The sequence below is a fragment of the Heloderma suspectum genome, chromosome 5 (assembly GCF_057233095.1).
Source record: "Heloderma suspectum isolate Gila_16-S chromosome 5, 16-S_ref, whole genome shotgun sequence".
Classification (NCBI taxonomy): Eukaryota; Metazoa; Chordata; class Lepidosauria; order Squamata; family Helodermatidae; genus Heloderma; species Heloderma suspectum.
This window is the reverse complement of record NC_139462.1, coordinates 25,338,280-26,491,712: the sequence shown is the minus strand read 5'-3', so window position 1 is coordinate 26,491,712 and position 1,153,433 is coordinate 25,338,280. Positions and strand designations below refer to the sequence as shown.

The 1,153,433-nt window shown below is 45.3% G+C and overlaps 2 protein-coding genes, 1 non-coding gene and 1 pseudogene across 5 annotated transcripts; 2 read left to right on the top strand and 2 right to left on the bottom strand.

Moving 5' to 3' along the window:
• Positions 1-265,931: 265,931 nt before the first annotated feature.
• On the bottom strand, positions 265,932-1,122,946 carry CCSER1 (coiled-coil serine rich protein 1). Of its 3 annotated transcripts, none has more exons than XM_084855629.1 (10): positions 1,122,522-1,122,946; positions 898,929-900,303; positions 898,429-898,616; positions 809,664-809,757; positions 740,064-740,184; positions 553,436-553,646; positions 449,262-449,339; positions 390,841-390,924; positions 278,636-278,713; positions 265,932-266,256 (listed from the first exon to the last, which is right to left on the bottom strand). In XM_084855629.1, exons 2-10 carry the CDS (start codon positions 900,259-900,261, stop codon positions 266,176-266,178), a joined length of 2,268 nt encoding a protein of 755 aa, XP_084711755.1. In that variant the 5' UTR covers positions 900,262-900,303; positions 1,122,522-1,122,946; the 3' UTR covers positions 265,932-266,175. The 3 variants fall into 3 exon arrangements, with proteins under 3 accessions (XP_084711755.1, XP_084711756.1, XP_084711757.1); XM_084855630.1 differs by lacking the exon at positions 1,122,522-1,122,946 and adding an exon at positions 1,122,040-1,122,125; XM_084855631.1 differs by lacking the exon at positions 1,122,522-1,122,946 and adding an exon at positions 1,056,193-1,056,294.
• On the top strand, positions 312,236-340,987 carry LOC146343721 (uncharacterized; annotated as a pseudogene).
• On the bottom strand, positions 461,461-461,581 carry LOC146343720 (U5 spliceosomal RNA). Its single transcript, XR_014792801.1, has one exon. It is a non-coding gene; the product is annotated as a U5 spliceosomal RNA (small nuclear RNA).
• On the top strand, positions 671,665-705,144 carry LOC146343719 (uncharacterized). The gene is made up of 6 exons (XM_084860230.1): positions 671,665-671,738; positions 684,382-684,423; positions 684,802-684,926; positions 688,058-688,140; positions 703,834-704,000; positions 705,015-705,144. The coding sequence occupies exons 2-6, from the start codon at positions 684,396-684,398 to the stop codon at positions 705,029-705,031; spliced, it is 420 nt and encodes a 139-aa protein (XP_084716356.1). The 5' UTR covers positions 671,665-671,738; positions 684,382-684,395; the 3' UTR covers positions 705,032-705,144.
• Positions 1,122,947-1,153,433: the final 30,487 nt, after the last annotated feature.

Below are 1,153,433 nucleotides of genomic sequence, written 5' to 3'. Positions count from 1 at the left end.
TATAATCAATGAGAATGAAGTTGATCGTGACTAACTTGTCCCATTAATTTCAGTGGCTCTACTCTAACTATAACTAAGTTTGGACCCAACCCTAGATAAATATTAATTTGTTATTCTAAAGCTTGTGAGATGCTTCTGTCTGCAGTGGCAAGAAGGTGAGGATCATATCAGTATATGTATCTATTCGGGGAGTAGTTCTCTTCAGGATCTGATCATGTTTCTTTAAAAAGAAGAGAAGGAGCTATTTACACCTGGTAGGAGAATTACACTATTATATCTATCCTCTTTCATTTTGTAAGGACAGAGAAAACATTGAAGTAGTTGGTAATGATAATAAACTACTCAAGTCTACATGCTGGAGAAATCCTGACACCACCACCACCACCCCCAAAAAAACCCTGGCAAGTCTATTGTATGTTTGGATTAATGCCCAATAGAAAGTACAGAATCATAGAATAGTAGGGTTGGAAGGGGCCTATAAGACCCTTGACTCCAACCTTTGCTCAGTGCAGGAATCCAAGTCAAAGCATCCCTGACAAGTGGCTGTCCAGCTTCATCTTGAATGGCTCCAGTGTGGGAGAGAGCCCAAAACCTCCCTAGGTGATTGGTTCCATTGTCGTATTGCTCTAACATTCAGGAAGTTTTGTGTGTTTTTTTTCCTGATGTTCAGCCATAATCTGGCTTCCTGTAACTTGACCCCATTATTTATTCCATGTCCTGCATTCTGGGATGATCGAGAAGAGATCCTGGCCTTCCTCTCTGTGACAATCTTTCAAGTACTTGAAGAGCGCTATCATATCTCCCCTCAGTCTTCTCTTCTCAAGGTTAAACATGCCCAGTTCTTTCAGTCTCTCTTCATAGGGCTTTCTTTCCAGTCCTCTGATCATCTTTGTTGCCCTCCGCTGAGCCCTCTCAAGTTTGCCTGCATCCTTCTTAAAGTGTGGTGCCCAGAACTGGACACAGTACTCAAGATGAGGCCTTGCCAATGCTGAGTAGAGGGGAACTAGTACTTCCCAGGATTTGGAAGCTATACTTCTATTAATGCAGCCCAAAATAGCATTTGCCTTTTTTTGCAGCCACATCACATTGTTGGTTCATATTCAGCTTGTGATCTACAACAATTCCAAGATCCTTCTCGCTTGTAGTGTTGTTGAGCCAAGTATCGCCCATCTTGTAACTGTGCATTTGGTTTCTTTTTCCTAGGTGCAGAGCTTGGCATTTATCCCTATTAATTCATTCTGTTGTTTTCCACCCAGCGCTCCAGCCTATCAAGATCACTTTGACTTAGAATCATAAAATCATAGAATAGTAGGGTTGGAAGGGGCCTACAAGGCCATCGAGTCCAACCCCCTGCTCAATGCAGGAATCCAAGTTAGAGCGTCCCTGACAGATGGCTGTCCAGCCTCGTCTTGAACGCCTCCAGTGTGGGAGAGCCCACCACCTCCCTAGGCAATTGGTTCCATTGTTGTATTGCTCTAACAGTCAGGAAGTTTTTCCTGATGTTCAGCCAGAATCTGGTTTCCTGCAACTTGAGCCCATTATTCGGTGTCCTGCACTCTGGGATGATTGAGAAGAGATCCTGGCCTTCTTCTCTGTGACAACCTTTCAAGTAGGGATGGCGGAGAATTTCTCCCTGAAACTTCAGGGGGCCGAGCGCCAACGTGTTCGGCCCCCCGAACAAGTTTCGGGGAGAAATTCTCTGCACCCCCCACCCCCCGCACCCCCCCCCCGGGATGGGACTTACCTTTGCCGAATGTCCCTCCCGGCGGCGGGTCCGGCCGGCGGTTCGTCGGGTCTTCGTCAGGGGCGGGGGCAGCAGCCGATCTTTCGACTGGCTGCCGCCGCCATTGCAATAAAAGAAAAAAAAAAAACGCCCCCGTGATAGGCTACGTGACGATTAACGTAGCCTATCACGGCTAGATTTGCAAAGTCAGCCGTGATAGGCTACGTAAATCGTTACGTAGCCTATCACGGGTGACTTTAAAAAAAAAAAAAAGCGCGTACGGATGGCGGCCCCCATAGGGAGCCGCCATTCCCATTCCTTATTTGGTTGCTGTAGTCTACGTAAACATTTATGTAGACTACAGCGACCAAATAAGGAACGCGAATGGCGGCTCCCTATGGGGGCCGCCATTTGCGTACATGCTTTTTTTTTTTTTTTAAGTCACCCGTGATAGGCTACGTGGCGATTTACGTAGCCTATCACGGCTGACTTTGCAGATCTAGCCGTGATAGGCTACGTTAATCTTCACGTAGCCTATCATGGGGGCATTTTTTTTTTTTAACTGTTTAGTTCGCGGCCGGGCAAGGCGAGGCACCTCCTCCCCGGCCTGAATTTCGGCCGGGCGAGGCGGGAAGCCTCCCCGCCCGGCCTGAATTTCAGCCGGGCGAGGCAGGAAGCCTCCCCCCCCGGCCTGAACTTCGCGGGGGGAGCAACAAAGCACCTCCCCCCCCACCGCGGGAAATCTTCGAGGACAGGTAAGTGACTTTCGTCCACCCCTACTTTCAAGTACTTGAAGAGTGCTATCATATCTCCCCTCAGTCTTCTCTTCTCAAGGCTAAACATGCCCAGTTCTTTCAGTCTGTTCTCATACGGCTTTGTTTCCAGTCCCCTGATCATCTTTGTTGCCCTCCTCTGAACCCTCTCCAGTTTGTCTGCATCCTTCTTAAAGTGTGGTGCCCAGAACTGGACACAGTACTCCAGATGAGGCCTAACCTGTGCTGAGGAGAGCTAGTACTTCCCGGGATTTGGAAGCTATGCTTCTATGAATGCAGCCCAAAATAGCATTTGCCTTTTTTGCAACTACATCACATTGTTGGCTCATATTCAGCTTGTGATCGACAACAATTCCAAGATCTTTCTCGCTTGTAGTGTTGTTGTTGAGCCACATATCTCCCATCTTGTAACTGTGCATTTGGTATCTTTTTCCTAGGTGCAGAACTTGGCATGTATCCCTATTAAATGTCATTCTGTTGTTTTCTGCCCAGCGCTCCAGTCTATCCAGATCACTTTGAATTTTGTTTCTGTCTTCCAAAGTATTAGCTATCCCGCCTAATTTTGTGTCATCTGCAAATTTGATCAGCATTCCCTGCACCTCCTCCTCCAAGTCATTAATAAAAATGTTGAAGAGCACTGGGCCCAGGACTGAGCCCTGTGGTACCCTACTTGTTACCTCTCCCCATCTGAAGAAGGTCCCATTGATAAGCACTCTTTGAGTCCAATTCTGTAGCCAACTGTGGATCCACCGGATTGTTGTTTCATCTAGCCCACTTTGAGCTAGTTTGCTCATCAGGATATCATGGGGCACTTTGTCGAAAGCTTTGCTGAAGTCGAGGTATATTATGTCTACAGCATTCCCACGGTCCACAAGGGAGGTTACTTGATCAAAAAATGAGATCAGATTTGTCTGGCAGGACTTGTTTTTGACAAATCCATGTTGGCTTCGAGTAATCACGGCATTGTTTTCAAGGTGCTTCCAGATGGATTGCTTTATCATCTGCTCCAGAATTTTCCCTGGGATTGATGTCAGACTGACTGGTCTGGAGTTCCCAGGTTCCTCCTTTTTACCCTTTTTGAAGATAGGGACATTAGCCCTCCTCCAGTCATCTGGCACTTCCCCCGTCCTCCATGATTTCTCAAAGAGAATAGACAGTGGTTCTGAGAGTTCTTCTGCCAGTTCCTTTATTACTCTAGGATGCAGTTAAAAAAGAAACTTTTGTTTCTGTTTTCCAGGGTATTAGCTATTCCACCCAATGTTGTGTCATCTGTGGATCTGATAAGCATTCCCTGCACGTCCTCATCCAAGTCATTAATAAAAATGTTGAAGACCACTTGGCCCAGGACTGAGCCCTATGGTACTGCTCATTACCTCTCCCCAGTTTGAGAAGAACCCATTGATAAACGGTCTTTGAGTCCAATTCTGTAGCCAACTGTGGATCCACCTGACAGTTGTTTCATCTAGCCCACTTTGAGCTAGTTTGCTCATCAGGATATCATGGGGCACTTGATTGAAAGCATTGTTGAAGTCAAGATATATTATGTCTGCAGCATTCCCACAGTCCACAAGGGAGGTTCCCTGATCAAAGAATGAGATCAGATTAGCCTGGCTGGATTTGTTCTTGACAAATCCATGTTGGCTTCGAGTAATCACTGCATTGTTTTTAAGGTGCTTACTGACTGATTGTTAAAAACTGCAGTCTATTTGCCAGGGCACATGCTTCTTTCAGATCTCAGTCTTTGATCTTACATTCCTACTCAACTCCGTAAAAACATGGAACAACTTACTTATTTTCCACTGGTGGCAGGATTGGTGGCTCAGTCGGTGTTATATAAATACACTTGTTATTCATAGTAGTAGTTATGGTAGTTGAAGCAGTAGCGATCTTGCTTTCCATGCTTTGGAAGGATGAAATGTACACAATTTTGACAAATACAAAGTATTCCTGCAAGTATTATAAACTAGTATTGATATTGAAAAGAAAAAGATGTACATTTTGGGGACATTTCATTAGATAACAATTTTCACAAATTTGAGTGGCCATTATCACTAATTCATGGAAAAGCCCAAATCTTCTCCCAGGATTTGTAGGAATTTTGGATGTTCTCCTATTACGATCTCTAGACAAACATATTGTGCATTTGTGTTCCTAGCTGATTTGTAAGAGAGACATAAATCATTTATGTATATCTACCTACTCATATATAAATATGCAGCAGCTATTAACAAGTTTTGGTGATGATCACAATTTGTCCATAAATTCTCTGAACTACTACTTCTGTACATATGTACATGTATTTTGCATAATTTCTATGTTATAAAAAACAACAACACACACATTGTAATAAGTCTGGGTCTATATCTTAAGAGGATAACATGGTGGTTTTTATTAAATAGAGTTGTAACAACAAGCAGTTCTTTGCTGGAGCTCTCTCAGCCAGTCCAGGCTCGACCCCCTCACCCCACTCTCCAGGGATCATCTCCAAATTCCAATCTCAATGTTTCTTGTAAGGAAATGTCTCTAATTACTACAATCACTACACACATTGTATTTTACAGTGTAGTGGTGAGAGTGACGGACTGGGAGCCGGGAGATCTGGGTTCTAGTCCCCACTTGGCCATGGAAGCTCACTGGGTGACTTTGGGCCAGTCACAGACTCTCAGCCCAACCTACCTCACAGGGTTGTTGTTGTGAGGATACAACGGTGAGGAGGAGGATAATGTAAGCCGCCTTGAGTTCCTTGCGAGAGGGAGAAAGGTGGGGTATAAATGCAATAAATAAATAAATAAATAAATAAATAAATAATACAGCCTTTGGGAAGACTATTGCACTACTGAGAGCCTGTGAGTAATGTTCACTTTATTCTGTATGAGTTTATGTGCTATGTTTTCCTGGATCCCTGTCCATTCCTGGATAGTGATAGCCTAGCACAATGATCCATGCACTGGTAACCTCACAATTAGACTACTGCAATGACCTCTATGTGGGGCTGGTTCAGAAGCTGCAGCTAGTGCAGAATTAGGGGTGTACGGATTCCCCACCATCCGTTCCAGTGGGGAATCTGGGGGGGGAGGTGATCCACTGCTCCCCCCCAGGATTCTCTGGAGCGGCTCCACTCCACGAGGATTCCACAGAGCCGCACTGGCTATAGGGCCACTTACCTTGCCGGCCAGAGCCGTTCGCCTCCTCTGCGCTGATTGCAATTTCTTAAAAAAACAGATAAATGGCAATCGGCAGGATGTGCCCATAGACTGATCCACAAATAGAGTCATGAATCTTGCGTATAAGTCTATGTGTCCATAGGCTTATACGCAAGATTCACGGCTCTATTTTGCATATAAGTCTATGGGCACATCCTGCCGATCACCTTTAAAAAAAAAAAAGAAGAAGAAGGCGATTGGCGTGGAGGAGGCGAACAGCTCTGGTGGAAGAAGCAGCCGAGTGCTGTTCCACCTCCAATCCTCCTGGAGCGGAGGTAAGTGGTGCCAATCCACTGCTGATTCCTGAGGCTGGATTCCAAAGAATCCGGCCATTTCTCTAACATCCCTATGCAGAATACAGCAGCTAGGGTGCTCACTGGGACACCCAACTATGCTCACATAATATCTGTGTTAAAAGAACTGTCCGAGTTACCTATTAGCGACTGAGCCACATGCAAGGTTGTTATCATCATAAAAAGCCCTAAACAACTTGGACCAGCTTACCTTAAACGGACCCAGGCAACCTTTAAGGTTGTTAGAGGAGGCCTTGCCCGTCATTCTGGAATTAACGGAATGCTGCCACTCAATACCTTGACAGAAGGCCTTTCCTGTAGCCGTGCCTACCCTTTGGAAAACTCTCCCTCATTCAGCTAAGGATGTTGTGAGAGTCCCCGGACCAGAGGGGGGAGTGTGATGGACTCCCCCTTGCCCACCTTCCCGGCAACCACTCACTAAACTGTGGGGCACTTGCGGACCCACTCGGTGAGCTCAAGGAGTGCCCAGCAGCCTGCCGTCCTCCTAGTGAGCTGCCATGGTGCACAACAATGTGTTTTAATGTGGCATTTTAATCTTTTGATTCTTTTGCCGTTTCGTTTTTTGTGTTCACCACTCCAAAATCTGCTCTAGATCTGGATAGGGATGGGGGAGAATTTCTCCCGAAACTTCGGGTGGCCGAGCGCCAACGTGTTCAGCCCCCCGAACAGGTTTTGGGGAGAAATTCTCCGCACCCCCCCGCACCCTGCACCCCCCCCGGGACGGGACTTACCTTTGCCGATTGTCCCTCCCGGCGGCGGGTCCGGCCGGCGGTTCGTCGGGTCTTCATCCGGGGCGGGAGCGGCAGCCGGTCTTTTGGCCGGCTGCCGCCGCCGCCATTCCAAGAAAAGAAAAAAAAAATGCCCCCGTGATAGGCTATGTGACGATTAACATAGCCTATCACGGCTAGATTTGCAAAGTCAGCTGTGATAGGCTACGTAAATCATCACGTAGCCTATCACGGGTGACATTAAAAAAAAAAAAGCACGTACGGGTAATGGCGGCCCCCATAGGGAGCCGCCATTCCCGTTCCTTATTTGGTCACTGTAGTCTACGTAAAGATTACGTAGACTACGGTGAAAATAAGGGCAACGCTATTTGCGTTGCCCTTATTTTTGCCGTAGTCTACGTAAATCTTTACATAGACTACAGCGACCAAATAAGGAACGCGAATGGCGGCTCCCTATGGGGGCCGCCATTTGCGTACGCGCTTTTTTTTTTTAAGTCACCCGTGATAGACTACATGACGATTTACATAGCCTATCACGGCTGACTTTGCAGATCTAGCTGTGATAGGCTATGTTAATCGTCACGTAGCCTATCACGGGGGTGTTTTTTTTTTAACTTTTAATTTCGCGGCCGGGCGAGGTGAGGCGCCTCCTCCCCGGCCTGAATTTTGGCCGGGCGAGGCGGGAAGCCTCCCCCCCGGCCTGAATTTCGGCCGGGCGAGGCGGGAAGCCTCCCCCCCCGGCCTGAACTTCGCGGGGGGAGCAGCGAAGCGCCTCCCCCCCACCGCGAAAAGCTACGAGACCAGGTAAGTGACTTTCGTGCACCCCTAGATCTGGAGCTGTATATAAATATTGTAAATAAATAAATAAACAATGGCAGCTCGGGCGCTTCCAGGTAGGTAATGTTGCATAATTGGTGGCTGTAAAGGTGCCCATTTATGCAGCATTACAGGCATGCATGGAGCATTCACGCCTGCAATGTCGCGTAAATGTCCCCTTCACAGCCACCAAATACACAACATTACCTACCCAGAGGCGCCCGAGCCACCAATGTTGTGCACCATGGCGGCTCGCTGGGACAGGCAGCCCCGCAGGTTTGCCGGATGCTCACCGGGCCATGACATGAGCAGTGGTGGGTGGCGGCAGTGGCTCAGCAAGCCCCCAACAAAGCCGGGCATGGGTGAGTCTGTCCATCCCTACATGCAGTTCGGGAAAATGTGGCATCTTTCAAACGCCTCCCCAAAACACACTTGTTCGCCCAGGCTTTCCCTGGGCTGTAATTAAATTAATCATGATTCTCCATCTTACTGCTTCTTGTATTGTTTTTATCGTAATTGTAATTGTTTTTAATGGTGTCTTTAATATTGTATTTTAAATGTGATTTAATATTTATATGTGAACTACTTAGGGCTTTTATTACATTTAGTGGTATATAAATATCATAAATAAATAATAATTAATGAGTTGCCCTGGGAATGGAGAGTAGGGGTGGACGAAAGTCACTTACCTTTCGTCGAAGCTTTTTCGCGGTGGGGGGGAGGCACTTCGCTGCTCCCCCTGCGAAGTTCAGGCCAGGGGGGAGGCTTCCTGCCTCGCCCGGCCGCGAACTCGAAAGTTTTTTTTTTTAAAAAAAAACGCCCCCGTGACAGGCTACGTGACGATTAACGTAGCCTATCAAGGCTAGATCTGCAAAGTCACAAAGCCTATCACGGGTGACTTTAAAAAAAAAAAAAAAGCCATTCCAAGAAAAGAAAAAAAAAACGCCCCCGTGATAGGCTACGTGACGATTAACGTAGCCTATCACGGCTAGATCTGCAAAGTCAGCCGTGATAGGCTACGTTAATCGTCACGTAGCCTATCACAGGGGCGTTTTTTTTTTTTCTTGGAATGGCGGCGGCGGCAGCCGGTCAAAAGACCGGCTGCCGCTCCCGCCCCGCACGAACAGCCGCCGAACCGCCGGCCGGACCTGCCGCCGGTAGGGACATTCGGCGAAGGTAAGTCCCGTCCCGGGGAGGGTGCGAGGGGCGGAGGATTTCTCCCCGAAACTTGTTCGGGGGCCCGAACACGTTGGCTCTCGGCCCCCCGAAGTTTCGGGGAGAAATTCTCTGCCATCCCTAACATTGGAGAGCTAACAGGGCAGCAAATATTGGCCTCATCCATGAGCCAGGAAAGCAAGGACCATGGGAAGGCTGCACTCCCTACCTCCCTGGAAGAACACATGACAAAGAGGAAACTAATCTGCCCCCATCCATCAGTCTGAGTAGGAGCGAATGCAGGAAGCTTCCTTGCTCTACCTTGCCAGAAAGATCACCTATAAGAACCAGAGCAATCTGGCCCCATGCATCTGCCAGAGAAGGAGCTCCAGTGCTTGTTTTCCCCTTCCCTCCTCATTCCTTTTTTTATCATGTCTATTAGACTGGAAGCCTGCAGACAGAACCTGTCTTAGCTTTCAAAATCTACAGTGCTTTATAAGTGCATAATAATGATCCTGATGATGCTGATGATCTTGCTGTTTCTTTATTGGCTTAGGTTAACTTCATAGTGCCATTTGGTGAAAAATATATTGCTTTTTAAATATATTTTGTGATACTGTGTGCAGGCTGTCGAGTCCAGCTACCAAGGTCTGCATGTGTGAGAAGGGTTCCACAAGCATATTGCTGTCTGAATCAGGAACCACATACATCCTGATTCAGTGTGCATCCAAATGCGTATCAGGGTGTGCTGCTGAGAATGTACACTGCCCATCTCGACTGCATTGCTCAGGACTGGATGCACATTTTGATTGTGCATTCAGATGTGCAACTCCATCCACATTCTTTTGCATCTTTTCACACAGAAATATCTTTTTATAAAGCATGACTCCAGCTGGAACTGGGCCACTATCTAGAAGTCTGCTGGAGCAACAACATACATCTTATTGCTTACCTTGACTGGCAGTGATAGTGGTTTCATTTCCTAGGGATGTACGAAAATCACTTACCTTTCATGGATTATGCTGATGGGGGGGAGGCGTTCCATCCATCCCCCCGGAATCTTGGACGGGGGGGAAGATGCTCCATTCCTCCCCCCCCGGAATCCTCCACGGCTGGCTGTGCTCCACGGCAGCTCTGCGGAGCAGCCGGCCAGGCCCACCCAGGCCAGAGCCGTCCGCAGCCGGATTTCCGGCCGCGGAGGGCTCTGGGTAAAAAAACAAAAACAAAAAAACCCCACGTACGCAAATGGCGGCGGCTATGGCCGCCACCATTTGCGTTCCTTCTTTTTCTCTGTCTTAATCTACATAAATATTTACATAGACTATGATGGCGAAAATAAGGGGAACGCAAATAGTGTAGCGGGCGCTATTTGCGTTCCCCTTATTTTTGCCGTCTTAGTCTACGTAATTATATACGTAGAGTAAGATGGACCAAAATAAGGAACGCAAATGGCGGTGACCATAGCCGCCGCCATTTGCGTACGTCTTTTTTTTTTTTTTTACCCAGTTGTTTTAGGCTACGTATGTTTTTACGTAGCCTAAAACGTCTGGGTAAAAAAAAAAGGCATACATAAATGGCGGTGGCCAGCCGTAGCCACCGCCATTTGCATACACTTTTTTTTTTTTTACCCAGACGTTTTAGGCTACATAAAAACTTATGTAGCCTATCATGTCTGTGTAAAAAAACCCAAAAATCTGCAAATGGCGGCGGCAGCCGGTCGGAAGACCAGCCGCCGCAGCCGCCGCCACCGCCGCAGCCGCCGCCCGAAAGATCTGCCCCAGGTAAGTCTCGTCCCAGGGGGATCCACGGGGGGGTGGGGGGCAGGCATTCGGCCTCCCCGAGATCCGTGGCAGAATTCTCTGCCATCCCTATCATTTCCAGGACAGGGTCAAAGCCTACTGATGAAGGCCCAAATAAAAGAAGGAGAAATACCCTTGGCTGACTGTTTATTAAAACGTCTGGGCATTACTGTCTGAGAGAGAATACAGATGTGAGTCCTCATCTAAACTCCTTTGTCTTAAGTCAAGAAGAAGAAAACAAATATACATTATGCCTCACACGGTGCTGTCCGCATCTCATTACATGTGGTGAAAAGGATATCGCTCACAATAAGCAGCAGATGAGGAGCATGAAGGGCAAAAACAGCTTTGCAACTGGGCTTTTTTATATTACCACTGACAGCAAGGGCTCACTTTATATACCATTGCTGTTCGTGTCAAAGACACACAGCTAGTTTATTGCTTATTTTATTGCTGTTTTATTGTAGACAATAAGAGGCAGCTGAACCAGCATGAAGGGCACAAATAGCATGGGGGATTCACGCTCCTATATTGACAGGACATTCACTTTACACAGATTTGCCATTCTCTCACGTCAAAGACTATTGCAAATTTGACTGCATAGTAATGCACTTTGAATGCATAGTAATATCTGAGACCGGTCATAAATGTTTATCCATCTCTCTAATACATGCATATTTTTGAAAAAAACCTTATAGCCTGATGTAACCATATCTACTTGAGATAAGAATATTTTTTTAAAAAAAAACCCACAGCTAATGAAATGAAATATAAAATACTCCCAAATTATGACAAAATGACTTCTGATCTTAAGATTTGCCTGCCTTGTTTTGAAAAGGGTAATGGCCCTTTGCAAGAAGGTAATGAGCCATTTTATAGACCATGATCTCTGACTCAGGTCATATGGCCTGTGGTTTTCGCTATATTTTCTTCTGTGTTTATCATACCCAATGATTCTGCCATTTTTCCCCTACTGTGATGAATGCAACTCCACCCTTTCTGAAAATATCACTGAACAAAGAACATGCCAGGCATGGCCAGGTTATGAGACACGCGCCATTTATATATCCTTCCCAGGCTGCCTGGAGCCCAAGCTAAACAATTCTTTAATCAGCTATGCATGATTCTTTCCCCTACTCTCTTGCAAGGCTGCACAGCCCTAATTCAGATCAGGAACATGGTGGTTTCGGAGAGGAAGGCTTAAGTTTCCCCTGCCACTTTTCATCCTGAAATTCCCCCACCCCATTTCCACGGCAGTTAAAAAGAGAAAAAATTTCCATTGATTCCAATGGAGACTTTTTTTTTTAACCCACCACCACCATAGGAGGTGGGGGGATTTGGGGATGAAAACAGTGTTGGGGGGGGGGCTTAAACCCTCCTCTCCTGAAACATCATGGTCCTGATCTGAATGGGGGCTGTGTGCGCTTGCAGGAGAGTAGGGAAAACAATCATGCAGAGCTCAGCTATGTATGATTAAAGTGAGCTAGTTTGGTGCTTCATTTTATTTTAAAAGCAACTGACAATTTCTGGACTTCTCTTTGCTTTGTTCTTTAATAAGTATACTAAACTGGAAGCTTCAACCATTTCTGGATATACTTTTTTCATCTTTGCGCCAGTGCTGCCAAAGCCAATACTTGGATGCCATGTGCGTGCTTCCACAAACTATTGCACAGCGCCTTCACAACTCATTACAACTTCATTTTGCTAGGTGTTGCTTGCACAAGTTGTTCCACAAGCAATTCTACAATCACTAGTTTCTGAGCAGCAGAACACACAACCACTAAAGGAACGCTGCCTCTTGTACTTGTACCATTAGTGTAATGTTAGATACAACCAAGATCCAGGAAGGTTTTTGTTGGGTGGGTATCTTTTGTTTGGGGGTAGGGGCAGGTTTTGCCTCTGCTCCCATCAGCCTTGTGTATTGCAGAGTGTACCATAGAATTTAATGGGTGCTGGTGAGAATCAATTGCGCTCCCATGTACTCAGGCTCACTCCTTCATCTCCATAGCCCAGTCTTGGGTTCTCTTTCTTGGTCATGTTAGAGCAGGTTGGCATAGTCTGACATCCACCAAGAAAAAGAAAAATATAGTGGGGTCCTAGGGGCTCAATAAACCTGGCAAATTGACCATCAGTCAGTCACTCAAAGACATGCATGCACACACACACACGCACGTGCGCGCGCACACTCACACACATAGCTTGTTCACCTTGCTTGCCCCATCTTTGCTGCCTGCTCACAGCTGTCACAATCCCCCAATCCACTCCCCAAGTCAGTATCACTTTTATTCTTCTTCAGTTGCACGCTACATGATGCCAAGTGAGGTCAGGAAACATTGCCTTCAATCTGCTTTGGCTTTTAGATGTGATCAGATAGAGATATTTGAAAGACTATAAGAGAGTAGACAATGTTTCCTCTTGTCACTCTGAACTGGCTTTATCACACTGCTCATATCCAGATCTGATTGACCTCAGGACATTGCCAGGAAGCCAATGCTAAGTGAAGGCAATGCTAGCTGCCCTCACTATAGCATGCTGCTGGAGAAAATAGAGCTCAGTAATGGTGGGCAGCATTGTAGCCACACCATCAGAACCACCTCTACCAGTAAAATGGGCCCCTGTTTTCAGTCCCCCAGAATCCACTAAAGAGGGGTGCTGTCACGATTCATGATCAGACTGCAAAGTTGTTGGTGGGGAGATTTTGGGCTCAGCCCTAAAGTATTTCTCTCCCTGAGAGTTTAGATAGCTTCAGTCACAATCCACATAGTCCCTCTAGTCTCATAGAAACTTTATCACAGCAGGAAGAGGCTAAAGAGATTTGAAGTCATGGCATTACTTCCCTTCTGCAGGGGTGGGGAACCCATTCGGATAGTCTACCTCAGGAGAATGAAGGAAGCTGATGGATTTCTGAATGCTCTTGGGGACTTCCCAGTGAAAAAAGCTGGTGATCCAGCTGAGGCCCTACCTTCACTGTGGAACAGTGAGATGTGGAGGGCCATTGACTTGATTGCACCTGAGTGTCCTCTCCTGTGCTGCAGAACCCATTCTGCCCCCTGGTATACTAGGGAGCTATGGGCAATGAAATAGGCTGGACATCAGCTAGAGCGCAAAAGGTGCAAGTCTCAAAGCGAAGATGACCAAGCATGCTCTAGAGCGCATAATTGTGCCTACTGTGTGGCAAAGCAGCCAGCGAAGAAAGCTTACCTTGCTGCCTCCATTGCGTCCTCAAGTAGTCATCCAGCGGAGCACTTTCAGGTAGGTCCAGGGGCTTTTAACACTCTCTCCAGCAAATGGGGCCCTGGTCCTCTCAAGGACACACTGTGACCTTTTTGCATTGCACTTTGAGGACAAAATCACTTGTCTCTGTGGTGAACTTGATGCTGTTGGTAGAGCAGTTCCAGTTGAGGTGTGTGACACCACCATCTGCCCAATTTTGTGGGATCAGTTTCAGTTGTTGCGGCCTGATGTGGACAAGATGCTTCCAGCAATGCAACCGACTACATGCCCTCTAGACCCTTGTCCCTCCTGGCTAATAAAAGGTAGCCGAGGGGGCATGACTGGGTGGGTCCAGGGTGTGGTGAATGCTTCCCTTTGGGAAGAGGTGGTCCCGGCTGCCCTTAGGGAGGCAGTACTGTGACCATTCCTGAAGAAGCCCACTCTGGACCCAACGGTATTAGACTTTTTTTAGGGAAGGTTCTGGAGAGGGTAGTGGAAGAGCAACTACAAGAACTCATAGAGGATACCGATTATCTTGACCAATTTCAATCTGGGTTTCATCCTAGTTATGGGACTGAATCAGCCTTGGTTGCCCTGATGGATGACCTTTATCGAGAGAGGGACAGGGGGAGTGCAACCCAGGTAATTCTGCTCAATCTCTCATTGGCTTTTGATACCACTGACCATGGTATCCTCCTGGATCAATTCCATGGGATGGGTATCGGCACTGTGGGCACTGTGTTTGTTACAGTGGTTCTGGTCCTACCTGCAGGTCCAATTTCATACAGTAACATTGGGTGACCATTCCTCAGCCCCTTGGCAATTGAGCTATGGGATTCTGCAGGGTATGAACTTGAGCACACTCCGGGAGAGAGCAGAGGACAGGAAAGCCTGGCGTGCTATGGTCCATGGGGTCACGAAGAGTCGGACACGACTTAACGACTGAACAACAACAACAATTCTGCAGGGTACCATCTTGTCCCCAGTGTTATTTAACATCTACATGGAGTCGCTGGGAGCAGTCATTACAGGATTTTGAGCCAAGTGCCATCAGTATGCTGATGACGCACAGCTCTATCCTCCTGTGACATCTGAATCAGGAGAGGCTGTGCAAATACTGGACCAGTGCCTGAACTCAGTGATGGTCTGGATGAGGGCCAATAAACTGAAACTGAATCCTGGGAAGATGGAAGCCCTGTGGTTGAGTGGTTCCTGAGTCCGGGAGATAGGCTCATTGCCTCTTCTGGATGGGGTTGCACTCCCAAAAGATCAGGTCCATAGTTTGGGGGTACTCCTAGATCCATCACTGTCGCTGGAAGTGCAAGTGGCCATAGTAGCTCAGAGTGCCTTTTACCAGCTTTGGCTGGTTCACCAACTACAGCCTCTCGTGGACAGCTTGGTCATAGTGGTATAGGTGCTAGTAATCTCAAGACTGGATTACTGCAATGTGCTCTCTGTAAGGCTGCCCTCAAGGCTGCTTCGGAAGCTGGAGCTAGTGCAGAATGAAGCATCTCAGCTGTTATCAGGAGCTACCCCTTTCCAGAATGTAACTCCTTTGCTGAGGGAACTGCACTGGCTGCCTATTCGCTACTAGGCCAGGTGGTTGAAGGTTTTAGTACTAGTGTACAAAGCCCTAAACAAGCCCTTGGGACCAGGACACCTGAGAGAGTGCCTTCTCCCCTACCAACCTGCCCAGGCACTGAGGTCATCAGAGGGCTCACTCCTGGTAGTTCCAGATGGACCTATCGCTGATAGGAGTCCACCAGGAGAACAGCCTTCAGTGTGATGGCCCCCTTTCTTTGGAATTCCCTGCCTCTGGAGGTCAGGCAGGTACCAACACTACATCGTTTCTGGCGCCTCCTGAAAACAGCACTGTTCCAGGAGGCATTCCTTAATTGACTAGCCACAGTTTCTATTGGCATCGTGTTTTATAAAAAAATGTATATTTTTAATGTGGTATTTTCAACTTTTTATTATTTTACTGTTTTATCTTTTGTGTTCACTGCTCCAAAATCTGTTCTAGATGTGGAGTGGTATATAAACATTGTAAGTAAGTAAATAAGTAAGTAAGTAAGTAAGTAAGTAAAATAAGGCTTCATTTTCCCTGATCGAATTTCGTAAAGTTTCACAACAGGAGGTTTCTCCTTGTAGCTGTTAGAATTTTTCCCTATATTTTTTTTTTGTGATGGAATGGCACCAGCAGCTCTTTTTCAATGACAGTACACAGAGTTCCAGCCAGCATTCTTCTGGTATTCTGAACATGACCTCTAACCTTGTTCTAAAAGGGCTAATTTGGAAATTCACATACTCTGCTGCTTATCTAGGCAGAGCATATATCACCTATCTGAACCCCGCCTGAATTAAAGAGAAGTTATTTATAAAACACCATCTGTTTCCATGATCTAACATTAATTTCAATCTGCTCTAAATGTTACCTGCCCCAGTACCGCACCTCTCCTTTTGCTTCTCCCAGCTACTTATTAGCACATTACACTATTGTGTGAGGTTGTTCTGGAATAACAAATTGACCTTTCATCTCCCATGCATGTGTCTACTTGAGTTTTAGGTAGCATGAAGGAGGACAGTATTATGCTTGTTCACAGACCCTCCAAACAATCTCCTTACAAAGACAGCTTGCCCACTGCTAACCCATTTCTTTCTCCGCAAAGGTTTGATTGATGGCTTTGATTGTTCTGGCCCTGTGGATAAAAGCTTGGTTAAAATGTTAAAAGAAGATCAGAGCCCCTGATTGGGAAGGAAACTCACAAAGCTGCCAAACTGTTTGTGCACACAGGAAGCATTTTAAGATTGCTTTGGAGAGGTGTTAAGTTACTGTGCTGGAGTGTGCTATATGGAAAGTTGTTCTGCACAAAGGAGACTATACGATGGATTACTGCATGTTCATATATGCAGATGCTCCAAGAATGCAAAACCTCAAAGGATAGTATTGATTGCCTCTCTCTATATTTATTGTTGTTGTTGTTGTTGATGATGATGTTTCATGCCAAGACATATTTTTTAAAAAAAGAAGATTCCAATCCAACCATTTTGCCATGTGCTACAAGACTTACAGTAAATGTGCACAATACTGCAATGGGAAATACTAAGATTTCAAAAGAAGGTGTCCATTGAATGTTAACGGCACAATCCAAGGGAAGCTGAGCATAAGACCTGTTGATTTTGCACAGTATAGGCACACTTAATTTCCCGGATTTTACCTATTATGTCCAGAAACGGCTACTTTGAAATTACTCCATGGCTGACATTTCATTCTTTTCTATAAACCCATGCACGGCATAATACTATGGAACCACAGAAACTGACTAAAAACCAGTTATCTCCTCTTCTTATCCCGTTTTTCCACCACAATTAACACATGGACTTGCCTAGAAAGAATATGCCTGATGGAAGAAAATACAAGGAGAATTCCTGTGCTGTTTTCACAGCAGTATGAATTTGATCCACATGCAGGCGTGCCAATACAGCAGGATGAGCTGGTAAAGGAATTGCATTAATATGGTTACATAATGCTCTTATTCCTTTGATGTAATTCAGCAAGAAAATATTTGGTAGAAATATATTTATCAAGGAAAGCAATGATTTTTAAAAAAAAATCATAGAGATATTACTGCATGTTTGCATTTATTTTTCTTTATTTATTACTACAATAATATCCTCCCTTTTTTCCCTCTTACTGCTTCCATGGTGCTCCCACTCTCCATTTTATCCTCACAACAACCCTGTGAGGTAGGTTAGGCTGAGAGTCAGTGACTGGCCCAAAATCACCCAGTGAGCTTCACACTACATCACACTGGCTCTCTGAGTCCCAGTCCAACACTCTACCCTATATCATAAAAACATTTACAGCAGAAATGTTCCTGCAGTTATCTTTTTTTTTTCCCTGTTGCAGACAACTGTTTGTATCTATTGTTTAAAATGAAAACGGTTGTCTTTCAAATAAAGCCTACACAGTTGAGGCAATATCATAGAGATTTTAGGAATTCTGGTATTTTCACATGCAACCTCTATTAAAAAAAAAAAAAGTTACAACACAAGTTTGGAGCTCATGTACTCTTTAGGGTAATAATTATTATGTTTGAAATAGGACAAAGTCCTTGGCAAAGAGACCTTGGAGGCATAGTTCATTTTGTTCTTGTTTTTTAAAAATTGTTGCAGCAGCATAAGTAGGGCAAACACTGTATTATGAAATCAAGAACAGTTAAAATGAAAAAGAGACGATAATACTATATTTCTGAAACTGTATTCTAAAGATCCCTGGAGGTGTTCCTCAATGAGAAGATCAGGATGGCACACAAGCCTCCTTGAATAACAGCTAGCCCATAATTACCATTTCCCCCGAAGTACGTGAGGGTCGTAGGCCCATGACAGAACACACACTTTGCATTCCAAAAGTTCCAGGCTCCCAGCAGCCATGGTGGCGGAGGGAGGGAGGGAGGGCAGGAGCCATGGTACTGCCCATCCTGGCACCAACAGGGAAGAAAGGAGACTTGTGCAACAACGACCATCAGTGGGCAATTTCAGCATCTGGTCACAGAGGAAAAGTCTCCCTTCTTCCCTGTCGGCACCCCAGCAGGGAGGAGGGAACCTTTTACACACAATGACAGGCAGCAGGGAATTCCAGTGCCTATCATTTTGCAGAAAAGTCTCCCTTCTTCTCCCTGCCGCCTCTGCCATTGCGCACTGGCCCGTAATGTTGTGTACATGGCCCTTTATGGCCGCCATTTACCCAACATTAGAGTTCCAACAATCCAGATCTGCCATTGTTAGGCAAAATGGTGGCTCACTAAGGGGATGGGTTGCCCCACAGCAGTTGCTGGGCACTCGCTGGGCTGTCCAGAAGCTCACCCAATGCAGTGAGCAGGGCTGAGTGGCGGTGGCAACTCAGCAAGCGCCCAGCCAAGCCAGACAGAAGTGCATCTGTCCATCCCTAGTAAGTGTCATAGTTCAGTGGTACAACATTCTAAAAGTTCCTGGCTCCTGTTTCAAACCTAGGGATGTCAGAGAAATACATTTGGGAGATGGCGTTCAATGAGTTTTCTTAGGCCCAGACCCCTGGACTTCATTTCAGTTCCTGCTGCAGCACCTGACTTGATCTGAAGTGAGTCATGCACCAGAGCAGCTTTTTCAGGAATTCTGTGGGGCGGGGGAGCGCAGAAGTTCTGCAGTTTGCGCAACTTTCTGAGCAACCTGCACAAATACCTGCTGAATTTGTGCAAATTACACAAATTATGGCCACATCTGCATAACGTGCACAAATTCAGAAGTAGTTTGCATGAATGTAGCTGCAATTTGTGTAAATTGCTCAGAAATTTGCACAATTTCAGAACCTTCCAAAAATGGACAAAAAGTTCCCAGAGTTCAGCGACCAGCCCGCAGCTCGGCTCACAGGCACAAAGCAAGTCGTACATGCTGTGGAACTCCATCAAGCCAAATAAGAAACAGATTTCCCAGTGACGGACATCCCTACTTAAACCCTGGAGAGCCACTGCCAGTTAATACCAAGCTAGTCCCTATTAGTGTTGTGTGGAAACCACACCTGCCCTTTCACAACCTCTTTGTTTCCCCGTGAAAGAGGCAGTTGTTGTTCTGCTTCTTTCACAGGGATGTTCAGAATTTTGGAGAAATTTCTCAGTGTGCAGGACTTTAGTGTTTACCTTACTGTAAGGAGGTGGCTGAGAGGTGTGTGTTTAGTTTGCAACTTTTATCCCGTTCTGTGCTTTGTCACCTCCCTGGCTGCTTGTACTTCCTGGAAAGCCCCCTAGAGATTTTAACCATGACTTCCTCCCTTGGGGCTTTCCAGTGTGACTGCCGGCTGAGTGCCTGAAAACTGAGCAAGGACTTGTTGTTCTCATTGTTGCTGGAAGGACCTTGATAACGAAACAAAACCAAAAATGTCTTGCTCAGCTTTTGGGCACTCAGCAGGCAGCCACACTGGAGAGCCCCAAAGGGAGGAAGTCGTTCTGGCATTGTGCTAGGAAGCACCAGTGGTGGGTCCCACTGGCACAACAAAGAGAGGCACAGGAGCAGTAATGGATACTGCCCACAGGCTAAGTAGATCCATAGAGGCCCACACACAAAGCACCTTCACACGTGCATGGGGTGGGGTCTTATCTTTATTTCTTGCAGTAGCCCTTTGTGACTCATGGAATGCTGCACTTGGGGTCCTTTGGACATTAAGGTGGCTTTGGGGGAGACGCAAGAGGGCTGTCACAGGGCAAGGGGAGCTGAAAAGCTCCAGTTCACAGAACACTGTACACTGAATTGGATCCAGATTTAGTCATGTGCAACTCAGGTAGCAGAAGCGGACTTATTTATTTATTTATTGCATTTCTATACTGCCCAATAGTCGAAGCTCTCTGGGTGGTTCGCAACAATTAAAACCACATAATACACCATAAAATAGAATATAAAATGTAAAAGCTTGTAACTACAGTATAAAAACCAAAATAAAACCTAGCAGCAATGCAGAGATTTAAAATACAATAACAGATTTAACACAACAGAGCCCGAAGACTAAAATGCCTGAGAAAATAAAAAGGTCTTCATCTGTCCTGGTGCCAGGAAGAGTACAACATAGGTACCAGGCAAGCATCTCTGGGAAGCTCCTTCCACAACTGGGGTGCCACAGTAGAAAAGGCCCTCTTCTTGGTAGCCATCTGCCTCACTTCCTTTGGCAGGGGCTCCCAGAGAAGGACCGCTGAAGTTGATCTTAGGGTCTGGGCAGGTACATGTGGGAGGAAACGATCTTTCAGACTTCTCACCCTCTCCCCTCCCCCCCTCGTAGCCCCACTAGCACCTCCACACTACAAGGAGTGCTGGCTACCCTGCTCAGTGGGTTGATGCTGTGGTAGGGGGTTCTCCAAAAATCGAACAGTGAGACTTTCTGTGACCCCCCCCACTTACCTCTGCATCACAGCACACTCCATTCAGCAAGGTCCCCCGATAATCTGCAGAGCATTTCTGGGGGGCTGGAGAGGCTGCTGTGGTAAGAGGAAAAGGAAGTCTACTTCCACCAGCCCAGTTGCAAATGTGTAAATCTGGATCCAACCCACTGTGCTTTGAATTCTGGTCTGTGTAGCTCATACAACTCAACAGTATGGCTTAGACATTTTGGAAGAAACTGCATCACCATCTCTTAAATTACCATGCTCAAGGAAAGTGGGTTTTCCACCCATATTAATGTCTTCTACAGGACATTTGTTTCACACTGATCAAATTCTTTAGGACTCTTCCATGAGGGTTATTTCATTTTCAACCAGGCAATTAGGGATGTCAGAGAATTCCGCCACGGATCTCGGGGAGGCCGAATGCCAGCGCATTTGGCCCCCCGAAATCGGTGGCGGAACGGTCTGCCCCCCCGCCCCCCCTGGGACGGGACTTGCCTTGGGTGGATCTTCCTGGTGGCGGCGGCTCCGGTAGCAGTTCGACGGCAGTTCGGCAGTGGTGTGTTTTTTTCATTTCCAGTGAAAAAAAAAACAAAACAAAAAAAAGTGACAGATTTTTAAAAAACACCGTGATAGGCTACGTAAATGTTTACATAGCCTATCACGGCTGATTTAAAAGAAAAAAAATGCGCATACGCAAATGGCGGCGCCCATGGGTGCCGCCATTTGCGTTCCTTATTTTTGCATGTCTTAGTCTACGTAAACATTTACGTAGACTAAGACGGCGAAAATAAGGGGAACGCAAATAGCATAGACGCTACGCTATTTGTGTTCCCCTTATTTTCGCCGTCTTAGTCTACGTAAATGTTTACATAGACTAAGACGTGCAAAAATAAGGAAAGCAAATGGTGGCACACATGGGCACCGCCATTTGTGTACGCGTGTTTTTTTTCTTTTAAATCAGCCGTGATAGGCTACGTAAACATTTACGTAGCCTACCACGGCTGACTGCAGGGACGCAAACGGCGGCAGCTACGACCGCCGCCATTTGCATCTCTGATAGCCAGCGGCTGGATGTCCGGCCGCTGGCGGAGCTGGCCGGCGGCTCTGCAGAATTCCTGCGGAGCGGAGCCAGCCGGCCAGGATTCGGGGGGGAGGGACGGAGCACCTCCCCCCCAGCCAGAATTTCGGAGGGAGGGACGGAGCGCCTCCCCCCCCACGAATGTCACCCTTCGAAAAGGTAAGTGACTTTCGTACATCCCTACAGGCAATAGGGATGGCGGAGAATTCCACCACGGATTTCAGTGAGGCCGAATGCACTGGCATTCAGACCCCCAAAATCCATGGTGGAACGGCCTGCCTCCCCGCAGATTCCCCCTGGGACGAGGCTTTCCTGGGGCGGATATTCCGGACGGTGGCGGCTCCAGCTGGTCTTTCGACCGGCTGCTGCAGCCACCATTTGCATCTTGGTCTTTGCCGTGATAGGCTACGTAAGTATTTACGTAGCCTATCATGCCAAGCCAATAAAAAACAACAACAACCGGCATACGCAACTGGCGGTGGCTATGGCGGCCGCCATTTGCGTTTCCTATTTTTTGCCATTTTAGTCTATGTAAATATTTATGTAGGCTAGTACGGCGAAAAAACGGGGAACGCAAATAGCGTAGTGGGCACTATTTGCGTTCCTTTTTTTCCGCCGTTTTAGCCTACATAAATATTTACGTATACTATTACGGCGAAAGAAAAAGGAATGCAAATAGTGCCCACTATGCTATTTGCATTCCCCTTTTTTTCGCCGTAATAGCCTACGTAAATATTTACGTAGGCTAGGACGGCGAAAAATAGGGAAGGCAAATGGCAGCCGCCGTAGCCGCCGCCATTTGCGTATGCTGTTTTTTTGGGGGGGGTTAGCCGTGATAGGCTACGTAAATACTTACGTAGCCTATCACGGCAGTCTGGCTGGATGCAAATGGCGGCCGCTATGGCGGCTGCTATTTGCGTCCGCAGCAGCCTGTCCGCAGCCGGAAATCCGGCTGCGGACGGCCCTGGCCAGCTGCTCCGCAGAGCTGCTGCAGAGCGGAGCCGGCCGGGCAGGATTCCGGGGGGAGGACCAGATTGCCTCCCCCCCGTCGAGAATTCCGTGGGGAGGGATGGAGCTAGGGTTGGCGGAGAATTTCTCCACGAATCTTCGGGAGGCCGAGTGCCGACGCATTCAACCCCCCGAAAGTGTTGGGGAAATTCTCCGCCAGCCCCCCGTCCCCCCCAGGATGGGACTTACCTTCGGCGAATGTCCCTCTCGGCGGCGGGTCCCGGCAGCGGTTCGGCGGCGGTTCGGTGGGGGCGGGGGTGGCGGCTGGTCTCCCGACCGGCTGCCACCGCCATTGCAAAAAAAAAAGTAAAGTAAAAAAAATAAAAAACACCCGTGATAGGCTACGTAACGATTTACGTAGCCTATCATGGCTAGATTTCCAAAGTCAGCCGTGATAGGCTACGTAAATCATCACGTAGCCTATCACGGGTAGGGGTGTCAGAGAATTTCTCGCCGAAACTTCAGGGGGCAGAGTGCCAACGTATTCGGCCCCCCGAAGTAGTTTCGGGGAGAAATTCTCCCCCCCGCCCCCCCCGGGGTGGGACTTACCTTTCCCGAATGTCGCTCCCGGTGGCGGGTCACAGCGGCGGTTCGGCAGGGCTTCGACAGGGGCGGGGGCGGCAGCCGGTCTTTCGACCGGCTGCCGCTGCCGCCATTCCAAGAAAAGTACAAAAAAAAACCAACGCCCCCATGATAGGCTACGTGACAATTAACGTAGCCTATCATGGCTAGATTTGCAAAGTCAGCCATGATAGGCTACGTAAATCGTCACGTAGCCTATCACGGGTGACTTTAAAAAAAAAAAGCGTGTACGGCTAATGGCGGCCCCCATAGGGAGCCGCCATTCGCGTTCCTTATTTGGTCACTGTAGTCTACGTAAAGATTACGTAGACTACGGCGAAAATAAGGGCAACACTATTTGCGTTGCCCTTATTTTCGCCGTAGTCTACGTAAATCTTTACATAGACTAGACGTGCCAAAATAAGGAACGCAAATGGCGGTCCCCATGGGAGCCACCATTTGCGTACGTGTTTTTTTTTTCTTCAAAGTCACCCGTGATAGGCTACGTGACGATTTACATAGCCTATCACGGCTGACTTTGGAAATCTAGCCGTGATAGGCTACATAAATCGTTACGTAGCCTATCATGGGTGTGTGTGTTTTGTTTTGTTTTTTACTTTTTTTTTGGCGGCCGGGTAGACGAGGCGCTCCTATCCAGCCTGAATTTCGCCGGCGAGGAATGGGGCGCCTCCCCCCCCTTGCCTGAACTTCGGGGGGAGAACCGAAGCGCCTCCCCCCCACCGCGAAGCAAGCTGCAGGACGAGGTAAGTCCCTTTCGTCCATCTCTAGATGGAGCACCTGCCCCCACCATGAAAAATTCCGTGAAAAGGTAAGTGACTTTCGTACATCCCTACCAGGCAGTATCTGTATCCATAGAAACAGAAACAGCGGAAAGAATGGAGAACCCTGCCGGCGGATTCTAAATCCTATTTCTACTTCTGTTTCGGTTAAAGAGAAACTTGTTCAAAAATTACCAGAAGGATTATTTTTAAGGAAGGTGGTCAGGGAAAAAGTAACTGATATTACATGGGTTAAAGAAAATTGTCTCTTTACTTCATATGAATCATTGATTTTCTGGGGAAATTTAATTTTAAGACGCATGAAGTGCTAAATGAAAATCTGTTTGATGAATACAACACAATTATATTTTTAAATCAGCCTGCCTCTAGGACCAATAAGAGGGATTTAAAAAGTAATACACTAATGAACAAAACCAGACAGACAAACAGAATGTCCGACTGAATGTACATTCTATGACTTTTACAAATCGGTTCAAAATCTGTTCAAGTATATTCTCACATTTCCAGTATTTTAAAATAATCACTGTTAAAAAAAAAACAACCAAAACTTTTGTTCTGCTAATAGCAGTTTCCATAGAAACGAGAAAGAACTGTGAGTGGAATTAGAGAAGCCTATATATTTAGTCGACTAAAAGCAAAATAAGAGGGCATGCTCCAAGTTAATGGCAAATTATCCTATTATTTCTGTGGGAGAAAGAAGGAACAGAAACACTTGAATATTCATTTTCAGCTTGGTGACTTAGCCAAACTGTACTCAAGTGAAAATCATTCCACATATTTCAAATTTAGGAATGCACCCTTTTTTTTAAAGGCCATTAAAGTTCTCATTGAACTTAGTGGGGTTTATTTCTGAACAGAAATGCATAGAACCGGATTGTAAATGTTGTAGTGAAAATCTCCCCTTCTCATAGGCCTGTATTTCCATCTTTATTACAGCATACTTCCACCATCCTTCTGTCAAATTTTGTAAACCTGAGTTGGGCAAATTAATTCCAAAGGGTTATATGGAACAATCCATTCTAATGGGTTTGGAGGAACAGGTTCGTCTGCATTTCAGGGGGTTCAAGTGGATTCCAAGTTGGCATCTTTGCTGAAATTTAGCTGCTCCTTTCTGTTCTGAGGCTGGGATATAGCTTATTAAGCTACCATGGACTCTGTGTGCTTAGGACATGATGGAACCCTCTGTAGGCCCTGACGGAAGTAGATGTGTGCAACACTGGCCCCTGCAAATGAATGGCAGTAAGAAACCTCTGGAATGACCCGACCTGAAACCTGGCCTCCTTCTCTCAATAGCATAGCACTTCTTCCTGCTGAATGTCAGGTCCGCTTTTTTAAAACCAGCAAATTCCTTAAAAAAGAATTTATATTAAAATGCACATGCACACACACACACATTTGAACACGGGGAAGAGTAAAACTCAGTTTTGCCCATCTTAAAAGTCTGGATTTGAATCCCTGTGCTTGTCGCCACCTCTTTTTTTTCTGATGGGTCCTCATCTTTAGTAGCCACATGGCAGGCAGGTCCAATATGGTCCTCTCCATGTTGGGAACAGCTGGACCCCTTGAATTTGGCCAGTGCAGATGGGGGGGGGGGAATTACTTGGGATCATTTTTTGGCAAAACTTACCAAAATTTGCAAATTTCCTTATAAACAAGATGGAACATATTTGAGATTAAAAATAAAATGTGGAAGAAAGTGAAACTTGCAGGTGCATCCCTCCCTCATACAAACAGGCAAGACGGGAAGTATTATACTTCCTCCACTCACATGTCAAGGATGAGGGAAGAAGAATGGAAGTGCACAACTCTGAGGTTCATGTCTACTTGTTCTCACTACAACAACAAGCCATGTTTTTAATTATGACTGTTACATCAGAAGTGGGCCACCATTTTCAAATGAATAAAAAGAAAAAGGTTACCCATAGTCAGTCTGTCTCTCTTTCTGACAGGCCGTGTATGTGTATATTTCTAGGAAATTCAAGTCCAGGATTGGGACTTTATAAAAACAACAACAACAACAGCTGAAGTTATAACCTGAAAAAGGTTCAGAAGTGGCTGTTGGGTGTCACTTTACATAATCTGAAAGCAATCACATTAGAAGAGAAAATAAACGTGTATTTATTTATTTATTTTTAAAATCCCGTTAGGGATTTTATCAGAAAGGATAGTTCTGTCAAAAAAATGACAGATACTGCAGATAGTTTTTTTTCCCCCCCACATCAAAATAAAGGGCACATAATTAAGAGGCAGTGAAAACAAACCTACCATGCAATTTTCTCTGATAATCATGAACGATGGAATGAGGGAGAACATCATTTTGCAAGACAAGATTCATGTCTTAAATAAAATCAGTGTTTGCTTTATCCAAATGAAATGTTCTCTCTGTTTTTGGTTATACAGACATACACAGATACATCCCAAAATATCCGCCAACTTCTAAAAACACAGAATAGGAAGATTGAGGCCTATTTCCCTTATCTTCATGTCCTCAGTCCCCTGTTATTTCAGGTGTAATAATGAAAAGGAAAAGGGCAGCAAAGGATTTTTAATATTTGCATTTCCAAAATGTAAGCCAAATGCAAAAAAAAAAAAAAAAGAAAGAAAAAAACCCCACATAAGACATTTCATCATACTATCTTGCTTTAAGGCTGAATAGAAGATTGAAACACTATTCTTTGTTAATAAATTCTGATCTAGGCATCGCAGTTACCAGGATGAAAGCTTATGCTGTGGCACACGAGCTTTTGTATTAAACAAATTCCTTCCTCAGGCTGAATAAAATTAAAAATGGTCAAACTGATATTCCTGGCTGGGAAAGGGTGAGTGTTTTGCCTTGTCCACAGTATGTTCCAGTCTTAAAATGAGCTTAAGTTGGGAAGGCTACATTTAGAAGTGTGCCTTCCTTGTTTATTTTACACATTTCTATGCAGCTTGGACAGCTTTCCAAAGTTGTTTACATAAAATCTGAACAAGAAACAGCATCATATAACAGAGTGCAACATTCACTTGTACAGAAGGTCTCAAGCTTTTATTACATTGAAGCATTTTGGGCCAGAGAAGCAGACTGAAAACACGATCCTATGCGCATGACCTATTCAGAAGGAGGTCCTTTTAATTTTAGTTTATTCCCAGGTAAATGAACTCTGAGAATCCCACTTTGCAAACATAAAAACCCAGCACTTCCCAAGGACTAAATTTGAATCAAGGTTCAGTTTCACCAAGGGGGCTCAGCACCAGAACCTGTTTTGAATGCAACAGGTCAGTCATAGAACCTCTGGGCATGACCAGAGTGTTCTCCTTTCATCACCAGGTTTTAAATATTCAACAGCCTCCATATTCTGAGGATCAGAGAGAAGACCTTGGGGAGTAGGATGGGATTAAGAATCTCAAGAGACAAGGAGAGACATCACCCCTAGTCCCCTGGAAAAACACTAATCTGTTGAACTACAATATTCCTCTCCTCTTCCACCTTTTTGAAACAACTTCATACAATGATGGCAACAAGTGAGTACTCACAATTGCAGGCAAGCTCCTTCCAACACAGAAGACATCAGAGATGTCTATCCCAGAAACAGGAGAAAAAATCCAGAGGTGGCCAAATGCCTTTTGCATAACTGAGCATGCTCACCTAGAGATGCATGAGAAATTCACTCCATTGAGGGTTTTTTCTTTACTTGTTTATGGATTTACCCAATTCACACCTCCTGGACCTAAACGCAGCCCCGAACTCAGTTTGCAGTCAGAAATCCATACATTTCTGTGCTTGCGATGTTTTCCACAAAACAAAACAAAATGCATTCAACAACATGTGCACATTTGAAAAATGCACAAATAAAAAAGTGTTTATTTCCAATACGTGCACAAACACAATTTAGTCAATAGGTGCATGCATCCAAAAATGTGCACAAAAACCATGTACATTCATGTATACATGACTGCATACATTAGGAAAAATGTGTACACATTTCCATAAATGATTTTTAAAAAATGCAAGGTTAACCCACTGGTATACAGTCAGGGCCAGAAATATTGGAACAAGGATACAGAGGCCAACTGTTTTGGCAGTTGGCCTCTGTACACCACCACATTGAAGTTTAAAGGAAACACACCCAGATGGGAGCGAGCAAAGTCAGGACTTTCAGCTGTAATTCAAGGGGTTTGACAAAAGTGGGGCACTAACCATTCAGGAAGTATAGCCAGTGGCATACACACACACCCATCATTGGTGGCTCATAAGTAATGGAACGAACCAACATCATTTCAAGGATCGCCTTTAATACCTGGATGAAAATCCTTTGCAGTCAATGACTGCCTGAAGTCTGGAACCCATGGACAGGACCAAATGCTGAGTTTCCTCCCTGGAGATGCTTTGCCAGGCCTTTACTGCAGCTGCCTTCAGCTGCTGTTTGTTTGTGGGTCTTTCTGCCTTCAGTCTTGTCTTCAGTAAGTGGGAAGCATGCTCTATTGGGTTGAGATCAAGTGACTGACTTGGCCATTGAAGAACATCCCACTTCTTTGCCTTGAGAAACTCTTGGGTATCTTTTGCTGTATGTTTTGGGTCATTATCGATCTGCAATATAGAGCGGCGTCCTATCGGTTTGGCAGCATTCATCTGAATCTGAGCAGAAAGTATTATTTTATTTTTATTTATTTCATTTCTATATGTATAGCCCTATACACTTCAGAATTCATCCTGCTGATTTTATCAGCAGTCAGGTCATCCATAAACACCAGTGACCCGGTTCCATTGGCAGCCATACATGTCCATGCCATAACACTGCCTCCACCATGTTTGACAGATGATGTGGTATGCTTTGGATCATGAGCTGTTCCTTTACTTCTCCATACATTTCTCTTCCCATCATTCTGGTACAAGTTAATCTTGGTTTCATCAGTCCAAAGGATCTTATTCCAGAACTGGGCAGGCTTTTTAGGTGTTTGCTGGCAAAGGCTAATCTGGCCTGTCTGTCCTTGAGCATTACCAGTGGTTTGCACCTTGTTGTGAAGCCTCTGTATTTACATTCATAAAGCCGTCTCTGGACTGTAGATGTTGACAATGACATGCCTACCTCCGCAAGAGCGTTCTTGACCTGGGTAGATGTTGTGAAAGGGTTCCTCATCACCATGAGCAGAATTCTGCGGTCATCCACTTTAGTCGTCTTCCGTAGTCTTCCAGGCCTTTTGCTGTTGCTGAGCTTGCCAGTTAATTCCTTCTTTTTCAGGATGTTCCAAACTGTTGTATTGGCCACTCCCACTGTTTTTGCTATCTCTCTGCTGGGTTTATTTTGTTTCCTCAGCCTAATGATGGCCTCCTTCACTCACATGGACACCTCTTTGGACCTCACGTTGGGAGTTCCAGTGAACAGCTACCAAATGCGAATGTAACACTCAGAATCACCTCCAGGCCTTTTATCTGCTTGATTGGTCATGCGTTACCCAGGAAACAGGCCACACCTGGCCATGCAGCTGCTTGCCAGCCATTCATTCCATTACTTATGAGCCACCAACGATGGCGGGGGGTATGCCACTGGCTGCCTTCCTGAATAGTTAGTGCCCCACTTTTGTCAAACCCCTTGAATTACAGCTGAAAGTCCTGACTTCGCCCCCATCTGGGTGTGTTTCCTTTCAACTTCAGTGTGGTGGTGTACAGAGGCTAACTGCCAAAACAGTTGGCCTCTGTATCCTGGTTCCAATATTTCTGGCCCTGACTGTATTTCCCTTTAAGAATTCTGGAGAGGGGATATTCCTGTATATGCTCAGTAAGGGAGTGAGATAAGGAGTGGCCAGCATTATGGGCAGTTACCTCAATGCAGTTTGGAAGAAGCTCACTTTCTCCTCTCCAAGGAGGCCTGAACCCTTAAGACAGGTTAGTAGTGAGGTTTCCTTTAAATTTTTTAAAGAGTCATGATTTCCACAAACACTGCAAGTTCCTTGTCTATGTTCTTTTATATTGTATAAAAGGATGTCTGTAAAGTTTGTAGGGATGTACGAAAGTCACTTACCTTTTCGCAGCTTGGATTCACAGTGGTGGGGGGAGGCACTCCGTCCCTCCCCCCAGAATCCTCCCTGGGCTGGCTCTGCTCTGTGGCGGCTCTGTGGAGCCGCCGGCCAGGGCCATCCGCAGCCGGAGTTCCGGCCACGGCCAGCTGCTACGGACGCAAATGGTGGCTGCCGTAGCGGCCACCATTTGCATCCGGCCAGGCTACCATGATAGGCTACGTAAGTATTTACATAGCCTATAACGGCAAAGAGCAGGGGCGCAAACGGCGGCCGCTATGCCGTTTGCGCCCCTGCTCTTTCCGTGATAGGCTACGTAAGTATTTACGTAGCCTATGACGGCAAAGGCAGCTACGCAAATACTTACGTAGCCTATCACGGAAAGAGCAGCAAAGCAAACGGCGTAGCGGCCGCTGTTTGCACCCCTGCTCTTTGCCGTGATAGGCTATGTAAATACTTACGTAACCTATCATGGCAGCCTGGCAGGATGCAAATGGCGGCCACCACGGCGGCCACCATTTGAGTCTGCAGCAGCCAGCCAAGACACCAGCGGCTGCCGCCACCACCACCAGCACTGGAGCCACCGCTGCCGGAATATCCACTCCAGGTAAGCTTCATCTCGGGGGGGATTCCGCAGGGGGGGGGCGTTCCGCCATGGGTTTCGGAAATGAAGAATCTGGCCTCACTGGAATCCATGGTGTTGTTGATATTTCTTAAATCATATATTATTACGGAACATGTCAGCCCTGTTTTGTCCTATAAAATAGGAGTCTCAGTCCAGCTTTTTGCGCTGGTAAAGCTCTAGGAAGATAATCCTGGAATCCAGCCCCCCCCCACTATATCATGGGGGTTACTTTTCTCCAAGATGTTGTCCACAGCTGCCTTTCAATTCCAGGGGGGAGGTGAAAACATTTTTCAACCTTTTAAAAAGCTGTTTGAGAAAGCTCCCACAGAGATCCGTGGGAAGCTGCCAGACTCAGAGCAACACTGGTCCCAGCTGGAAGTCAGACTGTTAACAGAAGATTCTTGAATTGCATTTTCCTCCCACGCACCTTTCTTGCCAGGGTGGGCAGAGCCCCATAGCCCATAATGGAAGCGCCTCTCCTGGCTCCAGGGTAATGTCCAAAGGGAAAATCTGTGCAATTTATTTCCACTTTTCCTTTCAGCAGTTTTCGATAGGGATGTACGAAAGATAGGGATGTACGAAAGTCACCTACCTTTTCGCAGCTTGGCTTTGCGGTGGAGGGGAGGCGCTTTGCTTTCCCCCCCGAAGTTCAGGTGAAGGGGGGGAGGCTTCCCGCCTCGCCTGGCCGAAATTCAGGCCGGGGGGGGAGGCTTCCCGCCTTGCCCGGCCGAAATTCAGGCCAAGGAGAAGCGCCCCGTCCTAGGGATGGCGGAGAATTTCTCCCCGAATCTTCGGGGGGCCAAGCGCCAATGCATTCGGCCCCCCAAAATCGGCGGTGAAATTCTCCACCCCTCCGCCCCCCCCGGGACGGGACTTACCTTTGGCGAATGTCCCTCCCGGCGGCGGGTCCCGGCGGCGGTTCGGCGGTGGTTCGTCACGGGCGGGGGCGGCGGCCGGTCTCCCGACCGGCTGCCGCCGCCGCCATTGCAAAAAAAAAAAACTAAATTAAAAAAAAAAACCACACCCGTGATAGGCTATGTAACGATTTACGTAGCCTATCATGGCTAGATTTCCAAAGACAGCCATGATAGGCTACGTAAATTGTCATGTAGCCTATCATGGGTGACTTTGGGGGAAAAAAAAAGAGCGTACGCAAATGATGGCGCCCATGGGCACCCCCCCCGCCCGCGACGAACCGCCGCCGAACCGCCGCCGGGACCCGCCGCCAGGAGGGACATTCGCCAAAGGTAAGTCCCGTCCCGGGGGGGCGGGGGGGCGGAGAATTTCACCGCCAATTTCGGGGGGCTGAATGCGTTGGCGCTCGGCCCCCCGAAGATTCGGGGAGAAATTCTCCACCATCCCTAACGAAAGTCACTTACCATTTCGCGGATCTACTTCGTGGTGGGGGGGAGGCGCTCTGTCCCTCCCCCCGGAATCCTCAACAGGGGGGAGGTGCTCTGTCCCTCCCCCCAGAGTCCTGCCCAGCCAGCTCCGCTCCACGGGGATTCCGCAGAACTGCCAGCCGGCTCTGCCCGCAGATGGACACCTGGCCGCTGGACAGCAGGGACGCAAATGGCGGCTGCCATAGCTGCCGCCGTTTGCGTCCCTGTATTTAACTGTGATAGGCTACGTAAATATTTACATAGCCTATCACAGCAAAGTAAAAAAAAAATGCGTACGCAAATGGCAGCGGCTATGGCGACCGCCATTTGCGTGCCTTATTTTTCGCCATTTTAGCTACATAAATATTTATGTAGACTATTACAGCGAAAGAAAAAGGGGAACGGAAATAGCGTAGTGAGTGGTATTTGTGTTCCTTTTTGATTCGTCGTTTTAGCCTACGTAAATATTTACGTAGGCTAAAATGGCGAATCAAAAAGGAACGCAAATACTGCCCACTACGCTATTTGCGTTCCCCTTTTTTTTGCTGTAATAGTCTACATAAATATTTACGTAGCCTAAACCGGCAAAAAATAAGGAATGCAAATGGCGGCTGCCGTAGGCGCCGCCATTTGCGTACGCCCTTTTTTAAAAAAAATTTACACAGACATGATAGGCTATGTAAGTCTTTATGTAGCCTATCACATCTGGGTTAAAAAAAAAAAAAAAGACCAGACTGCAAATGGCGGCTGCAGCAGCCGGTCAGAAGACCAGCCGCCGCCAAAGCTGCTGCTGGAGCCGCCACCGTCCAGAACATCCGCCTCAGGTAAGTCTCATTCCGGGGGGGATCTGGGGGGGTGGGGGGGCAGGCCGTTCCGCCACAGATTTCAGGGGCTGAATCAGTGAACACAGATTCACTGAAATCTGTGGCGGAATTCTCTGCCATCCCTAGTTTTCGATAATATGCAAAGCCAGGGATGAGTGCAGCTTTTCATTAAACAGTAGGGTGAATCTACCCTTCTTGAGTATTGTTACAATGCCAGTGTTATCTGTAGCCTCCATTACAGCAAGTCTGCAAGTGACAATGCTTGACCTTCTTTATTCCTTTTGGAATAATAGATCAGGGCAGGGGTAGGGAACCTCTGTCCCAGGGGTCAATTCTGGCTCTCTGGGGGGCCAATCCAGCCCTTCAGGATTCCCCAGATGGCCATGCCAGCTTCTACTGGCCCCACCACTTTTCCTCCAACCATTAATTGTTTTGTAGTTTCCCAGCTTTTGTGCAGTTGTTTCCCCATTCAAAAAGGCTGAAGTGCCTCTCCTAAGGCTTAGTTACTGGCAGTACGAGCTTTAAGGGGAGACTAACTGGGAACCACGTGTAGCTACCTTGAGTTCCCTGATGGAAGAAAGGTGGGATATAAAAGTAAAACAATATGCTGGGGGGGTGTTGTATTATGTCTTGCATCTTTGGCTCCACCTTCTTTGTCTTTGGCCCCACCCACCACTGGAATGGGGCCCCCAAGAACTTCTCCAAAATGCTGGATCAGACCACAGGTCCATCTAGTCGAGCATTCTGTTCACACCATGGCCAACCAGCTGTCAATGGGAGACCCACAAACAGGACATGAGTATAACAGCACCCTCCCCCCCATGCTCCCCAGCAACTTGTGTACATGGGCTCCTTGCCTCTGGTTCGTGAGATAGCACATAGGCATCAAGACTAGTAGCCATTGATAGCCTTTTCCTCCAGGAATTTGTCCAACCCCCTTTTAAAGCCATCCAAATTTGTGGCTATCACTACATCCTGTGGTAGCAAATTCGGTTGTTTAACTATACGCTCTGTGAAGCAGTACTTCTTTTTCCACACCCCTGACCTAGAAGTTTCATTCAGTCTCCCCACCCCCCTTCACATTTTTCTCTTTTTCCACAAGTCTTGGTTCTTTCATTGTGCTCACAAAGTTATGTCCATAGGAACACAGTGAACATACTCAACCCGTCCATCTGTCTTTCTGTCTCAGTATTGTCAACACTGGCTGGCAATGGCTCTGCAGGAACTCAGGCAAGAGTCTTGCCTGGCCCTATATGAAGATGACAGCAATTAAACCTGATATTTTCCATATGCAAAGCAAGTGCTCTACAATAGTGTTTCCCATTGGTTCTCAGGACCAAGGAGTCACTTTTTACTATATGTTGCATATTTATAGGAAATAAAGTTGAAATAATGGCATTATTTCACTACAGGAAATACCAGGGAAAAAAGTCAAACTGGGATCTATCAATAATCTTTCCAGACTTTGAAGACAATGAACTCTAGTGTCAAGATCTAAGCAGTTATGTCTACCTTGGTTGTAAAGCTATGTTAACATTTTCAGAAATCTTTACTTATTAAACTCCTCCATTTCCCCCATGAAGACATCTTACTCCTGTCACACACCTCACAGGAAACTCAACTCCTTTAATTAATCCAGCCATTCAGAAAGTAAAGACTTAAACAGGGGCAATTCCTCACCTTCTACCTTAATTAACAATAGCACAGTTAATCCTTCCATCCATGATAATTCCATCCAACATAATTTAAACACTTGCCACAGTGACATGAGAGAGAGAGACCATCATCATACAGATTACACTATTTCTGTTTTCAAAAGACCAGCATTAGCAGACAAATGTGATTAAGCTCGTTTTACCCCATTTATTTATATTATCAGCCTAAGTGAATGTGATGCAAGCAACATGTTCAAGACTGCCAACAGTGAAATAAAAGCATTATTTCAATCGGACTGTGCTTGGTGAATAAGCCAGCAATGTCATGTGATGATGAATCAACTTGGCATTCATCGCTGTGATGCATTGCGCGATAATCGTAATTGATGCAGTGCATTTGCTGTAGCATATTATGTGCACGTGGAACAAAATGGATGCCTCGCAGATGGACACGCCAATGGGGGAAGGCAAAAGAGAGACAGAGAAAGAATGAAGGAAATACAAAACAAAAGAAGTTCTCCTTTCAAAGTCTGACAGCACTTTGGCAATTCTACATACTTAACTTACACATATCTCAAACGCAAAACACTGATCTTAAGGCAGATAAGTTGCCAGAGACCTCTCCTTCACTTGCTCTGTACCAGGGAGGTGGGCAACTTGTGGTCCTCCAGATGTTTTAGCCTACATCATCCATCGCTATTGGCTATGCTGGCTCGGGCTGATGGCAGTCATAGGCTAGAACACCTGGAGGGCAACAAGTTGCCCATCCAGGCTCTATACTATCACTAGAATTGAAAACCGTATTTGACGATCTTGCACAATTCTTCCTTTTTGTATGGTATAGGAAGAGAGGGGAGCAATTTAGGCAGCTTATTATTGCAACTTTCTGTCACTTCTAAGGTTAATCAGAAGCAGTGGCTCAGCAGCAACCATGCCATAGCCTTAGCTGGAAGCTATTTATATCTGCATTTTAGAAACAAAAACTAAAAACTTACGATTTATTTGAGATTTTGCTTGCCTGACTGAGGGCAGTTGCACAGAAATTTTTATCAAAAAACTAGGAACAAGGTCATTAACTAGCTTCAGTTTTCTGACAGGCTAGTGACAAGGTCATCCACCATGATAGCTGGAGTCAAACTAGCATCTTTCTTTCCCCCAGACTTTGAGTAGCCACAGAGTTTTCCAACTTTTCTCATAACTCTATGGAGAACAGGGCAGCCCTCATTCAAAGTTGTGCTGGAAGAAGGACAGACCAAGTAAGGAAAGAAGGGCGAGTCAAAACCCATTAGCTACAGACACGTTACTGGCAATATACAACACTTCTGGTTGTATATTGACCTTCAGGTGTTTTCATCTCTATCAGCATGCCATGCTACAGTACATGAACACATATAGTCATCTTTACAACACAGAGCAGAATTTAAGAGACTCACATAATTGCCTGCGAGAAGGAACAGGAGCACTTCCATAAGCGGTGCCCTGTAAATAAAACATATTTTTTTTTGGAGCGAGGGGTGTCAGCATTAACAATCATAGCAAAAATAAAAAACGGCAAGAAAATGATGGCACTGGAGAGAGAGAGGGGGAGAGAGAAAGATTTCTGATAAATAACGCAATCTTGTTTACCGAAGAAAGAAAGAAATTGCAGCATATGACAGGTACTTTCAAACTTGTCAGAAATTAGGTTTGGTGAAAAGTAGAATGCATGGATTACATATTAATGTGGCCTCTTTAGTACAAAATAGGCTCAATTTCATCAGATGCTTAACTGAAGTAGTGAGTCTATGTTTGCTTCTAGCAGAGGGTGCTATTCTAAAATATAGTCAGCTCCCTACATCCTCAAACATGCTTCACTGTATGTCTTACATTGAATGTCCAAAATCAAGTGACTGTCAACAATCCCACACAAATACCCATTTCTGTGAATGTCCAAAATGTCAGAGATGCATGGCTGCCACCATGTGAAGGGAAAAAGGGAATTGCCCGAATTCCCACCAGTGTAGGCAGGGACAAAAAGTTGCTCAGGCATCTATACCTACCATGTCTATGGATCTTAGGCTGTCTCTCTTTCAGTAAAAATGTTTGTTTCATGTCTATTGGACACTGCAATGTCTTTTTAATGAGGGATTGTCTAATTCAGCTAATTGCCGGCAGTGCAATGCAGCTAATGCTTCTTTTAAACATGTATTGGCAATGTCCAGTGGATACTTCTTTTTGGGTGGAGGATATTATATGGATAAATTTTGTATTGGAGCAGTCTTTAATATTCACTTATGTACACGCTCTTTTAAATTATTTACCTGCTTCATGGAAATTAACTAATGGTCAACAAAGATGGATTCTCCGTGCCCTCTTGACAGCAAAAAGATGGCTATTACAACACTGGAAGGATAAACACTCACCTCCTATAATGCAATGGATTGAGAACCTTACAACACTTCCAACATTTGAACAGGTAGCAATATTTGAGCAGGTGGCACCTTCAAATGGATACTTATTTAGGTATCTGTAGGGATGGATGGACCCATCTCCATCTGGGGTTCCGGGGAGCTCGATGAGCGGCTCCCCCCTCATGTGGCCTGGACCCACTTGGCAAGCATCCCTGCTCAGCCCACCCACCTGCTGAGCTGTGCAAGTCACCCCTCCTCTCAGCACCAAGAACTCTAGCAGTCAAGCCCTTATGCTTTATGTACATAAGAGCTTGACTGACGGAGTCCTCAGTGTGGAGCATCCCCCAGCGCTCTCACCCTGGCCTCCTGAGGAGGCCAGGGCAAGAGCACTAAGGTGCTGCCGAGGCCCTTCCTCCCCACACCAGCTGTCAAGGGCTTCCTTGACAGCTGATGGAGGCAAGATGGCTCCCGGCACAACCAGCCCCCAGAACTCAGGGTGAGAGAACTGGGATGCTGCGGCACTCCCAGCCACTCACCAAGGTTCAGGATGCTTGGCAGCCAGATCTGTCAGTGCCCCAGGGCTTGGCAAGCAGGGTCTGGGAGGCCAGATGAGGGGAGTCCATCAGACTTCACCCCTTCTTCAAACTCCTGCACCATCCCTAGATATCTGGTCTGCTTTTGTTGAATCCTATGTACAGTTGCTAGTAAGTTGAATTTTCATATATATATATATATGAATGCATGCATGCATTTCATATGTATTCATTGCTATGAATATATACAAATATACAGAAAATTCATCTGTGATTTCCAGCATTTGGATGTGAATGCTGACAGTAGCCATATTTTGGACATTCCCTGTAACATTCCCTATAGCGATGGAACACCAAGAGGGAGTCAGAGGGCCAAATTGTTTTATAACGCAAGGTGAATTCTTTTCTCACACCTTGTCACAAATACCCACAATAGGAATCCAATTCACTGTGTGCTTGCTTAAATCACAGGATGGATTCGAAGTCATGGCTTTTTCAATTCAGTTCAGTTGTAGACGGTACACCACAGTGCAAGAAGAATGCCGAGATGAAGGATGTTCAAGCAGATATAAAAGATCAGGAAAGGTTTAGAAGGTGAATTCTTTGTAGCCCTGATATAGGAAAACTAAAAGTGGTGGGTATGTTTTGCCCAGAAAAAAGAAGACGATTGAGGTTGATGGAGTTTTGGCAAAGAATCCTAGCATTTAACAAATGTTGAATAGATACATTTAGGTTAGGATCAAGGAACATTTTTTTTTTATACCACAAGCAAAATAAATTAGCATAACTGACGAACATCCTGACCGTGAAAGCAGTTTAGCAGTATCATCAGCTGCTTGAGAAGATTGCAGAAGCTTGAAGACGGAGTTGGACAGGTATCAATTTAAGATTCTTTGTAGTGCAGTGGCCAAGAGACTGAACTACAAATCAGGAAGACCCTGGTTCAAATCTCATCTCTGTCATGAACTCACTAGATGAATCACTATTTTCAGCCTCAGTTCCCCCATCTGCAATATGGGGGATACTGACTTGCCTTACCAAATTGCTGTAAGGATTATAACTAGATAATGCTTGTGAAGCACTTTGAACACATGAATGCACTGTACAAATATAAATAATCATCATTATCATCACCTACAGATCAGTGGTTTTCATCTGTGCTTTTCCCAGGAAACTCTGGAGATTCTCCAAAGCTTTCTCAGGAGTGCCTCAATGAGAAGCTCAGTATTGGCTGGGCAAAATTTCCTGCAAGACAGCCTGTGTGCTATTACCAGTTGTAGCCTGCAATATCCTACTGCAGTGGAATGTTACACACACACACACACACTCATTTTGGGTAGAATGATGGTGATAGGAATGGCTGAACTTGCCCACCGTTGTGTCGCGCAACACTCACCAGACCCCCACTGCCCACCTGACCCTGGTCAGCACACAGTGTGAGCCACCAGATGGTCCTCAGGTGCACACCAAGCAGCACATGGTGTCCCGCTTACCCATGAGCCGCCATTTTGTGGGAAACTATGGGTAAGCTTTTTATATAAATGGCCATTTTGTGCAAAATGGTGGCTGTAAATAGTGCCATTCATGCAAAGTTGCCAGTGTAAATGGTCTAATTAGACCATTTATGCCTGTAATTTTGCATAGCTGGCACTATTTATGGCTGCCATTTTGCACAAAATGGCCATTTATGTAAAAGCTTACCCATGGTTTCCCACAAAATGGAGGCTCATGGGTAAGCGGGGATCCCTGAGGTTGCCCAACTCGGTGTATGCTGAGTCGGGCAAGCATGGGCGGGCGGGGCAGCCACAGACTGGCATCCTGGCAGCTGAGGGGAGGATGTCCACCAGACTTCACCCCCTTCCCGGACTTCTGCAATGTCCCAACATGGTGAAGCCCAACAAGCCTGAACCACAGCCAGCACAAATTAAATGGGATACCCACAGTCTACTCCACATTGCAGGCATTCTGTTGCAGACATCCTATGTTCTTCAGTAGATAAAATGTAATTTACTCAATGAGATGACTCACATTGGCCTCTTCTAACTCTATAGTCGTATGATATCTGAGATAGGTTAGCTACTGATCGCAGTTGGTTCTGTGAACCCCCTCAACCTAACACAAAGCTTCCTGTAGATATTATAATGGTGACATAGCTGAGATTTACAAGGATTTCTGCATATAATATGTATTCTTACAAGTTGGATTCTACACCAAGGGATAAGCGCTGCATGTATATCTAATTGTCTGAAAGTTTCATACATTTAGCTAAGAGGTAATACACTTTCGATAACAGAGAATGATAGGAGATAACTGCAGTCTGCCTTTCGGATACTATGGAGACAGATGGCCATTTTTCTAGATTAAAATAAATGTACCCAACGTAAACGTACCAGAACAAACATAGTATGTCCATGGGCTCAGAAGATGCAAATTCTGCACAAATGCAGAAACCTGGCTTGCCTTCATCTCTTCCTTGGTCTGTGCTCCATGCATAGCTTGGTCACAGTTGAAACTCAGACTATCTAGTATAGTTTTCCACAAACACTGATGCAACTAATTATATGTGGGCATGTAATTGATACCATTTAAAAGTTCATTAGATACTTCTTTTTCTACTAACAATTTGGTGTCTCGAAGCTACGGTAATTAACTTTTAATAAACAAACAGTAACATCTCTCTTAAGTGACTTACGAACTTTGGAAGCATCACCACCACGCTGGTTGAACAAATTACAGCAAATGTTAGACAAGGCTTTAGGGAAAGTCTTTTCATTATAGAAAGCTGATCTCTGATCCGCTGATCTTGACCAAGCTGATTAATGCATAATTAGAAATGCATCTGTCTTATTCTTAGGGATTTGAAACCTATATATATTTTACAGACAGGGGCAAACAGTCCAAACCTATCCGGGACTACCCATTTATGCTCATGCACAGGAACATACTGTGTGGTTTTGTGGTACAAGAATTAACAAACAGCAATCTCTGCAGTTGCAGCAGTCGATTTTTTCAGGCACAGCGATCTTTGTCCACAGCCATGTACCACCACCTCATGGCACATTTCTCCATGAGATAGCTGGGACTGCTCACATGTAAGGAAAACTGACAATATAGATAGGCCCTATGAGTCTGTCAATACTGGAACCTTACCATGCCTATGCTTTAGTCTGGTAGAGCAATAGTACAAGTGAAGGTGTGATAAAGTGGGGAAGATGTAGGCACAGCAGATCCTCAAAGCCACATTACTCCTTCCTTTGGGAATACTGTGTGTAATGCAGTGACTCCATTATCATCTCTCATCTGTACTACAAGATTGGTTGGGGAAGCGGTAAAGAAAGCAGTAAAGAAAAGCTACAGTGGGGTGGGCAACATGCAGCCCCCACAGCCCACCAGTGCATCCCCTGCCATCCCCTGAAATTTCAAGGAGATACCCCCCATATTAAGATATCTATATATTTAGATCGATAGATTGATATAGATATAGGTGCAAACAAACTGGCATCCAGAGCTGCTACAGCGCATCAAAGGGTCAAAATTAGCTTATTTGCAACTTAATTTTGACCCTTTTTGGACTCCATAGCAGCTCCAGATGCCACCTTGTTTTTATTTATTTTTTTAAAAAAATGTTTTCCCCCATTTTTGGCACCCATGGGTAGGGATGTTAGGACCGGATTGTATTTAATCCGGTCCACGAGATCCGGATATTGAGTTAAATTTTCCAGTCTGCCGTTCGCAAACCTACAGACTCAGATAGTTGCTTCCCACCCAGAAATATATGGGAGTAAATCTGAAGAAGCTACTTCTTAAATAAATTTAATTGTGTGTGTGGGGGGGCAGTATTGTGTTTACCAGTAGCATGGTGAGCAGCGTGTGTGTGTTTTAAGATGAAGTCTCCCATGTTGATGCACTTCCTGGAATATCCATAAAAGGACTTGCATGGACATTAGGGATGGGTGGGTGCCCTCCCTGCATCTGGGTTCTCCAGGCACCTGCTCAGACCCTGCCCCTGCTCTCGTACACCTGGAGCCGCGCTCAAGCTCCCCAGTCCCACCCACCGAGCCATCTACATAGCCAGGTGGCCTCGCAAGCTCTGCGATCACCATTACAGGTGTTTGCTTGCCTGTAATCTTGCATATATGGGCCATTCATGGCCCCATTTTGCATATACGCAAATATGTGCATTTTCGCGATCGCCTTCCCCCCCCCCCCCCAATGAGGCTGCCTGGGTGAGTCTGGGTGGTTCGGCGAGTGCAGGCAGGGGGCAAGCAGGGGTGTGGGTGTGGGCGCGGGCGGGGTACAGTGATTCACCCGGATGCCCGGATGGAATTGGGTGCCTGCACTATCCCTAGCGGGCATTCCCCTAAGTTTGCTGGCTGGGAGATTACCTGAGCGTCTTTCAAAGACAGAAGGGAAGGGCTCTTTCCTTGAAAGATGCAAGCAAGGAAGAAGATGCTGGGATCAAAAGAAACAAAGCCTAGAAGAGATGGGCAGAGATATTTCTCATGGACCAAGTGTCACCATGGACCTCTCATATGCTCCAGCTTCCTGTTCTCTAAGTTACTTTTATATTTCCTTCTCCCACCTGTACCCCAAGCTCCCATTGTGTGCCTGCTTATAAAACCCTACTCGTCTCCATGTCTCTAGGTCACTTTTCTACTGCCTTCAGATTCTTCCTGGCTGGGATGATGCAACTCTGTACCTGGTTCTGGATTCAGACATGGCAGCTGCAGAGGGAAGAGCATCCTCTCCTTAGAACACACACAAAAAGCCCTGCTGGATCAGATGACCAGCATTCTGCTTCCTATAATGACCAAACAAGTTCCCCTGGAAAGCTGTCAGGCAGGGCTTGGAGGCAACAGACCTCTTCCATAGTTGCTCCCCAGAAACTAGTATTCATTCAGTGGCATACTGTTTCTCACCTGGAGGTCCTATCATCATGACTATGGGTCCTGGATCCTCCAGGAATATCATCCATGAATTTTTGTAATCCTTTTCAAAATGATGTCAGCTAGTGGCCATCACCACATCTTATGGCAACAAATTCTGCAAAGTAATTATGACTTCTTGTGAAAAAGTACTGGGTAGTATCCAATGTTAGTCCTATGTAGAGTGGATCCTTTGAAATGAATGGGTCTTAACTTAGTCATGACAAACTTTGGTTTTATTCATTTCCATGGTTCTGCTCTACATAGGACTAACACTGGATACTCCCCGTTGTCTTTTGTCCGTCCTGATTTTACCGCCAATCAGTTTAACTGGATAACCAGGAGTACTAGCACCTTTCTTTCCATGCACTTGCTCCACACTACATATAATGTTAAATCAGCAGACTGGGTGAGACAACAAGCAAGAGAGATGTGAATGATCAAGGGAATATGCTTGGGAGAATTAATGGGGTTGGTGAGGAATTGGTAGGTAGGAAAGTAAACAATTCAAATTTGAAACCTGAATGAAAAAGTGATATTTTATTTATATATTTATTTATTAAATTTATTAATCGCCCATCTGACTGGTCACCCAGCCACTCTGGGCGATGTACAACCCACCATAAAACAATTTAAAACAATAAAATTTTACCATAATTTTTTTTTTTTTAAATACCCTAGCCCACCCCAAATGCCTGCCTGAACAGCCATGTTTTTAATGCACGACGGAAGCTCATTAAAGAGGGGGCATGACGGAGTTCCCTAGGGAGGGAGTTCCACAAAGTGGGGGCCACCACAGAGAAGGCCCTCTCCCTCGTCCCCACCAGTCTAGCTGTCCTGGCTGATGGGACAGAGAGAAGGCCATCCGAGGCTGATCTTGTTAAGCGGCCTGTCTGGTGTTGCTGGAGGCACTCCTTAAGATAGGCTGGGCCGGAACCATATATGATATGGATAAAGGTGAGGATGAGCTACAATTGGAAGGTCTGAGAGATAGGGATGTCGCAGGCACCCGATTGGGTCCAGGAGTCCGTTGCCTCCCCCCACAACCCCTGGGCTGCGCCCACTGAGATGCTGTCCTCGCTCACCCCCACTCGTGCCCACTTGCCCCCCCCCGCTCGTGCCCTGCTCACATGCTCCAGGACGCACCACAATCCTGTTCGGTGAGCGCCCGCCATTTTCCCGCCTTCGTCATGTGCGCAAAAAGGAAGTTTTAAAAATGTGCATATTTAAATGTGCACCATTTGGGGCCAGGAAAGCTTAATGTGCACAATATTAGAGGCATAATGTCTCTAATACTGTGTGTATTAAGCTTTCCCAGCCCCCAAACTGTGCACATTTAAATATGCACATTTTTTAAACTTCCTTTTTGCACATACAACAAAGGCGGGAAAATGGCGGGCGCTCACCAAATGGGATCATGGTAAGTCCGGGCAACTCTTGGGCAGCCTGAGCGTGGGTCTGGGGGGAGGCAGCAGGGGCCACACTTCAGAGGACACCTGGAGAACCCGAGCTGGGATGGGTTCTCACATCCCTACTGAGAGAGGTTTAAAATACTTGGAATTTTACAGTCTGAAAGCTGAGAGGAGGCTGTCCTCTCAAAATAAGCCCAGAGGAGTTTACAGATATGCAGTCACATAATTACACCTGTGCTAATCTCTGTCCGCTCTGTTGTGATAGATGGATGGAGACAGCCGCAGCGCATTCTAATCCTATGGTAGTTTTACTGTAGTAGTGTCTGGAGCTCATCTTCTGTGGAGTACAAAAAAGAAGTGAAATCGACACCTTTAGTCCATTTGTACACACTGGAAGATTCACTGATGCAGTCATATCTACTGAAATGCCAGAACCTAAATGGGTATTTTTCATTAGCTGATGAATTGCCCTTTTCCATAACAACTGCTATGGAGCAACTGTCTCAGATAGTGGCAGGTCCCCTGTTAAAATGTCTGTCTGCTGTGCTAGGCTTTGTCTGACGAGGTTTGTACAATCTCACTCAAAATCACTAGCTTTAGCATAGCTGTGTCTATGCATAAATTGCATATTGCACAAAGTTCTTCATCAAATCATGATTCAGGCCTCGAATTTAATTAACATTCATTTCAACTTGAAGTTCAGTAAAACAGTTGTGGATATTTTGCCATAGGGCATCAGCACGCCTCTGCTTTTTGTTCCCATACAATCACCTTGGCTCAGAACATTTCCAGTCTGTCTGGAAAAGTGAGCTAACAAGACCTAGCAAGCCAGGACAAAATGCATTTGATGTTTCTCACCAAAACCCTCTACTGCAATGGAAAAGGGATTCTCCCCACCCTCTCTACACATTGTGTTCGACCTGCTGAAATGGTTAATTATCAGTCTTTCTCTGGTTCCTAATGGAATCAAAACAATGCTGTATGTGTGTGTATCACCCAATGATCGGTCATGGAAAGCCCTGAGATTCTGCGTGTCTTTTACAAGAACTAAAAGCCCACACCCCTTCCTTTGCAAAGCAGGAAAATACAATCATCATTCTTTTGTTCACCTGGAAATCACCACTCCAGAACTACTCTTTTGGGACTCTTTGTGGAGTGTAAGTAGTTTTGGATCCCTGAACTGAGTCTCTCCCTGAACAGGATGCAAAATGGCATCCTGACTCCGCCTGACTAGCTTTTGGATGCCCAGGCTTGGTGCCTGCCCCCTGAACTGTTATGTGATACCAGAAAGGAGCTTGCTGTGAGGAATGGAGCCTGACTGAATTTGGAATCTTGGCCTTGGGTGCCCTTCCTCTGCATTGCCACATCATCCAGTGGACTCCTAGGAATGAGAAAAGTATCTTCATATTATCTGCTTTTTGGATCCACCCCGGGACTAAGGATCCCTGCATTTTGGTCAGGGCATAGGGAAGGAAAGGTGTAATAACTCCCTCTCTTTCACTCTTTCCTGCCAGCTTTCTAACTTAACCTCTCTATAACCACCATCACCACCACACTTAAAAGTTGAAGCATCCCTGTGCAGCCTCCATACTTCTCTGCCATCTTACATCTCATCCCCTATACAGCCTCCATGCATCTCTGCCTACTTATTTCTTATCACTGATGTGTGCTGATGAGTGGATTTGTGGCCCCTTCCTAACAGCCTTTTATAGCAGTCCAGACCTATCCTCCATGAAATTGTTGAACTCATCTTACAACAACCTAGATTAATGGTCATTACCACCTTCTATGGCAGTGAATTGTACGCAAAAGTCCATCCCAATTTCCCAGCGAGATAACCTTATGATATGAGACAACTCTCTATTCTTGTTATTCTTTGCCACAACAAGGTGTGATTCCATTGTCTGTTTCAGATCTGTTATAATTCCATTTCCTAATGTTTGCTGCCCTGTTTCATTCCTCCTGTCCACTATGATGGATCCAGACAACCATTTTTATTTCCAGCCTTCAAGGTCATGAGAATTAGTCCTAAACAGACCCCGAATCAGCCCAATCCAATGTATGTTTACTCAGAAGCAAGTCCCACCGAGTTCAATGGGGCTCACTCTCCAATATGTAGATTACAGCCAATGTCTATTAACAATTTCTCCCTTCAACAGCAACTAAGGGTGCAATCCTACGCATGATTAGACAGGGAAAAAAAAAAGTCCTACAACTCCCAGTATTCCCCAGCCAGAATACTGGGGGATGCTGGGAGTTGTAGGGCTTTTTTTTCTGTCTAATCATGCATAGGATTGTGCCTTAACGCTACATTTCATAAAGACCCTCTATGTATTAGAAGATGTGTTTGCCGTTTGCATACTCTCTCTCTCTCTCTCTCTCACTCACTCTTTCTCGCTCTTCCTGCCTCAGTCTGGACTTAATTATGCTGAACCAACTGTAGTATTAAAGCAAGTATGTTTGATTACCCAAGACATGCCAGATTGAATGAGGATTTTATACACCAAAGCAGCAGGTTATGTTGTTTCTCTCTCCAGATTCATTCATTCATCCAGTCAGTCATGTGTAACTTAAAAGAAAAAAAAGGGAAAAAAAGCATTTGGCACAAGACAAACCTCAGATCATCTTTTTAAAAACAGTATTGATTTTTAATCCATGTCAGGCCAAAGAATGGTGTTATTTTATATTCACATAGCCGGATGCATCAGACAAACCAACATGAGAAAGTAACATGATTTAGCAAAGTTATATCAAGTTTTCTTGTTGCATCCAAACAAGTTCGGCTTCCTGCCAGTTTTTCCACTAATGATTTAATAAACTTAGGCAACTGTGATTTTTGCTTGGAGGGAGAAACAGTATAAAAGCCCAGGCTGTTTTTTTCCTTTGTTTTAAAACAGGGATTCATTAACTGTTCTGTTCAAGAAGAGAAAACACTAGATGTGTATTTGATTGTTTTTGGTGTCTGTCAGTAAAACACTGTGGCAAGTGTATAAGCTTCCCATATCTCAAAATTATGAATGCATCTGTTATCAGCTATGTTGTGCGTGTGCACCTGTAAATGTGTGTAAGTATCTCTCTCTCTCTCTCTCTCTCCCCCCTCAAGGTCTTTTGAAGTCTTCGGACTATGAGAACATTTAAAACAACACACACACACCATCACATCAACAGCACTAAATTAATACCCTTCCCTGTGACACTATTGGCACCGCAAAAAGAATGCAGGTCCACTGTGTTACTTTCCATGAAAAAAGCATGTATTGACAAGAGACAAATGGACCTTTGAAGAAAAGATAGAGACATCACTATTTATCCCCATTTTTAATTTATTTTTTAAAAAACACATAAATAAGGGAGCAATCCTGTGGCTGGCTGCTAGTCAGCGGCTAGATGGCCATAGGATATGTGGTTTTCTGGGAACTGACCTCGGATCCCATGCTACAAGGTCAGACTCAGTTCCCAGAGAACTGACCTTCCCTCAGTCCACGCTGCCTCACAGGCAGTGCAGAACAGCCCCATGCTCCGTGCTAGGAAGAACAGCGTGGAGCAGCCAAAACGGGACGTTCCGGGGGGGGGGGCGTTCTGAGATGGGGAAGGAGGAAATGCACATCCTCTGTGTCGTCCGGCAGCCTCCTCCCCTACTCTGTCTTCCCTCAGCTAGACAGCTGAAATCGGCTGTCTAGCCACAAATGCAGGGCAGGAGAAGCGCGGAGGGAATGATCCCCTCCGTGCTTCTCCTGCCCTGCTTTGGCTAGGCGGTTGTTTCCAAGTTTGGAGGCGGCCGCCTATCCCCATAGGATTGTGCCCTAAATGTTATTAATTCCTTATAACAAGAAGCCCTAACCAGAAGCAGGATCCTACACAATCAGCAGGATATCCACTAAACAAACAAACACCAAACAGATTGCTTTAAAAACAAACAAAAAAGATTATTATTGAAGTGAACATGCAGTCCAGGAAAACACACACACACACATCATATATATTTATGCATGCACTCCTCCTGGCCATTTCCCCCTGCTTTTCCCCTCTTGGATCCAAGAATGGAATTAAACCTACCTAGCTCAGGTGTGGGGAGTCTAAGGAGCAGAGTTATTGGGGGTTCAAAACTGGGCAGGATAGCTAATACCTTGGAAGACAAAAACAAAATCCAAAGTGATCTTAATAGACTGGAGCACTGGGCAGAAAACAACAGAATGACATTTAACAGGGATAAATGCCAAGATCTGCACCTAGGAAAAAGATACCAAATGCACAGTTACAAGATGGGGGATACGTGGCTCAACCACACTACAAGCGAGAAGGATCTTGGAATTCTGGTAGATCACAAGCTGAATATGAGCCAACAATGTGATGTGGCTGCAAAAAAGGCAAATGCTCTTTTGGGCTTCATTAATAGAAGTACAGCTTCCAAATCCCAGGAAATTCTAGTTCCCCTCTACTCAGCATTGGTTAGGCCTCATCTGGAGTACTGTCCAGTTCTGGGCACCACACTTTAAGAAGGATGCAGACAAACAGGAGAGGGTTCAGAGGATGGAAACAAAGATGATCAGGGGACTGGAAACAAAGCCCTATGAGAACAGACTGAAATAACTGGGCATGTTTAACCTTGAGATGAGAAGACTGAGGGGAGATATGATAGTGCTCTTCAAGGGCTTGAAAGGTTGTCACAGAGAGGAAGGCCAGGATCTCTTCTCAATCATCCCAGAGTGCAGGACATGGAATAATGGGCTCATGTTACAGGAAACCAGATTCTGGCTGAACATCAGAAAAAGCTTCCTGACTGTTAGAGCAATACGACAATGGAACCAATGACCTAGGGAGGTGGTGGGCTCTCCCACACTGGAGGCATTCAAGACCAGGCTGGACAGCCATTTGTCAGGGATGCTTTGACTTGATTTCTGCATTGAGCAGGGGGTTGGACTTGATGGTCTTGTAGGACCCTTCCATGTTCTATGATTCTATGAATATTTCCCTGTACATTTTTCCCCTGGTAATGCCACGTTTCTCACGGTTTACTGGCAAAACGGTGTTTTCCAAAGTGACATGGATTTTTGCCTCTAGTATGCATTGAATAGTCGATCAGATATTTTAGCTGGAAAATGAACCCCGTTTGACAACACTCCATATATTTATACAATTCAAAATTAATACCTTTGAAAAATACATGTGCCATAGCACATAATAAAGGAGAAACTGCAGATAGCTGCTTTTCTTCTTCTTCTTCTTCTCTCTGATTTTTTTGTTTTAAATTACATGTTTGAATAAAAATTAATATAAAATAGCCCCTGGAGAAAATACAGCAAAAACAGTTGACATGTGTGCTAAAATAAATCTGTTCCTTCTACAAATATCTTTCAAAGCAAAGTTATAGCTCAATAAGGAAGACATATTTCCATCTTAAAGTTAGCTGTAAATATTTTACTAGCTGTCTCTTCGCATGTTTTCAGCTCTAAAGGAAGGAAAATTTGCATGGAGTTTTCAGCAATCTGCTCTCAAAGTTGAGGTATGATCCTAAAAATATGTGGTAATGGTACACGAGTTTTACAGTCTTCCACTGTACAGTATCCATACAGTGACTGCTAGCATGTGTCCAATCCACAGTCTTTGGGATAAGGCTTGTGAAATACATGTTCCATTTTCATTAGTTTGAGTGGGGGCAGCAGGTGAAGTTGCAGTTCTCCACCAAATCTGTAGCCCTGTTCAGGTGTTCATCCCACCCTCAGTATCCCCACCAGTTCCCCTCTAGTCTTCATCCTCCCCACATTGAGCAGGGAGGTCTGAAGGGGTGTTCTACTCTCCACGTGATCGAGAGCCATACTTACCCCTGCTCAACACAGCAGGGTCTCAGACTAAGGAGTGGGGTCTGGCACACATGGGGATATTGGGGGCACAGCCAGCATGTATGGCCCCCTCCCATAATAGTTTTGGCCCTCACACATTCAGGAGAATGTCTGAATAGGACCTGTGTCTCTCAGGGCCTATTGGGCCTCAGCCATAGTTCTTGGGAGAAGAATCTGGAAACTGTGAAGCAGCCGTGTGCGCAGTTGACCTAAGCTGATCCTGTGAATCAGCCATCTGGTCAGCTGACTTAACAGAAGCCTCACATGACCCAGCCAGAAGATCCATTGCTCATGAGGGGTTAGGTCTAAAGAGAGATAATACAACACACAATTCCTCTGAGGAAACTTTTTTTTAGGCCAGGCTGGGTTTCAGTCTGGCTAGGGGTCAGATACTGCACCTGGTGCAGGAACTGGACAGCCATTCTGTGACCCTTCCTTGGATTCTGTCAAAGCTGCTTGAACTGCTAGCTAATTTGATTGCTCCCCATTATTATCCTTTTTCATGTTACTGTTCCTATCAAAGTAATCAAACCCATTCTGAGCTCCTAACAGTACAGTGTCCAAGGCTTATATTCCACACAATTCCAGCCCTCAGCCAATGCCCTCCCCATCCCATATCTGTCATTACTGACGAATCTGCCAACAGCTGAGTTTATTTACTCCTCCTTGTTCCAGGAACTTTGCATTACACTGTCCATTTGTGAAAGAACAGTACAGGAAATACTTCAGAGTAAGCATCCTCCTACGAGTAGCTCCATTGGGATATGACGAGCTTCTGCTTGACCTTTTGGAAAACCTTCCCTATGTTGTCGTCCTGCAGAAGTGTTGGATTTCAACTCCCACCAGCCCAACCAGCAGCACTAATGGTCAGGAACTCTGGGAATTGTAGTCTGGAGGGCACTAAGTTGAAGAAGGCTGCAGTAGACCCTTCCTGGATCCGTTCATGAGAATAGACCGCAACCTGTTGCAGGCTAGAGCTAGCTAGAACTTCCTTACACACTTATGACACCAGTCACGGCCATGTGAAGGTGCAAACATCAGTCCTCCTCTTCCCAAGTCTATGTGGGGCTGAGCCAAAAGAGGGTATGCTTTTGAAAACAAACAAATAAACCCACCTCCTGGTAGTGGTAGTGGCAATACTTTCCCCTGCCCCTTCTGGTGATTTTTTAAAGGGTGCTCTACAAGTGGATGCAAGTGATGGCCTGTTCAGAATGATGGCAATGCTGATCCAGAAAGCATTGCCCTTATTCAGTTAGCTTTGTAATAGCGCCCATAATTGGCTACAGTGTCATAGTGTCCCGCCTTCCCCAGTGTGTGCGAACAGGGACTTATTAACCGCTTCACGTCATGCTGTTTCCCATGAGAATCATCCACAGTTGCTTTTTGCCCTGGAAAAAAAAAATATGTGGGCACCTATAACTTTTCCCCTTGTGTGTGGAGCACAAAGCAGCTGAGGAGGTGGTAATTTTTAGTGGGGAAATGGCAGAAGACAATACACCTAAGAAGCTCCACCTCCCAGCAGTATTCTGCTTTAAACTGCAGCTTCCACAGCTGTATTTTAAAAACAAAATATGCTGGGGACAAACTAATTACAACTAAGGGCCACATTTTGACCCTGAGTATCCACTCTGCTCTGGTAATGTGCCAGGTGATATCTGAACATACATTTTGGAAAACATTGGTTCTTTCTTCTCCAACCCATTTTCAGTTTCATGGGTGAAAGCAGTGCTTTCAAAGGAAAGGCTGAAATGTCCCCCAATGCTTACCCTTTCTCACCACCTGTGTCTTTGCTGATAGACTGTGCTTTTTTGAGGGGGGGGGGTGTCTTCCCAGCCAGATTGGCAATCTGCCAGGCAGGAACAGTGCCCAACTGGGAGGTGAAGCCCAGCCCATACAATCTGCCCCACCAATGTGGTTCTTGTATTCACACACACCACAGCCACTTACAGAGCAGTGGCTTGGTGTGCATGTGAAAAGAGCCCAAGCACCTGCAGGCATTCTGGAACTACCACGTAACTGACATCAACAGAAGGCATCATCACCTCAACAGCTTTTAAGAGCCTACAGTATCATTAGCAGTTGTCTGAATCTACCCAGCCCTCAAAGGTTTCACTCAGCACTTGATTATTGTAAACTGATTTTTCTTTCAAAATCATTATCTTTTGCCAGCGTTTTTAAATATGGTCTTTTAAACACAGGCTGTCCATCCTCCTCCTACAGAAATACCCTTCAGCGAACAGTTTAAATGGCACATTACCTCTAGTGAGAGGTCACTGCAAAACATAAAGGAAAAACCAACCAACAAACAGAAATCACACCTGGAGATACATAACAGAGAACATTTGTGTGACTGTGGGGGATTGTTCCATCCGTCAAGATATTTACTGCTGGACGGAGTGCTTATCTTGGTACTTGATTATGTGATATCTTACTGATGAAACTTTAGCTTTGCTTTAGAGAGTATATTTCTATTCCTTTCATAGTTACCCCTTTCCCAGAATTCATCTAAAAGGAATTGTAGGCATTCCCCTCCCCACTCAATCACACAATTGCTGCTTCATATCAAATGGGCATCCTGCTTAGGAGGAATATGCAAAAGGAATATGAGCCATCTCCTTAACATTGCTTGGAGGGGGCGGGGGAGTACTAGACTTCTTGCTTAGAAACTCTAGGAATTAAATTTTATTGGTGTTTAGAAATCATATATAAACATCTTCAAAGGGACAAAGGAAACTGCCTTAGACAGGGTCTAAGCTCTGCAAGGGAGGCCCTTTTGAAGACATCCCCATTTGGAGAGGCTCATTTGTTGGGCTTTCTCCAGCATCGCAAACAAATTGTGGAATGTTCTTTCCCATTTTCTCAGCTTTTCGGAAAGGTGTTAAGACACATCTCTCTAATTTGAAAAAAAGAAAAGAAAAACAAAGCAAAAACAAAGACAGCCATCTTGCCCATAAGAAAAATGTCAACATCCATTTAGTGTAATGGCTTTATTAGGCCAACTCAAAGATTAAAAAAAAAAAAATGTGCTAGCTTTCAAGATCTCTTCATCAGGCAAAATATTACCAAAAGGTACATTGGCAGAAGGGGGGAATGGGGCAGCTGATTAGATGTTGTAGTCAGGATGTCTACATCGTCAGGATTTTAATATGATAATGAAGAGCAAGGGCTACAGACATTCAAATTCAACGCCGCCAGGTGATGTGATGATTTCGGGTTTCAGTGCCCCAGGACCACTAAGTAGAACAAAGTCTCAGAAAATTGTAGATCCTCCATTTTTGAAATTATAAAATCCAGCTGTTGATTCAAAAAAATTGGCAGCTTTAATTTGGCCTTTTAAATTGTGAATAGTGGTCTTAATGTTGGTTCAATTTTGTTTTAATATGGTTTATTGCTTTAATGTTTTATGTGCTATTGTTGTTATCATCATCATCATCTCTATACCACCCCATGGCCAAAGCTCTCTGGGTGGTTTACAACAATTTCTGTACACCACCTTGGTGGCAGTTGTGGAGAGGTAGTATTATATTATAAATCAATCAAAAACATAAATAAATAAGCAAGCAAGCAAGCAAGCTGTCTGAGGCAGACCATTAGTCTATCTAGCCCAGTATTGTTTGACTGGCAACGTCTTTTCATGGTTTCAGGCAGGATCCTTTCCTAGCCAGGGGTGGGCAAATGAGCAAAGTTTGTGATCACTAGGATTCTCCAAACATCATCTCAGCACTCCATTCATGCTCAAATGCTCTACTTGTTTGTGATTGCTGCTCCCTTTGTAAGAATGGGAGATTTGCACAAGTCAAGCAGCAATCAAATAGGGAGATTTGTGGAAATGTCCCAAAATTTGCACAAATCCTCTACTTTGTGCAAATTTCCTCCATGAGCTGATTTAGTCTATTGGGGAATTTTGCGCAAATTAAGAAATTTGGAATCGGGAATGCGACGAACATAAGCCAGTAGCTGACGATTTGGGAACATTTTCAGAGGGCATGTGTTTGCGTTCCTGTTCAGGGCTTTCAATGGGGCATGCTCACATATTTTGCAAGCAAAAATGAAGTTCTCATACATTCCTATTCCTAGCCTTACTGGAGATGCCAGGGGCTGGACCTGAGCTATTCTGCATTCAAAACATATGGTGTACCATGGAGCAACAGTCTGTCCCCTCAATACACATTCACTATTCCATGGCAGTATTGCAGATTCAAGTTTCACTAGCATTGGTAAACACCCTTAACTTCCCTTGGTGTTCCCCTCATCAGCATTCAAGACTGTCTGCACACTCCGAGGAAGGGAGGGGCATTACAAGCACATAGAGATGGAGTGGACGCCCGCCTGGGTCCGGGAGTCTGTCAGGCTCCCCACCACCACTATGCCCCCATACTGCACCCAGCAAGCCTCTGGCCTCTCTCGCCTCCACTCACACCCTCCCAGACATTCCCCACACTCACCCGGCCCCATCCACGAGTGCCTGCCATTTTGTCAAGCTTATTTTTATGGGAAAAAAATGAGGTCACTACAAATATGCAGATTTAAAAATGAGTAAATTTGGGCTGGGGAAGGCTGATCTATGCAATATTAGAGGCAAAAATTTACACCTCTAATATTGCGTATATCAAGCTTTCCCAGCCCAAATTTTTAACAACCTCCTTTTTTGCATAAACATTCGCTCAGCAAAATGGTGGACACTCGCAGATGGGATCCAGGGTGAGTGCAGGTGACTTGGTGAGTTCATAGGGGCTCAAGTGCAGGTCTGGGGGAGGGGAGGCTTGAGCGGGGGCAGAGCCTGAGTCAGGTCAGGAAGCACCTGCCAATACTGGATGGGGGTGAGTTTGTCCATTCCTACAAGCACACACGCGTGCATGCACACATATATGACAAGCAACAATTTGGTAAGTGGATGTAGTTGATGCAGCTAGCTACCCTCTCATTTTACAAAATAAGCATGGGATAGCAAAATTGTTTCTGTGCCACTATAGCTAGCTGTATCTATAAGACCAGATACACATAGGGCAAGTGATTTTAATCACCATGACATTTATTTACATGTTTAGGTTAAACTCTTAGCAGGACAGAGATTAATTAGTGTGATATACTAAGGTGACATCAATGAAGATGAGTGGCTGAAAATAACATTTTCTTAAGGAAATGGTAGAGGTAATCAGTTATGGCTTCTGAAAAGGATTGTGGAGTGAGAGAGTCAGAGTGATGAATGAATCATCCAGGAATATAGGGTCTCTTAGCAAAACGTTATGTGTAAAAGTGAAGATCAGGTTGGACATCAAATCCTGTCATTTAGAGAATTGTCTGACCTTTGAGATGTGAAAAAAGAGGAAGATGTAAGGAGAACTAGGTGGTACTGCAGAGAAAAGATTGACCCAAAGGCTGTGTGGTCTTGAACCTTAGCTATGGCACATTTGTTATTGTCCAAAGATAACTAAGGGCATAATGAACATATCTTGGATCCACAAGAGTGTTGGATTCATTCCCAAATAGTATTTGGGGCTGACAATTGAATGCAGTAATTTACATCTGGACCCTCCTTACATTGCATTTTGCTGAAACATTTAATAAGCTTAATTTGAAATATTTAATAAGCTTAAAAATTCCAAAGCCAATGAATTTGATATAAAGATGATGCTATAGCAACAGATATTTTATCTCTCTATCAGAAATTGCTGTCATAAAAATATACATAATTTAGACTGAAGATAACTCCTTTTCAAAAATGATCAATTGTACTTCATAGAAGTGCAGATGGGTGTGCGGGGGGGGGGATTGAAAAATAGGGAACAAATGATTTTAAAAAGAAGCAAATCATATTTTCCATAGGTTGGATCCAGATTTAAGCTGAATCAATTGGTGATAGCAGAAGTAGACTTCCCCACCCTCTCCTTCCCATGGCAGTTCTTCCAGCCCCCTCAAAATGCTACACAGAGAGTCAGGCAATCCTGCTGAATAGGGGATCTGTAGGGGTAGGGGGATCTGTAGGAGGGGTCCCCAGAAATCAGATGGAGAGACCTTTCCCTTGTGGAAGGCTAATCCTGGGTCCAAAACTCTCACCACCACCACCACCATTTTAAAAAAAGTAAATATGTTGGGAGAATGTTAAATAGTCCATGCGAGCTGATCTAATCTTATGAGAGCAGGAGATGGGGAAGGAATAGAAGTGAAAAAGTGAGACTGGTAACTTCATTATTCACTTACCAACTTGTGTACCTCTAAGATTCAAATGATTACTCTTGAGGAGGATTGCTCCCATTTTATTATAGACAAAACACCGTATCGAGAGGCAGGCAGCTAATTTTAAACATAGTCAACACCATGTCTGTGGTAGAGAACTGGAAATGTCTCTTAAGGAGGAACCAGCAGGTGCCGGTATAATTAAAAGGTAAGTTGATTGAATAATTGTGTCACATAAGGCAAATGGGGCCATTCTAAATGAGAAAGTCATCCCAGATTGTTTCATTTGACTTTCAGCACACACAAGCTATAAGACTAAGAATCACCTGTAAACGCCTGTGTCTCACTCCCACTGACATGTAGCTACATTTTCAGACTGAACAATTCATTGGTCTTGTATTTTTTACACAATCTTCATCATTGACAAGTGACAACCTGAACTTATGAGTCACTGTTAAGGTAGTGGCTTTTAGGGCTAAATGCAGGGGGCCTCAGCTCAGTTTCTCAGGCACAATGGCTCCTATGCTAGTCCCTCCCACTCTTCTTCCACAAAGAGGGCTGAGTCAAATTGCCACTTTTGTCATTGCATTGGTGGGGAGCAAATAGCGGAGTGATTTTTCAGGAGCAAGGACAAAATGAGCCAAAATGGGAGTGGAGGCAGGGCTTAGTGGAGGTAGTGGTAGCAACAGCAAAGCCCCACACAGCAGCTGCTGGTTGGTGGACACCATTTCCTCCACCATGACCTGCTCCAAGTGGTGAAGTGCTACATCATTCAATGTTGGTCACAGGAGCATTGGGAGAGGGAAAATGGTGGCCACTAGTCAACAGCTACTGAGAGAAAAGCTGCTGTTGCCAATGCTGCAAAACAAGCTGTGACAAAAGAAGAAAGAGGAGGTGGTGAAAGGCAAAGAAACTCTCATTTGAGAACGTACAGCTTTACATAACAGGCTTTTCCAGCAAAACACACCGGCGGGGGGGGAGGGATAATTACCAACAGCTTCTTATTCAGCAACTCTTGGGCCATTTTTCAGCCCAGTTGCTGATAAACCAACAAACCCCAATGCCGCATCCCCGTGTTGGCATGTGGCAGTAAGATATGGCAACTAGGACCAAGCAAGATGTTAATAATAACAATAACAATAACCACCACAACAGATATTTGTATAGCACATTGATGTGTTTAAAGAATTTCACATGCATTATCCACCTGTAATCCTTACAGTACAGAGGCTGAGAGAGAATGCCGTACTACACTCACACAGGCAAACTCCAGGGCCACCTCACCCAGAATGCCTTGCTGGCTTTGATGAAGGGCCTAGAAGGTAAGGTGAGGGGAAGAGAAGGAATGTGAATGTGGCCATGGGGAAGAAGAGGAAGAGGAGAGAAGAGGAGGACAACGGTGACTGCTGGGGGTGGGAGAGAAGGAGGAAGGTGGCCACTGGACAGCTAGAGATAACTGTGAAAAACCCATTATTATTGGGCTGTTGTATCCCAGTCATTATGTCACAATGTACTGTTTTTACAACCAAGGCAATGCTTCCAGTGCTTCCAAATAAAATAGTGTGTGCAGAGGATTGAGCAGTTCACAGCAGATGCAATACTTGCATCAGGGACTTCCTGATGCATAGGTCATTCTTTCGGGCATTACGCTACACTTGCATCCCTGCCAGATATTGGATGCTCGTTCAACTATTGCAACAGAAACCATTCTTTCTGCCATTACCCTTAAACCCAGTCCATAAGACCTGTTCTGCCCAATGCTATGGAAGCACTGGAAGTATTATTATCTTGGTTGTAAAAACAGTATATTATGACATAATGACCATGATATAGCGGCCCAATAATAATGGGTTTTTCACATCTCCAGCTGTCCAATGGCCACCTTCCTCCTTCTCCCCTTCCGTGAGCAGTCACCCTCATCACCCTCTTCTCTCCCCTGCCCCACTGTTGCTGCTGCCCCCCCCCCCATGGTAGCCACTCTCCTCCTCCTCTCCTCCTTCCCATCCCCATGGTCACATTCCTTCTCTTCTCCCCACCTCCTCCTCAAAGTCTTTCCTCAAAGCCAGCAAGGCATTCTGGGTGAGGTGGCCCTGGAGTTTGCCTGTGTGAGTGTGGTACACTCATAGCATAGAAAATCTTCAAGGCCACCTGGCCCAGAGTGCCCCTGGGTGCCCGGAGTGCCCAGAGGACCCCTCAAAGTGAAGCATTTAGGCTGGGTGAGCTCTCTAGAGAGCTGCATGGGCCACTTTTGTGCTAGCATTTGTTGCAGCAGGGAAGCAGCCAGCAGGGCTTCCCAGAGAGGTAAGGAGGAGCTGGAGTGCTGCCACCTTCAGGGAGTCATTTGGTGCCCCCAGAATTTGCCAGCCAAAGTGGCTGCCTAATTCATCCCCCCTTGAGACAGCCCTCATATTATCTAACTAATCTTCCTAGAGTCTCCTTTTTCTGTAGTGCAGTGTAAATGGCTTCTTCTATGGCTGCCATGTTTCCAAACATGCAAGTAGGAATGTCAGAGAAATTGCTATTTATGCAGTGGGGGGGGGGATGAGAAAAATTCCTGGATTTCAGGGGCAGGGGGGAACATGGCTCAGATTGCAAATGCAAGCCAAGCCAGGGGTGTTGGGAAAACCTGGCGAGCCCCAAAACAGCTGGATTTCCCCACAGCAGACACCCTTAAACTGAAGGGATTTCACTCAAAGTATCTCCAAGGCAATATTTCGACTAACCCCTTTTTTTCTTCCAAGTGATCTCTCCACATTTGAGCTAGCCCCAGCAGTTCATGATGCAATATATATATATGTAATAAAATAAATGTGACAAAGTCGAAGGTGAAGGAAAACTCAAGTTGCACTTTAAATTATGTACACTGGCCATTAAATTGAATTTATAAACTAATGAAAGCATATTTGGGGAGCAGGAGGAATAATTATTTCTCCCTTTTTAGCCTTGAAAGGGATATAGTACTCTTCACCGATGAGGAAATAAGGAGTCATTCACCTTACAAATCATTTTCTCATGAACAAACTATTGGCCAATTTAGCACATTCAAGGCTGAGCAGCTCCCCACCCCCCACCCCAAATTTCTTAATGGAAATTTAATAGTGTATTTTTGTAAATGGCCTAATTAACATTTTACAAAAATGTGCTTTACAATTAGATATTAGTGTTTTCTGCTCAAGAGACTTGGTAATGTGTTCCCTTGGATAAGTTTTACAAATAGCAAATCCTGCCAAGATATTGCTTATGAAATCCAAAGGGAGCCCTTTGGACAAAGGAACTGGTTAAAAAAATTAAAAATTCATTAAGAATTTCACTTTCACTTCACCTTTAGAAGGTAGTGTCTCAATGACACACTTGGAAACAGAAGTACAGTCATATAGAGGTCTTTTTTGCAATGTTTCTAATGGCTAAAGATGGCCAATAGTCAAGGAAGCCAACCTGTAAAGTGGTTGAAGATACACACATACCAACAAATTATCTGCATGGCTTAAAAACATTAAAGGCCAGTACAGCTTCTGTGGGATGGATTTCAGACAGACAGATAAACTGATTTAGGTTGCAATCCTGTACACACATATCTGGGAGTAAACCCCATTGAATTCCGTGGGACTTACTTTTTGTGTAACATGAATAGGATTGCTCTGGTAGCAAGCTAATAACGAATCAATATACTAATGATTCAATATATCATATGGTAAGATTGCAAGGGGAAATTGCTTTTGAGAAAACATGGGTATGATTGAACTGTCAAGAGCAGGCATTCAAATTAGAGCTGCTCAAAATTCTCTACCCTATTTGTGGGCAGAGAAATTGGGCAAACAATTTCACTGAATTATTCCAGGGGAAGGAGAAATTCTCCACAGCTCCTCACAGGTAGGACTCACCATTGACAGGGGTTGTTGCACAGTTTCTTCCTTTTTCCATAAGGTGTGTGTGTGTGTGTGTGCTGAAACATCGACTGTGTTGGTAGGCTGGTTGGCATTTCACATCCTCCACAATTCAGGTGTGAGGGGACCAGTATTGTGTCTGGCTCCTTAAGGTTTTCTTCCCCCACGAAAAACGCTTCCATTGTTCTACCTCATTCTCAGGGGATTTATAATTTGTTTTTCTGGTGTTTTTGAGCTTACCTAATCATTGCCAGCCTCCCAGGCTGCCTGCACTTCCAGTGCTGAAAAGATCCTATGGGAGGAATTACTTCAAGATCCCTTCCCCTGGGATTTATTGAAGTGTAGGAAGCTGAGGAGGCTACAGGCTACCAGAGAGATGATTGTACAATGAAAGGCAGGGCACACACACTCATACTCCTTGGCCACCTAAGTAAGGTAGGCACAAGAGCCTCAAACCCAACCCATAAGAATTTCTCCGAAATTTCTTCACCACTGAATTTCTTTTCGAAAGCCATTTCTCTTCTATCAAATGGAATGAGGGTGGTTGAAAAAAATGTGGGTGAAATTTTCGGCACAGGTCTAATTTAAATGGACAGTGCCTACACAATTAAGTCCACTATTCTAGCTAGTATGATACAAAAAATATCTGTGACAATCGATAAATACTATTTGCCTCCCTGGGAAATAGTTTGTTTAATGTTTTTGTAAAAGAAGAAGAAAATAACGTCATTAAGCAAACCTGTATCATCCTTTGATAAATCCATTTTGTACTGTTACATTTGTGCGAGGGATGAAATAGCAATCCCATTTCATAATACTATCATTAGGCATTTGCCGCATGGAAATGGATAGCCTTGAAATGTTTCCCTGGCATTACCTTGGAATATTTTATGTGTGGATCTTTCTATGAGAAAGAGGGGGAAGTATAGTGAAAGAGTCACTTAAACACCACCCAAAGGAGATGACATGCATTATCAAAAAATAGACAAAAGAGGACATAAAATTTGAATATGACAATGCGTATGTAAAAAGAGGTTAGGGATGGACGAAAGGGACTTACCTTGTCCCGCAGCTTGCTTCGCAGTGTGGGGAAGGCGCTTCGCTTCTCCCCCCGAAGTTCAGGCCGGGGGGGGAGGCGCCCCGCCTCACCCGGCCGAAATTCAGGCCGGGGAGAAGTGCCCCGTCTCCCCGGCCGCGAAAGAAAAGTGGGGGGGGGAAACCCCATGATAAGCTACGTGACGATTTACGTAGTAAAAAAAAGCGCGTACGCAAATGGCGGCGCCCATGGGCGCTGCCATTTGCGTTCCTTATTTTGGCACGTCTAGTCTATGTAAAGATTTACGTAGACTATGGCGAAAATAAGGGAACGCTATTTGCGTTGCCCTTATTTTCGCCGTAGTCTATGTAAATCTTTACGTAGACTAGACGTGCCAAAATAAGGAATGCAAAGGGCGGCGCCCATGGGCCACCACCATTTGCGTAAGCGTTTTTTTTCCCCAAAGTCACCCATGATAGGCTACGTGACGATTTACGTAGCCTATCACGGCTGACTTTGGAAATCTAGCCGTGATAGGCTACGTAAATCGTCACGTAGCCTATCACGGGTGTGTGTGTGTGTTTTACTTTTTTATTTTGTAATGGCGGCGGCGGCAGCCGGTCGGGAGACCGGCCGCCGCCCCCACCCCCGCCGAACCGCCTCCGGGACCCGCTGCCGAGAGGGACATTCGGCCACGGTAAGTCCCATCCTGGGGGGGGCGGGGGGCCGGCGGAGAATTTCCCCAACACTTTCGGGGGGCCGAATGCGTTGGCACTCGGCCTCCCGAAGATTCGTGGAGAAATTCTCTGCCATCCCTAATATAGGTGCACATTTGGAATAATCAGAAAAAATACATAAAAATGCAATACACATAGGGATGGACGGGTTGTGTAAAATCTTCCCTGTCTGTGTTTGGTGGATTGTCAGGTGCCTTTCATTCTGTTGTCTGCCAATTGACAGAATTGGATTTTTGTTGTTGTTACCAAATTTGCACAAATGCAAATTTGCACAATTGCACAGATTTGCACATGAGAAAATTTGCAAATCCTCACCCCACCCCCCATGCATATTTTCATGCTTTAGCCTATGGGGGAAATGCACATTTGGGGTTGGTATTTTTTATTTTGCATATTTTTCTATGACAAATGTTCCCCCAAGTTCAGGAAAGTTAGAAAAACAGTCTGCAAGTTGGTGGACTCCACCCGACAGGGGAAAAGCCAGTCTGCTGCAGAATCTGCAGGTCGGATGCATGAAGATCGAAATTCATTTGGTTCCATTGCAGATTTCTCTGGCATGCCTAAATGCACCTCACCACAATGAAGAACACCTAGACCAGGTGTGCCTGCTCAGTCAGTTGTCCAAGTGTGAATTGATGGGCAACTTAAAGCCTCCTGCTCTCCCTTTTTATGGTGCTTTGACTTTAAACTGCACTTGGACTGGACAGTCCTTCAAAGAGGATGCCTTCAAATAGATGACTGTCCTCTGATAGCCCTTCAAACACAGAACTGTCCTCTCCTCTACAAAATAGGACAGGTCATGCTGATCAGATGGGATTGCAAACCACACACCAAATAAGATTTCATGAAGTGTTGATACCAATTTAGCATCTGTTTCTTTGAACTGGGGACATTAATAAGCCTAGTTAAATATTAAAGGAACAGCAAAAGCGTATGTTACCTTTTCTGGAAAGTGTTATGCTGCTTCCTGACACCATCTCTTTGGGGCCAATATTGTCCTCAAAGTGAAGATAACTACTAACTTTCAAGGACTTGAAAGGTTGTCCCAGAGAGGAAGGCCAGCATCTCTTCTCGATCATCCTGGAGTGCAGGACACGGAATGATGGGCTCAAGCTACAGGAAGCCAGATTCCGGCTGAACATCAGGAAAACCTCCTGACTGTTAGAGCAATACGACAATGGAACCAGTTACCTAGGGAGGTGGTGGGCTCTCCCACACTGGAGGCATTCAAGACGAGGCTGGACAGCCATCTGTCAGGGATGCTCTGACTTGGATTCCTGCACTGAGCAGGGGGTTGGACTCGATGGCCTTGTAGGCCCCTTCCAACCCTACTATTCTATGATTTTATGATACCCCACTTTTCTGCCTGATCACCCTGCAGTGTCAGATATGAGAGGACAGGATCCCCAAACAGCATGTAGGTTATTATGTGAGCTCAGATAATCAGTGGAAGGGTTCAGAGACAAGGCCTCAAATTGCTTCAAAATATATATTCTGGTACTGACTGACATTTCAGTACCAATTCCCTCTATTTCAGTGAGTGAAAAGTCAAATAAAAAATCTGACATGTCATGCATGCAAAGAAGTGTGAAGATGGAAGAATGAAGGTGGGGTAAGGGGTGTGTGAAAGGCATCATCTAAAAGGCAAGCTTCAGCAGCCTGACATTGCAATTGCCTTTTGTTTTCAATGTGATGTCATGTCAGGGTATCATTATTACTTGTCGTGGTGCTGCTAGGGCTCAGATTTGCATTGATGATGATTTTTCATAACAACATTAATGAAGATGTGCATATTGTTCAGAATTGTCAAGACTGCCAAGGAATTGTCTCCGGGCACATATTTACAAAGAAGCCAGAAAACATGTAGGAAAAGTAAATGTAAATGCGCAGGACTCTTATGACTTCAGCTTGACTTCACGTGGAGCTTTTATCCTGCTATTGAGATTGCTCACTCACAGAAGTTTTCAGTCCATTTAGATGATGACATGAATCTCCAGGGCGTCTCCTGCACTAAATGGCCTTTATTCCATTTTTAAATAGATTGGAGATAATGGGCTATCAAATTACCCCGCTTGAGTTCCCAGTGAGAAAAAGGGAAAGCCGCAAGACGAGGAGCTAGTTCAATGAAACATATGGAAGACGCAGATAAGGGAGAAGGAGGGGGGAAAGGGAAGGGGAAAAGGAAGCCCGTGTAAAAGGAGGTCCCTTCTGCATTTAAAACAGAAGCAGAAAGCCCCATTTTAAATGCGGGATTTTAGGCGGGTGTAGAGATGCCCTCAGGCATTCTCTTCACCACGTGGATGGGTATTTGAGTCTTGATTGCATTAAAGTTATGTCTTGTCGCTCAGGACAGCATATATGGTTCTTCTCCCTCTGTTTTAATCGCGCAAGTCGGTTAGGCTGAAACATAGTGATAGTGAAACTCCAGAGAAGGGGACGACAGAGGATGAGATGGCTAGATAGCATCACCGATGCAATGAATATGAACTTGAGCACACTCCGGGAGAGAGCGCAGGACAGGAAGGCCTGGCGTGCTATGGTCCATGGGGTCACGAAGAGTCAGACACGACTGAACGACTGAACAACAACAACAAAAAGGACTGTTTGAGAATTCCATGTGGGGAGGGAAGGCTCAATGGATTCTTCCTGTTCAGCCTTGCAGATTTCATTCCGTGTCCCCCCACTGTCATCAACTTGATCTGTAGGGAGGCAAGCCAATATGGGGATTCTGGGTTTTTATTTCTATTTGCGCAATATGGGGGGGGGTCTTGAAATTTGCGCAAATGGTGTTGTAATTTTTTTTTTAAATAAAATGTCACTGGCGATTTTGCACAAGTGCACACAATCGCAAACCTACCTGTAGCCCCGCAGAGACATATTCCCCTCTTGTAAATATTCCTGTCAGTTTCACGTTTTCCACACAGTGCTTCATTAGCTCAGCTGAGCTGAGTCATATTCAGTACTTGTTAAAGAATGTGTCAATTCTCCCCCCCCCCTGCTTTCCCGCCAAAGTGGAGGATGAAATTGAGACTCAAATTCAGCATAGAGTTAGATCAGTGCATTCATTTCAGTGAGTTTACATACACCTAACTCTGCTGGATGTTGACCAGTGGAGGATGGTAGCTTCAATTTCGGTGGGGCTGTGAATCCACTCTGGGTTTCAGTCAGAACCAGCCAGAACTGTAAAGAAGCTATCCAAGACACCGAACCTACTTTGGGGATAGGGTTAAACTCCTTGGATAGCTCCTTTAGAGTTCTGGCTGGTTCTGACTGAAACCCAAAATGGAATGACAGCCCCACCAAAGTCAAAGCCACCAGTCTCCACTGATTTTGACCAATGTGTTTATGAAACATTTCAGAGGATTCCATTTACATATCAAAAGGACATGCTTGTGTTGGCATTTTACACAGATATACTACACTACAACTTTTATTTCTGATGACAAACAGAGAAGTTCTCTCATTGCCAAACAACTGTTTGGTGGGGAGAGGGATTAAGTGAAATAAAATCAACATCTGCTTAGTCTGGTAAAGAGACTCAAAGGAAAATGCCTGTATCCCAAAATCTCCTTAATTATTGTTGTTTTGAATGCATTTTGTTCTATGTAAAAATTAATGAGGAAACAGGTTTCATGCATTATTATCTGAAGAGCAAATAATACCCAGCATCTCTTCTTTAAAAAGACAGGTTAATAGAAGGACTTAAAGCTATTTTTTAAAGAGAGAGAGACAGAGAGAGAGACCTTTAGAGATTAGCTTATTTCATGCTTTAAGCTTTTGCCTATAACTAGCTGTTAGAAGGCTGTAATGATATACGTTAATTCCCTATTATACATAAGGAGTTTCACCAGATGGTAGCATAAATGTGGAGTTGTAATAATTTAGGTTGCAAACTAAAATGAGAGTGAGGCGAACTGAGCTTGAAAGTGGAGTTTTGAAAGTGTCTGCAAGCTCAAGCATCCCTGGTTCTCCCATCCCTTCCGAAGCAGCATATTACATGTCATGAAAAAATCACAATGCTTGCGATGTGGAGTAGTTTATATTAACGTTTATATGTGTTTTCAGTGTTAAGGAGAACTCAGGTAAGTTAGGGTTAACTGTTTGGTAGTGAGTAAATGAGTGAAAGGTGGGAGGGACTTGTGTGTGTGGTGGGGGACTAAGGGCACAATCCTGGCTGTGGAGTGCTGGGAGTTGTAGGACTTTTTTCTGTCAAAACATGCATAGGATTACACCCTAAGTTTATAAAAGGCAAGAGGAGACAGTTAGTTGGTTAGATAGAGTTTGGAGATAGGGAAGATAGGGCCTTAGGGTTTGATGAAACTACATCTAGAGAGTAGGGTTGTGACAACAGGAGTCTGAAGGGGTAGAGTAGGCAGGGTAAGACCAAGAACTGAGCGATTAATTATAAGATATAACATCTCTTGTATTAAATACTCTTTAATTTGTTTGTTTTTAAATTATAAAATCCCACATCTTGTTCATCTTTCTGTGCTATTGATAGTGTTCATATTTCCTGGGTACATCTCCTGGTTGGGTAAAGGGAACCAATTAGGCATATTAGGTGTTTCTTTTACCTGGTGAATTAAATGGCTGAAGCTTGTGGGACAGTGAGGACAGCTGTCCCAAAGCAGAGGCAGACAGACCTGAGGGAGGGTTACGTCATACATGTCATTGGTATAATGATGATGCACAGTTGAACCCCATTTTCCTTTGACTCTGACAGTACTGACTGTTGTCTTGCAGCCTGGCTGTTTACCTAGTGTCTGGTCAAAGTAGAGAACTTGATGCATGCTAGTGGGCTAATTAAAGTTAAATCTAAGGACAAGTAGTGGATAGCAGGGATGCTCAAGGATTTCATTCTGTCCACATTTTTAAGTGAACCAACCTGATTTGTACTTCCCCAGCTAAAGTAAAGATCAGAATGCAGTTATCCTTTGGTTTTTGCACTTGTACAAATTTTGCAGTACAGGTCTTGGCTCGAGAACCATACCAAACTACAGGTAAAATGCAGATTTTAGGTTAAAATGTGTACAAAAATGTGTATTTGGGGAGGGGAACACATGGAAATAATGCAAGTGGTTGTGTTTTTTAAAAAATACACACATCAGAGATCGATGCCAAAATGGGATGGAGCAGAATTATGAATGAATATGTGCAAAACTGTGACATGGACCAATAGAGTAAACCATGCATCCCTAACTGATAGCTCTTGCGATCTGTGTGGAGATAGGGATACCATAATAGGCTGAGGTTATTCTGCTCCAGTCCTCCCCTGATCTTAAATCTAAAATTAAAATCTACCTATTTAGTTAAATGCACAGAAACCAGAACCCTAGAGAACATTTCTTAAACTCCCACAAAAAAAGAAATTCTGGATAATAATTCTCCCCAAACTCCACCCTTCCAGTCTGTATGACTGTCATATAAACTCACAATCCTGGTCTATAGTTCAGTTCTGTTGAACGAAAACCATGCCACAATACGGTTAATTTCCATTCTTTATCTTAAGTAGAGTTTTAACTGTAAAGGTCACTTGCAAGCTGTATGCATATTAACACTTGTAAACCACTAGGCAAAACATACTGCCAGAGTCATTAAAATTTCATTATTTAGAAGAGATGAGTCTAATTTGGTTTTAAATCTCAGAATCCAGGCACAATTAAAAACTGGGGTGAACAGCATACTAGAAATGATGCTAAATGGAATAAGGTCCCTGTGGTCTCTTGGAGATTGGTTTGCGCCATGGGAACTAACTTAAGCCACAGACCCCAAACCAGCCCCTGCCCAAATTCTGAGGAGCTAGCTATACTATACTTAACCTGGTGGTTCTGCTTCCGATCTAGAGGGCCCTGTGTGAAATCAGAAGCTCTCAGAGGCCTCCATAATGTCTGGGCGCTGGTTCTGTAAGCCACCCAGAGAGCTTCAGCTATGGGGTGGTATGGAAATGTAATAAATAATAATAATGGGCAATCCTGCAGTTTGAGTATCTGGCTTCCCAGGCCAAGGAAGTGTACTGTAGATGGACCATGAAATGACAGAACAAAAGATGCTTTTCTTTCAAACCTTTTTAGCTAGATGACTCATTTGTGTACCCACTTAAATGCTATGAATATACATATTCATTAAATTTTAGAAGTATATTTGATGACAGAGACCACTATACTGATAAGCAGCTGCAGTTACTCTTTGGAAAAAGCGAAGAGGGAAGCCAATTTGGCTGACTCTAGTATGTTGATTAATATACAGCGTGTGTGCTTTGAGGGGTAAAAAAGAGCTTATAGCAGAAAATGAAACCACAGATACTTCCACCCTACTTGGCATCTGGCTGTGTTCATGGTTTTACAGATGCTCATATCCTTATTAGTAAATCTGTTATTAATAGATGACTAAACATGTATCCTCTAAGAGTTCAACTCAGAACATTTAGGGACCAAAGGGGTGTGTGTGTGTTCAATCTAGTAGTTCTGCATGGCTTTATAAGAGGGGCAGGCAACCATGGTCTTTGGCTTAATTTCAAAAGCCTTCTGCAAGCGATCAGTTTAGACCTCTATGAAGAGCAATCTGTTCTTCCCCTAGCAGCCTGATGGGCAAGGAGGCAGAGGGAGGGAGGGAGGGAGGGAAAAGTGGATCCAGCCACTCACTATTGGATCACGCTCTACCCACTTCTTGCTTTTTGGCTCCACCAGAATGTGGTCCCCAAGAGAATGTGGCACTCCAGAGAAAAAAATGTTCCCCACCCCTGCTTTATAAGCTGCCATCTCCTTTGTGACCAGATATAGGGCTTAACCCCAGCTAGTTGTGTAAAAGAAATTAAGAACTGGCCCTAGAGTTGTTCTTCCCATGTCCAAATGTATTTGGGCCTCTCTGAGGTCCCATTTTGGCAGTTCCAGGATGGGGGTGGTGGTGAGAGGAAAGGGCAGTTTTGCACAGCCTCACATCTCTATCAAGAAAGGTACGTGACAACATTAAGAAAGGCAACGCAAACAGTGGTTCCCTGGCCTGTGTACTGGCAACAAAGTAAGCATGTATACCACACTTCAGAAGTGATGGGGAAGGCATACTTTTTCTTGTGCATGAATTGTCTTTGTGTAGGATAAAAAGAGGAGGGGAGGCACGTGTGCAGGAAATAACATTGGAGAAAAGAAAATGGAGAAATCCCAGGTGCCTATAGAAAAAGGTTTATTGTAGTTCTTTTATATTGGCCCGACATATTTCAGAAATGCTGATTTCTTTCTTCAGGGGCAAAAAATATTATAATCTTGTATGAGCCATAGTTTTCTCCCAGTAAGTTATTTGCTTAATGCCCACAAACTCACCTTATCTTATAGTCAATATACTACAACAGACAAACCTCACATAGGAGACACCTCATATGTAAAGGGGCCTGTAGCCATCTTCCTTGAGAAGAGCAAGTAAGCAATGAGACACATTCCAGCATCAGACTGGAGTGAAGCCATTCGTTCTAATACAAAACGTCTACTAAAAGACAAGGTCTTATCAGGAAGACTTTCAAGGGGAAGCAGCAGTTTATGTAAAGCAGAACTCTGAGGACCTAACTACACGTTGCGTTAATTAGTGGCAGTAAGCAGTATCCAATACTGCTACAACACCTCCATTCATTCTGTTATGCTGGTGGGACCCATCACAGTGAAACAAGCAGCTAACACTTCCTAAAGCAACCTCAGAAACAAGCGGAAACGCTTGTTTTTGGAATGGGACAGGTCTACAGAGCACTATTCAGCCCTGTTGCTTCAGGAATGGCTAGCTTCTTGTTGCACTCGTGGTACATCCTGCTAGCGTGTGGCCAGCACTGGATACTGCCCAATGGGAGGGTTTTTTTCTATCGCTACTTGCAGCCTGGAAAGGGGGGGGGGATTTTCATTGGGATCACAGCTGCGGAGGGAAGGGGTAAGCCTCCCCATCCCATGTGTTGCATTTCTGATGGAAATCTGTCCCCTACCCACCCACCCCAAACACACAAATAGACACCTAGGATTAAGGTTTTTTTTAATCACCTGAGGTGTCTGCAAGCCATGAAATTAACAAAACACGAAAACAGGTGGTTCAGCCTTGAAGAAAACTAGAAATTATGAATATGGTAGTAACATCAGGCAAGTGCACAGTTGTACTCCTGGTTGGGGAGGTGCAGCAAACTGATGCCCTCCAAGTATTTTGGACTACAATTGCCATAACCTCTGACCATTGGCCATGCTGGCTGAGGCTGATGAGAGATGTAGTCCAAAACACCTGGAGGATACGAGGCTGCTGAACCCCATGCTTGGGTTTCTATAGTCATGGCCAACAAAGGGAGTATTTACTTATGCCACGTTCTCTTGGCCCCCTCCTTCCTCATGCACACACACACAAGAAGAAAGGCTTCAGTCTCACGCATTTAATTCTCTACCAAGTTCATTACAGATGCAAATCCTCAAAGACTCTCAGGCTACCAAGGAATACAACTGCTTCATATGTTTACAAATGGCTACAGGGGAACAAAATGGGAGCTACCAAGTTGCCAGCAGTTTAAAACAAGAACTTGCTGGCTAGAATAACTTAGGGAGGGATGCCCCTCCCTTCCAGTGATGCTCCCCTACGTCAACCCTCATGCATCGCCAACTGGGTCGACCGTCTGAGTTCTGCCTCTAACTTTTCCCGCTTCACCCTGCACCACAGTCTAGCATCCCTCAGGTCACACCCCGCACTCTCCTCCTCCTGGGTTCTCATGGGGGGGGGGGCTTCAGGCTCAGCCATCTGGGTGCTAGCATCCTGAGAAGCATGCCTATCCATATCTGAACTTGTTTGGGAAGATGCCTCCCCCGGTTCTGGCAGTTCACATTCTGAATCTGAACTGCTAACTATCTCCATACATACGCTCAGAATCAATCCTGACAACTTACATCATAGGAAATGTGAAACCCCCCAGAGAGAAGAGAGACAAACACGCTCCAAGCAGCCTCCAAAGGGCTGATTGCAACACCATATGCAGGGTCCACGTGGACTCCTGAATTGTAATTTGTATCATATCTCTCAACCACTGTAATACATTCCTAGTCAAAGTTAGCAGTGGCATGGAGACTTTGTGCAGATGGCAGATCAAGGAATGCTCATGGCAAGCATCTCTACACATTGCACATACATTCATGTGGAATCCCTGCCATGTCGAAACATTTCTCAGTGGCCTCCAAGTAATTACTGTAATGTGTAAACCAGCCCCACACTGGTTGTGGCAGGGAGATCAGGTACTGAGACTAGAGCACCAATTCAAAACCTATCAGCAGTGACACTATAACCAGGAGAAGAAAAAGAAGACACTTCCTCTCTTGTTCTATTGCTTTACCCAACTACCATTCTAGAAAATACTACAGCTGCAAAGAAGCACTATTCTCTTCCACAGTATTAGTGACAGTGGCTGAAAATGGTTTTTATATCTAATGGCGCCACCACCCCTGCAGTACAATTCAACAGAAATATCATCTTCATTCACCCAACAAAATTAGAATGAATTAATCTCTGCATTGGCTCTTCCAAATGAGTGGCTGGTATGTTGCGAAAGTATAAAAGACATTGCAGCCACAATTCATCATCCTTCTAAGGAACTAGCATTGTTTAGGAAATAACTGTTTTCTCCTCTGGTTTGCAGAATCCAGATCATACACTGTGCGATATTGTGGCATCTGCCTCAGCAATGCACATGCTAGCCTCTCACTAGGCTATAAAAACTCTCTGATACACTCTACAGGTCACACTGTGTCACATCATCATGTCACATCCTCTGTGCAACAGAAAGCATAAAGAGATGACCTTTAAAAAAAAAATGCTATAAGACTCTTGTAATGGCACATTTCTCTCACCTGGAATGAAATGAGAAACACCTGCAAATAAAAGGAAGAATGGTAATCACCCAATAAATCTATTTGCTGTAAATATCAAAAGGAGGCAAACACTCACAATGACCAAATTTAACATTACTAATAACTGTAGTCTGTGACAGAATACATTACAGACCTGTTATGATACTGTTCTTGTCCGCAACATGCAATGTGTGTAATCTGTTAGGCTTGTACACAGACCCTGCATCATTACCCCTTTCAATGTACAGCGTGTCTCATGGTCAAACTATGCATTACATTAATTAACTAGCATGAGGCTGATCCCTTTCTTGCTTTTTTACTTGTGAATAACGGTGTGTGTGGCCCCTATCAGGATTAGGAATGGGCGGATTCCCTACCTTTTGGTCCTCTGGGAATCAGCCTGCGGGGAGGAGGCGAGCCGTTCCTCCCCCCAGAATCCTTGTGAGCCAGCTCCGCTCCGTGGCAATTCCGTGGAGCTGCCCACCAGCTCCGTATCGCTGGCGATACGGGTGCCATTGCCATGCCGTATTGCTGAGGAATGACTCCGGACGCAAATGGCGTAGTGGACGCCGTAAATGGCTACATTTAGGTTAATCTAAGAGCTTTACGGCTGCAAGTGGCGTCCACTACTACTCTGGATGCAAATGGCATAGTGCACACCACTTGCAGCCGTAAAGCTCTTAGATTAACCTAAATGCAGCCATTTACGGTGTCCACTACACCATTTGCGTCCGGAGTCATTCCTCAGCGATAAGGAGCCGGTGCACATCCACGGAATCGCCGCAGGGAGGATCCGGCTCCAGACGATTCCAGAGGGAGGCGGAGGTAAGCGATTCTTTCTGCTGTGGACTCCAGATTCTTTTGAATCTAGCCTCATAGGGGTCCGTGGCAGAATTCTCCGCCATCCCTAATCAGGGTCAGGGCCAGGGTACACTGGGAGGTGATGATTAAACCTCCCCCTTCCCAGCTGTTTGTTTCCCAATGTTCACTCACACACACACTTCAATAAAGGTGTTTTTTTTTTGGGGGGGGGGGTTCCCAGCTGAGCCTTGATTATTTAATCCCTGCATGGGGGAGGTGGGAATTTGGGGAAGCACATGGCTGGTGGTGCACTGCTCCCAGTCTGAATCAGGGCTGTGCATGCTTACTCTCAAGCAAGAAAGCAAGAGGGGGGTTTACTACACACAACGCAATTAATGTACCATGTAGTTTGAACCTCAGTCACATAAAGGGATGTAGGTAGGGAGCTCTTTCTAATGCAATGTATGAGTGTCAGAGCTGGTGAACTGGGGGCAAGCCAATGAGGATGCTGAGTCAAGCAGGTATTCCTAGAGTCTAGGGATATACGAATCCTTACCTGGCTCTGCGCAGTGGCATCCGCGGTGGGGGGGAGGTGCTCCGTCCTTCCCCCCGGAATCCTCCCCAGCTGGCTCCGCTCCGCGGCAGCTCCACAGAGCTGCCGGCCAGGGCCAGCCACAGCCGGAGTTCTGTGGCCAGGCTGCTGTGGCCGCAAATGGTGGCCGTCGTGGCGGCCGCAGCAGCCCAGTCACAGCCAGCCAGGAGACCAGCCACTGCCACCGCCAGAGCCTCCGGCAGAGCCGCTGCCGCATCCGCCCCAAGTAAGTTCTGTCCCGAAGAGATTCTGCAGGGTGGTGGGGGGCAGTTCCGCCACGGATTCCGGGGGGCAGATGCTAAAGAATCCGGCCTCACTGGAATCTGTGGCGGAATTCTCTGCCATCCCTACAGAGTCCAAGTTCTCATTCCGTACCTGAGTAACAAATTGGTCAGACTGATAAACCAGGGTGGAATCAGCAGCTATGTGGGCAAACGTGAAGCCTGATGGTCCTCTGTTGTGTCGCCTGTTCCCTGCTGAGCTGGTAGCTACAAAGCCATTTTCTGGCTCTTTGCTGTGGTGGTACTGAAGTGCAGCAGGAAATGGGCCAACCATTCTCTTCTCCGACAAGCTACCTAGGGAGGTATGAGAATTTTGTTTTTGCTTGCAAAACATATGAGTATGCCCTGTTCAAAGCTCTGAAGGCAAACGTGAGCAAGTGTCCACCAAAAATATTTGCAAATTGTCGAACATGCGCTCACCTTCATCTCATTCCCAATTCCCAGCACAATTTGCGCAAATCTCCCAATTTGCACAAATTTCTTCTGTAGACTGAATCAACCCTGCTTTCATGTATGGAGAAAATTTGTGCAAATTTGGGGAGCTTTGTGCAAATTTGGGGGGATTTGATAGCTGCCCAATTTGCACAAGTTTCCCATTCACCCAGAGCGAGCAGCAGTGGCAAACATGAATGGGAGTCAGGCACGAGACGAGCAGCAAGACAATGTTCGGAGAATCCTGTTGATCTCAAACATCACTCGTTCACCCATCCCTAAAGCTACCACAGTGGCACAGATGGGAAGGTGCAGTGCTGGCTCCAAATCTGGGGGTGGGGGGCTTGGGCTTGCCTCCTCCTTGCCACTGTTATTGCTGCACGTTTGCTTGCCTTCTCCACCTGGGCCTAATCTACACAGATGCCTAGTGGGAGAGCATAAGGCAAGTGGAAGCAGCTGCTCCTTCTCAGCCTTGCCATGGTTTGCACGCTCAGAGAGGGTGAATACATAGCCAGCCCCGAAAGGAGAAGCAGGCTAGCAGCATAACCAGAGGGCTCTAGTAGTGCACAATGATACCAACCCCTGAAGCTGGACCTGGCAAGGTGGTTGAGTTCCACTGCTAGGGCCCCTGCTTTGAGCCTCTGTTGCCTTACATTGACCCTCTACCAACAAGGGGGGAAAGTAGTCTCTGGCCCAACGCCAATCCAGTCACAACACCAGGAGTGACATCATATTGGCACTATAGCCCTTGAAATAGGGATGGGTGTACAAGCAATGTTCGAAAGCGCTAGGATTCTCTGAACATCACCTTGCCACTAGTCTCATGCTCAATTCCCACTTGTGTTTGTGATTGCTGCTCACTTTGTGTGAACAGGAGCAATATCAAGTAGCAATATAATGGGAGATTTGGACTCATTGAACTGGGAATCGGGAAGAAGATGAACATGCGCGCATGTTCGATGACTTGCAAAACAGTTCAGTGGACACATGCTCACGCTCATGTTCAGGGCTTCAAACTGGACATACTTCCCAGTTTGCATGGCTGCCTTTACCGTGATAGCTTACGTCAATACTTACGTAGCCTACCATTACGTAGCGGCCGCCATTTGCGTCCCTGCTCTTTTCCGTGACAGGCTATGTAAATACGTAGCCTATCACGGCTGACTGCAAGGACGCAAATGGCGGCCGCTACGACAGCCGCCATTTGCAGCCGCAGCAGTCCGGCTGCGGCCAGAACTCTGGCTGTGGCTGGTCCCAGCCGGCGGCTCCGTGGAGCCGGCCGGGGAGGATTCCGGGGGGAGGGATGGAGTGTCTCTCCCCCACTGCGGATTGCCTGGCGCGGAGCCAGGTAAGACTTTTGTACATCCCTACTCCTACCACCCTGGACCCCAAAATCAAGCTGAATGTTCTCTGCCAAGGACAGCCACTCACACATCACCAAAAAAGAGGAAATGCATTACCAAAAAGAGGACAAAAGAGCACCCCAATTTGCATATAATTTGCATATACTAATTTACATTTATTTAGAGATAATCATTAGAATTTAAATAGAAATTTCATAGTGAGGAAGACTATGACCAAATGACCTGCGTGCCTGCCTGTTCAGTCTAGGTGCTAACTGTTGATAGAAAATTCCGGGGCCGTGCTCTCCTTTCTTATGGCTGTCTTTAAACTGGATGTGGACAGGACAACCCTTCCAATAGAGGCCACCTTCAAAATAACGGACAGTCCTTTGGCAGCCCTTCAAACAGAGGACAGTCCTGTGTAAAAAAGGAGACATGGCCACCCTAATTACTTCTACTACTACTGTTACTACTACAATATTACTGTTTGGCAGCTTAAAGACAGTGACACGACCAAGGAAGCCATAGTAAGATCCAGTGTGATTTATTGGACAGAGTGTGGGATGAAGAGCAGAGAGGCCTCAGGCCAAATCTCTGCACAAACATAATGCTTACCAGTTGGCCTTGGGGATAATTCTTCCTAATTGTGAGGTTTAGGGAAGAGGTATTTACTTTTAAGTCAAGTTTAGATTGCTTTGGGTAGAAATTATAATTATAATTTAAGTAGAAATACAATACATCTCACCATAATGTGGAAGGCTGTAACAAGGTGACCTGTGTGCCTTGCTCAGTGTGCTGTCCACATGCTATTGATGAGCAACTTCAAGACCCAGCTTTTCCTTCTTATCGTTTTTTATCTTTAAACTGGACTTGGATTAGACAGCCCTTCCAATAGAGGATGCCTTCAAAACAGAGGACGGTTCTTTGACAGCCCTTCAAATAGAAGACAGCCCTGTGTAAAAGAGGAGACATGGCCACCCTACAGTTTTATCAACTATTTCTCAAGTTCTAAACTTCTTATGAACAATTCTCAAGCCCAGGCAGCTGTCTAAGTTCACCTTCATATTGCCAGGCATACTCTTAGCAACATGGGGGGAGGTTGAAAGAGGGACGCTGCTAGCAATACAGCAGACAAGGGGCAGGGGGAGTGGATGAATAGCTTCAAAAGAGAGGAAGATGGTATGACTAGGCCAAGGAGAGAAAAGGGAGGGGTCCGCAGAGGAAGCAGAAGGGGCACAGAAGAGAAGAGATGATTTCCCTGGATGCTCTCCCAAATAGACTGGTCACACTCCTGTAAGCTGCATGGTTCTACATAAGAAACACCGGGAAGTGTCAGGGTTCCCCTTATGACTTGGACCCACTGAGCAACCCCTTAAGGATCTCCTTAAGAGTCCCATCTTCCTTCTTTTACCTTCCCCTTTCCAATAACACTGGGTTTCAGCTCTTGATGTGGGGTGATTGACACTCTAGACATAGGGTTTAACCACAACAGTTTACTGGTAAATTATAGCAAGCAAATTACAACTAATGGTATTTACACAATAGAGCTGAGTGATGCAAAAGGCATTAAGAGAAAATAAAAGTTGCAAAACGCAAGTTCCTTTACCCTGACTGTACTTAGACTGCTCCAGGCTGCATATTCGTCCTGCTCCCTCTTCAGGCTCTGCTCTTCCTGGCTCTGCTGGTAGAGGCTTTCTTGCTCCCTTTATATATCCTCCTCCCTCAAAACCAAAAGTACTGTTTCAAACCTGAAGAAATGAAACTTAACTGGGGAAGTGAAACTATTCCTCTCAGAGAGACCCTCTCCCAACAAAAACTCCAGGCCTTTAAGCCTGACCTCCCCCCCCCCCCCCGCCCTTTGCCTCTGTAGGCCTCAAACCTTCACAGGAAGTATTTGTGATCAGTACTGGACCTTGGAGGTAAATGGGAGTACCTGCATGTTTCTTGACCATTTCCGAGTCCCAGCAATGTTCCTTTCTTCTTTTTAATCATTTTGTCTCTTATCTTCCATCTCATTATATTGCCAGAGCTGAACATCTTATATCTTTTGCAGCTCTCTTACACATAAATATGTCTGCAGTCATGAGATAACCCAGTCCCACTGATGTAAATTATCTTTGCCACTGCAAGGCACACAGTGAACCCAATCCATTGCAAACGGAAATCGCTTGAGATCCTACGCCTGATAGATGATTCCAAGTATGTCATTTTCTGAAGCCCATTCCAGTTTGCCTAACTGATACATCAGCAAATTAAAGCACCTTGTATAACCCATCCACCATCCCCACCTTCATCTGCACGCTTAAACATGATACAACTAATAGGATTGGGTGCCTTGATTTATTTCATGCAACATTTAGGTCTACGTTCCTGTGACTTTGGAAAGATTTGAAAGCATGTACCAACACCACATCTTTCAAAAGATAGGAAGGATAAAACATACAGCCATTTGCCAAAGCATTTGCAAAATTCTGGTAGTACATCAAACACATGGAGGGTTTTGTTTTGCTTTTTCATTCTTTCTAGGATGCCAGTCATTTCTGTTCCCAGATTCCATGTGCAGACATCTTCAGACTAGGAACAGGCAAAATTCTGATGGCCTGTGGATCAGTATGGGGCAGTATATGGTCAGCCCAACCCAATGCAATGTTAGACATGCCAAAGCCTATACAATTCAATGGGCACACACATGCTAACATTTATTTATTTATTTATTACATTTATATCCTGCTTTTTATCCAAGGACCCAAGGTGGCATATATGAGCCTCCTTCTCCTTTCCATTTTATCCTCAAAACAACCATGTGAAGTAGGTTCGGCTGAGGGTCAGTGACTGGCCCAAAGTCACGCAGTGAACTTCATGGCTCAGTGGAGGCTAGAACCTGGGCCTCCCGAGTCCCAGTCCAAGACCAGGCTCACATGATCGGCAGGTAGTTAAGCCATGGTGACTTGTTAACTATGCTGCGAGTGCTAGTCACATACCAGACTATTTGTATAATTACCCTTGCTGTGGCTTGTTGTGTCATGTGAACCCAGCCACCAGGGCTTGATAACTGCCTTCTGATCATGTGAACCAGGCCCAATATTCTAACCACTACCCCACACTTTGCATAGGATCAGGCTGTCATTGTTGAACGGAGACTTCTGTAGCTTGGGAGTGCTCCTTGATCCTATGCTGTGCGTTTGCACAATTACACTTGGTGTAGCAGCTGTGACCCTTCCTGAATCAGTCTGACTTGGCAACAGTTATCTGTGCCTCGGGCACATCACATCCCTCTTTCAGAATCAAATCCTTGCTCAACCACAAAGCTTTCTAGGTGGCATTAGATAAGTAATAGTCTATTGTTTATAATCCTAAATGTACTGACATAGAGTTTGCAAATGAAAGATGACTGTTCGCGAGAAATGCCTTCTGAGATAATGCATCATTTACTGTGATATTGGAAATTCATACCTGTGAACTGGAGTGAATGCTAAAACAAAACTGTTCTAGTCTAGATGTATGTGTTAAACCACACACACACACACACACACACACACGTGTGTGTGTGTGTGTGTGTGAATTTCACTCACAACAGAAGACATATAATCTTTGTTGGGTGACAAGATAAGGCACTGAAAGCCTCACTGAAAGAAAAAAATGGAAACTTCTTCCACCTTAGAAAAATCAACTTGACCAGATAGTGTGATTCAGCCAAATCATTTTCTGTCTCATCTCTATGTACATTCTTGTCTAAGTTCTAGAATATTTTTAGTCTCATGAGATACAACATTTTTACAAACAAAAATGGTATGTCTTAATATGAAAAAAGAACAGGAAAGGGAGATAGAAGGGAACATTATGAAAACAGCCAAGAGATAAAATCCACATGCCATTCAGTCCCACAGAAAGAATTCCTTTTAATTTAATGGATTTGAGTTGTATCAAAAAATAACTTTGCAGCAAGCTCTCAAGTATCATACTCCATATAATTCCACTGAAGATAAAGGAAAAATTCTAAAACAGAGTGTGTTGAGAATAGCAACATGTAACTCTAAATGCACTTGCATCAATAGGACCAATTGGTTTGAATAAGGATTTTCAAGAAAGAGATGTCACAGAAGGAAGATTCAATTTATTGTGTGATTTAGAGGAGATCACACAAATGAATGTGGTCAAATAAAGGTGACAGGAGATAAAGTTCTAATGCTAATCAACAATTTAAAAATTAACAATCCAAAGTCCATACAGCATACTGCTGAGAGTTCTGAAACAACTCAAATGTGAAATTATTAATCTTGTAATAAAAACATGTAAGCTATCATTACAACTAGCCTCTTTTAGAGAGGATTGGAAGGTAGCCAACTTTTAAAATGTGTTCTACAGAGAGCAAAGAAATGCCAGGTCTGTTAGCTTAACCTGTTTCTCAGGTAAATTGCTAGAAACCATTATTAAAGCTGAATTACTAAACAAATAGAAGAACTAGCCTTGCTGAAGAAGAATCAACATTGCTTCTGCAAAGCTAAGTCCTGCCTCTAACCTTCTTAAAAAGAGAAAAATTAAGAGTGTCAGCATAAACATATGGATAAGAATTATCAGATAGACACTCTCCCTTGCCAATGGCACCTGAGTAAATTTAGCAGTTCATGGAAAACGATTAGCTATTGTCTTATGGATTAGAGGTGGGTTAAAGAACAGGAGAGGATAAGAATAAACAGACAATTCTCACAATGGAGGGGATGAAGAAGTGTGTTCTCCCAAAGTTTTATGCTGGGGCCAGTGCCTTGCTGTTTCTCACACACCCCTGCTCCCACTTTTTCTGCTTCCTTTGGATATGGAGACACAGTTATTAAGGTGTGTACAAAGGTTTTGCTCTTAATCCCTCTTGAATGAATGTGAGTATAAAATTAAACAGTTGCAGTTATTATAAACTAGGTAATCTGGCATAAAGAGAGGATTTTGTTTGTGTTGAATCAGGCATGAATGTGTGTGCTTTCTCCACAGCAGATAACATTGGCCAGTTTTCAACACTGATGGGTATAATTCAACACCAATATGTATTGAGGGAAGAAGAAATTCTGCTTCTCCTTACATCTTGTTCCATTAGAGCAGCTTTCCACAACCTGGTGCCCTCCAGATGTTTTGAACTTTAACTTTCATCAGCCCTAACCAGTATAGCCAGTGATCAGGAATGCTGGAGGCTATAGTCCAAAACATCTGGTGCGCACGAGGTTGGAAAAGCCTGTATTAGAGGTTTTATTAGTCCTGTGAGCAAATGGCCTCTTGAAATTCTCCACTGTACTTGTGGGCAGAGACATTTGGGAGACTATTTCACCAAATCTCTCCAGGGGGAGGAGGAATTCTCCACAGTTTCTCCCAGGTAGGGCTCCCCATTGGCAGGGCTTGTAGCACACCTTTTTTTCACCTAAAGGTTTTGGGGTTACCATTCTGCAACAGCATCAACTGTCTTGGCAGGCTGGACCCCAGTCTGCATCCACCACAATGCAGGTGGGGGCAGCACTGTGTTTAGCTCCAGGGAAGAGGTGGAGCCAAAACCTGGCCTCCAATTTCCTGAAAGTTTTCTCCCCCCATAAAAGAGGCTTCCATTGTTCTGCCTTATTCAGGATGTTTTATAATTTATTTCTGTGGTGGTTTTGAGCTTACCTAATCACAGCTAGCCTCCCAGGCTGCCTGCACATCCTGATCTGAAAAAGCCCTATGGGAGGAATTACCTCATGCTGCCTTAGCTTTAGCTGAAGCTAAGGAGGCTACAGGCGGCCAGAGAGATGATTGTACAATGACAGACAGGACATTTGTGCTCACTCCTTGGCCACCTCCTAAGTAAGGTAAACCCAAGAACCCATGAGAATTTCACTGAAATTTCTTCACCATTGAATTTCTTCTTGAAAGCAATTTCTCTTCTATCAAATTGAATGAGAATGGTGGGGAAAAAAATTTGGGAGAAATTTTCAGCACAGCACAAGCTTGTATGTAACAAAAGCCAGCACTAATATCTTTCTCCATCTTAGTTAGCTGTATGAACACCACCTGAGTTCAGGAGGTCATTAAACGAATGTCAGCAGTCATGTGACCCTGCTCCCACAGCGTTAGAAAAAACTGAGAACTTTCCCCATTTCCATCACTGCTCCTGCATGCCGTTATTTAAAAATGAGTGGCTTCTAGTGGTTTTTGAAGCTCTCTCAGTTTTAAGTTAGATTCTATCTCCTCTACTAGTATTCACAAGAAGAGGTTCTTCTGAACAGCTGAAGTAGAACAGGGAAGACTTAGGGTGTTTCTACATTAAGCAACCCCCCCGCAAAAATCCACATCCTTTTTGGAGCTTCCTGCTTTCAGTTTCTTTGCGGGATTAGGAAGGGCTGCTTTACATGGCAGCCATGTGGTTTGAACTGAGGGAGTGCCTTCTCCCTCCCTGGCATGTGTGCAAAGTGGGGGGAGTCTTGTTTTTGTAGCTTAACTTCTGCTGTGCTGTTTTCTTGCAGCCCCCAGGAAACCTCTGACTTACTTCTGAGTAGACATAAAATGTACGATTGTGCTGTAAGTCTGCAACCCTTGGCACACTTATGTGGGACTAAGCCGCACTGAACTCCATGGGACTTACTTCTGAGTAGACATAAGATCAACCTGTAAGTCTGCAACCCTCAGCACACTTACTTGGGAGTAAGCCCCACTGAACATTAGGGATGGGGGAGAATTTCTTCCCGAAACTTCGGGGGGCCGAGTGCCAACGTATTCGGCCCCCCGAAGTAGTTTCGGGGAGAAATTCTCCGCACCCCCCTGCCCCCCGCACCCCCCCGGGATGGGACTTACCTTTCCCGAATGTCCCTCCTGGCGGTGGGTCCCAGCGGTGGGTCCCGGCGGCGGTTTGGCAGGTCTTCGACAGGGGCAGAGGCGGCAGCCGGTCTTTCAACCGGCTGCCACTGCCGCCATTCCAATAAAAGTAAAAAAAAACAATACGCCCCCGTGATAGGCTACGTGACGATTAACGTAGCCTATCACGGCTAGATTTGCAAAGTCAGCCGTGATAGGCTACGTAAATCGTCACGTAGGCTATCACGGGTGACTTAAAAAAAAAAATAAAAAAGCATGTATGGCTAATGGCGGCCCCCATAGGGAGCCGCCATTCGCGTTCCTTATTTGATCGCCGTAGTCTACGTAAAGATTTACGTAGACTACAGCGACCAAATAAGGAACGCGAATGGCGGCTCCCTATGGGGGCCGCCATTAGCCATACGTGCTTTTTTTTTTTTTAAAGTCACCCGTGATAGGTTACGTGATGATTTACGTAGCCTATCACGGCTGACGTTGCAAATCTAGCCGTGATAGGCTACGTAAATCGTCACGTAGCCTATCACAGGGGCGTGTTTTGTTTTGTTTTTAACTTTTTATTTCGCGGCCGGTCGAGGCGAGGCGCCTCCTCCCCAGCCTGAATTTCGGCCGGGCGAGGAGGGAAGCCTCCCCCCCCGGCCTGAACTTCGGGGGGAGCAGCGAAGCGCCTCCCCCCCACCGCGAAGCAAGCTGCGAGACCAGGTAAGTGGCTTTCGTGCACCCCTACTGAACATAATGGGGTGCTCTGCATCAACAGAGGACGTTGCTTCTGAGCTTGGGTGGGTGGGGGATCAAATCTGTCTCCCTTCATTGCAGGGAAGCATTTTACCCTCTTCTCCCTCCAATTGAGAATTGCAGAAACAAGAGACGCAATCAGCAGGCAATTCTTGCCCTCACTCCTGTCAAATCTCATCCTGACTAGGGATGTACGAAAGTCACTTACCTTTCCACGGATTATGTTGATGGGGGGGGAGGCATTCCGTCCCTCCCCCCGGAATCCTCGACGGGTGAGGAGGCGGTCCGTTCCTCCCCCCCGGAATCCTCCATGGCCGGCTGTGCTCCGCAGCAGCTCTGCGGAGCAGCCGGCCAGGCCCAGCCCAGCCCAGAGCCATCCACAGCCGGATTTCCGGCCGCAGAGGGCTCTGGGAAAAACAACAACAACAACTTCGTACGCAAATGGCGGCGGCTACGGCTGCCGCCATTTGCGTTCCTTATTTGTGGCCATCTTAATCTACGTAAATATTTACGTAGACTATGACGGCGAAAATAAAGGGGAACGCAAATAGCGTAGTGGGCGCTCTTTGCGTCCCTTTTTGATTCACCGTTTTAGCCTACATAAATGTTTACGTAGGCTAAAACGGCAAATCAAAAAGGGACGCAAATAGCGCCTGCTACGCTATTTGCGTTCCCCTTTATTTTAGCTGTCATAGTCTACGTAAATATTTACGTAGATTAAGATGGCCAAAAATAAGGAACGCAAATGGCGGCGGCCATAGCTGCCACCATTTGCGTACGCGGTTTTTTGGGTTTTTTTTTAACACAGCCATGATAGGCTACATAAATCTTTACGTAGCCTATCACGTCGTGGTTTTTTTTTTTTTTTAACCCAGCCATGATAGGCTATGTAAATCTTTACGTAGAAAACATCGTTTTTTGTTTTTTTACAAGACAAATGGCGGTGATGGCAGGTGGTCAGAAGACCAGCCACCACCGAAGCTGCCGCTGGAGCCGCCACTGCCCGGAAGATCCGCCCCAGGTAAGTCTCATCCTGGGGGGATCCGCGGGGGGGCAGGCCGTTCTGCCACAGATTTCGGGGGGCCAAATGCACTGGCATTCGGCCTCACTGAGATCCGTGGCGCAATTCTCTGACATCCCTAACCATGCCCAAACAACTGAAAACAAATGCCCACAGCAGGCAGACACAGCGGTTTCTTCCAACTGGAGAATTTCACAGGGAGGTCATGGCGCTCCTGTTCTGTGGGCTGGAAAAAATACCACATTTTTTGTGTTTGGGGAAAACACGAGATAGGCTGGAGGAAATGGCGAGAGACACCCTGGAGGGTAATGGCATCATCCGACGAGCCCACAAACTTCTGAGAGACAGCCATCTCAATAGCAGGATAAAAGCTGCATGTGATGAACCCCTTAGTGGGCAGTTGCTGAATCACAGAATCATAGAATCATAGAATCATAGAATCATAGAATAGTAGGGTTGGAAGGGGCCTACAAGGCCATCGAGTCCAACCCCCTGCTCAATGCAGGAATCCAAGTCAGAGCATCCCTGACAAGGCCTCCAGTGTGGGAGAGCCCACCACCTCCCCAGGTAATTGGTTCCATTGTCGTATTGCTCTTACAGTCAGGACGTTTTTCCTGATGTTCAGCCGGAATCTGGCTTCCTGTAACTTGAGCCCATTATTACTACGTACTACGTAGTAATAATGTACTACGTTGAACCACATAGCCAGCATGACATTTCCTGTTGGTGACTAAGAATAACGTTTTAAAGGCTTGAAATTAGGGATGTATGAATCCCACTCACCCGTCCGTTCCGGGGCATCAGCGGTGGGAGGGAGGTGCTCCTCCCCTCCCCCCGGAATCCTCCCCAGCCAGCTCCGCTCCATGGCAACTCCGCAGAGCTGCTGGCCAGGGCCGGCCGCAGCTGGAATTCCAGCTGCTGATGGGCTGCTGCGGCCACAAATGGCAGCCGCTACGCCATTTGCGTGGCTGCCTTTTGCCATGATAGGCTATGTAAATACTTACATAGCCTATTACGGCAAAGAGCAGGGGTGCAAATGGGGTAGCAGCTGCCATTTGCGGCTGCAGCAGCCTGGCAGCAGCTGGGAGACCAGCCGGAGCCACTGCTACCACATCTGCTGCCGGAGCTGCCGCCACTGGAGCTGCTGCTGCTACCGCATCCACCACCAGTTAAACTCCGTCCCGGGGGGATTCCGCAGGGTGGCGGGGGGGGGAGGCCATTCCGCCATAGATTCCAGGGGGCCGGATTCTTTAGAATCTGGCCTCACTGGAGTCCATGGCAGAATTCTCTGACATCCCTACTTGAAATGTTTTCTACCTTTTAGACGATGTCAAATTACATGGGCTACTGCATGGGGAAAGTACAGCACAGCAAAGTATTATCTCAGCCTTACAATTACTCGGCACAATGGATTTTCCTTGCCTAAGGGGGACGTTATGCACCCTATTCCTTCCTGAAGATATTTAATAAATATGAACCTCTCTACAACAAGCTTAGCCTGAACTAGTTGTCCGTTGAGCTCTCCCTGCGAATGGTACTTTGTGAGAACATAAAGCAATAATGCAGTGTAAAATAATTTGGACGGTATGCTTTTTTATTATTATTATTAAATATTCCAGTTGTTTACAGAGGTGATGTTGGAGCTGTTAAAAGCCAAGGAAGCATCTGCTCTGGAAAAGAAGAGCTGGTGTTTGATCTACATATGCAGCAGTAGATACCTTCCCAGGATAAGGGCTTCCTTCATGTAATCAAGATTCAGAAATTGTATTTGTACACGGCTTTTTCTTTTCTTTTTAAAGCAGCCTTGTCATAGGGTCCCTGTGCTGTACACTCCACCAGCCACTGTGGCTTGCTTCAAAAACATAAGAAGCTGCTTTATACCATGTCAGACTATTTCTCCATCTATTGCAGTACTGTTTCCTAGGGATGTTAGAGAATTCCGCCACGGATCTCGGGGAGGCTGAATGCCAGCGCATTCGGCCCCTCGAAATCTGTGGTGGAACGGCCTCCCCCCCCCCGCAGATCCCCCCGGGACGAGACTTACCTGGGGCGGATCTTCCGGGTGGCGGCGGCTCCGGTGGAGGCTCCGGCGGCGGTGGCGGCGGCCGGTCTTCCGACTGGCTGCCGCCACTGCCATTTCCCGTGTAAAAAAAAAAAAGATGTGACAGGCTACGTAAAGATTTATGTAGCCTATCACGGCTAGGTTAAAAAAAAAAAGTGATAGGCTACGTAAATCTTTAAGTAGCCTATCACGTCTGACTTTTTAAAAAACACACACACGCGTATGCAAATGGCGGCGGCTACGGTCGCCGCCATTTGCGTTCCTTATTTTGGCCCATCTTAGTCTACGTAAATATTTATGTTGACTAAGACGGCAAAAAGAAAGAACGCAAATGGCGGCGGCTGTAGCCGCCACCATTTGCGTACGCGCGTGTTTTGTTTTGAAGTCAGACGTGATAGGCTACATAAAGATTTACGTAGCCTATCACGGGTGACTGCAGGGACGCAAATGGCGGCGGCTACGGCCGCCGCCATTTACGTCCCTGCTAGCCTGCGGCCGGCTGTCCGGCTGCTGGCGGAGCCAGCTGGCGTCTCCGCAGAATCCCTGCAGAGCACAGCCAGCTGGCCAGGATTCCGGGGGGAGGGACGGAGCGCCTCCCCCCCCACCATCAACACAATCCGCGAAAGGTAAGTCACTTTCGTACATCCCTACTGTTTCCTTTGACCGAAAGTGGCTCTTTCCAGAGTCACAGGGAGAGGAGCTCCACACTGCCTGTTACCTGATCCTAGGGATGGCAGAGAATTCCTCCACGGACCCCAGTGAGGCTGGATTCAAAAGAATCTGGCCTCCGGAGTCCATGGAGGAATGGATCACTTACCTCCGCCTGCCTCCTCCCTAGCCGGATCCTCCCCAATGGCCGGCTCCGGAGCACCAGCAGTACGGCTGCCATTGCCATATTGCTGGCTGGGCTGACTGACTCCTGACGCAAATGGCATAGCAGACGCCATTTGCGTCCGGAAAGCAATTAGATTAAGCTAGATGCAGCGATAAATGGCATAGTGGGTGCGTTACGGCCGCAAATGGCGTAGTGGGTGCCATTTGCGTCTCTGGTTTTTGACGTGATAGGCTAGCGGAGGAACAGGTAGGGAATCTGCCCATCCCTACCTGATCCTTTTAACAGGAGGTGCCAAGGGTTGAATCTGGGATCTTCTTCATGCAAGGCATGTGCTCTACTGCATACTGTAGGCAGTGGCTGTTTCTTCAGCATGGTGAGGAAGCATGCATGGTTTCACACTCCAATCACTTTTTCCCCATCTTTGGACATCATATAAAACCCTGAATCATTATTTATTCATTTCATTTCTATACCTCCCAATAGCCGAAGCTCTCTGGGTGGTTCACAAAAATTAAAACCAAAAAGCACACAGTAAAACAATATAAAATATAAAAACATTAAAACCACAATATAACAATACACCAGAATAAAACCAGAATGAAACCTAGCAGCAATGCAGAGATTTAAAATACAGGTTCAAAACAGCAAAGCTAAAAGTCTAGAAAGCTAAAATGCTAAAATGCCTGTGAAAATAAAAAGGTCTTCACCTGGCGCCGGAAGGAATACAATGTAGGTGCCAGGTGAACCTCACCAGGGAGCTCATTCCACAGCTGGGGTGCCACAGCAGAAAAGGCCCTCCCCCTAGTAGCCACCCACCTCACTTCCTTTGGCAGGGGCTCGTGGAGGAGGGCTGCTGAGGATGATCTTCTGGGCAGGCACATACGGGAGGAGGCGATCCTTCAGATAACCTGGCCCAAAGCTGTTTAGGGCTTTGAATGTTAATACCAGCACTTTGAATCAGGCCCGGAAATGGACTGGCAGTGGACTTGAATGTCCCACCTGACCTGACCTGCTCCCCTTGAGCCAACCCACTGCCCTCAGGTGTGGTGGAAGATGCTGTCCCATCACCAGCATTGAAATAAGATTCAACTACCAGTCCGGTCAGTTTCTGTACATAAGATTGGGGGTGAGCACTAGGGATGTTGGAGAGATCCTCCATGGACCCCAATGAGGCCGGATTCTATGGAATCCAGCCCCCTGAAGTCCATGGAGGATCGGATCTCCTACCTCTGCCTCCCCGCGAAGTCCCTCGCCGGCCAGATCCTGCCTGCCACCGGCTCCAAAGCCCCAGCAATACGGCCGCCATTGCCGTATTGCTGGCTGGACTGATGGACTGCGGACGCAAATGGCGTCTGCTACACCATTTCCATCCCTGCTCTGTGGCGTGATAGGCTACGTAAATTTTTCGTAGCTTATCGCACGAAGGAACAGGGACGCAAATACACCATTTGCATCCCTGTTCCTTCGCGTGATAGGCTACGTAAAGATTTATGTAGCCTATCACGTCACAGAGCAGGGACTCTGTTCCTTTGCACAATAGGCTACGTCAAAGAGCAGGGACGCAAATGGCGTCCGCTACACTGGACACCATTTGCGTCCACAGTACATCAGTCCAGCCAGCAATACGGCAATGGCGGCCGTATCGCTGGGGCGTCGGAGCCAGCCAGCGGCTCCATGGAGTCAACACAGAGTGGAGCCGGCCAGCGAAGGTTGCAGGGGGGAGGAACGGATCGCCTCCCACCCCTGGCAGACCCCCTGTGGACGGCAAGGTAAGGGATTCGTACATCCCTAGTGAGCACTATCTTGTGCTTTGCCTCAGGCAGCAAAATGCCCTAGGCCAGCCCTGCTTATGGTGATTACCTATTGCATACAATGTGTGTTTCTCTGATCCTAGAACAGAACAGGGAAGGTTATTGCTTACACAGACTTCCACATGCACATTTGAAAGCCATTGGATCAATGCCAAAGTTCTTTGGTTTAATCCTTTTTCTTGACTAAATTGGCTAAGGTCTGGATATACATTTAAAAGTGCAACATAGGACTTTTTATTTGCTTGGTTCATCCCATCCCCGTTTTTTTTTTTACACTTCGCCTTTCTCCCTTCATTGTAATTTGGCCCTTTAAAATTTAGTTTCCTCACCTGCGCTGTGTGCACAAAAATCCATCTCTCAGTGCATATTGACTTCTCAAGTGGAGTCATCAAGATTTATTGATATGAGAGGCACACATCGAGTTCAACTTTAATAGTGTATGACCTAAAGTATAAACTAAAGCTGTTTGTGAAATGTACGATTACTCTAATGTTGTATGGCTATACAGGTTCGCTTTCTCTGCAAAAAAAAAAGAACCTAACACAAGCTGGCAAATGCTGCTTGTGCTCATTGATTTGGGCCATAAAACCAGTTGCCAAATTGGAGAGAGAGGGCAAGTCTGTACTAGCCAATTATATTATGAATCCATGCCAATTTAAGACATCTGCATCTGATAGGAATGCTTAAAAGTGAACCAATTTTAATACAAGCAAATCCCCCTGGTTCAAATTAAGCATACAAGAAAACTGTGTATGATTCTAACCACCCCAAAGTGGGCATTGTGACGGTTGTCTGTTGCTATCTCCTTTCATCGCCCACCTCAGCTGCTTCAGAAAGTAAGATGTGTTAGAGTGAAGGGGGACGTTTTGTTAAATATTACACAAGTGAAAATTCAACAGAGGCCCCAGAAGTCCTAATATTGAGAAGTTACTTAGGAAACATGTAACCACTCTTACTACTTGGGAATGCACAATTTTTTCTAGAGGGTTTTTTTTTCTCATTTAGGTAGGAGAACCAAGAAAGGTGATAGGCACTGAACCACTTCCATGCAATATTATAATTCATGCCACTCCTCTTTCTTCATTCAAATCTATCCTCAAATCTGTCCATGAAGCCTTTGACTTAGCCTCCTAGTTTTTACCTCCAATGGAAAAGGAAGTATGCTCAATGGAATCTGTTTATATTCATCTCAGTTGGTAGAGCTGAACACACAAAAGCTGGGAAATGGTTTTTCCAGCCACAATGCGCCTTGGGCATTATGTCATGTGTGGAAAGTGACGAAGGGCAGGCGCCCATTAGGAAGGAGCCCTTCATCACTTACCACACATGCGCTGCTCCCTTTTGCCCAAGGCATGTTGTGGTTTGAAAGGCAGCTGCCATTACAAAATAAATAAATAAACGCTGCCATTACAAAATAAAGTAAAAAAAAAAAAAAAACCACCCGTGATAGGCTACGTAATGATTTACGTAGCCTATCACGGCTGGATTTCCAAAGTCAGCTGTGATAGGCTACGTAAATCGTTACATAGCCTATCACAGGTGACTTTGAAAAAAAAAAAAAAGCGCGTACACAAATGGCGGCGCCCATGGACCAGCACATGTCATGTGTGGAAAGTGACGAAGGGCAGGAGCCCATTAGGAAGGAGCCCTTCATCACGTACCACACATGCGCTGCTCCCTTTTGCCCAAGGCATGTTGTGGTTTGAAAGGCAGCTAGCGTTATGGTTGGAAAAATGATTTCCCAGCTTTTGTGTGTTCAGCTCAACCATAACTCATGAACCACCACAGGTTTTGCCACTGATAGCACAGGCTGTGGTAGGAAGGGTGTGGTGTTTATCAACACTGAAGTTGTAAGAGACAATTTCCCCACATTTAGAGCATGGGGATACACCAGCCCACCCCCTCAAGCAATGGGTTTGCTCAGAAAGATACTGTAATCACAAGAGATTCCCCTTCCAAGGCATAGCTCATACTGGGGGTGAGGGCTCATGCCTGAGGGACAATGGTTTGAGGAGGAGCTCATGCCAGGCAGGGTCTGCTGGGTGGGGGCTCATGCTAGGATGGGTGTCTTGGGTCAGGGTTCATGCCAGGGGTGGGGGGTCTGGGGTGGGGGGCCATGATGGGGTGGGGGCCATGATGGGGTTGGTTGGGGGCTCCAGACTGGGGGACAGTTGGGGGAGGTTGTACCAAGTCTCTGCAGTGGAGGCTCATGGCCAATCTAACTGGTGAGGTGGAGGGGGGTGGTCACTGGAGGCAGACCTATTTTGCTATACACAAGCCTTTTGCTAGTTCAACCCACCAAACTCCCTTCCCAGATACTTCTCCAAAATAACAACATAGAGAAAGCTGTTTGTGGCAGAAGCCACTTATTGAAAACAATGGGTGGGGCTGGGGGGGGGGGAAGAACCCCATTTCACACACAGGCAAACTAAGGCAACAGGCAAAGTCAATGACTGCAAGAGAGAGAGAGAGAGAGAGAGAGAGTGAGTTTGAGTTACATAATCACAGCATACTAAGTTCACAGCACCAACAGAGAGCAGGCTTCTTCTTTTTTAAGTGGTTTAAAAAAAAAAAATTATCCAGAGTATGTCACAACACAGAGAAAGGCTCTGACAAGCCCACTTCTCCAAGATTTAAATGAAAGTATTGCTGGAATGCCACATCCAAGTGGCACACACCCAGGGTGAGCCCTTCCACTAAAGTCAGTGCGGGCAGGGGTGCTTCGTGGATGCAAGGGAGGAGGGCCAGCCATTTCACTAGGCGGACTGCAGCAGAGCGCTCAAGCGGTGGGCTGGCAGGAGCGGCAGAGCAGGGTGATGGGTCCCCACCAGCAGCAACTTCAGTCCACGAGCCGCTTGCCCAGCAGTCACTCCATGGCTGGCAACCCGGACCAGGGCAGCAGCAGACTATTTTTCTATTGGATCCAAAGTGTGGCAGCTACTTTGACCCAGGAGGGGGGAAAGTCATCTGCCACCTTGGCCAGGCTCCAACATGTGGCTTTGTGAGGAAAAAGAGGATGGGCTGGAGGAAGAGGGAGAGGTGGAGGGAGATGGAGGAGGAAGAGGCAGCAACCTTTCAGGCCTTTTATTGCTCAGTCTGCATGCTTCTTGTGGCCATTGGGCAGGATATCATATTCCCCAGCTCAGGTGCAGCGCCAGCTCCTGGTTTTTGAGGGCCCCTGGGCGAGCCACCTTCAATGGGCCTCCTCCCTCACTGAGCCTGCTTTCTCACTGCCACTGGCATTAGCTGCTAGGGCTCCTCCTCCTCCTCTTTCTCATCACTGTTACCACCAGCTTGCTTGACAGGTAGAGATGCTGGAGAATTCCACTGCAGACTCCAATGAGGCTGGATGCCCAAGAACCCAACCTGCGGAGGCTGCAGTGGTCCAGCTCCTCCGGGTCCTTCGGATTTCCCACGGGGTGGCTCTCAGGCACAATTGCAGCTGTAATTTTATGCCATTTGCGGTCGTAAAGCACCCACTTCTATGTAAATGGCAGCCTTTTACGGCTGCCATTTACGTTGAAGTAAGTGCTTTACGACCATAAAGGATGTAAAATACACCACCAGTTGCGGCCATAATTTTCCCACGATAGGCTAACGGCAGCCACCATTAGCTTATCGCTCCTTTTATAAGGCCAGAGAGCCCCCCTGTGAAATCCAGCAGATGAGCCGGGGCTCTGGGGAAATCCATAGTGGCCCAAGCAGCCCAGAGTTCCCTGCGGCGGACTCCCCAGGACCAGACGTCAGGGGGTTCGCCCATCCCTATTGACAGGCAAAGAGCCAGTGTGAAAGTAGGCAGGTGCATCTACTGCTCCTTCTTCTCACCACCACCATTGTCTGGGCCAGAATAAGAGGCAGGTAAATGATCAGGTTGCCATGGTGAAGAGGAGAAGCGATTCCAGGGGGCTGTTATCAGTGGGCCCTTGCTGGGGTGTAGGCCTCAGCAAGTGCCCAACCATACCTACCCTTGATGCTGGCCCTGCTCAGGGGAATGTCATGAGTAGTGCAGTATTCCTTTCCCATTTCTTTACACACACAGTCACCTTGAAATGTTTAGAAAACTTTCTAGAAGCTACAACAAGTCCTCAGAAATTTCTTGGTGCAAAAATGCTCCAGTTCATGGAGGTTTTGATATGTTCCTTAATCCTTTGTTGTCCTTCTCTGAAGCCTCTTCAGGGGTTTCGGCTGGTGTTTTCCCCTATCTTGCACATTTAGTGACAAGGTAAACTCAGTGTTGTTATGTTGATGAAACAGAACTAGTCTGTCATTTGACAAAGGTGTATTTCAGTTCCCAGAGACAGAGCTCCTCATTACTGGGGGAAGTTATTTATTTGCCCTGTACCACCTAGTAGGTAACAAAATAATTGCCCCAAAAGGGAGATTGTTTGCAGAAAACGTAGCGCTGCTAACTCTGTTCATACCCTTCAGGATTAAACAGCCAGAACACACTGCATTTGTGACATTAAAAAAAAAAAAAATCTATGTGGAATCCTTCGGAGTTTGGGGGACTAACAGATGTGAGAAGTATAGAATTTATCAGAATAGAGAATGGATTAATGAGTTTATTTCAATCAAAGTAACTCATGATCAGATTATGAATTTTAATTTTTCAATGTAGGATGTGTTAATGTGGAACATTTTATTTTTTTTAAGTAAATCATGGATATCAAAAGAACAGGGGGAAATCCAAATGAAATAACGAAGTACTGGAATATAACTAAGCATTTTTTAGAAACTCAATTTATGGGTTTTGAACAAAAGACCTACAACAAATATGCAGGGTTTGGAAAGTAAATAAACAGTATTGAAAGAAACCTCTTCGACTTTGAGGAGACTGGAAAAAAAAATTGCCGAAAGCGTTAAAAGTATTTGCATTTTACAAGAACAAGAAGTATTTAATAAAACACTAAATAAATAAGATCTTCTATAAAGTAATGAGAAGCCTCTAATATAAAAAAGTTGAATTAGAGCTCAGAGTTTGAAGATAAGGTAAAGAATATCAGGGCTAGCCTTACCGTTAGATGGAGTCAAGTGGCTGATTTGGGATTTTATGTCCCGGGTGTCAAAATAACTTGGCCAGTCTTGGTATACACCTTGTCTTTGGGAGGGGCAGCATTTGCTGCTCTGCCTCAGGCAGCAAAATGTCTTGGTTGGGGGAGCCCTGTAAGTGATGGCACATAAGATTCTGAAACAGCGTGATCCGTAAGCAGTTCTTCGGTTAAAAGAACTGCACTGGCTGCCTATTAGCTACTGAGCTACGTATGAGGTTACGTTATTATCATATAAAGCCCTTGGGACCAGGATACCTAGCAGACCTCCTTCCCTTATATGACATTTAAGACCTTCAGAGGAGGCCTTGCTGGTCATTCCAAAATGAACTGAATGTTTATTATTTTTATTTATTTATTATTAAATGTATTAATCGCCCATCTGGCTGGTCACCCAGCCACTCTGGGCGATGTACAGCATATAATAAAACAGTTTAAAACAATAAAATTCTACAATAAAAATGTTTTCTAAAATACCCTAACCCACCTCAAATGCCTGCCTGAACAACCACGTTTTTAATGCACGACAGAAGCTCATTAAAGAGGGGGCATGGCGGAGTGCCCTAGGGAGGGAGTTCCACAGAGTGGGGGCCACCACAAAAAAGGCCCTCTCCGTCATCCCACCAGTCTAGCTGTCCTGGCTGATGGGACAGAGAGAAGGCCATCCGAGGCTGATCTTGTTAAGCGGCCTGTCTGGTGGTGCTGGAGGCGCTCCTTAAGATAGGCTGAGCCGGAGCCATATAGGGTTTTAAAGGTCAAAACCAACACCTTGAATTTGGCCCGGAAAACAACTGGTAACCAGTGCAACTCCTTCAGCACTGGAGTGATGTGATCTCACCGGTGGCTGCCTTTAATCAGGCGAGCCGCCACATTCTGTACCAGCTGCAGCTTCCGAACCATTGCCATGAAGAACATCGATGGTGGACCTTTTCTATAGTGGCACCCACCCTCTGGAAAACTCTCCATCATGCAGTTTGGGAGGCAGAAAATGTAAGGCCTTTTAAAGGCCTCCTGAAAACACACCTTTTCACACAGGCTTTCCCTGGGCTGTAACTGCTGCTGGGTTTTACTTTGGTTGTACGTGGTACTTTTAAACTTTTAAAGGTTTTATGCTATGTCTTGTTAAGTTGTATTTTATGGTTTTAACTGAACTGCCCAGAGAGCCTTGGCTACTGGGCAGTGTAAAAATGTAATAAATAAATTAATATAACATAATAAATGCTGCATGGCTATGAAAAAATTGCAGGTGGGGAGACAGCACCACCTCTCTGTAATAGAATCTGGGGACAGCACCATCACCTCAAAAATGTACGCTTTAGGATTTGTAAAAAATAAAATATGCATGTATTGCTCAGTGTTGGTGCAGTGATGTCTGCAACCTCCCCCCTCCCCCCTGCAACAGAGCTGCTGTGAGTAGCATTTGAAATATGCTGTCTGAATCGGAAAGTCGCCTTGATGCCTCCCCAGTTCCAGCCAAAAAAATCCAGAAAGCTCTGTACAAATCATCATCTTGCAATCAAAACACAATATGCAAATCTGTTTTTATGCAAAATAAATGAGTTTTCCTAACGTTGCCTGAATTATTACCTCCACACACACACACACGCGCGCCATTTTTTTTTTTTTTAAATAAGAACCTTGCCAGGAACTGGAGCTAAGAACTATAATACAAATGCTGCTGAATTACTGGAAGGAAGGAAGAAAAAATAACTACTGTTGATATGAACAAAAAGACAGATTGAAATAATAAAGTCCTATTAAAATACAATAAACCTTTCTTGTTACATTTCCATTTCTTCCCCTTTCATGAAAACTTTATGAGGCATAGGCTAACACAATAATTAGATATATTAGGAGTTTTTTTTAAGGAAAATTCTGAGATATTGAATACTCATTAAAATATCACTTTTTAAGCTTGTTGAGAGTATTCTTCTCATTCTTAAAATTATAGCAGAATGTTATTTCATGGGGAAAGGACTTTATATTGAGTTGGATCCAAACATCTTCCTCTGATAGAAGGAGTTTCTGTTGGAGAGAGATCCAATCCTACAATTGCTGTCACAAGTCATTTGAATCACTGCTAGTTGTAAATCACCAAAAAAGAGGACATGCATCACCAAAAAGGAGGACAAAAGAGGACACCAATTTGCACAAAATTTGCATATGCTAATTTATGTGTATAGATGTAAATTTAGAAATAATTGTAGAAATATAGTATATCTCACCATAGTATGGAAGGCAGTGAACTTGACCAGGTGACCTCTGTGCTTTACTTAGTCTGTTGTCTGGGTGCTGTTGATGGACAACTTCAAGGCCCAGCGCTTCCTTCTGGTGGTTCTTTATTTTTAAATCAGACTTGGATTGGCCAGCCTTTTAAAACACAGTCTTCCAAGCCAGGACTGTCCTCTGACAGCGCATAAAATAGAGGACTGCCCTCTGTAAAAGAGGACACATGGACACCCAATCCCTCATCCTATTTGCTTTAAATAAAAATAGGACAATCCCATGCATACCATCCTGAGCTCCCTGGAGGAAAGGTAGACTAGAAAGAGTGGCTTGGATCCAATGAACCATGCAAGTGAGGATTGGCAAATTTACCAGAGCCCACCTTGCATGGTGCTCACCGGACCCCCGCTGCCTGCCCAACCCTCTTTGGTATGCTGCGTGAGCTGCTGGACAGTCCACGGGCACCTGGCGAGCAGCGTCACCACATCCCACAAGCCACCATTTTGTGTAAAAGTAGCAGTTCCACTATTTATGTAAGTCACCATTTGCAGCTGTAAAATTGTAAAATGGCAGCTATAAATAGCTCCATTTATGCAAATTATAGGTGTAAATAGTCTAATTATACCATTTATGCCTGTAATTTTGCACAAATGAGACTATTTACAGCTGCCATTTTATGGAAATGGTGACGTATGTATATAGTGGAGCTGCCATTTTTATGCAAAATCATGGCTTGCAGACAAGCAGGGATCCCTGCACTTTCCTGACTCGGCGTGCATCGGGGGGACTAGCTGGTGATAAATTGCCAAGCCTCGAGCCCCAACTGGACTCTTGCAACATCCCTGTGTGCAAATCATTCAACACACCAGAGGGCAGTTTGGGGTTTGTGTCTTTAGAATAATAGCCCTCACCCCCACCCTGGGTATACTTTTTGCAAATGAGTGGAGTTCCAGAAGCAACTTGTGATGTGGCAAGGGAAGGTCTGCTATTCAAGAGGGAAAAGGCAAATATTTCACTGGGCATGCTTAAGCCTTTGAGTATACCTACATTATCTCTTTGGATCCCCACCATTATAAATAAATGATGCATTAAATATAACAAATCAGTCTTTTCTACCAATGTTTCAAGCACACATTCTTAGAAGAAAATATTACATTTAAGGAAACCCAATGTAAATATCTCTGAAAGAGAATGAGAATGCTTAAGAAGGATATCTCTATGGAGGGTGCAAAACATTCATATTGGCATAGGGGTGTCCTTGGGTTTGATACACCAAGTGGCGATCCAGAAGGAAATAAATGTGGATTGGGCAAATTGCATGCTTTTAAAAACCTTTATACTGTATTTATTTCTTAACATAATAAACAACATTTCCCACTGAAAATGTTAAATACAACAGATTGTCATTAGAAAAAAAAAGGACACTTTCTGAAAAAGGTATTCAAGTTCTGTCTTCTTTCATGCTTTATTACATTATCTGATGATAATCTAACTTGTGGTGCTTGAAATACTTCAGCATTTTTCTCCACCAACTAAAAAGCCAAACAACAGGTTGGGTTTGGTGCTTACTCTGCGTTTCATCATTAATTTGCATAGACTACTCATGAGAAACTTTCTAAAATTAAGCCAACAGCTGGCTGCAAGTACTGTCTTCAGAACAATTATTTACACTAAACAATTAACAACAATTCTGTAAACAGTATTTCACACTTCTAGATTCTTAGATGGAAAGGATGGAGCAGAAACCCCCAGCAAAATGCTCCATTTACTGATTAACCAAAGTAATGTGGTAAATTAGCACAAATTCCTCCCAATCATCCGATTCTAAGAAGTTCATTGTAATGATGAGGGTGCACTGATTGGAAGGCTTGTTAGAAAAAGACAAGACTGCCAAACTTGAATTGGAGCAGAGACTCCAAAATTTCAAAAGAAGATGGCAGAACCAGGTTGCTTTCTTCTTGGTAAGTATAACATGCAGCTCAGCTCTTCTATGCTTTTCATTTTCATGTTCAGTAAATAACAGAAGATAGAGCATGGGAAAAATGTGCATGTGCATGTGAAATGGAAGATGTGCCTACTTTGAAATCTTTTTTTTTTTTCAGAATGTGAGACCTACTTTACTCTGTGACTTACTGCCTATGTGAAATTTAATTTAGGAAAATATTTCCTAGAACATTTGAACATGGGTCATGACTCATGACATCAGCATAATCCAGTGCAGCCATGTTTAACCATGGTTAGTGCTATGATATATATTTTTGCCTTAACCCTTGCTATTCCCAAATTTCCATGTTTTAGCTTGTTGATGTCCCTTTGAGGCTTCTGGGGGAAGCTGCTGGCAAGATCAAGGCAAGAAAAGAGACCAAGGCACAAAGAAATTGGGACCTTGGATAGCTCCAAGTGGGTCCTACTGGCTGGAACTTTCTCCTTCTAGGACAATAGAAAGATGTTGTCTCAGTAGGGAGCTAAAGCCAATGGAAGGTTTATGTAGGCTGCCAAGACCTGGAGTGTGCTCAGCCTTATCCCTCTTGGAGCAGCTGACTGGACTGTTAAAGGGCCTCTCCTAGGGATGGCGGAGAATTTCTCCACGAATCTCGGGGAGGCCGAATGCCAACGCATTCGGCCCCCCGAAATTGTTGGTGAAATTCTCCGCCCCCCGCCCCCCCCCGGGATGGGACTTACCTCCCTCAAATGTCCCTCTCGGCGGCGGGTCCCGGTGGGAGTTCGGCAGCGGTTCATCGGGGGCGGGGGCGGCGGCCGGTCTTCCAACCGGCTGCCGCCGCCACCATTACAAAATAAAGTAAAAAAAAAAAAAAACCCACCCGTGATAGGCTACGTAATGATTTACGTAGCCTATCACGGCTGGATTTCCAAAGTCAGCTGTGATAGGCTGCATAAATCGTTACGTAGCCTATCACGGGTGACTTTGAAAAAAAAAAAGAGCGCGTATACAAATGGCGGCACCCATGGGCACCACCATTTGCATTCCTTATTTGGTCCCGGTAGTTTATGTAAAGATTTACGTAGACTACGGCAAAAATAAGGGCAACACAAATAGCGTTGCCCTTATTTTCGCCGTAGTCTACGTAAATCTTTACATAGACTACCGGGACCAAATAAGGAATGCAAATGGTGGCGCCCATGGGCGCCGCCATTTGTGTACACGCTTTTTTTTTTCAAAGTCACCCGTGATAGGCTACGTAACGATTTACATAGCCTATCATGGCTGACTTTGGAAATCTAGCCATGATAGGCTACATAAATCGTTACATAGCCTATCACAGGTGTTTTTTTTCCCCCCACTTTTTTATTTTGCGGCCGGGGAGACGGGGCGCTTCTCCCCGGCCTGAATTTCGGCCGGGCGAGGCGGGGCGCCTCCCCCCCGGCCTGAATTTCGGCCGGGCAAGGCGGGGCACCTCCCCCCCCAGCCTGAACTTCAGGGGGAGAACCGAAGCAACTCCCCCCCACCGCAAAGCAAGCTGCAGGACCAGGTAAGTGCCTGTCGTACATCCCTAGCCTCTCCTGGTTTTGTAGCCTGAGGCATCTGGAAGGCAGGGAGATGGAGGCTCTGCTGGAGACTCATTCTCTGAGCCAGAGGATGACAACAGGACTGTGTCCTCTGGTGGGAAGGCCCTGAATAAGGCCCTGAGCCTCTTACCCCTGTGGAAGCAGCTTGCATCTTGTCCTCATCACAATCCTCTGCTACACACAGAAAAACCTGAGGGCTGGGGTCTTGACAACTGAGTTAACCCCTGCCCTCAGAAGATGAGGACAAGGAGCTAACAACAAGACCTGTTTTCCACCTTATAAACAGAGTCATGCAGAAATTTCATTAACAATGGGTTACTCAGGGCAGGTAATACTTAACCAATCCCTGAGCAAACATGGTTTGCAAATCCCCTTCAAGCTAAAGTTTCACTGCCTGTTTTGTAAATTTAGCCATAATTTAGTATTCAGATATAATACTTAACCATATATAGTTATCAAAAACCAATTATGATTGTGGATTATGTCTGCATATGACCTATTAGTCACTGACCTTTACACCATAGCCAAAATCAGTACATTTCGGAATGAAAAATTATAATGAAAGCCTAGCTCTGCCACTATATCGCTTTGGTCAATTATTTTAAGGCACAATTATATGCAGTTTTTATCACTGCCTCTTAGAGAGGCAGGCCTCCTTGACTGCTTTCTTCAGAAACACAATAAATATACCATTTGAATAGGAAAGTTAAAGTGATTTGAACTGCCTTGGTACACACTCTTACAACAGTTGCTCTATAAGGCTGCTGATTCCTTTGCTTTTCTAGAGATTATTATCTGTCAATATAGTCTTGGAATATTGCTTTATGCACAGCCATAGATCAACTTGCCCAAACCCACTTTTATCCAGCTGGCACCCAGATCTGAATGTTTTGTACCAGTTTCTCTTTCTAGATTCTTGACACCATATTAACATCCAACATAACCCTGCTTTATGATTTGTGAGGCCCCAGGCACTATGATGAGATTTAAAAAAAAGCCGCGGTGGCTTAGTGGTTAAGACGCTGAACTGCAGACCGGAAGGTCGGCAGGACAGCAGTTCGAGACCCGAGTGCTGTGTGACAGAGTGAGCTCCCGTCTTCAGTCCCAGCTTCTGCCAACCTAGCAGTTCAAAAGCAAGAAATTGCAAGTAGATAAATAGGTACCGCTTTGGCGGGAAAGGTAACAGCGTGCCGTGCACCTCGGTGTTCAGTCATGCCGGCCACATGACCACGGAAGCATCTTCGGACAGCGCTGGCTCTTCGGCTTAGAAATGGAGATGAGCACCACACCCTAGAGTCGGATACGACTGGTTGGGGACACCTTTACCTTTACTTTTTTTAAAAAACTCACTCTTAGGGCATCTCCACACTTTACATGGCATACACTATAGCTACTTCGTTACACTGATATTTCCCATAGCAAAAAGATAATGTGTGGAAGCACCTTTAAGATGACAAGCCAAGATGTGAAGCCATGCTTTGAAGTTGGAGTAATTCTTCTGAAAAGCCTACAACTCCCAGCATTCTGGTTTCTTCTGAAAGCCTACAACTCCCAGCATTAACCATGGGAAATGCTGGGAGTTGTAGGACTTTTTTCTATCTAAACATACATAGGATTGCACCCTTAGGGCACAATCCTAACTAGATAGGTGGCCACCTCCAGCCTCAGAGATGACCGCCTATCCAAAGCAAGGCAGGAGAGGCACGGGGGATCGTTCCCTCCGCACCTCTCCTGCCTTCCTTGCTATTTTTCACTAGACAGCCGTTTTTGGCTGTTTAGCAGCAGGGGGGCCGACCAGGACAGGAAGCTGCTGTACGACACATAGGATGTGTCATATGTGCAGCTCCGCTCTCCCCACCCCGGAACACCCCCCAGCTCCAGCCCTTTTCAGTTGCTCCGTGCTCCTCTTGCGAGCACGGAGGACGGGGATTCTCCACGCTGCCTCCGAGGCAGAGTGGACAAGAGGGGGGTCTGTTTTCTGGGAACTGACCTCGGAGCGCGGGCTCTGAGGTCAGTTCCTGGAAATGAGCATATCCTGCGGCCCGCTAGACAGTGTCTAGCGGCCATAGGATTGCTGTTTTAAAGACTTGAAAAAGTCTTGAAAAAGTCTTGAAAAAGTCTTGAAAAACTTCTCATGGAGTACTATAAGACTAAAGCAGGTCTTATAGATCTGGTTTACACAAATAACAGATGGGGTGGTAATACTGCTTCATTCTGGATCATGCCTCTGCAGACATCAAATGGGGACTGCATGCCTGAATGCTAAAAATAAAACCCCTCCCACATAGAAAAATAGTAGGGAAACCACAGGGTACAGAGGGAGGGAAGAAATGTGGACAAATGTTACATATATTGAATTAACTGGAAGGCTCTGAGTTTATAGCTCATAAACTGGGTGCCTTCATACTGAAAGAGTACCACTGCAGTCCAGTGAGGAGTGCACAGACCAGCTAAGCTGCACATACAGAGTGGTTTCCTGTTTGTTTGTTTGTTTGTTTGTTTTTTAAAGCTAACACCTGGATAATAAGATGCTTGGTGGGGAAGTGGGGAAAGAATACACCCCTCCATGCCCCTTCCTGAACAGCCAGGATTCTAGCTTTTTAAAAAAAGCTCCATGTGCATAATCCCAGCTGTTGGTTTAGAGAGGCAGACTGAGCATCATTATCTAGCTGCACACATGGTTTCTCAACCTGGTAGGGATGCTTCTGCGCATATAGTATCTTCAGCTGAATCAGAGCACACGTGTCTTAATAGCATGTTTGCACTTTGCCAGCACCGATATTTTGATCACAACTACACTTTCCGGGCATAAGTACCTAGGTGCGTTATGGCATGCGGGGGCAAGCACACAGCGTCTTTAACAAAGGCCGAAAATAGTGCCACTCTGCATTCTAATTGCCTGGGACAGCTGAAGCAGCGAGACATCTGGCACACTCCTCCACAGGGACTAAACAAATCATTTCCTATCACTCTCCGCTGAATCAGACTCTGGGAAACATCCAGTGCTAATTTGTAATTTTGCTGTGTGCTTTATCATTTTGCAACCATGCTTTGTAAGGGAAATGTTTTCATTGAATGAGAGGTAGAAACGATAACTCCGGGCTGATTCACACGTACATGTACATCACCTGATGTCTCACCGCTCAATGTGAAATGTACTGTGGTGCATGGCTGACCTTGTGGCAGGTGTCTGCGGTGTTTCAGATACACATGCATCACCTGACCTTTCTGTGATCAAATGGCACACGTCACCAGCCACTGTCTCGCAGCCTCCGTTCCCCATATGTGCTTGCGGACAGTACTTAGCCTGCATTACAAGGTTGCTGTAAGGATCATTAAATAATGCAAGGAGAGCTTGGTGGGAAGGATTAAATAATAAAGGTCATGCGTCACTTTTTTTCAGAAGGAGACTGAATGGACAAGCTGAGATTCATGGCAGAAGAATAACAGTATTATCACACAGCAAGAAAGTGCTTTTAGAAAGCAACAGGGGATTGCTATATATTGCATATTCCTAGCATATGCCTCTAAGGGCGCAATCCTATCAGGCCACCTCTGAACTTGGAGGCGACTGCCTATCTAATGCAGGGCAGGAGCAGCGCAGAGGGATCGCCCCCTCTGCGCTTCAGCTGCCCTGCATTCGCAGCTAAGCAGCCGGTTCCGGCTGTCTAGCCGCGGGAAGGTGAAGCGGGGGTGGGGGCAGATGCCAGCCAATGCATAGGAAGTGTCGGAACAGCACTTCCGCCTTTTCTGCCCCAGCAGAAAAGCAGGAAGGCGCCCCCTGGAATGCCCCGTTTTCACCACTCCGCACTCCTCTTCCGAGCGCAGCGTGCAGGGCTGTTCCGTGCTGCCTATGAGGCAGTGCGGGAGGGAGTGGTGGTCGGTTCTCAGGGAACCGACCTCAGAGCGCAGCCTCCAGGGTCAGTTCCTGGGAACCAACCTATTGTATGGCCATCTAGCCACTGACTAGCAACCATAGGATTGTTCCCTAATTCACTTTCAGGAAGTACCCTGCTGTAGCAAAAGGCCCTAATGAACTAGAAAAGCCCTTGGATGCGTGGCTTTTCTTTCTTTGGCAATATGCAGGCAATACTTATTTATTTATCATTGCATTTATATCCTGCCTTTTTTCCTCTTGCAAGGTGATCTACATGATCCTCTTCCTCACCATTTTATCCTCCCAACAACCCTGTAAGGTAGGTTAGACTCAGTGACTGGCCCAAAGTCACCCAGTGCGTATGAAATGCATATGACTGCATACCTTCAGATACAGTTTTGAGTGTCTAGAGAAAGAAATGGATTATTTCCATTCCACTGTGTTTCCTGTGTATGACAGCAGAATATTAAACTAGAGAGAGCTAAACTAATTCCTTATGTAAGTCCAATTCCTTATCTAAGCCATGCTGATGATTGAATTGGTCTACTCGGCAGGCTCCATTATAATCTTCCTGAAATAAAGTTTAGGGATAATGGAAAAGTTAGTCTCATCCTTTAAGAAAATTCTAAGAAAGTTTTAATCTTAGAGTGATAAGAGGTGTCATCTCCAAGAGCAGAAGTCACCTACGTGGGACAATGACCCAAGGCTGGTATCTGTACTGTGGCCCATCTGACTTGACATTTCATTTGCAATAAATGTTACCTATGCTGAAAAAGACCAGTCTAATTCAGAGGAGACCTGGCTCATATATGTTGCTAAGTATGGCTTGTGACATTACCATATAAATTGAGATATAAATATAAATGAACCACTGCACACCTGTTGAATGAAATCCTATTTGATGTTTAGACAATTTGGGAACTTAAGTAGATTGCGTTTCAAAGTACAGCAAGTCTATTTGGAAATCCTTGCTTGCTAGATGACCTTTTGGATATTAAAGTGGTGGCTGAAATATGACATGATGGAGGTAATCAACACAACAAATAGACATTTGGCTTTGAAAATATGTCTCTCTCTTACAGGTGCAAAAGTGAGAGATAATTAAATCTGTTCAAAATACTTCAGGTTCCCTCAAAGAGCAGAGGTATCGACCAACACAGTTAAATGTCTTTTTCCCCAATATTTAATTTAAGAGCAAATGCTATAATCACTGATTTTTCTATTTCCTGAAATGTTTGATGGAGATGGCAACTGTTTGGCTCTACAAGGAATGATTCTGGACTGGCTCAAATGTGGGCTGGAGCAAAATTAAAGTGTATTTTGAAATAAATTTGAATCAAACTTTACATGAATTGAATTTAGGATCTAAGTCTCTACAATCTTGAATATACTTATACTGAAATAAGACTTGTCAAATCTGGATTATTTTCCTAGTAAATATGCTTAGGATTGTGCTGCAAATTCTTTCCCCCCAGTTCCAACAGGGAAAGCAACAGAGAAATCAGCAATGCAATGATTCACCGAAATCCATGATTTCAAAAGCATCTATCTAAAAACATACTTTCGGTCTTTTCTGTAATATCACAACATTTTTTATTCTACTTGAAGCAGAATGGGCCCAGCCCTACTGGTGAGCAAGTTCGCAACACAAAGCCATTGGAGGGAGGGGGTAATTTTGAAACATCTCTTCAATTAATGCCCATTTCTACAAGTCAACATGTTGCCAAACATTCTATTGATGACATTTAAGCACATCAGTTGAGAGGGTTTACTGCAAAGGGGAGCATGCAGTGGTTTCTAATTCACCAACATCCAGTAAATCCCATTTGGACTATCTACTCTTTTACAGCTTGTAGTTTAAGATCAAGCTAGCTACTTGAAGGACAAGGGTAATTCCATCCCACAACTACCCTCAACGCTATAGATACTACCCTTTCTCTCCTCCCATAAAGGTGAGTATTCAGGAGTCATCTTCATGGGTCTGGGGCTCTGGGCTTGGGCCTGGAAGCTGGATCGGGCTACTGGAATTGATGATTGATGCCATTTTCTGGGATCAGCCAGCTACCGTGATCCTTACAGTGTGGTAGCATAAGGTACAACTAGGATTTGTAACCACCCAGAATGCTTGAGCTAATAGGTGGTATAAAAATGTAATAAATAAAATAAATACAGTATCTAGAGAAGCCATCTATGGGAGAGGGAAATCGGCAGGTAAATGAAGGCAGGCCTTGAAGGCATGGAAAATAAATTCAGTTGAGACTAGCAGATGAAATCCAGATTGGATGGCACCAAGATTGGATGGAACCATTTTTAAAATGGTGACTCCCTGTATTTCTGGAAATAGATCCTTCAGGATTTATTTCTGGAAATGCAGGGAGTCGCCATTTAAAAAATGGCTTCCCCTCCTCCCCCCCCCGGAACAGCAAGATGGCTGTCAGTACACATCCAGAGGACCCAGGTAAGGACCTGGGGGTTGGCGCCATCGGCACTGTGGCTGAGCTGGGCCGAAGCACACCAGTGCATCAGAGCAACCTGACCTGCTTTGTGCCGCTTCATGCCCCCTCTACTTCACCTCGGAGTTCAGGCTTTGGGTGGAAGTAGTGCACAGCCCTAGTAAAATGTACTTTGTCTCTCTCTCTCTACAGATATTATTGATTTATCTAGGGATGGTGGAGAATTTCTCCCCGAATCTTCGCGAGGCCGAGCGCTGAGGCATTTGGCCCCCTGAAAGTGTTGGGGAAATTCTCCGCCAGCTCCCCGCCCCCCCCGAATGGGACTTACCTTCAGCGAATGTCCCTCTCGGCGGCGGGTCCCGGCAGCGGCTCGGCGGTGATTCGTCGGGGGCGGGGGCGGCAGCCAGTCTCCCGACCGGCTGCCGCCGCCACCATTACAAAATAAACAAGTAAGTAAAAAACAACAACACACACCCGTGATAGGCTACGTAACGATTAACGTAGCCTATCACGGCTGACTTTGGAAATCTAGCCGTGATAAGCTACGTTAATCATTACGTAGCCTATCACGGGGTTTTGTTTGTTTGTTTTACTTTTTCTTTCGCAGCCGGGGAGACAGGGCGCTTCTCCCCGGCCTGAATTTCGGCTGGGCGAGGCGGGGCGCCTCCCCCCCCGGCCTGAATTTCGGCCGGGCGAGGCGGGACGCCTCCCCTCATCGCCTGAACTTTGGGGGGAGAAGCAAAGTGCCTCCCCCCCACCGCGAATCACCCCTGCGAAAATGTAAGTGACTTTTGTACATCCCTAGATTTATCCTTCTGTATCCCATTAGTGTACCATCTATCCCACCTATTGGTATTTCCAATATAGAGGAAGGGCCATGGCTCAGTGGTAGAGCATAGTCTTTGCATGCAGAAGGTTCCAGGTTCATTCCCCAGCATCTCCAAGACAAGATTGCTGCCTGAAGCCCTGGAGAGCCACTGCCAGTCAGTGTTGGCGATACTGGACTAGATGGACCAATGGCCTGACTTGGTATAAGGCAGCTCCTATATTCCTAGGTTCACCCAAGAAGATCTGAGTGACATTCATGGGAGTGAGAGACAGAATGACTGGCCCAAGTTGATCCAGTGATCTTCATTGCTGAGGAGAAGTTTGAATCCAGGTCTCCCTGCCCTTCATCCAATGCTTTATCCCACACACCATGCCAGCCTTCTCTCCATTGTGATGACTAATACTGTTATTTGTGTCAATTTCCACTTTCAGAAGAAATATTTGAGATGTCCTTAAGCAAAAGCAAGGATCCTGAATGACAAGCATGTCAAAACAGCAATGCAATGATTCACTGTCATCACTGATACAGATGATTCACAGAAATCAATGGTTTCACAATAATATACTTAGAAAAATGCTTCTGGTCTTTTCTGTAATATCACAACATTTTTTATTCTACTTGATGCAGATCCCAGCTCTACTGGTGAGCAAGTTTGCAACACAAAGCCATTGGGGGAGACCATCAGAAGAGCCCTGCTGGATCAGGCCAAGGGTCCATCTAGTCCAGCATTGTGTTCACACAGTGGCCAACCATTTGCATGTGGGAAACCTAAAAGTTGGATGTGAGTGCAATAGCACCCTCTCACCCATGTTCGCCAGCAACTGGTGTATATAGGCATACTCGCTCTGATACTGGAGGTAGCATATAGACGTCACATCAGGTCTAGCAGCCATTGATAGCTTTATCCTCCATAAATCCATCCAATCCCCTTTGAGGGAATTTGTGGAGGGGGAATTGCTTTGAAACATCTCTTCAATTAAATGCCTTGCTCTGTGAAAAGTAGCATTCGGAGGAATCTAATGGGGCACTTACGACTCCTCCGATTCTCTTGTGCCCTGCTGTTTTTGTTGCTCAAATGGTGGGTCCTGTTAATTCCACTGTATGAGCAGGACCCACCATTTGCACAACAGCAATTTAGTGCTTCCTAGAAGAAGCCCTGAAAAGAGCACAACTGCTTGTTTCTCAATTGGGGCAGGTCAGCAGAGCTCCCTTCTGCAAGCTCCACCGACCTGCACCGTTCCAAAAATGAGCATTTTCGCTTGTTTTCAGTTGCCCCAGAAGCGCTAAATCTTCCTTCTGCAAGTGGTGGGTCCTGTTTGCAGACACGAATTCACAGGACATAAGGGAATCAGCAGGGGCATTAGTGCCACGTTGGATCCTTCCTTCCCATTGTCTTTCACCTGACAAATGCTGCATTTCACACCATGAATGCACTCCCACACTCATCAGCTCACCCATACATTTTTCTTTAGCCTGTTTTGTGAGGGATTGAAACAGGATTTAATTAGCCAGCTTAACTGATGGCAAGTTCTTGAGGAACAGGGTTTACATGGATGGCCATGTGCCACTGAACCTTGGACCCATGACAGCATAATCAGGAGCTCCCAAACCTCAATGGTTGCCAATCAAGCAGGAAAGTGACATCTTCAGAATGCTCATCCCTTCATTGCAAATTATCTTACTATTCATTTACGTATAATATGAATTTTCACAAGGGTAGCGAAAGGTGAAGAGCTGCTAAAAGGTAAGCTGAACTTAATCTGCTAAAACTTAAAATTATGTTATTCACATTGTATTGATTTATTGATTTTATTGATTCCTTTAAATGTATTGATTGATTGATTGATTGATTGGCATTGTATTGATTTATTGACTTTTCTACCAAGAAAAATGGCACTCAAGGAAGCTATTTAGTTGTATTTAATCAAAATAATGCATGTATTCACCTATAAGTCCATTCCGTTCCATTTCTTTATTAATGTGCTTAAAAAAAATATCAACACGTTAATTAATTTGCATTGTCTAGTCCTGGGGTGGGCAACACACAGTCAACATCCCCCCGCCATTGTTACCTTCTTAAAAAGGTAGAAAAAGCTACAGTTCGCTATTGAAATTAGGCAGCAAAATGCTGTGGAGGCTTATAATGGGCACATTTACCTCCTATGGGATAGCTCGACCAGTGGCTGGACTCTGTGTAAGACAACTCTTTGTCGTGTTAGAGCTGCTTTTCATGAGCATTGCTGATAGTGTTGCAACAATGCCTTCCCTTCTCAGCAGCTTTGGAGCATTGTTTGTGAATGTGCTCCATTAAATTTGCATTGCCCTCACACTCAGTTGCCCTCACTCTCACTCTGTGATGTCATCAAGTATGCTAAATCTGGCTATTTATGTAACACTGTGCAGATATCTCTGCATGGGATCACCCATATGACTAATCCACAACGAATGAATCCTTCCATAATGGGAACTCCATCACCACATTCAATATTTCGTTCCTAAGATAAAGAATAAATTACAAATCTTTAGCAACCTGGAGACATTTCAGATACATGCACAACTTTCAAGAAAAAAGGAGCCCCCGAGTAGCTATTTTGAAAGCTTACCATCTGCTGGCTGAGCAATAACATTAATAGAAAGTGAGTTTTCACTACAGCAACAATGTTACGCAGCTGCAAAAATAAATGTGTCTGCCTTACCTCAGACTTTAGCTGCCAGCACTGGAAAGGAGAACCAGCACCTGGGCTTGCCTTTCATTAACACCATTCTGAAGTGACTTGCACAAATTTACCAGTGTCAAAATTTATCATACTCTAAGGGTGCAATCCTATGCATATTTAGACAGAAAAAGCCTACAACTCCCATGGCTGGCATGGCTGGCTGGGGAATGCTGGGAGCTGTAGGCCTTTTCTCTGTCTAAATATGCATAGGATTGCACCCTAAGATGGAATTTTAAAATACGATGATTTAGTGTGGAATCTTGCATGTATACTCAGTCATTCTTTCATACACCCAAATTTTAACTGAGAACGTTATCTGTCCATCCGTCTGTCTAATCTGCCCATCCTTAGGCAAAATACATAGGTTCTTGATTATATGTACTTAGAAAAGTAATGCACTCAAAGAAGGTTTTTGTCTCACCCGTTTGCCTCCTGGGAAATGGGTGTTTTGTGACCAGCCAAGCCCACCATGGTAGCCATTGTGTGAGAGTGCCCATGACACACACTCAACATTCAAATGGTCTCTTCTGACCCCCAAAGGTGTGTGAGTGTGCGTGCGTGTGTGTGTGTCTAAAGAGAGGGGTGGGAGGGAGAATTTAAAGGATTACTTTGAGAATTGAAAAAGTAACACATAGGGAGCGATGGACACATTGGGCCATCTATAGGCCTTGTGTTTTATATTCACATCTGCCTTTTGCTTCTCTTTCCTTGTTTATGCCAGACTAAATTTCCAAATAAAATACATAATTTCACAACAGATTCCCAGTTTGCATTTTCCTGGAACATGATCCTGTACTTTTCACTTGTAACTGCCATGGGATTTATTTACGAGGCCTTCCTTGCAAGCATTTCACTAATGCACAACAGTGTGGAGGTGTAATGGGGCTGTCTGAGCTCATTTCATCACGATAAACTGAATCAGCTCAAGGCAGTTATTACAGGTTAAAGAAAATATTATGGCATGTTGTACCAGAGTGCCATGCTTGGCTTTGACCTCCCTGAAAGACATTTCAATCTAGTGGCTTATGTAATGCTAAGAGTGGGAAGATAAAGATGTTTTGATTCAAATGTTTGCTAAAAGAAGAACAGGGACACTTGAACAATCAGATGCCAAGTGTTCATCATATTGTATTATTTAGTGTGAGCGTATTGTGGGCTAGAAATAGATGCATGCACAGAGAACCACAAGTACATTTTTGTTTATTCTGCTGAGCTATTCCCAGCTGTTAGTGCTGATGTCGTAAACCCGGGGGAAGAGATACATCTGCATTTTATGCTTCATCATGTCAGCTCTTAAACTGAAATCCCCAGTGTAAACACCAGTCCAGCTAACTCTAGTCCAGTTTTAGACATGATATTCCTTGAGTAACAGTATGATGATGGATTCCTGCTACCACCCCATGGGATGGTATAACCTTACTTGCCCACTGATGTGCCCGTCATGGAAGGAAGTAAATGTCATTCCTTCTCAAGTCATTAAATGCTTTGGCTATCCTGTCCCCTCCCTTACCTGCTTCCCTTCTTGTCAAAATCTTTAAGCTCTTGGAGACTGGCCCATCTGTTTTGCTACTGTTATACTGCAAAGTAGGTGCATTAATGCTGCAATATAAACAATACTCATAATCCTAGTCATTATTTATGTATCACAACCTTAATTATGCAATTTAAATTATTCTTTTTAAATGCAGTTTTTAAAAATGTGCATCATCTTCATAACGACATCACACTGACCCAGATTACATATGCTTGAAGGATAATACTTCTTTCCATTGGATCATCACACACTCTCGCCCAGTGTATCCTCACTCCCCAAGAGGACAAGGGAGCTCCTTCTGTGTAGGGCTCCCACTAACATTCCTTCCAAGAAGAGCATTCCATCCCTCCCCTCTGCTCCCCCAGTTTTATGCTTTTCTTTTTCCAACTTACATTCACCATTCTCTGGCTACAGAGCATGCTCAGTCCTCAATGGGGTTTTTTTGTGGGATGCTCTCTTAGGTTTGTTTCTGAATGATTTTCTCCTCCACTGCAAACCTCAGGGTTCCTTCAAGAATGTTTACTTCCGTCTTGTTTCTTAGAGGGGCTATTTTGGCTCCAGTCTTGTTGGTACTTGCCACCTCAGTTAGCTATTAGAGGGAGATTACACACACACACACACACACACACACTACTCAGCAGTAGAAACACACGCACAACGAGGTGTGTGGGTGTGTTTGCATTGTGGGCTACAGAAACACAGTTGTGGGCAATAATGAGAGTGAAACAACACCTGATATATTGATTTCTGTGAGACACATTGCATACGTGCGCATGTGTGCTGATGAGAAAGCATAGCCAAGGCTCTGTTATCCTCTTAACCGCACACCCTTATTATTCTGTGGAACAGATTTCCAGAGATTTTTGTATAGAGGCTACCAGAGATAACTGGGCTGGATTTTACTGTGGAGAAGAAATGTGCCCTAAAGTTTTTGTGCTGCCTGTTTTTTACGTACCTGTGAGCAAAGCAATGGCTTCTTTTCACACTCACCCTGCCCACCAAAGGCAACCCACTTCCGCTGCCCTCTTCCTCCTCTTGTTCCTAATTTCTTCACTGTCCTATTACTTGACCTGTGAAAGTATCTTAGGAAGATTGCCTGAAATTCCCCCCAGATAACTGATGTAAAACTACCTTAACTAATTTTTTTCAGTAGCATAACCTTCCTTCTACCTTGGATTGTTTCTCTCTCTCTCTCTCTCTCTCTCTCTCTCTCTCTCTCTTTATTTATTTATTTCATTTCTATACCACCCAATAGCCGAAGCTCTCTGAGCAGTTCACAAAAATTCTCTCTCTCTCTCTCTCTCTCTCTCTCTCTTTCTCTCTCTCCAAAGCAGTTATCATTATATCACCAACTTTTCGAGGGGAATGTATGTTAATATTCACTGGTGACCTGCTCGGCATAAATGCTTTTCTTTGTCCCTGTTATTATTTTGCCCTTAGATTCTAGTTCCACATTTCAGGGATGTTCAGTCCAGTTCTAAGAAAAAGAACCACAAGAAGGGAGGGCTGGAGACTGGACATTGCCCATCAACTGTTAGCACCTGGAGAGCAGACTGAGCAGACACTACAGGTCACCTGGTTGCAGTCTTCCCCTCTAAGGCTAGATGTATTGTATTGCTGGAAATATGAAAATGGTTGAAGTCTGCTTAGGATACAGTCCTATTGCAATGATCATAAGCTCCTGAATTTGGAGGCTTATGATCATCTTATGCAGGGGGGAAGAGATCGTATATTGCCTCCCCATCCTCCCATCCTGAATTTTTGTTAGATGAGCTATTTTGCCATCTATCAGGGGCATCTTGGAGGGGGAGGTAAGGAGGCTGGAGAGGCCTCAGGATAGCTCATATCCTGGCCTTCCTGTCTCTTCCCCTCACCCACTGAAGCACCCCTTTCCTTCATCCTCCAACATCAAGATCCCAAACTCAGAAAGCAGCCAACACATTTTTTTTCCATGCCAGCTGTGGGGGGGGGGAGACTGGGGTTCGAGCTACGATTCCCAGCTCCAAGGTTGGATAGCTCTCTCCAACATCAGAGCGCTGTTTCCAACCTCAGATCTGGGAATCTGAACTATCCTGTGGCCCCTCAGATACTATCTAGGGGCCACAGGGTTGTTCCCTCCATGTCTTTGGAAACAGGAAAGTGCTAACTGTTGAGGTGGGGAAGAGAGGAGGTGAATCCCAGGGGGGGAAAAAAAATCAGAATGGCTTTCCTTTTGAAAAAAGAAGCAGCAGCTGTGTATGAACTTTTTAGGGACCTTCTTTAATGCATGAGTCCTACCTGTCTCATATATAGAGCAGTGGCTCTATACATAGGAGCCGGTATAGCACTCTCACACACAGGGTTGCTGCTATGGGCACAGCCTCACAAATGGGCCATTCACTCTGAGACTTTTCTGTGCCTTTCCTAGGAACATCCATCAGTGATTTCTTGCCTGGGCACCTAACACAGAGACCACTGTAGGGAAAAGAAGGCGTAAAGGCACATAGAAGGGCCAAGGGATGATTGGCAAGACTTCTGCCTTGCCCATGGAGACCATGGAGAGCTCCGTCCAATCAGTAAGTGTCAGGGGTGCTTCTGAGTGCAGGGAGTGGGAGAGTAGTTCAGATTCTGAAGAAGAACCACCAGACATGGGGGAGGTACGTTCCCAGGCTAGTCCAGACAAGGTGAGGCAGACCCGGATTTCAAAGGTGCGGCTGGAGGAAGGTCCCTCTTCACGCCCACCCAACCCCTGTTAGAGATAGCGAACAGGGAGAGGTGGTGTTTGGTGAATCTGAAATAATAGATGCAAGGCACAGACACAGAGCCAAGAGAGAGATGGCCGGGGTGGAACTTAGGAGGTCTACCTGATTGGTCCTGCATGAACAGCGGTGCTTAGAAGCCTCACGACAGAGAGACCTCCCCCCACCACTTAAGTTAGGCTAGTGAGCCTGCCTTTCTTTCAAACAGTGGGCAACTTTCGTAGCTACCTTTTGAACCCCCTGAAGGCATTTCCTTACAGAGTCACTGAGAATTTGCATCTGTATTACCCTTTGTGGTAATGGAATTAAAAGCTGTAGATTGAAGCCTCTTGTCTGTATTTGATTTGGCGTTTGAAGATCAATGGGGGCAAAGGGAATCCTGACAGTAAGTAACACTGGGATGGATGGGGATATAGTCTGACCAGCGTTTCTTGTGGGCCTGCCAGACTGACAAGCAGGGTCTATATTTAGTAACTGCAATAGATCATTTAAACCAATCTTGTTATCAGAACTAGAGTGTGATTGAGGAAAACTGTCAAGCCCCAAAGTCCATATTTTCTTCCTTTTTGATTTACTTTTCTCTAATAACCTAACTTTCACAATGAAGCTGACTCGGCAAGAAGCGACCAAGAGAACTCGAATGGCAGGAACTTAATTTATGAAAAGATTTAAGTCTGCATTTGTCAGTTTACACATTGTCAAGTTCATTATCAGACAAGCAGTTCTGAGTCAGGGAAAAATCTACTGGCAGAGAGAAAAGAAGCAACACAGTATGAAATATTGTAACAGTGAAATATAATATGAATTATCCTAACAGCAATTCACATTTAATAAATGAATGTTCCAAGCTTATGGAGGATTTTTTTCCAGATATAGTTGCATCAGCCATATCTGTCTTCCAATTTTGAATGCATTCACTGACCAATAGAATCAAAATGCTCATGCAAACAATCCTGCATGAATCCCCAGCCCCCCAGGCCAGTAAAGAAAAGTTACAGGGTTCCATTAATTTCTTTGAGATTTGTATTGGTCTTGTATCCAAAGTAAGCAGTCAGTCAAAAACGGATTCAAAAGACAATGCTGAATATGTTCCTGCTTTCTAAGCTCTAACAAGAGGTGTACAGCAACATTCTGCACCCATTCATGTCCAGAACCTGAAATGAATTATTTCAAAATCCCAGATTTTGAAATGCCAAATGTAAACCTATACATGCAACCTTTAAATATGTTGACTCATGTCAAAACCTTCTTCAGGTTTTGCAACATTCTCAGCTAGGGACAAATGTTCTCTTTCAATATGACTAGGAAACGTTCAGTCGAGGATCTGCCTGAGGGTTGAATCGTACATGCAGATACATCACTTAAAACCTTATAACTCATCACTCAACGATTCACAGCTGAATGCATGAAGTGTCTCCGCTGAACATGATTGTGTTTGAGATGAGATGGATACTCTTGTCTAAGGTGGTGGAAGTGAGATGGTGCAGTTGCACAGGAAAATAATCACTTGACGTTGGAATCACCGAGTGTGAACTTCCCAAACAGGGATGGCCAGATCAGTCTATTTCTGGACTGTATCACGTTTGCATTTGTTTATTCATCAGTCCACTCCATCCTGCTTCTGGATTAATCTCTCTGTTAGTTTTGTAAAAATCTGGACACAAACTTGCATTTAAATGCAAATTTCAATATTTATTTTGGACTGCATTGTGTCTCAAAATGGGCATTTCTAAAGGTAGTTTTTTTTCTCAAAGTATCAGTTTTAAGACTCATTTTGCTAAATTGTTTTGAGCAGGTAATTGCATTACAGGATGAAATCCAGTGGATATCTATGATCCAATCAGCATGTTATCCTCAAAGTAGGGGTGTACAAACACCACTCACCCGTCCGGTCCAGGTAGGGATGGCGGAAAATTCCACCACGGATTTCAGTGAGGCCGAATGCACTGGCATTTGGCTCCCCAAAACCCGTGGTGGAATGGCCTCCCACCCCCGCCACCGCGTGGAATCCCCCCGGGAAGAAGCTTACCTGGGGCGGAGGCGGCTCCGGTGGTGGCTCCAGTGGCAGCGGCGGCAGCTGGTCTCTTGGCCGACTGCTGCAGCCACAAATGGCGGCCGTCGTAGTGGCCGCTGTTTGCATCCTTCCAGGCTGCCGTGATAGGCTACGTAAGTATTTATGTAACCTATCACAGCAAAAACAATACGGCCGCCGCCATTTGCATTCCCTTTTTTTTTTGGCCGTGATAGCCTACGTAAATATTTACGTAGGCTATTACGGCAAAATAGAGTGGCACAAATGGCATAGTGGCTGCCATTTGCACCCATCGCTTTTGCCATAATAGGCTACGTGAATATTTATGTAGCCCATCATGGCCAAAAAAAAAAGGGAACGCAAATGGCGGCCGCCGTAGCCGCCGCCATTTGCGTTCGCTGTTTTGTTTTTTGCTTTTTGCTGTGATAGGCTATGTAAATATTTACATAGCCTATCATGGCAAAATACAAGGACGCAAATGGCAGCAGCTATGGCAGCCGCCATTTGCGTCCCTGCAGGCTGCCCGGCGGCCATATGTCTGGCTGCGGGCGGCCCCAGCTGGCGGCTCCGCAGAATTACCACGGAGTGGAGCCGGCTGGAGAGAATTTCGGGGGGAGGGACGGAGCACCTCCTCCCCACTGCGAATGTCACCCTTCGAAAAGGTAAGTGACTTTCGTACATCCCTAGGTCTGGGGCGTCTGCTGGTGGGGGAGGCGATCCATCCCTCCCCCCAGAATCCTTCCTGGCTGGCTCCACTCCACAGTGAGTCCACGGAGCTGCCGGCTGGGCCTGTCCACAGCCAGACTTCCATCCGCTGCCACGCAAATTGTGTCTGGCATAGCAGACGCCATTTGCATCCCTGCCCTTGGCCGTGATAGGCTACGTAAATATTTACATAGCCTATCACAGCAAATAGCAGGGACACAAATGGTGTAGCGGATGCCATTTGAGTCCCTTCTCTTTTCGTGATTGGCTATGTAAATATTTACATAGCCTATCACGGCCAAGGGCAGGGATGCAAATGGCATCTGCTACGCCGGACACCATTTGCATCCGCACCCCGGCAGCGGATGGCTGTGGACGGCAGCGGACAGACCTAGACCAGCTGGCACCAGGTAGGGTCCGTCCCTAGCGGACTTCACAGGGTGGCGGCGAAGAGCAGTCCATTCTGCCACAGATTCCTGGGGAGGCAGATTTTAAAGAATCCGGCCTCACTGGAGTCAGTGGCGGATTTCTCCGTCATCCCTACCTCAAAGGTACAGTTCAGGTCAGTTCATTTTGGTATCCATATAGATCAATGTACTCAAACAGTCCTATTTCCCTAATATAAATGTGTATGCCTTATATTAACTTTTTTTGCCATCAGAAAAGCCAAAGCTATTTGAGAAAGATTTCTTTAAAGCAACTTAGATCTTGGGTATTTATTACACTGAAAGCCCAAATACACATCTTAGCCATAAGGACAGCCTTTGTAGATGTTTTATCTTGTTTTAGAACTTGAAATAAATTAATCCTAAATGTACACTGTTGTATAGGTAGTAGGAATTACTGCAAGTATCAGCAGGCCTCAAACACAACTGTTCTTTATTCAGCACGCGCAGAAGTCACAACTTAGCAGAAGCTCCACCCACTGTTGCTAGTCCCAGCTCTACAGGAGCTGCCAACGTTCAAAAACAATAACTTGAACACAGTACCCCCCCACACAATGGGCCGCGGTGGCTTAGTGGTTAAGACGCTGAACTGCAGACTGGAAGGTCGGCAGGTCAGCAGTTCGAGACCCGAGTGCTGCGTGACAGAGTGAGCTCCCGTCTTCAGTCCCAGCTTCTGCCAACCTAGCAGTTCGAAAGCAAGAAATTGCAAGTAGATAAATAGGTACTGCTTCGGTGGGAAAGGTAACAGCGTTCCGTGCACCTCGGTGTTCAGTCATGCTGGCCACATGACCACAGGAGCGTCTTCGGACAGCGCTGGCTCTTCGGCTTAGAAACGGGGATGAGCACCGCACCCTAGAGTCGGACACGACTGGTTGGGGACACCTTTACCTTTACTCCCCCCCACAGTACCCCCCCTCCTGGGATACATAACACACCCACAGACACCAAAACCCTGGTAAAATTAGAGATGACTGAGAGTTTGCTCTGTTGAGTTTATTTCAGATTTTCCCAGTTCGCACCTCCAGGAACTGAACAGAAGTTGTGGTTGGAAATCCATACATTTCAAACTTGTGATGCATTCCACAAAACAAAACAAACTGCATTTGACAAATTGGAAAAATGCACAAATAAAACTGCATTTCTAAAATGTACACACTTTAGCCAGTGGGTACTTGAGTACTTCTGAAAGAGGCGTGCAAAGAACTCTGTACATTTTCAACTGTCCACAAAAATGTGTATTTATTTGGGGGTGGGGCTAGCTCATACAGAGCTGGGATGGAACAACTGTGGTGGAAAAAATAAGAACCTCAACCAGATCGAGTTTGACAGATAAGCCCATCCCTAGACAAAATATAAAGGGTCATTATTGTTTCAGATATTTGCAGATGTATTTTATTCCTTTTTAGGATAACATGGAGAGCATTGTTCTGACCTTAAACATCTCTTTAACCTGGTTTGGGTCATCCACAATTTTTTCCCCTTTTCTAGTTCTTAGCACTTTTTTATTTCTGGAACTTTGTCTAAGTACACTCAGTGTACCTGATTAGCATTCACAAGCTGCTGCCCTTTTTTTTCTTAAATTCCTGACTGAGTTCTAAATTTATTCACTTCAAAGTGCTCACAGATTTTCTGTTGCAAATTTTAAAAAGTGGAAAAATGGACAGGGGATTGTTGCTGGGCAAGGGAGATTTCCTCTTTACCATATAAAAGAAGGTAAATTGAAGTACTTTGAATTTTACCTGCACTGGTACATTTTTTAAAGCGTCTTTTTTTCCCTATCACTGCACACAAATTGCTTTGTACAAAAGCTGGTTATTGGATTTTATGCTAACTCAAATACCTGCAATCAATAACAATGTAAGAACCACATTCTTCCATTTTAAAATTGTATCATTCAGGTATGTCTATTTTAGGATGCCAAGGCATTAGCAAGAGAGAGGGTTTTTCTTTTTCTCTTTGTCGCAAATCAGGCCTTGCTCATCGTGCATTTAAATGTTTCCATTGGGATTATTTTAATTTTTAACAGCTTTTCAGCCCTCATTCTGCAAAAGCATTCAATTATTCCAGTAAGGAGTTGATCGCTTCTCAATACCCAGATGAAGCCAACAAGAACACACGTGTCTCCCCCCTCCCAAGATTCAACACTTTCCAGTTTTAAGCCAAGGCTTCTCTACATTTCAGTGCATTAAAGGCACAATAGGTTTCCCTTTTTAAAACAAATCAAAATCACCTGGGCACTTTAAGTAATGACTACCATTCTCACCTAATTATGAATGCAGTAGCCACTGATGACAGTATTTGGGGGCATTATCTTTTCAACCTTTCTTATATCTCTTGCCTAATGACTCTAATCGTTATGAGCAGGAAGTTTAAAAACAGCAATGAAGAATTTTAATAATGCTGCTTTAAGCTTTATGGAGGGGATGTAGGGATGTCGGTGGCTGGCAAATCCAGCCCTTTTGGGGCTCTCTGGACATGCCTGACTCAGCTTCCATTTGCGAGCCAAGCCACAAGTTCTCCCTGAATACCAAGGACTTTTTAGGGTTTCTTTAAAAACAATTGCGGAAATAGATGATTGTGCAAATTGTGCAAATTGCATAATTTGCACACATTTTGATTGCAATTTGCGCAAACTGTGGCTGCATATTACACAAATTACAGCCACAATTTGTGCAGATTATGCAAATTGCAGCTGCAATTTGCACAAATTTCTATTTCCACATATATATATATATATATATATATATATATGGAACATCCGCTAAGGGCCAAGTCAGGCCCGCTGGCAGAAGATGGAACAGAGTACGGCGGGCCAAACCAACAAAAGCTTTTTGAGCTCCACACCCTAACTGGATTCCTCCAGTATCCCTAAGGGGATGGTAACACATGGTGCATTCATGCCTGTAGTCTTGCGTACATGGCCACTTTATGGCCGCCATTTGTGTAAAAGGCATTTTACAAAAAAAATGAGCTGCTATTTTAATGCAAAATGGCAGCTCGCTGAGGGGTTGAGCGACCGGGTGCCACTCACCAGGCACCCATAGACTGCCCAGCAGCTCATCCAGGGGGCTGAACATGGGTGGGTATGTGTCATGGTAAAGCGCATGTGCGCATCATGACAACCCCCTTGGCCACGCCCCCACAAAAAGTCCAGAAATTCATACAGCTGCATTGATCCATGTCAATAAAGCAGTTCTAGCAGTTCTCCACCCAGAGCAGGACTTTTGTAAACCTAATGGGTCTTAATTGCCCATTCAAGACCAATCTCCTCCCAGCTACTCTGAAGACTGCAGCTAAGCTCAGAGGGATCAGGGAATTCTGAGGGCAGGGGGACGTCCCTGCTAATCAAAAAGTACATCCCTGCTTGCTCTGGCTCCACCACACTGCTGGTTGCGTATTTTACCAGTCAAAAAAGATTTGATCAATTGACTGGTCAAACATTGTCAAACATTGGTAAAGTATTAATATTATGAGAATAATAAAGAAGATAATCATCAATAGGTTTGATGCTTCTGTTAATTAAAAAATAAAACAGAGCTATTGTTGTGTAACAATGATATGTATTTATTTATGTATTTATTCTTACATTTATATCGTGCTTTTTCCTCTTGCAAGGAACCCACGGTGACTTACATGATCTTCCTCCTCTCCGTTTTTATCCTCACAACAGCACTGTGAGGTAGGGATGCTGGAGAAATTTGCCATGGACTCAAATGAGGCCAGATTCCAAAGAATCTCACCTCTGGAGTCCACAGCAGAGCGACTGCACTTATCTCCTTCTCTGGAGGATTTACCACAGAGCAGCTCTCTGGCTCCCTAGAAGACATGATACGCCGTTTACAGCTGTATTTAGGTCAAAGTCAGTGCTTTATGCCACAAATGGCATACAATACGTCATTTACAGCTGGATTTTTTCCCATGATAGGCTAATGGCAGCCACCATTAGCATATCACATCTTCTAAGGAGCCAGAGAGCTACTCCACCAACTCCAGTGGACACACTGGGGCTCTGGGGCCCCGAGTGGTCCAGATTGCCCCTCAACCCCCCCCCCCCCCGGACTGGACAGTGGGAGGTTCATACATCACTACAGTGAGGTAGGCTAGGCTGAGAGTCAGTGACTGGGCCAAAGTCACCCAGTGTGCTTCATGGCCATGTGGGGACTAGGACCTGGATCTTCTGGATCCCAGTCCAACACTCTAAACACTACACTATGCTGGCCCTCATTAATGTCATTGAAAAACAATGACAGGTCACTTGACAGGCCAGAACTACTGCCCAGTGTCCTTAGACTTACCTGGTAAGCCCAATAGATCTTTCCTAAAGGCTGAGTGCAAACAGCAGGGTTGTGTGGCTGAATGCTCCTCCAAATATATCCTTGTACATAGAAAAACAGAGAGAGAAGGAACGACAGAGGGAGGGGCAAATATGGACATATGCTGTTACACATGTTTATTGAATGAATCATAGGGATGTATAAAAGTCACTTACCTTTTCGAAGGGTGACATTTGTGGGGGGGAGGTGCTCCGTCCCTCCCCCCGAAATTCTGGCAGGGAGGGGAGGCGCTCCGTCCCTCCCCCCTGAAATTCTGGCCGGGGGGGCGCTCCATCCCTCCCCCCCGAAATTCTGGCCGGGGGGTGCGCTCTGTCACTCCCCCCCAAAATTCTGGCCGGGGGGGAGGCACTCCTTCCCTCCCCCCCCGAATCCTGGCCGGCCAGCTCCACAACTGGTGGCGGCCGTAGCCGCCGCCGCTTGCGTCCCTGCAGTCAGCCGTGATAGTCTACGTAAATGTTTACGTAGCCTATCATGGCTGATTTAAAAGAAAAGAAAAAAACTGCGCATATGCAAATGGCGGCGGCCATGGCCACCGCCATTTGCATTCCTTATTTTGGCACGTCTTACTCTACATAAAAATTTACGTAGACTAAGACAGCGAAAATAAGGGGAACGCAAATAGCGTAGACGCTACGCTATTTGCGTTCCCCTTATTTTCACCGTCTTAGTCTACGTAAATGTTTACGTAGACTAAGACGTGCCAAAATAAGGAACGCAAATGGCAGCGCCCATGGGCTCCACCATTTGCATATGCGTGGTTTTTCTTTTTCTTTTAAATCAGCCGTGATAGGCTATGTAAACATTTACGTAGCCTATCACGGTGTTTTTTAAAAATCTAGCTGTGATAGGCTACGTAAATCTTTACGTAGCCTATCACATTTTTTTGTTTTTGTTTTTTTTTAACTGGAAATGATGGCGGTGGTGGCAGCCGGTCGGAAGACCGGCCGCCACAGCCGCCGCCGCTGAACGCCGCTGGAGACGCCGCCATCAGAAAGATTCGCCGAAGGTAAATCCCGTCCCGGGGGGGGGCGGGGGGCAGACCGTTTCGCCACCGATTTTGGGGGCCAAATGCGCTGGCATTCGGCTTCCCCGAGATTCGTGGCGAAATTCTCTGACATCCCTAATCAGGTACTTTCCAGCTGATAGCTCATGCTTTGAATCATTATGCCATGCCACCTCTGCATTCTTTAATATTAAGGGTGCATTGCAGTCCAATAAGGTATGCACAGACCAGCTGGGCTGAACAAAAGAGCCCTTTTTAGAAAAGTTAACACTGAGATAAACAGATATTTGGCAGGGAAGGCCCAGCAGGTGGGACTGCATCCAGCCGTCTGCTACCCTTCCTGAACACCCCATACTTCTGGCAGTATCCAAGCGCATAATTTCATAAACTCAAATAGTGCTAGTGGAGCTCTGCTGAATTTTTTCAATGCACATTCTTTCCGCTATGCTTGTACAACCGGTTGCACAAGCAAAATGCACAATGGCTTGCACAAGAATTATGAATAACTGGTTGCGCAACAGCTTGCACAAGCATAATGCACAACCGCTTGCACAACCATGCTTGTGCAAACATAACTTTAGTTGGAGTCTTCTCTTGCGCATAGTTCAGAACCTAATGTCCGCTACTGCAATATCATTTGTGCTAATGAAAGACCCAATTGGATACTGCCCAATGATTTTAGCTTTCAAAAAAGGCTCCATGGGACAAGTGCCAGCTTTCAGATTTGTACAGAAACATGCATTGACTTCTGAACAGGGACTGCAAAGCTGATGGCAGTCGTGATGGTGGGAGCAGACAGCCCTGAAATGTGGGGAGGCCAAGCCACAGGGCCATATCACCATGACGTAGGGATGTATGAATCCCACTCACCCATCCGTTCCGGGGCATCCGCAGTGGGGGGGAGGCACTCCGTCCCTCCCCCCGGAATCCTCCTTGGCCGGCTCTGCTCCGTGGCAACTCTGCAGAGCCGCCAGCCCCTCAGCCGGAATTCCGGTTGCTGCCAGGCTGCTGCGGCCGCAAATGGTGGCTGCTACGCTGGCCACCATTTGCGGCTGCAGCAGCTCAGCAGCAGCCAGGAGACCAGCCAGAGCCGCCACCGCCGCATAGGGTTGGCGGAGAATTTCTCCACGAATCTTCGGGAGGCCGAGTGCCGACGCATTCGGCCCCCCGAAAGTGTTGGGAAAATTCTCCGCCGGCCCCCCGCCCCTGGGATGGGACTTACCTTCAGCGAATGTCCCTCTCGGTGGTGGGTCCTGCCGGTGGTTCAGTGGGGGCGGGGGTGGCAGCCGGCCTCTCGACTGGCTGCTGCCACCGGCATTGCAAAAAAAAAAAAGTAAAGTAAAAAAAAACCCACACACCCGTGATAGGCTACGTAACGATTTACATAGCCTATCATGGCTAGATTTCCAAAGTCAGCCGTGATAGCCTACGTAAATCGTCATGTAGCCTATCACGGGTGACTTTGAAAAAAAGAAAAAAAGCGTGTATGCAAATGGCGGGGCCCATGGGGCGCCGCCACTTGCGTTCCTTAGTTTGGCACGTCTAGTCTACGTAAACATTTACGTAGACAACGGCTAAAATAAGGAAACGCTATTTGCGTTGCCCTTATTTTCACCATAGTCTACGTAAATCTTTATGTAGACTACAGGGACCAAATACGGAAAGCGAATGGCGGCTCCCTATGGGGGCCGCCATTAGCCGTACACGCTTTTTTTTTTTTAAAGTCACCCGTGATAGGCTACGTGACGATTTATATAGCCTATCACGGCTGACTTTAGAAATCTAGCCGTGATAGGCTACTTAAATCGTTACGTAGCCTATCACGGGTGTGTGTGTGTGTGTGTGTGTGTGTGTTTTACTCTTTTTTTCGCGGCCGGGTAGACGGGGCGCTCCTACCCGGCCTGAATTTTGCCGGCGAGGGATGGGGGGCCTCCCCACCCAGGCTGAATTTTGGCCGGGCGAGGCGGGGCGCCTCCCCCCCCTTGCGTGAACTTCGGGGGGAGAACCGAAGCGCCTCCCCCCCACCGCAAAGCAAGCTGCGGGATGAGGTAAGTCTCTTTCGTCCATCCCTACCGCTGCATCCGCCACTGCATCCAACGCCACCGCCGCTCTATCCGCTGCCAGGTAAGCTCCGTCCCAGGGGGATTCCATGGGGTGGGGGGTGGGAGGCCATTCCACTATGGATTCCAAGGGCCCAGATTCTAAAGAATCCGGCCTCACTGAAGTCCGTGGTGGAATTCTCTGACATCCCTACCATGGCGTGGGGAAGTGTTCTGGTCTATCACTGTCATTCTGGCAACAGTGCAGTGTCAAAATGCTGAAGGCCCACGTACTTTATGGGATTATGGCATAGGAAGCATGTGTGGCCTATGTCACTCCACTTCAGGCCAGTGAGGCCAGGAGCTGCAGAGGAGCATCTTGGGAGACAAGACAAGGCACAGAGCTTGGCCGAGGGATGTCAGAGTATTCCACCACGGATCTCAGGGAGGCCGAATGCCAGCACATTCGGCCCCCCGAAATCAGTGGCAGAACAGTCTGCCCCCCCGCCCCCCCAGGACGAGACTTACCTGGGGCGGATTTTCCTGGCGGTGGCGGCTCCGGCGGCAGTTCAGCGGTGGTGGCGGCCGGTCTTCCGACCGGCTGCCGCCGCCGCCATTTCCAGTTTTTTTTAAAAAAAAGACGTGATAGGCTACATAAAGATTTACGTAGCCTATCACGGCTAGGTTTTAAAAAAAAAACGTGATAGGCTACGTAAATCTTTACGTAGCCTATCACGTCTGACTTAAAAAAAAAAAACCACGTGTACACAAATGGCGGCCACGGCCGCTGCCATTTACGTTCCTTATTTTGGCACGTCTTAGTCTACGTCAAGATTTACGTAGACTAAGAGGGCGAAAATAAGGGGAACGCAAATAGCGTAGCGTCCGCTACACTATTTGCGTTCCCCTTATTTTCGCCGTCTTAGTCTACAGAAATCTTGACGTAGACTAAGACGTGCCAAAATAAGGAACGCAAATGGTGGCGGCCATGGCCACCGCCATTTGCATACGCGCATTGTCTTTGTTTTTTTAAGTCAGACGTGATAGTCTACATAAAGATTTACGTAGCCTATCACGGCTGACTGCAGGGACGCAAATGGCAGCGTCTACGGCCGCCGCCATTTGCGTCCCTGCTCGCCAGAGGCTGGATGTCCGGCTGCTGGTGGAGCCGGCCGGCGGCTCTGCAGAATCCCTGCAGAGCACAGCCGGCTGTCCAGGATTCCGGGGGGGAGGGACGGAGTGCCTCCCCCCCCCATCCAGGATTCTGGCGGGAAGGATGGAGCACCTCTCCCCCCCACCATCAACGTAATCTGCGAAAGGTAACTGACTTTCGTACATCCCTAGCTTGGCCTTGGTAGAGCAAGAGACACAGATGGTAACATTTAGAGATGGATAGAGATGGCGGAGAATTCCGCCACGGACTCCAGTGACTCCAATGACTCCACAGACTCCCCCAGAGTCCATGGTGGAATGGAACATTTACCTCTGCCTCCCCGCGGAATCCTCTTCGTCCGGATCCTCCGGCTCCGGATTTCCAGCGATACGGCCGCCATGCTGTATTGCTGGCTGAAGGGACTGACTGCAGATGCAAATGGTGTCCAGGATGCCATTTGCGGATGTAAAGGCCTTAGTTTAAGGTAAATGCAGCTGTAAATGGCTGCATTTAGCTTAAACTAAGACCTTTACGGCCGTAAATGGTGTCCTGGACGCCATTTGTATCCGTGCTTTTCATTCGTGTGATAGGCTATGCAAAATATTTGCGTAGCCTATCAGGTAAAACAGGGATAAAAACAGCCCTGTTTTTTCACGTGATAGGCTACACAAGTATTTGCGTAGCCTATTGCGTGAATGAAAAACACAGCCGCAAATGGCGTCCAGGATGCCATTTGCAGCCGTAAAGGTCTCAGTTTAGCTAAATGCAGCCATTTATGGCTACATTTTCCTTAAACTAAGGGCTTTACGGCCTCAAATGACTTCCTGGTGCCATTTGCATCCGCAGTCAGTCCCTGCCGCATCGCTGGATATGGTGGCCGTATCGCTGGAAATCCGGAGCTGGCCGGCGGCTCCACAGAATTGCCATGGAGTGGAGCTGGCCGAAGAGGATTCCGGGGGGAGGAACGGATTGCCTCCCCCTTGCAGAAGGATTCCCCATGGACCGGAAGTCCACCCATCCCTAGGGATGGACTTCATTGGGCACTCGCTGAGCTGCCGCTGCTGCCCACCCCAGCTCATGGCACCGTGTGAGCTTTGTTGTGGCCTGGCAAGTGCCTGATGAAGCCACAGGGCCACCCATCCTCCTAGCAAGCCACCACTGTGCACAACAGTGGCAGTTCAGGTGCTCCTGGGTAGGTAATGCTGCATACTTGGTGGCCATAAAGCCCTCATTTACACAACATTACAGGTGTGAATGAAGCATTCACTCCTGAAATATCATGTACATTGGGCCTTTATGGCCACCAAGTATGCAACATTATCTTCCTGGAAGTGCCCAAGCCACCATTGTTGCACGCTAGGGAGGGCAGGCAGCTGCCAGTTGCTTGCTGAGCCATGGGGTGCTTACTGAGTGGGTCTGAGAGTGCCCTGTGGTTCGGCGAGCGGGGGCTGGGGGGAAGGTGAGGGAGAGTCCATTGAACATTCGTTAGTAACATCCCTGTCACACTCAAATATGAGAGTCCCTTGGAGCATGACAGAGGACAGTTTGTCATGTGGCATTCAACCTGAAGACAAGAAGACAGGCCTCTAAGGTCCTTCAGCAATAATTTTGGGGCAGGGTTGGACTCGCAGGAACTAGGCCATTCTTGTTTTGTGACCCACACCCTAAGAAAACCTGAAATCTTATTTTTTAAAGCCATGTTTAGCCTGCCTCTTCCACTTTCAAGCCAGCTTACAAAATCACACACACGAACCAACAAACAGCATAATCCTAAAAAGCAAATACCTCTTAAAACACACACGCTCAAAGAGAACAGTGAATTCAGCAAAAAAAAAAAAAAGAGAACAGAAAATGAAGATTTAAAACAGCAAATAAAAACCTGAAAGTCCCACAAGAACAGGTAGGTCTTGCATTTTTTATGGAACGTTAACAGAAAGAGGCACTGACAACTTCATCAGGGAAGCTGATTTGATTTAAGTATTGTGAAGGTGTGCTTTTTTTTTATCCTACCTTCCATTCAACTGAAGTTCAAGGTAACATTTAAAAAAATTAAAAATACAAAACTAAGAATATGTCCAACTTAAAATACAGTACAGTACAGATACAGTACAGATAGTGCTGCTCAATGCAGCAGCACTAAACAAATTTAAAAAATAAAGAAACCTCACTGCCACCCACAATTAAAACCCATCAAAGATTTAGTAAATGAAACAGTGTTCACCTAGCATATAAAAGAAATCCAAGAAGGTCTGCTAGAATACGTTTGGGGAGGGCATTCTACAGTTGGGGTGCCAGCACTAGAATGGCCATGTGTCCTACTTTACAGTGGACAGTCCTCTGTTTGGGCTGTCCAGGGAAAGCCTTCCATTTGAAGTCATCCTCTTTCTGAAGGCTTGCCCAGTCCAAGTCCAGTTTAAAGATAAAGAACCATCAAAAGTTGCCCACCAACAGTTAGGGCCTAGACAGAAGACTAAGTAGACATGCAGGTCATCTCATCACAATCTTCCCCACTATGGTGACATGTAAATTATAGCAATTCTTTCTTAATGTTTATCTATAAATATACGTAAGTTTGCACATACAAAATGTATGTGTATCTGTGTCCTCTTTAGTGGTGATGCATATCCCCCCGTTTTGGTGATGTCTACATGGTGATCCTAGCCACCACTTAAACTTTGAAACCAGGGGCTCCTTAGGCAATGATCTCAATAAATGTTCAGGCTCATACAGTAGAAGACAGAACTTAAGGTGTCTCATCCCAGGCCCTGATCCCAGAGAGTTGTTCCACACCCTTGGGGCGATTACAAAAAATGCCTTGTTCTTCCCAGAAACTGATCTATCTAGACGATAACACTTTGGGCAGTATCCAGCTGCATAATTTCGCTAGCACAGCTGATGTTGCACTAGCAGCAAGTAGGGTTTGAACTATGTGCAAGAGAAGAATCCAACTAAAGTTACATTTGCACAAGTGAGGTCATGCAAGCAATTGTGCATTATGCTTGTGCAACCTGTTGTGCATAACTCTTGTGCAACTCATTGTGGAATCCATTTTGCAACCTTTTGTGCAATGTGTTGTGCAACCCTCTGTGGGGGTTGTTGTGTTGTGCAAGCAGCCTGTGCCTTCCACCTGTGCAACCTGTCGTGCAACCGGTTGTGGAGCTGCTTGCACAACCAGTTGTGCAAGTGTAATGGGCAACTGCTTGCATGAGGGAAGGATTCAACAGAGCTCTAATGGTGTCATTCCACAAACTCAAACTGTTTGAGTTTGTGGAATGACACCATTGGATACTGCCTTCTGAGTGCAACTAAACACTGTGGGAGGTGTGCGACTGTCACCAAAAACAAGCAATGGGAGAACTCAGTGCACTGATTCAAGGATGAAATAGGTCACCAATTAAAACCATCTTTGGAGAACACTCATCAATTGGTTCAGGACTTAGACAAAAATTAGAAGTAAATTAAAAATCTCAGTGTATGAGCAGCAGAATCTTGTTTTACATTCTGAGCTGTAGGAAATGATGTTAAGTTTGTATTCCACCCAAACATCATGAGCTAGGCAAATTCCTAACCAAACCATGTGATGACAAGGTTCAGCAACATCACTATAAAAACAGTCCCATGTTGTCTCCTTCTCCATTCTGGGGATGGGTGACAGCTAGCTCAAGGAATGAACCCACCCCACCCCAGCCATGTGCCCTGTGGTGGGCCCTCTGACCTCAGTCCCTACCCCTAAGCAGGTTACCAGTGGTGGTGGCTGCAAAAGCAGTGCAGTCTTCCAGGATGGCTGCAGTCAGCCCACCATTGTGATTACGGACATAGCCCCAACAAATGGGCTGCTCTATACGCCCAGGCCCTGGAAGCAAGCAGGTGAGCCCAGAGTAGGTTTCAATACTGGTGGACCATACTGGAGGTCCTGGCAGCATCATCTAACCTATGGCATTTATGTGCATGTGCTGAGTTGGTTAATCTAACCCTTTTCTTTCAGGAAGAAATGTGATGATGTGACTTGGTGGCACTTACGAATGGACAGACTCACCCATGCCTGGCATCGTCAGGCGCTCGCTGAGCCGCTGCCGCCACCTGCCGCTGCTCGCAGCACTGCGCAAGCTTTGACACAGCCTGGCAAACGCCTGATGAAGCCATGGGGCCGCCCGTCCTCCCTAGCGAGCCAGTATTGTGCGCAACAAAGATGGTGCTTCTGGGTAGGTAATGTTGTGCATCTAGTGACTATAAAGGCCCCTTTTATGCAACATTACAGGCATGAATGCTCCTATAAAGGCCACCAATTATGCAACATTACCTACCCAGAAGTGCCCAAACTGCCATTGCTGTGCTCAGTGGTGGCGTACTAGGGAGGACAGGCAGCTGTCGAGCACTCGCCAAGCTGCAGGGTGCTCGCAAAGCAGGCCCATGAGCTCCCAAGGGTTCAGCAAGCGGGGTCCAGAGGGCAGGTGGGGGCGGAGTCCACTAGACTCCACCCCACCCTCCACAGACTGTCGTGACATCCCTAGTGGCACCATAATCTCTCCTTCATATACCTATCAGCGATGGTGAGAAAACATTACAACCAATGTTTTGGTTATAATGTTTTATCACCATCACTGATTAATGTGGATTAATTCACTGCTTTCCAAAGAAAAACGAAATTCATTTGGGGAAAGTTTGCCCATCACTAGTTTTAACAGTGGAGAGAACAGAACTATTAAAACAGCTTAAGAACAAAACAGACATATTTTGGCATTCCAGTGTCCTTCTCCCTACTTTCTCTATCTGGTATTTGATTTCCCCCCTCCCTGTTCAAACAATAAAGAACAGAACTGTAAACACAGTATAGGTGAGAGGAATAATAAAGAAAGAGGAACGCATTCGTCATTTTTAAATACTGAAGGGAAATTGATTTTTTTCAAGCTATTTTGATGTAATCCTACAAATGCACAGAGAAACTAGCCTGGGAAAGAGTGCTTTGGAATTTCTCTCCCGACTTTTCTCTTATACTTTGCTGCTACATTTGGTTCATGTTCATGCATGAACTACCATACATTACTTATTTCTGGAACCACATGAATTAAAATGTGAAAGGCCAGCCCAAGGTGGAAAATAATATGTCTGAGCCATCTGGCCCAGGTCAATACTAGAGACAGAAACAAAAAACTAGAAGTGTTTAATGAATGTAAATCCTTTCTGTGATTGAAAGAATAAAAATCAGTCTCCTCTAGGGATGTACGAAAGTCACTTACCGTTTCGTGGATCTGCTTCGTGGTGTGGGGGGAAGCACTCCGTCCATCCCCCTGGAGTCCTGCCTGGCCGGCTCCACGCCACGGGGATTCCACGGAGCCACCGGCCAGCTCCACCAGCAGCCGGACATCCGGCCCCTGGGTAGCAGGGACATAAATGGCGGCTGTTGTTAAATAAATGATGCACCGCCATTTGCATCCCTGTATTCAACCGTGATAGGCTACGTAAATATTTACGTAGCCTATCACGTTTGGGTTAAAAAAATAAAAAAAAAACGCCTACGCAAATGGCGGCGGCTACAACAGCCACCATTTGCGTTCCTTATTTTTCGCCGTCTTAGTCTACGTAAATATTTACGTAGACTATTACGGTGAAAATAAAGGGGAACGCAAAGAGCGTAGTGGGAGCTAATTGCGTTTTTAATTCGCCGTTTTAGCCTATGTAAATATTTTTTTTACATAGTGCCCACTACACTATTTGCGTTCCCCTTTATTTTCACCATAATAGTCTACATAAATATTTATGTAGGCTAAGACGGCAAAAAATAAGGAACGCAAATGGTGGCTGTTGTAGCCGCCGCCATTTGCATAGGCATTTTTTTTTTTTACCCAGACGTGATAGGCTATGTAAGTCTTTACGTAGCCTATCATGTGTATGTAAAAAAAAAAAGAAAAAAAGACCAGCCTGCAAATGGCGGCGGTGGCAGCTGGTTGGAAGACCAGCCACCGCCGCCGCCAGAGCCGCCACTGTCCGGAACATCCGCCCCAGGTAAGTCTCATCCCGTGGGGGATCCGCAGGGGGTGGGGGGGTGGCAGGCCATTCCACCACGGATTTTGGGGGGCTGAATGCCAGTGCATTCGGCCTCACTGAAATCCGTGGCGGAATTCTCCATCATCCCTAGTCTCCTCATTTTTACCCCAGTGCTATCAAAAATATTCAAGCTTTTCTAAAATGTTAATAGGAATTAATAGGTTTTTTGCAATATAAAACAAAATACAAAGTATTTCAAGGTAAGTTTTAACACACACACACACACATACCATGTCTATTACTGTTAAGTGAACCTTGACCAAATTCAGTGTTACCTCCACAGACCCAGTAACTTTATAAAAGGACACACACTTTTATCCAGATGTCCAATTGTCCAAATGGAATGGATGTAGCCCAAACTATTCTTTAAAAATATCCATTCTAAAACAGAATTTATCAGGGGGCATTTTAAAACAAAGCAATCAGAAAAAAACGGCTGCCAACAGATTAGATATTTGCCATTGATTACATATGGAACATTTTACATAAAATTTGCATATACTCATATATTGCAGCACCAGACAGAGATTGCCTGGCCACAGTTACTCTTGCTTGTCTGACTTCCCGTCTGACTTCTGCAATGTACAGTGGACATGTGTCCTCTTTTACAGAGGACAGTCCTCTATTTGAAGGGCTGTCACAGAGGACAGCCCTGCATTGGAAGACATCATCTGTTTTGAACGGTTGGGCAGTCCAAGTCTGGTTTAAAGATAAAGAACCATCAGAAGGAAGAGCTGGGCCTTGAATTTGCCTGTCAACAGCACGTGGACAGCAGACTGAGCAGACATACAGGTCACCTGGTCACAGTCTTCCACACTATAGTGAGATGTACTGTATTTCTATTTAAATTATAATAACTTATTATTATACTAAATCATAATAATAATCATTTCTAAATCTGCATCTAGTCATATACATTAGCATATGCAAGTTTTAGGAAAATCATTGTCCTCTTTTTTGATGATACCTCTCCTCTCTTTTGGCGATTCATAAGTGGGACCTAAGTAAATGGGGGGCTGCCTTTGAAGACTACTCAGAAACTGGAGTTGGTCCAAAATTCTTCTGCTCTATTATTAACTCAGATTTGTGATTTGGAATACATTTCACTGGTGCTTAAGAAGTTGGACTCGCTACCGATCCCTTTCTGAGCGCAATTCAAAGTCCTGGTGCTTACCTTGAAGCCCTATATGGCTTGAGACCTGGGTAGCTGAAGAACCATTTAACCACATCAAGCAGCCTATGCACTAATATAATATCATCATCAGAGGCCGTCCTTCTGGTGACCCTGATAAGGGGGGGGGGTTGACTAGAGAGAGGGCCTTCTCAATTGCAGCAACTTGTTACAGAAACAGCTCTCCAGAGGATTTTCCTAGTGTCTTTTTGATACCAGCTAAAGACCAATTTATTTTCCTGGCTCTTTTAACTTGGGGTCAGAACAAACATTACTTTAAATCTGTATCTAGCAGCTACATCTTTCTTTTCATTTTTCATCATGGCAGTGACAGAGAGGAGGAGGAGGAGGAGGAGGAAGACCATGGACAGGAGGCTCCAGGCATTGACAATGGACCCCCGGCAGAAGTGCGGGCATCAGCACGTGCCCAACAATGCCTTCCTCAGACGCTAGCCCTAATGACAGAGTATGCTTAGAAAGTTTACAGCGCTTTACCCATGGCTTGCATCACATCTATTTCAGCTATACTCGTTTAGATCGGGGAAGGCCAACTTCTGTACTGTTGCACATAATACATTTACAGATAATAACTTATCATTGGAATTTGGCTTTGGCTTAAAACTGAACTGTCGATTCCAATCTGTATTCCAGAAGTGAAGCCTTCCTAATCCTTTTTCTTAATTCTGGCAACATGGATAGAGTACTGGACTTGGATTGGGGAAACCTGGGATCAAATCTCCATTCAGCCATAAAGCTCCCTGGGTGACCTTCGGCCAGTCACTATCTCTCAGCCAAGACTATTCTATGGGGTTGTTGTGAGAATGAAATGGAGAACAACAAAATGTGAACAGCAAGTGAATAAAAGGCTATCAAATGTTCATACATTTGCCTGTCCATTTGGGAATCATTCACGTATTTTTCTTCCCACCAGTAGCAGATGCAAAATATTTCAGCTGTAGTTGCCCTGCCTCTTAGAATTGTGATAACATGAGGCGATGATGAAGAAACGTGTCAAGAATAAATGTCAAAAGCCACTAAGAGTATATTCTCTCCTCAGTGCAACCAGAACTCCCATCAACATTAACAATAAATGTTACATAGTTGCACCAGGACATAACGTTTCATCAAAGAGCACTTTCCATACATGAATTATTCAAGATATGCTACACTGTGTGATCCTGTTGCATTTCTATCTTACTCTGTTTAGTATTTTAATAAATTTTCATTTGGAACAATAATTGCTTCTAAAGAAAGATTTGGTCTGAACAGGCTCCAAAGTTAGAAGTCCTCTTCCTCACATGCTCTCTGTCTCTGTCTCTCTCTGAGATAAAGACATGTGACAATCCACAAAACACACACGGAATGGATTAAACAAATTCCATACATCCCTATGCACTGGTTCTAGTCCAACCTTTTAATCTATGTGAGGTTGTGAGTGAGTACATCTCTCTCCTTCCAAGCACTGATTATCCACAATTTTTGAACATCAGTTTTTCAAAATACTGTTGTATTCCATATATAAATGGAATACAACCTCAGATGTACCTCCGTGGAGCCACCGGACAGGCCGATCCACAGCAGGGCCTCCACCTGCTGCCGGGCTGCTGCGGACGCAAAATCCCCCCTGCATAGGGGATGCCATTTGTGTCCCTATGCTTGCCCATGATAGGCTACGTAAATATTTACATAGCCTATCATGGCTAGAGTGGGGACATAAATGACGTCCCCTACGCCATTTGCATCCCCACTTTAGCCGTGATAGGCTATGTAAATATTTACATAGCCTATTACGGCTAAAGCAGTGATGCAAATGGTGCCATTTGCGTCCCTGCTTTAGCTGTGATAGGCTACGTAAATATATACGTAGCCTATCACGGGCAAGTGTAGGGACACAAAGGGCGGCCGCTACAACGGCCGCCATTTGCATCCGCAGCAGCCCGGCAGTGGCCGGAGCTGCTGCCACCGCTTTATCCGCCACCGGAGCCGCTGCATCCACCGCATCTGCCACCAAGTAGGTCCATCCCGGGGGGATTCCACGGGGTGGCAGGGGGGAGGCCGTTCTGTCACGGACTCTGGGTCCAGAGTTGCCGCGGAGCAGAGCCGGCTGGGTAGGATTTCAGGGGAAGGTGCAGAGCGCATCCCCCCCACCGCGAATCACCCCTTCGAAAAGGTAAGTGACTTTCGCACATCCCTACGGAATTCTCTGACATCCCTACTCTGAACCCTCTCCAGTTTGTCTGCATCCTTCTTAAAATGTGGTGCCCAGGACTGGACACAGTACTCCAGATGAGGTCTAACCAGTTACCAGTGCTGAGTAGAGGGGTACTAGTACTTGCGGGGATTTGGAAGCTATGCTTCTATTAATGCAGCCCAAAATAGCATTGGCCTTTTTTGCAGCCACATCACATTGCTGGCTCATATTCAGTTTGTGATCTACAACAATTCCAAGATCCTTCTCACTTGTAGTATTTTTGAGCCAAGTATTCCCCATCTTGTAACTGTGCATTTGGGTTCTTTTTCCTAGGTGCAGATCGTGGCATTTATCCCTATCAAATGTAATTCTGTTATTTTCTGCCCAGTACTCCAGCCTATCAAGATCACTTTGAATTTTGTTTCTGTCTTCCAAATGTTCTATGCATCTCCAATTTCCCTTCAGCCTCCTCTGCACTCTTTTTTTGTGCGCTCTGCTCATTTGTATGCTGAACTAAGAGAAATATGCAAAATATTGTGTACCAGCAAAAGTCATGTAATCTGTGGTGGACATGTTTGTGTACTTTTCCAAAGGGTCAGGGGTTGTTATCCAATTCCATCAATGAGCGGATGATGGAGATAAAGATGCCTGACAATCCACAAAACACACGGAATGGATTAAACAAATTCCATACATCCCTATGCACTGGTTCTAGTCCAGCCTTTTAATCTATGTGAGTTTGTGAGTGGGTACATCTCTCTCCTTCCAAGCACTGATTATCCACAATTTTTGAACATCAGTTTTTCAAAATACTGTTGTATTCCATATATAAAAGGTAAAGGTGTCCCCAACCAGTCGTGTCCGACTCTAGGGTGCGGTGCCCATCCCCGTTTCTAAGCCGAAGTGCCAGCGCTGTCCGAAGACGCTTCCGTGGTCATGTGGCCGGCATGACTGAACACCGAGGTGTACGGAATGCTGTTACCTTCCCCGCCAAGGCGGTACCTATTTATCTACTTGCAATTTCTTGCTTTCGAACTGCTAGGTTGGCAGAAGCTGGGACTGAAGACGGGAGCTCACTCCATCATGCAGTACTCGGGTCTCGAACTGCTGACCTGCCGACCTTCCAGTCTGCAGTTCAGCGTCTTAACCACTAAGCCACCGCGGCCCCATTCCATATATATATATATATATATATATATATATATATAGAGAGAGAGAGAGAGAGAGAGAGAGAGGAGGACAGTGCTACAATGACTTTAATAACGACACCAAAGAGAAAATTGACTGTAATAACTACACGGAAGAGAGAATTTTGGTAGGTGCAGCACAGCCTTCATCCGTGCAAAGTACAACTGTACAGCAATCTTGGGCATATTTTAAGACACTCTCTCAATTTGTGTAGATCAGTGTGCAGATAAATGCACAATAGCTCATCAGCAAACAAAATCAATGTGGAAAGGGTTCCCTGAGAGTGGGAGACTGGAAATCCTCTGGCCTAAATCCTTCATAAAGACTACATCCTTTAGCATTTCCATTCCGTAATAGGCATTCAAAAAACATTGTGCCTGTTTATGAGCAGATTGGATGACCTACATTTTTAAAGGGCGTATTGGACTGAGAAGTCAAAATTGATTAGACATGGCTCTGTCTTTATGGCTTGTAGATGACAGAGCGCCTTAATCTCACTGGTTGTACTTTCATTCAAATAGTGGTAATGAATTAGGATTCCCTCTTCCCTCCAATACAAGAGGCCTCTAGAAGCTGAGAACTTCATGAGCTCCCTGTTTTATTTCATACATTTTCCATATAAAAATTATAGTGTGAACTCCTACAGAGAAGCTGCAATTTGAAAATAAATTGTGTTTAAATTTGGTTCATGTCAAACTGATATCCCCCAAAAACAGGATGGTGGGGGACACATTATTGACTCATGCACATCCTTACTGTGCTGAAATCAATTACAATACCAGGATACTGATGTCAGCTCAAGTACACTGGGTTTAATTCAGATGGATTTATATTCAGAAAACATGCACACCTCTCTCAGATATACAACAATATGTAAAGAATAGGTAATTCTAGATGAATGGACTAATTGGCAGAAAATTTAGATGCAGGGAGCACAAAGTAGAACTTTAAACAATTTTAAAATTTATTTACTACAGATATTTTCTGTAGGGTTCAGTAGATGATGTTGTATTGTGACCTGCGTAGATGTAAATAGAGGTCACAGCCATGCTGTGTAAGTAGCCTAGCATCAAACCCACAATAAAAAGAGATGTATAGACTGTGTAATATCCGCTCCATCTGTGTTTTGCAGATTGTCAGGTGCCTTTCATTCTGTCATCTGCCCACAGACGGATGTGAATATTTTTTTTCATCAGGTGGAAAAATACAGAAATAATTACATAAATATTTACGTAAATATTTACATAATTTACCTCAGTACGTAACATTTAGTGTTGTTGTTGTTCAGTCGTGTCCGACTCTTCGTGACCCCATGGACCATAGCACGCCAGGGCTTCCTGTCCTGCGCTCTCTCCCGGAGCATGCTCAAGTTCATATTCATTGCATCCGTGATGCTATCTAGCCATCTCATCCTCTGCCGTCCCCTTCTCCTTTTGCCTTCAGTCTTTCCCAGCATCAGGGTCTTTTCCAGGGAGTTTTCTCTTCGCATTAGGTGGCCAAAATATTGGAGCTTCAGCTTCAGTATCTGTCCTTCCAATGAGCACTCAGGGTTGATTTCCTTTAGGATGGACTGATTTGACCTCCTTGCAGTCCAGGGGACTCGTAAGAGTCTTCTCCAGCACCACAGTTCGAAAGCATCAATTCTTCGGCGCTCAGCCTTCCTTATAGTCCAGCTCTCACAGCCATACATTACTACTGGGAAAACCATAGCTTTGACGATACGGACCTTTGTCGGCAAGGTGATGTCTCTGCTTCTTACTATGCTGTCTAGGTTGGCCATAGCTTTCCTCCCAAGGAGCAAGCATCTTTTAATTTCATGGCTACAGTCACCGTCTGCGGTGATCTTGGAGCCCAAGAAAGTAAAATCTGTCACTGCTTCCATTTCTGCCCCTTCTATATGCCAGGAAGTGATGGGGCCAGATGCCATGATCTTAGTTTTTTTAATGTTGAGTTTCAAACCAGCTTTTGCACTCTCCTCTTTCACCCTCAACAAGAGGCTCTTGAGATCCTCTTCGCTTTCTGCCATTAGGGTGGTATCGTCTGCATATCGGAGGTTGTTGATAATTCTCCCAGCAATCTTAATTCCGACCTCTGATTCATCCAACCCGGCATTTCTCATGATGTACTCTGCATATAAGTTAAATAAGCAGGGTGACAATATGCAGCCTTGTCGTACTCCTTTCCCAATTTTGAACCAATCGGTTGTTCCATGTCTGGTTCTTACTGTTACTTCTTGACCCTCGTACAGGTTTCTCAGGAGACAGGTAAGGTGGTCTGGTACTCCCATCACTTTAAGAATTTGCCACAGTTTGTTGTGATCCACACAATCAAAGGCTTTAGCGTAGTCAATGAAGCAGAAATAGACGTTTTTCTGGAATTCTCTTGCTTTCTCCATGATGCAGCGAATGTTGGTGATTTGATCTCTAGTTCCTCTGCCTCTTCTAAACCCAGCTTGTACTTCCGGTAGTTCTCGGTTCGCATACTGCTGAAGCCTAGCTTGTAGGATTTTGAGCATCACCTTGCTGGCATGTGAAATGAGCGCAATTGTGCGGTAGTTTGCACACTCTTTGGCGTTGCCCTTCTTTGGAATTGGAATGTAAACTGACCTTTTCCAGTCTTGTGGCCACTGTTGAGTGTTCCAGATTTGTTGACATATTGAATGCAGCACTTTAACAGCATCATCTTTTAGGATTTTAAATAGTTCGGCTGGAATACTGTCATCTCCGCTAGTTTTGTTGTTAGTAATGCTTCCTAAGGCCCACTTGACTTCACTCTCTAGGATGTCCGGCTCAAGTTCAATGACCGCACTATCATGGCTATCAGGGACATTCAGCTCTTTCCTGTATAGTTCTTCTGTGTATTCTTGCCACCTCTTCTTAATCTCATCTGCTTCTGTTAGGTCCCTGCCTTCTTTGTCCTTTATCATGCCCGTCTTTGCACAAAACGTTCCCTTGAGATCTCCAATTTTCTTGAAGAGATCTCTAGTCTTTCCCATTCTGTTGTTTTCCTCGATTTCTTTGCATTGTTCATTTAAGAAGGCCTTCTTGTCTCTCCTTGCTATTCTCTGGAACTCTGCGTTCAGTTGGGTATATCTTCCCCTTTCTCCCTTGCTTTTCGCTTCCCTTCTTTCCTCAGCTACTTGTAAAGCCTCATCAGACAGCCACTTTGCTTTCTTGCATTTCTTTTTCTTTGGGATGGATTTCGTTGCTGCCTCCTGAACAATGTTACGGACCTCCGTCCATAGTTCCTCAGGCACTCTGTCTATCAGGTCTAATCCCTGAAATCTATTCCTCACCTCCACTGTATATTCATCAGGGATATGATTTAGGTCATACCTGAACGGTTTAGTGGTTTTCCCGACGTTCTTCAATTTAAGACGAAATTTTGCAAGAAGGAGCTCATGATCTGAGCCACAGTCAGCTCCAGGTCTTGTTTTTACTGACTGTATGGAGCTTCTCCATCTTTGGCTGCAAAGGACATAATCAATCTGATTTCGATATTGACCATCTGGTGACGTCCATGTGTAGAGTCGCCTCTTGTGCTGTTGGAAAAGAGTGTTTGCTATGATCAGCATGTTCTCTTGGCAAAACTCTATTAGCTTTTGTCCTGCTTCATTTTGTACACCAAGGCCATGCCTCCCTGTTATCCCGGTGATTTCTTGATTTCCTACTTTAGCATTCCAATCCCCTATGATGAAGAGGACATCTTTTTTTGGTGTTAGTTCTAGAAGGTGTTGTAGGTCTTCATAGAACCGATCAACCTCAGCTTCTTCGGCCTCAGTGGTTGGGGCATAGACTTGAATTACTGTGATGTTGAATGGTTTGCCTTGGATTCGTACTGAGATCATTCTATCATTTTTAAGATTGTACCCCAGTACTGCTTTTCCCACCCTTTTGTTGACTATGAGTGCTACTCCATTTCTTCTAAGGGATTCTTGCCCACAATAGTAGATATGATGGTCACCTGAATTAAATTCGCCCATGCCTGTCCATTTTAGTTCGCTGATTCCCAAGATGTCGATGTTCAATCTTGCCATCTCATGTTTGACCACCTCCAGTTTACCTTGATTCATTGATCTGACATTCCAGGTTCCTAAACAATATTGTTCTTTACAGCATCGGATTTTCTTTTCACCACCAGACACATCCACAGCTGAGTGTCCTTTCGGCTTTGGCCCAGCCGCTTCACTCTTTCTGGTGCTACTTGGAAATACCCTCTGCTCTTCCCCAGTAGCATATTGGACACCTTCCAACCTGAGGGGCTCATCTTCCGGCGTCATATCTTTTAGCCTTGTGATACGTTCCATGAGGTTTTCTTGGCAAGAATACTGGAGTGGGTTGCCATTTCCTTCTCCAGTGGACCACATTTTGTCAGAAAACATTTAGTGTATTGTCCCACATTCCATTCAATGTTTCTGCAGCAGAAACCTACATATTTTTCTACAGATTTATATACGTAAATTTTGGAGAAGTAAAAAAAAAAATCATCTGAAAGTCCATGGACTCTGCATGGCCTGAGAGGGGCGCTCCGCAGTAGATTCCACAGATCAGATCCTTAGAAATCCCAGCTTATTTTAATCCATCCCGAATTTCTCCAGCATCCCTAACAATGAATGATCCCAGCTACAGAGAGAGGAGTTTCATACATGGCAGCAAACTTTATTTATTATTTATTGTTACAATTATACCCCACCTTTCCTCCAAGGAGCAAAAGGCAGCATACATGATCCCCTTCCTCTCCATTTTATCCTCACAACAACCTTGTCAGGTAGGTTAGGCTGAAGGTCAGTGACTGGCCCAAAGGCACCCAGTAAGCTTCATGGCCAAGTGGGGACTAGAACCTGGGTCTCCTCAGTCCTACTCCAACACTTTAACCACTACGTTACACTGTCTCTCCAATCTTCAAATGCAGATTGACCACCAAAACTGTAGCCAGTCCAAGCTTCCTGAAGTATATGATGCATATATTTTCAAAAACAAGCTTGTTGCATTTACCCTTTACATTTTAGCCCTGCAGTCCAATACTGAGTTGATTACTTCAGACCAATATGCGATTCCTCACTTTTTCAGTTCCTGGCTACATGAGTTTTCCCCTCTGCCCATTTTTTCTCTCTCTGTTTCCTCTCTGATCTTGGACTCTTTCTTCTCATCTTCCCCGCTTTCCTCTGGTTAGCACTGAACCGAATGTCCAGTTGCATGGGATGGGACCATTTGTCCCACACAAAATTGGAGAATATGTTCAGTTGTTTTTGGAGACTGGGCCCATTTCTTTGAAAGTGATGGTGTGGTGACTTGCTTTAGTTTAGACAGCAGGGCTAAAGTTGCTTTGTGTTGTTGGTTTTTGCACATTAAAAAAAGCTTCTCTGCAGCCTCCTGACCATATTTCTGAGACCAGAATGCCCATGGGAACAACAATACTTGATGACATAACATTGCTCGCATGGCCGTTCTTGGGTAAAAATATGGTTGGCCTCATAGGATAGCCATTGTTTTTATCCAAGAAGGCCACTGTGAATCACACTATGTCATAACGTAACACTGTTGCCATTGGCATTCTGGCCAGTAGGCCACAGAGGGGCTTTTTATAAAGTGTAAAAAAATAAAATAAAAATCTACTCAACAACCTCTTCTAAAGTAAGATCGGCCGACCATGTCCCCACCACCTGAAATTTCTATGAAGTTGGCGCACCCACAATCTTTGGGCACAGGAGTTTGTGCAACCCATCATGAAATGCTGAAAGAAGCTGGAACTCTAAAAGGTGCCAAACCTATTTTCTAATCCACCCCAGCTTTCTTTGGCCTCCTGCTTTCTTAGCCACTTGGCACAGGCTTCCCTGGTAGTGCTGGCTCTAGGTATTGGAAATACACTCTCAGTTCCTCCCCACACACCTCGGTGAGTCTACCATCTCACTGTCATTGTCACCAGCTGCTGTTATTCATTGTCCTCTTTCTCATCATTGCTATCACTCGCTTGCTTGACAAGCTATATTGGCCCCAGGCCTGTAACCAAGTCACCTGTAGTTTTAGAGGGGCCTAGAGGTCGTAATGCTTGCTTAAGTTCATGGTGCAATTTCCTTGCTAGTGAGCCTCTGAACATGATGAGTCAAAGGTCGATAGCGCGGCCTCAGCACATTCCATGCTAACAAAGGCTAGTATCTGATCAGGGCCTAGCATGCACCTGAGAAGTCAGGTTCTGTTTATGCCGAGCTACAGGTGGCTGTGCTGGGAAAGCTCTGATTGTTTTCCCTCTGAACAAGCACTGTTAGCCTATGCTGGGAATGAAAGCTAATTAACGCTTGCTGCTGTCATGCTGCCTCGCTGCTGACATGTATGGTATAAAACCCATTTTACCCCATGGCTCTGGGTTCAGAGAAGCTGTCTGATCCAACCATTGGGTATGCCTGTGTGCTGTAAGTTACTCAGTAAAGTACTCCTTGTAAGTAAACCTGGATCTGATTTATCACTATCTTGGCACCTCTAAATTAAGAGGCCTACTGCAGGGGCAATACAATAGCAGAGAAGCAATAAGCAAGTAGGCAGTGGCAACTACTGCTCCTCCTTCTCACCACCACCATTATCTGGGCCAGAGTGAGAGGTAGGTGAGCAAGCAGGTTGCAAAGGTGAAGAGAAGGAGCAAGTCCAGGGGGCTCTTGTCAATGGGCTCCTGCTGGGATGTGGGACCTCAGCAGGTGCCCAACCATGCCTACACCTTGATGCTGTCCCTGTTTCCAGGCCAAATTTGTTCTAGACTCATCTTCCCTAGGTCCCTTCTGCCTGCCCTGCTTTTCTCTAGAATCTGAGCCAAAGACAGTGAGGGACCTTAATATCAAAGGTATTAATTTCAGCCAGGAACTTTTCCACCTGAGTTGCATCAGTCAGGCACTGCCAGAAGCTTCATCACCACCATCACAAAATCCCTTACATCACAATCTTATATTTTTAGGGGTGGGGTGGGGGAAACCAAAGACAGCTGTGCTCATCCATGAGGGGGAAAAACACCCTTTTTAGCATGCTAGGTGGTTCAAGAAGCAGGGGATGCGGTGAGAAACAGACAAATCCAAATGTTTGGCCAGGTGATGTAATATATATACACCTATAGGATCTGCAGTTTATTTAGACACAGTCTCAAAAAGGAGATTTGCATTCTGATTGAATCAGTCCATGGTGGGTGCTGTAAGTATCAGAGTACACCTAGCAATGCATTTTTGGATAGAGAAGCAAAGGCTCATCTCCATTTTGAAAAATGCGAAGGCTTGGATGGTGCAATGGATATGTCTGGTCCACTCTGAAGTAAGTCAAAGAATCATTTGTAGCTCTGATCTCTAACACACATGTAAAAGGCCACTGAAACTCTGATCTGTGTTTTGCCCAGGGCAAGAGGCAAATCAGAGTTACAACAAACCTCCCACCCACATCATCTGGCCAAATGTTTGGACTTCTCTGTTTCTTCCCCTGTCCCCTGCTTTTTTGTACCACCTAGCCTGCTTAAGAGTTCTAAAGAAATCAAAAGCTTGCACATTTTTGTGGAATGTTGGTTGGTATTGCCTACCTGTGGATTTTGGATTAGATTTTTAGGTGTATACTCAACACATTACTTGTTGTTCAGTCGTGTCCGACTCTTCGTGACCCCATGGACCATAGCACGCCAGGCCTTCCTGTCCTGCGCTCTCTCCCGGAGCGTTCTCAAGTCCATATTCATTGCATCGGTGATGCTATCTAGCCATCTCATCCTCTGCCGTCCCCTTCTCCTTTTGCCTTCAGTCTTTCCCAGCATCAGGGTCTTTTCCAGAGAGTTTTCTCTTCGCATTAGGTGGCCAAAATATTTGAGCTTCAATGTAGGTGTGTGCAATGTCCCCAAGAGGAAGATTTGCAGGTTACTTGCACTAGATGCCCTTATCTCTACTTACTGGTAGGTCTGATCCCCGTTTCAGAGTTCTCTGCATGGTGCTTGCATGGTGCAATGGGTCCACTTCGAAGTAAGTCAAAGAATCGTTTGTAAAATGGTAGTTCTAAGAGACTCACAATCTTTAAATTAACTTTTAATCCTTTTACGTAAACATTTTACTGGTGGAATCCCCACTGTGAAAAGAGTGGCTATGCTTAGAAAGTTTCAGCTAATTAAACAATATTTTTAAAAAGAAAACCGCAATTACAGAGTAGCAAAATGTCTGTTGTTGTTTAAAGGATGTTAAACAATTTCTGTAACACTGAGAGATGGAAATTTATTTTGGCAGTAAATGCTATGATAAAAATGGATTTGGCCTAATGGGTCATAGCTGGGCATCTGTGGGTCAGTTTGGAAAGGAAGGAAAAGCTGTAGAAGACATTGGAAACCAGAAGTATCTGAATCAGAGCAATGTTGGAAAAACAGGGAAACAAGATGGGAAATAAGCCCTGTTTTCGGCGATCCCCCTTACCCAAGTAGCCCTCTGTGCCCTGTCCCATAACATTCAGGACGGCCACCTGTCTCTCCAGAGAGGCTTGGCGGGGGGGGGGAGCAAGTGGCTGCAATGGGGTGGTGAACAAAAGAACACAAGAAGAGCCCTGCTGGATCACACCAAGGGTCCATCTAGTCTCTTCACACAGTGGCCAACCAGCCATTGGCCAGGAACCCACAAGCAGGGCATGAGCACAACAGCACCCTCCCACCCATGTTCCCCAGCAACTGGTGCACATTGGCTCACTGCCTCTGGTACTGGAGGTAACACATAGCCATCAAGACTAGGAGCCATTGATAGCCTTCTCCTCCAGGAATTTGTCCAACCCCCTTTTAAAGCCATCCAAATTGGTGGCCATCACTGCTTCCTGTGGTAGCAAATTCCAAAGTTTAATGATGCACTGTGTGAAGAAGTCCTTCCTTTGATCTGTCCTGACTCTCCCACCCATCAGCTTCACGGGATGACTCTGGATTCTAGTATTTTGAGAGGGAGAAAAATTTCTCCCTATCCGCATTCCTCCACACCATGCCTAATCTGGTGATGGGAAACTTTCCTTCTGTGAACTTCCTTAAGTTAACTCATCTTAGGATCCAAGCCAGTGGATTATATGACGTTAAAAAAAAAAAAAAAAAAATCTTCTCAGAACAAACTAGAATCTCTGGCTCATCACACAGAAGCTTCATTTGTCTTGTTTTTTTAAAAAATGGAGAAATAGATTGTCATGTGGTCTATTCAGCATTTAGCTGGGAACTAAATCCCCCATGAAAAATCCCTATGCAGAGAATGATTTCTAAATGGTTGGCAGGTCTATAATCCGCAGCTTTAATTGCAAAAAACAAATGGGCAGCAACCTGGGCAGGACTGGCATCCCACTCAGAGGTATTTTGCAGAGTGATGCTCGGGTACCACACTGAATTGTGTGGCTGGTGACTGAACATAACAAGTCAGCAGCCTAGGGGAATGAGATTTGATTGCTTCAGAGGTAGCGTTTGATGTCAGAGTCCAGACAGGGTCATGAGATGAGCTCTTGAAGGAGTTCAAGAATCAATTAGGCACAACAAAAGAAATATGTTATCACAGATGGCGGGGGTAGCATGGGTGAACGATCCAGTGTCCACAAGACAGAGGTCAGCTGGCAGGAAAAAGAGCTACCAATTGGCCTGTGTAAGTCTGATGTCCACAGGTTGTAACAGGCATAAAATGAAAGGAGAAATAGTAATGAAGGACTACCAGCCACTGTGGCAAAAAGCCTGGGCTGTTGGATCAGATGTGGGAGATACGCATTCACATCCTATTCCAGACTATACATGTCAGAACTGATGGTGCTTTTCCAGTCCAATTTTCTTGGTGACAAGGTTCAGATTTCTTTCAGCTCCTGTTGAGCTTCTGCTCTTTTCTATACTCTTTTCAATTATTTATTCAAGGCCCCATTCTTTTGTGTGTGCAGTTCTTGGTCATACCCCAGTATGTCCTTGGTTTCATTGTTGTAAGGCTGCACAGTTTGGTACATGCAGATTTTGCAATTGTCACAGTTTGTTGTGGGTATTGTAATATGAAAGCTTCAAAAACACTCCTCCATTCTCACATAAGCTTTCTTTTCAATCAGATAGAACCATAGGGTTGGAAGGGGCCTACAAGACCATCGAGTCCAACCCCCTGCTCAGTGCAGGAAGCCTGACTCCCAGGCAGTTTCCCATCCAAGTACTAACCAGGGCTGACCCTGCTTAGCTTCCAAGATCAGATGACATCAGGTGCATCCAGCGCCTATATTTAGCGCATATATATATATATATATATAATATATATAAAGTGAATATATACGCTTTACATTCAGTATAAAGCTATACTGAAGATTATTAAAGATGGCATAAGGACCAATCCTATGGCCCCTAGATATTGTCTGTAGGATAGTGGGGATTCCCCCGCTGAGGTCAGAGACAGCACTTTGAGCTTGGAAGAGGGAGTCGGATATCTGACACCCCTCTCTCACTCCCTCGCCGCTGATATGGGGGAAAAATGTGCCAGCTAGCCTCCAAGGTTGGAAAATCAACTTTGGAAAGGGGGAAAAGGGGCTGTCTCAGAGGGTAGGAAGGGGAGGAGAGCAGAGAGGTCAGGGTATGAGCTATCCTGAACCTCTTTTGGCCTCCACCCCTCCCTTCTGAAGTGCCGTATAGCAAAGTGCCATAAAGCCCATATAGCAAAAAAAACTCAAAGATTGGAGGACAGGGAGGCAGAGATTCAGCCCAGCAGGGCACTGGATACACAGAAGCCTTTGAGTTTGGAGGCTTCCATCTTGTGAGGGTGCAACCCATAGGATTTCGCCCTTGATCAGTGCAACATGGGTATAAATTTGAGCAAGTGATGATTTACTTATAGAATGTATTAGTCTCATTGTGCACTCACTACTAGCAGTGTTCAAAATGATATATGCTGTTGAGGAGGAGGAGGAGATTTAGCCTGAGACATGAGTTTTTAAGAGTAGAGGTGCAATATGTGAATGGTTTTCAAATATTTTAGAAAAAAAAAGAGAAAGGGGGGAGCAATCATTCTCTCTCTCTCTCTCTCTCACACACACACACACGCACACACACACACACACATCTCAGAACAGGGCACAAGTAAAAAGAGGTACACTTAACATTATTAAGAACATCCTGAATGTAGAAAAAATTCAGCAGTGCAACAAGGTGCATAAGGATTTTTTTCCCCCTTGAAAGCATAAAAGAAAAGTATGGCCAAGCATCTGCTGATGATACTTTTAAATATCAGATGGGGCAGGGGTAGGCAACCTGATGCCCTCTAGATGTTTTGGACTACAACTCCCACAATCCCTGAGCACTGGCTATGATGGCTGGGGCTTATGGGAGGTGTAGCCCAAAATATCTGGAGGGTGCCAGTTTGCCTACCCCTGAGATCGGGCAATGGGATGGAAGGCAAAGGATTGGATGAATCTTCCATTGGGTACCCCTTCACTCCATCAAAACTACCACTCTTGACACAGAATAAAGAATATTGGGAACCTAATGGTGGTTTTGCAAGAAACAGAGATATGGAAAGAGGATGTGTAGGCCACCTCTGGTTTTCATGCTTCCAAGGTCTCATGCATAGAAAGAAATTGTGCATCTCCTCCATGTCTGTTTTCCCCCTTTGCTTTGCCCGTGACTCCGGGATTATGGAAAGGGGGCGCACAACTCACTCAACATATTCTGTAGTACCACTTAGGCATTACATGCGAAGCAGCTGTACTATCTTAGACTGGCAACAGCAGATATTTTCACTGCTGCCACTCAAGGAAAAATTGTTCTTCAGATAAACTGAAAAAATGTATTCTTCTGGGGCTTCTAGCTACCATTATTCATACACGATATTTATTTTTCCTAAATGCTGTTGACAGTCGTATCGGAAGCTAATACAGGCCACTGAAACATGAGCCTGACAGCTAAACATATCCTACTTGTTCAAACGAAGGATACAAACGAAGGAAATTGCAGGGCCGGGCCTTCATGCTCTGCTTCATGATCTTTCTGCTTTTGGAAATAGAGTACTAAACTGTATGCACCATGATCTGATCTAGCAGAGAAGAGGAGTTCTTTTGTTCTTATTTTGGGTGCATTTAACAGATATGGGGGGGGGGTGGAGAGGAAAAAATATGCCCAGAATAGCTCTACCACTGCTCCCCACCTCTCCCAAATCCTCAAACCAATCTAAGTGTACAATCCCATAAACAAACTGACTAGGAAGTAAGTTCCGATGGACAAAGTACGACTTGTGTCTGCATAAACACATATAGTGTTTACAGTGTATTAATGTGTTAATATATTAGAAAATGTTTCAGAAAAGAGCTTGTCATCTCAAGTGAAATGTGTGATTGTATGCCACATTTTTCACATGTATACACACACACAGTTGAGCTCCAATTGACACCGTTGACTTGGTTTCCTTTTTTTTTTTACCATGCAGGGATGCTATTAAAACCCTATTTACATAATAGCTGTTGCAAACTGCCCATTGAAGCTGCTAATAACTAATGACTAATTAATATCTTGTCAAGGATGGCAGGTCTCAATTTTGACCTTCTGACCTTTCCCAAGCACCTGCACACGCCTCCTTACCATCACCCCGACCTACAGTTTTGGTAGTTAAGCTCCCCATAACGTATCCTAAAAACCCCTGCAAGAATGTTTAATGACCAAGTAGCCATGAACGCCAAATGAGAACAAAAACTGAAGTGATTACTACCACTTTAAAAAGTGACAGGTGAGATAGATTATGCACCTAATGTGTTAACACACTCTCCTCAATCAACGAGAGCAAACACAGCTAACTAGGAACAGTGTACGGGATATGAGAAAACAACAAGGCAATGCTCAGTTTCTGAAGAGAGAGAGAGAGAGGTGGGAGCTGAAGCATGTTAAAAAAAACAACAACAGCACACTTATGATTTCTGGCTCAGATGTTCTGTCCCCAAATCCCCATATATACAGTATGAGGCACCACTCATTGCCAGTGCTAAGAACAACACAGTTTTTCGATGGGGGCAGAATTCCTCAACGCATTTGTGAGCTGGTACCCTTGCAATACACTTGCATGTGTGGTTATGGCAGGACAAAGCCGTTTGTGCTTTGCTTTTTCTTTAGATTTGGGGAGAGCAATTCTATGGCCCCTAGAAAGAGTTGGGAGGGGGGCATAGGATACTTTGGGTTCTTGGATCCAAGGCTGGAGTCCTGGCTCCCCTCCTCCTTGCCTCTCCGAGGCTGCAAAGACAACCTTGGAGAGGACAGAAAGGGGGTGTTCCCATGGGCAGGGAGGGGAGGAGACTGACGAAGCAGAGATATGAGCTATCCCCAGCCTTCCCCAGCCTAGTTCCTTCTCCCTCCCTGATGCCTCAGCTAGATGCACAAAAACACATCTAGATAAAATGCAGAGTGGGGGGAGTACAGAGGTGAAGATCACATCTGCTGCTCTTCCTGCCCTGCATTGGATGGCCATAAGCCATTCCCATAGGATTGAACACTAAGATATCAAAAGGAACTCCTGTTAGCATCTGACAGCCAGCATTTTCCCCCGAGAATGCCCTGGGAAATCACTATTTCCAGTGCATTGGGGGGGGGGGATGAGAGGAGGTTCTTGTTGGCAAGAAATAAATTCTTATTTTAAATTTTAAGAAATTCCCCTTCCCCAAAAATGGTCCCTAGTTTCAGAGGTAATCCTGCCCCACTCCCCAAGTTGTCTGCTAAGTTCTGTTTAGTTCTAGGGATGTACGAAAGTCACTTACCTTTTCGAAGGGTGACATTCGCAGTGGGGGGGAGGTGCTCTGTCCCTCCCCCTGAAATTCTCTCCGGCCGGCTCCGCTCCATGGAGATTCCGCAGAGCCACCAGCTGGGGCCACCCACAGCTGGACATCCGGCCACTGGGCAGCCTGCAGGGACGCAAATGGCGGCGGCCGTAGCCGCCGCCATTTGCGTCCCTGTATTTTGCCGTGATAGGCTACGTAAATATTTACGTAGATCACAGCAACCCCCCCCAAAAAAAACAACAGACGCAAATGGCGGTGGCTACGGCCTCCGCCATTTGCATTCCTTTTTTTTTTTTGCCGTAATAGCCTACGTAAATGTTTACGTAGGCTAAAATGGCAAAAAAAAGGGAACGCAAATGGTGGCTGCCGTAGCCGCTGCCATTTGCATTCCCTTAGTTAAGCCGTGATAGGCTACGTAAATACTTACGTAGCCTATCACAGCTTCCGCAGGGATGCAAATGGCATCCCTGCATTAGCTGTGATAGGCTACGTAGGTATTTACGTAGCCTATCACAGCTATATGGCAGAAGTGAATGGTGGCCGCAGACACGGCCACCCTTCGCAAGTCAGCGCAGACGGCAACAGGTAGGTGCTCTGTTCTGGGCCCATTTCGGGGGGGGGCAGGAGGGCTTCGTTCCGCCATGGATTTCGGGGGCCGAATGCACAGGCATTCGGCCTCACGGAGATCCATGGCGAAATTCTCTGACATCCCTATTTAGTTCTCAGATCAGAACTAAAACTAGTATTCCCCACCTGCACCCTGAAGTGAAGAGAGGAACATAGGAAGCTGCCTTATACTGAGTCAGGATCTTGGTCCATCTAGGCCAATATTGACGACACCGACTGCAAGCCGCTCTCCAGAGTTTCAGGCAAGAGTTTTTCCAGCCCTACCTGGAGATGCCAGGGATCGATCCTGGGACCTTCGGCATGCAAAGCAGGGGCTCTACCACTGAGCTACATCCCCTTCCTCAGAACTCCACAACCTCATTCTCCTGCATGCGTGGTCCAGGCCTTGGTCCCCATGCAATACTTATATGGCATCATTTATATGACATCAGATAGAGATTTTCCTATGGCTGCTATGTTGCATCAGTTAAAAACCCCAAGTCTGAGATCTCTCATTGTTTCTTCTCACGGTATAATTTCACACATCACTACACGTACATGATACGGTTTTCCATGGGCATTTCTCCCCTCCATCCTAGCAACTTTTGATTCCAAGTGTAATTTGTATTTGCTTCTTTGCCGGCCTTGGTTTGTGATTTTTGTGTAATTGGAATAATGAAGGTGTATTAAAAACCAACATGTTTTGCATACTGTTTCTCGCAAGAGTAACGACACCACTCCATGCCTCATCCTAATTAACAGCTGCAGCTGGCCACATCTCACCATTATTCCCTGAAAGAGACCACACTGAAAGAGCCAAAAAGTCAGAGCAATTAGTCACAGGCTGACAAGACCAAAAGAAGGATTTGCTCCAAGAAATTTCTTGCCTGAAGAAATATGAGTAGGAAAGAGTTGCCCAAAGAGCTCTTATTAAAAAAAAAGTGTAACTTTTCCACTAGCTATTATTATTCACTAGCCATATAGCTGCCATTATAAAACGTGTGGGAAAGGAGGGGTCATGTAAAAACTGGAAGGATGGACAGAAGTCCCAGACTTTGCAGGGATGTTGGGGGGACACAGTATGTCTCCATCTACTCTGCAGATAGAGACATATTGCCTTGGACCGCCTTGGGAGGGTCCCTCTCAGTTAACAGAGCAACCACATCAAAAGCTTGATAACTTAATAACAAGCCTTGAAATGAGGGAGAGGGGAGTGGGGGGGGGAAGAAAGCTGACAATACAAGAAAGAAACGTTGCAGGGCCACCTAAGTCAGTCATGGAATTAGTCATAGATGAGCAATGACTTCCTTAAAATGGGTGGAGGATATAAGAGGTAGCACTAGGATTAAGATACTGCTTCTAGTCAGTGAACAGGGAAGTTTTAATAAAATAAATACGTTCTCATTTCAGGGCTGGGGTGTTTTATTAGATAATGTACTTTTATCAAGGTAATGTTCTCAGGGCTGGCTCCAGGTTTGATGGGGACCCAGATAATGTGCCCTCAATGGTCTGGCTTTCTCCTACCCACCACAGGCTTACCAGGCATTGGTTGCTGGGCAGAGGGGGTGTGGGTGAGCACCACATGCACTACTCTGGGTCCTGTCACTGCACCTTCATTTCTTTATTTTCTCCTTTCCCAGCACTCCAGTTAGCAATGGCAAAGGTCTTTTTTGAAGGGCCCAACCCCAGAATCCATGGTAGTGCAGGCAGCAGTGCTTCGCTACTGCAGGCTGCCAATGACCGCCACTTCGGTGCCATCCCCACCCACCCAAAGAACCACAGGCGCTGGCTCTATGCTACCTCCAGTATCAGAGGCAGTGTGCCTATGTGCACCACTTGCTGAGGAGCTTTGACGGGAGGATGCTGTTGTGCTCATGTCCTGCTTGTGGGTTTCCCATTGACAGCTGGTTGGCCATCTGTGAACAGAATGCTGGACTAGATGGACCCTTGGTCTGATCCAGCAGGGCTCTTCTTACATTCTTAAGTGGAAGTACCTTTCCACTTGCATGAGGCACCTGAGGATGCAACCCATCAAAATGTGCTTATAGCCGTGGCCCGCAGAGCCCACGTCCAAGCATCTTCTGGAAGTGAAAAACAGTATTTTATTTGAATTAGGGTAGCGTATGGGTAGCTGGGGCCGCGGTGGCTTAGTGGTTAAGACGCTGAACTGCAGACTGGAAGGTTGGCAGGACAGCAGTTCAAGACCCGAGTGCCGCGTGACGGAGTGAGCTCCCATCTTCAGTCCCAGCTTCTGCCAATCTAGCAGTTCGAAAGCAAGAAATTGCAAGTAGATAAATAGGCACCGCTTCAGCGGGAAAGGTAACAGCGTCCCGTGCACCTCGGTGTTCAGTCATGCCGGCCACATGACCACAGAAGCGTCTTCGGACCGTGCTGGCTCTTTGGCTTAGAAATGGAGATGAGCACCACACCCTAGAGTCGGAGACGACTGGTTGGGGACACCTTTATCTTTACCTTTTTATGGGTAGCTGGAGTTAAGGCAGCTGGTGATGGGCTTGCTTTTCCTCTTTTTAATCTGCATGTTTTATGTAGGTCTGTATTTATGTATTTATTGCATTTTTGTACAACCAACGAGCTGAAGCTTTCTAGGAGGTTCACAAAACAAAACATAAAACCATAAAATATAATGCCAGAATAAAACATAAAGTATTTATTACTTGCTCTGAGTCTTTGATGTGGAGAAGACTACCAATATGAATTAGAGTTGCCACTGAATTCTTCCTGAATATAACTCATTGGAGGTATTGTGAGAAAAAACCCAAAGACTTAAAGTAAGACTAGTAAAAAATAAAAACAAATACATATCCCTAAATGTGCACCTAGTCTTATCTACAATGAAATGTGAGGCAAATCTGGAGATGTCTGTCCAGTCAAAATATTCAAGGGCAAGCAGAATTTCTTAGAGGAGTTCCTCTCCACCCTCATGTCCTGAATTCAATAAATATGACAAATAGCTGAAGTTAGTACAAATGCTATATGCGTAAATGTCACTCGTTTTATCAGCATTTGTGTCAACTAACCAGGACTACGTATTTCTGTTCCCTCCAGTACCAGAGGCAGTGAGCCTATGCACACCAGTTGCTGGGGAACATGGGCGGGAGGGTGCTGTTGCGCTCATGCCCTGCTTGAGTGTTCCTGGTCGACGGCTGGTTGGCCACTGTGTGAACAGAATGCTGGACTAGATGGACCCTTGGTCTGATCCAGTGGGGCTCGTCTTACGTTCTGATGGCTCACTGAAGCCACTGTCTGCTCTACTCTGGGCAGGCAGGGGTAGCAGAGGCAGCTGTGGCCAGCGGCCAGCGGCCAGTGGCAGAGCAGCCCTGCCGCCTGCAATAGTCTGAGGTCCCCATTACACTTCTGCTTTCAGCATTTGCCCTGAGCCTGCTTAGACTACACTGTTTGCCTCTGATCCCACTGGGCCCTGATAGGAGGAATTCAGAGCCAAATGGAAGCAGGACAATGGAGGCCGGCATGGGTGTGAGAATTCAGAGAGTTGGTGGTAGGGATGGCGGAGAATTTCTCCATGAATCTCTGGGAGAACGAATGCCAACGCATTCGCCCCCTGAAATTGGTGGGGAAATTCTCAGCCGGCCCCCCACCCCCCCCGGGATGGGACTTACCTCGTGCGAATGTCCCTCTCGGCGGCGGGTCCCGGCGGCGGTTCAGTGGCGCTTTGGCGGGGGCGGCAGCGGGTCTTCTGACCGGCTGCCGCTGCCGCCATTGCAAAATAAAAAAGGAAAGTTAAAAAAAAACACACACCCGTGATACGCTACGTAACGATTTACATAGCCTATCACGGCTAGATTTCCAAAGTCAGCCGTGATAGGCTACGTAAATCGTCACGTAGCCTATCACGGGTGACTTTGAAAAAAAAAAAAAGCGTGTGTGCAAATGGCGGCGCCCATGGGGCACTGCCATTTGCATTCCTTAGTTTGGCACGTCTAGTCTACGTAAAGATTTACGTAGACTACGGCGAAAATAAGGGCAATGCAAATAGCGTTCCCTTATTTTTGCCGTAGACTACGTAAATCTTTATGTAGACTAGACGTGCCAAACTAAGGAACGCAAATGGCGGCCCCCATGGGCGCCGCCATTTGCATGCATGCTTTTTTTTTTTCAAAGTCACCCGTGATAGGCTACGTGACAATTTACATAGCCTATCACGGCTGACTTTGGAAATCTAGCCGTGATAGGCTACGTAAATCGTTACGTAGCCTATCACGGGTGTGTGTTGTTGTTTTTTTACTTTCCTTTTTTTTTCACGGCCGGGTAGACGGGGCGCTCCTCCCTGGCCTGAATTTTAGCGGCGAGGGATGGGGCGCCTCCCCTTCAGCCTGAATTTCAGCCAGGCGAGGCGGGGCGCCTCCCCCCCCTCGCCTGAACTTCAGGGGGAGAAGCGAAGCGCCTCCCCCCCACCGCGAAGCAAGCTGCGGGACCAGGTAAGTCCCTTTCGTCCATGGTATGCAGTAGATCTGCATGTCATGAAATGGAAGGGAACTGGCAATATTCTCCTCTCTAGGCTCCAGCATGGCCCCATCCTCAAAAAGACCATTGGTTTTCCCTGACCTAGCCTGGCTAAAAATATTGTCATGTCAAGTGATTGGGTGTGTGCCTGGGCAGTTGCTATCTTTGACCTTGCTTGCCTCTCTTTCCCCCTCCTTTCTCTGTTGCCTTTTCCTCCAACCTATCTGCCTGCCACCTCCCTGCATCCTATATCCATCCAACCTCCTCAGAGAGTCACCTTGCTCCAACCACACCTGTGAATATCCAGGTGTCCAGAAGCCATATCCAGAAGTCATAATGGTGCTATAATTTCTTTGAGCTTAAAATGCAAAACTGCACATGCTCAGAGTACTGGGTGTTGTTGTTTTTCAGGGTTGGTAAACATTCTAACAAATCAGGAATGCAGAAGCAGTTGTAAAGCATGAAATGGCCAGGGATGGGGGAGAAAAATGTCCATTGTGAATTGCTTCACAGCTAAAACTGTGAGTTACTTCACTACTGAAGGAATACCCAAGGCCATCTAAAGGCACTCCCGTAAGGCCATTAAGTCCAGGATCTAAACTTACCTAGGCTAGATCTACACTAGTGCTTTTTATCGGCATGAAGTCCGCTGATAACTGTTGTGGCATATTAGGCATTCCGTATCCTGCCTTTCTAGCATTATTTCCTGCTTTTTATTCCATATTATCCAGAATACCATCAGAGATATCATTGTGCGTGCTATGAGGTATTCAAGCGCAAGAGGGATATAGCTTCACCATGATGAGATCGTATTGAAATTATAGGAGGTGTAGATCTGTTGCACCACTGATTCCGACATACCATAGCATACCATAGCACTCTGGCAACACCAGCCTGTCAAGTCTTGGGCCACCCAGCAATCCAGCTGTGCTTAGACCCCCCATTAGTGGATATCTTTTTCCCCTTCTCATTCACGCTCCTACGGCTGAGTAGTTCTGGATCTAAAACACTTAATCTAGCAAAAGAAACTGGCCGTTCAGGCATTTGACAATGAGTGAACAGCCTAAGCCTCAGAAACGAGGGAACTGAAGCCAATGAAAAGCCTCCCAGTTCCTTCCGTGAGCTTTTAAAATCAGGCTCTTATGTCATCCTTTCATGCACGATGAACGACTGCCCCCCTTTGGGGCTCGGATGTCTGGAGGTCCCCAGTGCAGGCTGAAACATTCCAGTGAGACAGCAGGAGCAGTTGCCAAGGCCGGTTTATTGCTGTATCTGCAAAAGCAGGAAGAATAAAAATGCCCTATCGGATTTCACAAGGGTAATGAGCACTTTTCATCTGAACTCTAACCCCGTTTGAGAGGGAGTTTCTGCTCTGCCATTGACCCTCCTGGCACTTAGCCAAAAAGCTCCTTAATTTCCTTTGACCGCAAGCCTTTGGGGATCTACTGCAAAAGCGTCTGATTCAGGTTTTGGAAGGCAGGCCCACCCTTTGTGGGCCTCCCATCGCACTGATGAAACGAAGAATCGCTGCCTCATGTCTAAGCATCAGGCGGCTGAATTTCATACCGTAACCTATTTCTGACATTGTCCTTTTCATTAAAGATGTCAGAGCATTACCGTGGTGTCAATATCTAAGGCAGGGTCAGGGAAGGGCATTTTCAAATTACTAAATATCTTGGCCATCAGCACTGCAATATATGCCCTAACAGTGCTGCAGAGTTGAGGATTAATTATTGAAAAGAAACCAGTACCTTTTACTTTTTTTAAAAAAAGAAAAGTATTTCCCCTTCCATTAAAAACATTCTTCATTTCCTGTTCCATTCTTTAAAAGGTTCCTTGCATCTTAAACACTAAGACCAATGCCTGTTATGGAGTGGGGTGGATGGTCTGGGACCACCTGAGGCTGCAGAACAGCTGAAGCTAAGCAGGTGTGGACCTGATGACGAATTTGAATGGGAGGCCACCAGGAGTCCCCTACAGAAGCAGGATGTGAGTATAATAAACAATGTATTTCTCAAAATAAAACTTAATTATTTTACCAATTAGGTAAATTAGGCTGGTTCACACATAACAGAATTGTCTCTGCAGTACCCAATGACCTTCATGAGAAGGATCCTTTTTTTCCCTTTTTTTTTACTTTCCAAGACAAACACAGAAAACTTACAGTATGTTTAAGAAAGACATGCTGTATTGAGTGTGTGTTGGGCATTCAGGGGCCGAGGAAGTGGGAAGTATGTTTGCCTTCTCCTGTAGTATATGCCAGTGTGTTATTATTTTTTAAAGTTTCACCAGATTACCTTTTGTGAAATGAGTGTTTTGTTACTGGCCATGCCCACCATGGCAGCCATTTTGTGTGAGTGCCCACAGCACACTTTCCAAACTCCAATTGTGTCCATTGACCCAAAAAAGTTGGGGACCACATCTTGAATCTTCTGCTCCGCTCATTACCTACTATCTTGTCCACTCAGTTCTCACTTCCCCAGAGTCTGGCCCACTCCTCCTCCATTATTTGTGCCTGTTGGCTTTAGACGGTTAATTCTCCAAGTATGTTACCTTTGTCAGTCTACATAATGAACCTTTTTGGCACTGAATACATAGATAATTATCTGTACTAGCAAATAAGAAATTATTGAGGGTGAGTATCAAAGACTCTTCCCCAGATTATGTAGAATGGACCAAACAATATTCAGTTTCTAAGGAACTCTAAAACATTAATAATCTAGAGTGATATGTAGACTGGACAGAAAACCCTAGGTAAGTATGGATGGTCACAAGAAGAGGCAGTATCGTTGCCACCTTCTTTCTCTCAGGCATTGTCAACTGATGACATGAGAAGCAATGTGGTATGATCTTTAATATGGCCATCTTGCAAACATAGTGCAGATTGTGGCAGGGGGAGTTCCAATTTGCAGTAAAGATGGGTGAGCTCTCTTACCCAAATTCGCTTGGTAGAAGCTCAAACCATTCTAAACTAATGCCCCATTGCACTCCTATTATCATCACAGCATGAGAGAGCCTAGAGGTTTCCCTGCCCCTGGCATAGTCCCGCTCCTTCGTTGTCTCCTTCCACGCTGCCTGGTGGAATAAGCAGCAGCTCCTGGTAAAGTTTCTATTAGGCTGTAAAGTCTGCTGCACATACACAGTGTTCAGTGTCCAGGGCCATTAGGAACCATGGCTGGATCTACACTTACCACTTTTTTTCACTTCAAATGAGGTTTCACCGCCCGCCTTTCATACTACGCAGTACCCACCTCAAATTGGAACCGGAATTTCCCACTTCCATGCTCCCACTTTCAATACCCTAATATCCTGGTATTTCCCCTTAATGTGCTCTGATTTTCCACCTACACTACCCTATCTGGTCGTAGTCTCCTCCCCCACCTGTCCATATACATCGGTGTTTGTATTTCCCTCCTGTCCAATCACAGCTCTCGATGGCCCCATGTCTTCTTCCAGCTACTGATAGCATAGCTTCCTCACCAGCAGCCATTTCCTCAGCAACAAGCAAAGGGCTGGATGTGTGTGCACTTGTCTGATCTCGAAAGCTAAGCGGGGTCAGCCCCGGTCAGTACTTGGATGGGAAACCACCTGGGAATCAGGCTTCCTGCACAGAGCAGCTGCTTGTTCTAACCCTTCAAATGAGATTAAGTTTTACCCCCTCCTATCCCCCGCTCCGGATGTTTTTTTTTTAATTAAGGCGTTATCTTCGCAGAATCGGGGCTTCTCCGTGATTTTTTTTTTTCTAATTGAGGCATGATCTTCGAAGATTCAAAGTTGTGAAGCTTCACAACTTCAAATCTTTGAAGATCATGCCTGAATGAAGAACTCATGCATTTGTAATGCTCACCTTTGTGGCAAGCTTGGGTCACTGTCTTCCGAATTTGTTATTAATTTTGGAATAGATTGTGAGCTTCAGAGCATGCACAGTCTGCACCTAAACTATGTCATTTATTTGCATGTGCTGAGTTGGTTGGTTTAATCCTTTGCTTTCAGGAGGAAATGTGTGTCAGGAATTATTTGGTAATGATGCCTTCTGCTAAAAAGGCAGTTAGCAGAGAAAAAAACAAAAGGCAGAACAGAATGAGTGTTTACCACTCCCACGTGCATACAAGGCTTAAAAAGAGAAACTATACCCTTCTTTTAGTGAAGAACAGGTAAAATGGTTTACTCAAAATTTCTTGCATAAAAATGCAGGTGCAACTTATAGTTTCAAATGGAGTTTGTTCAGTCCATTTCTTTGTTCTATAACACTGTCAGGACAGAGAGAGCAAACACAACTGATCCCAACAATGAAGGAGGTCAGAGAGAGTGAGAGGGGGAAGGAAGGGGAGGAGCACAGAAAACCCTACTGTAGGCTATAGGGATCCTGAAGCTAGCTGGGCCCCCAAACTCCCATGTATTAACTAGCTAACTGCAACACTGCCCCCTTCCTGTAACTTGCAGATGAGGTTGCAATATTCCTAACAATGTGATGATGTCATTCGGCAATGCTCTCATCTCTGCTCCATATACTGATCTGCAACAGTGAGTAAGCATTACATAGGAAGGCCATGTGGAAACAACTAGTCAGGAGCAACTAATCATGTGTCAATAGATAACATAGTGATGCATGATGTCATGATGCATTATGCATTTACAGACTACAGCTCCCAAGATGCAGTTTGATCTTGTGCATGTGCAGAAACTCATATACACAGAATGAGATCTCGAATTAAAGGAGAACTCTTGTCCAAGATTCCATAGATGATTTGGTTACTTTCTGAGGAAATAATGAATGCATTTATGGTAAGTTGGCCCATCACTAGTCCCAAGTCTGAATTCCTTTCTGGGACTATCATCATCATCATTATTATTATTATTATTATTAGCATCTGTACTGGTTATATTTGTTGAATGGGGATGTTGTGCTGTGCAATCCTATGCATGTTTACTCAGAAATAAGTTCCATTGTGTTCAGTGAGGCCTACTCTCAGGTAAATGGGCATAGGATTGCAACCTCATAGCACAATCTTATACATGGCTACTCAAAAGTAAAGCACACTGAACCCATTGGGACTTACTCCCAGGTAAGTGGGTAAAGAATTGTATCATTATTCTGTGTTTAAGCCTTGCACTGCAGAACCACAGAAATGAAAGTATTGTAAGAGATTGTTCTGACACCTACCTACTCCACCTCTATGGATTTGACCATTCAGGTACCTTTCTAATCCTGGATGTGCATCATTTCCCTTACTAATCCCTTTTTACCTCAACTGCATTTAGGACTAATTTACAAGAGATTTAGGACTAAATGTACAGGACCTAAAACTGAAAATATGAGTTTTTCTCCAGCTGACTCATCCTTGCCTAACTATTTGTGGGATGCAGAGGACAGGTTTTACCCATTTATTTGCTGCACATTTACACAGGGCACAATTTCCATGATAGCCTGAACCAGTTCAGGTATGTGCTGTAACAGCATGTCCACATTTGTCAGCTATATCAAAAATAAGATATGGATTTATGACTCCTTTAAGTATGCAGTTAAAAAATATGTTTGCACATCCTCATCTTTTTTTCCCATGGTAATATCAAGTGAAGTGTCTCCTTTGCCCTGCTCGAACATCAGGGAAGGGAGAAACAAAGTAAAGCATACGGCTTGATTAATGATATGAGGAGTTGTGAGTAAAATGTTCTCACACCACATTCATAGTGTATCACCTACCTACAAGGAAAGGGGCTAAAATCCATGAATTTGTTGCTTGGTTAATGAGAGGAGATGGAGACAGAATGCATGTTCCCTTAGTCTTCTAAAGAGAAGCGGTTCTTCTTAATGGTATGTAAGACTAAAGGAAAGAGACCTTTGGAAAATGTAATGAGAATGAGAGTTCTTTAGGGTGCAATCCTATTAGATCCACCCTTGATACTCGTAAGCCTCTGAACTTGGAGGCTTGCAAGTATCCAAAGCAGAGTGGGAGGTGCACCATGCCTCCCACTCTGCGTTGAAGCTAGACAGCCGTTTTTGCACATCTAGCTGAGGCTTCGGGCAGGGGGAGGGAAGGAGGCTGGAGTGGGCTGGGAATACAATGTAAGCCATCCCCTCCCCACCCACCAGCAATCTCCCCTTCCCCTTCTCTCCAAGGTCGCATTTGCGACCTTGCAGAGTCAGCCAGCATGGTTCTCTCCACCGTCCATGCCAGCTGCAAGGGGGAGGGGGAGGGGAGCTCAGACTCCTGAGTCCAGGGTCCCATAGCATTGACTCCGACCTTAGATCCAGGAATCCAAAATATTCTATGCCCCCGCAGATTCTGTCTAGAGGACATAGGGTTGCTCTTTTAAGGACTGAAAATGGAATAATTTGGAAACATGGTTTGGACTGAGGTGAAATTTGTATTCAGAACATGTAGACAGAAATTAATAGTGCAATCCTGTACATGTCTATTCAATTTACTCAGAAGTAAAACCTACTGAATTCAATGGGGCTAACTCACAGGAAAGTGGGTGTAGGACTTCGGCCTAAATTTATATTGCTTTTAAAAACAACGACCATAAAATGAACTTCATAGCTGTAGCATACTATACTATGCTTTTTGCTATTTTATGCCTTTATATTTTTAATCCACCTTGTTCCTGAAAGCTCAGGGTAGGTAATAATATTTAAAAGCAATAATGTACATTAAGGGTGCAATCCTATTCAGATAGACGGCCACCTCCGAACTCGGAGGCGACCGCCTCTCCAATGCAGGTCAGGCGAAGCACGGAGGGGATCGCTCCCTCCGCGCTTCTCCTGCCCTGCATTTTTGGCTAGGCAGCTGATTGCGGCTGTCCAGCTGTGGGAGGGCAGAGTGGGGGAGGAGGCTGCTGTACGACACATTGGATCTGTTCAGCGAGCAGTCAGCCCCAACGATTCCCTTGAGCAAGTGGTGCCCACCATTGCAGAATGGAGATCTACCGTTTTAGGGTCATGCCCCCAAATGGGAGGAAACACTCATTTCTGGAATGCGGCAGGTCAGTAAAGCTCCTCTGGTGTGAGCTCCGCTGGCCTGCCCCATTCTAGAAATGAGCACTTCCACTCATTTTGGGTTGCCCTTGGAAATCCTACATCTCCATTTAGGCTGGCCTCTCACCGACAGTCTCCACTGGATACCACCCAACATTTCTCCCCCCCCCTTACATGGGACCCAGAAAGGAAAGGAAAGGACATGTGAGCCATTTATGTTGGGTGTACAAAATGGCCCACAAGGCCTCCTGCAATTCCCTCTCTTTTTTTCTCTTAAAAAACAGGTAAGTAAAATATCATCTTATCATGGATATGTTTAGGGTTGTTGTTACTGCTCTGAGCATTTAAATCTGAAGATATGTTTCATGTATCTCAGAAGGATGATTTCAGCAAAGCAATCCCAAGCATGTCTACCCAGAAGTAAGTCCAACTGAATCCCTAGAGACTCAGGGAGCAATCCTATGCATGTTTAGACAGAAGAACGTCCTACAACTCCCAGGCTGGGGAATGCTGGGACTTGTAGGACTTTTCTTCTGTCTAAATATGCATAGGATTGTGCCCTTAGTAAGTGTGCTTAGGACTGCAGGCTTAAGCTATTTCATCCAATACAAGTTACTATCTGCTCTCTCAATGTTTCCATTTCAAAATGTCAGAAGCAGAATGTCAGGATACAGGCCACTATCTAATTCATTGGTAGCATGTGACTTCCACCTAGTCTAATGGGATTGCTACTGAAATTCAACTCCCACACGATAAGACTTTTAGGAGAGAAGGGTAATTGGTTTAATAACTATTTTTACTACATCCCCAACTCCTCCACAACTCACTCTTTCTATCCCTCCGGCATTCATCAAAAATACATCTAATTTCCTAAGTGGCTATTGAGGTCTGAATTTCCTCAGAGGGTTTTCACTAAATCAGATCCTTGAAGTTTAACCAGTCCTTGGTGTACTGATTCACATCTAAAAACTTTTGAGGTCACTTCTTCATGAATCAGTACATAATACCAGTGTGGTGTAGTATTTAAAGTGTTGGACAGGGGCTCGGGAGATCAGGGTTCTAGTCCCCACCTGGTCATGTAGCTCACTGGGTGACTCACTGAGGTGATTCTCAGCCTAACCTACCTCACAGGGTTGTTGTGAGTTCCAGCAAAAAAAAATTGTGTACTTTTCAGAAGGGGGGAAAAAATCCAATTCCGTCAATGAGTGAACGATGGAACAGATTAAACAAAATCCATACATTCCTAATGATAACTCAGCCATCTCCTACCCTGGAAGATCTCCTGTAAAGGAGTCCCCACTGTTGCCCCGCTCATTGATTAGCATGTATTCAGCCTTACTCCACGGTCAGGGGTCAGCAGATTAGAAGGCAGCAAGACAGAAACTGCAATTGCCTTGCCAGTAATGAGGGGAGTGCCGGTTATTGTCAGGAATACTTACCGGTGTGGCCAACCAGCCCTTTGAACTGTGAGTACATTTCAGAAGGAGGTTTTCGATAGGGGAGGGGACAGACCACTGAGTGCTCCCTCATGCTCAAATGCCAGAATGACCCAACAGCAAATGGTGGGGATGGAATAGCTCAGTGGCAGAGCACATGCTGTGCATGCAGAAGGTCCCAGGTTCAATCCCCGGCATCTCCTGAGTCGGTGCCTGAAACCTTGGAAAGCTGCTGTAGGGATGTGTGAATCAACAAAACGTGAGCTTGCCGAAGTTCTCTGAAGACCATCTCAAACCTCATTCTGACTCAAGCCCATATCAGCTTGCAGAATCTGGTGTGTGTTTTTTTTCTTTTCACATGAAAATCTGTGAGTATTTTTGTGTGATTTTTTTCCGAATGCACACATCAGTTGTGCGCATCTTTGAAATGTACACATTCTTCTCCCATTGATTAAAGCATATTTGTACGCAATTTTCAAAACTGGGTATTTCTCATGCACATTTTTCAAAGGTATGCATGCGGTATGCATGTATACATTCAAATGTATGCACATTCTTTTGGTCTGCAAATCACATTGCAAGCTCGGTGTCAGGGTGGAAACTGAGCCGATAGAGCCCCACAGCAATTCTGACTCTGAGGAGGATCAGCAATCCGTGGGAGAGGAGCCAGCTCATCCCTCACAGGCACAGCTGCTGGCAGAGATTCCTCCTGCTGGCATTCCTGAGATAGATAATGACCTGGGCAGTGAGAGAGGGCTTGCTGGATGCTCGACGCAGACGCAAAGAGCGACGAGCAATGGAGGGCGCGGAAAGGAGGCGTAGCGCCCGTTTGGCGCGCAAGCAACAGCTGCCTCCTGTGTGGACCCAAGGGAAAGAGGGAGGATCTCTCCCTAGCCCATAAGTTCAGGGTCTTCAAGTGACTCTCCTTCAAACACAGATCAACTGCCTTCTCGGCGCATAGGCCACCCTGCTGTTCCTTATAGAATCATAGAATCATAGAATAGTAGGGTTGGAAGGGGCCTACAAGGCCATCGAGTCCAACCCCCTGCTCAATGCAGGAATCCAAGTCAGAGCATCCCTGACAAATGGCTGTCGAGCCTTGTCTTGAAGGCCTCCACCACCTCCCCAGGTAATTGGTTCCATTGTCGTATTGCTCTTACAGTCAGGAAGTTTTTCCTGATGTTCAGCCGGAATCTGGCTTCCTGGAACTTGAGCCCATTATTCCGTGTCCTGCACTCTGGGATGATCAAGAAGAGATCCTGGCCTTCTTCTCTGTGACAACCTTTCAAGTACTTGAAGAGTGCTATCATATCTCCCCTCACTCTTCTCTTCTCAAAGCTAAACATGCCCAGTTCTTTGAGTCTCTCTTCATAGGGCTTTGTTTCCAGTCCCCTGATCATCTTTGTTGCCCTCCTTTGAACCCTCTCCAGTTTGTCTGCATCCTTCTTAAAGTGTGGTGCCCAGAACTGGACACAGTACTCCAGATGAGACCTAACCAGTGCTGAGTAGAGGGGAACTAGTACTTCCCAGGATTTGGAAGCGATGCTTCTATGAATGCAGCCCAAAATAGCATTTGCCTTTTTTGCAGCCACATCACATTGTTGGTTCATATTCAGCTTGTGATCGACAACAATTCCAAGATCCTTCTCGCTTGTAGTGTGGTTGAGCCACGTATCCCCCATCTTGTAACTGTGCATTTGGTTTCTTTTTCCTAGGTGCAGAACTTGGCATTTGTCCCTATTAAATGTCATTCTGTTGTTTTCTGCCCAGCGCCCCAGTCTATCCAGATCACTTTGAATTTTGTTTCTGTCTTCCAAAGTATTAGCTATCCCGCCCAATTTTGTTTCATCTGCAAATTTGGTCAGCATTCCCTGCACCTCCTCCTCCAAGTCATTAATAAAAATGTTGAAGAGCACTGGGCCCAGGACTGAGCCCTGCGGTACCCCACTCGTTACCTCTCCCCAGTTTGAGAAGGTCCCATTGATAAGCACTCTTTAGTCCGATTCTGTAGCTTGTCGCTGGTGATTAGCATCTGAAAGAGTCATTAAGTTGTAAAAGGATTAAAGCCTTGAAAAGAATCCTTTCATCTGTGTCTTAAGTTGGCTACTGAAGTCTACTGAAAGAGGCTGCTACGGCGCCTCCTGACACTCAGAAACTTCAACTGTGTCCGAATTCGCGTAAGATTCAGAAGGTGCAAACTGGGTAAATCCTGTTTAAAAACAAACTGAAACAAATTTTTCATACATCTGCTGCCAGCTCAAAATAGACAATACTGACCTAGATGGAACAGTGTTGTGACTCAAAGTAACATCGTTTCATATATTCAAAACTCTCCCCAGTGGCCAATGGACCACAACTCAGATGAGATTATGCGACAAAGAACAGAAAGTGCCTGCAGAAAAAGTGGCTCTCACAAGTCCCAAAGCAACAAGACAACAGGGGAAAATGTCTTCCCAATCCTTAACATTGTGGTTAGGGAGGCCATGTGTCCTATTTTACAGAGAACAGTCCTCTATTTGAAAGGCTGTCAGAAGACAGTCCTTTATTTGAAGTCATCTTCTATTTGAAGGTCTGTCTAATCCAAGTCTAGTTTAATTATAGAGAACCATAAGGAATTTCCCAGTTAGCACCAGCAGATTGAGTAGGCACAAGAATCACCTGGTCAGGGTCATTCAGGGACATTCAGGGACATAGTCCCTACTATGGCGGGATATATAGCATTTCTATTTAAATAATAGTGCTTATTTCTAAATGTGCCCTTCATGGATCACTGCCTTGTTGTGGAGAAGGGGCTTGCGTAACTCAGTGAAGCCATAAGCTATGCCGTGCAGGGCCACCCAAGATGGACAGGTCATGGCAGAGAGTTCTGACAAAATGTGGTCCACTGGAGAAGGAAATGGCAACCCACTCCAGTATTCTTGCCAAGAAAACCCCATGGAATGTATCACAAGGCTAAAAGATATGACGCTGGAAGATGAGCCCCTCAGGTCGGAAGGTGTCCAATATACTCCTGGGGAAGAGCAGAGTGAATTTCCAAGTAGCACCAGAAAGAGTGAAGCGGCTGGGCCAAAGCCGAAAGGACACTCAGCTGTGCATGTGTCTGGTGGTGAAAAGAAAATCCGATGCTGTAAAGAACAATATTGTCTAGGAACCTGGAATGTCAGATCAATGAATCAAGGTAAGCTGGAGGTGGTCAAACATGAGATGGCAAGACTGAACATTGACATCTTGGGAATCAGCGAACTCAAATGGACAGGCATAGGCGAATTTAATTCAGGTGACCATCATATCTACTACTGTGGACAAGAATCCCTTAGAAGAAATGGAGTAGCACTCATAGTCAATAAAAGGGTGGGAAAAGCAGTACTGGGGTACAATCTCAAAAACGATAGAATGATCTCAGTACGAATCCAAGGCAAACCATTCAGCGTCACAGTAATTCAAGTCTATGCCCCAACCACTGAGGCCAAAGAAGCTGACGTTGATCGGTTCTATGAAGATCTACAATACCTTCTAGAACTAACACCAAAAAAGAATGTCCTCTTCATCATAGGGGATTGGAATGCTAAAGTAGGAAGTCACGAAATCACTGGGATAACAGGCAAGCATGGCCTTGGTGTACAAAATTAAGCAGGACAAAGGCTAATAGTGCTTTGCCAAGAGAACACGCTGATCATAGCAAACACGCTTTTCCAATAGCACAAGAGGCGACTCTACACATGGACATCACTAGATGGGTCAATATCGAAATCAGATTGATTATGTCCTTTGCAGCCAAAGATGGAGAAGCTCCATACAGTCAGTAAAAACAAGACCTGGAGCTGACTGTGGCTCAGATCAGATCATGAGCTGCTTCTTGCAAAATTTCGGCTGAAATTGAAGAATGTGGGGAAAATCACTAAACCATTCAGGTATGACCTAAATCATATCCCTGATGAATATACAGTGGAGGTGAGGAATAGATTTCAGGGATTAGACCTGATAGACAGAGTGCCTGAGGAACTATGGACGGAGGTCCGTAACATTGTTCAGGAGGCAGCAACGAAATCCATCCCATAGAAAAAGAAATGCAAGAAAGCCAAGTGGCTGTCTGATGAGGCTTTACAAGTAGCTGAGGAAAGAAGGGAAGTGAAAAGCAAGGGAGAAAGGGGAAGATATATCCAACTGAATGCAGAGTTCCAGAGAATAGCAAGGAGAGACAAGAAGGCCTTCTTAAATGAACAATGCAAAGAAATCAAGGAAAACAATAGAATGGGAAGACTGGAGATCTTTTCAAGAAAATCGGAGATCTCAAGGGAACGTTTTGTGCAAAGACGGGCATGATAAAGGACAAAGAAGGCAGGGACCTAACAGCAGCAGATGAGATTAAGAAGAGGTGGAAAGAATACACAGAAGAACTATACAGGAAAGATCTGAATGTCCCTGATAACCATGATAGTGCAGTCACTGAACTTGAGCCGGACATCCTAGAGAGTGAAATCAAGTGGGCCTTAGGAAGCATTACTAACAACAAAGCTAGCGGAGATGACAATATTCCAGCTGAGCTATTTAAAATCCTAAAAGATGATGCTGTTAAAGTGCTGCACTCCATCAATATGCCAACAAATTTGGAACATTCAACAGTGGCCACAAGACTGGAAACGGTCAGTTTACATTCCAATTCCAAAGAAGGGCAATGCCAAAGAGTGTTCTAACTACCGTACAATTGCACTCATTTCACATGCCAGCAAGGTTATGCTCAAAATCCTACAAGCTAGGCTTCAGCAGTATGTGAACAGAGAACTACCGGAAGTACAAGCTGGGTTTCGAAGAGGCAGAGGAACTAGAGATCAAATCGCCAACATTCACTGGATCATGGAGAAAGCAAGAGAATTCCAGAAAAATGTCTATTTCTGCTTCATTGACTATGCTAAAGCTTTTGATTGTGTGGATCACAACAAACTGTGGCAAATTCTTAAAGAGATGGGAATACCAGACCACCTTACCTGTCTCCTGAGAAACCTGTACGAGGGACAAGAAGCAACAGTAAGAACCAGACATGAAACAACCGATTGGTTCAAAATTGGGAAAGGAGTACAACAAGGCTGTATATTGTTGCCCTGCTTATTTAATTTATATGCAGAGTACATCATGAGAAATGCCGGGTTGGATGAATCACAGGTTGGAATTAAGATTGCCGGGAGAATTATCAACAACCTCAGATACGCAGACGATACCACCCTAATGGCAGAAAGCGAAGAGGATCTAAAGAGCCTCTTGTTGAGGGTGAAAGAGGAGAGTGCAAAAGCTGGTTTGAAACTCAACATTAAAAAAATGAAGATCATGGCATCTGGCCCCATCACTTCCTGGCATATAGAAGGGGCAGAAATGGAAGCAGTGACAGATTTTACTTTCTTGGGCTCCAAGATCACCGCAGACGGTAACTGTAGCCATGAAATTAAAAGACACTTGCTCCTTGGAAGGAAAGCTATGGCAAACCTAGACAGCATAGTAAGAAGCAGAGACATCACCTTGCTGACAAAGGTCCGCATAGTCAAAGCTATGGTTTTCCCAGTAGCAACGTAAGGCTGTGAGAGCTGGACTATAAGTAAGGCTGAGCGCTGAAGAATTGATGCCTTCAAACTGTGGTGCTGGAGAAGACTCTTACGAGTCCCCTGAACTGCAAGGAGGTCAAATCAGTCCATCCTAAAGGAAATCAACCCTGAGTGCTCATTGGAAGGACAGATACTGAAGCTGAAGCTCCAATATTTTGGCCACCTAATGCGAAGAGAAAACTCCCTGGAAAAGACCCTGATGCTGGGAAAGATTGAAGGCAAAAGGAGAAGGGGACGGCAGAGGATGAGATGGCTAGATAGCATCACCGATGTAATGAATATGAATTTGAGCATGCTCCGGGAAATAGCGGAGGACAGGAAGGCCTGGCCTGCTATGGTCCATGGGGTCAGGAAGAGTCGGACATGACTTAACGACTGAACAACAACAACAATTTCTAAATGTGCATCTATACATGTAAATTAGCACATACAAATTTGATGCAAATCTCTATCCTCTTTTGTTCTCTTTTTTGGTAATATGATTCCTCCTTTGTGACAATGTATAGGTGGACACCCTAATTGTTGTCAGTCAGCTCCTAGCACTGAACCCTTCAACAGGAAATTTGGAGGAGAGACATCCCACACCACCTAATACCCTGCTTTTTTCTGTGGTTGATGCAATTTTCCATGTCTCTTCCAGAAAGAGGAGAGATTGACAGAGGGAGGGGAGAACCAGGAGATGATATAGTGGAGGCGGGGTGCTTCCTGGCCTGATTTTAAACTGGGACACCTGAATGATCCACTGCATGGTACAGTATTTAGCGACAAGTTTTAAATACCATGTATTTCCAAAGTTCCATAATCCTCTGTTACCATTTTTTAAAATGTCTGGACAAGCATTCTCCTTTAAAATTATCTTCCTGCGATTACAATGAGATGTGCAAAGCAAGTTCCTGAGTTGCCCAAGCACGGAATCTCCCACTGATTTAGCTAAAGGGAAACTTTGCTCTTGCACACCTGGCAGAGGTATAGGAAGGACAAGGCCTCAGGAGGATTGTGGTTTGAAATTCTACTGCAAAAGCATGCTGAGCTCACACACAATCTGGCACACTGAGAATTTCCTGGTAGTTAACTCCAAAGTGCCTGGGCTGTAAAGCATTGAAAGTTGGTGTCAGTTTCCTTAATATAATATTACTCTATACGTAGTAATTTTAGTTAGATGTTTATGTCAAATGGAAATATTTTCCTGTCGGGTATCTTCCAACATTATCAGATGACAAAAACAGGTAGGCTTGTTTTCATGAAACGATACAGGATAGATAAGAGAACAAGCATTGCTGCCAAGCACTACCTGCTAGGAATGTTTGAGGAATACAATCCTTGCTCATTCTTTTATGGACTGACCTGATCTGCACCTCTTAGATGAATGTGTGGATCAGAACTTCAACAGCCACCAGATTTCATGCTTCTCCAAATGTTGTGGCCCAGTGTTCAGCAGTTGAAACATATCCAAATAAATTTTAAAATGTGCATTTTGAAAGAAGCTATGATGGAAAATGTATGAATATTGAAGCACACATTTAAATGCAAATTTTCTCGAGGACTTCTTAATTTTTTTTTTTAAGGTAGATTATTGGAGAAACAGGATGGAACAGATTTATGGGTGAACACATCCTAAAAGTGGCATGCTTCAGAAATACACTGATTTGCCAATCTCTATTGCCAGTGTGACAGTGGGGCTAAGTGCGACCTTTTAAAGGATTTTGGAAACATTATTTCTTGTTCTTGCCATCTAGAAATGGCCCTTTTTCATACCTTTAGCTACCACTAATCTACATTTTGCCCCTACTAATCTATATTTTGCTCAAATTAGTCATACAAAATTAACTCCCAGATATCACCATCAGCCCATACAGTGATACATCCTACAATTCATCAGTGTATACATCAGTGGTATCTGGAGCCCCAGTGAGAGAACAAGGAAAGTGTGGTTCTCAGTAGCTAGCCCATGGGTAAGCCACAAGATCCACAGCTTGGAGCATCTCCTTGGTGAGTGAAGTATTCTCAGGCTCTGGTCTGGCCCTATCTACCTATTAGGGATGAACAAATCTGCCAGTTTTTATTTTATTTTATTTCAGATGCTCTCTGTTTCTCACTTTTCCAGTCTTAAGTTTGGTTCATACCAAACGTTAAGATTTTAAAAAAAAATTAGCATGAAAATTGCATACATTTTTGTGTACATTTCTCTTAATACATGCATTTTCTTTAATATACACATTTTTTGCAAGCCGTTTTCCTAATATCATGCATTTGTCAATGTTATTTTCCATAATATATGCATTTTTGCATGCATTATTTGGAGAACTCCAGTGAAAAATTCAAAGAAGTGTGAATGTTGAAGGATAATGGAGTTTTGGGTCACATAATGGTCAAATCAAAAAATTAGGCATGTTTACATTAAGATGCGAACTGAACCAATTCCTTCCCCATGCCTAACCTAGATTGGCCATTGGGCCCTCCCAAGCAGGAAGGGCTATGATAGCATATAGCATCTCCAGGTCCACTGGATTTCCCATGAGGCAGCTCTCCTCCATTCTAAATGGTACAACGGTCTAATGGCAGCCACCATTAGCCTATTGAGGGAAAATTACAGCCACAAATTGTGTAGTTTATGGAATTTGTGGCCACAAAGTACTTCCTTCTATGTAAATTGTGGCATACATGGACACAATTTATGTAGAAGAAAGTGTTTTATGGCTGCAAATGCTGTAAACTATGCAATTTATAGTAGTAATTTCACAACAATGGGCTAATGGCAGCTGCCATTATCCTGGCTATTGCGCCATTTAGAATGGAGGAGAGCTGCCTCACAAAATCTACTAGGTGAGGTAAGACTCCAGGGAAATCTGCAGGGCCCCAAGTGGCCTGAATTTCCCCACAGTGGATGCTTCCCCCAGACCAAACGTTGGGGGCTTCATACATCCCTAGCTCAACAGCGGATGTGATGCATTGAACCTCGGACCTTTTGGAGGCAAAACATATGCTCTACCACTGAGCTATGATTAGGGATGGGTGAAAATTTCAGTTCAGGTCTTTTGATAAGATTTTACCAAAATTTACTAACTTCTCTATACTTGGGACAATCATGGGCCTCTCCATGGTCCTTTGGGACAATGATGGACCTGTCCTATTTGTTCCTGATAACAATTTACCAAAACTCACAAAGTTCTTCATATATAGGAGACAAAGAATTTGAGATTTAAAACATTTGAATGCGGTAGAAGAAAGTGAATTGACAGATTTGCCCATCCCTAGCTGTGGACCTTTGTTCACCAATGTAAAAACGGAGGGATGAAACTAATGTAATCAACGTGTATACCTCTACAACATTACTTGCTTTTTAAATCTGAATAGCAGTTTGTGATTTGTTGTGGGTGGGTTTTCTCATTAGAAAAAGAAACAATGTCAGCTGCTGGGTTTGGCAAGCTTAAGGCTGCTATCCTATACCCACTTAATTCAAAAGGACTTGCTTAGGGATTGTTTTGATTCATTTTTTGCTTGAATATGCCCTGTTTGCAATCCCAAACATGAATGGGAGCACCGTTTGCAGAGAAAGCTCACACATTCACAAGCTTGCGCTCAACATCTGCAAAATGCGTACTTCAGAAAAATGTGGACTCTAAAAATTCACCACTTTCAAAAACTCCACTTTAGTCTAGGGGGGAAAGGTGTGCATTTGAATGTATGCTTTAAAAAAAAAATGGAGACCACAGTGCACATTTTCCCCATTCAAATGAAAAGAAAAACAGATCGCAATTGAAAATGGGAGCAAAGGCAATCCAAACTTCAAGGTGCAGTTGGGAGGATCTCGGTGAGCTCAAACATCACTGATGCTCCCATCCTTAGACTTAGTTCTGCTCTGCATAGGATTGTTGTGTAAAGGGGCTTGCTGGAACCTGGCTACTGATATAAAGAGGTATTCAATAAATACATTGTATTTTAATGTACAGTGGACTATGCTCAGCCTTTTCTATAGTACCTTCTGAAGTTCAATGGCAACCTAAAGAAAGACAGTTAGGGTACAATCCTATGGAGAGAGTCATCAGCTTCCAAACTTGGAGGCTGATGAGTATCCAATGCAGGGTGGTTGGAGCATGGAGGCAATCCTTGCCTCTGTGCTCTGGCAGCCATCAGTTTTGGCTAGATGGGTGATTTTGCCTGGAGGCCAGAACGTGCAGTCTCCTCCCCTCCCCACCCCCGGGACCACCCCCTTTTCCCCATCTCCACACTCCATTTTTTAGTGTGGAGACATAGCCGGCACAGTGGCTACGCGGGGAGGGGAGGGGGAAGGGAGCCCTGCTTCTGACCTTAGAACCAAGAAACTGAAAAATCTTATGTCCCCCAGACACTGTCTAGGCTCCTAGGATTGCCGCTTTAAAATTATGGCATAGGATTGTTCCCTTAAAATTATTAGGTGCATATGACAACAAACAAATGCAATTTGATCTTATTGGAACTAAAATTATAACAGAATAAGGCAATCAAATTATATTTTAATCTTATCTTCTTCATTCATTTTGCATGCAGACATTTGACATCCACCCTAACAGTCTCATAATGTATTTACCAGTTTGCTAAATACCATATAGCTGCCTGCCTACTTCAGCTTTGTCATTATCACCAGTAATCAAATGGAAGAATGTTTTTATTACATGAGTCACAACCTTATTATAAATATTTGCACTAAATTCCTAACACATCCATAGAGATACTCAAGGGGAAATATCCCCTCTTTGAAATGGAGTAAATGAGTCAATTATAACAAGCAATCATTACAACTAACGCCTGCATATTCAATCTTCATCACATTCTAAAACATTAAACTGGGTCTGAGAACTGGAAATAATTATGAGGACAAAGGACTTTGGAGTGTATGGGCATTTTGAAAATACAAAAGGATAGACTATTAAATTGGATGCTGTAGTAAATTACTCCTAGTACAATACAGTGTTTGAGATGCCCCGTTGACTCCTGGCCTTCTTGAAATGGAGAGGGTCACCAACACAGATGGCTTTAAAAGGAGATTAGAGAAATTTATGGAGGATAAGGCTATCAGTCATGATGACAACATCTGTCACCTTCAGGATCAGAGGCAGCAAAAACAGCAAGAGAATGCTGTTGCCCTCATATCCTGCTTGTGGGCTTTCCATGGGCATCTGGTTGGCCACTGTGTGAACAGAATGCTGGACTAGGTAAGCCTTTGGTCTGTTCCAGCAGGGCTCTACTTACATTCTTATGTACTTATCAGTGGTGCATGATGACTCCATATTATGTTTGACAAGGTCTGGCCCCTAGATATCATTGCATAAGTCACTCAGCCTGTCTACTGAGTCCAGATTTACTCTCCCCATGATATATTTGGACCCACCCTTTATATACTTGGTTGAATAAAAAATCAGGCAGTTAAATCAGCAAACATACATTTATTTGTGGAACGTAACATCCAGAACAAGTTCCCATTGGATAAAGAATAAGGAATAATAGTTCTGCTTGATAAACTAACCCACCATGACTGACCCGCCTTTTTAAAAGCTATCCTAACCATGGCCAGATCTGTCATATAGATACAATCCCATCATGGTGACAGCATATCCCTCTTGTGCATTTTATACCTCATAGTGCACACGATCTGTTGCGGTATTCTGGATAATACGGAATAAAAAGTGAGAACACCAGGAAAGTGGTATACAGAATACATAATGTTCCCCAAAAGTTATCAGTGCACTTCAATAATGATAAAAAGCACTAGTGTAGATCTAGCCCTGGAGTATTTTACCTGCACCTTCTCTGTCTCTCTCTTCCCGACCCCTCTCTTTCTGATTTTACTCCCCCTAATTCTCTTATACTTCATCTGTCTATCTGCCCTTCTTCCTGCCTGACTTTCTCACCTGAGACAGCAGCCAAGTAAGCGGGAGGTGGGGTCGCAAAAGAAAGGGGTCGTGGAAGTTTGTGGGAGGAGGGATGGGGCTCGGAGGAAGGAATTAGACCTCACAACATTATTACACTTACAATAGGCTCAAGTTTGTCTTTTAATTTGGGCTTGGAATAAACCTAAGCTCTTTTCCAAGTTTGGGGGAAACTAGTTCAGTTTTTCCAAGAATTCAGTTATCCAAATAACTGGAGAAGGGGGCTCACCCTATCACTAGCAAACAGTGCCCCAGAATATTCTTAGGTAATAGATAGGCTGATTTGCCCCCAGCCTGGAAAAGGGCCTGCCTCTATTGTTCATTACTCTTTCTTTATTTGCCTATGGAATCCCTGCTGGCTGCACTAATTAGACCACGCCAAACTATAAAACAGCATCTGTGCTGGTAAAGAATAGTTCTACTTATGCAAGTGGGCTGTCAACAAACTCGTTTCTGTGAAGGTCCCTATCACTTTCAGTCCTTCTGCTCTACACCTGATGGATAGATATGGAGCACTGTCACTCCTGCTGTACAAATTAGGCAAAAAATATCTCTTGTTGTCGATTGGAAAGACAGGCTCCTCTCATTACCAGCAGCCTCTGTGAGAAATGAAATAATTGTAAAGAAAAAGACAAGCAAACTTCATGAAAACAGCTTTCTTTTTCCCCCCTTTTTTGCCATTTTAGGTATGAGCAAAACGTGACGTTACCAAGAACATTATTTGAATGGAGGATAAGGCTATCAATGGCTACTACTCTTGATGGCTATATGCTATCTCCAGTGTCAGAGGCAATGTGCCTGTGTACATCAGTTGCTGGGGAACATGAATGGGAGGGTAGTATTGCACTCATGTCCTACTTGTGGATTCCTCAGAATCAAGTGGTTGGCCACTGTGCAAACAGAATGCTTGGCTAGATGGACGTTTAGTCTGATCCAGCATGGTTCTTCTTATGCTCTTATGAATCCATGTGCTGAGAAGCCTCTGTGTGCACATACACACAGAGTTAATGATGTATTGACAGAGCATTGTCTGCAAGACCCAGGACGGATTAAACATTATACTGAGTGCTCTGCATAACAACGTGTGATCAGACCAGACATCTACCATCCTACAATTCAGTGGGGAAATGTAGTTGTGTGGTCCTGGAAGCAAAATTTAGGTTGCTAGGTAGAAAGCTGAAATCCAGGACTGGGGATGCATGAGAAATTTGTTTCAGTACAATTTTTATCAGGATTTCACCCAGTTTGCACCTCCTGGACCGAACATGGACTTGGACACAATCTGTAGTCAAAGTCCATACATTTCTGAGTTTGTAATGTGATTCATGGACCAAAAAAACAGCATTCGACAGCATCCATACATTTCAAACATGCATACATTTCACAATGAGTACATTTCAAAAATGTGTACAAATATCCATTAATCATGGGAGAAGAACGCATACATTTCAAAAGTGCACACAATTGATGCATACATCTGGAAAAATACACATAGAAATGCACGTTTTTCAAGAAAAACAAAAAACTAATCTGATACAGACTCGAGTCAGAATGAGCTTCAAGATGGAATTCGGAGACCTTTGGCAAGGTTGAGCTTTGCTGATTTGCACATCCCTATCCAGGTCCTCCAAGGCAGCTTTCTCAGAAATGCTACCTGTTCCACACATGGGTCAGCTGCTAGACAGGCAGAGCTGAGTGGTCACAATACATGGATGTGACAAGGGTGTTGGGAGGAGGGAGTTGGGTTTGTTTACTGAGGAATATTCTGGCACAAGCTGGGATTTCACACTTGAACTGAACTGGAACCAGACTGCTTGCACTGAATAGGAAAAGGTTTGCTGAGCATGTTTTAAACTGAACCCTGGGGGAAAACTGACAGAAGCTGGGGAGCATCCAATTTCGGATGAACCATCTCCAGGTGGTGAGTTAAAAAAAAAAAAAAATTATCGAAATGGGGATAGGGTAGAATTAGGCTATGATAGCCGGTCAAAGAGCCATAGGAGAAAATTCACAAGCCAGAGACATTCGGGATACATTGTATGCTAATATTAGAAGCCTCCAAGCCAAGATGAGAGACCTGCAATACCTGATCTTTAAGGAGAAATAAAAACTCTACAGGAGGACAGGGAGAGCACAGAGGTGGATTCTAATCCAAGCCACAAAGAAAACTCCTCCATTCTCCCTCCTTTCCACCCACTGGTCAGCCTTCAAATATTGTGTCCCCCCCTTCCCACGACACACAAGACTTTAGTAGACCTAGTGGTACTTGGTAGCCAAATACATTGTTGGGAGAGAGGCTCATCAGTCAATAATTTCTGAATAATAACCATAACAATAAGAATAATAATGGTTTGGATGGTGGATTGTTGTTTTTTTTCCTGTAAGGCCATTTGTACCCCTGAGATGTGTGCAGGTGTGTACATGTGAAGGATGATGCTAAATTGGATAACTAAGGGTGTACCCCTATGCATGTTTAGACAGAAAAAAGTCCTACAACTCCCAGCATTCCCCAGCCATTACTTTTTATGCCTAAACATGCATAGGAGTACACTTTAAAATATTTTTTTTAAAAATTGAAACATCTGTACTGTTTTCTAAAAGTTCACATTTACTATTTTAAGTTTGATACTAATGTTACTTTAGTTTATGTTTGGCTGGTGTTAGATTATTTTTTAACAGTATGGGGTAGTTGTAGCTAGGGATGGACGGACTCACCTCCTTCCAGGTGGCCTAGGGGCTCGACGAGCTGCTGCCCCCGCTCATAAGGCCTGGGCCCACTTGGCGAACCTCCCTGGTCACCCGCCCCCACCTGCCAGGTTGCATGAGCCATGTGAGCCGCCCCTCCACTGTGCGATGAGGACTCGCAAGGAGGAGATGACAGGAGTGTTTGGGGTGCATGCAGTGCTAGTTACTCCGGCAGTCGAGCCCTTGTGCACATAAAGCCCTTGTGTGCACAAGTGCTTTATGTGTACAAGGGCTCGACTGCTGGAGTCCTTAGTGCCATGTGCTCCCCAACTACTCCAGCTATCTCCTCCTTGCAAGGAGGAGATAGCAACTCCAGTGACAACTCCAGGCTGCTCCCAGCCACTCGCCGAGCCTGGGGCATTTGGTGACTGGATCCATCAGCACCCCACCATTCAATGAGTGGGGGCCAGGCACAGGGGAGTGCACCAGCCTCCCAGACACAGCTGGGCACTCATGCCATCCCTAGCTGTAGCTCTCCATTGTATTATGTTGTGTTGCTTTGTTGTGTTTTATATTGCTTGTATTATTATTAGTTTTTGTTTGATTTAATGTGTACCTCACCTAGAAGACTAGGTTGATAGGCCATAAATAAATAAATAAATAAATAAATACTAAACAGTAAATATCTCACTAATGTGATAGTTACAGTTTAAGGGAAGGGTCCAACAGTGTCCATGCACTAGCACTATTGACATAGTGCTAGTGGAAACCAACCCTTGTTTAATGTCAATAGCATTTGCTCATGCCATGGGAACCCATCATGCTGTATGAAGTGCTATTGATATTGCACAGGTGTTGATTTCCACTGATACAACATCAGTAGTGCTAGAGCACAGACACTATTGGATCCTTCCCTAAAGCAGCTTTCTCTGTAGCTGTAACATGAATTTTGGGAAAGCGTCAAAGCTCTGTGACAGAGTACAGGTTTTGCAAGCAGAAGATCATAGGCTAAATAGCATCTCTAGTTAAAAAAACCCTCAGGTATCAGGGATAGGAGATGATCAGAGTAGAAAAGCACGTGAAATGGCCCATAGATACATTATAATTGCACCAAGAATATAAAGCAGCCTTATAGTTCCAAAAATTCACCTAAGTACCTAGGATATTCAGCTGTTTGAGTTCAATGAATTCCTTCTGTCCCTATCAATACTATGACTGCGTGCTTTACATCTGCACAGTTTGACTGTTATTCTTTTATTGCTTAATAGACCGATTTAGCAGATTTCTTGGTTGCATAAATTTTTTCCACCTGAAAAACTAATACCTACACCTTTGAGAAACAGCTCAATCTTTAGTGCAAATTGAGGGAACTCAGCAATATCTCAGAAGCACTTAGCAGGTCTAATTTTATCAACTCCCCACTGAAGCCTATCTGGAATAATCCTTTAATCTCATTTAAATTACCTACTGACATAAAATAAAAAGGCTTGAGCTCTCCAAGGTATAGAAATAGAATAGAGATTCTATAACACAGTAACAAAATATGCTCTTTTCTTCCATGTCAGCATTGTTGGCATATTTATTTATTTATTTATTTAATTTATTAATCACCCATCTGGCTGGTCACCCAGCCACTCTGGGCGATGTACAGCATACAATAAAACAGTTTAAAACAATAAAATTCTACAATAAAAACGTTTTCTAAAATACCCTAACCCACCCCAAATGCCTGCCTGAACAACCACGTTTTTAATGCATGGTGGAAGCTTATTAAAGAGGGGGCATGGCGGAGTTCCCTAGGGAGGGAGTTCCATAGAATGGGGGCCACCACAGAAAAGGCCCTCTCCCTAGTCCCCACCAGTCTAGGTGTCCTGGCTGATGGGACAGAGAGAAGGCATAGCTCAGCTGTCCTTATTCCAGCTTCAATAATTCCCTTTAAGTAAAAGGTATTCCTTGATAATCAAAGGTTATTACTATCACCACCACTTTAACCATACTTAGTATATTCCAAGTAACAGTGCAATCCCATGCATGATCACTCAGATGTAGGTCTGATGGTATTCAACCAGGCTTAGTTCTTCGTAAGTCTGTTTAAGTGAATCTAAATTTAGGAGTGCACCTTCCTGAGACAATCCAGTGAGAACCTTGATTACAGCTGTATTGGATTTTGTTTAGAAAGAATGGTGAGAAGTCAAGTGTGAATTTACACATGGTCATATGCCGTGACTAGTAGCATATATATAATTGTTTGGTAGAGCAGTCACCAAGTATTACGAAGGTGGAGTTGGTTCTCATAGCTGTATAGTGAAGGTCAATGCTTTTTGCAACTAACAAAATTTAGATAATGCACAGTAGCTGTCTTGCACAGCTTGTACTTTTTAGCTGATAAGAATATTTCTTTCTCTGCTGTGAGAAGCTGTCCTTCCTGCCAAGAAAGAAAGGCCCCCCTTTTCCTCTTTGCTGAAGGGAGGGAGGTGTGTGTGTCTCTTCTGACAGTCTGAAACTAGGTGAAACAAGCCCTATAAAATCCTGGGCAGATTGGCCTGTTACCTATTCTTGTCTGGGTGTGTGTGTACCACCTGCTCAGATAAACAGCCCCCGGGACAACACCCCATTGCATCCAGGGAACCAATGCAACACCAATTGAGGGGATTGTGATCTACCAGTTAAGGGGCATATGTCAGCTTTTCTTCGCTTGTATTATCTGTATCCATTTTCCATCCATAAACTATATCGTTATTTCATATAACCTGACAGGAGTCATCTTGGAACCTTCAAATCTGTTTAGTGTGGGTCCTGGCTGGATCAGGCCGCAGGTTTAAGACAACAGTCCATTGTATAATTGTATCCAGCTGTTTGGCAGGGGGGTCCTTGATTAGCTGTGCATTATGAAATGCTGTGGTCACTTCTGTCCTTTTGTCCCCATATAATCACAATGGAAAATCAAGAACAAGCCCCCATTGGTAGTGACCCCTATGCAAAAAGTGAAAACAGCTATCAGATTTTCTTACTTTGGGTGAAAAAGATGCAAATAACTGTGCTGGAACAGGTGATTTTTTTAGCAGGATGTTTTGTTTTCAATCTGGACCCTGATCCTGTTTTTTTTTACTCTGGTTTTAATTCTGTTTTAAACTTTTAAAGATTTTATATCATTCAAGCATGTTGTGTTGGAGGTTTTTAATTTTTGTGAACCACTCAGAGAGCTTTGGCTACTGGGCAGTATAGAAATATAATTAACAAATAAATGATGATGATACATCATTGGCATTTATCCTTTTAATTCCATGTTGTCTTTAAAATACATTGTGAGCCTCTGGGGACAAACATAAAAACCCCATCTAACCCATTCTGTGAATGACTATGTATGAATGGCCAAACTAGACATTATATGGAAGATCTGCAATAGGATCACACACACACTTTGGCTAAAAAAGAAGCTTGGGGAGGAGGATTTGGATTGGGGCCATGGCATGGGGGAGGAGGGTTTAACAATATGGTTACCTGCCTTTTACTCTCGTGTGGCTAGTACCAGGTTTTTTTTGGGGGGGAGGGATTTTCATTAGGAAAGTATGGGTTAAAATCCCATTCCCCCATTGGCATGGCTCCTCCAGTCCCCCCCCCCCCCAGCTACTTTTATATAAATAAAAATACGTCAGGACATTTGATCATTAATCTTCCAGATCACATCTAATCTGGCCCACTCATCTTCTAATAATTAGTACATGTACACATCAAAAATGTATCTTTCTAGATAATTCACAGTAAATTGTATCTAATGGACACAAACCAACTGGATTTTTAAAATGTAATTTTATATCATAGGATCACAGGAAACTGTTGTATGCCAGATTGGACTTTTCATCCGTTTAGCTCAGTACGGTCTACACTGACTGGCAGCACATCTCTGGGGTTTCAGATAGGAATCTTTCCCTACCTGGAGATGCCAGGGGTTGAACCTAGGATCTTCTGCATCCAAAGAATGTGCTCTACTCCCTGAGTAGACCCTCCCCAAATGAGATATCATTTCAGTAGCTTACATAATGAAGCAAGACTGTTGAAATATGGAAGTACAGTGGATTCTGCTATATTTGTAATCCAGAATAGGTCCTAAAATAATTCCCAGCTTCTGTCAAAGACTTGCAACCTATGAACTGATTTTTGTTTAAGAGTACACACTGATGAACACTGTATTTTAATGTAGGCTACATTTTCTTCTCTCATTTCAGAAGCTCACGTGACTTTGAAAATCAAACAATATAATGTGAAAATGGCTGTTGTAACTGCATCTGTGAAAATGGCTGTGACTGTAACTGTCACCCATGGCCTGCACAGTTTGGAGACGAATTGCAAAAAGATGCCATTTCCTTATTCTATATATATATTATATATAAAACATCTGTATCCCACCCTATATCATTAGGATCTTAGGGCAGCATACAGATAAAATCAATTTAAACAGTGTAAAACAATAATTTAAATAGCTAAAAACATATTAAATCATTAAGCTAGCTAATACCAGTATCCAAGCATCCCCCCATAAAGACACTACGGGAGCAATCCTATGGCCACAGACACTGTCTAGAGGGCCATAGGATATGCTCTATTCCGGGAACTGACCTGATTTGGATAGGCCTCCGAGGTCAGAGGTGGCCACCTATCTACTTAGGATTGCACCCTAAGTCATTAGCAGTATCTGTGAGAAGCTCCAACTTGGATTATTTCTGAACAAAGGCAAATTACTTAGGTGAAACTGATCAGAAGAGAACTGAGCTCTTCCTAATGTTGCACTTGTAACTTTTTGTTTTTGCATCTCCAAAGCAGAACATCCTTGTCATCCTGTTGAACCATAGCACTAACAAAGCAGCAACTGCCTTGTCTTTGAGCATCTCTACGCCAGCCTAAAATCCTGCATTTAAAACGTGGCTTTCTGCTTCTGTTTTAAATGCAGGATCACAACACAGACTCCCTTTGTATGCGCTTCCTTTTCTCCCTCCCCTTTGCCCTTCCCCTTTGCTCCTCCTTCTCCCCCTCATCTGAATCTTCCGTACGTTTTATGGGCCTAGGTCCTCTTCTTGCGGCTTTTCCTTTTTCACGGAGGGAACTCAAGCAGAACACGAACAGGATAATTTGATACCTCGTTATCTCTGATCCATTTAAAAATGGAATAAAGGTCATTTGGTGTGGAAGATACCCTGGAGGTTCACAACGTCATCTAAAGGGCCTGCAAACGTGAGTGAGTGAGCAGTCTCAAAAGCAGGATAAATAAAGCTCTGTGTGAAGAAGCTCTTTGTGTAACTCTCCAAAACACTCTTCCTTCTCCAAGCAGTATCAGCACATCAGTCCTTCTGAATCTGAACAGATGTTGCTAATTGGAAATTATTCTCTCTCTCTCTCTCTCTCTCTCTCTCATGCGTGCTCTGTGTGTGTGTGTGTGTGAGAGAGAGAGAGAGAGAGAGAGACAGAGAGAGAGAGAGAGAGACAGAGACAGAGGAGATTGAAAGCTTTGCTAGAGCATTCAACTAGCAAACTGAGCAAACAAGTATGGGGAGCTTGTAACAGCTATAGAGATAGAGTTGCAGAACAAAGAAGAAGAAATAATTACTATAAAAGCTTTCTTTTAAGGTAAAAATGAGCTGAGAAAGAACCTGATCAGAAGATAGAAGGATATATCAATGCATCACCACAGCAGTGGGTTTCATTTTAATAACTCCTACATGTGTATTTGAAGGAAGAAAGGAATGAAAAACTCATCCATGTAACTGTAGGGGAAAAAATGCTTTCCTCCCTTTAGCAAGGAGAGGAATATGATAATATATTTCCAATACTTTTAAAGGTGCATGTGTTTACTGAACACTGAATGATATTTTATTTTAAAGCATGTTACCACATACAGAAAACTTTAGCATGTCTTTGCAAAGTCTACTTGTGGCAGGATTATACAGATGCAAGATGCAAGGCAGTGCTGTGTGTGTGTGTGTGTGTGTGTGTGTATGAGAGAGAGAGAGAGAGAAGTGATTGTCCAGGCCCATCCATCCAGCTTGCTGAACAAGTGCTGGAGGCAACTTACATGACAGAGTGCATGATGTGAAACGGGAGAAGCAGGGAAGGCTTTCTTCCCACTCATCCCAAGGCTGCCATATTTCCACAATCTCCAAAGAGCCACCTACGTGACATTGCTGCAGTGATGAAGCCTTGTGAGTGGTCTACTGTAGCAAGGTCGTCTCCACTCACTTGAGCTTGCACAATACTAGAACACAATGGGGTCCTCCCATGAAGCTGATTGGTGGGAGATTCAGAACAGATAAAAGGAAAGACTTCTTCACACAATGCACAGTTAAACTGTGGAGGTCACTTCCACGAGCTGTAGTGATGGCCACCGATTTGGGGGGCTTTAAAAGGGGGGTGGACAAATTCCTGGAGGAGAAGGCTATCAATGGCTATTTGTCCTGATGGCTCTATGCTACCTCCAGTATCAGAGGCAATATGCCTTACGTACACTGGCTGCTGGGGAACTTGGGCGGGAGGGTGCTGTTTCACTCATCTCCTGCTTGTGGGTTTCCCATGGGCAGCTGGTTGGCCACTGTGTGAACAGAATGCTTGACACTAGATGGATCCTTGATATGATCCATCATGGATCTTCTTATGTTCTTATGGCCCATCCTAGTAACAGCAAATTTGGCCCATCCAAATTGATCTGATCCAGTAGGACTCTTCTTATGTGGGGACAACAATGCCCGCCCCCACCCCACAAAGCAAACTTAATAGGTAGCATAGAAAAACAGCACAAATAACAAGTATTTCAACACATTTTCTCAGGTTTCTTGTTGCGCTTGCTAACCTCTCCGTAATGAGATGCAACGCAATATATCACCTATATCTGGTAGACGAGGTTAACTCACAGGATGGAAAAATTGGGGGGAAACCCTGGTGATAGCCTACTATTTGCAGTGTTAAGAGATGGCTAATTCCTCAGTAAACAGTTTTATACAGCAAGCACCACTGTGTACTGCTTGCCAAACAGACCTTTCTCCGCAGCTAGCTGTTGCTGTGGCAACCTGTTGTAATAAGAACACAGCTGGATTGTCTGCGTATGCAGCAATTACGGCAGCAATCGAGGTAAAACGCCCCACACAAAACCACAGAAAGATACCATTCAGGAAATAAAGCACTCTGTCGAGACCCACAATTACTACCATGCTGTTTCTGCAGTATTAATAGCTAGACAGACCAGCCAAATAAATACCAGTTACCATGAATGAAATAGATCAGAGGTGGGCAACATACGGCCTCTATCAACACAGCTTATATTTGGTCTACAGCATCTCTAGGGTAAGTCCACCCACTTTGGTTATTAATTTATTTTTATTTATTCAAAATATTTATTGGCTGCCTTTCACGGCAGAAGCCCTCCAAGGCGGCTTACAAAAATAAAATACATAAAAACAGATAAAATATTAAAAGTGATAAAAACATAAAAACAATAAAAGCCAACAATTAAAAGGAGGTGCAGGGAATGCTGATCAAATTTGCAGATGACACTAATTGGGGGGGGGGTAGCTAATACCCTAAAAGACAGAAACAGACTCCAAAGTGATCTTGATAGGCTAGAGTGCTGGGCAGAAAACAACAGAATGAAATTTATAAATGCAAAGTTCTGCACCTAGCAAAAATAAACCAAATACACAGTTACAAGATGGGCGATACTTGGCTCAACAACACTACAAGCATGAAGGATCTTGGAATTGTGGAAGATCACAACCTGAACATGAGCCAACAATGTGATGTGGCTGCAAAAAAGGCCAGTACTATTTTGGGCTGCATTAATAGAAACATAGCTTCCAAATCCCGGGAAGTACTAGTTCCCCTATACTCAGCACTGGTTAGGCCTCGTCTGGAGTACTGTGTCCAGTTCTGGGCACCACACTTTAAGAAGGATGCAGGCAAACTTGAGAGGGTTCAGCGGAGGGCAACGAAGATGATCAGGGGACTGGAAACAAAGCCATATGAAGAGAAACTGAAAGAACTGGGCATGTTTAGCCTTGAGAAGAGAAGAGTGAGGGGAGATATGATAGAGCTCTTCAAGTACTTGAAAGGTTGTCACAGGGACGAAGGCCAAGTTCTCTTCTCGATGGGCTCAAGTTAGAGGAAGCCAGATTCTGGCTGAACATCAGGAAAAACTTCCAGACTGTTAGAGCAATACAGCAATGGAACCAATGACCGAGGGAGGCAGTGGGCTCTCCCACACTGGAGGCATTCAAGACGAGGCTGGACTAGAGATATACGAATCCCTTACCTGGCTCCGCGCAGGGGCATCCGCGGTGGGGGGAGGCGCTCCATCCCTCCCCCCGGAATCCTCCCTCGCCAGCTCTGCTCCACGGTGGCTCCACAGAGCCACCGTTCAGGGCCGTCCGCAGCCAGAGTTCTGGCCACGGCTGGGGTGCTGTGGCTGCAAATGGCGGCCGTTGGAGCAGCCGCCATTTGCGTCCTTGCAAGCAGCCATGATAGGCTACGTAAGTATTTACGTAGCCTATCACAGTAAAGGCAGCCACGCAAATGGCATAGTGGCCGCCATTTGCGTGGCTGCCTTTACCGTGATAGGCTACGTAAGTATTTACGTAGCCTATCACGGCAAAGAGCAGGGGCGCAAATGGCATAGCGGCCACCATTTGCGTCCCTGCTCTTTTCCGTGATAGGCTATGTAAATACTTATGTAGCCTATCACGGCTGAAAGGACGCAAATGGCGGCTGCAGCAGCCCGGCCGCAGCTGGCCAGGAGACCAGCTGCCACTGCCAGAGCCGCCACCACCAGATCTGCTGCCGCATCCGCCCCAGGTAAGTTCCATCGCAGGGGGATTTCGCGGGGGGGCGGGGGGGCGGGAGACCATTCTAGAATCATAGAATAGTAGGATTGGAAGGGGCCTATAACACCATCGAATCCAACCCCCTACTCAGTGCAGGAATCTAAGTCAAAGGCAGCATCCCTGACAGATGGCTGTCCAGCCTAGAGATTGCAGAGAATTCTGCCACGGATTCCAGTGAGGCTGGATTCTAATGAATCTGGCCCACCGGAATCTGTGGCGGAATTCTCTAACATCCCTAGGCTGGACAGCCATCTGTCAGGGATGCTTTGACTTAGATTCCTGCACTGAGCAGGGGGCTGGACTCGATGGTGTTATAGGCCCCTTCCAACTCTACTATTCTATGATTCTATGGAAACAACAGTTAAAACCAACAATGATGGTAACAGCAGCATATTAAGATATTAAGCCCCATCTTGACTGCTGCAGAATTGCTGGTAGTATTTGAGGGCCTCAGCCTGTGCCAAAGCAACCAACTGCAGATCCAGGCCAGCGTCAGCAATTTCACAGAACTGGCTAGAACCCTATTGGAACCAGATGGAACCCTATTGGCTGGAACCCTATTGGTGTCACCTGATCCCTGCTGCATTAGATGCAGTGTGATCCATTGACCAACTGTAGGACTAGGAATGGATGGAACACTTACCTTCCATTTCGTTCTGTTTCTGTGGGGCGGGGGAGGCGCTCCGTCCCTCCCCCCAGAATCCTCAACGGGGGGGAGGTGATCCGGTCCTCCCCCCTGGAATCCTGCCCAGCTGGCTCTGCTCTGCAGCCAAGCCGTGGAGCTGCTGGCCGGGTCCGGCCGCCCGCAGCCGGACATCTGGCCGCTGGGCAGCCCTGCAGGGACGCAAATGGAGGCTGTCATGGTTTTTTTTCTCCCTGCCGTGATAGGCTACATATGTATTTACGTAGCCTACCATGGCAGGGGGGAAAAAAGTCAGCGTACACAAATGGCGGTAGCCGCTGCCATTTGCATACACTGGGTTTTTCCCCCCTGCTTTGATAGGCTACATAAATACTTACGTAGCCTATCACGGCCTCTGCAGGGACGCAAATGGCGTCCCTGCATTAGCCGTGATAGGCTACGTAAGTATTTATGTAGCCTATCATGGCTATGAAGAGAAGAGGAAGCGAATGGCGGCCGCAGGACGGCCGCCATTCGCAAAGCAGTGTGGACAGGAGCAGGTAAGCACTCCATTTCGCGCGCCTTTTATGGGTTGGGGGCGGCGGGGACTTTGTCCCACGCACCTTTCATGGGTTGGGGGGGGGCTTCATTCCATGATGGATTTCAGGGGGCCGAATGCACTGGCATTCGGCCTCACCGAGATCCGTCGTGGAATTTTCTGACATCCCTATGAAGGACAGACAGCAGAAACTAGGCCAGCAGCTCCATCCTGCCAGCTGCCAAAGAGGTCTGGGTCCTGGTACCTGGAACCCTAGTTCAAGATCCTGGTTGCCTTACCAGTGGTCACAGTGGGATACCATTTGCCCCAGTTATAGCTGAATATGGCAACTGCCCACACAGGTTAGACTCATAAAAATCTTGGATCCTGTGGTATTCTCCAACTTGTATTTCTGAACACCTTCCACCCCTTTTCAAATTTCTGCAGACAACTCAAGAAATAAGTCCTTTGGGGAAGAGTGGAACCAGGTACCATTCATGAATAATACCACCAAAATCCTCTCAAAAGTCACTTGCAAATGACACGCTGCTGAATCCTCCAAGGAAAAAGAGCATTGCTCGACAGGAAACAGAGTCTAATCATTGCTGTCAAATGTATCCACAAGGGACACATTTCACCCTTGCATAATGAATCAAAAGCCTTTGAAACAATTCTCTGGCCTAATCAAGCTTTCCCTGGGCATACTGTAAACCAAAGGTCAGGTCTGCATTTATTTAGCTTCCACAGTTATAGTAGATTTATTGCTGCTATACCCAAAGGGATTGAAGTACGCAAGAAAGCCATAGCATTGCATTTCAGGTCTGGCAACATCAGGACAATTTCATCTATTAACACCACTCTAAAAGTGTGCACAGGAATGGGTGAGAAATTTGTACCATCAAGGTTTTTTTTCTTCCTGGATTTACCCAATTTGCACCCCCTAGAACCAAATGTGGACCTAAACACAATTTGCGGTTAGAAATCCAAACATATCCAAGCTTGTGATGTATCCCATGAAACAAGAAAAATCCGTTCGTTAACTTGTGCACGTTTGAAAAATGTGCAAAGAAAATGGCATGATTTCTAAAATGAGTATAACAATGGGATGGGTGCAGGAATACAAAAATGTGTACATTTTTCAAAAGTGCATACATTTCAAAATTGCACACAAAAAACCATGTATAGAACCTAGATGGAAGAAGCTTTGTAGTTGAAAAAGAAAAACTTTTATGAGAACCATCACAGGTCAAATGTAGTGATGTACGAAGTCACTTACGTGGTCCCGCAGCTTGCTTTGTGGTGGGGGGGAGGCGCTTTGGTTCTCTCCCCAAAGTTCAGGCTGTGGGGGGAGGCGCCCCGCCTCACCCAGCCGAAATTCAGGACGGGGAGAAGTGCCCCGTCTCCCTGGCCGCGAAATAAAAAGTTAATGAAAAAAAAAAACCCACACACCCGTGATAGGCTATGTAACGATTAACGTAGCCTATCATGGCTAGATTTCCAAAGTCAGCCATGATAGGCTACATTAATCATTACGTAGCCTATCACGGGTGACTTTGAAAAAAAACAACAAGTACACAAATGGCGGCGCCCTTGGGCGCCGCCATTTGCATTCCTTATTTGGGCCCGGGTAGTCTACGTAAAGATTTACGTAGACTACGGCGAAAATAAGGGCAATGCAAATAGCATTGCCCTTATTTTCGCCGTAGTCTACGTAAATCTTTACGTAGACTACAGGGACCAAATAAGGAACGCGAATGGCGGCTCCCTATGGGGGCCGCCATTAGCCGTACACGCTTTTTTTTTTTTTAAAGTGACCCGTGATAGGCTACGTGACGATTAACGTAGCCTATCACGGCTGACTTTGCAAATCTAGCTGTGATAGGCTACGTTAATCGTTACATAGCCTATGACAGGGGCGTGGGTTTTTTTTACTTTTCTTGTAATGGCGCCCCTGCGAAGACCTGCCGAACCACCCCCGGGACCCGCCGCCGGGAGGGACATTCGTGAAAGGTAAGTCCCATCCCGGGGGGGGGGGCGTGGGGGCGGAGAATTTCTCCCCAAACAACCTTCGGAGAACCGAAAGCGTTGGCACTCGGCCCCCCGAAGTTTCGGGGAGAAATTCTCCCCCATCCCTACCTCTAACATAATCCTTTTCAAATGAGGAAGTTCACACGTACACTTGCAAATCACCGTAGTGAGTCATTTATCTGTATGTGTCAACCTGTGCATGTGAGTGTGAAACATCACATGCCAGAACCTAATTAGTCTGTATCCCTGTATGTAGATTCACTAATATCTAAATGGGCATTTGTTATTCATGATTATCTTATGTTATTCTAAGTTGAATTTTGATTATTCATTTAGAGATGGAGTGAACTCTCCAATTAGGGCTTGAAATTGGATTCAGTCAGAAAAGCAAACAAGTTTCCTTAAAACCTGGAAAATAGTTCAGTTTATTCAGATCAGACCCATCACATGCCAATGATGCCATCAAGAGTGCAAGTGGTCTGATATCTTCCCCAACCCCCTTTTTGGGCCTCAAAGCCCCCATAAATCCATACACATACCTGCTCGCTTCATCCAACACCCTCCATCTTCCAGTCACCCACCCTTCTTTGTCCTGTTGTTATTGATAGATGTCAGCAACACTTAGAAAATTACATTTTCCAGTGTTCCTGGAGCCTGACAACATGTATATTAGAGATGGGTGTAGCAGTCTATTTTTGGTCTGTGTCACTTTCACACATGTTCTCCCATACATTTCCATATTAATCATTTTAATGCACATAAAATTCACATTTAATTGTGTATTTTAAATGTCTTCAAACTATGCATTTCTAAATCTGTTTTGATGTATTTTCTAAGTCCTGATCCACACAGTAGGACAGAAGATGTGGATCAGCAAAGTTGGTATCATAATTACCAGAGACTGAATTCCTCAAGCAACTCTAAGATAGACAGATATAGATAGATAGATAGATAGATAGATAGATAGATGATAGATAGATAGATAGATAGATAGACAGACAGACAGACAGATGGATGAACTTGAGCACACTCTGGGAGAGAGCACAGGACAGGAAGGCCTGGCGTGCTATGGTCCATGGGGTCACGAAGAGTCGGACACGACTTAACGACTGAACAACAACATATATATATATATATATATATATATATATATATATAATTTTATTTATTACTATTATATCCCACCTTTCTTCCATCTTGGAACTCAAGGTGGGTACATGCAATTTCCAGGTGGCTCCCCCTCCAAGCACTGACCTGACCCAAACCTGCTTAGCTTCAGCAAGGTGGCTGCCTCATGTGCCTTCACACCATGCCCTGGGAAATATAAGATCTAGAAATTCTTTCAGACTTCAGTCTATAATTTTATTTTGTTTTTCTTTAAGCAATATACATTACACCATCCTTTCCCAGTCACTTCAGTTGTTTAGCATTTCCGAGCTTTTATAAAAGACATTGCAAAAACAAAAAGCATAGAAGACCTTGCATCAGTACTCATTACAAGACTGTATTCCCCAGTTGTACACATCTAATGATTAAAATACTTCTCATAATTTCTATCATACATTTGTTAATGCTCAATTTGTAGTCATTAGTTCTTACACAGACAGCCTTTATTAACCTAAATATCTCTTCTCCCAATATTGTTTTAAACTACTCTCTTGTATTTTGAATACTGTCATATCTCTACTCAACTTTCCCTTTCGAAGACAAAATTCTCTCATGCTTTCCTTTCTCAACTTCTATACTGCTCTCTTTGTCATTCATTGACTCACTCCCCCTCCCCGACCCTCTCTTTCTCATCTCAAACCTCTCACTCATCTCAAACCTAATTCTACTGCACATCATATTTTTCAGTCCACCATTTTGACCATCTCTCTTTTCTTTTCCATTCTCTCCAGTGGCTTCCTGATCTTGTTGTAGCTCCTCTAAGCTTCTCACTTTCAAAACCCTCTCCTTTCTTAGCTTCCTGCTCTTCCTTCCATTCCTCTATTTGCCATCTTCTAGAACTCCTTTTAAGCCAAATTCCTTTTAAGCCAATGATCTCTCACCTCCACGCTATCCATGGATCTCTTTCCAGTCTGATAATCAGATGGCTTCATCAGTTATGGTGTTTATGAACCCCCTCAAGACCTATCTCCTTACTCAGCCTCCTTGGTTTTCCCATTTCCTCTCCTTTCTTCCAGTTCTTTATCATTGTACAGCACTTAGCTACTGCTTAACAAATAATTGTTCTATTCCCCCCCCACAAAACAACAACAACAACAACAACAACAACAACTCAGAAATGACTGCTCAACAGGGAATATATCCCAGCAATCACCCCAGGGGTAGTCTGGCAAGTGGCACGGTCACAGCCTCACAGGACATCACCCCACAAGGAGAGGATTTCCACATGTGTACCTTTAAATGGTGGCAGGTAATGGGAACACACTTCAAATTCCAATATTAAACTATTCAGAGAACAGTAGAAAGATGCTGGAAACTTGCAATGAGAATGTAATAATTCAAGTGTTTTCATGTGTTTTTATAGTGTGAATTATCTTTTCACAATAAGTCACGCTTTTCTTGATTCCCTGGGATCGGGAAAGAAATGAGATTGGATTGAAATGTTTCTTAGGGCAAGTGAAGAGTAAAAGAAAATTAATGCTACCTCACAGTCACAAGCTTCAGCTGCTCTTTTTCCCCACTTCCACCAGTGATTTAAATGCCTACACTATAATGAGCATGACTATAATAAGCCATGAGCCAAATTGTTTGAAGATAGGGGGCAAAACCTAGATATTTAAATAAAATGCATAGATTGAAATAAGTAGTGGGAATAATACATGAGAAATTGTTCAGTTCAGTTTTGAACAGAAATTACTATTCATACTTCCCGGAACTGAACACGTTGAAGTCTCTACATTTCCAAGCTTGCAATGCAATTTGTGGAACACAAAACAAAATACGTTAAAAAAAATGAGTACAGTTGAAAAATGTGTACTTTGGGAAAAAATGCACACAAACTTGCTTTAATCAATGGGAGAAAATGCATACTTTTTTTTTTTTTAAAAAAGGTGCACAATTGATGCCTGCATTTGGAAAAATATGCCCAGATTTTAATGCAAAAAGAACAAAAAAGACAACAAAGTTCACAGTCTGATATAGACTCAAGTCAGAGCAAGCTTCTAGTAGGGATGTGTGACCCACCCCCGTCTGGGTTCTCTGGGCACTCACCTAGCCCCTGCCCCTGTGTACCAGTCCCTAGACCGCGCTCAAGCCCCTTCCACACTCAGTGAGCAGCCCACACTCACTCCAGCAGCCTTGTCGAGCTCCACGTTCACCATTTTTTGAATATGAATAATGTGCATATTTGCGTATATGCAGAAAGTTAAGGAACTAAGGTTGGTGAAGTATGGAGGGCAAATGAAAGAGGACAACGGTTTTTGCACACTCAGCATATTTGTGTGTGCATGAAAATGCACATTTTGCGAATGCACATATTTGTGTGTGTGCAAAATGTGCATTTTGCATATGCAAATATGTGCATTTGCGATCACCATTTTATTTTTTTAAAAATGGCAACCATGGAACTCGATGAGGCTGCTGGGGTGAGCATGGGCGGTGGGCCGCTCACCAAGCATGGGCAGGGGTTAACAGGGCCAAGGGCTTGGTGCGTGGGGCACCCAGACAGAATCAGGTACCTGTGCCATCCCTAGCTTTGAGTTTTGCTGATTTGAACATCCCTAACTGAAACCATGTTGTGGGTCAGTCAGGATGGTTCCTCCCCATATGAACGTTCTCCTACCTGATGGAAGGATTATGATTTTGTGAAAAGAAGGAAAGACATGGTTCATCCCCACCCACATGATTCCAAAACACAGAAATTATGGAGGTGGTCCGAGAAGAAGTCATAAGGAAGCAGCCACGCCACTGCAGGGATGTAGAGAGTAGGCCATCACCTCCATTAAAAAGCATTTGCGATCACAATAAATCTGAAAGACTTGCGTCATCTAGTTAAGAATATGGAATATGAGAATAAGGGCAGTAAGGATTTTCCTCCACCACCCACCCCAAGATGATACAGCGTGACACAATTAGGACCGTTGTCCTCTTTCATTTGCCCTCCACACTTCACCAACCTTAGTTCCTTAAATTGTTGTCTGACATTTTGGGAATAAACCTGGCTTGCAAAAGGAGGCCAAGCAAACCCCTAAGGCATGATGTGCTCTCTTTTTAATTTATATATGTGGTCGCTAACTGTGAGACCATTTGGCAGCTGCAATCTTCTCAGACTTTCAAATAATTAGTTTCTTGCTAAGGTATGTGAGAACGTTACAGAGAGAAAGATGAGAAAATGGTGTTACACAACCCACAGTCCATCAGGTGTGTGTGCCAGGGAGCCATCCTTTTAGGGTGGCCAGTTATGCATTGCCCCCCAAAAGAGGAAATGCATCATGAACAAAGAGGGCACAGATTTGCATATGCTAGTTTATATGTATAGATGCACCTTTAGAAATACTAGAATTTAAATAGAAACAAGACACATCTCAGCATAGTGGGGGAGAATGCAGCCAGGTGACCTGTGTGCTTGCTATGTCTGCTGTCCACAGTGCTAATTGTGCATGTGCAAGTTGAAGGCCCCTGCTCTCCCTTCTTCATCTCCTTCTTCTTTTAATCTTTAAATGAGAGTAGCACTGGAGAGCTCTAGGGATGTCAGAAGATATCTTGTTGGGGCTGAAACATGGTGATTTCTTACCAGCTCACCTCCTGGACGCCAGTCCACAGATCCCCATGCTTACCTGTGAGCACCATTTTGCATAAAAATCATGGGTAAGCTACTAATGTAAATTGCGATTTCCACAAAATGGTGGCCATAGATAGCATCATTTATGCAAAATTACAGGCGTGAATGGTCTAATTAGATTTAGATTAGATTAGACCATTTATGCCTGTAATTTTGCGTAAATGGTTCTATTCATGGCTGCCATTCTGTGGAAATTGTGATTCATGTAAGTAGTTTACCCACAATTTTTATGTAAAATGGTGGCTCACGGGAAGAAGAGGAGCTGTGCGCTGCTCACTGGGCACCCATGGACCATCCGGTGGCTCAGCCAGCATGCTGAACAGGGTTGGGTACGTGGTGGGAGTCCAGCGAATGGCACATGGGGTGGGCGCAGTGGGGTTCGCCCATCCCTAGACAGTCCTTTAAAAAGAGGACAACATCAAACTAGGGATGGATGAAAGTCACTTACCTGGTCCCGCAGCTTGCTTCGTGGTGGGGGGGAGGCACTCCATCTCTCCCCCCGAAATTCTGGGTGGGGGGGAGGCGCCCTGTCCCTCCCTGCCGAAATTCTGGCTGGGGGGGGAGCGCCCAACCTCTCTGGCCGCGAAAGTTCTTCTCCTGCCGGGATGCAAATGGCGGCGGCCATAGCCGCCGCCGTTTGCGTCCCTGGCCTGCAGTCAGCCGTGATAGGCTACGTAAATCTTTACGTAGCCTATCACGGCTGACTTTGAAAAAAAAAAAGTGCATACGCAAATGCCGGCGCCCATGGGCGCCGCCATTTGTGTTCCTTATTTTGGCCCGGGTAGTCTACGTAAATATTTACGTAGACTACGGCGAAAATAAGGGCGACGCAAATAGCGTTGCCCTTATTTTTGCCGTAGTCTATGTAAATATTTACATAGACTACCCGGGTCAAAATAAGGAACGCAAATGGCGGCGCCCATGGGCGCCGCCATTTGCGTACGCGCTTTTTTTTTTCCTCCAAAGTCAGCCGTGATAGGCTACATAAAGATTTACGTAGCCTATCACGGTGTTTTTTGAAAATCTAGCCGTGATAGGCTACCTAAATCTTTACGTAGCCTATCATGTTTGTTGTTGTTGTTGTTGTTTTTACTGGGAAATGGCGGCGGCGGCAGCTGGTCGCCACACCACTACCGGAAGCCGCCAGCGCCAGGGACATTCGCTGAAGGTAAGTCCCATCCCGGGGGGGGTGGCGGGGGGGTGGCGGACCATTTCTCCACCAATTTCAGGGGGCCGAATGCATTGGCATTCGGCCTCCCGGAGATTCATGGAGAAATTCTCCGACATCCCTACATCAAACAGAAGAATGGCCTGTGGCTATCCTCTGTAAAGTGATACAGATAGCCACCCTATCTCCTTGATAGCATAGTTGTATTGAAAAGTTAAGATGGTCTATAGACCACATAGGATGGTGGCTACTCTGTGTTTCATACAGAGTGCTCCCCTGGTCCAATTAAATGTCTTCATAAGACAGCAGTACAAATAAACAAAACAACTGAAGCCTTCTTACCATTTAAACAAAAGTCCTATCAGACAATACTGAGTGTATTGAGTCTTCTCAAACCTAGCTCAACAGGAGGAAGGAGAGAGGCAGAGGATAAGTTTGAAAATTAGGAAACCTAAGACTTTCAGCTTTATGTCCCAGGAGGTCAGGATTATATTCACTGGTTGTTTGGTTTTTCAAGCTTTGCTTGTTATATGCTTGGGTGATGGATAGCTTCTGTTGAGCAGCCCTTGGCAATGGGTAAGCAAATACTTGTGCCAAAATGAACAAATTTTTCTGACCTAAATTTATCCGAGATCTAAGCATATTAACTTACGTTAAACAATGGAGTGTCTGATGTGTCTCTCTCTGCCCTCCAGGTTTGGAGCTTGACTTGCTGAGAGATGGAGCTCCTTTGATCCCTGAATGTGAACCTGTCATGCTTATCCTATTAAGTTTCATAACACTGATGTTAATAATTTCTCTCTAACGCTATGCATGTAACCTTAGGCCTTTTCATGCATCTTGGGAGGGATGCAATGGATCTGTAAATGAAAATCCTCTAATCTTTGACTTCAGATTCTTTAGCTAGTGGTCAAAGGTGGCAATATGTAAATTTAGGATTCTTTCTGAGAGAGAGAAAAAGCAAAGGTTTTTGTCCATCTCATCCAAGTTAAATACTTTTTCTTTATGGTACAAAGATTTTATCATGATTGATCATTGCAAACCCAAGTCATGGGCTTTTTAGGTCATAGATGAGGATTCTGCCAATTAAGTATTTCACATATATTGAAAGAAATGTTAGAGAAAAATTATTTAATGATGCAGCTATAATACATTACATACACACACACACACACACACACACACATATATATATAGTGAAACCGCACAGCATGGTTGACATAAGCAAACCTATTAACCAATTAATTATTGTTTTAACATTGAACAGCTGCCTTGTGACTGATCTGTCAGTTAACCAAGTTTAAATAGATGCACACATTACAAAAACCTCAGTATTCTTTCTTTTTTGAGATCCTGATTTAAGGGCAAGGTTACTTGAAGTTTTATAAACAAAAGTGACTGTTTGTTAGAAAGAGGGCCCATCTTTCATCTTTTCTTTTTCTTCTTCTATTGCAGTTTTCTTGCCAGAACCATAAAGATCTCAGAAACAAGTGGGTAGGCTCTTATCTCTCAGGCCCAGTGATTAAAATCGGCTCCCTCACTTAATCAAATGGCATTTTGTTGCTTTGTTTACTGATCAAAGGGAATGATACTTCTAATTAGGGATGGCGGAGAATTCCACCATGGACTCCAGTGAGGCCGGATTCTAAAGAAGTCTGTGGCGGAACGGAGCAATCCCACCCACCACCCCGCAAAGTCCCTGCAGACTGGATCCTACCTGCCTCCAGCAGTCCGGATCCAGCCGCTGCTAGCCGCTGCTCCGGTGTGCAGCCGCGAATGGCTTACTGTGTAGGGGAAGCCATTTGCGTCGCTGCTTTAGCTGTGATAGGCTACGTAAATATTTACGTAGCCTATCACGGCTACAGCAGCGATGCAAATGGCGTCCCCTACGCAGGATGCCATTTGTGTCCACAGCAGCCTGGCTGTGGATTGAGCCGGCTCCACTCCGCGGTGTGTCCATGCAGCTGCCAGCCGGGCCGATCCGCAGCAAGGGGAGGATTCCGGGGGGGGGGAGGAACGGATCACCTCCCCCCCTGTCGAGGACTCTGGGGGGAGGACCGGATCGCCTCCCCCCTGCAGACCCCAGCGGAGCAAGGTAAGTGGGGTTTCGTACACCTCTACTTCTAATCCTAACCATAAGTGGCATTTAAAAAGAAAGAGTAAATCAGAGTCGTGTGAATGTGTAGAATTTCTGTGATGGCTAGGTAAATCTAGGGGTGTACAAACTCCACTCACCAGTCTGCCTGGGGGTCTGCGGGGGGGAGGCAATCCATTCCTCCCCCCAGAATCCTCCCCGGCTGGTTCCGCGTGAGTCTGCAGAGCCGCCAGCCGGGTCCGCAGACTGGCAGCGGACAGCTGTGGACTCAGCAGTTGGACCCAGACCCGGCTGGCAGCAGGTAGGGTCCATCCAGGTGAACTTCGTGGGGTGGAAGATGGGGGTTGGTCCGTTCCGCCACGGACTCTGGGGGGCTGGATTCTTTAGAAGTCTGTGGAGTCTGTGGATTCATTGGAGTCTGTGGAGGAATTCTCCGCCATCTAGGGATGTCAGAGAATTTCACCACGAATCTCGGGGAGGCCGAATGCCAGCGCATTCGGCCCCCCGAAATTGATGGTGAAACGGTCTGCCCCCCCGCCCCCCCCGGGATGGGACTTACCTTGGGCGAACCTACCTGGCAGCGGCGGCGGCTCCGGCGGCTGTTCGGCGGCAGTTCGGTGGTGGCTGGTCTTCCGACCGGCTGCCGCTGCTGCCATTTCCAGTAAAAAACAAAACAAAACAAAAAAATGTGATAGGCTACGTAAAGATTTACATAGCCTATCACGGCTAGATTTTTAAAAAATACCGTGATAGGCTACGTAAATGTTTATGTAGCCTATCACGGCTGATTTAAAAGAAAAAACACACGCGCGCGTATGCAAATGGCGGCGCCCATGGGTGCCGCCATTTGCATTTCTTATTTTGACATGTCTTAGTCTACATAAACATTTACGTAGACTAAGACGGCGAAAATAAGGGGAACGCAAATAGCGTAGCATCTATCCTATTTGCGTTCCCCTTATTTTCGCCGTCTTAGTCTACATAAATGTATACATAGACTAAGATGTGTCAAAATAAGGAACGCAAATGGCAGTGCCCATGGGCGTCGCCATTTGCATACACGCGTTTTTTTTCTTTTGAATCGGCCATCATAGGCTACGTAAACATTTACGTAGCCTATCACGGCTGACTGCAGGGACGCAAACGGCGGCGGCTACAGCCGCCGCCTTTTGCAGACCTGGCCAGCCAGGATTCGGGGGGGAGGGATGGAGCACCTCCCCCCCGGCCAGAATTTTTGGGGGGGAGGGACGGAGCACCTCCACCCCTGGCCAGAATTTCGGGGGGAGGGATGGAGCACCTCCCCCCCACCTTGAATCAATTCTGTGAAACGGTAAGTGACTTTCGTACATCCCTACCGCCATCCCTAGGTAAATCAATATTCTTGTTCCTGTGTATACCTTGGGAAGCCAGTGTTGGTGGGAGATTCATAATGCATGCATCAGCTTGCATTCCGATACCAGAAATCCATCCAAGGACATAAACTTTACATTGTAAAGGAGTAATGGAACGCTCAATGCACACAATTTCATTAAATCCAATTGTGCCCTTCCATATGCCCTTGTCTTTTGCCTGGATCAAAAGTTTTACCTGTATCGAAAGTTAACGTTTGCCTTTGTGCTTTGTCTGGATCAAGGGGAGAGAAGGGGATTTTTGCAGATTTCCCTTTCCCTCTATGCCCTTAAAAATCTGCTCCAGAGGCTTGGGAGAAACCTCTTGAGCAATGTGGAAAGTGGCACAGGGGACTGTAGGAATCTGCAAAAATTTCCTCCTCTTCTCATCTGTTCATGGGGGTATCCAATAAATCAGTTGCCCCTCTGCACATTTTTTTTCCATTTATTGAATTTATATCCTGCCCTTCCTCACAATGGCCAGGTTCAACATTGTGTATTGTTTTGTTTGCTCTGTTTTTACTAGGGATGGATGAATCAGTCTATTTCTAGTCCATGGTGCTTTCACATGTGTTTACCCGTAAGTGTAAACACATCTGTCCCATCTCTGCATTCATCTGCATTTTCTTTTTAAATTAAGAAAAATCTGGATTGAATTATTTATTTAGATACAAATTGAAATGCATTTTCTCTCCAAATATTTTATTTATTAATTTATTTCATTTCTATACTGCCCAATAGCTAAAGCTCTCTGGGCGGTTCACAAAAAAATTAAAACCACAAAGCGCAGCATAAAACAATATAAATATGAAAGCTTAAAACCAGAATATAACAGTACAACCACAATAAAGCCTAGCAGCAATGCAGAGATTTAAAATATAGATTGAAGACACCAAAGCTAAAGACTAGGAAGCTAAAATGCTAAAATACTGGGAGAATAAAAAGGTCCTAGGGATGTATGAAAGTCACTTACCTTTTACGAAATTTGATTCGCGGTGGGGGGGAGGCACTCCGTCCTTCCCCAAAAAATTCTGGCCGGGGGGAGGCGTCCCGTCCCTCCCCCCTGAAATTCTGGCCGGGGGGGAGGTACCCCGCCCCTCCCCCCAAAATTCTGGCTGGGGGGGAGGCGTCCCGTCCCTCCCACAGAGAATCCTGGCCGGCTGGGTCTGCAAATGGCGGTGGCCGTAGCCGCCGCCGTTTGCGTCCCTGCAGTCAGCCGTGATAGGCTACGTAAATGTTTACGTAGCCTATCACGGCTGAGTTAAAAAAAAACAAAACGCGCGTACGCAAGTGGCGGAGCCCATGGGCGCCGCCATTTGCATTCCTTATTTTGGCACGTCTAGTCTACATAAACGTTTATGTAGACTACGGCGAAAATAAGGGGAACGCAAATAGCATAGCGTCTACGCTATTTGAGTTCCCCTTATTTTCGCCGTAGTCTACGTAAATGTTTATGTAGACTAGACGTGCCAAAATAAGAAACGCAAATAGCGGCACCTATGGGCGCCGCCATTTGCGTACATGAGTGTTTTTTTTTTAACTCAGCCGTGATAGGCTACGTAAACATTTACGTAGCCTATCACGATATTTTTTAAAAATTTAGCTGTGATAGCCTACATAAAGATTTACGTAGGACAGGGTAACACCAACAAATTTTAATGAGTTATCAGTGTCTGATAAGGCTACCTTTATAAATAAAGTCAGCAGCATTTTTAAGAGAGCCTGGTGATTTATTTTAAACTTAACTGTGGCTATCATCACCTGACACTATAAATTAAAACCTATCAGGTTTTGGTTTTTTTTTAACTTGGAAATGGTGGTGGCGGCAGCCAGTCGGAAGACCAGCCGCCGCCACTGCCGCCGCCACACCGCCGCACACCGCTGCCGGAGCCACCGCCGCCAGGGAGCTTCGCCCAAGGTAAGTCCCGTCCCGAGGGGGCGGGGGGGCAGACCGTTTTGCCACCAATTTCGGGGGACCGAATGCGCTGGCATTCGGCCTCCCTGAGATTCGTGGTGAAATTCTCTGACATCCCTAGTCTTCACCCGGCACCGGCAGGAGCAACATAGGTGCCGGGCGAACCTCTCTGCGGAACTCATACCACAGCTGGGAAATATGTATTTCAAACAAGATTTTCTCTTAGAATACACATTCCTATATGTCACACATGTTATTTTCAAATGAACCCTATAAGGTTGGTCAGACAGAGAAGAAGCGATTAGCCCAAAGTCACCCAGTGAGCTTAATGGCTGAGTGGAAATTTGAATTTGGTCTCCCCACTCCTCGTCTTCCTACTCTGCCACACTGGGAAGCATTTGAGCTTGGAAGATCGTTTGTGGATCATGCCCTCTGGTGCTATCCTATGTTATGTACAGAATGCAAAACCTTGAGCCATTTTACAGTACGATGTCCAAACATGTAAATGTCACACCGAACGCAGCCCATTTTGCAAAGAAACATGCTTGGATCCTTCCTATGCAAAGTCTTCCAAGCCTTGTGCATGTAGACCTACTTGAGCATATTCAACGGCTCCTCTGGAATGAAGCCTGTATGTTCCACTAAGAACTGCACAGCATGGGAACCAAAGGAATGTTCAGAGTCACAGCCTCCTTCTGAACGTATAAATTAAATCACAGAGGCAGACTGTGAAATTAGCTAATAAATGGCCAGCCAGAATATAGCTGTTAACCCTTAAAATATATTTTATAATGATAGTTAACAAGACAACCAATTCATTTAATCTAGAACAGAATGATATAAGAAAAAAAAATTACATGCTATTTGAGCATTAGTTAATTAGGAACATTTATGGGATTTAAACTATCACAAAGGACTGCAATTTCAATGAATGCACTAATATATTTTAATAATCACATAATAGTCCTAATAAATTTAACTAGGGATTGTATTGAGAAATTATAAATCCCATCAGTGTATTTTATTAAACCCCTTGTTAAGGGCAGTCAGTATAAAGCAATCAGGAAGATATGTTCAATGCTGATGGTTTTGATTCCAAAAACAGGATGGTTTTGATTCCAAAAACAGGATGCGATCTACCAAGCACCATGTCTGACCCAGTCCCATTCATTTTAATAATGGTAAGATAATGCTGTGCAGATATCATTCACAGTATGTTACTCTTGTATAAGACAATGATGAAAGCAATCAGCTCAAGGATCAGCTTATCCCTGAAGACCTTACGAGTATGGACATCTAGACTAAGACTGGGGATAGGAGAGCATTTTGTTTCAGTTCAGTTCTGATATTTACTGAAATTTGCAAGGTTTTTCATATTCAGGATGGAATGAACTTGAGATTAAAAAAGAAAAGAAAAGATGGAAAGTGGGAGAAACTGAAACCGACATGTTTGTCCAGTCAAGCCCAGGGTTTTGAGTGCTTAGCTCTTAAAAGTCTGGGCTTGATTCCCTGTGAATTTGACCATGTTTGTGCTTAATTAGGGTTGCAATTTGTTTTCTGATGCAGTCCTCCTCTTTAACAGCTACATGGCATGCAAGTACATTATGGTCCTCTCCCTCCTGGGAATAGCTGTACTATCGAATTCAGCCAGTGCAGGTGGGTGAGAATTTCATTTCACTTTGACTTTAATGAGAATGTATCAGAGTTTGCACATTTCATCCTATTCGGGCCAGAAAGAACTTGAGTGGGTATTTTTTTAAAATTAAAATTAGGAGAAAGTAAAACTGACAGATTTGTCCATCTGTGACTTAGACTCACAGTTTAAGCAGGGCCATCATTGCCAATAGGGAACACAGATAACTGCTTGCAAGGGTATATACCAGCAGATCGTGGAATGGTAGCAGTTGTCAACAGCATTAAAGGTGGTGGCTGCTACAGCTCCAGAAGCTATTGCTATTTCACATGTACATTTTTTTTTTTTCAAATGACTGATATATGTAAACCAAGTGGCAGGGCTTTTTTGGTTTCCTAGTGCTTGTCCCTGTATCTGCTTGTCTATAAGAGTCATTTAACATATGCACTAACACGATGGCTAGATTTGAAAGGTTAGCACAGGAAAGATGAGTGGTGGAATTCATAATCAGCAGCAAGCAGGAAGGCAGCAATAGGTGAGGAGGGAAAAAGGACAGGGTTACACCAACAAATTTTAATGAGTTATCAGTGTCTGATAAGGCTACCTTTATAAATAAAGGCAGCAGCATTTTTAAGAGAGCCTGGTGATTTATTTTAAACTTAACTGTGGCTATCATCACCTGACACTATAAATTAAGCCCAAACTTTTTCATTGATCAGATCAAATTTATTCTTGCAAATAGTCATCAAACCATCACAAAACAAACATTTAACAAATGTTACATTTCTTATGTTTGCATTAATATCAATGAAAAGAAATTTGCATAAAGGTAACACAAACTCATATCATATAGAATAATTAACTTACAATTCTGGATCTCTAGCTAAAATAAATAGCACTGCAGACCTGTATACAATTATATGAAGTCACTCATGAACTTAAAAGCTCTGAATCACCCTAACAGCATTCTCGTTTCATACTTTTTTCCCTAGAGCCAATTACCGTTGATAGAACTTGTGCAGTCTTCCTATTTAGATATCCAGTGGCACAAACCTATGGCCACTTGACAGCATCTAGACAGCCATAGGATTTTTTGGTTTATGGGAACCAAGCTCAGAGCTGGCACTCTGAGCTTGGTTTCCAGAAATCCAACTCCCTGCTAGGGATGTACGAAAGTTCCGCCATGGATCTCGGGGAGGCCGAATTCCAGCGCATTCGGCCCCCCGAAATCGGTGGCGGAACGGCCCGCCCCCCACCCCCCCAGGACGAGACTTACCTTGGGCGGATCTTCCTGGCAGCAGCGGCTCCGGCAGCGGCTCCGGTGGTGGTTCGGCGGCAGCAGCGGCTGCGGTGGCCAGTCTTCCGACCGGCTGCCACCGTCGTCGCCATTTCCAGTTTAAAAACAAAACAAAACTAAAAAACGTGATAGGCTACGTAAATCTTTATGTAGCCTATCACGGCTGACGTAAAAAAAAACAAAAAAACACGCGTACGCAAATGGCGGCGGCCATGGCTCCCGCCATTTGCGTTCCTTATTTTGGCACATCTTAGTCTATGTAAACATTTACGTAGACTAAGACGGCGAAAATAAGGGGAAGGCAAATAGCGTAGATGCTACGCTATTTGCGTTCCCCTTATTTTCACCATCTTAGTCTACGTAAATGTTTATGTAGACTAAGACGTGTCAAAATAAGGAACGCAAATGGCGGTGGCCATGGCCGCCGCCATTTGCGTACGCGCGTTTTTGTTTTTTTTTTACGTCAGCCATGATAGGCTACGTGTAGCCTATCACGGCTGACTGCAGGGACGCAAATGGCGGTGGCTATGGCCGCCGCCATTTGCGTCCCTGCTAGCCAGTGGCCGGATGTCCGGCTGCTGGCGGAGCTGGCCGGTGGCTCCGCAGAATCACTGCAGAGCACAGCCGTCCGGCCAGGATTCCGGGTGGGGGGAGGAATGGAGCACCTCCCCCCCATCCAGGATTTTGGGGGGAGGGACGGAGCGCTTCCCCCCCACCATCAGCATAATCCGCGAAAGTTAAGTGATTTTCGTACATCCCTACTCCCTGCCCGTCCCCTCATAGGAGGCACGGTTCGTCCCCGGCTCCACTTTCGTAAGAGCAATGCAGAGTGGCCAAAGGGGGGGGTGTTCCTGGGGGCAGGGAGGGGGGGAACTGCGGAAGTGCTGGTATGATGCTTTCTATGTACCATCCAGCCTCTCCTGCCCTGCTCCAAGGCACCCCAGTTAGACAGCTGAAATTGGCCATCTAGCCGCAAAGGCAAGGTGCCCAGAGCATGGTGAAGTTCCCCTCTGCGCTCCACCAACCCTGCATTGGATAGTTAGCCTAACCTGCCCACACAGCAGATTACAGTCTCATGAACAGATCTCACTAAACCTCTGTTTAAAATCTGATCCAAATATTGCTCCCTTAGCACATCAAATAAAGGACAATATATGATGATACGCACAAGAAACTTCACCTCTCTTCACTGTAAGGACTGGTATGCTCAGTCCTTGTATCTTAATGCTATTTTGGGCTGCATTCATAGAAGCATCGCTTCCAAATCCCGGGAAGTACTAGTTCCCCTCTACTCAGCACTGGTTAGGCCTCATCTGGAGTACTGTGTCCAGTTCTGGGCACCACACTTTAAGAAGGATGCAGACAAACTGGAGAGGGTTCAGAGGAGGGCAACAAAGATGATCAGGGGACTGGAAGCAAAGCCCTATGAAGAGAGACTGGAAGAACTGGACATGTTTAACCTTGAGAAGAGAAGACTGAGGGGAGATATGATAGCGCTGTTCAAGGACTAGAAGGGCTGTCCCAGAGAGGAAGGCCAGGATCTCTTCTCGATCATCCCAGATGCAGGACACAGAATAATGGGCTCAAGTTACAGGAAGCCAGATTCTGGCTGAACATCAGAAAAAACTTCCTGACTGTTAGAGCAATATGACAATGGACCAATGACCTAGGGAGGTAGTGGGCTCTCCCACACTGGAGGCGCTCAAGACAAGGCTGGACAGCCATCTGTCAGGGATGCTCTGACTTGGATTCCTGCATTGAGCAGGGGGCTGGACTCGATGGCCTTGTAGGCCCCTTCCAACCCCACTATTCTATGATTCTATGATCTTCCTTCTAACACAGATGAAGGCATCAAATTTAACCAAGACGTTCGTTTTAACATCGTATCTCTGTAAGGGAAATCTTACACAATTCCACTGTTTCAGAAAGTGATATGATTGCTTGTCCAACTGTAAACTTTTCCATAAAATATTTTCAAGCATGATCACCACTTTCTGCTGGGCACACCCTGAGTTGTGTAATATGAAAAACTTCTGGATTAATACCATATCACTGTGTTAAATACAGATGATGCCACGTATAAACTAAACTCTGTTTCAAAACTAACAATTCAGCAAATTAGTCATTTACAGAATGAATTGCTTTTCCAAGAGAAAAACTTTCTGCTATTGCTGAATTGTGGTGAACACGCAATGTTATGGCTTTCACATGTGGCTCTCTGTGAGAGAGGCCTCTTAGCAAAGTGAGAAAATATAGATGATTTTGCTGATCAGAGACAGATGCAGATGACATATGCTGCACAGAGCAAAGTTGTAACTCATCAAGGAGAAGTTCATTAACAGGGTATAAATATGATCAGTCCGAAAACATATTCTTCATTACTCAGTGAGAATGCAATCTTCTCAACAACAACAACAACAACAACAACCGTTAGATCATCTGGGTGATGTATATAGGCTTGCAGCCTTCTTGCCCAGAGTCTCAGTTTCTCTGTTACCACAGATCTTGAACCTTAAGAGGGTTGGGTTGAGAACCTCTTAAGTAGGGGTGCAAGCAGCAAGGAAAGGCCGATCTGTATCAGGATTGCTATGATGTGTCTGTGTGCACATGTATGTGTCCATGTACGTATATGTGTGCGTGCAGTCCTGACCCACAAGACAGCATCACACGTGGCACTTGGGGTGAAAAAGACTGTGCAAACCTGCTCTATAGCCCTAAACACCTTGGGACCAGGATACCTGAAAGATTGTCTTCCCCCCTTACCAACCTGCCCTATCACGGAGGTCATCAGAGGGCATGCTCCTGGTGGTTCCACTTGGACCCATGGCCCAACTGGAGTCCACCCAGAGAAGAGCCCTCAGTGTGGTGGCTCCCTTCCTATGGAACTCCCTGCCTCTGGAGGTCAGGCAGGCACCAACATGGGTTGTTTCCGATGCCTCCTGAAAACAGCTGTTTTCCAGGAAGCCTTCCTTGGTTGACCAGCCTTGGTTTTATTGGCACTTTGGTTTTTTAAAGAATAATTTTAATATCATGTTTGATTCTTTTATCTTTTGTTCATTTTATCTCTTGTTGTTCACTGGTCCGGAATCTGTTTAGATGTAGAGTGGAATAGAAATGTTGTAAATAAATAAATAAATAAATTGAAGGGCCATAGAATCATAGAATAGAATAGTAGGGTTGGAAGGGGACTATAAACCATCGAGTCCAACTCCCTGCTCAGTGCAGGGAATCCAAGTCACAGCATCCCTGACAGATGGCTGTCCAGCCTCGTCTTGAATGCTCGCAGTGTGGGAGAGCCCACCACCTCCCTAGGTAATTGGTGCCATTGTCGTACTGCTCTAGCAGTCAGGAAGTTTTTCCTGATGTTCAGCCGGAATCTGCCTTCCTGTAACTTGAGCCCATTATTCCATGTCCTGCACTCTGGGATGATCAAGAAGAGATCCTGGCCTTCCAGATATATAGCTACTTTACATTTAGTTAAACCATTGTTCTGTCTAGTCCCAGTATTGGGGCCGGCACCAACAGCCAGGCCCTAATAGCATGGTTGGGTGCTTGTGGAGGGCCTACACTCCAGCAGGGCGGGGGGGCACTGTTAACAGCCCTTCCTCATCACCATTACAAACTGCTTGTTCACCGGCCTCACATTCTGGCCCAGCCAATGGTGGTAATGAGAAGGAAGAGTAGTAGATCCCTCTGCCAACTTGCTCACTGGCTCTCTGCCTGTCAAGCAAGCAAGTAGTAGCAATTATGAAAAAGAGGGCAAGGAGCAATATCAGCTGGTGTTAATTGCAGCAAAAAGATTGATTTACTAAGGGAGGAGGTCCATTAAGGGCGGCAGTGCTATGGACTAAACTTGGGACTGTCTGCTTGCTAGACATGTGCTCTATCGCTGAACTATGGCCTGTGTCCCTTTCAACCATTTCCTGAGATCTCCATTACCTGTTTATTATCAGCTGAAGTTGACTTCCTTTTTAGAACTTTCCCAAATTCCCTCCAGTATATAAGACAACACATCTGGTTTGGTTGCTGCTGCTTTTAGAAAGACTTCAGCAGCTTCACATTTATTCTATATGGAGGCAGTTTACCTTACCCTTAGCTATGCAACAGCTGGAATTTACTTTTCTAAACTGGATTTTTTTTTTTCCTGGCAGAATCAGTTTTGCTTCATTTAAGATAGTCCCTCACAGGTCTTTTTCTTTGTCTGAAAACAAATGGGAATGGAACACCTGGTAGCTGTCATGTCATAGTAATGCATTTCAGGCTATGGCATTATCTATACCTAGAGATTTAGTGCGTAACGGCATATGGAGTGTTCCGATTCTAGGTTTTTCTGTTCACAAGAGACTTGCTATATTTTATTACTTATACTTTAATATTAGTGTCTGACAAACTTTACAGACACTAACAACCAACAGAGCACAGCGCTTCTGATAGTTAAGGACAGGGAAACCACATGATATCCGATGGCTCTCCAATGCTTCTGATTCCTTCATATTCATATAGGATTCTAAAAGTTAGTCCTAGACAATTTCTTCCCAAATCCTTTATCTGTAAATGAAAATCCATGCAACACAACCAAACCCTTGTGTATATGGGTGTGTGGATGGATAGACAGACAGACAGACAGATAGACACATCAGTTTACTATAGTAAGTCTTATGGCCAATCTTGGCAAAACCTGTGAATTAATTTAATCCTAGCCCTCTGAGATGGTGGAACTGCCTACAGTGCCTTTTGTGTTTAATTAAATTCATTGGGCACAACTTTGTATGTAGTACCCTTTTGTATGTACTAGTGTAAGATATCTTCCAGTATAACAGGGATATTACAGAAAATGGTCAGGAAAAATGTGGAAGAAATTTTCAGGAGAGCACAGGCCTCTGCACAACATACCTAGCTTCACAGTCAATCCAACTGTAATTCCATATAATGGACACAAGTCAGTGTATCCTTGTCATGGCTTATCCAGCTTTGCTCTGTGCCCCTTTGATTCCAAAGGGCACTTTTTTTCTTGTTTTAACCCCATGCGGAAGGGGGGTAGAATTTCAGGGACAAAACAGGTGAGGGTGGAAAGTTCACATCTTCCTCTCCCAAAGTGGAAGATGTCCCAATCCAAATTGGGTCCCAAATTGGGTCCCAATTTGGTCCCAATCCAAATCAGGGCCACATGCACTTGCAGGAGAGTAGGGGAAACAATCGTGCATAACTCCACTATGCATGATAGGAAGAATGTTTAGGTTGGCCCTCAACTGGCTGGGACATGGGGTTTTCTCAGTAGTGGTGCCAAGATTGAGCACAGGGTGTGTGTGTGTGTGTTTTCTTGGTGGAAAGGTGAATGAATGAATGAATGAATGAATATTGTAGCATTCCCTCCGTTAGGAAGTCTGATTGACTCCCTCAATTTGGCCTTTAGGCAAATAGATCTTCACTATCTATTTTGCCTGGCATCTTGGATTATTATAACCCTGTTGTTATGGATGGTGTTGTTTTGCTCTGGTTTTTAGCTCTGTGTTAATGTTTGTATTTTACTGTTATAATTTTATTATATGCTGCTTTTAATTACTGAGCACCAGTGTGGTGTAGTGGTTAGAACATTGGACTAAGACTCAGACGATCTGGGTTCTAGTCTCCACTTGGCCATGGAGCTCACTGGGTGACTTTGGGCCAGTTGCTGACTCTCAGCCTAACCTACTTCGCAGGGTTGTTGTGAGGATACAATGGAGAGGAGGAGGAGGAGGAGGAGGAGGCTCATGTAAGCTGCCTTGGGTTCCTTGCAAGAGGAAAAAGGTGGGATATAAATTTAATGAATGAATGAATGAATGAAGTATGTTATGAGCTACCTTGTCTGTCTTGTGGCAGAAAGGTGGGCTCTTAATGAAGGGGGAAGCCCAGTGGAGGCTGGTGGCTTCGATGTCAGCGGGGCAACAAATCCGCTCTGGGTTTCAGTCAGAACTCTAAAGGTACTATCCAAGGTGCTGAATCTGTTTTAGGTATAGGGCTCAGCACCTGGGATAGTTCATTTACAGTTCTGGCTGGTTCTGACTGTAACCCAGAGCAGATGCACGGCCCAACTGACATTGGAGCCACCAGCCTCCACTGGGGTAGCCCAGTGTCCCAACCCTTCACATTCCAACTTTCACCCAAACCTGAACAGACCCTGGACCAGGGATGGGTGAGCATTTGGTGGTGGTGGTGGGTATTTTGTTTTAAAAGAATTTACAGAAATTCTCAAATGCCTTCATAAATGGGATGGAAAGAACTTGAGATTTTTTAACAACAACAACAAAAACATAAGAGAAAAAGAAACTGACAGATTCACTCATCAAATGCACATACACATACAGTGTGCAGTAGGGCTTTGCACTGCTTTGGTCCAAAGCCTGAATAACAAGGAAGACCAGGCTGATTCGGAGATGCCTTGGCGTGATACGAAGTGGATCAGACCAGCACTGAGGTGCTGCGAAGTGGCTCCTCCATGAGGCGCCTCATCCACCTCGGAGATTTGTATGTCTTCTTATGCCTTTTGAGCAGCCCAGACAGGCTGTCTCCAAAATTTATCAACTTCTGAAAGATCATGCAGAGGGGCAAGAGATGGAGGAGGAAGGGGGGAAGGTGAGAGGATGAGAGAGGAGGGAGTGTGCTTTGGCAAATGGTGACTCTAGGGATGAACCTAGGCCAGCAGTCTCCAATCAGAGATAGTGGTGGAGGAGGGAGGTATATACAGTTTGGTGAAAGACTGTGTTTGTTCATTGCACAAGGTGGTTGGTTGGGAGAGGGCTATGTTTGGTTAGATCTGGGGTCTGTGTGTGCACTCATTGCAGCTTCTTATATTCCTTCCTCCTCCATTCAAATTGGTCTTTTCTAGATTATTTTTAAAAAAACCACACATTTTATTACTTAGGTTCTCCATGGCTTGTTCTCCCCCCACCCCACTGTTCCATTGTTCATATTGCAAGGTGGTTGGTTGGGACTTGGGAGAGGGCTGTATTTGATTTTTCAGTTTGTTTAGATCGGTGGGGTGTGTCCATGTGCTCACTGCAGCTTCTTATTCCTTCCTCCTAGTCCTTCTCCATTCAATTCTGTCTTTTCTAGACTTTTAAAACAAACATTTACTTCTTGACTTGTTCCTTTGCTCTCCCCTCCGCCATCCTGTTAAATTATTATTCAACCATTTTGTGTTTTTATTTCTTTCTAAATTCTAAAATAAAGAAATATTACTATAGCAGCCTACCTGTGCCTTGCCTTACACTTTGGCTCCCACCCCCCACCCCCATTCTGAAGTGAACTGTCTGTTTCTTTTCCAGCTTGATGCTCAAAATACATAAATTAAAGAAAGTTTTTTTTCCTATTCTTTGCTTGCTCTTGGCTGTTATTCCCCCCCCCACTGCCCTCCTGTATTTCTTGAACATTATATGTTTTCCTTTTAACAACAACAACAACAAAACTTTTCTTTGCTTGTAGGTAGTTCTATATTTGCTTTTCTTTTGCTCGTGTGTGTGTGTGTGTGTGTGTGCGTGCTTGTGTTGCAGTTAAGCAAAGCAATATGTCCACATTGCAATACAATGGGCAAAGCACTACACACATATTATTTATATTAACTTATTATTCCAATAATATTGCACTATGTGGCAAAACAAGCCAGCCCAATATGAGGCATCTTCAGGGTCTTGGCAGGGGCAGAGGTGGGCGAGATGATGTTGTGCCCTCCTGGCAGGGTTGCTGTGTTGCTTCCTGCCTATGTCACTGTCAGTCCACCAGACAACTGTCATTGCTCTTCGTTCAAGTCAATGTGCCCACCTGGCAGGGTTGCTGTCTTTGTTTGCTTCCTGCCTACCAGCCAGTGTTTTCCCAGGCAATTAGGGATGGCGGAGAATTCTGCCACGGATTTCAGTGAGGCCGAATGCACTGGCATTCGGCCCCCCGAAATACATGGCAGAACGGCCTCCCACCCCCTGCCACCTCACAGAATAGCCCTGGAACAAAACTTACCTGGGGCTCTGGCAGCGGTGGTGGCTCCGGCAGTGGCTGGTCTTTCGACCAGCTGCTGCGGCCGCCATTTGCATCCAGCGAGGCTGATGTGATAGGCTACGTAAGTATTTACGTAGCCTATCATGGCAAAGAGCAGGGACGCAAACGGCAGCCGCTACGCCGTTTGCGCCAATGCTCTTTCCGTGATAGGCTACATAAGTATTTACGTAGCCTGTCCATGGCCGGAACTTCGGCTGTGGACGGCCCTGGCTGGTGGCTCTGCGGAGCCGCTGCGGAGCGGAGCCGTCCAGGGAGGATTCCGGGCGGAGGGACGGAGCGCCTCCCCCCCACCGCGAATCACATCTGCGAAAAGATAAGTGACTTTCATACATCCCTACAGACAATTCAGCCAAAGAGATCCTGCGGTTATTGAGTGTGAATTGGAAAGTAGTACTATTTGCACGTCAAAGAAACCTACAGCAGAGTTTAGGGATAGTGACCTCCTCGCTGCTTCAGCATCTAACTTGATTATCCCTTTATGAACTTTGGTTTGAGTTTCTGAGAACAGCACATTTTACCGGCACTTTGCACAAAACCTAGTGGGCCAAACTGCCTGAACTTTGGCAGGTGAGATGCCCTCCAGGGGGACTGAGAAGGGCCCAGATTTCAAGTACTTCTGTGGAAACAATGAAAAATTATAGCTCTTTCTTTGAGAGTTTTTGTGGAAAAAGTCAAACTTTACCTGCACCTAGCACAAAAAACACTGGGCCAAACTATCGGAAATGTGGTAGGTGGAGTCCCCTCAGGGGTGGGGTGGGGTGGGGTAAGAGTTTCCCAAATTAAACTGGAAAAAAATATGGTTGTTTGTGTTTTCCCATGCAAGTCAAAGGGGGGGAACACCCCAAACAAGTGATCCAGATGTCTGAATCTTGCTTTGGATCTGGATCTGAGTCAAAGCAGAGGGGGTCCGAATTGGTCCAAAGCAAAGTGGGGTCACTTCAGAAGATCCGAAGCAGCATCCAAAGTGGAGCAGCGGTATGTGCACAACCCTCGTGTGCAGGCCAGGGGTGAGCTGAAATGCCACCTGTCCCTTTCACGATTAATTAAAAATGAGTAGGGTATTGTGGCTACTTTTCCAGGGAAATTGGTGCAAGTGCTACAAAAATGGAGGAGTGGTATCATACATGCAAGCACGCGTGCGCACACACATACATGCCTAAACGCCCCCATTCTGTTTTCATTCCTTACAGTTCAGCTTTAGCACTGGCTCTATGCACAGGTTTGGGTGAACAAATGGATTAGATTTGTGGGTTCAGCTTCCTTCCTCCACCAGTGGAGGCCGGTGACTCCGATGTTGGTGGGGCAGTGAGCCCACTCCAGGTTTCAGTCAGAAACAGTCAGAACTCTAAAGTTGTGGAGCACTTTGGATAGCCTCTGGCTGGTTCTGACTGAATAGCCTGGAGCGGATTCACTGCCCCACTGGCATCAGAGTCACCAGCCTCCACTGCCCTCCACACATTCATTCCCCAGAAATGAATTATGAACAGGACTGTAGATAATTCTGAGAGTATTAGTGCTGCCAGAGCTTTTGATTCTGAAGTGGAATGTTTTCACATTTTTAACAAAAAAGGATACCCTGTAAAAATGCAAAAAGATTAGTTTAATGCTGAACATATAACTGGCACATCGTAGTTCAACGGATGCATCATTTTTCAAATACTACACTCAATAATATTTAAGACCAAGAGGGTCAGGCTAAATGTCTTCCTTCCCTGAGGTGGAATATGGCTAAAGTTTATGAACTGTAGGTTTGTACTTTAACAGTGGGCTTTTTGCTGCTTGGTCAACAGCTACCATAACAACAACCTTGACTACCCATGATTTGGTATAATCAGTATGCTGGAAGAAAAGAAATCACTGGCAAGTAGAACAAGCAGAGAGACACAGAAAAAGACATTTGAGTTATATGTGAATTTGTGACAAGAAAATAAGTTGCTTTTCAGGGAGGGGTAAAAAAAAAATAAGTTAACCCCCCTCCCCAAATAAGATTGGCTCCAAGTAATCATAACTCTGTTCAGTACACCTGGTTAGTACATCACAAATTACAGTGCAAAAACCTGACCTGGGGAAGTTCCTCCTTCCATCTGAATGTTTGTCATTTTCATGCGAAACAAATGCTTCAAAGTGTCTAAATAACAAGCAGCTATATTCCATGAAACAGTGTGTTCTTGAGCATTTGCAGGATCCTTGATACATAGTGATGTACATGCTATGCTCTTTCTCCATCAGCTTCTGGTCATTGGAAAATCTTTGCCTGAAAGCATTTTCCCCCACTGAACTGCTGGTTGGTGTGATGGGTGATTCCCTTGCCCCACAATCTTCTGTCTAGTAAAGACGTGTACGTTATCCTTTCACCACACTTGTGTGCATGTTAAGATCAATATGTGTGTCAAGTGAGTCCAGACCAGTGGGCTTAGAGAGCTGTTGAGGGGGAGCCTGGAAGCAGGAGCCAGGAATCAAAGCAGGAGTCAGACAGTGCTTATATTATTGGATGAAAGGGAAGGGTCCTTCATGAAATCCACAAGCCCCAGCTCCTGACTTCTCCTAATTTTAGCCAAATCATGACACATACACACACCCTGGTAGTTTGAGAACTGGGCCAGAACTGGGGCTCAAGCCAGAAGAGCTAAGACTCAGAACCAGAGAGCAAGCCCAGCCTCAACAAGAAGCCTTTTCTGGTGAGGAGAGCCAATGGCCAGCTTGGGCAGGCAGAGCCACTCCAATACCTGGGAACCCTCTACTGCCTTGGGAAATGCTTCCATCTGTAGCTCTGGTGATTCATCACACAACTCAGCTCTTGGGCTCCTGGGTCTAGCCCTGGCAGCTCCTGTAAACCACTGACATGTGTGTGGGGGAAATGTGGGGAACAGCCCCTTGGGCAGGATGCTCAGCTCTTGCTAGCCATTTGAGAGTTTGCTTTGCTCTTGGATTTATGAGTCCAACGGGCCAGTGCACACAGACCTGCATCAGAAACTTGGTTGTTGTGCTCAGGCACATCATTGTTTTGCCTGTGGAAAATGCCTCACAGCAAATCGTCTCAACAGTGGCCTGTGCTTGCGGTGCATTGCCTGACCGTACTGCAAGCAGCCGCAGAAGCTCCGTCAATCCTATCTCTGACATCACAACATTCCCTTGTTCACTGGTGTTAGGAGTGTGGATGCAGAAGCGTCAGGCCTATTTAAAACCAGCTTCCAGACAGAATATACAAAACTGATTCTGAGCAGTGATGGGCACCACCAGCACGTGGCCCTGAAGCATCAGCTCTGCACCACGGAGCATTTCATGAGATAGGAGAACAGAGTGTTTCTCAGATAGATTATGGCCATTTGTAAAAAAAGCAGAATTTGATAAGAAGCATAAAGAATGTGGGATTTTGCCATTAACCACCCCAGTCATTGCTTTTGGAAATGTGTGCAGGGAAAAATGAAAGCAGCTGTATGTTCTGACACTCATCAGTTCCCAGGGAGCACTGTACTTCTAGATATGAAAGGCATGAAGTAGCAAACTAATAACTTGCAGAAGAAGTAGCTGAGCCCTTTTCCCATCAAGCTGGAGGGAAGACCAGTGGTCCCTGCAAATACAGACTGAAGCTTGCTGACAAAGGTTCGTATAATCAAAGCTATGGTTTTCCCAGTAGCAATGTATGGCTGTGAGAGCTGGACTGTAAGGAAGGCTGAGCGACGAAGAATCGATGCTTTCGAACTGTGGTGCTGGAGAAGACTCTTACGAGTCCCCTGGACTGCAAGGAGGTCAAATCAGTCCATCCTAAAGGAAATCAACCCTGAGTGCTCATTGGAAGGACAGATACTGAAGCTGAAGCTCAAATATTTTGGCCACATAATGCGAAGAGAAAACTCCCTGGAAAAGACCCTGATGCTGGGAAAGACTGAAGGCAAAAGGAGAAGGGGACGGCAGAGGATGAGATAGCTAGATAGCATCACCGATGCAATGAATATGAACTTGAGCACACTCGGGAGAGAGCGGAGGACAGGAAGGCCTGGCGTGCTGTGGTCCATGGGGTCATGAAGAGTTGGACATGACGTAACGACTGAACAACAACACACACACACACACACACACACACTGCAAGCAAACCAATAGATGATATGCTGAATGAAGCAATCAGCAAGAGAGAAAATGGTAGAATTGTGTGGCATTGATCAGGGGTGCCTACATGCAGAATTAATGAGTGCCACTGTTTTTTCATGTGATTTGATACCAAGAAACCATCTCCCCCACCTGCATCACTTACATCAGTGTGGTGTAGTGGTTAGAGTGCTGGGGAGACCCAGGTTCAAAACCCTGCTTGGCCATGAAGATCTCTGGGTGATCTTGGGGAAGTCACCAACTGTCAGCCTAACCTACATGACAGGGCTGTTGTGAGGATAAAAATAGGGAGAAGTATGTATGCCACCTTGGAAAAAAAGGTGGGATATAAACTAAATAAATAAATACTGATGGTAACTGAACACTTTTCAACCATTATCCAAAGAAACCTGCAGCAAATCCAAGAGATACAACCTATCACCCTAGGCAGCACATCAACAGGTTTCCTGCCCTGAACCCAACTGAAATGAATTAAGGACACTAAAAAAAATTCCCCTTATACAATTCTTTCTGATTTTGGAGTTCAGAATGGCCTAGGTTGATTCCAAAGTGGAACCTGATGCGTTAGGAATCCTCCACTGTTTTGTTTTTGTTTCTGCGTTTTGTACAGCACACCTGGTATTCCCATTTTGCCATAGCATTCAACTTCTTCCATTCGTTCCTCCCTTTCCACCCCACCTTTTTCACAAAGTGCTACATGAATTATGACAGGTTGCTTGCAATCATTATGATTATTTCCTCTAAGATAATCTTATTTTCTTTGATGTTCAGTGGACAGCACTCAAAGATGATGTGGGATAGCTGCACAGTATGGTGCACATCACACAGCTGCTGTGGCCATGTTTCCTCCTTTACAGAGGACATTTCTCTATTTGATGGGCTACTTTGAAAGGGTCCTCTATTTGAATGACTGTCCAAGTCCAGTATAAAGTTTTTTTTAAAAAAATCAGAAGTTACAACTGGGCCCATAAGTCGCCCATCCACAGTTAGCACCTGGGCAGCAGACTGGGCAGCACACAGGTCAACAGGTCACAGTCTTCAACACTATGGTGAGATGTACTGCATTTCTATTTAAAGTACAATTATTCTTTTAAACTTTGCATCTATACATATAAATTAACATATGCAAATCAGCATCATCTCTTGTCCTCTTTTTTGGCAATGCATGTGCTGTTTTTTGGTGATTCACCCTAGCTCAGAGGCACTGAGTGCATCAGAGCATATCATGTTAGCAGATTTAAGGCAGATATGACCTTAAAGAATTACCTGCTCCAATGCCCTCCTCTGGAGCAATTACCAACATTTGCTGGGAAACTTAGCTACCTGTAAATGCCTTCTATTTTCCTCATTATTGCCCAATAAACTATCTTTTTTTATTATTCATACCTTATAACTAAGAGTGTGCAAAAACATGGCTTCTAGCTGCAAACAAGAACATTTAAATCTGCTTAATAGCCCCTTAAACTTTATGCTGAGCTATTCACTCTGAAAGTACTTAAAGAACAAACATTAAAATGCTACAGTGAAATGTAATTGAGGCACAATAAGACTTTGCTCTAAGCCCACAAAAATAGATCTTTACATACATTTTGAAATTCTTTAGGAAATGAAGTTGTTGTTTTTTTCATGATCTCATCCACACTACAAACTGTGATTAGTTTTCCCCAAGGTATCCTGATTACACTGCACCAAATTTCGTAAAATGAAAATCTGAATAGCATGCTGTGGGCTATACAACCAATGGAATCTTAATGGCCAATGAAGCCAACAGAACATATTAGAGACTAGAGCCATAAACATTGAATAACAATATCCCATACTTCTTAATGCCATAAAAAGGTGAATTCAGGACCCACTCATGGAGTTTTGACATCCTAGATGGGATGGGATGGGGGCAACAATGTCTCAGTGCAAACCTAAGGATGCATCCCAGAACCCCCTATGACCTTGCAAAGGATTCTGGGGTACACTTTTCTACAGGGAGCCAACTATACTGAAAACAAAGCTAGAGTATAGGCTTATGTACAGGATAGGGATGTGCAAAAGTCACTTACCTTTTCAAAGGGGGTGATTCATGGTGGGGGGGGGGAGGCGCTTTGCGCCTCCCCCCGAAATCCTAACTAGCCAGCTCTGCTCCGCGGCAACTCCACGGAGCCACCGGCCGGGTGCATTCACAGGCGTGCAGAGCCTGCGGACGCAAATGGTGGCAGCTACAGTGGCCGCCATTTGCATTCCTGATTTTGCCGTGATAGGCTATGTAAATATTTACGTAGCCTATTACGGCGAAAGACAGGGGCGCAAATGGCATCCCTGCGTTAGCCGTGATAGGCTATGTATTTACATAGCCTATCACAGCAAAAATGGGGAAGCGAATGGCGGCCACAGACGTGGCTGCCATCCGCAAAGCAGCACAAACGGCACCAGGTAGGTGCTCCGTTTTGCGTGCCTTTCGCAGGGTGGTGGGGCAGGGGGCTTCATTCCGCCATGGATTTCGGGGGGCTGGATGCACTGGCATTCAGCCTCACTGAGATCCGTGGCGGAATTCTCTGATATCCCTAGTACAGGAGCCCCTTCAAACTTAGCAAGTTATGAGTTGTGCATGAATGTAACTTTATATGTATGTATAACATTTATCTTCTTTTTTCTGTAAGAAGGAACATTAAGTCTAACTTTCTACACTGAAACAGAATCATCCATGCCCCCAACTCCCCCAATAATTAACTCATATTTTCTATATCACAGCATGCCACAGATATCTTATTTCCTATGCCCAGAAACGTCTACATGAAATAGAGTCAATGAATACACCCATTTGAACTTAACTTTTATGTGGATTATATATCTGACATTTACCAAAAATCAAATTATGTGGCAAATGGTTAGGGCAGGTATTTTACCCGCTTGAAAAGCACAAAGGCTTCTATGAAAATCTAAAGCAGAATTTTGCTTATATCTTAGCACCAAACCCAGAGGTCATGTGGGAATTCCATGGTGCGATTCCTCGTGACTTTGCCGTTTTTGAAAAGCAACAGGCCATATTGTGGGAGGAGTGAGGGCATAATCATTTTCACCTGTGCTGCTTTTGACTTAAATGGCGGCAGACTGGGGCTGCTATTAGCCATAGAGAGGAATACTTATGGGCATAAGCATTGTCATGATGTAACATCACACAGAGGAATCGCTTGGAAGTCAGAATTAGAGCCATCAGATGGCGACTGCCAGACATGTTTCTGCCTCTGTGAAACAGGTATCAGTGAAGAAAAGGGGGTGAAAAGGAAGCACATGGGCAGTGAGAAAGCAAAGGTGCATCAATTTGTCCCCCCCACCAAAAAATGTCCAAAGATTCTTGTTTGAGAACCTTGAACCTAGCTCTAATATTACACATGTACAGCAGCTGATTGGGTGCAACTACATGGAGTTAATTGTTTTAAATAAATAAATCCATGAGTTATTAAGAAAAAGATGTTCGATACTGCAACTACCAATTAAAAAAAAAGGAAAAAAAGGGGGGAGGGGAGATATATCCGCAAGATGGCCCAAAAAACTATGAGCCTCATAAAAAAAGAATCTCCTCAGGGGTAGCCATGTAAGGGCCAAAACAGACATTATTTTACATCTATGTCTAGCAGCTATGTCTTTTGTTCATTTTTTACTCTTGGGTAGGCACAGGGGCCCAATCCAATTCTTTAAGCACCCCCCGCACAATACAGTAACATCCTTACCCAAATTGGGGGCCTCTTGCCTACTCTAGAGTAAAAATGGAGGGGGGGGGAGAGACGACAATGTAGCTGCTAGACACATTTTAAATGTAATGTCTGTTTTGGCCCTTGCTCTGCAGCAAAATCTACAAAGACTTTTGTGGCACCTCACAGACTAACACATTCATTATGGGATAGGCTTTTGTGGATGTGGGCTTTGGCCCACAAAAGCCTATGCCATAATAAATTTATTAAGTCTTTAAGGTGCTGCAAGACTCTTGATTATTTTTGTCTTGAAAGCCTTGTAGGAACAGCAGGAGATTATAGGAGAGAGAATAAAAAAGAGCTGGAATGAGTTTGCACCTCTGGTTCTCCCTGTTTAATGATTTAGTTTATTGCTTTAAGCCTGAGAAAGTCACTGTTAAGAATTCTGCAGAAGGTTGCGCATCTGCCACAACAATCGTCCACCTGTCCATTATGCCAATTAGGTGAGCTGGAGAGAATAAACAGCTCAGTTTATTCAAGTGATTCCTCCGTTAATAAGCCTGGTGTTTTCTTTCTAAAGATCAGTTCCCATCTCTGAACAGATCCCTGGAAGTTCACCCAGCCCATCTCACAGCAATGAGGCAGGATGCCCATAGGGAAACATTCCCATATCCATCTGAGTTTAGCATGGTACGAAGTGGAGAAAAGGTATGTAACAACAGAGACATGATACAATGTGAGGGTATTCGGATGATCGCATAGGGCGAAGAAGCCATTGTGGCTTATCCCACCACCCCTGCATGTGCTGTGCACAAGACCACTATTTGCACAATTTCCCATGATGCAGCATGGGTTGGCATTCCACCCGAACCCAGTGCACAGTGCAGTGGGGTGAGCTTGGTACTTATCCTTCAACCCATGACTTGCAATACAGGTTGTAGAGCAGGTACAAAAGCAGCTGTGCCACGCCGCATGGCAGATTTGGATGACATGCCAAGTCGCACTGCATCATGGGGAATTATGCCAATCACGTTCACGTGTCCAGCATGGGCAGGGGCAGAAGCCACAATAGCTTCTTCACCCTACGCGATCATCCGAACCCAGTCAATCCCTATGAGCTAAAGAGGATGAGTTTAGTAGTGACACAAAAAGAACTATGATTCTGAAGCCTTGGTCAGCTCGGGTGTTAACTGTACTGCTTTAGTCTGTGGGTATAAAATAATACTTTTAAAGTCACTTTGAAATTAAAAGAACAATGCCCGGCAAGCAGAAAACTAACACAGAAACTAGATTGTCAGGCGTCTGTCACTCATTGATGGAACTGGAATTTTTGTACAAGAATTTTGTTTGTTTGCAAATGCGCAGAACAGAACAGATGGAACGGATTTAACAAAATCTGTATGTCCTTATTGGTACTTTCCTCTTGTTTCTCAGTAGCCCCAGTTTGGCTCCAATCCTGACAGGACTCACCACCTAGTTTGCTATTAGAGGGAGTGATGAAAACTGATTTAAGTTGAGTGACACGTCCTCAATGGTTAAGAAAAACAGAGTTTTTTTCATCAGTCAGAAATGGCCTGAATTGCGATGTTTGCTAACTGCAGTCAACTATAGCAAGCATTAGTAGCCTTTTAAATGAGAACTAATATTCATCACAGTTGTGTTTGTTCTGAAAGACCCACATTCTGCATGAAAAAAAATACAATCTTAGCAATTGGACTAAAAGTGAGTCTCTAGGTTTGATAAGAGACCCGCAGTAGTAATTACTGCATTCTTTCTTATCTTGCACTTAGCACAGCAGGAGATGCACAGGAAGCCCTAAGGTATGTTTTTAGTCCTGCCATTTTGAATGTTGTCAGTAGGCAACATTTAGTAAGCTAATTCTTGCTATCTATCACTCAGCACCTCACTTGGAATTGAGCAGTTTGCTGCCTCAGCACACTGTTTATTTGCTGTCACTCTTTCCCCAACAAACAAACTTAATGGCCTCTGATCCACATTCTTTTGGAAGAGCTGGTAGGCACTGGAAGAAAAATGAGTCAAAGACAGGCAGCAGAAAGGAGAGGCATGTCTCCCTAATTCCTTATAATATTTAAATTGTCTTCTCAAATATAACTTACATGTGAGCGCGCGCACACACACACACACACACACACACGTCTACCTTCACTGAAATAAGCGGTCCTGGTTAGTTGACACAAATGCAGATAACACAAGGAACATTTATGCATAGTATTTGTACTAAGTTCAGCTATTTGTCGTATTTATTCAATTCGGGACATGAGGGTGGGGAGGAACTCCTTTGAGAAATTCTGCATGCCCTTAAATATTTTGGCTGAACAGACATCTCCAGATTTGCCTCACATTTCATTGTAGGTCAGACTAGGTGCACATTTAGGGATATGTATTTTTTTTTTCTTTTTTTACTAGTCTTACCTTAAGTCTTTGGGTTTTTCCTCACAATACCCCCAATGAGTTATATTCAGGAAGAATTCAGTGGCAACTCTAATTCAAATTGGTAGTCTTCTCCACATCAAAGACTCAGAGCAAGTAATAAATACTTTACGTTTTATTCTGGCATTGTATTTTATGGTTTTATGTTTTGTGAACCGCCCAGAAAGCTTCAGCTATTCGGTGGTACAGAAATGCAATAAATACATACAGACCTACATAAAACATGCAGATTAAAAAGAGGAAAAGCAAGCCCATCACCAGCTGCCTTAACTCCAGCTACCCATACGCTACCCTAATTCAAATAAAAGACTGTTATTTTACTTCCAGAAGATGCTCAGATGTGGGCTCTGGAGGCCACGCCTGTAAGCACATTTTGATGGGTTGCATCCTCAGGTGCCTCATGCAAGTGGAAAGGTACTTCCACTTAAGAATGTAAGAAGAGCCCTGCTGGATCAGACTAAGGGTCCATCTAGTCCAGCATTCTGTTCATACATGGCCAACCAGCTGTCAACAGGAAACCCACAAGCAGGACATGAGTACAACAGCATCCTCCTGCCAAAGTTCCCCAGCAAGTGGTATACATAGGCTTACTACCTCTGATGCTGGAGGTAGCATATAGCCACCAGGACTAGTAGCCACTGATAGACTTATCCTCCATGTATTTATCCAGTCACCTTTTAAAGCCTTCCAAAGTGATGGCCATCACTACATCTTGTGGTAGTGAATGCCATAGTTTAATTATGTGCTGTGTGAAGAAGTCCTTCCTTTTATCTGTCCTGAATCTCTCACCATCAGCTTCATGGGATTACCCGAGTTATAGTATTATGAGAGAGGGTGAAAAATGTCTCTCTTTCTACCTCAAGAGCAGATGGGTGGTGGTGGTGGTGGCAGGGGCTGCAATAGGGAGGAAGGGGCAGGTAAGCCCCACTGTCTGACTAGGACTCCACTTGGGCAGGATCCAACCCAATATGCCAAAAAATCCAATGCAATTTAGCCTTGGAAACTGGAGTGTGGATACTTCCCCTGCCACAGACTTGCTGACTAGCATTCAGCAAGGCATTTAAGGTTTATCTTCTTATCCCATCTAGAAAAATGAGGATAATTTTCTATTGCAGCATTGGCCTACAGTAGCCACAGGCAACAAGGAATTCCATGCAGGTGCATGAGTGGGCTGGTGGAGGAGGAAGACCAGAGTGTTCTGTCCATCCTCTGCATCCAGCACAGAAACCCAGAGAGCCAGAAAGCTTCACCCACCCTCAGCCCCCAGCATAGAAAAGCAGTGGGCTGTTTCAAGACAAGAGACATGGAGCATGCCATCTCTCCTCCACCAGCCCCCAGCACGCTACTAACATTTTTCACAGGTGAGTAACGTTTGGGGGCTTATTTACAAGGCCAGGATAATGTTCACCTACCTTGTGAGGACTATAAAGCTATTGCAAATCTAAATAATAAACACATGACTGTGAGGTCAACAAACCATGCTATCTTTTTTTGCAGGCCGTCAGTGATGATGACTGACAAATGCTTTCTATTATTTATTTAATTTGAATCCTACTTTTCAGTCCATAGCAAGACTTGCAAGGTGGCTTTCAACATGATAAAATGGTCTATAAAAGCCAATAAATATAACATTTCAATCACATTAAGACTGACCGAGCCATAAAACTCATAATAATCAGTGCTAAAACCAGCATTAAATCATAAGGCATGCCAGCTCACTGAAAAGCCTTCGGGAACTGAACTCCAGACTTAGTTGAAACAATGTATGCCTATGCTATCAGAACATATTAACAGTGAATTTAGAAATATGTAGAACTCATCAATCAACGTAAACTATATTGGTCAGGATCCAAAAAACTGGGAAACTAGTTTTGCTATGAGCCCAAAGGGCTTTCAGCTTGTTCTTTCTTGAGCAGAAAGCCCACCCACCCTCTCCTTTCTCCAGGCAACATGGTAAACTGCTTTGGAAACTGAGCAAAGTTTCAAAAGCTGTTCTGTGATGAATATATGAAGTTCCCTTATATTGAGACTAGGGGTGGGTGATTCTGTCAAGTCCGTTTCTGAGCAAGTTGACAATAATTCCATATGAAGTCGAATATTATTTGTTATAAAAATTGCATATAAATCGGTGCTTTCTTCAGTGCACGTTTTTCCAAATGTGCACATTTTTGTACACATTTTAGAAATATACACATTTTCTCCTCACTGGATAAAGTGAATGCTTTGTGCATTTTTCCAAAACGCACACAGCATTTTGTTTAAATCTGCACATTTTTGAAACTGATGAAACTTGAGCACAAGTGCTGGGAAAGTGCAGATTTCCAGTTGTGACTGCATTCTTTCTGGTCTCTCATGTGTGAATTAGGTAAGTTCACATTAACCCAGGGAGAACAGTAGCTCAGTGGTAAAGTCCCTGCTCTGCATGCAGAAAATCCCAGGTTCAATCCCCAGTAGGGCTGGAAAAACTCCTGCCTCAAACCCTGGAAAGCTGCTGCCAGTCAGTGTCAACAATACTAGGCTAGATGGACTGATGGCCTGACACAGTATAAGGTAGAGCTGTGCACAAATGGCCTCTCAAAATTATTCAGCCTATTGGTAGGGAGAGAAATTCGGGGGACAATTTCACTTAATTTCTTCTATGGGCGGAGAAATTCTCCAACAGTTCCTCACAGACAGGGCTCACTATTGGTGGGGATTATAGCACAGGTTCTTTCTTTTTTCCTAAGGGTTTTGGGGTTATTACACTGCTTCTGAAAGTGGCAACAGCATCAATTATGTTGAGGCTTCCACTTCTCTGAGGCAGAAGTTTGAATTTTCGTTTCAAGCTTACCTAACCACTGCAAGATGGCCAAGGGTGCTGTGTGTTTTCTCTCTCTCTATTACACATCTTTCCATTGCTCTGCAGGCTCCCAGACCACCTGCACATTCTGAACTGAAAAATCCCCATGTGAGGAATTACCTCATTATGTTTTCCTCATGGTAACTTTAATTGAAGTGTGGGAAGCCAAGGAGGCTACATGCTGCCACAGAGATTATTGTATGATGAAAGACAGGAAACTAGGGATGGACGAAAGGGACTTACCTCGTCACGCAACTTGCTTCGCGGTGGAGGGGAGGCGCTTCAGTTCTCCCCCCGAAGTTCAGGCGAGGGAGGGGAGGCATCCCATCCTTCGCCGGCGAAATTCAGGCCGGGTAGGAGTGCCCTGTCTACCCGGCCACGAAAAAAAAAGTAAAAAAACAAACAAAAAAACCACACGCCCGTGATAGGCTACATAACGATTTACGTAGCCTATCACGGCTAGATTTCCAAAGTCAGCCGTGATAGGCTATGTAAATCGTCACGTAGCCTATCACGGGTGACTTTGGGGGGAAAAAAAAGTACGTACGCAAATGGTGGCTCCCATGGGGACCGCCATTTGCATTCCTTATTTTGGCACGTCTAGTCTACGTAAAGATTTATGTAGACTACGGCGAAAATAAGGGCAACGCAAATAGCGTTCCCTTATTTTCGCCATAGTCTACATAAATCTTTAAGTAGACTAGACGTGCCAAAATAAGGAACGCAAATGGCGGTCCCCATGGGGCGCCGCCATTTGCATATGCACTTTTTTTTCCCCCAAAGTCACCCGTGATAGGCTACATGATGATTTACGTAGCCTATCACGGCTGACTTTGCAAATCTAGCCGTGATAGGCTATGTTAATCGTCACGTAGCCTATCACGGGGGTGTTTTTTTTTTTTTTACTATTATTGGAATGGCGGCGGCGGCAGCTGGTCGAAAGACCGGCTGCCGCCTCTGCCCCTGTCGAAGACCTGATGAACCGCCGCCGGGACCTGCTGCCGGGAGGGACATTCAGGAAAGGTAAGTCCCGTCCCGGGGGGGGGTGCGGGGGGCGGGGGGGCGGAGAATTTCTCCCCGAAACTACTTCGGGGGTCTGAACACGTTGGCACTCGGCCCCCCGAAGTTTTGGGGAGAAATTCTCCCCCATCCCTAACCACGACGGACATTTGCCAAAGGTACGTCCCATCCCGGGGGGGGCGGGGGGCCGGCGGAGAATTTCCCCAACACTTTCGGGGGGCCGAATGCGTCGGCACTCGGCCTCCTGAAGATTTGTGGAGAAATTCTCCACCAACCCACACACACTTCTCAGCCACCTCATAAGGAAGATCAAGAACCTCAAACCCAACCCATGAGAATTTCTCCAAAATTTCTTCTCTTTTGAATTTCTTTTTGAAATAAATTTATTTTCAAATTGAATGAGAATGGTCAAAAAAAGAAGTTGGAGAATTTTTTGGCACAGCATTAGTATAAGGCAGCTTCCTATATTTTCTAAGTCCACATCAAAATGTGGACCCAAAATATGGTCACTCATCAGACCATTGATCCATTTAGCTTGGCGCTGTAACTAGTACCGGGTCTTTAGGGACTCAGCTAGGGATGTACAGATTATGTGAAATCTGTTCCATCTGGTGGTCAGGTGCCTTTCACTCTGTTGTCCACCTATCAATGGATCTGGTGTGTGTTTTTAGTTTCTGAATTTGCACAAATTTGCATTTCCACAAGTGCAAATTTGCACAAATTCGCACGTGTGAAAACGCACAGATTCCCAAAAAATGCACATTTTCACGATTTAGCCTATGGGGGAAATGCACATTTTCGGACACGTTTTTTAACTTTTGCATATTTTTCTACAATGAAATTTGTGCAAATTTCCAGGAGGTTAGAAAAACAGTTCACAAATCTGTGGAATTCACCTGACACGTGAAAAGCGAGTCTGCTGTGGAATCCATGGCTCAGATTCATGAAAATCCGAGCTCATTTGGTTCTGTTGCGGAATCCTCTGACATCCCTAGTGCTAACTAAAAGTCCTTTCCAGAGATCCTTAACCTGGAATTGCCAGGGATTGAACCTGGGACCTTCCACATAGCAATTTAGCTTTCTTCTCCTCAGCTATGGTCCCTCCTCATATGGTATCAGTGTGGGGTCAGTTGCTCAAAGAAAAATAGACATTGTACTCTACTGGATAGCATAAGCTGAGACTCCACACACCATTTTGGACACCTGCCAAAGAAACCCCTTTTCCTCTGTGTGTGTCTCACTAATACGAACACCTACTTTCATTTTACACATAACTGTCTTCAATCTATTCAAGCACTAAGTCCAGAGGAAATATGGAGCAGGGTGGGAAAAGCATTTTTGTGTATTTGCAAAGCACTTGAAACTGCACTTATATCTCAAGCATTGTCTCTTTTCTACTTGTGCTAAAATATGCTAATCAGCACTTCTGCTCCATTGTTGAGATGGAAAGATGGCCTCTTGAGTTAGAGTTCAAGTTCTATCACAGTTCCAACCCTCCAAAAAGCAACAACAACCTTCCCTTCCTTTTCCTGCTGACTACGTATAATTATTTTCAGTAATTTCCTCCAGGAAACAATGATTTGCATCCCATTTCAATGGTGAAGTTTTGATTTTAAGTCTCCAGATCCTGAGATGAAGATGACCCGCTCCTTGCAGTATTCCATGAAAGCCTGTGATTATGCTGTTGCCCTTTACTCTTGACAGCTGCCCATAACTGAAGGGCACATTTTTTAATTTTTTTTAAAGAAAAGTTTCCAAGCTTACTTATGATTTACTTATGGGCTGTCAGAAAGGCAGTCTGATTGCCATCAACCATGCACTAAAGGCCCCATTCATCAATGACTCATATGACATTTCAGTCAGAGCTGGCGTGTGATTTTCTCAGAGGGGTCCTGTAATATGCCTCTTTGGAGCAAGTTACAAGACATCATTGTTATTCATCAGACTGGTTTACTTAGCAGAAAGAAGACTCCACGTTCAGCAAGGCACATCAGATATATAAATCTCAGGTAGGTAATGGGATCAAAAGCAACAGGGCTGCTGGCTTTTGAATTCAAAAATTCTGGTGGGGGGGCAGGGACAGCAGGAGCACAACTGAATTTGTTCCTGTGGCTGATGCTGGAAGTTGCACCTGTGTTTGTATTCTAGCGTGAAATGAAGGAGAGACACAGGGAAAATTATTACTGCCACTACCAAGTTGCTCTGCCCACCATCCACCCTGTTTGTCTTGGATCAACACATCTGGGCAGAGGTATAATGATGAATAGGGATGGATGGACTCACCTCCATCTGTGGTTGCCTGATACTCGCCAAGCCACCTCTGCCCATGCGTGCTCGTGCAAGCCCCTGGATCGCTCAGCAAGCACCACAGGGCCACCCGTTCCCTCAGCGAGCCACCATTTTGCATAAAAATGGTGGCTTAGGTTTCTCCGTAACAGTAACATTGCATAAATGGTGGCCATGAAGGAGTCATTCACACAACATACAGGCGAGCACCCAGCGAATGGGTCCAATAAGTGGTGGTGGCTTGGCAAGAGGGGTCCGGGGGCCTGAGTTGGGGGGGGGAGACACCAGACTCCACCCTGCTCTTGGACTCCCGCAACATCCTTAATGATGAAAGAAAAGCATACATATATACTCTGTGGTCTGCCAATGGTAATCTCAGCATCTTTGCACCTTAGTGCAGAGGTATGGGAGGCCCAGTTCATGCAAATGCATTATGTGGAAATGATGCCGCTGAATTCCAGTCAAAAGTATTGTGGCTTTACCTCAGCTCACCAGTCCAAAATAATATTTTTTAAGACCACAATTGGCTCAGAGGCTGAAAACCACCTAGGTTGTCTTACAAAATGTAAGTATAATATAATGCATCTTGACAGAATTCTTTCTGTAGCCTCAAATTCACCACAACTCCACTGCTTCTTGTGCAGTGGAGGCTGCTGGCTCCTATCTGGCTATGGTGGGGTAGAGAGGAAGGTGCTTAGGCCTTGTTGCTGGAGTCCCTACTTTGAGGCCCCTGTTGCCTTGTCTCAAAGACCCAAGGTACACTGTTGTCATCTCACCCTTGCCAGAACCAGTGGAGGCGGGTGGCTCCTATTTCAGTGGGGTAGTACATCCACTCTGGGTTTCAGTCAGAACTAGTCAGAACCCTAAAGGAACTATCCAAGGCACTGACACCCTCCCCCCCAATGGGTGCCTTGGATAGGTCCTTTAGAGTTCTGACTAGTTCTGACTGAAACCCAGAGTGGATGTACTACCCCACTGAAATAGGAGCCACCCGCCTCCACTGGTTCTGGCAAGGGTGAGATGACAACAGTGTACCTTGGGTCTTTGAGATAAGGCAACAGGGGCCTCAAAGTAGGGACTCCAGCAACAAGGCCTAAGCACCTTCCTCTCTACCCCACCATAGCCAGATAGGAGAGCTGCTACCCCACTCTGCAAGGTTGCAGATGCAGAGCCACCAATGCAATGGCAAAAGTTGGGCATTGCAGTACAAACCTAGAAGGGATCAGGTGATACAAGTGGATTCCAGCTCTTGACTGAATTGTTCTTGGACAGCCTTCGGACTGTATGGCTCCAGCCCACTGGCCCTGACACAATGTAGTAAGCACACCAGATCTGCAGTTTTGGCCACAGCAAAGTTCAAAGGGCAGTATAAGCAGAAGCTCTTAAGGACATAACACCTTATTTGTATGAACTTATAGACAACCAAGATAGAGAATGATGGGGAGTTATGGACAAATCTATCAGTTTCATTTTCTTTGACTTTTTAGAAATCTGAAATTATTTTTGTGCTATTTATGAAGACATTCATAAGTTTCAGTGAACTCTTATCAAACAAGAAAGCTCCCACAAGCATTCTAGCTGCTGCATTCTGTACCAGTTACAGTTTCTGCATCATCTTTAAGGGCAGCCCGAGGTACATACAGTGCATTACAATAAACTAATGTGGATGTCAGGAGTGCCCTAGCTGCCTCTTAAAGTCCCCTCCAGTAGCCAAAACAAGACGCAGACAAAAGGGATTCTTTCCAAGGCTTTATTCCTTTACAACTTAATGACTCTTTCAGATGCTAATTGCCAGCGACTAAGCAAGGAACTGCAGAGGGTATCTTAGCAGTGTAACCTAAGCTCCATGTTCACAGTTGGTCCCCCTTTGGAGGAGAAGGGCGGAAAAGCTCTGAAACTTAAGGGCTAGGAGGGGAGGCCCCCCCTTACTCACAGGGCATTGGGGTGCAGCTGTTGCCATAGCACCAAGTGGGCTGAGCACCTCCTCTTGGCACCCTGCACCTCACACCTCTCTCTGCGCCAGCGCCTTGCATCTAGCAACAACCGATCTCCCACTCTTTCGCTGCCAGGGTCACTATCTCTCTCAGGAATGCAAGCAGGGGGGGCCTCTCCCTGCAGCTGTGCCTCTGAGAGACGAGCGGGCTCCTCTCCCACGGGTTGTAGCTCTTCTTCAGAATCAGAGCTGCTTTGGGGCTCTATGGGCTCAGTTCCAACCCTGACAGTGGATGTCACCAAGGCATGTGTAACTTAAGAATGTATATTAAGAATGTATAGCTGGTAATATTAAGTATATCTGTTCATATTGATACGAAGAATGTATATTCTGTATTTATCTTATCCTTACCAGTCCAGCAATACAATGCTAACACACACACACACACACACACACACACTTGGAAATGAATCACATTGATTTCTACAGAATTTATATCCAAGTAAATACATTTAAGTTTGCAACTGAGAATTGATTCTTACTTTCTTTTTTTTACTTACGTATTTGCGTCCATGTAACTTACATCAAAATATATGCACATCAGATCAAATCTGAAAGGCACACAGATGTAAAATCCAGTGTAGTGCCTTCCAATGTAGTGCCTTTCAAAGTTGCTAGAAAAATGTATGTATGTATGTATGTATGTATGTATTTCATTTGTTTTTTGTTGTTCATTCGTTCAGTCGCTTCCGATTTGTATCCCACCCTAATTCATTAAGATCTCGGGGCAGCATACAGATAAAATCAATTTAAACAGTATAAAACAATAAATAATTTAAACAGCTAAAAGCATATCAAACCATTAAACAAGCTAATACCAATTTAAAAAGCTAAAACAATAAAAGAGTTAAAACAGTGTGCAACATTAGGGACTTTATTTAGCTCTCAATGGCTTTAACTTGGCACCAAAATGAAACTAACATCTGTGGCAATCAGGCCTCCAAGGGGAGGGCATTCCACAACTGGGGTGCCACAGCAGAGAAGGCCCTGTATGACCCAACCATATGCGTGGGAGCTAATCACGTAAGTCTTTCCTACAAAATTGGCATTATTCTGGGGGGAGGGTGCTGATCACAACCCATGTGATTAATCCTGCCCCATGCGCTTGGGTCATTTAAATATTTCCCCAACAGCAGAGAAGCTGCTCATGGATAAGCAAGCTCCCACATGGCTGGGAGAACATCTAAAGGGCACTTTGTGCTCCTTAAAATACTCAGAAGTGGTAACCTCTGAGTTTCTTAAAAGGAAATGCACATAATTTTGCATGTCAGTATGTCTTGTGATTGGGTAAGCACAAAGTGAGAATCAGCGCTCAGTTTTGCTAGCAGAGATCAGACTACAGAATATAATATTTCCATCCTAGGAGCTCCAGGGTTTAAAATACTGTGTGTATGATCTCAGTGACCCAAGTGAGAACAAACCCTCTGAATGAACTCTTTATTTTTCTGACTGAAAAGCAAATCTCAGCTCTAGCTGTACTGCTGGAACATTAACACAAATTGAACATTCCAGGCAGTACTGGAAGAACAGGAAATGAATTTAGATTGGGTCGATTCATTTCACAGAAGTTACAGATTGGAACAAACTGTGCAAATTTTATATTTTTAATACACCCAAGATCTTGTATCCAAAGCCTGATTTCTAAAGTAATGTTCCCTATCACTGTGGTGTGATACAAGGAGCCTGCAGTATAACCCCTGCCTTCCATTTGCTTAATATTCAGAAGTGGTAACCTTTGAGCTACAAACCAATCCATCCTATGTGAAGAAATTTTGGGCTTGGGCTGTATGGAACACAACCCAGGCCCAAAGAGGTATGGAAAAGAGGTTTGTCTTTTTGTAGGACAGCATGGAGAAAACCATACAGGCATTGGGATGCATGGACCTTCTAGGATGGACTTAGGAGTCCAGGTATATTTTGCAATGTAACACCTTCACAATAATGCTTCAGTAGCAGTCCATCATAAATGAAAACTACTACATCAGAATTGGCAACCAGCCTTGTGAAATGGACTAGTAGCTAGCAAATTATTATCATCATTATCATCATGATTTTTTCTATTTCATGGCACCTAGAGGTCCAATCTATGTTGATTCATTTCACAAAACTGTATTTGAGGAGGAAGGATTGGGGAGAAAAGCAGTCATGTGATTCCTCTTCCAGAGATTTGTCTATAAGGCAAAGAAAGGTTCAGAACGGACAACTACATTCACCTTTTGTGAACCACTGAATATCAAGATGCACACCCTACTGAAGAATAGTATGGATGGAATAATAATATTCAGTTTTAACAGTTAAGTCCAAATCTGATTAGGAGCTAAACAGAAATTTATATTTGGGAAGAAAAAATTTGCTGGGAGTAGAACCAGAAACCACAAGCTGGAGAGCATCATGGGCTGTGAAGCGTTCTAAGGTTCCAGCATGACCCCATCCTTACAGGCCACCCATTGGATCCTCCTGACCTTCAGGGAGTATAAAGGTGTCTGCGTAAGGATGGGGCATTGAGCAACAACTGTATCTGACTCCTAGATTGTATCGTCTGGATTTCATCGAGGGGTGCTCTAAGGCTCAGAAATGACAAACATCACTCAAGCAAGCTTTGCAAGTTTCATGATCAGAGCCTGCTTCTTATAGAAAAGCCACATGTCCCCTTCCAAAATACCTACTCAAAGGGAAGGAATACATGCTATGGTCGCCATGGGGAAGGCGTTAAAAAAATCCTGTATATGGTGAGTTACACCTGGAAGCCACAGTATCCCCAAATACTCACCATGTGGAGCAGTGACATCATGTTTTGAGTCTTCACACCTCTATTCCACATTCCTAGCAACCACAGGATACAGCATGGAATCTCACACTGTTATAGCACCAACATGCATGTTGAGTATGCCAAAACATAGGAGTGATTTGTCTTAAATACGCCACTTTTGGTGATGCCTGTTTGTTAAAGTGTCTTCCAGCCCTAATAACATTCATGAGCAGCAGTATGACTGAATGTTTACTTTTTAAAAAAGTGTGATCAGCTTTAGGCAAGTAAAAGTGAACCTGGGTTGCCATATTTTGCAAGTCTATCCATCAAAATGTTTTTCTGTAGAATATTCAACATGGGTCATTAGTGAGATTGGCCCACTGGCTAATTAAACTCCAACAAAAGTTCATCATTTGATGAAGGTTTGTAAAGAATTAATTTGACCTCAGATTCTAATTAATACTTAACCAATCAAATCAGTTTACTGGGCTTTTTAAGGAGAAGAAAAAGAAGAAACTCAGAGTAGACAAAACTGTGGAAGACTAGGTGTCAATATTCATGAGCAGATCCAAAAATATTAAGAATCTGTTCTGGGACTCTTAGATAAGCTTCAGTAAGTGAAGGAGTGTTAGACTTTTGCCAATACCTATTGAAGTCTTTTCCCATCATGATTAAATTTGTGTAACCCTGAAGGCTTGGCAGCAAAATATTATGCAAATAATAACCTACTCAGTAAGAAGCCTTTGGGGAGAACATTTTAAAAGAATGCATGCAGGTGAAATTCAAAGGCATTATGATGTAGGGATGTACGAAAGTTCCGCCACAGATCTCAGGGAGGCCAAATGCCAGCGCATTAGGCCCCCCGAAATTGGTGGCGGAACGGCCTGCCACCCCCCCCCAGGATGGGACTTATCTGGGGTGGATCTTCCTGGTGGCGGCGGCTCTGGCGGCGGCTCTGGCGGCCGGTCTTCCGACTCGCTGCCGCCGCCACCATTTCCAGGTTTAAAAAACAAACAAACACGTGATACACTACTTAAAGATTTACGTAGCCTATCACAGCTAGATTTTAAAAAAACACCGTGATAGGCTACATAAATCTTTACGTAGCCTATCACGGCTGACTTAAAAAAAAAAGCACGTACGCAAATGGCGGCGGCCATTTGCATTCCTTATTTTGGCACATCTAAGTCTATGTAAACATTTACGTAGACTAAGATGGCGAAAATAAGGGGAACGCAAATAGCATAGACACTACGCTATTTGCATTCCCCTTATTTTCACCGTCTTAGTCTACGTAAATGTTTACGTAGACTAAGACGTGCCAAAATAAGGAACTCAAATGGCGGCGGCCATGGCCGCCGCCATTTGCATATGCGCATGTTGTTGTTGTTGTTTTTAATCAGCCGTGATAGGCTACGTAAAGATTTACGTAGCCTATCATGGCTGACTGCAGGGACACAAACGGCGGCGGCTACGGCCGCCGCCATTTGTGTCCCTGCTAGCCAGCAGCCGGATGTCTGGCTGCTGGCGGAGCCGGCCGGCGGCTCCGCAGAATCGCTGTGGAGCACAGCCGGCTGGCCAGGATTCCGGGGGAGGGGGGGAGGAACGGAGCGCCTCCCCCCCTGGTGAGGATTCCGGGGGGAGGGATGGAACACCTCCCCCCGCACCATCAGCATAATCTCCAAAAGGTAAGTACCTTTCGTACATCCCTATTATGATGTCCATGAGAACTCCACAGATGTAAACTACTGAACTAAAATTATTTTCAGGTTATTTTATGTAGGTAGGCTGGAAGAAGCACTTGAAATTAAAAAAAACAAACAAAAAACCAATATGCCCACCTGCTTTAGAGAGCTATAAATGTGTGAGGGTGGGTATTTTGTGTGTGTGTGTGTGTGTGTGTGTGTGCGCGCGCGTGCAAATTCAAAAAATATTTAGTTGCATAGAAAACAAGATCTCACTTATCTATACACCTTGGGAGACTAGCAAAATATTTGGATAGTAAAGGAGATGGTACTAAGATGGTCCATAGTTCAGGAATTGCTTTGCATTCATAAGGTCCCAAGTCCAGTTTCCAGAATCTCAGGAAAAGGGCTGGGAAAGGCTTTGGAGAGTTGTCATCAGTTGGAGAAGAAAATACTGGGATAGATGGACCATGGTTTGTTAAATAAGTGGGACTGATATTTATAAAGGGATGCACTGATTTTGGACAGATTTCTGTATCACCAGGGCACATAAGCAAGTTGCATTGTACAAACAAAGAACCTGGCATTCCCTCTGCCATGACATCTATATCTGCATGACAACTGTCCAGACCAGTGCTAGCTAGCTAGTATCTATCTATCTATCTATCTATCTATCTATCTATCTATCTATCTATCATTTACAACTTGTGCCCCACCCTATATCATAAAGGCGGCATACAGATAAAATCAATTTAAACTGTATAAAACAATAAATTTAAACAGCTAAAATCATATTAAACTATTAAACAAGCTAATACCAACTTCAAAAAATCTAAAGCAATAAAACAGTTAAAACAGTGTGCAACTTTAGGAATTCAGTTAGCCCTCAAAGGCTTTGGCAAAAAGCCATGTTTTAACTTGGTGGCAAAACAAAACGAATGTCGGCACCAATCAGGCCTCCAAGGGGAGGGTATTCCACAACTGGGGTGCCACAGCAGAGAAGACCTTCTCTCACATCCCACCATAGTGTGGAATGAGCTCCCTAGAGAGGTTCGCCTAGGGCTTGCATTGTACTCCTTCTGGTGCCAGGTGAAGAACTTTTTATTCTCCCAGTATTTCAGTATTTTAGCTTCCTAGTCTTTTAGTTTTGGTGTTTCAAATCTGTATTTTAAATCTCTGCATTGCTGCTAGGTTTTATTCTGGTTATACTGTTATATTGTGGTTTTAAGCTTTCACATTTTATATCATTTTATGCTGCACTCCGCAGTTTTAATTTTTTGAACTGCCTAGAGAGCTTTGGCTACTGGGCAGCATAGAAATGAAATAAAAATACATACATACATACATAGTGTATGTCTCGCCCTGGTGGGATGCAGAGGAGGGCCCATCCAACAGATCTCAATCCTTGGGCAAATATATATAGGGAGAGGCGCTCCCTCAAATATCGCTAAAACCTAAAGCACTGAAAGGATCTGCAAAAAAGATCAAAGAGAAATTCCTGGAGCAGAAGGCTATCGATGGCTACTAGTCCTGATGGCTATGTGCTATCTCCAGAACCAGAGGCAGTGAGCCTATGTACACCAGGTGCTGGGGAACATGGGTGGGAGGGTGCTGTTGCACTCATGTCCTGCTTCTGGGTTTCCCCTGGGCAGCTGGTTGGCCACTGTGTGAACAGAAGAATGCTGGACTAGATGGACCCTTGGTCTGATCCAGCAGGGCTCTTCTTATGTTCTCATGTTCTAAAAAGGCAAGTGTCTTTACCCTGGGATGCTACGCAGATTGCACAACATGCACCTGTCCCATAATCATTTCCAGGAGCCCTGTGGAGGCTGAAGCGGCCCAGGTAACAAAGTCAACATTTATCAATTTAAAATATTTAAACAACTGGACTGAATACTCTTCTCTCCCTCACCCTATCTCCTATAAAATATGATTGAAGGTAATATAAAAATGACTGGTGTCATGTCAAAGCACATAATATTCTTGGGATCAGGAATGCAGTTTGGAATACAAAACTAGGGATGGACAGGTGCCCCCTCCCATCTGGGTTCTCCAGGTGCCTGCCCAGCCCCTGCCCCCACTTGGTGGTCCCCAGGCTGCATTCGAGCCCCTATGTGGGCACATAGGCTTATACTCAAAAAGCGCTGTGAATCTCCTATATACTCAGATTTACGGCGCTATTTTGCGTATGTCTATGGGCATAGACTGCTGATCACCGTGGTGTGTGGTTTTTTTTTTAAATGGCAATTGTTGCAGAGGTGGGTGGGTCCAGGTAAGTTGTGGGCTGGTTGCTGAGCACAGGAGGGCCGTCCAGACACCGGTGAGTGGGGAGGATGGACTGGCAGGCGTAGCTCAGGGGTCATGGGCACTGGCAATCCGGCAGATTTGTGGACTGAAACGGGTGCACGTGCCATCCCTATACAAAACAAGTTTAATCTAGATTGAATTGGTAGGCATGTGTCTTTACCTTGGGATGCTCAGCCATCTCAAGGCTTTCTCTGACTTGGCAGAGAAAGGCCCCCAGTCACTATACAGTATGAAACAGGTACTGTAGCTTTAATACTACTAACTTTAGGTAAGTTAGTAGTATTAACTTAAGGGAATGTCTCTAACTTATAAACATAATAACTATAGCATTGTTTTGAACAAAATATGAGGGAAATAAAAGATCCTGAGGCAGCTGGAACATTCCACCCCCACCAGCCAAGACATAGATGGCTTGAGTTCTCTCCTAGCAGAAGATCCTCACTGACCCACAGTGGATTTCTGGGGAGGGGAGCTCCCCCAATTGCTACATTGTCCCAGTCTGATTAAATAAGGTTGGCTTTGTTTTGATTATGTTTCCCTGTGTGGTTTTCGGAGAGGAAAGAGATGCCCTGTTCTATTCCTCTTAGGGCGCAATCCTATCCAGATAGTCACCACCATCCCAAAATCGGACGCTGATGACTATTCTATGCAGGGTGGCTGGAGCACAGAGGAGATTCCCCCCCCCTCTGTGCTCCAGCCACCCTGCATTTTGGCTAGATGGGCAGTTTTGCCCATCTAGCTGCAGCTTTGGGGAGGGGGAGGGAAGGATCCCGGAGACCTGATAGGAGGTTGCATAAGCAGGTACTACAGTCTCCTCCCCTCACCACCCCCGAACTGCTCCGTTTTCCCCATCTCCGCACTCTGTTTCTGAGCATGGAGATGTAGCTGGTGTGGAGAGAACCACACCAGCTACGTGAGGGCAGAGGGGGTGGTGGTGGGGAGCATGGTTTCTGGGCTCTGAGGTCAGACCCCTGGTCCTAATGATGGATCCCAGAAACCAAAACCTAGACGCTGTCTAGGGAGCACAGGATTGCTCTTTCTGGGACACAACCCATAGCTCTTGTAAGCAATAGGAAACTGTGTGCAGGCAAGGATCTCTGCATGCTGTGGAATAGTTAGTGCTAGGAGCAAACACTGGGTTGGATGGACAGAAAAGTGGGGAAGTGGGGGTTGAACTCAAAAAGCTTGAGAAACTTTGGCTGAACTTGAAGTACTTATACTCAACTAGCTTATGTATTGGTCTACTGTTCCTTAAAAAATAGTTAACTGATCATGCTTCTCTGAAACTTGTCCCTGGAAACATCTGAGTCTTTACATGAAGCAGTGTTGGCACTAACATCTATCAAGGCCATTCATCATAAAAGTGGTGCTCTTTCATCTGAGTGCCACGTCAGTGGGATTGAACCAAAGCACAGATTGCTCAGTGTTCTAGACAAGCCTCAGAGCAGACTTGCTGTCAGCCTTAGCTCACAAAGGAGCAACTTGAGTAATGAGAATTTAACCTGCCTGCTGGGGCAAATACAATGAATCAGTGCCTAATTAGTATATGCAAATATTATATACATTGGGCCAATTTGCTTAAACATTCCATCTCGAGCACACAGAATCAGAGCTTCTACTTATACAAATCTGAAGATTATATTCTGTGTAATTAGCTCTTAATTTTTAAGGATAAATGCCAATCATAATTTACCTTTGGAAATGGGATTAATTAGTGCAAGTAATAACATACGCAAGTTCAGATAAACTATGCTTCCTACTTGCTCCAGTAACAGGCAGGATGAAGTCAATGTCACCTCTTTCATTACAGTTCCTCATAAAATGAAGGGAAACCTCTGACTAGAATATTATTTCAATAAGGACACAATCCTACGCATGTTTAGACAGAAAAACGTTGAAGAGGCAACACAGAATATCTGTCTGTCTGTCTATCTATCTATCTATCTATCTATCTATCTGTGTGTGCGCATGCGTGCCGACGTGTGGGGAATCAGTCTGTTTTCGCAAATCTCTAAGATCCCATGTCCTCATTGATCTGGATTTCTTAAAAATCCACACAAGAATTCACACTGAAGTACATATTCAAATAATTATTCTAAAATGTATTTGCTCTCAAAGTACACATTTCAAAATGGCATTTCAGTCAAATTATGTGTCTTTCAATGTATGCTCATGTTTTGTATGCTCAGAACATTCAGGATTTGCAAGAGCTGGTGGCCAACTAAGCACTGATCTGCAAATGAATCTGGGAGGTGAGGACCTGGGCCAGTGCATGCTGGAATTCCTCAATCGTCCCTAATCTATCTCAATGGGAGGAGTCGATAGAGGTGTTGGATTCTGCCCATACAAATAGATTAAGGACACTTGAGGATTTTTCTAAGTTCCAGCATGAATTGACAGGATCCTTGCCTCAGGAAGTCCACGGTGCAAGCGGAACCCACTGCTTACACAACAGAGATTTAGTGCTTCCGGGGTAATCCAAAACAAGCAGAAACGCTAGTTTCTGGAAGGAGACAGGTTGGCAGAGCTCACATAAGGGATCTCTGCCACCTGCCTCCTTTCAGAAAAAAGCTGTCCTGCTCATTTCAGGGCTTCCCCTAGGAAGTGCTAAATCTATTTGTAAATCAACGCTATTTGCGTTGCCCTTATTTTCGCCATAGTCTACGTAAATCTTTACGTAGGCTACAGGGACCAAATAAGGAACGCGAATGGCGGCTCCCTATGGGGGCCACCATTTGCGTACGCGCTTTTTTTTTTCCAAAGTCACCCGTGATAGGCTACGTGATGATTAACGTAGCCTATCATGGCTGACTTTGCAAATCTAGCCATGATAGGCTACGTTAATCGTTACGTAGCTTATCACAGGGGTGGTTTTTTTTTTTTACTTTGCTTGTAATGGCGGCGGCAGCAGCCGGTTGAAAGACCGGCTGCCACCCCCGCCCCTGACGAAGACCTGCCGAACCGCCGCCAGGACCCGCTGCCGGGAGGGACATTCGGGAAAGGTAAGTCCCATCCCGGGGGGGGCGGGGGGCGGGGGGGAGGAGAATTTCTCCCTGAACAACCTTCAGAGGACCGAATGCGTTGGCGCTCGGCCCCCCGAAGTTTTGGGGAGAAATTCTCCCCCATCCCTAGGCAGGATTTGTTCTTGACAAATCCATGTTGGCTTCCAGTAATCACTGCATTGTTTTCAAGGTGCTTACAGATGGATTGCTTTATAATCTGCTCCAGAATTTTCCCAGAGATGGATGTCAGACTGACTGGTCTGTAATTCCCAGGTTCCTCCTGTTTGCCCTTTTTGAAAATAGGGACAACATTAGCCCTCCTCCAGTCATCTGGCACTTCACCCGTCCTCCAGGATTTCTCAAAGATAATAGACAGTGGCTCTGAGAGTTCTTCTGCCAGTTCCTTTATTACACTAGGGTGCAGTTCATCTGGCCTGGAGATTTGAACTCATTCAAAGTAATTAGGTGTTCCTTGGCCATATGACTATCAATCTCAAGCTGCAATCCTGCCCCTTCAGCTTGTACTTTGCCTTTGCCAGGGGGTCATAGACCCTCTTTTGGGAGAAGACTGAGCCAAAGTAGGAATTGAGCACCTCTGCCTTTTCTTTGTCATCTGTTATCATTTTGCCATCCTTATTTAAAGCTGAACCACCATTTCTTTCCTCTGTCTTTTAGGGATGTACAAAAGTCACTTACCTGGTCTCGCAGCTTACTTCGCGGTGGGGGGGAGGCGCTTCGCTTCTCCCCCCGAAGTTCAGGCCGGGGGGGGAGGCTTCCCGCCTCGCCCGGCCAAAATTCAGGCTGGGGGGGAGGCTCCCTGGCCTGCCTCGCCCGGCCGAAATTCAGGCCGGGGAGAAGCGCCCTGTCTCCCCGGCCGCGAACTTCAAAAGCAAAAAAAGCAAAAAAAAAAAAGCCCCGTGATAGGCTACGTAACGATTAACGTAGCCTATCCTGGCTAGATCTGCAAAGTCACCTGTGATAGGCTACGTTAATCGTCACGTAGCCTATCACGGGTGACTTTTTTTAAAAAAAAAAGCGCGTACGTAAATGGCGGCCCCCATAGGGAGCCGCCATTCACGTTCCTTATTTGATCGTTGTAGTCTACGTAAAGATTTACGTAGACTACGGCGAAAATAAGGGCAACGCAAATAGTGTTGCCCTTATTTTCGCCGTAGTCTACGTAAATCTTTATGTAGACTACAACGACCAAATAAGGAACGCGAATGGCAGCCCCCATAGGGAGCCGCCATTCGCGTTCCTTATTTGGTCGTTGTAGTCTACGTAAAGATTTACGTAGACTACAGCGAAAATAAGGGCAACGCAAATAGTGTTGCCCTTATTTTCGCCGTAGTCTACGTAATCTTTACGTAGACTACAGCGACCAAATAAGGAACGCGAATGGCGTCTCCTACTGTCTTTTGCTATGCATGTAGCTGAAGAAAGCCTTTTTGCTCCTTTTGGCATCCTTCACTAACCTCAGCTCGTTCTCAGCTTTAGCTTTCCTGACGCCATCCCTGCAATTCTATGCTACCTGCCTGTACTCTTCCTTTGTTGCTTGGCCTTCTTTCCACTTCCTATATGTGTACTTTTTTGTTTACAGGTCATCTCTAAGTTTTTTGTGATGCCACATTGGCTTCTTCTGTTGTTTTCCACTTTTTTGTTGTTGTTGGAATTGTTTGTAATTGTGCCTTGAGAATTTCCTTTTCTAAAAACTCCCACCCATCTTGGACTCCTTTTCTCGTTAGAGTCACTTGCCATGGGACCTTACTGATCATTGTTCTGACTCTGAGTTTATTAAAATTGGCTTTCCTAAAATCTAGGGTACGTGTTTGGCTACACTCGGCTTTTGCTTCCTTTCGAACCATGAACTCAAGTATAACATGGTCGCTTTTCCTGTAACTGCTACTTTATCCACTAAGTCATCCCTTTTGGTTAGGATCAAGTCAAGGATAGCTAATCCTCTAGTTCAGTGGTCCCCAACCTTTTTGGGACCAGGGACTGGTCTGTGGAAGACAATTTTTCCACAGACCCGGGGGGGAATGGTACCGGGCCACAGTAGGGGTGTGGGAACCTCCCTTACCTTGGGTCCGCAGGGGGGGACAATCCGTCCCTCCCCCCCAGAATCCTTGCCAGCCCTGGCTGGCTCCGCTCCGCGGTAAGTCCGCGGAGCTACCTGCTGGCTCCGGCCTGGGGAGGAATTCTGGCCGCTGGGATGCAAATGGCGTCTGCGTAGCGGATGCCATTTACATCCCTGTTCTTTGCAGTAATAGGCTATTACTGCAAAGAATAGGGCTGGAGCTGGCTGGCAGCTCTGCCGTCTCGCTGTGGAGAGGAGCCAGCCAGGGCCAGTGAGGATTCCAGGGTGGGGGGAGGGACGGATCGCCTCCCCCCCATGGACCCAAGGTAAGGGGGGGTTCCCACAATGGACTGGTACTGGTCCACAGCCCAGGCCACGGACCGGTACTGGTCCACGGCCCAGGGGTTGGGGACCCTTGCTCTAGTTCCTTCTTCTACTTTTTGTAGGAGGAAGTTATCCACCACACAAGTCAGGAATTTCCTGAAAGGGCCATGTTTTGCAGAATTTGTCTCCCAACAAATATTGGGGAAATTGAAGTCCCCCATTAATACTACATCATGCTTCCTTGAAACATTGGCTATTTGCTTTTAGGGATGTACGAAAGTCACTTACCTTTTCACGGATGTGATTCGTGATGGGGAGGGAGGCACCCTGGAATCCTGCCCGGCCGGCTCCGTTCCACGGTGGCTCCATGGAGCAGCCGGCCAGGGCCGTCCGCAGCTGGAGTTCCAGCTGCGGACAGGCTGCTGCGGACACAAATGGCGGCCACTGTAGCAGCCGCCATTTGCATCCAGACAGGCTGCCGTGATAGGCCAAAAAAAAAAAACAGCGTATGCAAATGGTGGCGGCCACCATTTGCGTTCCGTATTTTTCACCATTTTATCTTATGTAAATATTTACATAGGCTATTACAGTGGGGAAAAAAAGGGGAACGCAAATAGCGCCCACTACGCTATTTGCGTTCCCCTTTTTTTCGCCGTAATAGCCTATGAAAATATTTACATAGGATAAAACGGTGAAAAATAGGGAACACAAGTGGTGGCCGTAAGTATTTACATAGTACTTATGGCAGCCATAAGTATTTATGTAGCCTATCATGGCTATGATCAGGAAGCGAATGGCGGCCGCAGAGCGGCCGCCATTCGCAAGTCAGCGTGGACAGCAGCAGGTCAGTGCTTCATTCCACACGCCTTTCATGGGTTGGGGGGGCGGGGCTTCATTCCACCATGGTTTTTGGGGGGCTGAATGCACTGGCATTCGGCCTCACCAAGATCCATGGTGGAATTCTCCGCCATCCCTATTTGCTTTTCAAAAGTTTCATCCTCGTCTTCTCCTTGATTGGGTGGCCGGTAGTAGACTGCAACCACCAGGTTTCTTTTATTCTTGGCTCCATTTATTCAAACCAGATGCTCTCGATGGGGCTACCAAGCTCATCCTCCTGTATTTCTGTGCAGAGATATGTATTTTTCACGTACAGTGCAACCCCACCTCCCTTTCTGTCCCTCCTGTTCTTTTTGAACAAGTGATACCCTTCATTTGCTGTATTCCAGTCATAAGAGTCATCCCACCAAGTCTCAGTTACACCTATCAAGTCATATTTTCCCTCCTGTATTAAGAGTTCAAGTTTGTTCTGTTTGTTCCCCATACTCTGGGCATTAGTATATAGACATCAAAGACATATGCTTCATGGTCTGGCTTTCTTCCTACCTGTTTGTGAAGACTATTATTGGGCGCTATTAGAGCTGTTCTCTCCGTTGCAGTGCATGAGCCTTTGTCCATTGTTACCCCCAACTTTATGTCTCCCTTCCCCGTAGCATTCAGTTTAAAGCCCTCCTGATAAAGTTCTTCATGCCGTGGACAAACACATTCTTCCCAGTCTTTGTGAGGTGCAACCCATTCCTCGCCAACAGTCCATCTTCCAGGAAGTATAGCCCGTGGTCCCAGAATACAAATCTCTCTCGTTGGCACCACTGTCATAGCCAGTCATTCACCCGGAGTATTTTTCTTTCCCTTTCTATCCCTCTTTTATCCTCCAGTGTGGGACAGCCCACTACCTCTCTAGGTAATTGGTTCCATTGTTGTATTGCTCTAACAGTCAGGAAGTTTTTCCTGATGTTCAGCTGGAATCTGGCTTCCTGTAACTTGAGCCCATTATTCTGTGTCCTGCACTCTGGGATGATCGAGAAGATATCTGGAGCTTGGCAGCTACAGTCAAAAACTGGGGAGGAATCAGACCTCTACAGATCTGTGTGGTGATCACACTGCACACAGCACCAGCACCAGAAATATGACCATCTCCCAATCTGTTGATTGATAATAGCAATGACCAACTGTTGTTACAAAGAGCTCCATTATCCCATCATCTTCCATCCCTGAATCACCTATTAGCCCTCCTTTTCCAGCCCCCTGAGATCACCCAAAAGAAGTATAGAAAATAAAGTGAAAATAAGTAAAAATTGAGTGCTCTGTAGTTTTGAACAGACACAATCCTCTGGAGTCAGTTCTATTTCATTTTTTAAACACTTTTATAGTTCTGAATGTTTTATTTCCTGGTCTGTTTTTAATGTACCTGCTTTATTGCCATACCTATAACTGGTGTGAGTTTTTAACTACTTACTAGCAAGTCCCTCACTTTTTAAAAACCAGATTTGATTGATCCTATCTGGTAGTTTTTAAGATCTTTCCCCGTAATGAAGGGAGCCATACCAAGAACCATAGGATGGCTCGGAAAACCCCTTCCAAGGTTGTTGTCAGTGCTCTAATCTCAGAAGGGGTTGTTGGAGATCTGACTTCCAACCACATCCCCTGGCAGCTGGTGCAGAGAACCGTGCCACCTGCCTTTCCAAAATTGGAAAATCCATCTCAGACTGGAGGAAAAGGGGGTGTTCCAGTGGGTGGGGAGGAGATGGAGAGGCCAGGATACTATTAATCACCTCCACTGTTCTTCTCGCCCTGCTGGCTTCAGCCTGGCAGCGCATGGGAATCTCAGAAGCCTCTGAGTTCAGGAGCTTCCAAGCAGCGAAGGTGCAAGCCATAGGACTGTGCCCTAAATTAGAGAATTTGCTTCCACATGATATGGCGATGGCCACTAGCTTAGGTGGTTTTAAAAGGGGACCTGCAAAGGGTTCCAGCCAACCATCTCTTCCAGGATACTCCATTTCATTCCCCTCCAACTGATTTTCTGTTTCTGCTCCTCCCTCCCTTCTGCCCTGCTGGACTCTCACTGACAGGGTATTAGGTTTGTCAGAGACTCTGTGTTTGGAGCTCTTAGCAAAAACAGGGAAGATTGCCCTGTCCATAAATGTATGTAGATATCTATTTCTATAAATGTGTGTGTGTGTGTGTGTGTGAATTTTCACATAATTGTAGTATTTATTAGACCAAAGATTCCTCCATATGCACATTTTTATTAAGCATAAACACCCTTACTTCCATGCTGTACCTGTGGGAGCTGCTGTTAAAGATATAACCCAGTCTAACCCATGTTTACTCAGAAGTCCAGCTGAATTTAAAAGGGCTTATTCTCAAGTGACTATAGAATTGCAGTCTTAGTCTTTCTCGCTGGCATCTCTCTCTCATACACACATGTACACACCACACCTACATTTACCATCTTGGACAACTGCCTGGATTCCAGAAAGGGAGCCAGGAATTTAACTAGCAAAAGCTTGTCTTAACGAAGCCAAGTAGGGTCATTGGCATCAGATCCCAAAGAGCCAGAAGTGTATATTTCCAAAGCTTATAGGTAAATTCCAGGCCTTGGCATCTGGGTTTTCCAGCTGCCAAATTAAGCCCTGTCTGATGCCACAGCTGTTGACTATTTCGCCAGGAAGGAAAGAGGAAGATAAATTAGTGAGGGACATGTCAGCTGTAGCAGGAGAAAGTGTTGAGATATTCAATTATGTTCATTTCTATGTCTAATTGCTTATGCATGTGCCAGTGCCTGCTGTGATGGTAATGCAGTTTCTGGCTCAATGTGTGTACATGAAATCTGCAGTCAACACAGAAGGACAGGTAATCTGAGTTTATACAAATATGATGAATAAATGTATGTAAATGCTGTTTTCTTTGGTATCTCTCTTGAACCACAAAATGCAGAATGGAGAGAAAAGAACTGCAATGGTTTTAAATTAACTTGCATTTTTTAATTTAGTAGCTACATTATACTGTCAAATGCTGCTCTATATTCAGGAATCTCTGCTTTATTTACCTGAGTGTATGGTCTTTGACAATGAGATCCAATTACTTAAACAGTTGCTGGGTGCTGTCTTCATACATGAATCATGGCAGACAGCATGCCCACAGTATCTCTCACCTCCTTCCCAAAACATTCTATGGAAAGAAGTGGGGCCTGCAACAAAATGTTGCAGTGTATCCTCACCTCCTGATAGGAGTGTTCCTTTTCAGGATTCCAGCCAGCCAGCCATGTTCTCCTCCAGGACACTCTATTCCACATACCCCTCCAGTTCTCTTTTCCAAATGATGCTCAACATTCTGCAACTACTGAGTGTGCTCAGTTCCCATTGGGTTATTTTTTGATGGGTTGTCCCTTTAGCCTATTTTTTTTTTAAACACCCTTTCTGTACATTTGAAAACCATGAGGTTCCCTGGAGCATGCTGATTTCCCTCTTGTTTCTCTCGTTTCTTCTTGGCTCCAGTCCTGTTGGCGCTCCCCACCTGAGGCTGCTATTAGAAGAAGTGATGTTACGCAAATTGTCCAGTAGACCAGCAACCCACCTCCCACAACCTGTTACCCTCTGTTTGTCTCCTGCCTCATCCTAAATGCTCCCAGTGGCTGACCACTCGTACAATAAGGCAATATGACAAACCAGGATGTGGTTTGGGGGGACTTGATATGAAGCTGTAGTTACCATGATACCTAAACTTGAATGAAATAGCTGGCCTAAACTTTGAATAGGTAAGATAACTCTTGGGGGCAAAATATCCCTATGGTTATTATAGTCCCACCTGAATTATGTGTTGCCCTGCAAATAATTTAATTAGAGCACCACACCATAGCTTGACTCATGCCAAAATGTTCAACCCTGTTTAAATTCAGGTGTATTTCCTCAATCCAGTTATTGTAATGCAAATGTATGAAGCCTCTTCCTGTTTGCACAGGAGAGCTCAGGCCCCTTTGCCGTGTCATCAAATTATGATGCTCTCCTTTTGAGATGCTGTTCCACACATTTCTCCCTTTTACTGATGGATGAACTTAACCAAACAGAAATTGTAATTTGCTTGTCAAGTTATGAATTTGGCAGTTCTGTCTTGGAAGAAAGTTCACCATTATTTAGAGATCTTGTTGTGTATTTTGAATTGTTGTGTATGCACATCAACAAAATGCATCTTGGGAACTGTGGTATGGCAACATGCTGTACATCATGATATCATATGTGACTACATTATGTTCCTCTCTCTGATTGGATGTTTTATGTGGTCTATTATTTACCATACAGTCAGTATGGAGCCACTGGAATTGGAGGAAGCAGTTGCACCATCAGCCAAAACCCAGATCTCCTCCTCACCCATCAGCCACCCCAGGCTGCACCACTCTCCTTCCAACCTCCTCCTTGGATTCCCTTTCCAGTATCTCCTCACAGTGCCACCCACCAACATCAGATCTAAAGTAAAATTTACTTACCAAAGAAGAAGAAAAAATATATGTCCAATACTAGAGAGAGAAATGGCCTCAGTTGACTAGCTGCATACAGAAAGAAACCAAGCCACAAGATTATGCAATAATCCTGCCATGGATATGCACGATATGACGTGTGTACTCATCATTATATTACCACAAAATTTTTGCTGACAATAAGTGGGTGATCCAAAGGACCGGCAGCTGTGGCACAGCAAGTGGTACCATTAGGAAGGTGGCACAGAATGAAACAGTCCAGTGTCTTGCAGTACATCTTATCTTAGGAGAAATGGGAGAACTAGGCTGTGAGGAAAAATGAGAGCAAAACTTCAGCTGTATTGGCAAGCAATCAAACATGGAAACGAGGGAAATGGTGCCAAATGCATTTTGATGGAGGACTCAGAAAGTCAGGTAATTAGGAATTATTCTAAAAATACTTTTTACACTAATTAAATGTTGGCCAAAGGTGAATACTAATGTGTGTGGCTGCTTCTTCAAACATAATTGGTCTATGGAAGGACTTCAGATACAAACTGTTGCACTGACTGGTTTCGAAAACAGTAACTAAAGCATGCACAATGCAAATGGATTGTTTGCATTTCCTTCAGAAAGTAAAGGGTTAAACCAAAATCAGCACATGCACAGAACTGCACAATCAGCACATGCACAGTTCGAATAACAAAAATACTAAAGTTTGTTAGATCCAGGGTTGATATTCATACAAGCGTTGCAAACATAATTCTACAAATGAACTGCCTAATTTCAAGTTTCTACACCATCCCCACCCTTTCCAGCCTTAACCAGTGTTAACAGAATTTGGATATAAAACCAGGAAAAACAGGATTCGCAGCCAGAGGGACGGGGCGCCTCCCCCCCTGCCAGAATTTCAGGGGGGAGGGATGGGGCGCCTCCCCCCGGCCAGAATTTTGGGAGAGGGACGGAGCGCCTCCCCCCCACCGTGAATCAACTTTCGGTTTCAGGTAAGTGACTTTCGTACATCCCTAGTAAATAGCCATCACTGATCAAATGCCACAGACAGAGCTTTCTAAAGTATCTGACATCACTTCAAACACAATTCTTTCCCATGGTGACAATTCCCACGTTCAGGCGTGAGCCATTAGTTGTGAGTCAATGAGTGATGTACATGCACATGTGCGCACCAGCCCCGACTCTTTGTTCAATGGCTTTGAGTGAATGCAAATATCTTCACCCATCACAAAGCTAGCATTGCATAATAAAGCTTTAAAATGATATCTTACTTTGTTGAGATTTTCTGGGCCAAATGCAAGGTGGTTTTTTTGACCTTTAAAACCCTATATGGTTCCGGCCTAACCTATCTCAAGGAGTGCCTCCAGCAACACCAGACAGGCCGCTCAACAAGATCAGCCTCGGATGGTCTTCTTTCTGTCCCATCAGCCAGGACAGCTAGGCTGGTGAGGACAAGGGAGAGAGCCTTCTCTGTGGTGGCCCCCACTCTGTGGAACTCCCTCCCTAGGGAACTCCGCCATGCCTCCCCTTTAATGAGCTTCCGCCACGCATTGAAAACTTGGTTGTTCAGGCAGGCATTTGGGGTGGGTTAGGGTATTTTTAGAAATACAATGTTTTAATGTGAAATGTTATTGTTTTAAACTGTTGTATTATTGTACATCGCCAAGAATGGCTGGGTGACCGGCCAGATGGACGATTAAGAAATGTAATAAATAAATAAATAAATTTATCTTCAGTATCATTTAATATCTCTATGTGATGCTCTTGCAGGCATCTGAATACAATATCTCTCAAAGATTTTTCTTTCTCCAAAATAATGCATTAGTGTCCATAAATCCCGTTTATAATCTGTTACCTTCATGCTCCATCTTCCTGTTGCATCATTAATGTTAATGTTCTGTTGTATTCTTAACAACCCAGAATTTCCATTACAATAATAATAATATATTTTTTTTAAATGAATAAATGAATTCTAAAATTGCACTATATTAAAAATGTATATACAGTACTCTGTCAGCACGCAGTGCTCATATGTATTTCTATTAAGATAACTAGACAGATACCAGCAGGTCAAGAATAAAAATGGAGATAATCTATCCAGTTTCCATGCTCTGCATTATGTATGCCACAGAGTGTAAGATGTATGCTAATGGGATAACACCCTTCTGAACTCTTACAGTTTAAATATGCTTGTAATCTAACGTGCATTGAAAAGCATAAAGTACAGCCTAATCTACAAAAACCCATATAATATCCCAAATACAAATCCTGTTTTAACTCCTGGCTAAGCCTGCTTTGCATCATAAAAGGCACTCGATGGATCAGATAATAAAATATTTGAAGAACATTCACCCAGGTTTGGATACTCATTTTTTGAGGCAGCAAAGGCTTGTGCTGCACAGTTTGAGGAGAGATAACATCAAACTTGTCCTCCTGAGTCACATTTGAGGATTGAAGAGGGAAAATAAAGGTCTTGGATTTCACCCCATGTCCTAGCTGTCAATTCTGAGAGATTGGGTGATGTCAGGGTTGTATCTGAGCCCATAGAGTCCCAAAGCAGCTCTGATTCTGAGGAAGAGAGGCAACTCGTGGGGGAGGAACTCTCTCAGACTTCAGAGGCACAGCTGGAGGGGGACCCCCCCCTTCTCACATCCCTGGGAGTGACAGCGAACCAGGCGTGGAAAGGGAGGGACAACCTGAACTTTTAGATGCGAGGCGTAGACGCAGGCACATGCAAGAGATCGCAGGCGCTGAGCTTCGGCGCTCAGCCCGACTGGCTTGACGTCAATGGCTGCGCCCAGAAGCATCACAGGAGAGGGGGAGTTCTTCCCCTCCCACCCCTTAAGTTCAGAGAATTGCTGCCCCTTTCCCAAATGGAGATCAATTGACGTCCTAACTCTTAGAACCCCTAGATGGCTGTTCCTTTGTAGTTCTCTGAGTCTCTAGCAATTAGCATCTGTATACCTCCTTAGGGTAAATGGAATTAAAGCAGCCCTTTTGTCTGATTGTAGGGATGTAAGAAACTCACCTTTTCACGGAATTTTTTGCGGTGAGGGAGGAGGCGCTCTGTCCCTCCCCCCAGAATCCTCGACAGGGGGGAGGCGATCCGGTCCTCCCCCCCAGAATCCTGCCCGGCTGGCTCCGCAGCGGCTCCACGGAGCAGCCGGCCAGGGCTGTCCGCAGCCATATTTCCGGATGCGAACAGGCTGGTGCGGATGCACATGGTGGCCGCTGTAGCAGCCACCATTTCCATCCAGCCAGGCTGCTGTGATAGGCTACGTAAGTATTAACGTAGCTTATCATGGCAACCCAACCCCCCCCAAAAACGGCGTACGCAAATGGCAGCGGCTACGGTGGCCGCCATTTGCATTCCCTATTTTTCGCCATTTTAGCCTACGTAAATATTTATGTAGGCTATTATGGTGAAAAAAAGAGGAACACAAATAGCGTAGTGGGCGCTATTTGTGTTCCTTTTCCCCCCGCCGTTTTAGCCTACGTAAATATTTATGTAGGCTAGAACGGCGAAAAATATGGAACGCAAATGGCGGCCGCCATAGCCGCCGCCATTTGTGTACGCTGGTTTTTTGGGGGGGGGTGTTAGCTGTGATAGGCTATGTAAATACTTAAGTAGCCTATCACAGTTGCAAGGCCGCCAATGGCGGCCACAGCAGCCCGGCTGCGGCCGGCCAGAAGATCAGCTGCCAGAGCCGCCGCCGCATCTGCCCCAGGTAAGTTCCGTCCCGGGGAGATTCCGCGGGGGAGGGCAGGAGGCCGTTCCGCCACGGATTCTTTAGAATCCGGCCTTACTGGAATCCGTGGCAGAATTCTCTGCCATCCCTATCTGAGTGTTGATTGGGCTATTGGAGTATTCAGTAGGCAACAGGGGAATCTTAACAGGTAGGGAAAGGAAAATCCTCAACCAGTCCTAGAGGATGGCATCCCATCCTTAGCTATTCTTTCTTGCTAGCTATCTATAGGTCCTGGGCACAACCACAATCCCTGGAGCAATCTCATGCCAACAGTTCCTCTGTTGTCACATCCCTAATGACCTCTGCCAACAAGGTCACCTAGGTCACTCACTGCAGAAATGGGGAAAGAGAGTCCCACCCTCTAGAGCACATCTCAGTCTCATCCGGTGGAAACCCTGCCAAACTGTCCCTACTTTCTCTCCCATCAGCCGCTTTCTCCCACTTATCTAACAATTATCTCAGTACTTTTGAAATAGCCACCTCTCACTAATAATTGTCACACTTGCTTTTTTTCTCCCATGTCAGTAACTGAGGCCTTTTCTGAAACAGACTGGCTTCCTCCTGCTTCTGCCACCTGGCTCCCTCCAACTAGGGATGTACGAGAATTTAACTTCTGCTTGCAAAACGTGTGAGCACTCCCCATTTGAAGCCCCAAATGAGCGTCAGCTGAAAATATTTGTGAATTGTCGAACATGTGCTCACGCTATCTCATTCCCAATTCCCAGTTTGATTTGCACAAATTTTCTAATTTCTGTACATTTCCTCAGTAAAATGAATCAGCCCTGCTTTAGTCTATGGAGGAAATGTGCACAAATTAGGGAATTTGTTGACATTTGGTGTCAGGAATGATTCTGAGCATGTGGAGATAGTTAGCAGCTCAGATCGAGACTGGGAACAGCCAGAACTGGGGGAGGTTTCCTCCCTAGTGAGCTCAGATATGGATAGGCGTTCTTCTAGGGAACTTGGCTTGCAGATGGCTCAACTTGAAGCCCCCCCTTTCCTCCCCCGTGAGAACCCAGGTCTCAGAGGAGGAGGAGAGTGTGGGGTGTGACCTGAGGGACGGTAAAGTCCAGCACAGAGCGAAGCAGGAAAGTTAGAGGTGGAGCTCAGATGTTCCACCAGGTTGGCTATGGGTGATGGCTTACATGAGGGGCACAACTGTGAGGGGCAGTTCCCCCTAAGCTAATCTGGCCAGCAAGTTCTTGTTCAAACTGCCGGCAATCTGATTCCCACTTGGCTCCTCTACTGATATTCGTAATTATGTGGAGTAGCTGTTTTCCTTTGTGGCCTGACAGTCTCCAAGGATTTGCATCTGTAAGGAACCTGGTAGCTAACTAATAAAGTAGTGAGCCTGAAGCCTGGTGCCTTGGAGTGTGTGATTGCCAATGGAGAGACCCGAGGGACCTGACATTTGGGGAGATTTGCACAAATCTCATATTTTATTGCTGCTCGATTTGCACAAATCTCCCATTTGTGCAAAGCAAGCAGAGCTCATAAATGCAAAGGGGAACCGAGATGAGTGGCAAGAAGATGTTCAGAGAATCCAAGAGATTTTGAACATCGATCATTTGACCATCGCTTCCTCCAACCCATTCACTCAACTCATTTTAAATTTCTCACTTTCTGATCTTTCTTGTCTTACTATATATTTAGATTTATGTGGTCAGGCTTCCCCTTGGGCTCACAGTGGGATGAGGCAATCTCTGTTCACTAGAGACTGTGGATAGCAACCATGTCACTTATTTGTTCTGTAAACCAACTTAGAATGTTAATGCTATATAGGTGTTAGAAGAAGAATTATATTTCCCCAGTCTTCTCTGGGATTGTACTGATTTGTTTTTGCAATTAGGCCTCCGTTATGCATGCTAAGCTTCAGAAATTCCTTTAAATACACCACTGACAACATAAATTATTAGCTATCAAATGGTTTTTGAACAGAATTACAAATACATGGGTTTTTGTTTTGGTCTTTGCAATAGCTGTGATTTCTACACATATGGCATACAATTTGTGCACACGGCTATCTTCACTGTTTTCAAACAAACAATATGAATGTATTTTATGGAGGCTTTAAATATGCTGCGATGCATCACAAACTTATCACAGCTTTCAAGCTTACAGAGAGTAGCATTAATTAAATTCATACATTTTCATTTTGGTCCTTCAATTAGATTCAGAAGAAGATAATATTAACCTACTGAATTATAATTTAGTGGTATTGTTATTTATTCTGAGCCTCTGAACCCCAGAGCAGTAGGGGTGGACGAAAGTCCCTTACCTTTCAACGAAGCTTGTTCGCGGTGGGGGGGAGGCGCTTCGCTGCTCCCCCCGCGAAGTTCAGGCCGGGGGGAGAGGCTTCCCGCCTCGCCCCAGCCGAAATTCAGGCCGGGGAGGAGGCTTCCCGCTTCGCCCGGCCGCGAACTCAAAAGTTTAAAACAAAAACAAAAACGCCCCCTGATAGGCTACGTGACGATTAACGTAGCCTATCACGGCTAGATTTGCAAAGTCAGCCATGATAGGCCACGTCAATCGTCACGTAGCCTATCACGGGTAACTTAAAAAAAAAAAAGCGCGTACACTAATGGCAGCCCCCATAGGGAGCCGCCATTCGCGTTCCTTGTTTGGTCGCTGTAGTCTACGTAAATCTTTACGTAGACTATGGCGAAAATAAGGGCAATGCAAATAGCGTTGCCCTTATTTTCGCTGTAGTCTACGTAAATCTTTACGTAGACTACAGCGACCAAATAAGGAACGGGAATGGCAGCTCCCTATGGGGGCCGCCATTATCCGTACGCGCTTTTTTTTTTTTAAGTCACCCGTGATAGGCTACGTGACGATTGACGTAGCCTATCACGGCTGACTTTGCAAATCTAGCCATGATAGGCTACGTTAATCGTCACGTAGCCTATCAGGGGGCGTTTTTTTTCTTTTTCTTTTATTGCAATGGCGGCGGCGGCAGCTGGTCAAAAGACCGGCTGCCGCTCCCGCCCCACTCGAACACCCGCCGAACCCCGGCCGTACCCGCCACCGGGAAGGACATTCGGCGAAGGTAAGTCCCGTCCCTGGGGGGGGGGCGGGGGGGTTCGGAGGATTTCTCCCCGAAACTTGTTCGGGGGGCCCAACACGTTGGCGCTCGGCCCCCCGAAGTTTCAGGGAGAAATTCTCCGCCATCCCTACAGAGCAGTAAAACAAACTACCATCCCCAGTATATTTCACTCACCATCCAGTTTAGTTAATCTCAGAGAAATTAAATTAAAATAAATAAATAAGGGGTTGTCAGTTTAGAAATGAAAAGATAATAATGGTGAAGACCGTAATAATTTATTTTAGGTATACACTACCAAAATAATTTCCAAAATACAATTTTTATTTGAAGGCTTATATTCATGACAATATCCCCTCGTCTGTGTGTGTGTGTGTGTGTGTGTGTGTTTTCTCTGTAGTTTCATTTTCATTTTGGTCCTATTATGTTTTCCTTGACTTTATAATTCATGTCACAAATGATTAGGCACAACATTGTTGATGGGATTTGCAACATCTCCTGGTTTCAGATACAAGTTACTCTTTAAAATCTAAAATGAAATTTAAACAGCCAACACTTGATACATAACAATTTATATATGGTTCTGCCCCAAATTATAACCTGATTTAGAATTTGCAGTGTTTCAAATGCAGTGGGAAACCTCCAGGACTTTCTCCTTGGAACACATCCATATTGTGCTTGGACACAAGTGATATGGAATTTCACTTTTCTAGGAGGCTTTGCCAATACTTCTTGTTTGTTGTGTACAATTTAGAACTCTGCACAAATGGCTTTTTGAAATTATCCACCTAACACATGGAGAGTGAAATCTGGAGAAGCATTTCACTGAATTTCTCCATGCAGAGAAGAAAACAGTTTCTCAGAGTGGGACTCACCATTAACAACAGCAGTAGCACAGCTCCCTTCTTTTTTCCTAACTTGCTGTTGTTGTATATTCTGCCTCTGCAAGGGGCAGCAGTGGCAACAGTTTTGTCAGGTTGGCTACCTCAACAAGTCAGAAAGGAACTGTGGCGAATATTTGGAGAAAAGTCTGCAAAGTGGTCTCTTTTGTCTGGGGAAGCAGGGTGAGAAAAGGAAAAATCTCAGAAATGTTCTTAGAAAAAATGCCTTCTAAGAAATTTTGGATTAGCTCTCAACTATATACAGGTGGAAGCTTCATATGGTAAATCAAATGCAGTTATGCTTACCTCAGGTGGGAATGTTCTTCTCCAAAGATCAAAAGCAGTTATGTTTGCCTGCATTTGGCAAATCAAATGCAGCTATGTTTACCTCAGGCAGGAGAGTTCTCAAAAGATCTTGAAGTGGTTTATACAAATTATATGTTCTATAGAATATTCTTATATTGGAATATGAAGTGGTGAATTGTAAGGTGGTAAACAAAGGAGTAAAGAAGAAGTAGAATTTTAGACTGGCAGTACAATCCTAATCACATATATTTGGGGAAGTATGTCCTGTTGATTTCAGTGGAACTTACTTCCTTATAAGGGTGCTAAGGAGCTCAACAACAATTGGCAACTGCTGAGAAACAATGGGAAATGTTTCGGTGAGGGACCAAAGCTCAGTGGTAGAACACACATGCATAAGTCCAGATTCAATCCCCTATCATCTCCAAGTAGGGTTGGAGAAAACCCATCTGAAACCCTGGAGGGGCACTGCCAGTCAGTGTAGACAATATTGAGCTGGGTGGGCCAATTATCTGACCCAGAATGGGGCAGCTTCCTATGTCAAGAGCATCAGAAGAGCCATGCTGGATCAGACCAAGGGTCCATCTAGTCCAGCATTCTGTTCACACAGTGGCCAACCAGCTGTCGACTGGGAACCCACAAGCAGGAAACAAATGCAACAGTACCCTCCTGCCCATGTTCCCCAGCAACTGGCGTGCATAGGCATACTGCCTCTGATACTGGAGGTAGCACATAGCCATCAGGACTAGTAGCCATTGATAAGCCTTCTCCTCCAGGAAGGTGGCCATCGCTACATCTTGTGGTAGCTAATTCCATAGTTTTAACTATGCAATGTGTGAAGGAGGACTTCATTTAATCTGTCCTGAATCTCTCACCAATCAGCTTCATGGGATGACCCCAGGTTCTAGTATTATGAGAGAGAGGGAGAGAAATGTTTCCCTGTATCCACATTCTCCACACCATACATAATTGTGTACACTTCTATCATGTCTCCCCTCACCCTCCTCTTTTCCAAGCTAAACAATGCCAGCTGTTGTAACCTTCCCTCAGAGGGGAGATGCTCCAGCCCCTTGATCATTTTTGTTGCCCTTTTCTGCACTTTCATTGTGTTATTTACAGTGCAAATCATGAGCGACTTTCACTTACAGGGTGAATGGTGAGCCACTTTAGTGATGTGATTAGTAATCACACCACGAGTGTTTTAGATGAAATACCTGTCGTGATAGGGAGATTGTCAACAGGAATGCAACTGAGGGGCAGGGAGCAAGTTTAAGCTTTCCCTCCCCAGCTCGAATACTGGTGAAACTTCTTTCCCTCTGCAGCAATTAGCATTAGGGGAAAAAAAAACTCAAATTGGTGCTTCTTTTTCCTAGGCTGCCTTTACATTAAAGTAAAAACACAGAGTCCTTCCATTGTGGAGGCTTTCTGTGTTTACAGCAAGCTTGCAGAGAGCGACCACGTGATTGCTGAGAGGGGAAGCTTTTAATTTTCAAGTAGGGATGGCAGAGAATTCCTCCACGGATCTCAAGGAGGCCGAATGCCAGTGCATTCGGCCCCCGGAAATCTGTGGCGGAACGGCCTGCCACCCCACGCCCCCCCTGCGGATCCCCCTGGGACGAGACTTACCTGGGGCGGATCTTCCGGGCTGCGGCGGCTGCGGCAGCTGGTCTTCCGACCGGCTGCCGCCACCGCCATTTGCAGGTGTTTTTTTTTTTTTTTACACCAACGTAATAGGCTACGTAGTCTAAAATGTCTGGGTAAAAAAAAAAAAAAAGGCGTACGCAAATGGTGGTGGCTATGGCCACCGTCATTTGCATTCCTTATTTTGGGCCATCTTAGTCTACATAAATAATTACGTAGACTAAGATGGCAAAAATAAGGGGAACGCAAATAACGTCTGCTACGCTATTTGCGTTCCCCTTATTTTCGCTGTCTTAGTCTACAGAAATATTTACGTAGATTAAGACGTCAAAAATAAGGAACGCAAATGGCGGCGGCCGTAGCCGCCGCCATTTGTGTATGCGTTTTGTTTTTTGTTTTTCCCCAGAGCCCTCCACAGCTGCAAATCCGGCTGCGGACGGCTCTGGCCTGGCTGGGCCTGGCCGGCTGCTCCGCGGAGCCGCCGCAGAGCACAGCCAGCCAAGGAGGATTCCAGGGGGGAGGAATGGAGCGCCTCCCCCCCATCCAGGATTCTGGGGGGAGGGACGGAATGCCTCCCCCCCATAAACATAATCCGCGAACAGGTAAGTGATTTTCGTACATCCCTATTTTCAAGGTTCCATAGGACACAATGAAACACCACCATCTAGTGGCTGTTTTAATAGCGTAACAATCCAACTTCAACAGTTCATTAGTTCCGGATCTTTTTGAGATGGAATTACCAGAAAATTACTCTGGATGTGTGCCCTGGAGGTTGACGACATCATGAAAAGGACCTGCAAACATCCGCGAGTGAGTAAACTCAATCGCAGGATAAAAGCTCTGTGTGAAGGAGCCCCTTGTGACAGCAGTAATGTAACATATAGTTATGCTCTTTTCTTCTACAGCAGGGGTGTTGAACCCATTTCAGCCCGAGGACTGGATTCCATATTGGAGAAGCTTTTGGGGGCCACATTCCTGTGGTAAGCGGAGCCAAAAGCCAAAGGGGCAGGGCCCCAAACACTAAAAATATCAGCACATTTTCGCTTAAAGCTCTTATTGCAGTAAGTGAGCATTCAGAAAGGCATTTTCACCTTTTAGAATGTGGAAAAGAACTGCACAAAAGTCAGGAAACCACCAAATGATTGGTGGGGAGGGGAAATGGGGTGGGACCAGGGGAAGGGGGCGTGGCTCCCTAGGGAACCCCAGGGGGCTGGATTTGGCCCTCAGGCCTGAGGTTCAGGTTCTATACCTCTATTGTACAGAATTGTAGTAGCATTTAGAGATGGGGAAAACCTGCTTATTTCAATTCAGGATGGACTTTGTCTTCCTGAGCCTTTTTTTTTTTTTTTTGAGAAATCATGGAAGCTTGGGCTTCCTCTAAAAAATCTCGTTAAATGCAATGACCAAGTCTAGGGGAGTGCCTCCACTGTTTTGAGCCATGTTGTCTGCCAGTATTCCTCTCCCACTTCCCAACTTCCTACATTACGAGCAGGATAGCAGTGGAGACATCTGGCAACATCTTGCTTTGTTTCCCGCTCTCTGCTCAGACCATTTGTTTTAGCTAGGAATTGTTCGAATGTTGTTTTTTATTCCTCTGGGGAAATGTGTCAGGAAGATCAAAATAACAAACAAGAACTACTACACTTCCCAGAAACACAAAAGGAAGCTTCAAGCAGGCTCAAGAAGACTGAAATGCTCAGTAAGAAACAGCTCGATACAGACATCAGCTTAACACTGGGAACTGTAGGCTTATTTTTTTATTCCTTCTGGTCAATGGAAACAACAGCCCTACACTTCATAGAATCATAGAATAGTACGGTTGGAAGGGGCCTACAAGGCCATCGAGTCCAACCCCCTGCTCAATGCAGGAACCCAGGTCAGAGCATCCCTGACAGATGGCTGTCCAGCCTCGTCTTGAAGGCCTCCAGTGTGGGAGAGCCCACCAGCTCCCCAGGTAATTGGTTCCATTGTCGTATTGCTCTGACAGTCAGAAAATTTTTCTTGATGTTCAGCTGGAATCTGGCTTCCTGTCACTTGAGCCCATTATTCCGTGTCCTGCACTCGAGAAGAGATCCTGGCCTTCCTCTCTGGGACAGCCTTTCAAGTCCTTGAAGAGCACTATCATATCTCCCTTCAGTCTTCTCTTCTCAGGCTAAACATGCCCAGTTCTTTCAGTCTCTCTTCATAGGGCTTTGTTTCCAGTCCCCTGATCATCTTGGTTGCCCTCCTCTGAACCCTCTCCAGTTTGTCTGCATCCTTCTTAAAGTGTGGTGCCCAGAACTGGACACAGTACTCCAGATGAGGCCTAACCAGTGCTGAGTACAGGGGAACTAGTACTTCCCGGGACTTGGAAGCGATGCTTCTATTAATGCAGCCCAAAAGAGCATTTGCCTTTTTTGCAGCCACATCACATTGTTGGCTCATATTCAGCTTGTTATCGACAACAATTCCAAGATCCTTCTCACTTGTAGTGTAGTTTTCCTGACATGAACTTCCCAGAGTTCATGTCAGGAACAGAAACGGTGTGGAAAAGCCCACAGCTTTAGCTTTTGGGAATGTTTTCCCCTCCCCCTCTGCTGCACTACAAGTTGCTAAGCTTGAGAATGTGAGGGGAAGGGAGGAAAGATGGAAACTGTGATATGGGAGATCCGGCCCTGCGGATCATCCTGGAGTAGTAGGGATAAGTGAGAATTCTGTGTGGTTCATGTTTGGATAAAAACTTGGCAAAATTTGCAAATTTCTTCAAACATGGGATTAAAGGGGTTTGAGATTTTTTGGGATGTGGGAGAAACTGAAACTGACCAATTTGTCCATCCAGGCCCAGGGCTTTGAGGTCACCTTTGAAAACCCTGAGGTTGAGTCACTGTGAATTCAACTATGTTTGTGATGCTGAATTAGGGTAACCACCTCTTATTTCTGACAGGCTCCTAATATTTAACAGCTACATGGCAACCAAGTACAACGTGGTCCTCTCCATGCTGGGAATAGCTGTACTTATTGAATTTGCTGTTGCAGAGGTTGAGAATTTGGTTGGGTTGTGGGTTATGGTTGTTGTTTTTAAGAATGTAACAAAATCTGCAGATTTCTTCCCAAATGAGACACAAAGAACTTGAGATTTGTTTTTAAAGAAAATCAAATGTGGGGAGAGCAAAACTGAAATATTTGCCCATCCCTATCAAGGAACAACTGAGAGGGAGGGGATGGCCTGAGGCTTTCCAAACTAGTTTTTCCTGAAATCCTCTTTTCCATAATCTTTCTCCATCCCTTGTACCATTTCCTTTTCAACAAGAGCTTTGGTAGTAAAGTTTATGAAGGGTCATCATGAAGATGGAGCCATTGTGTGTGTGTGTGTGTGTGTGTGTGTGTGTGCGCGCGTGTGTTTTCAGACAAAAGAAGAAATAATAATAATAATAATAACAAAACAATTCATACCTGTATTTTGGGTAAGAATGGGTTTGAACTTCAAGCACTGGAATTTGGAAAATTGTGTTTTCTTATTTTCCAGGAGAACTGAACTGAACTCCCAGACTTTGATCCTTCCCTCAAACTTTCCTTAGGTTTAGGGTCTGATCAGTATGTATATATCAAACACACTGCTACTTTTCAGAAAAGGAGGTTTGTAATGGGTAATCTACTGATGCTTCATATGTCTTCGGAGATGTCTGCATCCATAAATCTTCAAGCATACCACTCACCTTCACCTCTTCAAACTTCTCAGCCGCCAAACAAAATATATTCTGATGTCACCCAGGGGAACTCTTAAACACATCATTTTATGAAGACAGATGGTTGCCAACACTAGCTCTCATTTTAAAGTATTTCTCAGCTTAAGATCTCTTTCATCCTATTGTCTTATAGAGTTGGCCACCTGTGTATATTTAAGATGCTGATTGGGATTGTGGCCCCATCACAGCCTATTACATCATATTATTTTAAAATTCCAACAATGAAGGGGAGGGGAAAGATATCATCAATGGGTGATAATTTACTGCATGTTTACTGCATGGCCCGTTACTTCCAAGCAGACAGTCCATAACCTCCACTTATAAACTGAAAAAAAAACAGAGGGGTGAAAGCAGTTCTCAAAGTTTAATTAAGTAGTTTTGATTTCATGTTTACCACTAGCAGCTTGTAGACACTGGCATTTCCCCATTTTTAAAGAAAACTATGTCTATCACTTATGGATTGCAGGCAAAGAGGATGTAACAAGGTATACAACGCCAGAATTTTAGGAGAAAGCTTTATGGTATTTGTTATTTAGGACCAAGCAAGATCTTTAGATCTTGCACTGTTGCTGGTTTTTACTTTGGTTTTATTCTGTTTTAAATTTTACTGTTTTTACAATGTTTTATTATGTTTTCATATTGTACAGTTTTACATTTTATTTTGTGAACCGCACAGAGACGTTTGGCTGTTGGGCACTATTAAAAATGCAATGCAATATTATATCCAGCTTTGCATTGTAATGACATTCAAAATGTGACTATCTTTAGAGTGAGGTAGTTCAAAAAAGGATTTCAGTACTGAAAGGGATGCACTTAACTTAGCATATCTTGTCTTGGGAACCACATTTTTAGACCAGAAGAAGAAAGGTTTACACAGGTAATATGTGTATGTAACATATGAAACTGATGGCTATAATATTTTTTTCATAACCCCTATTCACATGTTCTTCAGATTTCATAGAAGAGTAGTAGAATAGTAGGGTTGAAAGGGGCCTACAAGGTCATCGAGTCCAACCCCCTGCTCAATGCAGGAATCCAGGTCAGAGCATCCCTGACAGATGGCTGTCCAGCCTCATCTTGAATGCCTCCAGTGTGGGAGAGCCCACTACCTCCCTGGGTAATTGCTTCCAATAGTCATATTGCTCTAACAGTCAGGACGTTTTTCCTGATGTTCAGCCGGAATCTGGCTTCCTGTATCTTGAGCCCATTATTCCATGTCCTGCACTCTGGGATGATCAAGAAGAGATCCTGGCCTTCCTCTCTGTGACAACCTTTCAAGTGCTTGAAGAGCACTATCATATCTCCCCTCAGTCTTCTCTTCTCAAGGCCAAACATGCCCAGTTCTTTCAGTCTCTCTTTATAGGGCTTTGTTTCCAGTCCCCTGATCATCTTTGTTGCCCTCCTCTGAACCCTCTCCAGGCTGTCTGCATCCTTTTTAAAGTGCGGTGCCCAGAACTGGACACAGTACTCCAGATGAGGCCTAACCAGTGCTGAGTAGAGGGGAACTAGTACTTTCCGGGATTTGGAAGCTATGCTTCTATGAATGCAGCCCAAAACAGCATTTGCCTTTTTTGCAGCAACATCACATTTAGGGCTATTGAGTGGAGAAGGGGCAGCGGAACCACACCACTGACCCTGCCCCCAATAATGCAGCCCGAATGGCCCAAGTCTCTTGACATCTGTGTGTCTGCCATGAATGTCTGCAGAAGGGCACCATTGCTCCATGCTATCAGGGCCTCTGTGTTATTGGCTACTCATGCCAATTCTTTGTAGGATAAGTTACTCACATGTGATATGTATGTGAGTAGCTCTAAATATGAGTAAGGCATGAATAGGGCTATGGTCTGTTATTTCAGCACCCCCTTTCAGATTTTATTACATGGATGCAATTGCTGAAACAAACTTTCTTTCTCCTTAGTCATGGATGCATATATAAATCCGTTGCTCAAAGTTCTATCACTTACAACAGCCAACCTCTTCTTGTTCCACATCTCTTCTAGATACCCTTCAGTACATATCTAGCAGAGGCACACAAATGATGCCATGGTGATAAAGCCAACCATAATGAAGGAGAATGAAGTGGTCCTACAAGGCTCTTTTTGTTGACTAAAAGTAAAGGAAAAGTTCAGAAATAGAACTAGATGTCAGGGTGGAAACTGAGCCCAGAGAGCCTCAGAGCAGTTCTGATTCTGAGGAGGAACAGTAATCTGTGGGAGTGGAGCCAGCTCATCCCTCACAGGTTCAGCACCTGGCAGAGATTCCTCCTGCCGACATTCCAGAGATAGTTACTGACCCGGGTAGTGAGGGAGTGTGGGAGGGGGGCTTCTTAGATGCTCGACGCAGACGCAAAGAGCGACGAGCAATGGAGAGCGCGGAAAGGAGGCGTAGCGCCCATTTGGGGCGCAAGCAACAGCCGCCTCCCATGGACCCAAGGGAAAGAGGGAGGATCTCTCCCTAGCCCATTAGTTCTGGGTCTTCAAGTGACTCTCTTTCAAATGGGGATCAACTACCTGCCTGAAGCTTAGGCCACGCTGCTGTTCCTTGCTTTAGCCGCTGGTAGGGATGTCAGAGAATTCCGCCACGGATCTCAGTGAGGCCGATGCCAGTGCATTCGGCCCCCCGAAATCTGTGGCAGAACGGCCTGCCCCCCCACCCCCCCATGGATCCCCCCCAGGACAAGACTTACCTGGGGCGGATGTTCCGGGCCATGGTGGCTCCGGCAGCGGCTTTGGTGGTGGCGGCTGCCATTTGCAGTCTGGAGGGTTTTTTTTTTTACAGAGATGTGATAGGCTATGTAAAGACTTACATAGCCTATAATGGCTGGGTTAAAAAACACACAACCGCGTACGCAAATGGCGGCAGCTATGGCCGCCGCCATTTGCGTTCCTTATTTTCCGCCGTCTTAGTCTACATCAATATTTATTTAGGCTATTACGGCAAAAATAAAGGGGAACGCAAATATCGTAGCGGGCGCTATTTGCGTCCCTTTTTGATTCGCCGTTTTAGCCTATGTAAATATTTACATAGGCTAAAACGGCGAATCAAAAAGGGACGCAAATAGCGCCTGCTATGCTATTTGCGTTCCCCTTTATTTTCACCGTAATAGTCTACGTAAATATTGACGTAGACTAAGATGGCGACAAATAAGGAACGCAAATGGCGGCGGCCATAGCCACTGCCATTTGCGAGTGCGGTTTGTTTTTGCTTTTTACCCAGAGCCCTCCGTGGCTGGAAATCCGGCTGTAAATATTTACATAGTAAATATTCACTTAGCACCATCCAGAACTTTAAAGGGGCTAACCAAGGCACCGAACCCTGTTCCTAAAATAGGTTCAGCACCTTGGATAGCTCCTTTAGAGTTCTGTCTGGTTCTGACTGAAACTGAGAATGGATTCACCGCCCCACCCAAATTGGAGCCTGCAGCCTCCATTGGTCCAGAGTATGCACAGAATGTAAAGTGGGAAGGTCTTAACTCACAGTTTTAGCAACATTGTCAAATAGCAGGGATTTCCATTTGGGGAGTCCCTGGGACAAAATATTCCACAGAATGCTTCTAGCTAGCCTGCTCTGCCCCCCACTGCCACAATTGCGAAGCCCTAGAAGCAAAAAATAAGTGTAGTGGAACTGCTGCTGTAGCAAAATGACTTAACAGGCCTTCTGCAGAAGGCCTGCAAACCTACTCATTCCTTTGGCAAAGCCAACTGCTGACCAGGGATCTACAGCAACACCAGTTTCTACACGGAACTTACTTCTGAGTAAACATGCAAAGGGTCATGCTACATGTCCCATTGAAGTCAACAAAACAAGTCAATGACTAACTTAAGGCCTATTACTGTCAATGGGGCTTAATCACAACTAACTTTAGCTGCTTAGAAGCTAGTGGCCATGTTGGAATGCAACATTAAACCATGGCTTAATGGTACATGAAAAGGCGCAGCCTTGTCCTTGGCTTGCATACATCCCCTTCTCTTCCCCACACCTGGCCAAGGGAAGGAGTTCAGAGCTTTTTCTTCTACTTTTAATTAATCATGGCTTCCTATTTCATCTGTATCTGGAACTGTGGTCAACATTAACTATGGTTAGTTAAATAAGCTTACTTCTGCAACTACTGGTTGAAGAGGACTTGTTTTAAACTCACCATAGTTAATGTGAACCACAGCTTGTTGGTTAAGCAAAACTGAAAGCTTCCATTCTCCTCCTTTTGGCCACATGTCAGGAGGAGAGGAGAGGAGAGGAGAGGGGGTGAGTCTGGGAAAAGGCTGAGTTAGTTGACATAGCGCTATGCCATGGTTTAGAGTTATGGCTGAACACAACCAGTGGGTCCAATATATTCTTAGAATATAAATAGGGAAAGTGCAATTTTCTGCCTGTTTCACTGGGATGCTGAGAATTTTGGAGAAATTTCTCAGGGTGCAGGGCTGTAGTGCTTACCTTACTATAAGGAGGTAGTATGGGGGGGTGCTCTTTCTTTTACCACCCCTACCCTTCTATCCTTGCAGCCTATCTGCAGCTTGAGCGTCTCGCAAAGCCCCGTAGAAGTTTAGCCAGGACTTCCTCCATTGGAGCTTGCCAGTGCTGCTGCTTGCTGAATGCACGAAAGCAGAGAGAGGCAGTTTTGGTTTTGCTTTGTTGCTATTAAAAGTCTGAAGAAAAAGAAGAAGAAGAAGAAGAAGAAGAAGCACTCCTCTCTCCGCTTTCAGGCAATCAGTAGGCAGCAGCACAGGGAAGCCCCAAGGGAGGAAGTCCTGGCCAAGTCCTCTAGGGGGCTTACCAAGAAGCTCAAGCAGCCAGAGAGACTGCAAGGACAGAACCGGGAAGATGGTAAAAGAAAGAGCACATACCCCTCAGCCACCACTTTATAGTAAGGGAAGCACTGAAGCCCTGAACTCAGATAAAATTCTCTGAAATTTTCGCCCCTTCCCAGAATTTTATTTGGGGGGGGGAGGGTCAGATTTCTTTTTGCCCCTCCCCCAATAAATGGTTAAAAACAAATAGATCAAAAATTGGCACAGTGCTATGTAGAATAGAGTGATCCCCAAACTTTGACTCTTAGCAAGCTTTTGCAATTAATTTGGCGGGTCCTTCTCTGGAAGAATGTCTAGGAAATTGTTTCAAGGGAACAAAACAACAGCAGCAGCATTCCTCTGGTGGGTTCTGTGATCCTTATGTGGCCTTTGAGACAAGTTCCATAAATAGTTTTTATAGCAGGTTTGGAATCATCATTCAAGAGTGCCTCAAGGATTAACCACAAAATGTACTGGGCCCGGATAAACATTTCCTTTCCAACTCTACCATTGGTACCTTCCTGTTGTTTCTCTTTGCGGTTAGGCTTTCGCTCATCAACACAGGGCAAGAAATAATTCCTTTGAGGCAACCAACTTGCGAGACTCACTACACAGAATGGTGGTGTTTGCCGAAGATGTTTCACTGCCTGAAGCAGAGGAGAAATCACATTTGCTAGAGCCCACAGTGTAAAATGTCTTGCTACAACATTCAGACACCAATTACTGCCTTCTTCTATCCGCCCCCCACAGTCCTGCCTGAAGCAGGTCACTTCACTCTGCTTTATAGCAGGACTGGGCTATCCAGAACCACCAGTATCTACTACTACTGCCCCCAAAGGATAAAACTGTACACAAGTTATGGAATGGTAAATATATTTTATTTTGATTTTGCAAATTTTGTAATAATTTACTGGTAATAACTTAATCAACTATTTGCTAATGCAGCTGAGAATAGTGAAGAATACTTCTTGTGTTTATATTGAATAAGGCATTTTTTCTGCAACATTGGAACTGCTGTTAAATATGGCAAATGCAGATTCCTCTTTATATAGGCAACAAAAGTTAAACTAATTGTCTTGTAGTGTGTGTCCCAGTATATTATTTAATTAAATAATGTTGGTACCAATGAGATGCTGAGTGGTTTGTAAACTGAACCTTCAGTACATGAAGAATTCCACAGGGCCTTTAAAAAGAAGAAGAAAAAATGATAAATGAAGTCTCAAAGATTATGCTGTATGAATCACTGGTAGCACAGACATTAAACAATATTTGCATTACAGATGCTTTGTGCGCTAGGAGGTTACATTAAAATATTTAAGCCAAAAATGATATCAAATTATTAAGGGCACAATCCTGTGGGTGTCCCAGACAGCATGGCTGGCTGGAGGGATGCTGGGAGTAGTAGGACTTTTTTTCTGTCTAAACATGCAGAGGATTGCACCCTAAAACAAGTAGGATCATGGTACAGTTATAATCAGTGAAATACTCCAACATACATATTTATCTTAAACACGGGACCTTTAAAGAAAGAATTTGAACAAATTCTTGCCTATAGAAAGAATACAACTAGAGGATAATCATGAACCAAAGTCAAGTTTGAATGAGTGCCATAAACTCATTAGGTGGCCCTATGGGAAACCTCTCTCAGTCTCATCCCCTGGCCCTCACACCTACAGTATGTGGATAAGAACACTTATCTGGCTCACAGGCTTGTTATTACAAAAACATTTATATGAAGCACTTTCAGCAGTATAAATGTTATGCTGAGCTAGTTAGTTAGGAATTTGATACTTACAGGGGAGAATATGGTGAACTCTAGGGATGTATGGATTTTGTTAAATTCGTTCTGTCTGTGTTTCACAGATTGTCAGACATCTTTCATTCTGTCATCCGCTCACTAAATGAATCAGCATTTTTTAGGGATGTAGAATTTCATTTCTGTCTGCAAATGTGCAGTTGCAGAAATGCACACTTGCACCAATGCTCAAATCCCCTTCAAAAGTTTTTTTTTTTTAAATGTCTTTAAGTCTGCAGAATCCATGCAACTTGAAAAAAGCTGGTCCGCTGTGGAACCAACAGGTCAGATACATAGAAATTCAAACTAATTTGAATCCGTTGTGGATTTCACTGACATCCCTAGTTAGCTCTCACCTGAAGGCAAGAACAGCTCCCAGGCATGCAAGTATGGAAAAATAAAGAACCTGAATTAATGTTTGATGCATCAAATAGTGTATTATAAAGTTATATTAGGGTCAAATTGGGACTATTACACTCAGGGAGGGGGAGTTAAAAAAGAAGTATCCATTGGGTCAAGTATGCTTTTTTAAAAAAAAACATCCTTCCTGCCTAGATGTTTGAGAAAAAATGGGTATGGGGGGAGGTTTAACTCCTCCCTCCAGAGTGCCATGCCTGCAATCCAAATTGGGGCCCTGTGTGCATACAAAAGAGCAAGTAAAATGATCACATATAAACTATATTTCGTTGTTAGTAGAACGTTTAGTTTTGCCAGTATATACAAAAAGAAAGACTTTTTAATTACAGTATGGTTTTCACTGATTAGATACGGGAACAATTCAAGCCCTGAGAAAAACATCCATGTGGAACTACGGGCTTTTATTTAACATACAATCATTATATCTATATTGTACTGTGAATTTACATCTGTGTAAGAATTTTCTTTTTTTCACTGAAAGGTGAGTATTTTTTTTCTTCATGGAGGGAGCAGTTCTATCATGATCGATGGTCACCTCTGAACCCAGGGGCGACCACCTATCCAGAGCAGGGTGGGAGGAGTGGTGAGGAGCAGATCTCCTCCCCACTCCCGCTGCCATGCTTTCATGGCTAGATAGATGATTTTGGCTGTCTAGCTGCAGGACCTCGGAGTGCAGGGAGAGGCGGTTGGACGACACATAGGAAGTGTTGTACCGGCACTTCTGACCTCCTCGCCCCGCCCCCAGGAATGCCCCGTTCCCCCCACTCTGCACTGGTGCTCTGAGCATGGAGTGTGGGGCTGACCAAGGTGGCGGGGGAGGGAGTGGGTTCTCCAGGAACTGACCTATCCTATAGCTGTCTAGCTGCTGACTGGTGGCCATAGGATTACCCCCTAATTTGCTTAGAATATATCATTTTTAAAAGTTTTCTACATTTAAAAACACACACATACTTCCCCATCCTAGTACTCTCTAGATGTGCTAGGCTACAGCGGCTACCATCCTCAGCTATATCCATTTACCCTATATCCACATAAAAGACAGATTTCTTTAAGACTATTCTGCTCTAAAAGCCAACAGAAATCTACCAGAGGAAACAGTAGTTTTAAAGTTTCTTATGCTGCTCTTTATTGGGGGGGGGGGATGTAATACGGCAAAAATACAAAAGGATATTAAAATTTGTACATACTCCCATGCCCACTGGCAAGCATATATTATACATAAGATCCAGAAGAAATACAGATGAATACACAGACATTCAAATATGAACCCAATCAGTAAGTGTAGATTATATATGTACTGCTATGTTTTGAGACATCAGGCATACGTTAGATGCTGAAAATACTATCATGATTAGTATGGAGGATGGAAGATGAAAATATTATCATGATTAGTATGGAAGATAAGGGAGAAAAAACAACAACCGCAACAGCAGAAGAGATGAACAATGGCAGGAACCGATGATATAAAATGTAAGCTTAATGATATTTTTGGCAACAGACAATAGAACCAGAATTTCTGTCAAGTGGCAAGGACAAGACACTCCATTCCTTTCCAGGAAACCAGAAGGGAGTGTTGTGCATCAATGCATCTAGCCCTAAATGGTGTCAACAGACAGTTTACCATGAATGTGCTGTAGCAATACCCATCAGTTAAAAACAGAAGAGAACTGGCCAATACATCATGTAAAACAGCCCACTAGCTTAAGGAGATTTATATTGCAGTGCCCATAGGAATACTGATCTCTTTTGCCACCATTTCTACTAGCTGAAACTAAGTGAGGGGGTTGTGGAAAACAGGGAAAATTGGTCTAAATGAGAGGTAACCTATAAAAATTGGAATATACCATTTTCCAATTTTGATTTCACAACATCAAGAAATAGGATTCCAATATGATCTTGAGATGTCTAATATGGAGGTCCCTTTAAGTTCCTTCATATGATGGCTGTTACCATATAATGAGCCACTTGAGAAGAGATCACCATGCTGCTTTCAACAAGTCAAAAGTAGTTCTTTTCAAATACTGGGCTATATCCAAGAAGAATATGCTGCACGAATCCGACAATCTTCTTCCTCTTGCACAAACATAACTATCAGAACTGCTGAAGAGTCTACCTTTCATAGCACTTTGTTAGCTGTTGTGGAACATCACTAGTGGTGGGCTGTTTTCCTTCTGTTCGTAGGGATGGGGGAGAATTTCTCCCCGAAACTTCGGGGGGCCGGGTGCCAATGTGTTCGGCCCCCCAAAGTAGTTTCGGGGAGAAATTCTTCGCACCCCCCCGCCCCCCGCCCCCTCCCGGGATGAGACTTACCTTTCCCGAATGTCCCTCCCGGCGGCGGGTCCCGGCGGCGGTTCGTCAGGTCTTGGACAGGGGCAGAGGCGGCAGCCGGTCTTTCGACCAGCTGCCGCCGCCGCCATTCCAATAAAAGTAAAAAAAACAAAAACGCCCCCGTGATAGGCTACGTGATGATTAACGTAGCCTATCACGGCTAGATTTGCAAAGTCAGCCGTGATAGGCTATGTAAATCGTCACGTAGTCTATCACGGGTGACTTAAAAAAAAAAAAAAAAGTGCGTATGGCTAATGGCGGCCCCCATAGGGAGCCGCCATTCGCATTCCTTATTTGGTTGCTGTAGTCTACGTAAAGATTATGTAGACTACGGCGAAAATAAGGGCAACGCTATTTGCGTTGCCCTTATTTTCGCCATAGTCTACGTAAAGATTTATAGTAAAGATTTATAGTCTACGTAAAGATTTTTTTAAAGTCACCCGTGATAGGCTACGTGACGATTAACGTAGCCTATCACGGCTGACTTTGCAGATCTAGCCGTGATAGGCTATGTTAATTGTCACGTAGCCTATCACGGGGGCGTTTTTTTTTAAACTTTTTATTTCGCGGCCGGGCGAGGCAAGGCGCCTCCTCCCCGGCCTGAATTTCGGCCGGGCGAGGCGGGAAGCCTCCCCCCCGGCCTGAATTTCGGCTGGGCGAGGAGGGAAGCCTCCTCCCCCCCGGCCTGAACTTCAGGGGGAACAGCGAAGCGCCTCCCCTCCACCGCGAAAAGCTGCGAGACCAGGTAAGTGGCTTTCGTGCACCCCTATGACTGTTCGTGGTTCTTTGGCCCCAACCCATTAAAATGGCATGGTGAAAATTACCCCATTCAAATGATGATAGCTGTCATATCAAACCAGTTAAAAGGACCTCATCCCCACCATTGTGTGCAAATTGTAATTTCCTAACTGGTTCTCGCTCCAACCTTACTTCATGATAATGTTTTAAAAGTCTGCCTCCAATCATTAAGATTGTTAGATATTGGAAATGGGGAAAAATGGAACATGCTGGGAAATAACATAACAGAATGAGCCAGCAGACAAACACGGTCCTTCAGATCACTGAAGGAGAAGAGGAAGAATGCAAAAAAAACCAAAAAAACAAACCAAACCCCAAACAAACAAAGTGGAAGAGCAAGGAGAACATCCGCCAGATTTCAGTTTCTGAAAGAGTCAAAGTTGTTAAGTGTGACTGAACTAACCATGGGATTTCGAAAAAGGTGAGCATTCTGGATTGAAAGTAGAGCAAACTGTGAAACATAGTTGCGCGCTGCTGTAAAAATAAATCATTAAGGGAACATTTCCATAAGAATGTCCACCGCTCATTGTCCAGATCACAACAGTGATATGGGACACAAAGGAATAAGTTTCCTCCCTGGGAGAGATGAAAGAATATCGCACCAATGTAACTTCTTTTGTGGAGGCTGCGTCGGTCTTGCAGTCCCTACAGTTGTGCCTGTCCATGCTTTGGTCAGCAGGCAACCAGAGCAGATTGGACAGAGCAAGTGTCCAACTCAGAAGTAGGGATGCTGGAGAAATCTGCTGCAAACTCAAATAAGGCCAGATTCCCAAGAATCTGACCTGCGGGGTCTGCAGTGGACCAGTTCCCCTTACCTCCGTGTCTGCTAGACTCCACGTGGGATGGCTTCCAAGTTTTAAAAAGATAAGACCTTGGGAAAATCACACCCATGAATTGTGTATTTTATGCCATTTGCATCTGTAAAGCACTTATTTATGTCTATATAAACTGCAGCCGTAAAAAGCTATGGGGAAATCTGGTGAGCCCAAGTGACCTGGATGTCCCTGTGGTAGACACCACCCACCCACCGAGACTTTGGGAGGTTTGCGCACTGCTGCTCTGAAGCATCAGATACAGCAAAAGAAACCCCAAACTCTGATGTTAACTATACTAGAATATTCAATAAGAAACAACTGGACAGAAATAGTGGTAGCTATTGTTATGCTATGGTCATGCTCGTTAAAGCGCAACCACGAAGAGCCATGTTAAAACTGATCCTATCTGTAGTTTTATCACTCAGTTTATAGGATTAGAAACTCAGCTACTGTTAATTTGTTTTTGTGTAGCTGTGGGTGTAGCCACTAATCACACAAGACATCCAATAGCTCTTCCCTAACTTTCATTGCTCTCAGCAGAAAACAGAAACTTGGTAACTCTCTTTTATCCTGTCAAATGCCAACTTGCTCAATAGGATTTTATAAAGAAATATAAATTACCAGAGAAGCAAACAAGAACCCAAGGCTGTGTTGGTATACATGTGTAAATTTCTAAGTAGCATCTGCATCTCCCATTTTATTGGAGAAAGTTGGCTTGGATCTTACATAAACCAGTTATAAATTAAATGTAATGTACTTCAAAGTACTGCACAGACTGGTTGCCTTGGAATGATTCTGTTGCCATTAAAATTAAAAATTAAATCACAATCGGATTATGTTGCCATGACTAAGAACTCTAGAAAGTGGCATGGAATTATAACCCAGTAAACATACATGCCAAGTCATTTTAGAAGATCCCAAGACAGATAGTTAAGGATGCAATCTGATGCAGGTTTAGACAGAAAAAAGTCCTACAACTCCCAGCATGCTGGGAGTTGTAGGACTTTTTTCTTTCTAAACCTGCATAGGATTGCACCCTAAATTAATTAAAAGAGGGTGAATCCTCATCCTGCTAGAGCTGTTTTAAGAGATTAGCAACCCTAATATAACCTCTAGTGATTCAGAAGAATAGGTCAGACTACTCTATAGGCCTGAGCGTGTGTGTGTGTGTATACACATATGTATTGGTTTTATACCCCTTTAATTGTTATGGCATCCTGGGAAGGATTCGTAGCTTGATGAAATGCTGAAAGTTGTATATTAAACTGCCCCCTGAATTATAGTTAGTTTCTCTGATTAGTAAAGAGAGATTGATGATTAGAGCAAGTTTGAGTCTGTATGTTAGCCCTGTGCAGCCACTCACGAATGCATAGGTGAGGGGGGATTAGGAATGTGCCACAGTCCCTGCTCTCAACCTCCAACAGTTCATCCAAACTTCTGAACAGAGCGTACATACAAGTGGTATGCATGTAGGCTCTCTCCACGTCATCAGGAAAAGGCATCCCTCCACGACCATGTGTGCAAAGTCTATGTTCATACAGCTATATGTGTGTAGGCTCTGTTCAACTTTTTGATGAATGGGCAGTGGCCAGGAGTAGGCACAATCTCAATTCCTTCCCTCCATGCAGCTATTGAAAATCTGCACTGAGCTGGAAACAGCTGACACTTCCAAATCTCGGTGAATAGTTTCAAAGTATGCACTGTGATGGAACAGAGCAATGGATATATATATATATATATATATATATTTTCAAGGAAAGGTTACACTTTCTATGCATTTTGGGCCCAATTTCATGCTCTTTGGCCACCACAGCCATATTGGACACTGAACATTGCTGGTAACTGTGCCACAGCTAAAATCCATATTCATATAATGACTGACTGGTGGATGAACCCAATATAAGTTTAGACATTCACAGGACTGCTTTGTAATCCTGTGTTTTTCATTATGAATGCCAATTCCTGGGTTAGCCAGACATGGGTGTTATATAGTCTTCATATAAGGAAAAGCACAAAATCTTTAACACCCAGTTATGATGACTCATCTTTTGAAATCCAGAACATGCTCAGAACTGAGCCTTACTTAAATGTTTATTTATAAGATTGCCAAGTCCTCATGCAGTGACCTTATAGCCTTATTTTCATGTACATGTATGTGTAAAAGTCCCACTGAGTTCAATGGCACGTACTTCCAAGTAAGTGTGTTTAGTACTGCAGCCTGTCCCATTGAAAGGGATGCAACAGGGCTTCATCATGAGTGATTGTTTTCATGAGACCTTGTTTCAGCTAGCATTTGCTGGATTGTGCCCACTGCATGAAGAACAACAACAACAAAACTTCAAGAGAAAAAAACGAGTTTTAAAGTATGTTATCTCAGATGGAAGTTCTTCACACTAACAGCTCTAAAAAAACACACACATACTTTTTATGTATGTTTAAACTGCTGCATGAGGGCATTGTCCCCTCAAAAATATTGCTTCTGCTAGCAATCTACTTCACATATTCTGTTTCCCTAGATCAGGGGTGGAGAAGTTGTGGCCCTCCAGATATCTGCAATTCCCATCATCCCTCACCATTGACTATGCTGGCTAGTGGCTGATGGGAGTTGCAGGCCAAAACATCTGGAGGCCCAAAGACCAATGGTTTTTCAAGCCATTTCACAGAACATTATGTTCCTCAGTGAGAAAAAAACAGTAATAGCAGATAAAAACAGCTGGCCTACTAATAGTGGTCTCCCCCTGCTATGCAAAACTACAGGGGAGTGTTGCATGATGTAGGGCAGGGATGGGCAACATGTTGCCCCTGCTACAAATTCAGGGCAACCGGGGAAAAAAAAAGTGATCTTCAGTTATGTACTCTTTCTTAAGGACATAAAAGTCCAACCAGACCAGTGTTCTTTCGAAGATTCCCAGCAACTACCAGTTGCTAGGTAGTCGATCAGAAATTGGCCAGGGGTCCACCAGTTGTCCTGTGTGCACTTTCAATTAATGTGGAGGGGACAGGTGAGGCCAAACTGAGTATGCACCCTGGGCCATGTAGTATCCTCTGCAACATGCTAAGTTTGGGGGCAGATGCTTGGGTGTTTGTCAACAGATAAGATGATGTACACAATGTGCCCTCATAGTAGGACATCGGAAAACCACAGCCTTAGGTTTACAAAAAATATACACAGATATGGGGGAAGTATCTGGGTCTGATCGAAGGTAATATCTGATTTGGTCTTGAAACACTTATTTCTTCGCCAGTCAGAAGATCTACCCTATGAAGTCAGGTAATTCTGTCACCAACTGGATTGCAACCTGACTGTGTCTATTCATCTTCCATCCTTGTTTTAATAACTCAGGTGTCACATAAGAAATTATTCCTTGATCTCTCAGTCAAAGAAACCTCTGAAGAACCGAGGAAGGTGAAGAAGGATAAAATGGCATTGTACCTTTAAGGTATGTTCATCACTTAGATAGCAAGCTCCCTTTCTCTCTCTCTCTCTCTCTCTGTCTCTCTCTCTCTCTCTCTCTCTCACACACACACACACACAAATGTTGCACATAAATGATTTTGCTTGCATGTTGGAATTGCCTTTAAATAATCTTTGCTGTACACATTAAAAGCAAAATGTTTTTTGACAGTAACACTTTTGACTGAGGTCTCTTGCCAACCTGTGCAAACCCCCCACTTCATTGTGAACACATTGTGTTTCCCCTATTTTAATTACTACCTCTCCTTATCTGTTGGTTAGACGCAAGGCAAAATCTAAACCTGGGGCGTACATGGGTATGCCTAGGAAATACAGATGTGATCAAAATGGTGGGCAAATACAAGAGAAGAAGGGACTTATGGAGCACAACCACACAGCTGAGCCATTTGCCCTCCTACAATCCTGGGAAACAAATGCAATGCAATAATTTCTATGTAGTCTTGAAATCTACATATACTCAGGGGGAGTGAGAATATATCCAGATTTTACCTAGGTATATCCAGATGTCTTCAACTTTTTGGGACTGGCCTTTAACACATATGCCCCAGTCACCCCACTTCTGGAGGATTCGGGATGAAATATCATTACTGCTAGCAGCCAAAGGAAGTCTATTGGGAAGCGGATATTATAGTTCCTCATAATTCCAGAATGTGGCTATAGCAAAGGTGAACTGATAAGCAAAACCAATTTTATAAATCCATTTTATGAAGGAAATAATTATTTGAAAGCATTCTGAAAACATCAGAACTGTACTGCATTCCATATTAGTAAAATAAATTAAGTGTGAAATGTAGGTCAATGAACATCTTCAAGACACCATGGTTTAACATTTCCAACTAAGAAACAAATTCTGTGTTTAAAATCTGTTAGAGAATCAGAATTCCCAGTTGAATGTTCCCCTGCTAGAATTAATCCCCTAATTTTGTTAAGTATATTTCAGAGATATGTGAACCTAAAACTAATTTTCATCCACGTAACTTTAATTGTATCACTTTGCTATCAAAGGACTTGCCTTTGTTGTCCTAGGGAAAGCATTGTTTTATTTCCCATTGTCTGTTCCCTATCTTTCTTTTCTCCAAGGTCCCTTTATAATATAAATTAGCTGAGTTTGGTGACAGCAAGGCATGCACGTATCTGGCTATCTGTTAACTACGGTGAGGAAAACATATGGTGATTCAACTGCAGATTCTCACTAGGAAACACTGGGGATATGCCACTGGAATATGTTGAAGTTTTGCTGGCACAAAATATTTTTCAGAAATATGGCCAGTCATGAAACAAAGCCACACAAATAATGTTCAGGTGTGACTTTGAAACTTCTGTGTTGACTTCATTACCCTGAGAAGTTGCCTGAGAAGATGAAAAATTAACAGAGGTTGCAATCTTTTACTTAAACTGTTCACGTAGGAAAGGATGTGGAAAGGGTATGTTAAAGGTATATAAAAATGGCACAAAATAGTTATCTCATGGAAAAGGCAAAGTTACAAGGAGCAAGGACCTTCTCTGTGTTGGCACCTTCCATGTGCAATGCACTTCCAGGGAGGCCTATTAAGCCTGTTCTGAAGACGTCTCTGTTCTGCCTAATCTTTGTGGCTGATCTAAAGATGTTTACAGCTTACTTAAGGACAATTAATTTCAATGGGTCTTCAGTGTGAGTAACATTCTCAGGATGTAGGTCTTTGTGTGTTCTTCTTATTGGTGCATTATTAATAGCTGCATTAGGGCACAATCCTATGGGGACAGCCGACCACCTCCAAACTTGGAGGCAACTGACTATCCATTGCAGAGCAGGTGGAGCGTGGAGGGGATCTTCTCCTCCACATTCTGGCTGCTCTGCATTTGTGGCTAGACAGGCGATTTCAGCTGTCTAGCCAGGATGCCTCAGAAGGGGGGGGGCAGATGGTGCATAGGAAGCATCATAATGGTGCTTCCGCCATCCCCTCCCCGCCCCCAGGAATGCCCCCTTTCCCCTTTCCCCTGCTCCACACTGCTCTTCTGAGTGCAGATCCAGGGACGAACCGCACCACCTATGAGGTGGCAGGGGAGGGGGCAGGGAGTCGATTTTCTGGGAACCGAGCTTGGAATGCAGGTGTCAGGAGCGCTTTGGCGGCCTCTCTCAGTAGATTCCAATAGCCAACTCAAGACACAGATGAAAGGATTTCTTTTCAAAGCTTTAATCCTTTTACAACTTAATGACTCTTTCAGATGCTAATCACCAGACTACAGCAAGGAACAGCAGAGTGGCCTAAGCTTCAAGTAGGCAGTTGATCCCCATTTGAAAGAGAGTCACTTGAAGACCCAGAACTTATGGGCTAGGGAGAGATCCTCCCTCTTTCCCTTGGGTCCATGGGAGGTGGCCGTTGCTTGTGTGCCAAACGGGCACTACGCCTCCTTTCTGCGCCCTCCATCGCTCGTCGCTCTTTGCATCTGCGTTGAGCGTCTAAGAAGCCCCCCTCCCACACTCCCTCACTACCAGGGTCACTATCTATCACAGGAATACTGGCAGGTGAGCCTGTGAGGGATGAGCTGGCTCCTCTCCCACGGATTGCTGTTCCTCCTCAGAATCTGAACTACTCTGAGGCTCTCTGGGCTCAGTTTCCACCCTGACATCATGCTCCAAGCTCAGTTCCCAGAAGACGAAAAATCCGACGGTCGTCTAGTTGCTGTCTAGCAGTCATAGGATTGTGCCCTTAGATTTGTATTGTATTGTTTAATTGAGCCTCTTTGATGCCTTCAGGTATGTAAAATATAAATGTATAAAATAAATAAATGATGTAAGAGCCTGTTCCAGTGCACAGATGACCTACTGTCCTGTCATGAAGAACAACCACAGAATGTAGAGGTGGACTTTCAGATAAGAGCTCAGGTGGTACAGCTCTCTCATATGACTTATTCCACACAATATGCAGGGTCTCTGGCTTGTGTGTAGACAGCCCCAAGTCAGACTCTCCTTCCAAATGGAAACTGTGCATGCCAGGGAGCTACTGTACGGAAATGTTCAGTCACGTTATTGTCACAACCACTATTGCCACTTCTTTAAAAGACAACAAAACAAAAATAAGTCTTCCTTTAAAATTAATGCCCACTACACCAAATAGAATAGGGTTATGCCATTCACTAAATCTGATCCTGAGAAATAGAAATTCCATAAAAATAAAATGCACTCAGCAACATGGGTATCTGTGGAACCAACCAAAAGCTTGCCTGAGCCTACATCAAAGGTCTGAGATCCACTTCAAAGGATATCATTAGGGGAAGGATAACAGTAATATGCTCCTTAGATAATAATTTTGCTTGAGATGCTCTCTCCAAGTCTTGATTACCAATACACTTTCAAGGCAGGTTGCAATGGAAAAGTAGGCACATACAAACCAGATCTCTTAGTTATTTCATAGAAATGAATAATTTCTTAATAGTCACAGTCCACAATTGTTCCAGGATAACAATTCTAATGTTCAGTTAAATAACTATCAACATTCCCTGCTGAGACCCAATGATTAAAATATTAATGCAAACTTCTGTGCAAACGTCTGCAGCTTTCATTTGTAACACAATGCAGTCTTTGGCGATAACAAGCGTAACAGGTTCGTCAAGTTGTTAATAAGTAGATAAATGTTTTTTTTAGATTTGAAAATATGGGAAAATTTCAAATTCTACTAATACATATTCTCATTCCCTCCACAAATTCTAGAGAATATAAGGGAACTGTTGGTAAAACATGCAATTAATAGGACATTGGTATGCTGGCAGGTAGCTGTAATTAACTTTTTCTGTCGTGGAAGGCATCTGAGAATCATTTACGAGTGAAAGATGAATGCCATTGCGCACTTTTACATCGATACACATACACAGCAGTAGCAAAGGAAAAGAGGCTGGTAGAGATTTAAATATCAATGCAGGAGATAAAAGAAAACTGTTTAATACAGTTACTTACATCATGGCCTACAAGTTCAGTCTGTGTGGATTTATCTACTTGAGAGACAAGGGTACTCTGTAAATGTTGGGCTTTTTCCTGTGAAACAAAACAAGACAACATACTCAGTCATATTTTTTTTCCTCACTGGTTCTTCAGCTACTAACATCCCCTGCCCCTCCCCAAAAGGAAAAATATCACATAGTGACAGCTACTGGGAAACAGGAGTTATTACGGTAAGTATTCCCAAGGGGAAATCCATTCTCTTGATATCATCTTGCTGATCCATTCATTAGGCAAATGGTGAGGTCATAGATTAGACATAGGTGTAACAGTAATTCAGCAGCAATAAGGGAAGACACAAAGGACTGTTTCCTAAGAAACTGATTTAAGACTTTAAAACCTTTACTTTAAAGAAAAACATCCACAATCCTCTGGAGATGATGCTAGAACGTTACACACCAAACCATCTGTTATAAACTGTGAAGATGTATGAACCCTTGGTTTCCATTTGTTCAGCTGAGGGAATACAAAAATCACAACAGAACCAAAACTGCAAAGGATGATGACTGTGACTTAAATATATGATTCCATGGTGGTTAAGGGAGAAAACTCAGAAACAATATTTTCACTGTGAATACTCTAGGTTTTATCTCTCCACCCCCCCACCCCAAGCCCACCACCCACTTTCCCTTATTTCCTGTCTGCATCCCCTAGTTCAATGTTTCTCAGTTATAGTTGATTAGGAAATTCATCATCCATGTTAGATTCTAACCAACCACAGTTCTATTGACATCTCATCTAGGAACAGACAGATCAGTCTAAATTTTCAAGTGTGTGTACCCTAGCCTTGGGGTCCTCTAGTCTGTCTAGTCTTGTCTCTAGATTTATGTTTATCCATAAATCTGTTTCAATTCTATTTCCAACTTAATTTACTAATATAAATCATTTTTACCACTTTAAGCACATATTATTACATATATTTTCTCTCAAAATACACATTTTAATGTAAATCTATATTTTAAAAATTTATGCTTTTTTGAACTGAGAACTGCATCAGAACATTTGGAAATGGAAAGTGAGAAAGCCAATGGATAACTACCCATCCACACATTAGTCCAGGAGGTATGGATCGGGTCATTTTGTATCAGGGGTTCATCACATGGAGCTTTTATCCTGCTATTGAGATGGCTCTCTCTCGGGAGTTTGGGGGCTCTTTAGATGATGCTGTTACCCTCCAGGGTGTCTCCTGCCATTTCCTCCAGCCTCCTTTGTGATTGCCCCAAACGCAAAAAATGTGGTATTTTTTCCAGCCCATAGAACAGGAGTGCCATGACCTCCCTGTGAAATTCTCCAATAGCGGAAGAAACTGCTGTGTCTGCCTGCTGTGGGCGTTTGTTTTCAGTTGTTGAGGCCGCAATCAGGATGAGATATGACAGGAGCGAGGCCAAGAATCTGCCCGCTGATGGCGTCTCCTGCCTCTGCATTTCTCAATTGGAGGGAGAAGAGGGTAAAATGCCTCCCTGCAATGAAGGGAGACACTTCTGATCCCCCACCCCACCAAGCTCAGAAGCAACGTCCTCTGTTGTTTCAGAGCACCCTATTAAGTTCAATGGGGCTTACTCCCAAGTAAGTGTGCTGAGGGTTGCAGACTTACAGGGTGATCTTATGTCTACTCAGAAGTAAGTCCCATGGAGTTCAATTTGGCTTCCTCTCACATAAGTGTGCCGAGGGTTGCAGACTTACAGTACAATCTTACATTTTATGTCTACTCAGAAGTAAGTCAGAAGTTTCCTGGGGGGTGCAAGAAAACAGTACAGCAGAAGTTAAGCTATGAAAACAAAATGCCCCGCCCCTCCTTTGCACCCATGCCAGGGAGGGAGGGAGGCACTCCTTCAGTTCAAATCACATGGCTGCCATGTAAAGAAGCCCTTCCTAATCCCGCAAAGAAACTGAAAGCAGGAACCTCTGGAAAGGATGTGAGTTTTTGCGGGTTTTTTGCTTAATGTAGAAACACCCTCAGAATTCACTAAGATCGAATTCCTCACATCTCCTTATTTTCATCTGGTCATTTAGAACTACTTATATCAAATGCAATTAGATTAGTATTATTCATTCCTGGGGCCTGTTTCCACGAGTGATTTACTCTGAACTGACTGTCTGAACTGGAGGTCATTAGGGATACATGACATCATGGCCATCCAGCAGCCACCCCATAGCTTACCACAGAAAAAATGGATTTCCTGAGACTGCTTATAGTCTGATTCTTTTCCTTCATTCAGTTTGTCTGTTGTGGTGCACACCAACCCTCCTCATTTACTCCAGTGTGTTAGCCCTTTCACCATGACCCCGGTCAAGCGGTGTTCCCTCAATGTTTTCCCTGCCTGTTTCCCCAATGTTTCCGCCATTTCCCCACTGGCCACCAGAGTTCTTCTTTTTTTTTTTTTAAAGTAAAGGATTAAATTGAAACAATGCTTTAGCACTACATCGCAAACCAGTAAGCACTCCCCATTCACCAGCCACCAACTGTATTGATGTTGGACATTTAAAGTAATTTCTAAGGCTTACACTACTAAAAGAGCTGTAGGCTGAGGTGTACATATAGAAGTTCCCTGCTAGATCGCAATTCTATAGGTAGTAACTGCAGAATCCTCCATTGCACATTTAGAAGGCATTACTATCACTTGACAGCAAAAAACAGCCCCAGTTCTCCAGCAGCACCTCTATGCTCCTCTCGCTATCTCATTATAACATTATTGCACATTTCTTCCAGCAATATGCATACCTCCTATGTCAGTATCTCGCTATCACTCTAGCACTGAATTGCAAAATAGCACTAATGTGCATTTGTGCTATCATGTGATAGTGCTATTGTGCGGTGGCACATTAGTTCAGGGGTTCCTGCTAACTCCTGTTGTAGTCAATGAGGCTTGTTCCCAAAAGTGCACTATCACGCATTTGTGCTATTGCGCAATAGCACATTTATTCAGGGGTGCCTGCAAATGGGGAAGCCTGGTATTTAGAGGGAAAGGGGGAAAAATGGGCAGAATCAGCTTTAGATCCAGGAAGTCTACTCAGAAGTAACTCCCACTGCGATCAATGAGGCTTGTTCCCGAGATTGCAATTAAGCCAAAAAGACTAAGTGCACCCAGGGTACATATGTATTCATGTAGTGAAAGGCATAGTAACTCCCCTAATGGCTGTGAAGCGCTATTTCCAAAGCTGTGTGTCTCTGCTGTTTGGTTCAAGGCTTTTGGGGAGTAATTACTGCCAGCTTAAATCCTTTGCATCATTGCCAGGGGAGCAGAAGAAAGGGGAGTAGAGCCTGGAGGGGGGAACTTCTCTTATTGGTTGAGCAGCTCCTGCCAGTCTGATGATGTTCACTTCCAATCTCCCCACCCCACCTGGAAGTATGTTTCTGTTTTTGTTGTTGTTGTTCAGTCGTTCAGTCGTGTCCGACTCTTCGTGACCCCATGGACCATAGCACGCCAGGCCTTCCTTTCTTTCGCTCTCACCCGGAGCGTGCTCAAGTTCATATTCATTGCATCCGTGATGCTATCTAGCCATCTCATCCTCTGCCGTCCCCTTCTCCTTTTGCCTTCAGTCTTTCCCAGCATCAGGGTCTTTTCCAGGGAGTTTTCTCTTCGCATTAGGTGGCCAAAATATTGGAGCTTCAGCTTCAGTATCTGTCCTTCCAATGAGCACTCAGGGTTGATTTCCTTTAGGATGGACTGATTTGACCTCCTTGCAGTCCAGGGGACTCGTAAGAGTCTTCTCCAGCACCACAGTTCGAAAGCATCAATTCTTCGGCGCTCAGCCTTCCTTATAGTCCAGCTCTCACAGCCATACATTACTACTGGGAAAACCATAGCTTTGATTAGACGGACCTTTGTCGGCAAGGTGATGTCTCTGCTTCTTACTATGCTGTCTAGGTTGGCCATAGCTTTCCTCCCAAGGAGCAAGCGTCTTTGAATTTCATGGCTACAGTCACCGTCTGCGGTGATCTTGGAGCCCAAGAAAATAAAATCTGTCACTGTTTCCATTTCTTCCCCTTATATATGCCAGGAACTGATGGGGCCAGATGCCACAATCTTCATTTTTTTAATGTTGAGTTTCAAACCAGCTTTTGCACTCTCCTCTTTCACACTCAACAAGAGGCTCTTGAGATCCTCTTCGCTTTCTGCCATTAGGGTGGTATCGTCTGCATATCGGAGGTTGTTGATAATTCTCCCAGCAATCTTAATTCCAACCTCTGATTCATCCAACCCGGCATTTCTCATGATGTACTCTGCATATAAGTTAAATAAGCAGGGTGACAATATGCAGCCTTGTCGTACTCCTTTCCCAATTTTGAACCAATCGGTTGTTCCATGTCTGGTTCTTACTGTTGCTTCTTGACCCTCGTACAGGTTTCTCAGGAGACAGGTAAGGTGATCTGGTACTCCCATCACTTTAAGAATTTGCCACAGTTTGTTGTGATCCACACAATCAAAGGCTTTAGCGTAGTCAATGAAGCAGAAATAGACGTTTTTCTGGAATTCTCTTGCTTTCTCCATGATGCAGCGAATGTTGGCGATTTGATCTCTAGTTCCTCTGCCTCTTCTAAACCCAGCTTGTACTTCCGGTAGTTCTCGGTTCGCATACTGCTGAAGCCTAGCTTGTAGGATTTTGAGCATCACCTTGCTGGCATGTGAAATGAGCGCAATGGTGCGGTAGTTTCAACACTCTTTGGCGTTGCCCTTCTTTGGAATTGGAATGTAAACTGACCTTTTCCAGTCTTGTGGCCACTGTTGAGTGTTCCAGATTTGTTGAGATATTGAATGCAGCACTTTAACAGCATCATCTTTTAGGATTTTAAATAGCTCGGCTGGAATATTGTCATCTCCGCTAGCTTTGTTGTTACTAATGCTTCCTAAGGCCCACTTGACTTCACTCTCTAGGATGTCCGGCTCAAGTTCAGTGACCGCACTATCATGGCTATCAGGGACATTCAGATCTTTCCTGTATAGTTCTTCTGTGTATTCTTGCCACCTCTTCTTAATCTCATCTGCTTCTGTTAGGTCCCTGCCTTCTTTGTTCTTTATCATGCCCGTCTTTGCACAAAACGTTCCCTTGAGATCTCCAATTTTCTTGAAGAGATCTCTAGTCTTTCCCATTCTGTTGTTTTCCTCGATTTCTTTGCATTGTTCATTTAAGAAGGCCTTCTTGTCTCTCCTTGCTATTCTCTGGAACTCTGCATTCAGTTGGGTATATCTTCCCCTTTCTCCCTTGCTTTTCGCTTCCCTTCTTTCCTCAGCTACTTGTAAAGCCTCATCAGACAGCCACTTGGCTTTCTTGCATTTCTTTTTCTTTGGGATGGATTGAGTTGCTGCCTCCTGAACAATGTTACGGACCTCCGTCCATAGTTCCTCAGGCACTCTGTCTATCAGGTCTAATCCCTGAAATCTATTCCTCACCTCCACTGTATATTCATCAGGGATATGATTTAGGTCATACCTGAACGGTTTAGTGGTTTTCCCGACGTTCTTCAATTTAAGCCGAAATTTTGCAAGAAGCAGCTCATGATCTGAGCTACAGTCAGCTCCAGGTCTTGTTTTTACTGACTGTATGGAGCTTCTCCATCTTTGGCTGCAAAGGACATAATCAATCTGATTTCGATATTGACCATCTGGTGACGTCCATGTGTAGAGTCGCCTCTTATGCTGTTGGAAAAGAGTGTTTGCTATGATCAGCATGTTCTCTTGGCAAAACTCTATTAGCTTTTGTCCTGCTTCATTTTGTACACCAAGGCCATGCCTGCCTGTTATCCCGGTGATTTCTTGACTTCCTACTTTAGCATTTCAATCCCCTATGATGAAGAGGACATCTTTTTTTGGTGTTAGTTCTAGAAGGTGTTGTAGGTCTTCATAGAACCGATCAACCTCAGCTTCTTCGGCATCAGTGGTTGGGGCATAGACTTGAATTACTGTGATGTTGAATGGTTTGCCTTGGATTCGTACTGAGATCATTCTATCATTTTTAAGATTGTACCCCAGTACTGCTTTTCCCACCCTTTTGTTGACTATGAGTGCTACTCCATTTCTTCTCAGGGATTCTTGTCCACAGTAGTAGATATGATGGTCACCTGAATTAAATTCGCCCATGCCTGTCCATTTTAGTTCGCTGATTCCCAAGATGTCGATGTTCAATCTTGCCATCTCATGTTTGACCACCTCCAGCTTACCTTGATTCATTGATCTGACATTCCAGGTTCCTAAACAATATTGTTCTTTACAGCATCGGATTTTCTTTTCACCACCAGACACATCCACAGCTGAGTGTCCTTTCGGCTTTGGCCCAGCCGCTTCACTCTTTCTGGCGCTACTTGGAAATACCCTCTGCTCTTCCCCAGTAGCATATTGGACACCTTCCGACCTGAGGGGCTCATCTTCCGGCGTCATCTCTTTTACCCTTGTGATACGTTCCATGGGGTTTTCTTGGCAAGAATACTGGAGTGGGTTGCCATTTCCTTCTCCAGTGGACCACATTTTGTCAGAACTCTCTGCCATGACCTGTCCGTCTTGGGTGGCCCTGCACGGCATAGCTTATGGCTTCACTGAGTTACGCAAGCCCCTTCGCCACAACAAGGCAGTGATCCATGAAGGGGATGTTTCTGTTAGCGACTTATAATGGTGCGGTGCAGTCCTTCATGGAGCCCTGCACAGAGCCATGCCAATTCCATGAAAAATCTGGTATTCCTTCGTTTGCTTCACCCTTCCATTGTTGTGGAAACATTGTTGTTCAGTCGTTCAGTCGTGTCCAACTCTTCATGACCCCATGGACCATAGCACGCCAGGCCTTCCTGTCCTGCACTCTCTCCCGGAGTGTGCTTAAGTCCATATTCATTGCATTGGTGATGCTTGTGGAAACATGGCCCTGGTTAATTATGTAGCATTAATTTACAAATTTATATTACATAAAACATATAATGTTTCTGAATTTGCTATTAACTTTGGAATTGATAGTTAGCTTCTGAACATGCCCAGTCTGTATCTAAACAACGCTATTTCTGAGCATGCACTGAGTTGGTTGGATTAAGCTTTTTCTTGCTTATGGTACACTGTGATGATGTCACATCTCTCTTATTGGATTGTATTTGGGTCATTGTTGTTTCAACAGTATTTTAATTTTGTTTGGTAAGTAAACTTGAACTTAACTGCTGCTGCTGGGTGGAGTGTTTCAGTGAGAGTCCACATGAAAACAACCAATCAGGAAGAGTACATAACATGGTGATGCATGACGTCATGATGCACTAAATGTTTCCAATCTACAGCTCCCAAGACGTGCTTTGATATTGTGCATGCGCAAAAGCATGTTTATGTGGAACAAGAGCTCAGTTTAAGGGAGAACTCTCATCCAAGCTCACATGGGTGAGTTCATATTATCTGAGAAAATAACGAATTCACCCAGGGTAAGTTTACCCATCATGACATACAACATACCATAACTAAAACATATCATATATTTTAAGTTTCTAAAGTGTTTTAAAAAAATAAAATGATAAGTCTCCTTAAGGGCCCTTCTGGGCCAAAATTTGATTAATCATTTTTTTAAAAATAAATAAAATAAAAGCACAAAAACAAGTCGATGCATTTAGGATCATGCTCTGAGTCCCAATAAGCTCACATAGGCATTTGCTTCAGATCTCAGCCTAATAGCTTGATCTTCTCTATTGGCAATTGATATTTGAGTTGGATAGAATGGTTACAGTCACTAATCTCTACCCTTTTCCATTTCAGCCTGAAGGCCAGTTTACAACATCAATGCAAGGAACTATACAGATCCCAAGTGGATAGAGATGGTGGGGCCCTATTGCTTCTTAACTCTTATACCTATTGGTTTCTTTTCTGCTTAGCTGCTGGGAATACATAGGATCATATCAACGTTACATCTTGTAATGCTGGTGTAGCTATGGCATAGCGGCTACTGGCTTAGCAGGACCATAGGATGGGACTGCATGTCTCTCATTATGAGCAATAGGGGCTTTCCATGATACATTATAAATCATGTATTTGTACTAAATGAAATAACTCTTTTGCTATTTATATTCATGGTAATAGTCATCATCTGAACCTGATTTTATTCTACACTTCCATAAAACCATGCTGAATATCAAATATTGATTTCTAGTGAGACATAAATCCCAAAATTCCTCCTGAAACTTAGATTTATTGAGGAAAAAGGAAGCAGAGACTGAATACACCTTCTTATACCTGCCATTTTTGTGCCTCATGCTCCTGCCAAACATGGGCAGGCATGGAGTGAATTGGAGAAAGTGAGAGCATAAGATCCTTCTGGGGACTTTGTCACTATGCCGTTTCCCCTGGGAAGAAGGAGAGTTCTGGCTCTACTGGGGACCTCCTCCATTCTCCCACAGGGGGAAACTGGTAGGAAAAGTGATGATGGGGGTGATCTCAGAGCAAATACATTCACTGGCTTACACACACACAGCCTGATTGCTCCTGCTAGCCACCCACCAAGACCCCCTTGCACTCCCCCCGTGCACCTTCCCCAACCTCAAACTGTGATCCCCCCGACTTGTCTCCCCCCACTAGTCTGAGTGGTTAATCTAACCAGAAATTAAAAGCTTATCATCCCCAACAGGCCAGGATTCATAAGCCAGGGACAAACCATAGTTTATCAAGGATAAGACACAGGAGCTTAGATAGGCAGGCCCAGTTCGCATGTCATGGCTAAAAAGGTAAAGGTGTCCCCAACCAGTCATGTCCGACTCTAGGGTGTGGTGCTCATCTCCATTTCTAAGCCTAAGAGCCAGCGCTGTCCGAAGACGCTTCCGTAGTCATGTCGCCGGCATGACTGAACACCGAGGTGCACGGAACGCTGTTACCTTTCCCGCCGAAGCAGTACCTATTTATCTATTTGCAATTTCTTGCTTTCGAACTGCTAGGTTGGCAGAAGCTGGGACTGAAGATGGGAGCTCACTCCGTCACGCAGCACTCGGGTCTCGAACTGCTGTCCTGCCGACCTCCCGGTGTGCAATTCAGCGTCACGGCTACCCAGTGTTTAAAGAAACCCTGAGCAGCTGTGAATGAACAGGAAAGAGTGAATGTGATGGCTCCAACTGCCCGCCTGCTCCCTCTGAACTAAACAACCCAGGGATGCTCTGTCCCTAGGTTGTTGGGGGCAGAAGGACATCCAAGACTTACAACCCATGGTTTGTTCTTCAGTTACAAGCCTGGGTTGGTCTTCCCCCAGCAACCAGATTTGGTTATCACAATAAACAACCCAGGGACAGGAGCAAGTGGGCAGCCAGGAGCCAGCATGCTTGCTCACTTCTGCTTCCAGAGTATGGTACAGGTGAAGGGGTGGTAACTGCTGCATTAAGGAGGCAGTGGTGCAACCACTCCTGAAGAAACCCACTGTGGATCCAATAGTATTTGACAACTACTGCCTGGTTGTGACTATCCATTTCTTAGGGAGCGTAAAGAGGGTAGTGGCAGGACAACTATAAATACTCTTGGAGATTACCAATTATCAAACTTATTTTAATCTGGATTCTGGCCTGATTTTGGGACTGCATCAGGCCTTTATCGATAGGAGGATAGCGAGAGTGTGACCCTGTTAATCCTATTAGATCTCTTATTCCACTGACCATGGTATCCTCATGGACTGGCTCCATGGGTTGGGCCTTGGAGACACTGTGTCCTTTGATTCTGGTCCTACCTGTGGGTCAGCTTCTGAGAGTAGCTTTGGATGACTATTCCTTGCCTCCTTGGCAACTGAACTACGGGGTTCTGCAGGGAACCATCTTGTCCCTAATGTTGTTTAACATCTCTCTATATGAACTTCACTATATATATGAGAGTGGACATTAGGGGATTTGGAGCTGAATGGCTAGTGCCCCACTTTTGTCAAACCCCTTGAATTACAGCTGAAAGTCCTGACTTCGCTCCCATCTGGGTGTGTTTCCTTTCAACTTCAATGTGGTGGTGTACAGAGGCCAACTGCCAAAACAGTTATCCTTATTCCAATAACTGTGGCCCTGACTGTATGAAGATCCTATATATATATGAGAGTGGACATTAGGGGATTTGGAGCTAAGTGCCATGAATATGCTGATGACACACAGCTCTATCTCCTTGTGACATCTGAATCAGGAGAGGTTGTGCAATTCCAGGAGCAGTGTCTGGATTCAGTGTTGGACTACATAGGGACCAATAAACTGAAGCTGTATCCTGGCAAAACAGAGGCCTTGTGGGGAACTAGTTCCCAAGTCAGGGAGAGAGGCTTATTGACTGTTCTGAATGGGGTTGCGCTCCTTCTGAAAGAACAGGTCTGAAAGAACAGGTGATGGTGTGTGTGTGTGATATGCCCTAATTTATGTAAATAAGAGGTGGGCAACTTGTGGACCTCCAGATGTTTTGGCCTACAACTCCTATCAGCTGGTGAGGGATGATAGGAGTTCTAAGCCAACACATCTGGTGCGTCACAAGTTGCCCATCCCTGTTGTAAATATATTACTGTTGGAAGACTTGAATGCTTACTAAACTCAACAGAAAGGCAGGAAAAAAACATTTTCTACTATGTCAATAAGCACATTATTGACAGAGATGATGCCAATAATAAACTAACCTAACTGGTGTGCCCCCTGTAAGTGTTTTTGGCCATCTGGTACAAATCTTTGAATGTGACGTTACTGAGCCAATGCCAATCACTTTGCACATAGATTTTAGTGGCAGGTGCATTAGTCAGTTACATTGCAGGAATCATTACACTAAGCTTATTCTAATTGCAACTAATGTTTATTGATGACTCTTGACATTAATTAAATCTCACCGTTATGCGCTTCCAATATTTTTCTGCCTACCTAGCTGAGAAAAGGGGTGGGGATATCAGAACTGTACAAGCACAAACACAAAAAAGAAAAAAGTGAATGGATGTTCCCATTAAAATATATTTCAAGCAGTATGTATGTATGTATGTATGTATTTATTTATATCCCAACTTTTTCTTCATTAAGGAACCCAAGGTGAGTTCCTCCTCCATTTTATCTTCACAACAACAACCGTGTGAGGAAGGCTGGGCTGAGAGTCTGTGACTGGCCCAGAGTCACCCAGTGAGCTTCCATGGCTGAGTGAGGACTAGAACCTGGATCTTCTGACTCCCAGTCCAACACTCTAACCACTACACCACACTGGCTCTCAGTTATCTTCTTTTGATCAGGACGAGAGAGCACTATATGTATGGCAAGCAAACCATTATAAATGTTAATAACATTGAACTGGGAAAAAGTGTCCAAAGTATCAAAGACACCCCCACCCACAGCCCTTACATCTAGCTTAATATCAGTCTGGGCCAGTTCAGATGTAGCAACAAGCTATACTTTGTTGTTACATGAACAAGTTGGCATAGGCCTTGAGCTGGCACACTCCACCTCCCCTTCACACATGAGTGGAAGAGATTCTAAAGCTTCGATTCCTAATTTACAGCAAACTGTTGTTATTTGCTGCTAGAGATGGGAGAATTAGCAAGGCTGGAGCACACTGAAGTTCTCTGAGGTCCACTTCAAAGTCTGGTCCACCTTGTCCCCGTTCCCGAATACAAGTCTGTTGTTGTTGTTCTGGAAAAGTGTGCATTTGGGTGCACATTTTTTTAAAGCATGCATCGAAATGTGTACTTCTCCCCCATTCACTAAAGCATAAAAAAAAGTTTTTCTTCAAAACACAGTTTTAAATTATGCAATTTTGTGAATGCAATCGCAAGCTCGGGAATATGTGAGCTTAGCCTGAAAAAATGTGCTCGCGTTCACATTCAGGGATGCAAACAGGGCATGTTCTGATCAAAAACAAATGAAAACAACATTCTTGTACATCTCTAGTTGCCTGCGGAGTGCCTGGCAACTCGTTGCACATGGCCAGCAGGGCCAGCCGGCCAGCAGGTCTCCAGCAAGCAGCATGTGAGGTGGAATTGGGTGAGTCCATCCATCCCTACTTTCAGTCACATGAAGCTCTATCATGAACCAGGGCACCTTCCCTAACCATATGATCTGCCTCCTTCTCCATCTATAGACTTATCCATCAGTGAGGAGAATCCTTAAGCACTCCACAGTATCAAGACAGGTCACCTACCGTCCAAAGCACTCAGGCTGCTTCCAACCTGTCTGCTGTTGGCCTGCTTCCCTGGCCCTATCTCAATAAATAAATAAATGAATGAAGAAATAGATTGTTTGCATCCTGACTTTCCATTAAAGTAGGGGTGCACGAAAGCCACTTACCTGGTCTCGCAGCTTGCTTCGCAGTGGGGGGAGGCGCTTTGCTGCTCCCCCTGAAGTTCAGGCCGGGGGGGGAGGCTTCCCGCCTTGCCCGGCCGAAATTCAGGCCAGGGGGGAGGCTTCCCCCCTTGCCTGGCCGAAATTCAGGCCGGGGAGGAGGCGGCTCACCTTGTCCAGTCGCGAAATAAAAAGTAAAACAAAAACAAAAACGCCCCCGTGATAGGCTACATGACGATTTACGTAGCCTATCACGGCTGACTTTGCAAATCTAGCCATGATAGGCTACGTTAATCGTCACGTAGCCTATCACGGGGGCGTTATTTTTTTACTTTTATTGGAATGGCGGAGGCGGCAGCCGGTCGAAAGACCGGCTGTCGCCTCTGCCCCTGTCAAAGACCTGACGAACCGCCGCCGGGACCCGCTGCCGGGAGGGACATTCGGGAAAGGTAAGTCCCATCCCGGGGGGGGGGTGCGGGGTGCGTGTGGAGAATTTCTCCCTGAAACTACTTCAGGGGCCCGAACACGTTGGCACTTGGCCCCCCAAAGTTTTGGGGAGAAATTCTCCCCCATCCCTACATTAAAGAACAACAACAAACTAAGGAAAAAAGGTGGCTAATAATAATTCAGATCCAATTCAAAACATTTAAGCACACACATGCACACATAATAAACAGAAAAAGGAAAACCAACAATAATCCATCAAAAAAGTACACAAACAATTAACAGTAGGCTTCCTGGCTCCCCTTTTGTGTGTGCAGGGCTGGTCTCAAGGATAGGCATGGTTGGACACCTGTCAAGGGCCCACACTCTCACAGAGGCCAGTTAGACTGGAAGTGAAAACAGTTTTATTTTCAGTAAAATAAAACTGCACTCGGTTAAGGGACAGATGACTAATAGGTTATATATTGTCTAATTCAAGAGCCCCCAGGGGTTGCTCCCCAAATTCACTATTGTAGCCTGCATGTTCACCTGCCACTCACTCCGGCCCAACCAATGCTGGTGGTGAGAAGGAGGAGCAGCAGATGCCACGGCCTACTTGCTCATTGGCTCTCTGCCTAACAAGCAAGCAAGTGGTAGCAATGGTGAGAAAGAGCAATAGCAGCTAGTGCCAATGGCAGTGAGAAGATAGACTCCGTGAGGGAGGGCGCCCTTTGAGGGTGTCTTGCCCAAGGGCCCTCAAAAACCTGGGACCTGCACTGTGTGTGTGTCTCCTGCTGTCCAAAGTACAGGGCTTGGGCACGAGTGATAGGATCTTTCTTGCTATGGTACCCAAAATGTGATATAGCCTCCCAAGAAAGGTTCACCTGGCCTCATCACTGCCCGCTTTTAGACTGGCAGTGAAAACAGTTTTATTTTCAGTAACATAAAACTGCACTTGCTTCAAGGACAGATGACCAATAGGTTATATATTGTCTAATTCATTGAAAGCTATGGTTCTTGAGATTCTTTTATACGGTATGCCAGCTGCCATAGCTATTGAATGAATCTCTCTCATTTAATATAGAACCGGGGTCCTGTTTTCCTCTGATAAATATGGACAATAATAATAATACTAAACATTCACTGAAAGAGATTGTTTTGACAGAATGCTGCTGGAATTCATCAAAGCTGAAGTTATCCAGGCAACCTTGGTTTTGTTCCTTCAGAATTTGCATTATATGATTGTACTTAATTACATGATCATTTTCTGCCAGTGCTAAATATAGTTAGGATATTATTCTCTATGTTTTTACAATTGTTAATGAAAGAGGTAACACATATTGCTAGTGGACTGTGTCAGTGTAGGACTAGATATGAGAACTCCAGTGTTGCTGAACAACACATAATTTTGTAGTTAAATCCTTATGCGTGGCATGCCGCATAAGGCATAGCTACAGTTTATAATGCAGGCATATCTATTCCCAATGTGGGAAAGACAGGAAGCACAGATGGCTATCCACACTCCATTATTTTGGAGCAGCCTTAGTTGAAACCAACAGCACTACTTGGGAGTTAAGTAGCATAATGGATCACAGGCCATAGGATTCAGCCATTAGCTGAGGAGATACATACAAATAATTTTAGAAAAGGCTGTTGCATATTTGATTACCATAAGCAGATTGGCGCTGAATTCCATGCCTAGGAATGTCCAGCACATCATTAACTTGATGGTAACAAGAAGTCTTATTCCTGCAGAAGTGATGATAGATCTTTGTAGAAGCCTACTAGAAACACCATAGGTACAAATGGTACCAACACTGAATAATTATAACGAGCAAAGGCACGTGCCTGAAAATGCATATGCATTCCCAGGACATATAGAACTGTGCGAGTTTCTCCATGTGCTCAGTCTTGAATCCTAGTAATTTTGCTAGGGGTTAGACAACAAACATTATTAAATGGTACTATTATTACTGCTATTAGATATTATCTTTGATTAGATTTTTTCCTATGTTTCTGGTTTTTTGGTCATCTTCATCTTACTCTGTATTTAGTAATAATAATAAAGGTGTTGTTGGGTGTGTTGTTTGTTTTAAAAGCAATGGATAACATGGCTGACACACTGTAAAGGCATATACACCTCTGGGAAAATAAGCATTTCAGCCAAGATAAGCATAGCAAGAAGTTCCCACTGAATGCTAGGCAGGCCTCAGCTGTATTGCTACGCTCAGACACAGTGACCACTGTGATCACATATGATTAAGTATGGTAAATTCTGAAAAGTTGAAACCAAAAGTAAATACAGTGGATTAACAGCTGTGTATAGAAAAGCTCATAGTCTGGGGGTGGGAGCAATGTAGCTTAGCTGACCAGCAACAGCTCCGTCGGCAGCTGCTAGCGTGTGGTCACATGGCAGACCCTACTTCCTATGTCTCCTCTGCTTCTCATTCAACGTGGGAAGATTGGGTGAGGTGGGTGGGTGGAGGGAGCAGACCAGTGCATGTGGTACTGCAATCCCTCCACAGTTACATTTGAAGAACACCTGAATAGGGCCTATGAGCATCAGCATTTCACTTGTCTGCATATGCCTGTACACATTCAGAAGATGAACATGTAGAGATTAGTGATGGGAACAGCTTTGGAATCATACCCCTCCATGCACACATTCATTCTACATGTGATTTAATCATACCACAGAATTATAGAATAGTAGGGTTGGAAGGGGTCTATAAGACCATCGAGTCCAACCCCCTGCTCATTGCCGGAATCCCAGTCAAGGTCTTTGAAAAAGGCTTTGGCATGTGAACCATAAGCTCTTTCTAGGGATGTATGGGAAATTCATTTAATTCATATTTGATCACGATTTACCCAGTCCATACCGTCTCAACTGAACATAGACTTGGACACAATCTGTGGTTGAAGTCCGTACATTTCCAAGCTTGTGTGATTCGTGGACCAAAAAATACATTTGAAAACATGTGTACATTTGAAAAATGTGCATGAAAAAATGCGAACTTTTGAAAAACGCACACAAATATGCTTTAATCAATGGGAGAAGAATGAGTACATTTCAAAGATGCGCACAAATACTGCATACATTTGGAAAAATACACACAAAAATATGCATGAGAAAACAACAACTAGGGGTGCACGAAAGCCACTTACCTGGTCTCGCAGCTTGCTTTGCGGTGGGGGGGAGGCGCTTCGCTGCTCCCCCCAAAGTTCAGGCCGGGGGGGGAGGCTTCCCTCCTCGCCCAGCCGAAATTCAGGCCGGGGGGGAGGCTTCCCGCCTCGCCCGGCCGAAATTCAGGCCGGGGAGGAGGCGCCTCGCCTCGTCCGGCCGCAAAATAAAAAGTAAAAAAAAAACAACGCCCCCATGATAGGCTATGTGACGATTTACGTAGCCTATCATGGCTAGATCTGCAAAGTCAGCCATGATAGGCTACGTTAATCATCACGTAGCCTATCACGGGTGACTTAAAAAAAAAAAAAGCGCGTACGCAAATGGCGGCCCCCATAGGGAACCACCATTCGCATTCCTTATTTGGTCGCTGTAGTCTACGTAAATCTTTACGTAGACTACGGCGAAAATAAGGGATACGCAAATAGCGTGGCCCTTATTTTCGCCGTAGTCTACGTAATCTTTACGTAGACTACAGCGACCAAATAAGGAACGCGAATGTCGGCTCCCTATGGGGGCCGCCATTAGCTGTACACATTTTTTTTTTTAAGTCACCCGTGATAGGCTACGTGATGATTTACGTAGCCTATCACGGCTGACTTTGCAAATCTAGCCGTGATAGGCTACGTTAATCGTCACGTAGCCTATCACGGGGGCGTTTTGTTTTTTTTACTTTTATTGGAATGGTGGTGGCGGCAGCCGGTCGAAAGACCGGCTGCCGCCCCCGCCCCTGATGAAGACCTGCCGAACCGCCGCTGGGACCCGCCGCCGGGAGGGACATTCGGGAAGGGTAAGTCCCATCCCGGGGGGGGGGTGTGTGCAGGGGGCGGGGGGGGTGCTGAAACTACTTCAGGGGGCCGAATATGTTGGCACTCGGCCCCCCAAAGTTTCAGGGAGAAATTCTCCCCCATCCCTAACAACAACAAAGCTTGCAATGAATGTGATACAGATTTAAGTCAGAACAAGCTTCAAAATGGAATTTGGAGAACTTCTGTGAGCTCACGTTTTCTGGATTTGCAAATCCCTAGCTCTTTCCTATGCAAAAATGAAACAGGGAATGATTTCGACTCTTAAGTCTGTAATGTTTCCTAGACTTGGTTATGCATTCTGAAAGTGTATTTCCCTTTCAGTAGGAGAGGATTTGGTCTACAAGAGCAACTCATTGAGAGGTTTAATTATCTTTGGTAAAGAACAAAGTTTTGCAGTGTTGGAGATAAAAACAAAAATTACCTTGGGAGCTGAAATACAGAAACTCATTTGGCGGGCTTTAGGTGGTGAAAGCAATGATATTATGCCCAGTTGTGCATAATACAGATGAAAAAACAAGCTTAGTTAAAAGGGATCCTGAATTAAACTTTGCCCAGTTCTTGAACTGAAGTGATGAAATCTTTGAGAGATCCCCCATCCCCTCTAATTAGACTATCCCTGTAAGCATGAAGGTTGCAAGGTCAAAATCACCAATTTAAAGCATATGCACAATTTTTGTTTACATTTTCACATTTAAAACAAAAAACAAAAAAAATCGGCAGATGCTGGGTGTCCCAGGGGCCCCAGCAATCAAATGTTCATTCCAAGGACATTTTGCTCTATTTCACATAAGATTTGCATATAAAGGATTTAAGTCAATGCATCTTACAGAAACTCATAAAGGCTCTGGTCCAAAGTCAGGGAGCATGCAGATGTAGCTTGGCTTCGTCACTTGGCATAAAACAATGAATGAATTATTTCAGCGCAGTTACAGTTATAGGAGTTGCCAGTAAATTCTAGACATTGTCAACATACCAAACTATTACTCTCTTTTCTGGTGCTTTTTGTGTTGCTTTGATATTAGGCGGGGATGTACGAGAATTTTGTTTTGATTTGTTTTTGATCAGAACTTGCCCCATTTGCACCCCCAAATGTGAATACATTTTTCGGGCAAAGCTCACGTATTCCTGAGCTTGCAATCGCATTTGCAATATGTGCTCATTAGAAAAAAGTGCACTTTAAAAATATTTATTTATTTATTTATTTATTTATTTATTAAATTTATTAATCGCCCATCTGACTGATCACCCAGCCACTCTGGGCGATGTACAACCCACCATAAACAATTTAAAACAATAAAATTTTACCATAATTTTTTTTTTTAAAAAAATACCCTAACCCACCCCAAATGCCTGCCTGAACCACCACGTTTTTAATGCACGACGGAAGCTCATTAAAGAGGGGGCATGACGGAGTTCCCTAGGGAGGGAGTTCCACAGAGTGGGGGCCACCACAGAGAAGGCCCTCTCCCTCGTCCCCACCAGTCTAGCTGTCCTGGCTGATGGGACAGAGAGAAGGCCATCCGAGGCTGATCTTGTTAAGCGGCCTGTCTGGTGTTGCTGGAGGCGCTCCTTAAGATAGGCTGGGCCGGAACCATATAGGGTTTTAAAGGTCAAAACCAACACCTTGAATTTGGCCCGGAAAACAACTGGTAACCAGTGCAACTCCTTCAGCACTGGAGTGATGTGATCTCGCCGGCGGCTGCCTTTAATCAGGCGAGCCGCCGCGTTCTGTACCAGCTGCAGTTTCCGAACCGTCTTCAAGGTTAACCCCACGTAGAGCGCATTACAGTAGTCTAAACGAGAGGAGACCAGGGCATGTACTACCGATGGGAGCAGATGGTCGGGAAGGTAGGGGCGCAGCCGCCGTATCAGATGGAGTTGATATAGCGCTGTCCGGCTCACAGCTGACACCTGAGCCTCCATGGACAGCTGGGAGTCCAAAATGACCCCCAGGCTGCGGACCTGGTCTTTCAAGGGTAGCCGTACCCCATTCAACACCAGGTCAACATCCCCCAGCCTCCTCTTGTCTCCCACCAAAAGTACCTCGGTCTTGTCAGGGTTGAGCTTCAGCTTATTCCTCCCCATCCAGCCACTCACCGTCTCCAGACATTTGGACAGGGATTCTACGGCCAACCTTGGTGAAGATTTGAATGAGGGGTAGAGCTGAGTGTCATCCGCATATTGATGACACTGCACCCCAAACCTCCTGATGATAGCCCCCAGTGGCTTCACATAGATGTTAAATAGCATCGGGGAGAGGATGGAACCCTGTGGCACCTCACAAGTAAGTGGCCACGGGTCTGAAACCTCCTCTCCCAGTACTACCCTCTGGTACCTGCCAGAGAGGAAGGACTGGAACCACCGCAATACAGTGTTTCCAATGCCCAACCCCTCCAGGCGGTCCAGGAGGATACCGTGGTCAACGGTATCAAAAGCCGCTGAGAGGTCGAGGAGAACAAGGAAGGAGCATTCACCCCTATCCAGAGCCCTCCTCATATCATCCACCAAGGCGACCAAGGCCGTTTCTGTCCCATGCCCAGGCCTGAAGCCCGACTGAAATGGGTCTAGATAATCAGTTTCTTCCAAGTGTGCCTTCAACTGCACCGCCACCACCCGCTCAATCACCTTGCCCAAAAATGGCAGATTTGAGACTGGGCGAAAGTTGTTCAGAACTTGAGGATCCAAGGAGGGCTTCTTTAAGAGCGGTCTTATCACTGCCTCCTTGAGGGCTGATGGCATCACTCCCTCCTCAAGGGAGGCGTTCACCACCGCCTTGATCCCCTCACCCAGTTTCTCTCTGCAGCTCATAATGAGCCAAGATGGGCAAGGATCAAGTAAGCAGGTGGTCGGCCTTACAGATGAAAGCACCTTGTCCACTTCATCAGGAGGAAGAAGCTGGAACCGATCCCACAAAACCGGTTTGCCACAGGCCGCCTCTTGCTCACTAACTGTATCCACAGTGTGCAGAGTAACACACCTAATCTGATCAATTTTATCTGCAAAGTGCCTTGCCAAAGCCTCACAGGAGGCCTTAGAATGCTCCAGTGGTTCCGGAGCCACAGGACCGACCAGGCTCCGGACCACTTGGAACAGCCTCCTGGGGCAGCACTCTGCAGACGCGATGGAGGCAGCATAATATTCCTTTTTTGCTGCCTTCACCGCCACGTGATAGGCTGAAGATATAGCTCTAGCCCGTGTCTGATCGTCTTTGGAGTGAGACTTCCGCCACCGGCGCTCTAGCCGTCTCACCTCCTGTTTCAGAGCTCGTAACCGCGGATTGAACCATGGTGCAGTCCGAGCCCTGTTCAGGGGGAGAGGGCATTTCGGAGCCACCCGATCTAATGCCCCAGTGATTGCGGCATTCCAGCCACCCACCAGGGTCTCGACCGAGTGGCCGTTGGCATGCCCCAGAGAATCCCCAAGCGCGTTCAGGAATCCATTTGGATCCATAAGACGCCTGGGGCGGACCATTTAATGGGTCCTCCACCCCTGCGGAGGGGTTGTGGAACCGAGAAGTCCAACATCACCAGATAGTGATCTGACCATGACAAGGGGGTGGTGGATATACCCCCGACTTCCAGATCACTCCCCGCTTCTCCAGAAACAAACACAAGGTCTAGTGCATGACTGGCTACATGGGTGGGCCCAGTTAGAATATGGTGCACCTCCCAGGAGGCCATGGTCTCCATGAAGTCCCGAGGTGCTCCTGTGAGGATGGCCTCCGAATGTACGTTGAAGTCCCCCAACACCAGTAAGTTAGGGGAATGTACACGCACATCAGAGACCACCTCAAGCACCTTGGCCAGGGAGTCAGTCGTGCAGCGGGGTGGACGGTACACGAGCAGAATCCCCAGACTGCCCTTCGGGCCCAACCTCCAGTACATGCACTCAACAACCTTGGTCTCCCGGAGAGGGGGTCTGGTGAAGACCAAGGACTCTCGGTAGATAACAGCCACTCCCCCTCCCCGATCCCCAGCCCTCGGCTGCTGTGCATACGAAAATCCAGCTGGACACATGGCTGCAAGGGTTGGAGCAGCAGCCTCGGCCAGCCAGGTCTCCGTAATACATGCCAGGTCTGCACCCTCATCCAGGATCATGTCATGGATGAGGGAGGTTTTCTGGGTAACAGACCTGGCATTGCAGAGCAGCAAACGAAGGCCAGAAGATGGGGTCACGCCTCCCCCAACCATCCTTTGGCTCTGGACAGGCCCGGAGCAGGGGACAGATACTACACATCTCTCCCTTGTTCCCCTTAGCTGGCATGGCCTGCCCCTAGCGCTCCGCCAGCACCTGCCGCCCAGCCTCGGTATGTTCTGGCCCCCAACACTCCCCCCACTGCCTCCATCAGGTGGACACATGCCCCCTCGCTCCCGCCTATCAGGCAGGCTACCCACCCCTAAAAACACAACAAAATCCCCCCCAACAAAATAAAACAAACAAACAAAACAATTAAAATCCCCTTAAAAATGCCAGGCAGGACTCCACAGGGAAGGCCTGGTGGCGGTGGTAGCGGCGACGGCGGCAGCAGGCCCAGCGGCTGCAAGCACGCCTCTTCCCCGGTGGTGGTGGTGGTGGTGGCTTCTCCTGCAGGCCCTGGCTCTCCCAGGCCACCTCAGCCAGCCAGCTTATGTAGCCCCTCCAGGGAGGGGCAGGTGGAGCAGCACAGCTGGCTCGGTACCTGGGGGCCTGGTCCTGCAGGGACTGGCTGTCTGCCAGGCAGAAGTCCACAAGGAAGGCCTGGTGGTGGTGGCAGCGGCGGCGGCAGCAGGCCCAGCGGCGGCAGCAGCAGGCCCAGCGGCGGCAAGCACGCCTCTTCCCCGGTGGTGGTGGTGGTGGTGGCGGCTTCTCCTGCAGGCCCTGGCTCTCCCAGGCCACCTCAGCCAGCCAGCTTATGTAGCCCCTCCAAGGAGGAGCAGGTGGAGCAGCACAGCTGGCTCGGTACCTGGGGGCCTGGTCCTGCAGGGACTGGCGGTCTGCCAGGCAGAAGTCCACAAGGAAGGCCTGGTGGTGGTGGCAGCGGCGGCGGCAGCAGCAGGCCCAGCGGCGGCAGCAGCAGGCCCAGCGGCGGCAAGCACGCCTCTTCCCCGGTGGTGGTGGCTTCTCCTGCAGGCCCTGGCTCTCCATGCATTTCAATGCTTTAGTCAATGCATTTCAATGCTTTAGTCAATGGGGTTGGGGGAAGTACGTATTTGGGTGTGCACTTTAGGAACTCCCAAATGTGCACATTTTCCATTTGAACAACTACAATGAATCTTTGCATTTGGGAATCGGAACAACGTGGACTGAGCTTCAAGGTGCAACTCAGAACCTCAATGAGGTTAAGAGCTCAACCCTAGGTCTCAAATTTATTTTCTCCCATTTCTTAGGGTCGTATCTCATGCATCAGGCAAAGGCAACTCAGTTGGGGTTTGCCTAGGGATGGCAGAGAATTCCACCATGGATTTCAGTGCCAGTGCATTTGGCTTCCTGAAATCCGTGGCGGAACAGCCTCCCACCCCCCCGCGGATTCCCCCTGGGACAAAGCTTACCTGGGACGGATGTTCTGGCGGCAGTGGCTCCAGTGGTGGCTTCAGCAGCAGCGGCTGGTCTTTTGACCAGCTGCCGTGGCCACCATTTGCATCTGGTGTTTGTCGTGATAGGCTACATAAGTATTTACGTAGCCTATCATGGCAAGCAAAAATACCCCCCCCCCAGTGTACTCAAATGGTGGCGGCTACGGCGGCCGCCATTTGCGTTCCCTATTTTTAGCCGTTTTAGCCTATGTAAATATTTACGTAGGCTATTACAGCGAAAAAAAAAAGGGGAATGCAAATAGAGTAGTGGGCGCTATTTGCATTCCTTTTTTCCCTGCCGTTTTAGCCTACGTAAATATTTACGTAAGCTATTATGGTGAAAAAAAAGGAACGCAAATAGCGCCCACTATGCTATTTGCATTCCCCTTTTTTGTCGTAATAGCCTACGTAAATATATACGTAGGCTAAAACGGCAAAAAATAGGGAACGCAAATGGCGGCCGCTGTAGCCCCTGCCATTTGCGTATGCTGTTTTTTTTTTTTGTCTGCCGTGATAGGCTACGTAAATACTTACGTAGCCTATCACGGCAGCCTGGCTGGACGCAAATGGTGGCTGCTATGGCGGCTGCCATTTGCGTCCGCAGCAGCCAGTCCACAGCCAGAACTCCGGCTGCGGACGGCCCTGGCCAGCTGCTCTGCGGAGCTGCCGCAGGGCAGAGCCAGCCAGGCAGGATTCTGGGGGGGAGGACCGGATCGCCTCCCCCCCCGTCGAGGATTCCAGGGGGAGGGACGGAGCGCCTCCCCCCCACCGCAAATCAATCCGCGAAAAGGTAAGTGACTTTCGTACATCCCTAGGTTTGCCACAAAGTGTACCATCAACAGGGAGCTGCAGCCAACCATGACTCCCTGACAAATATACCTATGTGATACTCATCTTCGCATAGCACCGCTGCTTTGTCACATTCACACCCTGCATTTTTACGTCTATGCCTAAAATATCTCTGCAGATGTAGATTACATCACGGTTTTCATCCTTCTCTTTATTTGTTTTATTAGTTGACAGTTTATAAACCCACTCAGCAGGCCAAATATCTGACAACGAAGTCAGGTTTTCACATAGCAGGTGAAGGCCACCAAGGAAGGAAGAAACAGGGCAAGCCTTTATTGGGATGGAAGAACAAAGCTTGGGTGCAGCCACAAAGAAGCCCCCCCCCCCAATATCCCCATGAAACACAATTCCAACTTTGGCAGGAGAAAAGCTTCTCCAGAAGATCTTAATGAATGAATGGGCTCATATAGTAGGTGCAGAAAGTGGTCTACACCTTCTAGTGGTAGTGGTAGATTTCGAAGTTCAGGCGCTCATCATGACAGTGATGTCATCCCCATAGCCACACCCCCAAGGAGAGCCCCCAAATTCATGCTTCTGTGTTACTCCATATCAGAAAACTAGTTCCAGCAGTTCTCACCTTCACCAGGAGCAGGCCTTTTGTAAAAATTCTGTGGTGGCTGTTCAAGACCAAGACAGCACAAAATACTTTGCATTACAAGGGGAGCAAGATATTGCTGCCAGGAAAATTCATTTCCACTCCAGCTACTCTAAGCATTTCAGCTAAGCTCGGGGTCGAAGAGGGAATTCTGAGGGGTGGTGATGGCAGATGACATCGGCATCCCTTCCAATCAAAAAGGTGCCAGGACTGTGTCCCTGCAAGTGCTCCCTCCACTACAACACTATCCAGATACCCAAGTCCCAGGTCGCGTAGGGCCTTAAAGGTCATCATCGGCACAAAGAAATGGGCTAGTAGGGAAAGTAGGGATGTACGAAACTCCCCTTACCTGGCTCTGCCAGGCTTTGCTGGGGGGGGAGGCGCTCTGCGCCTCCCCCCCGGAATCCTGGCCGGCCGGCTCTGCTCCGCGGGCATTCCATGGAGCTACCGGCCGGCTCCACCAGCAGCTTGGCATCCGGCCGCTGGCTAGCAGGGACGCAAATGGTGGCGGCCGTAGCTGCCACCGTTTGCATCCCTGTAGTCAGCCGTGATAGGCTATGTAAAGACTTACATAGCCTATCACATCTGGCTTAAAAAAACAAAACAAAACACGCGCGTACAGCCGCCGCCATTTGTGTTCCTTCTTTTTGGCCATCCAAAAAGTGTCCACTACGCTATTTGTGTTCCCCTTATTTTCGCCTTCTTAGTCTACGTAAATATTTATGTAGACTAAGACGGCCAAAAATAAAAAACGCTGGTCTTCCGACCGCAGCCGCTGCCATTTGTGTATGCGTGTTTTTTTTAAAGCCAGACGTGATAGGCTACGTAAGTCTTTACGTAGCCTATCATGTCTTGTAAAAAAAAACCCCCGACAAGACTGCAAATGGTGGCGGCGGCAGCCGGTCGGAAGACCAGCAGCCGCTGCTACCGAAGCCACCGCCGGAGCCGCCGCCGCCCGGAAGATCTGCCCCAGGTAAGTCTCGTCCTGGGGGGGAACCGCGGGGGGGTGGGGGGGCAGGCCGTTCCACCACAGATTTTGCGGGGCCAGATGCACTGGCATTCAGCCTCACCGAGATCCGTGGTCGAATTCTCTGCCATCCCTAAATCAAAGACAGATCCAGGACTGATTAAAAACTCATCATGTGCTGCCAGATGCCTGAGAGAAGAGGAAGGTCTTATCTGGCCAAAAAGACAACTATGTTGGCACCAAGAGGGCCTCATATGGGAGATCATTCCACAGGTAGGGCCATCACTGAGAAGGCCCTCTCCCTTGTTGCCACCCTCCAATTTTCCCTGGGAGGAGGCACCTGGAGGTAGGGATGTCAGAGAATTCCCCACAAATTTTAAATGGGGTCGAATTCTGACAAACCCGGTCCGCGGAATCCTCCTCGGAATGGAGTGGCCTGGTCGACCCGGAACGGAGCTCATGCGGACCCTTTTTTTTTTTTGTCTGCTAAATGGCAGATTTCACGAAAATAATTACGAAAAGAAATCTGTAAATTGGAAATGGAGGAAGAAGAACGCGACCGGCTTTACCCTTTTTACAATGCATTTTCCCTGTGATCTGAGGCTTTCTTTCGCTGGGGCTGAGTCTTGAACTCCACAGAAATCCTCCATCTTTTCTGTTTATTGTCTGTGGAGGTGAGGTCAGGTGAGGTCAGGTGACCAGAAGTTATGTAGGGAATCCCCATGAAGTGCTTTACTCTTTTAACAAAAATAAATATGCATTTTCCCTATGACCCGAGGCTTACGGAGACCGACAGCGGGTGCGCGGAAAATATTTTTCGGCGGTACTTACAGAATTATTTATGTAAGTTTGGGGAGCCAACCCCCCCCGGGGGAATCTGGGGCATGTGGATGGCGGAACGGGGTGGCCCTCGGCACTGTGGACTCCTTGCAGAGCGGAACCGCTCCGTGTGGATTCCAGAGGGGAGGAACAGATCGCCCCCCCCATGGATTCCCCACCGGAATGGACGGTGGGGAATCCGTATATCCCTACCTGGAGGAGGACCGGGGCAACAAGACACTTGACTCTTGTTAAGATGCTGCGCCAGCGTAGCTGGCCTGGAATGGGATGGGGAGACTGGAATGATATATAGACACATAGACTTATATGCAAGATTCACGGCTCTACTTTGCATATAAGACTATGGGCACATCCTGCTGATCGCTATTTTTTTTAGAATGGGTCCAGGTAAGCCTCCCTCAAGCCGGGCAGCTCTGTGGAATCCTCGCGGAGCGGAGCCACTCCAGAGGATTCCGGGGGGAGGGAGGAATGGATCACCCATCCCCCAGGCTGATTCCCCACCGGAACAGAAGGTGGGAATCCATACATCCCTAGAGCACACACACAGACACACACACACACACACACACACACACAAAGAAAGGGCAAACTAATGATTGAAAGAGAATTGAAAAGGTGGTGGTGGGGGAAGATAAGCAACTACAGTGAAATTTTCTGGATTTTTAAATAGAAAAACAAGAATGATCGGTAAACCCATTACAGAAGGGTGGGGTGGGGAGACACTAACTTAGCTGTCATAGCACACACTTTCTTCTCGGCTTTGTTCTGCCAAAGGAAAGTGGGAAGGGTTAAGGCCTCCTCTGCCCTGCCTGGGTAGGGATGTACGAAAGTCACTTACCTGTGACGAAATTTGATTCGCGGTGGGGGGGAGGTGCTCTGTCCCGCCCCCTGAAATTCTGGCCGGGGGGGAGGCGTCCCGTCCCTCCTCCCTGAAATTCTGGCCAGGGGGGAGGCGCCCCGTCCCTCCCGCCGCGAATCCTGTCCTGCCGTAGCCGCCGCCGTTTGCGTCCCTGCAGTCAGCTGTGATAGGCTACGTAAATGTTTATGTAGCCTATCACAGCTGAGTGAAAAAAAAACAAAATGCGCATACATCTAGTCTACGTAAACATTTACGTAGACTACGGCGAAAATAAGGGGAACGCAAATAGCGTAGATGCTACGCTATTTGCGTTCCCCTTATTTTCGCCGTAGTCTACATAATGTTTACGTAGACTAGATGTGCCAAAATAAGGAACGCAAATGGCGGTGCCCATGGGCGCCGCCATTTGCGTATGCGTGGGGGGTTTTTTCTTTCACTCAGCCGTGATAGGCTACATAAACATTTACGTAGCCTATCACGGTATTTTTTTTAAAATCTAGCCGTGATAGGCTACGTAAATCTTTACATAGCCTATCACTTTTTTTTTATTTTAAACTTGGAAATGGCGGCGGTGGCAGCCGGTCGGAAGACCGGCCATCGCAGCCACAACTGCCGAACCACCGCCAAACCGCTGCCGAAGCCGCCGCCGCCAGGGAGATTCGCCCAAGTTAAGGCCTGTCCCAGGGGGGCGGGGGGGCAGAGCGTTTCGCCACCAATTTCGGGGGGCCGAATGCGCTGGCATTCGGCCTCCCCGAGATTCATGGTGAAATTCTCTGACATCCCTACCTGGCAGAGACTGGGGCAGTTGCTCCCAGTGTCTGCGGCAGAGGCAAGACAGGACTGGAGTGCAGAGAGAAATGCCATGTACCTTCCCTCTCAGCACCCATCCCATCCTGCTGCCACTGCCGCCACCACCACCATCATTGCACACAGTGGCAGCCAGCTCGTCAGGGCAGCAGGAGGCTGCTCAATTATCAGGCAGCTTTCACATCCCAATAGATCATCTTGTGCTCCCCCTTGGGTGCGTGCCCCTCACTTTGGAGACTATTGCTCTATCCAAATGACGTTCATACAGTTCTCTCCTCTCCAGTAACACCACCTCTCACACAATGAGCAAACAGAGGTTGACTCACAGCAAAGCTCCCTCCCTCCCTCCTCCTCCTCTACAATTCCCCCTCCCATCTCATCTTCTGCTCCTCCCAGTGGTCCAATCTCTCTCAAATTGATACATTCAGTTCCTCCGCCTCTATCTCCTCTCCCCTTCCCCCTTCCTCCTCCTCCTCCCCCTCTGTGTGATCTTTCAGAAGTTGATACATTTTGGAGACAGCCTGTCTGGGCTGCTCAGAAGGCATAAGAAGAGCTCCAAATATACGAGGTGGACTGAGGTGCCTCATAGGTGACTCGCTTCGGTTTGGGAAGCCTCGGTGCTGTTCTGATCTGCTTCGTAGCAAGATGAGGCACCTCCAAATCAGCCTGCTTCGCCTCGTTATTCGGGCTTCAGAGCATAGTGGTGCACAGCCCTAGTGAGTACCATGTCTGAACAGGAGACTGAACCTCAGTCTCTTATACATTTACTTTAAATTCGCTTGCCTTTCCTAAAGAGTTGGCTATGAGAAGTAACCTTGTTTATTTTACTGTTTAAGGACAAAAGTTTTCCCAAATGAATGAATGAATGTGATGATATGAGTACACTATCATTTTTAATTTATGGCACTGATTTTCTCTTCTCAGTTAAGGTGATTTTTTTTAAGTGACAGCTGACATGTATAGCAGTTTCATAGCTGAGAATTTCTGCACATTTTGTGGCTGTTTTAAAATATATTGGTTGAAAAAACTTGAGAGAATGATTGATAGTCACAGTTTTAACGGTTTCCCAGAGGAATTGCCTTTATGGGTCATTTCCTCATCATTACATCCTCAACAGCGGATGGGAGAAGTGCGTTATTCCTTTCCTTGTGGTTTAATTGTCACAAACCCTGGAAATTTGTAGTTCATGGATGCTGCATTTGTGAAGCAATCTAGTTTTAACAATTGGGGGGATTTTAATATAATTTGCATTTCAATACAGTTCCAGCAGGGAAACTTTGTCATACTTCATATTTCTCTGAACTCTTAAACCATCTGTCATACTCTGAGGCAGGGAAATTGTTCCCAATAAGGTCTCCTCCCTCTCCTGCCTATAGTCAGCAGAGATAATGGGCTTATGAATTTTACTGGACAATTCTAAGTTTAGCTGTAGCCTCAGTGAACAGCTGAAAGTCAAGGATACTGTCACTTCCTCCCTTTTTATTACTTTCAGATTCTTTATTAGAAAATGAGTTATATTGCAACTTTTTCCCCTCTCCCTTTGCTTTGCTTGCACAACAGTTACATGCCCAGTGACTATTCCCAATGCTTCTCCTTTAATTTAGCTGCTAAATATTAGCAGATTAAATTAAAGTCTAATTCCCAGAAATGGCATACTGTTGATGGGAGTACTTAGGTTCAGGATCACAGCCTCTCAAACAGTACATCTGACTTTGGGGTCTTGGTTAGGACCAAGATATGAACTCCATACTTTCGCCTACCTATAGTGATGTAACTTTAACAAGTGACATTTAATATACAAAATCCTTCCGCAAAGTATCATTCCCAAAATCATCATGAAGGTCATTTCAGAGGCCATCCTGCAAACATGTTAGTTGGAATCCAAACAGCCCCACCTATGGTGGTTTTATCTTCAGTTCAGATATACAGTCCATAGTGGCTACAGTAAGATGGGCCTAAGCAATGAACTGAGGACCTTCATGCTCTAGAAAGTCTCAAACTTTCTGTCTCCTAGTAGGGATGGCAAAGAATTCCGCCACGGATCTCGGGGAGGCCGAATGCCAGTGCATTCGGCCCCCTGAAATCTGTGGTAGAACGGCCTGCCCCCCCGCCCCCCGCAGATCCCCCCGGGATGAGACTTACCTGGGGTGGATCTTCCGGGTGGTGGCGGCTCCGGCGGCTGCTGGTCTTCCGACCGGCTGCCGCCGCCGCCATTTGCAGTTGTTTTTTTTTTACACACACATGATAGGCTACGTAAGTTTTTATGTAGCCTAAAACGTCTGGGTAAAAAAAAAGGCGTACGCAAATGGCGGCGGCTACGGCCACCGCCATTTGCGTTCCTTATTTTGGGCCGTCTTAGTCTACGTAAATATTTACATAGATTAAGACGTCAAAAATAAGGAACGCAAATGGTGGCGGCCGTAGCTGCCGCCATTTGCGTATGCGGTTTTTTTGTTTTTGTTTTCTCAGAGCCCTCCGTGGCTGGAAATCCGGCTGCGGACGGCTCTGGCCTGGCTGGGCCTGGCTGGCTGCTCCGTAGAGCTGCCGTGGAGCACAGCCGGCCAAGGAGGATTCTGGGGGGAGGAACGGAGTGCCTCCCCCCCGTCCAGGATTCTGGGGGGGAGGGACGGAATGCCTCCCCCCCACCATAAACATAATCCGCGAACAGGTAAGTGATTTTCGTACATCCCTATCTCCTAGTGGAAGCTCTAGCTCACAAATGAGGAGAGAGGGATAATATTGAAGCCCATTCTGTACAAGCAAGCCCGTTCTGTATATTATAATTATATTTACTGTGCCTATTAATCAGAAATGGAGCCTACAGTACAACCACAATAAAAGGTTCTATGGAAATACATTTCTCATTTCCACATAAGCCTCTTCATTTATTAAGTGGTGTCAATAAAGTCAAACAAAAAACAGCAGCAGGAACTTTTTTCCATATGGGAAACCTCTACGTGAATCTAAACATGCAATTCAATTCACTACAAATAATTCACCAAGGTAAGCTAAACAAACAAACAACAATTGATGCACACAGACCACTTGGTATCACGTTGAGGACTGACCTTTGCTCTTCCTTTCTTTTTGACTATCCAGTATAGTTCATTTTATTCAAGCTGTTGGAACATTTGTGCTATAATGCATCACATTAAAGCAACCAGCTGTGATGTTTAATTTAAGCTAAAAATTTATGATCTACAACTACATAATATCTTTGGAAATGACTGATACTGTATGTTATCACAGTGCCCAAATGTGGAACTAAGTGCTTAGAAAACGTCACCTTGCTTCATCTGAACGGTCCTCAGTCATTAGTGCTTATTACTCATACCAAAATGTGTATTATAGAGAAGTGTCAATTTCAGCTTTTCTCTAAATTTAGATTTTGCAGCTTTTGTAAGCTCTCATTTCTTCTTAGATAAGTCCCACATATTTGGCTTCAGTATTGGATCATAATGCAGAATCTAAACATTTTAAAATTCATATTTCACAGAGTACTAAGCCAGCATTCCAATTTCTTTCATGGAGTGGATAAAACATGATTGATGGAAAGGCTGCCTGTCTCTCTGAGAATTATGTGAAATTGTATTCCCATGTTAGATCAACACAACAGAAGCAGAAGAAAGATACCAGTTGAGCGAGAAAGTATAAATATGCGATAAAGGCTGTTGCCTTGCCATTTTTCCATCAGTAATACAATACCATTTCTGAAAGCTATGAACGTACATATAAAATATATAATTTCCTAGCAAAATGCCCATCATTTTGGTAGATGTGTGTGCATGTATAGCAAGGATAAGTAGGGCGTGAGAGGGAGAGAAGACACATTCCACCAGCCCTGCTGAAGACCTCCCTTATGAAGGCTCCTCCTCCCTCAGCTGTCACCACCACCTGCCATTCCAGCAGGCTGTACGGAGGAAGATGAGAGGGAGTGCAGGGCCATTCCATCAGTCCTTAAGAAAGAATTATTATTTCCCCCTCTTCCCTCCCCATTGCTTTTTCCTTGTGTGTCATGTCTTTTCAGATCGTAAACCTGCAGGCAGGGACCATCTTCTCTTACTGACTGCACGTAAGCCACCCTGGGAGCCTTTTTGGCAGAGGAGTGGCATAACAATACTTAAAATAAATACATAAATATTGCAAGGACACTTGGGAGGTCGCAGACACATTGTCCTGCCTTGCACGGTTCTTGTCATGCAGAGCGGTGTCATAATGTCCCCAAATGGAGACCTTCAACTTCTCCTCAGAGGAGGGAGTGGCACTTGTATGGAATGAAGAGTGTGTTTGGGGACACCATTGGGGTGGGAGCTGAGCTTGTTCCCTGTCCCTGATGATCCCAGTAATTAAGAATGAGGCCTGCTCATAGCTACAGCCACATTCTGGGTTTGGTCTCTTGGCTATGCTAAAGTGGGGTGGAAAGTTGGGGATTTAATTGTAGTGTATCTTGGGATGTATGGACTGTGTAAAATCTGTTCTATCTGTGTTCTGCAGATTGCCACACGTATTTCATGCTGCCCATTGTCCGCCCACTCTTGGAATCAGATTTTTTTGTTTCTGAATTTGTTCAAATGCTCATTTGCACATTTTTTCACATGCGAAAATGAGCAAATTCTCCCCAAATTCACATTTTCATGTTTTAGCCTATGGGAAAATGCACATTTGTTTTGGCTGGGTTTCTTTATTTTCTGTTTTCTATGAACAAATTGGCTTAAAACTTGGGAAAGTTAGAAAAGTGGTCCGTAAATCTGTGGAATCCACCCGACAGGGGGAAAGCCAATCCTCTGTGGAATCCATGGGTTGGATTCATGAAAATCCAAACTCATTTGGTGCTGTTGTGGATTTCTCTGACATCCCCAGATGTATCCTCTCTCCTGAAAGAATTCCTCTTTAGGGTTCCATCCAGCTTTACCCTCCAAGCAGGGCATTCCAGTCCTTCCCCTGCTCCCATGTTCCATTTCTTCAATGGTTACTCTACATCCCATGGCTTGAGTGCCATTTTTGGCAGAAAGGTGGGGGCACAAGTCAAACAAACAAACAAACAAACAAGCTACTGAGAATGCTCAATCCTCTCTTGACTGTTTTGTGAGGGTTTCGAACCAAGATTTCTTTTTATTTATTTTTACACCTGCAAACCTTGGGGGTCCCCCAAGCATGTTACTACCTCCCTCTTGTTTCTCTACAAACCTACCAGCACTCACCACCTGAGTTCACTGTTAGGAGGGGTCATAATGCAGTGCAGGGTTTGTCAGTAGCATAAAAGCAACAGCAAACTGCTACACCAGAATTCCCGAATTCTGACCAAAGAAAAGCATATGTGCTCCTAGAGGCAGATTGTTTACTACTTGCTTCTTCTGTTTGTCTACCTTTTAAGTACTAATTTCAGATTTCTTGGTTTTACTTCATTTGCTTTTATCTTGTCACAAGTCTACCAGAAGACACTTGTGATAGACTTGCCAGGAAGCACCTCATCCAGGTGGCAGAGGGACCTGAACACAGCTTTCTCTAATCAACTCAATATGATTAGAGAAAGAAGAAAAGAATTGGAGAAGGAAGCATCAGATTTAGGATCACTGGACACCTGCCATGGCCCACATTTCAGTAGAGAGCCTACTAGTGACCCTGGGAGCCTCCTGGCCCTTGTTCTTCTCTTCCCTGCTGTCGATTTCTGTTCTTCATAGTAACGTAGGAAGCTGCCTTATACCGAGTCGGGTTATTGGTCCACCTAGCCCAGCATTGTCGACACTGACTGGCACTGGCTCTCCAGGGTTTCAGGCAGGATTCCTTCCTAGCCCTACCTGGTGATGCCGGGGATTGAACCTGGGACCTTCTGCATGTAAAGGAGATGCTCTACCACTGAGCTATAAATCCGGGGTCATCCCATGAAGCTGATTGGTGGGAGAATCAGAACAGATAAAAGGAAGTACTTCTCCACACAGCACATAGTTCATCTATGGAATTCACTTCCATCGTTCACTACATCCATCAGATGTAATGATGGCCACCAATTTGGATGGCTTTAAAAGGGGGTTAGACAAATTCCTGGAGGAGAAGGCTCTCAATGGCTACTAGTCCTGATGGCTAATATGCTACCTCCAGTATCAGAGGCAGTATGCCTATGTACACCAGTTGCTGGGGAACATCGGTGGGGTTCTGCTGTTTTACTCAGGTCCTGCTTGTGGGTTTCCCATGGGCAGCTGGTTGGCCAAGGTGTGAACAGAATGCTGGACTAGATAGACCCTTGGTCTAATCCAGCAGGGCTCTTCTTATGTCTTCAAATACAGGACTGTCCTCTGCTCTGATAGCCCATCGAACAGAGAACTGTCCTCTGTAAAGTAGCATACCTAGTCACCCTGTGCCATGTATAGGATTGTGCTGTTAACTACTTTAGAAGCTTTCTCCAGCAGCAAAGGTACATTTCAGAGCAATATGATTTTACGATCTAATCCGTCTTTTCTTTGAAAGCTAGAAATGCATCAGAAGGAGAGATCAAAATGGATGCGGAAGTGAGCACAACCTTTTCATAAAAGACCATTAATGACAACAGCCCCCTGTGGCTTGCCAAATTTATTTAGTGTTGCCTGCCCCAAAGAATGTAAGGACTTCTTTAAAAACAAATCCCCCCCCCCCAAACTGGGTTTGTGGAAGAAAACAAAATGGACAATGAAAACAAAATTAAATATAATTTCTTCCATGCTGAGAAAACAATTTAATTTTTTTCCATGCTGAGAGTTTAGATAACACTGCACAGAACGCATAGCTTTTATTTGTGCTGATGGGCAAAGAGTTTTTTTGTTTTTGTTTCTACATCTATTAATTTTTCATATGCTATTGCTCCTCACTCTCTGACTTCTGTTCAATAAACCTGACCAACCATGTCTTGCTTGAACATACCTTGGAGACTGGAGTTTTTGTGCAAAGCCTAGGTAGCACAGAGTGAAACACATACCTGAACCATATCACATTTCTACCCATGTCTTTTCCTCTGGGTACCTAAGGTCGTTCTGATCAAATAACATTTGGTGTAAGGGATGAGTCCCAGCCCTTTCAGATGTCTGACAGCTCCGATTCTGAATCAAAAGTTAGAGCTGCTAGATCAAAGCATGATGGATGAGGGACCTCCCTAGCGTGCCAAGACACTGGGAGAGATTCCTCTGAAGGCCTTGACAAACAGATGGCCCAGGCTCAGTCCCTTCCCCCTCCCTCCACCAAAGGAACTCAAGTTTCCAAGGAGGAGGAGCAAGAGGAGTGTGGCTTGAGAGACACTAGGGCACATCACAAAGCTAAGTGGGAAAAGTTAGGGGCAGGGCTCAGATGCTCCACCTGGATAGCCACTATTGGAAGCCAATGTAGGAGGGAGCCACCCTAAAGGTTGCTGCAAGGAAAGGAAGCCCTTCAGTATTGCAAGGCAGGTGGGATCCGGCGCTCTTGCTGCTGCTGCCTTGCTGGAGCTGTACTTCCACCCGGGGGACTTCTACTCTGCCTCCTTGCAGACCCAGGTCCAGCCAAGCACCACTCCACTCCCACCTGCAACACCTGTGGGACCTGGGGCATAAAACCTAGGCCAGGTGGGGGTGGGACCACCGCCAGCGGGTGTCGCCACCAAAGGGGGCGCCACCAAAGGGGGTTGCCCCTTTGGGGGAGCCACTTCGGGGAAGCATGAGGGCGAGGGCCTGTCCCCCTGCTTGAAAGGAGGGAAGGGGACTGTTTGCCTCAGTGTGGCCTGCTGGACTGCCTGCATTAAATATGTTTTCCAATGAAGGGGGGAGGTGTTGGGAGCCAGGGAACGGCCATTACGATTCTACAGGGCAGAGGGAGATATGGAGGAGGGAGACAGTCACACTCTAAAGGCAGAGGGTGTAATAATAGGGTTCTGACTGTCCCTAAACTGTTCCCCAATTCAAATAACCTGGATGTAGGGGTGGACGAAAGTCCCTTACCTGTCCTCGAAGGATGTTCGCGGTGGGGGGGAGGCGCTTCGCTGCTCCCGTGAAGTTCAGGCCGGGGGGGAGGCTTCCCGCCTTGCCCCGGCCGAAATTCAGGCCGGGGGGGAGGCTTCCCGCCTCGCCCGGCTGCGAACTCGAAAGTTTAAAAAAACAAAACAAAATGCCCCCTGATAGGCTACGTGACAATTAACGTAGCCTATCACGGCTAGATCTGCAAAGTCAGCCGTGATAGGCTACGTCAATCGTCACGTAGCCTACCACGGGTGACTTTAAAAAAAAAAAAAGCGCGTACGCTAATGGCGGCCCCCATAGGGAGCCGCCATATGCGTTCCTTATTTGGTCGCTGTAGTCTACGTAAAGATTTACGTAGACTATGGCGAAAATAAGGGCAACGCAAATAGCGTTGCCCTTATTTTCGCCGTAGTCTACGTAAATCTTTACGTAGACTACAGCGACCAAATAAGGAACGGGAATGGCGGCTCCCTATGGGGGCCGCCATTATCCGTACGCGCTTTTTTTTTTTTTTTAAAGTCACCCGTGATAGGCTACGTGACAATTGACGTAGCCTATCACGGCTGACTTTGCAAATCTAGCCGTGATAGGCTACGTTAATCGTCACGTAGCCTATCAGGGGGCATTTTTTTTTCTTTTATTGCAATGGTGGCGGCTCCCACCCCGCTCGAACACCCGCCGAACCGCGGGCCGGACCCGCCGCCGGGAGGGACATTCGGCGAAGGTAAGTCCCGTCCCGGGGGGGTGCGGGGTGCGGGGGGGTTTGGAGGATTTCTCCCCGAAACTTGTTCGGGGGGCCGAGCACCAACGTGTTCAGCCCCCCGAACAAGTTTCGGGGAGAAATCCTCTGCCATCCCTACCTGGATGGCCCTGGCAACAGACCCCCTGGGTTGAAACTGCTGCTGCTGCTGAATGCCAGGTCAGTGAAAAGTAAAACAACTGCTGTCCAGGACTTGATCCTGGATGAGCGCACTGACCTGGCTTGAATTACAGAGACCTGGATGGATGAAGCTGGGGGGGTTAATCTCTCTCAGCTCTGCCCTCCAGGGTTCTCTGTTCAGCAGCAGGCAAGACCTGGGGGGCGGGGAAGTGGAGTGGCAGTGGTCTATCATGATTTGATCCCCCTTACCAGGTACCCTATCCCGCAGTCTGTTGGGTTCGAGTGTGTGTATTTGAAGGTGGGTGCCCAGGACAGAATAGGGATTCTGTTGGTGTACTGTCCACCCTGCTGCTCAACAGTCTCTCTTCCTGAGCTAGTCGGGGTAGTCTCGGGTTTGGTGTTGGAGACACCTCAGCTTGTTGTGCTGGGGGATTTCAACATCCATGCTGAGACTGCCCTGTCGGGAGCGGCTCAGGACTTCATGTCCGCCATGACAACCATGGGTCTGTCCCAGAAGGTATCTGGCCCCACCCACGCTGCTGGGCAGACTCTGGACCTCGTTTTCTGTGCTGGATGGGGTGATAGTGATCTGAGAGTGGAGGAACTCTCTATAGTTCTGTTGTCATGGACATATCACTACCTGGTGGGATTTAGACTTGCTGGCACTTGGAACCTCTGCAGGGGTGGAGGGCCGATTAAGATGGTCTGCCCCAGGAGGCTGATGGATCCGAATGGTTTCCTGACGGCTCTTGGGGTTTTTCCTGTTGCTTCGGCAGGCGATTCTATCGAAGCCCTGGCCGATCTCTGGAATGGAGAAATGACCAGGGTGGATACAATCACTCCTGAGCGTCCTCTCTCACGAAGTGGAGCTGCACCAGCACCCTGGTTTTCTAGGAAGCTGGCAGTGATGAAACGAGTGAGAAGATGACTGGAGCAACGTTGGCAGAAAACTCGGAGTGAATCTGATCGAACATGGGCTAGAGCCTATTTGAAGGCCAACTCTGTGGCAATACGGGCAGCAAAGAAAATATTTTTTCTGCCACTATTGCGTCTGCAAAGAGCCATCCAGCAGAGCTGTTTCAAGTAGGGATGGGGGAGAATTTCTCCCCGAAACTTCGGGGGGCCGAGTGCCAACGCATTCGGTCCTCCGAAGGTTGTTTGGGGAGAAATTATCCCCCCCCAGGGATGGGACTTACCTTTCACGAATGTCGCTCCCGGCGGCGGGTCCCGGCGGCGGTTCGGCAGGTCTTCGTCAGGGGCGGGGGTGGCAGCCGGTCTTTTGACCGGCTGCCGCCACCGCCATTACAAGAAAAGTAAAAAAAAACAAAACGCCCCTGTGATAGGCTACGTGACGATTTACGTAGCCTATCACGGCTGACTTTGCAGATCTAGCCAGGATAGGCTATGTAAATCGTTACGTAGCCTATCACGGGGCTTTTTTTTTTTTTTTTACTTTTCTTTTGAAGTTCGCGGCCGGGGAGACGGGGCGCTTCTCCCCGGCCTGAATTTCGGCCGGGCGAGGCGGGAAGCCTCCCCCCCCAGCCTGAACTTCGGGGGGAGAAGCGAAGCGCCTCCCCCCCACCGCGAAGCAAGCTGCGAGACCAGGTAAGTGACTTTCGTACATCCCTAGTTTCAAGTGGTTAGGGGTCTTTTACGCGCTAGCCCGCAAGAGGATAATTTAAACCCCTTGACAGCCCGCTGTGAACAATTTGCTCAGCACTTTGCAGACAAAATCGCTCGGATCTGCTCTGACTTGGATGCTACAGTTGCTACAGACCCAGAGGATGTAACTTTGGTCCCAGTGTTGTTGGATACTTTTCAATTTGTACGGCCTGAGGATGTGGACAGGATCCTTGGAGAGGTGAGAGCCACCACGTGTGTTCTAGATCCTTGCCCTTCCTGGCTCATAAAAGCAGTCAGAGGTGGACTGGCCGAGTGGGTAAGGGGAGTGGTTAAAGCCTCCCTTAGGCAAGGCAGAATTCCAGCCTGCTTGAAGGAGGTGGTGGTGAGACCTTTATTAAAAAAGCCCTCCCTGAAACCCACTATATTGGATAATTATCGGCCAGTCTCCAATATTCCATTTCTGGGCAAGATATTGGAGCACGTGGTAGCCTCCCAACTTTGGAGATTCCTGGATGAGACAGATTATCTAGATCCATTTCAATCTGGCTTCAGACCCGGTTATGGGACAGAAACAGCTTTGGTCGCCTTGGTGGATGACCTATGCTGGGAACTAGACAGGGGGAGTGTGTCCCTGTTGATTCTGCTGGACCTCTCAGCGGCTTTTGATACCATCGACCATGGTATCCTTCTGGGCCGCCTTGCTGGGATGGGACTTGGAGGCACTGTTTTACAGTGGCTCCATTCCTTCTTGGAGGGGTGGACCCAGAAGGTGGTGCTGGGGGACTCCTGTTCAACTCCCTGGCCATTGGCTTGTGGGGTCCCTCAGGGTTCTGTTTTGTCCCCCATGCTATTTAACATATACATGAAACCACTGGGGGAGGTTGTCCGGAGTTTTGGGGTTCGATGTCACCAGTACACTGATGACACCCAACTCTACTTTTCCTTTCCATCTAATTCCAAGGAAGCTGTTGGGGTGCTAAACCGGTGTCTGTCGGCAGTAATGGACTGGATGAGGGCAAACAAATTGAAGCTTAATCCAGACAAGACAGAGGTGCTCCTGGTCAGTCGAAAGGTAGATCAAGGAATACGGATACAGCTTGTGCTGGATGGGGTTACACTCCCCCTGAAGACACAGGTTCGCAGCTTGGGTGTACTTCTGGATTCAGCCCTGAGCCTGGATGCCCAGGTTTCAGCGGTGGCCAGGAGTGCATTTTCACAGTTAAAGCTAGTGCGCCAGCTGCGTCCGTTCCTTGAGATGTCTGAATTGGCCACAGTGACACATGCCTTAGTTACATCCCGTTTGGATTACAGTAATGTGCTCTACGTGGGGCTGCCTCAGAAGAGTGTTCGGAAACTTCAGCTGGTTCAAAGAACTGCCGCCAGACTGCTGACTGGAGCTGGTTACAGGGAGCATACAACTCCGCAGTTAAAACAGCTTCACTGGCTCCCAGTCTGTTTCCGGGCACAATCCAAAGTGCTGGTTATGTCCTATAAAGCCCTATATGGCTCGGGTCCAGGTTATCTGAAAGACCGTATTCTCCCTTATGAGCCTACTCGTGCCCTGAGATCTTCAGGGGAAGCCCTTCTCGCCATCCCTCCGTCAACACAGGCACGCCTGGTGGGAACGCGGGAGAGGGCCTTCTCGGTGGCTGCCCCAAGGCTCTGGAACTCCCTTCCCAGGGAGGTGAGAGTGGCACCCTCCTTGATATGTTTTTGTAGGCATGCAAAAACTTTTTTGTTCCAGCAGGCCTTTGGGGATAACTAGTCTGGACCTGGGAAAATGTGACATATGGATACCATTTTTGTTGTTCTGGTTGTCTTTTAATGTTTTAGTATCTTTGCAATTTTAATATTGATGATTTAATTATATTTTTAACTTTTATACAGTTGTATTTCTATTTCTATTTATAGGTTTTAATTGTAGCAGTTTCAGCGTTGTAAGGCCGCCTTGAGTCCCAGTATTGGGAAAAAGGTGGGATATAATAATAATAATAATAATAATAATATCACTGCGAAGCAAGCTTGGCTGTGAAGTTCATACCCAAACCATCAACTTCTCTAACCTCTGGTTCGTCTCCTCTGCTTAGAGATTGTTGATTAGTTGTTTAGGGCCTGGGGCAGTGTGAGAGTTTCCTTGAATCTGCATTTGTAGAGAGGATAGGCTCTAACAAAATAAAGTCGTATTAGCCTGAAGCTTTGTCTATTGTGGTGTTGATTGAAAAGGGAAAGGACGATCCATTTCTGACAGCTGGGTTGGATATCTTAAACATGCAGCAAGACTCCCAAATGATGAAAATAATTTCCTGACAAATATAGGAAGCTGCCTTGTACCAAGTAAGGCTGTTGGTCCATCTAGCCCAGTATTGTCTAAACCAGACTTCCGCATCTGGTGCCTTCCAGGCGTTTGAGTTAGAGCTGTGCGCAGATAGCCTCTTGATGCTCTCCACCCTAGTTGTGGGCAGATAAATTGGGGGAGAGAATTTCAGCAAATTTCTCCGATTTCTCACAGTTGGAGCTCACCATTAGCAGAGGTTCTTTCTTTTTCCTCAAGGTTTTTGTTTCTTGTGGTGCCAGAACAAGTGGCAACATCAGCAAATGTTTTGGCACCCTGGTCACCATTTTATGTCCTTTACTTAGGGATGGTGTGGGCACCCCATTTGGTCTGGGAGTCTGGCGGACTCCCCGCCCCCTGCCCACGCACCACTTCCACTGAGCCCCTGCCCCTGCTCGACAAGCCACCCACGCTCACCCAGGCCCCGTCCTCTGGCACTGTGATGGCCATTTTGTGACAACAATGGGTTATCTACATCTGTAATCTTATGTGTACAGGAGATTCACGGTGTCATTTTGCATATAACTCTATGTGCGTATATTCACAATCACCGTGTTTTTTTGCAAAATGGTGGTCAAAACCTGGAGGACAAGGCCTGGGTGAGTGCAGGTGGCTCGGCGAGTGTGTGTGTGTGGGTCAAGCGTGTGTCTAGGGTGCATGGGTGGGGGCAGAGGCTGAGCAGGCACCCAGACAACTCAGACAGGGGGGTGCCCATACATCCCTACATTTACCATGCCCCATACGTAGTGTCATTCAAGGGCATTGGGGAAGTGAGGTGGGGGGGAGGCCAGCACAAAAATGGTGGAGAAAATTTGGCAGTGATCAAAAGGGCAGTGTATGCTTTTTCTTTCTATTCTACATCTCTCCATTGCTTTGCAGCCTCCCAGGCTGCCTGCACTTTCTGATCTGAAAAAAGCCCTATGGGAGGAATTGCCCCATGATTAGGAGAATTCTGCCATGGATTTCATTGAGGCTGAATGCACTGGCTAAAATGCAGACTCCCCCCATGGATTCCCCCCAGGACAAAGCTTACCTGGGGCGGATGTTCCGGATGGTGGCGGCTCCGGTGGCTGGTCTTTCGACCGGCTGCCGCAGCCGCCATTTGCATCCTGGCCTTTGCTGTAATAGCAAAGCAGAGCAGAGCCAGCCAGGGCCGTCCGCAGCCAGAGTTCCAGCCACGTCCAGCCAGGCTGCCGTGATAGGCTACGTAAATACTTACGTAGCCTATCACGGCTGGGCAAAAAAACAAAAAACAGCATACGCAAATGGCGGCAGCTACAGCAGCCGCCATTTGCGTTCCCTATTTTTCACCATTTTAGCCTACGTAAATATTTACGTAGGCTATTATGGTGAAAAAAAGGGGAATGCAAATAGCGTAGTGGGCGCTATTTGCGTTCCTTTCCCCCCCGCCATTTTAGCCTACGTAAATATTTACGTAAGCTATTACAGTGAAAAAAAAGGAAAATAGTGTTCTTCTCCCATGCTAGCATTATCCCTCTCACAAACTGGAGGGGCTGTGGCTCCTCCCACATTGCCTGAGGCTGAACATTACTTCAGCAGAGTAGGAAGGAACTCCACTGAAGCAGCTCCTGTATCACCAAAGTAGCTTAAAGGAGCTCTAAGGATGCAATGCTCAGTGAATTTACCAGGCAGTGAGTCCCATTGACCTGAGGTCTGCTTCACACATGCAGCAGATATATCTGCCCTGGTTAAACTATTTCTAGATTGAGCCACATCCACTCGATGAGGATGATTGCATGACAGAATGCCCCTGTACTATACACAGACATAAGGACACACACACACACACACGGAAGACAGATACCTTAAGAAACAGATTGGTAACACTTACTATATCAAAGAAAACATGGTCTGCAGGTTGTAAAATACACACACCTGCTGTGTGTATGTATGTGTCTTCAAACCTACCAACAAGGGTTCTGTCTAGAAAACAGCACAGTCCTGGATTTTTCAGGAAAATGTAAATTGGATTGATTTTACAGTTAATAGGATCAGAATATTTTGAGAGATCAAGGCATACTACAATACCTCAGTATAAAACAGTAGCATAAATCTCAGAGGCTCAAAGCAGAATTGACACTATAGCTGTCAGGGTGGAAACTGAGCCCAGAGAGCCTCAGAGCAATTCAGATTCTGAGGAGGAACAGCTATCCGTGGGAGAGGGGCCAGCTCATCCCTCACAGGCTCAGCACCTGGCAGAGATTCCTCCTGCCGGCATTCCAGAGAGAGAGAGCGACCCGGGTAGTGAGGGAATGCGGGAGGGGGGCTTCTTAGGCGCTCGACGCAGACGCAAAGAGCGACGAGCGATGGAGGGTGCGGAAAGGAGGCATAGCGCCTGACTGGCGCGCAAGCAACGGCCGCCTCCCATGGACCCAAGGGAAAGAGGGAGGATCACCCTAACCCATAAGTTCTGGGTCTTCAAGTGACTCTCCTTCAAACGGGGATCAACTGACTACTTGAAGCTTAGGCCACTCTGCTGTTCCTTGCTTTACACTGCTGATTAGCATCTGAAAGAGTCATTAAGTTGTAAAAGGATTAAAGCTTTGAAAAGAAATCCTTTCGTCTGTGTCTTGAGTTGGCTATTGGAATCTACTGGGAGAAGCCGCCAGAGCGCTCCTGACAGCAGCTCCCAATTCCCCACAAACTCTCTTCCCTCTCCCTCCTGGCCTCAACTACCTGCTCTAACTTTCTCCTTTCTCCTGCATTCTCTCCTGTCTCCCTAGTAACCAGCCCCATGCATTTGCATTGCATGCCCTCCCAACTGGCCTCTCTCACAGAAGGTCTTCTACAAGGTCCTGCAATGTCATTTATATCATTGAATGGAAACACCCAGGATACATTCAGTAAGTAGGCAAAGCAACAATTGACCTACACCTGTGTTTTAGGAACCATGGATCTGTTATCTTGATGGGGGGGGGGGAAATGGAATGACCAGTTGAAAAGCTGTGATTCAGAAAATAACAGCCTCTCTGATTTCTCAGTTATTGCAATAAAGATGCCATCTGATCCAGAACATGACACCTTAACACCAAATGGCCTCAGCCTGGAGGATAATACCTGATATCACTCATCTACAACTAATGCCACACTTTGGAATATTCTATCCTCACTGCTGGATTTCTGACACATTGACTGCAGTACCCTTTGATTCGCATCAGAGCAGCTGAAGGCAGAAGCCAAAATATTTTGCTTTAGAACTTTAATATTTCTGTTCTGTTAGACATTGTAATATATATCAATGACTAACACAACAGGTACAGACACACACAAACATCAGAATAAGAGTTTATCCTAGCTATCTCTCCTATACGCTAGTTTCCTATAATAATAATTTGTGTTAACTAGGTCTCAGGGAGACATATTTCTGAATAAATATATGTAGGATCAGGTTGAAAGACAGTTTTCCTAAGCAAATGTCTCAATGGCATTTAACTATTAAAAAAATATACTGAGATATGACCAACGTGGAAATAAGAGCAGGGTTGGGTGGCTGAGACTAGCCATCATTTACATTTCCCACAATGCCTTAGAGTGATGCTACAACAATGGCATTGTGGTAAGTAGTGCCTCCAGCAGCCAGGACTCACCAATGGATGAGGGGACCCACCAGGGGGAACTTTGATCCCTCAAAGCTGGCCCTGGCCCTGAGCAGAAGTTTAACCCTAAGCAAACGGTTAGCATTGCAGCCAACGGAACCACGGAAGTTGCAGAGAGGCAAGAAACATATGGTAGCTTCTAACAACAGTGGCTCCTTCTTTTCCTGTACTCCTGTTGGTTGGTTGGTTGGTTTTAGGTAGGGATGTCAGAGAATTCTGCCACAGATCTCAGTGAGGCCGAATGCCAGTGCATTCGGCCCCCCGAACTCCGTGGCAGAACGGCCTGCCACCCCCCGCCCTTCTGTGGAACCCCCCCGGGACGAGACTTACCTGGGGCAGATCTTCCGGGTGGCGGTGGCTCCGGCGGCGGTGGATGCGGCGGCTGGTCTTCCGACCGGCTGCCGCTGCCATTTCCAGGCTTGTAAAAAAAAGAGAAAAGACGTGATAGTCTACGTAAAGATTTACGTAGCCTATCATGGCTAGGTTTAAAAAACACACACACACGACGTGATAGGCTACATAAAACTTTACGTAGCCTATCATAGCTAGGTGGGTTTAAAAACAAAACCAAAAAACGCGTACACAAATGGCGGTGGCTACGGCCGCCGCCATTTGCGTTCCTTATTTTTGCTGTCTTAATCTACGTAAATATTTACGTAGACTATGACGGTGAAAATAAAGGGGAACGCAAATAGCGTGGCGGGCGCTATTTGCATCCTTTTTTGATTCCCTGTTTTAGCCTACGTAAAGGTTTACGTAGAATCAAACGTTGAATCAAAAAGGGACGCAAATAGCACCCGCTATGCTATTTGCGTTCCCCTTTATTTTTACCGTCATAGTCTACGTAAACATTTACGTAGATTAAGACGGCAAAAATAAGGAACGCAAATGGCGGTGGCTGTAGCTGCCGCCATTTGCGTACATTTTTTTTTTTTTTTTTTTTACCCAGAGCCCTCCGCGGTTGGAAATCCGGCTGTGGATGGCTCTGGCCTGGGTGGGTCTGGCCGGCTGCTCCACGGAGCTGCCGTGGAGCACAGCTGGCCGCGGAGGATTCCGGGGGGGAGGAACGGATCACCTCCCCCCCGTTGAGGATTCCGGGGGGAGGGACGGAACGCCTCCCCCCCCCACCATCAACATAATCCACGAAAGGTAAGTGACTTTCATACATCCCTAGTTTTAGGACGCAATCTGAGATGACCTGTTCTTTTTCTCTTCGAATGAAACTGATATACATATTATTGGCTGTACATATGCATTTGAATGCAGAGATTCTGTGCATTCACCTGCCAAAGAGGGCCAAAACTACCTACCTACCTACCTACCTACCTATTTATTAATTGAATTTCTTAATTGCCCATCTGGCTGGTCACCCGGCCACTCTGGGCGATGTACAGCAATACAAACAGTTTTAAAACAAAATTCTACTTTAATACATCATATTTCTAAAATTACCCTAACCCATCCCAAATGCCTGCCTGAACAACCACGTTTTTAATGCATGGTGGAAGCTAAAGAGGGGGCATGGCAGAGTTCCCTAGGGAGGGAGTTCCACAGAGTGGGGGCCACCACAGAGAAGGCCATCCGAGGCTGATCTTGTTAAGTGGCCTGTCTGGTGTTGATGGAGGCGTTCCTTAAGATAGGCTGGGCCAGAACCATATAGGCTTTTAAAGGTCAAAACCAACCCCTTGAATTTGGCCCGGAACAACTGGTAACCAGTGCAACTCCTTCAGCACCGGAGTGATGTGATCGCACCGGTGGCTGCCTTTAATCAGGTGAGTCGCTACATTCTGTACCAGCTGCAGCTTCTGAACCATCTTCAAGGATAACCCCATGTAGAGCACGTTACAGTAGTCTAGACGAGAGAAGACCAGGGCATGTACTACCGATGGGAGCAGATGGTCGGGAAGGTAGGGGTGCAGTCGCCATATCAGATGGAGTTGTTACCGTGCGGTCCGGCTCACGGCTGACACCTGAGCCTCCATGGACAGCTGGGAGTCTAAAATGACACCCAGGCTGCAGACCTGGTCTTTCAAGGGTAGCCGTACCCCATTCAACACCAGGTCAACATCCCCCAACCTCCTCTTGTCTCCCACCAAAAGTACCTCGGTCTTGTCAGGGTTCAGCTTCAGCTTATTCCTTCCCATCCAGCCACTCACCGTCTCCAGACATTTGGACAGGGATTCTACGGCCAACCTTGGTGAAGATTTAAACCAGAGGTAGAGATGCGTGTCATCCGCATATTGATGACACCACACCCCAGCCCTCCTGACCCCACAAGTGAGTGGCCACAGGTCCAAAACCTCCTCTCCCAGGGCTACCCACTGGTACTTGCCAGAGTTACTTTAATCACATGGTTTGCCATTGAGTGCAGGACTTTTCTTTCACAAATAACCAGTGTGGGGGCCCTGATTAGTACTACAGTGTGGGGAAATGGTTAAAGCTGCCTTACTACTATGCCAGGATCCCAGATCAGGGACACTGGACTGGCTATTTGTGAACAAAAAATCCTGCACCCAAGGGCAAACCATGGTATTAACATAATGTGTAGTTTGGCCCAGAGTTGGCTGCCAAAGTGCCAATACGTTGGTGAAGGAGAGGGCTTGGAAGGCAGAGTAAATTTAGAAGAGGTCCCAAGTTCAAAAACAGTTTGAGAAACATTGGTATAGTGTTACAGCAGCACCGTGGTTAGTGTAAGGATGGACGTGCCCTTATTTTCGCCGTAGTCTACATAAATCTTTACGTAGACTAGACATGCCAAAATAAGGAATGCAAATGGCGGTGCCATTTGCGTACGTGCTTTTTTTTTTCAAAGTCACCCGTGATAGGCTACGTGAAGATTTATGTAGCCTATCACGGCTGACTTTGGAAATCTAGCCGTGATAGGCTACGTAAATCGTTACGTAGCCTATGCACGGGTGTGTGTGTGTTTTTTACTTTAGTTTTTTTTTTTTTTGCAATGGCGGCGGTAGCAGCCGGTTGGGAGACCGGCCGCTGCCCCCGCCCGCGACGAACCGCCGCTGGGACCCGCCGCTGGGAGGGACATTCGCCTAGGGTTGGAGGAGAATTTCTCCCCGAAACTTCAGGGGGCCGAGCGCCAACGTGTTCGGCCCCCCAAACAAGTTTCGGGGAGAAATTCTCCGCCCCCCGCCCCCCCCCCAGGACGGGACTTACCTTTGGCGAATGTTCCTCCCGGGGGCGGGAGCGGCAGCCGGTCATTTGACCGGCTGCCGCCGCCACCATTCCAATAAAAGAAAAAAAAACGCCCCCGTGATAGGCTACGTGACGATTAACGTAGCCTATCACGGCTAGATTAGCAAAGTCAGCCGTGATAGGCTACGTAAATCGTCACGTAGCCTATCACGGGTGACTTAAAAAAAAAAAAAAAAAGCGCGTACGCAAATGGCGGCCCCCATAGTGAGCCGCCATTCCCGTTCCTTATTTGGTCGCTGTAGTCTACGTAAATCTTTACATAGACTACGGCGAAAATAAGGGCAAAGCAAATAGCGTTGCCCTTATTTTCGCCGTAGTCTACGTAAATATTTACGTAGACTAGACGTGCCCAAATAAGGAACGCAAATGGCGGCACCCATGGGCACTGCCATTTGCGTACGCGCTTTCCCCCCCCCAAAGTCAGCCGTGATAGACTGCGTAAGGATTTACGTAGCCTATCATGGCTGACTGCAGGGACGCAAATGGCGGCGGCTACGGCCGCTGCCATTTGCGTCCCGGCAGGAGACGGGATTCGCGGTTGGGGAGACAGGGCACTCCCCCCCGGCCAGAATTTCGGCGGGGAGGGATGGGGCGCCTCCCCCCCCAGTCAGAATTTCAGTGAGGAGGGACAGGGCGCCTCCCCCCCACCAAGAATTTCGGGGGGAGAAACGGAGCACCTTCCCCCCACCGCGAAGGAAGCTGCAGGACCAGGTAAGGGACTTTTGTCCATCCCTAACTAGGGATGGCGCAGAATTTCTCCACGAATCTCCGGGAGGCCGAATGCATTGGTGGTAAAATTCTCCGCCGGCCGCCTGCCCCCCCCCCGGGATGGGACTTACCTCGTGCGAATGTCCCTCTCGGTGGCGGGTCCCGGCGGCGTTTCGGCAGGGGCGGCCGGTCTAGATTTCCAAAGTCAGCTGTGATAGGCTAGGTAAATCGTCACGTAGCCTATCACGGGTGACTTTGAAAAGAAAAAGAAAAAGCGCATACGCAAATGGCAGTACCCATGGGGCACCGCCATTTGCGTTCCTTAGTTTGGCACGTCTAGTCTACGTAAAGATTTATGTAGACTATGGCGAAAATAATAATTATTAAAAAATAAAATTATTTTCGCCGTAGTCTACGTAAATCTTTACGTAGACTAGACGTGCCAAAATAAGGAACGCAAATGGCGGCGCCCATGGGCCGCCGCCATTTGCGTTAGGGGTGGGGGAGAATTTCTCCCCAAAACTTCGGGGGGCCGAGTGCCAATGCATTCGGTCCTCCGAAGGTTGTTCGAGGAGAAATTCTCCGCCCCCCCGCCCCCTGCCCCCCCCGGGATGGGACTTACCTTTCATGAATGTCCCTCCCTCCGGCTGGTCCCGGCGGCGGTTCGGCAGGTCTTCATCAGGGGCGGGGGCGGCAGCCGGTCTTTTGACCGGCTGCCGCCGCCACTATTACAAGAAAAGTAAAAAACAACAACACGCCCCTGTGATAGGCTACGTAACGATTAATGTAGCCTATCACGGCTAGATTTGCAAAGTCAGCCGTGATAGGCTACGTTAATCGTCACGTAGCCTATCACGGGTGACTTAAAAAAAAAAAAAGCGCGTACAGCTAATGGCGGCCCCCATAGGGCCTGAATTTATAGCATTTCCCTTATTTTCGCCGTAGTCTACGTAAATCTTTACGTAGACTACAGGGACCAAATAAGGAACGTGAATGGCGGCTCCCTATGGGGGCCGCCATTTGCGTATGCGCTTTTTTTTTTTTTTTTCAAAGTCACCCATGTTAGGCTACGTAATGATTTACGTAGCCTATCAAGGCTGACTTTGCAGATCTAGCCGTGATAGGCTACGTTAATCGTTACGTAGCCTATCACAGGGGCGTTTTTTATTTTCTTTTGAAGTTCGTGGCCGGGGAGATGGGGCGCTTCTCCCCGGCCTGAATTTCGGCCGGGCGAGGCGGGAAGCCTCCCCCCCGGCCTGAACTTCGGGGGGAGCAGCGAAGCACCTCCCCCCCACCGCGAAGCAAGCTGCGAGACCAGGTAAGTGACTTTCGTGCATCCCTAATTTGCGTACACGCTTTTTTTTCAAAGTCAGCTGTGATAGGCTACGTGACGATTTACGTAGCCTATCATGGCTGACTTTGGAAATCTAGCCGTGATAGGCTACGTAAATCGTTACGTAGCCTATCACAGGTGTGTGTGTGTGTGTGTGTGGTTTACTTTTTTTTTCGCGGCCGGGTAGACTGGGTGCTTGTACCCGGCCTGAATTTTGCCGGTGAGGGATGGGGCGCCTCCCCCCTGGCCTGAATTTCGGCTGGGCGAGGCAGGGCACCTCCCCCCACTCGCCTGAACTTCGGGGGGAGAACTGAAGTGCCTCTCCCCCACCGCGAAGCAAGCTTCGAGAACAGGTAATGGACTTTCGTCCATCCCTAGTGCCAAGATAGTGATAAATCAGACCCAGGTTTACTTACAAGGAGTAATTTATTGAGTCACTTACAGCACACAGGTGTACCCAATGGTTGGATCAGACAGCTTCTCTGAACCCAGAGCCATGGGGTACAATATGTAGCCATACATGTTAGCAATGAGGCAGCATGACAGTAGCAAGCGCCCCCCTAGCATTCATTCCCAGCATAGACTAGCAGGGCTTAGTTCTCAGCACAGCCACCTGCAGCTCAGCATAAGCAAACTTTGCTTCTCAGGCACATCTTGATAAGGCCTTCTGGCTCATTAGTGTGGAATGTATCAGCCTCTGACCCATCTTCACATGCTCAGAGGCTTACAAGCAAGGGAATTGCGCTAATAATGAACTTAAGCAAGGCATTATGGATCTGTAGGCCCCTCTAACACTGCAGGTGACTTGATTATGCTCCTGGGGCCAATAGAGGCTGGCAGGGCTCCATGGAGCATCTGCCTGCTCAGGGACACTAAGGGCTGCTCCAGAGAGCCCCACAGATCCCACTCTCTTGCTGTGACACAAAGTGAGAGAGCGGGTGGTGGAGCTCTCAGAGCAAAACAGAGGATGGGTGCTGCTCTCGGGAAGCTGCCCTCTGGCTTGCAGTGAGGATCGTCCCAACATCAGCCAGATAGTGGGTGGTATGGATGATGGAGAAATTCGAGACAGACTAAAATGGGCTTAGATTTCTAAGAATCCCACCTGCAGAATCTACTGTGGAGTGACACGCAGACTCCGTGGACTATCGGGGTTTTTTTTTTTTTACTTTCCCCAAATTTACGCATGTTTATTCATAGGAAAATGCACACGTTTCTGCTGAGGAAAGGTTGAATGGAATGGGGGACAATACACTAAATGTTACGTACTGAGGTAAATTAGGTAAATTCTTACAAAACCTCTTACGTAATTATTTGCAACTTTTTCCGCATGATGAAAAAATAATAATTCTCATCCATCTGTGAGTGGACGATGGAACGAAAGGTTCCTGACAATCTGAAAAACATATCAGGAGCGTATTTCAAACAGTTCATATATCCCTAGCAGGTGGGCTCTCCGGAGAGCTTCGTTGGCTGGAGAAGCAACCAGCATAGCTCTTCAAATAGTCATCCAGTCCCAAATACCTGGCTCTGAGGGGGTCCTTCCCCAGAGCCAGACATTGCTACCTAGCTCTCTGTTTAGCACTCAGTGTGTCAGAACCCCATTCAGGAGAAGAGCAGCTTAGAATTCCAAAAGCCTGCCCAAATGAAAACATCTTTGCCAGCCAGGAGAAGAACAACAGAGAGGGAGCCAACCTGGCCTCCCTCAGCTGGGAGTTCCAGACCCTTGGAGCAACCACTGAGAAATATATACAAATGGAAATGAGTTATAGCTATGTATAATTCTGAGGTGATTATACTTTCAGGCAAGCCTTGAAATTGTATTAATCTCTGAGGGAGGGAGGAGGCCATTAAGAAAAACAAAAGACCTGTTAGAATTATTTTCATTTCATTAGTTGAATGTATAAGGTGAGTTCATTAATATATGTTTGCATATACAAGCAAATTAACTATTCTGGAACTTTCCCCTTCAAACTCCTGTTTGGCCTAAATTATGGCCTTTAGCCAGAGACGAACCTTCTGGCGAAGACTCAGTCTAATTTGACAATAAATGGAGCAAAGAATAAAAGGAACCTGGTGGTCGGAGTCTACTACCGGCCACCCAATCAAGGAGAAGACAAGGATGAAACTTTTGAAAAGCAAATAGCCAATGTTTTAAGGAAGCATGATGTAGTAGTAATGGGGGACTTCAATTTCCCCGATATTTGTTGGGAGACAAATTCTGCAAAACATGGCCCCTCCAGGAAATTCCTGACTTGTGTGGCGGATAACTTCCTCCTACAGAAAGTAGAGGAAGGAACTAGAGGATCGGCTATCCTTGACTTGATCCTAACCAACAGAGATGACTTAGTGGAGAAAGTAGCAGTTACAGGAACTCTGGGGGAAAGCGACCATGTTGTACTTGAGTTCTTGGTTCTAAGGGAAGCAAAAGCCAAGTGTCGTCAAACGCGTACCCTGGATTTTAGGAAAGCTGATTTTAATAAACTCAGAACAATGATCAGTAAGGTCCCATGGCAAGCGACGCTAATGAGAAAAGGAGTCCAAGATGGGTGGGAACTTTTAAAAAAGGAAATTCTCAAAGCACAATCACAAACAATTCCAACAAGAAGAAAAGGTGGAAGACAACAGAAGAAGCCAATGTGGCTTCACAAAAAGCTTAGGGATGACCTGAAAACAAAAAAGGACACATATAGGAAGTGGAAAGAAGGCCAAGTAACAAAGGAAGAGTACAGGCAGGTAGCACAGAATTGCAGGGATGGCGTCAGGAAGGCTAAAGCGGAGAACGAGCTGAGGTTAGGGAGGGATGCTAAAAACAACAAAAAGGCTTTCTTCAGCTACGTGCATAGTAAAAGGCAGAGGAAAGAAATGGTTGTTCAGCTATTAAATAAGGATGGCAAAACGATAACAGATGACAAAGAAAAGGCAGAGGTGCTCAATTCCTGCTTTGGCTCAGTCTTCTCCCAAAAGAGGGTCTATGACCCCCCTGGCAAAGGCGAAGTACAGGCTGAAGGGGCAGGATTGCAGCTTGAGATCGACAGGCATATGGTCAAGGAACACCTCATTACTTTGAATGAGTTCAAATCTCCAGGGCCAGATGAACTGCATCCTAGAGTCATAAAGGAACTGGCAGAAGAACTCTCAGAACCGCTGTCTATTCTCTTTGAGAAATCATGGAGGACCGGGGAAGTGCCAGATGACTGGAGGAGGGCTAACGTTGTCCCTATCTTCAAAAAGGGTAAAAAGGAGGAACCTGGGAACTACAGACCAGTCAGTCTGACATCAATCCCTGGGAAAATTCTGGAGCAGATCATAAAGCAATCCATCTGGAAGCACCCTGACAACAATGCCGTGATTACTCGAAGCCAACATGGATTTGTCAAAAACAAGTCCTGCCAGACAAATCTGATCTCATTTTTTGATCAAGTCACCTCCCTTGTAGACCGTGGGAATGCTGTAGACATCATATACCTCGACTTCAGCAAAGCTTTCGACAAAGTGCCCCATGATATCCTGATGAGCAAACTAGCTCAAAGTGGGCTAGATGAAACAACGATCCGGTGGATCCACAGTTGGCTACAGAATCGGACTCAAAGAGTGCTTATCAATGGGACCTTCTCAAACTGGGGAGAGGTAACGAGTGGGGTACCGCAGGGCTCAGTCCTGGGCCCAGTGCTCTTCAACATTTTTAGTAATGACTTGGAGGAGGAGGTGCAGGGAATGCTGATCAAATTTGCAGATGACACAAAATTGGGAGGGATAGCTAATACTTTGGAAGACAGAAACAAAATTCAAAGTGATCTGGATAGACTGGAGTGCTGGGCAGAAAACAACAGAATGGCATTTAATAGGGACAAATGCCAAGTTCTGCACCTAGGAAAAAGAAACCAAATGCACAGTTACAAGATGGGGGATACGTGGCTCAACCACACTACGAGCAAGAAGGATCTTGGAATTGTTGTCGATCACAAGCTGAATATGAGCCAACAATGTGATGTGGCTGCAAAAAAGGCAAATGCTATTTTGGGCTGCATTCATAGAAGCATCGCTTCCAAATCCCGGGAAGTACTAGTTCCCCTCTACTCAGCACTGGTTAGGCCTCATCTGGAGTACTGTGTCCAGTTCTGGGCACCACACTTTAAGAAGGATGCAGACAAACTGGAGAGGGTTCAAAGGAGGGCAACAAAGATGATCAGGGGACTGGAAACAAAGCCCTATGAAGAGAGACTGAAAGAACTGGGCATGTTTAGCCTTGAGAAGAGAAGACTGAGGGGAGATATGATAGCACTCTTCAAGTACTTGAAAGGTTGTCACAGAGAAGAAGGCCAGGATCTCTTCTTGATCATCCCAGAGTGCAGGACACGGAATAATGGGCTCAAGCTACGGGAAGCCAGATTCCGGCTGAACATCAGGAAAAACTTCCTGAGTGTCAGAGCAACACGACAATGGAACCAATTACCTGGGGAGGTGGTGGGCTCCTCCACACTGGAGGCCTTCAAGATGAGGTTGGACAGCCATCTGTCAGGGATGCTCTGACTTGGATTCCTGCATTGAGCAGGGGGTTGGACTCGATGGCCTTGTAGGCCCCTTCCAACCCTACTATTCTATGATTCTATGATTCTATGACAAGGTGTCTTATATATGGTACGTTGAAATGATGGAAAAGCGAATTTTTGTAGCACTTTCCAAAAATGTGGCTAACATTTTTTTTTTTTTTGCAAGCCATTTGTGAAAAATGCTTTGGACTGGAAATATCCAACTTTTTGGGAAAAAAATCAGTGTTTTATTTCTGGACTGTGCAATGTATCTGATTGCCTAACTATGTTTTGACCTTGGGCTACTGTCTTGACCACTCCTGCCTTAGCCTGACCCCATGTATCTGGCTGCTTCCCTACGCTTTGACCATTCCCTGCTATCTTGACTACTACTGCTTTAGCCTAAACCCATCGGACTGAAACCTGTGCGCTTAACCATTTGCTTGTTTTATTACTTTGCTTTTTGGTTATCTGCTTCACTCAGAGTCTGCCTGCAGCCAGTGCAAGACATTATCAATAACTTCAGAATAAGGATGCTGGAGAAATTCGAAATGGACTAAAATGAACTTGGGCTTCTAAGAATCCAACCTGTGGAATCTGCTGTGGAGTGACCCCCTCAGGCCATGTGGAGTCTGTGGACTTTCAGATTTTTTTTTTTAACTTTCCCAAACTTTATGCATATAAGTATGCATTTCTGCTGAAGAAAAGTAGAATGGAATGGTGGTCAATATTCTAAATGTTACGTACTAAGGACAATTGTTATGAAACTTCTTAAGTAATTATTTACATATTTTTCCGCATGACAAAAAATAATAATTTGCATCCATTTGTGAGCGGACAATGGAACAAGAGGTGCCTGACAATCCGCGAAACACAGATGGAGCAGCTTTTACACAGTCCAAACATCTCTACTTCAGAATAAAGAAAAAAATCATTCACCCATGGTCATGCACATTCAGGACTTATTTTCCCCCAGGTAGGGCTTTTGTAATGTGTGAAGTGAACACAAGCAGATGATGTAGATAATCTTTTAGGTACCAGTTTGGTGCCTAAACAGAATGCCATCACTTCAAAAGGTTTGCAGGGTTACAATGCATTTATAGAGAAGATTGTGGCAGTAATGGAAACATGATAAGGGTCAGGAAGCACCAAAGAGCAGCTGGGGGCAGGGGCTTGAGATCCCTGGACCTATTTTTTCATTTATTCATTCATTTCACTGCTATACTGTCTCTGGGCAGTTCTCAGAAATTACAACTCCAAATACAGCATGACAAAAGCATAGTATAACATCTCTGACATACAAAAAATTTAAACAAATCAAAACAGCTAAAACAGAACTAAGAAAATAAAAGCTGTTGTTCATTTTTAAGAAATAAATTCCAGTCCAACTTCTGAACTGGCTAATTCAAGTTTCTTTGGGTCTTACTAGACAGTTAACATGGACAATGAGTGTTGGCAACTGCGGCAACAAAACATACAGGTTGCATTTCCTGTTTCTAGGATCATTTGTTTGGTTGCAAGACATACTCTTCCTTTCAATTAAAATCATAGGAAGTATCATAATAATAAATGTTTTATGCTAGAGACTACCACTGTACAGAACTGATTGTGTACATCTTGGTGAAGTGTCGAAATAGAGAAACTTATTAGAAATGTGTAGTTAAGGAAGCTATCAAAAGCATACAACACTGGGGGTGAGGTGGGTCAGTGGGACTGTACTTACCCTGGGTGATATTTTTGAAAAATAGGTACAGTCTGCTTGTAAGAAATACAATCATTTCTTTACTTGGCAATGTTTTTAAAACTCTTTTATGTACTGCGTTTTTGTGAGGAGCAAGGGAGAAGCCTGCCCCATTTTTCCATAGATCCCCCCTGCCTTTTCCAGATGGTCCCCATGGAAGGTCTTGCATGTTGGGATGGGAGAGAATTTCATTCAGTCTGCATTTTTAAGAGTGCAATCCTATGGCCGCTAGTCAGCGGCTAGACGGCCATAGGATAGGTCGGTTCCCTGAGAACCAGCATTCATCCCCGTCCAAGCTGCCTTGTAGGCAGCACGGATTGGCCCCATGCTCCGCGCTTGTAAGAGGAGCACAGAGCAGTAGGGATGTCACGGGCGTCCGGTTGAGGTTCGAAGCCTGGGGAGAAGTTGCCGGTTCAGCCCCCCAGACATCAGCTCGCAGACTTGAGCTCTTGCTCAACTCGTGGTGTGCTGGGTCGGGCAAGAGCTCGGGTGTCCACTGCCTCAGCAAGGAGAGGGAAGAAATCAGCACCTCTCCTCCTTCCCCCATCCTTGCTACAGTGGCAGTGGTGCGAGAGAGGCTGGTCATTTTCTGTAAGTTTTCCTGGCCTTACGAAAAACTACCAGCTTGTCCCTTGCTGCTGCTGCTGTAGCAGGTGGGGGTGGAGGGAAGAAGGAGGCACCTATCCTCTTCTCTCCCCCACCCACATGCTGGAGGCCAGGGGTGAGAGGCTGAGGGCTGGCCACCCAGGCACTTTTTCCCGGCCCTTGACAGCCAGCGCGAGGAAGAAGGGCAACAGCGGCGCCCCAGTACTCTCGCCATGGCCTCCTCTAGAGAAGGCCAGGGCGAGAAGCTGGGGGTGGCCACCAGGGCCCTCCTTCCCCACGCCAGCCCTTGACAGCCGGCACAAGGAAGAGGGGCAGCTTGCACGCAGGCAGGGCGAGCAAGGAAGTTTGCGGAGAAGGCCTGGGCTGAGCGAGCTGCAGGGGCACAGTTTGTCAAGCTCCCCAATCCCGGATGGAGATGGGCTCATCCATCCCTATGGAGCAGTGAAAATGGGGCAGACATGCCGTTCCGACGCTTCCTATGCATTGTCCGGACTCCGCCCTGCCCCCCGCTCCGACGTCCTGCTGCTAGACAGCCAAAATCCGCTGTCTAGCCGCAAATGAAGGGTGGCTGCTCCTTCCCTGCATTGGATAGGTGGCCACCTATCCTGACAGAATTGTGCCCTCCGTGAGCCAACCTAATTTGGAACACAGTTATCCTTCAGATTAGGGAACATTGCATGCTAAAATGCATATATTAAAGCAAATGCTTACTAAAATGCATACGTTTCGGGAGAATGTGTATACATCTGTATATTTGGGGAAATTCATACGAAAAGAAATGTGAACTTCTGTGGATATTTTTTTAAAGAAAAATCTGCAGACTGATGCTGAAATGGGACCGAACAGACCTTTGACTAAAGACATGCAAAAATGGCATGGACCAGAAACAGACTGACTTGCCCATTACTACTTGGATGATCTGGCTTTTGGATGACTTTGGATGACTTTGCTTTTGGTACATATGAGCATAAAATAGATGTGCAATGGAATGCAGCTATTAACCATTAGTTTCAAAGGGACATGCATTCAGATAAACATCCAGATGTGCATCCAAAGATGGATGCTGTCTATTACTTTTATTGTGACACATAACTACATGAACATATAGATGTGCACCCAGATGTGGATGCTGTCCTTTGCTTTCAGTTGGACATGCATTCCTATTCTTAAACCCCAAATAGCTTGCACAAGAGTTTTCATACACAGCTGCTAATTCTCCTTCCTGGAAGTAAATAAATCAGGTAGAATTGTACAGAGATTGGGTTCAGTATAATTGCCCACATCAATGAAAGTATAACATTCTGTTGGAAATCGAATGTGACTGATCACCATGGCATGCCATTTTTTTGTATCTGATATGAACAAAGTACGAACAAAGTATGAACAAAGTATGAACAAAGAAGAAGAAAACATAGCTAATCTCTGCTCTGGGAACAGAAATACTGAAAGGTAATATATAAACTTTTAAAATAAAATAAATAAAATATTTTTGAAAACTGGCGTAACTGAAATTGTGTTATGGGTACAATACAGATGTCAACAAAGTCAATGATGAAGTTTACAAGTGTAATGACACTGCATTTCCTCTTACAATTCACTGCTTGGTCCACTGTTGAAATTCTAAACTAGTGGCCATCAGCAGCATTAAAATATGCAAACTTTCAGCAACATATGCTTCTTTGTAGAAGTGTGCAAACTTCCCAGCAAATATTTTCATTGCACAAGCTTAACAAGTATAAAATGAGATCTCGTAACAGATGATCATTTTGAGAACATCCTAAAAACTGCCACTTTTAATCTCACTCCGGAAATCACACAAATGTCATCACAAAAGAAATGCAGCCTATCCACCAGCCAAGTCCTGACACTTATTATGCTCATGCTAACATTATGCAAACTATTTCAACAACATTTTATTGAAATAAAATCATGCATATTAGCAAGCAGTATATATAAAAAGGATACTTTGCCTGACAGCTGAACCAATACCTTCCACATTAATGATAGTATGTTTTACATATAATTTATGAGACTGATTGGTGGCCCCGGGGGTGGGGGATAAACTAATGGAAGCTTCTTGGCCATGATTTCCAGAGAGCTACAGCGTATGGCTACAACAAATATACTGAGCCACCCAAAGCAGCACTAACCATTTTGTCCACTGCTAATATTGATTAGGGTTTGACCACTGATGGTCAAACCTCAATAGACCCTCAAATTCCAAGGTGCCTTCCAGTTCTGTAAAAGGCAGAAGCACCATCTAGATTAGTTATTTATTATTAAGGTGTATATACTGCTTTATCTGCTAAAAAGTAATCAAGGTGATGTACAGCAATTTAAAACAATAATCCTTAAAACTACTTATTTTGATGAAAGGCTAAATTGAAAAGATGCATCATTACAGCCTTTCTAAAGTCCAAAAGAGTGGGGACAAATCATAGGTATTGAAGGAGCACATTCCATAGTTTGGGGGCAACCCAAGAGAAAGCCCTTTCACGTGTGCCTGGCAAACAAGCCTCTGTAGGTAATGGTGCCCTCGAAGTGGCTTCTCCTGCAAATCTTAATACCTGGGCAGGTTCATAGCGAGACAGGCAAACCCTTAGTTAGCCTGGTCCTAAGCCATTTAGGGCTACAAAGGATAAAATCAACACCTTAAACTGCACCCAGAAAGCAAGTGACAACCATCACAGGTCTTTCAGGACAGGTGGAATATGTTTCCGACACTGTGCACCAGTTAGCAGCATAGCTGCCACACTCTGCACCAATTGAAGCTTCCAGACTCTCTTCAGGGCCAGGGGTAGCCCCATACAGAGATCATTGCAATAGCCTAAACATGATGTGCCCTGGGCATGGATAACTATTGCCAAGTCAGACCAATTCAGGAAGGGTCACAGCTGGTGTACCGAATGCAATTGTGAAAACAGACTCCTTGCCGCCGCCACCACCCGAAGATCCAGGGTCAAGAAGCACTCAGAAGCTATGGACCTGGTCATTCAGGGGCAGCGCAACTCCTTCTAGAACAGGCTGAATTTCAGTCCCCAAGTCAGGCTTTCTACTGACATTAACAGTCTTTAGGCTGCAATGCAATAATCACTTTACTTGGAAGTACATTCCATTGAACTCAATGGTACCTAATTCTAAGTAGACATGTGGGTGGGGCTTACCACTGAATAAACATGCATAAGATTGTCCTGTACATACATTTCCATTTTTTGGCATTTCGCTTAAAATCATTCACAATGATCTATAATTTCCATTTGTATTATGAATTACATGTTATTTTGCAAAGAACCCAAATAACGAATCTCAGATCTGGAATATATTGGATGATGTTTAATGAAGGTACTCAGTGCTATAGTCTCTTGTAAGAGACACAAAATAAATTATATTTCATTCATATCTAATGAGAATTAACCTACCGAAAGTATATGAAACTATTCAGTCAACTATCTGATTTTTTTTAATGTTTAATTTTCATGCATACACAATTAAACTGTAATCAAGGTGTCTCACGAACTGGATTACTTGACATTTGTTACTTCCACACAATTTAGCTGTAGGGAATACATGTGCAATACATCATCACAATCATTTTTCTCTCTATATCTTTTATTAACCCCATCTTTTTTGTTCCAGAAGAAGCTAATGCTCCTCTACCCTTTACAAATCTCTATGTGCGACAAAAGTGCATGTTCTTTCTAACAAAAGAAGAAGAAAGAAAATGTGTAGCTGCTAGCTTGGTTATGTGGCTTGAAGAAGAGTTCTATGTGAATAGAAACTTATATCTCCAGAGTTTATCCAATAAAAAAGTATCATCTGAGCCATTTTGATTCCTGTACAGCATAAAGCTCCTGAAGTATTGTGTACTCACTATATTTCATTGTTCAATGTATACAAAGATTTCTATAATAACAACAAAAAACCTCTGCTCCCTAAAAATGTACTGCTACCTAGGGAAATTTCTGTAAAATTTCCATATGTCTGCTTTTTTTTTTTTTAAAGCAACTTTCTGCATGGAAATTCACATTTACTTTCATATGTGATTTCCCCAAACATATGCATTTTGCACAGGGTTTCCCATAATATACACATTTTAGTACTCAGCTTTCCCTGATATATGCATTTTTGCATGCAACCTTCCTTAATATTCACATACAGTCTGAGAGCCAGTGTGGTGTAGTGGCTAGAGTGCTGGACTGGGAGTCAGGAGATCCGGGTTCTAGTCCCCACTCAGCCATGGAAGCTCACTGGGTGACTTTGGGCCAGTCACAGACTCTCAGCCCAACCCACCTCACAGGGTTGTTGTGAGGATAAAATGGAGAAGGAGGAGGACTATGTATGCCACCTTGAGTTCCTTGGAGGAAAAAAGGCGGGATATAAATGTAATAAATAAATAAATTCACGTATGAAATTTCTGAGCTGAGAATTGCATTGTAAAGTTCAGAGATGTATGCCATCCAGTCAGAGTAGTCAGTATTGGACTAGCCACATCAGATGCCTGACTCAGTATAAGGCAGCTTCTGATGTTAAAAGCCCTCCTCTAATCCCCCTTGATATCACATTTTCTCCTGTCTGTCTGTCCGTCCATCTCCTCTCTCCCTATCAACTCTCACTTTTATCCACTTTTCCATCATTTGAACAGATGGTACAGGATGGGGGTGGATGGGAAATGATGTGCTGAACCCTGATTGGCTGCTATGGCTCACTGGAAGATGGTTAATGTATAAACAACATGCCACTCGCTAGACCTCTGCTCAATATTCATAGGTTCTAATAAATGCCTAATGAATTCTCAACTATTTTAGGAAGAGCAACAGGTCTAAGCCTGTTGTGATCAGTGCTCTTCAAATAAACAGACAGAAAAAGCAAGAGCTCCACTAATACCCTTATAGAGCGGCAGGACCCAGGCTGAATCAAGTAACCAAGGCACAGTATCTGTGTGCATCCATTTCTCCTTAATGGCCAATGCACTCTGCTGGGTGCCTCTGGAGCTTGTGTGCCTCAGAGGCCCCTGGTAAGCCCCCCAAAATCTCCTCAAGTGTAGGAGTACCTCTGGTGGTGTTTCCACTAGGGACGCTGGGGACATTCAAGATGGATTAAAATGACCTCAGATTTCTAAGAATCCAACCTGAGGAATCCGCTACGGAGCGACCCCCTCAGGCCGTGTGGAGTCTGTGGACTTTTGGATTATTATTTATTTATATATTACTTTCCTGAAAGTTACACATACACATCCATAGAAAAATACCCAAGTTTCTGCTGAGGAAACGTTGAATGGAATGGGGGACAATACACTAAATGTTATGTACTGAGGTAAATTATGTAAATACTTACTTAACTATTTAGGTAATAATTTCTGTATTTTTCCACATGATGGGAAAAAATTTTTGCATCTGTCTGTGGGCAGATGACACAACAAAAGGCACCTGACAACCTGGGACACACAGACGGAGTGGATTTTACACAATCCGTACATCCCTACTGCTACCAAAAAAGACTGCTACACAGTCAACAGGCAGGGGATGGATATATATCCATCAGAATTCTTCTGATTTTTGAAGAATTCAGCTCCTATAAATTTCCTTTTTTATGTATATGTATTCCATTCTAAACTTTGTTTTCCCTTCCTAGATGATTCTTAATCCACATATTTTCTAGAATGTCCTGGAAGTGCCAGGACATAAAAGACATTGAGAGGGGTTTGCACATAACACTAAACCAGGGGAAGACAACCACTTTTGGTCTGGGGGCAGATTACCTCCCCAAGATCTGGCTGGCAGGCTGGATGACATCAAGGGGGTGGTGCCTGATCCCCACAGTCATGTCCCAAAGTCATCTACCACTGCCCTGCCCTGCCCACTTTTAAACAAAACCAAAACAAACAAACAATGCTCCATGCAGAGAGAATCTCTTCCTATACTGCTCATATCCTGACCAGACAGAGCTCCATGCCTCTCTGTGCATGGAGAAAAGGACTTGCCAGGACTAGCAAGAACCAGCTCCTGCAAGTCCTAACCAAGTCAGGCTCCTTCTTCCTGCACTGCTTCTGTCCCCATCGGGGCACAATTGGTGCAGAAAGTGGTGCAGGAGAATCCCCAGTTTATCTCCAATCTCTGATGGAAGATAACTGTCAGGGATTCCAGGCCTTCCTGCAGAGTAGTGAGGCAACAGAGACTCACTGTGCAATCCACAAATCCTTCTATTCAGTTAATAGCACCTCTTTACACCTGAAGTGATGAACTTGAGCACACTCCAGCAGAGAGCGGAGACAGGAAGGCCTGGTGTGCTATGGTCCATGGGGTCACGAAGAGTCGGACACGACTTAATGACTGAACAACAACACCTGAAGTGACTAAACAGGCTGGGTGCTGTCCTCTGGGCTTAGTTAGCTAAACAGCACCTTTGTTACGAGAGCTACTGAAAGCAAGCAGTTGTCTTTCAACTAATGGATGGGTTTCTGCTGTGTTCAGCAGGCTTTTCCTGGGCTCTTTTTTCTGTTGCAGACAAGAACAAATGGCCCTTTTGGAGCTTTAGAAAAACTCTTATCTTGCTTGCTCTATGTTGCTGCAAGGAAGAATAGAGGTATTCTCAAGCTCTAAAAGCCCTGTTAGTTCTTGTTTGCAGCAGCCCAGGACTCTTTGCAAAGAAGCTTCTGCAGCCTGGGAGCGCTTCCTGAATGCTTTTAGGAGAGGGTGAGGTCACGTGGTCTCATGGGAGTTCAGAAAGAGCAGCCAAGCTGGTGAAGCTTCTCTATACAGAGCCTTGGGCTGCTCAAAGGGGCAGAGTTTTTTTTAAAAAATGGGAAGAAGACTGCTCAGCCACCACATACACTTAAAAAGGTAAGCTGAAATCCTGTCCTCCTCCGAAAGGAGAAAGTTATTCTCATCTCCCCAGCCTCTTTCCTCAGAGTCCCCCTGCCACCGCCCCACAAAATGTCAAAAATGAAAGCATCAAAATATCCAGCACAGCATTAGTCCAAACCCTAAATTGTGGTTAGTCTTTGTAAACCACCCAGAGAGCCTTGACTACTGGGTGTGGTACAGAAATGTAATAAACAGAATGAAACTTTGGTTTGTTGAAACAAGACAGCTTCTTAAGCTATGATTTGAAGGTGGCTTTTTTTTAGCAAACTATACATAAGATGAGCCATGATTTATCATGTTTGGTCTACATGGCAAGCTGTAGTTCATCTAAAACAGAGGTAAAAGCTCCAAAATCCTCTTTGCATCACAGCTGGGGGAGGGGAGAACACAATAACAAGATGCATCTAGGCTTTTTCTTGGAATGCTAAACTATGGTTTAGTGTTATGTACAAACTAAGCCAATGAAACTAGGATATTGCACATTCCACGCACAGTTGTGTCTGTGGTATAAACTCTCTGCCATACCTGTAGGAAGATCACTATATTTTTTTATATGCTCTCTTTCTCTCCCCTTGTCTGTAGGAATATCAGGGTGAAAGGTAGAATAAGAACATCTGATTAGATGCTACCGCTGGACACTTGCAGGTCACTTAACCAGCTTCAAAGTGCAATTTCATTCTTTCTGCTCTAGTATTTCAGACTCTGACTAGGGCTGAACATTTCCAATTACCATGCTACAATATGGTTGTCTTACAGGTCTCCGCTTATAGTGACAGGTTTTTTTTTAAGCCTGCCAGTTGAAATAATCTGTATACAGAAGGTCGAAGTACCATCTGCTTTACTGGAACAGCAAGCTACAAAGAAACCCTGAGGAGAAACCAGCATGTAAAGTATAGATTTCCTTACTTCCCAATTACACTGATTATATTACCTCCAACATCCACAAATACAAATAATCTTCATTAAGAATGCATTGCAGCCCACTGTCACAGAACGGCTTGAAGGAAAAGCCAATCCTGAAAAACCAGCACAGCAGAGTTGACCGACTCAGCAAGAAAGGTCAATGACATACTGCTGGAACAGAATGCAAGTAGTATTCATACTGGTGATTTCCCATAATGAAATGTTCCATCATCAGATTTCAAACAAAGAAGTGTTCTTCTTTCATTAAAAAAAATACATGTATCAACCAGAAACCAAGCCCTCTCACCTACTTCCAAGACTCTCTGAAAACATTCAGCTAGAATGTATGTCTTAGAAATGGAATAAAAGGGCCCACTATAAGGGTGGGCCAAAATAGCTGTGATCAGATATGCCTCATGTTTTAATGAAAGCAGTGGTTCTACAGGAGTGGGTGTTTAACCCTCTCCCCTGCACCATTTCATTAACCAAAATTACACCATCGCATCCCCGCAACCTGCTATTAATCATGTTGAGAAATAATGAAAGGTTGTGGAGCTAATATCAGCTCAAATAGGGATGTCAGAGAATTCCGCGACGGATCTCGGTGAGGCCGAATGCCAGTGCATTCGGCACCCCGAACACCATCGCGGAACAAAGCCCCCACCCCCCCATGAAAGGCACACAGGACGAAGTCCCCGCCACCCCCACCCACAAAAGGCGCGCGAAACGGAGCACTCACCTGCTTCCGTCTGCGCGGCTTTGTGAATGGCAGCTGTCCTGCGGCCGCCATTCGCTTCCTCCTCTTCATAGCCGTGATAGGCTATGTAAATACTTAGTGATAGGCTACGTAACTATTTACGTAGCCTATCACGGAGGGGGGGGAACCCCAGCGTACGCAAATGGTGGCGGCTACTGTCATTTGTGTACGCTGGGGTTTTTCCCCCTGCCGTGATAGGCTACATAAGTATTTATGTAGCCTATCACGGCTCAATACAGGGACGCAAATGGTGGCGGCTATGACAGCCACTATTTGCGTCCCTGCAGGGCTGCCCAGTGGCCGGATGTCTGGCTGCGGGCAGCCGGAGCCGTCCAGCAGCTCCGCAGCTTGGCCGTGGAGTGGAGCCAGCCAGGCAGGATTCTGGGGGGAGGGACGGAGTGCCTCCCCCCCATCGAGGATTCCGGGGGGAGGGACGGAGTGCCTCCCCCCCACTGCAGATGCCCCTCAGTGGAGCAAGGTAAGGGATTCGTACATCCCTAAAAAAGCGTAAGGATCTGGATCAGGGAAACAAGTTTGTGTTTTCAAGACTGAAGGTAATTATTTAATAACAAAATGCCATCTAATATGTTACCCAACTAACACATGGACATTAGCTATGATTTTCCAGGGTATGCTATGTTTCTGACATGGATCTTTCTATGCCAAATCTATGCTAACCCATTATTGGGTTAAGCCTAGTCCTGTGCCAAAAATTTCTCCCATCTTCTTTTTGACCATTCTCATTCAATCTGATAAGGAAAAGTAGTTTAGAAAAGAAATTCAAAGGAGAAGAAACTTTTGGGGAAAAAATCTCATGGGATGGATTCAGGTTTCTTGTGTTTACCTTACATAGGAGGTGGCCAAGGAGTGTGTGTGAGTGTCCTGTCATTCATTGTACAATCATCTGTAGTCTCTTTGGCTTGTCACACTTCAAGTTAAAGCCCAGAGGAAGAGCTCATGAGGTAGCTTCCTCCATAGGGCTTTTCCAGCTCAGGAAGTGCAGGCAGCTTGGGAGGCTACAGAGCAACGGAGATATGTGTAATAGAAATTAAACACACCCACAGCATCTTCAGCTGTCTCACAATGATTAGGTAAGCTCAAAAAAAGCGCAGAAAAAAAATTAAAGGACACCCTCAGAATGAGGCAGAACAATAGAAGCCTCTTTCATGGGTAGGGGTGAACGAAAGTCACTTACCCTTTCTCGCAGCTTTTTCGCGGTGGGGGGGAGCGCTTCGCTGCTCCCCCCGCGAAGTTCAGGCCGGGGGGGGAGGCTTCCCGCCTCGCCTGGCCGAAATTCAGGCCAGGGGGGGAGGCTTCCCGCCTCGCCTGGCCGAAATTCAGGCCGGGGGGGGAGGCTTCCCGCCTCGCCCGGCCGAAATTCAGGCCGGGGAGGAGGCTTCCCGCCTCGCCCGGCCGCGAACACGAAAGTAAAAAAAAAAAAAAAAACACGTCCTCTGATAGGCTACGTGACGATTCACGTAGCCTATCACGGCTAGATCTGGAAAGTCAGCCATGATAGGCTACGTGAATCGTCACGTAGCCTATCACGGGTGACTTAAAAAAAAAAAAAAAAAGCACCTACGCGAATGGCGGCCCCCATAGGGAGCCGCCATTCGCGTTCCTTATTTGGTCGCTGTAGTCTACGTCAATGTTTACGTAGACTACGGCGAAAATAAGGGCAACGCAAATAGCGTTGCCCTTATTTTCGCCGTAGTCTATGTAAACATTGACATAGACTACAGCGACCAAATAAGGAAGGGGAATGGCGGCTCCCTATGGGGGCCGCCATTATCCGTACACACTTTTTTTTTTTTTTTTAAGTCACCCGTGATAGGCTACGTGACGATTCACGTAGCCTATCACGGCTGACTTTGCAAATCTTGCCATGATAGGCTACGTGAATCGTCACGTAGCCTATCAGGGGACGTGTTTTTTTTTTTCTTTCATTGCAATGGCGGGGGCGGCAGCCGGTCAAAAGACCGGCTGCCGCTCCCGCCCCGCTCGAACACCGGACGAACCGCCAGCCGGACCCGCCGCCGGGAGGGACATTCAGGGAAGGTAAGTCCCGTCCCGGGGGGGGCGGGGGGCGGGCGGAGGATTTCTCCCCGAAACTTGTTCGGGGGGCCGAACACATTGGTGCTCGGCCCCCCGAAGTTTCGGGGAGAAATTCTCCGCCATCCCTATTCATGGGGGAAGAAAACTTTCAGGACGCTGGAGGACAGATTTTAGCTCAGCACTAGCTCCACCTCTTCCCTGGACCTGGACACAACACTGCCCTCCTCACACCTGCATTGTGATGGGTGCAAAATGGGGGCCAGCCTGCCAGCACAGTGGAGGTTGTTGCTACTTGCAGTGACAGCGCATGCACACACACACACACTAAAAAAAACGCTTAGGAAAAAAGACAGAAGCTGGGCTACATGCCCTGCCAATGGTGAGCCCTGCCTGTGAGAAACTGTTGAGAAATTCTCCTCCCCCTGAAGAAATCTGGTGAAATCACCACTACTACCATTTTTCTGCCCACAAATAGGGTGGAGAATTTCAAGGGGCCATTTGTGCACAGCTCTAGTTAAGACTATTGCAGGAAACTCTTTGCTGACTTATTTTGTGTGAGATGAAATCTTCCTAATGGCAAACTCATTCTCTCAATGCCAGTCCTGATGCAGCCAAGACAGCATCATCCACACACAAGAGGGAGGCATCAGCAGGCCTGAAAGAACTCCAAGGTTTGCAGAAGTACAAAATAATACTAATGAAAAGAAAAACCCAATGGGGAAACTAAAACAGCCCAGTAAGAACTGAGTATGCTGTGTGGCTATAGAATGGTGGCTGCCTGTTGGATAGGGATGTCAGAGAATTCCGCCATGGATCTCGGTGAGGCCGAATGCCAGTGCATTCAGCCCCCTGAAATCCATGGCGGAACGAAGCCCCTCCATCCCCCACCCCGCAAAATGGGCCTGGAACGGAGCACCTACCTGCTGCCGTCCGCGCTTGACTTCACTTCTTCCATATAGCCATGATAGGCTACATAAATACTTACGTAGCCTATCACGGCTAACGCAGGGATGCCATTTGCATCCCTGCAGAAGCCGTGATAGGCTACGTAAGTATTTATGTAGCCTATCAAGGCTTAACTAAAGGGAACGAACTAAATTAAATATTTACGTAGGCTATTACAGCAACAAAAAGGGAACGAAAATGGCGTCCGCTGTTGTTGTTGGGTTTTTTTGCCATGATAGGCTATGTAAATATTTACGTAGCCTATCACGGCAAAATACAGGGACGCAAATGGTGGCGGCTACAGCAGCTGCCATTTGCATCCCTGCAGGCTGTCCAGCGGCCGGATGTCCGGCTGCGGGCGGCCCCAGCAGGCGGCTCTGTGGAATGTCTGTTGAGCAGAGCTGGCCGGAGAGAATTTCGGGGGGAGGGACGGAGTGCCTCCCCCCCACCGCGAATGTCACCTTCGAAAAGGTAAGTGACTTTCGTACATCCCTACTGTTGGAGAGCTATGTGTGGAAAACTGAGGAAGAAGGGGAAACAGAATGGAGTATTCTGGAGGAGGGCATGTCTGTAAGACTGAACAGGAGTACTCCACATTTTGTTTCAGGTCCCACTTCTGCGTAACTCTTTAATCCAAACTTGTGCTCTCCAGCTGCTTTGCATTAGGGATGTGCAATGATGGGAACTGCATTCCATTTAAGCCTGAAGGGATTCCATAGCATTTCTGTTCTGGTAAATGGCACCAGACTTTAGCAGATTTTTGTTTTCTGATTCCAGAAATATTTTGTGCCTTTTTGTACAGGTTCCATTATTTTCGCAAATTACAATTTGCACAAGTTACAATTTGAACATTTTTTTTTCATTTTGCTCAAATGGTGTCATCATTTTAAAAAGTATATATTTTTACTGGCGATCTTTCATAAGTGTGCATATTCACAGGTCCGCCTGTCTGCAATGTAGTCCCGCAAAGGCATATTCCTCTCTTGTCAATATCCTTGTCAGTTTCACCCTCTCCACTAGGGATGTAGGGACTGTGTAAAAACCACTCTGTCTGTGTTTTGCAGATTGTCAGGCGCCTTTTGTTCCATCGTCCGCCCTCAGACAGATGCATTTTTTTTCATCAGGAGGAAAAATACACAAATAATTATGTAAGTATTTATGTAAGTATTTACATAATTTACCTTAGTAAGTAACACTGAGCTATTGTCTCCCATTCCATTCAATGTTTCCTCAGCAGAGAAACATACGTATTTTCCTACGGATTTATATGCGTAATTTTTGGGAAAGTGAAAAAATCATCCGAAAGTACATGGACTCTGCTCAACCTGAGGGGGTTGCTCTGCAGTGGATTCCTCAGGTCGGATTCTTAGAAATCCAAACTCATTTTAGTCCATCACGAATTTCTCCAGTATCCCTACTCTCCACTACTTTATTTAGCCCAGCAGAGCCATATTCCATACTTATCAAAGAAGTTGTCAATTTCATCCTTCACTTCAGCACTTAAGCAAAGGGGCAGGGGGCTGACAAAAATTTTTGTCGATATAAAGACATGCATTCTTATGCTACCAAGTCCTGGTCTATAGTCTATAATAGGAATGGGAGAACCAGGGATGCTTGGGCTCACTGAGATTCTCTGAACTCCACTCTGATGTTCAGTTTGCTTTGCTCCCATTTTGGTTTGTGACCTATTTTAGATTAGGCAATACTGGATTCATTGTAACTGAAGAACAATCCTCCATGATTTGGACAATATACCGAAATGAGTAGAAAAAAATGTTCACTTTATATGTAGGACTTTAAAAGTGTTTAGGGTAAAGTTGAACAGATACAAAAGTATCTGCAACAAAACCCAAAGGAGCACATGGGTGGTCTTTCAATATGGCCTATTTACCTTGCAACACCCTTTAACGATCTTTGTATTCACAATCAGACTGAACACACAGATAAGGCTATTGATAGCTTCTAGTCCTGATGACTATATGCTACCTCTACTATCAGGGGCAGTATGCCTATGTGCACTATTTGCTGGGGAACATGGGTGGGAGGGCGCTGTTGCACTCAAGTCCTGCTTGTGGGTTTTCCATGGGCAGCTGGTTGGCCACAGAATGCTGGACTAGATGGACCCGAGGTCTGATCCAGCATGGCTCTTCTTACATGAGAGAGAGAGAGAGAGAGAAGATATTCATTTGATGCAGGACTACCAATGGAGCATAATTCTAAAGCACTGATCTGAACCATTCTTGACTAAAAGTAAAGATAAGCTATAGGTATATGGATATAGAGACAGAAATAGAGCATAAAGGGCTGAGTAAAGGAACTGAAGGAATTCTGGCGCAGGAAGGAACCAAATTGTGGATACCTGCCATCACCACACACACATGACTGCAGACTTTGGGTGTTACAGAGCAGAGCTGGATGGTTCAAAGGAGCCATCCTGCAGCAACACACACATGGCTAGAGGCAATATTACAAGGAGCCTTTAGAAGGCAACCTTGTTCACAGTTATATGCATGTAAATATTTTTCATTTCTATAGGGTTATCATAAGCCTCTTGCTAGCATTGTATTCTTGGGGCACAACTGCATGGGAGCTTTTCAGTAAGTTTGCTGAAATTAATAGCAACTGCAAAAGAACACAAATGTGTCCCTGATGTACAACCAAAATATTACTAGAGAGATTTGATTACTTATTACAAATGTACTCAAGTAAATTATTTAGAAAAATAATAATAATCTTGGTATGGACCAGTTCTCCCCCAAACAAAAATGTCTCCAATGATTTGACTGCAGTGTATCACTCCAAAGAACCAACTCAGCTACTGAGTGCCAACAAGATCATAGCAAAACAGGGCCATGAGAAACAAGAGGGAGGTATCAGCATGCTCCAGGGAACCTGGTCCACAAGTACATTTTAAAAAAAGACCTAAGGGAGGAAAAAAGGGGGAGAAAAGGAGCCCAATGCAGACTGAACATGTTCAGTAGCCACAAAATGTAGAGTGACTGTTGAATATGAAAAATGGAATTGGGGGGTGCGGGGGAGAAGGAGAGTAGAATGTCCTGCTTCAAGGAAATAGCTGGGTGAAATGCTGAACAGGAGCAACCCTCTGAGGAGGGAAAATGCACTGCACATTTTTGTTGAAGATCTCACTTGCATTCTGTATTTCATTTAATGATATGCGTTCAGCGGGAACATCAACAATAATTAGACCTCCATGGACATGACTTTGCATTATGCAAACACTTAGATTTTGGAAGAAAATACAAAATAGTCCAACATGGAACAATAATTATACCAAGGGGCACCTTATCCTCGTAAATACACAACTGGAACACTGTGGGGGAACAACAGATTGAGAGAGGTGATTTAGTGTGGGAAAGGGAAGGTTAAGCACTCCTTTCTCTTGCCATTCCTCACCTCAAATGGCAGCCTCTTGAGACTGACTTTCAGTAAAGGAAAAGCATCCCACAGACATGCAAAGTGCCATGAGTTCCTGCTGGGAGACTGCGAACTGACTATTTCATCCTGGAAAGAGAGAATCAAGCACAGCCACAGGAAAACAAAAACACACCAAAAAAACACCGAAGACACAAGGCAGGTACACAGGTGGGTATAGTTCCCTTTCAAAGAAACTCTTCATCTATTGCAGCATAAGCTTTAGGTGTGCTGCTGCAGCAGAAAATTCATCCCAAGCAGTTTTTACTACACAGCATACCATTATTTTCTTGACTAAGAGTTTCCACAAAACATGTCGGGAACCTTATCCATATTTGATTCCAAGGATCCCAAATCCCTGGTGGGAAAAGATGTTCCAGTGCTCAGGCAAAAGACTAAAAGAACATTTGTCTCCATCAGGGGTCCTTGGACTTGTAGTCTCTGGCTGTACCCCCTGCATCTATGAGAGCACCGCACCTACTCTTTTGGACAAACAAAAAGCCCCTTGAGGTTTTTTAGGTGTTTGATTTAGGAATGCTCAGGAATTTCATTCAGTTCATAATGGCTGTATATTACCCTGCATAACAGGGGCAGCATAAACACCAGTTGCTGGGAAACAGAAGTGGGTGGGTGCTATTGCACTCATGTCCTGCTTGTGGGCTTCCCATGGACATCTGGTGGGCCACTGTGCAAACAGCACGCTAAACTAAATAGGGTGTTATTCTAACCCAGCACAGGTCTTCTTATGTTGTTGTGTTTTTAAGCAAACTAACTTGATTCACACTTACTAGACTAATATGTGACTTGGAACACAGTCATCCATTGTTTTTTGCTCTTCTCTGAAACAGTTCTTGGCTCAAAGAAAGTACCAAAATGTATATAAAAGGCATACTTTATGTAAAAAACACATACAAACATGCATATTTTAGGATTAAATGCATACAACATGGTGTATTTTAGTGTGAAATGTATACAAAAATGTGAATTTTGTGGAAAACATACATTCCAGAACAATACATTTTGATACTTTAAAAAAAATCAGCATATTGATATAGAAATGGGATGGAATGGATTTATGAATGAACACATGCAAAACTGACACAGACTGGAAATAGACTGATCTGTCCATCTGTAGTCTGATAGGAACACTCAAAAAGCTCTGAGCACTTTCAAAATAAACAGGAGACCAATCACCCTACCTAAAAGAAACAGTAGCCGGGGGCGGGGGGGGGGATGTGCATTCACTCACTGTAACTGTGTTTAAGGGAAACATTTCTATCCCACTGAAATGGTTAGTTTCTGTCTGAAAATTGAAAACAAAATATGGTGCAACTCTAATATTGTCAGCCTTTTTTCAGTATTGGAAGAAGCCCAACAAGCCCACTTCATGCTAATAAGAGATGGCTCAGAATAGAGACCCTTACCAGGGTCCAGAAAGTCATAAATGCTTTTTGAGAGAGGCTGTTGTAAAGCTGCTGCTCAAGAAACCCACCCTGGATCCTGAGGACTGTAACTATCAGCAGCCGGTTGTTTATTACAGTAAGGTTTAGGCTGGAATCCTATACAAACTTATATGGGACTACATACCATTGAATTCAGTGGGGCTTACTTCTCAGCAGACTGGCACAGGATCGTGCTATAGGAGTACCTACTTTGGCAGAGTAAATGGTGGCTTTGCCAGTGCTTTCTAAGCACTGTACCAAGGCAGGGAAGATCTTACTTATTTTAACATAAAACAGATGAGGTGTGAAAGACGTCTTCTTTATATGTGATCATTTCCAAACGCTTAATTAGTCAGAAGTGTAAGAATTCTACTCCCAGGCTCCTTACAAATACCATGCTATTTATAGAGTCTTTGAGGAGGTCATGCACTCTGTCAAATGTCAAGTGGGAGGATGTAAAGGAGAACAGTAATGTAATGTAATGTGTAAAGGAGATAAATGTTCCTACAAACTCTCAGTTTAACTAAGTTTCTAAATGTAAAATCTCACCAAACAACTGATTAAGAAGCCTGTCCCTCAAATTCAGTGAGCATGGGGTAAACCTAAAATCAGCTTTAACAATCTGCATTAGATACCGGGGAATTCCATTATACATCCCTGAATGCTAAAGGTGAGAAGGGAGGTGACCCTAAAGCAGGGGTAGGGAACATGTGACCTTCTAGATGTTGATGGATTTCAACTCCTATCAGGCCCAGCCAGCATGGTCAGTAGTCAGGGACAATGGGAGTTATAGTCTGACATCATCTGGAGGGCCACAATTTCCACACCCTTGCCCTAAAAGGAGTCATAATTAATAGTGAAGGGTTCACATCTTAGCCTCAACATCATGAGAACAGTTCAGAAAAAGTTAGTTGCTACTAAATCCTATTGAAATCAGTGGAACCTAAACCATAAGGACAGAGTTACATGTTACATGTGACAGAGGGATACCGCTAAAAACCTAATTCTGCCAAATTCTTCTTGCCCCTATTATACAAACAATTACCCACTAACAACGGTGTCCCCTTATTCAGTTTTCCAACTCTTCCTCTCCATACTTACCTGATATTGGGATGTCATCATATTGTGTGTTTCTCTGCCACAACCAGCCAATGCTGTTTAACTGGTATGGGGAAATTCACAACATGATGTCCTGACATGGAGTAACTGATCCCATATTTTGTTGTAGGGGAAAAGTGGAGAACTCAACATGGGAATGCCGGTTCTGGTGGTATGTCAGTGTGTTTATGTATTTATGTATTTATTTAATTTTATTTATTACATTTGAATACTGGCCAATAGCTGAAGTTCTCTGGGCAGTTCACAACAACTGAAACCTTAAAATACAAGACAATAAAATACAGACAAAAATATAGTATAAAAGTTTAAATGTTTAAAACTGCAATATAAAAATAAAAATAAATAACCAAACAGAAGCTGTTTTATGTTGCACATAAAAATATAGTCTGGCCCAGATCTTTTTGATTGCCATGGGACACTATCTGGATTGTGACCAATTCTGGCTGAAAGGCAGGAATGGAATAAATCTTTCTAGGACTTTTTAGAAGAAACATTAAAGGTATTACAGTTCACTTCTTTAATGAAAACATGAAGACATTCAGAATATACTACATAACAATTACAACTAGTAAACACTGTACTAAACAGCAGTTTCAAATGGACTCAAAACACAACATAATGCAGCATCACTCATTTTCCGAAAGTTCCCACATTGTGTGCTCCATCACCTCTACTACACTCCTCTTTCTTTCTTTCTTTCTTTCTTTCTTTCCTTCCTTCCTTCCTTCCTTCCTTCCTTCCTTCCTTCTTTCTTTCTTTCTTTCTTTTCTGCTTACTTCTCTCTAACTGGTTTACAAGAAAAAAAATTAACCACCTACAGGTCTAGAAATCCAAAGCCCTTCGCAAAATACAAGGGATAATGCTGCATGCCCCCTCATCAGTTTCAGTCACTGGTGTATGTATGTGCATGTTTCTAGGGCAAGGAATGCTCACATCACTCTTTCATAGCTGTCTGTTTGGGACATTATCATCATCATCATCACCATCATCATTCAGATTTCTATTCAGCTTAGCTTACAACAATTTGTAAAATTCATGAACATACAAGTTGGAACAATTTCTCTTGGAATCCACCTTTTGATTATCATATTCAATCTTTAAGTGCTTAAGAACTCTGATATGGTACCTGAACTCAGGACACAGCTCCTAACTTCTTCTAATTTTATTTTCTGACTGAGGTGAATGTGATGGTTGGAGGTTGAATTCAGATGGATTTACATTTTTCCATGAAAAATTATGGCTGTGCCTCCCAGCATCTACAGGGTGAGGTAGTGTGCCCTTCTTTTGTATTTAACCCCTGATTTAAAGTTTGACGATCTTCTGAGTTGCTAAAATCCAGATCACGGCTGAGTCTCATTGATTTCAATGGGCCTCCTCTAAGTATGACTAAGTCTGGATCCAATCCAAAAATAATAGTGGGCAGTGTTTTGTTCTAGCCAGTAATGATACATACAGTAAAAGTAATTATGATTCTTAAGAGCACCTTTTCATAAACAAAAATAAAGAATCAAATGAGAAAGAGCTCTAACACATCCAGGAGATAGTCCTTAACATAAAAGCATGTTTGTCACTTGCGGTGCACTGATTTTTATTACCCAATGTATCTATCCTCACCCCTTCATGGATCACTGCATTGTTGTGGCAAAGGGGCTTGCCCTTTGTGCGTAACTCCGTGAAGCCATAAGCTGTGCCGTGCAGGGCCACCCAAAACGGACAGGTAATGGCGGAGAGTTCTGACAAAATGTGGTCCACTGGAGAAGGAAATGGCAACCCACTCCAGTATTCTTGCCAAGAAAACCCCATGGAACGTATCACAAGGCTAAAAGAGATGACGCTAGAATATAAGCCCCTCAGGTTGGAAGGTGTCCAACATACTACTGGGGAAAAGCAAAGGGAATTTCCAAGTAGCGCCAAAAAGAGTGAAGCGGCTGGGCCAAAGCTGAAAGGACACTCAGCTGTGGATATGTCTGGTGGTGAAAAGAAAGTCCGATGCTGTAAAGAACAATATTGTTTAGGAACATGGAATGTAAGATCAATGAATTAAGGTAAGCTGGAGGTGGTCAAATATGAGATGGCAAGACTGAACATCGACATCTTGGGAATCAGAGAACTAAAATGGACAAAAATGGGCGAATTTAATTCAGGTGACCATTATATCTATTATTGTGGGCAAGAATCCCTCAGAAGAAATGGAGTAGCACTCATAGTCAATAAAAGGGTGGGAAAAGCAGTACTGGGGTACAATCTCAAAAACGATAGAATGATCTCAGTACGAATCCAAGGCAAGCCATTCAACATCACAGTAATTCAAGCCTATGCCCCAACCACTGAGGCCGAAGAAGCTGAGGTTGATCGGTTCTATGAAGACCTACAACACCTTCTAGAACTAACACCAAAAAAAGATGTCCTTTTCATCGTAGGGGATTGGAATTAGGGATGTACGAAAGTTCCGCCATGGATCTTGGGGAGGCCGAATGCCAGCGCATTCAGCCCCCCGAAATTGGTGGCAGAACGGCCCGCCACCCCCCCCCCCGGGATGGGACTTACCTGGGGCAGATCTTCCTGGCGGTGGTGGGTCCGGCGGCGGTTCGGCGGCTGGTCTTCCGACCAGCTGCCGCTGCCTCCATTTCCAAGTTTAAAACAAACAAACAAAAAACAAACGTGATAGGCTATGTAAAGATTTACATAGCCTATCACGGCTAATTTTTTAAAAAAACACCGTGATAGGCTACGTAAATTTTATGTAGCCTATCACGGCTGATTTAAAAGAAAAAAAAAACGCGCGTATGCAACAGTGCGTTCCTTATTTTGGCACGTCTTAGTCTACGTAAACATTTACATAGACTAAGACGGCGAAAATAAGGGGAACGCAAATAGCGTAAATGCTACGCTATTTGCGTTCCCCTTATTTTCACCGTCTTAGTCTACGTAAATGTTTTTTTTTAATTAGCTGTGATAGGCTACGTAAACATTTACGTAGCCTATCACGGCTGACTGCAGGGACACAAACGGCGGAGGCTACGTTTCGCAGAATCGCTGCGGAGTACAGCCAGCCGGCCAGGATTCTGGAGGCGGGGAGGAACGGAGCGCCTCCCCCCCCGGCGAGGATTCCAGGGGGAGGGACGGAACGCCTTCCCCCCAGCATCGGCATAATCCGCAGAAAAGTAAGTCACTTTCGTACATCCCTAATTGGAATGCTAAAGTAGGAAGTCAAGAAATCACCAGGATAACAGGCAAGCATTGCCTTGGTGTACAAAATGAAGCAGGACAAAGGCTAATCGAGTTTTGCCAAGACAACACACTGATCATAGCAAACACTCTTTTCCAACAGCACAGGAGGCGACTCTACACATGGACATCACCAGATGGTCAATATCGAAATCAGATGGATTATGTACTTTGCAGCCAAAGATGGAGAAGCTCTATACAGTCAGTAAAAACAAGACCTGGAGCTGACTTTGGCTCAGATCATGAGCTGCTTCTTGTTGCAAAATTTCGGCTTAAATTGAAGAACGTTGGGAAAACCACTGAACCATTCAGGTATGACCTAAATCATATCTCTTATGAATATACAGTGGAGGTGAGGAATAAATTTAAGGGATTAGACCTGACAGATAGAGTGCCTGAGGAACTATGGACAGAAGTCCATAGCATTGTTCAGGAGGCAGCAACTCAATCCATCCCAAAGAAAAAGAAATGCAAGAAAGCAAAGTGGCTGTCTGATGAGGCTTTACAAGTAGCTGAGGAAAGAAGGGAAGTGAAAAGCAAGGGAGAAGGGGGAAGATATACCCAACTGAATGCAGATGTCCAGAGAATAGCAAGGAGACACAAGAAGGCCTTCTTAAATGAACAATGCAAAGAAATTAGGGATGTACGAAAGTCACTTACCTGTTCGCGGATAATGTTGATGGTGGGAGGGAGGCGATCCGTCCCTCCCCCCAGAATGCTCACTGGGGGGGGGAGGTGCTCCATTCCTCCCCCCCGGAATCCTCCGCGGCCAGCTGTGCTCCACGGCACCTCTGCGGAGCAGCTGCCCAGGCCCGGCCAGGCCAGAGCCGTCTGCAGTCAGATTTCCGCCCGCAGAGGGCTCTGGGTAAAAAATCAAAAACCAAAACCGCATACGCAAATATTTACGTAGGCTAAAACGGGGAATCAAAAAGGGACGCAAATAGCGCCTGCTGCACTATTTGCGTTCCCCTTGATTTTCGCCATCATAGTCTACGTAAATATTTATGTAGATTAAGAAGGCAAAAATAAGGAACGCAAATGGCGGCGGCCATAGCCGCCACCATTTGCATACGCGGGTTTTTTTTTAACCCACCCAGCCATGATAGGTTACGTAAAGATTTACGTAGCCTATCACGTCATGTTTTTTTTAAAAACCTAGTTATTTATCACATTATTTATAAGTTATTTAAACCTATCAGGTCTTTCTTTCTTTCTTTCTTTCTTTTTTTTACCAGAGTGGAAATGGTGATGGTGGCAACCGGTCGGAAGACTGGCCACTGCCGCCGGAGCCACCGCCGGAGCCCCTGCTGCCTGGAAGATCCGCCTCAGGTGAGTCTCATCCTGGGGGGGATCCGCGGGGGGTGGGGGCGTGGCAGGCCGTTCCGCCACAGAGTTTAGGGGGCCGAATGCACTGGCATTCGGCCTCACCATGATCTGTGGTGGAATTCTCTGCCATCCCTAAAAGAAATCAAGGAAAACAATAGAATGGGAAAGACTAGAGATCTTTTCAAGAAAATTGGAGATATCAAGGGAACGTTTTGTGCAAAGACGGGCATGATAAAGGACAAAGAAGGCAGGGACCTAACAGAAGCAGATGAGATTAAGAAGAGGTGAAAAGAATACACAGAAGAACTATACAGGAAAGATCTTAATGTCCCTGAGAGCCGTGATAGCGCAGTCACGGAACTTGACCGGACATCCTAGAGAGTGAAGTCAAGTGGGCCTTAGGAAGCATTACTAACAACAAAGCTAGCGGAGATGATAGTATTCTAGCTGAGCTATTTAAAATCCTAAAAGATGATGCTGTTAAAGTGCTGCACTCAATATGCCAACAAATTTGGAACACTCAACAGTGGCCACAAGTAGGGATGTACGAAATGTACTTACCTTTCCGTAGATTATGTTTATGGTGGGGGGGGAGGCGTTCCATTCCTCCCCCCAGAATCCTCAACGGGGGGGAGGTGTTCTGTTCCTCCCCTCCAGAATCCTCGATGGCCGGCTGTGCTCCACGGCGGCTCCGCAGGGCAGCCAGCCAGGCCCAGCCAGGCCAGAGCCGTTGGCAGCCGGATTTCAAATATTTACGTATTACGTATTTATATTTTAAATGTTTACGTAGACTAAGACACCAAAAATAAGGAATGCAAATGGCGGTGGCCGTAGCCGCCGCCATTTGTGTACGCAGTTTTATTTTTTTTTATACCCAGCCATGATAGGCTACGTAAATCTTTACGTAGCCTATCACGTCTTGAAAAAACAAATAAACAAACAAACCACAAGTCTGCAAATGGTGGCGGTGGCAGCCGGTCGGAAGACCATCCGCCAGAGCCGCCGCCACCGGAGCTGCCGGCGGAGCTGCTGCCGCCCAGAAGATCCGTCCTAGGTAATTCTCATCCCGGGGGGGATCCGCGGGGGGGGGGGGGCTGGCAGGCCATTCCGCCACAGATTTCAGGGGGCCGAATGCACTGGCATTCGGCCTCACTGAGATCCGTGGCGGAATTCTCTGCCATCCCTAGCCACAAGACTGGAAAAGGTCAGTTTACATTCCAATTCCAAAGAAGGGCAATGCCAAAGAGTGTTCAAACTACCGCATAGGGATGTCAGAGAATTCCGCCATGGATCACGGTGAGGTCAAATGCCAGTGCATTCGGCCCCCCGAAATCCATGGTGGAACGAAGCCCCCTGCCCCCCCACCCCGCAAAATGGGCCTGGAACGGAGCACCTACCTGCTGCCATCCGCGCTGACTTGCAAATGGCAGCCGCCATTCGCTTCCAGATCATAGCCGTGATAAGCTACGTAAATACTTACGTAGCCTATCACGGCAAGCCAAGAACAACAACAACAGCGTACGCAAATGGTGGCGGGTGTGGTGGCTACCATTTGCATTCCCTATTTTGAGCCGTTTTAGCCTACGGAAATATTTACGTAGGCTATTACGGAGAAAAAAAGGGAATGCAAATAGCATAGTGGGCGCTATTTGCGTTCCTTTTTTTCCCGCCATAATAGCCTACGTAAATATTTACGTAGGTTAAAACGGCTCAAAATAGGGAATGCAAATGGCGGCTGCCGCAGCCGCCACCATTCGCGTACAGTGTTTTTTTTTTTTTTTGGCTTGCCGTGATAGGCTACATAAATAGTTACGTAGCCTATCATGGCAGCTTCGCAGGACGCAAATGGTAGCTGCTATGGGGGTCGCCATTAGCGTCCGCAGCAGCCCGTCCGCGGTCGGAACTCAGGCTGTGGACGGCCCTGGTCGGCGGCTCCATGGAGCCACCGTGGAGCAGAACCAGACGGTTTAGGATTTCGGGGGGAGGTGCGGAGTGCCTCCCTCCCACCGCGAATCACCCCGTTGAAGAGGTAAGTGACTTTCGTACATCCCGATGTGGATCACAACAAACTGTGGCAAATTCTTAAAGAGATGGGACCACCTTACCTTTCTCCTGAGAAACCTGTATGAGGGTCAAGAAGCAGCAGTAAGGACTGGACATGGAACAACCGATTGGTTCAAAATTGGGAAAGGAGTACGACAAGGCTGTATATTGTAGGGATGGCGGAGAATTCCGCCACGGGTTTAGGTAAGGCCGAATGCACTGGCATTCAGCCCCCCAAAATCCATGGTGGAACGGCCTCCCACCCCTCGCCCCCCGCGGATTCCCCCCGGGACGATTTTGAAATATTTACGTAGGCTAAAATGGCGAAGAATAGGGAATGCAAATAGTGGCCGCTGTAGCTGCCGCCATTGGCGTACGCTGTGTTTTTTTTTCCCCCTGCCATGATAGGCTACATAAATACTTACATAGGCTATCATGGCAGCCTGGCTGGATGCAAATGGTGGCTGCCATTTGCATCTGCAGCAGCCAGTCCACGGCTGGAACTCCGGCTGCAGACGGCCCATGCCGGCTGCTCCGCAGAGCCTCCGCAGAGCCACCGCAGAGCGGAGCCAGCTGGGCAGAATTTCGGGGGGGAGGACCAGATCACCTCCCCCCAATCGAGGATTCCGGGGGGAGGGACGAAGCGCCTCCCCCCCCATGAATCAATCCGTGAAAAGGTAAGTGACTTTCATACTTCCCTAGTATATTGTCGCCCTGCTTATTTAACTTATATGCAGAGTACATCATGAGAAACGTCGGGTTGGAGGAATCACAGGTCGGAATTAAGATTGCCAGGAGAATTATCAACAACCTCAGATACGCAGACGATGCCACCCTAATGGCAGAAAGCGAAGAGGATTTAAACAGCCTCTTGTTGAGGGTGAAAGTGGAGAGTGCAAAAGCTGGTTTGAACCTCAACATTAAAAAAATTAAGATCATGGCCCCATCACTTCCTGGCATATAGAAGGGGAAGAAATGGAAGCAGTGACAGATTTTATTTTCTTGGGCTCCAAGATCACCACAGACGGTGACTGTAGCTATGAAATTAAAAGACGCTTGCTCCTTGGAAGGAAAGCTATGGCAAACCTGGACAGCATAGTAAGAAGCAGAGACATCACCTTGCTGACAAAGGTTCGTATAATCTAGTGATGGCGGAGAATTCCGCCACGGATCACGGTGAGGCCAAATGCCAGTGCATTTGGCCCCCGAAATCTGTGGCGGAATGGCCTGCCACCCCCCAACCCCCCGCGGATCCCCCCGGGACGAGACTCACCTGGGGCGGATCTTTCGGGCGGCAGCAGCTCCGCCAGTAGCTCTGCCGGTGGTGGCGGCTGGTGTTCCGACCAGCTACCACCGCCGCCATTTGCAGTTTTTTTTTACAGAGACGTGATAGGCAACGTAAGTTTTTACATAGCCTAAAACGTCTGGGTAAAAAAAAAAAAAAAAAAAGGCGTACGCAAATGGCGGCGGCGGTAGTTTGGGCCGTCTTAGTCTACGTAAATATTTACGTAGACTAAGACGGCCCAAACTAAGGAACACAAATGGTGGCGGCCGTAGCCGCCGCCATTTGCGTTGGCAGTTTTTTGTGTTTTTTTCCCCAGAGCCCTCCACGGCTGGAAATCCGGCTGCGGACGGCTCTGGCCTGGCTGGGCCTGGCTGGCTGCTCCACGGAGCTGCCACGGACCACAGCCGGCCGCGGAGGGTTCCGGGGGGGAGGAACGGAGCGCCTCCCCCCCGTCAAGGATTCCGGGTGGAGGAACGGAATGCCTCCCCCCCACCATAAACATAATCCGCGAAAGGTAAGTGGCTTTCGTACATCACTAGTATAATCAAACCTATGATTTTTCCAGGAGCAATGTATGGCTGTGAGAGCTGGACTATAAGGAAGGCTGAGTGCTGAAGAATTGATGCTTTCGAACTGTGGTGCTGAAGAAGACTCTTATGAGTCCCCTGGACTGCAAGGAGGTCAAATCAGTCCATCCTAAAGGAAATCAACCCTGACTGCTCATTGGAAGGACAGATACTGAAGCTGAAGCGCAAATATTTTGGCCACCTAATGTGAAGAGAAAACTCCCTGGAAAAGACCCTGATGCTGGGAAAGACTGAAGGCAAAAGGAGAAGGGGATGGCAGAGGATGAGATGGCTAGACAGCATCACTGATGCAATGAATATGAACTTGAGCACGCTCCGGGAGAGAGCGGAGGACAGGAAGGCCTGGCGTGACCATGGGGTCACGAAGAGTCGGACACGACTTAACGACTGAACAATCTATCCTCAGCTGTTTGGGTGGTGAAGAAAGAGCAACTTATAAGTGTGAATTTAACTGAACTAAAAAAAAAAAAATACTTTACCCAGATACCAAAGCAATATAATAAATGAAAAATGGAAGCTTCAAGGGAAGGCTCGTTCCCATTATTTAATCTTCTTAGTCAAATTTGCTCTGACATGCTATCGATCATTTCATGAGCTCTTTAAAACTGGATATTAATACAGAGCTTGTTTGCTCAAAGGAATAAGGGCTGATCTAGGACTTATTTGTATTTTGATATTTAGCAGAAGAATAGTCCAGATCCAGATACGAAAAGCAGAAAATGATGGAAATTAAATAAGCAAGCAGGCTTGAGACTGATGCACATGCTAATGTGGAGGGAGAAATTTCGCACTTAATAAGTGCAATGTCTAATAAACACATTCTAAAGCAGTGTCCAAATAGATGGGATATTTTAAGATGCCTTCTGAATTTTAAAAACACATCATTTGCCCTTAATGGCCTTCCAAGCAAGCTCATTCTTCTCACTAATGGCAGATTCTTTCATCAAGAATTAGTACATTAAGGACTGAAAAGAAACTTGTCCAGTGGCTGATACATAACATAGGTATTGTAATTTCACCATCCTATTAAAAAGATGTACAAGGATGAGAAATAGCAGCAGTCTTTGTGCTAATGCTAACAGCACAGTACATTAATACTTCAAAACTAATCAATCACCTGAGACAAAGGCAATCAGCTGGATTCATACCCCTGAAATCAGCCATATAAATTGCCATGAAAGAGCAGAAGCCTGTTAGTGGCATTCCGTTCCTGTTAATACATATTGGCACAAGTTCCAGCAAGCCCTAACCCATATGACTGGCAAACATTACAGATTGCCATAGAATATGGGTGGCAATCCTTTGGCTTCTGGAGCAAAGAAAATGTACTTTAGGGCTGAAGGAAATAGACATAATGGACCAGGGGTAGAAATAAGTTGTTGTTGTTGTTGTTGTTGTTGTTTTTAATGCTCTGCAGGTCAGATCAAGATCATCTGGTTCAGAATTTTTTCTTCCAGTGTCAGCCAGTCAGATTCCTCTGGAGGTTTATACACTGAAGAACATGAAGGTGATAGTCCAGTGTTGTGTGCCTCCAATATAGGCTTCTCTACATTAAGGAAAAATCCCGCAGCCTTACCAGGGCTTTGTCTTCCAAAGTCTTTGCAGGTTTATGGTGGACACAATACACACATTCCCTTCCCCTATTTCTCCTGGTTGATGAGCCACCGGAGGTCGATGATATCATGAAAAGAACCTGTAAACTTTCATGAGTGAGCAATCATGAGCGCACTATAAATGCCTTGTGTAAAAATGTGCTGTATGAAGCCATGCTTTGAATGAATAACCACAGTGGATGGAAGAGAAAGCTCTTTACCTTGAAGACGGTGCAAAAGATGGTAGTGCTGGGGGTGCATCATCTGTCGATTTTGAAGGGGGATGGGCAAAAGTGGGAGAAGTCCAGACTTGGGTGGGGTGGAGGAGGAAATTTTTGAAGTATTTGAAAATAAGGGGAGCTTACCAGTAAAGACAAAGTGGCAATCTCTTTTTTAAAAAAGTTTAGTTTTGTTTTTACATAAATTCTCCTCATTGCTTGAAGTGGACAGGACTCAGGAGCAACAGCAGTCAGCAGCCCTGGACACTCACCAAACCAACTCCATTCTGAGTAGAAATGGAAAGAAAGGGTCTAGGGGAGAAGTATGGGGGATGCAGGGTTGAGATGTGCAAATCAGAAAAATGATACTAGCAATCTGTGTTATGACTGAGCACCAAAAGAAAAGTTGCAGCATTATTAATGCTTCCTAGGGCAAATACAGATCAAATAGCGCTAGAGATCAGAAACACAATTTATTAAGAAACTTGACAGAAGTGTTGATGAGCCACATCCTCCCACTGTTTCAAAAACCACAGGGGGAAAGAAAGCAAATATCTTTGTCCCTTAAGGGATGAATACTATTTTCATAAATTAAACAAGATGGAACAAACTCTGCTCCAGACAATTACATTCCACGTTACCAGTAGGATTTCCATATTTGATAGGTAAGACCCAAACCTGCAGCAGGTCCCACGGTTTATTAACACATCCCCCCCTCTTTTTTGGTATTAGCAATACCAGACAGAACAAGAAAGAAGGGATACAGGAAAAATTGTATCTTTCTTATAGCCCAGTCCAATGAATCTAGTTTTACTGATGGGGCACTCGTAGCCCTGGGGCTGAAGTGTTCCACCTAGACGTCTTCTGTGCTTGTGGGGTGGGCAATTTCCTACGTCAATGCCACCCCTGACTTGGGAGCAGAACTATGCAGCCGGAAAGCCACCATTTAAAAATTTTCCACAATGTGCTGCACCACCACCAGATGCACGTATTGTGGGAAATTCAAAATTGCGACTTCCCAGACCCAGCAAGAGGAAGCATCTGTCAGGAGCGCCCTAGCTGCCTCTTACAGTCCCCTCCAATAGCCAACCCAAAACGCAAACGAAAAGTATTCTTTCCAAGGCTTTATTCCTTTTACAACTTAATGACTCTTTCAGATGCTAATCACCAGCAACTAAGCAAGGAACTGCACTGGGGTAGTTAGCAGAGTAGCCTAAGCTCCAGGTAAGATAGTTGGTCCCCGTTTGAAGGAGGAGGGCGGGAAGACTCTGAACTTATGGGCTATGGAGAGGTTCTCCCTCTTTCCCTTGGGTCCTTGGGACGCGACCGTTGTTTGGGTGCCAAGCGAGCAGAGCGCCTCCTCTCGGCGCCCTCCATCTGGCGCCGCTCCCTGTGTCTGCGCCGAGCATCCAGCAAGGCCCCATCCCCCACTCTCTCGCTGCCAGGGTCACTATCTCTCAGGAATGCAGGCAGGAGAAATCTCTCCCTGCCGCTGTGCCTGTGAGAGATGAGCAAGCTCCTTTCCCATGGGTGGTTGCTCTTCCTCAGAATCAGAACTGCTCTGGGGCTCTATGGGCTCAGTTTCCACCCTGACAGCATCAGGGCCGGTCAGCCCTGTTGGGGAACTAAGAACTGATGCCTGGTCTGGTTGTAGTCTGGAATAAATGGGGCTAGGTTGCAAGGCAAAAATAAATAAATAAATAAATAAATAAATAAGAGTGAACCCATTCTCAATAATCAATCATATGCAAGTGTAACAAACAAACAAAACCCAGGATGGGACAAAGAAGATAGGCTTTAATTCTCAGCAACTGACAATGGGATCCTACACATGTTTACTTAGCATTAAGTCCCGCTGTGTTCAATGGGGCTTACTCCCAGAGCCACACTGGATGTGACAATAGTCACACAACTAGATGAAGTAAAAAAACAAAAAAGTAAATAGCAGTCATTGGGGGATCTGGATAAAGACCTCAATGGATTTAAATATTTGTCACCACCATGATCTGAATCTGGATTCTTTCCCCACAGAAAAGAGTACATTGGCATCAATAGTACTATCATTCTTCCCCAGATGCCTTGGCAATATGTAAGCCCTCCCTCTGCAGACAACCCAACTATCATTATGACAGGCACTTTGCTAGTAAATACACTCAGGGTTGAGTTGCTCCTAGGGGTGGACGAAAGTCCCTTACCTGTCGTCGAAGGACGTTCGCGGTGGGGGGGAGGTGCTTCGCTGCTCCCCCCACAAAGTTCAGGCCGGGGGGGAGGCTTCCCGCCTCGCCCAGCCGCGAACGCGAAAGTTTTTTTTTTTTTTAAACGCCCCCTGATAGGCTACGTGACGATTCACGTAGCCTATCACGGCTAGATTTGCAAAGTCAGCCATGATAGGCTACGTCAATCGTCACGTAGCCTATCACGGGTGACTTTAAAAAAAAAAAAAGCGCGTACGCTAATGGCGGCCCCCATAGGGAGCCGCCATTCGCGTTCCTTATTTGGTCGCTGTAGTCTATGTAAATATTTATGTAGACTACGGCGAAAATAAGGGCAACGCAAATAGCGTTGCCCTTATTTTCACCGTAGTCTACGTAAACATTTACGTAGACTACAGCGACCAAATAAGGAACGCGAATGGCGGCTCCCTATGGGGGCCGCCATTATCCGTACGCGCTTTTTTTTTTTTTTTAAAGTCACCCGTGATAGGCTACGTGACGATTGACGTAGCCTATCACGGCTGACTTTGCAAATCTAGCCGTGATAGGCTACGTGAATCGTCACTTAGCCTATTGGGGGTGTTTTTTTTTCTTTGATTGAAATGGCGGCGGTGGCAGCCGGTCGAAAGACCGGCTGCTGCTCCCGCCCCGCTCCAACACCCGCCAAACCGCCGGCCGGACCCGCCACCGGGAGGGACATTTGGTGAAGGTAAGTCCCGTCCCGGGGGGGGTGCGGGGGGCGGGGGGGTTTGGAGGATTTCTCCCCGAAACTTGTTCGGGGGGCCGAACACGTTGGCGCTCGGCTCCCCGAAGTTTCGGGGAGAAATTCTCCGCCAACCCTAGTTGCTCCCCAAAAGTTCTTTGAATGAAGAGTTATTAAGGGTGCAATCCTACTGTGTCTGCATGTTTAGACAGAAAAAAGTCCTACAACTCCCATCATCCCTTAATCAGCAGGCAGTCTGAGGGATGCTGGGAGTTGTAGGACTTTTTTCTGTCTAAACATGCAATAGTATTGTGTCCAAGAGAGCAATCCTATGGTCCCTGGGTGAGCATTCCAGGGACCATAGAATAGTGCAGATTCTCCTGTCCAAGGCTGGAGAGAGTGCTCTGACATCAGGAGTCAGAAATCCCACCCCCTGCCCCTTGCAGCTGGTGAAGAGAGAACCACACTGGCTGCCTCTCCGAGGTTGGAAAGCCAAGCACAGAGAGGGGGAAAAAGGGATGTTCTGGTGGGTGGGGAGGGGAGGGGAGAAGATCAGAGAGACCAGGATACAATTTATCCTGAGCCTAGGGATGGCGGAGAATTTCTCCCCGAAACTTCGGGGGGCCGAGCGCCAACGTGTTCGGCCCCCCAAACAAGTTTCGGGGAGAAATCCTCCGCACCCCCCCGCACCCCGCCCCCCCCGCGACGGGACTTACCTTCCCTGAATGTCCCTCCCGGCGGCGGGTCCGGCTGGCGGTTCGTCCGGTGTTCGAGCGGGGCGGGAGCAGCAGCCGGTCTTTCGACCAGCTGCCGCCCCCGCCATTGCAATGAAAGAAAAAAAAAAACAAACACGTCCCCTGATAGGCTACGTGACGATTCACGTAGCCTATCACGGCAAGATTTGCAAAGTCAGCCGTGATAGGCTATGTGAATCGTCACGTAGCCTATCACGGGTGACTTTAAAAAAAAAAAAAAAAAGCGCGTACGCGAATGGCGGCCCCCATAGGGAGCCACCATTCCCCTTCCTTATTTGGTCGCTGTAGTCTATGTCAATGTTTACGTAGACTACGGCGAAAATAAGGACAACGCAAATAGCGTTGCCCTTATTTTTGCCGTAGTCTACGTAAACATTTACGTAGACTACAGCAACTAAATAAGGAACGCGAATGGCGGCTCCCTATGGGGGCCGCCATTCGCGTACGCGCTTTTTTTTTTTTTTAAAGTCACCCGTGATAGGCTACGTGACGATTCACGTAGCCTATCACGGCTGACTTTCCAGATCTAGCCGTGATAGGCTACGTGAATCGTCACGTAGCCTATCAGGGGACGTTGTTTTTTTTTTTACTTTCGTGTTCGCGGCCGGGCGAGGCGGGAAGCCTCCTCCCCGGCCTGAATTTCGGCCGGGAGAGGCGGGAAGCCTCCCCCCCCGGCCTGAACTTCGCGGGGGGAGCAGCGAAGCGCTCCCCCCCACCGCGAACAAGCTGCGAGAAAAGGTAAGTGACTTTCGTCCACCCCTATCTGAGCCTCCTACAGCCTCCTTCCCTCCCCCTCCAAAGTGTCCAAAGTGAAAAATCAAGAACAGAAGATGGGGAGGCAAAGATCACCTTCACCACTCTTCTTGCCCTGCTGGCTTCAGCCCAGCAGGGCATATGAAATTTGGAAGCCCCCAAGTTTGGGGGCTTCCAAACAGTGAGGACACAACTGACAGACCTGCATCCCAAATAATACATAAACATTTAATGCAAAGCAATGATGTCTCAGACCACGTTCTTGCTAAGAGAGACCACTGAGCACTGTATCAGTCAGCTGTTGTGTTCTTCAGTCCTGGAGAACAGCATCACTACAACATTAAGGGGTTACTGCCCAAGACAAACCCAACCAAATGTATGGAGGTAATAAATCAGAGAGATAATCTTACAATTTGCTATTAGCCTCTGGCTGAGGCTTCCCCCACTTTATAAAGTCAATGCAGTACCCAATTACAGGGTTCGGATGCCCTTTAATCTGATTTTCTGACAATCAGCATAGATTATCATTAAATCATTGCAACTTAATATACAGTGGAATATTACACCAAATCCAATTAAGCAATGAGAAAAAAAGCTCAATACCATTTTAAAAATGTATTCAGGATAACAGTGCAATTCTATATATCTTTTCTTGGAAATCCCTTTGTTGTTCAGTCGTTCAGTCGTGTCCGACTCTTAGTGACCCCATGGACCATAGCACGCCAGGCCTTCCTGTCCTGCGCTCTCTCCCAAAGTGTGCTCAAGTCCATATTCATTGCATCGGTGATGCTATCTAGCCATCTCATCCTCTGCCGTCCCCTTCTCCTTTTGCCTTCAATCTTTCCCAGCATCAGGGTCTTTTCCAGGGAGTTTTCTCTTCTCATTAGGTGGCCAAAATATTTGAGCTTCAGCTTCAGTACCTGTCCTTCCAATGAGCAGTCAGTGTTGATTTCCTTTAGGATGGACTGATTTGACCTCCTTGCAGTCCAGGGGACTCGTAAGACTCTTCTCCAGCACCACAGTTCGAAAGCATCCATTCTTCGTAGGGATGCATGAAAGTCACTTACCTGATCTCGCAGCTTGCTTCGCGATGGGGGGAGGGGCTTCGCTGCTCCCCCCGAAGTTCAGGCCGGGGGGGGAGGCTTCCATCCTTGCCCGGCCGAAATTCAGGCCGGGGGGGAGGCTTCCCGTCTTGCCCGGCCGAAATTCAGGCCGGGGAGAAGTGCCCCGTCTCCCCGGCCGCGAACTTCAAAAGAAAAAAAAAATGCCCCTGTGATAGGCTACGTAACGATTAATGTAGCCTATCACGGCTAGATCTGCAAAGTCAGCCAGGATAGGCTACATTAATCGTCACGTAGCCTATCATGGGTGACTTTGAAAAAAAAAAAAGCGCGTATGCAAATGGCGGCCCCCATAGGGAGCCGCCATTCACGTTCCTTATTTGGTCCTGTAGTCTACGTAAAGATTTACGTAGACTACGGCGAAAATAAGGGCAACGCTATTTGCGTTGTCCTTATTTTCGCCGTAGTCTACGTAAATCTTTACGTAGACTACAGGGACCAAATAAGGAACGCGAATGGCGGCTCCCTATGGGGGCCGCCATTAGCCGTACACGCTTTTTTTTAAAAAAGTCACCCGTGATAGGCTACGTGACGATTAACGTAGCCTATCACGGCTGACTTTGCAAATCTAGCCATGATAGGCTACGTTAATTGTTACGTAGCCTATCACAGGGGCGTTTTTTGTTTTTTTGTTTACTTTGCTTGTAATGGCGGCAGCGGCAGCCGGTCAAAAGACCGGCTGCTGCCCCCGCCCCTGACGAAGACCCGCTGAACCGCCGCCGGGACCCGCCTCCGGGAGGGACATTCGGGAAAGGTAAGTCCCATCCCGGGGGGGGGGGCGGAGAATTTCTCCCCGAACAACCTTCGGAGGACCGAATGCGTTGGCACTTGGCCCCCCGAGGTTTCGGGGAGAAATTCTCCCCCATCCCTAATTCTTCGGTGCTCAGCCTTCCTTATAGTCCAGCTCTCACAGCCATACGTTGCTACTGGGAAAACCATAGCTTTGATTATACGAACCTTTGTCGGCAAAGTGATGTCTCTGCTTCTTACTATGCTGTCTAGGTTTGCCATAGCTTTCCTTCCAAGGAGCAAGTGTCTTTTAATTTCATGGCTATAGTCACCGTCTGCGGTGATCCTGGAGCCCAAGAAAATAGAATCTGTCACTGCTTCCATTTCTTCCCCTTCTATATGCCAGGAAGTGATGGGGCCAGATGCCATGATCTCCATTTTTTTAATGTTGAGTTTCAAACCAACTTTTGCACTCTCCACTTTCACCCTCAACAAGAGGCTGTTTAGATCCTCTTCACTTTCTGCCATTAGGGTGGTATTGTCTGCGTATCTGAGGTTGTTGATAATTCTCCCGGGAATCTTAATTCCGACCTGTGATTCATCCAACCGGGCGTTTCCCATGATGTACTCTGCATATAAATTAAATAAGCAGGGCGACAATATGCAGCCTTGTCGTACTCCTTTCCCAATCTTGAACCAATCAGTTGTTCCATGTCCGGTTCTTACAGTTGCTTCTTGACCCTCGTACAGGTTTCTCAGGAGACAGGTAAGGTGGTCTGGTACTCCCATCGCTTTAAGAATTTACCACAGTTTGTTCTGATCCATACAAAGGCTTTAGCATAGTCAATGAAGCAGAAATAGACTTTTCTGGAATTATCTTGCTTTCTCCATGATCCAGCGAATGTTGGCGATTTGATCTCTAGTTCTAGATTCTCTGCCTCTTCGAAACCCAGCTTGTACTTCTGGTAGTTCTCGGTTCACATATGGCTGAAGCCTAGCTTGTAGGATTTTGAGCATAACCTTGCTGGTATGTGAAATGAGTGCAAATGTACGGTAATTTGAGCACTCTTTGGCATTGCCTTTTTTTGGAATTGGAATGTAAACTGACCTTTTCCAGTCTTGTGGCCATTGTTGAGTGCTCCAAATTTGTTGGCATATTGGATGCAGCACTTTAACAGCATCATCTTTTAGGATCTTAAATAGCTCAGCTGGAATACTGTCATCTCCGCTAGCTTTCTTGTTAGTAATGCTTCCTAAGGCCCACTTGACTTCACTCTCGAGGATGTCTGGCTCAAGTTCCGTGACCGCACTATCATGGCTCTCAGAGACTTTAAGATCTTTCCTGTATAGTTCTTCTGTGTATTCTTGCCACCTCTTTTTAATCTCATCTGCTTCTGTTAGGTCCCTGCCTTCTTTGTCCTTTATCATGCCCGTCTTTGCACAAAACGTTCCCTTGATATCTCTCTTGAAGAGATCTCTAGTCTTTCCCATTCTATTGTTTTCTTCAATTTCTTTGCATTGTTCATTTAAGGAGGCCTTCTTGTCTCTAGGGATGGACGAAAGGGACCTACCTGGTCCTGCCGCTTGCTTCGCGGTGGGAGGGAGGCGCTTCGGTTCTCCCCCCGAAGTTCAGGCGAGGGGGGGAGGTGCCCCGCCTCGCCCGGCTGAAATTCAGGCTGGGGGGGAGGCACCCCATCCCTCGCCGCCGACATTCAGGCCGGGGAGGAGCGCCCCATCTACCCGGCCGCTAAAAAAAAAGGAAAGTAAAAACAAACAAACACACACCCGTGATAGGCTACGTAACGATTTACGTAGCCTATCACGGCTAGATTTCCAAAGTCAGCCGTGATAGGCTATGTAAATCGTCATGTAGCCTATCACGGGTGACTCTGGAAAAAAAAAAAAGCGCGTACGCAAATGGTGGCGCCCATGTTCCTTAGTTTGGCACATCTAGTCTACGTAAAGATTTACATAGACTACGGCAAAAATAAGGGAACGCTATTTGCGTTGCCCTTATTTTTGCCGTAGTCTACATAAATCTTTACGTACACTAGACGTGCCAAACTAAGGAACGCAAATGGCGGTGCCCGATTGGCACCACCATTTGCATACGTGCTTTTTTTTTTTTCAAAGTCGTGACGATTTACGTAGCCTATCACGGCTGACTTTGGAAATCTAGCCATGATAGGCTACATAAATCATTACGTAGCCTATCACGGGTGTGTGTGTGTGTGTTTTTTTACTTTCCTTTTTTATTTTGCAATGGCGGCGGCAGCAGCCGGTCAGAAGACCGGCTGCCGAGCCGCCCCTTCCGAAACGCCGCCAAAACGCCGCCGGGACCCGCCGCCGAGAGGGACATTCACACGAGTTAAGCCCCATCCCGGGGGGGGGGAGGCGGGGGGCCGGCGGAGAATTTCACCACCAATTTCGGGGGGCTGAATGTGTTGGCATTCGGCCTCCCGGAGATTCGTGGAGAAATTCTCCGCCATCCCTACTTGTCTCTCCTTGCTATTCTCTGAAAATCTGCATTCAGTTGGCTATATCTTCCCCTTTCTCCCTTGCTTTTCGCTTCCCTTCTTTCCTCAGCTACTTGTAAAGCCTCATCAGACAGCCACTTTGCTTTCTTGCATTTCTTTTTCTTTGGGATGGATTGAGTTGCTCCCTCCTGAACAATGTTACAGACCTCTGTCTATCAGGTCTAATCCCTTAAATCTATTCCTCACCTCCACTGTATATTCATAAGGGATATGATTTAGGTCATACCTGAATGGTTTAGTGGTTTTCCCGACGTTCTTCAATTTAAGCCGAAATTTTGCAACAAGAAGCAGCTCATGATCTGAGCCACAGTCAGCTCCAGGGCTTGTTTTTACTGACTGTATAGAGCTTCTCCATCTTTGGCTGCAAAGGACATAATCAATCTGATTTCGATATTGACCATCTGGTGATGTCCATGTGTAGAGTCACCTCTTGTGCTGTTGCAAAGGAGTGTTTGCAATGATCAGCATGTTCTCTTGGCAAAACACTATTAGCCTTTGTCCTGCTTCATTTTGTACACCAAGGCCATGCTTGCCTGTCATCCCGGTGATTTCTTGACTTCCTACTTTAGCATTCCAATCCCCTATGATGAGAAGGACATCTATTTTTGGTGTTAGTTCTAGAAGGTGTTGTAGGTCTTCATACAACCGATCAACCTCGGCTTCTTCGGCATCAGTGGTTGGGGCACAGATTTGAATTACTGTGATGTTGAATGGTTTGCCTTGGATTCGTACTGAAATCATTCTATCGTTTTTGAGATTGTACCCCAGTACTGCTTTTCCCACCCTATTGTTGACTATGAGTGCTATTCCATTTCTTCTGAAGGATTCTTGCCCACAGTAGTAGATACAATGCTCACCTGAATTAAATTCGCCCATGCTTGTCCATTTTAGTTCGCTGATTCCCAAGATGTCGATGTTCAATCTTGCCATCTCATGTTTGACCACCTCCAGCTTACCTTGATTTATTGATCTGACATTCCAGGTTCCTAAACAATATTGTTCTTTACAGCATCGGACTTTCTTTTCACCACCAGACACATTCACAGCTGAGGGTCCTTTCGGCTTTGGCCCAGCCGCTTCACTCTTTCTGGTGCTACTTGGAAATTCCCTCTGCTCTCCCTAGTAGTATATTGGACACCTGAGGGGCTCATATTCCGGCGTCATCTCTTTTAGCCTTGTGATACGTTCCATGGGGTTTTCTTGGCAAGAATACTGGAGTGGGTTGCCATTTCCTTCTCTAGTGGACCACATTTTGTCAGAACTCTGCACCATGACCTGTCCATCTTGGGTGGCCCTGCACGGCATAGCTTATGGCTTCACTGAGTTATGCAAGCCCCTTTGCCACAACAAGGCAGTGATCCATGAAGGGGAACTAATCCCTACTCCATCCCATTAGGCTTACTCCCTGTAAGTGTATTTAGGATTACAACCTAAAATGTTGACTATTAACTTCCTATAGGGCAACTAGCAAATTGCTTAACTGTATAAGATATATGTTAACTTCATTATTTCAAGTACAACAATTCTTTCCTCTGCAGCACCACCTCATTCATTGCAAGGAATCATAAAACTGGACGGTCCCTCAAAGGATACACAGGTCGACATGTGTTGTTCCTAAGCTGCCTTTGAGAGATGCTTATTCAGATGGATTTTAAGGAACTCCACCCAAATCCCCATTCAACCTGTTCAATAGCTCAAGTGACTGTAGAGTTAATGAGTGTGAAATAGGAATGGGGGAGAATTTCTCCCCGAAACTTCGGGGGGCCGAGCGCCAACACATTCAGTCCTCCGAAGGTTGTTCGGGGAGAACTTCTCCGCCCCCCGCCCCCCCCGGGATGGGACTTACCTTTCATGAATGTCCCTCCCGGCGGCGGTTCGGCAGGTCTTCGTCAGGGGCGGGGGCGGCAGCCGGTCTTTTGACCAGCTGCCGCCACCGCCATTACAAGCAAAGTAAAAAAAAAAAACAAACGCCCCTGTGATAGGCTACGTAACAATTAACGTAGCCTATCACGGCTAGATTTGCAAAGTCAGCCGTGATAGTCTACGTTAATCGTCACGTAGCCTATCACGGGTGACTTAAAAAAAAAAAAAAGCGCATACAGCTAATGGCGGCCCCCATAGGGAGCCGCCATTCACGTTCCTTATTTGGTCCCTGTAGTCTACGTAAAGATTTACGTAGACTACGGCGAAAATAAGGACAATGCAAATAGCGTTGTCCTTATTTTCGTCGTAGTCTATGTAAATCTTTACGTAGACTAAAGGGACCAAATAAGGAACGCGAATGGCGGCTCCCTATGGGGGCCACCATTTGCGTACACGCTTTTTTTTTTTCAAAGTCACCCATGATAGGCTACGTGACGATTAACATAGCCTATCATGGCTGACTTTGCAGATCTACCCGTGATAGGCTATGTTAATCGTTACGTAGCCTATCACAGGGGCGTTTGTTGTTTTTTTTCTTTTGAAGTTCGTGGCCGGGGAGACAGGGCGCTTCTCCCCGGCCTGAATTTCGGCCGGGCGAGGAGGGAAGCCTCCCCCCCAGCCTGAACTTTGGGGGAGCAGCGAAGCGCCTCCCCCCCACCGCAAAGCAAGCTGCGAGACCAGGTAATTGACTTTTGTGCACCCCTAGTGTGAAGGGATGTGACACAATAGCTAATGATCCATTCAGCCCATATACAATAAATGTTCCAAGATATTTTAACTAGGGATGGCAGAGAATTTCTCCCCGAAACTTCGGGGGGCCGAGCGCCAACATGTTCGGCCCCCCGAACAAGTTTCAGGGAGAAATTCTCCACCTCCCCGCCCCCCCCGGGATGGGACTTACCTTTGCCGAATGTCCCTCCCGGCGGCGGGTCCGGCCGGCGGTTCGGCGGGTGTTCGTCCGGGGCGGGGGCGGCGGCCGATCTTTTGACCGGCTGCCACCGCCACCATTGCAATAAAAGAAAAAAAAAAAAAAAACGCCCCTGTGAGAGGCTACGTGACGATTAAGCCTATCACGGCTTGTATAATTGAGAGCCAGTGTGGTATAGTGGCGAGAGTGTTGGACTAGGAGCTGGGAGATCCGGGTTCTAGTCCCCACTCAGCCATGGAAGCTCACTGGGTGACTTTGGGCCAGTCAGAGACTCTCAGCTCAATCCACCTCACAGGGTTGTTGTGAGGATAAAATGGAGGAGGAGGAGGATTATGTATGCCGCCTTGAGTTCCTTGGAGGAAAAAAGGCAGAATATAAATGTAATAAATAAATAAATACACGTATGAAATTTCTGAGCTGAGAACTGAGTAAAGTTCAGAATAGTCAGTATTGGACTAGCCACATCAGATGGCTGACTCAGTATAAGGCAGCTTCTGATGTTAAAAGCCCTCCTCTAATCCCCCTTGATATCACATTTTCTCCTGTCTGTCTGTCTGTCTGTCTGTCTGTCTCCTCTCTCCCTATCAACTCTCAGTTTGTTTATCCACTTTTCCATCATTTGAACAGATGGTACAGGATGGGGGTGGATGGGAAATGATGTGCTGAACCCTGATTGGCTGCTATGGCTCACTGGAAGATGGTTAATGTATAAACAACATGCCACTCGCTAGACCTCTGCTCAATATTCATAGGTTCTAATAAATGCCTAATGAATTCTCAACTATTTTAGGAAGAGCAACAGGTCTAAGCCTGTTGTGATCAGTGCTCTTCAAATAAACAGACAGAAAAAGCAAGAGCTCCACTAATACCCTTATAGAGTGGCAGGACCCAGGCTGAATCAAGTAACCAAGGCACAGTATCTGTGTGCATCCATTTCTTCTTAATGGGCAATGCACTCTGCTGGGTGCCTCTGGGGCTTGTGTGCCTCAGGGGCTTGAATGTAAGGGTGGAAACTGAGCCGATAGAGCCCCAGAGCAGTTCTGATTCTGAGGAGGATCAGCAATCCGTGGGAGAGGAGCCAGTTCATCCATCATAGGCACAGCAGCTTGCAGAGATTCCTCTTGTCGGCATTCCTGAGATAGATAGTGATCCTAGCAGTGAGAAATTGTGGGAGGGGGGCTTGCTGGACGCTCGACGCAGACGCAAAGAGCGACGAGGGATGGAGGGCGCGGAAAGGAGGCATAGCACCCATTTGGCGCGCAAGCAACGGCCACCTCCCATGGACCCAAGGGAAAGAGGGAGGATCTCTCCCTAGCCCATAAGTTCAGGGTCTTGAAGTGACTCTCCTTCAAATGGGTATCAACTGCCTACGCGGTGCATAGGCCACTCTGCTGTTCCTTGCTTAGTCGCTGGTGATTAGCATCTGAAAGAGTCATTAGGTTGTAAAAGGATTAAAGCCTTGAAAAAAATCCTTTCGTCTGTGTCTTGAGTTGGCTATTGGAGGCTACTGAAAGAGGCCGCTAGGGCGCCTCCTGACATTGTAAGCCCACAAAAATCTCCTCAAGTGTAGGAGTACCTCTGGTGGTGTTTCCACTAGGGATGCTGGTGACATCTGAGATGGATTAAAATGACCTCGGATTTCTAAGAATCTGACCTGTGGGATCCATTGCGGAGCGACCCCCTCAGGCCATGCGGAGCTCGAGGACTTTCGGATGATTGTTTTTTACTTTCCTGAAATTTATGCATATAAATCCGTAGAAAAATTAGGGATGTACGAAAGTGACTTACCTTTCATGGATTATGTTGATGGTGGGGGGGAGGCGTTCCGACCCTCCACCCAGAATCCTCGCCGGGGGTGACGCGATCCGTTCCTCCCCCCGGAATCCTCGATGGCTGGCTGTGCTCCGGGGCAGCTCTGCGGAGCAGCCGGCCAGGCCCAGCCCAGCCCAGAGCCGTCCGCAGCCGGATTTCCAGCCGCGGAGGGCTCTGGGGAAAAAAAACAACAACCCGCGTATGAAAATGGCAGCAGCTACAGCCGCCATTTGCATTCCTTTTTCTTTTTTTTTAACCTAGCCATGATAGGCGATGTAAATCTTTACGTAGCCTATCACTTTTTTTTTTTTTTAACAAGACTGGAAACGGCGGCCGCAGCTGCAGCCGCCGAAGCTGCCGCTGGAGCTGCCGCCGCCCGGAAGATCCGCCCCAGGTAAGTCTCATCCCGGGGGGGATCAACAGGGGGGCGGGGGGGTGGCAGGCCATTCCGCCACAGGGGAATGCACTGGCATTCGGCCTCACCGAGATCCATGGTGGTATTCTCTGCCATCCCTAAGAAAAATACGTACGTTTCTGCTAAGGAAACATTGAATGGAATGGGGGACTATACACTAAATGTTAAAATACTTACATAAATATTTACGTAATTATTTCTGTATTTTTCCACATGACAAAAAAATATTTGCATCTGTCTGTGGGCGGATGATGGAACGGAAGGCAACCCGTGACACACAGACGGAGTGGATTTTACACAGTCAGTACATCCCCAGCTTCCACTCATGGTAGCCAGCCTCGAATCTACTGGATCCAAATTTAACTAATTCCCCCAGGACTGGGCCCATTAACCGCACCTGGATCTACATCAGTACTTTTTATTGGTATTGAAGTGTACTGATAACTGTTGGGGCACATTGAACATTCCATATCCCACTTTTCTAGTGTTATTTCCCTCTTTTTATTCTGTATTATCCAAAATACCACAACAGATGTCAGTGTGTGCTACGAGGTATAAATGTGCACGAGGGATATAGGGTCACTATGATGGGATCATGAGGTGTAGATCTGGCCCTAGAGATGGCATTGTTAATTTCATCCCACCAGACCGAAGGGCGCAGGGAATGACAAAAATAATTTAAAAAGCTAAATGCCAGAAGGCTAATGACCCCACACCCCTGAACACTCCATCCTGACTGGAGTGAGCTGGCTAAGTTTTGAAAGTAGCAGATCAAACATTATCTTGCTCCCCACCTCCCACCCCTCACCCCACTTAGGACTGCTCATTTAGAGTTTTGTGTAAATTAAAAAGTCCCCCTACCACACACGCACACAGACACACTCTTTTTCACCAACAGATGTTGATCCAGTAAAGACTACTGCTTTATGGCTTTTGATTAAATACAAGGTTCACACCATTAATAATAATAATAATAATAATAATAATACTGTATAATAATACTTACAACAAAAATTCAAGAGCACAAAGCAATTTTGTTGTCCAGAGCTCGTGTATGTCATATGAGGTTTTGACTGTGCCTACAAATTATGACCCAGGATACTAGAAAGAGCTCCTATTGCGACATACAGAACATCAGAGACTCAGAAGTGAGGCCTTTTCCAGAGCCAGCAATAGAAAACAAGCTGCTCGATGAACAAGAGGTTCTTTTCCACAAGAATGCAGCCTGTGAGTATCAGGACATATTGCCACAGACAAAGCTGAAGCAAATTACTTACAGATTTACACAGTGGAATACACAGTCAAATTTATAGAGGAATTCAAATGCCCTGTGCTGCTGCTTTAGCATCCTTATTGTTCAAGCTCTTCTGTTTCTCATGCTGATTATTTATGTACCAGATAGAAATGGAAACGAAATAGCAACCACATTTGGAAATAATATATTTTGAAAAAAGGATTATTAGGGCAGTGGGGTGGGGGGAGAGACACTGTCTTGTGAAATGGTATCATCAGTTTCTAATGAATATTTCAGTGCTTGTCAGGAAAACTATTTAGAGGGAGACCAAAATGACTTTCTAATTTTCTCTACAGCTTTATCATATTTTTCCCAACCCCCAGGGCCAATAGAATGCCAGATTGACTGGTTCACAATTTATATATCTGTAGGATAATTTGTTATTGTATGAAACACCCCTATACTTTAACGCCGATAAAAGTATTTACATTTCTATGGAAATAATGTTCAAATCTAACTGTGGCAGTTTTCTATGCCAAACCACCTATCTTTGCAATAGATCCTGCAGTTGTGTAATGCAATTGGAAATTGGGAATGAAAAGTAATATTGTATCCAAGTAAACCTTCAGAAAGTGTTCAGATAGCATGCAGTTCTAATAAGACAACGATAAATAGTATTCAGGTTTTATATTCTATATGAATACATGCCTTCAGATATTTTTGTGACTCATCCAGAGGAATCACCTAAGATACAATAGACTCCATAAAGTTGCTGCACAACTAAATAACAATGTGTGTGCATGTGCATGTATGTGTGGGTAAAAATGTATTATGACCTGGATCCAGCGAATGGCCTATGGCCCACTACTAAATAAATGGAATGGACCTGGATCCAAAGAACAAGATGAGCAGGTCTGCATACCCAGAGGAATTTTGGATTTGTGCTTCTCAAATAGTAGACCCTCCCCTGCCACATGAAGTGTGGTGGGGTGTCATCCCCCTGAAAGGTAAAAATAAATAAATAAAAATCATCCAGTGGATATACTTATACTAAGAGTGGACAAATCTGTCAATTTTAGTTTCTCTCAGTTTCTCATTTTCCTAGTCTTAAATTCAGTTTGTCTTGAACTTTAAGGATTTCTCCAATATTAAGTTCAGTTCATCGCAAACGTTGAACATTTTGTTTTTAAAAGTTTGCATGAATATTCATAAGAATTTTTGTGCAGACTTCTAAATCATGTGTTTTTGTATTAATTTTTGCTGAATATATGCATTTTTGCAAGCAATTTTCTCAATATAATGCATTTATGAATGTTATTTTCCATAATATACACATTTTTGTATGCATTTTTTCATTGGAGAACTCTACTGCAAAGTTCGGAGAAGTGCAAATTTCAAAGGGTAACTGAGTTTCAATTTGCATAGTGGTTTGAAAGTGCAAAATTAGGTACGTTTGCATGAAAAGGCAAAATGGATTAATTTATCTCCCATCTCAAGCCTATCGTGGTCTTTGGATCCTGACCAATGTTAAAAGAACAAAAACATAGTACAACAAATGTAGAAGTTAGCTATTAGAAAAATAAAGATAACATTAATTGTTACAGGAAATAGTACAATTTGATTTCATAACTATTATTAAGATTAATGCATGCAAAGACTAAAAGTCCTTTGAAACAGCACCACCCTGTGAATACCCCCACCCTTTTATTTTTTGGGAGGGCTGTAACCACTGGCAAAGTATTCAGACCAATTAACAGTAGGGGTGATCGTGCCCCCTGCTCCTGGTGGGTTCTATTTGACACCTTCTTTTTTAAACCTCCATAGGATGCCAGAATGGAGGGAGGAAGCTTTGCCTTCAGCTTGATCTGGCTTCTAGGGGTGGACAAAAGTCACTTACCTGTCGTCGAAGGCCGTTCGTGGTGGGGGGGAGGTGCTTCGCTGGTCCCCCCGCGAAGTTCAGGCCGGGAGGGGAAGCTTCCCACCTCGCCCAGCCTAAATTCAGGCCGGGGGGGAGGCTTCCCGCCTCGCCCAGCTGAAATTCAGGGCGGGGGGGAGGCTTCCCGCCTTGCCCGGCCGAAATTCAGGCCGGGGAGGAGGCGCCTCGCCTCGCCCGGCCGCGAACGCGAAAGTAAAAAAAAAACAAAAAAACACCCCCTGATAGGCTATGTGACGATTCACGTAGCCTATCATGGCTAGATCTGCAAAGTCAGCCGTGATAGGCTACGTCAATCGTCACGTAGCCTATCACGGGTGACTTAAAAAAAAAAAAACGCGTACGCTAATGGCAGCCCCCATAGGGAGCCGCCATTCGCGTTCCTTATTTAGTCGCTGTAGTCTACATAAATGTTTACGTAGACTACAGCGACCAAATAAGGAACGGGAATGGCGGCTCCCTATGGGGGCCGCCATTATCCGTACACACTTTTTTTTTTTTTAAAGTCACCCGTGATAGGCTACGTGACGATTGACGTAGCCTATCACGGCTGACTTTGCAAATCTAGCCGTGATAGGCTACGTGAATCGTCACGTAGCCTATCAGGGGGTGTTTTTTTTTCTTTTATTGCAATGGCGGCGGCGGCAGCCGGTCGAAAGACCGGCTGCCGCTCCCGCCCCGCTCGAACACCCGCCGAACCGCCGGCCGGACCCGCCACCGGGAGGGACATTCGGCGAAGGTAAGTCCCGTCCCGGGGGGGGGTGCGGGGTGCGGGGGGGTTCGGAGGATTTCTCCCCGAAACTTGTTCGTGGGGCCGAACACGTTGGCGCTCGGCCCCCCGAAGTTTCGGGGAGAAATTCTCCGCCAACCCTACATGCATCTGTGCTACTAATGAGAGGCAGGCATCGATAAAACTCTGCCAAAAAAGAAAATAAAAAGAAGAAGCAACGTTGATGTGATTATACAGTTTGTATATACGGAAACACTCAACATTTCATGGGAATAAGGATCGTTCTGGGATTCTCCCTATCTGAATTTCTCTTTAGATTTTGGAGTTGTGCATATGAACTTTGTCGCAGCTTACAGTGTATGCGTCCCCTAAAAGAGTAGTAAAGGAGAATAAGGAGATTGCTGAGAAGCTGAATGAATTATTTCCATCTGTCCTCCTCACTGAAAAACATATACGACTGATCTCCGTGCCTGTTTTCAGGAAGTAAGCCTGAGGAACTTAAGCAAACAGTTGGTGACAAAAGACAAAGTTCTCATCCTTATTGACAAATTCAAAGTGAATAAATCACCAGGCCCAGATGGTATCCACTCTAGAGTTCTTGAAGAACTCAAATATGAAACTGCTGATCTTCTAACAAAAATATGCAACATATCTTTACCAGAGGACTGGAGAATTTGTAATGTAACACCATTTTTTTAAGGATCCTGGGGGAATCTGGGAAATTACAAGCTGGTTAGCTTAATGTCTGTTCTGGGTAAATTGGTTGAAAGCATTATTAAAGATAAAATTAGTAAGCATATAGAAGGACAAGCCCTGCTGAAAAAGAATCAACATGGCTTCTGCAAAGGTAATTCCTGCCTCACTAACCTTTTAGAGTTCTTGGAGAATGTCAATAAACATGTGGACAAGAGTGATCCAATAGACATTATCAAAAGCCTTTTGAAAGTCCAACTAAATTCTCCCAATGGAGGGAAGTAAATAGTGGGATCCCACAGGGATCTGTACTGGGAACAATGCTTTTCAACTTGTTTATAAACATTTACATAGCCTATCATGTTTTTTTTTTAAAACCTAGCCGTGATAGGCTATGTAAATCTTTACGTAGACTATCACGTCTTTTTTTTTTTTTAACTGGAAATGGCAGCAGCGGCAGCCAGTTGGAAGACCAGCCGCTGCCGCACCGCCGCTGGAGCCGCCGCCGCCTGGAAGATCCGCCCCAGGTAAGTCTCGTCCCGGGGGGGCAGGCCATTCCGCCACCGATTTCGGGGGGCTGAATGCACTGGCATTTGGCCTCCCCAAGATCCGTGGAGGAATTCTCTGACATCCCTAATGAAACCAAATTATTTAGGGTGGTTAAAACAAAAAGGGATTGGGCTCCAAAAGGATTTCTCCTCCTGGGAGAATAGGCATCCAAATGGCAAATGTGGTTCAATGTCTCAAGTGTAATGTGATGCACGTTGGGGCAAAAAATCCCAACTTCAAGTATAACCTGGTGGGATCTGAGCTAGTGGTAACCAACGAAGAAAGAGATCTTGGGGTTGTGATGGACAGATTGATGAAAATGCCAACTCAGTATGCAGCAGCTATGAAAAAGGCAAATTCCAAAATAAAATTGCCAAGATCATACTCCCCTTATACAAATCTATGGTGCAGCCATACTTAGAATACTGTGTACAGTTCTGGTCACAGCACCTAAAAAATAATATTGTAAAGTTGGGGAAAAAAAGTGCAGAAAAGAGCAACTAAAATAACTAAAGGGCTGGATCAACTCCCCTATGAGGAAAGGTTACAGCAGCTGGGATTGGTTAGCTTAGAAAAAGGGTAAGGGGGACATTATAGGGGTGTACAGAATTATGTATGGTGTGGAGAAAGTGGATAGGGAGACATTTTTCTCCTTCTCTCATAATAATAGAACCCGGGGTCATCCCATGAAGCTGACTGGTGGGAGACTGAGGACAGATAAAAGGAAGTACTTCTTCACACCGTGCACAGTTAAACTATGGAATTCACTTCCACAAGACATAGTGATGGATAGCTTTAAAATGGGATTGGACAAATTCATGGAAGATACGGCTATCAGTGGCTACTAGTCCTGATGACGATATTCTACCTCCAGTATCAGTGGCAGTATGCCTGTGTGCACCAGTTGCTGAGGTACATGGGCAGAGGGGTGCTTTGCACTCATCTCTTGTTTGTGAGTTTCCCATGGGTAGCTGGTTGGCTAATGTGTGAACAGATTGCTGGACTAGATCCTGCATGGCTCTTCTTGTGATCTTGAGGGGGAAAGCATGTGAACCCAAGGCGTGCTCCCATGCCCCAAAGTATGCAGAATCAAGATGGCAGAATGAACAATTCCTTAGAGCCAGGAGAATGGGCTTTAGATCCCGCCTTAGCCATGGACAGAATGAACAGCCTTGGACAAGTCATTAGAACGCAGACTCTGTGATGCATAAAATTGGTTTTATATTCATGTACATTGTAAGGTGATAATAAAGAGGAAAACACTGGAGAGCCAGTGTGGTGTAGTGGTTAGAATGTCAGACTAGGGATTTCGGAGAAATTCAGGATGGACTAAAATAAGCTCGGATTTCTAAGAATCTGACCTGAGGAATCCACTGTGGACTGGCCTCTTCAGGTCACACAGAGTTCAGGGACTGTCAGATCTTTTTTTTTTTAACTTTCCCGAAATTTCTCCACATTTTTTAATAGGAAAATATGCACGCTTCTGCTGAGACTGGCAAATATACGTGGGAAAAAGTTGAATGGAATGGGGGACAATACACTAAATGCTGCATACTAATGTAAATTACGTAAATTGTTCTGAACCCTCTTATGGTTGTTATGTCACAACCCTCTTGTGTATTTTTCCACATAACGAATAAAAAATCAAATCCATCTGTGAACAGACACCGGAACACATGACACCACACAATCAGTGGAAGACACATAAGATGGATTTCACAAAATCCAGATACAATCCTCTCTCAGGCATACTGCTCAGTGGGTATCCCTGAGTCAGTCACTCGCTCCCTTTCAGCCTAACCTATCTCACAGGGTTGTTGTGATGATAAAATGGAGCGGGGAGCAGAGAGAGAGAGAACAATTTATATGCCACCCTGAGGACCAGGGGAGGAGGCTGGGATAAAAATGAAATAAATAAACACACAAAATAAGAAATGATTTATTACTACTCTCTTGTTGTTCTAAAGCTTAAAAAATAAAACAAAACAGCAGGCAATTTCTGAACACTTTCTAATAATAAGGTTGGAGCCATCTGGAAATAAAAGAGATACACCATTCCTCTCCATCATATCCGTCTGTACACAGCTAGCTTATGATTTCCTAAGCGTGACAGAAAGACGAAGGTACTTTCAAATTAAAGCCCGGTCATATTTATCTAAATCTGCAAGGAGACCTGTCAGTAAAATCATTCATATCTCTTGAAGCTAGCAGTCTACCAGTGACACCTTAACAGAAGACAAGCATATGCGATGCATCATTATTAAAAGGAGCGTTAGTCACATCGTAACATCTCTAGAGACACTTAAGGACAGAGTTTTATTGCCGACGCACCCGACTCCTGCCATATTATTTCTATGCAAATGTTTCTATGAGAATCAGCATCAGACTAGAAACCTCTTCCTGTGGTGATGGCAAGACAATCATTTATCAGCATCCGGCACCGAGTGGTGCAAATGATGCCGCTTTGTGATAGAGACTTAAACTAATATGCAGAATCACCTCCACAAGTGCAAGGGAATATTAAAGATTCTATCTTGCTGACAGCTTTTCATCAAGGCTTCAGAGAGTGCGAGGAACTGGAAGCTAATCCACATTGTGTATCATTGGATACTGTCATTTTCACACTCTAGCTGCCTTGCAGAGTTGACTTGAAGAGTAATTACTGCTGAGATAAGCCTTTTTCTGGAATACGTGCAATTAATTCTCCGTGTAAAAAAGGAGGAAAGGAATCTGACATTTTAATAATGTTTAAGTACACCTAATCTATTTCTTTTCTACTCAGATGTTTCCTAAATATGAGGAAGAAAGATTTTAAAGTACTTACAGCTGTCTCTTCTTATGTAAATCATCCACAGACCTGTAATATTCTATCATAAAATAGCCAACGTGAAATAAGATAAAAAAATTATAATAGAATGCAGAACAAGTAAGGAATTATCATAAAGATGAATACACAATATGACTTCCTTGTGTATAACTGTTACTCTTATCAGAGATTATCATGCATTAAAGATTCAAGAGCATGACATTTAATTCAATTTAGAAAAATGTATTTTGAGCCAAATTAAAATGACTTCTCTATTTCTATCAACCTTGCTAGAAAGGGCACTTCCTTGCATATTTTCACCTTTTTTTAAAAAATCATTTTTTAAAAAAAAATCTTCATTTTAAAGAACAATATAGTTTTTTAAAAGCTTCACGGAAATAGAGGTATAGCTAGTATAAATGAGTACTAGTACTTTCTTAGCAGTGGCTGAAAATTTGGCCCAAAGGCCATGCATAAATCATCTTGTAAAAGTCCAAGTTAATCTCACAACACTACATATTATGAATTTGATGGAAGCTGGCTGTGCGCATCTCCTACACAAAACGTCTCAAATGACAGTAGCACACAGACTAACTGATATTGTTTTAAACTAAAATTTACTCTCAAGCATATTATAGGGTTGAAAAAGGTAAGCCTGGGATCATTGGATTTACTTTCAAGAGACAGTTATGCTGCATTTCTAATGCTTGTGATTTCAGATAAATTGCCCAGTTAAAAGACGTTAATGCCTGCCATCTATTTAATCACCCAAGATTAAATTTAGGACCTCCAGGTCTACTGCATATGATATGTAACAGCTTGTCCTGAGATATTAAAGTCCTCATAAGAAGCCCCTGTACTGGATGTTTATTCTCTGTGGACCAGCTTTTAAATGGAAAGGTTTCACTCCCCTTCTGTCAGGGTGAGGGACCTGGTTTTGATGGTCTACAGAAGGAGATGGATTCCAGCAGTATCCGATTGGATTCCAGCAGTGTCTGATGCATTTAAACATCAGCCAGTATAGCATGGTAGCAACTGAAACACTGTATAGAAGGTGATTTTCTACTAAAGTGACCTTCCCAGTATATCCCCACCTGTTATGATAGTTCCTGTTGCAACCATTAAATGTTCAGAATCTAGCTGGTTGCAGCATAATTGCTGCTTTGGGTTCCTTGCAAGAGGAAAAAAGGCAGGACATAAATGCAATAAATGAATAAATAATTGCACACACACCTCTCATATTTTCTTTCTGCAATATGGGACCAGCCTGAATGTACAAGGAATCCAAAAATAGTTTTGGGGTGGAAACACTTTTAGAGGTACTAATGGAATAGCATAGAGTCTAAAGGGTCACTTGTATTGCCTGAATCACCTGTCCAAGGATGTTGGGGTGCAACTCAGATCAAGTACTCTGGTGCCCAACAGCATGTTCATGCAAGGGATAAAGAGGTCCATCTCATGAGACTGTAGGTCAACGGCTGAGTGCAAACTTTGCATGCAGAAAGTCCCAGGTTCAAGCTCTGGCATCTTCAGGTAAAAGGATCAGGTAACATGTTTTCCCTCCCTTTGACATCCTAGACAGCCAGCAGAGTAGACAATATTGAGCTAGCTGGATAATCAGTCTGGCCTGGTTTTTGACAGCTTACCCTATGAATGCCACTGTGATTGTTTATGGCTACAGCTTAAGGCTAGCAGGGGAACCACAGTGTTAAGGAATAATCTGTCTGAACTGATCTTCTGCATCTATTGGTTTTGGTATGTCAATATGGATTCCCTAACACTATCACTCCACTCCACAACTATATCCTTACACTAATATGCACAAATACATGTACCTTATAAACTATTGATTTTATTTAAAAGTCATGGACTAAAGCTAAACCATCTTTCATCAATTATATAAGGAAAAGCTTTTAAAAATAAACTTTAGGTGGGCCAGAGTGCAGAGCCCTGTTTGTTATCTGTGGCCGCTCAGAAAGAATATATTATAACAATCATATCAGAACACCATTGACTTCCAGAATTTTTCCAGACCAAATTCAAGGTGCTTGTTTTGACCTTTGATGTCCTAAATGTCCTGGTTCCAGGTATTTGAGATCTTGTCCTGTATAATCTTCCCCTCCCTCTCCCACAAACTGAGATTAAGGAGTCTCCACTGGAAGGTTCCACTCCATCACCCAGAGAAGCTAAACTGAAGGCAACACTACACATTAGCTTGAAGATGTAGATAGCAGCTACATGTGTCTTTCTTTCCTACTCTAAAGAAAATGCAGGAGGCTCAATCGAGATTGGGTCCCTAATGTGGGGAGTAGGAGGCTTTGACCCTACTGTAGTTCCAATCCAGATTTGGGATTCTGGGTCTGTAATTTTTCATTGACAAAAACTCATCTATTTGCTTTAATGCAGGGATGGGCAACTTGTGCTCCTCCATACGTTTTGGCCTACAAATTCCATCAGCCCTCACCACTGACGATGCTGACTAGGGCTGATGGGAGTTGTAGGCCAAAACCTCTAAAGGGCCACAAGTTTCCCACCTCTGCTTTAATTGATCATGTTTTTGTTGAATGAAGCTTAGAAATAATAAACAAGCTCCACAAAAATAAGTAGTCTTTGCCTAACATGAAACTTGAGCACTGTGCTCTCATCCCTCGGAGAAATGCTAGCATCAAGGAAACTACAGCTCACTGTAACAACAGAATGTAATTCTGCAGAGCTGAAGTTTTCATCCACTTTGTAATATATGTTTCAGACAAGACTGATGTTGTTGCAGTACTCCACCAATGCACAAAAGCTTGATGCTCTCCGTATTCCATTTTGTCACTTAATTTTATATGCTAATTACGTAATACATCATTCCTTAATGTAACCACATCTGAAAACAGAACACAGATAACCAGTATTTATTGCAGTGGCTTTGAGGAAGGTCTCTTTTAATTTTTGCAAACAACTTAACTTTTTCTATGCAATCCAATTTATATTTCTGAAAAGACAAAATATTTGCACGAAAACAAAATAAGCAGTCAATTAAGATTGTTCTCTGTCACAAATTAGAGGCAACAACAATGGTTTGGACCCAAAGATTTCCTGAACAGGCAAAAGTCACTTCTGCTAGTGGATGTTTTTGCTGCTTTCCCTCTCCCTAGCCATAGCCTCCCACACCGATCACACCAGAGAAACCCCAACACTCCAGGAGCAGCTTTTCAAGGGACTGGAAGGGGAATGCAGCTGTGGATCTGTTGTAAATTACTTGAGTTGAGCAATAAGCAGCAGCTAGCATTAATCATTAAATAGTCCAAGGTCAAGAAGCCAAGAGTATCAGTCTAAAGTCAAGGGTCGAGCTGCAGATGTCTTCTGCCTGCCCACGGGCTGGGCCCCTCCCCAAATGTTCTCAGGCTGAGGTGTTCTGTGTCCTCCTCCATCCCAAATGGAGGCACAATGGGGGTGGGGAGAGATCTTAGTTATTAGGGCCTACCAAGAAGAGAATTTACTAGGAGGAAACCACTGGTTGCCATGGTGTAGCGATAGAGGGGGGAGGGGCCTTCCTGCCACTACCTTTAAGCACTGATAGGTGGCATTGGAGGTGTGGAGTATTTCAGCCAGTTGTTAAAGGATGGTCACCCCAGTGGGAACAGTAGCCTGGGCCCTGGCCAAGGCATCCATCCACTCAGCATCTGTGCACTTGCATGGTAATGGCTGTAACACGGGGTTACCCTTGAAGACGGTTCGGAAGCTGCAGCTGGTGCAGAACGCGGCGGCTCACCCGATTAAGGGCAGCCGCCGGCATGATGACATCACTCCGGTGCTGAAGAAGTTGCACTGGTTACCAGTTGTTTTCCAGGCCAAATTCAAGGTGTTGGTTTTGACCTTTAAAGCCCTATACTGTTCCAGCCCTGCCTATCTCAAGGAGCACCTCCAGCAACACCAGACAAGTCGCTCAACAAGATCAGCCTCTGATGGCCTTCTCTCTGTCCTATCAGCCAGGACAGCTAGGCTGGTGAGGACGAGCAGCCTTCTCTGTGGTGGCCCCCACTCTGTGGAACTCCCTCCCGAGGGAACTCTGCCATGCCCCCTCTTTAATGAGCTTCCACCACACACTGAAAACTTGGTTGTTCAGGCAGGCATTTGGGGTGGGTTAGGGTATTTTTAGACAATGTTTTAATGTGTAATTTTACTTTTTTTAATTGTACTGTTGTACATTGCCCAGAGTGGCCAGGTGACTGGCCAGATGGGTGGTTAAGAAATTTAAATAAACAAACAAACAAACCCCCTACAACTATTCTAGCAAGGAGGAGGTGACGTGGGTACCAGAGCAAGGGCCTTCTTAGCAGTGATGCCCCAGTTGTGGAAAGCTGTTTCCCAGAGAGGTTAACCTGTCTCCTACATTATTGTCCTTTCAGTGCTCTTGGGTAGTTGTTTTGATTTTTTTTTTAAATTTTCGGTGCTCCTGTTTGTTTTTTAAATTGTGGCTTTTGGCTTCCTTCTTTCTTATTTGCATTTACATTTTTGTTGTTTTATTTTTGGGGGGGAACATCCCTGGACATATGATTGAAGGACAGCATAAAAAAAATTTCAATAAATAAATAATAAATCAATGTAACCTTTCACAGCATGATGGAGGTTTCAAAAAGAGATATCCTGAGCCATAGAAGGATACTGATGAGATTGCAATATTCATTCTTCATTCTACAGAAAGCTGTTTCCCTTGTCTCCTTTTAACTGGATACATGAAAGCAGACCATACAAGACAATTGTATATCTATCTTTCTATTACTGCTGACTAAAAAGGGGGAATGTTTGTCATACAAATTTTATTCATCTTTGAAAACTGTCCCTCTTTGGGGGTCTGTGTGTTTGAGGGAGGGAGGAAGAGGGGTGAAAACACTGGCCACCTCTGAACTGGCTTCATCTCTTCATCACACAGCAAAATCTGGTAGACTGGTTGACAACTGTAGTGTCATGGCAGTATCACATTTTTATTAATTGATTTATTTAAACCATTTTTATTAATTGATTTATTTAAACCATTGTTATTAATTGATTTATTTAAACCATTGTTATTAATTGATTTATTTAAACCATTTTTGGCCACCTTTCAAGACCATAGTCTTCCCAAGGTGGCTTACAGCATAAAAATAATAAATCCATATTAAATATATGCAATTTTAAATAAAACCAGTTATGTTAAAATACAATTTCAAAATATCCATCAGCAGCCTGATACTGTCATGGGCCCAGATGTGGAAGTGTCACCCCTAAGAAGACTCTTAGCCAAGTGAGACACTGGTCACACCACTCCATGGAGGACCCTTGGGAACCCCTGACACATCCATCAGACCCAAGGACTCAGCCCTTCCCTCAAGCTCAGCTTTCAAGAACGGCTCCCCCAAAGCCTCTCAGAGCTTAAGGCTATGTAAAAGAGCATGGGACCTTTAAGGCTTCAGTCCGTACCCACTGGGATGTGGAGTTTCTGAGAGACTTGAGCTGACAAGCATACTTAAGATCTCAGTTGCTGCTAAGCCTTTGCTGGAATGACAGCTCTTTTCATGGTGAACAATCTCACCTTAGCAGCTCCTGCATAGCATTGTCCATGGTGCTATTAGTCTCTGCCTTGCTTTTTCCTGTTTACCTGGCACAACTGCTGACTGGCTGCTTCTCTTGTGGCCCAATCCAAGCCAGGATAGTTGCCATTAAAAATCCAATTAAAAGTCAGGGAGAACAGATGAATCTCTGTTCTCTGTTAAAACCCTCTTAAAAGCAACCACAGATGAGGCCAGCTATGTATCTCTCCATTCCATAGGGTGGGGACCCACACTGAGAAGGCCCTATCTTTAGTTCCCTTACTGAGCTTGGTGTCAAGCCAACAATCAGGGCCTCCCTGATTGACTGGGACCATATCAGCAGTATGAAGAAACCTCTGTTTTACAATATGGTACCAAGAGGGATGCCCATCAGGCAGTGAAAAGCTCTTTAAAAAGGTGAGAGAGGAAGACAGGGGACTAAGGGACATTTTAGCCCCAAAACATTTGTTTTTCATTGAAAATGTTCACATTTGGTGCAGTCTTATATTCCATATAGGAATATATCTAGGATTCCCTCACAGCACCAGTTGCTACTGAAGAATGAACTCATGCTTCAGTTCATGTTTATGTCTCAGCTCCACAGTCCAATACCTTAACACATGAAGTCATGTGCAGGTTTAGTCACAGTCACAGAAGGTTTACTACCAGTAAGTGCATCATGTTCAGTGACAAACTTCCCCGCCCCCCAGATACTGCACATCAGATACTAATCCCCCCAGATACTTTCCCCCAGATATCCAGATACTGCACATCTTACACAACATTTGTCCCATCTGGTAGTGCCAGCTGAAGACACTCACCTTTACCAAGTGGGGAGGGAAATACTCTTTATCTTACAGTATGATGACAGCAATGAACAAATATATTTATTTATTGCAAATCAGAGAAGCATGTTTTCCAAGGGAAAAATAAAAAGAATGTTTAGCTATTTTCCTGGACACTTTTGTCAGTGGAAAGAACTACTAATTGTAAATCACCAGGAGTACTGTCCCTTCAGAATTTTTGCCATACAGAACCCACACAGAGCTGTGACTTTTCGCTCATTGGTGATTAATGTGTCTTTAATATTGCAAGACAACTGTCAACACAATCTTCTAAAACAAACAACCGCTATTGGTGTGCCTGCGACTGCGTAGTCTTTCCGAGGCTGACAAGTCCCCAGATACTGAGTCATAAAATCTCCCTGAATCAAAAGTGAATGATTAATATCACTCTAAGCTATCCAACTTGCAGCGGCCATTAAACTTTATTTATTTATTTATTGGCCCCAGCAAGTGACCTTGTCAGGTGGAGTAAATTCCAAAAGGAAACAAGCATTGCCTCTCACTTACCAGCTCTTCACGGAGTTGGGAAATGAGTTCATCTCTCTCTTTCAGTTGCAGCTTCAGTGTCGAGCATTCATCTTTCATTATATCCTATAAAAACATCAAAAGAGCTGCTATAATAGACTTAGTGCTTTTCCTTTGCTCCTGACAAGAAAAGGCAGCTTCACACAGTGCAAGATAATTACATCCCAGTAATGAAACTCAATGCCCCTCTATCATGTGTGATATTTTTAATAACATATTCTAAGTTTGCAGTGTAAACAACCTAATGCATCCAAAGTTATTATATATACACAGAAATGTGAACAGCTCCCAGTGTGTTAAGTCCATTTTGTTAGTGTCTGATTCTTTTAAGCCTTTTATTGAAGCACTTGTCAAGCATCTCTTTATTTCAGTGAAGGAACAGATGGCCATAAAATTTCATAGTTCTGTTCGCACAAAAACAGCATTGCAGAAATTTCACTTCAGATGCATTACTGGGGATTTGAAAAAAAAAAATCAGACTGCAGATGGAAAAAGTAAGCGGAGGCACAAGCAGACATTCAACAAACAGAAAGGAAGCAATCAAGCAACCCTTCCAAGAAAGGAAAGAACCCAGCATAACAGTTGACAATATTGCTACAATGTCAGATATAGTGACCTGTGGGTGAGTTTGGTGCTCTTCCAAATGAGATTCAAACAACACAGGTTGTAGGTCGAGTTTGGCAGCGAGCATGCAATTAAACTGATAGAAGGTGCCCATGAAAACACTGGGTCTGGAAACGGAACATGCTTCTTAACTATAAGGGCGTACTTATACTACAGACAAAAAATGGATAGACAGTCATCCCCTCCCCCCTCTACATTATTAGAACTACTAATAATGTAGTTCTATTAGTTTATTTGATTGGAGTTATTATCTATCCTATGCCAAAGACTTGAGATGGTTAATAGTGTTACCAGTGGGACCTGTAACAAATGTTGCTATGTAGAGTTGCTCCTGTTCAGTGTTCCAGCCAACTAGCCCATCTTCCAGGTTACTCCATTCCATTCAGCATTCGGTCAACATTCTGTGGCCACTGAGCATGCTCAGTCCTTGTTGGGCTGTTTTGGTTCTCTCCACCCCCTTCATATATTTTTTTCTAAAATATTTTTGTACTCCTGCAAAACGTTGGGATTTTCTTCTTGCTCTTATGTATGGATGATGTTGTTTTGGCTTCATAAGTATCTGTACTTGGAGAATGAGTTTGCTATCAGTAAGAAGGAAGTAACCCACTCTATCCCTCCCTTCTACAGGTGGATGGGATTAGATATCACTAACAAAGTAAGTTCCACACTATCAACAAATTGCAATTCCCAGGATTATTTGGAGGTTGGGAAGCCATCACAGTTTAGCTGATAAAACCTACATAAGTGTGTAGTGCCGCTATGCTGTCTTAGTACTGAAATGGTGTACTGCTAGCACACTATGTAGTGTAATTAGCTATTCAAACTAGAGAATCAGAGTGAGCAGGACATATAAGACCAGCAATGGTATGTGGTACAGTCCTCCAGAGACCGAACCACTTTGGAATGCAGGTGACATATATCGCATAATTCAGAGTCTTTTGTCATCAAAAAGTCCTTTCTGACAGAATGCTTTTGAATTCAGTTTGCATTCTACAAGTATAGATCAATATTCCTGTCTGCTACAATAACTCAGTAGTAAGTTTCTTCCTAGGCCTCAAACATGTAACATTTGAATAAGTGCCTGGCTTCCAATAAGTTTTGCTATAATTACAGTGCAGGATGGACAAGATTACAGGTGCAATCCTATATGCATTTTCTTGGGTATAGTGTGAGGCTTACTTTGGAGTAAGCACACAGATTCAGATTCGATGTTTTATAGTTAGTAATAATCACAAATAGCAATCAACCAGAATTCACATATAAGTCGGTATAATTATAGAAAGTCCAGTTATACATGTCCAACAAGAAAAATATCAACATGTTTCAAATGTAACACTTTCTCAGTTTTGTTGTTCTTTTTCTGCCACAACATAACTTTACAATGCCTGTATTTTAAATAAAGATGCTATTCTTCACATTAACCAGAGTGTGACATTCTAAAGCTCCAGCTTATTTGTGCAGTTCAGTTCATGCTCCCCCAAGGCTGCCACATACACAAAAGCAGAACTTCTCACAACCCATCTCCAGTGACAAAAATGATCAGTGTGTTTGATTAGCTCTTTTTATTATTACCATGAGATGTGCAAATGGAGTTATGGGGTGAAGATATCTCAAGCCCCATTTGAACATTACCTGGAGAACCATGGTTGCTGCCTCATCTGTGGTTGCTTCTACTCTGCTCTAGGTAATGCTTTCAACATTTGCCCACATAATTAGAGCTGAATACCATACCATGCTGGTGACATATCTCCAGTAAACTGTGTGGACAACATAGCATGTAACTGTATAAGCTACCCTAAGGATATGGGCACAAGATGCAGGTATGAGTCCGAGTGTTATTATCCAGAATGGTATGGGAGCTGCTATGGGGATACAACCACATCATACCAAGTAACATGCAAACAGGATCCTAGCTACTCTCTGATGGAACAAGGCATCAAAGCCAGAAAACACTGGACTCTGATTATTACCCTTTGAGAATATTAAAAAAAAAATCCACTCCCACATCTGATTAATTTGTATAGTGTGGGATTAAAAAAAACATTAATAATATTTAAGCAATAAAAGTAATAGTATCAAGGAATGTACTTGCTTTAAGAAGCACTGAAAATATGAAGATCACCAACAAACCACCACAACAGGTAAGCAAGGACATAATGAGATGAGTGGGGACACTGGGCAAGATGATATTGGGCATGGACTACAAAACAGCGACATCTCTGTCAAGAAGCAACAGTGATGCAAAGAGTTACTTAATCTACATGTACCTTGAAAGGCCTAAAAGTAGGAAATGCCAGGAAACCTGAGGTGAAGAACAGGTCATCATTTCAAGGATTGCTGGTTCTGGACCATTACTGTCAAATACATCACAATTTGTTATGGAAGCTTTGAAGGTGAAGGGGAAAAGAAAGACACAAGCAAATAGATTCAGATTATGGAGAGAGAAAATGACTGGGCACTAGGAATTCCAACACAAAGGTTAGTCAGAGCAACATTTCCTGCAACCTAGCCACATTTGAAGAGAACATGGGCAGCACCTCTGTATTAGAACTTCCTGTGCCCCCATATCTGGCACAACAGCATAAAGAAGTGCAATCAAGAGCATCCAAGTATATATATTAAAATCAAAGGGTACAGGGGCCAAAGCAACTCAATGAAATCCCAGGTGATCTGGTGGACTGCTCATAAATTATGTGGTATGTGTGTGTGTGTGTGTGTGTGTGTGTGTGTATGTATGCATGTATGTCTATATATGTGTGTGTGTGTGTATGTATGTGTGTGTGTGTGTGTGTGTGTGTATATATATATATATATATATATATATATATATATATATATGATTATATGATTCTTCTAGTGCTCAGCTCATATATATGACTCTTCTAGTGCTGAGCTGATATGGTCCTTCCAACTTTGCCACCAGGCTGCATATTTGGGGAGCCCTGCAATTTGGGGGTTTTACCCAAACCCTTTGCCCCACTTACCACCAGTGAAAGTTATGCTACCTGCTACTGCTTGGTGCTATTTGTTCTTTCCAAAATGTTTTTTTTACCCAGAAGATGCTGGAGTGAGGGCCGGATTTGGGTTCATCACAAAGACAAATCACTCTGATTTGGCGTCGTGGTGATACCAGCATGGATCACATGAATGGGCAACAGTGACAGGTGAGTGTAGTAAACTTTAGCATAACCTTTAGCTTCAAACTGGAAAATGACTCAAAAGAATGTTTGGCTCAGCTCTACTTTCTATTGACAGCAAAAGAGATGGGGAGGTAGAGAAGCAAACTAGGACCATCTAAGACCCGGGATTTATGGAACTGCATTTTGTAACATCCAGTGAACACATACTAGCAGATCACATATCAGGGTTGATAGAAATGCTAAAAACCAAGAGTAATATTTTAATTGATTCTGTTGTGAAATGTTTAAGTTCAACATATATTTAAGAATTTTGTAGTGGAGCTAGTTATTACACATAAGCAACAGAAGGAAGAAAACACAGAGAACAATTACTAGCCCTGTTTCATGGTCCAGAGGATCGGGGGGGGGGGACTTTCTACCTTCTAAGTCTGGCACAATTATGATAATTTATCTCAAACTGTCCACCTAGATTCAAAATACCACCCTCCCTATGCTGGGTCCCAGTATAGGCTTGCACTAGGGATGAACAAACATCCCAGTGTTCCACCTGAAAGGGGTCACACTTCTGCAAGTCTTCCAACTGAGCATTTGCAAAAGGTTCACAGGTGCTCACAAAGCACCTGCAGAGAAGTACCCATTTCCAGCTAAAACAAATCCATTGAATTCATATATCTCCAGCAATTAGGGAAACAATTCAAATTTGGCCGCAACACAAAATTCTCAAGAGTTTAAGTATCTTTGTACAATCGTCACACTCATTATAGTGTCTCTGAGATTGCTAATGCTAGTGACTCAGATTCCTAGCAGTGCTTTCTTTTGTAAGTCTAATTTTGCCCACTTAGGAGTGTGTTAGTCAGAGTAAACTGCCTGTCCCGTTGCACATCAAATGGGAATGGGAATGTTGGCAGCAGGCGCCACACATGCATCAGCCAGCAATGCCATCTGAATTTTATTAATTCTTTTTCTCTTCTGCATAGTTAGGGACAAACAAACATATTGTGCTTACACCATAATCACAAAGTAGCATAAGCAGACTTAACCTGGTGGTATGGGAAGGAAATTTAGCCTGCTTCTGCTGCCAAAATAGTACTATAAATTTAGAATAATATTTTTAAAGACATTTGTTAAATGTTCTGAACATAGAATGCTGAGCAGACTGTTTACTGAGGTAGTGAAAACTCTTCTGTTGAGAACAGATTTTGCTAAACAAGGGATATTAGAATACAAAGTAGTACAGATTCATTGGAGGGTACAGGACCCCAATGAAGCCATTACCATGGAGTATTAGAGGTCCGGAATGGAATCCCAAATGTAACCAAACATTTGCTGTCCTGAAGTCATGCAGCTGCTCTCTCTTACCACATGTAAGATATTTATTTATTAACATGTCTTCATGAAACATACACATGCTCCAACACACAATTTAGTATCCAACTACCAAGAAAATTAGCCAATGAGAAGTCAACAATTGTGATTACAATTCCATTGCTGGAAGATTCGGGGAGGGAAATATGCCAGACCCCTCCAGAAGATCAAGGTTCATGTGCATCTCACTCTAAGGTGCAGTTGGGTAAACCTATCTATTTCTGGCCCATGCCATTTTCACATCATTTCACCCATAGTTTCATTCCTTTCTCTTCCTTTCAAAGCATTTTGATAGGTTTAACTGCCAAGAACTGTGTCATAACTCTCCAAGAAATCCAAAATCTGGTGGATAGCTATGCTCTGATCCACACATTATTCCAAGAAGTGCAGATAATGTCATTTTGTATAGGCAGTTGCAAAGATTTGCAGTAACCCTACTTCAACATGCTCACAAATGTCCATAACTGAGGGATAAAACTGTAATTTGAATCTATCCTTGATAGGAGGTACAGCCATGTGAATCTGATTAGAACCCACTTTGCCTTAAGATACTAAGAAGAAGCCCTTCCATTCTGTTTATCTTCATCATATATACTAATAGTAATACTAAACCCAGGTGCTGATTTATGTAGCCAAAATGGGGCCTCAGATAAACAAGAGGGAGATATCAGCATATATCTCAGGGAAACCTCAAGTGTGGGGTGGGGAAAACCCTAAGTGAGCAAACCCCTGTCCAAAAGAGCCCAATGAAGCCACAGAGAGTATCTATTCAATGGGGTCAGAAAACTGGGAGGGTGAAAAGGAATTCAATGGAGTGTCCTGAAAAAAAGCATGGTGGGCTGGCTGGAACATTGACCAAGAACACTCCCTACTGAAACATGAGGTGCCTTAAACTATAAGGTATCTGATGTGAGGGTTTCTGTAGGTTTCACATTTATTCCAAATGTAAGTTTCTTCTGCACTGCTTCAGCATCCATTTACAATAGAAAAAGTCTGAATAAAACTATGTATGCATTTTTAATGCATTTCTCCTAATATACATATTTGTATGCAATTTTGCCTAAGGTATGCATTATTTCCAAACAATTTCTCCTAATATAAAGGCATTTTTGTATGTTATTTTCACTAATATACACATTTCTGTGTGCACCTTTCCCTAATACTCACATGCATTTTGATCAAAGAACTACATCTCAAAATTCAGAGAAGTGTGATTCCCAAAGGATAACTGTATTCTGATTTATGTATTAGTTAGGAAGCGTGAATCAGGTGGATTCGCATTTAAATGCAAACTTAACAAATTTCTCCCCCATCCCTATACTGCTTACACAGGTGTATCCCCGGAAGTCTGATGAATTAAAATATATGTAAACATTTTCTCCGCCAAATACATTTGAGAAAAAGCATGTTTATGGTACAACCTTATGGAGATAGTCGGCAGCTTCCAAAGTTGGAGGCTACAGTGTATCCAATGCAGGGCAGCCAGAGCACAGGGGCAATCCCCATAGGGGCCCTGCATTTTTGACAGATGGCTGTTTTTGCCCGTCTAGCCATGGCACTTCCAAACAGGAGGCAAGGGGGCTGGGGTGAGCATAGGAAGCTGCATAACATAGCTCCCCTGGTCTCCTCCCCTCCTCACCCCAGGGACCGCCCCCTTTCCCCCCCATCTCCATATATATACTTTAGTTTATGAGCTCGGAGATGAAGCCAGAACCACACTGGCTACAAGGATGGGGGGAGGAAGGGGAGTGCAGTTTCGTGGCTCTGTGGTCGGAGCCCTGTTTCTGACCTCGGATCCCAGAAATCGAACAATCGTATGCCCCCCAGATGCTGTCTAGGGGGAACAGGATTGCTCTTTTAATCTGCTTTCCCAAGGAAGTGATATTAACATTCCTTGCTTTTTCATAACTTCATGACTATTTCCTCATTTAAGGCATTATATAAATAGCTGTACATTTGACCAAAAATAATTGGATACACATACCCATCACGAATCAATCTGAAATGACACAAGTTTTAAAATGTTCATGTATTTCTGACTGTTTCTTCTTAATGTAAAAGACATTCATTTCATTTCATTTATTATATTTCTATACCAACCCACAGCTGAAGCTCTCTGGGTAGTTCACAAGAATTACATTGGTTGCCATATGTAAATGCCTCTTCATCCTTACAAATTCAGATCTCCAAACAAAGCCTCTTTAAGCCTGGAGGCATTAGACTGAACCTGCTAATCTGAGGTCACTTTAGTATAAAGGTTAATGGGCACCCCACCTTCAAGATAATGCTACCCCCTTAAAGAGGGAACACATGTATTCAAGTCCATTCCATTAGCACAATCGTCAGAACGAAAAGTGCATTCAAGTCCATTCCCCTAGTAGCCAACACACGTATTTATTATGGAAAAGCACTTCCAGCATCCACTGACCCATTTGACAGGCCCCCAGGGATGTCAGAGAATTCTGCCACGGATCTCGGGGAGGCCGAATGCCAGTACATTCGGCCCCCCGAAATCGGTGGCAGAACGGTCTGCCACCCCCCTGGGATGGGACTTACCTTGGGCAGATCTTCCCGGTGGCAGCGGCTCCGGCGGCGGCTCCGGCGGCTGCCCGTCTTCCGACCAGCTGCCGCTGCCATTTCCAGTTAAAACAAAAACAAAAACAAATGTGATAGGCTATGTAAAGATTTACGTAGCCTATCATGGCTAGATTTTTAAAAAACACCGTGATAGGCTACGTAAATGTTTACATAGCCTATCATGGCTGATTTAAAGGAAAAAAAAATGTGCGTATGCAAATGGCGGCACCCATGGGCACCGCCATTTGCGTTCCTTATTTTGGCATGTCTTAGTCGACGTAAACATTTACGTCGACTAAGACGGCGAAAATAAGGGGAACGCAAATAGCGTAGACGCTACACTATTTGCGTTCCCCTTATTTTCCCCGTCTTAGTCTACGTAAATGTTTACGTAGACTAAGACGTGCCAAAATAAGGAATGGAAATGGCGGTGCCCATGGGCGCCGCCATTTGCATACGCGCGTTTTTTTCCTTTTAAATCAGCCATGATAGGCTACGTAAACATTTATGTAGCCTATCACGGCTGACTGCAGGGACGCAAACGGCAGCGGCTACAGCCGCCGCCGTTTGCATCCCTGCTAGCCAGCGGCCGGATGTCCGGCTGCTGGCGGAGCCGGCCGGCGGCTCCACAGAATCCCTGTGGAGCGGAGCCGGCCGGCCGGGATTCAGGGGGGAGGGACGGAGCGCCTCCCCCTCCGGCCAGAATTTCAGGGGGAGGGACGGAGCGTCTCCCCCCCCACCATCAGCATAATCCCCGAAAGCTAAGTGATTTTCGTACATCCCTACTTTTTTGGCCATCATACCTCACTTGCAGCTGCTCACTCCTATGGAGATGCTTATGTTTAATCTGGTTACTGTGTTCTTAGGTAGCGGTAGGGGTGTACAGATTATCCATCATCTATTCCAGTAGGGAATCTGTGTGGGGGGGTGATCCGTTCCCCCCCCCCCGGAATCCTCCAGAGCGGTTCTGCTCCGCTCGGATTCCAGGGTGGGGGGGAATGGTTTGGGGAAGCTTACCTTCCTTCCTGCCAGCCAGAGCTGTTCACCTCCTCCCTGTCCCTGCCGACTGCCTTTACAAAAAATGTCTTAAAAAAAAAAAAGGCGATCGGGGGGGGGATGTGCCCATAGACTTATACGCAAATAGAGTTATGAATTTTGCGTATAAGTCTATGTGTCCATAGGCTTATACGCAAGATTCACCGCTCTATTTTAAGTATAAGTCTATGGGCTCATCCTGCTGATTGCATGTGCCCATAGACTTATATGAAAAATAGAGCAGTGAATCTTGCATATAAGCCTATGGACAAATAGACTTATACGCCAGATTCATGACTCTATTTGCATATAAGTCTATGGGCACATCACCCCCAATCGCTTTTTTTTTTTTTAAGACATTTTTTTTTGTAAAGGCAATCGGCAGGGACAGGGAGGAGGCGAACAGCTCTGGCTGGAAGAAGCAGCCAAGTGCTGTTCTGTCTCCAGTCCTCCTGGAGCAGAGGTAAGTGGTCCCGATCCGCTGCGGATTCCTGAGGCCGGATTCCAAAGAATCCGGCCTCATTTGAATCCGCAGCGGATTTCTCTGACATCCCTAGCTAGCAGTGATAGATAATGGCTATATGGCACAAATGGCTTCACAGTTCCTAAATCTCTTGTGCATTGCCGTGAATACTAAAACCTCCTTGGATACTACAGGAACCAAAAGTTTGGGAAACTGAGCATGTTTATGCTTTAAAGTTCATAGATGTTGACACAAATATTGTTTGGAAACATTCCCAGGATCCTTCATACATATGGTACGGTAATGTAAAGAGGTAAAATCGCTCTATCATACACACTAAAAAAAAATTAGGTTCCACATAAATTGCTATAAAACCAATACATCCCTGTACACGGGGTAATGTATCATGATTGCAGTAGCTTAGCTTCTACAGTCTCAACGTATGTTAGGTCCTAAAGCTGTTGCAGCAAAAGGCACGTATCTTCCTAGAAAAACAGAAAGACATTAAACGTAACTTTAAAAACAACAGTACTGCTGTGCTTACTTTTTATTTTTATATTTTTAAACTCCATATATCACTTTGCTATTTCTTTAATTATAGTGATAGTTTGCGAATAAGCATTTTGAACAATGCTAAAGATATGGAGATAGTTGTGGCACTAATTTTAATCACATTTGTTTATTCCTTCCCACTTTTCCTATGAAGGTCTCACTATGTTATAAATGGAGTTGTCTGGTTTTCTCCCCCCAACAACTCCGAGCTTCATGGCAAATCAGGGTCCCCATTGTCCAAGTCCAACATTCTATTTAGTAGGCCACACTAGTTTTTGCTGGCTTCACTCTGGTGGTGCAGGCTGTGTATGCTGACAGATCAATGCACTGAAGAGTTTGGTACCCCACAGTGCCTTTCCTGGGCCATTAGCTATTTCTGCTACCATCCCAGGCCATTTCCTGGAATTGGAACAGATGTTCCATATTTCAAGGTGTGCGTGCGCGTGCACACACATTTATTTATTTATTTACATTTATACATTGTCTTATCTGCTAAAAAGATATCAAGGCAGTCTACATCAATTTAAAACAATAAAACAAGAATATTAAAAACAGTAACATTAAAAGCTACACATTTTAAAGGCTAAACTGAAAAGTTGCACCTTCATAGGCCAAGAGAGTGGGACTAATCATAGGTGTTGCGGAAGTGCATTCCATAGTTTGGGGGCAACACAAGAGAAAGCCCTTTTTTCTGTGCCTGACAAATGGGCCTCTGTGGATAATGGCACCCTCAAAAGGGCCTCACCTGCAGATCTTAATACCTGGGCAGGTTCATAGCGAAACAGGCAAAGCCTTAGTTAGCCTGGTCCTAAGCCAATTAGGGCTTTACAGATTAAAACCAGTACCTTGAATTATTCCTAGAAATCAATTGGCAACCAGTGCAGGTCTTTCAGGACATGGGTAATAATTCTATGTTCTGGTTAGCAGCCTCGCTGCCACTTTTCACAACAGTTGAAGTTTATGGGGCTGCCCTATGTAGAGCGCATTGCAATATAAATGTGATGTAACCAAGGCATCCCCTTCATGGATCACTGCCCCTTCATGGATCACTGCCTTGTTGTGGCGAAGGGGCTTGCGTAACTCAGTGAAGCCATAAGCTATGCCGTGCACGGCCACCCAAGACGGACAAGTCATGATGGAGAGTTCTGACAAAATGTGGTCCACTGGAGAAGGAAATGGCAACCCACTCCAGTATTCTTGCCAAGAAAACACCATGGAATGTATCACAAGGCTAAAAGAGATGACGCTGGAAGATGAGCCCCTCAGGTCGGAAGGTGTCCAATATACTACTGGGGAAGAGCAGAGGGAATTTCCAAGTAGCGCCAGAAACAGTGAAGCGGCTGGGCCAAACCCGAAAGGACACTCAGCTGTGGATGTGTCTGGTGGTGAAAAGAAAGTCCAATGCTGTAAAGAACAATATTGTTTAGGAACCTGGAATGTCAGATCAATGAATCAAGGTAAGCTGGAGGTGGTCAAACATGAGATGGCAAGATTGAACGTCGACATCTTGGGAATCAGCGAACTAAAATGGACAAGCATGGGGAAATTTAATTCAGGTGACCATCATATTTACTACTGTGGGCAAGAATCCATTAGAAGAAATGGAGTAGCACTCATAGACAACAAAAGGGTGGGAAAAGCAGTACTGGGGTACAATCTCAAAAACGATAGAATGATCTCAGTACGAATCCAAGGCAAACCATTCAACATCACAGTAATTCAAGTCTATGCCCCAACCACTGAGGCCGAAGAAGCTGAAGTTGATCGGTTGTATGAAGACCTACAACACCTTCTAGAACTAACACCAAAAATAGATGTCCTCTTCATCATAGGGGATTGGAATGCTAAAGTAGGAAGTCAAGAAATCACTGGGATAACAGGCAAGTATGGCCTTGGTGTACAAAATGAAGCAGGACAAAGGCTAATCGAGTTTTGCCAAGAGAACACGCTGATCATAGCAAACACGCTTTTTCAACAGCACAAGAGGCGACTCTACACATGGACATCACCAGATGGTCAATATCGAAATCAGATTGATTATGTCCTTTGCAGCCAAAGATGGAGAAGCTCTATACAGTCAGTAAAAACAAGACCTGGAGCTGACTGTGGCTCAGATCATGAGCTTCTTGTTGCAACATTTCGGCTTAAATTGAAGAACGTAGGGAAAAGCGCTAAACCATTCAGGTATGACCTAAATCATATCCCTTATGAATATACAGTGGAGGTGAGGAATAGATTTCAGGAATTAGACCTGATAGAGTGCCTGAGGAACTACGGATGGAGGTCCATAACATTGTTCAGGAGGCAGCAACTCAATCCATCCCAAAGAAAAAGAAATGCAAGAAAGCCAAGTGGCTGTCTGATGAGTAGGGGTGGACGAAAGTAACTTACCTGTCCTCGAATCTTGTTCGCGGTGAGGGGGAGGCGCTTCGCTGCTCCCCCCGCGAAGTTCAGGCCGGGGTGGGAGGCTTCCCGCCTCGCCCGGCCGAAATTCAGGCCGGGGGGCAGGCTTCCTGCCTCGCCCGGACGAAATTCAGGCCGGGGAGGAGGCGCCTCGCCTCGCCCGGCTGCGAACTACAAAGTTTTTTTTTTTTTTTTAAAAACGCCCCCGTGATAGGCTACGTGACGATTAACGTAGCCTATCATGGCTAGATTTGCAAAGTCAGCCATGATAGGCTACGTTAACCGTCACGTAGCCTATCATGGGGGTGTTTGTTTTTTTCTTTGATTGGAATGGCGGTGGTGGCAGCCGGTCGAAAGACCGGCTGCTGCTCCCGCCCCGCACGAACACCCGCCGAACCGCTGGCTGGACCCGCCGCCGGGAGGAACATTCGGCAAAGGTAAGTCCCGTCCCGGGGGGGGTGCGGGGTGCGTGCGGAGAATTTCTCCCCGAAACTTGTTTGGGGGGCCGAACACGTTGGCGCTCGGCCCCCCGAAGTTTCAGGGAGAAATTCTCCGCCATCCCTACTGATGAGGCTTTACAAGTAGCTGAGGAAAGAAGGGAAGCAAAAAGCAAGGGAGAAAGGGGAAGATATATCCAACTGAGTGCAGATTTCCAGAGAATAGCAAGGAGAGACAAGAAGGCCTTCTTAAATGAACAATGCAAAGAAATTGGTTGGTGTACCGCCCACCCCGCTGCCCATCAGACTCCCTGCCTGAGCTGACGGAGGTGGTCTTGGACTTGGTGTTGAGGACCCCTAGGATGATGGTCCTGGGGGATCTCAACTTCCATGCTGAGGCCGCTGTGTCCGGGGCGGCTCAGGACTTCATGGCCACCATGACAACCATGGGGCTGTCCCAACATGTCATTGGCCCAACGCATATAAAAGGACACACAATTGATCTGGTTTTCTTGACTGGGCAGGAGGATGGTGATCTGAAAGTGGAGGAATTCATCTTTCCCTTTGTCATAGTCAGATCACTTCCTGCTGAGGTTTAGACTCCTGGCAGCCTTCCCCCTCTGCATGGGTGGGGGACCTATTAAAATGGTCAGCCCTGGAGATGAATGGATTCTGATGGATTCCAGAGGGCTCTGGGGGATTTTCCTGCTGGTATGGCTGGTGCTCCTGTCAAAGCCCAGGTTGCTCTGTGGAATGCAGAAATGACTTGGGCGGTTGACACGATCGTGCCCAAGCGCCCTCTCCCTCTGAGCAGAGCCCGGCCAGCTTCTTGGTATACACCTGAGCTGAGGGCAATGAAGCAAGAGGGGAGACACCTAGAACGCAGGTGGAGGAAAACTCGTGCTGAATCTGACCGAACACAGGTAAGAGCCCAGTATCAAGCCTACTCTGTGGCGGTGAGGGTGGAAAAGAGACAGTTCTTTTCCACCAGCATTGCATCTTCTCAGTGTCGTCCAATGGAGATTTTCCTAGTGGTTTGTGGCGTGTTACATTCTGGGCCAGGGAGAGAGATGGTGGAACCCTCAGTGGCACGCTGTGACGACTTTGCACGGCACTTTGAAGATAAAGTCGCTCAGATTCATCATGGATTGGACACCACGATTAATGCAGTTCCATTGGTAGACGCGTTTAGAGCACCATCTGGTCCAGTTTTATTGGATGAGTTTCAGTTACTGAGGCCTGAGGATGCAGACAAGGTGCTTGGCCAAGTCCAATCGACCACTTGTGTGCTTGTCCCTTCCCTTCATGGCTTATTAAATCAAACAAGGAGGGGATGTCTGGCTGGGTCCAGGAGGTTGTAAATTCCTCCTTGAGAGAGGGAGTGGTGCCTGCCACTTTAAAAGAAGCGGTAATTAGGCCACTCCTGAAAAAGCCTAACCTGGACCCAGAGGATGTTAATAATTATAGGCCAGTGGCCAACATCCCCTTCCTGGGCAAGGTGCTTGAGCGGGTGGTTGTAGGACAGCTCCAGGCACTCTTGAATGAAACGGATTATCTAGATCCATTTCAATAGGGCTTCAGGCCTGGTTTTGGAACGGAAACTGCCTTGGTCGCCCTGTGGGATGACCTCTGCCGGGAGAGGGGCAGGGGGAGTGCGACCCTGTTGATTCCTCTGGACCTCTCAGCAGCTTTCGATAGCATCGACCATGGTATCCTTCTGGATAGGTTGTCTGGGTTGGGAGTTGGAGGCACTGCACTGCAGTGGTTCCGCTCCTACTTGGACGGCTGATTCCAGAAGGTGGTGCTGGGGGATTATTGCTCTGTGCCATGGCAATTGTGCCATGAGGTTCCACAGGGCTCTTTTTTATCCCCTATGCTGTTTAACATCTACATGAAACCGCTGGGGGAGGTTATCTGGAGGTGTGGGCTGAGGTGTCATCAATATGCGGATGACACCCAGCTCTATCTCTCTTTCTCATAAAAACCAGGTGAGGCAGTGGCTGTTCTGAATCAGTGCCTAGGCATGGTAATGGACTGGATGAGGGCCAATAAACCGAAACTCAATCCAGACAAGACGGAGGTACTGTTAGTGGGTGGTTTGTCTGCCCGGCTAGGTGATATTCAACCTGTTCTGGAGGGGGTTGCACTCCCCCTAAAGGATCACATTGGTAGTTTGAGGGTGCTCTTCGATCCAGAACTGTAAGGATGGGGGAGAATTTCTCCCCGAAACTTCGGGGGGCCGAGCGCCAATGCATTTGGTCCTCCGAAGGTTGATCAGGGAGAACTTCTCTGCCCCCCCGCCCCCCCCCCCCGGGATGGGACTTACCTTTCACGAATGTCCCTCCCGGCGGCGGGTCCCGGCGGCGGTTCGGCAGGTCTTGGTCAGGGGCGGGGGCGGCAGCCAGTCTTTCGACCGGCTGCCGCCGCCGCCATTACAAGCAAAGTAAAAAAAAACAAACACCCCTGTGATGGGCTACGTAACGATTAACGTAGCCTATCACGGCTAGATTTGCAAAGTCAGCCGTGACAGGCTACGTTAATCGTCACGTAGCCTATCATAGGTGACTTTAAAAAAAAAAAAGCGCGTACGACTAATGGCGGCCCCCATAGGGAGTCGCCATTCGCGTTCCTTATTTGGTCCCTGTAGTCTACGTAAAGATTTACGTAGACTACGGCGAAAATAAGGACAACGCATATAGGGTTGCCCTTATTTTCGCCGTAGTCTACGTAAATCTTTACGTAGACTACAGGAACCAAATAAGGAACGCGAATGGCGGCTCCCTATGGGGGCCGCCATTTGCGTACATGCTTTTTTTTTTTCCAAAGTCACCCATGATAGGCTACATGACGATTAATGTAGCCTATCATTGCTGACTTTGCAGATCTAGCCGTGATAGGCTACGTTAATCGTTACGTAGCCTATCACAGGGGCGTTGTTTTTTGTTTTCTCTTGAAGTTCGCGGCCGGGGAGATGGGGCGCTTCTCCCCAGCCTGAATTTCAGGCGGGAGAGGCGGGAAGCCTCCCCCCCCGGCCTGAATTTCGGCTGGGCGAGGAGGGAAGCCTCCCCCCCCAGCCTGAACTTTGGGGGGAGCAGCGAAGCGCATCCCCCCCACTGCGAAGCAAGCTGCGAGACCAGGTAAGTGACTTTCGTGCACTCCTACAGAACAACTGTCACTTGAGGCACAGGTGAACTCAGTGGCATGGAGCGCTTTTTATCAGCTTAGGCTGGTATACCAACTACGCCCTTATCGGGACAGAGATAGCCTAGCTACAGTTATCCATGCTCTGATAACTTCTTGTCTGGATTACTGCAATGTGTTATATGTGGGGCTGCCTTTGAAAACGGTCCAGAAACTTCAGCTGGTCCAAAATAGGGCAGCAAGATTGTTAACAGGGACTGGCTTGCGAGCTCATATTACGCCAGTGCACTGGCTGCCAGTCCATTTCCGGTAGGGGTGGACGAAAGTCCCTTATCTGTCGTCGAAGGCCGTTCGCGGTGGGGGGGAGGTGCTTCGCTGGTCCCCCCGCGAAGTTCAGGCTGGGGGGGGAGGCTTCCCGCCTCGCCCCAGCCGAAATTCAGGCCGGGGGGGAGGCTTCCCACCTCGCCCGGCCGAAATTCAGGCCGGGGAGGAGGCGCCTCGCCCGGCCGCGAACGCGAAAGTTAAAAAAAAAACAAAAACACCCCCTGATAGGCTACGTGATGATTCACGTAGCCTATCACGGTTAGATCTGCAAAGTCAGCCGTGACAGGCTACGTGAATCATCACGTAGCCTATCAGGGGGCGTGTTTTTTTTTTCTTTCATTGCAATGGCAGCATTGCAACGACATTCGGTGATTTGCAAAGTCAGATTTGCAAAGTCAGCCGAGATAGGCTACGTGAATCGTCACGTAGCCTATCACGGGTGACTTTAAAAAAAAAAAAAAAGCGCGTACGCTAATGGCGGCCCCCATAAGGAGCCGCCATTCGCGTTCCATATTTAGTCGCTGTAGTCTACGTAAATGTTTACGTAGACTACGGCGAAAATAAGGGCAACACAAATAGCGTTGCCCTTATTTTCGCCGTAGTCTACGTAAACATTTACGTAGACTACAGCGACCAAATAAGGAAGGGGAATGGCGGCTTCCTATGGGGGCCGCCATTATCCGTACGCGCTTTTTTTTTTTTAAAGTCACCCGTGAAAGGCCACGTGACGATTCACGTAGCCTATCACGGCTGACTTTGCAAATCTAGCCGTGATAGGCTACGTGAATCGTCACGTAGCCTATCTGGGGGCGTGTTTTTTTTTTCTTTCATTGCAATGGCAGCAGCGGCAGCCGGTCGAAAGACCGGCTTGCGCTCCTGCCTCACTCGAACACCTGCCGAACCGCCGGTCGGACCAGCCACCGGGAGGGACATTCGGTGAAGGTAAGTCCCGTCCCGGGGGGGGTGCGGGGGGTGGGGGGGTGCGGAGGATTTCTCCCCGAAACTTGTTCGGGGGGCCGAACACGTTGGCGCTTGGCCCCCCGAAGTTTCGGGGAGAAATTCTCCGCCATCCCTAATTTCCGGGCCCGATTCAAAGTGCTGGTATTAACATTTAAAGCCCTTAACGGCTTGGGGCCAGGTTATCTGAAGGATCGCCTCCTCCTATATGTGCCTGCCCTGACCCTAAGATCATCGTCAGTGGCCCTTCTCTGTGAGCCCCTGCCAAAGGAAGTGAGGCGGGTGGCTACTAGGAGGAGGCCTTTTTCTGCTGTGGCTCCCCGGCTGTGGTATGAGCTCCCTAGTGAGGTTTGCCTGGCACCTACAGTGTATTCCTTTCAGCGCCAGGTGAAGACCTTTTTATTTTCCCAGGCATTTTAGCATTTTAGCTTTCTAAACTTTTAGCTTTGCTGTTTTAAAAATTTGTATTTTAAACTCCTGCACTGCTTCTAGGTTTTATTGTGGTTGTATTGTTATATTGTGGTTTTAATGTTCTATATATTTTAAATTGTTTTATTGTGTGTTGTTTGGTTTTAATTTTTGTGAACCGCCCAGAGAGCTTCGGCTATTGGGCGGTATAGACATGAAATGAAATGAATGAATGAATGAATGAATGAATAAATAAATAAATAAATTGAGGAAAACAATAGAATGGGAAAGACTAGAGATCTTTTCAAGAAAATCGGAGATATTAAGGGAACGTTTTGTGCAAAGACGGGCACGATACAGGACAAAGAAGGCCTAACAGAAGCAGATGAGATTAAGAAGAGGTGGAAAGAGTACACAGAAGAACTATACAGGAAAGATCTTAATGTCCCTGATAGCCATGATAGTGCAGTCACTGAACTTGAGCCGGACATCCTCGAGAGTGAAGTCAAGTGGGCCTTAGGAAGCATTACTAACAACAAAGCTAGCGGAGGTGACAGTATTCCAGCTGAGCTATTTAAAATCCTAAAAGATGCTGCTGCTAAAGTGCTGCATTCAATGTGCCAACAAATTTGGAACACTCAACGGTGGCCACAAGACTGGAAAAGGTCAGTTTACATTCCAATTCCAAAGAAGGGCAATGCCAAAGAGTGTTCAAACTACCGTACAATTGCACTCATTTCACATGCCAGCAAGGTTATGCTCAAAATCATACAAGCTACGTTTCAGCAGCATGTGAACTGAGAACTACCGGAAGTACAAGCTGGGTTTCGAAGAGGCAGAGGAACTAGAGAGATCAAATCGCCAACATTCGCTGGATCATGGAGAAAGCAAGAGAATTCCAGAAAAATGTCTATTTCTGCTTCATTGACTATACCAAAGCCTTTGATTGTGTGGATCCCAACAAACTGGCAAATTCTTAAAGAGATGGAAGTACCAGACCACCTTACCTGTCTCCTGAGAAACCTGTACGAGGGTCAAGAAGCAACAGGAAGAACCGGACATGGAACAACCGATTGGTTCAAAAATGGGAAAGGAGTACGACAAGGCTGTATATTGTCGCCCTGCTTATTTAATTTATATGCAGAGTACATCATGAGAAACGTCAGGTTGGAGGAATCACAGGTCGGAATTAAGATTGCCAGGAGAATTATCAACAACCTCAGATACGCAGACGATACCACCCTAATGGCAGAAAGCGAAGAAGATCTAAAGAGCCTCTTCTTGAGGGTGAAAGTGGAGAGTGCAAAAGCTGGTTTGAAACTCAACATTAAAAAACGAAGATCATGGCATCTGGCCCCATCACTCCCTGACATATAGAAGGGGAAGAAATGGAAGCAGTGACAGATTTTATTTTCTTGGGCTCCAAGATCACCGCAGACAGTGACTGTAGCCATGAAATTAAAAGTCGCTTGCTCCTTGGGAGGAAACCTATGGCAAACCTAGACAGCGTAGTAAGAAGCAGAGACATCACCTTGCTGACAAAGGTCCACATAATCAAAGCTATGGTTTTCCCAGTAGCAACGTATGGCTGTGAGAGCTGGACTATAAGGAAGGCCGAGCACCGCTGAAGAATTGATGCCTTCGAACTGTGGTGCTGGAGAAGACTCTTACGAATCCCCTGGACTGCAAGGAGGTCAAATCAGTCAGTCCTAAAGGAAATCAACCCTGACTGCTCATTGGAAGGACAGATACTGAAGCTGAAGCTCAAATATTTTGGCCACCTAATGTGAAGAGAAAACTCCCTGGAAAAGACCCTGATGCCAGGAAAGATTGAAGGCAAAAGGAGAAGGGGACGGCAGAGGATGAGATGGCTAGATAGCATCACCGATGCAATGAATATGAATTTGAGCACACTCCGGGAGAGAGCGGAGGACAGGAAGGCCTGATGTGCTATGGTCCATGGGGTCACGAAGAGTCGGACACAACTTAACAACTGAACAACAAACCAAGGCATGGATAACTGTTGACAAGTATGAAGAAATGCCCTGTCTATAACTGTAGTTGTTCTGTAATGTTCACTTTGTGTGGTCTCTGAGAGACAGTGCTGTATCTGAGTAGTCCTGAGGCCTTGGTTTGTTGCTAGGGGTGTCCAAACCCCACTCACCTATCCGGTCCGGGGCATCTGCTGGGGTGGGGGGAGGCGATCCGTCCCTCCCCCCGGAATCCTCCCTGGCCAGCTCTGCTCCACAGCGAGTCTGCGGAGCCTCCATCCAGGCTGTCCGCAGCTGGACTTCCATCCACTGCCATGCAAATGGTGTCCGGCATAGCGGGCACCATTTGCGTCCCTGCCCTTGGCTTTGATAAGACTACGTAAATATTTACATAGCCTATCACGGCCAAGGGCAGGGAAGCAAATGGCATCCGCTACGCTGGATGCCATTTGCGTCTGCAGCCTGGCAGCGGATGGCTGCGGACGGCAGCGGATGGACCTGGACCGGCCAGCACTAGGTAGGGTCCGTCCCTACTGGACTTCGTGGGGTGGCAGGAGGAGCAGTCTGTTCCACCATGGACTCCGGGGGGCCGGATTCTAAAGAATCCGGCCTCACTGGAGTCCGTGGCAGATTTCTCCGCCATCCCTATTTGTTACTGTCAAAATCCTGTGTAGTAGTTGCGTAGTGATGTTCTGAAGGGGGAATAGGAGACAATTGTTTTGAATATTGTTAGATGGGGCCTGGATCAGGTAAATTCAATTCTGATTGACTGGGGATTCTAGCTAGGTGGAAAAGAGCAGTTAGGAAACAATAGTTAAGGAGTTGGCAGTTGGGGGAGTTAGTGAGTCTGTGGATAGTCTGAGAGGGAAAATGTCTGCTGGTTGGTGGTGGTATTACAGAAAGGCTAGGAGAAAGCTGAGGAGAAAGTGTATAGATAAGGCCTGAATATTAAGCCAATCCTTCTCTGTGGGATCATCATATATGTCTGCTGAAGATCAGGAGTAGGGAGGAGCTGGCTGTGTTGTGCCAGGAAGCTACTCTTAAGATCTTGCCAGGAGGAGGTTACTAAAGCAGGCAATACAAACTGAGATAGACTGTCCAAGTAGCACAACAGAAGGAGCTCTGGTGTCAGAGGAAGATGGTACCCAAGAGCTGAGCCTGTTCATGAGTGTATTTGGCTGGGGTGGAGATTTAAGGAATTTGGCCTGAGGTAAAAAGTCATTAAGAGGTATGTAGCAGCAACATTGTCTCTTGAGTCCTTAAGAATTGTCACTAAGCAGTCTTGTGAGAACCCCAAAGTAAATATTAGTAATCCCTTATGTACAAAAAATTCCTTCAATAAATTAATTTGTCTATTAGTTCATCGGGGGTTGGACTCGATGGCCTTGTAGGCCCCTTCCAACCCTACTACTATTCTATGATCTTGTCTCTAGTTTGGTGCCAGTCTCATGCCTAAGCCTCTTATACCAGGCTACTAGGAAGTTTTAAAGTATTCTAAGTGAATTAGAATCATAGAATAGTAGGGTTGGAACGGGCCTATAAGACCACTGAGTCCAACCCCCTGCTCAATGCAGGAATCCAAGTCAAAGCATCCCAGATAGATGGCTGTCCAGCCTCGTCTTGAACGCTTCCAGTGTGGGAGAGCCCACTACCTCCCTCGGTAATTGGTTCCATTGTTGTATTGCTCTAACAGTCAGGGTGTTTCTCCTGATGTTCACCTGGAATCTGACTTCCTGTAACTTGAGCCCATTATTCTGTGTCCTGCACTCTGGGATGATCGAGAAGAAATCCTGGCCTTCCTCTCTGTGACAGCCTTTCAAGTCCTTGAAGAGCGCTATCATATCTCCCCTCAGTCTTGTCTTCTCATGGCTAAACATGCCCAGTTCTTTCAGTCTCTCCTCATAGGGCTTTGTTTCCAGTCCCCTGATCATCTTTGTTGCCCTCCTCTGAACCCTCTCCAGCTTGTCTGCAATTGGTGGCAGCAGAAACAGGGCAGTTTGGGGATCCCTGACTTATAGTGACAGAGCGTTCCTTAGGCCCTGAAATATAAGCATTTGCTGGAAATAAGAAACCCTATGGGTGGGACTGCCAAGTGAACAGGAAGATTCCCCATAGGTGGTGGCAGTGCTGGGGAGGGGGGGGGAATCCTATACTAAGTCAGACCACTTCAGGAAATGTTGCAGCTGGTGCACCAAGCCTAATTGTACAAACACACTCCTTGCCACCCCCACCATGTAAAGATTTAGGGGTAGTGCAGGATCAAGGACTGCTCCCAAGCTATGGACCTGATCTGTCAGGGGGAGCACAACCCCTTCCAGAAGAGGTTGAATCCCATTCCTCAAGTCAGGATTTCTCCTGATCAATAACACCTTCATCTTGTCTGGGTTTAACCTCAGTCTGTTGACTTGACCCTCATCTGGCCTATTATGGAACACAAGCAATGTTCAAGGCTTTGGACTGCTTCCTTGGTATTAGGTGACAAAGAGCAATAGAGCTGGGTGTCATTAACATATTGGTGGCACCTTACTCCAAAGCTCCAAATGACTTCTGGGAGGGGTTTCATATAAATATGAACATGGCAGACAGGATAGAATTTTGTGTGGACACGGCAGGCCAATGGCTGTGGGGTTGAACAGTAACACCCCTTCGCCCAGTTCCACCACCTTCTGGACACAACCTGACAGAAAGGACCAGAACCACTGCAAAACGGCACCCCCAAGGATCAGCCCCACCAGGTCATCCAGAAGGATATCATGGTCAATGTTATCAAAAGCTGCCAAGGTATCTAGGAGAACTAATAAGGTCGTGTTCCCTCCATCTAGTTTCTGCATCACATTGTCCCACATTATTATTATTTATTTATTCCATTTATAACCCACCTATATACAAATACTCTAGGTGGTATACAATGTTAACAAAAAAACCAACAATAAAAATAACACAGTGTAAAAACAGCATATAACAGTCAACAAAGAGGAACGAGAGTTCTGAAAAGGGAAGGCCTGCTGGAATAATAGAGTCTTTCATTCCCGCCTAAAACCTTCAAAGAGGTCAACAGGCGCATGATACCCGGATGCACCTAAAGTAACTTGCATAATTCATTTTGTGTACATCACCTTATAACTTATAAATACTAATCATTACCATTGTTATCTTTTCATGGAAGCAGATGATTCACAGAAGTGACATGATTATATTTGTGTCTTCTTGTTACCATATGCATCTGTCTGTCCTTTTTACCCCCACCCCCCATCCATCCTCGGGGGGAAAAATGAATTGAAGAAGAAGAAGAAGAAGAAGAAGAAGAAGAAGAAGAAGAAGAAGAAGACAAAGACAAAGAAGACGACGAAGAAGAAGAAAAGATATATCTTTGTTGGCTTTTCTAAATATGGTGAAATCTGTGAACTTTTTCATATAATTTCTCCAGCTTCCAGTTTACAGAACAATTCCATTTGTACCTGGAGAGGCTGTGTTTTCACTGCATAGCACTTCAGAAATTGCACTTCAATTACATGCTGACCTTATATTGAAATGTATTTTTCATTGGAAAGTATACCTTTGTTAAACTAATGTGACACTTCACTGCTACATTTTGTGCAGGTCTATCAATCTTTAAATACCACTGATTTTGGATAAATGTAGACAGTCCAGTTCCCACACAGCCATTAAGAAGATAATTATGCCAGAAAAGATGTGGATTAAAAAAGGCATTTAAAATATCAGAAAATTAATCTCTCTGCATTTGAAAAGCCAGTTATCCTCATATATGTACAGTTCCACTACAATGTGAGTGAAGACTTGTACGAATAGCACAATATATCAAAACCTTTCTGTTGTGAAGAGAGGTGTCAGTTTATTGAGACAAAAATGTGACTATGTTTCTTCTGTAAATTAATTTTGAAACCATCTTAATTATAGAACCAGCTCAGGGTCAGTTGTGAATAATAATAATAATAATAATAATAATAATAATAATAATAATAATAAATTTATATCCCACCTTTGTTGTTCCACTTGCAAGGAACCCAAGGCAACTTACATAGTCCTCCTCTCCATTTTATACTCACAACAACCCCATTAGGTAGGTTAGACTGAGAGTCAGTGACTGGCCCAAAGTCACCTAGTGAGCTCCATGGCTGTGGGGACTAGAACCTGGGTCACCTGAGTCCCAGTCCAACACTGTAATTGCTACACTACACTGGCTCTCCATCCATATAAAGCTGTTACAATGGGGCAGAAATGCCTTCTGCTGGTGGAGGATACATTTGTTTAGGAAGCCCCACAGTGAGGATAAATCTACTTCCTGCAGTGTGTCCTCCTGGTAGTAGGTCATTAAACAAGGTATTCCACTGGATCCAAGGCCCCTCTTTTTCCTCTCTGAGGCCCCAGGAGTGGTCCCCATTTTGTCCTATTGGATCCAGAAGGAGTTGTTGTTTTTTAAAAGTACACCACTGGCAAGAAGAAGAAGGCGAAGGAGAATCATAGAATCACAGAACAGTAGGGTTGGAAGGGGACTACAAGGCCATCAAGTCCAACCCCCTGCTCAATGCAGGAATCCAAGTCAGAGCATCCCAGACAGATGGCTGTCCAGCCTCAACTTGAAAAGGAGAAGGAGAAAGAGGAGAAGGAGGAGAAGCAACAGTAGCAGCAGCAAGTCACAGCCCCCTCCCCTCATCTGCCCTGTCCAGCACAAATTGGCAGGGCTTTGTATGTGGCAGACAATCCTCCACTTTACTCCCCCCAATCCCATTTAGGATTGGTCTGTAACACTGCAATCCTAACAATTCTACTCAGAAGTAAGTTCTACTGAGCTAAATGGGGTACCCTCAGGTAAGTGTGCATAAGGAACTTTAAAATACAACTTCTCTTTCCCTAGTCAGCCTCATGGATTTTGCCTATCCATTTCAGTTAAAACTTCAAAATTTCTACAGATGAACATGTCCCTAATATGGGTAAAGAAATCATTCCACAATTCACTAGATAAGCAAGTGGGTTTATCTAAAAGGAGCCGTCAGGCCTTCGATTTTCTACTTTCCTGACTACTTTCCACAGGCACTTATTATTACCGATACTTCTGACAATGCCAGCTAAAGACAGAATAGACTGCATTCTGAAAATTATCTTGGTAAACTGTAGCTTCTTTGCAGCATTAAGCATTGTAACCTGATTTATGGAGTCCAGCATCTATGTCATGTCAGATACTAGGTGAAATGGTACTGTCACAGGGAGTTAAATAGCTTAAATGGGAAAAGTTGCGTGTAACTTGCAAGTCCGTATCCTTTGTTTTACCTCTACTTATATCCATTGCATTGATTTCACAGACAAAGTCCCATAACTGTTCAACTGTCTGTTTTGAGGGTCTTAAATTCTCTGTGCAATGAATATGGACTTGAGCACGGTCCGGGAGAGAGCGCAGGACAGGAAGGCCTGGCATGCTATGGTCCATGGGGTCACGAAGAGCCGGACACGACTGAACGACTGAACAACAACAACAACAACATTCTCTGCCGACTCTGCGGCTGAGAAAATGTTAATTTTGAAGTAGGGAAACCCAGTTTCATATCTGGCTCAACCATAAAGGTCACTGCTGGGTGGCAAATCACTGGCCTAGTTCAGAAGCACAATTCTCATTTTACACCACAGTTTAGTAGCTATGAATGAACATCAGAACATAAGAAGAGCCCTGCTGGATCAGACCAAGGGTCAATTTAGTCCAACATTCTGTTCACACAGTGGCCAATCAGCTGTCCATAGAAAACCCACAAGCAGGACATGAGTGCAACAGCACCCTCCCACCCAAGTTCCCCAGCAACTGGTGTACACAGGTATACTGCCTCTGATACTGGAGGTAGCATATAGCCATCAGGATTAGTAGCCATCAGTAACCTTATCCTCCATGAATTTGTCCAATCCCCTTTGAAAGCCATCCAAATTGGTGGCCATCACTACATCTTGTGGAACTGAATTCCGTTGTTAAACTATGCACTGTATGAAGAAGTGCTTCCTCTGTCCTGAATCTCACACCAATCATCTTCATGAGATGACCTCATCGGGTTCTAGTATTATGTGGGGGAGAGATGGGGGGGCCTAATTTTGTACACTCCTATCATGTCTCCCCCTACTCACCTTTTTTTTTCTAAGCTAAACAATCCCAACTGCTGTGACCTTTCCTCATAGGGGAGTTGCTCCAGCCCCTTGATCATTTCAATTGCCCTTTTCTGCACTTTTTCAAACTCTACAAAATCTTTTTTTAGGTGCAGTGACCAGCACTGTACACAATATTTTCAGTGTGGTCACACCTCAGATTTGTGTAAGGGGAGTATGATCTTGGCAGTTTTATTTTCACTTCCTTTTCTATTTATACCTAACATGGAATTTGCCTTTTTCACAGATGCCGCACACCGGGTTGACATTTTCATCAAGCTGTCCACCACAACCCCCTTTTTCTTGTTCAGTCACCACTAGCTCAGATCCCATCAGCTTACTTGAAATTGGGATTTTTTGCTGCAGTGTGCATTATTTTACAATTGCTCACACTGAAGAGCATTAAACTACAAGGCCAGGTGCTCCCTTCTCATCGCTTCCTTCTCTTTTATTCAGCACTTAACATCCTGGTGTAATTAAACCACAGCTATTTGTTATTTCCCAGAACAGAATACTGTGGTTTAATGTCAGTTTACCAACCAGGATCTTAAACCACGGTTTGAAATTGTTCACTGACATTAAGCAAGAGCTCCCCATTTTGGGTGTAAAAGGTTATGCTATGGTTTAGAAAGCTGAGAACTGTGGGTTCAGATCAGGCCTTTCCCTCATAGCCTAAAGCAGGATTGGACAACTTGTGGTCCTTTAGATGTTTTGGCCTACTACTCCCACCAGTCCTAACCATTACCTATGGTGGCTAGGGCTGAGGAGAGGTGTAGGCAAAAAGATCTGGAGGGCCAGAAGTTGCTCACTCCTGGCTTAACGTATTTTGACAGGCTTGCTTTGGGGCAAAATCAGATAATAACTGTGAAAGCACATCATGCATTTGATTGTGCCAGATCAGTGCTACATAATAGGGGAGGATAGACTGATAAGTGTGTATAGGGGTCTTGTACAGTACACTGGATATCAAACATGCCAACATCCAGGAACAGTATATAGCTCCTGAGTGATTTAGTGCTTATTTGTTCTCCAAGAGTATGCACCAAACTATAACTGAATCAACAGAGACTGAGATATCTTTGTTCTCTTGAGAAAAACCCTCCAAGACTGGAATCTATTCCATACATTTTATTATTTTTTGTTCTAAATATTTAAGATTGAAAATCAATTTTCTAAGGGCATGTTTAAACTAATTGAGGCAGCCAAAGATATGTTCACCTGTTTCAAGACCCCATTTTATACTCCCAACATAACTGCATACACTGTTAATATTTATCCGAAGTCCTAAAATGTTTTATTACTGCCAACTGAAAACAGCCTGTTACTTTTCCTTCTCAGTTATTTGAACCTCCCTACATCACCTCACACATACTTTTTCAAATATATGATTTAATTTACTGTGTGTCTCAATCCTTTCTATTTTTTAACCATAAATGGAATAAATGTTTTTGTTTTTAAATTCTTCTGAGGTAATTGTCCTTTTTTCAGGCCAAGAGTTCTCTACAGGCAGACCTTTTAAGAGGTCCAGCTAGTGGACCTGGTGAGCAAGAGCAGCTGGATTAATGAGCTCATTTTCATTCATTAAAGAGTGTTGTGTGGATGACTGCCTACTTTAATTAGTTTTATTACTGAAGGAAATTGCTTCATATGCCAAGCTTCTCAACAAACATGCCTGGAAAACATTAGAGTAGTAATCAGACGATACGAGGAACCGTTCATTAGTCTGTATGGCTAAAGGCACATATTATGAGCAAGAATGGTATTAAAAAGATGGACATGACAGCATCTGACATAAAATAATTTATCAGATCTAATAATTCTGGGATGAAGTGGGCAGAAATGATTTTAAAGAAAAAGATTTAGTACAACAGGATGGCTTTTCCTGTAATTACAGCACATGCTGACAGTAATAGCTTCTGAAGGTTTAGCAGGTCAGGTTTACCCAGATAATAAATCCCAGTCCAAATCATCCATGACTCAAATATTCTAATGAAAATGTTAATTAGTAACCAGAAGCTCTGCAAAAAATGTGTGTGTGTTTGTGCTTCCCACACTTCTTCAGACTCACAAACAGCCACCCACGCAAATAGATATAAAGACCTTCTCTAGAACACGTTGAATCATTAAATGCACTACTTGAAAAGTAGCTACTACACTAAAAAAGTTTCAGATGGCTGAAGAGGCAGCAGCCTAGCAACCACTGATAAAATGGAAATACAATACAAATAATAATCCGAGGCATTAAAAACTGTTAACATGACTGATGCTTTTTGTAACAACAGGTGATGGGAGTTTTCCTTTATCATTGTGTTATTCTTGAATTATAAAGCAAATAAAAATGAGAGAGGCCAGGTAACAAAAGATTTCAAAAAGTTAGACAGAACATCTTTCCAGTTTATTGACTAGGGTAAAGACAGCCAGCGTGTTGTAGTGGTGAGGGTGTTGGACTGGGAGCTGGGAGATCTGGGTTCTAGTCCCCACTCGGCCATGGAAGCTCACTGGGTGACTTTGGGCCAGTCACAGACTCTCAGCCCAACCTACCTCACAGGGTTGTTGTTGTGAGGATAAAATGGAGAGGAGGAGGATAATGTAAGCCGCCTTGGTTTCCTTGCAAGAGCAAAAAAGGCAGGATATAAACACATTAAATAAATAAGGTAGTATCTAGCTGTGCCCCAGGACAGCATTAATGATGTTGCAACTATTTGCCATCGAAATTGTCCAGCAGCACCAAAATCGGGCAGTGACACTGAATTGTGGCAGAAAATTGCTCAGTTTCCCCATTGCCCTACATTGTGCAAGTGCTGGTTTATGCCAGTGCAACATTATTAGCACTAGTGAACAGTTGGTAACTGCCCTCTGTTAAAAACAGTCAAAGCAATAGGAACAAATATTTAGTAGCAGACCATTTGTCAAGGCAGCCTGTTTTGGAAAGGGCTATTTTATACGTTCCATCTGTACAGTATCTATTATCTAGATACAGTTACCATTTGCTATTTGTTGTTTTGTTTTTACTTGTCTCTAGTAAATCACTGTGCCTACTTTGTCCATGATTTTGCCTCTGGGAGAAATCTTATTAACTTTCTGTTAATGTGAGTTACTAGAGTTGTAATTCTTCAAGGTTCAGTTCTCTCTCCAGGATATCAAGAAGTTAATCTGAAGTTAAATATCTGAGTGAGGATGGGGGAGGTGGAGATTCCAGAAGTTAAATATCTGAGTGAGGATGGGGGAGGTGGAGATTCCAGAAGTTAAATATCTGAGTGAGGATATGAGGGGGGGGGGTCATTTTATTTCCAGCACGCATGCATATAAACACATGTGCATGAACTCCATTATTTAAAACAGGGAGTCATTCTGGGTAGAAATAGCATCCTTTTATAATAAATGAAGTCAGGGAATAAATGCATAATAGCATCAAACCCACAATGAAAAGCCAGCATTCTGATACTCATCAAAGTACCAGGGCAGATCAATCAGATTAGTAGGAATTGTAACTGCCACTATGCAAAATGGCACAGGTGTTATGTACAGCTGAGATACTCTTCAAAATTGAAATTGCTTTCTTCAAACAGATCAAAGACATTTTCTTCCTTCTCATCCTCATCCTGAACTCTTATATACTCAGCCATCCACATGCATTTAAAAATGTATAGGCATACATCTTGACAGAAATGCTTCTAGTCTCAGGTTTACTCACACACATATGCAAGTACAATCAGTTGATAATCTCATCTACAGTGAACTTTTACAGGGTTTGACCATTAGTTCATTCAGGCCAGTTCTGTCCACTCGATCTAAAATGGTGCTGCTTGTTTGATATTTTCCGCTCCTTATTCAGATCATATTATGCTTTTGTAACATTGCTTTCAATTGATTCCTCCATTTCTCTTCTTCACTTTAAGCGCCTGGTGCTTACTTGCAAATGGCTCGAAGGTCTTGCCCCTCTCTATTTCTCCACTCTTCTTTCTCTATATGCTCTTCCATGGACGCTTTGCTCTACAGGTACCAATTTCCTAATTAAGCGTAACATTGCCTTCTCTATTCTTTGATGGTGTTCCTTTTCCCTTGACGCTCCCAATTTTTGGAATAGCATCTACCTATTGGGCCAAGGACTCATATATTCACAGTGGCTTTTTACTAATTGAACCTCCTTCCCCCTTTATTTTCTTCCCCTCCCACTAAGGAACAATGTCTTCAGCTTTATATGGCAGCTTGTATACAGTTTTATAGTATTTTGTTACAATTGATTATTGTTTCTCAATTTTTGAAAAGACCTACATTAGATTGTGTATGTCAACAACTAACTTTGCAATTTATTACTGTTGTAAAAACTCTCCCTTTGCTTTGCTCTGTTTATGTCATATCTGCATTTATTTATTATTTGAAAAATCTCTGTAGCTTGTTTATTTTTAATTTTTGTACAGTGCCAAAAAATGTTAGACATAATGATGATGATGATAAGGTTTCATTTTTAGCTATCAGGTTGCTTGCATGACTTAATGTTCCCCAGGAGAATGCTGTGAACACAGTGTAAGTTCTGCTTGTTTTTTTTGTTCTCTGGATTCAGCTGAGAAGGTAAGGCACCCGTGAAACAGACCAGTTTACACACAACTGATGTGGCACTCATTGAGCGCCTCATCGTGCTGTCTTATTATGTAGGCAACAACTCTTGAATTCAACCTGATACTTAAAACAGCTCATCCTCCAAAGACAAAGAAGCTTCTTACTATCTTCACTGCACAGGCTTTGAGTAGTTAGACTTCATAAATGTTTTATAACTTTATCTTGTACCTATTCCAGTATCAATGGAGGTAAATGAGTGACTGTAAGTTACTGGAAGAATGTGTGCATATTGACATGACAATGATATAAAACACAGAAAACTTTCCCTTGATCTGACACCCAGAGACTCCGGATTGAATTCAGATGGGGTTGAGTATACTGTGGCATGGCCGTCACGTAAGCCACTGGTATATTTCCCTTTAAGAATTGGGAGGGGGTGATATTCCTGCACATGCTCAGTAAGGGAGTGAGATAAGGAGTGGCCATCATTATGGGCAGTTACCTCAATGCAGTTTGGAAGATGCTTGCTTTCTCCTCTCTGAGAAGGCCTGTTCTCTTGAGGCTGTTTAGTAGTGAGGTTTCCTTTAAAAATTTTAAGCAGTCATGATTTTCACAAACATGACAAGTTCCTTGTCTGTTTATGTTCTTTCATATTACATAAAGGGCCGTTTGTAAAGTTTGTTCCTATTGTACTGGACTCTGATCCACTTTGACAAGACTGCTGCGCAGCTGAGGTGAAATGTAGGGATGTCGGAGAATTTCTCCACGAATCTCCGGGAGGCCGAATGCCAACGCATTCGGCCCCCCGAAATTGGTGGAGAAACGGTCCGCCCCCCCATCCCCTCTGGGATGGGACTTACCTCGTGAGAATGTCCCTCGCTGCGGCGGGTCCCGGCGGCGGTTCGGCAGCTGCGGCCGGTCTTCCGACCGGCTGCCGCCGCCACCATTTCCAAGTAAAAAAAAAAAAAAAGTGATAGGCTACGTAAAGATTTACGTAGCCTATCACGGCTAGATTTTCAAAAAACACCGTGATAGGCTACGTAAAAACTATTTGCATTGCCCTTATTTTCGCCGTAGTCTACGTAAATATTTATGTAGACTACCCGTGCCAAAATAAGGAACGCAAATGGTGGTGCCCATGGGCACTGCCAGTTGCATATGCGCTTTTTTTTTTCTTTTCCAAAGTCAGCCGTGATAGGCTACGTAAAGGTTTATGTAGCCTATCACAGTGTTTTTTTTTAAATCTAGCCGTGATAAGCTATGTAAATCTTTATGTAGCCTATCACGTTTTTTTTTTTTTTTTTGTACTTCTTCCCGGCAGAAGAACTTTCATGGCTGGAGAGGCAGGGCGCTCCCCCCCAGCCAGAATTTCGGTGGGGAGGGACAGGGCGCCTCCCCACCCGCCAAGAATTTCGGGGGAAGAAACGGAGCGCCTCCCCCCCATCGCGAAGCAAGCTGCGGGACCAGGTAAGGGACTTTCATCCATCCCTAGACTGAAATGAGAAGAGACCCTCTTTGGGCAGCAGAAAACTCAAGCTTCAGGGGGAAGTTTTATTTATATTTTTGTTGTGGACCCAATCTGGAAGACAGAACTTTGGGAGGGCTATGCTCTGTTTTATTGTTTTGTGATATGTGAAATGTTATTGATGTAAAATTCTTACATGTGTATTATGATGGTTGATAATTAAGAAATTAAATGATATATGTTAATTGTCCCTGTATACGGCCTTTGCTGTGAGTCCCTTTAGAGACCTTGTAGAAAGTGTTACAATCACAGTTTTCTTTTGTGCCACCCTCCAGCTTCAAAATTAGAAGCAAAACAAATAATAGTGATTGCTACAGTAAGTTTCTTTTTGTAAGCCAGGATCCAAAGAACCTTCCCTATTCTGCCATTGTTGCTTTGGCAGGAACAATGGCAGGAATAGGAGAGATTCTCACCAGTGAAGCTTGGGAGCTTTCTTATCAGTGAGGCTTCAGAGCTGTCCAGCAGGTCAAGGAGTGGGTCTGTGGCAAAGATGCCAAAGTAGCATGGGAGTCACACTGAACTAGCTGAGCTGAGCAGAATGAGATACTGCACCTGCAACAGCTAGACAACGATTAAGCAGAACTATAGCGTCCCTGCAGCTCCTCCAGCCTTTCCTGGATTATCTCTGCTCAGAAAGGGATCTATCACAGCACGTCAGTTCATGTTTCATCCTCCTGAGTAAGGCTTAACAACTGAAAGCTCTGTGCTGCCTGATGGACACTGCACCTCTTACCCAAGGCTTCAGTTTGGACTCATCACTGCATTGGCCCCAGGAGCGTAGCCAAGTCATTTGTAGTGTTAGAGGGGCCTAGAGATCCATAACGCTTGCTTAAGTTCATTATTGGTGCAATTCCCACGCCAGTAAGCATGTGCAGATGAGTCAAGGCTGATAACAGCCTTCTCTCAGTGCATTCCTTACTAATGAGGAGGATGTCTTATCTCTGATGTGCCTGGGAAGCAAAGTCTGTTTACAGGTGGCTGTGTCTGAGAACCAAACACTTTGAGCCTATGCTGAGAATGAATGCTAGGGGCGTGTGCTGCTGTTCTGCTGCGTATTGCTAACCTGTAGAGTATAAGACCCATTGTACCCAGTGGCTCGTGGTTCAGAGAAGCTGTCTGATCCAGCCACTGGGTACGCCTGTGTGCTGTAAGTTACTCAATAAAGTCTCCTTGTAAGCAAACCTTTGAGTCTGATTTATCACTATCTTGGCCCTTCTAACCTAAGAGTTCAATGCCCACGGCTGGGGCAATACAATCACCATCTCTGTAGCTCCAGGGGTGACCATGGAGGGTCTAGAACTGGGATGTATAACTACTAGTCAAGGGGTGTCTGGACCCCTGCAATCCTGCAGACTCCCCAAGGGGCGCATCTGAAGAGTTTGGAGTGTGACACATCAAAGAGGAAGCCAGAAATTCCACTGGTTGTGTCCAAACCTATGTGCATGTTTACAGTAGCTCTTTGGATCCTCGTCATAGCATTTTTTCCCAGTGAATTGGGTTTAAATCATGCCTTGTTTTGTTTCTTCAGACAAATGTTCTAAATTGGTTTTAGAACATGAGGAAAAAACACTGGTGGTAAGATAAGTGGAGAAAAACTGCACGCAGTATAAGCTACATGGGTTTTCTTAGAGGGATTCTCTGGGCATTCTAGGATTCTGTTACGATGAGCACAATATCTAGGCAATCGTTATGTGATAAACCCAGATATTTCATCCCTTTTAACACAAAACTGTAGCTTTCATGGCAGGAATCAATACTAGCTAGAGGGAAACTCACTGTTGGCAAGGTAATATCTGTACTTATCTTGACCCAAGTAACCCTGAAGCAAAAGTGAGTGTCAGGAAGAGTGTTTGTTAGACCAATGTATAAAAAAAGGACAAATAAATGGCAATGTGATGTATTTTATCATATTATAAATGTAGGAGGACGTCTCCTTCTTCTCAAAAAGAGTCTTATCTCGAGTTGGTCTTGTGTTTTCTCATTAAGAAAACTAGTACCTTGATGTTTCTCTCCATATTCAGTTTCTTTTTATTTCATGTTTTAGTAGATTTAGTAAAGCCTGCTGGAGCTGACGTATTTATTTTACTTTATGTACAGCACCTAGTACAGACTAAGTTCATGAATAAATATTAAATGAACATTAAATGATGGTGATCCTCTATAAATCCAGTATCATTGTAGAGGTGCAAACACTGGCTTACAACATATTGTTGTCGTTCAGTCGTTCAGTCGTGTCCGACTCTTCGTGACCCCATGGGCCACAGCACGCCAGGCCTTCCTGTCCTGCGCTCTCTCCCGGAGCGTGCTCAAGTTCATATTCATTGCATCGGTGATGCTATCCAGCCATCTCATCCTCTGCCGTCCCCGTCTCCTTTGGCCTTCAGTCTTTCCCAGCATCAGGGTCTTTTCCAGGGAGGTTTCCCTTCACATACAACATATACAGTATCCTAAAATGTTCAAATGGCAGGGCTGGTGGTCTGATCCAAGTTGGACAGGAAGAAAGGTGGTTATGACCAGGCAGGTGAGCTTGCAGAGGCTAAGGCAGGCAGGGATGATGGCAAGTTGGTGACCTAGTAAACCATAAATTAGGTATGGACAGTCATGATAGCAGTTTGGTCTTTACTCAAGAGAATACTTGTTGAGACTAAGGAGCCAGACTGGAATCTGGGCTTTATATACCCCGTAAAACCACATTGGTCCCTTGTGTCACCTGACAATTGGTGCGCTTCCGGCCTATCTGCATTGCTAGTACTCAACTCCAACCTGCAGTATGTTAGTGACTCCTTTGTCTGACATTTGGAACTGTCTACCAGAGCCCACGTTCAAGTCCCCTTGCATGTTGTGCTGCGTGGATTTGCTATACTATTTCCCCTCTCCCCAATGAAGCCATTTACTTTTAGGAATATGCCAGCTTTTCTGCATTTTCCAATGATCCTTTGGCCAACATGGTCGCTACCGCTACCGTACAACTGCAGAAGTGTTGTCATGACCAGCCACAGCTGTAACAAGAAATACTACTACTGCAGTTCCAATAACTTTTAGGAATATGCCAGCTTTTCTGCATTTTCCAATGATCCTTTGGCCAACATGGTCGCTACCGCTACCGTACAACTGCAGAAGTGTTGTCATGACCAGCCACAGCTGTAACAAGAAATACTACTACTGCAGTTCCAATAACTTTTAGGAATATGCCAGCTTTTCTGCATTTTCCAATGATCCTTTGGCCAACATGGTCGCTACCGCTACCGTACAACTGCAGAAGTGTTGTCATGACCAGCCACAGCTGTAACAAGAAATACTACTACTGTAGTTCCAATAACTTTAGGACACTAATGCAGCCCCCCCCCCTGCTTTTAATGCCTCTACTTGTCATTGTTGCAACAGGCCAAAGCAAACAGCTCTTTCAATTAGCATCCACCACAGATAATAGCATCTATGGAAAAGCCACTCTGCTTGCTTTCCTCCCCATATCAGCAAGCACCTCAACATTCATAGATGTGGGAGAGGGATTAAAGGTGATGTTTGCAGACCAGTTTATGCAGATGAACTGTGAATAAAAATCTTGCTATTGTTTGTATGGAGCTTACTCACTTGGGCAAAAACGAGAGAAAAAAGTGGGGATTTATGTATAGTTGTACATAAATGGACTCTTGAAATTCTCCATCCTATTTGAGGGCAGAGGAACAGGGAGGGACATTTCACTGAATTTATGCATGGGGAGGAGAAATTCTACAACCATTTCTCAGAGTGGGGCTCACCATTACCAGTGGTCATAGGGCTGCTTCTTTCTTTTTCCTAAGGACTTCTGGTTTTTTGTGCTGCCACTATTTTGGTGCTGTTTTTGAGCATAAGTTATCATTGCAAGGAGTATTAGGGATGGTGCAGGCGCCCAACTGGGTCTGGGAATCCATTGCCCCCCCCAACCATGCCCCTGGACTGCACCCACTGAGCCTCTGGCCTCACCCCCGCTCGAGCCCTCCCGGATGTTCACCGCACTTACCCGGACCTGTCTGTGAGCACCCGCCATTTCACCAAGCTTATTTTTACGGGAAAAAGGAGGTAATTAAAAATACACATATTTAAATACGTGCAAATTTGGGCTGGAAAAGCTTGATATATGTAATATTACAGGCGTAAATGGGCCATTTAGGCCTCTAATATTGTGTAGATCAGCCTTTCCCTGCCTGAATTTGTGCATATTTAAATATGCACATTTTTAATTACCTCCCTTTTCCCATAAAAATAAGCTTGGCAAAATGGTGGGCACTTGTGGACAGGATCCAGGGTGAGTGCGGGTAGCGCAGCGAGCTTGTGGGGGCTTGAGTGTGGGTCTGGAGGGGGCTCAAGCGGGGGCAGCACTTCAGTGGGTACCCATCAATATTGACCAGGGGTGGGTTCATCCATCCCTACTGTGTATATTCTTTCTTTTGATTGCACATCTTGCTATTACACATCCCTCTTTTTCTTTCTGTTACTCAGCAGCCTCCCTGGCTGCCCATGCTTCCTGATATGAAAACGCCCATGGCGGAGGAATTACTGCATGCTGTCTTCCCCTGGGCTTTATTTGAAGTGCAGAAAGCCAAGGAGGCTGTCAGTGAGATGTTTGTACAGTGACAGACAGGACACACACTTCTTGGCCACCTTATAAGTAAAATAAGCACAATAACCCCAAATCACTGTCATGAGAAATTCCCCAAAATGTTCTTCTTCAAATGTTTTCTCAAAAGGAATTTATTTTCTATTAAATTGAATGAGCTTGGTTGAAAAAAATGTGGAAGAAATTTTCAGCAGAGCATTGGTTTTAGTACACATTCTATATTCTATCAATGGTTGTAAGCTTTATGAGGGTTTGTGACTTAAAAACTGAGATATAAATTTTTTTAAAAAAATTGGGAGGTTGCCCCAATGATACAGAGTATATGTAATGACCTCCCCTCCCACCCCACACACTTACATGGTTTGTAATAGTCTGTAGTTGTTACCATGTCTTACTACAGTAATAGAAATAAAGATGAACCTGATGTTCATCAAACCTTTATCGACCCTTCCTTCTTTCAATGGCCATCACCATGCTATGGTCTGACAAACGCATAATGTCAAAACTATCTAATTATTTTGGGAAGACTATTTATTGTGACACCAAAGTCTGTTTAAGATGATTTTGCTGCAGATCTAATGCACTTGGAATAGATATCCTCCTGAAAGCAGCAGGGAAGCTCTTTATCCCGTTTGCATGATTATCAAAACACCCATCCTTTGTGACTTAAGATAAAATCATCAACCATTGATGAAGATGACAGAATTATTGCAAGCTCTACTGTCAGTTTGACATGGAGAATAAATGCAGGAAATTAACCTTCTATTCATGTATGTACTACTACATTTGCAGTAATTTAAAAGATTGTCATGACTTCACAGGATCACACACAAGAATAGAATTGGAAAGTATCACAAAGCTAATCTAGTCAGTGCCTTGCACTCAGAGAGACATGATTTCCCAGAACAGAACAAACTTTTCCAGTTGCTTAAGGTGTTTCTACATTAACAGAAAATCCCACAGCCCTATCAGAGCATTTTGCTTCTGTTTCTGTAGTGTGATTAGGATTGGCTCCTTTAGATGATGAATGTGATGTGTGGAATTGAAAATGCTCTTTCACAGCAGCCTTACTATATTTTTTTACGTAGTATTTCCCCCCCCCCATATTTTTCAATGAAACGGTGCCGTCTAGTGGCAGAATTATTGTGGTATGCCAGCACTACACACTGCTGAAATGGCATTTTTTAAAAAATAAAAAAATCCCAGCTTATATCCAATCGTTTTAAAGTCGGGATAACCAGGAAAAAATGTGGGAGACATCCTGGAGGTTAATGATGTTGTGTAAAGGACCCGCGAACGTCTGTGAGTGGCCAATCATGAGTGCAAATAAATGTGTCATGTAGAATCGGCCTTAGCCAGCCTCTGCTTTTAAAAGGGGAAACAATAGCTTAACCAGTTTGATGGCCTGACAATAATATCAGCAAAACCTGTGAAATGGTGACAGCTGAAAGGTTTCTGGAGGACCAACCCAGTTCAAGAAACCCTGGGGGAAACCTGTCAATGGTATTACGGTCACTGAGGGATTAAGCACCCAAGTTGTCTTGTGCTTTACAACGACATAAACATGTTAAGCACACATTTTTTGAGGGTCTTTGGCTCAGTGGAAGAGCACATGGTTTGCAAGAAGAAGGTCCGAGGTTCAATCCCTGACATCTCCAGGTAGGGCAGGAAAATTCCTGGCCTAAAACCCTGGAGAGCCCATCCGTGTCAACAATACCAGGCTAGATGGACCAATCTGACTTGGTATAAATAGGCATCCTATATTCCTATGTACCTGCTCTTCTTGTCAGTTACATAGGTATAATTATGCTATTCCAAAAATGTAAGCCTATGAATTTATACAGTGCAGAATATCAAAGATAAAAAGAGATAAAATAAATGTAAACGGCACTGAGAACTTATCAAAAACAATTGCAGATCTACATTTTCTCCATTAACTGAGGAATACTTTTCATTTTGTAGAGAGAGAACAGGGGTGGGGAGGTGAGGGGAACTTATTCCTTACGATCTGTTGGTCAACTAAGGGCACAATCCTATGCATGTTGACAGAAGAAAGTCCTACAGCTCCCAGCATGCTCAAAATGGTAGGACTTTTTTCTATCTAAACATGCATAGGATTGTGCCCTAAATGGCAGAGGGTGTTCAGTCACTTTTCCAAAAATATAGCATGACTACATTGTTAGATGGAATTCAATTTCATTTTTGTTCTACCAATCTTTTTATTATCAAATGAATGGAGCCAACACACATCCCTTATATAAGCTCTTGTACTTAAAATTGAATCAGAAAGGTGATCCACTTGTCCAAAATGTACCTGCATTTCAGTTTAGCTACAAATGCTGCATTAAAACTAACGATCTACTATTAGTAGCCAGTGTCGCCTACTTCACCCAAAATAAATGCCTTAAAACTAAATCAAAAGTAGATCTGAGATCTTTAAAAAAGCACAAAAAGATCATCCCCTCCCTTTGGATTTGAATACTTTTCTGGAAGATGGGGCAAATGGGAATAATGATCTAAAATTAAACAGACTGATCTCAAGCCAATTTGTTCATTTCTGAGAACTCTAATTTCCTCCATCCATTCTGAAAGATAATTAGATAAAAGCCTGCCAGAAAATTTCAAATTACAGAAAAACTTACTGGGTTAGAATTGCTAGGATAGCTACCCCCCTTCTTGTAAGTAGGCACTTAGTAGGCCATAGATGGTGAAAGCAACCCCTCGTATTACATAACACATAAAAAAGGACCACACACCAATTCAAATTCTTCTTAAGTACAGCTGGAGAAATACTATCAGGCCTTGTTGAGTTATTCAATTTAAGTTGGTTTATTAAATCACTTACCTCATTAGGCTGAATATCTATCAGGCAATTACTTGAAAATGAACCAGCCCAATTTCCTTCCAAAAATATAGAAAAAAAATATGTCTCCCAAGATTGAGCTATGATACGTAATTATGTACTGCAGCATCTTATGTTCCACACTTTTATTCCATCTAGCTCTTTTATTTGCTAAGTTTGAAGTGACATCTAGAATTAATTGTGAACAACCTAATCTACCCATAACATTATTAATTATTATATCCAATAGAAAACAATCAGTTTGTAAGATCAGCAACCATAAAGGAACTCAAGCTACCTAAAAGTGAATTTGAAACAACTACATAATCTCACTACTGCCTAAGCATGACACAAAGATGAATTTGTTGTCCCTGGGCTGTATGCAACAGCTTTTATGGTAGCATAAAACTTGTACCACTTGCTTCTATAATTTTCACCCTTGCACAAGAGTAAAATCTAATGTTTTGATTCCACTTGTATAAACACTTGTGCAAGCCATTGCATAAGCACTTTCACATTTAAGTACAGTGTGACTTTATACTAGGTGTTGCTTGTGCTTGTTGTTCTGCTAGCCAGCACTTGCACAACTTCTTGTACTTTTTCTGCTAGTGCAACACTGGAAAATCTGTAGGCACACAGCCATTTAATAACATCTTTTTGGAGCTATTTACAAATTGAGCCAATGGAATACCAGCATAAGTAACGACTGTATCCTTTGAACATGTTTCTATTTGAACAAGATTAGGCACATTGGAGTGCTCCAAATGAAAATGCTTAGATTTTAAAGGGGCATCATTAGAAGACCCCATTCTAGCATTAAAATTGCCAGATAGCAATGCACTAGGTCTTGGATATTAGAATTCAATTTGGATTAAATATTGTTCCAATTTCATCCACTGAGATTCCATTATCAATTTATCATGAGATGGAGAAAAACAGATATTCAATATCAAAATCTGTTCATATCTAAACTGTAACAAAACTGCCATAGCAAACAAATCACACATTGGAAGATTTTAATGACATCCAAGTGTAAAGATATTAAACATAATATACCACCACCAGGGTGACATCTCCCTTCAGTATAAACTGCTCTAAGTGAATAAGCAGAACAGCTATTTAAGTCTATTAATTCTAAAGAACATGTTTCTTGACGAGAAACAAAAGCAAATTCCTTAATGTAATTCCTCAGGATAGTTTCTAGAAAAATATCATGAGTGCATAAGCCCTGTAGGCAACGGGACATCTCTAGGGGCTTTCTCAAATATCCCACTTGATGGCGGGGGGGAGGACTTCCCAGGCTGCCAGTGGCTATCTTATAACAACCAGCTTCCTCTCTCTGACAATTCAATAGAAAAGAGCTCCCTTGTTCCTGATAATAGCACACCCTTAGAGAATTTATCTAGCAGTAATTTACCCCTTTGCTCTTTATGTTATTCACAGAACAAAAGCTTTCTGTGGAGTACTCTCACCATGAAAGTGGGCAACTGAAATATTCTCAATGGTCTTAGTGTAGTACAATAGCCACATTTCCTCACAGAAGAAGCATGTGCCTCCATGTACTCTTTGAAATTATTAGCACAGTAGCATGGCGGCCCCCTTCCCATCCGCTCACATGGTGGATCTAGTCAAACTAGTGAAGCAAAAGCAGTTCAAACTTCGACACTATGCAGTTTTTGCTGCATGCCATTTTCGAGAATATCCAGAAGCAGGGCTGGCCCAAGACATTTCCTGCCTGAAATGGAACAGCAAATGTGCTCCATCCACCCATCCACCTAAGACAAGGTGCATAGTAGTGCTGTGTCGAAAGTTTATCCCACTTTTTTTTTTTTTTTTTTACCATTCTCATTCAATTTGATAAAAGAGAAATTGCTTCTGAAAAGAAATTCAATGGTGAAGCAATTTCAGAGAAATTTCTCATGGGTTGGGTTTGGGCTTCTTGAGCTTACCTTGCTTAGGATGTGGCCAAGGAGTGAGAACAAGTGTCCTGTTTTTCACTCTACAGTCATCTCTCCAGCCACCTGTAGCCTCCTCAGCTTCTTACACTTCAATTAAAGCCCGGTTTAAGGCACCATGAGGTAATTCCTCCCATGGAGCTTTTTCAGATTAGGATGTGGAGGAAGCCTGGGAGGGTAGCTATGATTAGGTAAACTCAAAAATACCACAAAAATACATTATGAAAAATCCTGAATGAGGCAGAACAATGGAAGCCACTTTTATGGGGGGACAAAACTTTCAGGGAATTGGAGGACAGGTTTTGGCAGAGCACTAACTCCACCTCATCCCTGGAGCTAGATACAACACTGCCCCCCAGCTGCAGGGGATGCAAACTGGAGGCCAGCCTGCCAACACAGTTGATGCTGTCGCAGCATGAAAACCCCCAAACCTGTAGGAAAAAAGAAGGAAGCCATGCTACAAGCTTGGGGAGCCCTGCCTGAGAGGAACTGTTGAGAATTTCTCCTCTCACCCTGGATAAATTTGGTGAAATTGTCTCCCAAATTTCAGGAGAATTTCAAGAGGCCATTTCTGCACAGCTCTAGTGCATAGTATCTAAGGCTGGCCAAGATTTTCTGCCTGAAGAAGAAAATCCAACAAGCACTTTACTCCCTCCCTGGCAGTAAAATACAACAATAATAAATTAAATAACTAATGATTTGCTGCCCTTTCATGGCAATCAAAATCAGTTGCCTGAGATGGCTGTCTCAACAAATAATAATGCCAACCCATCCAGAAACAAGAATGGCAGTTGATCTGTTTGCATACTGTTTAAATTTCTGGAAACTTCTTTGGAATCTTTTCATTGATAAGCAGTATAACAAGGTTTAAATTAAAATCAACCAGAATGTGCGAATCCCTCCTGAGAAATTTCTATGCAACTCCTTTGGACCATTCAAAATTTGTCTGAGGTTATGTGCCAGGACAAACCCACAGATTCACTTCAAATTTCACCTTAGACAAAACTTCTGTAGCCACTCTATAAACAGCAAACTTAACAACAACATGAAACCAATGGTTTATATATTATTGTAGGGCCATTTCTGACATTACTTTTCCAAAATGTGAGAAGGGTAAGTACAGTTAAAGAAGAAAAAAGAAACAGCAGCCAAAAATAACCCTCTATAACATCACAAAGAGAGACCTGAGACCATGTGGGACTCCCAAAGTTGGTTAATAAAATTATCATCTTTTCCGTTTTCCAGTAGTTCAGCTTGCCTATGACCAACTTTATTCTTTCCCCCCCTTCTTTTCCCCCCAAAAAATGTCACTTAAGGCAGTGCTTTTGGATTCATTGAACCTGTCAGCCAGTCATGATTCCTCATATGCATGAAATTAAGTAGAAGTAAAACATCATGTTCCCCATCATATCAGCTGTCAGTCCATTGAAAGCTCTGTTATGTTTAGGATGGAGTGGAAATGATTAAGATAGACCCGAGAAACAGAAGACATATCCTATCCCTATCTTATAATTGTAAACATCTTATGATACGTATACACACATGTTAAAGCACATAGCTTAAGTCAGGGGTAGACAACATGGTGCCCACAGGCACCAGTGTGCCTGCAAGCACCTTTCTTGGTGCCTGCCATAGTGCCCTACCCCTCCAACTGAAAACAACAATTATTTTTGTTTGTTTGTTTTACCAGTAGCTGGGATCAATTGAAAACTTCCAGCCACTGCCATCTTCATTTCTCATTGATGTCTCTGGGGCACATGTGGGGCTCAGAAACATCCTTAGGAAAGGAAGATGGTAGACAACTGCAGACTGATGCTGCTCTCTGCGGTGTGCCGAGCTAACAAGAAAAAGGAAGGGAGAAAGAAAAAGGGGCATCCATCACTTCTGTTTCATAAGCTGTGTGTGTGGGGAAAAGTAAAGAGAGCAGCAGGGGCTGGGGAGAATAGTGGGGTGGGCTAGGAATGGCAGCACTAAGTCAGCAGGAAGCCAGTGGGGAGGGCAGGAAGGAGAGAAGCAGGAAGCGAGCAGAGGCTGGGGAGTCAGTTGGGAGCAGCCAAAGTGGATGGGGGTGCAAGGGGTTGTATGCCCACGGACCCAAAAGGGTTGCTTACCCCCGGAGTAAATCATTAACTTTATAGTCTCCTAACTGTCAAATTCCTTAACAGCCTTGTTCTCATGCAATTAACACCCAAATAGTTTTGGTCATAACCGCAATTTGATGTTTGTTATGTACTGCTTACTTTTTTGCAGTCTCAGCATCTGGAGTGCAGTCTTGCATCACTTCTATCCTGTGGATTTAAAACGAGTTGTTCTTGCTTCTAGTCTTCAAGAGGTTTACTCAGTATAATGGGATCTGCCTTGTACCAGAATTGAAAAATGGATTTTGCGAATTCCGATGGACCCTGTATCCTTACAGCCTGTATCCGCAGTTCTCAAAGAACAGATTGGTTTCTTTAACAGGCAGCACAGCAAGATAGGTGCTCACCCAATGGGAGAACTTCCTTCCCTTCCCCACGTGAAGAATTGATTAAAGGGGAGAACGCAAATTTGGAGGTGCAGAGGAAAGTTCATATTTAGTCATATAATTAATTACAGTCCTCATAAACTACATTTCTCTATGTGTTGTACCATTTTAAACATAATGATGATGTCACAGATATAAATAAAATCCTAATGAAAACAATCAACAATCTGAAAACTAATAAACATGACAAACACGGCGTAAAATATAATACAAATACAAGAACTAAAATTATCATCAGGTTAAGATTGCTGGGAGAATTATCAACAACCTCCGATATGCAGACGATACCACCCTAATGGCAGAAAGCGAAGAGGATCTCAAGAGCCTCTTGTTGAGGGTGAAAGAGGAGAGTGCAAAAGCTGGTTTGAAACTCAACATTAAAAAAACGAAGATCATGGCATCTGGCCCCATCACTTACTGGCATATAGAAGGGGAAGAAATGGAAGCAGTGACAGATTTTACTTTCTTGGGCTCCAAGATCACCACAGACGGTGACTGTAGCCATGAAATTAAAAGACGCTTGCTCCTTGGGAGGAAAGCTATGGCCAACCTAGACAGCATAGTAAGAAGCAGAGACATCACCTTGCCGACAAAGGTCCGTCTAATCAAAGCTATGGTTTTCCCAGTAGTAATGTATGGCTGTGAGAGCTGGACTATAAGGAAGGCTGAGCGCCGCAGAATTGATGCTTTCGAACTGTGGTGCTGGAGAAGACTCTTACGAGTCCCCTGGACTGCAAGGAGGTCAAATCAGTCCATCCTAAAGGAAATCAACCCTGAGTGCTCATTGGAAGGACAGATACTGAAGCTGAAGCTCCAATATTTTGGCCACCTAATGCGAAGAGAAAACTCCCTGGAAAAGACCCTGATGCTGGGAAAGACTGAAGGCAAAAGGAGAAGGGGACGGCAGAGGATGAGATGGCTAGATAGCATCACGGATGCAATGAATATGAACTTGAGCACGCTCCGGGAGAGAGCGCAGGACAGGAAGGCCTGGCGTGCTATGGTCCATGGGGTCACGAAGAGTTGGACACGACTGAACGACTGAACAACAACAACAATAAGAATGAAAACCACATTACAGGGACTGTTTAGGGATGCTATCTACAGATATCCCTTAGATATGGATGACTGTTATAACTAGCGCTAATAGAAGTTCAACAGAATTACACCTTGCCAAATCCATTTTTATTCCAGCTCTGGAACAAGGCAGGTCCCAGAATGCTGAATAAAGGCTGTGAAGTTAACAGGTTCATTTCAGCTCAGCTCCAACACAGAAGAACCCTGTATTAGATGCAGTTTGAAATTTAAGGCCTCAAACTATTTTCAAAGAAACATCTCATTACAAAAAAAAATCTCTCTCATTTGCTGAATCAAAAAATGGAAACTTTCTATGCAAAAGAAGATGATGATGATGAAGAAATGCGTGTGTGTGTGTGTGTGTGTGTGTGTTCTATATCCATGTTGGTTAATCAACCCATGAGTGCACTATTTTGAAAAAGGAGAATAACAGTGCTTCATTTCTTTGCAAGCACATGGCAAGAGCTCAAGGAGGACCCATCTTCAAGGCAAAACAATGCCAGGCTTCCACAGAGTAAATAAATATGGATGATGATCAAAATAAACGGCATGGTTGGTATGCACCCAGCAACTCTAATATCTACATTGTTGATCTAGAAAGCTGAAGTGACAACTTCATAATATTCACTAATCCCCCCACCCCCAATTAATCCCCATTTACTCCAAGGACCTCTCTGTCTGAGAGGCACAGACGGCTTTATAAAGAGAGATAAAATCCAATAATAATTTCACTTTAATTTATGGAAAGATAATTCTGTTTGTGTTGTCATGATAACAAATTGGCATTTTAGGGTTTTTTTGCAAATAAATTTTGCATTCATACAGCAGGGACGGCAAGAGATAAATCATCATAAAGCTACAGCTAATTCCCAGTCCAGACTGGAAAAGCTGGCTCAGAATACTGACGGATGATGAAACTGGGATAGAAGAAAGCCAGATTTGTATCACAGGCCAGAACCGCCTTACCCAACCTGGTCTCCTCCAAAAGTGTCGGACTGCAACTCCCACCATCCCCAGCCAACATAATCAATTCAGTTTAACCCCTCGAGTACATCTATTTCAAGATAAAATGATTTCATCTTGCTGACATTAGCCTATACATCCAACTCTGTTCCACCCTAGGTCATGCATCACTCAGGCTTACCTGGGGCGGATGTTCCGGACGGCAGCGGCTCCGGTGGCGGGTCCGGCAGCGGCGGCGGGTCTTTCGACCAGCTGCTGCGGCCGCCATTTGCATCCTGGTCTTTGCCGTGCCTATCACGGCAAGCCAAGCCAAGCAAAAAAAAAATAAAAATGGTGTACGCAAATGGCGGCGGCTACAGCAGCCACCATTTGCGTTCCCTATTTTTCTCCGTTTTAGTCTACATAAATATTTACATAGGCTATAACGGCGAAAAAAAAGGGGAACGCAAATAGTGTAGTGGGTGCTATTTGCCTTCCTTTTTTTTCGCCGTTTTAGCCTACGTAAATATTTACGTAAGCTATTACGGCGGGAAAAAAAAGGAATGCAAAAAGCGCCCACTACGCTATTTGCGTTCCCCCTTTTTTTTTCGCCGTAATAGCCTATGTAAATATTTACGTAAGATAAAATGGCAAAAAATAGGGAACGCAAATGGCGGCCGCCGTAGCCGCCACCATTTGCGTACGCTGTTTGTTTTTTTGTTCAGCCGTGATAGGCTACGTAAATACTTATATAGCCTATCACGGCAGTCTGGCTGGATGCAAATGGCGTCCGCTACGGCAGCCTGCATCTGCAGCAGCCCGTCTGCAGCCGGAACTCCGGCTGCGGACGGGCCTGGCCGGCTGCTCCGCAGAGCCGCTGCAGAGCGGAGCCGGCCGGGCAGGATTCCGGGGGGAGGACCGGATTGCCTCCCCCCCATTGAGGATTCCTGGGGGAGTGACGGAGCGCCTCCCCCCCACTGCAAATCAATTCTGCGAAAAGGTAAGTGACTTTCGTACATCCCTAGAACAGAGTAACCAAGCTAATAAAGGCTGCTAAAGAGAATCAGCAGTTCCCTATAACTATTATAAAACAGACAAACCTTTGTCATTTTAAATATCCATTTAGGAAAACAAGCTAATATTCATTACAGCCCAATATTGCTAAAACCAATCAAATCACCATTATTCCACCCCTTGTCTAAATAAGCTGTTGATGTATTTCAGAAAAAGAGCACAGACAACCAAACTGGCCAGTATCATCTGTCTTATTCCACTACCTATCTTCTCTTCCCTTGTACTGTATGTTGTACTTTTGGATGGTATAATTGGCACATACACACCTGGCAATATTTAGAAATCTCAAAGAGACAGATGGCCCTAAGTCAAGTGATGTTACTGGTTGTGTTCATTTAGATAATACTCATGTTAAATTTGAAAAGGAGTCAATGGAGGAGTTCAATGGCAGAGCATATGGTTTGAAGGTCCTAAGTCCCAGGTTCAACTCCTACTATTTCCAGCTAGAGAAAGAAGAAGAAAAGAAAACCCCGCCAAGTTTCCAGGAGGGTGTGTGTCTGCGCGCATGTGCTCAGACAAGACACCCTCACTTGTCCACATCTTTCTGGACGTGTTTGTGGCCAGCTGCTGCCATTCTCCTGCTCCTCCTCACCACCGGTGCCTGGTTAAGCTGCATGGCGATGGACAGCTGAGCAGGTGGTGGCAGCTGTTCCTTCTCCTTCTCCCTGACATGGTTCTCCCCTCACCCCTCCAGGATGGTAGGAAAGGGCGGGCAAGCAAGCAGATGGCACTGGGTGAGAGTAGGAGCAGCAGCAGCGGTCAGCATCAAGCTCTGCATTTATCACCTGTAGCCAGTTTGGTTTTTATGCTCTCTCCTTAACTGATTCATAGCTGACCGCTTGTAGCCGATCCCTTGGAGAGGAAGGCACTAAATAGGATGATGAATGTGGAGGTGCTGCCCAAGCTGGCAAGCCCGTCATGAGTCCCCCCTGCTTCTTCTCGTGATGTACGTTAATGAAACATGAGCCCTGCTCAGGCATTTGACTGAAAACGGATGGGCTAAAAGTAGGTCCCCTTCATGGATCACTGCCTTGTTGTGGCGAAGGGGCTTGCGTAACTCAGTGAAGCCATAAGCTATGCCGTGCAGGGCCACCCAAGATGGACAGGTCATGGCGGAGAGTTCTGACAAAATGTGGTCCACTGGAGAAGGAAATGGCAACCCACTCCAGTATTCTTGCCAAGAAAACCCCATGGAACGTATCACAAGGCTAAAAGAGATGACGCCGGAAGATGAGCCCCTCAGGTCAGAAGGTGTCCAATATACTACTGGGGAAGAGCAGAGGGTATTTCCAAGTAGTGCCAGAAAGAGTGAAGTGGCTGGGCCAAAGCCGAAAGGACACTCAGCTGTGGATGTGTCTGGTGGTGAAAAAAATGTCCAATGCTGTAAAGAACAATATTGTTTTGAGCATGTTCTGGGAGAGGGCGCAGGACAGGAAGGCCTGGGCCTGGCGTGCTATGGTCCATGGGGTCACGAAGAGTCAGACATGATTGAACGACTGAACAACAATAAAAAGTAGGTAGGAGACAGGGGCACACATGCAAACCCCACCTCCAGCATTGCCAGGCACACAGGCTCCACTACACCTGGAGCTGAACAGGTCAGAAACCTGTTTGTGCTGTGATGAGGGGATGCTGCAGGCAGGGCTTGCCTCTCCTGTCCCCACAATGGGGGTAGGAAGTGGCATGGGGTGGTGAAGGAGAAGCAACCGAGTCCTCGTCACCGCTCTGTCTGAGCAGCAAAGGGGACTCACCCGGCTTCGGATGCCCCACCCCCTTCCCACAAGAGGGGGAAGGAGAAAGACTGGGTGAAGCAGGGTCAGGCCACCCAGTGCCCCCATCCCTGCTCTTGTCTCTGATCTCAGATCGCACCAGGAGGAATCCCTGCCATTATCTCCAATCGGAGATTGGAGATAACAGCAAGGGATGCCTTCTGGGGGGGGGATTCCTTTGGGGGGGCTTAGAGACTAAGCCCCACCCCCTTGGAGGAACCCTCAGAGGCTCCATGGGCTGGACTGGGATGCTTGCCAGGCCAGATCCAGTCCGTGGGCCAGAGGTTCTGCACCCCTGCCCTACACATTTTTAGCCCATCTGTGTTCAGTCGAATGCCTGAACAGGACAGTGATGTTGTCATGCTGTATTTTTTTCAACCTTCACTCCATATTATTGGCTGCCAAGAGTAGCAGCATTGGGGATGCATGGCCTGATGACATTAAGAGTTTCCCTAACTTTGTATTACAAGAGAGGAGGGGAACTCAACATAGGGTTGCCATCTTTGTCAGCACACCATGTTTTATCTCTTGTCTAGTTCCACCCTAAAGGTCTGGTTGGGATGTATCTCTTTCTCTATGTAGGAATAAATATATCTCGGTGCTCAAACTACAGGGGCACCAGGAGGGCCTGGCCCCCTAAACCTTTGTGCTGATCCTCTTAGTGATTGCTTTTAGAAGTCTACAAGGAGGGCCATGATTTGGTTAAAATGGTTAGGAGTCAGGTGTGGAGCTTGTGGGTAGCATTAATGATCACCCATCTTTTCCCCCATGATTCAAACACTGCTGCATCTCTCTGCCCACCTCTACCTCAAACTGGTAACCATTTCATTGCGGCTTCATTTATGTTGCCAGGTCAGATGTAATCTGAACTTTGTGACATAATCTGCGCAAACTTGGTTGTTCCAACTCTTCTTGTAAGCAAGAAAATACCTTCATTACTGGGTTAAGAAAATGAAAACTGTTAACTGTATATTAAGTCTCACTTAAGTAAAGGAAACAGCTGAGCACAGGAAAATCTAATTCGATGCAAAAATGACATGCACCAAAGACTGTTAGATTGGCAACTGGATTTGATTTTTAAAAGATTAGTGCTTTTCAAAACAGCGGTGTCTGCAAGGATAGCCATGCAGCGTAATCAAGACAATCAAGATGAGGAGTTAGGATGAAGGCAAGAGTTATGGCCGTTACAGGGAAGTTAGCAAACCACAGTTTTAAAGGTGGACAAGAAAGATAATGATGAAGACCCACAAGTCTGTAACGATTGATACAGGATGCCCAGAATCTCTCCACCACCCTGGCCTGTTGGGGTAAAAGTACATGTTACTTTAAAGATGTAAAAGTAATTGTGCTCCTTGAACAGATCAAAATCCTAGTGTAGGGGTTGGAGGATTCCCCCCCCCTCACTGCTGCAGTCCCAATCCAGATTGGGGGACCCACAGCTGCAACTCGCATTGCACACATTCTAGGTGCTTTCTTTGTTCAGGACATCCCTAAATGTCAGTCTGAAGAAGAGCTACAGAAGGAGATGGGAGAACAGCCTGACCCAGGTTGTCTGCTGTTAGTGAGGGCCATTGTTGTAGACAACCAGCATTGTTTCTTTGGCTGCAAGATTAATAATTTATGGTTTTATTGCTTCTATGTGTTTAGAAAAGGAGGGCTTTTGGCAAAACTTTTACTTATGCCTATGGATGGGATTTTTCTTTAGTCTGCATTTTTAAGCAAACTGATCTAATTAACACTCCCCAGACTAATATGTGGATTGGTACGCAGTTATCCTTTGGATTCCACACTTTTGAATTTTGCGATGCAGTTCTTGGATCAACAATTACATACGAAAATGTCCATATTAGGGAAAGGGGTATACAGAAATGCGTACCTTATAGAAAAGTATATACAAAAATCTAGGGGAAGTACAAAAATAGGTATATGTTAGGGAAATTTTTGTAGAAAAATAAATGCAAATTCTGTGTGTGTGTGTGAGAGAGAGAGAGAGAGAGAGAGGGAGGGAGGGAGAGGGAGAGGGAGAGGGAGAGGGAGAGGGAGAGGGAGAGGGAGAGGGAGAAATTGCAGACTGATGTAGAAATTGGACAAAATGAACTTATGACTGAATACATGAGAAACTGACACAGACCAGAAATAGATTAATTTGTCCATCCCTTCTTAAGAATGTAAGAACTGCCACGCTGGATCAGACTAAGGTCTATCTAGTCCAGCATTCTGTTCACACAGTGGCCAACCAGCTGCCCACAGGAAACCCACAAGCAGGACATGAGTGGAAGAGCACACTCCCGCCCAGTTTCCCCTGGTGTACAAGGCACACTGCCTCTGATACTGGAGGTAGCATAGAGCTATCAGGACTGGTAGCCACAGATAGCCTTCTCTTCCAGGAATTTATCTAACCACCTTTTAAAGCCATCCAAATTGGTGGCCACCACTACATGTTGTGGTAGTGAATTTCATAGTTTAACTATGTGCTGTGTGAAGAAGGACTTCCTTTTATCTGTCCTGAATCTCCCACCAATCAGCTTCACGGGATGACCTCGGGTTCTAGTACTGTGACAAAACACTTATTCTAGAAGATAAGAAAAGGGTGAAGGTGAGTCTTCAACCTCTCTTTGGACAGTTGTTGCTGTTGTTGATAATTATGTATAATGAAATGCATTTTTCCCACCAAGCTGGAAAATTTTTCCATATGACCTGAAGTCACAGAGAAATACTCCGTTAATTTATTAAAAAAAAATGAAGCCCAGATGGCATCTCTTGCACTGAACTGGGGATGGAGTTGCCTCTGAGCACTCTGTATACTGCTCTCACATAATTTTTGATGGCTCAGAGTGCACATCAAAAACAATGCCACATCAAAAGCCTGAAGGACCCCCTGTAGAGGGCAGCTGGGTACCTAGCGATGCTGAGGACGATAGGAGTTACTGAGGAAATGGCACAGCAGGAGGCACAGTGATGACTTTAATTCCAAATCTCCTGTGACTGAGTCCTCAGGCCTAATGTGCAAGAGCAACAGCTTCAGTGCTGCCTCAAACTCATGGATAAAGAATGTGACCTTTGTCCCTCTCTATCTCAAACATACATTTGCTTTGTAGTTTTGTATCAGGAGCACGTAATTGTATTTATTCATCCATCCATCCATCCATCCATCCATCCATCCATCCATCCATCCATTAATTTCATTTCTATACTGCCCAATAGCTGAAGCTCCCTGTCTGAAAAGCCACCTCTCTCCTTCTTCTTTTTAGAGGGAAAGGCCACTGGTATCAATTGTCTAATAGACATGCCCCCTCCAGCCTGTGGAAACAACAGGAACTAGTCAAGTGGTGGCTGGTGGGACACAGCCACCCTCTAAAGCAATTTACCTGACCTCCTACCAAATTTTAAGCAAGTTATAGGGCAGTCTCCAACGGGGTCATTCCACAAACTCAAATAGTGCTAGTGGAGCTCCGCCGAACCTTTCTGTGGTGTGTAAGTGGTTGCACAACTGGTTGCACAATGGGTTGAGAAAGCATAATACACAATCACTTGTGCAACTGGTTGTACAAATGTAATACACAACCAGTTCTGCAACCGCACTTGGGCAAATGCAACTTTGGATTTATCTCTTGAACATAGTTTGGAATAGGGATGTCAGAGAATACCGCCATGGATCTCGGTGAGGCTGAATGCCAGTGCATTCGGCCCCCCGAACTCCGTGGCGGAACAGCCTGCCACCCCCCCCGCCCCCCTGTGGATCTTCCCGGGATGAGACTTACCTGGGGCGGATGTTCCGGACGGCAGCGGCTCCAGCGGTGGCTTTGGCGGCGGCTGCTGGTCTTCTGACTGGCTGCTGCCGCCGCCGCCATTTGCAATCTGTTTCCCCCCCCTCCATTCATGATAGGCTACGTAAAGACTTACGTAGTCTATCACGTCTGGGTTAAAAAACAAACAAACATACACAAATGGCGGCGGCTATGGCCGCCGCCATTTGCATTCCTTATTTTTGGCCATCTTAGCCTACGTAAATATTTATGTAGACTAAGACGACAAAAATAAGGGGGAACGCAAATAGCATAGCAGACGCTATTTGCGTTCCCCCTTATTTTCATCGTCTTAGTCTACGTAAATATTTACGTAGAGTAAGACGGTGAAAATAAAGGGGAACGCAAATAGCGTCCGCTACACTATTTGCATTCCCCTTTCTTGCCTTCGTCTTCATCTATGTAAATATTTACATAGACTAAGACGGCCAAAAATAAGAAACGCAAATGGCAGCGGCCGTAGCTGCCGCCATTTGCGTACACGTTTTTTTTTTTAAAAACCCAGATGTGATAGGCTACGTAAGTCTTTACGTAGCCTATCACGGCTGAATTTAGGGAAGCAAATGGAATCCCCGCGGAGCGGAGCTGGCTGGCCAGGATTCCAGGGGGAGGGATGGAGCGCCTCCCCCCCCCAGCGGAACCTGGAGGAGCCAGGTAAGCAATGTTTCGTACATTCCAAGTTTGGAACCTAGTTTCTGCTAGAGCAGGTCAATTCTGCTAATGGAACAACACGGTTGGATACTGCCCCCAGTTGCACAATGGGTTGCACAGGCATAATGTGCAACTGGTTGCACAACAGGTTGTGCAAACATAATGCATAACCAGTTATACAATCCCATGCTGCTAGACTGTGCAAGCTTTATTATAAAACCTGACCATCTCTGAAGAGGTCAGTTTGTGCAGCAAAATACACATATGGTCGCCAGACCATCCTCTGAAGAATAAAGTAGTGCCAGTATCAGTATTTTCAAAAATCTGCCATGGCCCATGCCCTAGTAGGGGACCCACTATCAATCCCTACAGTCCCCCTAGATGTACTGCTTCTCCTCCTTTCTGTTGCATCCTGTTCACTGCCCTTTCTGAGTGACCAAGCAGTGACAGAAGCAAGGCAGAGGAGCTGCCACCACTAGGGATATCTAGGGATGTACGACGGGTACTTACCTTTCGCGGATTATGTTTATGGTTGTGGGGGAGGCGTTCCATACCTCCCCCCGGAATCCTTGCTGGGGGAGGAGGCACTCCGTCCTCCCCCCCCGGAATCCTGGCCGGCCGGCTGTGCTCCGCAGAGATTCTGCGGAGCCGCCAGCTGGCTCCGCCAGCAGCCGGAGATCCAGCCGCTGGCTAGCAGGGACGCAAATGGCGGCGGCTGTAGCCGCCGCCATTTGCGTCCCTGCAGTCAGCCGTGATAGGCTACGTAAATCTTTACGTAGCCTATCACGGCTGATTTAAAAAATAAAACAAAAATGTGCGTACGCAAATGGCGGCGGCCATGGCCGCCGCCATTTGCATTCCTTATTTTGGCATGTCTTAGTCTACGTAAACATTTACGTAGACTAAGACGGCGAAAATACGGGAAACGCAAATAGCGTAGACGCTCCGCTATTTGCGTTCCCCTTATTTTCGCCGTCTTAGTCTACGTAAATATTTACATAGACTATGTCGTGCCAAAATAAGGAACGCAAATGGCGGCGGCCATGGCCACCGCCATTTGCGTACGCGCGTTTTTTTTTTTAAGTCAGCCGTGATAGGCTACGTAAACATTTTCGTAGCCTATCATGTTTTTTTTTTAAAAAACCTACCCATGATAGGCTACGTAAATCTTTACGTAGCGTATCACTTTTTTTTTTAACTGGAAATGGCGGCGGCGGCAGCCGGTCAGAAGACCGGCCGCCGCCGCTGGAGCCGCCGCCGGAGCTGCCGCCGCCGCCGCCACCAGGAAGATCTGCCCAAGGTAAGTCTCGTCCTGGGGGGGCGGGGGGTGGCAGGCCGTTCCGCCACCGATTTCGGGGGGCCGAATGCACTGGCATTCGGCCTCCCCGAGATCCGTGGCGGAATTTTCGTACATCCCTACCAAGGAATCCGCTTGCAATGTAGGGCTCAGCGAGCTTTCACCAGCTTGGTCCCTCAGACTCTGGCTCACACATCCCTGAGCTTCCCCAACTTGTTGCATGATGAGTTGGGCCAGCTTTCAGTGTTCCGCTTTTTTAATGGTCTAATTATTAATTATATAAAATTAATTAGATATTAATTAAATACAAATTATATAATTTTATATGGTCTAATTTGACTATTTACTCCTGCAATTTTGCACAAATTGTGTTATTCATGGCCACGATTTTGCAGAAATCGCAATTTCCGTAAATAGTTATACCTGCAATTGTGAGCAAATTAGGGCTCACACATATAAAAAAAAACAGCAAAAGTTCCCGAGTTTCAAGAACATGGGGGGGGGCAGTAAGGTGGGGTTGAGGCTTATGGAAGGACTGGGGGAGGATCAGATCCTGATTGATCCAGGGCCTTAACTCAAAATAACTTGAAATACACTGAGCTATTTCATAAAATTTGGGACTATAGTAGCTCAACTTATCCTGAGCTAATTTGTGATGAACCCCCAGCACTACACAGAGGGCTGTCATTATTATTTAATTAATTAATCATGGTACAGCAGCTGTTCTCTTTTAGCATGTAAGTGTGCCCCAGCAAATCATTTTGGAATGAATGGAGTAGAAACAAGGGTGTTGGTAAAAAGAGAGAGGGATGCTATCCTGGATATTAAAGGTTAGGTATGACAGAAGGCACAGAGATAGAGGTGGAAGGAGATTAGCTCATCTTCAGCAGAATGGAGAAAACGAGATGTGTGTGTGTATTGGAGATACTATATAACTAACTCTCTCTCTCTCTCTCTCTCTCTCTGGAAGAGAAAAAAAAAGTATTATATAATCCATTAAAGACCATTTCAATTTTTGTGAGCCAGAACAGAAACTCTGAAAAGACAGCTTCAGCGTATTTCAGATTCAACAGTAAACCATGGTTTACCAAAAGGACATCAGCTATCCCACATTCTCAGTTCTTAATACCCTGTTGGTTAGTGACATTGGTTTTCTCAGCACTGCACAAGCTCATCAAATTAAAAAGCTAAACATTTATGTTCACAGGAGTGGGAATGTGAGAAGCATTAGGATTGTGTTTGGCCTGAGCAATACATTTTCTGTCATCAGAAACCAATATCATACACTGACAGTACTTGGAAAGGGTTATTGCATATAAAACCACTCACTCGCATTACTGCTGAGACAATATTGCTCTCTCCTGGAGCGAGTCAGGAAGCAATAATAGAAATGGTTGCATTTTATATTACTTTTATTTCCACTTAATGGCACTGGCTCAGAGATACATCTCAATCTCCTTGGAGCCTGATCTCAATGTTTACATGAGTTCCACAGGAAAGTGGAGACCTTTCCTTTAAAAGTAGCTCAGAATGAAAGCAACTGTGTGGCCACAGCAGAAGCACTGCTGATTTATTTTTCATCACCTGTGTTCTTTCTAAAATAAGACACAGAAGAAGCATCTGCATGTCCATACGGAGTTGCTGCCTATCTTTTCAGACTTGTATTCTTGGATTCCCAGAATAAGCTCCCTTGAAGATATACATACAGTCATCTTTATTAATTCAGGGCATGGTCTGAAGGCACATGGGTTGCTAACCTTGATAAAGCTAAGCAGGCAAGGAGCTAGTTAGTGCCTGGAAGAGAGACTGCCTGGACCACTATGGATGCCATCTTGAGTTCCATGATGGAAGGATATAAAACATAATAAATAAGTGCATATATGCATGTGCCCATCAGACACTCAGATACAAGTTCTGATAAGTTCCAGCCCCCAATGGCTGACAAGGTAAAAAGTACCCCAGAGCAAGGGGTGTTAAAAAGTAGGAAGCCAGAAGGATAACAAACAGGGAATCAGTAACAAAATCAATGGGACAGCCTAGTGCAGCCTTTCCTCAACCTGGTGCCCTCCAGATATTTTGGACTTCAATTCCCATTGGCCCCAGCCAGCACAAGCTTGTTCCCTCCAGGTATTTTATCTTACATCTTCCAGCATTCCTGGAATGATCAGGAATGCTGGAAGATGTAAGACAAAATACCTGGAGGGAACAAGGTTAGGGAAAGCTGACTTAGTGGCTTTCCTCAATCCTGAGTTACCCAAACCTTGGAACTATATAGCAGGCTGTAGCACAGTCCAGCATTCTGCATTTCAGAGAGGATCCTGGTTGTAGTGTCTGGCTTGAACACCCTACAGTCCTCTCCAGCAGCCCGGTGGCACTGGAAGTAGAAAGAACCAGCATCTGACCCATATGACTCCTGGGACATCTCACGGTGCCAGGCACTGGAGGGCCCTTAGGCAAGATGCCTTCAATGGGCCCACCAGATTCCAGCTGAAGATCAGGAAAAAATTTCCTGACTGTTAGAGCAATACGACAATGGAACCAATTACCTTGGGAGGTAGTGTGCTCTCCCACACTGGAGGCATTCAAGATGAAGCTGGACAGCCATCTGTCAGGGGTGCTTTGACTTAGATTCCTGCATTGAGCAGGGGGTTGGACTCGACAGTTTTATAGGCCCCTTCCAACCATACTATTCTATGATCCTATACCCATCACCGTGGTCAATATCTGACGTTGCTCCTCATCCTCTTTCTCATCACTGCTACCACTTGCTTGCTTGATAAGCAGATAACAGGTAGGCAGTAGCGTCTACTGCTGCTCCTCACCACCACCATTGTCTGGGCCAAGGTTTCTGTCAGTGGCCCCCTGATGGGGTGTAGGCCCTTGGCAAGCACCCAACCATGCCTACCCTTGATGTTGGCCCTGATTATGTGATGTCAGGGCTTTGGGGTGGTATGATAGCATCAGCTGATGCCATGAAGTGATTCATGTGGGCTCTGCCTTATGGCATGTTATCAACTACCACATAGTACTGAGAACGTGACCCGAGTGCATTTCCTCACAGAATTCACATGCAGACATGAACCAGAATTGTCTTATCAAGATTAGGCTGCCCCCATGCACATTTACACACAGTAGTTTGACAGGGAAAAGAAAACTCCAAGTCTTGCAAGTAGACACAAACAAATGCTTCTTCTCTGGCTATAGAAAAGGATAGATGGCCCCTGCCTGCCTGACTCCCTGCCCCCCCCCCCCCGAGCATCCCCCTGCTTGTTGGACAGGAAAACAGGATTTCAAAAAGATGCTAGCACCTTCAGTCCATGCTCTTTAAAAGCAAACACAAACAGATAGATATACTTTATTTACTTTTCTCTGCAAAGAAACAGCAGGAATCCTGGCAAAATATGGCCTGGATATTCACCTAATGTTAGCAGCACATCCCTGGCCATTTTGCAGCTCAGCCGACTCTTCATCATTGTCATAAATGTGTAGTTATCACGAGTTAGGGATGGCGCAGGTGCCTGATTCCGTCTGGGAATCTGGCGGAACCTCCCCTGCGCGCACCCCCAAGCTGCGCTTGCTGAGCCCCTGCCCCCGCTTGCCCCCCGCCCACACTTGCCGAGTAGTCTGCACTCACCCAGGCATCATTGTTGAGCTCCATGACTGCCATTTTCCAGGAAAAAATGGCTATCACGAAAAAGCACACATTTTCATATATGCAAAATGGGGCAGGTGTTTGCTTGCCTGTAAATTTGCACACATGAGCCATTCACGGCCCCATTTCGCACATACGCAAATGTGTGCATTTTCATAGCTGTACATATTCGCTTATATGTGAATATGCGCGTTTTCACAAGTGTACATATTTGTGCATAACACAAAATGTGGCTATGAATGGCCCATATGTGCAAGATTTCAGGCAAGCAAATGCCTGTAATCTTGCATATACGGGTGGTTCATGACCCCTTTTTGCGTATGCGCGAATGTGTCCATTTTCGCAATCGCCATTTTATTTTTCAAAAATGGTGATTGTGGAGCTTCATGAGGCCGCCAGAGTGAGTGCGGGCAGCTCGGTGAGCAGTGGTGAGCTCGAGCACGGGTTCGGGGGCACGTGAGTGGGGGCAGGGCCTGGGCGGCCCATCCCTATCATGAGTGCACATCACAACATGTCGCTGCTCAAGTCAAACATCACATGAAGCATGGATTCCAGAATGAAACAGCTTTACCTTGAATGGCAATGGTTCTTCGGTAAGTGGACTAACGGGAAGTGAGTTGGTACTGCTCGCAGGACTCATATCTGTGCTCTGAGAGACAAACAAAATAAAATCTAGATTAGTCTGGGACACATGATCGTTGCTGTGCCCACATATTCTTGTGACCCTTTGGAACATGGGGAATAAAGAGGCAACACCTCATTTATTACAACTACAACAAAGAAAACAAAGAGGATATCAAAACTGCAATTGAAGCCAGTACAGTACTGTGCTAATGTTTACTTTGATCATTTTTCTTGGTGTGTTTTAATAAATACCTTCTGGAGTACTTCCACAAAATAATGAATAAGATCTTCAAAGTGACATGCGGAGAAACACAAGTGCATAAGCACCCTTAACAGCCCCAATGGGAACAATTAGGAATACATGCCAGAGTACAATACAATACAAAATGCTGTGGTCAAACAAGATCAATTTCTTTATTACGCAGCAACAGAAGAGCCCAAGAGGAATACAGAAGTGCTGAGTTTCTCAACCACCAGGACACTGAAAGCCATTGTCTGACCATTAGAAATGGAATAATTGAAGAGTTAAAGCACTCAGCATGGCAAAAAAAGGAAGCAAAGCTAGCCAGCTTAGCAATTTTTTAGAGTATGGATTATGGAGAACTTTCCACGGGTGCTCATATACAAGTCCCATTCTGCTCAATGGGGCTAAGAACAGGCCTCCACAACATCTGACCCACCTACATTAATGCAGACCATCAGTCTTATATAGTAGTAACCCATGAAGCAGGCAATAAACTATGGCTTTTGCTGCTTGCCTGGACCTGCAAAACCGGAGCGGGTGGGATACAGGGCCGTAGCATTGGAAGGCAGGTGGCAGGGCCAGCCCCATCATTAGGCAGAATGAGGCAGATGCCTCAGGCAGCAGATCCTGGGGAGGGGGTAATGGTATTTACCCAGCCATTCCTTCTGAGCCCCCCCCCCCCGACATTCCTAGCATGGTTGGCTGGGGAATCCTAGGAGATGTAGGGCTTCTTTCTCTCCACACTTGCATAGGATTGTGCCCTTAAAGAACAAGTTCATACACTTGTATTTCTACTCTGGATCAACACCCAGCAGAGACAGGTAGATTGATAAACAGCTGCTGCTGCTGCTGCTTCATATTAGAAACAGCACAGGGAAACATGGCTATCTTGCAGGAAGGAGGAGCAGCTCACACAGCTTTACACTCAAGCCAGATTATTTAGAAGACATAGCAAGCAGCTACATCGTTTGTTCTGCTTTTCCTCTAGTGGAGGTGCAGGGCCCCCAGTCCAGACAGGGACTGTAGTATGAGTGGTAGCGGGGCTTTAACCCTTCTTCCTCTACACTCTGATCCCAATTCAACCAACCCCCCCCCACCTGCAATTGTCAAGGGCTCCTTGGAGGCCTCTCTCAGTCTAATCCAGTAGCCAAGTCCAGACACAGACAAAGGGATTCTTTTCAAAGCTTTATTCCTCTTTTACAACTTAACAACTCTACTGTTAGCAACTAGATATGAGCAGCAGAGTACCTATGCCCTACGTTGGAACAGTTGGTCCCCGTTTGAAAGGGAATTACTGGCAGACCCCTGAACTTAAGGACTAGGGAGAGTCCCTCCCCTTTTCCCTTGGATCCTCTGGGCGCAGCCGTTGTTTGCGCGCCAACCGGGCACTACGCCTCCTTTCTGCGCCCTCCATTTGGCGCCGCTCTCTGCGTCGGCGTCGCGCGTCCACCAAGTCTGCTTCCCGCGCTCTGTCACTCCCAGGACTGCTATCTAAGCTAGCAATGCTGGTGGGAGGAATCTCTGTCAGCTGTTGGCCCTGGGAAAGAGGAGCGCGCTCCTCTCCCAGGAGCGACTCCTCTTCCACAGAATCAGAACTACTCTGGGATTCTATGGGCTCAGTGTCCACCCTGGCAGCAATTTATAGTGCCAAATCATGATCCATTGAAGCAAATTTGACACTCTAAATTGTAGTGCTCCCCTATCCAGTCAGGACTGGATCAGGTGGGGCAGGTAAAAGTCTCTATACCACCCCCCCCCCATGGTAGGGTCCTGATTCGGTTCACCCTCTGTACTTACACTAGAGTAAAAAAAAGAACAAAAGTATTTTTAAAGTACTGCCTGCTTTGGTCCTCACTGCAAACAGACAGAGATGGAAGAAAGGAGAGTGACACAGTACCACAGTAGGCAGCTATCATGAGGGGAAACCAGACTCGTCCATTACATTTAAGGCCCCTTAAAATACAGAGTTGGATCCAGATATAATCATGCTTACTGTACCCATTAAAATCAATGGAACAAATTATTCATAGTAAGTCCCATCCATTTCAATGGGTCTGCTATAATCATGACTAAGGTTGGATCAATACACCACAATGGTCAAGAACAAGCTGTAGCTGGTAGATCACACATTCTACAGGCCTACCTTGTCTGTCTGATCCACAGACAGCAAAGCCATCTTTTAATTCCGCAATATCTTCAAAAATATCACTAGTTCCCATACTGTGAAAATGTAAACTGAACTGATCTCCTCAAGCTGTGAACCTTTAGAAGAGAGAGAGAACAAAGAGCACTACAGTAGGGATGTCTCTGTAGGGATGTGTCGATCAGGAAAACTCGAGCTCACTGAAGTTCTCCAGATTCCATCTTGGGGCTCCTTCCAACTCAAATCCATATCAGCTTGCAAGCTTCTTCTTTTTTTTTCTTTTCACATGAAAAACCATGTGTATTTTCGTGTGTATTTCCCCAAATGGATGCATCAGTTCTGTGCATCTTTGAAATGTACACATTCTTCTCCCATGGAATTCAAATACTCTCAGCATATTTGTGCACATTTTTCAAAAGCAAGCAATTATTTGTGCACATTTTTAAATGAACACATACTGTCGAATTGATCTTTTTTGGTCCACAAATCACATAACAAGCTCAGAAATGTATGGGCTTCGGCCACAGATTGTGCCTCAGTCCATGTTCTGTCCAGAAAGTGCAAACTGGGTAAATCCGGATCAAAAATGAACTGAAATTAATTTCTCATACATCCCTACGCTAAGCCACCCTGGATAATTGTACCTTAAAATACGAATATCAAAATCTTGAATACCAGACCCCAAGACAGCCAATTTTGTTTGAAGCAACTACTTTTCTGCATGAGTATATAGTGCTATGATGGCTGCCAGATACTGGCTTCCCTTGAGACCACTATCAAAGTGTATTGATCCAAGAAGTTAATACTGGCAGAAAAATATCTTCAGTAGATATTAGAAGGAAGAGAGCAAATAAATCTTGACAACTAAAGAAAGGAGTAGGCAATCTGTGTATTTTATAGCTATTTAAAAGGGGGAGGGAGTGAATATCCAACTTATTTTCAGGGTGCTCGCTTCAGGTGATTGTTGGCCATTACGTTCAGTATAGGTTCACAGCCTAGAAGTTGAGTACAGCTAACAAATGGGATATGACTGAATAAGTACTTCAGTATTTTGAAGACTTCATATTTAAAGAGCAGTAAGGGAAGCAGATAGAATTCCTTTGCATCCTTGTGGCACAGTTTTATACATTTCTTTCTTATTACAATTATTTATATCCCACTTTTCAGGCTAAAATCCTACCAAGGTGGCTTACAAGAACAACAACAATATGTTCATGAAAAACATTAGAAAACAATGTGCATAAAATAACAAAAGGATCTGTCCCACAGGAAAGCTGAAGGTAGAAAGCCCTGCAAAGGAAGAAAGGGATTGTTCACCTGGAGCCTGAGGTGGTCTTTGCCCACCTGCCTGTCTCCATGGGGATCATTCCCACAAGGCAGTTGGTGATAAAGCTACCTCTCTCATGTAATGTGCAGTTTGACCCTGAGTTATCCACACACAAAGAACCAAAGAACAGGCAACACCTTTGGGTCATTTCACACATTAAAATGGTAAAGGTGTCCCCAACCAGTCGTGTCCGACTCTAGGGTGCGGTGCTCATCCCCGTTTCTAAGCTGAAGAGCCAGGGCTGTCCGAAGATGCTTCCGTGGTCATGTTGCCGGCATGACTGAACACCGAGGTGCACGGAATGCTGTTTCACACACAATTTCACACATTATGCAGGCACAAAGTTGGGTTTGCCGCTAAGTGAACAATTGGCATGGAACTACAGACAATCCTGGCTCCCTGAGAAGGTCTGAATAAATCTGTTTGATGGATGATTTTTTCAGCACCAAGCAATATGTAATGTGGCAGGTCAGTGACTGGATCTTCTGCTGTTCTTTTCAAAGCTTATAAGCAGCAACAAGAGACCCTATGAATCGATTTGGAGCCAGGGCCCTTAAGAAGGTGGTGGTGTGTGTGGGGGGTAATCTTTCCATCATGTCATTTCCCTGTTTTGATTTTGAACCCTCTCCCCCAGCTGCCATTTATTGTAGCACATGCATGAGAGTGCTCCCTTCAAAACGTAATTTGAGAAGTCGGACTTGATCAATGATGCCTCATAACCATGCTGATCTTGCTAAGAATTCCCTCATGAATCTCTGTGGGACTACACAGTAAATGCCTTAAGGACTGTAAATGTAATGTACTTGTGAACAAAACATTAAACAGCAAATCATTTGTGATATTTGTTAAGCTTTTATCTCATTGTTTGCACAATACACTACAGAAGGATATGTACAATGCAGTGCAATCTTCTGCATGTCTACTCAGAAGTAAGTCCCACTGAGTTCAATTGGGGCTTACTCTCAGGAAAGTGGGTATAGTATTGCAGCCCAAGTCAATAAAATGGTATGATGTCTCAGTAGGGTGTCATCCAAACTCTGGTACAGCAAGTTTTCATTGATCAGCAGAGTAAAAATACAATGTGCTTGCGTTCATTGAGCACATATTCAAGGAGCAGAAAATTTAGACTTGAAGACTCCAAAGCTAAGTATGTTAAAATGACCTGTCAAAAGTGGTTCCATCCAAACATTACAAAGGCTCTTTGGAGAGCAGATGACGCAGTGAGAATAATTGCAGTCACAACATTTAAGACATGCAAAATGACTTGTTAAAAGCTTTGGTGAAATAGATGGCAACCTAAGGATATTAATTCTTTTTCTGAAAGCTTCTGAAAAACAAAACATAACCTCTATACTATGTTTCTTAGCTTAAAGGCAGATACATTAATTCTGACATGTAGAAATATATAAGAAGTCAAAATTCCAACTTTAAAAAGAAATGAAAAGTAAATGCATATATTATAGCGTGTGTGCAGCACTGTAATACAAAAACAAGCAAGAAAAAAATAGAAGCACAGCAGATTCCCAATGAAGTTGCTTTTGAATGTGCAGTGATTTAAATTTAGATTTGGATGCAAGATTTATAGCACTGATCAAAACCTACTCAAAAGTAAACTTGCACTGATTTCAGTGTCATTCTTGCTTTAGAATGCAGAATGAAGCTTTCAGTACAAGTGTTAACTATCATTTCAACAAACATCTTCAACATGGAGGCCAAGGCATCACAAGAAAATGTTGGGGGAAATAATGACACAGAGAGACCAATATTATTCATTTATTATTTATTCCTTAAATTTACAGTATATCCCACCTTTCTTCCAAGGAGTCCAAGAAGGCATGCATGACCCTCATCTTCTCCATTTGATCTTCCATTTAATTTATGTATTAAGGGTTGCAGATGTGCATAGCTTTAGGGAGGTCTGAAAAGTATCTTGATGTTATACAAAGTAGACTATTAAACTCCCCTCAGCCCACTACAATCTTGGAATCATTGAAGTCCATGACTTTTCTGCTTTCCTTCACCCACCTTGCTTAGCATGGAGACTTGCTCAGACCAGACAGAATCTCTTCAACACACCGTTTTCCATAGCTGGGGTATGTGGGTCTTCACTTCTGCAGCTCTCAGTTGACACAGTTCCCTACCGCTGATCCACCCAGTTTCCTCTCCTTGGGCTCTTAGTATATCTATCCTGCTGCCAAATGTGTCCCTTACCAGCTACCTTGCCCTTCTATCTTCACTATAATATTATGGCCTCAGTCTTATCTGTGCCCCTGTACAGCAAAGGCACACAAAGGAACATTCAAAACCAAGGGAAAGTTGCTAGACCTATATCCACACATGCAATCAAGTAGGTTTTCCATAGTGTACATTCTAAACAGGTCTGCAGTACATTATACAATAGTTTATGGCAGTTTGAGGAGCATATATCGTTAGGCCTGAATGGTGAGTAGAGGCTTATTGTCATCCACATTCCTGTCCAAAAGCAACAGGATCATTTAGGTCATTGCATGGTCAATATTTGGCATAGATCCCACAAACAGCAGGAATTTGTGGCACTCCAGGACTGAGCATGAGGGTCTGTAGTAGTCAGGCCTACACTTTTGCCTTCCTCACCCATGCTGTGCTGCTGCTTTCTGGCTTAGTAGGCTACAAGCAAAGCCACATACAATGTGTGTAAGCACATTCTGTAATGTATAGTACTGTGTGTCAGGCTGTGGCAAGGTCAGGCCCCAGGTTCTGGTACCTGGAGGTAGGATGTGAGCAACAATGTCTGGCTAACACTGTACAGAGCCTGGTGGACAGAGATTGGCTTTTGGGGTGATGAAGCAGCCTGGAATATAGAAATTAGAGCTCAATTTGTCAGGCTTCCAATGGGAAAAAGGTGTATTGGTGATGCAGGAGTTAAGGACAAGAGGCTGGCTGCTGGGGACCCTTGTTCAAGACTCCTTGGTGCCTTACAGGTAGAGATGGATGAATCTGCCAATTCTGGTTTCTCTCAGGTTTTTTTTTCTTTCTTTTCAATCTTAAATTTAGTTTGTCTCAAACTGTGAGAATTTATCCAGTCTTACATTCAGTTCATCCTGAACCTTGAGATATGTGTTTTTAAGTTGGCATGAAATTTCATAAGCATTTTTGTGTGCATTTGTCCCAACACATATATGTTTGTATGCCTAGTATGCAAATTTTTGCAAGCAATTTTCCTACTATAATGCTATTTTGAATGTTATTTTCTCATATCATGTTTCTCTGTATGGAGAACACATCATTGATTGAAGAACTCCACCACAAAATTAGAAGAACTGTGAATTTCAAAGGATAATGGCATTTCGGTTTGCATAGCAGTTTGAAAGTTTGAAATTAGATGAACAGATTTCTCCCAGCCACCTAACCCTACTTACAGGGCAGCGCAATGTTCTGTTCTGTGCTTGACAAGTAGAAATGAACCCTAAAGGGTGATCACCACTGCATTGATCACCACAAGCCATTCAGAATGGTCAAAGGACAACTCCAAACATCCACCTTTAAGAAACAAAGCAGCATTCCTTTCTTTACCAAGAAGTTCTTGTTAGGTGTGGAGGTGGTCGCCTCAGTCAATTTTTCTCCATCATCATAGCAGGAGATGTTGCTGTTCCCCAAGACCCAGGAGCTGTGCAGGTGTTAGATACCTTCCTCATTTCATTTTGCTTGCCTGGCTTATACTTTTGATTTATGTGACGGCTTTTGTGCTGATGGCCCATAATGCAATAAAGAAATCGAGTAATTTGTACCTCTCATGCCTTGCAGAGGAGACATAGACTCTGTTGCAGACCTTTACACTCGTAGCATAAATGAGAACAGCCTAGAGGCAACTCTAATTATTATTGGGATTTGGGGATGGCCCCAAGCACCTCATAGTATTTTGGATCTTTCCTAAAACAGACACCAAATCAAGCTTCTTTGGGGAAAACTGAATTAAGATCTTTCCTGGCACTGTAATTGATTTAAGTAAACCAGCTAGAGTGAGACAATCTTTTAAAATGATAATTATACTTCTCATCTTGACATAAGCTAATCACCTAATGTTGAGAACAAAAGAAATTAACATTAAAACACAGGTGCATGTTGAGCTGTTGCGCATTATACATTTGTTCTGGAAGTGAACTTGTATTTTCAGTTATGCTGAACTGAAAATAATAAAATAAGATAAAGAGCAGCAGGAAGCTTACAGGCTCCAATTTACGGTGCTTATAAATTATTATTGATAGCTCAAAATATGATTCACCAATTTGGGGGAAAAGTGACTGATGTGTTCTTAATAAGCATAATCAGTTATCCAGAGACACTACTGGATTTCAGTGAAACACTGTTATGTTGAGAAGCCAATAATGATAGATAGGATTAATATGAAATAGCATGGATGCCATTTATTAGGGTATGCGCAGCAAACCCATGTATTTTCACTCTAAAATACTATTATGCCTGGATAATCAACTGAACTATTGATATGTCCTCATGTTAGAATAAATTAGCATTTAATTAGGTCAGACTCAATGACACAATGGCCATATATTTATAGGAAATAGATAACCAAACTTACTTGGGATAGGGGTATGTATCAAAATCTCTGCCTAGCACTCTGTCAACAAAGCTGTTAGCTAAGTCACAGTGTGAATGATGTTTTGATACTTAGCAACTTGCACAAATGACAAGTCCCTATGAGCGACAGGTCCAAAGAGACATACAGTGTGCATCCAGTAATTCTTAGGGCCTCAGGGTTAGCATCTTGAATGAGTTTAATTTAGATCTTTATGGGGCAGAATACTTGAATATACTTTTAAGGGGCCGAGCAGCTAAGTAACTTTTGTACTGAGCCCAAAAGTCCTGTTACTGACCCTGTGAATACTACATATGTAGTAACAGATCTTCCCATCTTCCCCAAAAGTTTATTTTAAATAGAATGTATTCATGTTTTTTACATTTAAAACTAATCTTATTCCATATAGTTCTAGCCATGTAACACTTTTAAAAGACAAATATATAAAATCCATTGCAAAATAAAATTAAGATATGATTAAAACAACCCCTCTTTACGTAGACTACGGCGACCAAATAAGGAATGGGAATGGCGGCTCCCTATGGGGGCCGCCATTAGCGTACGCGCTTTTTTTTTTTTAAAGTCACCTGTGATAGGCTACGTGACGATTAACGTAGCCTATCACGGCTGACTTTGCAGATCTAGCCGTGATAGGCTACGTTAATCATCACATAGCCTATCACGGGGGCGTTTTGTTTTTTTTTAAAAACTGTTTAGTTTTTTTGTTTAGTTCGCGGACGGGCGAGGCGAGGCGCCTCCTCCCCGGCCTGAATTTCGGCTGGGCGAGGCGGGAAGCCTCCCCCCCCCGGCCTGAACTTCGCGGGGGGAGCAGCGAAGCGCCTCCCCCCCACCGCGAACAAGCTTCGAGGACAGGTAAGTGACTTTTGTCCATCCCTACCCTGAACTGGATAGGCTGTCATCTCTGAGTTCGGAGGCAGCTGCCTATCCCCATAGAATTGCTCCCTCCACCACACTCTGACAGGTAACTAATACTGGGGTCCGAAACTCAGTAAATCTCAGAGCTGACTCAACAGGACATCACCATCAACCCCAGTCCTACAAATATTTATAGAAGGCAATGTTTTCTAGCTTGGTGCCCTCTAGTTTTGGGGGGGGGGTTAATGTCTTGGGGCCGCGGTGGCTTAGTGGTTAAGACGCTGAACTGCAGACTGGAAGGTCGGCAGGACAGCAGTTCGAGACCCGAGTGCCGCGTGACGGAGTGAGCTCCCATCTTCAGTCCCAGCTCCTGCCAACCTAGCAGTTTGAAAGCAAGAAATTGCAAGTAGACAAATAGGTACCGCCTCGGCGGGAAAGGTAACAGATTTCCGTGCACCTTGGTGTTTAGTCATGCCGGCCACATGACCACGGAAGCATCTTCGGACAGCGCTGGCTCTTCGGCTTAGAAACGGGGATGAGCACCGCACCCTAGAGTCGGACACGACTGGCTGGGGACACCTTTACCTTTTACCTTTAATGTCCAGCAGCCCCAGCCAGCACAGCCAACTTTCAGTAATGCTGACACCTGCAGTCTAAAATATCTGGAGGGCATCAGGTTTGGGGAGGCTGATCTAAGTCCTGTCAGGTTCTGTCTTGATCCACCCTCCAAACCTTCCAAGTTTGATCCACCCTTGATCCACCCTCCAAAGCTTGATCCATCCTCCATGATCCACCCTTCAAACATACCATTGCCAGTAATGCTGAAAACTGCAGTCTAAAATATCTGGAGGGCAGCAGGTCAGGGTAGGCTGATCCAAGTACTGTCAGGTTCTGTCCAAACCTTTATCCACCCTCCTTGATCCACCCTCCAAACCTACCATTGTCAGTAATGCCACTGACATTACTGCAACAGTAATGCAGTTAGACAACTGCAGTATAAAACATCTGGAGGGCACCAGGTTGGGGAGGCTGATCTAAAGACTGTCAGGTTTTGTCTTGATCCACTCTCCAAACCTAAGTTCCTAAGGTGGCCACATATGAATCGCCAAAAAAGAGGACAAGCATCACCCCCAAAAAGGGAGAAAAGAGAACAGTTGTTTTCATATGCTCATTTATATGTACAGATGCACATTTAGGAAAAAAAAAAATAAACCACTACATCTCACCTTACTGTGGAAGCCTTTGGCCAGTCAACAAGTGTGCTTGCCTGTTCAGTCTGCTGTCCAGGTGCTAACTGTTGATGGGCAACAGTTCTTAGGATTCTTTACCTTTAAATTGAACTTGGACCGGACAACCCTTGTAATAAAGGATGCCTTCAAATAGAGGGCTGTCCTCAGTAAAATAGGACATTGGGCCACCCTACAAAGTTCTACCCTAGATTCATACATGTTCTTTCAAACTGCATTCTGCCCCCACCCTTAACTCAGCTGGGGTGTGTGTGAGGAGATTACATATATATATATATATATAAATCAAGAGCCAATTCATATGACAAATGATGAGGAATATCAATATTTAGTTAAATATTTCTTTCATTGCATTTCAAGATCTGAGGACAGCAGACTGGCAGAGCTATAAGCCTAAAAGAGATCTGAAGGACACATTATATGCTACCCTGCATTGAGTCAGGATCCTTCATATCTAAAGGTGTCTAACAATTTAGCCAATATATCCATATTATAGTTCGACACAAGCAGAACACAGAGGGCAAAAAGTATTATATTCTGACCTTGCTTAAAAGCTGAGTGTTGGGGCAGGGAGAGCCACATTTAGCCCAGTTTGTGATGTAGGTCATATTAACTTGAGTACTGGGAAATTGCACAATTTCAAATTCAGAATTGGGTACTATTTCTTGAGGGAATTTGAACATACCCTCTAATAACAGACGTCTACTCCATGTTTGATGGCCAGCAACACTCCCCCAAATCAATGTACAGTTCAGTGTTGCCAAACTCTTAGCACTGATCCATTTATTTCAGATTTTCTTGAAAGGGAAAAGTGAGATCAAAACAAGCTATTCCAAGGCTTGTTTTGTTCATTTTTTTCCTGGCTTCTGAAAGATGGAAGTCACAGAAGAGAAGATCTCTCAATACCAGGCACAAAAAGAATCTCCCACCTTCCTCTGGTTGCTTCCCACACAATTGCAGTTGGATTTGAACTTGAGAGATGCAAAGGGAAGGGTCAGTGAATCAGTGTTGCTGCAAGATGGGTGGGGAAGGTTAATTGGGGAAGTAACCAGGGCTGGTGTCAAGGGTAGGCAGTGTCGGGCATCTGCTGAGGGCCCACACCCCAGCAGGAAACCACTGACAAGTAAGGATGTCAGAGGAATCTGCCCAGGAGATTGAAGTTGCTGACCTTTCAGCAGCTCAGCCCCCAGGAATCCCGCTCGCTTACCTGCAACTGGCTCCACTTGATCTGTATTTTGATTTTTGGTGTTTGTTTTTTTCCTTAAATGGGCACTATGCAAACTGAGGCTGTAATTTGCTCCATTGCTCAAATTGTGCCTGCAATATGCTTAGTTTTGTGCAAATTGGGCCTGCAATGGCAATAAAAAAAGAAAGTTCCCAGATTTCGGGGAAAATCCCGCACCTCAGCTAACTATGCAAGCTGAGGCGGGGGCTTTGGGGAAATCTGGGAAGCCCCCAAAGGGTCAGATTTCTCCATGATGGCTATCCCTACTGACAAGAGCCCCCTGGAGTTACTCTTCCTCTTAACCTCCTCCTGCTTGTTCACCTGCCTCTCGCTCTGACCCAGACAACAGTGGTGATGACAGCAACAGATGCCCCTGCCTACTTGCTCACTGGCTCTCTGCCTGTCAAGCAAGCAAGTGGTAGCAATGATGACAGACAGGATGAGGAGCAATAGCAGCTAGTGACAATGGTGGTGAGAGGGCGGACTCACTGAGGGAGGGGAACCATTGAGGGTGTCTTGCAAAAGGCTCCCAAAAACCTGGAGCTGGCACTGGAAGCAACCACATCATCAGTCCACAGAAACCTTTAGTAAAAGGCAAAAGATTTATACGATCTGAAGAGAAACCAGAGTTTCTTGTTATACTGTTACTAGAGCACCGTGGTAAGGAGCTACAGGGAATAGGAATCACAACACATTTGGAAAACAAATGTTGCCCTGAGGAGTTTCATTGAGTGAGGCAGAAAAAAAGGCCTAGAAACCAAGCCATACCAGAGCCTGTGATCTGAAGGTTCCACTCTTGTGATAAACAAATTTCATTAACAACATTTTTCATTCATTCATTGTACAAGTTCTTCACACACACACACACACACACACACCCCTCAAAGGTGTCAGCAGCTCAGTTTTAAGGAATTGTATTGATTTGAGAACTTGCTCAAATTAATGAAACATTCCAACAACAGCATTTGAGGTTCACAGCTTGAATCTCTAATTTCCAGCATCGCCCCTAATATCTCACCTTCTCACAGCTGTCTACATGGAAAGGAGACTGAATTGCCACTGTTTCAAAAACTCTCACATTATTCCTCTGAACATGTAATAGCTGCAGAATCTATTACATCTAGTTAATGTCTTATTCTTGTATAAAATTTGACAGATCCACTTATACCACTTATGAAGTTGAGAAAGGGAACTTTTCTCAATTAATAGCTTGCACATTATCACAACTAAACATAAAATAAAATAATAATAGCTGTAGTCCTCCAGGACTGTGAAGAAACTTTCCAAATACTGAAAGATATAACCAAATTTATTTCAACTGGCAGACTTAGAATCATAGAATAGTAGTAGGGTTGGAAGAGGCCTGCAAGGCCATCGAGTCCAACCCCCTGCTCAATGCAGGAATCCAAGTCAGAGCATCCCTGACAAATGGTTGTCCAGCCTCGTCTTGAAGGCCTCCAGTGTGGGAGAGCCCACCACCTCCCCACAATTGGTTACACTGTCGTATTGCTCTTACAGTCAGGAAGTTTTTCCTGATGTTCAGCCGGAATCTGGCTTCCTGTAACTTGAGCCCATTATTCCGTGTCCTGCACTCTGGGATGATCAAGAAGAGATCCTGGCCTTCTTCTCTGTGACAACCTTTCAAGTACTTGAAGAGTGCTATCATATCTCCCCTCAGTCTTCTCTTCTCAAGGCTAAACATGCCCAGTTCTTTGAGTCTCTCTTCATAGGGCTTTGTTTCCAGTCCCCTGATCATCTTTGTTGCCCTCCTCTGAACCCTCTCCAGTTTGTCTGCATCCTTCTTAAAGTGTGGTGCCCAGAACTGGACACAGTACTCCAGATGAGGCCTAACCAGTGCTGAGTAGAGGGGAACTAGTACTTCCCGGGATTTGGAAGCGATGCTTCTATGAATGCAGCCCAAAATAGCACTGGCCTTTTTTGCAGCCACATCACATTGTTGGCTCATATTCAGCTTGTGATCGACAACAATTCCAAGATCCTTCTTGCTTGTAGTGTGGTTGAGCCACGTATCCCCCATCTTGTAACTGTGCATTTGGTTTCTTCTTCCTAGGTGCAGAACTTGGCATTTATCCCTAGTAAATGTCATTCTGTTGTTTTCTGCCCAGTGCTCCAGTCTATCAAGATCACTTTGAATTTTGTTTCTGTCTTCCAAAGTATTAGCTATCCCGCCCAATTTTGTGTCATCTGCAAATTTGATCAGCATTCCCTGCACCTCCTCCTCCAAGTCATTACTAAAAATGTTGAAGAGCACTGGGCCCAGGACTGAGCCCTGCGGTACCCCGCTCGTTACCTCTCCCCAGTTTGAGAAGGTCCCATTGATAAGCACTCTTTGAGTCCGATTCTGTAGCCAACTGTGGATCCACCGGATCATTGTTTCATCTAGCCCACTTTGAGCTAGTTTGCTCATCAGGAGATCATGGGGCACTTTGTCGAAAGCTTTGCTGAAGTCGAGGTATATGATGTCTACAGCATTCCCACGGTCTACAAGGGAGGTGACTTGATCAAAAAATGAGATCAGATTTGTCTGGCAGGACTTGTTTTTGACAAATCCATGTTGGCTTCGAGTAATCACGGCATTGTTGTCAAGGTGCTTCCAGATGGATTGCTTTATGATCTGCTCCAGAATTTTCCCAGGGATTGATGTCAGACTGACTGGTCTGTAGTTCCCAGGTTCCTCCTTTTTACCCTTTTTGAAGATAGGGACAACGTTAGCTCTCCTCCAGTCATCTGGCACTTCCCCCGTCCTCCATGATTTCTCAAAGAGAATAGACAGCGGTTCTGAGAGTTCTTCTGCCAGTTCCTTTATGACTCTACGATGCAGTTCATCTGGCCCTGGAGATTTGAACTCATTCAACGTAATGAGGTGTTCCTTGACCATATGCCTGTCGATCTCAAGCTGCAATCCTGCCCCTTCAGCCTGTACTTGGCCTTTGCCAGGGGGGTCATAGACCCTCTTTTGGGAGAAGACTGAGCCAAAGTAGGAATTGAGCACCTCTGCCTTTTCTTTGTCATCTGTTATCATTTTGCCATCCTTATTTAATAGCTGAACAACCATTTCTTTCCTCTGCCTTTTACTATGCACGTAGCTGAAGAAAGCCTTTTTGTTGTTTTTAACATCCCTTGCTAACCTCAGCTCATTCTCAGCTTTAGCCTTCCTGACGCCATCCCTGCAATTCTGTGCTATCTGCCTGTACTCTTCCTTTGTTACTTTGCCTTCTTTCCACTTCCTATATGTGTCCTTTTTTGTTTTCAGGTCATCCCTAAGCTTTTTGTGAAGCCACATTGGCTTCTTCTGTTGTCTTCCACCTTTTCTTCTTGTTGGAATTGCTTGTGATTGTGCCTTGAGAATTTCCTTTTTTAAAAGCTCCCACCCATCTTGGACTCCTTTTCTCGCTAGCATCGCTTGCCATGGGACCTTACTGATCATTGTTCTGAGTTTATGAAAATCAGCTTTCCTAAAATCCAGGGTACGCGTTTGACTACACTCGGCTTTTGCTTCCCTTAGAACCAAGAACTCAAGTACAACATGGTCGTTTTCCCCCAGAGTTCCTGCAACTGCTACTTTATCCACTAAGTCATCTCTGTTGGTTAGGATCAAGTCAAGGATAGCCGATCCTCTAGTTCCTTCCTCTACTTTCTGTAGGAGGAAGTTATCCGCCACACAAGTCAGGAATTTCCTGGAGGGGCCATGTTTTGCAGAATTTGTCTCCCAACAAATATCGGGGAAATTGAAGTCCCCCATTACTACTACATCATGCTTCCTTAAAACATTGGCTATTTGCTTTTCAAATGTTTCATCCTTGTCTTCTTCTTGATTGGGTGGCCGGTAGTAGACTCCGACCACCAGGTTCCTTTTATTCTTTGCTCCATTTATTTCAACACAGATGCTTTCGATGGGGCTACCAAGCTCCTCCTCCTGTATTTCTGTGCAGAGATATGTATTTTTCACATACAGTGCAACCCCACCTCCCTTTCTGTTCCTCCTGTTCTTTTTGAACAAGTTATATCCTTCAATTGCTGTATTCTAGTCATGAGAGTCATCCCACCAAGTCTCAGTTATACCTATCAGGTCATAATTTCCCTCTTGTATTAAGTTTCCCATACACTGGGCATTAGTATATAGACATCGAAGACCATGTGCTTCATAGTCTGGATTTCTTCCTACATGTGTCTGAAGACTATTATTGGGCGCTATCAGAGCTGTTCTCTCCATTGCAGTGCATGTGCCTATGTCCATCGTTACCCCCAACATTACATCTCCCTTCCCCGTAGGATTCAGTTTAAAGCCCTCCTGATGAAGTTCTTCATGCTGTGGCCAAACACATTCTTCCCAGCCTTTGTGAGGTGCAACCCATCCCTAGCCAACAGCCCATCTTCCAGGAAGTATAGCCCGTGGTCCCAGAATCCAAATCTCTCTCGTCGGCACCACCTTCGTAGCCAGTCATTCACCCGGAGTATTTTTCGTTCCCTTTCTATCCCTCTTCTAACTACTGGAAGGATAGATGAGAAAACTATCTGGGCCCCAAAGTTCTTGAGTTTCCTTCCCAAAGCTTCAAAGTCTGACGTGATCTCTTCGTAGCTCTGCTTGGCGGTATCATTTGTTCCCACATGGATGAGAAGAAAGGGATACCTGTCAGTGGGCTTTATGAGTGCAGGCAACCTTTCAGTCACGTCTCTAATCTGTCCTCCCGGGAGACAACATACCTGGCGATTCCATGGGTCTTCGCGACATACTTGGGTCTCGATCCCACGCAGCAAGGAGTCTCCCACTACTACCACTCTTCTCTTCTTCTTCTTGTAGGCCTGGGTTTCATCGCCTCTATTTGACTGACCTTTAGCCTCTTGCTCACTCTCATGCAGGTTCCCCTGTGATTCTTCCTCTGCAGGCTGTCCTCCAGTCTCATCCGCAAGTACCTGGAATTGGTTCCACAGCTCCACTGCTTCCACTGGTGCAGAGTGGCGTCTAGTTCTTCTTCTCCTAACTGTCACCCTTTTCCAAGGAGTATCCTGTATTCCATTTTTCTTCACCTCAGCATTTCCCACTGCCTCATCTTGCTGTTGCTCTTCAAGCTTCTGGTCTGCCCTTTGCTGCTGTAGTTCCCCCATTCTGTCCAAGAACTCTTCGTGTTCTCTTATTCCCCAGAGGGTCGACAGTCGCCGCTCCAGTCCACTTACTTTTTCCTCCAGCAGCGTGGAAAGTGCATCAACTTGCACTTGTTGCAGGTGTAGGCCATGTTGTTCTCAGGCAAGAAAACAAACATTGCACACACCTTGCAGGTCACCACCACTGGAGAGTCTTGTCCTTCCATAGCCTCTTTTCCCTTTTTGTGTCTAGCTTTGTGATTGTTCTAGACTAGCCTGTGCCTGCTCCTCTACTCAGTAGAGGTTAAAAGCAGAGTCCCACTGGTGTGAAAGTGTGTGTTACAAGACAAATAAATGGAAAAAAAGTTAGTTAAAATAAAAAATAAAAATAATTTAAAAAAATGTTAGGGGCCTCCCCCTTGACCTCCCCTGGCCAACTCCTGTTTGCTCCCCCTGTTTGCTCGCTCTCTGGGAGCTTGCCTGCTTCTGTAGTCCCTGGACCAGCTGGAGCAGCTTGCTCCACTCTGCTCTGCTCAGCTGGGAGGCAGGAAACAGACTCTTCTCACATTAAATTTTAACACAGGGGCTATGAATGTATCAATGGGGTTTGACTCATAGGGATGAAGGACATGGCCAATTGTAGTATTTGATTATTTTTTCTATTGTCTTTATTATTTCATATTTCTATGTTGTTAGGTGCTTTGTGTTCTGCTAATGGAAGAAAAGCAAGGGGGTTAAACAATGAAGAAGTAAATAATAAAAATTCATAAAATCATTTACCAAGTGGTAAGATAAGTATGAAAGCCAGTTCTTTACATATACCTTGGCAGGTGGGATACAGACAACCAGCTTCCAAGCCCGCAATGGAAGTTACCACTAGATAGACTGATAGACACACACACACATCACGTATGGTCAAGGCACAAGAAGGTTAATGGAGGAGATTTTACTACATGGAATGCAAAAAAGAAGAAATATTTACTGCATGAGAACTGCAGGTCAAAGGCACAGTGCTGTGTCTTTACCATGCCCCAAATAAAAGTGACAAATCAAGCCTTAACATGTGGGTTAATAATAGCCCTGTGAATTCCCACTGTTGCCTTTCAATCATGCTGTACAAAACGGTAGGATCCTGAAATGCGGAAAGTGGGTATAACATACGTTCTCAGCAGCAAATAACTCATTCCACTCTTCATGTCCCTTTTTGTCATGGTTTCAACAAGGGCCCTCGGTGCCAATGAGCAGGGCTGTCAGTGGAACCTCACAACCTCTTGTGCATGCTTTCAATACATAAGGGGCATTTGATCCTGTCCCTTGCAGTGTTTCTCCAGTAAACCGGATTTTGGTGGCCAATGACTGAACATTCTGGATCCTGCATAAGTTCCCCTCAAGCCTTCACAGGGCTTGATATACAGGACCAGCATCAGGGGTTGATGTAGTCAGGTGCCTGCCAAGGGCCCACGCCCCAGCAGTGAGGAGGGGTCACTGAGAAGAGCCTCTGCAACTTGTTTGTTCACCTGCCTGTCACTCCGGCCCAGACAACAGTGCTGGTATGAAGGAGCAAGCAGGCGAATGCCACTGCCTGCTTGCATGTTGTCTGGCAAGCGAGCAGGTGGTAGCAATAATGAGGAAGAGGAGCAACAGCTGATGATGCTGGTGAGAAGGTAGACCGGGGGTACAGAACCTCTTTCAGCTCAAGGCCCACATTCCATTTTCGAGAAGCTTTCAGGAGCCACATTCCAGGGCGGGTGGGACCAAAGGCAAAAGGGACATGGTCAAAATTACCAAAAAATGCCACCATATTTTAGCTTAAAGCCCTTATTACCAGTAACTAAGCCTTAGGAGAGCACTTCAAGCTGTTAGAATGGGGAAAAATGCACAAATGCCAGGAAAAAAAAAAACCCATTGGTGATTGGGGGAAAAGGGTCTGGTTATCTAAGGAACGAGAGCTGTGTGCAAACTCTTGAAACTCTCCACCTTACTTGTGGGCAGAGAAATCTGGGAGACAATTTTACCGAATTTATCCAGGGTGAGGAGAAATTCTCAACCATTTCTCCCAGGCAGGGCTCCCCACTGGCAGGGCTGGTAGCACAGCTCATTTCTTTTTTCCTAGGAGTTTGGGGGGTTTTGTGCTGCAACAGCATCAACGGTGTTGGCAGTCTGGCCCCCAGTTTGCATCCCCTGCAGCTGGGTGTGTATGTCAGTGTTGTGTCTAGGTCCAGGGAGGAGGTGGAGCTAGTGCTCTGCCAAAATCTGTCCTTCAATTTCCTGAAAGTTTCCTCCCCCCATGAAAGAGGCTTCCATTGTTCTGCCTTATTCAGGATATTGTATAATTTATGTTTGTGGTGTTTTTGAGCTTGCATAATCACAACAAGCCTCCCTGGCTGCCTGTGCATCCTGAACTGAAAAAGCACTATGGGGGGAATTACCTCATGGTGCCTTATGCTGGGCTTTAATTGAAGCATTGGAAACTGAGGAGGCTATAGGAGACCAGAGAGATGATTTACAATGAAAAACAGGACACTTGTGCTCACATCTTGGCCACCTCCTAAGTAGAGTAAGCCCATGAAACCCAAACCTAACCCATGAGAATTTCTCGAAAATTTCTTCACCACTGAATTTCTTTTCGAAAGGAATTTCTCTGATTGAGAAGGGTTGAAAAAATGTGGAAGACATTTTCAGCACAGCACTATAAGGAATGGAGATAACCCAGGCCTGAGGTCCCACCCCCCTACCCCTGAGAGTGAGAAAGAGGCCAATTGAGGGTGTCTTGCCTAAGAGCCCTCCAAAACCTGGAGCCAGCGATGTTGATAGATGAGTCCTGTATTATTCCACAGTCCCTATAAGAATTTCATTCTTCAATTCTTTTTGTAGGTTTAATGAAATGAAAACATAAGAAAAATTTCCTAATGAATCCTAACATTGCTGAATGCTATGAGAGGTTGCCAAACTTTGTTGTCTGTGTATTTTGGGATACACAGATAGAAGGAAGCAGGACAGTGAGGTGTTTATCAGACATGCTGTTCATTTGGAAAACTCCAAAAGGAGACAAAAGCCATACTCAGCACTACAAGCGCACACATCCTGTTATTATTTAGGGAACAAATCAATTATTACTACATTAACTCCCATGGAGTTAACTTCCTATTACTGTTACAAATGTCAGCCAGTGTACTACTACAAATAGTAATGGAGGAAAGATATTAATGCACCAACGTTTGTGAGATCTTACATTACACTACAAAAAGATAACCATGCTACCAAATCAGATATTGAACTTTTTTCACAATATTTTTAACCTTAAAATGTACTTTTGTTAAGATTTTTCCTCCAAGTGGGCATGTTAACAAACTAAAGATCTGAATCTAGCAGAAAGGTATAGGATATTATTCACAATTGTGGTCTACAGAGTGAGGATAATCTAGGACAAAACAATTGGCTGTTCTTGTCCTGCAATTAACTCTGAAATCATAGTATAATGAAGAATTCTTCAAACTTCAAAATAAATCCCTGAAAAGCATAATTATCACTTAGTTTAAAATTGTACAGCTTGCAGTTTCTGTCAGTGATTTCCCAGAAATCTCCCCTCCCCTTGACATGCCTAAAAAGAAATAAACTCATAATATAAATCTAAGGGATTAAAAGACAGCTTTGTCTCTAGTAGTCATATCAAAAAGACCCTCATTAAAACACTCTTCTGAAATCTAGTAAGGAGTAATGCAGTTGTTGAGGCTGTAATAGGAGCAATACAGTTTTTAAAATCCATTAAAAACTTAGATGTTTCTGTACTGTGTTTAATGTCTGACATTGGGCCTATTATTAATTTAATCAATTCTACTGCACTATCAGTATGTGTGGTGCTGTACAGAACAGCATAAGCAAAAAATACCAATCTCTAATTTAAGAAACCTGCAGTCAAAAACTGTTCTTCTACATTCAGTAAAATGAAATAAATTGGTATACACTGAAATGTGTTTCAGAAATAGGGGTATATGAAGTACTTACCCCGTTCTGGTCCGGGGCATCTGCAGGTGGGGGGAGGCAATCTGGTCCTCCCCCTGGAATCCTCCCTGGCTGGCTCTGCTCCAAGGGGAGTCCACGGAGCCGCCGGCCGGCTCCAGCCACTGCCAGACATCCGGCCACGGCTGGTCTGCAGACGCAAATGGCATCCAATGTAGGGGACGCCATTTTGTTCCGCAGCCCGGCAGTGGAACGAAGATGGTGACCTGGACCAGCCACCATAAGGTAGGTTCCATCCCGGGGGGGATTTTGGGGGGTGGCAGGGGGTAGTCCGTTCCGCCACAGACTCTGGGGGGCCGGATTCCAAAGAATCCAGCCTCATTGGAGTCCGTGGCAGATTTCTCCGCCATCCCTATTCAGGAATAGGGAAGAGTTGTAATGGGACTGCCTCCTCTATACTCTAACACATCTAATGGCAGTCTTGCTGGGACCTGAACCAAGACAGTCAAACTGGCAAACTGAATCCAGCGCTCACTGGGAAAAACAACAACAAAGATGTAATTGTTGTGACCTGAGACATATGTCATAGTGTACTTGATCAAAATTTTAGCACTTACATTCATCATTTCACAAAATTAAAATTAATTGCAAAATAATGTTAAGTCAGGGGAAACCAGATTAACTGAAATCAACATTCAGCCCATAATTAATATTTGTTAAATATATGTTTCAAAAGTGAATGTCACAGAACTGAAAAATATTACAGGATCTAGAAGGCAATTTTATTCATGGCCCAATTCTGTTCCAGTTCATTCAAAGCTAAATCCTGCTGAGTTCATTCACATTTGCCCAAAGGTTCAGCTTTACAGTGTAATCCCTTTACATGTCTACTTGGAAGTACATTCCACTGTGCTCAGTGGGGCTTACTCGCTGGAAAGTGGGTATGAGAGTGCAGCCTGAGTTATCAAAAGGCAATATCAATAAAGGGATTTAGAGTTCTGACTGGTTCTGACTGAAACCTGGAGTGGATTCACTTCCCCAGTGTTATCGGAGCTACCAGACACCACTGCTCGGGAGCCAGGCCACAAAAAGCAATGCAAAGAGCAAACATTTTGGAAGGATCTTGGAGTTATTGTAGATCACAAGCTGAATATGAGCCAACAGTGTGATGTGGCTGCAAAAAAAGCAGGGGGGGGGAGCAAATACCATTTTGCGCTGCATTAATAGAAGCATAGCTTCCAAATCCCGGGAAGTACTAGTCCCCCTCTACTCATCACTGGTTAGGCCTCATCTGGAGTACTGTGTCCAGTTCTGGGCACCACACTTTAAGAAGGATGCAGGCAATCTGGAAAAGGTTCAAAGGAGGGCAACGAAGATGATCAGGGGACTGGAAACAAAGCCCTATGAGGATAGACTGAAACAATTGGCCATGTTTAGCCTTGAGAAGAAAAGACTGAGGGGAGATATGATAGCGCTCTTCAAGTACTTGAAAGGTTATCACAGAGAGGAAGGCCAGGATGTCTTCTTGATCATCCCAGAGTGCAGGGCACAGAATAATGGGCTCAAGTTACAAGAAGCCAGATTCTGGCTGAACATGACGGAAAAAAAACAAACTTCCTGACCGTTGGAGCAATATGACAATGGAACCAATTACCTAGGGAGGTAGTGGGCTCTCCCACACTGGAGGCATTCAAGGTGATGATGGACACCCATCTGTCAGGGATGCTTTGACTTGGATCTCTGCCTTGAGCAGGGAGTAGGACTCGATGGCCTTCCAACCCTACTATTCTATGATTCTATGATCATTGGATGAGATCTTCTCAGGCTGTCTTCCACACTTTTAGACCATTTCCTTCATTCTTCCAATGATTCAGAAATAAATGGGGTGAAAGCTTCTGGCTTTGCAGTGGTGGTGGTGGTGGTGCAGAAATCTCTTTCCTGGCCCGGAGCAGCAGAGAGGAAAGGGAAAGTTCTAATAATAGCAAGGTAAGCCTCATGCATTGAAAAGATATCCACAGTGTGGTTGCCCAGAGCTTTTCCCTACTAAAGAGTATTCCACGAAGCAGATCCCCTACATTGCTCATTGATGTCTGATCTAAGTAAAACAAATGTTTTTACACCACTGAATGGGGAATTCGACAAAGATGTGAATCTCTATTGTTATGCCTTATGAGCCACTGGAGAACTCAATATAGGCATGTACATGGCCACAATTAACTAGGTAATTATACAAAGATTTCTTTCTCAGCATAGGCCACTGATTTGTGACTTACAAGTAAATGTGTTCATAAAAAAATTACCTGGAAACTAGAAAGCAGTTTACCTCAAAGGCTCAATGGCTGATGAAGAGTAGCTCAGAGAGAAAAGCAAATGCCCCAGAGCACCAGATTATATTGAAACTACAAACCCTAATTATGTGTCCAGATATTGATACACAATGCAAATTATCATAGTCCTTGCCACACAACTAAGGTACCGCATAATGAGATGGGTGGGGAAGCAGAGAAGGGGGGAAAAATCAGAGAGAATAGTGTTACAATAAGGTCACTGAGTTTGAATTAAAGACTAGTAAAATGCCAGTCTTTCCAACAGGCTTGGGGGAAGCAGCGTAGATTGCAAAACTGACTAAAAATAATGTGTCTTAGGAAGGAGGTGTGTATGCCATTTGCATGGAAGGAGGGTGTCATGTGGGCATTAGCAATTGTAGATTTGAGGGCAGGGGGGATGAGCTTGAGACTTATGTGGAATTGCTTAACTTAAATCTTTTGCCTCTTCACATTTCTTTTTAAAATCAAACTAAACTATAGGAAACAGAATGGAGCATAAGTATATTCCTGAGCAACACCATTTGGGCTCACTAAGAACCTGGGCCACATCCAAGCTATAAAGACAAAGGAATGCTCCAAATTAGGGACACATATAAGGCTCTTTCACTAATCAGGATAAAGATGGGCAAGAGCCTACCAGACTCAGATAAGCATGGACAGAGGTGTGTCATTCCCTGCACTTAAGTTAGATGAATGATGATGAGCAATTTCTGCCTGTTTGTCTGAAAGCCAGGGGAAGGACACAACTGTAGCCATCTCCTGACATGAGATGGAGGAAATCCATGGATCCACCCTAGCACATGATTCAACCCTGTGGATACCGAGAAAATATGGCTGCAATACAATTACATAGGAAGCTAACTTATACAGAGTCTTATACATCTAGCCTATTATTGTCGATACTGAGTGGTGGCAGCTCTCCAGGTTTTCAGGCACAATTCTTTCCTAGCCCTACCCAGAGAAGCCAGGGATTGAATCTGGGACCTTCTGCATGTAAAGCAGGTGCTCTACCACTGAGCCACAACGGGGTCTATTCTACAAGCAAACACAACTGGAACTAAGACAGGAGGGTATGATCTTCTTACGCTCTCCAACATACAGAAAACATGAATGGCTTTCCACAACTACATTTACAGTATTAGGAAGGTTTGGGCCAACAAAATACCCCTGGAACTCATGCGGGAGCCATATTGGCTGTCTTAAACCAACCCCTATATTAAACATGGGCATTTATGGAAATGTTTACAAGTTCTGCCAGCCCCTCAGTTGACTCGGTCCTCCCCTCATGGCTTTCTTGTCTCCCAGTGTGGGGTAAACAAAACAGGGCTGGCCATGAGGAAGGGCTCACTAGAGACAAATAAAATGTAGTTAAAAGCATAAGAAGAGCTATAAAACTCTGCTGTTAAGCTTTAATGTTATCCAGATTGGTCATTAACAACCTCATTTTGCCTGTACCACAAGTACTCTTTCAATACACAGAACAGATTGGATGTGGTATGTTTTTCAAGATATTTCCAAGGCCTTCTTTTTCAAGTTTCAGCCAGATGGTGGAATTGCAGGTACAACTCCCTCAGGGCTGCTCGGGTTGGAACAGTTCATTACTGAAGTGAGGAAGTCAGTGGGAATTAAGCAGCCTAACTGCACACAGGATTGCAGCCTAAACCAAGTAGAGCCATAAGAGACGGCTGTCCAGGGAAATGGGTGGGATGTTCTTTGAGGATGCAATGGTCTGAGAGGGTGCATTGGTAAGTACTGGTACTTTCAGCAGGCTACCCTACCCCCCAAAGAGCAAAACTGGGGTGGGGAGACATTTATTTGTTATAAGCATTTATATATCACTTTCCAACAAGCATTCAAAGTGGCTTAGAATGGAGGCAAACAAATAAAAAGATCAACAACAATATAAAATAATTAAGACAGACTAAATGTGATGGTAATCACACAACTGTTGGTTGCATGGTTTTATTTATGTTTTAGTAAGTAGGAGATATGGAGGAGGGCTGATCTAGATTGGAGGTACAACAAGGCACAGAATTTAACCTTGTCCCCACCAGCTGCTTTTTGCATCAGAAAGAAAGCTCCCGTTGGTACCAAGGGGAACTTTCCTCCCAGTGCAACTAGCAGCCACAGGGAGGGGATCCAAATTGGGACTGTAGTGGGGACAAAAGGCTGAATTTCCTTTCCCTCTCATCACCATCTCAATACAGATCCCCCCCACACACACCATGGCTGCTATTTATTAAACAAAAACAAAAAATAACACCGCTCTCAGTTGCATTATTATCGTCACACCTAATTCGGCCCTAAGGTGACATCTCAGAGGTATAAAACAGGCAGTCTACAAAAGAGCCAATCCATCTACAGAAAGTTCCCAGAAAGCCAGATGAAAAGGGACAGCTTTATAACTCTTCCTAAATGAAAGTACAGAGGAACAATTCCTTGAATCTAATGGGAGGTCTAAAGGGATGGGAAGGTGCTGTTTCTACTGCTTGTGTTGAATGAATACAAGGATGGTTATTGAAGTAGTGCCTGTTTTGATGGAGCCCTCGCAGGGTGGGGGTTGGCATACAGGGAGGTATTTAAGATATATGGGTTCCAGGCCATGAATAGCTTTTGGGAACAACCAGTGCCTTCAATTCAATCCAGAGTTAGTGTGCTCCCACAGAATAACCACATATGGTTTGCTCCCTCTCTAAATTGTGCACCTAAAATATTCCAGGATTTCTTAAAATTCTTTATTCAAATTTCGTTTGCAAGAAAGAAGAGCAATTCAGAGCTCCAGCTTTGAAGCAACACACAAGCACAAAGAGATGCAGGCTGTCAGACAACTTCCAAAGGGACATGCCAGATTCTGTAACAAAATAACAGCTGTGATGCCCAAAAGGTATCCAGCCTGTTTCTCAGGCTGAATGGATGAATCCAAAATGAGAGAATATCAAATAAAGATGGACTTGCAGTGTCTTTTAAATTGATAGAAGGGACCTAGCAGTTTCATTCTTCTTTCAGTTTACTCAGATTGGTAATATTTAGGATGGCCAGTTGTGCCTTGCTGAAAAAGAAGAAATGCATCACCCCAAAAAGAGGACACCTTTTTTCATATGTAAATGTACGCATATAAGTGCATATTTAGAAAGAATAAACATAATTTAAATAGAGATACTATACATCTCACCACAGTGGAGAAGACAGACCAGGTGACCTGGGTGCCTGCTCAGTCTATTGTCCAAGTCATGCTAACAGTTGAGGGCACCTCCAAGGTGCCTGATGCTCTCACTCCTTATGGCTGTGTGATTTTAAACTGGGGGTGTCCAGATTCTGTGAAATCCGTCCCGTGTGTGGAGTCGTTTGTTCCCGTGTCCGCTCACAGACAGATCTGCATTTTTTTCAGCTATGCGGACAAATATGCAAATATCCCGTAAGAGGGTTCGCAACAATTTACGAAATTTCTGCTAGTACATAACATTTAGCCTATTGTTCCCCATTCCATTCAACTTTTCCCCGTATATATTTTCCAGGATAGCATATGTCTCAGCTGAACATTTTCCTATGAATAAATCTGTGTACATTTCAGGAAAGTGGGGGGGGGGGAGATCCGAAAGTTCATGGACTCCGCATTGCCTGAGTATGCTGGTCCACAGCGATTCTGCAGGTCGGATTCTTAGAAACCCAAAGTCATTTTAGTCCATCCTGAATTTCCCCAGCATCCTTACTTTAAACCAGACTTGGACTGGACACCTCTCCAAATACAGGACAACTTCAAATAGAGGACAGTCCTCTATAAATTGGGACACCTGACTATCCAAGCAATACTGATATGACTTAATATTGGGGTTTTTTTGGTATAAAACCATTTCTTTTAATAAATAATGAGGCAGAAAAGTATAAGAGAGAGAGAGAAAAAAAACTACTACTACTTTCCTGTCTAGAAAGTAAGGATGGCGGAGAATTCCGCCACGGACTCCAGTGAGGCTGGATTCTTTAGAATCTGGACCCCCGGAGTCCATGGTGGAACAGACCAACCCCCATCCACCACCCCACAAAGTTCGCCCGGACGGACCCTACCTGCCGCTGGCCGGGTCTGGGTCCGCCTGCTGAGTCTGCAGCCGTCCACTGCTGGTCTGTGGACGCAAATGGCGTCCGGCGTAGTGGACGCCATTTGCGTCTCTGCTCTTTTCGTGATAGGCTACGTAAATCTTTATGTAGCCTATCACGGCAAAGAGCAGGGACGCAAATGGCGTCCACTACACCAGACGCCATTTGCATCCGCAGACCGGCAGCGGGCGGAACTTCGGCTGCAGATGGACCCGGCCGGCAGCTCTGCGGATTCACCGCAGAGCAAAGCTGGCCAGGGAGGATTCCGGAGGGAGGGACAGAGTGCTTCCCCTCAACTGCGGATGCCCCGGAATGGAGCCAGGTAAGCGTTTCGTACATCCTTACTAGAAAGATCTTATGTACACATGCAGCTATAGTATCTGATTCAACACCATGTTGAGCACTCTTTATACCTTATTATTCAGTGTGTGGATGGGCAACAAGTGGGCACACCCATCAGCCATCACTATTCTTGACCTTCATGTATTCAGCTTAGCATGTGCATAGATCTTATGTGCATGCAACTGTATGCGTGTAGGCCGCTTTCCACTGAATTGGGAGACACACTTCCCCTCCCCCATATGGTCAATGTACTTTAGTCAAAGGTAATGCACCACAATATGCCAGGGTACACTTAAAGAGAAAATTCCCAGCACAGAATCAATATGAGGCAGCAGGCATGCTAATTACTCAAAAGAATGGGTTCACAAGGTTCTTCCAATTCCCTTCATTTAGCCTAGTAGCTGTGGAGAGTGCAATTAGCATTTTTGATGTTCCAGACTGGCACATATGCCTAAACATCTACTAATAACATACAGATGCCAGTTTGTAGTGGGTGTAAATGCTGTGGAAAAACACAATTCACTGCTGGCATAAACACTTGCAAATACATTATAGTAAACGGAGAGTTTCTTCTCATGAAAATGTGGCCAAATATGTTCTGGTTGCTACTGATCTAATTACTTGCTTATGTGGCTCTTACTCTTCTGTAGTGTTTCAGGGCTCCAAAATCAACCTTGTTATGTCACACTATAGTCATTAATGCTCCCATTAATTTCAACGTAGCGCAAGTCCGTCCATCCATCTATCTATCATTTGCCATTTATTATTATGGCTCCAACCCAAATAAAATACTAGTCAGGCTTCTTAAGCCAAATTGAAATCAGTGGGGCTTAAGCTCAACCTGGAGTGTCATGTGGCAAAATGGTTCTTTGATGGCTCTGTTGTCTCCAGGTACAGTCCATTATTTTTTCACGTGACAGTCAGAAAGGCAGCCATATGGAAGAAAGTCAATGGATGCCTTCTGTCCCCAATAGCCTCGGTATAAGGAAAAGATTTTGCCACTGCCTCTACTGTGTCCCAAATTGCAGCCCAGTTTAGTTTATCCCATCAAAGTCAATGGGAACCCACTCAGAACTGAGCCACCCTAACTGCAAAGCTCTACTCCCCGCTTCACATTCCTATCTGAATAGGTCCACCCTGAGTTCCATTTCTTGGACACACTAGAGCAGGGATGGGCAACATGATGCCCCGGGCACCCCCCATGCCTTTTTTGGCACCTGCCAAGGTGTCATAGCCCCTCCCATTTCATTTTATTTTAAAATTAACACGTTTTCTGACAAGCAGCTGGGATTGCTGTGAAATAGGTTTCTGTTGGTGCTGAAAGCTGTGGGCTCAGAGACGTTGTTTAGTGTGTTGGGGATCAGACCCCCCACCTCTGCCTTGTGCTCAACCTTTGAGGCAGGTTATTTATCCTTTGTATTTACCCCACAGCTTCCATGGTAGCCATTTTGTGGTGGTGCCAAGGCAGTTTTTCAAATTACCAAATGTGCACTAGAGTGTGTTGAAACCCAGGGACATGGTTAGATGAAAGATAGATGAAGTCAGTAATTTCTGGATTATACATTAAGGCCCACCTCTGGGTGTCTCCTTTGAGGGATACTCAGAGGGTGGCAATAAGGGAGAAGGCCTTCTCAGTGGTGGCCCCCCAATTATGGAATAATTTCCCTGACGAGGCTCGCCTGGCACCACATTGACATATTTTCCACACCAGGCTAAAACTGCCCTCTTTTCTGAGGCATTTGGCAGCATATAATCAGTTTTAATCAGGTCCAGGATTGTCTTTGGGTGATTGTTTTAAATATTGTTTTAGACATATGTTGTCTGCATATGTGCAATCTATTTATATGTTTTATGGTTTTTTGCACTTTGTATAATGTATTTTTAATGGCTTTTAATTTCTGTGAACCTCCCAGAGAGCTTCAATTATGGAGTGGTATAGAAATATAATAAACGACAAGAAGTGAATATCAACCTATTACACTTATTTTTTTCCCAGGTGTTGCCCTAACTCAGCAAAGGTAACCTCTGCAGGAAATCTGCTTCCTGAATACAGTCCCATAAATGCTAAATCGTGTCATGTAGGAGAAGAAAAAATGCTACTGGGCCAGGTACAAAGCCTCAAACAACTTGGGACTAGGATATCTGAGAGACCGCCTTCTCCCTTACCAACCTGCCCTGTCACTGAGGTAATCAGAGGGCATGTTCCTGGTGGTTCCACATAGATCCATGGCCCAATTGGAGTCCACTAGGAAAAGAACCTTCAGTGTGGTGGCCCCTCTCCTGTGGAACTCCCTGCCTTTGGAGGTCAGGCAAGTGCCAAAGTTGCGTTGCTTTTGGCACTTCCTGAAAACATTGTTATTTCAGGAAGCCTTTCTCATGTGACCAGCCATGGTTTATCAAACTTCGTTTTATCAGAATTCTGCTTCTTTTTAAATAATATTACATTATTTTAACATAGTGCTTTTATTCTTTATCCTGTCTGCTGTTCCCAGCTCCAAGGTCTTTGGATGTGGAGTGCTATACAAATACTGTAAGTAAGTAAGTACAGCTAAATGAGATTTTGTAGATCCATATCTTTTTATTTTAAAAGTAGCCTTTGAGGGGTAATAGATCAGGAGCATTGTACTGGGAGGGAAACCCTTTTCCTTGTGCCATATTCCCAATCTAGTTTGCATTCCTCCATAACATTGCTGTGGGGAAAAAGTAGGTACCTGTATATTTTGCCAAACATGGCTGAGGGACAGGGGCAGATAATTTAGATCAGAAAAATGGAAGCAGGGAAAGGGGTTAATCCCCTCTTTAAGGGCTACAATCACAATCCAGTTTGCATGCACAACACCCCCCCACACCCCCACAAACTGCTTTAAATAAGAATGAAAAGACAGGAGATCCAACCATGCTTCTCCAGCATCTCATCTAGGTTGGTGATATACAACATAAAAAGTGAAAATCACCTTTCTGAATGTGCATTTGTGACAAACCAATAGGGATGGGCAGATCATTTACCCCGTCCGGGGGGGGGGAGGTCCGCAGGCGGGGCAGGCGATCTGTTCCTCCCCCCTGGAATCCACCCAGGCCGGCTCTGCTCCGCTTTGATCCTGCAGAGCTGGCTGCCAGCTCCACTTTGCTGGCGAATGTCAATACAGCCGGCAGCCATTGCTGTGCTGTATCGCTGTAAGTCAGGTTGTAGATGCAACCGGCTCCATTGGGGTCCGTGGCGGATTTCTCTCCCATCCCTACAAACTAGGGATGGCAGAGAATTTCTCCACGAATCTCGGGGAGGCCGAATGCCAACGCATTCGGCCCTCCGAAATTGTTGGTGAAATTCTCCGCCCCCCCCCCGGGATGGGACTTACCTCCCTCGAATGTCCCTCTCGGCGGCGGATCCCGGCGGTTGTTCGGTGGCAGTTCGTCGGGGGCAGGGGCGGCGGCCGGTCTTCCGACCGGCTGCTACCGCCACCATTACAAAATAAAGTAAAAAAACACACCCGTGATAGGCTACGTAACGAATAACGTAGCCTATCACAGCTAGATTTCCAAAGTCAGCCGTGATAGGCTATGTAAATCGTTACATAGCCTATCACGGGTGACTTTGAAAAAGAAAAAAAAAAGCCAATGGGTGCTGTCGTTTGCGTTCCTTATTTGGTCCCGGTAGTTTACGTAAAGATTTATGTAGACTACGGCGAAAATAAGGGCAACGTTGCCCTTATTTTCGCTGTAGTCTACGTAAATCTTTACGTAGACTACTGGGACCAAATAAGGAACGCAAATGGCCGCGCCCATGGGTGCCGCCATTCGCGTACACGTTTTTTTTTTCAAAGTCACCCGTGATAGGCTACGTAACAATTTACGTAGCCTATCACGGCTGACTTTGGAAATCTAGCTGTAATAGGCTACGTTAATCGTTACGTAGCCTATCACGGGTGTGTTTTTTTCCCCACTTTTTTATTTCAGGGGCGGCGTTGCCCTTATTTTCGCCGTAGTCTACGTAAACATTTACGTAGACTACAGCCACCAAATAAGGAACGGGAATGGCGGCTCCCTATGGGGGCCGCCATTCGCGTACGCTTTTTTTTTTTTTTTAAAGTCACCCGTGATAGGCTACGTGACGATTCACGTAGCCTATCACGGCTGACTTTGCAGATCTAGCCGTGATAGGCTACGTGAATCGTCACGTAGCCTATCAGGGGAAGTTTTTTTTTTTTTTCTTTCATTACAATGGCGGCGGTGGCAGCCGGTCGAAAGACCGGCTGCTGCTCCCGCCTCGCTCGAAAACCCGCCGAACCGCCGGCCGGACCAGCCACTGGGAGGGACATTCGCAAAAGGTAAGTCCCGTCCCGGGGGGGGTGCGGAGGATTTCTCCCCGAAACTTGTTCGGGGGGCCGAACACGTTGGCGCTCGGCCCCCCGAAGTTTCAGGGAGAAATTCTCCGCCATCCCTAGTTCAAAGTGATTTACAAAAATTACCTTGTAATGCTTACAACAACCCTGTAAACAACCCTGACAATATTACAGCCCCCATATTGTAGAAGGGGAGAAGCTGAGGCTGAGAGACTAGTGTTATGAGTAAGGCCACGTACTGAGCTGATTGCAGGGATGAGATTCAAACCAAAGATTTTCAGATTCGTAGGGTAACCTTTTAGCCACAGCACTATATCCGCTCTAATCTAATCTAACCTAATCTAATATGTAACACACATTTTAACAATACATTGAGTGAACCACCCTCTTTACTTCAGAATGAACAGTTGGGTAATGGTGGTAGAGTTTTAGTGAGCTACAAAAGTGTTCAGAAGTTTCTTGACCTGGTGTTAATGTTAGATTATTGGAACTGTGTATTTTTAAGGAACCTGTTTCTGGTACAATGGTGCTCAGTGTTAATAGCATTTTACCAGCAATGGCAGGATGGCATTTTATTCAGCTTGGAGAAGGGGATGAGATAAACACTCTGTGGCTAGTACATACATGGTCCCTAATGAACTCCAGTTTATAGGGCTGTAAAAGAAGATTTCATGCAGTTGCCTGCAACTGAATGCTGCAATATGGAATGACAGGAGGAAAAAAAGGAGAGGGAACTCAAACAAGGCAAGGAGGTCAAGACCTAATGGAATGGATTGAATTCCAGAATTACCTACATCCCCCCTCCCTCTGGAACTCTCTGGAAAAGACCCTGATGCTGGGAAAGACTGAAGGCAGAGGGGACGGCAGAGGGGGCGGCAGAGGATGAGATGGCTAGATAGCATCACCGATGCAATGAATATGAACTTGAGCACGCTCCGGGAGAGAGCGCAGGACAGGAAGGCCTGGCGTGCTATGGTCCATGGGGTCACGATGAGTCGGACACGACTGAACGACTGAACAACCCCTCCCTCCAGGCTAAGCTCCTCTTTTCTCCAGTATCGGCACTTTTCACATAGAAAGGATAGATTCAGGAGGAAGCTATTATATGATTTTTAACCTGAGAACCACTACTATTTAAATTGGAACAAACATCTGAAATGATATATTGTCTTATTTGCTGTGTGCATAATCTCAGCAATCCATCAATCATCTCATAACAATAACTTCAGCTTTAGCTATTTCCAAGCTTTGACATTAAGCACTGGACCAGAAGGATTTGTCATTTTTTCCTTCCTACCAGAACTACAAATGCTAGCTAAGGATTTATTTATTTTTTGGTCAATGCTTCAAACATATTGTGAGCTAATGTTTCCCTTATCACATTGGCAGGCATTGATGGCTGACTTTGAAACAGCTTTCATCTATTTGCAAAGCAAAGAGGCCAACAATTTAAAGACATTTCAATTAAGGTAAGAAACCCTTTGCCTTCTCTTCTAGAACACCCAGAAAACTTCTAAGATAAAATAGCAACAATTAATCAGTAATGTAGACTGGAAGCCCTCTGGGAAGGAATCATGTCACTCTTGTATAACACCCAGTGCTTTAAATAGTATTAATTGTAAAAATGTAATCTAGAGCAAGGATAACCAGCTACCAGTCCTCAGGATACCCCTATCCTCTGATGCAATTTTATCTACCAAATGTTAGTGATTATGTGGTAAGCATTTGTCCTCCATTTTCATTCATAAGAAGAATTCTCCCACCTGAAATACTGTGGTATGTATGAAACAGATCCCACACTTTCCCATGAGATAGATAGATGATAGATGGATGGATGGATGGATGGATGGATGGATGACTGGGGCACAGCAGAGGTGTGTGGAAGACAAGGATCTACTGGAAATCTCTGGGTGATCTGCAGTAGATTGCAAAGGTTTCCCTACTCCCAAGTGTTTAACAACAGGAGAAACCACAAAATGACTTTTCCCACCAAAATTAGGCTGTTGAAATGAAGAAAGTTTGGGGTAACCAAAAGCTTGGACTTCTGTGTGAAAGGAATATGAACTGAATTAAGCTCTGAGACCAAAAAACCCCCAAATTCCTAGGCTCAGGATGTACTCAGGGATACACTGTTCTTTAGTTCTAGGTTTTTTTTCCACCTGACTGGTTACTGAATTTTTCAGTTCTGCTAAAAAAGTAGATCTGACAAGTCTTGTCTGCCTATGCCCTGGCATTGTGCCCAAGTACATGCACTCCATAACTATAAAGCCCTTACAGATAGGGCGTGCTGATTTTATTACCAACACTATACTAGTGCTGTGCAGAAGATTTCTCCCACATTTTTGTTGACCATTCTCATTCCATTTGGATTTGACAGAAGAGAAATTGCTTTTGAAAACAAATTCAATAGTGAAGAAATCTCAGAGAAATCCTCATGGCTTGGGATTGGGTTTCTTGGTCTTACCTTACTCAGAAGATGGAAATGTCCTGTTATTCATTGTACAATCACCTCTCTGGCCACCTGTAGCATCCTCAGCTTCCTACACTTCAGCTAAAGCCCAGTTTAAGGCACCATGAGGCAATTCCTCCCATAGGGCTTTTTCAGACCAGGAAGTAGGCCTGGGAGGCTAGCTGTGATTAGGTAAGCTCAAAAACACTGCAAATATGAATTATAAAATTTCCTGAATGAGCCAGAACAATGGAAGCCTCTTTCATGGGGGGAGAAAAACTCAGGAAATTGGAGGACAGATTGTGGCAGACACAATGCTCCCCCACCTGCATTGTGGCGGACACAAACTGGGGCCAGCCTGCCAAGACAGTTGATGCTGTTGCAGCACAACCCCCCTCCCAACCCTTACCCCAAAAGAAAGAAGCTGTGCTACAAGCCCTGCCAATGGGGAGCCCTACCTGGGAGAAACAGTTGAGAATGTCTCCTCCCCCTAGAGAAATATGGTGAAATTGTCTCCCAAATTTCTCTGCCCACAAGTAAGGTGGAGAATTTCAAGAGGCCATTTGCACACAGCCCTAAAATATACATTAGCCCCCTACACATATGGAGTTCAAATTAGAATTTGCAAGGGAAATGAAAATGGAATGTACCTGAAGATACAGGTACGTATCTGTAGCCTTCATGTAGCCTGTATAATAGCCTTCATATCTATTAACCAGGTTTTTGGTCAGTGCAACCAGCTGAATTTTGATAACACTAGGGATGTGTGAACTCACTGGGTTCTTTCGGTGCCCTTCCAGCCCCTGTCCTTGCTTGCTGGTCCCCAGACTGTGCTGTAGCCCATCCTGAGCTTGGCGAGCAGCCTGCACTCTCCCTGTCATCTTCATCAAGCTCCACAGTCACCATTTTTTGAAAAATAAAATGGCAATTGCAGAAATGCACATATTTGTGCATGCACGGAAATGTGCATTTCTGCAAATGTGCATATTTGTGTATGTGCAAACATGTGCACTCTAGCAAATGCATATTTCCACGCACATGCAAAAATGTGCATTCACAAAATGCGCAGTTTCGCGCATAGACAAATATGCGCATTCGCAATATGCGCATTCGCATCTGCAAACATGAGCATTTTGAGATCGCCATTTCATTTTTCAAAAACTGGTGACTGTGGAGCTCAACAAGGCCTCTGGGGTGAGTGCAGGCTGCTCGCCACTTGCAGGCAGAGGGTGAGCCGGGGCAGGGGCTCGGTGAGTGAGGCTCAGGAGTGTGGACGGGGGGGGGGCTGTCCGCTGGATTCCCGGATAGAATCGGGCACCTGTGTTTTCCCTAGATAACACCCTCTGCCTTGGGTATCGGGACGACTGTCAAATTATTAGCACTTCCTGCTTCTGAAGTTCTAACTGATAACCTTGAATGAACAGGTGGTTATTTGTACTGGTGACAGTATTTATCTAAATAAAACTACTTTGAATCTTTCCCAATTATAATTTACAGATGAGATTAAAATATGGATGAAATTAAAATAATCCACTGAAGGGTAAAATAAATAACTCCTTAAATTTGTCACTTTTTTAAATTAGTTTTAAATATACTAGCTTCCCTTAGAACTTTCTGGTGGGCTGCTCAGTTACATCAGTATGGTAGCATGCCTTGAGATGTAGCTGAGATCCTGCAGGACTACAGCAGCAATCCTGTGCATACTATTTTAAGAGTAAGCCCACTGAACTCAGTGGAACTTCTGAGCAGACATGCATAGCATTACACTGTGCATCTACTTATAGTTGTAGAAAGAGCTCCAATATGCCTCACACAACCCATAGCTAGTTTTCTTCACACTACACATAATTCACTTATGTAGTTCATAGAAATAATGGTAATGGTGACTAGCTTAGGAAGCATGAGAAGGGTGTACATGATATGTTCCTTGATTTCTAAATCAATATTTTATTTTAGAAATAAATGTTATTAAAAATCAACAGCACACCACACACTCTCTCTATTTCACATTATTTATCACAGGTTCCATACATATTTTAGAATACTTGCCTCAGGACATGCACTTGTTGTTGAAGTCTTGACCTGTATTACAGCCATAAAATGATCAGTTTTCAACTGTTATCCTTACTAGCAGTGGAGGCTGGTGGCTCCAATTCTAGTGGGGCAGTGCAACTGCTCTGGGTTTCAGTCAGAACCAGTCAGAGCTCTAAAGGAGCTGTCCAAGATGCTGACCCAATTTGGGGATTGGGTTCAGCACCTTGGATGGCTCCTTTAGAGTTCTGCCTGAAACCTAGAGTGGATTCAAAGCCCCAATGACATTGGAGCCACCAGCCTCCACTGCTTACTAGTTATTATACCCTTGCAGAGGTAGCAGTATATGCTGATCTGTGGATCCTGCATTAATGCATGTAATCAAGGGAAAACACGTTCCTAACTACTAATCTTGCTTGACCTATGATCAGTTGATTATGCTGTGTTAGATTTTCAGCAAGGGCCACTTCCCAGATTTTCAAAAAAACATCCATTCTCTGTGTACCCTATTTTCATTTCCCAGTATCATGCTATAACAATCACAGCCAATAACAACAATAATAATAGATCCTTATGTAAGAATGGATTTTTAAGTATTTAAAATTAGAGAGAATGGCTAATAATGAGGTGCCATGAATGGTTTGTTTCGTTATTTGAGATATGTTAATTGAAAAGAGCAGTCCAAACTAACTGAACATTCTCTCATGCCCACCACCTATGAAATAAAATACCTCCGACCCGACAATCTCTCCAGCTATTTGGGGAGAGATTCATGTCAACATGATGTAGTTTCACCCGTGTCAGGTGGCACCAATGTATTAGTTTTAAATGTGTTTTGCTAATTGCTGCTTCTTTTTTATCATGAAATTTTAATTCATTTTGAAATAAAGTTAACAAAATAAAAGCAACAAAAAGAAGAACGTACATTATAATAAATCAAAATAACTAAAGAAACAAAGGAATTCACTAATTATAAATCTTAGTCTATAACTGATATGCTTATGGAACATCTACAGTAAAATGACCTAAAAAGTGGATTCTGTTCTTAGGTTACATACCACTGAGTATCTGCAATATCTGTAATCTATAATAATATCTGCAATCTGAACAGTATCTGTATCTGTAATATCTGAGTATCTGTAATATCTGTAATACCCACTGACTAGTATCTGTAACATCTGAGTATCTGAAGTATCACTTAAGTGGATTCTGTTCTTAGGTTACATCCCACTGAGTATCTGTAAAGTAGATTTCCCAAACTGGTGCCCTCCAGATGTGTTGGACTGCAACTCCCAGCATTCCCTGCCAGTATGACCAATGGCCATGCTGCCTGAGAATGATGGGAGTTGCAGTCCAACACATCTGGAGGGTGCCAGGTTGGGGAAGTCTGCTGTAATCTATTCCCCAGTATCTGTTAACCAAACTATTTTCACCCTCCTTTTGTTCCTCTGTGATGTGTTAGATATGGGAGAGTTTTTGTCAACAGTCCTTAACCATGACAGTTGAATGAAACTTCCACCTTCATAAGAAGTGTACCTCTGATAACCTGACATCAGGGTAAAATGATAGGGAATAACTATCACCATCGCAGACTGGGCCAGTGTCAAGGCATTGTTGGGCACCTGCTGGGGGCCACATCCTCAATAGGGGCCCACTGACAAGAGCCCCCTGAAGGCATCTTCCTGGCTATTGTTGGAAAGAGAATGCTGAATTAAATAGACATTTTAAATAACTCTGCTCCAGCAAGCACCTGATGACCTCTCTGAAGCTTTTAAGCAGGAATTAAAGACTCTATTATTCTGGCAGGCCTTCCCTTTTTAGAACTCCCATTCCTCTTTGTTGGGTTTTATATACTGTTTTTATGTTGTGTTGTTTTTATTATTGGATTTTTTGTTAAATTGTTTTTAACATTGTATGCCGCCTAGAGTATTTGCATATAGGCAGGTTATAAATAGAATAAATAAATAAAATAAGTCATTATGTTCTTGAAGCAAACCCCCTCTCCCATACCTAGACACTTGCAAACCTTGATCATATAGTTAATCCTTTGCCAATCTTCCCCCCCCCCTTTTCTTTGCTAAATAATATGTGAGTGAAGTGCAACCAAGTCACTCTTTCATCTGGAAGACCCCACCTGATGAGATATATCAAATGTGAGCACCCATTTGGAGTGTATTCGCCAGATACTACAGCCTGATGCCACTACTCAAAACCCCTTAGAAATTCTTCTAATAATTTTAGATGGTTATCCTTAGACTTAGGAATGTATGAAAGTCATTTAGGTTTCTGAAGGGTGACATTCGCGGTGGGGGGGAGGTGCTCCATCTCTCCCCCTGGAATTCTCTCCAGCCAGCTCCGCTCTGAGGAGATTCCATGGAGCCACTGGTTGGGGCCGCCCACAGCTAGGGATGTACGAAAGTCACTTACCTTTTCGCAGGGGTGCTTCGCGGTGGGGGGGAGGCATTTCGCTTCTCCCCCCGAAGTTCAGGAGGGGGGGGAGCCGTCCCGCCTCGCCCAGCCGAAATTCAGGCTGGGGGGGGAGGCTTCCCGTCTCCCTGGCCGCGAAACAAAGTGTTAAAAAAAAAACCCGTGATAGGCTACGTAACGATTAACGTAGCCTATCATGGCTAGATTGCCAAAGTCAGCCGTGATAGGCTACGTAAATCGTTACGTAGCCTATCACGGGTGACTTTGGAAAAAAAAAAAAGCATGTACGCAAATGGCGGCGGCCTATGGGCGCCGCCATTTGCGTTCCTTATTTGGTCCCGGTAGTCTACGTAAAGATTTACGTAGACTACAGCATAGTCTACGTAAATCTTTACGTAGACTACCGAGACGAAATGTAGCTGTGATAGGCTACATTAATCGTTATGTAGCCTATCACAGGTTTTTTTTTTTTAACACTTTACTTTGTAATGGCGGCGGCGGCAGCCGGTCAGAAGATTGGCTGCCGCCCCCGCCCCCGACGAAAGTAGGGGTGCACGAAAGTCACTTACCTGGTCTCGCAGCTTGCTTCACGGTGGGGGGGAGGCGCTTCGCTGCTCCCCCCGAAGTTCAGGCCGGGGGGGAGGCTTCCCTCCTCGTCCGGCCGAAATTCAGGCCAGAGGGGAGGCTTCCTGCCTCGCCCGGCCGAAATTCAGGCTGGGAAGGAGGCGCCTCACCTCGCCCGGCTGCGAAATAAAAAGTAAAAAAAAAACAACGCCCCCGTGATAGGCTACGTGACGATTTACGTAGCCTATCACGGCTAGATCTGCAAAGTCAGCCATGATAGGCTACGTTAATCGTCACGTAGCCTATCACGGGTAACTTTAAAAAAAATAAAGCGCGTACGCAAATGGCGGCCCCCATAGGGAGCCGCCATTCGCGTTCCTTGTTTGGTCGCTATATTCTACGTAAATCTTTACGTAGACTACGGCAAAAATAAGGGCAATGCAAATAGCGTTTCCCTTATTTTCGCCGTAGTCTACGTAATCTTTACGTAGACTACAGCGACCAAATAAGGAACGCGAATGGCGGCTCCCTATGGGGGCCGCCATTTGCGTACGCGCTTTTTTTTTCATAATAGGCTACATAAATATTTACGTAGCCTATCACATGGAAAAATAAAGGGAATGCAAATGGCGGAGGCTATGGCGGCGTGATAGGCCGTGATAGGCTATGTAAGTACTTAAGTAGCCTATCACGGCTATATGGAAGAGCGCAGACAGCAGCAGGTAGGTGCTCCGTTCCGGGCCCATTTTGTGGGTGGGGGGCGGGGGGCTTCGTTCCGCCACGGATTTCAGGGGGCCGAATGCACTGGCATTTGGCCTCACCGAGATCCATGGCAGAATTCTCTGACATCCCTACCTAGACTATGTCAGTGCTAGCAGCTGCCATAAATCGAAATCAAAGTGGCAAGAAGGTTAACTGTGCATTTTGGAAGGTTAACTGTGCATTTTCCATTTCCAGTGAAATGACACATGCGATGTAGGGTTGCCAGTACGCTGCCTCCAACATTCAGAACAAAACTATCCAAACTCTGGATATATAAATGATGTTGGAGAAAGAATGAGGCAGAGCGGGAGCCTATGGAGAAGAAAACAGGCCTTCTCCAGCACTGGGCAGCTTTTGCTTTAAGCAATTTATTTATTTTTATGCATTTATATACTGACCCTCAACCAATTCATTCCCAGGGTGGTTCACGACAGGGTGAATAACAATGAAAACAATACAGGGTCAGCAGGACGCTGATTACATTAGAGAATTGGGTCAGTGGGTTGAGGCTGAGTTCGGAGATAGTAAAAGATTCTGCGATAACAAACCTTTTTAAATCTTATTTCTGGTAGTACTCTTAGAGCTGTGGTCAGAGATTGCCAGGCAACTGATGTGGCCCCAGCAGCCTAGCAGAGGTCAGTGCCAATCCCTCAGGAACTGGAACAGCAGAAGCCACCGACAACAGCCTTCTTTCTATGGCTCTTCTAGGGTGAATAGGACCCCCACTGGGGCAGTTCTACAGACTAGGGGTGGACGAAAGTCACTTACCTGTCGTCGAAGGCCGTTCGCGGTGGGGGGGAGCGCTTTGCTGCTCCCCCCGCGAAGTTCAGGCCGGGGGGGAGGCTTCCCGCCTCGCCCGGCCGAAATTCAGGCCAGGGGGGAGGCTTCCCGCCTCGCCCGGCCGAAATTCAGGTCGGGGAGGAGGCGCCTCGCCTCGCCCGGCCGTGAACGCGAAAGTAAACAAACAAACAAACAAACAAACAAAACTTCCCCTGATAGGCTACGTGACGCTATTTGCGTTGCCCTTATTTTCGCCGTAGTCTACGTAAACATTTACGTAGACTACAGCCACCAAATAAGGAACGGGAATGGCAGCTCCCTATGGGGGCCGCCATTCGCATACGCGCTTTTTTTTTTTTTTTAAGTCACCCGTGATAGGCTACGTGACGATTCACGTAGCCTATCACGGCTGACTTTGCAGATCTAGCCGTGATACGCTACATGAATCGTCACGTAGCCTATCAGGGGAAGTTTTTTTTTCTTTCTTTCATTACAATGGCGGCGGCGGCAGCCGGTCGAAAGACCGGCTGCCGCTCCCGCCTCGCTCGAAAACCCGCTGAACCGCCGGCCGGACCAGCCACCGGGAGGGACATTCGCAAAAGGTAAGTCCCGTCCCGGGGGGCGCGGGGGGGTGCGGAGGATTTCTCCCCGGAACTTGTTCGGGGGGCCGAACACGTTGGCGCTCGGTCCCCCGAAGTTTCGGGGAGAAATTCTCCGCCATCCCTACTACAGACTGCCTGCCATGGTGGTGGCAGGTCCTCCTCCCCATCTGCCAGAGGGGTCAGACAGTTTCAATGGTTGCCAATACTCCTTCTGATGTAGGGATTTCTGAGAACTCTGTTTGTGCAGTGGAGTTTGATGGGTTTTCCTAAGCTCAACCCCTCAGATTTTGTTTCGGTTCCTGCTGCAGCGCCTGGCTCAACCTGAAGTGAGTCAGGCCAGTTTGTGGATTTGGGGGGAATTCTGCACATTTTTGGAAGATTCTGCAATTTTGCCAATTTCGGAGCGATTGGAGCAAATTATGGCCGAATTTGCACAAATTACAGCCAAATTTACATATTTGCACAAATTTGGCCATAACTTGTGCAAATTGCTCAGAAATTAGCACAAATTGTAGGACCTTTAAAAATGCATTAAAAAGTCCCCTGAGTTCATTGAACAGCCCACAGCTCAGCTTGCAGATGCTAAGTGGGTTGTACATGCCGTGGAACTCCCATCAAGCCAAAAACCACCTGGATTTCCTGGCGTGTCCTGCTCTAGATTGAGTCTTAGATGCTTGCAAGCAAGTACAGAGAGTGATACAATAGAGTAATCAAGTTGGCAAGCAAATAGTCAAGCACACAGGTTTCAGTCCAAGGAGGTTTAAGCTAAAGCAGGAGTGGTCAAAATTCAGGCAGAGGCCAGAACAAAGGCAGGCAGGCAGGCAGGCAACAAGGATCAGGCAGCAGCATGAGTAGTCAAGATAGCAAGCAAGAGGTCCCGCTCAGTAAATCAGTAAAGTATGTCACGCATTCCAGAAGCAGGGTTGTTGAGCAGTCCAAAAGGTGAGGAAACCGAGCATCACTAACAGGACACAATTCAGGAGGCAAGGTGCATGGCAGAGGCTAGATGGACCAAGTTGTTCCAACACTTGCTGGGTTTCCAGTGAAGGCTTTTAAGCCCAAAGCCAGCCAGACCCCACCCAGAGCTCAGGTGTAGCAATCAGAGCTCCCTTTCCAGACCCTACTTCTAGGGAGTCCCTTACTCCCAAGGAGATCTTTTCTGGAGGCGAGCACTCCTTCGCACAGGAACCCTGCTTGCCTGTCGCTTGGGGCAACAATGCTCCTGGGGATCAGGGGGTGGCTCAGCCTCTGCTTCAGAGGCAGAGTCCCTTTGTCCTGACAGGGATGGCCCTGCAGCGATTTCCTTTGAGGATTCAGGCTCCTGTGGGTTTGGTGGCAGTCCCTGGTCTGCGGTACCCTGCGCTTCTGGGGCCTCTAGCCTATTCTGATTAGGGATGGCGGAGAATTTCTCCACAAATCTCTGGGAGGCTGAATGCCAACCCATTCGGCCCCCTGAAATTGGCAGTGAAATTCTCCGCTGGCCCCCCGCCACCCCCCGGGATGGGACTTACCTCGTGCGAATGTCCCTCTCGGCGGCGGGTCCCGGCGGCACTTCAGCGACGGTTCAGCGGGGGGGGGGCGGCGGCGGCTGGTCTTCAGACCGGCTGCCGCCGCCGCCATTGCAAAATAAAAAAGGAAAGTAAAAAACAAAAACCACACACCCGTGATAGGCTACGTAACGATTTACGTAGCCAATCACGGCTAGATTTCCAAAGTCAGCCGTGATAGGCTATGTAAATCGTCACGTAGCCTATCAAGGGTGACTTTGAAAAAAAAAAAAAAGCGTGTACGCAAATAGCGTTCCCTTATTTTCGCTGTAGTCTACGTAAATCTTTACGTAGACTAGACGTGCCAAACTAAGGAATGCAAATGGCAGCGCCCCATGGGCGCCGCCATTTGCATACGCGCTTTTTTTTTTTTTTGCAAAGTCACCCGTGATAGGCGACGTGACGATTTACATAGCCTATCATGGCTGACTTTGGAAATCTAGCCGTGATAGGCTACGTAAATAGTTACGTAGCCTATCACGGGTGTGTGTTGTTGTTGTTTTACTTCCTTTTTTTTCCGCGGCCGGGTAGACGGGGCGCTCCTCCCTGGCCTGAATTTCGGTGGCGAGGGATGGGGCGCCTCCCTCCCAGCCTGAATTTTGGCCAGGTGAGGCGGGGCGCCTTCCCCCCCTCGCCTGAACTTCGGGGGGAGAACTGAAGCACCTCCCCCCACCGCGAAGCAATCTGCGGGACCAGGTAAGTCCCTTTCGTCCATCCCTAATTCTGATGTTGCAAACTGGTTGTCAGCCTGGACAGGTAGCAAGAGGAATTAGGAGCAGGAGCTGCCAATAACTCATCTTCAGTCTCCTGGGTACTGGCCGTTCCGTGTCATCCTTGCTATTTATATCCCAAGATTAGTGGTAGCAGAAGAGCAGCTGCCATTGCCAGTGGTGCAGCCATGCATTTTGAAGTGCAGGTGCTCATCATGACAGGACCCATGACCACGACCCAGGGATAGTCCAGAGATGCAGGCAGCTGTGTTGATCCACATCAACAAACCAGTTTTAGCCATTTTCATCACGACTAGGAGCAGGGCTTTTGTAAAACTGATGGGCATTGGGCAGTAATTGCCCATTCCAGACCAAGCCACCCGCAAAATACTTGGCATTACAACAGGGAGCTATATGTTGTTGCTGGGAAAAATTTTCCCTGCCCACTCCCAGCTATGCGAGAATTACAGCAAAGCTCAGAGGGAAAAGGCAATTCTGAAGGGGGTGGCAGGTGACGTCTGCATCTGTGCCAATAAAAAAAAGTGTTGGTGCCGAGTCCCTGCACGCCCCAGCTGCACTACACTACTGGCCATTGCTGCCCCAACATGGGTGAATAAGAAGCTTGTGGCACTGCAGGTTGCTTGCCTAGCCAGTAGAGCCAGCAAAGGCGTGGGAAGAGTGGCTCAGAGAAGCCACCGTTTCCTGCCCTCTCTACCTCTGAGGTGGATAGGGAGAGGAGAGAGAAGGTGCTGCTGCCATGGTGGGGGCTCCACAAAAGGGCATTTTGCAAGGACTCCCCCCAAAAAAAATCTGGTGCTGTCCCTGTGAATGTAAATATTTACCTAGGAGTAAGTCCCTTGAACTCAATGGGATTTATTTCTGACTAGACATGGGTAGAATTGTGCCATTAGTTGTTTATTCACAACTGTAGCCAATAGTAGGGAGTAGTAACAAAACCTGTTGTCCCTGGTGGAACATAGCAATACTTAAATCACATTATTTTATATTTCCACATCTTCTCCCAAATTAAGCCTCAGTCCGAAGACCCACCCAAGCAGTTACGTCTTAAAACGCTTCTGCAGGTGCTTCAGTTTAGACTTTGGCAAGCCTGATGTGGGAGGGAGGGAATGTGATAACTGGAGTGGGAACAGCCACAGATCAACTTAAGAAAAACATCAACTCCTGAAAAAAGAGTCTGCTTGTCACCCTTCGAAGAAACAGTAGTTGTGATTAGGGAGGGATGGACTCACCTCCATTCGGGGATGCTGGTCGCTCTCCAAGGCACCACCGTTACCTGAACCTGCTCGTCGCATTGTGCAAGCCCTTAGGCAGCTCAGCAAGCAACCAGCAAGCAAGCAACCGGCAATTGTTTGGCAAAACGGCATTTCAGGTCTTTGCAGAAAACTAATGTTGCGTAGATTGTGGCCATAAAGGGGCCATCTATGCAACGTGACAGATGTAAATGGGCCATTCATGCCTGTACTGTTGCATAGAAGGCCCCTTTATTGCCACAATCTACACAACATTAGTTTTCCAGAAAAACCCCAAGACACCATTTTGTAGAACAATGGTGACTCAGGGAAGGAGCGGGCGGCCAACCCCCATTCGTGGACCAGGTGGTCCTTGGTGAACAGGTCTGTTAAGTGCTCCGTGGCGCGTGAAGGGGATTCCAGGGGGCCAAGTGGGGGGGAGTCTGTTAGACTCCAGCCCCATATATCAGGCACTCATGACATCCCTAGTTGTGATGCTCTTGTCCCCTGATGTGATGTCATGGACTCTGGTCCAAGAAAGCTTATGCATAGGGATTAGGGGTGCACGAAAGTCACTTACCTGGTCTCGCAGCTTGCTTCATGGTGGGGGGGAGGCGCTTCGCTGCTCCCCCCGAAGTTCAGGCTGGGGGGGGAGGCTTCCCTCCTTGCCCGGCCAAAATTCAGGCCGGGGGGGAGGCTTCCCGCCTCGCCCGGCCGAAATTCAGGCCGGGGAGGAGGCGCCTCGCCTCGCCCGGCCGCGAAATAAAAAGTTAAAAAAAAAACACCCCCGTGATAGGCTACGTGACGATTTACGTAGCTTATCATGGCTAGATCTGCAAAGTCAGCTGTGATAGGCTACGTTAATCGTCACGTAGCCTATCACGGCTGACTTTGCAGATCTAGCCATGATAGGCTACGTAAATCGTCACGTAGCCTATCACAGGGGCGTTGTTTTTTTTTATTTTACTTTTCTTGGAATGGCGGCGGTGGCAGCCGGTCGAAAGACCGGCTGCCGCCCCTGCTCCTTTCGAAGCCCTGCCGAACCGCCGCTGCGACCCGCCACCGGGAGCGACATTCGGGAAAGGTAAGTCCCATCCGGGGGGGCAGGGGGCGCAGAGAATTTCTCCCCGAAACTACTTCGGGGGGCCGAATACGTTGGCACTTGGCCCCCCGAAGTTTCGGGGAGAAATTCTCCCCCATCCCTAGTAGGGATTGTGAGGCTGGGAATTCCATTCCATTTCAGCCCAATGGTATTCTGCAGTGTTTCTGTTCCAGTAAGCAGTGGCAGACTAGTGGATATATTTTTCTGATGCCAGGTATGTTTTGCACATTTGGGACCCCAGCTATTTGCGCAAATGGTAATCTTGCGCAAATCGGATCTTTCTTTCTTTGGAGGGAGGGATATTGAAATTTGCACAGATGTTGTATTTTTTAAAAAAATATATTTTTTTATTGGCAATCTTGTGCAAGACTGCCTGTCCGCTATGTAGCCCCGCAGAGGCATATTTCCCTCGTGCAAGTATCCTTGCCAGTTTCTTCCTCTCCACACACTACTTCATTTAGCCCAGCAGAGCAAGATTCCCTAGTTGTCAAAGGACTTGTCAAGTACCCCCCTGCCCCCCCCATATCTCTCAGGAAGCCCCTAAGTGGAAGATGAAATAGACAAGTTCTTTGACAAGTATGGAATATGGCTCTTGTGCAAGATCGCCAATAGGATTAAAAAAAAATTACAACCCCACTTGCCCAAATTTCAAGATTCTCCTTCCAAAAAAGATCCAATTTCTGTAAATCGCTGCCATTAAAAACAAACAACCCCAGAATTTGGTATTGGATCAACTTGATACCAATTGAGTTGATGCAAGCAGGAGAAATAGAACACAATCCATCACGGCCAAACTGGAAAAATCTGTCGAGATTTCACCCCCCAAATGGAATTCTAATACATCCCTACTTATGCTGAAAGTGTTAATCTTTCCGTATGTGTTTGCCTCTAAATAACAGTTGTTGGGAAGCAATGATGGGAGACAGCTATTGCCTTCAGGCGCTGTGCCTGAGCTTCCTCGAGGCACCTGGTTGGCCAAAGAATCATAGGATTGGAAGGGGCCTACAAGACCATCGAGACCAACCCCCTGCTCATAGCAGGAAGCCTGATTCCCTCCCAGGCAGTTTCCCATCCAAGTACTAACCAGGGCTGACCCTGCTTAGCTTCCGAGATCAGACAAGATCAGGTGCATCCAGCCCTGAGGAAAATCAAGATGCTGGATGACTTTTCATCTGATCAAGCAGGGCATTCTTATGTTAACAGACTACAGTCCTATTTAGAAACAACATGCATGAGAGGGGAGTGGGGCCTCATCGACTAGCTCCACCCCCAATGTCATGTATGCCAGCTTGCCCTACCCCTGACATCTATGCGTGTTCATCACAAACAACTGCATATGTTCAGCTATATGTGCAGAGGTTTCCTCACTGTGCAGATAACTGTTATGTTAAGGGGAAGCATGACATTGGAGGTGGGACTAGTCAGCATGGCCCTGTTCATGTCTTGATACATTGCCTGAGTGTTGTTTATGTACACAGCTTAACAAGGCCATTCATCTTGACTTTTTAAGCCCAAGTGTAACCTGACATCGTTCTTGGCCAGAGTGAGCTGATCTTCTCTCTCTCTCTCTCTCTCTCTCTCCCTCTCCCTCTCCCTCTCTTGTGCTGCGGAGAGAGAGAGAGAGAGAGGGAGAGCAAGAGAGAGAGAGAGAGAGCTACACTTCTAAATTTTGTAAATTGCCCAGAGAGCTTCGGCTACGGGGCAGTATAGAAATATAATACATACATACATACATAAATACACAGCAATCTGTTCTACAGTCTGAATTATGCCATGCTATACCGACTTGTCAATCCATGCACTACTGGTGAGTTGTGATCTTATTATTTGGGAATCAGAAATTGGAGAGGTGAAGGGGAGGGAGAGGATATTACCAAGCATAATCCATCTAAGTGCAGATACTGACAATTTGAATATATTTGTGAGAGCTAGATTTCCCTTTGGAATTTGAATGATTATCTATCATGGTTAGGTTACGCATAATTATATGCCATGCATTCAGAGTCCTGCACCTTCTCTTGATCATTTTCTTCCCTAGAGTTTCAACATTGCAAATAATGGATTCTGGCACCACTGAATGAAGAAGGCAAGTGAAGTGTTGATGCTTTCATGTAATGGCTCTTCTAACTCACACACTAAACCACGCACAAAGAAGTTCATTGTAGAGCAGCTTAATGGAGCTTGCGAAAAACACAATTTTAAAATTGGCTGAAGTGTGACAATGATTCTTTAAAGAAACAGAAAAGACAATAAATTAAATTGGAAAAACTGCACAGCATGGCAAAGAAAAAAATTAGAACATTTCTTATTTTACAGCTGTCAACAGAATGACATATCTTTGGTTGTACATGAATGACAACTGCATTAATAACAATGAATAAATCTGTGCTTCTGAAAGCATTAATACAATCTTTTGTATAACTAATAACATGACTCAAGTTACTTATCTGGGGAAAGGAAGACGCAGACCTGGTGTCAGAAGAAGAAAATTCAATCTCCCACCAATGCCAAAAGAATTTATGACCACTTTTTTCTACTCACAATTAAAGGCATGATCTTGCCACTGAGAAGTTTGAGGAGCTGACAGGAGAACCTACTGAATAGGAAACAACCAGCTAACCCTTGATGCATGTGACAATCTGGAAGACATGCACCACTGGGTTACAACCTACATTTTCATGATGATCTTAAAACTGATGTGCAGGACTAGAGTGGGCAAAAAAAACCCTCTTTCCCTGAAAGGTTAGACAGATCCATATTTGGACTCTGGGAATAGTTTTCATAATAATTTTGTTTTAATTATGAATATATGATTATGAATATAATTATGAATATATTCTAAAAGCTAGATGTTTTTGCATGACTCAAATATTTGGAATAGATCCTTGCATCCATAAATGTTGTGGTGCTGAGAATCATAAGCATTGTTTCATGTGCCTGCTAAGGTGGCCATGTGTCCTCTTTTGCACAGGACAATCCTCTATTTGAAGGGCTGTTCAGTCCGAGAACCGTAAGGAAGGAGCGGGGGGCTTGAAGTTGCCCATCAAGAGTTAGTACCTGGAAGCAGACTGAACAGGCGGGCATACCTGGTCACAATCTTCTGCACTATGGTGAAATATAATGTATTTCTATTAAATTATAATAATTATAATTTATATATATATTATAATTATAATTATAATTTAATTATAATAATTAATTCAAAATGTGCATGTATACATATAAATTAGCAAGTGTAAAAGTTATACAAATTGGTTTCCTCTTTTGTCCTCTTTTCTGATGACACATTTCCTCTTTTTTTGCATGTTATGAGTGGCCACCCTACTGCTTGCAGGTATGTGTTACTTTCCAGTGAGCTGCAAGTAATTCTGCTTTTGCCATTGGCTTTTAAACCTACAGTTTCCTCTAACCTTTCCATAAAATTCAAAATGAACTTGTGTCCTGCGTAAACTCCAGGATGGTCCTAGCACACATAGGGGAGATGTGTGCATGCATGTAGCTAGAAGAGTTTATTTTTTTTCTTTCCTGTAGCTAATTAGGTAGCTGTTTTGTACTGGGAAAAAGCTAATTGTTTTCTCAAGTGACCAGCTGCAGGAAAAATATCCAAAACACTAGCTTGCTGCACATATTCTTCTCCTCTGCTCACTTCATAGCTGTCTAAGACTGTGACCTATCTTTGATACCAATGTTTTTCTTCTGTCTTTCACACATACAGGAAACTGTTGTTACAGCCTGGGAATTAATAATTAGATCATAAATTAAAATGAAAGAAAGGGTAAAGGTAAGATGTGTGAAAGTTATATTTTGGTATTAACGTAAACTAGCCAGGCTACTCTGAGAGGTCACTGTCAGTATGCAGGAACAGAGAAACATACATTTGTAGGACACTGTCAATCATTTAGTATACTCAGACATGCTAAGATAGTCTGAACAGAACATATGTGCACTCTTTCAGCCTATATAGACACAAGGAAAATGAACTGGACTCATATATATGTGTTCGGCATCTTTCAAGTGGCCAGTTCTATATCCCCCCCCTACATACACACACATGGGTGCACATACACCACCTTGTTCCAAATCTCAACTAAAGTAAATGAAACTAGCATAAAACCAGTTGTACAATTTTCTGATGTACTTCCAAATTAGTTTGGCATTTAAAATGGTGGGATTTGGATCCTTATTCATAATTCATCACAACAACCCAGCATATTTTATTTAAACCCTAGGTTGTTGTGCCCTGTTGCAAGTGGGAATGGCTAAACAAATCAGGAACACTCTGTTCCTGAGTGTTGGATTACGTGTTCCTTATTGTAACCTGTATTTGAACATAATAAAGACAGATTGATTAACTGATTGGTATTAGCCATTATAGAGAAGAACTAAAGAGGTGGGGTGTAGTGCCTAGAGTGTTGGACTGGGAGTCGGGAGATCCGGGTTCTAGTCCCCAGTCGGCACGGAAGCTCACTGGGTGACTTTGGGCCAGTCACAGACTCTCAGCCCAACCCACCTCACAGGGTGGTTGTTATGAGGATAACATGGAGGAGGAGGAGGAAGTGTATGTATGCTGCCTTGGGTTCCTTAAGGAGGAAAAAGGGCGGGATATAAATGTAATAAATAAATAAATAAAATGAAGAGGAACAAAGTGAGAGTAACTCCATGTCTCTTGTAACATCTGAAATACACTGCAGTCCCATGCCTTGTAAACTAAATAAAACAGTTCACAAACTAAGCACACTCCGGCTGAAATTTGAGTTTCAAAAGTCATAGCTGGCAACTTCAGAGACTGAACTTTGCAAGCAAGCACTGATGGGGTTGATAGATGTTCCATTTCAGCATCACTTTTGCATCATATGAAAAACTTTTTTTAAAAGATATAAACAAACTGTGAGGTCTTGATACTGGCATTAGGTATTGTAGCTGCATTATTTTATAGTGTTCTTACTCATGTTGCAAAAGTCAGATGTAAACCGTACCATCTGGAAAAGGTAAAGGAGAACTTGTATGCTACAACTTTGTGGTTTTTTTGTTTTTCTAAAAACCATCTTGCTTTATGTCTTCAGTGTCTATTAGGGATGTCAGAGAATTCCACAACGGATCTCGGTGAGGCCGAATGCCAGTGCATTCGGCCCCCTGAAATCCATCGCAGAACGAAGCCCCCCCAAGCCACGAAAGGCGCACAGGATGAAGTCCCCGTCACCCCCAACCCACAAAAGGCGTGCGAAATGGAGCACTTACCTGCTCCCGTCCGCGCTGCTTTGTGAATGGAGGCCATCCTGTGGCCGCCATTCACTTCCTCCTCTTCATAGCCATGATAGGCTACGTAAATACTTGAGTAGCCTATCACGGCTAATGCAGGGATGCCATTTGCATCCCTGCAGAGGCCGTGATAGGCTACGTAAATATTTACGTAGCCTATCATGGCTAAATACAGAGACGCAAATGGCGACGGCTATGACAGCCACCATTTGCGTCCCTGCAGGGCTGCCCAGCAGCTGGATATCTGGCTGCGGGCGGCCAGAGCCAGCCGGTGGCTCTGCAGCTTGGCCGTGGAGCGGAGCCAGCCGGGCAGGATTCCGGGGGAGGACCGGATCGCCTCCCCCCCATCGAGGATTCCGGGGGTAGGGACGGCGCGCCTCCCCCCCACTGCGGAAACAGAACGGAACGGAAGTGTTCCGTCCATTCCTAGTGTCTATTTAGGTTCTCTCTGAACGGAGAGTATACATCAAAGAGGGAAACATTAAGGAAGCCTATTATCCTTTTCTGTTTCATGTATGCAAAAAAGAAGAAAAGCTTCTAGATGAGGAGCTTGACAGCAGTGAACACATTCAGATCAAATATTACAGTGCCTTTATATTCTGCTTTTAATCTGCAGTGCTACATCATCATCAGTGTTTGTATAAAATGGGCTGCTTGAACTTCTTTGGTTACTTATTTGAGATATTTGCTCTGTCAAATGATGTTATGTATGTCTGTTGAATGGAGATTTAACTATAATTATGGAGGACAGAACATGGCAGTAGACTAAAACTCTCTGCTTGTTAATGCAAGTTGCATTTACTAAGCTATTTCTTGTGGCAGTAGGAAGATTCTGCATAACTGTTCCCATGTGTTAACAGATGTGGATCCTTATCCTGAAAAAAAAAACAACTTTACAATATATTTGCGTAATATCCTTTAGATTTGTGTGTGTGTGGGGGGGAGTTATAGATCTTTGCCTATACCTTTTAGGGCAGGCATAAATCTCCCCAACTTACTTAATTACGTTGTGCAAAGTTGCTGGTCTGATTGATCTACAGACCTCTGAAAAATGCTTGCCACTTGGCAAATGAATAGTCAGTGCCATCTCACTCAAACAATTTCCAGGAGCAATCTTGATGGGTACTTTTAACATAATGTACTAAGAGAACAAATGAAACATTTGTGATCCCCCAGATCAAGCTGACCCACCTCATGCTATCCTCAACACAGTGCCTGTACAATTCTATGGTTCCTCTAAGGGAAGCATTCAACAGTACGGATGGACGAAAGGGACTTACCTGGTCCCGCAGCTTGCTTCGCGGTGGGGGGGAGGCGCTTCGGTTCTCCCCCCGAAATTCAGGCCGGGGGGGGAGGCGCCCTGCCTCGCCCAGCCGAAATTCAGGCCGGGGAGAAGCGCTCCGTCTCCCCAGCTGCGAAAGAAAAAGTGAAAAAAAAACCCACCCGTGATAGGCTACGTAACGATTTACGTAGCCTATCATGGCTAGATTTCCAAAGTCAGCCGTGATAGGCTACGTAAATCGTCACGTAGCCTATCACGGGTGACTTTGAAAAAAAAAAAAAGCGCGTACGCAAATGGCGGGGCCCATGGGGCGCCGCCATTTGCGTTCCTTAGTTCGGCACGTTTAGTCTACGTAAAGATTTACGTAGACTACGGCGAAAATAAGGGAACGCTATTTGCGTTGCCCTTATTTTCGCCGTAGTCTACGTAAATCTTTACGTAGACTAGATGTGCCAAACTAAGGAACGCAAATGGCGGCGCCCCATGGGCCCCGCCATTTGCGTACGTGTTTTTTCTCTCTTTTTTTCAAAGTCACCCGTGATAGGCTATGTGATGATTTACGTAGCCTATCACGGCTGACTTTGGAAATCTAGCTGTGATAGGCTACGTAAATCATTACGTAGCCTGTCACGGGTGTGTGTTGTTGTTTTTTTACTTCCCTTGTTTATTTTGCAATGGTGGCGGCCGCCAGGACCCACCGCCAAGAGGGACATTTGCACGAGGTAAGTCCCATCCCGGGGGGGGGGGCGGAGAATTTCACCACCAATTTCAGGTGGCCGAATGCATTGGCATTCGGCCTCCCGGATATTCGTGGAGAAATTCGCCCAGAGAGCTTCGGCTATTGGGCGGTATAGAAATGAAATAAATAAATAAATAAATAAAAATTCTCCGACGTCCCTATCAACAAGGCAGAATTAACATGGTCTTGTATCCAGGATTCCTTAAATCTGAGACACATCAGGAACGTAACAGATCATCTATAGATTTTGATGATGGTAGGTCTGTTACTTTTCTCTTTCTTTCTTTGCTATTAACATCAGATGACCTTCAATCTAGTGATGTCAGAGAATTCTGCCACAGACTCCAGTGAGTCTGGAATCCGTGGCGGAATGGCTTCCTGCCCCCTGCCACCCCACGGAATCCTCCTGGAATGGAGCTTACCTGAGGCGGATGCAGCAGCTCTGGCTGGTCTCCCAGCCGGCCGCTGTTGGGCTGCTGCAGCCGCAAATGGTGGCTGTCGTAGCGGCCGCCATTTGCGTGCTTGCAGGCAGCTGTGATAGGCTACTAAGTATTTACGGAACCTATCACGGTAAAAGCAGCCACACAAATGGCACAGTGGCCGCCATTTATGTGGCTGCTTTTACCGTGATAGGCTACGTAAATACTTATGTAGCCTATCACGGCAAAGAGCAGGGGCACAAATGTCATAGCAGCTGCCATCTGCGTCCCTACTTTGGCCGTGATAGGCTACGTAAATATTTACGTAAATATTTTTTTAAAATATTAAAAATAATAAATATTTACGTAGCCTATCATGGGCTACCGTAGGGACGCAAATGGCGTCCCCTACGCAGAACGCTATTTGTGTCCGCACCAGCCCAGCAGCGGCTGGAGGCCGTTCTGCGGATCAGCCTGACTGGAGGCTGTGTGGCATGGCCGCAGAGCTGACCAACCAGGCAGGATTCTGGGGACGAGGACTGGATCGCCTCCCCCCCCGTCGAGGATTCCGGGGGGAAGAATGGATTACCTCCCCCTCCAGCGGACGCCCCAACTGGAACCAGGTAAGGGATTCATACATCCCTACTTCAATCCTCCTCCTACAGGAGACACAGGGTAAAAAAGCAACACGCATATGCCCACATATGCATGTATATCTGTATGTTTGGCACCCTAAAACCTAACATGGTCTAGATTGCCCCCCCCACCAGAGTTGTAACTTGATGTCAACTTGATGCTGAACAATCATACTCCACAAAAGCTAGGACAAAAGAGTGTGATGAGATCAGTCCTAAACAGCTTTGGAGTACCGTGATATCATGTAGTTGTTATTAAATATAAAATAAAACAAATTACCCAGTTTGTAGCTGGACATGGTTGGATAGTTCCAGCATCTACCGCAATCCTGACCATCCAACTGATTTGTTAATATATTTTTTTTGCTCAGAAACAAACAAACCCACCAATGGTGAACAACGGGCACTGCATAATCATCATAACACAGGAAGATATTCTACATAAAATATAATTCCTTAATAAGTGCCCCGTGATAATATTCTACAGATAACCAAATGTTAGCATCCTAGGATAATGCCCTAACTCTGTCCTGCTACTTAGAAAAGGATTCTGTATCCTTCCACCCACTGTTCTCAATTAATAATTCAGCATTAAAGGCCCTTTCAATAATGCGTCTCTCAAATTGTTTCTCTGATAGTAATACCCATGAGAACTTGAGCCATCCTTCCATACTACTTTATTAATGTGAACTCAAGGCCATGGCCCATCTTCTATAATATCTAATTACATATAGGCAATTTTTATAAGACATACTCATTAGCATAAAGATGATCTTTGGCAAGACAAGACACATTTTTCATAGTAGCAATCTTTCCCCAGACTGAAGGTGATAGATTTCCCCCTAGAGCAATCTCTCTCATTAGAACCTGTAAAAGTTGCAACTTTCAGGAAAAGTGTGGCGTGCTTCATTATAGTGATTAATCCCAGGTTCTTTTTATTCCAGGATTTGGTGGGAAACATCCACTCAGTTGCTCCCACACATGTAGTTGCTGTGGATTGACCCATGGCATATAGCACTCTACCGTGCTCCTCTAACACTTAAAAGAACCTCCACATCAGTAGGAATGTGCGAACCCACCCCGGTCTGGGTTGTCCAGGTGCCCGCCCAGCCCCTGCTCAATGGACCCTGGACCAGGCTCAAGCCCCTCCTGCAGTCAGCGAACAGCCTACACTCACCTCGGTGGCCTTGTCAAGATCCACGGTTGCCATTTTTTGAGAAATAAAATGGCAACCGCAAAGTGCACATATTTGCATATGCACATATTTGCGTATGTGCATAAATGTGCATTTTTACAAAAATGCACATTTTCCACACACGTAAATACGCACATTTGCAAAATGTGCATTCGCAAAATGAACATTTTCGTGCATAAGCAAATATGCGCATTTTTGCGATCACCATTTTATTTCTCAAAAATGCAGACCGCGAAGCTCGACAAGGCCACCAAGGTGAGTGCGCTGAGCATGGGAAGGGGGTGGGCAGGGGCAGGGATTCGGTGAGCAGGGCTTGGGGTTGTGGGCAGGGGTGGTTCTGCCAGATTCCTGGACAGAATCGGGTGCCTCTGCCATCCCTACACATCAGCTGGGAAGAGTTGTGGAGAATACAACCTGTCAAATAAGCTGTCGATTCTTGAAATGAATACTCTCTTGGCACAACATCCCTGAAGTGAATGGGAATTGTGCCGGGTGATCATTCTGAGGATTAAATTATCTGAGTTTCAACATTTTTGACTCTTGAGAACAGCGTTTGAGAAAATGGACTACCAGAAAACATAGAACACACATCTTTGATCGATCATGCAACCTGAATGTTTTTTTGAGCAATATAGCAATTAATACAACCTTCTTTATGCTATCTGCAATTATAACAGTGCTCTATGCTATGCTTATAATTTGGCTGCTCTAGGAGTGCAAGGTGTCAGAAGCGCCCTAGCGGCCTCTTTCCGTACACCCCAATAGCCAACTCAAGACACAGACAAAAGGATTCTTTTCAAGGCTTTAATCCTTTTACAACTTAATGACTCTATTACCAGCGACTAAGCAATGAACAGCAGAGTAGCCTGTGCTCCGGGTTAGGCAGTTGGTCCCCATTTGAAGGAGAATCACTTGCAGACCCTGAACTTATGGGCTACGGAGAGTTCCTCCCTCTTTCCCTTGGGTCCTCGGGACACGACCATTGCTTGCGCGCCAAACGGGCGCTATGCCTCCTTTCCGCGCCTTCCATCGCTCGTTGCTCCCTGTGTTTGCGTCGAGCATCTAGGAAGCCCCCCTCCCACACTCTCTCACTACCAGGGTCACTATCTATCTCAGGAATGCCGGCAGGAGGAATCTCTGCCAGCTGCTATGCCTGTGAGGGATTAGCGTGCTCCTCTCCCACGGATTGCTGTTCATCCTCAGAATGAGAACTGCTCTGGGGTTCTATGGGCTCAGTTTCCACCCTGACACAAGGTTAAGGCTGCAATCTGAGACAGTATAGTACAGTAAACACACTTACCTGGCATATGCCCCATTTAATTCAGTGACACTTACTTCTGAGTAGACATGTGTAGGATTGCACTGAAATTGGGCCACAATTTTTAACAAAAGTTCTTATAAAACTTGCAAATCATATGCATCCTCTTAAAAAAAAAAAAAAAAGATATCTCCCCTGCTCTCTAACACAGGAGGGAATGCCTCTTCCAAGTGTGCTCTCCAAACCCATGTTGATTTAAAAACAGGGGTGTCTGTAGCCCCATTTAGGCATTCTATAAGCAACAACAATAAACATGCAAGGAGAGGGAGCATTCTAACCTCACCCCCTCTGTTGTTGCATCTGTCTCCCTCTACATGTAAAGGGTGACTTTGGGAAGAGGGGAGCCTCCTATATACATGGCGGCTCTCCACACAATCTGGTTTTGGGGCCTGCTTTCCCCAAAAGTAGCAGCTTTCCACCTGCCCAGCTGCAGTGGGACCATTCGCTGTGATGGACCGCCCTGCCCCCGTGACACTGTGCTCTGCCAGCAGAGGTCAGAGGAGACCCAACTAAGTGTCATCCTAATTCCCAACAGACATCAACATTGATGTGCATGTGTGTGTGTGGGGGGGGTATGATTGTGCTCCAACCCACACAGCTAACTGAGGAATTTAGGGGCAGTGACACTCTCTCAGCCTAAGCTGCCCAACAGAGTTTTTGTGAGGTTAAAATAATATGGGAAGAACCAGTGCCAGCTTCAAATATTTGAGGGCCCTTAGGTAAGGCACCCTCAATGGGCCTCCTCCCTCACTGAGTCTACCTTCTCACCACCATGGTCACCAGCCACTATTGCTGCTGCTCCTCTTTCCCATCATCACTACAGCTTGAAAGGCAGCGAGCAAAGTAGGCAGTGGCATCTCCTGCTCCTCCTTTCAAGACGAGGCTGGACAACCATCTGTCGGGGATGCTTTGACTTGGATTCCTGCATTGCGCAGGGGGTTGGACTCGATGGCCTTGTAGGCCCCATCCAACCCTATTCTTCTATGATTCTATGATTCTATGATTCTCACCACCACCATTGACTGGGCTGGAGCATGAGGCAGGTGTGCAAGCAGTTTGCAATGGTGAAGAAGAGGAGCAATTCCAGGGGGTTCTTCTCAGTGGGCCCCTGCTCTGGTGTGGGCCCTCAGCAGATGCCCAACCATGCCTACTGTTGACACATCAGCCCCAGAGAGAACCATTTGAATCACTCTGATAAACCTATAAAAATGTCATAAATAATAATAAATAGAAAATAAGCTACACTGAACACACTTCGAAGCACACATGCATAAAACGGCACTGCAGTGTTTTGTCTAAGCAGTATAGAAATGTTACACAAAACATGACTCTAATACGGCCTCTGTTTGTGTAGCTGGAAGAATGTGTGCATGTTCGCTAAGCGGGTATGTATAACCAAGAAGACACCTCATCTGTGCGTGCCACAAGGAAGAAGGAAATTACTATTTAAGAAAATGTACAGATGCAGTCAATAGTGCAATTAATGTGCTCAATTGTTGTTAAAGATTAGAGCTGCTAATCTCTAACAACAGCAAAAGTAATGGCAGACATAAAAGTTTCAAAGTTGCCGGCACTGCAGAAAGAAATATGGACATCATGAGCAGAGAAGACGCACAGGGTGAAACAAACAGTTGCACTATTCCATTGAGAGACTATAAATGGATGGATGCCGATCTTGCATTGGTGAATGCTAAGATGGGCCCCAGCAATTTTCAAAATATGGGAAGGGGAACGAATGCGGTTAAAGTGACAGAACTGGATCAAGGATAATCTCATCCATATTTTTTAACAGCAGACATTAATGGAGCTGCTGTCCAAAATGATATCTGGATTGGCAATGGCACCTTGAAGGCAAGGAAAAAGGGACATAAAACTACCATAAATTCAGCTTTAGCTACATTTAACCTCTGGTTTGAACATGAGAAAATCACCACTATATTTTATCATTTGACAATCATTTGACAATCCACTGCAAATTTTAAGCAATGTGCTTTGAACAATGAAGAAATTTGTTTTTGGAACATTTGGAACATGGAACATCCTGTATCCTATATATTAATAGTGAGCTCATTCTTCATGTGCGGATTATTAAAACACCACCATCCAAAAACAAAACAAACAAAAAACACAACAGAGAGCTATCAGCAGGCTTGTGGGTACCCCAAGGTTTGAGGGGTTGCAAACCACAAACAAAAATCTTTAGGTAGGGAAAAAAAAACCTTTAGAGCCTCACACACACACACAATAGCAGCACCCCACGCTGCAACATTCTGTTGCCGCTCGCACATGTTACCAGTGTATTCCCATTCTGCGGAATGTCAGACAGACAGTCAAATTTGGGAAGTCCCTTTCACAAGCCCCACAAGCCAGAAGATCAACATGCGCAGATTTCACTCACCAGGTGTTCTCCTGTTGTGAGCCTGCTCTTTCAAGCATACTGTCAGGACTAGGGATGTACGAAAGTCACTTACCTGTTCGCGGATTATGCTGATGCTGGGGGGGAGGCGCTCCGTCCCTCCCACCCCAGAATCCTGGACGGCCGGCTCTGCTCCGCAGGGATTCTGCGGAGCCGCCGGCCGGCTCCGCCAGTGGCCGGACATCCGGCCGCTGGCTAGAAGGACGCAAATGGTGGCGGCCGTAGCTGCCGCCGTTTGCGTCCCTGCAGTCAGCCGTGATCAGCTATGTAAATGTTTACGTAGCCTATCACGGCTGAGTAAAAACAAACAAACGTGCGTACGCAAATGGCGGCGCCCATGGGCGCCGCCATTTGCGTTCTTTATTTTGGCACGTCTTAGTCTACGTAAACATTTACGTACACTACGGTGAAAATAAGGGGGACGCAAATAGCGTAGACGCTATGCTATTAGCGTTCCCCTTATTTTTGCCGTAGTCTACGTAAATGTTTACGTAGACTAAGACGTGCCAAAATAAGGAACGCAAATGGCAGCGCCCATGGGCGCCGCCATTTGCGTATGCGTATGCGTGTTTTTGTTTTTGTTTTTTTACTCAGCCATGATAGGCTACGTAAATATTTACATAGCCTATCATGGTGCTTTCTAAAATTTAGCCGTGATAGGCTACATAAATCTTTATGTAGCCTATCACGTTTTTGTTTTTGTTTTAACTTGGAAATGGTGGTGGCGGCAGCCGGTCAGAAGACCGGCCGCCGCAGCTGCCGCTGCCGCCAAACCGCCGCCGGAGCCGCCGCCGGAGCCACCACCGCCAGGAAGATCCGCCCCAGGTAAGTCCCGCCCCGGGGGGGGGGCCAGGGAGGCGGGCCGTTCCGCCATCAATTTTGGGGGTGGGAATGCCAGCACATTCGGCCTCCCCGAGATCCGTGGCAGAACTTTCGTACATCCCTAGTCAGGACTGGTTCTGATTTCTGAGCACAGGGAGATAGCGAGCAGATCAGATTCAGAAGAGGAGCAGCCAGAACTGGGGGAGGCTTTTTCACAGGCCAGTTCAGATATGGGTAGGCGTGCTTCTCAGGTTACCAACTCCCAGATGGCCGGGCCTGAAGCTTCCTCCTTGCCCTCCTCTGTGAGAAGCAGCGAGCAGGAGGAGGAGGGGCTTGAGGACTATGACCTAAGAGACGCAAGGCGATGGCACAGAACTAAGAGGGAAACATCAGGGGTGGAGCACAGAAGGAAAAAAAGGAATGCAAATGGCACCCACTATGCTATTTGTGTTCCCCTTGTTTTCGCCATAATAGCCTACGTAAATATTTATGTAGGCTAAAACAGCTAAAAATAGGGAACACAAATAGCGGCCACTGTAGCTGCCGCTATTTGCGTACGCTGTTTTTTTTTTTTTTTGGCTTGCTGTGATAGGCTACATAAATACTTATGTAGTCTATCACGGCAGCTTCGCAGGACACAAATGTCCAGGACACGCCATTTGCATCTGCAGCAGCCGTCCTGCAGGGCGGACGGCCCTGGCCGATGCCTCCGCGGAGCCGCCACGGAGGAGAGCCGGCCCAGGGAGGATTCCAGGGGGGAGGAGGGAGCGCCTCCCCCCCACCGCGAATGCAAGCTCCGCAAAGGTAAGTTACTTTCATACATCCCAATTCCCAGGCAATCAAAGACAAGGGTTCTAGAAATCGACCTAAAAAATCCACACACAGAAGTTTAGTCCACCCTTGAAAACTTCTTTGGAACCTCCACACTACACAGGTTAAGGCCTTTCAATCCAAGAGTCATAACAGGTTCAAGAGTAAGTCCAGAGTAATCCCACACACAGAGAGATTTTGATGACCATAGCTTTCACTTTGGTGTCTCCACACTACATGAATCCAGGCACACAAAAGTCCAAGAATCAAGATCAGCCCAAGACATCTGGCAACGCTGGTTATCGACAATGAAGACACATAATCCATAGCAAAGAGAAATTCAAGTTTTGTTAAAAGTATAGCATTTAATTGTCATGGCAGGTTCTTAACAATACAAGGATCAAAGAGACAAGAGTCCAAATTGGTTGAAGAGTCCATGAGGAGACTGCCTCAAAGCAGCTCAGACAGTAGGAAGTCCAAACAGAAAGGATTTGGGGCAGTGAAAACAAGAAGGCTCCTAGCAAAAGTTCCCAGCCTGGGCTTCTGCTTAAAAGTGAAGGTGTGGCTGTGATAACAACTGACTGATAAGGGATTTTAGCCCATCAGCGAGGCCCCTGCCCAAACAGGATACCTCTATTCTGCCCTCCTGAGTCCATGCTTCAACCTGTGTGACACCTCTGAAAACTCCACCCCTCTTCTGTAAGATTCTCACAGAGAAGCAGCCAACCTCCTCTCCTTCCAAGGCCAGCACTAGGAGCTTGATGGGAGTAGCTTCACTCCCACTGTGCTGATTCTAACTAGGGATGCTGGAGGAATCCATTTGGGGAGTGGAGCGCAACTAACTTCCATTGGCTTGGCCCCCCAGACTTCATTCCATTTTCTGCTAATTGGCCCAATTCAGTATGCAGCAAGTCAGGCCAGGCAGAGGATTTTCTGTGTTCTTTCATTTGTGATAATTTCAGCTGAAATTGGCACAAATAACACAAATTTCAGGGACAGTTTTCCCAAGTCTCATAGAATCATAGAACAGTAGGGTTGGAAGGGGTCTACAAGGCCATTGAATCCAACCCCCTGCTCAATGCAGGAATCCAAGTCAGAGCATCCCTGACAGATGGCTGTCCAGCCTCATCTTGAATGCCTCCAGTGTGGGAGAGCCCACCACCTCCCTAGGCAATTGGTTCCATTGTCATATTGCTCTAACAGTCAGGACGTTTTTCCTGATGTTCAGCCGGAATCTGGCTTCCTGTCACTTGAGCCCATTATTCCGTGTCCTGCACTCTGGGATGATCGAGAAGAGATCCTGGCCTTCCTCTCTGTGACAACCTTTCAAGTACTTGAAGAGTGCTATCATATCTCCCCTCAGTCTTCTCTTCTCAAGGCTAAACATGCCCAGTTCTTCCAGTCTCTCTTCACAGGGCTTTGTTCCAGTCCCCTGATCATCTTTGTTGCCCTCCTCTGAACCCTCTCCAGCTTGTCTGCATCCTTCTTAAAGTGCCCTGAACTGGACACAGTACTCAGATGAGGCCTAACCAGTGCTGAGTAGAGGGGAATTAGTACTTCCCGGCATTTGGAAGCTAAACGTCTATTAATGCAGCCCAAAATAGCATTTGTCTTTTTTGCAGCCACATCACATTGTTGGCTCATATTCAGCTTGCGATCGACAACAATTCCAAGATCCTTCTCGCTTATAGTGTTGTTGAGCCACGTATCCCCCCATCTTGCAACTGTGCATTTGGTTTCTTTTTCCTAGGTGCAGAACTTGGCATTTATTCCCATTAAATTTCATTCTGTTTCAAATCTCTATTTGCGCAAATTGTGGCCTGTCCCAAAAAGTTACGCAAAAAGCCCATGGAGTTCAGAGAAAACCTGTGGCTCAGCCTGCAAATGCAAGTGGAGTCAGACAGGCAGTGGAAGTCTGTTGATCCCTAAAAGGGCTGGATTTCCAAGCAACGGCCATTCCTAATTCTGACATTCCACAGGCTAAACAGGCCCACACCCTTCCATTTCTGACCAGATTCTGGCTATAAAACACAAGGCCCATTGCAGTGCTGAAGCTGCCACAACAGCTCCAAACGAAAACAGCTGTGAGAACAACTATGTTGATGTGGCCACTGAGGGTCATAAAGAATTTTTGTTTTATCCCTTGCCATTGATGGAATCTAGGGCATCAAGAAACGCTGTGACATGGAAATCCACCCAATTACAATTTCCTTAGGATGACTCAGCAGCTGGAGCTTTGACCATGTCAAGCAGCTGCCTAATCATTATCCTTGGGCCAGAAAGCATGGTGGAGTTGTGTCTGTTTGCCTTCTCCTGCAGCATACGCCTTGGTTTGCACTCATAAGGGGCATCATGACTTCTTTGCTCTATATGAGAGTTTCTCCAGCTCACTTGCTCTCAGTTTGGGGAACTCTTCACTAGGGATGGCGGAGAATTTCTCCCCGAATCTTTGGGGGGCCGAGCGCCAACGCATTCGGCCCCCCGAAATTGGCGGTGAAATTCTCTGCCCCCCCGCCAACCCCCGGGATGGGACTTACCTTTGGCGAATATCCCTCCCGGCGGTGGGTCCTGGCGGTGGTTCGTCGGCCTTTTGTCGGGGGCAGGGGCAGCAGCTGGTCTTCCGACTGGCTGCTGCCGCCGCCGCCATTACAAAGTGTAAAAAAAAAAGAAAAAACCGTGATAGGCTATGTAACGATTAACGTAGCCTATCACGGCTAGATTTCCAAAGTCAGCTGTGATAGGCTACGTAAATCGTCACGTAGCCTATCATGGGTGACTCCGAAAAAAAAAAGCAGGTACGCAAATGGCGGCGCCCTATGGGCGTCGCCGTTTGCTTTCCTTATTTGGTCCCGGTAGTCTACGTAAAGATTTATGTAGACTACCGGGACCAAATCAGGAACGCAAATGGCGGCGCCCATAGGGCGCCTCCATTTGCATACACGCTTTTTTTTTTCCCCCGAAGTCACTCGTAATAGGCTACATAACGATTTACGTAGCCTATCATGGCTGACTTTGGAAATCTAGCCGTGATAGGCTACGTTAATCATTACGTAGCCTATCACGGGTTTGTTTTTTTACACTTTATTTCGCGGTCGGGGAGACGGGGCGCTTCTCCCCGGCCTGAATTTCAGCCGGGCGAGGCGGGAAGCCTCCCCCCCCTCGCCTGAACTTCAGGGGGAGAAGCGAAGCGCCTCCCCCCCACCGCGAAGCACCCCTGCAAAAAGGTAAGTGACTTTCGTACATCCCTACTCTTCACTGGATTGCATGAGTGGCTGACTCATTATTGATTGGTGGATGGATACTCCTGCAGTGTGACGCATCAGAAAACTTCCACCTCTATGATTACTCTATGGAGAACCTCTCTCCCCACTTTTATTTAATGGGCAGCATGTAACAAAGTACTTTCTGAAATCTGTATGGCCCAAGCACAGTCAAGTTGTCACAGTAAGAACCTAAGTATATAAATGCAGCACTGAGACACAAGTTCAAAAATCCTTATCTAGCCCAGCATTGTATCCAAGACTAGGTGGCTGGATGCATCTGGAATAGGGATGTCAGAGAACTCCACCACGGACTGAAATGGGATCGAATTCCCTTCAGTCCATGCCATGGAATCCTCTGAGGAACAGCACCACGAGGTCCTGCGGAGCCAGCAGTCATGCAGCTTTTTTGGGGGTCATTTATTTATTTTTTATTTATTTATTTATTTATTTATTTATTTATTTCTATACCGCCCAATAGCCGAAGCTCTCTGGGCGGTTCACAAAAACTAAAACCAAACAACACACAATAAAACAATTTAAAATATATAGAACATTAAAACCACAATATAACAATACAACCACAATAAAACCTAGCAGCAGTACAGGAGTTTAAAATACAGATTTAAAACAGCAAAGATAAAAATTTAGAAAGCTAAAATGCCTGGGAAAATAAAAAGGTCTTCACCTGGCGCCGAAAGGAGTACAATGTAGGCGCCAGGCGAACCTCACTAGGGAGCTCATTCCAGAGCCGGGGTGCCACAACAGAAAAAGCCCTCCTCCTAGTAGCCACCCGCCTCACTTCCTTTGGCAGGGGCTCACGGAGAAGGGCCGCTGATGATGATCTTAAGGTCCGGGCAGGCACATATGGGAGGAGGCGATCCTTCAGGTAACCTGGCCCCAAGCCGTTAAGGGCTTTGAATGTTAACACCAGCACTTTGAATCGGGCCCGGAAATGGACCGGCAGCCAGTGCAGCTGGAAAAGTACTGGCGTAATATGAGCTCGCAGGCCAGTCCCTGTTAACAATCTTGCTGCCCTATTTTGGACCAGCTGAAGTTTCCGGACCGTTTTCAAAGGCAGCCCCACGTATAACGCATTGCAGTAATCCAGACGAGAAGTTATCAGAGCATGGATAACTGTAGCTAGGCTATCTCTGTCCAGATAAGGGCGTAGTTGGTATACCAGCCTAAGCTGATAAAAAGTGCTCCGTGCCACTGAGTTCACCTGTGCCTCAAGTGACAGTTCTGGATCCAAGAGCACCCCCAAACTACGAACCTGATCCTTTAGGGGGAGTGCAACCCCCTCCAGAACAGGTTGATTATCACCTAGCCGGGCAGACAAACCACCCACTAACAGTACCTCTGTCTTGTCTGGATTGAGTTTCAGTTTATTGGCCCTCATCCAGTCCATTACCGTGCCGAGGCACTGGTTCAGAACAGCCACTGCCTCACCTGGTTTTGATGAGAAAGAGAGGTAGAGCTGGGTGTCATCCGCATATTGATGGCACCTCAGCCCACACCTCCAGATAACCTCCCCCAGCGGTTTCATGTAGATGTTAAACAGCATGGGGGATAGAATAGAGCCCTGTGGAACCCCATGGCACAATTGCCATGGCACAGAGCAATAATCCCCCAGCACCACCTTCTGGAATCAGCCCTCCAAGTAGGAGCGGAACCACTGCAGTGCAGTGCCTCCAACTCCCAACCCAGACAACCTATCCAGAAGGATACCATGGTCGATGCTATCGAAAGCCACTGAGAGGTCCAGGAGAATCAACAGGGTCGCACTCCCCCTGTCCCTCTCCCGGCAGAGGTCATCCCACAGGGCGACCAAGGCAGTTTCCGTTCCAAAACCAGGCCTGAAGCCCGATTGAAATGGATCTAGATAATCCGTTTCATTCAAGAGTGCCTGGAGCTGTCCTACAACCAGCCGCTCAAGCACCTTGCCCAGGAAGGGGATGTTGGCCACTGGCCTATAATTATTAACATCCTCTGGGTCCAGGTTAGGCTTTTTCAGGAGTGGCCTAATTACCGCTTCTTTTAAAGTGGCAGGCACCACTCCCTCTCTCAAGGAGGAATTTACAACCTCCTGGACCCAGCTGGACAACCCCTCCTTGTTTGATTTAATAAGCCATGAAGGGCAAGGGTCAAGCACACAAGTGGTCGATCGGACTTGGCCAAGCACCTTGTCCGCATCCTCAGGCCTCAGTAACTGAAACTCATCCAATAAAACTGGACCAGACGGTGCTCTGAACGCCTCTACCAATGGAACTGCATTAATCGTGGTGTCCAATTCATGGCGAATCTGAGCGACTTTATCCTCAAAGTGCCGCGCAAACCCGTCACAGCGTGCTACCGAAGGTTCCACCGTCTCTCTCCCTGGCCCAGAATGTAACAGGCCGCGAACCACTCGGAAAAGCTCCGCCGGGCAACACTGAGAAGATGCAATGCTGGTGGAAAAGAACTGCCTCTTTGCCACCCTCACCGCCACAGAGTAGGCTCGATAGTGGGCTCTTACCTGTGTTCGGTCAGACTCAGCACAAGTTTTCCTCCACCTGCGTTCTAGCCGTCTCCCCTCTTGCTTCATTGCCCTCAGCTCAGGTGTATACCAAGGAGCTGGCCGGGCTCTGCTCAGAGGGAGAGGGCGCTTGGGCGCGATCGTGTCAACCGCCCGAGTCATCTCTGCATTCCACAGAGCGACCTGGGCTTCGACAGGAGCACCAGCCATACCAGCAGGAAAATCCCCCAGAGCCCTCTGGAATCCAACGGAATCCATTAATCTCCGGGGGCGGACCATTTTAATAGGTCCCCCACCCTTGCAGAGGGGAAAGGCCGCCAGAAGTCTAAACCTCAGCAGGAAGTGATCTGACCATGACAAAGGGACAGATGTTAATTCCTCCACTTTCAGATCACCATCCTCCTGCCCAGTCGAGAAAACCAGATCAAGCGTGTGTCCTTTTATATGCGTTGGGCCAATGACATGTTGGGACAGCCCCATGGTTGTCATGGAGGCCATGAAGTCCTGAGCCGCCCCGGATACAGCGGCCTCGGCATGGAAGTTGAGATCCCCCAGGACCATCATCCTGGGGGTCCTCAACACCAAGTCCGAGACCACCTCCGTCAGCTCAGGCAGGGAGTCTGATGGGCAGCGGGGTGGGCGGTACACCAACAGAATCCCTAATCTGTCCCGGGTACCCAACACAAGGTACAGACACTCAAGATCTGCACTCGAATGAGCAGGAAGCCTGGAGAGGGAGATTGAATTCCTATAGACCACGGCAACCCCCCCTCCCCGACCCTCAAGTCGGTGTTGGTGCTGCACTGAGTACCCAGGAGGGCACAGCTGGGAGAGAGTGACCCCTCCCAGTTCCCCCACCCAGGTCTCAGTAATACATGCCAGGTCAGCCCCCTCATCCACAATCAAATCATGGATGAGGGAGGTCTTATTTTGGGCCGACCTGGCATTCAGCAGCAGCACCACCAGACCCGAGGGCAGACTGGTAAGGCTTCCAGGAACCATCAGGTTGGGGGAAGAACCAGAAGAGGGGACAGCTGTAAGGTGTCTAGCCCCTCTTCTCCTCAGCTGGCCTGTTAATCCCCCAACGCCATACCTCCCCCTGCCCGTGACCACAGTTATGGTGGCACCTCCCCCACCCCCTGAGTTGTCCAATAGTCCTCCCAGGCACATATTAAAATATTAAGATATAAAATATACAACAGTTTAAAAGCATATAAAAGAGATAAAAGAGAACAGCAGCTAAGAAGGAGCAGATAGTCCACGTTTGCCCCTTCCCCTGGTCTTTAAAGCTGCTGCCCTCTGCTGCTGCTGCTATTTGCTGCTGGTGTTGTGGCTGCTGGTGTCTCTGGAGAGGCAGGTGGGTAGATCTTGCGACTCCAAGTGCGACGCTAAGTGCGCACTTAGCGTCGCACTTGGCGTGACGCCGAGCCCCGCCTTAAGTACCTGTGGGCGGGGGCAGAAGCAGGCTCAGGCTCAGGATCCACCTGGTGCAGCTGCTGGCTGGTCCTGTGCGTCATCCGCACAGAGTCGCAAAATTTTCATAAATAAAAACACAAGGTAGTATATTCCAATAATAAATATGTAATTAAAAAAAATGAATTGTGCCTTGTTAGTGGGTGTTCTTTTTCAATTGAAATCCTCCGTCTCCGTTTACTTTCAGCCAAAACACTTCCTCCTCCTCGGGGCTTCCCAAAACAAGTCTGCCCTAGGTGTGCCTGAGCAATGCATTCTTTGTTTAAAGCAACGCTGTTTGAAAGAAAGAAAAACTCTTTAAAATGACCATGCCGGTCTGGAGCCCTGCAGGAGTATTATTCCCCGAGCTAGGCTTTCTATTTCCACATCCAGCGTTGTTGTTGATGTTGTGAGGCTAAAATGGAGAGGAGAACCAACTCTATGCATGTCTACTCAGAAGTAAGTCTTACTGAGTTCAGTGAGACTTACTCCTACACATGTCAGCACCCCACTTGCCCCCAGCTCAGCTTATTTCCACATCCAGCTCATGATCAAACCTGTTAGTTATCTCACTGGGTGACTTTAGGCTGGACTCTAAACACTACATCCTACTTCTGTTATATGAAACACATGAAGAAAAAGAGACAGTATAATGGAAAGTTCTTCCTGAAGCAGTCACACTTGTACAAATGCAGCATGAAGGGAAAGATCAGCAATCTTCTCTTCGTTTGAATAAAAAGCATACTCTGCACATGCTCAGGGAATGGACAAAATGAGGAATAAACATACCAGGGAATATGAAGAACTATATTCTTCCATTATGTGTGTGTGTGTGGGGGGCGAATCTCCCTCAATCCAGCTGTTCCCCGGAAACCCCCCCCCTTCACCCAAGGGTCTTCTGAGATAACTAACAGGAGGTTTGATAATGAACTGGATGTGGAAATACAAAGCTGAGCAGAGAGGAGAACCAACTCTGTGCATGTCTACTCAGAAGTAAGTCTTACTGAGTTCAATGCAACTTACTCCTACACATATCAGCACCACTTGCCCCCAGCTCAGCTTTGTATTTCCACATCCAGCTCATTATCAAACCTCCTGTTAGTTATCTCAGAAGACCCTTGGGTGAATGGTGTTTTTTTTTCCCCCCAGGGAACAGCTGGATTGAGGGAGATTCCACACACACACACACACACGAGAAGAATATAGTTCTTCATATTCCCTGGTATGTTTATTCCTCATTTTGTCCATCCTCTGAACATGTGCAGAGTGTGTTTTTTATTCAAACAAAGAGAAGGTTGCTGATCTTTCCCTTCATGCTGCATTTGTACAAGTGTGACTGCTTCAGAAAGACCTTTCCATTATACTGTCTCTTTTTCTTCATCAGTTTCATATAACAGAAGTAGGATGTAGTGGTTAGAGTCCAGCCCAAAGTCACCCAGTGAGATAACTAACAGGTTTGCTAATGAGCTGGATGTGGAAATACAAAGCTGAGCTGGGGGCAAGTGGGGTGCTGACATGTGTAGGAGTAAGTCTCATTGAACTCAGTAAGACTTATGAGTAGACATGCACAGAGTTGGTTCTCCTCTCCATTTTAGCCTCACAACGCTGGATGTGGAAATAGAAAGCCTAGCAGGGGGAATAATACTCGTGCAGGGTTCCAGACCGGCATAGTCATTTTAAAAGGTTTTTTTCTTTCTTTCAAACAGCGTTGCTTTAAACAAAGAGTGCATCGCTCAGGCACACCTAGGGCAGCCTTGTTTTGGGAAGCCCTGAGGAGAAGGAAATGTTTTGGCTGAAAGTAATTACTGCACATCTCAGGGCAGGGGAAAAAATACGTAAATATCTACGAAAAATAGCCTTTCTTATGGAAGTTATGCAGACTCATGGAGATGGCTGGGCACCGGAATTATGGCTGGCGGTACAGATTTATCTTCGTAATTCTCGGAGCGGAAAAAAAAGAATTCCAGGGGCTTGCAAATGACGGTACGGAGCACTGGCTGCAAACTGCAGAAGTCAAGCAGCACGGAAGGTACACAATTTGTAAATCCCTAATCTGGAAAGGTTCTAAGAAGGGCATGATGGCAACCATCCATCCCTGTAGTTTATCCGCAACACACGGTTCACATTTCCAGAACACAACTTTCTTAATTCCGTCATGTGTCAGTGAAAGAGGAACCATTACAGCAGCGGTGGGCAACTTGTGGCCATCCAGCTATTTTAGCCTACAACTCCGATGATCCCTCACCATTGCCTACACTGGCTAGGGCCAATGGGAATTATAGGCATTAAAGTCATTGGGCATGCCTTTGGTTGGTGCCACCTAAGGATGTATGAGAATTTTGTTTCAGTTTGCAAATCACTCAAAAATGCCCCCATTCGCAATCCCAAATGTGAACAGGAGCACATTTTCTCTGAAAATATTTGCAAATTCCCAGACTTGTGCTCGGGTGTGCAAAATGTGTACTTGAAAAATGCACAATTTTCCCAAAATGCACAACTTCCCCCCAAATGCACAAAATTATTAATCATCCATGGTTTAGTCTATGGGGAGAATTTGTGCAATTTTGGAAATGTGCGCAAATTTGGGATTGTTTTGTGCAAATTTCACATTCGATGACTGTTTGTTTTGCTGAATTTTCCTGTTTGTGCAAAATGAACAATAATCATGAATGCAAGTGCAAACTGAGGATTGATAAGCCATGAGGTGATGTTTGGAGAATCTCAGCAAACTCGTAAATCACTCATTCACCCACCTGATGACCCCCCCAACCCAATTTAATCCATCAGCTTATTGATCTATGCTGCCTTAACAGCATTCCTCACAGCCCATCCACAAAACACCCACACTTTGCTAATAAGCAGTATCCCATCATAAGGTGCTTGCTGTCCAAAACAACCTTATAGCTATATCAGGCAAGATGTCTCCTTGTTCACATACTCCACTTAATGTTTGAAAAATAAATCAACCAGCAATGAAGTGCATGAGAGTAATGTCTTTACATGATAGCTAGCAAAATGCTATTCTGATGTTACAAAAACATAAGGAGCATTTGTGTGATGTGGAAAACACTTTCATAGTTTTAAGCATATAAACAGTTGCAAATTTAAAGAATAAAAACCAAAGCAGTTTGTCAGTGAAAATGACTATCCCTTGCAAATGCAATTGCTGAGGTTCTGTGCAATGTCTTTTGCAATTATGTCTTGAAGCAAGGAAGAAAAATGCTGTACCAGTTAAAACAATTGTCCAAGCATGAAGAGTGCCACCTGCTGGCCATCTGTTATATTGCAGCTCATATATCAAGGTGTCAGCCTCTACACAGTTCCCATGAACAAAAGCATATAGAGAGAGTTGTAGTGCAAGTGAGTTGCCAATCTTCGATTTATAGAGGAAACAAAGTGGGCATCCTTGATAATCACTGTATTACTGTGGTTATTTGATTCATTACAGAATACAATCAGGATTCAAACAGCTGATTATAGCACACAATCATGTCCCCCCCCCTTTTGGGTGCATGAATAAGTGTTTTTCTCTAAATTAGCAATCGAGAAGGACACACAGGAGTGGCAGAAAAAGTGGGAATCATATGTAAGAATAAAAGTAGGTTGGTTGAATTAACCATGTTCAATTCACAATTCTTCCTTGTCAGTCAATATCTCTATAATAAGGATGTGCAAATCACAACATTCCAGCTTGTCGAGGTTCTCCAAATTCCACCTTGAAGTTTGTACCTACTCAAGTCCATATCAGATTGCAAACTATGTATGCTTTTTTTCTGTTTGCATGAAAATGTGTAAGAATGTCGGAGCTGCCATGTTGGACCAGACCAAGGGTCCATCTAGTCCAGTATTCTGTTCACATAGTGGCCAACCAGATGCACACAGGAAACCCACAAGCAGGAGATGAGTGCAACAGAACCCTCTTGCCCATGTTCCCCAGCCACTGGTGTACATCGCCATATTGCCTGTGATACTGGAGGTAGCATATAGCCACCAGAACTAGTAGCCATTAATAACCTTCTCCTCAGGAATTTGTCTAACCACCTTTTAAAGCCATCCTAATTGGTGGCCATCATCACATCTTGTGGAAGTGAATTCCACAGTTCACTTAAAATGTCTTTCTATCCACATTCTCCACACTATGCATAATTTTGTGCACCGCTAACATCTCCTCCCTTCCTTTTTTCCAAGCTAAATGTTCCCAGCTGTTCTAACCTTCCCTCATAGGGGAGTTGCTCCAGCCCCTCGGTCATTTTAGTTGCCCTTTTCATGCACATTTTCCCAAATGCACACTGTGTACATTTTTGAAATCTATGTATTTTTATCCCATTCATTAAAGCATGTTTGCGCATTTTTTAAAAAGTAGGCATTTTTAAAAGTAGGCATTGAAAATATTCATTTTCAAATGTACGCCTGTTGTAGAACACATTGGCAGGGGGGAACGGGAATCACATCACAAGCTCGGAAATGGGAGGTGTGAATTGGGAAAATTCTGGTAAAAATGAACTAAAATGCATTTCTCATACATCACTAGCCTACAAGAAGAGTCAAAGTATCCAAGCCCCAGAAAAGTATGCTGGCAAATATGACAAACCAGGAAAATAGTGGTAACTGCACAGATGACAGTCCAAATAGAATAACACTGCATGTACACACAGAAGTCGTTGGCAGATACTGGTTCCCACACTTCCAGTCCAGCACCAATGTGCCACACTCAAGGACCAATTCAAGGTGGTGATTTCTTTTTTAATGCACTTCACAAATTGAGACATATGAATCTCAAAGACCATTTCTCCTGTATTCTTGCTATTTATTAAAATCCTGTCCAGGAGCTTTGCTTTGACCACCATCATTAAGCAATAGCTTATCAGTCTCAAAATGAATCAAGGCTTTTTGCAGGTTGTCCCAGAACACCCTCCTGTATTGGCCCCAAGAGCATAACCAAGTCACCTGTAGCATTAGAGGGGCCTAGAGATCCATAATGCTTGCTTAAGTTCATTATTGGTGCAATCCCCTTGCTAGTAGGTAGGGGTGGACGAAAGTCACTTACCTGTCCTCGAAGCTTGTTTGCGGTGGGGGGGAGGCGCTTCGCTGCTCCCCCCGCGAAGATCAGGCCGGGGGGGAGGCTTCCCGCCTCGCCTGGCCGAAATTCAGGCCGGCGGGGAGGCTTCCCGCCTCGCCCAGCTGAAATTCAGGCCGGGGAGGAGGCGCCTCGCCCGGCCACGAACTCAATTTTTTTTTTTTTTAACGCCCCCGTGATAGGCTACGTGACAATTAAGGTAGCCTACCACGGCTAGATCTGCAAAGTCAGCCGTGATAGGCTACGTTAATCGTCACGTGGCCTATCACGGATGACTTTAAAAAAAAAAAAGCGCGTACGCAAATGGCGGCCCCCATAGGGAGCCGCCATTCGCGTTCCTTATTTGGTCGCTGTAGTCTACGTAAAGATTTACGTAGACTACGGCGAAAATAAGGGCAACGCAAATAGCAAATAGCGTTGCCCTTATTTTCGCCGTAGTCTACGTAAATCTTTACGTAGACTACAGCGAACAAATAAGGAACGCGAATGGTGGCTCCCTATGGGGGCCGCCATTATCCGTACGCGCTTTTTTTTTTTAAGTCACCCGTGATAGGCTACGTGACAATTTACGTAGCCTATCATGGCTGACTTTGCAAATCTAGCCGTGATAGGCTATGTTAATCGTCACGTAGCCTATCACAGGGGCGTTTTTTTTTTCTCTTTGATTGGAATGGCGGCGGCAGCAGCCGGTCGAAAGACCGGCTGCCACTCCCACCCCGGACGAACACCCGCCAAACCTCTGGCCGGACCCGCCACCGGGAAGGACATTCGTCAAAGGTAAGTCCCGTCCCGGGGGGGGGCGGGGGGCGGGGGGGCGGAGAATTTCTCCCCGAAACTTGTTCGGGGGGCCGAACACATTGGCGCTCGGCCCCCCGAAGTTTCGGGGAGAAATTCTCCGCCATCCCTACTAGTAGGCCTCTGAGCAAGTTGAGATGAGTCAAAGGCCGATATCAAGATGTGCCTGGGAAGCAAAGTTTGTTTGTCTTAAAGCTGCAGGTGGCTGTGCTGAGAACCAAACACTTCTAGTCTATGCTGGGAATTAATGCTAGGTGGCGCTTGCTGCTGTCATGCTGCCTCATTGCTGACATGTATGGTATAAAACCCATTGTACCTCATGGCTCTGGGTTCAGAGAAGCTGTCTGATACACCCATTGGGTACGCCTGTGTGCTGTAAGTGACTCAATAAAGTACTCCTTGTAAGTAAACCTGGATCTGATTTATCACTATCTTGGCACCTCCAAATTAAGAGTTCAGAGTCTACAGCCGGGGCACTACTCCTCCTCAAGGAAGTGCTTCAAGCACAAGTTATGTTGGCCTTTTAAAGTGCAGGGTTCTCCTCCTCCTCCTCCTCCTCCTCCTCCTCCTATCTCCTCCGGATGTGACTCCTGCTCAATTTGATCAGGGCCATGGGCCAGGGGAGAGTAACTCTTTCCACCTCAGCTGGGTGGTGGTGGTGGTACCTGAATGTTTAAGCCTCTGGAAGAGGAGAAAATTAAATACAAATAACAGTAGGGGAACCCTACACTCCTCTCCTCCAGCATCACAGCCCTGGACCAAACTGTACATACATCTCTGTAGCTGCATTTTCCAATTTTACAAAACTGTGGACAATCTTAACACGCCTCACCCTTACCCATTCTGGCTCTAGGATGCCTCAGTTTTTGATACATGCCAAGTGCTGGAACACTGTGGGGGAAGCTTATAAACTGTTATTCCACAGATTAGATAAGAAACATGAAAAGATATCCCACATCACTGGTGCTTCCTTGTAACGTTAGAAGCCACTCTAAGGAGGAAACCATGTTTGTGCTAAATGAATATAAGAAGAAGTCAACCTGAGTGAAAAAGGAACCCTTGACATATCTGGATGAATTAGCTGCTTCTAGTGCCAGAGCCACAAGTAGGCTTGTGAAGGAATGAGATTAGCTTGAACACCTTACCTTTCAGGACAGTGTTTATATTATGGGGTATTAATTAATGCTAATTCTAACACTTGGAGATTATTCACAGATGAAACCCCTTTTCCTTCCCATATATTGTCTTCATGTAAAACTGGATTTCCCACATAATGTCCCCGAAGGTGAAATTCCAGTTGCTTTCCAAGCAAAAAGTCTGAAGAAATTTGAGACTAGACTCAGGGAAATGTTGTGTATCGCCATCCACCAACATTGAAAAGAATCTGAATTTGGAGTGATGGTGGATAGGGAATGAGAGTAATGCCTAGAGATGCTTGAGAAATTCGAGATGGATTAAAATGAGCTCGGATTTCTAATCCAACCTGCAGAATCCACTGGGGAGCGACTCCCTCAGGCAGTGCAGAGTCTGTGGACTTTCAGATGATTTTTTTACTTTCCCGAAATTTATGCATAAAGATCCATAGAAAAATACTTACGTTTCTGTTGAGGAAATGGTGAATGGAATGGGGGACAATACACTAAATGCTACATACAGAGGTAAATTATGTATATACTTACGTAAATACATAGATATTTACACAATTATTTCTGTATTTTTCGCATGACGAAAAAAAATCGCATCTGTCTGTGGTGGAAGATGGAACAAAAGGCACCTGACAATCCGCGAAACTCAGACAGAGTGGATTTTACACAGTCCGTACATCCCTAATAATTAAGGATGTACGAATCACCTGTTCCGGTCGGGGCATCCGCTGAGGGGGGAGGCGCTCCATCCCTCCCCCCGGAATCCTCGATGGGGGGGAGGCGATCTGGTCCTCCCCACCAGAATCCTCGATGGCCAGCTTCGCTCTGTGGCCAGGCCGCGGAGCAGCCAGCCAGGGCTGTCCGCAGCCGGATTTCTGGCTGCGGACGGGCTGGTGCAGATGCAAATGGCAGCCACCGTAGCGGCCGCCATTTGCATCCAGCCAGGCAGCCGTGATAGGCTACGTAAGAATTTATATAGCCTATCATGGCTACCCCCCCTAAAAAAAACAGCAAAAAAAAAAGGGAACCACAAATAGCTATTTGCGGTTCCCTTTTTTTTCATCATAATTGCCTACGTAAATATTTACGTAGGCTAGAACGGCGAAAAATAGCAAACGCAAATGGTGGCCGCCGTAGCCGCTGTCATTTGGGTACACTGGGTTTTTTTGAGGGGGGTTAGCCGTGATAGGCTATGTAAATTCTTACGTAGCCTATCACGGTTTGAAGGACAGCAATGGTGGCCGCAGCAGCTCTGCTGCGGCCGGCCAGGAGACCAGCCGCTGCCGCACCCACCACTGCCACACCTGCTGCCGCCGAATCCACTGCCACACCCACCTGCCACCAGAACCACTGCCACCGCCGAATCCACTGCATCCACCCCAGGTAAGTGCCGTCCCGGGGGATTCTGCGGGGGGTGGGGGGCAGGAGGCTGTTCCACCACGGATTCCGGGGGGTCGGATTCTACAGAATCCAGCCTCACTGGAATCCGTGGCGGAATTCTCCGCCATCCCTACTAGTAATGCCCAATTTCTTTCCTGTGTTTTGTGATATTTGGGACTTTTTCATAAGGAAAGGAACACCAAAGCTCAAAGCACCTGTTGAAATTCTGCCTCGTGTGCTGCTATTAACAGCACACACACACACACACACACAACTTTTTCTAGAAGACACGATAGCAATGCTATTTCAACCCCTACCATACTCTCTCTATCCCACCAAGAAGGCATCCTTTTGTGAGGACTGGAGTTAGGAAGTAAATAAAGCTGGAAGACCTCCAGGAGAGTAGCTGCACAGGATCAAGTTGGAAGACCTCCAGGAGTAGAGTTGCATAGGAAGGAGGAGAATTCATAACCTTAGATCTAGAATCTTTGAATATATTTGGAACTCAGAGGCAGGTGTTTATTACTCTGATCTTACACCATTTGCATCGCCTCCCTGTCTGTTTCCACGCTCAATTTAAAGTGTTGGTTTTACGAATTATTATTCATTGAGAATATTTTTGGATCCCCGCTCCCCCCACTCAATGAGTGCTAAAGCAGACGTATAATAAAAACAATACGGAGAGTAAAATACCTACAAAAAACTAGAATAGATAAAATTCTGTCATCATCTAACTTTTCATTTGAGTGGCAACTTGAGCACTGCCAAAAAAAAGAGAGGAAATGAATCTCTGAAAACGAGGACATAGATTTGCACAGAAATTACATATGCTAATTTGTATAGTTAGGTGCAAGTTTAGGGGAAAAAATGTGACCAGGTAAGTTGTATTCCAGCTCAGGCCACTGTCCAGGTGCTAATGGTAGCTGGGCAACTGCTCTTCCTTTTTGCTGTTCCTTCTTATTATTTTATTTTATTTAAGCTTAAACCAGATTTGGATTGGACAGCCCTTCGAACAGAAGGCTGTCCTCTGTAAAGCAGCACATGGTCACCCTACTTTTAGTAATAATTAACCCAGGCCTCAGGCCTTAGCCCAGTTACATTAGCAGTCATAGGGTTGGATCCAGTAAACCACGAGTGATTGTCTGCTCATAGAATGGCGCTTTCCCACCCACTCTTCCATATTGCAGCCCCGCCCCACCCCTTCCATGGAAAAGGAATGGGGGACCCTTAGGGACAGTGTAGGATATGGTCTGGAAGGCTGCTGAGGGCGACGGGGGGGAGGGGGTCAGCAGAAATCACATGTGGATGTTTCTTTTCAGTTATGCAAGGCAACCCAGGATCCATCCAATATACTTGGAATTGGATTTTCCCCTTCTTTCATTAGCATAGGTTAGAAACATGATGCTACTTTGGTTGTACAGAAGACACTGGGCAAATTTTAGCACCCTTACGTATGCTATTCAGGGCTGACCAAGACATTTTACTGCCTTAGGCAGAGAGGCCCACCCACCCTCATGTCAAAGACTGGTCAAGTTATTCCGTCTCCTGCGGCAGAAAATCCCACAAACACCTGTGCCACTAAATATACAATAATACCGAGTTAAATAACCAACGATTTGTTGCCCTTTCATGACATCCAAAATCAATTGCCTGAGGCAGCTATCTCACTATGCCCAATGGTAGGGCCGGCTTGGATGCTATTCCACTGTAGACTTGGTTTGTGTTCTTTTGTTCTCCTTTCTCTCGCTCATTCCTCTCCTTTGGCATGTGCAGGGCAGGTGCTAGGAAACAGGCTTCTGAAAGTGAGTGAAAAGGGTAATGACTGAACGTGTGACACTCCCCTCATTTTAATCTCCTCATCTCTATTTGTGGGGTGGTGAAATACTTTGTGATGTATTACAGACCCACACCATTTCATCCTAAGTATCTCTGAATATGTGTTTTTTCTTTTCTTTTCTTGTATCTTGTTGCGATAGTCTTTTCAGGGACATTTAATAGTGTGTATGCAAAATCTACTGAAATAAGCAAATCGTATTTTTTTCCCTTGCTAGCATTTAAGACACATTTACATGTAATTGAGGCCTCGGAAGCACTGCCTTGCTGTCAATGTGGATTTTTGCCCTATTAGTGCAACTAATTTTATCTACTTCTTGGTTTTTTTATTATTATTATTTATTTTCCATTTACACTTGTCATAAAGAAACACCATCTTTTGAAGCAATGCACTTCTGAAAGGAGTGTGTCTGGCTTCAGAAATAATTATTTGAAACACAAACTGAAATGTAATCATATTGGGTTTAAATTAGAAAGGCTAATTTAATAGGAGATAATGTGCATATCGTTTTCTTACAAGAACATAGAGTCGTTTGTCACAAAAACAGCAGCATAATTTGCATTATAATGGGTTTCCTTATCATCCCAGAGTATAATTGTTTAGAACATTTTGATACAGCCACTAGCAAAAAAAAAAAAAAAATCCCACCAAAACAACAACAACAGAACATTTTGAAGTTGCATCTGAGCAGCTGCCAAAATTTATGTGGCCCACAAACACCTCTACTACGATATGTTCATACACACTAAAAATGGCTCATCTAGAATGCTTATGACAGGAAAAATCAAGCAGTCTAAAATTACTAACTGCTAATCCATATGTAATTGGGCAAATATGATTTGAGTATTCTTACCACAGAGCAAAAATACTGCATTTCATGGGGCTTCTTTGCCTATGATCTTGGATCCAAGATGGCCAGAAAGTAGACTGTGGACCAGATCTGGCTCCCAAGGTAAATCCAGTTCCCTGCTTACTGGGGAGCTGCCACTGTGGGCGCACACAGGTCCTGTGGCAGGAAAAGAAGGGCGGTGACAAGAGCCTGGGCAGCAGCGCCTCCCCGTGGTACGAGCGCCGAGCCAATCAAAAGGCTGGTTGTCTCCACTGGCGGGAACAGCGGCAGGCAGTTCCCTTCCTTGTCCGCCTGGGGCTCATGAAAGAGCGAGGACTCATGTGTTGGCTGGCGCCTTTGCTGTTACCGGCTTTGTTGAGAAAAGAGCTCTGAGGTGTTCTCCAGAGGACCTGGCACAAGCCTTGGAAGAAGAATGGGAGAAACAAAGAAACAAAGACCAAGCTGGTGCCTGCCTGCCTGCCTACTTGCTAGCCTGAGGACTGCGACTTCATTGGGAGGAAAACAATGCCGGGGTGCAGTGGGAAGGGGGCTGCCACGAGAAGAGGGAGCAGCTGAGTGAGGAGAGAAAGTGGCAGAGAAAGAGACTCAAGGCTCCTGCCTGGGTCAGCGCCGATCACCCCAGTAAAAGCAGTGGGGATGAGGTTAGAGCTGGAGGGCATGTGGGGGTGAGTTTTCTTGGGAAAGGGGAGAAAAATGAGGGCAATAGGGGAATTGGAGCCATGAAGGCAAGAGAGCAGCAACTAGGAATGTCTGCGGAATCCACCGCAGACTCCAATGAGGCTGAATTCCAGTGAATTCAGCCCCCCGAACTCCATGGCGGAACGAACACACTTAGCTGTGCCTCCCCGGACCAAATATCCGCCCCCATCTGGTTCCATCCCGCTGTCTGTGCAGAACCCAGAATTAAGTGATCAGACACAAATGGTGTCCACTACGCCATTTGCGTTTCCGTTTTTCCTCGCAATAGGCTACGCGTCTCTATTTATGTAGAGACTTATGTAGCCTATTGCATGAAAAAACAGGGACGCAAATGGCATAGTGGACGCCATTTGTGTCCCTGGTTTTTCACGCGATAGGCTACGCAAGCCTCTACGTAAATAGAGACGCGTAGCCTATCGCGGGAAGAAACGGGTATGCAAATGGCGTAGCTGACGCCATTTGCGTCCGGAGAACGCTGTAGGAGCTGGGACGGAGCCAGCCAGCTTGGATTCCAGGGGGAGGAACAGATCATCTCCCCCCTGTTGAGGATTCCGGGGGGAGGAATGGATCGCCTCCCCCCTTTGTTGAGGATTCCGGGGGGAGGAACAGATCGCCTCCCCCCACAGCGGACCCCCCCCATGGATGTGAGGTAAGGGGATCCGTACATCCCTAGTTGCATCCTCTAGGGGCTGGGTATGGTTGGTTGCCATGAGGGGGGGAGTCCCCAGTGGTTTGAATTGAGGCACAAAATGACCTTTGGTAGTCAAAAAGCCCCCCCCCCATTTCCCACTTCCAGTGAGGCTGGGGACAGGTGGAGTATGCTGCTCCCCTAGCAACCTTTTGTCAGGGGAATGCTTATCTCTCCCCCATTGGGTGGGGGTGAAGCCTAGTTCCTGCCCACCCCCTCCACGCAGCCTATGAACATATTTACATATAATAATGATAAGGAAGGCTGGGCTACCTTCTGAGGCTCAGCTTTATACCATAATAACAGTATGATGGTAAAATAATGATAATGAAGGCTGAGCTACAGGCTTCAAATGGAGTGTATGGTAGGGATGGCGGAGAATTTCTCCCCGAAACTTCGGGGGGCCGAGCGCCAACGTGTTTGGCCCCCCGAACAAGTTTCGGGGAAAAATTATCCGCCCCCCCCGCCCCCCGCACCCCCCCCTGGGATGGGACTTACCTTTGGCGAATGTCCCTCCCGGCGGCGGGTGCGGCTGGCGGTTCGGCGGGTGTTCGTCCGGGGCGGGAGCGGCAGCTGGTCTTTTTACCGGCTGCCGCCGCCGCCATTCCAATCAAAGAAAAAAAAAAAAACGCCCCCGTGATAGGCTACGTGACGATTAACGTAGCCTATCATGGCTAGATTTGCAAAGTCAGCCGTGATAAGCTATGTAAATCGTCACGTAGCCTATCACGGGTGACTTAAAAAAAAAAAAGTTAATCGTCACGTAGCCTATCACGGGGGCGTTTTTTTTTTTTCTTTTATTGCAATGGCGGCGGCGGCAGCCAGTCAAAAGACTGGCTGCCGCTCCCGCCCCGCACGAACACCCACCGAACCGCCGGCCGGACCCACCGCCGGGAGGGACATTCAGCAAAGGTAAGTCCCGTCCCGGGGGGGGTGCGGGGGGCGGGGGGGGCAGAGAATTTCTCCCCGAAACTTGTTCGGGGGGCCGAACACATTGGGCTCACTATTAGGGGCTGTGGCCAACACGCTGATCATAACAAACACTCTTTTCCAACAGCACAAGAGGCGACTCTACACATGGACATCACCAGATGGTCAATATCGAAACCAGATTGATTATGTACTTTGCAGCCAAAGATGGAGAAGCTCTGTACAGTCAGTAAAAACAAGATCTGGAGCTGACTGTGGTTCAGATCATGAGCCTCTTATTGCAAAATTTCAGCTTAAATTGAAGAACGTAGGGAAAACCACTAAACCATTCAGGTATGACCTAAATCATATCCCTTCTGAATATACAGCGGAGGTGGCGAATAGATTTCAGGGATTAGACCTGATAGACAGAGTGCCTGAGGAACTATGGACGGAGGTCCGTAACATTGTTCAGGAGGCAGCAACGAAATCCATCCCAAAGAAAAAGAAATGCAAGAAAGCAAAGTGGCTGTCTGAGGAGGCTTTACAAGTAGCTGAGGAAAGAAGGGAAGCGAAAAGTAAGGGAGAAAGGGGAAGATATAGCCAACTGAATGCATATTTCCAGAGAATAGCAAGGAGAGACAAGAAGGTCCTCTTAAATGAACAATGCAAAGAAATCGAGGAAAACAATAGAATGGGAAAGACTAGAGAACTTTTCAAGAAAACTGGAGATCTCAAGGGAACGTTTTGTGCAAAGACGGGCATGATAAAAGACAAAGAAGGCAGGGACCTAACAGAGGCAGATGACATTAAGAAGAGGTGGCAAGAACACACAGAAGAACTAAAGAGGAAAGATCTTAATGTCCCTGATAGCCATGATAGTGCGGTCACTGAACTTGAGCCGGACATCCTAGAGAGTGAAGTCAAGTGGGCCTTAGGAAGCATTAGTAACAACAAAGCTAGCGGAGATGACAGTATTCCAGCTGAGCTATTTAAGATCCTAAAAGATGATGCTGTTAAAGTGCTGCACTCAATATGCCAACAAATTTAAAACACTCAACAATGGCCACAAGACTGGAAAAGGTCAGTTTACATTCCAATTCCAAAGAAGGGCAACGCCAAAGAGTGTTCAAACTACTGTACAGGTGCGCTCATTTCACATGCCAGCAAGGTGATGCTCAAAATCCTACAAGCTAGGCTTCAGCAGTATGTGAACCAAGAACTACCAGAAGTACAAGCTGGGTTTCAAAGAGGCAGAGGAACTAGAGATCAAATCACCGACATTCGCTGCATCATGGAGAAAGCAAGAGAATTCCAGAAAACGTCTATTTCTGCTTCATTGACTACGCTAAAGCCTTTGACTGTGTGGATCACAACAAACTGTGGCAAATTCTGAAAGAGATGGGAGTACCAGACCACCTTACCTGTCTCCTGAGAAACCTGTACGAGGGTCAAGAAGCAACAGGAAGAACTCGACATGGAACAACCGATTGGTTCAAAATTGGGAAAGGAGTACGACAAGGCTGCATATTGTCGCCCTGCTTATTTAATTTATATGCAGAGTACATCATGAGAAACGCCGGGTTGGATGAATCACAGGTCGGAATTGAGATTCCCTGGAGAATTATCAACAACCTCAGATATGCAGACGATACCACCCTAATGGCAGAAAGCGAAGAGGATCTAAACAGCCTCTTGTTGAGGGTGAAAGCAAAAGCTGGTTTGAAACTCAACATTAAAAAAACTAAGATCATGGCATCTGGCCCCATCTCTTCCTGGCATATGGAAGGGGAAGAAATGGAAGCAGTGACAGATTTTATTTTCTTGGGTTCCAAGATCACTGCACACAGTGACTGTAGCCATGAAATTAAAAGACACTTGCTCCTTGGGGGGAAAGCTATGGCAAACCTAGACAGCATAGTAAGAAGCAGAGACATCACCTTGCCAACAAAGGTTCGTATAATCAAAGCTATGGTTTTCCCAGTAGCAAGGTATGGCTGTGAGAGCTGGACTATAAGGAAGGCTGAGTGCTGGAGAATTGATGCTTTCGAACTGTGGTGCTGGAGAAGACTCTTACGAGTCCCCTGGACTGCAAGGAGGTCAAATCAGTCCATCCTAAAGGAAATCAACCCTGACTGCTCATTGGAAAGACAGATACTGGAGCTGAAGCTCAAGTATGTTGGCCACCTAATGCGAAGAGAAAACTCCCTGGAAAAAACCCTGATGTTGGGAAAGACTGAAGGCAAAAGGAGAAGGGGACGGCAGAGGATGAGATGGCTAGATAGCATCACCGATGCAATGAATATGGACTTGATCACACTCCGGGAGAGAGCGGAGGACAGGAAGGCCTGGCGTGCTATGGTCCATGGGGTCACAAAGGGTCGGACACGACTGAACAACTGAACAACAACAAAACACATATCTGGGCACGATCCCTTTTCCCATATCTACCCCCTGATCCTCTGGTGCCCCAAAAGGAGCCCTGGCCGCATTGAGTCCATGGGCAAGAGGTCTGAGGGTGGGGCCCAAGAAGATTTCGCAGTCATGTGGAATTTGCTAGGGATGTCAGAGAATTTTGCCATGAATCTCGGGGAGGCCGAATGCCAGCGCATTCGGCCCCCCAAAATCCGTGGCGAAACGGTGGCGAAACGGTCCGGGACGGGACTTAGCTTGGGTGAATCTTCCTGGCAGCAACGGCTGCGGTGGTGGCTGCGGCGGCCAGTCTTCCGACCAGCCGCCGCCATTTCCAGTAAAAAACAAAACAAAAAAACGTGATAGGCTATGTAAAGATTTACGTAGCCTATTACGGCTAGATTTTTAAAAAATACCGTGATAGGCTACATAAATGTTTATGTAGCCTATCACAGCTGAGTAAAAACAAAAAAAAACAAAAACGCGTGTATGCAAATGGCGGCGCCCATGGGTGCCGCCATTTGCGTTCCTTATTTTGGCACGTCTAGTCTACGTAAACATTTACGTAGACTACGATGAAAATAAGGGGAATGCAAATAGCGTAGACGCTAAGCTATTTGCGTTCCCCTCATTTTCGCCGTAGTCTATGTAAATGTTTACGTAGACCGGACGTGACAAAATAAGGAACGCATTTGCGTACGCGTTTTTTTTTTACTCAATTAAACATTTACGTAGCCGATCACGGCTGACTGCAGGGACACAAACAGCTGCAGCTACGGCCACCGCCATTTGCGGACCCGGCCGGCCAGGATTAAGGGGAGGAGGGACGGAGCGCCTCCCCCCCCCGGCCAGAATTTCGGGGGGAGGGACGGACCACCTCTCCCCCACCTCGAATCACCTTTCGTTAAAAGGTAAGTGACTTTCGTACATCCCTAGAATTTGCACCGTGCTCTTTGACACTGGCCCTCCCAGCATACCTTATGAAGGGCATCTCATCTTGACTGCAGCCTTACTTGATGAAAGGACTTTGGCCTATCCCTTATGTGCGGTCCCACTATCAATAGCCATAATTGATCATTTAGGAGGTCCCGCGGGCGTTGGGGTTGCAGGATGCTCTTCTGCGGAAGGTCTGGTCATATTCAATGGCTGCACTGTCACCCACTGATGCTTGAGCCCTCAGCACCATGCAGTAATGACTAGGTGCCATGCCCTCTCTGGCTAGGCTGATGCTACCACCCTCGTGTATACACCATAGCCTACAGGCCAGTTACAGAACGACCTCTCCACCTCATCTCCCCTTCCCCTTGCTGCCCTTCTTCCCTTTTGTCTCACCTTTCCCTTCCTCCATCTCTGGTTTTAATAGCGAAAACATATCCACATAATCACCATCCAAGATGGGCTCCCTCACTATTCGCGAGAGGTGAATGTCCAGGGGATCTTCATTTTCCCTGTATGTAGGGGTGATGGGCTTGTCATCTGAGCTGCCCACACCTCCCCGGCTTTTCCTTTTCCCTTGCATTCTTTGCCCTGCATGCAAGGCCCACCCAGGGATGCCAGGGGTATGGGCTCTCAATGCCCAGTAATCCCTGGCTGGTAATGGGGACCCATCCTCTGGTAAGGAGGTGTCTGTGCTTCTTGGGCGCTGTCTCGTCTTTTCAACTCTTCTGGGTTTCTCTGGCCTTGGCTTTGCCCGCCCTGGAGATGGTGGGTTCTTCCTCCTTGCTTGAATCTCTTGCTGTTCCCTGAATTCTCCCCTTTGGCCTATGCACACAGGCTGTGCTCTTGCGCTGTGTGGCACAGAAGGCCGTGTTGCCCCTGTGGGCTGATTGGTAAGTTTCCATCTCTTCCATGTGCTCGTTGAAATTATTCAGTGCCTGTGTTAGGCCTTCCATTGGTGCACTGTTGTCCTGTCCTTCCACATTATTACAAACCCTGCTCACCCTGCCACTCTTTGGGTTCACTGCCACTGGAGGCTTAGACCTGGGCCTTCTGCTGCTTATGCCCCTGGTGCAAGGTGGAGAATAAGTTGCTGCTCTACCCCATCCCCACCCCCAAGCTTGCTTTCTTCAGTGGTATTCTGTTGAATGAATACTAAGAGAGAAAATAACATGAGCAACCTATGCCCTCACCTTTTACCATTTGTCCCTTGGGCGGTTCCTGTCTCCCTGAGATGGGAGTGAGGGGGGGGGGAGGCTCACTAGTACAGAGGGAGGAGGGCCAATCACCCCTTCACACCACCTTGCAACGGCCTGGCATATGAGCCTGTAGCCCAGCTTTCATTATTGTTAGTAGTAGTAGTATTACTATTACTATCAATGTTTTGGCCTGAAGCTGAGCCTACCACGCCGGTGGCCCTGCCTTCATTGACATTACCACTATCGTTATTAAGGCATGCAGTTGTGCCTGCCACCAGCATGCTCTGCCTTGAGCTGCAGTCTGGTCTTTATCATCATCATCATCATCATCATCATCATCACCATCATCACAACTACCATTACTGTTTTGGCCTGAGGCTGTGCCTAGCATGCCTATAGCCCAGCCATCATTATCGTTATTACTATCTTCAGTATTGCATGAAACTGAGCATACCATCCATACATTAGGGGTGGACGAAAGTCACTTACCTGTCCTCGAAGCTTGTTCGCGGTGGGGGGAGGCGCTTCGCTGCTCCCCCCGCGAAGTTCAGGCCGGGGGGGGAGGCTTCCCGCCTCTCCCGGCCGAAATTCAGGCCGGGGAGGAGGCGCCTCGCCTCGCCCAGCCGTGAACTCAAAAGTTTTTTTTTTTTTTTAAACGCCCCCGTGATAGGCTACGTGATGATTAATGTAGCCTATCACGGCTAGATCTGCAAAGTCAGCCGTGATAGGCTACGTTAATCGTCACGTAGCCTATCAGGGGGCGTTTGTTTTTTTTTAAAAAAAACTTTTGAGTTCGCGGCCGGGTGAGGCGAGGCGCCTCCTCCCCGGCCTGAATTTCGGCCGGGCGAGGCGGGAAGCCTCCCCCCCGGCCTGAACTTCGCGGGGGGAGCAGCGAAGCGCCTCCCCCCCACCGCAAACAAGCTTCGAGGACAGGTAAGTGACTTTCGTCCACCCCTAATAGTGAGCCAGGGACAGAGGCAGGGGCATTGGGGATGGCAGAGACACCAATTATTCTAGACGCCCTTCACCCCCTCCTAGACTTCTATCTGGACACGAAAGCAGCACGTTATCTATGGGAGGGCTTCACACAGGGTTTTCCCATCCCATTTGCAGGGGAATGTATAGCCACAGATGCACCACATTTTAAGTCTGCTAGGGACATGCCAGAAGTGGTGGCAGCCAAGATGTAGAAGGAGTGCAAGGCCAGCAGGGTGGCCAGACCCTTCTCTGCACTTCCAATAACGAATCTCAGGGTTTCACCACTAGGAATTGTGCCCAAGAAGTCCCTGGGAGAGTTAAGAATTATCCATCAGCTATCATACCTGAAAGGGGCCTTGGTCAATGACGCTATACCACTGAAGCTCTACTCGGTATGCCTCATTTAACCAGGCAGTAAGCATAGTGAAATGTTGTGGTAGGGGCACCTTAACGGCCATGTGTGACATAGAGTCGGCCTTCAGGCTGTTACCAGTGCCCCCACAGGACTTCAGCCTCCTAGGTTTCAAGTTTGATGGCCTCTGGTATGTGGACAAGGCCATGCCAATTGGATGCTCAATAGTTTGTGCAGTGTTTGAAACATTTAGTACCTTCCTGGAATGGGCAGTTAAAGTCAGGGTAGGTCGCCTCCAGGTCACACACTATCTGGATTATTTCCTCTTTGCCGGGGCTGCAAACACAGGTGAATGCCAAGTCTTCTTGCAAGCCTTTCAGGGCCTCGTCCGCAAGTTAGGTGCCCCACTGGCACAGGATAAAACTGAAGGACTGGCCACAAAACTGGTCCACTTAGGCATAGAACTGGATAGGGATGGCGGAGAATTCCACCACGGACTCCAATGAGTCCATGACGGAACGGAAGACCTACCCCCGCCTCTGCGGGAATCCTCTTCAGCCAGATCCTCCGGCTCTGGATTGCTAGTGATATGGCTGCCATGCCGTATCGCTGGCTGAAGGGGACTGACTGCGGCCGCAAATGGGATGCCATTTGCCGGGATGCCATTTGTGGCCACAAAGGCCTTCGTTTAAGGTAAATGCAGCCGTAAATGCAGCCGTAAATGGTTGCATTTACCTTAAACTAAGGCCTTGATGGATGCAAAACAGCCAGACATCACGCGCGAAAAAAATCATGCGACTGGTCAGAAATTTGTGTTGGTATGCTTGTCGGGCAATAACTTGTTTTCAACACAACATGTCCCGGGTGTGAATAACAAGATTGCAGATGCCCCATCTTGGTTCCAGGAGGGGAGCTTCCGGTCGTCAGTACCAGATGCGAGAATCTGTCCAGACCCCAGACCCATTCCAGGAGAAGCTGTGGGCACTTCGAAGCGAGAAGTAATGCAGGGAGTATTTAACCTGGTCTCAAAATCTACACTGTGCTCATACACATCAGCAGCCAACACATTTAGTACATGTGATTTATACACATCAGCGCCTTTGTCATCAGCAGGGGACAACAGGGCAGCTGGCCCCTATCTAAAGCAATGGTCCTACAAGATCTGGCATCCCTAAGGGATCAGGGCCTTGCACCCAAAACCATCCATCTCCTTTGTCAGTTAGGCATATGAGGGGCCAGATCCCTGAACTTCTTTTCAGGCCAGAAGGGCATTAGAGGGCTGGTGCTGAGAGAGGCCAGCAGCTCCTGATGGGAAAAGGTGCAGGACATTTAATCTGCTAGCCCTGCTGTGCCATAAGGCTGACAAGCTGCACTGGTCTGCATAGGAAGCCAAGTTATTCAGGGCAGCCTTCACCTTGGCCTGTTTTGGAGCATTACGGGTAAGCGAACTGGTGGCGGCATCCAAGTCAGATAGCTCAGGACAGGCCCTAGATGTTCAGGAGGTGACAATACTGTCACAGGGCATACACCTTAAGATCAGATGTTCAAAGATGAAAAGATCAAAGATCAAAGATCAAAAGGGGAAAGGCCAGCTAGTTCACCCAAGGGAGTCCCCAGCAGAGGGCCCTTGCCCCCTAAGGGCAGCTAGGACCTTTCTAGCTGTGCCGCCTAGGAGCCCAGGTCTGCTCTTTATACATCAGGACCCAAATCCACTCACCAGATGCCAACTAGTGAGCATACAGTGTCTGGGGGCACCCTTGCATGAGTTCAGCTCACATTTCTTCAAGATTGGGGCAGCTGCAACTACAGCCAAGTTGGGATGCCAGAGATGAGAATACAGGCAATCGGTGGTTGGAAGTCATCGGCCTTCAGATCATATATTTGAGTAGGACCTCTCATCATTGATTTTATCTGTTTTATAACTGCGGAGCACAACACATCAATCTGGATCTGTGGGCATGGCAGCACACATTATGGAATGGACTGGGCATCAGCTTAGGCCTACATCAAGGGATAGAATCATAGAATCATAGAATAGTAGGGTTGGAAGGGGCCTACAAGGCCATTGAGTCCAACCCCCTGCTCAATGCAGGAATCCAAGTCAGAGCATCCCTGACAGATGGCTCGTCTTGAATGCCTCCAGTGTGGGAGAGCCCACTACCTCCCTAGGTCATTGGTTCCATTGCCGTATTACTCTAACAGTCAGGAAGTTTTTCCTGATGTTCAGCCAGAATCTGGCTTCCTGTCACTTGAGCCCATTATTCTGTGTCCTGCACTCTGGGATGATCAAGAAGAGATCCTGCCCTTCCTCTCTCTGACAACCTTTCAAGTACTTGAAGAGCGCTATCATATCTCCCCTCAGTCTTCTCTTCTCAAGGCTAAACATGCCCAGTTTTTTCAGTCTCTCTTCATAGGGCTTTGTTTCCAGTCCCCTGATCATCTTTGTTGCCCTCCTCTGAACCCTCTCCAGTTTGTCTGCATCCTTCTTAAAGTGTGGTGCCCAGAACTGGACACAGTTCTCCAGATGAGGCCTGACCAATGCTGAATAGAGGGGAACTAGTACTTCCCAGGATTTGGAAGCTATGCTTCTACTAATGCAGCCCAAAAGAGCATTTGCCTTTTTTGCAGCCACATCACATTACTGGCTCATCTTCAGCTTGTGATCAACAACAATTCCAAGATCCTTCTTGCTTGTAGTGTTGTTGAGCCACATATCCCCCATCTGGTAACTGTGCATTTGGTTTCTTCTTCCTAGGTGCAGAACTTGGCATTTATCCCTAGTAAATGTCATTCTGTTGTTTTCTGCCCAGTGCTCCAGTCTATCAAGATCACTTTGAATTTTGTTTCTGTCTTCCAAAGTATTAGCGATCCCACCCAATTTTGTGTCATCTGCAAATCTGATCAGCATTCCCTGCACCTCCTCCTCCAAGTCATTAATACAAATGTTGAAGAGCACTGGGCCCAGGACTAAGCCCTGTGGTACCCCACTCATTACCCCTCCCCAGTTTGAGAGGGTCCCATTGATAAGCACTCTTTGAGTCCGATTCTGTAGCCAACTGTGGATCCACCAGATCGTTGTTTCATCTAGCCCACTGAGCTAGTTTGCTCATCAGGATATCATGGGGCACTTTGTCAAAAGCTTTGCTGAAGTCGAGGTATATGATGTCTACAGCATTCCCACAGTCCACAAGGGAGGTTACTTGATCAAAAAATGAGATCAGATTCGTCTGGCAGGATTTGTTCTTGACAAATCCATGTTGGCTTCGAGTAATCACGGCATTGTTTTCAAGGTGCTTCCAGATGGATTGCTTTATCATCTACTCCAGAATTTCCCCAGGGACTGATGTCAGACTGACTGGTCTGTAGTTCCCAGGCTCCTCCTTTTTACCCTTTTTGAAGATAGGGACAACATTAGCCCTCCTCCAGTCATCTGGCACTTCACCCATCCTCCATGATTTCTCAAGCAGAATAGACAGTGGTTCTGAGAGCTCTTCTACCAGTTCCTTTATTACTCTAGGATGCAGTTCATCTGGCCCTGGAGATGTGAACCCATTCAAAGTAATTAGGTGTTCCTTGGCCATATGCCTATCAATTTCAAGCTGCAATCCTGCCCCTTCAGCCTGTACTTTGCAATTGGGTGAGAAGTGAGAACAGTCTGGAGGCATGAAAAGGGCTTGATTTGGTCAGCGCAGCTCGGAGAGACATCTTGGAGGTGGGGCTCCCTGTGGTGGGATCCCGTTGAGGGATCTGGGTGGGTGTGGCACCAGGACCAGGCCAGCGTGGTGGCTGCAGGCATGCCACATCCACAGTGGAGGAAAAGGGGTTCACGTTAGTGGTCTATGCCATGGTGGGCCTCTGACCCTTCCATCCATCCAACACTCCTGGCAGGTGGGCCACGAGGGAAAATCGGACAGCAGTCAGGCTGTCAGGTGTGGCCATACTGGTTAAAACCAGTGGGGAGATGCATCTGGAGGTGGGCTGAAGACCCGGGAAAAAGTAGATATGGCCTGAAGGAAGAAGGCCATGCGGTGGTTCATGGAAGCCCAAGGTGGGAGGGTCATGAGGCACTGCAGCATCACATTTAGCCAGGAATTGCTGTACAGGCCTGATGGCATGCACCTCTCTGACATGGGCAATCAGCTTTGGTTAGATGATATCCAATATGGCACCAAAATTGTAGGGATGTACGAATCCCTTACCTTGTTCCGATCCAGGGCATCCATGGTGGGGGGGAGGCAATCCATCCCTCCCCCCGGAATCCTCCCCGGCAGGCTCCGCTCTGCGGCGAGTCCACAGAGCTGCTGGCCGGGGCCGCCCGCAGCCGGACCTTCGTCCGCTGCTGGGCTGTGGCCGCAAATGGCAGCTGCCGTAGTGGCCGCCATTTGCGTCCCTGCTCTTTGCCATGATAGGCTACGTAAATACTTATGTAGACTATCATGGCTAAAGTAGCAAGGGAAATGGCAGCCGCAGACCGGGGCAGCCATTTGCAGCCGCAGACCAGGGGCAGTGGATGGACCAGACGGCTGACACAAGGTAAGATCTGTCCCAGGGGAGTTTCGTGGGGTGGCGGGGGGGATTGCTCCATTCTGAAACAGACTCTGGGGGGCCGGATTCTAAAGAATCCGGCCTCACTGGAGTCGGTGGAGAAATTCTCTAATATCCCTACAAAATTGGCTACAGCTGGAATAGGTTGGCGGCGAGGTGGGGGAATGGTAAGACACACCCGCCTCTTGTGGCATGATAGGCATTTTGGCTGGATCAATTTGGAAGGGAGAGCGGGATTGGGCTCCCCACTTCCCTGCAGTGGGATCCCCTTAAGGGATCTGGGTGGGTGTCGCACCAAGACCAGGCCAGTGTGGTGGCTGCAGACATGCCACATCCAGGGTGGAGGGAAAGGGTTTGTGGTGGGCCTCTGTGCTGTGGTGGGCTTCTGCCCCGTCCACCCATCACCAACACTCCTGGCAGGCGGCTCAGGAAGGAAAATCAGGCAGCAGGCAGGCTGCCCGATGGGGGATCCACACCCTATGCCTCTGCCAATCCTATTCAAATCAATGAAGTTGTGGCCAATTGAATAACCCATTGAAGTTGGTGTCTGTGGTCTATTGCTTTCATCCGCTGCATGGACACAAATAGACACTGTGCCACACAATCCCAAGTGCCCTTCAAGCAGGGGCACATCCCAGTAGTGTGCGAGGAATGTTAAAGGGTTTGCCTACAAATCCTTTTTAAGGAAGAAGAAAGCATTGCCAAAACTTGAGACAGATATAGATTAGATAGATAGATAGATAGATAGATAGATAGATAGATAGATAGATAGATATTTCACACCTTAGTATGGGACAAAATAGCCATGCAATATTTCATACTTCTATGTAGCGGTAGGACTGAGTGCATGCACTACATAAAGGGGAAGCCAGTGCTGATGGATGGAGCTTGACCACTCATGGTATGGGGGGGGGGAGCACTTTGTGTGGGACAATACCCAACTGAACTGAGGACCACTCTCTGAAGAAAGAACACATATTTGCTTCACTTTTCAGTTAAGTTCAGTGGCAGCTACAACCTGCTCTTTCCTCAGCATATTCCATCTGTTCCATTCCGTTCCAGCTTTCCCTGGACTCACTGAGTTCCTTTGGCTCTAAGAGCCACCAATCCTCAATCTTGTCTCCTCCAGGGACTAACTGGCTAGCGCCTCTATGGAGAAATACCTACACCAAAGCCTTGGAGCACAGTGTTGGCTCCAGGTTACCTCAATGCTCCTCCTTCCTAAGTGGGTCCCTCTTTACTGCTGTCGCCACTGCCCACTCACTTGCCCTCTCCAGATCACTGCCCAAAAGGAGAAGACAAGACAACTGCTCCTCCTCCTCCTCCTCCTTCCTGTCGTTGTTTGCCTTCTCTGAGAGGACGATGAACATGCAGGGAGAGCGAGGAGGAGGAGGAGGGCTGAGGTCTCCGGGGAACAACAGCGGCCCCCATCCTGGGATGCGGGCCTTGGCAGGTGCCTGAGAACGTCAACCCCATATGGATGAGTATCCCCAGTCAAGTAAGTGTAGGAACCATCCTCTGCCTCTTCATGCATGGGAGAAAAAACAGATGGGAGCAGGGAAATTAAAGGCACAACCCTAGGCATGTTTAGACAGAACAAAAGGCCTACATGCTGGCTGGGGAATGCTGGGAGTTGTAGGATTTTTTTTTTTCCTGTCCAAACATGCATAGGATTGCACCCTAAGCCATTTTTGTTTTCCCAACAGTCATGTGGCATCTGATTATCACTGGTGGTACACCGCCAATGGCAAGCTTATTGCTGTGTGTCTGTTGGAGTACAGTCTCTCCAACTTATGCCTTCGAAAGCATAATTCTAAACAGTGAAGAAAACAAATACAGTCGGTAATATTATGCTACAACCAGTGGTATGTAACCGTGTGCATGGGGCTCCCTGAAAACACACAAAATATGTCAGCTGAGGAAGTTTAGCTGTTTTGTTGATGCAATTTAGAGCGGTAATTAGGACATTTCATATACATCTCAGGGTGCTGAAATATTAATCTCAATACAGAACCAAATTAGTACGCAAGAAGAACCTAGGGAGATTCAAGAGAAATCTGAGTAATGATATTGAGGAGGCAAAAGGTAACAGACTCCCTATCGACAACAGAGCATGATTTATATAGTTAAAGGCAGACTCATAGCTGTGCTTTTTCCTGTCCAGGATAAAAATAACAGTAATACCCCACAGCAAGAGAGCAAATCTGGTCTTCTCAGGAGAAAGAGTCCCAGGATATAAGTGATTCATGAGTAGATATTTATTTTCGCTATCTCTGTTCTGCTCAGGAGAGATAAGGGAATGGTAGTCACCTAGCTGTATCTTTGCTGACTTGCTTTGTGGCATTCAGAGTCCGCTGGAGTACTAGCACCAGTGTCTGAGCATATCTTTGTTTCCAGGTAGGGTATCTTCCTCCACATTTCAAACAAGGAGAGTTGTGGGGGGCAAGGGAGCAGGAGGGGGGAAGGCATCTTGCCTTTCAAATGTGGATGTTGGATGAGAGTGATTTCACTTGGTGATCTGCCAGGAATTGAACAGGAAATGGGGAGAGGGTGGAGGAGAATGATAAAGGAAAGTTTTCATATTGTGAAATTAAACAGCGCTTGTATCCTTAGTAGGGATGTACGAAATACTCACCTGGCTCCTCACCGGGGCATCCGCCGTGGGGGGGAGGTGCTCTGTCCCCCCCCCCCGAAATCCTCCTCGGCCAGCTCTGCTCCACGGCAGCTCTGCAGAGCCGCCGGCCAGGGCCGGCCGCAGCCAGAATTCCAGCCGCAGCTGGGCTGCTGCGGCCACTATTTGCGTCCTTGCAAGCAGCCATGATAGGCTACATAAATATTTACATAGCCTATCACGGCAAAGGCAGCCATGCAAATGGCGGCCGCTACGCCATTTGCGTGGCTGCCTTTACCATGGTAGGCTACATAAATACTTACGTAGCCTATCACGGCGAAGAGCAGGGGTGCAAATGGTGTAGTGGCTGCCGTTTGCGTCCCTTCTCTATGCCTTGATAGGCTACGTAAATACTTATGTAGCTATCATGGCTGCAAGAACGCAAATGGCAGCCACAGCAGCCTGGCTGCAGCCGACCGGGAGACTAGCCAAAGCAGCCGCCGCATCCGCCACAGGTAAGTTCCGTCCTGGGGGGATTCCATGGGGTGGAGGGGGGCGGGAGGCCATTCCGCCACGGATTCCAAGGGGGCAGATTCTAAAGAATCCGACCTCACTGGAATCCGTGGCAGAATTCTCTGACATCCCTAATAATTCTCACTTGTTTTTTTGGAATGGGTGTTGATGCTTAGAAAATTTAGGAGTGGTACTAGAAAGCAGAGAGTGCTAATGTGTGTTCTTCATACAGGGTTAGGTAATCCAGTGGCCTCCAGGTGTTTTGGACTACAACTCCTATAATCTCTGATCATTGGCCATGCTGGCTGGGGCTGATGGGAGTTGTAGTCCAAAACATCTGGAGTGCATCAAGTTGCTTAATTCTTCTTTAGGATTGAGATCCCCCAGTGGCAATAAACGACTGCTTTAATTACCACAATGTTAATAGGTGTACAACAGGTTTAATGAAGCATGGTTAAAAGGTAATGCTGTATTGGCCCAGGGAGCATAGCCAAGTCATTTATAGTGTTAAAGGGACCTAGAGATCCATAATGCTTGCTTAAGTTCATTATTGGTGCAATTCCCATGCTAGTAAGCCTCTGAACATGTGCAGATGAGTCAAAAGGCCAATAACAGCCTTCTCAGAACATTCCTTGCTAATGAGGAGAATGTCTTCTCACTGATGAGCCTGAGAAGCAGAGTTTGTTTGCCTTAAAGCTTCAGGTGGCTGTGCTTGAGAACCAAGTGCTGTTAGTTTATGCTGGGAATGACCGCTAGCCTAGGGGCGCGTGCTGCTGAAACGCTGCTTATTGCTAACCTGTAGCGTATAAGACCCATTGAACCCAATGGCTCAGAGTTCAGAGAGCTGTCTGATCCAGCCATTGGGTCCACCTGTGTGCTAAGTTACCCAATAAAGTACTCCATGTAAGCAAACCTTTGAGTCTGATTTATCACTATCTTGGCACTTCTAACCTAAGAGTTCAACACCCACAGCTGGGGCGACACAAATGCCAAATTTAATATATGGGATATTAGCTGGGAAATGGACATAAGGAAACTACTTATTGACATATTATAGACTGCAGATAAGGCAGGTCAAATTCACCAGATGGTTTTACTTGTGGATGTCAGCGTAAGATGACAAGCCCAAAGCTCTTAGTTTCCAAGGAAGTCATCACCACTTGGAAACAAAACACACTGAGCCCCATTCAGGTCCCTGATGGAAAAGTAGAAAAGCTTCATCCAATAAATGATACATGCATACAAACATGCATATCGTATGTTTAAATGATGTTTAATCATTCTTAAACAATTAATCATTGTGTATAGACGACTGGCCAAAGCCTTGAACGTACTCGTGCAATCATCATCATTGTCATCGTTGCCATATTACATTATCAGTCCCGGGTGCAAATGGTCCACCAAACACACACCATTTCAGTGGAGGTTGGTGGCTCCGATTTTGGTGGGGCTATGATTCCATTCTGGGTTTCAGAACCAGCCAGAACTCTAAATGAGCTATCCAAGGTTCTGAACCCACTTTGAGGATATGGTTCAGCACCCTGGATAGCTCCTTTAGAGTTCTGGCTGGTTCTGACTGAAACCCAGAATGGAATCACAGCCCAACCAGAATCAGAGCCACCAGCCTCCACTGCACCATTTTATCCCCTGTGAGGTTGGCTCAGCTGGGAAATAGTGAACTGGCCCAGTGTCACCCAAAGAGTGTCACGGCAGAGCTGGGATTTTAACCTGGGTCTCTCCACTGTCCTAGGCCAGACTTTAAGCCTTACGTACCACACCTCATAGCTTCTAATTTTGCTTCACATGATCCCTAGGTTTCCCAAGCTTCTGACACCATCTTTCCTCCTCCTCTTTGTTCCAGGCTTGCTCTATATCTTCTTTCCCCTTATATAAAAAGTTGTAATTTATTTTATCTGATCCTATTTTATTTGCAAGAGAGAATGAAAGAGAGTTTGGGGAAAACTGCTTCAGGCCTTTCTTTCTTAGCTCTTATACTGGTTTCTGATACTGCCCTATCAAGAAAACCCATTCATCCTGCCAACATACGTTTCCTGTGCACACAGCAAAATAAGAAAGCAAGTGACAAGAAATATTGACATGTGGAACAAGCTCATATTAAACCTATGTCAGATACGGATGAAGTCCAAAACTGGGACAGAGTTTCTTTTGAGTTCATGCACACATAGTAAGTGTTACTTTACATATTAGAAAATTATGTTTGACAACTTGACATTTTAATTCCTTCAATCCAATTAAGCTGTTGGGAAATTCAATTACTGCATAACATAGGTCGGGGACTCCTCTGTCTGTAGTGCTCTCCTCCTTATTCCACTTCTATTTTCTATTGCTTTTTATTAACAGAACTCATTAGGAGCTTTGTTATCATTAACATTATTAAACTTTGTCTTCCTCATTATCAGGAACATTTTTATCTCTGCTGTCATTAAGTACCACATTATTTAGCTCAAAATTACTATGGAAAGAATGGAGTGTCTTCCGTTCTTTTCGGGACTTTTCAAAAATGTGCAAAACTTCTTCCGATGCTTGCAGATTATTTGCAATGCAATCTCTGGTGTATGCACACTGATCAGGACAAACAAAATAAAATAATTGGTGTTATCAGATCTATTGCCAATAAGGCACACGTGGGGTTGGAATGAGTAGCCTGAAAAAAACAGAAGATACACAGAAAATATACAGCTAGGAAACTAGCTGATATTTGTTGCTTTTAATGGCCAACAATTACAAACTGATCATGGACAATGGAAATAATGATTGTGGAACACAAATTGGGCTGATATTTTTAGTGCAGATTTAGTCAGTTAAGCATATAAGTAGGCAAAGAATACCACAATTGTTCTTTCTGCCTTCAAATGTCAAGGGGGCTGGAGACAAATCTGAGCTGGAGCCTGATATGTAGCAAACATAAGTTACTACTCCGTTGATGAGGCCAAGGTAGAAGAGCAGGACTCTTATGTCCCCCTCTGTCCTGAGCCTCACACCCATCAAGCTTGAATTTCCCCCTGGTCTTTCCCCACCAGCCTTAACCATGGTCGAAGGTTGTGTTAGCATCATAGTTAACCAAGGTTAATGCTAACTGGGATCTGAAGGTTGTTTCAAAATCTCATGGAAGGCTGGCAGGTGAAGGCTGAGTAAAATCAGTACTAGAAAGCACATGATCCCACGGCACTTCCCAATCCCTTAATCATGGTTAAGCACCAAGCCATATGAGATCTCCAACACCAGCCCAGCAAGACACTCACTCCCCTCTGCTAGCATGCTAAACATCCTGGAAAGAGTTTTATTTATTTGTTTAAAAATATTTCTGGCCTCTTTCCAGTTTTTTTTTTTTTTAAGGATAGCATCCAAATGGGCTTGCAAATCAAAAGAAAATATAAAAGCCATGTGCAATAAATCAATCGTAAAAATGCAACCAAAACAGAAGACATAATAAAGCAACAGAAAAACCTAAACAGATAAAATGCTGCTAACAAACCACTAACCCTCTACCTGCAAGCTTCTTCAAAAACAAAAACATAACATAATGAAAAGTCAGGAGTCAGAAGGTCAGATAGACCTTCCAGGGGAAGGGGTTCCAAAATCGGGCTGCAGTGGCTGAAAACCGCAAAGAATGTGTATGGGTGTGTAGTGCATTCACAAAGCAATGCCTCAACTAGCAACCTAACGGAAGCTCATACAGGAGAAGGATCACTGTCTCCAGTATAACAAGAATATGGTCCTCAAGGTGATGGCAAGAGAGGTGGTTCTCTTCTCTTGCCTTTGGTTGCTTGTCGTGACCAATTTGCTTCATTCTTTGTGGATAAAGTTGCTCAGATTTGCCTTGACTTGGACTCCCAATATTGGGGCAGATCAGAGTGACAGAGTGACTTGGCAACCGCTTGTCCAGTTGTTTTGGATTCTTTCAGCTTGTGGATCCCAATGATGAGGACAGAGTGTCGGAAGCAGCGAAGGCTGCCACCTGTGTATTCAATCCTTTTGCTTCTTGGCTGATTAAATCATCCAAAGTGGGACTGACAGAAGTGATGAATGCCACTTTGCAGGATGGGGTTGTTCCTTCTTGCTTGAAAGATGCAATAAAAAGGCATTTATTAAAGAAAACTTCCCTTGGCCCAGGAGATCTGTCTAACTATAGGCCAGTCTCAAATGTACCATTCTTGGCTAAGGTGATCAAGAAGGTGTTGTTGTTACAACTTCAGATGTATCTGGATGAAATTGATTATCTGGACTCATTTCAATCAGGCTTCTAGCCAGGGTATGTATGAGACCGAGACTGCTTTGGTCACCTTGGTGGATGACCTATGCCAGGAATTGAATGTGGGCAGTGCAGCCCTATTAGTTCTCTTGGACCTTGGTGGCTTTCAGTACCATTGACTGTGGCATCCTTCTGGGTCGTCTGGCAAGTCTAGACCTTAGGGGCACTGTTTTGCAGGGGTTACAGTCCTTTCTGTCAGGTCATGTTCAGAAGGTGGTACTGTTCAACACAATAGCCATTGGCCGGTGGTATCCCACAAGGTTCTATATTGTCCCCCATCTATGTGAAATCACTGGGAGAGGTCATCTGGAGCTTTGGAGTAAGGTGCCACCAATATGCTGATAACACCCAACTCTACATATTGCTCTTTGTCACCTAACACCAAGGAATCAGTCGAAAACCCTTGAATCCTTGCCTGGGTTCGATAATGGGCTGAATGAGGGTGAACAAGCTGAACTTAAATCCAGACAAGACTGAGGGGTTGTTGGTCATTCAGAAGCCTGACTCGGTGACTGGAATTCAACCTGTTCTGGAAGGGCTTGTGCTAAGGATCAGGTTTGTAGCTTGGAAATACTCCTTGGTCCTATGCTGTCCCTGGATCTTCAAGCAGCAAGGGCTGTGTTTGCCCAATTATGCTTGGTGCGCCAGCTGCAACCCTTCCTGAATCAATCTGACTTGGCAGCAGTTATCCAGGTCTTTATTACTTCATGTTTAAACTATTGCAATATGCTGTATGTGGGACTACCCCTGAAGAGTGAACAGAAGCTTCAGTTGCTGCAAAATGTGACAGGTAGGCTACTAACCAGTGCATGGTACCACAATCATTTTATACCTGTCCTGAAAGACAATTGCCAATTGCTTCCCAGGCTTAATTCAATTTATTTAAAAAAAAATTCTTGGCAGCCTTTCGGGGCAGAAGCCCTCCCAAGGCCGCTCACAGAAATAATACATAAAAACAGTTAAAATGTTAAAAGAGATGAAAACGTAAACACAATAAAATAGTGATTAAGGCAACAATAAAAGCCGACAATACAACCAACAACAACAGGTAAAACAGCAGCAGCAGCAATCATATCAAGAGAAGGCCATAGTAAAATAATACGTTTTCAAGGCCTTCTTAAAAGCCTGCAATGATGGAACATGGCAGGTGTCCAATGTCAACTTGTTCTAAAGGTGAGGGCCACTGCAGAGAAGGCCCTCTTATGTGTGGTAACTCAAGGTGTTGGTTTTAAACTTTAAAGCCCTAAATGGCTTAGGACCAGGCTAAATAAGGGACCATTTGTCTCACTATGAACCTGCCCAAATATTAAGACCTGCAGGAGAGGCCCTTTTGAGGGCACCATTACCCAGAGGCCTGTTTGCTAGGAACACGTGAAAGGACTTTCTCCTGTGTTGCCCCCAAACTATGGAATGCACTCAGTCAAGAACTACAATTTGTCCCCACTCTCTTGGCCTTTAGAAGGGGTTTAAAAATGCATCTTTTCAATTTAGCCTTTTAAAATGTGTAGTTTTTAATCTTTGGATTTATTTATTTTTGTACTGTTTTTGTTTTTATTGTGGCAGGGTTTTATTGTTTTAAATTGTTGTACACTGCCTTGATGGCTTTTTTTTTAGCAGATAAGGATACATATAAATGGTAATAATAAATAATAAATAAATTCACCCCGGTGCCGGCGCCAAGCTTCTGAGGGGCCTTGGGCAAGACACCCTCAGTGGGCTCCCTCCTGAAGTGAGTCAGCCTTCTCATCACCTTTGTCACCAGTTACCTCCTGCCTGCTTGACAGGCAGAGAGCCACTGAGCAAGTAGGCAATGGCATCTACTGCTCCTACTGAGGAGGAGGAGGAGAAGCAACTCCAGGAAGACTCTTGCCAGATGGCCTCTGCTGGAATATGGACCCTTGGCAGGTGCCCAACCATGCCTACCCTTGACAGCTGGCCCTGCTTCACCCTCAAACACACAAATCCTGCTTTTCCTCACAGACAGTTTCCAGCCTCCCTGCCTGCCAAGGCCAGACCAGAAGGCAGACAGGGAGTTGGGTGACTCCCCCTGGCTCTGCTCTGAGAACAGTGACAGAGAGAAGCGCACACAGACTCTGACATTTCGGAAACTGAATAGGCCCAAGCCCTTCCAGGCTACTTCTAATCAAATCCTGGCTATGCCTATAACCTACAAGGCCCACTGCAGTGCTGAAGCTGGGCCCAGACACCCTGCTTCACCATCAAACACACAAATCCTGCTTTTCCTCATAGCTTCGCTCAGTTTAAGGCTACAATTCTATGCACACTTTCTCAGGAGTGGGAAACACAGCAGGACGTTTTTCCAAGTAAACATACATAGGGTTACGCTGCATACTGCCTTGTGTAGAAACTGCCACTACAGTCTTCACCCCCACATCCTACCAGCAAAAGGGTCCTTCCATTTAATTACAAGTTTTCCTGTGGGCTTATTCTCCCAAAGCCAAGTCTCCTTTAATAAATATTTTGTTCAGACAGATTTCCTACAAGAGAATGAGTGCCAAAACTATCACTGGGGTTTGAATTCTGCATCAAGATCGGTTAACTTCCATAAGAAATGTCTGTAGTATCAAAAGAGTTATTCCCCCACCCCACACACATCTCAAGTCTATACAGTCATAATTCATAACTGTTCTGCCTAAAATAGAATGCGAACATACTGAATGTCAGTAAATGGGAGACAAACAAATCTTAAAAAGACATCAACAGACTGTCAAATATATACTAAGCTACCAACAGGTAAGCCTGTAACATTTTAGTTAACCCCCATCCTAAATCTGATTATTAGTACTATTATTAGCTCCCCTTCCTCCTTCTTCCTGTTATTAATGATTATTATTTATGTTGAATTCACATTTACTGCATGTTAAACCGGCATGAAATGAAGGAATTACGTGTTTCTAGCATGAATTATTTGATGGGAAAAAAGAGACTGCCTTAAATGCAGACTTGTTGAATAAATCAGCAATGGTACACTGGTTAATTACAAACTTGGTTAGCTAAAGAAACCTCGAGAGATTTACAATCTAATAAATTTATAACTGCCTCATAATTTGCTAGCAATTTGGGATATTTCTTGGGCTGACAGAGGGCTTCACCGCACATCAACCCCTTAAAGCGCCTTGCACAGGAACAGCCAGACCTGATCATCACAACAATACCTAGCTGTTGATCTTGGTTGGTTGACCTCCATGATTTAGATTCCAGAAATCCTTACTTTTAGTTTTACTAAGTTTCTAGCTATCATGTCTGTGAATATATGTTAAGCTGTGATTTAAAAAAAAGCTGCTATACTGAGGAAATTGACCTTTGGTGCTCTACCTCAGGAATGGTCCCCCAGAATTATACTGCTACTGCTTTTCATTTTCCTGTAACTCTTCTTCTGCCACAATTCTGATACAACTTGTGCAAGAATTGATGCTCTTTGAGAAAAGTATGCACACACATACACACAGCTGGCTTTTGGTTCTATTTTGTTTGTTTGTTTGTTTTAATTTTGAAACACTGTGAAGTTCACAAACTCCAGTAAGGTTCCAAACACATCAAGACAGAATTTAGAAGCACAGTTTGCATTGTCTTGGGAATCTTTCCCCAAATTATTTCAACATGCTTTTTACAATATGAACTATGAAAACAACAACAACAACATACAACATAAGCCCTATCAATATATACATGTGTATCATTGAATGACTGTGACATCAAGTCATAGCTTTCATTCGTGAAATAGGTGTCACTCACAGTGCAACCACTCCAGATAGAGGTTTCATATTGGTTGTGTTTGGATGCATTACTACAGTACTACATGAATGAGCCTCGAGTTTGTACACTCCCTGCTAGCCTCTCCTCGTCCAAGGAGATTGTGAGGAGACTGGAAGCATTTGCTTCTGCTTTTACCTAACCCCAGTTTGCCCAAACAAGCCAAGACCAAACCATGGTTTCTAATCCTGGCTTGTTTGGATAAACCATAGTTAAAATTAATTGCACCACCCAGTTCAGATGAAACAACAAACTGAGATTAGTCAAACATGGAAGCAGATGCTTCTGATCTCCTCATGGTCACCCCAGGGGGAGGGGAATAGGCCTGAGCACATAACACTAAACTTTGGTTCAGCATTACATCTGAACCAAGTCATCATCTCATACACACAATACTTTTCGATGGAAGTGGTTGCAATATAGCTCATCAACAGCTCTTCTGGGTGGTCAGATCCTATTTTAATTTTTTTGATACAGTTTCTTAAAACATTATTGACATCACTGCTGGATGAAAATCAATCTAGCTGCATGGCTGAGTGATCAGATGACTGCTGTGCCATGCAGCAAGCAGTAACTTGCAACGAATGTTCCACATGGCCAGGGACACTGTCAGTCAAGACAGTTAGCCCACAATAAGCTTTATTTCCTATTTCAACTCTCCTTCCATTACTGTTCTATCTAACCTTTCCCCCCATTCCCTTTTCCTTTCAGTTTTCTATCTCAGTCTAACTCACTCACACACACAACGCTCTCCTCCCCTCCACGGTCAACGGTATTGCAGAACCAGGCACCATCATGATCAAGATCTGACAGTTACAGATTTGCTAGCAATGCATGCAAGTCTGGCACAAAATCTTCAGGGATCATTTTGTCAAGAAATCAATATTTGGCAAAAGTGAATGTTAGAACATCAGTTTCATGTAGGCAGTCAGTTTTGGTAGTTTCCAAACTTATAAATATTAACTTAAACAAATAATAAGCTTGCAATCATTTAAACCCTTACCTCTTGGAGAACCCTCTTCATTTTCAGTAGTAAAGTTTTGACAGCTGTGCAGTCTTGCATCATCAGTCGGTAGGGCAAAGATTCCATCCCTGCACCTTCTTCCATGGCTGCAAAAGGCCACTCCACGGATGGGCTGCTGGCTAGTTGGCTGACACGAGGACACCTCGCTTCTCCTCGATCCACCTCCTTTGACAACTTGAGAGAAAGATTCCTGTCAAGATATAATATTTAAAAAATCAGATGGTAATGCTAACATTTTTAGGAGATGTATTAAAAGCTCAAGCACTGTTCAAACAGAGACTGTATTTATTTACACTGCATATCCTGCTACCATGTGGATGCAGTGATTTAAATCAGCAGTCTTCAATAGTTTCAGATCTACGATCACCCATAATCCCAACCTCCTACATCATCATCATTATTTTTTAGGTACCTAAAAAAAAAGGTGCTGTACCATATGTAAGATCTTAACCCTGGAAAATCCCTGCTTGCAGGCTTACAATAAAACACACACACAAGTAAAAGAAAGGAAGAGAGGGGTAAGGAAAGTTAATGGAGGAAGCAAAACATGAAGTTACCATCTCTTAGGAAAACACCCATCAAGCACTTCTTGGCGAGCATAACCCATAGACAAATATCTGGAGCCAATGAGTTCCAAAGATACAGTAGGATTTTAAAATGAACATGATAAATGTCAGGATTCCCTTTTGCCCTGCTGAGAACTCCAAAAGCCAAATCAACACTAGGGATGGGTGGATTACTTACCCCGTTCCGGGTGGGGGAGTCTGCTGCGGGGGGAGGCGATCTGTCCCTCCCCCTGGAATCCTCCCTGGCCGCAGCCAGACTTCCGTCCACTGCCAGGCTGCGGCCACAAATGGCAACCAGCATAGCGGGTGCCACTTGCGTCCCTGCATTAGCCATGATAGGCTACGTATATATTTACGTAGCCTATCATGGCAAAGAGCCAGGATGCAAATGGCGCCCGCTGTGCCATTTGGGTCCCTGCTTTTTGTCATGATAGACTACGTAAATCCTTAATATTACGTAAATACTACGTAAATACGTAGCCTATCATGGCTAAAGTAGGGAGGAAAATGGCAGCCACAGACCAGGGCAGTCATTTGCAGTCGCAGACCGGGGCAGCGGACAGACCGGCCAACGCCAAGTAGGGTCCATCCCAGGAAAATTTCGTGGGGTGGCGGGGGGGGGAGTGCTCCATTCCGCCATGGACTCTGGGGAGCCGGATTCTTTAGACTCATTGAAGTCCGTGGCAGAATTCTCTAACATCCCTAATCAATACTCAGACAAGAGGCTGCATTTCCAAGGTTTTAATTCCATTACCCTAATGAAGCATGCAGATGCAAATTGCTAGAGACTCACAGACTACAAAGGAAAAGCCCTCAAGGAGTTCAAAGGGGAGTTACGAAAGTTGGTCTCCGTTTGGGAAAAAGGCAGCAAACTCTCTTAACTTAAGGGGTGGGAGAGGAAGATCTCCCCCTTTTCCGTGACACCTCTAGGTGCAGCTGTTGATGCCGAGCCAAATCAGGCAGAGCGCCTAAGCTCAGCCTCTGCGATTTCCTGCTTGTGCCTGCATCTGCGCCTTGCATCTAAGAGTCCAGGTTGTCCTTCCCTCACCTTCCCCTGTTTGCTATCACTCACAGGGATGTGTGAAGGGGGGCCCTCTCCATCCAGCTGTGCTTCTGAAGCCTGGGAAAGTTCCTCCCCCACGTGTTGCAGCTCTTCCTCAGAATCTCAACTGCTCTGACACTCTATATGCTCAGAGGCAACCCTGACAATAAAGGAAAGGAAGCCAGTGCAAAGAGGAAAGAAGATGAGGAATGTAGTTATAGTTAACAAAACTGAGACAAGTTACAGGGCAAAGAATAGATATCAGTGGTTTTAGATGGGATAACGGGAGACCAACAGGGGGAGTATTACAATATTCAAGCCTGTATAAAATAAGAGAACAGTACATGGGAGCCACTTCTCATTTCATGTCTTTCTGACTCTTTCCCCTGCTCTGCCCCAACCTCCTCTTAATAGCTCTCTTTGTCTCCTACCTTTCTGAGTTACCTCATCTTTCCCTATAAGTTATGAAAAAAAAAGGTGGTTACATCCCTGGTGTCAACTTGGAAGGCAACCCACTATTTGAAGACCATGGCTTTATATAAACTGAGTGTGTTATTACCAATTCAACTGAGCAGGAGGAAACATGAGCTCAGAGGAAAAAAAAATCTGATCCCAATACTATCTGTCCTCAAAGAGCACAACGGTCAGAGTGGACACTGAGCCCATAGAATCCCAGAGTAGTTCTGATTCTGAGGAAGAACAGTCGCTCCTGGGAGAGGAGCGCGCTCCTCTTTCCCAGGACCAACAGCTGACGGAGATTCTTCCCACCAGCATTCCTAGCTTAGATAGCAGTCCAGGGAGTGACAGAACGCGGGAAGCAGACTTGGTGGACGCGCGACGCCAAAGCAGAGAGCAGCGCCAAATGGAGGGCGCAGAAAGGAGGCGTAGTGCCCGGTTGGCGCGCAAACAACGGCTGCGCCCAGAGGATCCAAGGGGAAAGGGGAGGGACTCTCCCTAGTCCTTAAGTTCAGGGGTCTGCCAGTAATTCCCTTTCAAACGGGGACCAACGGTTCCAACTTAGGGCACAGGTACTCTGCTGCTCATATCTAGTTGCTAACGGTAGAGTTCTTAAGTTGTAAAAGAGGAATAAAGCTTTGAAAAGAATCCATTTGTCTGTGTCTGGACTTGGCTACTGGATTAGACTGAGAGAGGCCTCCAAGGAGCCCTTGACAACAACACCTCACTGAGTTTTTTACTCTAAAATATATCAACGGGATTGTATCCAGCATAAAACTAGTTGAAAAAGTGCAATAATTGGTGTTTTGCTGATGGCTCTGTGTTCCACTAGTGGTTGCATAACCGCTAGCAGAACAAGTAGAGCAAGCAACGCCTACCGTAACAAAGACATAATGCGTTGTAAAAGCACTTGGCAATGGCTCACACAAGCACTTTTGCAAACATGAAGTATTAGATTTGACACTTGTTCAAGGATGAAAATGGAGTTTCCGTAAATGCTATAAGGTTTGCACTAGCAAAATGACACTGCTGGATACAACACCCTTGCTTTGTGTTCTTACAACTCAGCACCAACTAAGTCATGAATAACAGGACAGGAATCCTCTAGACATTATACAATCCACATAAGTCTCCCCAAACAATGGCTTGTGTGATGGATCTATAGAAATAGTTTGAACAAGAGATAAGGCAAACCACACTGAGGAAGGGGTAGGCTTTCTCCCCAAATCTGTGTCATCTAACATTTCGAGAGCAATCCTATGGCTGCTAGACAGTGTCTAGACAGCCATAGGATTCTTCAGTTTCTGGGAACCCAGAAACCGTGCTCCCCCACTGCCTTGTAGGTGGTGCAATTCTTCCCTGTCTCCGCGCTTGTAAACGCAGCATGGAGCAGGTGAAAAGGGGACGTTCCCAGGGGTGGGGAGGGGAGGAGACTGTGGAAGCGTCGTTATGACACTTCCTATGCACCCTGTGGCCTTTTGCCCTCCCGCTCCAAGGTCCCCAGCTAGACAGCCAAAATTGGCTGTCTCACCACAAATGCAGGGCGGCCAGAGTGTGGTGGAGAGGATCCCCTTTGTGCTCCGCCCACCCTGCACTGGATGGTTGGCCGCCTCTGAGGTTGGAAGTGGCTGACTATCCCAATAGCATTGCACCCCTAATCTGACAGTATATTATGTATGTCATCTTACAGCTCGAAAGACAGACGTCTTTCAAGATGCATTTTCTTTAATGTAATGCTTCACATGAAGAATATGCAAAAGTACTAGCACTGCTTTCAATTCCCACTGCCATCTTGAAAATTAGAAGAGTAACTTTCACAGATGGAAGGATGTTTGGCGACAATGTGAAGTCATATGTGCCTGCATGTGTGTGAAAACTGTAGTGTTCACTTGGGGGAAGTACTAAATTGAAAAATAGATAAAAGAGATCCTTGAGATACAAGTGAACAGACAAACACTTACAACAGACACAACTTTTCCAAAGGCTGCTTTTATTTAAAATGTGGTCTCACTGGTAAACAAAATATACAAAAGAGCCTGATACTAGACACTGAAAGATTGTTGTTGTTCAGTCGTTCAGTCGTGTCCAACTCTTCATGACCCCATGGACCATAGCACGCCAGGCCTTCCTGTCCTGCGCTCTCTCCCGGAGCGTGCTCAAGTTCATATTCATTGCATCGGTGATGCTATCTAGCCATCTCATCCTCTGCCGTCCCCTTCTCCTTTTGCCTTCAGTCTTTCCCAGCATCAGGGTCTTTTCCAGGGAGTTTTCTCTTCGCATTAGGTGGCCAAAGTATTTGAGCTTCAGCTTCAGTATCTGTCCTTCCAATGAGCACTCAGGGTTGATTTCCTTTAGGATGGACTGATTTGACCTCCTTGCAGTCCAGGGGACTCGTAAGAGTCTTCTCCAGCACCACATTTCGAAAGCATCAATTCTTCGGCACTCAACCTTCGTTATAGTCCAGCTCTCACAGCCATACATTGCTACTGGGAAAACCATAGCTTTGATTAGATGGACCTTTGTCAGCAAGGTGATGTCTCTGCATCTTACTATGCTGTCTAGGTTTGCCATAGCTTTCCTCCCGAGGAGCAAGCGTCTGTTAATTTCATGGCTACAGTCACCATCTGTGATGATCTTGGAGCCCAAGAAAGTAAAATCTGTCACTGCTTCCATTTCTTCCCCTTCTATATGCCAGGAAGTGAAGGGCCAGATGCCATGATCTTCGTTTTGTTAATGTTGAGTTTCAAACCAGCTTTTGCACTCTCCTCTTTCAACCTCAACAAGAGGCTCTTTAGATCCTCTTCGCTTTCTGCCATTAGGGTGGTATCATCTGCATATCGGAGGTTGTTGATAATTCTCCCAGCAATCTTAATTCCGACCTGTGATTCATCCAACCCGGCATTTCTCATGATGTACTCTGTATATAAGTTAAATAAGCAGGGTGACAATATGCAGCCTTGTCGTACTCCTTTCCCAATTTTGAACCAATCGGTTGTTCCATGTCTGGTTCTTACTGTTGCTTCTTGACCCTCGTACAGATTTCTCAGGAGACAGGTGAGGTGGTCTGGTACTCCCATCACTTTAAGAATTTGCCACAGTTTGTTGTGATCCACACAATCAAAGGCTTTAGCGTAGTCAATGAATCAGAAATAGACATTTTTCTGGAATTCTCTTGCTTTCTCCATGATCCAGCGAACGTTGGCGATTTGATCTCTAGTTCCTCTGCCTCTTCGAAACCCAGCTTGTACTTCCGGTAGTTCTCGGTTCGCATACTGCTGAAACCTAGCTTGTAGGATTTTGAGCATCACCTTGCTGGCATGTGAAATGAGCGCAATTGTACAGTAGTTTGAACACCCTTTGGCGTTGCCCTTCTTTGGAATTGGAATGTAAACTGACCTTTTTCCAATCTTGTGGCCACTGTTGAGTGTTCCAGATTTGTTGGCATATTGAGTGCAGCACTTTAGCAGCATCATCTTTTAGGATTTGAAATAGCTCAGCTGGAATACTGTCATCTCCACTAGCTTTGTTGTTACTAATGCTTCCTAAGGCCCACTTGACTTCACTCTCGAGGATGTCCGGCTCAAATTCAGTGACCGCACTATCATGGCTATCAGGGACATTCAGATCTTTCCTGTATAGTTCTTCTGTGTATTCTTGCCACCTCTTCTTAATCTCATCTGCTTCTGTTAGGTCCCTGCCTTCTTTGTCCTTTATCACGCCCGTCTTTGCACAAAACGTTCCCTTGAGATCTCCAATTTTCTTGAAGAGATCTCTAGTCTTTCCCATTCTGTTGTTTTCCTCGATTTCTTTGCATTGTTCATTTAAGAAGGCCTTCTTGTCTCTCCTTGCTATTCTCTGGAACTCTGCATTCAGATGGATATATCTTCCCCTTTCTCCCTTGCTTTTCGCTTCCCTTCTTTCTTAAGCTACTTTTAAAGCCTCATCAGACAGCCACTTGGCTTTCTTGCATTTCTTTTTCTTTGGGATGGATTTCGTTGTTGCCTCCTGAACAATGTTACGGACCTCCGTCCATAGTTCCTCAGGCACTCTATCTATCAGGTCTAATCCCTTAAATCTATTCCTCACCTCCACTGTATATTCATAAGAGATATGATTTAGGTCATACCTGAATGGTTTAGTGGTTTTCCCTACGTTCTTCAATTTAAGCTGAAATTTTGGAACAAGAAGCTCATGATCTGAACCACAGTCAGCTCCAGGTCTTGTTTTTACTGACTGTATAGAGCTTCTCCATCTTTGACTGCAAAGGACATAATCAATCTGATTTTGATATTGACTATCTGGTGATGTCCATGTGTAGAGTCGTCTCGTGTGCTGTTGGAAAAGAGTGTATTCTATGATCAGCATGTTCTCTTGGCAAAACTCTATTAGCTTTTGTCCTGCTTCATTTTGTACACCAAGGCCATACCTGCCTGTTATCCCGGTGATTTCTTGACTTCCTATTTTAGCATTCCAATCCCCTATGATGAAGAGGACATCTTTTTTTGGTGTTAGTTCTAGAAAGTGTTGTAGGTCTTCATAGAACCGATCAACCTCAGCTTCTTCGGCATCAGTGGTTGGGGCATAGACTTGAATTACTGTGATGTTGAATGGTTTGCCTTGGATTCGTACTGAGATCATTCTATCATTTTTAAGATTGTACCCCAGTACTGCTTTTCCCACCCTTTTGTTGACTATGAGTGCTACTCCATTTCTTCTAAGGGATTCTTGCCCACAATAGTAGATATGATGGTCACCTGAATTAAATTCGCCCATGCCTGTCCATTTTAGTTCGCTGATTCCCAAGATGTCGATGTTCAATCTTGCCATCTCATGTTTGACCACCTCCAGCTTACCTTGATTCATTGATCTGACATTCCAGGTTCCTAAACAATATTGTTCTTTACAGCATCGGATTTTCTTTTCACCACCAGACACATCCACAGCTGAGTGTCCTTTCAGCTTTGGCCCAGCCGCTTCACTCTTTCTGGCGCTACTTGGAAATACCCTCTGCTCTTCCCCAGTAGTATATTGGACACCTTCCGACCTGAGGGGCTCATCTTGAGGCGTCATCTCTTTTAGCCTTGTGATACGTTCCATGGGGTTTTCTTGGCAAGAATACTGGAGTGGGTTGCCATTTCCTTCTCCAGTGGACCACATTTTGTCAGAACTCTCTGCCATGACCTGTCCGTCTTGGGTGGCCCTGCACGGCATAGCTTATGGCTTCACTGAGTTACGCAAGCCCCTTTGCCACAACAAGGCAGTGATCCATGAAGAGTTCTTCAAAATGATTATCAAAGGTGGGCTTGATAAAAGATAATGCAAAAGCCAAGAATGAGTTTGCCTTTTAGCACTGTTACTCTGGAATACTGTGTACAATTCTGGTCACCACACCTAAATAAAAAGATATTGTTGTAGAGCTGGAAGAAGAGCAGAAAAGGGCAACTAAAATGATCAAGGGGCCGGAGCATCTCCCATATGAGAGAAGGTTACAACAGCTGGGATTGTTTAGCTTGGAAAAAAGGCAGGTAAGGGGGGACATGATAGAGGTGTACAGAATTATGCATGGTGTAGAGAGAGTGGATAGGGATACATTTTTCTCCCTCTCTCAAAATACTAGAACCTGGGGTCATCCCATGAAGCTGACTGGTGGGAGATTCAGGACAGATAAAAAGAAGGACTTCTTCACATAGTTATACTATGGAATTCGCTACCACAGGATATAGTGATGGCCACCAATTTGGATGGCTTTAAAAGGGAGTTAGACAAATTCCTGGAGGAAAGGCTATAAATGGCTACTAGTCCTGATGGCTATGTGCTACCTCCAGTACCAGAGGCAGCAAGCCTATGTGCACCAATTGCTGGGGGACATGGGCAGGAGGGTGCTGTTGCGCTCATGTCCTCTTGTGGGTTCCTGCTCGACAGCTGGTTGGCCACTGTGTAAACAGAATGCTGGACTAGATGGACCCTTGGTGTGATCCAGCATGGCTCTTCTGATGTTCTTATGTTTTGGGTAGGGATGTATGAGAAATATGTTTCAGTTAGTTCAGTTAGTTTAATCATAATGTACCCAGTTTGCAGCTTCTGGACCAAATATGGACTCCGATGCAATCTTCAGTTAAAGTGCATACATTTTCAGGTTTACAGTATGATTTGTGGACACCCCCCCCCCTTCAAAAAAAATGTGTTTAACAGCATGCTTAAATTTTGGAAAACCCACATGAAAAAAATGTATACTTTTGAAAAAATGTTCACAAATACACTTTATTCAATGGAAGAAGAATGTGTACATTTAAAAGATGTACACAATTGATGTGTATATTTGGAAAAATATGCACAAAATAAGCATGGATTTTCATGCAAAAAGGAAAAACAACAACAGCAACAACAACAACAACAACAGCAGCAGCAACAACAATAACAACCAGAAAGCTCACAATCTGATATGGACTTCAGATGGAACAAGCTTCGAGATGGAATTTCAGTGAACTTGAATTTTGCTGATTCACACATCCTTAGGTTTAGGGTACATTCTCAGGGCCTCAGGACAGCAAGTTTAAATCATTAAAGTCACCAGCTATTTATTTTTATTTATTACATTTATATCCTGCCTTTTTTCCTCCTTAAGGAACCCAAGGCGGCGTACATAGTCCTCCTTCTCCTCCATTTTATCCTCACAACAACAACCCTGTGAGGTGGGTCGGTCTGAGAGTCTGTGACTGGCCCAAAGTCACCCAGTGAGCTTCCGTGGAGTCTTGCGTCTTGGGTCTAGAGGTTTTGCAGCAATATTATTTTAAAAAGTTACTTCAAAAAATACACACATCCTCTCTCATCATTCTTAAAGAGAACATGTTACATGGGGAGGGTTCTCCCCAATGTTTCCCGAAAATCCAACCCAACACGAAAAATACCTTCCCCCCCTTGAATGTTTCAGTTTTCAACATCTCTAGTTCTTCCCCTTTACCACTCCTTAGCTCTTTCTAGATATTAACTATATGCTTTTTAACAAAGCTATGGTTTTCCCAGTAGTAATGTATGGCTGTGAGAGCTGGACTATAAGGAAGGCTGAGTGCCGAAGAATTGATGCTTTCGAACTGTGGTGCTGGAGAAGACTCTTACGAGTCCCCTGGACTGCAAGGAGGTCAAATCAGTCCATCCTAAAGGAAATCAACCCTGACTGCTCATTGGAAGGACAGATACTGAAGCTGAAGCTGAAATATTTTGGCCACCTAATGCGAAGAGAAAACTCCCTGGAAAAGACCCTGATGCTGGGAAAGACTGAAGGCCAAAGGAGAAGGGGACGGCAGAGGATGAGATGGCTAGATAGCATCACGGATGCAATGAGTATGAACTTGAGCACGCTCCGGGAGAGAGCGCAGGAAAGGAAGGCCTGGCGTGCTATGGTCATGGGGTCACGAAGAGTCGGACACGACTGAACAACAACATACCAATGAGATCATGATGACCCACATTATTACACCACTATGCCCAGGCCCATAAGTCTCAGGCTTAGCAGTTCATGATAAATCACATGCAAGGAAGGGCAATAAAGTCTCTTGTTCAATTTTTAGCTGAATAATTGTTCTATAATCCACAAGAGCATGTGTATCAACCACACTTCTGTAGTCCTATTATATTGTGGCAGTGTTGCGAGTACAGCTGATAGGAACTAAGAAGATTAAACTCAAAATAATCTGAGGATCTTTGTGTCAGTGAAGTTTAACTGTACATGGCTATTTGTATAATGCTGTTATTCTGGGTTTCCTTGGTGTGTGTGTGGGGTTTTAATTCCCATAAGCAGGGGGAGAATTAAAGACATAAAAGGATTTTTTTTTTTTTCAGATTTAAAATCTGCCTGGTAAAGATATGCATAGCGCATTGCACAGATCGTTGGGTTGTATTCAAGCTTAGGGAAGACCCATGGAAATTCATAACTTAAGTCCCATTGCTTTCAGTGGGTCTGCTCTAAGTATGGCTAAGTCTGGGTCCATCACGTGCTATATAGAGCAAAGATCACGGTCTTCACTAAATGTAGCCCACAGAACACTGCTAGCTCAAAAATAAAATTTAAACAATGCCAGCTACTTTTAGAGGGGGAGAGAGTGAATTTTCCTTAATTACGTGGGAGTTGATTGGCTTATCATAGTTTTACCCCATCGACTGTGCGTCTTTTTCTTTCTCTCTCTCTCTCTCTCTCGCATTCCCCCCATCTCTGTGAATAACGCTCTGCCCACCACCATCTGTTAACCTTATTGGGGACCCCTGGGGACCCTCAAATCTACACCTGGCCTGATTCCTAGAGCACTCAGCTGGGCCCTGTCACTAGGGAAAGAGTGGAGATAATAGTGAGGAGGGAAAGGAATAGCACTATTGCTAAAGTAGTATTTTTGCCCTGATTCACAGATTCTCATTCATCATAACGGGATGTTGTACATGAGAATTTTGACATGCTCAACATGGCAGACAGATGGATTGGCAGATGTCGCCCTCCCTCTCCCCGAGGGCTGGGCTGGATAATGAGAAGAAGAGTAAATTTAGGTGGGGGAGAGGAAGCTCCATAAATGCTGTGAAAGCAAGAAATTACACATTACACCAGGCTTCCCCATCCATATGTGTTGGACAACAACTCCCAGCATCCCCTAGGCAGCTGCTTGCAAGTGGATACTGGGAGCTGTAGTCCAACATATCTGGAGGGCACCAAGTTGGGAAAGGCTGCATTACACTGTTGTGACTTTACTATTTCAAATATCAACCTGAGAATCAGATCATGTCACTTCTCTTTTACACACTGCTGTGTGTGTGTATGTGGTAGAGGTGTGTCTGTGTGTTAATAAAAACACACAATATTTTCAAGGCTTTTTAGTTTCTCCTTATTGATCTGCATATCTATGATGGTTGACAGCTTACAAGAATTTAAACTTCACTGTCACAAAGTTTCAAAGATTACTTAGCTTAATCTTCTTAGTTCTCATCAACAGGACTTGCAACACTGCTACGGTAGAATTAGCCTGAACACATACAATGGATTCCTAGTGCCTTCACATCTTGACACCAGCTTACTGACAGAGTGACCAACAAAACAGTCTGCCTAGGGATATCAGAGAATTCCACCACGGATCTCGGTGAGGCCAAATGCCAGTGCATTCGGCCACCCGAACTCCATGGCGGAACAGCCTGCCACCCCCCCGCGGATCCCCCCCGGGATGAGACTCACTTGGGGTGGATCTTCCAGGCAGCGGCGGCGGCCGGTCTTCCGACTGGCTGCCACCGCCGCCATTTCCAGGCTGGTGTGTAAAAAAAAAAAGACGTGATAGGCTACATAAAGATTTACATAGCCTATCATGGCTAGGTTTAAAAAAAAAGAAAAAAAAGACATGATAGGCTACGTAAATCTTTACGTAGCCTATCATGGTTGGGTGGGTTTTAAAAAAAACAAACCGCGTACGCAAATGGCGTCGGCTACGGCCGCCGCCATTTGCGTTCCTTCTTTTTACCATCTTAATCTACGTAAATATTTACGTAGACTATGACGGCGAAAATAAAGGGGAACACAAATAGCGTAGCGGGCGCTATTTGTGTCCCCTTTTGATTCGCCGTTTTAGCCTACGTAAAGATTTACGTAGGCTAAAACGGTGAATGAAACAGGGACGCAAATAGCACCCACGGTGCTATTTGCGTTCCCCTTTATTTTCGCCGTCATAGTCTACGTAAATATTTATGTAGATTAAGACGGCCAAAAAGAAGGAATGCAAATGGCAGTGGCCATAGCCGACGCCATTTGCGTACGCAGTTGGTTGGTTTTGTTTGTTTGTTTTACCCAGAGCCCTCCGCGGCCGGAAATCCGGCTGCGGACGGCTCAGGCCTGGACGGGCCTGGACGGCTGCTCCGTGGAGCTGCCGCGGCGCACAGCTGGCCATTCGAGGATTCCGGGGGGAGGAACGGAGCGCCCCCCCGGCCTGGATTCTGGGGTGAGGGACAGAACGCCTCCCCCCCCACCATCAACATAATCTGTGAAAGGTAAGTCACTTTCGTACATCCCTAAGTCTGCCTCAAAAATACTCTTACAAGCAGTAAGTAAAGGCCGCAGTGAGTATTACGTTCTGTCAGAGATTCTGTCCTAAAAAAACAGAAGTTTAGGCAAAACCTTAGATCTGAGATGTTCCTAAGCAATAACTTAGTAAGTTATTGCTTATTATTAAGACATTGCCTAAGTGTTGGTGGGGGCGAGGTGATTAGATCAGATAAAGCATATATATACTGCATCAGCTACACTGGTTACTCATGCATTTCCAAGCCCAATTTAAAGCACTGGTTTTGACCTTTAAAGCCTTAAACAGTTTGGGACAAAACTACTTAAAGAAACATCTTCAACCATAGCCCACCCACTCTTTAAGGTCAGAAAGTGGGGCCCTTCTCATTTGCCCACCTGTGAGGGCAGATAGTTGGGCAACTACACGAGAGAGGGTGTTTTCTGCAGTGGCTCCACAACTCTGGAATAAGTTGCTATTGAGGGTCCGCAGGCCCCATCATTAGAGGCTTTTAAGAAGGCCCTGAAAACTTACTATTTTACTCTTGCCTTCCCCTGATTATGTTTTATCAGACTGGGTTGTAATGCCAGTTATGTGCTGTAAAGCTTATTTTATACTGGTTTTGGCTGTTTGGTTGTTGTTTGGTTGTTTGCTTTTGCTGCTGTTACTGTTTTTACTGTGTTTTTACTACTGTATTTGTTTTTATTAGGTGTTTTATTATTGTATGCCACCGTGGGAGGACCCCTGCCCTAAAAGGTGGCCAAGAAATATTATAAATAAATAAATAAATAAAAATAATAAATAAATAAATAATAAAATAAAATAAAATAAAATAAAATACACATACATTTACTGTTTCCAAAGCACTTTGATTTGGAAGGGCTGTACAAAAGATAAAACCAGAGTCAGCCCTGCCAACACACTTACAGTCTACCTTAAAAAATGCAACTGCATCAAAACTAATAAAGAAACTAATAAATTAACAATAAAATAAATCACAACAATATGAAACTACAAATAACAAACAAAACCATTAAAATCAGGCCACTGTTATTAATTTAAATGCTAGGTTATTGTGCATTGCCTATGTGGTGGAGAGCCAGTGTGGTGTAGTGGCAAGAGTGTTGGACTAGGAGCTGGGAGATCCGGGTTCTAGCCCCACTCGGCCATGGAAGCTCACTGGGTGACTTTGGGCCAGTCACAGACTCTCAGCCCAACCCACCTCACAGGGTTGTTGTTGTGAGGATAAAATGGAGAGGAGGAGGAGAATGTAAGCCGCCTTGGGTTCCTTCCAAGAGGAAAAAAGGCGGGGTATAAATGCAATAATAAATAAATAAATAAAATATCAAAGTGATGTACAAAACACATCTTCAAAGAAACACTCCTCTATCTAAACTTCAGCATTCTAGGCATCGGATTATGAACTACAAAAAGATGCTCACAGGAAGCCTATGTGGTTAAGAAAGGCCACAAATAATTTTTGGATCAGCCAGTTAAGCAATCTCTACACGATTTTAAAATGGTGGTGCAGATCAACAACTCACATACAGATTTGTTCTCACGTCTGACCAAACAATTTGAATCTGCACCATTTTTCTTCCCCTTTGTCAGCACTCAGCAGTTAGATGAAGCAAAACTCAGGTTCATACCCACCTAAGGATATTATTTCTCTGCAGTTTTAAGTAGTTCCAGCAAGAACAGCTCTCTTCTCCACATCCCTACAGGGTGACCCACAACTCCATGTGTATAACACTGTCTATAGGAAAGAGCTGCCTGAAATTATGAAGCCTTCCATATTTGCAGTAGGGAATGACAGTACTTTGGAGACCCTGTCTATGCACTCCCAACTCATTAACCATGCAGTGTGAACCTATGCATGTTAACTCAGAAGGCCCACTGAGTTCAGTGGGATTTACTTCCAAGGAAATATGCATAGGAATGTAGCCTTCAAGATGAATGAGCTGTTATAGTATAGGTGAGAACAGAAGCTGTGTGCTGGAAGAATTCCTAGGTCAAATCTCACCTCAGCCAGGAACTCAGTACATGGCTTCAATCCTCTCTGTCTACAATATGAGGGTTAAACTGACTTACTTTAGTGGGTTATTGTAGTGTTACTGCATGTGAACTACTTTGACTCTCAACCCCATATAAGCATGTAGTTTGTTTCAGAGTGCAATTCAAGGTGCTGGTTACCACCTTTAAAGCCCTAAATGGCTTGGGACCTAGGTACTTGTTCGACTATTTCCTCTAATGTGAACTTGCCTATCATTTCAGATGGGCCGCTGGCTGCACCCCTCTTTCCTGTGCCATTGACTTTGGAGGCATGGTTGGTGGCAATGCACAAGAAGGCTTTCTCGGTGGACGCGCTCCTACCCCAAGAGCGTAAGCCATCTTCCTCTTTATCTGCGTTCCACCAGCAAGTGAAACTGTTAATTTTTCATCAAGCATTGGACTCTTGCTGTTGCTTAATTTTATGTTAGTTTTGGTTCTTTGTGTTTTTGCTGCTGCTTTTAGCTTGTTGTAAACATATTTTAGTGATTGGTTATTATGTTTATGCTTTTTATATTTTGTAAGCCACCCTGTGGGACTCTATTTTTTGAGGGGAGAAATGGGATGCAAGTGAATGAATGAATAAATAATTCTTCTTCTTCTTCTTCTTCTTCTTCTTCTTCTTCTTCTTCTTCTTCTTCTTTTTCGATGGTGACATAAATAATCTCCCTAAAAGACTTCAAATGTATTCAGATGGTTGCTGCATGGCAGAATCCATGTCGCACTGTGTTGCTTGAACAGGTCCAGTATATGATGATGATGATGATCATCATCATCATCATCATCATCATCTTCTCCTCCTTGTCAGGGTGGACACTGAGCCCATGGAGTCCCAGAGTAGTTCTGATTCTGAGGAAGAGCAGTCGCTCCTGGGAGAGGAGCGCGCTCCTCTTTCCCAGGGCCAACAGCTGACGGAGATTCCTCCCACCAGCATTCCTAGCTTAGATAGCAGTCCAGGGAGTGACAGAGCGCGGGAAGCAGACTTGGTGGATGCGCGACGCAGACGCAGAGAGCAGCGCCAGATGGAGGGCGTGGAAAGGAGGCGTAGTGCCCGGTTGGCGCGCAAACAACGGCTGCACCCAGAGGCTCCAAGGGAAAAGGGGAGGGACTCTCCCTAGTCCTTAAGTTCAGGGGTCTGCCAGTAATTCCCTTTCAAACGGGGACCAACTGTTCCAACTTAGGGCATAGGTACTCTGCTGCTCATATCTAGTTGCTAACGGTAGAGTTGTTAAGTTGTAAAAGAGGAATAAAGCTTTGAAAGGAATCCCTTTGTCTGTGTCTGGACTTAGCTACTGGACTAGACTGAGAGAGGCCTCCAAGGAGCCCTTGACACTCCTCCTCCTCCTCCTCCTCCTCCTCCAATGGCTACTACACAATCAAATGCATCAAATACGTTACTATGGAATCTTCTTTCCTTATTCTCCCCTGTAGCTCTTTGGATTTCCATGATACTAAATCCAATTTAAGCCAATTTACATCCTGATCCAGAAACCAATTCGAGTTCAATTATGGTGATTTCATTCCACTGACTGAAGTCAATGAAGCTAAATCAAGCCAAGTCCAGATAACTGAACCTAACTGGCTCATGTATCAGCCTCCACAACTCTCCACACTTCCCTTTCTGTTAAGGGCTAATACTCTGAAAATGTGTATGGCAGACATGCTAGATGATTAAAATGCAGCGTATGGGGTAAGGTGCATGTTATTTGACATTTTACACCTTTTAGCACTGAACAGCATTTATTGCCAATTTTCATGCTGTGACTTTCGAAGTCACCTCTGGAGGAAAAATCAGGTTAAAAAAGGAGCCTGTCATTATCATCAATCTATGCATTGCAATCTGTGCACAAGTGTGCGTGTGCACGCACACACATACACACACACAGAGGATAATGGAGAATAATGGTCCAAACAATAGTCGATGTAAATGGTTGCATGATTTCCCACCCATTCATTAAATCCTCTTGCTTACAACTTTTACAACAGTCAAGGACTTCGGATTTTTTTTTTCTTGCACAGATATTCAGCAGAATTACAACATTATAAACTCTTCAAGACCTAGATGAAACATGATGTTATAATGATCATCACACAAATTTTCTTCATCCCTTAAAAGATTACTTTCCCAGTCAACAATTTTGTCTTCAGACCAATTTCCCCCTCCTAGAATGGTTTTTTCTTCTTCTTCTTATATTTCTGTTCCAAGCACTGTGAATAATAAAGCTACACTGTTTTCATTGTAGGGCAAAATAGGACATATATCTGCATAAAAATGTATATGCTAATTTATATGTATAGATGCACATTTAGAAATAATTACTGGAGGGCCATGTTCCCCACCTCTGAAACAGAAGATGCTGTCAAATAGGAGACTGAGCCAGCCCTTCAAATAGAGGATTGCCCTCTGTAAAGTATGACACATGGCCACCCTTCTATTAACCTGGATGTGACTGCCATAAGGACCCAGAAATGCTCTGACATGAGCCATCTTCACAGATTCAGTGAATGTGTGGTAGGGTGGGAAGCAGGACTGGGGTATGTGCTAAGGTAAGAAGCAAATAGGGTAAGAAGAAGGAACCATCCATTGTCTGTCTTCTAATGCATTCAGCTGAAGGTGTACATAAAGCATTTACACATGTACTTACATTGGCTTTGTGCGCGTGATTGGGAACCCTGCAAACTTTGGAATCCCAGATTTTGTGTACAGCTCTACATGTGTCAGCCTCTATGCACACTATATAGGCACAGCCATGAATGTTGAGGTGGATTCTTGCCAGCCTGGACCTGCTTGCTCGTCTATATGTGAGTGTCAGTGTACATATGAAGAAGGTATGTAAAAAGTACTACATGAATTGGCTTGGTACACATGAATAGGAAGCCTCCCAAAAGCCACATCCCCACAAGATCCAGGTTATTGTTTCTTCCTTTTCCTTTTGAGAATAGTACGCTTGATACAGAATACAATAACATTTATATGGAATGCACAAGGAGGTAAATCGCTTCTTTTCCTTACAAGTGACAGTGAAAACAAAGTGTTTTTTCATCATATCTGGGTTAAAATTCAGCAGGGCCCCAAAGGCCCACATAAAGGCACCTCTAGAGCTGGGTTGAGCCTGTGACATAAGCAGCTGGCCATTCTTGTTCTAATGCAATAAGACTGTGATCGGAATATTAAGTTACGTTTTAAAACAAAACTTCTATGTGGCCATAATCCACCTAAATATTCTTTCAAAATATCCATGGAACTAGAGACTATTGTCTTAACGGTTTCCTTTGTATTAATTAAGATGTTCACAGATGTTTCTAGATTCCAAGTGCTGCAATGACCTTTGCATGGTCAGATATAAAAAATAATCCAGAAATAAATTAAGTGTATTCACTGCAAGAGAGGGAAACCTGGGAAAACATGTGTAAGAAAGAATACACATTTTGGAAGAAATGCCTAGACTGGCTTAGTGCCTAGAACTGACTGCAGAGAGTAGGAAATCCATTTAATCTAGAAGTGGAGTGAACAAGGGCAGACAGCTGTTAGGAAGGCTGTTGGGAAGTTTTTCCTCATGTCTAGCTGAAATCTGCTTCCCTGCAATTTCTACCCATTGTTTCTAGTCCCACCCACTGAAGCAACAGGGAACAAATTGAAGACTGCTATCATGTCTCCCCTTACTCTTCTCTTCTCCAAGCTAAACATACTCAACTCTTTCACCTCTTCCTCACAGGACTTGGCATTTCTCAAATAGCTAAACCAATCAGAGGTAAAAGTGGCTTTAGAGGTATATTTGTCCATATAAGCAGGCCCCATGCTCTTTCATCCTTTTTTACCCTTCTTCACCCCATTGTCCCTTTCTATTATTTAGCAGAACTATTAGGAAAGTAGCAATAATCCAGTAGGTTTAAAGACCAACATGGTTATTGTAGTTACACTGGTTATTCCAAATCTACTTTCTGTCCAATTCTATCCAATTTACGTTGCAGTGAAGGGAATATTAACTGCTTGATATACCAAAATACAGTAAAAAATGGAAATGTGTTCATCACATTGTAAGCAAAGAACAGATCAGGGCCCCATCTACATGGCACCGCTTTCACCCTCCACTCCATCACAACTGTGCAGCATTGCAGCTTCAAAGTAGCTTCTGGTGGTATACACTAGCGATTTACTGTGTGCTTCCCTAACAGACTCCACTGTGCCCTCTTTTTTTGCCATCGTTCTTAAATGTGCAGCTGTGCAGTCCTGTGAGTGTGGGGGTGCAACATTTCAGCTGCTGTTTTGTATTTTTTAGAGGCCCTGCTGTGTCTTTCCGTCCCTCATTAGGTAAAAAGTGAGTGTTTTGTGCTCCTTCATTTCCACACCAACTGTTCGTCAGTTCCCCAACCTGAGACTCTCGCGATGGTTCACACTCACAAGCGAGAGTGGTACGTGCCTACCCATCACTCTGAAATGGTGGCCGGAGTGATTTTGGTCCTCCCCCAGGACAGCCCGGGCCTTGGACACTTAGTGCAAAAGCAACCATTGCGAAGATGCAAAGCTGCAAAAATGTACGAAAGTGAGATTAAATAGATGAAAACACCTCTCTGTGCCTCTGTAGCTGCACAGCTGTGAAGCGATGGGGGGAGTAAAGGGGCGTCAAAGAGTGACATGAGCACTATGGATGCCTATAACACGCCCACCACAAATGTGAAGTAGATTTGGGGAAGGGACAGACAGCTCGCAACCATAGGGAAACCCGCAGCAAACCAAAAACATTGCAGCAAAATGCCTCCTTGGAAAACCGTTATTTCCCGGGAGAAAACCATGGATGGCTGCAAAATGGCGACTGTGTCATCTAATCAAAAGGACCTTGACTCGCACCCGTCCTGGAGTAGAGGCTCATGTAGATGGCCCCCAGGATTTAGATGTGTATCTGAATATGAATCCCATTAAAGGAATGGATTGTATCTGGATGTAAGTTTCACTTTATGCTCACAAGGATTTCCAAGACACTCTGTGGAGTTCCAACTAATATCCAAGCGCATGGGGTAGAAAACATGATGCAAAAAATAAGGGACATTTCCCTACAAGTAACGAACTGTAGAAGGATTGTGTCTAAATGCTGAAGATTCCTCATATCCATAATATAAGTAATTTGATTAATCAGTGAGGAAGAAAACAGCAACTATAAAAACCATCCTGTTTCATTATCTCATAAAATAGTAAGAAGCTAATGTTATTGTTAAAAGAGCTTTTATGTTAAGTCTCCATTTTATGGCCAGTTAAAGAGAAGCCTTAATGGATTTGGAGACATAAATCATAAAATACATATAAATTATTTATTTCTTTTCAGAGGCTTGAAACCCAGCATTCTCCCCCCACCCCCACCCCCAAAAGAACATCATCATAGGTTAGATTAGTTTGGATAATCTTAGGGAAACATTACTTAACTAAACATGGAAACATTCAACCCCAGTAACATACATCTGTATTTGTACAATATATTGGATATTTCTACAAAGAAAATAAGTAGCCGAACAGAGGATCTTGACATAGTGTTAATTAAACCCAACAGAAGGTTTTGCTGTCTCCATTGCAACATGCCTATGTTTCCTCCCTTCAAATTTACTCTAGGCCTGTAATTATTAATTACAAGGGTTTTCCCACCCAGCTGTACTGTGGAGGGAGAAATGTTTACAAGAACGCTGCCTGTAGAAAACCAGAGATGCTGGAGAAATTCGAGATGGACTAAAATGAATTCAGATTTCTAAGGATCTGCTGTGACTGGCCTCCTCAGGCTGCACAGAGTTCGTGAACTTTTGGATCTTAAAAAAAAAAAAACTTTCCTGAAATCTATGCAAATTTATTCATAGGAAAATATGCAAGATTCTACTGAGACTGATAAATATTCATGGGGAAAAGTTAACTGGAATAGAGGACAATAGGCTAAATGTTACGTACTAATATAAATTATGTAAATTGTTGTGAACCCTCTTATGGAATTATTAGCATATTTTTCTGCATGCTGATAACAAACAAACAAAGAACAACACTGAATCCGTCTGTGAACGGACACCAGAAATGATGACACTGCACAATACATGAAACACACACAGGACGGATTTCACAAAATCCAGACCTCCCTATAGAAAACAAAGGGAATAAATATCTCATGATGGATCCCAGATTGGCACAAAGACAATGTGGAATCAAGAGGTGGCCTTTGAACTTGTAGGAGCTTGTAAAATGAGGGAGGCTCTAATATAGCAACTGCTTGAAGATGTCTCAGTGAAGCTTGTACAGAAAATAGGGCTGTGTGCCACTCCAAAAGACAGACCCAAACCAAATTTGGAGAAACTGGAATACAGGTATTTGTCACATCTCTGTCAACCCATAGGCTTTCTTCACACAGAGCTTTTATCCTGCAGTTGAGATTGCTCCTTCACATTTGCGGGCTCTTTACATGACGCCGTGTCCCTCCAGGGCATCTAAATGCACTTTGTTCCATTTTTAAATAGATCACAGATAATGAGCTATCAAAATACGCAATTGTGTTCCACCTGACTTCCCTCTGTGAAAAGTAGGGATGGGTGGATTCCCTACCTGCTGTTCCATGGGGGAATCCGCCCTTGGGGGGAGGCAATCCCTCCCTCCCCCTGGAATCCTTTTTGGCCGGCTCCACTCTGTGACGATTCCACGGAGCTGGCCACCAGCTCCGTATCATTGGTGATACGTAGGGATGGGGGAGAATTTCTCCCCGAAACTTCGGGGGGCCAAGTGCCAACGCATTCGGTCCTCCGAAGGTTGTTCGGGGAGAAATTCTCTGCCCCCCTGCCCCCCCCGGGGTGGGACTTACCTTTCATGAATGTCCCTCCCGGCAGCGGGTCCTGGCGGCGGTTCGGCAGGTCTTCATCGGGGCGGGGGCGGCAGCCGGTCTTTCGACCAGCTGCCGCTGCCGCCATTACAAGCAAAGTAAACAAAAAACAAAAAACACCCCTGTGAAAGGCTATGTAACGATTAACATAGCCTATCACGGCTAGATTTGCAAAGTCAGCCGTGATAGGCTACGTTAATCGTCACGTAGCCTATCACGGGTGACTTAAAAAAAAAAAAAAGCACGTACGGATAATGGCGGCCCCCATAGGGAGCCACCATTCCCGTTCCGTATTTGGTCCCTGTAGTCTATGTAAAGATTTACGTAGACTACGGCGAAAATAAGGGCAATGCTTTGTCCTTATTTTCGCCGTAGTCTATGTAAATCTTTACGTAGACTACAGGGACCAAATAAGGAACGCGAATGGCGGCTCCCTATGGGGGCCGCCATTTGCGTATGCGCTTTTTTTTTCCCCCCCCAAAGTCACCCGTGATAGGCTACGTGACGATTAACATAGCCTATTATGGCTGACTTTGCAGATCTAGCCGTGATAGGCTACGTTAATCATTACATAGCCTATCACAGGGGCGTTTTTTTTTTTCTTTTGAAGTTCACGGCCGGGGAGATGGGGCGCTTCTCCCCGGCCTGAATTTCGGCCGGGCGAGGCGGAAAGCCTCCCCCCTGGCCTGAATTTCGGCCGGGCGAGGAGGGAAGCCTCGCCCCCCGGCCTGAACTTCGGGGGGAGCAGCGAAGCGCCTCCCCCCCACCGCGAAGCAAGCTGCGAGACCAGGTAAGTGACTTTCGTGCATCCCTAGTGATACGGCCGCCATTGGTGGGCCTCAGAAGTCTGTCGGGACTGTTGGCGATACGACTGCCATTGGCGTGCCGTATCGCTGGCTGAGGGATCTCCAGACGCAAATGGTGTAGTGGATGCCATTTGTGTCCCTAAAGCTCTTAGATTAACCTAAATGCAGCCGTAAATGGCTGCAATTAGGTTAAACTAAGGGCTTTACGGCCGCAAATGGCATCCACTATGCCATTTGCGTCCGGAGATCCCTCAGCCAGTGATACGGCATGCCAATGGCAGTCGTATCGCCAACAGTCCCGACAGACTTCTGAGGCCCGTGGCAGAATTCTCTGACATCCCTAGTGAAAAGAGGAAAAGCAGCAAGAAGAGGAGCGAGATCAATGAAAGATGATGGAAGACTGAGATACGAGGAGAACGGGGGAGGGGAGGGGGAGAAGGAATCAGGTAAAAAAGAGAGTCGTTGTGATCCTGCATTTAAAACGGAAGCAGAAAGCCCCATTTCAAATGCAGGATTTTAGGCTGGTGTAGAGATGCCCATCGTGCACCTGCTGCTTTGAACCTATTGAGCTTACCTCTACTAAATCAGAACATTGGTACTTGCACCAGCTGTAGGCAGAGATCTCTCTCAGCCTTGCTGCCTAATATTCTTTAACTGGAGTCTGAATTTGGGTTCTTATATATGCAAAGCATGTGCTCCACCAGTGAGTCATGGCCTATCTTCAAACTTTCTCCTACGTCCAAACATCAAAACTGGATCTTCATGAAAATTTGGTAAAGCACCACAGAGGGCACCCTGCAAGAAGGGTTGGCTCTAATGTCAAAATATTAAAATCCCTGCCAAAGCAATAATACCAACAAACACTACAACCTATGCAGGGCTGTAGCTGAGTGCAGCCCAAGTTAGTCTGGGTGAGAGGCATCTTTGATCTTTCACCTTCCCCCATCTCCACCCATCCCAAGGGTCAGAGATTACATTTTGGAGCAAGCAGCTGACAAACTGATGAATGAAAGACTAGGGATTCAGAAGATTTAAAGAGCAGAGAAACCAAAGTGAATGACAGGAGTGGGAATGTTCCTGTCTGAAGTGTCAAATATTTTGACAATACAGATAGCATATCTTTCAGGGTGTTCTGTGTAGCGCTGAACCAAATTTTCATAAAGTTTGTTCTTTGATGTGAAAACTATCCTATCGAAGGGTGCGAGAAAGGTCCATGAAAAATAACTGCCTCCCACTCTTTCACACCTTCTTTCACACCTGTTTGCTGACACTGTTACCATGATTGGCTATTGCTTGGCACCATTTTGGTAACTTGAAATATAATTCCCCACTATTTTTCCCCAACCTTGTTGTGGAATATCCCAGCTGTTGACAGTACTTTGAAGAGCAAAGAACGTTGCACGCACTTGTAGTGTCCAAAGAAACCAAATCCATTATTTTTTTCCATTCAAAAAGTATCCCTTACGTATTTTACCTTTCCTGACATCTTTTTGTAATTATTATTTAATTTGCGATGCAGCACAGAAGCCAAGAGCGAATCCAGATTGTGGGCCCATGTCTTAAGGAGGAGTAGACTCCCACTAACACAGGCAATCCCCCTAATCCCAGAACAGATGTATTCCCAATGAATTACTTCTATCTCATCTGGATTATGCAAATGAGTGAATGCCAATGAATGCAACTGAATCTCATTCATGTATATGGAGAAATAAATGGAAGGTGTTGTAGTTTGGGCTACCATTGGGATAGTGGCGAAACCTTCCTCCTGTAACCATGTTACAGGGCAGCCAAGCCTCCTTCGATAAGAACTCCATTTGTGTGTGTGTTTGTGTATGCGCGTACACCATCGTCAGCTCCAGGTTTCTGAGGTCCCTTGGGGAAGACATCCTCAATGGGCCACCTCCCTCAGTAAGTCTACCTTCTCACGGCCACTGTCACCAGCTGCTGTTGCTCCTCCTCTTTCTCATCATTGCTACCCCTTGCTTCCTTGAGAGGCAGAGAGGCAGTGAGCAAGTAGGAAGTGGCATCTACGGCTCCTCCTTCTCACCAGTACTGTTGTCCCAGCTGGAGTGAGAGGCAGCTGAACAAGCAGGTTGCAATAGTGAAGAGGAGGGGAAAGTCCAGATGGCTCTTGTCAGTGGGACCCTGCAGAGGTGTGGGCCCTCAGCAGATGCCTGGCCATGCCTAGTCTTGATGCCACCCATGGTGTGCACACACAATGCTTTCCTGTGTGCCCAGCACCCAGAAACACACTGCCCCCTGTTGCTTGCAATACACAGTCCCTCCCATTTCCCTTGCTTGCCATTATGCATTTTGTTACTTCCCTCTGTCCACCCCACTTCAATTGTATTGCCATCATTTTATTCACATTTCATTGTCACTGGACAGAGAAAATGTTGCCTCTCCTTCTTTTATGCAGGACATCTAAAATTCAAGGACCGCTAGACATCATTAGCGAGCAATGGCAGAGAGGGGAACATCTAATTGAGGGATGCACCAAGCTGCTGTAAGAGGATTAAAAAAGCAGCGTGGCATCGCTTCTTTCATGAGGAAAACATTTAGTGATGGAAATGAGACACCCCCATTTGTTTCCACGGATTTCTTTTGCGCAGGTGTTGCCAAATGTACACAAGCTTATTAATTAATGGAATCAAAGCTTAATTTTCAACAAAGTCGTTACGGGACAAAAAAGCAATAGCCTAATTAAGTGTGTAAATTAACATAATTGCTTTGTTCTCAAATTACACAATTGCTCAGGGCCAGAGTACTATCATGTTATTCTACAATACCCCCCAAACCCAAACAAACACCCCATCACAAACAAAGCAAGTTGGAGAGTTTGCGTGGTGGAAGAGTGGCAGCAAGAGCTGTGTTCAGGCTTTCTTTTCAAATAAAAATGAGTCATTATCTGGCTCTCCTGGATCTCAGAAATGCATCATCCATGCTGGCTGGGGGCGGGCATGCTAAGCATTGTAGTCCAACACGTTACGGAAGACACTGGGTTGGGGACGGTTGTTTTAACTCATTATTTAATATTGACTTCCAACAATAACATTGCAGTTGAGAGTCCATATTTGTCCACATTCTGAGGGGGTCACTCGGATGGTGAAAATGCTCTTAGAGATCAAAAGGAGAGGCAGACATTTGGAGGGAGGTGTTCAGGGGAAGAGGGTATTTAGTACATTTTAATACTAGGTAGGTAATTTTCTACATACATTAATACTAACTAGCTAATTTTAGACCCGGACTAAGGGCACAATCCTATGCATGTTTAGACAGAGAAAAGGCCCTACAACTCCCAGCATGCCCCAGCCAGCTTGGGGCATGCTGGGAGTTGTGGGCCTTTTCTCTGTCTAAACATGCATAGGATTGCACCCTTAAAGGTCTTATGGGGGTGTGGGGTCATTTAGATGGCCATGCGTATTACTTCAGTCGTGAAGCACACAACTAACATTTCTCTTCCCCACTCTCCAGCCTCCACTTTAAAACTGCTTCTACATTCCTAACACCTTTAGAACAACAAAACTGTTTGCCAGCCCTACAGCTATGGGATTGCCTCCCAAGGGATGCTGGGTTTGCTCCCTCTTCAATGTTCTTCTGCCTGCAAAGGCAAAGACTGCTTTATTTAAGAAGGCCTTTAACCTATAAGTGGGTCCGGTGGGTTGGGTGCTGCTTTTAATGATATTGTGTCTGTAATAGTTATGTTTTTACTGCATTTTAATGTATTTTAATCAATTTTAATTTTTTCTGTAAGCTGTCTTGAGTGCCATTTTTTGGTTGAAAGGCAGGGAAGAAATAAAATTAATAAATAATAGAATAATAATACTCTGAGCATGCGCAGTTTTGCATTTTAAACTCACTTAAATCATAGCACCATCATGACAACAGGAATAAAGTGAAGTTTGCTTCTACTGCCCTGATACCCTAATCACCTGCCATGCTCTGGGTGGCCATTTGGAGGGGGGTGTCATGCCCCCATCAGAAAACTCCTCTAAGGAATTGAAATGAATGACTGCAGCTGAGACTTTGGTGGGGCTCTGCCAGCCCCAGGATAAGAATCCCATTGGAAGCTTACAGAAGCTGCTGGAAACAGTGACTGGGTTTACACAACACAGTTGTTGTTGAAGTGTGGGTTAGTGAATTGTCTGAACCCAGGACATTTTCCACAGAGTGGATTGTTAACCATACAGTGTGGCTTTTTTTTTTTTTTTTTGCAAACAAGCCAGCTTGAGAACTCATGTTAACAAGCCACACTGCATGGTTAACAAGCCATCCTGTGGAAAACGTCCTGGATTCAGACAACATGCTAACCCACAGTTCAACAAACAAGCCACGGTTGAATAACAACCCACACTCAACCACTGAATGTGGGTTAGAACGCTGTGTGAACAGCCACCCTGATGATGATGGGAAGATATACTGCAGTTTATCTTCCCAGGCCAATCAGATGATCCAAAGAGCCAATAGGGGCCCTCTGACAGAACTACTGTCTCAGGCTTGACTTCTAAGCATGAGCAACATGTTGCCTGGGGTACTGCTCTATGGGTTACCATTGACTTGCCTCTACTGCCTTTTACACTGCTTGCCTTGGGCCTCATTACTGGCTTCTGGGGCCAGTGCCAGCTTCAGGTTTTGGAGAGCCCTTGGGCAGGACACCCTCAATGGGCCCAACCTCAATCTCCTACAGTGAGTCTACTTGCTTGCTAGCATTGCCATCAGCTGCTGCTCCTCTTCCTTATTATTGCTACCACCTGTTTGCTTGCCAGGCAGAGCTGTAATGGGCAAGCAGGCAATGACATCTACTTCTCACCACTGCTGCCTGGGCCAGAGCGAGAGGCAGATGAACAAGCAGACTTGAAGAGGCTAGCCAGTCAAAGTGCTGAACCCTAGCCCCCCAAATGGATGTACCACCTTGGTCAGCTCCTTTAGAGTTCTGGCTAGTTCCAACTGAAGCCCAGAATAGAATTGTGGCCTCCACTGGCTTGTTCTCTGTGGCCCTATAAACATACAGCTTCTGCCTTTGGACTTGACCCCAAATCGGACGCCGTTACTGTGCTGCTTGCCTCTGACCCCACTGGACATGTTGCTAATGCAGGAGAGAATGAAAGGCATCCATAATGCAAATGAGCATTCTGGCCAACGTATGTTTTCATCACAGATCGAATGGAAGCAAGAGCCACTCTTATGCACAAGAAGAGCCTAAATATTGCCCTTCACACTGCAATCCTAACATATAATGCATAAGAACAAGTGTATGTTTAGAAATATGCATCCAGAGTTGTTAAAAGGCATTCCATTAAAATCTCCATATAGAATATGGGAGAAACAATTTCCTTGGTCCAAATATCTGGTTTCATCTTTACACCACTATGAATGTTATCTCCTGTTCTCTTTGCTGCTCACTGAAGAACGCTCGACATTTCAAACCCGATAACAGAAGCTGCCTGGAAGCAAAAGGGGAAGGTTCTTCTTCATACTTGGTGCCATAAACACTGATTACTATCTGTATTCAATTGTCTTTGAAACAAAAGCCAAGGATGCAAAAGACTGACTCAACACAAAGAGGGGAAAGATGATAAAAATCCTATTCTGCTATCACTTCCCCGAGAGAGATTCACCCCGCAACAAATGACAAATACCATGAAAGACACTTGCCACTAAGGGAGAAAGTTCAAATCTTATGATAGGGCTGACAAATATATTAAATGCACTGTTTTGTACCTGCTTTGTGGAGAGATGATGGGAAAAGATATTGCAAATAGCAAATTAATTCAACCTTTCTTATTATCTTGATGTCACACAGCCTGGAAGGAACACATTGATGTTTTATTTAAAGTCCTCAAATGTGAACCCCCAAATACAAGATACATTGTTGAAGTCATTGACAGATTTTAAATGATCTTATTAGGATAGTAAAAGCATCACCTTGATTGATTTGTTGAAAACTGAGCAATACTTAATGTAAGGGATACTGGTCTCATGTTTCCCTATGAGGGCAGGGTCTCTAATGGAAGAGAAGTCGTATTGGTTGAATAATGCATGTTCTCATAACACTGTGCTTTTGAGACTAGCTCTTGGAGATATTTCTAATTTCTGGTATAGCAATCACCTCTGAGTTCTGAAAGTTTGGATCATCTTATTTATAATCTATACAATTAAGATCCACCTGCAGTCCCCTTAGTCTTCTAACAGTCAGATTACTGTAACATTACGTATTCGGAAAACCCTGAGCCACCATTTTAATGCAAAATGGTGGCTCACTAGGGGGATGGGTGACCACCGGGTGCTTGCAGTCCGCGCAGGCACTCAGTGTGTGAGTCTGGTAAATGACGGTGGCTCAGCAAACGGAGTCCAGGAGGCCAAGCAGGGGGGCGTCCGTCGGACTCCACCCCCTTCTTGGATTCCTACAGCATCCCTAGTTCAGAGGCTTTCATAGGAAAGGGGTCACAATAGGCACTTATAAATTGAAGCGTGTGAGCATTACAAGCTCCAGGTAGATCACTTCCTGCAGCCTTGTAACATGCAATGAGTGAATGCCGGGTGTAGACAGAATAACCCCCTCCCTGAGTCCCTATTGGCTTAGTTTCCCTCTGACCCACTCTCCGTACTCCACATCCAAAGCTCACCCTGCCCTCATATCCCCTCTCTTCCTATTCCCATGGAAGTTAGGGACTCCGCATTATGCGATCCCCTCCTGCTTGTGTTGTCACCCAATCCACCACTCTCTATTGCAGAATGGACTGTTCATGTATGTCCACAGCCTCACTTTGGGTTTCAGGATCTGGCTTAGCCAAGAACTAGGGATGTCAGAGAATTTCTCCACGAATCTCGGGGAGGCCGAATGCCAGCGCATTCGGCCCCCCGAAATTGGTGGCGAAACGGTCTGCCCCCCCGCCCCCCCGGGACGGGACTTACCTTGTGCGAATGTCCCTGGCGGCGGCGGCTCTGGCGGCGGCGGCTCTGGCGGCGGTTCAGCGGTGGCGGCCGGTCTTCTGACCGGCTGCCGCCACTGCCATTTCCAAGTTTAAAAAAAAAAAAATGTGATAGGCTACGTAAAGATTGACGTAGCCTATCATGGCTAGATTTTAAAAAACCACCGTGATAGGCTACGTAAATGTTTACGTAGCCTATCACGGCTGAGTGAAAAAAACAAAAACAAAACGCGTGTACGCAAATGGCGGCGCCCATGGGATAAATAAATAAATCCTTATTTTGGCACGTGTAGTCTACGTAAACATTTACGTAGACTACGGCGGAAATAAGGGGAACGCAAATACCATTTGCATACGCACGTTTGTTTGTTTTTTCACTCAGCCGTGATAGGCTACGTAAACATTTACGTAGCCTATCACAGCTGACTGCAGGGACGCAAACGGCGGTGGCTACGGCCGCCGCCATTTGTGTCCCGGCAGGACAGGATTCGTGGTGGGAGGGACGGGGCGCCTCCCCCCGGCCAGAATTTGGGGGGGAGGGACGGGGCGCCTCTCCAACCGGCCAGAATTTTGGGGGGAGGGACGGAGCGCCTCCCCCCCACCGCGAATCAACTTTTGGGTTCAGGTAAGTGACTTTCGTACATCCCTACCAAGAACTTGGCTAATTTCCTCCTTGCAGAGTACAGTTCTAAAGGAAAGCATGCAGATTCATTGTAATTACTATGTTTGTTTGGCTGCTCTACCAAGTTCATTTCCCTGAAAAACAATTTGTGCATTTCAATTTCTTACTTGTAATCAATAAGTGTGCCAAGGGGCATTATCCTCAGATCATGTGTGCTCTTGGGTGGGGAGGCCTCCTCTTATCCATAGACACTCTATAGCCAATGTTTAAAAGTCCCTGTTCGGTGTAATGAATGTATGTCCATGAGAACGTGAACAGAGGTGTACACATGTCTGCACAAATGGGAGTACATTTGGCAACACAGCACAACTGTGTTTTTTATTGAATGAAAGAAAAAAACTTATTCGTTCCAGTTACAACTTTAACGTAAACAGAGGAGGAGAGTCCTTTTCCAGAGATGAACAACACTTCATAAGTCTCTAGGCACAGAGATTTATATAAGCCCCACTGATCCTACTGGGAGTAGCAGAAGGATAAGTGGTCATACTGTCAACCCCTTAAGTGCACAGAAATCCCACAGATTTACATCTGACAGGCTATGGACTGTATGTACAATGACAGAAGATGCCAGCAGGTGAAAGCAGTTATTGCAATTCTTTAAAAGAAACAGTAGTTCTTCTACAAATTTGGAGAGATCCTTCTGGAGGTCCTTTACTGTGTTTGTTTGTTTTTTGTTTGAACCACACTAAATAATTTGGGGTCATCAGCAAATGCGACCACCTCACAGTCACTGCTAACTCCAGATTCAGTTTCTTTCTTCCTGCTTCTTCACAACAACCTTATAAAGTAGCTCAGGGCCAAACTAAATGTTCTGTCTAGCATGCATGGTAGAGCCATATGTCCTGGTTTTCTTTAACTCTGTGTAAGTGTGTGTGGCCCAAATGGATCGGGACTGTGGTGTTCTAGGAGGAGGGTGTTAAACCTTTTACCCCACTCATTTTTTTTCATGAACCTCCCCCCCTCCGAGTCAGTGGAGCATTTCCTCCCTCACACAAAGATGAATGAGGGGGAGTTTTAACATCCCCGTCCCGGAGCACCATGGTCCAGATCTGAATTGGGTCTGCACATGCTTACATGGAGGTAAAGAAAACCAGCACATATGGCTGTACCATGCTAGACAGAACATTTAGTTTTGCCTTTAAATTGAGGAATTGTAACCAGTCCAAGATCACCCAGTGATATTCATGGCTGCCTGAACTTGTGAAGCTCTGTAGTCCAAATCCATTACTCTGTCCATCCTACCATGTGTGAGAACTTGGATTTTCCTGTTTAGGGATGTACAGTATTTGTTTCTTTGATTTTCTATTGGCTTTTATCTACTACTTTTGCATATTGATTTTCTCTTTGTATTATTGTTTTGATGGTTGATGTTGTATTTTTACATGTTAATTGGTTTTGTGCTTGTGGAAGCTACCTTGAGTACTTCCATTTTAGTCAAGGAAAGGCAATTATAAATCAAATTAATATATACAAGATTTGAAGCTGCCAGTTCACATTCCATGAGGTTAGAAATGAGAGAACACTGTTAAAATAACCAGGGCAAACAAGGCAGTCTAGTGCTAAGTGCAGCAAGGAACCTCAAGGAACCTTATGTACATCCAATCCTATGCATGATGTTCTAAAGGGTGAATTCGAATATCTGTTCCTTGAATCCAAAGCCATTTTGAAGCAAGTGATAGAACAATCAAGCCTATTAATTGCTGCCTCAGAGTATGAAATGGGGGGAAACAAAAACAGGGTGCGAGTGGGGTGAAGAACGCCCCCCCTTTTTTTTTGCTTTGGAACTTCTTTCCAAAACACAAGACACCTGTTTATTTCTACACTTTTAAAATCCTACCAACTGCCAAAGCCCCAGAGCCACACTGTATTGCCAATTTACTATTCACAGCTGCTTCCTTCTAGAATTAATCACTGGAAAGCAAAGACAAATAAACAGCGAAACAGGCATCTCAAAATGAACTGGAGCGTGGAAGCTGAAATAAAAAAACCTTCGCTGAGCCATTAAAAAAAAAAAAAGACAAAGCACTCAAAGAAAAGGCAATCGATAAAAGGAACAGAAATGAAATTTACAGTACAAGCAACTTAACTGCATCTAACACAGACCATGACAGTGTCAACCCCCTCGCTGCAAAAACACACACACAAAAAACCCCAGAGGAAGACACTTGAATACTCCATTTCTTCCTACGTGCAGTATATTAAGTGCCAAATGAGGGGAGCAAACTGTAGAGAAACTACTCAGATTTGTGCTTTATGCCATCATCACAGATGATTTAAAAGAAAAAGAAAAAACAGCAACAACCCAACAACCATGAATATACAGAGATCTTACTACTCCTCAGAAACTGGCATAAAATTCAGGCCAGACAAAGGAAAGCACTTCCTCACACAATGAACAAATGGAATTCACTGCAGCAGCAGCAGCAGCAGCATCATACAGTGACAGCTACTGACTTAGATGGGTTTAAAGGGGATTAGAGAAATGCACATTGGCTAGTCCTATCAGCAGCCGAGATAACAAGAGTGAATGCACCCAGAGGCAGTCCCTGATAACCAGTTGTTGGGGGCAATAGCTAGAGAGGCCTGTTCCCCCACAAATCTCTGGTTAGCCACCATGGGTAATATGATGCTGGACTAGATGGACATTTGGTCTGTTCCAAAACGGCTTTCTATGTTCTAAGGCCCAGTCTTGGATTCTGAACCAACTGTGGCTGGTAAGGAATGGATCTGGCAGGTCAGAGGGAGGAAGAGCTCACTGCTGAGTGGTGGCAGAAAGGGATAGGCACCCAATGCCCTTCCTGGTGGGAGACATAATATGACAGTGGAGTCAGTGTGTGGCATGTACTTCTGCTGACTGTCCTGGAGTACTCAGTGTGCCCCTAGACCTTTCCACAAGTATCAGAATGTTAGGAACACTGGAACCTAGGAACATGGGGAGTTGTGTTATACTGAGTCAAACCATGGGTCCATTTAGCCCAGTATTGTTGACACTCCAAGGTTTTAGGCAGGAGTTTTTCCTGCCCTACCTGGAGATGCCGGGGATCGATCCTGGGACCTTCTGCATGCAAAACAAGGGCTCTACCACTAAGCTATGGTGCCTCCCCAAAGGTACGGGTTCCCTCGCAGACTATGATATTGCAGTGCTTAGGTTTACAGAAACAGAACAGTGAGGGGAGGCTTACATTACGGCAGCTAAAGCAGAAATATCAAGTTTCCAGCATACACAACATTTTTGGTCTCAACAATGATATACTTATATTACATTGGGGCTGGTGAGAGGAGGGGGAAAACACAGAACATGGGAAATACAAAACCAGATCCCCCGCCCCCCGTCCTTGAGAATACTGCAGGAGCCCACCAATCAGGGATTGTGCTAGTAGTGATGCCCACATGCTGTCCATACATGGAGGGAGCCAATAAATTCGGTGGGGACATGCCCTTAACCCATCCCTGCATGACCACACACTCATGATGATAGCAGAGCACCCTACTCCATCAGCCTCAGTGACAAAGCAGCAACAACCCTAGTGCTGCCAGACCCAAAGCATCTCTACAGGCAAGGGTTTGAATCCTCTTATGCTGCTCACAATCACTATTTTAGGCCAAACTAGGTTGAATATCCCTATCCCACTTTCACAGGATAATTAGTGGGAGGGGGCCATTTGGCTACTGGAGGGGGGGATTTTAAATAATATTTTAATTACCTTGAATACAATGGGCAGTATCCAATGGTGACATTCCACAAACTCTAATAGTTCTAGTGGAGCTGCACTGAACCTTTCCTTTTCCCCCCATTTTTATTTTTACAGTGCTGACAATAATATATAAAATATACAACAAATAATAATACCAAATATTATCAACAATTCAAACAATATAGAATATAATCAAATTTATCAACAAAACCAGCAAATATCACAAGCTTCCCAACAACACAAAAGGCTGTACATTCTCTTGATTCTTATTATACCAATTCATTACAAATAATGACCACTTTTTCTATAAATCTATTATTTTGCTGTCTTCCCTCTCTAACCTTTACTATATTAGTTAACTTAACCATATATATTATTTCCCATACTTTAATAATCCAGTCATCAACTGTAGGGGCTTTCGTTTTTTTCCAGTTTGCCGATATCAGCATTCCAGCGGCTGTTAATAATATCAGCATTCTGGCGGCTGTTAATAAATGCACTATCATCTCTATGTCATCAGATAGAACAACTTCCTTGACATAACCAAAAAGAATAATTATCGCATCCAAAGGTAGTCTATATCCTGATATAATCTCAATTTCATCTGTTATCTTTAGCCAATAGTCCTTAATGATTGGGCAAAACCAAAAAACATGGGCCATATCTGCATTAGGCATTTTACATCTCCAGCACCTGTTATCACCCTGATGATAAATGTGGTTATGCCTTATAGGCGTTAAATACAAGCAGAATATAAATTTGGAAAAAAAAAATTCTTTCAGGTTTGTGCTAATAGTCTACTGTGATATATTATTCCAGATCCAAGTCCAGGTACTTACTGGAATCAGACAAGTTAGTTCTCTTTCCCAGCTTTTCTGATAATTATTAATTGTAAGATGTAAATCTAATAAAACATTATAAAGCTTACTTAATAGGTTTTCCTGATTTTGTATCATCAAAATTTCAAAGGTGTTTTTTTCCCCAAAGAGGTCCAGATTTCCTTAGTAACCTTAAGGCTATACTTCTAAGCTGTAGATACTGAAAAAGTAAAGGTTGGGAGTACTGCATTTCGTTCTGTATTTGTTCATATGATTTAAATGTTCCCTTGTCTATAAGTGTGGTTATTTCTATTAGCCCATGATTGTACCATAAAGATAGATTGCCTAATTGTGTTTCATCTATCATCTCGTCGTTATACGTAATAGCTGTTAATGGACATAAACCCGAGCTTAATACTCTTAAGTTTCAACCAGTTGTTAAATAGGGTTTTGGTACATGGGTTCATTCTTAATATATTTCTGTCAAATTTATTGCAGAACCATAAAGTATTTTTCAACTTTGTTGAAACATTATACGGTTCTAATTCAGTTGCTCTATCTGGATTAAACCATGTCTTCAAATGCATAAGCATAGCTGCAATGTAATAATTTTTTTATGGATGAGAAAGCTAATCCACCATTCTTTATTGGTTTTATTTTTTATTTTTTTTTGCTACTCTTGGTTTTTTCCCATTCCAAACAAAATCTAAGAACATTGTTTGCCAGTCTCCAAGTATCTTTTGTGGGTCCTTTAATGATATGTTTAAGAACAAAAATAACAGTTTTGGAAGTCCACCATTTTTAAGGCAGATATCCTACCCATCCATTAAATATGAAGCTGGTTCCAGTGAGCCAAGTCACCTTTTACCTCAAACATGACCTTACGATGATTATATTCTGTTAAAATACCTAATATGTAACTGGAGTATCTTTCCAAGGAATTTTATATTCTTTGGTAACCTTAGTTTTTGTAGAATTATCCATATTGAATCCAATCCACTCTGATTTTGTAATATTAATTTTATATCCTGATACTTTACCATATTCCTGGAACAAAAATAAAAGTTTGTCATAAGTATTCATAAAATCATGTAAATATATAACTATATCATCAGCGTAGAGACTAATTTTGAACTCTTCTCTACCAATCTTTACCCCCTTTAATATATTTTCCATTCTAATAGCTTGAGCAAGGGGCTCTATAGATAACGCAAATAACAAAAGAGATAAAGGGCAACCTTGTCTAGTGCCCCTCCTCAGGTAGAATTTGTCTGAATTGACACCATTCACAGAGACACAAGCACTTGGATTTGTATAGATCATTTTAACCCATTCAGCAAATGGGCCGCCTAAACCAATTTTATTCAAAATCTGAAACAAGAACTTCCATTCTAGGCGGTCAAATGCCTTTTCGGCATCTAAAAAAAAAATCCGTATGGTTGTTTAGATTTATTAACAAGATGTATTATATTTACTAATTGTCTTATATTCGTTGCCAATTTACGATTTTTAATATCCTGTTTGATCTTCTGATATGTGATTAGCAATTCTTCCATTTAATCTTTTGGCAAGGATGGATATCCATATTTTAAAGTCTTGATTCAAAAGAGCAATAGGTCTATAAGACTCAACTTTTGTAATAACTTTATCTTGGGTGTGGGGGGTAATCACTACTATATGGGCTTCCTCCCAGGTTTTTAAAAGAGAGTGAGTTGTCATGAACTCATTCAGTACACCTAATAATGGTTGTTCTATTTCCATTAAGAATACTTTACAATATTCTGGTGTAAAACCATCCACACCTGGGACTTTGTTTTTTAAATCCTTAATTGTGTTACGTAATTCTGTTAAGGTAATTGTTGTTGTTTATTCGGTCAGTTGCTTCCGACTCTTCGTGACTTCATGGACCAGCCCACGCCAGAGCTTCCTGTTGGCCATCGCCACCCCCAGCTCCCCCAAGGTCGAGTCTGTCACCTCCAGAATATCATCCATCCATCTTGCCCTTGACCGGCCTCTCTTCCTTTTGCCTTTCACTTTCCCTAGCATCAGCATCTTCTCCAAGGTATCCTGTCTTCTCATGATGTGGTCAAAGTACTTCAGTTTTGCCTTTAATATCATTCCCTCAAGTGAGCAGTCTGGCTTTATTTCCTAGAGTATGGACTTGTTTGATCTTCTTGCAGTCCAAGGCACTCTCAGAATTTTCCTCCAGTTCAAAAGCATCTATCTTCCTTCACTTATGGTCCAGCTCTCGCAGCCATAGGTTACTACAGGGAATACCATTGCTTGAACTGTGCGGACCTTTGTTGTCAGTGTGATGTCTCTGCTCTTACCTATTTTATCAAGATTTATCATTGCTCTCCTCCCAAGAAGTAAACGTCTTCTGATTTCACCGTCTGCAGTAATCTTTGCGCCTAGAAAGACAAAGTCTGTCACTGCCTCCACGTTTTCTCCCTCTATTTGCCAGTTATCAATCAAGCTGGTTGCCATAATCTTGGTTTTTTTGAGGTTGAACTGCAACCCAGCTTTTGCACTTTCTTCTTTCACCTTCGTCATAAGGTTCCTCAGCTCCTCCTCGCTTTCAGCCATCAAAGTGGTATCATCTGCATATCTGAGATTGTTAATGTTTCTTCCAGCAATTTTAACTCCAACCTTGGCTTCATCAAGCCCAGCATGTTGCATGATGTGTTCTGTGTACAGGTTGAATAGGTAGGGTGAGAGTATACAACCCTGCCGTACTCCTTTCCCAATCTTAAACCAGTCCGTTGTTCCGTGGTCTGTTCTTACCATTGCTACTTGGTCGTTATACAGATTGCTTAGGAGGCAGACAAGATGACTTGGTATCCCCATACCACCAAGAACTTGCCACAATTTGTTATGATCCACACAGTCAAAGGCTTTAGAATAGTCAATAAAACAGAAATAGATGTTTTTCTGAAACTCCCTGGCTTTCTCCATTATCCAGCGGATATTGGCAATTTGGTCTCTAGTTCCTCTGCCTTTTCTAAACCCAGATTGTACATCTGGCAATTCTCGTTCCATGAATTACTGGAGTCTACCTTGCAAGATCTTGAGCATTACCTTACTGGCATGTGAAATAAGTGTCACTGTTCGATAGTTTGAACATTCTTTGGTGCTTCCCTTTTTTGGTATGGGGATATAGGTTGATTTTTTCCAAACTGTTGGCCGTTCTTGTGTTTTCCAAATTTGCTGGCATATGGCATGCATCACCTTGACAGCATCATCTTGCAAGATTTTAAACAGTTCAGCTGGGATACCGTCATCTCCTGCTTGAAATGCCAACGCATTCGGTCCTCCGAAGGTTCAGGGAGAAATTCTCCCCCCCCCCGCCCCCCCAGGATGGGACTTCCCTTTTACGAATGTCGCTCCCGGCGGTGGGTCCCGGCGGTGGGTCCCGGCGGCGGTTCGGCAGGTCTTCGTCAGGGGCGGGGGCGGCAGCCGGTCTTTCGACCGGCTGCCACTGCCGCCATTACAAGAAAAGTAAAAAAAAAAACAACGCCCCTGTGATAGGCTACGTAACGATTAACGTAGCCTATCATGGCTAGATTTGCAAAGTCAGCTGTGATAGGCTACGTTAATCGTCACGTAGCCTATCACGGGTGACTTTGAAAAAAAAAAAAAGCGCTTACGCAAATGGCGGCCCTTATTTTCGCCGTGGTCTACGTAAATCTTTACGTAGACGACAGGGACCAAATAAGGAACGCGAATGGCGGCTCCCTATTGGGGCCGCCATTAGCGTACACGTTTTTTTTTTTAAGTCACCCGTGATAGGCTACGTGACGATTAACGAAGCCTATCACGGCTGACTTTGCAGATCTAGCCGTGATAGGCTACGTAAATCGTTACGTAGCCTATCACGGGGCCTTTTTTTTTTTTTTTACTTTTCTTTTGAAGTTCGCGGCCGGGGAGACGGGGCGCTTCTCCCCGGCCTGAATTTCAGCCGGGCGAGGCGGGAAGCCTCCCCCCTGGCCTGAATTTCGGCCGGGCGAGGTGGGAAGACACCTCCCCCTCGCATGAACTTCGGGGGGAGAAGCAAAGTGCCTCCCCCCCACCACGAAAAAACTGCGGGACAAGGTAAGTCCCTTTCATACATCCCTACTCCCGCTGCCTTGTTATTAGCAATGCTTCTTAAGGCCCATTCAACCTCACTCTTCAGGATGTCTGGCTCTAGCTCACTGACCACACCATCAAATCTATCCCCGATATTATTATCCTTCCTATACAGATCTTCCGTATATTCTTGCCACCTTTTCTTGATCTCTTCTGCTTCTGTTAGGTCCTTGCCATCTTTGTTTTTGATCATACCCATTTTTGCCTGGAATTTACCTCCTATGTTTCTAATTTTCTGGAAGAGGTCTCTTGCCCTTCCTGTTCTATTATCTTCTTCCGCTTCCGCGCATTGCTTGTTTAAAAATAATTCCTTATCTCTTCCGGCTAACCTCTGGAATTTTGCATTTAATTGGGCCTATCTCCCCCTATCACTGTTGCCTTTTGCTTTCCTTCTTTCTTGGGCTGCTTCCAGTGTCTCAGCAGACAGCCATCTTGACTTCTTGGTTTTCTTTTTCTTTGGGAAGTTTTTTGTTGCCACCTCCTGAACAATGTTGCGAACTTCTGTCCATAGTTCTTCTGGGACCCTATCTCCTAAATCTAGTCCCTGAAATCTATTCTTCACCTCCACTGCATATTCATTAGGAATATTAATGAGCTCGTATCTAACTGATATTTGGGTCTTCCCTATTCTCTTTAGTCTTATTCTAAATCGTGCAATAAGACGTTCGTGATCTGAACTGAGGGATGTACGAAAGTCACTTACCTTTTCGCAGGGGTGATTCGCGGTGGGGGGGGAGGCGCTTTGCTTCTCCCCCCGAAGTTCAGGCGAGGGGGGGGAGGCGTCCTGCCTCACCCGGCCGAAATTCAGGCCGGGTAGGGAGGCGCCCCGCCTCGCCCGGCCGAAATTCAGGCCGTGGAGAAGCGCCCCGTCTCCCCGGCCGCGAAAGAAAAAGTAAAAACAAAGCAACAAAAAAAAGACCCGTGATAGGCTACGTAACGATTAATGTAGCCTATCATGGCTAGATTTCCAAAGTCAGCTGTGACAGGCTACGTAAATCGTCACATAGGCTATCATGGGTGTGTGTGTGTGTTTTTTTACTTACTTTTTTATTTTGTAATGGCGGCGGCGGCAGCCGGTCAGGAGACCGGCCGCCGCCCCCGCCCCCAACGAACCGCCGCTGGGACCTGCCGCCGAGAGGGACATCCGCTGAAGGTAAGTCCCATCCCGGGGGGGGGCAGGGGGCCGGCAGAGAATTTCCCCAACACTTTCGGGGGGCCGAATGCCTCGGTGCTCGGCCTCCCGAAGATTCGGGAAGAAATTCTCCGCCATCCCTATCTGAACTAGGGATGTACGAAAGTCACCTATTCGCAGGGGTGATTCGCAGTGGGGGGAGGCGCTTCGCTTCTTCCCCTGAAGTTCAGGCAAGGGGGGGAGGCGCCCTGCCTTGCCTGGCCGAAATTCAGGCCGGGGAGGAGGCGCCCCGCCTCGCCCGGCCGAAATTCAGGCCGGGGAGAAGCGCCCCGTCTCCCCGGCCGCGAAAGAAAAAGTGAAAAAAAAAACTGTGATAGGCTACGTTACGATTAACGTAGCCTGTCACGGCTAGATTTCCAAAGTCAGCCATGATAGGCTACTTTAATCATCATGTAGCCTATCACAGGTGACTTTGGGAAAAAAAAAAAGCGCGTACGCAAATGCCGGCGGCCCACAAGTGCCGCCATTTGCGTTCCTTATTTTGGCACGTCTAGTCTACGTAAAGATGTACGTAGACTACCGTAAAAATAAGGGAACGCTATTTGCGTTGCCTTATTTTCGCCGTAGTCTACGTAAATCTTTACGTAGACTGGACGTGCCAAAATAAGGAACGCAAATGGCGGCGCCCACGGGCCGCCGCCATTTGCGTATGCGTTTTTTTTTTCCAAATTCACCCGTGATAGGCTACGTGACAATTTACGTAGCCTATCACAGCTGACTTTGGAAATCTAGCTGTGATAGGCTACGCAAATCATCACGTAGCCTATCACGGGTGTGTGTGTGGTTTTTTTTTACTTTTTTATTTTGTAATGGCGGCGGCGGCAGCCGGTCGGGAGACCGGCCGCCGCCCCCGCCGAAACGCCACCAAACCGCCGCCGGGACCCGCCGCCGCGAGGGACATTCGGCCACGGTAAGTCCCATCCGGGGGGGGGGGCTGGCGGAGAATTTCCCAAACACTTTCGGGGGGCCAAATGCCTCGGCGCTCGGCCTCCCGAAGATTTGTGGAGAAATTCTCCGCCATCCCTAATTCTGAACTACAATCAGCTCCAGGTCTTGTTTTTACCAACTGCACAGATGTCCGCCACCTTTGGCTACAAAGGATGTAGTCGATCTGATTTCAGTGTTGACCGTCTGGTGATGTCCATGTCTAAAGTCACCTCTTAGGTTGTTGGAAGAGAGTGTTTGTTATGCACAGTGAGTTGTCTTGGCAAAATTCTATCAGCCTATGTCCTGCTTCATATTGTTCTCCCAGACCATGCTTGCCTGTAAGTCCAGGTGTCATTTGACTACCCACCTTAGCATTCCAGTCTCCTGTAATGAAAATAACATCTTTTTTTGGCATACTATCCAGTAGGTGCTGCAGATCCTAATGTAACAGGCCTCTGTAATTTATCTATATCATCTGATATTATGCTTGGTAGTTTGATAGTATTCAGATATGGTTCAATATTCTCTCTAGAGGGTTGTTCTGAAGTATATTAACTTTCATAAAACTTTTTGAACTCATTTGCTATATCTTTAGGTTCAGTATAAACTGTAGTTCCTTCATTTATTTGCATAACCATTGTGCTATGTTGTTTCTTCTTTAACATATAAGATACTAATTTATCGGCTTTATTGCCTTTTTTTAAAACAAAACAAAACACTGTTAAAGTTATCTTAACTTTTTCTCCACTTGGTCACAAATCAATAAATCTAGCTGTTTTCTAACACTTTCCAATCTCCTGTATATAATATTTGAACATGTCTGTTTATGTTCTTGCTCTAGTTTCTGAATTTCATTTTTTAAGTCCAGTATGTTTTTTTTTGCTTCCTTAGGAAGCATGTTTTTTGTATTATCAATCCTCTCATATAAGCTTTTGAAGCTTCCCAAATGGTTGATTTTGTTAGTTCAGAAATGTTATTAATTTGAAAGTATTCACGTAATTTACTATTTAAGTCCAGTACATTTTCTTGATTTTGCAAAATAAAATTATCTAACCGCCATTTCCGGCTTATTAACTGCTCTTCTCCAGACAGCCATTCTGCATAAATAGGAGCGTGGTCTGCATATATATATATATATATATATATATATATATATATATATGTTTTTATTGATACAGATGATACTTGTTTAATTATATAGGGAGAGGCAAAAAAGTATCTATCTTTGAGTAAGAATTGTGAGGAGGAGAGAAAAAAGTATAATCTCTCTCCTGGGGATTTAAAAATCTCCACACATCAAAAAGATTTTCTTTTTAAAGATTTTTTATAAAAACAATCAGGCAGTTTACCGCTGCAGATTCTTAAAGATGATCTGTCTAGTTGAGGGTTGACCACCCCGTTGAAATCTCCTCCATTAATAACTTCTTTCTCCAAATTAGCATTTATTATATTGTTAATTTTTTTATAAAACTCCTTTTGATTGTTATTCGGAACATACACGCATCCTACTAAATAAGTTTTACTTTCCCAATATATAGTACCAAAAATAAATCTGTCCTCTGGGTCAATTATCTCTTCCGAGAACTTAATTTGAGAGGAGGTTTTGATTATAATGGCCTCTCCCCTTTTTTATTATTCGCTGAAGCAAAATAAACTTCCCCTAAATTTAAACTCTTTAGTAGTTGTTCATCCCCCATTTTAACATGAGTTTCTTGGAGAAATATCAGATCTACTCTTTCTTTTTTCAGTAGGTAAGCAAATTTCCTCCTTTTAATGGGGGAAAATTATCCTTTAACATTCAAAGATATAATTCTAAGTTTATTTGACATTTTTTATGACTAAAAAGAAAGAGAAAGGACAAAAAGAAAAACAAGAAAAAAATCAGTATATTAACAATGTTGCATAGGAAACCAAGCAGATAGAAACAGTCAAACTATGAGGGGTTTACAGAAGCTGTTGCTTAATCCCTAATAATCTCTAAAAGTTGTTTTGCCTCTTCCACTGACTGGACCATAACCCACTTCTTTCCCATCCAAACATTTAATTTAAATGGCATTCCCCAACAATATTTAATTTTCCTTCCTTGTAAACAGATTGTCAAAAACTTCAGGTCTTTCCTTTTTTCCAATGTCTAAGGGCGTAGATCAGAGAGAACCTGTCATCAATTTTCAAGGGGTTTCCCAACCAGATCTTTTTTTGTATGGCTTAGTTTCAAGACTGGTAAATTTAAAAAAAATGTCCCGAGGTAATTGCTTACGGTTTGCAAGCTTGCAAGAACTGAGTTAATTCTATAGGCTGATTCTATTTCTATTGCATAGCAAATATCTGGTTCAAGAAATTATTTTATGCATTCCTCTAAGTCATTGGTAAGATTTTGTCCTTCTAGACCTTATTTTATTCCTCTAAATTTCAGGTAACATTTCCATGTCTCATAATCTAATTGTTCCATTCTTACTCTTAATCTAACCATTTCAGTTTTAGAATCATGTTGTTCAGCAGCTATTTCCTGAAGGAATCCTTTCTGGTCGCTTGTTGTTGTTGTTGTTGTTTTAATAATACAAGTTCTTCATTATGAGTTTTCAGTGTTTTTTCTGTATCTACAAAACGTTGTTCCAAACCCTTAACTGTGGTGGATATCTCACTTATTTTAGGTAATACTTCTTTAACACATTCTTTAATCAGATTTGTTAGTAATACTTCTCCCTCTTTCTGTTTCTCTTCTGTCTTTTTCAATAGTGTTTGCTCAGCTTCCTTAACTTTTTCTATTGCACACACTTCAAGTTCTTCAAATTCTTTAGTTATGAGTGCTTTGATTTCCTTTGCTAATGAACTAGATGTTTGTGCTTCATCTTCATCCTTTTCTGCTTTTTTATCCTTCCTACCCATCATAAAAAATAAGGGATTTCCCAAATGTAAGACCTGCTTCCATTCAATTTATAATAGTTATAGCAGTTAATTCTGCAACTACTTCATTTAACAACAAAATTAATCAAATGTGGAAAATATCAAATGTGAGAAATTTGTTAGAAATTAAAGTCATAAATAATAATCACTTCAATATATTCCTTTCTATCAGTCTTACAAATTTATAAATCCTCAGTGATAAGTCCTAGAAAATTAATGAACCTATTTGTTAGTCTTACCAATTCAGCTTACATAGGCTAATTTATGGTCAGTCAGTTTAACTTCCAGCTCCAGGTCAGCTCCAAGTGCTGCTCTAAGTGCGCCTCACTCAGCGCCGCACTCCGCTCATCGCTGAAGCGTGTGCTGAGGCACTGGCCTCAGCTGAAGGTGTTGCTTTTATGAGGGCAGTGACCCGGAAGTCGGTCTCCCCTCCATCTGGTCTTGCTGCCACTGTTGCACTCTCTCTTTGCCACTTCAAATGGAGTCGTGAGGCAGACGGTCCCATGGGTGGGGAGGACGAGGCAACTTGGCATTGGCAAAGCTCCCGGTGCATTCTTGTTCTCTCCCCTCAGCCGAGAAGAATCCAACTAAAATACAGTGGGCAGTATTCAACTGCGCTGAACCTTTCCATTGCACAAGTGGTCGCTCAAGTGGAATGAATAAGAGGAATGCGCAATGGGTGCAAAGGAGTTGAGCAACTGGTTACAGTGTACTGTGCAACGCGTTGCACACAGTTTGCACAACCGCGCTTGCGCAAACATAACGTTAGTTGGATTCTTCTCTTGCCCATAGTTCAGAACCTAGTTTCTGCTAGTGCAATGTCATTTGCGCTAATGGAATGACACAGCTGGATATTGCCCAAAGTATCTTACTTTTCTAATGACAAAAAATATTATGTGCTACAGTTTGGTTGCTATGGCTGTGTTCCTGGGACACAATGCCTCATGGGAACAATCCTATGTCCCAGAAACATCATGGGGGGGGAGCTGCCCCATTGGTCAATAAAGAGGCAAGGGTTTAGTCCTCTGCAAAGGCCTTTGTCTCTTTCTCTAGCGATTGAAAACATGCACATTGAATAATGCAAAGTATGTTAATAGCAACACAAATGTGTGCAACCTATATAGGCTGTAGAATGCTTTAAGACTGTCTGGAAGCTTTGTCAAGTTCAGAATCCTGCATCCCACCTGCTGGAAGGAAGGAGGGATCATACAACACTTGTCTTGGAAGCACTGCACCGGCTGCCAGGGAGCTACTGAGCTCAATTTAAGATCTTGCTTTGAGAACATAAAGCCCTTAATGGCCTAGGCAATTCAGGGAGTGCCTCCCCTGTTAGGGCTGTCCTGTCTACATGAGGTACCCGGCTCATGTGCCCCCCCCTCCATAAATGAGGTGAGGAGGGTAGGGACTCAAGAGTAGGGATGTCAGAGAAATCCACCGCGGATTCAAATGAGGCCAGATTCTTTGGGATCCAGCCTCAGGAATCCGCAGTGGATCGGCCTCGTCTCCTGGAGGATTCCGTGCGGGATGGCATGGCTGCTTGTTCACTGGGAGACATTTGCCTCTGCGCTGATCGCCATTTCTTTTTTTAAAAATGGTGATCGGCAGGATGTGCCAATAGACTTATAGGCAAAATAAAGCCGTGAATCTTGCATATAAGTCTATGCCCATAGATTCACGGCTCTATTTTGCGTATAAGTCTATGGGGACATCCTGCCGATTGCTTTTTTTTTTTAAGGTGATTGGTGCGGAGGCAAAGGGCTCTGGTTGATTCAGGTAAGTGGCCCTTAGCTCTGCAGAATCCTCACGGAGCAGAGCCACTTCATGAGGATTCTGGGGGGGGAGGAACGGATTGCCTCCCCCCCCCCACGGATTCCCCACCAGAACGGATGGTGGGGAATCCGTACATCCCTACTCAAGAGGGCTTTCTCATTGGTGCCCCCCCCCATTTGTGGCCCTCCTTCCCAAGAGATGTGCGATTAGCCTCCACTGTGACTATTTTTAAACGTAAGTGAAAGACTGATTTATTTACACAAGCATTTGGCTCTGGACTTGGTGTTTTTACGTTAGATGATTATTATCATTACTGTACTGTAATTGTTTTAGTGCGATAGTATGATTTCATGCTTGTTTTAGTGGTACTCGTTTTATTAATATTGCAAGCCAGTCTGTGCACCTTTTGGAGGAAGAGTGGGATATATGAATTCTAAATAAATACATGCATGCATACATGTTGCTTTTTTTTTTTTTTTACACAGCTATGGATCTCTGGCTGCTTTTTTCTTTTCTTTTTTACACATGGGATATATAGGATTCACTGTAGCCCTACAATTGGTCCTCAGGAAGCAACCAGTGTGAGTCAGTGTGGTGTAGTGGTGAGAGTGTTCGACTGGGACTCTGGAGACTCCAGTTCTAGTCCCAATTTGGCCATGAATCTCACTGGGTGACTTTGGGCCAGTCATTGACTCTCAGGGTTGTTTGTGAGGATAAAATGGGCAGGAGGAAGACAATGTACGCCACCTTGAGTTCCTTGAAAGAAGAAAAAAGGTGGGATACAAACGCAATAAAAACATGTTCTGATGCCTCTGACAACTGACCCTGATTGTATCAAGACTTAACCACCTCTAGCAGAAAGTAGAGCCTCGTGTGGCACAGAGTGGTAGGTGGCAGTATTGCAACTGAAACTCTCCCCACAACCTGAGTTCGATCCCAGCGGAAGCTGGGTCCCAGGTAGCTGGCTCAGGTCGACTCAGCCTTCCATCCTTCTGAGGTCGGTAAAATGAGCACCCAGTCTGCTGGGGGAAAGGTAGTCATGACTGGGGAAGGCAATGGCAAACCACCCCGCTATAGTCTGCCATGAAAACGCCAGCGTAAGCAGGCGTCCTTCTAGGGGTCAGTAATGACCCGGTGCTTGCACAGGAGGAACCTTTCCTTTCCAGCAGAAACTAACAACCCTCTCCTGTACTGTTTGCTGACTGCTACAGTAGAGTAAGGCTTACAAAGAGAACTGTTACATAGGAGCAATATGTAAACTAATATGCAGTATGTATTTCTGGACTTGTTAAGTATCTTAAGGAGTATCTGTAAATGTGAAAAAAATCCAATAAATGCTTTGAATTACCTTTATGCTAATGTTTTCATAAACAATATAGGCTCTGTGCTTGGAACTCCATAAGCCTTGGGGAAATCATTTGGAAAACAAGCAAGATAAATATCGTTCCAACCTGTGCAGCATAACACATTTCACACTCCACAATTGAAGGATTCCTAAGCTTGTTAGAACAGTTCCCATAAGCTATTTCTATCTGTATGTGTGCGGGTCTTTCTTTTTTTTAAGCAGAGTGCAATTACAGAAGAAATGGCAGTAATAAAATTTCAACTGTCATAATTTCGGACTATACAATAAATATCAAAGAGCACATCAAGGCACATTCCTTAATATATTAATATAGAGCAGCCAATGTAGTTCAGTTCACTCCCAGTGGAAAATATATCAAACACATTCCTCGGAATAAAGAATGCAAGTGAGAAATTCAAATTGAGAGACCCCTTTTTTTTTCTCCCTCCAGCATGTAAATTGCCTGTTTGGCATTGTATGCCAGAGGATCCCACAAGGCTAAAGACGGGGGGAGGGGGTCAGCGAGAGAGACAGAGGGAGCCTGAGAGAGGGAAGGAATACATTCAAGAAGGAGGAGGAGACAGCAGAAAATAGATTATTGATTTGTTCCTGCACTAGCACTTCCTTTTTATGAAAAAATGCAAAAGATGACAAGATTAAATAAGGCCAGTTGTATTTATTGCAACAGCCATGGACAGCTGTTTATCTTTTGTATAGTGGCTGACATCTTCTACCAGCCACTAGCCCAATAAAAGTTATTTGTTTATTTATTTACAATTTTTCTCTACCACTCCATATTTAGAACAGACTTTGGAGTGGTGAACACAAAAAATAAAACAGTAAAAGGATAAAAAGATTAAAACACCAGATTAAAATTATGCTCGTTTAAAAACACAATGCCAATAGAAATCGTGACTGGTCAAGTAAGGAATGCCTCCTGGAACAGTGCTGTTTTCAGGAGGTGCTGCAAACAACGCAGTGTTGGTGCCTGCCTGACCTCCAGGGGCAGGGAGTTCCAAAGGAAGGGGGCCGCCACACTGAAGGCTCTTCTCCTGGTGGACTCCACACAGGGCATAGGTCCATGTGGAACCACCAGGAGCAAGCCCTCTGATGACCTCAGTGACCGGGCAGGCTGGTAAGGGAGAAGGTGGTCTCTCAGGTATCCTGGTCTCAAGGGCTTGTTTAAGCTTTGTATACTAGTACTAAAACCTTAAACCTGGCCTGGTAGCAAATAGGAAGCCAGTGCAGTTCTCTCAGCAAAGGAGTTACATGCTGAAAAGGGGCAGCTTCCAACAACAGCCAAGCTGCTGCATTCTGCACTAGCTCTAGCTTCTGGAGCAGCCTCAAGGGCTGCCCCACATAGAGCATTGCAGTAATCCAGTATTGAGTTTACTAGCACTGTGGCCAAGCTATCCCTGTCCAGGAGAGGTTGTAGTTGGTGAACCAGCTGAAACTGGTAAAAGGCACTCCGAACTGCCATGGCCACTTGGGCTTCTGATGACAGTGATGGATCTAGGAGTACCCCCGGACTATGAGCCTGATCTTTCAGAGAGAGTGCAACCCCATCCAGAATGGGCAATGAGCATATCTCCCAGACTCAGGAACCACTCACCCACATGGCTTCCATCTTGCCAGGATTCAGTTTCAGTTTATTGGCCATCATCCAGCCCATTACTGAGTCTAGGCACTGGTCCAGGACTTGCACAGCCTCTCCTGATTCAGATGTTACAGGGAGATAGAGCTGTGTGTCATCAGCATACTGATGGCACTTGGCTCCAAATCCCCTAATGACCATTCCCGGAGGCTTCATGTAGATGTTAAATAACATTGGGGACAAGATGGTATTCTGCGGAACCACATAGCTCGATTGCCAAGGGGCCAAGGAGCGGTCACCCAATGTTATTCTCTGAAATTGGCCCCGCAGGTAGGACCATAACCACTGAAACACAATGCCTCTGATACTCATTCCCACAGAGTAGATCCAGGAGAACACCATGGTCAATGATATCAAAAGCCAATGAGAGATTGAGCAGAAGCAACAAGGTTGCACTCCCCCTGTTCCTCTCTTGATAAAGGTCATCCATCAGGGCAACCAAGGCTGATTCAGTCCTATAACCAGGCTGAAACCAAGATTGGAATGGGTCTAGATAATCAGTATCCTCCAAGAGTGCCTGCAGGTGTTCTGCCACTACCCTCTCCAAAGCCTTCCCTAAAAAAGGGGGGTATTTCCAAGTGGGCAGTAGTTGCCTAATACCATTGGGTCCACTCGCTTCTTCAGAAGTGGTCGCACTACTGCCTCCTTAAGAACAGCAGGGACCACCCCATCCTGAAGAGAAGCATTCACCACACCCTGGACCCACCAGTCATGCCCCCTCAGCTAGCTTTTATTAGCCAGGAGGGGCAAGGATCAAGAGGGCACATGGTCAGTCGCATTGCTGGAAGCACCTTGTCCACGTCATCAAGCTGCAACAACTGAAACCAATCCCACAAAATTGGGCAGACGCCTTGACTAGAACTGCTCTAACAACAGCATCAAGGTCGCTGTGGAGATGAGCAATTTTGTCCTCAAAGTGCAATGCAAAAAGGTCACAGTGAGTCCTTGAGGGGACCAGGGCCCCATTCACTGGGGGGGGGTGTTAACAGACCCTGGACAACCTGAAAGAGCTGCACTGGATGGCTACTTGAGGACGCAATGGAGGCAGCAAAGCAAGCCTACTACGCTGCCCGCACACCACACAATAGGCATGATTATGTGCTCTAGATGTAGGTTATGTAGAATAATGTAGGATATCACAGAAATGGTCAGCTTTTGCGTCAGGCTACCTCAAATGCCACAACTCATGACCGCTACAGAGTGCATTGCTCAGAAGCCTCAAAGTGTGTCAAACTAAAAACAAGATATGATATCGATAAGGATACAACAATCTCTTGAATCCCCTCCCCCACACATTGTAAAGATATCTTGCTTCTGTCTTTTGGGCTGAAAATGTGAAACCCATGTTCTTTAATGTAGAATGCGATTACTGTCAAACCACCACCACATTAATATAGGGAACAGTTCACGAACTACTAGTTCTGTGCTGACATGCTCCTTCTGTGGAGAAGGGGGGCTGTTGCCTAGGCAACTGACCTGCCTCTTTTTTGCTGTGCCCAGCTCTGTGGCAACATGGGAAGGCCCATGCATCACTATGGCAACAGGGCTGGCCTCTGTCACTCTTGAGGGCCTGGGGCGGGGCCCCTTGTCCTGGCCTTTCAGATGGCTTCATCAGTCATGAACCTCTCTGCCAGCTGCTAAGGTGATGGACTGCCCTGGATGTGGCATTGAAACCTTGCCCCCATCAGCCCTTTGGGCCTGATGAGCCTATCTGTAATTGACTGTATCAATTTTTTTTTTTTAAGTCTTTTGAGAGTTTGAGAGCGGACTTTTTTGAGGTTTACATTAAATAAAAACAAGCTGTGTCATTGTTCATTGCAAGTTATTAGTATGAATGAATCCTTTATTTACAGTCAAATGGCCACCAGCAAAAGATACAAAAATACATAACAATAAAATACACTGTTCTAGATGATAAAATTAAGTCATAGTGCCATAGAGGATCTAGTTAAAATAACAACATAAAAAAAAATTAGCAACCTGCTCGGTAACTAATCTGTTGGATCCTTCGAGTAAGATACACATAAGAGAGTCTAAAGACCGACCTATAAAAGAGTGATTGGAAGTATCAGGGCATCTCTGACCCCCTGATAGTAACAGCAATTGAACAAAATATATATTACAGATTCCATGTCAACACTGTTACAAGGGCAACATCTCTCATTTACCGTTGTTTTGGAATATCTTCTTCCATCTAAGAGTTTATAGCTTAAAACATTAAGCTGGCCAAAGAGAATTATTTCCTTTACTTAGGAATAGGGATGGTGTGGATGCCCAACTGGGTCTGGGAGTCCGCTGGGCTCTCTCATCGCCTATACCCCCAGACCGCACCCACTGAGCCTCTGGCCTTCTCGCACCTTCCTGGACATTCCCTGCACTCACCCGGACCTGTCCGCAGGCGCCTGCCATTTTGCCGAGCTTGTTTTTACAAAAGAAGGTCATTAAAAATGTGCATATTTAAATATGTGCAAATTTGGGCTGGGAAAGCTTGATATACACAATATTAGAGGCATATGCCAATTTATGCCTCTAATAATGTATAAATCAAGCTTTCCTAGCCTGAATTTACACATATTTAAATATGCACATTTAATGAACTTTTTTTCTGTAAAAATAAGCTCGGCAAAATGGCAGGCGCTCATGGACGGGATCCAGGGTGAATGCGGGTGGCTGGGCGAGCTCATGGGGGCTCGAGTGTGGGTTGGGGGGGCTCCAGCAGGGGCAGCACTTTAGCGGTGCCCACTGATACTGGATGGGGGTGGGTTCATCCATCCCTTTTTAGGAATTGATGGCTAGGTTAATTATGCCATTCCATCTTTGGAGAAAAAGCATGGCAAACTGAAAAACCTAGGGAACACACGCCACAAGTTATTAGTAATCATTTCTGAGTAGTATGGATATGGCTCAAGAAAGATTGATTGATTGACTGATTGCAGTTCCTGATTCTGCTACCCCAATAGTAAAACTATAGGGGGAGTATTTATTTATTTAAAATATTTCTTGACTGCTTTTCAGGGCAGAAGCCCTCCCAAGGCGGCGTACGGTAATAAAACACATAAAACCGATATGATATTAAGAGTGATAAAAACAGCAATAAGAACTAACAACAAAATCAGCAATACAAACAGCAATACAAACAGCAACAATGCCCTATGAAATGTGTGCTAATGAGCTTGAATCCAACCTGTATCATGGGCTTACCACAGGGTCTTGTTCATGTCACACACTTTTTCAGCTTCAGTACTGCATGTATAAAACGGGCAGCACAACTTTAATCTAGCTCACTGGACTTGACAGAGCAAATATTCTAAATATACAGTAATAGTACCACATCTCTGCAGACATTTGGATATGCTAGGGGTCATGGTTTAGACTGTAGCTATCCACTCTGCCTCCTGGCCTTAAGACAGCTGGGCCTGTAGCCATGGAACAAAATGACTCTCCTAAGAAGATGCTTGGTGATCACATTCCCTACCTTGCCTAGTGTAAGGAATGTCAGTCATGATACTTTTGCATTATGACTGAGTTTATCTATTTGAGCAGCATATTAACCCACACATCTTGAGATGCCCCCTGTCTCGCTCCTGAACAAGCAATGCATACACGAGTGATCATTATTACCTTGGAGACACATAATAATTTCAGGAAATGAACCATCAAATTAGAATGTTTTTAACTCCAGTCCATCCCCCCCCACACACACACACACACAGCCTCTGCAGCATATCCATGCAGTTGGTTTGATAGGAAATGAAGCACAGTGCCCCAAGAACAAAAGTAATAAGAAATCATTTGTGCTACATATCAGGAAGTGTAATTTGCTCAAATTCATAACAATGAAAAAGTAAGAAGAAGAACATTTACTCAACACAGACATACTGTCAGCTGCATACCAATATAAATCTAAAAGAGAATAAAGATGACTTACTAATGCTGTAGATCAATTCTACCTATTCTTCTCAGAAACCAATGCATTCAAAATGGAAGAGTGTTATACATTTTAATTCAGTGGTGCAATAAAATTCATCCGCTGGGAAGAATGTATAAACTGTATGCCCAAATCTAGAAGAACCACAACAAATGAGTATGCATACCCCATAAATCCATTTGGAACTGCTGAAGGACATTGGGTGGATCTAAATAACAAACAGCCCAGCTCGTGAGATTCTGGACATGGTAGTTTTGTTTTTCTTGCTTGTGAGAGCAGTAAACTAGGAACCAAGGAAAGCATGTTATACCAGTGTGGACTGCTTGTCCATCTGGCCCTGTATAGCCTATTATAACTAATAGCAGCTCTCCAAGGTCTCAGTTAGGGCTGCCCAAACATTCGGTCCAGAAGAATTCTGTGGGCCTTCACAGGTCTTTCTGGGGGAAAAAAAAACCTCCTGAAAACAGGAGGGGAGATGGACATTCACAGGGTGGGGCCAATGTTCAAGTGAGGAGAAGTGTACTTACAAACTCATTATGAGGTGCTACAAGATCTTCTCTTTTAAATGTTTTTGAAGTGTTTTAAAATGCTGCCACAGCTGTGATAAACACCAGCCAACAGTACAGGGTTGCCTAATTTGGAAATGGGGCTGCAGATGCCCCTAAGAAGATGTAATGCAGTGACAACGCATATTTGCACAGCATTATAACCCCAAGAATGTTTGTCAATATCCCACCTCAGTCTTTGGCAGGAAGAAGGTCCAACGAAAGTGGGTGAGAATTTTCCACAGCACTAGTCTCAGAGACCTTTCCCATCATCACCTGATCCGTTTAATTGGAGAAGCCATGGATTGAATCTGGGCCTCTGCCATGTGCTCTACCACCAAGCTATGGTCTCTTTCCCAACAGGTATTCTCTCTCAGAAACCCCTACCCAGCCTCCAATGGCATGACACTCGGGGTTTCTTGCAGGAAAAACAACAACACAGGAAGTTTCATCTGTCATATAATATTGCACTTAGACTCTGGGGCGTTTCTACATCTGCTTAAATACAATATGAAACCGGGGTGAACCTGAAAGCCATTTCCCATTTTGGAATTTTAAGGCACTGCATTTTAAAGCTTCCTGTTCAGCTTCTCTACACAGATGCCTTTTATCCTGCAATTTTACCAGGGCTTCTGCTTTCAAATTCTTTGCAGGTTTAAGGTTGGCCCTTTACATGTGCTTCCCTTCCTCCTCCCTTTCCCCCCCTTTATCTGCGAGTTTTATATGGTTCATTATACAGCCACTAGGTGGTGCTGTTATTATGGCATTACTTCCTCTCTACATAATTCAACTGATTCAACCATTTCAAACCTCTTCTTTTTGTTAGCTCATTATTTCTGTTTCAAATTAAGCAGCGGAAACGGTCGGAAACCACGGGAGAGGCACTGGAGGTTGGCGATGTCATGTAAAGGACCCACAAACTTCTGTGAGTAACCAATCTCAATCACAGGATAATTGCCCCCCATGTGGAGGAGCCCCTTATCTAAAACTATTATATGGAATGTATTATTTGGGGCTCAGCTAAACAGAAAGATTTAATAGCATGTTGCACTACTAAGCATTTAGCATTTCCAAGGGTGTGCCCAGGTGGCAGCTTACCCCAACATTGTTTTGATGGTTTAGTGTTAAATTGAAGCAAGGGGAAAGGTATTCCAAGCACCAACATGCTCAGTATTTAAGCCCCAACTTCACCTATTTGGACTGTACCACCTATACATATCCAGAATCAGTGGACTCCACACCTTTCCAGTGCAATCCTATGCATGTCTACTCGGAAGTTAAATGTCCCTTACTCCCAGGTAAATGTGCATACAATTGTGGCCTAAGGGCGCAATCCTATGGCAGCTAGTCAGCGGCTAGATGGCCATAGATGGTTGGTTCCTGCGAACCTCCTTCAGACCCCGAGCTCCGAGGTTGGTTCCCTGAGAACCGACCTCCACCCCCTCCTAAGCATCCTTGTAGGCAGCGTGGATTGGCCCCATGCTCCAGGCTCAGAAAAGGAGCATGGAGCAGTGAAAACAGGGTGTTCCTGGGGGACTGCCAGGGCAGGGAGGTCGGAAGTGCCATTCCAATGCTTCCTATGCATCTGGCGTCTGTCCCCCCCCCCCACGCTCCAACTTCCCGAGGCTAGATAGCCGAAATCGGCTGTCTAGTGCGAATGCAGGGCGGCTGAAGTGCGGAGTGGATGGTCCCCTCCACGCTGCTCCTACCCTGCATTGGATAGGCGGTCGCCTCTGAATTCGGAGGTGGCCACCTATCCTGATAGGATTGAGCCCTAAAAGTCTCTGTCTGGAAGTAGGCTATGACTAATGATGCTGCAATGCTATGCATGTTTCCTTAGGAGAGAGTTCCAGTGAACTCAGTGGGGATTACTTCTGAATAAATCTGCATAGCATAGAGATCCACATGACAAGAAAAAAATGTTTTCTAACTGTTCACTGTATATTATTTATTTATTAGTTAATTTTGTTTCCCAACTCTCTAAACGGTGCTCAAGGCTAGGGATGTTGCAGGAGTCGGGGGGGGGAGTCCAGTGGACTCCCCCACACTCGGCCTCCTTCCCGCTGCTCACTGAACCACCGCATGTTTACTGGGCCATTTGTCCAGTGCCACATGGTCTGCGAGTACCCGGTGCCTGCCCGTCCCCTTGCTGAGATGCCATTCTGTGAAAAAATGGCTGCTCTGGGTTTTCTGGAAAAGTAATGTTGCATAAATGGCAGTCATAAAGGTGCCATTCACCCAACATTACAGGCTTAAGTGGACCACTCACGCCTGCAATATTGCATAAATGGCCCCATTACAGCCGCCATGCACGTAACACTATATATCCAGAAAACCCAGAGCCGCCATTTTATGCAAAATGTGGCCACCCATCCTCTTAGCAAGCCACCATTTTATGCAAAATGGCGGCTTGCTAAGGGGCGGGTGGCCAATGGGCTATGCAGTGGCTCATGCGGTGAGTAGGGGGAGGCAGCAGCTTGGCAAGTGCCCAGCAAAGACAGACAGCGGTGAGTCTGTCCATCCCTACTCGAGGCATCTAACAATAATACAAATAGCAATAAAAATAAAATACAAAGTAAAAAACAAAGGAAATAAAACACTGATAAAAACAAACAAACACTTAAACCCAATTGCAACATAGTTACAAGTCAACTAATGGGGCCAAAGGTCTGTCTAAATAAAAAGGTCTTTACCTGCTGGTGAAAGGTCATCAGAGACTGGGCTACTTAGGCATCCCTTGGCAAGGAGTTCCAGAGCATGGGAGCAGCCACTGAGAAGGTCTTTTCTTGTGTTCCTACCAGATGTGCTCCAGATGTTGGCAGGACACACAGAAGAGCTGTTCCCAAGGATCTTGGGATCTTAGGAACTTAGGATCTTAGCTCAGGGTGGGGGCCCTAATTAGGAGAGGGGCCATAGCTCAGTGGTAGAGCAACTGCTTTGTATGCAGAACATCCCAGGTTCGATCCCCGGCTTCTCCAGGTAGGGCTAAGAAAGAATCCTTCCTGAAACCCTGGAGAGCTGCTGCCAATCAGTGTCAACAATACTGGGGTAGATGGACCAATGGTCTAACTCAGGATAAGGCAGCTTTCTATGTTCCTATCTTAAAATCTGGGCAAGCTTGTATAGGAGTTCTCCTTATATCCTCTGTTCTCCTTATAGCCTTCATTCTTCCAGCAGGTTTCCCTTATATCCTCCATTCTTCAAGCATCTTTTTTCCCCCTCCATTCTTCCCATTGAAGTACAAACTACATACTAAATTCATCTACTTAACATGCACATTTTTTAAAAAAAATGTGAACAGCATCCTGTGGGAGCACTGATAATTACTGATATCACAGCAGGCTTTGAAGGCAGATTTAACCTTTCCCTCCCTGCTTGCAATCCTAAGGAACAGGTCTGAACTGCTATTTGAGTTGGAAGGAAATTCAGCAATTGCACCAACAGGAGCTTCAAAGAAGCAATTTTCATCAAGACTGCAACAGAGGAAGAAAGGTTAAATCTCCCCTCTCTATCCTGATCATTATCCTCACCCCACCCCTCCCGCCCAGGATGTGGGTTGCATTCTTAAAAAGAAGAAAGAAAAAAAAGTGACATTAGATGCAAATATGCAATTAACACCACATCTAGCATCGTGTGTGCACGTCCTCATCAAAGCATGAACCTGCCCTTTTTTTCAGCACACCATTATCTGGGAGTCTGTAGACACATGGTGAAACCCATCCAGTAAGCAGCTCTACATTAAGCATTATCCTATCAGCAGTTCCCATAGCAAGCCCTCAAACTGCTGTTGAAACTAGTGCTGTGCCAAAAATTTCTCCCACTTTTTTTCCCGACCATTCTCATTCAACCTGATAGAAGAGAAATTGCTTTTAAAAAGAAATTCAATACTGAAGAAATTTCTGAGAAATTCTCAAGGGCTTCGTTTGGGATTCTTGGGCTTACCCTACTTAGGAGGTGGCGGAGGAGTGAGCACAAGTGTCCTGCTTTCATTATTATACACTTATCTCTCTGGCAGCCTGTAGCCTCCTCAGCTCCCTACAATTCAAATGGAGTCCAGCTTAAGGCATTGTGAGGTAATTCCTCCCTTAGGTCTTTTTCAGTTTAGGAAGTGCAGGAAGCCTGGGAGGTGAGCAGTGATTAGGTAAGGTCAAAAACACCACCAAAAGGAATTCAACATAAATCAGAGGCAGTCCTGAGAGTAAGGCAGAACAATGGAAGCCCCATTTCATGGGGGAAGAAAACTTCCAGGAAATAGGAGGCCAGATTTTGAAAACGCACTAACCCCACCTCATCCCTGGAGCTTGACACAACACTCCCCCCCACACACCTCACACCTGCATTGCGGTGGATGCAAAATGGGGGCCAGCCTGCCAATATAGTTGATGCTGTTGCAGCACGAAAAACCCCAAACCCCTTACCAAAAAAGAAAGAAGCTGTGCCACAAGCCCTACCAATGGGGAGCCCTGCCTGGGAGGAACCATTGAGAATTTCTACTTCCCCTGGAGAGATTATCTCCTAAATTTCTCTGCCCACAAAAAAGGTGGAGAATTATGACAGACCATCTGCGCACAGCTCTAGTTTACACCCAACTGATATGCTCAATTAGAAATCTGTCTTAGGACAGGAGGTGGGAACCTGTGGCCCTCCAGATGTTCTTGAGCTCCAACTCCCATCAGCCCAGCCAGCATGGTCAGTCATCACCAGGGATTGTGGAAGGTATAGACCAATAACATCAGGAGGGCCACAGCTCCCCCACACATTGTAGGGTATCTCTCTGAAAAAAGACAGTTTGTGCACCTTATTTGTTTCCCTTGACATCCCTGTTACCCTTTGATTTGATTTTATGAAGTATATAATGTCAGGTGTGCTGATGTTCTCCCCATGTCTGCTTCTGGATCGCATCGCAGCCATTATCTTTTCAATATCAAGTCTTCTCAATATTTCCACAACAGAGCTAAGTCCCATTTAAGATCACAGTCCCCTTGACTGCCAGAGAGTGTATACCCACACAGAAGAAGAAAGTGTACCTGACTTCCAAGTATTAAAGACCAAGAAATCATTATTCCCTTAAAGGATAGCAGCATTATGATTTGATATTTTTCTGCTGCTCTCCCCATACAACTTCAACAGTCACCAACGCATAGCAAGTTCTTTTAAGGGCAACAAGACCCTGGAATTTTGGGGCCCAGATAGTTTTCTCATCCATCCTTCCAGTAGTTAGAAGAGGGATAGAAAGGGAACAAAAAATACTCTGGGTAAATGACTGGCTACGAAGGTGGTGCCGACGAGAGAGATTTGGATTCTGGGACCACGGGCTATACTTCCTGGAAGATGGGCTGTTGGCTAGGGATGGGTTGCACCTCACAAAGGCTGGGAAGAATGTGTTTGGCCACAGCATGAAGAACTTCATCAGGAGGGCTTTAAACTGAATCCTACGGGGAAGGGAGATGTAATGTTGGGGGTAACAATGGACATAGGCGCATGCACTGCAACAGAGAGAACAGCTCTGATAGCGCCCAATAATAGTCTTCAGACACATGTAGGAAGAAAGCCAGACTATGAAGCACATGGCCATCGATGTCTATATACTAATGCCCAGAGTACGGGAAACAAACAGAACGAACTTGAACTCTTAATACAGGAGGGAAATTATGACTTGATAGGTATAACTGAGACTTGGTGGGATGACTCTCATGACTGGAATACAGCAATTGAAGGATATAACTTGTTCAAAAAGAACAGGAGGAACAGAAACGGAGGCGGGGTTGCACTGTATGCGAAAAATACATATCTCTGCACAGAAATACAGGAGGATGAGCTGGGTAGCCCCATCGAGAGCATCTGGATCAAAATAAACGGAGCAAAGAATAAAAGGAACCTGGTGGTCGGAGTCTACTACCGGCCACCCAACCAAGGAGGATGAAACTTTTGAAAAGCAAATAGCCAATGTTTTAAGGAAGCGTGATGTAGTAGTAATGGGGGACTTCAATTTCCCCAATATTTGCTGGGAGACAAATTCTGCAAAACATGGCCCCTCCAGGAAATTCCTGACTTGTGTGGGGGATAACTTCCTCCTACAGAAAGTAGAGGAAGGAACTAGAGGATCGGCTATCCTTGACTTGATCCTAACCAACAGAGATGACTTAGTGGATAAAGGAGCAGTTACAGGAACTCTGGGGGAAAGCGACCATGTTGCACTTGAGTTCTTGGCTCTAAGGGAAGCAAAAACCGAGTGTAGTCAAACGCGTACCCTGGATTTTAGGAAAGCTGATTTTCATAAACTCAGAACAATGATCAGTAAGGTCCCATGGCAAGCGACGCGAACGAGAAAAGGAGTCCAGGATGGGTGGGAGCTTTTAAAAAAGGAAATTCTCAAGGCACTATCACAAACAATTCCAACAAGAAGAAAAGGTGGAAGACAACAGAAGAAGCCAATGTGGCTTCACAAAAACCTTAGGGAGGACTAGGGATGGGGGAGAATTTCTCCCCGAAACTTCGGGGGGCCGAGTGCCAACACATTCGATCCTCCAAAGGTTTGGGGAGAAATTCTCCGCCCCCCCCCCCGAGATGGGACTTATCTTTTACGAATGTCGCTCCCGGCAGCGGGTCCCAGCGGCGGTTCGGCAGGTCTTCGTCAGGGGTGGGGGCGGCAGCCGGTCTTTCGACCAGCTGCCGCTGCCGCCGTTACAAGAAAAGTTAAAAAAAACACACCCCTGTGATAGGCTACGTAACGATTAACGTAGCCTATCACAGTTAGATTTGCAAAGTCAGCAGTGATAGGCTACATTAATCGTCACGTAGCCTATCACGGGTGACTTTGAAAAAAAAAAAGCGCTTACGCAAATGGCGGCCGCCATAGGGAGCTGCCATTTGCGTTCCTTATTTGGTCCCTGTAGTCTACGTAAAGATTTACGTAGACTAGGGCGAAAATAAGGGCAACGCAAATAGCCGTATCTTCGCCGTAGTCTACGTAAATCTTTACGTAGACTACAGGGACCAAATAAGGAACGCGAATGGCGGCTCCCTATGGGGGCCGTCATTTGCGTACGCGCTTTTTTTTTTCCCCCAAAGTCACCCGTGATAGGCTACGTGACGATTAACGTAGCCTATCACGGCTGACTTTGCAGATCTAGCCGTGATAGGCTACGTAAATCGTTACGTAGCCTATCACGGGGCTTTTTTTTTTTTTTACTTTTCTTTTGAAGTTCGTGGCCGGGGAGACGGGGTGCTTCTCCCCGGCCTGAATTTCGGCCGGGCGAGGCGGGAAGCCTACCCCCTGGCCTGAATTTCGGCCGGGCGAGGTGGGAAGACACCCCCCCCTCGCATGAACTTCAGGGGGAGAAGCGAAGCACCTCCCCCCCACCGCGAAAAAAGCTGCGGGACAAGGTAAGTCCCTTTCGTACATCCCTAGGGATGACCTGAAAACAAAAAAGTACACACAATGGAAGTGGAAAGAAGTCCAAGTAACAAAGGAAGAGTACAGGCAGGTAGAACAGAATTGCAGGGATGGCGTCAGGAAGGCTAAAGCTGAGAACGAGCTGAGGTTAGCGAGGGATGCTAAAAACAACAAAAAGGCTTTCTTCAGCTACGTGCATAGTAAAAGGCGGAGGAAATAAATGGTTGTTCAGCTATTAAATAAGGATGGCAAAACGATAACAGATGACAAAGAAAAGGCAGAGGTGCTCAATTCCTACTTTGGCTCAGTCTTTTCCCAAAAGAGGGAATTTTTTTCTCCAAAACTAGGGATGTCAGAGAATTTCTCCACGAATCTCCGGGAGGCCGAATGCCAATGCATTCAGCCCCCCGAAATTAGTGGAGAAACGGTCCGCCACACCCCCCACGGGATGGGACTTACCTTGGCCGAATGTCCCTGGTGGCGGCGGTGGCGGCCGGTCTTCTGACCGGCTGCCGCCACCGCCGCCATTTCCAAGTGTAAAAAAACAACAACAGCAAACGTGATAGGCTACGTAAAGATTTATGTAGCCTATCACAGCTAGATTTTCAAAAAAACACCGTGATAGGCTACGTAAATGTTTACGTAGCCTATCACAGCTGACTTTGGGGGGGGGAAAGCGCGTACGCAAATGGCGGCGCCCATGGGCGCCGCCATTTGCGTTCCTTATTTGGGCACGTGTAGTCTTCGTAAACATTTACATAGACTATGGCGAAAATAAGGGCAACGCTATTTGCGTTGCCCTTATTTTCTCCGTAGTCTACGTAAATGTCTACGTAGACTACCCGTGGCCAAAGAAGGAATGCAAATGGCGGTGCCCATGGGCGCCGCCATTTGCGTATGCAATTATTTTCCCCCCAAAGTCAGCCGTGATAGGCTACGTAAACATTTACATAGCCTATCACGGCTGACTGCAGGGACGCAAATGGCGGCGGCTATGGCAGGAGCAGAGGATTCGCGGCCGGAGGGACAGGGCACCTCCCCCCTGGCCTGAATTTTGGCTGGAGGGATGGGGCGCCTCCCCCCCGGCCAGAATTTTGGCCGGAGGGACGGGGCGCCTCCCCCCCAGCCAGAATTTCGGTGGGGAGGAATGGAGCGCCTCCCCCCCACCACGAAGCAAGCTGCGGGACCAGGTAAGGGACTTTCATCCATCCCTATCTATGACCCCCCTGGCAAAGGCGAAGTACAAGGTGAAGGGGCAGGATGGCAGCTTGAGATTGATAGGCATATGGTCAACGAACACCTCATTACTTTGAATGAGTTCAAATCTCCAGGGCCAGATGAACTGCATCCTAGAGTCATAAAGGAACTGGTAGAAGAACTCTCAGAACCACTGTCTATTCTCTTTGAGAAATCATGGAGGACAGGGGAAGTGCCAGTTGACTGGAGGAGGGCTAATGTTGTCCCTATCTTCAAAATGGGCAAAAAGGAGGAACCTGGGAACTACAGACCAGTCAGTCTGACATCAATCCCTGGGAAAATTCTGGAGCAGATCATAAAGCAATCCATCTGGAAGCACCTTGACAACAATGCCGTGATTACTCGAAGCCAACATGGATTTGTCAAAAACAAGTCCTGCCAGACAAAACTGATCTCATTTTTTGATCAAGTCACCTCCCTTGTAGACCGTGGGAATGCTGTAGACATCATATACCTCGACTTCAGCAAAGCTTTCGACAAAGTGCCCCATGATATCCTGATGAGCAAACTAGCTCAAAGTGGGCTAGATGAAACAACGATCCGGTGGATCCACAGTTGGCTACAGAATTGGACTCAAAGAGTGCTTATCAATGGGACCTTCTCAAACTGGTGAGAGGTAATGAGTGGGGTACCGCAGGGCTCAGTCCTGGGCCCAGTGCTCTTCAACATTTTTATTAATGACTTGGAGGAGGAGGTGCAGGGAATGCTGATCAAATTTGCAGATGACACCAAATTGGGCGGGATAGCTAATACTTTGGAAGACAGAAACAAAATTCAAAGTGATCTGGATAGACTGGAGCGCTGGGCAGAAAACAACAGAATGACATTTAATAGGGACAAATGCCAAGTTCTGCACCTAGGAAAAAGAAACCAAATGCACAGTTACAAGATGGGGGATACGTGGCTCAACAACACTACAAGCGAGAAAGATCTTGGAATTGTTGTCGATCACAAGCTGAATATGAGCCAACAATGTGATGTGGCTACAAAAAAGGCAAATGCTCTTTTGGGTTGCATTTATAGAAGCATAGCTTCCAAATCCCGTGAAGTACTAGTTCCCCTCTACTCAGCACTGGTTAGGCCTCATCTGGAGTACTGTGTCCAGTTCTGGGCACCACACTTGAAGAAGGATGCAGACAAGCTGGAGAGGGTTCAGAGGAGGGCAACAAAGATGATCAGGGGACTGGAAACAAAGCCCTATGAAGAGAGACTGAAAGAACTGGGCACGTTTAGCCTTGAGAAGAGAAGACTGAGGGGAGATATGATAGCACTCTTCAAGTACTTGAAAGGTTGTCACAGAGAAGAAGGCCAGGATCTCTTCTCGATCATCCCAGAGCGCAGGACATGGAATAATGGGCTCAAGTTGCAGGAAGCCACATTCCGGCTGAACATCAGGAAAAACTTCCTGACTGTTAGAGCAATACGACAATGGAACCAATGACCTAGGGAGGTGGTGGGCTCTCCCACACTGGAGGCGTTCAAGATGAGGCTGGACAGCCATCTGTCAGGGATGCTCTGACTTGGATGCCTGCATTGAGCAGGGGGGTGGACGCGATGGCCTTGTAGACCCCTTCCAACCCTACTATTCTATGATTCTATGAATTTATGTGGAAAGGGCACATAAATGAGGAGGGAGACTCAACAGGTGTTGAGCAAATCAGGGAGTTGAGATTTCAAGTTCCAGATCAGTGAGTGAGTAAGAGTTACACAACTGTTAAGCAAAATCCTGAGTTAACTGAAAAGGTTGCAAAGGGAAGTGATAACTATCATGAGGTAAAACTAGTACACTGGAGACACCTGTTTGCTTGTAACGCTTCAGCTGAAACACCTTTCCTTGTGGTTACTGCAACAGAAAATTTAAGGGAGGGAAAGCAATGCACCCTCCCCTCTCCCGAGCCCTGTTCCAGAAATCCCCCCAAAGAATCCTTCCAGTAAATATACATACTCTTGTCCATTCTTCCTCGTTAAATAACTGTGCCATTGGCCAGCAGTCTGAGCCATCGTATTATATGAGGCTATTTATGGTATTCAGAGGTTCTGAACTATTATTATGACACTTGCTATATGGTCACTGGAAATGAATTGTAGGCCTGCTTCCTTCTTATGAGACTGATGACTTAATAAGATTAATTGTGCTGTATTGAATTGCAGTTTTATCAATGTTATAGGGATAATTTTTTAGGGATGTCAGAGAATTCCGCCACAGATCTCTGGCATTCGGCCCCCCGAACTCCGTGGCGGAACGGCCTGCCACCCCCCGCCCCCCCCCGCAGATCCCCCCCGGGACGAGACTTATCTGTGGCGGATCTTCTGTGCGGCGGTGGCTGCGGTGGCGGCGGCTGGTCTTCCGACCGGCTGCCGCCTCCGCCATTTCCAGGCTTGTGTTAAAAAAAAAAGACATGATAGGCTACGTAAAGATTTACATAGCCTATCATGGCTAGGTTTAAAAAACACACACACACACGACGTGATAGGCTACATAAATCTTTACGTAGCCTATCATGGTTGGGTGGGTTTAAAAAAAAACAAAACCGCGTATGCAAATGGCAGCGGCTCCGGCCACCGCCATTTGCGTTCCTTCTTTTTACCGTCTTAATCTACGTAAATATTTACGTAGACTATGACGACGAAAATAAAGGGGAACGCAAATAGCGTAGCGGGCGCTATTTGCGTCCCCTTTTGATTCGCCGTTTTAGCCCATGTAAAAATTTACATAGGCTAAAACGGTGAATGAAAAAGGGACGCAAATAGCGCCCGCTACGCTATTTGCGTTCCCCTTTATTTTTGCTGTCATAGTCTACTTAAATATTTACGTAGATTAAGACGGCCAAAAAGAAGGAACGCAAATGGCGGCGGCCATAGCCGCCGCCATTTGCGTACGCGTTTTTTGTGGTTTTTTTACCCAGAGCCCTCCGTGGCCGGAAATCCGGCTGTGGACGGCTCTGGCCTGGCTGTGGACGCGGAGCACAGCAGGCCGTTCGAGGATTCCGGGGGAGGAACAGAGCGCCTCCCCCCTCGGTGAGAATTCTGGGGGGAAGGACAGAGCGCCTCCCCCCCCGGCAAGGATTCTAGGGGGAGGGATGGAACGCCTCCCCCCCCACCATAAACATAATCCGCAAACAGGTAAGTCACTTTCGTACATCCCTATAAATTTTTAAGTGAATGGAATCTGAAGCCCATGTGTACTGGAGTTTAAATTTAATCCTTTTAAATAATTTTTTCATCTCTTTTTCTCTTTCTTTTTGTTTTGTTTTTTTTGCTCCTCTCTGATATTGTTATGTCCTCTTAAGAATATTGTATTGTTGGGAAACTGTAGCTACCGGTTAGGTTGTTGGTATTGTTTATTTCATTTATAAAGATAAAAAATAAAATAAAAAGTATCCCCCCCCCAAAAAAAGAGGTTCTGAACTACTCAAGATGAATCTACCAGTACTCAAGCGTTGAATGTTGAACTCGTTTTCTCAGATCAAAAAGGATGTCAGTCTGTTGCTAAAATATTTTCATGGCCTGGAGTCCAAGCACCTGGGGTGTTTTACTTCAGGCATAGTCTTTGTATTGCAAAGTCAACACTAATGCTTTTTGCTGTGGTGCAAAAAGAACACAACCCTGCTTTCCTTCTCCCATCAACTATAGTCTCTTTTATAAATGTCATGCATTCCCTCTTACCCAGGAGGTCTGGAGTTTTGGAATATTAAAAAAAAAACCAGGAAGGTAGCCATGTTGCTAGCCAAAAGAAAGTAATCCAAAAGTAAATTTCTAAAATCTGCATCACAGTAATACCTTCATTAGGCCAACTCAAAGGTCTGCAAAATTTTATGCAAGCTTTTGAGTTCTCCAGAACACTTCATCAGGCAAGGTAGTAAACAAGCGAAGAGGTTTGTGTGTGTGTGTGGGGGGGGGGGTGATGTTGCGTCTGCCTTTGGTTACAGTCTTAGAATAGAAAGTGGGAAGAAGCTGCAGACATTCAAATTAGGCTCTACCAGGTGCTAAGATAGTTTCAGCTTTCAGGTTGCATCTGAGACCTCTCCAGGCTTGCCGAGAAGATGAAACAAATGCTGAACCCCCATTTTTTAAAAGATAAAATCTAGCGGTTACTCAAAAGCCATTTCCATCCTTAGGCAAAACACACAGGTTCTTTGGTATGTGGAAAACAAAATTGGGAGAGAAACTAGACAGCTTTTATACTAAGAAAGCTGGAGATCATTTTAGATGGCGTACTAGATTTTTTTTTTTTTTTAAATCAATGGAAGGCAAATTGGGTTGCTTTACCTAGTGGGTGGAGGGCTGTACCCTCAGAGAATAAGGTCCCAGCTTCAGGTGGTATAAGATCATCTTCCTCCAAAAATTTGCAACTTCGTTTGTGTTGTTTACAGTTCCTTGATAGTAGTCATCACTCATTCTCTCTCTGAGTGCTTCCAGACAGAGGGGTCCTAGTGCTAATAGTCAAAAGGCATTGTGAAGCTATTCCATCTTGTCTTCCTTTATATATATATATATATATATATATATATATATATATATATATATATATTTGCTAAGAAAAAGATGGAAGAAGCAGTGCAAGGGCTACAAATTGAAGATGTTGTCCTAATTGTCTGGACTACCTTGTAAAATTATGTGAATAAGGCAGGGCTATTTGGTAAGAAAGCCTTATCTGGAAGCACCCTTTCTCTCATATACTCTCACACCAACTTAACAATCTCACACACATGGCGATCCATCCTCATCAACCAGGTCTCTTTGTTTTCTTTGTTTAAAAAAAAAAAAGGAAAAGAAAAAAGAGCTGCAGGTAATTCAGACTGGAACCATGGTGCTGGGAGAAGGGGCAGTTAACCATTTCACTCCTGGAAAGATCTCAGTGAAAATACCCCCCACCCGCATGGTACACTTAAGCCTTAGACAAAAATTTAAAGGGACAGGAAATCTGATCACAGATCACTACTGTCTCATCTAGTTTGGCCATAATTCCCAAATTAGTTCCTTGGAAAACCAAAATCAAAAGGCACTACTGAATTGAAATCAGAATAGTGGATTACAAGGAAAGGAAGTTTCTGAACTGCCCACAGCATGGCCCAGATCCTGTAAATATGTGTTGCTGATGCTTCTAAATTTGAAGACATGTTTTAAACCAAATGATTCATGTTCTGTCTTCACTCTAGCTTTTCAGCACTACAGCCCTGACATATTCTTTTGTTTTGTATATCACCATTTGCCCCATACGTGCTGCTTGGCTCACTTCTTCGAGGCATCTGGATTAACTGAATCACTTATTGCTCTCTACGGGGACTTCTAGCTGTGCAGTGGGTTATGTCCTCATATCTACAGCTCCTTACAGATCTGTGGAGTCATTCCCTACAGTAGTTAAAATGTGGCTTGAATGGATATCAGTGCACAGAAGCATGACAGTTTGCTTAGAAGACCTACAAGTCCCTTGCAAACTCTGAAACTCATTCCCATATGAAGATTTATTTATTTGTTTGTTTGTTTTCCCTCCCCCTCCCCCCAGTGATTCAGGTTTGTATGGCTTTTACCTCTTTTCCTTTTTACCTCAGTTCCTGAAAGTGACAGTATTGTCTCATCTGACTTGCAGAGTAAACCTGACCTGTTTCTATGGAAACAAACATTAGTGAGACTGTGGCTGAAACCCTTATTACCTGCCTGAATCAATAACTCTAACCTTGGCACAGTCATTCATCTCCTGTGCTTTCAGCCAATGGCTTAGAAAAAAGAAGGCACTCGCCCTATGAACACCTGGTATCATTTTATAAATGTCACCTTCAAGTCTCCAACTTTTTTTAGCATCTAACAAATCTATCCTATTAGTATGTAAACTTTAAGTGCAGTACTTGCTCATCTGACTAGATGTATTTAAAATTCTTGCAGGGCTCGGTGGGTGAAAAGCAAACAAAGAGAAAGTGGATTGTACCTGTGGATAGATAGCATATTTGGGGTTAATTTCTCCCCCCACCCTTTCTTATCGATTAACAAGCTAGAGAGAAGGAATTAGTGCTATTGCAAAGGTCAGTGAGAGCAGACAGACAGGGAAATGATTTATCATACAACTCAATTATGCAAGTTCAAAATTGTGATCTGGACATTTACTTTCTGTGTGAACTCACACATGTCACAGCAGGATTGGAAACCATTGGGCAGAAAATCTATCAGCTGGGCATAACCATAATACAGAATGAGCAGCAGCTTCTATGGGCTTCTCCAAATCAGGTGTTTGTTTTTTTTATCCCACAATTTTACGGGAGCTTCTGCTTCCAGATTCTTTGTGGGATTAAGGTGGGTTCATGCACATGTTTCATGTGTACACAGGTTGTCGGATGTATTTTGGGGGTCTACAATTACATTGCAAGCTAAAAAATACATGGACTTCAACTGAAGATTGTGTTCAAGTCTGCATTCGGGCCAGGAGACAGACAGACTGGAATTCAACCTGTTGTAAATGGGGTAGTACTCTCCTTGAAGAGTCAGGTTGGGGGTGCTTATGGACTTGACTTTGCACCCGGATGCTCAGGTGGCTCAGGGGTGCCTTTGTCCAGCGCAGGCTGTTGCACCAACTGCATCGATGCCTGATGAGGTCAGAGCAGGCCATGGTGACACATACCTTAGTGAGATCTAAATTGGATTACTACTATGCACTTTACATGGGGGTACTTCTGAAGAGTCTTTGGAAGCTACAGTTGGTCCAGAATGCATCTGTGAGAATGCCGGTGGGCACTCACTTACAGGATCATATGCCTGTCCTGCAAGGGCTGCACTGGTTACCAATTTGTTTCTGGGCACAATTCAAAGTGTTGGTGATGACCTGGAGGGTGCAATCCTATCAGGATAGTCAGCCACCTCCAAACTCAGAGGTGGCCAACTATCTAATGCAGGGTGGGAGGAGTACGGAGGGGATCCTCTCCTCTGCGCTCCAGCCACCCTGCATTTGTGGCTAGACAGCTGATTTTGGCTGTCTAGCTGGGGCGCTTCAGGGTATGTGTGGGAGGCCGGAAGGCGCATAGGAAGCTTTGTAACAGCACTTCCGTGGTCTCCTTTGCTCCCCACCCCCGGAAATGCCCCCTTTTCACTCGTTCTGCACTGCTCTAACAAGCACAGAGCCACGGACAAACCACGCTGCCTACGAGGTGGCAGGGGAGGGGGTGGGGAGGGAGGTTTATGGGAACTGAGCTTGGAGCCCTGGTTCTGAGCTTGGTTCTCAGAATCTGAAAAATCCTACGGTCCTCTAGACACTATCTAGCAGCCATAGGGTTGCGCCCTTAAAGACTTAAATGGCTTATGGCCAGGTTAACTTTGGGGCTGTCTTCTCCCATACCAGGCTCCCTATGCCCTAAGATCTGGTGGAGAAGTGCTTCTCTATGGCCCATCTGTGGTGGAGGTCCAGTTGATGTGGACAAGCAAAAGGCTGCACCTAAATTGTTGAATTATCTGCCCCAGGAGATTGTTTAGGCAAGCATTTGCTTTATTGGGAGGGGGCTAGGGATGTCAGAGAATTACGCACAAATTTTAAATGGGATCGAATTCTGACAAATCCGGTCCGCGGAATCCTTCTCGGAACAGGGCAGCCCGGTCGACCCAGACCGGAGCTCACGAGGACCCATTTAAGAAAATAATCACGAAAATAAATCCATAAATCGGAAATGGAAGAAGAACGCAAACAGCTTTACCCTTTTTAAGATACAGGCATTTTCCCTGTAACCTGAGGCTTTCTTTCACTGGGGCTGAGTTGCGAAGTCCACGGAAATCCTCCATCTTTTCTGTTTATTGTCTGTGAAGGTGAGGTCAGGTGAGGTAAGGTCAGGTCTGGTGAGGTCAGATGAGGTGAGGTCAGGACAGGTCCGGTGAGGTCAGGTGAGTTCACAGAATTATAGAATAGTAGGTTTGGAAGGAGCCTATAAGGCCATCGAGTCCAACCCCCTGCTCAATACAGGAATCCAAGTCAGAGCATCCCTGACAGATGGCTGTCCAGCCTCGTCTTGAATGCCCCCAGTGTGGGAGAGCCCACCACCTCCCTACTTGAGGTCAAGTCAGGTGAAGTCAGGTGAGGTGAGGTCAGGACAGGTCAGGTGAGGTCAGGTTACCGGAAGTTACTTGGGGAATCCCCACGAAGGGCTTTACCCTTTTTACGAAAATAAATACGCATTTTCCCTATGACCCAAGGCTTATGGAGACCAACGGCGTGCGTGCAAAAAGGACTTTTCGGCAGTACTTACGGAATTATTTACGCAAGTTCGAGGAACCAAAAAAACCCGGGGGAATCCAGGGCATGAGGACGGCGGAATGGGGCAGCCCTTGGCTCTGTGGAATCCTCATGGATCAGAGCCACTCTGCGAGGATTCCAGAGGGGAGCAACAGATCGCCTCCCCACCCCCACGGATTCCCCAACAGAACGGATGGCGGGGAATGCGTACATCCCTACCTGAAACTCTGGAGAGCCACTGCCAGTCAGTGCCGACAATACTGGGCTAGATGGACCAATGGTCTGACTCAGTATAAGGCGGCTTCCTATGTTCCTATGTTTTACCAAATGTCTTTGCTTTACCTGCAGCATCTGTCTTAGGGATGTACGAATCCCTTACCTGGCTCCGCACAGGGACATCCGCTGTGCGGGGCAGGTGCTCCGTCCCTCTCCCCGGAATCCTCCCTGGCCGGCTTTGCTCCGCAGCAGCGTCATGGAGCTGCCGGCCGGGGCCATCCGCAGCCAGAGTTCCGGCCACGGCCAAGCTGCTGCAGCCGCAAATGGTGGCTGTTGGAGCGGCTGCCATCTGCGTTCTTGCAAGCAGCCGTGATAGGCTACATAAGTTTTTAAGCAGCCTATCACGGCAAAGAGCAGGGACACAAATGGTGGCCGCTACACCATTTGCGCCCCTGCTCTTTGCTGTGATAGACTACGTACGTATTTACGTAGCCTATCGCAGTAAAGGCATCCACGCAAATGCCGCCGCTGCTGCATCCACCCCAGGTAAGTTCCATCGCGGGGGGATTTCGCAGGGGGGTGGGGGGCGGGAGGCTGTTCCACCATGGATTCTGGGGTGGTGGTGGATTCTAATGAATCCAGCCTCACTGGAATCCGTGACGGAATTCTCTGGCATCCCTAAGTCTGTTTTTCTTATATTGTTGTTTTGTTTTGGAAGGTTATTAGATTTTATTATTGGTTTAATTGTTGTTAGCTGCCCTGAGTGGTGCATAAGCATCAGGAGGGTGAAATATTTCTTCTTAACATAAATAAATAAATGTTTTACTTTGAGCTAAAATGTCAAGAGTGGAGAAAACTCAGTAACAAATTATTCTTACAAGAACAAAACTCTTTTTTTAAAAAAAAATATATATATATACATTAAGACAAGACATACAATGAGTTTCCTGAAGTAACACTTCTCAAAAGAAATCCCTTGCTAACTACGCTTCCCAAACACTTTATATTCATAAGTAAAATGTGATATTTTGGAAGTGTGTGAAATTTTCATTTCCACTGAAAAAAGACAGACGGCTTCTGAAACTGAAAATAGTGAAGTTCGGTGCTGAGAGCAAAAAAATTATAATAGTGAATAAAGTAGCATTGACATTTTTGCAGTAAAGGATGCTACTGAGGTGAACAGCCTGAGTCTGTTGTATAACACTCCAGACTTCTGAGGGCGGCGGCGGGGGGATATAGGCCAAGGCTACAGAGGTTAGTTTGTTTGGACTGAGAGAGCAATGGAAACCTATGGTATCGTAATAATATTTACTTTATTTGCAAATATAGAAGCAGAAAGTAGTGGAGGACAAGAAACTCCTTCAGCAAACAGCACAACAGCTAACCCAGCACCAGATTCTGACAGCAACTTGTGCAATCCTAACCCAAGATTTCATCCCCGCTTTCTATCTTTGACAAGAAACTCCCTTTTCTATCTCCACACCAACCTCTCTATCTCCCTACCCTCCACTTTCTCTCAAACTCAGTACAGGAAAGCTGGCTTTAAACTGTTATTCTGTCTTTTCTCCTAGCTCGAAAGTATCACTTTACCCAAGCTCTAATGGGTGTCACTTTCTGAAGGATGGATTCCAGGCCATCAGGAAAAACAACCCCAGCCATTACAAGGACCATTACAGTACTTTGTTAAATTCAAGGACTGCTCATTGACGAAACATTATTTCTGAATCTGAACATTAGCAAGCAATCAGCTTAACAAACGGTCAGCAGCTGCCTCCCTCACACTAAACATGTTTACTCTGATGTAAGTCCCACTGACTTCATTTGGGCTGACTCTCTCAGAAGCTTGCACAGGATCACAGCCTTACAGCCTTAATCCTATGTATGTTTACTCAGAATTACATCTCACTATGTTCAGTAGGATGTATCCAATGCTGGCTTCGAATTAGCAGGAAGTGCTTATGCATATACAAGGTTGAGCATCCAATTCTGGCCAAAAATCCTCACACCTACTGCAGCCCACTATGCCACATCCAGTGCTATTCCAGAGAGTCCCCCAGCCCTTGGCAAAAACTGAGTTCCCCATCTGGCATGAGCAGAAGTGCTTTCTGCTAGTGCAAAGCCTCCACTGGATACAATCAAATTACTTTCTCCCATCAAAGTGTACATAGTCTGGATTGCAATATACATGCTAACTGGGGGGGGGGGGGCTGTCACTAAACATAAGGGGAATTTACCTCAAAGTAAACGTGCATCAAATTGAACTTTTGGTTATCAAATTAGTATAACCTCATTAGAAAGAAAGACTAATAGAAATTAGTAAGAGAAGCCACAAGAACTGGAAGAATCCAACTACAAGAATTCCATTATCAAATACATATCAAGAAGAACAAATTATAACGGCCCTATGCAGGTGTTCACCTGCACAAGAATAGAGCTAATGTGGGCAGGGGAACATGGGCACACACGTATGCCTTGATCCCAATAATCCCATGTGCCTGGCTACCATTACGCCTTGCCCTCAACAATCCCATGCTCCAGGCTATCATTTAGATTTTTGTGAAAAATATCTGAATAGGGCTCCCTCACAGCATTCAACTGAAAACAGTTACAGAGGTCTCATGACAGAAAATCAGCTGGGCCCACAGAGATGTTGGGGGCAGGGTGTACATGCAAGGCCATGCACGCTCTGCATTTTAGCCTTATGGGTGTCTAGGTGAATGCCTGCATAGGTCTACAGTCAGTGATCAAGGTGCTAACTGAAGAAACATACAGAAACCTAGAGCATGATCTTGTGGGAATTGTCCTGCACAAGCAGAATCTATTCACTTCAACGGGGCTTGTACAAAATATTAATAAGGAATATCTAAGATGTGATCTAGTAAACCAGATCAGGTTCAGGTCCAAAGCCTATAATAATCACTGTAGACCTGATGTGCCTTAACTGTTTACATCACAAAACTGATGAACTTATGCAATGCTAATGCTGTAAAAGAACAGAAAAACATATCCAAAAATGAAATATATAATTAAATGGGAATAATGTGTGTTTTTTGTTTGTTTGTTTGTTTGTTTGTTTTGCTGACCTCTGATTGTCACAGAACTTACAAAAAAAGCTTAGCTAAGTCCCAGAGGCTTCTGGGATAACATATTTCCCTTTCGATAAATTATGATTATCAGGAAGCCACCAGACCCCCCATTTAGCTTTTTCCATTACTTTTAGATATATTTGCATTTTTCCAATTTAAAATTTCACCAAGCAGAAACTTCGCAAGCTAACCCAAAGTAGAATTATGAAAACATTTCTTAAGATACAGCCTATCCACAGTGAATTAAACTAGAGTTATGTCAATGCTATTTAAGCAAACATGGTATACAGTCCAGCCGAAGTCACGTGCCTTGGTCCCAATGATTTCAGAAGGCACTTTGAAGCTCAGTGTGATCGACTTTAATAGGATTATATGAATGTAGAGCTGAGCTCAAAGTTAGTTGTACAACATTTCAGGCTTGTAAGCATATGCATGTTGTGGGGAGGTGGTCTGCCAGCACCTGTTCTCATCAAGCCTTTTTGCCACTGAGATTACTTAGAGGCCAAGGACAGAAATCCCTTCATATGAGGATGGAGCTGTTCACAGTATGAAGAAAATGAACGCCACATGTTCACCTTTCAATAAGGGATGTGCCGTTCAGTGCAGATTATATTCTTAGTAGGGATGGCGGAGAATTTCTTCCCGAAACTTCGGGGGGCCAAGCGCCAACGTGTTCGGCCCCCCGAACAAGTTTCAGGGAGAAATCCTCCACACCCCTCCACCCCCCGCACCCCCCCCCAGGATGGGACTTACCGTCGCCGAATGTCCCTCCCAGCAGCGGGTCCGGCCGGCGGTTCGGCGGGTGTTCGTGCGGGGCGGGAGCAGCAGCCGGTCTTTCCAATCAAAGAAAAAAAAAAAACGCCCCCGTGATAGGCTACGTGATGATTAACGTAGCCTATCACAGCTAGATTTGCAAAGTCAGCCGTGATAGTCTATGTAAATTGTAAAAAAAAAAAGTGCATACGGATAATGGCGGCCCCCATTCCCGTTCCTTATTTGGCCGCTGTAGTAAAGATTTACGTAGACTACGGCAACCAAAAATAAAGAACGTGAATGGCGGCTCCCTATGGGGGCCGCCATTAGCATACGCGCTTTTTTTTTTAAAGTCACCCGTGATAGGCTACATGACGATTAACGTAGCCTATCACGGCTGACTTTGCAGATCTAGCCGTGATAGGCTACGTTAATCGTCACGTAGCCTATCACGGGGGCGTTTTTTTTAAAAAAAAAAACTTTCGAGTTCGCGGCCGGGCGAGGCGGGAAGCCTCCTCCCCGGCCTGAATTTCGGCTGGGCAAGGCGGGAAGCCTCCCCCCCCGGCCTGAATTTCAGCTGGGCGAGGCGGGAAGCCTCCCCCCCGGCCTGAATTTCGGCCGGGGCGAGGCGGGAAGCCTCCCCCCCCGGCCTGAACTTCGTGGGGGGAGCAGCAAAGCGCCTCCCCCCACCGCGAACAAGCTTCGACGGAAGGTAATTGACTTTCGTCCACCCCTAATTTTTAGGTGTCTACAAGGATTGCACTCTTCTGTGTCCACAAGGCTCCAGAATAAGGACATGAGGAACTGCCCTTACTCTTATTTAGTTCCAGACATCACACAATGATGTTAGAAGCCAAACCAGAGCAACGCCAATGCTTGTGGAAATAAATTTCATCATAACAATAATAACAACAATAATAATGACAATAATAGTGGTGATGATGATAAGGCACTGACCATCATGATTGCCACCCATACATCACTCGTCTTCATTGCTCCCCCAAATTACCAAAATGCCTTCTAACTCCACAGTCTCTGAACGGTGCCAGGGTGGAAGGGGATGTTATTTTAAATCGGCAGTACATACAAGTGCTTGAAATTGGTTGGGTCCTGCTCATTTGTTTCTAGACTTCCATCCAAATCCAGCCAAGGAACTCCGTAAACATAATAAACCAGGCTTTGATTGTTGATCTTTTTAACTCCACGTGATGTCATTTGGCTTTTCTGGCTCGTGGCAAACAAGTTTTAATTCATTTTTTTTTATTATTATAAACAACCTTATACTTGGGCAAATAAACTTTAAAGCCCTTAACAGAGAGACTCAGAATATTTTCTGATGACTAGTGCAGATACCAAATGCTGGGAATCTTCAAAGGTATAGACCGGCACTCAGCCCGGCTGTTTTACCTTGCTATTGACTATGCATTCATTTGGTCTTAGGAAGTAAAAATAGATAGATGATGGATGGATGGATGGATGGATAGAGTTTTGTAACCATCCACAATTTCCCCAAGGTGGCCATTAATGGCAAGTATTTTGTCTTCAAACTGTCAAAGGTGTATCCCCTCCATGATCGGCAAGTTTTCTGTAGCTAGAGAAATGAAGGCCAGTCTGTCACTTTTATTTTTAAATTGGCCATCTTTCCCCACAAAAGTAGCAAATTATTTTCCTCAGAAAGGGGAGGGGGCAGACGAACACCATTCTTCATCTTCTACCTTCTGAAAAAGCCAGACCTGACAGCAAATCAAGAAGCATAAATTGCAATTGACCCAAGTTAGAAATCACTTCTGCTCCCAAGCGACTTCTGTGTGCTGCAAGAAGTGCCTGTTGGGATATATAAAGTACAACACCCTTCAGCCAATATAGAGATCCAACACAACATTTAGGATGAAGGCGCATGCCCTCGGGAAGATTTGTGGCACTTTCTATACGATTTGGTGCCCTCCTTATGACCCATAAATGTATATGCTTTCTTTCCCCCTGAGACAGCTATAAAGCTTTTTGTCACTGAAATTACTTAGAGGCCAAGGACAAAACTCACTTCACATGAGGATGGAGCTGTTCACAGCATGAAGAAAAATGGAAGTCACATGTTCAATAAGGTATGTGACAGTGAAGACAGTGGCTTCTATTTAGGGATAGGAGAGTTCCTCCTGGTGTGCTTTGTAATTGGCTCAGTCTCTCCCCACCTTTCAAAGGGAGCCTGGGGTACGAAAGCCCAGTATGAACTAGGGATGTGCGGACTATGTAAAATCCCCTCTGTCTGCGTTTTGTGGATTGTCAGGTGCCTTTTGTTCCATTGTCTGCCCACAGAGGGATGTAATTTTTTTTCCCGTCATGCGGAAAAGTATGCAAATAATTATGTAAGTATTTAGATAAGTATTTGCTAAATTTACTTTAGTATGGAATATTTAGCATATTGTCCCCCATTCCATTCAATGTTTCCTCAGGAGAAACGTATGTATTTTCCTACAAATTTATATGTGTAAATTTCAGCAAAGTGAAAAAATCATCCGGAAGTCCACAGACTCTGCGCGGTCTGAGGGGATGGCTTCGCAGGTCGGATTCTTAGAAATCCAAGCTCATTTTAGTCCATCTCAAATTTCTCCAGCATCCCTAGTATGAACTAGGGGTGTATGAACCCCACTTATCTGAGTCCGCTGGGGGGTCCGCGGGGGGGAGGCGATCCGTTCCTCCCCCAGAATCCTCCCTGGCTGGCTCCGCTCCACGACAAGTCCGCAGAGCTGCCGTCTGGGTCCGTCCGGTGCTGGTCTGCAGACGCAAATGGCGTCCGGCGTAGCGGACGCCATTTGCGTCCCTGTCCCTTTGCACAATAGACTTACATAGCCTAACACGGCAAAGAGCAGGGATGCAAATGGCATCCGCTACACCAGACACCATTTGCTTCTGCAGACCGGCAGCAGATGGCAGCGGACGACCCGGACCTGGCCAGCGGCAGGCAGGATCCAGCCGGCACGAACTTCGTGGGGTGGCAGAGGTGAGTGAAACAGGGGACCTAACGAATCCGGCCTCATTGGAGTCCATGGCGGAATTCTCTGCCACCCCTAGTATGAACTGGAGGCAAACCTCAAAGAGAATGTGAGCTTGATTCATAACAGATAGGTGCTTTCAGAACTAAGGGAGTATGTTTCCAACCTCTACACACCCTCCAATTCCAAAATGTGGCACCATCAATGATGCTTAGAGGAATATGCAAAAGAACTTGAAGAAACTCTGGTCTTTGACCATAATAAAGTTTTATCTATCTATCTATCTTGAAGAAACTAAAAGCTGAGGCATGCTGTACTTTTTGAAATAGTCTTAGTTAACCTGGAATTTAGGAAGTGTAGCACACAATGCAGAGAGAACCTGTAAAAACAAGAACAACAACAACAACAAGGGAAATTATTCTCATCCCTAACATCCAACCTGTTTCAGAGAATTTTGGAAATTGGGCTTGCAAATCTATATCTGTAAGTCACTAGGGTCTCTCCCTGACCCATTCTGCTCTGGCTCACCTGACCAGCCATATTCTGCCATTGCTCTATCCCTGACCCATCATCATATTCTGCTTTGATACCACTGACCCCAGCTGCACCCAAAGCCCCACCTCAGTATCAGAAATACTGAGGCAGTATTTTTGAAGTCCCTCTTAAAATCTATGGCTTCTTTTCTTCCTTGATCTCTGAGCCAAACACACTGTAAATTCTGCAAGAACAGTAACTAAGCAACCCATGGTAAACTAATTTGCATGATGCATCCTTACTGTCAAATTCAACTTTCTTTGCCACGCATTTTGGATTTTTGGAGTTCAGTATAATGTCAAACCCAAAATATTGTAATACAATGGCTTATTTTCTTTGCATGCTTTACATTTCTAATCCATCTGTAGGTAACAATAATCCTCCCCAATCAAATCATGAATAAAATACCACCAACATACTAAAATAAGACAGTATTATCCAAAGCACACCCATGTTTATCCCCTCAAAATTACAGTAATATTAATATCAGTTCTAGAAGATGTCAGGGGGAGGAAGAGAGTTGCAAAAAGCCAGGAAACAACCAGCAAAACACCTGTCTACATGTCCTCGCTATTCATATTTGAGAAACAGAAGTCAGCTCAGGCAGATAACAGAGATCGGCACTGCCGTAGTAAGCAGATTGGCTGAACAAGTTTATCCATGCTGAATCTCTCTTACACAGTCACTCAGTTTCCCCCCTCAGAGAGGGTTTCAACTCAAGTCACTAAGAAGTATAAACACAGTGTGTGTGGAGGGAGGTGGAGGTGGGGTGAAACTTATAAAATACCCTCCTATTCAAAGTCAGTCGAGCTAAATCACTTACTTAACAGGAACAGCTGAGATCTGTGCTTTCTGCATGCATAGACCACACTTGCTCTAAACAGCTCTTTCTAGAGTAGGGCATTACATTCTTCTTTACATCTCTTCATTCTTCTTTCGAATAACTCATTTCCAGTTAGGGTGGCCATGTGTCCTCTTTTACAGAAGACAGCCCTCTCCTTGAAGGGCTGCCAGAAGACTGTGCTCTATTTTGAAGGCATCTTCTATTTTAAGGGCTGTCCAGGTCAAGTCCAATATAATGAAGGAGAAGGAAGAGCTGGACCTTGAAATTGCCCATCAACAGCATCTGGTCAGCAAACTGAACAAGGGACATAGGTCAGCTGGACACAGTCTTCTGCACTTTGGTGAGGTGCACTGTATTATTTCTGTTTAAATTATACTAATTATTTTAAATTTTGTATCTATAATATAAATTAGCACATGCAAATTTTATGCAAATATATGCCCTCCTTTTAGATGATTCATATCTCCTATGTTGGTCATTCACAAGTGGCCACCCTATTTCCAGTGCTTCCACACAAGCAGACCACTTATATTAATACAAATGTGTGTGAAGAAACCTCACCATCCCAAGGAACATAACCCCTTGGGCTGCTACAGGGCACCATTCTAATGTCTGCCTTGTCTCTCTTATGCTTCTTGAGTGTCCCCTATTCAAACGGGGCTCTAAAGATAGTTTCTCCTTCCCCTCCAAACCAATCCTTCATGGCTACATCAGCTCTCTTTCTATTTCTTCCTGAACTGGGAATAAGGGACTTCTCTCTTACTCCTCCTTCCCTGACATTTCTCCTCCTCCTGTCGTCCTCATCATCACCATCATCACCACCACCACCACCACCACCCAAGAACCCCTTTAACTCTGTTCCAAGTCCACCTGTGGTCCAAGACTCTCCTCTCTCTGCTCATGGATCATCAGAGTGCTGGTGGCAACAAACCAGTTGGGATTCTGAGAGCCGACACCAGAGTGCCGGCCTGGCTGCCAGAAGACCCCTTTGCCCAGGGTATACTTCTAGGGAAGGGTCTCCTAATGAGAAAGAAGACTCAGCTATGGCTACTGATGAGGCAGTCCCAGCTGCAACTGATGAATCAGGGACTGCCAGCATATAAGCTTCCAGTCTTCCTCAGACCTTTGCTGGGTTAACACCTCCCATGGAGCTATTTTGACTCCAGCTACTTGGCTTCATTCACAGGCTCATGATGACGCCCTCTGTTGTTGTTGTTCAGTCGTTCAGTCGTGTCCGACTCTTTGTGACCCCATGGACCATAGCACACCAGACTTTCCTGTCCTGCGCTCTCTCCCGGAGCGTGCTCAAGTTCATATTCATTGCATCGCTGATGCTATCTAGCCATCTCATCCTCTGTCGTCCCCTTCTCCTTTTGCCTTCAGTCTTTCCCAGCATCAGGGTCTTTTCCAGAGAGTTTTCTCTTCGCATTAGGTGGCCAAAATATTTCAGCTTCAGCTTCAGTATCTGTCCTTCCAATGAGCACTCAGGGTTGATTTCCTTTAGGATTGACTGATTTGACCTCCTTGCAGTCCAGGGGACTCGTAACAGTCTTCTCCAGCACCACAGTTCGAAAGCATCAATTCTTTGGCGCTCAGCCTTCCTTATAGTTCAGCTCTCACAGCCATACATTACTACTGGGAAAACCATAGCTTTGATTAGACGGACCTTTGTCGGCAAGGTGATGTCTCTGCTTCTTACTATGCTGTCTAATTCCCTCAGCCTGGAGGATTCTGGGCTCTTGTGAGAGTGTTCCAGGTTCACTAGCAGCCCCAGTGGTACAAGAAGGAAATGTGCACGTAGTATACATATCTCTGAGTTCATAGTCTTGCAGGGCCTGGCACCTAGCAAGCTTGTGGTTGAAATAAGGTTTGAACTAGGGGCCCTACAAGTCATACCTTTGCCCATTTGGTTGCAACAGCTGAGACCCAGAGACTTTTTAATTTATTTTGCATAGGAACTGTCTGATTATATCATTATTTCCATATGCCTCTCACAACATGTCATTCAGGAATCAGATTCTGTGTGTATATGTCAGTATCTCAAACATCCATGTTACATGGTTTAGGGTTACTATGATGATGATGAGGAGGAGGAGTTCTATTACCACCACCACCTTGGTGACAAGGTTCAGAGAAGGACTGAGGATTTTTAAGCCAAATATAGGATGTATCCTGGGGCACTGAGAAAGGTACGTTCTGATGAATTAAGACTATGTGGCATGGTTCCTGGCTCTGTGCGTATTAATGCGATTCCAGACAAAATCTGCCAACTCCCTCTATTCTTCCACTTATTAATTGGCTAAACAATCCCTGCCTCAGAGGGCTTCCTTAATTAACTATGATGCGATCTGTGGCAGCATCTCCATCTCCATCATGCCCTGGGCCATGACTTGAATATTTGGGTCTTCACTTCTTTCCATGGACGTACTAAATTCCAGGAAAGTAGCTGCGTTTGAGCTGATTCCGAAGATGTTACTTCTCCCTAATTGCATCTTTAAAATGTTGGTAGGGAAGCAGGGAGAAAATAGCCAAAATCCAAATTGCCTGAGCTAAATCTGACATATCCAATTGGCAATTCTCCTTAAGGCTAGTCTACCCTTCAGTTAAAAATCCTTTTCTGTACCCTTTTTCTGTACAGGCTGGCTGAAAAGTGGTATGTAAAGTGGTATGTTTTCTACTCTTTTGAAACACACTAATGGATGGAATGCAGAATAGGGATAACTAGGAATGCTTCCAGAATCCTCCTCATATGAATTTTGCCCCAGATTTTGGAGTTTTGAATTACCTGACCTTGTTTCCAAAGTGGGGCTGATATATTAGAAATTTGCCATTGTTCTATTTTATATTTCCTTTTTTTTTTTTTTTTTTTACAGATCACTGTCATTTTTTTTTTCAGTTTGCCACAGCTTTTAGCTTCTTTAGTTCATGAATCTCCCCTTCTACATTACCAGTGTGCACATACAGTCAGGGCCAGAAATATTGGAACAAGGATAACTGTTTTGGCAGTTGGCCTCTGTACACCACCACATTGAAGTTGAAAGGAAACACACCCAGATGGGAGTGAAGTCAGGACTTTCAGCTGTAATTCAAGGAGCTTGACAAAAGTGGGGCACTAACCATTCAGGAAGGCAGCCAGTGGCATACTCACACCCCATCATTGGTGGCTCATATGTAATGGAACAAACCGACATCATTTCAAACGTAAGGATCACCTTTAATACCTGGATGAAAATCCTTTGCAGTCAATGCCTGTCTGTTCTTGAGCATTACCAGTGGTTTGCACCTTGTTGTGAAGCCTCTGTATTTACATTCATAAAGCCGTCTCTTGACTGTAGATGTTGACAATGACCTGTCTACCTCCTCAAGAGCATTCTTGGCCTGGCTAGATGTTGTGAAAGGGTGACTCTTCACCATGAGCAGAATTCTGCGGTCATCCATTTTAGTTGTCTTCCGTGGTCTTCTAGGACTTTTGCTGTTACTGAGCTTGCCAGTTAATTCCTTCTTTTTCAGGATCTTCCAAACTGTTCTGTTGGCCACTGCCAATGCTTGTGCTATCTCTCTGATGGGTTTATTTTGTTTCCTCAGCCTAATGATGGCCTCCTTCACTCACATGGACACCTCTTTGGACCTCATGTTGGGAGTTCCAGTGAACAGCTACCAAATGCAAATGTAACACTCAAAACCACCTCCAAGCCTTTTATCTGCTTGATTGGTCATGGAGTACCAAGGAAACAGGCCACACTTGGCCATGCAGTTGCTTATCAGCCATTCGTTCCATTACTTATGAGCCACCAACGATGGGTGTGTGTGTATGCCACTGGCTGTACTTCCTGAATGGTTAGTGCCCCACTTTTGTCAAACTCTTGAATTACAGCTGAAAGTCCTGACTTTGCTCCCATCTGGGTGTGTTTTCTTTCTACTTCAATGTGGTGGTATACAGAGGTCAACTGCCAAAACAGTTATCCTTGTTCCAATATTTATTGCTCTGACTATAGATAAACACTGCAAAAACAAAATGAAGGCAAAACAAAAAACAGACCTGATGAGATTGCATCCTCAGCACCCTCTTCAACCTCATGGAGTTTGGATGCCCCCGTGGTTTACCGGGGAGCTCCAGACAATGAAATGAGTAGGAAGAAGGCTGGAGCACGAGTGATGTAAGCCTTGTCATGAAGATGACTGAGAATGTGTAAGAGCACTGCCTACAGTATGGCAGTGAAGGTGGCAAAGCCTTATTTCGCTGTTTCCATTGCATCTTCAAGTAACCCTCCAGCTGAGCTTTTCTGAATGGTTTGGGGGTTGCTTTCATCTACCCCATTGAATCTAATACTGGAGCCCTCTGAGGCTCGCTGTGATGAGTTTGCAAAACACTTCAAGGACAAAATTCTCTCCTTCATGTTGTTTTGAATGCTGCTATTGATACAGTGTTAAGGTTCCCAGTTCATTGACTTGTCCTGTTTTGTGGGATCAGTTTCAGTTTTGGAAGCCTGGGGATGTGGACAAGATGCTTGCATCTGTGACCAACAACATGCTCTCTCGACCTTTGCCCATCATGGCTTGTTCAAGTTGGCCATGGGAGACTGGCCAGATGGATTGGGGGTGTCATGAATGCCTCATTGCATGATGGAGTGGTCCCCGTGGCCTTGAGGGAGGCAGTGGTATGACCACTTAGGAAAAAACCCTCCCTGTATTCAGAGATCTATACTAACTATAGTCTGGTCACAAATACCCCATTTCAGAGCAAGGTGGTGGTGATGCAGCTGCAGGAATTATTGGATGGAATGGATTACCTTGATCCATTCCAGTCTGGTTTCAGGATGGAACTGGCCTTGGTTGCCCTGATGGATGACCTTCTTAGGGAGGGGGACAGGTGGAGCATTGACCCTGTTACTTCTTCTTGATCTCTCAGCAGCTTTGGATACCGTTGATCATGGTATACTTCTGGACCATTACTGTGAGTTGGGGGCACCATTTTACGGTGGTTTGGCTCTTACTTATGGCCTATAGAATTGGTTCCAGAGAAAAACATTGGGTGACTTTGCCTCGGCTCTCTGGCAATTTAACTATTTTGTCCCCAGTGTTGTTCAACATCTCTATGAAGCCATTTGGAGTGGTCATTAGGAGATTTGGTGCTGTATGCTGATGACATCCAGTTCTATGAGCTTTTCTACACCAGGCTTTTTATCTCTCAAGTTTACTGGGGCTTCTGCTTCTGGATTTTTAGCAGGATTAAGATGAGTCCTTTACACGCACATCCCCTTTTTTCCAGGGGATTTCCTTTCTCTACATGTTCTGTATGTTTCATTATACAGCCACTAGATGGCACTGTGGTATACCTGTGATTATAGCACAACTCTGTAATTACATGTAATCATGTAAAGGACCCATAAATTTCCATGAGTAACCAATCTCGATTGCAGGATAAAAGCCTGGTGTACAGAAGCCCTATTTCTCTGTAACATCTTAGTCAGGAGAGGCTGTGTGTGTTCTGAACCAGTGCCTGGATGCAGTGATAGGCTGGATAAGGGCCAATAAGTTGAAACTAAATTTATTTATTTATTTCATTTCTATACCGCCCAATAGCCAAAGCTCTCTGGGCAGTTCACAAAAATCATGAGAAGACAGAGACCTTTTGGGTGGGTTGTTCCCAGGTCTGAGAATTGGGTTGTTTACCTGTTCTGGATGGCTTTACAGTCCGCTGGTAGGAGCAGTTCTGTAGTTTGGGGGTGCTCCTGGATCCATCTTTGCCCCTGGAAGCCCAGGCGACCTCAGTGGCTCAGAGGACTCATTGCCAACTTTGGCAACTATGCCTGTTCCTGGATAGGGATAGCCTAGCCACCATGGTTCATGCACTGGTAACCTCACAACTAGGTTACTGTAATGCACTGTATGCGGGGCTGCCCTTGTACCTGGTTTGGAATCTGCAGCTAGTGCAGAATGCAGCAGCTAGGGTTTTCAGTGGGGCATCCAGGCATGTTCGTATTATACCTGTGTTAAAAGAACTGAAGTGGCTGTCTATGAGCTACTGAGCCATGTTCAAAGTTCTATCATTGACATACAGAGCCCAAAACAACTTGGGACCAGGATACCTATCAGACTGTGTTCCCTATATATACCCAGCCAACCTTTAAAATAATCGGAGGAGGCCTCGCTGGTTGTTCTGTGACCAACACAATGTCACCACGTAATAGCTCGAAGACGGGCCTTCTCAGTGGTGGTGCCCACCCTCTAGAACACCCTGCCCTGAGCAGTTTGGGAGGCAAAATATGTGGCATGTTTTAAATGCCTCCTGAAAACGCACTTGTTCACTCAAGCTTTCTCTGGGTTGTAATTAATTGCAATTAATCATATACTGCTCGATCTTACTGTTCCTTTTATTGCTTTGTATTGTTATTGTAGTTGAAATTGTTTTTAATAATGTTTTTAAACATGATTTTGAATATTGATATGTAAACCGCTTAGACATTTTATTGTATTAAGCGGTATATAAATATTAATAAATAAATACATAAATACATAAATAAATGGTCCTTTGTACGTGTATGGAGTTTTACTGACATGATGAATATGACTTGTGAACTGGTAGAACAGCACACGGCAAAAGCAATGTTAGTGGGATTTTGCATTTGATTATATCAAGATTCTTTCTAAGTGGTGGCTCAGGAGTGCATCTGTGCATCAATAAAACATTACATAAAAAGAATCTGAGGAATTTGTCAAGACTGGATTTTTTCCATTCGTTAATAATAATGATATGAAGAAACTGAAAGCTGCAGCAGACTATGGATACTCCAGTGGCAAAATTAATTGGAGAATTTTTCCTAAGCCCTATTCAGGCATTTGGTACCTGTGATGTGTGCCACCTTCCTATGACTTTGAAGGCTCTTGGATATAAATAAATAACTAATTATACCCACAGGTAATTTCACTACTGCTACTCCCTGTTCTACATATTCCCATGATTGGGCCAGGAACACACTTGATCTCTCTAAATCTGGTCGAAGTAAGCAGGATAGGACATCATGAAGGAGGCCTGCAAGGAAGACATCTCAAAAATCACACCACAGAATTCACGAAATACTCAAAATGGGGCATATGTGTTCATAGGAAAAAGGCAGGGTGTACAGATGGAAAACAAGGATCATCATACAGTACATATACAGTATGTACGTATACTCAAGAGCACATGCTACAATATTTTCAGCAACTAATATTCCCACCTGTAAATCATGCTAAAGTGGGCACATTTACGGTATAATGTATGTCCCGAAGCCTGAAACTTAAGCTTCCATGTTGAAAGCAAGAGACCTGTAGGCCCAGCAGCCAGCCTGCTGACAGCAGCATGGGGCAATACAATAAAAATGCTTTACAGAGGCAAATTATTGCCAGTTGTGAACAAAACCTTTCAGCAAGACCAAGTGATTGGTGCCTTGACATTTCACAAATCACTATTCTCCATAAGCACCCTGATGATTCACACAAAAAATCAATGGTAAGTGGCAAGCTAATACTTTTTCGTAAGGTGACAGGCAGTCAGCTCTGTCACTCTGTGCTTTTTGAAGGACAAGGGTAGAGGTATCCTTCTTTTTAAGCACACAGACATATCACCATATGCATCTGTTTACAGAGCTGTATCAATGCTACATTCTGTTCAAAAAGTATTATTATACAGCAAACCTGCACAAGATACAACCAACCAGGATGAATATAGCCTACTGGATGTCTCCAATCTGGTTCTAGACAAATCCATACACAGGCCACAAAAACAAGAGGTTTGTAGAGCCCATGCTTTGCCTCCATACATGGCTGATAAGCTACATTTGGCTTGGTGGTCAAAAGTTGGGCGACCATCTTACGCTCTATGGACCTGAACCAAAGAAGCATATGGGTAAATCCGTGTCTGACTAAACTTGAGAGTTAAGAATACTGTGACGTCCCAATTATGCCTACAGCAGCCTTGCCCAACCTGGTGCCCTCCAGATGTTTTGGACTACAATTCCCAGAATTCCTGACCATTGGCCATGTTGGATAAGGCAGATGGGAGGGCCACAAAATCTGCAGGACACCAGGTTGCAGAAGGTTGGCCTACATTATACCAAGAGTATACTTCTTCTCTGCCACTTTAGAGAATGATGGCATAAGCATTCATTTTTCTAAGTCAAAAATGCCTTAAATTTGCCAGCATCAACACAATTCAGTGGTGGCATATGGTGTACAGCCAGTGTGGTATAGTGGTTAGAGCGTTGGACTGGAACTCGGGAGATCTGGGTTCTAATCCCCACTCAGCCATGAAGCTCACTGGGTGACTGTGGGCCTGTCATGGACTTTCAGCCTAACCTACCTCACAGGGTTGTTGCAAGGATATAATGGAGAGGAGGAGGAGGACCATGTAAGCCACCTTGGGCTTTTTGCAAGAGGAAAAAAAGTTGGGATATTTAATAATAAGAATAAGAATAAGAATATAAAATCACTAGCTAAGGAAGCCACTCAGTTCTTTGGGCCATGTAAAGCACAGTGAGGACATCTTCCACAAGTATTCCAATCTTTTAGCAAGATAAATGTTTCTTATCCTTAGAAATAGTTCACATTCTTAAAATTGAGGCTGTTTTTAGACAACTTCTGAAGGGTATGGGCAAGTTCTTGGGAGTTGTACTAATGATGGAAAATGTACAAGCAGGATGCCAGAACTTGTCAGATCTGGGCCAGAAGCAGCCACCTAGCGACAGCTGAAAATCAAAAGCCATTTGTCAAAAGACTGGGAATATGAATGCTGCCTAGGAAAAGTCTCAGCCTGAATCATCAGTGGCCCTTCTCCGTGAGCCCCTGCCAAAGGAAGTGAGGCGGGTGGCTACTAGGAGGAGGGCTTTTTCTGTTGTGGCACCCCGGCTCTGGAATGAGCTCCCTAGTGAGGTTCGCCTGGCGCCTACATTGTATTCCTTTCGGCACCAGGTGAAGACCTTTTTATTTTCCCAGGCATTTTAGCTTTCTAAATTTTTATCTTTACTGTTTTAAATCTGTATTTTAAACTCCTGTACTGCTGCTAGGTTTTATTGTGGTTGTATTGTTATATTGTGGTTTTAATGTTCTATATATTTTAAATTGTTTTATTGTGTGTTGTTTGGTTTTAATTTTTGTGAACTGCCCAGAGAGCTTCGGCTATTGGGCGGTATAGAAATAAATAAATAAATAAATAAATAAATAAATGGGAAGCCTTGACATTTCTTCCTGGTCAGGAAGAGCTGATGGGCAATCCAGGTGAGCAAAGTCACTAAGGAGCTCAGGGTCACTTGACTATCAAGAGAATGCTCCACATGACCATGTGGGTCACAAGATGAGTCTTGGGGGATGGTGGTTGGACATTTCTGACCAAGCTACTGGGGATGGTAGTAATGTTGTCATAACCAAGGTGTTAATGCCCTGGATCATTTTGGTTAGGGAAAACCTTATTGCAGAGTAATTTTTGTCTGAGCAAACTTGAGACAGAAGACAACTGGAAGCTTTAAAGAGGACCTTTACTTAATATGACAAGGCTTCTTGTTGTTACAGCTAAACCACCACCACCACCACCAACCCGGAGGCAAAAGTGAAACCTAAACCAGCACCCCAACTCCCTACAACCATTTAGTGGCTTTTCAACCAGTCATTCCCCCACCCCACCCCATACAGGGTCTTTGAATCAATGCCTGTTGCTTATTCTACCAAATCTTCCCCTCCCAGGCTTCCTATCCATGTTCTAGGCCACTTGGCCTGAGAGAAGCTGCACTTATAAACCTCTCATGTCATACAGCTATTCAAGCTATAGCAGTCCTCTGAAGGATAGAATGCCCAGAATGGCAGTCATAAAGGTAAATAAGTAGGATCCTGTGAGTTCTAGAGGCTCGTAAAGCAGAAAGCAGATAAAAAGGCAATGGAGAAGTGTTTCATTTTGATTTGGCCGGTGCTTGACCATATTAGGAAACAGTCATGACCCCTAAACAGGTTTGAAAGCAGTGGCTATTCTGTTATTGATTTAACCATCTGGAGTGCAACCCTTATGCCCTCGTTTGTTGTCTTTTTTTGCCTCATTCATTCATCTTCCCTGTGTTGTGCAAAACCACCGCATGCATACAAGCCATTTTAAAACAGGATTTGTATCTGGGAAGTGACAGACAAAACTAAACAGTCTGCTCAATGCAAGTTGCCCATAAAATTCTCACAAGTCTGCATCTGCATGTGTGTTTGTGTAAACTTTCAGAGGAAAGTTTACTGCTAAGTAATTATTTCTGTACAATTAAAGTTGACGAACACAACCCATTTACAAACCATTTAAAGAAGCCCAGAATCACACACTTTCCTGCAAACCTGCCTGCAGGGCCAGCCCTAGGGGTGGGAGAGCTGGGGCACTGAGCTGAGGTGGGTGCCATGTCGAGCTGAGTGGTTGTGTGTCTGTGTGCACGTGTGTAACGTAATGTCTGCAGGTGAGCTAGGGTGGCAAAAAGCAACTGTTGGTGATCTTTCTTTCAAGTTTCTACAGGTTGTTTGGGTACTAACTCCAAAAATGATCTTCCTTCAATTAGCCTTAAGGTATGTTTCTTTTTCAGTTTCCACTGTGATGTCATTTGCACTAGGTAAAAATCAGTGGACCCCAGCTTTACTTTGAGGGAACGTTACCAAGCACTTAGCACTTCAAATACTGCAAACACTGTAGGTACTATATAAATAATAATCAAATAAAGCTGTAAGCTGTGTAGTGAGCCAGTGTAGTGTAGTGGTGAGAGTGACGGACTGGGAGCCGGGAGATCCGGGTTCTAGTCCCCACTTGGCCATGGAAGCTCACTGGGTGACTTTGGGCCAGTCACAGACTCTCAGCCCAACCTACCTCACAGGGTTGTTGTTGTGAGGATACAACGGTGAGGAGGAGGATAATGTAAGCCGCCTTGAGTTCCTTGCGAGAGGGAGAAAGGCGGGGTATAAATGCAATAAATAAATAAATAAATAAGAGGTCAGCTGCATACCTTTTATTATTTACAACTGTTCTTTATTATTTTTAAAGATAAAAATAATGGATGCCTAAAATAAAGAATGCTTACCCAAAGACAGGAACCGCTACAAAACAAAAAAATATTGTAAGTGAAATGTGTGATAGTTCTGCTGTGCTGTGCAGCGAGCTGCCACTGCTCAGAATGTGGCTTTTCAAACTTTGGCTTGTGCAAAATGAAGCACAGTGGCTGAGAGATCAAGGTTTTGAGCAATGTCATTGATGGACATCACACCTGCACCAGGCCCCATAAATCCTCTGGGTGGTCCTGCAAAACTGACTGCAAGGCTAGGGGTAGGCACGAAAGGCACTCCTTGCCCAAGGCACTGTTTATTTATCCTAGGGCCGGCCCTGCCTGCCTGTCTACCTGAAGTAACTGTCAAGGGAAGAGAGAGAGATTTCTTGAACTGAAAAACAAAACAACTCCTTTAAAACAACGTGATTAATGTTCTCTATTAGGGCTTTTCAAGGCATTCCCCCATCCCCACTCCATGTAATGGAAAGGAAAGGAAAGGTTCCTCCTGTGCAAGCACCGAGTCATTACTGACCCCTAGAGGGACGCCGCTTGCGCTGGTGTTTTCATGGCAGACTATAGCGGGGTGGTTTGCCATTGCCTTCCCCAGCTGTGACTACCTTTCCCCCAGCAAGCTGGGTACTCATTTTACCGACCTCGGACGGATGGAAGGCTGAGTCGACCTGAGCCAGCTACCTGAGATTCAGCTTCCGTGGGATCGAACTCAGGTCATGGGGAGAGTTTCAGTTGCAATACTGCCTCCTACCACTCTGCGCCACATGAGGCCCATGTAATGAATGCACAGCTATTCAGTCGTTTCTTGTGAATAATGGTTTTGTTGAGGAAATACTAGGGATGGCGGAGAATTCTGCCACAGATTTCAGTGAGGCCGAATACACTGGCATTCGGCCCCCCGAAACCCGTGGCGGAACGGCCTCCCACCCCCCGCCCCCCCGCGGAATCCCCTCCGGGACGAAGCTTACCTGGGGCAAACACCATTTGCGTCTGGCCAGGCTGCCATGATAGGCTATGTAAATATTTACGTAGCCTATCATGGCAAAGGCAGCCACGCAAATGGCGGCCACCACGCCATTTGCGTAGCTGCCTTTGCTGTGATAGGCTACGTAAATACTTATGTAGCCTATCACGGCAAGCTAAAAAAACAACAACAGCAAATTGCAGCGGCTATGGCGGCTGCCATTTGCACTCCCTTTTTTTCGCCGTAATACCTTATGTAAATATTTACGTAGGCTAAAATGGTGTGGGGGGGGAAAGGAACGCAAATAGCGCCCACTATGCTATTTGCGTTCCCCTTTTTTTCACCGTAATAGCTTACGTAAATATTTATGTAGGCTAAAACAGCGAAAAAAAGGGAACGCAAATGGTGGCCGCCGTAGCCACCGCCATTTGCGTACGCTGTTTTTTTTTTTTCTGGAAGGCTGCCCAGCGGCCGGATGTCCGGCTGCAGGCAGCCCAGGCCGGTGGCTCCGCAGAATGTCTGCAGAGCGGAGCCAGCCTGATTAGGATTTCGGGGGGAGGTGCGGAGTGCCTCCCCCCCACTGCGAATCACCCCATCGAAAAGGTAAGTGACTTTTGTACATCCCTAGGAAATACTACATCAACAACAATCCAAGTTTTGTCATGATCTGAAAAGGCAATGGAGGAGTGTGTACTGGCACTGGGACCGTAAGCCAGGCCTGTACAATCTATACCCCACTATTAAACCATCATGATACTTAGCATTTGTATTAATCAGCATAACAATCTAGGAAGACTGCATAACTGCTAGGCTGGCAAATGGTGAATTGCCAGCAAAGGGGACAAGAATCACCCGAGAAGAAAAGAAAAAAGAGGATGACAGAGGACACATTTTGCATTAAATTTTCATATGCTGATTTCCATGTCCACATGCAAATGAATAAATAATTAATACAATTTCAGTAGAAATGCAAAACATCTCACCATAGTATGAAAGACTAGGTGACCTGTGTGCCTTGCTCAGTCTGCTGTACAGGTGCTGTTGATGGGCAACTTCAAGGCCCAGTTCCTCCTTTCTGAGGGTTCTTTATACCACACTTGAACTGGACAGCCCAGAGGATGCCTTCAAAATAGAAGAGGGTCCTCTGGCAGCCCTTTAAAGAGAGGACTGTCCTCTGCAAAAGAGGTCACTTGACTGTCCTAGTTGCTGGTGTTGTGAATGGTCACTGTGCTTATTTTGTAGATATTTCAGCCTTGCATAGAAACACCACAGACCGTTACAACCTTTTGGCCGCACTGCTTGCAATGTTTCCCCTCTATACAGTTGTGTGCATGTGTGTGTGCTATCTTCCAAATGAGGATAACACTTCATGCATCTGCTGACATGAAGTACATAAAAGCTTATGCTACAATAAATGCGTGCTAGTGTTTAAGGAGCCACAGTACTCTTGAGAGAATTTGTATATCGCTTTCAGAGTATTCACAGCTCTTCACAGACAGTGTGTTACAATAACACTGTCAAGCAGATCAGTATTATTATCCCTACCTTGCAGTTAGGGAGCTGTGTGGATGCTAAGAGGCAGGAGGATCTAGGGAGTCCAAGCTGAAGTCAGATTTCCTAAACTTAAGCAGCCTACCAACCATGCATGTCCATCCATATTGCAGAGCTTAACAAACCAGTGGAGGCTGGTGGCTCTGATTTTGGTGGGGCTGTAAATCTATTCTGGGTTTCAGTCAAAACCACCCAAAACTCTAAAGGAGTTACCCAGGGTGCTGATGCCTATTCCCCGAATAAGTTCAGAACCTTGGATAGCTCCTTTAGGGCTCTGGCTGGTTCTGTCTGAAACCCACAATGGATTCACAACTCCACTGAAATCAGAGCCACCAGCCTCCACTGTAACAAAACTTCAATTTATCCTAGAATACATTTGACTTGACTTGTGGAACACTTGCCTGAAAGATTAGCCACTGGTATATTAAGTGCTTTGCACTGAAATCAAATTCCATAAGCCACCACCAATAACATAGCATATAACAGCATGTCTCAGTCTCAAATGCCATTTATTTTTTCAAAAAAAAAATCTGCTGATGAACTTCTACTTATTTTTCTGAGTTTGCACCAACATATTCCCAAGCAGCCCACCCCATCCTCTTGGTTATGTTACCAGGGCCAGCACACAACATTTTGTTACCTGAGGCAAAGGACAAGACATGTACGTTCCATGTACAAAAACCAACTGGTCTGGCAGTTGAATCTTTCTTCAATATTGTGATGAAACACTGTCTTCCAGTGCACCTGAAGGCTACCTCAGCGGGCGTGGGGCTGGCTATGTGATGTACATAGTTCTCTCCTCCAACACCTTGCTGCTGCCCCCCAGCATCTGCCACCTGAGGTGATTGCCTCAATTTGCCTAATGGTAGGATCGGCCCTGCAAGTTACTCAAGCTCTGGAGTGCATCTTTCATAGTTAATGAAGAAAAGAAGTTCTAAGAAGAAAAAAATGCACATGGCCATGAAGAACGGACCTGAAGTACATAGTGAATAAGGAACTAAAACAGGCATTACTAATGGGGTAGAAGTGCTTAATGTTAGATGTTGCTTAAGATCTAAATATAAGTGTAGTCACAGGATACGTTGCTGAACGCTGGGGAACTCATTGATTAGGATTTGTACATTGTTCTGTTGAACTTAGTACAGTGATTTGCTGACATCACTGGATTGGTTTGGTGACATTGCTTGGATGACCACAGTATTGTAGAGAGTGGCTTGCATCTCTCTATACTGGCTTTGCCAAAAGTAATATAAAAATGGTGTAGGAAAAGGGAAGTTAAAGGAGGGAGGGAACAAGAGCGAACACAACTAACTATAGTTCTGCTGTTCTATGATCTTGAGGCCTTTAAGAAGGACTAGTGGACTGACCCCAGGATGGTCTGCCTGTTCCTTCATCAAAGCGTTGCCCTGAACTGACCAAGAAAAAAAGGTTCAGGACTTGTTTCCACCTGAAGACTGGAGGACAGACTAGGGATGTATGAAAGGTACTTACCTTTCCGCGGATTATGCTGATGCTGGGGGGGAGGCGCTCCGTTCCTCCCCCCCGGGATCCTGGCTGGCCGGCTCCGCTCCGCAGGGATTCTGCGGAGCTGCCGGCCAGCTCCGCCAGCAGCCGGACATCTGGCCGCTGGCTAGCAGGGACGCAAATGGCGGCGGCCGTAGCTGCTGCCGTTTGCGTCCCTGCAGTCAGCCGTGATAGGCTACGTAAATGTTTACGTAGCCTATCACGGCTGATTTAAAAAAAAAAAACGCGCGTACGCAAATGGCGGTGCCCGTGGGAGCCGCCATTTGCATTCCTTATTTTGGCACGTCTTATTTTTTATTTATTTTATTTATTTATTTCATTTCTATACCGCCCAATAGCCGAAGCTCCGAAGACGCTACGCTATTTGCATTCCCCTTATTTTCGCCGTCTTAGTCTACATAAATGTTTACGTAGACTAAGACGTGCCAAAATAAGGAACGCAAATGGCGGCACCCTTGGGCACCGCCATTTGCGTACGCGCGTTGTTGTTGTTGTTTTTAATCAGCCGTGATAGGCTACGTTAACATTTACGTAGCCTATCACGGTGTTTTTTTAAAATCTAGCCATGATAGGCTACGTAAATGTTTACATAGCCTATCACTTTTTTTGTTTTTGTTTTGTTTTTACCTGGAAATGGCGGCAGCGGCAGCTGGTCGGAAGACCGGCCGCCGCAGCCGAACCGCCGCCGAACCGCCGCCAGAGTCGCCGCTGGAGCTGCCGCCGCCGGAGCTGCCGCTGCCGGAGCTGCCGCCACCAGGAAGATCCGCCTAAGGTAAGTCCCGTCCCAGGGGGGGCGGGGGGCTGTTCTGCCACCGATTTCGGGGGGCCGAATGTGCTGGCATTCGGCCTCCCCGAGATCCGTGGCGGAACTTTCGTACATCCCTAGGACAGACTATCTCCATTTGCTGAAAGTGTCATTGCAGTGTACCATCATTGTTCAACAAATATCCCCTGTTGTGGTTAGCCTTTGTGGGCAACTGGGGAGGTAGAACACATGCTTTGTATGCAGAAGGTCCCAGATTCAATCCCTGGTATCTCCAGGTAGGTGCTAGGAAAAAATCCTGCCTGAAACCCCGGATAGCCACTGTCAGAAGCGTCGACAATACTGGGCTAGATAATCAATGGTCTGAGTCCGTATAAGGCAGCTTCCTATGTTCCTAACTCCTTGCACAGTATTTCGAGGCAAGCAAGCTCAGCAAGTGCTCAAAAATGGTGCTCAAAAAAGCCCAACTCGAGTTGGCATGCTCTCATTCTCCACACAATCTCCTCTTCATGGTGGCAAGCTGCATGGATTTTCCAGCTATTAACACCAATGGAAATGGCTGTCCCTGGGTTTGGGGACATAGGCTGGAATGATAGAAGTGAAGCTTGATGTATTATTACTCCTTCAGACGTTTAGCATTTGTGAAAAGCAGAAGCATTTAATCACTTCTCACAGTTTTAAACTCTCGTTAGGGATGAGGGAGAATTTCTCCCCGAAACTTCGGGGGGCCGAGTGCCAACGCATTCGGCCCCCCAAAATCGGCGGTGAAATTCTCCACCACCACCCCGCCCCCCCGGGATGGGACTTACCTTTCACGAATGTCCCTCCCGGCGGCGGGTCCCAGCGGCAGTTCGTCGGGTCTTTGTCAGGGGCGGGGGCGACAGCCGGTCTTTCGACCGGCTGCCGCCGCCACCATTACAAGGAAAGTAAAAAAAAACAAAAACCGTGATAGGCTATGTGACGATTTACGTAGCCTATCATGGCTAGATCTCCAAAGTCAGCCGTGATAGGCTACGTAAATCGTTACGTAGCCTATCACAGCGGTGGTTTTTTGTTTTTGTTTTTCCGCGGCCGGGTAGACGGGGCGCTTCTACCCGGCCTGAATTTCGCCGGCGAGGGATGGGGCGCCTCCCGCCCGGCCTGAATTTCGGCCAGGCAAGGCGGGGCGCCTCCCCCCCCCTCGCATGAACTTCGGGGGGAGAAGCGAAGCGCCTCCCCCCCACCGCGAAGCAAGCTTCGAGGACAGGTAAGGGACTTTTGTCCATCCCTAACTCTCATGTGAGACCTCTTCGTCTTACTTAGTTACATTAAACACTGAGAAGTCTCACAGCCTTTTAGAGGAGTTCAATCCAGCAATCTCGATCGAAGAGACTACATGAATATTACATTTCGCAACACTTGCTTTTACAGTAATCTTGTGCTGTGGCTCACATTAGTTGACAGTGTGCCCTACTGGGCTTCTTCTAATGTAATTTTAATGTTGGCATTTGTTTATACACTGTATTAAAATTGCATTGTTTCATTAACCTCTCTTTTATAAATTTTACGTGACTTGCCAATGTCTCTTCTGACTTTTCCAGATGGGCTTGGAGAGCGACTGACATAAAATGAATGAGAGAGTTCGCTAAACAGATGGAAGATGACAGGTCCTTGCAGATCCAGACTTGGTGCTCTGCATGAGAGCTGATGCTTCTAGGGCAAAACTGCAGCATGGTGACATAAACCGTTCATATTAATCCTTTTTTCCCACAGATAACCCAAAAACTGGATAGCCCCTATGCCTTGTGTTGCTGTAAGGGTTTCTCTGAGCAACATGGTATTTTGCACATTATTTTTTATTTAATAATTCCTTTCATTTCCAATCTGTCTCAATACTGCTTGTTCCCAAAACTATTCTCCAAAGCTAACAGGTCATCATCAATCTCAACTCGGTTCTCCTTTGAACTTCATCCCGCATGGCATCTGTCCTTCCCCACTAAGTAGAGAGAGTGAGCTGGATGAGGATATAGGTGGTGCAAACCAAGAAGAAAAGCGTATGAGCTGATCATTGCCCCTGTTGAATAAAACTTACATTGAATTAACAAATCTTATATTCTATTTTATTGGTGATGACCTACTGAACTTGGCTGTTTGATATTATGAAACACTCAATACTGGGGTGGCCAAGTTTCAGGCAAGTGTGCCACAAATCAAGTCCCATGTACAGATGAGGGAGAATTTCATTCCTTTCACATTTTGGTAAGAACTTACTGAATTGCACTTCCTAAATCAAAATATACACTGGAAATAATGACAGTTATCCTTCTATATTTGCACTTCTCATAATTTTGTGATGCAGTTCACCCAATTAAAAATAATTAAATATTTACGTAGGCCAGAACGGCGAAAAATAAAGGAACGCAAATAGCATCCACTACGCTATTTGCATTCCCCTTTTTTTCCACTGTTTTATCTTACGTAAATATTGACATAAGTCAGCGAAAAATAGGCCACGCAAATGGCAGCTGCCGTAGCCGCCACCATTTGCGTACGCTGCATTTTTTGTTTTTTGATTATGTTAGCCATGATAGGCTACGTAAATTCTTATGTAGCCTATCACAGTGCAAGGACGGCAATGGCGGCGGCAGCAGCCCTGCCGCAGCCGGCCAGGAGACCAGCCGCCACTGCCGCCGCTGCTGCCACTGCCGCCAAATCTGCCACTGCGCTGCTGAACCCACCCCAGGTAAGTGCCATCCCGGGGGGATTCCACAGGGGGCGGGGGGGCAGGAGGCCATTCCACCACGGATTCTGGGGGGCCAGATTCTCAAGAATCTGGCCTCACTGGAATCTGTGGCGGAATTCTCCGCCATCCCTACATATCTCCCCTCATTCTTCTCAAAGCTAAACATATCCAGTTCTTTCAGTCCGTCCTCATAGGGCTTTGTTTCCAGTCTCCTGATCATCTTTGCTGATCCTTGCTTGTCAGTTAGGGATGTATGAATCCCACTCACCCATCCATTCTATGGCATCGGCGGTGGGGGAGTGGCACTCCGTCCCTCCCCCCGGAATCCTCCCTGGCCGCAGCCGGAATTCTGGCCACGGCCACGCTGCTGTGGTTTGTGTGGCTGCCAAGCCGTGATAGGCTACGTAAGTATTTACGTAGGCTATCATGGCAAAAGGCAGCCACTAGGGATGTCAGAGAATTCTGCCATGGACTCCAGTGAGGCTAGATTCCTTAGAATCTGCCCCCCTGGAATCCGTGGTGGAACGGCCTCCCCCACCCCCACCCCACGGAATCCCCCTGGGACGGAGCTTACCTGGTGGCAGATGCGGCGGCTCCAGTGGCTCCAGCGGCTCTGGCGGTGGCTCTGGCGGCGGCAGCTCCGGCTGGTCTCCTGGCCGCAAATGGTGGCCGTCATAGCGGCCGCCATTTGCGTGGCTTCCTTTTGCCATGATAGGCTATGTAAATACGTACGTAGGCTATCATGGCAAAGAGCAGGGGTGCAAATGGCAACCGCTACACCATTTGCACCCCTGCTCTTTGCTGTAATAGGCTACATAAATATTTATGTAGCCTATCATGGCAAAAGGCAGCCACACAAATGGCGGCTGCTACGATGGCCATTTGTAGGAGGATTCTGGGGGGAGGGACAGAGCACCTCCCCACCACCACCGATGCCCCGGAATGGATTGGTGAGTGGGATTCATACATCCCTAGCAGCTACGCAAATGGTGGACGCTATGTCATTTGCGTGGCTTCCTTTTGCTGTAATAGGCTACGTAAATACTTACTTAGCCTATCAGGGCAAAAGGAAGCCACGCAAATGGCGGCCACTACGACGGCTACCATTCGCGGCTGCAGCAACCCAGCAGTGGCCAGGAGACCAGCCGGAGCCGCCACCGGAGCCGCCACCACCACCGCATCTGCCACCAGGTAAGCTCCATTCCGGGGGGATTCCGCGGGGGGGGGGAGGCTGTTCTGCCACAGATTCTGGGGGGATCCGTGCCTCACGAATCCGGCCTCACTGGAGTCCGTGGTGGAATTCTCTGACATCCCTTTTGTCAATCTAGTTCTTCTACGGGGAAACGTAGGCCTGGAGAGGAGAACTTTGTTTAACTAGTTGCCTTTCCCCTAGACTCTTCAGTTGGCACCACTGTCTAGGAGACAGCCTTGGCGTGCCCTTTCTTCTGCCTGCTGCCCACTTATCAAGGAATGTTCCTCAGGCTGGGGGCCCTCGAGCGCTTTTCCCATGGCTTGGTCTGGTGATATTTGAGAAGAAGTAGCTTCCCCTGCCGGAAATCTACTGTGAAACCAGGCAGAGATGAATTCTCACCCCCACCCCCAGTCTGTATCTTGACTAGGTCCTACATCATCATCTTCTGTCTCTGAATCAGACTCTTGCATGGCATGAAAGAGACTGAAACTGATAGATTTGTCCATTCCAAGTTCCATGTTTGCTCGGGTACCACCCTAGCGTGTGTGGCACAGTATATATGTACATGTGTAAAGCATACACCAGTGGTCTGGAATGGTTTTGTCTTTAGTCTACTGAGTCAGTGACAGGCTGCACTGTGCTCATTGGAAGGACAGAGACTGAAGCTGAAGCTCAAGTATGTTGGCCACCTAATGCGAAGAGAAAACTCCCTGGAAAAGACCCTGATGCTGGGAAAGACTGAAGGCCAAAGGAGAAGGGGACGGCAGAGGATGAGATGGCTAGATAGCATCACCGATGCAATGAATATGGACTTGAGCACGCTCCGGGAGAGAGCGCTGGACAGGAGGGCCTGGCGTGCTATGGTCCATGGGGTCACGAAGAGTCGGACACGACTGAACGACTGAACAACAACAACAACAACAAATTCTGTACACAAAGGTGGAGAACTTTTCCTTGGTGTTGTTTGTATTTACTTTGTATTTTATTGTGGTGGTGTTGTATTTTATAATATTTTATTGGATTTGTGAAGGATTGCCTCCTCCCATATGTGCAAGCCCAGACCCTAAGATCATCCTCAGGGGTCCTTCTCCAGGAGCCCCACCAAAGGAAATGAGGCTGGTGGGTGGCTACCAGGAGGAGGGCCTTTTCTGCTCTGCCCCCCCAGCTGTGGAATGAGCTCCCTAGAGAGGTTTGCCTGGCACCAACATTGTGCTCCTTCTGGCGCCAGGTGAAGACCTTTTTATTCTCCCAGTTTTTATTTTACCATTTTAGCTTCTTAATCTTTTACCTCTGGTGTTTTAGATCTGTATTTTAAATCTCTGCATTGCTGCTAGGTTTTATTCTGGCTGTACTGTTCTATTGTGGTTTTAAGCTTTTATATTTTCTACTGTTTTATGCTGCACTTTGTGGTTTTAATTTTTGTGAACTGCCCAGAGAGCTTTGGCTATTGGGCAGTATAGAAATGATATGAAATGAAATAAATACATAAATTACTTGTTATCTGCCTTGAGCAACATTGGCTGAAAAGGTGGGATGCAAATTTAACAAATAAATCAACAAATACTGAAGTGGTAGAATGAAGACGGGATTAGGTGGTAGAATGGACATCACCACTTCAGAGTTCAGACTACAGGTGAGCCTACACACACTTAAACTCTCGCTACAAGGAGAAAACTAGCACAGCAGGGAATGGGCTAAACCTAAAACCTCAGCCTTCCTCCCTGATTTACCAGGGGCCAAAACAGCCATTACTTCAAAGACTTAGCAGCTAAGTCTTTTCCCCCTCTTTTTTACTCTAGGGTAAGCGGGCGGGGGGTCGATTGAGACCCAGCATGGGGAGGGGGGTCTATGCCTACTCTAGAGTAAAAATGAAAAAAAAAAACTGTAGCTGCTAGATATAGATTTAAAATAATGGTTGTTTTGTCCCTAGGATTTAGCTTCCAGGGAGTTTTTTGTGGTAACGGTGGTAGTGTTTTTTAGGTGGGGAAACATTCAAAATGTGATTCCCCCCTTCAGCCTGAAATGATACAGTCCACCTTATTCTGTTGCATGTGTAGATCAGCTGCAATTCTCTATGCCAGAACCAGGCCCACAGGCCTTCCTCTTCCAGTCGAAGGGCATAGTATACTTCTGCGGCCTCGGCTATTGTGTTAACTGTGCTACTGTTTAGCCACCCTGGCTTCATATTTTAGGTAGTATGTTAGATTTGCATTAGATTATTTGATTTACCGCAATTTGAAGAAAGAAATCTACACTGACCGTTCCTTGACCACCACCTTATCCTTGTGATCATCAGGATCGTTATAATACTAAATATTCAGCTATAAAGGATGACATGACAGCTGCCAGTACATGAGCCATATGGCACGGGTCTTAAATTGGATTCAGGGTTTGTTTGCAAGTAGCAATCACAACAATAATTTAGTACAATATCACATATGTCAATTGTCCTTTTACTGTAACTTGGATGAGAAAAATGTGAATTGGTTCACAGCCAAGAAAGAGGTTTGTCTAGTATAAATTAAACTTCTGTCACAAATGGGAAAAGTGCATTTGTATATGTGAGATGCAGAGAGATTGAAGAATATGGCTAATAGGTCTTACGAGACAGAAATATTATAATTAGCCAACATGAAACCAAATAATGACCACTAATGCAGATAAGACAATGAGCTAATAAGGAAATTATTTTAAAATGATATCTTCATAGAGTCTTTACTATAATTTCCTCATGTATTTGCATTTTAAAAATAATTTATGATATAAACTAGCATGAAGTGATAGTGTCTGTTTAAGCTAACATGACGCAATGGGAAATTTAATTTAACTTGACATTATAGTCAATTTATCATCCAGCTGTTGAAAATATTCCCTATAAACTGCTCCATTATCTTCTCTTAAATATTTGGGTGTTGAAAGTTAAAACCACAGACACTCAAAAATGTGTTTTAGAGAAAACCTCTTCCAAGGCTTAATTGGAGTTACAGCTCATTATCTCTGAAATTTGTCTTCAGTGGTAGAGTTCAGCGTAGGTCTTATGGACTAATTATATACATATATATATATATATATATATATATATATATACATACACACACACACACACACACACTCATACACACACACACACACACACACACACAGGGTGCTTTTGCCTCATTAATGAGTAACTACAACCAGCCCACACACACCTGGTATGTTAGAAATTAAGGTGGTATCCACTTCCATTACTTTTTATTCTGAGAATAAAAAAGTTCTACTTTTAAGAGCATTAATATTTCTTATTCATTTTCATAGTTCTATCAAACATCTTAGGGCCAAGCTACACATTATTTTGAAGTTGTGGTGTATGTATGTACAGTACTGTGCAAAAGTCTTAGATTTGTTGTTTTAGCAATGGTATAATGACCATATATAATTATTTCTCAGTCTCTTCATTAGAATACAACCAGAAAATACAGGAAATTTAAATGCAGTATTCAAGAATAGAAAAAAAAATCAGAAAAAACAGCTTCCATAGGCTAAAGTGGCAAGTATTTAGTGTGACCTCCCCTTACACTAGAGTAACAGCAGGCGCCTGGCCAGGAATGGTCTTCGTGGAAGGGTAGCAGCCAAGAAACCACGTTTGCGGAAGGGGAACAGGGTGAAAAGGATAAGATATGCTAAAGCCCACGAAGACTGGAATGAGGATCAGTGGAAAAGAGTATTATGGAGTGATGAATCCAAGTTTGAAATTTTGGGGTCCAGTTGTCGACAATATGTGAGAAGAAGAGTTGGAGAGAGATGGACGAATGAGTGCTTGCGGCCTTCAGTGAAACATGGTGGAGGGTCCGTCCTGGTTTGGGGCTGCATTTCTGCCAGTGGTACTGGAGATCTTGTCCGTATTGATGGGATCATGAACGCTGAAAAGTACAGACAGGTTTTAATTCATCATGCCATTCCTTCTGGAAAGCGCCTGATTGGGAATGGTTTCATTTTTCAGCATGATAACAACCCCAAGCACACTACTAATGCAGTGAAATCATATTTAGCGAGGAAAACAGCTGATAAAACACTGACAGTCATGGACTGGCCTCCACAGAGTCCAGACCCGAATATTATAGAGGCAGTATGGGATCACCTGGACAGAGAAAGAAATAAAAGACAACCTACACCTAAAGAAGAACTCTGGGAAGTGCTGAAACAAGCCTGGTATAATATACCAGAAGATTACTTCAGAAAACTTCAGGACAGTTTCCCCAAAAGATTTCAAGATGTGCTTAGAGCCAAGGGAGGTCACACTAAATACCGACTTTTGCCGGTACGTATTTCCTGTATTTTCTGTTTGTATCTTAATACAGAGACCGAAAAATAATTATGGATGGTCATTAAAACTTTGCTAAAACAGCAAAGCTGGTAGTGGCCTAAGACTTTTGCACAGTACTGTATGTATGTATGTATTACATTTCTATCTTGCCTTTATCCTCTTGCAAGGAACTTGAGGAAGCTTCTTCCTCTTCTGCTCCATTTTATCCTCACAACAACCCTGTGAGGTAGGTTAGGCTGAGTGACTGGCCCAAAGTCACTCAGTGAGCTTCATGGCTGAGTGGGGACTAGAACCCGGATCTTTCAAATCCCAGTCCAACACTCTAACCACTACACTACACTCGCTCTCAGCTGTTATAAGTTAACAGTTTATCTGCTCTAAAGTAAGCATGGGGGCTCCAATATTTCATTTATTTATTTATTATGTTTCTATACCGCCCGACAGCAGAAGCTCTACATATCAAAACCCTTGTGTGGTAGTTAGGGAGGCTTTAATCTTCGTCCCCCATAGTGGTCCAAATTTCCATTGCCCAAAAATGATCCATTTGTGTAGTGGTCCATTAATATGCAGTTTGGTCCAGGAGATAAAACAGAGTGGGTAGTATCCCCACAAGCAATTGGATGTTCCAGCCAATTGACTCCCAATGTGCAAATCAGGCAGTAGTGATGGATGGTTGATTGGCTCAGTAAGTGCAGACATCACTATCCACCAGGCCATCCCAATAAAAAAACTAATTTGGCACACCACTGCAGCACCCAGGTCATGCATGGCCCCATCATATGCCAATCTATTTATGGGACAACTCAAAGAAACTTCCACCTACAAGGTGGAAACTTCCAAACTACAAGGCCAGCGTATGGTGGTATTACATAGCTGACATCTATGAAGGGATAGCCTGGTGAAATTGACTACATTTATCAACACTATCCACCTGATTATAAAGTTTACCAGCAATACCACAGCTGAAAACCCAAAATTACCCAATATAAATCAGCCTGTTTCATTACCTGCAGTTACCTTCAAGAAACCACTCCTTTTAAGAGCACAGTTGCTAACAAAATGTATTGCATTAGACAATCGGTAACATGTACTTCCACTAATGTGATTTATTTAATGGAATGTAAAAAAGAAGCAAAAAAGAAGAAGGAGGAGAAGAAGAAGAAGAAGAGGAAGAACGTTGTATGCAACACGTCAGAAAAATTACAATGGACCTAAGAACAAAATCATATAACATAATCTGCAATTCTTACAAAAAAACTAGAGCAGCCTATTGCAAGATATTTTAACTCACCTGCACATAGTCTCTCAGACTTACTTTATTTTTATTTTTCTAATTGAACAAAGAAAGGACACTGACATGTTTGACAGAAAGGAAAAAATTTCTAGATCTACAGACTCAGAACTCTTTGTCCATATGCTCTTAACCTGGAGGACAATTCATAAGCTTTATACCACTCCACCTCTGCTTTTTTCTTCTTAGGTATTTTCATCTCCCAGTGTTCCAGACTGCCATTCTTGGTATCCATCGAACATCACAACTATTAATGATGTCAGAAGCCAAAAAGTTTAGCACTAAATATATTTTGAAATTACTCTGTTGTTAGTCTATCTGTCTTACATATTTTAACTGAAAACTGATGGCATCCACAGTGGATCCAAAGCCTCCTTGTTGCTTTGCTGTTGTGCCACTTTACACCTATCCCCCGCCTTCTGTCTGTCTCTCTCTCTCTCTCTCTTTCTCTCTCTCTCTCTGTATTAACAATTTAGAGAATTTACATCCTGCTTTTCAACACAAGCAGCTTCAACACAGTGTACAACAATGGTGGAAACAATAAGATGCAATAAAAATGCAATTAGATTTTGTCCAGACCTTGTCTGATTGAAGGACTAGTTATTAACAATTTTTCTTCAATTATATTAACATGGACAGCAATGTAAGATAGCCTGAAATGTAATCCATTCTGGAGCAGCCAATCTATCAGGCATTACTATTCGCCACTGAAGAAGACCATGTGGTCGAAACACATTAGGACAGTTATCCATACAAGCTCTGGATCGCTAGCTATATCTTCTCTGCCCTCCAACAAGAACTTCATTTGAATAATGTGTTGAAAAGTCTTTCTACTTAATGTTATGGTTTTAAAATTATTTAGGTCTACTGAGTAAAAATAGTTGTATTTATGATTATGGTTCTTGGTTTGCATACCATCCCTTGGCATTCACCCACAAACAGCAGATTGTAACCTCTGCCCCAGTCCATCAGATTCCATCTTAGTTTGATCACAGGCCTGCCAAATTCTTACAGGCTCTGCCCTTGACTTAGCTCTGCTTACATTAGTTTCTGCTGGAGTCCAGTGTTGTCTTAAAACATAAATCAGAAAACTGGTTCAAATGTAGGCATTTTAGCCATTGTAACTGGAGTTTATTATTGTTTTTATTTGCTCCAATCATATGGCTCAAAAAACAAACAAACAAACAAAACACCTAATACTGTTTGACTCCAACATTCAATACATTCAGTACTGTACCCAGCAGCCAAATGGTGGGCAAGCTCCTCGCAGCTTGATCCAGAAATAACTCTCCAATTATGAATATTTTTAAAGATCTGTTTTCTCCAAGTGTCCTAAATTGCTCATGTTGGGTGCAAAATATAAAATGGTTTAAAAACCTCTTATATGTGTTGTCCAAATCCTGGAGCACCAATTTTAACTCAAACAGATCTAAGCAAATACCCTCAACAGTGTGTATGTTTGTGTGTTAAGGGCAGGCTTCAGATACTGTTGGGTGAGCATTAACACTTGCAAGGCTGGGGGGGTGGAATTGTGCTCTAGGTGAACAGAAATTGGTGTCTAAGACTCGTAATAAAGATAGACTTAAGTTAAAAACTCTCTGTTCACACCCTTATCTGGACAGAGATAGCCTAGCTACAGTTATCCATGCTCTGATAACTTCTCGTCTGGATTACTGCAATGCGTTATATGTGGGGCTGCCTTTGAAAATGGTCCGGAAACTTCAACTGGTCCAAAATAGGGCAGCAAGATTGTTAACAGGGACTGGCCTGCGAGCTCATATTACGCCAGTACTTTTCCAGCTGCACTGGCTGCCAGTCCATTTCCGGGCCCGATTCAAAGTGCTGGTGTTAACATTCAAAGCCCTTAACGGCTTGGGACCAGGTTACCTGAAGGATCGCCTCCTCCCATATGTGCCTGCCCGGACCTTAAGATCATCATCAGCGGCCCTTCTCCGTGAGCCCCTGCCAAAGGAAGTGAGGCAGGTGGCTACTAGGAGGAGGGCTTTTTCTGCTGTGGCACCCCGGCTCTGGAATGAGCTCCCTAGTGAGGTTCGCCTGGAGCCTACATTGTACTCCTTTCAGCGCCAGGTGAAGTCCTTTTTGTTTTCCCAGGCATTTTAGCATTTTAGCTTTCTAAATTTTTATCTTTGCTGTTTTAAATCTGTATTTTAAACTCCTGTACTGCTGCTAGGTTTTATTGTGGTTGTATTGTTATATTGTGGTTTTAATGTTCTATATATTTTAAATTGTTTTACTGTGTGTTGTTTGGTTTTAATTTTTGTGAACCGCCCAGAGAGCTTCGGCTATTGGGCGGTATAGAAATGAAATAAATAAATAAATAAATAAATAAATAAATAAATAGAATCTTGTTTTTCATTCCGAATTGTACAAGCACTTTGAAAGAAATAATGTTCTATCTGAATTGCTTCTAAGTATTACAAGCTAAGCGGATTTATATTCCAGCCCAGATCATTATGAGTTTCAGCAACATTCACAGCAATAAACTACACAGAATACTCTGCTAAACACAGGTCTTCACATTTTACAAAGTATTTACTTTTCTTTCATTGCCTGGTATTCTCTCTGCCGACACAACTGCTAAAGCTTAAACCAAAAAGCATATCACTCCACTTCCACAATCCTCAATGCAATATTATTTGAATTTTACTGGAACAGTAGTAGCAGGGGATCAAGAAGGCTTATTTGAATTTGTTTTATCCCTTTAATTTTCTATAAATGAATTTAATTGATCAACATTATTTCTATTGCCAAATTTTAAAATTCTCCTTTGCTCTTGGTGCTTAAAGTGTAATTTGTAGAAGATTGCAAATGAGTCATGATTGGGAACTCCTAAGAGAAGGGAAAATTTAAGCAATGTATTTGTTTGCACTGGGGGCAAATGGAAAATTCCTGGTATTTTCACATCTTCTTGTTCTAGTCATCCGCAATAACGAAGTGGCAGCACAATCAATGTAATGAGACACACATCTGGCAATGCTGTTCAGCTGTTTGCCCTGTGGCCAAATTCGCTCTGGGCAAGCACGTGGGGGAATTGGCTAAGGACCAGCACATCGAGGGATGCATGCTGCAACGGGCATGATCCCTGAGGCACTTGTCTCCCCACCCACTCACACACCGAGTAGCTGTTCACACAACACACTAACCCACACTCAGTGGTTGAACCGTGGGTTGTTGTTGAACCATGGGTTAGAATGTTGTCTCAACCCAGGACATTTTCCACAGGGTGGGTTGTTAACCATGCAGTGTGGCTTGTTAACCACCCTGAACAACCCAACAACAAACCATGGGTTCTCACGGTGACTTGTTTGAGAAAAATAAGCCACACTACATGATTAACAAGCCACCCTGCAGGAAATGTCCTGGGTTCAGACAACACGTTAATCCCCGGTTCAACAAACAACTCACAGTTCAAAAACAACCCACACTCAACCACCGGAAGTGGGTTAACGTGTTGTGCCACCCCAGTCAATGAGTCACTCACAGACACATTCATACTCACACAGACAGACACATACAGACATATGCGCACGCACCCCATGCATTCCAACATGCTCTCCCATGGGCCTCAGGGGGTGCCTGGAAAAAACACTCCTTGAGCTACAGGCTGAGTGACGTGGAAGCTTTGCTCTACTCTTCCCTTCCTTGTCCCCGGACTATGTTTTTAGAACTGATCATGTTGCAAGGTTTCCCTGATGAATTCATAAGTGCCAAATACATTTTTTAAAAAATTCCACTCCTTTCTGTCTTCTAGTATCAAGGCATACTTATTTAGAAAATAGTTGAAGTCTTATGCAGACCTATTTGGAAGCAAGTCCCATCATACGTTAGCGAGCAAAGCAGTGGGATTTGCCTCTGAGCAAATGCGCAACTCAAGGAGCAACTGCTCCTGTACAAACCTGTTTAAGCTCTGAAGTCTCTAGGAAGCCACTTCCTTCAGGTAAACCCACCTATTGTCTCTAGAATGCCACTTCTCAAGTCTGTACACCTGTTGCCTACCCTCAAAAATGTTAGATACTAGGTTAAAAAAAAGTTTTATCAACAGGCCTTTTAATTCAAGTTATCACTGTTGTTTTCAGCTGCTGCTTTTGACAGATGCATATTTTAATGGGATTGCTGTTTTATCTGCTCCTGGTATACTCTTCTAGTTTTTCATGTTTAAGTACTATGTAATTGTTATGGTGACTTGTTATTTTGTTTTAATGTTTATTGTGCTTTTATTGCAGAAATCTATGCACTGCATTGAAATGCTTTTGATAAAGTGGGTTATAAATATAAAAAATGAATGCATAAATGCATAGGATAGGGCTGTTTAACAGGTGCTAACATAGACACTTTTGTCTTTCTCTTTAAGAGCGTAAAGGCAATGAAACAGTACCAGATATAATATTGTTCCAATGTTCCTTTTGCCCATAATTTTTTTTGTGTGTGTATGTGTGTGTGTGTGTGTGTGTGTGTGCATATATATATATATATATATATATATATATATAGAGAGAGAGAGAGAGAGAGAGAGAGAGAGAGTGTTAGAATACGTGTCATTTATATCACCATTTCAGGCATTCTGGAGAAATGAATATGGCAGCCACCAGGCTGAGAAGGATGTAGAAAAGCACCAGTGAGTTCCAAATATAAAAACCTGTCAGGGTTCCCCTGTTGCCTACTGAATACTCCAATAGCCAAAATCAACAGTCAGACAAAAGGGCTGCTTTCCAAGGCTTTAATTCCATTTATCCTAATGAGGCATACAGATGCTAATTGCTTGAGACTCAGAGAAACTACAAAGGAACAGCCATCTGGGGGTTTCTAAGGGTTAGGACGTCAGTTGATCTCCGTTTGGGAAAAACATGGCAATCCTCTGAACATAAGGGCTGGGAGGGGAAGATCTAGGGATGGGGCAGAAATCCTCCACGGAGCCCAGTGAGGCCGGATTCAAAAGAATCCACCCCCCCCCCGCGGAGTCCATGGAAGATCGGAAGACTTACCTCTGCCTCCACGAGGAATCCTCAGCAGCCGGATCCTCCCTGCCAGCCGGCTCTGAAGTGCCAGCAATATGGCCGCCATTGCCGTATCGCTGGTGGGCCGGATTGACTGCTGCTGCAAATGGCGTCCGGGATGCCATTTGCGGCTGTAAAGGCCTTAGTTTAAGGTAAATGCAGCTGTAAATGGCAATGGAGGCCGTATCACTGGCACTTCGGAGCCAGCTGGCGGCTCCATGGACTTGCTGCAGAGCGGAGCTGGCTGGCGAGGATTCTGGGGGGGAGGGACGGATCGCCTCCCCCCTGGACCCCCGCAGAGTCCAGGTAAGGGGGTTTTGTACACCCCTAGGAAGATCTCCCCCTCTCCCATGATGCTTCTGGGCACAGCTGTTGACGCTGAGCCAATCAGGCTGAGCGCCGAAGCTTGGCTCCTGCGATCTTCCACTTGTGCCTGTGTCTGCGCTGGGGACGTCAGAGAATTCCGTGACGGATCTTGGTGAGGCCGAATGCCAGTCACAGAACGAAGCCCCCACCCCCCCACCCCACGAAAGGCGCGCGGGGCAAAGTCCCCATCGCCCCCACCCCATGAAAGGCGCACGAAATGGAGCACTTACCTGCTCCCGTCCACGCTGCTTTGCAAATGGCAGCCATCCTGTGGCTGCCATTCATTTCCTCTTCACAGCCGTGATAGGCTATGTAAGTATTTACGTAAATGCTACTGCCATTTGCGTACGCTGGGTTTTTTTCCCCCTGCCGTGATATCACGGCTAAATACAGGGTTGCAAATGGCGGCAGCTACAACAGCCGCCATTTGCGTCCCTGCAGGGCTGCCCAGCGGCCGGATGTCCAGCTGCGGGCGGCCGGAGCCAGCCGGGCAGGATTCCGGGGGGAGGGCCGAATCGCCTCCCCCCCCATCAAGGATTCCGGGGGGAGGGACGGAGCGCCTCCCCCCCAGCGGAAACAGAACAGAAGAGAAGGTAAGTGTTCCATCCATCCCTAGTCTGCGCCTCGAGTCTAAAAGTTCAGGTTGTCCCTCCCTTTCCACGCCTGGTTCACTGTCGCTCCCAGGGATGTGAGAAGGGGGGGTCCCCCTTCAGCTGCGCCTCTGAAATCTGAGAGTGTTTCTCCCTCACGAGTTGTCTCTCCTCTAGGGATGTACGAATCCCACTCACCAATCCGATCTGGGGCATCAGTGGTGGGGGGGAGGCGCTCCGTCCCTCCCCCCGGAATCCTCTCTGGCTGGCTCCGCTCTGTGGCAGCTCTGTAGAGCCGCCGGGCTGCTGCCGCTGCAAATGGCGGCTGCTACGCCAGCCGCCATTTGCATGGCTGTCAAGCCATGATAGGCTACGTAAGTATTTACTTACTTACTAAGTAGCAGCCGCCATTTGCACCCCTGCTCTTTGCCATGATAGGCTACGTATTTACCTAGCCTATCACAGCAAAAGGAAGCCAAGCAAATGGCGGCCGCAGCAACCCGGCAGCAGCCGGGAGACCAGCTGGAGCCGCCACCGCTGCATCCGCCACCGCTGCATCTGCCGCCGCTGCCAGGTAAGCTTCGTCCCGGGGGGATTCCGTGGGGTGGTGGGGGGGGAGGCCGTTCCACCACGGATTCTAGGGGGGGGCGGATTCTAAGGAATCCGGCCTCACTAGAGTCCATGGTGGAATTCTCTGACATCCCTACTCTCCTCCTCAGAATCAGAGCTGCTTTGGGACTCTATGGGCGGCTCAGATCCAACCCTATCAACACCATAGAAATTCATCCTGCCCTCCAAAAATAGAGTTTAACCACCCCCACTTCTGCAGCTTCTGAATGGGGCTGTAAAAGGGAAGGGCTTTTGCATTCAGCACAAATATAAGTGCTTCCAATTAAATCCACAAATGACTGGCCTACGTGTGTGTTCCTGGCTGAAGGAATCTTGAACCAAAGTCAACTAATATTGATCCCCCCTTCCCCCTGCTCCCAGAATGATAGATGGCTCTCACTGTGCTTCATAGCTATCTGCCAGCTCCAGGTTTAGAGGGCCCTTGGGCAAGACACCCTCAATGCGTCCCTTCCCTTCATCAGCCTGCTATTGCTCTTCATCCTCTTTCTCACCATTATTACCACCTGCTTGCTTGGCAGGGAGAAAGCATGCTCCTCCTTCTTACTCATCAACTGCTCCTCCTTTTCGTCACCACCATTTTTATTTATTTTATTGATTTATATCCCTTTTCTTTTTCTTCTTCTTGCAAGGAACCCAAGGTAGCTTACATGATCCTCCTCCTCTCCATTTTAACCTCACAACAACCCTGTGAGGTAGGCTAGGCTGAGAGTGAGTGGCTGGCCCATAGTCACCCAGTAAGCTTCATGGTCTAGTCTAGTGGAGACTAGAACCGGTATCTCCTGAGTCCTAGTCTAACACTCTAACCACTACACCATATTGGCTCTTCAAACATAGTCTTGACCACAGTGAGAGGCAGGTGAATGAGAAGGTTGCAATGATGAAGAGGAGCAAGTCCAGGGGGCTCTTGTCAGTGGGCCCCTACTGGGGATGTGGGTCCTTGGCAGGTGCCCAGCTATGCCTACCTTGATGCTGACCCTGCCTGTCTGTTTTAGGCTGGATGTGCACACTAACATAGAAGTAAGGCCCACAGAACACAGTGGGACTTACTTCTGAGTAAACATGCATAAACCTTTGCTGCTGGTTAGGCTTTCTTTAAAAAGAGAAGTCTTCTCGGTCAATTTCAAGGGAGCATATGAGAATTTAGAGCAAGATTTGAGGTTCTTTACAAAGTGAATGTGGTAATGCTCTTTAGAGAGGCAGCAGCAACAAGAAGGTATGCTTCCTTGACACTGTCTTCCTCTCTCTCTCTCTCTCTCTCTCTCTCTTTTGCACAGAAGAGTGGGCTTTTTATTACACAAAAAGATCCTGATAAAGAGCCAGTGGTAGCTTGAAACATGCTGGGTTCCGTTTGTACTTTTCCCTTCCTGGATGATTAGCAAATTGCACTCAAATTCGAATTCAGATTCATTTTATTATGTTTTCAACAACTAGCCATCATAGAGTTTCAGTACACTGCACTCAAGTGGTGAGCTATCCTCTTGCCAGATACTGGGTTGGTTCCAGTCAGAACAGACCCATTGAAATCAGTGGGACGTAGCCATGACTAACTGGTACCCCATTGATTTCAATGGCTTTACTCTTAAGTATGACTAATACTGGAACCAACCTTGTTTTTGAAAGAGCAAATTTTCCTGTGGAAATAAAAGACCAACAAAAAAAATATATGGTGGAATGATACAGACTACTTAACTTGCATGGGCATAACACGGGCAGAAGTTCCTTTGCTCTTCTCCCACCACCACTTTCCACTTAACAACTTGTTTCAATAGTAACTGACCAGGCAGAGCACTTCTTCAACAAGAGAGATCATCTCCTGAGAACAACCTCCGTCGGCAGTGTGGAGTACTGCAGAGGGGGGAGAAACCAGGCAAATTTTGTAAACATCTGTGCTTAATAAGAGTCTTTAGCTACAGTGAAGTGTATTACCTGAGTTCATAACAACTAAACTTTCAAAGGAGCATTTAATGGTGTGAAAGTCATAATGTTGCTGCTGACATAAACATTATCACTGAACAACTTATAATTGAAGAAGACCATGTCTGCTTCTAGATGTAACAATAAACTATGGTTTATCAGGCTTGCATGCTCCTGCCTCCCCTCCAATGAGAAGGAGATCGGAAGCTTCCACTTCAGTTTTTGATTAACCACGGTTTACCTAACTTGTGGCTAATCTTAAGTGTGGCTGGCTGAAACAGGTCAGATTAATAACCTAACTTTTGAGATTGGTTTGTTTCCCTAAACCATAGTTATTTAGTGCTGTGTTGAAGTATTTCTCCATGTTTGGGGGTAGATGAGACAAACACCCCCCCCCCCCAATAAGTCAACCTTTGGGGTTGGGAAAATTCTACACATTTTCAGGGTGGTGGTCTTACCTTTAAATATGAGGTGGCCTCGGGTTTATTCTCCCCCTGCTCCAGCTCCAAAACCTTGCCAGTTGCCACTGCGCCTGGTCAAATTTCTGGGACAGAAAGCCCCGGGAATGACACTACAAACTAAGCTTATTTATAGTAACACATAGTAATATATTTAGCACATTGCTTGCATTAGAAAGCAATTTAGGTAATTACCTCCACATTTGTGGTGTCACGTTCTTTTTCTTGTGGGGGGATGGCTGCCCCCATTGGCTCAAGCAGGCACAGTAACTGTTTATATTAATTCCAGTCATTTAATCAATAGCTTTAATTACCATATTGCAGTAATTCTGATTTTATTATGGAAATACAGACTGTGAGCATTCCAATTGCCTTGGTTATTATAGGAAAACAGCTTTTAAGAGAGTGCTTTGCTCTCATTGTGTTCATATTCATCCTCATCTCTCCAGCCAGTTGGTAACAACTGAACAACCAAAGAAGCAAAGCTCTATTTGCATCAAAACAACTTGATTATGGAGCATGAAGCTTGATGGCTTTCCAATTATTGATACAACTGTTATAAGTTATCAGGGGGCAAAGAAAAGGGGAAAAAAGAACACATTTTGCCACTTAACTGGAATGAATGAACACATACATTTCTCACTTTCTTTCTACTGTATGGAAGGGGGAAAAACAGTTTTCATCTGCACAAGAAAATATTCCAGTGATACTAATGCGATCTGACAGACAAACCCATGTAGTATTATTAGGAATGTGGAGGTGGGAAAGCTGAAAGCAACAGCAGCCTGGTGCTTTTATTTATTTACAGAGCTGGATTGTGCTGGTGACTATCCATATTTGTGAGCTGATCAACAAATATAGGAGCAAACAAAGGGGAAACAAGTAATGGCATCAGAAAAAATGGGGAAGGCACAGGAAGAGCAAGTGTATTTTGGGGGGTCAGGGAAGAGTTTTGTCCCACATGTTAGATTTCTGAAGGGAAAATAATGGCATATTTCATATCAGCACTCTGATCCTAAATATATTTTCTTCAAACTCTTATTGATTTTGATGGGGTTACCTTTCTAGTATGCATATTTAGACTTGTAAGTCTTCTTTTAATTTCCAGTTAATGATTCAATTATAATTTGGAAGTGAAAAGTGTCTTTCTTTCAAGTAACCACAACGGACTAGCAGCGTGGGGTGAGTTGGGGAAAGTTACGTACCTAGTGGAGGTGCTTGCCTTCTCTGCTGCCACCTATGGACCAAACTAAGAGTACAATACTATGCATGTTTAGACAGAAAAAAGTCCTACAACTCCCAGCATTCCCCAGCCAGTATGCATAGGATTGTGCTCTAAATAAGACAGCAAGAGACCTGTGATTGACTCTTCCATAGTTTGCTTGTGTGTGTTGTTTGGAAATAGTAAATACAGTTACTATTAGGAGTGATCTGAATATAATTTCAAAGCATACATTTAATCAAAAAGGATCATTCTACCTACATCACATTCTCAGGGGTCAATGCCACAATAACTTTCCAATTTCACAGCATTTATGACTTTATGTTTATTGGAAGGGGCAGCCACTTTACAGTCAGCTTCTTCTGAAATCAGGAAGAACTTAGTGCCCCCAGGCTCAAATCACTTTCAAATGGGTTCTGAAAGGGGTGGCTATAGGGAGTCACGTCAGGTTCACGCCTGAAAATATGTTATTAATTAATTAATTAAATAAATAAATAAATAAATTTCTTAATCGCCCATCTGGCCGGTCACCCAGCCACCCTGGGCGATGTACAGCAGTACAATTTAAAACAGTAAAATTACACATTAAACATTATTTTAAAATACCCTAACCCACCCCAAATGCCTGCCTGAATAACCAAGTTTTCAATGCGCAGCAGAAGCTCATTAAAGAGGGGGCATGGCGGAGTTTCCTAGGGAGGGAGTTCCACAGAGTGGGGGCCACCACAGAGAAGGCCCTCTCCCTCATCCTTACCAGCCTAGCTGTCCTGGCTGATGGGACAGAGGGAAGGCCATCCGAGGCTGATCTTGTTGAGCGGCCTGTCTGGTGTTGCTGGAGGTGCTCCTTGAGACAGGCTGGGCCGGAACCGCATAGGATTTTAAAGGTCAAAACCAACACCTTGAATTTGGCCCAGAAAACAACTGGTAACCAGTGCAACTCCTTCAGCACCGGAGTGATGTGATCACGCCAGCGGCTGCTTTTAATCAGGCGAGCCGCCGCGTTCTGCACCAGCTGCAGCTTCTTAACCGTCTTCAAGGGTAACCCCACGTAGAGCACATTACAGCAGTGCAGACAAGAGGAGACCAGGGCATGTACTACCGATGGGAGCAGATGGTCGGGAAGGTAGGGGCGCAGTCGCCGTATCAGGTGGAGTTGTTACAATGCTGTCCGGCTCACGGCTGACACCTGAGCCTCCATGGACAGCTGGGAGTCTAAAATAACCACCAGGCTGCAGACCTGGTCTTTCAAGGGTAGCCATACCCCATTCATCACCAGGTCAACATCCCCCAACCTCCTCTTGTCTCCCACCAAAAGTACCTCGGTCTTGTCAGGGTTCAGCTTTAGCTTATTCCTCCCCATCCAGCCACTCACCGTCTCCAGACATTTCGACAGGAATTCTACAGCCAACCCTGGTGAAGATGTGAACGAGAGGTAGAGCTGTGTGTCATCTGCATATTGATAACGCCGCACCCCAAACCTCCAGTTGATAGCCCCCAGCAGCTTCACATAGATGTTAAATAGCATCAGGGAGAGGATGGAACCCTGTGGCACCCCACACATGAGTAGCCACGGGTCTGACACCTCCTCTCCCAGTGCTACCCTCTGGTACCTGCCGGAAAGGAAGGACCGGAACCACCGTAACACGACATCTCCAGTGCCCATCCTCTCCAGGCAGTCCAGGAGGATACCGTGTTCAACCGTTTCAAAAGCCTCTGAGAGGTCGAGGAGAACATGGAAGGTGCATTCACCCCTATCCAAAGCCCTAGGTATACCTGTCTGAACCCTAGATCTCTAAAATGCAAGGGACTCCAGAAGAAAGCAAATTCCCTCATCTCCTCTATTTGAAAATACAATCCACCCAAATAACTTCTAACAATGTCGAAGATTTTCACATGAGCTGAACAGTTTGACTGCTTTAATCTTAGTCAGGTTTGTGGACAACATGTTACTGTTTACCATCAGGTTATGGAGCACTGGTTTTTACTGGTATTAGGCATGAGATTTAGTTCTATTAACCCTACTATAACCCAATCAGCAACAACCAAATTAATTCAAAACTGTGATCCTGGATCACAAAAGAAGTTCGTGTCTATGACTGCCTGTTCAATGATTACAGTTCTTGCTTCTCTAGGGAAATCCAAGGCACAAATAATACATTGCAGTTTCTTCACCCCTTGTGCTTCTTTATCCCTTAATGCATTCTGATGGTCTACGTTCAAGAAACAGAAAACACCATCAGTGATTTGCATTCATCCTGCTTAAGCAGTCCCAAGTGAGGTGAAGAAAATGAAGAAGAAACAAAGGCATTTCTAATTTCTTTCTCACTTTTATTCCTATATTCCTTGATGGCCAATTTTTGCTATCTCCACCTTTCAAAATGAGTCTGAAAGAAGCCATGTTACTAAGGGAGCTATTGAGAATTTGATCAGGTTCTTTTTTTCTTTTTTGAAATTTCACCTCTTAGGGACAGACAAGGAGATACATCTGAAAAGAAATCTGCATGAATTGACCTTGTAAGGAAGTCATATCATGAGCAGGATGCTAAAATATTCTGGCTGCAACTCCAACAATATTTAAACCCTCCTTTTAAAAAATAGTAATAAAACTAACAACAGCAACAAATCCAATCAACTTTGGGTCAAATGATTTGTTTACTTAGCGTGAAATACAAATATACAAAAAGGATTTCTAGTATTCCTTTTTTAATGAGTTAAAAAGCAACACATAAATACGTTTGTTCTGTTTTGTTTTAAAATAAAAAGTCATGAAAAAATTGGCATGATATTTTATAGATAGGTAGGTAGGAAAGAAGTGGTGCATAGTGATGCTGAATCAAGCTTCAGCCAAGCTGGTAGGAAAGAGGTTGTGTTGCCCTGGCCATGGTTAGAGGTGCCAAGATAGTGATAAATCAGATTCAAAGGTTTACTTACAAGGAGACTTTATTGGGTAAATTTCGGCACACAGGCGTACCCAATGGTTGGATCAGACAGCTTCTCTGAACCATGAGCCATTCATTGGGTCAAATGGGTTTATATAGGGATGTATGGATTCCCCATCATCTGTTCCGGTGGGGAATCTGTGCGGGGGGGAGAAGATCCGTTCCTCCCCCCCGGGAATCCTCCAGAGCGGCTCCACTCTGCTTGGATTCCAGCGGGGGGGGGGGACTGGCTTGGGGGCTGCTTACCTTCCCTCCTGCCAGCCAGAGCCGTTTGCCTCCTCCCTGTCCCTGCCAATTGCCATGTCTTTTAAAAAAAAGGTGTTTGGCAGGATGTGCCCATAGGGATGTCAGAGATTCCGCAACGGATCTCAGTGAGGCCGAATGCCAGTGCATTCAGCCCCCCAAAATCCATCGTGGAACGGCCTGCCACCCCCCGCCCCCCGCGGATCCCCCCCGGGACAAGACTTACCTGGGGCGGATGTTCCAGACGGCAGCGGCTCCAGCACAGCCGGCTGTCAAGGATTCTGGGGGGGAGGACCAGATCGCCTCCCCCCTGTCGAGGATTCCGGGGGGAGGGATGGAACGCCTCCCCCTCCCCACCATGAACAGAATCCGCAAAAAGGTAAGTCATTTTCGTACATCCCCATGTGCCCATAGACTTATACCTAAAATAGAGCCGTGAATCTTGCATATAAGCCTATCGACACATAGACTTAGATACAAGATTCATGACTCTATTTGCATATAAGTCTATGGGCACATCCTCCCAATTGACTTTTTTTTTTTTTTTAAGACATGGAAATCGGCAGGGACAGGAAGGAGGCAAATGGCACTGGCTGGCAAGAAACAGCTGAGTGCTGTTCTGCCTCCAGTCCTCCTGGAGCGGAGGTAAGTGGTCCTGATCCGCTGTGGATTCCTGAGGCCAGATTCCAAAGAATCCAGCCTCATTTGAATCCACAGCGGGTTTCTCTGACATCCCTAGTTTTATACAATACATGTTAGCAGTATAACAGCAGCAAGCACCCCCTAGCATTCATTCCCAGCATAAACTAACAGCACTTGGTTCTCAGCACAGCCACCTGTAAACAAACTTTGCTTCCCAGGCAGAGTGCTTGATAACACTCTCACTCATTAGTATGGAATGTGCTAGGCCACACTATTGGCCCTTTGAATCATCTTCACATGCTCAGAGGCTTACTAGCAAGGGAATTGCAACAATAATGAACTTAAGCCAGCATTATGGATCTCTAGGCCCCGCTAACATTACAAATGACTTGACTATGCTCCTGGGGCCAATACATTGGTCCAGCATGCAAAACAAGGCAGGGCCCATGAAAGGCAAGGGTGAGTCAGTAGCAGGGAACAGCCAAAGTCAGGAAACCTTTGTTATTCAAACCAAACCACTAGCTTGACCTGGAATCTTTTATCATGGTCAGGCCTTGTCACACTTCCTTCTGCTCTAGCCTATGGATGTTCGAAAGGTGTCATGCTCCAGGAGGAAATCCATTATCTGTCCTGGGCAATGGCTCAGGGCTGGAGGTTCAATGTGGTCATAATGGCTGGAATTACAGTTAGGTTTCAGAACCTTTGTTAACAATCCTGGAGCTAAAGAACTAACAAGTTAGTCCAAAAGCATCTGGGAGCAACTGACAGGCTTTTATAGTCAGGCCAGGAGAGTCTCTCTGGAAATGCCACCCCTTCAGGTGCTGCTTCTGGATTAAAGGGCCAGCAGCCTTTTCCTGCAGGTGTTGACTTCTCCTAGGGAATGAAGGTTGGAGAAGTGGGGGAGTTAGGGACTGCTCCCCAGGGACTCCCTGCTCACCAGAGGTGTCCAAAGTCCACTTCTCAGAGTCAGGGGGTAGTGGCACCTCCCGGGGGTTGTGTGGATAAGACATGGAGTCTGAGGCAGTGGACCTCTGTGAAGGTTTGAGGCCTACAAAGGAAAAAGGGAGGGAGACATCAGGCTTAGAGGCCTGAGGTTTTCTGATGGGAGGGGTAACCCTGAGAGGAGTAGTTTCATTTCTCCTCTTAAGTTCCATTTCTTCAGGTTTGAAACAATACTTTCAGTTTTGAGGGAGGAGGGTACATAAAGGGAGTGAGAGAGCCTGTAAGAGGAGAGACAGCCAGAGCCTGAAGTGAGAGGAGAGTCTGAAGAGTGAACAAGAAGCAGCAGCCTAGAAAAGTCTAACGACAGCTAGGGTAAAGGAACTTACATTTTGCAGCTTTTATTTTCTGTTAATGCCTTTTTTATCACTCAGTTCTATTGTGTAAATACCTTTAGTTGTATTTTTTTGCTTTAAATCTACTAGTAAACTGTTGTAGTTAACCCCTGTATTTACAGTGTCAGTGCCACATCTATGGCCTAAACCCCATATTACTGGAAAGAAGAAGTTTAAAAGAAGGAAGGTGGGACTCCTAAGAAGGCAAGAGATCCATAGAGGGACCAGGTCATAAGTGGAACCTTGACAGCTCCACTTCAGAAGGACCAGGAACGGGTTCTGATGCCTCCCCAGGGGCACTGTCACCATAGGCCTCAGACCCTGAGGGATGCCAATCTGAAGGATGCCTTCAGTCTCTGAGGGATGCCACTGGGCTTGGTTGGCAGCTTGCAGTTCTCTCCTTTTGACTCATAGAATCATAGGGTTGGAAGGGGCCTACAAGACCATCAAGTCCAACCCCCTGCTCAATGCAGGAAGCCTGATTGCCAGGCAGTCTCCCACTCTGCTTAGCTTCCAAGATCAGACAAGATCGGCTGCACACACACAATTTCCTCAACTGACATGCCCTTTAAACCACTGCTGAAAGCCCCTTTCAAGGATTCAGTCCTCACACACAAATAAGGGGAGAGGGACATGAAGCTCTAGTAAGTTTATAAGGGGTAACAATTTCATATAACAGTTGACACTGAGTCAGGATGTATGGAGAACAAGTCTTCATTTTAATCTGTTAAAGGATTTTCTGTGACAAAGGAAATATTTAAGAGCATACAGGAGGTCTCAATCTGCCTAGGTCTCAATTTATTACTCAGTATTTGATAACTCAGTTGAACATGTGAACTGCATCTCTTGTACAATGTCATGGTTGAGGTAATGTTAACTGTATCAGGGCCATCAGCATTTTTGGTTCTAGTCATGAACAGATATCTTTTGGTGAAGGTTGAACTGCCAATTCTGGCTTTAACTCAGCAAAAAGAATGGCTGAGATCCAAAGCAGATATCTCATAATGCTAGAACCCAGGGTCATCCCATGAAGCTGATTGGTGGGAAATTCAGACCAGATAAAAGGAAGGACTTCTTCACACAGCACATAGTTAAAGCTATGGGATTAGCTACCATGAGATGTAGTGATGGCCACCAATTTGGGTGGCTTTAAAAGGGGATTAGACACATTCATGGAGGAGAAGGCTATCGATGGCTACTAGTTATGATGGCTGTATGTATCAGAGGCAGTATGTCTCTGTATACCAGTTGCTGGAGAACATGAGCAGGAGGATGCTATTGCATGCATGCCCGACTTGGGAGTTTCCCACAGGCAGATGGTTGGCCACTGTGAACAGAATGCTGGACTATATAGGCCTTGATCTAGGGATGGGGGAGAACTTCTCCCCGAAACTTCGGGGGGCCGAGTGCCAACGCATTCGGCCCCCCGAAATTGGTGGAGAAATTCTCGGCCGGCCCCCCGCCCCCCCCAGGATGGGACTGACCGTAGCCGAATGTCCCTCTCGGCGGCAGGTCCCGGCGGCGGTTCGTGGGGGGCGGGGGCGGCGGCCGGTCTCCCGACCGGCTGCCGCTGCCGCCATTGCAAAAAAAAAGTAAAGTAAAAAAAAAAAACACCCCCATGATAGGCTACGTAACGATTAACGTAGCCTATCACACCTAGATCTCCAAAGTCAGCCGTGATAGGCTACGTAAATCGTCACATAGCCTATCACGGGTGACTTTGAAAAAAAAAAAGCACGTATGCAAATGGCGGCGGCCCACGGGCGCCGCCATTTGCGTTCCTTATTTGGTCCCGGTAGTTTACGTAAAGATTTACGTAGACTATGGTGAAAATAAGGGAACGTTATTTGCGTTGCCCTTATTTTCGCCGTAGTCTACGTAAATCTTTACGTAGACTACAGGGACCAAATAAGGAACGCAAATGGCGGTGCCCTATGGGGGCCGCCATTAGCGTATGCGCTTTTTTTTTTTTTAAGTCACCCATGATAGGCTACGTGATGATTAATGTAGCCTATCACGGCTGACTTTGCAAATCTAACCGTGATAGGCTATGTTAATCGTTACGTAGCCTATCATAGGGGCGTGGGTTTTTTTTAACTTTTCTTGTAATGGTGGCGGCGGCAGCCGGTCGAAAGACCGGCTGCCGCCCCTGCCCCTGACGAAGACCTGCCGAACCGCCGCCGGGACCCGCCGCCGGGAGCAACATTCATGAAAGGTAAGTCCCATCCCGGGGGGCTGGCAGGGGGTGGCGGAGAATTTCTCCCCGAACCTTCGGAGGACCGAATGCGTTGGCGCTCGGCCCCCCGAAGTTTCGGGGAGAAATTCTCCCCCATCCCTATATGTGAATAAAAAATCAGTTATATTTCAAAATCTGCACTTTCCCAAATTTTGCAGTGGAGCTCTCCAATCAAAACAATGTACAAAAATGTGTATATTCCAGAAAGGAATGTTCAAATCTGCATTATATTAGCAAAACCGCTTGCAGTAAATATGTATATCAGGCAAAAATCCATACAAAAATCCATGTATTAGGACAAATGGGCACAAAAACACTTATGAATTTGCATGCAAACCTTTTTTAAAAAATCTCAAAGTTTGGAATGAACCAAACCTAAGACTGGAGAAATCCTTAAGGTTCAAAATGAACTAAGCTTAAGATGGGAAACAATGAGAAACTAAGAACCAATGCAAAAGATTCACTCAACCCTATTTCTACTGGGAGAAACGACTGTTTGTTGAAAGACTGTAGAAGTGAAGAGTTCTTCCCTATTCTGCTGTTTTGCTCCTCATTTCCGCATGCCATTCACTCTTGCTGACTTAGGGTGACAGTAATACAACAAATGCAAGACTACAGTATCTTCTACCAAAAAAGTACCCCGTGTTTGTTCTTTCTGCAGTGAGCCAATGGACTTTCAGACTTCAATAATAGGCTCATTAAAAAAGTGTCTGATGGACTGCAGAAGGTATTGACACTACCTTGAAAAATTATATAAATCAAATACTGAGTGACTGCCACTTTCCAGCTAAATGCTATTATAAATAACTGTTTGTATGGTCTTATCGGGAGCAGGGGGGGGGGGTCTGCCTGTCAACCACTGATAAAGATTCACTCTGTAAATCACCGTAATTTCCTCTTAGCTGTCAGGAGGGAGATTTAATATGGTGATAAAGAAAACTGATGAAAAGAAGAGTATGTTTTGCTCTTTATAAAATACCTGTATAATTTTTATGTACTTATTCCAGAGTGGCATTTTTTAAAAGTTTATGTTTGCACAATGCCATTAATTCAGTCAAACAGATGATATCCACTTGAGGTGTTTTGATGGAAACTCTGTCCTTACATCTTGACAGGAGAATTTAACACCACACAATAAACTACCAGCATCTTTTTGACATCTGCAAACATATCTTGGGACTGGCAATTTTGTTTTTAAACTAGCATTTCTAGCTTATTTGTAGCTTGTTCCTAAACAGTACCTAAACATAACAAATCAGCTGATGCAGCAAATAACAGAATATGCCAATAACTTCTTTATTTACTTATTTATTAAATTTATTAATCGCCCATCTGGCTGGTCACCCAGCCACTCTGGGTGATGTACAACATTAAAATAGTTCAAAACAATAACATCCAACATTAAAAACATCACATTTCTAAAATTACCCTAACCAACCCCAAATGCCTGCCTGAACAACCACGTTTTTAGTGTGTGGCAGAAGCTCATTAAAGAGGGGGCATGGCGGAGTTCCCTAGGGACGGAGTTCCACAGAGTGGGGGACACCACAGAGAAGGCCCTCTCCCTCATCCTCACCAGCCTAGCTGTCCTGGCTGATGGGACAGACAGAAGGCCATCCAAGGCTGATCTTGTTGAGTGGCCTGTCTGGAGTTGCTGGACGGGCTCCTTGAGATAGGCTGGGCCAGAACTGCATAGGGCTTTAAAGGTCAAAACCAACACCTTGAATTTGGCCCAGAAAACAACTGGTAACCAGTGCAACATCTTCAGCACCTGAGTGATGTGATCAGGCCAGCGGCTGCCTTTAATCAGGCGAGTAGGGGTGGACGAAAGTCCCTTACCTGTCCTCAAAGGACATTCGCGGTGGGGGGGAGGCGCTTCGCTGCTCCCCCCGTGAAGTTCAGGCTGAGGGGGGAGGCTTCCCGCCTCGCCCCGGCCGAAATTCAGGCCGGGGGGGGAGGCTTCCCGCCTCGCCCCGGCCAAAATTCAGGCCGGGGAGGAGGCTTCCCGCCTCGCCCGGCCGCGAAAGTTTTTTTTAAAAATAAAAAAACGCCCCCTGATAGGCTACGTGACGATTAACGTAGCCTATCATGGCTAGATCTGCAAAGTCAGCCATGATAGGCTACGTCAATCGTCACGTAGCCTATCACGGGTGACTTAAAAAAAAAAAAGCGTGTACGCTAATGGCGGCCCCCATAGGGAGCCGCCATTCGCGTTCCTTATTTAGTCGCTGTAGTCTACGTAAATGTTTACGTAGACTACGGCGAAAATAAGGGCAACGCAAATAGCAAATAGCGTTGCCCTTATTTTCGCCGTAGTCTACGTAAATGTTTATGTAGACTACACGTGCCCAAAGAAGGAATGCAAATGGAGGCGCCCATGGGCGCCGCCATTTGTGTACGAGCTTTTTTTTCCCCCCCAAAGTCAGCCGTGATAGCCTACGTAAGGATTTACGTAGCCTATCACAGCTGACTGCAGGGACGCAAACGGCGGCGGCTACAGCCGCTGCCATTTGCGTCCCGGCAGGAGATGAGATTCGCGGCCGGAGGGATGGGGCGCCTCCCCCCCGGCCAGAATTTCGGCGGGGAGGGATGGGGTGCCTCCCACCCCACCCAGAATTTCGGGGGGAGGGACGGAGCGCCTCCCTCCCACCGCAAAGCAAGCTGCGGGATAAGGTAAGGGACTTTCGTCCAGGATCTAGATAATCGGCTTCTTCCAAGTGTGCCTTCAACTGCATCGCCACTACCCGCTCAATCACCTTGCCCCAAAATGGCAGATTCGAGACTGGGTGAAAGTTGTTCAGAACTTGGGGATCCAAGGAGGGCTTTTTTAAAAGCGGTCTTATCACTGCCTCCTTGAGGGCTGATGGCATCACTCCCTCCTCAAGGGAGGCGTTCACCACCGCCCTGATCCCCTCACCCAGCCTCTCTCTGCAGCTCATAATGAGCCAAGATGACCAAGGATCAAGTAAGCAGGTGGTCGGCCTTACAGATGAAAGCACTTTGTCCACTTCATCAGAAGGAAGAAGCTGGAACCGATCCCACAAAACCGGTGTGCTACAGACTGCCTCTTGCTCACTAACTGTATCCACAGTGCATGGAATAGGACACCTAATTTGATCAATTTTATCTGCAAATTGCCTTGCCAAGGCCTCACAGGAGGCCTCAGAATGCTCCAGCAGTTCTGGAGCAACTGGACCAACCAGGCTCCGGACCACTTGGAACAGCCTCCTGGGACAGCACTCTGCAGATGTGATAGAGGCAGCATAATATTCCTTTTTTGTATTTTTTTATTGTACATTCTTACAGTAGTACTCATAATGTATGGATATTCTATTCTTGAGCATATGGATGCAGGTACAGTGTCCCATGGAGCAAATGAAGAGAAAACCCTGTTCTAAGTTTTGTATGCTGACAGCTGATGGTGAATAATAGGTGCTGAATTAATGGGTTACTTCAGTTCCTAAAGCCACCCTGAAATGCACCTATCAGAGTGCCTGAAAGGAGAACTATGGACCCCAGAAAGCAAGAGAGCTGAGTTGTACAATTATTTTTGAGAAAACAGATGTTGCTATATATTTTTGCATTCCCTGCATGCTTCTTCATGAGCCCATGTAGCACTTGTTCCATCTGTACTATACATTTGCAAATAACCGCATCATTATAAAGATACCACAAGCCTCTGGTGCTTTCTCTTCCAAATTAACTGTTCTTATAAAGACTGCCCTGAACTGCCCACCAATTGCGTAAGAAGAAGCACAAAATGCATATTAAATATCAATGGTGAAAGTGAATGGATTGTCATGTCCCCGATCCTGCAAAGTAGAGCCTTGTACACATCTTCCCATCCCATGTACTCAAGGCAGGGCTTTTTCTGTGGCATTGTTGAACACCTTCCCTAGGGAGCATTGATTAGCTTCTTTATTGTCATTCAGATGGCTGGAGAAGATATTACTGATCCATCAAGCTTTTATTGGTTAATGTCACTCTTGGTTTTCATTGTAATGAAGGTTTCTTGTCTGTTGGGTTTTTTTAGCTGACTGGTTGATGTATTCATTTGAATACTACTACTACTACTACTAATAGTTATACATTTCGGCCCAAATACAGTCCCCAAGGTAACTTATAAATAACATCTGTGATTATTAGTTTTTATCTTAATTGCACATTGCCTCAAGAGTTCATTGACCAGAGGGCAATTCATAATCATGTGAAATAAATGAATGTTGTTCTTCTTTGTACACCATTCCTTAGGGTTGGAGGTTAGGAGTATTATGCAGGGCAGACGGAGTGAGATGGGTGGGGAAAATGGTGAGAATTATGATTGGTGGTGAGTGAATGAGATCTAGGAATGGTAGAAGAGAGGTGGAAAATGTGAGGCTAGCGACCGTAGGCTTACCTCAGGAACATGAAACACTTGACTAATTTGGATAGTTACAAGAGAGATCTTCCTGCCATTCTTGTCCAAGAACCTCAGCTCCTAACTCCAACTGAAAACCTTCACCAAAAGATTAAGTTGCATATTTGTTGTTGTTCAGTCGTTCAGTTGTGTCTGACTCTTCGTGACCCCATGGACCATTGCACGCCAGGCCTTCCTGTCCTGCGCTCCCTCCCAGAGTGTGCTCAAGTCAATATTCATTGCATCGGTGATGCTATCTAGCTATCTCATCCTCTGCCGTCCCCTTCTCCTTTTGCCTTCGATCTTTCCCCGCATCAGGGTCTTTTCCAGGGAGTTTTCTCTTTGCATAGGTGGCCAAAATATTTGAGCTTCAGCTTCAGTATCTGTCCTTCCAATGAGCAGTCAGGGTTGATTTCCTTTAGGATGGAATGATTTGATGTCCTTGCAGTCCAGGGGACTCGTAAGAGTCTTCTCCAGCACTACAGTTCGAAAGCATCCATTCTTCAGCACTCAGCCTTCCTTATTGTCCAGCTTTCACAGCCATATGTTGCTACAGGGAAAACCATAGCTTTGATTATACGAACCTTTGTCAGCAAGATGATGTCTCTGCTTCTTATTATGCTGTCTAGGTTTGCCATAGCTTTCCTCCCAAGAAGCAAGCATCTTTTAATTTCATGGCTACAGTCACCATCAGCGGTGATATTGGAGCCCAAGAAAATAAAATCTGTCACTGCTTCCGTTTCTTCCCCTTCTATATGCCAAGAAGTGATGGGGCCAGATGCCATGATCTTAGTTTTTTTAATGTTGAGTTTCAAACCAGGTTTTGCACTCTCCACTTTCACCCTCAACAAGAGGCTCTTTAGATCCTCTTCGCTTTCTGCCATTGTTGTTGTTGTTGTTCAGTCGTTCAGTCGTGTCCGACTCTTCGTGACCCCATGGACCATAGCACGCCAGGCCTTCCTGTCCTGCGCTCTCTCCCGGAGCGTGCTCAAGTTCATATTCATTGCATCCGTGATGCTATCTAGCCATCTCATCCTCTGCCATCCCCTTCTCCTTTTGCCTTCAGTCTTTCCCAGCATCAGGGTCTTTTCCAGGGAGTTTTCTCTTCGCATTAGGTGGCCAAAATATTGGAGCTTCAGCTTCAGTATCTGTCCTTCCAATGAGCACTCAGGGTTGATTTCCTTTAGGATGGACTGATTTGACCTCCTTGCAGTCCAGGGCACTCGTAAGAGTCTTCTCCAGCACCACAGTTCGAAAGCATCAATTCTTCGGCGCTCAGCCTTCCTTATAGTCCAGCTCTCACAGCCATACATTACTACTGGGAAAACCATAGCTTTGATTAGATGGACCTTTGTCGGCAAGGTGATGTCTCTGCTTCTTACTATGCTGTCTAGGTTGGCCATAGCTTTCCTCCCAAGGAGCAAGCGTCTTTTAATTTCATGGCTACAGTCACCGTCTGCGGTGATCTTGGAACCCAAGAAAGTAAAATCTGTCACTGCTTCCATTTCTTCCCCTTCTATATGCCAGGAAGTGATGGGGCCAGATGCCATGATCTTAGTTTTTTTAATGTTGAGTTTCAAACCAGCTTTTGCTTTCACCCTCAACAAGAGGCTGTTTAGATCCTCTTCGCTTTCTGCCATTAGGGTGGTATCGTCTGCATATCGGAGGTTGTGTATAATTCTCCCAGCAATCTTAATTCCGACCTCTGATTCATCCAACCCGGCATTTCTCATGATGTACTCTGCATATAAGTTAAATAAGCAGGGCGACAAAATGCAGCCTTGTCGTACTCCTTTCCCAATTTGGAACCAATCGGTTGTTCCATGTCTGGTTCTGACTGTTGCTTCTTGACCCTCGTACAGGTTTCTCAGGAGACAGGTAAGGTGGTCTGGTACTCCCATCACTTTAAGAATTTGCCACAGTTTGTGGTGATCCACACAATCAAAGGCTTTAGCGTAGTCAATGAAGCAGAAATAGACGTTTTTCTGGAATTCTCTTGCTTTCTCCATGATGCAACGAATGTTGGCGGTTTGATCTCTAGTTCCTCTGCCTCTTCTAAACCCAGCTTGTACTTCCGGTAGTTCTCGGTTCGCATACTGCTGAAGCCTAGCTTGTAGGATTTTGAGCATCACCTTGCTGGCATGTGAAATGAGCGCAATTGTGCGGTAGTTTGAACACTCTTTGGCGTTGCCCTTCTTTGGAATTGGAATGTAAACTGACCTTTTCCAGTCTTGTGGCCACTGTTGAGTGTTCCAGATTCGTTGGCATATTGAATGCAGCACTTTAACAGCATCATCTTTTAGGATTTTAAATAGCTCAGCTGGAATACTGTCATCTCCGCTAGCTTTGTTGTTACTAATGCTTCCTAAGGCCCACTTGACTTCACTCTCTAGGATGTCCGGCTCAAGTTCAGTGACCGCACTATCATGGCTATCAGGGACATTCAGATCTTTCCTGTATAGTTCTTCTGTGTATTCTTGCCACCTCTTCTTAATCTCATCTGCTTCTGTTAGGTCCCTGCCTTCTTTGTCCTTTATCATGCCCGTCTTTGCACAAAACGTTCCCTTGAGATCTCCAGTTTTCTTGAAGAGATCTCTAGTCTTTCCCATTCTGTTGTTTTCCTCGATTTCTTTGCATTGTTCATTTAAGAAGGCCTTCTTGTCTCTCCTTGCTATTCTCTGGAACTCTGCATTCAGTTGGGTATATCTTCCCCTTTCTCCCTTGCTTTTCGCTTCCCTTCTTTCGTGAGCTACTTGTAAAGCCTCATCAGACAGCCACTTTGCTTTCTTGCATTTCTTTTTCTTTGGGATGGATTTCGTTGCTGCCTCCTGAACAATGTTACGGACCTCCGTCCATAGTTCCTCAGGCACTCTGTCTATCAGGTCTAATCCCTGAAATCTATTCCTCACCTCCACTGTATATTCATCAGGGATATGATTTAGGTCATACCTGAACGGTTTAGTGGTTTTCCCGACGTTCTTCAATTTAAGCCGAAATTTTGCAAGAAGCAGCTCATGATCTGAGCCACAGTCAGCTCCAGGTCTTGTTTTTATTGACTGTATGGAGCTTCTCCATCTTTGGCTGCAAAGGACATAATCAATCTGATTTCGATATTGACCATCTGGTGATGTCCATGTGTAGAGTCGCCTCTTGTGCTGTTGGAAAAGAGTGTTTGCTATGATCAGCATGTTCTCTTGGCAAAACTCTATTAGCCTTTGTCCTGCTTCATTTTGTACACCAAGGCCATGCTTGCCTGTTATCCCGGTGATTTCTTGACTTCCTACTTTAGCATTCCAATCCCCTATGATGAAGAGGACATCTTTTTTTGGTGTTAGTTCTAGAAGGTGTTGTAGGTCCTCATAGAACCAATCAACCTCAGCTTCTTCAGCCTCAGTGGTTGGGGCATAGACTTGAATTACTGTGATGTTGAATGGTTTGCCTTGGATTCGTACTGAGATCATTCTATTGTTTTTGAGATTGTACCCTAGTACTGCTTTTCCCACCCTTTTATTGAAAATGAGTGCTACTCCATTTCTTCTAAGGGATTCTTGCCCACAGTAGTAGATACAATGGTCACCTGAATTAAATTTGCCCATGCTTGTCCATTTTAGTTCGCTGATTCCCAAGATGTCGATGTTCAATCTTGCCATCTCATGTTTGACCACCTCCAGCTTACCTTGTTTCATTGATCTTACATTCCAGGTTCCTAAACAATATTGTTCTTTACAGCATCGGATTTTCTTTTCACCACCAGACACATCCACAGCTGAGTGTCCTTTCGGCTTTTGCCCAGCCACCTCACTCTTTCTGGCACTACCTGGAAATTCCCTCTTCTCTTCCCCAGTAGTATATTGGACACCTTCCGACCTGAGGGGCTCATTTATTTTATTTATTTATTTATTAAATTTATTAATCGCCCATCTGACTGGCCACCCATCTTCCAGCGTAATCTCTTTTAGCCTTGTGATACGTTCCATGGGGTTTTCTTGGCAAGAATACTGGAGTCAGGGATGGACAAAAGTCCCTTACCTGGTCCCACAGCTTGCTTCGCGGTGTGGGGGAGGTGCTCCGTTCCTCCCCGCCGAAATTCTGGCCGGGGGGGGAGGAGCCCCGTCCCTCTGGCCGTGAATCTCTTCTCCTGCCGGGACGCAAATGGCGGCGGCCATAACCGCCGCCGTTTGCTTCCCTGCAGTCAGCCGTGATAGGATACGGAAATCCTTACATAGCCTATCACGGCTGACTTTGCAGTGGAAAAAAAAAAAGCACATACGCAAATGGCGGCGCCCATGGGCGCCGCCATTTGTGTACGTGCTTCCCCCCCCCCCAAAGTCAGCCGTGATAGGCTACGTAAGGATTTACGTAGCCTATCACGGTGTTTTTTGAAAATCTAGCTGTGATAGGCTACGTAAATCTTTACGTAGCCTATCACGTTTGTTGTTGTTGTTGTTGTTGTTTACTTGCAAATGGCGGCGGCAGCACCCGGTCGGAAGACCGGCCGCCACCGCCGCCGCTGAACCGTTGCCGAACCGCCGCTGGGAGCCGCCAGCGCCGGGGACATTCGCCAAAGGTAAGTCCCATTCCAGGGTGGGGCGGGGGGTGCCGGAGAATTTCTCCACCAGTTTCGGGGGGCCGAATGCGTTGGCATTCAGCCTTCCGGAGATTCGTGGAGAAAGAGTGGGTTGCCATTTCCTTCTCCAGTGGACCACATTTTGTCAGAACTCTCCACCATGACCTGTCCGTCTTGGGTGGCCCTGCACGGCATAGCTTATGGCTTCACTGAGTTATGCAAGCCCCTTCGCCACAACAAGGCAGTGATCCATGAAGGGGAAGTTGCATATTTATATTGGCATAATCTCCTTTAGGATATTGGATAAGGGTGAAACAAAAGTCAACCATACACTTTTGCCTGTAGTAAGGCAGGAAGGCAGGTTAGAGGTCTGTACTCTTGCAGATGTATAGACTATATGCAATGTCTACAATTTAATTTATTTATGTATATACATAAATAAACAGATTCTGGAGCAGTGAACAATAAAAGATAAAAGGAATAAAACACAATATTAGAAGTTATTTAAAAAACACTATGCCAATGAAAACTGTGGCTTCTCAATTAGGTAACAATTGTTGAAATAAAAATATCTTCAACAGGTGCCAGAAATAAAATATGTTTCTGCCTGACATAACTTGTTGCATCCCTAATTTTCTGTGACAGACATACAGCAGATTAACTCTGCAGACATAGGAAAAGGCAAGAGTGACATACTGCTCAGTTTAAGGGTTGACATGGTCATGTGACAGTTTGCTTAGACAAATGCCCTGCCCCTTGTCCAGCTTGCCTGGAAGTGGGGGGGGGCTTGCAGGTGTTGGGGGGAGAACGAGACATGGGTGATCGCCATTGGTGGTCACCATATGGTGCCACCAGCTCAGGGGACGGGGCTGTGAAGCATTTTAGCTCTCTCCCGCCTCTTTGAAGTGCGCCCCCCCCTGTATGCAGTGTGGGTTTTGTTGGTCATCCTTTTGGGGGCCAAGAAGGAATTTTTGGCTGATAGTCTGATTGGCTGGGGGCTGAGAGTCTTTTCGCCTACTCCACACTGTGACTGGGGCTGGGGTGTTCTTTAGTGAATTGGATTCTTGTATAACGGTTAGATTAATTTGCTCACATTTCATTTCAGGTAGGCTGCTAGAGACATGGGTGATCGCCATTGGCGGTCACCATATGGTGCCACCAGCTCAGGCGACGGGGCTGTGAAGCATTTTAGCTCTCTGGGCCCCTCTCTCCCACCTCTTTGAAGTGCGCCCCCCCCCGTATGCAGTGTGGGTTTTGTTGGTCATCCTTTTGGGGTCCAAGAAGGAATTTTTGGCGGATAGTCTGATTGGCTGGGGGCTGTGAGTCTTTTCGCCTACTCCACACTGTGACTGGGGCTGGGGTGTTCTTTAGTGAATTGGATTCTTGTATAACGGTTAGATTAATTTGCTCACATTTCATTTCAGGTAGGCTGCTAGAGATGGGCACTGATGCAGAGAACAGGGATGGTGAGCATTCCGAGGCAGTGTTGCAGGGTTTTGCAGCCCAAGTGGGGGGATAAGGGTTACCTGTGAGGTGAACTCACCTCACCCACCTGGTATCAAGTGGCCCTGGAGGGAGTGACTGGGGAAGGCCTCCTTTCCCCAAAAGGGGTCATCCTAAGGGAAGGGCTGATCTTATCAATGCCACTCAGCAGGCAGAGAATGTTTTCCCTGTGATATGCCTAGCTAGTTGATGGCATAGTTTAGTTGCCCATCCCGGTATCTCCCCTTTGCAGATTTCAATAAATGTGGCCCAAATTTGATACCAAAAGCTTGTGTCTCATCTCTTTATTTCCCCCCATACTTTCACCTGCAAAAATACAATGTGTATGTGGCTGCTTGCAGGTCAATGGTGCATGAGGCTTCTGCATGCAACTGAGGACTCATTCTGGCCATGGAGGGAGTCTGAGAGGGAGCAACTGAACAATATCGACCTTTACGGTGACCAGAGGTGTGTTCCGTCTGTTGGGGTAAGGTGTTATTTTTGGCTGGAAATCTAAACTAGTCATTGACAGAAAGTGACCAGATGGGTTCTGGTGGTAATACTGCACTGTTTTACAATCCTGGGGATGAATTATATTTATTAAATGTTCCATGCCAAAAGAATGAACTAAGTTACACCCATGCATTCCCACATCTTCTGCCTTTGCATGGGCTCTCTGGAATCATCACAAACAAAAACATTTATTTCCTGCTCAAAAGGCCTACCAAAAAAACTACTTTACAAATCAAACTTGTCAAATAAAAGTGATGGCAAGAATGAGCATTAAAAAAAAATCCAGCCGCTGCCCAAAACAGACAGCAAAAAGCAAAGTGCTGCATTCTATTTTAAAATTTTTGAAAGAGAAATCATACATTACATATTATAGACTGTAGCTTTGAGACATGATCATCCTTTTGGCGGTACTAAAATGGCACATGTAATTGCTAGAGTCAACAGATTTTCCTCCAAGAGCTTTGCTGCTTCTGTTTACTATCCAATTTTACAGAGATTAATTTCAGAAAAAGAGAGAATTTTTATGTGCAAATATGCTCCAGGGGATAGAGCGATGAGTTGTCATAATAATATTCTCAGCAACAGAAGAATCTCTTTAGTCAGAGCCTAGCAATGGAGGAGAGAAAATTACCTGGAAAGGTAAAATAATATAAAAGGACAAGGATTCGGTTGGCATATTGTTATTCTATTTTCTCATATATTAGGGAAATGACAGCAATTTGTGGCTACTCAGTCTTCAAGGGGATAATTTTTTTGCTAGTTCTGTGTCTTTCATGATGAGAACAATTCCATGCCAATATGGAATTGAATATACTGTACTTTTCCATTTACATGTGCGCACGCGCACGCACACACACGTGAAATTAGGCGTAAGATTCTTGTGTTGTTGTTGTTTTCCCAGAAGGAAACAGAAATGTCTAATGGTATATTACTACCCTTTGAGCAGAATAAGCAGCCCCTATTGCTGAGGGAACTGTGATGTCGCACTTTTGGAGGCAACTTGAAACAAGCGGAAACAATCATATCTGGAAGGGGGCAAGTAGGTGGAGCTCGCATAAGGGCGCTCCCTCCGTCGACCTGCCCTCTTCCAGAAGTAAGCATGCGTGCTTGTTTGGGGGCTTGCCTCCAGGAGTGCTAATTTGCCGTTCCATAAGCAGTAGGGGCAACTTGAGGACCAGAAGTGGCAGGGATGGCCACATGTGGACCAGAATCTGCAGCTATCTCCGCAAGCGAATGGGCAGCATCGCATTCTGCCTTTTCTATGATAACTGTCTGCATGCAAAACAAACAATTTTACAAGTAGGAATGAGAGAACATTACACTGCTTGCCCTGAAAAGGAATTAGGCTCTTTGAGAATTCCATCTGAATAATCAAAATCGGGGGGGGGGGGGCTGTGAAAGAATATTCAAAGAGATGAAATCCCTCCACTGACTGCTATGCTGTTTCTGTCCCCAAGTTGCTGAACAAAAGAGGAGAACCTGATGCCCTTACTAGAAGGTATCACGTGGCTATTAAAGCACTGGGACTAGGGATGGGTGGATTCCCTACCTGCTGGTCCAGCCAGGAATCTGCCCTGGGGGGGGGGAGGCGATCCATTCCTCCCCCCGGAATCCTCTTCAGCCGGCTCCGCTCTGTGGCGATTCCACAGAGCCGCTGGCTGGCTCCGAAGCGCCAGCAATACAGCCTCCATGCCATATCGCTGGCTAAGGGGTATTGACTGCAGACACAAATGGCGTCCAGGATGCCATTTGCGGCCGTAAAGGTCTTAGTTTAAGGTAAATGCAGCCGTAAATGCTTGCATTTAGCTTAAACTAAGACCTTTATGGACACAAATGGCATCCTGGATGCCATTTGCATCCCTGCTTTTTTTTTCATGCAATAGGCTACGCAAATATAGGCTACGCGTGAAAAAACAGGGCCGCAAATGGCATCCACTATGCCATTTGCGTCCGCAGTCAGTCCCCTTCAGCCAGCGATATGGCATGGTGGCCGTATCGCTGGTGCTCCGGAGCCAGAGGATCCTGTCAAAGAGGATTCCGCAGGGAGGCGGAGGTAAGTGTTCCGTTCCGCCACAGACTCCGGGGGGGGGGGCGGATTCTTTAGAATCCGTCCTCATTGGGGTCCATGGCGGAATTTTCCGCCATCCCTAACTGGGACCACTATTTCATGTGCTACCCTCCCCTCTCTTCTCCAGGGCAGACGTGAGCATATCAGAAGCTTCCACTTCCGTTTTAGGTTCACAGCAGCTTCACATGTCATCTGAATCCTAAATTGCAGTTAATTTTAACTATGGTGGGTTGAGAAAAGCTAGATTCATAAATCATGGTCTGAAGTTGGCTTGTTTCAAATATATATAGTTAAGATCAACCACAGTCTGTTCAAATTTGGATTGCAAGGCAAGCTGCAGTCAACCTTCCAGCTGTACCAGAGGAGGAGGATGAGAGATCAAGGCTTGCCCAGGCTCATTCTTGTCATGCTAAACTATGGTTTAGCTATGAGGTAAACTATGGTTTAGCATTATGTCTGAAGCAGCCCCTCTTTCAACCACGGGTTCTCAGTTAGCCATTTCTGTTATGACAGGAGAACATCAAATACACTTGTAACCATATCCTGCTGGACACAGGTAAAAGCAACGCCTGTATTTTCAAACAAACCTTCTCCCTCACCCTCCCCAGTTTCCACCATTTTTAGTAGACATAAATAAGAACAGCTATTTCAGAAAACAAATTCTTTTATTCTCTCTCACACAGTGCTTACCTGCAACTAATTGCCAGAAATAACGGGATGGGATGGAGATTAAGTTACAGCAGAATGGCTCCAATTAATTTATAAAAATCAAGTTCATGAAGGCTAGTTCCAGATATTTCCAGGAGCATATAATTTACAAGCTTATAAAAAGATGGTGTTCTCTTTATTTCTATATATGATTGGTTAATTGCTATTGTTTGGTGAGAGAAGTAGATCAAAGGATAGTGTCAATGAAAGAGGTATAAAAACAGGATGTTAGGCCAGTTGAATTTTCCATTCCCCCCAAAAAACAACTTTTAAGACACCATGTATCAACAAATGCTCTAGAGTTCGTTCTCTCTCTCTCTCTCTCTCAGACAGAAATTTGTCTGAGAGAGAATTTCTCAGGTGGAAGCTTCATTGACCTTGAGGAAATGGCACTGAACAGGATTGGGAAACAGTAAGTAACTACACAACACAAACGGTTAGGGATAGATGAATCTGCCAATTCCCTATCGACTTTGTTGTTTTTCAGTCGTTAAGTCGTGTCCGACTCTTCGTGACCTCATGGACCATAGCATGCCAGGCCTTCCTGTCCTCCACTCTCTCCCGGAGTGTGCTCAAGTTCATATTCATTGCATCGGTGATGTTATCTAGCCATCTCATCCTCTGCCGTCCCCTTCTCCTTTTGCCTTCAATCTTTCCCCAGTGAGTTTTCACTTCGCATTAGGTGGCCAAAATATTTGAGCTTCAGCTTCAGTATCTGTCCTTCCAATGAGCAGTCAGGGTTGGTTTCCTTTAGGATTGACTGATTTGACCTCCTTGCAGTCCAGGGGACTCGTAAGAGTCTTCTCCAGCACCACAGTTCGAAAGCATCAATTCTTCGGCGCTCAGCCTTCCTTATAGTCCAGCTCTCACAGCCATACATTACTACTGGGAAAATAATAATAATAGCGTTGCCCTTATTTTCGCCGTAGTCTACGTAAACATTTACGTAGACTACAGCGACCAAATAAGGAACGGGAATGGCGGCTCCCTATGGGGGCCGCCATTATCCGTACGCACTTTTTTTTTTTTTAAGTCACCCGTGATAGGCTACGTGACGATTTACATAGCCTATCACGGCTGACTTTGCAAATCTAGCCGTGATAGGCTACGTTAATCGTCACGTAGCCTATCACGGGGGCGTTTTTTTTTTCTTTTATTGCAATGGCGGCGGCAGCAGCCGGTTGAAAGACCGGCTGCCGCTCCCGCCCAGGACGAACACCTGCCGAACCGCCGGCCGGACCCGCCGCCGGGAGGGACATTCGGCAAAGGTAAGTCCCGTCCTGGGGGGGTGCGGGGGGTGCGGAGGATTTCTCCCCGAAACTTGTTCGGGGGGCCGAACACATTGGCGCTTGGCCCCCCGAAGTTTCAGGGAGAAATTCTCTGCCATCCCTAAATTCTTGCACTGGCCAAACTCAACAGGTTTTTCCAGCAGGGAAAGGGCTGGCTTGCACCTGCTTCCTATATAGCTCTTACATGTGAGGAGCCTTTCAGAAAAGAAAAGAGAAAAAAAAAAGAGGTGGCAACCCTAATTCAGCACTAACATGGCTGAATGCACAGGGATTCAAACCCACACTTTGAAGAATTAAGCATTCAAAGCCCTGGTCCTGGATGGACAGGATCTGTCAGGTTGTGTTTCTCCTACATTTTTTTTTTATCACTCAAGTTCTTTCCATCCCAAAAATGAAGAAATTTGCAACATTTGGTAAATTCTTATAAAAATCAAACTAAAACAAAATTCTCATCCATGCCTACAAAATGTTTACCAGGAAATATTTCTATCCCAGCAATATCACCGTTTTCAAACTGAAAATCAAAACTGAGGAACATTACCCACAGTCCGAGAAACTAGGAAGTATGAATTTCAGATAACCCAGACATGAATATCTGAGCGGGTTTTTTCTGTAATTACTACAGAAATTGTTCAGCAGTATTATTTATGGGAATTAATTCTTGCTGATCTAAATAACTGACAAATAATGTATTGTTTGGGAAGTGGTCTGTCTCTTAAGCACTGGTGGCAATTGTTAGATTTACACAATGAAATATATGTCATGGAAATTCAAGTAATAACTCACCACTCAAATCTGTACTAACTGTTCAATTAATCTCATCATACAAGTAACCAATACTATTACAATCTGCACATACAGAATTCTGAAGCTTACCATGACTTGTATGTCTGGAAGTAGAAAGTTTCACCCCAGCATCTATGACTTCCTGTTAAGGAGTTGGCATCTTGAAGGACATCCAACGAATACATTATCATAGCTTTTTTTTATTATTCAACTTTTACAAAGATGTGTTACTTCTTAGCAAAAGCTTGGCTGTCCATTAGACAATTAAATAAAGGTAAAAAAATAGCTTCATGCCAAATTATGATGTGGGGGCAAGACTCAGAAGAACAGTTTGTAAATATTAAATTAAAAAACCCAACAACAGTAAGATGGCCATTATGTTATTTCCCTCCATCTGTCACTGGTAAGACATAGGTGCTGTGGGCTAATTAAATGTTAATGAAATCTAAATAATCTGCTGGTCCTGAAGCATTAGCCAAGCAGTAGTAACTGCTGAACAGCTGTTGCTGTTTGACAAAACCACTTCAGTCAGCACCTTCAGTTCTGACTCAAGATCCAGATTTGGCAAAGCTGAATGGAAATAATGATATTTATGCATAACTGATTCCAAAGGACCTGTAATTATTTTTGCTCAAATCACAGGTTAAAGGTCAAAGTCACAGCAGGAAAGGAAGAGTTTTGATAAAACAACCATACTGGATGTGTGAAAAGACATTCAATGATCCTTAAAAAAGAGAGAAAAAGACAGCAGCTTATTTTGATGAATTCCATTTACATTGCCCTTGCGTTCTTTTAGAAATTCACCACCTGGATAGAGGACAAAGAACCATGCAAGTAGTTCCATATGCTCCTATGCTTAAGGCTTAAGTTTCTGGGTCAACAGTCCACCCCCCACCCCCTCTTGCTGTCACATAGCAGTCCACTTTTGAAACCAAGGGGGCTTTCAAAAGCAGTTGGTGATATTACATGCATTCTGCTGTTTAAAAAAAAGGACAAAGATTCCACTTTTGTTTTTGCTTTTTTTTAAAGTAGCACAATTTTAAGTGTGGGTTGGACTATGTAAACTTTCAAATTAAGCAACTCTCTCTCTCTCTCTCTCTCTCTGTCTTTCTCTTCATAAGGAATAGCGTGTATGCAGGTGTTTTTCTTTCTGTGTTTCCTTTTTAAACATTTGCACGATTACCTCACTGAGTGCACGAGGATGGCAGAGATCACACTTGGTGGCTATTGCCCCAGACTCCGATGTGTCTGGGCCACACACACACCCAGCAGCTGCACTCTGCACACATACAACTCCTAGGGTTCTTCTGCACAATTGGGAATCCCAATTGGCAGGGGAAGCCAGAGGCTCCGATTTCAGTGGGGAGATATCCAAGGTGCTGGACCCATTTTGGAGACAAATGTCACCTTGGATAGTTCCTTTAGACTTCTGGCTGGTTGTAACTAAAACCCAGAATGGGAATCTCACCCCACTGAAATTGGAGCCACCAGCCTCCCCTGCCAGTTGTTCTTTAAGAAACCATTTATACATTACTAGAGTGGCATAGTCACTACTTTCTTGGGTCTCCCCCCCCCCCGCGCCGCCCTTCAATATGTGTGTCACATTAGACAAACCCACATCTATGGCAAGCAGGTTGCACAACAAGTCATAGCAGAACTTTGCAAAAGTAGTTTGCAATGAAGCAAAGGAGGCTGATATTCAAAGGCAAAAAAATCTGTGTTCACAGAAATGATTCAGTCCTTATATAGGAGCTCTCTAGATGTAGTTTTCTCTGTCTTTCTCCAAACTCCTTTAAATATTTTGCTCTGAGGGTGTGATTATTCATGACATCATGAGACTCGTGATCAGATGTCCTAAAGCTTAAAAGACCTCAAAGTGAATAGCAGCCACTGTAGCCACCAAATTGGGATCGGGACTTTGCTGCTGAGTGATCGGAGATCTTCAACTGTCATCTCTAGTTTGGCCCTGCGGGTCAATGTACACATTAGATTTTTTAAGTGTACACCTAAGATGTCAAGTATATACCTACACACGTAACATGACAAATATCTCAACATCCAGGTACAGTTGACAGCGAGCCAAGATAGGCTTCAACTCTCTTCTAAGTGTACACTCAGTGGCAAACCTAGCTTTGATACTGTGTAATGGCCATCAGTCACCACTTTTACATTAATGGAGAAGAGGGAGTAAAGTGGCCTTACCCATCCTGGCACCCTCCAGTGGACATGTTGGCTGAGGATGATGGGAGTTGTAGTACAACCCATCTGGAGGGTGCTGGGCTGGACAAGGCTGGAGTAAAGTGCCAAGGTAACAGCAAGAGAGGAAGGCACTTACATGTCCCAAAACAGAAGGGAAGATATTCTGAAGTGCCTGTACAAACTTTTGTACGCATTTCAGAAAGGAACATCTTCAGGGGCAGCTTATCTTTCACCAAATATGTTGCAGGAAATCTCTCCAATGCGTCCTCAGTTTTAAAAAGCTCCAAAGATGCTTTAAACAATTAAAGGTGAAATTCTAAACAGGATTACTAGGGAGGAACTCCCACTGAACAAAGTGGTTGCATTTGGACAATCAAATCCTGACTTAATTAAGCAGGATATGCAAAAGCTTTGTGCATCCACACACACACCTTTTTGTCTGTGCTCCTTTCACAAGCCTGGGAACAAGCCAGGAAGCTGTAGTTAACCATGCCTTTGATATAACCATACAGTTATGTCAAAACTGGGAACTATGGTTAATGGCTTCCCAACAAGCCAGGATTCAGAAGCTAACTTTAAACCATAGCTTCATATCCTGTCTTATTTGGAAGTCATAAACCATCTTTTCCCCCTAAACCTATGGTTAACTACAACTTCCTGGCTTGTTTGCGTGTAAAGAGAAGCAAAGCAGGAGCAAAGGGGCTGTGTCCACAAAGCTTGTGTATATCACAGCTTATTAAGGCAAAAGTTTAATCATCTAAACTGGAACAATGAGATGTTCTTTGGAGTAAACGTACAGTAAGGGCGCAATCCTATGCAGATAGGCAGCCATCTCCGAACTCAGAGGAAACTGCCTATCCAATGCGGGGCAGGAGAAGGACAGAGGGGATCATTCCCTCTGTGCTTCTCCTGCCCTGCATTTTTGGCTAGGCAGCTGATCGAGGCTGTCTAGCTGCAGGAGAGGTGAACGGGGAGGAGGCTGCTGTATGACACACTGGATGTGCCATATGGCATTCCCACCCTCCCCGCCCTAGGCCGCCCCCTGGAATGCCCCTTTTTGGCCGCTCTGTGCTCCTCTTCCAAGCATTGAGCACAGGGCTGTTCCACACTGCCTGCAAGGCAATGCAGAAGGGAGGAAGGTCAGTTCTCCGGGAACCGACCTTGGAGTGTGGGCTCCGAGGTCAGTTCCCGGAAAACCAGATATCCTATGGCCGTCCAGCCGCTGTCTAGTGCCATAGGATTGCTCCCTCCGTGAATTACTTTCAACCTAGTAGCCATCACTGCCAATGGTTAACAGACTTGTTTTGAAGTAAGATTTCTTTAAAAATCATTGGGACTGCAATTGGTTTGTGCCAGATTGCAATAATGCCAAACAGCATTAGAGATCCCCACCCACCCCAGGCCCTGCTATGCAAAAATCACAAGAAGCTTACACACACACACACACATCATTATCCTAAAAACACAAGAACAATTTATTATCACACCGCCTAATTTTCCATCTATGGAAAAAATACTTGTAAAGACACTGAAGAATTCAATAATCAATATGCCATCCACATCCATGCATTTCAAATTTACACAGCCAGAAATTAAAAACAGTACAATATTGCAAAGAGACAAGTGTCAAAATCAATTATAAACTTCAGTTTCTTCGCTGTTCTGCTATCATGGGAGTTGTTGCTTCCAAAGGAAATCATGGCAAATGGAACCAACTGCTTTCATTTATTCTACATGAATAAAAAGTACAATAAATGCAGCAGTTCATTATGTGTAAAATCACATTCTGCCAAGTGGGAATTTTACAAGTGCTTAGTTTTGTGCATTTGATAAATCTACTCTTATACATTCAGAATCATTTTAGACACTTGTATTTCTGAATGTTCAATTAATTACTTTCTGAAATTGCTTTATATATGGAAATTGTAAAAAGAGTGACTGTCAATAGGAGGGCTGAGCGGAATTGCCATCCAACTTAACCACCCTGTTAGTTTATGGCTGCATTTAGGCTAATCTACCAGCTTTACAGCCGCAAATGGTGACCACTATGCCATTTGCGTCCGGAGACTCACTTACCCTCCCCCGGTGATTACAGCATGGCAATGGCAGCCGGCCATATTGCCAGCGAAGCGGAGCCGAGGGCTGGCTCTGCAGGATCAACAGTACGAGGGAGACAACCCGCATGGGCTGTGGGGGGAGGCAGAGGTGAGTGCTCCATTCCGCCACGGGCCCCAATGGGGCTGGATTCTTGGAATCCGGCCTCATTGGGATCCGTGGCGGAATTCTCCCCCATTCCTAGAATTAGGTAAAATGCAAACCAAAGAAATTTCTCCCTCATCCCTAGTTGACACCCAGACCACAACATAGGTGGTGGTGATGGCAAAAGCAATGAGTGGAAGGATGATTTCAGAAAACGTCCTCATCCCAGGAGCCCACGTTATTGAGTGTAAACATTCTGTAATGAACATCTGACTCAGCTTTACTTAGTAGTGACTATTTTGTGGTAGGCCAATTACAAAAGGCACTTTTGAACAGACTTGTACAATTTGGGACCCACTGAGCCTAACACAGCCTTCTGACTAGATATGGTGCCATGCGCCAAGGGCTTGATAAACGATGGACCAGAAATACCAATATATACCCACCTTTGCAAAAAAATTCCATTACTGCAGAAATCACTGTAAAAAAAACATGTATCAGTGCATCCCTGGCTTACACAATACTTTCCCCACTCAAGAACTGGCATACACACATCTTACAAATGTGTGTGGAAACATTTCCAGTGCAATTACAGTGTGAATCCACACACTGTCAGTAGCATTGAAGGCAGAACCAAATGGAACTATGCAATGTATGTATTCAGAAGAATTATTGCTAGTTCAAGTAGCATCTTTTGCAGCATTTGGTACAAACCAAGATTTGATATAATTTATCAGTCTTGAACTGAAAACTTGTGGGGGGTTCTTGGCAAGGCTTTCTCTGAGATGGCACAGCAAGTTTGGAACTAGCTACCCAAAGGGGCTGAGAAGGGCATCTCACTGATGGTATTTATGCATGCAAATAACACTTGTACATTTTGTATTTATATAAAACACTTAAGGTGCCTCCAGATGAGGGCTTTCTTTTCTTTTCTTTTTCTGTGCCCTTGCCCTGCCTCATTCACATAATTTTGCCAGGGACAGACGACAATGTATTCCACTCACATGTTTTGGGTGGTTATTTTCACATGTTTTCACACCATCTTTTTTTCTTTCCTTACTGCAGAAAATCCATTAAGAAAAGACAGAATAGTCACAAAATGCCTTCTGAATATTTGCACTAGGACCCCACCATCTGGAAGGATGCTTACAATCCATCTGTCTGCTGTTCTGCTATTCCTCCAATGCACTCTCACAATAATAAAACGGTCAACATAAATGTCAGAACAATCACAATCACAGGTGGAATATAAAATCGAGGTAACCCACATACAGTCAGGGCCAGAAATATTGGAACAAGGATAACTGTTTTGGCAGTTGGCCTCTGTACACCACCACATTGAAGTTGAAAGGAAACACACCCAGATGGGAGTGAAGTCAGGACTTTCAGCTGTAATTCAAGGGGTTTGACAAAAGTGGGGCACTAACCATTCAGGAAGGACAGCCAGTGACATACACACAAACCCATCGTTGGTGGCTCATAAGTAATGGAACAAACCAACATCATTTCAAATGTAAGGATCACCTTTAATACCTGGATGAAAATCCTTTGCAGTCACTGACTGCCTGAAGTCTGAAACCCATGGACATGACCCAATGCTGAGTTTCCTCCCTTGAGATGCTTTGCCAGGCCTTGACTACAGCTGCCTTCAGCTGCTGCTTGTTTGTGGGTCTTTCTGCCTTCAGTCTTGTCTTCAGTAAGTGAAAAGCTGCATGCTCTATTGGATTGAGATCAGGTGACTGACTTGGCCATTGAAGAACATCCCACTTCTTGCCTTGAGAAACTCTTGGGGAGCTTTTGCTGTATGTTTTGGGTCATTATCGATCTGCAATATACAGCGGCGTCCTATCGGTTTGGCAGCATTCGGCTGAATCGGAGCAGAAAGTATAGCCCTATACACTTCAGAATTCATCCTGCTGCTTTTCTCAGCAGTCAGGTCATCAATAAACATCAGTGACCCAGTTCCATTGGCAGCCATGCATGCCCATGCCATAACACTGCCTCCACCATGTTTGACAGATGATGTGGCATGCTTTGGATCATGAGCTGTTCCTTTCCTTCTCCATACTTTTCTCTTCCCATCATTCTGGTACAAGTTAATCTTGGTTTCATCAGTCCAAAGGATCTTATTCCAGAACTGGGCAGGCTTTTTTAGGTGTTTGCTGGCAAAGGCTAATCTGGCCTGTCTGTTCTTGAGCGTTACCAGTGGTTTGCACCTTGTTGTGAAGCCTCTGTATTTACATTCATAAAGTCGTCTATTGACTGTAGATGTTGACAATGACATGCCTACCTCTGCAAGAGCGTTCTTGGCCTGGCTAGATGTTGTGAAAGGGTGACTCTTCACCACGAGCAGAATTCTGTGGTGATCCACTTCAGTTGACTTCCATGGTCTTCCAGGCTGAGCTTGCCAGGTAATTCCTTCTTTTTCAGGATGTTCCAAACTGTTGTGTTGGCCACTCCCACTGTTTTTGTGATATCTCTGATGGGTTTATTTTGTTTCCTCAGCCTAATGATGGCCTCCTTCACTCGCATGGACACCTCTTTGGACCTCATGTTGGGGGTTCCAGTGAACAGCTACCAAATGCAAATGTAACACTCAGAACCACCTCCGGGCCTTTTATCTGCTTGATTGGTCATGGGGTACCCAGGAAACAGGCCACACCTGGCCATGCAGCTGCTTGTCAGCCATTTGTTCCATTATTTATGAGCCACCAACGATGGGTGTGTGTATATGCCACTGGCTGTCCTTCTTGAATGGTTAGTGCCCCACTTTTGTCAAACCCCTTGAATTACAGCTGAAAGTCCTGACTTCGCTCCCATCTGGGTGTGTTTCCTTTCTACTTCAATGTGGTGGTGTACAGAGGCCAACTGCCAAAACAGTTATCCTTGTTCCAATATTTCTGGCCCTGACTGTACACTGTCAGAAGATGTAAAGAACACTCAGCCATGACATGGCCAGGACAATAAACCCTTTTCAATAGGCACTTCATGAGCCTAAGAGTTGGCATCAAATAAATGTTTGTAAGAAGGATATTTCTTAGATACAGGGCCACCACAGAAAAGCCCTTATCCCCCGTCACCATCCACTTTGCCTCTGAAGGAAGAAGGATCTGGAACAGGGTTCCAGAGAGGGTTCTTAAAGAATGGGCAGGCTTGTACAGGAGAAGGTGGTCCTTCAGATATGTTGAGCCCACACTGTATAGAGTTTTATAAGTCAAAAACAGCATTTTTCATTTCACCTGCAAAGAAAAAGACTAAAAGCTTTTTAGCTTTCTTTTGAAAGAAAGATCTTTCTTTCGAAAGATCTTTCGAAATGGTGAAATAGCTGATGTTTCCAATGGTCTTGAAACACATATGTCACAGTAGTATTTTGCCAGCAAAGGCATTTACTTGTGGTCTTCGTAGTGTTTTCTTGGTTGCTGTTTTCTTAATTGTTATTTTAGCTGTCATGGTTTTCTTATGAGTTGTACATCCATAGAATCATAGAATAGTAGGGTTGGAAGGAGCCTGTAAGACCATCGAGTCCAACAGACCACTGAGTCCAACTTTCCCTTGGGAAAGCTAATTAATACATTTTCTAAATAAATTAATATTTTCTAGTCATCAAATTAAGCACATCACTGTTGGGTCATCGGCGTAGATTTCCTTGACCATAAAAATCTTCCTAACGTTACCTAAACAAATCCCACTTCTGTTAACTCAACCAGAATCAGTTTCTGACAATACTGCTACACTCCTTATTTTCTCTGACACACCAGAATCAAATATAAGCAGCTACAGAGGCAGAGATTAAAGACAATGAAAACTCCATTCACAGTTTTGAAGAAGCATTACACTACTTTTTAAAGTCTAAATGTCTGTAAAAATGGTGAACTAAATACTTTGCTGACAGCTGGGCACAATAATCTCAGTTCTAGCATCACCAACACCATAATATTAAAAAGTTCAGCCATGAAATATTTTAAAAGCTTAGTGCTGCTGGATTACAATCAGTCAAGGTTTTGAATGCATCCTCTCTCACTCACCTGCCACTCCACCCCCAAAAAACTTCTCAAGACATGTAAAGCACCGGCTGATACCTTATGCCTCATGGATGCATCATGTTTCTTTTGAATTCTTTTTCCATCTATTGATTCTTTTAAGGCTTAACTTCTGTAGCTATAGTCCAACAAGGATAAAAAAGATAATGTGTCTTTGTCTACGTTGAAATACGGATGTCAGAGAAATCTGCAATAGATTCAAATGAGTTCGGATTTCTGTGAATCCAACCCACGGATTCCACAGCAGACTGACTTTTTCCGAGTCACATGGATTCTGCAGACTTGTGGACCAGTTTTTCACTTTGGGGGAAGATTTGCACTAATATGCATGTGCACATCAGCACTAGTGTGCTTTAATGCTAATGTGAATTAGTGCTAAAGCAAATTAGCAGTAGAACAAAACTCTGGTAAAAAAAAATCTGATTCCATCAATGAGTGGATGATGGAATGAAAGATGCCTGACAATACATAAAACACAGATGGAATGGATTTAACGAAATCCATACATCCCTATCTTGAAATGTCAGTACTCTGGATGTTTTACAGAATGAAAGATTCCTAATTGTACGGTAACTTCTGCAATACAATAAGATCTTGCAACGTTTTAAAAAACGCTGTAATTACAGCAGTCTTTTAGTCATCACTGTGAAGAAATGTAGAACATAGCTGCAGATTCCTCAAATGCTTCTATCATGAGGTACACTGTAGGACAACTAATTTAAAAGCAAATAGTTCTTTAGCAATACCTATTATATAGCTAGTGGTGGTAGAATAGCTGCTACATCTGATTTTCTTAAACAGATCTTGTACTTTTAGAAGTTACAGTAAAACTTGAAAGCTTTCAGTCCTCATAAAACAGCCAGTGGTGTAATTTCAAGCAACGTAAAGCAGCAATATATAACAAATAAAGGACACTCTAGTTTGTTAGTGGGATTTCTTGCACACTCAGCCAACAGCACATATGCTGGAATAGCACCCACATCTAACACAATTACCTGTGAGACACTGAACACATTTAGATGCTGCAATAAACCATAGTTCAGTAGTGTGATGAGAATGGTCAACAGAAAGCCTCAAGCTTGAATGTGGCCACAAGGAGGAATTGGCAAGTGTTAGTTTCCATTCTTGCATAACTGGTTTGTTGTTTTGTCTGAACCAACAAACTGTGATTAATATTAACTATGGCTTCTTTTGAAACAAGCCAGCTTTAAACCACTATGGTTTCATGTCATGTTCAAACTGGGCTACTGATTCCATCTCAACAAATGTACACACAAAAGCAAAGATGTGGGGAGGGGTGTAGAACTAGGCTGTACCTCTGCAAGCCAGTGCCAATGAAAACCTTGAGGGTGAGAAGGTTTGCAATTGCAAAGGGCTCTAAATCACTAAAGGGCTTGCATGAATATTTCCCAAGACATATGAGCAGTACATATGAATTTTAAAAAGAGACCTAGTTCAGCACAATATTTTACATCTACAGATATGTAAAAAAAAGAAATTTTACAGAAACACTTCTTTTCTTGACATACCTCTGTCTATCAAATGGTTATTATTTCCAAGGACCACAGCTAACTTAAAGTGGCAGCATGAAGTGTCAAATGCCAGTATAATCATTCAGAACAGCCTAGGTAAACTAGGTGACATAACAAAAGTGATTAATCCAGTTCCTTACTAATGATTAATCCAGCTACTTACTGTTCTGAGCTTTCAAATGACTCTATGTATGTAATGTGAGAGGTTACAAAAAAGAACAGATTCTGAGAACTGAATAATTGTATAATATAAGTTCACTAAAACTTTGGTTATTCCAGCCACTGTGCTGACAAATGGGTTGCAATTACTTCCTCGGCCGACCAAGAACAGTAGAGTGTATTACTGTTGCTATGCCAAGAACAGTGGCTACAGGCATCATGCAACATTGCTGCAGTACAAGACAGGGGACACAGTTGGAGTAAGATGGATGATGTCTATAGCCTAGTTTGGTCATAATGGAGGATGTCTTTGGCCCAGTTCAGATGTAGCTTATTGCTGTTATGTATTTGAACAAGCCACAGCAAGCCTCAGCATACACACCTCTCCTACTCTTTTGCACCCACAAGGAAGATATCGGAAATATGCTTCAATCTTTAAACAAATCACACTTCCCAATGACATCCAAGCATGGGAAACCATGGTTTGTTTAAAGTATAGTTAATGAGAACAAGCAAAGATCAAACCACAGTTTTAGATTCTGGCTCAACTATAAACAAACCAGAATTTCTTGAATGCAGAGGTTATTAGGGTTTATTTAACACTGGAAATAGATGCTTCTGATCTTCTGCTTTGGTGTGTGAAAGAGGAGGAGAGAAGCTCATGGCTTTTCCTTATGTCTGAACCGAGCCTATGTCAAAGTAATCCTAACCAGACATACATATAGACGTAGACACAGAATCATAGGGTTGGAAGGGGCCTACAAGACCATCGAGTCCAACCGCCTGCTCAGTGCAGGAAGCCTGATTCCCAGGTGGTCTCCCATTCAAGTACTAACCAGGGCTGACCCTGCTTAGCTACCGAGATCAGACGAGATCAGGCGCATCCAGCCCTTTACAACTTCACTAAGAAACTTGATGCTGGTAAGGATGAAGCCTGAGACCATGATGACTGACAGAGTTTTCCTAGCATTACACAGGGACAGGGTGAGTAAACCAGTCTTGAGCTGCTACCAGCTGAGCTACTTTCATTTTCAGGATTGCTGGCTATTACTGGTGGGGTTGTTCAGATTGCAGGGAAGGGTAAGTCAGGCAGAAGGTTCTAGAAGCAAAGACCTAGGAAAGGAGATTGCAGGTGCGAAAGGCCAAGGGGTTTAACACAAGAGGGCTGGAAGTGATTCAGAAAAATTAAAGAAAGAAGAAGAGACTAGAAGAAGTCTAAGAGGGAGAGAAAACTGAGAGACAGAATGGGCCGAAGAACAAACTAAACATGGCCAAAAACTGCCGAAGGGGCAGGGGGAAGGCTGCTCATATGTCCATTTAAAACAGCAAACCAAATCTTTAGTTGCAGGCTTTCCGGATGCTTGAAATATGGTGGTATTTTCAGTTGCAGTCATGCAGAATGGAAGGATGGACCTGCCCTGTTTGCCAAGATTGGATTGTGCTGTAACCAACACAGCATAGCTACTCAGTATGCTGTCACAGCTATCTATGGAAATTAGATACCATGTAATTTGATTTAGCGTCCTTTCTGCTACAGATCCCATTCCACTTCTTTAACTGGAATTATACAGTTGTGCTCCTTTATTTAAGTGACATTTTAAGGTATTTCTATTGTGCAAGTCATCCCTAAGCACATGAGATGCCAAGTGGGGGCTGTTGATTATTTGTCATAACGGAACTACACAAAAGGGAAAATGAGTGTATAATGATAGGCCTACCATCCACAAAACATGTCAAGGAAATTTTCCCCAAAGAAAATGCTATTCTGCCACTTTTTTCTTTTTTCTTTTTCTTTCTTTTTTCATTTTCTTTCTTTCTTTTTCTTTTCTTTTCTTTCTTTGGGGTTTTTTTTTGGGGGGGGACTTTACAAAGGAAAATGCAGACAAAATTGAAGTACACGTTTGCTGATGGAATCTCAAGAGAAATTGCACAAAATAATTGTTATTCTCATCCTTCTCTTACTGTCATGGGAACAGGGCATTTTGTAAATGTAATTATACATTCCTATTGCAATAACAATGGCAGAACATCATTACTAGGGACACTTTTTAATGCAAGTCAGAAGACAAAAATATCTATCTATCTATGAAGCCCAATTCTTCACTGATAAGATTAGAAATTGTGCAGTTTCCAAAATTTATGTAAACATTATTTGATCTAATATTCCCATCACATCTGTCATTCTCTCTAATAGTAAACTCAGATAGTTTAGTGCCAACCCATTTGAAAATGAACTGGGGCCACTCAATAATAAGATTCTATACACTTCAGGGAATTCCTATATTTGCAGAAATATGTTGGTAAACTCAAAGAAAAATAATTTAAAAATGAAAATGAATACCTTGATAAGAACCTGTGAGATTCCAGGATGTACAGAATGTTGAGGTAACAGTTGAGGAAGTAAAAAATGAAAGGAGGAGAAAGAGACAATGAGCCTGTTCAGGCCCCAAATAGCTTCTAGCATTGCAAGAACACAGTAAACTGCTTTATACCAGGTCTGAATACTTGTCACTCTAGCCTGGTACTACTGAGCTCTGGGGGGCACATCTGGATTCTTGAGGAAGATTAGTGGGTGCTCTCACAATATGACTTCCAGGGGTGGAGTCTTGCCCATTCTTAAAATGGCTGCCACGGTGGACATGGTTACTCACAAAATACTCATTTCCCAGAAGGCAAACTGGTGCAATTATAAGAAATATAACCTGCCCATGAACCTAAGTACAAGGCAGAGTTGGTGTCTGAGCTCCAAAACACACACCCACTCTCTTGAACCCACAGTGTTCTGTGCTAACACCCATTGCACAGAGGCCAAACTGAGGAGGCTCAGAGACAAGTAACTTGGCCAAGAAACTGAGCCCAAGGCAGAGGTGGAGTCTGAGCCCCAAATACCAAATCATACATTTGCCTTCACTAAGCACAACAACATACCCATTCCTTTACACACACACACACACACACACACACTTCAGACAGAAACATCACATACACACAGCACAGGCAAAACTCTTTCCCTGTTTCCCACCCCTTTCCATGTCTGGGATGATCCTTGGCACCCCCTCTAGGCCCCAGAACACTACCTACTGCCCCCAGCTTACCTTTCTTTTCTTTTCTTTTATTCTGGGTGGCTGGGCACAATTCAAAATGCAACACTGGGCTGCAGCCACCCACCATTTTTTTATTTCCCAAGAATGCCTTGGGTGCCCATGTGAGGTTCAGGTGCATTCTTGGAAATAAAAATGGTGCTGGAGGGTAGTACTTCGCTTTGGAACATGCCAGCCTCCCAGTTAATGTTTTTGTTGTTGTTGTTTGTTTGTTTTTTAATCTTTAAAAATAAAATAAACATGGGGGGGATGGAGTTTGGTGGGCACCAAGAGAGTTGTCCTCTTACATTATCTGATAGCTGATCCTTCTAGCACAGTAAGGGAAGGCTTTAGGGTGGTGAGAAAGAAGAAGAAACAGTTTCTTCCACCCTTTCACCCTTCTTAAATTCCTACGCACATGCCCAAGGCCTGAACAGGACCCCAGGGTTCCCATTCCAGGACGGCTGAAGCCCTGAATGAGAGTACTCCTCTCAGGGGGCGGGGATGCACTGTAACACTTTGCTGCAGATCCCACTTCTACATAATAAATCTGAACTTAATAAAAACTGATCAGTTGTGAACACATACTCCCACTAAACATCAGTCTAAATGGGAAATCTTACTTAAATGCCACCTAGAGATTTTGCTGCCAGGGAAAATTCTAAGAACACAAGAACACAAGTGCAACCTGCATCAAAAAGTTGCGGTAGGGAGTACTCCTGTTAAAGTGTCCAAGCCAGCTACCCAGGCCCTTCTCTAAGATGTTCAATTCCATTCCCCTCCCTCACCCATTTCTGTTTCTCCTATCTCCCTGTACTCAGTGCTCATTGCGTGAATTTGGGTGCCTGCCATGAGCCACCTGCCAGAAGCAAATTACTTTTCCAGCACTCCCCACACCTAGCTTGCTGCTGTAACACCGTAAAGTGCTTGGCAGAGAAGGGAAGAGAGAGAGATCCCTCCCTTCTGCTGCTAGTGGAGCAAAAGCAAGGTAAGTGGGCAGGATGGGGGGGAGTGAAGAGTCACAGGGGAGGGGGACTGAATTTAATTTTCATATTAAAATCCAACCTGCAGATGAGCGTGGGGACTGATGTTCACTCCGTATTTGAGCCAAATATTACAAACTTTGGCCTGTTTCACATGACATGACAACCTACCATGGGTAACGTGGCATGATGGATTGTTGTGTCATCTGAACGGTTTCTGCAGGGTGGCTTATTTTTTTCACAAAACAAGTCCCCCTGAGAACCCATGGCTTGTTTTAGGATTCTTGATACCCATTGTGCCTTCTTGTGTTGTCTGAATCCAGCAAGGTGATTTTATCGTGGATTACAGGGAATGGCTAGGGAGCCACCTGGCCAGAGTGGCAAAACCCCCTGCCGCTCCTCATAATCTTGCCCATGCCATCTCTAGCCTCCCTTGCCAGTGACTGCCCCTCCACTGATCCCCAAATGGCACTTTGGAGGGACCATCACTACTTTTGCCACTGTGGGGGGGGGGAATGCTAAAGAAGTAAATGCACCAAAGGGGAGTGGCAATATCTCCCACTTGACAATGTAATCCTCTTGCTATGAAGTATAGAACACTTGTCAGTGTTCTACTCCCTTCAAACACGTCTCCAGAAAGTCCAGGAAGTTATTTGCTCTCCCATCCCTTTTCTTGGCTCCTTTTTTGGAGCAGTTACTGCTGTTGTGCAAATTTCCCTCCTTTTACTCCCCAGCCTCTAAATTTGTGCAAGGTAATTCAAGAAAGTAAATGGAAGGGAAATTCGTACTACAGCAGTAACTGCTCTGAGAAGAAACTGAAAAAAAGGGGGGAGCCAATAACTCACCTTTCTGGACTTGTTGGAGACTCAGAGAAGTGTTGAAAGGTAGGACACTGACAAGTGTTAGTTCAACACTTAATAGCAAGAGGATTACATTGTTCAATGGGAGATATATCGCCCCTTCCCTTTGGTGCTCCTTTTTGTAGTGCTTACTTATCTCTCATTTTCCCTCTTTTTCAGTGCTTGTTGACAGTTGAAACATGTAAGAAAATTGACAAGGCAGGACTACACATATTGGACAGCAGAATCTGTGTTCTTGTGCACTTATGAAATACCAGGATTAAAAAAATGACCCCATTTGCATACTCCCAAAGCACCCCCCCCATTTATTTATTTACTTTTAAGGTGGCGAACTAAGTAAGTGTTCCAAAAAGGGGTATCAATCAGAGCGTGGAGGGGGCCAGGATGAGGAAACAATATGGGTTCTGTCACAAAGGCACCTAGGATACATGCTGGAGCTGATGGGAGGACTGAGGGGGGATGAGGGGTAGAACAAGCCATGGCAAGCCTGATTGTCTGTCAGGAGTACCGTGGGTTGTTCGGTGAACAACCAACCCATGGTGACTTATTTACAGGGTAGTTTAGCGTGACCTGTGTGAACCCACCCACTGGTTGACATGTCTAGTAACAACAACAGGATGGTCCTGTAGAGCCACCTCTCTGATCTCTCAGTAACATCTTGTTACAATTCTCCTAGTGTCCAGCATGAACTAGAGGCAGAGTTCAGAATACCAATCTGGATAATCTGGGTGCACTCTTCATTACATAGTGAAGTTATAAGGCAACTACTTTCTAAGACACTATTAATTTCAGCACTACTTTTTAAAATCAGGATTATATGCTTTAGAGCAAAATGTGAATTAACTCCCTGTAAAATGTAAATTAACTGCCTCATTATTGAGTGCCAGATAATTAACTTCGAAACATAAATGAAATTTTAATCAAAAAGGTATGTTGTCACAAAGGTGGATGATTTAAATTTTCTCTTTAAAGGGAACACCTCTGCCAGCCTTTTTTCACTGGTATCAACGTCCATGCTTTTTATCTTCATTCAACATGCTCATAAAAATTGACTTTCAATTTGGACTTCAATTGGGGATTTAAATGTTGAAACCCCAACAATACCTCTGTTCTCTTAGATCTCCCACAGTGCTCTGGCTAAACAGCTTCTGAAGGGCTCTCACTTTCACCTGAACAGTGCAACCAATTTATCTCTACTTTGGTTTATATCTACTTTGGTTTCATTCCAGTTTACTTAATTAAATATAAATAGATCATATTCTGCCTTCAGACATGCCTGAGCAACCTCAATTGATTTCAGGTCCCATTGATCAAGGCTTTTGTTTAAAAAAGAAATGATCAGTGGCTTAAGTCAATGTGAGGGGGTAAACGCTGCTTCTGAAAGAAACTGGATGTGAGCGCTCACACCAAACACCTTGTGACTTTTGCTTTCTTGATGCTTTAAATACAGAAGTGGAGAAGATATTGGGGTTCTTGAAACAGGAGTTTCAGAATACATATTATCCTCCAGTATCTGCATGAAATTATAATGCAGAAAGGTTCCTCCAACCTGTCCTTGAATGGCTTTGATAAAGCATTAATCAAGCTTTATCAATTTCTTCTTCTTCTAAAACTATTACGGAATAGTTTTGTGTTAAGGGCCCCATTTCATTCATTATACAGCAACAACACCAATTTTCCCTCAACAGGGAGCCACAGCTAAGCCTGGCTCTCTGATAGGTCTATCCACATGATCCACGTGTTTACCATATTCACATACTAGTTGTGCACTTAAAAATCTTAAGTGTACACCTGGAAAATCAACATAGTGTGTTGAAGTGTACACCTGGAAAAAATCTTAAGTGTACACCTAAAATCTTAAGTGTACACCTGGAAAATCAACATAGTGTGTGAAGTGGCCCTTTATACAAAAGTATCCTGGCACTGATAGTACACGAGGAAGAAAACCCCCATTGGCCCCTGGGAAACAACGTTTTCCCAATGGCTACTACAATGGACCTGTCTATACAGGTCCATTGTACTTATACTAGGTCAATCACCATGCTATGCCAAGCATTTATATTGTTATACAAACATTAAATAACAACACAACGATGACAGAATGTGCCTTCCTTTCAAGCCTCTGAAGGGTTTCACCTCAGTCAGCACTGGGAAGCTGCAGAATGTATGATCCTTCTATGTTACATGGATTGGTGAATCTTTGCATCCACATCTAGTTCTTGATTTCTTTGGGATAACAAATTTTGTGTCTGTCTATGCTAGAATTTGATGCATGCACAGAGGTAGGTGACAGAAGCGGGGGAGGAGGAGGGGGAGGAGGAGGAGGAGGAGGAAGAGGAGGGACTCCACTAGGGCTGAGAAGTCCCTGATTCAAATCTTGCCTCTACCATGAACTCACTAGGTGACCTTAGGGAAACCACAATTATCTCAGCCTCAGTTCACCATCTGCCATGTGGGGATAATACTGACATAACCTACCTTACAGTGTTGTTGTGAAAGTTACAAAAATATAATGATGCCAAGAGTCTGAGCATTAAAACAATAATAACACACACCTGAAAAACTATTATTAATATTTATTGGGGGGTATTTATTCAAGGGGAGGGGAGACTGGACCAAGACTTGAGAACCTACCCCAGGCACAGAAGGAATTAGCTTGATAACTATCCTTAATGCTGCCAAAACATATTTCTTTTAATTTATGCAAATCAGAGGAGGAAGTCATGGCAGGTCCATTTTTTTTATTCCTCTTCACTATCTCAGACCACATATAAGACATACACACACTATTTCCTTTTAGCACTTTTTGGCATATCATCTTTGAAGCGCCTGTCAAAGCTGTAAGTACAACCCTTGCTTGCTGTCACACTATGGGTAGCTACTCTTCTTATTAGGGGATTCACAGTAAAATAGTGTGTCAACCTAATCCACAGTTATGTACCAACTTAAAATCAGTACATCATCTATTTGCTGTGGCATCTGGCTACAAGCTATATTATTGAAAGAGAACACTTGAAGCTCCGATGAAGCAAGATAGAATGTCAAGAGTATAATTATTGGCTTTGTATGAAGTTACTGAGCTTTTTCTCCACCATTATAACTCCCAAAAATCATAAAATGGTGCAGAGTAGGCAAATTGTGTAACTTGTCACTGATGATAAAGGCAGTATCTAACAGGTGTATGTAATACTTGCGAGCACACACACAGCATTCATCCATGCAAGATGCTCAGGAGAAGGGAGGGAGCAAGGGAAACTTTGGACAGAGTGGGCAGGACAAAGTTAAAGTATGTAAGAGCACATCACAGTCAAACTATCAGTCCACCAAGTTCAACGCTAACTACTTTGACACACAAGATGTTTCCAGTTTCTGAGGCAAGAACTCTTCTCAACAAATGTGAATGAATTTTTCCAGCTTTGAACTTCAGACATTCAGAACATGCACTCTTAAACTCAGGGCTCTGGGCCCTGACTGGTCTTTCCAAGCTAGCTAAGAGGGCCAGAGATCCAGAAGCTCTTGCATGGGCCTGAGGAAATGAAGGTCAAGAAAGATGGCCTGTCATGGCTAAGGCCTCCTGGAAACTTCAGACTATTGCTATGTCAGTACGGGGGGTGGGGGGAGTATTGTTCAGTTCACATTTTACCTAACTTACCTAATTTCACACTTTCAAACCAGTACGTGGACCAAAACTCTATTATCTTCCCAAATTTGCACTGCTCCAAATTTTGCAGTGAAGTTATCCAAGCAAAACCATCTTTATATACAAAGATGCATATATTAAGGGAAAATGCAGGCAAAACTGCATATATTTGTGAAAATAACATTAAAATCCATGATATTAGGAAAATGGAATGTGAACATGTATATATTAGACAAAATTGCATACCAAGATGCATACAGATTTTTATGTGAACTTTAAAAAAAAAATTGAGTTTCAGGACAAAACAAATGTAAGTCCAGAAAAATGAGAAACCAAAATTGACAGATTTGTCCATCCACATTGTTATGAATAAACACAGCGCCTATTATTAAGTTGCTCTTTTAAGTGGGAGACCTGGGTGGCATTCATCTTTGCAGAATCGTAAGATCCTAATGCCTGGACCAAGTTATCTGTGTTCCTGTTGTACAAGGCTATTGAGCCTTAAGCAGGAATTTAAAGAGCGTAGCACATGTAGGATGGAATTGCTCATCTACTTCAGAACTTTACTTAATTGGGAAAATTGGAAAAACACTTAATGATGTAATGGTGCTCAATTATCTATTAGGGATTTGATTTCACATTGTCATTTTGCAAGTTCCATTTTTATCTTTGGAAAGTCATGCCAGCTACTTTATTCATACATACATACATACATATATATATATATACACACACACACACACACACAGAGTATATGAGAGAGAGAGAGAGAGAGAGAGAGAGAGAGAAACAGAACTAAGAACAAGATTCTGTAACCACAAATCTGTGATTCTTACCAAAAAACCGGAGCGGCCTGTTGCAAGATTTTTCAACTCACCTGCACATACACTCTCAGATTTATAATTGGTTCCAACAGAACAAACAAAAGACATTGATGTGCTTGACAAAAGAGAAAACATTTGGACCTACAAACTCAGAACTCTTTGTCCAAATGGCCTTAATACGCAGGGCAATTCATAAGCATGATACCAACTCTGTTTTTTTCTCCTAAATAGGGATGTACGAATTACTTACCTGCAATTCCAGTGGGGGGGTCTGTGGGGGGGGAGGCAATCCGTCCCTCCCCCCGGAATCCTTGCCAGCCAACTCTGCTCCATAGCAATTCCGTGGAGCAGCCGGCTGGCTCAGAAACCCCAGCGATACGGCCGCCATTGCCGTATCACTGGCTGGACTGATGAACTGCGGACGCCATTTGCATCCCTGCTCTTTGCCGTGATAGGCTACGTACATCTTTAGCAGGTGGGATCCGCCGGCGAAGACTTTGTGGGGGAAGCAGAGGTAGGAGATCCGATCCTCCACGGACTTTGGGGGGCCGGATTCAATAGAATCCGGCCTCACTGGGGTCTGTGGAGGATTTATCCGACAAACCTACTCCTAAAGAATTTTCATCTCTAGGCATCCCAAACTGTCACTCCTGGTATCCAGCATAGCTACTAATGCTATGGAGTATCCAGCATAGCTACTAATGAGCGTAGAAGCTGAAATGTGTAGCTGAATACACACACACACACACACACACACACACACACTGTTATTAGTCTTTCTATCTTTCTTATATATTTTTCCTTAGTGGATCCAGAGCCTCTGTGTGACTCTGCTGTTGTGCTGCTTTATACCTCTCTCGCTCTCGCTCTCTCTCTCTCTCATACCGTCGTTATCCTCTTTTCATTGTGAGTCTGTGAGTAAAAATTAGGAGTACCACTGGGATATTTCAGAAATTGTTGGGAATGCATTTGTAAGCCTTGCATTACTAGCATGACATGCTCCTGGGCCTGCTGACCGCATCTCTTCCCTCCCGTCATCCAGCAGTGCTCCATGCTCAGTGGGTAGATTCTTTTGCAACCTGAGGGACTTCCTAAAGCCTTTTTGCGATGCAACATGGATTGCTGGTGTGCATGTAGCACATGAACCCAAGTGTAGAAAGTGCATGTGTTGCAAACCAGACATTCAGTGAATTAAAAACAAGACAGGGAAAGGAAATAATTCAAAATCTTGTGTTAATTCTAACAATAACATAGAAGAATGAGTTCCTGTGGTTTGAAGATAGAAAGAATGGGTTGAAAGTTACCAGAAGAAAAAAAGGCTGAAAAACTGAAGATAAAGCAGGTGCGTGGGGGAGTGCAATGCTGACCCAAGGGCATCGGAACATGGATGGATATAAAAAGTGCTGCCAATTAATGGATCCATTAATTAATGGATTAAAATAAATTAATGCTAATTTATTTTAATGAATAAAAGGTAGAGAAAGATACCAGATAAGATGAACCCAGCTGATCTACACAATCTCAGCATACGCCTAACTGATGACGTATGGTGGCACAACCACAAGAAGAATGGAAAGAACCTCCCAAAACTGTGCTTAATGGAAAGAACAGCAATCCCCTTTAAATTGAGCAAGGGGTTGTCATGGGGTATTCTGGGGCACATTGCCAACAGATGTACTGTAAGAGAATGGGAAATAGTATTTAAGGCACCCCAGAAGCTAATGGGACTCTGAGGAGAAAGATAACATCAAGAAGCAGCTTGCATGCAGCAAAGACCTCTGCTTCTGGGCATCAATCAAGGTGGCCCCTTGGTTGCTTGTTCCAACTTTGGGTATTGAGAATAAATGAGAATGGGTGAATCGGTTTGATTTTACTCAATACTATCAAAATAAAGGCTACTAAAAATATATTTTAAAGGGTCTCAATCTCAGCTAGGGATGTACGAAAGTCATTTACCTTTTCGAAGGGTGACATTCGCGGTGGGGGGGAGGCGCGCCATCCCTCCCCCCGAAATTCTCTCTGGCCGGCTCCACTCCGTGGCGATTCCGCGGAGCCACCAGCCGGGGCAGCCTGCAGCCAGACATCCAGCCACTGGGCAGCCTGCAGGGACGCAATTGGCGGCTGCTGTAGCCGCTGCCATTTGCGTCCCTGTATTTTGCTGTGATAGGCTATGTAAATATTTACATAGCCTATCACGCAAAAAAAAAAAAAGCGAACGCAAATGGCAGCGGCTATGGCGGCCACCATTTGCGTTCCCTTTTTTTTTTGGCCATGATAGGCTATGTAAATATTTACGTAGCCTATTACAATAAAAGAGATAGGCGCAAATGGTGGCCACTACACCATTTGCACCCCTCTCTTTTACTGTAATAGCGTACGTAAATATTTATGTAGGCTATCACGGCCAAAAAAAAAAGGGAACACAAATCGCGGCCGCCGTAGCCGCCGCCATTTGCATTCCCTTTTTTTTGCCGTGGTAGGCTACATAAATACTTACATAGTACACTATCACGGCTATAGTAAAGAAGTGACTGGCGGCCGCGGATGCAGCCACCATTTGCAACTCAGTGCGAATGGCAGCAGGTAGGTGTCCTGCTTCGCACGCCTTTCACAGGGTGGGGGGACAGGGGGCTTCGTTCCATCACAGATTTCGGGGGGCTGAATGCACTGGCATTCGGACTCACCAAGATCCATGGCGGAATTCTCTGACATCCCTAGTCTCAGCCTAGCTCTCTCCTGGTGATCCCAGCTTTTGGTAACAAAAATAGCATACCATTCTTCAGAGGATTTAATAAAAATGCATCAAGCCTTGAAAATTAAATAAGTTTCGTCCCCAACCAGAGATGAAGTTAAACCTCCAGCTGCCACTTAAATGGGCAGCTAGACATCTAGTTCTGCCCTTTATAATGTCCAGTAGAACTTTCCTGTGTTGTGATGTCCCACCCTTCTTATACCACCCTTGTTCTGCATCACTGACTGCTGATAGAAGGGGGAAGGGAATAGCAGAACATGGTAATGTTAGAACACAAGAAAGTTCTGCTAAACTTTATGGGGCAGGTGTACGATAAACTAGAAATACAGTTTCTGGTTTGGGCAGTATTCATGCATTCAGGGTAGCATATAGTTTTGGCCCTTACTGAATTAGTTTTAGGCTGCAATCCTTTACATACTTACCTAGGAGTAAATCCAGTTGGGCTTACTCTGGAGTAGATATGCATAGGATTGTGCTCTCAATCCACTACACTTCCCTCTAATTAAAGAGCTACCTTAGTTTTTTTCTGTATCTGCACATGCACATATAGTATTTATTTCATTTATATAATATTTTAATTGCTCACAAATAACTTCTTGTAATAATGTACTTCATTAATCTTCCCAGTTGAGTTGCAAATCTGTTTGTGAAATCTAATTTGTAACTACTGAGAGGGATGTTTAATTCAAATTCTATAGAGTTCTAAATTACTAAAAAAAAAAAAAAGTGCACTTCTTTCATAGACAGCATTAACACTTTAGTGTTTCTGCTCTTTCCTGTGAGGCTCAGTGACCATTTATAATTATCCTTACAAAACATAATTGTATTAGGCTTCCCTGAAGGGTTTGTGTTTTGCAGGGGGCTTATAGCTCCTACGTTGGGATTACTCTGACTTCCCACTTCCTTCCCCCTCTCTTAATCAGTTTAGGAAGAAAATTAAAACTAATTAAGATAGGGTTGGCGGAGAATTTCTCCCCGAAACTTCGGGTGGCCGAGCACCAATGTGTTCGGCCCCCCGAACAAGTTTCAGGGAGAAATCCTCCAAACCCCCCCACCCCCCGCACCCCCCCCCCCGGGACGGGACTTACCTTCGCCAAATGTCCCTCCCGGCGGCGGGTCCAGCCGGCGGTTCGGTGGGTGTTCAAGCGGGGCGGGAGCGGCAGCCGGTCTTTTGACCGGCTGCCGCCGCCGCCATTGCAATAAAAGAAAAAAAAAATGCCCCCTGATAGGCTACGTGATGATTAACGTAGCCTATCATGGCTAGATTTGCAAAGTCAGCCGTGATAGGCTACATAAATCGTCACGTAGCCTATCACGGGTGACTTAAAAAAAAAAAAAGTGTGTACGGATAATGGCGGCCCCCATAGGGAGCCGCCATTCCCGTTCCTTATTTGGTCGCTGTAGTCTACGTAAATGTTTATGTAGACTACGGCGAAAATAAGGGCAACGCTATTTGCGTTGCCCTTATTTTCGCCGTAGTCTACGTAAACATTTACGTAGACTACAGCGACTAAATAAGGAACGCGAATGGCGGCTCCCTATGGGGGCCGCCATTAGCGTATGCGCTTTTTTTTTTTTTAAGTCACCTGTGATAGGCTACGTGACGACTGACGTAGCCTATCACGGCTGACTTTGCAGATCTAGCCATGATAGGCTACGTGAATCATCACGTAGCCTATCAGGGGGCTTTTTTTTTTTTTTTTAACTTTCGCGTTCGCGGCCGGGCAAGGCGGGAAGCCTCTTCCCCAGCCTGAATTTCGGCCGGGGCGAGGCGGGAAGCCTCCCCCCCGGCCTGAATTTCGGCCGGGCCAAGGCGGGAAGCCTCCCCCCCCGGCCTGAACTTCGCGGGGGGAGCAGGGAAGCACCTCCCCCCCACCGCGAACGTCCTTCGAGGACAGGTAAGGAAGGGGCTTTCGTCCACCCCTAAATTAAGAACATATGAATGAAAGCATGAATAGAGATCATTCGGATTGGGAGAATGATCAAAACAGCAATAAAAAAGAATTATTGTGGAAAGTTCAAAGCATAAATATGGCAAAAGCATCAATACTTTTTATTTATTTATTTTTTACACTATGAAGTTTTGTTCATTCATTATTGAAATTGGTATACTGGATATTGGTTGAGGTCGTCCCACCCCACAACTGTAATAATGTATTTCTTTCATATTTATGTTTTAATAAACATTCTAACTAGGGGTGCACGAAAGTCACTTACCTGGTCTCGCAGCTTTTCACGGTGGGGGGGCGGCGCTTCACTGCTCTCCCCCCGAAGTTCAGGCCAGGGGGGGGAGGCTTCCTGCCTCGCCCAGGCGAAATTCAGGCCGGGGGCGAGGCTTCCCGCCTTGCCCGGCCGAAATTCAGGCTGGAGAGGAGGCGCCTCGCCTCGCCCAGCTGCGAAATAAAAAGTAAAAAAAAAAACCAAAATGCCCCCGTGATAGGCTAAGTGACGATTAACGTAGCCTATCACGGCTAGATCTGCAAAGTCAGCCGTGATAGGCTACATAAATCGTCACGTAGCCTATCACGGGTGACTTAAAAAAAAAAAAAGCGCGTATGCAAATGGCGGCCCCCATAGGGAGCCGCCATTCGCGTTCCTTATTTGGTCGCTGTCATCTACGTAAATCTTTACGTAGACTACGGTGAAAATAAGGGCAACGCAAATAGCGTTGCCCTTATTTTCGCCGTAGTCTACGTAATCTTTACGTAGACAACAGCAACCAAATAAGGAACGTGAATGGCAGCTCCCTGCGGGGGCCGCCATTAGCCGTACGCGCTTTTTTTTTTTAAAGTCACCCGTGATAGGCTACGTGACGATTTATGTAGCCTATCACGGCTGACTTTGCAAATCTAGCCGTGATAGGCTACGTTAATCGTCACGTAGCCTATCACGGGGGCGTTTTTTTTTTCTTTTATTGGAATGGCGGCGGCGGCAGCCGGTCGAAAGATCGGCTGCCGCCCCCGCCCCTGACGAAGACCCAACGAACCGCCGCCAGGACCCGCCGCCGAGAGGGACATTCAGGAAAGGTAAGTCCCGTCCCGGGGGGGGTACAGGGGGTGGGGGGGTGCAGAGAATTTCTCCCCGAAACTTGTTCGGGGGGCCAAACACCTTGGCGCTCGGCCCCCCGAAGTTTCGGGGAGAAATTCTCCGCCAACCCTATCCCTGGCCCAGAATGTAACAGGCCGCGAACCACTCAGAAAAGCTCCGCTGGACGACACTGAGAAGATGCAATGCTGGTGGAAAAGAACTGTCTCTTTGCCACCCTCACCACCACAGAGTAGGCTCGATAGTGGGCTCTTACCTGTGTTCGGTCAGACTCAGCACGAGTTTTCCTCCACCTGCGTTCTAGCCGTCTCCCCTCTTGCTTCATTGCCCTCAGCTCAGGTGTATACCAAGGAGCTGGCCGGACTCTGCTCAGAGGGAGAGGGTGCAGAGGGAGAGATTTTTTTTTCACCACCAGACACATCCACAGCTGAGTGTCCTTTCGGCTTTGGCCCAGCCGCTTCACTCTTTCTGGCGCTACTTGGAAATACCCTCTGCTCTTCCCCAGTAGTATATTGGACACCTTCCGACCTGAGGGGCTCATCTTCCGGCGTCATCTCTTTTAGCCTTGTGATACATTCCATGGGGTTTGCTTGGCAAGAATACTGGAGTGGGTTACCATTTCCTTCTCCAGTGGACCACATTTTGTCAGAACTCTCTGCCATGACCTATCCGTCTTGGGTGGCCCTGCATGGCATAGCTTATGGCTTCACTGAGTTACGCAAGCCCCTTCGCCACAACAAGGCAGTGATCCAATCTGACTAGATTATAGTAGCCCTTGGGACCCTATTTCCTGAAATCCACTGGGGTCTTTCATCCTAGAATGCTGAAGGAGGGGGGACAGAGAGATGGCCCTTGTCTCCTCACCTTGTTGTAGACCCATGTTACCATTGCGAAGAGTAGACAGAAGTTGTGAGGAGTAGTCAGAAGTTGGGTTTAAAGGGAAAGGGTGAGAGGGTTTAGGGATCAGGATGGGAAAGTGAGAGGGCAGGCAGGCTGAGTGGGTAGGTGGAATTTGAATCCAAGCTGGAGAAGGATTCAGGGGTCTTGTATTGTCCACCTCTTCTTTGAAGTGAGAATTAGCGCACACGCACACACACACACACACACACACGTTTTTGCCTAGGCTTTAGCGCAGTGAGCTTTACCAGCATCTCTAGTAAACACACACTGTCACCAAATCACAATATAAAATCTCCATTATATACTATAAACTAATCAGATGTAAGATGCTATTACACTAGGACATCAACACATATTGAAGTTCCTGTACCAGCCTAATGTCATTTTCTTGTTTGTCTCCCCATTAAGTTGTACTATATTTTCTGTTCCTGTTAAAATAATTTGACACATTTCAGCAAAAACAATCTCACTAACAATCTTCTGTATTCTCACAGTTAAGGAAACTCTGTAATACCCAACAAATTAATCACCTTATTATTTTTGACATCAAATTTCCTTCAAAGAAATGCCATGTCTTCTGACTAAAAAGTAAACCTCTGCACAACTTACAGGAAAAAAGATGCAGGAACTTACTGAATCCTAGTTTATAAGATGTACACTGCAGATTTAGCCTTAACTCTACAATCTGTCTTTTTCTCCAGTTCCAGCTTCCTCATAAGCCCTATTCAGGTGTTATGCCTGAGTAAAGTTGAGGAATGCATGCACACCAACCCTGCCCTCAACATCCCTGACCTCCAGGCACTGAGTGAGGAAGACTGCAGGGGGTTTCTATTTGCATTCCCTTGACTGTGAACAGAACCCTTTGAGTAGTTGGGAACCCTGATAAAGCTAGCCTCCCGGTCGAGTGGAGGCTTCTACTTGGATTCAAGCAAATGTGAGTAGAAGTCCCCGTAGATCACCCCACTCAACATGGAGAGGTTAGGGACATGGGGGTGGGGTTGGCATGCATCACACTGTGCCTCTTACATGTGTTCCTGTAGCCTATTCTGGCATAAAGTCTGAACAGGGCTATAGATTATCCATTGTCTGTCCTATAGCTCGGTGTCACCTGGTTGTCCTGGCACAAGTAGCTCTCCCACATGCCACAGCTGTAGATACTATGAATGTGTTGAATCTCCTTGTTTTTCCAGTTCTGGTCCATAGCCCTGGCTACACCATGCCCTGTGAATCTGATCATAGTTCAGACCCAGTCAATCCCACTCTGTCAAAGCCTGGCCCAGATGCCATTTTTCAAGCAGATGCTGAATGAAAGAAGTACAGTCAAATACATAGAGACCTAGAAATATCTGCAAAATGTCCCACCTTTGACTTATTGACTTGGATCCAAAGAGCTCCCTGCATATGCAGAAGGAAATTTCACTCACATGTGGAGGGCTGGCCAATTTACACTGATTCTCTCCCCCAAGTTAAAGCTCCCCATGCTGCATCCCATGCCATTCAGGAAGTCCTCGACCTGAGGAATGGCATGGGGTGGGGAGGGGAGCTGTAGCAGTCAGGGCCAGGACAACCATATTGTTTGAATGGGAATTTAATCACAGTTCCTTCAGTCAAAGTTCTTAGAAGCCTGCGGTGGGGGGGAGGCCTCAGTTTTCCATCTGAAACATTGGTATTCAATCTACTTTACAAGGTTGTTATGACAGTAAAAATAATAAAACATATTGCAAATTTTAAAAAAGGTTATACCAATAAGAAACAGTAGGAGCATCAGTACTAGAAGTTTCCATCCGGATACTTAAGAATGGTGGAATATTGTGGTATTCTACACTGTGCTATTCAGTCATTATTGTCATACTACCCTAAGGGTTGTCTATGCCAGAAATGAACAAAGCTGTATATACTCCCTTAACCCAAATATGTGCTCAGTAATAACTTATGCAAATTGGGCACATTGAGAAGTATGTTAATTTCCATACTTTATCCTGATTCTGAGATTTTTCAAAAGAAAACTAAGTTTTGCAAGCATTGGGGTCAGAAAACAAGGGTTAATGGTTTTGGTGACCTTTAGCCCTTGAGTATTAGAAGTTCCACTTAGTCTCACTCTGGTTTCCAAGTGTTCTTCAGAAATTGCCTGTATGGTTTGTTTGTTTGTTTGTTTGTTACATTTCTGTACCACCCAATTGCTGAAGCTCTCTGGGGAGTTTAGAAGTTTTACCTGCAGCAATGAGAGTGAATTACTTGTTTTATCAAAAATGAAAGCACAGATTGTCATGAAGCCATGTGTTGAACCATGGATACATACCTGGGTTAGCCATAGTCCTGGGCATAAAGAAGGAGAGTGAATTTGATTTTGTGCACAAAGGTCTCCAAAGTGGTGTCTCCCACATTACTACTTTATGCTGTCTATTGCACTTTGTCATGTGCAGTAGTTAAACAGCAGGTATAAAATTGTCTTAGCACTCTCTTGATTTGTTGCTTGCCATGTCAAGGGGAGGTCAAGTACATGCTGAGTATTAATACAAGACTTTTAGGATGTGGCAGGTAAATTTGCAGTCAGCCATACATCTGGCAGTGGACAAAACAACAACACATGCAAAATCAGAAGGCCTTAAAATGCTCTAAGAATTTTGGGCAGAGGGCTAGATTAGATATAGACAAAGTCAGTTCCCCACAGAAGAAAATATGCAACTTGAGTAAATCAGTGGGCTATTTTTATTGTGCCATCAAGGTAACCTTGGCTCTGCACACAGTTGTGTTTGAACAGCAATTTAGCGTTATTCTGGTTGGCAATATGTTTTATGAGAGCGTTAACAGCTGCCACACAGCATAATAAAAAGCATCACCAGTTCATTACAATAACAAATCTGATAAGACATTCCCCTGCTCAGTAAAGCAACTCTTTTGACATATCTTCCCAGATAATGCACAGAGAACTTAATTATCTAGTTCTACCCAGCTCACCTTGCAACCCAGGACCTATCAATCTTGCTCTCTACTTGTGTTTACAGTTTTGCCTCACACTTTGAAGACCTAATAGAACCAATTTAGATTACAAAAATTAAGTGAGGATGCCATATCTCCTGGGTGGCAGGGGTGGGGGGAGTGGGAGAAAGTTTTCAAAACTACAATTTGCAGCTAAGTACATAGGAGCAAACCTCATAGTTTTAGAAACATGGGAGCAGAAATATACTAGGTGGCCCAAAAGTAGGTATACAGTTGTTTAGAATGTTGATGGGAGGGGGAGAGAATGTGTGAGTAGAAGATGTGTGGGTGGAGTCAGAATGACAGTTGGGAAGAGTGAGTGACAGGGAGTGACAGTTAAATCAGTTAAGTGTAGAGAGTGAGGGGAGTGAGGCTCTTGAGTAGGTATACAGTTGTTTAGTTGTTTAGTTATTTTTTTAACTGATATTGTGAATGATGGCAGCAAACTTGAGTCAAGAACAAACAAAGTGGATTCTAAAGCAGTACTGGAAGACTGAAAATGCCAAGCGGGTGCGCACAGCGTGGCAAGAAGCATCTGACACTCCTCCACCAACACGTCTGACAATTTATCATCTTAGAGATACATTTGAAGCAACAGGTGCAGTGGCTAATGCATTGAAATCTGGATATCCTAGGATGTCTATGACAGAAGAAAATGAGATGAGAGTCACTCTGTCATTTGTGAACTGTCCGAAAAAGTCCACATGACATGCGTCTCAGCAGCTATCCATACCTAGAACGTCCTTGCAATGCTTAATGCGTAAATTGAAATTGAAGCCATACCTTCCAAGACTGTTACACGGTCTTCTGGAGGACAACCCAGACCATCGGTTGCAATTCTGTGAGATGATGTGTAACTAAATCACTAACGAACCAGACCTTGATAAGATCATCTGGTCAGATGAGGCTTCTTTCAAGTTGTCAGGCCACATGAACAGGAATAACTGTGTATATTGGGCAGATGAAAATGCTCATTTGACTATCACATCTCAACTGAACCAGCCAGGCACCACAGTGTAGGGTGCACTGTCCAGCAAAGGTGTTGTACAACCAGTTGTCTTTGATACGACAGTGGATAGTAATAATTCCCTAAACACATTACGCGACGTGGTAGTGCCACAACTCAGAACCAGGGCTAACTTCGTCGAACTGCTCTTCCAAGATGGGGCACCTCCTCATTATGCTTTTGCAGTAAGGGACTATCTTGACAACACCTTCCCACAGCATTGGTCGGACGACGAGGCAAGATTGAAGGGCTGCCACGTTCACTCAACTTAACACCAATGGACTTCTTTTGGGGGGGGGCATAGTAAAGAATAAGGTTTGTGAGAGGAATCCCCGGACAGTGGACAAATTAATAGAGTTCATATCAGAAGCATTTATGGACATTGATGTGGACCAGTATTTGTGTTGTACTGTGTGTCACAGTGTTCTGGACAGGTTCGAGGAATGTTGCAACGTTGATGGAATACATTTCGAGCACTTAGGAGATTAAACATTGTTAAACAAATGTAAATGTAATAAACAATGTAATAAAATGCAAAAAAACTATACTGTATACCTACTTTTGGGCCACTCTGTATATTACAAAATGGCAGCCCCACATAAAGTTCCTCCACTCCTCCTCTATAACTTACCCCATGTCCTAACATCGATATGGTTTAGGTTTCCCCACCAGCAGCAGCCAATAATGTAGAACAGGGGTCAAGGAATGTTCACCAACGCTGATGGCAGGGTACCAAGTTGAACTAGATGCTATGACATTTTTGAGAGCAGCCTGATGGTCTTTGTAACATGTAACACAGGCGTGAGCAACTTGTGGCCCTCCAATTTTTTGGCTTACAACTCCCATCATCCTTCACCACTGGCTATGTGGACTAGGGCTGATGGGACGTATAGCCCAAAACATCTGGAGGGCCACATTACCCACCCTTGACCTTAGTATGCCACAATGGCCATTAGGGCCCTCTGCAATTATCTCCCAAATTGGGTATCTCCAGAATTGACAGGGACCTTACTAGCCTGGCTTCCTGTCAGTCACAAACTGGTCAACTCTGTGGGTTGGATCTAGGGATGTACGAATTGTAGGGATGTACGAAAGTGACTTACCTTTCATGGATTATGTTGATGGTGGGAGGGGAGGCGCTCCGTCCCTCCCCCCGGAATCCTGGCCGGCTGGCTGTGCTCCGCAGGGATTCTGCGGGGCCGCCGGCCGGCTCCGCCAGCAGCCGGACATCCGGCCGCTGGCTAGCAGGGACGCAAATGGCGGCGGCCATAGCCGCCGCCATTTGCGTCCCTGTAGTCAGCCGTGATAGGCTACGTAAATATTTACATAGCCTATCACGTCTGACTTAAAAAAAAAAAAACACGCGCGTACGCAAATGGCGGCGGATACGGCCGCCGCCATTTGCATTCCTTATTTTGGCTCATCTTAGTCTACGTAAATATTTATGTAGACTAAGATGGCGAAAATAAGGGGAACGCAAATAGCATAGATGCTACGCTATTTGCGTTCCCCTTATTTTTGCCGTCTTAGTCCACGTAAATATTTACGTGGACTAAGACGGGCCAAAATAAAGAACTCAAATGGCGGCGGCCATAGCTGCCACCATTTGCGTATGCGCGTGTGTGTTTTTTTTAAAGTCAGACATGATAGGCTACATAAAGATTTACGTAGCCTATCACTTTTTTTTTTTAACCTAGCCGTGATAGGCTACGTAAAGATTTACGTAGCCTATCACGTTTTGTCAGGGTGGACACTGAGCCCATAGAATCCCAGAGTAGTTCTGATTCTGAGGAAGAGCAGTCGCTCCTGGGAGAGGAGCGCGCTCCTCTTTCCCAGGGCTAACACCTGACGGAGATTCCTCCCACCAGCATTCCTAGCTTAGATACCAGTCCAGGGAGCGACAGAGCGTGGGAAGCAGACTTGATGGACGCGCGACGCCAACGCAGAGAGCGGCGCCAAATGGAGGGCACAGAAAGGAGGCGTAGTGCCCGGTTGGCGCGCAAACAACGGCTGCGCCCAGAGGATCCAAGGGAAAAGGGGAGGGACTCTCCCTAGTCCTTAAGTTCAAGGTCTGCCAGTATTTCCCTTTCAAACGGGGACCAACTGTTCCACCTTAGGGCATAGGTACTCTGCTGCTCATATCTAGTTGCTAACGGTAGAGCTGTTAAGTTGTAAAAGAGGAATACAGCTTTGAAAGGAATCCATTTGTCTGTGTCTGGACTTGGCTACTGGATTAGACTGAGAGAGGCCTCCAAGGAGCCCTTGACACATTTTTTTTTTAAACTAGCCATCATAGGCTACGTAAATCTTTATGTTGCCTTAGGGATGTCAGAGAATTTCGCCACGAATGTCAGGGAGGCCGAATGCCAGCGCATTCGGCCCCCTGAAATCGGTGGTGAAACGGTCTGCCCCCCCGTCCCCCCCCAGGACGGGACTTACCTTGGGCGGATCTTCCTGGAGGCGGCGGCTCCGGTGGCGGGGCAGCGGTGGGGCGGCGGCGGTCTTCCAACCGGCTGCCGCCACCACCATTTCCAGTAAAAACAAACAAACAAACAAACAAAAATACGTGATAGGCTATGTAAAGATTTACGTAGCCTATCATGGCTGACTGCAGGAATGTAAACGGCGGTGGCTACGGCCGCCGCCATTTGCGTCCCTGCTAGCTAGCGGCCGGATGTCCGGCCGCTGGTGGAGCTGGCCAGCAGCTCCGCAGAATCCCTGCAGAGCAGAGCCGGCCGGCCAGAATTTCGGGGGGGAAGGGACGGAGCGCCTCCCCCCCCGGCCAGAATTTCGGGGGGAGGGACGGAGCGCCTCCCCCCCACCATGAATGTCACCCTTCGAAAAGGTAAGTGACTTTCATACATCCCTACGTAGCCTATCACGTCTTTTTTTTTTTTTTTACATGGGACATGGCGGCGGCCGTAGCCGGTAGGAAGACTGGCTGCCACAGCCGCCGCCGCTGAACCGCCGCCGCTGAACCGCCGCCGCTGAACCACCGCCAGAGCTGTCACCAGAGCCGCCGCCACCCGGAAGATCCGCCCCAGGTAAGTCTCGTCCCGGTGGGATCCGCGGGGGGGGCAGGGGGGGCAGGCCGTTCTGCCACAGATATCAGGGGGCTAAATGCGCTGGCATTCGGCCTCCCCGAGATCCGTGACGGAATTCTCTGACATCCCTAACGAATTGTGTACCTTCCGTGCCGCTTCACTTCCGCAGTTTGTGGCCAGTGCTCCGTACCATTGTTCGCAAGCCCCCGGAATTCTCCTCTCTTTTTCCGCTCCGAAAATTACGACAATAAATCCGTACCGACAGCCATAATTCTGCATAACTTCCGTAAGAAAGGCTATTTTTCGTAGATATTTACGTATTCTTCCCCTGCCCTGATACGTGCAGTAAATTTTAGGGATGGCGGAGAATTTCTGAGAATTTCTCCACAAACCCCGAAATTGGCGGTGAAATTCTCCGCCCCCCGCCCCCCCGGGATGCGACTTACCTCCTGCGAATGTCCCACTCGGCGGCGGGTCCCGGCGGCAGTTTGGCGGCGGTTTGGCAGGGGCGGCAGCCGGTCTTCCGACTGGCTGCCGCCACCGCCATTACAAAATAAAGTAAAAAAAAAAAAAAGTGATAGGCTACGTAACAATTAACGTAGCCTATCACAGCTAGATTTCCAAAGTCAGCCGTGATAGGCTACGTTAATCGTTACGTAGCCTATCACGGGTGACTTTAAAAAAAAAAATGGGCGCCGCCATTTGGGTTCCTTATTTTGGCCTGGGTAGTCTACGTAAAGATTTTATTTGCTGTTTGCGTTGCCCTTATTTTCGCCGTAGTCTACGTAAATCTTTACATAGACTACCCAGGCCCAAATAACGAACACAAATGGCGGCGCCCATGGGCGCCGCCATTTGCATACGCGCTTTTTTTTTTTTTTCAAAGTCACTCATGATAGGCTACGTAACGATTAACATAGCCTATCACGGCTGACTTTGGAAATCTAGCCGTGATAGGCTACGTTAATCGTTACGTAGCCTATCACAGGTGTGTGGGGTTTTTTTACACTTTTGTATTTCACGGCCGGGGAGACGGGGCGCTTCTCCCTGGCCTGAATTTCGGCTGGGCGAGGCGGGGTGCCTCCCCCCCGGCCTGAATTTCGGCCAGGCGAGGCAGGGCGCCTCCTCCCCGGCCTGAACTTTGGGGGGGAGAACCGAAGCGCCTCCCCCCCCACGAGTTGGTGACTGCTTCAGAAAGAACTTTCCATTATACTGTCTCTTTTTCTTCATCAGTTTCATAACAAAAGTATGATCTAGTGGTTAGAGTCCAGCCCAAAGTCACCCAATGAGATAACTAACAGGAGGTTTGCTAATGAGCTGGATGTGGAAATTAGGGATGGGGGAGAATTTCTCCCCGAAACTTCAGGGGGCCGAATGCCAACGCATTTGGCCCCCCGAAATCGGTGGTGAAATTCTCCGCCACTCCCCCGCCACCCCCCGGGATGGGACTTACCTTTCACAAATGTCCCTCCCGGCGGCAGGTCCCGGCGGCGGTTCGTCAGGTCTTCGTCAGGGGCGGGGGCGGCAGCCGCCATTAAAAGGAAAGTTAAAAAAAAAAAAAACACCCCCGTGATAGGCTACGTAACGATTAACGTGGCCTATCACGGCTAGATTTGCAAAGTCAGCCGTGATAGGCTACGTTAATCGTCACGTAGCCTATCACGGGTGACTTTGAAAAAAAAAAAAGCGCGTACGCAAATGGCGGCCCCCATAGGGATTTACGTAGACTACGGCGAAAATAAGGGCAACGCTATTTGCGGGGCGCTTCTACCCGGCCTGACTTTCGCCAGCGTGGGATGGGGCGCCTCCCGCCCGGCCTGAATTTCGGCCGGGAGAGGTGGGAAGCCTTCCCCCCCTCGCGTGAACTTCGGGGGGAGAAGCGAAGCGCCTCCCCCCCACAGCGAAAAAAGCGGCGGGACAACGTAAGTCCCTTTCGTACATCCCTAGTGGAAATACAAAGCTGAGCTGGGGGCAAGTGAGGTGCTGACATGTGTAGGAGTAAGTTGCATTGAACTCAGTAAGATTTACTTCTGAGTAGACATGCCTTGGATTGCACTGTTAACCAGATATTAATATATGCACTGATCTCAACACAGCAAGCTGAATTTTAGTAGAAAAAAATTGCCATTTCTCATATTAAAATCTTTGGCAACCTATGCAAATCAAGCTGGGTTTTGTATAAATAATAGGTGCATTAAGAATGTGAAATTCATAATTATGTGTCTTTTCAAATGACAGAAGGTCATACATCAACAGAAATCTATTATTGTAAATCTAACAGTGAAAAAGCTTCTCATTCTAACGTACTATGACCTTCAAGCTTCTAACAGACTAGCAGACATTCCCGCCCGTTAAACCATTTATACGTATATTAAGTGGGTTCCATTGGAAGATGTTCACATTTTACTGAACTCTTATGCCTTAACAAGGCAATGTACTAAGCATGAGCTCTGGAATGTCTACAATTCAGCTATTGTTGGAAGAATGCTAATGCAGAACAAATAACCCTGCATTGCTTGTAACCTTCTTTCTGTGTAATACTTGAATCACAACAGCCTCTCAGGACCATGACAGCAAAGGTAGTGTTTGCACTTGCCTATTGTTACTCTGCAGGGTGCTAAGATACTCCATCTCAGAAAAGCACAACAGCAACGGAAACATTTCCATCACCTTCTGTAAGGTTGCCGAAGCCAGTCCAAAAATATTTGCCTTGATGGGCCGGTCTGTCCAACCAAATGAAGCTCATGAAATGGAAAGCCTACAGAATTACATTTTCAGTTTTGTGCATAGTTGAAATGGGTTATTATTCAATAATAATAGTAATTCAAGTCTATGCCCCAACCACTGAGGCCGAAGAAGCTGAGGTTGATCGGTTCTATGAAGACCTACAACACCTTCTAGAACTAACACCAAAAAAAGATGTCCTTCTCATAGGGATGGCGGAGAATTTCTCCCCGAAACATGGGGGGCCGAGCACCAACGTGTTCGGCCCCCCGAACAAGTTTCGGGGAGAAATTCTCCGCACCCCCCCCCCCGCACCCCACACCTCCCCCAGGACAGGACTTACCTTTGCCGAATGTCTCTCCCGGCAGCGGGTCCGGCCGGCGGTTCGGCAGGTGTTCGTCCGGGGTGGGAGCGGCAGCCGGTCTTTCGACCAGCTGCCGCCGCCGCCATTCCAATCAAAGAAAAAAAAACGCCCCCGTGATAGGCTACGTTACGATTAACGTAGCCTATCACGGCTAGATTTGCAAAGTCAGCCGTGATAGGCTACGTAAATCGTCACGTAGCCTATCACGGGTGACTTTAAAAAAAAAAAAAGCGCGTACGGATAATGGCGGTCCCCATAGGGAGCCACCATTCGCGTTCCTTATTTGGTCGCTGTAGTCTACGTAAATCTTTACGTAGACTACGGCGAAAATAAGGGCAACGCTATTTGTGTTGCCCTTATTTTCGCCGTAGTCTACGTAAAGATTTACGTAGACTACAGCGACCAAATAAGGAACGCGAATGGCGGCTCCCTATGGGAGCCGCCATTTGCGTAAGCGCTTTTTTTTTTTTTTTTAAAGTCACCCGTGATAGGCTACGTGACGATTAACGTAGCCTATCACAGCTGACTTTGCAGATCTAGCCGTGATAGGCTACGTTAATCGTCACGTAGCCTATCACGGGGGCGTTTTTTTTTTAAAAAAAAAACTTTTGAGTTCGCGGCCGGGCGAGGCGAGGCGCCTCCTCCCCGGCCTGAATTTCGGCCGGGCGAGGCAGGAAGCCTCCCCCCCGGCCTGAATTTCGGCCGGGCGAGGCGGGAAGCCTCCCCCCCTGGCCTGAACTTCGCGGGGGGAGCAGCGAAGCACCTCCCCCCCACTGCGAACAAGCTTCGAGGACAGGTAAGTGACTTTCGTCCACCCCTACCTTCTCATCATAGGGGATTGGAATGCTAAATAAGGAAGTCAAGAAATCACCGGGATAACAGGCAAGCATGGCCTTGGTGTACAAAATGAAGCAGGACAAAGGCTAATAGAGTTTTCCAAGAGAACACGCTGATGATAGCAAACACTCTTTTTCCAACAGCACAAGAGGCGACTACATATGGACATCACCAAATGGTCAATATCGAAATCAGATGGATTATGTACTTTGCAGCCAAAGATGGAGAAGCTCTATACAGTCAGTAAAAACAAGACCTGGAGCTGAATGTGGCTCAGATCATGAGCTGCTTCTTGCAAAATTTCGGCTTAAAAAATTGAAGAACGTAGAGAAAACCACTAAACCATTCAGGTATGACCTAAATCATATCCCTTATGAATATACAGCGGAGGTGATGAATAGATTTAAGGGATTAGACCTGATAGACAGAGTGCCTGAGGAACTATGGACGGAGGTCCGTAACATTGTTCAGGATGCAGCAACTAAAACCATCCCAAGGAAAAAGAAATGCAAGAAAGCAAAGTGGCTGTCTGATGAGGCTTTACAGGTAGCTGAGGAAAGAAGGGATGCAAAAAGCAAGGGAGAAAGGGGAAGATATATCCAACTGAATGCAGATTGCACTCTATTCCAGAGAATAGAATGCAATCTATTCTATTCCAGAGAATAGCAAGGAGAGACAAGAAGGCCTTCTTAAATGAACAATGCAAAGAAATCGAAGAAAACAATACAATGGGAAAGACTAGAGATCTTTTCAAGAAAATCAGAGATATCAAGGGAACATTTTGTGCAAAGATGGGCATGATAAAGGACAAAGAAGGCAGGGACCTAATAGAAGCAGATGAGATTAAGAAGAGGTGGAAAGAATACACAGAAGAACTATACAGGAAAGATCTGAATGTCCCTGATAGCCATGATAGTGCGGTCACTGAACTTGAGCCGGACATCCTAGAGAGTGAAGTCAAGTGGGCCTTAAGAAGCATTACTAACAACAAAGCTAGCGGAGATGACAGTATTCTAGCTGAGCTATTTAAAATCCTAAAAGATGATGTTGTTAAAGTGCTGCACTCAACATGCCAGCAAATTTGGAACACTCAACAGTGGCCACAAGACTGGAAAAGGTCAGTTTACATTCCAATCCCAAAGAAGGGCAATGCCAAAGAGTGTTCAAACTACCGTACAATTGCGCTCATTTCACAAGCCAGCAAGGTTATGCTCAAAATCCTACAAGCTAGGCTTCAGCAGTATGTGAACCGAGAACTACTGGAAGTACAAGCTGGGTTCCGAGAGGCAGAGGAACTAGAGATCAAATCGCCAACATTCGCTGGATCATGGAGAAAGCAAGAGAATTCCAGAAAAATGTCTATTTCTGCTTCATTGACTACGCTAAAGCCTTGGATTGTGTGGATCACAACAAACTGTGGCAAATCCTTAAAGAGCTGGGAGTACCAGACCACCTTACCTGTCTCCTGACAAACCTGTACGAGGGACAAGAAGCAACAGTAAGAACCGGACATGGAACAACCGATTGGTTCAAAATTGGGAAAGGAGTACGACAAGGCTGCATATTGTCACCCTGCTTATTTAATTTATATGCAGAGTACATCATGAGAAATGCCGGGTTGGATGAATCACAGGTCAGAACTAAGATTGCCTGGAGAATTAGCAACAACCTCAGATATGCAGACGATACCACCCTAATGGCAGAAAGCGAAGAGGATCTAAGGAGCCCCTTGTTGAGGGTGAAAGAGGAGAGTGCAAAAGCTGGTTTGAAACTCAACATTAAAAAAATGAAGATCATGGCATCTGGCCCCATCACTTCCTGGCATATAGAAGGGGCAGAAATGGAAGCAGTGACAGATTTTATTTTCTTGGGCTCCAAGATCACCACAGACGGTGACTGTAGCCATGAAATTAAAAGACGCTTGCTCCTTGGGAGGAAAGCTATGGCAAACCTAGACAGCATAGTAAGAAGCAGAGACATCACCATGCCAACAAAGGTCCGCATAATCAAAGCTATGGTTTTCCCAGTAGTAACGTATAACTGTGAGAGCTGGACTATAAGGAAGGCTGAGCGCCGAAGAACTGATGCTTTCGAACTGTGGTGCTGGAGAAGACTCTTACGAGTCCCCTGGACTGCAAGGAGGTCAAATCAGTCAATCCTAAAAAAAACCAACCGTGACTGCTCATTGGAAGGACAGATACTGAAGCTGAAGCTCCAATATTTTGGCCACCAAATGCGAAGAGAAAACTTGCTGGAAAAGACCCTGATGCTGTGAAGGATTGAAGGCAAAAGGAGAAGGGGATGGCAGAGGAGATGGCTAGATAGCATCACCAATGCAATGAGTCTTGAGCACACTCCGGGAGAGAGCGGAGGACAGGAAGGCTATGGTTCATGGGGTCATGAAGAGTTGGACATGCCTTAACGACTGAACAACAACAACAATTATTCAATGAAACTACCATGATTGGCTGTTATGCTCATTCTTCTTGTGTGCTATGATAAAGAAATTATACAGTTTCCACTATGGCAGGAGTAGAAAACACGTCTTCTGGACTGCATGCATCCCTTGCTGCCCCTAGTGAGCCCCCATCGCCGAGTTGGTCAAATCCGTGGTGGCAGCAGCAAAAGCAATGCTAATTTGCTACATCATTAGTAGTAGTAGTAGTATAATTTTGCAGCAAATCGCTAAGGAAGCCTAAAACAGCCAAATCTTGCGTGTTTTCAAGTGAAATGTGGCCACTTTAGGCTTCTGTAGTGGTTTGCTGATGAAAATTGGTGGCAAACTGTTTTTTTTTTTTCTCCCAGTCATCCTGCAGAGTGAATAAGGCCCCCAGACCCGCACCCTCAAAGTTGCCCACTGCTGTACTATGGCCATGTCAGAATGTTTTAAGGTACCATCTCACATAGGGATGGCAGAGAATTCCGCCACGGATTCCAGTGAGGCCAGATTCTTTAGAATCCAGCCCCCCGGAATCCGTGGCGGAACGGCCTCCTGCCCCCCCGCCCCCTCTGCGAAATCCCCCCGGGACGAAACTTACCTGGGGAGGATGCGGCGGATGTGTCGGATGCGGCAGCAGCTCTGGTGGTGGCTCCAGTGGCGGCAGCTCTGGCGGCAGCTCCAGCGGCGGAGGCTCCGGCGGCTGGTCTCCTCGCTGGCTGCGACCAGGCTGCTGCGGCTGCCATTGCCCTCCCTGCAGCTGTGATAGGCTACGTAAGTATTTACGTAGGCTAGAACAGCAAAAAAAAAAAAGGAATGCAAATAGGACCCACTACACTATTTGCGTTCCCCTTTTTTTCGCCGTAATAGCCTATGTAAATATTTACATAGGCTAGAACGGTGAAAAATAGGAAACACAAATGGTGGCCACCGTAGCCACCGCCATTTGCGTACGCTGGTTTTTCTTGGGGGGCATTAGCCATGATAGGCTACGTAAAAACTTACGTAGCCTATCACAGCAGCCTGGCTGGACGCAAATGGCGGCCGCTACAGCGGCCGCCATTTGTGTCCGCACCAGCCCGTCCGTGGCTGGAAATCCGGCTGCGGACGGGCCTGGCCGGCTGCTCCGCAGAGCTGCCGCGGAGAGGAGCCAGCCGGGCAGGATTCCGGGGGGGAGGACCGGATCGCCTCCCCCCCCGTCAAGGATTCCGGGGGGAGGGACGGAGCGCCTTCCCCCCACCGCGAATCAATCCACAAAAAGGTTAGTTTCATACATCCCTAATCTCACAGGACTTGTCACTGGTAGAAGCAGGATTTGCCACCTGAAGAGAGTAGGGATGGATGGGTGCCCCCCATTAGGCTTTTCTGGGCACCCACCCAGCCCTTGCCCCCACTCAAACATCCCTGGACCAGCACTTGAGCTCCCTGCCGCTTGTTGAGCCTCCCACACTCACCCAGGACTCGTCAGGGAGTGCCATGATCACCAATTTGTGGGGAAAATGGCACTCATGATATGCACACATCTAGTTGTACACAAAATTGTGCCATGAATAGCCCATATCTATGCAACATTACAGATGTAAATGGGCCATTGCATACAACTAGATGTGTGCAAATTGCGAGTGCCATTTTTTTCACAAAATGGTGATTGCGGCGCTCGACAATCAGTCCTGGGTGACTGTGGGCAATTCAGTGAGTGGCGGGGGGGGGTCAAGCACAGGTCTGGGGCTCGGCAGACATGGCTTAGGGGTGAAGGCAGCGGGGTTTGCTGGACTCCCAGATGGAATGGGGCACCTTTCCTAGAAGAGAGTAAGCCACATATTAGGTCTGATGTCCTCATGAAGTTAGGGCTGATCTCACTGATGTCACCTAGACAAATCTGATTGCTTACATGGCAACTTATTGTTGTCTGGAGGTTAGGGCAATAACCATTTTTTTTTCCATGTCTGGTGAGTTCATCAGACAGCAGTAAAACAAAATGCAGCAACACAAAAATGAGGAAAATTCATATAATAAATAAATGAGGCTGCAGTCCTATGCACACTTAACTGATAGTAAGAGCCATTGAACTCCATGGGACATATTTCTGAGGAGACACGCATAGGATTGTGCTGCAAATCTGGCAGCCCAGTTAAATCTTCCTCCGCTGAACCACAACAGCTTCATAAATAGAAAGATCTTTAGGAGCTTTCTAAAAACTGCCAGTCATCTTAGATAATAATTTTAATTTTGCAAGTCCTTTTTAACCTCCGCCCTGTCTGCCCTTGCATCCTGTACGCTTGGTCACTGTTTTTCATATTTTACAGAATGAACACAGAGGCTGAAAGTGAGTGACTCACCAAAAGCCGCACTGTGATGCTGTGGGAGTGCCAAGACATTATGTCAGGTCCACCAGATTCAAAAGTCCAAGTTGCTATTGAATTGGCTATATTGGTTCTCTTTTGTGATCGTGATTGCGATTGTTCTACGTGCTATTGATTTTGGCAAAGAGAGACCATAGCTCAGTGGTCGACTGCCTGCTTTGCTTGCAGAAGCTCCCAGCTTCACTCCCTGGCATTTCCATTTAAAAGTTATCAGGGAGCAGGTGATTGATTGATTGATTGATTGATTGATTGCATTTTTACCCCACCTTTTTTCCTCTTGCAAGGAACCCAAGGCAGCTTACATTATCCTCCTCCTCTCCATTTTACCCTCACAACAACAACCCTGTGAGGTGGGTTGGGCTGAGAGTCTGTGACTGGCCCAAAGTCACCCAGTGAGCTTCCATGGCCGAGTGGGGACTAGAACCCGGATCTCCCAGCTCCTAGTCCAACACTATCACCACTACACCACACTGGCTCTGATGGCAAAGAGCTCTGCCTGAGATCCCCACAGTTGCTCCCAGCCAAAGTAAACAATATTGGGCTAGAAGCAGGGATGCTGGAGAAATTCGAGACGGACTAAAATTAGCTTGGATTTCTAAGAATCCGACCTGAGGATTCTGCTGCGGAGCGACTCCCTCAGGCTGTGTAGAGTAAGCAGACTTTCAGGTAGGGATGTACGAAACGACTTACCTGTTTCGTTTTGTGACATCCACGGTGGGGGGAGGCACTCCATCCCTCCCCCCGAAATCCTCGCTGGCCAGCTCCGCTCCACAGCGACTCTGCAGAGCCGCTGGCCAGGGCCGCCTGCAGCGACATCCGGCCGCTGCTGGGCTGCGCAGAAATAGGCTATGTAAATAGCCTATCACAGCCTCCGCATGGATGCAAATGGCATCCCTGTGTTCGCCGTGATGGGCTACGTAAGTATTTATGTAGCCTATCACAGGAAAAATCGTGAAGCGAATGGCAGACACAGACGCGGCCGCCATTCGCAAAGCAGAGTGAACGGCACCAGGTAGGTGCTCCATTTCATGAACCTTTCACGGGGTGGTGGGGCAGGGGAGCTTCGTTCTGCCACGGATTTCGGGGAAGGCATTCGGCCTCACTGAGATCTGTGGCGGAATTCTCCGCCATCCCTACTTTCAGGTGGCTTTTTTTTTTTTTTTTTACTTTCCTGAAATGTATGCATATTTATTCATAGGAAAATATGCAAGTTTCTGCTGAAGAAAAGTGGAATGGAATAGGGGACAATACGCTAAATGTTACGTACTGAGGTAAATTAAGTAAATTGTTGCAAAACCTCTTACATAATTATTTGCGTATTTTTCTGCATGATGAAAAAAAATCGCATCCATCTGTGAGCGGACGATGGAACAAAAGGCACCTGACAATCTGCGAAACACAGACGGGGTGAATTTTACACAGTCGCACATCCTTAGCTAGAATAGGGGTTGGTAACGTAGTGCCAGTGGGCACTCCTACACCCACCAGGACCTCATAAAGTGCCCACCAGACCCCTTGCAACCCCTTCCACTCACTTCCAGTTTCTTTTCTTCCTTGGCGCTGGGCTCACGTGGCCTACAGAAAGCTCGCTCAGGTCACTCCATCTTCTACTGTTTCTTTCTCTCTTCCTCCATCTTCGTTTTGCTAGCTACTGTATGTCTCCTTCTGGCTAACAGAGAAAATTGGCTGCTGCCCTTCCCACTTTGCTGCCCTTTCCATCATCTCCTCCTCCTCAGCGCTGCACTCATGGGGTGTGCAGGCAGTGGCAGCAGTGGGGGTGGGAAAGCTCACTCAGGTTGCATCTCCTTCTCCTCCTCTGAACAAGCTTCCCCCTGCTACTGTTGAGGCCTGCAGGCCACATGATCATGGCTGAACTCAAGGAAGAAGAGAAGCTGGAGGGGTCAGCAAAGTGGGAATTGGACCAATCAGAGAGAGCTTTACTGCCACCGCCATGGCTGGAAAGCGACTGGAAGAAGTGCAGCACATACTGTCGGATGGCCCAAAAGAAGCTGTGCTGTGTGTAAATACTGCTGTCAGGTGACCCTGATCGGGTGAGTGATAAATCTGCATTATAACTATGTGTTATAATTGTGAATAAAGGGTTAATCAGCTTTCAAGTTGAGTGTTGCTCCTTCTTTAGGTGTGTAGTTCTGTTGGTTTTTTGTTTGTTTTTACTAATTTTATTGTACAGTTGTTGATTGTTGTTAGCCACCTTGCAGCTTTTTAAAGCATGTGGTGGGATATACTGAAAAACGAAACACACTTCTTTGTTATTAAATAGCGTTATTAGAACTTGTTCCTATACCACTGGTTGATATGCTTGCAACACTTTGTAAGCAAAGCAGTGTGTGTGTGTGCGTGCGCGCACGTGCGCATACTAAATTCTGTTTCTTTAATGGAGCCCCCCGCCCCTACAAATACACCTACACATTTTTAAAGATGTTGTGAGTAAACTTTTCTGTGCCACGTTACTGACCATCTCCACTGCCGTTAATTTTGTGGTGGTGTTCATGACTCTTCCTCAAAATTCTGAATGTGCCCACGAGGCCAGAAACATTGCCTACCACTGGGCAAAATGGGGGGGGGGGAATATGGTATAAGGCAGCTACTTATGTTCCTAACCCTATCAAGGGAGCCAGTCAAGTAAACCTCTTTGGGGAGGCGGTTCCAGAGATCAAGGGCTACTAGTGAGAAGTGCCCAGATCTTACAGGTCAAATGAACCTCTCTGAAAAAGAAGGCACATCCAGGAAGGGCCCCTCCAAAGAACCAAGAGTGCATATTGGTGGAAGTAGTCCCCACAGGCTATTTAAGAGTTTAAAAATTGACACTGTGGCTCGGAATTGAGTCTGGAAACATAATGGCAACAGCTTACTCAAAATAGATGGTGTTGGAGAGTAGAGAGGAAAAAAAGTATTGTGTCGACCAGTTATCAGTAGGGTTATATCCTGTTACACGGCATGACATTGTATTATTGTTGTTTACTGCTAGCATCGAGCAGAAAAACATAACCTAACTGAGATCTTCACCTCCTTACTTCTTCAGAGGCCCGGGATTTTCCCTCACAAGCCAACGTGAGCTTTCATCCAGCACCCTGTGATTAGCCACATTTACAATGCAACCCTATATATGTCTACTCAGAAGTAAGACCCATTGAATAGAGCCTGCTCCCACGTAAATGGGTATGGGGTTGCAGCCTTAGGCCACAATCCTATGAATATTTAGGCTGACTGGGGAATCTAAACACGCATAGGATTGCACCCTTAGAAGAGAAACACAAACTAGCTTCCCTTCTGCTATTCTCCACTGGAAGATATCTCTCCCGTCATGATGCCGTCTAAACACGTCTCCAGCTTTTATTTTATTTTTATGAATTTACAAAATATAGCCCTTCCTACTAATCTAAAGGAAAGTTCACAATAACTTTTAGCATCTGTGTCCCTTCAAGAGAGGCTTGCTGAAGCGTCACTATAGCAACACCAGAGAGGCCTGGCATGTTCACCCCAAATGTCAGTTTGCTTTTAAAAATTGCTTTATTTCTATGAATTTAAACAACAAATCAACTCTGCACAAATGTCACATGGCAGATAGTGTGGGTGTGCAAAAATAGAATCTAGACCTGAAGTGCTGCAGCTCCCTAATTTCTTAGCTTTGTAACTTCTCTTCCTCTAACCCACTTGCAAATGCTGTGGGCGGGGGGATCCTATGAAATGAAATGGGCAGGTGGGGGGAAATAAGTGTGGTGGAGAATCAGGAAGCATGAAATAGGATGTTTTTCATTGACAAGGTACTTGATCCATTCCAAACTTAGTCTCAAAAGGCAGCAGAAAGCAGCAAGACATCCACCGCTGTTTTCTGAGCCTTTGCAAAATTCAGCAGGATGTTAGGGAGAGAGTCATCTCCCATCTCTTTGTTAGGCTCTGGGAAAGGGTATGGGCTTTCTCCAGGTTAAAAAAACAAAAAACAAAAACTGCTCACCAGGAGGAATTGAATGCATGGATCCCTGGCGAAAACGCGTTGGTGTTCGTGGTATAAAATCCAAATGGTGCCTCCCAATAGTGATTAAGGGCACAATCCTACATTGGCTGGGGAATGCTGAGAGTTATAGGGCTTTTTTGATCTAAATGTGCATAGGGTATTGCACTCCAAAATATTAAACTAAATAAATTGACACCACCTTTTAATGGCACCTCAAAATCTGCTACCTAAGGAGGTTGTCCCATTCTTCCAATTAATTGATTAATTAACTAATTTTGCAAGATTTCTATGCCACATTTCAACCATTATTGTTCTCAAGGTGATTCACAATAATAACATCAGAACCATAAGTGGATCATATGGCCCTTCACAGTTATAGATCCAGAATACCTGGTAATATTGATGGTATCACGTTGCTATTGGCTCTGCTTCCTGAAAGGTGAGAGGAGCAAAGGAGGCCACTGGGGGTTGCAGCGTCCCCACTGCATCAGGCATTCCACCTAGGGTTGGCGGAGAATTTCTCCCCGAAACTTTGGGGGGCCGAGCGCCAACATGTTCGGCCCCCCGAACAAGTTTCGGGGAGAAATTCTCCGCACCCCCCCACCCCCCGCACCCCCCCCGGGACGGGACGTACCTTTGGCGAATGTCCCTCCCGGCGGCGGGTCCGGCCGGCGGTTCGGCGGGTCTTCGTCCGGGGCGGGAGCGGCAGCCGGTCTTTCGACCGGCTGCCGCCGCCGCCATTCCAATAAAAGAAAAAAAAAAACACCCCCGTGATAGGCTACGTGACGATTTACGTAGCCTATCACGGCTGACTTTGCAAATCTAGCCGTGATAGGCTACGTTAATCGTCACGTAGCCTATCACGGGGGCGTTTTTTTTTTTTCTTTTCTTGGAATGGCGGCGGCGGCAGCCGGTCGAAAGACCAGCTGCCGCTCCCACCCCGGACGAAGACCCGCCGAACCGCCGGCCGGACCCGCCGCCGGGAGGGACATTCGCCAAAGGTAAGTCCCGTCCCGGGAGGGGTGCAGGGGGCGGGGGGGGCGGAGAATTTCTCCCCGAAACTTGTTCGGGGGGCCGAACACGTTGGCGCTCGGCCCCCCGAAGTTTTGGGGAGAAATTCTCCACCATCCCTAAAATACAGAGGCTTCACAACAAGATGCAAACCACTGGTAACACTCAAGAACAGACAGGTCAGCAAACGATTAGCCTTTGCCAGCCAACACCTAAAAAAGCCTGCCCAGTTCTGGAATAAGATTCTTTGGCCTGATGAAACCAAGATTAACTTGTACCAGAATGATGGGAAGAGAAAAGTATGGAGAAGGAAAGGAACAGCTCATGATCCAAAGCATGCCACATCATATGTCAAACATGGTGGAGGCAGTGTTATGGCATGGGCATGTATGGCTGCCAATGGAACCGGATCACTGGTGTTTCTTGATGACCTGACTGCTGATCAAAGGAGCAGGATGAATTCTGAAGTGTATAGGGCTATACATTTTGCTCAGATTCAGCCAAATGCTGCCAAACTGATAGGATGCCGCTTCATACTGCAGATGGGTAATGACCCAGAACATACAGCAAAAGCTACCCCAGAGTTTCTCAAGGCAAAGAAGTGGGATGTTCTTCAGTGGCCAAGTCAGTCACCTGATCTCACCCCAATAGAGCATGCTTTTCACTTACTGAAGACAAGACTGAAGGCAGAAAGACCCACAAACAAGCAGCAGCTGAAGGCAGCTGCAGTAAAGGCCTGGCAAAGCATCTCAAGGGAGGAAACTCAGCATTTGGTCATGTCCATGGGTTCCAGACTTCGTAGGGATGGGGGAGAATTTCTCCTCGAAACTTCGGGGGGCCGAGCACCAACGCATTCGGCCCCCCGAAATTGGTGGTGAAATTCTCCGCCCCCCCGCCCCCCCCCCAAGATGGGACTTACCTTTCACGAATGTCCCTCCCGGCGGCGGGTCCCGGCAGCGGTTTGTCGGGTCTTCGTCAGGGGCGGGGGCGGCAGCCGGTCTCTCGACCGGGTGCCACCGCCGCCATTACAAGGAAAGTTAAAAAAAAAAACACCCCCGTGATAGGCTACGTAACGATTAACGTGGCCTATCGTGGCTAGATTTGCAAAGTCAGCCGTGATAGGCTACGTTAATCGTCACGTAGCCTATCACAGGGGTGGGTTTGTTTGTTTTTCGCAGCCGGATAGACGGGGCGCTTCTACCCGGCCTGACTTTCGCCGGCGAGGGATGGGGCGCCTCCCACCCGGCCTGAATTTCGGCCGGGCGAGGCAGGAAGCCTCCCCCCCCTCGCATGAACTTTGGGGGGAGAAGCGAAGCGCCTCCCCCCCACCACAAAAAAAGCTGCGGGACAAGGTAAGTCCCTTTCGTACATCCCTAATTCCACCTTGATATGATCTGTAAGCAGATCATTTCAATGGCTATCTTAGAACTCTCAGAGGCAACGAGTGTTGAGAAACTGGCTGGGAAGTGATATATAACTTTTTCTCTCCAGTCTTCCTGCTGCTGTTGCTTCCTCCCAGATCCACAGAAGGCCCATCCTTCCCCAAGAGGTGCATGCATTTTTTTAATGCATTTTTCCAAATGTACGTATGCTGTCGAACACATTTTGTTGGTCCGTGAATCACATTGCAAGCTCAGAAATGTATGGACTTCGACTGCAGATTGCATTTGAGTCCAGTGTTTGGTCTGGGAGGTACGAATTGGGTAAATCCTGACCAAAAATTAACTGGAACAAATTTCTCATATATCTCTATTCATGATTGGCAGTAGGTTCTGTACAAGCAGAAGGAAGTGTTTCACCCAGGGCTTATATCTTTGTAGAATGCATGAAATAGGTGGCTTTTTAAAAAAGCCAGCTAACAGGTAACTATTTTATTATGAATCGTTGAACTGCACAAATTCATGGAGGACAGGTCTATCAGTGGCTATTAGACACAGTAACCCAAATAGAAACTCCATTAAGGACAGTAGACAAATGGTAGACAGATGCTAGACAAAAAACCAGCCACCACATTATGAGCTTCTGCCAAGGTTCTGTCTGGCCACTGAAAGAGACATAATGCTAGGCTAGGTGGCCATTTAGTCCGACCCAGCCTGGTTGCTCTTACATTCAACATGATCAGCTTTTCTAGATGAGACTTTTATTGTGTTCTTGACATTCCTCACTCACAGTAGTTTGTGGGTGCTTTAGATGATGTTGTAATCCTCCAGGGCTTCTCCCGTGCTTTCCAAGCATTTTTGTGGAGGCAGGGGGCCTTGACTGAGGAAAATCCAGCATTTGGGGGAGTGGCAGAATGAAATCCTAGTGTAGTTGTCCAATTTCACTATAGCATAGTGCCACCTAGAGGTTATGTAGAGGAACATAAGGACCCCTTCCCCCGAAAAAAACAAAACGATTGTGTACAGATCTAGTCTCAATCCCACAAAGAGTCCAGAAGTAGAAGCATCAGTAAAGTGGTTTGTTAAAAGCTTTGCCTAGAAAAGCCCTCAGGGACCTAAATTCATGGGTGTGTGTGGAATCACTTGGAGGTAAGCAGGACAGAGAAATGTCTTTGTTTCTCAGCACAAGCAAGTTGATCCTACTTGATCTTCATTCAAAGAAAAACTACTTATTTCCAAACGTGGGCAAAAGGCAAAAATGACGCATTTGCACATTACAAACCACAGCTACTATTCAGGCAGAAGCCAAGGCAGGATGATTTCATGCTCTTCCTAAAAGAGGACATTGTTTGTACTCCTTGGTGTGCCAAGAGGGTTCTATATATCGCCAATATCAGCCTCCTTGTGTTGAGAAGATGACTTTGTCTTCCCAAACCAAGGCTGAATCTACACATAGCAGTTTTACCATAACCTGCCCAATTCACACATGCATAGCTACTCATATTTCCTATACAAAAGGCCACATCACAAGAAAAGCCAACACTCATTTGTCCTCTGCTCAATGACCACCATAATATGTGGAGGCGATAACATGACTATTTTAGCCTTAAGTTCCTAAACATATTGCCAAATAATACTTCAGGTCATTACAACATACAAACTTTGGATATGCCCATTCCATCTTAAACTACAAAAGAGTCCATATTAACTTAGGGTGGGTACAGATGACCATTTACCAAGAAGCCATTTACTACAGTGAGTCTGTAAGCATTCATTAAGCAGGTTGTCTGAATCATCCTGCCAAGTGGTAAGGATAATTTCACCTTACATCAGACGCAGAAACCTTCAGCATATAGATCATGAATGACAGAACATACTTTCATTGTTTAAAGTTTCATTGCTGGACATCGATTGTATTATTACTCACTGTTTGGTCACTTCAGGCATTTTTGGCTGTTCGTTCTTCTTCCCTTCAACAGCTGGTTCAATGGGAGTAAGCAGCACAGCAGCACAAGAGACTATAGATTGGTGGGAATCTTCCCGGCAAACTGCAAAATAACAATAGTTTGGTTACCACTGGTGTACTCAAGTCTTGTTTCTTCCAAACATGATTTTAACAATTGCATCTCACATAGCCACCAAAGAACTTACAAGCAGCATTGTGCCATCACAGCAACACTCTGAAGTACGTTAGTTTGAAAGAGTCACCAGAGACTTGCATAACTAGGTGGGGAAAGAAACAAGTAACTTCTGTACAATTTTGGGTCACTTCCCACATTAGTTTACATGACTAGCATCCTTAAAATATATGTAGCAGCACTCAGAAATTTGATTCTCTGCTAGCCACTTGACATGGTACAGTTCACCAATGGATTCATCACACAGGGCTCTTTCTGTATGTTTTACCTGCGAACAAGTAGGTGAATGGGTGGGAAGATGAAGAATTAATCTATCCTACCTCCCTTGGGATTCCTAATATCCTCAAATAATCTCTTTTATCTCTTCTGTAGTACTTGCATGTACTCTGCTTTGATAATTGATTTCAAAGAATCCCCATATGCAATTTTTAAAATTATAAACTGGGGTCGGCAAACTTTTCATGGGGAAGGACGGGATTGCATTCCCGCGAGGGAAACTGGGCCTTAGCAAAAAGTGAATGGGCACCTCTTTTTTTCCTCTCTCTGTCTCATTCATTCATTCATTTTTTACTTCCATTATTCTCTCTGTGTGTGTCTCTCCCACACATATACACAGACACATCCATTCATACACAGAGACACTATTCACACAGGTAGGCTCTGAGGGAAGAGAAGAGACAGGATTTGTGATAGTGCTGATAAATTCATTCTGACACAGGCCTGATTTTAGGTGTAGTTTGGGCCCAGCTTATAATGACTTGGGGAAGTGGGTGGTTAATTTTGCCATTAAAAGCCAAATTTCCCAGTTCTGAGCTTCAGTCCCATCACTAATCTTATTCTTCATCTGTGGGATTTGAGGATGCCAAATTTGTTGCTATTTGTTTTCTTACCATCAATTACCATTTGATTGATTTCTATCTTCAATGGCCATATCACCAATTCTTGTGGCTGCATCTGGTGTTTACGTGACACGAGACCCTCCCTCAATGTAGAGGGTTAGCCGCAAGAATCTATATCAATTCATCATATTAAAAGATAACCTTCTTCTAAAATAATTGAGCATAGACTTTGAAACCAAAAAGGCTCCCCCTCCCTCCAGGAGATTATTTCAAATGTCATTCTTCTAAAAAAACAACCTTCTCCAACCTCCAGATATTTTGGACTTCAACTAGGCAATGGTCACAAATCCTGGGAGTTGTAGTCCAAAACACCAGCTTGGGGAAGGCTGTTTTAATGGCTAATGTTTGCAGGTATTCTTGTAAAGTAACATTCTTCAAGGTCATTTTATTTAAGCATTATATGAATTTATAAGCAATCCTTGTATTCATAGGATCTGGGTCTAAGTGTGTGTGTGTTGTTATTGTTTTGTTGTTGTTGTTGTTGTTGTTGTTGTCTTGCCATGGCAGTTTACAGCATAGAAACAATACAAACATACTACAGATGACAGACTGTACTACAGTCAGGTTTTGTCCATTTTTGTTTTGATCTATGAAATTTATGCCCCAATTTTCATTCTTTTCCCATAAGTGCAAAACTTCTAGTAACTCTCAGATAATGAACCATCACCAAAGTGAAAACAAACAAACAAAATGTATCAAGAGCAGGAAGCACAAAAATGTAAATTTCCCCTAAGTTTAAGATGTTAACTTGTGCGTGAAGAGGTTAGCATTACAAACATTACTGAATGTAAAACATCCAGGAATTATTGCTACCTGACAGCTGTTGGGTGACTCTGAAAGGAGATGGAAGACTCCATCCAGTTCCCAGTGGTCAGGTATCTAACATAATAAAAAAAAAAATCACGGCCTACACTAATTAGCAACCCTGCTGGGATAATTTAATCATAGCTTACTTATCATGTACTTAACTATAACATTTGCCCCCTGAGTCACTTCCCCCAGGACAAAACTGGTATTAGAGCAACATTTACAAGTTGTGCTATTTGTTATACATTATTTCCCTTCCCATACACAGGAGGCTTTGACCTGCATGTTCTAGTCATCACCTTCCTCTAGCACTAGGTTCAGTCACAAATAATTCTTAGCCACCCTCTTTTTTACTCTCAGTGTAACTCAAACTCTTGGCCCCATGGTTTATGTAGCAAGTACAGCAGCAAACACACTATTACATCAACATTTCCCACAGCACATACATGAATCATGAACAGCATACATGTATCTTTGAACATCTGTCTAAATATGTTGGGAAGTGCCAGCCTAGGGTTTTCAGGTTTTCAACAGTATGTTTATGTCATTGGGGGTGGGGAGTGGGGAAGCAACCTGGTACCCTCCAGTAGTCTTGGGCTGCAATGCCTATAATCCCTGGCCATTTGCCATTCTGGTGGTAGTTGTAGTCCAAAATGTCTGGAAGGCCTACCCCTGGTTTGTGTCATCTACACTTCCTGTGTTTGCAGTAGGAAACACTCAGCATTTGTTTTCTGTGCAAAGTCTGAAGACACGGCTCAGTCTCTTCTCTCCTTATATACTCCTACCCTTCCCCTGGACAAAAAGGATTCATATCAAGAGGAGAGTCACCAAACTTCCATTAATTAGGGATGGTGCGACCACCCATTTCGTCCGCAAATCTGGTGGACTGCCAGTGTCCGTGCCCCCCGAGCCACTGCCGCCAACCCCATCCCCCCACTTGAGTCCATTCCATGCTTGGCAAGCAGCCCACAACTTACCCGGGCCCGTCCGCCTCCCCCACGATTGCCATGTTTTTATAAAACATGGATAATTTTGATGTATAGATGCTACCTTCAAATGGATACTTATTTTGATAACTCCTAAAGCTATGCACCCTTGTTTTTTCAAACCTAAAGATCTTGGATTCCTGCATAAAGACCTTCTTAAGCAATTGTATATAGAGGCAAAGTTATGTATAGTGCGTAACTGGAAGTCTCCAAAGTAACCAACTAAAGAGCAGTAGGTTGATCAAATTTGGGAGATCATGACTATGTATAAGCTTATTCAGCAAGTGCAGCAAGTAACTTTAAGAAATATATAATGGCTCCATGGTTTCCATTTATTTCCCATGTTGAAACTATTCAAACTTTTGATCAAATCCCAACCACATACAGTTACCTATATTTTTTTCTGATGAATACACACAAAATAACTTACAGTTGCACATGCTCTTTTTATATTCTGTATAAATTATAATTTTATTCTTTCATTAGATATTAGATTAGATCCTACTTAGGCCATTTTAGCATGTGTGTTCCATAAGCATATTGATTATAGACTAAGAATTACAGTGAGTGAATTCCTTTGTTTCTTCAGTGATCTTGATTTATTATTATCATAGAATAGTCAGGGGCCTATAAGGCCATTGAGTCCAAACCCCGTATTATGTATGTTCTTTTTCTTTTGTTGCCTTCATTCTGTTAACTTTATTTCAAAATAAAATTAAAAATCATGATAGAAAAGAAAAGGAAGTGTCCTCTATTTGATGTGCTCGCCCAGTTTGAACTCTGGTTTAAAGATAAAGAACCATAAGAAGGGAGAGAAGCAGTGGCCTTGAAGTTGCTCATCACGCTCAACATCAAGACACGGCAGACTGAGTCTTCTCCATTGTGATGAGATGTACTATATTGCTATTTAAATTGCAGAAATCATTTCTTTTTTAATCTTTATTTAATCACACACACACATACAACACTGACCCACTAGTGTTACATGTGTGTATACATGTACAGTAATTATTTCTAAATTAGCATGTGCTAATTTATATGTATAAATGCAAATATTATGCAAATTAGAATCCTCTTTTGCCTTCTTGTTTGGTGATGCAGCTCCTTTTACAGGGTGATGAGTAAGTGGCCATATTATGCAGGAACACTGTGTGAGCTAAATATTGTAAGCTAAAAATATAATGCATACATACATGGTATTATTCACTGACCTTTGTTTTACTTTACATTTCAACCTTACAGTAGGAATAAATGAAACTGATGATGGTTATCTGCAGTGCAACAATTGCTACAGAACTTCAGTTATTTAATCCTTTAGATACGATAATGTGATTGCAGATGACAATGATCCCCAAAGGGTTGGTTGCTATAAATCTGCAATTAAGCCACAGGCCAGGTTCTTTAAACACTGCAGAGCCACAATGACAAAACTGTAATTACTGTAATAGCACCATTACTAGCAAATGAATTACATCCTATCAAGCTTTGTCTATTTTCCACCTTCTTTCACAATAAAGGATGCACTTATATCTGCTTTGTGTGATCAAGAAAAGATCCCAGTGGAGAAGATTACTGCTAACTTACATAATCAGATGAGATCATATCTGAAGAGTTATGGGGTTCTTCAAATTTAAAGATACAAAGAACAATAGTATGGTGTAGCCAACATCATGATGAAATAATAAAGGAAAGATTCTCAGAACCATACTTTGACTAGAAAAATACATCCCTAAATAGGTAAGCAAACATGCAATTTTAAATATTCTCTTCCATATTGCTTTGTATACTTTGATCACGTTTATTTATTTTAATTATGTTATTTATTGCATTTCTATCCCACCTTTTTCCCTCCAAGGAACCCAAGGCGGCGTACATAATCCTCCTCCTCTCCATTTTATCCTCACAACAACAACCCTATGAGGTAGGTTGGGCTGAGAGTCTGTGATGGGCCCAAAGTCACCCAGTGAGCTTCCATGGCCAGGTGGGGACTAGAACCCGTATCTCCCGGCTCCCACTCCGACACTCGAACCACTACACCACAGAAGCTTAAAGTCATATTCAATCAAAATGTTTGCATTGCCACACACACATACACCACAGTACAAGTGTGTTTTGTTGGCATATCCATCACAACTGAGAAATGCAACCCTCCAGTGGAATGTTGAAATTCATAAAGCCAATGTTTCACCAGCCCTCTTTGAGAACTACTCAGTTCAAAACAATTCCGAAAGCTACAGGATGTTAACAGGTTCTATTGTATAAATGACACACACATGTATGATGAACAATGCTGTTTCCTATTGATGTGGACTTCTGTTTGGTTTTTGTTCATTTCATAGGGTTACATTTTAATTTTATTCCACTTTTCCTCAAGGGATCTTCCTGAATACCCAGTTAAACAGAAGAGTCCCCCAACATACACAGAGAGACACTTTTTAAACCTCAATTTATTCTTCTTTCATTTATTCTGCTTAATTTACAAAGGATTTTTAAAATTCCACTACTGTGCAACATAAAAATACCTGGATTCACTACACTGGGAAGGACTGGGTGAAAAGATGCAATCATTTTACTAATTCCTGAAAGAGAAAAAAAATAATTCTGTGTCTCCGGGAGTCTCCTTAGCTCTCTGATTTCCATGGCATTATCCCAAACAATTTTTGTGTGGGTTAGAATACCTCAACCCTTAACCGCATGGCCCAGAATGATTGCACTGGTCTCCTCCACCTCCTTAACAGCCCTCTTTGGAGGTGTTGTTGTTGTTCAGTCGTTAAGTCGTGTCCGACTCTTCGTGACCCCATGGACCATAGCACGCCAGGCCTTGTCCTCCGCTCTCTCCTGGAGTGTGCTCAAATTCATATTCATTGCATCGGTGATGCTATCTAGCCATCTCATCCTCTGCCGTCCCCTTGTCCTTTTGCCTTAATCTTTCCCAGCATCAGGGACTTTTCCAGGGAGTTTTCTCTTCGCATTAGGTGGCCAAAATACTGGAGCTTCAGCTTCAGTATCTGTCCTTCCAATGAGCAGTCAGGGTTGATTTAGTTTAGGATGGACTGATTTGACCTCCTTGCAGTCCAGGGGACTCGTTCTCCAGCACCACAGTACAAAGGCATCAACTCTTCGGCGCTCAGCCTTCCTTATCGTCCAGCTCTCACAGCCATACATTGCTACTGGGAAAACCATAGCTTTGATTATACGAATGTTTGTTGAAAGGTGATGTCTCTGCTTCTTACTATGCTGTCTAGGTTTGCCATAGCTTTCCTCCCAAGAAGCAAGCATCTTTTAATTTCATGGCTACAGTCACCATCTGCGGTGATCTTGGAGCCCAAGAAAATAAAATCTGTCACTGCTTTCATTTCCTCCCCTTCTATAAGCCAGGAAGTGTTGGGCCAGATGCCATGATCTTAGTTTTTTTAATGTTGAGTTTCAAACCAGCTTTTGCACTCTCCTCTTTCACCCTCAACAAGAGGCTCCTTAGATCCTCTTCGCTTTCTGCCATTAGGGTGGCATTGTCTGCGTATCGGAGGTTGTTGATAATTCTCCCAGCAATCTTAATTTCGACCTGTGATTCATCCAACCCGGCGTTTCTCATGATGTACTCTGCATATAAATTAAATAAGCAGGGTGACAATACGCAGCCTTGTCGTACTCCTTTCCCAATTTTGAACCACTCGGTGTTCCATGTCCGGTTCTTACTGTTGCTTCTTGACCCTCGTACAGGTTTCTCAGGAGACAGGTAAGGTGGTCTGGTACTCCCATCTCTTTAAGAATTTCCCACAGTTTGTTGTGATCCACACAATCAAAGGCCTTAGCATAGTCAATGAAGCAAGAATAGACGTTTTTCTGGAATTCTGTCGCTTTCTCCTAGGGGTGGACGAAAGTCCCTTACCTGTCCTCGAAGGACGTTCCCGGTGGGGGGGAGGTGCTTCGCTGGTCCCCCCGCGAAGTTCAGGCCGGGGGGGGGAGGCTTCCTGCCTCGGCCCGGCCGAAATTCAGGCCGGGGGGGAGGCTTCCCGCCTCGCCCCGGCCGAAATTCAGGCAGGGGAGGAGGCTTCCCGCCACGCCCGGCCGCGAACGCGAAAGTTAAAAAAAAAAAAAAACGCCCCCTGATAGGCTACGTGACGATTCACGTAGCCTATCATGGCTAGATCTGCAAAGTCAGCCGTGACAGGCTACGTCAATCGTCACGTAGCCTATCACGGGTGACTTTAAAAAAAAAAAAGCGCGTACGCTAATGGCGGCCCCCATAGGGAGCCGCCATTCGCGTTCCTTATTTAGTCGCTATAGTCTACGTAAATCTTTACGTAGACTACGGCGAAAATAAGGGCAACACAAATAGCGTTGCCCTTATTTTCGCCGTAGTCTACGTAAATCTTTACGTAGACTACAGCAACCAAATAAGGAACGGGAATGGCAGCTCCCTATGGGGGCCGCCATTAGCGTACGTGCTTTTTTTTTTTTTTTAAAGTCACCCGTGATAGGCTACGTGACGATTGACGTAGCCTATCACGGCTGACTTTGCAAATCTAGCCGTGATAGGCTACGTGAATCGTCACGTAGCCTATCAGGGGGCGTTGTTTTTTTTCTTTGATTTCAATGGCGGCGGCGGCCGCTCCCGCCCCGCTCGAACACCCGCCGAACCGCCAGCCGGACCCGCCGACGGGAGGGACTTTCGGCGAAGGTAAGTCCCGTCCCAGGGGGGGTGCGGGGGTGGGGGGTGTTCGGAGGATTTCTCCCCAAAACGTGTTCGGGGGGACAAACACGTTGGCGCTCAGCCCCCCGAAGTTTCAGGGAGAAATTCTCCGCCAACCCTACTTTCTCCGTGATCCAGCGAATGGTGGCGATTTGATCTCTAGTTCCTCTGCCTCTTCGAAACCCAGCTTGTACTTCCGGTAGTTCTCAGTTCACATGCTGCTGAAGCCTAGCTTGTAGGATTTTGAGCATCACCTTGCTGGCATGTGAAATGAGCGCAATTGTATGGTAGTTTGAACACTCTTTGGCATTGCCCTTCTTTGGAATTGGAATGTAAACTGACCTTTTCCAATCTTGTGGCCACTGTTGAGTGTTCCAAATTTGTTGGCATCTTGAGTGCAGCACTTTAACAGCATCATCTTTGAGGATTTTAAATAGCTCAGCTGGAATACTGTCATCTCCGCTAGCTTTGTTGTTAGTAATGCTTCCTAAGGCCCACTTGACTTCACTCTCAAGGATGTCCGGCTGAAGTTCAGTGACCGCACTATCATGGCTATCAGGGACATTAAGACCTTTCCTGTATAGTTCTTCTGTATATTCTTTCCACCTCTTCTTAATCTCATCTGCTTCTTTTAGGTCCCTGCCTTCTCTTTGTCCTTTATCATCCCCGTCTTTGCACAAAACATTCCCTTGAGATCTCTGATTTTCTTGAAAAGATCTCTAGTCTTTCCCATTCTATTGTTTTCCTCTATTTCTTTGCATTGTTCATTTAAGAAGGCCTTCTTGTCTCTAGGGATGTACAAAAGGCACTTACCTTTCGTGGATTATGCTGATGGTGGGGCGGAGGTGCTCCGTCCCTCCCCCCGGAATCCTGGAGGGGGGGGAGGCGCTCCGTTCCTCCCCCCCCCAGAATCCTGGCCGGCTGGCTGTGCTCCGCAGGGATTCTGCGGAGCCGCCGGCCGGCTCCGCCAGCAGCCAGACATCCGGCTGCTGGCTAGCAGGGACGCAAACAGCGGCGCCCGTAGCCACCACCGTTTGCGTCCCTGCAGTCAGCCGTGATAGGCTACGTAAATGTTTACACAGCCTATCACAGCTGACTTAAAAAAAAAAACAATGCGCGTACGCAAATGCATTTATGTAGCCTATCACGGTTTTTTTTTAAACTTAGCCATGATAGGCTACGTAAATCTTTATGTAGCCTACAATGTTTTTGTTTTTTTAACTAGAAATGGCGGCAGCAGCAGCCGGTCAGAAGACCGGCCGCTGCAGCCGCTGCCACCGAACCACCGCCGGAGCCACCACCGGAGCCACCGCTGCCAGGAAGATCCGCTCCAGGTAAGTCTCGTCCCGGGTGGGACGGGGGGGCAGACCGTTCCGCCACCGATTTCGGGGGGCCGAATGCGCTGGCATTCGGCCTCCCTGACATCTGTGGCAGAATTCTCTGACATCCCTACTTGTCTCTCCTTGCAATTCTCTGGAACTCTGCATTGAGTTGGGTATATCTTCCCCTTTCTCCCTTGCTTTTCGCTTCCCATCTTTCCTCAGCTACTTGAAAAGCCTCATCACATAGCCACTTTGTTTTCTTGCATTTCTTTTTCTTTGGGATGGATTTAGTTGCTGCCTCTTGAACAATGTTACAGACCTCCATCCATAGTTCCTCAGGCACTCTGTCTATCAGGTCTAATCCCGTAAATCTATTCGTCACCTCCACTGTACATTCATAAGGGATATCATTTAGGTCATACCTGAATGGTTTAGTGGTTTTCCCTACGTTCTTCAATTTAGCCGAAATTTTGCAAGAAGCAGCTCATGAGCTGAGCCACATTCAGCTCCAGGTCTCGTTTTTACTGACTCTATAGAGTTTCTCCATCTTTGGCTGCAAAGTACATAATCAATCTGATTTCGATATTGACCATCTGGTAATGTCCATGTGTAGAGTCACCTCTTGTGCTGTTGGAAAAGAGTGTTTGCTATGATCAGCGTGTTCTCTTGGCAATAGGGATGTACAAAAGTCACTTACCTGGTCTCGCAGCTTGCTTCGCAGTGGGGGGGAGGCGCTTCGCTTCTCCCCCCAAAGTTCTATCCGGGGCGGGGGAGGCTTCCCGCCTCACCCGGCTGAAATTCAGGCCGGGGGGGAGGCTTCCCGCCTCGCCCGGCCAAAATTCAGGCTGGGGAGAAGCGCCCCGTCTCCCCAGCCGCGAACTTCAACAGAAAAGTTAAAAAAAAAAACCTCCCCATGATAGGCGACGTGACGATTTATGTAACCTATCACGGCTAGATCTGCAAAGTCAGCCGTGATAGACTACGTTTATAGTCACGTAGCCTATCACAGGGGCGTTGTTGTTTTTTTAACTTTTCTTGGAATGGCGGCGGCGGCAGCCAGTCGAAGGACCGGCTGCCGCCCCCGCCCCTGTCGAAGCCCTGCCGAACCGCCGCTGCGACCCGCCACCAGGAGCAACATTCGGGAAAGGTAAGTCCCATCCCGGGGGGGGGTGCAGGGGCGGGGGGGTGCGGGGGCGGGGGGGCGGAGAATTTCTCCCCGAAACTACTTCGGGGGGCCGAATACGTTGGCGCTCAGCCCCCCGAAGTTTCGGCGAGAAATTCTCTGACACCCCTACTTGGCAAAACTCTATTAGCTTTTGTCCTGCTTCATTTTGTACACCAAGGCCATGCTTGCCTGTTATCCCAGTGATTTCTTGACTTCCAACTTTAGCATTCCAGTCCGTTATGATGAAGAGGACATCTTTTTTTGGTGTTAGTTCTAGAAGGTGTTGTAGGTCCTCATAGAACCGATTAACCTCAGCTTCTTCGGCCTCAGTGGTTGGGGCATAGACCTGAATTACTGTGATGCTGAATGGTTTGCCTTGGATTCGTACTGAGATCATTCTGTCATTATTGAGATTGTACCCCAGTACTGCTTTTCCCACCCTTTTATTGACTATGAGTGCTACTCCATTTCTTCTAAGGGATTCTTGCCCACAGTAGTAGATATGATGGTCACCTGAATTAAATTCGCCCATGCTTGTCCATTTTAGTTCGCTGATTCCCAAGATGTCGATGTTCAGTCTTGCCATCTCATGTTTGACCACCTCCAGCTTACCTTGATTCATTGATCTTACATTCCAGGTTCCTAAACAATATTGTTCTTTACAGCATCAGATTTTCTTTTCACCACCAGACACATCCAGAGCTGAGTGTCCTTTTGGCTTTGGCCCAGCCGCTTCACTCTTTCTGGCGCTACCTGGAAATTCCCTCTGCTCTTCCCCAGTAGTATATTGGACACCTTCCGACCTGAGGGGCTCATCTTCTGGCGTCATATCTTTTAGCCTTGTGATACGTTCCATGGGGTTTTCTTGGCAAGAATACTGGAGTGGGTTGCCATTTCCTTCTCCAGTGGACCGCATTTTGTCAGAACTCTCCACCATGACCTGTCCGTCTTGGTTGGCCCTGCACGGCATAGCTTATGGCTTCACTGAGTTACGCAAGCCCCTTCACCACAACAAGGCAGTGATCCATGAAGGGGCCTCTTTGGAGGGAGAACACCAATCAGCCTCACATATGGGATTGTGACATTCACACCCACTTCTCAACCATGAGTGATATCACTATGAAGAGACTGTCCTAGTATGACTCCATGTATGCATCTGCGAAGGACACCTTTGTCAACACCTCTATCAATAGTGACATATAACTGTACAGTATTTCATATTAAAAATCCAAGTATTAACTGAGTCCGAATCACAGGAAAGCATGTTCACTTAGGTCCAAAACAGGCATTACTAGTAGCTATGGCTTGTTTTAATATTCAGTAGGTGCAGAGGGCCAATCCAGATCTTAAACACCTCCCTTCCCTCCATGCTAGGATCCCAATCCACTGGGCCCTTGTGCCTACTCTAGAGTAAAAGGCGTAGCTGCTAGACACACATTTAAAACAATGTCTGTTTTGGCTCTTACTATTATACGTTCAGAGACACCACCAATACCAGATGTAAACAGCTGCTATGTTTCTTACAACTAATTGATAGGGCTTTCCCCACTTCAGTCCTGGACTCCAGTGGAGAACAACTTGGCATTAAACAATCTAAATGTCACAGCATTAAGTAATGCAGCTTAGCAGAGAATATATTATTAAAGGGTTGGTTGGTCCTGAGGTAATGTAGTACTCATGCCTCTGATTTGGCAGCATAGGAGAAAGACAACCTTGATTACTTTTGTCAAGGTATTATTATAGAGGAAGATATCACACTTTAATATTTCCAGCATCATTGTTTGCGATTTGTTTTGTGACCTGCTCATTACTTTCAAAAACAAAAAAATATTTTTCAGCTGAGTTATAGTTTTCTGTGCTAGATTACAGAGCTGAGCCACAAACATCAAGATAATTCTGCCAAATTGCAGTAGGTGTCATAATTCTATGGTATAACTTATCCATTAGCAAATAAAATGATCCCACTCATTTTATTTAAGGTCAAAATCAAGACCATCTAAAAAAAAGTGGTGATTTCTTTCACAAATAAGCTTTTTAAAATGCCAGAAGAAAACATGCATTGTACACTGTGTGTATGTGTGCATGTGCCAGTCTCTCTTTGTCAGGGCCATCACTGTTTTCAAGATAATAATCTTCTGTGCTTTATTATGCTTGGGAAAGGTTCCCATTTTTTTTTCTTTTCTCAAGCACATAATGAAGAGCCCTTTCAGCCACCAGAAGCAGAAAAGCAGGTGGCATGTAAATATGAAGCACATTTTCTAATTGGTGTAGCCCTTTTCAAATAATTGCCATTACGTAAGTAGTTGTGGGTGGCTAAGTCCATATAAGCAGCCAGGTCACACTGAAGTTTCTCCATGCTGTTGTGCACAGAATCACGTGGAAAACATAAGAACTGCTTGTTTGCATGTATTGACCCAAAAAAAAGTTTAGAGAAACAAACATCAGGGCAATGATCACATAGATGTTTATAGTGCAGATTTTGTGGGTCAGTTCCCTATCTAATAGGCAATAAACACATGACGTAACGTAGACAATATGGTCCCACTGACAATGTGGTTCCATTGACTACTACGCATCTGAAGTACAACTGAATGCCATGTTTGCATTGGTGTAGACACACTTAGGGTGCATACACATGCATGCGAGTGCATGCCCTTAGTAAAATTCCCAAAGTTGTTTGCAAGATCATATATAATTGCTGTTAAAGACACCCTATTATAACTTCTCCTATGTTAGACACGTCAACTTTTAAGAATACGCCTTAGGCGTTTCTCCTTTGTTCTTGATTCTAAAAAGGACATAGTGACACTTAGTGGCCGGGCAGTTTTACTACACCCCATGGCTTGTTTGTGGTGGTGGCTGGAATTTAGGTAGTTCCACATTATTAATTATTTGTCTATTATTGATTACATATCCATGCTGCCCAATAGACAAAGCTCTCTTTTCCCACTACTGTTGCTCAAAGAACAGAATAAAATCCAAGAATGGCAGAGAGATATAGCTCAACCTATTTCACAGAGTCAATGGCTGTGGATTAGGGGGAAAAAATGTTCCATCTAGATTGATTTCAGTTGACCTAAAGGAATGTTTATATATAGTTCAGTATCAGTGGTATCTTACCCAGACAGGACATCTTTAATATATAATATGAGACATGATGTATGTTGGCACTGCTGTGTTTTATGTGCTGATTTGTTTCATCTTTTTCGGACATGTCCAGTTGTTAAGCAAATTTGGAGAGAGGTTATCTGAAGAGATAACAGGCCACATTTTGCCAGTAGATCCTAAAGAGGATATTTGAAGAATATCCTGCCAGAATATGACTTAGAGTTGCTAATTAATTTATTGATAGCAGGTAGGGATGTATGAATCCCTTACCTGGCTCCGCGCAAAGGCATCCACGGTAGGCGCTCTGTCCCTCCCCCCGGAAATCTCCCTGGCTGGCTCCACTTCGCAGCGGCTCCACAGAGCCGCCGGCCCGGCTGTCTGCAGCCGGACTTCTGGCCGCAGCCGGGCTGCTGCGGCTGCAAATGGCGGCCGCCGTAGCGGCTGCCACTTGCATCCTTGCAAGCAGCCGTGGTAAAGGCAGCCTAGGGATGCACGAAAGTCACTTACCTTTTCGCTGAACTTTTTCACAGTGGGGGTAGAGGCGCTCCGTCCCTCCCCCCGGAATCCTCGACGGGGGGGGGAGGCGATCTGGTCCTCTTCGCCGGAATCCTGCCCGGCCGGCTCCGCTCCGTGGCAGCTCCGCAGAGCGGCTGCCATTTGCGTCCAGCCAGGCTGCCGTGATAGGCTACTTAAGTATTTACGTAGCCTATCACGGCTGGGCAAAAAAAAAAACAGCGTACGCAAATGGCGGCGGCTATGGTGGCCGCCATTTGCGTTCCCTATTTTTCGCTTTTTTAGCCTACATAAATATTTACATAGGCTATTACGGCGAAAAAAGGGGGAACGCAAATAGCGTAGTGGGCGCTATTTGCGTTCCTTTTTTTTCGCCGCAATAGCTTACGCAAATATTTACATAGGCTAAAACGGCGGGGGGGGGGGAAAGGAATGCAAATAGCGCCCACTACGCTATTTGCATTCCCCTTTTTTTCCCTCCATAATAGCCTACGTAAATATTTACGTAGGCTAAAACGATGAAAAATAGGGAACACAAATGGCAGCCGCCGTAGCCGCCACCATTTGCGTATGCTGTTGTTGTTGTTTTGCTTGGCTTGCCATGATAGGCTACATAAATACTAACGTAGCCTATCACGGCAAAGACCAGGATGCAAATGGCGGCCATGACAGCCGGTCGAAAGACCAGCTGCCGCCACCGCAGCTGGATCCGCCACCGGAGCCACCGCCGTCCGGAACATCCGCCCCAGGTAAGCTTCGTCCTGGGGGGAATCCGCGGGGGGGGCGGGGGGCAGGCCGTTCCACCACGGATTTCAGGGGATTCTTTAGCATCCGGCCTCACTGGAATCCGTGGCGGAATTCTCTGACATCCTTACTAGCAGCTAAGCTCTGTATAGATAGTAACTGGGGGAGGGGGGTAATGCCCCTTCTTTTTGCGAATGGTATTTAAAGATACTGAGGGATTTCAGAGAAAGTAGAGTTGGGGTGTAGCATATTGGAATAATAATTTCCACGATGCTCTTCAACTTCCCCCACCCCCTTTTGTTGTGAATAAGTGTTAAAGCTGTATAATTTATGATGTAAAATAATGCAATAAATAAATAAAAATCTGAGAATGGCAAAATGAATAAACATGTGGCTTCTGAAAATGGTGTGAATTATGCTGTCATAGTTTGAATAAGATCATAATGAGCTGTTCTGTATCTGTGCCAAATGAACACGCACACACACACCTCTGAAACAAGACTATATTTCATATGTAGAAAAGAACCAAAGAATCCAAAATCCCAGTGGATACAGTAAAAATGTACCTGCTGATGTCCATAAAACCCAGATCATGGCAAATCAAGAGAAAAATACCACAAAGATGATATTGGAGCGTGCTTTATTTTTTAGAAAAGAAGTCGAAAATGTTTTGATGTTTGTAGTACAAACATATACAATAAAATGGAGTGATTGCTCCCATGGGGTCGTAGCCAAAAACAGGAGCAGACGGAAAACAGCTGATAGCACTGATCTGCAAACACTTGTGCAACAGCTTTACACAAGAGTATGTGCAGTGCTATAACAAGTTGGGTCTATAGAAGTTCTTGCGATTCCGCAAGATTTTACACCAGGTCTTGCACAATAGAAGATGAGTGAGTTAGTTTCACTTATAGCAGCATAGAAAACATTTTTATGCCAGGTCAGACTATTTATCTAACTAGCCCAGTATTGTGTGCAATGACTGGCACTGGGTTCTCCAGGTACTTAGGCAGAAATCTTTCCCAGCACTGGCTACCTGATTCTTTTCCCTGGAGTTGCCAAGGACTGAAGCTGGGACCTTCTGCATTACCAGTAGGGATGTACAAAACTCACTTACCTGTTCGCGGATTATGTTGGGGGGGGAGGCGTTCCGTCCCTCCCCCCGGAATCCTCGCCCGGGGATCCTGGCCGGCCGGCTCCGCTCCGCTCCGCAGGGATTCTGCGAAGCCGCCAGCCGGCTCCGCCAGCAGCCAGACATCCAGCCGCTGGCTAGCAGGGACGCAAATGGCGGCGGCCATAGCCCCCACCGTTTGCGTCCCTGCAGTCAGCCGTGATAGGCTACGTAAATGTTTACGTAGCCTACCATGTCTGACTTAAAAAACAAACAAACGTGCGTATGCACGCCATTTGCGTTCCTTATTTTGGCACGTCTTACTCTATGTCAAGATTTACATAGACTAAGACGGTGAAAATAAGGGGAACGCAAATAGCGTAGCGTCTGCTACGCTATTTGCGTTCCCCTTATTTTCGCCGTCTTAGTCTACGTAAATCTTGACGTAGACTAAGACGTGCCAAAATGAGGAACGCAAATGGCGGCGGCCGTGGCTGCCGCCATTTGCGTATACGCGGGTTTTTTTTAAAAAAAAGTCAGACGTGATAGGCTACGTAAACATTTACGTAGCCTATCACGGTTTTTTTTAAAAAAAACCTAGCCGTGATAGGCTATGTAAATCTTTACGTAGCCTATCATGTCTTTTTTTAAAAAAACTGGAAATGGTGGTGGCAGCAGCCGGTCGGAAGACCGGCCGCCGCAGCCGCCACCGAACCGCCGCCGCCCAGAAGATCCACCCCAGGTAAGTCTCGTCCTGGGGGGGAGGGGGGCAGGCCATTCCGCCACCAATTTCGGGGGGCTGAATGCACTGGCATTCGGCCTCCCTGAGTTCCGTGGCGGAATTCTCTGACATCCCTAATTACCAGCAGATGTTCTGCTACTGAGCTCTGGTCCCATTTTTCTCACTCAACACTCTAGTGCAAGATATATATAGAACTGCCTGTCCATGAGCAGACAACTTCTGCAATTTTTGCCTTTTTATTATATAATTTTATTATACAGTATTACTGGGTTTTGCACTGGAAGCCATTGGTTGAAGAGTGGTACTGAAATGTTTTAAATAACTAAATAAAGGCACCCGTGGTTCCAACTTAATGTTATTTTATAAAATACACCCAATACTATGTACACCGAATACAATTTATCACTTAGGGTGCAATCCTTTTCAGATAAGTGGCCGCCTCCAAACTCAGAGGCAACCGCCTATCCAATGCAGGGCAGGAGAAGCACTAGGGATGGCGGAGAATTTATCCCCGAAACTTCGGGGGGCCGAGCACCAACGTGTTCGGCCCCCCGAACAAGTTTTGGGGAGAAATTCTTCGCCCCCCCCGCCCCCCGCACCCCTCCCTGGGGACGGGACTTACCTTTGCTGAATGTCCCTCCCGGCGGTGGGTCCGGCCAGCAGTTCGGCGGGTGTTCGTGCGGGGCAGGAGCGGCAGCCGGTCTTTCGACCGGCTGCCACCGCCGCCATTCCAATAAAAGAAAAAAACCAAAAACGCCCCCGTGATAGGCTACGTGACGATTAACGTAGCCTATCACGGCTAGATCTGCAAAGTCAGCCGTGAGAGGCTACGTAAATCATCACGTAGCCTATCACGGGTGACTTTAAAAAAAAAAAGCGCGTATGGATAATGGCGGCCCCCATAGGGAGCCGCCATTCGCGTTCCTTATTTGGTCGCTGTAGTCTACGTAAATCTTTACGTAGACTACAGCGACCAAATAAGGAACGCGAATGGCGGCTCCCTATGGGGGCCGCCATTGGCGTACACGTTTTTTTTAAAGTCACCCGTGATAGGCTACGTGACGATTAACGTAGCCTCTCACGGCTGACTTTGCAGATCTAGCCGTGATAGGCTACGTTAATCGTCATGTAGCCTATCACGGGGGCATTGGTGTTTTTTTTTAAACTTTGGAGTTCGCGGCTGGGCGAGGCAGGAAGCCTCCTCCCCAGCCTGAATTTCGGCCGGGCGAGGCGGGAAGCCTCCCCCCCGGCCCGAATTTCGGCCGGGCGAGGCGGGAAGCCTCCCCCCCCAGCCTGAACTTCGCAGGGGGAGCAGCGAAGCACCTCCCCCCCACCGCGAACAAGCTTCGACGAAAGGTAAGTCACTTTCGTCCACCCCTAAGAAGCACGGAGGGGATTGTTCCCTCTGTGCTTCAGCAGCCTGCATTTTCTGCTAGACAGCTAATTTCAGCTGTCTAGCCGCAGGTGGGGGCAGCGGGGGGAGGAGGCTGCTGTACAACACATTGGATGTGTCATACAGGCATTTCCGCCATCCCTGCCCCGGAATGCCCCCAGAAATGCCCCGTTTCAGCTGCTCCACACTCCTCTTGTGAGCATGGAGGATAGGGCTGTTCCGTTCTGCCTTCGAGGCAGCGCAGAAGTGGGGGGAGGTCGGTTCCTGGAAAGCAACATATCCCATGGCCGTCTAGCTGCTGACTAGTGGCTATAGGATTGCTCCCTAACTCAGTTGTATTGCCTCAAAGTTTTTCTAAAATGTATTTAATTTAAAAGGTTTTCCTCTTAAGGTGAAGGAGAATGAATAAATATATAAACCTTGTTTTTCAAACCATTCCCTTTAAATGACTGTTTAGAGTAAAGTTTTAAGATTATTTCAAACCCTCATTACAACAATGTTTCTACTGACAAATTATGAGTAAAATAAATGCTGGAGAATGACTTAACAGAAAGTATAATTTCTCCACTTTTCCTTTCTAAATTCATTCTAAAGAGAACATGTTATCTTTCTTTACTTAGAAATATGGTAAAAATAATAGTTTGAAATCATTCATCCATACCTTAAAACTCAAGAGTCTGGGCTCTTTGTTATGGAGACAGATTTACTCCAGGGGGAAAAGAGAAAATTAAAGAGAATGGTTTGATAAACAAGTTTTATATGTATGTATGTATGTATTTCATTTCATTTCTATACCACCCAATAGTCGAAGCTCTCTGGGCGGTTCACAAAAATTAAAACCAAACAGCACACAGTAAAACAATTTAAAATATATAGAACATTAAAACCACAATACAACATTACAACCACAATATTACAATGTATTACAATGTGCATGTATCTTTAATGGAATGTTTGAAGAAACTGGTATTAGAAACTGTAGGTGGTACTGAGTGTAAAGAATTGACAATGGAAGTTATTACTCCATCACAGTATACCCTTCATTTTTGTATTATGATTACCTAGAAAAAAGTGTAAAGTTCAAAATACCTCAGTCCCTTTTCTAAAAAAAAATAAACGCTCATGTATTTGAGGTTGATTAAAATATCTATCTATCTATCTATCTATCTATCTATCTCTATCTGTCTAGCTATCTAGCTATCTTTCTAGGAAATTACCTATTCAAAGATGATAAGGCCTAAAGGAGTATCAAAATTGTTAACGTAACAGATAGTTTGCCAAAATTAGCAGACAACAGTCCAATACAAATTAATTACTAAGAAATAAATAAATTTAAAAGCCTTAAAATGGCAGGCAATGATCCAACACAGAAGATGCCAAGGGCAGGCACAGAGATGACTGGTGATCCATTCCTATTTCACACCTGTAAAGCTGCCTGAAGAGAGTTTTATTTTTAAGTGCGACAGGAATGTGCTTCTGAAAATGGGACAAGCAATAGATCTGTGGGACTTCCCCGCCATGTACCTTAACAGAACAGGAGAAGAGAGAATTTCCAGTGACAACCAGGAATATCTCTATGTTTAAAAAAAACACAAGCTGAATTTACTATCTTTCTACTTGTTTAAACTGAATCACGCTGAAATGCATTTAATGGAATTCTGGAGCGCATGATCACACACATTATTAGAACTTATTTAGGAACATACTACTAATTATTTCATTAAATCGCTACTTATGAGAACATGATTTACTTTAATCTCTAGTGTGCAATTACTATCTCGGCTGATTGGAATTTAAGAATGTGTCTAAAACTGATATTTGACATTTGTCCAAGGGAAACGGCAGATTATTAACAAACAAAAAATCTTTAAAGATGATGCAATATATTTCAAATCCTAGTAACGTTAGATGTATTAGACCATGGACCACACTGGATATTTCAGGTTTTAGGCTGAAAATAGAGCATTCAGGGAAAGGGGAATTAAAAATATTTCCTGACAAACCCATTAACTGTGAGAATATTCACATTCTTCTGATCCTGTTTGGTGACAATATTTCCCCTATCAGCTTCTAAGCACTGATGTTTTGTCTGTAAACTACTTTGAAGATGGTTTCTTCTGAAATAACTGTTGCTTGCTTCTGTTGGGCTGAAATTGTTGCAGATTTGCCTCTGTTGGGTGTTACCAAGCTATAATTCTGTATTTATGAAGCCCGTGGCTGCAAGTTAACTATTGATACTAGTTTAAACACTTCAGATGAAGGTTACCCCACAAATTGCTGCACATTGGGTTCAATTCTGGTTTTGTACTGACAAGAATGATAAAGGGAACAATCCTATGGCCTCTAGTCAGCAGCTAGATGGCCATAGGATATGTGGGTTTTGGGGAAACTACTTTGGAGCCCGCGGTCCAAGGTCAGTTCCCAGAGAACCGACTTTCCCCCCTTCCGTGCTGCCTCTCAGGCAGCGCAGAAAGCCCCATGCTCCCCGCTCAGAAGAGGAGTGCGGAGCAGCCAAAACGGGGCATTCCAGGAGGTGTTCCAGGGTGGGGAAGGCAGAGATGCCAGTACAACACATCCTACGTGTCTTCCGGCGGCCTCCTCCCCTGCTCTGCCTTCTTGCAGCTAGACATCCGAAATCAGTTCTCTAGCCACAAATGCATGGCAGGAGAAGCATGGAGAGAATGATCCCCTCTGTGCTTCTCCTGCCCTGCATTGGATAGGCACTCACCTCCAAGTTCGGAGGAGGCCGCCTATCCCCATAGGATTGCGCCCTAAGGGAACAATGTTTAGACTTAGGACAGGGGTGGGCAACTTGTGGCCCTTGAGATGATTTGGCTTACAACACCCATCAGCCCTAGCCAGCAGAGCCAATGGTTAGGGTTGATGGGAACTGTAGGCCAAAACATCTGGAGGGCCACAAGTTGCTTAGGGCATTTTTATGCATGAGGGTTAAAGGGACTCTTGCTTCAGTTGAGTTTGCAATGCGAATGTAAAACCTAAAACTGACACAGAAGGCCCATCTTTTGTGTTACAGATTCCATCTTCTGCATTCTCTTCTGTATTAACAGTGATCACATCTTAATTCATAAAAATCACCATTGTCTAGTCTAAAGCTGTCTACTCCAGTTGGTCACAGCCATATGAGGTCTCAGCCTTTCCCCAGCCTGCTTTATCAGATCCATTGAACTGCAGATGCCAGGACTGAATGTGGACAGTATGTGTGTGCTCCACCAATGTGTTATGAATCTTCCCCCCTTAAAGAGAATGAGAGAAGTGCTAAGCCAGTTTATGTGCAAAATGCCCTTAAGGGCAAAAAAATGCAAACTGTGCAAAAATGCCTTTAATGTTAAAGCAAGCTTTAAATATTCAAAGGTAGGAGGTAAAAGCTAAGCTTCCCATCGGATGCAGCACAACCACACTGTACATATACTAAGATGTGTATAACCCTATTGAAATGGCAAAACTCCTGCCCTTATTATCATTCAAGTCAAGCACAACGTCTTTTTAATACAATTGTTAAATAAGGTCACCGTTCGTTACCAGAATTATATCTAGTGTAAACAAAGGAAGTTCATTAAAAACTATCAGCTAATCATACCACTGTTTAATGAGCCATGGTCATGATCGACATCAATAGTACTTTCAACTGATTAGGCCTAGGCCCCTTGAGATGGCTTTTCTATCCATTATGTCTGATTGCTATTTATTAATTATGCTATGAATACATAGGAAGTGTCACAAATCTGTACAATATTTGCTTTTCTATCTTTATGTCAATAGAAGCCTAGAGGCATAGACAAATATACTTAATTGTATGCACAAGTGATCAGTTTAGGTTCAGGATATTACTTTGGATTAAGTAATTCTCAGCTAAATCCAACACAGCTCAACTGAATGTAGTCAACCTTACACATAAGCAAATGAAAGATGCCTAACAAAGGAAGTTCCTTACAAACGTTTCCTTTTATTGTAGAATAGTTTGTGAAAATTCCTTGAAATGACATTTGACAAAACCCTATGGACAGATATCCTTCAGTTTGAGATTGGTTTAGTCTGTAAATGGCTTCTTTGGCCTCTCTTTTTTTCTTCTTGTTCTATATTTGTTTAAAAATATATATATATTCACAATGTTAATAGTGAATCTGATTATTTATTTTATTTAAAAATATTTATATATCAGTTGACATGTACAATATACTCAAGTGGTTTAATAAAACTACAGTACAAATACAAATTAAGCTAAAACAATCTCTATACAAAAAACAAACTAGCAGCCATGAGTTAAAAATCATAAAGGCACTGCAAATCAACAAATTGCCAAGGAAAATTTTAAAAGTCTTAAATATGCTACTAAATTACCAAAGCAGACTGTTCAGGAACCCCGATCACTGGGGCAGATGTTAACAACCTCTGAACAACACAGAACATAAAAATGCGATGGAGTTAGCAAAATAATGGCACGATCCTATGGCTGCTAGTCAGCGTTTAGACAGCTATAGGATTTTTCGGTTTATGGAAACCCACAAACCTGACTCCCCTCCCCATCCCCCACCATCTCGTAGGATCCATGGTTTGTCCCTGGCACTGTTCTCAGAAGAGCAAGGCAGAGCAACCAAAATGGGGGCGTTCCCAGGGGCGGGGGGACTGTGGAAGCACTGGAATGATACCTCCTATGCACCGTCTGGCCTCTCCCCACCCCTGCTCTGAGGCACCCAGGCTAGACAGCCGAAATCAGTCATCTAGCCACAAAAGCAGGGCGGCTGGAGTGCAGAGGAGAAGATCCCCTCCACGCTCCTCCCGTCCTGCACTGGATAATCACCACCTCCAAGGCAACTGACTATCCCCATAGGATTGCACCCTAAGTCTTTTTCACTGCCTGCACCACTATGCAATAGACAGAATTGTATGCTGTAGCCTGCTTTATCACATGCAGTTCCCCTGAATACCAGGAGGGGCAGTACAGACTCTGTGAGGCCGGAGAGGGCACTCAAGGGTGAACATGTTGATGGTCTCATCTCACCATTCCAAAAAGAAACCAGGGCCTGAACAGGATCGCCAGCAATATCCACCAAAAAATCTCCCAGGACATTCAGAAATCCATCCAGTTCCATAATTTTTTGAGGGGGCATACCATTGTAATGGTATTCAACATAATTGTTATATTTGAATAGGTTTTACATTTGTACTGTATGTTGTCTAGAGAATTCATTTTATGACGCAACTAATATAAATGAATAAATAAACAAAAGATGATTCTCTTTTGTACTTGGAAAACTCAGGAAAACACATAGGTCCAAGGAAATACTTATGTTCCATAATTTATTGTACGATTCTTCTAAAAGCTACATATTCAGGGGTCCTGAAATTATAACTGCAGAACTAGACCTGTGAGATCTGTCAGGAATATTATGAACTTACAGCCCTCCAAAGGTCCAACGGAGAGTAAAGATCAGTGAGAGGCCTCTGGATTGGCCAGTCCAGGTACTCTGTCTCATCAGCAGAGAAGGCCTCCATATTGTTTGTCTCTATGCTCCCAGCTTTGGCTCTAGCTTAATTACATGGGACTTCCAGTTCTTTCTGACCCTTCCCTTCTCCAGTCCTCGCTTCCCACTGCCTGCCCTGCCCTGTTCCTGGTTTTCCCAGAATTCAGATACTCGTTGTCTCTGTGCACTTCTACTGTTGACTATCCTACAGTTTTCAATGCAGTATAGAAGTTAGAGTACTGGAGGAGACACAAATATAAAGACATGCATAAAAATGCAAATGTGGCAATTAACAAGAAGTAAAGTATAGACACTGAAAAGAGTGATACCAAAGTAAAAAACCTACACAGCAGATATACCAAAAGCTTTCCAGAAAAGAAACATTTCCAGGTGACAGCAAATCACTGGTAAGGAAGGGGACAACTGCACATCCTGTCTAGGACAGAGAGTTACATTCTGGGTGCTACAGAAAAGGCTCTTTCCTGCATTCCCACCAACCAAACCACAGATGGTTCAGGGACATGCCTTGCTAGATGAGCAGAAAGATGGACAGGATTACCGTTTCTCAGCCCTAAACTAAAAGGAGAGACAGGAAAATAAAAGGAGAGATGGAGAACCATGTATGCCACCATGAACTCTCTAAAGCAGTCTTCCCCAACCTGCTGGCTTCCTGATGTTTTGGACCATAACTCTGAGCATTTCTGACCATTGCCCATGTTGGCTGGTGCTGATGGGAGTGGAAGTCCGAAACATGGAGGGCAGCAGGTTGGGAAACTGCTGTAGAGGGAGGGTTAAATATATGAAGTAAATAAAATGCCAGTTGGAGGTGTGGTCCCAGATCTGAATTTCTCTGCTTCACCCTAGCTTCATTCCCAAGTTGATCAGTATTGAACTTAAGTCAGGCACAGCATCCTTCAGAAAAAGCCACTCATGGGCACATCCTGCCTCTAAGCTATATTTTTTTTTCCAAATTAGCCCCCCAAATTAGGCTATGGTATATTATTGTTATTATTAAATTTATTTCTCAAGCACTGTGAATTCAACTACCAGGCAATAAAGCTATGGTGCTGATTTTGATGAAATTAGATACTTTTAGATCTGGGAAGTCACAGAAGTTAAAAACAGACCCGATTTTCAAACCAATCTCCCTGGCTATTGATTTCTTTGGCCCTGGCAATACCTCTTCCAGAGCTTTCTACATCTCTTTTTTAAATAGTATTATCTACCATCAACTTGCACAGTCATCTCCTCCACAGCACAGCAACCTCTAGATAATGTTAACTGGTGCAACTCCGCATACATCTAAATCTCTTAGGGATATTGTCATTGTTTGGGAAATTCTAAGCGGCATTTCAAACAGGCATTTCAAACCTGAATAATTTATCACCATGAAAAACTGTGGCATGTTTTTCTAATAAAATTAAGCAGCAACTTCCCTTTTTGAGTTGTTCAGCACAAAGGATTAAAGCACATCTGATGCACACGGGGACATAAAGTGAAGAATATAGCACCTTGTACTTACATGCTGTCATTTCCATGGTTCTGTGCCACTAATATTAATGCTAATTTTAAGTAGCGCCATGCAAAACATCCATCTATTACAACGTTTATGCAAAGGGCAGTGCACACTTAAAATGCAGCAGTATTCATTATGCACATGAATCAATACAAAGAACACAGTTAATTTTAATCATTAATTAATTGTCTGGCTGTTTTTCTTACTAAAGCTCACGGCTTAATTAAGCGCCAGAGGAATATTTTTTTCATGCTTCCTGGCAGTCAGTGTTAAAGAAGAAAGTGTCATGTGATGATGATGATGATGATGATCATAGAATCATAGAATAGTAGGGTTGGAAGGGGCCTACAAGGCCATCGAGTCCAACCCCCTGCTCAATGCAGGAATCCAAGTCACAGCATCCCTGACAGATGGCTGTCCAGCCTCGTCTTGAAGGCCTCCAGTGTGGGAGAGCCCACCACCTCCCCAGGTAATCGGTTCCATTATCGTATTGCTCTGACAGTCAGGAGGTTTTTCCTGATGTTCAGCCAGAATCTGGCTTCCTGTCACTTGAGCCCATTATTCCGTGTCCTGCACTCTGGGATGATCGAGAAGAGATCCTGGCCTTCCTCTCTGTGACAACCTTTCAAGTCCTTGAAGAGCGCTATCATCTCTCCCCTCAGTCTTCTCTTCTCAAGGCTAAACATGCCCAGTTCTTTCAGTCTCTCTTCATAGGGCTTTGTTTCCAGTCCCCTGATCATCTTTGTTGCCCTCCTCTGAACCCTCTCCAGTTTGTCTGCATCCTTCTTAAAGTGTGGTGCCCAGAACTGGACACAGTACTCCATGATGATGATGATGATTTTAAAAAATCTTGCCCAATTAGGCCTGTGTTGTGTGCATCCCTGAGATTTCTTACAACCCCAAACATAATAATGTAACATATGTTAAAAAATAATAATAATTGTCAGCATCAGAGCTGGCTAGACAACCCCTCTAATTGTAGACAACCCCTCTTTGTAGACAACCTCTATCATGACTCTCCTTACCCTCCTTTTTTCCAAGCTCAACAATCTCAGCTGTTGTAGGGGAGATGCTCCAGCCCTTTGATCATTTTAGTTGCTCTTGTCTGCACTTTTTCCAGCTCTACAATATCTTTTTTAAGGTATGGTGACCAGAACTGTACACAGTATTCTAAGTGTGGTCACACCATAGACCTGTATAAAGGCAGTATGATATTGGCAGTTTTATTCTCAGTTCCTTTTCTAATTGTGCGGCTTTGTGCCTAACATGAAAGTTTGCCTTTTTTACAGCAGCTGCAAATTGAATCAGGCCACAGGCCAGGTGAGTATTTCATGGTTGGGGCACTGCCACTGAAAAGCCCCTTTTCCCTTATTGCCACTCACTCAATTTCTTATGATAGGAGCATAAACTAGTTGGTCTTAGATGTAATTTCCCCCCTTCTCTTCTTTAAAGTGGTCTGTGTACTTCCACCCTTAGGTAAAATTTCAAAACTAATCTCTGGCTGAATTTTCCTTGAAATCCATGTGTTGCACATTAGGCAACTAATTCTCATAAGTATCTGCATAATATTTGGCAAAGTACATGCTTGTATATTTGATAACTGCTGCACATTTCTTCTTACAAATGTTATCTATGGCTGTTACTGAAAAATAAATTATGCATACGGTAGGTTGAGATAATTTAGATACACTTAGCCTGAAGCTTGAGAAGGAAAATCTCATGAGCTAGTACTATTTATGAGCTATCTTATTTCTTCAAAGACAATTATACATGTATGTAAAATTATATGCATGCTGAACTTCACAACTGCATTAAATAAATAAATTACTCAAGATAGCAATCCATGAAATTTAGGCCAGATAATGAATATACTTTAATGGTGCTGCAGACCAGTTAGGCCAGGGCTGCACCTAAAGGAAGGCCTGTTTTGTGAAGAGGAAAAACAACAACCCTTCATTTGCATTGCAAAGGTCACTGCAGAAGAATCTGCCATATGATCAGTATGAGGCTATGAAACTGTGTGTTTGTTAGAGTGCTCCCTGATTGGCATGATCAGTTCATATGGTCAGGGAGGTTTCTCCATGGCAGCGGAAGGAAACGGAAGGAGAAGCCGATTGTGGCTTACCTGGATTTTTCAAGGAGCCAGCTTTGCTCCTCTGAGGGCTCCATAAGCAAGTGTATCGCATCAGTAAAAGTAGCTTCACAGAACGCACTTCTGGGGGAGGGGGAGTGAATGTCATGTCATCTGATGGACAGGACTGCTCAACCAATAAGATAAGCTCCCCTCCTCCAGGCTCTCGCCCTCTTTCACCTTCCATAAAATCCCAGGAGGTTTCCTCCTGTGTCGCTACATATATCACTCTCCTTCTCTCTCTCTGTCTCTCCACCCCCACCCCACACACATATACACACCAGCATTATTCACTCCGTTAAAGAACAATCACTAAAGGATCACTGTGTCCTCCTTCCCCTGAAACTTACAATGCTGGGAACAATCTCCTTCTCTTCCCCCCTGCTCCCCAGCATTATTTACTCCCTTAAAGAACGATCACTAAAGGAACACAATGTTCTCTCTGCCCTGATCTGCTGATGCTGTGATCAATCAAAGCATCAAAGCTTCAACATTAAGGCTCCTAAATGTTTTATTTTGATTCATAGGAATCTAGTAATTTTGGGAACACGCATTTCGGGGACAAGCCTCATTGCCCACAATAGGAGTTACTTCTGAGTAGACACACACTTGTTTGTGCTGGGAAAGACAGGGGAAGGTATGGGAAATCTGCCCCCTTTCTAACCTGATGCTGTGCAGTATCCAGTGATCGAATAAACCAATAAATAACTATTCCGAATGTCAATAAACCAAACAATGGAGAATCGGAGCTTCGAGAAAGCGCTTTACAGCCTTTAGGGAATTAGTGCTTTAAAATGTGCTATTTCAATTGGGCAGGGGGGGGATCCCTGTAAATTGTGATGTGCGCATTCAGGGGACACACCTCATTGACCACATGGGAGTTACTACTGAGTAGACATAAATTGGTTTGTGCTGGAAAACACAGGGATGGGAAACACACAAGAAACACCCCTTGACCAGGGTCACAGTGAAAGGCACACCCCTGGGCTGGGCTAGCATACCCAAGGTAAATGTGGGGGTTGGGGCACACAAAAACTATTTTGCAGAGAAGCCAACGTAAGAAAAAGAACGGGACTTTTAAGTAGTCTCAGGAAATCTGTTTTTTCCCCTGATAAGCTCTGGGGTGGCTGCTGGATGGCCATGATGTCATATATCCCGAATGACCTCCAAACACAGCCACTTCAGAGTAAATTTCTCATGGAGACACACACACCCCAGTGCAATCAGCATTTCCCTCACTCTAAACAGGCTTCATTTTCCCTTAATGATGTCAGCACATCGCCAAAATTAATTGGCTCTATAGCATAGTAGCATTGTCACATTTAGTACATATTTCCTCTTTAGAAGTCCCAGCCAGAGGAGAAATGAAATGAAACAGAAAACAATAGCTCCCAACAACAGGAACAATGGAGAACAGTGGCTTCAAACAGTTACCAGCTGCCACAAAAAAAGACAGGACTGTGGTTTTGGGGGGAGTAAGAAATCATTACCTCCAAGATTAAAAGTGAATCCGGAGAACATTCAGCTTAGTCCTAAACATCAGTATCCTCATTATCTAAAGTAAAGCCTTGTTAATTAAAAATAAAGGAGGACACAACTGTATTCAGCTCTGCCCCAACTAATAGATTTCTTTTTTAAGTTTGATTAAATTTTGCCATATAATCAATTTCAAAAGGTTGTAAATAGTCTTTTACTTCAAAGCCAAACCGTATGCTTCCCATTTGAATGCAAATTAATAACTGCAATTAAAAGGTGCTCACCTGCAGACAGCACTAAAAACATGACAGGAGATAATCCTTTCAGAATGCCACTAGAACATCAATAAATATGTATGAGAAAATTATGATAAGGTCACTACAAGGGTTTGATAATAGAGCCATCTTCCTCTTGAGGGACTGGACAGGGAGCACTCTTGGTCTTTTAACGTTCAGTTCATTATTTGACAACCTCCAGTTCATTCATGCATTTTAGACTTACAGCAGTGCTGTCATAGTGAACAAGCGTAGCAAGTACCCTACACTTATATCCACCACATGCTGACAATTGTACTAAATGCACCTAAATCCGAAAGTGTGTCAGTGCGTTCCAGCGGTAATGTAAACTTCCTTTAATTTACCAAAGCATGGGCATTGCACTCTAGAACGCTGTGAACCCACCATGTGCACCTACTTTAGTCATGAATATTTCTAGTCCACAACTTTTGCTAATAATTCAGAAGGATGAAAGAAGCACGCTCTCTTGAATGTAATGGACTACCATATGGAATTCTCTCCTGAGGTATATGGCAGGCTCCGAATGTGGCTGCTTTTAAGGGGGCTTTAAAAACACACTTGTTCTCTCTGGCTTTTAACTGAAAAGGCTGCTAATTGGTGTATGGTACTGGGACCATATTATACTGTCTTGAGAGGCCTGCACTGATTGCCCATTGCTTTCCAGGCTCAATTCAAGGTGTCAGTTCCAAGGGCTTTTTTCCTCTGTCACTCCCAAACTGTAGAATGCACTCCTTCAAAAACTATGATTGGCCTCCACTCTCTTGGCTTTTAGAAAGGGTGTGAAACCATATCTTTTTCATTTAGAGTTCAATCCAACAGGATGAATGCCCACTCAGTCTGATCTCAGAGCCTTCCATCTACCCTAAGCCCTGACATCAAGAGTCAAGCAGGGCAGGAGGAATGATAAAGGCATTTTCACCTCCTGTTGCTCCTTTGTAGGATTTTGTTCCAGAAAGCTCTCTGGGCCCATCTAGCTTGCTCACCTTCCTGGTTTGAGGGACAGAAACTGAGGGGCTTGTGGATCAGGTGGATCTCTATCTTCTCCCTCCCTGCCCACCGGCACGTGTACTTCCTCCCTCCTCATCCTCTTCCAAGGTTGCAATACCAACTTTGTGAGAGGAAGCCACCATGAAGCTGGCATGATCAAACAACCCACCTTGGCTAATTTAAGCCACGGTGGGCTGCGGCGCATGTAGGCAGCCATTTTGAATATTCAACATCCAGCCACAGCTTGACATATCATACGAACCTTGGAACTGTGGGTTAACCAAGGATTAAACACAGTCTGTTGCTGGGTTATGCAAGGGTTGTTTAACCTTCACATAAACCACAGTCCCTAGGTTTGCATGACATGACAAGCAACAGCTGGGCATTGATTATGCAAATCCCGCCTGGCACACACTGCAGCCCACCGCTGCTTAAATAAGCCATGGTGGGCTGTTTTGATCGTGCAAACTGGGTCTGTCTAGAGGTGTAGGATTTGCAGCTAGAAACATAGAATAGTGGGGTTGGAAGGGGCCTATAAGACCATCAAGTCCAACCCCTGCTCAATGCAGGAATGTAAGTCAAAAAGCATCCCTGACAGATGGCTGTCCAGTTTCATCTTGAATGCCTCCAGTGCAGGAGAGCCCACTACCTCGCTAGGTAAATGGTTCCATTGCTCTAACAGTCAGGAAGTTTCTCCTGATGTTCAGCCAGAATCTGGCTTCATCTAACTTGAGCCCATTATTCCGTGTCCTGCACTCTGGGATGATCAAGAAGAGATCCTGGCCTTCCTCTCTCTGACAACCTTTCAAGTGCTTGAAGAGTGCTATCATATCTCCCCTCAGTCTTCTCTTATCAAGGCTAAACATGCCCAGTTCTTTCAGTCTCTCCTCATAGGGCTTTGTTTCCAGTCCCCTGATCATCCCCGTTACCCTCCTCTGAACCCTCTCCAGCTTGTCTGCATCCTTCTTAAAATGTGGTGCCCAGAACTGGACACAGTACTCCAGATGAGGCCTGACCAGTGCTGAATAGAGGAGAACTAGTACTTCATGGGATTTGGAGGCTATACTTCTAATAATGCAGCCAAAAATAGCATTTGTCTTTTTTGCAACCACATCACATTGTTGGCTCATCTTCAGCTTGTGATCAACAACAATTCCAAGATCCTTCTCGCTTGTGGTATTGTTGAGCCAAGTATCGCCCATCTTGTAACTGTGCATTTGGTTTCTTTTCCCTAGGTGCAGAACTTGGCATTCATCCCTATTAAATGTCATTCTGTTGTTTACTGCCCAGCACTCCAGCCTATCAAGATCACTTTGAATTCTGTTTCTGTCTTCCAGGGTATTAGCTATCCCGCACAATTTTGTGTCATCTGCAAATCTGATCAGCATTCCCTGCACCTCCTCATTCAAGTCATTATTAACAATGTTGAAGAGCACTAGGCCCAGAACTGAGCCCTGCGGTACCCCACTTGTTACCTCTCCCCAGTTGGAAAAGATCCCATTGATAAGCTCTCTTTGAGTCCAATTCTGTAGCCAACTGTGGATCCACCTGATCGTTGTTTCATCTAGCACAGTTTGAGCTAGTTTGCACATCAGTATATCACGGGGCACATTGTCGAACGCTTTGCTGAAGTCGAGGTATATTATGTCCACAGCATTCTCCCAGTCCACAAGTGAGATGACCTGATCAAAAAATGAGATCAGATTCGTCTGGCAGGATTTGCTCTTGACAAATCCATGTTGGCTTCGAGTAATCACTGCATTGTTTTCAAGGCGTTTACGGATTGATTGCTTTATAATCTGCTCCAGAATTTTCCCAGGGATTGATGTCAGACTGACTGGTCTGTAGTTCCCAAGTTCCTCCTTTTTACCCTTTTTGAAGATAGGGACAACTTTAGTCCTCCTCCAGTCATCTGGCACTTCACCCATCCTCCATGATTTCTCAAAGAGAATAGACAGTGGTTCTGAGAGTTCTTCTGCCAGTTCCTTTATTACTCTAGGATGCAGTTCATCTGGCCCTGGAGATTTGAACTCATTCAAAATAATTAGGTGTTCCTTGACCATATGACTATCAATCTCAAGCTGTAATCCTGCCCATTCAGCCTATACTTCACCTTTGCTAGGGGGGGTCATATATCCTCTTTCGGGAGAAGACTGAGCCAAAGTAGGAATTGAGCACTTCTGCCTTTTCCTTGTCATCTGTTATCATTTTGCCATCCTCATTTAATAGCTGAACCACCATTTCTTTCCTCTGTCTTTTACTATGCACATAACTGAAGGAAGCCTTTTTGTTGTTTTTAGCATCCCTCCCTAACCTCAGCTCATTCTCAGCTTTAGCCTTCCTGACGCCATCCCTGCAATTCTGTGCTACCTGCCTGTACTCTTCCTTTGTAGCTTGGCCTTGCTTCCACTTCCTGTATGTGTCGTGGGTTTTTTTTGTTTTCAGGTCATCTCTAAGCTTTTTGTGAAGCCACACTGGCTTCTTCTGTTTTCTTCCACGTTTTTTTTTCTTGTTGGAATTGTTTGTAATTGTGCCTTTAGAATTTCCCTTTTTAAAAACTCCTACCATCTTGGACTCCTTTTCTTATTAGGGTCACTTTCCATGGGACCTTTCTTATAATTGTTCTGAGTTTATTGAAATTGGCTTTCCTAAAACCCCGGTTACTCGTTTGGCTACACTCAGGTTTTGCTTCCTTTAGAACCAGAACTCAAGTACAACATGGTCACTTCCCCCCAGAGTTCCTGTGACTGTGACTTTATCCACTGTCATCTCTGTTGGTTAGGATCAAGTCAAGGATAGCCGATCCTCTAGTTCCTTCCTCTACTTTCTGTAGGAGGAAATTATCAGCAACACAAGACTTGGAGGGGCCATGTTTTGCAGAATTTGTCTCCCAACAAATATCAGGGAAATTGAAGTCCCCCATAGCCAATTTTGGCTATCTAGCCGCAGGAGGGCAGAGCAGGGGAAGAGGCTGCTGGAAGACACATAGGATGTGTCATACTAGCATTTCCGCTTTCCCCACCCTGGAACGCCCCCTGGAATGCCCCATTTTTGCTGCTCCGAGCTCCTCTTCCAAATGCGGAGGGCGGGGCTGTTCTGAGCTGCCTGCGAAGCAGCACAGGAGTGGGGGGGACATCGGTTCTCTGGGAACCAACCTCGGAGCACGGGCTCCAAGGTCGGTTCCTGGAAATCAACATATGCTATGGATGTCTAGCCACTGACTAGCAGCCAAAGGATTGCTCCCTTAACCATTTAAATTAGGTAGGTGCTTTAATGCATTAATTGTTTACTGTTTTTAATGTTCTTGTTTTTTATTGATTTAAGTTTTTATTGTTTTAAGTTATTGTGCACTGCCTTGATGACTTTTTAGCAAATAAGGCAGTATATAAATGTTTATAATAACTAATAAATAAATAACGCTGCCCTGAGTGCCATTTCTCTTGTTAGAAAGCTGGGTACAAATCAAATGAATAAGTAATATTATTGCCTGATGATAGATATTTGGAATTGTATTTTTATTTTAATAGGCTTATTTTAAAATTGATTAAGATTTTTTTTAGAATTTGTTTGATACTGAATACTATTTTTATATTGTTTGTCATGTATGGAAAACCAGACTTGAAAGGCAGCCAGGTAATATATTTAATTCATAAATTCATAAAATATTCCCCTATCAGTCCCTGAAATTGCTCACAATACGCATGCTCTGCATAATCCCTCCCTCCCCAAGACATAAATACAAGGGCCCAGCATTAGTGACACTAGAACTCCCTCAAGTGGAATACCAACTACCAAGTATCCTGAGGAAGGACTGGTAGAGTGAAATAGGGCCTTGTCATTGTGGGTGCAATGGGTAACATATGTCAGAGGTCTCCAACCTTTTTAGACCTGTGGGAACATTTGGGAATTTGAGAAGCTGCTGTGGGCACCATCACAAAATGCCTAATGACTGGATGGCTGCTTTGGCATCTACCTGTCACAGTTATGGATCGTAGGCTGCACCTTGTTCAACAAAAACTTTTGTTTCATGTCTACTGGATAACACAACGACTCTTTAAAAAGAGATTGTCTAATTCAGCTAATTGCTGGTGGTGCAATATCCTCAATCGCCGTGATAGCCATTATGCAAAAAGGATGGCAATAGTGATATGCGCACATCTAGTTGTATGGAAAATGGCGCTGTGAATGCCCACATATGCAAGATTTCAGGCATAAATGGCCCATTTAAAAATGGTTTGTTTTTTGTTTGTTTAATGAAGTTTTGTGGGTGCCTGTGGGCACCATATTAGGGACTCCTTCACGGGTGCCATTGGAGGTGCCCATGGGTGTCATGGCACCCCACAGGTGCTGTGTTGGGGGCCCCTGACATAAGTATATAATACTGCCAGTCTGGTAGGAGAGATATACAGAGACAGAGAGGAAGAGGGAAACACCTCCATGAATTGTTGGTCCCCTCAACCAAGCACCGTTCCTACCTATATACAAACATTACTTATTCTATGAAGGACAGTTAACCAGAGGAAGAATGTGCATTTATTTCAGTTAGGTTTAGTTACAATGGGGTATAACACCCTTAATTATGACAGGGGTGTGTGTGTGTGTGTGTGTGTGTGCACGTGCACGTGCACACGCACGCACATAGAAAGAGAGGTGATTTTAACCAATCAGAATAGTGACTGTATTAATAGAAATAGGAAATGAGCATTTAAAATAACATAATTAAATGCTCCCATGGGTGATTGGTATTGCATTTCACGTCTTCTTTTTTCCCACACCCAATACTAAATCCTGATAATAATAAAAAAAAAACTACAGAAGTGAGTGATGGTTTCAAAGTTCAATAATATCTGGCTCACAAAGAACATTTTCCCAGCTCATAATATGAAAATGTATTTTGAGGTGAGCTTCCTTGCCCCTGAAAAGGTCCTTCTGCTCACAATTTAAATCAAGAGTATTGCGAACTTACATACTTATTTTCCACCTGCATGGTCTCCTCATGTGTGCCCCAGTGCAGGCCATATGTCATATATCACGTAAAGATGACCTTCACAAAAGCAAACTCTTTGAATTAACTATTTCACACCCCACCCCTCCCTCTGCCCACACCTGTGACACATAAACAGTTTGGCCAACTTCTGCAACAGCAGGTAGTAAAGTGATTTGCTGAATGGGAATGCTGGCAATCAAAGGGGAGTGAAATTCCTTTCCTTACCAAAAACCAATAGGAGGCAATGGTAGGGATGGAAGTACTTTAGTCAATACTGTGGAAACACACAGATGTGAGCTACTGATAACAACGAAGAGCAATTAAGCAGTCAGCAACTGCGTACTTATGCGGCAGTGACTAAGGTACCAAGTATGCAGTTGCTGACTGTGTAACCATGCTTTGCTTGTGTCAACAGCGCACATCCAGCTGTCCATTGCCTCCATCGCCACCACCTCCTTTCGGCTTCTTGTAAAGATGAGCATTCCCCCTTTGGTGGCTTGCAGACATTCCAGTAGTTCCTACTGACAGTCCACTTCACCAAATGCTGTTGAATTTCTCCAGTTCAAGTCTGTGATCAGGAGATCCAGGTACTCATGGGACTTCCACCACTATGGCACATGTAGCTTCTCAAGTGCAGGAGACCTTTCCACTGCTAGCTCAGTTTGTATGCACAGGAGTACATCACCAAAATGGAGTCCAACAAGACAGCATGGACTCTTTACTGCACTATGACTTACGAAGTTGCAGTTTCCACTGGATTAAGAAGAATATGGAATAGCCGTCATATCGAAATAGCAAACTAGAGTTTATTGGCCACATCCACGGTTCTACGAGGCTTAGAAGTAGAGGATGGCAGAAGACCCAAAGAATTCTAGAATCTGCCCTATTATGATTCAGGACAGTCTGGCTGGAACATAATTCCCCACTCCATTCTAAGTAGGCTCAGTAGACTTACAGCAACATGTACATTAATGTAAGCCTGAGAACTACCCTTGTTGCTTGCTCCCAATAGTCAAAATACTAAAGACAAGAACAGCTGGACTAGCAATAATGGTTGAGTTGCCATAATCAGGTATTTAGAGGGGCTAAAATTGGGAGCGCTTTAGGTCCACCAATGGTTCCCTGCTCTTTGTAACACCCAGGATGATGTTCAGAGGAAGAACTGGCCAGTTCAGGCCAAGAAACTATCTCCACAGCCCAGAATCTTCTTGCCCTTGAGAATTAGGTGGCAACAGACAACCAATCCTGCACCACTGTCTGTTATAGAGCTTCTAGATCAGTTGCTCATTTCTTCTCACCATGTGGGCAACTTGTGTTGAGAAAGCCCCCCCCCCCCTCTGCAGTGTCAGCTCATCTAACTGGCCTCCTGCCTGTTACTAGCCTTCCCTCCACCCAGGTAACTCCTCTAAGTATTTGCCAGCTAATAGACCTCATTGTCTGTCACTCTCTGAGCCAGAGATGGAGGAAAAATTAGTTCAGTTCACATTTTGATGGGAATTTAGGTAATTTCCCTCTTTCGAACCACTATGCAAACTGAAATTCAAATTATCCCTCAAAATTTGCACTTCTCCAAATTTTGCAGTGGAGTTCTACAATTAAAAATGCATAAAACATGCATATATTAGAGAAAATAGTGTTCAAAAATGCATTACAGTAGGAAAATTGTTTGCAAAATACTTGTATATTAGGCAAAAATGCAAGACTTAGGAGAACTATGCACAAAAATGCTTATGAATTTTCATGCAAACTTTAAAAAAAAGACACCTCGAAGTTCAGGATGAACTCAACAAGACTGGAAAAATTCCCAAAGTTCGAGATGAACTGAATTTAAGATTGGAAAAATGAGAAACTGAAAGAAACCATAATGGACAGATTCATCCATCCCTAGAGGAGAAGATCTAAAAGCAGGAATCCCAGAATGTGATGCATTATTGTGTCTGGTCTATAATCCACCAGTACTACAAACAGCCCTATATCAAACTGTTTACAGTAAAGGCAGAGCTACCTATTCCAAAGGCAAAGTAGAATGCAATTACATGCAAGCATTATGAAAATTCAAATCCTCCTAAGGTGGAAACACTTCTCACACCTAGCATTAGCAATAATCGTAAATCACTGGACTATCAAAGTATTTTTGTTGCTACAAATAATGTTTTTATTAGTAGCAGTAAATTGCTTAGCACCCTCAAACTATATATATATATATATATATACATACACATACACATACACATACACACACACATATATATATATATATATATATATATATATATATATAGCTTGAGGGTGCTATACATATCCAGCACTGTTCATATGCAACATACTTTGCTATCAGTGTGAGCCAGCTAATGCACCTGTTATCATTAGTCCATTTATACATATAGTCCTGGCCATACCGGAAAATGGAAAACAGATACACACACACACACACACACACACTATACAATGAGTAACAATTAACTACAAATCTCAGCCTACTAGGAGACAAGCAATGTGAATATGACTTTTATTTTTATGTGCACGAGCTCCTCTAAAATTACAACGTATGCTATTTTGTGGGTATACAATAAAGCAATTTTTCTTCATAAATTAACTGCATGTCCTACTTTATATTACAGTGTATGGTCGTGTGAAGAGAGCCAGTAAACAGAAGGAAAATAATTTCCTGAAGTGTACAGATCTTCCAAAATGTTTTTGGCACTCTTGGAATCATCCCCATGGAAAAAAATAAAGATCAAGAGCAAAGTGAGAAAAACAGGCCAAACTATGTTGTGTGTGTGTGTGTGTGTGTGTGTGTGTGTGTGTGTCTTTAAACTAGACTTGGACTAGACAGCCCTCCAGGCAGAGAAGGCTTCCAAATGGAGAACTTTCCTCTGTGAAGTGGGACGCATGGCCACCCTGTTCAAAACTGAACAGTCCCCGAGTGGATTGTTCATAGGAAGGAGGCACAAGCACCTTGAACAATCAGTGTGTCACTTGTTGACTTCGGCATATGAAACAATCCTATACATGCCTACTCAAAAGTAAGTCACAATGGTTCACATGACACAGGCAGCTCATCTTGGGTTATTTAACCCAAGATGAGCTGTGGTACATGCCTGGCACGTGCGGCCGCCATTTGGAATATGCAACTGATCGGGGAGATGGGGGTTGCTCTGTGTCATGAGGGTTGTTTAGCCCTCACATAACCCACGATGGCTGGGTTTGCATGACACAGCGCAACCCCCAATCACGACAGAGGGTTGCATATTCAAAACAACAGACACATGCACCCAGAACAGGCCACAGCATATTGTGGGTTAAATAACCCATGATGACCTGGCTGTGTCATGTGAACTAGGTCACTGAATTCAATGGGGCTTACTCCCAGGTAAGTGGGTATAAGATTACAGCATTAACTACCCAAATATTCAGCCATGAATGAAGCATTTCTAATAATTTTCTACATAAAGAAGCAAGAACTCATTCTCATTCAATAAATATAAGGAGGGAAGAATATACTCAAGCAACCAGCTTCTCACAGACGAAGCAATGGCTCATTACTTTTTAAAATATCAACTTGGTACATCGTTCGTTTCATGCTGCAGGAGGGAGGGAAAAATCCTTGTCTCCATTAAAAAAGACATAATGGAAGTCTGCATAAAGACATGTTACAGTGCTGTAACTGAACACTGAAGACATCAACAAAAATGGAATTAATTGAAAATATATATATATCAGTAGTGAAGAAGTTTAATATAAACACACAGACACGGGGGGGGGGGGTGGAAGCTAGACAGGCTTGCTTGGATAGATGGCTAAAAAGCCCCCCAAAACCCAACACCCCTAAGCACCCAAACAAAGAGATTGAAAATGGTGCTGCCCAGCCCTGCCCAGCTAACCATTCAGATGTACATGGTCAGTGGACGGAGAAGAGAGTCTGGAAACCTCGCTAATCTATTGCAAATCTGCCAGGAATCAACCAGGAGAACCTGATCAACGCTATGCCCACCCTTGAGATAGGCAATATGGTGCCTTACAGATGTTTTGGCTTAAAACTAGATAAGTCTTCTTTACATTTTGTGAGCGCCCCCTTATCTACAGTTATTATAAGGCTACAGAAGGGGGCATGATTGGGCTAAATTGAGAGCCAGTGTGGCGTAGTGGCTAGAGTGTTGGACTGGGAGCCGGGAGATCTGGGTTCTAGTTCCCACTCGGCCATGGAAGCTCACTGGGTGACTTTGGGCCAGTCACAGACTCTCAGCCCAACCTACCTCACGGGCTTGTTGTTGTGGGGATAAAATGGAGGAGGAGGAGGATTATGTACGCCGCCTTGAGTTCTTTGGAGGAAAAAAGGTGGGATATAAATGTAATTAATTAATTAAATAAATAAATAAAATAACCTGGGGACAGTCAGGGTGTGTAGCTTCTGGATGTCATTAATCGCCTCATACCTCGCACCCCTCCCCATAATTCGACAATGGCAACAATGCGACCCTTTGGTAGCTCTGAGCATGCTGTTTCAGCATCATGGCTGCTTTTAAGTGGCCGTGCTCATTCCTGGAGGGGAAGGACCTGAGAGTGGAACCCAAAGGATGCTTGTGGTCTCCCAGAACTTCCTATCTGAGGTTCTACACAATGTCATTTTGAACAGGAAGAGAGACAAGATGCATCAGAAGCCTCTTGGGAGTGCTGTGCCAAAATCTGCCATGTGACCTTTAGTTTGTTGATGACACCCAGCTGCTTCGAGATGTGCCCAGCATTGAAACAGCAACTCCTGAATGCCATAAGAGCTGGTTCAGAATAATCCAATAGTCGTTACTAGGGCCCCAGCCTATGTTCAGAAAAGCAGCTGATAAAGAAGAGTCTTGGTGGAGCCAATATCCCATATTTATTCCTTCCAACCCTTCATACAGCAACTCTGCTTCTTTTCCTGTATTAGGTAGGGGCTCCACCCTTAGCAGTAATGCTAGAAAACAAAGCATTACAAAATGAAACAAACCTCTTATATCATTATCCGAAATATAACCTTAACAAGAGCTGAACAGGGTCTTTGGAGAAAACATTCAAGCCTGCAACCCTACCCACCCACTCATTGCCAACTGCAGGTTTTAGAGGGCTCTTGGGCAAGATACTCTTAATGTGACCCTCCCGTAGAGAGTCTACCCTTTCATCACCATTGTCACCAGCTGCTGCTGCTCTTCCTCCTTTTCCTCATCATTGCTACCCCTTGCTGGCTTGACAGGCAAAGATCCAGGGAGCAAGTAGGCCATGGCATCTATTGTTCCTCCTTCTCACCACCAACATTGTCTGGACCAGAGGGAAAGGCAGGGGAATAACCAGGTCGCAATGGTGAAGGGGAGGAGCAGGTTCAGCCGGGATCTTGTCAATGGACCATCTGTTGAGGTGTGGCCCTCAGCAAGTGCCTGATCATGCTCAACTTGATGCTGGCCCTGCACCCACTCACTCCTCCCAAACCTTCCCAGTGATCCAATGTTACTATTTAGAATTCCATGGTAAAAACAGCTGGTGAACCATACTGGATAAATGACTGAGATTACGGTCAAGTTGGACACGACTTAATGACTGAACAACAACAATCTCCCAGGTTGAATGTTACATCTTGTCAGGGATAAGTCCAAGCCCCTTGAGATGTTTGATAGCTTTGATTCTGAATCAAAGCAGAGGTGGAACAGCTAATTCAGAGACCAGGGGCGGGACCTTCCCAGAGAGCCAAGACGCTGGGAGAGATTCCTCCAAAGGCCTTGACAAACAGATGGCCCAGGCTGAGTCCTTGCCCCCTCCCTCCACAGTTAGAACTCAAGTTTCCAAGGAGGAGGAGGAGGAGGAGGAGGAGGAGGAGGAGGAGGGGTGTGACTAGGGATGTACGAAAGTCACTTACCTTTTCACAGGGGTGCTTCGCAGTGGGGGGGAGGCGCTTCGGTTCTCCCCCCGAAGTTCAGGTGAGGGGGGGGAGGCTTCCCGCCTCGCCCAGCCGAAATTCAGGCCGGGGAGAAGCGCCCCGTCTCCCCAGCCGTGAAACAAAGTGTAAAAAAAAAAAAACGTGATAGGCTACGTAACGATTAACATAGCCTATCATGGCTCGATTTCCAAAGTCAGCCGTAATAGGCTACGTAAATCGTTACGTAGCTTATCACGGGTGACTCTGGGGGAAAAAAAAAAGCACGTACGCAAATGGCAGCGCTCTATGGGTGCCGCCATTTGCGTTCCTTATTTGGTCCCGGTAGTCTACGTAAAGATTTACGTAGACTACGGCGTAGATAGAGTATGAATAGATATCTACTCATGATAGATAGAGTCATGAATCTTGCATCTAAGTCTATGTGTCCATAGGTTTATATGCAAGATTCACAGCTTTATTTTGCTTATAAGTCTATGGGCACTTTTTTTTTTTTTTTAAAGAAAAGACACGGCAATCGGCAGGGACAGGGAGGAGGTGAACAGCTCTGGCTGGCAAGAAGCAGCCGAGTGCCATTCCGCCTCCAGTCCTCCTGGAGCGGAGGTAAGTGGTCCCGATCTGCTGCAGATTCCTGAGGCCAGATTCCAAAGAATTCGGCCTATTTGAATCCGCAGCGGATTTCTCTGACATCCCTAGGCAGGGCTCAGACACTCTGCCAGGATAGCCACTTTTGGAAGCCAACAAAAGAGGGAGCCACCCTAAGCGAGGGGCATCACTGTGAAGCACGTTTGGCCGTGAGGTTGACACCCCAAACTGTCGGCAACTTCACTACCCTCTGGTTCATCTTCTTTGATTAGAGATAGCAGATCGGTTGTTTAGGCAGTCTGAGAGCTTCCATGAATCTGCCTTTGTAGAAAGGCAGCAAAATACATTCGTATTAGCCTGAAGCTTTGTCTCCTTGTGGTGTTGATTGAGAAGGGGAAGGACAATCCATTTCTGACACATTTGTCCTTATTAATTACATTGTTTATTCCACCTTTTTTCAAAGTGTTCATGGTTGCACCTACAGCTCCACCAATGATATCCTGACAACCCTGTGAGATAGGTTAGGCTCAAAAATAGTGACTGCTCAAGATTACCCAGTGAGCTTTAGGGTTGAGCAGTGATATGAACCTACATCTCCCATGTCCGAGGACAAAATTCAGAATATTACATTGCACTCACTGCCATGAACTGATTGTGCATTGCCATTAACTCACTAGGTACTTTAGGCAAGCCACCATTTTCATAGCTTCAGTACAGACCTATCTGCATTACAAGTATAATGCTGTCCTACATTAGATAGCTGTTTAAAAGATTAATGACGGAGATACTACAAGAATGTACACATGTTCTAGTCATGAATATGTAGATACGATTGTGCTTGTTAACCATACTCACTTCCCTACGTATATACTCAGCATAACTTGTCTAAGAGCTGTTGTGCGTACAGCTACAAGGCACAGGCTCTGTTTAGGGATGTATGAAAGTCACTTACCTTTTGCGGATTATGTTGATGGTGGGGGGGAGGCAGGGGGGAGGTGGACGGGGGGGAGGCTCTGTTCCTCCCCCCCCCGGAATCCTGGCCGGCCAGCTGTGCTCCGCAGGGATTCTGCGGAGCCGCCGGCCGGTTCCGCCAGCAGCCGGACATCCGGCCGCTGGCTAGCAGGGACGCAAATGGTGGCGGCCATAGCCGCCGCCATTTGCATCCCTGCAGTCAGCCGTTATGTTTACGTAGCCTATCACAGCTGACTTTAAAAAAAAATGCAAAAAAAAAACCAACGGCCACAGCCGCCGCCATTTGCGTTCCTTATTTTAGCACGTCTTAGTCTACGTCAAGATTTACGTAGACTAAGACGGCGAAAATAAGGGGAAAATAAGCCTATATGTGTATGCATAGAGGCTCTTCCAAAACTTATGCTGAATTAGGGATGTACGAAAGTTCCGCCACGGATCTCGGGGAGGCCGAATGCCAGCGCATTCAGCCCTCCGAAATCAGTGGCGGAATGGCCCGCCACCCCCCTGCCACCCCCCTGGGACGGGACTTACCTGGGGCGGATCTTCATGGCGGCGGCAGCTCCGGCGGCGGCTCTGGTGGCGCCGCCATTTCCAAGTTAAAAAAAAAAAAACGTGATAGGCTACGTAAAGATTTACGTAGCCTGTCACGGCTAAATTTAAAAAAAACACCATGATAGGCTACGTAAATCTTTACGTACCCTATCACGGCTGATTAAAAAACAAACAAACACGCATACGCAAATGGTGGTGCCCATGGGCGCCGCCATTTGCATTCCTTATTTTGGCACGTCTTAGTCTATGTAAACATTTACGTAGACTAAGACAGCGAAAATAACGGGAACGCAAATAGTGTAGCGTACGCGCGTGGTTTTTTTTTATCAGCCGTGATAGGCTACGTAAACATTTACGTAGCCTATCACAGCTGACTGCAGGGATGCAAACGCATATTTTTCTCTTGTTGCTGATACCCAGCATCTGGTAGAACATGAACCTTCCAATTCTAGCCATTTATTAATTTAAAACATTTTTACTCCGTTCTTAAGTTGAAAAGGCTCCCAGTGCAGCTTACTGTCAGGGTGGACACTGAGCCCATAGAATCCCAGAGTAGTTCTGATTCTGAGGAAGAGGAGTCGCTCCTGGGAGAGGAGTGCGCTCCTCTTTCCCAGGGCCAACAGCTGACGGTAGGGATGGCGGAGAATTTCTCCCCGAAACTTCGGGGGGCCGAGCGCCAACGTGTTCGGCCCCCCGAACAAGTTTTGGGGAGAAATTCTCCGCACCCCCCCGCCCCCCGCACCCCCCCCGGGATGGGACTTACCTTTGCCGAATGTCCCTCCCGGGGGCAGGTCCGGCCGGCGGTTCGGCGGGTGTTCGTGTGGGGCGGGAGCGGCAGCCGGTCTTTTGACCGGCTGCCGCCGCCGCCATTGCAATCAAAGAAAAAAAAAACGGCCCCGTGATAGGCTACGTGACGATTAACGTAGCCTATCACGGCTAGATTTGCAAAGTCAGCCGTGATAGGCTACGTAAATCGTCACATAGCCTATCACAGGTGACTTTAAAAAAAAAAAAAAGCGCGTACGGATAATGGCGGCCCCCATAGGGAGCTGCCATTCCCGTTCCTTATTTGGTCGCTGTAGTCTACGTAAAGATTTACGTAGACTACGGCGAAAATAAGGGCAACGCTATTTGCGTTGCCCTTATTTTCGCCGTGGTCTACGTAAAGATTTTTACAATATTTTTTTTTTAAAGTCACCCGTGATAGGCTACGTGACGATTAACGTAGCCTATCACAGTTGACTTTGCAGATCTAGCCGTGATAGGCTACATTAATCGTCACGTAGCCTATCACGGGGGCGTGGTTTTTTTTTTAAACTTTGGAGTTCGCAGCCGGGCGAGGTGGGAAGCCTCCTCCCCGGCCTGAATTTCGGCCGGGCAAAGCGGGAAGCCTCCCCCCTGGCCTGAATTTCGGCCGGGCGAGGCGGGAAGCCTCCCCCCCCGGCCTGAACTTCGCGGGGGGAGCAGCGAAGCGCCTCCCCCCCACCGTGAACAAGCTTCGACGACAGGTAAGTGACTTTCGTCCACCCCTAGCTGACGGAGATTCCTCCCACCGGCATTCCTGGCTTAGATAGCAGTCCTGGGAGTGACAGAGCGCAGGAAGCAGACTTGATGGACACGTGTTGCCGACACAGAGAGCGGCACCAAATGGAGGGCGCGGAAAGGAGGCGTAGTGCCCAGTTGGCGCGCAAACAACGGTTGTGCCCAGAGGATCCAAGGGAAAAGGGGAGGGACTCTCCCTAGGCCTTAAGTTCAGGGTCTGCCAGTGATTCCCTTTCAAACATGGACCAACTGTTCCAACGTAGGGCATAGGTACTCTGCTGCTCATATCTAGTTGCTAACAGTAGAGTTGTTAAGTTGTAAAAGAGGAATAAAGCTTTGAAAAGAATCCCTTTGTCTGTGTCTGGACTTGGCTACTGGATTAGACTGAGAGAGGCCTCCAAGGAGCCCTTGACACTTACATATCAATAAAACACAGTCCCTGACCACAGGCTTACCATCTAAAAGGCATGACACAAAAGGAGAGAGATGGGGAGGGACGAGGAAAACAAGCAAACTCAGGCACAGGTTCTGAAAGTTGCAAAGTTCTTATAAAGACCAGATGGGGAGAAGAGGAGCCAAAGGCAGTTAATCTGTCAGGGAACGGTAGAAACCCCTTCTCTCCCTCTGCTGCAGCCTGATGGAATGGCTAACAGACATTAAGGCTGTAGTCCTATACTTACTTACCTACAAGTAAGTCCCATTGAACTCAATGGGCCCTACTTCTGAGCAGACATGTATAGATTGCCCTGCGTGGCTGCAATCCTATACACATTTACCTGAGTGTGACTTACAGTGGGACTTACATCTGAAAAGACATGGATAGGATTGTCTTGCAAGGGGATTTGTCCATGGATTTGTCTACTCTTTTTCTAAAGCTTTGTGTAGTGGTGCAAGTAGGACTTCAGGACTTCTGTCTTGGGCTGTTTTCATTTGTTGAGCTCTAGGTATTTTGAGAGAAAATAATTTATCTCTATTCATTTTGTACATACTGTATGAACACATATCGTTGCCTTGTACCAAATTGGATCGTTTGGTCCACCTACCCTAGTATGGTCAAATCCAGCTAGCTGGGGCATGTTGGGAGTTGTAGTCCAACACAGCTGGAAGACACCAGGTTGGGGAAGGTTGGTCTATTCTGACTAGTAATAGCTCTTCGGCAGTGGTAGCTCCACTGTGATTGGTAATACGGTCTCATGTAGTAAGTCGTCCATCTCTACTACTTGAAATCCTTTTCATTAGATGTCAGAGATTCAGTGTGGAATTTTCTGTATATAAAGCTCTATGTCTGGAGTATAAGCCTTCTGCCATGGCTCCCTACCCCAAGGTTTTTCTTTTTGAACAGAATAAGGGCACAATCCTATGCTTGTTTAGACAGAAAAACCTCCTACAACTCCCAGGATTCCCCAGCCAGCATGGCTGACTGGGGAATGATGGGAATTGTAGGGCTTTTTTTCTGTCTACACATGCATAGGTTTGTGTCCTTAGTCCATTTTTTTAGTCCTTCTTAATAATATGTAATATCAATATGTAGTGAAAGGTGCCTTAAGGATGACATTGCGAACGATTCAGTCAAAAGTTACAGTAACAATCTATTATTATCCAACGTTTTCCCAAAGTATGGCAAAATTTTAGATATTCCCACCAGAATATTATAAGCAGAAGGACGATAACAAAATGCTTTGCCATAAATTGAGAATGACTATGCTGAAGAGTAAAAAGCAAATGAATTCTGGCAACTATGAAGTTCATATATTAACTTCTCTAGTTATGCATACAACTGAGAATGAATAGCAGACTTCTTAGTACCAAATTAGCTCCTGAGGCATTTCCATTTAGATGAGAAAGGCTGTCTTAGCCCTTTGAAAACTCCCAAGCTGAGAGAGATGCAAAATGTATTAGTACCTGGTATGCTCTTAAAACTTTATTGTCCAAAAAATTGAAAACTCTTGGCAATTGTTTTAAGCGAATGTGGTTGTATCTTAATTTGTTGTAATTAGGGGAGGTCTTCATTATAGCATCTCTCTTCTCTGCCCTGGGGCACCCATAAAGATTATATTTTTCATCTCAATGAGTTTCTGCCTTTGATGCACTCTTTAAAATAGCTAAGAATGTTAGACCTCCAGAAGGAAGCAAGAGCGCTTGCTTGATTTAATTACTGCATTGTGTGTGTGGTCTTTTAGAAGTAATTGACAGCTGATAATACTGGTGTTCATCAAGCTGGTGCACCACAAATCCATGCTGTAATCATAAGGAGCCATGAAATTTTATATCAAGATGCATATTTTGTATCTAATTACGCCACAAGAGCCAGGGCAAATTATTTTCTCCTGCAGCATTGTTTCCTGACCCTGTGACATGGCTGTGCTTCTTCGGTCCTCCTAGCTTGCATGAAGTGCTACTATACAAAGAGTGAAATGGATACATCAGAATGTCCTGCAAAGTTAATGACCGCATTATAAATGCCGCTCACTTCAGAAGAACATCCAGATGAAATGCGAATGAATTTACTGCCTTGGTCATCTTTGCTGGACCTTGTATCCAAGTGGACATCATTTAAAAATTGACTGGGAAAGCAATGCACAGACTGAAGTTCATGCAGCTAAAATCATCAGCCAAGTAATTGTCTGCACATAGAAATTAACTTAAAGCTAGAACTTTATTTTTTTATGGATTGTGGAAAGAAGCCAAAATTTCCCCGAATGCCATTAAACAAATGAGGAAGGTTCTTATCAGTACGGATTTGCTTTTATTGCTAGGAATAGATCTTCTATGTTCAGAGGTAGTATACCCATGACCATTAGATGCAGGGGAGAACCCAAGTGGTTCTAATTAACATGCCCCACGTGTGTGGCTGAGCTGCAGTCAAGACAAGAGACTGTGTTGGGGTGCAACTAGAGGATATTTAGTCCAGCATGACAAAGTTAATACTTGAAATTCTTGACATTTACTTCAAAAAGACAGTTAAACAGGCAGATCTGCAGCAAGCATTCCATCTTCTTAAAGCCTCAGTTACAAACCACAAGGTTCATTAAGAGTCTTTGGAATGTGCACAGAAACCACAGTCCCTATTAAATCCCTGATTAACGCAATCAAATTTCTTTATCATCTCTTGTTCCACAATCTCACGTTGTAAGCATTATGTCCATCATCCTAACATCAACCCTTAAGGCTGACCAGGTATATGCCCATATTGCAGATGCGGGGGGCAGCTGAGGCCAAGAAAGAAAGTGACTTGCCTAAGCCTGCTTCAATCTGATAGCCACACCCCTTAATATACTAGTCCCATCTGAGTTTTGTCTCTTGATCATACTAGAGTGTAATGTTGGATTGTGATGAAATCGTCTGAAATGGCTGTTTATATATACACCAAGGCTGGACAACATGTAGCTCTTGCCACCCTGCCGGATTCAGAGCAACCTGAATTTAAAAATACAGGGCAGTATCTGTGTTATTCTGTTAGTGTAAATGATGTTGCGCTTGTGGAAACTAGGTTTCAATCTATGCTCAGGAGGAGAATCCAATAAAGTTACATTTGCACAAGACCAGTTGCACAAGCGCTTGTGTGTGACATTTGCGCAACTCATTGTACAACTGCTTGCACATAACTTTTGTGCGAACTATTCTGCAACTGGTTGCACATTCCACTTGTGCCACCCATTCCACAACAGCTTGCCCAACTGGTTGGGCAAGCATAATAGGCAACTGTTTGCACAACTGGAAGATTCAGCAGAGCTCTGCTAGTGCTATTTGAATTTGCAGAATGACACCATTGGATACTGTCCATATATACAATTTGATTATTTTTTATTTGACGCTTTGGATGCTCTGTAGCAGTTACAGTTACAGATAAATTTCCCCCATATATCAGGTTGCTGCACCAGGGTGCGTGCCTAGGGGCAAAAATGCCCCCCAGACCTCCTGAAATTGCCCACCCCTGATAAACACAGTTGTCATAACTTTATTTTTCCCCATTCTGCTGTCTACACAACTTGGTTGTCTTTTACAGCTATCTATTAAGCCCTGGTATGTTTTCTTCTGGAGTCACATTTCATATTCAAAGCCACTGGGGTTCCGTTGCAGTTCAGTTGTGCTTGTCCCCACTAGAAACATTAACAAATATTGCCAGGTTTAATTTATAGATGCAGTAAGAGCTCCTAAATCACTGCAGTGTTTTCTACCAGCCTTGTTCATCAAACTCCAAAATAATTTAGCAACTCCTTAATTAATTCCTAATTGACATCCTTGGGTCATTACACCAACACTTTCATTTGGCTGTGTACCAACAGACAGTAGCCTAGGGGCTATTTGGCTTATGAGAATTCTCCCAAGATGTCCAATAAAACTTTTTCTTTCTAAAGTAAATTTTGCAGCTGTTGTTCTGCCAGTTATTAAACTGATTAACATCATGATCCTGAACGAATCTGCTTTAGCATCCCCACTGGTCTCGAAAGGAATTCATTTCAAATACGGGTGCAACTAGATGTGACAGCGGGAGATTCATAACAGGATCTCCCAGTTTTTAAAACAACTAATAGCCATGGAGAGGGGGCTTTAAAAAAGACGGCAGCACTGGGGGATGGTTGCTTAACCCTTTCTCCCTGTGTCATTTTCCTGATGAAAATCACCTCCCCAAAGCTGTTATTTGTTCCACGGGATGAAACATACAGGTAACGGCATGTTCAAGGAGTTGGTTTTTATCAGGAAAATGGTGCCGGCAGAAAGGATTAAACACCCTTTACAACAAGTACAACAATTCCCATCGTAATCTCACACACACACTGCCAATGGCTGCTATTAAACTGCTAAAAGACAGCAGGAGATCCATAATCAGATCTCATCCTGTCACATATAATCTGACCCTAAGTGTGGGCATGATCCTGGCAGCGTGACAAAAGTGTAGTGGAACAGCCTTCCCCATCCTGCACTCTCCGGATGTTTTGGATGACAGCTCGCAGCATTCCTGACCATTTCCCATCCTAGCTGGGGTGGATGGGAGTTGAAATCCAAAACTTCTGGAGGTCATCAGGTTGAGGAAGGCTGGTGTAGAAGGACCTGTGCCCTCATCCACAGGGTCACACTATTCTCACTCATGCCCCTACAAGGTGAGATTACAACCTTGCGAAATAATTCTTATGCTGCCTGGAGCATGCATAAAGGGGGCCTAAACTTAGTTATTTCAGTGTGAGAATTAAACATGTAGGTAGATCCCCTCCTCTTTCTGTGGGACTCAGAATTGCTTAATTTTGGCTGGATTTCAACTTGGTACTGAGGATTACAAACCAGAGCTGGGTTGAAATTTCTCAAAAGAGAATATTCTGATAACTATTTGAACGTTTTCAAGCTTCTCCTGAACTGCTGGAGAATTTCAGCTTTGCCCTGGAGAATATTCAGCAAAATGTCCTCCCCAGTCTCACTGTCTGTTGAATAGGACACACATGTGGATCCAATTTTAATATTGCTTAATATTATTTTAATATTGTTGAAGGAAGAAATAGGCTGTCTTCCTACTCCCCCCAGTCCTGCTCTCTTAGCCCATAGCTTCGTTTCAACCACTGGTATGAACTGACAATATAGTTTAATTCAGTATTAACAGAGCCGAAATTTCTTAGAAGGTAATTTTCTCCCCCTGCCTACTATTAGAAAATTCTGCCTTGCCCTAGAGAATAAGAACGTAAGAGCCATGTTGGATCAGACCAAGGTCCATCTAGTCCAGCATTCTGTTCACACAGTGGACAACCGGATGCCCACGGGAAACCCACAAGCAGGACATGAGTGCAAACAGCACCCTCCCACCCATGTTCCCCAACAACTGGTATACATAGGCATACCACTTCTGATACTGGAGGTAGTATATAGCCAGCAGGACTAGTAACCATGTATAGCCTTCTCCTCCAGGAATGTGTCTAACCTCCTTTTAAAGCCATCTAAAGCGATGGTCATCACTATGTCTTTTGGGATTGAATTCCATAGTTTAACTATGCACTATGTGAAGAAGTATCATAGAACAGTAGGGTTGGACGAGGCCTATAAGACCATCAAGTCCAACGAGTGCTTCCTTTTATCTTTCCTGAATCTCCCACCAATCAGCTTCATGGGCTGAGCTTGGGTTCTAGTATTATGAGTGAGGGAGGAAAATGGTGAAGTCATCTCCCCTGCCTCAATGTTGCCACCCACAAATGCCATGGAGAATTTGGGGAGGTCATTTTTGCTCAGCCCTATTATAACCCATCCAGGTAGGTGCTGCTTTCACTTTTATGTCCTGAAGCACGTATCTTGGCACTAAATGTAGCAGGGACGGCGTCAGGGATAAGCATGGCCAGTAGGGATGTACGAAAGTCACTTATCTTTTCAAAGGGTGACATTCGTGGTAGGGGGGAGGCACTCCATCCCTCCCCCCGAAATTCTAGCCGGGGGGGAGGCGCTCCATCCCTTCCCCCCGAAATTCTGGCCGGACGGCTCTGCAAATGGTGGTGGCCGTAGCCGCCGCCATTTGCGTCCCTGCAGTCAGCCGTGATAGGCTACATAAATGTTTACGTAGCCTATCACGGCTGATTTAAAAGAAAAAAAATGTGCGTACGCAAATGGCGGTGCCCATGGGCATCGCCATTTCCATTCCTTATTTTGGCACGTCTTAGTCTATGTAAACATTTACGTAGCCTATGATAGGTTACGTAAATGTTTACGTAGACTAAGATGGCGAAAATAAGGGGAACGCAAATAGCATAGCGTCTACGCTATTTGTGTTCCCCTTATTTTTGCCGTCTTAGTCTACGTAAATGTTTATGTAGACTAAGACGTGCCAAAATAAGGAATGCAAATGGCGGCGCCCATGGGCACCGCCATTTGCGTACGTGCATTGTTGTTTTTTCTTTTAAATCAGCCGTGATATGCTACGTAAACATTTACGTAGCCTATCACGGTGTTTTTTAAAAATCTAGCCGTGATAGGCTACATAAATCTTTGCTTAGCCTATCATGTTTTTTTGTTTGTTTGCTTTTTTAACTGGAAATGGCGGCGGTGGCAGCCGGTCGGAAGACCGGCCGCCGCCGCCGCCAAACCACTGCCGGAGCCGCCGCCACCAGGAAGATCCGCCCAAGGTAAGTCCCGTCCCGGGGGGGGCGGGGGGGCAGAACGTTATGCCACCGATTTCGGGGGGCGAAATGCGCTGGCATTCGGCCTCCCCAAGATTTGTGGCGAAATTCTCTGACATCCCTAATGGCCAGGCCCCTGAAGGCTCACTACTATTCAGAACCCTCTGGCCCCTGCTGCTTCCTTTGTCCCTTGAAGTCGCCACTCACTTATCTGTCATTTCCCAGAGGGAGAGAGCAAGTGGCTATAATGGAAAAAAAGCAGTGGCAGAAGCCACCACGCATATTGATCTCTCCCTAGCGGTAGCAGTGAGGATTGGGCACCAGCCAACAGGCAAGTGGCATCCGTTGCTTTGCCTCTGCTCCTGCTCCTCTTTGCTTGCTAGCCCACCTATGGAGACAGCAGGCAGGAGGGCAAGCAGCAGCAATCAAGATGAGGAGAAGCAGCTTCCCCCAGCTTATTGGCTCCCTCAAAGGAAAGAGAATTCTCAAGTGACAGCAGTGGCGGGGGGCTGCTGAGACATGCCAAGGGGCCATCAGAACTGAGAGCTGGCCCTGCACAGTAGTGGAATCACGCCATCCTAAAAGACTGGAAGGATTAGGGAGTATGGCTTTATTGACTTCTTCATTTATTTACATGTCTATATCACCCAATATCCGAAGCTCTCTGGGCAGTTCACAACAATTAAAACCACAACATTCATCATAATATAAAGGATGTATAAATGACAATATAAAATATAAAAGTTTAAAACTACAGTATAAAAGTACAAACCAAAATAAAAGCTAGCACAGATTTAAAAGACACTAAGAGATTTAAAACAACAGAGCTAAAAGACTAAAATGCCTGGGAAAATAAAAAGGTCTTTCATCCCACAGTCACAATGCCACAGCAGAGAAGGACCCTCTTCTTTGGAGCCACCAGCTTCTTAAGAATGACACGGGTTGTCCCCCAAAAGCAGAAAAGCTCATTCAGGGATGCTTTGAGGAAGGGGTGTGGAAACTCAGGCCTGTGGTCCAAATCCAGCCCTCTGAGGGTCCCCGTTCCTTCGCCCCAACCCTTTCCCCCAACTATCCATCATCTGGTGGCTTCTCAACTTCTCTGCAGTTTTCCCCCAATTATGAAAGGCTGAGATGCCTCTCCTAAGGCTTAGTTGCTGGCAGTAAGAGCTTTCAGCTAAAATATTAGTGCTGTGCTCAAAACGTCTCTCACATTTTTTTCAAGCATTCTCACTCAATTTGACAGAAGAGCAATTGCTTTCAAAAAGAAGTTCAATGGTGAAGAAATTTTGGATAAATTCTCATGGGTTGGGTTTGGGTTTCTTGGGCTTACGTTACTTAGGAGGTGGCTGAGGAGTGAGCACAAATGTCCTGTTTTTCCTTGTACAATCATCTCTCTGGCTGCCTGTAGCCTCCTTCGCTTCAGCTAAAGCCCAGTTTAAGGTACCATGAGGTAATTCCTCCCATAGGGCTTTTTCAGATGAGGACATGCAGGCAGCCTGGGAGGCTAGCTGTGATTAGGTAAGCTCAAAAACACCACAAAAGTAAATGTTAAAACATCCCGAATGAGGCAGAACAAGGGAAGCCTCTTTTATGGGGGAGAAAACTTTCAGGATATTGGAGGGCAGATTTTGGCAGAGCACTAACTCCACCTCATCCCTGGAGCCAGACTCAACATTCTCCCACCTGCACTGCAGTGGACGTAGGGATGTCAGAGAATTCCATGATGGATCTCGGTGAGGCCGAATGCCAGTGCATTTGGCCCCCCAAAATCCATTGCGGAACGAAGCCCCCGCCCCCCCAATCCACGAAAAGCACGCGGGACGAACTCCCTGCCTCCCCCAACCCACAAAAGGCGCACGAAATGGAGCACTTACCTGCTCCCGTCCGCGATGCTTTGAGAATGGTGGCTGTCCTGCGGCCGCCATTCACTTCCTCCTCTTCATAGCCGTGATGGGCTACGTAAATACATAAACCCTGCAGAGGCCGTGATAGGCTACGTAAGTATTTACGTAGCCTATCATGGCAGGGGGGGAAAAAACCCAGCGTATGCAAATGGAGGCGGCTACCGCCATTTGTGTATGCTGGGGTTTTTCCCCCCTGCCCTGATAGGCTACATAAATATTTATGTAGCCTATCACGGCTAAATACAGGGATGCAAATGGCAGCGGCTACAACAGCCGCCATTTGCGTCCCTGCAGGACTGCCCAGCGGCCGGATGTCTGGCTGTGGGCAGCCGGAGCCGGCCGGCGGCTCTGTGGCTTGGCCGCGGAGCGGACCCGGCCGGGCAGGATTCTGGGGGGGAGGAATGGATCGCCTCTCCCCCCCATCAAGGATTCTAGGGGGAGGGACGGAGCGCCTCCCCCCCACCGCAGAAACAGAATGGAACGGAAGGTAAGTGTTCTGTCCATCCCTAACTGTGGACGCAAACTGGGGGCCAGTCTGCCAAGACAGCTGATGCTGCTGAAGCACAAAAAAACCCCAAACCCTTACCATAAAAGAAACAAGTTGTGCTACAAGACCTGCCAGTGGGGAGCCCTACTTGGGAGAAATTGTTGAGAATTTCTCCTCCCCCTTTTTTTATTTTATTTTATTTTATTATTAAACTTATTAATCGCCCATCTGGCCGGTCACCCAGCCACTCTGGGTGATGTACAGCATACAATAAAACAGTTTAAAACAATAAAATTCTACAATAAAAACATTTTCTAAAATACCCTAACCCACCCCAAATGCCTGCCTGAACAAGCACGTTTTTAATGCACGACGGAGAGATTAGGTGAAATTGTCTCCCAAATTTCTCTGCCCACAAGTCAGGTGGAGGATTTCAAGAGGCCATTTGTGCACAGCTTTATAAAATATGCTGATACTTTGGTCCCACCTCTTTTTCCTTTAGCCCCACCCACCACCAGAATGCAGCTCCCCAAGAGTGTCTCCGAAATGGATTTCAGCCCTTGGGCTGAAAGAGGTTCTGTGTTCCTGCTTTAAGTTATTCACAAAACTTCAATATTATTTTATGAATCTGTTGGTGATCTGTTAACAAGAAATCAATGGGTTTGTTGGGCTAGAATGCAGAAGCCTTAAAATGTGGCATTTCTGAACACCTGGCAGAAGAATAACCCAGGGACCTTAATTATTTCACTGGCATTTTACACTGCCAGCTCATTATACTGCGTTATTAAATAGCCACAGTGCCACAACATTAAACTTTAACCAAGGAAAACCCCAGATCCATTTAATATTTTATTATTATTTTTAAATGGCATAAAGTACAATAAAAAGCCTACATAAAAGTTTCAGAGGCAAACTAGAACCATCGCTACAAATCCGATGCTTGGATACGTACACAGATTTAAATTGGCTGCAATTGTAGCCATGCATACTGGGTGCAGTTATGCTTATATCTGAGAACATAGTTCCATATTAACATTAACTTAACTTAACATTAATTAAGTTTTTCCTATTATATGATAGGATCTAAGTAGAGGTTGATCATCAGGAGTTATTGTCTTTGTTTATTTATCTGCCTATGTAATCTAACTTAAAGGTAAAGGTAAAGGTGTCCCCAACCAGTCGTGTCCGACTCTAGGGTGCGGTGCTCATCCCCGTTTCTAAGCCGAAGAGCCAGCGCTGTCCGAAGATGCTTCTGTGGTCATGTGGCCAGCATGACTAAACACCGAGGTGCACGAAACGCTGTTACCTTTCCCGCCGAGGCGGTACCTATTTATCTACTTGCAATTTCTTGCTTTCAAACTGCTAGGTTGGCAGGAGCTAGGACTGAAGACGAGAGCTCACTCCGTCACGCGGCACTCGGGTCTTGAACTGCTGTCCTGCCGACCTTCCAGTCTGCAGTTCAGCGTCTTAACCACTAAGCCACCACGGCCTAAAAAAGGATGGTTCACCCAACTCACGGGTTTAGAAACTATGATAAAACATATAGAAAATAAGAGCAAAAAAATCTGCTTTGCAAAATTCCTTCTGCAAGTTGCATTATTATTACTTCACTATTACTATTCAAGTTTATTTTTACTTATACACCACAGGGCCCCACTACTACAGCATGTGTTGTAATACAGCAAAACCTTCTGCAAGAAAACAAGAACTGCACTAATCCACAGCAAAACCAGACGAAACTATCAGTGATGTTGGGACTAGATCCCAGGTAGAGATTTCTTCATCACTGGAGGATACCACTGCAGCCTCTAGCACACATGGGGCTCAAAGGGAGTCAGTGGAGAGAGACAAGCTCAATGGGACTTACTTCTGAGTAGATATGTATAGGATTGCACTGTACAGCTTGCTTCAACCCTTGGGCAATTCAGTAGATTGACAACTGGAGAGCTTCCCTCTTCAACATATCCCTTTCATTGTTCCCTTTAACAATGGTCAGGGTCAGCGATCATGGGAAAACATGGTTTTCAGCAATGAGAATGAGCTGCAGCATGCCTCGGGCTCATTCTCTCCCCCTCCTCCTTTTCCATGCCCATGATGGGATCAAAATCTTCTGTTTTCAGTTTTAAACTGAGTACAATTCCCCATTGCCTACCAACCAACGTGGGATACAAATCTGCCTTGCAGAAAAGTGGGTTGCAAAGCAGATTCCTTCAACATTTCCTGTGGGAATCTTGGTATGCAGTTCTACTTCTTGTTGAGAGCCTAAGAGATAGACACTACATTACTCGGGCCACTTGTGGGTCTAATTCCTTTTATTTTCCTGTGATCTCTATCTGTCCTGGTAGCTAGAAGAAGGGCTAGCTGTTTGCAGCTAATGTTGTTTTATCTTAATTCATTTTGGGAAAGACCAAAGCTTTTTGCTTGGAAACTTGAAGGTACTCAATAACTTGAAGGTTATTGAGTTCTTACTATGTCTAACTGATGCCCACTCTTACACATACCAATTCTTCCAATTATCCTTTCCTTTCATCACTGAAGATTAAGACCTCCATTTATACGTGAACAGTTCGGAAATCAATGTTGTGCATTAAACAAGACATATTTAAATACAAGAGGGGGAAAGGAAACCTCAGAACAAACAAGGTTAAATTAATGCTGCTTCTTTGCATACACACTCGATGGGTTTCTGCCATATAAAAACAGTAACCTGCCATACAAAGCTGTCACAGTTATTCCTTTTGTGCATTCAAAGCATTTAAGCTTCTAATTTATGTACTGTAATAAACATGTACCCCCTAAGGCAGATCATGTCTGTTATATCAGGCTTATTTTTAAGCATCTCAGTATTGACAGTCTGTGAGAAGTACTAAAAGACTCCGAGTAAATATTTAGCACTTCTACACAACAGCATTTTTTTCCCCACATTCAAAGTACTTTATAAACATTAGCTTGTTAATTCCTCACAGCAGCCCTGCAAGGCAGGTAATATAAAAAACAAAACAAAACAGGATATTCATTTGAATGCTACTGAAAAAAAGCATATAAAAGCCACCTAACAGGGTTTCTGTTTAGAACAAGGAAATACTAGTTCTAAGCAAAAATCTCTCCCCCCTGGTCCAATTCACCACCCCATTTGCAGAAAGCCCCAGAATTACATTGTCAAGAAGAGATCTACCACCACACTGCCTCCTGCGCTAAAAACAAATAAAACACAGCTAACCCTGCCAATTGTATATCCTCCAAGCCTTTAAAAGAATTCTCTTGAAATCACCCTCAGAGCAGGGTGGGGGAGAAGAGACAGGGGAACACACACACACACACACACACACATATAGTCCTCCCACAATGCAATTTTGAGCAGGGAAGTCTACTTCTGCTTTTCTTCTTCCCATTTATTGAAAAAAGAATGCATAGTAAAATTGTGGGATTTCATAAGCATGGCAAATTGTCATCTTTAATATATGTATAACCTTGTATCCTAAGGGTAACCTTCTCCCACATGAACATCCCTGTGAATTAAGATCTTCCTCAGAGGTCTTTCTTTGGATCTCATCACCATCAGAAGTGAGGTAGGTGACGAGCAGAGGGAGAATCTTTTCAGTGGTGGTATCCCAGCAAAGAGGAAAGGCTGCATGTTCAATCACTGCACAACTCTCTCTTCTTTGTCTGCCTCCGAAGGATGCAAATGACAAGAGATTTGCACAGTTACAGGAAGGAGTGTGTTTGTGGCTCGTGCCCTTACAGACGGTCACTTCAAAGGAGTGTCACCTTTTTGTGGATGTGTTTATGTGGCCTCAGTGTTAATATGGTTAGAACCTACAAAAAGTAACAGAAATAGAGGAGACATACTGCGTGGCTGAGCATGCTTAGGAAATGCCACCCCCAGAAAATGGCCAGGGAGCAAACAGTGGGCCTGCCTGAGGCGATTTTTCTGAGAATTAATTAGACAGCGGTAGCTGGTAGCCCTCAGATAACCAGGTCCATTGGGAAGTGGTTAGCTGCAACTAATAATGAGCCAGTGTAGTGTAGTGGTGAGACTGACGGACTGGGAGCCAGGAGATCCGGGTTCTAGTCCCCACTTGGCCATGGAAGCTCACTGGGTGACTTTGGGCCAGTCACAGACTCTCAGCCCAACCTACCTCACAGGGTTGTTGTTGTGAGGATACAATGGTGAGGAGGAGGATAATGTAAGCCGCCTTGAGTTCCTTGCGAGAGGGAGAAAGGCGGGGTATAAATGCAATAAATAAATAAATAAATAATGTTATCAGAGGTTTCTCAATACAGAATTCAAGTAAGAAGAGATGCTTACTGGTATGTTTATGAGCTTAAGTTATTTTGGGAGCTTGTGTCCTAATTATTTCTTCAGTCTGTAAGAGGATGTGATTAAGCAAGCCACACAGACAAACAGCAGCAGGTTGGCCAATTGAAATAAATTTGTGTGCACAGGCTCACCATGTGAATCTCCCAATTTTACCATGCCACCACAACCCCCCCCCCTTTTTCTGCCGCAGCTTGCCATATATAGGAGACTTCACCTGTTTCGGAGTTCAAGTGGCTCCTTCCTTTACATGGCATAGCTCAGGGAAGGCCCATCAGTAGCTCAGTGACCATAAGAACATGAGAAGAGCCACGCTGGATCAGAGCAAGGATCCATCTAGTCCAGCAATCTGTTCACACAGTGGCCAACCATCTGCCCAGGGGAAACCACAAGCAGGACATGAGTGCAACAGCACACTCTCACCCATGTTCCCCAGCTCCTGGTGTACATAGGCATACTGCCTCTGATACTGGAGGCAGCATACAGCCATCAGGACTAGTAGGCACTGATAGGCTTCTCCTCCAGGAACTGGTCTAGCTCAGAGCACGTGCTTTGTCTGCCAAGTTCAATTCCCACCCAGTACCTGCAGGTAAAGGTCAGGAAGAACCATGTCTGAAATCCTGGAGAGCTGCTGCAGTGTAGATAAATCTGAGCAAGACAGATCAATGGTTTGACTCGGTATCAGGCAGCTTCCTATATTCCTGTTTGCTGCAGCTTGTTGTGAGGAGGCTTGACAGTTTTCACCACAGCATTGCGAACTGCTAAAAACAGTTATTTGTGGTGGCAGGGTGAGTTCACGTTGTGAACCTAATGGACCTTAGAGAGATTTCCGAAGGAGCAACATTTTTCAAACGTGTTTCTCTTTTCAATGAACGGAAGGTATTTGCCACGGCCAAGAAACAAAAGGGCAGAATCAGATAAGACGGCTTGTATCGTGGAAATGAAAACTGCAGCGCTGGCGAAGGTCTTCCTCAGAAAATCCTAGCGCTTCCTAAAGCAATGAGAAACAAGCGGAGACACTCGTTTCTGGAACAAAACAGGTCAGCGGAGCTAGCAGAAGGCAGCTCTGCTGACCTGTCCTCTTCCAAAAATGACATTTTTAGCTTGTTTCTGAGGTTGCTCTAGGAAGTGCTAGCTTCCTGTTGCGCCAGTGGCGAGTCCTGCTGGTGCAAAATACTCAGTGGAGATGCAGCTGCAGCACTGGATGCTGCCCATTACCTTGAGATATCAGCCTCCGTCTACATAACCAAGGAATTCCGGATTGTTTCTAGTACACCCCTGTGAAGAAACTGACATTCTGTGAGGTAAACGTTAAATATGCTCAACTGTAGGGATGGGCGGAACGCTTACCTCCAGGTCCGGGGGGGTGTCCGGGGGGGGGAGGCGATCCGTCTCTCCCACCCGGAATCCTAGCCAGCCAGCTCCGCAGCGATTCTGCAGAGCCGCCGGCCAGCAATACGGCCACCATTGATTGCCGTATCACTAGCTGGGCAGATTGACTGCAGATGCAAATGGCGTCCACTACACCATTTGCAGCCATAAGGGTCTTAGTTTAAGCTAAATGCAGCCATGGCATCGCTCGTGCTCCAGAGCCGGCCGGCAGGGAGGATACAGCGAGGATTCCTCCAGGAGGCGGAGGCAAGTCTTTCAATCATCCACGGATTCCGGGGGGCCGGATTCTTTTGAATCCAGCCTCACTGGGGTCCATGGAGGATTTCTCCCCCATCCCGACTCAACTGTTATGTTTTGTTTCAATGAGTGAAGACAAAAGGGTTAGCAACAGAAGGGAAAAAATATGTACCGTATACTAGAGGCTTGTGCCTGAGGAATTATACATTGCAAATATGGTCTTATGGTAGAGTGGCGGTTAGTGTTACCACTGAAAGGTGAACATGAGGCCATGTTTCTGTCTTATATATAGGAAGGTTGGATCAAAATGGGTACCATCTGATTGGAGAATGTTCGAAAGATGCCTATTGGTCCTGAATTTGAACAGAGGTGCTGTGATGGAATGTTGGCCACACCAAAGCTGGTTGGCTGGAGGGTTCAGACTGGAGCAAATATGAGGAGCTGTGGAGAGGCATCTGGGGAAAGTTCTGCATGGAGGAGGTTTCTCTGAGGGAGATCACTTGACATTGTCACCAGGGAAGAGGGACAATGGAAGGGTGTCTTCAGAAGAGGCTGAGAGCCTGAGGAAGAAAGCAATACAACAGCAACTAGACTGGGAAGCCAAGGTGAAAGTGAGCAAGGAAGAAAAAGGCCAGTGAGTGTGGAGAGGAAGATGCCAAAAGCAGCCTTCAGGAAGAGCCGAGGCCTGTGTGGCAATTGGTGGAGGTCTGAAGACAGAGCAGCTGCTGTACCAGATTGAAGACTTCAAGGGAAGTCTGGGAAACCATAATTAAAGGTTCCTGGTGGAAGTCAACCTTTACTGCAGTATCAAGCCTCTATTCACCTGGAGTAGAGCCTGATAGAGGAACTGGCTTAAGTTTGGTTGGGGTCGGAAACTGTAGCTTTCATAACCTCATCAGTGGTGACAGCAACGATACAGAAGTCCTGAGTTTAAAGTAAAAATGTAACAATAAAATATAACAATAAAAACTTTGTTCTTAAAGTAACAGCAATCATAAATAGTGCTGTGCTGAAAATTTATCCCACATTTTTTTTAACCATTCTCATTCAATTTGATAGAAGAGAAATTGCTTTCAAAAAGAAATTCAATGGTGAAGAAATTTTGGAGAAATTCTCATGGGTTGGATTTGAGTTTCTTGGGCTTACCTTACTTAGGAGGTGGCTGGGGAGTGAGCACAAGTGTCCTCTTTTTCATTGTACAATCATCTCTCTGGCTGCCTGTAGCCTCCTCAGCTTCCTACACTTCAACTAAAGCCCAGTTTAAAGCATAATGAGGTAATTCCTCCCATAAGTCTTTTTCGGATGAGGATGTGCAGGCAGCCTGACGGGCTAGCTGTGATTAGCCGTAGGGATGTACGAATTGTGTACCTTCCGTGCCGCTTGACTTCCGCAGTTTGCAGCCAGTGCTCCGTACCATCGTTCACAAGTCCCCGGAATTCTCCTCTTTTTTTCCGCACCAAGAATTACGAAGATAAATCCGTACCGACAGCCGTAATCCTGCATAACTTCCATAAGAAAGGCTATTTTTCGTAGATATTTACGTATTTTTTCCCCTGCCCTGAGACGTGCAGTAATTACTTTCAACCAAAACACTTCCTCCTCCTCAGGGCTTCCCAAAACAAGGCTGCCCTAGGTGTGCCTGAGCGATGCACTCTTTGTTTAAAGCAACGCTGTTTGAAAGAAAGAAAAGACCTTTTAAAATGACCATGCCAGTCTGGAGCCCTGCACGAGTATTATTCCCCCTGCTAGGCTTTCTATTTCCACATCCATCCTTGTTGGTGACATTGTGAGGCTAAAATGGAGAGGAGAACCAATTCTGTGCATGTCAGAAGTAAGTCTTACTGAGTTCAATGCGACTTACCCCTACACATGTTAGCACCCCACTTGCCCCCAGCTCAGCTTTGTATTTCCACATCCAGCTCATTAGCAAACCTGTTAGTTATCTCACTGGGTGACTTTGGGCTGGACTCTAACCACTACATCATACTTCTGTTATATGAAACTCTTGAAGAAAAAGAGACAGTATAATGGAAAGTTCTTTCTGAAGCAGTCACACTTGTACAAATGCAGCATGAAGGGAAAGATCAGCAACCTTCTCTCTGTTTGAATAAAAAGCACACTCTGCACATGCTCAGGGAATGGACAAAATGAGGAATAAACATACCAGGGAATATGAAGAACTATATTCTTCGTGTGTGTGTGTGTGTGTGTGTGTGTGTGTGTGGGGAATCCCCCTCCATCCAGCTGTTCCCTGGGAAAAAAAAAACCCTTCACCCAAGGGTCTTCTGAGATAACTAACAGGAGGTTTGATACTGAGCTAGATGTGGAAATACAAAGCTAAGCTGGGGGCAAGTGGGGTGCTGATATGTGTAGGAGTAAGTTGCATTGAACTCAGTAAGACTTACTTCTGAGTAGATATGCACAGAGTTGGTTCTCCTCTCCATTTTAGCCTCACAATGTCACAAACAAGGCTGGATGTGGAAATAGAAAGCCTAGCAGGGGAAATAATACTCGTGCAGGGCTCCAGACCGGCATGGTCATTTTAAAAGGTTTTTTCTTTCTTTCAAACAACATTGCTTTAAACAAAGAGTGCATCGCTCAGGCACACCTAGGGCAGCCTTGTTTTGGGAAGCCCCGAGGAGGAGGAGGAGGAAGTGTTTTGGCTGAAAGTAAACGGAGATGGAGGATTTCAATTGAAAAAGAACACCCACAAACAAGGCGGTGAGCACAATTCATTAAAAAAAAAAAACTTACGTATTTATTATTGGAATATACTACCTTGCATTTTTATTTACAAAAATTTCACGACTCAGTGCGGATGACCAAAAAAAAAAGCCGCATGACTGCTGGCTCCGCAGGACCTCGTGGTGCCGTTCCACAGAGGATTCCGTGGCACAGACTGAAGGGAATTCGATCCCACTTCAGTCCGTGGCGGAATTCTCTGACATCCCTATGATTAAGTAAGCTCAAAAACACCACAAAAATAAATTATAAAACATCCTGAATGAGGCAGATCAAGAGAAACCTCTTTCATGGGGGGAGAAAACTTTCAGGAAATTGGAGGACAGATTTTGGTAGAGAACTAACTCCACCTCATCCCTGGAGCTAGACACAACACTGAGCCGCCACCCCCCCCCACACACACACACACACACCAGCTGAAGGGGATGCAAAATGGGGGCCAGCCTGCCAACACAGCTGATGCTGTTGCAGCATGAAAAAACCCAAATCCCTTACCAAAAAAGAAAGATGTTGTGCTACAAGCCCTGCCAATGGGGAGCCCTGCCTGGGAGAAACTGTTGAGAATTTCTTCTCCTCCTGGAGAAATTCAGTGAAATTAAGAACATAAGAACACAAAAAGAGCAATGCTGGATCAGACCAAGGTTCCATCTAGTCCAGCATTCTGTTCATTGTCTCACAAATTGTCTCCCAAATTTCTTTGCCCACAAGTAAGGTAGAGGATTTCAAGAGGCCAGTTGCGCACAGCTCTAATAAATATGTTTTCTTGTTTTATTCCTTTTTAATATGGTATTCTTTATCTTTGTTTATTATACAATCTGTTTGTCTCACACCTAACAACCATCTACCTTAGGAAAAAGGCATATATTAAATAACGGGGAGTAGATGTATGGTGGTATAAGAAATGAAGGGAGTACGGATGGACGAACGAGCAAAGTTTGAGATTGCTAGGATTCTCCAAACCTCTTGTCTCACCACTCATCAAACATGGAATTTGCACAAATGTCTCCACATTTGTGCAAAGTTCCTCCGTAGACTAAAGTGGGTCTGATTCAGTCTACAGAGGAAATTTGCACAAAACTGAACTGGGAAAGTTGTGCAAATAGAACACAAGCATATATCCAGAAATCTGCAGGCATTTTCAGCAGATACATGCTCATAATAGGGATGGCATTTGCGGCCTTCAAACAGGGCATGCATGTTTTGCAAGCAAAGACAAAATTCTCATACATCCCTAGAAGGGAGGGATTGCCCAGGGATGACTACAATTGGTGACTACAGAAGTAGGAATACATTTCTCTATACCTCTAAATTTAGTTAGTTAGTTTGTTTGTTTATTTACTATTACATTTGTATTCTGCCTCCCCTCCAATTAGGGATGTCAGAGAATTCCGCCACCGATCTCGATGAGGCCGAATGCCAGTGCATTCAGCCCCCCGAAATCCGTAGCGGAACGAAGCCCCCCGCCCCCCCACCCCACGAAAGGTGCGCGAAACGGAGCACTTACCTGCTGCCGTCTGTGCTGACTTGCGAACGGCGGCCACGTCTGCGGCCGCCATTCGCTTCCTCATTATAGCCGTGATAGGCTACGTAAATACTTATGTAGCCTATCACGGCTAACTCAGGGACACCATATGCGTCCCTGTGGAGGCTGTGATAGGCTACGTAAGTATTTACGTAGCCTATCATGGCAAACTTCAGCAAAGGAGATCGTTATCTTGTCATGGTGCTGGAGCTGGAGCACCTCAATGACGTCATGAGCTAAACTGTAAAGGGACACCCAAGACGGGAGTGTCATGGCAGAGAGGTCAGACTAAATATGATCCCTGGGGAAGGAAATGGCAACCCACCCCAGTATTCTTGCCATGAAAACTAAGTGGATCAGTACAACAAGAGATATGTTGGTATACCATCGGAAGATGGGACTCCCAGGTCGGAAGATGGTCAAAATGCTACTGGGGAGGAACAGAGGATAAGTTCAACTAGCCCCAGATGTGATGACGCAGCTAGCTCAAAGCTGAAAGGACAGCTAGCAGCCAATGGTGCTGGTGGTGAATGACGAATCCGATGTTCTAAAGATCAACACACCATAGGAACCTTGAAAGTAAGATCTATGAGCCAGGGCAAATTGGGTGTGGTTATTGGGGAGATGTCAAGATTAAATATAAACATTTTGGGTCTCAGTGAACTGAAATGGACTGGAATGGGCCACTTCACATCAAATGGCCACCAGATCTACTACTGTGGACAAGAGGACCACAGAAGAAATGGAGTAGCCTTCATAATTAATAACAAAGTGGCTAAAGCAGTGCTTGGATACAATCCAAAATATGACAGAATGATCTAAATTCGAATTCAGGGTAAGCCATTTAACATCACAGGGATCCAAATATACGCCCCAACCACAGATGCTGAAGAAGCAGAAGTAGATCAGTTCTATGAGGAGCTGCAGCACCTACTGGATAGTATGCCAAACAAAGATGTTATTTTCATTACAGGAGACTGGAATGCTAAGGTGGGTAGTCAAACGACACCTGGAATTACAGGCAAGCATGGTCTGGGAGAACAAAATGAAGTAGGTCATAGGCTGATAGAATTTTGCCAAGACAACTCACTGTGCATAACAAACACTCTCTTCCAACAACCTAAGAGATTACTTTATACATGGACTTCACCAGACGGTCGACATTGAAATCAGATTGACTACATCCTTTGTAGCCAAAGGTGGCGGACATCTATGCAGTCGGTAAAAACAAGACCTGGAGCTGATTGTAGTTCAGATCACGAACTTCTTATTGCACAATTTAGTATCAGACTAAAGAGAATAGGGAAGACCCACAGGTCAGTTAGATATGAGCTCACTAATATTCCTAATGAATATGCAGTGGAGGTGAAGAATAGATTTAAGGGACTAGATTTAGTAGATAGGGTCCCGGAAGAACTATGGACAGAAGTTCGCAACATTGTTCAGGAGGCGGCAACAAAAAACATCTCAAAGAAAAAGAAAACCAAGAAGACAAGATGGCTGTCTGCTGAGACACTGGAAGCAGCCCAAGAAAGAAGGAAAGCAAAAGGCAACAGTGATAGGGGGAGATAGGCCCAATTAAATGCAAAATTCCAGAGGTTAGCCGGAAGAGATAAGGAATTATTTTTAAACAAGCAATGCACGGAAGCAGAAGAAGATAATAGAATAGGAAGGACAAGAGACCTCTTCCAGAAAATTAGAAACATCAGAGGTCAATTCCAGGCAAAAATGGGTATGATCAAAAACAAAGATGGCAAGGACCTAACAGAAGCAGAAGAGATCAAGAAAAGTTGGCAAGAATATATGGAAGATCTGTATAGGAAGGATAATAATATCGGGGATAGATTTGACGGTCTGGTCAGTGAGTTAGAGCCAGACATCCTGAAGAGTGAGGTTGAATGGGCCTTAAGAAGCATTGCTAATAACAAGGCAGCAGGAGATGACGGTATCCCAGCTGAACTGTTTAAAATCTTGCACGATGATGCTGTCAAGGTGCTGCATGCCATATGACAGCAAATTTGGAAAACACAAGATTGGAAAAAATCAACCTATATCCCCATACCAAAAAAGGGAAGCACCAAAGAATGTTCAAACTATCGAACAGTGGCACTTATTTCACATGCCAGTAAGGTAATGCTCAAGATCTTGCAAGGTAGACTCCAGCAATTCATGGAACGAGAATTGCCAGATGTACAAGCTGGGTTTAGAAAAGGCAGAGGAACTAGAGACCAAATTGCCAATATTCACTGGATAATGGAGAAAGCCCGGGAGTTTCAGAAAAATATCTATTTCTGTTTTATTGACTATTCTAAAGCCTTTGAGTATGTGGCAAGTTCTTGGTGGTATGGGGATACCAAGTCATCTTGTCTGCCTCCTGAGGAATCTGTATAACAACCAAGTAGCAACGGTAAGAACAGACCACGGAATAACGGACTGGTTTAAGATTGGGAAAGGAGTACAGCAGGGTTGTATACTCTCACCCTACCTATTCAACCTGTACGCAGAACACATCATGCGATGTGCTGGGCTTGATGAAGCCAAGGCTGGAGTTAAAATCGCTGGAAGAAACATTATCTGAGATGCACATCTCAGATATGCAGATAATACCACTTTGATGGCTGAAAGTGAGGAGGAGCTGAGGAACCTCATGACGAAGGTGAAAGAAGAAAGTGCAAAAGCTGGGTTGCAGTTCACCCTCAAAAAAACCAAGATTATGGCAACCAGCTTGATTGATAACTGGCAAATAGAGGGAGAAAACATGGAGGCAGTGACAGACTTTGTCTTTCTAGGCGCAAAGATTACTGCAGACGCTGACTGCAGCCAGGAAATCAGAAGACGTTTACTTCTTGGGAGGAGAGCAATGACAAATCTTGATAAAATAGTGAAGAGCAGAGACATCACACTGACAACAAAGGTCCGCATAGTTCAAGCAATGGTATTCCCCGTAGGAACCTATGGCTGTGAGAGCTGGACCATAAGAAAGGCTGAGCGAAGGAAGATAGATGCTTTTGAACTGTGGTGCTGGAGGAAAATTCTGAGAGTGCCTTGGACTGCAAGAAGATCAAACCAGTCCATACTCCAGGAAATAAAGCCAGACTGTTCACTTGAGGGAATGATATTAAAGGCAAAACTGAAGTACTTTGGCCACATAATGAGAAGACAGGATACCCTGAAGAAGATGCTGATGCTCGGGAAAGTGGAAGGCAAAAGGAAGAGGGGCCAACCAAGGGCAAGACAGATGGATGATATTCTGGAGGTGACGGGCTCAACCTTGGGGGAGCTGGGGGTGGCGACGGCCGACAGGAAGCTCTGGCATGGGCTGGTCCATGAAGTCACGAAGAGTCGGAAGCGACTGACCAAATAAACAACATCACGGCAAAAAAAAAAAAAACAGCGAACGCAAATGGCTGCAGCTACGGCGGCCGCCATTTGCGTTCCCTTTTTTTTCTTGCTGTTTTAGCCTACGTAAATATTTACGCAGGCTATTATGACAAAAAAAAGGGGGACGCAAATGGCAGCCACTAAGCCATTTGCGTTCCTTTTTTTTTTGCCATAATAGCCTACATAAATATTTACGTAGGCTAAAACAGAAAAAAAAGGGGGGAGCGCAAATGGCGGCCGCCATAGCCGCCACCATTTGCGTGGGCTGTTTTTTTTTTTTTGCCGTGATAGGCTATGTAAATACTTACATAGCCTATCACGGCAAAATACAGGGACGCAAATGGCGGCGGCTACAACAGCCGCCATTTGCGTCCCTGCAGGCTGCCCAGCGGCCGGATGTCTGGCTGCGGGCAGCCCCAGCCGGTGGCTCCGCGGAATCTCTGCTGAGCGGAGCCAGCCGGAGAGAATTTCGGGGGGAGGGACGGAGCACCTCCCCCCCACCGCAAATGTCACCCTTTGAAAGGTAAGTGACTTTCGTACGTCCCTACCTCCAATGAGCTCAAAGGGCCATGCATGGTTCTCCCCACTCCCCATTTTATCCTCACAACAACTCTTTCATATAGCTTAGGCTGAAAGATAGGCTGTGCCTGGCCCAAAGTTACCGAGTGAACTTTTTATCTCAGATCCTAACCCACCCACATATACCACATTTTGATTTACTTAAGTGACTAGGATTACTTAGAGCACTATGTTTTTCTAGAAACGTAACATAGAACTTTAAGGATTATGATGAGGGTGGTGATGATATCACCCTGTCTTGAATGCTCTCTGTAGATTGCAGTAAAACAGTTCAAAACACACACACCTTTCAAACACACATGTTTCAACAATTTCATACCCAAATCCCAGACTCTCAAATTATTATTTATTTATTTCATTTATATCCCACTTTTTTCTTCCATGATGGAACTCACAGTGGCACACAAAAATTCCTCCCATCCAGACCTAGACAGCAAAGCTTTAGCAAAGTTGCTGTGTCATATGCCCACACCATGCCTGGGCCCTGCCTTCTGTTCCACACTGTAATCAGGAAGGCTGCCTGTAGCAACTTCACTGTCAGGATACCCCTGTTGCCTACTGAATTCCTCCAATAGCCAGAATCAACACTCAAGACAAAGGGCTGCTTTCCAAGGCTTTAATTCCATTCAGCCTAATGAAGCATACAGATGCTAATTGCCGGAGACTCAGAGGAACTAGAAAGGAACAGCCATCTAGGGGTTTCTAAGGATTAGGACATCAGTTGATCTCCATTTGGGAAAAACATGGCAACTCTCTGATCTCCCCCTCTCCCTTGGGGCCTCAGGGTGCAGCTGTTGATGTCGAGCCAATTGGGCTGAGCACCTAAGCTCAGCTCCTGCAATCTCTCGCTTGTGCCTGTGCCTGCGCCTGGTGTCTAAAAGCTCAAGTTGTCCCTCCCTTTCCATGCCTGGGTCACTGCCTCTCCCAGGGATGTGAGGGGGGGGGCTCCTCCTCCAGCTGTGCCTCTGAAGTCTGAGAGAGTTCCTCTCCCAGGAATGGTATCTCCTCCTCAGAATCGGAGCTGCCTTGGGACTCTATGGGCTCAGATATAACCCTGACATTCACATATACTGTTGCATGTCAATCACAACTGTGTGTTCTCTCAAGTTGTGATAACTACAGTTGAATATTGATTATTAGGTTCCCCAAATATGGTCATTTGGAAGGAATCAAAATTGCACAGGGATTTAAACTAAAAGAAATACAATCAGTGGGAAAAACCAAGAATTAAATGAGAGCGTGCAAGACAGAAATGCATATGATATGATCTCCCTGTCCCTCCCATTAAGAACATTAATGGAGAAAACGGGAGGAAAAGATTAAGCACCATGCCAACATTTACCAAAAATATAAAAATACAATAATGTGACATGAATAGCTGTTATGGCCTTTCAAGGTGTACCTTGTTAAGTACTGGGCATTAAAGCATCTAGAAAGCCACTGAGCCTCCAGTTTCTGGGCAACTGGGATTCGTGTGCATATGTTAAGAAAAGAAAAAGTCCCGCATTTGATACTTCGCCTTATGAAATGATCCACATAAAAATGACTTGATTGCCAGTAATAACATCATTATGAATAGCATTAAGCAAGAAATCAGCATCTGGAAAGAATGATTTCTTGCATGACACTGGCTAGAGGCAATTTGAACCATTCAATGGCTAAATATATTATCTACTCTTTGTCTTTTTCTTCTTCTAATGAGTAACTTTACTACTCACTTCCTGTAACGTCCACTTAGGAAATGTCCTTCTTTAAAAAAAACAAAAAAACATCCAAGCAAAGTGAATAATCAAGTTGTAAATACAGTGTTTTTGCCTGGCTTACCAGAATTTCGATGATGCTGCTCTTCTAGGAATTCCAAGTCAAGCATGAGGTCATCTTCATCCAGGTCACAGGAGCCCAAGTTATTCAAAACATCCTGTAGTGTGCCAACAAAAGAATTGTTTAGGAAAGAAGCAAACTGAATTTGAAGAAGAAAAATTATCAATTAGAAGTATGTGTTGGGATTAATACAAGCCGTGTGGAAAATATGCTTAAGCATCAGTAACTGGGCAGAAATATGAAGCCATGGAGAACATATTGAAAACAGCACAGACAGGGTGTTTTCAACATTACCCTCATCAATATACATTAACTGTAATTGGGACTCATGCATCTCACCCAGACAATGTATAAAATCCTTCAGATGAATTGATAGGAGACTATTAAAATTCAAGTATGCCCTGCTGGATCAGACAAAGTTAATCCAACATAATTAACATTAATCCAGTATTAGTCCTACTTATAGTAGACCTATTGTAATGAATGGAATTTATTAGACTAACATTGGATACAGCTCATTGGATACAACCCAAAAGGTCCATCTAGTTTTGCATACTGTTTTCAGTGGTAGCCAGCCAGCCAGAACATGCACCACACACCTCAGATTCACATTTAGAGCTTGAAAAATGCACTGTGCTTCTGCGTGGAAAGGGCCCTGTGGGACATGGGTTCTAATCCTGAATTTTGTCACACCTAGTGAAGTATGAAGCAATGCCTCTGTTGATTTATTTTTATTCCACTCTTACCCGGCTACACACAAAAGCAGTTGGCGGGAAGCACAGGAGATGAATTTGGGTGAACCACCATATCTCCACAAAGTTTCTCGTGAAATGTGAAAAGGGTACACACCACAGTGCCATAAATACATATGACCCCAGTGTCGCCACTGCCTCCAGGGAAAAACCTCTGTCTCGGACCACAGTGAATAGCTGCCAGCAGCAGTGCTCAACTAGGGAAGCTCCCCTGCTCACATTTTTGTGATCAAAATCAAGGTGAGCACAGCCTGTTTTGAGGAGACCTCTCCCAGTTCAAATCTGCTTGCACCACTGGATCCCTGCCGCCTTCTCCTGGGCTCCCACTTTCCCTAAGGCAAAACAAACCTAACCTTGGGGAAGGGAGGAGTAGTCAAATCCAAGGTCCCCAACAGGAAAAGACAGCAGTCTGCACAGCGATGGAAGCAGCACTCACTTCCATTGCTTCACCCTTGGGGGGGGTAGGGATGTAATGGGGGACTTCAATTTCCCCGATATTTGTTGGGAGACAAATTCTGCAAAACATGGCCCCTCCAGGAAATTCCTGACTTGTGTGGCGGATAACTTCCTCCTACAGAAAGTAGAGGAAGGAACTAGAGGATCGGCTATCCTTGACTTGATCCTAACCAACAGAGATGACTTAGTGGATAAAGTAGCAGTTACAGGAACTCTGGGGGAAAGCGACCATGTTGTACTTGAGTTCTTGGTTCTAAGGGAAGCAAAAGCCGAGTGTAGTCAAACGCGTACCCTGGATTTTAGGAAAGCTGATTTTCATAAACTCAGAACAATTATCAGTAAGGTCCCATGGCAAGTGATGCTAGCGAGAAAAGGAGTCCAAGATGGGTGGGAGCTTTTAAAAAATGAAATTCTCAAGGCACAATCACAAGCAATTCCAACAAGAAGAAAAGGTGGAAGACAACAGAAGAAGCCAATGTGGCTTCACAAAAAGCTTAGGGATGACCTGAAAACAAAAAAGGACACATATAGGAAGTGGAAAGAAGGCCAAGTAACAAAGGAAGAGTACAGGCAGATAGCACAGAATTGCAGGGATGGCGTCAGGAAGGCTAAAGCTGAGAATGAGCTGAGGTTAGCAAGGGATGTTAAAAACAACAAAAAGGCTTTCTTCAGCTACGTGCATAGTAAAAGGCAGAGGAAAGAAATGGTGGTTCAGCTATTAAATAAGGATGGCAAAACGATAACAGATGACAAAGAAAAGGCAGAGGTGCTCAATTCCTACTTTGGCTCAGTCTTCTCCCAAAAGAGGGTCTATGACCCCCCTGGCAAAGGCGAAGTACAGGCTGAAGGGGCAGGATTGCAGCTGGAGATCGACAGGCATATGGTCAAGGAACACCTCATTACTTTGAATGAGTTCAAATCTCCAGGGCCAGATGAACTGCATCCTAGAGTCATAAAGGAACTGGCAGAAGAACTCTCAGAACCACTGTCTATTCTCTTTGAGAAATCATGGAGGATGGGGGAAGTGCCAGATGACTGGAGGAGGGCTAACGTTGTCCCTATCTTCAAAAAGGGTAAAAAGGAGGAACCTGGGAACTACAGACCAGTCAGTCTGACATCAATCCCTGGGAAAATTCTGGAGCAGATCATAAAGCAATCCATCTGGAAGCACCTTGACAACAATGCCGTGATTACTCGAAGCCAACATGGATTTGTCAAAAACAAGTCCTGCCAGACAAATCTGATCTCATTTTTTGATCAAGTCACCTCCCTTGTAGACCGTGGGAATGCTGTAGACATCATATACCTCGACTTCAGCAAAGCTTTCGACAAAGTGCCCCATGATCTCCTGATGAGCAAACTAGCTCAAAATGGGCTAGATGAAACAACGATCCGGTGGATCCACAGTTGGCTACAGAATCGGACTCAAAGAGTGCTTATCAATGGGACCTTCTCAAACTGGGGAGAGGTAACGAGCGGGGTACCGCAGGGCTCAGTCCTGGGCCCAGTGCTCTTCAACATTTTTAGTAATGACTTGGAGGAGGAGGTGCAGGGAATGCTGATCAAATTTGCAGATGACACAAAATTGGGAGGGATAGCTAATACTTTGGAAGACAGAAACAAAATTCAAAGTGATCTGGATAGACTGGAGTGCTGGGCAGAAAACAACAGAATTATATTTAATAGGGACAAATGCCAAGTTCTGCACCTAGGAAAAAGAAACCAAATGCACAGTTACAAGATGGGGGATACGTGGCTCAACCACACTACAAGCAAGAAGGATCTTGGAATTGTTGTCGATCACAAGCTGAATATGAGCCAACAATGTGATGTGGCTGCAAAAAAGGCAAATGCTCTTTTGGGCTGCATTCATGGAAGCATCGCTTCCAAATCCTGGGAAGTACTAGTTCCCCTCTACTCAGCACTGGTTAGGCCTCATCTGGAGTACTGTGTCCAGTTCTGGGCACCACACTTTAAGAAGGATGCAGACAAACTGGAGAGGGTTCAGAGGAGGGCAACAAAGATGATCAGGGGACTGGAAACAAAGCCCTATGAAGAGAGACTGAAAGAACTGGGCATGTTTAGCCTTGAGAAGAGAAGACTGAGGGGAGATATGATAGCACTCTTCAAGTACTTGAAAGGTTGTCACAGAGAGGAAGGACAGGATCTCTTCTTGATCATCCCAGAGTGCAGGACACGGAATAATGGGCTCAAGTGACAGGAAGCCAGATTCCGGCTGAACATCAGGAAAAACCTCCTGACTGTCAGAGCAATACGACAATGGACCCAGTGACCTAGGGCGGTGGTGGGCTCTCCCACACTGGAGGCCTTCAAGACGAGGCTGGACAGCCATTTGTCAGGGATGCTCTGACTTGGATTCCTGCATTGAGCAGGGGGTTGGACTCGATGGCCTTGTAGGCCCCTTCCAACCCTACTATTCTATGATTCTATGTAGGGGGGAGCAGAGCTGGTAGTATATGTTGGTTTTTCAAACATTTCAGTCAAATACAGATGCAAGCAGCTTCCAGGCAAGTAGCAGCCAATCACCCATTCCTTCTATGGGTTAGATGGATGAGTGGTCTAACTCAGTATAAGGCAGCTTCACATGGTCATGTCCTTATTTTCCAACACTACTTAGGGAGCAATCTTATGACCCCTAGACAGAGCCTGGGGAGCCATAAGATATTTTGGATTCTTGGATCTGAGGTCAGAGAGAGTGCTCAGATTACAGTCCCAGAAATCTGAGCTCCCCATCTGCTTCCCCTCCCCCTTCCAGCTGAAGCAGAGAGAACTGCACCAGCTGCCTCTCTGAGGCAGCAAAAGCAACCTCAGAGAGGAGATAAAGAGGGTGTTCCCATTGGTGGGGGGGGGGACTGGTGAGGCCAGCTGATACCATATCCTGAGGCCTCCCCTACCTCCTTCCCTTCACCTCTGCGACACTTCAGTTAGATGGACAAAAAAGCCCATCTAGCTGACATGCATAGCGGGAGGCACAGTAGAGGCGACTATCGTCTCCGAGTCCACTGTGCTTCCTGCTCTCTACTGAATACTCGTAAAGATCCACGTTCAGAGGCTTATGATTCTCAAGGGCTGGTCCCATAGGACTGCACTCGTAATGACCTACACACAGTGACAAGGCAACGTATGAAATTACCTTCGCTTTGCATTAACCCTCCAAAATATTTTCTCTGGGAATATAGGAAATAGTTAATGGCAGAAATCGTAACACAACTGAAAAAACAGATTTCTGCAAGTTAGATGTGTTTCTGATATGCAGAATTGGTTACAGGACAGCGAGCCACCTTCACGTAGAGCCCAGAAATCCCTTCATTCACTACAGAACAAAATAAATGGGTCTTAATTCCAAAAACTGTTGTGCCTTCTTTAAAAAAATAAATCTAACACCATCAGGCACATCCACAGAGAGTTACAACACTATTTCTATTTTCCTCCTTTTCAAAAAAACAAAAAGCACATCTATAAGAGGCCCTTACAATGCTTTAATTTGAAGGCTTCGCATTAAACACTTTATGTTAGTTAGGAAGGAAGAAAAGGAAAAGAAATTTCTCATCAGTGTTCCAAAGAAAAGCTGACAGATGAATGCTGACATGTCTCTTCTTTCTTTTTCAGAAAAGCTTAAATAGGGCTCGCTCACAGAGAAAAGCTCCAGCAAAAAGTTTAATAAAACTCTTCACTGACTTTGGAATAGCCCCTTAGAAACATTAAAATACAGCTTTCCTTTTCACAGTGTCTACTTTTGGTATGTGTGCTCTCTTTAACCTCTGTTGTGCATGTGAAATGAAAATGAAGCTTGCTTTGCCTCTTTTGCTTCCGAAACTCCTGTGCCTTGCTGGACAGTTGCTGGCAGGGCGGGAAGATGACAGAGGCCATTTTGCTTCCCATTCCTCTCCCTACTCCTCCTCCAAACCCCATCCCCAGCTAGATGGGCCCCTGAGCCCATCTAGCTCATTTACCAGTGGAGGCAGGATGAAGGAGCAAAACTGGGAGGTGTGCAGGAGAACAGGGTGGCCGGATTCCAGGAAGCGGAGAATAGGATGGGCAACCACTGGACGTGTCATTTGCAAAGTAAAGATAACAAATACATTAGGTAAAGGATATCAAGTCTCGGGGGAAGGTTTTAGATAAAAATATAATCTAGTAAGACCCACCCAGTTCTGTGATTCTGAAGGAGTTTGGGTTATGGTCTTACCACAAGTCTGCTGTGTGATGGATACACTAGAGGCTGAAGTGGGTCCTTATACATCTAAGTGTACAATCCTATTCATGTTTAGACAGAAACAAGTCCTACAACTCCCAACATGCTGGGAGTTGTAGGACTTGTTTCTGTCGAAACATGCATAGGACTGTGCCTTAAAGCATGTGCATGAGCACTAGCCCTATTCATGCATTACAATAAGCAGTGAAATTCACCATGCTAACTGTGAGGGGGCTGCCGATGTAACGCCATACTGCAGGTCACCTACCAATACGCACATAGGTTTCCACACGATTTGGAACCCTGCACAATCAAATTGCGTGGAAGCCTATGCGTGTACCACTGTACACACAAAGGCCTCCCCACTGCAGGACATGTGTGGATGGCTACTGGAAGAGTTAGTCAGCACAGCCCCACCTCAGCTCACGAGGCGAGTTTCAGCACTTCTGATGCATGAATAGGGCTACTGAGCTCCTTTTCATCAACTCACCCACCCGTAGATCTTGTAACAACTTTGTTTACAAACTTTGATCTAGATCTTGTTCATTCGTTCAATAAATGAAAGGCTCTCCATTTTACCCTGCCATTGCTGCCAGCCACTTCTTGTTTACTATTGCCAACACAAAAAATATTTCTTGTCTCGTCTTATGATCCAATGTTCTCTTATTCAAATGATGCAAATTACCATCCAATTACAGCAATACTGTTACAAAGTCTTGACTAATGCTCATGACATTCTGTGCTCTGATTGCAAACATTATAATGAATCTACATCCCATTAATACCAGCTGTTTATTAACAACTTCTTAGGCTTTTACTGCTTCTGGCTCCTTGTTCGGCAGTAAATTTTGGCTACACTCATAATCAAATTTGCCATCCTCAAACATAAATCAGCTGTATTGTTACATTATCATTTTATCAAACTTGAACTACCATTTTGCAACTGCCATCAATATGATTTTAGTTCATGTTCATCTTAATGACACATTGAGGACTTTGTTTGGTTAAAAACTGTGGAGATTCAATTGTTTAAAATATTTATAGTCACCTTTCTGCCTAGCAACAGGCCTTCAAGAAGGCTTATGATAAGAAAAACACAGTAAAACCTTTAAAAAGGGACAACCATAAAGCACCAAAGATATAAAATATTTTTTTTCTACCAATACCAATAGCAATGAGAAAACTTAACTAACATACTTTGGCATATATCACTACTCTTCTCCCCTGAAGGCTTTCCGAAAAGGTATAGTCTTGTCTATGGAAGGAGCGGAGAAGATGTCATTTGGACTTCATTAGGAAGGGAGTCCCAGAGACAGAGTAACACCAACAAGAAGGTCTTGTTCCCTAGTAGTCCCCAACATCAGGGCCAACATCTGCAGGTGAGATCCCAATTAACTATCAGAACATTACATCTATGCTTACCCCTTCCTAAACGACATTCCAGATATTACTCCCTTTCACAACCCCCCCTCAGAAGTTCAGTGAACTGAATGAACCAACTATATCCCCAACTTTGGTGCAACCCTTTGGCCATGGCTCCTGAAGTCTGCTCATTCAGATGAACGTATGGAATGGGCTTCTACTCTCTTTACAGCTGTACATGCATAGATGCCTCTTTCACATGTTCAACTCAATGTCTGGACATGAAGGGTACAGCCATAAGAGCTGATAACAGAAGTGTTCTATCACTGGGAAAGTTAATTTAAAAGGTTAATATTTCCACTTTCAAATTGTTCAAAGGTCTGCTGAAAAGAAAGCGACTTGTTAAAAGTTAATTCGTGAGAAATGTATGAAACATGAGTCCCATTCAGGTGTTCCTAAACTGTAGAGACTAAATACACAAAGACAGAAAGTGTGCTAGCCCAACTTCCTCAGTTGTCACTTTTGTCATCCTCTACTCATGGAGGGTGGAGCGACTTTCTTAAGTGAAACCCTCCTGTATCCATGGAGGCTCTCCACCTGATTTTGAACACTGATTTTGCTCTACCACTGAGCTACAAGTCCCTCCCCAACTGGACTACCTTTCAACTGGATCGTCCTTCAAATAGGTGATGCCTTCAAAGTAGAGGGCAGAAGGCTGCCCGCAGTAAAACAGGACACTTGGCCACCCTAATATTTACCATACGGCCTTGGGCCCTTTTGTTTACATTCACAATGATCCTACAAAGCATCGGCCATGGTTCTTCAATAATGGAAGCTTCCTAGAGCCAATATGTGCTCTCCCCAACTCTCCAGACTTTATTAGACAACAGTTACACACAGGGATTGGCAAACTCGCCACGGTCCAGGTCGCACGACGCTTGCTGGTTGGACCCCCATCAGCCACCTCCCCTTGTTTGCTGTGCTATTCGAGCCACCAGACAGTCTGTGAGTGTCTGGCAAGCTGCCACCCGCTTTCTCACCAAGCTGCCATTTTGCGGAAAAATAGCAGTTTGCCGTTGTTCATAAATGTCCATTTGTACAAATGGCAGTCATAAAGGGGTCATTTACACAAGATTATAGGCCCCTTTATGGCTGCCACTTGTGCAAATGGATGTCTATGAACAAGGATGAGCTGCCATTTTTATTTTTATTTTGCAAAATGGTGGCTCAGCAAGGAAGTGGGTGGCCATGTGCTTGCCGGGCTCAGCACACGCCAAGCCGGGCAAGCTGGGGGATACATGGACTGGCATCCGGGCAGGGGCAAACCGGTAATTTCTCGTTGGGCTTTGAGCCCCAGCCAGACTCCCACAACATCCCTAGCTACCTATAGCCAGTACTATCCATGTTAAAGAGAAAAGAGATTTCCTTCCTTGTAATGATTTTATCTATAGACCAAACCCATGCAAACACATACCTGACGAGATTATATGCATGTTTGCAGATTGACAATCCTCAACAAATGACCGAAATATTTTTAAAAACCAATATAATTAAACAGTGAAAGGATCCAGAATGTTTCTAGTAACAACTAATTCATCAAAGGTTTTAGATAAGAAGCGTGGACACAGCCAGAAAAAGAACCCACAAACACTAAAAAGGGGAAAACATTTAGGCCATTTAAAGGAATGTTAACTCTAAGAACCGTAACTGAATAATTCATGAGAATAATGAAACGCTCCCTCTTCTGGACTCTTCCACAGACTTCAAAGAGAAAATAAAATTGCACAAAAATCAGGAAATAGGAAGAAGACTTACAAACACTGATTCACTGGTGACATACTGAGAACCTCTGTGTATCTAATGTAAAGCTTTTCTGATGCCTTTCATATACTATGAGCAGATTAGATGTATTCGACTCCTGAATATAGCCATCAAATAATCATGTTTTCTGGTGGAATGCATGAGATGTTCTTGGAAGAAAAATATAAATCCTGTAATGCAGCACACAAACTGTCTGTGGCCTGCTAAGATGCCCAAATAGTTTAAGATTACTCTACGTCCCAAGGAAGAAGAAATATTCTTTTAAACAAAAGCTACCTAGTACACAATTCTGAATCACAGGCAACACCTGTGACAAAATGTTGCAATGTATCTTTCCTCCTAAAAGGAACATTTCTGTTCAGGGTTCCAGCCAGCAATTCCATGCTAGGAGTGATCATATACATTAGTTTATTTCTGGCCTATTCATTATTTTATATATCATACATTTGTTCACTAAGTGACAGGGAACTCTGAAGGGTTACAAAGAACTTTGAACTGTAAGTAATTCCTGAATATTTCCAATATGCATTTGCTTGTATTGATCAACATTTCTCCCCAAATTGTAATTCCAGAACTGCTAGAGTAAATGTTTTAAAAAATCATTGCTGAAATTCCAACAATGTTCTTTTAATGACTATTAGGGGACATTTTCCCCCTATGGAAGAAAAGGGACACAATTCAAAGTGCCAGATCGTGGAATGTATACAGAGCTTTCTCAGAATCTTCCCTGAAAGCACCTTTCTGCATAGGTTCCCACATGCAAGCTGAGCAAACAACAAGCCAATATACTCTGGGAGGCAGAAGAGAGTTTTAAATGGAAGGTTGGTAACTTGCATGAATGTGCTAGAAATATTAATTGCTGAGGGCTACCTGAAAATGATAGAGGTTCATAATAATCTCCACCTCTCTCCCTCTCTCATACATACACTACTGAAAATATTAAATAGAATATTCTAATAGGCCTATTTTTAAGAAACATGAGTCGTAACCAGATACATAGTGCAGCTTTTCCCCACTATGGTGCCTTCCAGATGTTTTAGACTACAACTCCCATCAACTCCAGCCAGCATGGCTAGTGTTTAGAGATGATGAGAGGTGTAGTCCAGAACATATGGAAGGCACCATGTTGGGGAAGGCCATACTACTGGAACCCAACTTGTGCAACGGGACTTTCCCTCCTCACACACTCACCGCAGTTCATCGTGCCCCTGAAAAGCCACTCCAGAGGATCAGGAGACCCTACAGAACCACGAGGGATGTGGAATAGGGAAGTTACAGCAGGATGGGGGCACCTTGCACAAGCAGAAGTGTTTCTACTCGCTCAAGGAACCCTCTGGAACCAAACCTGTGTATTTTAACAATTGTAAAATTGTGTATTTTATTTTTAGGGCTTATCCAATTACTATGATAAATACAAACACACAGTTTTTGCTCTGCACCAATATTGGATTCGAAGTCTTTAATGACTACCACATTCACGTCTTAGTTTATTGAAGGAATGCTGGACTAGTACTCATAAGCCTTATTCAAGAAACTCCATTCAATACTGCTATTTAATTTAACCCCAAATAAAACCCTTAAAAAAAAAACAATTCAATGGTCATCATAACTGAAACTGATACTGATTTTGTGTAGCACATGCATGTGCACACCCAAGTGTCAGAAAATGTAGGGACAAGTAATTTCAGCAAAGTCTTATTCTCACAAACCACAAATGTGAAGCAACGTTTTATAGAGAAACCATTTCAAAGTTCCCATATGCTTAGTAAGTCACAAGTGTTTTTAATATGGATGAAAATCACACCAAACACTGGGAGCATCTTCTCATATGAGGACAGTTGACCCTTTGAGGTTAACACGGATATGTGCTAGACCACTGATTTTCAAACGATGTTCCTAGAATCCCTGAGGCTCCTTGGAAGTATACTGGAATCCCTTCATTATAAGAATGATACTCTTATTATCCCTTCGGTAATGGCGAAAACACACCTCTGAAAGGTAACTTGTCTACAGCCTACCTGTATGTTTTCAGAAGTGGAGGTCAGCCATCACTTCTTTGTGCTTGAATGGTAAGCATAATGTGATACCAGAACACCTACCAGACACTAATTCAGTCTGTAATCTCCATCTTAAGACTCTGACTAGGTTCAGATGATACACCGTGGCTTGTCATGGGTTATTTAACTCATGACGAGCTCTGGTGCTCATGGGAACCACTTTGCATATGCAACCCCCACTCGGGAGTTGCCGTGTCATGTGAATCCATTGAGTATGGGATATGTGAAGGTAAAGCAACCTTCTCATAACCCTAAATGGGTTCTTTAACCCTTGCATAACCCGTACACACCAAGTTTGTGCAACATGACAGCCTCTGAGTGGGGATTGCATATTCAAAATGGCATCCACATGCATTGCAGCCTCACCTTGGGTTAAATATTGCATGTTGAGCTGTCATGTCATGCAAACAGCCCCATATTCCTCTGGAATGAAGGGGCACAATGGAGTATTGGTCACATTCACACAATTCATACAAGAAAACAACCTTAGCTGGTGCCACATATGAATTGTGAGCTTGCCCTAGACACCTCATATAAGGGTTCAGTGGTAAAAAAAAAAAAAATGTGGGTTCCCTGAAGGTGGAGAGGGTTCTACCCATAAAGGCAGCCTAAAAATAATGTTAAACAAATAAAATCATTGCCTTAGAATACTGATTGCTACTGCATGCAGCTTAATTGCTTTCAATAAATATATGTTTGTATAAAACGTTCTGTAATAATATTGTGTGTCTACTTTCCAGGAGTAACTTTTTTAAAAAAATGTAGGGTATTTTTAGCATTTTCAGGTAGCCTGTTCACATGCACAAAACAGCCCACCGTGGGTTGTTTAAGCCACAGTGAACCACGGCGCGTGCTAGCACATGTCAGCTGATATTTTGCATATTCAACCCGTGACCAGGGGTTGTTGTGTCATCCGAGCCTGGCTACCTTGGGTTATGTGAAGGCTAAACTAAAACTACAGATCATGGGTCATGCATGCTGTATGCAGGCTGCTATTTTAGCATACATGGATTGTGCTAGTCTAAAATATTATAGGTATTATCACGAAACTAGTTAGAGATTTTATTTTATTAAGCGGTGTATAACCCAGAGTTAGGCAATACCTTTATTTGTACCAACCAAACTGCCACAACAGTTGCAAGCTTTCAAGCTCTCCAGAACTCCTTATCAGGTTAGATAGCTTCATGAAGTCTGATGAAGATTTCTAGAGAACTCATAAACTTACATTCTTTTGTGGCATTTTGCTTGGCCAAAATAAAGGTACTGCCTAACCATGGAGCTATCATCATAACCGCTATCTTTGGAAACAGCTCTACAGTTAGAATTCATTCCCAAGCACAACAAGGAGTTTCTTGCAGACTCTCCACTAGAAATAGTGTTTTCTTTAGGACAAAGCTCCGTGACTTTTATACCAAAAGGAAAAACAACAGCAATGAACAACTGTTCAACCAAAATATTGTGCTGGGGATAAATTAGGTCAAGCAATATTTATCACAATTACGTCCAAGCTTATGTCTGCCCTCACCTAAATTTTCCATCCGTTCAGAGACTGTCAACCACCAGTGTCAGCTTTTCATTGTCTTTCAGTACACATATCAGAACAGCCAAGCATGTCAAAACTGCTTTTTGACTGAGACAAATGGAGAGCTGGGTGAAGTGTCCCTAGTAATCTGTTCCATGAACTGGCCATTGTACCTTGTTTCCTTCAAGTCAAGTGATAGTCATAAACATTATCATTAGCCAAGTTGTTGTCTTGTATGACTGCAATCTTCTTTTTAAATTTTAATATTTCTCAAAAATTAAATATGAAAAATATCCACCCCATTTTATTTTGCAAATATAATGCAAAATGAGGCAGCTACATTATATGTGTAGATCTATTCAAAAGCCAGAATTGGTTTGACCTCTGTTTCATCCCTGTTATTGTTTATTGTAATAATTATAAACATCTTAATTAAAAAATACACTTGGACGCTAACCCAGTTCTGATGCCAGTAACATGTGGAAAGGTCCTCCTTGCTATTCCTGATCCAAAATGTTCCCCCTAAAATACATCTTAGGTCACTGGTTCTTTTAGAACCTGATTTGTATTGCTGCAAATTTGTCTTGCAATCAGACCAAGCCCAAAATATTTTGCTGCCTGAGGAAGAGCAGTAGATCAGAGCAGGCTCCAAGTTTTTGAGGGCCCTTGGGCAAGACATCCTCAATGGGGCCCCTCCCTCAGTGAGCCTGCCTTCTCACTGCCATTGTCACCAACTGCTATTTCTCCTCATCCTCTTTTCCATCATTGCCAACACTTGCTTGCCTGACAGGCACACCGCCAGTGAGCATGTAGGCAATGGCTTCTCATCACCTCCATTGTCTGGGCCAGAGTGAGAGACAGGGGAACAAGGAAGTTGCAATGGTGAAGAGGAGGAGCAACTCCAGAGGACTCTTTCAGTGGGCCCCTGCTGGTTGTGGGCCCTCGACAGCTGCCCAACCATGCCTACCCTTGATGCTGGCCCTGCAGCAAATGGTGCCCCTGCACCTACCCCACCCCATATCAAGCCACATAGCACCCAAGGTTTGTCAAGTTATTTTGGCACCTAAGGCAGAAAATCCCACAAACACTTGTCTCTCGATGCCTGACAGTAAATCAGTGATCATAAATTACAGTGATCGTAACATCACTTTACAGTGATCGTAAATTAAGGCTGCACTCCTTGAGTTCAATGAGGAGTAATTGTAAATAATGAATACTCTGCTTAGTGATGTACGAAAGTTACTTATCTTTCGCAGATTATGTTGATGGTGGGGGGGAGGCACTCCATCCCTCCCTCCGGAATCCTGCCCGGCCGGCTGTGCTCCGCAGGGATTCTGCGGAGCCGCCAGCTGGCTCCACCAGCAGCCGGACATCCAGCCGCTGGCTAGCAGGGGCGCAAATGGCAGCAGCCGTAGCTGCCGCCGTTTGAGTCCCTGCAGTCAGCCATGATAGGCTACATACATGTTTACATAGCCTATCACAGCTGAGTTAAAAAAAAAAAAACGCACCTACGCAAATGGCAACGCCCATGGGCGCCGCCATTTGCGTTCCTTATTTTGGCACATCTTAGTCTATGTAAACATTTACGTAGACTAAGACGGCAAAAATAAGGAACGTAAATGGCAGCACCCATGGGCGCTGCCATTTGCGTACGCGCGTTTTTTGTTTTTGTTTTTTTAATCAGCCGTGATAGGCTACGTAAACATTTACGTAGCCTATCACGGTGTTTTTTTAAAATCTAGCCGTGATAGGCTATGTAAATCTTTACGTAGCCTATCACTTTTTTTGTTTTTTTGTTTGTTTTACCTGGAAATGGTGGTGGCGGCAGCCGGTCGGAAGACCAGCCGCCACAGCCACCACCGCCAGGAAGATCCGCCTAAGGTAAGTCCCATCCCGGCGGGGCGGGGGGGGCAGGGGGCCGTTGCGCCACCGATTTCAGGGGGCCGAATGCGCTGGCATTCGGCCTCCCCGAGATCCGTGGTGGAACTTTCATACATCCCTAGCCGAGATAGGCTACGCAAAGATTTACGTAGCCTATCAGTTTTGTTTTTTTTTTTAACCTAGCCCGGGCTACGTAAATCTTTACGTAGCCTATCGTGTCTTTTTTTTTTTTTTTTTACACAGGAAATGGCGGCGGCGGCAGCCGGTCAGAAGACCGGCCACCGCAGCCGCCGCCGCCGCCACCGGAGCCGCCACCACTTGGAAGATCCGCCCCAGGTAAGTCTCGTCCCAGGGGGATCCGCAGGGGGGCGGGGGGCAGGCCGTTCCACCACAGATTTCGGGGGGCCAAATGTGCTGACATTTGGCCTCTCGGAGATCCGTGGCGGAATTCTCTGACATCCCTAACTCTGCTGCCCTTTCATGACACCCAAAAGGAGCTGCCTGAGGTGGCTGCCCTACTCTGCCTAACGATAGGGCAAGCCCCAGGCTGGACTTCAAGAAAATGCTTTGTTTCCTCAGTTCCTGTACCGCTGCCTACTCTGTAGCATGGTCCACACATACAGGAGAATGAAGTGGCCAGAGGCTGAGGTGGGAGAAAGGACTACTCCACTTCAGATAGCAGGTGGCGGATTCTAGGGGTAAAATCCAACATAAGTCCTACTTAGGGTAGACCCACTGAAATGAATGGCTAAATTAAGTGCCATCCATGTCAATGAGTCTACTGTAAGTAGGACTTATGTTGGATTCTACCCCAGGTTTGAATGCTCCTTGTTGCTTCAACGAACCTCTGAAAACAGAAAACTAACACCACAGAGAGAAAGGTCCTGTCACAGACCTTTGCTTGTTTTCCTATTGCTGTTGTTTTTCCATTTGCAAGGAGATGTGTGTGTGTGTGTTTCTTTAAATGCAGGGGAGCATTCAAAAAGGTGGCTGAAGTCTAAAATGGAACAACCTCTTCTACCATCTCCTCAGCACTCTTATCACTTCCTACTGCTGAATAGGTGGACCAGGCCAGTAACACCACTATTGTTATGTCATTCTTTACAAACACTGCATTCGTAATCACACACACAAAAGGCAATTTGTGGGATGAAGAGGGAGGAAAGCATGCAAAATGATAAAGTCTGACATTTGAGCAAAGCCTTTATCAAAGAATGATTTAATACCATGTTTACCAGTGGAGCAGCCATAGGCCTAAGTTGCTATGGAAACAGACAGAATTCCAATAATATTAAGCAATAGTGTATCTATTATAGCAATGCATTAATAATGCTCTAGTAAAGGGTCACTTGAAATTTCATTTACACAGCTCCATTTTAACTCGCAAAGCAAACAGTATAAAGGACAGGAAATTACCACTACAAATGAACAGCAGCCTTAAATTACTTATTTTGTTTGCGAACATACCAATTTACTCAACTATTAGAATGAATGGATTGCACGCACACACAGCCAAAGAGTTTAAAAACTGCATATATGTTTCTGCCTTCAAAAGCTGTATTGTGATTTTATGTTTTTAGATGGATTATTTTTCTGTCTGTTTACGTCCATAGCTACATACCGCCGCAACATAAAGCCAAATTTGATATGTGGAGCGACTGCATGTATCTTAAGCAGGGGTGGACAACTTTGGGACCACTGGGGGAGTTCAACTCCCTGGAGGCCACACCGCCACTGCACTGCCAAATTTCAGCAGCAGCAAAACAATCGGTGGTTTGCAGCAAAACATTGGCAAACTGCTGACTGGGCGAAAAAATGTTAATTGTTTTGCCACTGCAGCAAATTTGGAGGTGCTCAGGGGGTGTAATGGCCCTAGGAGTGTAACCAAGGCACCTGTAGATTTAGAGGGGCCCAGAGATCCATAATGCTTTGCTTAGGTTCATTATTGATGCAATTTCCTTGCTAGTGGGCCTCTGAGCATGTGAGATGAGTCAAAGGTCAATAGCGCAGCCACAGCACATTCCACGCTAACGTGGGCTAGTATCTTATCAGGGCCTAGGATGTGCCTGAGAAGTGAGGCTCTTTTTATGCCAACTTACAGGTGGCTGTGCTGGGAAAGTTCTGATTGTTTTCCTTCTGAACAAGCACTGTTAGTCTATGCTGGGAATGAAAGCTTATTAACGCTTGCTTCTGTCATGCTGCCTCACTGCTGACATGTATGGTATAAAACCCATTTTACCCCATGGCTCTGGGGTCAGAGAAGCTGTCTGATCCAACCATTGTGTACGCCTGTGTGCTGTAAGTACTCAATAAATGCTCCTTGTACGAAAACCTGGGTCTAGCTTATCATTATCTCGGCACTCTAAACCTTAGCAGCTCACGACCGGGGCATACAGGGGGATTGCAGGCGTGCACTTAGGGGTGGGGGGGCATGTTGGCCACGCTTGGTCATGTGCTTTTCCCATTCATGTGTAAAGCAGCAGGAGGAGGGGAGTCTACTCATTTCACAAACAGGAGTACAGGGGGGAATGAAATTCACCACCAGCAGCCCTTTGTCTTACTGCAGCAGTTTTAGGTGGCTAAAAAGTGGAGAAATTGTTTCCAATATTTTGGGAACATCAAAACCTGGGATATTTTGTTTTATTATTTTGCATCTCTACCACAAAAGTTTGTGTGCATGTAGAATAATCAATATGTCCCCCTCACAAAGTTCCCTGATTTTCCTTGGAAAATGGCCTCCCAACATGCTCATTCTTTACAAAAGAGCTCAGAACTAGAAGATCTTGCTCCACTCCACTGGACCACAGTCCTGAAAACTAGGGGTTCCACGAGACTTCAAGGAAGCCTTGCCTAGGTGATTAAGGGTGTGCCAGCCAGCACAGCAGCCTGAGAAGACAGATCGACTCACAATTCCATCCTGCAAATCCTATCTTGAGAGAACACATCTATAGTCTGCATTCCATTCAAGTCACACTATTATAGCCAGGACTAGCTCACACGTTTCAGTTCATTGGACTGTACAGCTTTTATCAGTAGTGGCACAGTGCCACTAAGAATAGACTAAGTTTAATGGCTGCTGCAGAACCAACAGATGACAACAAGACACTGTTGTTTTTATTGCTTCCTTTATCTGGATTTTTAAAAGACTTTGGATATCTGGGTTTGTTTTTGCTTTTTAACCATTTGAGAAATCAGAACCCATTTCCACCAAGGTCAAGCCAAAACCATCCATGTGGTTTGGGTACTGATGAAAAATCCCTTGTTTTTCCAGCATCTTGGGACCCTTTTCTATTTTGCATTCCAAGTCCTAAAAGAACACACTGCTCCTTAGGGATGGCATGGGTGCCCGATTCAGTCTGGGAATCTGGTGGAAACCCCCCCCTGCCCACACCCCCGAGCCCCATTTGCCGAGCCCCTGCCCCTACTTGCCCTGTGCTCGGTGAATGCCCTGCCCTCACCCCAGTGGCCTCATCGAGCTTCGCAGTCGTGATTTTTTTGAGAAATAAAATGGCAATCGCAAAAGTGTGCATATTTGCACAAACGGGAAAATGCACATTTTTGCGAATGCGCATATTCGCATATGCACGAAAATGTGCATATTAAAAATCCATATTTTTGCACGCACATAAATGTGAGCCCTCACAAAAATGTGCATTTGGCAATAGGGGTGGACGAAAGTCCCTTACCTTTCGCCGAAGCTTGTTCGCGGTGGGGGGGAGGCGCTTCGCTGCTCCCCCCGCAAAGTTCAGGCCAGGGGGGGAGGCTTCCCACCTCGCCCCAGCCGAAATTCAGGCCGGGGAGGAGGCTTCCCGCCTCGCCCGGCCGCGAACACGAAAGTTTAAAAATAAACCACGCCCCCGTGATAGGCTACGTGACGATTTACGTAGCCTATCACGGCTGACTTTGCAGATCTAGCCATGATAGGCTACGTTAATCGTCACGTAGCCTATCACGGGGGCGTTTGTTTGTTTTTTTCTTTTATAGTAATGGCGGCAGCGGCAGCAGCAGGTCAAAAGACCGGCTGCCGCTCCCACCCCGCACGAACAGCCGCCGAACCGCCGGCCAGACCCGCCGCCAGGAGGGACATTCGGCGAAGGTAAGTCCCGTCCCGGGGCGGGGTGCGGGGGGCGGGGGGGTGCAGAGGATTTCTCCCCGAAACTTGTTCGGGGGGCCGAACACATTGGCGCTCGGCCCCCCGAAGTTTCGGGGAGAAATTCTCCGCCATCCCTATTTGGCAAGTGAGGATATGCTCATTCACAGAAATGCACATTTTCATGTATACAAAAACATGCATTTTTGCGATCACCATTTTATTTTTTTAAAAAAATGGCAACCACAGAGCTCAACGAGGCCACTGGGGTGAGTGTGGGTTGCTTGCCAAGCATGAGAGGGGCTCGAGAGCAGTCCAGGGATCGGCAAGCGGGAGCAGGGGCTGGGCTGGCATCCTGAGAACCCGGACAGGTGTGAGTTCACACATCCCTACTGCTCCTAAAGAGCTGTGCAGAACAACTCAAAGAGCAGTTTAAGGCTCTTGGGTGCCATGTAATTCCTGAGCTAGCCTACAGGGACTCAGCCCCCTCCCAATTTGCACAGAGGTTTGACTATATGCTTTCCTCTCTTTTATTTAGAGTCTGACACAAAAATTAAACTACGCAAAAATCCAAAGAAGCCCTAATTTCCACAGCGTTTGTGATGCCTATGGATGTACAAAAGTCACTTACCTGTTCGCGGATTATGCTGATGGGGGGGGCGTTCCGTCCCTCCCCCCGGAATCTTCGATGGGGGGGAGGCGATCCTTTCCTCCCCCCCAGAATTCTCTGAGGCCGGCTCTGCTCTGCGGCAGCTCTGCGGAGCAGCCGGCCAGGCCCAGCCAGGCCAGAGCTGTCCGCAGCCGGATTTCCGGCCGCGGAGGGCTCTGGGTAAAAAAAAAAAACACGTACACAAATGGCGGCGGCTATGGCCACCGCCATTTGCATTGCTTATTTTTGCCCTCTTAATCTACGTAAATAGTTACATAGACTATGATGGGGAAAATCAAGGGGAACGCAAATAGCGTAGCGGGCGCTATTTGCATCCCTTTTTGAGTCCACGTTTTAGCCTACGTAAATATTTATGTAGGCTAAAATGGGGAATCAAAAAGGGACGCAAATAGCGCCCACTACACTATTTGCGTTCCCCTTGATTTTCGCCGTCATAGTCTACATAAATATTTACGTAGATTAAGAGGGCAAAAATAAGGAACACAAATGGCGGCAGCCATAGCCGCCGCCATTTGCATACACAGTTTGTTTTTGTTTTTAACCCACCCTGCCATGATAGGCTACGTAAAGTTTTACGTAACCTATCACGTCGTGTGTTGTTTTTTTTAAAACCTAGTCATGATAGACTACGTAAATCTTTACGTAGCCTATCACGTCTTTCTTTCTTTTTCTTTCTTTCTTTTTTTCTTTTACAAGAGTGGAAATGGTGGCGGCAGCAGCCGGTCAGAAGACCAGCCACCGCAGCCGCCGCCGCCGAAGCCGCCGCCGCCTGGAAGATCCGCCCCAGGTGAGTCTCGTCCCGGGGGGATCTGCGGGGGGGCGGGAGGGCAGGCCATTCCACCACAGAGCTCACCGTGATCTGTGGCGGAATTCTCTGCCATCTCTAGTGATGCCACTTTCTCAACTCCACTGGTAAAAAACAGTCCTGACTCCCACTGTATCTGTTACTGAACCTTTTGCAGAACAAGGCAAGGTGGGAAGAACGGCCTACTCCATCAGCTCAGCTGAGACACCGGCTCCATTTGGCTCCTCCCCTTGTGAACCACTTCAAGTCTTTTGCCCTAGGATTGCAGAGCCATAGGGAACCACACTCTGACCTCTGCCACCAGCCAGAAGACCAGCCTCCTAAGAAGAATACCATGGCCCCATCCAGTGGCCAGAGAAGGAGATGCTGCTTTAATGCTTGCTTTCCTCTTCCCTCCCCACTCCTTTCGCCTTTTGTATTGTGTCTTTTACACTGTGAGTCTGCAGGCAAGGACTGTCTTATCTTTTAATCTCTGTACAGTGCTTAGAAAATTTTAGGTGCTCTAGAAGTGTTAGATAATAATTCAAGCTGGTCCTTATAAGAACATTGTAATTTTGAGAACTACTGCCAGAATTTGCTTGTTTTCATCTTCCTTCCTCATCCCTTCTTAGCTTTTGCACTATGTGTTTTAGATAGAAAACCTGATGGCAGGGGCTACTTTGTTTGTTATGGATCTCACATAGCGGGGCTCTTTAACTACATAGACTGGGTAAAAATACTTTAAATAAATAATTAAACCTTGTCACAGTTTTACTGTGCTAACAGCACTTTGTAGGTGTAGTCATATTTTCATCCTGTCCTTCTGTCCAAGTTCAAGGCAGTGTCCATGAGAATATCATGTTCATCTCACAACAACCCTCTGATGTAGGCTGAGCTGATAAACAATGACTTGCCCAAGGTTAGTAGAAAGGGCAGAGCAGAAAGTTGAAACTGGGATTCCTTCATTGAAACCCAACATTTCGTCAATACACCAGCCTTCACCAACCTAGTGCCCTCCAAATGTCTGGGAACAAAACTCCCAGCATTCCTCTAGCCATGCTGGCTTGGGCTGATGGCAGTTGAAGACCAAAACATCTAGACAGCACCAAGCTGAGGAAGGCTGCACCATGCTGTACCAAACTGGATCTGCATGCCCATGTATTAAATATATCAATCTGCCCAAGCTGAACAAAATGAACAAAAATGTATTTGTTCTCAACCTTGATGTGTTGTTAGTTGTTCTCATTTCCATTTTCAAACACCTTTACTGGAAGGCTCTGCTATGCCTTCAGCGATTTTCAAATCATGTTACACTGACTTTGTGAAAACACTGCCTGCATTCTTCTAGTGTGAAAAATTAAAAATAGTTCAGGAATATAGTCAATATTCAACTTAAACAGTGGGGAAATGAATCACAGTTACTACTGTGCTGCAGATACTTCCACATGTTCAATAACATTTTAATGACCTATCCAGTCTCAACGTGCAATATAACAAGCAGGTGTGAAAAACAAGTCCCTTAAATAGACTTCCAAGTTATTGGGTATAATTTACTGGCATTGGCATAGTGTCAGTTGCAGGATATGCACACTGATGTTGGTTCAATGCGCATATCCTGCTATCTATACACTGCTATCTGTACACTGATATTATAGCCTTTCTGGTAAGCTAGAGTGCCAGTGCTAAAGCCACCTTGCATGCTATAGCTGCCCCCAAGTTGTTTTCAAAGGCAGTTTCATTACCAAACCCTTGTGTGCGAAAGTCACCATCACAAACTTTTTGCAACGACTTTTTTTCTTTCTTGCCAACTGTGCCATAGGTCCTGTCAGTGTATTCCCTTTTATCTCTCTAAAACCAGATCTCCTTCTTTTGCCCATGTCACATTGGTCACCTCCGGAATGATCTGAACTTCTGTCCAATCAACCCATTGGAACAATTTTGGACTGACTGCCTGATTGGCCTCGCAAAATACATAGATGAGGTCTCTCTCTCTCTCTCTCTCTCTCTCTCACACACACACACACACACACACACAGAAAAGAAACAGGAGTTGTGAGTTCAACTGTGACAGCAAATGGGATGAACAAGGCCCCACATGCTCTTAGGGAAGACACCATAGCTCAGTGGTGGAGTATATACTTTGTACACAGAAGGTAACAGGTTCAGTCTCTAGCATCATCAGCTAAACAGAATTGTGATTAATTGTGCAGGAGTGGAGATCTAGCTGGACTTGTTCCCAATGTTACTCTACCTGAAGATGATTACGGTGTTCCAGAAATGTGTGGGGTCATGACATCAGGGATGAGCAATGAGTCCAAGCTACAGATGCCGCTATATAAATGGCATGAGAGAAATAGACAGGAGGGCAGGGAAAAGAGAGTACAGGAAGTCCAAGTGGTGGAGACAGATGAGGACCAAGGCAAGCTTTGTTTTCCTGGGGATTGGTGGAGGTTACAGTGACAGAAGATAGCTTTATTGAGCTGGCGAGGAGGTATACTAAAAGTGTTGGCCTCTCAGATGAGTTAACTCTTCCTAGCCCAAGGTTGAGGCTGGGAGATATTTAGGTCTCTCAAGAATTGCAAAGATGCTAAATTGCCTCAAGCTTGGGCTAGGGAGGATTTCAGAGATGCTACCTTGGCTGTTAGGGGTCTTATCAGTAAGGGAGTTTATCACAAGCATGGAGTAGCAGAAAATGGGAAGTAGGGATGTAGGAGAAATACGCAACGGAATCAAATGATTTGGATTTTGGATTTCTATAAATCAGATCCATGGTTTCCACAGCAGACCAGCTTTTTCTAAGTTGCACAGATTCCGTGGATTTGCACACCAGATTTTTAAAATTTTATTTTCTGGAATTTTACACAGATTTAGAAACATACCTAAAATTAAAAAAAAAAAAAAAAAACACCAGCCAAAATGCTCATTTCCTCCATAGGCTAAAGCATGAAAATATGCATTTTGGGGGGATTTGCATATTTCAGGGAGATTTGCACATTTTCACAAGTGTGAATTTTGGCAGATGAAAATTTGTGCAAATTGAGCAGACGATAAAATGAAAGGCACCTGACCATCGGTGAAACGCAGATGGAACAGATTTTACAAAATCTGTTCATCCCTAATGAGAAGGATCTCTGCCAGAGACCCTGAAAAGCTGCTTCCAGTTAGAGAAAATGATACTAGGCTAGAGGAATACAGAGTCCTTCAGTGAATTATTATGGGGTGCTTGCTTGGTATCTCTCTGCCTTCCCTGGAGATGGATATTGGGGAGTACAGGAATGTAGGGCTGCCTGTTGAATAGGCAATCCAGTTTCTCCACTATGTTATCTAGCCATTTATAAATAGATTGAACTGTCTGGCTGGTCAGCAAACATTGTTCCACCAGGAGATCTGCTGTCCCAGGAGTCAATTTCTGTTCAGTCAAAAAAGGGGAGACACACTGCCAGCCTTACCAGCCTCCATCTGACATCTGTGAACAATCACTTCAGAGCACAAAATGTCAAAACGGTTCCGAACTGGAATTGCAAACTTCTCAGGGGCAGACTTGGCTTCCACTGGCTGAGAATAATTCTCCATTCTGCTTGGGAGCACCACAGTATCATCCTTGTCCAGACTTCTGGGTCTTTTAAGTTTTCCCATCTCTGTTGTTATTAGGCTGTTATTAGGTACAATTATAGAGTTGTTTAGCTCCGCTCCTCTAATAACATAGTATTCAGCAGAGGCCAGCAAAAATTACCCAAAGAGGGTTAAAAGGGTTAAAAATTAAAATTAAGAATTAAAAAAAAAAAGAAAAGGAAGCGGTTTGTGATTCAGAGTCCATTCCACTCCACTCCCTAAAAGAAAACAAGGCCCACGGGATACAGAGTCGGATCTGGTGTAAGGCAGCTTCCTATGTATCTATATGTATGCTGTTTTGGTACTTTGGACAGTTTGTCCTATAATGCAATTTTAATGTTTAACCTTTTGCTTATTCCCCCACTTCCCAGCCCTTCCCCTTTTTCTTGATTTTTATCCAGCTTCTAATCTAAAACTCCTAAAGGAAAAAGAAGCTCTTTTTTCCATGAAATTTTATTTTATTTCAAAATAAGGTTAACAAAATAAACACAACAAAAAGAAGAAGAACCTACATAATAATAAACCAAGATCACTAAAGAAACAAAGGAATGCACTAATTATAATTCTTAGTCTATAACTGATGTGGTTATGGAACATCTACAGTAAAATGGCCTAAGTAGGAGCCTGATACCTAATGAAAGAGTAAAAATATATACAGCATATAAAAGGAGTGTGTGCAAGTGTATGTTTGTATGTTATTTTGTGTAAATGTGTGTATTGGCCAGAAAAAAATATAGGTAACTTTACTAGATTGGAATTTGATCAAAAGTTTGAAGAGCTTCAACATAGGAAATAAATGGAAACCATGGCACCATAATATCTTTCTTAAAGTTAGGGTTCCTTGCGTGCTGCACTTGCTGAGTATGTTTATACATAGTCATAGACTCCCAGATTTTATCAGCCCACTGCCCTTTAGTTGGTTGCTTCGGAGACTTCCAGTTACATGACTTTGCAGCTGTATGCAATTGCTTAAGAAGGTCTACAGGATCATTAGGTTCAAAAAGGTAATGTATGAAGGATCCCCATTCAGAAAGTAGCAGTTGCAATAGATATGTTCCCACATCTTTCCCTTTCATAACTAACTTGTCCATAGAAAAGAGGTGCTTAGGGAGCAATCCTATGGCCACTAGACACTGTCTAGAGGGCCATAGATTTTTTCCGCTTCCAGGAACCAAGGTCAGAGCCAGAGCTCTGATTGTGGTTCCCAGAAACTGTGTTCCCCACCCCTGCCCCCTCGTAGCTGGTGCAGTTCTCTCCACACCAGCTACGTCTCCGTGCTTGGAAACAGAGCATGGAGATGGGGAAAAGGGGGCGGTCCTGGGGGTGGGGAGGGGAGGAGACAACAGAAACTGTGTTATGCAGCTTCCTATGTGCTGTGCGGCCTCCTTCCCTCCCCCTCCCCGGAGACATGGCTAGACAGCCAAAATCAGCTGTCTACCCAAAAATGCAGGATGGCCAGAGCACACTGGTGATGACTGGAGGCTTCTGACTATCACAATAGGATAGCGCCCTTAGGTACTGTTGTACCCAAAAAGAGATACCCTGACCCTGCTCGGAGCTAAACTTAGCTATGTTATGACATCTGCTTACCCAGGCCAATTAATGCATTAGATCAGGGGTGGACAGGAGGTAGATCTCTAGATGTTTTGAACTTCAACTCCCAAAAGCTCCAGCCAGCACGGCCAATGGTCAGAAATGATGGGAGTTGAAATCCAAAACACCTGGAGATCTACCTCCTACCCACCGCTGCAGTCAATGAAAGCCATTTGACTTCAGTTGATAGAACCAACGAACACCTTTTATTACGAGTGACTTGTCACCTAGCAAAACTACATGACGATGAAGCGGGGGGGGGGGATAATCTTTGCCCATTACAAGTATAGCAGCTGAAAGTATACATTCAAGTGATTGCAGTCCTTGCCAAAAGCTCTGCAGATTGCCATTAAATAACGTATCGCATCTTGACTACAAATGAGTCATCTTCTGCACAACCATCAAAAAAACCAAGTCAGCTTCAAGATTAAATGTAGATGGCCAACATCTTCTATTAACTGGAATGTTTACTGCCCTTTACTTGAAATCTTTGGGGTAAATTATAAGCTAAGAAGGGTTGGGTTTTTTTTAAAATCCCTCTGAAAGTTATTTACTGTCCTATGCGCTCTCAAAAAATAATTCATAAGCATTTCTAGAAAAGAGAGCAGCTGAAGACTCCACTTTATCTTCATAGCTGTTAAGAATGGCTAGTTCCAAGATACAGAAAAACCAATAGACATTTCCATGTAAACCTCTTTAAAAAGGATATTCATTTTAATGATGTCCACCTTGTCACAGGTCTACATGCAGCCTGCTTATTTTCTGGTTTCAAATATTTAACAACTGATTACATTCCTGACATTTCAAAGGCTGCCAAGAACAGCCTTTATCAACATAGATCAAGACAATTAATTGCAAAAAGATTTATGAACACCCACATTCCATCTTCTGAGCAAATATAAATCATCCCATTTATTTATGTATTCCTGGTAAAAGCAGGTCTCATAATATTCCAGGGTTGATTTGTTTTAAAATGTCACAAGTTGCCTATGAGAGAAAACATGAAAAGACTTGACAGTTAATGCAACATGTAACGTTTTTAAAGATACGTCTCTTGAAGGAACACAATTGATATTCATTGCCTCAGTATGTTTGAGAATATCATTATTGGTGTTTGTCTGGTTTAAAAAGAAAAAAAAAGAATGAGATATTTTAAAGGGTGACTCATTCATACCTGGAAGCATATGTATGAGGGCAATTTGCACAGTAAATTCCCTGTGATGTCTTGACATTAATATCCATCAATTAAAGAAAAAAATTACAAAACCCTGCTCCAGTGATCTTGCCATGTGTGGGTGTGATGATGCCATGTGTGTGATGAGGGGCTTCAAATCAGTCCCTTTGCAAAAACAAGCCACGCCCTTCCATTATTGACTTTTTCTAAATTAAAAAGTCCCAAATGTGGTAGCCTTTCCTTGTAGAGGAAGAACTCGGGTCCCCTGATCATTTGCTCCCTCGGCTGCCTGCAGCATCTATGTCCTAGGTCCATACCCTTTTGTCCTCCAAGTCAAGGAGGACAAAACCGATCTCAACATTTCCACTGACTTCTCTTGCCACCTAACACTGACTGTAAGCCCTCTGGGTTGGATCCAGACTTAGTCATCCTTAGAGTAGACCAATTGAAATTAATGGGGTTTCATTAATTCATTGGTTTCCATGAGTCTTTTCCAAGTATGGCTATGTCTGGATCCAACCCTGTGTCAACAGACACAGGGGTATGAGGTTGGCATCATTTTGCGTGCCATAATGAACTTCCATCACTTATCAGATTGAGTATCCATGGCCTGTGCTGCTATGAATAACCCGTGACTTAGCCAGTTTAAAACGAACAGTTTGTCAGATCAAAGACGGCCATGAGTTGTTCCAGTACCATATTGCCAAATCTGTTCATTGAGGTTTGCTAGTGGAAATGGTTTTGCTACAAACTGTATGCAGCTCTTACTGCCTTGTAAGGCTCCATTGTTTGTTGAACCAAGGAAATTCAGAAACAGAAATTCATTCGCTGACACCTTCAGACTAACTTTTAATTACAAAATGCCTAAGTCTTTGTAGGTAACACATACTGTCTCAGATATGGAGGTCAAAATGGGATAGGCAAGGCAGAAAAGTCACTTAGGGCGCAATCCTATGCATATTTAGACAGAGAAAATGCCTAGAACTCCCAGCATGTCCCAGCCAGCATGCTGGGAGTTGTAGGCATTTTCTCTGTCTAAACATGCATAGGATTGAACCCTTAAATGCTGACCAGAAAGAAACTTTGTTAAATGGGGCAGTAACAGCACAAGTTATGCAGATTCTTTATGCTGTGCATATAAGCCATACTTTCTGTTAAGCCATTCTGAGGTAGTGCTGTGCTGAAAATTTCTCCCACATTTTTTTCAACCATTCTCATTCAATTGGACAAAAAAGAAATGGCTTTTGAAAAGAAATTCAAAGGAGGAGAAATTTTGGAGAAATTCGCATGGGCTGGGTTTGGGGTTCTTGTGCTTAGCTTACTTATGAGGTGGCTGAGGAGTGTGCATGAGTGTCCTGCCTGTCATTGCACAGCCACCTCTCTGGCACCCAGTAGCTTCCTCAGCTTCCTGCACTTCAGTTAAAGCCATTGTAAGGAAGACACCATGAGGCAATTCCTCCCATGGAGCTTTTTCAGTTCAGGAAGTGCAGGTGGCCTGGGAGGTGGCACAGCAATGGAAAGATGTGCAATAGACTAGAGAGAAAACGCACCCAGCACCCTTGGCCACCTTGCAGTGATTAGGTAAGCTCAAAAAAACCACCAAAAGAAATTCAAAATTCTGCCGGAAGCAGAAGCAATACAACTGTATTGTGGAAGCCTTTCCTAGTAGTAACATATGGCTGTGAGAGCTGGACTATGAGGAAGGCTGAGCGCTGAAGAATTGATGCTTTCGAACTGTGGTGCTGGAGAAGACTCTTACGAGTCCCCTGGACTGCAAGGAGGTCAAATCAGTCCATCCTAAAGGAAATCAACCCTGAGTGCTCATTGGAAGGACAGATACTGAAGCTGAAGCTCAAATATTTTGGCCACCTAATGCGAAGAGAAAACTCCCTGGAAAAGACCCTGATGCTGGGAAAGACTGAAGGCAAAAGGAGAAGGGGATGGCAGAGGATGAGATGGCTAGACAGCATCACTGATGCAATGAATATGGACTTCAGCACGCTCCGGGAGAGAGCGCAGGACAGGAAGGCCTGGCGTTTTATGGTCCATGGGGTCACGAAGAGTCGGACACGACTGAACGACTGAACAACAATACAGTTGATGCTGTTGCCACCTACAGAAGCAGTGCAGTAAACCAAAAACCCTTGGGGGCGGGGGGGAAGAATTTGTGCTACAACCCCTGCCAATAGTAAGCCCTATCTGTGAGAAACTGATGGAGAATTTATCCTCCCCTAGGAGAAATTTGGTGAAATTGTCCCCCAATTAATCTGCCCACAAATAGGCTGGAGAATTTTGAGAGGCCATTTGTGTGCACATCTCTGTTCTAAGGATTCTGCGTAATTTGTACTATCAAATCCTTAACACTCTGATCTTATGGAAACTGTACCACTAGATAGGTTTGTTTTTTGCAGTGATCAGCCCTTGGTGACATTAGGACGTATATATGAAAGATTTATACAATCTGAAGAGAAACCAGAGTAAATTAGTAAGTACTGTAATGGCTTATTGTAAACGAGTTGGGAAATGGAAGCTCTTACAGTGGACAAGGAAAATCCTGACAATGATTAGCAGAAAGGCATCTGTGAATATGCCATGACCAACACCTGCAGAATTGTAATTATGACTCACTAGAGTCATGGTATATGTTAATTACCTTAGTATGAACTGATCTGTTTTCTTTCTGTTGATTAAGATTTCCAAATGTAAATAATATGTAAATGTAAATAAATAATATAATGAAGGTAAAAGGAAGTAAGCGACTATTAATGGTTCAGCGTAGGAAAGGTATAGCACAAGTGTTTTCCCCTGCAGCTTAGAACTTTGGCTTTATCCTAAGTCAGGAACAAAGTGTATGAGGACCAAAACCACAATCCAAGCTGGAGGGGAGGCTGCAAGAATATGAATTAAATCCCTCCAACCTGAATCTGCCAAGCTCTGACCCTATATGGCTTCCCTACTACTGCAAATTATGGGCATAATCCAGCCAAAGTTAAGCATTTTTAAGTAGGGCTGAACCAAAACTAAGTTCTCTTAGGGCACAATCTTATGCAGATAGGCGGCCGCCTCCGAACTCAGAGGCAACTGCCTATCCAGTGCAGGGCAGGAGAAGCACAGAGGGGATCATTCCCTCCATGCTTCTCCTGCCTTGCATTTTCGGCTTGACAGCCAATTGCGGCTGTCTAGCCTCAGGAGGGCTGAGCGGCGGAGGAGGCTGCCGTACGACACATTGGATGTGTCGTACAGGCATTTCCACCCTCCCTACCCCGGAATGCCCCCAGGAATGCCCCATTTTGGCCTTTCCATGCTCCTCTTGCGAGGAGCTTTTCTGCACTGGTGCCCACCTTTACACATCTTAACATAAGGATTTGAGGTGTCATAGTGATTTACCTGTCAGGCTTCTTACTGCTGAATCATCTGAGACATTTCCAATCCCTGGGATGAGATATTGCCACTTTCATAATGCTACCAGTTTTCAGCTTCCTGGCTATGACAATATTATCAGCAGCAATAAAAGCTTCACACACACACACACACACACACACACACACACGATTCCTTTTCTGAATTTCATGTAGTGCAGGAAGTCCTAATCTCCCAATCCCTGTCTTTCTTCCCTTTCTCCTCATCCCCTCCCCTGTAACACAATATTTTTACTCTGTTCCAGTTTGCTGTTCCTCTGCTAAATGCTCCTAAAGCATTATCACTCTGTTATTAGTAGAAAATATGGAAACTCATAATTTATGTTTTAATTGAAAGTCTTAGTTACAGTATTATGCAGAAAAATCAAGCTGTCTTTCTATTACATGGATACACTTTTTCTGCTAATGTTTCCTGTCTTATAAAGGGAGATGCTGCCACCCAGTGAAAAAAAGGTGCATAAACCCCCGTGAGGAAGTAAATATACCCAGTTGCAATTTGCAGAAATCCTCTGTTTTGTCCTGACCTTGATGCATTTCCCAACAAAGAGTTATTTTGATTTGCAGTCAGTGGTCTGTTTGTATTAAAGAGAGCAGGGGAACACTAATCAAAAATTCATTTCAAAGCACAACAAGTGAAGGACAATTTTCATAGATATGTGCATGGACAAATGGGGTATTGTGATTGTATCTTAAAGATAATTGCCTTCAATTTAAGCCTCAGGGTTCTGCATCATAAATTTGTTTTGCAATGCAAAGGTATAAAATTTAAATATTAGCACTTAGCCACAATTAGAACCTGCAAATCATCACTGTTGTTAGCAACAGCAGATCTGAGATACAATTGTGACTGCTCTCTAGCAATACACCAGTGATTCTACCAGATGCAGGAAGAGTATTTTAGAGTTATGTTTATGCTTTTAATGGGAAATAATCTGGGGGTACCTAATGCAATAGCTAAGTAAGTAAAACAGCAACTCAACACACACACATATATGGATACATATATTTTTCAACTCGCAATTTACAGCAAGCTCACAAGTTTGTGCCAGAAGCGTGGAGCCAGCGGGCAGACACAGGAGATAGGAAGGAATAAATGTACACAAACTTAGAAAGGAGTGGGATTAACATTTGGCCACAACTTTTATTTGGTGACAGCTGCAACGCGTTATGGCGGGACACAGGGGCTGGGTCCAATACCACTATTCCAGCCTGTGTGCTTGAATTCCATGAATGGAGGTGGAGGGAATTTGGGCCCACCACAGTAAACACTGATGCATGAGCCCTTCCTGCATCCTAGGCTTGATGCTGACCCCATGCCAGGCTGGGCCTTAAAGCCACATTGCCAAGATCCCTGAAGAGGAGTCCCTGGATCCAGCCCGATGCTTCCAGTGCTGTCCTACAAAGCTGTGACAGGAACAAGGAACTGTACTGAGTAATTTGTTCCTAAAACACTGATGGGGAAAAATCCTTGCCATGAGGATGGCAAAAAAACCCACACTGCTGAGCCAGTTGCGCAGGAAGGTAAAATTCCTTCCCAGCCCCTTAACCAGTGGCTAACATTTGTCCAGCAAGGAAAAACATTTTATTAGAAGGTGGGAGATGATGTCAGCAATGTCATAGTTGAAGCTGGGGGCCAGGGCCTCTATTTAAGGAGCAGGAGCAGACCAGAAGGAGAGGGTTCTCCTGGTCTGCCTGGAAGTCCCACCCCAAAATCCCACCATACATTCTCAGGTTTTTTAAAACTCTGTTGTGGGGCCGGGGGGAGAAGCATAACAGTAACAGAACACAGGTTATCTGCAACCTTTCACACACCCAGGTACTGAGCAGTTGTCACGCCTGGGCTGTGGGAGCACTCTAAGTTAAGCCAGGAGCCATGGGAAATGCCAGGTGGTGGTGATCCAGGAGCCATGGGAAATGCCAGTAGTCAGGACCAAAGAACAAAGCAGGAGGTAGGATCAAGGAGTATGCCAGAAGTTGGGAGCAAAGAATAAGCAAGGATACAAGGACACATGAGAGCTCAGGAAGACCTTGTTGCCCAAGCATGACTTAACTAGAACAAGTCTTGTATTCTTTCCTGTCCAAGAGGATCCAGCCAATAGTCAGCCTGGGTAGGTGTGATGAGTTAAGGGCCTGAGGGTCCTAAATTGCCTAAGCAGTTCAGTGGCTCACCACACAAGGGCAACTGCACACAGACCCAAAGGCTACCAGTTCAAGCCCCAAAAGCTGCAGACAGAAATGGGGACAGCTGCTTCCCACATTCCCAGCAGCAGGTCTCACAACCAGCAAAATGGGAGGATCACCTGGCTATGAGGTTCTGCTCTTGTGAGTCCAACACCAGCCCCCTGAGCAGTAGCAGGGGAATGGGGAGGGGATAGAACAGGTGTCCTCTACCAGAGACTCTGAACTCTGCTCTTTCTTCCCACTGCTGAAGTATAGTTCTACCATCAACACCCAACCTTTAACTTTTTCTGTAAATTATAAGAGTGTGCTTAGTCCAACCTTTTGGTTATTGTCCAATGCAAAGGGAAAGAGAGAGAGAGAGAGAGAAAGAAAGAAAGAAAGAAAGACAGACAGACTAAACAAGGTGCATCAAACAACATATATGTTTATAGAACAATCCAGACTCTTTTCACAAATCTGAGCTCCAAACATAACGAAAAAGTTACCAACACCATTAAAAGCAGCACGAATATATATGGTATATGTTATATTGCAGCTTAAATCAAGGGTGTCCAACTTAAGACCTTATACCTTATAAGACCTAGGGATGGCGGAGAATTTCTCCCCGAAACTTCAGGGGGCCGAGCACCAACGTGTTCGGCCCCCCGAACAAGTTTTGGGGAGAAATCCTCCACACACACCCGCCCCCTGCACCCCCCCCGGGACGGGATTTACTTTTTGCGAATGTCCCTCCCGGTGGCTGGTCCGGCCGGTGGTTTGGCGGGTTTTTGAGCGAGGCGGGAGCGGCAGCCGGTCTTTCGACCGGCTGCCACCGCCGCCATTGTAATGAAAGAAAAAAAAAAAAACTTCCCCTGATAGGCTACGTGACGATTCACGTAGCCTATCACGGCTAGATCTGCAAAGTCAGCCGTGATAGGCTACGTGAATCGTCACGTAGCCTATCATGGGTGACTTTAAAAAAAAAAAGTGTGTACGGATATTGGCGGGCCCATAGGGAGCCGCCATTCCCGTTCCTTATTTGGTGGCTGTAGTCTACGTAAATGTTTATAATGTTTTTTACTTTTAAATGTTTTTTACTTCCGCGTTCGCGGCCGGGCGAGGCGAGGCGCCTCCTCCCCGGCCTGAATTTCGGCCGGGCGAGGCGGGAAGCCTCCCCCCCGGCCTGAATTTCGGCCGGGCGAGGCGGGAAGCCTCCCCCCCCAGCCTGAACTTCGCGGGGGGAGCAGTGAAGCGCTCCCCCCCACCGCGAACGGCCTTCGACGACAGGTAAGTGACTTTCGTCCACCCCTAATAAGACCTCATACCTCATAAGACCTTACCTCATAAGACCTTAGAATCATAGAATCATACAAGGCCATCGAGTCCAACCCCCTGCTCAATGCAGGAATCCAACTCAGAACATCCCCAACAGACGGCTGTCCAGCCTCATCTTGAATGCCTCCAGTGTGGGAGAGCCCACCACCTCCCTAGGAAATTGGTTCCATTGTCGTATTGCTCTAACAGTCAGGAAGTTTTTCCTGATGTTCAGTCGGAATCTGGCTTCCTGTCACTTGAGCCCATTATTCCGTGTCCTGCACTGTCGGATGATCGAGAAGAGATCCTGGCCTTCCTCTCTGTGACAACCTTGCAAGTACTTGAAGAGCACTATCGTATCTCCCCTCAGTCTTCTCTTCTCAAGGTTAAACATGCCCAGTTCTTTCAGTCTCTCTTCATAAGACTTTGTTTCCAGTCCCCTGATCATCTTCGTTGCCCTCCTCTGAACCCTCTCCAGCTTGTCTGCATCCTTCTTAAAATGTGGTGCCCAGAACTAGACACAGTACGCCAGATGAGGCCTAACCAGTGCTGAGTAGAGGGGGACTAGTACTTCCTGGGATTTGGAAGCGATGCTTCTATGAATACAGCCCAAAATACCATTTGCCTTTTTTGCAGCCACATCACATTGCTGGCTCATATTCAGCTTGTGATCGACAACAATTCCAAGATCCTTCTCGCTTGTAGTGTTGTTGAGTCACGTATCCCCCATCTTGTAACTGTGCATTTGGTTTCTTTTTCCTAGGTGCAGAACTTGGCATTTGTCCCTATTAAATGTCATTCTGTTGTTTTCTGCCCAGCACTCCAGTCTATCAAGATCACTTTGAATTTTGTTTCTGTCTTCCAAAGTATTAGCTATCCCTCCCAATTTTGTGTCATCTGCAAATCTGATCAGCATTCCCTGCACTTCCTCCTCCAAGTCATTACTAAAAATGTTGAAGAGCACTGGGCCCAGGACTGAGCCCTGCGGTACCCCACTTGTTACCTCTCCCCAGTTTGTGAAGATCCCACTGAAAAGCACTCCTTGAGTCCAATTCTGTAGCCAACTGTGAATCCACCTGATCGTTGTTTCATCTAGCCCACTTTGAGCTAGTTTGCTCATCAAGGATATCATGGGGCACTTTGTCAAAAGCTTTGCTGAAGTCGAGGTATATGATGTCCACAGCATTCCCACAGTCCACAAGTGAGGTTACTTGATCAAAAAATGAGATCAGATTCGTCTGGCAGGATTTGTTCTTGACAAATCCATGTTGGTTTCGAGTAATCATGGCATTGTTTTCAAGGTGCTTACAGATGGATTGCTTGATCATCTGCTCCAGAATTTTCCCAGAGATTGATGTCAGACTGACTAGTCTGTAGTTCTCAGGTTCCTCCTTTTTACCCTTTTTGAAGATAGGGACAACATTAGCCCTCCTCCCGTCATCTGGTAGGGATGGCGGAGAATTCCGCAGCGGATTTCAGTGAGGCCGAATGCACTGGCATTCGGCCCCCCAAAACCTGTGGCGGAATGGCCTCTCACCCCCCGCCACCCTGCGGAATCCCCCCGGAACGAAACTTACCTGGGGCTCCAGCCGCAGCTCCAGCGGCAGTGGCGGCAGCGGCGGCTGGTCTTTTGGCCGGCTGCTGCAGCCGCCATTTCTGTCCTGCCAAGCTGCCGTGATAGACTACGTAAGTATTTACGTAGCCTATCATGGCAAAGAGCAGGGACGCAAATGGCGGCCACTATGCCATTTGCGTGGCTGCCTTTACCGTGATAGGCTATGTAAATACTTACATAGCCTATCACGGAAAGAGCAGCGGCGCAAACGGCGTAGCAGCCGCCGTTTGCGTCCCTGCTCTTAGCCGTGATAGGCTATCTAAATACTTACGTAGCCTATCACGGCAGCCTGGCAGGATGCAAATGGCGGCCACTACAGTGGCCGCCATTCGCGTCCGCAGCAACCCGGCCGCGGCCGGAACTCCGCCGCGGAGTGGAGCAGGCCAGGGAGGATTCCGAGGGGAGGGACGGAGCGCCTCCCACCACCGCAAATCACACCTGCAAAAAGCTAAGTGACTTTCATACATCCCTATCATCTGGCACTTCACCCGTCCTCCATGATTGCTCAAAGATAATAGACAGCGGTTCTGAGAGTTCTTCTGCCAGTTCCTTTATGACTCTAGGATGCAGTTCATCTGGCCCTGGAGATTTGAACTCATTCAAAGTAATTAGGTGTTCCTTGACCATATACCTATCGATCTCAATAGAAAGAGTTACCTTATAACTCATAAGACCTTCTACTGCAGCTAAAGTCATGGGTGTCCAACATAAGACCTTATCATGCCCTTCTGGGGCCCTTGGGAACCCGACAGGCCTCAAACCAATTTCTGACCTATCTTCAGACCTTGAAAGCTGATGTCCTTAATACAGAGGTAGGGAAGCTCTTTCAGCCTGAGGGCCGAAATTCAGATTTCAGTTTCAGAGAAGCTCTCAGGGGCTGCATTGCAGTGGAGGGTAGGGCCAAAGGTGAAAGGGATGGGGACAAAAGTAAAAATCATAATATCAGCCTATTCTAAAGCTCTTTTTGCCAGTAACTAAGCCTTAGGAGACTTATTTCAACGTTTTAGATAGTGTTGGGCCGAAAATTTCTCCCATATTTTTTTGACCATTCTCATTCAATTTGATAGAAGAGAAATGGTTTTTGAAAAGAAATTCAATGGTGAAGAAATTTCAGAGACATTCTCAAGGGTTGGGTTTGGGTTTCATGGGCTTACCTTACTTAGGAGGAGGCTGAGGAATGAGCACAACTGTAATGCCTTTCATTGTACACTCATCTCTCTGGCAGCCTGTTGCCTCCTCAGCTCCCTACACTGTAATTGAAGCCCAGTTTCAGGCATCATGAGGTAATTTCTCCCCTAGGGCTTTTTTTTTTTCAGATCAGGAAGTGCAGGCAGCCTGGGAGGTGAGCTGTGATTAGGTAAGCTCAAAAACACCACTCAAAGAAATTCAACATCAATTACAGACTATCCTGAGAATGAGGCAGAACCATGGAAGCCCCTTTCTTGGGGGAAGAAAACTCTCTGGAAATTGGAGATTTTGGCAAAGCACTAATTCCGCCTCATCCCTGGAGCTTGACACAACACACACACACACACACACACACACACCTGCACTGTGGTGGATGCAAAATGGAGGCCAGCCTGCCAACACAGTTGATGCTGTTGCAGCACAAAACCCTTACCAAAAAAGAAAGAAGCCATGCTGCAAGCCCTGCCAATGGAGAGCCCTACCTGTGAGAAACTGTTGAGAATTTCTCCTCCCCCTGGAGAGATTCGGTGAACTTAGTTTCCAAATTTCTCTGCCCACAAATAAGGTGGAGAAGTTTGAGAGTCCATCTGCTCACAGCTCTAGTTTTAAAATGGGAAATCTGCACAAAAGCCAGGAAACCACCAAATCAGTGACTGGAAGGGGGAGGAAGGGAAAGGGGCCAGGGGAATGGTGCACGACCATCTGAGGAAACCCAATCTGAGGGCTGAATTGGTACCCAAATTTGCTCCCGGAACTGAGCTTCCCGATACCTGTCAACATGTCTATTAACATGGCTGCTCTTGCATGCCATGGCAATATTTCATGTATCTATACATAATGCCTTTTCGCTTTCATATTCCTGTTATAAATCTTTAAGAATGGATAACATGCTGACGTCGCAGGAATGGTTTCTAATCTCCCCCCCCACCCCACAGCTCCTCCAATGCAGTGCAGCACAATCCTATTCATATCAACTCAGACGATAAGGCCCACTGGGTTCAGTGAGGCTAACTGAACACAGTAAAGTGTGACTGGCAGGAGAATACATGACAGACAAAAGTAAGCACTTCACACAGTGATAAATCTATCAATGGAGGAAAAGTCTATCAGTGGTCATGATGGCTATATGCAGCCTCCACATTTCAGAGTCAGTATGTCTCTGAGCACCAGTTGCTGGGGAACAGCAAAAGGAGAGGGCCGTTGCCTTCATATCTTGCGTCTGGGCTTTCCAGAGGCATCTGGCTGGCCACTGTGGGAAAGAGGATGCTGAAGTGGATGGACTTAATCAATTAATTAAATTTCTATACCACCCAATAGCCGGAGCTCTCTGGGCAGGTCACAACAATTAAAACTATAAAATCCAACATAAGATACAATCGCAAAGTTTAAAACAACAGTATAAAAGAAAAAAAGCCAAGAGAAAACCTAGGAGCAATGTAAAGATTTAAAGTACCATAACAGATTTAAAACAACAGAAACTGAAAGACTAAAAAATGCCTGGGAAAAGGAAGTCTGCACCTGGCACCAGAAAGAGCACACATAGGTGCCAGGAGACCTTCTCTGAGGGGCTTTTGTCCCTGAGCAAGGCTTTTTTATGCTCTTAGAGGACTACAACCTAAGGAAGCAATCCTGTGTCCTCTAGACAGGGTCTGGGGAGCCAAAGGATTGTTCAGTTTACTGGCTCCAACGTCAGAGGCAGGGCTCCGAGGGTGAAGGCCATAAACTGTGCTCCCCACCCTCTCCCCCTCATAGCTGGTGCGGAGAGAACTGTGCCAACTACCTCTCTACGCTCAGAAACCCGAGTGTGGAGATGGGAAAAAGGGGGTGGTCCCAAGGCAGGGAGGGGAGAACACTAGGGAAGTTGCCTTATGCATCTACCTATGCTTGCCTCAGCCTCCTTCCCTTCTGCTCTGAAGAGCTGTGGCTAGATGGGTGAAATCGCCCACCTATCAAAAATGCAGGGCAGCCAGAGCACGTGTCAGGGTGGAAACTGAGCCCATAGAGCCCCAGAGCAGTTCTGATTCTGAGGAGGAACAGCAATCCATGGGAGAGGAGCTCGCTCATCTCTCACAAGCACAGCAGCTGGCAGAGATTCCTCCTGCCGGCATTCCTGGGATAGACAGTTACCCTGGCAGTGAGAGAGCACTGGAGAGGGGCTTGCTGGACGCTCGGCACAGACGCAGGGAGCGACGACAGATGGAGGGCACAGAAAGGAGGCATTCCGCTTGTTTGGCGCTCAAACAATGGTTGCGTCCAGAGGACCCAAGGGAAAGAAGGAGGATCTCTGCATAGCCCATAAGTTTAGGGTCTTCCCGTTGTCCCCCTTCAATAGGGGACCAACTGCCTTACCTGGAGCTTAGGCTACTCTGCTATCTTTCCCCAGTGCTGTTCCTTGCTTAGTTGCTAGTGATTCGTATCTGTAAGAGTCATAGAGGAATAAAGCCTTGGAAAGAATCTTCATTGTCTGTGTCCTGAGTTTGCTATTGGAAGGGACTGCAAGAGGCAGCTAGGGTGCTCCTGACAGCACAGAGGCAAGGATCGCCTCTGGGCTCCAGGTGCCCTGCATTAGGATACTCAGCAGCCTCCAACGTCAGAGGATGCCAGCTATCATCATAAGATCGTGCTCTAAATTATGAATCAATGCCCAATGTAGGTAACATTAGGTTGGATCCCAACTGAGAATAAACTCCTTGAAATCAATGGGACTTTGGTCAATCTTGAGTAAATTAAAGTCTCTTTGCTTTCAATGGGTCTAGTCTAAGCATGACTAAGTCTATCCAACCCACTGACATTTGGGGGGTGAAAAATTATAGGGGTGACCCCTGGACATCTGCCAAGTAGGAAATCTGGCTCTTCAGCTTATTGAGTTTGACACCCCTCGTTTAAGTCCAGGTGTAGTATATATCTCAGTGCATTGCCCTCTAAGCACACACCACATGGTTGAAACAAACAAGCCAGGTTATAATTAATAGTATTTGCAAAGCAATTGCAAGACAGAGAAAACACCTCATTGCCCATCAGATATTTGGGGCTGGGAGAGCAAATGACCCATGCATACCATTACACGGGTGTATCATTAAAGGAAGGTTCTGATCCAAAATTAATCGCATTCTCATAAGGTGGCACTTCAATAATAAGACAAAGTATTTGCTGGAGGCAGCAATTTTTCCCTATTAGTCATGCTTTTGCTCATCCAAATTATTCTCATGAGTGCCACAACGTAGTATTTAATCACTGCAGAAAGATAAAGGGAATATAAAATGAAGTGGTAAATGTGTGAAAGAAAGAGAGAGAGAGAGAGAGAGAGACAGAGACAGAGACAGAGAGAGAGAGCAAGAAAGCTTAAGTGAGCTATCTTCCACTGGAAAAAAGTAAATATCTTTTCCCCCCTGAACCAGAGGTAATGTATTCAGTGAAAAATAATACATTCTTTCAGTTAACTTAAATGCCAGCGATTCAATAAATCCACAAGCTGGAGGAGTTTCAAACATTTCTACAATAAAAATCCAAAGCATCCCATACAGCAGAATTGTATGGTCTTTTATCTTTAAAACTGAGAATAGTTTACAGCAGTTTTATTTATTTATTCAATTCATTCTCCAATTTGGGTAGACTAAAGGCAGGTTACAAAATACAACTAAAAGCAGTAGTACAATGTATAAAACCCATAAAAATCTATGCAGCTTCTGGCATATTAAAATATGTTCTCACTTTGCTTCATCTGCCTTCTGAAATGAGGGGAAAAAATCTTCACTAATCTCTTGTAGCTTCTGAACTCAAAGGCTAGGTGGTGCTCTCTTGGGAAGAAAATCCCACTGGCATAGTGCTACTATTGAGAAGGCCCTGCTGAAAGATATGGTCCAGCTCACCTTTGACAGGAGAACACAGGGAACAAGGTGATAGTAGTGCCTTCTAACAGATACATGGGGCAGGGCTAGCCCAACCATAAAAGCACTCTTAAGTAACTACCTGGAGTGACAAAATCCAGGGGTGCCTGTCTCACCTATGTAATGTCTTTAAGAATGGTGATGCTGCCTGAATTTTTGGATTTATTATCTTTTTCAAGGGTGGAAATCTGTGTTTACCAAGATGGTGGCCAAGTATCTGGGAGTAGTATTTAGTACAGACAGGTGGGATCTGCAACAATATATGGCGGTGCACAGTGCTCCTGTTCAGGGTCCCAGCCAGTCAGCCATTCCTACTTCCACAATGCTTCATTTCATTCACTCTCCCTCTTGGTTTTCCATTCTCCCCCTCCCAACAGTCAGTGCGTATTGAACCTGCTCAGCCCTCACTTGACCGATTTGGGGGTTGCTATCTTTTTGCCCCTTTAGTTTTTCTCCACAATTGTTTTTGTTGTTGTTGTTTGTACTTGTGTAAATCTTGGGCTTCCTCCCAAGCCTGCCGAGACTTCCCTCTTGTTTGAGATTGGTGCAGTTTGGGCAACATAAGGAGCAGCACTTAGGAGTATACTTAGGGTAGAGCCCTTGAAATCAACTGGACTTAAGTTAGCCAAGACAAGCTGAAGTCCCATTGATTTCAATGGGTTTACTCTAAGTATGACGAAGTCTGGATCTAACCCATCACATTTACTGTTAGTATATTCAGGTAGGACTTGCTAGGGATGGACGAAAGTCACTTACCTGGTCCCGCAGCTTGCTTCGCGGTGGGGGGGAGGCTCTCCGTTCCTCCCCGCCGAAATTCTGGCCGGGGGGGAGGCGCCCCGTTCCTACCTGCCGAAATTCTGGCCGGGGGGGAGGTGCCCTGTCCCTCTGGCCAAAATTCTGACCGGGGGGGAGGCGCCCCATCCCTCCGGCCGTGAATCCTCCTAGCCGGCCGGGACGCAAATGGCGGCGCCGTAGCCGCCGCCATTTGTGTCCCTGCAGTCAGCCGTGATAGGCTACGTAAATCCTTACGTAGCCTATCACAGCTGACTTTGGGGGGGGGAAGCGCGTACGCAAATGGCGGCGCCCATGGGTGCCGCCATTTGCATTCCTTATTTGGGCACGTGTAGTCTACGTAAACATTTACGTAGACTACGGCGAAAATAAGTCTTATTTTCACCATAGTCTACGTAAATGTTTACGTAGACTACACATGCCCAAATAAGGAACTCAAATTTGCATACGCGCTTTTTTTTCCTCCAAAGTCAGCCATGATAGGCTACGTAAGGATTTACGTAGGCTATCACGGTGTTTTTTGAAAATCTAGCCGTGATAGGCTACGTAAATCTTTACGTAGCCTATCACGTTTGCTATTTATTTATTTATTTATTTATTTATTTATTTCATTTCTATACCACCCAATAGCCGAAGCTCTCTGGGCGGTTCACAAAAATGCTTGTGTTTTTTTTTTTTACTTGGAAATGGCGGCGGCGGCGGCCGGTCGGAAGACCAGCCGCTACCGAACCGCCGCCGGGAGCCGCCAGCGCCAGGGACATTCGGCAAAGGTAAGTCCCATTCCGGGGGGGGGCGGGGGGCGGACCGTTTCTCCACCAATTTTGGGGGGGCGAATGCATTGGCATTCGGCCTCCCGGAGATTCGTGGAGAAATTCTCCGACATCCCTAGGACCTGCAAGAAAATATGGCAGCGTATCCTCACCTACTAAGAGGAGTAATGTTGTTCAAGGTTCCACCAACCAGCCATGACCTTAGATGGGATGCTCCATTTGGTTTTCTGTTTTAACCAAAGACCTGTCTTCATGGATGATTTGCTGCAGATTGGGACCATTTGGTGGTCCTTTGTGGCACATGACGTCGTGGCCAGTCCACAGGCACCCCAGAGTTTGCCTGTGGGGAAGCCACATTTTTGCAGAGTACTTTTACTCCATTGTTTTTCTTAAATTCAGCTCCCCTGAGGTTCAGCTGCTGTGTGCCACCTCTCCACTTTAAATTTAGTATGATCATGATCAGGCACTCCTAGGGGTGTGTCTTTCACCTGGCCATGGCCTCGCTTAGGTTACTACAGTAACTAGCCTGCCTTTCCAACTCATCAAAGCACTAGAGTGTTCTTCCGTGCCTTCAAAATCACGCTGCACGTCCTTTTCACTATTGGGAGTCACTAGCTTCCATTTCCTACCCTGTCCCCATTGACAGCCATGATTAAGCACTTCTCTGATGTACATCATTGCTTCTCTGCATGGAGGGAAGAGGGCTGGCTGGAGTTGCCTCCCTGTAGTATTGCTGCCGCTGCCGCTTCTGCTAGCCACCTCCTCCTTCTCCTGCATTCTTTAGTTTACTGTTATGAAGTACCCCAAAATTCTGCTGATCTGGGAAAACGTGGCCTGTATCTGGACGGGGACTAAGGATTTTTGGTCTTGGAGAACGGAAGAAAAACAGGTCCCATAGGATGTTAAGGCCTTGCACAACCCAAGAGGAAATGCAGACTACCTGCATAAATTTTCTGGCCAGACACTGTGCTCTGGTTGCCTTAATTCCTCAGTTAACACTTGCAAATTTCAGATCTTGCCTCAGGACAACAAGTACAGAAGACCCCACCATGAAAATATTTTGATTTCTAAGCTTCCTGTTTAAGCCAAATAGAAAGACAAATAAAGAATTCAATGCCTTTTAAAGCTGTAAGACTCTGAAAACCCAATATTGTGTAAGCAAGCATGCTTACATGACTTTTGTCACCTTTGCTTAAGACCATCACCAAAATCCCCCCTGGCTATCTTGCTCCCCTGGACCTGTGAAAGCCAGGGATATGCACCCATCAACTCCCATCCTTCCTTCACATCAGGAAAGAAAGAGAATCCCATTGTCTTCTATCCTCCCTTAACGTATGACACCTAAAAATCCATTTTCCAACATCCTCGACTCTGATTACTGCATCCTGAAAGAAAAAGGATAAAAACAGCAACCCAAATTCATTGAACAAGCAACGCGAGAGAGAAGGAAAGAAGACTCCTTCTTCCTTTCTGCTCAGAAGAGAACACACCCTTTCCTCCCCTCTTCCTCCCCTTATTTCCCAGAGAAGGAACTCAACAGAGATTCCCATCACTTCACAAGCCAGCAGATAAGAAGAGGTAAATCTTGGCATCGTCTTCTAGTCTTCTATTCTCCTTCTCCCCTTTCCTCCCTTTTCCTAATATTCCACCTAATACCAAACTTCAAAACTCCTAGCCTTTAGCTCTTTCTCCATCCACTTTCTCCCAAAACCCTGCATTTGCACTAAAACTCTCTCTCAATCCCCCAAAACAGTCTGTTACTCCCCCATTCAAAAATATCAAGCTGAAACTTCCTTCTCCCACTCCTGCTTTCTCTTCCTCTACACACACACACTTTCCTATGAACCCTACTGTACTTCACTATTGACTTTAAATGCTTCTCTTTGACCTTCTGAGTGTTAATGTAGGATTCTTATTCCCCAAATGTATGTATAGTTCTAATTTCCCTGATGTGTGGTTTTCATTCATTTTAAATTCCTCTTTAATAACAAATAATTGCTTTCAACCACTTTATGGATCACTGCCTTGTTGTGGCAAAAGGGCTTGCGTAACTCAGTGAAGCCATAAGCTATGCCGTGCAGGATCACCCAAGATGGACAGGTCATGGCAGAGAGTTCTAACAAAATGTGGTCCACTGGAGAAGGAAATGGCAACCCACTCCAGTATTCTTGCCAAGAAAACCCCATGGAACATATCACAAGGCTAAAAGATATGACGCCGGAAGATGAGCCCCTCAGGTCGGAAGGTGTCCAATATACTACTGGGGAAGAGCAGAGGGAATTTCCAGGTAGCGCCAGAAAGAGTGAAGTGGCTGGGCTGAAGCCGAAAGGACACTCAGCTGTGGATGTGTCTGGTGGTGAAAAGAATATCCGATGCTTTAAAGAAAAATATTGTTTAGGAACCTGGAATGTAAGATCAATGAATCAAGGTAAGCTGGAGGTGGTCAAACATGAAATGGCAAGATTGAACATCGACATCTTGGGAATCAGTGAACTAAAATGGACAAGCATGGGCAAATTTAATTCAGGTGACAATTATATCTACTACTGTGTGCAAGAATCCCTTAGAAGAAATGGAGTAGCACTCATAGTCAATAAAAGGGTGGGAAAAGCAGTACTGGGGTACAATCTCAAAAACAATAGAATGATCTCAGTACAAATCCAAGGCAAACCATTCAACATCACAGTAATTCAAGTCCATGCCCCCAACCGCTGAGGCCGAAGAAGCTGAGGCTGATCAGTTCTATGAAGACCTACAACACCTTCTAGAACTAACATCAAAAAAAGATGTCCTCTTCATCATAGGGGATTGGAATGTTAAAGTAGGAAGTCAAGAAATCACCGGGATAACAGGCAAGCATGGCCTTGGTGTACAAAATGAAGCAGGACGAAGGCTAATAAAGTTTTGCCAAGAGAACACGCTGATAATAGCAAACAGCATTTTCCTAGAGTTGCCTCCAACAACACAAGAGGCGACTCTACACATGGACATCACCAGATGGTCAATATTGACATCAGATTGATTATGTACATTGCAGCCAAAGATGGAGAAGCTCTATACAGTCAGTCAAAACAAGACCTGGAGCTGACTGTGGCTCTGATCATGAGCTGCTTCTTGCAAAATTTCGGCTTAAATTGAAGAACGTAGGGAAAACCACTAAACCATTCAGGTATGACCTAAATCATATCCCTTATGAATATACAGTGGTGGTGGGGAATAGATTTAACGGATTAGATCTGATAGACAGGGTGCCTGAGGAACTATGGACAGAGGTCCATAACATTGTTCAGGAGGCAGCAACTCAATCCATCCCAAAGAAAAAGAAATACAAGAAAGCAAAGTGGTTGTCTGATGAGGCTTTACAAGTAGCTGAGGAAAGAAGGGAAGCGAAGAGCAAAGGAGAAAGGGGAAGATATATCCAACTGAATGCAGAGTTCCAGAGAATAGCAAGGAGAGACAAGGCCTTCTTAAATGAACAATGCAAAGAAATCAAGGAAAACAATAGAATGGGAAAGACTAGAGATCTTTTCAAGAAAATCAGAGATATCAAGGGAACGTTTTGTGCAAAGACGGGCATGATAAAGAACAAAGAAGGCAGGGACCTAACAGAAGCAGATGAGATTAAGAAGAGGTGGAAAGAATACACAGAAGAACTATACAGGAAAGATCTGAATGTCCCTGATAGCCATGATAGAGCGGTCACGGAACTTGAGCCAGACATCCTAGGGAGCGAAGTCAAGTGGGCCTTAGGAAGCATTACTAACAACAAAGCTAGTGGAGATGACAGTATTCCAGCTGAGCTATTTAAAATCCTAAAAGAAGATGCTGTTGAAGTGCTGCACTCAATATGCCAACAAATTTGGAACACTCAACAGTGGCCACAAGACTGGAAAAGGTCAGTTTACATTCCAATCCCTAAGAAGGGCAATGCCAAAGAGTGTTCAAACTACCATACAATTGCGCTCATTTCACATGCCAGCAAGGTTATGCTGAAAATCCTACAAGGTAGGCTTCAGCAGTATGTGAACCGAGAACTACCGGAAGTACAAGCTGGGTTCTGAAGAGGCAGAGGAACCAGAGATCAAATCACCAACATTCGCTGCATCATGGAGAAAGCAAGAGAATTCCAGAAAAACATCTATTTCTGCTTCACTGACTATGCTAAAGCCTTTGATTTTGTGGATCACAACAAACTCTGGCAAATTCTTAAAGAGATGGGAGTACCAGACCACCTTACCTGTCTCCTGAGAAACCTGTACAACGGTCAAGAAGCAACAGGAAGAGCCAGACATGGAACAACCGATTGGTTCAAAATTGGAAAAGGAGTATGACAAGGCTGCATATTGTCGCCCTGCTTATTTAACTTGCATGCAGAGTACATCATGAGAAACGCCGGGTTGGGTGAATCACAGGTCGGAATTAAGATTGCCGGGAGAATTATCAACAACCTCAGATACGCAGACGATACCACCCTAATGGCAGAAAGCAAAGAGGATCTAAAGAGCCTCTTGTTGAAGGTGAAAGTGGAGAGTGCAAACGCTGGTTTGAAACTCAACATTAACAACACTAAGATCATGGCATCTGGCCCCATCACTTCCTGGCTTATAGAAGGGGAAGAAATGGAAGCAGTGACAGATTTTATTTTCTTGGGCTCCAAGATCACCGCAGATGGTGACTGTAGCCATGAAATTAAAAGACGCTTGCTCCTTGGGAGGAAAGCTATGGCACATGCACACCTAGACAGCATAGTAAGAAGCAGAGACATCACCTTGCCAACAAAGGTCCGCATAATCAAAGCTATGGTTTTCCTAGTAGTAACGTATGGCTGTGAGAGCTGGACTATAGGGAAGGCTGAGTGCCGAAGAATTGATGCTTTCGAACTGTGGTGCTGGAGAAGACTCTTACGAGTCCCCTGGACTGCAAGGAGGTCAAATCAGTCAATCCTAAAGGAAATCAACCCTGACTGCTCATTGGATGGACAGATACTGAAGCTCAACTATTTTGGCCAGGGATGTAAGAAACCCCCCTTACCTGGCTCCGCCAGGTTCCGCTGGGGGGGGGGAGGCACTCCGTCCCTCCCCCCGGAATCCTGGCCGGCTGGCTCCGCTCTGCGGGGATTCCGTGGAGCCACCAGCCAGCTCCGCCAGCAGCCGGACTTCCGGCCGCTGGCTAACAGGGACGTAAATGGCGGTGGCCAAAGCCGCCGCTGTTTGCGTCCCTGTATTCAGCCATGATAGGCTATGTAAAGACTTACATAGCCTATCACATCTGGCTTTAAAAAGAAACGCGTACGCAAATGGCGGCGGCTACAACCGCCGCCATTTGCGTTCCCTATTTTTGGTTGTCTTAGTCTACGTAAATATTTACGTAGACTAAGACAACCAAAAATAGGGAACGCAAATGGTGGCGGCCGTAGCCCCCACCATTTGCATACGCGTTTTTGTTTTTTTTTAACCCAGACGTGATAGGCTACGTAAGTCTTTACGCAGCTTATCACGATTGAATATAGGGACGCAAACAGCGTGAAGATCCCCAGCCCACCCCTGACACAGCAATTGTCCTGCATTGGTTGTAGCACTCTGAGTGCAGGACTAACCAAGAAGCAAAGCAGAGGTCAGTACACAGTTACACAGTCAGACACATTACACAGTCCAGAAGCAGAGTCAAGAAGGAGACCAACGGTCAGTTGAACAGAGCATCAGCTACAGAGCAAGGCCTGGTTTCAGTCAGAACCAGCCAGAACTCTAAAGGAGCAATCCAAGGTGCTGAATCTATTTAGAAGGTGGGGTTCGGCACTTTGCATAGCTCCTTTAGAGTTCTGTCTGCTTCTGACTGAAACCCAGAATGGATTCATGACCCCACCAAAATTGGAGCCACCAGCCCCCACTGGGATGTTTTTTAAAAATGTACTTGTGCAAAATTCCCCCAAGCATGCTGATACCTCCCTTTTATCCTACTCCAGTCCTGTTGACACTCACACCTTGAGTTCACTGTTGGAGGGAGTGATGATTAACTAACCATCATTTAAATTACAGACACTAAAAATTACAAGATGGAAATAGTATCCTCATAAATGCTTGACAATTTAAAGTGCTATCGTTATGCTGCATGACATACAAAAAGACAGGCTTTGGGGGAAGGGAACAGGACTTTATTTCAATTAGGAAAGAAAAAATAAATTAAAAAATGAGCCAGACCTGCCAAGAGTGAGCAGAAGCAAATGGAAGAACATGTTCCCTCAAGTATTCAGAGATCAAGCGACCTAGGATTGCAAAGTTAAAAAAAAAAAAAAACACCGTAATTTTATTGTGCCTGAAAACAAACGGGCACCCATTTTGCCAGTTCCTTGAGAGGTGGGGGATGCAGTACATTTATTTATTATTTATTTATTGCCTTTCTATACCACCTTTCAGGAAGCCACCAAGGCACTTTACAAAAATTCAGAAAGCAAAAACATAAGTGAGTAAAGACATAGCGAAACATTAAAAACCACAACTACCGCCCCCCACACACACATACACACACACACATTCCAGGACTTGGGAGTAACGCAGGAGAAAGCCCTTTCCCACGAGCCCAACAAGCATGCCTCTGTACGTGAGGCTGTCTTCAAAAAGGCTTCTCCTAAGTTCTTAGAGTTTAGGAGCAGGTTCATAGCAGGATAGGCTGTCCCTCAAATAGCCATGCCCTGTTTCTCAAGTGTTGTCTGTTTGCATCTTAAGAAAACTCAGTAAAATAACTATCAGAAACCTTTCCTTAAGCCCTTTTGCTTATCATTAGAGGAAATACACTTAGAGAATAATTCTGTTATACAAACCATCTGCTTAAAAACCAATTAATGCAAATATATTTCTGTGGCTGGCATGCGGGGGCAGTGATTTCCATGTCAGAAGCTGAGTTTACTATTGCCCTTTGACCATCTCATCTGCACTTTGCTCCATAATCCATCACTGACAACATCACTTTGATACTTTCAAGTCTTTAAGGGAGTCACTTGAGGGGGGGGGGGAATATAAGGATATATTTGACACACTCTGTCACCAATCATAGTACTTCACAATGTCTGTTCTGGTTAAAAGTTCAGGATGCACAAACCGTTTGACTCTATTGAGGCAATAACTGAATATATAACTGAATAATGGGGGGGAAACACACACAGGTATCATATCTACCAAGTATGGAGAACCTGTGGCCCTCCAGACTGGGACCACAACAGCCGCAGCCAACATAACCAGTGGTGAGGGATGCTAGGATCTGTAGTCCAGCAACGACTGCCAGGCCTACTGATTGCTAGCACTCAGAGCCCTCTGTTTGGAAATACCCACAGAGATATAGCTGCCCACTTTCCACTCTCTTCCTTACCCCCTCTGTAGTCCTTGCGTTCTCTCTCAACTAGTCAGAGTTGCCAGCTGTTCATCTGTGTTATACCATCCCGCTACATACCAACAGCGGACTCATTCTCTGAGTGCCAATCGTGATATAGCCAAAATGGGAGTATCTGTGCCCAAGAGGGAGGTATCAACAGGCTTGGGAGAACCCAACAGTTTGCAGAACTGCAAAAAATATTTAGGAAAAAAGAAATGGAATGGGCTGGCAGGCGGGCTGGCTGGCTAGCTGGCTGGCCAGAGGCAGCCTGAGAAGAGGACGGGATGGCTGCAGCAGCCCAGATGGCTTCAAAACAAAGATGAACAGCTGGCAACGCTGGTTAGTTGAGAGAGAACACAAGGACCACAGAGGAGGGTGAGGAGAGGGAGAAACATGGGCAGCTGTATCTCTGTGGGTGCTAGCAATCAAAAGGCATTGTGCACCTATTCTGTCTTTTCTTCTTTAATGGTTTTTTTTCTGATAACAAAAAATTGGAAGGAGAAGTGGGAAAAGATGGGAGGGCTACATATGGAAGCCAATGTCATCTAGACCCCCTGCAAAATACAGCGAAAGAGGCAGGGCAATTGCTCCATTTTCCCTTCTTTCCTTTCCTTTTCCAGGAGTAGTGATCAAATGTGGAGAGAACATCTCATTGTCTGGATAGGTCATTTCCTGGTTCACAATGAAAAGCTATTTTTAAATGGCGGAAGTGAGAACTACCTAGAGAAACCAATGGAGAAACCCAAGATTTTCAAGTAGCTGGGACTGGGCAACAACGTGTCCACCTCCCACCCCCAAAATCCAGAAGGTAGCAAGAAAGAAAGGAGATCCTGTTCTTCCAAACTCAGTTCTTACTCAGCATGAAATATTTAGGTTGGTCTCTCAGTGGTTTACAACAATCCTGCACTGTTGTCCAGAGTTATTATACCCCTAATTCAGGTTGGGGGTTGGCTCAAGCTGAGAGAGTAGCTTACAACAACCCTGCAGTGTTATCCATTTTTTATCCCTTTCATGTTATCCTGAAATTTTATCCATTTCAGGCTGGATTGAGGGAGGAATATACAACAGCCGTGCAGTGTTGTTCACTCTTATACCCCTTTTGCAGATTTGGGGGGCTATGCTGAAAGAGAGTAGTTTATGGTAACTCTGCAATGTAATCCACAGTTAATATAGCAAGTCAGAGATGGAACTGAAGATTATTTGGAGTCCCAGTCAAATATCCCCCATACCTCAGGTTACAGAAAAGGTCAGTGTACTTAAATTACTCTCTCAGATCTCCTCCCAGGCCAAATCCAGCACGCAGTTGGATGCAGATGACTCAGGCACCATTGACTTGCATGCAGACTGGTTGCAAAAAAGTTCAAAAAAGGTTTGTTTTTAAATTCACATGACCCAAGAGAGGCAACTCCTGCCTTTGATACAACCTCATCCACAGGCTCAGAACACACATACAAACCAGGGATACACTGCAAGGTTTTGTTTTGGGACACCACAGGCATACTTTGTATATAGCTTCCAGTGTGATTAAAAAACAAAAACCACTCTAGAAATGCAAATATATATTCTGACTCAGGATATGTCCTGTGAAATTTAAATGCAGGGCATATTCGCCAATCTGCAGCATAGGTGCTATGAATGGCAGAGATCTCATGGGTTGGCCGATGGGCCCAGCGATGGCATTGGCCTCAGAGCCAGATCTGCATTTGTTTTTGCCTCTTCTGGTCTCCACTGCTGCCTGACTGCCGGCTCAGTACACTATAGACATAGGAGAAAAGCAAGGCTGGGTAAAGTCACCGGGATCTGGGTCATGAGCCGCTCACCGGATCCTGCCGGCCAGGCCTGTTCACTGCGCCATGTGCCGAGTTGGGGAGTCCACAAGTGACCGGCCGCCCACTTCCTCGCTGAGCTACCATTTTAAGGGAAATGGCAGCTCATCCTTGTTCGTAACTGTCCATTTGCACAAACAGCAGCCGTAGATGCAAGATTACAGGCAGGGCAATTCGTGGACTGGCATCTGGGGGGCTGAGCCAGCAGTTTCTCTTCGGGCTTCTAGCCCCAGCCGGATGCCTGTGACATCCCTAGAGGAAAGTGTGGCATATATACTGTAGCACACACTAGAGTGCTCCTGTCTTATATTTTGGAGTTCCCTTGTGGGCAACCTCTCTTCTCCTCATGGGGCATGCACCTGGAGGCAGTGTAGTGCGCCAGCCCTGCCCTTCATGGCAGAGCACATGCCTTGCACACAGGTTCAATCCCAGGCATCTCCAGGTGGGACTCATGCTGCCTGAGAATGGATGGAGGGTGTTCCTCCTGTTCTGGATGGTGTTGCGCTCCCCCTGAAGGGACAACTCAGGAGGTCTCCTGGAGTCATCATTGTCACTTGAGGCTCAGGTGGCCTCTGAGGCATGGAGTGCCTTCAATCAATGGAGAGCCGGTGTGATGTAGTGACTAGAGTGCTTGACTAGGAGTCAGGAGACTGACTAGTCCCCACTTGGCCATGGAAGCTCACTGGGTGACTTTGGCCAGTCACAGACTCTCAGCCCAACCTACCTCACAGGGTTGTTGTTGTGAAGATAAAATGGAGAGAAGGAGGATTATGTACGCCGCCTTGGGGTCCTTATGGAAGAAAAAAGGCAGGATATAAATGAAATAAATACACACACACACACACACACACACACACACACGCTTTGGCTGGTGGGCCAGCCACACCCCTCTCTGGACAGGGACAACCTGGCTTCAGTAGTCTATTCTCTGGTAACCTCCAACTTGGATTACTACAATGCACTCTGCATGGGGCTGCCTTTGAAGACGGTTCAGAAGTCGCAGCTTGTGCAAACTGTGGCAACCAGATGGAAGGCAGGGATCAGAAAATCTGAGCATATAACACTGATTCTGGCCTGATTGCACTGGCTGGCTGTACATTTCTGAGCCCAGTTCAAGGTGCTGGTTTTAACTTATAAAGCCTTAAATGGCTTGGGACCAAAATGCTTGATGGAGTGCCTCTCCCAGTATGAACCCGGAAGATGGCAATAAGGGAGAGGGCCTTCTCAGGCGTGGCCTCCGAACTGTGAAATGCTTTCCCTACTGACATCTGTCTGGCGCCAACATTGTCATCTTTTCAGTGCCAGGTTAAAACTTCCTTCAGCTCCCAGGCATTTGATATCATATGATGGGGCTTTTTAATGTTAGTTTAAAAAAAAAAAAATCAGGTCCTGGTAGCTGTTGATTGTTTTTAGCTGTTTCAAACTGTTTTAAATGTCTGTAGAGAGCTTTGGCTATTGGATGGTATGGAACGCTAATAAATGAATGAATGGAACCCTGGGGCACTGCTGCCCATCAGTGCCAACAATACTGGGCTAGATAGACGAATGGTCTGACTCAGTATAAGGCAGCTTCCTATGTTTCATCCTTCCACTGGGAAATGGGAGATTGCCTCACAGGTCCCTGTTATCAGGTGATATCATTTATTTATTGAGATCTGGGGCTTCTCCACATGGTGCTTATATAGTGCAATCAAGATTGGTTACTGGGTTACACGGAAGTTTGCGGAACGTTACACGACATCATCAACCTTCAGGACCCCTCCTGTGGTTTATTATCTTTATCCTGCCATTACAGAGCACAGGGAAAGTCCTCCCCCCCCCCCCAGGAAGAGCTTATGTAGCACTTTACTTGCTGTGTACTTCCGGAATGACATTATAACAGCAATGCAATCTAGTCAAGAACTCGCCAAGAACTTGCCAAGAAAGACAAACAGCCCATGTCAGCCTGTGTAAGGAGCCAATCTTAATCCCACAAAGAATCCAGAAGCAGAAGCCCTAAACTGCAGGATAAAAGGCCTGGTGTGGTGAAGCCCCTAACCTGATGCCATGAGAGAGCCAGTGTGGTGCGGTAGTAAGAGTGTTGGACTGGGAGTCAGGAGATCCAGTTTCTAGTCCTCACTTGGCCATGGAAGCTCACTGGGTAACTTTGGGCCAGTCACAGACTCTCAGCCCAACCTACCTCACAGGGTTGTTGTTGTGAGGATAAAATGGAGAGGAGAAGGATAATGTAAGCCGCCTGGGGTTACTTGTAAGATGAAAAAAGGCGGAATATAAATGCGATAGATAGAGAGAGAGAGAGAGAGAGAGAGAGAGAGATTAAGGTGCCGATCGCTGCATATCAAACCTCTGTTAAAGGGCCATGCCAAGGCTTTTCTGGCCAGCTGGCAACTCTACTTGTGATCCACCCAGCGGACCACAACCTACCAGCCATGCATGCCATGATAAGCCACCTGTTTTATTGCTGGGCCAGGATCTCAAAAACAGGGCATTCATTAACAGGGCAGGCAAGCATACCTGTCCAGTTTACGAGCTGTGCATGCCCAAGAACCATCAGCCACCAGCCACCTCTCAAATTGTCCCTTATGCTGCTTTTCATTCGTAGACATTCCACAGGAAGACGTCTGGCTCTCTGAATGTGAGCATTTAGCACTTCTCTTAGTCATTTACATTTTTAGGGAGAAAAAGCTACCAGGCTTTATTAGGCTCCAAGCTCACGCTCGTCACACACACATACACACACACACACCCCGACCTCTTTCCTTGCTCACTAACGCAAGCTGTCAAGCCAAAAGTGCTCTTGTAACAGTCGGTGCATGGGTTCACTTGGAGAGGTGGCATACGCTAATAGAAAGAGTTCATGGTGAAAGAAAATCTCATCTGTACGGAGCGAACATGGCGAGCCTGGGGAGTTGCGCTTTGATCGTATTGTAATTAGCAACGCTTTTGTATTTTCTCAGTGTGATCTCAGTGTGATTGCTGCAGAGACGACTACCTTCTCACCTGAGCACTTTTGGCAGGTCGCCTTCGACTAAAAAGCCTGGACAGGGAAGAACAAAAGAGCAACCGCACAATCTCCCCGGGTTGATAGCAAGCTTCTTTGCTAATCATGAAGGCATCAGTCATGATTAAGGATCAAACCTCAGCTTTCAACTCAACTTACCCATTTTTAGGGATGCAGCTGATGCAGGCTCATTAAAAACAAAAACGGGAAGGGAAAACACACACTGCAACCTTGTTTGGGTTCTAAATTAGTAGGTCTGGAAGAATTAATTAATTTTACAATAGATTTCCCGCGAGATAAATGCTACAAAAGGGACCCTGCAAAAAAGCAGAGAAAAAACCTATAATCTTAAACCTGGAAACCAATGAAGGGACTTTAATGGAACACTCTGAGTAGGGGTGGGAGGATTACTCACCACCATTCTGCGATGGTGTCCGCAGGCGGGCGAGGTGATCTGTTCCTCCCCCCCGAATCCTCCGGAGCAGTTCCGTATCCAGAGGATTTCATGGAGCTGCACTCCAGCTCCGCTGTGCTGGCGATATGGTAATGGCAGCCGCCATTACCATATTCTTTGGAGAAATACAGCCGCAAATGGCATAGTGGAAGCCACTTGCGGCCGTAAAGCCCTGAGTTTACCCTAATTGCAGCCGTTTATGGCTCTATTTAGGTAAAAAAACCCAGCACTTTATGGCCACAAGTGGTGTCCACTATGCCATTTGCGGCTGTATTTCTCCAGGGAATACGGTAATGGCAGCCGCCATTACCATATCACAAACGGCGCGGAGCCGGAGTGCCATTCAGCAGGGAGTCCTCCGGACATGGAGGTAAGTGGAGCTGTTCCACCGCAGATTCCGGAGGCCGGATTCTTTGGAGTCCATGACAGAATTCTCCGACATCCCTAACTCCAAGCAAGGAAGCTTTCTGAATTTGATAGTATCAGTCACCTGTTGTGAATTTGTTGTTTCATTGGATTTATTTCTGATAGCTAGTTCAGAGACTACAGAATGGAAGCCTTCACCTGCCAAGTTCCCTCACACAGACATGCAATCCTTAATGGTTAATCCCACTGCCAAAGACAGTGTGGAAAGTGGTTAGCTCTGGGATTGCTTCTAGCCCTCATTTCATGCTGTCAGGTGCCTCATCAGGACTGTGGGGGTTCTCCACCAACCCAAACTCCCTCCAGGCAGTTGCTTGAGGTGAGGAATTGAGCCCAAACTTCGACTGCAGCAGGAAGAAAGTACTGCTCGTAGACCAGACACAAGCAGAAAGTTAAGCTGCTAGTACGTATATGCAGCCTAGCCAATCCAGAGGCCTCAGACTGCCTACCAATCACAGGGGTTGATGTTGTAAATCCTTTAATCACAGCCTCCCTCAACCTGTTGCCCGCCAGATCTTTGGGACAACTCCCAGCATTACTGACCATCGGCCATGCTGGGTAGAGCTGATGGGATGTGAAGCCTGAAACATCTGGAGGGGGCCACATTGGAGTGGGGACACATCACTGTTGCCAACTTCCCCTTCCCCACACATACACACACACTAACTTGAATTCCATAAACAATAATGGGAAAAATCACAAAACAAGCTACACAATGGGATGGTAATGTCTGATTGCCATGAAAGAACTAAATTAAACACACCTTAGAACACCCTTTCCCAAATTGGTGCTCTCCAGATGTGTTGAAATACAACTCCCAGCATCCCTCAGCCAACCATGGAGCATTCATGCTTGTAATGTTGTGTAAATGGGCGCTTTACAGCCACCAAATACGCAACATTACCTACTCAGAAGTGCCTGAGCCACCACTGTTGTGCACAATGGCAGCTTGCTAGGAAGATGGGGCATCTGCAAGGCGCTTGCTGAGCCATGGGGTGCTCAGTGGGTCCGCAAGCATTTGTGGTTCAGCGAGTGGGGTCCAGGAGGGCGGGCGTGGGGGAATCCCTCGGACTCCCTCCTCCCGTGGACTCTTGCAACATCCCTAAGAGAAAACCCTGATTTAAATCAAGTTCACCATCTTTACATTGTCTCTCTGCATTTCCCTGCTCTACCACCACATGACCATAGAACAACAGCAGTCCTATCTTGCCTGTGCCTTTGCATATGTGACTTTTAGTCAGAGAAACAGAAAGCGAAAGCCTGGAACTTTCAAGAAGCAAGAGCTGGAAGTACGGCTGGACAGGGACATTTTCATGAGATGCATGAAAAACTGAAAGGAATGCTCATGTTTGACTCCCCAGTGGGCTATCCTACGCTGGAGGCATTCAAGATAAAGCTGGACAGCCACTTGTCAGGGATGCTTTGACTTGGATTCCTGCACTGAGCAGGGAGATGGACTCGATGGTCTTGTAGGCCCCTTCCAACCCTACTATTCTATGATTCTATGATTGGTAGGTAATTCAAGGTGTGAATGTGATGGAACCAGTTATTTTTATGTGACAGTAGGTTTAGCATGTCTCTCATGAGATTTAATGGTAAGTAGTGTTGTTTTTAAATGAGAAGTTAACATTTTGATGACCTTAAAAAAAATCCAATTAAAAAAACTCCCAAGGTTTTAATTTAAAAAAAAAAAAAGGATTCTTATCCACCATGTTTTCCAGGCAGGGCATTTGCACTGTATACTCCTACTCTGCCCTCTGCCCTCTCCCCTCACACACGACCACTGTCTGTCCCTCGAAAGCATACTTGGTTTGGGAGAAGTAGCTAGAGTCCATTATCTCTCTGACACTGAATAAATATTTTACCGCAACCTCGCATGTAGGGATGTACGAAAGGTACTTACCTTTCACGGATTATGTTTATGGTAGGGGGGGAGGCGTTCCGTCCCTCCCCCCCGGAATCCTCGCCAGGGGGGAGGCGCTCCATTCCTCCCCCCCTGGAATCCTGGCCGGCCGGCTGTGCTCCACAGCAATTCTGCGGAGCTGCCGGCCGGCTCTGCCATCAGCCAGACATCCGGCCGCTGGCTAGCAGGGACGCAAATGGCGGCAGCCGTAGCTGCCGCCGTTTGCGTCCCTGCAGTCAGCCGTTATAGGCTACGTAAATCTTTACGTAGCCTATCACGGCTGACTTTTAAAAAAAACAAAAACGCGCATATGCAAATGGCGGCGGCCACGGCCACCGCCATTTGCGTTCCTTCTTTTGGCACATCTTAGTCTACGTAAACATTTACGTAGACTAAGACGGCGAAAATAAGGGGAACGCAAATGGCCTATCATGGTTTTTTTAAAAAAACTAGGGATGTACGAAAGTCACTTACCTGGTCTCGCAGCTTGCTTCACGGTGGGAGGCGCTTCGCTTCTCCCCCCGAAGTTCAGGCCGGGGGGGGGGAGGCTTCCCGCCTCGCCCGGCCGAAATTCAGGCCGGGGAGAAGCGCCCCGTCTCCCCGGCCGTGAACTTCAAAAGAAAAGTAAAAAAAAAAAAAAAAGCCCCGTGATAGGCTACATAACGATTTACGTAGCCTATCACGGCTAGATCTGCAAAGTCAGCCGTGATAGGCTATGTTAATCGTCACGTAGCCTATCACGGGTGACTTTAAAAAAAAAAAAATGCGTACGTCGCAAATGGCGGCCCCCATAGGGAGCCGCCATTCGCGTTCCTTATTTGGTCCCTGTAGTCTACGTAAAGATTTACGTAGACTACAAGGACCAAATAAGGAACGCCAATGGCGGCTCCCTATGGGGGCCGCCATTAGCCGTACGCGCTTTTTTTTTTTTTAAGTCACCCGTGATAGGCTACGTGACGATTAACGTAGCCTATCATGGCTGACTTTGCAAATCTAGCCGTGATAGGCTACGTTAATCATTACATAGCCTGTCACAGGGGCGTTTGTTCTTTTTTACTTTTCTTGTAATGGCGGCGGCGGCAGCCGGTCAAAAGACCGGCTGCCGCCCCCGCCCCTGACGAAGACCTGCCCAACCGCCGCCAGGACCCGCCGTCGGGAGGGACATTTGTGAAAGGTAAGTCCCATCCCGGGGGGGGGCGGGGGGGTGGAGAATTTCTCCCTGAACAACCTTCGGAGGACCGAATGCGTTGGCGCTCGGCCCCCCGAAGTTTTGGGGAGAAATTCTCCCCCATCCCTATTACAAACCTAGCCGTGATAGGCTACATAAATCTTTATGTAGCCTATCACGTTTTTTTGTTTTGTTTGTTTTTTTTAACTGGAAATGACGGTGGTGGCAGCCAGTCGGAAGACCGGCTGCCGCCACCGAACCGCCAAACCGCTGCCGGAGCCGCTGCCGCCAGGAAGATCCGCCCAAGGTAAGTCTTGTCCCGGGGGGGGTGGCGGGCCGTTCCTCCACCAATTTCGGGGGATCCCTGAGATCCATGGCAGAATTTTCGTACATCCCTACTCGCATGAAGAAAATTTACCTGGTCTTTATAGGCTATCATTTCCTTTGCATTCATGGCCTAATCAATATTTTGAGCTGGAGTGCTGTGGTATTTTGGTGCTGCCCTCAGTCATGTGAGCATGCAAAGAAAAATCCTGTGGTTCCTAACTTACTAGCAAACTGCCCAACTGTGTGATGGACAGGATGTCTGCATGGAAGGAGAGTGAGCATACTGCAAACACGATCAGGGTGTGCACTGAGTACTGCATGAGGGATGAGGGTTCAGCCCACAAATCAATTGGGCTGCTCAAGTGTTCAAGATGAACATCTGAAAATCCTCGACAGGTATTCCTAGTGTTTGATTTGAAACCTCAAACAGCCCAGTTCTTCTTTGCCTCCTTCTCAGCCCCACCATCCATGCCAGTTCCCCCCACCTTCCCCCGGGGTGTGGAGTCCTTAGGGGAAGGTGGAGCAGAAGCATCCAGAGCACAGGGGAAGAGACTAAACACCACTGTCCTTGTTTGTGTTGGAGCCTTGAGAACTGCACCAGCATGAGAGTGGAGCATAGGAAAGGTAAGCTACTGCAGGCTGTAAGAAAACCGGTTGCTATTTCCTAAACTTTGCATTCCTGGGGTAGCTGTTTGCAGTTTGTAGGGTTTATTAAAGCCTAAATGCACATGAAAGGTTTAATTGATATGGCTCTGGTTTGCACATTACTGATAAATAATAACTGATATTGTGCTGTAATGATTAAACTTTCCTATTTCGTAATTAATTTGAAATGTTACGTTAGTATTAGTGAATGAGTTGTTTATTATTGTAAGGATGTACTGTTGTAATGCTATAACGGTATGATATTTTATTTTTGTATAGCTGTTTTGCTAGCCGCTTCGGGCACTTCTTCTGGAAAAGCGCCATATAAATTAAATGATGATGATGGAGAATAATGGGTGTGTTATGACCAGTAGCGCAGTGGTAAATTCTGAATTGCAGGCACTCATCATAGTCACTTTTCCCCATAGCCATACCCCCAAGGAGAGTGCAAAATTTCAGGCAGCTGTGTCGATCCATGTTAACAAACCAGTTTTAGGAGTTTTTATCTCTACCAGGAGCCGGTCTTTTGTAAAGCTAATGGGTCTTAATGGCCCATTCAAGACCAAAATACTTTGCATTGCAACAGGGAAGGATATCTTGTTGCTGGGAAAATTCATCCCCCCGCCCCCGCCAGCTGCTGTGAGGGTTGCAGCTCACCTCAGAGGGAACAGGAAATTCTGACAGGGATGGCAGATGACATCAGCATCCCTACTAATAAAAAAGTGTTGGCGCTATTTCTCTGGTTATGACTCTTGCTTCTGGAGACAGTTGTACATCAAAAGAATCTATTAGGTCTAGTACATATTATGGTAAGCAGTCCTTTTATTTTGCTCTACAGGCTGGAATTACAGAGGGGCAGTGGTTGCCTCACCCTGCCCTGTTATCTGCCCTAAAGCTCATGGTCACTGGCCTTTTAAAAAGCTCATTGTCTCCTTGCCGCCTCAGCTTTCCTGGAGTGGGGCATCGGTTCTCCTCCTCGTGGCAGGCCCTTCTTCCCTACACCTCCCGGGGCTCTCTTTTCTACCAAGGGCAAGTTGTGACAGCTCCCCTGAGCAAATCTGGGGCCACCCCAGGGGAGGTAAGACAGCAAAAACTAAACGCAACCAATGAATAAGTGAACACTTTGGACGGAATTGCGAAACAGCTGGAAGAGGGGGAATGCTTTTGAATGCTGTCAGAAATACTCCTGGAAAGCAGCAAGTACTTCCAGTGCAGCCCTGGCTTACTCATCACATTGCAATAAGGAAACAGATCCTGCAAAACCACAGGAGTTCACTCGCATGATCCACTTCTTAGGGATGGCGGAGAATTTCTCCACAAATCTCGGGGAGGCCGAATGCCAACGCATTCGGCCCCCCGAAATTGGTGGTGAAATTCTCCGCCACCCCCCCACCACCCCCCGGGATAGGACTTACCTCCTTCGAATGTCCCTCTCGGCGGCGGGTCCCGGCGGCCTTTCGGCGGGGGCGGGGGCCGGTCTTCCGACCGGCTGCCACCGCCGCCGCCATTACAAAGTAAATTTAAACACACACACACACGTGATGGGCTACGTAACGATTTACGTAGCCTATCATAGCTAGGTTTCCAAAGTCAGCCGTGATAGGCTACGTAAATCATTACGTAGCCTATCTAGGGTTGGCGGAGAATTTCTCCCCGAAACTTCGGGGGGCCGAGCGCCAACGTGTTCGGCCCCCCGAACAAGTTTCGGGGAGAAATTCTCCGCCCCCCCCGCACCCCGCCCCCCCCCCGGGACGGGACTTACCTTTGGCGAATGTCCCTCCCGGCGGCGGGTCCGGCCGGCGGTTCGTCGGGTCTTCATCCGGGGCGGGAGCGGCAGCTGGTCTTTCGACCGGCTGCCGCCGCCGCCATTCCAATAAAAGAAAAAAAAAACGCCCCCGTGATAGGCTACGTGACAATTTACGTAGCCTATCACGGCTGACTTTGCAGATCTAGCCGTGATAGGCTACATTAATCGTCATGTAGCCTATCACGGGGGCGTTTTGTTTTGTTTTTTACTTTTAATTTCGCGGCCGGGCGAGGCACCTCCTCCCCGGCCTGAATTTCGGCCGGGCGAGGCGGGAAGCCTCCCCCCTGGCCTGAACTTCGCGGGGGGAGCAGCGAAGCGCCTCCCCCCCACCGCGAAAAGCTGCGAGACCAGGTAAGTGACTTTCGTGCACCCCTAAGCCTATCACGGGTGACTTTGGAAAAAAAAAAGCGCGTACGCAAATGGCGGCGCCATCAGTTTTCCATCTGTTCGATATATGATTTCTACACCAGTGGGAAGTTTCCCTTCAACAAGGTGTAGAATCATAGTGATAAAGGTAACGAATAAGGTTGGAGCAATGACGCATCCCTGTTTAACGCCTGATCCCACTTTAAATGGATCACTTTGAGAGCCATTGTTATCCAAAATTGTTGCCGTCATGTCATCATGGAGGAGCCGCAAGATGTTCACAAATTTATTAGGACATCCAGTTTTCAGAAGGAAGGTCCAGAGAGCAGTTCGGTTTACAGTGTCGAAGGCCTTAGTCAGATCAATAAATGCCATGTACAAAGGTTGGTTTTGCTCCCTGCATTTTTCTTGGAGCTGTCGTGCAGTGAAGATCATATCCACTGTCCCTCTGGAGGGGCAGAAGCCATTTTGGGATTCAGGGAGGATATCTTCTGAGATAGATAGAAGGCAGTCTGCGAGGATCCTTGCCAGGATTTTGCCTGCCGTAGCTAGAAGGGAGATGCCTCGATAGTTTCCACAATCTGTTCTATCGCCCTTTTTGAAGAGAGTGATAATTATGGCATCCCTGAAGTCTTCTGGGAACTCCTCCCTCATCCAGATTTTTTCAGTGAGCTTGTGAAGCTGTTGTGTAGCTTCAGGCCCACCTTCTTTAAAAACTTCAGCAGGGATCCCATCGGGTCCACTAGCTTTGTTATTTTTCATTTGGTTGATGGCTTTACTGACTTCCTCCAAACTAGGGGATACTGCAAGCTCATCTCTGGTTTGTTTTTGTGGAATTTGCAAGAAGACCTCATCAGCCACAATAGAGTTATGGTTAAGGAGGTTGTGATAATGCTCTTTCCAATGCAATGCAATAGTCTCTTTGTCCTTTAGAAGTTTGGCACCATCTATTCAGCGTAAGGGGCTTGTACCATGATTTGTTGGTCCATAGATGGCCTTTGTGGCATTAAAAAAGCCCCATGTATCGTGGACATCTGCAAAATGCTGGATTTCTTGAGCTTTCTTTATCCACTAGGTGTTCTTAAGTTCTCTAGTTCTTTGGACCTCAGCCTTTGCACTAGCGTGGATTTTTTTCTTAGTGGCACAGTTGATGCCTTTTTGCCATATTTGGAAAGCTTTCCTTTTCTTATCAATAATATGTTCAATCTCCCTATCATTCTCATCAAACCAATCCTGATGTTTCTTAGTTTGGTATCCGATAGTTTGTTCACAGGCTGCGATAATGGAGGTCTTCAGTTTATTCCAGTGTTCCTCATCATTTTCAGGGGTTTCCATAGATAGATGTTCCTTGAGAGTTGTTTGAAAGCAGACTCAGTTAATAGGATCTTGAAGGGCTTGGGTGCTGATTTTACGTCTTAGTTTTCTTACTTGGAGCCTACACTGAGGGACAGTCTTAATGGCCATCGTAGAACAAATTAATCGGTGGTCTGTCCAGCAGTTGTCAGCTCTTGTCATGGCTCTAGTGAGGAGTACATCACAACGATCTCTGGCATGGACAATTACATAGTCTAACAGATGCCAGTGCTTCGACCGAGGATGCTTCCATGATGTTTTAAATTTATTTTTCTGGTGAAAGGGTGTGTTGGTAATAACAAGATTATGCTCTGCACATTTAGTCAGAAGTAAAATTCCATTCTGGTCACTATTGCCAACTCCTTGTTTCCCAATGATCCCTGGCCACAAATCAAAATCCCCCCCCCCAACTCTTGCATTGAAATCGCCCAGGAGGGTAATTTTATCCCCCTTAGGTATCTCTGATAACATGGTGTCCAGCTGGGAGTAAAATTTTTCTTTGATGTCTTCATCAGCATCTAATGTTGGTGCACAGGCACTTAAAATAGCTGCCTGCTGGTTTTTGGCAAGTTTTATTCGAAGGGTTGAGAGTCATTCGTTAATGCCAGCCCAGTAGGAACTTCTGACAAGAGCTTCATAAGATCATTTTTAATAGCAAAGCCTACTCCGTGTATTCAGCGTTCTTGTTCAGGCAGTCCTTTCCAGAAGAAGGTATAACCTCCTTTTTCTTCCTTCAGTTGTCCCTGTCCTGCTCTTCGGGTTTCTTGGAGTGCTGCTATATCAATCTTAAAATGTCTCAGTTCCCTTGCAATGATGGCAGTCCTGCATTCAGGGCGTTCACTATCTGTATTGTCCAGCAGTGTCCGTATATTCCATGTTCTAAAGTTCATTTGTCTTTTGCGACCGCTAAGTGGTGACCCCACTGGACGCGGTAATCCAGTCAGGGAGGAGTGAGGCAGACTATGTTTAGGGCACCTTTTCTAGCCCCCTCCCCATACGGGGTGAGCAGAGTGGATCCTAAATAGGACTGCTCAGTCGTGGATACAGCTGCCGAAATACTCAACTGTCTCGGTCCTTGAGTCAGGACGACTGAATCTGTATCCATCGCCCATGTGCCGATCCATGACTAGGGGCTTCCGGATTTCACAGTCCTGCCCCTGTTGCCATTCACCGATTGCCATGGGACTTTTGATTGGTTAGGTGGATTGGAAGACGCCTGTGTGTGAATTTGTTTTATGTGTGGAGATCAGTGCACAATGATCAATGCACAGTCTTCACAGAAAGTCTGTTTCCCGCCTCCCAACTGAGCAGAGCAGAGCAAGCTGCTCCAGCTGGTCCAGGGACTACAGAAGCAAGCAAGCTCCCAGAGAGCGAGCGAGCAGAGCGAGCAAACAGGGGGAGCAAACAGGAGTTGGCCAGGGGAGTTGCAGTGGTAGAAGAGACAAAGGAGACAAAGGAGACAGAGGCTAAGAGGTAAGTGGGCTGCAGGAAGCCCAAGGGGCTTCCTTTTATCTTTCTGAGTGGCTATGAGCTCATCAGGTGCTTTTGAGAGCTCCAACTGAATTGGGGGTGTGTGGCCTGAGTACTCCCAGCAGCTGAGTGGGCAGGAAGCTTCAGTCTGTTTCCCGCCTCCCAGCTGAGCAGAGCAGAGCAGAGCAAGCTGCTCCAGCTGGTCCAGGGACTACAGAAGCAGGCAAGCTCCCAGAGAGCAAGTGACCAGAGCGAGCAGACAGGGGGAGCAAACAGGAGTTGGCCAGGGGAGTTCAGCAGGGGAGGTCAAGGGGGAGGCTCCTAACATTTTTTTTCTTTTTTAACAAACATTTTTTCCCCATTTATTTGTCTTGTAACACACACTTCCACACCAGTGGGACTCTACTTTTAACCTCTAGTGAGTAGAGGAGCAAGCACAGGTTAGTCTAGAAAAATCACAAAGCTAGACACAAAAAGGGAAAAGAGGCTATGGAAGGACAAGACTCTCCAGTGGTGGTGACCTGCAAGGTGTGTGCAATGTTTGTTTTCTTGCCTGAGAACAACGTGGCCTACACCTGCAACAAGTGCAAGTTGATCATGCTGCTGGAAGAAAAAGTAAGTGGACTGCAGCGGCGACTGTTGACCCTCCGGGGAATAAGAGAACACGAAGAGTTCTTGGAAAGAATGGGGGAACTACAGCAGCAAAGGGAAGACCAGAAGCTTGAAGAGCAACAGCAAGATGAGGCAGAAGTGGGAAATGCTGAGAAGAAAAATGGAGTAGAGGATACTCCTTGGAAAGGGTGACAGTTAGGAGAAGAACTAGACGCCACTCTGCACCAGTGGAAGCAGTGGAGCTGTGGAACCGATTCCAGGTACTTGCGGATGAGACTGGAGGACAGCCTGCAGAGGAAGAATCACAGGGGAACCTACATGAGAGTGAGCAAGAGGCTGAAGGTCAGTCAAACAGAGGCAATGAAACCCAGGCCTACAAGAAGAAGAAGAGAAGAGTGGTAGTAGTGGGAGACTCCTTGCTGCGTGGGATCGAGACCCAAGTGTGTCGCGAAGACCCATGGACTCGCCAGGTATGTTGTCTCCCAGGAGGACAGATTAGAGACGTGACTGAAAGGTTGCCTGCACTCATAAAGCCCACTGACAGGTATCCCTTTCTTCTCATCCTTGTGGGAACAAATGATACCGCCAAGCAGAGCTACAAAGAAATCACGTCAGACTTTGAAGCTTTGGGAAGGAAACTCAAGAACTTTGGGGCCCAGATAGTTTACTCATCCATCCTTCCAGTAGTCAGAAGAGGGATAGGAAGGGAACGAAAAATACTCCGGGTGAATGACTGGCTACGAAGGTGGTGCTGACGAGAGAGATTTTGATTCTGGGACCACGGGCTATACTTCCTGGAAGATGGGCTGTTGGCTAGGGATGGGTTGCACCTCACAAAGGATGGGAAGAATGTGTTTGGCCACAGCATGAAGAACTACATCAGGAGAACTTTAAACTGAATCCTACGGGGAAGGGAGATGTAAAGTTGGGGGTAACAATGGACATAGGCTCATGCACTACAATGGAGGGAACAGCTCTAATAGCACCCAATAATAGTTTTCAGACACATGTAGGAAGAAAGCCAGACTATGAAGCACATGGTCTTCGATGTCTATATACTAACGCCCAGAATATGGGAAACAAACAGAACAAACTTGAACTCTTAATACAAGAGGGAAATTATGACTTGATAGGTATAACTGAGACTTGGTGGGATGACTCTCATGACTGGAATACAGCAACTGAAGGATATAACTTGTTCAAAAAGAACAGGAGGAACAGAAAGGGAGGTGGGGTTGCACTGTATGTGAAAAATACATATCTCTGCACAGAAATACAGGAGGAGGAGCTTGGTAGCCCCATCGAGAGCATCTGGATCAAAATAAATGGAGCAAAGAATAAAAGGAACCTGGTGGTCAGACTCTACTACTGACCACCCAATCAAGGAGAAGACGAGGATAACACTTTTGAAAAGCAAATAGCCAATGTTTTAAGGAAGCATGATGTAGTAGTAAAGGGGGACTTCAATTTTCCCAATATTTGTTGGGAGACAAATTCTGCAAAACATGGCCCCTCCAGGAAATTCCTGACTTGTGTGGTGGATAACTTCCTCCTACAGGAAGTACAGGAAGGAACTAGAGGATCAGCTATCCTTAACTTGATCCTAACCAACAGAGATGACTTAGTGGATAAAGTAGCAGTTACTGGAAATCTGGGGGAAAGCAACCATGTTCTACTTGAACTCTTGGTTCTAAGGGAAGCAAAAGCCAAGTGTCGTCAAATGCGTGCCCTGGATTTTAGGAAAGCTGATTTTAATAAACTCAGAACAACAATCAGGAAGGTCCCATGGCAAGCGACTCTAACGGGAAAAGGGGTCCAGGATGGGTGGGAGCTTTTAAAAAAGGAAATTCTCAAGGCACAATTACAAACAATTCCAACAAGAAGAAAAGGAGGAAGACAACAGAAGAAGCCAATGTGGCTTCACAAAAAGCTTAGGGATGACCTGAAAACAAAAAAGGACACATATAGGAAGTGGAAAGAAGGCCAAGTAACAAAGGAAGAGTACAGGCAGATAGCACAGAATTGCAGGGATGGCATCAGGAAGGCTAAAGCTGAGAACAAGCTGAGGTTAGCAAGGGATGCTAAAAACAACAAAAAGGCTTTCTTCAGCTACGTGCATAGTAAAAGGCAGAGGAAATAAATGGTTGTTCAGCTATTAAATAAGGATGGCAAAATGATAACAGATGACAAAGAAAAGGCAGAGGTGCTCAATTCCTACTTTGGCTCAGTCTTCTCCCAAAAGAGGGTCTATGACCCCCTGGCAAAGGCGAGGTACAGGCTGAAGGGGCAGGATTGCAGCTTGAGATCTATAGGCATATGGTCAAGGAACACCTAATTACTTTGAATGAGGTCAAATCTCCAGGGCCAGATGAACTGCATCCTAGAGTAACAAAGGAACTGGCAGAAGAACTCTCAGAACCACTGTCTATTCTCTTTGAGAAATCATGGAGGACGGGGGAAGTGCCAGATGACTGGAGGAGGGCTAATGTTGTCCCTATCTTCAAAAAGGGTAAAAAGGAGGAACCTGGGAACTACAGACCAGTCAGTCTGACATCAATCCCTGGGAAAATTCTGGAGCAGATGATCAAGCAATCCATCTGGAAGCACCTTGAAAATAATACAGTGATTACTCGAAGCCAACATGGATTTGTCAAGAACAAATCCTCACAGATGAATCTGATCTCCTTTTTTGATCAAGTAACCTCCCTTGTGGACTGTGGAAATGCTGTAGACATCATATACCTTGACTTCAGCAAAGCTTTCGACAAAGTGCCCCATGATATCCTGATGAGCAAACTAGTTCTAAGTGGGCTAGATGAAACAACGATCCAGTGGATCCACAGTTGGCTACAGAATCGGACTCAAAGAGTGCTTATCAATGGGACCTTCTCAAATGCAGACAAACTGGAGAGGGTAGGGATGGACGAAAGGGACTTACCTTGTCCCGCAGCTTGCTTCGCGGTGGGGAGGAGGCGCTTCGGTTCTCCCCCCAAAGTTCAGGCGAGGGGGGGAGGCGCCCCGCCTCGCCCGGCCAAAATTCAGGTTGGGGGGGGAGGCGCCCCATCCCTCACCGGCGAAATTCAGGCCAGGGAGGAGCGCCCCGTCTCCCCGGCTGCGAAAAAAAAGTAAACACACACACCTGTGATAGGCTACGTAACGATTTGCGTAGCCTATCACGGCTAGATTTCCAAAGTCAGCCGTGAAAGGCTACGTAAATCGTCATGTAGCCTATCATGAGTGACTTTGGGGGGGAAAAAAAAAGCACGTCCGCAAATTTTGGCACGTTTTATTCCTTATTTTGGCACGTCTAGTCTACGTAAAGATTTACGTAGACTACAGCGAAAATAAGGGCAAAGCAAATAGCGTTCCCTTATTTTCGCCGTAAATCTTTACGTAGACTACCCCTGTCCAAATAAGGAACACAAATGGCGGTGCCCATGGGGCGCCGCCATTTGCCTACGCACTTTTTTTTTTCCACAGTCACCCGAGATAGGCTACGTGACGATTTACGTAGCCTATCACGGCTGACTTTGGAAATCTAGCCGTGATAGCCTACGTAAATCGTCACGTAGCCTATCACGGGTGTGTTGTTGTTGTTTTTTACTGTACTTTTTTATTTTGTAATGGCAGGGGCGGCAGCCGGTCGGGAGACCGGCTGCCGCCCCCGCCGAAACGCCGCCGAAACGCCGCCGGGACCCGCCGCCGAGAGGGACATTCGCCGAAGGTAAGTAATGTAAGAGGGACATTTGCCGAAGGGGGGGCGGGGGGCCAGTGGAGGAGTTCCCCAACACTTTTGGGGGGCCGAATGCATCAGCACTCGGCCTCCCGAAGATTCGTGGAGAAATTCTCCGCCATCCCTAAGTCTACGGCGAAAATAAGGGAACGCTATTTGCGTTGCCCTTATTTTCGCCGTAGTCTACGTAAATCTTTACGTAGACTAGACATGCCAAACTAAGGAACGCAAATGGCGGCGCCCCATGGGCGCCGCCATTTGCGTATGTGTTGTTTTTTTTTCAAAGTCACCCATGATAGGCTACGTGACGATTTACGTAGCCTATCACGGCTGACTTGGAAATCTAGCCGTGATAGGCTACGTAAATCGTTACGTAGCCTATCACGGGTGTGTGTTTTTGTTTTTTTACTTTCCTTTTTTATTTTGCAATGGCGGCAGCGGCAGCCAGTCAGAAGACCAGCCGCCGCCGCCACCGCCCCCGCCGAAACGCCACCGAAACGCCGCCAGGACCCGCTGCCGAGAGGGACATTCGCACGAGGTAAGTCCCATCCCGTGGTGGGCAGGGGGCCAGCGGAGAATTTTACCACCAATTTCGGGGGGCCGAATGCGTTGGCATTCAGCCTCCCAGAAATTCGTGGATAAATTCTCCGCCATCCCTAGGAGAGGGTTCAGAGGAGGGCAACAAAGATGATCAGGGGACTGGAAACAAAGCCCTATGAAGAGAGACTGAAAGAACTGGGCATGTTTAGCCTTGAGAAGTGAAGACTGAGGGGGGATATGATAGTGTTCTTCAAGGACTTGAAAGGTTGTCACAGAGAGGAAGGCCAGGATCTCTTCTCGATCATCCCAGAGTGCAGGACACAGAATAATGGGCTCAAGTGACAGGAAGCCAGATTCTGGCTGAACATCAGGAAAAACTTCCTGACTGTTAGAGCAATACGACAATGGAACCAATTACCTAGGGAGGTAGTGGGCTCTCCCACACTGGAGGCGTTCAAGACGAAGCTGGACAGCCATCTGTCAGGGATGCTCTGACTTGGATTCCTGCATTGAGCAGGGGGTTGGACTCGATGGCCTTGTAGGCCCCTTCCAATCCTACTATTCTATGATTCTATGAAAAAGGCTCTAATCCAATGGCATGAATAACATGATGATTGGTAGACCTTTATCTGTTGCAGCCTTCATCTGCCTTCACAGCCATTGTAACATACATCTTGTTATCTTCCGTCTGTTCTGCCTTTGAGGACTTTCTTGGATTGTTCTTTGTCTGGTTCCTCTCCCTTGACCTTACCGCCATGGGTGTCCCTGCTGAGAGTACATAACTCCCAACGGCTTCGCTCACAGGTTTCATTGGAACACACAAGCCCACTTACCACAACAAGGTGATGATCCAGTGAGTGAGTGATATACTATAAGTAACTAGTAAATGCTCTGATAGTCTATGGCAGCAGAACAATACTCAGTTTCAAAGACTGGCCTCTGAAACTCCCTACTGCTCATCATCGACGCTGAAATAGGTTGTATTCTGTCTCCTCTAAAAGGGCCCTTGCAATTCTTCCATTGTTTTGCCACAGAAACTGAATTGCTAACAGAAGCACAGCAATAGATTCATATTTCCTAGACAATGAGCCAAGAATAAAGCAATTTACCTCACTGCTCAATACTTGGGTAGCCAATGATCTACTGAAATGGAAGATACATTTCCATCTCAATATAGTGAGAATCAATGAACTGGTTCACCACACTTCAAAACATGCACCACCATTCCTCTCAAAGCATCTGCAGTACATTTTTCATGGACCTGTGGCTCCATTTTGCACTACAGGTAGCTCAGGACTTGGCATTAGCATCTCTTCCTGTTAGCTTGCTTGCAAGTGACAGACAAGGAGGGGGGAATCTTTGTTAAGCTCTATACATTAGCAGGATGAGCGTCCAACACGAGAGAACAGAAGATCTCAAAACCTTTTATCTGACACCCTGCTGGAAGGGATTTTTAAAAAATAAATATTGAAAAACTGGCCATCTTTGAACTGCTTTAGTCAACAGACCCTACAAGCCTCCTACAGTACTGAAATAAAGATGCTTCAAGACACCAGTGTAACACTTGACAAAACATTATAATACCGCAACCGTTTTTTTGTTATGCAAGTCCTCTTTAGAAAGCTGAATCCTATGGAAGACTGGCATCACACATTAATGGAGCTTTTTTTCCTATATAAGCAAGCACAGCACCCCTGCTTTAGTTCTTTTCTCCCTCACCTGTAGGAACTCCAAGGAGACTGCTGAGCCTGAGTCAAAGCATCATATTCAGCATAGGTTAGACACTCAGCATCCTAGCTTTATATCCTGTTTCTTATTTTAAAAAATCACACACAAAAAGAAAAAAAAAGTTTATAATGATTAATGAACTATAGGATGGATGGCTCGTCCTTTCACGTATGTTCGAGATCTACATTCATTTGTCTACATTTCTTTGAAACATAAACACACCAACGGCACAGGCATGCTGAGCGGTACTGTCACAGCTTATTGGTGCATAATGACAGACGCTGCATCTGACAGCCAGCATCCTCCCATCTCAAATCTCTCTGGCTTGGAGACTCAGTTGGAACAGATTTGGCTTTGAGATGTATTCTGCCTTGGTGGTGAGTTGTGACCTGTGCTACAACTGCTACGAGAGCACTCTCTGAGGGGCTGCTGGCCTTTCAAAGCCTCCCTTTTCCCGTCCTTGCTATAACCCTTCTTTTCAATCTAAATACACAATGGTGCAAAGTTTGTTTGGGGCCGTTAGATGTCTCCTTATGACTTGTGATATGGTCCAAATTGGCAATTGCCTGTTTCAACATTCAAAGCTATCCTACAGTTGTCATCCAGAGGCAGCCTGGGGACAACCCTATAATGCACATCCCCTTGCCACACACTGAAACCTAGGAAAACAGGACCTGATTGTGATGGCCATAGCCAGTTATGTCCCCAGCACCCTGCGTGTGTGTGTGTGTATATATACACACCACCCTTTATTACCAAATCACACAGCAGTGTACAAAACTCATTAAAGCAATAGTTAAAGCAATACTTGATAGAGGGCCTTCTCTGCAGTGGCCCCACACCTTTTTAACAAGCTGCCCTCAGAGGTCCACCATGCTCCATCATTGCAGACTTTTAAGAAGGCCTTGAAAGCCTATTATTTTACCTCAGCCTTCTGATGATATGACCGCTATCGTTGCTGTTACTGCTGTTAACATTGTTGCTGGTTTTGGTTGGCTTTTATTATTGTTTTTATCACTTTTAATATTTTAACTGTTTTTATGTATTTTATTGCTGTAAGCCACCTTGCAAGAGCTTCTGCCCTGAAAGGCAGCCAAGAAATATTTTATATAAATAGTAATTAAAATAATAATTAAAATAAAAGACAAAAGCAAAAACAAAACGATCTTCTATGCAAAGTATTAAAATCAGCAAACACCTGGGTGGTTAGGGATGGGCGAATGAGCGAAGTTCGGGATCACTAAGATTCTCCAAACATCCTCTTGCTGCTCGTCTCATGCCCGACTCCTGTTCACGATCATTGCTTGTTTTGTGCAAAAAGGAAACCCGCCCAAATCAAGCAGCCATCGAACAGGAGATTTGCGTTAATCTCCCCAAATTTTCACAAATTTCCTCCAGAGACTATAGCAGGGCTAATTCAGTCTACTGAGGAAATGTGCGCAACTTAGAAAATACGAACAAACTGAACTTGGAATCAGGAATGAGATGAACATGAACACATATACAACTACTTTCAAATATTTTGGGCAGACACGTGCTCACGCTCACATTCACAGCTTTGGACGGCGCATACTCGGACATTTTGCAAGCAAAAATGAAATTCTCATACATCCCTAATGGGTAAACAGATGGGTTTATAATAGGCATGGCGGAGAATTCCACCAAAGATCGCAGTGAGGCTGAATGCCAGCGCATTTGGCCCCCCGAAATCCATGGTGGAATGAAGCCCCCTGCCCCCCCACTCTGTGAAATGGGCCCGGAACGGAGCCTACCTTGGTCGGCCATTCCAGTGCTCCTCGAATGGCGGCCGCGTCTGCAGCCACCATTCATGTCTTTGGAATGGCCGTGATAGGCTACGTAAATACTTAGGTAGCCTATCACGGCTAATGCAGGGACGCCATTTGCGTCCCTGTGGAGGCTGTGATAGGCTATGTAAGTATTTACATAGCCTATCACAGCAAAAAAAGGGAACGCAAATGGCGGCGGCTACGGCTGCCGCCATTTGCGTTCCCTTTTTCACCATGATAGGCTACGTAAATATTTACGTAGCCTATCACAGCTAAAAAAGGGAACGCAAATGGCGGCCGCCATGGCGGCTGCCATAGCCACCGCCATTTGCGTTCCCTCTATTTTTGCCGTGATAGGCTATGTAAATATTTACATAGCCTATCACGGCTAAAGCGGGAACGCAAATGGCATAGGGGACGCCATTTGCGTCCCTGCTTTAGCCGTGACAGGCTACATAAATATTTACGTAGCCTATCACGGGCGGGCGTAGGGATGCAAATGGCATCCCCTACACAGGACGCCATTTGCGTCCACACCAGCCTGGCAGCAGCTGGAGGCCCCACTGCAGGGGCCTGGCCGGCAGCTCTGCGGCCTGGCCGCAGAGCAGAGCCAGCTGGGCAGGTTTCCGGGGGGGAGGAACGGATTGCCTCCCCCCCCGTCGAGGATTCTGGGGGGAAGAACGGATCGCCTCCCCCCACCTGCGGAACCCGGCAGAGCCAGGTAAGCGGGGTTTTGTACACCCCTAGTTTATAACAGGTGGAGAAACATGATCCAGGATGGTTCCTGTCATGCTGCAGGGGGGAGAAAATCCCAACGGTGAGGCACAAGAGGAAAGGCCTTCCTCCCAGTTGCCATCAATTGTACCTGCACAAGCGATGGAACCACCAGGTGGCCTTGATCCACAGATCTCAATGAATGGGCAGGTTGATAGGGAAGAAGGAAAGATTTTTTAAAATTTGTCTCTGGTAAGAACATCAAATGGGCTTCCCTGACAGATCTGTCCTAAGAAGTAGAGACCGAAATGGTAAATGTCTGTTCCATTCCAGGGGAAAGCACTTCAAATGTGAATAATGAAAACACGGAAGGTATATATGGTATTGTGCGCACCATAGCAAAATTAGATTGCTTTCCTGCAGAAGCCACTGTCAGTTTTATTGCAAACAGTGCATATATTACAGGCTGATATATTCCTGTCTCCAGGAAAAATTGTCCTGCAGATAGACTTCCCTATTGCATGAAATATTAACCTGCTAAGGGTGCACAGCTATTGAGATAGACTGTCGCCTCTGACTTCCTCTTAAGTCGGAGGCGACCGCCTATCCAATGCAGAGCGGCTGAAGCATGGAGGAGAAGATTCCTTCCGTGCTCCAGCTGCCCTGCAGTTTTCCTTAGATGCCTGATTTTGGCTGTCTAAACGTGGCTTCGGGGAGGGGGCAGGAACAGGGATGGAGACCATGTAGGAAATAGTCTAATAGACCGCATAGTCTAAAATAGCTTCCACAGCCTCCTCCCCTCCCCATCCTTGGGAATGCCCTCTTTTCACCTTGTCCGTGCTCTGTGTTACGAGCACAGACAGGCACAGAGGGGCAGCCACCGTGGTTCTCTCTGCCCCAGTTATGAGGAGGAGGGGAGCACAGTTTCCCGGCTCCGAGCTCATAGTGCTGCCTATGAGTTCGGAGCGAGGAAACTGAAAATCCTATCTCCCCCAGACACTGTCTAGGGGACATAGGAGTGCTCTCTTGTTTCAGCTGTTGCATTTGTAAATCCTGCTGAGATTTTGGCAGATCCTCTGTCCCTTAGTTCTGGAAATCTGGTCTCCCTCAATTACTCCATTGTACATTGCTCTGTCGAGCTCTTTTGTTCTGCTGCGACTTTCCAAACAACATTCCAACAGGAAAGGGTGGCAATGCATGTTCTACTTACTGATGATCTAATCTCATGTAACTTTCTTTCTGGGCAGTATCCCTAACACTGCCTCTCTGCACCCACCATTTTTGTTTTTGGAGGGGAAAACAGTGCCTTTCTCTCAGGTAGGTGGTCATAGCCCCTACTTTACAGAGGATAGTCATCTCCTTTGAAGGACTATCAGAGGACAGTGCTCTCTTGGAAGGAGTCCTCTACTGGATGGGCTGTTCAGTCCAAGTCTAGTTTAAAGCTAAAGAGCCAGAAGAAGCCAGGAGAGAAGGGATCTTGAAGTTGCCCATCAACAGTTAGCACCTGGAAAGTAAACTGAGCAGGTACGCAAGTCATCTGGCCAGTCTTACCCACTATGGTGAGATGTCTTATATTTCTATTTTAATTACAGTATTTGATTTCTACAATTGCATCTATCCATATAAATTAGCATATGCACATGTTATGCGAATCTTTGGCCTCTCTTTTTGGTAATGTGTTCCCTCTTTTTTGGCAATATGTACATCGCGAACCTAATCCCAGGCCTGCAGAACATGTGACTCACCAAGGTGAACCTGACCCACAAGTAGGGATGGATGGGCACCCCCACACACACCTGGGTTCTCCAGGTACCTGCCCAGCCCCTGCCCCTGCTCACCTGACCCCAGACCTGTGCTCGAGCCCCTATGTGCGAAAAAATGTGCACATAGACATATATGCAAAATGGAGCCATGAATCACCCAATTGCACAAGATTCACGGCACCACTTTGCATATAAGTCTATGGGTACAGTGTTGCGATTGCCATGTTTTTTCAAAACATTGCAATCGTGACGGGGAGGCGGATGGGGTCCGAGTAAGTTGTGGGTGACTCAGTGAGCATGGGAGGCAAGCGCTCAGTGGGAGCAGCTCAGAGGGCATGAGCGGTCCGCCGAAATCCCAGACCGAGATGGGTGTCTGCACCATCCCTACCCACAAGCCATGCATGGTAGCCTGTGAAATGCTTGACAGAGCTCCTATTTTGCAGTCACAGACAGGCATCAAAAATAGGAGATTTGTTGAGCTCCTGGTAGAGAGCTGAAGGACTTTGTTTGGCTTGATGACCCAAGAGTTCCACAAGTCTACTTGATTTTAGCCCTTGGCTCCCCTTATCCCAACATGGAACAAGATTTTTGCCTGCTAGAAAGAAGCCTTTCTTCCTCGGGTTCTGCATTTTGCTGCCACAGCACATTCTTCACTATTAACCTGATTGGCCTCCTTTTTATTTCCCTTCTCTTCTTCTTTATGCCCCTCCCCAAATAGCATCTCTCCAATGCCCAGTTCATATGTTGTCCTTCCCCCATGGCTTCTTCCAGCAACATGAACAGTTCAATGCCTTTTCACATGAGCCCTATGCAGGCATTTGCTTGCACATGAGTAGGGTTAAACTGTGTAAGGCAGGGGTCCCCAACCTTTTCTGACCTGTGGGCACATTTGAGAAATTGAGAAACTGCTGTGGGCACCACCACAAAATGGCTCCCATGGAGGATGTGGCTAGCCACATAATGGCTGCTCTGGGGGCCTGGCTAGTCAAAAGAGGTGTGAGGAAGAGAAAGAGCAAGGCAAGAGGCTGAGAGTGTGAGAAACAGTGAGCTAAAAAGTGGGGGAGAGAAATAGTGAAGTGAGGGGGAAATAGCAAGGCAAAGGGGTAGAAGGGAGAGAAAGCGCAAGGCTAGAGTCTAGAGGGAGAGAAAGAAGACTGTCCTAATATTTCCCAAGGTTTTTATTTTAAAACATTTTTTTTCTGAAGGGGGCAATGAGTGGAGAGCTTGGTGGGCACCACTGGAGGTCCCCGCAGGTGCCATGGCACCCACGGGCACTGTGCTGGGGACCCCTGGTGTAATGGACATGGACATTCACACAAGCTTTGCAACATGTCTGCACACCCAGCTATATCATATGTATTTGCACGTTCAGCACGATGATCCGAGTAGGATTCTGAAGCCACGCTCCATTCTTACAGAGCCCGATTCAGATCTTCATGCTGAACACGCCAAGAGCTATAATGTCTCCAGTAATGTTTGGGACTGGGGGTTACACGTGTGCCCACACCCCCTACACAGTTTAGCCCTACCCATGTTGCAATCGAATGCCTGCATTGGGCTATGGCTGGCTGCTTGCGTAAAGCAGTGCTTTAGACCAATTCGAAGCATGATAGGGAAAGCCCATCAATTTTGGTGTGGGCGGCAATTTCTTGTCATGGTTATAGCCTGCCTGAATAGCAGTCTATCGCAGTTGCATAAAAGCATGAAACCTTTGAACTTACCAATGTTCAAAGGGTGCAACAGCTGTAGATCCAACTTTTGACAACTACGGTAGGAAATACACAGTTGGCTAGAGGGGTTTGTTTTCAACAGGTTCTTATGTAAGCATGAATGCTGTCAGCTGAGTTGACCTTAAAATTGGAAGAACAGAAAATGCTCCATTCCCAAACTGCTACTTTGCTGTGTTTTTATGCTAATAACACCTGAAATTTAGCTCTCCCTCTGCTGCACTAAATAAATGAGGTCCAGAACGCTGTTTACTTACAAGTTCTGCATTGATCTCATTCAGAGAATATTGCTCAGCCTTTTGTAGCCAAGCAGCAGTGACAGCTTGCATTTTAACCAGGATCCCAAACTCCCTCCTGGAAAGGAACAGGTTGCCACATTGACCGGAGACAGAGAAATTAAATTATGTACTCTGTACACACGTTAAGGCTTACCAAACCCGCACCCATGTGAAGAATGATATCATTGCCTTATTGCAGGGCTGTCAACTTGTGGCCCTCCAGATGTTTTGGCCTACAGCTTCCATCAGGACTCACCACTGGCTATGCTGGCTAGGGCTGATGGGAGTTGAAGTCCAAAATGTCTGGAGGACACTTGCCTTATAGGGAGAGCCACAGATAACCCTACACTAGTAAAAGTATCCAAATCCTGCAACAAGAAAAACAAACTGATGGAATATTCTCCAGCCTGAATAAACGACAAGCCAATTTGTACATTACACTCTACATTGCAATATCTATCTATCTATCTGTCTGTCTGTCTGTCTGTCTGTCTGCATTTCTATACTGCCCAATAGCCGAAACTCTCACTATATGTTGCATAGCTCTGTTTATGTCTGGAAGCAGGACTATGTCATCAACTGCTTACGGATGGCGGAGAATTTCATTTCAGTTTGTTTTCGATGAGATATTATCAAAATTAAAAATTTTCTTCACGTTCAGAATGGAAAGAACTTGAGAACTGAAAAAAATTGAATGTGAGAGAAATCATAAATGATAGATTCAACAGTTCAAGCCCAGGTCTGGATCTTACCTTTAAAGACCTAAACAGGTTCGAATCTAGGTATCTGATCCAGGTGCCCCCTTCTATATGAAGCTGCCCAAATTCTCCAATCATCCTTAGTGCCAGGGATGAGTCCAAGCCCCTGACAGCTCCGATTCCAAATCAGAGTTGGATCAGCTAGATCAGAGCCTGGGGGAGGAACTTTCCCTAGAGCCCCAAGATGCTGGGAAAGATTCCTCTGAAGGCCTTGTCAAACAGATGGCCCAGGCTGCATCGCTGCCTCCTCCCTCCACTGTGAGAACTCAAGTTTTGGAGGAGGAGGAGGAGGAGGAGGGGCATGACCTGAGAGATGCTAAGGCACGTGCAAAGCAAAGCGGGAAAAGTTAGGGGCACGGGTCAGATGCTCTGCCAGGATAGCCACTCTTAGAAGTAGGGATGTATGAAAGTCACTCACCTGGTCTTGCAGCTTGCTTCACAGTGGGGGGGAGGTGCTTCGCTTCTCCCCCCGACGTTCAGGCCGGGGGGGGGAGGCTTCCCGCCTTGCCCGGCCGAAATTCAGGCCGGGGGGGAGGCTTCCCGCCTCGCCCGGCCGAAATTCAGGCCGGGGAGAAGCGCCCCATCTCCCCGGCCGCGAACTTCAAAAGAAAAAAAAAAAAAGCCCCGTGATAGGCTACGTGACGATTTACGTAGCCTATCACGGCTACATCTGCAAAGTCAGCCGTGATAGGCTACGTTAATCGTCATGTAGCCTATCACAGGTGACTTAAAAAAAAAAAAAAAAAGCGCGTACACAAATGGCAGCCCCCATAGGGAGCCGCCATTCGCATTCCTTATTTGGTCCCTGTAGTCTACGTAAAGATTTACATAGACTACGGCGAAAATAAGGGCAACTTCACTACTCTCCAGTTTGTCTTCTCTGATTAGAGATCGCAGATTAGTTGTTCAGGGCCTGGGGCAGTCTGAGAGCTTCCTTGAATCTGCATTTGTGGAAAAGGCTAATCTCCAGAAAAATAAAGTCGTAATAGCCTGAAGCTTTGACCCTCTGTGGTGCTGATTGCGAAGGGGGAGGATGATCAATTCCTGACACTTAGAGGCCTTTTTCTGAACCCCTACCCACCCCCAACTTCTGAAGCAAGGTAGGTGTTGACTACAGATGTATGAGAAATCCATTTCAGTTCTTTTTTTAGCAGGATTTACCCAGTTAGCAACTTCCAGACAGAACATAGACTCGAATGCACTCTGCAGTTGAAGTCCGTATAATTCTGAGCTTGCAGTATGATTCGCGGACACCCACCCACCCAAAATGTGTCCAACAGCATGAGTACATTTGAAAAATGAGCATGAAAAAATGAGTACTTTCGAAAAATGACCACAAATACATTTTAATCAATGGGAGAAGAATGAGTACATTTCAAAGATGCGTACAGCTGATGGGTACATTTGGAAAAATACACATGGATTTTCATGCAAAAAGAAAAAAAAACAAAGCCCACAATCTGATAACAGACTCAAATCAGTGCAAGCTTCGAGAGGAAATCCAGAGAACTTTGGTAAGCTTGGGTTTTGCTAGAGATGTTAAGAGAATTCCACCACGGATTTCAGTGAGGCAGAATGCACTGGCATTCGGCCTCCAGAAACCCGTGGCAGAGCAGAGCCAACCGGGGGAATCCCCCCGGGACGAAGCTTACCTGGGGCGGATGTTCCAGCAGCAGCGGCTCCAGCGGTGGCTCCGGCGGCAGAAGCTGGTCTCTTGGCCAGCTGCTGTAGCCGCAACTGGTGGCCACCATAGCATTTCTGTAGCCTATCACGGCAAAGAGCAAGGGCGCAAACGGCGGCCGCTACGCCATTTGCGCCACTGCTCTTTCCGTGATAGGCTACGTAAGTATTTATGTAGCCTATCACGGTAAAGGCAGCCACGCAAATGGTGGCCGCTATGCCATTTGCATAGCTGCCTTTACCGTGATAGGCTACGTAAATACTTATGTAGCCTATCACGGAAAGAGCAGCGGCGCAAATGGTGTAGCGGCCGCCGTTTGCGCCCCTGCTCTTTTCCGTGATAAGCTACGTAAATACTTACGTAGCCTATCATGGCAATCTGGCAGGATGCAGAGTGGACGGAACTCTGGCTGCAGATGGCACTGGCTGGCGGCTCCGCAGAGCCGCCGCGGAGCAGAGCCAGCCAAGGAGGATTCCGGGGGGAGGGACGGAGCGCCTCCCCCTCCCCCATCCTTCATGGATGACTGCCTTGTTCTGGCAAAGGGGCTTGCGTAACTCAGTGAAGCCATAAGCTATGCCGTGCAGGGCCACCCAAGACAGACAGGTCATGGCAGAGAGTTCTGACAAAATGTGGTCCACTGGAGAAGGAAATGGCAACCCACTCCAGTATTCTTGCCAAGAAAACCCCATGGAACGTATCACAAGGCTAAAAGAGATGACGCTGGAAGATGAGCCCCTCAGGTCAGAAAGTGTCCAATATACTACTGGGGAAGAGCAGAGGGAATTTCCAAGTAGTGCCAGAAAGAGTGAAGCGGCTGGGCCAAAGCCAAAAGGACACTCAGCTCTGGATGTGTCTGGTGGTGAAAAGAAAGTCCAATGCTGTAAAGAACAATATTGTTTAGGAACCTGGAATGTAAGATCAATGAATCAAGGTAAGTTGGAGGTGGTCAAACATGAGATGGCAAGATTGAACATCGACATCTTGGGAATCAGCGAACTAAAATGGACAGGCATGGGCGAATTTTATTCAGGTGACCATTATATCTACTACTGTGGGCGAGAATCCCTTAGAAGAAATGGAGTAGCACTCATAGTCAATAAAAGGGTGGGAAAAGCAGTACTGGGGTACAATCTCAAAAACGATAGAATGATCTCAGTACGAATCCAAGGCAAGCCATTCAACATCACAGTAATTGAAGTCTATGCCCCAACCACTGAGGCCGAAGAAGCTGAGGTTCATTGGTTCTATGAAGACCTACAACACCTTCTAGAACTAACACCAAAAAAATATATCCTTTTCATCATAGGGGATTGGAATGCTAAAGCAGGAAGTCAGGAAATCACCGGGATAACAGGCAAGCATGGCCTTGGTGTACAAAATGAAACAGGAAAAAGGCTAATCGAGTTCGGCCAAGAGCACACACTGATCATAGCAAACACTCTTTTCCAACAGCACAAGAGGCAACTCTACACATGGACATCACCAGATGGTCAATATCGAAATCAGACTGATTATTTACTTTGCAGCCAAAGATGGAGAAGCTCTATACAGTCAGTCAAAACAAGACCTGGAGCTGACTGTGGCTCTGATCATGAGCTGCTTCTTGCAAAATTTCAGCTTAAATTGAAGAACGTAGGGAAAATCACTAAACCATTCAGGTATGACCTAAATCATATCCCTTATGAATATACAGTGGAGGTGACTAATAGATTTCAGGGATTAGACCTGATAGACAGAGTGCCTGAGGAACTATGGACGGAGGTCCATAACATTGTTCAGGAGGCAGCAACTCAATCCATCCCCAAAGAAAAAGAAATGCAAGAAAGCCAAGTGGCTGTCTGATGAGGCTTTACAAGTAGCTGAAGAAAGAAGGGAAGCGAAAAGCAAGGGAGAAAGGGGAAGATATATCCAACTGAATGCAGAGTTCCAGAGAATAGCAAGGAGAGACAAGAAGGCCTTCTTAAATGAACAATGCAAAGAAATCGAGGAAAACAATAGAATGGGAAAGACTAGAGATCTTTTCAAGAAAATCGGAAATCTCAAGGGAATGTTTTGTGCAAAGACTGGCATGATAAAGGATAAAGAAGGCAGGGACCTAACAGAAGCAGATGAGATTAAGAAGAGGTGGAAAGAATACACAGAAGAACTATACAAGAAAGATCTGAATGTCCCTGATAGCCATGATAGTGCGGTCACGGAACTTGAGCTGGACATCCTACAGAGGGCCTTAGGAAGCATCACTAACAACAACACTAGCGGAGATGACAGTATTCCAGCTGAGCTATTTAAAATCCTAAAAGATGATGCTGTTAAAGTGCTGCACTCAGTATGCCAACAAATTTGGAACACTCAGCAGTGGCCACAAGACTGGAAAAGGTCAGTTTACATTCCAATTCCAAAGTAGGGTAATGCCAAAGAGTGTTCAAACTATCGTACAATTGCGCTCATTTCACATGCCAGCAAAGTTATGCTCAAAATCCTACAAGCTAGGCTTCAGCAGTATGTGAACCAAGAACTACCGAAAGTACACGCTGGGTTTCGAAGAGGCAGAGGAACTAGAGATCAAATCGTCAACATTTGCTGGATTTTTTTTTTATTTTTTTTACAATATTATATACCACTCCTCATCAGAAGATTTTGGAGCAGTGAACAACATAAGAATAAAACAATGGTTAAAAGAGTTAAAAGAGTTAAAACATTTTTTAAAAGACAAATCCCAACGAAGTGGAATTCAACAACCCCCCCCCCACAGCTGGTCATGCAAGGAAGGCCTCTTGAAAGAACATCTTCAGGAGGCACCGGAAAGAGCATAATGTTGGCGCCTGCCTGACCTCTAAAGGCAGGGAATTCCACAGGAAGGGGGCCACCACACTGAAGGCTCTTCTCCTGGTGGACTTCAACTGGGACATAGGTCCATGTGGAACCACCAGGAACATGCCCTCTGATGACCGGGCAGGTTGGTAGGGAAGGAGGCGCTCTCTCAGGTATCCTGGTCCCAAGTTGTTTAGGGCTCATGGATCATGGAGAAAGCAAGAGAATTCCAGAAAAACGTCTATTTCTGCTTCATTGACTACGCTAAAGCCTTGGATTGTGTGGATCACAACAAACTGTGGCAAATTCTTAAAGTGATGGGAGTACCAGACCACCTTACCTGTCTCCTGAGAAACCTGTACGAGGGTCAAGAAGCAACAGTAAGAACCAGACATGGAACAACCGATTGGTTCAAAATTGGGAAAGGAGTACGACAAGGCTGCATATTGTCCCCCTGCTTATTTAACTTATATGCAGAGTACATCATGAGAAATGCCGGGTTGGATGAATCAGAGGTCGGAATTAAGATTGCTGGGAGAATTATCAACAACCTCCGATATGCAGACGATACCACCCTAATGGCAGAAAGCGAAGAGGATCTCAAGAGCCTCTTGTTGAGGGTGAAAGAGGAGAGTGCAAAAGCTGGTTTGAAACTCAACATTAAAAAAACTAAGATCATGGCATCTGGCCCCATCACTTCCTGGCATATAGAAGGGGAAGAAATGGAAGCAGTGACAGATTTTACTTTCTTGGGCTCCAAGATCACCGCAGACGGTGACTGTAGCCATGAAATTAAAAGACGCTTGCTCCTTGGGAGGAAAGCTATGGCCAACCTAGACAGCATAGTAAGAAGCAGAGACATCACCTTGCCGACAAAAGTCCGTCTAATCAAAGCTATGGTTTTCCCAGTAGTAATGTATGGATGTGAGAGCTGGACTATAAGGAAGGCTGAGCGCCGAAGAATTGATGCTTTCGAACTGTGGTGCTGGAGAAGACTCCTACGAGCCCCTGGACTGCAAGGAGGTCAAATCAGTCCATCCTAAAGGAAATCAACCCTGACTGCTCATTGGAAGGACAGATAATGAAGGTGAAGCTCCAATATTTTGGCCACCTAATGCGAAGAGAAAACTCCCTGGAAAAGACCCTGATGCTGGGAAAGACTGAAGGCAAAAGGAGAAGGGGACGGCAGAGGATGAGATGGCTAGATAGCATCACCGATGCAATGAATATGAACTTGAGCACGCTCCGGGAGAGAGCGCAGGACAGGAAGGCCTGGCGTGCTATGGTCCATGGGGTCACAAAGAGTCGGACACGACTGAACGACTGAACAAAATGTATGGCTGTGAGAGCTGGACTATAAGGAAGGCTGAGCGCCGAAGAATTGATGCTTTTGAACTGTGGTGCTGAAGAAGACTCTTATGAGTCCCCTGGACTGCAAGGAGGTCAAATCAGTCAATCTTAAAGGAAATCAACCCTGACTGCTCATTGGAGGGACAGATACTGAAGCTGAAGCTCAAATATTTTGGCCACCTAATGCGAAGAGAAAACTCCCTGGAAAAGACCCTGAAGCTGGGAAAGATTGAAGGCAAAAGGAGAAGGGGACGGCAATGAGGACACTCCAGGAGAGAGCGCAGGACAGAAAGCCCTGGCATGCTATGGTCCATGGGGTCACGAAGAGTTGGATATGACTTAACGACTGAACAACAACAACAATAAATGAACAAATGGATAAAGAAATTCTGTACAAGGCTATCATCCAAACTACCCTCACAGGTAGTTTTACTCTAATTGCCCTCAAATGGTTGTCATTGTTGTTGTTTTCTAATTGTTTCTGGGATATAACTGGAAGCTGGGGTATAGTTCAGATATGTTCTCTGACCATATCTCTGATCAGTGCTGGCTCCAAGGTTAAAGGGACCCTCTGGAAAGCATTGTGTGATGCTGCCCTTCCCACAATAGTGGAGCCTCTCTATATTTTCTGAAGGGCCATGGGGGGCTTACTTTAGTGGCACCACCGACCCTAGCAGCTGCCATTTCCCCCCCATTATGTTGGGTCAATTAAACTTCCGAGGCATTGTTGAAAACCAAGATGGTGGCTGGCTTGAGCCAGTATGACTGCAAGTGTCTGAGAATGATGTCTGTTGGCAACAAGCCCTTATTTGGAAGCAGATGGACATGGAAGGGGACCCCATTATCTACTTCCTCTCTAGATTTGCAACCCAGAGCCCAGTTCAGCATGAAGCTTTCTCTCTCCAGTTTGTGACAACACAGCAACCTTGACTTCAACCCTCTTCAAAAATATATTAGCTGGAAATGACTGGAAGAAAGCTCAAACCAATGAATGCAGGAAAGCTCACACTGATAACATTTCTTGCTTCCCTGGATTAACTAATTAATGACATATTTTATCTGCTGCCTAGAATGCATGACTTTCTCTTTTTGATAAAGCAGAGTAACATCAACATCTTGTGGAATAAATAAATTACTGCAGGGATAACCATTTAAAAAAGAAGAAACCCAAACGCCCAAAAGTTTTAAAAAGAAATAGATGTCACTTCTGACTGAAAACCACTCGTAGAATTATTTGTGAAAATACTTGCAACCTATTCAGAAGCTGAATTTAATCTGAATGAGGAGTTATTTTGTTCTAGCACTGGAACCTTAAGAAAAAAGAAAAGAGACAGAGTAAAACGCCAACTGTCAGCCACATGATACAATGACTGGAAGCAAGCAATAAGCAAAAGGCTTAAATAACAGGATGTAATAATGGGGAAGGGGAATGTTGAATGGTACCCATGGTCCTTTCTTGTAAAGGGGTAATAATTTCATCACCACAGGAATCAAATCAAATTACATCTCCCTGCAATGAGCTCAGTTGCAAAGGGTAAGAGGCAGCGATAGCTGCAGTGCACACACAAAATATACCACTGATGTGTTAATATTATGCTTGTGTATTCTCTAACACCGAGAAGTATCGCTCAGGCTTTGAGTTACAGCCACATACTAAAGGCCTGATGTTCCTGAAGGAATACTTCGATCAGTTAGCTGCTTAAAAAAAAGAACACCCGTTACCTAGATACTGTTTCATTTCTGCCCCCCGCCCCCGTTGGTTCCCTTTGCTCTTTAGCTTAACATTCTGTGAAAACCTGCTATCTTATCAGTCTTTCTGGGTCCAGATATTCCCTCGCCACTGAAGGAAAAGGGAAGTCATCGCTTACTGCCAGTGACAGGGGGAAAACAACAAGGATCTTAAAAGGCTCCCTTTCTTTTGTGTCTGAAGGGCATCTTACTACAAAGCTTCTTTTACACAAAACATCTTCTTGGAGATACCAAGAATTGGATAACTATATTTATTTCTACAAAGATGGTTTTAAAAAATGCAATGCTGCCCTCTTCAGGAAAAGCACTGGACTCCATTGAAGGCTAACTAAATGCTCCAGCTTTAGTTCTTCCAGTTTTCTTATCGTTTTCAGCACTGTTTTGTACCCCAAATGTACTCCTTGCTTAAGTAAATATCTTAATATAATAAGAAGTTTGCAGTATGTGTTAAGTTGTAGATTTTGGACATTTACTGGGTTCTTGCAGGTATCTTTGTGAAGAACAGAAGATGAAGGTGATACTTAGTTTACAAAATATGCTCAGGAACGTAGGAAAAAACAGCTTACAGTGTAAACAGAGCAGAAGATGGGCCCCCATCTATTGAAATAGGACCTTAGCATGTGGAGGGAGAAGATTTAGTTAGGATGGATGAGAATTTCCTTTCATTTCAGTTTTTTTAAAGAATTTACCAAATTCATAAAATCCTCCATATTTGGGACAAAAAGATGTTGAGATTTTTTATTTTTAAAAAAATCTAATATAGGAAAAAACTGAAACTGACAGATGCATCCATCCAGGCTCAGGGCTTTGAGTGCTTGAATCTTGAGAGTCTGGGTTTGAATCCCTGTGTATTCAACCATGTTTGTTGTGCTGAATTAAGGTTGTTGTTCAGTTGTTAAGTCGTGTCCGACTCTTCGTGACCCCATGGACCATAGCACGCCAGGCCTTCCTGTCCTCCGCTCTCTCCCGGAGTGTGCTCAAGTTCATATTCATTGCATCGGTTGCTACCTCTTTATTCTGACAAGCTCCTCATCTTTAACAGGAACATGTCAGGCGGGTATATCATGGCCCTCCCCATGCAGGAAATAGCTATACCTATCTGAGTGCAGACAGGTGAGGATTTCGTTTCAGTTTGGTTTTAATAAGAATTTACCAGAATTCCCAAATTTCTTCATATCTGGGACAGAAAGAGCCTGAGATTTTAAAAAAAATGAATGTGTGAGAAAGTGAAACTGACAGACTCATCCATCCTTAAATTTGGGGGACTTTCCAGCAAAAGGCCATCGCTGGTCCCTCTTGATCTGTGAAGGAGAGTGAGGAGTGAGGACTGGAACAATCCCAAAGATTGCTTTGAAGTAGCATCTCACGTCACACAGGTCTGGTCCCCATTCCTCACTTCTGGGCGCCTGTCCTGTGGTGCACCTAGGGAGATCTGAGGCAGTGCAAGAGAGATGTGCTGACTCTGACCTTGCCATGCCAGTATCATAATGCCCTTACGGCACAGCCACACTTGGACTACCGTATAAAGTTCTGGTCGCCGCATTTTTAAAAAAAGATGCTGTAAAGCTGAAAATGCTGATGCTAGGGAAAGCGGAAGGCAAAAGGAAGAGGGGCCGACCAAGGGCAAGATGGATGGATGATATTCTGGAGGTGACGGATTCAACCTTGGGGGAGCTGGGGGTGGCGACGGCCGACAGGAAGCTCTGGCATGGGCTGGTCCATGAAGTCACGAAGAGTCGGAAGCAACTGAATGACAACAACAGAGCTGAAAAAGGCACCAAAAAGAACAACCCAAAAAAATCAAGGGCCTGCAACAACTCTTCTTTGAGGAAAGGCTGCAGCCTTTGGGGCTTTTTAGTTTATAGGGGAAGGTGACTAAGGAGGCAACCGATCAAAGTTTTATAAAATTATACACGGTGTCGAAAAAGTGTGTAGAGAGATGCGTTTTTTTCCCTCATTCTCTCCTAATAATAGACCTGGGGGAGGGATCATCCAATGAAGCTGATGGGCAGGAGAGTCCAGGTAGACTAAAAAGAAGTAACATCTTCACAAAACAAATAATTAATTTATGGGGTTCAGTGCCACAAGGTGTGGTGATGATGGCATTAGCAGGGGTTAGAAAAATCCATGGAGAATAAGCCTATCCACATCTACTAGTCATGGTTGGCTATATATAAACTCCAGGTTCAGAACAAGCATGTCTGGAAATACCAGTTGATGTAGAACAACAACACGAACGAGTTATTGCCCCCATGTGCCGCTTATGGGGTTGCCGGAGGTATCTGACCGACCACTGTGGGAAACTGGATGCTGGACTAGAAACATGGACCATTTGGTCTGATCCAGCAGAGAGTTTCTTATGTGAACTAAGAATGGTGGCGTTGACTAGATAGGTCCTCACTGGACTATGGGGCTTGATAAATGTGCCACCTGATTGACTACCCTAGGCACTGGCCTATGTGGCACATGTGGGTGTTAAAGGAAGGAAGGAAGGAAGGAAGGAAGGAAGGAAGGAAGGGCATCTGGTGCAGTGGGGTATGTTCCCCAGCCTCACACACTCATTCAGGTGTGGTCCACCTAAATTAGAAAGGTGGTCCACAGCCAGATTCAGCTGCAGAGCTGGAAACTGGAGCAGAATCAGCATCGCATAAACGAGGGGTAGACAAGTTGTGGCTAAAACATCTGGGGGAGCTACAACTTCCATCAGCCGTAGCCAGCATGGTCAATGGTGAGAGCTGATGGTAGCTGTAGGCCAAACCACCCGGAGGGCCACAAGTTAACCCACCCTTGGCATAAGCAGTGGCAATAATGAGCTGGCGGCACTTCAAGTGGAGGTAGCTCAGGACACCCACAGTAAACACAAGTGGAGTCCACAATCTGTCACAGATTTCTACTTCTGTTTTAAGTCTTGCAGCAATTATCGCCTGGCTTAAGAAATTCACTAGATTGCTGAGACACTCATGATTAATGCTTACAGAGGAGAATTATATTAGACCTAATTATGTCTAACTGTTTACACCTGAAGATCCTGACAAAGAGCTATTACTAAATTAAAGTTACAACTTTGCTATATGCATGCAGCACATGTCAGAAAGGGGTGATTCTCCCTAGACACCCCTTCCTGATCAAAAGCCTCTTCCCTTTCTTTAAGAGGCCAGTGTTACAGAGAGTACTGGGAACAAGACAAAACTTGTGTTCACCACTGACTCAGCATCATCTAATCATTTTTATTCCATAAAACTGAGAATAAAAGTTTTGAGAATTCTGAGAATTGCTATGTTATAGCAAAACACATTACCGCTGGGCTCATAGAAACCCTCCACTGGGGCATTATTATGACACTATGGTATATATCCATATTCTAGATTTACTACCCCACCTTGCAATGCCTCTCCAAGGTCTCAGACAGAGGACTTCTGCAGCTCTGCTACCCAAGATCCCTTTAAACTGGAAATGCCCCAAACTGAAGCTGGGGCATTTCTACATGCAAAACTTGTGGACTAATATGAGCCATGTAATTTCCCTCTTAATATTTCCATTCTGCACTTGTAGATAGCAGTACTTGCCCTGTCTAGCTCACCTCAAGTTTCCCAGGAAAACCAACCTCTACCAGTTGCACTTACTAGAAGAGATAAATCCAGCTATGCAGGATGGCTGGGACTTTCAGGACCCTGGACAGATCTATGCTAGCTCACTCACTCAGGGACCATTCTTGTCTCAGCAACATGCAAAGGCCTTCTGAAGCTTTCTGAAGGCTGGCAGGTCTGGATCTGTTGTTAACTCTGCCCCCTCTGAGGAGCCATCTACTTCTTAAAGGGCCATTGTCCAGTTCTGCACCCGCTGGCTCCTGCCACATAGGACTGCATCAGAGGGGTGCCCACTAAGTCCGAGGAATATGACAAAGCCACTTCCTCCAGCCTGGAAGGTCCCAGAATAGCAGATGATGGATTAACTGGATGATGCCTCCTCCCACTCTGAGCTTTCCTCTGAGGTCAGAGAACATGAAGGTACCAAGGCAAACAGGCAGCAATGTGCCTGTGGCTGCCTAGTGAGTCTGTGGCTGGGCAACCATTTGAATTCTAACCTAGCTCTTTTTTAAAAGAAACAAACCAATTTCATGCTCTACAAGTCTGATAATATGTTATTTATTGCAGTTCTGACCATTTCCTGTCTTACGATCATATCTTCATCTTTGTACATCTGCGTGCCATGTTTTAGAAGCTGCTATCACATTTCTGTTCACAGGAAGCAAAGGAAATGCCCCACCATGCTGAGTGAGGTTTTGCAAACTTACCATGCTGTTCATTTTAGATGATGAGGAACTCGTTCTTTGCTTTCGCAAACTGTTCATTTCTTCTGGGTTTCCATCCTTTGGTTTTAAGATCATCCGGCTACTTCCAGCAGTGCCTTCTGATGAGGATCTCAGACGTTTTTCTACAAATCTTCCTTCTCGATATGGGCTAAAACTACTGGCAAGAGTCACTGTGAAGAGAGAGAGAGTGAGTCAGACAATTAGCACCTATGTTGCAAAACACTCTTCACAAACATTTGTTCCACATTAATTGGAAGAAGGTCTTTTCAAAAGCCCAGCACCTCATCTTGCCAGGGCCAAATTGTGAGATACTTCTCCAGTAACTTTAGCCCACAGATATTAAAGGTCCTCAACAACAGTACCTTTGTGCCATCCCAAGTATACACAGCCCCAGCTGAATGCAATTTGTATGTACTTGGAAACTCCTACAGATTTTTAGAAAATGACACTTTCAGAAGGCAACAAAAACTACCCATACGTACCCGTCGTGTGATTTATTTCGCACCCCTGTTGCATTTGAAAGGGCTGAGGTTCAGAAGTCGAAGGGATGATCTTGGACTCAATTCCTAGGATGGTTTCTTTAAAGTGATCAGGTGCTCTTATATCTTGTTGGTCCCTATGCGATCCCTGTGCTTTTGCAGATTGTTCAGTTATTTCTCCCTGGTTTAAGACAAAGGGTTTTAATTGTGCTTCATCTCCTGAGTTTGCTTCTTCTGGTTGGTTGGTCTGTTCAGCAGGGAGCTCTTGCAATAATACTTTTGCATGGTTTCTATGAGAATGAAGGGTTTCAGATGCAGCACTAGCTTCATTGAGCAGTACGTTTCTAGCCCTGTGACTTTCAGGTGATATAACTGCACAATGGGAAATACTTTCCACACGATCTGTTTTCCTTGAAAGGAGAGAAGGAGGAGCAGCAACAGGACTGGGGAAGACTTGAGAGGTAGAAACATTGTGGGCAAAGGTTTCCGCATGCACATTTCCACAGTTGGGCAGCCCATCAACCTCCGAAACTGAATCCTCAGTCAATGCTAGAAACTCAGACGGCGTCTGTACTGTGGTCAGGTCAGCGGAAAGCATCGGTGACTGTAAAGAGCTGCCTACACATTCTATGACCTCAGCAGAACATGAAGGAGAGGACGCCGCCAACACAGGCTCACTTTCAACACTGTTTTTAATATCCAACAAGCAAGGAGATGGCGGCACACAGGAAACTGACTGGCTTTGAGGGACTGGCTTTGAAAACCTGTAGTGTGTTGAGAAGGATTTGGGAAGAAGTTTCCTTGTGGAATGTTTAACAGAGAACCTGCTTTGTTCCTCTGCAAAGCCAGAGTCATCGCCTTCATTTTTCCCAGACCTTATACAATTTATGAAGACATTCTTATTGGCCGAAGGCTCCTTCCCCTTTTCAAAATCCTCCGTCAAGGACCTTGTTATCTTTTTGCTTCGAGAGCTTCCAAAGCCGACCGAATGCCTCCCTCCACTTTTCACGTGCTCCTCCAAATTGAGCTTCCGCAAAGTGCTGTTGTGGCTAGACTGAGCACCGTTCAAAATGCCCACGTTTTGGCTTGGAGATTCCGCTTTCTGTGCACTCCCTTTCTTGTGGTGGAAGCTAATGGAAGGTGTGCGGAAGAGGCTCCTGCGTTTGCCTGTGCTACCTGAACTAGAATTGGTGCTGGAGGGAGAAGAGCTGTGAACACCAATCGTACTGTTGGAAGTTGGCGATGATGGAAGGGAATCGTGCCTTCGGCTAATACTCCTCCGGAATATTGGCAATCGGGACACAATGATGGAACGTCTTGATCCTGAGTCCCCCATCAGGACCTGTTGTGCTTGGCCAGTATCAGCCAATATTAAAATCTGGATAGGTGGAAAAGAAAAGTTGTGTATTATTATCATCATCATATGGAGAAGAGAAGGTCGACATATTCAACTCTGAATTCCATACATATGAAAAGATCTATCAGAGTCAAAAGGCTAGAAAGAACAAGAAGATCAAGCCCTTTATGTTTCAGGATAGAGGTCCCACACCCATGACGTAACACACGACTGAAACCAGGATCATAAAAGAACATTGCACTGCCTGCAACAAATGGTTGGAAAATAGAAGTGCAGGTAGTTCAAACCGGGTTACAGTATCACAGACAAGTTTCCTCCTTGTTCTGAAAAAAATCATAGAATCATAGAATAGTAGGGTTGGAAGGGGCCTACAAGATCATCGAGTCCAACCCCCTGCTCAGTGCAGGAATCCAAGTCAAAGCACCATCCTCCCCAAAGAGGAAAGCCACGGGGCAGGTGAAGCTGCCCCCAACAGAGGTGGTGGCTAGAATATCTCCAGCCAAGGCTTCATCCAGGGACTGAATGACATCAGGGGTGTGGCCCCATTTCTGACATCATTCAGCCTGTGGAGGGTTAGGTGATGGGTTGTCCACCCCTCATCCAAAAACATTTCCCCACCTCAGCTCAGCAATTCATACAACCTTAGCAGGCCTGCACAGTTGAGAGAACTGGAAGACTCCCCTGAAAGACTCTCATGGGCCCCTGCAACTAAGCATCCCATATTTGTTTTTCACCTTGTCCCTAAGATATGCTCCTAAAATGACATTAAATCCAAGCAAATACATCTAAAAACCAGGTTCTGAAAAACCTGAGTAACTAGGAGTTATGCCCTCCCATACCCTTTCTAATAAAACCATTCATTCTACAGATTATTTCTATCAGCTTGTGATCTACTCATTTCAACTTCCTACATTTATTTGCAGTCAGAGATTTTAGCAATCTGTTTCAATATAATGTCAAATCATCATCTTTATCTTCAGTGCAACTGTGTAAGGTCTGTCCCTTGTGCAAATGGACCTTCCTAGTCCACATTTAAAGGAACATTTGTTTGTTATGTGCTCCATCCTTGGATTTACCCATTTTGATTGTGTAAACAAAGCATAGGTTGAAGAGAATGATAGAGCTATTACCTCAGAATAAATGCCAATGTAAGCAAATGCTGCAATTTTCAAAGAAAAATGGCATAGGAACTAAGGATGTACCGATTTTGTAAAATCAGTTCCATCTGCATTTCAATTATCAGGTGCCTGTTGTTCTGTGAGTTGCACATTGATGGAATCAGATTTTTTCCCATTTCCCAAATTTGCGCAAATTTGCGCTTGAACAAATTCATGCTTGCACAAATGCACAAATCCCCCAAACTGCACAAATCCCCCCAAAGTGTGCAGGTTCAGGCTTTAGCCTATGGGCAAAATCCACATTTTCAGCAAGTTTTTTTTTAATGTATTTTTCTATGAATATAAATTTGCGTGAAATTCTAGAAAGTGAAAAAAACAGTCTGCAAGTCCATGGAATCTGTGCAACTCAGGAGAAGCCAGTCCAATGCAGTATCTACAGATCAGATTGATAGAATTCTGAACTCATTTAATTCCATTGCAGATTTCTCTGACATCCCTAGTAGGAACCCAACCCAAATCTGAGAACCTTGGTCTAAGGCAGGGCTGCACAACTTGTGGTCTACCAAGCCAAGGTGATGGCCACCAGAGCTCAAAAACACTCTGCTTTTGATGCCTACCTGGAATGGTAAAAATAAAAGAGTTGTTGAGCAGCTGACCATGGGCCATAATTGCATGACTGGTGGGCAGTTTCGAGTAGGGATGGGGGAGAATTTATCCCCGAAACTTCGGGGGGCCGAGTGCCAACGCATTTGGTCCTCCGAAGGTTGTTTGGGGAGAAATTCTCCGCCCCCCAGCCCCCCGCCCCCCCCCGGGATGGGACTTACCTTTCACGAATGTCCCTCCCGGCGGCGGGTCCCAGCAGTAGTTCGGCAGGTCTTCGTCAGGGGTGGGGGCAGCAGCCGGTCTTTTGACCGGCTGCCGCCGCCGCCATTACAAGAAAAGTAAAAAAAAAACAAAAACGCCCCTGTGATAGGCTAGGTAACGATTAACATAGCCTATCACGGCTAGATTTGCAAAGTCAGCCATGATAGGCTACGTTAATCGTCACGTAGCCTATCACGGGTTACTTTTTTTAAAAAAAAGTGCGTACTGCTAATGGCGGCCCCCATAGGGAGCCGCCATTCGCGTTCCTTATTTGGTCCCTGTAGTCTACGTAAAGATTTACGTAGACTACGGCGAAAATAAGGACAACGCAAATAGCGTTGCCCTTATTTTTGCCATAGTCTACGTAAATCTTTACGTAGACTACAGGGACCAAATAAGGAACGTGAATGGCGGCTCCCTATGGGAGCCCCATTTGCGTACGCGCTTTTTTTTTTTTAAGTCACCCGTGATAGGCTACGTGACGATTAATGTAGCCTATCACGGCTGACTTTGCAAATCTAGCCGTGATAGGCTACGTTAATCGTTACGTAGCCCATCACAGGGTCTTTTTTTTTTTTCTTTTGAAGTTTGCGGCCGGGGAGACGGGGCGCTTCTCCCCGGCCTGAATTTCGGCCGGGCGAGGCGGGAAGCCTCCCCCCCGGCCTGAATTCCAGCCGGGCGAGGAGGGAAGCCTCCCCCCCTGGCCTGAACTTTGGGGAGAGCAGCGAAGCGCCTCCCCCCCACCGCCAAGCAAGCTGCGAGACCAGGTAAGTGACTTTCGTGCATCCCTAGTTTCGAGTTGATCGGATACAAGCTATGCAGACCTTGCTCTAAAAACATAAATAATACCCAGCCAAAACCATTGCAGGAAAATATAAAATTGCCTTGATAATCACAAGTAAGCTTTGGAGTCTCTTTTTTTCCTGCTGAAGAAATTACGTTTTATGCTAGGTCTTTCCATATTCCAATTTCCCATCATTGTTTGTCATTTTTATGGGTCTTTTTTTCGTGTATAGTGTGTTACAATTCTCATCTTATTAAAAATTGTAAGAGATAGGCTTGGCGGAGAGCGAGAGAGCGAGACCAACTTGCCAAGGATCACTCAGGGAGCTTCATGGCTAACTAGGGATTTGAACAAATGTGGAACACCAACCAATATCCCCATGCAACTCCTTTTATGTACCGCAACATTGTCCCCCAGTTGTACATTTGCTACTTGTAATATAATAGTTAGTCTATCCCAGCCTTTTTCTTTCCACAAATTTAATTTTTATAAATTTGTTGATATTACTCTACAAAGTAACAGTTTCAAAAGAGGCAACTTTGCATCAAACAGACAGCATTTCAAGCGTCCAAAGCACTACACATATGTTAAGGGTAGACACTTAGGCATTGCCAAAAAAAGGACTGAATTGCTAACATGGGGCTAAAAGAAGACCCAATTTTGCATAACATTTGCACATGTAAATGTATATGTTTTGATGCAAATTTATGTGATTTATAACCTACCCTTCCTCACAAAGTGCCCAGGCCAGCTAACAACAAAGCTTAGAAAAAAATTACTGTAATTCAAATAGAAGTACAAAACATCTCACCGTAGTGGGAAAGATGACAACCAGATGACCCACTTGCCCACTCAGTTTGCTGTCCAGGCGCTGCCCAGTGAAGGGCAACTTCAAGGCCCCTGCAATCCCTTATTGTTATCTTTAAACCACACTTAGACTGGCCAGCCCTTCAAACGGAGGACTGTCCTCTGGCAGTCCTTCAAATGGAGGACACTATAAGGTAGGAATCACTCTACACAGTGGAGGCTGGTGGCTCTGATGTCAATGGGGCGTGAATCTGCTCTGGGTTTCAGTCAGAACCAGTCAGAACTCTAAAGGAGCTATCCAAGGTGGGAAGCACCAGTCACAGTTCTGACTGGTTCTGACTGGTTCTGACCGGAAACCCGGAGCTGATTCACCACCCAGCTGACATCAGAACCATCAGCCTCCACTGACTCTACATATGTTACTTCTGTTACCCATACCAGACTAGTAAGCTGAGTCAATATTATATTGTACATGTGGGTCCAGCAACAAAGACCTGCAGTGTGGAGTGCTCCTGTTTACTATTCCAGACATGCCTTCTTCCAGGATACTCTGTTCCATTCCCTTCCTCTGCCCTGCTCCCTCAGGTTTCCCATTTTACTGCCCAACAGACAGTCAGCATTCCATGCTTAGTCTTCATTGGTTTCTATTGGAAGAGGGGTTGCCCCTTTAGAGTTTACTTCTCTTAAAACAAAAAGTACTTCTACAATTCTCAAAGTTCCCTAGAGCACCCCGATACCACCTTTTTTTTTTTTTCCTCAGCTGCCCCGTTTGGGTTACATAGCCATTGGCACTCTCCATGTAGATTTACTATTAGAGGGAGTAATTGCACTTGTAAGGGGAATGCTTGTCACACACCTATTCTCATATGAAGGAACCCTGCCCAAGCCCAACACACAAGATCATCCATTACATATTGCTGAAGACTCTGCTCTGGGCTCCTTCACATGGAGCTTTTATCCTGCTATTGAGATTGCTCATTCATGGAAGTTTGTGGGTCCTTTTCATAATGCCATTAACCTCCAGGGCATATCCAGAGGTATTTCCTGGTTATTTCATCTCAAAAAGATCCAGAACTAATGAACCGTCTTTTTAACTTGGAATGTTACGTGATTAAAACAGCCACAAGATGGAGCTGTTTCACTGAGTTCTATGGAACCTTGAAAATTAAAAGCTTCTCCTCTCAGCAACCATGTGGTTGCTGTCTGGGAGCCCACGATAAATGCAGAAAGGCTCCAGAATGGGAGGACGGTGGGGGTTTGCTTTAGTGTAAAGGCAGCCGAAGTCCACTTATGCTGTATTTATTTGCTGTGTCTGCTATGGCTCTGAGGGCCAAGACAGTGTTTGTTCATTTGATTGAAGTTATATTAGAAAAACCTAATTGTTGGATAATAGGCTGCTGTCATGGTTCACAGTACAGCACATTATCTGCAGTGTGGGAAATGGCAGGCTGCATGCAGTATGATGCCTTAGTGTTCATACGTTTAGATGTATGCACTCTAGAGACAAGATGCATTCGCTACCATCCTAGTCAGAAACATTAACTCTGAAAGAGCCTGGGAAGCGAGCTGAGCCCTGAAGAATGGCAACTCCAGCAAGTTACACTAAAATTTTTTTACAAGGCATCACCAAAAGGGCAAATCTAGATGCGGGGGGGGGGGAGAATGTGGCAGTGATTTACTTGGGAACTATCCCTAAGAAACAGTAAATAGGGACAGTTGGAGCATGTGCAGCTTGAGGTCTGTTATGCTAGCAATCCAGAGAAAACGGAGGAGGAGGAGAAGGCACCAGTGTGGCCATAAGTTATCTTCCCTGCTGTTGAGATCATCTTATTCCAAGGAGTCTGTATGGGAGGCTACATAGCTTACCTTCCAACAGACAGGTAGCATGCACACACAGGAAGAGACACCAGTGATATACGCATGGGCAGGAGAGAGATGAGTTTACTAGGGATGGGTAAATATGTCAATTTCAGTTTCTCTCAGTTTCTCATTTCCCAATCTTAAATTTGGTTTGTCCCAAATTCCAAGAATTCTCCCAATCCTAAATTCAGTTCATTCTGAACTTCTAAGATTTTTTCCCAGTTTGCATGAATATTTGTACACATTTTCGTGTGCGCTTCTAAAGCATACATTTTTGTACACAATTTTTTGTACAAAATATATACATATACATATTTTTGCAGGCAATTTTCCTAATCATAGTTTGGGGTGGAATTGTGTGCTCATTTCCCTAATACAGGCATTTGTGTATGCATTTTCTGATTGGAGAACTCCATTGCGAAATTCAGAGAATATCTGAGGACTCGGGCCATGAAGACAATAGCATGCCACAACTAGGGATGGCGGAGAATTCTGCCACGGATCTCAGTGAGGCCGAATGCCAGTGCATTCGGCCTCCTGAAATCCATGGCAGAATGAAGCCCCACCACCCCACCACCCCGCAAAAGGTGCGCGAAACGGCTGTCATTCGCTTCACGATTTTTCCCATGATAGGTTACGTAAATACTTACGTAGCCTATCACGGCTAATGCAGGGACGCCATTTGCATCCCTGTGGAGGCCATGATAGGCTATGTAAATATTTACATAGCCTATCACGACAAAAAAAAGGGACGCAAGCGGCGGCGGCAGCTACTGCAGCCGCCATTTGCGTCTCTGCGCAGCCCAGCAGCGGCCGGATGTTGCTGAGGGCGGCCCCAGCCGGCGGCTCCGTGGAGTTGCCGCAGAGCAGAGCCGGCTGGCGAGGATTTTGGGAGGAGGGACGGAGCGCCTCCCCGCACCGCGGATGTCATGAAATGAAACAGGTGAGTTGTTTCGTACACCCCTAGCCACAACCACACCCACATCATTGCAGTCTGAGGCTGCTAAAACAGACCAGGCCCCTTTAAGGGTCAAAGCCTCAGCAAAGGTAGAAGCGGAGCTAACCAGCCTAAAAGCCAATAACTTCCTTTTTAAGCCTCAATCTTTACTCTGATCTTTGTTGGAGCGACATATATACAATCCTGTAAGGCTTCCAGTGCCTCTTGAAGCTTTCTGTGGTTCTGATCTCCTTCTGCCTTGGTTCCTGAGATACCTAACCCAACCAGATCCTGCTCAAGAACTGATCCCTAGCAGAAATTTGCAACCCAAGGTACATCTCACAGCATCAACAGAACTCACGGCCTGAAACGGTAGAAACATAGGAGGGAGAGATTCTTCCCTAAGCTACTGATTAATAGCTTGAGGTGGGTTGTGTGTGCTGGAATTTAACAACCAAAACATTGCCTGCAGGCCTCCATCCTGTCAGGCCTGGTGACAGCACCTTGCTGCAGCAAGCCCCACCAGCACTAAGAACATAAGACCCATGCTGGATCAGACAAAGGGTCCATCTAAACCAGCATTCTGTCCACAGTGGTCATTCAGCTGTTCATGGGAAACCACAAGCAGGACATGAGTGCAACAGCACCCTCCCGCCCATGTTCCCCAGCACCTGGTATACACAGGCATACTAGCCATCAGGACTAATAGCCATTGATAGTCTTCCCCTCCAGGAATTTGTCTAACCCCCTTTTAAAGGCATCCAAATTGGTGGTCATCACTACATCTTGTGGAAGTGAATTTATAGTTGAACTATGGAAGCTGTGTGAAGCAGACCTTCCTTTTATCTTTCCTGAATCTCCCACCAATCAGCTTCATAGGATGACCACATTGGGTTCTAGTATTTTGAGAGACGGAGAAAAATGTCTCCCTATCCACATTCTCCACACCATGCATAGTTTTGTACAGCTCTTTCATGTCTCCCCTTACCTTCCTTTTTTCCAAGCTAAACAATCCCAGCTGTTGTAACCTTCCCTCATAGGGGAGTTGCTCCACCCATTGATCATTTTAATTGCCCTTTTCTGCACTTTTTCCAGCTCTACAATATCTACATTGGGGGAGGGGGGATATAGGAGGGTGTCCATGGAGAGTGCTTTCCCAAGGACTTCCTCAAAGCTGGAGCCAGCCATAACCCCTGTATTACAGATGACATATTGATAGATATTGGCATGCCTCAGGCCACTTAAATGGTCATGGCTGAAGCATGACCTGAACCAGGAACCATCTCTCACACTCTTAGCCACTGCATCAGCTTGCACTTGATTTAAACAAGCATCCAAGAAGAATGCTGCTCTCCAGCAATATTCAGTAAAACACCACAGAAGATAATTTTTTGGCAAGTGCTGACTCAGCAGGTTTTAATTCAGCTTACACAAGACACAATGGGTTCCCTCTGGCACTTTTTTTTCCCCTAGACGTAATTATTTTTATACATGCAGAACCAGAAGTCAGAATTGCAGCCCTGAGGGAAAGGAAACTGCAAGTCCAACGTTCGGTTGGATACCTCATCAGGACATACGAGCATACTGTGTCATGTAATAATTTATAGTAATGTAATGCTGGGAAGGGTGATCCTCAAGAGGCTACATTCCAGCACAGACCCCCATAAAATGAAGGCTGAACTGCGCTGGCAAAGCAGTTTGTAAAGGATAAGATCTTACTTTTCTAATGAACCGTCCATATGTAGAGATGGGGTGCACAGATCTAATGGAGGATAAACACTATGTATCAAGAATGTAGCTAAGGGATGAGAAATGAGAGAGGAAACACGCTCTCCTTGTAAACTACATATACACACACAATTTATGTTCATGACTTTTCCACTCAGTTTCCCAGAGAAAGAACCAAAATACACATTCAGAATGATAATATGTTACAGCCATCTTAGCACTGACTGTACCACATTAGAATGCAAATGGGATGGAATGCTCCTCTAAATCAAAACATGGCATTCCAGGTTTTGGCCAGACCTCACCTGGAATACTGAATACAGGTCTGGATACTTCAGTGTAAGGAGGCCAAAAGAAGGGGGGAGAATGGGGTGCAGAGACCAAGTTGTGTGAAGAAAATCTTAAGGAATTGGGTATGTTTTGCCTAAAGAAACAATGAAGAGGAGATGTGATTGCTATCTTCATATCTGAAGGGCTGTTACATGGACGATGGAGCAAATCTGTTCTCTGTGGTTCTGGAGGGTAGGGCACAAGCCAACAGGTTCAAATTATAAGAAAAGGGATTCCGACTAAACATTAGGAAGAACTCCCTGGCAGGACAAGCTGTTTGATTTGCATTCGATGGTGGTGGGCAGACTTTCATTAGAGGTTTTTAAGCAGACTCTGGATGACCATCTATCAGGGAGGCTGTAGCTATAGATTCCTTATGTCAAGGTTCCCCTTATGACCTGGACCCATTGAGCAACTCCTTAAGGATCTCTTGCCTCCTTAAGAGTCCCACCTTCCTTCTTTTAAACTTCCCCTTCCCAGTAACATGGGGTTTACTGACACTCTAGACAGGGTATAACTGATAAATTAAAGCAAGCAATCACAACCAAAGGTATTTACACAATAAACCTGACTGATACAAAAGGCATTAAAAGGAAATAAAAATTGCAAAATGGAAGTTCCTTTACCCTAGCTGTCCTTAGACTTTTTCAGCTGCTTCTTCCTGCTCATTCTTCAGGCTCTGCTCACACTTCAGGCTCTGGCTGTCTCTCTCCCTGACTCTCTCTTGCTCTGGCTGCAGCCAAGTCTTTCTGTCTTACTGGCTTTCTCGCTGTCTTTATATACCCTCCTCCCTCAAAACCAAAAGTACTGCTTCAAACCTGAAGAAATGAAACTTCAGTGGAGAAATGAAACTGACACTTAACTGAAGAAATGAAACTACTCCTCTCAGGATTACCCTCTCCCAACACTAATCTCCAGGCCTCTAAGCCTGATCTTTTTTCTCTTTGCCTCTGTAGGCTTCAAATCTTCACACCCTGCATTACGGATGGCGGAGAATTCTGCCACGGATCTCAATGAGGCCAAATGCCACTGTATTCGGCCCCCCGAAATCTGTGGCGGAACAAAATCCGTGGCGGAACCACCACCCCGCAAAAGGCAAGCAAAACGGAGCACCTACCTGGTCCGTTCACGCTGCTTTGCGAATGGCGGCCACGTCTGCGGCTGCCATTCGCTTCACGATTTTTCCCATGATAGGCTAAGTAAATACTTACACAGCCTATCACGGCTAATGCAGGGATGCCATTTGCGTCCCTGCAGAGGCCATGATAGGCTACGTAAATATTTACGTAGCCTATCACGGCAGAAAAAAAAGAATGGAAATGGTGGCGGTTATGGCGGCCGCCATTAGTGTTCCCTTTTTTTCGCGGTGATAGGCTACATAAATATTTACATAGCCTATCACGGCGAAAAAAAGGGCCGCAACCGGCGGCGGCTACAGCCACCACCATTTCCGTCCCTGCACAGCCCAGCAGCGGCCAGCTGTTGCTGCAGGCTCCGTGGAGTCGCTGTGGAGCGGAGCTGGCTGGTGAGGATTTTGGGGGGAGGGACGGAGCACCTCCCTCCCACCGTGGATGTCACGAAACAAAACAGGTGAGTTGTTTCGTACATCCCTACCGTGCATCAGCAGATCATGGGACTACATAACCTTTGAGGTCCCTTCCAATACTATGATTTTGTGAAAATGTCTATGCCTTTGGAAAATTAGTATACCAAAATGAAGGTTTCTTCCCTGATGTAATACTTTTCTATTTTCAGATAGCTTTTTATATTCCAGTGTGTGATCCCTCACTTGTATTTTGAAGTAAGTATAAACATTCCCCCCCCCCTTCATGGATCATAGGGTTGGCGGAGAATTTCTCCCCGAAACTTTGGGGGGCCGAGTGCCAACGTGTTCGGCCCCCCCAAACAAGTTTCGGGGAGAAATTCTCCACCCCCCCGCCCCCCGCCCCCCCCAGGGACGGGACTTAACTTTGCCGAATGTCCCTCCCGGTGGCGGGTCCCGGCGGCGGTTCATCGGGTCTTCGTCAGGGGCGGGGGCGGCAGCCGATCTTTCGACCGGCTGCCGCCGCCGCCATTCCAATAAAACTAAAAAAAAAAAAAACGCCCCCGTGATAGGCTACGTGACGATTAACGTAGCCTATCACGGCTAGATTTGCAAAGTCAGCCGTGATAGGCTACGTAAATCGTCACGTAGCCTATCACGGGTAACTTTTTTAAAAAAGCGCGTACGGATAATGGCGGCCCCCATAGGGAGCTGCCATTCCCGTTCCTTATTTGGTCGCTGTAGTCTAAGTAAAGATTACGTAGACTACGGCGAAAATAACGGCAACACTATTTGCGTTGCCCTTATTTTCGCCGTAGTCTACGTAAAGATTTACGTAGACTACAGCGACCAAATAAGGAACGCGAATGGCGGCTCCCTATGGGGGCCGCCATTTGCGTACGCACTTTTTTTTTTAAGTCACCCGTGATAGGCTACGTGACGATTTACGTAGCCTATCATGGCTAACTTTGCAGATCTAGCCGTGATACCCTACGTTAATCGTCACGTAGCCTATCACGGGGGCGTTTTTGTTTTTTTTTTACTTTTAATTTCGCGGCCGGGCGAGGCGAGGCGCCTCCTCCCCGGCCTGAATTTCGGCCGGGCGAGGCGGGAAGCCTCCCCCCCCGGCCTGAACTTCGGGGTGAGAGCAGCGAAGCGCCTCCCCCCCACCGCAAAAAGCTGCGAGACCAGGTAAGTGGGTTTCATGCACCCCTAGAGATCAAATCGCCAACATTCGCTGGATCGTGGAGAAAGCAAGAGAATTCCAGAAAAACGTCTATTTCTGCTTCACTGACTACGCTAAAGCCTTTCATTGTGTGGATCACAACAAACTGTGGCAAATTCTTAAAGAGATGGGAGTACCAGACCACCTTACCTGTCTCCTGAGAAACCTGTACGAGGGACAAGAAGCAACAGGAAGAGCCACACATGGAACAACCGATTGGTTCAAAATTGGGAAAGGAGTATGACAAGGTTGTATATTGTCGCCCTGCTTATTTAATTTATACGCAGAGTACATCATGAGAAATGCCGGGTTGGATGAATCACAGTTCGGAATTAAGATTCCCGGGAGAATTATCAACAACCTCAGATATGCAGATGATACCACCCTAATGGCAGAAAGCAAAGAGGATCTAAAGAGCCTTTTGTTGAGAGTGAAAGTGGAGAGTGCAAAACTGTAGGGATGGACGAAAGGGACTTACCTTGTCCCACAGCTTGCTTTGCAGTGGGGGGGAGGTGCTTCGGTTCTCCCCCCGAAGTTCAGGCGAGAGGGCAGGCACCCCATCCCTCGCCGGCGAAATTCAGGCCAGGGAGGAGCGCCCCGTCTCCCCGGCCGTGAAAAAAAAGTAAAACACACACACACACCCGTGATAGGCTACGTAACGATTTGCGTGGCCTATCACAGCTAGATTTCCAAAGTCAGCCATGATAGGCTACGTAAATTGTCACGTAGCCTATCACGGGTGACTTTGGGGGGGGGGGAAAAAGTGCGTATGCATTCCTTATTTTGGCACGTCTAGTCTACGTAAAGATTTACGTAGACTACGGTGAAAATAAGGCCAACGCAAATAGCGTTCCCTTATTTTCACCGTAGTCTACGTAAATCTTTACGTAGACTAGACGTACCAAAATAAGGATCGCAAATGGCGGCGCCCATGGAGCGCCGCCATTTGCGTAGGCGCTTTTTTTTTCCCCCAAAGTCACCCGTGATAGGCTACGTGACGATTTACATAGCCTATCATGGCTGACTTTGGAAATCTAGCCGTGATAGGCTACGTAAATCGTCATGTAGCCTATCACGGGTGTGTGTGTGTGTTTTTTTACTGTACTTTTTTATTTTGTAATGGTGGCGGTGGCAGCCGGTCGGGAGACCGGCCGCCGCCCCCACCGAAATGCCGCCGAAACGCCGCCGGGACCCGCCGCCGAGAGGGACATTCGCTGAAGTTAAGTCCCATCCCGGGGGGGGGGGGCAGTGGAGAATTTCCCCAACACTTTCGGCGGGCCGAATGCGTCGGCACTCGGCCTCCCGAAGATTCATGGAGAAATTCTCCGCCATCCCTATGCAAAAGCTGGTTTGAAACTCAACATTAAAAAAACTAAGATCATGGCAACTGGCCCCATCTCTTCCTGGCATATAGAAGGGGAAGAAATGGAAGCAGTGACAGATTTTATTTTCTTGGACTCCAAGATCGCCGCAGATGGTGACTGTAGCCATGAAATTAAAAGACGCTTGCTCCTTGGGAGAAAAGGTATGGCAAACCTAGACAGCATAGTAAGATGCAGAGACACCACCTTGACGACAAAGATTCGTATAATCAAAGGTATGGTTTTTCCAGTAGCAACGTATGGCTGTGAGAGCTGGACTATAAGGAAGGCTGAGCGCCGAAGAATTGATGCTTTCGAACTGTGGTGCTTTGAGAAGACTCTTATGAGTCCCCTGGACTGCAAGGAGGTCAAATCAATCCATCCTAAAGAAAATCAACCCTGACTGCTCATTGGAAGGTCAGATACTGAAGCTGAAGCTGAAATATTTTGGCCACCTAATGCGAAGAGAAAACTCTCTGGAAAAGACCCTGATGCTGGGAAAGACCGAAGGCAAAAGGAGAAGGGGACGGCAGAGGATGAGATGGCTGGATAGCATCACTGATGCAATGGATATGGACTTGAGCATGCTCCGGGAGAGAGCGGAGGACAGGAAGGCCTGGCGTGCTATGGTCCATGGGGTCACGAAGAGTCGGACACAACTTAACAACTGAACAACAACTATAAACATTCCCAGGAGTGCTATACTGCATGATACACAGGCCATGGCTGAAGTCATTTTCCTCACCCACCCCAGATTTTTTTTGGGGGGGGGAATATGGGGAGGTGACCGGAGAGACAGGATATGAGGTATCCGGGACCTCTGCCAGCTTCCTTCCCTCCTCCTCTGAAGCACCCCAGCTAGACGGGCAAAATAGCCCATGTAGTGAAAATACAGGGAGAGAGGATGAGGAGGCAAAGATTGCCTCTGCTGCCTGTACCTACCGCCCTGCACTGGATGATCGTAAGTCTCTGAGTGTGGAGGCTTAGAATCACCAAGGGTGGAAACAATAGGATTGCACCCTAAAACACTTACGCCCAATAACTAAGCACTAGGAGAGTTGTTTTAACCTTTCAGCATGGGAACTGCACAAAAGCCAGTGAGCCACCAAATGGCTGGGGAAAAGGGCGGGTGGCTATCTGGGGAACTCCAGAAGACTAGATTGGGACCCCAGGAGGGCCAGATTGGACCCACAGGCCGGAGGTCCAACACCCCTGCTCAGTGGAGGCCAGTGGCTCTGATTCTGGTGGGTCTGTGAATCCATTCTGGGTTTCAGTCAGAACCAGCCAGAACTCTAAAGGAGCTGCCCAAGGTGCTGGACCCTAGGCCCTAAATAGGTTCAGCACCTTGGATACCTCCTTTAGAGTTCTGTCTGGTCTTGACTGAAACTCAGAATGGATTCACAGCCCCACCAAAAATTGGGGCCACCAGCTTCCACTGTCCCCGCTATAGAAATGTTGAAGGTTTGTATCGCCACCACATTCTCCTCCTGTTGCCCCAGGTAAGTTGGAAGGTGCAGGAAAAGTGGGAGATAGTAGCAGCAGAAGTGGCTGCAGTTGGCACTGTAAATGTTTTGTGTGAACTCGCTTGGAACCCAAACAGAGCATGTGCAAAGGATCGAGCCCTTTCAGCTTAGAATCTATATTCAAGCACAGCAAAAGAGACTTGACACTGTTTGGAAAAATGCTAAAACTTTGGGCTATGAGAATTCCATTATGTTGAGGGATCCCATTTCAAAATGCTACTTCCAAGGATAAAGACTGCCAGTTTTGAATCAATGTTTCACACACGCATCACACATACGTTCTCTTGATCCTGCATTAAATGTCTGCAAATCCCGATCTACCTGGTTCCTTCTAATAAGCAGACTGTGTCAGGATTTACGGAGATCAAGGCTGGGTATAGCAATTTTGAAGCTTTGGATGAAAGGCGAAGGCAAAGAACGGTAGCTAATCTTGTAAAACCCCACTGGTGATGTTTGAAGAAAGCCTGGAGGTGGATTCTATTGAGGTTTCAGCTTCACTGAAATCAAAACACAAAGTTGATTCTCCTCTTTCCCCCCTCCTTTTTTTTCCAGAAGATTAAACTAATGAAAATGAGCTTTCAAAATTATCAAAAGCAAATCAGCATTTGATTACAATATTGTCTGATCACTTCAGACCAGATTTCACAGCCATGTTTCTGTGCTCGAGAGAGTAAGCAATATTGAGACACATACAGTAGGCATATGAAATGTACAGGCCTTCGAATGTATGAAACAAGAACGTTCCCCAACCTTTACAGAGAAATTACTTCCCCCCACTGCCACCGCCACTGCCTGTTTTATTGCACATTATGCAGCTGTCTCCAAAGTTGTGCAGAAACCGAGGGACTGCAGGAGGAGCAGGTCAAAGAAAGGCTTGAATTCCCATTTATTTTCCATCCCCAGCTCCCATGTGGATGTGAGGCCAGTTCATTCCCCACCCATTTGTCTTCTCTGTATCATATATCCATGCCATCTACCCTTCAACAATCCCCGTAGACGGAAGGCTGAATGGGAATCTCTCTGCATCCTTGTAGTAAGAAGTGAGGGAGCATGCATAATACAGTAGACATGTCATCGAGTCTGCTTTTATCATCATATAAGCTGCCCTGACAGAATCTCTCCGTAAAAAGCTTTAGCGTTCCTCACGAAAGCTGGAAAAATTACTTGGCTGAAGGAGCCCCAAGCTACTGACTGTTTATTTGTATTTGCTGCTGTGAAGAAAAACGGAGAAGAGGCAGTGGAGAGCGGGGTCACTTCTCTCGCCGCCACGCCGCTGAAAACAGATGGCCCAACTGGTCATAAGAAGTGATTCCAAAATAGCAGATGGATATTTTTCTAGTTTTCTACTATGTTAACATCCTTTGCACAAAGGGACAAATTTGGATAGAGGGCAACAATCGAATGGGAAAGTGCCATGTCACTGGTACATGTAAAACACAGGGCTGCCCAATTCATAGATGTTTCCAAACTAGCACTGTGCTGAATTTTTCAACCTATTTATTTTCGACCATTCGTTGGGGGGGGGGAGGGGAGCAACTGCACCTGAAAACTGTTGGAAGGGGTGAGAAGTTCGGATAAATTTCTGTCGCTCCAGGACTTCGGTGCTTACCTTACAGGAAGGAGGTGGGGGTGGGGGTGGGGGCAGTGTTCTTTCTTTTACCATTTTCCCCCGTACTGTCCTCACACTCACAACCTCTCAGCTGCTTGAGCTCTTCGGAAAGCCCCTAGAGGGCTTAGCCAAGACTCCAGCCTTTGGGGCTTCCGGGTGCTGCTGCCTGCTGAGTGCCTGAAAGCTGAGAGAGGCATTTTGGTTTTGCTTTATTATTAAAAGTCATTTTAACAACAGCAGCCGCAGCAACAAGGATAACAACCCCTTTCCCAGCTTTCAGGCACCGAGCAGGCTGCAGCACGGGAAGCCCCAAGGGAGGGAGTCCTGGCTAAGTCCTCCAGGGGGCTTTCTGAGATGCTCAAGAAGAGCTGGAGAGGCTGCAAGGACAGAATGGGGGAACAGGGGAATGGTGAAGGAAAAAGCACACATGAACCCCTCAAGCACCTCCTTATAGTAAGGTAAGCACTGGAGCCCTACACCCAGAAAAACTTCTCCAAAATTCTTACCATTGCAATGAAAGCAGCAGAAAAACATCTGCCTCTTTCACAGGGAAATGAAGAGGTCACAAAAGGGCAGGTGGGGTTTCGGCACAGCACTATTCCAAATAGCAGGAGATCACACCTAGTGATGGACGAAAGTCCCTTACCTGTTCTCGAAGCTTGCTTCGTGGTGGGGGGGAGGTGCTTTGGTTCTCCCCCCAAAGTTCAGGTGAGGGGGGGGAGGCGCCCCACCTCGCCCGGCCGAAATTCAGGCCGGGGGGGAGGCGCTCCATCCCTCGCCAGCGAAATTCAGGCCGGGGGGGAGGCGCCCCATCCCTCGCCGGCGAAATTCAGGCCGGGTAGGAGCGCCCCGGCTACCCAGCCGCGAAAAAAAAAGTAAACACACACACACACACCCGTGATAGGCTACGTAACGATTTACGTAGCCTATCACAGCTAGATTTCCAAAGTCAGCCGTGATAGGCTATGTAAATCGTCACGTAGCTAGCACGGGTGACTTTGGAAAAAAAAAAAGCGCGTACGCAAATGGCGGCTCCCATGGAGCTTTCCTTATTTTGACATGTCTAGTCTATGTAAAGATTTACGTAGACTACGGCGAAAATAAGGGCAACGCAAATAGCGTTCCCTTATTTTCGCCGTAGTCTATGTAAATGTTTATGTAAACTAGACATGCCAAAATAAGGAACGCAAATGGCGGCGCCCATGCGCCGCCACCATTTGCATACGCACTTTTTTTTCCCCCAAAGTCACCCGTGATAGGCTACGTGACGATTTACGTAGCCTATCATGGCTGACTTTGGAAATCTAGCCGTGATAGGCTACGTAAATCATTACGTAGCCTATCACGGGTGTGTGTGTTTTTTTTTTACTGTACTTTTTTTTTTTTTTGCAATGGTGGCGGCAGCAGCCGGTCGGGAGACCGGCCGCCATCCCCACCCCTGACGAACCGCCGCCGAACCACCGCCGGGAGGGACATTTGGCCACGGTAAGTCCCATCCCGGGGGGGAGGCGGGGGGCCGGTGGAGAATTTCCCCACCAATTTCGGGGGGCCGAATGCATTGGCATTCGGCCTCCCGAAGATTCGTGGAGAAAGTCTCCGCCATCCTTAATCACACCAGGGGAAAGCAGCTACAGGTAAGTGTGAATGGGGCCAAAGAATTCTAAGAGGCAACAATACAGCCAGGGGTGCACTTTGAAGTGCAGGCACCCCATAGCCATGCCCCAAGGAGACCCCAAAATTCAGGCAGCTGGTGTTGTCCCATAGCAACAAACCAGTTTTAGCAGTTTGCATCCCCACCAGGAGGAGGTTTTCCATAGAGCTAATGGTTCTTAATTGCCTATTCAAGACCAAGTCACCCCAAACCACCTTTGCATTACAACAGAGATCTCTCACAACAGTAAATTGCTGCTGGGAAACCCCATTTTCACCAGCTACTGTGAAGACTGCAGCTACGGTCTGAGGGGACAGGGAATTCTGAGGATGGATGGCAGATCATGTCAGCACCCCTGCTCATGAAAAAGTGCACTGCGTCCCTCTGAGCCCTGGCTACATCAATGGATAAGAAGCAAATTCAAGTGAGGATCCATTTCCACATCAACCGTCTTCGCATGTTCTGGTGGTGGCCGCGCATTCCATGGATACGCACATGGGGTCGGGGGGGCACCATCATAGTGGAGAGTTCCACCCCCTTCCCCCTATACATGTATTTGTTGAATATACAGAGTGCTTCCAGAATTTGTGAAGACAGTGGTTGAAGCAATGTGCATGTGAGAACATGAAAACAGATGTGTGGTATAAACAGATCTCTTCCCAAAAATTCATTTCTGTGCGTGCTCTCAGTCTATGGACCCCCTGCCTGAGTGATTTCCTAAGCTAATAGCAGTCGCGTTATTATCAAAAGCTGGGGGGGCGTTAATTAACTCTGCTTCCATTTAAAAAGACAAACAAGAGGGAGTAGGTTCCATTAAATTAAGGATCAGCAACTGCAGCTTTCAGCCAATCCTACTTACACATACATACCAGTTGTGGGACCATAGGTAAAAGAGAGTTATTTGGGTATTGACATAGAGGGATGGGCCACAGGTCAGTGAAAGAACACACGCTTGGCATGCAGTGAAAGAACACACGCTTGGCATCCAGGTTCAATCCCCAGCATCTCCAGGTAGGGCTAGGAAGGAATCCTGTCTGGAACCCTGGAGAGCCGCTGCCGGTCATTCTTAACAATACTGGGCTACATGGTCTAATCTAATGATCTGACTCAATGACTAGGTTCAGACGACACGCCATGTGTTGTCGTGTCATGCAAACATGGGTTATGTGAGTTTTTTAGGGATGTCAGAGAATTCCGTCATGGATCTCAGTGAAGCCGAATGCCAGTGCATTCAGCCCCCCAAAATCTGTGGCGGAACGAAGCCCCCCGCCCCACTGCCCCGTGAAAGGCGCATGAAACGGAGCACTTACCTGGTGCGGTTCGAGCTGCTTTGCGAATGGTGGCCGCGTCTGCGGCTGCCATTCACTTCCCCATTTAGGCTGTGATAGGCTATGTAAATACATACATAGCCCATCACAGCTAATGCAGGGATGCCATTTGCGCCCCTGCGGAGGCCGTGATAGGCTACGTAAGTATTTACGTAGCCTATCACAGCAAAAAAAGGGAATGCAAATGGCAGCTGCCGTAGCCACCACCATTTGCGCCCCTGGTTTTTTTTGCCGTGATAGGCTACGTAAATATTTATGTAGCCTATCACGGTAAAAAAACAGGGGCGCAAATGGCGTAGTGGTCGCCATTTGCATCCCTGTCTTTCGCTGTGATAGGCTATGTAAATATTTATGTAGCCTACCACAGCCAAAAACATGAACGCAAATGGTGGCCGCCGTAGCCACCACCATTTGCGTCCACAGGCTCCGGACGCCTGTGAATGCAGCCGGCCGGCGGCTTTGCGGAGTTGCCGTGGAGTGGAGCCGCCCGAGTTAAGATTTCAGAGGGAGGTGCGGTGCGCCTTCCCCTCCCCGCGAATCACCCCTGAGAAAAAGGTAAGTGACTTTCGTACATCCCTACAGTTTTTTAACCCTCACGTAACCCAGTCTTGTTGGGTTTGCACAACACAGCAACCCCACGAGTGGGGGTTGCATATTCAAAATGGCGGCCACATGCACCCCACACACACTGCAGCCTCACCATGGGTTAAATAACCCATGGTGGGCTGTCGTGCCATTCAAACAGCCTCAATATAAGGCAGCGTCCTGCATTTCTAGGACAGCTGTAGGATAGAGACTTCCCAATAAACCACTTTGGCATGTGATTTTGCCTGGCTGACCCAGGCCCATCTGCCCTGAGACCTTTGACAGGAAAGAGCTTAGGGATGGATAGACTCGCCCACACCCGTTTTCACTGGGTGCTCACTGAGCCACCGCACACCCCCACTCACAGCATCGCACGAGCCCCTGGAGTGCCAGGGTGCCACGGGGCTGCTGGGCAGCTTAACAAGCTGCCATTTTACACAACAACTGGTGGCTCAGGGTTTTATGGGAAAGTAGTATTGCATAAATGGTGGCCATAAAGGGCCCATTTATGCAACACCATGGGTGAGGAGCGACTCCTGCCTCTGCTGCCTGTCAAGCTTTCACAGTCTCCTTCCCAAGGAGGCAGGAGTTGCTCCTCACCCATAGTGTTACATAAAGGGGCCCTTTACAGCCACTATTTACACAACATTATATTCCTGGAAATCCCCAAGCTGCCATCAGCAGCTCCCTTAAGGACTAGGCAGCTGCCAGACTCACTTGCCAGGCACGGGGCTGCTTGCCCAGTGGGTCTGAGTGAGCGTGGAGGCTCGGCGAGTGGGTCTGGGGGGCATGAGCAGTAGGGGAGTCCACCAGACTCCACCTCCTTCCTGGACTCTCGTGACATCCCTAAAAGAGCTACATGACATAAGTAAAACTCTGGAACGAGATTTCCTGACTGCAGCTTCTGATGTTGCAGGGGTAGACTTTTTGCCCTTAGATGGAAAACCTACATGGATCAGCCACAAGCGGGGGGAGGGAGCTAGTTTCCCTCCCAGCTGAGTTCTGCTGAGGAACCAATATATTACTCTTACACCAGATAGCCTCCTATGGGCCAGACTGTACCCACCTGCCTATTCAGCCAGGTCCAGCAGTTCTCCTCCTTGGGGAACTTCTCACAGCTGGCCAATGCCCTTAGATGACATCATCCCTGGGTGCTGGTGTGGCAGCGAATCTCAACAACTCTCTCATTAGCATGGGAATCATGGGGGGGGAGCTCTCTACTTCCTGATGCTCTACAGCCCCATAACCTTAGCACTATTAAAACAAAACACGTAGTTTAGCAGAGTTTGGAATGTGGTGTTAGGTTTTTGTTTTTACACAGTGAAGCTCTTTGCTGGGAGCAGCTTCCAAGATCCAGGGCTCCCATGGTCAAGAGAGAAGCTGCCATTTCATTTCATTTCATTTGTTCTCATTTCTTCTTGTTCCTCTTCCTCTTCCTCTTCTTTTAATGTTAATATCCTTTTCTTCACGTTGCAAAGACTTAGTATTTTATTGCAACAGACAAAAACCAATGGACTACGGTACCAACTGAAATCTCATTAAGTACATTGTTCTTACAGATTCCAGTACCGCACACAAATTATTTAAGTAATGGATTCGATTCCCCAACCACTAAATGTTTTATTGGATAAAAGGACAAAAGCGGCCAAAGTGCATTGTTTAATTCATTAATTTCTCTGACAGGCAGCATTTCAGAAGCACCCTTAATTGTCTACATCTCAGAAAAACAGGCTGATTTTGATCAGGCACATTGTAATGATGATTTTGAAAGCAACTACAGAAATACATATAATGAGCAAAATGCAGTCTTTTAAGAAAGTACATTTAATTGCTGAGTACAATTAAAGGAGGATTATATGCTGCTGATCTCTTTAGAGCTTGGTCAGAGTAAAATGTGACACTAAATTAATGCCAGTGGATAAGAAACAAAAGAATGGACAATGTAGTTTCTCCACCTTGTTAGCAATTAGCAATTTCAGATGTTATTCACACAACAATAATGTAGCAGGGAAGGAAAAACAAACATAATGGTAATGGGGGGGGAAATAAATGTGTTGCTTTTGGTATTCGATTGGATAACACATTTCACACTTTAGAAAGGTAATCCTATCACCACCAGATAGTAGTAATCATGTAGGGCATCCTTAAGACAGCACTGTTACCGCCCCTGTGCACTGCACTAGGGATCTTTGCCAGCTAGGGATGGACTTACCGCCATCTGTCCCCACCAAGTGCTCACCAAACCACTACCACCGCCCACCCTGCTCGCTTCACTGTGTGAGCCACTGGATGGCCCAGCAAGCACCCAGCAAGCACCCAGCAGCTGCCCATCCCCTCTCTAAGCTGCCATTTTGTGAAAAAATGGAGGCTCAGGGTTTTCCATAAAAATAATGCTGCATAAATGGCGGCCATGAAGGGGCCATCTATGCAACATCACAGGCATAAATGGACCGTGTGGTACTCAACAAACGGCCTGGTAAGCACGTGGCTGCATTGCAAGTGGGATCCAGGAGGCTGAGTGGGGGGAATCTGCCAGACTCCACCCCCATCTTGGACTCCCACAACTTCCCTAGCCTCTCTAGTGTCCGCTCTACTGGTATTAGTGCAAATCAGCCAGGAAGAGAAGCAAACCTACCAGATAATTTTTGTCACTGCATGGCACACGTATCAAAAATTAATAAAATTACATGGATATAAAGAAGTGACAACAGCAGGAAGGAAGTTACTAAAGCTTCCAGCTACAGTAATCTCCCTTTTGTAGCCAACACCCCTTTGCACCACTGACATATTCTCAGGAATAATTCACATTTTAACACTGTTCACATCATAAATTGAAAGCTCTCCCTGCTTGAAATGTCTGGTCCTGTGTCCAGTCCAGTCCAGTCTCCTGACACAAAACACCACATGGCTTGGGACAACAATACCGGATGGAGCACTTCTCCCAGCATGAACCTACCCATGCACTACATTCATCATCTAAAGCCCTCTTCCAGGGGCCTCCTCCAAGAGAGGATCAGAAGGCAGCAGCAGCAAAAAAAAGGGGCCTTCTCAGTGGTGGCCTCCCAATTATGGAACAATCTCTCCAATGAGGCCTGCCTGGTGCCAACATTGTTATCTTTTCGGAACCAGGTTAAGACCATCCTCTTCCCTCAGGCATTTGGCAGCACATGATGAGGTTTTAATCAGGGCCTGGATTTTTCTTATTGTTGATTGTTTAAAAATTAGATATGTGTGTCTCTGTGTGTGCTCTCTGTTTAGATGTTCATATGTAAAGGGTTTTTATACTCTGTCTAATGTGTTTTTAAGGTGTTTAATCTTTGTAAATGGCTCAGAGAGCTTTAGCTATTGGGCAGTATAGAAATGTAATAAATGAAATGAGATGTAATGGGGAAAAATCCACTGACCAATCCTTCCTACCAGTCCCCACCCTCACCACCATTGCCTTAACCAAGCAAAGAAGTCTTATGTTGGGGAAGGGGGAGAGGGTAACAGGTGTGTCGGGAGTGGAGCACTTACTACTACACAGGAAAGGCCTTGCAAAACTTCTCCTTAGAAGGAAATGATAATTGGTGTGTTTGAAATCTACATGTCCATTGTCCCAGCAGGAAATAATGCCCCAAACCCCATTCCCGGCTAAGGAGAGACCTTGCCATTGCATGATATGCAATTGCCCTTCCCCAAGGGAAGAAGGTTTTTTTGGCTTGGGAGAGGCAGGGAAGACTTGCAAAGAAGGGCAATGCACTTCCCCCATTTGGGCTTTTCGAACATGCCCATCATAGACATTTTTGAAGCATTCCATAGTAATGTTCATAAGCCCAGATGATTTTCTGAGTGAGCAGTGAGGTCATGAAGATAAGTAGACCGAAAGCCTTGGATCTTAAGATGATTTAACTTAAGGATGTTCATGGAAGGGAAGTTTCTCATCCCTTCCTCTCAGCAGCTGTCCTCTGTGACCCATCCAACATTGTTCAAGATGGCCTCCTTAGAACATAAGAAAAGCTGCACTGGATAAGACCAAGGTTCTTCTGGTCCAGCATTCTGTTCACACAGTGGCCAACCAGCTGCCTGCAGGAAATGCACAAACAGGACATGAGTTCAATAGCACCCTCCCACTTGTGTTGCCCTGCAACTGGTACACAGAGTCATACTGTCTATGATACTGGAGAGAGTATATAGGCATCAAGCCTAGTAGCCATCGATAGCCTTAACCTCCATGAATTTGTCCAGTCACTACATCTTGCGGTAGCAAATTCAACAGTTTCACTATGCTCTGTGTGAAGAAGTGCTTCTTTTTATCTGTCCTGAATTTTCCACCATTCAACTTCATACGATGACACCAGGTTTTAGTATTATGAGGGAGAAACATTCCTGACAGTCCAGATGGTTTTTCAGGGGTCAGAGGTGGCTGAAAATGTGAGGACGGGATAGGAAACTTTCCTTCCATTAACTTCTTTAAATTAACTTATCTTGTGATCTGTACCTATGGTAGCACAGCTTATTTTGTCATCTGTCACCATAGCTCTTTACCCAAAAATGATAGTTCAACTAGAAGATGCTGAAGTTGGCCAGCCCATAGCATATGATGATTCTTTCTTTAAAAGAATGGGTGAAACTCATCCTTTCTTCTGATCCTTATTTGTTATTTTCTGATGATGGTGGTAGTGGGGACGGTGTTATCAGCAATGTACATGTCCTTTCACAGTCTAACATAAGCCAAAAAGGCAGGTCCCTCTTCCAAGGGGCTTCCCGTTTAGATTTTAACCATGGGAGAAACAAAGGGATGTGAAAAGGAAGGTCACAAGAGATGAATGTGAGCTAAGGATCAATTTGTAGAAGTCCTTCCCTACCAAGCTTGTCCTTCCATGAGGCCAGATCAGTACCAATGTAACCTGGTACCCCATTTATCATGTTGGTATTGTTGCAGTTCTTCCCATTCTTTGTCTTTAATTCTGTAAACTTGGGATATTTGCATTGGAAAAGTGTGATCATTAAAGAAACCAATTTCCATTATGGTCTACAGCACTACTGCAGATTCTCCTCTGTATAGAAAAAAATCCTCTCCATTATCCGAATGCTTAGTCATTTCTCATTAATTTCATAAGTTTGGATAAATGTGTGCTAAAATGGGGGGAAATGGGCTGGCATGTACACTCCTGCAACTGGAACCCCCCCCCACACACACACACACCTTCTTTGCAGTGTATTCTTGAAATGCTTTCTGGCATCTGGAAAAGCGTATCCTTGTTTGTACATTATCAGGCAAATTAATCTACTATTTGTCCTTACATACTGCTGAGAGTAGCTTCTTCTGGGTAACAAAACATGCTACAAAAGTGCTAACAAAGAAGGTATGTGAAGGAAGGAAGGAAGGAAGGAAGGAAGGAAGGAAGGAAGGAAGGAAGGAAGGAAGGATTCCCTTGCCAAGTTGTAAACGGAATAGTTGGCCTAGAGCCAGTGAAATCAACAATAGATCTTTATAACTCCTGAAAATGTGAAAAATTCCACAACCCCAAACTCCATATATACATGGGGGTCCCCAAAGCCAGGTCTCCATGAGCATATGGGGCTCTTTCCCTTCACACAAATGACTACAAGAAAGTGTCATTGCAGGCAATAGAATCAGATCACAGCCACAGCACTTTATCTTTTCCTTACATCACATATTAATTCATGTCTTCTTAGTTATGTTTTCCTGTGAGAGTATGTATAACCTATACTCTCACCCATGCTTTTCTGTACCAGCAGATGGAGCAGTCGTTCTAGTTTCTTTGCTCCTTTGAGAAACAAAACAAAACATGCATAGCTTTCTTAGTACTTAATGTTATGAAGCAATTTTAGCATTTGGATCTATACAATATTTACGATGCAAATCACAGGCCACATACACTGGGACGTATATAAGACTATTTCTTCCTTTGCATTGTATTGCTGACACAAGTATTTGTAAGCATGATCACAAACCCAAAAGTGTGTGTGTGAGAGAGAGTATGTGTGTGTGTGTAAAGCTTCATAAAGCATCATAGAATATACAGGATGAAGTGCTAAAATATGCTGGCAATGAATCTTCCATATTATGGAGTAGTCTCTGCCAGGTAACATTGGGACAAACTAAAATTCTCCTTTGATACACAAGAACTAATTTCATGCCACCTCTTAGATGTCTTAGATGCTTCAATCACATCTTCAAAAGTAATTCTGGTCACACAGAAGCTTTAGAGTATTTTGCAGGTGCCACTTAAAAGTTCCTTCATGCCTTGCACGTTTTATTTTTATGCATGTGTCAATGCTGTTAATTCAGGATATCACCCCCCCCCACTCAAAAAAAAATCTGCCTGCAGTGCTACTGTGGAAAGTCATTACTTTGGCCCTGGTGTAAGTTCATTTGTTATTTTATTTATTTATTTATTTATTTATTTCATTTCTATACCACCCAGTAGCCAAAGCTCTCTGGGCGGTTCACAAAAATTAAGACCAAACAACACACAATAAAACAATTTAAAATATATAGAACATTAAAACCACAATATAACAATACAACCACAATAAAACCTAGCAGCAGTGCAAGAGTTTAAAATACAGATTTAAAACAGCAAAGATAAAAATTTAGAAAACTAAAATGCTAACATGCCTGGGAAAATAAAAAGGTCTTCACCTGGCGCTGAAAGGAGTACAATGTAGGTGCCAGGCGAACCTCACTAGGGAGCTCATTCCAGAGCCGGGGTGCCACAGCAGAAAAAGCCCTCCTCCTAGTAGCCACCCGCCTCACTTCCTTTGGCAGGGGCTCACGGAGAAGGGCCGCTGATGATGATCTTAAGGTCCGGGCAGGCACATATGGGAGGAGGCGATCCTTCAGGTAACCTGGTCCCAAGCCGTTAAGGGTTCGTTGTGCCATGCGAACTCATTATATCTTTTATTGCACATGATCCACATTGGACACTATATTGCTGGCATGCCAAATCATACAGTCCGACTGTAGCATGCCTGTAATAACATCGATTGCATTCTTGAGTATCTTAACCAAATAAAAATAGCTGAAGAGCATTGTTGAGAGTAGGGGTGGCAGCCCGACAGGGGAGGAAAGCTGTAAGCAACCATCACCAATAAATGGCAGTTGGGAAGGAGGGGAGTCCCCAGTGCCAGCTCCAGGTTGGGGAGGGAGGGAGCTTGAGGTTAACGGCTCTCCTCCCTTAGTGAGTCTGCCTTTTCACTGCCATTGTCACCAGATGTTCATCCTTGTTTTTCTTATCACTGCTATCACCTGCTTGCATGACAGGCAGAGAACCAGTGAGCAAGCAGGCAGTGGTATCTACTGTTCCTCCTTCTCAACACCACTGTTGTCTGGGCCAGCAGCACAAGAGGCATATGAACAATCAGGTTGCAGTGGCCAAAGTCTGGAGGGCTGTTTTCAGTGCCTCCCCCCCCGCTGGAATGTGGGCCCGTGGGAAGTGCCCAACCACACCGATTCTTAATGGAGCCCCGTGCCCTTACCACCTGATGTCCCATTTCTACTGAATTTAGAAAAATGTGGTTTGTGCAAACTGTTGTTAGTTAATAAACCAGGAAACCCTGATTTGATATGTTGCTTTGTTTATCAGCAATGGTTTGGATGGAATGGGAAAGTGCAATGTGATTTAACCCATGAATGGAATCTTACAACCTTCTCTGCTCATACACAATGGAGAAGAAAGGGGAGCGAGCACAAGCAAATCTGAGCATCAACTTGGTGCATTTTTGTAACAACAAACCATAGTTTGTAGTTAGATCTGACTGTGACCATGATATCTGAGTAGCTATCAGTTGAGCAATACATACAGAATCCAGAGTAAGATGCAGCATTATCCTGTAACGTTTATCATACTTAACTTCCATCATTTTTCCCCATTTACAGGTGAAACTGTATGCAAGGTTTTACCACACCTTGATTGGGCTGCTGAGGACCCTCCAAAATTGGCTGGTGGTTTCAACATGACCCACGATCCACCAGTTTGGTCACTATCTCTGGTTTGGTTAAAATAAAACCAATACATCAATTTCTAAAATTATGGCAGACGTACCAAAAGTGGCCATTACTATAATAAGCTTCTTTGCTGCACTTCACTAGAAATGTCCTTAAGACTAACTTCACTGATGTGCGCTGAATGAACTCCATTCATAACTGCAAGAGCTAAAATCATGCACCTGAAACAACCTGGGTTTTCAGATTAAAGACGTGTAATTGTCTTCCCCTCCCCCCTTGACCCCCATTTCCTTTCTCCTCATTCCTTCAGTGTAATAGCCTCTTTCAGGGTTAGTGAGCATCACACTTGCAATTTCACTGAATTCAGTTCATGTGGCAATAGGCACATTCTTCTCTGCAGTAAAATAATTTCTAATAAGATTTTGAAGAACACATAAATATGAAAATTTGAATCCCAACACATCAGAATACTGAAGTGTGTACATCAGAATGCAAACACATGAGCTATACACTTGCTGTTTTCAGCAGCAAGACTTTCAGTTGCTAAGGTTCCCCAAGATTCCAGTTTTTCTTCAACTGCATCTTATATGACTTAAAACTAATTTCAGCTTATGCTTGCACCTGTATCATAATTTTCCTCCAATCTTTTGCATGCATTTTTTTTTGTTTATGTTTTTGGAAATATTTACTTGCAATAATATAGAAGGGCAGCTTTAGGACCTGGGCTCAGTACATAGTGACCTGGTTCACACAATCACCGCAGCCCACTGTGTTTTATTTAAGCCATGAAGTACCATGATACCTGCAGGCACCAAGTTGCCTGTTCAAGCCCTGGCTGCAACTTGTGTTGTCCCCCGCCCCCAGGGGGCAAGAGTTGTTTGAAGGTTAAACAACCCTCAAATAACCCCTGTCGCCCAGGTTCGAAAGGCACAACAAACCATGGCAACCCCCTCCTCGGGGGCTGAATATTCAAAATGGCCACCCAGACATACCACAACCCACCATGGCGAACTGGCATGTTTGGTGATGTTTCTTTCTCTGTTGAGCCTCCCTGCCCTTAATTTGGCAAACTGAATTCAAGATTGAGGGGTGGGGTTAAGGGAAACATGTCAGGGTAAAAAAAGAGGGACAAAAACAACAACCCAGCATTCCATTTCCACCAATCATCTCATCATTATTGCCAATGCCAGTGTCTATGTTGGGGAGTAGTGGCGTAAGCGAAGCAAGGAAGGGGATTTTGCTAGGTTCTGGTGCCCAGTCTTGCAGGGGCCACCAGAAAAGTGCTTTCTGGGGTGGCTCTCCTATGTCTCTGGGCCTCACCAGACTTTCCTGACAGCAGTAGAAACAGCAAGGAGCAGCAGCATTGCAATCAGAGTTGAGTGGCTTGCAGCCACCATTTAAATTTCCCACATTGCCCTTGATGTGGCATCACTTCGAGGCATTGAGGGAAATGTAAAGGGCAGCTCCCACGCTGGGCCTCTGCTAGGCCTTCATAACACATGATTCATATTTTTCCCTGGCATAAGCTAGAGACAAGCTTGGAAGCCGTAGGACTCAGATAAGAGGGATGGGTATGGGGAAGTTATTGGGAAGGGGGAGAAAAACAAGCAACAAATAGTGTTGACATTGGTCTGGTTCAGATAATCATGGTCCATGAAGCCAGGAATGAGCATTGGCACCGGGCACTCCACCCTTGTCCTTCTCCTTGTGCGCCACTTTGTCTCTGGCTTGTATCAACCCAGATTTCCCTGTTATACCCAAACTGGGGATCTCTTGCTTACTGTCAGTTAACATGCCAGGATAACACCAGCTTAAACCGACATTAAGCCAGAGATCTCTGGTAAGGAGGAAGGGAGGATTGCCTGGGCCTAGCACTCATTCCCTGCTTAATAAATCATGGAATATGTCCAAACTAGGCCACTGTGGGGCAAAGTACACATTACACTAAGCATGTCGCATGTAGCTACATGTGATAGTTTTCTTTATTCTCATGTAAGCATGCGTAGCCCCAATTCAGATCTGGACCATGGCCCTCCAGGAGGGGAGGGTTAAACCTTCCGCCCACTATTTTTTAGCCCTCCTCTCACGGAGCACCACTGTCCCAATCGAAGTAAGGGCTGGGTGCGCTTACATGAGAGAAAAGAAAACTATCATACATAGTTACACATGACACAATTAGCTTACACGTAGTTTGGCCCTGTCTTAGGGCCCCAACCAGTGCTCTACAGCATCCAGGACCAGCCATGTATATCACTGCTAGAAATATCTGTTTCAAAAGCAGAAAAAAAACATACCAAACATCAATGTAACTTTCATTTAAAATACACACACATCCTTTTACTAATTTCAATCTAGACTTTTCAAGTGAGATTTAGCTGAGCTATTCTAAATGCTCTAAGCATTAATTGCAGAACTCAAATTGAATTAAAAATTTTGAAGACGATTCAAAGGGGGAAAATGGTAACTTGAATCATAAACCTTTTCCTTTATTATAAAAGTGTCTATGACGGAAATCTGAATAGAAAGTATAACATGGATAATTTATTCTTCATCATGAGTGGATTTGCACATTCTTCCCATTTACAAAGGAGACAGAAAGAGAAAGTCAGCAATCAAAAGATGAGTCTCAAAACCTACAGGCGAAAGCTTATACAATTACTTTTAAAACCTTTTCTATCTATAATGACTTTAATATTCTAGCGATCTGGCAGCAATTTAAGGTTTGAGTCATATATACGTAGTGATAGGGTTCTCTAGCGAAAATAAAAAAGAACCGCAAAAGCCAAAAATATCCCCTAATTCTCAGAAACTGTTTTTACATTCATAGACACAATCCAACCAAATTTTTATAAAGATAGTGGCAAGTACCAGATGTAACTGGGAAAAAGAACTCCTATTCATGGCCTCCACCTGGGACTCCTGGAGCAACTCCAAGTCAAAGAATTCTCCCCCAATGCAAAATTGATTTGACAGGTGAATTGATATTCTATAAGAGCTGCAGAAATGCAGGAAACTGTCCCCCCACCCCCACCCCATGAAAATGTTACTGCTAGGCACTAATCCTATGATTTTTCCAATCTGTTGTCAGTCAGGATGGTCTGTTCACAGCTGCTGAGGGAGCTTCCACTGGCAACTGCCCACCCCCCAAAAAACCCATGTGTGTGCACATGGGAGGGGCCACAGCGCAGTGGTTGAGTTTTGCATGCAGAAGGTCCCAGGTTCTATCCTTGGCATCTCCAGGTAGGGCTGGAAAAAACCCTACCTGAAACCCTGGAGAGCCACTACCGGTCAGTGTCGACAATACTGGACTAGATGGACCAACCGTCTCACTCTGTATAAGGCAGTTTCCTGTGTTCCTATGACCTAAAAGAGTGGTTTCAGGTCATTTAAAAAGAACAGGAAGTGGAAGTGACTGAAGTTCGCTATCTTCACACATCTTTTAATGTTCAAATTTAAGTTTGCACAACTTTCCCTCCATGAGATGCACAAACTCCCAATGGGAGGACAGCTACTTCATCTGACTGCAAACAAAGATGTGAACTTCAGAGTTTAACCATTACAAGATGTGTGGAGGAACACAAAACTTCAATCATTTGCCATTCCTGTGTGTCCCCCAGTCCCCAACTTTATGCAATATTCAAGGTTGCTCTCTGTGCTACTTGTTGCTACTTTGGGGGGATTCTACAGCACCTTTAAAAACCATTCTGGCTTTCTTTCTGGGGGCCCATCTACATGAGCGATTCACGCTGGAGCTGCTGTGTCTCAGCCTTGTTAGGGACATATGATGCAGCCGCCACTTCGTAACAACAGTGTGATTTCCTGCCTGAAAATCCACATTTTTGTAAAGGCGTTTTGCCCCGGATTTTCTTCTTGCTGTGGCTTCAATGAGGCTCATGCATTGAAGAATGTGCCCCAATTCCCTGAAATAAATTTGTCTCAGTTTGGTGGGTGTGTTCAGGTCTTATGTCACCACTGTGGGATGCCCCTTTGCTTTTGTTTTGTTTTTGTAGTTTTTTACTCCTCATTCACAGCTGTGGGACTAAACATGTCTACTCAGAAGTAATTCTCATTGACCTGCACTGCACTTACTCAACATGGGGCAAGAGGAGCAGGGAAGGCTCTTGTTCTGAATCAGTGCCTATCTGAAGGCGTGAAGCATTGCTACAGGGTTAATGAGTTTAAAAGGCGCTTCATTTCCCGCAAATGAGCCTGTGCTTTGGGATGGCTCTGGTTCTATCATGATGACTTCTTCTGAAATCTCGAAGAAGAGAAACAAGTTCTCAGGATGCTGTATGATATATATATATAGTAGGAAGCCCAACACGTTTTGGCCTTTTTCTTATTTTTAGGCCTTCTTCAGAGGGCTGTAACATTAATGGAAATAAAAATTACAAATAGGACAACACATGAGAACAAGGCCGAAACACATTGGAGCTTCCTACAATAACAATTGTTTTGAATCCTGAGAACCTGTTTCTCTTCCTTGTGATTTACTTTGGATGCTCACCTCCTTCAGTTTTCTTCTTTTGAAATCTCCACTTCTTCTCTGAGAAGAGCCCAGTAAACATGTCAACTTGGAAATAATTCCCATTGACTTCCACTGAGGTTCTACCCCTTTGCAGCTACAGAAGTGTGGAGGTGTGGAGGTGTGGAGGGCGGGGGGGGGGGATGAAATGGAAAAGGGCTGGGCTGGGGGGCTGCAGAATCCTCCTCCTTCTTCCAGGGGAGGGCCTCTGTGGAGCCTGGGGCGCCACCACAGCAGGAGAGAGGGGCATTGTGGATCCTCCATTGAGCCACCCACTCTTGGCCCCCATGACCAGGCTTTTTCTGCTGAGCTTGCTGCTTGAGGCCACTAGAGAGAGGAAGGTGCAAGCAGGTGTGTCCGCACACACTCTTCCATCTATCTGGGCACTGACTTTTACTACAGTTAAGAGTGGGGCTGAGAGAGGAGGGGAGAAGCCTATGGTATTTGGGGAGGTGGGGGAAGCTTGTTGATGCCACGAGTCTCCACCTGTCTGCCATGCCAAAGCAGTTGTTTTGGTGGGATATCCCACTGTAATTGGCTGCATGTACTGTAGAAGAAGCACATCTGATTTCCTGAAAATGTGGTTTAAAATAGAATCAGGCTGCAAAGTGTTTCCATTGAGATGGCCCCTGGGTCATTGTTCCTTATGTGAACTGCAAGCAAACCTATGGAAAGCTTGCATCTCTTGCCTATTCTGATCTCAGAGCGTAGGACCGAGAACAGTGGGTATCCAGCAAAGCAATGTACTCCTGTGAAGAACCGTAACTTAACGGAGGGTGGCCATATACAATGGAGGCTGAGAGTCAGTGACTGGCCCAAAGTCACCCAGTGAGCTCCGTGGACAAGTGGGGACTAGAACTGAAGTCCCAGTCCAACATTATAACCACTTCACCACATTGCCATTTTGCCTACACCCACATGCAAAACAGAGGGATCAGCAGGACTGGGGAAGCCCCAAGGATTGCAGCACTAGTAGGAAAAAAAAAAAAACTAATGAGGGAGGGAAACCAAAAACAGTTCAGTAGCATCACCGATGCAATGAATATGAACTTGAGCACACTCCAGGAGAGAGCGGAGGACAGGAAGGCCTGACGTGCTGTGGTCCGTGGGGTCACGAAGAGTCAGACACAACTTAACGACTGAACAACAACTGCTTAGTAGGCACTGAATGCTAGCTGACTGGGGGGTGGGGGGAGCCGAAGGGGAGAGGAAATGTAATGGAGTATCCTGGCTGTCTGAAACCCAGAAAAGGAGCACTCCACACTGGAATATTTTGTTGCAGGTCCCATTTGTAAATAAATGCATACTATAACCCTAAAACCCTGATCTAGAGCAATTACAGGGCCTCTTGGGAGAGCTCCAAAAACACCAGGCAACAGAGCAAAGAGAGGATCTTCATCTTTCTTAGAAGAAGAAAAAGCCCCCATCTACCTTTTATTTTATTTATTTATTTATTAAATTTATTAATCGCCCATCTGACTGGTCACCCAGCCACTCTGGGCAATGTACAACCCACCATAAAACAATTTAAAACAATAAATTTTTACCATAAATTTTTTTTTTTTAAATACCCTAACCCACCCCAAATGCCTGCCTGAACAACCACGTTTTTAACCACCTTCCTTTGCATGTTGGATTGCTACCCTGGGTTAACAAACACCTGGCAAATAGATACTTTCCTAACCAAACAGTTCTTTTTAAGACTGGTGCAATTAGGTTGATGGTGAGATTATCATCTTCCAGCAAATAAATAAATAAGAAGCAACCATGAAGAGTTTACCATGACGAGTCTACCCATAAAGTAGGTAGTATTAATGACAGGCAAGACTTTCTTCCATACTTTCTTAATAGCTGGCTGGGGCATGCTGGGAGTTGTAGGCCTCTTTTCTATCTAAACTTGCATAGGATTGATGCTTAAGCAACTTAAACTATGGATCAGACTTTCTTTCAATGGAGGTTCAGCATCCATGAGAGGGGCTACAGGGCTGCACATGCTAGCAGGGAAGTTGGCGATAACTGCAACAGATTCCAATGAGTTCAGATTTCTATGAATCTGACCTGAGGACTCCACCGTGGACCGGCTTTTTCCGAGTCATGCGGATTCTGTGGACTTGCTTTTTTCACTTTTTTGCAGGGGGGGATTTGTGCTGAGTTGCATTAACTAATGCGCATTTGCACAAGTCCACATGAGGGCTAATGCACATTAGTTAATGCAAATTAGAACAAATAGAATGAAATTGTTGTTGTTGTTCAGTCGTTCAGTCGTGTCCGACTCTTCGTGACCCCATGGACCATAGCACGCCAGGCCTTCCTGTCCTGCGCTCTCTCCCGGAGCGTGCTCAAGTTCATATTCATTGCATTGGTGATGCTATCTAGCCATCTCATCCTCTGCCGTCCCCTTCTCCTTTTGCCTTCAGTCTTTCCCAGCATCAGGGTCTTTTCCAGAGAGTTTTCTCTTCGCATTAGGTGGCCAAAATATTGGAGCTTCAGCTTCAGTATCTGTCCTTCCAAGGAGCACTCAGGGTTGATTTCCTTCAGGATGGACTGATCTGACCTCCTTGCAGTCCAGGGGACTCGTAAGAGTCTTCTCCAGCACCACAGTTCGAAAGCATCAATTCTTCGGCGCTCAGCCTTCCTTATAGTCCAGCTCTCACAGCCATACATTACCACTGGGAAAACCATAGCTTTGATTAGACGGACCTTTGTCGGCAAAGTGATGTCTCTGCTTCTTACTATGCTGTCTAGGTTTGCCATAGCTTTCCTCCCAAGGAGCAAGCGTCTTTTAATTTCATGGCTACAGTCACCATAATCTTGGAGCCCAAGAAAGTAAAATCTGTCACTGCTTCCATTTCTTCCCCTTCTATATGCCAGGAAGTGATAGGGCCAGATGCCATGATCTTCGTTTTTTTAATGTTGAGTTTCAAACCAGCTTTTGCACTCTCCTCTTTCACCCTCAACAAGAGGCTCTTGAGATCCTCTTGGCTTTCTGCCATTAGGGTGGTATCATCTGCATATCGGAGGTTGTTGATAATTCTCCCAGCAGTCTTAATTCCGACCTCTGATTCATCCAACCCGGCATTTCTCATGATGTACTCTGCATATAAGTTAAATAACCAGGGTGACAATATGCAGCCTTGTCGTACTCCTTTCCCAATTTTGAACCACTCAGTTGTTCCATCTCTGGTTCTTATTGTTGCTTCTTGACCCTCGTATAGGTTTCTCAGGAGACAGGTAAGGTGGTCTGGTACTCCCATCTCTTTAAGAATTTGCCACAGTTTGTTGTGATCCACACAATCAAAGGCTTTAGCGTAGTCAATGAAGCAGAAATAGACATTCTCTTGTCTATTTCTCTTGCTTTCTCCATGATGCAGCGAATGTTGGCGATTTGATCTCTAGTTCCTCTGCCTCTTCGAAACCCAGCTTGTACTTCCGGTAGTTCTCGGTTCGCATACTGCTGAAGCCTAGCTTGTATGATTTTGAGCATCACCTTGCTGGCATGTGAAATGAGCGCAATGGTGCGGTAGTTTGAACACTCTTTGGCGTTGCCCTTCTTTGGAATTGGAATGTAAACTGACCTTTTCCAGTCTTGTGGCCACTGTTGAGTGTTCCAAATTTGTTGGCATATTGAATGCAGCACTTTAACAGCATCATCTTTTAGGATTTTAAATAGCTCAGCTGGAATACTGTCATCTCTGCTAGCTTTGTTGTTACTAATGCTTCCTAAGGCCCACTTGACTTCACTCTCGAGGATGTCCGGCTCAAGTTCAGTGACCGCACTATCATGGCTATCAGGGACATTCAGATCTTTCCTGTATAGTTCTTCTGTGTATTCTTTCCACCTCTTCTTAATCTCATCTGCTTCTGTTAGGTCCCTGCCTTCTTTGTCCTTTATCATGCCCGTCTTTGCACAAAACGTTCCCTTGAGATCTCCAGTTTTCTTGAAGAGATCTCTAGTCTTTCCCATTCTGTTGTTTTCCTCGATTTCTTTGCATTGTTCATTTAAGAAGGCCTTCTTGTCTCTCCTTGCTATTCTCTGGAACTCTGCATTCAGTTGGATATATCTTCCCCTATCTCCCTTGCTTTTTGCTTCCTTTCTTTCCTCAGCTACTTGTAAAGCCTCATCAGACAGCCACTTGGCTTTCTTGCATTTCTTTTTCTTTGGGATGGATTGAGTTGCTGCCTCCTGAACAATGTTACGGACCTCCGTCCATAGTTCCTCAGGCACTCTGTCTATCAGGTCTAACCCCTGAAATCTATTCCTCATCTCCACTGTATATTCATAAGGGATATGATTTAGGTCATACCTGAACGGTTTAGTGGTTTTCCCGACGTTCTTCAATTTAAGCCGAAATTTTGCAAGAAGCAGCTCATGATCTGAGCCACAGTCAGCTCCAGGTCTTGTTTTTACTGACTGTATGGAGCTTCTCCATCTTTGGCTGCAAAGGACATAATCAATCTGATTTCGATATTGACCATCTGGTGATGTCCATGTGTAGAGTTGTTTCCTGTGCTGTTGGAAAAGAGTGTTTGCTATGATCAGCGTGTTCTCTTGGCAAAACTCTATTAGCTTTTGTCCTGCTTCATTTTGTACACCAAGGCCATGCTTGCCTGTTATCCCGGTGATTTCTTGACTTCCTACTTTAACATTCCAATCCCCTACGATGAAGAGGACATCTTTTTTTGGTGTTAGTTCTAGAAGGTGTTGTAGGTCTTCATAGAACCGATCAACCTCAGCTTCTTCGGCATCAGTGGTTGGGGCATAGACTTGAATTACTGTGATGTTGAATGGTTTGCCTTGGATTCGTACTGACATCATTCTATCGTTTTTAAGATTGTACCCCAGTACTGCTTTTCCCACCCTTTTGTTGACTATGAGCGCTGCTCCATTTCTTCTACGGGATTCTTGCCCACAATAGTAGATATGATGGTCACCTGAATTAAATTCACCCATGCCTGTCCATTTTAGTTCGCTGATTCCCAAGATGTCGATGTTCAATCTTGCCATCTCATGTTTGACCACCTCCAGCTTACCTTGATTCATTGATCTGACATTCCAGGTTCCTAAACAATATTGTTCTTTACAACATCGGATTTTCTTTTCACCACCAGACACATCCACAGCTGAGTGTCCTTTCGGCTTTGGCCCAGCCGCTTCACTCTTTCTGGCACTACTTGGAAATACCCTCTGCTCTTCCCCAGTAGTATATTGGACACCTTCCGACCTGAGGGGCTCATCTTCCGGCATCATCTCTTTTAGCCTTGTGATACGTTCCATGGGGTTTTCTTGGCAAGAATACTGGAGTGGGTTGCCATTTCCTTCTCCAGTGGACCACATTTTGTCAGAACTCTCTGCCATGACCTGTCCATCTTGGGTGGCCCTGCACGGCATAGCTTATGGCTTCACTGAGTTACGCAAGCCCCTTTGCCACAACAAAGCAGTGATCTGGTTTAAAAAAACCTTCCAATTCAATCAATGAGAGGACAATGGAATGAAAGTTGCCTGACAATCCACAAAACACAGATGGAACAGATTTATACAAATCAGTACATCTGTACATGCTAGCCCTGTCCATCACAGCCAACAGCCCAAGTCGACATCATCGCCTGCAGCAGAAACACTACACTTCCCCACCTCCCACATGTTTGGATAGTGTAGGAAATGAATACTGATGGGAGCACATAATTGCTCCTCCATGTGAAGAGGCAACCAGCCCAAATAGGATCCCTCCTTGCATGGAGGAGCTCTATGAACATACATCACTGCACTGGAGGGTCCTTTCCCATACTATACAAACATGTGGTTGGGAGCATGGCTCAGGCGCTTGGCTGCATGGTTGCAGTAGGGTTAGCCCATGCGGGCCCATGGGTCCCATCATGCATTCTTTCAACACATAGGGTGCCTCCCATAGAACCACCCATAGAACAGTAGGGTTCATGTAGAATATTGCTGCATACATGTCTGCCTACATTGCTGTAAAATATTACCATAGCGTACATAAATAATCAAGCTATAGCAGATGTGTACAGTGGGGCAGAAAAATACAAGAGCCTTCATGCAGATGCTATAAAGCAAAAAATCATTATAGCACCATCTACATCAAGTCTAACCAATGCTTAATAAATTATTCTCACTGAATTGGATGTTATGATATAGCTGGCATTTCTCAAACTCTGCTTCTGCATAGGCTATTTGCAATGAAATAGATTATATTACCCACTCCAATTCACTATTACCCAACAACGTCACAAAATATGAAATCTGCATCTTCTGAAATTACATTTTAAACATGTTAGCAGTAATCCAACACCTTAATTCTATTTAATATGATTTTTTAAGGAAAAGGAAAGATTATAGGCTAATTGCTTTTACGTTGTTATTAATTTACTCTACTGGACATCAGATTCACCTAGAAAAAGCATTCATCAGGAGAAATTGCACCTCTGACACGATATATCTAAAGTAAAAGAGCTCACAGCGACTCAGACATGAGGTAAAACCAATTCCCTCTTCTTATTTATTCAAAATAGAATTATGTCTAAACTAGATTCATTAGGTCTATTTCATTCCCTCTTCTACCTAATAAAAAGCCAACAAAAGAGAGGAGCAGTCCAAATGAAAATTCTCAAGGCAATTTTCATCTGCATTATCAAATACTGACAATAAAGCAATTCTTTCAAAGGAAATGTTGGAATGGGTTTCTTGGTTGTTGTTGGGTTTTTCTTTCTTTTTCTTTAGTGAATATAAGCAGCGATTATAGTTTTGCGTTGACCAACTTAGTGGAAATGTTTTTTTTAAAAAAGCAAGCCTTTCGGTTCACATAACTCTAGCTTAAGCAAAAAGTGTACAGACAATGAAGGGGCTATTGAGCATACTGCTTGCATGAGACGTGTGTGCAGCCTTCTTCATTCCTGACTATTGGCCATGCTGGCTGGGGCTGATGGGAGCTGGAGTCCAAAACATCTGGAGGAGACCAGGTTGGAGAGACATTAAACATTATCCAAGCTTCATGGGAGCCAGTTGTCCATGAGTGGATTCCATGCAGCTGGGAGAGCATCTAAATCAGCCTTCCCCGTGGCTGATGCCCTCCAGATGTGTTGGGCTACAACACATCTGGAGAACACCAGGTTGGGGAACACTCATCTAAATGATCCAGCCACATAGGATGAGAGAATTACATGGGCCTTTCCCAAGCAGTCAGGGCACTGTTTTATCGAAACGAGCCACATGATCAGCCCATCCATGTGCCTTGATCTTTCAGGCTGTGCCATACTTTGGGAAAGTGGCATACAAATAAACACTTACCTGGGAGTGTTTATTTGAACGTAGTGGGGCTTACATCTGAGTAGACATGTATAGGATTATGCCACTAGATGCAGCTCCCAGCATGTGCAGTCAAGCTCTTAGAAAAGTCATTCCTATATGGTTAGGAGAACGTTTAAAGGTCACCTTGTAGACAACATCATTTTCAGTTGCTTTTCCACCCCAAAAGCACCAAGGTGACATACAAAAACATAGGAACATAGGGAGCTGCTTTACACTGAGTCAGACAATTGGTCTATCTAGGCCAATATTGTCGACAATAACTGGCAGCAGCTCTCCAGGATTTCGGTGGGAGTTTTTCCAGCCCTACCTGGAGATGATGGGGATTGAACTTGAGACTGTCCACATGCAAAGTATGTGCTCTACCACTGAGCCATGCCCCCTCCCCTAAAATAAGTGCATAAGCAATTTTTAAAAACAGGGTTGTCATTGTTTTAAGCCCTTTAAAAGCCCCATCAGTTTCACATCAGAACAATTGCATTTAAAAGACAACAGCAAATACCTATTAGCAAAACCCTAAACAGGAGCCAGCAAATGCCTGAGAAAACAGTACTTGGTTGATGAGTACATACAGGGAAATAGACTTCCTAATGTCCCATACTCTTGGCTTGGGCTACAATATCCAAGAAGTAACATGGATATCCTCCATAGAAAACTCTGGAGTGTGTTGGAAAAGAAATAATATTTTGTTACTTTTATAGTCTACCTCAACAGAACTCAAGATGGGGTATGTAGAGTACCTGACAGTCTCCCATCCAGGCTTTAATCAGACTCAGACCTGTTAAGCTTCAACAAGGTGACGGTATCATGTATCTTCAAACCATGTTCAGGGATTGGGGGGGGGGAGTGTATTATTTGCACATGGACTGAAGACCAATTCCTATTTTATGTTGTTGTTGTTGTTCAGTCGTTCAGTCGTGTCCAGCTCTTCGTGACCCCATGGACCATAGCACACCAGGCCTTCCTGTCCTGCGCTCTCTCCCGGAGCGTGCTCAAGTTCATATTCATTGCATCGGTTATGCTATCTAGCCATCTCATCCTCTGCTGTCCCCTTCTCCTTTTGCCTTCAGTCTTTCCCAGCATCAGGGTCTTTTCCAGAGAGTTTTCTCTTCGCATTAGGTGGCCAAAATATTGGAGCTTCAGCTTCAGTATCTGTCCTTCCAATGAGCACTCAGGGTTGATTTCCTTTAGGATTGACTGATTGGACCTCCTTGCAGTCCAGGGGACCCGTAAGAGTCTTCTCCAGCACCACAGTTCGAAAGCATCAATTCTTCGATGCTCAGCCTTCCTTATAGTCCAGCTCTCACAGCCATACATTACTAGTGGGAAAACCATAGCTTTGATTAGACGGACCTTTGTCGGCAAGGTGATGTCTCTGCTTCTTACTATGCTGTCTAGGTTGGCCATAGCTTTCCTCCCAAGGAGCAAGCGTCTTTTAATTTCATGGCTACAGTCACCGTCTGCGGTGATCTTGGAGCCCAAGAAAATAAAATCTGTCACAGCTTCCATTTCTTCCCCTTCTATATGCCAGGAAGTGATGGGACCACATGCCATGATCTTCGTTTTGTTAATGTTGAGTTTCAAACCAGCTTTTGCACTCTCCACTTTCACCCTCAACAAGAGGCTCTTGAGATCCTCTTGGCTTTCTGCCATTAGGGTGGTATCATCTGCATATCGGAGGTTGTTGATAATTCTCCCGGCAATCTTAATTCCGACCTGTGATTCATCCAACCCGGCGTTTCTCATGATGTACTCTGCATATAAGTTAAATAAGCAGGGTGACAATATGCAGCCTTGTCGTACTCCTTTCCCAATTTTGAACCACTCGGTTGTTCCATGTCTGGTTCTTACTGTTGCTTCTTGACCCTCGTACAGGTTTCTCAGGAGACAGGTAAGGTGGTCTGGTATTCCCATCACTTTCAGAATTTGCCCCAGTTTGTTGTGATCCACACAATCCGAGGCTTTAGTGTAGTCAATGAAGCAGAAATAGACGTTTTTCTGGAATTCTCTTGCTTTCTCCTATTTTATGTATCTGTACACATAGTTTTACACTCATCTGAAACGGAGTGACTGGGTTCACACAACATGCCAACCCACACTCAGTGGTTGAGTGTGGCTTGGTGTTGAACCGTGGGTTGTTTGATGAACTGCGGATTAGTGTGTTGTCTGAACCCAGCACATTTTCTGCAGGTGGCTTGTTAACCATGCAGTGTAGCTTATTTTTCTCGACCAAACCACCTTGAGAACCCATCATTTGTTGCTGGGTTATTCAGGGTGGTTAACAAGCTATACTGCACAGTTAACAAGCCACACTGTGGAACAACCCCAGTATCTGCATGAAGCCAACACTTGCGGCAGTACAACGTTTTTCCATCCTCCTCATATGTGAGCATAGCCCTGAGGATGCAGAAATGCAATATGGGAATTAGCCATCAGAGATTTGCAAAGCTTTTTACTTTGCCATCCCATGAACTGGATGTTCAGAGTTTTGTTTATAGTCCTTGAGCTAACATTAGAGCAACTTCACAGAGTGTCCTGTTAATACTAATTAAGAAGCAATTCAGAATGGTTTGGGTATTTATTCCCAGAATTTTTTGCAGCCATTCAAACACAGTATGAAAAGAAGAGCGAAAAATGGAAACCTAAATGTATAAAAAGTCACATATTTAACATTATAATTCCAGTCATATGCTGGTTGTACTACTTTAAGTGCTTCCAAACAAAAACTCTTACGCAGCATGAACAAATGAATGCATTATTTTCTTAAATTTATGCACCAATCTAATTGCTATGCAGATGCAATTAAGGAGATCTAAGAAATGCAAAACCAAGATAACATATGGCTCTCAGTTCCCCAAATCAGAGGCATAAAAGAAGATTTCACACTTTGGGCTGTGAACATGGAATCCTGATTAAAAGGTTGCTAAATAAAGCCATTCCCTATGTCTTTTTAGTACAGTATTTTTATCTTCTCCAAATATGTGTTGTTGTGAAAGACATAGGTAAGGGAAACCTGTCTCACTCTTGATAACTTAAATAGGATTTTCCAAGTCCTACCGCGAAATCATTTGCAGGCTCTAATTATATTCAAATGCAATCATTATAAAGATAGAAATGCCATTCAAACTCATCCATTTTCTCCATGATAAAGAGATAAGGAAATAGCATTGTTCAAACAGAAACACCTATGTAATTTGGGGAGGGAAGGGCAGGCCTGGGCTGTTGTATAGAAGAGGTATAGCACAGGGAAATGTTCTCATTGACAGACATAATTAAGGGATGGGGCAAGAACTTCAGAATACTTTTGAAAGAGGGTGGGTGCAGATGCCAAATGAAGTTGCGCCAATTAACCTAGTGGTAATTGAGGATGAAATCAAATTCATACACTCAAGGGAAGGGATTACGAAATTTTCACAGGCACTTGGTTAAGAGGAGTCCCATAGTGGTGTTACCGTAGACTCCTGGAATTATATTTTACATTCTCGTGCTGGCTCTTTTTTTTCTCTAGTCTAAATATTCCTTCTACAAAACACATTCTGCACTTTAAGAGGCACCATGCGGGGGGCTGATTCGAACATGCAAAAGAGTATGTAGTATAGCCACTCCTGGATTATGCCACTTCGGAATGCAGGTGAGGGAATCGGTAGTGTAGCTGGGCCTGGACACTGCATCCAGGGGCCCCTGTCCAGCCCCTGCCCCCAAATTACCACCTAGAGGGCGAAAAGTGCATCTAGGGAGCAGAAAAAAACTCCATTTTATTCCTGTAGTCATGATCGTGCTACGATTTAAGTGACCTTAAAATGCAAAACTGGATTCTTATTATTTTTTAAGTCCCAGTCCAAGTCCAGTTGAAAGAGAAAGACCCCACAGAAGGGACAGCAGAGCAGGAGCCTTGAAGCTGCCCAGGCACACCTTATCCTCACCTGGGCAGCACACTGAGCAACAAGGCCACAGCTCACCGGGGCAGAGCCCTCGCCATTCGGGTGGGAAGGCTTCTCTTTCCGTAGCAAGGCTAGTCAGGGCTTCTACCTTTGCATCCACACCTATCAATTGGCATGGGCACATTTCGTTATAAATACATACATACATACATAAGTGGATTTGGTATTAGCTTGTTTAATGGTTGAATACGGTTTTAGGATGCAATCCTATCGGGATAGACGGCCGCCTCCGAAGTCGGGGCCGACCACCTATCCAATGCAGGGCAGGAGAAGCATGGAGGGGCCCCTCCACACTTCAGCCGCCCTGCATTTGTGACTAGGCAGCCAATTTCAGCTGTCTGAAATTGGAAGACAGGAAGTCGGAGTGAGGGGGGTGGATGCCGGATGACGAATAGGAAGCATCAGATTCGCACGTCCACCCTGCCCGCCCTGGCCTGCCCCCAGGAACGGCCAGTTTTTGCTGCTGTGTGGTCCTCTTCCTAGCACGGACCACGGGACCATTCTGCACTGCCTACGAGGCAGCGCGGGAGGGGGTGGAGGTCATTTCTCAGGGAATCGACCTCAGAGCGCGGGCTCCAAGGTCGTTTCCTGGGAACTGACCTATCCTATGGCCATCTAGCCACTGACTAGCAGCCATAGGATTGCACCCTTAACTGTTTAAATTATTTATTGTTTTATACTGTTTAAATAGATTTTATCTGTATGCCACCCTGAGACCTTAATGATATAGGGTGGGATACAAAAGTTTTAAATAAATAAATCAATAAATATCAGGGATTATTTTTTTTAAATGATGGTGTCAGGGTGGAAACTGAGCCCACAGAGCCCCAGAGCAGTTCTGATTCTGAGGAGGAACAGCAATCCGTGGGAGAGGAGCTCGCTCATCTCTCACAAGCACAGCAGCTGGCAGAGATTCCTCCTGCCATCATTCCTGGGATAGACAGTGACCCTGGCAGTGAGAGAGCGCTAGAGGGGGTCTTGCTGGATGCTCGGCGCAGATGCTGGGAGCGACAACAGATGGAGGATGCCGAAAGGAGGCGCTCCGCTCGTTTGGCATTCAAACAACGGTCGCGTCCCGAAGACCCAAGGGAAAGAGGGAGGATCTCTCCATAGCCCATAAGTTCAGAGTCTTCCCGTGGTTCTCCTTCAAACGGGGACCAACAGCCTTACCTGGAGCTCAGGCTACTCTGCTATCTTTCCCCAGTGCTGTTCCTTGCTTAGTCGCTAGTGAGTAGTATCTGAAAGAGTCATAAATAAAGGAATAAAGCCTTGGAAAGAATCCTCGTCGTCTGTGTCCTGAGTTGGCTATTGGAGGGGACTGCAAGAGGCAGCTAGGGCGTTCCTGACAGATGGGGTTTTTAATCAGGTTTGGCAAACGGTGCTGTTGTTTTAACATAGCAGAAATATAAAAGCAGTTGTAAACCATGGAAAGGTGGTGGAGGAAAAAGAAATGTTAGCTGTGTGCTTCACAACTGAAGTAATACAGGTGGCCATCTAAAGAGGGGTCTGTACGGGGGCAATACTATTGGGATAGGTGGTCGTGTCCGAACTTGGAGGCAACTGCCTATCCAATGCAGGGCAGGAGGAGCATGGAGGAGATCTCCGCCGCACTCTGGCCCACCTGAACTTGCAGCTAAAGGGCCGATTTTAGCTGTCTAGCCACAGAACTTTGGGGGGGGGGGCTGGATGACACATAGGAAGTGTCATACCAGCACTTTCGCACTCCCAGCCCCCAGGATCACCCTCTTTTGCCCCACTCCACACTGCTCTTCTGAGCGCAGAGCCCGGGTATGATCCACGCTGCCTACAAGGTGGCGCGGGGAGGGAGTTTCCTGGAAACTGATCAATCCTATGGCTGTCTAGCCACTGTCTAATGGCCACGGGATTGCACCCTAGGACTATTAGGTCCAGGGTCTAAAATTACCTAGCTGTACCACTGGGGGAATCACAAGTCTGAATGGTTCCCAACTTAAGACAATGATGACATCAACAGCAACAACTGCAACAACAAGAACGACTACTCCGGGGAAGCTAGCCTGTCAGAGAGAAGGGTTTTAGTGTAGCTGGCTAGTCTGGAGATAGCTGGTGCTGAATTAGGGTTCCTTGGAAGACAGAGTTAGGATAGCCCAACGTGGTGCCTGTGGCTAGATAATGTGGTGCTCACAGGCACCACTGCATCCCTGACATCTTGGTACCCGCTGAGGTGCCCTACCTCTCCCACTGAAAAAGAGAGAGTGTGTATGTGTTTTTATGTGCTAGCAGTGAGGAGAAGGGAGGGATATTTATGTATGTAAGCATTCATGGTGGTTACATTGGGTGGTTTCCCCTCTCTAACGGGAAAGAGGTTCTTAGTACAAATTGTAGCCTCCACCCCTGCTTTCTCTTCTCTCTCTCTCTCTCTCCCCCCCTCCCACACGTGTGTGTGTGTGAGGGAGCGTCTATGGGTGGTGACTCAGGGTGAGACAGAGAGCGTGTATGTGTGGTGATCCAGAATGAGAGAAAAAAAGAGATGGGGGGAATGAGTTGGCTGGCAAGAGGGTGGGGGAGAGAGAGAGAAAAAGAAAGAAGAAACAGTTTCCAAAAGGTTTTTGTTGGTGCTGAAAATTATGGCTTCAAAAGAGCTCTTTAGTATGTTGGGGTCCTGACTCCACCCCTGTCTGGTACTCAGTCTTTTGGGCAGGTTATTTGTCTTTTGGGATTAGCCACACCTCCCACAGCAGCCATTTTGGGGGGGTGCCCAAGACAGTTTCTCCAATTGACAAATGTACCCACAGGAGCAAAAGGGTCACCTGGCCCAGGGTTAGGTACTTACATATCACAAAACAGAGGAAATGAATCACCAAAAAAGAGGACAAAGAACTGCATCATATTTGCTTGTTTTAATTTACATGTATAGATGCAGATTTAGAAATAATGACTGCAGTTTAAATAGACTGTGACCAGGCGACCTGGGGGCCTGCCGCTCCATCTGCTGTCCAGGTGCTAGCTAATGAGCAACTTCAAGGCCTCTGCCTCTCCCTTCTTATGGTCCTTTCTCTTTGAAACAGACTTGGACTGGGCAGCACTTCAAACAGGATGCTTTCAAATAGAGGGCTGTCCTCTGTAAAGTAGGATTCACGGCTACCCAAGGTAGAATATGTTTAGCAAGAGGCCCCAAGCTTGAAAAGTTTCAGACACAGTGGCTGGATCGACACATAGCACTTTTACTGTTACTATGCTGCAGTGAATATTGGTGCCCATTGCTGTTATGTGCACCAACAGTTATCACTGCAGTATGGTAATGGTAAAACTGCTATGTGTCGATCCAGCCAGAGTCTTAAGGCGAAGAAAAGATTTCATGGGAGGAAGGGAGGATCGAATTCAGGCCCAATCCCATCCAGGTCACTGCTTCTGTGTATTTTGAAAGGATGACCAGCTATTTATACCCACATGAGCCCTTCACAATTGATGGGATGAACACATATTTTGTGCTCCAGTATTTATAGCTGAAGTGAGAAGCCACTCTAACTTTAAAACAACAGCACTGTACTCTGCAATCACCCACCCCACTCCATCGTCTGTATGAAGACAAGAGGACTGACTTCATACTTCTATCACTTCAAGAATAGGATCGACCTTTTACATGGTCTGATGAGCTGCATGGTCTGACAATCATCTGCCTTGACTTGGTTCTTCAGGTTGAATGCTTTGTAGTAAGAGCTCTTGCAAAACCAATTTTCCCCTCTCTGCTTTCTCGCTTTTCCTTTACAAAAACATATAGATATATTGTTATGTTTTTCCATCACAAACACTCCAAAAGGTGAGTTATATTTAAATCTGCCTTTCCATTGTCCACAACAGCACTGGAAAGCAGGAGATCAAGAAGGAAATTATTTCAGGTGATGATGAACACATATTCCTGCCATTAAAACCACTGTTCTAATGATGAAGTTGGCACAATGTCTTCCCCAGAGTTCAAAGTATGCCGGCTTTTGTAAGAACTAATATGGTCCTTTCAGCCACCTGGCAACTCATCTGTTCTTCCCTTAGTTGTGATCCAAAAGCAAACAGCTGGACAGGGTTTTGATGTGTTTTTTTCCCCCCAGATTTATAATCTGCCCTTCCACTGTGGTCACAGTGCCCAGGATAGCTAACAACAAATAGTAATTGGTCAGTTTTTCAAAACGTAATCGGACAGTTTGTCAAAAGTATTTTTGCTTTTTAATAAGGATTTCAAGACATCAAAAAGAGTGGCTACCTACACAATAGTACCAGCCAAAGCACAAACTCATTATTATCAGACAAATGTAAAAAGAATTGGAGAAGATTGATTTTTTCAATTATTTTTATTTTATCCCTGCATGTTTTAGCTTTGTTTAAAGTTAATCAGTCACCTAATGGGGAAAAAAAAAGCTTAAGACTGGAAATTGGTATAACAGAGTTTTAAATTTAGGATTCAACTTGGGTGTGTTTCATTTAGTAATTATTATTTGGGGGGGGGGTTGACTCCCTGGTTTTAACTAAGTTATCTGTTTTTATTTATTCATGTTCATTAATTTTGGTTTATTATTTTTATGTGATTGGTTGTATAATGTCTGGTTTCCCTGTCCCATATTGTGATGACAAAAGGTCCGTCGCTGGGAAATCAGTTTCTTTTTTGGGTCAGCAGAATTCCACAGCATGTACAACTTGCTTTGCATCTGTGAGCAGAGCTGCGTGGTGTTCAAGAACTCTTTGTGCATGTTTAAGGTTCTGTAATTGGTGCAAATTTCTGAGCAACTGGTGCAAATTTCTGGGCTATTTGTGCAAATTGCAGCCGAATTTGTGCAAATTATGGCCAAATTTATGCAAAGTCCACAAATTTGGCTGTAATTTGTGCAAATTATTCAGAGATTTACACAAATTGCGGAACCCTCCACAAATTGTGCAAAATTCCCAGAAAATCCACAAACAGGCCCGACTTTCTGCAGATTGAGTTGGGCACTGTAGCAAGACCTGAAACAAAATCCATTTGTTTCCTAGGGAAACTTGTCGAACTCTACCCTGCAAACAGATTTCTCTGATATCCTTATAAACAATACAGCTCAAATGAAATTTGAAGAACTACAGAATCCATTCAAATATGACTGCTTCTGAAGGAAAAACTAAATGTTCTGCCATTGGAATCCATGAAGATGGGGGGGGATAGAATTTCACTGTGAAAACAGGAGGGTGGAGATTAAATCCCCCCCTCCTGAATTGCCATTATCCTAATCCAAATTGGTGCCATGCATGTTTATACAGAGGCTGGATGCGCCTGATCTCGTCTGATCTTAGAAGCTAAGCAGGGTCAGCCCTGGTTAGTACTTGGATGGGAGACCACCTGGGAATCAGGCTTCCTGTGCTGAGCAGGGGGTTGGACTCGATGGTCTTGTAGGCCCCTTCCAACCCTATAAGTCTATGGTTCTATGATTTTATACGTCAATCAAGCATAGCTCTGATTTATGTGATTTAAAGAATGCCTAGTTTTGCCCTGAGGCTTCCGACAGGTGAGCCACTGAGGCCAGTGCACCAAAATACCTGGGTTCAGGACACACCTTGGATCGCACCTGGCAGTTCCAACAGATGGTCAGAACAAGAAGACACAGGTTATTACCAGCTTAGCTCTGGCCTCATTAGCTGATTTGGGGCAAGTCACTACATTCATTCATTCATTCATTCATTGCATTTCTATACTGCCCCATAGCCAAAGCTCTCTGGGCGGTTTACAGAAGTTAGAACATTAACATAAAAAGTTTAAAAGCCATTTACAAAAAAACACATAAAAGCACACAGACAATATACACAAACAACATATAACTAAAAATAACATTGAACTATTAATCATAACTAAAGACACATCCAGGACCGATTAAAACTCATAACATGCTGCCAAATGCCTGGGGAAAGAGATGGGTCTTAACCCTGCACCAAAAAGATAATAATGTTGGCACCAAGCAGACCACATCAGGGAGTTTGATCCACAGATAGGGGGCCTCCACTGCGAAGGCCCTCTCCCTCATTGCTGCCTTCCAAGCTTCCTTTGGAGGAGGCACTCAGAGGAGGACCTTAGATGCTGAACGTAGTGTATGGGTAGGTTCATTTTGGGAGAGGCATGCCGTCAGGTATTGCGGTCCTAAACCATGTAGGGCTTCATAGGTTAAAAATAGCACCTTGAATTGAGCTCAGAAGCATATAGACAGCCAGTGTAATTGGGCCAGAGTTGGTCTTATATGTTCGAACCTTCTGGTCCCTGTTAGCAATCTGTCAGGATTCCTTTTGCCCCTGCTGAACCTCAAAAGCCAAATCAAAACACAGACAAGAGGCTTCAATCCACGGCTTTTAATCCATTACTTAAATGGGTCATACAGATGCAAATTGTCAGTGACTCACAGTCTACAACGGAAATGCCTTCAGGGAGTTCAAAGGAAAGCTACGAAAGTTGCCCACCGTTTGAAGAAAAGGCGGGCTCACTATCTTAACTTAAGGGTTGCGAGGGAGATCTCCCTCTCTCTCTTGAGGCCTCTAAGCACAACTGGATGTCAGGGTGGAAACTGAGCCCATAGAGTCCCAGAGCAGTTCTGATTCTGAGGAAGAACAGCAATTCATGGGAGAGGAGCTCGCTCATATCTCACAAGCACAGCAGCTGGCAGAGATTCCTCCTGCCAGCATTCCTGGGAGAGATAGTGACCCTAGCAGTGAGAGAGCGCTGGAGGGGGGCTTGCTGGACGCTTGGCGCAGACGCAGGGAGCGACAACAGATGGAGGGTGCGGAAAGGAGGCGCTCCGCTCGTTTCTCACTCTAACAACAGTCACATCCCGAGGACCCAAGGGAAAGAGGGAGGATCTCTCCATAGCCCATAAGTTCAGAGTCTTCCCATAGTTTTCCTTCAAACAGGGACCAACTGCCTTACCTGGAGCTTAGGCTACTCTGCTATCTTTCCCCAGTGCTGTTCCTTGCTTAGTCGCTACTGATTAGTATCTGAAAGAGTCATAAAGTAATAAAGGAATAAAGCCTTGGAAAGAATCCTCGTCGTCTGTGTCCTGAGTTGGCTATTGGAGGGGACTGCAAGAGGCAGCTACGGCCCTCCTGACACAGTTCATGCCGGGCCAATCGGGCAGACCAACTAAGCTCAGCCCATGCCATCTCTCTCTTGGCTCTGCATCTGCGCCTGTCTAAGAATTCAGGCTCTCCAAGCCCCGCCTCTCCCTGTTCACGATCTCTCATGGGGGGGTGAAGAGGGGCCCTCTCCGTCTAGTTGGGTCTTTGAAACCTGAGGAGTCTGCCTATCCATGTCTGGACAAGCCTAGGAGACTTCCTCCCCCACGTCTTGCTGTTCTTCTTCAGAATCTGAACTACTCTGCCCCTCCCTGTGCTCAGAGACAACTCTGACACAATCTAGCCACTGCATTTTGCACAAGCTGCAGCTTCAAAACCGTCTTCAAAGGCAGCCCCATGTAGAGTGCATTGTAGTAATCTAACTTGGAGGTTACCAGAGCATAGACAACTGAAGCCAGGTTATCCTTGTCCAGATAGGGGTGTAGCTGGCCGAGAAACCAAAGTTGGTAGAAGGCACTGTGTGCCACTGAGGCCACCTGAGCCTCAAGGGACAAAGATGGTTCCAGGAGGGCCCCCAAGCTACGGACCTGCTCCTTCAGCAACCCCATCCAGAAAAGTTTGAACACCCTCCATCTGGTCAGCAGAACCACCCACCAACAGAATCTCAGTCTTGTCTGGACTGAGTTTCAGTTTTTAGCCCTCATCCAGTCCATTGTTGCAGCCAGGCACTGATTTAACACATCCAGAGCCTCACCTGAAGATGAAAAGGAGAAATAGAGCTGTGTGTCATCAGCATACTGATGACAATGCACTCCAAAACTCCGGATGACCGCACTCAACAGTTTCATGCAGATTTTGAACAGCATGGGGAACAAAACTGACCCCTCTGGAACCCCATACTGGAGAATCCACAGGGCTGAGCACTGTTCCCCAAGCACCACCTTCTGGAGCTGACCCTCCAAGTAGGAGCGAAACCACTACAATGCAGTGCCTTCCACTCCCAGCTCAGAAAGCCATCCCAGAAGGATACCATGGTCGATGCTATCGAAAGCAACTGAGAAATCAAGGAGAATCAACAGGGTCACACTCCCCCTGTCTTTCTTCCAACATAGGTCATCATACAGGGTGACCAAGGCTGTTTCCGTGCCAAAACCTGATGTGAGCCCCGAGCCCCCGACTGAAATGGATCCAGATAAATCCCACATTTCCTCATACTTCTCAACTTTGTTTGATAAGCAAGGAAAAATGTGGGATTTATCTATGAGATAATACATTGCCTACTAGAAGTAGTAGTATATAAATTAAAAGGTAGTGTGATTCACAGGGAGAGGCCATAGCTCAGTTGTAAACCACATGTGTTGTGTTCAGAAAGTCCCAGGTTTGATCCCTGGCTCTCCAGTTGAATGGATTAAGTAGCAAGTGAAGGGAAAGAAAAGCCTCTGAATGAGAACCTGGAAAACTGCTGACAGTCATGTCTGAGAACATAGGGCTAGGTGGACAAATAGACTGACTTTCTAAAAGGCAGCTTCCTTGCATAAGGCCATAAATGGGTAAGGCCTAATTCTTGCAATTTCCTCCTCTCCTTTTTTTCAGAATCAAGCAAATCACGTCTACAGAGGTACAGCCTCATGCACTGAGAGCTCATGGCATACTGTACTTTGCATGTGGGGATCATGCACTCATCAGTGGAGGCTGGTGGCTCCGATTTCAGTGGGACTGTGAATCCATTCTGGGTCTCAGTCAGAACCAGCCAGTACTCTAAAGGGGCTATCCAAGGTGCTGAACTTATGTTGGTGGTAGGGTTTGGTGCCTTGGAGCCACCAGCCTCCACTAGCACTCACCCACTCCTCCACCATGTGCAGGGAATCTTGAACTAGACCAGTGTGTGAACTCGGCCTCTGAGCCAGGGCCAGCCCAAGACATTTTGCTGCCTGAAGCAAAAAAACAAGATGGTGCCCCTGTCCTCCATCCCATGTACAGAAGCCAACAGGACTGATAGTTGAATCTTGCTTCAATACTGGGGAAGAGACAGAGTCCTCTACCACACCTGTGTGGCAGGGCACACACAGCTTTTTCCTCCCAAGATTTCACCTCCACCTCTGCCCTCAACATCTGCCGCCTGAGGCAGCTGCCTCACTCTGCCTTATGGTAGGACTGGACTTGCTTCTAAGCAATTATGAGCAAAGGGAGGAGAAGTTGCTGTAGAGGGAGCTGGGAGGAGTGCTAATAATGTCAGGGGTCGTCCCCCCCCCCCCGGCACTTATCTAATCCACAGAATTTAACAGGCCATTAACAGGAACAATAAAAGAACACCTTTTCATCATACGTATGTACCTAGAATAAAACTCTCAGCGGTAAGACTTCCTTTTCTCTTACCTCTAATGTAAATGTCCTTGCCATGTCCAATGTTAGCCTAATGGAAAGGAATGGAAGCAAAAATTCAAGCAAACCAGTATGGAAGAATTTGGAATATGGCAATGAAGGAAAAATTTGCATTTTTAAGAGGGCAAAAATAAATAAATACTGGGACACTTCTCTACTTCAAATGCCTTGGACCAAATCCATAGATGGAGTAAACTCCATTGAGGTCTATGGCATTACAGCAGAGATTCCTCTGCCCATTGTTTTATGTATTCTGAATCAGCCGCCCTAAGAGAGGCAGATAATGAAAGGGGAGAAACAATTGAGTGATAGAGACAAAGAGAGCGAATCCACTTTTCCACTTAATTAGAGGAAATATCTGTGAGCTTGTCTCTGTACCACGTTGCCAAATATGACAAAGAAAATGAAGCACGTTAAACCTGTGGTCCTATGGCCTTCCTTGAACGGAGCACGTCTGGAAATCTAAGGCTGTAGTGTGTGTGGGGGGGGGGACAACAACTGCTTAGTTGCTGACAAAATGAAAGAGAATGAGTTGCAGCACCTTTAATCCCCTTCTAGTAGCTGGCTTTGCCTAGACTTACCACAGGAATAAATTCTTAGTTATTGTAGCTGTATTCAAATAATATCCTAGCCAATGTACTTCTGCAAAAGTAACCGAGCTTTTGCTTGCTCTAAGCGCCAACGCATACTTTTCATGAAGTTGCCCAACGTAAATGCAAGAAGAGAGCCAAGCGGTCTCTTGGGAGAGATCCCCTAGTTACTGGGGCAGTGTATGATCTAGATCCTAAACCAGGGGCGGGGGGAGGTAAAGAGAGAGGAGGAGGGCAAGAGTGAGTATGGGGCAGGGTGAGGAAGAGCAGTGTTAACCCAACTGAAATGTGTGGGTACAAAGGAGTTGTTTAGTGTGTTGAGGCTCAAGCCCCACCACTGCCTTGTACTTATGTCTTTGGGGCAGGTTACTTGTCTTTTGTGACTAGCTGCATCTCCCATTGCGGCCAGTATGTGGTGGTGTCCATGATACTTCCTCAAATTGCCAAATGTGCAATTTGGGCCCCAAATGGTTGCCTGCCCCAATCTAAGGAGCCTTCAAGGCTGTACTGCTGCTGAAGCTAAGAAGGTGTGGCCCAGATGCCATTTTAATTTCCCACAATGCCCCAGGGTAATGATACTACCGCAGGCGTTATAGTGGCACCTTACACCCAGCTGCCTGCCTGGCACTAACTGCAGAACTGCTGCTTCTGCTGCAGCCAGCTAAGGCCACCAGGGCCCATTAGGTTTGGGCGGGGCCCACTGAAGTAGGAGGGGTCTCACCAGGGGCTCTCCCACCATTCCGTTTCATGGGATAGCCCTTGGTTCTTGTCTTATGAGAGAGGGAGAAAAACATCTCCCTGTCCACTTTCCCCATGCCATGCATAATTTTATACACCTCTATCATGCCCTCCACCCACCTGCCTTTTTTCTAAACTAAACAGCCCCAGCCATTATAACCTTTCCAGTTAGGGGAGTTGCTCTGCAGTGACAGAGAACAAACAGAAGCTGTAGGTAGGAAAGGCGGAGGCACTGTCCCAGTGGTAGAGCAGACAGCTGCAAATCAGCAGCTACTGTTTATTCTTCTCAGCTTGCCAAGGAACAAGGGGATCAGGGACCTGTCCAATGCACATCAAGAAAATGCTCCTGTTCCTAGTAGAGATAAGAATCATTATTGCAGAATAAAACCCCACCGAATCATAACGCTCACCTTCAATAGGGGGTGAGCGTGATAACCACTTGAATCGTTCTCTGGCTTAGATTTTAATCCAAGCTGGAGAAGAAGTTCTTCCTCAGACCCATGCCTTTATTTGATGGATGCTGCAGCAGGAAGGGAGGTCTCTCCTTTCCTTCCTCCCCTTCTCTTCCTCCCTCCTCCACCTTTCTTGGCTGGGCCCTATTCAGCTGTTACTCACGTGAAGGGGCAACAGAAGTACAAAGGGGCTATGGGGTCGCACCTTTAGCCTTCCCCCTGCTGTTGCGCGGCTCCTTCGAACTACTCATGTATTCAGGGCAAACATCTGGAGTGGGGAGATGGCTGAACCCTGATCACACATCAGGTTGTAAATCATGTAGGTAAGCTACAGGTGTACCACCAGCTCCCCGCTGCAGACATTGCCTTGAACATGTGAGGAGAAGCTGGAAGAAACTCTGTGACAATGGGGCTAGCGTTAGCGGTATGAGTAATGGCTGAATAGGGCTCTGGATTTTACCCAGAGCAGATAACGTTTCAACTTTTCCTCTTGCAGCTGCTGGAAGGTTTTCAACTTTATATGTTTCAGCTCATCCCTATTTACCAATGGCAGTCCATTTCCCCCTCTCTTTCTGGTACCAGTCCCTGTTAAAACACTGCTTTGCCTTTGGAAATTGGTGATACGGATCGGGGAGAGATTTGGTAGTTGACATGTTCATATGAACCTGCCTAATTTGCAGTTCCCGAACCAATAATGTGAACCAAACCACAGTTATCCCTCTGTATTGTCACTTCTCCAAATTTTGCAATACACAGACAGTTCTCCACTCAAGCACTATGCAAACAAATGCGTATCTTAGGGGACATTGCACACTGAAATGTGTATATTGGGGAAAATACTGTACAGAAGAGCATTAGAGTAGGGGAAGTGTATATTAGACAAAATATTGTTCAAAATACATATATTGGGAGAAATTCACATGAAAATGTTTGATTTTCATATGTTTATAGGAAATGAAAATAAATTTTTAAAAGTTCATGCATGCATTTTTTTTTTTAAATGAAATGGATCCGGACACAAGACAGAATCAACTTAAAATTGGAAAAACCAGAAATGGAAAGAAAGCAAAATTGACTGATTCATCCATCCATAATTGGTGAATGCCTCTTAAAAACATAGCTAACACATTCATGAGTATTCTTCAGGTTTCAGACTCCTCCACTTTCCAACAGAAAATAAGACAGGCTGTTTGTTTCCAAAAAGGAAACTGGTATAGTCAGTTTATCACAGCTGCTTCAGAAGTCAAAAGTGAATAGAACCTGTGGTAGCTGGATGAGAAATAGCCAACAGCAATGTGCAAATGCATGGGGCTCAAGCAATGATCTTTGGTGTAAGAATAGAACAGTAATGGCATTTTTCTCCCTCTCTCAAAATACTAGAACCCAGGGTCATCCTATGAAGCTGATGGGTGGGAGATTCAGGACAGATAAAAGGGAGGACTTCTTCACACAGTGCAGAGTTAAACTATGGAGTTCGCTACCTCAGGATGTAGCGATGGCCATCAATTTGGATGGCTTTAAAAGGGGGTTGTACAAACTCATGGAGGAAAAGGCTATCAGTGGCTACTAGTCCTGATGGCTATGTGCTGCCTGCCTCCAGTACCAGACGCAGTGAGCTTATGTACACCCGTTCCTGGGGAACATGGGTGGGAGGGTACTGTTGCGCTCATGCCCTGCTTGTGGGTTCCTAGTCGACAGTGGGTTGGCCACTGTGTGAACAGAATGCTAAACTAGATGGACCCTTGGTCTGATCCAGCAGGGCTCTTCCCTGTTATGTTCTTATTCCTGTTTCATTTCTGAAATGCTGCAGGCAGTGGTGGCTGGTGGCTCTGATTTCAGTGGGTCTGTGAATCCGTTCTGGGTTTCAGTCAGAACCAGCCAGAACTCTAATGGAGCTATCCAACATGCTGAACCTGTTTTGGGGATAGGGTATGTAACCCCCTTTTAAAAAACAAAACCCAGAGATACAGGATATACAGTTTCAGAGGACCATGTTTTTGATAAATTAAAACATTGTCTTTATTATTTATAAAGCACCTAAAATTACTAAGCACTGGCTTTAAACCCTCCAAGAACTAGGTGTCCTTTGTGAGTTCTTTTAATATATCATATCATACAAGCCAATTTCCTAAAGCTGGTGTTAAAAGTGTTTTTACCCTTAAAGGCAGCCCCAAAATAATTTTAAATAAAGCAAGATTTAAAAATGCAGCCCAGGGGCAAACTATTTAGCTAAACATAAGGTAGGACAGTGACCCTGTGAAAGACACCTGATTTTGTGGGGGATATTACATTCAGCCTTGCCTAACTCACTAGAACCTTTTATACAACTCCCATGTTGGTCTCAAACTGGGGCACCTTAAAAAAAAAAAAAAAAGTTCACAATCACAGTCTTGTGACAGAAAAGCAGCCACGGAGCTTGCACAGGTCTTGTAAATCTTGGCCGGAAGATGCATTAACCTGTGTGTTAAAAGCAGAGAGTCTGAGCACAATTAAGCCAAAGACAAAAGACACCTTCAAGAATGAGATGATAAAAATTAATTATGAATGATCTTAATGTTACTCCCAAATCAGAATGCTCTGTTAATTGTTACTCGGCACATCTGCCATCTTGCCTGAACATATGGTGGGAAATATATCTGGAATTGCTGAGTAAGGGAAAGAGGAGCTTTGGGATCTGAGCAGGGGGAGGTGGAGAGAAAAGGAGCAGGCGGTTTGTGCGCACCATTTAAGAGGCATGGCTACTCTACCAACATTTCACAGGTGGATCATGCTTTTTAAACACCGCAGTTCTCATGCAAAGGATAACTGACTGAGCACTCCCCAGATCACTGCGACAGATTGCGGATGCCCTTGGCTGGATGCTGGACTCCTTTGCTCTCTGAGACTCTGTTCTCCACTGGTTGGATGCGCCTGGTCCCGTCTGATCTTGGAAGCTAAGCAGGGTCAGCCCTGGTTAGTACTTGGACGGGAGACCACCTGGGAATCAGGCTTCCTGCACTGAGCAGGGGGTTGGACTCGATGGTCTTGTAGGCCCCTTCCAACCCTATGATTCTATGATCTATGATTTAAAAGCCAAGATGGTGGTTGCTCTTTTGAAGAAGAAGAAAAAAACGAACTAGAGTGGTGGGAAACTTATGCCCCTCCAGATCTTATTGGACTGCAATTCCCATCAGCCCTGACATAGAGTCACATGTTCCCCACCCCTGACATACTAGAAAAACGTGATTTATCCTACAATATAAATATATGACAATTCGATGGATCAGGGAGAGAAGAAGAAGTTGGGGGAATTCTGTTTCCTCACTGCCCTGACTCCTTCCTGGAAGGAAAAAAAAATACATTTTTTGAGGTGACAACACCAAGGACAGCTTGATAGCACAAAGCTGGACCTCTCGTTTCTGCAGAAAGTGACTGGCTCAAAGGAGGAAGCCCCCAACCTTAGGAGGAAATCATGGATTTGTTCCTTCCTCCAGATATCCTAGAAGAGGGGACTCTCAGGCTGCCTTCCTGAATCTTCCTGAGAAGAGGGAGAGAGATATGCCAGATCATGTGGCAGGAAAGAGGGCCTCCACTGTCCCTGGTATACTGTCCAATTTTTACACATTTGTTATACATGATCCCCATACAGCACTATCAGCATTGTGCCCTGATATCCTTACAGTATCCCTCCCCCCTCCAAAACACACAAAGTAAGATACTTAGGGTGCAATCCTATGCATGTTTAGACAGAGAAAAGGCCTTCAACTCTCAGCTTCTCCCAGCCAGCAATGCTGGCTGGAGCATGCTGGGAGTTGTAGGCCTTTTCTCTGTCTAAACATGCATAGGATTGCATCCTTAGTGAGCAATCCTATGGCCCCTAGACAACATCTAAGGGGCTGCAGGATGCTGCAAATCTCCTTCTCTAAGGGCAGAGATGGAGCTCTGACTGTGTGTGTATGCCCCTGCCCCCAGCTGACACAGAAAGCTCCATGGCAGCCCCCTCTCCCAGTTCAGCATCACGACCTTGGGAGGGGAGGAAATGCCCTTGGGGGGGGGGTGGACCACTGGACAGGGAGGAGAGAGGCCTATGGATCCACTGTCCACAGCAAGCTGAGTGAGTTTGCCTCTGCCATTCCTCCCATTCTGCTAGGATCTTCCCGGCAGGGCACTGGATTCTCAGGATGCTGGGCACCCAAATGATTGCTCTCTTAATTGCCAATGACTCTTTCACAGGCTTTTATTTTGGGCTCCTTCACACAGAGCTTTTATCCTACTATTGAGATTGCTCACTCATGGAAGTTTGCAGGCCCTTTAGATAACGTTGTCAACCTCCAGGGCGTCCCCGGCCCTAAATGACCTTCATTCTGTTTTTTAAATAGATCAGAGATAATGAGGTATCAAATTACCCCACTTGTGTTCCGCTTGAGTTCCCTCCGTGAAAAAGGAAAAGCTGCAAGAAGAGAGGAGCTAGATCGATGAAACATATGGAAGACTCAGATAAGGGGGAGAAGGAGGGGGAAAGGGGAGCGGGGAAAGGAAGTGCATGTAAAGAGAGCCCACTGTGATCCTGCATTTAAAAGGGAAGCAGAAAGCCCCGTTTTAAATGCAGAATTTTAGGCTGATGTAGAGATGCTCCAAATCATTGTCATTATTATACCAGCAGTCCAGGATCTACTACACTAACCTCCCAACTACAATCCGGATTGGGGGCCCTACACTTATTCTAGAGCATGGGTGCAGAACCTCAGACCTGGGGACCAAATCCAGTGCCTAGGGAAGGGCAATTTGCCCCCCAGAACACCATGCCCCCTTCCTCTGGTCCTACCGCCTTTCGATGATTTTGTGGTTCCCTGGCTTTTCCCCACTCTAAACGGTTGAAATGCCTCTCCTAAGGCTCAGTTACTGGCAGTAAGGGATTTAAGCTGCCATGTGCTGGTATTTTTGGCCTTCTGGCCCTACCCACTTTGCCTTTGGCCGCACCCTTCCTGCCTTTGGCCCTGCCCACCAGTGGAAAGCAGCCCCCCTCCCCCCAAGCTCCTCCAAAATGGAATTTGGGCTGAAAGAGGTTACAGGCACCCCTGTTCTAAAGGAAAAAAAGAGAAAAAAAGAGGTGTAGCTGCTAGCTACATCTTTTAAAGTAATGTGTGATTTCATCCCCAGTGCTATAAGGCAGCATCTCTTCACCTGTGGAGGTAGCTGCACAGCTGTAGAATGACAGAGGGTTGGGTGGGACCGACATTTTTCTCACCCACACTGAACCAGCCCTGCCTTTGAAGAAAAACACTCCTTTTCTTCTATGGAGCATCTTTGTACCTTCATCCGAAAGGGGGACCGGTGGCTGAAGGCTACAGCAGGCGGTCGAAGAGGAAAGAACCAGGTAACATAATCCCCTATAAATATTGCATCAAACACAAGTCTCACAGGAGCAATGCCAGCCCTAAGAGCCCATAAACGGAGACGACGCTTTCAAACAAGGAAAACAATTGTGTCCCGCCGGACGAAGTCTGACCCTTTCCACAACTTCTGGCTACAGTTAATTAAACAAATGCTCCCCATGGAATGATGTGATCTTCCCGACTTCAGGCAGAGCAATTTCACACCACCGAAGCACCTAGGATGCCTTTGATTTCCAGCCTCATGCCCCGCACACACCCCCACACATACACAAAGGTCTGTTTACCCTCTTCTGGTCTAAGAATTGCTGCCTGCCACAGGCTTGGTGCACCCGTTCTTTAATTCTTGATACACTGAATGGAATGTCGCAGGGACTGCTATTTCACAGCCAGAGGGTGAAGATAACAGAGAGGATGTAACTGACTCAAAGATCCACCCACCTGCCTGAAAAACATTACATGGCTTGACGAAACAATGATGGATAAATGCAACAGAAATAAGGATTAGAGGGAAGTTACTATCATTCCCCCACCACCACCACAAAATTCTATTTTTAATCCTTTGGTAACTCGAAACACACACCCAGCTTTAGGGATGTATGAGAATTTCATTTCAGTTCGCAAATCATCCAAACATGCTCCATTCAAAAACCTGGATGCGAATTTTCTTGAAAAAGCTCGCAGATTCCTTTTTATTTTCCTTATTGAATTCCTTATTGAAGACCTTTTTATTTTCCCAGGCATTTTAACATTTTAGCTTTCTAGACTTTTAGCTTTGCTGTTTTAAATCTGTATTTTAAATTTCTGCACTGCTGCTAGGTTTTATTGTGGTTGTATCATTATATTGTGGTTTTAATGTTCTATATATTTTAAATTGTTTTATTGTGTGCCATTTGGTTTTAATTTTTGTGAACTGCCCAGAGAGCTTCAGCTACTGGGCGGTATAGAAATGAAATAAATAAATAAATACATTCCCAAACTCGAAAAAATTCAAAAAAAAATATATTTATTTTTAAAAGAAATTTGCACTTTAAAATGCATACTTTTCATTTCAAAAAATATGAATTTTCATGCTTATGTCAATGGGGGGAAATGTGCGCTTTTATTTATTTGATTTACTTATTATTACATTCATATCCTGCCTTCTTTCCTCAAGCAAGAAACTGAAGGTGGCATACATGGTCCTCCTTTCCATGTTATGCTCTCAACAACCCTGTGAGGTAGGTGAGGCTGAGAGTCAGTGACTCTCCCAAAGTCACCCAGTGAGCTTGAATAATGTGCATGGAACTGTGTACTTTACCTGTTCCACATGCACATTTTCCCCATTTGAATGAAAAGCGAAAACATTTGCAAAAAAAAAACAGGAATGAAGCAAACTGAGATTTGAAGAGGAGTTCAGAACAGTGGAGGCTGGTGGCTTTGTTGTCGGTGGGGCAGTGAATCTGCACCGGGTTTCAGTCAGAACCAGTCAGAATTCTAAAGGAGTGATCCAAGGTGTGTTTTGACTGAAACCTGCAGCAGATTCACCACCCCACTGACATCGAAGCCCCCACACTCTGCTGGTTTGGAGTATCTCAGCAAGCTTGAACATCCCTGGTTCACCCATCCCTAAAAAGCTTCACTACCTGGCCCGTCCCGACATAAACTTTTCCACAGGTATGCCTTCGTGGGATTACACTGCTCCTCTCCAGTTCCTACTGCAATTCTAGGCACTTCGGCTTCAAAAGAGGGTATTGCAGAGCTAGAAAAGAGGCAGACCAGGCAACCGAAATGATCAATAGGTTGGAGAACATCTTCCCTACAAGGGAAGGATAAGGCATTTGGGCTCTTTAGTTTAGAAAAAGGAGGACTAAGGGGAGATGTGATGGAGATTCATAAAATAATGAATGATATGGAGAGGCTGAATGGGGGTGGGGTGCGTGCCTGTGTGTTTAACTCTCCCTCATAACAGAAGAGGCTATAAAATTGACTGGTAAAAGATTCAGGACAGGCAAAAGGATGCACTACTCACACAATGCATTATCAATTTAATTAAGTTGCTGCTGAAACATCTGATGAGGGCCCCTATTTTAAATGGCTTTAAAAATGTACTGGACCAGCGTTTCTCAAACTGTGGGCTGGGGATCACCAGTGGGTCTCAGTCCACTTTCAGGTGGGTCTCAGTACTGACACCCACCCGGTACAACCAGCAGGGAGGAGGAATGAAAGAAACTGGCAGTGGGCTAGGCTAGTTAAGTGTGAAAGGGGAGAAGGGGAGAAGAAATTACAGGAGATGAGTAAGAATATTTTGAGAGGCATATAGTGTGTGTGTGTGTGTGTGTAGAAAAAAACAATATAAAATAAAATCCACTTAGAGCTTTTGGATCAGAAAATTCTGCCTGAAATGGGGAAGCTGAGTCATAATACCTCCGGAGCCAATGTCTGCAATTTACTTGTGGAAAGCTGAATTATGGAACTCCCCGCTACAACGAAATCAGGGTGGCAAAGAAATTTCCAAAGAGGGATTAGGAATCAATATAAACTTATATCAATAACTGCCAGCCGATAATGCCAAACTCTGCCTCCACATGCCGCCATTTTGTGTCTGGCTCATATCTGCACTACCTTTTTGTGACTTATGGGCCTCATTCAGTTCTCTTAAGGGGGCCCTGAAGGTAGAATGTTTGAGAATCCATCTATTAGACAAATCCATAGAAGATGCAACTGGATGTGCCCAGTCTCGTTGGATCTCGAAAGCTAAGCAGGGTCAGCCCTGGTTAGTACTTGGATGGGAGACCGCCTGGGAATCAGGCTTCCTGCATTGAGCAGGGGGTTGGACTCGATGGTTTTGTAGGCCTCTTCCAACCCTATGGTTCTATGTTTCTATAGATCTATCAGTGACTATTGTCCATGATAGTTAAATAATAGTTAAATGGACATTCCTTTTCGGAAGCAGTATATCTATGAATACCAGAGAGGTGTTGTCAGCATGCCAGTTTGGACAGCCACTGTTGGAAACAGGATGCCATACTAGAGGGGCTGATCCTGAAGGACTCTTATATTCCAATCAAAAAGGAAAACGCAGAAAGGCCAAACATTATGGCTAGGTTCCGAAGGTGTTTTGTCTGAGCTGAAAGAAAGTTCTGCTTGCATGAGGCAGTCCAGCCAAATTCTCTCAATTTCCCCATCCTGCTGCAGCCCCCATGCCCCTTCCAGCCCTTGTCCATGGGATCCCTTGACCCTCAGGAGTCGCCTTTCAGGGGCACAGTGGGCTGTGTGGGGAGAGGAGCCAGGAAAGCCCCATTGCACAAGCAGAGTTCCACTTCCTCTTTCTGGATCCAAGCCTATGTTAAGATTAGCCCTAGCATGTACATTAGTGTCCATGTGCCCTGCTTTTCAGAAGACAGTCCTCTATTTGAACGCGGCCTCTATTTGAAGGGCTGTCCAGGCCAAGTCCAGTTTAAAGATAAGGAACAATAAGAAGGGAGAGCATCAGGGGCCTTGAAGGTCACTTGGCCACATCTATGGTGGGATGGATTAAATATTTCTATTTAAATTCTAAATTTATTTCTAAAATTGCATCTATACATATGTTAATATATTTATCCCAGTTTTGCCAAGTGCTTTACTAAAATGATACATATAAATTAGCATATGCAATGTACATTTGATACAAATCTGTGTCCTCTTTTCGTCCTCTTTTTGGACAATGTTTTCCCTCTTTTTTGGCAATGCATACATCGCCACCCTAATGTACGTGAATACAAGTGATTATGGAGAAAGGAATATTTACACTCATTTTCTTTCCATAGCTCTTGCTATGCCAATTCACAGCCTACAGTTGGTTCTTCGCAGTGATCCACTTCATTTAAAAAAAATTTTAAAAATGAGATGAGATATTGGGAGTTATAATGTGGTTTACTATTGGCATGTGTCTTTATTTGCAACAGCAAACAAAGGCCTATCCATCATTTCTGTTCTCTCCTCACCGTCATCTCCCCACAACCCCAGTTAATATACCGTGCATTTACAACCGATACCACCTCGACAGGGTTAAAAGTCTGATGCTGCCAAGTGTAATGACTCACAGCTCCACAGTTTCTCAACAAGGAAGTCATTAACGGGTCAGAGCTCAGATGTAAGTTGGACTGTTCAAAATCATATTCAAGACTGTTTGAATATATCTATCACACATTTCTCTTCTTTTAAAAACAACAATTGAAATGCTTGTTAACAGTTTCACAGCGTGATCCCCAAGTAAAGTATACTTGACCATAAATCCTCCTGAATTCAACAAGATTTCCCTCCAAGTACATATGTTTAAGACTGCAGCCTTCTTTGGCTAGGCAAACAACAGGAATTCTAGATGCAGCTTAATCAGTACAGGTCTCTGTAGGCCTTCACCCTTTGCCACATCCTCTTGTTGTGCCATTTAAAGAAGCCAGAAAGAACAGAACAGCCACACCCAAGAGAGGATTATTAAGCCATTACACTTCACCCCAAGAATACTGAGGACTGCAAACAAAGGCGTCTCAAAAGCATTTCAGCATTCAGAAAGTGAAAGGCCAGCAATAAACTTATCAGAACAAACAGAACTTCCACTGGACTCCTACTTGCTCCCATGACTCCATGCACTCTCCCTTCCTCCCCTCTATACATGGAACTGCCTCCTTGGACATGTACATGGTTCCACCTCTCTCTCACAGGCACAGGCATGGTGCCCATATATATTGTACAACATTACACAAAACAATGTCAGGAAGAATGGACAGAGGCATTAGTAGGGGGTGGAGAGAGGGCTATATGAACCCATAGCAGACAGCCTCATCCCCGCCACAGGTCTAAATGCTAGTACTCGCAAAACAAGAAGTGCCAGGGGGAAATATATGGAAGCAGGGTCAAGCTCTGTATCCTACAATAGAAAAGCAAGGTATTGAATCCAAAAGCTATTTGCGGAACAGAGGAACTTAGAGCCACGATGTTCCAGATAGAAGGTCGCTGTGACTGTATTTACGAAGTTCGTGGCTTCAATTGTCTGCCATAATCTGCACTTACCAGAGCTCAAGGGTAATTAGCTTAACGTTTAGGACTCTGGCCAACTGTGATATCCTAATTCCTTTAAGTTCTGGCTAGGTACTAAAAATGTGATTAAGGTTGCAGTGGGTCTTTTGACAAGACAGTGTCAAGGACAAATCAGGATATTTGGCTGAGTCAGTTTAGACATCATTCTTCCAGGGACTCTTACTATAAACCCAAACTCACACTGTAATTGTAGGTTCCTGTATTACACTAAAATTAGGGGCACTCCAGATAAGGGATGTACGACTTCTGCCAAACATTTGAATTATCTGAGTTCTCATGCAAATCCATAGGAATCACTGCATTTCAAACTGTTGCAAATATTAGATTTCCAGTGAAAACAGAAAGAGTAACTTGGTGGCTCACCAGAAGGGACATTTAAGAAGTCTGGAAGGTAATTGCTGTGACTCACTGACACCCCCACTTTTCAAAGAACATGAGCACAGGTCACAAGAGTGCTTGCATTATTAGCCTGCACAATTCTTTTTAATACTGTGGCTGTTGAGTAACAAATGCATCCTGGGATATGTAATCCAAGACAAACATTAGACCAGGGGTAGACAACCTGGTGACTTCCAATGCTTTGGGCTACAACTCCCATAAACCTTGACCATTGGCCATGCTAGCTGTGGGTGATGGGAGCTGAAGTCTAAAGCATCTGGAGGGCACCAGGTTGGGGAAGGCTGGATCAGGGGTAGGCAACCTGATGCCTTCCACATGTTTTAGACTATAAATCCCATAATCCTTGACCACTGGTCATGCTGGTTGGGGATGATGAGATCTGTTGTCCAAAAGATCTGGAAGGCGCTTAGGTTGCCTACCCCTGCATTAGAAACAGCAAGTTTTACCCCTTGCCTCCTACCCTGATACCACAGCAATGGAAAAGATAATGCATTTGGATGACTGACTCTGTCTGCTGTAAAGTATTTGCTGCTATTCACACCAGCAAATACTTGTAGGCACACAGACACAAGGCTGGTTCATAACTAAACATTTCTATCGCGTAACGAACACACTACATCAAAACAACTGAAACTATAAAACGGCAGGCTCATCGTAACTGAGAGAAATATAAATGTAGATTCATTTAGACATGGTCAAATATATAATCCCTGCCACATTTACTCTTGCTTTATTAAGTGAATGCAAGTAGAGGCCTCCCTCAGACCTCCTCGCTCCCATCAGGAACTGAGGGATAGGGACACTGGAGGCTGGGCTTGCATGCACGCCCGTGTCCCCTCCCCAGGTTTAGACCTTAATTGGGCAGGCTGAATGCCTGCATAAGGCTTGAGATGTAGACTCCCAAGGTGGGAGAAAATTACACAACGGGCTTCTCTGCCTCATTGGCAGTAAAAATACAATTGTAATAATGCTGCAATCCTATAGCTATATATTTACTTGGGCATGAGCCCCAATGAACTCCACAGTAGTTAATTCTGTGTAGATGGGCACAGGCTTCTGCTGTAAATAACTAACAATTTTCTGCCCTTTTGTGACATTGCATTCCTGCATTGAGCAGGGGGTTGGACTCGATGGTCTTATAGGCCCCTTCCAACCCTACTATTCTATGATTCTATGACATCTAAAATCATCTGCTGTAGCCAGACATTCCACTCCGCCTAATGGTAGGGCTGACCCAGACAGAAACTCCTTATCTTACATTTTCTTTGCATGTATCAGCTTTTTCAAGGAGTTTGGTTTTTTTCTGTAACTACAATAGCTGTGGCCAGTTCTTTGCCAATTATAGCTAAAGTGTCACAGCAAATCTAGGATTTTGCAACCACCTCTCCTGTTAATAAGAGTACCATGCAACTCATGTAATCAGTAAAACAGTGATGTCATCATAATAAACACCCATAAATCATCAGCAAATCAGTGATGTCATAACAGAACACCCATAAAACAACAGAGTGCCATTTAAAAAAAAAGTTTCTGAGTCAACCATGTGTCAAATAGCAAAACATTATATTCAATGTTTTACTCTAGCTACCAATTATGATGTGGCGCTCACATTCCCGGTGTGATCCAGCAGGAATGTGAGCGCCATTGAAATGAATGAGAGATACTATGCACTCTTTCATGCTGTCTCCATTAATTTCAAAGATATTGCATGAGAAAAACTTTCTGGTAGATTGTGCCCTATTTTTAACAGAATAGCTTCAGCAGTCACTGTTGAACTTTGCAGGAAATGTAACAGCGTTCAATATTCTTGGACAGTATCAAGTTTCAAAATGGCCCATACTTGCAAGGGTTCATTCAAAAGAGTGGAGGATTTGCATGGAGAAATGGTATAAGCAGTTGACAGCAGGTCACAATTTGGCCCTTTCACCTTCACTTTCCCACCTGAACTGGAGTGGTGCCAGTATTACTATCAATGTTTGAAATGAGTGACTGGTATCAAATTGAACTGCACACAATGTATTCGTTCCCTAGTACCTGGGGGGGGAATCAATAAGGCTGTTTAGTTTAGCAACAATGAACTGTATGTGCTGCTCTGTGTTAAGAGTCAATGGGCAAACATAGGTCCCCCCCCCCACAACTGGGTATAAAGCATGCTCACAAATAGGTTGTAATTAAAATGCAGATTATTGATATTTTAGCTTCCCCCACCCCTGGGAGATAACTCAAGGATGTGACCTGACAAAGGAGCCATATAATGGATTGCAAGACTATTAATGCAACCCTGAAATATCCACTGGAAATGAAGGGATAGTTGAATTAGATCTTTGCAAATTCCTGTACGAAATGAACTGACCCTCTTCCCTCAACTAATGTATGGATCAGAACTTACCTATCACCTAGATTCCCCACTTCTCTGAATGTCCTTCGATGTTTCAACATATGTTTAAAAAAACCCACTTAAATAGCTATTTTGAGAGCAAATATACATTTAAATATGTGCTTAAAGTATTATTTCGAGGTGATTTTTAAAACAAATTGCAGATTAATGCCAAAATGGAATGGCATTAAGGGTGAAAAGGGCAGGGGGAGAATGGAAGCAGATGATTCTATCCCTATGGGATTATGTTTTCAAGAAAGAAATACTTCCCAGTGGGACCAACCACCTCCTACACACTCCTATTAAAAAATAAGTCAAGCTGTATCTTTTCTTAGGGAATTAATTTTCTAACGATTTACCCTGGAATATAGGCTTGCAAGGACTCTGTTACGTTGTATTCAGGAACAGTGATTTAACTGTGCACTCTTCCCTTAAGTACAACCCAGCCTACTACTCATTCTCTTGGCATAGGAAGAATCCTGCAGAAGGTGTGGATTAAGCAGCCCTGTCAGGACTCTACATAGAACCCTTGTAACCCTGTGATCTGAGTAGGGATGTATGAGAAATTCATTTCAGTTCATTTTTTATCAGGATTTGCCCAGTTCACACCTTCCAGACGGAACACGGACTTGGAAGCAATCTGCAGTCAAAGTCTGTACATTTCCGAGCTTACAATGTGATTTGCTGACCCCAAAAAATGTGTTTAACAACATGCGTACATTTGAAAAATGCACATGAAAAATGCATGCTTTTGATAAATGTGCAGAAACACACTTTAATCCATGGCAGAAGAATGTTTACACTTCAAAGATGGGCACTGTTGGTGCATACGTTTGGGAAAATACGCACGTATTTTCGTGCGAAAAGAAGAAAAACAAAGTTTGCAATCTGATACAAACTTGAGTCGGAACGAACTTCGAGATGGGATCCAGAGAACTTCAGTGAGCTTGAGTTTTGCTGATTTGTACATCCCTAGTTCAGAGATAGCACTGGGGATTCCTCACCCCGCTAGCCTTCAAGGGGCAGAGCAGGCCTTTTCCCAAGGCCCCACAGGCCAGATGGGCCAGCATGGTGCGCCAAACTTGGCCTGCAAGTCTGAGATTTCCCTGACATTTGGGAATCCTTGGCCTTTCTGAAGATTTTAAGAAATGAGCCAGGACCACACGGAATTTGAAAGCAGAAGCTTCCACAGCCCCAAACATTTATTTGGAGAGTCTGAGCTGTGGCTCATATCTATGACCTAACAGCTCACATATTAGGATGCTTGCTGTAATGCATGGCCTACAACAAGTGGGGGAAATGCCCAAACATGATGTAGAGCTGGTTTTTAGAACTGATCGAGTAAGAGGAATGTAGCATGGTGGCTGGAGTGTCAAACTCTAGGGAGGCCTGTGTTCAAATTCCCAGACAACCACGGAGCTTGCTGGGTGCCCTTAGGCCAGTGACAATCCTTCAGACTAATCTACCCCACAGGAGCACTGTGAAGAGAAAAGGGGTGAGGCTTGTATACCACCCTGAGCTCCTTGAAGGAAGGGCGGGATTAAAAGAAAAATGTAACAAAATAAATGGGACAATTGCCGAAACAGATTCCTGTCCACCTTTCCCCAAAATTAGTTCTCTCTCAATCGTTCATCCCAGTCTTACCTATTTTGCTCTTCAGTCAGCTTCAGCTTTGAATGCCATGGACCTATTTACTTTAGCAACATGGAAAAGTGGTGAAAGAATGTTTTTCAGGTACCAGACGACAAAGCATTGTCATGTGAAAAACTAACAGAAATTAAATACATCTGTAGAACTAGAAATTAAGAGGTATGGGAGTACCATTGAATAAGTCTACATTTAAGCCTGATTTTTTGCATGTTGTTATTAACTACTACCTGTGGATGCCACCAAAAAGCTGTCCCCATGCCTAGGACTAATGAGGTGGAAAGAAACAATTAAGTGCTCTTACTGTGTGTGTTGGTTTAGACATGCACACCAGCTACTTCCAATGCTACAAGGTATGGGTATTCAAGTGCCACATACATTTTTATGTATTTATTTATGTATTACATTTATATCCCACCTTTCTTTCATCATGGAACTCAAGGTGACTACATGTGGTTCTCAGGTGGTCTACCCTCCTAGAACTGACCAGATCCAGACCTGCTTAGCTTCAGCAAGGTGGCTGCCTCATATGCCTTCAGACCACGTCTTGAGACCATTTACACCAGGGATGAGCAACCTAAGTCCTCTAGGCCATATCTCCCACTGCCCCTAACCCCGATTTTCCATGGCCTCTGCTACCTCTCTCAGCACCACACTCAGAACACAATGCACACAGCACCACTTCTTAACACTGTCCCGTGTCATTTAGGCCAACGGGTGCAGCAGAATCGTTTAATCTTATTCACATCATCTGCCTTCACAAGCACAGGGAATGGCATCTGTCACTAACAGGTGGTGAGTCATTTAAGGGCAATTTAAGGCCTTTTAAAGAGGCCTGCAGTGAAAGAAGCAGACTAGCTTCAAACTATGACTTTCAAATAGCAGCAGCTGAGATCATGAAGAATCTAATGTAATGAGAATATTGTATTCTATAAACACAGATACATGCATTTCTTCAATAGGATAAATTCTGGGATAACATTTCTGAGAAGTGATCTTTTTTGCAACCTGCCCATCTGTTTTATCAAGTGCAAACTGCTTTTAAAAAATAAATATATCTAATATTGGAATATGAAAAAAACTAAAACATATTTAAGTTACGATATATAAGTAAGTGTTATCACCTCACTTTTCTATCATAATCTGTCAATAAAAATTAAATGTAAAATTGCCCTCTAAATCCGAGAAGTGTGTCTGCATTTATTTATTTATTATTATATTTAGAGTCTCCAAAAAAGGGGGTGGGGGAGGTATTCATTATTATGGATGTTGTTTCATTATTATTCCAGAATTTATTCATGGTAATTAGAGATCTGCATCTGAAAACAGAAACCTGCAATCGAATCAAAATAGATTTTAAAAACGTATTTATACATAGGAGGTATTTTAAATCCAAAACGTACAGGATAATAAAACTGAAATCAATGTTGTACACCAGTCTATCTTCCAAGAGAAGTCTTACAATGTCAAAGATCAATGCTCATGGTGCAGCCCATGTCTCAGAAGCAATGAAATGATCAATACCGTAGGCTGAATGAGCATCAAAAATGCTATTTTAGGAAGATTAACTCCTCAGAGTGGGTGACAGAGAGACATTTCTTGATTAAAATATCAAGAGGCTTTGTTTATTGCATCCATACAATATGAAAGTCTTCTTTTTTCACTATTCTATAATATTAACTCTTAAAAAAGACTCCTATAGAAAATGGGGTTTATGTTTCTGAAGGTGTCAATTACAATCTGTATCACTGTTGACAGTGATGAGAGTATTTTGCCTCTAAGCAATGTAGTTATTCAGATCAACTAGACTTTGTAGTATAAAAAGACATGTGTCTGATAACACACACATTTAAAATCACATTCCTCACATCCTTTTTGAATAAGAGACATTATTGTTAGATAGCAAAGGGGAGAGGATTGATTCCAAATATAAAGAGAAGATCAACAATCCTTTTCTCATGTTACCTTTTTTCTTTTCTTTTTTGCTTTGAAGGCATGGGCACATGGGTGCTTGCCATGATGCCGGTTTTGGTGCTTTTGTGGTAAGCTAGAAATGCTTGCAGCAGTACTGGACAAAACTGGGAAAGGAATAATTTGTTCAATATTCTTCTGTATTGACTGTATCACCACTGCTGATCTCACAATTCACAGGGGCTACAGACCACAAGAGCCTTGTGGCTGTATGATGTCAAACCTTTTACAAGTTCTGGGGTTTTGGGATAGCAAGGCACTCATCTAACATTCTAGAGGGTTCTATGAACCCTTTATGTAGTATCTGGCAATTAAAACTGTAAATTCATCTACAAAACCATGTAACAGAACAATTAGGTTTTTGTGTGTTTCTTTCTACAGCCACAGACAACACTAAGTACCTTTTGTTCAATGTGAATACAAAATGTAGGGCTGGAACAGAAACCAAGATCCTAAGAATCTATTTTCACATCGTTGGGGAAGGCTGCTTTGGGGCTAAGGAGGTAACTGAAGAGAGGTACCTGAACTGTCCAACACCATGGTGAACAAGAGGAACATTGGAGTCGCTAACTACACAGTTTTGCAAGCGCAAATTACATATTTCTCTCTGGACTAAGGGAAACTTTCATTTGTATTGTTCTTGTGTTAACAGACTACTTATTTATTTAGCTCTATGTGAGCAATTGCTGAATTGTTGTATGTGTCGCCAACTAAAGAAAGTTTGTTCAATTCAAATTATTGCAAGTTTTATTCCAGCCAAGCCCCATAGGACCCACACATGCAGAGGTTACATGGACAAGCAAGGACATTATGAAGGATAATACTAAGGACTCAGGAGATGCAAGCGCTGCCTAGTAAAGGAAATCATACAATTATTCTATCCAAGCAGAGCATCAAGATATATGTGCACTAGCAAAAAGGCACGACGCGCACCACTGGCTGAATAGTCACTTTGTTCCTGTGTGACACACCGGTACTATGAATTTGGGTCCAAGCTCATCACAAGTCCCACTTCATTAACAACTTTCTCTAAGCTAAAGGAAACAAGTGGTGTAAAATCCTTATTCAGCTGTTCCATGAAAGAGATGATTAATAAACCCCTGGAATACTGGGGTTACTAGCATGCAATTGCTGGAGCAGAAGGAAAGTCTATATTGATTTCCTATTGTCCCACGCAAACAACTGAAGCTTACCCATGATAAGAGATCCATACCAACATTTTAATGCACCTGAACACTGCTGATTCTCTCTACACTTCTGTGAAATGCCAGAGGGTCACTGAGGATGCTTAGCATCAAAGGTCTAGTGCTTTGCCTCCCAGCTGACCAGTGGTCTGCATCAACCTCAAGCCTGGCAGATAGACCTTTGTGCTTTAAAGGCTACGGTCGGTGCCAGCCCTGTCATCCGGCTAAGTAATCTGTCAGCTGACCCCCAAGGACCAATTTCTCAGTCTAAGAAATTTGTCTCACCACAGAAGACTTTGCTTGTCTAAGCCAGGGAGCCAGTGTGGTATAGTTCTGGGGGGGGGGGGCTCTGCCTCACAAGCCTAATCCATCCTGCTGTGGTACCCAATCTGGCCTTGAAGAGGTTCTCCGCATCACCACACTCACTTCCCAACGTCACAGGCTCATTAAAGCCACTTGCTTTTGAAGGTCCATCAGGATCGCCAACTGCCCATCAACTAGGACTGTGGAGACTTGGGTGCAAATCCACAGTGTGTTATGAAGCTCACTGGGTGACCTTGGGTCAGTCTTTGTTGCGAGGATGAAGTGGGGACGGGCGGGGAGCACAATATATGCTGCCTTGTGCTCGTTGGAGTAAACATGGGATACCAATGTAGTAAATAAATAAAATAAGCCCTTGTTCCTTTATTCCAGATTGAGGCCTGTTTGGAATCTGACCCCTGGCCTGCGCATCTTAGATAGCTTCCTTCCTCTGGCCTTTCAGACTTGTCCCTTCTTGAACTCTGTTATGTGGCTCTCTCCCTTTGACCTTGGATGGATACCTCTAGAACATGAACAATGCATGCCCTAGGGAATATTAGTGTTGGGAATATTACATCCTCGATTGCAAGTTACTGGAAGGGGGAAATGTTGCTGATAGTTAGTTCATGGGAATTCTGACCACGGCTAGCCTTAGAATCTCTACAGCCTACAGTGTGGTTTCCTGTGATTTTTCCATTGCTCCTCCCTTCTCCCCCCCCAACTTCCACCATTGCTGGGAGCACGTGTGGGTTTACTCTCTCGCTCCTGCCTGTGTAATGGAACATAAAATGGACTAAGCAAACTCTATTTTGAAACTCTACGCTATACCTGCATTTTTATGCAAGAACACTTGTGAATAAAGCTCTTTTATTTCCTTCACAGAAGAAGGATGTGGTCTCCTTTTTTCTAAGTAGCCTGTGTGCACGTGGGACTGGGGAACACCCATTCTGTTTTGTCTTTTGTTTCTTTTTCTCTGCTGATTGCCTTTCTAACAAGAGGCAACATTACTAAATAATCCTATCAATTAGCTCCCTTCGGTCACCTGAATGGACAACCATGCATGCTGGGTGCTGACCCATCCCTTTTCAACATCTTCTTTAGACCTCACAGTTTCCACTCTCAACAACTACCTCTCCTTCATCCCACAGTAACCTTTGCCACCCTTCTGTTCCCAGCAGCCACAAAGCTCCAGGGGCTCTTTTCTTCACATGCTTTGATGCCCTCCTGAGTTTCTTCAGGGACGCCTCCCCTTGCACCCATGTTGTCCCCACTCTTCCAACTCCTAATTAGCATTGCTCGGAATTGTAGCTAACATCTACCCCTCATTTCTCCCTCCTGTGATATCATGAATAATGCAGATTGCCATGGTTGTTTCTGTGGCCTGACGTTTGATAAGCATATGGTGATACAATCAGGTAAAATGATATATGTTTGTTACCCCTGTGAAAGCTATGACATTCAAGGTTTCACTGAGGATAAAGCATGAATTATCTTTGCAAAACATTACAGCACCACAGATGGACTTTTGCCGTTTTGCTTCCATTTTTAAAAATACCACTGGTCTTCTAGCTGTGCAAACTTGGGTGCTATCATACTATTACGGCCACCGGGTATAGTTGTTAATGAAGGGACTGTCAGTGTTTCCACAGTGAACTCTTTCTTAGGGGTTAATTTCAGCTGGAAAATTTTATCAAGTGTAGGCTCAGCAAGAATGAATACTTTTACTTAGGGGATGTTCCCTTTTCTTTGTTAAATTAATTTGGTGGTGTACATTATTAACCCTGATACAGCAGCTTCCACACACACCTGGGAGTCTCTAACGGCCACATGAAGATGCATGCAATCAGAAGTTGTTCCATTCTCTCAAACATTAGTGTACAAGGCTCCATTCACACAGCTTCATTGTGCACAGAGGTCATTTGCCAGCACTGAAATGGACGGAGCACACCCCTTTGTTCTGTGTGTGCAACCAGAAACCTGCAGATGTTTGGATTGTGACTTTGTCCTTATATTCAAGGTCCTACTTACCGGTATTCTCGACAATTACAAACAGTGGTCAATGAGTAATTTTAGTTTTGTCTTGTGTTCCTCTAAAAGGCGATCCTGCTTCAATTAATTCACTATCACATTTGTATCCCACCCTACTGCCAAGGAGCTCAGTGGTATCAATATGAATTATCCTACTTTATACTCGCAACCCAGTGAGGTTGGTTAGGCTGAGACATAGGGCGCATTCACATGATCATAGGGGGAGGGTGGGGAGGGGAACCATGCTGCAGGGAGGGGTAAGGGAACCACAACGTGCGCACCCCACACTCAACCATGGAACCACACAGGAAGCGTGGTTCCCGACCCTTCCCCATAGCATGGTTCCCTTGTTGTCCTCCTGCCACTGTGGCCATGTATCCCAGCAGCCGCCATGGTGGGAATGGGGTCGTGCCAGCCACTCCAGCCATCACTGTGCGACCGTGACCATGCAGTTCGGCCATGTGAGCTGGAGCGTCACTGGAAGTTATCAGTGGAGTGGCTGGATTTATCAACAGGAAGTGCGACACACGACACCCGGGAGCCCCGTACCCACTCTGCAGGGGATGGGTAACAAGGGTGGATAAATTACCAATTGCAGGCAGGTAAAACACCCCCCCCCCACGACATTCTAACCCACCGTGGGTTGCTCCAGAACGTAACCCATGATGGATTAGCGTGTCGACTGAACCCAGCCATAGTGAGTAAGCCGAGACTGACTGAGCCTCATGGGAGAAGCCTGGGTCTCTCTGGTCCGTGTCTATTTTTCTGTCCCCCACCCTACACTGACAGGTGTTGTTGTAAAACAGAGACTGCATAACCTTGTGCAATTCAGTTCTACAGCATTGTTTAAAAAATACAGTCAAGTCTTCGAGGGATGTGTCTGTGTTTTACACCGTCACTCCTTTAAAGTAGTAATAATGACTATAGCCTCACATAAGATGTTACCCAATCCCGTTCACAGAGTTTGGTATTTGGTATGTGATTGTGTTACATTTCCATGCCAGAAAACTTTAACTGCCTATAAATTGCAGCATGTTCCCACAGACCCAACCACTGTGTAGCCTATGTATAAATCAAGGGTGTTGAACCTCAGGCTTACAAGCCAAATCCAACCCGTTCGGGGGCCAAAGCCAGCCCTCTGGGGTTTCCAGAGAGCCATGCCCGCTTCCTCTGGCCCCACGGCCTTTCTCCTGACCAGTGATAGTCTGGCACAGTTTCTTTTTCCCATTCTAAAAGGTTAAGATGCCTCTCCTAAGGCTTAGTTAATGCCACTAAGAGCTTTAAGCTACAGTATACTGATATTTTTGGTCCCTGCCCCCTTTTGCCTTCAGCACCACCCACCATCAGAATGCAGACCCTAAGAACTTTGCCAACACGGAATTCAGCCCTCAGGCTGAAAAGGATCCAACACCCCTGTTATAAATGATGTCATCATAGACTCCGTTATAGGTAAAGTAGTACTCTATGTCCAGTTCATACTTCTTTTTCTTGCACTGGCTACATTAAACACTGGGGTCATTCACACAACATGCTAACCCATAGTCAGTTAGGGATGGCTAAGAATTCCGCCATGGATCTCGGGGAGGCCGAATGCCAGTGCATTCGGCCCCCCGAAATGTGTGGCAGAACGGCCTGCCATCCCCCGCCACCCCCCGTGGATCCCCCCGGGACGAGACTTACCTGGGGCGGATCTTCCGGGCGGTGGCGGCAGCGGCTGTGGCAGCAGCGGCTGCGGCGGCTGGTCTTCCGACCGGCTGCCACCACCGCTGCCATTTGCAGTTTTTTGTGTGTTTTCTACACACACGTGATAAGCTACGTAAGTTTTTACGTAGCTTAAAACGTCTGGGTTAAAAAAAAAAGGCGTACGCAAATGGCGGCTATGGCCGCCGCCATTTGCGTTCCTTATTTTGGGCTGTCTTAGTCTACGTAAATAATTACGTAGACTAAGATGGCGAAAATAAGGGGAACGCAAATGGCGTCCACTACGCTATTTGCGTTCCCCTTATTTTCGCCGTCTTAGTCTACGTAATTATTTACGTAGATTAAGACGTCAAAAATAAGGAACGCAAATGGCGGCAGCCGTAGCTGCCATTTGTGTATGCGTGTTTTTTTTTCCCAGAGCCCTCCGCGGCCGGAAATCTGGCTGCGGACAGCTCTGGCCTGGCTGAGCCTGGTCGGCTGCTCCGTGGAGCAGCCGCGGAGCACAGTCAGCTGCGGAGGATTCTGGGGGGGAGGAACGGAGTGCCTCCCCCCGTCCAGGATTCTGGGGGGAGGAACGGAGCGCCTCCCCCCCGTCCAGGATTCCGGGGGGAGGGACGGAACGCCTCCCCCCCCACCATAAACATAATCCGCGAACAGGTAAGTGATTTTCGTACATCCCTACACTCAGTGGTTGTTGTTGAACTGAGGGTTAGCATGTTGTCGGAATGGCTTGTTAACCATGCAGTGTGGCTTGTTAGCCACCCTGAACAACCCAACAACCATGGGTCCACAAGGTGGCTTGTTTGAGAAAATAAGCCACACTGCATGATTAACAGGCCACCCTGTGGATGTTCAGACAACACGCTAACCCACGGTTCAACAAACAACCCATGGCTCAACTACAACCCATACTCAACCACTGAGTGTGGGTTAGGGTGTTGTCTGAACAGCCCCACTGCCTCTTCTCTCTCTCTCTCTCTCTCTCTCTCTCTCACACACACACACACACACACACACAGAGGCAGAACACTAGTCTCCCATTCTGGCGAGTAATTGTTGTGACCTGCATCCCTAGCTGCCTATGGGCCATTTCCATTATACAGCAAAACAAAAAACCCATCACCAGTTCTATACTCAATAAGGAACTGCAGCCAAACCCAGCTCCCTACATGTTTCTAAGCACCCCTTGGTCACATTGAATGGTTACATTTTTAGGTGTACTCTTAAGCAATGGTGAAGTGTCCCCATGATTTTCAAACTATCAGGTTCATTCTAGAAGCCAAACCACTAAGCATGATGGCATATGATTCATAGCACTATATTTCCATCATATAAACCCAATTCTATTAGCCCACTGAAGCTTCCTAGGTACAAACCATGCTTTGCAGTGCCACGGATAAAGTGGGATGCTAGTTTGGCAAGAGTCCTCTGTTATATTTGCCAGGCAAACCATTCCTCAAGTATGCTCAGTGGTGCAAGCTAGGCAATTTAGACCCTGGACTTAATGGTCTTATGGGCGGGGGGAGGGCGCACACCTTTTATTCTTTATTTATTCACTTATTTCTTTCTTACAATTCTGTACTGCCCAATAGCTGAAGTTCTCCGGGCAGTTCACAACAATTAAAACCATGAAATGCAAAATAATAACATACAGATGATAAGATACAATAAAAACTGTAAAACTACAATATAAAAATAAAACAACCAAACAGAAGCCAGCAACAAAAATTTAAAATACAGTACCAGATAAAAACAAACTGAAAAACTAAAATGCCTGGGAGAATAAAAAGGTCTTCACCAGGCATTGAAAAGGGCACAGTGTAGGGGCCAGGCGAAGCTCTCTGGGAAGCTCATTCCACAACTGGGGTGCCAAGCAGAAAAGGCTCTCTTCCTAGTAGCCACCCACCTCGCCTCCTTTGGTAGGGCTCCCAGCGAAGGACCACAGAAGCTGATCTTAGTGTCCAGGCAGATCTACATGGGAGGAGACAATCCTTCATGAAGCCTGGCCCCAAGCCATGTATGGCTGTGAATGTTAGTACCAGCACTTCGAATTGGGCTTGGAAATGGACTGGCAGCTAGCGCAGATGAAAGGGTACTGACATAATATGATCACATCCTTGTTAATAGTTTGGAGCAGCTGAACGTTACGCAGCCATGTGTATTACTTCAGTAGCGAAGAACACAACTAACATCTCTCTTCCCCCATCCACAGTCATTTATTCATTCATTCATTCATTCATTGCATTTCCATCCTGCCTTTTTTCCTCTTGCAAGGAACTCAAGGTGGCTTACGATATCCTCCTCTTCTCCATTTTATCCTCACAACAACAGCAACCCTGTGAGGTAGGCTGGGCTGAGAGTCTGTGACTGGCCCAAAGTCACCCCGAGTAGGGACTACAACCTGGATCTCCCAACTCGCAGTCCAACACTCTCACCACTACACCACAGTCATGTATACATGTCCATGTGAATGAGGAGATGTGGCAACAAATGTACCACAATTCCTGCACAATAAGAAATCACAGGTCTGGAGTGTTTTGGTTCACTGTTCACTGTACTCCATTCCATTCCCTACCCCTGCCCCAGTTTTTATCAGTCAGCATTCTGTCACCACTGAGCATGCTCAGTCCACATCAGACTGTTTTTGGAGTTCTCTCTGCCCTCTTAGAGATGTTGCTTACCATTTTTGTCCTTCTGCAAGCCTAGAGCTCCCCCAGCCTGCTGATACCTCCCTCTTTTGTATGGGTGGTGCGGTTTTGGCTACGTAAGCAATGGCACTCACCTCTAAACAAAATAGAGGGAATGACAGCCAGTACATACTTATTTGGAACTGAGAAAATGGAAAGGCTGGAATATGTAACTCCCAGGCCATCTTTAGCCTTGAGCCCCTATCTTTTAGAAATTATAGTTAGCATTTCTCAAACCAGCCATGAAACAGGTAAGCCATGTTCCAGAGGCCAACATCCTGTAATAAACAACTTCTGAACAGTGCCATATGAAGAGGACTGGCATATGGAGATGAGGTACAGCCAAGGGGAAAGAGAAGGTTTATAGGATTATCATTGAAGGGCGTTGTGGCCCACAGATGTCTTCTTGATATTGTTTGGCAACATTTTGCAAAACAATTGGCTTTTAAAACATTCTGGACTGATAAAAGGGATAGCTCCGAGAAAGCAGAGAGAACTTGAATTTTATTGCATTTAGCATTTTCAGAGGGCCTAGCACTGGACATGCCAAGTGGTTAGGAAACAGAACACTGTTCTTTATGAATTCTACATTATTTGCATTTTGCACTATCCTCTGTTCTGCCATAAGTTACTTACAAGCAGAGGCATCTGTCCAGAGAAGGTTATTAAAGAAAACGCTTGAGAAAAGATTACACGCGCACCAACAACAAGCTATGCTATATTTCCAATGCAAATGCAGGCTTCCTAAAATAAATATTGTCAATAAATAAGCAAATCCTTGCCATACTGTCAATGGCAAAAGATGAAGCATTCATCCACTGCTGTCTTTTATGCATGTATCAAAACAATTTGATATAATTAATAACAAATATATTAAAACTAGAGCAGTGCACAAATGGCTTCTTGAACTTCTCCCCACTTACTGTGGGCAGAGAAACTGAGGAGACAATTTCACCGAATTTCTCCAGGGAGAGGAGAAATTCTCAACAGTTTCTCACAGGTAGGGCTCACTATTGGCAGTGGTTGTAGCACAGTTTCTTTCTTTTTTCCTGAGGGCTTTGGAGGCTTTTTGTGCTCCCGCTGCAAGTGGCAACAACATCAACTGTGTTGGTAAGATGCCCCCCCTTTTGCATCCACAACAATGCAAGTATGAGGGGGACAGTGTTGTGGCCAGCTCCAGGGAAGGGGTGGAGCTCATGCTGTGGCAAAATCTGTCCTTCAATTCCCTGAAAGTTTTCTTCCCCCATGAAAGAGGCTTCCATTGTTCTGTCTCATTTTCAGGGTGTTCTATCATTTATTTTTGTGCTGTTTTTTAAACTTACCTAACCACTGAGACAATTGAGGGTGCGGTGTGTGTGTTTTCTTTCTATTACACATGTCTCAATTGCTCTGCAGCCTTCCAGGCTGCCTGCGCTTCCTGATCTGAAAAAGCCCTATGGGTATAATTAGCTCATGATATATTCCCCTGGGCTTTAATTGAAGTGTGGGAAGCCAAGGATGCTACAGACCGCAGGAAATAAAGACAGGACGCTCATGCACACTGCTCACCCACCTCCTCAGTAAGAAACCTGAACCCAACCCATGAGAATTTCTCAAATTTTGTTCTCCTTTGAATTTCATTTTGAAAGCAATTTCTTTCCTATCAAACTGAATGAGAATCATTGAAAAAATGTGGGAGAAATTTTTGGCACAGCACTAATTAAAACTTCCCATCCACTGTTTTAACCAGTACGAAATTCACTGACCTTTGAGCTCTTTTTAAATGCAGCCAGTACTTCCTTAAATGTGTTTCATAAACACTTTCTATATATATACTTACATAGTTACACAGACACTAAGAGAGCAATCTTATGCTCTCCATTCCTTTCTGTGCCCTGTTGGCTGTTGCTGACAGGGCAGAAGTCAAGAGGGAGGCAGGGCTTACTATAGTTTTCTTCTGTCCATGGACGGAAGAAAAATCAATAGGAGGGAAACACTGAGAGGTGCTCTTGTGAACATTTAAATGTTTCCCTGGGACAGGGGTGTGGTCCTTGGCCACAACCTTGAAACCTCAGCCACTTCCTCTCTACCTTCTGGCACACCCCAAAATGCCAATTTCCCCCTCTATGAGGATGGAGTTTCCCACTCAAAATATGTGCTCCAACATCGGGAAACCCCTTCTGAGAATGTACACAGAGCTCTGTGTACATTACAGCACTGGAAAGGTCTTCCCCTGCAATCCTGGGATGAATCCCTATGGCTGATAATTACAGGAGTTGCCATCCATCACATCTGGAGGGCACCACGTCAGGGAAGGTTGCCTTAGGGCGCAATCCTATGCATGTTTAGACAGCAAAAGTCCTACAACTCCCAGCATTCCCCAGTCAGGGCTGAGGAATGTTGGAAGTTGTAGGACTTCTTCCTGTCTAAACAGCAAAGGATTGTACCCTTAGTAACTTACAACTTGTGAGACTCTGTCTATTGATGGTGTTGCCGTATAAGTAACACTGTGCTGCATGGTAAGCTGCTTTTGAAACTGAAGTTTCAAAAGCTGTTTGTCACATGGCATAGTGGAGATGGGGGAGTTTGCTGTTTTTAAAAATGTTTTAAGAAATCGCACTACCCTTATGCAAGCCGCTGGGAGATCTTTGGAGTCCAGCTTATGCAATTTGGGACTGGGGCACCAAGAAAAAAATGTGGCAGGGTTATTCACAGAAACTTCCAGTCCACAGAGAAGGCCGCCTCTTAATTTCATACTGTTATCTGTGTAAATCTAGCAGTTGTTAATGGATCAGTCATGCAAGATGCCAAACTTGCTTGCCCTTAGCAAGATAATTAAAAGTGTACCAGCAATGAACACTTGAGTAGTCCCATTTACTTCAACTGGAAAACTTCCTTGCTTGAGGTTAAGTGCTTTGGTGAATTGGGGGCAGTGATAAACACATTGCAACTGGAAATGAATTTTAATAGCACATGGATTGTTAAGCAGCATCAGCAGCCAGTTAGTAATTGACCATGCTAGAAACTAATTATAAAAATGTTTGTGCATGAAGGATTTTCATTTTGTTTGCTAAAATATTCAGAAGGATAATTTTTTTTTGCCATTTGGGTAAAGGCACAATGTTTTAGGGAGCTTGGTAGGCAAGGGTTTATTTATTTTTATGCTGATTCTGTGCCTTCCAAAAAATGGACCTAATTAGGAAAACAGTGATTAAATCTATCATTTCAGAACACTGATGCAGGAAAATTGTGGTATATGAAGTTGTCCTAAGGGTCTAGACCAGAGCTTTCCAAACTTTTCATGTTGGTGACACACTTTTTAGACATGCAACATTTCGTGACACGGTAATTCAGTTTTACTAGCAAACCGGAGGTTAAACTAACCTGTTATGAGATACGGACACATACATAAACTGTAATAACGAAATGTATGGGGATAGAACATATCTCATGAAAACCTTTCATTTATATTTTAAAAAATATATGATTTGTAAGATAATAACATACACTGTTGTCATTTATGAGTAACAGTATGTAAATATGTGCAAGAAAAAGTGAAAAATAAACAAAATTAACTAAAGTATTTATAATACATATTAGGACACATAGGCCCGGGTAGGAGCTCAGCTGCAAAAACACATGAAGTAGAGAAGCAAAAGTCCAACAAAAATGGTGTAAATATATATGTCTCACTACAATATTGCTGTAAATATTTGCAATGCCTATGTCCAGAGTCCAGTTCCAGCACTCTCCGGTGGTACACGCAAACGCAAAAGCGAATAAGGGAGTAAGGAATAAGCAAACACGAGTAAGGGAGCTCTGCGGTGCCCTTCCGCACAATTTTCTGCATTTTGTGCGACACACCTACACACCTAATGTGTCGCGGCACACAGTTTGGAAAGCTCTGGTCTAGACCACTGGTCCCTCAATATTGACTACTCTGACTTTCCACAGGTCTCAGGGGTCTAAAGCAGGGTGGGCAACTTCTGTCCCTCCAGATGTTTTGGCCTACAACTCCCATTAGCCCTATTCAGCTTAGTTAATGGTGAGGCATAATGGTAGGTGTACAATGGTGTAGTGCAGCCAGGGCTCCCAGGGACACAGTGCTGGAACACCAATGCCATCTCCCACCCCGTCAGAATTCCCTGTTCCCTCTGAGCTTAGCTGCAGTTCTCACAGTAGCTGGGGGAAATGTATTTTCCCAACAACGATATATTGTTCTCTGTTGTGTTTTGAGGTGACCTGGTCTTGAATGGGCAATTAAGGCCCATTTTCTTTACATATGACCAGCTCCCAGTGGAGATGAAAACTACTAGAACTGATAGGTTGATATGGATCAACACATCTGCCTGCAGCTTTGGACTCCCCTTGGGGGTGTGGCTATGGCGACTGTCATGATGAGCACCTGCACTTCAAAATGTATCACTACACCACTGGAGTTGAAACCCAAACAACTGGAGGGCCACAATTTGCCCACCCCTGGTCTAAAGCAATCTGTCCAAGCTTTGTTTCCCAAGATCCTTAAAGCTGAAGATATCAGGGATAAAACATGGGACATTCTGCACACAAACTAGGGATGTCAGAGAATTCCACGGTGGATCTCGATGAGGTCAAATGCCAGTGCATTCGGCCCCCTGAAATCCGTCATGGAAGGAAGCCCCCACCCCAACCCACGAAAGGTGCGCCGGACAAAGTCCCCTCCGCCCCCAACCCACAAAAGGCGTGTGAAACGGAGCACTTACCTGCTCCCGTCCGCGCTGCTTTGCGAATGGTGGCGGCCGTCCGGCGGCCGCCATTCGCTTCCTCTTCATAGCCGTGATAGGCTACGTAAATACTTACATAGCCTATCACGGCTAACGCAGGGACGCCATTTGCATCCCTGCGGAGGCCGTGATAGGCTACGTAAGTATTTACGTAGCCTATCACGGCGGGGGGGGGGAGAACCAGCGTACGCAAATGGCGGTAGCCGCCGCCATTTGCGTACGCTGGGTTTTTTTCCACCCTGCCGTGATAGGCTACGTAAATATTTACATAGCCTATCACGGCTAAATACAGGGATGCAAATGGCAGTGGCTACAACAGCCGCCATTTGCGTCCCTGCAGGGCTGCCCAGCGGCTGGATGTCCGGCTGCAGGTGGCTGGAGCTGGCTGGCCAGCAGCTCCGCCGCTTGGCTGCGGAGCGGAGCCAGCTGGGCAGGATTCTGTGGGGGGAGGACCGGATCGCCTCCCCCCCCGTCAAGGATTCCGGGGGAGGGATGGAGCGCCTCCCCTCCAGTGGAAACAGAACGGAACCGAAGGTAAGTGTTCCATCCATCCCTAACGCAAACCATGTGCTTAGCCTCTGAGCTATGGCTTCTTGATCAGCAAGGCTGGAACTAACTTAAGAATGATTCCTGTAACTTACTTGAAGCTGGGAAGGGCCATTTTGCATATGGCAAATTTCCCCCAGAGAAAGCTCTTCAGTGCAGGAAATAACATCAGCAATTGCCACATATGTGTCAGGAGTGCCCTAGCTGCCTCTTGCAGTCCCCTCCAATAGCCAACTCAAGACACAGATGATGAGGATTCCTTCCAAGGCTTTATTCCTTTATTACTTAATGACTCTTACAGATACTAATCACTAACGACTAAGCAAGGAACTGCACTGGGGTAGATAGCAGAGTAGCCTAAGCTCCAGGTAAGGCAGTTGGTCCCCGTTTGAAGGAGACGCGTGGGAAGACTCTGAACTTATGGGCTATGGAGAGATCCTCTTTCTTACCCTTGGGTCCTCGGGATGCGAACGTTGTTTTAGCGCCAAGTGAGCAGAGTGCCTCCTTTCGGTGCCCTCCATCTGTCACCGCTCCCTGTGTCTGTGCGGAGCGTCCAGCAAGCCCCCCTCCAGCACTCTCTCACTGCCGGGGTCACTATCTCTCCCAGGAATGCTGGCAGGAGGAATCTCTGCCAGCTGCTGTGCCTGTGAGAGATGAGCGAGCTCCTCTCCCACAGATTGCTGTTCTTCCTCAGAATCAGAACTGCTCTGGAACTCTATGGGCTCAGTTTCCACCCTGACAATATGTGACATGCATTATGGTGCATGTACACGCAGAGCTAGTCCTGTGCAGGCACTCAGCTTGCTCACATTGGGGGGGGGCTGTAAGCAGGTTAAGGTAAACACACTTAGAAAAGCCCCCTCAGACCATACCACTAAACACATGGGATGTGCCGCTAAACACATGGGATGTGTGGGGCAGGGCTTGCATGCACACCTCCACCCCCACCACACTTAACCCTTGCATGAGCAGCCTGAAAGCCTCCCTAGGGATAGAATTTCATCACTTCACAGTGCTGAGGCATTTGCTCTTTCCACTAGAGAAGGGTGGGCTGGCTGCAGTTTTGTATGGTCCGGTCTTTCCCCACCCCCCAAATCCCTGTCTCAGGGCAAGCCATTTTGCTGCCTGGGGGAAAGGACAAGATGGCACCCCTTTTCCCATTCCACATACAGAAGCCAACCAGACTGGCAGCTGAATCTGACTTCAAGACTGGCTGATGAGACAGTATCCTCCACTATACCTAAGGCAGCAGGCTAGTTGACAGGGGCCAGGTCAGGTTGTGAAACATGCTCAGCTGTGTCCTCCACGGAGGGGAACAGCCAGGAACTTCAGGAGGAACTAGGGTGCACGAAACCCACTTACCTGGTCTCGCAGCTTTTCGCGGTGGGAGGGGAGGCGCTTCTCTGCTCTCCCCTCGAAGTTCAGGCCGGGGGGGGGAGGCTTCCCGCCTCGCCCGGCCGAAATTCAGGCCGGGGGGAAGGCTTCCCGCCTCGCCCGGCCGAAATTGAGGCCGGGGAGGAGGCGCCTCGCCTCGCCCGGCCGCGAACTAAAAAGTTAAAAAAAAACGCCCCCGTGATAGGCTACGTGACGATTAACGTAGCCTATCACGGCTAGATCTGCAAAGTCAGCCGTGATAGGCTACGTAAATCGTCACGTAGCCTATCACGGGTGACTTAAAAAAAAAAAAAAGCGCGTACGCAAATGGCGGCCCCCATAGGGAGGCGCCATTCGCGTTCCTTATTTGGTCGCTGTAGTCTATGTAAATCTTTACGTAGACTACAGCGACCAAATAGGGAACGGGAATGGCAGCTCCCTATGGGGGCCGCCATTAGCGTACGCGCTTTTTTTTTTTTTTTTTTAAGTCACCCGTGATAGGCTACGTGACGATTTACGTAGCCTATCACGGCTGACTTTGCAATTCTAGCCGTGATAGGCTACGTTAATCGTCACGTAGCCTATCACGGGGGCGTTTTTTTTTTTAGTTTTATTGGAATGGCAGCAGCGGCAGCCGGTCGAAAGATCGGCTGCCGCCCCCGCCCCTGACGAAGACCCGACGAACCGCCGCCGGGACCCGCCGCCGGGACCCGCCGCCGGGAAGGACATTTGGGAAAGGTAAGTCCCATCCCGGGGGGGCGGGGGGGGCGGAGAATTTCTCCCCGAAACTTGTTCGGGGGGCCGAACACATTGGTGCTTGGCCCCCCGAAGTTTCGGGGAGAAATTCTCTGCCAACCCTAGGAGGAACAGCAGGGAGGCCGCCATTGCTGTCCCTCCCCCAGCACCTGCCACCAGAGGCAATCACCTCACTCTGCCTAATGGTAGGGCCAGCCTCGATCCCTGCAGTACACCAATGTGTTTTAAATAGACAAAGAAAGAGTGATACTTGGGCTCTCTGAAAGGTTACGGGATAATCAAACAGTGTGATGTGATCCTGTGTGCATATTTGCTTAAAGTTTGCTTTGCAGGGCAAGACCACGGCACCACTAGTTCTGTATTCTTCACAACTCCAGTCCACCATGGGACCACAGGCCAATCTTAAGTAAACCACAAAGTGCCAGCACAGAAATAATCATGAGAACACAATATCATTAACATTAAAAACAAACAAGCAATGGAAACCATTTAAAACAGATACAGCAGCCTTTGGGAGAAGGACATCCTCAATGGGCTAGCAAGCGCTGACATCCCAGTGTATGTGCTAATCAGGGCACCACAGCATTGCAGAATGGGGGGGGCTTTGCATCTGGATCTTAAAAGCCCCACCCCCATCCTGTTGGCAGAACAGCAAGAACCTGCCAAGGGCTGAGCTGTGTGAAATCCTAGCTGAAGGAACATGCTTTACCCGGGATAAATCACACTGGAGGCTCTGGGTCAAAGGAATAAGAAAGCTTGCATGTACTGCAGGAAATACATGTTGTATAGGAGGGTCCCCAACTCAAGACGGGGGGAGACCCAAAGAGATGTCTCCTCTCCAGAAGGCAAGAGCATGAAGAAGTAGGAAGTAAGGTCAGCAACCCTAAGAGTATCAGTCTAGCATTAGAAGGAAGGCCAGCACAGACCAGAGGACAGTCTAGGAAGCTTGGAGATCCTCTCTCTATCTATCCCCTTTCTATGCAGACACATCAGCTGTTTCCCTTTTCCTAGGGAAGCTAGCTGAATTGCACTCACACTTCCAACACATACAAGGGTCCTCTCCCTGATCAGGTCCCCCGCACCTACTCTAGTGTAAAAATGGGGGTAGGGAGGAAGATGTAGCTGTTAGATATGAATTTAAAATAATGTCTGATTAAATATTTGGCATTTAAAGCACAATGCTCAGTAGCCAATGATCAAGGGTGACCTCAGCTCCTGTCAACCCTGATCATGGCTGGGGCTGTTGGGAATTGTAGTCCAAAATGTCAGGAGGAAGCCAAGTTGGGAAAGGCTGCTTTAAAGCAACATAGCATTGCCAAGATCGGCAAACATTGCTAGGCCGTTCGGGGCATAGTCAATGCCATGACATCAACTCAGCAGAAACAGCAGTTTCTACTCTTGCACTGAATTGCTGTTATGGATTGCCATCCACAAATGACTTCCTCTAGCGCAGACTTCCTGCAACCTGGTGTGTTGGGCTACAGCTCCCAGCATCTCCCAGCCAGCTGGCCAATGGTTAGGGCCGATGGAATGTGAAGTTCAACACATCTGGGAAGATCCAGGTTAGGGAAGGCTGCTTTAGGGCAGGGATGCTTGGACGGACAAGGATGGCTGGTTTGAGAGAATGCAGTAGTTGGATCTTAAATCTTCATGACTGTAATTTGTAAGGAGCAATAACATTTTTTACATCTAGCAATTTGCAGCGGCTCTCTCATTCTATTGCCTCTTTCAGCTGGGTAGGTTACAACAGCTATTATCAACATTGCCAAATTGCAGCAGTGGTCTGAGAATAGCAGTGGGTCAATACAGGCTATTTTGCTTCCCCTCCCTCCCTCCCTTTCTTCCTCCCTTCCCCTCCCCTCGCTCCATTTCTGTAAGCAAGTAAATAAGGACTATCTTTACAGAATCAATGATGATCAAGGAAATTCATGCTGGTCAGGGAGGCTAAACTATTGTGAATTTAGCCAAGTGAAAAATTACTGTATCTCAATTTTTATTTTTTTAGCAAAAGGGGAGGGGAGAGATCCTTCAAGCACAATCATTTCTCTCATTGGTTTTGTGGTATAAGCAATTACTAATCTACTGCTGCTAATACCCTAGCAGCAATCCACACATTATTGAAACTCTACTGTCTAGCAGTAGAAACCCATGTGCTAAATAACTTGCTTCCAAAGATCAGATTTATAGCAAATCAATTCCTTTAACAATAGCCAATTTATTTCACAACAAAATCTTATTTGCTTCCACATAAACTAAGGGAAAACAAAACTTGTGTGTATGTGTGTTTGGGTGGGTGGTATTAATTAACAGCCAATGTAATGAACTTATTGCAAGACATGCAGTGTTTTACATTAATTGATGAACTTTTAAAATCATGTGGTCTTGGCCATATTTCCCCATAAAACATGGGCCTGAGAGAATGCTTACAAGACAGTCACAATTAAACAGGAAGAAGAGCATAAAGGTACAACAGTGGAGCTAATATTACATATGTATAATCTGGAACGAACCAAAAGGGAGAGGCCTTTAAAACATTTTTCTAGCTATGTGCAAAGCATTTTTTCCATGAGCAGCTCCTTCGCAGTAGTTTTACCATTTAAATGATGCGACCACATGGGCAGGGACTGGTTTCCACTGTGTTTGATAGAGGGAAACCCTCGTGCCGATAGTCAAGTCTGACAAAATCTTACTGCTTATGGTCAACAGTCTTTGCAAAAATTCAGACACACTCAAAAACGTATAATGTAACCAATCACATTTGCAAATTAGGGATGCTGGAGAAATTCGAGATGGATTATAATGAGCTCGGGTTTCTAAGAATCCGACCTGCGGAATCTGCTGCGGAGCGACCCCCTCAGACCTTGCGGAGTCCATGGATTTTTGGATGATTTTTTTACTTTCCCAAAATTTACGCACATAAATTCGTAGAAAAATACGTACGTTTCTGCTGAGGAAACGTAGAATGGAATAGGGGACAATACACTAAATGTTACATACTGGGGTAAATTATGTTAATACTTTCATAAATACTTACTAGGGATGTTGGAGAATTCCGCCATGGATCTCAGTGAGGCTGAATGCCAGTGCATTCAGCCCCCCAAAATCCATGGCGGAACGAAGCCCCCCACCCCACCACCCTGCGAAAGGCACGTGAAATGGAGCACCTGGTGCCATTCGCGCTGCTTTGTTGCAGCACGAATAACTTCTTCATTATTGCTGTGACAGGCTACGTAAATACTTACGTAACCTATCATGGCTAACGCAGGGACACCATTTGCCTCCCTGCAGAGGCCGTGATAGGCTACGTAAATATTTACGTAGCCTACCGTGGCAAAAAAGGGAACGCAAATGGCAGCCGCTGTAGCCGCCGCCATTTGCGTTCCTATTTTTGTCTGTGTGTGTGGTGATAGGCTACATAAATATATACATAGCCTATCACAGCAAAAGACAGGGACGCAAATGGCAGCAGCTACGGCGGCCGCCATTTGCGTCCCTGCGCAGCCCAGCGGCCGGATGTCCGGCTGCGGGCAGCCCAGCCAGCGGCTCCGCGGAGTCACTGCAGAGCGGAGCCGGCCAGGGAGAATTTCAGGGGGAGGGATGGAGCACCTCCCCACCACCACCGATGTCCCTGGATGAAACCAGGTAAGTGTTTTGTACATCCCTAATACTTACGTATTTTTCCACATGACAAAAAAAATATTCGCATCCATCTGTGGGCGGATGACCGAACGAAAGGCACCTGACAATCCACAAAACACTAGGGATGTTAGAGAATTCTGCCACAGATCCCAGTAGGGCCGAATTCCAGTGAATTCAGCCCCCTGGAATCCATGGTGGAACAGAGCCCCCCACCCCACGACCCCACGAAAGCCCCACGAAACGGAGCCTACCTGGCTGCGGCTCCAGCTCCGGCCACTGCTGGGCTGCTGCGGCACAAATGGCAGCCGTCGTAGCGTCCCTACGTCCCTACGCTGGCCCATGATAGCCTATGTATATATTTACATAGAGTATCACCGCTAAAGCAGGGACACAAATGGTGTCCCCTACACCATTTGCATTCCTGCTTTAGCCATGATAGGCTACGTAAATATTTCCGTAGCCTATCATGGGCTTGCGTAGGGACACTGTGGGTTGGCCCGGCCGGCGGCTCCGCGGCCTAGCCGCGGAGTGGAGCCGGCCAGGCAGGATTCCCGGGGGGAGGAACGGATCACCTCCCCCCACATGGAGGATTCCGGGGTGAGGAATGGATCACCTCCCCCCACCTGCGGAACCCAGCGGAGCCAGGTAAACGGGGCTTCTTACACCCCTACAAAACACAGACGGGGCAGATTTTATACAGTCTGTACTGTACTGTTCTTTTACATCCCTATTGCAAATACAGTTATTACAAATGCTATAGATATGAAGCACAGTAGTAAATTAAAAAATTTTTTAAAAGAGTTAAAAGAGCCAAAGAATAGAAAGTTGTTGCAAAGCACCAGGATATGTGTGTGCATGTCTTGAACCAGGGCCTCCAGCAGCCAACCTCTGTTGCCTTACCTCCTGCAGCATCAGCACTCTGGCTCCTCAGCAAACCAGACATAATAACGCTAATCAGGACCCCTGCCCCCTTTTTTAAAGCCCTCTGAATCAGTTCCTCAGTCTGAGGAACTTGTCTTTGGAAGAAGCTTCTGAACAGAATCGCCTGGCTTAACCCTGATCACAGAGCCATATTCAACCTCATCATCTGTTTCTGGCCATCTGGATCTTGGTCTACCTGTGCCAAAACTAGAACCAGAACCAGAACCACAGTCTGTCTCTGAGCTTCGCCAAGGTGTGACAGTTGTAAACAAACAATGCAGTGCCAATCCAGATGCTGGTTAAACTAGTATATTTTTATGCAACCTGCTTAAATCCATCCTGAGCCTTTGGGACTGCCCACTCCACAATTCTAAACACATCATTTGGCTGTCATTTCCAATGCAACCAATGTAAATTTAGGAATTTGAGATTAGGGTGTAAATCAACATAAATGTAATTGTTATAAATTTAAGTAGAGAGTGGACTGCAGCCAAAGAATCAAGGGAAGTAATATTTGCCTAAGGGGGAATATGTAACTCCATAGAAACCTTAATGTAGAACCTAGAGCGTTTTAATTAAAAGCATTTCACTTAATTGTTTTGTACGGCAACGCACACGCCTATACTAAATAAAAATGCATGCACAAGATGGGTGCATTCAGTACTGGGTAAAACCTCTGGCATACAAAAGGGAAAATTATATCCTATTCATTATAGGAGTGGTTTCCACCAGGGAGCAAAAACCTGAAATGAAACTGAAAAGAAAGGTCCACCTAGCACAAAGTGAGATTATACCGCATGAAGTCAATAAGCTTGACTGAGTGAAGCGATAGGTGTTAAATATACAGAAAATTAATCGGAAGGTAGATTCATATATAAATAGGGTAATACTCAAATGATCCAAAATAGGTGCTACATGTTCAAGCAGCCAAACAATGCACCTGCCTCTCTTTCATCCCCCCCCCAATTGCCTTTCACTACCAAGAACCACTTACTGTGGATGTAGCCAGGCAGTTATATCCAATAAATTATTAACCTTGAGAGAGAAATCAATGAGAGACCCCTGCCACTAGGAGAATTTCTGTGTTGCACTGTACACGTCTCACTGCACTGCTTTGGCTAGAATCTGTATACACCCTCTTCTTTTGAGATAATTAAACATATTCACCCAGGTCCAGAGGTGTAGGGGTACATTCTGAAGCGCAGGCATTCACCATGACAGCCCCCATAAGCAGGCCCCCAAGGACAGTCCACAAATGCAGGCAGCTGGGTTGATCCTTATCAACAAAGCAGTTCTAGCCATTTTCATCTCTACCAGGAACAGCTCTTTTGTGAAGTTAATTTATTATTTTTATTTATTTATTTACAACATTTGTATACCACTCCACACCTAAACAGATTCCAGAGCGGTGAACAACAAGAGATGAAAGGAACAAAAGATAAAAAGAATGAAACATGATATTAAAATTATTCTGAGAAAAACATAGTGCCAATAAAACCAAGGATGGTTAACCAAGGAAGGCTTCCTGGAAAAGAGCTGTTTTCTGGGGGCGCCGAAAACAACCCAGTGTTGGTGCCTGCCTGACCTCTGAAGGCAGGGAGTTCAACAAGAAGGGAGCCACCACACTGAAGGCTCTTCTCCAGGTGGGCTCCAGTCAGGTCATAGGTCCATGTGGAACCGCTAGCAGTATGCCCTTTGACGATCTCAGTGATCAGGCAGGTTGGTAAGGGAGAAGGTGCTCTCTCAGATATTAATAGGTCTTAATTGCCCATTCAAGACCTAACCACCCCAAAGTAATTTGCATTACTACAGGGTTAGTTCACAACAATACATTGTTGCTGGGAAATTCCATTTTCAACCAGCTACTGTGAAGAACACAGGGGGGAAAGGGAATTCTGCAGGGGGTGGCAGATTGGCATCCTTGCTAATCAACAAGTGCCGGGCTGTGTCCCTGTGAGCTGCGGCTCCACTATACCACTGCCCAGGTCTCCATCTTTTGCTGATGAGCTATCATAAAGCATTGGGTCTTATATCCAACAAGAACTCAGCTAATAATAAAGAACTTAGAATCCCTTTTGAAGTAGCGGAAGCTTAGAAAGTACAGGAGTGAAGCAAAATTCCTAGAGATGTCTGACCTGGCAACTGTCACACATACATTAGTTACATCCCATTTGGACTACTATAATACATTCTATGTAGGGCTGCCTTCAAAAACTGTTCAGAATTTCAGCGGGTCCAGAATGCTGCCAGACTGTTGACCGGGGCAGGTTACAGAGAGCACGCTTGTTACAACAACTTTACTGGCTACCGGTCTGTTTCCAGGCAGAATTCAAAGTTATGGTTATGAACTATAAAGCCCTATACGGCTTGGGACTTGGCTACCTGAAATACCACATTCTCCCATACAAGCCTGCCTGCTTCCTAAAATATTTGGAGAGGCCCTTCTTTCAGAGGTTTGGTTGCAACGTGACAGAGGGCCTTTTTGATGGCCGCTCCCAGGCTATGGAACTCCCTCCCAAGGGAGGCTAGCTTTGCTCCCTCCCTCTCTGCTATATATTAATGTATTGTTTTAATCAATTTTAATTGGTTCTGTAAGCCACCTTGAGTGCCATTTTTTGGTAGAAAAGCAGGGTACAAATAAAATACATTTTAAAAATAGCTCATGTTTTGATTCTCAAAAGCATCTGTTTCATTGTCCCAGAGTGGACCACACAGTCTGGACTGTTCCTCGTCATGGAAGACTTGGAGGACACACTGGTCAGAAGCGAGAGAGAAAAGAGAAGAGCAACAAGAAAGCCTTGACTCCACTCCACCCAGATAGAACCAAGTCAGGGACACCTAGTGACTATAGTCATGTAGTCTATATGGAGTACATGTAGTAGGCCGGACTGACTCAAGTATCTTGTCCACTTCATCAGGCTGCAACAACTGAAACTGATCCCAGGAAACACAACCAGATGGAACACTGGACACCGTACCAGACTCTGAGAAAACTGTGGCATCAAGTTCTGAGCAAATATGAGTGGCTTTCTCCTTGAAGTGCCTAGCAAACTTATCACAGCAGATGACCGAGGGTTCCAATCCCAGTTTCCCTGGGCCTGAGCAAGATCCCAACAGACCCTTCACCACTCAGAACAATTCTTCTGGGCAACATTTCGAGGATGAAATAATAGATGTATAGTAAGATTTTTTTGCCATCCACACTGCCGCATAATATGCACAACGAATCTTTGCTAATCGTTGATCATACTCACTCCGTGACTTGTGCCACCTGCATTCTAGCCGTCATCCGGCCTGTTTCATTACCCGTAGATTTTCTGTAAACCAAGGTGAATTATGGGCTCCACATCACCGGACTGGGTGCTTGGGAGCGATTGTATCGATGGCCCTTCCATCTCACCATTCCATAGTGAGACCAGAGCCTCGACTGAATCACCAGCCCTATCAGCTGGAAAATCCCCCAGAGCATTCAGGAATCCATTGGATTCCATAAGACTCCGGGGGTGGACCATCTTAATTGGTCCCCCACCCCTGCAGGGAGGATCTGCTACTGCCAGTACAAACTTCACAAGGAAATGATCTGATCATGACAACAGAGTTGCTGAAACACCCCCCAAAACCAGATCATCCCTCATCTGCCCAACAACAAAAACCAGGTCCAGGGTATGTCCTGCCACATGTGTTGGCCGAGCGATGTACTGAGACAGCTCCATAGTTGTCATGGTTGCTATGAAGTCCCAAGCAGGCCCTGTCAGGATAGCCTCAGCGTGGATGTTGAAGTTTCCCAGAACCATTGTCCTAGGGTTCTCCAACACCACCTCCGAGACCATCTCGGCCAGCTCAGGCAGGGAGACTGTTGGGCAGCGGGGTGGGCAGTATACCAGCAGCATACCTGTTCTGTCTCTTTGGCCCAGTACAGACCCTCAAAACTGGTGCTAGGATGGATGGGTTTCCTCGTGAGGGAGATGGAATCCTTATGGATGACAGCCACTCCTCCCCCTCCACACAAACTCCAATCTAGGTTAGTGCTGCACTAAGTACCCAGGTGGACAAAGCTGAGACAGATCCACCCCGCCCAGGTCATCCACTCAAGTCTCAGTAATGCACACCAGGTCAGCCCCTTCATCCACAATCAATTCATGGATAATAATTGTTTTATTATGGACCTGGCATTCAAAAGCAGCACCAACAGGTCAGAGGGTGGGCTGATAGGGCAACCTAGATTTTCATTTTGAGGTATGGGGGAAGGACCAAAAGATGGGACAGGTTTCAAATATCTGTCCTGCCTTTCCCTTACCTGACATGTCCAACCCCCAACACCTCCCTCCCTCTGCCCGAGATTACTCCAATAGAGGCACCCTGTTTCTCCCCGCTCCCTGGGATTCACCTAAGCACATGTACAACTCTAAAACTACATAAAACTAATAACAAAAGGTAAGAACAGCAAGACAAGAACCCAGGCCAGTAAAAACTGTAGCATCAACCTAAAATTGCAATAGGCCTACTCCCCTCCCCGCTCAAGCACACCACACTTATACAGTCACATCAGGCTGTCCTCCAGGCCATGGCTAGCCTCTCACCCTAGCCAATTGCCCCCACCCCTCAGCTCTCACCTAAGGGACAGATGGAATTCATCCCCTCCCCAACTATCCCACGCTCTCACCCTGGGATAGCTCACTCACCCAAAACACACACATTCACTCACACAGTTGCTAAAGAAAGGAGGCAGTGCTCATGCCCGCCTCACTCCCTGAAGGAGCAACCCAAAGGGGCGTGCCCCCTTTGGTGGCAACCCCACCAGTGGCAGGCCTGCCACCTCAGCCAGCCAGCTTATATAGCTCCTTCCAAGAAGGGACAGGTGGAGGTGGTCATCAACAGCTAGTTCAGGACCCAGGGGCCTGGGCCTGGAGGGAATGGTTGTCTGTCAAGCGGAAGTCCACAGAAGAGAGCAGTGCTGATAATAATGGTGGAGGTGGTGCACCAGCAGCAGGCACTCCCTCTTCACCGGATGGTGGCTTCTCCTCCTTCTCCAGCAGGTACTGGCATTAGAAGCAGGACTGCCATGATGGGTGGGAAGGGAAGAAGCACATGTTCTCACTAGGGATGTTGGAAAATTCCGCCACGGACTCCAGTGAGTCCCAGGGTCCGTGGCGGAACGGGGCAATCCCCCCCGCCACCCCACAAAATGTACGCGGAACGGAGCCTACCTGGCAGCGGATGCGGCAGCAGTGGATGCGGCAGTGACTCTGGCTACTCTTCCGGCCGCTGCCAGACTGCTACAGCCGCAAATGGTGGCTGCTGTAGCGGCCACCATTTGCGTGGCTGCCTTTTGCCGTGATAGGCTAGGTAAATACTTACGTAGCCTATCACGGCAAAGAGCAGGGGCGCAAATGGTGGCCGCTACGCCATTTGCGCCCCTGCTCTTTGCTGTGATAGGCTACGTAAATACTTACGTAGCCTATCACAGCTTGGCAGGGACGCAAATGGCAGCCAGCATAGCAGCCGCCATTTGGGGCAGCAGCAGCCCGGCTGCAGCCGGAATCTGGCTGCGGCCAGCCCCAGCCAGCAGCTCCGCGGAGTCACCGCAAAGTGGAGCCGGCCAGGGAGGATTCCGGGGGGAAGGGATGGAGAACCTCCCCCCCACTACAGATGCCCCGGAACGGAGCCAGGTAAGGGATTCGTACATCCCTAGTTCTCACTCAGCACCATGCACAACGGGAACATTCTGGGTAAGTGCAATAGCCAACCCAGGCCAAAGAATCATAGAATCATAGAATAGAATCATAGAATAGTAGGGTTGGAAGGGGCCTACAAGGCCATCGAGTCCAACCCCCTGCTCAGTGCAGGAATCCAAGTCAGAGCAGCAAAATCACATTAGAACCTAAAATTGAATTGTCTTGAGTAAAGCTGAATTCAAATATTTATTGTTGAGGTGTACAGTGGACACATGGTGGCTTTACCACCTCATTTTTACATGAAAGGACAAATGAAGAATTCAGCACATCACAGAGAATTAGGGAAGGCGGAGAATTTCTCCCCGAATCTTCGGGAGGCCGAGTGCCGAAGCATGCGGCCCCCCGAAGTTGGTTGGGAAATTCTCCACCGGCCCCCCGCCCCCCCCGGGACGGGACTTACCTTCGGCGAATGTCCCTCTCGGCAGCGGGTCCCGGCGGCAGTTCAGTGGCGGTTCATCGCCGGCGGGGGCGGCGGCTGGTCTCCCGACCAGCTGCCGCCACCGCCATTGCAAAAAAAAAAACTAAAGTCAAAGAAAAAAAACACCCGTGACAGGCTACGTGATGATTTACGTAGCCTATCACGGCTAGATTTCCAAAGTCAGCTGTGATAGGCTACGTAAATCATCACGTAGCCTATCACGGGTGACTTTGAAAAAAAAAAAAGCGTGTACGCAAATGGCGGCGCCCATGGGGCGCCGCCATTTGCGTTCCTTATTTTGGCACGTCTAGTCTACATAAAGATTTACGTAGACTATACGGCGAAAATAAGGGAACGCTATTTGCGTTGCCCTTATTTTCGCCGTAGTCTACGTAAAGATTTACGTAGACTACAGCGACCAAATAAGGAACGCGAATGGCGGCTCCCTGTGGGGGCCGCCATTTGCGTACGCGCTTTTTTTTTTCTAAAGTCACCCGTGATAGGCTACGTGACGATTTACGTAGCCTATCACGGCTGACTTTGGAAATCTAGCCGTGATAGGCTACGTAAATCGTCACATAACCTATCAGGGGGTCTTTTTTTTTTTTTTACTTTTTGTTTCGCGGCCGGGGAGACGGGGCGCTTCTCCCCAGCCTGAATTTCAGCCGGGCGAGGCAGGGCGCCTCCCCCCCCGGCCTGAATTTTGGCCGGGCGAGGCAGGACGCCTCCCCCCCTCGCCTGAACTTCGGGGGGAAAAGCGAAATACCTGCCCCCCACCGCGAAGCCAAGCTGCGAAAAGGTAAGTGACTTTCGTACATCCCTACAGAGAATGTACTTTAAAAAAATGGGGACTGTTATTTACACAGTGCCGCCTCACCAGGTGCAAATGAAGTGGTAAAAGGTCACTGCACACACTTTGCCATCACAAAAATGAGTGAATGGATTGAACGGTAGTTCTGCAGCAGTCAATGCTGTTGAAAGTAAAAGTAGGGATGTACGAATTCCACTTACCAGTCCACTGCCTGGGTCCACTGGCGGCGGGGAGGTGATCCGTCCCTCCCCCCCGGAATCCTCCTCAGCCAGCTCCGCTCCACTGCAAGGCCGCAGAGCTGCTGGCTGGGGCCGGCTGCAGCCAGACTTCCGGCCACTGCCGGGCCGCTGCCGGGCTGCTGCGGCCGCAAATGGCAGCCGTCATAGGGGCCGCCATTTGCGTCCGTGCATTAGGCCATGATAGGCTATGTAAGTATTTACGTAGCCTATCACAGCAAAAGGCAGGGACACAAATGGAGGCTGCTACGCCATTTGCGTCCCTGCCTTTTGTCGTGATAGGCTACGTAAATACTTACATAGCCTATCACGGCTTAATGCAGGGACGCAAATGGCGGCTACTATGACGGCCGCCATTTGCAGCCGCAACAGCCCAGCAGCAGCTGCCGCCACCGTCAAGTAGGTCCATTCTGGGGTGGCCGGGGGAGTAGTCTGTTCCGCCACAGACTCCGGGGAGCTGGATTCTAAAGAATCCGGCCTCACTGGAGTCCGTGGCGGATTTCTCCAACATCCCTAAGTAAAAGAAAGGTACTTGAATTGGGACCTGCTTATCCTAGCGTGGCCATGTGGCTGCTTTTAAAGAGGACAATCCTCTATTTGAAGAGATGCCAGAGGACCATCATCTAGTTGAAGGTGTCCTCTGTTTGAAGGCTGCCCTGTCCAATTCTGGTTTACGTTATATTGCCCATTGACACTAGGGATGTCTGAGAATTCTGCCATGGACTCCACTGAGGATTCTTTTGAATCCGGCCTCAGGAGTCCGTGGCAGAACAGGTCCACCTACCTCCACCTCCTGCCGGACCCACACAGAGCCGGATCCTCCTCGCCGGCCGGCTCCGTACAGCAAGCGATACGGCCGCCATTGCCATGCTGTATCACTGAGCACTCAATGCAGGAAGGGATCCGGATGCAAATGGCGTCCGCTACGCCATTTGCGGCCGTAAAGGTCCTAGATTAAGCTAAATGCAGCTGTAAATGGCTGCATTTAGGTCAATCTAACAGCTTTACGGCCGCAAATGGCATCCACTACACCATTTGTGTCCCTGTTTTTTCACACGATAGGCTACGCATTTGTATTTACGTAGATATTTGTGTAGCCTATCGCATGAAAAAACAGGGATGCAAATGGCTTCCCCTGTCCTACCTCCTGGTTTGTTCTTTGGCTCCAATTTACTCTGTGGTCCTGACAGGTGGCTGGTCTGAGCTGACACCCCTGGTTCTACAGCCTAGCCATGATAGTTTGAAAGCCAGTATGCTCCAGACACCATTATGTTCTAATAGATTCTGTGACTTTCAACCCACACATTTCTAGTCTGGCTCTGCTAGCCACAGCAAGGCCCAGCCCTCCCCCAAATAGCCAGTATTTCTGAAATTAAAAATGGTCACCCTGAGCAAGGAAAACGCAAGGAAAATGCAATGTGACAACTTTGCTGAGACCCACCATGGCATCCCCAGAGTACAGCAGAAAAGTTATGGGGCAGATTAAAACTAATACTAATAATAAGAGCCCCGCTAGATCAGACCAAAGACCTATGTAGCTCAGCATCCTGTTTCCCACAGCAGCCAAGCAGATGCCCGTGGGATGCCAAAAAGCAAGGCATGAGGGCAATAGCCCTCTCCTGCTGTTGTACCCCAGCAACTGATATTCAGAGGCCTCTGATTCTGAAGGTAGCATATCATGACTAGTAGGAACTGAGAGCCTCATCCTCCATGAATTTTTCTAATCTCCTTTTAAAGCCATCTAAACTGGTAGCAAATTCCACAGCTTAAACAATATGTCACCATTAACATCTTTGCTTTTTTATTATTATCCTAGAAACAAATTACACTGTAATTAAAACTCCAGACACTCTTGAATGAAATGGATTATCTAGATCCATTTCAGTCGGGCTTCAGGCCTGGTTTTGGAATGGAAACTGACTTGGTGACCCTGTGGGATGACCTCTGCTGGGAGAGGGACAGGGGGAGTGCGACCCTGTTGATTCTCCTGGACCTCTCAGTGGCTTTCGATAGCATCAACCATGCTATCCTTCTGGATAGGTTGTCTGGGTTGGGAGTTGGCAGTACTGCAAAGCAATGGTTCTACTTGGATGGCTGATTCCAGAAGGTGGTGCTGGGGGATTACTGCTCTGCGCCATGGCAATTATGCCATAGGGTTCCACAGGGCTCTGTTTTATCCCCCATGCTGTTTAACATCTACATGAAACCACTGGGGGAGGTTATCCGGAGGTGTGGGCTGAGGTGAAATCAATATGTGGATGACACTCAGCTCTACCTCGCTTTCTCATCAAACCCAGGTGAGGGAATGGCTGTTCTGAATCAGTGCCCAGCCCGGGTACAATAATGGACTGGACGAGGGCCAATAAACTGAAACTCAATCCAGACAAGACGGAGGTACTGTTAGTGGGTGGTTCGTCTGCCCAGCTAGGTGATATTCCACCTGTTCTGAAGTGGGTTGCACTTCCCTTAAAGGATCAGGTTCAAAGTTTCGGGGTGCTCTTGGACCCATAACTGTCACTTGAGGCACAGGTAGGGATGTAAGAAAATCACTTACCTGTTCATGGATTATGTTTATGGGGGGGGGAGGCATTCCATCCCTCCCCCCGGAATCCTGGACGGGGGGGGAGGCACTCCGTACCTCCCCCCTGGAATCCTCCGTGGCCAGCTGTGCTCCGCGGCAGCTCTGCAGAGCAGCTGGCCAGGCCCAGCCAGGCCAGAGCTGTCCACGGCCGGATTTCCAGCCGCGGAGGGCTCTGGGGGGGGGGAACCACGTACGCAAATGGTGGCGGCTATGGCCGCCGCCATTTGCATTCCTTATTTTTGACATCTTAATCTACGTAAATATTTACGTAGACTAAGACAGCGAAAATACGGGGAACGCAAATAGCGTAGTGGACGCTATTTGCATTCCCCTTATTTTCACCGTCTTAGTCTACGTAATTATTTACGTAGACTAAGACGGCCCAAAATAAGGAACGCAAATGGTGGTGGCCATAGCCACCAACATTTGCATATGCCTTTTTTGTTGTTGTTGTTACCCAGTCGTTTTAGGCTACGTAAAAACTTACGTAGCCTATCACGTGTGTGTAAAAACAAAACAAAAACCTGCAAATGGCGGCGGCGGCAGCCAGTCGGAAGACCAGCTGCCGCAGCCGCCGCCGCCGAAGCCGCCGCCAGAGCCGCTGCCGCACAGAAGATCCGCCCCAGGTAAGTCACGTCCCGGGGGGATCTGTGGGGGGCAGGGGGGCAGGCCGTTCCACCACAGATTTCGGGGGGCTGAATGCACTGGCATTCGGCCTCCCCGAGATCCGTGGCGGAATTCTCTGCCATCCCTAGGCACGGTGAACTCAGTGGCATGGAGCACTTTTTATCAGCTTAGGCTGGTATACCATCTACACCCTTATATAGACAGAGATAGCCTAGCTACAGTTATCCATGCTCTGATAACTTCTTGTCTGGGGCTGCCATTGAAAACAGTCTGGAAACTTCAGCTAGTCCAAAATAGGGCAGAAAGATTGTTAACAGGGACTGGCCAACTCATATTATGCCAGTACTTTTGCATCTGCACTGGCTGCCAGTCCATTTCCGGGCCCAACTCAAAGTGCTGGTATTAACATACAAAGCCCTTAACAGCTTGGTGCCAGGTTATCTGAAGGATCGCCTCCTCCCATATGTGCCTGCCCGGACCTTAAGATCATCCTCAGTGGCCCTTCTCCGTGAGCTCTTGCCAAATGAAGTGAGGTGGGTGGCTACTAGGGAGAGGGCCTTTTCTGCTGTGGCACCCCAGCTGTGGAATGAGCTCTCGAGTGAGGTTCACCTGGCACCTACGTTGTATTCCTTCTGACCCCAGGTGAAGACCTTTTTATTCTCCCAGGCATTTTAGCATTTTCGCTTTTTAATCTTTCAGCTTTGCTGTTTTAAATCTGTATTGTAAATCTCTGCATTGCTGCTAGATTGTATTCTGGTTTTACTCTGGTTGTATTGTTATATTATGGTTTTAATGCTTTTATATTTTATATTGTTGTACCCTGCACTTTTTGGTTTTAATTTTTGTGAACCACCCAGTGGGTTTTGGTTATTGGGCGGTATAGAAATGAAATGAAATGAAATGAAATGATGACTGAATGAACGAACGGATGAACGAACGAATAAATAAATACAATGACTTTGAAAAATGTCTGATAACCACAATTGACTGAGAATGCGGCCACGATGCTGTTGAGTGGTGTAGGCTGCATGGAGCGTATAATGCCAATTCTGCAACTACATCAGAAGTAGTTGCAAAATTGGCATTATAAGCCAATACTGTTTCCTGCCTCGCAGCTAGGGATGTCAGAGAATTTCGCCACAATCCTCGAGGAGGCCGAATGCCAGCACATTCCGCCCCCCGTAATTGGTGGCAAAACGGTCTGCTACCCCCCGCCCCCCCCGGGACGGGACTCACCTTTGGTGAATCGTCCTGGAGGCGGCGGCGGCAGCTCCGGCGGCGGCTCTGGCAGAAGTGCGCCGGCGGTGCAGCAGCACCGGCAGCCGGTCTTCCGACCGGCTGCCGCCGCCACCATTTCCTGTAAAAAAACAAACAAAAGAAAAAAACTGATAGACTACGTAAAGATTGACGTAGCCTATCACGGCTAAATTTTTAAAAAATACCGTGACAGGCTAAGTAAATCTTTACGTAGCCTATCACGGCTGAGTACAAAAACCCAAAAAAAATCACGCGTACGAAAATGGCGGCGCCCATGGGCGCCGCCATTTGCGTTCCTTATTTTGGCACGTCTAGTCTACATAAATATTTACGTAGACTACGGCGAAAATAAGGAGAACCCAAATAGTGTAGCGTCTATGCTATTTGGGTTCCCCTTATTTTCGCCGTAGTCTACGTAAATGTTTACGTAGACTAGACGTGCCAAAATAAGGAACACAAATGGCGGCGCCAATGGGCGCCGCCATTTGCATACACGCATTTTTTTGTTTTTTTGTTTTTTACTCAACCGTGATAGGCTACGTAAACATTTACGTAGCCAATCACGGTTGACTGCAGGGACGCAAAAGGCAGTGGCTACGGCCACCGCCATTTGCGTCCCGGCCAGCCAGGATTCGGGGGTGGAGGGACGGAGCGCCTCCCCCCGGCCAGAATTTTGGGGGGAGGGACGGAGTGCCTCCCCCCCACCGCGAATCAAATTTCGTTCAAGGTAAGTGACTTTCGTACATCCCTACTCGCAGGTGAGCAGAGCAGAGCAAAGGAAGCTGCTCCAGCTGGTCCAGGAACTACAGGAACAAGCAAGCTCCCAGAGGGCGAGCGACCAGAGCGAGCGAACAGGGGGAGCAAGCAAGAGTTGGCCAGGGGAGTTGCAGTGGTAGAAGAGACAAAGGAGACAGAGGCAAAGAGGTAAATGGGCTGCAGGAAGTCCAGGGGACTGTCCTTTATCCTTCTGAGTGGCTGAGAGCTCACCAGGTGCTCCTGAGCGCTCCAACTGAATAGGGTGTGTGTGGCCTGAGTACTCCCAGCAGCTGTGGGCAGGAAGCTTCAGTCTGTTTCCCACCTCCCAGCTGAGAAGAGCATGGCAGAGGAAGCTGTTCCAGCTAGGGATGGCGGAGAATTTCTCCACAAATCTCCAGGAGGCCGAATGCCAACGCATTCGGCCCCCCGAAATTGGTGGTGAAATTCTCCGCCGGCCCCCCGCCCCCCCCGAGATGGGACTTACCTCGTGCAAATGTCCCTCTCGGCGGCGGGTCCCGGCGGCGTTTCGGCGGGGGCGGCAGCATCGGCCGGTCTTCTGACTGGCTGCCGCCTCCACCATTGCAAAATAAAACAGTAAAGTAAAAAAAACAAAAACACACCCGTGATAGGCTACGTAACGATTAACATAGCCTATCACGGCTAGATTTCCAAAGTCAGCCATGATAGGCGATGTAAATCGTCACGTAGCCTATCACGGGTGACTTTGAAAAAAAAAAAGTGCGTACGCAAATGGCGGCGCCCATGGGGCACCACCATTTGCGTTCCTTAGTTTGGCACGTCTAGTCTACATAATGTACGCAAATAGCGTTCCCTTATTTTCGCCGGTCTACGTAAAGCTTTACGTAAACTAGACGTGCCAAACTAAGGAACGCAAATGGCGGCAACCATGGGCGCCGCCATTTGCGTACGCACTTTTTTTTTTACTCAGCCGTGATAGGCTACGTAAACATTTACGTAGCCTATCACGGCTGACTGCAGGGACGCAAACTTTTTTTTCAAAGTCACCCGTGATAGGCTACGTGACGATTAACATAGCCTATCACGGCTGACTTTGCAAATCTAGCCGTGATAGGCTACGTTAATCGTTACGTAGCCTATCACAGGGGCGTTTGTTTTTTTTTTTACTTTTCTTGTAATGGCAGCGGCGGCAGCCAGTCAAAAGACCGGCTGCCACCCCCACCCCTGACAAAGACCTGCCGAACCGCCGCCGGGACCCGCCGCTGGGAGGGACATTCGTAAAAGCTAAGTCCCATCCCGGGGTGGGGGCGGGGGTGGCGGTGGGGTGGGGGAGAATTTCTCCCCGAACCTTCGGAGGACCGAATGCGTTGGCACTCGGCCCCCCGAAGTTTTGGGGAGAAATTCTCCCCCATCCCTACCGAGGGTCTTCTGAGATAACTAACAGGAGGTTTGATAATGAGCTGGATGTGGAAATACAAAGCTGAGCTGGGGGCAAGTGGGGTGCTGACATGTGTAGGAGTAAGTTGCATTGAACTCAGTAAGACTTACTTCTGAGTAGACATGCACAGAGTTGGTTCTCCTCTCTGCTCAGCTTTGTATTTCCACATCCAGTTCATTATCAGACCTCCTGTTAGTTATCTCAGAAGACCCTCAGGTGAATGGGGGGGGGGTTTTCCAGGGAACAGCTGGATTGAAGGAGATTCCACACACACACACACACACACATAATGGAAGAATATAGTTCTTCATATTACCTGGTATGTTTATTCCTCATTTTGTCCATTCTCTGAGTATGTGCAGAGTGTGCTTTTTATTCAAACAAAGGGAAAGTTGCTGATCTTTCCCTTCATGCTGCATTTGTACAAGTGAAGTGTGACTGCTTCAGAAAGAACTTTCCATTATACTGTCTCTTTTTCTTCATGAGTTTCATAACAGAAGTATGGTGTAGTGGTCAGAGTCCAGCCCAAAGTCACCCAGTGAGATAACTAACAGGTCTGATAATGAGCTGGATGTGGAAATACAAAGCTGAGCTGGGGGCAAGTGGGGTGCTGACATGTGTAGGAGTGAGTCGCATTGAACTCAGTAAGACTTACTTCTGAGTAGACATGCACAGAGTTGGTTCTCCTCTCCATTTTAGCCTCACAATATCACCAACAAGGCTGGATGTGGAAATAGAAAGCTTAGCAGGGGGAATAATACCCATGCAGGGCTCCAGGCCAGCAGAGTCATTTTAAAAGGTTTTTTCTTTCTTTCAAACAGCGTTGCTTCAAACAAAGAGTGCATTGCGTACGCACACCTAGGGCCGCCTTGTTTTGGGAAGCCCTGAGGAGGAGGAAGTGTTTTGGCTGAAAGTAAACGGAGACGGAGGATTTCAATTGAAAAAGAATACCCACAAACAATGCGGTGAGCACAATTCATTAAAAAAAAAAAAAACTTACATATTTATTATCGGAATATACTACCTTGCGTTTTTATTTACGAAAATTTCGCAACTCTGTGCGGATGACCAAAAAAAAAGCCGCATGACTGCTGGCTCTATGGGACCTCGTGGTCCCGTTCCGCAGAGGATTCCGTGGCACAGACTGAAGGGAATTCGATCCCATTTCAGTCCGTGGCGGAATTCTGTGACATCCCTACCATCTCTAGAAAGGCCTTCCTTCATGCTTCCTCTAGGGATGGACGAAAGTCCCTTACCTGGTCCCGTAGCTTTTTTCGGGGGGGAGGCGCTCCGATTCTCCCCCCAAAATTCTTGGTTGGTGGGGAGGCGCCCCACCCCTCCCAGCCGAAATTCTGGCCGGGGGGGAGCGCCCCGTCTCCCCGGCCGCGAAAGAAAAAAGGAAAGTGTAAAAACAAAACAAAAACGTGATAGGCTACGTAAAGATTTACGTAGCCTATCACAGCTAGTTTTTCAAAGTCAGCTGTGATAGGCTACGTAAATCTTTACGTAGCCTATCACAGCTGACTGGGGGGAAAAAAGTGTGTACGCAAATGGCGGCGCCCATGGGCGCCGCCATTTGCATTCCTTATTTGGGCACGGGTAGTCTACGTAAAGATTTACGTAGACTACGGCAAAAATAAGGGCAACGCTATTTGCGTTGCCCTTATTTTCGCCGTAGTATATGTAAATCTTTACATAGACTACCCATGCCCAAATAAGGAACGCAAATGGCGGCGCCCATGGGCGCCGCCATTTGCATACGCGCTTTTTTTTTTCCCCAAAGTCAGCCGTGATAGGCTACATAAAGATTTACGTAGCCTATCACGGCTGACTTTGAAAATTTAGCCGTGATAGGCTACGTAAACCTTTACGTAGCCTATCACGTTTGTTTTTTTTTTTACACTTTACTTCGAAATGGCGGCGGCCGGTCAGAAGACCGGCCGCCACCGCAACGCTGCCAAAACACCGCCGAAACGCTGCTGGGACCCGCCGCCGCGAGGGACATTCGCGCGAGTAAGTCCCATCCCGGGGGGGGCAGGGGGTGTCGGAGAATTTCCCCACCAATTTTGGGGGGCCGAATGGATTGGCATTCGGCCTTCCGGAGATTCATGGAGAAATTCTCCGACATCCCTAGCTTCCCCACTGTCTGAAATACAGTGGGTGGCAAAACAGGACGAGGCTTTCTCTGTGGTGGCACTGAAGTTGTGGGACTCCCTCTACAGGGAAGTCCACCTTGCTCCATCTTGCTGACTTTCCAGGTGCCCAGGTAAAGTGACACTCTTCCAGAGGATTTTTGCTGTGTTCTCTGTTCTGATTAGTGCTTTATGAAAAATGATTGCTGGTGAATGGAATTTTTCCTGTGATCTTTTATTAATTTTGTTTGCTTTAATGTGATGGAAGCCATCCTGGAGTTTTTACACTGAAAGGTGGGTTGTAAATATTTTAATAAATAAAATGCTCAGAGTCTTATGGTCCCCCCTAAATACATTTACATGGAAGTGATTTCTGTGTAACTGACAAGAAGGCTTGAGGGTGCAGCCTTTGAAAGCACCTCTCCTCTGCAGTGTATCCTGTATGCACCAAAATATATATATATATTCTTCTAGCTCCAAATACAGAAGTGTAATAAGGTGCAAACAAGAGATCATGCCTATCATTTATCAATTAACATGTATTATTAGAAATCATAATGCAGCTGTGTTTCCGACACAAAGCATTTCCATGGATGAGATGATACGTGGCAATTTCAGTGAATACATTCATAAATGTCACCATCCAGGAAAGTGGGCAGGCCTGAGTGTGCAATTAGAAAGATCTCCACATACAACGGATCTGAACTCTGCCACTAATTAATGGAACCATTTTTCCAATGGATAGAGAGGGAAGAGAAGAGAGCATGCATTAGCTTTTTTGACGAAAAGACAATGAAGGGCAGGGCTGAACTGGGAAAGTGATACTTAATTCAAGAGATCATCTGATGAATCCACAGCATGTACTTCACACGCAAATGTGCTGAAACCCTCCAAGCCACATTTTGCTATCCACAGGATGACGGAGCTGCTCAAGCCATTCTGAAGGCAGGATATACATATCCCTATGATCCAAAAGCATAAGCAGGTGTGTGGTGGGAGGGAGGGGCTTATCCAGCAACACTTTGGAGGCCACCTTTTAGAAGATGGCCAAGGTAGAAAGTGTGTACAATACCCATTGAACAGAGGAGTTAGCATCCGCTTTGGGGGAGCTGGCAGAAATGCTTCCTTTTTATCTCAGGAGCTCTAGAAGGTTCTGAAAATGTTCTGCACAGACTCAGGAATCCAAATGCAAGACTTCGCAGAGACCTTCATTCTTCATGAAGAAGTACTCTGGAGGTCTTCTACTGTAGCCTCTAACAGAGCGCAAGAAGTGCAAACAGAGAAGAAACTTAGGGAATTTCATATAAGCTTGGTAGGGTGGCCACATATGAGTTGCCAAGAAAGAGAATATGCTTTACCCAAAAATGAGGACAAGAAGAGGTCACCCAATTTGCATAAAATGCACCTATGCTAATTTATATGCATAGATGCAAATTTAGAAATAATTACTATAAGTGAAATAGAAATACAATGTATCTCACCATAGCGGGCAAGACTGTGACCTGTGCGCCTGCCTATTTAGTCTACTGTTGATGGGCAGCTTCAAGGCCCAGTTCTCTCTTCTGATGGTTCTTTATCTTTAAACTGGACTTAGACTGGACAGCCCTTCCAATGGAGAATCCCTTCAAACAGAGGATCATCCTCTGTAAAAAACACACGGCCACCCTAATCAGCTTGCTGAAGAGATTGCACATGTCCCCATCTAAGCCATTAGTGTTTCCAGAAACTGCTTGACCAAGGATGACGGTGGAGCAAAATAATTGGTTGTATACACATCATGGGCCACAAAGGGTCTTTCATCCTTCAGCTCTTCAAAAACTACCATCCTCAGCCTTTTTCTATTTTCAAAATCCAGTTTTTAAAATGATTTGAAACTTTTTGAGAAAGTTATGTATGATGATAAGGATATGGAAACTAGGGGTGGACAAAAGTCACTTACCTGTCGTCGAAGGCCGTTCGCGGTGGGGGGGAGCGCTTCGCTGCTCCCCCCGCGAAGTTCAGGCCGGGGGGGGAGGCTTCCCGCCTCACCCGGCCGAAATTCAGGCCGGGGGGGAGGCTTCCCGCCTCGCCCAGCCGAAATTCAGGCCAGGGAGGAGGCGCCTCACCTCGCCCGGCCGCGAACGCGAAAGTAAAAAAAAAAAAAACTTCCCCTGATAGGCTACGTGACGATTCACGTAGCCTATCACGGCTAGATCTGCAAAGTCAGCCGTGATAGGCTACGTGAATCGTCACGTAGCCTATCACGGGTGACTTTAAAAAAAAAAAAAGAGTGTACGGATAATGGCGGCCCCCATAGGGAGCCGCCATTCCCGTTCCTTATTTGGTCACTGTAGTCTACGTAAATGTTTACGTAGACTACGGCGAAAATAAGGGCAACGCTATTTGCGTTGCCCTTATTTTCGCTGTAGTCTACGTAAACATTTACGTAGACTACAGCCACCAAATAAGGAACGGGAATGGCGGCTCCCTATGGGGGCCGCCATTCGCGTACGCGCTTTTTTTTTTTTTTTAAAGTCACCCGTGATAGGCTACGTGACGATTCACGTAGCCTATTACAGCTGACTTTGCAGATCTAGCCGAGATAGGCTATGTGAATCGTCACGTAGCCTATCAGGGGAAGGTTTTTTTTTTTTTCTTTCATTACAATGGCGGCGGCGGCAGCCGGTCGAAAGACCGGCTGCCGCTCCCGCCTCGCTCGAAAACCCGCCGAACCGCCGGCCGGACCAGCCACCGGGAGGGACATTCGCAAAAGGTAAGTCCCGTCCCGGGGGGGGGTGCGGGGGGCGGGGGGGTGCAGAGGATTTCTCCCCGAAACTTGTTCGGGGGGCCGAACACGTTGGCGCTCGGCCCCCCGAAGTTTCGGGGAGAAATTCTCTGCCATCCCTAATTGGAAACTTAGCAGAGCTGGGTGGTAAGGCCACTGAATAGCTGCCCTGGGAAAGGGAACAGGACCAATACCGTCCACTGAGGTCCCATCACAAAAGAACACGGAAGGCCTTTGGCATTTTCAGTTCCACAAATTGGAAACTGTCAGAATTGAACCCTTTTTAAAAAAAAATTAAAAGTGAGTATTGAAGCATGGCAATTTGTATGCCAGCTACCGAATTTCATCTTTGAACAATCACTAATACTGCATTTTAAAAGTATGGTGTGAATTCTATAAGCCATTCCTTTGGTCTGAAAAGAGATGCAAAATATGAGACATGTTCCAAGCTAGATCAGTAAACTGCAGGACTCTGGATGTGATTCTACACCTCAGGAAGGTCTTTAGAAGTGAATTGCATGAGAGAACTGTTCAGATGATGCATTCACATGCCTTTCCAGGATAGGGTTTGTCTCACAAATGTTATCTGATGTGTTAGGAAATTACCAAGTCAGGCCATGGGTCCGTCTAGCTCAATAGTGTCTTCCACTGACTGGCATCAGGCCTCCATGTTTTCTGTGAGGGGTTGTTGTTGTTTTAACTCTGCCTGGAGATACTGGAGACTGAATTGCATTTGTTTGTTTGTTTGTTTGTTTTTCAATAATGTATATCCTGCTCTTCCTTCCTAAGGAAATCAGAGCAGTGTGTGCACTAAAATCAGTAAAACAATATAAGCAAGAAATAGCAAACAACAAAACCCACAGCAGCCAAAACATCTAGGAGGCCTCAAAAGCCTGATCCAAAAGAGAAGTCGCAAGTGCCATCCTAAATGAAAGCAGTGATGAAGGCATTTGGATCTCCTGGAAGTATATACTCTACCACTGCTCTACAGCACAGCATCTTATTGTGTTATGATGCACTCTGAGAAGCCATTTGTGGGTCTTAAAAAAAATCTGTATTGCTCTAGTGATTGCTTGATACCTTGGGCCTATTTCACACAAACAGCAGATAAAATGAGAAACCAGTGTCTTGACTATACCATTTCAGACTGAAGTTGAAGACTCATAAGATGAAGACTTGTAAGTCTTCAATTTAGTCTGAAGTGGAACAGTTGGGGATATAAGTCTTAATACGACAGAATCCTACCCCACGAAAAACATAGTTCTGCACAATGAAAAAAATCTAGCATGTCATAAAGGCATCAAGGCTACAGAACCCTTCTCCCGCACAGCAAGTTTTTTAAGTGCAGGAAGGGGGGGTGCATTTTTTGTGTTGATTGTTTTGTATGAAGGACTATTAAATTGTAACACATTCAGACACAGATTTACCAAGTCATTTGCTGTTTCTGAGAGCTAAACCATAGATATATATTCCCTGATCAAACAGGAAGAAATCACACCAGAACGCATTCAAGTAGAGAAAGGTTGGGATAGGGAACTTCAGATGAGAATATAACATGCTGCTTCTCCCCTGCCTCCACTACATCAGCACATTTCCCACATATCACTTCCTTTGAATGGACTGTTTTAATATTTTATCATTCCTCCAATGCCATTCTGAAAGGCAACTGAGCTATCACCCAATCTTTGTCTTCTGCTCTAATAATGTAACTTATTCTCACCTGTTCTACAAATCATGCACAGCAAAGATGTTGTGACTGAAGACAAAGAGATAACCACTTATGGTTATGTCTCGTGAGAATTAACCGTCTGAAGATTAGAACCACAATTGGAATTGTGGTCCCCAAGTTTCACAGGAACCACTGCAGCATGGAATCATCAGGTCCAACTCACGTTGATATATATACACAACAACTTAAACCTGAAATTCTAACTATGATACATTCCTCTTTGATCCAAGTTGCATATATTCAGCAAAACCAGTATGTATATATGCATGCATGTATTTATTAATTTCTATACTGCCCAATAGCTGAATCTCCATGTAGCAAAGTTCTTCCTGGAGTGTATGAACCACTTCAGAGTGTGTGTTGGATGCTCTTGAATGTAAATTAACAAACAACACCCTGTATTTGTTTTGAGCCATTGCCATTATGGGAATTGGGCTGGACGCAGGCACACGACCCACAGGAGGCACCAGTTCATAGAAACAGAGGAAATTATGTAGTAGCCATCACATGTACTAACCATCCCAAAGGAAAAAGAAACATACTATTCACTCCTTGCATTATTTGGTTATTCAAAAGCCAAAGACAAGACAAATGAGATCTGTGATACTTTCTGTTTTTAAAACAGCCGTTGGAGCTGGAAATTTGCTTGAGGACATGCTGCTGGGGGTGAGAAAGTTTAACACCCCCGCCCCTGCCACTGAACCATTTCCCTGCTCGTAACACTCCTGCCCAAAAGTTGTCATTTGCCCTGTGGGGAAAAAAAGACTGATACTTTATGTGTGCCTGTCTTAGGGATGTCAGAGAATTTCGCCACGAATCTCGGGGAGGCCGAATGCCAGCGCATTCAGCCCCCCGAAATCGGTGGCAAAACAGTCTGCCCCTCCGCCCCCCTCCAGGACAGGACTTACCTTGGGCGAATCCTCCTGGCGGCGGCAGCTCCGGCAGCGGTTCTGCAGCAGTTTGGCAGCGGCAGCTGCGGCGGCCGGTCTTCTGACCGGCTGCCGCTGCCGCCATTTCCAGTAAAAAAACAAACAAAAACAAAAAAAGTGATAGGCTACGTAAAGATTTACGTAGCCTATCACGGCTAGATTTTTAAAAAATACCGTGATATCACGGCTGAGTAAAAAAAACAAAAAAACAAAAACCGCGCGTACGCAAATGGCGGCGCCCATGGGCGCCACCATTTGCACTCCTTATTTTGGCACGTCTAGTCTACGTAAACATTTACGTAGACTACGGCGAAAATAAGGGGAACGCAAATAGCGTAGCGTCTACGCTATTTGCGTTCCCCTTATTTTTGCCGCAGTCTACGTAAATGTTTACGTAGACTAGACATGCCAAAATAAGGAACGCAAATGGCGGCGCCCATGGGTGCCGCCATTTGCATACGCACGGTTTTTGGTTTTTTGGTTTTAATCAGCCGTGATAGGCTACGTAAACATTTACGTAGCCTATCACGGCTGACTGCCGGGACGCAAATGGCGGCGGCTATGGCCGCCACCATTTGCGGCCCAGCAGGCCAGGATTTGAGGGTGGAGGGACGGAGCGGCTCCCCCCCCCGGCCAGAATTTCGGGGGGGAGGGACGGAGCACCTCCCTCCCGGCCAGAATTTCGGGGGGGGAGGGATGGAGCACCTCCCCCCCTGGCCAGAATTTCGGGGGGAGGGACGGAGCACCTCCCCCCACCGCAAATCAAATTTTGTTCAAGGTAAGTGACTTCCGTACATCCCTAGCTCTTTTCCCTATGGGGGTTAACACCACCTTGCCTGTCTGTTTGCCCTATGTGACCTTTGGAGGGACAATTTTGATCAAGGAAATGGCATTGGGAGAAAAGGGCTAAACCCTAATCAAACTACTAGACACCATCCTAAAATCTGTGCTTGAATACCTCCCTGCAAAAGTAACATGATGTCATGAAGTTGTGTGGGTGTCACTGTTTTTATGCCTCATCCTTAAGGTTTCATTTACTGGTGTTGTGAGTTTTAGTACAAGGCCATAACACATGCTAAGGAGTAACATCAGACATGTGGCAGAATCGAGAGGAGAGGTGATAGGAACAGAGCTTTCTCTGTGGTGGCACAAAAATTATGTAACTCTCCCCAAAGGGCACCTCACTCCTTTTTTGCTGACTTTAAGATGTCCAGTTAAGAGGGCTTTTGGTGTGTTGCGATATGCTTTTTCATATGAATTATATGAAAATGATTGCTTTGAATGGAATTTTAGTGACCCACTGGGGATCCAATCAGAGGGCTGCATTTGACCCCAGGAAATGGCCACTGAAAATAAACAATAAATCTTTTATCAAAGCAGCTATCAAAAAGGTCCCATGGCATCTCATATTTCCCTTCCTAAAAGTTAAAAATGACCAGGATGTTTCTTAAATACCTCCAAAGATTGGCACATATCCATTTGCTTTACTGCTACAACAAGTGTACTGACCTAAGCACAATTCCAGTCTTCTGACATCACTGTTGTTAATCAGGCAAACCAACTAATTGCTAATTAGCACTCCTTTTAAAATTTGCTGTCATGCTGAAGCAGGCATGTTGAAAATGATCACCCACTAACCTTACATAAGCGTAGGAACTGTTTGCTAAGTAAGAGCAATGCTCATCAGTTTTGCAATTAATAAATATATATTAGTATTTGCGGGGAGGGGGGGAATGTTGTAAATTTCACCAATTTTTTTATCATTTATTACTGTTAATACATTTTACCTTGATAGGGATGTACGAAATTGCCCTTACCTGTCTCCTCCGGGTTCCACTGGGGGGGGGGAGGCGATCCGTCCCTCCCCCCAGAATCCTCGCCAGACGGCTCCACTCCGCGGGGATTCTGCGGAGCCGCCGGACATCTCCGCCAGCAGCTGGACATTCGGCCGCTGGCTAGCAGGGACGCAAATGGCGGCAGCCATAGCCGCCGCCGTTTGCATCCCTGTTGTCAGCCGTGATAGGCTACGTAAATCTTTACGTAGCCTATCACGTCTGACTTTTTTTAAAAAAAAAAGCGCGTACGCAAATGGCGACGGCTACGGCTGCCGCCATTTGCGTTCCTTATTTTGGCCTGTCTTAGTCTACGTAAATATTTACGTAGACCAAGACGGCGAAAATAAGGGAAACGCAAATAGCGTAGCGGACGCTATTTGCGTTCCCCCTTATTTTCGCCGTCTTAGTCTACGTAAATATTTACGTAGACTAAGACGGGCCAAAATAAGGAACGCAAATGGCGGTGGCCATAGCCGCCACCATTTGCGTATGCGCGTTTTGTTTTGTTTTTAAGTCAGACGTGATAGGCTACGTAAAGATTTACGTAGCCTATCTCGTCTTTTTTTTTTTTAACCTAGCCATGATCGGCTACATAAATCTTTACGTAGCCTATCATGTCTTCTTCTCTTTTTTTTAACCCTGGAAATGGCGGCTGTGGCAGCCGGTCGGAAGACCGGCCGCCGCAGATGATGCCGCAGACGCCGCCACCGCCCAGAAGATCCGCCCCAGGTAAGTCTCATCCCGGGGGGATGCGAGGGGGGGGCAGGCCATTCCGACACGGAGTTCGGGGGGCCTAATGCACTGGCATTCAGCCTCAATGAGATCCGTGGCGGAATTCTCTGCCATCCCTAACCTTGTAGGCCTACAACTGTCAATAAAACTTTATTTAAGAAGAAGGGAAAACAAAATCACACCAGAATAACATAAAAACACTCAGGGGCAAATTACACACTACACACAGCTGCATGTGTCTTTTCTCCAATGTGGAATCTCCCTTCATGGTTGTGAGTTTCAATAAAGGAGGGGTTGGATTGCCCTCCAGGGTGAACGACAGGATTTATCACCCTTACAGGTCATCCTAACCAGCCCTATAAATGTTTAGCAGACATCAAATTTTTAAAGCCTTCTTTCCACAATAAGATCTAGCAACTTGCTATTTCAAACCAAATGCAGTGTATATTTGCAGTGTGAGCCAGAGTTCATCATCTGTGCCATGTTCACAATCATGCTGAAAATCAAATGCTTCTTTTAAGATATAATAGCACACCTAAAGATAGTGGCCCCGATCCAGGGCTGTTGTCAAGGGTAGATGGGGTTGGCCACCTGTTGAGGGCTCATACTGACAAGAGCTCTTCCTCTTCACCATTGCAACCTGCTTGTTCACCTGCCTTTCGCTCTGGCCCAGACAAAGGTGGTGGTGAGAAGGAGGAGCAGGAGATGCCACTGCCGACTTGCTCACTGGCTCTCTGCCTGTCAAGCAAGCAAGTGGGAGCAATGATGAGAAAGAGGATGAGGAGCCATAGCAGCTGGTGAAAATGGTGGTGAGAGGGCGGACTCACTGAGGGAGGGAGCCCATTGAAGGTGCCTTGCCCAAGAGCCCTCAGACACTTGGAGCCAGCACTGCCCCAATCTAGCAAGCAATCTGCGTGTTGCAATTTATATTGTGTGTGCACATCCACTGCAAGTGTATGGAAAAGACAGCTGCAGATATGTGAAAGGACCTCCAGATACACAACTGACTTTTGCACATGATCCTCTCACTGTTATGGACATTCTCCTTCCCCTCTTCCCATCCAGCTAACAGATGATTAGCAATTAAGGGTGTAAGATTGGGGGGGGGCAGTCGGATGATCATTTCCATTTTACCTTTATTTTCACGTTTGCACTGATTTCAACGGGGACCCATCTGGTATTTTGCCACTTGTAATTTTGGCGTTTTCCATCCAAATGGCATGAAATTTATGCCAAAGAGTGTTCAAACTACTGTACAATTGCGCTCATTTCACATGTCAGCAAGGTTATGCTCAAAATCCTACAAGCTAGGCTTCAGCAGCATGTGAACCAAGAACTACTGGAAGTACAAGGTGGGTTTCGAGGAGGCAGAGGAACTAGAGATCAAATCACCAACACTCGCTGGATCATGGACAAAGCAAGAGAATTCCAGAAAAATGTCTATTTATGCTTCATTGACTACGCTAAAGCCTTTGATTGTGTGGATCACAACAAACTGTGGCAAATTCTTAAAGAGATGGGAGTATCAGACCACCTTACCTGTCTCCTGAGAAACCTGTACGAGGGTCGAGAAGCAACATAAGAACCGGACATGGAACAACCGATTGGTTCAAAATTGGGAAAGGAGCATGGCATGGCTGTAGGGATGTCAGAGAATTTCACCACGAATCTCAGGGAGGCCAAATGCCAGGGCATTCGGCCCCCCGAAATCGGTGCTGAAATGGTCTGCCACCCCCCTGCCCCCTCCGGGACGGGACTTACCTTTGGCGCATCTTCCTGGTGGCGGAGGCTCTGGCGGCGGCTCCAGCGGCGGGGCGGTGGCGGCGGAGCGGCGGCAGAGGCAGCCAGTCTTCTGACCAGCTGCCGCCGCCACCATTTCCAAGTTTTAAAAAAAAAAAAACGCGATAGGCTACGTAAAGATTTACGTAGCCTATCACGGCTAAATTTTAAAAAACACCGTGATAGACTACGTAAATGTTTACGTAGCCTATCACGGCTGAGTAAAAAAAAAGAAAAAAAACCGCATGTACACAAATGGCGTGGGTTTTTTTTCCAAAGTCACCCGTGATAGGCTACGTGACGATTAATGTAGTCTATCACAGCTGACTTTGGAAATCTAGCCGTGGTAGGCTACGTTAATCGTTACGTAGCCTATCACGGGGTTTTTGTTTTTTGTTTTTTTTTTACTTTTTCTTTCGCGGCCGGGGAGACGGGGTGCTTCTCCCCGGCCTGAATTTCAGCCGGGCGACGCGGGATGCCTCCCCCCCTCGCCTGAACTTCGGGGGGAGAAGCGAAGCGCCTCCCCCCCACCGTGAATCACCCCTGCAAAAAGGTAAGTGACTTTCGTACATCCCTAGTAGCCTATCACGTCTGTGTTTTTTTTTAAAAAAAAAAAACTTTTTTATTTCGCAGCTGGGGAGACGGGGCGCTCCTCCCCGGCCTGAATTTCGGCCGGGTGGGGCGGGCGCCTCCCCCCCCCAGCCTGAATTTCGGCCGGGCAAGGCGGGATGTCTCCCCCCCTCGCCTGAACTTCGGGGGGAGAACCGAAGCACCTCCCCCCCACTGCGAAGCAAGCTGCGGGACCAGGTAAGGGACTTTCGTCTATCCTTAGCCCTACCTGGAGGTAGGAACTTCTGCATGCAAAGCATGTGCTCTACCCACTGAGCTATGACCCCTCCCCTGAGATGAACAAGATGTAGATGGACAAGGATTTCTTACTCCCTATTGTTTAACAACAGCAGCAACAAAAAGACTCCCCTCTGTGCTTAATTACACTGCTGAAATGAAGACAGCTTGGGGGAATCAGGCACGAGTTTTTGTGGGGAAGGACCATGAGCTCCATTCAGTTATGCATGTGGAGAAAGCGGACAGGAGACATTTTTCTCCCTCTCTCATAATGATAGAACCCAGAGTCATCCCATGAAGCTGTTTGGTGGGAGATTCGGGTCAGATAAAAGGAAGGACTTCTTCACACAGTTAAACTATGGAATTCGCTACAAGATGTAGCGATGGCCACCACTTTGGATGGCTTTAAAAGGGGGTTAGATAAATTCCTGGAGGAAAAGGCTACCGCTGGAAGCTCTGGCGTGGGCTGGTCCATGAAGTCACGAAGAGTCGGAAGCAACTGACCGAATAAACAACAAAAAGCCGTGATGGCTAGTGCTACCTCCAGTATCAGAGGCAGTGAGCCTACATACACCAGTTGCTGGGGAACATAGGCAAGAGGGTGCTGTTGCGCTCATGCCCTGCTTGTGGGTTCCTGGTTGGCAGCTGTTTGGCCACTGTGTGAACAGAATGCTGGACTAGATGGACCCTTGGCCTGATCCAGCATGGCTCTTCTTATGTTCTAATGGTTCTAAAAATGAATTCATGGCCTCAGAATTCTTTAAGTGTATGTCTTTTGCACCAGGCTGTGTTTGGTGGATCTTGGGGTTTTAGTAAACACACACACACACACACACACACACACACACAAAGTCGATCCTGTAATCCTGAAATCTTCCCACCACTGCTATAAAACTATTAAACTGCAGCAAGCAGCAGCATTCACCTGACACGTGCACGTGTTCCCCTTTTATATAAGATGTAGTAGAAAAGTACAGAATCCATCATCTATCAGAAATGGAATACTTTATGTTGGCAGTTAAGGCAAGAGGGAAAACCTGACAGTCTTATAGATATTTTAGTATTTTGCAAGCAATATGTATAAAGTTTGATTTCATATAAATATTTTATAAATGTGGTTGCAGGGTTTTTCACAGATTTGTGACAGCAATAAGCTAACAGATAAATTTACAGACTACATAAAATCAGAATCCAATGTTCTTTATCATGCTATGTCACCACTGGATTGTATTTTAAACGCATGAAAATGAGGAACACAAGAGTGACGAGCACTGTGTGGAACCCACAGGCAAATATAAAATCACAGCAGTTCATAATGCAAGACATTTGAAGGTGGATTCTTCTGCCCCGAAAAATTAGTGATTTGAACAGTCACCACGATCCTAAAATGTGTGGCCAAATGCCCCCCTGCAACAATAATGTCATGGGTCGTGATGTTGTATGAGCGTCACGATTTTTATGCTGCATCCTGGGGGGGGGGGGGTTAGTGGCGCAGCAAGTTTTAGTACGTATGCTATGGAATACCAACGATTGTGTGACTGAATCCCAAGCAGTGGCATGGCAAGTCCAATGACCATTAGGAACAGTGAAAAGAACAGAACAAAGACGCTGATATTTCTTTCAGACTGAATTGAGAAAAGGCCAGTGTCAGGGCTCAGTGTCAGCAAGCACCAGCCTAGACCTGTGCCCCAGTCAGGGCCCCACTAGGGATGTCAGAAAATTTTGCCACGAATCTCGGGGAGGCCGAATGCCAGCGCATTCGGCCCCCTGAAATTGGTGGAGAAACAGTCTGCCCCCCCCGCAGGACGGGACTTACCTTGTTCGAATGTCCCTGGTGGCGGCGGCTCCGGCGGCGGTTTGGCAGCGGCAGCGGCGGCGGCCGGTCTTCCGACCGGCTGCCACCGCCGCCATTTCCAAGTAAAAAAACAAACAAACAAACAAACGTGATAGGCTACGTAAAGATTTACATAGCCTATCACGGCTAGATTTTTAAAGAACACCATGATAGGCTATGTAAATGTTTACGTAGCCTATCATGGCTGACTTTGGGGGAAAAAAGCGCGTACGCAAATGGCGGTGCCCATGGGCGCCGCCATTTGCGTTCCTTATTTTGGCATGTGTAGTCTATGTAAACATTTACGTAGACTACGGCGAAAATAAGGGGAACGCAAATAGTGTACGTTTACGTAGACTACACGTGCCAAAGTAAGGAACGCAAATGGCGGCGCCCATGGGCGCCGCCATTTGCATACACGCTTTTTTTTTCTTCTTCAAAGTCAGCCGTGTTAGGCTACGAAACATTTACGTAGCCTATCACGGCTGACTGCAGGGACGCAAACGGCGGCAGCTACGGCCGCTGCCATTTGTGTCCCGGCAGGAGAAGAGGTTTCGCGGCCGGAGGGACAGGGCGCCTCCCCCCCGGCAAGAATTTCGGGGGGAGGGACAGAGTGCCTCCCCCCCACCGCGAAGCAAGCTTCGGGATCAGGTAAGGGACTTTCGTCCATCCTTAGGCCCCACTGACACTTCCTGGAGCATCTGTCTGGATAGTGGATAATCTGGGGTAGTGGTACGAAACTAGTCCTGGATGGGATTGCACTCCCTTTGAAAGACCAGGTATGCAGATTGAGGGTGCTCCTGGCCTCATTGTTTGGTGAGTCACAGGTAGCGAGTGAGATCACGAGTGCTTCTTACAAGCCCCAGGTTGTACACCATTTGTGGTCCTATCTGGAATTGTCAGGGCTGGCCTCCATTACCTATTAACAATGCACTCCATTACCCATGCACTGGTTACCTCCAAACTGGACTAATGTGCTTTATGCAGGTCTCAATGGTGGCCCCCTGACCTGGCGCCAACATTGTCATCTTTTTGGTGCCAGGTTAAGACTTTACATAAGAATGTGAGAACATAAAAAAGCCCTGCTGGATCAGACCAAGGGTCCATCTAGTCCAGCATTCTGTTCACACAGTGGCCAACCAGCTGTCGATCAGGAACCCACAAGCAGAGCATGAGTGCAACAGCACCCTGCCACCTATGTTTCCCAGAAACTGGTGTACATAGCCTCACTGCCTCTGGAACTGGAGGCAGCATATAGACATAGCCATCAAGATGAGTAGCCATTGATAGCCCAGGAATTTATCCAACCCCCTTTTAAAGTCATCCAATTTGGTGGCCATCACTACATCCTGTGTTGAAGCCTGTTAACTGGTTAAATAATTAGGTCAACAAAGATCCCACAAATGCTTGTAAACCTTTAACTTCCAGTCTCCTTGATGGGAATGAGGAGCATTGTTAGGTCTGATCCATGTCTCAGTAAAATCAGGCAGAGATCTAACTTTGACATCTTTATAAACTGATACTTTAATACTATAAAGGCATAACCATACCTACACACAGCACAAAACCTTTCAAAGAAAATGATCTCATGTCAGTCTCAATTGGATGAAAACATTTCTTCATTTCAGGGATCAGGCATTTCAAATATTTCCCTTCGCAAGAGTCCTTTGGAACACGGCTACCATGGAGAGGCTTCTGAGGGGCATTTTAAGAGCACGGCCTCAGAATCAGCATGTTACTTTACCTCCTGCTCCTAGCTACACAGACCATCCTAGAAGGTGGTCTTGTACACATGTTTCTCCTTAGCCTTCTATGCTCCCTCCCCTTGCAAAATCATAGCCTCTCCTGACAGTAACCATAATCTCAGGGTATGCAGTATCATGAGTTTGCATTAAATCAGCTTGGCTACTGCAACCAGCCATATATCGTCTGGGTTGGTTGTGTTGTTGCTTTCTCGTGCATGGCTGTCACATCCTCAGGAACGCCTAGCTTCAGTTCCTAGCACAGTGGGGCAATTTCCTTAGCCCCTGAGCCAACGCTGCTGATGCTAGCCTCATTAAAAAAAAAAAAAAAACACCTCTTTTTTACAGACTTGCACTCTAGGGTTGGCGGAGAATTTCTCCCCGAAACTTCGGGGGGCCGAGCGCCAACGTGTTCGGCCCCCCGAACAGGTTTTGGGGAGAAATTCTCCGCACCACCCCCCGCCCCCCGCACCACCCCCAGGACGGGACTTACCTTTGCCGAATGTCCCTCCCGGCAGCGGGTCCGGCCGGCGGTTCGGCGGGTCTTCGTCCAGGGCGGGAGCGGCAGCCGGTCTTTCGACCGGCTGCCGCCGCCGCCATTCCAATAAAAGAAAAACAAAAACGCCCCCGTGATAGGCTACGTGACGATTAACGTAGCCTATCACGGCTAGATCTGCAAAGTCAGCCGTGATAGGCTACGTAAATCGTCACGTAGCCTATCACGGGTGACTTAAAAAAAAAAAAAAAAGTGCGTACGGATGGCGGCCCCCATAGGGAGCCGCCATTCCCGTTCCTTATTTGGTCGCCGTAGTCTACGTAAGGATTTACGTAGACTACAGCGACCAAATAAGGAACGCGAATGGCAGCTCCCTATGGGGGCCGCCATTTGCATATGTGCTTTTTTTTTTTTTAAGTCACCCGTGATAGGCTACGTGACAATTTACGTAGCCTATCACGGCTGACTTTGCAGATCTAGCCGTGATAGGCTACGTTAATCGTCACGTAGCCTATCATGGGGGCGTTTTTTGGGGTTTTTTTAACTTTTTAGTTCGCGGCCAGGCGAGGCGAGGCGCCTCCTCCCCAGCCTGAATTTCGGCCGGGCAAGGCGGGAAGCCTCCCCCCCGGCCTGAATTTCGGCCGGGCAAGGCGGGAAGCCTCCCCCCCCGGCCTGAACTTCGCAGGGGGAGCAGCGAAGCGCCTCCCCCCGACCGCGAAAAGCTTCGAGGACAGGTAAGTGACTTTCGTCCATCCCTACTGCACTCTGACTAGGGGTGCATGAAAGGCACTTACCTGGTCTCGCAGCTTGCTTCGCGGTGGGGGGGAGGCGCTTCGCTGCTCCCCCCGAAGTTCAGGCCGGGGGGGGGAGGCTTCCCTCCTCGCCCGGCCGAAATTCAGGCCGGGGGGAAGGCTTCCTGCCTCGCCCGGCCGAAATTCAGGCCAGGTAGAAGCGCCCCGTCTCCCCGGCCACGAACTTCAAAAGAAAAAAAAAAAACGTCCCTGTGATAGGCTACGTAATGATTAACATAGCCTATCACGGCTAGATCTGCAAAGTCAGCCGTGATAGGCTACGTTAATCGTTACGTAGCCTATCACAGGGGCATTTTTTTTTTTTTACTTTGCTTGTAATGGTGGCAGCGGCAGCCGGTCGAAAGACCGGCTGCCGCCCCAGCCCCTGACAAAGACCTGCCGAACCGCCGCCGGGACCCGCCGCCAGGAGGGACATTCGTGAAAGGTAAGTCCCATCCCGGGGTGGGTGGGGGGCGGGGGGGCGGAGAAGTTCTCCCCGAACAACCTTCGGAGGACCGAATGCGTTGGCGCTCGGCCCCCCGAAGTTTCGGGGCAAAATTCTCCCCCATCCCTAACTCTAACAAAAAGTGCCACGCAAAGTGGCTGCAGCTGTTGCCATCTTAATTTCCCCAGGATGTTCTCTGTTCTCCAACATAGGGCCTGAGGAATTCTGGGGGACTTAAGATGGAGACACCCAGGGCTTCTCTTCAGAGCACTGGGCTGCATGCTGCTGGCTATCCCTACTGCTGCTCTCTACAGAGCTGCCAACCACTGTCACCTAGTAAGCATGCAGGAGGCCGACAGTGGTGGTGGAGGGGCAGAGGGCACCTTGCCCAAGGTCCCTTCACCCTGGTGGCAGTGCTGTCATCAGGGTCTCTTTGCGGCTTGTCACTTGCTAGACTAGAGTCTTCTTCCCAAGTTATCTCAGGGGATTCTGACCAAGGTCGTAACTGGCCCCTCTATAGAGAGCTTTCTAGAGTAGTCCTGACTATGAAGGCTTACAAAGGAGGACCCTCACTCTTTTAAAAAAAAGTATTTTTTAGCTTGAAACACAACGAATAAGAAAGGTAGCGAGTCGATTTATGACTCAGTAGGGAAGCATCTTTCATAAAACATGAGCTTTCACGAGAAAGATATCTGTGATCCAACCAGGAGAGATCCCTTACTCTGCAGAAATGCAGTTCATGTTGTGACAAACCTCTTTATTTCAATGTATGTTGATGCGCTCTGTTACAGAATTTCGAAGAACAACCTATTAGTCTCATACATATAGGTTCACATTTTTAGCTGAATGCAGGGATTCTTAAAAAATAGTTTCTGAAGGGGGGGAAATAAAACCTGTATAATGTAATGGATTTTATAAGATCTTGCTTTTGGTTGTGTACTGTGGCGATGATTTGAATATCTCTTCTTTTGCCATCATTATATATACATATATATGGGGGGGTGAATATTCTGTTCTTGCTTAGGAAGTATCGAGCTTCCGCAAAGTGAAAATCACATTTGTATAGTCTGCCATACTTGGTCAATCTCTGCATCTCCAAGTAATGTGCCAAACAGAACTGTCATTCCTTGATGTTTACGTGCTGGGGGAGAGGAAGGGAGGGAAAGGAGAATCCTATAAATAAATGGGTTCAGAGTGATAGGCCAAGAAGCTGACAATATTTAACACAGACTGGGATTTGCAAAGAAGAATACTTAACAGGTTTTATTTTGTAAATGCTAGCAGTTTCCTCCCCAATGGAAACGTGTCCCTCGGATTCCTTTTGTTATTTAAATGGAAAGATACAATGAATGCAGAGAAGGTAGCAGGAGTGGAGTAAGATATGTATTGATTCCACAGTATTGCATCAGAACGAATAGACAGAGTTTCTGTTTCCATATCACTATGAAAAATCTTTCTGATTGATTCGGATCAGTCCACACAAAGCGGGAAGGTCATCCCGTGACATTCACTTGTCACTGAATTGCATCTGGAGGGGAAAAGAAGCTGAGGCAAGTAATTTGCTGAGAAGGCAACTTAATTTAGCCGACACAGTAGTGCTTAAATTAAGCAAACATGAGAAAATTACTTGGAAACCTATCAGAATTGGAACAGAAGAATAAAACCTTGCAAGTGGCTCAACCACTGTTGTCTCAGTCTAGACTAGGGAAAGGTTATTAAGGTTTGCCGCAGAAAGGAAGGGCGAAGCCTTAATACTACAATATTAATGCAAATGCAATATTAATATCCTGCCAGAACAGTGAATGTAAAAGCTATCTGAAGCATCTATAACCAACGACCCCCATAGCAATTTAAAATATATGGGGCACCATGCATTCATGTTATGTGCACTGTGCTTGAGCAGACTGGACTGGGAGTAGACCGGGGAAACACACATTCAAATCCCAGCTCAGATGTAGATTCCAGGGGCCCCATTTGCCAGGGGCACACTGGTGGCATTCAGCCCCAGTGCCACAGGTCAGAAACAGTCCCAGGAAGAAAACCCAAGACTACTCCAATAGTCTTTGCAGAACAAAGCTCCAGGACATTCAGGCAACCAAAACGTCAGGGTGGAAACTGAGCCGATAGAGCCCCAGAGCAGTTCTGATTCTGAGGTGGAGCAGCAATCCGTGGGAAAGGAGCCAGCTCATCCCTCACAGGCACAGCAGCTGGCAGAGATTCCTCCTGCCGGCATTCCTGAGATAGATAGTGATCTTAGCAATGAGAAAGTGCAGGAAGGGGGCTTGCTTGATGCTTGACGCAAAGAGCAACGAGCGATAGGGGACGCGGAAAGGAGGCGTAGCGCCCATTTGGCACACAAGCAACGGCTGCCTCCCGTGGACCCAAGGGAAAGAGGGAGGATCTCTCCCTATCCCATAAGTTCAGGGTCTTCAAGTGACTCTCCTTCAAACGGGGATCAACTGCCTACTCGGCGCATAGGCCACTCTGCTGTTTTTTGCCAATTTTTTGCCAATTCTGGTTATCACCCCAAGGCTTTCCCGTCCACCTTAGCTCCCTCTTTGGTGCCAGCGGCCGATGAGTTTTTAGAGGAGTTGCAAGCGGTACACCACCTCTTACGGGACTCCCTCGAGCAAGCCAAGACAGCCTACAAGGCCTCTGCAGACCAGCAGCGCCAGCCGGGTCCGTCTCTGCAACTGGGGGACTGGGTTTGGTTGTCCACCCAATACCTCCCCTCTCACTCACCCGCAAGGAAGCTCGCGCCTTGCCGCATGGGGCCTTTCAAGATTACAGCCCAGATTAACCCGGTGCTTTTCGCCTGGCTCCCCCCCCCCTCCATGAAGATCCATCCTGTTTTTCATCGGTCCTTGCTGTCCCCCCTGGTTTCTGACGACCCTCATCGCTTGGTCGGTTCCCCCCCACCGCCAGTGCTGGTGGAGGGGGAGGAGGAGTTTGAGGTCACGGAGATTCTGGACTCCCGCCTTTCTCGCAGCCGCCTGCAATATCTAGTGGACTGGAAGGGGTACGGGCCAGATGAGCGAACCTGGGAACCCGCGGAAAATGTGCATGCTCCGTTGCTGCTGAGGCGTTTCCACCAGCTGTACCCCCACAAACCCGGGGCCCTAGGGGAAGAGCATGAGGGGGGGCCTCATGACAGCAGGGATGATGTCAAGGTAGAAACTGAGCCGATAGAACCCCAGAGCAGTTCTGATTCTGAGGTGGAGCAGCAATCCGTGGGAGAGGAGCCAGCTCATCCCTCACAGGCACAGCAGCTGGCAGAGATTCCTCCTGCCAGCATTCCTGAGATAGATAGTGATCCTAGCAGTGAGAAAGTGTGGGAACGGGGCTTGCTTGACACTCGACGCAGATGCAAAGAGCGACGAGCAAGCAACGGCCGCCTCTCGTGGACCCAAGGGAAAGAGGGAGGATCTCTCCCTTGCCCATAAGTTCAGGGTCTTCAAGTGACTCTCCTTCAAACAGGGATCAACTGCCTACTTGGCACATAGGCCACTCTGCTGTTCCTTGTTTAGTTGCTCGTGATTAGCATCTGAAAGAGTCATTAAGTTGTAAAAGGATTAAAGCCTTGAAAAGCATCCTTTCGTCTGTGTCTTGAGTTGGCTATTGGAGTCTACTGAAAGAGGCCGCTAGGGCGCCTCCTGACACAAAACAAGATCAGGACACCAAGCAAGGATCAGATGAACATGGTTCCAGCTCTTCAGGGTGGGTTGACAGGCTGGGAAACTGATACAGTAGATCCAGCACGTCAGGCAAACAGATGGGATTCAAGGAATCATAGAGGAATGGAGAACAGACAAGAAGAGCAGTCCAAGGGGAGCTTATCCAACAGCCCTACTACCAGAAGCAGCTCAATATTTGGGGTGAATGGGATGGCAACCCTCTGCCTCTCCCCCACCCACAGAGGAATCCCCCCACAACCAGGTACACTTGCTCCAATGCACGGTGTACAGTTGCCGATTACCACTCATGATCTGAGTGCCGTCCTCCAGCAATCTCAGTAGAATATTGAATATTGAGTATCTGCCCTGGCCTCCACCCCACCAGCCCCAATGAGCACCAGATGCCACTGCCTATCACCTCAGAGTGGTTGAGTCTTCTAGTGCACAGCCAGCTTGGATTTCCCAGGATGCTTGCAAAACAGTCCCAGCAGCCAATCAGGGAACAACTGCTTGAAAAACAGGTGGGCCAAAGGGCAGCCAAAATACTATTTTGTGCCGGTTTCCAAGGTATACAGTACTAAAGCGCATGAAAAGAATATTGTATTTATTTTGGATTTGTTCTATCATTTGATCCAGATGCAAATCTTAACTGGGTTTGCTCCCTCGCAGAGTGCCCTGTAACAACCTAGAACTATTTTTAGCATGTGGTGACTTCAACAGATGCTTGAATGTGCTTTGATTAAGTCCTGTTACTCTGAGACATGGTTACATGATATTCCTCAAGGGGATCGCAGCTTCAAATACAGGTCCTCACCACACAGTCACATACTTCCATTGTTCAGCAGAACAATGAGTTAGAATTTACCTAAAGTCCACAAGGGCTACTTGCATCCAAGACTTTTCTCCTAGTCCTGATAGTGGGAAAAATTGGGGGGTTGATGTTTATCTCAAACTGCAGCAATTCAAGGGATACAAATGCAGCCTGTTAAGATTTTCTCAGGGTGGGCTGTATATGTGGAATAAGAAACAGATTAAGATCCAAGACACTGATTTATTGCAAATGTTAACATCACTCATCTCCCGTAACACAAATCTACTATCTGAATACTTTCAAAGAGCAAGGGCTATTGGATACCATCTTCTCCTGTGGTAGGGAAAATTATTCACATGCTAGATAACACATCTGTTATGGTTGAGAAATTGATCTTTTTGCTTGAGATATGTTTTACTTGGAGGACTCTGGTTTGACAAATAACACTGCCGTCAACCAATCATGCCACTCTCTGAGGTATATGTCTAGATGTCAGTTTAGATAAAAGATCATATATATATAAAGTTATACTTTTCAATAGGTCACAAGAGTTGCTAAGCAGTTTCTTCATTAGCTACTCTGATACGATCTTAGCCCTGCCTGTTCTTGCTCTTCTCTTGCCCTCTTCAAGAAAGGTTCTTCTCTTCTGAAATTTGAAATCAAGAACAGTGCCATATCAGAATTGCAGGAGGCTGGAGAGATAGTCTATTAAAAATTGGTGTGTTGATTTTCCCCCAGCCCATTGCCTTTAAGAAACTGGGTAGTTTCATGGAGCTGTTTCCATATTTACAACTCAACCCTAGGAATTTTTACTCAATAGTAAACCCCACTATATTTTACTTCTTACTTCAAAGTCCCACAAATTAGTGCCAAAATATCTCCAGTAATGAGGTCTAGGAAGCAAGCCGCAAGACACATAAGCAGATGTATGTGTACTACACTGGAACTAATTTAATCCCACAGTCCATAGTGTACCTAAGCAGACACTAAAGTGCAAATATTTATGCACTATTCAGACACTGTTTCACTCTTGGGAAGATTCCTGAACTGGGAATCTCATAAAAATATGTTGTGAGAGTGATGCAAATCACAGAACTCTGTGCCATGCGATGTTCCCAGGAAGTAATCACTAGAAAACGTCCATCCTTGCAGCCAGATCCTTGATGCACTTCAGTTCCACAATATATTTGCAAGAAACTCCTACCATGGGAATCTTCTTAAGGGTGAAACTCTGATGGTCTCATGTAGTCTATGAAGGAGTGATTCATGGTTTACAGCAGGGATGGGGAACCTCTGGCCCATGTGTCAGATGCAGCCACTGGGGGTTCCCTATCTGTTCCTCAAGTTTCTTTTGCTGTTATCTCTGATTGGAGATAGGAGGGTATTTAAAGGCAATTAACCTTTAAACACCCTGCAAAGAATCCAGCTGTTGCAAAGAATATGACCTGCACATTTTGCAGACAGGAAAGTTGTTGCCTAAGAATGAGGTCTGCATTTTGGAAGCAGGGGAACTGTTGCACAAAATTAAACTTTACAAATTGCACTACAGGTTCTCTAGAAATCCAGCTCATACGTGAAAGAAGACTCGCATTCCTTAAGAAGGGATTTCATCTACTAGAAATGGTGCATTTACTACTGTGGTGGTTTCCACACTAACCCCTTGGTGTGGAATTGCAATCCTTTTTGTCCACTCACTTTTCAAGGAGACCCGCATGCTATGAGCAAAGCGGCAGGTGGGGAAAAGCGATATTGGCAGAGTCTCCCCCATCAGAGTCACCTACCTCTGTCTCCATCACTGCTCATTCAGAGAGGGCGGAAGAACACACAGTGACAGTAAAAAGGAGGAGGAGCAAGGAGTTTCAGGGGTCAGCAATAGGCCTCCTGCTGGGGCATTGGCCTCACCAAGTGCCTGACCATGCCAACGCCTGGGGCCAGACCAGGAGAAGAGGCTAAGACTTCCTCCTCTGTCCACAGCTTCTCCCCTGTAAATTTCTCCACTCCCAATGTTGCTCAGTAGTGAAGAAGAGTGGTAATATGGCTTCCAGCCTTATGCCCTAGTAGGCGTCCTTAAGATTGCATCTTCTGTATTGTAAACTTGAGATGCAGAGCTTTGCGTGTTAGAGAAACAGCTCAAAACAACATACGTATAACAATACTTCAAATGAGAGGTGTAGGGTGGGGGTGGGGAGAGAATCCATCTATCATACGTTATGCATAACTGCGTTGATTCTTACATATGCAGCAGATGTTTAATTAGTATCCTTGAAGACAGCCCAGGTGCTTAAAAACGCCATAATGAAAAGCGCACTACAAGCCCATAAATGCGCGCCTGCAAATAATGCAGCTCTTTACCGCAAGTTTTACAGCTCTCCAATCTGACATTCCAGTACTTATTGTTCAAATCTAGCCTCCTCTAGTTTTTACCAATTTCTTTATTTATAGACATTAGATTGTATCAGTAGAGGCAGATTCAATGTTAATTATTTGCTCTATGATTTAGTTTAAATATAGAATGATTTATAGCTGGGCTTCAGATCAATATTGGGGAGGGGGGAGAAGGAGACGGGAGAGAGAAATCAGGCAACCATGAACAGCCTTGTTGCGTTTCTTTGCCAGCATTGTGCGGCAGACTTGATTTTGATAGATCTGTTTTTAAAGAGAATGAGGCACGGTTCAACCATATATGACGCATGGTTTTACTGTTCGGAAAGCGTGCAGTGCTCCTTAAGCACGGCTGTATATCCCAGCATATACAAGGCAGCAGAACAGCAAATACAAATCAGTCCGAAGAGTTAAGGTGAGATGGCAAGGGCAATTCAAATGCCCAAACGCTAGAATACAGAAAAAGCAAGGGCACAGCCTTGTAACGAGTATCACTGGTCCACCTCCTCTAGAACTAAAGTGGATGCCAGTGTGGTGTAGTGGTTAGAGTGTTGCACTGGGACTCCAGAGATCTGGGTTCTAGTCCCCACTCAGCCATGAAGCTTCCTGGGTGACATCAGACCAGTCACAGACACTCAGCCTAACCTACCTCACAGAGCTGTTGTGAGGATAAAATGGAGAGGAGCATGTAAGTCACCTTGGGTTCATTACAAGAGGGAAAAACAGTAGATTTATTAACATAATATTTTTTAAAAAACAACTATGCATTCTGATTGATAGTAAGTGGTCCCAAGCTAGTCTTCCCAACCCAGTGCTCTCCTGATGTGCTTGACTACATGTCCATCAACCCCAACCAGTGGCCATGCTGGCTGGGGATTATGGGAGTTGTAGTGAAACACATCTGGAGGCCACTGGATTGGGGAAAGCTATCTTAGGCAGAGGTCTTTTCTAGCCCCTGGTATCTGTGATCCTTCTCACTGGATTCAATACAGCTTGAACCTGAGATCTTCTGCAAGCAAAGCATATGCTGTATCACTGAACTATGTATATTTATTTATTTACAGCATCTATATACTGCTCCACATCTGAACAGATTCCATGTATATGGTGCCTTGGCTGGCAAGGTAGCCTCAGTGCTGCGCTGTGGCCTCTGCAAATCAAGACTAATGCAAACGTCTATCCAAGTGAAAGCTTACAAAATTCTGAACATAACATCGCAGAATCTAGCACGCAGAAAAAAACCCCACCACACAGGGAAAATGACAAATACCTAGTTCATACAGAGTCTGCGCAGAAGTACTTCTCTGAGAAAACAGATCCAAGGTGGCAAATCCAACATTCAGCACAGCCTTTCCATCCTGCAGTATTGGATCCCCAAAAAAGGCCAAAACCAAGAGTAAAGGTCTACCTGACGAGTATGCAAACCACAAAGAGAGACATCCAGCCTGAGCACTACAATGCTACCAACTACTTGTTCATTTTACTTCATTTGAGGTGGGATGCAGAAGAACTATCTAGGAAGAAAAGGACACGTGACTGACCCTGTTGGATCAAACCAAAGGTCCATCTAATCCAGCATTGTGTCTCCTACAGCAGAGCTGGCCAGATGCTCTTGGAAAACATACAAGCAGCAAAGCAACAAAGCCAGCCATTCCATTATATACTGTCCGTGGATATACAGGTTCCAATTTTAGCTATTCCAGCTAATCCCAGATGTGTCTTCTGGAATGCACCTTGAACATTCTGAAAAGCTCTCTAAATGAATGGCCATTTGGGCTTGCTTTATACTATGTTGATATTCTGTTTTTATCACATTACAGGAACTCAGGCCTGTACAGTTATATGCAGTAATGCCTCATTGATTTCCAAAAGGCCATAAGCACATTTCTCCGTGCAAAGGCTTGTGTCAGTTTCTGTTAAGAGTAGAGACAAGTTGGCTTGACCGATTTCTAAGGTAAGGATGATTATTACCTCAATTTTGCACTTTCTGGCTCTGGAGTTCAAGGAGCACTTTGGCCTTGATGCTGTATTATCAGAACGATGTGCATTAAATTACTGTTAGGGTGGGCAACATCTGGAAAATAGTGAAGCCAAGTAAGCAAATCCTTTCAGCTCATTCCCTTACCCTTAGTGAGATCCTGGCAGGAGAGAAATCCTGTGACTGAATGAGGTGGTGGTGCAAGGGAAAATGGGAGGAGAGGAGAATTGTCCCTCTCCAGGAAACTCTTTGTGAGGAGAAAGGGGTTCCTGAAGTCCATATTAAGTTTGGTGTACCTAGGGCTGGTTCCAAGGCTGGCCCAAGATATTTCGCTGCCTGAGGCAGAGAACAACATGAAGCTCCCCTCCTACTCCATGTACAAAAGCCAACTGGACTGGCACCTGAATTTTATTTCAACACTAACTATGGGACTGCATCCTCTACTGCACCTGTCCTGAAGGCAGCAGGCTAGCTTAGGGGCGCAGGGCAGGCTGTGTGGAACACAGCTCTCTCTCCCCCAACACCTTGTGGCCACCTCCCAACATCTGCTGCCTGAAGCAACCGCCTCACTTGGCCTAATGGTAGGACTGGCCCTGACTGGATCCAGTTTTGAGAGGGCCCTGAGCAAAGTGCACTCTGATGGGGCCTGGCTGCAGTGGCAGCACTGAAAGCAGATGGGTGGCTGGATCTAGACAACTTTACATTTGATCTGACACAATACTCCAGAGTGACACCAGGTTGCGGGCATTATTGGGGGAAATCAAAAAGATGGCTAGACCCAGCCAGTTGATGCTGCTTAGAATGCTGGAGCAGAAAAAAAAATTAAGGGAGGAGGCACAGCAGTTCCCCTGCCAGGCCCTGCTGGTGCCCTAGAAGCCTCCCAAAGATCCCAGCTTCTGACACTGGCACTAGGCACACCTAAACCTTTTACACAGGGGAGGGCAAACTCTGGCCCACGGGCCCAACCCAACCTTTGCAGCGTTGAGCACTCTCTGCAGGCCCTGGCCCCTGTCCTCCTCAAGCCCCTCCGCTCCCTAACACTTGCCTCCTGAGGGTGAGTGGTGCAAGGAGGAATCCCTGTGTTATCTCCAATCAGAAAGATCAGAGATAAGGTGGGGGTTCCCCTGCACCACTTCCCACAAGGCTCACAGCCTGATCGGAGCATGATTGGTACAGGAAGGAGCAGCCCGACTCCTCCAGGGCTTGCAGGAGCCAGCCGAGTCCCTTTTTTGCATTCGGAAGGAGGCACGGAGCTCCATGCCTCTCTCTGCATGGAGGATTAAAAAGGGGGGGTTGAGGAGGGTGAATGATGTCATGGGAGGGGGAGGAGCTTTGGGGGTAAGGCCCTGCCCCCTGGCATCATCCAGCCCACTGGCTTGGTCTGAAGGAGTAATCTGGCCCCCAGACCAAAAGTGGTGTCCCTCCCCCGCTTTTACCCATGAGCCTCATTCGTAAAAGAAGCAGCTTTGCTCAGAGAGCTCGGTTTGCCCCAGGCACCAAACTACTTGGTCTTCAGCAATGGAACTTCAAGCTTTCTCCTAGAATGAAAATGTGGGTCAGAATCCAGACAGCCCCTTGTACAAGTGTAAGCGGTTCTGCTCATTTCCTAAAGGCCCTCTCTTGTAGCCACCTGGCTCACCTTATTTAGCCGGGGCACCTCAGATTATTCATTTATTTATTTACAAAATTTATATACTGGCTCCACAGCCAAAGATTTCGGAGTTGTGTACAGCAGGTAGGGTAAACGAATAAAAGCACCATGTTAAAATAATTAATATATTTTTTTTAAGAAGCAGTGTTCAGATAAAACTAATGCTGTGCCGAAAATTTCTCCCACATTTTTTTTTTTACCATTCTCATGCAATTTGAAAGAAAACAAATTGCTTTCGAAAAGAAATTCAAAGGAGGAGAAATTTCAGAGAAATTCTCATGGGTTGGGTTGGGGGTTCTTGTGCTTACCCTACTTTTGAGGTGGCTGAGGAGTGTGTGTCAGTGTCCCAACCGTTATCGTACAGTCATCTCTGTGGCAGCCTGTAGCCTCCTCAGCTTCCTGCACTTCAGTTAAAGCCATCACGAGGAAGATGTCATGAGACAATTCCTCGCATGGGGCTTTTTCAGTTCAGGAAGTGCAGGTGGCCTGGGAGGCTGCAGAGCAATGGAAAGATGTGCAAGAGAGAGAGAAAACACCTACAGCACCCTCGGCCACCTCACAGTGATTAAGTAAGGGCCCAGGTAAGGACTTGGGAGCTGGGCAGTGCACAGGTAGGCTTCCGGATCGCTCCAAAGTGCCACCAAAGCACTTTGGAGCAACCTGACCCACTCTGTGCTGCTTTGTGCGCTTTCTGCCTCACCTCGGAAGTGGTACGAAGTGGCACGAAGCGCCCCACCTCAGCTTGGAACTCGGGCTTCGGGCCAAAGCGGCACACAGCCCTACTTTCTGGAATTGGCCATCCAAGTAGGAGTAGAAACACTGCAATACAGTGCTCCCACATCCTAGACAGCCTATCCAGAAGGATGCAATTACTGATGGTATCAAAATCAACACTGAGAGGTCCAAGAGAACCAACAGGGTCACCCTACCCCTCTCCCTCTGCCAGCACAGGTCATCCCACAGGGCAACCAAGGCGGTTTCCATTCCAAATCCAGCCCTGAAATCAAATTGAAATGGATCTAAAAAATCAATTTCATCCACGAAAGCCTGGAGTTGATCAGCAACCCCTCGCTCAAGCACCTTGCCCAGGAAGGGGATGCTGGAATTTAAAAATAGGAGAGAAATAAACTATCAGAGAAAGCCTTCTGGTATATATGCGTAATGGAACAACATTGTGTGTTAGCTTGAACTTCACAAAGGCAGCATAGAACTGTTTTGAAGAACTAACATAAAGGTAAGTATGTGGAGAGGGAGAAAGTGAGGGTGGCAGATAGGGGGAGTCACCAACAGTAAAGATTTAGGCAGGAAACACCCACTTTGCATGAAGAGCACGAGGTGTGTGAGTATGAACATGGAAAGGTAAATGGTGGGTTGTGAGAGGAAGATGGCGTCAGGTAATTTCAGACCCTGCATTTAATGGTCATATGGCTTAATGGCTTTAGACAGCCATGTTGTGAAGCACCACTCCCCCCTTCCGTCAATCCATGCCTGTACATTCTGTCTTTCACATTCTTGGTATGTTGGGTCAAAAAAAAAAAAACGCACTGCTTGCCAACCCCGGTTAAAAAGAAAGAGACAGAGAAATACTCCAAGCATGTGCGTTTTTGCATTTAAAAATCACACAAATCACAGCAGCTCCAGGACTACAGGAATAAAATGGAGTTTGCATCTGCTGCCCTGATGCTGAACACATTGATTTGGGAATAAGTACCAGGTTGTTGTAGAAAAGGATAATATCTTTTAAAAGTAAAATTAATAAAATGAGCATCTGTAATTATAGACATGACCAGCCATCCTGAATATAAGAGGGTTTTAAAAATAAGAAGGAAGGAAGCTGAGACAAAGAGTGGTGGCAGTGAAGGCTGGTGGCTCTGATGTCAGTGGGGTGGTGAATCCGCTCCAGGTTTCAATCAGAACCAGTCAGACCTCTAAAGGAATTCAGAACTTATGGGTTCAGCACTTTGGCTTCTTTAGAGTTCTGACTGAAAACTGGATTCACCACCCCACTGACATCAGAGCCACCAGCCTCCACTGAGTGTTGGTCCCAGCAGGTCCCAGCAGGTCCCAGCAGGTCCAGATTCTGATGTCAGGCTGTTTGCCACTGCCCCAGTAGCCTACCTACCACTCTTGGGGGGGGGGGGGTGGCCTGAGCTGTGATGCCCTGGACAAAGCCCAGAGACCCAAGCCTACTTCCACCACTGAGAGTGTTGGTAGATGGGATGGAGGGAAGGGGCAAGTAAATAGTATTGTTTGTGATACAAAAACCTCAACAGAACAAAGTAACAACACTGGAGGATCGCAGGATAATATCCTCGGCCCATCCTGCCAACTGCACAACCCTGTGCTGTCATTCTAGCTCATGGTTGGGCGGTAATGAAAGTCAGCTCACAGGGGCCTTGGTGCTAGTATGACTTAAGATGGCTTTTCAGAGGCTATCTGAAGGGAGTGGTAGCGTGCCCCTCATCTCCTCAAGGCTGAATAAAAGCTGCTTCAAGTCACCAAGGCCACCTATGCCTTTAGTGACAATGATGGATCTAAGAGCACCCCCAAACTGAAAGCCTGCTCCTTTAGGGGGAGTGCAACCCCTTCCAGAACAGGTTGAATGCCACATAACTGGACAGATGGACCATTCACGACAAGTATCTCTGTCTTGTCTGGATTGAGTCTCAGTTTATTGGCCCTCATCCAGTCCATTACCCTGCCCAAGGACATAAGGTCACCCCATATGTTTCCCTGCAGCTGCCCTGTTGCTTCAAAATCCCTTCAGCCACTCTCAGTTCAAAACACTGGCTGTGTCTGTCTCATGTTTAAATGGAAGGACTTCCTGGTTGCAGCTCAAGGCGAGGGGCTGTCGTCCAATGGTAGAGCCCCTGCTTTTCATGAGGAAGGTCCCTGGTTCAGTCCTCAGCATGTCCAGGTACAGCTGAAAAAACTCCTGCCTGAAACCCTGGAGAGCCACTGATGCCAGGACAGGGCTAGACAGACCCATGGTCTGACACAGCATAAGGCAGCTTCCTGTGTTCCTAGCTGACAGATTTCCCCTTCACACCTGTCCTCACCCCACATCCCAAACCTGCAGAATGTATTTGCAACAAACCAGTTACATAACTGGAACGTCCAGTCCAAGCGTCTCATCTCAGAACTCATGCTCTCAAGTACAATATTATCTCCGTCTGAGCATTTTCAAACAGCTGCTAACAACAACCAGGGTAAACAGAAGGAATGCAGTGGATACCCACCCATCCTGAAAACGTCCGTTCAATTGTTATTCTTATGGTCAGGAAGGTTCTGTGGAACATAGGAAGTTGTCTTATACCCAGGGCCAGCCCAAGACATTTTGCTGCCTCAGGTGGAGCAGCAAACAGCGTCCCTGCCTCCAAAGGTGCGTAGGACCCAAGGCTGGTCAGGATATTTTGGCGCCTGAGGCAGAAAAACCCACAAGCACCTCCCCCCACCTTCCTGGCACTAAAGATATAATGACTGACTTAAGTCCCACCAATTTCAGTCGGTTGATTCTAAGTATGACTGAGTCTGGATACAACCCAGTCATAATAAATTAATGACTAACAATTTTCTGCCTTTTTATGACACCAAAACCCTGCTGCTTGAGGCAGCAACTTCACTCTGCCTCATGGTAGGGCTGGCCCTACTTATGCTGAGTCAGACCTACCTAATGGTAGGGGAGGCCCTGCTTATGCCAAGGTCCTGCTTATGCTGGGTCAGGTCCATCTAGCTCAGTATTCTTAACACCGGCTGGCAGCGGTTCTCCAGGGTTTCAGATAGCGATGTACGAATTGTGTACCTTCCGTGCTGCTTGACTTCCGCTCTTTGCGGCCAGTGCTCCGTACCGTCGTTCACAAGCTCCCGGAATTCTCCTCTTTTTTTTCCGCTCCAAGAATTACGACGAGAAATCCGTACCGAAAGCCATAATTCCGGTGCCCAGCCATCTCCGTGAGTCTGCATAACTTCCATAAGAAAAGTTATTTTTCGTAGCTATTTATGTATTTTTTCCCCTGCCCTGAGACGTGCAGTAATTACTTTCAGCCAAAATGCTTCCTCCTCCTCGGGGCTTCCCAAAACAAGGCTGCCCTAGGTGTGCGTACGCGATGCACTCTTTGTTTAAAGCAACGCTGTTTCAAAGAAAGAAAGAAAAAACCTTTTAAAATGACCATGCTGGTCTGGAGCCCTACACGAGTATTATTCCCCCTGCTAGGCTTTCTATTTCCACATCCAGCCTTATTGGTGACATGGTAAGGCTAAAATGGAGAGGAGAACCAACTCTGTGCATGTCTACTCAGAAGTAAGTCTTACTGAGTTCAATACGACTTACTCCTACACATGTCAGCACCCCACTTGGCCCCAGCTCAGCTTTGTATTTCCACATCCAGCTCATTAGCAAACCTCCTGTTAGTTATCTCACTGGGTGACTTTGGGCTGGACTCTAACCACTACATCATACTTCTGTTATGAAACTCATGAAGAAAAAGAGACAGTATAATGGAAAGTTCTTTCTGAAGCAGTCACACTTGTACAAATGTAGCATGAAGGGAAAGATCAGCAACCTTCTCTTTGTTTGAATAAAAAGCACACTCTGCACATTCTCAGGGAATGGACAAAATGAGGAATAAACATACCAGGGAATATGAAGAACTATATTCTTTGTGTGTGTGTGTGTGTGGGTGGAATCTCCCTCCATCCAGCTGTTCCCTGGAAAAAAAAAAAACCATTCACCCAAGGGTCTTCTGAGATAACTAACAGGAGGTTTGATAATGAGCTGGATGTGGAAATACAAAGCTGAGCTGGGGGCAAGTGGGGTGCTGACATGTGTAGGAGTAAGTTGCATTGAACTCAGTAAGACTTACTTCTGAGTAGACATGCACAGAGTTGGTTCTCCTCTCTGCTCAGCTTTGTATTTCCACATCCAATTCATTATCAAACCTCCTGTTAGTTATCTCAGAAGACCCTTGGGTGAAGGGGGGGGGGGTTTCCAGGGAATAGCTGGATTGAAGGAGATTACACACACACACACACACACACACACACACAATGGAAGAATATAGTTCGTCATATTCCCTGGTATGTTTATTCCTAATTTTGTCCATTCCCTGAGAATGTGCAGAGTGTGCTTTTTATTCAAACAAAGAGAAGGTTGCTGATCTTTCCCTTCATGCTGCATTTGTACAAGTGAAGTGTGATTGCTTCAGAAAGAACTTTCCATTATACTGTCTCTTTTTCTTCATGAGTTTCATAACAGAAGTATGGTGTAGTGGTCAGAGTCCAGCCCAAAGTCACCCAGTGAGATAACTAACAGGTCTGATAATGAGCTGGATGTGGAAATACAAAGCTGAGCTGGGGGCAAGTGGGGTGCTGACATGTGTAGGGGTAAGTCGCATTGAACTCAGTAAGACTTACTTCTGAGTAGACATGCACAGAGTTGGTTCTCCTCTCCATTTTAGCCTCACAACATCACCAACAAGGCTGGATGTGGAAATAGAAAGTCTAGCAGGGGGAATAATACCTCGTTCAGGGCTCCAGACCGGCATGGTCATTTTTAAAAAAAAAATCTTTCTTTCTTTCAAACAGCATTGTTTTAAGCAAAGAGTGCATTGCTCAGGCACACCCAGGGCAGCCTTGTTTTGGGAAGCCCCAAAGAGGAGGAAGTGTTTTGGCTGAAAGTAAATGGAGACGGAGGATTTCAGTTGAAAAAGAACACCCACAAACAAGGCGGTGAGCACAATTCATTAAAAAAAAAAAAAAAACTTACGTATTTATTATCGGAATATACTACTTTGCATTTTTATTTACGAAAATTTCACGACTCTGTGAGGATGACCAAAAAAAAAGCCGCATGACTGCTGGCTCCGCAGGACTTCATGGTGCCGTTCCGCAGAGGATTCCGTGGCACAGACTGAAGGGAATTCGATCCCATTTCAGTCTGTGGCGGAATTCTCTGACATCCCTAGTTTCAGCCAGGATTTTTTCCTAGCTAGCTCTACCTGGGGACACTGCGGATTGAATCTGGGACCTTCTGCATGTAGAGCATGTGTTCTTCTACTGCATTATGCTCACTCCCCAAGAGCACATTGCAGAAGACTTGTTTCTTGAACAGAAAGAAAGAGAGAAAGATAAAGGAGACAACCCTAGGTCAAAGAAGTCCCACTAGGGGAGTGCTGCCAGCTGGGGGTCAGGGGAAAGACATCAGCCCAAGAGTGAAGTAAGAAGAGAGATCATACACAACTTAAGAAGTACCCAGAGGTGCGGCTGGGGTATGCCTCCTTTCCATCCATCATTTGTTATACGGTTTCAGATCATTTGTCGAAGCAGCATTCCATTCCCCCCAAAATTCCCTGCAAGTAGAACAATTAGTATATCATGGTTCAAGCCAAGCCAACACCCTGTTCTGCTAGCTCTCCACCAGGAGCGAGGTAGTTCGTGGGTGTCTGGGTGTGGGTGTTTGTGTGTTTTTAAATATGGGGGGGGTAGGTAATTTAAAAAAACCTCTCACCTGCAGTCTGAAGTGACAGTCTAGTATATGACCACAGGACTTCCCCACCTTGTTTGGCCACAGCCAGCCTTGAGTTACCCCTTAATAATGTTTTTATTATTTTATATTGTTTTGATATTGGCTTTTATTTTCTATTTCTTATGTAAACGACTTTGAAAGCTTATGGTAAGTGGTATATAAGTAGTTTAAATAATAAGCACTTTAACCTTCCTGTCCTACAGCTTATGCATACGTTGTCCTCATTATTGGGATGCTGCCAGAAAAGGAAGTTTTTAAACAAAATTTCCAGCCCCCATCTTTAAAAAAAAAGTCACTGACTGCCACTGACTCACCTCTTCTATTTCACCACTTCCTCCTTGTAACCTGCACAGAACAGCCTCAAAATATACCTGCTATTTCACTACTTCAGAGAGAGCATTCCCCTCAGGAAGAGGCTTCAAAGTTTTTCATAATCCTCAATAAAGAAAAAAGAAAGCTTGAACACAAAAGGTTTATTACGGCAGAACTGGTTTGGTGCTACATGACCTCAATCACAGAGGAGCAGCCGTTTCTGTCTTTTAAACCTCCTGACTTAAACAAGCAGATTGAAGGACTCCCTGGTCCCTGCAATCTTACGGATTATGGTAAAAGAAACCCATGCAAGGGTCCACATTCCTACACACATTCCTATAGCTACTGACACTTGACAAGGACACCATACAAATTTACAGTCGGCTATCTCTTGGTGTAGAAAGGTAAAAGTGACCGCTAGCTGTTTCCATACAAAATCATGAGTTTTCAGGTGAATTTTGAGGGGCCTGCTCAGGGAAAACCTCTGTAAGCATTCTGAAAAGGGCTGCTGCCTGATTAACGAGTTCTAAATACAATGAATCATGTGCTTTTGAGTGCAATCTTAAAGGACTTAAAGGACTTTAGACAGAGGGCTCTGAGACTGGAGCCCTCTGCCCACCCAGTGCCCTGCCAGGCGCCAGCAAGAGCCGGGCAAGGTAGGTGGAACAACAGAGGCATTTTTACCTCCTGTTCCACCTTAAAAGCATTTCACCAGGCTGACTTACCTTGCTGTGGGCGGGGGCAGAGAAGCTTGTGGATCCATTGGATCACCTCTCTCCTCCCCACCCACCATCCTGCCTCCTCTCCTACCTCCCAGCCCCTCTTCCGAGGTCTTTGCATAGCAGCTGGGGGAGGGGAAATCTCCACTTGGATACTCCCCTTTCCCCCAGGTCATAGCTGTGTCTTCGGCCTCGGGTGGGGCGAATCTGCACATTCCTATGGTTCCTGGGACACACACACCCCAGGACCATAGGACTGCATGCTTAATCAATTAATTTATTACATCTGCATAAAGCACCTGAACAAGCCAAGCAGCATAGCAAAGCTGCTCTTACTAGCCACCTGCTTGAAACTGCAGGCATCTCCTCCTTTTCCTCCTCTTCAAGTGTTCAAAGTTCTTCACATGCATGATCTAGCAATCTTTACAACAATCCTGTAAAGAAAAGTCAGTATTATTATCTTCCTGGTGGAACTGAGGATAAGAGGACAGACAGACAGAGAGGAAGTGAATTAATGGCAAAGGCAAGATTCAAACCAGGGACTTCCTGATTCTTAGCTCTGTCTCTTTGCTGCTATGCTGCACCACCGGGTCTTCTGTCTGTCTGCTCTACAGGAGATTGGATTCCAGTCCAGACAAACAGAAGCTGTTGAAAACATGGAAGGGAGTGGCTGAAGTATAAAACATCACATACTACTGCTTTCCATTTAAATTACTTTTCTCTTTCAATTTTGAAATCACATCCTTTTGTTCCAGGATAAAAGCCAAAGGGAAGAACTGCTGAGTTCACATTTCAGCAAAGACTTGAGTAGATGGTTTTTGTTTACCTGCAGTGTCTTGCTGAATGCAGTATCTTAGGGATCAGAAAGGAATTTATGCCCAGGTCAGATTCGTTCGTATTTTTAAAAACTTAACTAACATGGTTAAAAGTTATAACCATTACTTTTTTCTTTTCTTTTTTAGAAAAAGTTAATTTCATTGTTTCACGACAACAGTTAACCCACTGTTTTTCTAATTAGCATAAGCATCAAACCTGTTGATGGTTAAAGTATCTTTTTTTGCTTAAATAAAGTAGGGATGTCCATCGCTGGGAAATCCAGCCCTTTGGGGGCTTGCCGGACTTCTGAGGCATGCCCAACTCGGCTTGCTTTTGCGAGCTGAGCCACACAGTTTCCCCAAGTTCTGGGGACTTTTAAAGTATTTTTTCGGTCTCGGCTGTAATTTGCACAAATAGAGATTTGCGCAAATTACAGCTGCAAACTGCATAACTTGTGCATATTTTGGCTTCAAATTGTGCAAATTTGCTGCCAAAATTTAGGCAAATATTTTTAATGGAAAAAATAATACTTTATGGAAATTCCACCAGCTGGCCTGACTCATTGCACACCGTCTCAGTCCAGCTGGTGGAAGATGGAACAGAGTTCAGGGGACCAAGCCAATGAAAGTTCATCGAGCTCCATCCCACAACCGGATTCCCTCCAACATCCTTAAAATAAAGTTATTTAAAAAAAAAACACTTGACCGTTATTTGATAATATTTGACTGTGCAAATATTTGACCAAATAGTTTTTGACCAGTTATACACCCAATATCTTTTCCAATTCCAAAAATCCACTCCAGGAAAAAAAATCTTTCCTGATCCCAAAAATATGATGCTCAGCCAGACACTACAAGTGAACAAAACTCACCCAGCCACATCTTTGCTACTCAATTAACTGCGTCGCTTTTAAACAGATTAATTTGTCAATAAATATGTGGCTGCAGCCTTCCTGTCCATACAGGTGTATTTAATGAAGATAACAGTTTCTTCAGGCTAAATGATCCAGACAAGGCATTTATTGTTTGGAAAAATCATTGCTTGATGATGCACATAAATTATATATACCAATGCCATCAGCACTCAATGTCGTTTTCACAGGGGACAGCTCCAATTTGAAATCTACAATTTAAAATGGTGAATAATGAATTAATTGATTAATCACACCAATAAATCAATTAATGCTCTCACCGCTAGCAATTACTTAAAGTATGCAAATTAGAAGGCGGAAACTTAGTTCATTTTCCTGATCACATTCAGGGCTTGTTTACATAATTAGAGCTTTTTTTTAATCTCCATGTCATTATTCCGAGATAACCCCTGCCCACACAAAGTCATAATTCCAGTGTTTCAAATTAGACTCCATTGCTTGGGGACATTCATGGGTCTTTGTATTTTCTCTATAGAAGTATGAACTACTTTGGTGACAAGCAGCTATTGCTTACACACTCGCTTATCATGGGATAAAAATGAGGTGAACCAAGGGTCCTTGATCTTGCAGGAGACTGATGACTCATTTTCTCATTTAAGCCTTGGATTCACCCCTTGAATATGTCAAGTCAGAGACTGAGGCGAGTTGGGAAATTAGGGGGAGTGAATCTGGAATAGGTGTTTGAAAATTGTGTCAAGTGCTTAGAATACGGTAAAAGTTTCTGGAACGTGCTTTCAGTTGTTTCTGCCATTTTCTCCTGATGATTAAGTTCAAACAAGATGCAGGTCCCAAACTCAAGCTTGCCTTGAAACCCTACCATCTCACCCAGAGGTAGAAGTCTCCACTTCTGTGAAAATAGGCTTTAGTTACTGAGGGAGTAACTCTTGCCATAAGTAATAATTGGGGATATTGTCCAACTACAAGTGATCATTTGGTTTTTAGCGGACATATTAAATTGATTAAATTTGCATATAAGAACAGAAAATCCCTTAAAGCAGGGGTGGGCAAACTGTGGCCCTCCAGATGTTTCGGCCTATAACCTCCAACTTTCATCACCCTAGCCAGCACAACCAATGGTGAGGACTGATGGGAGCTGTAGGTCAAAATATCTGGAGGGCCATTGAATGGATTGATCAAACTGTTTTGAACTGATTAACCAACTAATAAGGATGGTATTTCACTCATTTTCATTTTTACAATGTTCATTTCATTCCATCCCACTTCCGTATCAGTTTGCATTTTTTTTAAAGGCCCATGTGAAAATCCATACATCTTTTTATGCGGATTTCTCAAGAAGTATTCATGGATCACTGCCTTGTTGTGGTGAAGGGGCTTGCGTAACTCAGTGAAGCCATAAGCTATGCCGTGCAGGGCCACCCAAGACGGACAGGTCATGGCAGAGAGTTCTGACAAAATGTGGTCCACTGGAGAAGGAAATGGCAACCCACTCCAGTATTCTTGCCAAGAAAACCCCATGGAACGTATCACAAGGCTAAAAGAGATGACGCCGGAAGATGAGCCCCTCAGGTCGGAAGGTGTCCAATATGCTACTGGGGAAGAGCAGAGGGTATTTCCAAGTAGCGCCAGAAAGAGTGAAGCGGCTGGGCCAAAGCCGAAAGGACACTCAGCTGTGGATGTGTCTGGCGGTGAAAAGAAAATCCGATGCTGTAAAGAACAATATTGTTTAGGAACCTGGAATGTCAGATCAATGAATCAAGGTAAGCTGGAGGTGGTCAAACATGAGATGGCAAGATTGAACATCGACATCTTGGGAATCAGCGAACTAAAATGGACAGGCATGGGCGAATTTAATTCAGGTGACCATCATATCTACTATTGTGGGCAAGAATCCCTTAGAAGAAATGGAGTAGCACTCATAGTCAACAAAAGGGTGGGAAAAGCAGTACTGGGGTACAATCTTAAAAATGATAGAATGATCTCAGTACGAATCCAAGGCAAACCATTCAACATCACAGTAATTCAAGTCTATGCCCCAACCACTGAGGCCGAAGAAGCTGAGGTTGATCGGTTCTATGAAGACCTACAACACCTTCTAGAACTAACACCAAAAAAAGATGTCCTCTTCATCATAGGGGATTGGAATGCTAAAGTAGGAAGTCAAGAAATCACCGGGATAACAGGCAGGCATGGCCTTGGTGTACAAAATGAAGCAGGACAAAAGCTAATAGAGTTTTGCCAAGAGAACACGCTGATCATAGCAAACACTCTTTTCCAACAGCACAAGAGGCGACTCTACACATGGACGTCACCAGATGGTCAATATCGAAATCAGATTGATTATGTCCTTTGCAGCCAAAGATGGAGAAGCTCCATACAGTCAGTAAAAACAAGACCTGGAGCTGACTGTGGCTCAGATCATGAGCTGCTTCTTGCAAAATTTCGGCTTAAATTGAAGAACGTCGGGAAAACCACTAAACCTTTCAGGTATGACCTAAATCATATCCCTGATGAATATACAGTGGAGGTGAGGAATAGATTTCAGGGATTAGACCTGATAGACAGAGTGCCTGAGGAACTATGGACGGAGGTCCGTAACATTGTTCAGGAGGCAGCAACGAAATCCATCCCAAAGAAAAAGAAATGCAAGAAAGCCAAGTGGCTGTCTGATGAGGCTTTACAAGTAGCTCACGAAAGAAGGGAAGCGAAAAGCAAAGGAGAAAGGGGAAGATATACCCAACTGAATGCAGAGTTCCAGAGAATAGCAAGGAGAGACAAGAAGGCCTTCTTAAATGAACAATGCAAAGAAATCGAGGAAAACAACAGAATGGGAAAGACTAGAGATCTCTTCAAGAAAATTGGAGATCTCAAGGGAACGTTTTGTGCAAAGACGGGCATGATAAAGGACAAAGAAGGCAGGGACCTCACAGAAGCAGATGAGATTAAGAAGAGGTGGCAAGAATACACAGAAGAACTATACAGGAAAGATCTGAATGTCCCTGATAGCCATGATAGTGCGGTCACTGAACTTGAGCCGAACATCCTCGAGAGTGAAGTCAAGTGGGCCTTAGGAAGCATTAGTAACAACAAAGCTAGCGGAGATGACAGTATTCCAGCCGAGCTATTTAAAATCCTAAAAGATGATGCTGTTAAAGTGCTGCATTCAATATGCCAACAAATCTGGAACACTCAACAGTGGCCACAAGACTGGAAAAGGTCAGTTTACATTCCAATTCCAAAGAAGGGCAACGCCAAAGAGTGTTCAAACTACCGCACAATTGCGCTCATTTCACATGCCAGCAAGGTGATGCTCAAAATCCTACAAGCTAGGCTTCAGCAGTATGCGAACCGAGAACTACCGGAAGTACAAGCTGGGTTTCGAAGAGGCAGAGGAACTAGAGATCAAATCGCCAACATTCGCTGCATCATGGAGAAAGCAAGAGAATTCCAGAAAAACGTCTATTTCTGCTTCATTGACTACGCTAAAGCCTTTGATTGTGTGGATCACAACAAACTGTGGCAAATTCTTAAAGTGATGGGAGTACCAGACCACCTTACCTGTCTCCTGAGAAACCTGTACGAGGGTCAAGAAGCAACAGTAAGAACCAGACATGGAACAACCGAGTGGTTCAAAATTGGGAAAGGAGTACGACAAGGCTGCATATTGTCACCCTGCTTATTTAACTTATATGCAGAGTACATCATGAGAAATGCCGGGTTGGATGAATCAGAGGTCGGAATTAAGATTGCTGGGAGAATTATCAACAACCTCCGATATGCAGACGATACCACCCTAATGGCAGAAAGCGAAGAGGATCTCAAGAGCCTCTTGTTGAGGGTGAAAGAGGAGAGTGCAAAAGCTGGTTTGAAACTCAACATTAAAAAAACTAAGATCATGTCATCTGGCCCTATCACTTCCTGGCATATAGAAGGGGAAGAAATGGAAGCAGTGACAGATTTTACTTTCTTGGGCTCCAAGATCACCACAGACGGTGACTGTAGCCATGAAATTAAAAGACGCTTGCTCCTTGGGAGGAAAGCTATGGCCAACCTAGACAGCATAGTAAGAAGCAGAGACATCACCTTGCCGACAAAGGTCCGTCTAATCAAAGTTATGGTTTTCCCAGTAGTAATGTATGGCTGTGAGAGCTGGACTATAAGGAAGGCTGAGCGCCGAAGAATTGATGCTTTCGAACTGTGGTGCTGGAGAAGACTCTTACGAGTCCCCTGGACTGCAAGGAGGTCAAATCAGTCCATCCTAAAGAAAATCAACCCTGAGTGCTCATTGGAAGGACAGATAATGAAGCTGAAGCTCCAATATTTTGGCCACCTAATGCGAAGAGAAAACTCCCTGGAAAAGACCCTGATGCTGGGAAAGACTGAAGGCAAAAGGAGAAGGGGACGGCAGAGGATGAGATGGCTAGATAGCATCACGGATGCAATGAATATGAACTTGAGCACGCTCCGGGAGAGAGTGCAGGACAGGAAGGCCTGGCGTGCTATGGTCCATGGGGTCACGAAGAGTCGGACACGACTGAACGACTGAACAACTGAACAATTCATTTTTGTACGCATTTTTCAAATTATATGCATTTTTTGCAGGTGATTTCCTCTAATATAAAGTGCTTTTGTGCACACTTCTTCTCTGTAATAAACACATTTTTGTGTACACTCTTCTGTACTATATAAATTTTTGTAAGTTTATTTTATGTTATTTTTTTAAAAAAAAAATCTAGAAACTTTGATCCCAAACTTTGGAGACGTGCGGAATTTAATGTTTATCTCTATTCTGCTTCATGAATGGGTTTGGTTTGGTACAGTTGCATAAAAATTGAACAAATTTACCCCCCATCCCAGTTGACCATCATCATTATATAGCACACATGCATACTTCACACATGTGCATCATTTATGATGCCATAAAGGAGGCCTGAATTATCGCTACACTCATACTGCTAATTGCCAATGGATGAGGGACTAAGGCTTATGGTCATGTAGTGCCTGAGGTGAGATCTGAACCTGTATTTCTTGTTAAGTAAACCACTCAGACAGCTTTGGCTACTGGGTGGCACAGAAATGTAATAAATAAATACATCTCAGCTGACAGCTCTCAGTCTTAGTACCAGGTCATACGTGCATTTTCAACACTTGAGGGCTGCAACGTGAAGCAATGAACACATGCAGGTGAACGGCCCATCTCAGACATATCATCATAGAACGATGTTACATCCCTCCAGACTAAATGCTTTCCGACTGAGCCCGTTAACACATCCAACTGCCATTTCTTCAAACGTTGAGTAATCATGTGGAAACAAATCAAATCATGGATATGTTTGGACGAACCAGCGCCTAATCATTATGCCAGACCATCTACTGTTTTGATTTTTCCTACCTCATGTGTTCCAAAGCTGAGGTGCAGGACATACTAACAAAAAACAGATGGAGGGAGCAATCCTATGGCCACTAGACAGTGGCTAGACGGCCATGGGATATGTGCGTTTCAGGGAAATGACCTCAGAGCATGCGCTCTGAGGTCGGTTCCTGGAGAACCGACCTTCACCCCCTTCAGCACTGCCTCGAAGGCAGCACAGAATGGCCCCGCACTCGGAAGAGGAGTGAGGAGCGACCGAAATGGGGCATTCCAGGGTGGGGTAGGCAGAAATGCTGGTACGACACATCCTATGTGTCATCCTGCAGCCTCCTCACTCACTCCGCCTTCCCACACCTAGATAGCCAAAATCAGCTGTGTAGCCACAAATGCAGGGCAGCTGAAGTGCGGAGAGGACCATCCCCTCCGTGCTTCTCCTGCTTTGCATTGGATGGGCGGTTGCCTCCGAGTCCATAGGATTGCGCCCTCAGGGGCTGAGACCTGGTTAACTATAAAGCAGCCTTGAAAATAACCTCACAAAAGTTGCTTGCCTGCAAAAAAATAAAATAAAAATTACTAGTCTCCTAGGGGGATGCATTTCCATGCTGGCTGTGAAGAGGGGGAAGTCCCCTCTTCCATCACCAGCATAAAAACCACTACGATCACATTTATTTGTACCCGGCTTTTCCCTTCAAAAGCAAGCCCAAAGCAGTCAAGAATATCAAATATAAACAAATATGACGGTACCCAATACAATATCAAAAAACAATATGGGAAATTATCTGAAGATAAAAATGCCGCAATAAACCTATAAACAAGCTTTCTATTCAAGAGTACAAGTAACCGATTCAGTTAATACATACAAAATTCATAGACAATTTTAGCAAAAAATGTCCCACTAAAACAACCAATCTACTACACAACGTGTACATGCCATTAAAGGAAACCTAGAGCCAGCAGAAGGCAAGAGAAAGACTAGACATAACCTAATAACAATAAAACAAATGAACAACAAAAACCAGCAAGGGTGTTAAACCTCAGTCCTCCTCGGGTCCCCATCCAGACCTCCAGGTTTCCCAGATGGCCACATCCCTTCTTCACATCACCAGGTGGTTCCCACCCATGGTTTGGTTGTTTCCCAGATTTTGTGTGGCTATTTCCCCATTCTAAAAGGCTGCAATGTCTCCCCTAAAACTTACTTACTGGCAGTAAGAGCTTTAAGCAGAAATATGTTGAGTTTTAGTTCCCACTTGTTTTACCTTCAGCCCTGCCCATCATTGGAATGTGGCCCCAGATAACTTCTTCAAAAATCGATTTGGCCCTCTGGCTGAAAGCGATTCGATACGCCTGTAATTCAGGACACAAAGAGCCACATATCCCCAAACCCCCTCATATCAAACTGCTCTCTCACCGCAGGTTAACACAGAGGCAGAAAATGTGGGAGCAGCCCGTACTGTTCTTATGCCAAACACACCAACTGTCTCCAGCAGTGAGGTGTGGTTGTGACTTTATAGCCCAGCCTGGAGCATGCTCACATGGTGCTGATGACAAACTTCCTCCAGCTCGGGCAGAAAGCCAGAAAAGTATCCACCACACTTGAAGTTCCAGGCATGTCTTCTTGAGAGTCACCTGGTCTCCTCAGGTCAAGTCAGAGTGTGGTGAGGGGCAGGTGACACAGCCCCTCACCCCACTCCATTAGAAAGCGAACCTAACATATTTCTCCCTCATGCCTAGGAGGAAGGGCCTTTCCTTCCTCATCAGCTAGTGTGGAAGCCAAGCGGGTTAGAAGAGATGGAGCAGATTACTGCTGCCTTTCTGTGCTGGTCATGGAGGAGGGGAAGTCACCCCTTTTCCACTAACCCAGTCACTCACCGTCATGAAATTCTTTGTCACCTATAGTGATCAGGAGAGTTACGAAATACAAGGTTGCAATAGATCATGTTAAATCTGGTTTTCCTCTTAAAATCAGCCTTGCATAGCACTGATCCCATTTTGTGATTCTCCCCTTGAAATGGGAAAATGGGGGTGACAAGGCAGAGAGACGCCTCAGTGAGTCTTCCAGTCCTGACAGGTAAAACACGCACGCCAATCCAGGCAATAAGAACGCCCTGGGAAATCAGGTTTTTGTGCTCATTAGTACATCTCAAATGAAGCAGATGCCGAATATTCCTGTAAAAGAGCTAATGAGGGATAAAGTTCAGCAGTAAATTACTGGAAAGTGAAGGGAGGCCCATGTATTTTTAGCCTCAGTGTTTGCTTTGTACATTGGGGTTGGGTGGGGGTGATACTGTAAGCAATGAAGATTAAGAAAAAGCTACCTCTGGAAACAGATAAGTTCGAGAGAAGACAACCTTTAGTTCTGGTATAGGTGACAGCCATGTGCAGATGGATGTTGGAAAGTGGGGGTGGGTTTATGCCTGCTGTCCCCACCTCAGCCTCCATAAATTCAAGGTCCTGTCTGCACAAAGGTCTTGGGACCAGGCTTCCTGGAAGACCACCTTCTCCCATTCAAGGCTTCCCAGGTTTTAAGATCTTCAGGGGCAGCCCTTCCCTCAGTACCCCCACCATCAAAGACACATTTGGTGGGGACGCAAATGAGGCCTTCTCAGTGGCTGTTCCCAGGCTCTGGAACCCCCTGCCAACAGAGGTGAGCTTGCCCCCCTCTCTGGGCTCCTTCACACTGAACTTTCATCCTGCGATTGAGATTGCTCCTCCACGGAAGTTTGCAGGCTCTTTACATGACACCGTGATCATTCAAGGCATCCTCTGCACTAAATGCCCTTTGTTCCATTTTTAAATAGATTGGAGATAATGAGCTATCGAATTGCCCCATTGTGTTCCTCTTGAGTTCCCTCTGAAAAGACTAAAAGCGGCAAGAAGAGGAGCGAGATCAAAGAAAGATAATGGAAGACTCAGATTCAGGGAATAGAAGGGGGAAAGGGCAGGGGGAGAAGGAAGCGGGTGAAAAAGGGAGTTGCCGTGATCCTGCTTTTAAAACAGAAGCAGAAAGCCCCGCTTTGAATGCAGGATTTTAGGCTGGTGTAGAGATGCCCTCTGTTGTCTGTCTGCCAGCAGGCAAAACCATTTTTATTTAGGGAGGCCTTTGGTATTTAGGCTGATTTGTGGTTGAAGGGATTTTAAATTAGTTGGTGCTTTTTTATGGTTGTGTTTTTAATTTACTAGTTTTATGTTTTGTTTTAATTAAGGCTTTGTTTTTAATCTGGATTTTATTGTTAGCCGCCTTGAGTGCCACTTTTTGGCAAAAAAGCGGGAGATAAATTAAATAAATAAGAATGGGGAATCCTCCTGATGTACACAGATGCAAGTTGTGCTATCAACACCGTGCAAAAATATGAGGCACAAGTCAGGCCCCTATCCAGACAGGAGCTTTAATATATGGAGACAGCAGGCAGGGCAGGGAGGTGGGTTCCCCCACCCCATGTGTGCATTGGTAAATGCCTTGACTGCCTGCATAGTGTTTAGATGTTGGTCTCCTGCAGTGGAGACTGGTGGCTCTGATGTCAGTGGGTCAGTGCATCTGCTCCGGGTTTCAGTCAGAACCAGTTCTCTAAAGGAAGCACCTTGAATAGCTTGCATAGTGTTTATGTGTTGGTCTCATCCCAAGGGAAGTAACTTTCATGCACACTAGAATAACTCAGATGGTCTGCCAACGACATGAGCTGTTTAAAAACTGGGCCCGGGCTTGTAGGTGAGATTAGGTTTTCTTGGTTTTGCCATGCAGCCATTTTTGTTTTCCTTCTCAAGCTCTGTATTAGCAAATGGGGATGGACAAATCTGTTGGGTTTGGTTTCTCCCACATCCGAATGTTAAAATTTCAAGTTCTTTTTGTCCCGAATATGACGAACTTTCTGAATTTTGGTCAATTCTTATCAAAAACGGACTGAAACAAAGTTCTCACCCATTCATAACTCAGTGCAGAACCCTCTTTTATTTGTTCCACTATTGCGTCTAGCCACACAGGTTTCGCAGGTTTATTAGAGTACCACAAAAAAAAGCCAACTTCAATAAGTACAGCTATTCCCAGCATGGAGAGGACAACGTTGTATCTCCCTGCCATGTAGCTGTTAAAGATGAGGAGGATGACAGAAAAAAAGGAAGGGGGGCAACCCTAGTTCAGTACCAACATGGCTGAGAACACAGGAATTCAAACATCAGACTCTGAAGAGCTTAGCCCTAGGCCTGGATGGACAAATCTGTTGGTTTTGGTTTCTCCCACATTCACTTTTTTTAAAAAAAATCTCAAGTCCCAAATGTGAAGACCTTTGCAAAGCTTGGTAAATTCTTATCAAAAAGGAACTTGTCACCCATCCCTATTTGCAAATAGGCCAGTTTACAGCTGCATGCATTTCACCAAATAACACAAGCAAAGAAGCAATGGGCACTTCTTAGGTTATTCTTCTGACCAATCTCAGCCATTGCCACCCTTGGAAACTGCTTCCAGGAAAAACAGATATCCATGTTTTCTTTTCTCTGTGCTTTTTTGAGCAAACATGCTTGCCATGCACAGACCAAAGTTTGCAGTACTAAACGTCATCAAGGGTGATGGGGAAGCATGCATCCCCAAGCTGTTGGGATCGTGCAGTGAGTATCCCTGAGCTGTTCCAATCACAATTCCCTGACACATGCTCCTGACTGTCTGGGTATGGGAATCTCTCCTTCAGTCATGAATGAGAACAGTTGCACCGAACGGTTTCCCGGCCCAATGCTAATCCGAACTGTTTCTGCTTAGGACCTTTCCTCACAAATCAGTACGGGGGGGGGGGGGGTTGTGCAACTGTTATAATAATGTGCAGCAAACGTAGAGCCAATATCCAGTTTCTTGGAGATGCAAGCTATAATGTACCCAGCACAATGCAATACTACTTCAATAGCCATATGGAACATGGTTGCAGAAATATCACAGGCACCTGCTGAATATTCCTTGAGCCACATTCGTTGACATAAATCTCCCCGCAAATTCCATGATTATGATTATGACGACAGTTAGTATTAATTATCATCACCACATTTGGGGTTTCCTACTGTGCAACTCCAATACATAAATGTTCACCCTGCAAGGTAATCCTCACCCCCCCCACCCCCATATTGTGGTTTGTTTTGACATTGGTTTGGTTAATTCTTTGGAAACTTCCTGAGCCTCCTTCTCCTGTGCTGCTGTACACACTTAGCCAGTATTTATTTGTTTCCTTGCTTGCTTTATAAAAGGGACAAACAGTACCACATTACTCACTCTGCCCCACCCCCAATCCATGATGTGCAAATGCAACATCACAGTATTGTCAATTCTTGTCTTGGGGGTGTATGGCCAAACGGTTAAAAACAAAGTTGTGGCACATGTCATCTGGATTCTGTGGGAAAGCCCTTTAAAACTGACTCACTTTCCCTCCCCCCCCCAATAATTGAGTAGCAAGTCCTGTAGACATCATGGGTGGCTGAGGGGGGTGGCAGTGGGCGGGGGTAGGCTGTCATCCGGTTTCTGTTCATGTTTCAGATCAAGAGAAAGCACCTTTGTAGCAATCCAGACAAACAAGCGAGAACTAAGGGCAGGATGTTTGCTGTTATTTCGCCTTGGGCTTCTTCCACACCAGATCTTTTCTGTCATGCTTCAAAACGGGTGGCTTTTCTCTGCGCATTCAGCAAAAGAAAACACCCTCTACCAGACTCTTAATCCAAAGGCCTTTCACATTCAAGAATAAACAGCTTTCCTTTTACCTTAAAGTCTGTTCAGCTGTGTGATTAAGTCTTCTAATAGCCTCTGCCAGACAGTCAGCTAGTCCTCTGCCAAAAGGCGGTTGCCTCAACTCCAGGCAGTGCCCTTCTGCACTGTCACAGAGATTAAGAGTGCTTAATCCACTTCCAAACCCCTCGTCGCCTTCAGAACAGACGGCTGCTCCCTCGCTCGCTCTCCCCCTCTGCACCACCAGGCATGCAAAAGTGATGTTTTCAGCAATAAAGCGGGATGAACATAACAGCATTTAGCACTCTGCATCTCATGCTTGCTTTGTAAACATTAATCTTCCGCCGTATTCTTTTGAGACAAGTATCTCCATCCATGATTACAGATGGGTCGTGAAATGCATTCAGAACAGAGCTGCCACACCACTGCAGACCCCCGGTCCTTCAACCTCAGAATCCTGCCTCCATAAGCGATGCCTCGCTGCAAGGCCAAGCAATCCTATAACACTGCTAATGTACTGTGAAATGCATCTACTGGGGGAGAGGAATGCGGGGTGTATTGGGGAGGGTGTGCTGTTGGTTCCCTGCAGCCATTGGTCAACATGGTGCAGCACGATAACCTCTCTCTTTTGCATGTGCTACTGTTGAAGATGTTGCTACTTAGGTAATTTTATCCAGCCTTTTTAAATAATCCCACTGCCCCGTTTCACCCCTGCAGTCAGCCTGCCTAGACTTTTCTTCTCACTGGATAGACTCACACTCTGAATTACAGAAGACATTAAAAAAAAAAGGCCACTAAAAAGGCCCTATTCCCAGTAGCTACATAACTGACTTCTGACGAAAGGGCAGTCAAGGATTCCGGAAGCAGATTTTAACATTCAGTCAGATTCATATAGGAGAAGGTAAACCTTGTTCATATTGACAAGAGAAATAACACACAGTTGAGCCTAGCAGAAACCTTGAAGCTCCAGGTTTTGGAGAGCCCTTGGGCAAGACACTTCAATGCCCCCCCCCCATGAGTCTACCTTCTCACCACCATTGTCACCAGTCGCTATTGCTCCTCATCCTCTTTCTCATCAGCACTACTGCTTGCTTACCTGACAGGCAGAGAGCCAGTGAGAAAGTAGGCAGTGGCATCTGCTGCTCTCACCACCACTGTTGCCTGGACCTGAGCAAAAGGCAGGTGAACAAGCAGGTTCATTTATTATTTATTTATTGCATTTGCATCCCACTTTTTTCTTCCAAGGAACCCAAGGTGGCGTACATAATCCTCCTCCTCTCCATTTTATCCTCACAACAACAACCCTGTGAGGAAGGTTGGCCTGAGAGTCTGTGACTGGCCCAAAGTCACCCAGTGAGTTCCATGGCCGAGTGGGGACTAGAACCCGGATCTCCTGGCTCCCAGTCCAACACTCTATCCACTACACCACACTGGCTGCAGGGGTTAAATGGGGTAGAGGGATTATTTAAAAGGGCTGGATAAAATTACCTAAGTAGCAACAGACTCAATAGTAGCACATGCAAAAGAGAGAGGTTATCATGCTGCACAGGTTGTAATGGGGAAGAGAAACAGCAAGTCCAGGGGGCTCTTATCAGCAGGCCCCTGGGGTGTTGGCCGTCAACAGGTGCCCAACCATGCCTGTCCTTGACACCAGCCTTGGACATACTCATACAGGAGAAGGTGATCCTTGTTCGTAATGACAAGAGAAATAACACACAATTAAGTCCAGTAACACCTCATCCCACTCCATACGTATTTACTGGAAGGCAAGTCCCTGTCAGTCCTGGGCAGTGGGCAGCAGTGTGAGGTGAGCCTGGGAACCAGGACCCATGGAACAAGCCAGTAGTCAGAACCAAAGAGTAAGTCAGAACCAAAGGTCAAGCCAGGAGTCAGGACCAAAGAGCAAGTCAGGACCAAAGGAGGACCAAAATCAACCAAAGGATACATGAACATACCACAGCTCAAGAAAACAAGGCTCAGCTGGAACAGGAAGCTCATTAAAATCCTTCCTGCCCAGAAGGATCCAGCAGCCAGCCTGGATGGGAGGAGGCACTCCAGAGCCTGAAGGTACATCACTGCTGCCAGCTGCAGTTCAATGGTTCAGCACATGCATGAGCTGCATGCAGCTCCTGACAGTCCCCTACATTTCAGAGAGTCTCAGGTAGGGATGGCGGAGAATTTCTCCCCGAATCTTCGGGAGGCCGAATGCCAACGCATTTGGCCCGCCGAAATTGGTGGGGAAATTCTCCGCCGCCCCCACCCCGGGATGGGACTTACCGTGGCCGAATGTCCCTCTTGGCAGCGGGTCCCGGTGGCGGTTCGGCGGCGGTTCAGCGGGGGCGGGGGCAGCAGACGGTCTCCCGACCGGCTGCCGCCGCCGCCATTGCAAAAAAAAAAAAGTGCATTAAAAAAAAAACCACACCCGTGATAGGCTATGTAACGATTTACGTAGCCTATCACGGCTAGATTTCCAAAGTCAGCCATGATAGGCTACGTAAATCGTCACGTAGCCTATCACGGGTGACTTTGGGGGGGGGGGAAAGCGTGTACGCAAATGGCGGCGCCCATGGGTGCCGCCATTTGCGTACGCGCTTTTTTTTTTCCCCCAAAGTCACCCGTGATAGGCTATGTGACGATTTACGTAGCCTATCACGGCTGACTTTGGAAATCTAGCCGTGATAGGATACGTAAATCTTTACGTAGCCTATCACGGGTGTGTGTGTGTGTGTTTTTGGTTTTTTTACTTTTTTTCCTGGCCGGGTAGACGGGGCGCCTCCCCCCAGCCTGAATTTCGGCCAGGCGAGGTGGGGCGCCTCCTCCCCCTCGCCTGAACTTCGGGGGGAGAACCGAAGCGCCTCCCCCCCACCGCGAAGCAAGCTTCGAGAACAGGCAAGGGACTTTCGCCCATCCCTAGTCTCAGGCTTACTTGGCTGATGGTCCTTTTCCCACAGCAGCCTCCCTCTAGCATGTAAATAATGTGACATGTGACAAATGCAACATGCCCTGTATGCATGGTACCCCTATTTTCACCCTCAAAAAAAAGGGGGAGGGATAATAATGGTGTTCCCACGTCACAAGTTATGTTATGTGCATAGTGGGGGGAGGGGGACACATGCTTGTTCCTCCCCCGCAGGAATGGCCTCTGTTTCATATAAATGTGCTTCTGAATTGAGGCCACTAGGATGTTCTTTTCTGTTTAGATTCCTAGATTTTACCACTTTTACCTTAACAATAGGAGGATATGTGTGCAGTGGCAGTCCCTTCCATGTTGGGAGCAGGAGAACCAAAGGCCGAAATTGAAGGAAAATCGTCCACAGCAGAACAGCGTAGAAGCCAAAGGGAGCCCAATAACATGCTTCTCAAAGATAATGCTACGTGTTGACGTAGAGTGGTTTGGAGGGGGTTTTCTGTGTAATAAAAATGGTGGCCAGCAGAATGACCACTGCAATTTTACCACTGCTGCTTTGAAACTGACATCAGCAGCACACACAAAAAAGGTTAAGCCACGGTATTTTTGCCTCCCCTTTCGCCAGCCCCTCCAAATTAGAGCTGCAAGTTCTCAAATGAGAACTGTCGGTCCATTGGAATGTCTTGGTTTGCCACTGAAGACTATGGTGCTTTCTTCCAAATTTCTGTAAGGGAGTTTTCTGTCGAGTGAATAGTTATTATAGTAGAGATGCATGCATCCCATTGGTTCCAGTCCCAATATAACCCAGGATTATTATTTCTGGACTCATGCCCTAATTGTAGCCCCAGCACAATGTCATGTGTCTTTCATTGGACCACATTTGGATCTTGGCCTAGTGCAGGGATGTTCAACCTCTCTCACCCTGAGGGTCAAAATCAATTTTGGAAAAGCTCTCAGGGGCCACATTCCAGTGGTGGGCAGGAACAAAGGCAAAAGGGGCAAGGCCAAAATTACCCAAAATATCAAAAATACTGACATACTTTTACTTAAACCTCTTGCTGCCAGTAATTAAACTGTAGAGACATTTCAACCTTTTAGAATGAGGGGAAAAAACTGCAGAAAAGCCAGGAAACCAACAAACAATTGGCAGTTGTGGAAAAGGGGCAGGGTGTGGCCTTCTGAGGGACCCTGGAGGGCCAGATTCCCTCAGGTGGGCTGGACTGGGCCTGAAGGCCTGTGGTTCATTAGCCCAGGCCTAGTGATACCCAGCTGTCGCCACTAGTACAGTCTCCTCCACAGAGGAGGGAAGAGAAGTCCTTCTCTTCTCAATGGGAAAGCACCCATGACAATAATAATACATTGGGCCTCACTAGGACCAGGCCTTGTTGCAGAACCCCTTGACTTGCAGCCTGCATTGGTCCCAATGAAGCCTTCCTTCAATCTCCACTCTATAAGGCTCTATGAATCAAATCCTATGAACAGAAGTGAAAGACGTTAACTAAGATAAAAGGTAAATTCCATGGGAATGTACTCACAGTTAAATACTTAAAAGCTTCTCCAGAAGGAAAAGCTATTTACCCAATCCAATGGGGAACCGGATAAAAAATGACAAGTAAAATACAACTAGGCAGATAAGGGTTAAGCATCAGGACAAAATTTCTGTCTACAACACTAAATCAGCAGCTGAAGTAAGCTGCATGGGGAGCCATCCATATCTTTCCTTGGTGGCTTTCAAAAGGACACTAGTAGCCACACACAACTGTCAGGGATGCTTTAGGTAGGGATGGGCAGGTGCCCCCGTTTGGGTTCTGCGGACGCCTGCCCAGCCCCTGCCCCTGGCCTGTTTGCATGCACCCAGACCAGCGCTTGAGCTCCCCGCTGCTCACCAAGCCACCCGCACTCACCCAGACGGCCTCATCAAGCTCCGCAAACACCATTTTTTGAAAAATAAAAATGGTGAGTGCAAAAATGCGCATATTTGTGTATACACAAAATGGGGCCATGAATGGCCCATATACGTAACATTACAGGCATTTGCTTGCCTGCAGTCTTGCTTATATGGGCCATTCACGGCCCCATTTTGCATATACAGAAATGCGCATATTTGCGAAAATGCACGTATTTGCATATATATGCGAATATGCGTATATTTGCAAATGTGCATATTCAAAAGGGGGCCATGAATGGCCCATATACACAGAATTACAGGCAAGCAAACGCCTGTAATCTTGCCTATATGGGCTATTCATGGCCCCATTTAGCATATATGCAAATATGCACTTTTTCATCATCGCCATTTTTTTCCGAAATATGGCAATCACTGAGCTCAACACTGCTGCCTGGGTGAGCACGGGCAGCTCAGCAAGCATGGGTAGGGGGTGCGCGGGAGCAGGGGCTCAGCGAGTGCGGCTTGGGGGCACAGGCAAGGGGGAAGGTTCCACTGTATTCCTGGACAGAATTGGACACCCGCACCATCCCAGCTTTAGGTAGAGATATCTTGCCTATTGGACACTTTAAACTCAGAGATTGTAAGTTGGACAGTATTGGTTCCTTCTTTAGAAGAAGGTCCCTTCTTGTCAGATGCAGGCATGGCCCAGGAGTTGCCAAAGAGATATCTACACTGGACATTTTTAATATCCGTTTAGCAGTCATAGCTTCCCACGAAGAATCCTGAGAATATTTTGTTAAAGATCTCTAACACCGCCCCGCCCCTCAAGAACTATAGCTCCTAATAGTCCCCATGAAGATGGAACAACTGTTACACTAGTTTAAGTCTGTGATGTAGATATACTCTCAAAATCAAAAAGAACTTTTCTATCCCCTTAGCAATGTGTAATGCTGCGAAACATAATGTGCACCAATAATTCCTGACATTACAATTGATCCACAGTTATTCACACAATAAGGATGGAAACCCATATGCATTTTGAAAGGCTTTATTCTTATGGGTTGTTTTTTTTTTTTCCAAAAAAGAGAGAGAGAGAGAAGAATGGAAACTCAACTACTGCCACCCACAGCTTATCTTTATCTACGAAAGGCTGCCAAAGCTATTGATTGCTCCATTACACTGATTGACAGCTAAATAAACACTTGCTCCAAACAAATAGCTATGATTTTTTAAAAGCAATTAGGATCTCTTGAACGTGCAGCTGTAGAACTGGATTGAAAAATAACCATTTGAAAGAGAAAGCAAAAAAGGACATTAGCAGGAAATCCAGATAGGTTATGAAGTTACTGTAGGAAACCCACTCTTTTCAGCAGTTGTAGCAATATGCTTTTGGCCACAGATGGTTGCTAGTGCTGAAAAACAACTTTCCATTAAGAGCTTTAATGATTAGAGGGGGGGTATAGAGATGTAATGAATGAATAAATGAATTAAAATACTTCTGCGCTAGCATGCAGAGACTCACAAGCAAAGGGAAGAAAAACACCTGTGCAGGTCTGCATTTGCACTGCTCCCTGGCCCAAACTAGGGTGAGCAGGTGTCCTCGTTTACAGAGGACTTTTGCTGCCAGAGGATCAACCTCTATTTGAAGGGCTGCCCTGTCCAATTCCAGTTTAAAGATGATGAACCATAAGAATGGTTGCCCATCAACAGTTAGCACCTGTAACAGTAAGACTGAACAGGCAGGAACACCTGGTCACAGTCTCCCATGCTATGGTGAGACGTACTCCGTTCATAAGTGCCCCCCTAGCTGCAATCAGAAATGATACCTGAGGTTCCCCAGGAGCAGCTTGGTTTCCCTCACGTGAGCTTCTTTAATAACTGCTCAGCGCACAGAATGCACTTTCCACATGCGAGAGATAACCTCTGAATCTCCTCACTACGTATTCGAAACACTCCCCATGCACTTTATATGCCAGACATCACAAGCAGTGGTCCATGAGTTTTGGCTGACCTTGGTAGCCAGCCATAATTTGTGGTCACCAATAAGCCTGCTCTTTCTAGAGTCCACTCACATTCACCATGATCTCAGGATCAAGGTACGTATTATGATAATTGTGCCACATGTAGCTGAGCCTTTTTTCTTTTCTTTTTCACTTGAGAGTAAGTGTGCGTGGCCACAATTTGGACTGGGATCAGCATACACCAGAAGGGGCAGATTGAACCTTCCCCCCTCCATCCATATGATTCCCAAAATTCCATGCCCCTCACCCCAGCACGGGGATTTAGAAAAGAAAAAAAACTTTCTATTGACTCCAATGGCAGGTGAAATTTGGGGACGCAAGTGAGGGAGGGAGGGAGGAAAGTTTAACCCTCTCTTCCCAGTGTGCAATGGTCCCAATCCGAATTGGGGCCATGCACACTTACTCTCAAGTAGAAAAATAGTAATAGACTCAGCTACATGCTATGCAATTAACAGGCAGTTTGAGCCTCAGAATGAGGTAAAATCTCAAATGACATTATGTTACATTTCAGACGTATTCCAACTGTGTCTGAAGTAGTGATGACACTAAAGTTTGGAATGGGTAAGTTGGTTTAGAAATAAGATTTCCCAGTTCAGAACTGCCCCGCACCATTATAGACTGAGTCCAACCCCTCTCTGAAGAGGCCCAGCTTGTAATGGTCTTGGTCTGGCAACAGACCTTCTGTCACAGCCATTCCCTTCCTTTTCCCATTACAACTAGCCAGGCAGGTCCAGTTGTGGCACTGAGGCCTAGCCATCAGACCTCCATTAGACCTTTGGCATTACAGTGCTAGTGCCCGGGGCTCAAGGATCCATTGAGATGTAGTTTCCATGGTCCAGATGACCCTACAAGGACAACAGTACCCCTGGGAACTAGATCTCCCATAGATCTTTACCCCTGAGATAATGCTGCACTGGAGACCTAATGGAGACTCCAAATTGAGGCCTCGCTGCTGCGAGGTCTTGTCACTCCCACCTCCAAGTAGGTTTGGGGGAAAGAGCTGGTAGGGAGGAGGCCTCCAGCCCCAGTTGTGTTCCCAATGATATCACTGGGCTGAGCTGAAATTCCATTAATCAAACCTAAGTTCTATTTGTTACATTTATATCGCCACCTTTCCTCCAAGGAGCCCAAGGCGGCGTACATGATCTCCTCTCCATTTTATTCTCAAAACAACCCTGTGAGGTAGCTTAGGCAGAGCGTCAGTGATTGGCCCAAAGTCACCCAGTGAGCTTCATGGCCAAGTGGGGACTAGAACCGAGGTTTCCTGAGTCCCAGTCCAGCACTCTAACCACTATACCACACCGGCTCTCTGCCTAACCTACGTGGCTCATCTCTGAAATCAGAGACTAGGGAAGGCCTGATTGCTGGGGAGAGGTTACCACAATGACCACATTTGTAGAAGCTTGATTACAAGTGATATTACCTTGTGACAGTTCTGAGTAAATGCAGTTGCCCCTTAATAAGCAGTTTGACCCAAAATGCATTGCACTGGGCTACAGCATTTCATAATCATAAACCATTTCCAAGCACCAACTGAAGCCTTGTTCTCGCCTATTCCATCCCCTCGATCCAAAATGTGGTCATGGGCATTTACACCTTTCATTTGTATATACATAACTCACTGGGTTATTGAGTTAGACTTGAAGTTGCACATTAGACTTCATGTGCAAAATAAAAACAGTTCTCCACCTTAGCACAGCTGCGCAGGAAGCAACCGTAAGAACATAGTCCATAATACACTAAACTAATTTTTCTCAGCTTGTAAAGTTGATGGAAAATAATTATTGCAAGTGACTTCCCAGGAAATCACCATTTATCATTATCAGCTAATCAGGCTTTTGCTTCTGTAAAAACAAAAAAAGGTGACTTTAAACAAAAGGACAAAGCAACACTTCCCCCTGCCCCAGCACCACCAGCAGCTTAAAATCTCAGGCTCATTCTTCACTAACCAGCACAGCATACTATATAAAGGAAACCAAATACCAGCAAAGGCGGATTTATAAAATAATACAGAGTACTTTTCCAAAGTGCTCAAGCACTTCACCTGTATTCCCTCAGTAATCTCTACAACCCTGTAAGGTAGGCCTGTATCAGTATTAGATGTGGATCGTTATACTGCAGATGTGGGGATAGGGCTGAGAGAATAGCAACTTACCCAAGCGCCACCAGCGAATTAATGGCTGAGGCACAGGAGATCTAGACCAGACAAAACTGGAGGGGGTGCGTCCACCCCACAAAACACATAATTTATGGAATTTACTACCACTAGCTGATATGGCTTTGACAGGGGATTAGACACATCCTAATCCCAATGGAGAATCAATAGCTCAGTGGTAGAGCATATGTTTTGCAAGCAGAAAGTCCCAAATTCAATCCCCAGCATCTCCAGGTCAGGCCAGGAAGGAATCAGGTAGGCATGGTTGATCACCTGCCGAGGGCCCACACGCCAGGAGCTGCTGCTGTCAGTGTTGATAGCAGGAGCACACTGACAAAAAAAAACCTAGAGTTGCTCATCCTGTCCACATCTGGCCCAGACAGCAGAGGTGGTGAGAAGGAGGAGTAGTAGGTCCCACTGGATCTTTGCCTGTCAAGGAAACAAGTTCAACAAGGATGAGACAGGAGATGTGGAGCAATAGCAGCAGGGGGCAATGGTGGTGAGAAGGCAGACTCACTGAGGGAGGAGGGCCCACTGATGGTGTCTTGCCCAAAGGCCCTCAAAAGCATAGGGATGGACGAAAGTCCCTTACCTCATCCCGCAGCTTGCTTCGCGGTGGGGGGGAGGCGCACCGTCCCTCCCCCCGAAATTCTGGCCGGGGGGGAGGCGCCCCGTCCCTCCGGCCGAAATTCTGGCCGGGGGGAGGCACCCCGTCCCTCCGGCTGCGAATCCTGCTGTCCTGCCGGGATGTAAATGGCAGCAGCCGTAGCCACCGCCATTTGCGTCCCTGCAGTCAGCCGTGATAGGCTACGTAAATCCTTAATCATGGCTGACTTTGGGGGGGGGGAAGCGCGTATGCAAATGGCGGCGCCCATGGGCGCCGCCATTTGCGTTCCTTATTTGGGCACGTGTAGTCTATGTAAACATTTACGTAGACGACGGCGAAAATAAGGGCAACGCATTCCCTCAGAGCTAATATTTCAAGGGCCTCATGCTGGTGGTGGCTGGAGCCAGAGCCACCACTCCCCCCCCCCAGCACATCTCTCTCCCTCCAGAGCACAGGTGGGGAACCCTTTTCAGCCAGGGGCTGAATTCCAATCTGAGAAAGGTCTCAGGGGCCGCATTCCATCTGTGGGCATCAAAGGCGAAGTGGGCAGGGAGAAAACGTAATGATTATAGATTCTAAGCCTGCTCAAAAGCAAGCAGGGCAAGGCTTCTGCATGTCTGTTCAGAAATAAGCAGGACAGAATCACTAAGCAGCACTTTCAAACAATGTCCCAAGTACCAAGCCTCTGCATGTAGACTTAGAAGTAAACATGAGCAGCATGTCTTGCTACTGAGTTCTTGAAGTTCCTGCTTGTCACTATCTCTATATATTTCCATAGCAAAAAAAAAAAAAAAACACCCTGCTTTATTAAGGAACACACCACTTGCATGGATTGGAAAACCAACCACATGTGATTCAGCACTCAATTGCTTACAGGCTAGCTGCTGAAACTTTACTTGATTAGCTGAAGATGTCCAGAACTTATCTCTCTGGACAGGAATTGGTGTATCAGGGCAAGAATTGGTGAATCAGGATTGGTGTATCAGGCCACATTTTAACTCAGCAGTAACAGCGTTGGCCACTTTACAAAGTCTCTCTGATTCCTGAGCTGAAAGTTCAAAGTAGCTATTAAAGACGGTGTGCTTCTCTTGTGGGCAACACACTGACTGTGAGCTTCTGATTATTACTTGATCAAAGGTTGCAGGGGGTGGGGGTTGACAGCTCATATGCATCGTTCAAATTAACATAAGAAGATCCCTGCTGGATCAGACCAAGGGTCTATCTAGTCCAGCATTCTGCTCACACAGTGGCCAACCAGCTGCCTGCGGGAAACCCACAAGCAGGACATGAGTGCAATAGCACCCTCCCACCCATGTTCCCCAGCAACCGGTGTACATAAGCATACTGCCTCTGATACTGGAGGTAGTATATAGCCAACGGGACTAGTAGCCATTGATAGCCTTCTCCTCCAGGAATTCCTCCAATTCATCTCTTATGAACAAAAGATTTTATGTCCAGATAGCTACTTAGAGCTAAGATACATGCTGAGGTGTATGATAGGGATGGCAGAGAATTTTTCCACGAATCTCCGGGAGGCCGAATGCCAACGCATTCGGCCCCCCGAAATTGGTGGGAAAATTCTCCGCCACCCCCCCGCTACCCCCCCATTTCGGCCGGGAGGGGCAGGGCGCCTCTCCCCACCAAGAATTTTGGGGGGAGAACCGGAGCGCCTCCCCCCCCACCGAAAACAGCTGCAGGACCAGGTAAGGGACTTTCGTCCATCCTTAATGACAATATTCCTAATAGCATCGTACTAACTTGTCATTTTAAAAACAAAAGAAATCAGTTTCCTAGATGGCACATTTCCCAAACCGTTTGACCATTTAACCATTTGATAACTGCAGGAAGCACAGTTCTTGTCTGGATTAAAATCAGAGATACACACACACTCCTCCAAAATATACCAAAAGTACTGGCAAAGGTGCAGGTGCATATGAGTATACCATGCGAAGGGAGGAAGGGGGCTGTCCTAGCTTCCATCAGTGTAGGCAGGGACAAAAGGTTGCTTGGGCTGAACAACAACCCTGCAAGGTAGGTTGCCACCACTCCTTACATCCACCTCAGCTGGGCCAGGGAACTCTCAAACCTTAAAGGACTCACCTAGGGCTTATGAAATGGGAGTCCAAACCCTCATTTCAAAGCCCCAGGCCTGAAATTTTACACAGTAGGGTTGGAAGGGGCCTATAAGACCATCGAGTCCAACCCTCTGCTCAGTGCAGGAATCCAAGGCTCTCTTCATACCTGGCATTTTATCCCACTACAAACCGGTCCTTTTGATTCCATATCCTTTCTGGGATTTAGAGTGGCCCTGTATACAGGCATCTCCCATAGCACGTCCCTCTGCTCTATACCTTTTCATGGTTGCTGGGCAGAGCTGCATGGAACAATCAGGACAGAAGGGGGCTGCTGGCCCCATACCCCCTCCCCTCCCCTGATCCTTGGTTCCTGTAACATGGCTGATGGCTCTGCCTGTCCCTCCACTCCTCCACAGCAGGAAAGAAGTCGAAAGCCCTTCTAGTGACCTGGATAGTTGGCTATGGGGGCTGGTCCCCTGCCCCCTCCTTCCTCCAGCTTTGTGGCGAGGGAGAGAGAGTCTTCTTGGTGGCTTACCCCAAGGTTGCTGGCACTGCTGGTCCTTCTCAGCTAAATATGTCAGTGTGTGATGAAATTAAATACAGTATATTGCTTGCATTACTGAGTTCAAAGGGTATACCGATTTCTGGGTTCCCAACTACAAGCCACCAAGCCACCCCTAGCAGCTCCCCGCCACCGCCAGGTGACTACTTCATGGGAGACACCTTCTTCGTTAGACCCGGCTTGCTTCCCGCCCCCTCCACACCCACCCTGGGAGGAAAAAAGCCCATCAGTCTGGTGAGCAAAAGGGAGAAAAAGCAGTCAGTGAAGTCAATGGGAGGGGGAGGTTCAAAGTAAATGCATTGAAGGGGATGGGAGACCTTAAGTCTGCTACTCTAAGTAGACCAACAATGCACTCCTATGCACGCCTACTCATAAGCAAGCCATACAGATTTCAGTGGCACTTATTCCCAGAAAAGGAAAACCTTACAGCCAATGAGTTTACTCAGAAGTAAGCATCACTGTGTTCAGGGAGATCTCAGAGAAGCATTTGTGATGGTTAACCACTTTAAAGTTCAAGCACGCATAGTAATGGGAGAGAGGCAGAAACGGTCACTGGAAGCGTGATCAGGGACCTGCCCCACCCTCCCGCCGATTTGTTGTCATGACAATGTTAATCAACACCACCCAGCAATGGCCCCTAGCACACGCCCACACAAAGTGCTAAAGGGGAAATACACAGGGGGGAAATGGCGATTACAACCACAAGCACAGAAAATGCTGGATTTTCCCATTCTCAGATAACACAGGAAGAGGGCAGGGAAGTTGTGAGATAGCAGCAGGATAGCAGTGGAGGCATTTAACGTTCCCACAAAAACCAATAATTAAAGAAGAACCATCATGCTAAAAAACAAGGTTTGAAAAGAGCCCTCGTCAGAGCATCCCTGACAGATGGCTGTCCAGCCTCGTCTTGAAGGCCTCCAGTGTGGGAGAGCCCACCACCTCCCTTGGTCACTGGTTCCATTGTCGTATTGCTCTAACAGGCAGGAAGTTTTTCCTGATGTTCAGCCAGAATCTGGCTTCCTGTAACTTGAGCCCATCATTCCGTGTCCTGCACTCCGGGATGATCAAGAAGAGATCCTGTCCTTCTTTGTGACAACCTTTCAAGTCCTTGAAGAGCGCTATCATATCTCCCCTCAGTCTTCTTTTCTCGAGGCTAAACTTGCCCAGTTTATAATATTATAATATAATATGAGCAATATGGGCAGGGCAGGCAGGTGATTCAGGGTAGGGTGACCAGGTTTCCTACTTTACAACCTTCTATTTTGTAGAGCTGGCATAGGATAGTCTTCTATTTGAAGAGGTGTCCACTCCAAGCCTGATTTAAAGTCAAAGAACCATAAGGAGGGAAGAGCAGCAGGAGCCTTGAAGTTGCCCATCCACAATTGGCACCGGGACAGCAGACAGAGAAGACACACAGGTCACTTGGTCAGTCTTCTCCACTATGGTGAGATGTATTGTATTTCTATTTAAACTACATTTATTATTTCTAAATTTGCACCTATACATAGCATATGTAAATTTAGATGTAAATTGCTATGCAGATTGGTGTCTTTTTTGACAATGCATAAGTGGCCACCTTAATTCAAGGGCAGGGTCAGAGAGTGCAGCCCTGTTCTTACCCTCATGGGATTGTAATTGTGGGATTTTTCTTTTCTTTTTTATTTCATTTCATTTCTATACTGCCCAATAGCTGAAGCTCTCGGGACAGTTCACAAAAATCAAAACCACGAAGTACAACATCAAATATAAAGTATGTATCTTAAAACTACAATATAAACGTACAACCAGAATAAAACCTAGCAGCAATGCAGAGATTTAAAATACAGATTTAAAACAGCAGAGCTAAGAGTTGTTGTTGTTGTTAAAAATGCTGGGAAAAGAAAAAGGTCTTCACCTGGTGCCGAAAGGAGTAAAACATAGGTGCCAGGCGAACCTTTTAACACTCAAACAGGGCTTCCATATTTTCTAAATCTGGAACTATTGGTTTATTTTTTATTTATAATGTTTATATAAGGCCATGCCACAAAAAGTATAGGGCAAACAAGAAAAAACAACAAAGTGCAAAATATAGTTATAAATAAAACTGCTATACCAGCAGAAAAATATACAAAAGGGGATATTGAAAGATCTAACACCACTAACTCCCAATTTTACATTCAGCAGCACGCTTATGGATAAACCTTTACTTAAATGGAATATACACCAGGTACTGGATAACAAAAAAATCTGATGTTGTCTTCCTGTAAAAACTAGCATTTACATTCTGTTATTGTTGTTGTTGTTGTTGTTCAGTCGTTAAGTCATGTCCGACTCTTCGTGACCCCATGGACCATAGCACGCCAGGCCTTCCTGTCCTCCGCTCTCTCCCAGAGCGTGCTCAAGTTCATATTCATTGCATCAGTGATGCTATCTAGCCATCTCATCCTCTGCCGTCCTCTTCTCCTTTTGCCTTCAATCTTTCCCGGCATCGGGGTCTTTTCCAGAGAGTTTTCGCATTAGGTGGCCAAAATATTTGAGCTTCAGCTTCAGTATCTGTCCTTCCAAGGAGCACTCAGGGTTGATTTCCTTTAGGATGGACTGATTTGACCTCCTTGCAGTCCAGGGGACTCGTAAGAGTCTTCTCCAGCACCACAGTTCGAAAGCATCGATTCTTCGACGCTCAGCCTTCCTTATCGTCCAGCTCTCACAGCCATACATTACTACTGGGGAATCCATAGCTTTGATTAGACAGACCTTTGTCAGCAAGGTGATGTCTCTCCTTCTTACTATGCTGTCTAGGTTTGCCATAGCTTTCCTCCCAAGGAGCAAGCGTCTTTTAATTTCATGGCTACACTCACTGTCTGCCGTGATCTTGGAGCCCAAGAAAATAACATCTGTCACTGCTTCCATTTCTTCCCCTTCTATATGCCAGGAAGTGATGGGGCCAGATGCCATGATCTTCGTTTTTTTAATGTTGAGTTTCAGACCAGCTTTTGCACTCTCCACTTTCACCCTCAACAAGAGGCTCTTTAGATCCTCTTCGCTTTCTGCCATTAGGGTGGTATCGTCTGCATATCGGAGGTTGTTGATAATTCTCCCAGGAATCTTAATTCCAACCTGTGATTCATCCAGCCCGGTGTTTCTCATGATGTACTCTGCATATACGTTAAATAAGCAGGGCGACAATATGCAGCCTTGTCGTACTCCTTTCCCAATTTTGAACCAATCAGTTGTTCCATGTCCGGTTCTTACTGTTGCTTCTTGACCCTCGTATAGGTTTCTCAGGAGACAGGTAAGGTGGTCTAGTATGCTCATCTCTTTAAGAATTTGCCACAGTTTGTTGTGATCCACACAATCCAAGGCTTTAGCATAGTCAATGAAGCAGAAAAAGACGTTTTTCTGGAATTCTCTTGCTTTCTCCATGATCCAGCGAAAGTTGGCAATTTGATCTCCAGTTCCTCGGCCTCTGCGAAACCCCGCTTGTACTTCCAGTAGTTCTCGGTTCACATACTGCTGAAACCTAGCTTGTAAAATTTTGAGCATAACCTTGCTGGCATGTGAAATGTAGGGATGGCAGAGAATTCCGCCACGGATTCCAGTGAGAATCTGGCCCCCCGGAATCCGTGGTGGAACAACCTCCTGCCCCCCGCCCCCCCCCCACGGAATCCCCCAGGATGGAACTTACCTGGGGTGGATGTGGCGGTTCCGGCGGCGGCAACGGCAGCTGGTCTCCTGGCCAGCCGCGGCTGGGCTGCTGCGGACGCCATTGTCGTCCTTGCAGCTGTGATAGGCTACATAAGAATTTACATAGCCTATCACGGTTACCCCCCCAAAAAAAACCAGCATATGCAAATGGCAGTGGCTACGGCAGCTGCCATGTGCGTTCTGTATTTTTCTCCGTTCTAGCCTACATAAATATTTATGTAGGCAATTACGGCGAAAAAAGGGAACTGCAAATAGCGCCCACTATGCTATTGGTGGTTCCTTTTTTTTTTTGCCATGATTGCCTATGTAGATATTTACATAGGCTAGAACGGCGAAAAATAGGGAACGCAAATGGCAGCCGCTGTAGCCGCCGCCATTTGCGTACGCCGTTTTTGGGTGGGGGCATGCCATGATAGGCTACGTAAATTCCATTTGCGTCCACAGGAGTCCGTCTACAGCCAGAAGTCCAGCTGCGGACGGGCCTGGCCAGCTGTTCCACAGAGCCGCCACGGAGCAGAGCCAGCCAGGCAGGATTCCGGAGGGTAGGATCGGATCGTCTCCCCCCCCATCAAGGATTCCGGGGGGAGGGACGGAGCGCCTCCCCACCACCACGAACACAATCCGCGAAAAGGTAAGTGACTTTCATACATCCCTAGTGAAATGAGCACAATTGTACGTTAGTTTGAACACTCTTTGGCATTGCCCTTCTTTGGAATTGGAATGTAAACTGACCTTTTCCAGTCTTGTGGCCACTGTTGAGTGTTCCAAATTTGTTGGCATATTGAGTGCAGCACTTTGACAGCATCATCTTTTAGGATTTTAAATAGCTCAGCTGGAATACTGTCATCTCCGCTAGCTTAGTTGTTACTAATGCTTCCTAAGGCCCACTTGACTTTACTCTCGAGGATGTCCGGCTCAAGTTCAGTGACCGCACTATCATGGCTATCAGGGACATTCAGATCTTTCTTGTATAGTTCTTCTGTGTATTCTTTCCACCTCTTCTTAATCTCATCTGCTTCTGGTAGGTCCCTGCCTTCTTTGTCCTTTATTATGCCCGTCTTTGCACAAAACGTTCCCTTGACATCTCCGATTTTCTTGAAAAGATCTCTAGTCTCTCCGATTCTATTGTTTTCTTTGATTTCTTTGCATTGTTCATTTAAGAAGGACTTCTTGTCTCTCCTTGCTATTCTCTGGAACTCTGCATTCAGTTGGATATATCTTCCCCTTTCTCCCTTGCTTTTCGCTTCCCTTCTTTTCTCAGCTACTTGTAAAGCCTCATCAGACAGCCACTTGGCTTTCTTGCATTTCTTTTTCTTTGGGATGGATTGAGTTGCTGCCCACTGAACAATGTTATGGACCTCCGTCCATAGTCCCTCAGGCACTCTGTCTATCAGGTCTAATCCCTTAAATCTATTCCTCACCTCCACTGTATATTCAATAAGGGATATGATTTAGGTCATACCTGAATGGTTTAGTGGTTTTTAGGGATGTCAGAGAATTCCGCCACGGATCTCGGTGAGGCCGAATGCCAGTGCATTCGGCCCGCCGAACTCCATGGCAGAAAGGCTTGCCACCCCCCCCGCCCCCCTGTGGATCCCCCCCCCAGGACGAGACTTACCTGTGGCGGATCTTCCGGGTGGCGGCAGCTCCGGCGGCGGCTTTGGCGGCCGGTCTTCCAACCGGCTGCCACAACCGCCATTTCCAGGCTTGTAAAAAAAAAAGAAAAAGGCTTGATAGGCTACATAAAGATTTACATAGCCTATCATGGCAAGGTTAAAAAAAAAAAAAAACCACGACGTGACAGGCTACGTAAATCTTTATGTAGCCTATCATCGTTGGGTGAGTTTAAAAAAAAAAAAAGGCGTACGCAAATGGCGGCAGCTACGGCCGCCGCTATTTGCATTCCTTATTTTTGCCGTCTTAATCTACGTAAATATTTACGTAGACTATGACGGCGAAAAGAAAGGGGAACGCAAATAGCGCCGTAGTCGCCGCCATTTGCGTACGTGGTTTTTGTTTGTTTGTTTGTTTTACCCAGAGCCCTCCGCAGCCGGAAATTTGGCTGCGGACGGCTCTGGCCTGGCTGGGCGTGGCCGGCTGCTCCGCGGAGCTGCCGCGGAGCACAGCCAGCCGCGGAGGATTCCAGGGGGGAGGAACGGAGCGCCTGCCCCCTCGGCGAGGATTCCGGGGGGAGGGATGGAACACCTCCCCCCCACCACCATCACCATAATCTACGAAAGGTAAGTGACTTTCGTACAACCCTAGACTGGTTTTCCTTACGTTCTTCAAGTTAAGCCGAAATTTTGCAACAAGAAGCTTATGATCTGAGCCACGGTCAGCTCCAGGTCTTGTTTTTACTCACTGTATAGAGCTTCTCCATCTTTGACTGCAAACTACATAATCAATCTGATTTCAATATTGACCATCAGGTGATGTCCATGTGTAGAGTCGCCTCTTGTGCTGTTGGAAAATAGTGTTTGCTCTGATCAGCGTGTTGTCTTGGCAAAACTCTATTAGCCTTTGACCTGCTTCATTTTGTACACCAAGGCCATGCTTGCCTGTTATCCTGGTGATTTCTTGACTTCCTACTTTGGCATTCCAAATTTCCAATCGCCTATGATGAAGAGGACATCTTTTTTTGATGTTAGTTCTAGAAGGTGTTGTAGGTCTTCACAGAACCAATCAACCTCAGCTTCTTCGGCCTCAGTGGTTGGGGCATAGACTTGAATTACTGTGATGTTGAATGGTTTGCCTTGGATTCGTACTGAGATCATTCTATTGTTTTTGAGATTGTACCCCAGTACTGCTTTTCCTACCCTTTTATTGGCTATGAGTGCTACTCCATTTCTTCTAAGGGATTCTTGGCCACAATAGTAGATATGATGGTCACCTGAATTAAATTTGCCCATGCTTGTCCAGTTTAGTTCGCTGATTCCCAAGATGTCGATGTTCAATCTTGCCATCTCACGTTTGACCACTTCCAGCTTGCCTTGATTCATTGATCTTACATTCCAGGTTCCTAAACAATATTGTTCTTTACAGCATCAGACTTTGTTTTCACCACCGGACACATCCACAGCTGAGAGTCCTTTCGGCTTTGGCCCAGCCGCTTCACTCTTTCTGGCGCTACTTGGAAATTCCCTCTGCTCTTCCCCATTAGTATATTGGACACCTTCCAACCTGAGGGGCTCATCTTCCGGCATCATATCTTTTAGCCTTGTGATACGTTCCATCAGGTTTTCTTGGCAAGAATCCTGGAGTGGGTTGCCATTTCCTTCTCCAGTGGACCACATTTTGTCAGAACTCTCTGCCATGATCTGTCCGTCTTGGGTGGCCCTACATGGCATAGCTTATGGCTTCACTGAGTTACGCAAGCCCCTTTGCCACAACAAGGCAGTGATCGATGAAGGGGATTTACATTCTACTCATTCACAAAAGAACCTGCAAATGAATTACTGTGGATACATTCACAGAGATGTACAAAAGTACATGTTCAGTTGGACAGTTCTTTTCAAACTTTGCTGAGATGCTTGGGGCATCTTGACAGATGGCCATGAAATTGAATGGAAACATGTTTTAATGAAAGTAAAACTAGGTTTCCAAGTGACCAAGCTTATCCTAACAAGCTGCAGCTATGAGACTGGAAAAGAGAGTTACCTTATTTCTCTTACTCAATTTCTCTGCCCCAACCAGAGGGCATTGCTCCTCTGAACAAAAAGAAATTAAGGATTTTTTTGTCCCCTACCAGTTTTGCCCTCTTATTGCTTTATTTTTACTGCCAACCCCTCTGACTCCTAATAATTAAGGCAAGATGTTAGCTATATGATTAAAGTCTTTGCATGAAACTCAACCATGTGATATGCAGTGATTATGTACTGACAGCAGTCAAAGATCCTGTAGCAAGGATCCCATTGCTAAACCCATAGTGGTGCTGTCTGGTTGTAGCCACCCCTTCACACACCGATACTCAGCTGCAAGTTTTGATCATGAGGATCCTCACACAAGCACCCTGTCAGGGATGCAGCAACAATCTGCAATAATCTGCAATTTTCAACTGCCAAAATTAAAATCATGTATTTGCAAGCGAACACAAGTGTCCCACACAAAGCAAGAGATTTCTGAACAGCTACAGAGGGTCTCAAAAAAGAAAAGAACTCCTTCTCCAGGAGCCCCTGCCAAAGGAAGTGAGGCTACTAGGTAGAGGGCCTTTTCTGCTGTGGCACCCCAGTTGTAGAATAAGCTTCTGAAGAGGTTCACCTGGCACCTACATTATGCCATTTCAGCACCAGGTAATGACTTTTTTTATTCTCCCAGGCATTTTAGTTTTTCAGTTTCTTTTTATCTGGTATTTATTTTAAATTTTTGCACTGCAGCTAGCTTCTGTTGGTTTTTTTTTTAATTTTCATATTGTAGTTTTAAACTTCTATATTGTATTTTATTATCTGTATACCATTGTCTGGTATTTTATGGCTTTAATTGTTGTGAACCGCGCAAAGAGCTTCAGCTAGTGGGTAGTATGAAAGTGAAATAAATGAATAAATAAGTTGTTACATAATTAAGGCAACTGCTGGACAGAACAGGGAAGGATGCACAACAGCTGGCCTTTTGAGCAATAGCTCAGCACAGTGTACAAAATCAAGCCAATCAGCACTTTCAACAGAAGCACTGTAGTGGAATACAAGCAACATGTGCAATACAAGCCAGTCAGTGGGGAGCAATATAAACCAACAGATGAGCTAACAACTGGAAAATCCTAGCTTAGTGAAAACTGCATAGCTACTTTAAGCAAATCAGCATCCCAAACACCAATGCCAATGTTCAGCAAGGCAAAGATATCTGCAAGTTTAATTGAAAAAGCTTTGTGCATTCCTACGTCTGAGGCCCAAGTCTTATAAGATTTTCTGAAGATACATGGTAATTCTTGCAGTCTTCCCTCTAGCTTGTGGTTTCTACAGCATGACTGGGTTTATGGGCCTACCAGGGAGCCTGTTTCCCATATTCATCTCTAAATTAAATAAACATGAAAAGATTCCCTATATAACCAGCACCTAGAATGTTTTGACAATGGCCTGATTTGCAGGTCACAGCAACCTGGTTTTTTTTTAAAAAAAAACCTAGGTTACCATGAACAATCATGCTACTTCACACAGCTAGAGTGTTCCCACTGCCAGCAGGGAGTGGCTAAACAACCCAGGAACATTCCGCCTCTGGGTTGTTTAGCGTGACATCCAAACTGGGAATGCTGGACAAGCCAGAGTTAAAACTATTAACTCCCCCAGGCTACAATAGGACACCACCAAGTGCTCAAATACCAATAGAAATTGGCAGGCAATATGGCTGAGAAGCTTGGTTTACATTTATATAAATGACCAATATCACAGGTGTTGCCTCTAATACTAACTACAAAGCCAATGCAGCTGCTCTTGAAGTGCACCACTTAAAAAGAAAAGGACAGTCACTGGCCCTACCCACAGATGTGTTTCTGTAAAGGAGGTGCTGCCCGTGCTGATAAAAAGGTTGCCCAGTCTTGACTTAGGGAGATACTCTAACCTGTAACCTTGTTGAGTCAGCAGCACATAGGGCAACTAGGCACAGAATTGTAGACTCCCAGTTCTAGGCTTGGCAGTGATACTTATTAATGTAAGGTGTCTTTAATAATAAAATTAATAATTATTATTTTGTTTACTTCATTTCTATACCACCAAATAGCTGAAACTCTCTGGGTAGTTCACAACAATACACAGATAAAAACAGCATAAAGTAATTAAAATATACAGAATTTAAAACAATTTAAACAGCTAAAAAGCTGTTTCACAACAGAATCACAACAGAATACTGGACATGTTCAGACATCAGGCACAGATGCCCCATCATATGCCATTAAATGCCTGGGAGTAGAGGACAGTCTTAACCTGGCACCGAAAAGATGACAGTGTTGGTTCAAGGTGGGCCTCAATATTCCATCACAGGAGTTACTTGGGGGTGTCCATTTCTGTCTTCCAAAAGTAATGAGAGTTTCAGTTTTAACTGAGAAAAATACTGGAAATTTACCAAGATGAGGACACGAATTCCACCATAGCTTACCCCTACAGTAGGCCTTCAAAAACCACCCTCACTGTTGCCTCAGAAATGGTTTGTTTCCATGGGAATGCAGCACCTGTTTCCATTAGCATCAGTTTCGGGTTTGTGTTAGATTTCATTAGCACGGATTTTCATTTGATTAAGTATTTAAATCCACATTTTCTAAAATCAATATTTGGAGAAATGGAGTAATGTTTTTTTTAAGTCTCAAAGTCATTAAAATGTTCTACTTTTCGGCTGTGTCATTAGATGTGTATTTCAAGGAAGCATTTTTCTTTCTCTCCCCCTCACCCTTTTTTCAAATCACACAGCTGAAGAGCAAAGGAGAACATATATAGAAACTGCATGAAAGAAATAGCCTCAGTCCAAAAGGACATAATGCATCATCCTATACTATAACTAAATATTAATTTAATTGCAGTTTACATAATTGTACTTTATGATGCTGCTTTCCAGTGTTATCACATGAAATCAAATGGCAGACACAGCACCTCTACTAAAAACCCTGCAAAATTAAGCGTAATATAAATGGGAGTTCATTGGCAGCTTTTTAAAAAGCATGCCATATGTCCTCCATTGCTTTTGGCAAAGCGTGCCAGCACCTAGACATGCTTAATGCATCCTGTTGTGCCAAGATATTGGATAACATATGGGTTGTCTGTTGATAGGAACTATGTTTTCTTTCCAAAGATCTTTTTTTCTGCCCCAAGCAATTTTGGCACACAAAACTCTTAGGGGAATTTTCTGTCATTAGGAACAGAAGACAAGTTAGATACTGTAAAATCCTAGGGCTTATCTAGACAACCTTTTAGGGAAAGAAGGTTGGGAAACCACTATGGCTTCCTGAAGACAAGGTTGCCATCTTCGGATTTAAATCATTCCAGTACTCAAAATAGGTGAAGGGATGGAGCCTAGTGTCAGGCCCCTGTTGGAGGAGTCCTCCAAGGAGAAGGAGCTAGAGCCTGCAGAGCTGGAGAATGTCATGGAACCACCCTGGGTCTTAAGGGGAGATGACCACAGGTCCATTCCCACAGGAAGAGGGGAATTCTGCATCTACAGCAGAGTCAGGATAACCACCTAGCCCCGAGAGTGCTGTTGCCTCAAGAAGCAGGCCAGTAGGGCTCTTTTGAGAAGGAATGCTCAGTTACAAAGGAGGACTCAAGAGCAAGGCCCTCTTTGTGAGTAGGACTTTTGCCAGAGTGCCTGTAATGATCTGCAGCTGACTGCTGGGTGGGGCTCCAGAAGATCTGGCTATATAAGCTTTCTGTTTCAGTCTAACCATTGTTGGAACATCTCCCTCAGGTTCTTATGCCCTGTGTCCTGTTTTCCTGACCTTGCTTTGTGTTTGGACCACTGGATTCTTGCCTGACTCTGTTTTTGGACAGCGTTTCTAATTGACTGCTTTCTCATGTTTGGACCCTGGCTGTGTTTCAAACCTCTGTTCTGGAAACCACATCCTTGACTGGTAACTCTGTACTCTCGCCCTATGCCTGCTTACTGACTTGCAGATTTCTACTGGACTTGCCCCTCATTTTGCCCTAATGCTGAGCCTGATTAAGCCATAGCAGGACACCTAGGCAAGCAGTCTCAGGGCATTGTCACGGTTACGTGTTTATGTGTATGATGGACCAAATACAGTAGTGGGCAAATGGAGCTGCAAAGAGGCCATATTCCAATTAGGAGTGCCATGCGTGGGGAGCTTTAATCCCTTAACCCAGGGATGAGGAACTGGTTTTTTTGGGGGGGGGAGAACCGCCCCCTCACCAGACCCTCCACGGGCCAGGTGATGGCAGTGAGCATGGCCACAACAAATGATGTCTGTCAGTGAGGCCATGCCCACTGGTGTAATTGTCCCAGTCCCACCCATTTTGCCATTCTCCGTGCTGAAAGAGGCACGGAGCTCTCTGCCTCATTCAGCATAGAGAAAGGGCCTCTGTGTTTCCTCTAAGGGGTGGGTCTTGGAGGCCAAGCCCTGCCCCCGGAAGATTCTACAGAGGTTTCATGAGCCAGATGAACCAAAGGTTCCCCTCCCATGCTTTCACCTCTACTGTTGTTAAAAATCACCCTCCCCTATAGCTGTTCTTTGTTCCATGGGGCAAAACAAAGAGATACTATAGAAGATAAAACTTTTTGGGCTGCAAACAATCATCAGCTAGAACTAGTTGCCCAGGATGCTTTTAGCGAAGGGTCAAAAGCACACTAATATGAAACAGGGATAAGGGGAAACAACCATGTTAAAAAAAAAAAACCTTGTACATCTGTCTCTGAGAACATAGCTTACAAATGCTAGCACAGCCTTCCCCAACCTGGTGCCCTGGAGATTATACCGCTGTACTAAAGTGATGAGGCAAGCCATCTTCCCCTGCAGTCCTGCTCGAATTCAGAATTCTTTCCAGATTTAGATGCTGGCAGAGTCAGCAAGGATTTGGTTGAGTCACCTTTTAACGCGTGACAAACAAGGTTTCCCCTTTTTGTGCTAAAAGGGAGAAGAAGGAGAGTGTAAAAGAGGAAGGAGATTCTTTTAGCAACCTTTTTCCTTTGCAAGTCAATGAGATTTCTGAACTCCTGCACTGGCGTTTGCATTCCACAGAGCAGCATTAACTTCATTAATTTCTACCGTTCTTTGACTTAAATTATACAAGTCCACATGTGGCTCTTCTTTGTAAGTATTTATTTTTACAGAAGGTCAGCATTATTTTTGCTTTTGGGAAGCATTCCCGCTCAAGACGAGGGCACAGAAGGGATAAACGGACTACATTCCTCAAATTTAACATGCTTGCAGACTCCCCTTCCAATGTCCCTAGAAAATCAGTGTATCAGTGTTAGAGGCATGTTCCTCCCATACTTAAAAGTGACACATTACTACTAATATGCAGGGCATGAAACAAGACCCATAAATCGTAACACGGCCCATAACTAATATGATACAAACTGGGGTGGCTGGGGGTTTTCTTTGTAGTCTTTATGGTCACTTGGCTAGTGTGTTTTAATAACAGTCACAATGTGAGAGAGGTAGGGTGTGTGTGTGTGTGTGTGAGAGAGAGAGAGAGAGAGAGAGAGAGGTGTGTGTATTAAAAAATCGAGTAACTTATGCAAATCAGAAAAGGCAAGAGGTGTCTATTATTCCAGAAAAATAGCAACAGGATTGAGCCCTAAGTATAGCTGTAGTTCCCAAGTCAAAGTTGTATGTGCCCAAGTAGTCATACAAATAAGAAGCAAAAGGAACAGATCCTTCCCCAGACACTTCTACCAAGGGTCCCTGAGCAACCGCCTAACCATTTCTCCCTTCTCCTTTCCTCCCCAGAGCCTTTGCAGCCATCATTTCCCCAAACTCTATTCCATCCCATATCCAATATACTAATGTCAAATTCATCCTCTGAGTGTGGATCCTAATATAGGTTGGCAGCACCCACGCACACAAGGATCATATCAGGATGGTAACAGAAAAAGTACAATTATGTGCGCAATAAGGAGCGGCATGCATGAGCGCAGTCTCCAGCTTCCTTGTGATTGTCCTATAAATAAATCCTACAGACCATGAGATAAGGCCAGGTAAACACCACAGAGCTGGCCAAGCCTGTCGCTGCCCTTCCCAAATGACAAGCAAAGACCTGAGTCTGAGAAATCCTGAGTTTGCTTACAGCTCCAATGGGGATTGCTTTTCAGAATGGAAAGGTAGGGTAGAAATAATTTAATTAAATCAAATGAATATGGCTACTGAAATTTTGTTAATACTAATTATGTATTTTTTATGTAATGTAGTACCCATTGGGGCAGCAGTCTTCAATCTTTTTAGACTGGTGGGGCGGGGGACACTTAAAACTCAATGCAGTGGCAACTTTTAATTGTGTAATGTATGTACCCTTCCCTCCCTGTTTTTTCTCAGGACATATATACACTGCTCATTTAATAGTATGCAAGGAAGACTAGGAATTATAGTTTGGGGGAGAGGGTGCAGTAGAGAATATGAATGAGTGATAAATTAATCCACTTTGCATTTTCATGCAAGATTAGCTGATTCGCGCCTCCTGGAACCCAATGCAGACCCAATTTGCAGTCCAAAATCTGTGCATTTCTGAGTTTGCGATACATTCCACAAAACAAAAAATGTGTGCAACACATGATGATTTACATAGCCTATCACGGCTGACTTTGGAAATCTAGCCGTGATAGGCTACGTAAATCGTTACGTAGCCTATCACGGGTGTGTGGTTTTTTGGTTTTTTGGTTTACTTTTTTTTCGCGGCCAGGTAGACGGGGCACTCCTACCCGGCCTGAATTTCGCCGGTGAGGGATGGGGCACCTCCCCCCCAGCCTGAATTTCAGCCAGGCGAGGCGCCTCTCCCCCCTCGCCTGAACTTCGGGGGGAGAACCGAAGCACCTCCCCCCCACGACGAAGCAAGCTTCGAGAACAGGTAAGGGACTTTCGTCCATCCCTAGCAACAATATGTGCACCAATGCATGCATTTGAAAAAAGGAGAAAATGCACCAATTTTGAGAAAGGCACATAAAAATACATAGAAATTTCGGGGGGGGGGGGAGAATAAGCTCACAAGGTACCAGGATACAACAAGCTTGGTGGTGGGGGAAAAACAAGCACCTTGATGAGCTTGAACTGACACCAAACTGCAAGGCCCAGGATTTGGGGAGGGAAGCCCTGACAGTCTAAAGCAGGGGTAGGCAGCCTTTGGGGGCTATTTGACAATTTGAGAAACTGTCCTGGGTACCACAACAAAATGGCTACCACAGGAGGTGTGGCAAAGGATAAGTAACCTGCCTAAAAGACTGAGTACAAGGCAGAGGTGTGGTCTGAACCGCCACACTCTAAACAACTCTTTTGAACCCACAGTGTTCAAAGTGTACACCAACAGAAGTCTGTTTTATAGCAATCACAGCTGCCAGTAAGAAAATGTGTTAATCTGTGAACTGCCCAGAGATCTTCGGGTATTGGGCAGTAAAGAAATATATATTTAACTGGAGGGGCGGGGGTAGGGCACCTTGCTGAGGGCCAAAACAGGTGTCTGGGAGTGCATTGCTGCCTGTGTGCACCACATCGTCTAATATGTATAGAACGAGTATATATTCAGAGTGTAGTTACACTCTCTCTTTCCCCCGTTCTACTATTCTTTTCCCAACCCCACTAGCAAAAGTCAACTAAATCGTGATTATACTGCACTGCCTCCTGCCCCTCACTTACTATGGCATTAAGCAGCAGCTGGCCCCATCACTTCCTGGCATATGGAAGGGAAAGAAATAGAAGCAGTGACAGATTTTATGTTCTTGGGCTCCAAGATTACCGCAGATGGTGACTGTAGCCATGAAATTAAAAGACGCTTGCTCCTTGGGAGGAAAGCTATGGCAAACCTAGACAGCATAGTAAGAAGCAGAGACATCACCTTACCAACAAAGGTCCGTCTAATCAAAGCTATGGTTTTTCCAGTAGTAATGTATGGCTGTGAGAGCTGGACTATAAGGAAGGCTGAGCACCGAAGAATTGATGCTTTCGAACTGTGGTGCTGGAGAAGACTCTTACGAGTCCCCTGGACTGCAAGGAGGTCAAATCAGTCCATCTTAAACGAAATCAACCCTGAGTGCTCATTGGAAGGACAGATACTGAAGCTGAAGCTCAAATATTCTGGCCACCTAATGCGAAGAGAAAAGTCACTGGAAAAGACCCTGATGCTGGGAAGGATTGAAGGCAAAAGGAGAAGGAGACGGCAGAGGGTGAGATGGCTAGCTAGCATCACCGATGCAATGAATATGGACTTGAGCACTCTCCGGGAGAGTGCGCAGGACAGGAAGGCCTGGCATGCTATGGTCCATGGGGTCACAAAGAGTCGGACATGACTGAACGACTGAACAACAAAAACAACAACAGCAAGAGCTATGGCAGCAACAGTGGCCTGCTTACAGCATTGGTGGTTGTTGTTGTTCAGTCGTTCAGTCGTGTCCGACTCTTCGTGACCCCATGGACCATAGCACGCCAGGCCTTCCTGTCCTGCGCTCTCTCCCGGAGCGTGCTCAAGTTCATATTCATTGCATCCGTGATGCTATCTAGCCATCTCATCCTCTGCCGTCCCCTTCTCCTTTTGCCTTCAGTCTTTCCCAGCATCAGGGTCTTTTCCAGGGAGTTTTCTCTTCGCATTAGATGGCCAAAATATTGGAGCTTCACCTTCATTATCTGTCCTTCCAATGAGCACTCAGGGTTGATTTCCTTTAGGATGGACTGATTTGACCTCCTTGCAGTCCAGGGGACTCGTAAGAGTCTTCTCCAGCACCACAGTTCGAAAGCATCAATTCTTCGGCGCTCAGCCTTCCTTATAGTCCAGCTCTCACAGCCATACATTACTACTGGGAAAACCATAGCTTTGATTAGACGGACTTTTGTCGGCAAGGTGATGTCTCTGCTTCTTACTATGCTGTCTAGGTTGGCCATAGCTTTCCTCCCAAGGAGCAAGCGTCTTTTAATTTCATGGCTACAGTCACCATCTGCGGTGATCTTGGAGCCCAAGAAAGTAAAATCTGTCACTGCTTCCATTTCTTCCCCTTCTATATGCCAGGAAGTGATGGGGCCAGATGCCATGATCTTAGTTTTTTTAATGTTGAGTTTCAAACCAGCTTTTGCACTCTCCTCTTTCACCCTCAACAAGAGGCTCTTGAGATCCTCTTCGCTTTCTGCCATTAGGGTGGTATCATCTGCATATCGGAGGTTGTTGATAATTCTCCCAGCAATCTTAATTCCGACCTCTGATTCATCCAACCCGGCATTTCTCATGATGTACTCTGCATATAAGTTAAATAAGCAGGGTGACAATATGCAGCCTTGTCGTACTCCTTTCCCAATTTTGAACCAATCGGTTGTTCCATGTCTGGTTCTTACTGTTGCTTCTTGACCCTCGTACAGGTTTCTCAGGAGACAGGTAAGGTGGTCTGGTACTCCCATCACTTTAAGAATTTGCCACAGTTTGTTGTGATCCACACAATCAAAGGCTTTAGCGTAGTCAATGAAGCAGAAATAGACGTTTTTCTGGAATTCTCTTGCTTTCTCCATGATGCAGCGAATGTTGGCGATTTGATCTCTAGTTCCTCTGCCTCTTCTAAACCCAGCTTGTACTTCCGGTAGTTCTCGGTTCGCATACTGCTGAAGCCTAGCTTGTAGGATTTTGAGCATCACCTTGCTGGCATGTGAAATGAGCGCAATGGTGCAGTAGTTTGAACACTCTTTGGCGTTGCCCTTCTTTGGAACTGGAATGTAAACTGACCTTTTCCAGTCTTGTGGCCACTGTTGAGTGTTCCAGATTTGTTGGCATATTGAATGCAGCACTTTAACAGCATCATCTTTTAGGATTTTAAATAGCTCGGCTGGAATACTGTCATCTCCGCTAGCTTTGTTGTTACTAATGCTTCCTAAGGCCCACTTGACTTCACTCTCGAGGATGTCCGGCTCAAGTTCAGTGACCGCACTATCAATGGCTATCAGGGACATTCAGATCTTTCCTGTATAGTTCTTCTGTGTATTCTTGCCACCTCTTCTTAATCTCATCTGCTTCTGTTAGGTCCCTGCCTTCTTTGTCCTTTATCATGCCCGTCTTTGCACAAAACGTTCCCTTGAGATCTCCAATTTTCTTGAAGAGATCTCTAGTCTTTCCCATTCTGTTGTTTTCCTCGATTTCTTTGCATTGTTCATTTAAGAAGGCCTCTTGTCTCTCCTTGCTATTCTCTGGAACTCTGCATTCAGTTGGGTATATCTTCCCCTTTCTCCCTTGCTTTTCGCTTCCCTTCTTTCGTGAGCTACTTGTAAAGCCTCATCAGACAGCCACTTTGCTTTCTTGCATTTCTTTTTCTTTGGGATGGATTTCGTTGCTGCCTCCTGAACAATGTTACGGACCTCCGTCCATAGTTCCTCAGGCACTCTGTCTATCAGGTCTAATCCCTTAAATCTATTCCTCACCTCCACTGTATATTCATCAGGGATATGATTTAGGTCATACCTGAATGGTTTAGTGGTTTTCCCGACGTTCTTCAATTTAAGCCGAAATTTTGCAAGAAGCAGCTCATGATCTGAGCCACAGTCAGCTCCAGGTCTTGTTTTTACTGACTGTATGGAGCTTCTCCATCTTTGGCTGCAAAGGACATAATCAATCTGATTTCGATATTGACCATCTGGTGACGTCCATGTGTAGAGTCGCCTCTTGTGCTGTTGGAAAAGAGTGTTTGCTATGATCAGCGTGTTCTCTTGGCAAAACTCTATTAGCTTTTGTCCAGCTTCATTTTGTACACCAAGGCCATGCCTGCCTGTTATCCCGGTGATTTCTTGACTTCCTACTTTAGCATTCCAATCCCCTGTGATGAAGAGGACATCTTTTTTTGGTGTTAGTTCTAGAAGGTGTTGTAGGTCTTCATAGAACCAATCAACCTCAGCTTCTTCAGCCTCAGTGGTTGGGGCATAGACTTGAATTACTGTGATGTTGAATGGTTTGCCTTGGATTCGTACTGAGATCATTCTATCATTTTTAAGATTGTACCCCAGTACTGCTTTTCCCACCCTTTTGTTGACTATGAGTGCTACTCCATTTCTTCTAAGGGATTCTTGCCCACAATAGTAGATATGATGGTCACCTGAATTAAATTCGCCCATGCCTGTCCATTTTAGTTCGCTGATTCCCAAGATGTCGATGTTCAATCTTGCCATCTCATGTTTGACCACCTCCAGCTTACCTTGATTCATTGATCTGACATTCCAGGTTCCTAAACAATATTGTTCTTTACAGCATCGGATTTTCTTTTCACCACCAGACACATCCACAGCTGAGTGTCCTTTCGGGTTTGGCCCAGCCGCTTCACTCTTTCTGGTGCTACTTGGAAATACCCTCTGCTCTTCCCCAGTAGCATATTGGACACCTTCCGACCTGAGGGGCTCATCTTCCGGCGTCATATCTTTTAGCCTTGTGATACGTTCCATGGGGTTTTCTTGGCAAGAATACTGGAGTGGGTTGCCATTTCCTTCTCCAGTGGACCACATTTTGTCAGAACTCTCTGCCATGACCTGTCCGTCTTGGGTGGCCCTGCACGGCATAGCTTATGGCTTCACTGAGTTACGCAAGCCCCTTCGCCACAACAAGGCATTGGTGGGCCCTGCTGCAATCCCAGGGCCCCAAAACTTGCCCAAGTGTGCCTTGTGTGGGCACTGGGCCTCTGGCACAGCTAGGGGAGGTAGAATTAGATTTATCATTGTTGGTGGCATCACTGTGGCAGGCAGAACTTGCCACAGCCCTGACTTGCCATTTCTGGCCTCACTTAGCATTTCCAAGACACCCTGGCTTTCACATAAACAGGTGGTTGGACAGAGAAACTTGCTCCAAAGATTTACAATGCATGCATGATACTTAAATTCCTTCCTCCCCTTCTGACCTGCTTGGATATTATGCCAAAAAGAAGGAGCGAATCCTTCTTTTTGACATCTGCCTGTAAACCACCTGTGAATCACTTATCACAGCCCAGCAGGCCAAAGAAAAGCACCAGTGGAATACCTCTGACTATACAGCCTCATTTATGTTTCAGACCCCAGTCATAATGAAAATGAAAAATCTGGAGCAAAATTTGCAGGTGTTACAATTAATTCACTGGACTAAACAAACACTCTTATTTTAAGAGCCTATTTTGTGGCAGAATGCTCTCTCTCTGTGAAATAAATCCATGTTATAAATCATAATCCAGTAATAACAAGAAAGAGTTTTGGATACCCATGCCTGGGAACCAGATGCAACATACTTCTAAGAACTTGAAATGTGGAGATTGCTTCTAAAGCTGCCCATTTTAAGATTACACACACACACACACACACACACACACACCGCCCCTTGTCTCTGACATGCTTTCTAGGGGGAAAAAAGCTGAAACCCCAGTAAAAGACCAAATTACTTACGGATTTAGTAAGAGATTAACCCAGGTTTTCAATAATAGTAGTAGTTCCTGAAAAAATCCAGCAAGGCCATTATTGGTTTTAATGACCTTTTGTTATGTTCAGGACACCAACAGAGCAAGATTGCAATGAATGCAGCCCTCCTATATACTCAAACCCTTGCTTCAAGCGATATTTTTAAAATTTATAACTGTAGGAGTTGGCTTTTAGCCCAAAAGCCAAATATTTGGCTTTCTACTGTTGAATGGAAGGGGAGAAAATCCTTTCCAGTTACACTACTCAGTCTTATGGAACGCTGTACTCACATGTGATTAGGCAAGAGGTTACAGGGAACTTATCACAGCATATGTCAGCAGGCAATCTGTAAGCAGAGGCATCTCCACAGATCAAGGGGGGGGATCTTTTACAGCCCAAGGGCCACATTCCTTTCAGGGGAAACATCCAGTGGCTCCATCCCAGCAATGAGCAGGGCCAAAGCCATACGAACACACCCCCGTCCATCTACACCCCATTCACACTCATTCATCCACACCCCATTCACACTCATTCATCCACACCCCATTCACACTCATTCATCCACACAGATACACTCCATTCACACCCAGACTTCCATGCATGACACAGCCTATCCACACATACATATCCTATTCACACCCGTCCATACCCACATATTCTACCATTCAGTGGAGGCTGGTGGCTCCGATTTCGGTGGGGTGATAAATCCATTCTGGGTTTTAGTCAGAACCAGCCAGTACGTTGAAGGAGCTATATAAGGTGCTGAACCTATTTTGGGGAGAGGGTTTAGCACCTTGGATAACTCCTTTAGAGTTCTGGCTGGTTCTGACTAAAACCCAGAATGGATTCACAGCCCCATTGCTACCTTTCACACATATCCATACACCGCCCCCATTCACACAGTCATTTAAACCAACGCTCCCCATCTGGCTGTCTTCCCCCTGCTCTGGCTCTCGCCCTCCCCCTGCTCTGGCTCTCGCCCTCCCCTCACTCTCTGAATCTCCCCTTCTCTCCCTTCCCCTTCAGTCTTTCTCTCCCCACCTCCTTTTTCCCCTCCTCCCCACTGTTGCGATAACTTGGCTTAGAAAAAGTTCCCATTCACATGAATAGGACCTTTTTCCTAAGCCTAATTCCTGTACAGGGGCACATGATTTCTAGCAGTACATGAGGAAGGATGTGTTAACCCTTCCCTCCCCAACAGCCACCCCACAAAATTCCCCCACTCCAGTGCAGCAAATAGGCTTAGAGGGGACACAACCTTCTAAGATATACAGCCTTCATCTGGGATCCAAAATCAGTGCAGCTGAGAGTAAGGCAGTGGCATTTCAATTGGACGCCTGATAAAAAATGCAGGGAATCTGCAAAAATCTTTTTCAACCACTCACAAATATTTTAGGTTTTCAAAATATGATACTCTATGGAAGCTTCACCCTCTCAACTCAGCCCTCATGGATAGATCCCTTCTCATTTAAACAGCCCCCTTGCACACTCCCTTAGCACCCCAACATTACCCATTAGCCTTCCCTAAGCTCCATTATATCTCCCCCCTCCAACAGAAACGTCCACACACCCAGGTGGATTGAACTACACACACACACACACGTACGTACGTAGTGGTAAATTTGGAAATGCAGGAGCTCAATGTGACAGTCTCCAAGGGCAATCCAAAAATTTCAGGCAGCTGTGTCAATCCATATCAACAAACCAGTTCTAGGAGTTTTCATCTCCACCAGGATCATGTCTTTGGTAAAGTGAAGAGATCTTAATTGCCCATTCCGGCTGAAGTCATCCCAAATACTTTGCATTCCAACATGGAACAATGTATTGCTGCTTGGAAAATTCATTCCCCCCACAGCTACAATGAGGATCGCAGCTAAGCTCAGAGGGAACAGGGAATTCTGAAGGGGGTGGCGGATGACATCAGAGTCCCTGCTAATGAAAAAGTGCTGGGGCTGCATCCCTTGCCTCTACTACACCACTGGCGGAAGCTTGCCACTGGACCACTGTGTTTGACAGTAGCCCCACATTGTTACAGTGTGTATCTCTGCCCTTAGACATTATGAGGTGACACAGGCTCCTGTGTAAACACACCTGTTATTTGGCAACACCTAAACTAGTTGAACCCTCCCCAACTCAATGCCTTCCACATGTTTTGGACTTCAGCTTCCATGGGCCCTAGCCAGCATAGCCAATGTTCAGAAATGCTGGGCAATATAGCCGAAACCATCTGGAGGACACCAGGTTGGGGAAGGCTGAAGTAGGTTGTCAGATTTTAAAAGGCATAAACCTAGGGGTGTACGAACCCCTGCTTACCTGGCTCCGCCAGGTTCCACAGGTGGGGGGACGCTATCCATTCCTCCCCCTGGAATCCTTGACGGGGGAGGGGGAGGTGATCCGTTCCTCCCCCGTGGAATCCTGCCTGGCTGGCTCCGCAGCCCGGCCACAGAACCACCGGCCGGGCCAACCTACAGCGGGGCCTCCAGCCGCTGCTGGGCTGGTGCGGATGGAAATGGCGTCCTGAGTAGGGGACGCCATTTGCATCCCTATGGTAGTCCGTGATAGTCTACATAAATATTTACATAGCCTATCACGGCTAAAGCAGGGCCACAAATGGCATCCCCTATGCCATTTGCGTTCCCACTTTAGCCATGATAGGCTACGTAAATATTTATGTAGGCTATCACGGCTAAAACGGGAATGTAAATGGCGTAGGGGATGCCATTTGCATCCCTGATTTAGCCGTGATAGGCTACGTAAATATATACATAGCCTATCATGGGGCTGGCGTAGGGACGCAAATGGCAGCCGCTACAATGGCTGCCATTTGCGGCCGCAGCAGCCCGACAGCAGCCAGAGCCGCCGCCACCACTGCTGGAGCCGGAGCCACAGCCAGGTAGGCTCTGTTTTGCGGGGCTTTCGCGGGGTGGAGGGGCAGGGGGCTCCGTTCCCCCATGGATTCTGGGGGGCCGAATTCACTGGAATTTGGCCCTCCTGGGATCCGTGGCGGAATTCTCTAACATCCCTACATAAACTCCTTTCAAAATGATACTTTCTGTTGTATTGCAATAATCCCAAGACACCACAGACAGCTACTTACATACTTCCTTACCCTAGGCCTTCACTAGCCCTCTACTAAAACTGAAACTCAAGCAAACAGTATCCCTCTCCATTCCTCCTGACTCCTCCCTTTCACTTCCTCTTCCTCCCTGCTCCTTTCTATGCCTCTACTACAACTCCCAACATGCAATTCACCTACCATAACACCACACTTTTGTAAATCTGTGCCACCAGGAGCTGCAGGGAATGGAAACTGTGTCAGAAAAATATGCATAAAGGGTTCTGACTTAGGTTGTTGGCAGAAACATTCTTAATATCTCAAATCTCCATCTGTCCAGGAAAAAAACGCACCTTTTGGCCATGGCTTAGCCCAGATGATACGGCAGATGGTCACCTGGCCTCCATTAAAGAAATAAAAAATAAAAAATGACACCTATCAATTGCTGAAAGAGATCCAGTCGGTAGTGATAGGAGTCCAACATTCTACTTAAATGTCTTTTTTCTTCCTTTTTTTCCCTACCAAGAAAAAAAGGGCTCAAACATAAACCAAACCTAATCCTGAAAAGCCACTGACTACATTAGGCTGTTTCCCATAGAATGCAGAATACAGAACTCTAAGAGTTAATGTTGTTTCTATAATGGATTGGTTTCTTGATTTCAGTAGCCAGGAACCTTTTACTGTACATAATATGTTGCTTGATTCTATTTTGATGTGCAGATGTTAACCCCTGGGAAATAAAGACAGTAATTTTCAAGCATCTACTACTTTCCAGTAAGTGTTCTTATTGTCATTGATGTATTAAAATACCCATGGTAAAAAAAAAGAGAGAGATGCAATATAGTGAGATATAGATATAGATATATAGATATAGATATAGATAGATATAGATATAGATATATAATGCCTGCGATAATAAAATATGCAACTAAGAGCCTTTTTCTTGTATATATTAGACACACAATGCACATATTTTGCCCTGCTACAAAATAGATGTAAGAGCATAAAACGTGGTCCTATGTGCTAAGACATCCTCTTGAATGAGAGGTCTAAACATCAGAATTAGAGACAAACTGCAAGTTACACTAATCATGTAGCTGAAGGTTAGCTTTTTATTTACTGTAGCATAGGTGTGTGCAGCCCACTTAAGATCAGGACCACCGCATACCAGGAGGGGAGGATTAAATCTCTCACACCATTTTTTCCTCAATGGAAGTGTTTTTCTTCTTTTAAACACACACACACACACACACCCCTTCTGCAGTGGAATTTCAGGAGGAAACTAGTGGGGAGGGATTTAATCTTCCCCTCTTGGTACATAGTGGTCCTGATCCAAATCAGGGCCACACATGCTTACACTAGAGGACATAAAAAGCTAATCTTCAGTTACATGCTACATGATTAGCATATGTGTAGTTTGGTTCATTGCTCTGTCACCCTGATGTTCCTGCATCACTGGTACAGCAGCCCCACTTCCCCACTGAGGGACACAAAACAGACATTGCATTTTTACTCTAGAGTAGGCACAGGGGCCCTGATCCAGATTGGGATCCTAGTGTGAGGGGTAGGGGGGCTTCATCCCTCCTCCCCCCCCCCCCACACACACACACACACACACACACACACACACACACACACCGCTAAGGGTCAAAAAGAGGAATGCATAAACTGGGTCAGCTAAAAAAAACACTGAATCTGAGCGATACTGGGTGATGTGAAAATCATCTCTCCGGGATTAGATCTGTGATGGTTCATTCACACAGGCAAATCACCCTTTGATGATGAAGATATATGTGTGAACTATAGTAGCACAGAGGACACTGGGGAGAGTAAGCACCCAGTGTAGTTCACCTGCTTGGCTTTAGCACAAGATGCTGCTTCAGCCTTCAGCTGCTGCAAGAACACAGGAAGCTGCCGTATACTGAGTCAGACCGTTCATCTAGCACAGTATTGTCGACACTGACTGCATTGGATTCCTGCACTGAGCAGGGGGCTGGACTCGATGGCCTTGTAGGCCCCTTCCAACCCTACTGTTCTATGATTCTATGACTGGCAGTGGTTCTCCTGAGTTTCAGGCAGGGGTTTTTCCAGTCCTACCTGCAGAGGCTGGGGATCAAACCAGGGACCTTCTGCATGCAAAGCAGGGGCTCTACCACTGAGCTACGGCCATGTCATGTGGCCCACACCTTCCCTCGTACTGCAGTGGCTCCAGCAGCAATCATGGGATCAGAGAGCTAACTGTAAAATGGCTCACGCAAAGCACTTCTTGGGGCCAAACTAGTTATGATGTGGCACATCTGTGATCAGATCTCCTGACCTGTTTTTCTGGGCTCTTTGTTGGGTGGGGGAGAAGATATTGGATCAGGACAACAATACTGGAGAAGGGAGATTAACCTTTTCCTCCCATACCATTTTCCTTACCACAAGCACCCCCTTCCTAGCTGCTGTTAGCCACAAAGGGAAAGAGAGATAGGTACATCACTGGCTAGTACAAGGGTGGGCAACTTGCACACACACCCAGCAGCATCCCCCACTCCCCCCCACCACCACCACTTGCAGGCAAAATATCAGCTGTCTGCTGCCAAATCTCAGCGGCAAACCACTACGGGGCACTAAAAGGGTCAAGGTTAGCTTGTTCTCAACCACCAATTTTATTTATTTATTTTGCTGCTGGGGCAGCGGCAGGAGTGTGGCCCAGGGCGGGGGTTGGGGGGTTGAAAGTACCTCCCCCAGACTCCCCAAAGTTGCCCATCCCTGGGCTAGTAGCTGCTTCAGGAGGTATGCTGGGGAAAGAGCAGGGGGAATGGGTTAAGCCCCCCCCCAACTCTGCAGCCCCAATCCAATTCAGATCTCTGCCGTTGCTTTGAACTCTAAAACAGAGACCCCAGGAGATTTGATCACAGATCTACCGCAAGTGATATCTAATTTGGCCCTCCACTAAATCAGAAACTGGAAGCAGAAATTCTTGTTCAGAGGAGGTGCTCTGCCCCGCCCTGCTGACATTTGATATAGTTCAGGATATAGCCCTTATGTCAAGAGTGACAGCCTGCTTTTCCACTCCATCATGAAGCTAGGCCTTGCCGTCATGTCTGATGCAACCACCTGGGAGTGTGTTATCTGGAAGCTCCTTGGCCCTGCCGCTCAAGGCCAGGCTCAGTCCTTGTTAACTGGGAAAGAGATAACAGCTGGTTTGGTGGGAAGATCTTGTCTCTTTGTGGGTGAGGGTGGTACACTCAGGGGCTGAGCTGGTGATTGGCCAAGGGAAATCTGCCCTGGCTTGCCAAGGCTAGGCCTGAAAAGGGTGCTGAGGTGGAGGTGTGTTGTCCCCTTTCATTCTGGTGATTTTCCAACCTGCTGATGTCTGGACTCTATCCTGGGAGGCCCTTATTTCAGTACGTACAAGGATAGGTTAGCCACTTTTGTTATTTTGCTTGGGCGTGCAGCTGAAAGGCTCCCTTTTTATCACGTTTCCTTAAATATTTCAGCTTTGTACCCTTCTGTACAATCTACTACCTCCACTCCTCCCTTCCCCCTCATCCCTTTTCCCCCTAATAAACATTTACCCAACTCTAGGTTAGTGTGGTTCCTTCTGAGTAACTTCAGTGCCTCTTGGCTGAGGAGGGAGGCTACTGGGTGTCTTTTGGGGAACCAGATTCTTGGGGAACCAGGGGCCAGGTTTGGCCAGTCCTAACTTGCAGGGGAGTCGGAGCTAGTTCCAGCGATCCTTCACACCTTCTCTTGGAAGAAATTTGCATTCCAACATATATACATGCAGTTAAAATTAATAGTTGGAGACAAGCACAACAAGTTGATCTTGCAACAACATGGTATCACACCCTCTTCTGGAATCAAGCTGAACCAAGGCTCTTTTATGTAAATAAGTGCCAACTGACTAAATCTCCAGAGCTGCACTCTCTCTGACCTACAGTATATATATAGGGAATGTTCTGGTTTTATCAGTTTGTAAATGACAATTCATTTGTCAGAGTCGTTGTGTAGACAAACACCTGCAAAAATGCTTGCCCACCCTATATTATATCTCAATTAAATATGACAGGGTGTGGTAAAACTGAAGTAAATGAAAGCAGCTCTCATTTCACCCCGCCCCAGACCCCACCTATTGTGTTCCAGGCATCAAACTAGCACAAAGCTGTCAACTTGTGCGCCATTTCCAAAACAAAAAAACACTTAGCCTTCAATATCAGTGGCTCTCCTAGTGAACAGCTCCACAAACCGTGGTTATTTATTTAATGAAGAGAGCAATCGGCCCCCAGACAGCGTCTGTGGGAGCCAAAGGATGCAACAGATATTCCCCCTCTGCGACTGGAGAAAGAGCTCTGACCTTGGAGGAGATCCAACCATGGATTTCCTCCTTCCCAGACACCACGGAAACCTCCCTCTGCTTCTGACCTTGGGAAGGGAGGAAATGGGTGTGCTGGGGGTGAGCCAATGTGTGGGGAGAAGCCATAGATCTGCTGGATTCCCCATCCCCCAGAAGAGTGAGGAAGTTAGACAGGCTCAGAGGCCAGTCTAATGAAAAATGCTCAAACAGAGGCAAAAACAGACATTTTTCTCACTCTCTCATAATATTAGAATCCAGGGTCATCCCATAAAACTGATTGGTGGGAGATTCAGGACAGATACAAGGAAGGACTTCTTCACACAGTGCATAGTTAAAACTATGGAATTTACTACCACAAGACAGAGTGATGGCCACTACTTTGGATGGAGTTAAAGGGGAGCTAGACAAATTCCTGGAGGAGAAGGCTATCAATGGCTACTAGTTATGATATGCTACCTCCAGGATTGGAAGCAGTGTGCCTATGTACACCAGTTGCTGAGGAACATGGGCGGGAGGGTGCTGTTGCACTCACGTGCTGGTTGTGGGGTTCCTGTCGACAGCTGGCTGGCCACTGTGTGAACAGAATGCTGAACTGTATGGACCCTTGGTCTGATCCACCATGGCTCTTATGTTCTTATGCTCTCCTGCCATACCGGCAAGAGACTAGCAGGGCTTTGGATGGCTGTGGGGCTCCACTATCAGAGCCCTCCATCACTTGGACTAGACTCCAATAGTATGACGACTATTATTATTATTATTATTATTATTATTATTATTATTATTATTATTATGGCAAGAGGATTTTGGGTACTACGTACCTTGCCAGAGGTGAGGGGAGGGAGGATTTGCCTCAGGTAGCCATCTTGGGCTGGCCCTGATGTGAATCCTTCCCATACCAGCACCAATGACCCCATCTGTGTTGCAGTGATGGCAGAACGGGAAGTAAGCATGCGATCTGGGTGACTTGTGAGACCAACTCATGAATACTGTACTGCAGCAGTAGAGAACTAAACCATGCAGAAAAACAAAACAAAAAAATCTGCAGCTACCCCAATAGCAAACTAATGTATTCACCAGTCAAGCAGGCAGTCCGATCCTGAAGGTGCCTGCACTTGATTTTTGGAGATCCCCTCTCATCCTGCACCACCGCGCACCCCATTCAGCAGAGTGCCCTGACCCTCTGTGTAGCATTTTCAGGGGACTGGAGGGGCTGCCATGGGGAAGAGGGAGCGAGCACAATTTCATGTATCTAGATCAGAATCCAGCCCACTTATTTGAAAGTGCATCCCACTGATTTCAGCAGGTCTTGCTTCCTAGTACAATTAGGACTCTAGCTATAATTATCACAGTGGGACACAGACACAGGTGGTCTCTTTGGTATGTTACTTAACAGAAGTGAACATGATTGCATTTGTGAAATGTTGGACATATTTGGGGAAGGCTTCCATAAACATGGAATGGACGGGAAAAATGTAACTTGGTGATTAGAATATGTTAGAGTGGTTGTTTTTCCAGTGCTGTTCTTCTTAGGAATCTTGTAGTTCCTCAAAAGCTCACCAGCAATCCCTTAAAAAAACCAAGATCCACAACGTGAGGCAAACTGCCTTGAAAACACAATTTGCCATTACCCATTTTTGGCAACCTACAGCTGCCAAAAAAAGACTACACCCTAGAACTTGGCATTGATCATTGCCACTAAATTCAGGACAGACAAAAGGCAAGACTTTCTTCACACTATGCACAGTTTATTTATGGAATTCACAACTGCCTTCACACCCTCTTTGTGTCCACCTCACATGAACTAAGAGTGCTCCCAAGAACACCCCCCCAGAATGCTCTACAATGTTCAGGGATGTTCCTAAGCAGGACCAGCTCTTCCATTAGGTATAGTTAGGTAGCCACCGTAGGCAGCAAATGCTGGAGGGTGGTAAATGGAGGTGAGGTGTTGGAGGACAAGACTTTGAATGCCACATGGCCTGCTCTGTGCTCCCACACACACGCACAGCTACCTGCTGCACTCAGGTGTGGTAGAGGAAACAGATGTAACATTCAACTGCCAGTCTGGTTTGTTTCCGTATGTGGAATTTATTTATTATTTTATTTTGTTTATTAAATTTATTAATCGCCCATCTGGCTGGTCACCCAGACACTCTGGGCGATGTACAAAGTGTATAAAAGAACAGTTTGAAACAATAAAATTCTACAGTAAAAACATATTTATAAAAATACCCTAACCTACCCCAAATGCCTGCCTGAACAACCACATTTTTAATGCGTGGCGGAAGCTCATTAAAGAGGGGGCATGGCGGAGTTCCCTAGGGAGGGAGTTCCACAGAGTGTGGGCCACCACAGAGAAGGCCCTCTCCCTTGTCCCCACCAGTCTACCTGTCCTGGCTGATGGGACAGAGAGAAGGCCATTTGAGGCTGATCTTGTTAACCAGCCTGTCTGGTGTTGCTGGAGGCGCTCCTTAAGATAGGCTGGGCCAGTACCATATAAGGTTTTAAAGGTCAAAACCAACACCTTGAATTTAGCCCGGAAAACAAGTGGTAACCAGTGCAACTCCTTCAACACTGGAGTGATGTGATCTCGGTGGCAGCTGCCTTTAATCAGGTGAGCTGCCACGTTCTGTACCAGCTGCAGCTTCCAAACCGTCTTCAAGGGTAACCCCACATAGAGTGCATTACAGTAGTCTAAACGAGAGGAGACCAGGGCATGTACTACTGATGGGAGCAGATGGTCAGGAAGGCAGGGACACAGCCACCGTATCAGATGGAGTTGGTACAGCGCTGTCCGGCTCACAGCTGACACCAAAGCCTCCATGGACAGCTGGGAGTCCAAAATGACCCCCAGGCTGCGGACATGGTCTTTCAAGGGTAGCCATATCCCATTCAACACCAAGTCAAGTGAGCGGCCACGGGTCCGAAACCTCCTCTCCCAGTGCTACCCTCTGGTACCTGCCAGAGAGGAAGGATCGGAACCACTGCAATATGGTGTCTCCAATGCCCAACCCCTCCAGGCGGTCCAGGAGGATACCGTGGTGAACGGTATCAAAAGCCGCTGAGAGGTCGAGGAGAACAAGGAAGGAGCATTCACCCCTATTCAGAGCCCTCCTCATATCATCCACCAAGATGACCAAGGCCGTTTCTGTCCCATGCCCAGGCCTAAAGCCCGACTGAAATGTGTGTGTGTGTGCGTGGGGGGAGGGGGAGGGGGATCTTGGCTTTTTCCTCCATCAGCAAAACGTCTTTTACTGGCCCTGTTCCTAAGCAGACAAATCTATGTGGGTAGCGTCTCGAGGACAAGAAATCTGTAAACCACATAGCAACCAGTTTCTGTACTAACCAGTCTTCGGAATACAGTCTAAAATTAATCTTAGTCATTTCAAAGAGAGCCAGTGATGCGAGAACAGGAGGGAAAATATTTATTGGTAACATTGCCAACTAGAGTAAAATAGTGGGGCTATTGTGAAAACTTTGTTGTTGTTCAGTCATTCAGTCGTGTCCCACTCTTCGTGACCCCATGGACCATAGCACGCCAGGCCTTCCTGTCCTGCATTCTCTCCCGGAGTGTGCTCAAGTTCATATTCATTGCATCGGTGATACTATCTAGCCATCTCATCCTCTGCCGTCCCCTTCTCCTTTTGCCTTCAATCTTTCCCAGCATCAGGGTCTTTTCCAGAGAGTTTTCTCTTCGCATTAGGTGGCCAAAATATTTGAGCTTCAGCTTCAGTATCTGTCCTTCCAATGAGCACTCAGGGTTGATTTCCTTTAGGATGGACTGATTGGAACTCCTTGCAGTCCAGGGGACTCATAACAGTCTTCTCCAGCACCACAGTTCGAAAGCATCAATTCTTCGACGCTCAGCCTGCCTTACAGTCCAGCTCTCACAGCCATACATTACTACTGGGAAAACCATAGCTTTGATTAGATGGACCTTTGTCGGCAAGGTGATGTCTCTGCTTCTTACTATGCTGTCTAGATTTGCCATAGCTTTCCTCCCAAGGAGCAAGTGTCTTTTAATTTCATGGCTACAGTCACCATCTGCAGTGATCTTGGAGCCCAAGAAAGTAAAATCTGTCACTGCTTCCATTTCTTCCCCTTCTATATGCCAGGAAGTGATGGGGCCAGATGCCATGATCTTAGTTTTTTTAATATTGAGTTTCAAACCAGCTTTTGCACTCTCCTCTTTCACCCTCAACAAGAGGCTCTTGAGATCCTCTTCGCTTTCTGCCATTAGGGTGGTATCATCTGCATATCGGAGGTTGTTGATAATTCTCCCGGCAATCTTAATTCCGACCTGTGATTCATCCAACCTGGCGTTTCTCATGATGTACTCGGCATATAAGTTAAATAAGCAGGGCGACAATATGCAGCCTTGTCATACTCCTTCCCCAATTTTGAACCACTCGGTTGTTCCATGTCTAGTTCTTACTGCTGCTTCTTGACCCTCGTACAGGTTTCTCAGGAGACAGGTAAGGTGGTCTGGTACTCCCATCACTTTAAGAATTTGCCACAGTTTGTTGTGATCCACACAATCAAAGGCTTTAGCGTAGTCAATGAAGCAGAAATAGACGTTTTTCTGGAATTCTCTTGCTTTCTCCATGATCCAGCGAAAGTTGGCGATTTGATCTCTAGTTCCTCTGCCTCTTCGAAACACCGCTTGTACTTCCGGTAGTTCTCAGTTCGCATACTGCTGAAACCTAGCTTGTAGGATTTTGAGCATCACCTTGCTGGCATGTGAAATGAGCGCAATGGTGCGGTAGTTTGAACACTCTTTGGCGTTGCCCTTCTTTGGAATTGGAATGTAAACTGACCTTTTCCAGTCTTGCGGCCATTGTTGAGTGTTCCAAATTTGTTGGCATATTGAATGCAGCACTTTAACAGCATCATATTTTAGGATTTTAAATAGCTCAGCTGGAATACTGTCATCTCCGCTAGCTTTGTTGTTACTAATGCTTCCTAAGGCCCACTTGACTTCACTCTCGAGGATGTCCGGCTCAAGTTCAGTGACCGTACTCTCCTGGCTATCAGGGACATTCAGATCTTTCCTGTATAGTTCTTCTGTGTATTCTTGCCACCTCTTCTTAATCTCATCTGCTGCTGTTAGGTCCCTGCCTTCTTTGTCCTTTATCATGCCCATCTTTGCACAAAATGTTCCCTTGAGATCTCCAATTTTCTTAAAGAGATCTCTAGTTTTTCCCATTCTGTTATTTTCCTCGATTTCTTTGCATTGTTCATTTAAGAAGGCCTTCTTGTCTCTCCTTGCTATTCTCTGGAACTCTGCATTCAGTTGGATATATCTCCCCCTTTCTCCCTTGCTTTTCGCTTCCCTTCTCTCGTCAGCTACTTGTAAAGCTTCATCAGACAGCCACTTGGCTTTCTTGCACTTCTTTTTCTTTGGGATGGATTTCGTTGCTGCCTCCTGAACAATGTTACGGACCTCCGTCCATAGTTCCTCAGGCACTCTGTCTATCAGGTCTAATCCCTTAAATCTATTCCTCACCTCCACTGTATATTCATCAGGGATATGATTTAGGTCATACCTGAATGGTTTAGTGGTTTTCCCTACATTCTTCAATTTAAGCTGAAATTTTGCAACAAGAAGCTCATGATCTGAGCCACAGTCAGCTCCAGGTCTTGTTTTGACTGACTGTATAGAGCTTCTCCATCTTTGGCTGCAAAGGACATAATCAATCTGATTTCGATATTGACCATCTGGTGATGTCCATGTGCAGAGTTGTCTCTTGTGCTGTTGGAAAAGAGTGTTTGCTATGATCAGCGTGTTCTCTTGGCAAAACTCTATTAGCTTTTGTCCTGCTTCATTTTGTACACCAAGGCCATGCTTGCCTGTTATCCCGGTGATTTCTTGACTTCCTACTTTAGCATTCCAATCCCGTATGATAAAGAGGACATCTCTTTTTTTGGTGTTAGTTCTAAAAGGTGTTGTAGGTCTTCATAAAACCGATCAACCTCAGCTTCTTCGGCATCAGTGGTTGGGGCATAGACTTGAATTACTGTGATGTTGAATGGTTTGCCTTGGATTCGTACTGAGATCATTCTATCATTTTTAAGATTGTACCCCAGTACTGCTTTTCCCACCCTTTTGTTGACTATGAGTGCTACTCCATTTCTTCTAAGGGATTCTTGCCCACAGTAGTAGATATGATGGTCACCTGAATTAAATTCGCCCATGCCTGTCCATTTTAGTTCGCTGATTCCCAAGATGTCGATGTTCAATCTTGCCATCTCATGTTTGACCACCTCCAGCTTACCTTGATTCATTGATCTGACATTCTAGGTTCCTAAACAATATTGTTCTTTACAGCATCGGATTTTCTTTTCACCACCAGACACATCCACAGCTGAGTGTCCTTTCAGCTCTGGCCCAGCAGCTTCACTCTTTCTGGCGCTACTTGGAAATACCCTCTGCTCTTCCCCAGTAGTATATTGGACACCTTCCGACCTGAGGGGCTCATCTTCCGGCGTCATATCTTTTAGCCGTGTGATACGTTCCATGGGGTTTTCTTGGAATACTGGAGTGGGTCTTGGGTGGCCCTGCACGGCATAGCTTATGGCTTCACTGAGTTACGCAAGCCCCTTCGCCACAACAAGGCAGTGATCCATGAAGGGGTGTGAAAACTTACATGGGGTTAAAATCAACACCACAGAATCCAATTTCTGCATTTTAACTGGCTTGAAATCAATCAGACTACACTCCAGTCCTCCTAAGCACATCTTGGTGGAAGTAAATCTAACTTTTTTCTATGAAGCTGATTTGCAAATCAGTGAGCCTAGGGGCAATGTGCCAAAGGGCTCAAGCTACAATATTTTCTGGATTGGTCGCATGTTTGAAAAATTTTAATACTCATTTATTTAGAGAGCTTTGATTACCATCTTCTCTCCGCACTTAAGAGCAGATAAAAGGATTAAAGTACTTTTGTTTTATTTATAGTTAAACGAACACACATGGGGGGGGCGTTGTGAACAAATTTGCTACTCCAGAGAGTGACAACATTTTCCGTTTTAGAAGTAAGCTTGTGGTGGTTAGAAAATTTTCTGTTTCTAAAAAAAGGAAAAACATCAACTATAGGATTATCCTTTAATGTCCTCATATTTTCTCCAAAGCCTGTCATTTGATAACTGCTTGGCAAGACTGAATTCTTGTGGTTTGCCAAGTTACACAACAGGCAAAGGGAAGCTGCTTCGAAAATCACTATCTTGCAGTGATGTCATTCATTCAGTGAGTATTTGGTAGTGAACAGCATAGTAGCCTAGTTGTTGTTGGGTTCTGGCTCAGTTCAGACATTAGTATCACCAAACCATGGATTATTTGGTTTATTTTATTTTGTTATTTATAAACTGACCTGCATGAAAAGATATCAGGGCAATGGACAATAAATATAACAACAACAATGGTCATACAACCACAAAACATAATAAAAACAATAAAATGTAATAATAAAACAGCAATAAAAGGCAGTAAAAAAAAAAAAAACACCTAACAACATAAGACAGATCAGCTTAAAAGCCTGGGCAAATAGAGAAGTTGGAAGTTTGGACTGGATGTTTGGCCCCACGGGCCCCTGTGTCAGGAGGATGCTCCACAAAAGAGGTGCCAAAACACAGAAGTCTCTTTCCCCAGTTCTCATACAAGAAGTAGATGGCACCTTGAGGACAGCCTCCAGTGCAGACCTCAAGAAGACACAGGAAGGTTGGTGGAAGGAGAGGTGTTTCTTCAGGTATTTGGGTCCCAAGCCATTTAAGGCTTTAATAGGTAAACACCAGCATCTTCAATTGGGCACAGAAGCAAATAGGCAAACAGTGCAGATTCCTTGGGATCAATGTAATATGATCCCATCTGGACATGCCCATTAACATTCTAGCAGCCACATTCTGCCCTAGCCAAAGCTTCTGGGTCTTTTTCAAGGGCAGACCCACATACAGCACATTACAATAGTCCAACTAGGAGATTATCAGAGCATGAACCACTGCGGCCAGACTATCCCTATCCAGGAACGGCCATATCTGGTGAACCAGCTGAAGCAAGTAAAAGGCAGTCTGAGCAACTGAGGCCACCTGGGTGCACACGGACAAAGCTGGAACCAGAAGTACCCCCAAGCTACACACCTGCCCTTTCAAGGGGAATGTGACTCTTGAAAGAGTGTGTGCTGTTTCAAGCGGAGCATTCACAACAGGCTGCACACTCAGTTCCCGGACATGAGAAACACCTACCTGCAGGGCTTCTGCGTGTGCAGTTTTTTTTTGGAGGGGGGGATAGCTTCAGTTTATTGGCCTTCATGCAGCCCATTACTGAGTCCAAACATCGGTTTGCTGCTAAATAAATGAGCCTTGGGCTTGTATGCTTGTTCCCTCCCCTCCAGCAGTCCCCTTCAATAAGCTGATTTTGCTTTAGCGCAAACCATAGTTTGCCATAACATCCAAACCAGTTAACTATAGTTTGCACCATCCCTTCAAACAGTTTGAAGCTAGTTAGCAATCCTGGTTTGGGCAGCAAATCAGCTGGTTTGGATGTAATAGTGAACTATGGTTTGCGCTAGAACAGATGTAAGTAACTGAAGCAGAGTGCATGAAGGGAGAGGATGAGGGGAAGGGGAGAAGGGATGGCACTTCCACAAGCCTTGCTTCTGTCACCCCAAAGTGTAGATTGGTGTCATGGGTGAATCAGCCACGTATGTGCAAGCACTCACATCTCTTTATTTTACTTACTATCTCTATGAATTCTGTTTGACGGACCCAACCTGAGTGTATGCCACTGGTCCAGGTTTAAGATTTTGGTGTTGGCAAAGCCCTAGACAACTCAGGACCAGGATACTTAAGAGATCGCCTGATCCCGCACATCAGGAGATAGGGATGGGTGAGCAAGTGATGTCTGAGCAATGTTGATTCTCCTAACATTGTCTCGCTGCATATCTCATTCCCAGTTCCCATTTTCAATCACTGCTTGCTTTGCGTAAATGGGAAACGTGCACAAATCAAGCAGCGATCGAATGGGAGATTTGTGCAAATTTTCTCCATAGGCTAAAGCGGAGCTGATTCAGTCTTCTGAGGAAATTTGCACAAATCCAACTAGGAATTGGGACCGAGATGAATGCAAGCACATGTTCGACAATCTGCAAATATTTTTGGTGGACACGTGCTCACGCTCTGAGCTTCGAATGGGGCATGCCTGCATGTTTTGCGAGCAAAAACAAAATATGCATACATCCCTATCAGGAGATACCCTCCTGGTGGTACCCACAATTTCAGAGGTCTGGTCCATAATGGCTTAGAATGGGTCCTTTAGTGTCACAGCGCCCATTCTCTAGAACTCCCCGCCACTACAAATTAGGCAGGCATCAACTCTTCTGGATTTTCGGCACCCACTGAAAACATCTCTTTTCCAACAGGGATTCCCAGGAAGGTAATTTGCCCTTTGTATGAAGACCTGCTTTTGTACACTGCTTAGAAATTTCTTTAATATAAGAGATTCATAAAAATTCTGCCTCTGTTCCCCCAGTCTCAGATAGAAGATACATTACAAAAACTATTGCAGGTTTCAGCAGGTTCTAATTTGTGCAGGACAACTGCAGTGCAGACACGAGCTGGTAAACTGTTATCTTCTTCCATTGCCCAGCTGCCACATGTTGTATTTCTGGAGCGGGGAGGAATAAAGCAGAATTGGAAGACATCCATGGAAATTCTGGAAGCAAAGCAGGACTGTCACAAGAGGAGCTTTGCCAGGCATACATACCAGCCCTTCCAGAAAAAAAATGCAGACACAAACTTATAAGCAGTCTTTCCTGGAGTAAAAGTACCAACCTGCATGCGAAGGTTTCCCAATTCAGAGCTTCCTCAATCTGCCTTCTGCCCAGATCACTACTAGGGCTTGCCTGCACCAGCTGCTTTTCAGATGATTCAGGGCGCAATCCAAACTCGGAGGCAACCAACTATCCAATGCAGTGCAGGCAGAGCATGGCAGGGATCTTCTCCTTCGCGCTCCAGCCGCCCTGCGCTTGCAGCTCGATGTCCGATTTCAGCTGTCCAGCTGGAGCAGCTCAGAGCAGGGGGGGACCCGACAGCACTTCATACCGGCACTTCCGCAGCCCCTGCCCCTTCCCGCCCCCAAGAACGCCTTTCCCCCAGCTCTGCGCTGCTCTTCCGAGCGCGGAGCCAGGGATGACCCGCACTTCCTACAAGGCAGCAGGTGCTGCATGTGACCCACGGAAACTTTGTTCACCATCCCTGGTTTATTGAAACAAGACAGTTTTATAAACCAAGGTTTGAAGTTGGCTTGTTTCAGAAAACCATAGTTAAGAGTAACCACCATTTTTCTGGGTTTGGACTTATATTAAACTGTGATTAGTCCAAAAAAGAAGAAGAAGTGAAAGCTTCCAATCTCCTCCCTGTGGCTGCTCTTGAGGAGAATGGAGAGCACCGAACCAAAGGCTTGTCCAAGCTCATTCACGTAACCCTCAGAAACTCATAGTTTAGTGTTACGTCCAAATGAGGCAAATGTCTTCATGTGGATGCATTCAGGCACTTGGTAGTCTATAAAGTGTCATATCTTGTATAAAAATGATAAACAAGAAGTGTGATTATAAAGATGATCATAAGTAGCTGATGTAAGATTTAGACAACCAAGCTGTCACATGACAGCCACAATGACCAGATGAAAAATACTTCCATGCAAATACATCATTCAAGACATGACTGGTCTCTAATAATTCTTAATCAAAATGGCAAATGAATGGAAAAGGGCGGGGGGGGGGGAATCACTGAAAGATAAACTGAATCCACAAAGCTAGAAAAAATTGTTTCATATGCCTAGGCACAAATGTAATGATGAACCTGGGATTTTGCTTCTCACCCCCACCACCCTCCTGTTTCTACAGGCAATGTGAACATGGGGAAAGTGCTGTGCGTTCTCCACCGGACCACAAATGCATCCTTGCTTCAGAATTCAGTGTTTGTTTTTCCAGGTAAGTTTCTATTCTTTATGGATGCAAAAAGTAAGAGCGACGGTATTTATTTATTTATTTATTTATTTATTTAAAACATTTGTATCCCGTCCTATATCATTGAGATCTCAGGGCAGCGTACAGATAAAATCAATTTAAACAGTATAAAACAATAAATAATTTAAACAGCTAAAAGCATATTAAGCCATTAAACAAGCTAATACCAATTAAAAATCTAAAACAATAAAACAGTTAAAAGAGTGTGCAACTTTAGGGAATGTGTTTAGCCCTTAAAGGCTTTAGTAAAAAGCCATGTTCTAAGTTGGCACTGAAATGAAACCAATGTCTGCACCTATCGGGCCTCCAGGCTATATGACTGTGCAGCATCCATGATTAGGGTGGGGGGTGGAGCAAGTTTTCCAGTCATCAAAGTATCCAACTTCAGGGCCTTTCGTTATTCATTGATTTATCTATCCCACATTTCTCTCAGCTTGGAGTTCAAGGTGGCATGCATAAAATTCACAGGCAGTTTCCCATCCAAGCACAGAACACAGATCTAGACCTGCTTAGCTTCAGTAAGTTGCTACATCATGTGCCTTCACACCACGCACTTCTGAGTTTCTCCCCTCTGAGTAGCAGCAACAGACTAGAATGTGCAGGTTGAATGATTTTGCCTATACTTAATCTGCATGTTTTATACAAGACACAGAATCCCAGGGTTTGGAGGCGGGGGTGTTGACACAGAACTAAAGTGTTTGTTTTTCAGCTAAGAGCACACACGTCTCTGAGTAGGCCCAAATAACAGAAAGAAAACTATTGAAAGATATGTTTAGTGTTTAGTCTTAAACAGAGATTACATTAGGGAGACACAACAGATGTTTTCAAATATGTATCAGGCTGTGATAAGTGGGAAGGTAACCAGTTGCTCTGCATTGCTACTGAGGATAGGAAAAGTAGTAATGAGCTTAAACTGCAGGGGGAGAAAAAGATTTAGATTAAATAATATCGGGAAAAAGTTCTACCCATAAGAATACACCAGCAAATTGAAAAATACTATCAAGGGAGGGTTCCAGGATTGCAGACACAGCAAGTTTTTAAATTAGTTTGGATATGTATCTGTCAGAATGGATTTAGGTTTAATTAATCTTGCCCCTGGGCATGGTAGATGGGCTGGATTTCTTCCTTAGCCAACCCTACAATAATAAAATGGTGAAGTATTACAACAGAAGGGAAGGAAAACCCAGCCCTACAAAATTACAAGTGGGTGTATAATGCTAAGCATTCATTTGCCCTGCCAGGGCTCCAAATACTTTAATACAGTGGTTTTCAAACTTCCTATATTCAGGGAAACCTTTCCCACATCAACGAGTCTGCTGTGGAATCCTCGTGCATCTTCAACAGAGCATTTGCATGCAGGAGGGCATCTGTTTTATGTCCCATGGTTCCTTCTTGGTTCATTCAGAACACAGGCCAGGCCTGTTGGACTTCGCTATAGGAACATAAGAAGCTGCCTTATACTGAGTCAAACCATTGGTCCATCTAACCCAGTATTGTTGACTGTGATTGCCAGCAGTTCTCCAGGGTTTCTGGAAGGAGTTTGTGGCCCTACCGGGAGATGCTGGAGATGGAACCTGGGCTCTTTTGAACAGAAAGCATGTGCTCTACCACTGAGCTACAGCCCTCTCCCATGTAAGCTGAGGCTCACTTCAATGATAACAAGAATCGATGCTTTCCCATTATGAGAATGCACTGCACCAAGCTTCAGGCTTATGCGATGCCTGCTCCACTTTCTTCTCCTGCACATGAGGGGAGGAAGTTTAAAGTTTCCCTTTAAGGTGTGGAACAAACTACAATTTCCCACTGCATCCAAATAGGGGGAAGTGTGGCTTGTTCAAACCAAAGTTCAGTAACAAACCAGGATCTGAAACCATGGTTGGGTCATGGTTTGTTCTGACTATCTTGTTTGAGCAAACCACAGTTTCCTGTATTCAGACCTAGGGATGTCAGAGAATTCCGCCACGGATCTCGGTGAGGCCGAATGCCAGTGATATTCGTAATAGTCCTCATTATAGCCGTGATAGGCTACGTAAATAATTACGTAGCCTATCATGGCTAACGCAGGGACACCATTTGCATCACTGCGGAGGCTGTGATAGGCTACGTAAGTACTTACGTAGCCTATCACAGCAAAGGAAAAAAAAAACAGTGGACGCAAATGGTGGCGGCTACGCTGGCCGCCATTTGCATTCCCTTTTTTTTGCCGTTTTAGCCTACATAAAAATTTATGTAGGCTATTACGGCAAAAAGAAAAAAGGGAACGCAAATGGCGGCTGCCGTAGCCACCGCCATTTGCGTCCGCTGTTTTGTTTTGTTTTTTGCCATGATAGGCTACGTAAATATTTACGTAGCCTATCACGGCAAAATACAGGGACGCAAATGGCGGTGGCTACAGCAGCCGCCATTTGCGTCCCTGCAGGCTGCCCAGCGGCTGGATGTCCGGCTGCGGGCAGTCCTGGCCGGCGGTTCCGCGGAATCTCCACAGAGTGGAGCCGGCCAGAGCAAACTGCGCTGGGGGGAACGGAGCGCCTCCCCCCCCTGCGAATGTCACCCTTCGAAAAGGTAAGTGACTTTCGTACATCCCTATTCAGACTTAATGAGAGACTGTGGTGTGCTCTAAACTGCAAAAGGAAGCTTTAAACATCTTGACCTGGTGTGCTAAATGAGAGGGAGGGGAAACACGAGCAAGCCCAAAGCTTGATGCAGCTCATTCTCATAACAGGAAGTCATCGTTTCTTGTTACATCTGAACTGAGCCTCGGGTCTGAGAGCGTGCCCTGTCCCAGATCTATTTCAGTATTATAAGTGTTTTCCCCAGATTCTGTATGATAAAAGTGGGGGAACACTCTGAGTGTCCATGTAAGAAGATAGAAACATGCCACTCTGTCTCCTTACAAGCATTTAGCTAGGATACAACAAAGCACATGGGGGAAGTTGACCTACATACATTTCTCTGAGTGCCGGAAGAAAGGCTATGTATTGTATATGCAAGTATATTACATGCAAAGGTTCTCCTCAGACATTCAAATGAATGCATGTAAGTCAGGAAAGCACCTACCACTGCCATAGTCCATTTTGTACCTGAGGGGCTAGAGTTAAGAAGAATATGGGTTTCCCCAGCAGCTTATCAGGAATTCCTCAATGAGAACATCATTAATGGCTGACACACCTTCCTGAAATACATCTTGCCCCCACTGGCAATCTTCCCTACAGTGCACAGGCCTTTTCACATATTACACATCATATACAGGATGTGTGTGTGCACAGGACAATGGCCTACACTAAATGGAATACTTCTAGATCTACCATTGTGTGCACTAGCCCTTAGACATCACAAACGTCTATACCAAGACATAACACTAAACCATGGTTTAGCTTTATGTGAACAAGCCTTCTTGAACATTGGACTTGTGTGCTCCCCCTCCCCTTTAATTCTCTGGTGCAGCCCAGAGAAAGAGACTGAAAGCAACCACTCCCTCTTTAACACTAACTATGGTTTATTGTTACATATAAAAGGGCAAACTGTGGTTACGTGAAATGGCTTATGAATCAAGCCAAGATCAAACCATGGTTTATAAGCCTGGCTTCTTAGTAAACCACAGTTTACACTAACCACAGTTTGTCCTTTTCAGATGCAACAATAAACTACAGTTAGTGTTAAACAGGAAGTGGATACTTCCTATCTCCTCGTTGCAGTCTCGCAGCCTCATTCATGTATTACATCTGCACCAGATCTATACACTTATGGACATCTGACATCACCTAACTTCCAAAATTCAGAGCACACTACCTATATTTTGAGGTCCATTTCCCAGGCAGTTGATGAGGCATGCCAGCTGTACAGGCAATGTTGGCAGGCATGTCACAGTATTAGGTACAAATTCATTACATTCCAGAAACCTTTACATACACTGATAAAGTAACTCTGCTTGATGTTTTAACCAGATGCCCGACAAATATCGCCTCCAGCCCATGCAGAAGCACATATTCCATCGAAGAAATTATTTCTGTGCCAGTGTGCCAAACATTTCTGAACATCCTACACATATGGAACAGTGTGCGTTCCTGTATGTGCACAGCACACTCTTATCTAATGCCTTCATATTGGCTCCCATGACTCGAAGATGAATTACCTCAATCAATGTTCTTATCGTGTGGAACACTAAACACACACACACACAGGCAAATGTATGACAGTGATTACTAGAAATAATACCATTCTGGATTCTGGACCTGGCTGGGCATGCTGCTTCCATTGTTTCCCTGACACACAACAGTCTGTTCATCAACCCAGACTCATCCACGGCCTCATTCTAAAAAAAAGATTTTCCTCTTTTCTTTTGGCAGTCATTAACCTATGGTGGAACCAGTAACAAATGGCTAGCAAAGGGATGACGATTGATTCTGCCATTAACAGGTGGCTGCATAATGCACGATGATTAATACAGGAGGAGATTTCAAGGGTGAAATCCTTCCTTTGCTGAAGTCAATAGAAGCGGTCCCATTGACTAAAAAGCAATTGAACTAGCATTATGGCCAGAACATTTCTGACCAAGGTGATGAGAAAGAGGAGACATCGATACAAAACATGCCTCTGCAGCAGGGTATCTACATCAGTTTAGCAGGCCATAAAAGGAACCAAAAGGGCTGGGACAATTAGCACAGTCTTGTTTATTAAAATTCTACACAGGCTCATGGGATGGAGACAGGCAACAGTGTTCAACAGAGCTAAAAGTAGCAGTGTCAGTTTCGCTTTCTCCTGCATGTGTTTTTATATATATATAATACACAGTACTGTGCAAAACCACCATCTTTGTTGTTTTAGCAAAGTTTTAATGACCATCCATAATTATTTTTCGGTCTCTGTATTAAGATACAAACAGACAATACAGGAAATATGTACAGGCAAAAGCCAGTATTTAGTGTGACCTCCCTTGGCTCTAAGCACATCTTGAACTCTTTCAGGGAGACTATCCTGAAGTTTTCTGAAGTAATCTTCTGGCATATTATACCAGACTTCTTTCAGCACTTCCCAGAGTTCTTCTTTAGATGTAGGTTGTCTTTCATTTCTTTCTCTATCCAGGTGATCCCATACTGCCTCTATAATATTCGGGTCTGGACTCTGTGGAGGCCAGTCCATGACTGTCAGTGTTTTATCAGCTATTTTTCTCACTAAATATGATTTCGCTGCATTAGCAGTGTGCTTGGGATCGTTATCATGCTGAAAAATGAAACCATTCCCCATCAGGCGCTTTCCAGAAGGAATGGCATGATGAATTAAAACCTGTCTGTACTTTTCAGTGTTCATGATCCCATCAATATGGACAAGATTGCCAACACCACTGGCAGAAATGCAGCCCCAAACCAGGACAGACTCTCCACCATGTTTCACTGAAGGCCGCAAGCACTCATTCGTCCATCTCTCTCCAACTCTTCTTCTCACATATTGTCGACGATTGGACTCCAAAATTTCAAACTTGGATTCATCACTCCATAATACTCTTTTCCACTGATCTTCATTCCAATCTTTGTGAGCTTTGGTGTATCTTAGCCTTTTCACCCTGTTCCCCTTCCGCAAAAGTGGTTTCTTGGCTGCTACCCTTCCACGAAGACCATTCCTGGCCAGGCGCCTGCTGTTACTCTAGTGTAAGTGGAGGTCACACTAAATACTTGCCACTTTGGCCTATGGAAGCAGTTTTTTCTGATTTTTTTTTCTACTGTTGAATACTGCATACAAATTTCCTGTATTTTCTGGTTGTATTCTAACGAAGAGACTGAGAAATAATTATATATGGTCATTATACCACTGCTAAAACAACAAATCTAATGGTGGCCTAAGACTTTTGCACAGTACTGTATATCTCTCAAGTTCTTTCCATCTCAAATATGAAGCAATTTGCACATTTTAGTAAATGAAACTAAATTCTCAGCCATCTGCACCAGCCAAATTCAAGGAGTACACAGGTATTCCCAACATGGGGAGGACCATGTTGAAATTGTTAAGGAGCCTGTGAGAAATAAAGAGGTGGCAATCTAACTCAGCACTGACATAGATATTCAAACCCAGACTTCGAAGAGCAAAGCACTCAAAGCCCTGGGCCTGGATGGACAAAACTGTCCACTTCACTTTCTTCCATATTTGAATTTCTTTAAATGTCAAGTTCTTTCCATCCCGAATAAGAAGAAATTTGGTAAATTCCTATAAAAATGAACTGAAATGAAATTGTCAATCACCTCTAACTCACTGTCCACAGTGCAGGACCCTAATTTCTTTGGTCCCACTGTTCCGTCTAGTTGCACAGTTTTCACAGGTTTACAAATTCATTACATTCCAGAAACCTTTACATACACTGATAAAGTAACTCTGCTTGATGTTTTAACCAGATGCCCGACAAATATCGCCTCCAGCCCATGCAGAAGCACATATTCCATCGAAGGAATTATTTTCTGTCCATCACAGAAAACCTGTGAAAGTGATGAACAGAGATGATAGAATCATAGAACCATAGAATAGCAGGGCTGGAAGGGGCCTACAAGGCCATCGAGTCCAACCCCCTGCTCAATTCAGGAATCCAGGTCAGAGCATCCCTGACAGATGGCTGTCCGGCCTCGTCTTGAATGCCTCCAGTGTGGGAGAGCCCACCACCTCCCTAGGTCATTGGTTCCATTGTCGTATTGCTCTAACAGTCAGGAAGTTTTTCCTTATGTTCAGCTGGAATCTGGCTTCCTGTAACTTGAGCCCATTATTCCGATATTTGAAGACACATGCCATAGGTGATAAAGCCTCTGCCCTACAACCTTCAACTCTTTGAAAACATTATTGTCTGCCGGAGCGTGCACTCTCTCCTCTCCCTTGCCTTTTCCTCCTCTTTCCCAATCCCTTTTCCTTTTGTGTTGTGTCTTTTAGAATGCAAACCTGTGGACAGGGGCTGTCACGTTATTAATCTGCATAAGCCATTCTGGGACCCTTTTTTGGCTGAAGAGTAGGGTAAAATCACTGTAAATATATACATACATACAACAATATATTTTCAGCTGAGAGCTTTAAAGAAGGGGCCTCGGGTTGCATCTTCCACTCCAAAGCAAGATGGAGAAATCAACTCCAGATACAAGACTGGAAGCTCTTTCTTCATGACCACATCAATGCCTGATAAAAGAGGTGCATTTTACAGACAACTTTAGGCCATTTATAAATTCATTTTGTGCATTTTTTGTAGTAAAAAAAATGTTTTACTACATTTCTGAATGTAGCGACAATTTCACTCTGGACTGCTGCTTCTAGACCCATCCGTGAGAAATGAATCAGACACAATCTGTAAAATGCCAGAAGTCAAAGATTGACTGACGGAGTATTAGCCACCAACCAAATTCCAAATTCTGAATGAGACACTGAATTGGACTGTGTCCACCTGTGAGCCAAAAAGAAACCCTCTTCTTTTTTTTAAGCGGGGGGGGGGGGCTCCCAGCATGCCAAGACCATTCTCTGCTACAGGACAGCAAACCCTCAGTTGGGCAGAACACATACAAAGGGGTGGTTCACACGACCCCCTCTAACATTCATGAAAGTATGAGGGAGGCGCCAGATTGCGCCCACTGATGCATGCGCTGGCTGTACGGTCACAGTCACATGTATGTACGCAGGACTCCGCTGGGTGCATGCATTTCAAATGCTGATTATCCCAGGATCCCCCTTGCACATGAGCATTGCCCCTTCACACTGATGTGAACACACAGCCAACTGGGGCACAGCCAGCACCACATCAGAGCAGCACCTGTTCTTCCTTAACATGTTTGTGAAGGTGCAAGGGGGTCACGGGAACCCCCAAGTTCGCCGATGGATGTTCACCACTCGATAAGTGCAACTGGTGCCAACTCCAGGCTTTGGTCAATATGTCCTTCTCTGAGGGGTTACCTGTCCTTTTTGCTATTACTGCCATTGCCCGTCCACCTTTTTCTTTCCTAGGCCCTATCTACACGGCTGCCCAAAGGCAGAGAGAGAGAAAAGTGAAGACTGCTGCTCCTTCTTCTTCCTCCCCCTGTTGCTTCTCACCCATGCAGAGAGGACAGCTGGACAAGGAGCAACAGCTAGGAGAAGCAACAGCAGGGCCAGAGGGCTCCAGGGCTTGGGTAGGGTGGCTACTTGCATGTCCTCTGTTTTGGTGATTCACATCACCAAAAAAGTGGACAAAAGAGGACACCGATTTGCATAAAATGTGCCTATGCTAATTTATATGTATAGATGCAAATTTAGAAATAATTGCTGTAACTGGGGGGAAAATACAGTACATTCAGTGGAGGCTGGTGGCTCCGATTTTGGTGGCTGTAAGTTTCAGTCAGAACTAGCCAGAACTCTAAAGGAGCTATCCAATGTGCTGAACCTATTTTAGGTTCAGCACCTTGGATAACTCTTTAGAGTCCTGGCTGGTTTTGACTGAAACCCAAAGCCACCAAAACCGGAGCCACCAGCCTCCACTGAATACATCTGAGCATAGTGGGCAAGACTGTGACCGGGTGACGGGTGTTCCCTGCTCGGTCTGCTTCCTAGCTGCTGTTGATGGGCAACTTCAAGGCCCCTTTTCTTCCTTCTCATGGTTTGTTCTATTTAAACTGGATTTGGACTAGCCGGCCCTTCCAATACAGGTCACCTTCAAAACAAAGGGTTCCTCTGACAGCCCTTCAAAGAGAAGAGTGTCCTTTGTAAATGGGGACACCTGGCCATCCTAGGCTTCATGGGCCTTGGTAGGTGTCTGACAATACTGACCCCTCAAACCAGCCCTGACTGCAACATGAAATGACAACTTCCAAGGGTAAAGTGGCTATCACAAAGCAAACACCAAGAGTTTTCGTAACACCTTGCTCACCTCAAACATAATCCTTTCCAATGGCAGACAGATCCACATATTCATTTCTGGGTGATGCAAGTCATCAAAGGACAAGATATCAAGCGATGAGATTCACATTCACATGGAACAGTAAGCCAGGATTACAGAGAATCCTGACTTACTGTGAACAAGCTGCGTGCTAGGGCACATAGGCCATTCACTCCCACTTAGCTCCCCGCAGTAGCACAAGTGGATAAACAAACCAGAAATGGTGTGCATAGCATGTTCCCCCAACCCGGAATCCTGGCTTGTTCCTCCCAAGTAGGGATGTGCGAACTCATCCCCGTCCGGATTCTCCAGACTCCAGCCCAGCCCCTGCCCCTGCTCGCCGGTCCCCAGACTGCGCTCGAGCCCCTCCCATGCTCGGTGTGCAGCCCGCACTCACCCCAGTGGCCCTGTCAAGCTCCGTGGTCGCCATTTCGGGGGGGGGGGGGGGAAATGGCGATCGCAAATTCGCAAAAACATGCCCGATCGCAACGGGCATGTTTTTGTATGCACGAAAATGCACATTTTGCGAATGCGCATATTCTCATGTGTGAAATGCGTATTTTTGCCCTTGGGCAAGACATCCTCAATGGGCCCCCTCCCTCAGTGAGCCTACCTACCCACCACCATTACCACCAACTGCTATTGCTTTTTCTTATGATTGCTACCACTTGCTTGCTTCACGGGGAGAGATTCCAGTGAGCAAGTGGGCAGTGGCATCTGCTGCTCCTCCTTCTTACCATCACTGTTGTCTGGGCCAGAGCAAGATGAACAAGCAGGTTGCAATGCTGTAGAGCAGGAGCAAGTCCAGGGAGCTCTTGTCGGTGGGCCCCTTGCTGGTGTGTGGGCCATCAGCAGCTGCCCAACCATGCCTACCTTTGATGCTGGCCCCGAACAGTATACTATAAACAATATGAATGCACAGCATTTTGCTCCAGCCTCACCAGCAAAAAGCTCTGCAGCCAGACTTTGACAACTTCTTCCTGGAAAAAGACTGCTTATACACATTTGGGGAAGGATGACAAGATTTGGTCATTGTCTCCATCTTAAGGAGCATCAGCCTCCAGAGCAAAAAAAAAAAAAAGCCTAGATATTTACAGACAAATAATTGACAAGTTATTGTGTGTACTGAATTCCATTTATTCTAACAATTCTTACTAACAATTCTTACAGGGCTGCTTATTCAGTTGTCCTCCATCTAAATTAATTTTGCTTTAAAAAAAACCCTGCATAATGCAGACAGGGAGATTTTAATGTAGATATTTTTGCAATTTTTCTCTCGCTTTTCCTCCCAGGGTGTCCTCCTTGCGTATGCTGTGACACTTCGCTATCTCAGCTACAAGTCTCTTTCTTTCTCATACCCAATCCTCCGGCTTTATTATGAACAGACTATCATGTATAGGACAGATGACGGTGCTGATAAAAGCAATAGCCTCCTATATAAAGCACAAGTATTTTGTTACAATCCAGAAGGGAAATCTCAGCAGACTTGCCATTCATACAGAGCATGCAAGTTGGTAGAATCAGAGCAATACACCCTGACATGTTGCATGACAGGCTGGGGGAAAGCAATACATTTGCATGCCCACAAATTTAACTAGTGAATTGCTAAGCTGCTATTTATTCAATTGTGTGTATAATATACAGCCATAGCTTCCATTACCCCAGCATTACGGGGGGGGGGGGGTTGCTAGCATATATATGGATGAAATCGGCCAACCGCAAACCACCCTGTGCATACTACTTCTAAATGCTTCTACATGCTGCATTTCACCCATCATGTCACAAAGCCAGGGAAGCCAAAAAACATGCTGAAAAAAGGATTGAGCGCATCTCAATGACAGTGCCGCACAAAGCAAAGCACAAGTTAGCATCACCATGGAAAATGAAAATCTATCCAATACCAGCCAACCTCGAACTCCAGAATATCAGAAAGCAACTTTAGCATGCATGACCATTCTGGGGCTGGCGCCGTAGTGCTGGAATATCCAAACGATGAAGGTAGCTTCATGCATTCCTGACAGCTACTGCAGGAAGTTTTATTTTTTCTAAAACTTATTCCATGATGGAAGAAAGGTGGGATATAAATGTACTAAATAAATAAACGCAAGGCAGAAAAGCCATATGTTGGGCAATATTATTTTATATAGTGTTTTATTTATTTTTGGAGTTTATACCTTGCTCTTGTAGTAGAAGGGTTCACAACAGCAATGATAAAGCAACAGCTTCAATAAAATAAAACAATAAGATATGGAGTAAAGCAGCAGGATTGCAGCAGTAAAACGATTTGTTAAGAAATTTGATTGGTTTTAAAAGCCTGGGAAAATAAAATAAAAAAGGCCTTTGGCTGGCATCAAAAGGATACTGGGATCTGGAACAGGTTCGATAGGAAGAGCAACTGAGAAACCTTTTCTCCTGATGTCACCTGGCTCAACTCAGACAGTGCAGCATCTGTACGAGGAAGGCCTCCGAGTATGACCAGAACATAAAGGTAGGCTTAGGATGTAGTTGGAGGACCTTCAGGTATCCTACTCGAAGCCAAATAGGGTTTGACTAGTAAGCACCAGCACTCTGAATGGAACAAGAGCCAGTGTTTATCACTGGCAAGATATGTTCTCATCAGCGAATCAAATTTAGCAGCCTAGCAGCTGTATTCTATGCAGTTTCTGAAGTTTCTGGCAGTCCTATGTACAATACATGACCATAGTCTGACCTGGAAGTTATCAGAGTATGAATAACCATGGCCTGGTTATCTATGTCTAGGATAGGTCATAGCTGACACACCTGCTCTGTGCCTGAGACCCACTTGTCCTCCAGCAACAAAGCTGAATCTGAAGACCTCCCAAATTCCAGATTGAATCTTTCAGGGAGAGTGTAAATCCCTCTAGAACAAGTTGAACACTGGACAAAGTGCTTAGCAATGGTACCTCCATATTGTCTTGATTGAGCTTGTTTATTAGCCCACATCCAGCCTATTACTACTCCCACACACTGATTTAACACCTCTACTGCCTCACCTGAATCTGATATAAAGGAGAGGTAGAACCCTGTGTCATCTGTATACTGATGACACCTCACTTCAAATCCCTAGATGACCTCACTCAGTGGTTTCATGCAGATATTAAAGATCATAGCAGACAAGATGGAAACAAGAATGGCCTCATAGCATAAATGACACAGGGCCAAGCACCAGCACAATCAGTGAAACGGTTCCCCACCCTGAAAATCCTGTCCAGAGAAGAATACCATGGTTCTGAAACAGATCTTGATAACCACTCTCCTCTAAAAGTGTCTGGAGTGGTATGATAGCCATCGCTCAAGTACTATGCCCAGGAAGGGAATATTAGTGATCGGTCACTAGTTATAACAGTGCAGCTTTTTCAGGAGCAGTGTCACAACCTCTTCCTTCAAGGAAAACAGGACTGTTCACTCTCACAACGAGGAATTTACCTTCTCCTGGGCCCAGGATGATTCTAATTTCATGCGGGGTGCCCAGGAAAGTCAGGTGGGATCTCCCATGCTGTCCTGGACCTCGCTTGTTGTCCTAGGCAAAATTAAACACAAGCCTTGTTCAGGCATTACAGTGGAGAAGGGGCAAATCAAGCCAAAACAAGCTGCAGGCTGGGCTCCACCCCCATTATTCCGCAACTTGTGTCAGCTTCCTTGTGTTCTTGTGTAATTTCTGCAGCAGGGAGCCCTCTCTACTTGTGGGGTCTCCCCATAGGTTTAAGAGCCCTGAACCTCCAGGGTTCTTAACTGTGTGGGGAGATTCCACAGGGAATTCTTCTACTAGAACATGCTTAGAGATGTCTTAACCACTTAGAGGTCTCTTTTGATATGGTAAGCAGTATATAAATCTAACAGCAATAACATGAAGAAGCCATGAGATTTTATACTATTTCATGCATTAGTTTGTTCCCAGTGTAACTGCAGAATGGGTTCAGACTGAGACAGACCTTTGGAGCAATGGCCCAGTTTTTATTCCAAAACTGCACTGCAGCACTGAAATGGACACACACGCACCTAGATTTGAAGTCACACTGCCATGCATTCATGACACCCTCCCCCCTATGTAGGAAGTATAATTACATGGGAGTGGAGAATGCAGTTCATTACAGAGTGTAAGTCACCTGGCCAAGCCCATGAACTGATAAATGGGTACATTTATACGTAGTGAAATTCTTGAATTTCTCCAGCATTGGGAGATCTGAGAGCTCCTTCATCATGCATGAAATCAGTAAATGTGGCTCAAGGTGGTAATTGGCTTATAGGCTGTTTTTTAGGTTTAATCCTGAATGTATGCTACGTGAGAATGTGAAAGCATGGATAGTCCAGCGGACAGAATATCAGATCTGAACCTTTAGGATATAGATTCTAATCTGTGTTCAGCTATGCATCTGAGCTGAGCACTCTGTGTTACTTCTTCCATCTGTACAATGGGAATATTTCCCACTTACCTCACAGAGTTGTGTAAACAAATGATAAAGATAACGGCACAATTTTGCAACTGAGATTGCACGAAACTGCAACTGAGAGATGATAACCTGGATGAGATTTGACTGCACGCTAATGCTCTGTTCGCTGAAGAATGCTGATACACTTGCTTGGAGCCACGGGCAAAAGGGTTGTGGCAGGTGAATGGAATGTTCTGACTCTACACTCACAGAGGCCTAGGCTTAAGTTACTAGGCTTTCTATTTCCTTTGCTTTCCTTCTTTGAGCTTCTTCATCTCCCCAACTTGGCCTGCACTGTCATTCCTTTTTGCTAATTTACCACCACTCATTGTGATAGTTTCTGGTCCTTGAGCTCTCCCGGTTCTGCTGCAGCAAAGACAAATTATGAAGACTGAGCTTTGTTTTTTTCAGGTATAGCCTTGAGGGTATTATAGATTAGAATAACCTCAAATGCTTACTAGCAGAAGAATGGATCATAACGCAGTGGAGGAAAGGATTGTAGCTCAGTGGTAGAGCCCATGCCTTACATGCAGAAGATCCCAGTTCTTCAAGCAGGGCAGGAAAAGCTCCTGCCTGGAACCCTGGAGAGCCACTGCCAGGCATTGTTGACAATACTGGGCTAGATGGACCATTGGTCCAACTCAGTATAAAGTAGGGATATCTGTTGCTGGGAAATCTGGCCCTTTTGGGGATTTCCACAGCACCCCCGACTTGGCTTGCATTTGCGAAATGAGCCATAGGTTCCTTCCCAAAATCTGGGAACTTTCCCATTTTTAGAAAAAAAATGTACATAGGAATTTGTACAAAGTGGACCTGCACTTTGTGTAATTTGCACAAATTTTGGGCATACATTGTGAGATTTGAGCCCCAAATTTGCACAAATTATGCAAATGGCTATTTATGTTAATAATAATAATAATAACAACAACAACAACAAAAAACCTAACTCAAAAAACCGCGAACTGGCCTGAACCAATGCAGTTTGAATCAGGCCAGCTCGCGGGAAAGCGAGCCAAAGTCTGGGGCCCCAAGCTGATGAAAGCTTGGCGAGCTCCACCACCCAGGCGGATTCTTCCAACATCCATAGTATAAAGCAGCTTCCTATGTTCCTATGTCCACCAGCAGAATTTTGTGGGCCTTTGGGGAAGAGACCATCAGGATGCCTCCTTAAATGGACAGCAGACTGGCAGAGCATCCTCTGGCAGGTATTCTCCATCCAGTCTCTGTCTCTCACTCTTGTGGTTCCCAGATCCCTCTGTGTGCTACAGAAGATTTGATGCATGTGTGTGCATAGTCCTGTTCAGGCATTACAGCTGTGATGGGCCGACTGAAGTAGAAAAGGGCTGTGGGGCTGTGCCTTTAGACTGCTCTGTCATCTCATGATATGGTTTCTTCATGTTGTTGTTGAGTCCTTGAGAGAGAAGACAGTGAGGACTAGAAGCTTGATGTTCACGTTGACTATGACACAAGGTCAAAGGCAGAAAGCAAAAGGGTTAGCATGATCATACAATAGGACAGAAAGATGAGTTTAGCAGACATTTTTCAGAACGTATTGCCTAAGGCAATAGCAAGGCTAACAAAGAAGAGGTCACGGCAGTGCTGACAAGGTCGCAAAGAAGAGTTTTAGCTGTAGGTAAAAGCAACGTCAGACAGAGTCCATTCCATAAAGTGGAGAGTGCAGTGATTTTGTAATAAACAGCAGAGAAAGTGAATTATCCTAGCACTGAGAGAATGTAGTGGGACTTCAATGTGTAAAAATGTAACACCAGAATTGTTCCAGGGTTAAAAGGTTTTGGAGCCACACCAGAATGACTGTTTCAAGCTTCCTGTAGCATTACACCTCACCCTCCTGACAAACTCAAACGTAGCCAAAAAAACTGTTCTGTTGCAGTTCAGAACTAAGCCAAACACTTTCTGCAAAGGAATTTGATGGAAGCCCAAGCAAAGCATTTCAGAATGCTTCTACAGCAGTCCAGTTTACAGTATCCTCCAAGAATATAAAAACAATTCAAATCACAGATGTTCTCCAATGGAAAAGATTATTAGATTTGCTGTCGTGACCCATTGGCCAACATCGTTCTACCCCCATAATTACAAATCCTGCAGCCCTGAAGTTTTTAATTGCATCTGTACTACAGAGACGCAATTTCATATACCACAAGGAGTTGTAAGAAGGAAGGAATCCCTCCAAAACTATTCCGTGCAAAGTTATCTGCTGTCTAAGCTTCCCCAGGTCATTAATATTTCACTTTCATATAGCTCTGAACTGGTTTTGGAACATGCTTTCTTTTTATCCCCTTTTTAAATACAAGGAAGAGGAAATGTTTGAAGTAACTGCTAGTCAGACCTTCCCCAATCTGTTTCTCTTTCTCTCCCTCTTTCCCTCCCTTACTTTCTCCACCTCTGCCTCTTGAGGATTTTAACACTTCAAGTACAACATATACCAGAAAAGAGGGGGTGGGAAAAAAACAAGCCTAGCTTTGAATCACCTCTTAAAAGGGAAGGTTTTCCAATTGTTTTGTAGTCACATTCTGCTGTGAAAATGACGAAAAAGAAAATCGAGGAAAATAAGTGCGATTACTGCATGCTGTCAAGCTGAAAGGGTGAGCGTAGTAAATACAGCAGAATCTCAAATTTACAAACACTTCATGAATGGAAGCAGTTGGTAAGCCTGATATTTTGGCAGTTCTGAAATCTCCACCCACCCATTCCCTCCTTTCATATCCTCCAACAGCTTGGAACTTCATCTGGTCTCCTTAAAGCACTTGTTCCCATTTCTCTACACAAACGCTCACCCTACCTCCAGATCTGCAGCCCTTTTTACCAGCTCTCTGCTGTGCCTTGTTAGGAAAATTGGAAGCTGCTTTATACAGTGTCAGACTCTTTGTCCATCTAGCCAATATTGTCAACTGACAGTGGTCCTCCAGGATCTCAGATAGAGGGCATCTCCATCATCTAGAACTATCTTATCTTTTTAACTGGGGATGCCACGAACCAAACCTGAGACCTTCTACATGCAAAGCATGTGTTCTACCGCTGAGCTACAGTTCCTCCCTTCCATTTGCTCCAAGATGCTTTCAGACCTAGTGAGAAACACCCCCATATCGCCTGATTCACTCAGGGGCTGATGTGGCAACAGTTACTGAATACTGAGCAGGAGAGTAATACAGTGAAGGAGAATTTGATAGATTAGTCATTTTGAATCTCCAGGCTCCATATCCCTGAGTTTCCAGCACAGTGAAATCTGTTCCACAAAAATGTTCAGTGGAATTTCACTCTCTTCCGAGAAAAGAAAAATGATCCCCTCAACTAATCGCCAAGATGTCTCTCCTTATGTTGTTGGGAAACTGTACAATTACGGAAAGAGCAAAACCCTTGTGGCTCTTCATAAAATGATGCATTATGAGAAAGCACTAGATCCTCCTAAGCTTTCCCCTTGCAATTGCACACACAGTTATCCCATTTCCTGCAATGTTCAGCTTTCTCCCATACTTCACGAAAAAGGCGCAGGTAGGCATCATAGTTCAGAGTGTGAAAACGAACCATCCAGGAATGCCCGCGTCATCATCCATCGACACCGTCTCCCCATTCAAATATTTTCTAGGAACTCCCTCCCTTGTACCAATCCAGTAGCACGCTTCATTTTAAAATAAATAAATACGGCAGAATTTAAAATCAGAAATTCGACAAATGGAAACCTAGCTGCCCCTTCTCTGAAACACTGCACTGGGTTGAAGCTCAGCACTCAAACCGCCGTGTGAGTCCTACCTGTGCAAAACACAGATGTAAGCCACAAACAAAACAAGCCTGGCTTATTTATGCCACCTTGTGCATTACCATGAACCAATCGTGCCCTACTTTCTTTAGACCCTTGTGCCTTTTTGGATACAAACGGTCTTCGCTGACCTTTGTCTCCTGTGCAACATCTAGCAAAGAATCAGCAACAAATAGCATACGACCCACACCCACCCCAATTGCCACCTGTACCCCCAGCCATCTCTGTTGCACAGGCAGCGCTCTCTGCCTCTTTGGCAAGCGGGTCAAGGGATATTTGTCGATGCTGGCAGGGGAGAGAGGTGACAGTGTGTAAGGGGGAAAGGGGCCATGTGGCATGGCCGGAGGGGCCACATGGCTTTCACACTCTCCCAGCTGCTGCAAAGCCGTTGCAGAGGGGGAAAGCCCTTGCTCGGACCAGGCAGCTTCTCCCCTTGCCAAAGTCCACATCCAATGAAGCCTTTGCACCTTCCACACACACACAGGCACACGCCCCTTCCAAAAGAGCACCGCCACAAAGCGATTTGCCTTCGCCCCTAGTCCCGGCAGCCTCTGGCGACTTCCCCGAGCCAAGCTCGGTCAGCTCCCTGGCCTTACGCTTTTGCCTCGCTCGCACACGAGGAGGAGGGCAATGCGGCTGTTTCCAGCGCCTTCCCTGCTCTGCAGCCGCCGCTGGCTGGACCCAGCGCAGTCAACATACCGGCTCTGGCTTCTCTCTCTCCTTCTCCTCCTCCGGCGTCTTTCCTCCCAATCAGCTGCCACCACCGGCTGCCCAGCCCCGGATCTACCTGCAGGACCCGGCGCGAGCTCAAACAAACACGCAAGCCTTTGCGCCACTTTCGCGTCCAGCAGCCGTCTCGTCCTCGGTCCCGTGCACTTTTTCTCTCCCGCCCACCCGCCGCCATCCGCCCACCCGAGGCAAAAATGGCAAGCGCAACTACCGCGCGTGTTTAAAGCCCCGGTTAGAAACAATCCCCCCCAATGCACACCCCCGCCCCCCCCCAAAAAAAATACCTTAACTGCACCGGCATCAGAAACAGGCTGCCCGAGCTCAAGATCACGCCCCCCCCCACTACCACTTCCTAAAATCCTGGAATTCCCCCTCCTCCCCGCCCCCGCTGTGCGCGCCAAGCGAAGCTGCACCGGCCACGAGTGCGAGGCGCGAGGGAGGTCAGGTACTACCTGCGGGTTGCCTCGGGGGCCTTCCACCTGAGCGCGTGCTTTCCGGGCAGGTGCCTGGGGCTGCCGCGGATGGGATGAGGAGAGGCTGAAGTCTCTTCCTGGGGGCCCCTGCCACCAAAACTCCCTCTTCTGCCTGTTGGTTTGGTCCTTTTAATTTTCCCATATGCACACACAGACACAGAGAGGGAAAAAAAGGGGGAGGGAGAAGAAGAAGAAGAAGAAGGGGGGGGGAAAGCCGCCCCTCGGTCCAGGGCGAGCAGCAGCAATTAATCCACCAAGAGCCAGCCGACGCGGCGCAAAGGCTGTGCAGCGCCGGGGAGCGACGCTTTCCAGGCGCTCATGTTGCTGTGTCGAGAAGAAGAGCGCAGAAGCGTCTATGCGGCGGCGGCGGCGGCAGCCGGCGCTGTTTGTGGCAAGGAGACGAGGAGAGGCGAAGACGGGGAGGGACTGAAGGGGAGGCGCTTGCCATGCGCGCGCGCGCGTGTGTGTGTGTGTGCGCGCGCGCGCGCGCTTGCTGCGTGTGTGTGGTTGTGCGGTGCCACCTCACTGCGAGTGCGTTGCGGAGCGGCTCTTGCAGGCTTGCAGGCTGGGGAGAGGCGAAGCGGCCCACGCGAGATCGCGCCGTGAGAAGGGGATTGACACGGAGGATTTCAGGAGCCTCACCTTTCTGAGCTCTGAGTCAGCAGAGAGTGAAACAGGTTTATGTATGTTTCCTCCTTCCCCCCACCCTCCTCCTTCCCTTCTGAAGACGCAGTGACTTTAGTAGAAGAAGCTGCAACAACTACCGGAGAAGAGGACGTCGAAGGTGATATCCACAGCTAGTTGAGTTTAATGGAAGGCCCGTTCATTCCAGTGGGCTTGCTCTAAGTTGGACAGACAGTGGATACAAGCCCAGGACCAGACCAGCAGCGGCTTGGTGGAAATGTACGGTTTGTGTTGTGCACGTGTGTGTGCTTTGCTTTCTCAGCCTTCCACAGTTCGTTTGCGCCTCTGCCTTTGGGTAAAACCAGTAGCTTGGGAAGGTGTAGAAGGGGAGGGTTGGGGAGGGGGAGACGAGCACCCCTTTGGCGACTTCAGTTAAGGATTGCGCTCTCGAATTCACTTATCGCAGATTAGTTACTCCTTAACGCTCTGGCACGGCATTCCTTGTTCTCTCAGTCAGGGTGGCTCGAAAGGTGTAGGCGTGTGATGGGGTTCCTGCTGGTGGCTAGAGTGAATATTCTGATCCACATTAGGGATTGTGACTACAGAACCAGGAGGTGGTAGTTATTCCAGAGGAACTAATCCGAAATAAAAGGTTGCGATTTTGCGTGTGAGCAGAAAACCTGGAGGGTGCAACTGGATTCCAGATTGATCTAGCGTAAAACAGTGTGATCTGGTTGTGTCCTTGGTTCTCATTGTCAAGGTCACATAGAAGGCCCTTTTCTGTACACACAGTGGTAACACACACGCTTTTAAGTGGCAACCCTAAATCCGCCTGGTACGGAGTAAGCCCCCTTGAACTTGAACATGCATAGGTTTGTGCTATCTGCATATGTTTGTGTGGGAATGGCAATTCTGACTTGTATTGATAATGAAGCCAAAGACTCCAGCCAGAGCAGTTGTTTGGATTCAGCTAATCCAGAGTTTAAAACTATGATCTTCCCTGCTTGGTGCACTTCTGTATTTTGCATGGAAGATGGTCTCAAAATGCGGGCAGGGGGGAGATGATGGGATGAAGGAAATAACTCTTTCCACTGCCTCTCTCCAGCATCTATGAATGAAACAGGTGTTTGTTTTTGTAGGCTGTGCAAAGGGAACAGAAATCATCTAGCCCACAGCCTCTGTTTGACCTTTGGATGTTTACAGTCATCTTGTTCTCCCTCTTGGGGGTTATGTGTGTGTACATAAGTGAGGGGGTAGAAATGGTAAAAGTTTGTTTGTTTGTTTTAAGCCTCCTTAATCAGGAAGCAACCACAAGGAAAGCTGATCAAACTCCAGCCAAGGAAAAGTGCACTAGTTCAGTTTATTAATTCATTAAGGATGCAATCCTATACAGACAGGAAAAAATCCTACAACAAGACGGACTTTTTTCCATCTACGCATGCATAGGATGGCGCCCTAACTTTATGTATGCTACCAGTATGGGCAGTGAAAAGAGCTATTTCCTTCATCCCATAAAGGGCTACCGGATGTCCTTTATTGTAAAACAGGGGTGGCCAATTTCTAAATAAATTTTACAGGCCAAACTAAATGTGACATGTGAGATCCATGATCAGATCTCTGAGGGGCCCCCTTTTTTTGTCTAACAGCAAGGGGGTGAGTGGGGTGCAGGGAATTTTGGTTGAGGTTAGGGTTAACCCTTTCCCCCTGCACTGCGTAACTGAGACACACACACACACCCCTCCCTAAAGCTATTTTTTAGCCACATAGAGGAGGAAAGACGGGTGAACCACTGTACCTCCCTCGCCCATCACTACCATCCAGCAAAACTATTAGCAGCTTGGGGAGAGAACAATTCCCATCAAGGAATCAGCACAGAGGAAAAGAAGGGTAGAAAAACACACTCCCCACTCCAGCCCTGATCAAAAATGCACCCATCAGTGTTACATCCTGATCCAATGCTATCAATCTCGGAGGGGGGAAATACAGGTATCTTGTATTGTACATTTCATTTTTCCTTGCCATGGCTATTTAGTAGGTTTAGGGGGAGATATGTCATGGAAAAAATGTTGAGGTGAAAGTATTTTTTTTAAAAAAACGCTCCCCTGGTCATGGCCCAGTTCAAATTCCCCTCCCCAGTAGCTTTTAGCAAAAGACGAATGTCCCTATAATATGGCCCTCAAAAGCCACTCCATTTTCCATACAGGGGAGGGGTGGGATGAAAATAGTCTTCCAAGTGTTTGGGGCTTCAGCTTCCAGCATTTCTGACCATTGGCCATGTTTGCCAACTCCCAACTTCTGGGAGTTGAAGCCCAAACATCTGGAGACATACCTTCTGCTCACCCCTGATCTAGAGAGCAGTAGGGTATTTTACTGCCGAGTGCAACCTCCTCATAAGTAACATAGGAAGCTGTCAGACCATTGGTCCATCTAACCTAGTATTAACAACACTGACTGGCAGCAGCAGCTTTCCGTGGTTTCAGGCAGGAGTTTTTCCTGGTCTACCTGGAGATGCCAGGGATTGAAGTGGGGACCTTCTGCATGCGAAACATCTGCTCTACTACTGAGCTACAGCCCCATCCCACAGAGTTACTTAGACTAATAATAAAATTGGTGCTACTTAGTAAATTAAAGGCTTCATGCCATGGTAATGAATCATATGCCTTTGGTATGAGCAATAGTATTACATTTCTCTTTGGGTGTTATATGTAACATTATCATGCCGAAAACCTCTCTCTTACAACACTTGAGAACAATTTTCTTCTCCTTATGAGCAAACTTGAGTAAAATTTGGTGTGGCTGGTCTGAGCCAGGTAAAATCATTTCCTGGGTTGGATCTAGTCCAACGGCTTCCAGCTGGTCATCCAATAGACCAGAATAGATATCATTTATTTGGAACTGAACTTGTCTATATAGAAAATCACGGCACATCATCAACTTCCTTTTTTTATGGCATTTTGGTCGGTGGCTGTTAAATAGAGAAGAAATAAGAGACACGTAAAGCGTAGCCATGAAGAGAATGAGCCCAGTTCCAATCTAAGTTCCGCCATGGCCTTTGGCTTAACTCCAAACAAAGCTTAAATATGTGAAACTATATTTGCGTATATCCTTCCCCAATTACCCTTACTTCCATTTGCTTACCTATCTCTTGTCTCTCCCAGAGTTAGAATTTAGATTGTAAGCTCCTTGGGGCCTGAATATTTTTGGGGGGGCGGGGGAATTCTTTGTTCTGTAAAATTCCATGTCAGTTGTCCTGATCTAGCTAAATCTAGTCATGCTAAACCTCTGAGGACTTTGATTGAACTTAAGCATAGCTAATTATGATTAGGTCTGAGCCACTGTTTCTCAGTCTCTACCTCCCACCCCACCCCATGTGATAACAATGCTGGCCTACTTTACAGAGATGTTGTAAGGATTACTGAAATAAAGTACAGGTAGCACTTTGAGCACCTGCAGCCTAATAACACCCATGTATACTCAGAACTAATTTTCATTGAGTTCAGCAGAATTAATTCCAAGTAAGTACATTTAGGAATAGCCTCCTTAGGGAAAGTACTATAGATCCACTAATATGTGTCTCTTTTATTGGACTGCCTTCCAAACTAGTCCCAGTGCAAATATCACTGCGTGTCTTCTGCATCTCATTTTATCTTAGACCCACTTGATAGCAACAGCCCACCCCAAATTAATATAACACAACAGATTCCTTCTCATCCTAGAGCACTCAAAGGGCTTTGCCTTCTCTGTTTGTGTTTCATATACTGCAATATTTTGTTTTCAGCAAGCCAAGCCAATATTGACCATTGAAGTTTTTTTTGGGAAAAAAAGTGTTTTTACAACGGTCAATGCTGATGCTGCAAAAAAGGAGATTGGATTCTTATTTAATCATTATTTAAATAATATTTAAAGTGTGTTTGCAATTAAAACTCTTGTAGTTAGAAAAAAGGAAGTAAAAAAAGAGAAATGAGATTTGTTTATGTACTTTGTTCTCTTTTCTTTTTTTGCTAGTTGTTGGATGAGTCTTCTTTTGCAATCCTAAGTGAAATGAATCATGCCCTGCTCAAAACACACACACACACACACATATTTCTACTCTAGTCAATAGCATACCACAAATGGCTGTGTATGATTCACAAAGCCCTGATCATTCAGGGACTGTGTGTCTAATTTTCTGCATCTCAGTACCCCAGTGACTTCACTAACTGTACATTTGTCCTGAAATTTTAGCTGGAGGGAAGGGGGTGTTCTGTTTTTATATTCCTTTGATCAGTTAATAAACAAAATTGGCAAAAGTGACACATTTTAAAAATTGCATGCAAACTTTATTGCTGAGAAACAGGGGAAATTAAAATGTACCTTTGTGTTTACCACATGGCAAAGTAAAGATAATGGAGTCCCAGCGGCAATACCGATGGTCGTTTTCCACTGAGGTTACCTATGCATTTGTGGGTGTGAAGAATTTATTGTATACGTTGGCCTAAGTCTCACCAAGGTGCTAAGCTGCATATAGGCACATTCACGTTGCAAGTTGGGACTTACATGATGCTAGTCCTGATGGATATTTGCAACCTTCAGGTTCAAAGGAAGTATGCCACTGAATACCAGCTGTTGGAGAGCAACAACACTGCCCTCATATCCTGCTTGTGGGGCTCCTAAAAGCATCTGCTTGGCCATTGAGGAAAACAGGATGCTTGTCTATAATGGACCATTAGTTTGTTCCAGCAGGGCTCATGGGACAAAATGCTACTCCATACACAGAAATTCCCTGCACGTAAAGAAGTGTCAGTTAAGGAAGAAGGCTAGGCTAGAACTATTCTCCCTGACAAGGTATTGCTTTTCCTCTCTCAGGCCCTGTTTGCAACATAACGAAAATCCATCCGCTTAAAAGCCAATGAGCTGTCGTGCATGAGCAGGCGCACTGGTTCCCACATGCCTCTGTCTTCCACTTTATCATGCAACCTACAATTAGGGATGGCGCGGGCGCCCAATTCAGTCCGGGAACCCAGCAGAACCACTCACCAAGCCACTGCCCCTTTTTGCCCCCTGCTCGCACTCAGCAAATGGTCTGCACTCACCCTGGTGGCTTCATCAAGCTCCGCGGCTGCCATTTTATGAGAAATGAAATGGTGATCGCAAAATGCGCATATTTGCACACATGTCGAAATGTGCGTTTTTGTGAATCAGCATATTTGCGTATGCGCATTTTTCAAAAAATGCACATTTTCGTACACACACAAATATGCACCTTCACAAAAATGTGCATTTTGCACATGAGAATATGTACATTTTTGCACTCTACATTTTATCTTTCAAAAAAAATGGTGACCATGGAGCTCGACGAGGCCGCTGGGGTGAGTGTGGGCTGGTTGCTGAGCATGGGAGGGCCTTGAGTGCAGTCTGGGGACCGGTGAGCAGGGGCTGGGCGGGCGTCCAGAGAACCTGGATGGGTGTGAGTTTGCACATCCCTACCCACGATCAGCTCCTTTGTAGGTTGTGGAGGGTGATGTCCGAATCCAAACTGGTGGGATGTTTAAGGGCTAAACAACGCAGTGGTTAACCCAACAACCAACCATGGGTTTTTAAATTGATGGGTTGTTGTTATGTGCAAACCCAGTCTCTCACTCTCTCTTCACAATTTAGGGTGCAATCCTATGCAAGTTCAGACAGAAAAAAAGCCTATAACTCCCAGCATCTCCGAGCTTGGCCTTTTTTCTGTCTACGCTAGGGATGTACGAAACACTTACCTAGTTTCGTCCAGGGACATCCGCAGTGGGGGAAGGCGCTCCGTCCCTCCCCCTGAAATCCTCAGCAGGGGGGTAGGCGATCCGTTCCTCCCCCCCGGAATCCTGCCCGGCTGGCTCCGCTCTGTGGCCAGGCTGCAGAGCTGCCGGCCAGGCAAACCCGCAGCGGGGCCAACAGCCGCTGCCAAGCTGCTGCAGACGCAAATGGCATCCTGAGTAGGGGACGCCATTTGCGTCCCTATGGTAGCCCATGATAGGCTATGTAAATATTTACATAGCCTATGACAGCTAAAGCGGGAACGCAAATGGTGTCCCCTACGCCATTTGCGTTCCCGTTTTCTCCGTGATAGGCTACATAAATATTTACGTAGCCTATGACGGCTAAAGCGGGAACGCAAATGGCGTAGGGGAAGCCATTTGCGTTCCCGTTTTAGCCGTGATAGGCTACGTAAATATTTACGTAGCCTGTCACGGGCTACCGTAGGGACTCAAATGGCGTCCCCTACTCAGGACGCCATTTGCATCCGCAGCAGCCAGAATCGCAGCCAGGTAGGCTCCGTTTCGTGGGGCTTTCGCAGGGCGTTGGGGCGGGTTGCTCCGTTCCGGCATGGATTCCAGGGGGGCGAATTCACTGGAATTCGGCCCCCTGGGATCCATGGCAGAATTCTCTAACATCCTACTCTACGCTTGCATAGGATTGCACCCTTAATCATTATTATCTCCAAAAAAGAGCTTTTAAACCTTTCCTGATAATTTATTCTCACTTCCAAAATCTGCTCTGAGAGTATAACTGCAGGAGGAAAGTCGTCTAATGTTACAACAAGTACTTGAAAGCCAAATGCAGAAGTTACTGCTCATTGGACTGGTGGCTCTTATATATTTCTGACCAGTGCTTACAGTATGTGTAGTTATCACATTTTATCACAAGGTATCTCACTTTACAGTATCCCATCTGTAAGATGGTTCCTACAGACCAGGGTTCCATCTGCAATTAGGCATACAGAAAGTTGCTTTCCATCAAGGTACTCACACTACAGTTTTCAGGAATGTAGCCCGTATTTGGCCATGATAATTGCAACATGATGTCACAGACTCTTTTAGAAACTTCAGGGTAACGCAAATACTTTAAGCAAGTTTTAATATTGTTATGTTGCATTGTCTTGCTTATAAACCATCCTGACAATCATATTGTGGATTGCAAACCAGGATGTAAATAAAATAAATTTAGAGTGAAAGATTAAGATTTATGGATATTTTTCAAGGTGCACAATAAGTATTTACACAATAGCCCATGGAGTTTATGTTGGGTTGGGTTGCCAATGCTACAAGGAAATGATTCAGAATATCATATTTTGCTGCTCTTATGTGTGTGAGTGCACATGTACGTGCACACACACTTCTAGTTGAATTGGGTAAAGACTATGGCTCTTGTTAGTTATTCTAAGCATGGGATTAGGGATGGATGGAACACTTGCCTTCCGTTTAATTCTGTCTTCGCTGGGGGGGGAGGCGCTCCGTCCCTCCCCCCGGAATCCTCAATGGGGGGGAGGCGATCCGGTCCCCCCCCCAGAATTCTGCCTGGCCGGCTCCACTCCGTGGCCAAGCCGCAGATCCGCTGGCCAGCTCCGGCCTCCCGCAGCCAGACATCCAGCTGCTGGGCAGCCCTGCAGGGACGCAAATGGCGGCTGTCGTAGCCGCCACCATTTGCGTCCCTGTGTTAGCCATGATAGGCTACATAAGTATTTACGTAGCCTATCACGGCTATGAAGAGGAAGCGAATGGCAGCCGCAGGACGGCCGCCATTCACAAAGCAGCGCGGACAGGAGCAGGTAAGTGCTCCGTTTCGCGCGCCTTTTGTGGGTTGGGGGCGGCGGGGACTTCGTCCTGCACGCCTTTCGTGGGTTGGGGGGATGGGGGCTTCGTTCTGTGACGGATTTCGGGGGGCTGAATGCACTGGCATTCGGCCTCACCAAGATCCGTCACAGAATTCTCTGACATCCCTACATGGGATGATTCTTAAGACTTTCTTACCTGGTTCAGACATAACTCTACATTATGGTATAGCATTACATGAACAAACCTTGACCTTAAGTACTCCCCCTTCCTTCTCTGGCACAGATGTAAGGAGGTGATTGGAAGTTTTCACTTCCATTATCAATTAATTGTGGCTTATTGTTATGTCTGAACCTGCAACTGTGGTCAATTTGAACTGTGCTTTAGGGAAACAAGCCAACTTCATAAATCACACCTTAAAGTTGGCTTGTTTCCCTAAGCCAGAGGTGGGCAGCATGTGGCGCACAGGGGCCGCATGCACGTCCCCCATCTTTTTTTGCAGGCCTTGCTGTTGTGCTACCAAATTGCTGCAGAAATTGGCCTCCAAATCCTCCAAAGTTGCCCAGCCCCGTCCTTAAACTTAGTTGAGACTAACCGGAATTTCTCTGGCTTTGGACATGATAAACCATGGTTAGTTAAAAATGGAAGTTAAAGCTTCCAATCTGTTCCTCATGGCCCCACAAGGAGAGTGGAGGGGGCAGATCACAAACCTGAGGCGTGTTCATGTAGGGATGTCAGAGAATTCCGCCACGGATCTCGGTGAGGCCAAATGCCAGCGCATTCGGCCCCCCCGAACTCCGTGGCAGAACGGCCTGCCACCCTCACGCGGATCCCCCCCGGGATGAGACTTACCTGGGGTGGATGTTCCGGGCGGCAGCGGCTAGTCTTCCAACCAGCTGCCGATGACGCCATTTGCAGTCTTGTCGGGTTTTTTGTTTTTTGTTTTACAAGACGTGATAGGCTACGTAAAGATTTACGTAGGCTAAAACGGTGAATCAAAAAGGGACACAAATAGCGCCCACTATGCTATTTGCGTTCCCCTTCATTTTCACCGTCATAGTCTACATAAATATTTACGTAGCCTAAGACAGCCAAAAATAAGGAACGCAAATGGTGCCATTTGCGTACGCGGTTGTTGTTTTTTTACCCAGAGCCCTCTGTGGCCAGAAATCTGGCTGCGGACAGCTCTGGCCTGGGCCTGGCCGGCTGCTCCGCAGAGCTGCCACAGAGCACAGCCGGCCGTGGAGGATTCCGGGGGGGAGTAACGGATCGCCTCTCCCCCCATCGAGGATTCCGGGGGGAGGGACAGAACGCCTCCCCTCCGCACCATCAACATAATCCGCGGAAAGTTAAGTGACTTTCATACATCCCTGTGTTCATGTAACACTGAACCATTGTTTAGCATAACATCTGAACAAGGCTGCTGTGTTGTGCATATATGTAAAAAAAAAAAAATCCAACCTCTTGTATGAATGATTTGTAACCCACCTGGCTCCTTGATGGACTCCTGAACTGCAAGACTTCAGAAGCATGTCAACTATTCACAGGTCTCTAAAGGAACCCATCATGCTTATGTTACTAAACGCCAAAATGCTCATTTATACAAGAGGATTTTGTCTATATGAGATGCTGGAGTTTCATCCAGGAGTACTATTGCATCTACAAAGAACAGCAAGAGAAGCAACCTTGAATGAAAGCTGTTAGAATTATTGTGAAATTGAGGTGAAGTGGAGATTTAAAAAAATACATTGTGGTTAAAAGGTTTCATGAAATCCTAACCCCACTGAAATCAAAACTCATAAAAGTCCCATTGAGGTCAGGGTGTCAGGGTCTAACTCTATGTTGTCTAGACAATCAGGTTCCATGTATATTATTCTTTCTAAACATAGCTAGTCCATTGAACTGGAGCCTGTTGTTCTAGTCTAAGAGGTACTTAACCTGAAAGAACCGGTATGTCTTTCTCCTATCTTTGTTTTACTGCTCAGTTCCTGTCTCCCTTATAATACTTAATAATAAATCTGACACAGATTATGCAACATGCAGTGAATCATATCAGGCTGTGGGTGGCTTGAGTAGAGTGTAATACAAGATGTTCAGGAACATAAAAAGAAGAGGTAGAGATGGGAAAGAATTTTTTTAAAAGTGTTGCCCCAAATGCTTGCAAGTTTAAAAACTTGCATGGAAAATGATTTCTAAAAAATAAATTGCTAAATGTGAAATTACATTTCTAAATCTTTTATCTATCTACCCAATGAAATTTGATCAGTTCCCATAAATTGGTCCCCCTCCTCCTCCGTTATGACAAATATTTAACCCAGAAGCCATTACATCTGGCAAGACTCCTGCATCAACCTGCATAATAGGCTACTTCACAAACATCCAAAATAAAAAGTTATTTGGTCTTTCACATTTCTCTCATGAGCTGCAAAACTCTCCTAACCTATCATTTTCATAGAAAAGCAAACAAAATATTAAAACATATTATCGTGAGGTTTGAATCAGTTTGAGTCTGTAGAGGCATTCAAACAGAAGCATTTGTGCTGACATGATGTGACTTTTCACTGAACTTTTCATTAAAGTTCTCTAAACTTGCTGACATGAGATAAGCAAGGTAGAATATTTTCCCAGCTAAACTCAGGAAAAGCAAGTTTTCCCAACTAAAGTCAGGAAAAATGTGGATCAGATAAAAAGTGGGGGAAAGGAGAGCTGCTTATTGGACTTGTACACATATCTGCTTATGTGTACTTATGTGACATCTAGGGATGTACGGATCATGTAAAATCCATTCTAGGGATGGACGAAAGTCCCTTACCTGGTCCCGCAGCTTTTTTCGGGGGGGGGGGAGGCGCTCCGTTTCTCCCCCTGAAATTCTTGGCGGGTGGGGAGGCATCCCGTCCCTCCCCGCCGAAATTCTGGCCAGGGGGGAGGCGCCCCATCCCTCCCCGCCAAAATTCTGGCCGGGGGGGGGAGCGCCCCGCCTCTCCGGCTGCGAAAGAAAAAAGTAAAGTAAAAAAAAAAAAGAAAACACGATAGGCTACGTAAAGATTTACGTAGCCTATCACGGCTGACTTTGAAAATCTAGCTGTGATAGGCTACGTAAATAGTTACGTAGCCTATCACGTGTTTTTTTTTTAATTTTTTTATTTCGCACGGATTCCCCACCATCTGTTCCGGTGGGGAATCCATGGGGGGGGGGAGGCAATCCATTCCTCCTCCCCGGAATCCTCCAGAGCGGTTCCACTCCACTCGGATTCCGGGGGGGGGGCTGGCTTGGGGGTGCTTACCTCCCCTCCTGCCGGCCAGAGCCATTCGCCTCCTCTCTGTCCCTGCCAATTGCTATGTTCTTTTAAAAAAAAAATGGCAATCAGGAGAATGTGCCCATAGACCTATACGCAAATAGAGTCATGAATTTTGTGTATAAGTCTATGTGTCCATAGGCTTATACGCAAGATTCACAGCTCTATTTTGCATATACGTTTATGGGCACATCCTGCTGATCGCATGTGCCCATAGACTTATACACAAAATAGAGCCGTGAATCTTGCATATAAGCCTATGGACACATAGACTTATACACAAGATTCATGACTCTATTTGCATATAAGTCTATGGGCACATCCGATCTCCTTTTCTTTTTTTAAGACATGGCAATCGGCAGGGACAGGGAGGAGGCAAACGGCTCTGGCTGGCAAGAAGCAGCTGAGTGCCGTTCCGCCTCCAGTTCTCCTGGAGCAGAGGTAAGTGGTCCCGATCCGCAGCGGATTCCTCATTTGAATCTGCAACGGATTTCTCTGACATCCCTAACAGAAACAGCCTTGGTCACCCTGTATGATGACCTATGTCAGGAGAGACACAGGGGGAGTGTGACCTTGTTGATTCACCTTGATCTCTCAGCAGCTTTCAATACTGTCGACCATGGTATCCTTCTGGGACGATTGTCTGAGCTGGGAGTGGGAGGCACTGCACTGCAGTGGTTTCACTCCTACTTGGGTGGTCGGCTCCAGAAGGTGGTGCTTGTGGAATATTGCTCGGCCCCATGGATTCTCCAGTATGGGGTTCCACTGGGGTCAGTTCCGTCCCCAATGCTATTTTAACATCTACATGAAACTGTCAAGTGCGGTCATCTGGAGTTTTGGAGTCCGTTGTCATCAGTACGCTGATGACACGCAGCTCTGTTTCTCCAATTCGACTTCTTCAGGTGAGGCAGTGGATGTGCTAAATTGGTGCCTGGCTGCGACAATGGACTGGGTGAGGGCTAATAAACTGAAACTCAATCCAGACAAGACTGAGATGCTGTTGGTGGGTGGTTCTTTCGACCGGATGGAGGGTGCTCAACATGTTTTGGATGGGGTTGCACTCCACCTGAAGGAGCAGGTTCATAGCTTGGGAGCTCTCCTGGAACCATCTGTGTCACTTGAGGCTCAGGTGGCCGCAGTGGCATGGAGTGCTTTCTACCAACTTCGATTGGTGGCCCAGCTATGCCCCTATCTGGACAGGGATAACCTGGGTTCTGTTGTCTATGCTCTGGTAATCTCTGAGTAGATTACTGCAGTGCACTCCACGTGGGGCTGCCTTTGAAGACGGTTCAGAAGCTGCAGCTTGTGTGGAATGCAGCGGCCAGACTGACAACGGGGACCAGAAGGTCTGAACATATAAGACCGACTCTGGCCCACTTGCACTGGCTGCTTGTATGTTTCCGAGCCCGATTTTAGGTGCAGGTTTTAACCTACAAAGCCTTACATGGCTTGGTACCACAATACCTGATGGAGCACTTCTCCCGACACAAACCTAGCCATACACTGTGCTCAACATCTAAGGCTCTCCTCAGGCTGCCTATACCGAGGGTAGCTCAGAAGGTGGCAACAAGGGAGAGGCCCTTCTCAGTGATGGCCCCGAAATTGAGGCCCGCCTGGTGCCAACATGATTATCTTTTCAGCACCAGGTTAAGACTTTTCTCCCCAGCATTTGGTTGTTTGTTTTTGAGATTGCTTGTTTGAAGTTGTTATAGATATATGTTCTTTTGTGTATATTGTCTGTTCATGTGTGTTTTTTTTATGTAACGGTTTTTAAACTCTGTGTATTTTTAATGTTTTTAATCTTTGTAAACTGCCCAGAGAGCTTTGGCTATTGGGCGGTATAGAAATGTAATAAACAAACAAACAAACTTTCTTTCACTCTCATTTTTGTGTAACAAGGCTCCTGGCAAATTGTGCAGACGAGGGGAGTACTGCAAGCAGAGTATGAGGATCAAACTACATGTTACATTAAATACATAGCATGCAGTTCCCGATGTGTATTTGTTTACTCAAAATGAAGTGTGGGCTCTCTGGTCCAGATTGGGTTTTGGGACCACAGTGCATGGGAGGTCTAATCCATCTTCCTCCAGCCATGCCCCTGTCAGACACACACACACACACACACACACACCTCGCCCATACATGGCAGTTGGAGTTAGTAACAAAACCTCCCATTGGTGCCAATAAGAGGGTTTTTTGGGTGGGTACTACCTCTAACTGCTGCATGGGAAGGGGTAATTTTGGGGAGAGGCATAGCTGGGGAGAAAAGGATTAAACTTCCCCACCCCATATTCTGAATTGGCTTGCACAATCACAGGGTGATTAATAAGCCATGGTAGCTTATTACCCCCACTGTGCGTGGTGGCTGCATGCTGGGGGGGATTAGCATGATTAGGGTTCTGGGTGGCTTGTAACCCACGGCAAAAAGCCACCCTGCTGGGTCCACATGGGACAGCAAGCTGCACTGCCAAGGGTAATTATGCTAATTCCCCCCAATACAGATAAGGTGGTTAACAAGCTACTGTGGGTTATTAACCACCCTGTGATGGTGCAAACCAAGTCACTGTGGCTTATTTTCCCAGCCGTCATTATGCGAACAGGTCCACTGTAGTACTGAATCAGGCCACGGGGCAGGGCGAGGGGCATGCTTACTTTTGAAACAGAAGTGACCAAAAACACATAGGGAGATGCATGCTTCTCATTGATTATAAGTAACTTGTAGTTTGATCCTGAGAGACCTGTTTTTCAGAAGACAACTCTGGGCAACATCCTGAGTCCTAGTGACATCCGTTATGGTTTTGATACTGACTGACTGTGATGGAGCCTTTCTTAAAGGGACGGGGTCTCAAGTCAGGGATTGTGACAGTGTAATGCTGACACTTCTCTTAGATGATTTACAAGAATTTGAGCAGGGTGCTCACATAAACAAGCACTCTGCTTGAATTCTTGCAGGCAAATTGAGACAGGAGTAGCCCGCAGCAACCAGGCTGGACAACCCTTAATTGCACCCCTACAAGTGGCCACTGTCACTTCCCTCCTTCCCTAACCCATATCCCAAAACATTACCTTAGATCAGTAGAATGTGGAGGTGGTCCCATAGGCGAGTCCCATAGACACAGAATGTCTTTTCCCTCTGAAAACTAGGACTACAGGTCCCAGAATCCCTGACAGGAAACTGATGACCTGTGTCATTTCCTGCCAAAGAGGGGGTCCTCTAGAGACTCTTCCTTGGGAGGAAATATATTTTATTTATAAATTGATGAGACTCATTTCGGCCTAAATAAGGCCCCCAAGACAACATTAAACAATTTAAAAGCTTTAACAAATCTAAACACTTTAAAACAATTTGAACACTTTTGAAACAAAAAAATTAAAAAACAAATTTAAAACTAAGGTATCATCAACAGCAGAATTAAGAGTAGGACAGAACCTTTAAAACAGAGTGGCATGAATACATTTAAAATACTAAAAAGCCATACAGAACAACAAAATTTTGATAGATCACCTAAGACTGAACAAAGAAGGGAGCAGCTGAACTTCCTTTGGCAAAGAGTTCCACAGGTGGGGTGCTGCCACAGAGAAGGCCTTACTTTGCATTCACACCATCCTGTCCTATCTTGGTGGTGGAACATGCAGAAGGGCATCCAAAGAAGACCTTGAACTACGGGCAGGTTCATACAGGAGTGAGCAATCTTTCTGCTATCCTGGCCCAAAGCCTTTTAAGGTAAGCACCAGCACCTTGAATTCTGCCCCAAACTGGACTGACAGAGAATGATACAAGACCAGAGTAATATGGTCAACAAAGTGCACATCAGAAAGCAACCTGGCCACTGCATTTTGCACTAGTTTTCCAAACATTCCAAACAGTTTCTGAAATGAGGTGCAGAGAACTGGTTTCCTGCAAGGGATTCTGGCAAAGGACACTTAGGGCACAAACAATCCTATGCAATTTTAGACAGAAAAAAGGCCAACAACTCGGGCCTACAACAGTGGTCAAGTCACACCAGGGGCCAATAGTGTTCCACCCAGTCCTCTAGAGATTCTGACTCTGATCTAGCTCTTAATTCTGAGTAACGTTTTGCTCAAGAATAGGCTCAGCTCCTCTCAATTTGTCCATCCCCACTGATAGAGTTTGCTCCTGCTTTCCAGCTTGCTGTCCTGCCTTCTTGGTCTTTCTTTATTACTACATTTATATCCCAACTTTTTTTCTTCCAAGGAACCAAAGGCAGCTTACATGATCTTCCTCCTCTCAATTTTATCCTCACAACAACCCTGCAAGTTAGGCTAGGCTGACAGTCAGTGACTGGCTTTAAGTTACCCAAGGAGCTTTATGACCAAGCCAGGACTAGAACTGGAATCTCCCAAGTCCCAGTCCAACACTAACCATTTCACCACAATGTGTACTTGCTTGGCTCCAGGCCTTCAGCCCTGACAGCTACAGTTAGGGATGTCGCAGATGCCCGACTGGGTCCAGAGTCTGTCAGGATCCCCACACACACACACACCCCTGCCGAGACCCCGGCCTCGCTTACCTCCACTCGCACCCTCCCAGACACTCACTGCACTCACCCGGACCCATCCAGTGAGCACCCGCCATTTTGCTGCCTTGTTTTTTTAAGAAAGGGAGCTTAAAAAACTGCACATATTTAAATATGCGCACATTTGGGCCGGGAAAGCTTCATCTGCACAATATTAGAGGCATTTTATTAGAGCTTTCCCACTCCAAAAGCAGGAAATATGCACAGTTTAAATATGCGCAGTTTCTTGAGCTCCCCTTTCTTCACAAAAAAAAAAAAGTTGGCAAAATTGTGGGAACTTGCTGGATGGGACCTGGGGTGACTGTGGGTGGCTCACCGAGCTCATGGGGGCTCCAGCGCAGATCTGGAGGGCTCGAGCAGAGGCAGCGCTTCAGCAGGCGCCCGCCGTGCCCAGACGGGGGTGGGTTTGCACATCCCTAGCTACAATCATGCCTCACGCTCTTTCTAGTTCAGGAAGCCAGGCACTTTAATTCAAACAGATGTGCTTGCATCAGAACTTTTGCTGATGTATTCTATAGTATATCTTTAAATAACCTGAAGGCATACAGACACAAGAGGAAGTGAAGGCTAAACAGGAGCACTTTCATCTGAATTCTCAAGTGAGAGGTCAATTAAATATTAAGGGAACAAGCAGTGGACATAATAGCTCCCCTTCCAACAAGCTGTTCAGAGGGAGATGAGGGGGAAAGCATTCCTCCAGCCCTGCTGATAGGGCACCTTTTTTTTTTCCTTTTCCCTCCCCATCCCTCTTTCGTTGTGTGTCATGTCTTAGATTGTAAGCAGGGACTGTCTTGTTTTACTTACTGCATGTGAGCCGCTCCAGAAGCCTTTTAAAAATACTTTAAATATTTTAAATAAATCAATTAAATTAATAATAATGTGACACACACACACTGAAACAGCTCTATCCATTGGAAAATTCCAGACTATTTCTCCAAAGCCCTTTTAGCAATTCCCATGGAGTTAGGCATTATTTCCCCCCCAACCTCTTGCTGATGGGTGAATCTTCTAGGTACATTCTAGTCATCTTGTAATAATGATGGTTCACATTCAGCAACCTTCAAATACCACCGTTTATAGGAGGGTGACACCTAAACCCCAAACTCTAAGAGAAAGCCCCAGAACTATAAGCTAGGCTATTAGAAAAGCTTTCAAAGAATTGTTTCAATAATGTATGGTATTTCTGTTGTCTGCTTATTCCACAAATAACCATGTACTTCACCCCAGCATTTCTTTGTCATACTCCATTTTCTTGTCATGCTCTTGTACCTCTCCCTGTTATTTCACATCACACCATATATCTTAATCTTCCTTGTTATGATGAATATAGTATCATTTCCAGGAGAAGACCAGACCTTTCAAATACTCCTTCTGAATAACTCATGCTTCTATGGCACTTGTTTATAAGTACTGATGATGCCTGTAAAACCTTTGATCGTTCAGGCAAAGTTACATTAGGGAATGGGGGGGCGGGTGGGGAGTAACTGTAACTAGTTAGTAGTACAGGAAATGACCGGAGTCAAAGAGAATTTTAGAGAAACACCACATCAGGGCTGTGTGTATGCTGCCATTGTGCAGGAACACAGAACGTGGTATTTTTGGTTGCATGATTTAGCTTGCTGAGAATCTCATCTTTTTATTTTTTTTAAAGAATCAAGTTTCTAGCCCTTATGAATGTCAAGATACCCTCAGAAGCATGCAGGTGATACCTTGCCCTCTGAAATCTCAGAGGTTGGAGAGGTGGCTGCCTCAATAAGATTTCCAGCAGCTTGGGTAGAGCTTCAGTTTCCAGAAGCAGAAAACATTAGATAAAATGGCAAAACTATTACATTATGAAAAATCATTGAAATTATTTTGCAAAGCTGCATCATTCATAAAGATTCCAGAATTCAGCTTTTCTTGGCACAACATGTTGAACCTTTTGGTGCAGAGTTTTAATTTTTGTTTGCATGGTCCTGTTTTATCAGCCACACCCCTGCCACCAGTCCAGCTAAAGTATCAAAGCAAAGTTTCAAGTCTCCTCCAAGAGAGAGTTGTGTTTGAAATTGTCAAAGGAGGCTACTCCACACTTTGTCATAGTAGTTTTAGTTCTTGCGAGAACCCCTTCTGCAGTCTATGTGTATTGTTTGGATCACAACTTGGTAGAGGTATGCTGGTCAGGAGTTATGTCACTCATCATCGGTATTGTCTTGATCATTATGCAAAATCTGTCTGCATGTTCCTAATAACACCATATCGCAATGGCCACTGCAGATGAGATGAAGAATTACATTTTTTCAGCAGTACCACATTCAAGTTTCCCACCATTTCAGTTGCAATATCCCCAGAACAGAAACACTTCCCAGTCAGATGGGCGATTAATAAATTTAATAATAAATAAATACATAAATAAATAAAACAGAAGATACCTGGATGAGCAGCAACCACACGTTACTATGCTCTAAAGTTTACAGTCTAAACTGATCATATAAATAAGCCCTTTGTTTCCATTCTCCATCTGTGAACAAGAGAAAGCAAAGCGATCTGCTCTTATGTAGAAAATATTGAGCCCCATCTTGCGTGAAAGATGGCGGCTTGGAAGGAGGATGGGCAGCTGCTGGGCATGAGCAGACGGCTCCAGTAAGTCCTGGCTGCGTGTGTGGCCCAGCGGGCAGGGACAGCAGCTTGCCCAGCTGGATTCAGGGGGGCGAGTGTGGGGGAGCGTGAAGGACTCCCAACCCAGTCAGGCACCCGCACCTTCCCTATGCTGAACCCCTGCTTTAAGGGATTAAAAAATGGATGGATGCAGCAACTCAACAGCAGTCTTAATACTGACAGTGATCAATGTGGGGACTTCAGAGAAGGCACAAAGACTGCTGCTATACTGCCAGGGAAGTGCGTTATTTTCTCCCCCTAGATCGCGGCTGGTGGCCAGTTTATGTGTACTGAAGCAGGAGCCTGATAGGCTTTGTAATGTCGTCCTAGATAGCTTTGCCATTGATGTAGTTCCTATGCATATACATGCAGCCAACGACATCAAACAGTGGCCTTCACTGTGCTATTATTTTCAAAAGGACAGAAAGTCTTGATGGCTGCATGCTGTGGTGGTAACCTATAGGCTGGCTTCTGGGTTCAAGGGCATTCACGTGTTTTCAAAGAAGTTAATCTCAGTGTCACATCCAGCAGCTTAAAATGCACAAATGCCCAGCAAATTCCACAGAACTCCCAGTAATTTCTGTCGACAGGTTGCTTGACATTTATTGTCCCTACTTGCTGTGCCCTAGAATAAGATTTTCATAGTTATCATGACAACTTTGGAATTACATGCAGGTAATAAAATAGCCTTCTTCCAAGCTCTCTCATACAAAACCTGAAAAACAAAGATGCATTTGTCAACTGTCCCTGTTTTAATATTTGTGCATGTACATTTTATTCATGCATGCCTGAAGCTTTGACAAAAATACTCTTAAAAATAAGTATTCCACAAAAAATAGAGAAGGGAAAATAATAAGCCTTGCCACTTGTAAGCTGCACTAGCATATTAAAATATTTGTTCGTTAACCTCAGCAACAACAAATTAAAAACTGAGAGTCTTTTCATCCCCCAGGCATTGGTAAATTATGCCTCAACAAGCTGCATGGATTTATGTTCCTAAATGCTCTCTTAACTTGGTAAACGTTTTTGTATCTTCCATCCTGTGTTAAAACCCAGGTATGTTTCTTTGGGAATCGCGGATGCTCTCATCTGGAATTTGGAGAAAGGAATGTAAAGGCATGTTTACATGGTTTTAATTTGGAAAATCAGATGTGCTCATTGTTTGTTTACTTATTTACAAGTCAATCTACAGAAGATGTTGGCATTCCATGATTGGAACCCCTAATGTCTTTTTTCTAGTGGGGGTGGGGATTTGGATCAAGGCCATGGCAGAGGGGGAGGGTATCTAACCCTTTCTCTGCACGGAGGCTCCAATTGCCACACACACACACCAATTGCTTTTTGTAATAGATAAAGATGCTGCGAGCACCAATAATTTAACTCCCACATTGCATGTAATTTGATTCTTAGTTATTGTTTTAGGATCAGTTCCTGTACAACCAATCCCAGCATGAAGAGCAAAGTCCCCTAGCTGTGGAAGTCCCTGCCAAGGGAGGCTAGGTTTGTTCCCTCTCTGCTGTCCTTCCGCTGGCAGGCAAAGACCTCTTTATTCAAGTAGGCCTTTGGTGTGTAAGCAGGCCTGTTAAGTGGGAGGCTGTTTTTACTCTGTTCTGATGTGGTTTTATTTGTTTATAATTGAGTTTAATTTATTTCTTTTATTATTGATTTTATCGAGTTTTATTAGTGATTGTAAGCTGCCATGAGTGCATTTTTGGTAGAAAGGCAGAGTACAAGTCCAATAAATAACACACTGGAAGGGTCAAGCATCTACTATGGCAGGGGTGGGCCCAGTGTAGCCAATGGTGAAGGAGCATGGGAGTTGCAGTCCAATGATCTCTTGCCCACCCCCTGCACTATGGGGTCAGAATGTCTCCTGAGAGGGAAGAATTATCTTATTCTTTGCAGCACTGGGCCTTCACCAATGAAAGGATTGACCTGAGAGCACCTGATTAAGAGGCAAGATGGAATTGTGGGTTAGAATAGCCTTCCCAATTTGGTGCCCTCCAGATGTTTTGAACTATAGCTCCCATCAGCCTCAGCCAGCATGGGAGTTCCTTGTACAGAAGCCAACCGGATTGGCAGTTGAATCTTACTTCAACACTGGTAACAGGATAGTGTCCTCTACTGCATCCAAAGCAGTAGGGCAAGTTAAAGGGGGGGTGGATCGAGGGGGCGGGTATACCCAACTCTGTCCTCTAACAGAGGGGAATGGAGAGGAATGCCAGTTGCTCAGGAGGAACAGACGGTAGACTGGTCCTTCCCCCCAGCATTCACTCTGCCTAATGGCAGGGGTGGCCCTGCCATCCATGGCTAATAGTTTTACCACTGAGTAAAAACATAAGAAGAGCCATGCTGGATCAGACTAAGGGTCCATCTTGTCCAGCATTCTGTTCACACAGTGGCCAACCAGCTGTTGACTGGGAACCCACAAGCAGTGCAGGAGTGCAACAGCACCCTCCCGCCCATGTTCCCCAGCAACCGGTGTACACAGGCTCACTGCCTCTGGTACTGGAGGTAGCACATAGCCATCAGGACTAATAGCCATCGATAGCCTTCTCCTCCATGAATTTGTCCAACCCCCTTTTAAAACCATCCAAATTGGTGGCCATCACTACAACCTGTGGTAGTGAATTCCATGGTTTAACTATGCGCCGTGTGAAGAAGTCCTTCCTTTTATCTGTCCTGTTGTTGTTCAGTCGTTCAGTCATGTCCGACTCTTTGTGACCCCATGGACCATAGCACGCCAGGCCTTCCTGTCCTGCGCTCTCTCCCGGAGCGTGCTCAAGTTCATATTCATTGCATCGGTGATGCTATATAGCTATCTCATCCTCTGCTGTCCCCTTTTCCTTTTGCCTTCAATCTTTCCCAGCATCAGCGTCTTTTCCAGGGAATTTTCTCTTCGCATTAGGTGGCCAAAATATTTGAGCTTCAGCTTCAGTATCTGTCCTTCCAATGAGCACTCAGGGTTGATTTCCTTTAGGATTGACTGATTTACCTCCTTGCAGTCCAGGGGACTCGTAACAGTCTTCTCCAGCACCACAGTTCAAAAGCATCAGTTCTTCGGCACTCAGCCTTCCTTATAGTCCAGCTTTCACAGCCATACGTTACTACTGCGAAAACCATAGCTTTGATTATAAGAACCTTTGTCGGCAAGGTGATGTCTCTGCTTCTTACTATGCTGTCTAGGTTTGCCATAGCTTTCCTCCCAAGGAGCAAGTGTCTTTTAATTTCATGGCTACGGTCACCGTCTGCAGTGATCTTGGAACCCAAGAAAATAAAATCTGTCACTGCTTCCATTTCTGCCCCTTCTATATGCCAGGAAGTGTTGGGGCCAGATGCCATGATCTTCGTTTTTTTACTGTTGAGTTTCAAACCAGCTTTTGCACTCTCCACTTTCACCCTCAACAAGAGGCTCTTTAGATCCTCTTCACTTTCTGCCATTAGGGTGGTATCGTCTGCGTATCTGAGGTTGTGTATAATTCTCCCAGCAATCTTAATTCCGACCTGTGATTCATCGAACCCGGTGTTTCTCATGATGTACTCTGCATATAAGTTAAATAAGCAGGGTGACAATACACAGCCTTGTCATACTCCTTTCCCAATTTTGAACCAATCGGTTGTTCCATGTCCGGTTCTTACTGTTGCTTCTTGACCCTCGTACAGGTTTCTCAGGAGACAGGTAAGGTGGTCTGGTACTCCCATCTCTTTAAGAATTTGCCACAGTTTGTTGTGATCCACACAATCAAAGGCTTTAGCATAGTCAATGAAGCAGAAATAGATGTTTTCCTGGAATTCTCTTGCTTTCTCCATGATGCAGCGAATGTTGGCGATTTGATCTCTAGTTCCTCTGCCTCTTCGAAACCCAGCTTGTACTTCCGGTAGTTCTCAGTTCGCATACTGCTGAAGCCTAGCTTGTAGGATTTTGAGCAGAAGCCAGCAGGGGCATCTGCTCCTCCTCCTTCTCAGATATCACCACCGCTACTGGCTGGGCCAGAACAAGAGGCAGGCTAACAAGCAAGTTTCATTTTCATTTTTATTTCATGTACTGCATGTCTATATCGACAAATAACCAAAGCTCAAAAAGCAGTTCAAAAAGGTTAACAACCTTAAAAAACAGTATTATGCAGAATATAAAAACAGTTTGGCTACAAACATGTAAACAGAGGAGACACAGGTCTGCACACACATATCCAGACAATATCCCATGACCTGATTAAATATCTATCATATGCTGCCAAATGCCAGGGACTAGAGGAAAGGTCTTAACCTGGCCCTGGAAAGATAACAAAGTTGGTGCCAGATAGGCTTCACTGGGGAGTTCATTCCACACACTTGGGGTGCCACTACCGAGAAGGCACTCTCCCTGTTACCACCTTCTGAGCCTTCCTTAGAGGAGACACCTGGAGGAGGACCTTAGACGATGAACGTAGTGTACAGGTAGGTTCAAGCCAGGGGAGGTGGTCTGTCAGGTATTGCAATGCTGAAGAGGAGGAGCAACGCCAGGGGGCTCTTCTCACTGAGCACCTTGCTGGGGTATGGGCCCTTGGCAGATGCCCAACCATGCTGACCCTTGATGGCGGCCCTGGGCAGGGGAGCTTTTGTTGTTGTTCCTCAGCATTTTTCTAGATGAGCTCTCCTGGTTCAGGCCCTGGATACCAATGTAATTGCTGTTTGGAATTTTCTCTTGGAAGAGTCTTTACTCAGTAGGTCTAACCAGAGGAGCATTAATAGTACATTATTATTATTACTATTATTACTATTATTACTATTATTATTATTATTATTATTATTATTATTATTATTATTATTATTATATGAGCTTGTGTTCCAATAATCAGATACTGTTCCTTCTGGATTCATTCTGAAAAAGTCTACCTAATCCTAATCCTAATCCTAATATGTGCCACTGAAGAAAACTGTAGAAATGAAACAGATTTGGCGTTTATTTATGGGCATCTGTACTGGACTGTACATGATGGTTTGTGTACAATACATATCCTTCCCTGTCTTTCTGTATGCATGGGTTATGAATGTGATGTTTTAAAGTTGCTTTACCACAACGATTGGTCACTGTACAGTATTTATTATACTTCGTTCTAAGTTTTAATATAGGTTATTGTATTACTCTGCAGAAATGTTTCCATTTTTCTAGTAACCTTTGTCATTTTTGTTCTGACCTTTGAATATCAAAGACTAATGAGTTAAAAACATCTCGTGGTGAATTTATTGCATCAAAAATACTACATCTGAATTGTCTCTACATGAATGGCCTACCCAAACGAATAAGGATGCAATCCTATGCAGGTTTAGACAGAAAAAAGTCCTACAACTCCCAGCATTCCCTAGGATGCCAAATTGCATCCTAAATCACTTCTAAAGGGTTAGGTGCTATCTTCCAGCAATGAATGTTTCTATTGCAAAACAATAACTTTGAAATATATATTTTCCTAGAACAGAAAGCTGTGCATTTTGACGTTGTGAGTGTTTGTGTTTTAACTCATCACATCATCTTTTCCTTACTCCATTGTATGCCGTGTTTATGGGGTGGAAGACTGTGCAGCAGCAACAGACTGGTGGCTTTCACTTCGAGTAAGAAAGTATTATGCAAGGAAAAAATATTCAGTAGTTGGATGATATGGAGGAGTTTTGCCTTGCTTGTTGGCAAGGGAGCATAGCTTAAAGTGTTAACAATTGTGTTAAACAATATGTTTCTGTGAGAGTTGTCATGCTAGCAGATGTACCTGCTAAGGCAGTGGTTCCCATCTCAGCAGGTGCACACAAAAGTGCAGGTAATTATATGTTTGAAATATAGCTTTTCCAGACACCTCTTACACACAGCTTGCTCCTCTTCTCTGCTTGTTCAACAATATAATCTAGATGACACAGGCAGGATCATCTGGATGTTGGGTATCATAGCCGGACATTGGGAGGATACTAGGGATGGTGGAGAATTTCTCCACGAATCTTCGGGAGGCCAAGCGCCGAGGCATTCGGCCCCCCGAAAGTGTTGGGGAAATTCTCCGCCAGCCCCCCCCCCCCGGATGGGACTTACCTTCAGCGAATGTCCCTCTCGGCGATGGGTCCGGCGGCGGTTTGGCAGCGTTTTGTCGGGGGCGGCGGCCGGTCTCCTGACCGGCTGCCGCCGCCGCCATTACAAAATAAAAAATAAAAAATAAAAAAAAACCCGTGATAGGCTACGTGACGATTTACGTAGCCTATCATGGCTAGATTTCCAAAGTCAGCTGTGATAGGCTATGTAAATCATCACGTAGCCTATCACGGGTGACTTTGGGGGAAAAAAAAAACATGTACGCAAATGGCGGTGGCCCATGGGGGCCGCCATTTGTGTTCCTTATTTTGGCACGTCTTGTCTATGTAAAGATTTACGTAGACTACGGCGAAAATAAGGGCAACGCAAATAGAGTTCCCTTATTTTCACAGTAGTCTACGTAAATCTTTACGTAGACTAGATGTGCCAAAATAAGGAACGCAAATGGCGGCGCCCATGGGCCGCCGCCATTTGCGTACGCGCTTTTTTTTTTTTCCCAAAGTCACCCATGATAGGCTACGTGACAATTAATGTAGCCTATCACGGCTGACTTTGGAAATCTAGCCATGATAGGCTACGTTAATCGTTACAGGGTTTTGTTTTGTTTTTTACTTTTTCTTTTGCGGCCGGGGAGACGGGGCGCTTCTCCCCGGCCTGAATTTCGGCCAGGTGAGGTGGGACGCCTCCCCCCCTCACCTGAACTTCGGGGGGAGAAGCAAAGTGCCTCCCCCCCACCGCGAATCACCCCTGCGAAAAGGTAAGTGACTTTCGTACATCCCTAGAGGATACATACATTCAGAAAAAGAAAGAACCTTCTTAGACTGTACTGCTTCAAAATCCAGACAGTGCAGCTATCCCAGTGTGGATCTTTCCAGTGCATCATGATGGCGACGAAAATTGGGGGCCCTCCCCTCCTCAACTGATCAAAGCCAGTCAGTTGAGGAACAGAAAAGGCCTGAACTTCACCCCTATCATGGTGGGCTGGACAGGGAGTTTTAAATCTCCCTGCCCAGCACACCACAATGGGGATGAAAATCCCAGCCCCGGTTCAGCTCATCGGCATGTGTCAGCTGAGGAGAGGAGGCTGAGAAGGGAAACTCTTGACCTTCTGTTAATATAAAAGGACATCCTTCAATGAAGGTACTCTGTTAGTTTCATTATTTTCTTTTAGCGTCTCTCTGAAGTATTCTGTTACTATTCTCTCCTGTTCAGGATTTGGGCTATTTTGAATGAAGAGGCCCTACATAATAAGTAGGCAATGCAGCCAGTCAAGCACACATGGCATCTTTTCAGTTTTTTAAAGTCTTAGGCCAGGATGCTCAGGCGGCCTTCAGAACTTCGTATACAGATGCTCACATGGCAATTGTGCTAGGCTTGGGACCAGGTTATCTGAAGGATCACCTCCTCCCCTATGTGCCTGCCCAGACCTTAAGATCATCCTCAGCGGTCCTTCTCCGTGAGCCCCTGACAAAGGAAGTGGGGCGGGTGGCTACTAGGAGGAGGGCCTTTTCTGCTGTGGCACCCCGGCTGTGGAATGAGCTTCCTAGTGAGGTTTGCCTGGCACCTACGTTGTATTCCTTCCAGCGCCAGGTGAAGACCTTTTTATTTTCCCAGGCATTTGAGCTTTCTAGACTTTTAGGTTTGCTGTTTTAAATCTGTGTTTCAAATCTCTGCACTGCTGTTAGGTTTTATTCTGGTTGTATTGTTATACTGTGGTTTCAGTCAGTGTTTTTAAATTTTATATTGTTTTACTGTGTGCTTTTTGGTTTTAATTCTTGTGAACTGCCCAGAGAGCTTCGGCTATTGAGCGCTATAGAAATGAAATAAATAAATTAAATTAAATAATGGCAGTGATAGCAGTGCTGAGCTGATTCCTCTCCCCACTAAATTTCTCTTTAGCATAGGCTTGGGTTGGCAGGAGAGGAGGGAGGAGAGCTTGGAGGAGAGCTCTGACTCAAGCACTCCTATCTTACAGCTGGCCAGAAGGAGCTGCAGGACCACCTCTGAGAGGAACAGAAAAGAGCTAGCGATGGCGGAGAATTCCACCACAGATTCCAGTGAGGCTGGATTCTTTAGAATCTGGCTCCCCAGAATCTGTGGTGGAACAGCCTCCTGCCCCCCCCCTGCGGAATCCCCTGGGATGGCACTTACCTGGGGCGGATGCGGCGGCGGAGGCAGAGGTGGCAGCAGCTCTGCCGGTGGCTCTGGCAGGGGCAGCGGCGGCTGGTCTCCTGGCTGGCCGCGGCAGGGCTGCTGCCGCTGCCATTGCCATCCTTGGACTGTGATAGGCTACGTAAGAATTTACGTAGCCTATCATGGCTGACGTCAAAACAAACAAACAAACATGCAGCGTATGCAAATATTTACGTAGGCCAGAACGGCGAAAAATAAAGGAACGCAAATAGCGTCCACTACGCTATTTGTGTTCCCCTTTTTTTCCCGCCGTTTTATCTTACGTAAATATTTACATAAGATAAGTCGGCGAAAAATAGGGAACGCAAATGGTGGCCGCTGTAGCCACCGCCATTTGCGTACGCTGCGTGTTTTGTGGGTTTTTTGATGTTAGCTGTGATAGGCAACATAAATTCTTACGTAGCCTATCACAGCTGTCTAGCTGGACGCAAGTGGCGGCTGATACAGCGGCCGCCATTTGCGTCTGCACCAGGCCGTCCGCGGCCGGAAATCTGGCTGCGAACGGCCCTGGCCGGCTGCTATGCAGCGTGGCCACGGAGTTGAGCCGGCCATCGAGGATTCCAGGGGGGGGAGGACCAGATCGCCTCCCCCCCCCCCGTCGAGGATTTCGCAGGGAGGGATGGAGCAAAGGTAAGTGAGTTTCATACATCCCTAAAAAGAGCTTAAGATATGCAACAATTACCATAATTTAAATAGAAATACAATACATCTGGTATTGTCTCAGACCCCTTTTTGTTCACAGTTGGGGTGGCTCAAGGGTCCCTCCTTGGACCTCTCCTTTTTTCTCTCTATACCCTTTCCTTGGGTTCCCTCATTTCTGATTGTGGTTTTCAGCATCATATGTAGGCCGATGATACCTGCGTTCATCAGTCTTTTGACTAGGGATGTCAGAGAATTCCACCACGGATTCCAGTGAGGCCAGATTATTTAGAATCCGGCCACCCAGAATCCGTGCCAGAACGGCCTCCCACCCCCCCGTGAAATCCTTCTGCGATGGAACTTACCTGGGGCAGATGCGGCGGCGGCTCCAGCGGCGGCTCCGGCAGCGGCTGGTCTCCCAGCCAGCCGCAGCTGGGCTGCTGCAGCCACCCTTTGCGTCCTTGCAGCCATGATAGGCTGCGTAAGTATTTACGTAGCCTATCACAGCAAAGAGCAGGGACGCAAATGGTGGTCGCTACACCATTTCCACCCCTGCTCTTTGCCATGATAGGCTATGCAAGTATTTACGTAGCCTATCACGGTAAAGGCAGCCATGCAAATACTTACGTAGCCTATCATGGCAAAGAGCAGGGGCTCAAATGGCATAGCGGCCCCCATTTGCGTCCCTGCTCTTTGCCGTGATAGGCTACGTAAATACTTACGTAGCCTATCATGGCTGCTTGCAAGGACGCAAATGGCGGCTGCTACAACGGCTGCCATTTGCGTCCGCGGCAGCCTGGCCACGGCTGGAACTCCGGCTGCAGATGGCTCCGGACGGAGGCTCCGCGGAGCTGCCATGGAGCGGAGTCAGCCAGGGAGGATTCCGGGGGGAGGGACGGAGTGCCTCCCCCCCACTGCAGATGCCCCTGCGTGGAGCCAGTTAAGGGATTCATACATCCCTACTTTTGACCAGCTTGGGGAGAGAGAGGGCATCAGTGGGAGATTGTTTACTAGAGATTTCTTCATGGATGTCTGCCCACCACTCCAAGTTGAACATGAACAAAACTGAAATTTTGATCTTCCGCCATGATCGTCCTTTTCCTTTTCCTTCCTTACCGCCCCCCGCTTTGCCTTCAAGGTACTCAGCTTGTCCCAGTCCCTATTGCCAGGGACCTGGGGGTCCTGGCAGATGATTGTCTCTCGCTGTGCTCCTTTATTGAGAGCAAGTGAGGACTTGCAATTTCTACTTAATGAATATCCGCTGTATCCGCAGGTTCCTGCCTCAGGCGACTGTGGACATTCTGGTTCAGGCCTTACTTGTTTCACGTCTAGACTATTGTAATAGTCTCTTAGCAGGCCTCCCTCTTTCCCCTCTCCATCCTTTTATCCTGGTTCAGAACAATGCTGTCAGGTTTGTTCTGGACCTCCTCCACTTTGTTCATATCACCTGTTATTATAGTGCCTTGCACTGGCTTCCATTGAAGGCCAGGGCCCTTTACATGATTTTGGTCCTGGCCTTTAAGGCGCTATGGTTGCATTACCCAACCTATCTATCCTCTCTCTTGTCCTGGCTAGGGATGTATGAAATCCCTTACCTCCAGTCTGCCGGGGGTCCGCGGGGGGGGGAAGCGATCCGTTCCTCCCCCCTGGAATCCTTGCCAGCCAGCTCCGCTCCGGGGCGAGTCCGCAGAGCCGCCGGCTGGCTCCGTTCCGCAAGTGATATGGCCGCCATCACGTGAAAAAAAAAACCAGGGACACAAATGGCATCCACTACACCATTTGCATCCCTGTTTTTTCACGCGATAGGCTACGTAAGTATCTACATGAATAAAGACTCATAGCCTATCGCAAGAAGAAATGGGGACGCAAATGGCGTAGTGGATGCCATTTGTGTCCGATCACTTCCTGGTTCCACTCAGGACAGAGGAATGGAATCGGCCAGGGGGGGAGATTTGGCCTGTTGCATCCGGGGTGGCAGTGGTAAGTACATTCGTTCTGCCACGGACTCCGGGGGGCTGAATTCACTGGAATTCGGCCTCATTTGAGTCTGTGGCGAATTTCATGGCCATCCCTAGTCCTGGCTCACCCCATTCTCACCCCGTTCCGGTTCGGGCGTCCGCGGGGTGGGGGGAGGCAATCCGTCCCTCTCCCCGGAATCCTTCCCGGCTGGCTCCGCTCTGTGGCAAGTCCACGGAGCTGCCAGCCGGGCCTGTCCGCAGCCGGACTGCTGTCCACTGCCGGGCTGCGGACGCAAATGGCATCCGGCATAGCCTACGCCATTTGCATCCCTGCTCTTTTCAGTGATAGGCTACGTAAATATTTATGTAGCCTATCACAGCAAAGAGCAGGGATGCAAATAGCGTCTGCTACACCATTTGCATCCCTGCTCTTTTCGGTGATAGGCTACGTAAATATTTACATAGCCTATCACCGAAAAAAGCAGGGACGCAAATGGCGTTTGCTACATTGGACATCATTTGCGTTGGCAGTCGGGGGCAGTGGATGGATGGCAGTGGACGGACCCGGACCGGCCGGCAGCAGGTAGGGTCCATCCAGGGAGAATTTCGGGGGGGGGAGTAGTCTGTTCCGCCATGGACTCCGGGGGGGGCGGATTCTAAAGAATCCGGCCTCATTTGAGTCCATAGCGGATTTCTCCACCATCCCTAGTCCTGGCATGTTCCAGGTCGGGCCACTAGATCTATGGGCCAGGCTCTTCTAACCCACTCTACTTCACAGATTGCAGTGTCCTGTTATCGTGCATTCCAGGACCCAGCTGTGGAACTCCCTTCCCCTACCATTACGGTTAAGTCAGTTTGGAGGTGTTTAAGAAAAGTTTGAAAATGTATCTTTTTGAGTAGGAGGGGTGGGGTTGGTTGTTTTGAGGTAAAGTATGCTGATTTTATGTTTATTGGGGTTATTAAGACTGAATTATTATAATTATGTAATTTAAATTCTTGAGTTATTTCTTTTATGTACAAATCTTTGTGACAAAGCGCAATAATAGTAGTAGTAGTAGTAGTAGTAATATCACCTCACCATTGTGGAGAAGATTGTGACCAGGTGAGCCCTGCTCCATCGGTTGTCCAGATGCTAACTGCTTGGACTGGACAATGCTTCAAACAGTGCACTGTTCTCTAACTGCCCTTCAAACAGAGGATTGGCCTCAGTAAAGTGTGGCATAAGGCTACCCTAATTTTCACGCTGTACATGCACAGTGCTCCATAAAGAACTCATAAATGAAAACCAGGTCAATGGAGACTTCCTGATTATTCACTTGTCTTGTTGACTTCAGAAACAAGACAAGGTAATTTGAATCTCCAAAATCTGGGAAGAAATTTGGATGATAA

Excerpts from the sequence above, each read along its gene's own strand:
- CCSER1 (XM_084855629.1), bottom strand. The coding sequence starts at position 900,261 with ATGGGGGACTCAGGATCAAGACGTTCCATCATTGTGTCCCGATTGCCA. Across the intron at positions 553,647-740,063 it reads ATGCCTGAAGTGACCAAACA|GAATCTTTCTCTCAAGTTGT; the intron begins GTGAGTAATAAT and ends ATATCTTGACAG. Across the intron at positions 390,925-449,261 it reads AAGAACCATTGCCATTCAAG|GATATAATGAAAGATGAATG; the intron begins GTAAAGCTGTTT and ends ATGTTTTTATAG.
- LOC146343719 (XM_084860230.1), top strand. The coding sequence starts at position 684,396 with ATGGGCACTGATGCAGAGAACAGGGATG. Across the intron at positions 684,424-684,801 it reads TGATGCAGAGAACAGGGATG|GTCAATGGTGCATGAGGCTT; the intron begins GTGAGCATTCCG and ends GGCTGCTTGCAG. Across the intron at positions 688,141-703,833 it reads CTGAACAGGATTGGGAAACA|TGCTCATTGCGTGAATTTGG; the intron begins GTAAGTAACTAC and ends CCCTGTACTCAG.